The sequence below is a fragment of the Geotrypetes seraphini genome, chromosome 3 (assembly GCF_902459505.1).
Source record: "Geotrypetes seraphini chromosome 3, aGeoSer1.1, whole genome shotgun sequence".
Lineage (NCBI taxonomy): Eukaryota > Metazoa > Chordata > Amphibia > Gymnophiona > Dermophiidae > Geotrypetes > Geotrypetes seraphini.
The window spans coordinates 367,539,448-368,627,370 of NC_047086.1; the positions used below are offsets into that span (position 1 = coordinate 367,539,448).

Sequence of the window (1,087,923 nt, forward strand, 5' to 3'; positions counted from 1 at the left end):
AAATACTTAAGAGTACCCGATTACTATTCAATGTATTGTAAACCTCCTTGGGTGAATCCCTTCATGAAAAGGTGGTTAATAAAATCTAAATAAATAAAATAATAAATAGCTGCACATACCTACAAAATAATTTTTGCAGTTCAGTGCTTCAGATGTAATGACTGTGTCCATTTTAAAGCTGATAAAGATAAAGATAGTCCCATGTATGTAAATATCAATTCACGGATGACTTATGTGGCCGGCATCTGTGTCACAGTTTCTTGGCAAATTATTAGCAGGATGATTTGCTATTGCCTTTCCCCTGAAATGCGGCTAAAATAACCCTGTGCTGTTCTAATATAGATGAAAATCATTGACATAAGATAAGAAATCATTAACAAAAAATTCAGGAGGAATCTTATAAACATTAAAGTGATTATTATAGAATCACATTTTTGGGTTATAGATGTGCATAAAAACTGGCATTTAGAAACTGATTTTAGAAAGCTGGGATGTACACATTTAAAACTGAAAATGTGCATCTGGCAAGAGGATGTGGTTTTGGCATGTTTTGAGCATGCCTAAAAAATAAATGTGTATTCCTCATTTCATAAGAGGAATATACAAATGCTGTAGGTCTACAAAGACTGCCCATTATATGGAGGAGTGGCCTAGTGGCCAGAGGTGCTGCCTCAGCACCCTAAGGTTGTGGGTATGATCCCAGCACCGCTTCTTGTGACCCTGGACAAATCACTTAGGCCCAAATTCTGTAACCGGCGCCTAATGTTAGGCACCTATTTCGGAGGCGCCCATCTAGATAGGCGCCTATCTAAATCAACTAACAAGCTCAATTAAGCTTTTTAATCAGCAATAATTGAAACGTAGGCGCCTAGCAAGAAAGAGTGATTGTGCAACAATGCGCCTCTAAAAATTTAGGCGGCCTTCAAAAAAATTGGCGCTATGCACGTTAGGCATGGGCGTGGCTACATTTTAGGCGCCTTGTTGCAGAATCACTGCTCTTAAGCGTGCTTAAGCGCTCAACTAGGCGCCTAACTGTACTGCGTCCAGCCCTGGTCACCGTACATGAAGAAGGACACGGTACTACTCGAAAGGGTCCAGAGAAGAGCGACTAAGATGGTTAAGGGGCTGGAGGAGCTGCCGTACAGCGAAAGATTAGAGAAACTGGGCCTCTTCTCCCTCAAATAGAGGAGATTGAGAGGGGACATGATCGAAACATTCAAGGTACTGAAGGGGATAGACTTAGTAGATAAGGACAGGTTGTTCACCCTCTCCAAGGTAGGGAGAACAAGAGGGCACTCTCTAAAGTTGAAAGGGGATAGATTCCGTACAAACGTAAGGAAGTTCTTCTTCACCCAGAGAGTAGTAGAAAGCTGGAACGCTCTTCCAGAGGCTGTTATAGGGGAAAACACCCTCCAAGGATTCAAGTTTCAAGTTTATTATTTTTCTTGATTGATCGTTTAATCAAATTCTAAGCGATGAACATATTAAAATATAGTCAAATAGAGACAATACAATACAAACTTTAAATAATAATATTGGGTGGAAAACTAATACATAATACATTATACTCATTACATAGGGTAAGATGAGGGTTTGAAATACAATTAATAAAGAAAAGCAAAACAAAGGAAAAATACATAAGGGAAATCAATAAACATATAGCATAACACAGTAAAATAAAATCACTAATTTAAGAACTATTTAATTAAATATTAAAAGCATCTTTAAAAAGAAATGTTTTTAGATTACTCTTAAATTTTCCTAGATCCTGCTCATTCCGTAGATAAATGGGGAGATCGTTCCAAGTTTGAGGAGCAGTTACAGAAAAAATAAACTGACGTCTAGTATTAATAATCTTAAGTGATGGAATGGTTAATAAGTTTTGCTCATTAGACCTCAGGGTTCTGCTTGAATGATAAGGTATTAAATGTTTAAATATGAATGCAGGGGTCTTATAGAGAAGAGACTTAAAGACAAGCAAACTGAGTTTGTATGTTATCCGATGATTAACTGGGAGCCAATGTGCATCTATCAAGAGGGGTGTAACATGGTCATATTTTCTAGACTTGGTGATGAGTTTAATGGATACATTCTGAATAATTTGAAGTCGTTTAATTTCGTGTAGTGACAAAGTTAGACAAGTTTCTGCCGAACAAGAACGTGCGCTGGTAGGGCTAGTCTCAGTTAGGGTGCTGGTCTTAGACCAGAGGGCTGCCGCGTGAGCGGATTGCTGGGCACGATGGACCACTGGTCTGACTCAGCAGTGCCAATTCTTATGTTGTGCCTAGAACTGGTCTATGTATTGGGCGCCTCCAAAATAGGTGCCGCTCAGCGTGATTCATTACACAGCACCCAATTTTACGTGAATCGCGTTGACCAGTGCCTAATTTGGCACCTAACATTTGGGCGCTTCTTATAGAATTTGCCCTTTAACCCTCCATTATTATTTTTTAACTGCAACCTGGAGTTTTTTGTTTTTTTTTAAACAACTATTTTTACCCCCCTTTTATGTTTTTTCTTCTCTTCTATCAAAAATTGTAACTATTCCCCCTCTTAACCACACATGTCTTGTAAGTCTTACCCACAAAATTATTTTAAAGTTATGTCTACACTCAGTTTGTTAAGTTTGTTAAATTTTAACTAACAACAAATTTGTTTTTATGTCAACATTAACATTTTATTTGTTTAATTTATTAATATATGTTATTATTTTTGTACATCGCCTAGTAATTTAAATAGGCGATTCATCAAGAATAAATAAACTTGAAACTTGAAACTTAAGTACGATGGTTAGATTGTGAGCCCGACAACAAAAAAGGAGTCCAACAGAGTCTGTAAAACAACAAGCAACGAGCAAAAAGCAAACTGCAGACTAATATGTACAAGATGCAGGCAGTGTTTATTATACCAAATATTTAATGCAGTTATTGATACCAGCTTATTACAAACCAAGTGACCCGACACGGTCCGTGTTTCGGAAAACACGGCTTCTTCAGGGGGGTCCATGGTTGATAAGGTTTGAAATAAACCCAATCCTGTCTGGATTGGGTTCTCGAGCCAGCAGTGCGATGTGAAAAAAGGCATAACAAAATAGAGATTGTGAGCCCACCCGGACAGATGGGGAAAATACTCAAAGTACCTGATTACTCTTCAATATCAACTGCTTAGGATATAAGTGGTATATAAATAATGTCCAGATTTCAGAAAAGTACACATACTGAGCATCACTCAGTTTGGCTCAATCATTAGGCAAGACGAGGTGGTTACCGAGGACAACAGCCACACCAACTCCAAGAACCATCAGCACATGCTTTAACCTGCATTTATATTGGATATTTGTGTGATGATCCTGATTTCTGAGTTCAATTAGGTAAGGAGGGGACAAATTTTTCCCCATCCATGCAGGAACTCAATTTCCCTGTCCCGTCCCTGCGAGTTTTGTCACTGTCCTTGTCCCTGCCCCATTCCTGTAAGCTCTGCCTTAACTGCACAAGCCTCGAACACTTATGATTTTAAATTGTTTGAGGCTTGTGCAGATGAGGACGGCGCTTGTAGGAATGGGGCAGGGACAGGAAAAGAACTTGCCGGGATGGGACAGGAAAATGAGTTTCCGCGGGAACAGGGAAAAATTGGTTCCCGTTTCATTCTCTAATTTTACGAAGGCATTTCCTGCTCCCACAGGATGGGACGGCCATTTCTTTTGTCTTTGGCTGCCAATCAGCTATGACAGGGTGCAGCAAAGGGTGGGAAGGGTGTAGCAATAGGCAGAGTGGGGTGGGCTGGGAACAAGCCCTAGATTTCCCACTGATTGGGCCAGTCCCCAATTGTAGCCTCTTCACCCACCCCACCCCCTTTGCCCTCTCCTACCCATGCTGGTTAACAAACAAAAAAGACTTTTCCCTTCTTTGTTAGGTCCTAGCTCCAGTTTACTGTCTTACACCAGCTCTGGCAGGATACACATTTCAAATCTGACATATTGTAATCACAAGACAGAAAATAAAATTATTTTTTCTACCTTTTGTTGTCTTGTCATTATTCAAATCATGTTGGCTCCAGGATCTGGTTTCTGCTTGTCTTGTGATAACTCTCTTGCCAGGGTCTCCTGCCCATTTGACATTTTCTTCTTTCTCGATGCTCACCATCCATCTTTAGTCTCTGTCCTTCCTCTGTCCTCTCCTTCCCTGCAGGTCTGGCATCTTTCCTTTTTTTTCATCTCCATCCCCACAGTCCAGCATTTCTATAATGACCATTCCCCCCTGATCTTCCAGCGACCCCCCCTCCCCCACATTCCTCTCTTCAAGCTGTAATTAGTTTTAAGGTGAGACCGGGAGGCCAGGGGGTAGCTGGACAATGGTGGAGAGAAGGGGAAAACATGCTGGCATTTGGGGAGCCCCCTAAAGCCGTGGAGCCAAGGGTACCCACAGCGCTGGTGCCTACGTAGCACTTCCAACTGACACCCCACCCCACACCTTCCACTGTGAGCTCTGACATCAGGCCTCCTAAAGCAGGAGCGGCAGCAGCAGTGGATGGCCAGCAAGAGGCAGCGCTTAGGACAGGCTTTTCGCTGCCAGAGCACTGCCACCCCTGCTTTAGGAGAGCCCAAAGTTATGCGGGGAGGAGGGTTGGTCACTGAATTGGCGAGCCTGATTTTTTAAGAAAATGAATTGATTCGAATCGAGTCACCAAAGTGAATCGATTTGAATCGGTGAATTGGGCAGCACTAGCCCCCAAAGTAGCTCTAAAGTTAATTGAGGATGATGTAAATTTGAAGGTTCAGTCAGGGTGCCCATCACCCTTGCACCAGCTCTGAGAATGGGCGAGGTCGACTCTGTAATCTTCCAGCGGTTTGTGTCCCCTTTGAAAGAAAAAAATGGCAAGTGATACCAAGCTGCATGACAGCTTTGGAAAAACATAAATACTTATATTGCTTAAATAACTCACATAAATGTTTATGTTCTGGCACTTAAACATTTACAGTATATTTCTATTTCATATTATGTACCTGTTTTGACTTGATATTTAGACATTTGTCTTTCTAAAGTGAAAGTTCCTGCCTCACTTAACTGACATTTCACTGTGTATTTAGAACAAGTTCTAAAATACTAGTTGAACTTTCAGATGCCCTGCTGTGGACGTCTCAATTCCAAGTTGTATGTTTTTCCCTAAAATGCCACTCTATATCAAAAATCACCACTTGCAAGTAGGATCTCAATGTACATCTCGATTAGAGCTCAGTGGGAACCGAAAAACGTTAATCAACATTGCAGCCAACTAAATAGTGCTTTTCCTGCTGTTAGACAGGGAAATTGACAGTTACTATGGCAACTTCCGAAAACATCTGAAATGCTTCTAAAATAACCTTGCACTACTATATATGAAAATCACTGATACAAGATGTAGGAAAACCTAGAGCGCAACTAATTTGCAGCACTTGTCTGAAAAGGTCATTGAGGGCTCCTTTTACAAAGCCGCGCTAGGGCCTTTGCACGCGCTAGATTGCCGCACACTCCAGCTGCTGCCGCCTCCTTTTGAGCAGGCGGTAGATTTCCGGATAGCGCGCACTATAGCGCATGCTAATCCGGTGCCTGCAATAAAACCCCTAGTGCGGCTTTGTAAAAGGCTTTGTATTTATGCCAAGGAAACCCTGGCATAAATAGAATGCACATACCGGTGTCTAACTTAAGACTGACATGCCCTAAATGCTGTGTTCTAGAGAATGACACGGTGACAAAATTCATCACCATTCCCATCCCCGCGGATAACCGCAGGAAACCATCTTCATGTCACTCTTTAAGGAGAGAGGGAAGAATCAGAGTATGAATGGCCACAACCACTGACCCGCAAGCTTTGCTGTGAAGAATGCTGGTGTAGAAGGACTGAGGTTGAAACGGACACTACAGAATGACAGTCTCTGGTATCCAGAACAGATATTGTGATGTCATAATGCCTCATTCCACCAGTGCCTAAGAGCCAATCACATCAGTGATGTCATAATGGCTTCATTATCCTTGGTTCACATAAGAATCAGAATGGCCACAACCACTGACCCACAAGCTTTGCTTTGAAGAATGCTGGTGTAGAAGGACCGAGGTTGAAATGGACACTAGAAAATGACATGGGATTATTTCCCGCAGTTATCCGTGGGGACGGGAACGGTGATGAATTTTGTCACCGTGTCATTCTCTACTGTGTTCCTAGGTGTCTATGGTTTAGGTGCAGTTTATAGAACCAGACCCTGAGTGGCTACATGCTTAGGGTTACCAGATTTTCCCGCCCAGCTCCACCCTGCTCTGTCTATGTCACGCCCCATTCCAGCCCTGCCCCCAGACGGCATCTGTGCATGTGCGGAGGCAACACAATGATGTCACGCGCATGTGTGCATGATGTCATCCGCATGGGCGGATGCCCCTTCCCGACGCGATTTTGACGGGAAGCTTTTCAAAACCCGGACAAAGTGGCAGGTTTCGAAAAGCCATCTGGACCCCCGGACATGTCCTCGAAAAGGAGGGCATGTCCAGGGAAATCCGGACATTTGGGAACCCTATACATGCTGCTACCGAATGGTTTACATCAGGGGTGTCCAACCTGCGGCCCCGTGAAGTATTTTGTGTGGCCCCGGTCGAAGGCAATGCAGTGTTTTCCTCTGCTGCCCCCTGGTGTTTACCGCCTTGCCGGCTCCCTCCTCTGTCTTGCTGCAGCGTTTGCGCGGCCCCAGAAACATTTTTTTCAGCCAATGCGGCGCAGGGGAGCCGAAAGTTTGGACACCCCTGGTTTACATTTTAAGGCCACCCTTAGCCCCGCCTCCTACCACATCCCCTTTACAACATATAACGTTAGCTGTTCAGTGATTTAAATGGCCAAAATCCAGTCATCGCGGATTTTAAAATAAAGCACTGATGCCGACGGCAAAGCTTCTTTTAAACATTGATCCAAAGGAGTTTATTCAAAAGGGAATTAAGAGTGGAGCTTTCACATTTAAGCAACAGTTACCATGGTAATCTATTTTGTTTTCAGTTTATTAGCAGAAGTGCACTTGATTAGCTCCTCAAAATGAAATGAATCTTGTAAAGCACAATGGATGGGTTATACAGAAAGCACCCAGATAAGCCATCTATGCGAACAGCTGCTGGTTGCCAGGGATATAACGTATTGTTACGCTTCTGGAATAATAATAAACCAGATAGAACTCAGCATCTTTTATGACCTGTGCAGTCAATTTAATTTTTAAATGATTCTCCAATATATTTTTTTTTCAGTACTTTTGACAGAGTTGTACATTTAATTTGATTACAGTCTCTAATCAGATGAATTACTCACGTGTTCCCAGGCTGTATCTCAGCAGTAAAAGAGAGACAGTTCTGGTTCAGGCTTATGTTTATGTTTATTAAAATGCGTATATATTGCCTTTCGCCAAACCATCAAAGTGGCTTATAAAATATAGAGCAGAAAAGAACTACATTAAAAACAGGGCAGAAAGAGAGAGAAGATAAAAAATGTATTTTTACAGCATCAGTTTTGGTAGGCAGCGACCAATGAAAATGAACAACAATAAAAACGAAAGTATGTTGAAACTCAACAGCAAAAGAGAAAATCTCACACCCCCGGGGTACATTACAGCTCCTGAGAGCATATTTACAAAAGGGTGGTAAGTTTATGTGGTTATCACACCTTATGTGACCTTCATGAGAAAATATGAATTGTCATACTGGGACAGACCGAAGGTCCATCAAGCCCAGCATCCTGTTTCCAACAGTGGCCAACCCAGGTCCCAAGTACCTGTCAGAAACCCAGAGTAGCAACATTCCAGAGCTGATATTGTGATGTCATAAAGCCTCATTCCACCAATGCCTAAGAGCCAGCCTCATCAGTGATGTCACAATGCCTTGATTATGCTGTACTTGACTCACATAAAAACATAAGAATTGTCATACTGGGACAGACCGAAGGTCCATCAAGCCCAGCATCCTGTTTCCAACAGTGGCCAACCCAGGTCCCAAGTACCTGTCAGAAACCCAGAGTAGCAACATTCAAGAGCTGAGATTGTGATGTCATAAAGCCTCATTCCACCAATGCCTAAGAGCCAGCCTCATCAGTGATGTCACAATGCCTTGATTATGCTGTACTTGATTCACAGAAAACATAAGAATTGTCATACTGGGACAGACCGAAGGTCCATCAAGCCCAGCATCCTGTTTCCAACAGTGGCCAACCCAGGTCCCAAGTACCTGTCAGAAACCCAAAGAGTAGCAACATTCCAGAGCTGAGATTGTGATGTCATAAAGCCTCATTCCACCAATGCCTAAGAGCCAGCCTCATCAGTGATGTCACAATGCCTTGATTATGCTGTACTTGGCTTATATAGGAATATAAGAGTTGCTATACTGGGACAGACCTAAGGTCCATCAAGCCCAGTATCCTGTTTCCAACAGTGGCCAACCTAGGTCCATGTACCTAGCTAGATCCCAAGTAAAATCTGTAGAAGCTGTGCTATTGGCAGTTGTGCCTACAGTACCAGCATATGCCACTGAACCTGTGCATTAGCCAACACTATCCTGTTGCTGTCTTTTTTATGCCTAAGCAGCTAGCACTGGATTTATTCCTTGCTGTTGGTTTTAATGCATAGCAACCATGATCATGGGCCCACGCAACTGCCAACTGCACGGAAAAGCCTGTGTTAGCCACTTAATGCAGTTAATTAATTATCCCCTTAGGCTTACTAGCTGACATCAGAATTTCTTGATGTTAGAGCAACCCCATGCCACAGCTCCCCCTCGCCATCAACAAATACAAAAATTAGCTACTCCTAGGGCTCCTTTTACTAAGGTGCACTAGCGTTTTTAGCGCGCGCGCAAACCACGCATTAAATGAAAAATACTAACGCAAGCTCTATGGAGGCGTTAGTGTTTAGCCCACGCATCACTGTAGCGCGTGCTAAGTGCACGCTAAAACCGTTAGTGTACCATAGTAAAAGGAGCCCCTCGTGTGGGTAAGGTTTTTCTGTTTTTTAAGTGCTATTACACACTGGAGTGAGTAAGGGAGTGGGCATCCCTTCTGCCTTTTTGGGGGGTGGGTGGGGCAGGATTAATTCGTCTAAGGCCCCTAGGCACCCAAGTACACTGGGCCCCCCCTGCCCCACCCCACCCCTCCATACGCCCAGGCGGAAACAGGAAGCTGCGTCAGAGGGAAGCTTTGGGAAAGCAGCACCGCTTGCACAATTACAGTTCCCGTTGCCTTTCTTACCCGCGTTGCTTGCTTGTCTTACTTTCCGTTGATGGGGGGGGCTGCGTTGCCGATCGGAGGGGGGCACACATTGCCGATCAGGGGGGGCCCGCGTTGCCGATCGATGCTGGAGAGGCTCATCGCCGTTTGGAAAAAACAATGTTGATGCTCTCCTTCATCAGGCCCCCCTGACCATTTCGGGCCCTAGGCATGTGCCTACTTGGCCTTTTGGTTAATCCTGCCCTGGGTGGGGGAGGCAAGGGGGAGGGTAAAGGATGTTTGGGGGTACTTTCATTCTAAGGTTACTAACAATAGGTCTGCAGAAGAATTTAAAATAATTGTCCAGTTGTATTGATTTATTATAATTGCAGAAACATGACAATATGTTATATCTTTGGCAATCAGTAGAGATGGAATATCTGGATACTTTCTCTATAATTCATCTTTTGGCCTTTACGAGATACATTTCATTTTGAAGATCTAATCAAGCATACCATTGTTAATATACTAAAGCAAAATAGATTGCTATAATATGTATTTAATTAATTTATGACTTACACAGCTGCCAGGGGTTCAAGGCGAGTTGCAAAGTCAAGACAGAGATAAGAAACATTTGAAGCGTGCTTTACATCCCATCTTAGCCATTACACGGGTAATTCTCTAACTGTGTGCCAGTATTTATGCATCTAGAGGGTACCTCTGTGGCACCTATTCTTTAAAAGGAAGTAGGTGCCTACTTTACTGTTTAAAATACTAGCATAACAGGTGAAATATGCTTTTACAGCTTTAATGCTCTATGGAGTTTTCACTGCTCAAGTATCCCCTGAAGAAGGCGTCCCCTATACGCCGAAACTGGGATCTTTGTTGGGACTTATTGTTTTCTAATAAAGACTTGCTTTGGTTGTAAAAGACATCCTCCGAAGATAATAGAATTTCAGCACCAAAGAAGTAAGAGGGGGGAGAGCCACCAGATTCCTTGAAAGTCGGCCCTGCCAAATCAGCTTCTGGGGGTCTGGGCCCTGGGTAGGGCAAGGGCGGAGACAGGATGGCGTAGGATCGTGTGCCGAGGAGGAGAGCCACCGGATTCCTTGTAAAGCTGGCCCTGACAAATCCGGACAAACTCCACAATTTAAAAAACCCCGTCCGGGCTTCCAGACAGTCCTCTAAAAAGAGGAAATGTCCAGGTTTTCCCAGATGTATGGTAACCCTGAGTTAAGGACTGAATATTGGCACTATTCAAGCTACAAGTTAACCGGGTTTTTAGTGGCATTATTCAGTTCAAATGCCTGATTATCCCCAGATAAACAATTTACATGATCAGGAGTCATTTCTGGCTCTTTAAATCTCTTTGAATATTGACTTCTATATTTTTATTATTACCTTAACAGTAGTATCTTAATATTGTTTACACCTTTCTTCAAATGAATTAAAAACACACAAAAAAGGAATGCAGTTAAGCACATAAGCAATGCCTCCACTGGGTCAGACCTGAGGTCCATCGTGCCCAGCAGTCCGCTCACGCGGCGGCCCAACAGGTCCAGGACCTGTGCAGTAATCCTCTATCTATACCCCTCTATCCCTTTTTCCAGCAGGAAATTGTCCAATCCTTTCTTGAACCCCAGTACCGTACTCTGCCCTATTACGCCCTCTGGAAGCGCATTCCAGGTGTCCACCACACGTTGGGTAAAGAAGAACTTCCTAGCATTCGTTTTGAATCTGTCCCCTTTCAACTTTTCCAAATGCCCTCTTGTTCTTTTATGTTTTGAAAGTTTGAAGAATCTGTCCCTCTCTACTCTCTCTATGCCCTTCATCATCTTGTAAGTCTCTATCATGTCTCCTCTGAGTCTCCGCTTTTCTAGGGAGAAGGGCCCCTGTTTCTCCAACCTTTCAGTGTATGAAAGGTTTTCCATGCCTTTAATCATTCGTGTCGCTCTCCTCTGGACTCTCTCAAATATTGCCATATCCTTCTTAAGGTACGGTGACCAATACTGGACACAGTACTCTTGTTGTAATACCCTTCTTGATAGTACCCAACATTCTGTTTGCTTTTTTTGAGGCTGCCGCGCATTGCGCCGTTGGTTTCATTGTTGTATCCACCAACACTCCCAAGTCCTTTTCGAGGTTACTTTCCCCCAGAGCCAACCCCCCCCCCCATTTTGTAGCTGAACATCGGGTTCTTTTTCCCTATATGCATGACCTTGCATTTCTCTATATTGAAGTTCATCTGCCTCTTATTCGCCCACTCCTCCAATGTTGTCAGGTCTCTTTGCAGTTCTTCACATTCCCCTATAGTTTTAACCCTGCTACAGAGTTTAGTGTCATCTCCAAACTTTATAACCTCGCACTTGGTCCCCTCTTCCAGGTCATTTATAAACACATTGAACAGCAGCGGCCCGAGCACAGACCCCTGCGGGACACCGCTCATTACCTTTCTCCAGCCCGAGTAGTGGCCCTTCATCGCAACCCTCTGCTTTCTGCTTGCCAACCAGTGTTTAACCCATCTATGTACGTCCCCTCCCACCTCATGGTTCCACAGTTTCTTAATTAGCCGCTCATGAGGTACCTTGTCAAAGGCTTTTTGGAAGTCGAGATATATGATGTCAATGGGGTCCCCTTTGTTCATCTGGCTGTTTATCCCTTCAAAGAAGTAAAGTAAGTTCGTTCAGTCATGATAAAATGCTAATTTAAAACTGTATATAGTAGAAACACCATTCTCTCCCTTCCACTTCATATCACTTCACTGATTTTTAAAACAAAATCATACAGTTTACAGGGAATATTATTAACATTTAATAATGCAGAGTGAAAATACTGATTAGATACCACCACTGGAACGACTGAAAAAAGTGGGGCAGTTGAATTTCAGATTTATTAAAATCATAGCAGGTTAATAAATCTGGAATTCAACTGTTTGGCTTTCTTCTGGCCTCTGTTGCAAGGCCATCATCCTGCCCCACTTTTTTCAGTTGTTTAACATTTCATATTGACAGTGCCACCAGCAAACCAAAGGAAGAGGTAAAAGCAATCCCTGTTTGCAAGCTACCACTTGTGTGACAGTTTCTTGGCAGACTGTTAATGGAATGGTTTGGCATTGCCTTCCCCTATCATCTTTACACCCCACACCCTTCCCTGGCTAAGGCTGAGTAATTCATTTACCAGCAATCTAAGATTAATATTATTGCACCATCCTGTGGATGGGACTGGAACTGCCAACTTAAAAAATTGCCAATTTACAATAAGTAATCACGCTCAGCTGCTAAAATGAGGCAGGTGTGAATTCATTTGCTCATCAGAATTGTTCAGTGACTCTGTGTCGCTTCAATATTATATTTTCTTGTGTGCACTATGTTTTTCTGTGTGTGCAGAGTTCACTTACTCATCTTTAGAGGAAACACCGAGCAGGGGATGGAAAGGGACACCAGCTTATTTTATTTTTGTAAGATGAATAGTCTGTAACCTGCTACTGATCTTGTGTGCTGAAGGTGATATAATGAATGGACCTGGGTGCACATTTACCCATCGGTGATAATTAAAGCTACCATTTTGGTGATTTTTACTCATGGAATTACCTTTTTTCTCTCAAGCACCTATTGAACACAGACTAGAGGCTGACGTACTTTTAAACTGCTACGGCTAATGTCTTCTTGACTGAGCCCGACAGCTGGAAACCTTAAAACCATGGAGGGGCATAATCAAAAGATACGTCTAAGCCCGTTTTGGGCCTAAGTCGCTAGTCTCCCAAAGTTGGCAGTGTCTAAAGTCCATTCTCGAAAAATACATCCAAAATATTTTTTTCCCCAAAATCATCTAATTATATGTCCAGCTGTTTGATCGGCCAGACTGCTAAGTCATCTATCTTTATACCCCATTCTCGTCCAAAAAATTTGTCCAAGTCAAAAATGCCTAGAACAAGACTTTTTGGATGTGGGAGGGGCCAGCAAAGTGATGGACTGGACACCCAGACACAGGGTAGGATTAATTTGTCGAGGGCCCCTAGGCACACAAGTACACTGGGTCCCCTGCCCCGCCCCACCCCACCGTGCGCCCAGGCGGAAACAGGAAGCTGCGTCAGAGGGAAGCTTTGGGCAAGCAGCACCGCTTGCACAATTACAGTTCCAGTTGCCTTTCTTACCCGTGTTTCTTGCTTGTCTTACTTTCCGTCGATGGGGGAGAGGGCAGCATTGCCGATAGGGGTGGGGCCCACATTGCCAATCGGGGGGGGGGGGGGCACGTTTCCGATCGATGCTGGAGGGACCTATTGCCATTTGGAAAAAACAATGTTGATGCCTTCCTTCATCGGGCACCCCTGACCATTTCGGGCCCTAGGCACGTGCCTTCTTAGCCTATTGGTTAATCCTGCCCTGCCCAGACATGGCAACAAAATAGGGGGTACCTTACAGGGCACTGCTGCGAATTTCACAAAAAGGGTACCATATAAACATCTCACCACAGCTCCCTTACAGGTCATGGTGAGCCCCCACAAAATACCCCCAAAACCTACTAGATCCACCTATCTACAACCCCAGTAGCCCTTATGACTGCAGGTGGCATCTATATGGCAGTACAGCAGGGTTGGGGGGTATACATGTTTCACCATGAATGCAGTGATTAGAGTAGCTTATGGGCCTGGTTCCTCCTCTCTATGGATCACTAGCCCCCCTCCCCCTCGACTATTTAAGCCACCTCTGTGCTTCTCTATTAGGCTTTTCTATGCCAGCTGCTGATATTCTGGAGGTAGATATGTAAATTTTTTATTCTGTTTTTTATGGAGGGGGGTCAGTGATCACTGGGGGAGTGTGTGTGGGTCTGTACTTTGTGTCTACAGTGGTTATCTGATCACTTTGGAGACCTTCTGTGCACTTAGACCTGGTTTTACATGGTCTAAGTCACAATGTACAGTTCCGTCTAGGCAGTCTTGTTACACTTTTGGTTATACTTGCAGTATGTCTAAGTCTAGGCCGGCCCATGTTCCACCCAGATCCCGTTCTCACCACTCCTCCTAAAACACCCCTTTTAGTTCTGGCTGTAGAGCAGCACTGAAAGGGCCCAAGTCGTTTTGAGATACGTCTAAAACCCAGTTTGATTATCAGCACTTAGACGACTTGTCTTACAGATCGTCCAAGTGCCGATATAGGCCGTTTTTTAGATGTATTTCCGTTTTGATTATGAGCCTCTTAAGTTGTAAATATAAACTTTGGGCCCGATATTCAGAAAATGCAGAGCTCCTAAATTTATGCTCCTAGGTTGATAGGTGCCATCAACTCATGTTCAGGTCCTAGTGACTTGATGAACATCAAGTTTTCGTGGCAGAATACAGAAGTAGATTCTGGGCCTTTCTTCTGCTTCCCAGTGCTAAAAACCTCTTGCGCGGTTTTGTAAAAGGGGGTGGGGGTATAAATGATGCCGAAAATGACAGATTAGCTGAGAAGCAAGTTAACTGATTGGCAGCTGTTCCTATCTGGTTAAAACTCATGCTGAATATCAGAGGATAGGAGCATAACTTCTTGACTGAAATTTAGGAGTTTAAAAATTGTATTCATAAATTTAGGCCTGCCATTTGTTTGCCTAGATTTATTGTCCTAATGTATGAGCCTAAAGCTGAAAAATCGGTGCTCAGCTCCTAACTTCTAAGACCTAAATCCAACACTGTGGTCACTTTTTTATCCTCCTAAATTTAATAGTTTAGTGACATTTTGAAAACATATTTATGCACTCCTTTGACTATTGGGCCCTTTGCTATTTTCAGTGGGTGTATAAAACTTTAAAATAGCTGTGATATGGTACTGGACGTGTGCAAATGAGCAAATTGGGTGAATCTCTTCATAAAAGCAATTAATAAATCACAATAAATAAATTAATAAATAATTTAATAACCACTTTAAATGCTTTATTCCATTTTATGCTTTCATTGGAAATACTTTCTGAATAGGAATCTTACTCTTGCATTATTGATGGCACATTCTGTAAATATTAATTAACTTGTACTTGATAAAACCAAACACAGAGTTTTAAATGACACTAACAAAGCACTGTAAGGCTTAATGATGGCTTGATGCATCTTAAATGTGGGTACCGCCGTACATAGGCCTTGTTTGATGTATGAGAAGTCATCTTAAATGTTGGTTGCAATAAAATTCCCAAAGTAGCTCATTAATGTGTAAGTTATTACCTATGCTTTAAAATTCTGTTGAGCGTGTCTTATGAAAACGTGCACCATTAACTTTTCACATGGAAAGACTGAGTTTATGAAAACTTTTTCATAAACTAGGAATCTACTCGTACACACACACACCACAACAAAAAAATCCCTACAATAATATATTCTAAAAATCTGCTATGATGAAGTAGCCATACTTCGATGCAGAGTAGGACAACAATTATAGTAACATAGTAAATGACGGCAGATAAAGACCCGAATGGTCCATCCAGTCTACCCCAAAATACATTCCCTATAAATTAATTATTTAGTTTAAATGGTCCTTTTTCTTAGATATTTCTGGGCCAGAAACCCAGAGCCTTGCCCGGTAGTGTGCTTAGTTCCATCTACTGGAGTCTCCATCAAAGCTCACTCCAGACCATCTTAACCATCCCAACCATCGAAGCCCTCCCCATCCCATCCTCAACTGAATGTCCATTTATGGGACATAGGCCGTGCAAGCCTGCCCAGTACTAGCCTTAGTCCCTTCAATCTATGCTCATTATTTTCTGATTAGAGATCCTCTATGTTCATCTCACGCTTGTTTTAACTTTGTCACTGTTTACTTCTCCACCACCTCCCTCGGGAGCGCATTCCACGCATCCACCACCCTCTCCGTAAATAATTTCCTAACATTACTCTTGAATCTACCACCCCTCAACCTCATATGTAACATGATGGCAGATAAAAGGCCCATCCGCAGCATCTACTATCTCCTTCTCTTCCTAATTGATCCCATGTGCCTGTCCCACGCTTTCTTGAATTCAGACAGTCTTTGTCTCTACCACCTCTACCAGAGATTATTCTATCCATTTACCACCCTTACATTACTCCCGAGTCTATCACCTTTTAACTTCATCCTATGCCCTCTCATTCTGGAGCTTCCTTTCAATTAAAAGAGACTTGCCTCATGCATATTTATGCCACATAGGTATATAAACATTTCTATCATATCTCCCCTCTCCTGCTTTTCCTCCAAAGTATACAGATCCTTAAGTCTGTCCCCCATACATCTGATGACGAAGACCATTGACCATTTTGGTGGTCTTCCTCTGGACTGACTCCATCCTTTTTTTTTAATATCTTTTTGAAGGTGTGGTCTCCTTGAATTGTACACAATATTCAAATGAGGTCTCACTAGAGTCTTAAACAGGGGCATCAATTCCTTATTTTTCTAATGGCCATACCTCTCCCTATGCACCCTAGCATCCATTATATATCTCAACTACGAGAAGAGCTTTATACTAACAGAAAGCATGCAGGCTCACATTCAGCGTGTTAAAGCTTATACCGTAATTGAATCCAATTTACTAATTAATTTGGTGCTTCCATTTGTCTTGTTGAAGGAGCTGTCTTTGAATATTTCTTTTAAAAAAAAAATAATTTTATTTCAAACTTTTGCCAATACAGCAAGGAAATGGAAATTTACAAACATAAAAAAGAAAGGTAATTAACCTTAATTACATTTCGGTTATAGTCTTTGAATATTTCTTAGAGCACAGTTAGAATGTTCATTATGAAATGGAAGATACGTGGCACCAGCAGGACCCTGGGTGATTGGCCAAGAGGGGAGGTGACTGGTCAAGAGGGGAAGTGACTGGTCAAGAGGGGAGAAAGAACAAAGAGGGAGAGAGGTGCTGAATTGGGGGAGGGGCAGGAAAAGAGACAGGAGAATGCCATCCAACGTTGCTTGTTGCTCGTGTAGATTAAGGGGGGTGGGGCTGGGAGCAGGACAGGGCATGGCTGACCAGAACGGGGCGGACCTGAGGGCAGGGCCATGGGTCCATATTTTCGGTTTGGAAAATCTGGTAACCCTAGTCTTGACAATTTCCCACAAGAGAAACACCACGAGTTGAAGGTTATGTCATAAAATCTTTAATAAAAATAGATATGAAAATTAAATATACAAGGGGCAAACAGTCGGTATAGATATTTAGGGTGGGTCAAAAGTATTTATTATTTCTTTTTGTAGTGGTGTCACAAATAGTCATGTGAAGTTTTTGTTTCAGTTACATCATTTTGCTTTTACTTGATTATTGTTTGGTAGTGTTTTGTACCTATTCAATATCTCCACAATAAAAAGCAATAGCATTGTAATACACAAAAAACGGGTTTTGCAATGTTATGGCTAGAGTGCATGTAAACAGGAGGGGAGGGGGGGGTTGCCTATGATAGAAGTGTGAAGGAGAGCCAGTTTGCACAGCTTTATCCCTCACAGCTACAGAAGTAACATTTTCTTTGTAGCTTCTGAGGATTTTTTCCTTTTGATAGTCACTCGTCGTTAGAGCCATCATTTTAGGGCTCCTTTTACGAAGCCGTGTTAGCAGTTTAACGCACGCTAAACCACCGGACGCGCTAGCCGCTACTGCCTCCTCTTGAGCAGGCGGTAGTTTTTCGGCTAGCGCGGGGGTAGCACGTGATTAAAAGTCACGCGCGCTAAAGCCGCTGATGCGGCTTCGTAAAAGGAGCCCTCAGTGTCATGTTTCTTAGCAACTTGCACTGGAGGTGTATTTATATAGTGATTTGTGGTTTATTACTCCAGTTCCTCATTTCTGTACGATTACATGTAAAATCCTGCTTTTTGACATTTAAAACGCGCAATACAAATCTCCCAGAATTTTTGAACAGATTATTGATTCCAAATGCCCCTGTTAGAGCCCTGAGATCTAATGCACCACATCTGCTTCTTGTTCCATCAGTTTGTCAGCTTAGCAGGACTCGATCAACAATCTTTTCAATTACAGCTCCTTTGTGGAACATAATGCCCACCGATTTACGTGAAGAAACATCTTTAGAACGCTGCTTCTGTGTTCGAGAAGCGATTGTTCTTTGTTTGTACGAAGTTCCGAGTTGGCATAAATGAAGTACAAAACAAACAAAAAAAAAAGAACGCTTTAAAACAAAATTTAAAACATTCTTATTCAAGGACGCTTTCGATATTTAATCGGCTTAGTAACGATTACTACTCTCACTTTTGCTTTGACTCTTTCAAAAAGAAGGGCCCCATTCAATTGTGCTACCTTTCCTGTCTCTCTATCCTATTTGACATGTAGTCCTCCCCCTCTTCCCTTACATACCAGTGTGTCAGTTTGTCGTAATGTCCGTGTCCCCTGATTTTACTTTTTAACATATTATAACACCTCCGTTAAAATTATTTATAAAGCCAAAAAATTCGATCACGTCTCTCCATTACTTAAAAAGGCACATTGGCTCCCAGTTGCACACCGTATCTTATTTAAAATATGTCTGCTTACTTTTAAATCATTATTATTTAAAACCCCTGCTTTTATTTTTAGAGTTTTAATTCCTCATCTTACTTCAAGACAGTTGAGATCACAAGATCAACATTTATTGGCCATTCCCTCGCTGAAAGTTATCAATACGAGGCGTCACACCATTTTCTCCATAACAGCTCCCCAATCTTGGAATGACCTGCCACTATTTATTAGAGAGGAAAAGCACTTAGATAAATTTAAGTCCAAACTTAAGAGTTTCCTTTTTATAGATGCTTTTAGTGAATAAATGTCAAAGATTTGGTCTTTTTCTTTACTTTCTATTTTATATATAACTAGCTGATGCCCCGGCGTTGCACGGGTATTTAATTATAGCAATAACACTGTAAATGGATTCAAATAGAGATACTTTATAGTGGTGAATGAAATTATTTTTTTACAGCTTTATAAAAAGTACAATATTCAAATTATAATGTGAAATATTTGACAAAATGAATACAATACAACTAACACAAAACTTGATTATAAACAACATTTTTAGTTTCACCTCCAGGAGCAAGAACATATAAATTCTTGGGTGAAGAGACCCCCAGAACATATCACCCCAGCTAGTGAGGGATCTGCATACCAAGTTTCGTTCAAATCGGTCAAGCCGTTTTAGATTTACTGTGAGAATGGCAGCTGTTTACATTTTTTCCATTGACATGAATGGGTGAAATCTGATGTTCTGTTTGTAGCTCCGCCCACGTGTGCAGGTGGGCCGCGAGACCCCCAGGACATATCACCCCAGGTAGTTGGAATTACTGTGAGAATGGCAGCTTTTTACATTTTTTCCATTGACATGAATGGGTGAAATCTGATTTTCTGTTTGTAGCTCCGCCCACATGTGCAGGTGGGCCGCGAGACCCCCAGAACATATCACCCCAGGTAGTGAGGGATCTGCATACCAAGTTTCGGTCAAATCGGTCAAGCCGTTTTTGAATTACTGTGAGAATGGCAGCTCTTTATATTTTTTCCATTGACATGAATGGGTGAAATATGATTTTCTGTTTGTAGCTCCGCCCACGTGTGCAGGTGGGCCGCGAGACCCCCAGAACATATCACCCCAGGTAGTGAGGGATCTGCATATCAAGTTTCGTTCAAATCGGTCCCATAGCTTTTTACATTTTTCCCATTGACTTGAATGGGTGAAATCAGATTTTCTGTTTGTAGCTCCGCCCATGTGTGCAGGTGGGCTGCAAGATCCCCAGAACATATCACCCCAGGTAGTGAGGGATCTGCATACCAAGTTTCGTTCAAATCGGTCCCACAGCTTTTTACATTTTTTCCATTGACTTGAATGGGTGAAATCTGATTTTCTGTTTGTAGCTCCGCCCACGTGTGCAGGTGGGCCGCGAGACCCCCAGAACATATCACCCCAGGTAGTGAGGGATCTGCATATCAAGTTTCGTTCAAATCGGTCCCATAGCTTTTTACATTTTTCCCATTGACTTGAATGGGTGAAATCAGATTTTCTGTTTGTAGCTCCGCCCATGCGTGCAGGTGGGCTGCAAGATCCCCAGAACATATCACCCCAGGTAGTGAGGGATCTGCATACCAAATTTCGTTCAAATCGGTCCCACAGCTTTTTACATTTTTTCCATTGACTTGAATGGGTGAAATCTGATTTTCTGTTTGTAGCTCCGCCCACGTGTGCAGGTGGGCCGCGAGACCCCCAGAACATATCACCCCAGGTAGTGAGGGATCTGCATACCAAGTTTCGTTCAAATCGGTCCCACAGCTTTTTACATTTTTTCCATTGACGTGAATGGGTGAAATCTGATTTTCTGTTTGTAGCTCCGCCCACGTGTGCAGGTGGTCCGCGAGACTCCCAGAACATATCACCCCAGGTAGTGAGGGATCTGCATACCAAGTTTCGTTCAAATCGGTCCCACAGCTTTTTACATTTTTTCCATTGACTTGAATGGGTGAAATCAGATTTTCTGTTTGTAGCTCCGCCCACATGTGCAGGTGGGCCGCGAGACCCACAGAACATATCACCCCAGGTAGTGAGGGATCAGCATAGCAAGTTTCGTTCAAATCGGGCAAGCCGTTTTTGCGTTGGCAGCTTTTTACATTTTTTCCATTGACATGAATGGGTGAAATCTGATTTTCTGTTTGTAGCTCCGCCCACGTGTGCAGGTGGGCCGCGAGACCCCCAGAACATATCACCCCAGGTAGTGAGGGATCTGCATACCAAGTTTCGTTCAAATCGGGCAAGCCGTTTTTGCGTTGGCAGCTTTTTACATTTTTTCCATTGACATGAATGGGTGAAATCTGATTTTCTGTTTGTAGCTCCGCCCACGTGTGCAGGTGGGCCGCGAGACCCCCAGAACATATCATCCCAGGTAGTGAGGGATCTGCATACCAAGTTTCGTTCAAATCAGTCAAGCCGTTTTTGCGTTGGCAGCTTTTTACATTTTTTCCATTGACATGAATGGGTGAAATCTGATTTTCTGTTTGTAGCTCCGCCCACGTGTGCAGGTGGGCCGCGAGACCCCCAGAACATATCACCCCAGGTAGTGAGGGATCTGCATACCAAGTTTCGTTCAAATCGGGCAAGCCGTTTTTGCGTTGGCAGCTTTTTACATTTTTTCCATTGACATGAATGGGTGAAATCTGATTTTCTGTTTGTAGCTCCGCCCACGTGTGCAGGTGGGCTGCGAGACCCCCAGAACATATCATCCCAGGTAGTGAGGGATCTGCATATCAAGTTTCGTTCAAATCGGTCAAGCCGTTTTTGCATGATCGCGGCACATACACACATACACACACACATACACACATACATACCTCCGATTTTATATATATATAGATTATAAATTTTATCTGTTGCCCTTCCTATTGTTTTTTCCTTAAACGTTATTAAATTAATATTGATTGTAACCCATTAATAACTTTCCCTCTGTTTTGAGTTTTTATGTATAAGTTAAACTATATATAGAAATGTTTGTATTTGTAATTTTTAATTTGATATGATTATTGTTTGTCTGATTTGTTCCCCATATTTGATTATTTATGAAATTGTACATCACCTAGAAATTGTGATAGGCGATTAATCAAATTATATAATAAACTTGGAAACTTGGATTATACCGCTTAGAAATTGGATAAGCGGAATATAAAATTTTAATAAAACTCGGAAGACTTGGATTGTGTGTCCTGACAGGTAAACATAGTGATTTACACCTATTTAATCCCAAGTACATGTTAAAGGGAAGATGTATTAAGGTGTAGTAAAAGGGTTCCATTTTGTAATTGTCCCTATGCCAGTGACATCAGCGCCCTTCGAAGGGCATGTCTTTTTGGACTCACATACATAAAGCATGTGCCTATTTGTGTGCACTTTATAAAATGCAAGTGCACATCTTTGAACGCATCCAGATGTTTAGGTACCATTTATATACCGTATATAATCAAATATAAACTGAGATTTTGGGGCCAAAAAATTGGCCCAAAATGGGGGTCCCGGTTTATATTCAGGCCAGCACCCACTCAATCCCCTCCAAGATTTATTACAAGCCTCCACCGGGCTGCCAGACTTTGTACCTTGTCCCCCCTCCCTGCCCTGTCCATCGTATTTCCTCTGCCGTTGAAATCCCTGGTGGTTCAGAGCTGTAGCGGGCAGGAACGAGCTTTCCGTACTTTTGCTCCGCTGCTAACTCGATCGGTCACTGCTGCAAGTTCCGGCTTCAGCTGCTGAACGGTACCGAGCAGCAGTGTGCTTTGCCGCTGCGGCTCGACGCTAACCAGCTTCCTGAATGGCTCCCACGAAATCTCGCGAGCCATTCAGGAAGCCGCTCAGCGCCGAGCAGCAGTGCCAAAGCACAATAGTTGAATAGAAACATAGAAACATAGAAGATGACGGTAGAAAAGGGCTACAGCCCATCAAGTCTGCCCACTCTGCTTACCCACCCCCTGTCTATGCCCTAATGACCCAATTTCCTTATCTTGACCCTCGTAGGGATCCCACATGGGTATCTCATTTATTCTTAAAGTCTGACACGCTGTCTGCCTCGATCACCTGCACTGGAAGCTTGTTCCAATGATCAACCACTCTCTCTGTGAAGAAATACTTTCTGGTGTCTGCAGCAGCCACTCTCTCCTCCTCTCCCTATTGGCTAAGGCTCTTAACATTTGCATCTCCTCTTCCTATAGGCTAAGGCTCTTTACACCTGCATTGTGATGTCATAGAACTTTCTGATTTAGAAACATAGAAACATGATGGCAGATAAAGGCCAAATGACCCATCATAGAAACATAGAAACATAGAAGATGACGGTAGAAAAGGGCTACAGCCCATCAAGTCTGCCCACTCTGCTTACCCACCCCCCCTGTCTATGCCCTAATGACCCAATTTCCTTATCTTGACCCTCGTAGGGATCCCACATGGGTATCCCATTTATTCTTAAAGTCTGGCACGCTGTCTGCCTCGATCACCTGCACTGGAAGCTTGTTCCAATGATCAACCACTCTCTCTGTGAAGAAATACTTTCTGGTGTCGCCATGAAATTTTCCGCCCCTGAGTTTGAGCGGGTGCCCTCTTGTGGCCGAGGGTCCCTTGAGAAAGAATAATGTACTAGTTGTAAGTCTACTTGTTTTGTCAGTTAAATACAAGTATTTTGGGCACTTCTCTTAGCACTGATTCAGACAATAAACTGCATGCTATTGTCTGGCTTTTTGGTATTCTTTGTATTTTGATATCAAGAAATCACTGTGCTAAAGTAGTCTTTATAAACCAAAAAAAGTCGATGAACAAGGATGACAGTCTCGTTTGATTGAAGGGAAAAGCATATGGTATGGGCATGAACACTGCAGATCACAGAAAACAACTTAATTCTACATTTTAAAATGTCAGCTACATTTTTCTGCTATCAAAATGCCTTCCTTACAATTTTGTGAGAACAATTTTGTGATGGGGTTTTGTTGACAAAAGTCACCTGTGCAAATTAGAATGACTTGGCTTCCCCTTTAGTTATCCCTAGACAGATTTTGAAATGACAGACGCCCATCTTCAAAGGTTCTACACAGCCGTTTCCTAAAGATGACAGCTTTAATTTAAAAGGTCATAGCAAAAATTGTGGTTTTTATTTTTAGTGCAATTTGGTTTTACATTTAAGATGTCATGGCAAACTTCCTTAGCCGGCATTTGAGATGATTGTAGCTATGCTGTAATTAAATAACTGATAACACGTGACAAATAATGTAACTTTAAGTGCAGCTAAATGAACCAGAAATCCATTAAAATATTATTGGAATTTCCATTCCTACACTCAGAGACTAATGTACTAAAGTGCAGTAAACCTGCCACAAGCAAAAAGTGCCACTCTGTGTACTACAGATGGAAGGTAATTACCTTATATACTCGCATATACGTCAATCCGAATATAAGTCGAGACCCCCATTCCCCCCAAAAGGAGGAAAATGGTTGACTCGAATATAAGTCGGGGTAATTCTACAACATAGGTGCTAACATTTATATACTGGTTATATAGGTAAACGTTTAGAATACTGCTATGTATGTATATATGTATGTTCATATATGTTAACCTGGTATTAGTGTTGAATAAGTAAGTTTGAATTAGTATATATTGATATCTGCAATGTTACATTATGATAAGCTGATAGAGTGCACTCAGAACTAGACAATGTATAGTAATAAATTATTGTAATTGTGTTTTAGTTGGGCTACACCTCCTGAGGAAGCACTAGTTGAAAGCCAGATCTGTGTAGAGGGGAGCCTGAATAGGAGCACGGTTCAATCGGTGTGGCACTTTTTTCATATAATCATTGCATTTATGAATGTTTATCATATTGTGTGAGAGGAGAAGGACCAAGTGACAAGAGCCAAGTTTGACCACCTGGATCAGGATAAAGATATCGTAAGATCATGGAACAATGATAGTGGTTCCTTGCGCTTTTATGCAAATGGATTATGGCTCTGAGCACTTCAATATTCTATATAAGTATATTTTATATATTTACTTTTTGAGAACAGTATATATATATATTTCTCCTGTGATTTGAAAATCATGTGTGTCAGCTGCCAGAATTCTGCCTAGGTGCCATTCTGGTAGTACCTACTTAACTTTCATGGTATGTACCTTCAAGGGGACATATACATGAGTGCGGTTTGGGCAAGACTCATACTTGTGCACATAACCTAAAGAGAAGTACAAGTTACACATATTATCTGTAGCATCTTGATACCCCTAGGTTTCTTTATGTTCATCTAAAGCAGGCCTGCACAACTCCAGTCCTCGAGGGCCGAATCCAGTTGGGTTTTTGGGATTTCCCCAGTGAATTTACATGAGATCTATTTGTCTGCACTGCTTCCATTGTATGCACATTGATCTCATGCATATTCATTTGGGAAATCCTGAAAACCTGGCCTGGTGAGGCCTGTGCAGGCCTGCTCTAAAGACTAGTTTCCTACCGCATCTTGCTAAAAGGAGCCCATAGAAACATGATGACAGATAAAGACCAAATGGCCCATCTAGTCTGCCCATCTGCAGTAACCGTTATCTCTGTCTTTCTCCGAGAGATCTCACATGCCTATCCTAGGCCCTTTTGAATTCAGACACAATCACTCTTCTTTGAACTTCTAGTTCCATTATATCTATTTTGAGATAAGGCTACCAGAATTGAACATAATACTCCAGGTGAGGTCGCACCATGGAGCGATACAGAGGCATTATAACATTCTTAGTCTTGTTAACCCTCCCTTTTTTAATAATTCCTAGCATCTTGTTTGCTTTTTTTGGCTACCGCCGTACATTGGGTAGAAGGTATCAGCATATTGTCTACAATGACATCCAGATCTTTTTCTTGGACACTTCCCCCCAAGATGGACCTTAGCATCTAGTAACCATGATTTGGGTTATTCTTCCCAATGTGCATCACTTTGCATTTGTCCACATTAAATTTTTTTTTTTTTTCATTATATTTTTATTTTCAAATTTTACAAAAAGTGTACATAATAATAAAATACAGTTGATAAATGCATGGTATCACTTTTATATCTAACACAATGTATGTCTGAATTTGATTTTCCCCTTCACCCTCCCCCCACCCTTTTATTGCTTTAATATAATATTTTTAATTTTCAAATTTTATAAAAGTATACAACATATTAGAATATAATTGATAATTATTCAATAACATATTTATATCTAATACAATATATTCTGGATAAATTTTGTTCATTTTCCCTCCCCTCACCCTTCTATTATTTTTTAATCATATGTTACATTTTGTATCATATATTATAATATATTATATATAAATTGTTTTCCTTACCCCCCCTATATGTGTGTCATAAAAAAAAAAAAAATCTCTAAAAGAAGAAAAGAAGAAAAAGTATTCTATTATTTAATCATTACAGTATTTTGTCAATGGCCCCCATATTTTTATAAATTTATTATATGTCCCCTTTTGTATTGCTATTGTTCTTTCCATTTTAAAAATATGGCATATTGTATTCCACCAAAATGTGTAATTTAGGTTGTTGTAATTTTTCCAATTGTTAGTTATATGTTGAATGGCAACCCCTGTCATAATTAATAAAAGCTTATTATTTTCTGGTGAAATTTGACTTTTTTTTCTCATCATTGTTCCAAATAAAATTGTATCATATGATATTGCAATATGATTTTCCATTAATTTATTAATTTGTGGCCAAATTGAATTCCAAAAAATTTTAATATAAGGACAATGATATAATAAATGATCTAATGTCCCTGGTTCTAGATTACAGTGCCAGCATCTATTAGACTTAGAACTGTCTAGTTTTTGTAAACGAGTAGGGGTCCAAAAAGCTCTATGTAATAAAAAGAACCATGTTTGTCTCATAGACGCTGACACTGTACATCCCATTCTCCAAGACCAAATTAGTGGCCATTGAGATGCATTAATTTGATGTCCAATCTCAATGCTCCAAATGTCTCTTAGACCATTTTTTGGTTTTTTATTCAAATATCCAGATATTAATTTATACCACAATGCGGCTTGATGTCCTAGGAAGTCTGCTTTAAAGCATAAGAACTTTAAACTATATTGATTGTTTAATGATTTCCATTCAGGGAACCCAACCTGAATGGCCTGCTTCAATTGCAACCATTTAAAACTTTGTGTTTTATTAAGACCAAATCTATGTTGCAATTGTGAAAAATCCAGCAGTTTACCTTCTGAAATAATATCATCTAGAGATCTAATTCCTGCAATAATCCAGTTCTTCCAAAGGATTTGAGCTCCGCCAATTTTGATCTTGGAGTTTATCCATATGGATTGATTAGTTGATTTATATATTGGGATGGGTGTTAATTTATCAATAAATCTCAATGTTTTCCAAGTATCCATTATTATTTTATTTTCTCTGTATCTTTTAGGTATATTAATACTTGGTAAATGAACTAAATTTAGGGGAAACATAAGGCGCCATTCCAAATATAACCAATCTGGTGCATTATCTATAAGTTCTGGGAGGATCCAATACATACCCTGACGTAGAATATAGGCTTGATGGTACCTATAGAAATTTGGAAAATTTATCCCTCCCTCCTTAATTGATTTTTGTAAGGTTACTAAAGCTATTCTAGGTGTTTTACCAAGCCAAAGAAATTTTGTTAAAATTCTATTAAGCTTCTTATAAAAGGACCCCTGAAAATAAATAGGTATCATACTCATTTGGTAGCAAACCACAGGCAACATCATCATTTTAATAGTTTGAACTCTGCCCCACCAAGATATATGTAATGGGTTCCATTGCTCACATAACTCCGTTACTTTTTTTAATACATATTTTTCATTTTCTTTTACAGTATCTTCAATTGTTTTTTTAACTTGAATGCCTAGATATTTAAATCCTTCTTCTTTCCATATGAATGGAAAAATATCAAATAATCCTTTTACACAGTAAACATTCAAGGGTATAATTTCAGATTTATTCCAATTAATTTTATAACCTGAAAATTTGCCAAACTTATCAATTAATTCCAATAAAGAAGATAAGGTAGACTCTGGATTTCTCAAATAAAGCAAAATATCATCAGCATAAGCCGAAATTTTATATTCCATATCTGAATATGGAATTCCTTGTATCTCCCTCGTTTGCTGTATTGCTAACAATAAGGGTTCTAATACAACATCAAATAACAAAGGAGATAAAGGACAACCTTGTCTAACTCCCCTCTGCAATTGAAAACCATCAGATATCTTATTATTAATATTTAATCTTGCAATCGGGAAGCTATACAATGTTTTTACCATTTGTATAAATCCAGAACCTATACCAAACCATTCTAAAGCCTGATACATAAAATTCCATTCTACCCTATCAAATGCTTTCTCAGCATCTAATGAAACTGTAAAAGCCGGTTCATCCATTTTTTTTGACAAGTTTAGCATGTGAAATAATAGTCTAGAGTTATTGGAGGAATGTCTTTTAGCAACGAAACCCGTTTGATGCATATCTATAATATGTGGGAGAGCTTTGGCTAATCTCAAAGCCAAAATTTTCGCCAAAAGTTTATTATCAACGTTTATCAAAGATATAGGCCTGTAGTTTGAAACCAAAGTAGGATCTTTATTTGGCCTAGGCAAAACAATTATTATTGATTCAGCCATAGTACCTTTTATATTACCTTTTATAAGTTGTGTCTGATATAATTTTAATAAATGTGGGGAGAGGATATTTTGAAATGTTTTATAAAATTCTACTGTGTAACCATCACCACCTGGAGCGGATCCAACTCTAAGAGATCTCAATGCTGTTTCTAATTCTTTTAATGATATAGGTTCTTCTAAACTTCGTTTTATATGATCAGGAATCTTAGGTCCATTTATTAAATCTAAAAATTTTTTTCCATCTTTTTGTTTCTCCAAATAAGGTTCGGAAGAATATAGATCTTTATAAAATTTTAAAAATTGTTTTAATATTATATTTGTTTGATTTGTTATTATACCATTATCATCTTTTATTCCATTAATATTAGTTCTCCTTTTTTTTGCCTTAAGATAATTTGCTAGTAATTTTCCTGCCTTATTAGAATTTCCATAATACACCGTTTGTTTGGAAAACAAATCTTTTCTTATCATTTTTGAAGTTAATTCATTATATTTACCTTTTACTTTCAAAAGAGCTTGCAAAACTTCATATTCCCATTTACTTATCAATTTAGCTTCTAATATTTTTATTTCTTTTTCTAATTCTATATATTGTTTTTTAATTTGTTTCCTAATAAAAGCTGAATATGATATGATATTACCCCTCATAGTTGCTTTAAATGCATCCCATACATTCTCTATAGATGTATCTTCCACTAAATTTATTTGAAAAAATTCATTAATTTGTGTTTTAAAATTTTCCAAAAATTTGTCATCCACAAGCAATGCATTATCAAATCTCCAAAGAGGTCTATTATTTTCTAATTGATCTAATTGTAATTCTATCCATATTCCCGCATGATCCGAAATGATAATAGGATCAATGGAGGCTTTAATCACTTGTTGCACTTTATTTGTTGAAACAAAAATATAATCTATTCTTGAAAATGATTTATGAACCTGTGAACAAAATGAATACTCCTGATCATTAAAATGAAGAATACGCCATATATCTTTCAAATCACATGATCGAACTAAATTATCTAGACCTAAAGATTTAATATTTTTACCTGGTTTTTTATCCAATAATGGATCCATTACAGCATTAAAATCTCCAGCCACCACTAAATTAGAGGCAGCCAGTGGTAATAACATATTTTGTAGTTTTTTGAAAAATTCTGATTGATTCGAATTAGGGGCATATATATTAAATAACGTCAGGGTATCATTTCCCATACCTATATCAATATGTATCCATCTTCCATGTGGATCTGAATTTTTTACCTTTATATTGGCCATACATTTTTTATTTATAAGGATTGCAACCCCTGCTTTTTTACCCACTGCTGGAGCAAAAAAACATTCTTTTATCCATCCATCTGATAATTTCTGTGATTCCTTCATATTAAGATGGGTCTCTTGCAGACAGTAAATATCTGCATTTTGTTTTTTTAAAAATGTTAATATTTTTTTCCTTTTAATTACGTGATTCAGGCCATTGACATTAATAGAATATATTTTAAAAGACATTATATATTTTAATACTTTTCATTATCTTATTCTTCCTCTCCTCTTTCATATTTAATATCCAAAAAATTTTCTTCATGACACACATATTTAACCCTAATGTATCTCCCTTAATTATTCTAATAAATATTCTCCTTATCCCTCCCTTTCCCACCCAATACATTGGCTGCTTAAGGATACACATTGGAACTGTAATCCTAACATTCTCCCCATTCCAGGCAATCAATATTCAATTGTTTAAACAAATTTCCCTTCTATCTATCTATATTGATCTTTTATATTTATTTAATCATTTTCCATAACATTTTATTAATGTATCATTATCCATTTAACAATATGTTAATTTGTATTTCCTTAATATTATGATTTCAACATATAATTATTTTAAGCATATATGCAGTGTATTATTTAATAATTTTCCTATATTCTGTTCTTTCTTTCATATAATTATTATTGTCTTTTCTTTGTATTGTATTTCCTCCATTTCTTCAAATATTTCGATATGTTATATTTTCTAATTTTTCATAGAGTCTTCAAAACCATCTTAATGTATTATGTTAATATATCATAGGTTCTGGTTTAGAGAGAAAATCTTTTAGTTTTTCAGGATCCTCAAAATATAAGGACTTGTCTCCAGATGACACTCTCATTTTCGCCGGGTAGTATAGACCATATTTAAATCCTTTTTCTTTTAGTAGAGGTCTCATGTCTAGTAGTCTTTTCCTTTTAGTTGCTGTGTTTTTGGCGAAGTCTGGTAAAAACCATAATCTTGATCCTTTATAATTTAGGTTTTTATCTTTTTTTGCTGCATTTAGTATCTCTAGTGCTTGTTGGTATCTCAGCATTTTGAAAATTATTGGTCTTGGTCTGTTTTTGTTTTCTAAATTTTTAATTGGGATTCTATGCGCCCTTTCAATTTCAATTGGTTGTTTCAAGTCTAACTGTAGTATTTTTGGAATTAAATTCTCAAGGAAAAGGATAGTATTTTTTCCCTCTAAATTTTCTTGTATTCCAAAAAGTTTGATGTTTTTCCTTCTTCCTCTATTCTCGTAGTCCTCCAGTTGATCTTTTAATTTATTTAATTCCAGGTTGTCGTTTTTACATCTTTTTGATTCACATTCTATAGTTTCCATTTTTGATTCTAGTTCAGTTGTTCTTTTGTTGTTAACTTCCATTTGTCTATGAATATTTAAAATTTCTTCTTTCATTTCTGACATATTAGTTATAGTTTCCTTGAGCATTTGTTTGATTTGTTTTAGTTCTTCCATAACTTCTGTTTTGCTTAATGTGTCTGATTCTTCGATAGGAAGTGGTATTTTGCTTGGTGTTATTTGGTCTTGTTTCTGTCTTTTTGCAGATGTACCAGCCTCATTTTTGTTTTGTCTGGTACTTGCCATGTTGTTGTTTTCTTTTTATTGGTTATTCTTCTTTCTTAAATTTAATCTCTTAGGTTTAGGTTGGGTGTTCTTAAGTTTTTAATTCTTTTTCTTCTAGGATTTGGTTCTATCTTTTGAAGTAGATTTTTTTTTTTTTTTTTTTTTTTTTTTTTTATATTTCTTCTCCCTTAAGCCCGTTCACTATCTCAATGAGATGGGAAACACTCAGTCTGATAATTTTTCCTTCTCTTAGATCTCTCTCAGACTAGTTAGGTCTTTCATAGATTTAATTCATTATATCCTGAAGTCACTCTCCCTTAATGACACTCCACTTCAGCGCTGATCAAATAAAATATTTTTGGTGGTCCTTTCTTCTAGCTCTCCTCTCACGAGCCCAATCGCAGCTCCGACTGAGGAAAGCAACACCTTTTCCAATTATTTTCTTATTTTGGCAATTTTGAAGCAACTGTAATCTATTTATTCACAGCGTCTTTCAATTGCCTCGATGTCTTGTTGCTTCAGTTTTAAAAAGTTCCGTTAATCCTTTCCTCTGTCTCTTCTCTCATAAGCCCAATCGCAGCTTTATCAGAGGAAAGCAACATTCAATTCAGTACTTCTTTATTATAGCAAGCTGATATTTATTTGTTTATTTATTTATTTGTTTACTGAGAGAAAGTGCCGATATTCTTCTTCCTCAGTTACTCAGTCTCCCTTCCATCAATGTCAAAGGAGGATAATTTTCAATTCTATATTTTCTTTTCTGCCTTCAGACTTTTACTTCTTTTTTTTTTTATATCACAAAAAGAAGCCAGTAATTAATCGATCTCCTTAACTCCAGGCTCCGACTCAGCTCCGGCTAGAGAAGGCTATAACAAACCGTCTCAGTTCCATAAATCAACTGTCAGCAGCCTTACTAACGAGATCAGTCTCTCTCTAATTTTTCCCTTCAATGTTAGTCAGTTTAAACATTCAGCACATAGAAATAACAACGCTCTTGATATTTCTAACTTTTCTTTTCCCAGTGCCTTACCTAGATCTGGCAAGGCAGGCTGGTGTAATTCACGCTGTGAGCTTTTTTTTAAAAATACCTCGTCGCTACAGCAACTGTCATCTGTCATTAAAAAATCGGCAAAAGAGAAACAGACCTTTTCTCTTAATTTTCTCACCCAGACTTCACCCAACTCTCAGCAGTACCTCTTTTTTCACTCTTTAATAACAGCGTTGTTATCCGTTTGTTTCTGTTTCTGTTTATAGATTTTCTTTTCTGTCAGTTATCTGCCGCGTCAAACCAGCGCTGAGAGAAAAACCGGCAATCTTTCTTTAAGTTTTCCTCTCTCAGTATCTATCTCGATTTTATCGGAGGAGCTCAATATTAGTTTGTAATAGTTTTAAGTTTAATTTAAACTTGTTTTTTCACCTCAAAATCAACAATAAGAGAATTATAATTTTAAAATTTTGCCCAGATATAGAGGAGCGTCTCGATCACACCTCCATCCTGTGTTCGCGTTAAGCCACGCCCCTGTCCACATTAAATTTAATCTGCCATTTAGATGCCCAGTGTTCCAATTTCCTAAGGTCTGCCTGCAATTTTTCACAATCTGCATGCATTTTAACATCTTTGAACAGTTTTGAATCTTCTGCTAATTATCACCTCACTTGTTGTTCCAAATTTCTGATCATTTATAAATAAGTTAAATAGCACTGATTCCAGTACAGATCCCTGTGACACTGTACCCTCCTCCTTTGAGAAAAATGGCCATTTAACCCTACCCTTTGTTTCTATCTGATAACCAATTCCTAATCCACAACTGAACATTGCTTCCTATCCCATGACTAATTTTCTCAGGAACCTCTCTTGAGGATCTTTGTCAAAAGCTTTCTGAAAATCTGCATCAACTGGCTCATCTTTATCCACATGTTTATTCACACCTTCAAAGATGTCATGCAAATTGGTGATACAAGACCTCCCTTGGCTAAACCCATAATGACTCTGTCCTATTAAATCATTTTTATCTATATGTTTTACAATTTTATTTTTTATAATTGTTTCCAATATTTTGCCCAGCACTGAAATCAAGCTTACTGGTCTGTAATTTCCTCGATCTCCCCTGGAACTCTTTTAAAAAATCGATACTGTATAACATTGTCCACCCGCCAATCTTCAGGTACTACAGCCAATTTTAGCGATAGGTTACAAATCACTAACAGCAAGTCAGCAATTTCATGTTTTGAGTTCTTTCAGTATTTTGGGATGTATATTATCTGGGCCAGGTCAGTTTGGCTTAGTACATCTTACAGATTCATTGAGATTTTTTTCAGTTCTCCGCATCATCATCCTTGAAAACCATTAATGGTTCAGGTTGATTGTGCATATCTTCTTCCATAAAGACTGAAGCAAAGAATTCATTCAGTCTCTCTGCTAAGGCCTTATCCTCCCTTTGTGCCCCTTTTGCTTCTTGATCATCTAATGGTCCCATGGATTCCCTCATAGGTTTTATGTTTCTGATGTACCTAAAATGTTACTATGAGTTTTTGCCTCTTTGGCTAGTTTTTCTTCATAATCTTTCTTAGCTTTCTTTATCATTGTTTTGCATCTAACTTGCCAGTGCTTGTGTCTCTTCTTATTTTCTTCATTCGGATCCTTTTTACATTCTTTAAAGGATGGATTTTTGTTTGTTTGTTTTTTTGGGGGGGAGCTCTAATAGCCTCTTTCATGTCACCTTTTAACCATGCCGGCTCTCATTTTCTCTTCATTTCTACCTTTGTTAATATGTGCAACACATCTGGCCTGGACTTCCACAATGGTATTTAAAAAAAACCATCCATACCTGGTTTACAGTCCTAACCTTTGCCACTGATCCTTTTAGCTTCTTTGTAACCATCTTCCTCATTTCATCATAGTTGCCCTTTTAGAAGTTAAATGCCGCTATAGTAGATTTCTTGAGTGATGCCACTCCAGATATCAGCTCAAATTTGATCACATTATGTCAGCTGTTTCCCAGTGGACCCAACACAGTTACCTTCTGTACTATGCCCTGCGTTCCTCTAAGGACCAAGACTAAAATAGCTCCCCTTCTTGTCGGTTGCTCCAAGAAGCAGTCATTTATGATGTCTAGGAATTTTACCTCCCTAGCACTCCCTAGTGTAACATTTATTCAGTTAATTTTGGGATAATTGAAATCACACAACTTATAAGTACATGCCCTATTGACTTCACTGTCAGTTTAATTTCCATCCTATAAATTCACATAGAATTTTTCTTTTTTCAACCATCTTTATTTTCTCTTCTTTATTAATTTCCAGGTACTTTAGTTAGATTGTGAGCCTTCGGGACAGTAAGGGAATTTTTTAAGTACCTTCTTACTTCTCATTTATAATCTTAATGTATATTTTCTTCAAACCGCTTAGAACCTAACGGATGTAGCGGTATATAAGAAATAAATTACATTACATTACATTACAATAAAGTGGAACAGCTCTCACTAGTTATATATCCCACAGCACAGAAAATAGCAAAGAAAAACAAGGTTGAAGTGGAGGAAAACCTCAGTTCATCTTCATAGGTTTAAAAAAAAAATCCTCTGCTTCAACAACAAAGTCCTGCAATCCAGCACTTCCATAAGATCAATAAGTTATTATAAAAAAATACATACTATCATAGAGAGCACTCTTTCCACTTGTAGCACTCCAAGTCCATATTCAAATTCTCAATACAGTGACAAAACACAAGTAGAACTACTTAGCTGTATCCCATATGCATCCATATATGCCTGTTGATCCAAACTTCAATACAATAACAGGAACACAGTGCTCTACTTCCACCCAATAGGGAGTCCTTGTTTCACCAAAAGCTGCATCAGGAGTTCACTTTCACTGCATTACTCCAAAGTCTACACATCAAAACGATGGCGCTGGCATCTACTGATGCTTCAAAACTCTCAATCCATAAAGAGGCTCAGCTCTGCCTTCTTCCATAGCAGACCAATCAGGACCCACCGATCTCATCTATTCAAAAGAGTGCCACCCACTCAATGCATGCATTCAGACCCTTAGGTTGCACAGTGTCCTGCCTATAGATCCATCGTTGTTCTTTCTGTCTTAGGAGTTGCTGCCAATCACCCCTTCTTACAGGTAATGGGCAACATTCTAAAACCACACACTTAAGTGTCATAAACTCATGATGAAAGTCCAAACAATGAGCCACTAGTGGTTCTTCTAATCTGTGTGTATTCAGAGAGGAGTGATGTTCTAACAATCGTGTTTTAAAGGCACACAATGTTTGCCCAACATAAAACAATGAATCACATAAATTACCCCTACCAATTGGCAGGTAGTGTGGCCTCTCAAAGAGATATCCTGATGTGAAATAGGGTGTATAAACTCTTGTGTCTCCATAACTATAATTTTCTGTACTGTGGGATATATAACTAATGAGAGCTGTTCCATTTTATTGTCAATAGGGCATGTACTTATAGTGTGTGTGATATATCATGCCCTGTCCGAATTGTTGGTAATTGGAAATCACCCATTATTATACAGTTGCCAAATTTGCCAGCTTTCCTTATCTCTGAAAACATTTCTTCATCTATCTACTCATTCTGTCCCGGGGAACAATAGTATAACCCTACCTGTATATTCTTCCATTTCACACATGGAATTTCTGTCCATATGGATTCCACACTGCTATACGTGTCATGTAGAATATTTTGTTTGATTCAATTCCCTTTTTAACATATAGCACAACCCCCCCCCCCCCACACACACACATACATATTTGATCTACTCCTTTTAGGAGACCTCCCTCCCCCAAGACTGTACAGGGGCTGCTAGAGTAGAGATTGGACTTCTCTGCATCAACCCTTTGGTCTCTTCTATGTATGTCTCTGTCTCCCTCAGCTCCTCCAAGACTGCTACTCTAACCTCGAGAACAGACTCGTTCTCTAAGAGCTAGAAGCTCTTTACAGCGAGCACATAACTTCTCACTAACTGAAATATAATCATACATGTGACACTCAGTTCAAAAAACTAGATAGCACTCCTCTTGCTGCTGGACTACTGTCTGCATCTTATTATTGAGCTGATTAATTAAATCCTATTAAGGTACTAGGAATATATTAGACTTGTATAGGGAGCCTTAGGATTATATTGTATGATTGATTCTTAACAGGTAATAAGATATAGTAAGAATATGTAATAAAGAGTCTCCTGTTGTTCTAATTAGAATAATTGACTATAAATTAAGACTATACGTAATGAAATGAGCTATGGGTGGGTGGGAATGAAGACTAAGCCAGACCTGCTCTGCCTGCCAGAGACCATCTCTAGCAGAAAGTTCAAGCTTAACAATTATAAAAGGCTTTTATTCTATGGATACTAGCTAAGTAAAGTTTGCTCTTTAAAGATCTAAACTGTTTATATAAATGAACCTACAATTTAGCTTTTATCCCCTAAATTATCAAAGATTAGAGCAAAATATGTCCTCTTCTCTCCTCTCAGAAAGATGTCTTCTTCCCTTTTTTCTCTTCTGTATTAAATCTTCTGTAAATATAACCTTCCCATGTTCCTTCACAGAGATATCATTTTAAATAGCACAATACAAGTATGTGTTAACAGATCTGAATGGTTTTTGTCATCTGCTTATTTAACCACCTCAGTTGTTCAATCTCCATATCATTAATAAATCTGTTAAATATCACTGGCCCAGTACAGATTCCTGTGGAACTCTACTATTCACCCTCCTTTATTGAGAAGAATGACCATTTAACCTAACCCTCTGTTTTCTATCCAATAACCAATTCCTAATCCACAACAGAACATTGCCTCCTATCCTATGACTCTCATTTTCTTAGGAGTCTCTCATTAGGAACTTTGCTAAAAGCTTTCCAGCTACACTATATTCTCACTTTTATTCATGTTTATTTACACCTTCAAAGAAATGAAGCAAATTGATGAGGCAAGGCTGAATCAGAACCCCTAGTAACACCATATGAGTAGTACCTTGAATAAAATGTCTATCGTTTTTGCTCTCATCTCTTATACAAGGGGGTGCTGAAAAGTTTGTAGCCCAACCAACCAACTTCCTAAATTTTGAGCATTATTTTGCTACTATAGCTGAAAAGAGGTGCGACCATACCATAGAGAGATATGGACTTTTGTTTTAGGAAATTATCCAGACCTTTTTTAAACCCTGCTAAGCTAACTGATTTATCACATTCTCCAACAACATTAAATGCCAATTTGCAGAAACTAAATTCTATGATTTGACATTGTTTCAGATCATTGATTGAACCATATCCACATCATTCTGTTCTTGGTTGGGCTAAGAACTTTTCAGCAGTCCCTCGTGTATTTAGGGTAGTCTAATGTACTTTAGTTATTATCAGTTCCTATATACACATTATTTGTAGACATTTTCTTTGCATTTATAGATATTTGCTAATAAAAATAAACCCCATGATTACAGCATATTTCTAGAACTATTTGAAAGACTTACTATAGAAAAGGACTTGGTTGAAGGATTAGATTTTATCTGGAAACAGAGTTGTGATTACATTTCTTGAAATCTGCCATCAAAACCTGAAGGAATATTATTAGAATCGTTAAAGTCTGCCCTTGTCAAATAAGCCACTGTATGAAACAAAATGAGTTTTGACATCTCACTTAGGTTTGGTGAAATATTGCAGGATAATCATAGCTGTTATATGTGTTGGTCAAAACGTTGTACTGTACGTCAGACATCATCCACTGATAATATAGATTTAATTTGTTTATTAGGATTCATTTACCACATTTTTGAAGGAATTTACTCAAGGTGGTATACAGCAAGAACAAGTCAAACATATGCAATAGACAATTACAGCAGTAAAAATTTCAAATTAAAATACAAAGTATGGCACAGTCTGCTACATTACAATGTCAACACAATATCTGATAAAACATTTTAATAGACAACATAGGATAAATGCAAAGATGGAGCATATAAACAAATAAGTAACAGGAGCACGAAAATAAAAGGTGAATTTAAAGAACATTGTACATGAGGTCAGAATGGTATTTGAAAAGCTAGGGTAAGAGTGGATAATCATGTGTGTGTGTGTCTCTGGTTGAAGAGCTATAAGCTTTCACCTGCTTTCTGAATTATGGAACGCTCTTCCTAGTAACATCAGACTTCTCTACAAATTTAAAAGAAAGATCTCAAAACTTTTCTATTTTACAATTCTTTTTTTATAAGCATCAACTTTTATAATCTGTAATATCAATCTCACCAGATGAAGCATATAGACCATCCCTATACCTCATTTGTTATCCTACCCCTATACTTTTCTATCATAAATTGTATTTCTTCCCTTAACTTTCTGTGTTACATATTGTTTTATAACTATTTTGTTGTTTTAATGTTTTATTTTCGATTTAATTATTTGTACTTATATTTTATTTAAGCTGTGTAGCTATTACACAATTTGCGGGATATCAAAAATGAATAAACTTGAAACTTGAACTTGAACTTGAAGTACAGTTAGTCTTGTGTTAAGCAAAGCCTTACAGGTAGTGCATTCCAGAAGGGGGTGGGGGCTACTTCAGGGAAGGCTTGCTGCCAGATATCAAATTGTGTGATATCATTCTGAGAGAATGTGGTTAGGGACACTTCTTGGGAGGACCTTAGTGACATTGGAAGTGTGTAGAGGGAGATCCTGTTCTTTAAGTACTCTGGGTCATTTCCTTTTATAACCTTAAAGATCAGGAATAGAATTTTAAATTTAGCTCAGTATTGTACTGGTAGCCAGTGAAGGTTTTGCAAAAATAGTGTGATGTGGTCATATCACTTACTACCTTCTATTAGCCTTGCTGCACCATTCTTAATCAATTTGAGCTGTTGAAGACCCATTGTAGGCAGATCAATATAGAGTGCATTGCAGTAATCCAGTCTTCTTGTTATCACAGCATGCACAACTGAGACAAGACTTGTTGATAGGAGACAGATTCAAAACAAATACTAGGAAGTTCTTTTTTACCCAACGTGTGGTGGACACCTGGAATACGCTTCCAGAGAACGTGATTGGGCAGAGTACGGTACTGGGGTTCAAGAAAGGATTAGACAAATTCCTATTGGAAAAGAGGATAGAGGGGTTTAGATAGAAGATTACTGCACAGGTCCTGGACCTGCTGGGCCACCGCGTGAGCGGACTGCTGGGCACGATGGACCTCGGGTCTGACCCAGCAGAGGCATTTCTTATGTTTCTTCTCAATGTAAGGAAAGATGCAGCATAGTTGTTGCAAATGATAGAAGCAGCTCTTGAAGGTTGCTTGGATTTGGGGAAATCAGAATAAGTGTTGAATCCAGCTGTGTTCCAAGGCTACTTGTGGTTTGAGGAGAAGTTTGTATTTCTCAAAATAGAATTTGATGTCAAGAATATGCCCAGTTGTGTTAGGGACCCATAGAAGCTCATTTTAGTTGGGTTCAAGCAAAGTTTGTTGGTTTTAGTCTATTCTTGAACTGATATTAGACCACAGCATGTTGTATCTCAGGAGATAAAGCAACACCTCAACTAGATCTTTCTTTAAATAATTGTGGTATAAAACTAGTAAATAGTTTCAGGTATTTGGGGATTATAATCGACTGTCATCTAAATTTTCAGGAGCAGGTTTCAACCGTGGTTGCTAAAGGTTTTGGGGCATTAAGACAGCTTAGAGCCATTCGAGATTTCTTGGATGAGAAATCACTGCACACATTAATTCATGCCTTCAAAGTTAGATTATGGTAATTTAGGGCTCCTTTTACTAAACCACGCTAGCAGTTTTAGCGCACACACCGGATTAGCGCGCACTAGCTGAAAATGTACCGCCTCCTCAAAAGGAGGTGGTAGCGGCTAGCACACATGGCAAATTAGCGTGCGCTATTCCGCGCGTGAAGGCCCTAGCGCGGCTTTGTAAAAGGAGCCCTTAGTACAGGGGTGTCCAATGTCGGTCCTCGAGGGCCGCAGTCCAGTCGGATTTTCAGGATTTCCCCAATGAATATACATGAGGTCTATTTGCATGCACTGCTTTCATTGTATGCTAATAGATCTCATGCATATTCATTGTGGAAATCCTGAAAACCCGACTGGATTGCGGCCCTCGAGGACTGACATTGGACACCCCTGCCTTAGTATATGCAGGCATTGGGTCAGGACAGTTGAAGCGCTTACAAACAGTGCAGAATACTGCAATTAGATTATTAGGCTGGGCATATATTCGTATTTCAAATTCCATTGGTTACCAATGGAATTTAGGATCAAATTTAAGATCCTAATATTGGCACACAGAGCAGTATTTCAGCTACAGCCCTCATATCTTTCTAACCTGGTGCTATTTTACGCCCCAAGGTGCCTATTATGATCCCTGAATGATAATAGGGTAGTCGTTTTCACATTTCGAAGGCATATCTTGCATCAGCTAGAGATCGTGCATTTTTTTATTTAGTTCCACGGTTATGGAATAACCTGCCCATAGACTTGAGAAAAGAAGAATCCTATATAAATTTTAAAAGACATTTAAAAGCACATTTTTTTCAATTGGCTTTCTCAACTTAGAATAGAGCTTGGGACTGTGATCTGTGTTTATGTAATGATTAATTTTGTAATGGAGAATTTTTAGCTGTATGTATAAATTATGGTTCATTGAGCTCTAAGTGTTTTATTGTTTTGCCATTAGAATTGAGATGTTGTCTGTTATAATATTTATGAAGAAAAAACCCCAAAACAATTTTTTAACATTTGTTCTTAATCTTTCCTTTTCTATTTTTAATGGAGTTCTTTTCTTGATGAATGCGAATTATACATTGTAAACCGCTTGGATCCTTTTAGGCCGTTATGCGGTATATAAAGTTTTTAATAAACATAAACAGGGAGTTTATTTATGACTGTGGGTAAATCAGGTTCAATGGGTATGAATAGCTGTACATCATCCTCGTAGATTTAGAATTCAGTGTCCATTGACCAAATCAGCTTTGCTAGTGGCTTGAAATAGATATTGAACAGAATAAGTGACAATATCGATCCTTGAGGTACTCCCCAGGTTAGTGCCAATGGTGGTGATGAGGTTTCGCTGAACAGTATGGTCTGTAGGATTTGAACCAAGCAAGTACTATTCAATGGATACCTGTTTTTGTCAGTCATGCTAGCATAATATCATGATCCACAGTGTCAAAAGCTGCTGCAAAATCTAGCAGTATTAATATCAAGGAAAATCTCATGTCTTGGTTTGTGTGAAGATTATGTTGTAGGGATAGAAGTACTATTTCTATTCCATTATCGTGTCTGAATCCAGATTGACATAGATCTAGCCAGTTTCTCTCTTCTAGCCAATCACCCCCCTGCCATTCCCAGCCTTGTGTAAGGCTTTAGACCTCTTCTGCCAACTCTGGCCTGTGTTTCAGCCCTCTTCTTTTTTCTCTTATCCCCAGCCCCATATCAGCATCAAGTCCCAGCATCTGTTTTAGGTTTGTGGACCCCTAGCATAGAGAGTAACAAGCTTGCAATTTCTTCTCCTTCACTCCATGATGAAGCATTTCTCTCTCTTACTTGCCCCTCCCCTAATGTCCAGCATCCCTCTCTCTTCCTTCCTGCCACCTGCCCTATGGTTCCAGCATTTCTCCCTTATTCTTCCTTCAAATTTTCCTTTCCTCCCTTCCAGTCTTGGATCCAACATCTCTTCTTCTCTCTCCCTTCCCCCTGCCCGCAACCTGGCATATCTTCTTCCCCTCCCCTGCCCATGAATGGCATTTCTCCCTTTCAACCCCCCCTCCACTTTACCCATCTACTTTCAAACTTATTTTTACTCCTAGATGTTGTTGACAGCCTTTTCTCTGATGCATCCTGCAACACACGGAATCATGAAGTTGTGTCGGCATGCATCAAAGGGTAGGCCAGTGATCTCTAGCAGTAAGGATAAGTTCAAAGGTAGGCAAAGGGGAGGGAGGGTTGAGAGACAGAGAAATTTGTTGGATCATGAGGGGTGGGGGGAGTAGAAGAGAGATGCCACATTGCAGGGGTGTGGATGGGGGTCATAACAATCACATTCCTGCCAAACGCATGTCAGCAAGGATCTAGCAGCAGCAAACCTACCATTTGGGTTTTTTTCTGGGCTCTCTCGGTGGTAGATATGCCCCTGGCTGGGACCTAAGGCAGAAATTAGGGAGGGGTCCCTCAAAGCCTATTAGCAGGTTGTGCCTTCTTCAGCAGGGCAAAGCAATTTACAAACTAATAAAAAAAATGAAAGAAAAGAGCTTTATTAAATAAAGACCCAGAAGAACCTGTGTGTCTGTATGAAATACCAGCACACAACTTGCAGAAATTATGGCTAAATAATTCCATATATATTTATTCCTTTTTATGATTAGGTCTAAATGCCATTAATCCTAATAAATAATAATAATAAAAATAATAATACTTTAAGGGGTTCTTTTACTAAGGCGTGCTAACCGATTTAGCACGTGATTAGCGCATGCTATATGCTAAGGTGCACATTATATTCTATGGACGCCTTAGCATTTAGCGTGCACTAAATCGGTTAGCGCGCCTTAGTAAAAGGACCCCTATGTATACATATATTTTATCAACAACATGTGTAATTTGTGATTCTGGACATACTCTCTCAAACTGTACCCCTCACAATAGCTAATATCTATCGTGCAACAGTATGAGCCATCTTGTTATTTCAAGTATTATTAAGTTGGGAGCAATTTTATAGAAGAATTGTGGTTAGGCGCCATTGACTCGTGTTCGAGTCCTAGCAACTTGATGAACATCATTAAGTTTTCAAGGCAGAATACGGAAGGAGATTGCCGGGCCTTTCTTCTGCACAGTATAAATTCGATGTTGTCACCGTTGTTGCATCAAATGTGATCCTCCGCCTCCAACACTGCCCATCTGCTGCTGCCCAGATGGGTCGTACATCGTTAGTCTGACATCTCCGCTAAAACCTCTCCGCCTCGGGAGGCCCTGCTGGTAGGGAAACTACCAACGGCATAGATGCGCACAAGCCCCAGTGGCATGACAAGCCATGCACCACGACTGAAGTATGCCATATGCATATACAGGAATATAAGATTCTTTGTTCTTTATTTTTTTCCATAAGAACATAAGGATAGCCTCACTGGGTCAGACCAACGGTCCTTCAAGCCCAGTAGCCTATTCTCACGGTGGCCAATTCAGGTCCCTAGTACCTGGCCAAAACCCAAAGAGTAGCAACATTCCATGCTACTGATCCAGGGCAAGCAGTGGCTTCCCCCATGTCTCTCAATAACAGACTATGAATTTTTCCTCCAGGAAATACAACAGGCTTTTGATGACTACTGAATATTAATTACTGCAGCATGAGGCAGATGATTGTGTATTATATCTTCTATGGATGATTGACTCTTTCCTATTTTATGGAATTTCTTGCCTTTATTTTAGTTTTGTTTACTTATATCAGCGGCTGTAATTTGCTATGCAACTTTGGCAGCATATCAAGTTTAATAAACAATAAATGATAAAAAGCTTTTATAAAATTACCTCCTTTATGTTTAAAGCATTCTTCTTGAGGTGCATTCAGTTCAGTGGTTTAAAAGCACCAGATTTTGCTGCATCTGCACTGTCTTTCCAAGGAGACCATGCCTTTCAAGAGAGCTTTGTTTCAACCTGTTCCACAATAACACGGGCAAATTTGTACTAGCACCAGGAATGACCAGCAGAGGGCAGAACTATGTGACATCATTCCACTTTTGAAACAGACATCACTCTTCTATGATTCCTCAAATGTACATAAAGGTTAGCCATAGATAGTATTTAAACAAAAGATAGCCCTTTCTAGGTGATTCTGACCAGCTCAGTGTTCCAGTTAAAGACAGCTAGTTATTCCTGCTTTTTCAAAGGTCAAAAGCTAAAGATGACTTGAAAGAGGAGGCATTCAAGTTGTGCTGCTCGAACGCCTTAGGAGCATTTGCTTAAGAGTATATTGAGAGACTGGAATCTCTTTCATAATGTTTTAGGAGTGAAGGAATCTGTTTAGCACTCAGTGTCCTCGTGCAAATTTACAGTGAACACTAGGCAAGAGCCTTCTAGTGGTCCCAGTACCTCAAGTTTTCTCATTACAAGCCTGAAGTACCTCCTAGTCTAGCCTCCAATGCATTCAAATCTCCCTCGTATATTCTTTATGGATGTCTTAAATACCAAACAGGCTAGGAGAGTACTTCAGTAATGCATAATCACACAGAAACTCACCAAATGAATGACAGGATTTAAAGGTATAGCAACCTTTTGCCTACAGGGTCCCTATTATAACAGGTGTGACTGGTCACATTGGTGTACTAAGGTTACATATCTGGCTCTTTATTATTGGATAATTTATTCATTTCTCTCTTTAGTGTTTTAACTCTCATTTCCAGCATTGTTTCTTTTATGCTCTTGTAGTTTTTTTTGACAACCCTTAAGTCCATTTCCTATTGGTACCATAAATATGTCCTTTGATCTTTTATATCAGTGGTTTATAGCAGAGGTCTGCACGGGAACGGGGATTGTGGGAATCCCGAGGGTCCCGTAGGAATCCCACCTAACCCACAATCCCATGGGGACCCCCTCTGGCCCAAGGGACTCCCATGGGACCCCCCTCTAGCCAACGGGGATGGAAGGCTTTGGAATAGAGAGTTGCGCGGGGACAGAAATCCCACCCGTTCCCACCCGTCCCCACCAAAGTCCCACCCATCGCCACCCATCCCCGTGAGGAATCCCACCCGTCCCCACCCGTCCCCGCGAGGAATCCCCTCCGTCCCCACCCATCCCCGTGAGGAATCCCCTCCATTCCCACCCGTCCCTATAAACTACAGAAATAGTTATTTCATTTAATTATGCTACTGAATTAAAGGCTCTGGTAGAAACCCATTTACAAATAAGCAAAAAGACTTTATTAATTTGGAAATATTAATTGGGAAGAATACATATTTTGTAAACAGGTTTCTACCAGAGCCTCTAATGTTTGTAAATTTTTATCAACACAACTAATATACTACTTTATCCTAAAGCAAAAAAAAAAAAAAAGAAATAGAATTTTTTTCCTACCTTTGTTGCCTGGTTTCTGCTTTCCTCATGTTCTCATTCATTTCCTTCCATCCACCATCTCTCTTCTCTCTGCGTCTTCCATTTGCTCTGTTACTGTGCCTCTCCCTTTCTCCCCCCTTCCAAATTGGTCTGGCACCCATCTTCTTCCCTCCGCTCCCCCCATAGTCTGGCATCTCTGTCTTCTTCCCTGCCAGCGTCTTCTCCCCACTCTCTCTTCCCCATTTCCTTTCAGCATCCTTCTCCCCCCCCATCTTCCCCATGTCCTGTCAGCGTCCTTCTCCCCCTCTGTCTTCCCCATGTGCTTTCAGTGTCCTTCTCCCCCTCTCTCTTCCCCATGTGCTTTCAGTGTCCTTCTCCCCCCTCTGTCTTCCCCATGTCCTTTCAGCGTCCGTCTCCCCCCCGTCTTCCCCATGTCCTTTCAGCGTCCTTCTCCCCCATCTTCCCCATGTCCTTTCAGCGTCCTTCTCCACCCCTTTGTCTTCCCCATGTGCTTTCAGTATCCTTCTCCCCCCTCTGTCTTCCCCATGTCCTTTCAGTGTCCTTCTCCCCCCGTCTTCCCCATGTCCTTTCAGCGTCCTTCTTCCCCTCCGTCTTCCCCATGTCCTTTCAGCGTCCTTCTCCACCCCTTTGTCTTCCCCATGTGCTTTCAGCGTCCTTCTCCCCCCTCTGTCTTCCCCATGTCCTTTCAGCGTCCTTATCCCCCCATCATCCCCATGTCCTTTCAGCGTCCTTCTCCCCCCATCTTCCCCATGTCCTTTCAGCGTCCTTCTCCACCCCTTTGTCTTCCCCAGTGCTTTCAGCGTCCTTCTCCCCACTCAGTTTTACCTTAAGCGTCTTTTCCTCTCCACTCCACCTTTCCTCCCTCCCTGCCCCTTACCTTTGTGGCGCTTCCCCGCCCAACTGACAACAGAACAGGCCCGGTCCGACAAACCTCCCTGCCCTGTAGCTGCGAATCTAAATTACTTTCTTACAGCAGCTGCCGTAAGAAAGTAATTTAGATTCGCGGCTACAGGTCAGGGAGATTTGTCGGACCGGGCCTGTTGTCAGTCGGTCGGGGGAAGCGTCACAAAGGTAAGGGGACCTGGCCGGCTATGCTGCACCCGGGGCAGACTGCCCCCCCCTTGGTATGCCACTTCCTTTTCCCTACCTGCCCTGCCGCAGCACACAGCCGACTGGAAGTCTTCCCGATGCCAGCGCTGACGTCGGAGAGAGGGAGGGCTTTGCTTAAGCCCTCCCTCCGACGTCAGCGCTGACATCGGGAAGACTTCCGTTCGGCTGTGTGCTGTGGCAGGGCAGGTAGGGAGAAGACAAGCCTTGCGGTTGAGTACATCCAGCCCCGCAGGATCCCCGTGACCCTATGGGGCGTCCCCACGGGATCCCCGCAACCCGAAGGGGGAACCCGCGGGATCCCCGTCGTCCCCGTTCCCGTGCAGCTCTCTACTTTGGAAGCAGGGTTCGTCCATATAATATAATGGACACATCAGCCTTAGTAAAAGAGGGGGTTTATAAGTTAATTACCTGAACAGAAAACAAAAAAAAGGGTTCCACCAAAGAGATTCCACAAGGAAAACAGCAGCGCAAACATAAAAGAAACTGTGGAATTGATGATCCTGTCAGAAGTAATTGCTGCTTTTTATGGGGACGGGCGGAGATGGAGGTAATTCCTTGTGGGGATGGGTGAGGACGGAGAGGATCCTGACAGGGATGGGTGGGGACGGAGAGGATCTTGGCGGGGACAGGTGGAGACGGAGAGGATCCTGGTGGGGATGGGTGGGATTTCTGTCCCCGTGCAACTCTCTAGTTCATAGTACAATCTTTCAGGCAACATCTAGCTATTGTGGTTTTCAGGATATCATGAGATTAATTTGCGTGCACTGCCTCCATTGTATGCCAAACTCATGTGTATTCATTGCAGATATCCCAAAAGGCCAACTAGCTGGGTATGTCTCTGGATCAGATGTAGTTTTAAAACCTATCTATTTATAAATAGACATGCAGAAATATGTCAGTGAACAAATTATTTCTTTCTTGAATTAAAACTAAACTACTATTCAACAGGCCTAAAATAAACAAACACCCTCAGGATTTTATATGGCACTCATAACTGGACGCTGATTTTTGAGCGCCAATTCTAGATATATGCCAAATTAAATTGGTTCATAGTCAAAAGCGCGCGCCGACAAAGGCGCGCCGAGACAACTGAGCGCAAGGCGGAGCCCACGCCAAAGAAAATCAGTGTTTTAAGGGGCTCCGACGGGGGGTGTTGGTGGGGAATCCCCCCACTTTACTGAATACAGATCACGCCGGCGTTGTGGGGGGTTTAGGGGGTTGTAACCCCCTCATTATACTGGAAACTTAACTTTTTCCGTTTTAAGAAAACTCATCAAAACACAAATGTTTGTTAATGCTTTCTTATAGGGTCTGATTTGTTCTGATTGAGGATTGACTTTGTAATGTAGGTTTTGATGATTTTCCCCTCTTTTGTATTGTTTTATTGTTCAACAATTTTTATTGATGACTTCACAAATGTACATGGAACAGAATATACAAAGAAGCCCTGGTCATCCGGTTTTATAGTACACCCCACATACAGGACAGGACTAATTCGTCGAGGGCCCCTAAGCACCCAAGTACACTGGGTCCCCTGCCCCGCCCCACCCCACCATGTGCCCAGGCGGAAACAGGAAGCTGCGTCAGAGGGAAGCTTTGGGCAAGCAGCACTGCTTCCAAAATTACAGTTCCCATTGCCTTTCTTACCCGCGTTGCTTGTTTGTCTTACTTTCCGTCGATTGGGAGGGGCCGCGTTGCCGAACGGGGGAGTTGCGTTGCCGATTGATGTTGGAGGGGCCCATCGCCGTTTGGAAAAAACAATGTTGATGCACTCCTTCATTGGGCCACCCTGACCATTTCGGGCCCTAGGCACGTGCCTACTTGGCCTATTGGTTAATCCTGCCCTGCCCACATAAACCCCAACCCCCCCCCACCAAACTGTGAACAGGTATGTTGATAACAGCATATAGAGACCTCAAAATACGGCATCAAATTATGAAAGCAGTGTATATAAGAACATCAACCATAGAAACCATCGAAGAACTATCAAAACAGTACATAATACAGAACCCGATCCAACCCAAATAAGGAGGTTTGCATCTCATACCAAACCCCCCAACTCAGTACTATCAAACAACAAAATTAACATCCCCTAGGTTCAGAACCCTCCCCTTCCCCCCCCCCCCCCCGAGCTGTGGGAATCATAGAAGAACCCATCCGCAATGACACACATAAGAGATAGAGTCTTTCACAGGTCCAGTGCATTCAAGACCAAGCTCCGAGTCCTATGAGGCAAGGATTGTATGTACGGCTCCCATGTCTGCATGAACAATTTTGGGGGGCAAGGAGCTGAGCAACCCTCCCGAGCCTCATATGTCAACAATAGATGAAATTGACTCCTCCAATGCCAGAAACCAGGCGGAGAATCTTTCAACAAGTACTGTAGAATACATTTATGTCCTACTATATAGGCCTTATGGAACAGTGAGCATCTCCCAACCCCATATACCCGACATCTTCCTGCCTGGCCATAGATAACCCCCCCGGGTGAGCTAACCTTTTGTATTGTTTTAAAGTATTATGTATGTAGATATAGTGTAAAATCGCCTAGGAATTTTAAAAATAAATAAACAAATTGTAGAATACTAGCACAGACCTGCACTGGTGCACCCGGTTGCCCCAGGTCAATGGCAGGCATAAGTGGGTACACCTAAATGTGCCACTGCATGTATGCATCTGATAATATATTATATAATAAGCTGGCATTGATGGTGGCTATGCCCATATTCTGTTCTCGTGTAGGTGTGTGCTAAATCATTTACTCACCTTCTTACAAAATAGTGCATTAGCGCCAATATAGGCTCCACCTTGTGCGTACTTGCTGCATGCCATTTTTAGAATTGTCTCCATAGCCTCTCTCTATAGATGCTGAATATTGCCGACCATATAGACAGTTAAACTTGATGAGGATGATAAGTGGTTATAACCAAAGACTCCTTGTACTGCTGAAGTATTTATTTATTTATTCAATTTTCTATACTGTTCTCCTAGGGGTGCTCAGAACAGTTTACATTAATTTATTCAGGTACTCAAGCATTTTTCCCGGTTCATAGACAATTGCGCGCAAGACAATTTCGCGCAAGACAATCGCGCACGGACAAAATCGCGCAGACAACCGAGCGTGAGACAACTGAGCGCAAGACAACTGAGCGTGAAGACAAGTGAGCGCAAGACAACTGAGCGCAAGACAATTGAGCGCAAGACAATTGAGCGCAAATAATTTTCACAAATGTGCACGAGCGAGACAACTGAGCGCAAGACAACTGAGCGCAAGACAACTGAGCGCGAGCAACTGAGCGCAAGACAACTGAGCGCAAATAATTTTCACAAATGTGCACGAGCAAGACAATTGAGCGCGAGCAACTGAGCGCAAGACAAATGAGCGCAAATAATTTTCACAAATGTGCACGAGCGTTTTTGACCTGTCACCATTTTTCCCTGTCTGTCCCGGTGGGCTCACAATCTATCTAATGTACCTGGGGCAATGGGGGGGGGATTAAGTGCATTGTCCAGGGTCACAAGGAGCAGCGTGGGTTTGAACCCACAACCTCAGGGCGCTGAGGCTGTAGCTTTAACCACTGCGCCACACACACGCCATAGTAACATAGTAAATGATGGCAAATAAAGACCTGAAAGGTCCATCCAGTCTACCCATTAGTTATTCTCATTAGAAATACATGATTAAATGAATTTGTCTCTTCTTTGATATTTCTGGGCCGTGGACTAAAGTCCACCCGATATTGTCCTAGGTTCCAACCGCTGAAGTTGCCGTCCAAGCTCACTCTAGCCTATTCAACCATCCCGTTGTTTGCAGGCTATCTATGTAAAGTCTGACTAGTAACGTCTTCATTTTCCAAGTTAGTGGAGTTCCCACCCCCCACCCCCTAAATTGCTCAGCACCCCCACAATAAAATGATCTAACACTAGAATTGTCCAAACTTCACAGACCGTAGAAGTCGGTCCGGCATTGGCTCAGCTTTCCCTTGCTGTATTTGGCTAATCTGGCATGTGTGCTACTGATTATCTGTACAGTGGTAATGAATATATATATATATTCAAATGCTGCTACCAGTGCTTTAAAAAAATACACTTACCACTCCTTTTGAAAATAGAATGTTGGTTATCAGTGAAAGACAGATTTGCACCTTGCTTAACACTGTCCATTTGAAGTGGTCAAGCCTTCATAAAAATATAAGGTCCATGAGTATGAACTCAGAGGCTTAAAATACAGCTGTAACTTAGGGGAAGATTTTTATCTGTGCTATTAGACTGCAAAAAAAAAAAAAAAAGAAACAGTAGTTTACTGTGAAAAGGTTTGATTTCTACACTCCATTGGCTTGGCTTAGTTTAGCTATGCTGTAATTTGGAAAAGTGTACCAGTTATAGCCAGTCAATGTAATTACAAATAAGAAAAAGCGCTTGATTGTTTTTCCATGCATGAAACATTAAGAAAATTAAAGCATTCCCCTCCCATCCAAGTACTGCCTGTAATTATAGATGGCGGGTGGTCTTAGCCACGATAAAATATTGAAAATTCTCTTTGTATTGCTACTGACTAGGTTTTTAAAGGCTGCAACTTAAGAGCAGTTTCACAGAACAATGGGAAGGAGTACATTACTTCTTGATTCTGCTGTTTCTTCCATCATAGAAACATAGAAATAGACGGCAGATAAGGGCCACGGCCCATCTAGTCTGCCCACTCTAATGACCCTCCCCTACCTTTACTCTGTGAATAGATCCCACATGTCGATCCCATTTGGCCTTAAAATCAGGCACACTGCTGGCCTCAATCACCTGAAGTGGAAGACTATTCCAGCAATCAACCACCCTTTCAGTGAAGAAGAATTTCCTGGTGTCACCATGCAGTTTCCCGCCCCTGATTTTCCACGGATGCCCTCTTGTTGCCGTGGGACCCTTGAAAAAGAAGATATCTTCTTCCGCCTCGATGCAGCCCGTGAGATACTTGAACGTCACGATCATGTCTCCCCTCTCTCTGCGTTCCTCGAGTGAGTATAGCTGTAATTTATCTAGCCGTTCCTCGTACGGGAGATCCTTGAGTCCCGAGACCATCCGGGTGGCCATTCTCTGGACCGACTCCAGTCTCAGCACATCCTTGCGATAATGCGGCCTCCAGAATTGCACACAGTATTCCAGGTGGGGCCTCACCATGGATCTATACAATGGCATAATGACTTCCGGCTTCCGGCTGACGAAACCCCTGCGTATGCATCCTATGATTTGTCTTGCCTTGGATGAAGCTTGCTCCACTTGATTGGCAGCCTTCATGTCCTCACTGACGATCACCCCTAAGTCTCGTTCTGCTACCGTTCTTGTTAGGATCTCGCCATTAAGGGTATAAGTCTTGCATGGATTTTGGCTGCCCAGGTGCATAACTTTGCATTTTTTTGGCATTGAAGCTGAGTTGCCAGGTCCTAGACCAGCGCTCCAGTAGGAGTAGGTCGTGCATCATGTCGTCGGGCATTGAATTTTTGTCCGTTGTGCTTTTGCCCATTATATCGGTAGCATATACACACACTGCTCAGACAGGAAAAGGTATGAGCTGCTGTTACTTTTTCTGTATTTCTTATTCCCCGTGAGATTATCCACCACGTTGTGATCTGTTTCAGGGAAAGACGAGGAGAGCTCCTAAAAAGAAGTGGGAGTGGGAGTGCGTGGCGCAGTGGTTAGAGCTGCAGCCCTCGGCACCCTGGGGTGGTGGGTTTAAATCCCGCGCTGCTCCTTGTGAGCGTGGGCACTTAGGCCCTCTTTTACTAAGGTGCGCTAACCGATCAGCGTGCGCTAAACGCTAACACATGCATGTTAATCTATGGACGCGTTAAGGTTTAGCATGCGCTAAATCGATTAGAGCACACTAATCGGTTAGTGCACCTTAGTAAAAGAAGGGGTTAATCCCCATTGCCCCGGGAACATTAGATAGAGTGGGAGCCCGACAGGACATTTAGGGAAAAATGCTTGAGTACCTGAATAATTTGTAATCCGCATAGAATTGTAGGATATGCAGAATATACATTATAAAAAATAAAGAAGTTTTTGCCGATTTTATGATTCTAATACACAATTCCAGTTTAAAGGCTTTCTCACAGTTGTCCACAGTGCAGTACATATGGTTGTAACAGTCATATTTTTTTTAACATAAGATCTTGTCAATCAGGGGTCACTTATAGAACTTTTTGATACACAGGTCTATAGACTGAACTCTAATTTTTAAGAAATAAATCCCTTCCTTTTACATATGAAGTGGCAAGTGAGTGAGTTCTAGGCACTACTTACAGAGTAGCTCCTGCCCCCAATATTGAGGGTTATTTAACTGGCTCCTGGCCAGTTAAATAACGTTTGGCCAGCTGACCACTAATATTCACCAGGAGACAGCCAGTTATCTCTGCTGAATGTTTGCAGTGAGCAGCTAGCCAGCTATGTTGCAAATATTCAAGCGCTGGCCAGCTAAGTTTAGTGGCCAAATTGAGTCATGTAAATAGCAAGCCTGTCTTTGGCTGCTAACCTGAATATTGACTTAACCAGTTAAGTTACTGCCGGCCAAACCCCCCCCCCCTCCCCCCAATGTCAGCTCTCAGGAATGGGCAGGCATTGAATATCCTGGCTCACCGCCGACTGCAGGACTTAGCCGAGCTACCTCCTGCAATCTGAATTTTGGCCTCCTGGTTTCTTATTAAAGTTGGTCAAGCAGGCTGTACCGGTGTTGAATGATGTTCGACATTTTGTCCTTCTCTGAATTGAGCTGAACCAGCTTACTTGTGACAAAATTGACGCTTAAATATACAAATCAGTGGAGTAGCTTGATATCAGAGTAGCTTAATATCAGAGCAGCTGGCTGAGAACCAGAGAAACCTGGATCAAATTGTTAGAACATAAGAATTGCTGCTGCTGGGTCAGACCAGTGGTCCATCATGCCCAGCAGTCCGCTCACGTGGCGGCCCTCTGGTCAAAGACCAGCACCCTAACTGAGACTAGCCCTACCTGCGTACATTCCGGTTCAGCAGGAACTTGTCTAACTTTGTCTTGAATCCCTATGATAAACTCCGGAAGAGTGTTCCAGTTTTCTACCACTCTCTGGGTGAAGAAGAACTTCCTTACGTTCGTATGGAATCTATCCCCTTTCAATTTTATAAAGTGCCTTCTCGTTCTCCCTACCTTGGAGAGGGTGAACAACCTGCCCTTATCAACTAAGTCTATTCCCTTTAGTACCTTGAATGTTTTGATCATGTCCCCTCTCAATCTCCTCTGTTCGAGGGAGAAGAGGCCCAGTTTCTCTAATCTCTTGCTGTACGGCAGCTCCTCCAACCCCTTAACCATCTTAGTCGCTCTTCTTTGGACCCTTTCGAATAGTACTGTGTCCTTCTTCATATACGGCGACCAGTGCTGGACGCAGTACTCCAGGAGAGGGTGCACCATGGCCCGGTACAGCGGCATGATAACCTTCTCCAATCTGTTCGTGATCCCTTCTTTATCATTCCTAGCATTCTGTTTGCCCTTTTTGCCGCCACCCTGCATTGCGTGGACGGCTTCATCGACTTGTCGATCAGAACTCCAAAGTCTCTTTCCTGGGAGGTCTCTCCTAGTAACGCCCCGGGCATCCTGTATTCGTGTATGAGATTTTTGTTACCGACATGCATCACTTTACACTTATCCACATTGAACCTCATCTGCCATATCGATGCCCATTCCTCGAGCCTGATTATGTCACATTGCAAATCTTTGCAATTCCCCTGCATCTTCACTACTCTGAATAACTTCATATCGTCCGCAAATTTAATCACCTCACTCGTCGTACTTATGTCCAGATCGTTTATAAAACTTTCCTCTTTAAAGATGCTTTCACTCTCTAGTATCAGCCTCCACTTTTTAACTTCCTGATTCATATATAGTTTTGAAATATCTAACACTTCCTCTGAAGTGATCCCCTCCTTTTGTTTTTACATCTCCCCATTTACCGTCCTTTTTTATTAATTTTACTTCGATGTATTTTAAACAACCTCTCCCTCCCCTACTATCCTTTCATCTCATGTATGTTAATTTAAATTTGTCCGGTATTTTTAACATTTGATAAACTACCATTTTTTTTATTTGCCTCTTTTAATTGTTTTTATAATTTTTTATAATGTACACTGTCTAGACATGTATTTTTTATAGACGGTATATCAAAAATAAAGAATCTTGAATCTTGAATCATGAGGCTCCTTGTGACCTGGGGCAAGTCACTTACACCCTAATTCTATATATGGTGCTCAAAATTGTGCGTGCAAATCTGGGTGCACACCCAAAATGAGAGTGCAATTTTATTGATAAACAAGCCAATTAGTTCCAATAATTGGGCGCTCAATAATCAATTCTTGTTAATTGGCATTAATTTACATTTATGAGTGCATCTTTAGGCACCAGGATCAGTGCCTAAATTTTACTTGTGGATCCAAAAAGTTGGCATGGTATGGGAGAGACATTAATTCACACATTAATTCATGCGTTTGTAATATCAAGGTTAGATTATTGTACCATATTTCCCAAATATAGGCTGCGGCCTATACATGGGTTTTACAAACCCATATATGGGGCACCGCCTAGTTATATGGGGTGGCCTATATAAAAAATTTTAATCATCCCCCCACCCCTGGTACCTTTTTCGGAGCACTCCTGGATGGCGGATGACGAATCTCCAGTGGTGCAGGGCAGCCGCAATCTCTTCGGCATCCAGCCTGCCCCTGCACTGCTTGCTGAGTGACTGATGTCCGTTCTCGCGAGTCCCGCGAGAACGGACGTCGGCCATTCAGCGAGCGGTGCAGGGGCAGGCTGCCTGCAGCTAGACTTCTATTCAAGGCTAAAGTATATGATCATATCACTCCTTTGCTGATAAGTTTACACTGGTTGCCTATACATTATAGATCTAAATTTAAAATTCTTTGACTTTTAAAGTTATACAATGTATAACTCCATCATACTTGGCTGCTGTAACCATTCCATATACCCCAACACGTATAGTACCTTATGGTCAGTTGACTCTCAGAGACTGGTAGAAACATAGAAACATGATGGCAGATAAAGGCCAAATGGCCCATCTAATCTGCCTATCTGCAGTAACCATTATCTCTTTCTCGCTCCGAGCAATCCCATGTGCCTATTCCAGGCCCTCTTGAATTCAGGCACCAAAAATAGCTCATTATGAATCAACTTGTAATTCTACTTTTTTCTTTTTATCTCCATCCTTATGGAATGACCTTCCACAAGTTATTCAGAATGAACTTTCATTTCCAAAATTTAAGTCTATGTTGAAAACTCATTTTGTTTTTAAATTTGGCATTTAATTTGATGTAATTTTTAAATTGTCAATGGACATTGTGATGGGGTCAAGCCCCGCCACGCACGCTCGGATCTAGTCACCCACAGAGTGCCAATGAGGTATGCATAATGTGAACATTTATTTTTTTCATCAAAACGGGACATCTTTTAATTTTCAGTCCCGCCCCCATCCCACCCTAGCCCCACCCCAATTTCATCGATTCATTTTTCATGTACACACAATATCTTATTAATTCATAATGGTAACCATAAGATTAAAAAAACCCACAAAGCACACTGTACGCAGAGGAAACGTTAATTATCATTTACGAGTTTCGGAGGTTTTTCAAAGATGTCAAGGCAGATTAATTTAAAATATGGAATGTCACCTCAGTAACTATAGAAAAATAGACAAATATAGTGCAAAACATAGACAGCAGATATACATTCTCAAAACTGACACATTTTGATCACTAAATTGAAAATAAAATCATTTTTCCTACCTTTGTTGTCTGGTGATTTAATTAGTTTCTGGTTGGACTTCCTTTTGACTGTGCATCCAACATTTTTTTCTTTCTGCCTCCTGCATGCTTCCTCTCCTCCTGACCTCATTCCCTTCCCCAACCAACATCTCTCTCTGTCCCTCCATGAGTTCAACTTTTCTTCCTCTCTCCTCCACCCCTATTGGCAACATGTCTTCCTCTCTCTTCCTCCTCTGTTATTTTGCATCTCTCTGTTCTTCCTCAGGGTCTCTCCCCCTCTGTCTCTTCTCTCTGCACCTCCCATAGTCCAGCATCTGCCTCCTGTCTTTCCCCTTTGGTCCAGGTCTCTCTCTCTCTTTCTTCTGCTTACAACCACCATCCCCCCACCGCCATGTCCAGCATTTGTTCTCCTTTCTTCCAGGTCTTTCTCTGCCTGTCTTTCTCGCCTTCCTTCCTCCCTCCCTGGTCCAGAATCTTTCCACCTCTCTGCAGTCTCTTTCTCTCTCTTCCCTCTATACACCCCGAAGTCCAACATCTGCCCCCTCTCTTCTGCCTCCCCTTTGTTTCAGGTTTCTCTATCACTCTCTTTGTCTTCCCCCTCCCCAGGTCTGGCATCTCTCTCTCCTTGGTTCAGGGTGTTTCCCCTCTCTACCTTGTCTTTTGGTTCAAGCCTGCTTTCCTGCCCCTCCTCATGGTCCTTTTCTGTCTCCTTGAACATGTAAGGGTTCTATCTAATTCTCCTTAAATAGTGCTGCATTTGTCTGTATTTTTCACAACATTAAAATATAGAAATCTTCATGCAAGGCAGATCATATATAAAAGGTAAGAATATTAAAAAAGAATATAGCAGAAGAAAAATTAAATCACCGCAGAGTACAACTGCATAAGGAGAACACATTTGGACCTGAATAAATCACCAGCAAACTAATCCTTAATCTTACAAGAGACTGGAGGAACAGCATCTATGACAGTAAAATATGTTGGATCCTGCCACCAGGCCAGAATTATAATCGAAACAGGAATAATAACTAATGTCAACAAAACCCGACACTGTCTATGTTATTGTTACTATTACTGTATTATGAATTATTTCTATCTGAACCACTAACTCCTTTATGCTCATATTCAGTGATTTCATTCATTTAAATTTCAACACCCAAATTACATGGATAACGTGTTGTTATTGGTAGTCTACTTTAAAACCTGGAAACAGCCGTTGATAAAAACAAAACAATAATGAAGTGATGATTTTATTTTATTGAACTTAATCCATAAAAGCAGCAACTTTGTCACTCTTTTAGTTGGTTGGCCCAAGTTATATTTAAAGCAACTTAACTTCATGCTCTACCTATAATAACCTACGCAAGGACCCCACTGTGCCTTTAACTCCACCTCCAAATCTATGCATACATTTCATGCATAGAATTTATTCATGGAGCCAGCGCGAATAAAATAAAAAAAGACGATTTATAAGATTGGCACTGATGGTGATCGCAGAACTCCCGGCACATTAACAGTGAGTGTTAATGTGCCGGGAGTTCTGCGATCACCATCAGTGCCAATCTTATAAATCGTCTTTTTTTATTTTATTCGCGCTGGCTCCATGAATAAATTCTATGCATGAAATGTATGCATAGATTTGGAGGTTTTAGTGGCAAACCACGGTACAGCCATACTTGTTCTCTACCCAAGCTGATGTAGCAAAGCTCACACTGAAAGGTCACTTGGACATACAAAGTGAGAGGCGTGAAGAAAGTACAAGAGGTTTATTACAGCATGCTGGACTCTAGTGCAGTTAATAGCCTGCCTACTAGAGTGTCAGAAACAGGAAATACACGGACTTTTATGCCTTTTTCACTAAGCATACGCAAACTAATATATGCAAAAACTACAATTTTCATTTGTTACTTCTATAACTTTTCTACAATTATTATTGGTCCTAAGCCAGCACTTATGATAGGTTCAGGGATACAACTTATAGTCCTATAGGAAACTAGCTCATTTCTCTGCTTATCTAAATCTTACAGGTCTAAATGTTACATGTACAGAAGGGCAGGGCACATCATGGCTCAAACTCTTATCTATTCAGATTACAATGTGGTAAGGCAGGGACATACATTTCAGGCAGATGAGGTCAATAGATTGTACACTGTTTTCAGCTATGTAGGCCAGAGCAATACGGGGGTGTGTGTGGGGGGGAATCCCCCACTTTACTTCATACTCTTCGCGCTGCTGTTGGGGGAGGGGTGTGAGGGGTGCAACCCCCCTCATTATAGAGAAAACTTAACTTTTTCCTAAAAAATCAGGAAAAAGTTGTTTACTCTATAATGGAGGGTTCCAACCCTCCAACCGCCCCCCAACAGCAGCGTGAAGAGTATGAAGTAAACTGGGGGGGGGGGGGTTCCCCACTCACACCCCGCGTCAGAGCTCTTTAAAAGTAACTTTTTAGGCGGCGCGCTGGGGTCTTGCGCCGATTTGTTTGCACTGCAATGTTGGCGCGCCAAAGTCACGCGCGCAAATGACTATGAACCAAATAAACAGTGTCTCAGGACAGGGACAAACTTTGGGCACTTGAAACAGCCTTGGTTTTAAACCTAGGCTCTCGTCCCCCACTGCACCAAAGCTCATTCACACACCTGTCCCCACACTCAGACAAATCTCCGTTTCAAATCCTTAACAGGATCCTTGAGTCACTTTTAAACAGGAATGTCTCTTATTTAGGTTTATTCACACATGCTTTCATCAAACATTCCTTCCTCTGATTCACGACTGTAATCCATGTCATGGTATAAAGCAGGGGTGCCCACACTTTTTTGACTTGCGAGCTACTTTTAAAATGACCAAGTCAAAATGATCTACCAACAATAAAATTTTAAAAAACACAAAGCACACTGAACATAAGAACATAAGAAGTTGCCCCCGCTGAGTCAGACCAGAGGTCCATCTTACTCAGCGGTCCGCTCCCGCGGCGGCCCATCAGGCCTAGTGCCTGAACAGTGGTCCCTGATTAATTTTGTAATTTACCTCTAATCCCATCCCTCTACTCTGCTGGATACCCCTACCCCAAAAAATAGCCCGCCCGGAACCCCCCAAACCCATCAAGACCCCCTACCTGGACTTCCCTCACCCTAAGTCCACCCAGAACCCCCCTACCTTATTGAGATGGCTGGCCAGAGGCATCTATCCTGCCTCCAGCCAGCTAGCCTGCCTTCACTAGAATGGCGGGCCTGCCCCTTCCCAGTGCATTGTGGGATGCACCGGGGAGGGGTCTAAAGCCCTGATTGGCACAGGTGCTTAAGGCCCCTCCCATAGGAGGGCCAACCAGAATCTTAGGCCTCTCTCACAGTGCATTCTGAGATGCACTGGGAGTGGCCTAAGATTCCAATTGGCCAGATCCCTTAGGCCACCCCCATGGGTAGGCATGAGACAAATAATTTACCATCAGTTAATGTGGTATGCTTGTTCATGATGGGTTTTATTTTATTTTATTTGTTGCATATTTATAATAATAATCACCTTTTGTAGATATTATTAAGATAATGCTAAGTTATTACAAATCTATTTCCTCATATACAGAACTCAGTAAAAGACCATCAATTAACTATCAAATATTTCTAATTGCTTCATAAATAACAATATAAATATACAAACTTGAGGATCATATGACTAGTTACCATGATTCCAGGGATCCATAGATATCAGTCTTAACCCCCCCCAATTAAAAATCAATTTAAAGATAAAATGCTAACAAATTAAAATACAAATGTCAGTTCAAATGCCTCTAGTAATGCTACATTAGAGTTCTAACTTTCTTGTGTTAAAGTTGGTATTTAAACATTTTCATGCAAAATTATGTATAAATTGTTTTTCCTTTCAGAGCACTGAATGCTAAGAAATAGAAATATTAAAATAAGGAGATAAAGAACTCAAGAGCGGAATGGCATAATCAAGTAGTTAGAACAGTAAGCTATAAGCTAGGCAAGTCACAATTCAAATTCTGCTTCTCCGACTGACACAGCTTGTGACTTTGATAAATTGCTTCACCCTCCATTGCCTGATATACAGCTTGAGTTGCAAGCTTCTGTGAGCAGAGAAATAACTGGTGAGCCTGATCATAACTCACCTTGAGCTTAGATTTGGAAAAGGCAAGCAATTACATTTAAAATCTACTTGTACTGCAAGATGGCATCAACCTGGTTTGTGTTGGCCATCTGGCATTATTGAAAAGATTTTTCTCTACTAACATTTCTATTACAGTTATTGAAAGGAAAGAGAAAAGTGATGGTTTACCCTCCACAGCTCTCAAATCCATCTCAGCCTTCTTTTTGACATTTCAGTTTTCTCTCTGTCTTCCAGTTCCATCCATTTGAGTTATTTTATGACTCAACACGCAAAACCATTTATTCTGTAGTCACACCCACATTATGAAATGCCCTCCCAATAACTCTAAGACAAGAGACTAATTCTAATCATTTCAAATCTAACCTTAAAACCTTTCTCTTTAAGAATGCATTTGAGATTTAGATAAAAGGGTTCATTTGAGTCTTTTCCTTTTCCATATCATTCTGTCCATTACCTCCTCATTTTATTTTAAGAATTGTAGGGGGTGCTGTTGAGCCCACTAAGATGGCTGCAAAATAGATTAGCTCCAGCAACCTTCTCCATTAATCCTTTCTTCCGAACTGAATATCATCTGGGAGTCAGCTTAAATTGATATAATCTACTTGCTTTAATGATGGCTTTGAACAAACTGGTAAAAGACACAAATCAGAACCTTAATCTCCATCCAAAACGACAAACAACAAATCTGAGGCTCAATCCATATCTGAAATCTTAGAGGAACTTAGAGCACTCAGAGACATTATGATGGAGATGAAAGATGATACGACTGAGATCAAAGAAGAACTAATGTTCTCAGAGATCCTACCAGTACTGAGGGCAGATGTGAAAAGGCAGGAGGTACTACAATCAATAAATGCGTGGATGAGAAGATGGTGCGAGGAAGAAGGATTCCACTTCGTGAGGAACTGGACGGCGTTTTGGGGCAAGAGCAAGCTCTACAGGAAAGATGGACTTCACCTGAGCGCAGCGGGAACTAAACTCCTAGCAAACAACGTCAAAAGAGGAATAGACCTGGCTTTAAACTAAGAAGAAGGGGAAAGCCGACAGTTGACCTAGGATCGACGATTCGGAAGACGGTATCCTGTGAAGATACTGAGGGGAAAAATGGCTGGAAAGAAACAATGGATAAATTGCAGGAGTCGACTAACCCAGAAGAGGTTACAATGTTTACAGCAAAAGAAAAGAAATTAAGGACCGAAGCATAGGGAAAGGAAAGGAGGACAACAAAATACCAAGATCTAAATTGCATATATGCTAATGCAAGGAGCCTAAGAAACAAAATGGGGGAACTAGAAGCCGTGGTCGATGCAGAAGACATCAACATCATTGGAATCTCTGAAACATGGTGGAATGAGGAAAGCAAATGGGATACAGCACTGCCTGGATACAAGCTCTATCGCCAGGACAGGTCAGGACAAAAAGGAGGTGGAATAGCCCTGTACATAAAGAAAGCATACATTCCACAAGAATGGACACAGCAGAGACGACCAACAAGCTGGAATCTCTATGGGTTAAAATACTGGGAAGGAAAGGGCCTGAAATAAAGATGGGCCTATATTATCGCCCACCCGGGCAAACCGGAGATATCGATGAGGAAATGGAAGCCGAGATGAAGCGAGAATGCAAAAGTGGCAACACGGTTATTATGGGAGACTTCAACTACCCCGGGATAGACTGGAGGCTTGGAAGCTCGAAATGCGCTAGGGAGACAAAATTCCTGGAAGCCACACAAGATTGCTTCATGGAGCAGCTTGTTAGAGAACTGACGAGAGGAAATGCCACTCTGGATCTAATCCTAAATGGGTTAAGAGGACCTGCAAAGGACGTTGAAGTAGTGGGGACGTTGGGAAACAGCGATCATAATATGATCAAGTTCAAGGTTGAGGTAGGAGTATCAAAAGGCAAGAGATCCATAGCGACAACCTTTAACTTCAAGAAAGGAAACTACGAAGCAATGAAGGAATTGGTAAGGAAGAAACTTAGGAACACTTCCAAAACATGGCTAACGGTAAATCATGCCTGGTCCTTCTTCAGGGACATGGTGAACGAGGTGCAAAATCTGTATATCCCCAGATTCAGGAAGGGGTGCAAAAAGAATCGAACAAAAGACCCGGCGTGGATAACCAAAATAGTGAATGAAGCGATAGGCAATAAGAAAAATTCATTCAAGAAATGGAAAAAGGACAAATCTGAGGGGAACTGGAAAGAGCACAAGAAGTATCAAAAAGAATGTCACCGTGAGGTTCGGAAAGCTAAAAGAGAGTATGAAGAAAGGCTAGCCAGGGAAGCAAGAAATTTCAAACCGTTCTTCAGATATGTTAAAGGGAAGCAGCCAGCTAGAGAGGAAGTGGGACCGCTAGACGATGGAGACAGGAAGGGAGTGGTGAAGGAGGAGAAGGTAGTGGCAGAAAGGCTTAACATGTTCTTCTCGTCTGTATTTACTAACGAAAACACGTCCAACTTGCCGGAACCTGAGCAATTCTTCAACGGAAGTCAAGCAGAAAAATTAACATTCATAGAAGTGAGCATTGAGGACGTTCGCAGGCAGATAGAAAAACTAAAAACTGACAAATCCCCGGGTCTAGATGGCATACATCCAAGGGTTCTGAAGGAATTAAAGGAGGAGATAGCGGAACTACTGCAACAAATTTGCAACTTATCCCTGAAAACAGGCGAGATCCCGGAGGATTGGAAGATAGCCAACGTTACGCCCATCTTTAAAAAGAGATCAAGAGGTGATCCGGGAAACTACAGGCCAGTGAGCCTGACTTCAGTTCCTGGGAAAATGGCAGAAGCACTGATAAAAGAAAGCATTGATCAACATTTTGAAAAACACGAACTTCTGATAGCCAGCCAGCATGGTTTCTGCAAGGGAAGATCGTGCCAAACAAACTTATTGCACTTCTTCGAAGGGATTAACAAACAGATGGACAAAGGAGACCCCATTGACATCATATATCTAGATTTCCAAAAAGCCTTTGATAAGGTGCCCCATGAACGTCTACTCCGGAAACCGAAGAACCATGGGGTGGAAGGAGATGTACATAGATGGATCAGAAACTGGTTGGAGGGTAGAAAACAAAGGGTAGGAGTGAAGGGCCACTACTCCGACTGGAGGAGGGTCACGAGTGGTGTCCCGCAGGGCTCGGTGCTCGGGCCGCTACTATTTAATATCTTCATAAATGATCTAGAAACAGGGACGAAGTGCGAGATAATAAAATTTGTGGATGACATTAAACTATTTAATGGAGCTCGGACTACAGAGGAATGCGAAGAATTGCAAAGGGACTTGAACAAACTAGAAGATTGGGCGACGAGATGGCAGATGAAGTTCAACGTTGAGAAATGTAAGGTAATACATGTGGGGAGCAGAAACTCGAGGTACAACTATACAATGGGAGGGATATTATTGAATAAGAGTACCCAGGAAAGGGACTTGGGGGTATTGGTGGATATGACAATGAAGCCGACGGCACAGTGTGCAGCGGCCGCTAAGAGAGCGAATAGAATGCTTGGTATAATCAAAAAGGGTATTACAGCCAGAACGAAAGAGGTTATCCTGCCGTTGTATCGGGCAATGGTGCGCCCGCATTTGGAGTACTACGTCCAATATTGGTCGCCGCACCTTAAGAAGGATATGGCGTTAGTCGAGAGGGTTCAGAGGAGAGCGACGCGTCTGATAAAGGGTATGGAAAACCTGTCATATGCTGAGAGATTGGAGAAGCTGGGTCTCTTTTCCCTGGAGAAGAGGAGACTTAGAGGGGATATGATAGAGACTTATAAGATCATGAAGGGCATAGAGAGAGTAGAGAGGGACAGATTCTTCAAACTTTCGAATAATAAAAGAACAAGAGGGCACTCGGAAAAGTTGATAGGAGACAGATTCAAAACAAATACTAGGAAGTTCTTTTTTACCCAACGTGTGGTGGACACCTGTAATGCGCTTCCAGAGGACGTGATTGGGCAGAGTACGGTACTGGGGTTCAAGAAAGGATTAGACAAATTCCTACTGGAAAAGAGGATAGAGGGGTATAGATAGAAGATTACTGCACAGGTCCTGGACCTGCTGGGCCACAGCGTGAGCGGACTGCTGGGCACGATGGACCTCGGGTCTGACCCAACAGAGGCATTTCTTATGTTCTTATTTCACCAAAGAATTTGTACAAGTTAAACTGAAAGTGGCCGATTTGGAAGTTAAAACTGACAAGATGGAGGAAAACATCAAGGCCCTTCAACGCCACGTGAAACATGCCCAAGGAATCTAAAAAGAGCTAGAGGAGGCCAGCAACAGATCCAGATGCAACAATATTTGATTGCTTGACATTCCTGAAGGCAGAGAGGGCAACAACATGATCAGCTTTTTGGAATCTTTCATTCCCACGCTGCTGCACTTACAATTCTCAAAGGAAAAGTTCTCAGCTCAGTCAAGATGAGAATGATGTGGACCCATGAAACTTACAAGTTATTCCACACTTTTCATGTCAATGAGGCAAATGCATCTAGTAAATGGGCACAGGTATAGGGAAACCAAACCATTGTGGCATTACCGATGAGGCTGGCTCTTAGGCATTGATGGAATAAGGCATTATGACATCACAATACAAGGGGCTGCTGAAATGTCCTCAGCCCAACCAAGAAGAAAGAAGAGAATAATGTGGAGCTATGAAACGTACAAGTTATTCCACAATTCTCAGCCCAACCAAGAAGAGAATGATGTGGAGCCATGAAACATACAAGTTATTCCACACTTTTCTTTGGCACTTTTCATTTCAGTGAGGCAAATGCATCTAGTAAATGGGCACAGGTATAGGGAAACCAAGCCACTGTGACATTACTGAAGAGGTTGGCTCTTAGGCATTGATGGAATAAGGCATTATGACATCACAATACAAGGGGCTGCTGAAAAGTCCTCAGCCCAAACAAGAAGAGAATGATGTGGAGCCATCAAACGTAGAAGTTATTCCACGCTTTTCTTGTGTACAAGTCAAAATTGTTACTAATTAACACCAATAATTAATTGTAATCCACAGTTACTGGTACTAATTCACTAGTTAGCCAATTTAGTTGCACGCACATTTCAGGATAGAGTGTAGTTTGAGTGTGGAAATTTGCGCGTCTATAGAATCTGGGGGAGTGTGCATATAGCTGCTGTTTTGCCCAAAAAGTTTATTAATAATAATAATAAAAAGAAACAATTGCATGAGGTGAACACCCTTAGTACTACTAGCAAGAGAAGACTGAGGCATGGCCAAAATGCACAGCTGGCTGTAAAGTATTGTGGATATCTGCCAAGTAGTTTGTGCTCAGAACAGCTTTTCAGTACAGCTGGCAATGTTGTTAGCTACATGATTGTGTCCCTATACTTGAAATATGAACAATCCTATAAAAGTAAATCTTCTCCTGTTTGATTACAAGATAGCTAAATAAAGATCATTAGTTGACCAGAAGGTTGGCTAATAGCTCCCAAGCGTGAATGCCTCTGTCTCATAGCATTTAATCACCCATTGGATGATTTTCATGCTCATTGGAGAAGACAACTCTTGCTAATTTCCTCTCCATTTTTTATCTTCATTACTCTTTCACTCTCGATGCCCTTTATTCCTGCATGGAATTTTGCAGTTTGATCTAAAACTGAACTTGATAATTGTTTTGCTTCTCTACTTTTGCAATAAAATAACAGCAATTACCTGCTAAGTATATCTATCTATCTATCTATCTATCTATCTATCTATCTACTTTATACACTTTATCAAACTGCTTGCTCCAAACAGTTTGCTAACTCCACATGTATAGACAAACTGCATCTATAAACGTATTAGACCAGAGGTTTAAGACTAAAGAATGACATGGAGATAAATTTTTTCCCATCCCCGCAGGAACTCATTTTCCTGTCCTATCCCAGCAAGTTCTTTTCCTGTTCCTGCCCAATTCCTGCAAGCTCCGTCCTCATCTGCACAAGCCTCAAACACTTTAGAATCATAAGTGTTTGAGGCTTCTGCAGTAAAGGCAGAGCTTACAGGAATGGGGCAGGGACAGCAATAAAACTCATGGGGACGGAACGGGGAACAATTTGTCCCCATGTCATTCTCTACTGAAGACATAAATAGCATCTTTTAAACCCCAGGTGTGTGTTTATGTTTATTAAAATTTCATATCCCATCAAAGCTTACAGCAATTCTCAGCGGCTAACAATTAAAATTAAATGCATGGAAAAGGAAAAGAAGTCCATAAAATACAGGAAAGACCTATTCAGTCACACAAAAAAGAAAGAAAGAAAGAAAAAAGGTGCCCATGAGCCTCTATTTAGACCAGGGGTGTCCAACCTGTGGCCCGAGGGCCGCAAGCGGCCCCGTGAAGTATTTTGTGCGGCCCCAGTCAAGGGCGATGCACTGTTTTCCTCTGCTGCCCCTGGGTGTTTACCGTCTTGCCGGCTCCCTCCTCTATCTTGCTGCAGCATTTGCACGTTTGTGCAGCCCCAGAAACATTTTTTTTTGGCCAATGTGGCCCAGGGAAGTCAAAAGGTTGGACACCCCTGATTTAGACCATCATTATATGAAGGAAATATCTTTTTAGAAGTGTGGAGGGGCATAATCGAAAGGGACGTCTAAGACCGTTTGCGTCCAAGTTGCAAGTCGTCCAAAGTAAAAAAAAACACCCTAGAACATATTTTCGAAAAATACATCCAAAATTTTTTTTGTTTCGAAAATCATCTAACTATACGTCCTGCCGATCTGATCGTCCAAGTCACTAAATCGTCCATCTTTATACCACATTTCCATCCAACTTTTCATCCGTCAAAAACGCCTAGAACAAGCCCTGTTGAACGTGGGAGGGGTCTGCAAAATGATGGACTGAACACCCAGACATGGCACCTAAATAGTGGGGCACCTTACAGGGCACTGCTGTGAACTTCACAAAAAGGGTGCCATGTCTTCTCCTCACTACAGCTCCCTTATAAGACATGGTGAACCCCCCCCCAAACCACCTCCAGAATCCCCTAGACCCACTTATCTACCACCCCAATAGCCCTCGTGGCTGCAGGAGCCACTTATATGCCAGTAAAAAAGGGTTTGGGGGAGTGCACATGTTTAAGTATCAATGCAGTGATTACAGGGGCTTATGGGCTTGAGTCCCTAACCCACCCTCAAGATGGCTTAAGCCGCCTCTGTGCTGGACGACTAGGTTTTCCTATGCCAGGCGGTCAGGTGATGATGGTCTAGAGGCTGAATTTTAAAGGTGTGATTAATATTTTTATGGGGGTGGGGGGGGGGGGTCGGTGATCACTGGGGTAGTGTGTGGGGGTCTGTGTTATGTGTTTTCAGTGCTTATCTGGTGAGTTTAGGTGGGTTTTTGTGACTTAGACCATGTTTTACATTGCTGTACGACTAAGTCTAAGTCGGCCCACGTCCCGCCCAACTCCCGCCCTTGACAATCCTCCCGAAACGCCCCGTTTAGCTTTGGTCATTCAGCGGCACTATGTAGGCCTAGGTCATTTAGAAATATGTCCAAAGCCCAGTTTTATTATCGGCACTTGAACGTATTTGGGAAATGTTCATCCAAGTGCCGACTTGGGCCGGTTTTTGGACGTTTTTCTCTTTCGATTATGAGCCCCATAATGTATATGGTCATTTTGAGGAATGTCAGAGCTGAAGACTAAATGAAAAAAGAATGTATTCAATTCAAGATGTACAGAATATAATTTGGAAGATTATTCCAAAGACAGAGAAGGTCATTTTCAAAGCACTTTGTATGTCTAAGTGCTTTAAAAAGGAGCCCCTAAGTGCTAAATCAAAAAAAGCGTTGCATCGAGTAAATTCCCAGTTTGTTTTATTAGCTGCCAGTAGTACTAATCTATTGTCTTGAAGAGATCTTAACACCCTTTCCTATGACCCTCACTGTTTGGTTAAAAAGTCACTACCAGGCACTGGTGTAGGGGAAAGACTGGATGCAGCCTTAGATCAGGATTCTTCCCTGGGGAGCTGCTTTATCTGTGGAGGTTAAAAGGATCAGACAGAGTCACTGAAGAAAGAATCATCACTTTAAACTGTGTTCTCAACCAAGACAAAAGTACTTAAAACAGTTTAAAAAACAACAAAAAAAAAAACCACCCATAATCTAATCCAGGTTTTGCAAGTTACCAAAAACAACAAATTTCAGTCCAAAATCCATCACAGTGAAACAAGTTGGAAAATCACATGGGAGATACTTGGTAAATTCCCCAAATCTTTCTAATCATGAGTGGAGAAGCCGGCAGCCAGTTCCTCTTGTAAGTCAGCCCTCCAGCTCCTTAAGAATTCATTACACAACACTTGGATCTGCCCCCTTTCTTTCACTTTAACTCTTGCAAAACTTGAGCAATCCCTTTATTTGTATTTTATTGGGATTTATTTCCCGCCTTTTTTGAAGGAATTCATTCAAGGTAGTGTACAGCAAGAATATGTCAAACATAAGAAACAGACAATTACAGCAGCAAAAATGTTCAAATTACAATCAAAGTATGACATAGGCCTAGATGCACAAAAGTCAGTTGGTATTGCCGAAACACTGCCCATGTTGAGTCTAGGTTCCAGTGCCTGTTTATTTTCACATATATGAAATAAAGTATTTTGTATTTTAACTCCTGGTTCCAAGGACTGGCTCCACTTGGTGTGTTTTGTGGACATTCCTGTTTCTTTTGTGGAAGCCTGGTGGCCTTTTGCTTCTGACTTTGGGATCGCTGTCTTCACAGTGCGTGCTTTCAGTGGCTTTGTGGTTTGTGCATATGGAGATCTGTCGATGACACCTGTGCGAATAAAGGTTCCAGCTTCTTTCTCTCCAAGATGATCCACATTGCTTCCTTCTTTCCTCAGTTGCCCTGAATTTCATCTGATTTCATGTTTTTCATATAGAGTGCTACTCTATCTTTTGACCACCTCTGTCCTTCCTAAAGAGATTACATATCCTGATATGCTTGCAACCCATGAAGGTGTCATTAAACCATGTTTTGTAATAGCAGCATCAGAGCTTGCAGGTGTGGTACTTTGTTGCTCAGATTGCGAGCATTCATGCTCATTGCTTTCAAGCTATATTTTATTGACCCTTTTATCTTTTTATTTTTTTTTTTGAAAATATGTTTATTAAAGGATCAATGCATACGAGAAAATACAAATTGTGACCATACAAGAAAGACATCATATACAACAATCAAGGGTGCAGGTAAAAAGAACAAACGTCGATACGTCCACAACATATCCTCCCCCATGCAGATCCAATTTTTTAAATGAAACCCCCCCCTCCAGCCCTCCAGCCCCTCCCCCCCACCCAAGAGCTGGAGAAAGTTATTGGATTATCTATAGACTGGTCTTATAGGACGTTGTTGTTGGGTGTCACAGGTCCCCTGGTTGACCCTTTTATCTTTACCTTTAGCTTTTTTTTTTTTTTTTTTGCCTATTTCCGCTTCCACAACTGCTGATAAATGACTTCCTGGCCAAAACACCGTGAGAACAGGCTACTGGACTTGATGAACCTTTGGTCTGACCCAGTAAGATTTCTGAATTCAAGAGGGCCTGGGATAGGCATGTGGGATCTCTCCGAGAGAGAAAGAGATAACGGTTATTGCAGTTGGGCAGACTAGATGGGCCATTTGGCCTTTATCTGCCATCATGTTTCTATGTGTCCTAAGATGATTTATTTCATTGTTTTTCCCCTGTTGTCCAACATGCTTTTGTGAAGGGTGACTTCTTGAGCTCACCTAGTTCTGTTTGTTACCCTCTATACTCTAGTTTGGAATATATTGACTGAATTTCTCACCAAGGATCCACTTTCCTAAGAGAGAGATATAGTAGGTCGCCATTACAGTTTAGTCTTTTGTTTCTCCATGTATTGCCCCAATTTCCTACATATCTAAAACTTTCTTGTTGATCCCAGGTGTTAAGACACCTATTGAAGTTTTCTATATTATGTAATCTTTCTACTCCCTTTCCATAGGCAGAAAGCACAGCAGAAAAAGCTAGACTTTAGCCCCTCCCTCAGTTTTTGAAAGGCTCTCTGTATTTCGAGTGTGCTCAGTGGCATAGTAAGGGGGGCAGTCCACTCCGGGCACCGTCTTGCTAAGGGTGTGGTACCCCCTTCTTCTCTCTGCCCCCCCTGCTCCTCTCTGTGCCGCACACGGTTACCTTTTACCTTCCCAGTACCTTCTTTATTTCCCCCAGCAAGAGGTTGTTGCCTGCATCAGCATCGGCGCTCTCTCTGATGTCACTTCCTGGACCCGCACCTAGGAAGTGATGTCAAAGGGTGAGCCGACACTGAAGTAGGCATGCTGCTCACGCCGGAGAAGTTAAAAAGGTATGGGGAAAGGGAAGCGGGTGCGTGCAGCAGGGGGTAGGGGAGGGGTGCTGCTCACCCTTACCACACCATTTAGTGTGCTATTATTGACCATATCATTCATCCCCAGATAGAAAAGTACATCAGTCTAAGAAACTTCTCTTTCTTCTATGGTCTTTATGTTGCTCATTTGATCTTTGGACTTGATAAATATGAGCATATTATTCCTCTTTATAAGAAGTTGCAATGGCTAACTGTCACTGATAGTGCTTAAATGTTTGTATCAACAATCTTGTCATTATTTGAAGGACTGTATTCATTGGTATGTTCCAAGGAGGTCTCCCCATTCTGAAACTACATCTCAGTTGGTGATTTTGATGATTCATACTCGTAGAAGGAGCTATTCAGTGGCAGGCCCTGTCGCCTGGAACATGTTATCGACAGGACTTCGATGCCAACCAAATTTGAGTCAGTTTAAACAGCTGTTGAAGTGACATTTGTTTATTCGAGACAGATAAAGCAAGGGACATTTGCTTTTTTTATTTTTATGGTTGTTTGTTTTGACATTATGCATGTACTTTGTGTATACAGGTTTGGCATAAGGTGGTCTATAACTTTTTAATAAATGAAATGAAATCATATTCAGCATTTGGTTTGTATTCCTGCTTGCAGAAGATCCTGGAAAGCATTTCACCTTGCTGGTACCAAAAGATTGTAATCCAAGGTTAATGCCTCTGATAACAGACCTACCTAGCAGCAAGATTTGACTGTTAGAGCAGTTTCATCTGCGATTTGAGGGTGCCTCTTGCATTGAGTTAGTCTCTAGTTCAACTACAGTTCTGATTTCCTGAGTATCATAATGCTCCATTGCTGCAAAAGAACTATGTATTGCCGACAGTTGGACAGGTGGGTATTTTATTGTCACAGATCATAATCTGCCTGAACCAACTGTAGTCCATGTGTTTTTGGATTGTGGAAATAAACTAGTTGGATGTCGTGTAGTCTAGTAGTGGCTTTAATCACAGCAGATAGTTGAGGACATATGGGGCAAACTCTGAGCTTCCACATGGTTTGCCGTAGGAAAAAGGCACCACATTTATTACACTGAATGAAAGTCATGTTGATTGGCAGAACTGTAGAACATCTGTGTTATGGCAATGAGAACAAATTAGGAAGAGTACTTAATTGGTATTCAATTTATTAGCGCACCTTGGTAAGAGGACCCCCCTTAAAGCTCAAGGATCTTCAGTTTAAGAGACAAGGGAATGCATAGGGGCAGAGAGCTTGAATAGTAAATAAGATTACTGACCTCTGTGGTGGACTGACGTCCAATAACTTCACCAGACCTGGACAGCTGATGACCCCAGTGAATTACAATAGGATAAGAAGATGGATCCATGAATGCAACATCAAAATCTAAAAGACAACTTTTGAAAACTTCAAAAATAAAGAAAAAATGGGGAATACAAATGGAGCAAAATACTCAGACATGCCATTGTCCAAGGACAAGTATCATCCAATGTAGGCACAAGATTTTTTACTGCCAAACTCTATCAACCATATACACATGCAGCAGCAAATATACCTAACAGTTATATTTCAAAAGAAATTTGTATAGCAGATTCATCAGAATTGCCACCAGCCAACCAATCACTATTTCAACGGTTGCACTGAAAACTGTTTCTCTGACATATGTATCATCCTCATCATCAAAGTTTGGACATTATAAACTAAGTCGGGTTGGTGCGCGACGAGAGTGAAGGGGGGACTATTCTTGAGAAAGCCGTGGGGCGAAACATGTTGAATGAGTCCCTTCCCGAAGCAGATTGAAAAGCTTCAAAACAATAAGAAAGAAATAACCTGATATTGAGAACGGCCATAAAACCAAGGACTCCTTTTACGAAGGTGCGCTAAGCATTTTAGCGCATGCACCGGATTAGCATGCGCTATAGCGCGCACTAGCTGAAAATCTACCACCTGCTCAAAAGGAGGCGGTAGCGGCTAGCTCGTGCGGCAATGTAGTGCGCGCTATTCCGCGCGTTAAGACCCTAACGCACTTTTGTAAAAGGAGCCCTAAGTTATTAAAAAAAATTATATTATATATAATTATATTATATTAATTATATATAATTATATAATATAATTAATATAATATATATTTTTTATAATTATATTATATATAATTTTTTTCATATAACACATTATGAGCACTAAGCACTTTTCAAATAATTAGAAAAAGCATCCTTTTTATTTATTTTCGAATTGTATTTAATCCATTTTTTTCTTTTTTTTTCCCCCCCCCTCTTTATCAGTGTTTTTACGTCATAATTGATTTTTAATGTCCTGTTTGTTGGAAATTTTTTATTTTTTCTATTTTTAATTTTGTAAATCGCATTGGATTTGGATACTGCGATTATATCAAATATTTTAAATAAACTTGAAACTTGATTTGATGATGCCACAAAACCAGTTTTCAGTGCAACCATTGAAATGGCGATTGGTTGGCTGGTGGCAATTCTGATGAATCTGCTATAAAAATTTATTTTGAAATATAACTGTTAGGTATATTTGCTGCTGCATGTGTATATGGTTGTCCAAGGACAGACACAGTGCCTCTGGGAATATGCCCCAAGTAGCTTGCCCAAGAAGTATGGCCTTCTCCATGGGTCACTCATTAAGTACAAAGGCCACCACCAAACGCACGTTCCAGGTCAGAAAGAGATGTCTTGGGTTATATGATTGCAGTGTTGGAGGCAGCACCAAGGAGACAGAGCAGAGATTGGGTCAGGCAGTGACATCTCAGGTCATGTGATTGCAGGATTGGGGGGCAACACCAGGGATGCAGAGATCTGTGAACAGAAAGAAACAATTTCAAATTCACAAATGCACAGGATAACACCAATTGATATCCTCAAAGGAAATCACATGATGTGGCCATGTGGCACCCCTCCCAGTGACTTTTCTCCGGAGTAGCCCCCATCCCTTAGTCTTCTTTCATGTTTGCATTATGTATCTTTTTTGTACGCTACCTTGGTTAAAGGCGGGTTATAAATTATAATGAAATGGAAATGATAAGAAGGTGAAAGCCTGTATCTTCTTCCAAAACTTTAATGGGTATATTTGGACTCCCTTTTATCAAGAACTGCGTTGGCTCCCAGTGGAGGCTCGCATAATTTTCAAACTTGGCTATATGTATTACAAAGTTGCCTAAGGTCAGGCTCCTTTGAACTTGGTGGTTTCATTTTCCATTGCCTACTATAAAAACATCAGAAGATCTCATGCCCTCTTTATATTTCCATCTGTTAAGGGCTGTTAAAGTAAAAAATTCCATGATCACACTCTTGCTTTTCAGGCAGCGTTCTATGAAAAGGATTTTCAACAACTTATATCTTCATCCCACTCTTATCCAGTGTTCCCTCTAAGCGGGCGGGTGTTGTGAGCAAACTTTTTTCACCGTGAGCCAAAAATATCGGGCGCCAGCAAGTTATGAGCCAACTCGCCCGATTCTCCTCTCGCCGCCCTGCCATCTGCCGTACGCCTCTTCCGATCGTGCGCTGTGACGAGAAACGTGTGCGCTGCGATGTAATATTTTGTGCGCCAGCGCACGCCAGCGCAGCTTAGCGGGAACACTGGTTCAAATGGTTTTATTTATTTCCCCAAATTTATTTTTGTTATACGCATTGAAAATATTTGATATTGCGTTTAAATCAAAATCTCAATAAACTTGAAACGAGTGCCCGTGAGATTGTGGGAGGGTTAAATACTCAAAACTTAGAAGTTTTTGCTACGCCAGCTTTCTGGTATCTTTACATACAGTGGCGTACCTAGCATATGTAACATCCGGGGCCCATCATTTTTTGGCACCCCCCCCCCCCATCTGTAAGAAAAACATGATTTTTAGTAACAAACCACACGTCACACATGAGTACCTAGGAAAAGGCAGCATCTTACATATTGCAGTGAGCAGTACATCAATACACCCATTGTAAAACTAAACAAGCCAGACCAGCACAGATCAATCCTACACCGTCAATCCTAACAGAAAACCATGTCTTTCGAACACACAGAACACAGAAAACACCTTCGCCTAGTAAGGAATATGTAATCACAAACTAACCCCTCCCTCTTTTACAAAACTGTAGTGTGGATTTTAGCTACGGAGGTAACAGCTCTGATGCTCATAAAATTCTGAGCATCAGAGCTGCTACCACCAAGGCTGGTGCTAAAAACGCTTCACAGTTTTGTAAAAGGGGGGATAAAATAAAAATACATAGACAAAGGTTAAATTGAACCAGCAAGAAGCTGGACTCTGCATACAATGCTTCACAGAAACAGTGACACATGTCTCCTAAAGCAATAAATAAATAGAAATTTTTTTCTACCTTTGTCTTCTGTGGTTTCTCCTTTCCTCATCTTCTTGTAACTCTCTTCCTTCCATTCACTGTCTGCCGTCTCTCTTCCCCTATATGGCATCTTCTCTCCTTCTATGCCCCTTCCAGAAACTGTATGCCTCCCCCTTCCATCTCTCCTTTCACCCCATTGGTCTGGCATCTCTCTCCTCGCCTTCCCTCTCCCACACCTCTCCTCATAGTCTGGTATCTCCCCTTCCCTGATTCTCTGGCATCTCTCTCCTTTCCTTTTCTTCCATCTTTCGTTCCCCCTCCATGCTCTCACATCTCCCCCTTCCTTTTCCCTTAGACTGGCATACCTTCCTCCTATGCTCCAAGCCCTGGCATCTCCTTTAATTCCCTCCCTCATCTTCCTTCTCCCTCCAGCTGGGTACCGCAACACTCTTCCCTGCAGCTCTGCACTTCCCCACAATTGCCATGCTTCGGTTCCTCTTCTTCCTTCCTTCCCCCCCCCCCCCCCCCGCGGGACCCTGCGGCACCATCAACTCTTACTCCCTCTAATGTCGGCCCTGCAGCTCCAGACTTCCTCGCACCTTCTCCCCTCCCCCTTTGGATCGCTATTATTTTAAATGTTATAGCCGCGGAGCTGTATCCATCAGTGGAGATGTCTAACCTCGGCCTGCCCCGGAACTCTTACTGCAGCAGCCGCCCGTCTAGGCAGGAACAGGAAGTCACTGTTGCAGTAAGAGTTCCGGGGCAGGCCGAGGTTAGACATCTCCACTGATGGATACAGCTCCGCGGCTATAACATTTAAAATAATAGCGATCCAAAGGGGGAGGGGAGAAGGTGCGAGGAAGTCTGGAGCTGCAGGGCCGACATTAGAGGGAGTAAGAGTTGATGGTGCCGCAGGGTCCCGCGGGGGGGGGGGGGAGGAAGGAAGGAAGAAGAGGAACCGAAGCATGGCAATTGTGGGGAAGTGCAATCCCCCCAATGCGTCCCCTTACCTTACCTCCCCTTACCTTTGCGACGCGTGTGTGCGCTGTGAAGAGAAACTTTGCGCTGCGATGTAATATTTTGTGCGCGCGCGCAGGCCAGCGCACCTTAGCGGGAACACTGCTCTTATCCACATTTTAGGAAACAATTTAAAACACTCCTTTTTTCTAGGTTTATCCCTTTTACAGGATGTTCTCCTAATTTGTATTTTCTTTCTTAATCTTTTGTAAACTGCATTGAACTTTACGGCTATGCGGTCTTGAAATCTGATGTTATGTTATAGTGACACTCATACAAGAACCCGTAATATCAAGATTACAACATCAGATATGGCCAATCTTCTCTCCAATACACACATATATGTAATCACAGCTCTTAACTTAATTAAATAATTATCGTGAAGTGTTCAGACCTTATACCCTTTGATTCAGTGTTATCACCGAACTTGGGTTAACACAGGGACCATCACTACCTTCACTTGTCCCTAGCCCAACCACTACATAAGAACAGTCCAGTCAATGATAAAAACTTATATCACTTATCTGAGTTTGTTGAGTTGGCTGAGTGGTTGAGAAGATTGAATTTCAGTAACCTCAGCGGTGTTAAAGTGCTGTACATAAATAAGTGAAAAACTACGTGCTAAAAATAACACATATAGTAATCTCTGGCCCCCTGACTCGAGTTTCGGCTCTTCATCAGGTGGGGACTTTATCTGAGTTTGTTGAGTTGGCTGAGTGGATGTGTGTATTGATGTTCATCACAGAATAATACAAGTTATCTCCCTATTAGTTTGCCATCTTCTCTCCAAACCACATCATGTAATCCTACACCTACGTGAACATGAACCAAGATATCTATGTCATGAAATATTGTGTGTTGGCTTGGCTGCATTCGTCAGGGCTCAAGGAGCATACCAGCTTTCGCTCCTTGGCATATCGTTCTTTATGAACTTCTAACATCAGATCCTATTGTCTGACTGGAATTTACTTTATTTCATTTATTTTATTTTTATTTATTGTTTTTCTCAGGTACTTTAGCTAGATTGTGAGCCTTCGGGACAGCTAGGGAAATCCAAAGTACCGTTTTTATTTATTTTATTTTAATGTATCTTTAATCTATCTTCATTGTAAACCGCTTTGAACCTCACGGTATAGCGGTATATAAGAAATCAAATCAAATCAAATCAAACCCTAATGAAATAATGTAAATCCTGGACACGGTCAGGCTCTTTTAAATTGTAAATCGTACTGAACTCTTTCTGGGGCATACTAGCCATCCATAAATACTGATACTCATATAACTATCTATTCACTCCTCATCTAGCTTACCACATTCCCTATATGAAACCAGTTTCATATACAGTGGTGCCTCGCATAACGAACGCCTCGCACAGCGAACGCTGCGCACAACGAACTTCATGTCTTGCTTCCTACAACGAACTTCGTTTCACACAACGAAGTCGCCCGAGCTGCATCCTTCCGCGCAGGCACCGCGCTTAACTGCCCTCTCTCCGCCTGGCTCCCTGTGCAGTGGCGGACCGTCGGCTCGCAGGGGCCCGCCGCCTACTGCTGATGCGTTGGGGGGGGCGGAGCTACTCTCGCCGCTTCCCCGATGCTAGAAAAAAAAAAAAAAAATGAACAGTTAAGTCCCAGTTTTTGCCGCTGAGACTCTGCCCTCTCTCACTGTAAAATTAGACTCTACTTAGTCTGTCTTTAAATTTAAAAAATGTGTGTTGTTTTAAAAAACAATTATGTTTTTAGATGTATCTAAATAAAAATAATAACAAAAAATTTATCTTTTTTTATGTCATCTTAGCATATTTTATGCTACAGAACGAATTATTTTTTTTAACATGTATTGTTATGGGAAAACGCGTTTCACATAACGAACTTTTCACATAACGAACTTTTCGCATAACGAACTTTTCACATAACGAACTTTTCGCATAACAAACTTGCTCCTGGAACCAATTAAGTTCGTTGTGTGAGGCACCACTGTACCCTACTTTATCTGTGCCTATAATTTACCTTCAGTCTAGTTACCCACTTATTTATCCCAATGGTTTTGTCTTTACCCATTCATTTATTTTTTCAGTTTTCTATGCCGTTCTCCCAAGGAAGCACAGAACAGTTCACATGAATTTATTCAGGTATTCAAGCATTTTCCCTGTCTGTCCTGGTGGGCTCACAATCTAATATTCCTGGGGGCAATGGGGGACCAAGTGACCTGCCCAGGGTCACAACAAGGAGCAGCGTGGGCACGAACCCACAACCCCAGGTGCTGAGGTTGATGGCAAAACATAGTTTAACAAAGCATTGTAACACAATACAGTAGAATCTCAGCTAACCTGCATTCAATTAACTGGCACTCTTACCCAACCAGCAAAAAAATTGCCGGCTCCCCCCCCCCCCCCCAAAAAAAAAAAAGGTTCTCGTGCTCCTCAGAGATCCTCCAAACAACCCCCTCCCTCCCTCTCTCCAGCCCCCGAATAAGCAAGTATCCACAAATCTCCCTTCCTCCAGCCTCAGAAGCAGCAGCAGCAGCCAATCCCATCAACCCCCCTCCCTCCCCCGGCCCCAAAGCAGCAGTGGCAGTTGATTCCCAACAATCCCCCCTCCCTCATCTTGTCTATGTCCCAACTACACTTATCCCCTCTTCTGCCTATTAAAATGTAACATTGTATAATGCTGACTTTCTATCATATTTAGGCTATATGAACATAAGAAATGGCTTCGCCGGATCAAACCCTAGGTCCATCCAGTCCGGCGACCCGCACTCGCGGAGGCCAAGCCAGGTATTCCCTGCTGAGAAACCTTGTTTACTCGTATCCCCCAATGTGATTTGCAAAAAGGTATGCATCCAACTTGTCCTTGAATCCCAGAATGTTGGTCTCCCTACACTGCCTATTATGGTATATGATTTGTATTCTTCTCACATTTATCATATCTCTTTTATATGAATGTTCTATGTTGTATCATCTTATTGTTATTACTAAGATACCAAGGTGTTTCTGTTGAGCTATACCTGTTGTATAGCACATTGAGTAAATCACTTCATAAAGATTTTATTTTTTATTTTTATTTTAAACACGTGTTTACATTCAGGTACTCAAGCATTTGAACCCACAACCTCAGGGTGCTGAGCCTGTAGCTCTAACCACTGCGCCACACACACTCCCCACAGTATCTGGCATGTCAAAGCAGCTCCTGATTGGTGCAGCCTGACTTTAGTACCAGGAAGAGGCGGTCGGAAAATATTGAGAATGATTTTCAGCTCCTGCTGGAGCCCCAGCTGCCCTCTCCTGTCTTCAATCAGCTCCTAAAACGCATTCGTGGTTTTTCAAAATTCACGGGGGTTCCTGATATGGAACCCCGTGAATTTCAGGGGAGTACCGTATATCTTTATTGGCTTCAGGGCAGTTACCACAGCAGCCTCCACTAAAAGGCTTCGTAAAAGAGGCCCTAAATACTCTACTGTGTGGCCTCACAATGGACATTTGATTACGAAGGGTCTACGGCGATACATATGATTGAATGTGTATGTACTGGTCCTGAGCTGCAATAGCTTTGTGCTACAGGAGGTCTCCTGACCTGTCCAACAAAAGTGTTATACTTATGATGTCCTCCTTTGATCACTATAGAAATTAAATATAATTTGATAGATAACAGAGTTCTCACTCATTGACCTATCCTTTTCCTTAGTGGTTGCTTAAGAAACATCCATCATAAGATGGGTGTACCTATGCAGAAAGAGAGAGAGATAAAGGGATTGAGAAGAGCCGAAATAGCTCATCAGCCTATCCTCTTTTTCAAGATTCATTGAAATTTATTTCTGGTCCTACAGTCTGGCACTGTCTGGTTTATCTACACATGACGAGCTCAGAGAGCTTTGGGGAAGTCGGCTTAATTTAGCAAGTTGTGTTTCACATAGGGCACAAAAACCCTGACCTACCTAAAAGGAAAATAGAGGTTATTAAGACTTATATACTCGATTCTAAGAAAATCAAACACAGGATATAAGAGGGAAAATGATACTTTTCATTAAAAGATAATATTTGTACTGCTAATACACAATAAAAGGGCATGAAGGTCATTGAAGCACAGCATGCACACTCAAATGGAAAATGTTGATTTCTTTGCTTTAAGAGCATAAGAACAGTCACATTGGGTCAGACCAGTGGTCCATCTAACCTAGTTTCCCGTTTCCACAGAGGCCAATCCAGGCAGAAACCCAAATAGTAGCAACATTCCACATTACTGATCCAGGGCAAGCAGTGGCTTTCCCATGTCCGTCTCAATAGATTATGGACTTTTCCTCCAGGAGTTTGTTCAAACCTTTATTAAGCCCATTTATGCTAACCGCTTTACCGCATCCTCTGGCAATGCGTTCCAGGGTTTAACTATTCTTTGAGTGAAAAAATTATTTTCTCCTATTGCTTTTAAAAGTATTTTCCTGTAACTTCATCAAGTGTCCCCTAGTCTTTGTAATTTTTGATGGTGTAAAATATCAATGCACTTGTACCCATTCTACCCAACTCAAGATTTTGTAGACTTCAATCATCTCTCTCTTTTCCAAGCTGAAGAGCCCCAACCTGTTTAGTCTTTCCTCATATGAGAGGAGTTCCATCCCCTTTGTCATCTTGGTCGCTCTTCTTTGAACCTTTTCTAATTCCGCTATATCTTTTTTTAAATCCTACTGAAATAATCTCTGATTTCACATTGCTTCTTTTGGCAAAATAATACCTGCTATTAGAACTGAAGCACTAACTTAGGGAGGGGGGGGGGCATTCTATAACCATTATTTCTCCTTTTCTGTAAGAGATCCCACACTCTTAGTTGCCCTTTTTTTTTTTTTTTTGATTGGCTGAAAACTGGCACAGTCAATTACCAAATCAATTAAGCCAATTAAAAAAATAAAGTTACATGTGGATGCCAAAGTTAGGTGTCACTAGGCATCCGTGATTAGAAAGATCTTTTATAGAATCTGGTCCCTTTTTGTCTCCACCACCTCCACTGTGAGGTCGTTCTAAGCATTCACACCACCTTTTCCTTGTAAAAGTGTTTTCTGAGGTTAGACTATACTGCCCTGAAAAAGCCAAAAGACAGTACCTACTGATAATGTAAATATGAGAAAAGTAAAAAATATTATTTCTTGGAATAAATCCCCATGATGTAATTTTTGACCAAAACCACTGTAATACTGTACTGTGTTTTGGCTTAACATATCTCCCATGTATGAAGAAATAATACATCCGAAATTCAAAGCTATTTAACCAGCCAGAAACAGCCACTGACTGGTGAAATGGCATTTTGGCAATTAACCACAAATATGCAGTGTGAGATAACTACCGTAGTTATCTCTGCTGAATAGTCATGGGCATTGCCAAAAGGTTAATCAGCTATATCAGTGTTTCTCAACTCAGTCCTGGAGTACCCCCTTGCCAGTGAGGTTTTCAGAATATCCACAATGAATATGCATGAAATAAATTTGCATATAACAGAGGCAATGTATGCAAATCAAGTTTATGCATATTCATTGCTAACCATGCTAACCTGACTGGCAAAGGGGTACTCCAGGACAATATTGAGAAACACTGAACTATATCGCCTAATAACCAGCAATTCAATGCCAACAGGCTAAGTTTAGTGGGCAAATCAGACACATAAATATGCCTGATATTAATGAATGACTGAAGGTTATTTTAATAGGAACAAAATGGTGCTTTTATCATTTCTTTTTCAGATTCTATTAGGGGCTCCTTTTACAAAGGCGCTTTAGCGGTTTAACGCAGATAATAGCGCGTGCTAAACCTCCGGCCGCGCTAACCGCTACCTGCCTCCTCTTGAGCAGGCGGTAGTTTTCTGGGTAGCACAGGGCTTAGTGCGTGATGAAAAGTCGTGCGCGCTAAAGCCTCTAACGCAGCTTCGTAAAAGGAGCCCTAGACATCCTCTTACACAACTCTTAACAGGCTTAAATGAAAGAGTGCCCTTTTGGTTCCCTAATGATTGATTACCTGTAAATCTTAGACCGAATAATTTTACTCAGAAGAACAATATCTATATTATAAATGTCTGAGCCTATTGAACTTCTGCTCTGAAATCCTAATGAAAATCCAATTTCTAGTTAAAGTGTTTAGTATGAAAACATCTAAACTCATGCACTATAAAATCTTTCTAATGTCCAAATAAAATAAAAAAAAGTGATAAAAAGGTGAAACAGTAGAGGGGCAGAGGGATACGAGCTTATGTCATGCAGGACAAAAATCACTAACCTAGAATTGAACTAATAATGAACAAAGCTTTCAGCTGCTTTTTTTTTTTTTTTTAAAGTTGTCAAGTTTAAAGAATATAGAATTTGATTTATAGTACTCTTTATCTTAAACTAAGAAATATGTGAGGTTCACCACCAGCTTGGATAGAGGTGGTTCTGTTTCTAATACATCAAAATACTAAAAACCTTGCTTTAAGGGTTAAAGAGAAGGAGAAACCACTCAGAATTCTTTTTTTTTTTTTTTTTAATATAAAGAGGAGGTTTCAGTGAATATGTGTACACCAGCACATTATGGAAAGACAAATGAGTCAATTAGCTCATTTTGTCAATACATTCACATCATGTAGCTCCTCAAGACTGTGAAAATGAATATAAGTGTTAAACAAAGTGGGTTCATCGCTCACTCAATAAACCTCAAAATGCAAATCCAAGATGTTGAATAAATCACTCAGTGAAATTGCATGCTATAATAATTTATGTCACCGCCCCAGCTTAGGCGGTCTCGAGGTCCTACTAGGGTATTGCTTCTCTTCAGCTTCCCTTTATCTCAAGGGGCAGGATCTCTCCGCCTCACAAGATAAGAGACTTTCAGGCGAGTGTTTCTCAAAATAAAACTATTTAATCTAGGCTCACAACATAGAACTCATGTCCATATTTCTCACAGAGGAGTGCTTCAGGTTTCAGGTTTATTTAAAATTTGACAAAATCACTTATAATTTTTCTAAGTGATGTACATGATAAAAACAGGGACATATGATTACACTTTAAGACATGGACAAGATCACACAAAGACTAGCCTGATACATAAATGGACAAGGTAGAACTACAATAATTAAAGAAAAGAAACAAATATGGGAAATACAAATAGGATGGCAAAGGAGATATTTGGTGCATCCTTTAAATTGAAAAGGTAAGAAAAAAATTCTGGTTCGTAGGAGATTGAAGAGCTGGGAGTACTGGTTTGATCTTCAAAGGTGTCCCTATACAAAAAGGACTTCAGGGAGCTCTTGAATCTCTCCAGAGTTGATTCTCCTCTAAGGAAAGAACACAAGGTGCTCTATAGCTTAGAACAGCACGGCAATTAGAGTCTTGGAGTTCATGAGTATAGCAACAGCACATCTACTAACTATTTATAATATTTTGCAAAATGAAATAAGAAATAATATTAAGCTAAATTATAATGGGTCACGCATTAGTATAAGGATCAATGAGGAGTGCTGCTACGCTGATCTATACTGCTCGGGTGGCGTTCTGGAGATCCTGTTCTAACATGACCGTTGAGTGTTATTATAGCACTGAGATTTGGAAGATTACTTTTAATGTTGGACGTGGCATTAGGTGCGATTCACGTCAAAGGTAGGTATCAGAAATGTAGGCCTACAATTCCAGCGACTACCTTTGCCGGAGGCACGATCCTCTAAATGGTGCCGTCACGTGATTTGACACTAACCCCCCTCTTCTACTAAACCGCACTAGCGGATTTAGTGCCAGGAGCCACACGGGCCATTCAGCGCGGCTCCCTGCGCTAAAACTGCTAGCGCAGTTTAGTAGAAAAGGGGATAAGTGGACAATGGCATTGGTTAGAGCAGGGGTCTGCAACCTTTAAGACATAAAGAGCCACTTGGACCCGTTTTCGAAAAGAAAAAAAAACTTGGAGCCGCAAAACCATTATAAAACAAATCTAACACTGCATATATTGTTTCTTATCTTAATGCTATATACAGGATCACTAAATTGAAAATAAAATCATTTTTCCTACCTTTGCTATTTGGTGATTTCATGAGTCTCTGGTTGCACTTTCTTCTTCTGACTGTGTATCCAATCTTTCTTCCTTTCTTTCAGCCTCCTGTATGTTTCCTCTCCTCCAGACCTCATTTTCTCCCCCAACTTTTTCTTTCTGTCTCCCTGTTCCCCCTTCTTTCTGTCTCCGTGCCGTCCCCCAAGCCACTTGGTTTGCTGCCACCGCAATCGGGGAACAGCCCCCAAGCCACCGCCGTCCCAAGCTTTCCCTGCAGAAGTGTTGCGCTGACCAGCATTCCGCTCCCTGACGTCAATTCTGATGTAGGAGAGGAAGTTCCGGGCCAACAAGGCATTTCTCCTCATTCCATCCAGCCTGAGCCCCATCTCTCCTTGATCCAGCATTTCCCTTCTGTGTCTGTCAGAATTACCATTCCACCTATTTTCCAGCATCCCCCTTCTTTGTGTCCATCTCACCTATATCCCTATCTCACCACTTTTTCAGAATCTTCATTTGTCTCTATCCTTGTCTTTACCCCATGTTCACCATTTGCCCTTTCAATGTCTTTATCTCCCCCCCACACACACACTTTTTCAGTATTACTTCTATGTCTCTATTTCTCCTCCTCTTCATGTCCCCTCTGTATCTCTATCCTTATTCAGTAGGTCCTGCTTACCCTTTCTCTTCTTTGTGTCACTATCTCCATTTTCAGCTTTCCCCCCTTTTCCATTGTTAATGCACCCTGTAGCCAGAATCTTTCCACCCTCCCTCCACTCCGGCCCAGCCCAGTATGAAAGATTTCCTTTTGTTTCCCTCCCCTCTCTCTTTCTCTCTCTCTTCTCCTCCCTCACCCACGAGTCCTGCATCTGGCCCTCTCCCTTCTACCTGCACCTGGCAACATCCCCCTGCTCCGCGGCTCTCTTCAGCAACTCGTCAGCAGCGGTGATCAAGACAAGCTGCCGACATCGAGGCCTTCCCTCTACGAGTCCCGCCTTTGTGGAAAAAGGAAGTTGAAACAAGCGGGACTCGCAGAGGGTAGGCCCCGACGTCAGAAGCTGCTGCTGAGTTGCCGAAGAGAGCCGCGGAGCAGGGGATGTGGCCGGAAGCAGGTAGAAGGGAGAGGGAGATAGGAAGGCTGTAGATCTCCGGAGCATGACACCGACCCCGGCCAGGATGATTTCTTTTTCAGGCACCTTATAAGTCCAGCGTCGCGGCGGGAAATAGCCATGCTGAGCAGTGAGCTCAGCACTACACAGATGAAAGCCTTGCTTGCTGATTGGTCCGGCGGCACGGCGGGGCGGGGCCGCCGGACCAATCAGCAAGCAAGGCTTTCATCTGTGTGTGCTGAGCTCACTGCTCAGCATGGCTATTTCCCGCCGCGACGCCGGACTTTTAAGCTGCATTCCTGCGTGACACACTACCGGAGCCGCAGCAGAGGTGGAAAAGAGCCGCATGCGGCTCTGGAGCCGCGGGTTGCCGACCCCCGGGTTAGAGAATCCAGGCCTCAGTGCAAAACTGAATAATTCTATGTTTTATTTTCCATTTATATCATTGATGCTTTTGACCCTGTAGTGAGGTTCACTGTTTATTACCGACACTGTTTACAGTTTACAGTTGTTAAAAGAAATTATAACAGACTTTTTATGTTTATTTTAGGGCTTTTGGCTGTAATCTGTATGTGTTGCTGTGCACATCAGTACCAGAAAAGCTTAGTGTAAGCAAGTGTTTTCTGGAGCCATCCTTCACATATACTAACTTGTCATCATTTATAAGTCATTCAATCTTCTAAACATAAATTATTTTTAAATTACTTTGTAAACAGATGTTCTCTGGGACTGCCTCTCTCATTATTCATGTGCATACTTTTTGAGATTGGGAAGAATAACCCGAATCACAGTTAATGGATGCTGGGGTCCACCTCGGGGGTTAGTGCCCAAGAAAAGGATCTGGGTGTCATTTAGACAATACGATGAAACCTTCTGTCCAATGTATGGCTGCGGCCAAAAAAGCAAACTGAATGCTAGAAATAATTTTAAAAGAGATGGTTAACAAGACTAAGAATGTTATAATGCCCGGTATCGCTCCTTGGTGCAACCTCATCTGAAGTATTGCGTTCAATTCTGGTCTCCTTATCTCAAGAAAGATTTAGCGGCACTAGAAAAGGTTCAAAGAAGATGGGGATGGAACTTCTCTCGTATGAGGAAAGACTAAAAAGGTTAGGGCTCCTCAGCTTGGAAAAGAGACGGCTGAGGGGAGATATGATTGAAGTCTACAAAATCCTGAATGGATCAATTTTTCACTCCGTTAAAAATTACAAAGATGACTGAACTTAAAAATTAAATTTACAAAGACTAGGGAACACTCGATGAAGTTATAGGGAAATACTTTTTAAAACCAATAGGAGGAAATCTTTTTTCATTTAGAGAATAGTTAAGCTCTGGAACGAGTTGCCAGAGGTTGTGGTAAAAGCGAATAGCATAGCTGGTTTTAAGAAAGGTTTTCCTGGAGGAAAAGTCCATAGTTGGTTTTTAAGAAAGTCAAGGGGGAAGCCACTGCCCTGGATCGGTAGCATGGAATATTGCTACTCCTTGGGTTTTGGCCAGGTACTAGTGACCTGGATTGGCCACCATGAGAACGGGCTAGTGGGCTTGATGGACCATTGGTCTGACCCAGTAAGGCTATTCTTATGTTCTTATGAGATTTAACCATTCTTTAGACCTCTATGTTTCTGTAAAAAAGCTTTTTTCATGTTGTGCAGTCATAGTCGCAAGGCCTTTTCCTCTATCGTATCATGTTTGGCAACAATAGAGCATATTCTGGAAAATCAAGAGCCATTCTACCGGTGCCTGGTGGTATGCTGCAGTGAAGTGCGGTGGAGGGCGCTCCCTACGGTCAGCTTGCCGGGAGGAGTAAGCTCAAAGACCACACTTCGAGAGAGAGGGCGGACCTGAAAGTTACCCAACAGGTGCTGCCGAGGAGGGAGCAGTTGTCCTGCATCGGAGTTAGCCTGCATGTCAGAAGGTCCCAATTGTGATCGGCAAGATCTGCGTGAGCAGCTATCATGTGAAGTCGGCTGCCTGAGCTATCTAGCCTTTGCCTACCTGCCATCGAGTTCAGAAGAGCACACTCGGCCTGCAGTAGCTACTACTGTGCTGAAGAATGCGTGGCCGAAGAAGGCGCTATAATTCATTCTTGGAGCCAGCCTGCCTGTTTAAGAAACCCTGTTGTGATCGGAGGGTCTATGTGGGGGTGTTCCTGATCCATCGTGCAGCCGTGTACCTGCCATTCCATTCCTGCAGGCCTACACTGGAGTCTTGTCCTTCCTGATCTTCCACATTAATTGGCTGGACTTTATTTTAATTCATTGGTTTTCACCTTAGTTGGGGTTTGTTTGTTTTTCTGTTAGGTTTCTATTTTCTTTCAATTTTATCTAATCTTCTGTATATTTTCTTACTTAATTTTTGTTATGTTTTTCTCCTTGCATTTTTAATATGTTAAGTAATGTTCATAGATGCTTTAGTTAGATTGTGAGCCTTAGGGACAGTTAGAGATATTAGCTAAGCACCTAATATTTGATGCATTATTATTTGTGAACCACTATGAACTTCGAAGAGGTATTGGCAGTATACAAATAAAAATTATATTGTATTATGACTATTCATACACACATTCACTTTTACAGGACCCCCAAGGAAAGAGTATTCCACCGAAATACGCACTGTGTCAGGTCTGCATTATATTGTGACTATGTTTCATTGTCTTATTGACTTTATGCATCGCTTGGGTAAATTGTCATATCTTCTGGACATATTTTATTATAATAAACAAATTTATACATCAAGAACATCGACTCCACAGAGCCATTTTGGATTGGTTGGTGCCATCGACTTGATGAACATCATCAAGTTTTCATGGCAGAATACGGAAGTAGATTGCTGGGCCTTTCTTCTGTGCAGTATAAATTTGATGCTGTCGCCGTTGTAGCATCAATCGCGATTATCTGCCTCCAACACGGCCCATCTGTTGCTGCCCAGATGGGTGGTGCATCGTTAGTCCTACATCTGCGCTGAAACCTGTCTGTCTTGGGAGTCCCTGCTGGTAGTGAAACTACCGACGGCATAGCTTTCATTACATGACATTAGTGACTTCTATTCCGCCTATACCTTGCAGTTCAAGGTGGATTACAAAAGAGCTGACTGGACATTTCCAATGAAGATACAATATATATACCGTATTTGCCGGCGTATAAGACGACTTTTCAGTACCTTAAAATCCTCCCCAAAGTCGGGGGTCGTCTTATACGCCGGGTACTGTTTACATGCCCTTACTTTACATGCCCTAACATCTCCTTCCTTACCTCCTTACGGTGCTTACGGTACTAGTAAACCTGCCGGGACATCAGCGGGGCCATGGCGGGACATCAGTGTGACAAGGGTGCCAGCTCCTTCATCCTGCGCAGCGGGAAGCAGCGGCGCTCTGGCCCCACCCCTTTTCTCTTGACTACGTCTCTCGCACATGCGGCCGTGTGTGGAGTCTAGCCCTTAAGGAAGTTGCGGGGGCGAACAGGAGGCTTTTGAAGGCTTTTAAAGGGAAACTGTCATGCCAGCAAACTTGCTAGGGACTTGCCCGGCACTTGCTCTCTCCCTCTATGTGTTATCTTCCTTCTATCATTGACAGTTTCAGTTTGGTTAACAGTTTAGAAAACAAATAGCATGGCAGCTCCCATGGGTTTATTGTTCTATTCAGCTTTAGTTAATTAATTAAAATTGTTGAAATAAATTCTGATGTTCTTTTAAGTTTTATTTGTTGTGCAGAAGGTGTGCGGAAGAAGGGGTAGTCTTATACGGCGAGTATATAACAAACTCTATATTTTAACTGTAAAAGTTGGGGGGTCGTCTTATACGCCCAGTCGTCTTATACGCCGGCAAATACGGTATATTTTTTTGGTTACAAATGAGGTGAGAAAGCTAGATAAATTCCGAAAGAACTTGAAATTGGATAGTAAGATGACTTTACATTTCTAGGTAATATAACAAATAGGTTACAGTTAGGTTACAAATAAGATTACATTACATTTCAGGGATCTGTATTCTTGGTTAGTGTTTTGAGGAGGAAGAGATTACCTAAGTGGAGGCTTTGGGAGGGGAATTTACCTGGGAGGAAGGGGAAGAGGGGGGGGGGGATTAAGATATCTGGATAAATTTTTTGAAAAGCAGGGTTTTGATTTCTTTTCAAAATGTTTTGAGGTCACCCGTTGCCGTCAGCAGGTTGGAGATGGCGTGGTTAAGTTTTGCTGCTTGCGTCGCAAGAAGGTTGCCAAAGATCTTCTTGCGCTGAGTGCCCTTGAGCGGAGGGAAGGCAAAAGGGGTCAGGGTTCTTCTTTGTCTTGTGGTGAGGATTTGATTTAAGCGGTTGTTTAGGTAGGAGAGGGGCGGCTCCTTTCAGCTTCTCAGATGCACGCAAGCCCCAGTGGCATGACAAGCCCATGTCACCGTTGTAGCATCAAAGTTTAAAACTCTTATAAGAAATTTTAAAATCTAGGAGCAATATATCCTCTTCTTAACCAGTCTCCTAAGATCTAAGTGCTAGCTTCAATGCACTATGGAAACCACAATCTATTCGCAGTTACATTGATAACAATGCTCTGTATTCTTTATAACATGCACTATTAGGCTCCCATATTGATTACAGTAATGCGGTTTTTGCAGATCTCCCCAAAACTGAATTAAAACGTCTTCAAAACCTTCCAAACATCAGAGCATGGCTATTTTGTTATGCTAAACAAAGAGATTAACAGGGTCCTTACTTAACAGACTCCGCTGGTTACCCCATGGAGCACAGAATACAATTTAAAATGCTTATCCTTACTCACAAGGCCCTTTAAACCAACACACCAGATTATCTTGCTAGGCTAACTTTACCTTATACCTCACCTAGGCTTCTCCGTTCTATAAATAGTCATCAGTTGATTCTTCCAAATCCATCTGATGCATACTATGAAACTACCAGGAACAGGGCATTCTATTTTTTGGTCCCATTTTTGCGGAATTGAAGGAGTCTGGGACTGGTTTACCTAAGTGTTGAACTAAGTTTTCTCCTTAATAAATTGCTGAATTATGTTTAGCTGCAGACCTAATTTATCTGATGTTCTAGCTTGGACATTCTAACTTCTTATGGCTATCTCAGCATAAACGACATGCAACAGAAAGACTGCAGGGCCTAGATAAGTGACTTGCTAGTGACCTGCTAGTGTGAGCTGAGGACCAATGATTGTTAAGAAAAGTAACACGTGAAAAGTTTTTTCTAGAATTCAGTTGTATAGCCAGAAGAATGTATAAATATCTCTGTAACGTCCTGTTTTCGGCACTTCTGATGCCAGCTTGGAGCTCGGGAGTCGCATACGTATGCTAATAAACTATCTGTGCCTTCTTCAAGTCTCTAGGTTTTTTGGCTGGCCAAAGTGACCTTTCAGAATAACCTTCCTCTTTCAATTGGATTGGAACAGTCCTTTAAACAGTCTAAAGTTAAGTTGAAAATCTACTTTTTTCTTATCCTAATAGCCGGAATATAAGACAGGCTGCCAGCTCTGGTATTGGTCGGCATGGAAACTGCAGTTCATGAAATATGAAATATTAATGTGAATAACTGCTTTACCTTCGCGTGGATGGAACTGTCCTATAATGTTAATGGTGTTCTTTCTTTCTTTCTTTTTATTATTATTATTGTAAATTGCCACAATTTGCTCTGTGAGGTAGGTGATTTTATCAAGTACAGATAAACCATAAACCAAAAATATATGTTTACTCCAGTTTTAACGTATGTTCAGTGCTAATATATCCACCAGTGCTTCGAGAATAGTCTAATTTTGACTACCTCTTAATCGCTCTCACGCATGTTGTTAATCATCTAGACCAGTGTTCTTCAACCTTTTTACACCTATGGACCGGCGGAAATAAAATAATTATTTCATGGACCGGCAAACTACTAAGACTGATAGTTTTAAAAAACCATCGCCGCCCCGTCCCTGCGAGCTCGGTTCCACAAACTATCTGATCCCATCTGCACAAGCCTCAAATAGTTATGATTTTATATTGAACATATTTTATTAAAGTATAAAAAGAAACAATATTCTATACAATTGTCATTTTATAAATACAAATAATGCAGGGCAAAGATCAACAAAACCCCTGTCTCCCCTCCCCTTCACATATATCCCCTCTACTATCAAGAAAACTGAATAAGCCAAATTATTACAGAATGCTTACACAAATATCATGCAACAGAATACCAGTCACACATGGCAGGAATGGTGTTAGGGGAGTGCCCCCTGGTCAGAGAGAGCCCTAAGCCAGCTGGAAGCTAAAGAAGCACTGCCTGGGCTTTGCACTCCCCAGTTATGTCTAACATCAGCTCTAGCAAGATATATATTTCAAATCTGATATATTCTAATCACAAGATAAAAATAAAATTATTTTTTTCTACCTTTTGTCATCTCTGGTTTCTCCTTTCATTGTCTTTTCACTCTCTTCCATCCAGTGTCTGCCCTCTGTCTCTTCAGTCCAGCATCTGCCCCTTCCATCCACTGTCTGTCTTTCCCTGCCATCTCTCCTCCTGCCATCTCCCTGCCATCTCTCTCCCCCCCCCCCCCACCAATTTGGTCTGGCATCCATCATCTTCCTTCTGTTCCCCTCATGGTCTGGCATCTCTCTCCTTCCCTTCCCCCTGTGGTTTTTAGCATCTCTCTCTTCTCATTTCCTCCACTCAGATCTGATATCGTTCTTTCCTCTCTCATCCCTTTCCTTTTCTTCTCTGGTCTTCCTTCTCTATTTTCTGCCTCCATCTAAATTAAATTCTTTCTTACTATTTAGTCCTGTTTCCCTCTTTTCACGGTGTCTACCCACAGCTTGTCACCCCTTTCCCTCACCCCTCCATTATCTTACTAACTCTATTTTCTTCCCCCTTTATTTATTTCCTCCTTCCATCCAGTATGTGTTCTTTCCCCACTTCCATTCAGCATCTACTCTCCCCTCTCAACTGACATCCATCTGCCTTCTGCTCTCTCTCCCTTCTTCTCACTTCCATCATCTGTCCCCTTCTCTCTTTCCTCTCCTCACTTCCATCATCTGCCCCCTTCTCTCCCCCCTCCCACTTCCATCATCTGCCACCCTACCCCTCACCTTTGCGGATCACTTTCTTTTCCCTGAGGGTGGCTCATGTCAGAGGGGAAGCTTTGGCCAAGCAGAACCGCTTGCAAGGAACAGTGGAACTTACTTGACGTCGATGCTGGGGCCTGTCGCTGTTTGAAGAAAAAAAAGTGGAAAAAAGGGACCTGCAGAAGTGAGAGGAAGGGAGACCTCCATGACAGCTGCTCTTTGCCCTCCTTCAGCAGCAGCTCTGTGTGCTTTTAACTTCGGCACAGAGCTGCCCCTTAGCAGTAGTTTAGCCGTGGTTTCATGAGGCAGCCTCGGGGCCTTTGGTAGGCCGGCCCACATTGCATCATCGAAGCAGGCCGGCCTAGAAAAGGCCCCGAGGCTGTCTCATGAAACTGCTGCTTAGGGGCGGCTCTGTGCCGAAGTTAAAAGCACACAGAGCTGCCGCTGCTGATCTGGAGGTGCAGAGACAAAGGCAGGAAGCATACGCAGCAGGAGTCCCGGCAAAGGCAGGAGTCCCAGCACAGCTACGGCAACAGGAAGTTGTAAGTCAGCTGACGCCGGCACCTTTCGTTGCAGCGGGGACCTGAATCCTTCACGGACCGGCAAGATTTTTTTGCGGATCGGCACTAGTCCGCGGACCGGTGGTTGAAGAACAGTGATCTAGAACATCAGAAATGCCACCAAGATACTCAAGTAAATTTCATAGTATCTGGCTTTATGCATTTGATTTCACCGGGTCTCGGTTCAATTTATCATGTTGTAAGTTGAATGTGATGAATATCTTTAAATTCAAATACTTAGTGAACATTTAATAAAAAATTTGTAATTAATACTTAGCTTGGGTGGTCAAATTCTAAGGGATAAATACGCCAATATGTTTCACCCTGGGGGGTTTCTTCAGGGCTACAATCCCTTGTGTGAAACTAGTCACCCGCAACATGACCACCAAATTCCTGTTACCAAGATTCAACTTACAACATGATAAATTGAATCGAGAGACCCGGTGAAGATCAAATGCATAAAGCCAGATACTATGAAATTTACTTGAGTATCTTGGTGGCATTTCTGAGGGTCTAGATGATTATCAGCATACGTGAGGGCGATTAAGAGGTAGTCAAAATTAGACTATTCTCGAAGCAATGGTGGATATATACTCTCTCACAAGCATCTTGAAACACTGATTATCAATGCTAATATATTGTCACTATTTAGCAAATAACCCTTAATTCTCATCTGAAAAGGCTGTACATTTAAGGCCTAGGTATGTATATTCCAGATAAAGGAAAAGATGGAAAAATTCTCAAAGGGCCTGATTCTAAGCGCAACTACATTGTAGGTGCTGCTCGATGCGGTTGTCAATCGCTAGACGTCCTTTATAGAATCCCACCTAGTGGCACTTAGGCATTCCTAAGCATTGCTGGGTATCCTAGAGCAGTATTTCTCAACTTCTTCAAGCCAAGTATCCCCTAAGTCTAACAAATATCAACTGAGAACTCCCGACTAGAGAATGACACGATGGCAGTTACCCGCGGCTAGAAACGGGTAGCCGAAATGGTGGGGGGAAAAAGTGTTCACTGTGGGTATGGGGACAAGGCCATCCACCTCCACGGGGACAAGGCCATCCTTCTGGTTGCGTCAGAGGATAAGCTTCCGCACACACGACTGCAGGCAGGCAGGCTTTGGTAAGTTTCTTTACTAAAGCGCTGTGAAGGTAAGGGGGAGGGCCACTGGAGGGAAGGGTGGATGCTGCGGGGACGAAGTGGTGAAGGGGACGGTGGGGATGGGGAGGTGAAGGGGATAGGAGGACGGGGCAGTGACGGGGACAGATTTTTTCCCCATGTCATTCTCTACTCCTGCCTACCCAAGCTCCACCCCAGACCAGCCCAAGCTCCACCCCACTACTAATTGTAATGCAATTTCATCCATTTATTTTTAATGTACACACAATTTACACAGCAGATATAAATTCTCAAAACTAACACATTTCAATCCCTAAATTGAAAATAAAGTCATTTTTCCTACCTGTGTTGTCTGGTGATTTTATTTTTCTAACTATCTTTTCTCAGTCTTTGGTTGCACAAGTGGCATAGTAAGGGTAGGAGGAGCCCAAGCAATGGAGCTCATTGAGCCTGAGAGATGAGCTAATGTGTATAGAGCTGCAGGGGCTGCTGGGAGCTGTCCACTCACCCTGAGTGGATTGTGATTCTGAAAAGAACAGCTCCCAACACAGAGAGCTCAGAAAGTGAGGAGCTTGGTGACACTAAGGAGGAGGAATGTTGGTCTCTGGTCTAACTCCTGGAAAGCCCTGGCTGATGGGAGGGGGGAAGGCTGGTGCAGCAGAGTAGACTCACCAGTCCTAACAGGGGGGGACTGGTACACAGTAGAAAGTCTGGTGGTGGGAGGGTCTGTAGGGATCTACAGTATATACTAGCAGAGAGAGATCTGGCCCTGTAATGAAGTCCAGTGATGAGAGGATCAGCAGGGACCTATACACCAGCAGGAAAAAGCTGAAGAGTAGCCAGAGGATCCAGTAGAGCCTGGAGGTGAGGAAGTGGCTCAGGCTTGACGACCATTGGTGGACTGGTGATGAAGAATCTAGGAAGGGGAGTCCTCAGGGTGTGAGTCTGTGATAAGATGGCTGAGGGGCTGGGAGAGCCTTCAATGCATGCATGCAGGAAAGATGACTGAGTAACAGAGCAACTGGGAGTCCTCAGGGCATGAGTCTATAATAAGACAGCTGAGGATATGGGAGTCCTCTGCACGTGCATGCAGGATAAGATGACCGAGTGACAAAAATGCTGAAAGAGTCCAAAGCTGGAGGCAACCTGGTAGACCCTGGGAGCATTGGCTAGAGTTCTGAGGAATGTCCGGTAGAAGAACCAGCTGGGACGGTGGCAACCAGCAGAGTGACTGGTAAATGGCACCGGAAGCTGCCAAAGACCTGGAGGGTCAATGCAGGGTTGGAGAAAGGACTCTTGAGAAGACCTGGAGAGATGGAGTCCAGGGAGGACTCGGAGAATGACCAGGAGGAGTTGGGAAGACTTGGTCAGGGTTTTAAGGAATTGTATGATATATGTATATAACCCTGTTGTGTGTGTTCTTGTTTTAGCAGAGACTTGGAGAACAGAGGTGCCTGGGTATACCGCTCAGCCCGGTCACATGATCACACTTCCCCATGTCCAGCAGTACCTCTCCTTCCTTCCCCTTCCCTTTCCCTCCTCCCCTATCCAGCAGCACCTATCCCTCTCCCTTCCTCATGTCCAGCAGTACCTCTTCTCCCATCCTTCTCCCTTCCCTGTGTCCAACAGTACCTTCCTCCCACTAGCTGCAGCTCACTGTGTGTTTTTAACTTCCCCACACAGCTGCCGCTAGTGTTAGTTTAGCCGTGATTCCATCAGGCAGCTCGGGGCCTTTGCTAGGCCGGCCCACCTCCGATGATGCAGCTTCCTCTGTTGTCAGAAGCTAGCTGGCCTGGCAAAGACCCCAAGGCTGCAGCTGTGTGAGGAAGTTAAAAGCACACAGTGAGCTGCTATTGCTAATCCGGAGGGGGGGGAGTAACAGCTAGGAGGAGAAGATGAGGAAGATGTAAGATATGTGAATGCGGGAGGATTAGGACCACCCACGTACCCCCTGACAATGGTATGTGTACCACTTGGGGTGCATGTACCATGTATTGAGATTAGAGAGTTGCGCGGGGACAGAAATCCCACCCATCCCTGCCCGTCCCTCCCCAAAACTGCTTTGTAACAAATACAGGAAAGCTTAAACAGAACTCTGGACTCTACTGGGCTAAAAACTGGCACAGTCAATTATCATGCCAATTAAAAAGAAACGCTGCATGTGGATTCCAAAATTAGGCATCGCTAGGCATCCTTGATGTAGGCATCCTATACAGAATCTGGTCCCAAATACTTTTTGCTTCTTCAAGTTTTTTTCCATGAAACTTCTGGATTGCTTGTACAATAATGGCTTTCACCCTTGTTCTAGTATGTCATGTATTCTTTTTATTCAGTAACTTAACTTCTTGTATATTATAACCTTTTCAAATGCTGCTTCTCTTCCTAACAAAATATCAGAACAGAACAATGCTGAGAATAAATGCCATCCCAAACATCCCTTTAGATATCACATATTGGGGTGTTTTTTTTTTTTCTACTTTACAGGCCAATATAATTCATCTATTCCTTCACAGAGTTCACATGACTTTTATGGATCTGTTTTCTGCTTAAAATTTAGTGTGCAAATGTTCTCCTAGAGATGGAGCTGTACACAAATCATTTGGCTTATGGCCTTCAAGCAGTATTTGGGTGAATCATTCTCTTTCATGCAGTCCTTGGGACTGCAGGCAATGACAGATTTAATGAAATGTAAGGGAACTACATAGTACTGTACTACCACCAATATTTAACTTATCTTTTATTCAGTTGTAGGATAAAATTAGAAAAATAGCTCTGGAAGGCAGATGCAATTTAGATTCAGATTTACGATAGTCTGGCAACAATATCTGGGGAGAAATTACAGGGGTCCATATTTAGCGGCTCTTACCTGGATAAGTGCCACGCACCAGGGCCAGATGTGTGGGATGGACTTTTCAAAACCCAGCATTTGTCCGGGTTTTGCAAAGCCCCAACGAGCTCTGGTCGCATCTGGAGTATGCGTAGATGATGTCATGCACATCCGCGCATGCTCCAAGCCCTCCAGACGCGGCTGGAGCTCGTCTGGCAGAAGAGAGGAGGCATTGTGGGGGAGGGGCTGGAAACAGAACTGGGTGGGGCTGGGGTAGAATGGGATGGGGCTGGAGGCGGAACGGAGCAGGGTCCTGTGTCTGGGGTTTCCTGGAGAAAAATATGGTAACCCCAGCCATGGATTTTCAGCAGCATTATCTGGATAATTCCATTGAATATTGCCACTATTCCCTAAGCTGAGCGGGAGTCATCCACCTACAGTCCTGCCAGTAGAGCGTGCTATTTCTCTATCACATTTTCAATAGTGAGGGCTAGGCAAGTTCTGCAGGACTCCAGGGAACCTGCCTGTCTAGTGATTGAAGCACCACCCTCTACTGGCAGCAGTGCAGTTGGATGCCACCTGCTCAACTTAGAGGGAACAGTGCACCCCAGTCTGCTAAATGGACAACTATCTGGTTAAAGTTTGAACAGCACAAAGGATAAATGCTGAAACTCACTTTACAGCCAGTGCCAGTCCAAGAATGAACATCTGAGCATTAAAAGGCTGCAGTATCTGGCATTTAAAATAACAGTGACTGTTAGGGGCATTGTGTCCGCACATGCGTGGATGCTGTCTGGGGAGAGGGGCTGGGGCGGAACAGGCCAGGAAAGAGGTGGAACTGGGCGGTCCTGAGGACATGGCCATGGGTTCAGAATTTCCCAAAGGAAAATCTGGTAACCCTAAGCACATCATTCCCATGTGCTAAAGCCAATTTTATTGCCAGGGTAAAATGGATGATTTTTTTCCTTTTTTTTTTAAATTAATGGCCATGCACTAATTTTACCATTAGTATGTGAACCCTCTACGTCAGTGGTCTCAAACTCAAACCCTTTGCAGGGCCACATTTTGGATTTGTAGGTACTTTGAGGGCCACAGAAAAAACTAGTTAATGTCTTATTAAAGAAATGACAATTTTGCATGAGGTAAAACTCTTTATAGTTTATAAATATTTTCTTTTGGCTAAGTTTTAATAATAATATTGTAATTTATAGCTAAAGAGCCATATGATCAAGAAATTTTTATTTTACTTTTGTGATTATGATAAACGTAACGAAGGCCTCAAAATAGTACCTGGCGGGCCGCATGTGGCCCCCGGGCCGCGTGTTTGAGACCACCGCTCTACGTGGTAAGGGCTCATATGCTAACCATACACTGTTTTGCCCCCCACCCCCCCATTTTACAAAACTGTAGTGCAATTTTTAGGGCTGGCCATGGCACTAACAGCTCTGACGTTCATAGGAATTCTGTGAGCATTGGTGCTGTTCCCGCCACAGCCGGCACTAAAAACTGTGCTACAGTTTTGTAAAAAAGGGGAGAGGTGAGGGGAGGTTGGTTAGTGCGTAGCAGTGTAGCTGCACGAATTGATTAGTGTAGTACATGCCCACTTTCCACCCTCAGACCCATCCCCTGTGCTATAAAAAATAAATGCAATTTTTCATTGTGTGGGTAGTGCTTGCACAAGCAAAAATTACCATAAGATGCCTGAGCATGCCCCGCACTAGCCCTTTTTTTTTTTTTTGCTGCGGTAAGCGTGTATTGATGCTTCCGCAGCTTAGTAAAATAACCCCTTAATGCTTTATCTAGGCCGGTTTCAAACGTTTGGGAAAGGAGTATTTTTTTTTTTTTTTAGAAAGATCATAATATTCTTCATTGATTCATAAAAAAACAAAACCTAGGACCAGATTCAACAGCATTTATCTGTATACAACATCTGCTATTTGGATAAACGTCCTATCCACCAATATCAGCACTCTCCAAATAGAGCCACTTGATATTTTTACAGACTGCCTTGGCACTCTCTGGGCTCTGGCTAGTCCTGGAGAGGAACGAGGGTGGAGTGTAGGTGTTCCGCCTAACTAAACAGATGGTGTTTTCTTAGGCTTCCACGGCTGGCCTCATGATTGCTGCAGTTGTCTGGGTCTTGCAGCATCTGGTCAGGTAGAATCGATGTTTCAGCCACCATGCTGTGGCTTTCTTCAGGATGTGCTGTGAGGCCTGCAGTTTCTCTTTCTATATAATGGTTCCTCAAACCCGATTGGCTGGGGCTTGAGATAATTGAGGCAGGAAAGTTCCCGCCAAAATTCAAATCCGTGACCAACGAACTTTCCTGTCTCAGTCCTGCTGAAATTCAGTGCTAACCAGTTAACTTTTTAGCAGGTAAAAATAGGATAGCTATTTATGCCGTCCTATTTGACCGCTAAACGTATCTGGTTAGGCACAGACTAGCGGTGCTTGACAGAACAAATCATGCAATATGGCCAGTTAGCAGCTAGCTGTTAATCGGGGATATTCAGCTGGAGATAACTGTTTATCTCGCACTGAATATGTATGGTTAAGTGCTAAAATGCTATTTATGAAGGAGTGCAGAAAGGTTCTCAGCCCAACCAACCAACTTCCTAAATTCTGAGCGTTATTTTGCCATTGTAGCTGAAAAGAGTGTTATCTTATTTCATTATGGCCCTCATTTACAAAGCAAAACTAGCGTGGGTTTTTTTTTCATAATTTTTATTCATTTGTACATCTTACAAGTGCATCAATAAATTGACAATTGAAATTAAGTACATCACTTGAATTTCTTTCATATTTAACAGTAATACATAAAATTTAACCCCCTTCCCTCCCACCCTTACCATAACATATGTAATATTTTTAAAAACATATACAATAAGTGAAATATAGAGTAAATTAATCATTTTATAATTTAGACATTACTTAAAATTCTCAAAAATTCATACTTATTAATACCCTTCCCTCGCACCCACCAAAACTTTTCCAACCATTTTCCAATCTTATTTACCTCCCATCCCTCCTCCCTCTCTCCCCCCCCGGATATGCATATTATCTTATGACAAACCATAACTATAGAGATTCTACAAAGGACGTCAATAGCCCCCAGATTAATTTAAAATTTTCATTATTCCCTTATATGGCAGCATTCATTTTCTCATATTTATATATTAGACATAAACTTGCCCACCAAAATGTAAAGTTGAGGCAATCCCAATTTTTCCAGTTTCGTGTAATCAGTTGTATAGCTGTACTTGTCATAATTAAAAAGAGATGTCTTTTATGTTTATCTAGGGGGAAAAATAGTACCGCAAATTATTATTTCATAAGTTAAAGGAATCTCAGAATTTAAAATATTAATTTTTCCCCAAATTGATTTCCAAAAAATCAGAATTCTAGGGCAGTAAAACAATAGATGGTCTAATGGTTCCTATGTCAAGGTGCCAGTGCCAGCATCTATTAGATCTAGAATTATCTAATTTATTCAACCTAACTGGGGTCTAGCCTTTGTAGCACCGGCGGCAGCGGTAAGAAGTCCGATGCTCATAGAGTTCTTACCGCCGTGGCTTTGTAAAGGAGCGGGTGTCAATTTGCAGAAACAAAATTCTAGGTTTTGATATTATTTTGATAATTGCTTGAACCATATCCACATCATTCTCTTCATGGTTGGGCTGAGAACTTTTCAGCACCCCCTCATAACTGGCCAGGAGCTGTTCCTGTCCAGTTAAAAAGCTTTAAATATTGGGCAGGTAATTGCCAATATAGAATTTGCACTTAGTACAGACACTTTAAACTAGGCTTACCTGATGTCCAGATTTCCCCAGCCATGTCCTCCAGCACTTTGTCCGGGTTTTGAAAAGCTTCTGGCAACGAGCAACTTCAGGATGACCAGAACGTTTGGAAAATCTGGTAACCCTATTTTAAACACTAAACTAAACTAAACCTTAAGTTTATATACCGCATCATCTCCACGGATGTTGAGGAGCTCGGCACGGTTTACAAGAACTTAAAATATAGGAAGAGAAGGAAAAAAAAAAGGTTTACATGAACTTATATATAGAAGAGAAGAGTAAGGGGGGGGGGGATAAAATTACATTTTAGTGAAAAGCCAGGTTTTCAGTTGCTTGCGGAATAATTGGAGGGAGCCCAGGTTCCGCAGCGGGGTAGTAAGGTCGTTCCAAAGACCTGTGATTCTGAAGAGAAGGGATTTTCCCAGTTTGCCTGCTTAGCGAACACCCAACTTTAGATGATCTTTTGCTGATGACACCAAACTCTGCAGCAGGGTTAGAAGCACGGAAGACTGTGAAGACCTGCAAAGGGACCTAACGAGACTGGAAGAATGGGCAAAAAAGTGGCAAATGAGTTTTAACGTAGAGAAATGCAAGGTCATGCATGTAGGGAAAAAGAACCCGATGTTCAGCTACAAAATGGGGGGATCAGTGCTAGGGGTGAGCAACCTTGAAAGAGACCTGGGGGTGATGGTGGTCTCAACATTGAAAACATCGGCACAGTGTGCGACAGCCTCAAAGAAAGCAAACAGAATGTTGGCTATCATTAAAAAGGGTATTACAACTAGGACGAAGGAAGTCATCATGCCGTTGTATCGTGCAATGGTGCGCCCACATCTGGAGTACTGTGTCCAGTACTGGTCGCCGCACCTCAAGAAGGACATGGAAGTACTTGAGGGGGTCCAGAGAAGAGCGACTAAACTGATAAAAGGTATGGAAAATTATTCATACGCTGACAGGTTGAAAATGCTGGGGTTATTCTCCCTGGAAAAGCGGAGACTTAGAGGAGACATGATAGAAACCTTCAAAATCCTAAAGGGCATAGAGAGGGTAGACAGGGATAGATTCTTCAGACTGTGGGGAACCACAAGTACTAGGGGTCACTCGAAGAAATTGAAAGGGGACAGGTTTAGAACAAATGCTAGGAAGTTCTTTTTTACCCAGAGGGTGGTGGACACATGGAACGCACTTCCGGAAGGTGTGATAGGCTAGAGCACACTACAGGGGTTCAAGGAAGGTTTGGATAGGTTCCTGGAGGATAAGGGGATTGAGGGGTACAGAGAGAACTAGAGGTAGGTTATAGAAGTGGTCAGAACCACTTCACAGGTCACAGACCTGATGGGCCGCCGCGGGAGCGGACCGCTGGGCGCGATGGATCTTTGGTCTGACCCAGTGGAGGCAACTTCTTATGTTCTTATGTTTTGAGAATTACTTTCATATGATTGAATTTGTGCTCTATCCCTATTATAACAGGGACGATTAACGATGTTTAGACGTGTCTATGTTATATGTGATAATCATGGGGAAACAAGATTTTTATGTATGCGATATGGAAACTGCACAGTTGTATGCGGTATATACATTTTTAAATAAATAAATAAATATAGTAAACACTATACTGTATAGACAAAAAAGATCTAGGGCTCCTTTTACTAAGGTGCGCTAGCGGTTTTAGCACAAGCTAACGCCTCCATAGAGCTTGCGTTAGTATTTTTCATTTAGCGCGTGGTTTGCGCGCGCTAAAAACGCTAGCGCACCTTACTAAAAGGAGCCCTAAGTTTTAAAGTATGAGAACTCTGTATTGATTTACATTTTTCAGTTCTGTGAAATTGTAGATTATTTTATTCATTTCATAAGACAGTTATGCTAAGAGCAGAAAGGCTTTGACAATTTTGGTAAGTCGGAGCACTGACTGGCAGCGATGCTATAACTTGGCACTTAAAACTGTCAGCACGCTGCAGCATCCCGTGAGTTGTCCCTGGCTGCCAGCAGCATGCTCCATGGATATCCGTGAAGCCTCAGGTGGTTGTAGAACTGTCAGGTTCAGATGTTTTATTTTCTAGTCTTAGAGATGACCCAGACCTAAAATCTTCTGAAAGAAAGGTAGGAAATTCATTCTAATGTGATTTCTCCAGCATGCTCCATGGATATCCGTGAAGCCTCAGGTGGTTGTAGAACTGTCAGGTTCAGATATTTTATTTTCTAGTCTTAGAGATGACCCAGACCTAAAATCTTCTGAAAGAAAGGTAGGAAATTCATTCTAATGTGATTTCTTCAGCATGCTCCATGGATATCAGTGAAGCCTCAGGTGGTTGTAGAACTGTCAGGTTCAGATATTTTATTTTCTAGTCTTAGAGATGACCCAGACCTAAAATCTTCTGAAAGAAAGGTAGGAAATTCATTCTAATGTGATTTCTCCAGATCTGACATTTATAAGCTAGAAGGTTAAATGTTGAACTATTAGCTCAAAGTTCATGGATCATCCTGAGAGGTCCATGAACAATGTTTCAACACTACATAATTTGGGCTGGCATCTCTTCTTTGTCATGCCCTTTTCAGGATTGCATTGTGAGATCATTGCAAAAAAAGAACTTTGAAGAGAAACTCATTAGTACGTTCACCTTTGTCAATGAACCTTACAGGAATCTTCTTTTTTTCTGCGTCAGCAGTGTAAGGGAATAGCATTCCAGACTCTGTAGAAAGAGAGAGAAATGAATTGTAAAGCAAAGAGAATTCATACATGCAGCAGTAAGACATTTCAAAATAAAGGTCCTCTTTACGGCGCTTTTATTGCCGGCCGTGGCGATATTAGCTCCAATACTCATAGAATTCCTATGAGCGTTGAAGCTTATACCACCATGGCCGGCACTATAAAAGCCTAATGTGGCTTTGTAAAATTGTGTGTGGGTGAGGGGGAGATTACATACGTTTTGGTAGTAGATATGGTGACAGGACAAAAGTGCTCTGGACAAACGTGCGCCGACAAATGGGACCAGACAATTGAGAACAAGACTTCAGCGCACCGCACTAAAACCTTATTTTAAAGGGGTACGACAGGGGGTGTGGGGGGAACCCCCCACTTTACTTAATACTGTTCACGCTGCCGTGTTGGGGGGGTGTAACCCCCAAAAACACTTTACCTCAGGACCAGGGTCAGTATAATCCAAACAATAACTCCAATCAAAACCCTATATAGAAAAAGATACACCCTCTGCAACACTAAAAGGCTTTGCTCACATACACTCATCAACCATACACCATACAAGGAGAAAGAAAAAGAAAAAGAAGTGGAGAAAAAGGCCTCAGTTCAGCTTCATTTGACCAAAAAAACTCCACTCCTTAGAAAACACCACTCCTGCATGAAAAACAAAAAATGTACAGAGAAAAATCAACTGTAATAGCCTGCAGAGCGATATCAAAACAGCACGCCAGGGCACTCACGCCCACAAATGGTGATATCAGTGGCTAAAGTGAAAACTATAGCAATACGGTCCAGTATATAGCATGAAAAAGCAAAAAAATTAGAGGAAAACCACTTAGCTACTACTGGCTGCTTCAATAAAGCCAGGCAGCCACTGCACCCAACGAGGAACCCTCCGTTTCGCATCGTGTCGCTACGTCAGGGGTGATGGTTCCACTGCTCACAATGCACATTTTCCAGACCCGCCATGCTTCTCAAGCTATCACCCCACCCCACCAGGCAATACTGACGGAAGGACATGCCACAGCATAGCGCTGAAAAAACTCATAAGCTTCGCCCCCTTCTGTAAATCCACCAATAGGAAATTCTCAAGAGCCAAAGAAGGCAGACCATTCAATCCGAGCATTTAATCCCTCGGGTTGAACCGATTGTAATGAATACATCCATCTTTGCTCCTTCTGTCAGAGAAGTCTTCTCCAGTCCCCACGTCGAATAGGGAAAGCAACATGCTCAATCACAATGCATCTCAATGTCCCAAAGTCATGATGAGCCTCCAAACAGTGTAATACCAGAGGTATTACCAGGTGTTCCAACACGATCTGTGTTCAATTAACCTCGTCTTAAACTGACGGTACGTATGTCCCACATAAATTTTTAAACAGGGGCACATAATAACATATATCACCCCCACAGTGGAACATGAAGTGGAACACCGTAGCTTGTATACATAACCGGTCTTGGGATGTATGAATAAGTTTCCAAGTTTCCAAGTTTATTAATATATTTGATAAATCGCTTATTAGAATTACTAAGCGGTGTACAAAGTCAAAATATAATCTATATACATAAAATCGGAGGTATGTATGTGTGTATGTGTGTGTGTATGTGTGTATGTGCCGCGATCACGCAAAAACGGCTTGACCGATTTGAATGAAACTTGGTATGCAGATCCCTCACTACCTGGGATGATATGTTCTGGGGGTCTCGCAGCCCACCTGCACACGTGGGCGGAGCTACAAACAGAAAATCAGATTTCACCCATTCATGTCAATGGAAAAAATGTAAAAAGCTGCCAACGCAAAAACGGCTTGCCCGATTTGAACGAAACTTGCTATGCTGATCCCTCACTACCTGGGGTGATATGTTCTGGGGGTCTCGCGGCCCACCTGCACACGTGGGCGGAGCTACAAACAGAAAATCAGATTTCACCCATTCACGTCAATGGAAAAAATGTAAAAAGCTGTGGGACCGATTTGAACGAAACTTGGTATGCAGATCCCTCACTACCTGGGGTGATATGTTCTGGGGGTCTCGCGGCCCACCTGCACACATGGGCGGAGCTACAAACAGAAAATCAGATTTCACCCATTCATGTCAATGGAAAAAATGTTAAAAGCTGCCTTTCTCACAGTAATTCAAAAACGGCTTGACCGATTTGAACGAAACTTGGTATGCAGATCCCTCACTACCTGGGGTGATATGTTCTGGGGGTATCGCGGCCCACCTGCACACGTGGGTGGAGCTACAAACAGAAAATCAGATTTCACCCATTCATGTCAATGGAAAAAATGTAAAAAGCTGCCATTCTCACTATAATTCAAAAACGGCTTGACCGATTTGAACGAAACTTGGTATGCAGATCCCTCACTACCTGGGGTGATATGTTCTGGGGGTCTCGCGGCCCACCTGCACACATGGGCGGAGCTACAAACAGAAAATCAGATTTCACCCATTCACGTCAATGGAAAAAATGTAAAAAGCTGTGGGACCGATTTGAACGAAACTTGGTATGCAGATCCCTCACTACCTGGGGTGATATGTTCTGGGGGTCTCGCGGCCCACCTGCACACGTGGGAAGGGTGGGTTCACCCAATAATGTATATGTTCTTGCTCCTGGAGGTGAAACTAAAAATGTTGTTTATAATCAAGTTTTGTGTTAGTTGTATTGTATTCATTTTGTCAAATATTTCACATTATAATTTGAATATTGTACTTTTTATAAAGCTGTAAAAAAATAATTTCATTCACCACTATAAAGTTTCTTTATTTGAATCCATTTACAGTGTTATTGCTATAATTAAATACCCGTGCAACGCCGGGGCATCAGCTAATATAGTAAAAAGAAACAAAGAATTTAACAATACATTTTCATATAAGACAAACATGAGTCGGGAGGGAAAGAGTAAAAGTTACAATTTTCAATTTATGGTAGAAAGTGGAAAAAACAAGAGGGTAGGGGGTAGTTAAACCACAGCATGATTTAAAATCTCACTGGAAATTAAATGTTAAAAGCATCTTTAAATAGGTAAGACTTTAAAAGTTTTTTTAAAATTATGACGTCTTTTTCGTTTCTAATATATTGCGGTAGGGCATTCCACCATTGTGGTCCCATCATGGAGAATATGTCAGATCTTCTTGTTCCAATAATTTTTAGAGAGGGGACTGTAAGGAGATTATGGCCAGTTGAACGGAGTGAGCGTTGAGTATTGTAAGGTATTAATAGTCTAGATATAAATTGAGGTTCGTTAAAGGCTAAAGTTTTAAAGATAAGCAGCATTACTTTGAAGGTGATTCTGTGACCAATTGGAAGCCAGTGGGCGTCTATTAACAATGGTGAAACATGATCGTATTTCCTAGCATTATATATTAATTTAATAGCAGTGTTTTGTATCAGCTGAAGTCGCCTTTTTTCTTTCTGTGTAATGTTAAGGAAAAGTGCGTTACAATAGTCGAGTCTTGCTAGGATTAAAGAATGAATTACGTAGTATCTTGATAGAGTTTGGAGTCAGAAATTTGGCGATTGACCGGATCAAACGTAGTTTAAAAAACAATTTTTGACAGTGAGCGAAATATGTTCGTGGTAAAGCAGTTTATTGTCAATTATTACACCAAGAATTTTAATAGAGGAAACTAGATTGAGTGGAGTATTGTTGAGAATGAATGAATTTATCAAGGTTATATCTTTTTTCCAGGTAAATAACATTGATTGAGTTTTATTTATATTAAGTGCCAATTTGTTTGTATTAAGCCAGTTTTGTATTATACATCCGACTCCATCATTAAAGGACACACAGAGCAATGGCCACAGCACCGATGGCCAGGTGCCGCCTCTGGATCCACATCAGGTAAGGTTGATCTCAAAACATTGGGACTTAAAAAATCACACAGGTTCCGATTCCGCCCATAGGAAAACAAAATCATCAGATGTTGTAAACTAGGATGTATCTGTAAAATGTTCAAATGCCAGCGGATCACCCTCTGCGAACATCTAGACATCTGGTTAAAGGTGGAAACAAATGGAACCATATCCTGTTTGATCATTGTGGTATTCAAGTAAAGCCTCCCTATGATTGATTATACAGGGGGAGAGAAGAGAAGTTTTTTTTTTTTTTTTTTTTAAGTTTATTAGGATTTTATATACCGCCTATCAAGGTTTTCTAAGCGGTTTTACAATCAGGTACTCAAGCATTTTCCCTATCTGTCCCGGCGGGCTCACAATCTCTCTAACGAACCTGGGGCTCTGGAGGATTAAGTGACTTGCCCAGGGTCACAAGGAGCAGCGTGGGGTTTGAACCCACAACCCCAGGGTGCTGAGGCTGTAGCTTCAACCACCGCGCCACACACTCCAAGAAGGCATGAAGGGGGCGCCGCCACTCTGGGTTCCTCCCACCCTCGCTATACCACTGTACACAATGGAGAGGAATAAAAGACTCAAGATTTCACCATAGTTGCGAGGATTTAATGTTCAAAAGACAAACCTTATCTTACAGTGATTTTTATAATCTGTAACTTCCGTATTCAAGGTTTGTGCAGGTAACAATGAAAAGAACTTGGACATTAGAAAGGAAGTACAACATATGTTTCTAAATAATAACTTTATTTTGCTTGGGATCTTTATTTGTACTATACAGCATTCACACTGACTATGGGCTCCTTTTACAAAGGTGCGCTAAGCGTTTTAGCGCATGCACCGGATTAGTGAGCGCTACCCGAAAATCTACTGCCTGCTCAAAAGGAGGCGGTAGCGGCTAGCACACGTGGCAATTTAGCGCCTTCATAAAAGGAGCCCTATATGTATCAAAAATATAATGCTGTAATACTTATTGTTTTTACTGTTTTTGAAAAAATATTTTTTCTTATGCTTTCTTAATACTATATATCCACAACCTTTGTTAAGTGAAAAACTTTTTAAGTATAAGATTGAAATAAGATAGTTTAAAGAAAGTATAAGGCAGTGAAAGTTCATTGCACTGTGCATTGTGATTTTGAACACAGTTCAACTTGTATGGAGTCTCCCTGATGATGTAATTCGAAACTCAGCTGGAGCTGGAGAACCAGAGAAATAAGAAAAAGAGAAATGAAATGACTAAAGCAGTGGTTCTTAACCTTGTTGGAGGTACTGAACCCCACCAGTTTCATATGCGTGTTCACCGAACCCTTCTTTATTCCCTTAGTTTTGCCGGAGCTAGACTAGAATTACTCAACTTGGCATTGCAAATCATGCAATTAGGACGCTGACTCCCATCACGTTCCGTTATACATGTGAATCCATATTGTACATATTCGTCCGACCACTTTCGTATTTTGCTCGACATAGTTAGTAAGGGATTAAAATATTAAGATAAGTATCACACGACGTACCATCACAACAGTTACAGTTCGACTCCTGTGCGCATTAAATCCCCTGCAGCACAGATAGGCCAAGCGATGTTGCATGATCACCTGCTGCCAATTATGGACAAGTGGGGCGTATCATCACGAATCATAAACGCTTCGGTCACGTTCAATCATCTATCAGTTAAATCACAAATTTTGATCAGGAATTGATTGATGTATATAAGGCGTTAGTTACAGATTGATAGATCAAGAAACCAAGTACACGATCAGTCTTGATTAAAATCACTGAATAACTGATAGATGATTGAACGTGACCGAAGCGCTATATGAGTCGGAGGTGTGTTTTGACCTCCGCCGAACCCGCGAGACTGACTCACCGAACCCCTGGGGTTCGGTCGAACCCAGGTTAAGAACCACTGGACTAAAGGTTTTAATATAATTTCCTGATATTGCATGAGCACTTTTGTATAAACAAAAAAACTGTGAACCACAGACCTTCATTGCAAATCATCACCGTGGAACATCTATGCTAAAGATAAGTAGCAATTTAAAGTTGATTGTTTTGTGAATTTGAGTAGATATACAGGTGGGGACATACATATGCAATGATGGTTCCCAGCAGTCACACACACAGTTACAGCGTTTTGCTAATGACCTGAGTGGAGGAGCACTGAACACATTGTAAAGAGTCTTTCACTTAACAAAGGTTGTGGATATAGGTGTTTCAAAACGAAACAATAAAAAACTATTGAACTCTAAGAAAGCAGAAGAAGAAATATTTTTAAAAACCAGTAAAAACAATAAGTATTACAGCATCACTTGGAGTACTGTGTTCAATTCTGGAGACCACACTACCGTAAAGACATGCTGAGGATCGAGTCAGTTCAGCGAATGGCCACCAGGATGGTCTCAGGGCTAAAGGATCTAACGTATGAAGAAAGACTAAAGAAGTTGCGACTGTACTCACTTGAGGAACGAAGAGAAAGGGGAGACATGATTGAAACGTTTAAGTACATCACGGGTCGCATTGAGTCGGAAGATGATATCTTCTGTCTTATGGGTCCCTCGACCACCAGAGGGCATCCGCTGAAGATCAGAGGAGGGAAGTTTCAAGGAGACTCCAGAAAGTACTTCTTCACCGAAAGAGTGGTGGATCAGTGGAACAAACTCCCACTGCAGGTTGTTGAAGCCAGCAGCGTGAAGGATTTTAAGAGTAAATGGGATGCTCAGTGGGATCTTTAAGGGAGTAAATTCGGGAGCGAATACTTTGGAATGGGCAGACTTGGTGGGCTATAGCCCTTTTCTGCCACTATGTTTCTATGTTTCATTATATTTTTGATACATCTAAATAATAACTGTCAATTACATTTGTTCAGTTACCATATCTTTTCTGAGTTTTATTTTTCAAAAGACGTGATCCTAGAAGTATACTATGTGCTGAGTATATTTCATGATATTAATATTTCAGACCCTTTTGGCTCACGTTTCAGAATGTTTTCAAATTAACTATCCAGTCGGCATTCAGCGGGAGACAGGCTTTTACTTGTTTCTTTAATACTAAAATCCAAGCTGACACCCCTAAGCATAGGCAATGGAACACAGTTTTGTTTGGGGGTGGGGCTAAAAGCTCCACCCTAGACCCCCACCCAAGACCCTGCCCCAGACCCCCAAGACCCACCCAAGACCCCCACCCCAGACCCTGCCCCAATTTCTTGTAATCATTCTTCATATACACCCACGATATAATCTTATTAACAGCTAGTCTTTAAGCCTGTTACATTAACAGGTGCTAGAATAGATGTGTGTGTCTGTCTTTCTCTCTCTCTCTCTCCTTGGCCGCTGTCCTTTTGTCTTTCTTTCTTTCTGTCTGTCTCTCTCTTTCCTCGGCTGTCCACCACCACCCCTTCCCTGCTCCCCCTGTCCAACAGTAGCCCTTCTCCTTTCATTTTACCTTTTACCCGGTTTTCGTGGTGGTCTGCAGTGGTTTCGCGGTCGCAGTGTCGTGGAAGAAAGGCAATGTTTAAACCACCGCAGGCTACTACTGATGGTGAAACTGCCGCACGCTCTACTGTGCATGCGAAACCGCCGAACGAAACAGTCGCACTCTCCTTCTTCTGCCTCTTTTATGCCCACGTGCCTCAAATCGAATTCGGCACGGGGGCACACATTACAGTGGCAGGGATCACGGCCTCCTAAGTCCACATGTGCGCTTAGGGTTTTATTATAGAGGACTAACTGATGCCCCAGAGTTGCACGGGTATTTAATTATAGCAATAACACTGTAAATGGATTCAAATAAAGATACTTTATAGTGGTGAATGAAATTATTTTTTTACAGCTTTATAAAAAGTACAATATTCAAATTATAATGTGAAATATTTGACAAAATGAATACAATACAACTAACACAAAACTTGATTATAAACAACATTTTTAGTTTCACCTCCAGGAGCAAGAACATATAAATTCTTGGGTGAAGAGACCCCCAGAACATATCACCCCAGTTAGTGAGGGATCTGCATACCAAGTTTCGTTCAAATCGGTCAAGCCGTTTTTGAATTACTGTGAGTATGGCAACTTTTTACATTTTTTCCATTGACATGAATGGGCGAAATCTGATGTTCTGTTTGTAGCTCCGCCCACGTGTGCAGGTGGGCCGCGAGACCCCCAGAACATATCACCCCAGGTAGTGAGGGATCTGCATACCAAGTTTCGTTCAAATCGGTCAAGCCGTTTTTGAATTACTGTGAGTATGGCAGCTTTTTACATTTTTTCCATTGACATGAATGGGTGAAATCTGATGTTCTGTTTGTAGCTCCGCCCATGTGTGCAGGTGGGCCGCGAGACCCCCAGAACATATCACCCCAGGTAGTGAGGGATCTGCATACCAAGTTTTGTTCAAATCGGTCAAGCCGTTTTTGAATTACTGTGAGTATGGCAGCTTTTTACATTTTTTCCATTGACATGAATGGGTGAAATCTGATGTTCTGTTTGTAGCTCCGCCCACGTGTGCAGGTGGGCCGAGAGACCCCCAGAACATATCACCCCAGGTAGTTGGAATTACTGTGAGAATGGCAGCTTTTTACATTGTTGCCATTGACATGAATGGGTGAAATCTGATTGTCTGTTTGTAGCTCTGCCCACGTGTGCAGTTGGGATGCGAGACCCCCAGAACATATCACCCCAGGTAGTGAGGGATCTGCATACAAAGTTTCGTTCAAATCGGGCAAGCCGTTTTTGCGTTGGCAGCTTTTTACAATTTTTCCATTGACATGAATGGGTGAAAACTGATTTTCTGTTTGTAGCTCCGCCCACGTGTGCAGGTGGGCTGCTAGACCCCCAGAACATATCACCCCAGGTAGTGAGGGATCAGCATACCAAGTTTTGTTCAAATCGGGCAAGCCGTTTTTGCGTTGGCAGCTTTTTACATTTTTTCCATTGACATGAATGGGTGAAATCTGATTTTATGTTTGTAGCTCCGCCCACGTGTGCAGGTGGGCCGCGAGACCCCCAGAACATATCATCCCAGGTAGTGAGGGATCTGCATACCAAGTTTCGTTCAAATCGGTCAAGCCGTTTTTGCGTGATCGCGGCACATACACACATACACACACACATACACACATACATACCTCCGATTTTATATATATAGATACATAATGGTGACCCCATAATTAAAAAGCGATTACAGTTGTCGAGTTACTCGCTGTTTTTATCCAGTTGTTATCCATTAGGTTTCCTTGCATTGATACATCACAGATTAGGATCCCTGAGGAAGGAGTGTTTATTCGAAACACAGACTGTGTCAGGTCCAACCTTATGTAATGTAATGTAATTTATTTCTTATATACCGCTACATCCGTTAGGTTCTTTTGGATACAAACTGTTTTATAATTTTATTTTTATGTTTATTCAGTAAAGACTTGGCATCCTGGACACCATCACTGCAGTTTTTTGTTTTTGGTCTTTGACCACATAATTAAACTACACAAAGCACACTGTCTGCAGAGAAAATTTTAATAAACTATCATTTATACTCTGCTTTTTTCAGAGAGGTCAAGGCAAATTAACAAATAGAAATAAAACAAAAGATGGAAAATAAGATAATTTAATTATATTTGGCTAATACATTTTTAATTAGCTTTCAAAGGCCAAAACCTCTTTCCTCAGGTCAGAACAGTTATTTTGGCATCTCTCTCCTCTCCCCAGGTCTTATATCTTTGTCTCCTTTCCTTCCATCTGTCCCACCCCACCCCACTTTCTGGCATCTCTGTTTCCTTCCCTTCTATCTATTCTCCCCCCCCCCCCCCATGCTCTGGCATATATCTCCTCTTCTCTGCATCCCTCCCCCATGGTCTTGACATCTCTCTGACTTCACCCTTCTTTTCCCTGCCACCACCCCATGGTCTGTTATCTCTGTCTCCTTCCCTTCCATCTCTCCCCCCTCCCCCTGTGATATGGAATCTCTCTCCTTTACTTCCTTTCCCTCCCTCACCCTCTGGTCTGACGTATCTCTCTCCCCTCTCCCTTCCTTTCCCTTTCTTTACCTGGACTTCCTTCTTCCTTTTTTTACTTCCTCCCTCCCAGTTTAGCTTTACCCCTCCCTCTCCACAATCACGTGTGACATTGCTCACCCAGTTCCTCTCTGGCACGGGTACCTCTCCTCTCTCTTCTCCTCCAGGGCAGGTTGTCAATCCCAATCTTCGAGTTGCCAGCATAGGTATTCTCACTGGATACTAAGCATTATCAGGAGTGGAGGAGGTGTACCTGAGGCCACATTCGGTTATACAAAATACATCATAAGAGCATACTGATAGGAGTGTTGAATACTCTGGAAGTTGGGTGATATATTTGAGATTACATGGAAATAGTGCACATTTTTCAAAATTAACATGTTGTTTGACTAATAGCATATCTTATTGCACAAACTTATCTTCATGATTGTCCTGAGGCCTGTAATTGTGCATTTGTAGCACACTAAAAATTTTGTTCCTCATAGATATTTTTTTTAAGCCTACCAGCTAGCTGAATCTGTAAAGCAAGATTCAAAATTGACATTGATTTACTGTGCTTCTATAAGCAATGGAATTTTACATTAACTCTTCTATAATATAAATGTGTTGAATTTCAAGCCACATCTCAGCGGTTTATTTATAACAAAAGTTGTAATTATGGTACAGGAGTTGCAAGTCATTATTGGAGTGGATTCAATTCAGTCTGCCATAATGAATAAAATACATAGTTATTTAGATAATACAGAGAACAATCCTTGGACACCCATTATTCATGGGTGCAGTTCTTTCACATGGTAATTGAAGTGCATGTCTCTTTACAGTTACTAAAAGTTTGATTTAGAAAAAAAACAAAGCTTGTTAAACCTTTTTATAATTTTGACTGCACAGGTTTTTCCTACTTCATATGCTTCTAGGTTTTTGAACTCTTTGGAGCAGCCACTGTAATTTTCAAGAACCCCACGTCATTTCCTGGAGAAATCAACAGAATCAATGCATGGCAACTCTGGGCTAACACCGGGAGGGATTCAGAGCAGGCACAAATGATGTGTCATACATACGCGCCTGCTCCAGGCCCTCCAGACGCAGCCAGAGCTCTTCGGGAAGAGAGGAGGCTTTGTGGGGGCTGGGGCAGAATGGGGGCGGGTCTTTTGGCAGAACTAGGCGTGGCTGGGGTGAAATGGGGGTGGGGCTAGAAGCAGAACAGAGTGGGGTGATGTGTCTAGGTAGGGTCTTCCGGACTAAAATATGGTAACTCTATCGATGGGGTAATTATTCAGGTGGTGGTAGTGAGGCTCTGATGTTCTACAGCGTACCATAGAAGTAAGACCAGTTGTAGCCAGTCTTATTTGCAAGTTAGCTCAGCCTCTGATGCACAAAAGGGTTCTTGCGATAGCAGTCACTGAGAATCCTATGTAGATGCATTACAAGGAGGGCATTAATATTAAAATGAGCACTCCTTGTAAGGCACAACAGGGAACACCCATCTTTTACCATGGAAAGCTTTCTGGCACATATGGACCTAAGGGCTGCCGCATGAGCGGACTGCTGGGCACGATGGACCATTGGTCTGACCCAGCAGCGGCAATTCTTATGTTCTTAGTAGTTTGTATAGGAGCTGTTTGTGTTTGTTTCATGTGCGACACACACACAAAAGCATAACAGCTGTATCCAAACTATAAAAAACTGCTGTATAAAAAAAAAGAAAAGACTTGTTTCCTGATCACAGCCCTGCCCTGCACTGGGCCTGCGCAAATGAGCTGTGTCTAACGCTCAGCTCTTGTGTGCAGGTACCAGGCACACTTCCTCCCCATTTCTCCGAGGTACTCAGCACAAGTAGCATGCATATAATTTGCATGCAATTTGTGCTGAGCTTAGCCCAGCAAATGAAAATAGTTCCCAACCTGCAGTTTTCCACCGGGTTGCCGGAGCTCTATGCATCCTGCCTAAGTGTTTTGCTGACCACTGCCAGCATTATTCCCAGATATTGGCTTCAGCATTAAATAGTTGGTTTATGCGGCACTGGCTAACATATAGCTGGTGAGGTCATTATTCAGAGCATAACCGACCACATAAAGATAGGCCAACACTTAAATAGCCAAGTACTGACTCCGCCCACAGAACACTCCCCAAATAGCTGGTTTTCATTTAGGGTCTAACTGCTCATTTCCAATGGTGATAATCAGTTAAATGCTGCTAAAATTAGCAACCTTGAGCAAGTGATTTAATTGGTCAGTGGCTGTTATGTCATTTTGAATATCAACCAGAATATAAACCTGTGAGCTCTGAACTGGTTTTCAGTTAGGGGAGCAATGGCATACCAACAGGGGGGCGGTCCGCCCCGGGTGCACGGCTTGGGGGGGTGTACAGCCGGCCAGGTCCAGGTCCTCCTGCTCTTCCTATCCCCTGGCCCGTGCCGCTGCAATCTTACTTCCCTATGCCAACAAGAAGTCTTTTCAACGTCAATTCTGACGTCGGAGAGGATGTTCCAGGCCAGCCAGGCAGTGATTGGCTGGCCCGGAATGTCCTCTCTGACGTCAGAATTGACGTCGGAAAGACTTCTTGTCGGCAGGGGGAGGTAAGATTGCGGGTGCGGACCGGGTGAAAAGAAGGGGAGAGGCGCTTTTTTTTTCTTTTTTCCGCGGCAGGGAGGGCAGGATGTAGGCAGGCAAGCTGGCTGGCTTTAGCGCAGCAGGGAGGGAGGGAGATAGGTAGGCAGACAGGCAGGCTGGCTTTAGGGGTGGACAAAATCTGGAAGGCAGTGGGGGGGACATAAGGAGGCACTGGGGACACTAAGGACACGGGAAGGAGGCACTGGGGGGCACCATGGACACGAGAAGGAGGCACTGGGGACATCATGGACACGGGAAGGAGGCACTGGGGGCACCAAGGACACAGGAAGGAGGCTCTGGAGGCACCATGAACACGGGAAGGAGGCACTGGGGGCACCATGGACATGGGAAGGAGGCACTGTGGACAACATGGACACAGGAAGGAAGCCCTGGGGGCACCAAGGACACAGGAAGGAGGCTCTGTGGGCACCATGGACACGGGAAAGAGGCACTGGGGGCACCATGGACACGGGAAGGAGGCACTGGGGGCACCAAGGACATGGGAAGGAGGCACTGGGGGCACCAAGGACATGGGAAGGAGTCACTGGGGGCACCAAGGACATGAGAAGGTGGCACTGGGGGCACTAAGGACACGGGAAGGAGGCACTGGGGGCACCATGGACACAGGAAGGAGGCAGTGGGAGCACCAAGGACACAGGAAGGAGGCTCTGGGGCACCATGGACATGGGAAGGAGTCACTGGGGGCACTAAGGACATGGGAAGGAAGGAGGGAGGGAATAGAAAGGGACAATTATTGGGCCTGAGTGCAGAAAGAAAGAAATGAAAGAAAAGATACACAGTCAATTAATAGATGTCCCCTTTTGATGAAAAAAATAAATGGTCACGTTACCTCTGACTTACTTTCTCTGCAGCAGAGTCGGCAGCCGCGCTGAGGTGCAGGAAGGTCCTGCGATGACTCGCCTTCTGGCTCTGCTCTTGAAGAAGTAAGTTACATCGGGGGGGGTGGACCCGGTAGATGCAGTCATTACGAGACTTTGCCACAACTCCCTGCATCTGCCGGAGCAGAGCCAGCAGACGAGTCATCGTGGGACCTTTCAGCATGCGGCTGCTGAGTCCACTCCAGAGCAAGTATGTCGGAGTGGGGTGGACTGGCATCCGGCAGCTACAGTCATCGTGGGACCTTGCTGCATGAAAGGAGAGAAAGGAGCAGGATTGATGGAATGGAAGAGTGGTAGAGGGAAAGAAAGGGGGCAGGGTGGTATGGAAGGGTAATGCTGATAGAATTGATGTACAGAGAAAGAGGAGATAGAATTGATGTACAGAGAAAGGGGAGAGACATAAGGGGGAAGGATATTGGAGAGAAAGAAAGGGGGTAGATGCTGATTGAAGAGGGGTGGATGGCAAGAGAAAGGGCAGACATTGGATGGTAGTGGGGAGCCTATGCTGGATGGAAGTGCAGATGGGAGAGATAAGGGAGCAAATGCAGGAAGGAAATGGGAGGAGAGAAAGAGGGGAGCAGACGCTGGATGGAAGTGGACAGAGAGAGGAGAAGGTACTAGATGGAAGGGTTGGAGAAAGAGGGTACATGATGGAAGGAGGGGATAAATAAAAGGAGGGCACATGATGGGGAGAAAAGGATTTAGTTAGGGAAACACTGGAGGGGTGAGGGAAAGAGGTGGCAAGCTTTAGGTAGACATTGATGAGAGGGTAGTAAGAATGTAATCTACACAGATGCAGAAAATAAATTGAAAAGGAAAATGAGGGAAAAAAGGGAAAGGGATTGCAGAGGAGAGGTGTGGGAGAGGGAAGGAGAGGAGAGAGATGCCAGACCAATCAATGGGGGGTGAAAGGAGAGATGGAAGGAGGAGGCATACAGTTTCTGGAAGGGGCATAGAAAGAGAGAAGATGTCATATAGGGGAAGAGAGATGGCAGACAGTGGATGGATGGAAGAGAATTACAAGAAGATGAGGAAAGCAGAAACCACAGAAGGCAAAGGTAGAAAAAAATTTTCTATTTATTTATTGCTTTAGGAGACATGTGTCACTGTTTTTGTGGTGCACTGTATGCAGAGTCCAGCTTGGGGGGGGGGGGTTGTCAAAAAATGATGGGCCCCGGGTGTCACATATGCTAGGTATGCCACTGTAGGGGAGAGTTGAAATGTTTTCCAAACTGGACTCTGGAGAAAACAGTTTACATATATTCTTCCAACTACAGCCAATAGCCAAAATGTTTTCATAGCTTTCTTCCTTTTTCATCTTATACTGGAACATTTCATCTCCACGCTCACCATGGGAGTGCACAGAAATGTACAATACCGCCCCTTTACTAAAGATATACTTAACTGTTCTTATGCTAATGGGGCTATGATCTTAAATTTATATTTCACATCTCTCTAGACTTTGTTTTATTTTCACTTGAAAAATATATTGAACTTACTGTTGTATAACAGGCAGAATTATTACAGAGCTATATCCTGTAGTTGAACAGAAAAGAAATTGTGTATTGATTTTTTAAAAAGTATTATTGTTGACTGAAATTTAAGAAACACTAAGATCATATTTTAGTTCTTGTTAGATATACCCATCATATTCAGTGGGTATTTTATCTCTGCTTTTTATTATCTAGTCAGCCTGTTATGCGGCCTGGGCAATGCCTATTCTTTAATAGTATCTTGGTGCCTACAGTCCCTTCTAGAATAATAGTGTAAACCCTTCACTGATGTTCTGAAACCTTCTATGCTTGTTGTTATGTTATTATTGTGTATGTTTTTTTTATGAGCTTCCGAGGATTACAGATCATGTAGACTGCAAATCTTTTGGGAAAAAAAAAGATACCATATATACTCGAATATAAACTGAGATTTTTGGCTCAGAAAAATAGCCCAAAATGGGGGTCTCGGTTTATATTCGAGCCACTGCCTGACCACTTGGTACAGCTGCCCTCCCCTCCGAGCCGCTATCCACAATTCATGCACTGTTCCCGGAGCCGCTATCCACATATATGCCCCCACCCCCTAGTCACTGATCGTCATATACCCATTGGTGCCACCGCTGCAGGTTTGCTGACCTCCATGCACCCTCCCCCCCAGCCGCTGACCTCCATACACTGGTAGATTGTGCTGCTGCCAATCCACTGTATGTTGAACCGGACGGGACCTTGAGCATCTGCACATGCTCAAGGCCTGCTGGCTCCTTCTTTCTCTGAGAATCTCAGAGGGGGTGGGAGCCAGCAGACCTTGAGCATGCGTAGATGCTCAAGGCTCCGCCCGGTTCAACATACAGTAGATCAGCCGCAGCAGAACCTACAGGTGTAAGGAGGTCAGTGGCTCTGGGGGGGTGCATGGAGGTCAGCAAATTTGCAGCGGCAGTAGCACCAATGGGTATTTGGAGGTCAGTGATTCAAGGAGTGGGGGCATGTGTTATGGACAGCAGCTTCGGTGTGTGTGTTGTGGATAGCAGCACCCTCCCATAGGCAAGATAGTGACCAGTGGCATCCTGGGGGGTTCACCTCGGTGTTCCGACAACCAGCACCGGCGTCAAGAACCTCTTCTGGGCAGCAGCAGCAGTGTTTCCAATTCACTGCTCTTGGTGTTGGGCCTTCCTCTGTGCCAGATCCTGCCTTTGTGGAAACAGGAAGTACATGGGACCCGGCAGAGAGGAAGGCCCGACAGCAAGAGCAGCAAATTGTGAAGGTTGCACTGCAGACTGGAGGGTGACAAAGAGAGAGAGGGGAGAGGGAGAGAAATGCTGCACCCAATTGGGGCGAGAGAGGTAGAGAAGGAGAAGGAAGACCAGGAAAGGGGGAGGAGACAAAAGAGAGATACCAGATCATGGGGAAATGAAGGAGATGCCAGGGCATGGGGGAGGAAAGAGATGCCAGGGCATGGTAGATGGAAGGGAAGGAGACAGAGATGCCAGACCTGGGAGAAAGAAGGGAGGGAGGGAAAGGAAAGAGAGGAAATACCAAAGCATGGAGGGAGAGATGGAAGGGAAGGAGAGGAGAGAGATGCCAGGGCTTTGGGGAGAGGGGAATGAAGGAGATGCCAGAGCATGAAGTGAGAGGGAGAGATGGACGGAGAAGAGAGGAGAGAGGAAGAGATGATGGTTACTGCGGATGGGCAGACTGGATGGGCCATTTGCCACCTCCTTTGAGGGTATTTATTTATTTTTATTTTTAGTATTTATATACCACTTATAACCTAAGTGGTGTGCATTCAGGTACTCAAGCATTTTCCCCTATCTCTCCTGGCAAGCTCACACTCTATCTAATGTATCTTGGGCAATGGGGGATTAAGTGACTTACCCAGGCCACAAAGAGCAGCTTGGGATAGCCCCTAATCTGTATGGAATAGCAAGCAGCAGTTTTAAGGTGAGAAACAGGACATGAGCTGTGATGATTAGATACTACAGGGAGGTTTGAGAGGCACAGGGAGTTCATCACTTGTGTAAGCAAAGGTGTGAGTGGGGGATAGTGCAGGGTTTTTACCGAGCAGCCAACTGTCAGTGATATGGTTGATCTCAAAGCAGTAAGTGCATTGTAGCATTAGATCCAGGGAAAGAATAGTTTTGTTGTTTTTTTTTTAAATTGCTTTAATACCTATGCTTTTGCATTACTGCATGCCTCATTTATACCTAATTAATATAGGTTATTAAAATGTAAATAAAATACCATGTTAAGATGGGTTTTATATATCAGCCCCTTAATCAATTTCCTGCTACCCCTATAATTACGTCGGGTCCCCTCCCATTGCAACTTCAGGAGAATGTTAAAGACTTGTCTCTTCTCCTTAGAATGACTGATCTCTATCTAATACACTCTGTAGAATCTCGCTGCTAAGTGTAATTGATCCCAGTCTTCTCCTTACAATTGACTGATCTCTAATATGCTCACCGGGACCTAATTGCTAACGTAATAACCGATCCCAATCTTATTGTACGCTGCAACGATTCCTTCCTGAAAACTGCGGGATATAAGAAACTATGGGTTCTTTTTTACAAAGGTGCGGTAGGGCCTTATCGCACGGGAATAACGCGTGCTAAATTGCCACGCGCGCTAGCCACTACCGCCTCCTTTTAAGCAGGCGGTAATTTTTCAGCTAGCACGTGCGATAGCGCGCGCTAATCTGGTGCGTGCGTTACAAACGCTAGCGCACCTTTGTAAAAGGAGCCTTATATGATACCGTGGGAGAAAATATACAGTATATTGTTGTATGTCTTTTTCTCCTGACTATCCTTTAAGTTATCAGCTCCTATCAGGTGATAACTGGCAGCTTCCCTTAGATGTTTTTGGGTAATACCCACAGTGCGCCTCGGTGCACATACCCTGTGGGATATCCCCGGGGGGGGAGACTCAATTTACTATGTGAAAAGGTTGTCCCCCCAAAACTGATTATTCACCATAAATAAATAAAAGATTACTTGAATTTTAAGCTGGTTTACTCAGCGCTTATGGTACTGTGTGTCAACTTGGAAATAGAGAATGACACAGGGACAAATATGGTCCCGTCCCCGCAGGAACTCAATTTCCCTGTCCTGTCCGTGTGAGTTTTGTCACTGTCCCTGTCCCATTCCTATAAGCTCTGCCATAACCGCACAAGCCTCGAACACTTATGATTTTAAAGTGTTTGAGGCTTGTGCAGATGAGGATGAAGATTGCAGGAATAGAGCGGGGACAGGAAAAGAACTCGCAGGGATGGGGAAAAATTTGTCCCCGTGTCATTCTCCACTTGGAAACTAGGAGCGGGTTTATTTCTTTGTCAGCTTCCCTTAGCTGACAGTTTGCAAAAAGTGCCCTATTAGTGCAAATAAAATCTTTATGTGCCCCTTCTGCCATCATCTAGGCAGCGTCTAGGCCAGTGGTTCCCAACCCTGTCCTGGAGGAACACCAGGCCAATCGGGTTTTCAGGCTAGCCCTAATGAATATGCATGAGAGAGATTTGCATATGATGGAAGTGATAGGCATGCAAATTTGCTTCATGCATATTCATTAGGGCTAGCCTGAAAACCCAATTGGCCTGGTGTTCCTCCAGGACAGGGTTGGGAACCACTGGTCTAGGCAACCACCTCGCACTCCATATAACAAGGAGGCTTACACAGAAATGGCTATTGTGCGTTTCTATTTGTTTTATGTACACTATAAAGTACATGAACATTCAGCTATGTCATGCTCAGTATCTGAAGATTGATTTTTTTAAGTGAGTAAACCTGCATGGATGAAGGAAATTGCAAAATGAAAAGAAAAATGATTTATCACAGAGCGAGTTAAGGATACAAGAAGACATCAAGGGGTCAAATGAAATTAAATCACAGAATGCAGTTTGTCTACGATACATCTATCTATACTAATAATGTTTCAACTTGCTTGGCACGACTATGCTTTTTAATGGCTCTTCTCGAGTTTAAATGCTATACATTTATCGTATTTATGCATTTATTGGGATTTATTAACCACCTTTATGAAGAGATTCACACAAGGCAGTGTACAGCCGATACAGCACGACATAAAACTTACCATTTTGTTAACATCACAGCAATAGTGAAACGATCAATCATAGCCATAAATACCATCAATGAGATAAACTTCCTAGAAATAGGATACACAGGAGACATAAGAAGCAGACTCCAATATGTATGCAAAGGATAATACCTAGTATAAATCTGAAATCTTAGCATGAATGATATTATTGGCAATTCAGATTGCTAGAAAGCACATCTAGGAAGATAGAAACATAATGGCAGATAAAGGCCAAATGGCCCATCCGCAGCATCCACTATCCCTATAGGCTAAGGCTCTTTACACCTGCATTGTGAGGTCACAGCACCTTATGATTATAGGCTAAGGCTGTTAACAGTTGAATTGTGAGGTCACAGAGCTTTATGGCTATAAAAACATAGACTTCATAAAAATAGGGAGATATCAAAATTAAATTCTGTGATGAAACTATCAAAAGTATTTCCAATCAATCACAGCTCTTATTGTAGCAAATTGCTTTACTTATATAATCCTATAACTTAATAATAAAGTGCTCAGACCATATAACCTTTAGTTTGGTGATAACACCTAACTGTGGTTATTATAGGGACCATCATTGCCTTTACTGTCCCTAACCCAACCCTTAGATAACTGGATGATGATAAAACCACTTATCTGAAATCTCTGACGAGTTGGGAGTTCAATAACCACAGCTGCAAAACGTGCCAGTGCTCAAAAGTGCTCAACAGTGCTATTGCTTAAACTTAAATCCCCATATTGACATCCATGGCCCCCTGACTCGATTTCGGCTCTTCATCAGGAGGGGTCACTGTTAAAATGAATTAAACATTTAAAATTTTAAAACCTATCATACCATCTCCTATTCTAACTTTATTTTCGTTATCACTCAAATTATTTATCTCTTTTCTAAATCTTTAACAATTTATTCATGACTACTAAAAAAGCTTAATCTAATCTAGGATTATATAAGTAAAGTAATTAGCTACAATAAGAGCTGTGATTGATTGGAAATACTCTTTATAGAAACATAGAAACATGATGGCAGCTAAAGGCCAAATGGCCCATCCAGTCTGCCAATCCACAGCATCCACCATCTCTTCCTCTTCCTATTAGCTAAGGCTCTTTACACCTGCATTATGAGGTCATAGAACCTTATGATTATAGGCTAAGGCTCTTAACACTTGAATTGTGAGGTCAAAGAGCTTTATGGCTATAGAAACATAGAAACATGATGGCAGATAAAGGCCAAATGGCTCATCCAGTCTACTCATCCGCAGTAACCATTATCTCTTCCTATCTCTAAAAGATCCCATGTGCCTATCCCACGCTCTCTTGAATTCAGACATAGTCTCTGTCTCCACCACTTCTTCTGAGAGACTGTTCAACATATCTGGGAGTTAGCAGGATGAGCTGCTGTTTCTAGCCTGTTATTGTCTGCCAAATCCATGAATAGCAGACTGGCACAAGGAGTTTTGCATTCAGAGATTGTATATGAAAGCAATGTTTCTGTTGCATAAGAGAAAAGGCCAGTGCTGCTCATCTATTGAACTGTAATGTCCTCACAAGGTTTCTAAGAAGAGTGCATGCTTCTATATATTCATTTAGAGAAAGGCAAAAGGAACCGACAGTTCAGGTAACACGCAGACTTTGGAAAAGAGTGAAGGAGAGAGAGACTACCAGGGAATTACACAAAAACAAATCAGGAGGCTTCAGATTATTCAAAACACTGCAGTAAAAATTATCTTTCATGCCAAAAAATTTGATCATGTCACCCCACTGCTGAAAAAGGCACACTGGCTACCCATCTCCCACTGAATAATGTCTAAAATATTTTTTTCTCACCAGTAAGGTATTATCTAACCATTCACCTGCTTTCATTGATAGACTCTTGGTTCCTTATGTTACTTTTAGACCAATTTAGTCGACCCAGCCATCCCTTCTTGCAATTCCCTCCATTCGGCAAACATTTTATGACACGACCTGGAAAGAGAAAAAGATAATGGTTACTGCGGATGGGCAGACTAGATGGGCCATTTGGACTTTATCTGCCATCATGTTTCTATGTTTCTAGTGGTAGCTCCAACATTGTGGAACGTGTTGCCACTCATGCTGAGGCAAGAATCTAATTCATCTAAATTCAGACCAATGCTTAAAACCTCTCTCTTTAAAGAGGGGTATGAGACCTAGACCGAGAGCGTGACATAAAATTCATAGCATGTCCTTTTTGATTTTTCCCTCCCCGCCACTTTTAAAAAATTTTTAAGCAATGTAATCCTACCCTTTTTCCCTTTTGTACACGGTATAGCTGTTTAAGTGATTTGTCTAACAGTGTATTCCTATATGTAAATACCCCCTATTTCATTGGTTTTTTTTTTTACCATTGTATGATGTATATCAAGCACTAATAAACTTGAAGCTATTTTTTAAATGATGCAAGGAACAGATCCAGACAAATATGTTTATCAGAAAATCCAAAATTTTCTACAATGTGTTTGTCTGGGCTTCCCCTCTTGCACTAATAATTTTGGATTTCACCTGCTTCAGTTTTCTGTTGTCTTTCTAACCTGTTTGGGGTTTTTATGGGCATTTCCTTTCTCTCTCTCTCTCTCTTTTTAAATAAAGCTGTCTATAAATTGGGGCAAAGTATTGTGATTGCAGTGTTAGTGAATTTGAATATATATATACCCTCTGAATTCAGCACTATTTAACAGGCCAGGATTGGCTCCTAGCATTTAGACCCTCTTTTACTAAACCACGGTAGAGGTTTCTACCGCGTCCTGGAGCGCTAGATGCTCTGATGCTTATAGGAATTCTATGAGTGTCAGGGTATTTAGTGCTCCGAGCTTAGAGTTACCAGAAGTCTGGGAAAACCCAGACATCTCCTCTTTTTAGAGAACTGTCAGGGCTCCTGGATTGACTTTTCAAAACCCAGCATTTGTCTGGGTTTTGGAAAGCCCTGATGAATTCCGGCTGCATCTAGAGGGCCTCTGAGCATGTGCAGATGATGTTACACCACATCTGAACATGCTCCAGGCCCTCCAGACAAGCTGGAGCTTGTCTGGAAGAAGAGAGGAGGCTTAGTGGGGGCGGGGTTTGAGACGGAACTGGGTGGGGCAGGAGTGGAACAGGGTGGGGCTGCAGGTGGGACAGGACGGGGTTATGTGTTCAGGATTTCCCGGAGAAAAATATGGTAACCCTATCTGAGCTGCGGTAGAAACCTCTACCGTGGCTTTGTAAAAGGGGAGGTTAGTTAGCTAACCACTAATATTCTGCTGAATATTTGTGGTTAGTGGCTAGCCACTAAGGGCTCCTTTTACAAAGGCGCGCTAGCGGGGTTAACGCCCGCGACTTTTCATTACACGCTAACCCCCGCGCTGGCCAAAAACTACCGCCTGCTCAAGAGGAGGCGGTAGCGGCTAGCACGCGCTATTACGCGAGTTAAACCGCTAGCGAGCCTTTGTAAAAGGAGCCCTAACTGTCTATGTTGCGTGACTTAAACTGGCTAGCTGCAAATATTCGGCACTGGCAGTCCTAGTTATGTCCGCTATTAACTTAACCGACCAACTCTGAATATTTGCTTAGCCAGTTAAGATACAGCTGGCCAAAAAAACGCCTTGGCTATTCAATGTCAGTCACCGGAAATGACCCGGCATTGAATATCCAGGTTCAGCACCAGGGGTGGGTGGACAGCACGCTGCCTGGCGCAGACTGATAATCATCCAGAGAAAGATTAATGAATAAAAACCAAAAATCAAAGAATAAAAAGTAATTATTGGACTAACAATACATTTGCATAGTGATTGTAAAAAGCTGGCATGGCATTGTCATGTATAAGTAGAAGTATAAACAATTTTAGGAAAGCCACTACTTATACAGTACATGTATGTCTGCAGTGTACACAGTTTCCAAAGGGGCATGTTTTGGGCTGATCTTTAAAGTAAGCACATACAGTATCTCCTATTTATAATTAAATGTATGTCCATTGTATAGGGGATGGGATTTGTATACTGATTTTTCTATGTGATTACACAATCAAAGCGGTTTCCATATTTTAGACATTGGGGCAACGAAGGGTTAAGTAACTTGCCCCGAGTCACAAGCAGCTGTGGTGGGAATTGAACTCAGAACCTCAGAGTGCTGAGGCAGCTGCTCTAACCACTACGCCACTCCTCCACTCCCGGGGTGCTTATTTTTGAAGAATATGGACGTCCCGAAATGCTGAAACATATTGCATGTCTATATGCTTGAAACATCCAAATTCCAATTTTGCAAATGCAGGATTTGGACCTTTGACACGGCTGTATATCTGTAGAACAACAGGGACATGTTGTGGGTATATTTTAGGCGGGACTAGTGGGGGGACCAAATCAGGATGTCTAACAGAAGATGCTGAAGGGGAAGAAACCTCCAGTTCAAAAATGAAGGATATCCTTATTCCAGGAATATCCAGGAAACAGAAATGTACTCTGACTGAGCAACTCTCTACTGGACAGCTGTCCCCTTCCCTCTCCCCTGAAAATGAAACTGAAAGGGATATCAGGCTACATGACCTAGGGCAGAGGTAGGCAATTCCAGTCCTCGAGAGCCGGAGCCAGGTCAGGTTTTCAGGATATCCACAATAAATATGCATGAGATAGATTTGCATCTCAAGGAGGCAGTGCATGCAAATCCATCTCATACATATTCATGGTAGAGATCCTGAAAACCTGACCTGATCTGGCTCATAAGTACCGGAATTGCCTACCTCTGACCTAGGGTTATCAAACACAGTGGCATAGTAAGGATGGGTGGTACGCCCTGGGCGCCATCTTCCTAAGGGCGTGGCATCCCTCCTCTTCTCCGCCCCCCCCCAACTCCTCTCCATGTGATGCTCATGCCCCTTGCCTTCCTCTGCACCTTTTTTACTTCCCTGTTGCAAGGTTGATACCTGCGTCGACATCAGCACTCTCTCTGACATCACTTCCGGGACCTGAGCCTAAGAAGTGACATCAAAGGCCGAGCTGATACCAACGTGGGCAGACTGCTCACACTGGAGAAGTTAAAAAGGGGAGGTGGGGGGAAGAGGGCGCCATTGATCATACATCCTCTTTTAAGAGAACATTTCCTCCTTTTTAAAAATGCTTCAGGTTTTTTAATCTTTAGGAAACTATCCTTTTTTTCTTTTATGGTCCTATATCAGGGATCTCAAAGTCCCTCCTTGAGGGCCGCAATCCAGTCGGGTTTTCAGGATTTCCCCAATGAATATGCATTGAAAGCAGTGCATGCACATAGATCTCATGCATATTCATTGGGGAAATCCTAAAAACCCGACTGAATTGCGGCCCTCAAGGAGGGACTTTGAGACCCCTGTCCTATATCCAACACTAGGGTTACCAGACAGTCGGGAAAACCCAGATATGTCCAGCAGTTTGTCCGGGTTTTGGAAGTCCAAGAGCTCGGGGCCACGTCTGGAGGCTTTCTGTGCACGCGTGGATGTCGGCGCAAGCATGCATGTGATGTTGTCGCGCCAACATCGGGGAAGGAGACAAGAGGTTGGGCTGGGGCAGAATGAGGAGGAGCTGAAGGCGGAACGATGAGAGGCTGGGGCGGAGCAGGACAGGGCATGTGTCCTCTGTTTTTAAAAGTGGAAATCTGGCAACCCTAACCAATACACCTACCTACATAATGGCAGAAACCATCTCTGACCTATTAGTCTGGCCCCATGGGGGTGCTGGAGAGAGAGAGAAAGGCATTGTTGATCTCCTCTGTTTTAGAGGTCTGCACGGGGATCGCGGGAATCCCGCAGGTCCCACGGGGGTCCTGCGGAAATCCCCCCCTAACCCACAGGACTCCCACGGGGACCTCCCTCTGGCCCATGGGACTCCAACGGGGATGGAAGGCTTTGGAAGCAGGGTTCATCCATATAATATAATGGACATGTCAGCCTTAGTAAAAGAGGGGGTTTATAAGTTAATTACCTGAACAGAAAACAAAAAAAGGATTCCACCAAAGAGATTCCACAAGGAAAACAGCAGCGCAAACACAAAAGAAACTGTGGAATTGATGATCCTGTCAGAAGTATGCTGCTTTTTATGGGGACGGGCGGGGATGGAGGTAATTCCTTGCAGGGATGGGTGGGGACGGAGAAGATCCTGGTGGGGACGGACGGGGATGGGTGGGATTTCTGTCCCCACGCAACTCTCTACTCTGTTTCCCTGCTGGTTGAATATGTCAAAGGAATTTTGTTGCCGCTCAACTTTAAGCATATGTCATGCACAGACTTTCACACTTATCTCAGAAGCCAGCCGAAGTTGTTGGATATTTGCTTTTCTGATTAGGCTTGGGCTCAGACTCAGTCAAACTTAAATCTGGAAGTTTTTGAGAAGCAGATTATAGTCCACTGCTGTACTGTAAGTCAGTCACTGTTTGATGTGTGTTCATGAACTAAAAGCCACAGACACGTCTATGATTAAATATTTCTTCAGCAAAGGTAGCAACCATTTGTATTTTTTGAGTCTGCATATATACCGCATTCAGGAAAAACCTGAAGACTCACCTCTCTGACCACTAACTGTTTCAGCTTCTGTATATCATCCCCCTCTTCCTAGGCCCTTCCCCTTGCTTCTACGAGCCCCCTTCCCTACTCCTTTTCCCTCTTCCTCTTTGATCTGTGGCCTTGAGCTGGTATAGGTTTGCGCAACTCACAAATGGAAGATTAGATTAGAATACCCAAAAGAATAACAAGCAGCTCTGAGGTGTAGCTTAGTGGTCAGTGCAGTAGACTGTGAACAAGGGGATCCGGGTCTAAACCCCATTCACTTTGTGCATTTGTGGTGGAAACTGTGAGTGCTCTAAATACAAAAAGCTTGCAGCATATAAACCTAATGTAATCTACTATTCTTACTCCTGGTGGTATTCTGCGCAACTGCACAATGCAGAATTTCACAGAATGCCCCAGGCACGCAGCATCACCTATGATCTGCACAGAACCGGCACTCCCTCTGTGTGGCCTGAAACATCAGCACTTCCCCTCTGAGAGACCTGAGAAATTGGTACCACCCTCTGTATGGCCCAAATTGCTGCTGGCACATCTTCAGGCAGCCTGTGCAGGCTCTGCAGGCTTCACTTGACTGCAGTCCCACCCTTGATGACGTCACTTCCTCTTTCTTCACAGGTGGGATCGCATTAGAGGGAAGCCTTCAGAGCTGGTGGCAGGTTGCCAGTAATTGGAATTGGTATCACTGAGGTACAATGGGGAGAGAATGAGAAGTGCTGGCTGGGGAGGATAGGGGAAAGTGAAATGCTCAGAAGGATAAGGTGAAGAGAAGGTAAGAGATGCTAGCTGTAGGGGGAACAGGGGTGATAGAGATGCTGGCTGGGGGAGGGATGGTGTGAGAGAGATACTGGCTGGGAGGGACAGGAGTGAGAGAGATGCTGGCTGGAGAGGGATAGGGGTGAGAGACATGCTGGTGGGGGGGACAGGGGTAAGAGACATGCTGACTGAGTGGGGGACTTGCACTGGAGTTTTGAACTGCAATTGTTGGAACCTATGGGACTGAATGCAGAACTTGATTGGATGGAAGCCTGTGTCAGCCTAGCTTTGCTAGCAATCAGCACTTTTGGTTGCTCTAACCAATGTCAGCAAAGGCCTATGGGAGATCATATCATTCATGTCTGACCTTAGGGAATGCCATTGCAGACAGCCTTAATTAAATCAATGCTTTAAAGGTAACAAACGAACTTGCAGCTAAGAGGCACGAATTGGTGTTAAGAAAATGTGTTAATGTCTGGTGTTTAAGATGGACAGCTTATGATGTACAATGGGTCCAGGTGCACAGATAACTAAGATTAATCAGAAACTATTGTCAGAGGCATACTGGAAAGTACATTTGACTCCAGTCTATTCTTCTCCAGTCTAGCACACCTCACTCACCTTCCTGGTCAGTGAAACTAACCATTGTTTCAGACAGTTTACAAAGGATGGGGATACTTAACTTCAATAGATTCTATTGAAGTTCAATAGATTCTATATTTAGAATACGATTCCAAGCTATAAAAGGCTCCTCTCTACATCGCCCCTTCTCTCTATATCGCCCCTTCTCTCTATGTCCGGAACTTGAAGCTTGGAACATCACCCCCCCCACCCCCCACCCCACCCCCTTTCTCTCTTCTCTCTCCTCACAGCACCAATTCTCTCTCATTCACAAGAGCACAGAGGCAGTCTCTGTAATTGTAAAACTTATTCCTTAATGGTAATGCTTAATTGTAATGCTTAATCTTTATGAACTTTGCTTTTTTATAATATTAAGCCTATTTCTATATTATATTCTTTATGCAATCACTTCTGGCTGTGCTTATTATTTGGTTCTACTTCCTGGTGAATCTTTTGTGAGGGTATTGAATCTGGGACCTGGCATTTGTAAGGACGCCTCACATAACCCCTCCAACCTTACATTTTTTTTTTTGGGGGGGGGTCTAACCTTACAGCCTGCACATACAAGTGTGTTTTAAGCACCTTTTTAAATGGCTGTAATAAGTAACAAAATCAGAGATGACTCGGTAGTGCAGTGTCTCTCAAACACACCCCGGCACACTAAAAGGCGCAAATGTTTTTTGCGGCACATTATAATTGAAATTATAAAATTGCAAAACCAACAAAAAATTAAATTTGAGAGTTATTAATTTAAAGTTCTTTAAGCTAAGTATTGTAACAAGAGTAAAACTAAAGCAGATAGAATAAAATTGCTAAAAAATGCAATGGATGTGCTTGTTTTTGAAAGCAAATTAACTCAAAACACGGCTCGATAGTCAACATACAAACAAGCATTTCATCATCCACCATCTGCAGTCGTTCTCTTTTTTTTAAATTTAATTTCTGTCAGAGCTGAAAATCCAAGTTCGCAAAGATAAGAAGATCCAAACGGAAACAAAGCCTTGATTGCTTTGTTGCTCAAGTTAGGACGACTACTGCATAAAAAAATAAAAATAAAATTACTTGCTGTTAGTTTTAAAGGACCAATCAAATTGAAGAATGATGCTTGTCTGGGCGATTGTATCATTACGCACCCAGACGCTCATAACATACCGGGTAGAACTTTGGATTCTTGCCCAGAAATAGCTATGAAGAAAAAATTAAAAAAATTAAAATTGAATCAGGTTGGGCAGACTGCTTGGACCATTCGGGTCTTTACCTGCCGTCATCTACCATGTTACTATGTAGCTTCTTGCATACGCAACATACATGTCATCTATTTTGTATACTTATGAAAAGGAATTTTTTTTTTTTAAAGTAACATTCCGGAATCTCCTGTGATACACCCAGAATCTCTTCGGGGAACACCACTGTGCCGTGGCACACAGTTTGAGAGACACTGCAGTAGTGCATTCCATAATCTCGGGCCAGCTACAGAAAAGGCACAAACTGCTGTTTGGGTCCATCAAAAAGCGACACCTAGTGGCACACCAAGTTATTGTGCCTTGTTTCTGTTAAAATGCATTTTCACACCGAAATCTGGCATGGAAGTAGCACCTAATGTTTGGCATCATATATAGAATTCCCCTGTAAGCGCTTAATGCTGCAGGAAGTAACTGATGTCTTCCAGGGATCGGAAGCATCAATTTTGGAAAGCTGCTTCCACATCTATGTAGGTGGAGGGATATCAACTGTACATTTGCTACCCTCATGGCTTTCTAAAATCACTCTTTATGTGGAGAGACTTATACGTGCAGTTCTGCAGTCATTTTACAAGAGGTTCAAAGTTTGGCAGAGCCTCTTGTAAAATCATACGGAAATTCTACCCGAAAGTATAACAGGAAGAAATAAGAAAATTCCAATAGAGAACTCAATGGACACTTCTTATTTTCAGATGAAAAATCTGTTTTCAAGTGAACAGGAAGAGAACTGCAGCTGTCATGGAACAGCTGAAAGAAAGAGACACAAGAGGACATGTTGGAAATAAGCAGCAAGAAAGGAGGTGAAATGTGTCCAGCTGCTTCGAGACCCAGGGAGATGAAGGATGGAAAGATTTGTCTCCTGGAAGCAAGCTGTCAGCATATATTGTACATTTAACTTTACAACAGGAGGAAGACTTGAGGAGATGTTGCTGTTCTCCTAGAATCTGGCGTACTGTATATAAAGAAAATGTTGCTTTCCTCCTCTTCAGAATAAATGGTGAATACCTGTTCTTCTTTCTGTCTGTTCAGTCACTGAAACATATTGCTGGATTTACTTGCCAGTCTCCCAAAAGGTTTCAGGTCGTTGCAGTATGAGAACTGTACTGTAAATGAAATGGAACATCCATCCTTTTAACTATTTGGATTCCTTTACCACATTTTTAAAGAAATTCATCCAAGGCAATGCATAGCAAGAACAATCTGATCATGGACAATAGACAATTTCAGGAAAAAAAACTATTAAAATAACAGATTTTTATTGCATAGTATGCTTAGAGCAGTGGTCTCAAACTCAAACCCTTTGCAGGGTCACATTTTGGATTTGTAGGTGCTTGGAGGGCCTCAGAAAAAAATAGTTAATGTCTTATTAAAGAGTTTGAGACCACTGAGTTAAGGGGAATGGTTAATCTGCTGGCTGGGTTGGAGGGCAAAGGGGAGAACAGGACAATCAAGCCATTGTGACATCACTGATGAGGTTGGCTCTTATTGGTGGAATGAGGCATTATGACATCACAATCTCAGCTCTGCTTCCCAAAAACAAACAGGATGTCATGGTTACAATTAAGCCAGTGGTCTCAAGCTCAAACCCTTTGCAGGGCCACATTTTGGATTTGTAGGTACTTGGAGGGCCTCAGAAAAAATAGTTAATGTCTTATTAAAGAAATAACAATTTTGTATGAGATAAAACTCTTTATAGTTTATAAATCTTTCCTTTTGGCTAAGTCTTAATAATAATATTGTCATTTATAGCTAAAGAGACATATGATCAAGAAACTGTTTTATTTTACTTTTGTGATTATGATAAACATACCGAGGGCCTCAAAATAGTACCTGGCGGGCCACTTGTGGCCCCCGGGCTGCGAGTTTGAGACCACTGGCTTAAGAGTTCCCAGATGTCCAGATTTTCCCGGACGTGTCCTCCTTTTTGAGGACATGTCTGGGGGTCTGGGCGGCTTTTCAAAACCCGGCACTTTGTCCAGGTTTTGAAAAGCTTCCTCGAAATTGCATCGGACAGGAGTGCATCCGCGCGTGCACGGATGCTACCCATTGATATCACGCGCATGTGCACATGTGCCTGACATCATCGTGGCGCATCCGTGCATGTGCAGATGCCCTCCTGCCCAACGAGAGCAGGCAGTCGGGGCGGAGCTAGGGCGTGGATGGGTGGAACTGGGTGGGCCCGGGGGCGAGTCCATATGCTACTTATGCCCACTGCCTGGCCACCGAGTAGGCCCACTCTTACTATTGGAAGTTAAGCAGGGTCAGGCCTGGCTAGTATGTTTATGTTCAAATGTATTTTATTGAGCACAACAAAACAGCAAACAGGAAATAAACCAAAGACAAGCAAGCTCATCATTTTAAATAACAGTACTAAACTCCACAGAATGCACCTCCCTAAATAACCCCCCCCCCCCTCCCAACACAACCCTACCTAAAATAAAGGAAATTACTACCCCTCCCCCCCCCAGGGTCCTCCTTCCAAGCAATACACATTCAGGAAATCAAACAGTGGTCAGGCATATCCAAGGGAACAAATGGAAACAAATGTAAAAATCAACAATTCAACAAGCGGCTGCGAGCCATCGGGGTCACAGTCGTCCAGAACGGCTCCCAGGTTCTCTGGAAAACACGGCCTGGAGGTCAATCACATCTCGTCGTTCCCACATCAAGAGGGAGATCATCCGGCATCTCCAAAGAAAGTAATCTGGAGCCGCAGCTTCAAGCCAGGTAAGTAAAATGCACTTCAGGGCCACTAGAACAGTCCATTTAAGAAAGGTGGTAGCTCCCCTCTAGTATGTTTATTTTTATTGGAAGTTTCTATACTGCTAATAATGACTGGGGAGTTAATTGAGAGCGGTTTGCATGAGCTTTAGTAAAGGTGTTATAATACATGAGTTAAATATATATATATCATCAACGCAAAAAAAATCCCCCACTAGTATTCAAACATGAAGCTCAACGGCTAAAATCCATGTCAACTGATTCAACTTCCAAAACTGGCTCTAAATTAGTTAGCGTTGGAGAGGTGTTTTATAATGAATATTACATTACAAACTGCTTGTGGGGTAAAAAAGCCTCAGAATGTGGAGCTATTATACCCAATTCGTGTCTTGTTTGTGAGTAACTCACTTGCTTCTGCTTACGTCATAGGCAAAAAAAAAAAACAACCCTTAGATTTATTTTATTCTTTTTCTTTGTTCTACGAGTATATGCCTTATTTTATATTCTATTTTTCTTTCTTATTCTCCTTAAAAAAACACTATTGTTTTATATATACTATCTTATTAACATTTACAGCAACAAAGTAGCAGCCAATTCTGGGTTTTGGCCAGGTACTTGTGACCTGGATTGGCCACTGTGAGAACAGGCTACTGGGCTTGATGAACCTTTGGTCTGACTTAGTAAGGCTATTCTTATGCTCTTATGTTAACCCTCCGCTCTTCTCCCTCCATTCTCCATCTCTGTGTGAACTCTTCCCCCCATGCAATCCGCTAAGAAGATCGACTGTCGGCTCCGGGCGGCTTTCCCGCAGAGGAGAGAATCCTGCATTCACCGTGGGCCTCATCTGGGGCAGCCTCCTTGGAGCGGCTGGGACACGGGCAGTGTGTCTGGGAGGGAATGCATGGATGGGAGAACATCGCAGAGGAGGAGACATAGGCATCCTGGGACTGTCTGCCAAGTCTCTTCCCTGAAGAAGCCCTTTCTGGAAACGTCAATTGCTACTCCTAAACTTACTTGCTCCACTTCATCACTGACGCTGAAACCGTGGATTGAAGACAAAGTTTTATTTTATTTTTCTTTCCAGCTTATGATTTATCTTTAATCTTATCTATTGTTTTGCCTTTTGTCTTTGTTTTGTTCTATTTCTATCATTTACATTTCTCCAGAATTCTACTGTTCAACGGCTCCCCCTTCTGCTTCTATTCCTTTCTCTCCTCTCTTCTACCTTCCAAAGTATTTAGATCAATGCTGTCTTGTTAAAATGTTTATTTTATTTTTATTTTTCCTCTAACTCTACTTTTCACTTCTCTATTACCCTCCAGGTACTTTAGTTAGATTGTGAGCCTTCGGGACAGTAAAGGAATTTTTCAAGTACCTTTCTTATTTCTAATCTTAATGTATATTTTCTGTAAACCGCTTAGAACCTAACGGATGTAGCGGTATATAAGAAATAAATTACATTACATTACATTTCTGTATATAATGCTATTATCGTTCCAGTCTTCTCTGCTCGCAACTTTGGAGTCATCTTCAACTCTGACCTCTCACTTTCTAAGCACATCCAACAGACAGCAAAATTTGCCCCTTCCTCTCTGGGCCCACTACTCAGCCCCTGGTCTACACTCTTATGACCTTATGACTGCAATTTACTTCATACAAGGATCCTGCTGAAGCGACTCTCCCCCTGCAATCTGTACCAAACTCTGCACAACTTAATTTTCTGCCAACCTCACTACACTCACCTTACCCCTCTCCTCAGATCACCTCACTGGCTCGCTATCCACCCCGGCATTCAGTTCAAACTCCTTTTACTATATGCTCAATAGATTTTCTATAGCATCGTATAAACATAGTAGAAGATCTCACGCCCTGTTTACTTTTCCATCCGTACAGGGTTGTAAAAGCAAGAAATTTCTTGATTATTCTTTAGCATTTCAAGCAGCATCCCACGATAAAGAATTTCGATCGTTACTGCTTACAACTTGTTCCTATAAACACTTTAGAACTCAGTTGAAAACCTATCTTTTTTCAAAACACTTGATCAAATAACTTTTCTTGTTCTTCATGATATTGCTTATAATCTTTTGTAAACCGCGTTGAACTTATGGTTACGCGGTTAAGAAGCACAATGTTATGTTATGTTCATGTCGCAGACCCTCAGTCTCTCTCCTCTCTTATCGCCCCTTATATTTCTCCCTGAGAACTCCGTTCCTCAGATCAGCTGCTCTTAGCTGTACCCTTCTCCTCCACTGCCAATTCCAGACTTTGTTTCTTTTATCTTGCTGCCCTGCATGCCTGGATTAAACTACCTGAGTTCGTCCATCATGCCCCTACCCTTGTTTAAAAGTAGAGTGAAAACCTACCTTTTTTATATAGCCTTCAATCCATAACCCTGCTCCCCACCACTCACTACCCTAGCCAGCGGATTAGCCACCCCCCCGTAACTGTATCCCTCCCCCTAACATCCTATTAGTCTGTTTTGTCTGTTTAGATTGTAAGCTCTTTAGAGCAGGGACTGCCTCCTTTGTGAGTCTGTACAGTGCTATGTATATCTGGTAGCGCTATAGAAATAATTAATAAAAGTAGTAGTACCAGTGCCTAATTTAAGGCACCATTTATAGAATATGGGCCTTGGTTTATAGTCCAGTGAACTAATCACTAGGCTGCTCTCTCTTAACCAGCATTTTGCCTGCTCTCCAGGAGCTCAAGTAAGTATCTAGCCAGACATCGGCAACTCCGGAACTCAAAAGCAGTGCCTGCAAATAGATCTCATGCATATTCATTGGGGAAATCCTGAAAACCCAATTGGATTCCGGCCCTCAAGGACCGGAGTTACCCATGTCTGATTCTAGTCTATAAGCCCTAAATCTCACTTCCTCACCTTCATCTCATTTCTTTTCATGCTTTTAATCTCTTTCTAGTGACCAGACGTAAATGCCAATCAAGTCCTTTTACTGTACTTTCGCTCTGCACTTAACCTCCTTTTTTCTTCTCTAACCCACTTAACACGGATCTAAATCCATCACTAGGTACTGGTATTTCATGATAACTGAGGATTAGTCAGAAATCACGATCCGGAACAGAACTCAGGGCCCCTGCATGGCAATGCCTAGCGTTACCACCGAGTCACCAAATATTCCACTATAATGTAAAAATGGATGAGAAAAACAAATTTTCCGCTCCATCAGCAGAGTCCCTGTAGTGAAGATCGTGAAGTCAGCCAGTTTATGAGAAAAGCAGCAAAGGAAAAATAGACAGGAGTTGCTAGTGGAAGTAAGTGTAAATGTTGACTAATCAGAAGCAAAACGTGAAGTTCAAATGTATGAAATCTTCTAGTTCAGTGCTCCAACATTTGGCCCTCTAACACTTTGGCTGAAATGTTCTTCCAATCCTGAAAATGCATTAATTTCAGTCTTGCCCGCTTAAGTGTGTTACTCAGGTGTCTCATTTATATAATTTTCTACTGTTAGCAACCAAAATAAAGTGAGTTTTTAAAATATATCCTTAGAGTGGGGATAGAACACTCTAAGTAAATATATAACTTAGGGCTCCTTTTACTAAGGTGAGCTAGCGTTTTTAGTGCGCGCTAAAGATTAGTGGAGAAGTTAAAGGCCACAGCGGAGGAAGATGGGGGGGGAGGGAGTTACTGGTGCCTGATGTGGTATTCAATTCTGATGAATCGGAGAAACTCAACAGATCTCTGTAACGCTGGACTGCATGGTACATATCCAGAGTGCTGATAGAATTGAAAAATTAACTTGCAGAGCTATTGCTAGTAATTTGTAATTTTTCTTTAAAATCCAGCATAGATAACATGTACGTTGCGTATGCAAGAGGCTGTCAATGTTGTGAGCGTCTGGGTGCGTAAGGATACAATCGCCCAGACAAGCATCATTTGATTGGTCCTTTAAAACTAACAGCAAGTAATTTTATTTTTATTTTTTTTATGCAGTAGTCGTCCTAACTTGAGCAACAAAGCAATCAAGGCTTTGTTTCCGTTTGGATCCCAGAACTTATTCATACCTCATAGGTCTGAGCAAAAAAGCTATACGTTTTTACTATAACCTTGAAACCCTTAAAACAGGGGTGTCCAATGTCGGTCCTCGAGGGCCGAAATCCAGTCGGGTTTTCAGGATTTCCCCAATGAATATGCATGAGATCTATTAGCATACAATGAAAGCAGTGCATGCAAATAAATCTCATGCATATTCATTGGGGAAATCCTGAAAACCCGACTGGATTGCGGCCCTCGAGGACCGACATTGGACACCCCTGCCTTAAAAGAACAGATGGCATGAATAGATAATGGAAGGCTGTTCCAGGTAGCTGGAGATAGAAAGTAGACTGCTCTGTGTCTTGTGCTTATCCAGTTTCAGAATTATTGTAGGTACAGGATATTTCTGATGTGTAAGAATGCAGTAGGTTTAGTTACCCAGCATTGCAATCTTTCACAATATCAGCAACAAGGATCACTTACGTATAGAACATCATTATAGATTGTTTGATTTCAAATGGATTTTCCAAAGAGCAAGTGGAAATTAGCTACAGTGGATGGCAATCATATTTTCCACTTTTGTGAGCATAGCTTTGACACCAGAAAGATCTATTGTACTGTGAAACTACACTTATGACCTTTTTGCAGTTAAGATTCCTAGTGCCCTGTATTTCAACTCTGACAAAGTTAAAGATGCCTTTACAGTGCAGCAGTGTTTCCAAAACCATCTTCTGGGGGCACACTTCACCAGTCACATTTTCAGGTCACTACAACGAATATGTATAAGGTATATTCATGTATACTGGATCACTGGCATGTTCAATTTTTTCTTATATAATCCTGAGAAATAGGGATAGGCATTCATATGCAACAGTTTGGGGGACGTGAAAAAAATATATTTAGCACAAGCCGTTCTGTAATTCTTTGTATTGTTCTCTTTCACTTAAATTGCATTGGAAATTGCAGTTTCTACAAAACAGAGCTGTACAGCTGATCTTTTCTCTAGGCAAATGTACTCCTCCCCCCATTACGAAGCTGTCTTGGAGTTTTTTTATCACCAGTTGCGGCGGTAAAAGTTCTGACGCTCATAGGAATTCTATGAGCGCTGGAGCTTTTACTGCCATGGCCAGCAATAAAAAATGATAAAGGGAGGGGGGAGGGAGGGGGGGGTTAGTTAGGCCTCTCCATTATTAAATAATTTTCATGGAGGCGGAGTTTGACAAGATGGCGGCTTGAACCGGCACGCCGACATCGTGGCAGACTTAGAGCAACATTTCTGCCTAGGAATGTTAAACAGAAAATCTAAGCGCCAGGGGTTACCGGGCGAGCGATTACCTACAGTCGGCCCGATGGACGAGTTCGTGCAGCAAGGCCAGGGGGCGCAGCAGTATCCGGAAGGAAATGCCTCGGCTGGAGGGGGAAGCGCTGGCTGATGTGCGTCTCTCTTCCTTTGAGGGTGTCAGCTTTTCTCCGGAGGAACAGAGTCCTCCGGTTCGTCCTGAAGCGGCGAAGGCTGAAGTTGGAGCAATGGGAGGGGAACAACCGATGCCGAGCTCTATCCAGGACGCCTTCTTGCTTGCCCGGCAGGGTGAAGTTCCTGGAGCCGTATGGAAGCAGGGAGAGTGCGCAGTTTCATCTAAGCAGCCGTGAGGCGAGGAGGATCAGATAAAAGTTGTTTCAGGACTATCTGCAGCAAACGCAAGTACTTTGGTTATATCAGGGGAAACCAGGACTGAGTTTTTGCCCTTACTTAAACCTAAAGTCTTCAATATGGAAAGGATTTGGGAGGCTATTTCTAATCTTCAGCTTTCTCTGGGGAACCAGATAGAGCAACTTTCTCAAAGTTGTACCGCGGTACTATCAGAAAATTTGGATTTGAAGAATAGAGTCTTGGTATTGGAAAATAAATCAAATGACTGTGACACCAGAATAAATCATTGGAAGTGCAAGCACTAACTTGGGTTAAAGATAGTGCAAGTTTACATTTCAAGCAAGAAATGGCGGAAAACTCCATTAGGAGAAGTAATTTGCGGATTATTAACTTCCCGAAATTATTTTCCATATCGGCAAATGATATGTTTAAGCGTTACTTAAGTGAAGTTTTGAAAGCACCTGATTCCTCATATCCACCTCTCTCCAAAATATATTACCTAGCGGTGAGACCTCGGTCTCAAAATCCTAATCAGCAGAATTTATCTGCAGATAGTCTGGATTTAACTAATTTCCTAGAGAGGTTGGAAACTGAGACTCAGGTACCAGCCGCATTATTAGTACAGTTCGCTATTGATTCAAATAGGGAATGGATGTTAAAAATGTTCTTCAAATATAAAGATGTTCCCTTTTTGTCTAATATTATAAGAATGTACCCAGATGTTTCACGTCCGACACAGAAGAGAAGGAAACAGTTTCTTATATTGAGACCTAAGGTGGTTCAATTGGGGGTGACCTTTGTCCTGAGGTACCCTTGTAAATGTGTAATGATTTACAAAGAGAACAGATATGTTTTTTATGAACTGCAGCAGTTATCTAAATTTATTGCTTCTTAAGACAATAAGTAATAATTAACTCTGATTCTCACTCCGTTTAGATAAGGGATTGTTTTATGGCAGTCGAGCCGCCTTTTGGTTTTCCTAGTTATATAATTTGTTAGTTAAATTTCAGCAATTTCAGCTCTGTCTCCAATTGATTGTGGACTAACTATATTGTGTATTAAAAAAAAAATTTTTTTTTCTGAATTATGTGGATTTAGTGATAATTTCTAATTTCATCACTTGCAAGCGCACATGCTCGGAAGCAATCTAGACACAGCCTGGACTCGGGGAAGGAGAAGAGATGAGGTTTTTGTGGAGACTGGGCTGGGGAGGGACAGGGCGGGGCCTCATGTCCTCTTTTTTTTCTTCAGCAAATCTGGTAACCCTATTAAAAGGCATCAAGTGTGTTTAAACAAGTTTACCTTTACTATCCTTTACCTTTCCATGGATGATTTTTTTCCTAAATCCCATGGCTGATGATATAAAAAGTTCTTTGTTGCTGTCAAAACAAAAGTATAATAAAAGCCCATCAGGATTTCTTTCTTTAGTGTTACAGAAAAATAACTTCTTTAAAGAAGCTTGCAGGTTGTCTGGGAGCGTTTGTAGAGTCACATACAAAGCACAGTGTTAGGTGGGAGAAAAATACTTACAATAATAATACACTTTTTATTTTTACAGTACTACTGGGAGTTGCTGTTCTGTAATTTGCTGACAACTATTCAGGAACAATTTGTCCCTGGCTAGAAGAGGTTACAATGTAAGTGGGTATCTAAGGCAAAGGGAGATAAAGTGACTTGTTCAAGCTCACAAACGGGTCAAAATGACAGAAACAGAACTTGAAACCTGTGATTGTCTGGCTAGCAGCCCATTATTCCAGCCACTAGGCCACTTCTCCTGTCTGATTTTTGTGCAAGTCTGACAGAATACACTGGAACCAAGAGGCAGGGTCTGGAACAGATTTGGTGGGCTGGGCAGTGGCACTGGGCTGAGGATTTTTTTCTCTCTCTCTTTTGGCTACAGCCTGGGCCACTTCCTGTCCAGCTCTGCTACTACCTGACCAGTTCTCTGTTCCAGTTGATTCTGTTAGGGAAACTAGTCTTCCTTCCCTCCACTTCTGGGGCTTATGCTTTCTGTGTTGCTGCTCTAAGAAGCCCTGTGGCTGCCTGGCCTACTGCGTAATAACCATTGAGTTCTGTTACACTCACATATGAAAATAGATAAAGAGAGAAACACCTTCCCCTTCTCTGAGCCTCTCTGCTTCTTGTTGGTGATATTGATATAGCCTGTCACTGGCTGCTTATCCTTTTCCAAGCCTTGCCATTGCCAAATCTGCTTTCTTGGTTCCAGCAGGTTCTGTTGAAATCATATTAAAAAAATAAAATAAATAAATAACTTAAAAAAGAGAGAAACCCCTCCTGCATACCCCACATCTCATTTTTGAAGACATGTCCGGGGGTCCGGACAGCTTTTCAAAACCCGGCAATTTGTCCGGGTTTTGAAAAACTTTCCTGGTAGCAGCGACATCGTGACGGTATCTGCGCATGCACAGATGCAACGCGGTGACATCACACGCATTCGTGCGACATCATCGCATCACACCAGCACAAGCGCAGATGCCCTCCTGACAAGCGACCAGGTTGAGGGGGAGGGGCTGGAGGCAGAACGGGGGCATGACTCGGATAGAATGGGGCATGACTCGGGCAGGTGGGGCCATGGGTCCGGATTTTCGTTCCAGAAAATCTGGTAACCCTATCATATGTAGTTTTCTGCCTAGCTGCTTTTAGGTTTTGCCACTGCCCAGTCTGCTCGCTTGGTTCAAGTTGGTTGGAAACCAAAAGAAGAAAACCTATTTGCGCAACCTATTTGTATCTCTGCTGCTGCCACATCCTAGCCAATCTGTTCTAGGCACTAGAGAATGACACAGGAACAAATTTGTCCTTGCCCCCACGGGCTCTATCTCCATTCCCGTCCTGCAAGTTCTGACACTATGCCTAGGGATACACTATGGCTCCAGAAAAGGGAGGAAGGACTGAGACATCCAGGTTTCACTTCCACTGCTTTCAATGGAAATAAAACCCAGATCTGTCCTCATTGCTTCCCATTGCTTTCAGAGGAAGTAAAACCCGGATGCCTAAATCCATTCTCCTTTTTCTGGAGCCAGATGGTACCCTACCTATGCCTGCCCTAATCCTGCAAGCTCTGTTCTCATCTACACAAGCCTCAAACACTATGATTTTAAAGCAGGGGTCTCAAAGTCTCTCCTTGAGGGCCGCAATCCAGTCAGGTTTTCAGGATTACCCCAATGAATATACATGAGATCTATTTGCATGCACTGCTTTCAATGCATATTCATTGGAGAAATCCTGAAAACCGGACTGGATTGCGGCCCTCAAGGAGGGACTTTGAGATCCCTGTTTTAAAGTGTTCAAGGCTTGTGCAGAATAGATGAGAACAGAGCTCTCAGGGATGGGATGGAAATGGAGATAGACCTCGCAGAGCTAGGGACAAATTTGTCCCCATGTCATTCTCTACTACACACTACTACTGGCAGGCTTGATGTTATAGTTTCAGCCTCCTAATCCTTTATATATTTCCTCTACTCACCATTACCATCTATACTCACTATCTGTCACTCACTTCCTTGACCTTTCCCACATGATTCCTCCATGCTCAGTTCCTCCCCTCTCCCCCCTTCACCACAGCATCTCTCTGTATCATTTCTCTCCCTCTCATGCCCCACCCTCCCTACCCTGTAGTCCAACATCTCTTCCTCTTTCTTCCCTCCCTCATTACCTGCATCTGTGACCCAACGTCCTCCCTGCTCCTGTGAGCTAACATCTCTTCCTCTCTCTTCCCTTCCTCCCTGCTCCTGTGATCTAATATCTCTTCATCTCTCTCCTTCATTGCCACATCCATCATTTCTCTCTTTCATCCCTGTGATTTGACATCTTTTTCTCCCTCCCCTCCATCCTTGAGTCCATCATTTCTCTCATTCTTCCCCCCCCCCCTTGCGGTCCAACATCCCTTCCTCCCGCTCCTCTACCCTCGGGTCTCTCATTTCTCTCTCTCTCTCATTCCTCCTCTGTTATTCAACATCTTTTCCTCCCTCCCTTTTGTCCTTGGGTCCATCTTTTCTATTTATTTCCTACCTCCTCTCTAATCCTTCTGAGTCCACCATTTTTCTCTCTTTCTAACCTTCCCTGGTCCATCATTTTTCTTTCTTCCCTCCTTCCCCTTCCCGCTTGGGTCCATCACTTCTCTCTTTATAAACTGCACTAGTCTTTAAGCCCGTTAGATTAACGGGTGCTAGAACATATGTGTGTGTGTCTGTCTTTTTTTCTCTCTCTCTCCTTAGCCGCTTTCTTTCTTTCTGCCTTTCTTTTTCCTTGGCTGTCCATCACCACCCCTTGCCTGCTCCCCCTGTCCATTTTCCCTTCCTTTTACCTCCACTGTGTCCACCACCACCCCTTCACTGCTCTCCTTATGCAGCAGCAGCCCTTCTCCCTTTGTTTTACCTCCCCCCTGTCCAGCAGCACCTCTTTCCTTCTCCCCCTGTCCAACATTAGTCCTCCGTTCTTTTTTCTTCACCTCCCCTGTCCATCAGCATCTCTTTCCTTCTCCCCCTGTCCAGCAGTAGGCATCCCTTCCTTTTTTATCCTCCCTCCTCCTTCTTATCCCTATGATACTCTTACCTTGCTCTGCCCCTGATCAGAGGTTCCCGACAGCTGCCCAGTTGCACCCATTGGAAAAGTTCCCACTGCCGCATCCCGCACCCCTCCTGACGCGGCTCCCGCTGTCCTTTCTGTCTGTCTCTGTCCCTGGCCCCCTTTGCCTGTCTGTCTTTCTGTGTATCTCCCTGACCCTGTGTCTTTCTTCTTTCCTTTCTGTCTCCCTTCCTCCCTCTGTCTGTCTGTCCAAAGCAGCATTCCATCCCCCTCCCCCCACACCAGTTCCCTGTGCACCTGCCCCTGTGTCTTTCTTATTTTCTTTGTGTTTCCCTTCCTCTCTCTGTCTGTCCAAAGCAGCATTCCATCCCCCTCCATTTCCCTCCCCCCACACCAGTTCCCTGTGCACCTGCCCCTGTGTCTTTCTTATTTTCTTTGTGTTTCCCTTCCTCTCTCTGTCTGTCCAAAGCAGCATTCCATCCCCCTCCCCCCACACCAGTTCCCTGAGCACCTGCCCCTGTGTATTTCTTATTTTCTTTGTGTTTCCCTTCCTCTCTCTGTCTGTCTGTCCGTCCAAAGCAGCATTCCCTTCCCCTCCATTTCCCTCCCCCCCCCCCCCCACCAGTTCCCTGTGCAGCAGCATTAGCGTTTCCTCTACCCGACCCTGTCCCTTCCCCTTCCCCTTCCCGCGGGCCGGACTACAAAGGTGGTGATTCCAGCAGCGCTTTTATCAGTCTCCACACGCTGCTTCGGGCCCTTCTGCCCTGATTTACTCTGGCACGTCCCTGATGACATCATCAGAGACGCGGCAGAGCAAATCAGGGCAGTAGAAGGGCCCGAAGCAGCGTGTGGAGACTGATGTACACGCTGCTTGAATCGCCATTCGGACCCGCGGGAAGAGAAGGGGGTGGGCGGCAAAGGAGAAACGGAGATCGGCGGCGGCGACAGGAGAAACGGAGAACGTCGTCTGGCTGCGGGTCCGGCTTGTGGAGGCGATCGGGTGGTGACGTATTCGCGCGCATGCGCACTCCTTCGGCCACAGACCTACACCGCACGGAACACGAAAATAGGACTGCGCATGCGCGAGTTAGCCTTTTATTATATAGGATTTCACACCTGAACCTAAATAAAAGTGAGCTTTTCTGGGTGCCTAACACAAGCAATCACATACCTGACATCAAAATCCCCTCTTAAATCACAGCTCAGGAACCTTGACTCAACACTTATGCTAGACAATTAGCTTCATGCAACCGTCACGAGCTGTTTTGTTCATCTGCAACAACTATTCTCTCTCTCCATACAGCAAATAGGTAAGTCTTGTCACAATCATTCACCCCATGATAACATCAAGGTTGGATTAGGCAATAGACTCTATACTGGTCTGAATGAAAAAGGTTTTTCACCAGCTCCGATTACTTCAGAATGCTGCAACACGACCGATAGAAGGTTGTGAGCGAAACCATCACATCATACATTTCTGAAAAAACTTCACTAGCTACCAGTACAATACAGGAATAAATTTAAGGGTCTGTGTCTAATCTTCAAGGTCCTTAAAGGTAATGGGCCAGAATCCTTGAAGAATGGGAACTTCCTCTACACACCTCCAAGGAAGCTGAGCCATCATTTAAAAGCAATGCAGATAAGATCAAGCAATATCTGCTTATTATATTTCTCCTTGGCTGTTAATACACAGGTGTAATTTCACTGCTACTACACTGATTTTTGAGAGTCAATATTTGATGTTTATCTGTTTGGCTATCTTTCTATTGTTCTTTGTACAGATTGCAGTGAATGACCCCTGACGCAGACAGATACGTCGAAACACGGACCGTGTCGGGTCCTTCAATAAATGGAAGTTTGACTGCTCAGAACTTGAAGGCTCCTTGTGCTTCTCGGTTGTTTGTACTTTGACTCCCTCTCTATTTCGACCAACATACAGCTTTAGCCATCATTTAAAAGCAATGCAGATAAGATCAAGCAATGTCTGCTTATTACATTTCTCCTTGGCTAACTTTCTCTGTTATCAGGCATACAAATAAATTACCCTTAAGTTTTCTATTTAAAAAAAACTGGTTTCAAGTGGTATTTTCCAGCATGTAGAAAGTATCTCTCATTTGTTCTCTGCCTCCTTCCTCCCATGCCAATGGAGGGAATGATTAAGTCAATAGATCACAGCAGAAGGCTCTCAAGCAGATTATTTCTTGCAGTAAAATTTTCTCTGAAAATAGAACTCTTTCCTTTCCCCAGGGATAAAACAACTGATTGCTTTTGTTATTGGAGAGCCGTACTCAAGAGTGAAAAAAAAATGGTTCCAGTAATTTATATAAATGATTGGCAAGAAAATCCAAAGGTGCTCCTACAATCACAGACCAGATTTATTTGATGTGAACTCCAAAAACATATTCCACAGTAAATGAAGTGCCAGTCAATATAAGCCATTACAATTCTCTGCAGTGGCATATTGGTCTTTTATTGGTTTGCAATGTGCAGGTTGCTTGCCATTATGTTTGTGTCAAAAGTATAGCACAAGTGGATCTGAGACCATCCACTCTGGAAACAAAAGCCCACCCACTAACAACAGCAGAGGTGTTGCTAGTCATGGGCATACAGGACTTGGGCCCTGAATTAGAGAATGACATAGGGATAAATTTTTCCCCCCCCATCCCTGCAGGAACTCATTTTCCTGTCCCATTCCCGCGAGTTCTTTACCTGTCCCTGCCCCATTCCTGCAAGCTCTATCCTCACCACAGGCCTCAAACACTTTAAAATCATAAGTGTTCGAGGCTTGTGCGGTTAAGGCAGAGCTTACAGGAATGGGAGAGTCGCAGGGACATATCTCGCGGAGACGGGGAAAAATTTGGTCCCGTGTCATTCTCTTGACCACTGCCTCAAGCTCTGAATCTACTGAATTGATCGGTGCTCTGAATACCAGAGAACAGCAGTGTTATAGCACCTTCCCTTCCAATAAGCATGAAGAGGATAGGGGGAAAGGGCATGAACAGAGGAAGAACACATTACATTAAGGATTTGATATACTGCCATTAGTTCGAGAGCAGCAGAGTGGTTTACAATTCAATTGACAATGAATGGATAAAAAATTAAAGGACAACTACTTTGCTCCCTAGAACAATCTCTCTTTCCCTTTCCTGTGGAAAACAGGTAGGGAGGAATCGGGCTAGAGCAGAGAAAGTTAAGGTTTCAAGTTTCAAGTTTATTAGTTGACTTGATTAACCGCTTAATCCAAGTTTCTAAGCGGTGTACACTTAAAATTTACATATATTAGGGAACCAAACAATACATACAATTAATAAATAAGATTAGTATATTAAAAATTAACATTACAAAAACAATAGGTAAGGAGGGATGAAATACAATTCATAAAGAAAAGTAGAAACATCAAGGGAAAATACAAAAGGGTAATAAGACATATGAGGAAAATAAAATAAGCCAGAGCAATAAGATAAAAGATTAATTTGCAAATGCATCTTTAAAAAGAAAAGTTTTTAACTCATTTTTAAATTTTGCAAACTCCTTCTCCTCCCGTAAAAACATAGGGAGGGCGTTCCAGGTCTGCGGTATACTGCAAGCCTCTTCCATCCCAAGCAGCTTGTACAGAACAAGAAGAGAGCAGATAAAATGGCCCAGAAAAAGCAGAGATGAGATATTCTACTAAATAATCCAGCTTTCTCCCCCCCCCCCCCCCTCTCCCCTCTCTTTTCCCCACCCCTGTTAGGCTCTCCCCACCTGAAACATAAACAGACAAGTATGACTTTTGTAGATTGCATTTTTCTAGCAAAAAAAGGTGCCAGTACTCAAATACCAGGCCATATATATATATGGAACCTTTGGGCACATCTAATTTCTCTAAATTTATAGGATCATTATTGATAGAAAAGAGAAAAGCGTCAAAAGTATATAAAGTAATAAGAGAATTTGAGGGTGAGAGGGAATTTTACTTTGATGATATCTGGTCGGAAGATTTGAATGTAAACCCTGGGGAAATAGATTGGAATACATTTTGGTCGTTTTCAGCAAGACCCACAATGTCGGCTTCTATATGTCAATCTACATATTTTATAATGCATAGAGCTTATTGGACCGCTACTAAAATTGCAAGGGTGTTGCATTCGCCTTCCGACTTATGCTGGTCTTGTCGCCAGCAGCCTGGGACCCTCTTGCATTTCCTATTTGCATGTCCTAACCTGCAAATCTATTGGTCAAACATTTGGTCCAGAATCCTTTCTATATTTCATATGAATAATAAGATACCTCTGTCTCATAAGTCCATTGTACTGCGCTCCTCAAATCCAGATGTCTCATTGCCTACATCAATAAAAAAAAATTTGATTTCATGATTACACTAGCTTTTCATCATATAGTATGTAACTGGAAGGATAACTCTAAGCTTAACTTTTGTAAATGGTGGAACCATCTCTGTGTATTAAGAAAGTATCCTCTATAATAAAACCCTAAGCGTGTATGCGCGCTTAGGGTTTTGTGATCCCTGCCACCGTGCTGTGTGCCTCCATGCCAAATTCGATTTGCAGTGCGTGGGGCGGCTTGCGGCACGTGGGGGCAGTTCACAACGGCTTGTGGCGCGTGGGGCAGCTCGTGATGGCTTGCGGTGTGTGGAGAGATTTGAGCGGCGGTGGCAGTTTGACTCATGCGCTGCCGCTGCCGGGACGCCTCTTCTCACTCCCGGACCAGCAAATGCAGCAACCTCGGGGCATTTGCTAGGCCGGCCCACTTCAATAATGTGAGGTGGGCCAGCCTAGCAAAAGCCCTGAGGCTACCCGGGCTAGCGGATGCTGGACAGGGGGAGCAGGGAAAGGAGAAGGGGTACTACTGGACAGGAGGATCAGGTAAGGGGTGCTGCTGGACAGGGAGGGAGGTAAAAGGAAGGGAGAAGGCCTACTATGGACAGGGGGAGCAGGGAAGAGGTGCTGCTGGACAGGGGGGAGGTAAAACGAAGGGAGAAGGGCTGCTGCTGGACAGGGGGAGCAGGCAAGGGGTGGTGGTGGACAGCCGAGGAAAGAGAGAGACAGAAAGAAAGACAGACAGCGGCCAAGGAGAGAGAGACAGAAAGAAAGAAAGACAGACAGACAGAAAGCAGCCAAGGAGAGAGAGAGAGAGAAAGAAAGAAAGACAGACACACACATCTATTCTAGCATCTGTTAATGTAACGGGCTTAAAGACTAGTGAAGAAATAATAGCATTCAAACATAATAATATAGCTAGCTTCAATAAGACTTGGGCTCCTTTAGATGGATTTTGTAAAAAATTGAGCACTAATCTTTCATGACTTCATTATACTGTATGGGAATTATGCAGCTTATTATGATGTATTATAGTACTATTGTTTATATGTATAATGTTGTTATTGCTAAAAAATGTAATAAAATGTTGGGGGGGGGGGGAAAAGGAATGGGGTAATCACTGAATGATTTTTCTCAAATGTCATTTCAATTTTCTTAGTCCAAGTTATCCAGAGGTGTAAATCCACTATGAATAGCTCCTGAACCTAAATCCTTTTTAGTTACTATCAAAGAGGCTGAGCCTCAGATCCCCGTGTGTTGTATGTGTTTTACAATCACGCTAGAAAGGGAATTAACCTCACTGGCTCATGCTCCCCTCCTGCCCTGTTGTTAATTAAAAACACTTATAATTCTTAAACTTATAGTTCTTAAAACAGGGACTTAACTTTTAGATCCTGGGCAGGGTTTGTTGAAAATAGGCAGTGAAAGTCGTTGTTACTCAATCTTTCCTGCTGTCTCTGCTTCACGAAGGGACTAGCAGAGACAGCAGGAAAGATTGAGTAACAACGACTTTCACTGCCTATTTTCAACAAACCCTGCCCAGGATCTAAAAGTTAAGTCCCTGTTTTAAGAACTATAAGTTTAAGAATTATAAGTGTTTTTAATTAACAACAGGGCAGGAGGGGAGCATGAGCCAGTGAGGTTAATTCCCTTTCTAGCGTGATTGTAAAACACATACAACACACGGGGATCTGAGGCTCAGCCTCTTTGATAGTAACTAAAAAGGATTTAGGTTCAGGAGCTATTCATAGTGGATTTACACCTCTGGATAACTTGGACTAAGAAAATTGAAATGACATTTGAGAAGGGTATTTTTTGGATTGCAAGTAACTTGGTTTGCAAGTGTTTTATTAAATTTATTAAATTTTAACTTTATATACAAGCAATATTTTGCAATACAAGTACTTACAGTATACACAGATCACAACTGAGCCGATGGTTCTTCTCTGATGCTGCGGGAGTGTAGTGACTGTTCTATACAAGTGAGGTCTTGCAATACAAGTATGTATAGCATTTTGTATTAAAGTTTTTGGGTTGTGGAACGAATCGTCTGAGTTTCCATTATTTCCTATGGGGAAATTCGCTTTGATATACAAGTGCTTTGGATTACAAGCATGCTTGGAACGAATTATGCTCACAAACCAAGGTTTTACTGTATGTTCTTTCTCATCCTGTATATAAGTACATAAGTACATAAGTACATAAGTAGTCGCCTCCGCCGGGGCAGACCAGAGGTCCATCCAGCCCAGCGGTCCGCTCACGCGGCGGCCCACCAGGCATATTGCCTGGTCAGCGGTCCCTGACTAATTTTATTGCCTTCCTCTACAGTTATCTCTAAACCTTCCACTGCTCTTATCTGTACCCCTCAATCCCTTTGTCTTCCAGGAACCTATCCAGGTCATCCTTGAAACCCTGTACTGTGCTATTTCTTATCACGGCCTCCGGAAGGGTGTTCCATGTGTCCACCACCCTCTGTGTGAAAAAGTACTTCCTTGCGTTTGTTTTAAACCTGTCCCCCTTCAATTTCATCGAGTGACCCCTTGTTCTTGTGGTTTCTTTCAAATTGAAAAATCTGTCTTTGTCAACCTTTTCGATGCCCCTCAGGATCTTGAAGGTCTCTATCATATCTCCTCTGAGTCTCCGCTTTTCCAGGGAGAACAGCCCCAGCTTCTTCAGTCTGTCAGTGTATGTAAGGTTTTCCATACCCTTAATCAGTTTAGTTGCTCTTCTCTGGACTCCCTCAAGCATTGCCATGTCCTTTTTGAGGTACGGTGACCAGTACTGTACACAGTATTCCAGATGCGGGCGCACCATAGCCCGGTACAGTGGCAGGATGACTTCCTTCGTTCTGGTCGAGATACCCTTCTTAATGATACCTAACATTTGGTTTGCTTTCCTCGAGGCTGTGGCGCATTGTGCCGACGCCTTCAATGTCGTGTCTACCATCACTCCCAAGTCTCTTTCCAGATTACTGACCCCTAGCATTGATCCCCCCATTTTGTAAGTGAACATCGGGTTCCTTCTCCCTATATGCATGACCTTGCATTTCCCTACATTGAAGCTCATTTGCCACTTTTTCGCCCATTCTTCCAATGTCGTAAGATCCCTTTGGAGATTCTCGCAGTCAACCGTGGTTTCAACCTTGCTGAATAGTTTGGTGTCATCTGCAAATTTGATGACCTCGCATTTTGTTCCCGCCTCCAGGTCGTCAATGAATATGTTAAACAGGAGCGGTCCCAGCACCGATCCTTGAGGAACCCCGCTCGTGACCCCTTGCCAGTCCGAGTAATGGCCCTTTACACCAACCCTCTGCTTCCTGTCTGCCAGCCAGTTTTTGATCCATCGGTGGACCTCCCCGTGCACCCCATGGTTCCATAGCTTCCTGAGCAACCGCTCATGTGGTACCTTATCGAAGGCTTTCTGGAAGTCTAGGTAAATTATGTCTATGGGTTCTCCTTTGTCCACCTGGTTGTTTACCCCCTCAAAGAAGTACAACAAGTTTGTGAGGCACGACCTACCCTTGCAGAACCCATGCTGGCTCGACCTTAGCTGTCCATTTTTTTCGATATGGTCACAGATGCTGTCCTTAATCAGTGCCTCCATCATCTTTCCCGGGACCGATGTGAGGCTTACCGGCCTATAGTTTCCCGGGTCGCCCCTCGAACCCTTCTTGAAGATGGGCGTGACATTAGCTATTTTCCAGTCCTCCGGGATCTCTCCAGTTTTTAGAGATAGGTTGCATATTTGCTGAAGTGCCTCTGCTATTTCATTCCTTAATTCCTTGAGCACCCTTGGGTGAATGCTATCCGGACCTGGCGACTTGTCGCTCTTTAGCTTGTCTATCTGCCTGAGGACATCCTCCTGGCTCACCTCTAATTTGACCAGCTTGTTATCTTGATCTCCATTTTCTATTTCTAATTTTGGTAATCACTGAATGACCCACCCACAGTAGCTAGGCCCCCTGCATGCAGCCTCAGAATCCATCAAAAGGCAGCACTGAGGCTAATATTCTATATAAGTCATCATAAGTTAGGTTTAACTTACACTGGGTTTTACTAAACCGCGGTAGAGGTTACTACCATGGGCCGGCAAGATAAATGCTCCGATGCTCATAGGAATTCTATTCTTTGACTCACGGTAGAAACCTCTACTGCAGTTTAGTAAAAGGAGTCCTTAATTGGAAAAAGCCATTTAAAAAGGTTTTAAACATCATTTAAAAAAACAAATGTAGGTGCCTAAATGCACCTAGAAAAATGTCATCTTCATCACATCTACGGAGGTGCCTTAGAATGACTAAGGTCGAAGTAGGTGTGGTTAACGGCAGAAACGATCTTAGGTGTTCTAAGGTATTGCCATAAATGTGATTCTCGTCAAAGGTGGGTGCTGAAAATGTAAGCCTTTAAAAACCCTGTTGCTTACTTGTGACAAAAAAACCATGATTCTGTAAACGGCACCGTTACGTGACTGAAATACGATCAGCCACCATTTTATAGGCGGCCGCCAATATCAGTGCCATTTACAGAATCTGAGCTCTTTTATTAATACTTGGAGACTAGGGGTCATTTTTATCAGGCAATGGAAAAGATGTTGCTACCCAGTATGCACTCAAAAAAAGCCCTATTTCTGGGAATGGGGACTTGTATACTGCCTTTTTGTGGCTTTTGGCATTTCAAAGCTGACATTAAAAGCAGGATTAAGTGACCTGTCCAGGGTCAGAATTGGAATTTGATCTCATAACCTCTATATCAGTGTCTCTCAAACTTTTTGAGCTTTGGCACACTAAAAGGAGCAAATGTTTTTCGCAACACATTATAACTGAAATTATAAAAAATAAAATAAATTTGAGAGTTATTTATTTAAAGTTCTGTAAGCTACGTATGGATAATTGTAACAATGGTGAAACTAAAGTAGATAGAATAGAATTGCTAACCAATGCAATGGATGTTCTTGTTTTTGAGTGCAAATTAAGTCAAAATGTGGCTCGATAGTTGACGAGCAGACAAGCATTTCATTATCTACCATCTGCAGTCATTCTCTTTTTAAAAAAAAATGTAATTTCTATTACAGCTGAAAATCCAAGTTCGCAAAGATAAGAAGATCCAAACGGTAACAAAGCCTTCATTGCTTTGTTGCTCAATAAAAATAAAACTAAAATTGCTGTTAGTTTTCAAAGACCAATCACGTCAAAGAATGATGTTTGTCTGGGCGGCTGTATCCTTACGCACACAGACACTCATAACTCTTGTGTACGCAACATACATGTTATCTATTCTAGCGTATACTTCTGAAGGAAATTTTTAAAAATAAAGTAAAATTCTGGAATATTTTGGGGCACACATAGAATTTCTTTGGGGCACGCTATAGTGCCATGGCACATAGTTTGAGAGACACTGATCTAGGTGCAGAAGCAACAGTGAGCCACACCTTCTCAAAAAAAAAAAAAAAAAAAAAGTAAGATACAATAGAGTCTTAAAACATGCTGCAGAAAAAGTCACTGGAGGGGGGATTCCCCTCATCATTTGCTCCATTTTAACACTAAGCCACACCAAGTGCAAGCCCTACACAGAGCTCAGTAATGGCCATCAATCCATATCTGTGATGTGTGGACTGAGTCACCAAGACCTGACAGAAAAATTATTGATTCTCTCTCTTGGTTCAGAATAATGTTTCTGATGTGACAGAAAATGCTGATGCTCTTTGCATGAAGACATGTAGAAAGGGGCTGAAAACAACACAGCAGCAAGGAATTCAGCTGAAGAGAGGGAGAGAAAGCCCAAGAGATTAACCTAGGTACAAAGAACTAAACTGGAGGGTGAAGGCCATGAACATAGTAGGGAACAAGCTGCCAGAGGGAGAAGAGACACAGATATAGTTCCAAAGGATAAAGTGGAAAGGAGAGCAAGAAAATGTGCAACATAAGGAAGGGCAGCAAGGAAAAGTCAGCACCTGGGTGTCTATTTTTCTTTATAGAATAGGCTTGGAATAGATATTTGCTTATCCTGGGCACCATAGAAAAATCTCAAATTTTGATTTTTTGGCTTCTTAATTGCAATGCAGATCTTCAGACAGCCACTCAATCTGAAGTAAAAAAAAATTAGTGAAAAGCAAGCTTAACAGAAGCTCCAAAAAAAAAAAAAAAAAAGAGAGAGAGAGAGAGAGAGAAACTGGCACAAGTCTCTGCAATACACCATGCTGCAGACTGTGCCAGCATATATCACAGGATCCCAGATACTCTAATGGGAAAGGCATTAAGCAAAGAGGCATCCTAATTTACTCATGCTTTTGCTTACCTGTAACAAGTGATTTCTCTAGTCAGCAAGACAAATCAGGCACACATGGGTGGTTAAGGAGAAGTGAAATGGAAGCTAAAGATGAGTGATTGATGGGAGTGGCTTTAGATATCTAGCCAATCGGAGTCTTTGGCAACTCCCAGTACATCCCAGGATGGACTGGAAAGGAGGCCTAAGACTCTGGTTGGCCCAAGTGCCTAAGACCCCTTCTCCTATGGGAGGGGCCTTAGGCATCTGAGCCACAGGGCCTTAAGCTTCTCCTCAATGCATCCCAGAATGCACTGGGAAGGGGAAGGCCCACCATTTTGCAGTGGTGGGCCTGCCGGCTAGAGGTTGTATGCCTCCCTCCAGCCTGACCTTCATTTTAAAAGTTACAGAGGGAGTGAGAGATGGTCTTCCAGTTAGGAGGATTGCTGGGTGGGGTCTCTAGGTGGGTGAAAGGGCCCTGGAAGGAGGGTAGAGTCACCGGGTGGCTGGGGGATGCTTGGGGGGGGGCTGATGCTTCAGGGGGGTGGTGACAGGAGGAATTAGGCAATCCTCCTACTGAGGGATGCTTTGGGGGGCGATGCTTCGGGGGGTTGGAAGGAGAAATTGAGCATTCCTCCAGCCAAGGGATGCTTCGAGGGAGGCAATGCTTTTGGAGAATTGGGCACTCCTCCTGCTTTGGAAAGCTCAGGGGGTTGGGTTGGGATTTTCCAGCAGGAGGGAGTGAGCATCCCTACTGCCAGCCAACTTGTTTGGGGGGGGGGGGGGTCCCTGCCACTGCAGCTCAGCTAATCATGGAAGGGAGAGTCTCTTGCTGCGATCAGCACAATGGCAACGCGATTCTCTAAATGATGTCTTTGACATGGATGCTGGTTAGAGAATCGGGATGGTTAGGTGGGTTAGTTCTGTATAGCTTGCCCAAGTGCGATTCTTAAAAGCCGCTTAGGCAGCTGCTGAGACAAGGCTTCCTATACAGAATCAGACCCTTTGTCTTTATAGATAGCGGGACCTCAAACCTGATTGGCTGGGACTTAAGGTGATTGAGGCAGGAAAGTCCATTGGTCATAAATTTGAATCTTGAAGATGCTGTCCCCATAAAACTGGGTTATATTTTCTGTTAAGCTTCCACGGCTTGCTCACAAGCAGTGCTATTCTCTTAACATAGGATTCAGGAATCTGTGGAACTGAGATCCTGCAGGAAATCAAAGTTTTTGTAAAAGGCGAAACTTGCTCATGACCAAACATTCAGTTATGATGTTTGGGTGTGAGCATATCTCACTGAGGTCTTTGGGTAATTTTGATTTATTAAGTGGTATGCTAAATTACCACAGTTTGTGCACACATTTTGGGCTGTTATTTGTGCTTTTCTTAATAGTATTTCAGCTCATTTCTAGTTTGTTTGTTTTTTTATGGTAAACAAAATCACCATTATTAAACTGTTGTCAAGTTTGCTATTTTCCCTTATTTTTATTAACATTATCATCATCTCTCTTGTCTTTCTTGCCTGGTGGATGGTAGTAGAGCTCTACTAGTATTCTCTTTCCTTTCACATGTGGAATTTCTGTCCATAAGGATTCCACCTTCCTTTCTGTTACCTGCTGAATTTTTATTTTGTTAGACTGAATTCCCTCTTTAATACATAGCACACCCCCTCCAATTTGATCCACCCTATCATGATTTGTCCCCGGGTAATACAGGGCTCCTTTTACGAAGGCGTGCTAGGGCCTTAATGCGCGGAATAGTGCGCGCGCTAGCCACTACCTCCACCTCATGAGCAGGCGGTAGTTTTTTGGCTAGCGTGCGCTATAGCGCACGCTAATCCGGTGTGTGCGCTAAAAACGCTAGCGCACCTTCGTAAAAGGAGCCCACAGTGTCACATTGGTTATCCTTCTTCCACCAGGTCTCTGAGATGTCTTTGATAATTTGGGGTTCGCAGACCATATTTAAGAAATTAGAAAAGAATTTTGGAAAAAAAAAAAATCAAGTTACAAAATTGCCCCATAAAACAGAAAAAAGTTACAAAATGAAAAATTCCATAAACACCATGGGAAACTAAAGTAAACAAAAATATGGTGGCTGTATACTTCTTTTTTTTAAGTTAAATAAATTTTATTATATAATACTTATAGATACAACCAAATCATAACAGATTTACATTATACATAGGAACCACCAATCGTCCTATACAATAACAGTTATATAATACATCAGAAAGAAAAGTATTAACACAATTTAAACAAAGCACAAATAAAGGTAGCTCACTAGCAACTACCAATAGATAATAACAATAATCAACATATAAATAACAGCATGGATGTGCATTAATAAAATTTCAACAAAATAAATCTGCTACGTCACCATATTTTATGAGAGGTTTCCATATCTTACGATATGTGTGCAAACTACCTCTTTTTTTCAGCAAAAGCCCTTTCGAATTTAGCTACGAGACATACAGAATTCCACCAAGTAATATACTCTATCCTCATAAAACCTTTCCAATGGCTAAGAATTGTTTTTATTGCTATATTTAGTAATATTTGCAATAATTTAGCCAGCTCATCTGTGATTGGGGCCTTTAGACCTATACTTCAATAGGAATTGTTGCGTTTCCAGGTTCCAATTTTCAAGAGTATCACAAATACATTATTTTATTTATGGCTGTAACAGATGGATATAGTTTGTTAAATAGATATATCTATGAGGGGCAGCTGAAAGGTTCTCAGCCCAAACAACCAAGTTGGGGTAGTCTCTATTGAGGGCTATGCACTAAGGCAGGGGTAGGGAACTCCGGTCCTCGAGAGCCGTATTCCAGTCGGGTTTTCAGGATTTCCCCAATGAATATGCATTGAAAGCAGTGCATGCAAATAGATCTCATGCATATTCATTGGGGAAACCTGACTGGAATACGGCTCTCGAGGACCGGAGTTCCCTACTCCTGCACTAAGGCCTCCTTTTATGAAACTGCGATACCAGTTTCTAGTGTGGGGAGCTGCGCTGAATGGCCAGCACTGCTCCCGATGCTCATTGAGTTCCTATGAGTGTCGGGAGCTGCACAGGCCATTCAGTGCGGCTCCTCGCGCTAGAAACTGCTATCGCAGTTTCAAAAAAGAGAGGGTTAGTCCAGTGATTTTCCACTTTTTTGTTCCATTTTTTCCAATAAGTAGAAAAAATCAGTGACCCCTCACATATAGCTCCCTCTTTTTCTCTTTATCAAACTTTATAAACAATAATGTGCTCACACCAAGGTACATAAGTAAAAAAAAAACAACAACAACAAAAAAAAATCAAAACTATATGACAATAAAACTGAAAAATAAACACCTTAAATAAAAAAATATGAGATGAGTATGCTGGAATAAAACAAACAAGCCTCAGTATTTCATATAAGTCATTGAAGAAACATTTAAAGTCCTGTACAAATAAATACATTTCACCAAGGTTTCAGAAGAGCAAAAAGTTATCTAGGATCTTCAGCTCTTAGTTTTACCAGCTTCTCTTAGGCACAGTAAGGTTGGCAAGAAGCCTCACATTCTCTTACACTAATAGGTTAAATAAAATATTTCTCCATATATCAGAATCAGAGGCTGCTGACAGATTTTTGGGAACATACAAATGATGCTTGTATCACCAGGTCCAAAGCACTGACATGATTTAACTTGATCAAAGATACTTTCTGAGTGAAAAAGGAACAAATTTATAAACATAATGGCACTCAGTGAAAGCCCATACGATAATGGAATGAGTAATAGAAAAGGGGGTTGTGTTCACAAGAGGAAATGGTCTCAGAGCTCCTGCACTTTCAATGAAACAACATTAAGGTAGCTATTGCAGGTTAGGTTGTCATTCATCGACCATAACCCTCTGTGCATGTATCTTTTTAAATCTTTTTAAATATCTTTTTTGTATATTCTTTCAATAAATACTCTTAGATAGTCTTAAGTGAATAAATAAATGAGCACCTATCTCCATACTCATTGATAAAGTGCAGAAGTGCAATGCAATGAAGCAATTCAAGCTAATTATACCCGACGGGTCCCATTTCGCTAATTTTGATAGCTTCCTTGGAGGTCCTTAATTCAAAACTGCGAAGATTTACAAAGGGACCTAAACAAACTAGGGGGGTGGGTGAAGAGATGGCAGATGAAGTTCAATGTGGAGAAATGCAAAGTCTTACACGTAGGAAGCAGAAACCCGAGGTACAGCTACACAGTGGGAGGGCTGTTATTGAGTGAGAGTTCCCAAGAAAGGGACTTGGGGGTAATAGTGGACATGACAATGAAGCCATCGGCACAATGCGCAGTGGCTGCTAAGAAAGCAAATAGAATGCTAGGAATAATCAAGAAGGATATTAAAAGCAGAATGAAAGAAGTTATCCTGCCGTTGTATCGGGCGATGGTGCACCTGCATCTGGAGTATTGCGTCCAATATTGGTCGCCGTACCTAAAGAAGGATATGGTGATACTCGAGAGGGTTCAGAAGAGATTGACGCGTTTGATAAAAGGTATGGAAAACCTTTCATACGCTGAAAGATTAGAGAGACTGGGGCTTTTTTCGCTGGAGAAGCGGAGACTTAGAGGGGGATATAACAGAGACTTATAAGATCACGAAGGGCATAGAGAAAGTGGAGAGGGACAGATTCTTCAAACTTTCAACAACTACAAGAACGAGAGGGCATTCCGAAAAATTAAAAGGAGACAGATTCAGTACCAATGCTAGGAAGTTCTTCTTCACCCAAAGGGTGGTGGACACCTGGAACGCGCTTCCAGAGGGAGTGATAGGACAGGGTACGGTATTGGAGTTTAAGAAGGGATTGGACAATTTTCTGCAGGAAAAGGGGTTAGAAGGGTACAGATAGAGGGCTAGTATACAGACCTAATGGGCCGCCGTGTGAGCGGACTGTATTAGATTCCAAGAAGGGATTGGACAATTTTCTGAAGGAAAAGGGAATAGAAGGGTATAGATAGAGGGCTAGGATACTGGTCCTAGATTTGATGGGCCGCCACGTGAGCGGACTGCTGGGCATGATGGACCTCAGGTCTGACCCAGCAGAGACACGGCTGATGTTCTTATAAATTTAGATGTAAACTGTTCACTAACTCAACTCTCAAATTTTAACTATACTCTAAAACAATATTGTACTTACTGCATCCAGCTCTAGCGGTGCTAACTTTCACAATGGCACCGGTGATTGCCGAACGACGAGCATCCACATTTAACAGATTGGTGAATGTGACATCATCGGCCATGTCTAATCGCCGAGGGCGAATATCAGAACACTTCACTACTGAAGTGCTACTTATACAATATTACTTAAAAGATGTTACTTAAAAGGTATTACTTGTGGGATACTCTACAACTAATTTGTCCAAATTCAAAAAAGTTAACGCATGTCCAAAAAATGATTTCCATCCTACATAGGAATTTAAACCATTAGGTTTCAATGTGTTTAATTTAAAAATCCAACGTGCCTCCCGTTGTAATAATTTTCTTTGACGATCACCTCCCCTGATGTTTCTTATTTCTTTGTCAACACACAAGCATCTAAGCTGACTGAACTCATGCTTCATTTCCTTACAATGATCTACTAAAGGAGCACTTATGATGTTACCCTTTAACCTTGATTTATGCTCATTCATCCTAATTCTAAATGGTCTGGTAGACTTCCCGACACAAACTTTCTTGCAAGGACACAAAATGTTGTAAATAATATAATCAGAATCGCACGTAAAAAAATGATTGATGGTGTACTTCCTATCATCAGATGGATTTTGAAATTCTTTTCCTTGGATTGCTAAAGCACATATACTACATTTGTCACACTAAAAAAACCCTGTGGCAAAAGTCCCTGATCGTTGGGAGTGCCATCTTTGATTACTGTTGGACTCAAAATGTCTTTTAAGTTTTTTTTCTCTTGTGAAAGCAATTCTAAGAAGCATATCTTCAAATACTGGATTGGTCTGAATGATCTAATTGTTCCTAACAATCCTAGCTGGCACATTCCCTTGTGAGGTGTATCTCATTGCAAAGGTAAGAACTGAATCTTCATTTTCTTTTTTCTTTTCTGTGGTGTCCAATAAGAGTTCTCTATTATAATATTTTGCGTGTTTAAAAGCACGATGTAACACCACTTCTGGATATCCTCTGAGTAGTCATTTCTGAGACAAAATTTTTGCTTGTAATTTGAATTTTTTCATTGTAGAACAATTTCTCCTCAGCCAGAGAAAATGTGAAAACGGATGACAGCTGTTATACTTCAAAAAGGTATTCCGATCCGTCACTTTTATAAATATGACAGTTTCAAAATTGTTCTTGAGTAATCAGCACATCCAAGAATGAAATAGTCTTATCAGAAAAATTAATTGTGAACTGAATTGAGTCATTACATGAATTTAGCCATTTAGAAAAAAGTAGCAATTCTTCTTTTGTGCCATGCCATAAAACAAATGTCGTCTATGAACCGAAACCATTTAAAAATCTTATTTTCAAAAGGAGAATGCTCCAACCACTCTTCTTCAAATCTAGCCATAAATAAATTGGCTACTGATGGTGTAAACGTGACACCCATGGCTACTCCAGTTTTTGTCTATAGAACATTCCATTATACATGAAGAAATTTTCAGTCATAGCAAGTCTTGCTAAAGATGACAAAAATCAGTGGGTATAGAATGAGGCCTGTCACGGGAGTCTAACACCTGTTTCACTACTGTTAATGCATCTTCTTGAGGGATAGATGTGTATAAGGACGTGACATCAAAAGTAGCCAACAGAAACGGAAATTCTTTTTCACAGATGTCAACCAATTTGTTAAGAAAATCTGTTGTATCACGAATGTATGATGAAATTTTAAACACCTCTGTTTTCAAAAACTGGTCAACAAAAATGGATAATGGCTCAAGTAACGATTCCCGTGAAGAGATGATCGGTCTTCCTGGTGGATTTCTCGCATTTTTGTGAATCTTAGGTAGAATATATAAAGCAGGAGTGGTAGGAGATTTTTTTTATTAAGAAACTGATGATCATGTTTTGTCAAAAATCCATCAGTTAGACCCTTATTGGTAAGTTTTAATATTGTCCTCGTAGGGACTAATTTATCATAGGTTTCTTGTTGATTAAGCTGCTGACAAATTTCTGCGTGGTACTGAATTTTGTTTAATACCACTATTGCTCCTCCTTTGTCTGCTTTTCTAATTACAATAGAACTGTCTTCTCTTAGAGCATCCAAAGAATTCCTTTGTTGAATTGTTAAATTGCCAAACATATTGTTTGTTGTAGTATTCCATTCTATCACGTCCTTAATCACACACTGCTTAAAGGCATTCACGATGGGATCCAATGGTATTGGAGGATACCAAGTAGACGTGGTTTAATGATAGTTCAATCAATAATATTTTCTTAATCAGCAAAAAATATTTTGAGCTGTAATTTCCTCACAAATCTTTCAAGATCAATGAAAAATTGAAAAATATTGAACCTGGTAGAAGGGACAAAAGATGATCTGTTTGCTAGAACTGAAATTTCATCTTCTGTTTATTGTCTATCAGATAGATTAATTACCACTAATTCTGAGTTTGTGATCTCGTGTGTGGTCTTGTTCGTTGAATGCCCCTTCTTCCTCTTGTTCTTCCCCTCCTTTGCTGCTGTCCTCCCCTTAAAAAAAAGTTGACTTGTACCGCTAGTTGTCGAACCAGAAGAGGAAGATATGTCAGAACTACTCTGATCAGTATTATCTGGAGCTTTACCACTGTCATTCTTATGCATTCATGGATAAACACGCTGATTGATATAATCCTATTCATCATGTTTAAATTTTCTCATCTTATTGCGTTTTAAATTTTTTCTGAACTTGTCCATGTTGTCTTTCACATTTTTCAATTTCAAATCAAAATCTACATCTCCTAAAGAAGTTTTCAAATGGTTGATTTCAATGTCCAATTTTGTTTTTTGATTATTAATTCGCTTCATACTGCGCTCAATAATTAAAAGCATCAGATCAAACGAACATTTGTTCAAAATACGATTCGAAATATCAATAAATTCTCCATCGTCCTTGAAAATTTGTGGTGCTGTAAGCATTCTTAACCCCCTCGGGATGCGTTCAAGTTTACATTATTCTATCAATATACCACTGTTGATTTCCATGCTTAAAGTACCACAAATTTTCAAGGATGATGGAGAATTCATTGATATTTGGAATTGTATTTTGAACAATAAAGCCTAAAAGCACATACATCTTACAATTACCCATGCACAATCATTTTATTCCACCCACCCCTTCCATTAAATAATCATCATAAATAATAAACATTTTATCCCACCCTCTCACCCTGGAAGTGCATAGAACTAACCAAATTAAAAACAAAAATCGACTATCTCGAAGTAATAAAAAAATGTCAACGGGCCCCAAATCAATTTAAATATATTACTATGCCCTAACAAATCCGCATGTATTTTCTCATTCCTATATGTGGAGCATAAATTTGCCCACCAAAAAGAAAAGTTAAGGTGATCATAATTTTTCCAATTATGTGTTATCATCTGCATAGCTGCCCCAGTCATAATTATGAAAAGACGACATTTATAACGATCTATAGGGGTTTAATATGTAGTAATGTACCACATATGACTATCTCACATGTTAATGGAAATGATGACTCAACTATTGCATTAATCTGTACCCGTATCGACTTCCAAAAACTGAGTATCAACGGACAATAGAACAGCAGATGATCCAGTGTCCCTATGTCTAGATGACAGTGCCAGCATCTATTTGACTTAAAACTCAAATTGTACACTCAGCACTTGTTGCTGTATCCCCCTTATCGTCGATCATGAGACAATGACAATACTCAGGTGTTCATCAACCAGTGTGGAATTTTATTCTGGCCGCAGCCATAACTGCACAATACAACAAAGCATGAACCACAATTAACTGTACATCAAAACTGAACATATGAACCATGACATACATCATGTGTAGTATACATCACGTATTAGTATTATGCAACATATAACCATCACATGATCCGGTGCACAGCATAGGCCTCTCCATTAACTCACATTGTGGGGTGCCGTACAAGCTTCCCCATTGCTCACTTGACCCAGCCCATTCAAGGATGGGTCCTTTCATCAGCAGTACTTTGCTGTGAAACCATGGCCTGGCCTCCCCGCCGTCCAAGCAAGGAGACGTGCTCCTTTCTTAACCATTGTGAAGGTGTCTCTATGACTCCTATGCTGTGCTTACCTGGCAACCTGTCTGCGACAGTAGTCGAGGGTGGGCGGAAGGGAAGTCGCGTCCGCCTCCTCAGCTTGCCGATTCGAAAAGGGGGCAACCTCCCTTCCGCCCCGGCTAAGCTCTCTCCACTTCCCTGCCCCTACTCTTCCCTGATTGGCCTTCTTCGTTGGCCCTCCCCTATCCCTATCTCGGCCCTCTCTGCTCTAGCCCTTCCTCTCGCCCCCCCCCCCCCCTCCTCGAGCAACGGCTTTGCCGATTTGGCCGTGCTCCTTCCTAACAGGATAGGAGCTTGTTCTATCTAGCTTTTGTAACTTAACAGGGGTCCAAAAAGATCCATGTAACAAGAAAGACCAGGTTTGCCTCATAGATGCTGACGCTGTACACTTCATCCTCCAAGTCCAAATTCATGGCCATCAAGACACAGAAATATACTGCTTTATCTCAATGCTCCAAATGTCTTTAAGACCAGACTTTGGTTTTTTATTTAAGAAATCAGATATTAATTTATACCACGTGGCAGCCTGATGCCCTAGAAAATCTGTTTGGAAGCAAAGGACCTGTAAGCTATAATGACTTTTTAAAGTCCACCTATCAGGGAACCCCTTCTGAATGGCTTACTTCAATTGCAACCATCTATAATTTTGAGATTTTGTAATACCAAATGTTTGTTGCAGTCATGAAAAAATCCAGCATTTTCCCATCTAATAAAACATCATCTAATGTACGTATATCTGCCTTCATCCATTCCTTCCAAAAGATTCCAGACTGTTCAATTTGAATCTTGGAGTTCAACCATAAGGACTGATAAGTGGATTTCTCTATTGGAATATCTGTTAAGTTATTAATAAATTTCAAAGTTTTCAAGGTGTCAAATAAAATACTATTGTCCTTAGCATATCTAGGTAATTTGATACTCAATACATGAAACAATCATAACGGGGACACAGTTTGCCATTCTAAATACAACCAATCTGGGAGATGTTCCTTGAGCTCCGGAAGGATCCAATACATATACCCTGACGTAGTATATAGGCTTGATGATACTTATAAAATTTTGGAAAATTTACCCCACCCTCCGCAATTTGTAAAGATACTAAAGCAATTCTCGCAGGTTTACCTGGCCAAATAAATTTAGTTCTTACTTTTGCAATGAGATACACCTCACAAGGGAATGTGCCAGCTAGGATTGTTAGGAACAATTGGAAGATCATTCAGACCAATCCAGTATTTGAAGATATGTTTCTTAGAATTGCTTTCACAAGAGAAAAAAAACTTAAAAGACATTTTGAGTTCAACAGTATCAAAGATGGCACTCCCAACGATCAGGGACTTTTGCCACAGGGTTTTTTTTCGGTGTGGCAAATGTAGTATATGTGCTTTAGCAATCCAAGGAAAAGAATTTCAAAATCCATCTGATGGTAGGAAGTACACCATCAATCATTTTTTAACGTGCGATTCTGATTATATTATTTACATCATTTTGTGTCCTTGCAAGAAAGTTTATGTCGGGAAGTCTATCTGACCATTTAGAATTAGGATGAGTGAGCATAAATCAAGTTTAAATCGTAACATCATAAGTGCTCCTTTAGTAGATCATTGTAAGGAAATGAAGCATGAGTTCAGTCAGTACCTCAGTTATGGAACGCCCTTCCAATTTATTTAAGGGAAGAGAAGAATCTTGAGAAATTCAAAAGTAACTTAAAAACATTTCTCTTTAAAGACGCTTTTGATAATTGACGAAACTTACTGCAGCTTAGAATATTTTATTGTACTATATTACATTGTTTTTTTGTTATTCATTTTGTATTTTTCCTTTTTTGTTCTACTTTCCTATAATGATTTGTATTTCATCTCCCTCCTTTCCTTGTGTTTTTAAGTTTGTAATCGTAATTTTTTTTTTTTTTTTTAGTATTGTAAGTTAATATGTATTGTTCTGTTTGTATTATTTCCCATAAATTGTAATTTTAATTTGTTCATCGCTTTGAAATACGATTAAGCGATTAATCAAAACAACTATTAAACTTGAAACTTGAAACTTGTGTGTTGACAAAGAAATAAGAAACATCAGGGGAGGTGATCATCAAAGAAAATTATTACAACGGGAGGCAGGTTGGATTTTTAAATTAAACACATTGAAACCTAATGGTTTAAATTCCTATGTAGGATGGAAATCATTTTTTTTGATATGCGTTAACTTTTTTGAATTTGGACAAATTAGTTGCAGAGTATCCCACAAGACATACCTTTTAAGTAACATCTTTTAAGTAATATTGTATAAGTAGCACTTCAGTAGTGAAGTGTTCTGATATTCGCCCTTGGTGATTAGACATGGCCGATGATGTCACATTCACCAATCTGTTAAATGCGCATGCTCACTGTTCGGCATTCACCGGCACCATTTTGAAAGTTAGCACTGCTAGAGCTGGATGCAGTAAGTACAACATTGTTTAAGAGTTTAGTTAAAATTTGAGAGTTGAGTTAGTAAACAGTGCTTATATCTCAATTTGTGAATTAATTTGTTGCAGTTTCGAATTAAGGACCTCCGAGGAAGCTATTAAAATTGGCGAAATGAGACCTGTCGGGTACAATTAGCTTGAATTGCTTCAATGCACTGCACTTCTGCACTTTATCAACGAGTATGGAGATAAGTGCTCATTTATTTATTCACTTAAGACTATTTATCTAAGAGTATTTATTGAAAGAATATACAAAAAAGATATTTAAAAGATTCAAGCACAGAGGGTTATGGTCGATGAATGACAACCTGACCTGCAATAGCTACCTCAATGTTGTTTCATTGAAAGCGCAGGAGCTCTGAGACCATTTCCTCTTGTGAACACAACGCTCTTCTTGTATAAAAATCTGTTTTGAACTGTGAATCTAGCACAAGAGGTATTACCATTTGTTTGCCAGTTGTGTTCTAATAGAAAAGGGAGCAGGTGAAATTCCGGTTGCAAAATTATTTTGTGAGCATTAGGAGAAAGACTTGTAGTGTTACAGGCAGCATATATTCCAGCGTGTATATCTACCATACTTCAGCGTGCAGTCAATCAACCTCTCGTAAATCATAATTTCTCTCTCACAAACACCCCATGTGTCAGTGACAGGCAGTCTACTGATAGCTGGCATCATGACCAAACAGAGAAATGTTCCCTCTGGCCTATCATATCAGCAGAATGTCACTGGCCTTTTTGTAATGAGTTTAACTCACAATGTAAGTTGAAGGTTACGAGAATCAGACAAAACTTCACGTACCAGGAGAAGGGACATAGGTTTTTGGTGATCCACTTGCTAAAGAATTATGGAAGAAAGGACTTAGTGAATCCTAGTTTAAATGTGTAGGATGACTTAATAACAGAACTGTCTAATGTGTGAATACAGTAAGCAAACACGGACTGCTTAATTGCAGACATTAATATTTCAATAAGTCACACAGATTAATGAGAAAGGAAAAATAATTAATGAAACGGCTTTGGAGTAATAAAGGGCTAGATTCAGTAAATGGTGCTCAAAATTCAACACTGAAAAAAATTGGCAGTAAGGGGGAAAGTTATCAAGCGGGGTTAGGGCTTAACATATCTTTAATTCAAAAGTCTATGGCAGGGATGAGCAACTCTGGTCCTTGAGGGCCGGAATCCAGTTGGGTTTTCAGGATTTCCCCAATGAATATGCATTGAAAGCAGTGCATGCAAATAGATCTCATGCATATTCATTAGGGAAATGCTGAAAACCCGACTAGATTCCAGCTCTCAAGGACCAGAGTTGTCCACTCCTGGTCTATGGGCTTCTAGGCCCGGATTCTGCAGCCGGTGCCATTGTCGGCAGCTGCCTTAAAAGCAGCCGCTGATCACGTATCAATCACGCAACGGCGCTGGGTACAGAATCACACCTCTGGCAAAGGTAGGCACCGGAAATGTAGGCCACGGTTTTCTAGGACTATGTTTCCAGTGTCTACCTTTGATGTGAATCGCACCTTCATAGGCCCCCTAATGCAAAAAACTGAAATGCCCTCGCGAATGGGGGGGGGGGGTGTTAACTTCCCATGCTTTAGAAGCTATCACATGGCTTTCCTGATGACACAGGGATCTCTTTGGCAGGATCCTAACCCTCTTTCTATCAATCCCAACTGGATACATCTTGAACACACCTTGACTGATCCACTTCTCCTTAAATATGCTCCTTGTGTGACCCTTCCAACATCTATTAAAGAAAATCCCATTCTAATCAGTACCTGGATGGCGATCTGCTACATTGACTCTATCTCTCCTCATAAATGGGCTAACTCCTCGGCAGCTCCCATCTGGAACAATCCGCATATCAAAATTAACAAGGAGGTGGTAGCATGGAAAAAATGGCAACAGGGAATATGATGTATTTATCATCTCCTCCTGAATGACCTGTGGCTCTCCTTCTCCGACCTTATGGCCAAATTCCGTATACCTCAATCACAATACTTTCTCTGGATTCAACTTCACCACTGTCTCAAATCTGCTTTTCCGTCCCCTTCCTCTCTTCGTGACCCTCCAGACATACCTAATTTGATTCTTTCCTATTCAGCCACGAAAGGACAGGCATCCAAATGGTATAAATACATTCAATCTCACACCAATACACCCCCTTTTGACACCATAGCTAAATGGGATTCATCACTACATACTTCATTTACCGAACAAATATGGCTACTTATGTGGCCCAAACTACTAAAATCACTTAGATCAGCCTCACATTTACAGACTGCCGTCTTCCTATATCACAGGGCTTTTTGGACCCAATCTAAATCGGCCAAACTTAACAGGGCTTATGATGGATGTTGTTGGACTTGTAAGTCTCCTGATGGCTCATTATTCCATATGCTTTATGCTTGTTCTCATGTATCCTCTTTCTGGTCGAATGTATGGTCTACAATTACATTTTTCATATTAATGATCCTTTCTCATTAGATTTACTGTTTACTGGTACCTTAACACTCACCTCCCCATTACCCATCCATCATGAACGCCTATTGATTCTACTCCTATTTACCACTCTTTCCACTATTCTTCAACACTGGAAGGATACTTCCAAACTTCACGTTAATCAATGGTGGAATTCAATTTGCCTACTTGTAAAATTTGAACGTATTTATGCTGAATGTCGCAATTCCCTGGCCTCCTATACAAAAACCTGGTCCCTACTACTCGATTATTGCAAGTCAGATCTTTGACATTCCCTTTATTATATTTTTCTGTTACACATCACCTATTTGGTGGTTACTTGCTGTATTACTGAGACTGTAAAATATATTGTTTCCCTTTACTGCTTTATATTGATAATCCTGGTACACATGTATAACAATTTGCATACTTCATATCCCATCTCTTTTCTTGTTCCTCACCTTTCTTTCTTTTCTTTTGCCTATGCATTTGCAAGATTGTTATTTCATTGTTGATGCACTTCACATATTGTTATTATGTGTTCCCCTTTAAGAACACCCATATTGTTGGAATTATATTCTATACTTTATAAAATCAATAAAACTCTTTGAACTAAAACTTCATTTCAACGATGTGTTCTGGTTTTTTTTTTTTTTTTTACTGAGCTTAGGTGACTACCAACGCCTAAAAAATCAGCACTGGTTAGAGAATCCAGGCCTTAGTGTTTAATGCACACTCATTGTCTTAATCCATTAAATCTGCTTGATAATAATAATAATTTTATTCTTATATACCGCCATACCAAAAAAGTTCTAGGCGGTTCACAACAAGGTGAGCTGAATTCCCTGCTTAAGTGTAATTCTATAGAAGGGCCCCGTATAGAATCATGTTATGATGATTAAAACAATTACCGATTCTCCTTTACAAGAGGTATCCAACAATTTAAACTCTCCCTTCCTTCTTAAAAAGGGATTAAAGGAGTCAAGATCTTAAGTCAATCTTTGGTCTTTAAACTCTCTCAACTCTAGAATGATCTTTCCTTTTAGGAGTTCCAGTTCATTTCAATTTTTCCATAAATCTTTAAAAACTACTCTATTTGCCAAACATTTTGAAAATTAATTCTTTTGAAATTTTGCTATTATTTTCTATTTATCATTTGTAAATCATTCCCTGTTTATTTAATTGCTGTAAACCGAGTCAAGTCTTCTCAGAATGATGACTCGATATACAAAGTTAAGCTTTAGTTCAGGTTTAGTTTACGTTAGACACCAGCAGACACGATCTAGGCCAGGGATCTCAAAGTCCCTCCTTGAGGGCCGCAATCCAGTCGGGTTTTCAGGTTTTCCCCAATGAATATGCATTGAAAGTAGTGCATGCACATAGATCTCATGCATAGTCGTTGGGGAAATCCTGAAAACCCGACTGGATTGCGGCCCTCAAGGAGGAACTTTGAGACCCCTGATCTAGGCACTTGCTGATGGCTAACTTTAGGCAGCCTTTGCAGAATGTACTTTAATCTGTGCCATTTTTACTCATCGACAAAAAAAGAAAACCTGATTCCACAGTGAATGGGAAGTCCAAAAACAAAAGAAACTGTGGAGAAGATGTTGTATATGCAGGTTTTTTAAAAATATTCAGTCAGTTTGAAAAATGCAGACGAAATCCACACATGCATAAGATGGAGAAGACCCAACATGGTCCTCGTTTCAATGAACACGCCTTCCTCAGGGGTCCTAAACTAAACTAAAACTTAACTCATCAACCAAAGGAAGCTCAACTCGGTTAACAGTAATTAGTAAAAAAGAATATTAAAAATAAAACAGCAGAGAATTACAAAGAATTAATTTTCAAAGTGTTCAGCAAATAAGAAAGTTTTTAAAGATTTGCGAAAGAATTGAAAAGAACTTGGGCTTCTCTAAGTTAAAGGGAATTCATTCCATAACTGAGAAAACTTGAAAGCCAAAGAATTACTAAAATTCTTAACTCCTTTAATCCCTTTTCTGGAAGGGAGGGAGAGTTTGAATTGTTGAATGCCTCTTGCATGGGAAAATCTGTAAATGTTCCATAGCAGAGGAACAAGAGGAATAAAAATACCATATAAAATTTTAAAAGTGATGCAAGCACATTTGAATTGAATCCTGAAATAAACCGGGAGTCAATGAAGGCTCAAAAGCAAAGGAGTCATATGGTCGAATTTGTTTTTTCCAAAGATCAACTTCGCCACGGTGTTCTGAATCAATTATAATCTTTGTAATGCCAGAATAAATAGTGTTACAATAATCTAACCGGGATAATATGATTGATTGAACCAGAACAGAAAAATGTCGTTGGTGGAAAAGAGATCAAACCTTCCTCAGCATTCGTAGACTGAAAAAGCATTTCTTTTTTTTTTTTTTTTTTTTTTAATTCTTTATTCATTTTCAAACTTACGATAAGTGTGACATATGTTCAAACAAATTAACAATAAATACATCACTTAATAATCATCATTGGTACAAAACATAAACTCTTATCACCCCCCCTTCCCACCCTTTCCTACCATATAATCAAATATCTTATAGAATATGTAATAATAAAATAACCCCCCCCCCCTCACTATTGAACTTGTCAATTTAAGGGAAACAATTTCACCTAAACAGTACAATATTATGTTAATGGCTCCCACACATCTTGAAATTTCCTGAAACATCCCCGCTGTATTGCAATAAATCTCTCCATTTTATAAACATGACATAAAGAATTCCACCAGAAATTATAATTTAATCTACTCCAATCTTTCCAATTATACGTAATTTGTTGAATGGCAACAGCAGTCATTATGAGTAATAATTTATTATTGTTTGTAGAAATCTGACTTTTTGCTCTCATTGCCATACCAAACAGCACAGTATCATATGATAATGCCACTGGGTTATCTAATAAACAATTAATTTGGTCCCAAATTGATTTCCAGAAATTCATAATAAATGGGCAATAGAATAATAAATGATCTAAAGTCCCTGCTTCTAGATGACAGTGCCAACATTTATTAGACATAAGAACATAAGAACATAAGAAATGCCTCTACTGGGTCAGACCTGAGGTCCATCGTGCCCAGCAGTTCGCTCACGCGGCGGCCCAACAGGTCCAGGACCTGTGCAGTAATCCTCTATCTATACCCCTCTATTCTCTTTTCCAGCAGAAAGTTGTCCACTTTCCTCTTGAACCCCAGTACCGTACTCTGCCCTATCACGCCCTCTGGAAGCGCATTCCAGGTGTCCACCACACGCTGGGTAAAGAAGAACTTCCTAGCATTCGTTCTGAATCTGTCCCCTTTCAACTTTTCTGAATGCCCTCTTGTTCTTTTATTTTTTGAAAGTGTGAAGAATCTGTCCCTCTCTACTCTCTCTAAGCCCTTCATGATCTTGTAAGTCTCTATCATATCCCCTCTAAGTCTTCTCTTCTCCAGGGAAAAAAGTCCCAGTTTTTCCAATCTCTCAGCGTATGAAAGGTTTTCCATCCCTTTTATCAGACGTGTCGCTCTCCTCTGAACCCTCTCGAGTATCGCCATATCCTTCTTAAGGTATGGCGACCAATATTGGACGCAGTACTCCAGATGCGGACGCACCATTGCTCGATACAATGGCAAGATAACTTCTTTCGTTCTGGTTGTAATACCCTTTTTGATGATGCCTAGCATTCTATTTGCCTTCTTAGCAGCCGCTGCGCACTGTGCCGACGGCTTCATTGTCAAGTCCACCATCACCCCCAGGTCCCTTTCTTGGGTACTCTCATTTAAAAACATCCCTCCCATCGTATAGTTGTACCTCGGGTTTCTGTTTCTCACATGTAATACTTTACATTTCTCAACATTGAACTTCATCTGCCATCTCGTTGCCCATTCCCCTAGTTTGTTCAAGTCCCTTTGCAGTTTTTCACAGTCTTCTTTAGTCCGAGCTCTACTAAATAGTTTAGTGTCATCTGCAAATTTTATTATCTCACACTTCGTCCCTGTTTCCAGATCATTTATGAATACATTAAATAGCAGCGGCCCTAGTACTGAGCCCTGCGGGACCCCACTCGTGACCTTCCTCCAGTCCGAGTAGTGGCCCTTCACTCCCACCCTCTGTCTCCTACCCGCCAACCAGCTTCTGATCCATCTATGTACATCTCCTTCCACCCCATGGTTCTTCAGTTTCCGGAGTAGGCGTTCATGGGGCACCTTGTCAAAGGCTTTTTGGAAATCAAGATATATGATGTCTATGGGGTCTCCATTGTCCATCCGTTTGTTAATTCCTTCGAAGAAGTGCAATAAGTTAGTTAGGCAAGATCTTCCCTTGCAGAAACCGTGTTGGCTGGTTATCAGAAGTTTGTTTCTTTCAAAATGTTCATCAATTTTTTCTTTTATCAGTGTTTCTGCCATTTTCCCCGGTACCGAGGTCAGACTCACCGGTCTGTAATTTCCTGGGTCACCTTTTGATCCCTTTTTAAAGATGGGCGTAACATTGGCTATCTTCCAGTCCTCCGGGATCACGCCTGTTTTCAGGGATAGATTGCAAATTTGCTGCAGTAGTTCCGCTATCTCCTCCTTTAATTCCTTCAGAACCCTTGGATGGATTCCGTCCGGACCCGGGGATTTGTCTGTTTTTAATTTATCTATCTGCCTGTGTACATCTTCAAGGCTCACTTCCATGGTTGTTAATTTTTCTGCCTGATTTCCATTGAAGAATTGTTCAGGTTCCGGAATGCTGGATGTGTCTTCGTTTGTAAATACAGATGAAAAGAACGCGTTAAGTCTTTCTGCCACTTCTTTCTCCTCCTTCACCACTCCCTTCTTGTCACCATCGTCCAGCGGTCCCACATCCTCCCTAGCCGGTTGCTTCCCTTTAACATATCTAAAGAACGGTTTGAAATTTTTTGCTTCCCTAGCTAGCCTCTCTTCATACTCTCTTTTGGCTTTTCGAACCACTCGGTGACATTCTTTTTGATACTTCCTGTTCTCTTTCCAGTTCCCCTCAGTTTTGTCCTTTTTCCATTTCCTGAATGAATTTTTCTTATTGCCTATCGCTTCCTTCACTGTTTTGGTTATCCACGCCGCGTCCTTTATTCGACTCTTTTTGCACCCCTTTCTGAATCTGGGGATATATAGATTTTGCGCCTCGCTCACCGTGTTCTTGAGAAAAGACCAGGCAAGTTCTACCTTTTGCTATTTTTTTGAAGTGTTCCTAAGTTTCTTCCTTACCATTTCCCTCATTGCTTCGTAGTTTCCTTTCCTGAAGTTTAAAGTTGTCGCTATGGTTCTCTTTCCTTTCGGTATTCCTACCTCAACCTTGAACTTGATCACATTATGATCGCTGTTTCCCAACGGTCCCACTACCTCTACTTCTTTAGCAGGTCCCCTTAACCCATTTAGGATTAGATCCAGAGTGGCATTTCCTCTCGTCGGTTCTCTGACAAGCTGCTCCATGAAACAATCTTGTATAACCTCTAAGAATTCTGTCTCCCTAGTGCAATTTGAGCTTCCAAGACTCCAGTCTATTCCGGGGTAGTTGAAGTCTCCCATAATAACCGCTTTACCGCTTTTGGATTCTCGCTTCATCTCGGCTTCCATTTCTTCATCAATATCTCCTGATTGCCCGGGCGGACGATAGTATAAGCCCATCTTTATTTCAGGCCCTTTCCTTCCAGGTATTTTAACCCATAGCGATTCTAGCTTGTTGGTCATTTCTGCTGTGTCCATTTTTGTCGATTGTATGCTTTCTTTTATGTAGAGGGCTATTCCACCTCCTTTTTGTCCTGACCTGTCCTGGCGATAGAGCTTGTACCCCGGCAGTGCTGTATCCCATTTGTTTTCTTCATTCCACCATGTTTCAGAGACTCCAATGATGTCTATGTCCTCTGCATTGGCCATGGCTTCTAATTCCCCCATTTTGTTTCTTAGGCTCCTTGCATTAGTATATATGCAATTTAGATCCTTGTATATCCTTGTCTTTATTTCCTTTCCCTGTGCTTCGATCTTTAGTTTCTTCTCTGTTGTTACAATCCTTATAACCTCCTCTTCTGGGTTTGTCAACTCCTGTGATTTGTCCATTGTTTCTTCCCAGCCTTTTTTCCCCTCGGTATCTTCACGGGATACCGTCTTCCGAATCATCGACGCTTGGTCGACTGTCGGCTTTCCCCTTCTTCTTAGTTTAAAGCCTGTTCTATTCCTCTCTTGACGTTTTTCGCTAGAAGTCTTGATCCCGCCGCGCTCAGATGTAGTCCATCTCTCCTGTAGAGCTTGCTCTTGCTCCAGAACGTTGTCCAGTTCCTCACGAAGTGGAATCCTTCTTCCTCACACCATTTCCTCATCCACGCATTTATTGATTGTAGTTCCTCCTGTCTTTTCACATCTGCCCTCGGTACCGGTAGGATCTCTGAGAACGCTATCTTCTGAGTCCTCATCTTCAGCTTCCTTCCCAGAATCTTGAACTGTTCTATCAGCGTGCTTCTCCTGTAGTCTTTCCTGCTGACATCGTTCGTCCCGATGTGGATCATTACTGTGGTCTCCTCCGTCTCCGCTCCTTCCAGGATCCTTCCAATTTTGTCCACGATGTCCTTGGTTCTTGCTCCTGGAAGGCAGGTCACCAGTCGATCCTCTCTCCCTCCTGCTATGTGGCTGTCCACATGTCTCAGGATCGAGTCTCCCACTAGGATCACTGACTTTCCCTTCTTTAGGTTTCTCTTCGGTCTCAAATCAATGTCTTCGGGGTGCTTCGCTGCTTCCTCACCTGGGCATCGACTAGCCCTGTTCTCCCTATCATGTGATGTTCCCCTGAAGGTGTCTTCTATGAGGTCATCTGCTTGTTCTACCTTCCATGATGGTGTTGGTGTAACTTCATCTGCATTCTGAAGTTCGTTTTCTTGCACCCGTCTCCTGTAGGCTTCCTCAATGAAGTCCTCGAGCTCCCTGACTTCTTCCTCGATGTGTCTCTCTCTCATAGAGCTATCCAATTTTTGTAACCGAACAGGGGTCCATAACGCTCTATGTAACAGAAAAAACCAAGTTTGTCTCAAAATTATTCAAACTTGTAAAATCACATTTGGGCTATCAGAAGTAGCAGGAGGACCTTGGAAAACTGAAAGATAGGGCATTCATACGGTAGATCAAATTTAATGTGGCTGAGTACAAAAGTAACCATGAAAAAATCCACATCTGAGGCTCCACAGCAGAAAAACAACAAACCAGAGGATCCCAGAAGAAACCATAAGAACATAAGAATACAAGAACATAAGACTTGCCATACTGGGACAGACCAAAAGTCCATCAAGCCCAGCACCCTGTTTCCAACAGTGGCCAACCCAGGTCTCAAGTACCTATCAGAAACCCAAAGAGTAGCTACATTCCAGAGCTGAGATTGTGATGTCATGAAGCCTCATTCCACCAATGCCTAAGAGCCAGCCTCATCAGTGATGTCACAATGCCTTGATTATGCTGTACTTGGCTTATATAGGAATATAAGAGTTGCTATACTGGGACAGACCTAAGGTCCATCAAGCCCAGCTCCCTGTTTCCAACAGTGGCCAACCCAGGTCTCAAGTACCTATCAGAAACCCAAAGAGTAGCTACATTCCAGAGCTGAGATTGTGATGTCATGAAGCCTCATTCCATCAATGCCTAAGAGCCAGCCTCATCAGTGATGTCACAATGGCTTCATTGTCCTAGACTTGGCTCACATAAAAACATAAGAATTGCCACATAGGGATAGACCGAAGGTCCAGCAAGCCCAGCATCCTGTTTCCAACAGTTGTCAATCGGGGTCCCAAGCACCTAGCTAGATCCCAAATAGCAAACCAGGGTGTTCCTAATCGAAAATCTAAAACAATTTTATTGATCTAATTCAGCTCATAACCCAACACTCCTATGCAAAGAACTATAGCTCAAAGTATATGTGGACTATTGATTCTGTTGTACCCCTGATGAAGATAATTGAAACAAGGACATGCTGGGTTATGTGTTGAATTAGATCAATAAAATTGTTTTGAACTTATGATTAGAGTTGACCTGGTTTCAAGTGCAAAACAATGCACATTGAGAAAAATAACCCCCATTATACCTACATGATGCATGGTTTCATATTAGGATTCACTTCCAGGAAAAAGATCTAGATGTCATTGCGGACAAAACATTGAAATCTTCTTTACCATTTGTTTAGGACACCCGTGACTCCTGGCTCTCTCTACCCTCACCCTGGATGCCATTTACACATGACAATGCCATCATTTTCACATGCAAATCATGAATTCTATGATGCATTTAGATTTTCTGAACGTGTTCGACAAAGTCCCTCAAGGCTTAGGAAATTAAGCGAGGAAATACTCTTCTATGGATTGCAAACTTGCTAAGAAGAAAAAAAAAAACCAGTGAGTAGGATTAATGATCAATTATTCATATGCAAAAGAGTCGGTAGTAGAGTGCCCCAGGGATCTGTACTGGTATCTGTGTTGTTCAATGTGTTCATAAATGAGCAGGAGATAGAAGTAATGAGAGAGGTGATCAGATTTGCTCTATGTTGGTTTATATTTTTTAAAAACCTAATAAACCTTAAAGTTAAAAAAAAAAAAAAAAAAAGACTTGCAGGTAACACAAAATTAAAATGGCAGAAGATTGTAAGCATTTTCAGAAGGGTCTTGTAAGACTAGAAGACTGGGAGTCTAAGGGCTCCTTTTACGAAGGTGTGCTAAGCGTTTTAGCGCACGCCCCAGATTAACACGCACTATAGCGTGCGCTAGCCAAAAATCTACCACCTGCTCAAAAGGAGACGGTAGCGGCTAGCGTGCGCTATTCTGTACGTTAAAGCCCTAGCGTGGCTTTGTAAAAGGAGCCCTAACTGACAGATGTATTTTTAATGTTTGTTTCTGTGATAGGAGTAATAACTAAAGAGAAGAATCTTGGAATCATTGTAGACCAGACATGGGCAACTCTGGTCCTCGAGGGCCGGAATCCAATCGGGTTTTCAGGATTGCCCCAATGACTATGTATTGAAAGCAGTGCATGCAAATAGATCTCATGCATACTCATTGGGGAAATCCTGAAAACCCGATTGGATTCAGGCCCTCGAGGACCGGAGTTGCCCATGTCTGTTGTAGCCAGTACTTTCACATTTTCAGCCCAGTGTATCAAAACTAAGAGAGGATTTTGAAATAGGGATGAACTAAAGAACTGATAATATTCTTCTTCTTCTTCTATATAGGTCCCTGGAAGATCCAGAGCTTGAGACTGTGTGCAGTTCTGGTCACCCACCTCATAAAGGATATGAAAGAACTAGAAGAAAAGCAAGAAAAATGAGAGCGGGCAGAACATCTTCCTCAAAAAGAAATGTTAGTCGAGGGAGAGGGTTCATCAGTTTGGAAAAAGAATGCCTGAGAAAGGGTATTATAGAAGTCTATAAAATCATGAATGGGATGAACAGTTAAAGCGTCACCCTTCAAGGGGTGGTAATGCGGCAAATGATCTCCTGGATTTCAAGAAGCAGACACGAGGTTGTTCCTGATTTTTGAAGTTGCCTATACAGAGCGGCCACGTTTTTCACTGCTCGATTGTGTGCTCTTAATTTATGTTACGTGCTTTGGGATGAACCTATAAGGGATTACGACCACCAATGCAGGTTTTGAGTGCCAAAACCAGGCCCTGTTTTCAGTCGTGCCTTTGTATGGTAGATCTTGAGAGCTCCTTATGGTGGTTATGTAATAAAATTGTGGATTGATTTCCCTCTGGGTGTTCTGAAAGGTCATTTGTCAAACCCTGCTTTTATTGACTGTTCCGTTTCCCATAGGGTTCATCTTTTTGTGTGTGTGTGTGTGTGTTCTCCTGTATGCATTCTTTCTAAAACAGGATTCTAAATCAATTTTGTGCACACTGAAATTTTTAAAGAACGTTAACATATGTGCGTCTCCATCCAGCACCTTGGAGCAGATATTAACAACATGCCATCATCTCATCATCCAGGTCAGTTCATTAGCAGAGGGAGACTGCTTGCCTTGGCACTGATGAACATGCTTTCCACTTTGGCCCCTTTCCTAGGTGCATATATTACATAGTATACATTCCAGAGCAGTGACAGTATGCTACCCTCCCCCCCTTAAATCTGCCCAATGCTTGTACTGCTAAATGTGCTGCTAAATATATGAGTGGACCCCAGATTCATATCTGGAGATCAAATCCTGTTTCAAATAGAGGGTGCACGAATTTGAAATAGCTTACCAGATGAGTCGAGTACAATAGCCTCAGTGCTCCAGTTCTGAAAGCATCTAAAAGCTTACGTCTTCTCTCAGGCTTTCTCGGGATAATAATATATGAGGGAGCTTCCAAAAGTTTTCACACTTTTATTTTTTTAAAACACTATATATTAAATATCTCAAACGCAAATTACACCACTACATGCAAGGGGAGCTGGCTTGCCTGGCTAGTCACATGACATTCAATGACACGCCCTCTTCCCACTTCTCCCGCCCCATTTCCCATGAAAATATGAAAGTGAGGAAACTTTTGGAAGAACCCTTGATGAAGATGCATTGTGATTAATGATGAATTTGTTTTAATTGTCTTTGTTTAATTATGAATGTGTAATTTTGCATACCATTACTTACAGTATTCCCATATATATGAAAAAGTGTATTCAACTTATTCATTCAAAATGTGTATAGGAAGAGGCCTCAGTACCGGAGCCCATGCACAGTCGTATTCACAGACTGAAATGTTCGGCGTGGTTGTGCTGCTCCTTAGCTCCAATCATTGGCCTTCTTCCTGATTTTATTCATATACTAGCTGATGCCCCGGCGTTGCACGGGTATTTAATTATAGCAAAAACACTGTAAATGGATTCAAATAAAGATACTTTATAGTGGTGAATGAAATTATTTTTTTACAGCTTAATAAAAAGTACAATATTCAAATAATAATGTGAAATATTTGACAAAATGAATACAATACAACTAACGCAAAACGTGATTATAAACAACAATTTTAGTTTCACCTCCTGGAGCAAGAATATATAAATTATTGGGTGAACCCAGCCTTGAGCAAGCAACATAGAGTTGTGGGCCGCGAGACCCCCAGAACATATCACCCCAGGTAGTGAGGGATCTGCATACCAAGTTTCGTTCAAATCGGTCAAGCCGTTTTTGAATTACTGTGAGAATGGCAGCTTTTTACATTTTTTCCATTGACATGAATGGGTGAAATCTGATTTTATGTTTGTAGCTCCGCCCACGTGTGCAGGTGGGCCGCGAGACCCCCAGAACATATCATCCCAGGTAGTGAGGGATCTGCATACCAAGTTTCGTTCAAATCTGTCAAGCCGTTTTTGAATTACTGTGAGAATGGCAGCTTTTTACATATTTTCCATTGACATGAATGGGTGAAATCTGATTTTCTGTTTGTAGCTCCGCCCACGTGTGCAGGTGGGCCGCGAGACCCCCAGAACATATCATCCCAGGTAGTGAGGGATCTGCATACCAAGTTTCGTTCAAATCCGTCAAGCCGTTTTTGCGTGATCGCGGCACATACACACATACATACATACATACATACCTCCGATTTTATATATATAGATTATAACAATATTTGGTGAATAATAAATATTCTAAAAGTTGATATTCTCATTTGTTAACTATTTACTGTGTTTTTTAAAATTATGTTCTGTTAATTCTTATTCAGTGCATCTACACTCTTTCACACGATTGAGACTGTGCTGACAAAAGTTTCTAACAAATCTGGTTTAGCTGTTGCTGAACAATTTAGTATTAAAAAATTACTTAGCTTAAACAGTGCTTGTGTATCAAGAAGATACCAATGTGGCCAGCGTTTCGTGGAACTCAATTCATGTCCACTGCTTCAGCGTCAATTTTTACACGTACCAAGCCACTGCAAAAAGAATGTAAAATTAATACAGGATAACCTTCTCAAAATCCCATGCTTTAACAGGCTCCTACTTACTTTCCTGTGACAAACTAACAGCAGTCTCCATAAAACAACAAAATGGCGACAGCCTCTATTTCAAAAGCTAGGCAACGTGATGACGTCAATCCTACTGTCAGATTTCATTGGAGCGTAACCAATCATCGTGTTACCAACTGAAGTATGTATTATGGAAAAACTGAAGTAGCAAATCAAAACAGTAACAATTAAAGCAGTAAAAATTAATAGAAATGTTGCCATTCCATCTGTTTGTTCAACCCATTAGGATATAGAGTATCCAAACGGCTAATCCAGCGTTGCTCATGGTAGGCTAAAGATCTACGAAATTCACCCCCTCTAATGTTTGGTTTAAGCACTTCTATGATAATGGCTCGTAGTGTCAAAAAGTCATGTTTTTTAGCTATGCAATGTCTAGCTAGTGGGGCACCCAGATTGTGATTCTTAATGCTGCTTTTATGTTCGGCAAGACGAACATTAAATCTGCGAGATGTTTGTCCTATGTAGATTAAGTTACAAGGACATTTCAAAGCATATATCACTCCTTGTGTTTTACAATTCGAAGTATGTTTTAAAATATATTCTTTTTTATCTTTTGGGTTCTGGAATATGTTGGTACATTCCATTATCACACACATTTGGCATTCCCCACATGTATCATGACCCAAATTTTTATCTATTTCCTTTTCCAAATTATTGGGAAGCAATGAGGGACATAATATTTCCTTTAGATTTCTAGTACGACGATAAGCAATCCTCAAAGAATAGTCTTTAAATGTTCCAGCTATTTTCAACATCTCCCAATGTTTCCTGAGCGATCGAGCAATTTGAAAACTATTCTTAGAATATGTCAACACACATGTCATATAACTCTCACTTGTTATAGAGTTCTTCTTATGTTTAGCTCTTAATAAAAGTTCACGGTGGTTATAATAAGCTCTTTTATACGCTCTAGTTATAACATTCAGAGACTGAGAAAAGGGTAGACTTTTTTTAAGAGAGCTGGGGTGTGCACTAGAGAAATGAAGAGTTGAGTTGCAATCTGTGGGCTTAGTGTATACCTTTGTGCGAAATTCACCATCTGCAATTTTAATATACACATCCAAAAATGATATTTCAATATCACTACAAACATGTGTGAATTTCACTTTTGGGTGACAAGTATTGATATAGTTCAGGAATGTATTTAATTCATCTGGACCCCCATTCCAGATCATGAAAATATCATCTATATATCGAATCCACAACTTCATTTTTTTATAGAAATGAGAAGAATATATCCATTTTTGTTCAAAAGTGTCCATAAATAGATTAGCTACCGATGGGGCCATAGTGATACCCATAGCTATACCCGAACTTTGTTGAAACAAGTGATCTTCAAACATAAAAAAACTATTTTGAAGAACCATCTTAGCTAATTGGTAAAGAAACTCAGTAGGGACTTTAGGGTTACTTCTCATATCTAGTGTGTTACCAATAATATCCAGCGCTTCCTCTTGGGGGATGATGGTATATAAGGAACAAACGTCAATAGTCACTAGAATAGAATGGTGGTCAGGTTTGATCTGGTTAATTTTTCTCAAGAATTCAGTTGTATCTTGGAAGCAACCACGCCAAACATTTCAGTCTGTGAATACGACTGTGCGTGGGCTCCGGTACTGAGGCCTCTTCCTATACACATTTTGAATGAATAAGTTGAATACACTTTTTCATATATATGGGAATACTGTGAGTAATATTATTTTGTTAAAATTTTTCCCATTAGGGGACTTCATTATAGTGTAGTAATTTTGCATACCACCAAGAAAAATCAGAGAGAATAGTTAAGAAATATTTTAAATCAATTTTAAAAAATGATTTATCCAAGAATGGGTTATGTTCTGTAGAGCCATCCTTAGGGCTCCTTTTACTAAGCCGCGGTAAGTACTAACTAGCTTGTGCTTACAACAGCTTAAACGGGCTTACCTCGTGATGCGCCAAGGTGTCCCATGCTAAGTTCCAAATACGCAAACTATACACTAAATAATTTTGTAGAATTGCTCTCAGAGGCAGTGGCGTAGTAAGGGTGAGTGGCGGCCGGGGCAGTGGTGCCCCTCCTCTGCCCTCTTCCCCACCCCTCTGCTGCACACACACATGCCCACTCCCTTTTCCCTGTACCTTTTTAACTTCTCTTGTGTGAGGAGGAGGGGACTGCGCCCTTAGGAAGACCGCCCCCCTGCACTGCCTTCACTATACCACTGCTCAGAGGGGGCATGTCTGGGGGGCGGAGAGTGGACGTGACAACAGCATCAGTTAGCATGAGATTAGTGCATGAGCCTTTATCATTTATAAAAGAGAAGCCAATAAGGGGCTGATTCTATAAAGCACATCTAAAATTAGGCTCCTCTTAGGTGCCTAACTTACCCCCCCCCCCCTTTTATAAAACTGCGTAAAAGGTTTTTAATGCTGGCCAGCACGCTGAATGCTCGCTGCTCCGATGGTTATAGAATTCCTATGAGCATCGGAACAGTGCAGAGCATTCAGTATGCCGGCTGGTGCTAAAAACCTCTTGCACAGTTTTGTAAAAGGGAGATTCGTTGGCAAAATGCCCTTAATAGGCTCAGTAATTGCTAAAAAAAAAAATATTTTAATTGGGCGATAGGCACCTATCGCATTGTGCAATTCTATGATGCATTTAGATTTTCTGAACGTGTTCGACAAAGTCCCTCAAGAGATACTGCTTAGGAAATTAAGCGAGGAAATACTCTTTTATGGATTGCAAACTGACTAAAAAGAAAAAAAAAAAAACGGAGTAGGATTAATGATCAATTATTCATATGCAAAAGAGTCGGTAGTAGAGTGCCCCAGGGATCTGTGTTGTTCAATGCGTTCATAAATGAGCAGGAGATAGAAGTAATGAGAGAGGTGATCAGATTTGCTCTATGTTGGTTTATATTTTTAAAAAACCCTAAGGGCAAATTCTACAAGAAGCGCCCAAAGGTTAGGCACCTAATTAGACACTGTTCAGCGCGATTCAAGTACAATTGGGTGCTGTGTAATGAATCGCGCTGAGCGGAACCTGTTTTGGAGGCGCCCAAGAAATAGGCCAGCTCTAGGCACAACTAAAAGTTAGGCGCTTAGCTGAGCGCTTAAGCACGCTTAAGAGCAGCCATTCTGCAACAAGGCGCCTAACATGTAGCCACGCCCACACCTAACATGCATAGCGCCTATTTTTTTTGAAGGCTGCCTAAATTTTTTAGAGGCGCCTTGTAAAAGAATCGGGCTTTCTTCATAGGCGCCTATGTTACAATTAGTGCTGATTGCAAAGCTTAATTGAGCTTATTCTTCTTTTTTTCTTTCTGTAGCTAGCTGGTGCGGGTGGTTGTAGGCACCGGGAGGCGAGCGGAGAGGAGAGAGGAGCAGCGTGGGCGAGGGCAGGCAGGTCGGAAGGCAGGCGGACAGCGTGGGGTAGCGGCGAGAGGAAGCTCCGCCCACCCCCCAGCGTCACAGCAGCGTCGGAAAGCCCAGACTCCCCCTTAAAAGGGAGGAAAAGGCTGAGCCTGGGAAGCTTAGTTTCTTCTTTTTTTCTTTCTGTAGCTAGCTGGTGCGGGTGGTTGTAGGCACCGGGAGGCGAGCGGAGAGGAGAGAGGAGCAGCGTGGGCGAGGGCAGGCAGGTCGGAAGGCAGGCGGACAGCGTGGGGTAGCGGCGAGAGGAAGCTCCGCCCACCCCCCAGCGTCACAGCAGCGTCGGAAAGCCCAGACTCCCCCTTAAAAGGGAGGAAAAGGCTGAGCCTGGGAAGCTTAGTTTCTTCTTTTTTTCTTTCTGTAGCTAGCTGGTGCGGGTGGTTGTAGGCACCGGGAGGCGAGCGGAGAGGAGAGAGGAGCAGCGTGGGCGAGGGCAGGCAGGTCGGAAGGCAGGCGGACAGCGTGGGGTAGCGGCGAGAGGAAGCTCCGCCCACCCCCCAGCGTCACAGCAGCGTCGGAAAGCCCAGACTCCCCCTTAAAAGGGAGGAAAAGGCTGAGCCTGGGAAGCTTAGTTTCTTCTTTTTTTCTTTCTGTAGCTAGCTGGTGCGGGTGGTTGTAGGCACCGGGAGGCGAGCGGAGAGGAGAGAGGAGCAGCGTGGGCGAGGGCAGGCAGGTCGGAAGGCAGGCGGACAGCGTGGGGTAGCGGCGAGAGGAAGCTCCGCCCACCCCCCAGCGTCACAGCAGCGTCGGAAAGCCCAGACTCCCCCTTAAAAGGGAGGAAAAGGCTGAGCCTGGGAAGCTTAGTTTCTTCTTTTTTTCTTTCTGTAGCTAGCTGGTGCGGGTGGTTGTAGGCACCGGGAGGCGAGCGGAGAGGAGAGAGGAGCAGCGTGGGCGAGGGCAGGCAGGTCGGAAGGCAGGCGGACAGCGTGGGGTAGCGGCGAGAGGAAGCTCCGCCCACCCCCCAGCGTCACAGCAGCGTCGGAAAGCCCAGACTCCCCCTTAAAAGGGAGGAAAAGGCTGAGCCTGGGAAGCTTAGTTTCTTCTTTTTTTCTTTCTGTAGCTAGCTGGTGCGGGTGGTTGTAGGCACCGGGAGGCGAGCGGAGAGGAGAGAGGAGCAGCGTGGGCGAGGGCAGGCAGGTCGGAAGGAAGGCGGACAGCGTGGGGTAGCGGCGAGAGAAAGCTCCGCCCACCCCCCAGCGTCACAGCAGCGTCGGAAAGCCCAGACTCCCCCTTAAAAGGGAGGAAAAGGCTGAGCCTGGGAAGCTTAGTTTCTTCTTTTTTTCTTTCTGTAGCTAGCTGGTGCAGGTGGTTGTAGGCACCGGGAGGCGAGCGGAGAGGAGAGAGGAGCAGCGTGGGCGAGGGCAGGCAGGTCGGAAGGCAGGCGGACAGCGTGGGGTAGCGGCGAGAGGAAGCTCCGCCCACCCCCCAGCGTCACAGCAGCGTCGGAAAGCCCAGACTCCCCCTTAAAAGGGAGGAAAAGGCTGAGCCTGGGAAGCTTAGTTTCTTCTTTTTTTCTTTCTGTAGCTAGCTGGTGCGGGTGGTTGTAGGCACCGGGAGGCGAGCGGAGAGGAGAGAGGAGCAGCGTGGGCGAGGGCAGGCAGGTCGGAAGGCAGGCGGACAGCGTGGGGTAGCGGCGAGAGGAAGCTCCGCCCACCCCCCAGCGTCACAGCAGCGTCGGAAAGCCCAGACTCCCCCTTAAAAGGGAGGAAAAGGCTGAGCCTGGGAAGCTTAGTTTCTTCTTTTTTTCTTTCTGTAGCTAGCTGGTGCGGGTGGTTGTAGGCACCGGGAGGCGAGCGGAGAGGAGAGAGGAGCAGCGTGGGCGAGGGCAGGCAGGTCGGAAGGCAGGCGGACAGCGTGGGGTAGCGGCGAGAGAAAGCTCCGCCCACCCCCCAGCGTCACAGCAGCGTCGGAAAGCCCAGACTCCCCCTTAAAAGGGAGGAAAAGGCTGAGCCTGGGAAGCTTAGTTTCTTCTTTTTTTCTTTCTGTAGCTAGCTGGTGCGGGTGGTTGTAGGCACCGGGAGGCGAGCGGAGAGGAGAGAGGAGCAGCGTGGGCGAGGGCAGGCAGGTCGGAAGGCAGGCGGACAGCGTGGGGTAGCGGCGAGAGGAAGCTCCGCCCACCCCCCAGCGTCACAGCAGCGTCGGAAAGCCCAGACTCCCCCTTAAAAGGGGGCGAGCCAACGGCGCGCGGCGAAGGCGAGCGGCAAAGGCGCTCGCCTTAGCGAGAGCGCCTTTGCGAAGGAGCCTTGCGAGGGAACCAGAAACGCCAAGTAATTCACTTTTCTCTTTTCTCGTTTCTCCTTTTCTATTTTCTCTCTCTTACCCACAGCAGGAGCACACCAGCACTTCACGAGAGCAATGGAGGACCCAGGAACCCAGAGGTACTTTCCAGTATACTGCACAGAGTGTAATATGTACGACTACCTCCCCTTGGGAAGGCGGGAGTACATATGCAGTCGGTGTCAGGAACTGGAAAGCCTGAGGATGGAGGTCGGCAGATTGAGGGTCAAGGTCCAGGAACTCGAGGGACTGGAGGGACTGAGCAACACAGAGGAGACGAACTGGTCAACCAAGGACACAGACGGAGCAGACCCCATGGTGGACCAGGTGAGGGACCTCGAGAGATTCATCGAGGAGGCCTATAGGAGGAAGGTGGAGGAACAGGACCATCAGCTGCACAGACATATGTTGGCAGACGAGACCCAGGATCCACAAGGCGACACCGGGGAAGGACCTAGCGGAGGAATCACCCCGAGGGAGAGACACCACATTACACTGAGGACACAGACCTGAGACAGAGGAGGTTGCTGAGGAAAGGGAAGTCTGCTATTGTGGTGGGAGACTCGATCTTGAGAGAGGTAGATAGTCACGTAGCTGGAGGAAGGGAGGACCGGCTGGTGACTTGTCTCCCAGGGGCCAAGACACGAGATGTCACTGATAGGATCGAGAGGATCCTGGACGGAGCAGAGACAGAGGAGACTGCGGTGATAATCCACATCGGAACGAATGATGTGAGCCGGAGGAACTTCAGCATGGCCACACTGACTGAGCAGTTCAGGGCCCTGGGACGAAAGCTGAAGCGGAGTACCCGGAGGATAGCATTCTCAGAGATCCTGCCTGTACCGAGAGCAGATGCAAAGAGGCAGGCAGACCTCCTAGCTGTGAATGCATGGTTGAGGAGATGGTGCCAGGAGGAGGGCTTCCACTTTGTAAGGAACTGGACGTCCTTCTGGGGAAAGAGCAAGCTCTACCAGCGAGACGGCCTGCACCTGAGCACAGCGGGAACTAGACTACTGGCAGCAAATGTGAGGAAGGAGATCGAGAGGGCTTTAAACTGAGGAGAGGGGGAAAGCCGACAGCTGATCTGATGTTGACGCTTCGGACAACAGTATCCAGAACAGATGCTGAACGGGCTGACTGCAAGGAGGAAGTAGAGAGACTGGTGAATCTTATGATCAGACAGCGAGGGAAACACCAGGTAAAGGGAGCTTGCTGGGAAGAGACTAAGGGGCATAGAGACACAGGGGGACTGGGTGGCACGAGGGCGAAAACTGAGGGCAATATAGGGGTGCCACAAGGCGAGGGGGATCAAACAGAGCCTCAAGGGATGATAGCCCAGGAGGAGACCAGTAGGGCTAGAAAACCCAGAGGAGAAGCTGGGGAGAGGGGTGGCGGAAATGTGGGGAAACCGAAAGCTGCGAGAGTAAAGGCTAAGGGCAAAGCAGAAGCACAGGGAACAGGAGAACTGCCCGAAATTCAAGGGGAGGCGGCCCAGGTAAATACGGAGGTGGAGCAAAAACGACAGGACCTGCGGTGCTTATATGCCAATGCAAGAAGCCTCATGGCCAAGATGGGTGAACTAGAGGTCGTAGCCAAGGGGGAGGACCTGGATATAATTGGAATTACAGAAACATGGTGGACAGAGGAGAATCAATGGGATGTGGCGCTGCCAGGGTACAAGCTCTACAGGAGGGACAGGACCCACAAGAAGGGGGGAGGCATAGCACTATATATAAAGGACTCTATCTACTCGGTCGGGATGGATATGGCAAAGAAGGCAGAGGGGCTGGAATCGCTATGGGTCAAATTGCCGGGAAACAAGGGTACAGGCATAAAACTGGGGCTGTACTATCGCCCACCTGGTACGCCGGAGGAAATCGGACACGACTTGGAAGCTGAACTGAGACAAGAATGCAGGACTGGAAGTGTAACAGTGATGGGGGACTTCAACTACCCGGGGATTGACTGGAGTACGGGTCACTCCAACTGCACTAAGGAAACAGGATTTGTAGAAGCTGTGAGGGACTGCTTCATGGAGCAACTAGTCAAGGAACCAACACGAGGGAGTGCTACTCTTGACCTCATCTTAAACGGATTAGGGGGGCCTGCAAGAGGGGTAGAAGTGGGAGGACCACTAGGCAACAGTGACCACAACGCGATCCGATTCACATTAGAAAGGGGGACACCCACAGTAAAGAGGACCGCAACAACTGCGCTCAACTTCAGGAAAGGGAACTATGTTGCTATGAGGGAAATGGTGGGGAGGAAGCTCAAAAACGTCCTTAAGATGGAGACTGTAGGAAGCGTCTGGACCCTATTCAGGGACACCCTGCAGGAAGCACAAAGAATGTACATCCCAAGTTTCAGGAAAGGCGGAAAGAACAAGCGGTCAAAGGACCCGGTTTGGATCTCAACAGAAGTAAAGAGGGCAATAAACGACAAGAAAGTGTCCTTCCGGAGATGGAAAAAGGACCCAACGGAGGAAAATCACCAGGCGCACAGGAAATGCCAAAAGGAATGCCACCGAGAGGTTAGAAAAGCAAAAGGGAAATATGAAGAGGGGCTGGCCAGGGAGGCGAAAAACTTCAAGGCATTCTTCAGTTACGTAAAGGGGAAGCGACCAGCGAGAGAGGAGGTGGGGCCGTTGGACGATGGGGATAGGAAGGGAGTGATCAAGGAGGATAAAGAGGTAGCTGAGAGGTTGAACACGTTCTTCTCGTCGGTTTTCACGAGAGAAGACACATCTAATATACCAGACTCAGAGGAGCTCATGAGTGGGGAACAGGCTGAAAAATTAGAACACATAGAGGTAAGTAAGGAGGATGTCCTCAAGCAGATAGACAGGTTAAAATGCGGCAAATCGCCGGGCCCGGACGGGATCCACCCAAGGGTTCTGAAAGAACTAAGACAAGAAATAGCGGGCACAATCCAGCATGTTTGCAACCTATCCTTGAAAACTGGAGAGGTACCAGAGGACTGGAAATTGGCGAATGTCACACCTATCTTCAAGAAGGGATCGAGGGGTGACCCCGGAAACTACAGGCCGGTGAGCCTGACTTCAATTATAGGGAAGATGGTGGAAGCTATGATCAAGGATGGTATTTGCGAGCATATCGAGAGATATGGCCTACTGAGAACAAGCCAGCATGGATTCTGTAAGGGAAGGTCATGCTTAACGAACCTTCTGCACTTCTTTGAGGGAATAAGCAGTCGGGTGGACAATGGGGAACCTATAGACATCATTTACCTTGATTTTCAAAAGGCTTTCGACAAGGTGCCACATGAAAGGCTGCTTAGGAAACTGTGGAACCACGGGGTGGGAGGGGATGTGCACAGATGGATCGAGCACTGGTTGTCGGGTAGACTGCAGAGGGTCGGAGTAAAGGGACAATACTCTGACTGGCGGGGAGTCACGAGCGGTGTGCCACAGGGATCGGTGCTGGGGCCGTTACTCTTCAACATATTTATCAATGACCTGGAAAAAGAGGCAAAGTGCGAGGTTATAAAATTTGCAGACGATACCAAACTGTGCGGCAGAGTTAGGTCTAGGGAGGAGTGTGAGGACCTGCAAAGGGACCTGGACAAGCTGGAAGACTGGGCAAACAAATGGCAAATGCGCTTTAACGTGGAAAAATGCAAGGTCATGCATATAGGTAAAAAGAACCCGCTGTTCAAATACAAATTGGGGGGGGCATTATTGGGAGACAGCAGTCTTGAGAGAGACTTGGGTGTGCTGGTAGATGCATCACTGAAGCCATCTGCACAGTGCGCAGCAGCCTCGAAAAAAGCCAACAGAATGCTGGGCATCATAAAGAGGGGCATAACAACCAGGACGCGGGAAGTCATCATGCCATTGTATAGAGCTATGGTGCGTCCACATCTGGAATACTGCGTTCAATATTGGTCGCCGTACCTCAAGAAGGACATGGCAGTGCTTGAGAGAGTCCAAAGGAGAGCAACGAAACTGGTAAGAGGGCTGGAACACTGCCCATATGCCGAGAGGTTGGATAGGCTGGGGCTCTTCTCTCTGGAAAAAAGGAGGCTCAGGGGAGATATGATAGAGACCTTCAAGATCATGAGGGGCATAGAGAGGGTGGATAGGGACAGATTCTTCAGGCTGAAGGGGTCAACAGGCATGAGGGGGCATTCGGAGAAACTGAAGGGAGATAGGTTCAGAACAAATGCAAGGAAGTTTTTCTTCACCCAAAGGGTCGTGGACACTTGGAATGCTCTACCGGAGGAAGTGATCAGGCAGAGTACGGTACAGGGATTCAAACAGGGATTGGACGGATTCCTGAGGGATAGGGGGATCGTGGGATACTGAGAGAGGTGCTGGGATGTAACACAGGTATAGAAAGCAAACCAAGTAATAAGTATAGAAATCCGACCAGGTCGTGCATGTGCAAGACCGGAGGGTTAGGACTTCGATGGGAAGATAAAACTCAATGGGAAACCAAGGTGGCAAGGGGGCCCCTTCTGGTGTCTCAGACAGGCCGTGACCTGTTCGGGCCGCCGCGGGAGCGGACTGCTGGGCAAGATGGACCTGAGGTCTGACCCAGCGGAGGCACTGCTTATGTTCTTATGTTCTTATGTTCTTATGTTCTTAATTTAGATAGGCGCCTTATCTAGTTGAGCGCCTCCGAAATAGGTGCCTAACTTTAGGCGCTGGTTACAGAATTTAGGCCCTAATGCCTATGTAGGTGTTTCTATGGGCAGAGCATGCTAAGCGCAATTTTTCAAAAACTAAGGCGCCTGGAATGTGGGCCTTTAAAGCCCTCGCCTACATTTCAAGTGCCTAAGTTTCTACATAGGCGCCACTAGCCGTGATTCTGGTAACGGCACCCAAGTGTGATCGGTATGTAGCCAGCACCATTTTTTTTAGGCGCTGGCTGATTTAGGTGCTATTTATAAAATCGGCCCCTAGGGGCTCACGTGCTAATTTTTGGTAATGGTCACATGCTAATGGCAACATTAACTCATGGTCATTAATTCCGAAAATGGAAAATCGACCATTTTCCCGCAGCCGTAAAAGTGGCCTTAGCGTGCAGGAAAGACTCACGTAAGGATGTGCTAAGGTCACTTTTTATCGCGGGTTGGTAAAAGGGCCCCTTAGTAAGTAAGATCAACAATATTTTATAGTGATATAATGCAAATATTGTCAACGTTACAGTATAGAGAAAGAATATTCCTGAGGACCATGTGAAAATATATACTCCAATATTTATTATTAATGAATTTCCACATTCACCGCACTTCAACTATTTGTATGAACTATTTTGTATAGCTATGAGCAAACATTCGATCTGCTTTAAAAAGAAGGATCAATTCTGCATAACTATACACTAATATAAGCTCAAATTTATCATGCCATTTTGTGTATATTTCTTTATTAAGGTTTTTGTGTTTTTTTTCTGCAGGCATTGAGAAAATAATATGTCATCAGAAAGTTCATTTGAAAAATGGAGTTGTGGCAGGCAAAAGAGATGCCAGGCAGTAGGATTTTTTTTCTTCTTTCTTTTATCATTCATGTGTTGGTTGAAGCTGAAAGCTGCCAGATAGCTTCTTTTCGACAGCTTGGAGTCACTCTTGGGAACAGATCCATGTATGGAAGCAAAAGCAGAAAAGCATAGATAAGCTGAGATCTAGCTATGCAAACCATGTTTAGAGACACTTAAAGAACAAGCATCCCAGGTCTTTTCTTCCTGGTAAATTTAGAGAAGCCATTGTTTGCAGTACTTTTTCATTTAGCCCGATACGGAGCCGCTGGGATTTCAACAGAGGTAAGAAAATACCAATTTAAAAACTTTCTTCCAAACACAAACATGGATGCTATGCTTCTGACTTGTAGAAAGATTAGCAGGAAGTGTCATAGCTTTAAAATATGTGTGTGGGGGGGGGGGGGGTTTGTTTGTTTTTTTTACTCTGCTTTTATTATTATTTGTAAATCGCATTGGAATATGATATTGCGATAAAATCAAATTTTAAAATAAACTTGAACTTGAAAAGCTGTCTGTCTGAGTATGAACCATATAGTTTTACTTAACAGAAAATGTCCACTAGGCAAAGCCAGGAAGACAGAGAAACTTCAGCTCCAAAGAAAAAGCATCTGAGCCAATATTCTGGACAATTAGAACAGCATCACCTGGCTGCATAAATGCACCGTCATGGATCTTGGGAATAACTAATATTCAATAGGGCCATTCCTAAATATGCTATTGTGTCCTTATACCACTTTCATTCACATTGGAGTAGTGTTTGTGTCTTGTTCAGCTCCCATTTCTTTAAATAATTGCACCTAGCAATATGAGCTGAACCTAGGAAAGGTCTTGCATCCTTGGCTGCTTACAACCATTTCTTCCTCTGACAAATTGTGGTTATGCCCTAGTGGTTTCACGTGCATCTTCAGTCCCCACACTTTGATTTCAAAAACTTAAAATGCAGAAAGAAGCAGGGTCTACTGAGCTATTGTTATCGGTTTTAAACAATTTTGAGTGCCAACATAAGGTTATAATTCCTAAAAAAAATTGTTGCTGTTTCTGGACATTTTTGTAATTTAAATTTGTATCCTGGGACCATCTGGCCAACAACACTAATATAAGTTACGTACTTTAAAGGGAAATTAATGTTATAGCTTCCGATAGCTTTGCATTAAATAGGTTTTACACTAGGCCTTCTATGGCAATTACATGGCTTTTATTCCTGTGTTGAAAGGGTTTTCTCTTGCAATGAGGTATATATTGCAAATTACAGTATATCTCATGCATTAAAATTCTTTAAAAATAAGTTAGGAGATATTACATGTATAATACAAAAAAGAGTAACAAGCATTAAATATAACACTGTTGAGAGACAGAACAGATGACTGCGAGACAGATTTATCTATATTTATATGTGATATATGAGGGGCTGCTGAAAAGTCCTCAGCCCAGCCAAGAGAATGATGTGGAGTCATGAAACTTACAAGTTATTCCACACTTTTCGGTAATGGAAATCTGTTCCTTGCCATTTTTTAATCATTTTAGCTTATTTTACATAATTCTAGACTTTTTATACTTTGTTCCCCTTTCTTTTGTCTTGATCCCTCTTCCCCTCTCTTTCTCTTTATACAAATTGTATTTCTGCCCTTCTCCATCTTGTATCGGTAAGTTTATGTTAGCCAGTGCGTTTGATTTTTTGTAGCATTGTTTGTAATTTGTTTTTAATGTACATTTTTATTATACTCTGCTTTTATATTATGTAATACCGCTTTGAATTTTTGATAAGGCGGTATATCATATTTTTAAATAAACCTGAAATCTGATATCATTGAAACACAAAGGGTTCCTTTTACAAAGGTGCGCTAGCATTTTTAGCGCATGCACCGGATTAGCGCATGCTATAGCACGCGCTACCCGAAAAACTACCGCCTGCTCAAGAGGAGGCAGTAGTGGCTAGCGTGCACGGCATTTTAGTGTGCATTATTCCGCGCATTAAGGCCCTAACGCATCTTCTTAAAAGGAGTCCAAAGTGTTAAGAAAAGTATAGACTAACTTGTAAGTTTCATGGCTCGTATCATTCTCTTCTTGGCTGGGCTGAGAACTTTTCAGCAGCCCCTTGTAAATATAATTGGATATATGCTATAATGTACATATCAAATGTAAATCTCATGAGCTGGCTTATTGTCTGATTTTTCATTAAATAGAAATATAATAGGCTACATATGATTAGTCCAGAATGTTTCAAGCATTTTATTGTGGATATATTGAAAATCTGAACAATCCATGAGAGCTTAAGTACTGGAAACAGTGTAGTAATAATAATAATAATAATTTTATTTTTCTATACTGCCAACACCCAAAAAGTTCTAGGCGGTTCACAGAATAAAAATGATACAGAAAAGCAGTACAATATTTCAATAGTGAAAAATACAATAAGAAACAATGACATAGTCATCAATCAAGTAACAAATTTTTTGAACAAATAGGTCTTAACCAATTTTCTAAAGGTGCAATAAGATGCAGATTGTTGAATCGGGTCATCTAACCATACTTGAACTTTACCTGCTTGATAAGCCAAAGATCGATCAAGATATTTTTTATAACGCCAATTTTGGGGATTAGGAAAAGTAAATAAACCAGTATGCCAAGTAGGCTTAGTTGAAAGGCGATATAGCGGAGCTAATCCAAATAACATCTTATAGCAAATACAAGTAAATTTGAAAAGTACTCTTGCTTCCATTGGCAACTAGTAGTAGTAAGGAGGCCAGGGGCGGACCGATCTGGGCACTGTCTTCACAGGGGACACTGTCACCTCTCCTCCTGTCTGCCCCCCTGCATACATCTTTAAATGTTTGCTGGCTTGAGCAGCATCTTCTACTTGCTGCTTACGCTGACATCAACTCCCTTACGATGTCACTTCCTGGTCATGGGACGAGGACATGATGTGAGAAGGAAGCCAACACTGGCTTGAGCAGTGTAAGGAAGATCTTGCTTGCACCGAACATTTCAAGAGGGGGCACTCAAGCAATGGGGAAGAGTTGGGGGGTGCCCAAGCAGCGGGGAAGAGTGGGGGGGGGCAGGAAAAAGTGGGGGAATGCACAGCACAGCGATGCCAGGTACCATCGCCCTGGGTACCAACTTCCCTTGCTACACCACTGGCTGGAAAGTCCTCTCCTAAAGTTTCCTTATGATGAGGGAGGCTCATTTGGCATCCTAGCTGAGTTCTGACTCCTGATGGGATGGAGGATTTTCAGTCAGGCCTCTACACATTGACAAACTCCTTTAAATTTTCCAATAAAAATCCTCCCATACAACATTAACTTTCCTGAAGAACTTCTCCAATAAGGATAATATGATATCTGAAACATTTCTTTGGTATGATATACAATACCCAGCGAAACATTCCATTGTCTAAATCTGTATTTTCCTTATTTATTTAAAACACTTCTAGTCCACTTATTACTAGATGAATTACAACAAAACAAACATAATATGAGGACAGAAAACACACCTCTGAAAGAATCTTAAATCAGCTTTTACTAAACCATGGTAGAGCTTATTACGGCGGGCCAGCATGGTAAATGCTCTGATGCTCATAGGCATTGAATGAGTGTTAGACCGTTTACTTTACTGGCCCACAGCAAAAGCTCTACTGCAGTTTAGTTAAAGGAGCCCTTAGTCCATAAATAATTTGAGACAAAAAAATCTTGAATAAGCAGAGGCGTCTTTAATTTCTTCTTAAACAAAGAAAGTGCTATAATATTTCTCAAATAATTGGGCAGCTGATTCCATAGCATCGGTCCTCTGAAAATACAGCATTGCTCATAATTACCTCTAATTACCTCATTCCGAGCACAAAGTTCGGGGAGGCTGATAAAACATGGACACATCAAAAATACTGGGGCAAACGACGACTTAAAAATCAAAATCAGCAACTTAAACTTAACATGATAATATTGGAGTATCATGCTCAAAGCAAATACGGTAGTTCCAGCTACCGTACGGGCAGCCGAATTTTGCACCAACTGTAAAGCGCTGAGGCAAGATTGCACAAGACATGCATATAGCGCATTACAATGACCCAAATGTGTCAACACAATACTCTCCACCACAACCTGGAAATGTAACACAGAAAGCATTCTCTGGGATTCTTGCCGATCCTCTTGTTTTGTTTTTTTAGCAGATGGTAGGATTGCAGTTGTGTAAAGGGGGGCCAGTGAGCAATTTGCTAGGGTCCTTCCCACCTCTCAAACTGACCACTGTAACGCCCTTTTATTTTGGATTACTAGCAGAGCGATTACATAAAATGGCAGTTGATTTAGAATTTGGCAGTAAAAGTGGTATTGTGGAGGCCATGTGGAGTGGGAGCTTTGTGTCTATTTCAGGTGCTATACTGGCTTCTACTGGCAGCAAGAGGAGCATGCAAAATATTAATTCTAATATTCCATGCATTAAAGAATGAGCAGGGTTAATTGGCTGTCACACACATCAAAAAGGAACTAGTGCTCATTACAGGAAGTGTTATTAATGATACCCGTGATAAAAATAATTCAGGGGTTATACATCAGCGAATGAGGTTTCTTGGTGGAATATCCAGTTGGGGACCATTTTTTTGGTCTATGGGAAAAAGCTCCCAACCTAGTTGTTTCCTACAACATAACTTTCATTGGCTGGGAAAGGAGGTCATCGTACCGCTTAAAAACTATTTGATGGTTTTGATTATTTCTACTGTATATTTGGATTTTGTTTAAGAGAGAAGAGATTCCATAGCAACACTCTGGGGCTCTTTAATTCTGGCTAAGCAAATCCCAGAAGTGAACGCATTCTGCGTGATAAGAAAACTTTGGTATCTCTATTTTTTTTCCCTTACGAGGTCCTGTATTGAGGAGACATCTGTTGAAGATAAGTTCTGCTTTCATTCTTTACTATACTTTGAGCCTGTTTACAAGAATATTTAAATGATTTGATATCCTGGAATTTTTTGATAATAGTAAAGAACCAAAGATGGTGGAGTTTTTTGTGGCCAGGGATGTATCTTCGTCTTCAAATTTATATTTGAAGTTGGAATGTCCAAAGGATTGGCGTTTTTCTCCACTGTCTTTGGATTCCACGGAATCCCTCTACAAGTATATTTTTTGAATGCTTTATTCTGCTTTTTTGATTTAGCCCTTGTACAAATACATCCAATGGAATGAATGAATTGAGTAAAGGTGGATTTTAGGTATAACTTGGGTAGAGTTGCAATTTCTACATATTCTTTATAAAATACACTTGTTTTTCTATACTGGTATATCACAAACTGTGTGCCGTGGCACACATTTTGGGTGTGCCACAAGAGGCATTTTGTGTAGGCGAGTCAGCTGGCGCTTCTCCTCCTCGAAGGCGCCTCTCCTGCTCTCCATACCTCCCCATGGGCATAGTCAATTTAAGGTTAACAAGCTCAGGGCCCCATAGGCATGTGATGTAATCACAATGACATCTGCGCATGTGCGGAGACCCTCCAGCCGTGGCCCCGAGTTTAGTGTGCCGCTGCTTGGAAAAGTTTGTGAGACACTGTTCTATACTGTGCATGTATAATTTTATATTGCCTCTATTATAGAATCCATTTCTGTAGCTTCCATGGGGAAATTTATAACAAGCACATAGGAACCTATGCATTTTTATAAAATAGTTCCCCAAAAAGGTTCCCACTTGCTCTCCTTACCTTGTTTTCCATGGCTATTGTAGGCCTTATCAATGCATTCAGTGTTAATTTGTTGTATGCTCTGTATCCCACATTAAGCCTCCCTGGACAGAAAGTTTATAATTCTGTTCAAGACAGTATTTGGTCTCTCACCAAAATACCTCTCCCCACATTTCAATATGTATTGCACCAACAAGAAATCCCGCAGAATCCAGTTGTTTACCTTCCCCTCCATAAAATCATGCCAGCTCAAAAGATTCATTGACAAAACCTTCGCCTTCCAGGCGGCCAAGCTGAACCCTTGGCTAGCCCAAATGATGCTAGAGGCCCCGACCTACCTAGACTTCAGAAAACTTCTCAAAACACACCTCTTCCGCGAACAAGACCATTAGTCCTTACTCCCCGCATACACTCCAACCCCCCCACCCCCACCTCCCTCTCCCCCCCCCTCTTCTGGTTTCCCACTCCCTCCATTTTATCTTCTAACCCAACTATGATAAACCTGTGCCTCCTTCCGCGCTACCTGCAATTCCGATAAAATTTTTGTAAATCCGGGTTCAGACCGGATCCTAATGTAACGAATGTAAACCGCCTAGAACTCTTTGGGTATGGCGGGATATAAGAACCTAATAATAATAATAATAATACATAACAAACTAATCACTTCTTTGCTGAAATGAATGGAAATATTAAAACTTATTAAAACAGTTTAAGGAAATTGAAAGTATCTTTGCTGTAGCTGTCCCCTCTGGACGTAGTAATCTGGTGAGCGGATATCTCTGTGCATCTCTTAGATTCATCCCTTCTTTGAGCTACACTAAGGGCTCCTTTTATCAAGCCGCGTCAAACCGCCGGCCGTGCTAGCCGCTAACGCCTGCCTTGAGCAGGAGGTAGTTTTTTGGCCAGCGCGGGGGTTAGCACGTGATTAAAAGTCACACGCGCTAACCCTGCTAGCGCAGCTTGATAAAAGGAGCCCTAAGCTACAACACCAGGCTCTCCCATAATAGTCTGAGAGGGAACAGGGAAAAGGGATTGGGACTTATATATGGCCTTTTTGTAGTTTTACAACCATGCTCAAAGCGGTTTACAAACAGGGACTTCAAGCATTTTCCCTATCTGTTCTGGTGGGCTCACAATCTATCTAATATACCTGGAACAGAGAAGGATTAATAATAATAATAAATTTATATACCGCAGGGCCGTAAAGTTGTATGCGGTTTACAAAAAATTAAAAAATTACAATTAAGAGAAGAAATTAGATAACCAAGGGCTAGATTCACTAAGGGCACAGATCGGATCCGATCCAATCCGTGTCCGGGGAGCTGATTCACGAATCGCCCTCATGCAAGAGATACTTAAAGAGCGACCTTTTTTTTTGTTTTGTTTTTACTCTCCATGCCCGGCATAGCACTACTTTTTTTTTTCTTTGCAAGTCCGTGGTTAAAACCACGGGCTTGCACTGCGGGGAAGGGCAGGAGAGATTCAGGGAGAGATTCGGAGCTTGCAGAGAAGCAGGAGATCGGGGCTTGCAGAGAAGCAGGATTGAGGCTGACAGAGAAGCAGGATCAGGGCAGAGAGCAGGGCAGCAGAAGGCAGGGCAGTCGGAAGGGACCTGAGCGACTGGTCCTCAGCAGTTTTGATCTGTCAGCCCAGTCGGTGTCCCTCTTTTTTTTTTTATTGAATCACTGCCTGTCTGCCTGCATTTGGAACAGAGGTTAATGAATCAGGTCAGAGGGAAATCGGGTCGCAAAGGGGTCATTAAGTGGTCGGAAGTTAATCGGTGGGCTTTGTGAATCTAGCCCTAAGTAATTAGAAATAATATTATAAAGATCTAGATCACTGTTCTTCAACCACCGGTCCGCGGACTGGTGCCGGTCCACAGAAAATTTCTGCCGGTCCGCACAGGGCCGACGAGATCAAGTCGGCAGTTAAATTTCCTGCCGACTGCGGTTCCTCCCGACTGCGGTTCCTGCTGACTGCTGTTCCTCCCAGCCTCAGGCGATCAAGACAGGCTGCCGACGTCGGGGCCTTCCCTCTGTGAGTCTCGCCTGTTAGGAAACAGGAAGTTGAAACAAAATAGGGGGGACTCAGAGAGTGAAGGTCCCGACATTGGCAGCCTGTTTTGATCGCCGCCCCTGCCGAGTTGTTGAAGAGCAGCTACAGGTGCAGGTGGAGGGAGATGGTCAGCGTGTGCAAGCAAGATCCTGGGGAGCCTTCACAGTGGCTGTCTCCCCTCCCACCAGCTCTCCTGCTTGCCAGGGCAGTGATTTACCGGCAACTTCCTGCAGGCAAGTACTGAGAGCTGCTGGAAGGGGAGGAAGCCACTGTAGGAGGCTGGGAAGCTGCTGGATAAAGGGAGAGCTGTTACTGGACTTGGAGGGAGTTAGAAGGAGAGATGCTGCTGTGAGGTGAGGAGGGAAAGGGATGGGAAGAGTGTTAATGTTGGATAGAGGGAGAAGGGAAGGGAGAAGAAGGAGAGATGCTGCTGGGAGGGGAGGAGAGGAAGGGATGGGAAGAGGGTTAATGTTGGATAGAGGGAGGAGGGAAGGGCGAAAGAAAAAAGGAAGGAGGGAATGGAGAAAGAAAAAAGGAAGGAAACAGCTGGCAGGGAGATTACAGGAGGGGAAGGGAGTCAGGGTGGAATGGAGAGATCAGATGAGGGAAAGGGGAGAGAGAGGAATGAGAAAGTAGAGAGACATTGATGCTGGAAAGGGGGTAAGCAGAGAAATGAGAGAGGGATAAAGATGCTAAATCTGGTGTAGGAGAGATAAAAATGAAGAAGGCAGTGAAGCTGGAATGAATGATGTAAAAAGGAGAGAGGAGGCACAGGCTGGATGGACAGGGGAGAGGGGCATAGAAAGAAGTCAGGTACATATGGAAGGGGGAGAGCGCAGATGCTGGATTGAAGAGACAGGGCAGACGCTGGAAGGAAAAGAGTGAAAAGAAGATGAAAGCAGAAACCAGAGACAACAAAAGGTAGAAAAAAATAATTTTATTTCTATTTTGTCATTAGAATATATCAGATTTGAAATATATATCCTGCTAGAGACATAACTGGGGACTGCAGTATTCTTTTAGCATGATATTTCTATGTAGCATTCAAGTTTCATGTTTAATAATGTTTTTGATTAATCGTTTAATCATATTTCAAAGCGATGAACATAGCAATAAAATTACAGTATTTAGGGAGTAATACAATACTTAACAAAAAATTAAGTCCAAAAAGGACTAACAAACTTAACAGACAAGCAAAAAGGGAAGAGGGGAATAAACAACAAAATATTTAAAAGAGCAGAACAGTCAAGGAAAAAACATAAGGTAGGAGATATAAATATTCCATAATCTTAAACAACAGAAAAAATAATAACTTGGCTTGTTCAGTTTTCTTGATAGTAGAGGGGATATATGTGAAGGGGAGGGGAGACAGGGGTTTTGTTGGTCCATGCTCTGTATATTTGTTTTTATAAAATCACAACTGTTCAGAATAATGTTTCTTTTTATACTTTAATAAAATACGTTCAATATAAAATCATAACTGTGGCTTGTGCAGATGGTATCAGATGGTTTGCAGGGACCGAGCTCGTGGAGATGGGGCGTAAACAGAGTTTTTTAATTTTAGTCCTAGTAGTTTGCCGGTCCACCAAATAATTTGTTTATTTCCACCGGTCCACGGGTGTAAAAAGGTTGAAAAACACTGATCTAGATGGTTCATTACAATATCCATGCCAGTTAGTTGCCTAAATGTTTCAAGAACAAATATGTCTTTAAATGTCTCCTAAATTCCACGTAGGAATCAGAAAGCATAATCAGATATTCCAGGTCCTTACCCCATAATGCTGCTTGATATGACAGAAGATATTGATGATGTTTTTTTTTTTTTTTTTTTAAATATGCAGCCTCTAACAGATGGAAAAACAAAATTCAAATGCCAATTTCTCCTGTGTTTATTGGTTGCAAAAGAGAAGAGCTCAATTATATATTAGGGAGATAGACCAAACAGAACCTTGAAGCAAAAGCAACCAAACTTGAACATCGCCCGCACCTCCATTGGCAACCAATTGCCCAAGGTCACACTGAACATCAAAAGAAATTAGCATAGACAAGCCAACTTAGAACCTTTTGGAAAACTCCATCTATTTTTATTTTATTTGATTTATTTGGGATTTATTAACCGCCTTTATGAAGAGATTCACTCTGTGCATGTTTTCCAATCCTTCTTCTACATATCCCCAGAAACACCTCCACCCCTAAATCTGGCCAAATACAGTTCTTCTTCTGAACTCTTGTCGTTTTGGGAATGTTGTGTTTGTTAACCCTTGATTCTAAGGTTTCTTTTTATATTTTTCTTGGTCCTCCCTCACACTCCCTTCCCCCCCCCCCAAATGCAGGGATTCAAGTTTCAATTTATTTCTGTCATATCATGAATCTTATAAAAATAAATCTAAGTGGACTGTTAGCCAGAATGAGTGAGTGCAACTTTCAAACGGCCAATTTACCCAAGTAAATATTGTTCAAATATTGGCCTCCTATTTAGGATAGGCTGTGAAACCTAAGTATTAATGGAGCAATTTTCAAACCTATGCAGCAGGTGGGAAATCTGTGAGACTGTTTAATGCAGACTTTGTACTAGTTCTCAAAAAAAAAAAAAAGAAAAAGATATGCATGCACTTACCCTTATAAAACTGCCAAGGAAAGAGCCCCCCGAAAGATTGATACTGCTGTTCTCTCTGAGTGGGAGTCCTCCAACTGCATTGCTGCCAGAAGGGGTGGTGTTTCAGTATTGCGTTTTCAGTGGCTGGAGTTCTGCAGAGCTTGTCTGTCCCTCCATACTGAAAATGTGATAGTGAAACAGCACCACCCACTGGCAGCTCAGCTTAGAGGAAACAGTGATTGATACCTGCTTATGGTATACCTTAGATACCTTTTCCAAGAAAAACAACCTACAGATTTTGATAATGTAGAGCTACACAATTGGGACCTGATTCTATAAAACCTGCCTAAAGTTAGTTGCCAATATCAACACAGATTCTAAACTTAAGTGCCCAATATAAACTCATGCTTAGCATTGCCTAAGCATCCTGAGGTGATGCTGAGCATCATAACATTTGGGCATCTCCAATTATGTTAGAAAAAATTCCACTATTACTTATTCAGAGAAGTGCACTCATTTTTTAACTTTTAATTTAAATTACAACGGGAAAAGGCCTCAGATATGGAGCCTACGCACAGTCATTGGCTGAATTGATCAAATTGATCGGCGTAGTTGTCACGCTCCTTGCTCCAGTCATCGGCCAGCAAAAACCCGTCTTTTTAACTTAATTTCAAAAAAGCTTAAATCTTATTTTTTCATAATAAATTATTAACTTAGTGTTCATTAAAACTTAGCTTATATTCTAAATCATTTTTATGGATTTTTTTCTTTTTTATAGATTTTCAAGCACAACTCTATATTCACTGAAAACAGTACTGTAATGGTAACTTAGCTTCACAGTGGTATGAATGCCTCCCACATATGTCAACGCGGCCAGCGTTTCACGAATCTGTCAAAAAATCGCTGTGTCAGGGCCGGATTCAGGGCATTCCAACAAATGTTTATTACACTTTGTTATTCCCATCAGCTATTTTCTGAATAAACAAGTAAATCTGAATGCCAATATTGGCGCCGATTAAGCCTTTTGCTCAAGATAGGCGCCAATCTCAACACCTAACTTTAGGCAGACTTTATAGAATCAGAGCTTTGTTCTTTCTCCTAACCTAACCCTGTCTCTGAGTCCTGCTGCTTCTTCATGGATAAATGTACATGCATTGTGGGTCTTCATGCTCATAATAAGGCGAGATAACAAATTTTTAATAAACTTGGAAACTTGGAAAGTGGGAGCAATTTTAAGACAGGCTAGAGTACTATTTAAATACGGATGCATTTTGTTTTAAAGTTTTATTTGGCTTAGCACCGGCTTACCTTGTTTCTCATTTTAGTTTTTTTATTTCTAAGAAAAATATTCGTAGATCTGGTTGGTTTTATTTTCCTTCAGCAAATGCATATTGTTACAAAAAAAATTTTCAATAGGACCTTAGCATGCCAAGCAGGATTAATGAATTCATGTTTGAATCTTCTTGTTTCTCCATTTCTTACTTACTATCAATTTCAAAAAAATCTTAAAACCCACTTATTTAAACAATATAACATACATTATTGATTTTTATATTATCATGTAGTAATAATATACTTTATGATCTTTTTATTTTAGTTTTTATTGCATTTTCCTTATTCATTACTTTTATTGCTTGTATTAGTTATTTAGAATTTTATTATGTATGATGTTATTATTAGTGTATGCTGAGTACCTATTGTGTAAACCGCTATGAACTGCTGGCTAGGCAGTATATAAAAATAAAATTATTATTATTATTATTGATCCAGAAATATTCCAGCCATTCACCCTGTTCAGAGTCCTTGACAATACCGTATCAAAATATTACAAAAAGGAATAAAAAAAAGAAGAGGAAGAGGAAGGAAAATGCATGGGCTAGAGAAGCCAGTATCAAACACAGTCCAATATATCTGTACCCTACAGTCAGATGCCATGCCAGTCTTAGTCCAGAATGAGAAGCAGAGAATTACAGTACTGAGCACTATTTGTTGCTTTTGTTTGCTGTTGAGGGTAGTAAACTAAACTAAACTAAACTAAACCTTGGGTTTGTATACCGCACCATCTCCATAGTTGTGGAGCTTGTAGTACTGCTACGATTGCATTAGAAAAGGAAACAGCAACAGTAACACTATAAGAAATGATGTAATTATACAGTATATGCAAATAAGTTTGTACATACTTGATTCCATGACTTTTAATTATTCTAAATTAATCCAATTAATTATTCCAATTAATTAATATAATTAATTATTCTAAATTAATCCACTGAGTGCAGGAACCAGACTGATGGAGGGAAACACAAAACCACTGAGATGTGCCATGTGATTGACAGTTCGACCAGGCATCCATCAATGGTTCCATGACTTGGAAGTGATTCAGAGGGGAGCCAGGTAGGGTGCGAGCAATAGGCAGAAGTTGCTCGCGCTAGCGAATATAATACAGAGGTACGGGGTGGGGAGAGGGATGTCACGAGCATGGCAGTGCACGGCAAAGAGGAGCCAGTGCCCCAACCGACTTGGTGCCTGGGGCGGTCTGCAGCCCCCCTTACTACACCATTGTACAGTGGGACGGTAGATCTGATGCAGGAAAGGGCTGCTTAGACATGGAAGGGACCAGGAACCCTGAGGAGAAAAGGGAGGTATAAGGGGATTTAAGAGGAAAACAGCAATGAGAGAAGGAGGGAAAGTGAGCTGAAGAGGAACGGGGACAGGATTATGCACTGATTAGAATGGAGGGGAGAGGAAGGAATACTGATAGAGAATAAGAAAAGGAGGGCATACTGAGGTAGGGAAGAGAGGCTTCTGATGGAGAAATGAGAGGAAAGAGGGTCCGGATGGGAAAGTGGGATGGTTGGAGGCAGGCTGATTGAAATGGAGGAGAAGGGAGCTCAAATGCATAAGGAAGGGGAGATAAAGTTCTTTGGATGGGGGGGGGGAAAGAAGAGTAAGAAAAGCCATCTAATATGTTAATGGGGAAAAGAGAGAAATACAGGAAAGTACCAGAAACAGAGCTGATACAGAAAGGGTCAGGTTCAGTAAATGGTGCTGAAAAGCAGGCACTGGGAAAAATCAGCACTCAGCTCTATTCTACAAAGGATGTTCTGGGTTGAGCATACTTTATAGCAGTGGTCTCAAACTTGCGGCCCGGGGGCCATATGCGGCCCGCCAGGTACTATTTTGAGGCCCTCGGTATGTTTATCATAATCACAAAAGTAAAATAAAACAGTTTCTTGATCATATGTCTCTTTAGCTATAAATGACAATAGTATTATTAAGACTTAGCCAAAAGGAAAGATTTATAAACTATAAAGAGTTTTACCTCATGCAAAATTGTTATTTCTTTAATAAGACATTAACTATTTTTTCTGCAGCCCTCCAAGTACCTATAAATCCAAAATGTGGCCCTGCAAAGGGTTTGAGTTTGAGACCACTGCTTTATAGCATAGCACCTAGTGGGGATTCCCAGAGCACTTACGCCAGTTGAAACCTGATGTAAATCCTGGCACGGAAGTTGGGTGCGGATCCCTAGAATTCTACAACACTGCATGCAACTTTTGAGAATCTCTCTGACCCGCCCATGCCGATTTCATGGTCATGCCTCCTTTTGGGTTACATGCTATGAGATTTGGGCACCTCTATAGAATAGTGTGCAGCCAGACAACCACTCATTGATATCAATGAACAATAATTTATTTTTAACATCCAATTATTGACGTTAATTGTCTGGTTAATCAATTAGAGTGTGTGTATCTCAGGATTACACTCAAATATGGGCACAGATCATAGGTAGCAAAATGCTGTTTTGTTTGCCGGGGGGAGGTGGGAGAGGGGGGACCTACGGACTCCATCCTAGGCCCCCAGAGGAGTCCTGTTGCACAACCTCTCACCAGCTCCCGATTTCCCCCACCCGCTCATCCTGGCACTGTACTTGTAAATCTTTGGGCTGAGGCCATGCACCATCAACGAACACGTCTGCTCCCAGAAGTCAAATGGGGCAGGCCTGCTCATTGATGCTGCACTACAGCTTCCTGAAGATTTAAAAGCACAGCGCCTGGGGAGGTGGGTGGAGGAGTAGAACCATAGCCAACCGGCGACCGCAAATCTTTAAGGAGAATATGGCCTCCCCTGTTCCGATGCACATGACGCAGATACTTTGTAGACTCTGGGGGAAAGTACATATTTATTTCTTGCTCCTACATAGGCAAAATTTTCACTCATTGAAACACAAAATTATTATATTCCTGTGCTGCTGAGAGAAAGAATTCCAATAACAGGAGATATAAAATTAAATAATGACTTCTCAGTTACTCCTTTGTTGCGGGAACTGCATTGGTTGCCTGTTAAAGCACGCATAACATTTAAGGTGCTGGTATTGATTTTTCAGGCCATTTATCAAAAGACTCCATGGCATTTGTCACAACGTCTGGCTTTATATCGGCCCTGCTGATCCTTGAGATTGGGAATGACAATACCCCTATCAGTTGATGGATTACAGCAAGTGAAATATGCAAGCACTAGGGCTACTGTTATCTCAGTTGCTGGAGTGCAATTATGGAATAATTTGCCTGGGCCATTAAGATTGGTTAATGATGTACAGCGATTTAAGATTTTCCTAGGATGGATAGGAAATAGAAAGGATAAATGCTGAATTAGAATAAGTACTTTGAGAAGAAAATTTTAATATGTATTATGTCATAGGAGAATATAAGAATAGCTTTACTGGGTCAAACCAATAGTCCGTCTAGCGCAGTATCCTGCTTTCATGGTGGCCAATGCAGGTTACAAGTATCTGACATAAAGCCACTTAGTAGCAATATACCATGCTACCAATCCAGAGCAAGCAGTGACTTCCCCCCATGTCTGTCTCAATAGCAGAGTATGAATGTTTCCTCCAGGAACTTGTCCAAACCTTTTTTAAAACCAGCTACGTTAACCACTCTTACCACATCTTCCGGCAACACGTTCCAGAGCTTAACTATTCTCCGAGTGAAAAAATATTTTCTTCTATTGAGTGTCCCCTGGTTTGTAATTTTTGAAGGAGTAACAAAATCAATCCACTTGTATCCGTTCTACTCCACTCAGGATTTTGTAGAGTTCAATCATATCTCTCTCAGCCATCTCTTTACCAAGCTGAAGAGCCCTAACCTCTTTAGTCTTTCCTCATACGAGAGGAATTCCATCCCCTTTATTATCTTGGTTGCTCTCTGAACCTTTTCTAGTTCTGCTATATCTTTTTTTAGATAAGGCAACCAGAATTGAATGCAATACTCAAGGTGAAGTCGCATCATGGAGCGATACAGAGGCATTATAACATTCTTAGTCTTGTTTACCATCCATTTTCGAATAATTCGTAGCATCTTGTTTGCTTTTTTGGCGACCTTACACATTGAGCAGAAGTTTTCGGCATATTGTCTATAATGGCATTCAAATCTTTTTCTTGGGTGCTGACCCCCAAGGAGAACCCTAGCATAGGCATCTGAACCGGGGGGGGGGGAGGGGGGCTATAGAAGCCATGGCCTCCTCAAAAACTGTCAGTAGTAACAGGGCCAAAGGGAATCCTTTGGGGGATAGAAACATCGACTGAGTCAGCGGCCTCAAGCAGCACTCTCATGGGAACAGCATCTTACTGCTGGCCAGCTTATCTTCTGGTTGGCTCTATCTGCCACATCCTTACCCCGATATCTACTCCTTCTCCCATGCGTCTATCTTGAATTTTTTTTAAAAGTTGCTGGACAGTGGAACTGATTCATAGCATTGCCCTGATGCCTGTCACTGCGTCTTCTCTCCACTGCACCCACCTTCCTTAACAATTTCCTGTTTCTGCTGGGGCGGGCAGCAGGGCAATCCTGTGAATCGGTTCCACTGCCTGGCAACTTTTACATGAAATTCAAGGTAGATGTGTGGGGGGAGGGGAAGGCAGAGAGAGCCAACCCGACAGCAAGATGCTGCTTTCACTGGCGTGCCACCTAGATATAAGGCCCCTCCTGAGATATTTCAGATTCAGGGGAGGGGTAGAAGTTAGAGATGGAGGGATATAGGTCTTAGGGGAGGGAGTGGGGGAAAGGAGAAATGTTGGATTCAAATGAGGGAAGGAGGGAGATATATTAGACTCAGGAATGGGGTAAGGGAAGGAAGGAGGAGGATGGAAAGATGTCAGATTTGTGAGGGACAGAGATGGACTTGGGGATGGCAGAGGGGAGAAGGAGGACAGTGAGAGATGGATTTGGAGGAGGATAGAGGAAGCAAGAGAGGGAGAGATGGACATGAGGGAAGGAAGAGGAGGGTCAGGGAGAGATGGTAGAAGGAGGTGAAAGGGAGAGAGGGATAGATGGCAGAAGGGGAAGGGAGAGATGGATGTGGAGGGGCAAAATGGGGAGAGGGAGAGATGGATTTGGTGGAGAGGGCAAAATGGGGACAGGGAAAGAGATTCAGAGGAGGTAGAAGAAGGGAAAGGGAGAATGATGATGAGTCAGGAAGAGAGAAGAGAGATGGATAGGGAAAGGTGGAGGTGATATGGACTCAGGGCCAGAAGGGGGGAGGGAGGAGAGATGTCAGACTTGAGGGAGTGGAAGGGCAGAAAGGAGAGATGTTAGACTTGGAGGGAGAGAGAGAGAGGAAGGAAATTAGTTACAAGGGAGGAGTAAGCGTCAAGGAGGGGAGATGCTAGAAATGGTGGATCAATGTGGGAGAGTTGGCAAGGAGATGAGTGAGCAGAACAATGAGTATACAGTATGAGGGGAGAAATGAGGTAATGGGAAGCCGATAAAAGGGAATAGGAGAATGAGAAATGTGAAAGCTTGGAGATGAGAGAAGGAGATAGAAAGTTGATTAGATTAAAAAAATTGAAAAGGAATAAAGCAATGTTCCCTCTAAGCTGCATAGCTGCACACCTTTTGGTAGCAGGCTGCACAACCAGTACATCAGGACCTCTGGCCATACTTTGCTGCTTCTGCCTGTGGCTTTGTGAAGAAAGAAATGCAGCTGGAAGAAAGGAGGAGGATGCCTACTTGAGCCAGCCAGAACACAGGTACACACCCTTGGGAGGGGGCATAAACTTGGGGCACAAAAGAGAGGGGTGCATTGAGACATGGAAGGAAGAAAGGAGGGGGCATGAACTTGGGACACAGAAGGGAGGAAGGGGATATAAAATGGGACATAGGATGGAAGGAGGGAGGGAAAGAGATGTTGAGCTGGGGGAGGGAATAGAAAGGGAGAATTGTTAACAATGAGTGTGAGTGAGAGGGAAAGAGATGCTATACATGGGGTAAGGAAGAAAGAGGAGAATTGTTGTGCATAGAAAGGGAGAGAATTGTTGGACATGGTGGTGGGAGAGGAGTGAGATAGAGAAAGATGAGAGGGGAAATGTTGGATTGGTGGTGGAAACAGAACAGTGGGACAGATGGAAAGGGATGTAAGAGGGAGGAATGTTGGACATGGTGGTGGAGGAAATGGAGGAAGAGATGTGGCATGGTGTTGAAGAGGGATGTGGCATGGTGAAGGAGAAATGGGCATGGGGCTGGTGGGCAGGGATAAAAAATACTGCACTCAGTCCAGGGGATAAGAGAGGAAGAAATATTGGATGTGGCAGTAGAGGGGGTGAAAGAGAGGCACCCTGGATCCCTCTCTGCCTCTCTCTTTCCCTACTCCCTTTGCAGCAAGGGAGGTAATGAGAGAAAGAGTGGAGAGTGAGAGAGAGGGATATGTTGTGCATGGGGATGGAGGAGAGAGGAAGAAATGCTATGTAGTGGGGGAGGGGAAAAGAATGTGCTTTGGTAGTTTAATTTTGTGGTTACAATTATGTGTTGTTAATAAGATTATATTGTGTGTATATGAAAAATGAATGGAAGAAATGGAATTTACAATTAGTACTATTATTATGGGGGTGGGGTCTGAGGCGGAGCTTGGGTGGGTCTGGGGTGGAACTTTCAGGCTCCACCCAAACAAAAAAGTATTCTGCTGCCTATGGACTCTGACATCCGATAACTATGATGTAGGTTATTCTTCCCAATGTGCATTACTTTGCATTTGTCCACACTGCTACTACTACTATTTATTATTTCTATAGTTCTACCAGACCCACGTAATGCTGTACATTAGAGAATGACACGGTGACAAAATTCATCACCGTTCCCGTCCCCGTGGATAACCGCGGGAAATAATCCCATGTCATTTTCTTGTATCTATTTCAACTTCAATCCTTCTACACCAGCATTCTTCAAAGCAAAGCTTGCGGGTCAGTGGTTATGGCCATACATACTCTGATTCTTCCCTCTCTCTTTAAAGAATGACATGAAGATGGTTTCCCGCGGTTATCCGCGGGGATGGGAACAGTGATGAATTTTGTCACCGTGTCATTCTCTACTGTACATTAAACATGCAAGAGGTGGCCCCTGCTTGAAAGAGTTTATACTGTAATTATGACAGACATACAGGACGAAAAGGGTTAATCAGTGCATGCTGATCATGTAGGGAAATACAAAGGGGTGGAGAGGGTAGGGGGATTACAGAGAGAATGCCAAACAAATATGGTGCTTCGAACGGCCAGTGTTTCTGTTTCCTAAGTCCTGCCTGCAATTTTTCAGTCTGCATGTGTTTCAACAACTTTGAACAGTTTAAGGCCATCAGCAAACTTAATCACCTCACTTGTTCCAGTTTCTAGATCATTTATAAATAAGATAAATAGCGCCAGTCCCAGTATGGATCCCTGTGGCACTCTACTGTTTACTCTCCTCTACTGAGAAAAATGACCATTTATCCCTACTCTCTGTTTTCTGTCCAATAACCAATTCCTAATCCACAACTGAACATTACCTCCTATCCCATGACTCTTTCATTTTTTCAGGAGCCTCTCATGAGGAACTTTGTCAAAAGCTTTCTGAAAATCTAGATATACTACATCAACAAAAATCCATGTAAGACTTACACTCTTAATGGTGAGATCCTAGAGAGAACTGTAGTGGAACGAGACTTAGGGGTAATCATCAGTGAGGACATGAAGACTGCAACTCAGGTGGAGAAAGCTTCATCTAAAGCCAGACAAATCATGGGTTGCATACGAAGGAGTTTCGTTAGCCGTAAGCCCGAAGTCATAATGCCATTATATAGGTCCATGGTGAGACCCCATCTGGAATACTGTGTACAATTCTGGAGACCACATTACCGCAAAGATGTGCTGAGACTTGAATCGGTCCAGCGAATGGCCACACGGATGGTCACGGGGCTCAGGGATCTCCCATATGAGGAACGGCTGAATAAATTGCAGCTCTACTCCCTAGAGGAACGCAGGGAGAGGGGGGACATGATCGAGACATTCAAGTACCTCACGCGCCGTATCGAGGTGGGGGAGGATATCTTCTTCTTCAAGGAACCCACGTCAACACGAGGGCATCCATGGAAAATCAGGGGAGGGACATTGCATGGCGACACCAGGAAATACTTCTTCACCGAGAGGGTGGTGGATCGATGGAATGGTCTTCCGATGCAGGTGATTGAGGCCAGCAGTGTGCCTGATTTTAAAGCTAAATGGGATCGAAAGGTGGGATCTCTTCGCAAAGGGAGGTAGGGGAGGGTCATTGGTGTGGGCAGACTTGATGGGCCTTGGCCCTTATCTGCCGTCACTTTCTATGTTTCTATGTTTCTAACCAGCTCACCTTGTAGCCACCACTAGAGCCTGGAAGCAGGCCTCAACAGTGCCCCTAGTGACCACAGCAAAAACAAACTGGGCGTGTGACTCAGAATGGCGTCAACCCTGCAGGTACTGCAATACAAAGACCAAGTTATCAAACTTCCAGAGATACCCGTTCTCAAAGTAAATTTAATGACAGAATATTCTCAAGCAAAAACAATATGGCCAAGCAAAACAAAAATGTAATTTCCAAAACAAAACTCCAGGGGTAAATCCTGCATGGAATTCAGGGTTTCTTCACACAGCAACTTTCACCTCAAACTGTATTTTATCACAATAGTTTCTTTCCTGCAAAGTTCTTTTTCCCCTAGCCTGCACACTGCAGGTCCCAGGAATATTCAGCTTCTTAGCTGTTGCAGTCCCAAATATTCATTCAGCTCAAACATGCAAGCCTCCAGCTAACAGCACTGCTGGGGCCAGGAGAAGTGCCTCAAGTTTGCATTTATTAAAGAAAAAAAACCCAAAAACAAACCAGCCTTCAAAATCCCTCCCAGATGATGGCAAATTTCTCCCACTAAAGGCACTCTTTGCTTCTTAAAAGCTTGGGCTGAGAAGAAAACAGCAATGTAAAGAAAAACACCCACATCTCTGGCATACCATGAAAGGCAAAAATAAAAATATCCTCAGCCAAAATAGGCAAAAGCAAAAACTCACAGTTCTTCAATCAAACACAGTTCTCCAGTCAGTCCTTGCAAATGGCAGCCAAACACACCTCCATCAGTTCAGGTGCTGCATACAGTTCTTCAGGAGCCAGCTCTCCCTGAAACTCCATCGGCTCTTCTTGATCTGGTGCTGTAATCTCTGGAGTGGACCCAGATTCCTCCACACCCAGGTCTAAGGCATTACCCTAGCTTGGGCCTGAAATGCTCTATTTGGGAAGAGACCCATGTCTTCCCTCTCACCTTCCCCAACTAGAGCAAACTACTAGCTTTTTCATAAGTTCATGTAATCCTTTTTCTTCTTCTCTACCCACTATTTTAAGTTCTTGTAAACCGTGTCGAGCTCCATTCTCATGGAGATGATGCGGTATATAAACTTAAGGTTTAGATTAGATTAGATTAGATGAGGGAAGCCACACCCTGCTCAAAGTGAGCCTGCTCTCACCTGGGCCCTCTTGGGCTCCCCCTAGTGGACACTAGATAAACAACAGGGACCACAACCTTTATCCACATGCTTATTCATATCTTTAAATAAGTCAAGCAAATTGATGAGGCAAGACCTCCCCTGGCTGAACCAATGTTTGTCTACATGTTCCAGAATTTTATTTTTTTATATATAATCATTGTGTTAAGAATAAAAGCACAAATTAAGAGATAAATTTATCAAATAATACAGTCTTAATTTCTTTTCTGAAAGCACCATAGGACAGCATGGCTCCGCTGATATAGTTACCTAACCAGGACTGTTGTTTGCTTGCTTGAAATGTAAGAATCCTGTCTAAATAAGACCTAAGTTTACAGCCTAAAATATTCGGGTATGCAAATAGGTTACAATTCCTGGTTATCCTCACGGAGTAATATAGCACAAAGTGAGATAGAAGGTAGGTAGGTGCCAATCCCCAAACTGACTTAAAACAGAGGCATGAAAATTTAAACATTACTCGTGCCTCCACTGGCAACTAGTGCAATGATCGGTAATAAGGACTGATATGATCGCTTTTCTTCAGTCCAAATAACAGGCGAACAGCCGTATTCTGCACTATTCTTCATTTTCTCACAACTTTCTTTGGTGCGCCCAAATAAACAATATTACAGTAGTCCAATATAGATAATACCAATGCCTGCACCAACAGTCTAAAGGATAAAAGGTCAAAAGAGCTTCCCCTCTTGTTGCTCCAAGAAGCAGTCATTTATGGCATCTAGGAATTTTACCTCCCTTGCACTCCCTGATGTAACATTTTCCCAGTCACCGTTGAAGTAATTGAAATCACCCATTATTATATGAAGGGGTGCTGAAAGGTTCTCAGCCTAACCAACCAACTTCCTAAATTCTGAGTGGTATCTTGCCACTGTAGCTGTAAGAAGTGTTATCTTATTTTGTATGGCCTCAAGAAATCAGACCATGTAAGCCCATATTACAAAGAACTACACTGGCTGCCTGTGGAAGCAAGGGTCATTTTTAAGTTTGCTTGCCTTTGCTTCAAAACCATGACAGGTTCATCCCCAACCTATCTGTCTCACCAATTCGAATTACCAGGCACAACTAATACACGCAGTACCTACTTGCTCGATTTCCATCCCTAAAGGGCTGCACCTACAAGAGATACTAAAACAGATGAAGGATGGGGGGAGGTTTCTGAATTTGATTAAATATTTAGTTCATTAAATAAGAATACTTATATGGTTTACTTGATGGCGTATAGGATGGGAGGGAAGGGATTAAATCTTTTATATTAATGTTAAATTGATAAGAAATTCAGGTGATGTATACAATTTCAATATGTCGATTATTTATACACTTGATGTAAGATGTAAAATGAATAAAGAATTTAAAAAAAAAAGAGATACCTCGATAGAACACTATCATTCCAAGCAGGCAAATGGAACAAATGTTTAACCAACTTCATCTCAAATGCACTTTCATACCAAACATTTAGGAAGTCAATAAAAACTTATCTCTTTGACAAATTTCTCTGACCCCACTTCAACCTGATGTACTTCCAAAACACTTCCAGATAAACCTGAATAAACTTAGCGTGCCAATGTAATTTCAAAAGTTCTCTGTAATGTCGCTGTCTGTATTCAGTCTCTTCCCTTGTAAACCGCTTAGAACTGTTGCGGTATAGCGGTATATAAAAATAGAGTTATTATTAAATGCCAATCTGCAGAAACAATATTCTATGTTTTGACATTGTTTTAGATCGATTGAACCATATCCACATCATTCTCTTCTTGGTTGGCCTGAGAACTTTTCAGCACCCCCCTTGTACTGATGTATAACCCTACCTGTAGATTCTTCCCTTCACACATGGAATTTCTATCCTTATGGATCCCACATCGTTATCTATGTCATGCAGAATATTTATTTTTACATTACATTACATTAGTGATTTTTATTCCGCCATTACCTCGCGGTTCAAGGCGGATTACATTCAAACTAAAAACAAGAATTACATTCAAAATTTGAAAGAATAGAATAAGCGATGATATAAAAATTTTAAGGTAATAAAAAAATAATTAAAAAAAAGTTGGGTAAAGAGTTACCAACTGGAAATAGAAGTCTTTAGGAGATAAGAATGGGGTGAATTATGTGGTTTTAGATAACATTAGGTAAATAGAAGAATATTAGAGAGTACTAAGGGTATAGAGAGTGTTGGATGTTGGGTTGGGATTAGTCGTGCTGGATATTTTGTTTGATTCAATTTCCTCTCCAAATAGCGCAACCCCTCTCCAATTTGATGCGAAAAAATTCTAAGTTCATAAAGATAAGAAGATCCAAAGAGTGACAAAGCCTTGATTGCTTTGTTGCTCAAGTTAGGATAACTACTGCATAAAAAATACAAATAAAATTTCCTTGCTGTTACTTTTCAATGATGTTTGTCTGGGCGGATGCTCATAACATTGACAGACTCTTGCATATGTGACAGAAATGACATCTATTCTAATGTATACTTATGAAGGGAGTTTCTAAAAATATAGTAACATTCTGCAATCAATCATGGCACACCCGGAATCTCTTCGGAGCACACCACAGTTTGAGAGACACTAGTCTATTGGATAAAAGCAAACCCAGTGCAGCCACATTTCAGTAGTTACCTGCATCAGAGATATAGTTTCTACAAATAAAATTGAGACAAAGATAATACTAATAATTTATTTTCTTATATACCGCCCAACCAGAAGTTCCGGGCGGTTCACAACAAGAGAACTGAGGCATATCAGTGAAGATGCAGGATACAGTAGAATTCAGTAGAATACAATGCTATACAATACAACATGATACAATGCGGAATGATACAAAGCAAAATCATCGCACAAATTGGCCAAACAGATAGGTTTTCAGTGATTTTCTAAACTCATAGTAAGATTGGGAGTGGGCAAATAGACAAATGAGACAAACTTAAAAGACAAATTTAAAAAAAACCCCACACAAAACAGCCACATACTGGTGAAAATTTATTGATAACATTGGAAAATAATGAATCAAATGTCACATTAATTGTATGCAGTATCAAACTAATCTGGTAATAAAAAAAAGTATTTGCCAAACATATGAGGGCTCGTTTATTAAAGGTTGGTGTTATGGTAATGAGAATTAGCATGTGTTGAGTAATGTGACCCATAGATATAATACAGGAAATACAGCAAGGAGCCCCCACTAACGACCATTAGCCCACACTAAGCTTTGATAAAAGGACCCCATAATATTGTAATTGAATGAACTATTCCAATTAATTAAAGCATACTGTACAGCATGTAGATTACCAAACATGACCCTTTTCACAAGAAATATTGGAATATTTCATATATATAAAAGATCTCTTAAATGAAGCTGCACTTAGGGCTCCTTTTACAAAGCCGCGTTAGCGGTTTTAGCGCATGCCCCAGATTAGCGCGTGCTAGCTGAAAATCTACCGCCTGCTCAAAAGGAGGCGGTAGCGCCTAGCGCGCGGGGCAATTTAGCGTGCGCTATTCCACGTGTTAAGGCCCTAGCGTGGCTTTGTAAAGGGAGCCCTTAATAGCAAATTGTTAATGAGTGTGACGAGAAATCAATGCTTACTATTTACGTCCCAGGAAATTATGCACTCAAAAAAATCCGATTTATGAACCGGAAAGCATTATACTGTATTTATGTAAAACTATTCAAAAGTAATTGCTACAATTTTTTTTCCAAAATCTATTAAGTCAAAAAATATTACAACGTTCCTAGAAATATATTCAGGTACTTTAACATTAACATTCTACATGAACAAAGAACACATCTGGGCCAAATGCCTCAAGATTCTTATGCCTGTTCATTTCTCACATGATGCACATAGTAACATAGTAAATGATGGCAGATAAAGAACTGAACATGTTAATATACACAAAGCTGCTATAGAAAGTCTATATGGAAGAGTACTTTAGAAGTTACTGCATCTCTTTGTGATCTTTGGCAAATCACTTAACATTCCTCTGCGCCAGGTACAAAATTCTAGACTGTAAGCCCACTAGGGACAGAGAAAGTACCCGCATAGAATATGTAAAACCACTTTGGTTGTACCTTGACTCCCCCTTTACTGTAAATGAATGTAGTTTATTTTTTATGTAAACTGTTTTGACCTGCTGGTTAGTAAAATCAGTATATCAAGTAAAAAATAAACATAAACAATAAACATGCTTCATCTTGAGTGACTATTTACTTATTTAAACTTATGGTTATGCGGTCTAGAAATTTGATGTTATGTTATGTCATAGCCCGCGTAAACTTAAGCGGGTTACAACAACAACAACAAAAAAACACATTTACAAAATTGTAACATAACAAAATAAAATCTAGACATAAGAAAATGTGAGAGGGAGGTTCTGGAAGCCAAATTTAGGCTCGTAGGTAGAAAGTTGAAATCCAGATCCTCCAAGGTAATATTTTCAGAAATGTTCTCTGTTCCAGGACCATGAGGCAGGTAGAGCTCTGAAATCTCAATGCATGGTTGAGATGATGATGCAGGGATGAGGGATTTAGATTTGTTAAGAACTAGGTAACCTTCTGGGAAAGGGGTAGCCTATTCCAAAAGGATGGACTCTACCTTACCAGGATAGAATTAGGCTGCTGACACTAACGTTTAAAAAGGTGATAGAGCAGCTTTTAAACTAAGATGGGGGGGGGATACTATTGAAAGAGGATATTTAGGGCATCCCAACAGAGAGGATTCAATAATGGTGAAAAAAGACGGAAGTATTTTGAGAGGAAGGAAGAGTAAAGGACTAAAATTATCCCTATCATATTCTCAGCAGCCTGTAGATACAAGAGAAAAACACAATTTGAAGTGTCTGTATACAAATACTAGAAGCCTAAAAAATAAAATAGGAGTGTTAGAGTATATAGCATTGAATGATGAGGTAGATATAATAGGCATCTCAGAGACCTGGTGGGAGGAAAACACTGTATTACCTGGGTACAAATTATATCGCAACTTTTAATAAACGAGCCCTCTTATGTTTGGCAAATACTTTTTTTTATTACAACGTTAGTTTGATACTGCATACAATTAATGTGACATTTGATTCAATATTTTCCAATGTTACCTATAATTTTTCACCAGTATGTGGCTGTTTTGTGTGGGGGTTTTTAAATTTGTCTTTTAAGTTTGTCTCATTTGTCTATTTGCCCACTCCCAATCTTACTATGAGTTTAGAAAATCACTGAAAACCTATCTGGCAAATTTGTGCGATGATTTTGCTTTGTATCATTCCGCATTGTATCATGTTGTATTGTATAGCATTGTATTCTACTGAATTCTACTGTATCCTGCATCTTCACTGATATGCCTCAGTTCTCTTGTTGTGAACCGCCCGGAACTTCTGGTTGGGCGGTATATAAGAAAATAAATTATTAGTATTATCTTTGTCTCAATTTTATTTGTAGAAACTATACCTCTGATGCAGGTAACTACTGAAATGTGGCTGCACTGGGTTTGCTTTTATCCAATAGACTAGTGTCTCTCAAACTGTGGTGTGCTCCGAAGAGATTCCGGGTGTGCCATGATTGATTGCAGAATGTTACTATATTTTTAGAAACTCCCTTCATAAGTATACATTAGAATAGATGTCATTTCTGTCACATATGCAAGAGTCTGTCAATGTTATGAGCATCCGCCCAGACAAACATCATTGAAAAGTAACAGCAAGTAAATTTTATTTGTATTTTTTATGCAGTAGTTATCCTAACTTGAGCAACAAAGCAATCAAGGCTTTGTCACTTTTTGGATCTTCTTATCTTTATGAACTTGGATTTTCCGCTCTTACAGAAATTAAATTTTAAAAAAAGAGAACTGCAGATGGTGGATGATGAAATACGTGTTTGCTTGTCGACTATTGAGCCGCGTTTTGAGTTAATTTGCACTCAAAAACAAGCACATCCATCGCATTCATTAGCAATTCTATTCTATCTACTTTAGTTTTCACCGTTGTTACAATTACCTATACATAGCTTAAAGAACTTTAAGGGCTTTTTTTTATCAAGCCTCGCTAGCGGTTTAACGCGCATAATAGCGTGAGTTAAACCACCGGCCTTGCTAGCCACTACCGCCTCCTCTTGAGCAGACAGTAGTTTTTAGGCCAGCGCAGGGATTAGCGCGTGATGAAAAGTCACACGTGTTAACCCCGCTAGCATGGCTTGATAAAAGGAGCCCTAAATAAATAAATCTCACATTTAATTTTTTGTTGGTTTTACAATTTTATAATTTCAGTTATAATGTGCTGTAAAAAATATTTGTTCCGTTTAGTGTGCCACAATAAACATTTGCTCTTAGTGTGCCAGAGCTACAAATGTTTGAGAGACACTGCAATAGACTTTGATTCACCATACAGGTGTTCTACCGTCATCATCCTTCTGTTAGCTACAATTGGAGACAGGATGCTGGGCCCCAATGAATATGCATTGAAAGTAGTGCATGCGCATAGACCTCATGCATTTTCAATGGGGAAATCCTGAAAACCCGACTGGATTGCGGCCCTCATGGAGGGACTTTGAGACCCCTGTGCTAAACTTACTTCTCGGCCCCTCCCACCCACCCCCTAAAAAACACAGCACAAAATTCTTCTTGTTCTTAGCTATAATTCCCAAATTCTGTGTATGGCGCTTTAAGTTGTAAATGCAAATCGGTGCACACAGCCAATTTACGCGCATAACTTAATTGTTTAACAAGACCAAGTGGTAATAATAATCATTGTCCATATCTGTCGTGCCTGGGTCAGTTACTCACAGTTGCTGAATAATTTTCCCTAAAGATTGTCCATTTGTGGTGTCATTTTATGCAATCTAATATATTTGTTTTTTTCAATTAGTTGTCTTTATCTTTTTTTCCTTCTTTGCTTTTCTCTAGAGGTCTTCTCTTTATTGGTCTCCACTTCCCTCTGGTTTCCTCCATAGCCCAGTTTACATATTCATTGAGTGTGACAATTTTTAAGCCTCGTCTGAGCATGCTCACAGTTTCATTCTTTCAGCTTTTGACTGATTTGGCAGTTCCAGTCGCTTGTTATTGTAGCAAGTTTTATTTTTTGTCAATTATCTGTGCTTCATCACAGTCATTGAGGATCACTGTTTTTTTTTGTCTAGTGACCAGTTTGTTTTTACAAGCCTGTGCTTTTGTCTTTCTTGTTTGTCTGTATGTCAGCACTTTGCATCTTAGTTGGTCACAGTTTTGTTTTATTTGAAATCACGTCACATTTCCCTTACTCATCTTTGCTGCCCCTCCCTCCCCCACCCTGGGCTTTCCTCTCTTACTTGTCACCAGATTGTGAGGTTTTCAGAGGTTTTTTGGCCTTGTGATTTCCTGGATGAGGCTGTTTAAGTTTAATGTCTTGCTGACGCTTTAAACTCTGGTTATTTTTCAAGACACTGTGCCTCGGCACCTGAGTTAATTTATGCTATGCTGTTCTGGGTCTGTAGATGCCTATGTATCCTGGTATATAGAGCACTTCTTTTAAGATCAGTATTTTTTTTGATACAGCCTCATTTTGGTGTTACTTATTTTTTGCTTTGCACTTTTGGGCTCTGACTTGGCACGTCAGGGAGTTGCTTCTTCTTTTTTTCATTCCTTTTCTTTTTTGTTTTAGCAAATGTTTCTACAAATACGAATTGAGGAATAGCTATCATTGGACAATTGATGTTCTTATTCTCAGCATATTTGCAGGTATCCTTGTTTAGCAATATACTCATTATTATTTTATAACTGTATAAGACCTTTAACTTGTGTGTATTTATGCTTTTTGCAAACTCAAGCAGAAAAAAAGGACCAGTGTTCCACACACGAAATCAAGGTGTGAAAAGCACAAGGAAGAACACAAGTCTCTAGTTGTCCAGGAAAACCAACTGATTCACATCGTCGTTCAAAGTCATTAAAAGGTCAAAATAAAAGCAACCTCAGGATATATTTAGGTACAGAATGTGTCACTGATGGTACGTGCTCACAAAGGTGAGGCTCGGACCCTACACGGTCCGTGTTTCCGCGTGTGATCAGCCTTCCTCAGGGGTCCTAGATGAAACTTGGAGATGAATAGCGTATGGGGCTGTCCTCCAAACGAAAGTGAAACCAAAAAGCTTTAGGCTTTTCGCATCATTTGTTTTTTGCGTGATATTCTAATATGTTTTTTATAGTGGGTATTTTATATTAATGTTTTGTTTTTATATGTGTAGGTATGAATAAATGCTTTTTATTTGATTTATTACAGACTCCTAAAGAAGGTACTGCCATAGTTCCGAAACGCCTGCAGCATTGACTCTTTGCTTATATTGTACTGAGTTCTTGTTTATAATAAAGAGCCAGGTTGGAAACATCTCACTCTTCCCAATTTTTTGTTCTCTGATTGATCCTGATGTGGGGACTTTGTGCCGCTTTTTGTGGTATCGCATTGCACAGCATGTCACAAGTAACAACCATGTATGTGAAGCCAAGAATGCCCATCACTTGGACCCATTCTTCACCAAATTGTACCTTGCAGTAGATTTGGCATACATAGGGATTTGGAATCCCTCAGGCGCCGCTATAGGCGGATGTGGCATGACAATCCAGCCCTCATCCGGCGTGTGAGACAGTGCCTCACAGCTCAGCATAAGTACCCCCACACAGTAACCCTAAAACCTCCCAGGTCATGCCCTAGATATGATGCACCTACCTCTTCTCTTTACCTGCTACCCTCAGGACCTCAACCAATGAGATGGCATGAGAAGGATCAGGGAGGGAGAAGGCATACATCCACCAGTACCCATAAGTTCCAAAGGATCCATTTTCCCACACAATCATATATTGTTCATTGTTGCAGCTGGGGAGAAAAGTAAACACAATCACCCAAACATCAGCAGTTGGTACTTAACCCGCCAAGCCTTACCACTGCAACACCTCTGCCCAAACCTCTATGCCACACAATCAGATAGAAGGGAAAGGGATGAAGGACAGTACAATGACAGTGGGCACTCGCTATATCAATGGCCCCTCAAAATGACAAACCTTCACATCCCCCAAATCACACTCATTGCATTCACCACAGTCAGCTCCACAGGTTGGGGTGCTGCCTTGCAAAATATGCCCTGAAAGCCAAAACCAGCAACCCAGTACATATTCATATCATAGGGCCTCACCTAAAACCACTCTCTCCCTCCCCCTATCCCATAGAACCCACCTATATCCATATGTGTTCCTTCCCCATGTACCCCCCAAAGATTCTTTCTCAGTAAGGGGCTACATTGGCAACCCAAACACCACTCAGCTGGCCAACAGTAAGCATGACTGGTACCCAAAGGTCACGTCCCCTACCCTCAAACCACAACCGTGCCCATCTTTGAGGGGGGCCTCCGTAGTAAGGGTAACACTCAGGCAATACCATAAGCTCCCCTGGTGGGTTTCAGACAGCATCGGGATATATACGATTCCCAACACGTCTGCTCCCACAGTCCTGTTCACACACAATAGCCCCATCCATGCATCGTCAGTGAATCACCCCACCCTCAGTCACATACTGCCAAGCCACCGGTCAGGATTCTATGCTATATCTTCTCATTGGTGCCACCCCTCAGACCTGACTCCCTGGTGCCAGGAAACCACCCCCCCCACAATACCTGTACAATCTCTGTCTCCTGACCCTTGTATGATGCGGTCACCTTAACTCTATGTCTTTACCGCACAGAGGCCAACATCAGCAGGCCGAGGTGGTCAAGGACCAGGAGGAGGAGATGGAGGTTGACTAGGGGGTCTGGTCATGCTAGGGCACAGAGGCACATGAGGATCCCTGAGTAGGATGCCAGAATTTCCAATTGGAAAATCTGGATCCCCTCTAGGCCCATCCCCCAGGCCCTCCCAGTTCTGCCCTTCCCCACCCTGCAATGCCCTAATCCCGTCCCCAGTCCCACCCTAGCCCCGCCCCTCGCTGCCTGCTCTTGTCGAGCAGGAAGGAAGTCTGTGAGTGCACGGACTTCCTCCCCACCTGACGCGATTTGAGGGTGCAGTGATTAGCGCTACAGCCTCAGCACCCTGTGGGTGCAAACCCCACGCTACTCCTTGTGACCCTGAGCAAGTCACTTAATCCTCCACTGCCCCAGGTGCATTAGATAGATTGTGAGCCCAGCAAAACAGATAGGGAAAATGCTTGAAGTAACTGTATGTAGACCGCTTTGAGTGTGGTTGTAAAACTACAAAAAGGTGGTATACAAGTCCCAACCCCTTTTCCCGATGTCATAATGCCTCATTCCACCAATAAAAGCCAACCTCATCAGTGATGTCACAATGGCTTCATTGTTCTATACTTAGCTCACTTCTGAGATTGTATTGGAAGAGAGGGTGGCCCAGTGGTTAGAGCTGCAGCCTCAGCCCCCTGAGGTTGTGAGTTCAAACCCTGTGACCCTGGGCAAGTCACTTAATCCTCCACTGCCCCAGGTACATTAGGTAGATTGTGTGCCCATCAGGACAGATAGGGACAAATGCTCGAAGTACCTGTATGTAAACCACTTTGAGTGTGGTTGTAAAACTACAAAAAGGTGGTATGCAAGTCCCAATCCCTTTCCCTTTCCCATTATATTGAAACGTTAATTACAAAGTGATGTTTAAAGTTACTGCAATTTGAAATGTGTTTTTTTTTTTAAACATGTGTGTCCCGATCCTGTGACTACGGTAGAGAGATATGGATTTTCTGGGTCTATGTTCTCCCGAAAGGAAGGGCACCCTCCCCTAAGCTATGAAACAGTGCTACATACATAGGGCTAGATTCACTAAAGATAGCGAATCAATCGTTGTAGGCCGGAGGTGCATGCAAACCCACCGACTCAGTCGCTCAGTGAGCGATTGCCACATGCGCATGCTCAGTGAGCACAGAGCCCTAATAGCAGTGACAGGAGAAACAGCCTCCTATCACTGCTGTCAGGGCTTCTGCTTTTTTTAAAAAAGAAAATGGAACAGATATTCTGCATGACTTAAACACACACCATCTGTCCCATTAAAAAAGCCCTCCCAGCACCCCCGAGCCACCGTCCCACCCAAACTCCAAAAAGATGGCATGAGGGAAGCCCACTCCCTCCTGCCTGGAAAGACCTCCCCCTCCCCTCCCCAAAGAAATAGGCAGGAGGGATGCTACTCCCTCCTGCCACCAAAAGACTCCCTCCCCCTCCAGGCCCCTGTGCCCTGTACCTTGAAGTTGGGAGCAGGAGGTACTGAAAATAACACCTACTCCTCCTCTCTTCACGACGACACTGGGCCTTAGGCCCCTCCCGAGGGCATCATGTGATGCATGCATGGGGAGGGGTCTAAGGCCCTGATTGACTCATATAATTTGGGCTCCTCCCATGGGAGGGGCCTGAGTTGTCTGAGCCAATGAGGGACTTCCTTAGGAAGAAGGAGAGGGGAGGTGGAGGTCTTTCCGGGCAGGAGGGAGTTAGCCTCCCTCCTGCCATTTTTTCAGGGGGGAGGGAGTAAACAGGCGCCTTCATTGCAGGAGTAAGTGAGCATCCCTCCTGCCTTTTTCTTTGGGGGAAGGTAAGGGGGAGGCCTTTCCTGGCAGGAGGGAGTGGGCATCCCTCCTACCATTTGTTTTAGGGTGGGTCATTGTGTTTGTTGGGGGGGAGGGTGTGTGATTGTCAGGGGTCATTGGGGGAGGGCCGTGGCAGCAGTGGGGGATTTTTTTCATTCTTTTTTATGGGGCAGATATTTTGCGTGTTTAATACATGCAAAATACCGACAGGTCTACAGCAATTGGGTTGTAGGATCAGTAAAACCCGATGCTAAATAGCCAAGCAATGGCTCGGCTATTTTGCATGGGGTTTTACTCATTTGCATGGCCGGATCGTAAAATGGGCGCTCGACGGGAAAAACACACGGTGGACCGTTTAGTGAATCGAGTCGGTTAGTAGCGATCATCGCTAAACCACGATCGCTGACTTTAGTGAATCTAGCCCATAGTACTGTAAGTTATCAGAAGGTCTGAAGTCTCCCAGAAACAATAAAGACCTGTACCTCATAGAATGAAATGTGATGAGGACCGAGTAATTAATGACACTTTGAGAAAATGCTTACTGAATAGTGTCAGGCTAAGAGAAATAAACTATTTAAGGTTCAGAAAGAAAATTCTTCTTGGAACGGATAATAATAATAACTTAATTTTTGTAGACCGCAATACCACAAGCAGTTCAGAGCGGTTTACAGAGGAAGAGACTGTACACAGACAGCGATGTTACAGAAAAAGACTTTCAGATTACATTAGCAAGCCAAGAATAGTCAGGTGTATCCGGAAGTATTTCAGAGATACAACAAGGCAGGAAAGGAGTCGGAGAAATTTGTCAAGGAGATTTCCTGAAGGTTTGGTAGGAGGGTGAATTTGAAATGAAGGTGGTTAGACATTTATTCCATTTGCCTGCTTGGAATGATAATGATCTATCAAGGAATCTCTTGTAGATAAGGTCCTTCAAGGATGGGAAGGCAAACTGGTAGGCACTACGTGTGCAAGTGGTGCCTGGAAATTCAAAATGGTGCGACGGGTAGACTGGGGATGAACCTGTTATGGTTTTGAAGCAGAGGCAGGCAAACTTGAAGATGACCCTTGCCTCCATCGGCAGCCAGTGTAGTTTTCTGTAATAAGGGCTTACATGATCCGACTTTTTGAGACCATAGATGAGACGGACGGCAGCATTCTGAATGGCTCTCAATCGTTTGATGGTTTTCTTAAAGGATCCCAAATATATAATATTGCAGTAATCTAAGATGCTTAAGATTAGAGATTGAACCAGCAGTCGAAAAGAGAGGAAGTCAAAATAGTGTTTGATGGTGCGAAGTTTCCAAAGGGCGCAAAAGCATTTTTTTAACCTGAGCATTAGTATGGTCTTCAAAAGTCAGGCATCCTTTTAAGCAGGGGGTACTTTTTTGGCGCCCCTTAGCAAAAGGAGCCCTTTATCAAAGAAATATACAAGTGTGTCTTCATTAGACCACAATATTAATAAATGGGGAGAATGGTCAAAGATAAAGGAGATCTAAGGCTTGTTGCTGTAGGGAGCAACAGTTTTAAGAAACTGCTGCAGACGTGAAAGCTTGGGGGGGGGGAGCAGGGCACTCATTTTTTCCACATGCATTTTTTTTTTTTTTTAAATGGCTGCTTGTGTTGAATGTACCAGCAGATACACGTGCCCCCCCCCCCCCCCCGCACGTCATTTTGATATTTTACAAATGTTTCCGCATTTGGCAAAACCTTTTGTAAAATACTGAGGGAATTAGGAATACTCAGATTTTGATATCTCAATTTCTGTCTCAACATTCTATGTTATAAAACAAACTAGTACAAGAATGCACATCCCTATTGTCTGGCCTCCAAATCAACTTCAGGTATGTTGCTACCCTTCCATATCAGACTCATGGTTTAGTTCAAGTAAGTCACTGCACAACTGCCTTCCACTCACATGGGGGAGGGGGGATGTCGATACCACAAAGCACTAGTGTAACTTCTACTTGGTTTTTACCATGGATTTTCCATACCCTTTTAAAGCTCCCTCTATTATCGCAAGTGTGAAATTTTTCCAACAACAGCAGAAGAATCAATTTATTTACATACAAGGAGTTAGGTTAATTGTCAGGTTGAAAGCTTCTGAAGGAATCAGCCAGTCAGTGGTTATATTTAATTGCTGCCTTATTCACATTCAGGCTGAACATAAAACAGAGCCTGGCTACAGCTCCTGCAGGCATAAATAGGTAACAGGGTTACAGACATTTAACAGTTGGGGAAAGGCTTAAAATCATTCCATTAATCTAGTCTAGGGTTCAGGCTGACTGTAGCTTTTCCTTTTGACAAAAGAAAGCAACTTTATACAAGATTCCAACACTGTTTTACACTGGCTACAGCCTAAGATTAACACATCAACATATCTTGGTATCAGAAGTCACAGGACTTCATGGGATCCATACAGCTCCAATCCATCTAAACCACAAGAACATTCTATTTGAGATCCTAAGCCATAGACAGTAGAACATTTTTTTGTTTCAGGGTGCCCAAAAGCTCCACCCTAAACCCTGGCCAAGCTCCGCCCCAGACCTCGCCCCCATAATAATAGTATTAATTGTAATTCAATTTCTTCCATTCATTCTTTATATAGGCACAATGTAATCTTATGAGCAATAAATAATGGTAATCACAAAATTAAACTACACAAAGTACACAATATGCACGGGAAATTTTAATTAGCTATCATTTATATTCTGTTTTTTTTCAGAGAGGTCAAGGCAGACCTTTAAAATATGCAATGTTACCTAAGTAACAATGTTACCTTACCAATCAGGAGCTGCTTTGACATGCAGCTGGTAAGGCCCGACTTTAGTGAAGGAAGAGGCGGTCGGAGCATACAGCAAGTGATTTCCTTCACTCGCCGGCGCTCCGGCTGCTCTCTCCTGCCTCTCCCGCTGCCCTCTCCAGTCTCCCCCCCACGAAAAATCGTATTTGCGGTTTTTCAAGATTCGCGGGGGTTCCTGGAAAGGAATCCCCGCGAATATTGGGGGAGTACTGTATAACAAGAAGCACCAAATTGCAGTAGTCTAAGCATAATACCACACTCTGCAAGACAGTCTTTAACATAGAGGCAGACAAATATGGGTGCAAACTGCTCAACCGATGCAATTTTAAAAATATCATTATCACTGCAGATACATGCTAAGAAAGATCCTTTCTATTGTCCATGCTTATCAAACTTTCCAAAGAAAGGTATTCTGTGCTCTTTTTGTAGTACAATCTCAGATGCAATTGCAGAAATATTTGTCTGTGCAAGGACCTCCTTGTGACAATAGGAACACATTAAATCATTTAATCTCATCTATGTCATTGTAGATTGCAGATAATTTGTAACATGACATAGTGCAGAAATGCATCTTTCTCTCTTAAAGCAGCTAATACAACATAAGAAAGCCGCTCCTTTCTCAGCCCTCAATGACTGCCGCTTTACTTAAGAACATAAGAATAGCCGTACTAGGTCAGACCAATGGTCCATCTAGCTCAGTAGCCCGTCCTCATGGTGGCCAATCCTGGTCACTAGTACCTGGCCAAAACCCAAAAAAGCCATGGAAGTCTTGTTTTGGACTCGTTCAATTTCATTTGCAGAGTGTGGGCCCAGGATTGGAGGTTCATTATACAGGAGCATATGTTCTTAGGGAGGTTGGTGAGGTTCGAATCGGTCTCGAGGAGGCCGAGGATGTCATCAGCATAAGTGTAAATTGTTTCAAGGGGGGATAGATGGAGGAGTCTTAGGGAGGACATATAGATGTTGAAAAGGATAGGAGATAGAGGAGAGCCTTGCAGGACTCCACAAATCGGTTTCCAGGGGGAGGATGAGGTGCCATTCATGTTGACAGTGTAAGAACGAGAACGTAGGAATTTTGAGAACCAGTCTAGGACTGTGGAGTTAATGCCTATCTCAGAGAGTTCGTAAACAAGAATATCATGATGGACAACGTCGAAAGCAGCGGAAAGGTCGAATTGTAGGAGGACGGCAAACTTATTTCGAGAGTGAAGTTGTTGAACCTTTGAGATCAAGGAGGCCAGTAGGGATTTGGTGCTGAAGTTGGGACGAAAGCCATATTGATAAGGTAGGAGAATAGAGAATGTCTCTAAGTATGATGAGAGTTGGGTAGATATGATGGACTCTAGCATCTTGGTAAGGAGAGGGATATTTGCTATTGGGCGATTGCTGGATGGTGTGGAAGGGTCAAGGTCAGATTTTTTCAGTAGTGGGGTCAAGGCAATATGACCCATTTCTGGAGAAAAAAAGGCCTGAATGTAGGGCGGAGTTTATGAGTTTGGTAATAGAAGAGATGGCCTGTGCGGGAATTTTCTCATATAGGTAGGAGGGGAATAGATCCAAGGAACAGTTACAAGATTTCAGTTTGAGGCAGAGTTTGAGGACCAGGGATTCGGATACGTACTCAAAGGTAGTCCAGGATCTGTCAGCTGGGATAGGGTTGGAGACCGTTAGGGTGGGATTGGAATCGGTGGGCACCAGGGAGTTGTAGGAGACTGTAGGTGGGAAGGAGCATCTCAAGGTAGAGACCTTATTGTTAAAGAATTTTGCCAGAACGTCGGCTGAGGGAGAGGAGGGGAGCAAGGTGTGGTCTCTTTTGGAGGTTAGGGAGCACCACATGTTGAATAGAGTACTACTCTGATTATTGGATCTGGAGATTTTGTCACCGTAAAAGTTCTTCCTTGCTTTTTTTAGTGCTGTATTGTACAACTTAATATTAACTCTCCAGGACTGTCTGTCTATAGGACATTTTGATTTTTTCCATATGCGCACTAGAGCTCGACATTTCTGTTTTAGTTCGCTGTGATATGGGAGGTACCAAGGAGCCTTGTGGGGGTAGGAGATGGATTTAGTGGAGAGAGGGGCGAGGGAGTGGTAGGTGGATTTGGAGAGAGCGACCCAGTTATGCCAGTTGGTTCCTGAATCTGCAGGCTTAGGAGCAGAGGAGAATAGGTTGAGAAATTTAGACCAGAACAGATCGCTCGTGATTTTTTTGCGGAAGGTAATGGAATTGGAAATGCAGGGTGGAGCCCCAAGATGCGACATGAAGATGGGGAGACAGAAAGCCCCTAAGAAGTGGTCGGACCAGGGGACATGTTCCCAGCGAGTGTCATCGCTGATGCCTTGTGAGCGGTAAGATCGAGGAAACTAATGAGGTCTAGTGTGTGCCCCTTTTCATGGGTTGGGGATGGTGCGGGGGGAAGCCAAGGGAGGTGAGGAAGCTATTAAATTCAGTCGTATCCTTGCTGGTGGTGTCGTCTAGGTGGAGATTGATGTCCCCAATAATCAGTAATCTTTGAAATTTGAGGAAGGCGTTTGTTATGGTCTCGAGGATGAGTTCGGAGGAATTGTTTCAAGGTGTAGGTGGGCGATATAGGAGCAGGATGCCCAGTGGGTGAGGGTGAAGTTCATCATTGACAGAGACTAGCATATATTCTAGTGAGGTGTGGCTACCCCTTTCAAGGAGCTGGACATCGAAGAAAGATTTGTAGAGAAATGCCAGGCCACCTCCTTTACGGTTAGTTCTGGGTGAGAAGAAGCCTTGGTAGCCCCCCCCCCAGGTTCTAACTAGTTTTACCTTTTATCTGGGCATTACTGTGACTCTGCACATAGTTCATGAGACCTGAGCAGTCCTCGGTGCAAGGCCAGTCATGAAACTTCTCCCCAAATTCTATAAAGTTGGGCAACCAACTTTACACTTAGTATGCAAAGTTGTGCATGCAATTTATAAACTAAGGTCAGTTGTGCACACAACTTAATTCAATGGTTGGCTGTTAACCAGAGTTAATGGCCAATATTGGCTCTACTTGGCCTTATTTGATACTAATCAGTAGTTATGCACTCAACGTCCCGTAGTCACTAGTCTATAAATTGCATGCTCAAATCCCAGTTAGGCGCACATGCTACAGAAAACTGCCGAACTGGCACACACCTAACTGCCTACAGTTGACCATGAGGACTAACACCAGACTTTGAACTGATGTAAGTGTTTGCACCCATGCTAGGATGTAGATGAGGGCTTAATGCTGTTATAGAATTCATGCTCAGCACACATCATCCCAGTGCCTAGTCTTCAGCACTATTTTCTGAATTTCCTCCTTTTTTTCCTTAACGGCTGTGATAAAATATGGGGCTGGAGACATCTCACTGCTGACTTTGTCTGCTGCTTCCCAATTCACAGGCAATAATCCAAAGGGTAGATTAGAAGGGGAGCCCCATGGGAACTGACTCACTGTTTTCTCTTTGGCCTCAGAGTCAAACACAACTGCCTTCTATTGATATACTGTAGTTGAGTGTGTATCGTAAACTGTGTGCTGTGGCACAGTAGTGTGCCGCGGTGAGATTCCGGGCGTGCCGCGAAAGGCACGTTGCGTAGGCGAGTTAGCCGGCAACAGCACCTATTCTCCTTGCCATCGCCTCTCTGCGCCTCCCCACCGGCTTAGTCATTTCAGGGTTAACAAGCCCAGGGCCCCATCTGGAAGGCCTCCATGCATGTGCGGACAATGAAGCGATGACATCGCATATGTGCATGACGTCATCGCGTCAATGTCTACGCATGTGCGGAGACCCTCCAGCTGAGGCCCCGAGTTTAGCGTGCCCTGACTTGGAAAAGTTTTCCAGACACTGCTATAGTTCAACAATGCAGACACCCAGAAATGTGCTATACCAGGTATATAACATAGTAACATAGTAGATGATGGCAGATAAGATCTGTATAGTCCATCTAGTCTGCACAACAAGATAAACTCATAAAGTATGATGTGATATTACATATTGTCACAGGCACAGGTTCTCCGGCAGAGTATCCAGCCTGCAGCAAAGTCCTTTTCAATAATTTTATTTCCCACAGGTCTTCACAACAAAAAGAAGCCTCTCTCTAGTTTCCAGTACAATAAACAACAAAAACACAACTGTATTCCCCCTCAGATGGTCAGTTCACCCTGCAGTACTTTGGTGCAGTTTTATCCTGAGGTCCTGAGCCCCCCCCCCTCCCTCCCCAGGAGAGGTTCACAAACTCTAACAAGCCCAAGTTTTCATCACCATTTGGCTCTTCCCCTTTCCTTCTCAAGTTCCTTGGCTTTCTCCTATTCAGCCCACCAAAACAAAGAGGAACAATTTGTGGTTCACTTCACTGGCAGCAAACCATCCTCAGACAAAATCAACATAACTCTGGTTCTGTCCAAACTTCTCCTATCAGGGTTTTGGGTTTTTTTGGGGGGCAGTTAGCATGCTTGCAATATTTGTAGCTTCCCCACTGGTCCACCCACGAACAACACTTAAAAGGAGTTCAAAACATGACCCCCCCCCCCAAACCCCCAAAACAATAGTAAGAAAGGTTCAACTGCTCAACTTCATGTCATCTTCACTTCTGGAATTACCAGCTTCCTCTGTATCACCAGGCTGGGTTTCTTCCAGGTCCATGCCCTCCTACAACTTCTCACTAAGAGTTTCTCTCTCCCAGTTCCATGGGTTCAACCTCTTCCACCCCAGTTAAGCCCACCCCTCTGTTTTCTCATTGGCCCACTATGACCTCACTCCCTGTTCCCTGGGCCAAATCTTCCTCTGAGTGACAGTTCTAGGCTACTTCCTTCCTAGGGCTGAAGGGAAATCTACTCGAGGCAACCAATGCAGTCTTTTCAATACTGAACTGATGTGCTCATTCCAGACTACTCCCATAATCATTCTTGCTGCTGCATTCTGAACGACCTGCAGCGCTTAGTACATGGAACTCCTCATTCTCGTATGAGGAAAGACTAAAATGGTTAGGGCTCTTCAGCTTGGAAGAGACGGCTGAGGGGAGATATGATTGAAGTCTACAAAAACCTGAGTGGAGTAGATCGGGTACAATTGGATTGATTTTTCACTCTGTCAAAAATTACAAAGACTAGGGGACACTCAAAGTTACTTTTAAAACCAATAGGAGGAAATATTTTTTCACTCAGAGAATAGTTAAGCTCTGGAATGTGTTGCCAGAATTTGTGGTAAGAGCGGATAGTATAGCTGGTTTTAAGAAAGTTTTAGACAATTTCCTGGAGGAAAAGTCCATAGTCTGTTATTAAGACTCTAGTCTTTAAGACACAAGCCTCTGCTGGATCGGTAGCATGGAATGTTGCTACACCTTGGGTTTTGTCCAGGTACTATTGACCTGGATTGGCCACCGTGAGAACAGGCTACTGGGCTTGATGGACCATTGGTCTGACCCAGTAAGGCTATTCTTATGTTCTTCACAGCTTTTGCCTTTCAGGATTTGCTGGTATCATAGCTGAATTCCTTCCGGAAGAAAACCAGGAGCTAGGAACATGGACTGAGCCCTCCAGAATTCATACACTGCCAAAACATGAAGCGCAGGGGTTCCAAGTAGGAGGGAGGGGGACACCGGATATCAGATGTGAAGGAGGCAGGAGAGGTATTAGGTGGAGAACGAATCCAAGAAGAAAAGCAGAGTGAGAATCCAAGAACAGGCTGAGGTCAAGGTAGGCAGCATATATTCCTTAGCAATAGACTAACCAAAATTAAAAACCAGGGATCAACAGAGAACAAGGAACTGAGAGGGTCCACAAGAGACCTATTTGAGGACAAAGAAGACTAGAAGTTCCAGTGTGTATTTATTCATTTTAAAAATTTATATACTGCACATTGACTATGCGACTTACAGATTACATACAAATCAACTTGAACTCCATAACTTTCAAGTTTACTAAAAAAATTTTTATACCGCTTAATCAAATTTCTAGGCGGTGTACAATAAAAAAATACCATAAAAACAAATTAAAGATTAGAGATACTAAACAATACCAGGGTATATTAGTAGAACACATGACGTGACATATAGACTTCAAACAAATGGGAAAAAGAGGGCTAGAATGACAATCTTTGGAGAAAAGAGCACAAAAAGGAAAAAAAACAGTAGATGAGGGTAAAAACTACAAAGCCTTGTTTTAGTCCTTAAAAGGACAGTTATTGTCCAAAAGCATCCTGGAACAAGAATGTTTTTTTTTAAACATGAATTTAAATTGATTTAATGCGGATTCGATGCGTACGTGACTGGGCAACGAATTCCAGGGAGAGGGTGAAGTGACAGCGAAATTATTAGATACCAACAGGATTAATAGTCAGATGCATTTTCAACCTGCTCTTGAAATTCATCCTCCCCACATTGTATCACAAAATTCCAGAAAAACAAGAACAAATAATAGCCCATCAAGTTTCAACAGGATTAAAACAGGTAGACATTAAGGGTCAGATGCATTTTCAACATATCATCCTCCCAGCACAGTATCTTAATAGTCCAGGAAAGCATTAACAAACGCAAAGAGGCATTAGCACAGGAAGGCATTAATAGATAGGTGCGTTTTCAACATTTTCTTGAAATGAATCCTCCCAGCACAAAGGGCTCCTTTTACAAAGCTGCGCTAGCAGTTTTAGCGCGTGCTAGCATTGAGCTGGCGTTAGTTCTAGCCGCGTAGTGTGGGTCTAGCGTGCGCTAAAATTCTTCATGCATAAAAACACTATCACAGCTTAGTAAAAGAGCCCAAAGTCGCAGAATACTAGGCAGTGCATTCCAGAGCTTAGTGCCTGCTACAGACATCATTGTTGCCCCGGTCTTAACATGAGAGATTGACATCTTACCCTCTAAACTCACCCCCTCTTCTACTAAGCTGCGCTAGTGGTTTTAGCGCCGGGAGCCACGCTGAATGACCCGCGCTGCTCCCGATGCTCATAAGAACTCTATGAGTGTTAGGAGCAGTGCGGGCCATTCAGCGCTGCTCCCCATGCTAAAACTGCTAGTGCGGTTTACTAGAAAAGGCCCCCAATTTCATACTATTTAATGATCTCAAACAATTTCTGGGTTGATATATATATATTTTTTTTTTTTTTTTTTTTTTTAAACCCTGTAATACCATTGGAGAAACATGATATGAAATCTGATGTTTGGCTGAGAGAATCTTAAAATGTACTCTTTGCTCCGTATCTATATAATAAAACCGTAGGCGGCGCATGCGCAGTCTTATCGGCGTGCTTCCGTGATCCGTATGTCCGTGGCCGCCAAGACTGCAGCATGCCCCGCTCTTTCTACGGCCCCACGCGGCACTTCACTGCATTTTCGCCAGAGCGGTTTGCCCAGATAGGGGAAGCTGAACAGCTCACTCCCGCCTCTGCTCGACTTCCTGTTCACAACCCCCCCCCCCCCCAAACAACCGCATAGGAAAAACTCACTCCCTGCTCTCCTGCCACGGCGGTTTCTCCACATAGGGAAAAACTCAATCAATGCTTCCTCTACTCGGCACGGCGCTTTACCCGGCAGACATTGAAGAAAAGGTTGCCTCCCCCTGCCGCTCTGAATACCTGGCCGCCTAACTTTAAAACCACGAGCTAAACAGGTATGTAGTTCTTCCTTTCACCTGAACAAAGCCCATGCAAGTTTGCAGATAAAACTCCCGTCGGGGTAATAGCATGCGCGTTCGGTTGTCAAAGCAATTTTCCGCATGCGCACGTTCGCATAACAACGAGTGTCCAGTGCCGGTTTAACCTACACAATTCACTCTTACTTTTTAGTACTTTCTCTGTGCAACTTTGAAGTTACTCTCTTCAACTTTCCTGATAAAGAAAAAAAAGGTAGGTGGGAGAAGCCCCATATTCTCACCAAAGCCCCCTGACTTCTCCACACATTACATTACCCTAACATCCCTCTGAGATCTCCACACACACACACATAAGGACAGGGGGTTAGAGAAATACATACAGCAGCCAAGAAGACAGACAGTCAGCAAAACAAAAAACAATCATACAGCGATCAAAATACACACAAACAAAGGATAAAGAGACAGAAAGCAAAAAAATATAAACATACAGCGACCAATGACACAGACCAAAATAAGAAACACACACAGACAGCGACCAAGCACATAGAAAGACAGACAGTTGGCAGTGAAAGACTGAAAAAAATTACAAAACATACAGTGCCCAAGGACAAATACAGGAACCCCCCCCCCCCCCCCACATACAGTGACCAAGGAGTTAGACTGTAAAAAAATATATATACAGACATACAGCAACCAAACACACAGACAGACAGCGAACAAGTACATACACAGGGAAAAAACTAAACAAACAGCAACCAAGTGAGATAGACAAGAAATATTGTTTATAAGGACATTTTATAGATATACACCATTTACAAAAAAAAAATTCTTACAATTCTCTTAATAATAACAATACCAATAAAACCCTTACATACACATGCACACTTTTAACATCCATTCCTGCACATGCACAATATACTATTACCACCAAAAATATAAACATCTAAGCACCAAACATTCCTTTACATTCTTTAATTTCTCAGGGTTTATTATGTTGCCTGGGAAGTATGTCTGTTATATTCAGTTGACTGAGTTTTTACATAGTTTAAACTTTGCTCTACATGTTTGTATGCATTGTTGCTTGGGGAGGGTAGAACATTTTAAAGCTATCATGCTAAGTTTTCTGCAAATTTTATACAATATTAAGATTCCACATCTATTCTAGCACCCGTTAATTTAACGGGCTTAAACACTAGTAGATATATATATATACTAGTCTTTAAGCCCGTTACATTAATGGGTGCTAGAATAGATGTGTCTGTCTGTCTGTGTTTCTTTCTCTCTTTCTCCTTGGCCGCTGTCTGTGTCCTTCTGTCTTCTCCCCCTCCCCCCCCCCGAGCAATGCTGTCTGCCCCCAGCACACACCTCCCCCCAAAGCAGCCCCCTTTCCCTCTCCCTAACTTTCTCTCCATGGCCCTCTTCTGTCTTTCCCCCCAGAGCAAAGCTGTTTGCCCCAAGCACACCCCTCCCCCCAAAGCAGCCCCCTTTCCCTCTCCCTGTCTCTTCATGGCCCCTTCTGTCTTCCCTCCAGAGCAAAGCTGTCTGTCCCCAGCACACCTCCCCCCCCCAAAGCAGCCCCCTTTCCCTCTCCCCCTGGCCCCCTGTATTGATCCCCTGCTTACCCTCCCTCCATCCCGGAGTCTTCTGGCCTGCTCCTCTTCAAAGCATCCTGCGATCGTGGTGGCCGGCTTTAGCGAACCTCGCAGGCCGCTCTCCAACTCGGAAGCACATTCCCTCTGACGCGATCCTGTGCGTCAGAGGGAACGGGCTACTGAGGTTGGAGAGTGGCCTGCGAGGTTCGCTAAAGCCGGCCACCATCACAGGCTGCTTTGAAGAGGAGGATCAGCAGCGGTGGCAGCGGTGAGCGAGGGCGGGAGGTGTGTTCCCTGTTGAGGACGCGGGCAGGGAGAGAGCTTGCCTGCACTTCCAAATGGTGAGTGAGGGCGGGAGGAGGGGAGTGGCCAGAATGTTTCCTGCCGCCGGGTCCTAAAATGGAATACGGCCACAGATCACACACCACAGCGGCAGGGAACACGAAACCCTAAGTGCGCATGCGCGCTTAGGGTTTTATTATATAGGATATATATATAGATAGATAGATATAGATAGATATATATAAAGAGTCGTGCAAAAGTTTTGCATCATCTCCAAATAATACATTGTTCCGTCTTTCTTGCTGGGTGACAGCAATATTTCTGATGCCTACTGCTACTGCTGCTGATGCCTACTGTTACATGTTCAGAATTTTATACTCTTATCACCCTGCACATTTTAAATTGATTTAGGACTTAAAATTTAATACTTGTAATGCATAAACTGCAGAATGTTGAAAATGTCGATATTTTGCGTCAAAACTAGATCGAAACAGTCCAATCAGATCACTCCGTTTTCAACCAATGGCGTTTGTTTTGAGGAACCAATCACAGCGCAGCATTCACACACATATATGGCAAAGCGGAAAAATGAGTTTTCATAACTGTCTACTACTCCAGTGAAAGCATAATCGCAACATGGGAAAAGTTAGAAATTTTTCAAAAGAACGTGTGACGGTGGTTGTACTTAATGAAGAAGGCTATTCAAGCCAGCAAATTGCAGTCAGGGTGAAGTGCAATCAAAGTACAGTCATACGCTTGCTCAGTAAGAAAAAAAGAAACAGGAAACGTGACTGACAGGGCTCAAAGTGGAAGATCACGCAAATCCACTGTGCGAGAGGACAGGGTTGTTCACCAGATCTCAGTGGTAGATCGCAAACTCACATCACCAGAATTGTCAGCCAAGTGGCAGGAAATGTGTTCAGTGAACATATCTGCCTCAACAGTATGTCAGCGGTGCCTGGAGTTTGGCCTACGTGGCTGTAGAGCAAGAAAGAAGCCGTTGGTACCGGCGATGCAAAGAAAGTGACAGGTTGAGTAGGCCAGAAAGTACAGCATGTGGACTACAGAGGTGTGGGAAAATGTTCTCTTCAGTGATGAGAATACTTTCTGTGTGTTAGGAGGCCAGTGCAACACGTTTGTAAGACGAATTAAGAATGAGGCTTTCAAACCACAGTGCCTGGACTTGACTATAAAGCATCCAACAAAAATCATGGTCTGGGGCTGTATGTCAGCCAATGGCATTGGACGCTTTCAGGTGATTGATGGCATGATGAACGGTGCCAAGTATCTCTCCACTTTGCAAAACATAATGGTTCTGTCTGCAAGGAGTCTCTTCCAGGATGACAATGCACTCTGTCATTGGGCAAAGATGGTGATAAAGTGGATGACATCGAGCCATATTCAGCAACTGGAATGGCCAGGGCAGTCACCAGATCTCAATCCAATTGAGAATTTGGGGAATAATCTGGCTGCCAAGGTATTCAGAAAACACCCAAAAACAAAGATCGAGTTGATTGAAGCACTGATTAATGCTTTGGCACCATGTTAAACAGACAGATGAACTTCGAAAATTGGTTCACTCTCCATGCCTCAATGCTGCACGTTTGTCATCAAGAACAAAGGCTGGCCCATACGTTATTAGAATAGCAGAAAACAACCAGCCCTTTTCAGGGCTACCTCCTCATGAAGGGGGTAACAGTTATTTATTTATTTATTAAAAAATTTATATACTGCATACAACTATGCGGTTTCCATACCACATACATAAAATCTTGCTTCCCTCCGATTATCACATATAACATAGACATGTCTAAACAACATCGTTAATCGTACCTGTTATAATAGGGATAGAGCACAAATTCAGTCAATTCAGAAATACAAACAAGTTTTAAATCATAGATTGATATCAGAAAAATTCTAAGAGGCGATTAACAACTGAAATATACCTTAGCATAAGAAGGCACTGGCAAAAACTTGAGTTTTCAGCATTTTCTTAAAATTCATCCTCCCCACACAAAACCGCAGGATCCCAGGCAAGGCATTCCATAGTTCTACGCCAGTCACAGATGTCATTGATGCTTCAATCCTAGCATAGTCGACATTCTACCCTCCAAACTTAATCTCATCCCATTTTACATCTCTAAGCTCTCTTCTCGGTTTATAGATCTCAAAGAATTCTCGTAAGAACTTTGGGGAAGCATGATATAATGTTCAATGTATAATCGCAACAATCTTAAACTGCACTCTTTGACCGTAGTTGTAGAAATTGTTTCCTAGTATCGGCAGTTCTTTTAGCGAAGTCAGGAACCAATAAAATTTTTGAGTCTTTACAGGTTAAGCTTTTATTTTGCTTTGCAAACTGTAAAATTTCTAATGTTTGCTGAAATTTCAGCGCACAGACTATTAAAGGTCTGGGGCCAGTAAAGCCGTTATTTCTCTTTACCGGAATTCTGTGTGCTCTTTTCACCTAAAAAAGGGTATTTTGAAGATCACGATACTAATTTAGGGATAAGATTTTCAATGAATGTCACCACGTTTTTCCCTTCTAAATTTTCTGGAAGTCCCAAAAGCCTTACATTCCTTCTACGTGCCCTGTTCTCCAGATTTTCCATTTGTGCAGATAAATCTTGTGTCAATTTATAAGCTTTCTGCGCATTCTGTGCAGCCGTTTCTGCCCTTTCCACACGTCCCTACAGCTTATCTAACCTGGCATTAGTTCCTTCAATTTTTCCCGATAAGTTTGACACTTCTTCCATTACTTTAGCTAACTTATCTGCATTGCTTTGTAATAGTTGCCGTATATATTTCAATTTCTCTCTTATATCCAATTTATCAGGAGAGTCGTTAGACAAAGGAATCCTTGCTTCATTTTGATTTTCCACCCGAAAATGCAGACTCAATGTTAAGTTGTTTAGATGTGTTTAGATGGGGTCCATTGACATCTTTTGTAGATTTAATATAATTATACATTTGTTGTTAGAAGAATTGCACATCCAGGAAGGGAGGGGGGGAGGGGGGGAGGAATATAAAGGTTATAATCAAATATTATTATGGATGGGGACAGGGTGGTTTATAAATTTTAATATGTCTAAATGGATAAATGTGTAATTTTATGTTTAAAATATGTAGTGAATTACGGAATTATGATAGATCTATAGATTCTTGAATGATAAAGAATAATTTGGGTGGGAGGGTTATTGGTCCGTAAGAATCTTTTAATATTTTAAGTGATGTCTATAGTGTAAATGTTTTATTTATTATTCTTCACTTATTGAAATTATTTTAAAATGAATAAAGATTATTAAACTGCACTCTTGGTTGCATAGGTAACCAGTGTAATTTCTTCAACACAGTTAAAATACAAATAAATTTAGGGCTCCTTTTATCAAGCCGCGCTAGCGGTTTAATGCATGTAATAGCGCGCGCTAAACCACCGGACGCGCTAGCCGCTACCACCTCCTCTTGAGCAGGCGGTAGTTTTTGGCCAGCGTGGGGGTTAACGTGTGATGAAAAGTCACGCGCGTTAACCCCGCTAGCGCGGCTTGATAAAAGGAGCCCTTAGTACATATTGAAATAGCTAATGTAATCCATTTACGAAATATCAACAGTTTTCAACATTCTGCAGTTTATGCGTTACAAGTCTTAAATCTGAAGTCCTACATCATTTAAAATGCGCAGGCTGATAGAGCGTAAAATTCTGAACACGTCAGTATATAATACGCAGCAGTAGGCATCAGAAATATTGCTGTGATCCAGCAAGAAAGACGATACAATTACTCGTGGGTGATGCAAAACGTTTGCACGGTTCTGTATATATATCTATATACATCATGCCTGTGTGTGAGTCTGTAGAAACCAATCAGTGGAAGTCTTCTACAAGGACCAATCAGCCCATGAAATCTAGGAACGAGCTGGCCAGTCTTCGACCTTTGAGCCTACATGTCAGGGGATAAGAATGTTCCAAGATTTTATCACGAATGTGTTTTGATTGAATAGTGAATCAATTGGACTCCTGAGGACGGTACCAATTACTAAAACATGGACCACGCTGAGGACTACACATTTGAGATTTGTTCTGTATTCACTACAATCAAGATTTATTTTTATAATAAAACCGTGACCATCCTAATACTATGATATTCAACCCACTTTGCTTTGATGCTGGAGTCTTCTTTCAAGAAGTACATTACTACGGATTGGCAGGGGTGTATATTTACATTGGTGTCAGGGTGTAAAAGAAGGAAGAGGTCATGGGAACATCAGTTTGTGGTGCTTAGTGTTAGTTGAGAAGAATAAGAGCTTGAATCAATGTGTTTGCTACTTGCAGGCGTTGAAAGTTATGTCTTATGAATTAGAGAAAGATGAGAGTTGTATGTCTTTCTGTTTTATCTTACTTTTATATCAGTTGTAACCTAATCCTTAGTTCGCATTTGTAGCAACTATGTTGTCTAAAATAGATGTTTTATGCTGTAAACCACCTGGATTTTTCTAGATATAGGCAGTATATCAAATGTAACTAGCTCATGAGTCATGACTCAGTGAACAAGGGATGCATCTAAAGTGTATTACTTCCTGAGCACAATTTCTTTGTTTGCACTACTTATTTTTATGACTTTGTGAAAACCTTAACTATCCGATAATCAGAGGGTTTTAATGCAGAATTATATTTAACTTTCCTGTTTTCAGGTCACAGATCATAAACTGGATTATTCTCACCTTTTATCTTGATTAGGATATAAAGCTTATCTTTCCCAAGAAACCTAACTTTCCTCTCCCCTGTAAAGTTTTTCACAAGGGCAGTCATCTACCGGGTTACAGTCTAACAGATTTTCCACAGTAATTATATCTTTCATTCTCCCATTCTTACATGCTAAAAGAACATAAGAATTGCTATACTGGGACAGACCGAAGATCCATCCAGCCCAGTATCCTGTTTCCAACAGTGGCCAACCCATGTCCCAGATACCTAGCGAGATCCCAAGGAATAAAACAAATTTTATGCTTTTTACCAGAAATAAGCAGTGGATTTCCCCCATCCATCTCAATAATGGCCTATAGACTTCTCTTTTAGGAAATTATCCAAACCTTTTTTAAAACCCGCTAAACTAACTGATTTCACCACATTGTCTGGCAATGAATTCCAGAGTTTAATTCTACATTGGGTGAAGAAATATTTTCTCTGGTTTGTTTTAAATCTACTACTTAGTAGCTTCATCGCATGTCCCCCTAGTCCTAGTATTTTTGGAAAGAGTGAATAAGCGATTCACATCTACCCTTTACACTCCACTCAGTATTTTATAGACCTCTATCATATCACCCCTTAACTGTCTCTTCTCCAAGCTGAAGAGCCCTAGCCGCTTTAGCCTTTCCTCATAGGGAAGTCGTCCTATCCCTTTTATCATTTTTGTCGCTCTTCTCTGTACCTTTTCTAATTCCGCTGTATCTTTTTTGAGATATGGTGACCAGAACTGCACACAATATTTGAGGGGCAGCTGTACCATAGAGAGATACATGGGCATTATAACATATATATATATATCCTTCAATTTTTGCTTTTATTTATATTTGCTGTTATTTAGCAGAAAACAGCCCATTGGTTCAACTATTATTCTGGGTTGTTGTTTTTTTTTTTAACAAAAGTGAAAATATCTAGACATATTTCACTTGGAAAGAATTCGGTCTAAAACCAGAAGAGAGCAAGCAACCTTTAAATTCAAGAAAGGAGACGCACATATAATGAGAAAGTTAGAAAGAAACTAGAAGGAACCAGGTTTAGCAATTTGTTTGTGGTATGAAGAGTCCCTCATACATCAAAAAAGAAAAAAAAGACAGAAAACTTACAAATCCTCGGGGACCCTTGCCCAAGGGAACAACTTACTATCTCAATTACCTGAGAATAGTCTGCTGGATTAGAGCTCACACTTAGAGACATAAGAACATAAGAATTGCCGCTGCTGGGTCAGACCAGTGGTCCATCGCGCCCAGCAGTCCACTCACGTGGTGCCCTAACCGAGACCGGCCCTACCTGCGTTCATTCCGGTTCAGCAGGAACTTGTCCAACCTTGTCTTGAAACCCCGGAGCGTGTTTTCCCTTATAACAGACTCTGGAAGAGCATTCCAGTTCTCCACCACACTCTGGGTGAAGAAGCGTTCGTACGGAATCTATCCCCTTTTAACTTCAGAGAGTGCCCTCTCATTCTCTCTACCTTGGAGAGGGTGAACAACCTGTCTTTATCTACTATGTCTGTTCCCTTCATTATCTTGAATGTTTCGATCATGTCTCCTCTCAGTCTCTTCTTTTCAAGGGAGAACAGGCCCAGCTTCCCTAATCTCTCACTGTACGGCAACTCCTCCAACCCCTTAACCATTTTAGTTGCTCTTTTCTAGACCCTTTCGAGTAGTAGCGTGTCCTTCTTTATGTACGGCAACCAGTGTTGGACGCAGTATTCCTGGTGAGGGCGTACCATTCCTGGTGAGGGCATGATAACCTTCTCCGATCTGTTCGTGATCCCCTTCTTAATCATTCCTAGCATTCTGTTCGCCCTTTTCGCTGCCGCCACACATTGCAGACAACTTCATTGATTTGTCGACCAGTACTCCCAGGTCTCTTTCCTGGGGGGTCTCTCCAAGTACCGCCCCGGACATCTTGTATTCGTGTATGGGATTTTTGATACCGATATGTATTACCTTACACTTATCCACGTTGAACCTAATTTGCCATGTCGCTGTCCATTTCTTGAGCATGGTTATGTCACGTTGCAGGTCTTCACAATCCCCCTGCGTCTTCACTACTCTGAATAACTTCGTATCGTCTGCAAATTTAATCACCTCACTCGTTGTACCCATTTCCAGATCGTTTATGAATATGTTGAAGAGCACGGGTCCAAGTACCGAGCCCTGCAGCACCCCACTGGTGACATTCTTCCAGTCCGAGTATTGTCCATTTACTCCACTCTATGTTTTCTATCCGCTAGCCAGTTTTTAATCCATGTGAGTATTTCACCCTCTATTCCATGGCTCTCAATTTTTCGAATAGTCATTCACCCTTGTCTAGTTGCCTGTTTATCCTCTCAAAGAAGTGCAGCAAGTTCGTCAAGCAAGATCGTCCTTTGCTGAAACTGTGCTGACTGGTCCTCATCACTCTGCTATGATTCTATGCTTGATTACACACTCAAAAATCGAGGACAGTGGTTTAAGAATCACCACACACAAAACTAACCCCCTGTTTTACTAAGGTGCACTAACCAATTAGCACGTGCTAATTGAATTAGCGCACGTTAAACGCTAATGCGTCCATAGACGCATTTAGCGCGTGCTAATCAGTTAGCCTACCTTAGTAAAACAGGGCCTAAATATCCAGTGTAGATAATCTATACTTAGACTATCAATTTAAATTTTAAAAACATTTATTTTTACCTATATTTTATATATGACTATTTAGTTGGAGATGGGGTATGAAAATGCCTCAGAATATAACAAGGAATTCTCATAGAGATGTTCCTGAACATGGGATTATAAAAAAGTAGAAGGTAGAAAAATAAGGTTTAGATTATAATCTCTATTTTTAAAGTCATCTTTTGCTGCTAAATTGTTGAATTTTGAGTCCAGTCTATATTTTAATAAAGTGAAAGATTAATATTGAACTGGGAAAATTAATTGGGAAAAAATAAAATTGAGTGAAGAGAAAATAGGAGATTTTGAGTAAAATAATAAAACTAGAGTGGGGAGATTTTTTTGAGCCAGTGACTGGATAATAAATAACCGGAGTGGTAATGGTTATTTATGTTCCGGAGCTTTTTCCTACTCTGTCTCCAACTAAATATGCATATATTAAAAATATAGATAAAAACAAATGTTTAAGATTTAAATTGATAAGAAGAGTCTTAAGTATAGACTATCTACAGTGGCTATATATGATTAGTCATTTAGGAACTCTTTCTATAAGGAAATGTCTATAATTAGACAGCAGGTATGTGCATAGATGCTGGTATTCTTGTTAATTCCCATAAAAACTTTTAAATTTGATGAAATAAAGAAATCACTAAAAACAAGATGGCCACCATAAAATCATAAATAAATCAGCATATAAGCTTGTTAAAAAAAAAAACTCAATACAGAATATACCAGCATGGAGGGTGTGATTTGTTCTTTCAAACCATATAAAACTTGACTATACTGAGAAATATGTAACATTGCCAAAGCAAAATGGAAGCCACCTCTTAAAAATGGCTGCCATTTTACATATTTTTCAGTTATGACTGCTATCTTGTTTTAGAGATTTTTTATTTCATCAAAATGTAAAAGAAATGAGATGTGAAGAAGGAAGTTGTGCACTTCACGTAGATATATGAGGTTTTCAACAACAAAACTCTAAAGTTTTCAGAAGCAATTCTTGTCATTTAAAACCACATGTGAACACAAACACGCATGAAGGACCATAAGCTGGCAACAAGCCATCCTGTAAGTATCCATATGTCATGTTTCTATGTTTCAATTGAAAAGGTGATGGCAAAAGCTAGAAGGGTGCTAGGGTGCATAGGAGCAGGTATGGCCAGTAGGAAAAAGAAGGTTTTGATGCCCCTGTATAAGACACTGCTGAGACCTCATTTAGAATATTACGTACAAGTCTGAAGACAGCACCTTCAAAAAGATATAAAAAGGATGGAGTCAGTCCAGAGGAAGGCTACTAAAATGGTATGTGGTCTTTGTCATAAGGTATATGGGGATAGGCTTAAAGATCTCAATATGTATACTTAGGAGGAAAGGCGGGAGTGGGGGATATGATAGAGACATTTAAATATCTACGTGGCATAAATGTGCATGAGTTGAATCTCTTTCATTTGAAAGGAAGCTCTGGAATGAGAGGGCATAGGATGAAGTTAAGACATGATAGGCTCAGGAGTAATCTAAGGAAATACATTTTTACAGAAAGGGTGGTAGATGAGTGGAACAGTCTCCCGGAGGAAGTAGTATAGACAGAGACTATGTCTGAATTCAAGAAGTTGTGGGTTAAGCATGTGGGATCTTTTAGAGAGAAGACGAGATAATGGTTACTGCGGATGGGCCATTGGCCTTTATCTGCCATCATATTTCTATGTTTCTAATAGTGTATACTTTGTGGGTGGGTGTTTACATGTGCAGCACATGGGCAGGGTACAGTTAAACACATATCTCCCAAATCTAGGCACAATCACATATGCACACTTATCCTACTATTCTATAATAGAAAAAGCACACCTCCTTTCCTTTATACTATAAGCTCCAATTAGGCACCCTGTAGTCACCTAAATGTATGTACCCATTTATAGAATTGTTATCTTATTGCAGTCTTCACAGCAATGTTGTAAAGCACTGAAGCGATATGGATCGCTCTGAAAAGAGAAGATGGAACTTCTATCTACGTGGGTGTAGTCTATAGACCTCCAACTCAGTCTCAACAAATTGATAAGGATCTGATTGTGGATATCCAAAAGTTTGGAAGGAAAGAGGACGTGCTGCTGTTGGGAGACTTCAACCTGCCAGATGCGGACTGGAATGTTCCGTCTGCAGAATCAGAAAGAAGTCGGGAGTTTGTGGATACCTTTCAAGAAGCTCTGCTCAGACAAATGGTGACGGAACCCAAGAGAGAAAAAACGATATTGGATCTGGCCCTCACAAATGGAGAGAGTATCTATAATGTTCGAATGGGTGCTCACCTGGGAAGAAGCGATCATCAAACAGTTTGGTTTGATATAATGGCTAAAGTGGAGAGCGGCCGCACGATACTTAAAGTCCTAGATTTCAAACGTACAGACTTTAATAAAATGGGAGAGTACCTGAAGAAAGAGCTGTTAGGATGGGAGGACATAAGAGAAGTGGAAAAACAGTGTCTAAGCTGAAAGGAATGTTAAAAATAGCTACGGACCTTTATGTGATGAAAATAAATAAAAACAAGAGAAAAAGGAAACCGATATGGTTCTCTAAACTAGTAGCGGAGAAAATAAAGGCAAAAGAGTTGGCGTTTGTGAAATATAAAAAAAACCAAGGAGTGCGGAAAGGACTACCAGGCGAAACTGAAAGAAGCCAAGAGAGAGATACGTCTGGCGAAAGCGCAGGCAAAAAAGCAAATGGCTAAAAATGTAAAAAAGGAAGACAAAAATGTTTTCAGATGCATTAGTGAAATGAGGAAGATGAAAAATGGAATTGCTAAACTAAAAGATGCTGGGGAGTGATGAGGAAAAAGCAAACGTGCTAAACAAATACTTCTGTTCTGTGTTCATGGAAGAGAATTCTGGAGGAGGACTGAGACTGTCTGGCAAAGTAACCGTGAGAAAATGGAGTAGATTCTGCGCTGTTCACGGAGGAAAGTGTTTATGAACAACTTGAAAAACTGAAGGTGGACAAAGCAATGGGACCGGATGGGATCCATCCCAGAATATTGAGGGAGCTCAGAGAGGTTCTGGGGGGTCCTATTAAAGACTTATTCAACAAATTTCTGGAGACGGGAGTGGTTCCTGGGGACTGGAGGAGAGCGGATGTGATCCCAATTCACAAAAGTGGTCACAGAGAAGAAGCGGGAAATTACAGACCAGTAAGCCTCACTTCGGTTGTTGGATAAATAATGGAAGTTTTGCTGAAAGAAAGGATAGTGAACTTCCTAGAATCTAATGGGTTACAGGATCCGAGGCAACATGGCTTTACAAAAGGTAAATCATGCCAAACGAACCTGATTGAATTTTTTGATTGGGTGACCAGAGAACTGGATCGAGGACATATGCTAGATGTAATTTACTTAGATTTCAGCAAAGCCTTTGATATGGTTCCTCATAGGAGGCTCTTGAGCAAACTTGAAGGGCTGAAGTTAGGACCCAAAGCGGTGAACTGGATTGGAAACTGGCTGTCAGACAGATGCCAGAGAGTGGTGGTTAATGGAAGTCGCTTGGAGGAAGGAAAAGTGAGTAGCGGAGTCCCTCAGGGTTCGGTGCTGGGGACGATCCTGTTTAATATGTTTGTGAGTGACATTGCTGAAGGGTTAGAAGGAAAAGTTTGCCTTTTTGCGGATGATACCAAGATTTGTAGCAGATTAGACACCAAAGAGGGAGTGGAAAATATGAAAAAGATCTGCAAAAATTAGAGGAGTGGTCTATTATCTGGCAACTAAAATTCAACGCAAAGAAATGCAGAGTAATGCATTTGGGGATTAATAATCGGAAGGAACCGTATATGATGGGAGGTGAGAGGCTAATATGCACGAACAGGGAGAGGGATCTTGTGGTGATAGTGTCTGAAGATCTAAAGGCGAAAAAACAGTGTGACAAGGCGGTGGCTGCTGCCGGAAGGATGCTGGGCTGTATAAAGAGAGGCATAGCCAGTAGAAGGAAGAAGGTGTTGATGCCCCTGTACAGGTCGTTGGTGAGGCCCCACTTGGAGTATTGTGTTCAGTTTTGAAGACTGTATCTGGTAAAGGACATAAGAACTCTTGAAGCGTTCCAGAGGAGAGACTGAAAGCCCTGCATATGTATACCCTAGAAGAAAGGAGGGACATGGGAGATATGATTCAGATGTTCAAATACTTGAACGGTATTAACGTGGAACAAAATCTTTTCCAGAGCAAGGAAAATGGTAAAAACCAAAGGACATTATTTGAGGTTCAGGGGTGGTAGATTCAAGAGCAATGTTAGGAAATTCTACTTTACGGAGAGGGTGGTGGATGCCTGGAATGTGCTCCCGAGAGAGGTGGTGGAGAGGAAAACAGTGAAGGAGTTCAAAGAAGCGTGGGATGAACACAGAGGATCTAGAATCATAAAATAATAGTAAATATCAAAGAACTAAGGGCAGTACTGGGGCAGACTTGCACGGTTTGTGTCTGTATATGGCCGTTTGGTTGAGGATGGGCTGGGGAAGGCTTCAATGGATGTGAGGGTGTGGATGGGCTGGAGTGAGCTTTGACGGAGACTTCAGCAGTTGGAGCCCAAGCACAGTACCGGCTAGAGCTTTGGATTCTTGCCCAGAAATAGCTAAGAAGAAAAAAAAAATTATTATTTTTTAAAATTTAAATTGAATCAGGTTGGGCAGACTGGATGGACCATTTGGGTCTTTATCTGCCGCCATCTACTATGTTACCTTTAGACCCAGTACTTAAACATAACAAAACATTGCCTGACATATGATATAACATAGCATAATCAATTATATCCATTGTCCCTGTGTACCCTTTACTGTGTCTGAATTCAAGAAAGTATGGGATAGACACACAGGATCTCTTAGAGAGAGGAATAGATAATGGTTACTACGGATGGGCAGACTGGATGGGCCATTTGGCCTTTATCTGCCGTCATGTTTCTATGCTATGAAACAAACAACCTCTTAGATAGCCTGAAAAATCTAAATGACAGAAAACATTTTTTATGCCTGCAAATCAATTGTACAAATGTTAATTCTTAGGTCTCTGCACACACAAATAATCTACACCCACAAAATATTTTTAGGTAGGTGCCAAAATAAAATGTACATATATTCACCAATAAATTTACATCCCTATCAATTTCGGTCCTGATGCTATAAACAGCGCCAAACTTCTAGGTACCGTTGAGCATAATTGTCAATTATCCGTTAGGTGTCGTTTCTAGAATCACACCTAGTGGTTTCTAAGCGGTCTTAGGTTCTGATAGGTATTGAAACCTTAGGCACACACATTTATGACAGGGCTTTCTTGGCCTAAATGAGTGCACCTAAGTTATGCACCTACCGGTGACTATGCCAAACCACGCCTAAAATCCTACTTTCTGGTAGGTACCTCAGGGCAGAGACCTACAACAAAGTTGCTCAAAACTCAGTGGTTAGGACCCTTTTTCGCATGGACAGGACTGAACGTGTAACAGAATATTGCGCGAGGCTATACTGGTTGAAGTTAGAAGACCGTATATACTTTAAACTGCTTGTGATGGTTTATTTGTGTACGCATGGTCTGACTCCTGCAAGATTTGTGGGTATTATTCAGGCTTATGTCCCACTATCCAAGTTACCTTCTGTCCATCACGGTGCCACCCGTAAGGAAATTGAGACTGAATACCTCACCTGTAAGCTATAGGCTACAGCAAAAAGATAGGACTGAGATTTATGCGGTCCTACTTTTGTGGGTAACCTGACTGGTTAGGTTCGGAATATTGGTACCTAATTGGTCAAGTGCTGCCTCCACCTTGGAACACACTCAAAATAGCCAGTTTTCAGTTCTGTGCTAACTGGTTGCTTTCATCAACATTAACTGGTTAAGTGCTGCTGAAAATTAGCAATTAGTCCTTTCTGTCTGGTTCAGTCATTTTGAATATCAACCCCGTAGGCCAGCGTTCTTCAATGCAAGGCCTGGGGGCCAATAGCGGCCCTTGGGGATCTCTGGTGTGGCCTTCATCATCACTCTGGCTTATTTCATGATACTCTTTGCCTCTTTAACCAAGTTCATGATGGAAAGGGGGAAGTGGATGTGAGGAAAAGCCACATGCTTGATGAACAAGGCATTTCTCAATAGGTGAAGAGAATGTGTTCAGAAATGCCCAGTGGTTTGAAGGTGAGCTGGATGTTATTGACACATGTCGGTCAGTCGTGTTGTGACCTTAGACAGGAAAATATTTGGTGGCTCTCGTTCTGTGTATTGGATCCAAAGTGGCCCTGACTTAAAAATTAATAAAGACCATTGCCTTAAGTTGTAAGCTCTTCGGGGAGAGACATATTGAGAGGAATTGTATAAAGGGGCACCTAGAAAGCACCTATTGGGAGCCTATTCTGTTACAGGATGTAGGTGCCTACTTTTCTTTATAGAATATACAGTATGAGGCTGATTATATACAAGGCGCCTAAATTGGCCAGCGACTAAAAAAAAGGCGCCGGCCACATGTCAATCGTGACTAACGACGCCTATGTATAAAACTTAGGTGCCTGAAATGTAGGCAAGGGTTTTAAAGGCCTACATTTCAGGTACCTAAGTTTTTGGAGAATCGCGCTTAGTGGCGCCTAACTCACACTCCACCAAGAGAAACACCTTCTTAGGCATTAGGCACCGCTATGCGCATTGTGATAGGTGCATATTTTTTTACAGAATCAGATAGGTGCCTATCGCCCAATTAAATTTTTTTTAAACCAATCATTGAAGCTGTTAAAGGTATTTTGCCAATTTAGTTAGGCCCATAGAGCTGCTGTAAGTGCTTCTGCCTAGACTGATGTTTTTAAAAGGCAAGTAAATCAATTGTAACTATGTGCACCGTTCGCACTCCACCCAGACCCCAGCCATGTATGTGCTGACCTTCAACCTATGTGCCATGGCATGTAGGCAGCAGTGTAGTTAAGGAAGGAGGCACCCGGTGTATAGGTGCCCAGCATCACCACCCTGTGTGCCTCTTCCCCAACACCCCTCTCCCCCATATTTCTTCTTCAATGTGTACCCCCCCAGCATACCTCTTTAAAATGATCTCTGGCAGCTAATAGCATCTCTAACCTGCTGCTTGCACGGGCCTCGGCTCTCCCTCTGACATCACTTCCTGGTCCTGCGACCAGGAAGTGATGTCAGGTAAGGGGTAAAGCCGGCTTGAGCAGCAAGTTAGAGGTGCTGTTTGCTGTCGGCGATCATTTGAAGAGGTAGATGGGTGGGCGGAGAGAAGAGGTGCTGTGCTTCTGCCAAGATGGTGCTCGGAGTGGTCCGCCCACCTTGCTATGCCACTGCATGTAGGTGCCACTTTACAGAATACTATGTAATTGAACATTGACATTTACATCTGTATGTGTACACATCAGCCCTGGATTAAGCATTCAACAAAATGAGCTTGTGCTTAGGGCACCACGGGAAGGGGTTTTAATGCAGAATTATGTTTAACTTTCCTGTTTTCAGGTCACAGATCATAAACTGAACTATTCTCACCTTTCATCTTGATTAGGATATAAAGCTTATCTTCCCCAACAAACCTAACTTTCCTCTCCCCTGTAAAAATTTTCACAAGGGCACAGTCATCTACCGGGTTACAGTCTAACAGAATTTCCACAGTAATTATATCTTTCATTCTCCCATTCTTATATGCTATAAGTACATAAGAATGGCCTTACTGGGACAGACCGAAGGTCCATCAAGCTCAGTATCCTGTTTCCAACAGTGGCCAACCCAGGCCCTAAGTACCTAGCTAGATCCCACGTAGTAAAACAGATTTTATGCTGCTTATCCTAGGAATATCTGAGCCATCTTCCTGTAATCCTTATGTATATAGAGAGGAAAACCTCTTTACAAGAAATAGGTCAAAGCGATACAATAGCGCTGGGTGTATCATCAGTATTATTCTCTTACTCTTTCTCAATCAAATTCAACATAAAGAGTACTTCATGGGAGTTCAGATTTCCACCCTTATCACACAGATGCAGGTGATAGAGTTCTTCATAATTCCCAGTACTTCATCCATTTTTTCTACTTTTCTACTTCTTCTTATATATTTTATTTTATTTTTTGTAGCTGTTTTATATTCATTATTTCATTGATAAATATATAAATAGTATAACTTAGCTTTTGTTAGAAGTTCATTCCCCTTCCCGACTCGTTTCGCCTAGCTTTTCCAAGGTCAGGGGAACTATAAAACAAAAAGCAAAAGATAAAAGTTAATATATTGACAACATAATCCCATTTTTACCATAATAGAATCAATCATTTACTTGTATTTTACCTGAACATTAAAGCTTAGCTTCTCCTGTTATAACCAACCGCCTGCGGTTCAAAAGATGGCCGCGGCGTTCTCAACCAGCACTAGAGTACACCCTCCCTATTGATGATGTCATGGCGTCACCGTGCTACCTAATAAACTAAAAGAACAAAAATACTAAGGAAGTCAAAGATCAAGCTAGCTATCAACTTGGGCCATCCAGTCCGAGGTTTCATTAAGACCAATCGGGGCCATAGTCTGGAGTTCAAACATCCATCTAAGTTCCCTAAGGTTCAACGTGCGCTTTATGTTACCTCCCTCCCACCCTATCTAAATGACATCTACAACCCTCCATTTTAGATCTGCTAACCTATGTCCGCATAATTTCCAGTAGTGAACCAATGGAGAGGCTTCGCTGTGAGTATTAACTCTGGACTTATGCTCAGTTAATCTTATTCTAATGATACGAGTTGTACGTCTGATGTATAGCTTAGGGCAGGGACATTGTATAAGGTAAATAACATGATAAGAATTACAATTAGTGGAATATCTAGCTTGATAAGCTTTACCCGTAATCGGATGGTTCCATATTCCATATGGTGATGGTTCATAACGCTTCTAATCTAACATCATCTAATCAATTCATATGTCCATTGATTAGATGATGTTAGATTAGAAGCGTTATGAACTGTCTACCATAGAGATAGAATTATTTTAATGAAATACAAGATAAAATAAAATAAATTAACTAAAGATACTAGCTAATGAATTAAGGGAAGGAGGTTTGATATAAATGATTATCTGAAATCCAACAGAATATGGACCTGGGATAACATACGTTATGGGAGGTCCTATGCACTGAAATCTGTTTATCATGTATGATATACCTTCCTCCTAGATTATTGAGGGGTTGGTGACTAATTAAAATGCTTGCTCAATTGACAAAAACTGTATGATGAATTTGTTTATTAAAGGTAAAATAAATGGTATAAAGTACATTTACGACTACCATAAATATATGAAAAAATAACTCAACAATTTCCTATAGCCTTATTTATCATAGTTATTTCAAAGTTTGGGTAGGGATTTTTTTAAAAGATCCGGTTTTTTGATTTTGGTCTTCGTCATAAGGCATATGGGGACAGACTTAAAGATCTCAATATCTGCATGTGTACACATCAGCCCTGGATTAACTATTCAGCAAAATGAGCATGTGCTTAGGGCACCACTACGGTTTGCTACAACCATTGTCCAACATGAATTTCCATGTTTTGCTAATCATTATACATACGTATATATGTTTTGTTTTGTACAATAATGATATTTCTTTTTATTATTATTTATTTATTGCAATTTCAAACAATATTCACAAGAGAACTCTTGTTAAGGTAACACAGAAGTAACATCAAATAAAGATATCAGATTTACCTAATCTGCATAAACAAGGTAATAAACCTATCTTCCTTAGACCACAAAAGTGGAAGTGGATCACAAAAGTGGAAGTGGATCACAAAAGTGGATCACAGTTGAGTGAAGAAAAACTCAGAATCAAGAACCCCTTTAATTTATATACTGTTCTATAGCTAAACTTGCCCAGTTACCAGCTTCTTCTTCAGGTGAAAAGAATACATATTTCACCCCTAAATACTTAACTATGCATTTATATAGGTAAGCCAATAGAAACTTCGCACCCAAAGCTAATGCTTCAGTTTTCATCACCAAAAACAATTTCCTCCGCTCCTATGTCTGTCTAGTGACATAAGGGAAAAGCCAAACTTTGCTTCGATGAAACAAAGTCTCAAAGTTACGGAAAAAATAATCTAAATATAGCATTAACCATGTTGTTCGAAAACAAAGGAAACTAGTAAAGTAGCTCTGTCTGAAACATCAGATGATAAAGTCTCAAGCAATTCAGTGACGTTCAATTGATCTCTTGAATCTAGTCCCAATTGACCAGTCTCCAAAGGTGCGCTTAATTTTTTCTTGGTAGGCAAATAAAATATCCGATTGACTGGTGGTATATTTTCAGGCAAAAATCTCAGTATCTCTACAAGGTATGTTTTCAACATTTCCAATGGTGTTAAATCTAGAGATTTTGGAAAATTTTAAAAATGAATATTTAGTCTACGATTATAATTTTCCTATTGTTCAACTTTTCTATTCAAGAGATTTTTCTCTTTAATTAGTTCAGTGGATACTGCTTGAAAACTTTCCACCTGTTCATTAACCTTTTTTAATTCTGTGGTAAATCCTTGTTTTTCCCAAACCTTTCACTGTACTCACAAGTGCTTCAACCTCCTGGGAAGATCTGTCAACTGACAAAGTCAGTTTCTCGAGAGCTTTCCAAATGCTCTTAAGTGTTATTACTGACGGTCTCACCAGCAGAGAGCTCTCCTTCTGGGTAACTCCCAAATCACACTGATCTTGTTGAACTCTCGCGTCTTCTGCCTCCTGCAACAGGGTCTCCCCGACTTGAATTATCTGCTGGGTGTCCCCGAACTGTTCCACGGGTAAAGCAGGGGGTTTTGGACGAACAGCCAGTGGAAGGGAGAGAGAAACCTCCAGATCCAGGTCCCCAGCAACTCCTTCTGCTGAGGATAAAGCAGATCGACCTCCCATGGAAAGAAGGGGACTCTCGGCTGTAGTAGCAAATTCATGAAATTGAACGTTGCATCGGATAGGACGTCTGAGTGGCAAGGGGAACAGTTTGGACACTTCCTTTCCGTTTTGAGTGTGACATTTCGACCTCAAAGTAAATCGGGGTTGAGCAATAAGAAACAAACTTAAATCTGTGCTGATATCAGTAGCCGTTAGCTGCCGCCATCTTGGATGTGCCCCCCAATAATGATAGTTTTCAGCACTTGAGTCTTAATGGGGGGGTTTCTATTTAAGCAATAGAAGGACCAAGGGGCACCATTGCAGTGCTTAGGGCATCAATTAGCCTTAATCAAGCCCTGCTACACATGCACTGGTACACATACAGATGTATATGCCAGTATTCTGATAATTCATCTGTGCTCTTGGGGCCAGTTTCTTTATATGGCACTTAAGCACACCTACATAGTAGATGCCACTCAACGCAGTTATAAATCAACCTCTAGGCGCCATTTATAGAATCCTGTCTAATGGTGCCTAGGCATGCCTAGGTGTTACTAGGCATCCTAGAGGCAGGTGCCAGTATATTAGGCCAGGTTTTACCAGGCCTAGCTCAGATGCCTAGCAACGCCTAAGTCAACCACGCCTATTATCCACCCCCTAACCACACCTACTTTTCAGTTAGGCATTGGAGGGCGCCTACACTTACAGTTTGGTGCCAAATTCTTAATTGGTTATTTTAAATTCGGGGGGGATTGTCTGAAAACTGGCACAGTCAATTACCACGCCGATTAAGCCAATTAATAAAAAGTTGAGCATGGATTCTGACACTAGGCATTCTCGATTAAGGTGCCTAGCCTAATGTAGGCATCCTATACAGAATCTGGGACTCGGTGCCTAAATGTTAGCACCTTCCTTATAGAATTACCCTTCCCCCATTGTACTTGAATACATATCACCATTGTAAAGTGCTGCGTATCCTGAGTCATGCTATCAAATAATAAGCATTGTCTTAGTATGTTAGTCTTTTGGCTGAAGGGAGAAGGCAAACTTTGTTTTCATTACCCTGACTAATTCATGTTAATGCATTCTCCATTAACTCTGAGAACTAAATTAGAATGATTTCATTAGTAGAAGATCAATCAGTCCTTGGAATATTAGGCTTACCTATTTATTTATTTATTTTTTTTAATCTTTATTCCTTTTTATTTCTTTCAACAAGTGTACAGTATTATTACAATTAATTTACATAACACACTTGGCATTCTTAAACAATATTATTATACATGTTTTTATTCCCCCCCCCCACCTCCCACCCTTTTCCATATCAATAAAATATTCCTTCCAAATTTATATATAATTATACATCCCTTTTTGATAATACAATTAATCTGACATGAAATCTGTCCCTCCCCCCATCCTTCTTCCTCAAACACTTTAAACATTTTATTATACCCAGTAATGCACAACAATAAATATCCCATCCTATTACATATATCTCCTTATTTTTCATAACAACATATTTCCAATATTTTTCCCTCCCTATCCCTCCCATCCCATCCCATTTCTATATATTATCCCCTAAGGAAAAAGAATAAACTTTACTCGTTATAATATTCAATTAATGGCCTCCACACCTCTTGAAATCTTTTAAAATACCCCCTCTGTATCGCAAGAAATATTTCCATCTTATACATATGACAAACTGAGTTCCACCAAAAATTACAATTCAATCTAGAACAGTCTTTCCAATTAGTTATTATCTGTTGAATTCCCACTCCCGTAAGAATCAACAATAATTTATTGTTTGCTGCAGATATTTGGCATTTGGCCCTCATACACATTCCAAAAATCACTGTGTCATAGGATAAATCCACATGACTCTCCATCAACATATTAACTTGATCCCATATTGATATCCAAAATGCCTGAATACATGGACAATAAAATAAAAGATGGTCTAGAGTTCCAACTTCAATTTTACAATGCCAGCATCTATTAGACTTAGAGCAATCTAATTTTTGTAATCTAGTAGGGGTCCAGAATGCTCTATGCAACAAAAAGAACCATGTTTGCCTAATAGATGCTGACATCGTACCTTTAATTCTCCAAGACCAAATACGTGGCCATTGAGATGCATTAATCTGATGCTCCAAATATCTCTTAATCCATTTTTAGGCTTCTTATTCAAATAATTAGATGCTCCAAATATCTCTTAATCCATTTTTAGGCTTCTTATTCAAATAATTAGATATAATTTTATACCACTTTGCGGCCTGGTGACCCAGAAAATCTGCCTGGAAACATAAGAATTCTAAGCTGTAATGATCATTTAAAGATTTCCATTCAGGGAACCCCACCTGAATAGCCTGCTTCAATTGCAACCACTTATAACTTTGTTTTTTATTCAGACCATATTTATGTTGCAATTGTGAAAATTCAAGCATCTTACCATTATCAATTACTTCCGTTAATGATCTTATACCTGCTTTAATCCAATCTTTCCAGACAATCTTAAACCCGCCTATTTGTATCTTGGAGTTTACCCAAATAGTCTGTTGTTTCGATTTTAAAATAGAATCAGTAGTTAATTTGTCTACAAACCTTAATGTTTTCCAAGTATCCATTAATACTCTATTGTCCTTACGTATTTTAGGCACTTTTATACCAAGCAAAAGATCAAGCCTAAGTGGAAAGATAAGTGATCTCTCCACCCTTAACCACTCTGGTAATTGTTCCAAAAGCTCTGGGAGGACCCAATACATACCTTGGCGCATGATATAGGCCTGATGATACCTATAAAAATTGGGAAAATTTACCCCACCCTCCTCAATTGGTCTTTGCAAAGACACTAAAGCCACTCTTGCAATTTTACCCAGCCAAATAAATTTAACCAGAATACTATTTAATTTTTTATAGAAAGACCCCTGAAAAAACACTGGTATCATTCCCAATTGATAGCAAACCACAGGCAAAATCATCATTTTAACAGTTTGTACTCTTCCCCACCAGGACAAATGTAAAGGATTCCATTGCTCACACAACTCTGTAACTTTTTGTAATAAAAATTTTTCATTTATTCTCATTGTCTCTTCAAGTGTTTTATTCAGCCAAATACCTAAGTACTTTATTCCATCCTATTTCCATATAAAAGGGAAAGAATCAAGTATACCTTTTGTACAATGCACATTTAAAGGTAAAATCTCTGATTTAGTCCAATTTATTTTGTATCCTGAGAATTTTCCAAATGTATCTATGACCTTCAGTAGACATGGGATTGTTGTTTCCGGATTCCTCAAATGAAGCAAGATGTCATCTGCATAAGCAGATACTTTATATTCCACTCCAGCACATGGAATACCCTGTATGTCCTTTGCCTGTCGAATAGCTAATAATAAGGGTTCAAGAACTATATCAAAGAGCAAAGGAGATAATGGACAACCTTGTCTAACTCCCCTCTGCAACTTAAAAGCATCCGAAAAATTATTATTTATATATAAGCGAGCAGTTGGGGAGCTGTACAATGCTTGTATCATTTGTATAAATCCGGATCCAATACCAAACCATTCCATAGCTTGATACATGAAACTCCATTCTACACGATCAAAAGCCTTCTCAGCATCTAGTGAAACCGAAAAAGCCGGATCATTAATTTGTTTTGTTAAATAATACATCTGAAATGCCAGTCTAGTATTATTAGAAGAGTGTCTTTGAGCAACAAATCCTTACCTATTTAAAATATGAAGGGGTCACTGAAAAGTTCTCAGCCCAACCAAGAAGAGAATGATGTGGAGCCATGAAACTTACAAGTTTCTTGAAACTTTTCATTTCAATGAGGCAAATGCATCTAGTAAATGGGCACAAGTATATGGAAACCATGCCATTGTGACATCACCGATGCGGTTGGCTCTTAGGCATTGGTGGAATGAGGCTTTATGACATCACAATACGAGGGGCCGCTGAAATGTCCTTAGCCCAAGCAAAAAGAGAATGATGTGGAGCCATGAAACTTAAAAGTTACTCCATACTTTTTGTTTCATTTCATATAATTGAAATGAAACGTGTCAAGAAAAGTGTGGAATAACTTGTAGGTTTCATAGCTCCACATCATTCTCTTCTTGGTTGGGCTGAGAACTTTTCAGCGGCCCCTTGTATTTGATGGGAACTCCCCCCAAAAAAACAACCAACCACTGTGAAAGCATTATTTAAAATACTTGTGTTTAGAATTTAGAATTTTAGTTTTGGCCATTGTACTGCTCTATAGCTTTTTTCCATTTCTGAATATGCCTTTTAGATTTTTTTGTAAAGGTTTTTGAAATGAGGTACTCTACCTTCTCAGTTAAAGCCAGGGAACAGTCATCAGTGAGAATGGCTCCATATTTTCAAAGAGCAGACAGTAGGTGCTTGATTCATTAAAACTTTTCTTTTATTCTTTGTGTATGGAAGAGAAAAAAGCATATTGAATCCCGCTCATAGACATAGAAGCATAGGTGAATTCTTTTATGTGCATTCATTTTGATGAGACTAACTAAGAATACAAAATGTCTTCCCCCTGCCCCCTCCTACTATGCACAGCCCCTCACTCTATAATAATGAGGCTTATTTATTTCATTGGAAAGTACTTAAGGTTGTAATAACTCCTTGAATATGGTTTCCATCTGAAACTATATATAGTACACAAAAGAAAACAACAGTAAATTGGTCTTCCCATCTTCCTCATCAACATTATGATTCAGATACAGAGAACTGAAGAGAATGCTTTTCTGAGAGGCAATTTAATTCTACAGATAATTCACACAGACACACATTGCTTTATAAGGGAATGGAGAAAGAAAGCAAAAAGCAGTGTTTACAATATTAGAAACCATAAGTGAACTAAACCTCAAGTTTACAGGTTCCACGGTTTTCTTCTTTAAGTCCTACAGATTAGTGATTTCAGTAGCATATGAAGAAAGAGAGTGAGGGAGAGGAATAAAGTAAAAAAAGAGATGACCATGAAAGATCAAACATGAAATAGAAAAACCCTAACTAAAGGTATTTTCCTTCAACAAGTAGAATGAGGACTTTCTTAGTGATCAGACTCCATGGGTGACCCTTGAGGCTAATTCCCTCCTACCCGCCCCAAGGTGGAGCTTTTTTGGCTCTTCACTCAACCAGGAACAAAGCATTGCTTTGGTAGGATTTTTCTGCTCTTTCTTTTTTCTTCCAGGTGCAAACAGTATGGCTAGGAAACATCGTGCCACCAAAGCTGCTGCTCAGGTTACAACTTCTGTCTCTGTGCAGACAGGAAATGTTACCCAAGCAGAGGGAATGGTTCCATATGCAAGTTGTCTTCAGCTTGAATCCCTCATGAAGGAAACAAAGGAACTGAGAGAGGAGGTGGCAAGACTGAGAAGCATCCGTGAGAATGAGAGGTACATCGATGAAATGGTTCATGAGGCATCAAAGACTTCCAGCAGTGGGGAAGAAGAGGCTGTGCTGAGGGAAGACAGCTGGACTTAGATTATGGAACCCTGCAAGATTGGTACTGTGACTCCACTTGCCCTTGAAGAACCGGTATGCTGCATATTGAATCATGCTCATAGACAGACATATTGAATCATGTCTATGAGCTAAACATTGTATTGAGTCTGGTTTGGAAATGGTGTCAAACCAGCTCTATCGCAAACATGAAGAAATCGAGGCCTTCATCAGTCTGGATGCCCAAAGTCGTCCGTGACATTCAGCAGTAGATTGCAATTAGCCCCTGAAAATCAACTCGAAGGTCCTCTCAGCAAATTGGTTTATCATCAACATGTCAGCGAGTGCTGAAATCTCTGAAAATCAAACCATACCGAATAACATGTGTGCAGGAACTGAAAGAGCCTGACAAAGCTAAAAGTGCCCAAAGGTGCATAGAGAGAAAACTGCTTGAGTACCTGAATAAATGCATGTAAACCGTTCTGAGCTCCCCTGGGAGAACGGTATAGAAAATTGAATAAATAAAAAAAATAAGATGTGAATGGGAAGCACTTTCACCATCTGTTGTAACTTGTGAGTAAGTGAATATAAACAATCCACTTGCTCGTTCATCTTGTCATACTATCGCTGAAGGCGGGCTACTTTTCTGTGGCCCACCCTATAAGAGGTCAGATTCTGCATATTCAGTGCTGCCCTTTGATGGATTTTGTGGCTGGTTGCAAGGGGCCTGGTGATCACCCCACTCATGAAGAATGGCCTGGTATTTGAGTACTGGCACCTTCTTTGCTAGGAAAAAAAATGCATAGATTAAGAATAACCTGCTTTTCTTGTTATGTAGTTTTTATGATATTTAAATTTATGTGTTACTGTGCATGGTTGTTTTTTTTTGTTTTTTCTCTCTTTTTCTGGCTTTCGCCAGAGCGGTTCTGTTTGGTGATTATTTGTTAATGTATGTTTTGTATTTTATTTGATTATGTATGTAACTTTGAAACCCGCTTAGCGTTATTGGATTTGCGAGATATAGATATTTTAAATAAATAAATTAAATAAAAAGTGAGTAAAGAGAGGGGGTACAAAGCTGAAGCTTTGTCTGGAAAGCCTGATACCTTTGAACTACCGAATCCCTTAAGAAGAAACTGCCAAGCTTCCCTCCCCATAACAAAACAGCTTTTTTGTTCTCAGCTTGCATCTTGCTTTAACAAATAGCACTGCAATTATAGAATATGTTTGTATATATACAGTAATTACACTGTAAAGCTAATAATTTGTCAATTTCACTTGTTAAAAAAAATAATCCCTGTTTGACAATAGCTCTTCTGCTAAGAACATCTATTTAGTATCTCAGTGTGCTTCTTACCAAACAAGCAATATTTAATACTCAGAACATTTTGCACACAAAAACATTTTTTATTTTATCCCTATGGTATTTTTTTTTTTTCTGAAAGCAATCCACATCCTTAAACTGTAAGGTAGGTGGAAAGAATAAACTAATGTATTTTTCAGGATGGCACAGCTAAAAGTGCAGTCTAGATTTTATAAGACATGAATAAAGGGATAGAGGGGTACAGATAAAACTTGAGGTAGGTTATAGAAGTGGTCAGAAACCACTTCACAGGTCGCAGACCTGATGGGCCGCCGCGGGAGCGGACCGCTGGGCGAGATGGACCTCGGTCTGACCCAGTGGAGGCAACTTCTTATGTTCTTATGTTCTTATGAAGCCCTTTGTAGTATAAGGGCACTGTGTGGGAAATGGGGTGCCCAGGTTGCAGGGTTCACATTTCCTTGGTATTTTCCAAAAGGCTGTGACAAGTGTGGAGCCTTTTGTAAAATACATATGGCATATGGATGTTGGCATAATACAATTGAATTTATTGACATACACAAAGAAAACCAAAAAAACTCTGTGGAGTGATGATGTTCCCAAATGGACTCTATTTGAAAGTGTCAAAGTTCCAAAGGTACACTGAAATCATCCACATAAAATAATTTCATCCACATAAAAATGAATCATCCACATAAAAGCCTTAAAGGACCTAGTCCGCTAGGGCTACAGGACCCAACACGGTCCGCGCCTCGACAAAAAGTCTTCCTCAGGGGTCCCTGGGGTCCTATAAAGGTGAATACGTGGGAAACAACTGTGTGGTGAGCCGGAAGTGAGACACTGCTTGCATTTGCAATAGAAAGGGGTCAATTCCTTTTGTTTTTTATTGGCATACACAACAGGAGCAGCAATTTTGCAAAACAAGAGAGCATCAACTGACCAGGCCCAACTCACAGCTCCAACTCCGGGAACAACTGACCAACCCCCTACGAAGAAGCGCAGAGTAATAGTTATTGGGGACTCCATGCTGAGGGGCACCGAGGGACCAGTTTGCAGACCGGATATGGATTCGAGGGAGGTCTGCTGTCTGCCTGGAGCCAGAGTACGGGACGTCACCACCTGTCTTGATAAACTACTCAAACCCCAGGACAACTTTCCCATGCTTCTCGTCCATGTGGGGACAAACGACACTGCAAGGAACACCCCGGAGAACATCACCAGAGACTTTAGAGCCCTGGTCAAGAGGCTGAAGCAGACCGGAGCGCAGGTGGTCTTCTCCTCTAACCTCCCAGTTAGAGGCAAGGGGAGAGACAGGGACGAGCGTATCCTGAGGACTAACGAGTGGCTACAGGGATGGTGCCAGGATATGAACTTCGGATTCCTGAACCATGGAGAGGCACTACAGGGACTTCAGGGACCAGACGGACTCCATCTGACCAGTAGAGGTAAGTATGTCTTCGGACACCGACTAGCCCGCCTGCTTCGCAGGGCTTTAAACTAGGTAAGTCGGGGGAGGGTACCCACTCACATACCAACGCAGTAAGGAACTATCCTGATGAGATGAGTCAAAGCTCTGAGGTAAGTACCCACACTGCAAACAGTTCTCTAGGGGTCACACCAACTCACGTAGAAAAAGAAAAAGTATCAAAGGGATTTAGCAAACATAAAGAGTGGAGGGCTATGTATGTTAATGCACACAGTTTAGGTAATAAACTTCTAGAATTAGAGACTGAAATAAGGAATGCTGACCTAGACGTGGCGGCGATATCCGAAACTTGGCTAACGGACTCTCATGGGTGGGATATAGCTATACCGGGTTACAACTTACTTCGTCGGGACAGAGAGGGCAAGTTAGGTAGGGGGGTAGCATTATATATTAAAGAGGACATCAAAACCACCAGGATTACAGATGTCAAATACACAGGGGAATCCCTCTGGGTAAACCTGGCAAGAGGCAGAGAAAAGTGCCTGTATCTTGGTGTGGTATACAGACCCCCTAGACAACTGGATGACAACTGTGCAATTCTGGAGGCCGCATTATCGCAAGGATGTGCTGAGATTGGAGTCGGTGCAAAGAATGGCCACCTGGATGGTCTCGGGACTCAAGGATCTACCATACGAAAAACGGCTTGACAAATTACAGCTATACTTGCTCGAGGAGCGCAGAGAGAGGGAGGACATGATCGAGATGTTCAAGTATCTTACGGGCCGCATCGAGGCGGAGGAAGATATCTTCTTTTTCAAGGGTCCCACGACAACAAGAGGGCATCCGTTGAAAATCAGGGGCGGGAAACTACGAGGTGACACCAGGAAATTCTTTTTCACTGAAAGAGTGGTTGATCGCTGGAATAGTCTTCCACTACAGGTGATTGAGGCCAGCAGCGTGCCTGATTTTAAGGCCAAATGGGATCGGCACATGGGATCTCTTCACAGGGCAAAGGTAGGGGAGGGACATTAAGGTGGGCAGACTAGATGGGCCGTGGGCCCTTATCTGCCGTCTATTTCTATGTTTCTATGTTTCTATGACATGGACACAGACCTAATTGAAGACATTGAGAATATCACTCTAAGGGGAGACACTGTACTACTCGGGGACTTCAATATGCCTGATACAGACTGGGGCACACTTTCAGCGACAACCAGCGCTAGTAGGAGATTATTAAACTCCATAAAGGGAGCCCGTCTCAAACAAATGGTGATGGAGCCCACTAGGGCCCAGGCGATCCTCGACCTGGTACTCACCAACGGGGAAAGCGTTTCAGAGGTAGGAGATACGCTAGCCTCCAGTGACCACAACATAATATGGTTCAACCTTAGGAAAGGCTTCCCTAGATCAAACACGAAAACAAAGGTACTCCATTTCCGCGGCACAGACTTCGCACGCATGGGAGATTTCGTACATCGGACGCTGCAGGACCAAGTGGAGACTGATAATGTAGAAGATAAGTGGTTAACACTGAAATCAACCATACATGAAGCAACTAGCCGCTTCATAAAATCAGTAAATAAACGACAAAGAAACAATAAACCCCAATGGTTCACCGCAGAGATCTCACACCTTGTTAAGGAGAAGAAAAAAGCATTTCTTTCCTACAAGAGTACGGAAACAAGAGAAGCCATCATGGAATATAGGACCAGATCTACAGCGGTCAAAACAGCAATTAGGGAGGCCAAACTTCGTGTGGAGGAAACTCTAGCAAAGAACATTAAGAAGGGGGACAAATCCTTCTTCAGGTATATTAGTGATAGGAAAAAGAACACAGACGGGATAGTACGCCTTATCAAACGGGATGGGAATTACGTGGAAGCAGATTCAGATAAAGCCGAACTACTGAACGAATACTTCTGCTCTGTCTTCACTTGCGAGGCACCAGGACACGGTCCTCAGTTAGAGGCTAAGTCAAATGCGAACGACCCGTTTCAGAATTTTGAGTTTACACCAGGTGAAGTTTACAGTGAACTGTCAAGACTAAAGGTAAATAAGGCCATGGGACCAGACAATCTGCACCCAAGAGTGCTCAAGGAGTTGTGCGATGTCCTGGCGATACCGCTAGCTGCACTCTTCAATCTCTCCCTAAGCACGGGGAGAGTACCCTTGGACTGGAAAACAGCCAACGTCATTCCTCTACACAAAAAGGGTTGCAGGGCAGAGGCTGCGAATTACAGGCCGGTGAGTCTCACATCAATGGTGTGTAAACTCATGGAAACTTTAATTAAACGCAAATTAGACACGATCCTGTCTGAGGGAAATCTACGGGATCCCAATCAACATGGATTCACCGGGGGTTGGTCCTGCCAATCTAATCTCATCAGCTTCTTTGACTGGGTGACAAGGAAGCTAGACTTGGTAGAGTCTATGGACATCGTGTACCTGGATTTCAGTAAAGCATTTGATAGCGTCCCACACCGCAGGCTGTTGAGCAAAATGAAATCGATGGGGTTAGGAGAAACACTAACTACTTGGGTCAATGATTGGCTAAGTGGAAGACTACAAAGGGTAATGGTAAACGGTACCCTCTCTAAAACATCGGAGGTGACCAGCGGAGTACCGCAGGGTTCAGTCCTGGGCCCACTCCTTTTCAACATATTCATAGGGGATCTGACTCAGGGGCTTCATGGTAAAATAACATTATTCGCCGACGACGCTAAACTATGCAATATAGTAAGGGAATGTACTTTACAGGATAGTATGGCACAGGACCTGCTTACATTGGAAAGATGGTCCTCGACCTGGCAGTTGGGCTTTAACGCTGGAAAATGTAAGGTTATGCACCTCGGTAGCGGTAATCCATGCAGAAATTACACCTTGAATGGAGAAACTTTAACTTGTACTTCGGCGGAACGAGACCTAGGAGTAATCATCAGTGCAGACATGAAAACTGCCAATCAAGTGGAGAAGGCTTCATCTAAAGCAAGGCAAATGATGGGATGTATCAGTAGAAGCTTTGTCAGCAGGAAGCCTGAAGTCATAATGCCATTGTACAGAACCATGGTGAGAACTCATCTGGAATACTGTGTACAATTCTGGAGGCCACATTACCGTAAAGATGTGCTTAGAATCGAATCGGTTCAACGGATGACCACCAGGAGGATCTCGGGGCTAAAGGGTCTCTCGTACGAGGAGAGACTAAACAAACTACAGCTCTACACTCTAGAAGAACGTAGGGAGAGAGGAGACATGATTGAGACATTTAAATACATCACGGGACGTATCGAGGTGGAAGATGATATCTTCTTTCTCAGGGGACCCTCTGCCACTAGAGGGCATGCGCTCAAACTCAGAGGCGGGAAATTTCATAGCGACATCAGGAAGTATTTCTTCACAGAAAGAGTGGTTGACCGTTGGAATGAGCTTCCAGCGCAGGTGATCGAGGCCAGCAGCGTGCTGGACTTTAAGAATAAATGGGATACCTATGTGGGATCCCTACGAGGGTCGAACTGGAATATCGGTCGCTAGGTATAGACTTAAGAGGATGGGTCAGTAGGGTGGGCAGACTTGATGGGCTATAGCCCTTTTCTGCCGTCATCTTCTATGTTTCTATGTTTCTATCACTTGGCAATTTTCACATATTTATTTATTTATTTGTTCATTTTTACAGCCCATCCTCCCCAGAAGCTCAGAACGGGTTACAATAAAATAAAAATAAAAATAAAAATTAGGTGCTTGGAAGTTCCCTAACTGTTCCGAAGGCTCACAATCTAGCAAAAGTACCTGAGAAAACAATTATTAAATAGTAAACATATAATAATTCAAATAATAAAAATACAATCCATTAAACATATTCATACATATATTTATTGAAAGCTTCTATACCGCTACTATTGACTGGGGAGTCGATTCAGAGCAGTTTACATGAGCTTCTGTAATGGTGTTACAATACAGATTTAGTGCTTTCTGAGATGGTTTTCAGTACAGATACATTTATACCATAGTCAATCATCCTACATATATACGCATATAATATTCATATATAGGTGTCGGCATTTATACATTTACCCCCCAAATTCCATAAATGGCACCTACAGTCGTGCACGTACATTGGGATGCATAGCCGATGTTGAATAGGCCTAATCAATGCCGATAATTGACAATTAACACTTCATAATTGACATTCATCAATAATCAGCATTCTTTTGGTACTATTTATTTATTTATATACTGCCTATCAATGGAGGTTGTTTAAGCGGTTTACATTCAGGTACCCAAGCATTTTTCCTTATCTGTCCCAGTGGGATCACAACCTACCTAACGTACTATTTGCAGAAGAATTAATGACATAAGATAAGATGATTTGTTTTGATGATTGTATACATACTATTTTATGTGATTGTGGATGTTTTTATTGTAAACCACCTAGGTGTTAGGCGGGTAATAAGTGCTTGAGAAATAAATAAACAAATGGACATTAATTGGAAGTTGCACGCGTCACTTGGGAGGCGCAATTCTATAAACGTTATGTGTCAGTTCGAGTGCACACTGTTTAAAAGAGGACATGGTTAGGGGCAGATCATGGGAGTGGTTTTAAGTTATATAGAATATGTGCCGTTGTACGTTCAACCTAGGCACACACATTTAGGCCTGGTTTTAGCTGGCCTAAATGGGTGCGCCTAAAGGTTATGACACATAAGCAGTGCTAAGTGGGATTCTACAAGTTGTGCATAGCTTTTATAGAATTGCACTTACCACTGCACTAGTTAGCACTGATTTTGTAGGCGTGATATATAGAATCAGTCATATAGGTTATAATTCTATAAAGAGCGTCCTTGTTGTAGATAGCAGGAAGGTACATTTTAGTCTTATATGCTTGTAAGTGGTCACTTAGACGTTTAAAGACCTCTTATAGAATTTCAACTAATGGAAAAGTCAGTGTTATGATTTGATGGTGCATAATTTGATGGGCACGCACATGGGCAGAGTTTAGGCAAAGAATAGGCAAGGTATAGGTTGTTGTTCTAGTTAGGTGCCATCGACTTATGTTCGAGTCCTAGTGACTTGATGAATTGCGGATCTAAAAAGAAATTGGTTTTGTGCTACCGTAGTCCAGAAAGGTCCTCCAGCGTCATCTCCATTGTTGTTTTCAACGTGTCCAGCCACTGATTGCAGGTCTCCCTCTTCGCCATGTTCCTTTGATCTCCCCATACATGATGTCCTTCTCCATTGATCTATCTCTTATAATGGTGTGACCAAAATAAGACAGTCGTAACTTCATCATTTGGACTTTGAGTGACACAGGTACCCACATAGAATAAAATTAGAGTATTTTATCATTTATGTGTGTACCTGTTATGTCTTAGCAGGGGCATTCACACTAGCTATTGGGCTTGTGTAACTGATCATGCCTTAATCTATGCCTGTTTTCAGCTATGTGTGCTATAAAACAAGAGTGGATGCTTACTTTTTTTTATAGACAAGGCTTAAAATGTGTGTCGTAACATTGGCACTCGTACACACACCCACATCTTTCAAGCTCATGCACACCCAATAAAATATCACAAACAAAGCCATTAAGTGGCAAAACTGGACACAGCTTTATTAATAAGTATAACAAGTCAACACATCCAATAGATCTATTCAAATCACTCTAACAATTGACTGAACAAAGCTCAAAGATCTCAACTTTGAGGTTAGAGGGTAACGCACTAACTGTAACAATGCAAAATAGTACATTTCAATTCCCTGATAGAGTCTGTGGTAATACCAGACCCTGCTCTTATCTTACCTCCCCCCACCACCACCACCACCAAAGCCCTTTGGAGCAGTGAGAGTTGGAGGAGTGGTCCCACTGGAGCACTGTGGGGTCGGACGGGAGGAGGGCTGTGGGAAGGGGAAGTGAGAGGGAAGGGGATTCTTTAGCGTGAATAGATAGGGGGTTGAGTGTTAGCAAGAAGGATGGCGGGGGAATGGAACTTAAGGTAATGTCCTATAAAGTTCGAGGCCTTAACTTACTACATAAGTGTCGAGCCCTATTTTGTGCAAGAAAAGAATCTTTTGAAAGTTTATGAAACATGTTAGAAACCCAAGATTTCCTGTGACTTATTGGGCCTCAATGGTGGGATCTGCCAAACAGAGAGGGGTATGGATCTTGTTTGCTAAAGGGGTAATAGTTGATATTAAAAGAGTGAAACGGGATGTGCAGGAGTGTTACCTACTGGTGATGGGCCCAATAGCGGGACATTTTTACACTTGGGTGAATCTGTATGTGCCTAATGAGAATCAGGACCTATTTCTGAAGGAATTCCTAAGAATTATTTTACAAATGAAAAAGGGGGATCTCAACCTGATGATGACTCCACACTTAGATAACACAGACAGGGGAGGGAGTCAAAGCTCTTTGGAGAGAAGGGCTTCACACTCTTTTTTAGAGACATTAAATATTGTGGACATATGAGGGTGGCTCCATCCACGGGGAGGGATTTCACCCACTTTTTGAGCATTCACAGTTCTTACTCATGTTTAGACTATTTGAGGATAGAGATTTATTGGACAGAGTGGAGGACTCTGCCATTGAACCAATTACATGGTCAGACCATATATCCCTGTGTAGATGAGGTTTAGAGACATGTGGGGAGATTTGTGGGTTCAGTATTGGAGATTGAATGATTAGCTTGTTAGAGGATCCTGATGTTCAGCAGTGCATAAGGGAAGTGATTGCAGATTTTATCTCTTTGAATGGTGGGGGAAAAGCCTCAATAGAGGCAGTTTGGGAGGGGTTGAAAGCCACAATCTGGGGAAGTTGATCTCCATTGCATCATATCACCAACAAAAGTGATGTGAAGAGTTAATGGAATTAGTGACTGAACTTAACCACCTGAAATCTGAACATAAGCGTAGACCGGACAGCAGAAGTTGTTGAGGCAGTTAGGGGAAGTGCATTGATGCTTACGGGAGCATAAGTTGGAAAAAATACAATATAACCTGAAGCTCTTGAAATAGAAATATTTTTAATTTAACAACAAAGTTAGCAGATTAATGGCACATAGATTAAAAGGTGCAGAGGACCTGGAATAATGTCCTGAGTATCTGAGCAGGATCAGGAGAACTGGTCATGCAGAAGGGGGATATTTTTGGAATATTACATAGCCCTATATACTCCAGAGGGTATGGTGGTGGAGGGAGAAATTTGATGCCTTATCTTAATATGGTCCAATTTGGATGAATGGCGGAGAGTGAGGTTGCTAGATTAGATAGGCCTGTTGCATTCATCGTGGTGCAACAGGCTTTACAGACCATGAAGCCAGGCAAGTCACCGGGATTAGGTAGCTTCACAGTTCAATTTTACAGATGTTTTCAAGATTTGCTTCTCCTGCCTTTAGTCCAACTTTTTGACTTTTTTGCAGAAGCTGATTCTATGCCTTACTTTATGAGGTTAGCGGATATTGCCATCCTCCTGAAGGAAGGCAAGGACCTTACTCATTGTGGGTCCTACAAGCTCATATCATTGTTGGGAGTGGATATGAAGCTCTTTACTCATATATTAGTGGATAGACTTATGCGTTGAATCCCCCAGTTGGTGCAGTTGGGGAAGTTTTTTATAAAATTTTTGTCAGATAGTGTCCCCTACTACCTTTGTTACTGTGGGTGTCAGATTTTAGTCTACTATGATCCCTGGTGTATTTGGTGTGCTCAAAGAGTGAGGTTTGAATAGACAAACAAGTGTAAGAAAATTCTATTAAGTGATGGTCCGATCAAGGAGGGAGATGGAATGTACCGTAAGTGCCCTGTGGTGGCTGAAAAATTAAAGAGCAGGAAAACTGTATCGAGTATGCCTTTGCCTGCTGTTTTGGTTGAGTTACTATTTAGATGAGGAGGAGATCCAGAGTAAAAGATTAATTTTCTAGTGATAGGTGCTACATGATCTCTTAAATGGATATTGAGATCACCAAGGATGTGTTGTGTCCAAAATATGTTGCAGGAAATCACAGGAGTCTGAGTGATGCTGAAAATGAAAACTGTCAACAGTGGGATGCAATGTAGGATCATAAGAATGAACAATCAAAAAGCCTGAGAATATCACTGCTTGTCCACCCCCCTCTCTTTCCATTTGGTCTATTAGCAAACACAATACAGTGTCTTATATCCTGCAGTTCTCTACAAGGAATCTATGTGGCTTACAGTAAGAATTAGATCAGGTTCTTGAAGTTATATTTTTTAGGTCAGATAGTGATTGTTATCCAACTGGCGTTGCTTCTATTAAATGTGAAAATTCTACATCATTGAGCCATGTTTCCACAAGACATAAGGTGCATAATTTATAAACTATAATCAAATTTCTGACAATGCCTCATTATGTACAAAGAGACCTTACTTTTAGTAAATCTTTCTTCAATTGGAGGTTCATGCTTACGAAACATCCATTAGATTACATAACTGATGCTGGAGCATAAGATGATTGTGTTCTGGTAGTAATACTTTTGCATTCAAGTGGTGGGGAATTACTTGGCAAAAAACAGACAACTTACTATAAGGAATCAAAACATAGTGACACAGTTTGAAGTTATTAGGTTGATGCTCTCAGTTCATGCATGAAGGAGCGCACAAAGGGCTCCTTGTGCCCACTCCATAGGTACATACCTGCAGTGACGCCACAAAGTTGTATTAAATTAAAGCAAAAGAGGCAATGATGTCACCTCTAGTAGGCTAGATGATGGGCTTGGCTTCCAGTAGTTGCTATCATGGTAGCTGCAGCAATTGGGAAGTTATTTGCCATAGGTACAAATTTAAGGCCTCATTTGCTAATGTGCATTAACGTGGTAATGTGTGTTAATGGGATTTAACACAAACTTCTTTCTTTTTAATGGGGCTCATTTACCAAGCACAAGACACACATTAATGTACATTGATGCTGTTAACACACTAATGCATGCTAGTAAATAAGACACTGAGACTGTAAGACGGAGCTAACTACCTACTATACCTCACTGTAACTTTTTCAGTTTGGATTTGGAAAGGTAGGCAATTAAATTGAAAGTCTAAATCCAAGCTTCCTCTGTACCTAAACAACTAGGCAAAGGAGCATGGACAACCAAAGCCTTAATGACTAAAATTTGTGGGTTGTGCATTAAATAAAGGAATGAATGAATGAATAAAAACAGCAGCATCTTCAGATCTCTGCAGCTAGGATAGCACAAAGGAATTGATCTGAAACATTTACTTGTCGACCGTTTTCCATGTCCCAGAAAAAAATGAAGTTGGTGTGGAAGATTCCAGATGCTTCAGTAGATTTTTTGAAGAGAAAAGAACGGAGTGATAACTGATGCACTCTGCTTGAAAGCAGTGAGGGATTTTGCTTATATATAGCTCTTTCTGTTTTTACTAATTAGTCATTAAGTATGCTTTGGGTGGAGTGGAGAGGCATGCTTGGGGTTTCTAACCTTGCACCAGTGAGTTGATAAGGTCACAGTTTATCTTTATTTCCACTTTAGCTTTAATGAGTGATAACTTTAACAAAAAAATCTATGAGGATCAATGGTGACTGTAGCCAATATAGGGTTATGCTACCCCAATGGCAATAATAATAATAATAATAGCAACAGTTTATATACCGCAATACCGTGAAGTTCTATGCAGTTTACAAAAGATTAGAGAAGGTACAGAATAATTGGACTTGAGAGCAGAAAGAGTGAGTGAGTAAGGGGGAGAGTAAGGGGGAGAACAGGTCAGTTGTCTAGGTATTTCAGGAACAGGTATGTTTTTAGACGTTTCCTAAATTCTTCTTAAGTAGTGGGCGAGAGCAATTGCTCTAGGTCTTTACCCCATAGGGCCGCCCGGTGTGAGAGAAGGTGTTCGTGGTGTTTTTTCGGTTTGCAACCTCTAACTGGAGGGGAAACGAAGTTTGAATGTGTGCTTCTCTTGCATTTGTTGGTAGAGAAGCAGAAAAGGTCCGATATGTATTTGGGGGCTAGTCCATATAATACTTTGAAACAGAGGCAGGTGAATTTAAACTTTACGCGTACTTCCATCGGCAGCCAGTGCAACTGCCGATAGTAGGGTGTTACATGATCGAATTTCTTTAGCCTGAAGATAAGTCTGACCGCTGCATTTTGCATTATTTGAAGACGTCGCATGTTCTTTTGGGAGATTGCTAAGTAGGCGATGTTGCAGTAGTCAAGCTGACTTAGTATGAGGGATTGCACTAGGATTCTGAATGCTGACGTATCGAAATATGATTTGACAATCTGAGGATCCTCTAAGAAAAGGATACGTGGTAAAAGGATTAAGTGCTACGCTACTTATATTATATATTCTACCACACCTTTGAAGGTTTTTAATGTTTGTTGACTGATTTTTTCAAATAGCTGTGATGTTATTGATGTAGGGTGACTTTCACAATTATAACAATGTGATTTACAATAAAACAATAGACAGAGGCCTTAAATGTCAGGAAACAAAATCAGTTACAGAAAAGAGGAAGAAGCAAGCTCAGCCAATGATAGGTAGTCTTCCCCCTCCTCACTCCTCCCAATCCTATAGGTCATCAGCGTAGCTACACCAGGCCAAATGCTACAGGAAAAAAAGGGCTTTGACACCATTCTTGGATCCCATGTGTGAATTTTCCAAATGAAGACATTGTGGAATAAAATTCCAAGGAAAAGAACAAGGATATAAAAAGCTGAATTACATGTGTAGTCAAGCTGTGCTCAAGAAACTGGAAGGACAACCAGTAATTTAACTGTCTGCAACTGTAATACCAGCATTGAGCTCTACAGAATGAGGACACTGCAAAGACAAATTACTTGACCAGAAGCTTGTACGGTAAAGATCACATTAATAATCATGAATTTTATTCCATAAATAATGGGTAGTCACTGGCTGTCTACAAACACAGGGGCGATTTGATCAAATTTATTAATGGAATAGATAAGCCTAAGAGCACTACTTGGAGTCTTTGAAGAGAGGATGTTGGTGGCCCATTATGTATTGGGTTACAATAATCTAAACCAGGGCTGCCCAAGTCCGGTCCTCGAGATCTACTGGCAGGCCAGGTTTTCAGGATATCCACAATGAACATGCATGAGAGAGATTTGCATACCAAGAAGGCATTGCAGGCAAATCTCTCTCATGCATATTCATTGTGGATATCCTGAAAACCTGGCCTGCCAGTAGATCTCGAGGACCGGACTTGGGCAGCCCTGAATTATTCTAAACTGTTTATGATCAGTATAAGAAGTGCTTGTTTGTCTAGGTAGGAAAGGATTGAATGAACGTGACTTAAATTTGACACCCCCCCCCCCCAGGATTTAATTAAGGAAGAAATCTGAACATCAAATTTAGTGTCAAGAATAAAACCTAGGAATCGATAAGGGTCCTTGATGGTCAACAACAAGAAAAGAAGCAGATATATGGGGACATGATCCTAAGATCCACATGGAAGAAATTTGAAAGGGTTAAGTGTCAGTAAATTGTTAATAAACCACTTCAAAGACAGCAGTCAAGCAGTGATTCAGTGGAGACAGGTCAGGCAGACAAGGCTAAGATAATGTACCAACTGTATTTCATCTGCAAACAAAAAGCCACTGGTGCTGCTGGATTGTATAAATTTCAAGGTGACCGAGGAAGAATTTGAAGAGTGCCAGAGAAAGACTAGAACACTGTGGAATGCTATATTTGATAGAAAAAAATGTGTAGAAATTGAAAATTGGATTGGAACTCCAAAATTCCAGATGAAAGAAAATAATGGAGGGCATTTATTTATCTTATTGGTATATGTAAATGAAGATAAAGTTAGTTATGGTCAACTAAGACCAATGCCAAAGAAAAAATGATGGCAACTTTTCTTGAGTCAAAAAATTTCTTAATTTCACAAAGCAATATAAGACATGTTTCAGTGCTATGATTTTTTCCCCCACAACTAAATTGGTATGGGTGAAGCACATTGATTTAATTTAAATACTGTAGTTGTGAAGTTGTATCAAGGTGGTCTTTTTGAGAATTTTAGAGAGAAAGAAAACATTTGATGTAGAACAATAATTTGCATGGATAATGGGTTCTCAAGATGATCTTTAAGGGTAGGATGAAAAATTGCTTCCTTTCAAACTGAAGGGACCTTGTCTGAGAACATACTCATGTAAACCATTGACAGAATAAATGGAAATAGTTCCATGACTTGATTTTGAATAAATGGAGAAGGAATTGGGTCAAGAGGAGATGTAGCTGCAAACATAGCACTCAAAATCAATATGAAAAGGGATATTTTTCTAAACGTGTTCCATAGACTACTGTGACGGAGGCATCGGGGTCAGGTTCTGGACCAGCCAGTAGGATGGTCATATTAGACAAAACCATTCCTGGAGAGTTAGGTTGAACCACAGACTTAGAAAGTTTGTCAAAATGATTAGATCACTATCCTCTCTCCTGGACAGTAATTCACTTACCCCCCTCTTCTATTAGGAACTCTATGACCGTCGGGAGCAGCATGGGCCATTCAGCGCGGCTCCCTGCACTACAAACTGCTAGTGCAGTTTAATAAAAGGATGCCTTAATATTCTTATCCATTCACTGGTAATCTTCAATATCGATTATTGCAATTCACTTTATCAAGCAATAACCCAAAAAGAGATCCGATGGATCCAAACTGTTCAAAATACAGCAGTGAAAATCACTTATAAAGCCAAAAAATTTGACCTTGTTTCACCTCTTTTAAAAGATGCCCACTGGCTGCCTGTAACACACAGAATTATATTTAAGATATTATTTTTTTGCCTTCAAGGTTCAAATGAACTACTCACCCGCATTTATCGACAGACTTTTAATGTCATATAGCACGGCCAGAACTCTTAGATCTACCCATCAAAATCTTCTTGTCGTTCCATCTATGCCACAAATAGTGTATGACACTACAAGGAAAACAATTTTTGCTGTTGTCGCACCAACAACTTGGAATGCCCTTCCCACCAACCTTAGGCATGAAAGCTGTTTCCAGATTTTAATTGGGTCTTAAAACCTTTCTTTTTAAAGATGCCTTTGGTACTCTGGATCTAATCCTAAATGGGTTAAGGGGACCTGCAAAGGAAGAAGAGGTAGTGGGACCGTTGCGAAACAGCAATCATAACATGATCAAGTTCAAGGTTGAGGTAGGAATACCGAAAGGAAAGAGAACCATAGCGACAACTTTCAACTTCAGGAAAGGAAACTACGAAGTAATGAGGGAAATGGTAAGAAAGAAACTTAGGAACACTTCTAAAAAATGGCAAATGGTAGAACATGCCTGGTCTTTTCTCAAGAACACGGTGAGGGAGGCGTAAAATCTGTATGTCCCCAGATTCAGAAAGGGGTGCAAAAAGAGTCGAACAAAAGACCTGGCGTGGATAACTAAAATAGTGAAGGAAGCGATAGGCATTAGGCAATAAGAAAAATTCATTCAGGAAATGGAAAAAGGACAAAACTGAAAGGAACTGGAAAGAGCACAGGAAGTATCAAAAAGAATGTCACCGAGTGGTTCGAAAAGCCAAAAGAGAGTATGAAGAGAGGCTAGCCAGGGAAGCACGAAATTTCAAACCGTTCTTTAGATATGTTAAACGGAAGCAACCGGCTAGGGAGGAGGTGGGACCGCTGGACGATGGAGACAGGAAGGGGGAGAAAGAAGGAGGAGGAGAAAGAAGTGGCAGAAAGACTTAACATATTCTTTTCGTCTGTATTTACAAACGAAGACACATCCAATATACTGGAACCTGAGCAATTCTTCAATGGAAATCAAGCAGAAAAATTAACATCCATGGAAGTGAGCCTTGAAGATGTATGCAGGCAGATAGAAAAACTAAAATCTGACAAATCTCCGGGTCCGGACGGAATTCATCCAAGGGTTCTGAAGGAATTAAAGGAGGAGGTAGCGGAACTACTGCAGCAAATTTGCAATCTATCCCTGAAAACAGGCATGATCCCGAAGGATTGGAAGATAGCCAACGTTACGCCCATCTTTAAAAAGGGATCAAGAGGTGACCTGGGAAACTAAAGACTGGTGAGTCTAACCTCGGTTCTGGGGAAAATGGCGGAAGCACTAATAAAAGAAACATCGATGAACATTTTGAAAGAAACGAACTTCAGATAACCAGCCAACATGGTTTTTGGAAGGGGGGATCGTGCCTAACGAACTTATTGCACTTCTTATAAGGAATTAACAAACGGATGGACAAAGGAGACCCCATAGACATCATATATCTAGATTTCCAAAAAGCCTTTGACAAGGTGCCCCATGAAAGCCTACTTCGGAAACTGAAGAACCATGGGGTGGAAGGAGACGTACATAGATGGATCAGAAACTGGTTGGCGGGTAGGAAACAGAGGGTAGGAGTGAAGGGCCACTACTTGGACTGGAGGAGGGTCACGAGTGGGGTCGCGCAGGGCTCGGTGCTCCGGCCGCTGCTATTTAATATATTCATAAATGATCTAGAATCAGGGATGAAGTGTGAGATAATAAAATTTGCGGACGACACCAAACTATTTAGTGGAGCTCAGACTAAAGAGGACTGCGAAGAATTGCAAAGGGACTTGAACAAACTAGGGGAATGGGCGACGAGATAGCAGATGAAGTTCAACGTTGAGAAATGTAAAGAATTACATGTGGGAAACAGAAACCCGAGGTACAACTATACGATGGGAGGGATGTTATTAAATGAGAGTACCTAAGAAAGGGACTTGGGGGTAATGGTGGACATGACAATGAAGCCGACGGCACAGTGCGCAGCAGCCGCTAAGAAGGCAAAAAGAATGCTAGGCATAATCAAGAAGGGTATTACAACCAGAATGAAAGAAGTTGTCCTGCCATTGTATCGGGCGATGGTGCATCTGCATCTGGAGTACTGCGTCCAATATTGGTCGTCGTACCTTAAGAAGGACATGGCGTTACTCGAGAGGGTTCAGAGGAGAGTGACGCGTCTGATAAAGGGGATGGAAAACCTTTCATACGCTGAGAGATTGGAGAAACTGGGTCTCTTTTCCCTGGAGAAGAGGAGACTTAGAGGGGATATGATAGAGACTTACAAGATCATGAAGGGCATAGAGAGAGTAGAGAGGGACAGATTCTTCAAACTTTCGAATAATAAAAGAAGAGGCCATTCGGAAAAGTTGAAAGGGGACAGATTCAAAACGAATGCTAGGAAGTTCTTCTATACCCAACATGTGATGGACACCTGGAATGCACTTCCAGAGGGCGTAATAGGGCAGAATACGGTACTGGGGTTCAAGAAAGGATTGGACAATTTCCTGCTGGAAAAGGGGATAGAGGGTTATAGATAGAGGATTACTGCACGGGTTCTGGACCTGTTGGGCCGCCGCATGAGCATCGTGCTGGGCACGATGGACCTCAGGTCTGACCCAGCAGAGGCATTGCTTATGTTTTTATGTTACTTAAATTAGACCAACCTCATTTGAATCTTTGCAACTAACAATTCTTCTCTTCATTGCTTGTCCGCTCTCCTGCTCTCTCTTTTCTCTTTCTATCCTTCCCGTTCTATTCCCTACCATACTCCATTTATGTTTGCTCCTTTTCCCTTCCCTTCCTTTTTATTTAAAAATGTATCCATACCTCTCCACTCCTACTGTATCATATGTCCTTCGCAGTTGTTTCAAAATACAAAGTATTTTTTCCCATATTAAGTTTTTATTGTACTTTTTTTTTTAATATGGAAACTACTTAGGCTTTATAAGCGGTATAGCAAATAAAATAAACTTGAAACTTGAAACCTTATCATGGAAGAACTCAGCCAATCATTGTCAGCATTGTTTAGTTTGTTTGGGGGGGGGGGGTTTAAGCTTGTTGTTTAAGCAGATGAAGGCCTGTGTGATACCAAAGACAGCTATGTTTAGCAGAGTAAAAAGATGTGCACTGGAGTCAGCTCATTGAAGGCTCACTGACAGGTAGTATTCTAAATGTTAGCTTGAACTTCAAAAGACTAAAGTCCATAGTCAGCTGTTGACAACAGATATGGGGGAAACCACTGCTTGCCCTGGATCGGTGGCATGGAATGCTGTTACTATTTGGGTTTTGCCAGGTTCTTGTGACTTACATTGGCCTTCATGAAGACAGAATACTGGGCTAGATGGACCATTAGTCTGACCCAGTAAGGCTATTTTTTATGTTCTTATGGGTCGCAACTAGTGGCACTTAGGGAAAAATTCTATACAAGGCATTTTAATTTAGGCACCTAGATAAATAGGCACCTACGGTTAGGTGCCTAACTTAATCAGGAAATTAGCTTCAATAATGAGCTTTAACAAGCTCATAACTGAAAAAAATACAATTTAATTGGGAGATAGGCGTCTATCTTCTTAGCTATGATTCTACAAAAGATAGGCACTTAGGGGGAAATTCTATAACCAGTGCCTAAATTTAGTCAGAAAAGGCAGGGTTGAAGCGCCTACTGAGGCCTAAATAAAAGGCAGCTGAAATGGCCGCTGAAATCGTGGCTAGAAAGCTGCTTTAGGCCGCGGAACACCAAATTGAGCGTGGCCAACCCCCGAAGTGGCGTTAGGCGATCTAAAATGGCTATCCAGCCGTGAATCACACCAAGATAGGCAGCTGAAATGTAGACCTGTGAAACCCTGGCCTACATTTCAGCCGCCTATCTTTGTCTAGACTGCAGCAGCCGATCGTGGTAGGGAAATTCCCCCCTCTCCCATCAGCTGAAAATCAGGGATTTCCCAAAGCCGTGATTCTGTAACTGGCACCCAAGTTCTGGGCGCCGCTTAGAAGATCATGGCTTTGGGAAGTCCCTGCCACTCAGCTGATGGGGAGGGGGAATTCCCTGCTGCGATCATCTGAGAGTGGCCACAACAGGGAACCCCCGAACCCCACCAAAAACCAGCCAGCAGGAGAAATTGCTACTCCCTCCTGTCAGGACCCCCCCACCCCCCGCTAACACCCCCGGCAGAAGGGATGCCCAATCCCTCCTGCCGGCACCTCCCCCGAACATCCCTGACAGGAGGGATGGCCAGTCCCTCCTGCCACCAACTCCTGCTATCAACCCTGGCAGGAGGGATGCCCAATCTCTCCTGCTGGCACCCCCAACACACCCACCCCCGAAACCCATCAGCACCCTCCCCCATACCTTTTTGTAGAAGGCCGGCTAGAGGGATGCCCACACCCTCTGGCAGGCAGACCCCTTCAGAATGGCAGGCCTCCCCCTTCCCGGTGCATCCTGGGATTGCACCGGGGAGGGACCTAACGCCTTGATTGGCCCAGGCGCCTAAGGCCCCTCCCATAGTAGTGGCTTTAGGCACCTGGGCTAACCGGAGTCTTAGGCCTCCTTCCTATTGTATTCTGGAATGCAATAGGAGTGGCCTAAAACTCTGATTGTCAAGAATCCTAAGGCCACTCCATACCACAACAGCTTGGTCTTGAATATTCATCAACATCGACTGCATTGTTTAATTCTTAGGCTGTTCCAATGTATTATGAAACTTCAGTCTTGGGCCCTCACTGTACAAATGAAGCTAATGAGTCAAATTTTAGACTTCAAGTTTATTAAGATTTTGATATACCGACCATCACAATCATCTGGTCGGTTTACAGTAATAAGAGATAAAAATTATAAAAAAGTTGTATATATATATATTTTTTTTTTAAACCCCAAACAACAAAACAAAACTACTCTGGCTCGGTAATGGAAAGGGCCTGTCAAAACTTAGCCAAGTCAAAATGACTATTTTAGCCCTGCCTTCAATATTCCAAACCTCTTCCATCCACCTGCAAACTTGTGTTATGTAATGTGGTGGCCATTTATGGGAAATCGCTGCACGTCTACTCATGTATTGTTTTAGTTTTCCATATTTCCTGCTTGGTTCTCTAACCCTTCTGGCTAGATGAGCATCCCATATTTAATCAAAACACGCATTTCTCCATGGCTTATATCTAAATGTTATAACAATAATATCTGAACACATAGATTGCAATTAATTCAAAATACTGCTGTGAAATTGATTTTGGGGAAACGTAAATTTGATCACGTGACACCGTTGCTTCAGAGTCTTCATTGGCTCCCGGTTTGTTTTAGAGTTCAATTTAAGTGTGCCTGTGTTGTTTTTACAATTTTACATGGTATTTTCACTCCTCTCCTTCCTCTATCCTGGAATGTTTATAGATTTTCTTTTGCAAGAGATGATCAACAATTCAAATCATCTCTTCCTTCCAAAAAAGGGATTAAGGGAGTTAAGTTTTTCAGTCACTCTTTGATTTTTAAGCTACCTCAACTGTGGAATGACCTTCCACTTCTTATAAGGAGTTCCGGGCTCACTTCAACCTTTTCGCAATTCCTTAAAAACTACTTTATTTGCTAAACATTTTACCAAACATAGTTTTATTCTTTTCTGGGTTTTTATTTGATAACTTAACTATTGTAAACTGAGTCGAGCTTTCCTTGAATGATGACTCAGTATATAAAGTCAAGCATTAGATTAGATTAGATTAGTGGATGGGCCAGGTACGTCTTTATGTGTCATCATTTACTATGTTACTGGTTTGTGCTGAATAATTAAGGCTCTCCAGCATCTTTGTTGCACTGGGATGACGGCACTTTTGGACTAGTTGAAGCTTCCTTGTCTTTGATCTGTATTGCGATTTCCTGTTGCTAGACTTGCTTCATCTATTCCTTGCACCTCATAATGTTGGTATCCACCAAAACTATTCACGTCTTATTTCTTGTAATGATCCAAGCATGTTAAGGTGTACTAGCTGTAGGTATTTGTAAAAGGATAGACTAATCCCTACAAGATCACTAATACCTGAACTGAAAAAAAAAAATCCTGAAAATAGTCCATATTTTAAAATAAATCAGCCTTTTTATTCAGCTTTCTTTGGTTTTGCAAATTTTGAGCTTACCAGAACGAAAAATGAAATATTACAATTATGTTGCTGTTGCAAATTATATAACAGAAAACCAGGTGGCCACATGGATTGTTTATCATTGCATGATATCCAGTGGTCTGTTCTGACATCACAGAACTACTGTTTCTGCGCTGACCAATTAAAAAGAAAGGAAAATAAAGGGGGAGCGTCCCTGGATTCCACTACAGTTGTTGCTCTGGTTAATGAATGGTATTGTGGAAGGCTTTAGGAACGGGGAGATAATCAGCAAGTTCCATGGTAACCGAAATACTAAATACTGTACACTGTGGAACTGAATGTTGAATCAGTTATTGCAGATGTTCCCCGAGTGAGAATGTAATTGATTACGTGAGCATTAATACTATATAAAACCAGTCAGTGCAATGTTCCAAAGCAAATTTCTAGGTAGCAGCAGCTGTTAATTTGGATGTTTGCTCTTTGCTTTTGGCAATACTATCCAAAGATACTCAGTGGCACTATATAGGTGGGGATAAATTCAAGAAAGAGCGTCAAAATTTAAGTGCTGGGAGGGTGCACCCTAAGCATGAATTCTATCATGGCAGCTCACTGCAGAGCTGCTGTTAAAGAATACTAGCCAAAGGTCACAAGGAGCACCAGTGGGATGTGAACGGGGATTCTGTGGTTCTTGACCTGCTCTGTTAAGCATTAAGTGCTCTTCCATAGATCCCATTTTATACAAAGGGATATATTTACTAATAAAAGTCCCATTTTACAAAGCTGCAGAAGCAATTCCTCCATGGCAAATGCACCAAAGCCTTTCAGTTCCTAAGGAGTTCTCTTGAGGCAAATGCACCATAGACCATTCAATTCCTAAGGAGTTCTCTCGAGGCAAATGCACCAAAACCCATTTGATTCCTTAGGAGTTCTCTCGAGGCATATGCACCAAGACCCATTCAATTCCTAAGTTCTCTTGAGGCAAATGCACCAAAGCCATTCAATTTAGGAGTTCTCTCGAGGCAAATGCACCAATGCCCATTTGATTCCTTAGGAGTTCTCTTGAGGCATATGCACCAAAACCCATTTGATTCCTAAGGAGTTCTCTCGAGGCATATGCACCAAAGCCCATTCGATTCCTAAGGAGTTCTCTCGAGGCAAATGCACCAAAGCCCGTTCGATTCCTAAGGAGTTCTCTCGAGGCAAATGCACCAAATCCCATTCGATTCCTAAGGAGTTCTCTCGAGGCAAATGCACCAAAGCCCGTTCGATTCCTAAGGAGTTCTCTCGAGGCAAATGCACCAAAACCCATTCGATTCTTAAGAAGTTCTCTTGAGGCAAATGCACCAAAACCCATTCAATTCCTAAAGGGTTCTCTCAAAGCAAATGCACTAAAACCCATTTGATTCCTTTGGGTTTCAGTGCATTTGCCACAGGAGAATCGCTACTATAGCTCTGTAAAGGGTCCAAAATGAATTAATGGCATTACACATGCTGATGGAGTAGCTCTTTTTAGTACATCTGTCTCCGATGATTTTGCCCAACCAGTTCCTGTTGCATCAGATGGAATTTAGTTTTGGATGCTAAAACTGTATTTTCACAACCTCTTTCCAGCAACACTATAATAAATGCATTCCAAATATTCATCGCTGCTTTTTGGACTGCAGGTGGTACTCAGTATCTGGACAGAGTGGTGAGCAGTCACACCATCTGAAGAGCAGCGATATTGAATTTATAAGACTCTGGTGAGACCTCATTTAGAATACTGTGTGCAATTCTGGAGACTGCACTTTCAAAAAGATATAAACAGGATGGAATCGGTCCAGAGGAAGGCAACTAAATTGGTTGATGGTCTGCGTCAGGGGTGTCAAACTCAATCACATAAGGGGCCAAAACCTAAAACACAGGCTAAGTCAAGGGCCAAATTTTCTATTAAGATACGTAGTCTTAGTAGAAGTATAGATTTTTCCTCGCCCTGAGACACCTGTGACGTGGTCTGGCACTTCTGTGAAGTGCCCTGCTCCAATCTAGCTTTTACACTGGGTCTGGGTCCTTCTGCCTGCAAATGGATACTGAGGCAGCATGGTGAGGAGCTTGGAGCATCACTGGGACCGGGACTGCACAGTCAGGCACTTAGATGCAACACAATCACCGAGGGCCACATAAAACGGCCAGGTGGGCCGGATTTGCCCCCGGGCCTTGTGTTTGACATGTGTGGTCTACGTCATAAGGCAGACTTAAAGATCTCAATTTGTAAATATTGGAGGAAAGATAGAGACATAATATTGGATATTGAATTTAAAAAAAGAGAAGTTGTGTAGAGGAGCATGAAGACCCAGTCTGATCAGTGGTCTATTCATGGTTGGGCCTGAGCTCAGGCCTACCCAGTGGCAGCACATCTATGAGGTAGCTGATGGGGATCCCTGAGCACCAGGAGCTAAAAGCGGTGGCAAGTCAAATTCGTGCATGAGAAATGCGCGTGGATAACTGAGCGAAGACAACTCAGCTCCCAAAACATCTTCTACCAGTATCTCTAAAGCAGAGGTTTCCAGCACGTAGTACGTGAGCCACTGGTAGGAGGTATGTGGCACCACACAGGTCATCCACCCTCCTTCCTCTTCAACTGCTAAACAATGGTAAATGATGAATGTTGGAAAAAAAATATGGTTAAAAGGCAATGGAATTACAGGGTGGGGGGAGAGAAAGGAGCAAAGAGGTATATGATGCCAGTAATTCCAGTCCAATCCATAAAGCTGAACTGCTTTGCACACAATATGGTTTATGGTTTGTTATTTATAGTCTGCCTTTAACAAGGCAAATTACAACTTTACCTACATAATAAAATTACAAAACAACATAAAACACAGCATCATATCAGCAACAATCTTCTTCCGCAATGAAACATCAATAATCACATTTCGTCTTGCAAAATAAATGACGCTTCAACATTTTGTTTTGAAATGGCACAAATCCTTCTGCTGCCTTGATATAAACTGGGAGTTTATTCCATTCAGTGGGACCTGCGCAGGAAAATATATTAACTCTCACAACTTCCACATGCAATTTCTTTCTCGTTGGAATAATCAGCTCTGAGTGCCCCTGAGAATGCAATGCATGGGAGAGTGCATAAGGTAAAACACAATCTTGCAAATATTTCAGTGCCAGCTGATTCGTACTCAAATAGACCAAGGGTGACAATTTATACTGCACTCTGTACTCCACCTTCAGCCAGTACAAAGTAACATAATATAAAGAAACATGATCTTGGCTTTTCATACCAAGCAGTACATGGATGGATAGTAAGGGGGAGGGGGGCCCGCCCTAGGCCCTATCTTGGTGGGGCACTTGCAACCTTCTTCCTTTCTGCCCCCCCACCTCCTTCCCGAACCCCCTTGCCACAGAAATGCGCCTGTTCCCTCGTACCTCTTTAATTTTCCCAGCGTAAGCAGCGTCATGAACTTATTGCCCATGTTGGTGTTGGCTTTCTCTGACATCACTTCCGGGTCCCGCACCTAGGAGGTGGCGTCAGAAGGAGAGCCGACATGGGCAGCAAGTTTGTGATGCTGCTCATGCCAGAAAAATTAAAGACGTACGAGGGAAGAGAAGGGGGCGCATGTGCGTGGCGGGGGGGGGGGTCAGGAAGGAGCCAAGGGGAGCAGAGAAGAGGACGGGGATGGCCGCCACTCACCCTCACTACGCCACTGGGTGAGCCAACCCAGAATGCAAAAGTAGAAGAGGCCCGGGCCAGTGAAAAAAAGGAGTATGTATTTCAAGTTTTTATTAAAATTTGATAATATCTAAGCGATTTACAGATAAAATAATCAGGAATATAAAATAAAATAAAAAACGCCAGCAACAATATTATTAAAAAAGATTAAGACATCTTATGTAAATGGCGTATCACAAATAGGACAAAATGGACAAAACTAACATGATACAGAAGGAAGATGGGGTAGAAATACAATTGATTATAGGATTGAAAACAATTACAGAATGACCAAAAGGAAGGGGGATACTGTGATCTGATTCTTTTAGAACAGGGGTAGGGCACTCCGGTCCACGAGAGCCATATTCCAGTCAGGTTTTCAGGATTTCCCCAATGAATCTGCATGAGATCTATTTGCATGCACTGATTTCAATGCATATTCATTGGGGAAATCCTGAAAACCCGACTGGAATACGGCTCTCGAGGACCAGAGTTCCCTACCCCTGTTTTAGAAGAAGAGCATAGTAACCTAGGGAAGATTTAAATATTAAAGGCATCTTTGAATAAATGGGTCTTACGAAGGCCTTTAAAATGGTCCAAGTTATTTTCTTCCTTTACTGGAGCTGGAAGAGTGTTCTAAAGCTGGGGCCACTACTGAAAAGATGTCTTGATGTTTGGTACCTATTATACGTAGAGATGGTTATAATTTGCAATCCGCAGATCTGAGGAGACGGGATGGCTTGTAAGGAATCAAATATTTAACAATAAATTGGAGAGATTTGGTTTGCAACATTTTAAAAGTTAATAATGAGATTTTATATGAAATCCTGTGTTTGATAGGTATGATAACCAATGAGCTTTACGTAATAGAGGGGTCACATGATTGAATTTCTTAGCTTTTGATATGAGTTTAATGGCGACATTTTGGATAATTTGAAGTCATCTCATTTCCTTCTGAGTGACTCCTGTAAGTAGACTATTACAATAATCTATTTTTGCAATTACAAGAAAATGAACCAGAATATTCAAATACTTGGTCTCTAAAAATTTAGAGATAGAATGGATCATCTTGAGTTTGAAGAAGCAAGATTTAACTACAGCACTAATATGTTCGGAAAAGTCAATTTTTTGTCGAATATGACCCCTAGGATTTTTATTGATGAAGCATTGTCTAGAGGTGAGTTCTCAAGTATGATTGAGGCATAGTGGGAGGCAGTAGCGCCCCTCTCCTGCATGTGCGCCCCCTTCCTTTCCCTTCACCCCATACCTTTTTATCTTCGGCGTGAGCAGCCACGAAGTAGCTTTGGCGCTCTCTGACTTCATTTCCTAGGTGCAGATCCTGGAACTGACAGAGAGTGCCGAAGCTGACGTGAGCTGCTTGCACCAAAGATTTAAAAAAGCATGGGGGGGGGAAGGGAAGGGGAACATGCGAACATGGCAGGGAGCAGAGAGCAGGAGGGGTGCGAGCACCCCGAGGAAGACCGCGCCTGGGGTGGACCGCCCCCCCTCCTTACTACGCCACTGAGTATGGAACAGTGGAGTGAGACAGACCAGGAAAAGTTTCTTTCAGAGAAAAGGGGTCATATGTAGAGGAATGATCAATAATATTCAGAGCTGGAACTATGGCTCACGTGTTGGAACTACAAATCCAACAATGCAATGTGCACAGATTGTGGAGGCAGGATACCTATTCTGTTTTCTATATTTTAACCAGTTCCCAATTCACAGTTCCCAGTACTTTGCTACAGAAAAACCACTCTTTATGCAGAGATTGCAATAGATGAATTGAGTCACTCGATCGTGACATTGCTCATAGTTTGTTCTATATGGAGCCCAGTTGCTCCTTATGTGTTTCCTATCCCTTCTCTTTTCTAGTCTCATCTTTGGCTTTGCATAACTGGCTTTGCTGTCACTTGACATTTTTTTCCCAGTCTTTTGTTTGCAATGCTTGTTCTCATGCTGCCATGTTCATTCCTTAAACCTTCTTTTTAAGTGCTCCAATTTTCAGTCATGGCCATGATCGCTTTTTGATATGTTTCCCCATCAATATCTTTTGTGTATTCGCCGCGCCGTGGCTTATCTTTCCAGCTGCTGAACCTGTATTCTGTTTCTTACGTCTTATATTCTACTTTCAGTTCTGATGTTCTAAGCAATTTTTCTTAGCAAACTTCAATGAACATGGACGCTTTGCTTTTCATAATATTGTCATTCAGACCGTGCCTTTCTTTTTCTACAGCTTGCTTCATTTGTAACAAGCCTCTGCTTCCTTTAGTCCTCAATATATGTAATCCATCAATGTCACTTGGTGGGTGTAGGGCCTGATTTATTGTCATCAATTTTCCTGGCTCTCCAATCAAGTTTAACTAAATCAGCATGCATCCAGTATACAATTTGGCAGTATATCTGAAGACGAATTGCCCAATGAAGTCGGTTTGAAATTTGCTGGCAGTCATATATATAATATATATATATATATATATATAAATAAAACAGGCGCAACACCCTAGAGCACAAGAAGAGGAACAAAGAGTACCAACAAGAGTAGGAAGACTACAAAAAGCCACCTTTAGAAGCGAAAGGCTGCATACAGAGTGGAATAACCCCCCAAGTTTCTTTTTTTTTTTTTTTTTTAAATCTTTATTAGTTTTCAATTATTAACAGTGCAATACAGTGAATTTAAACATAAACGAATCAAACAAAAGCACTTTAAATATACAAATATTTCATCAACAAACATTTTCACCCCCTCCTTCCCTTAACTAATGAAAATAAAATCACATGTATAATTTCAATAAAATAGATATAATGAATAATAATTATGTTTTCCCATCTCCCTCCCTCCCACCCTGAATGTGTAAGGAAGACAGATAAAAAGAAAAGGTATATGACAATTATTGTGACTCAATAAATGATGTCAATGGGCTCCACACCCTTTCAAATTTCAGCATTCATTCTTTCATCTTTGTAGCTAGAACATAGGTTTGCCCACCAGAAAGTATAATTAAATCTATCATAACTCTTCCAGTTGCGTGTTATCATCTTGATGGCTATTCCCGTCATTATTAAGAAAACCTCCCAAGTTTCAAGCTTATTCGTAATTTGATATACCGACCATCACAGGTATCTGGCCGGTTTACAGTATTAAAAATTTTAAATTTCTTAAAAATAAAAATAGGCCAGGTTGGACCAAGACAAGGACAAAATTTGAAAGGTGCAAAGGGGTTAGGGAAATTTTAATTACATTATGAAAATAAAAATAAATGGATGGGAAGAGGGGGAGGATAAAAAAAAAGAGGGAAAAACCGGGGGTCGCTTCTTAAAAGCGGTTCTCTATTTATTTGACAAAGCAGGGAAAGATACAACATAGGCCAAACTTGGCAGAACACCAAGGCACTTTGAGAGGAGTAAAACAGCAGTAATGATCTCAGGAAGAACCCCAGGGTACTTTGAGAGGCGTAAAACAACACTAATGTTCTCAGAAGACTCCTGTACATTGGCAGAGTGATAAAGCAGCAACGGTATTGTTTGGTTGCAGAAGACAGGCCACACGAGCCCAGGCAGCTGGAACGACGTGAAATCAGCTACAATGTGTGCCTATATGTTAGGGTCCTGGCACTAAGGAATTTTGTCCCAGCATAGGAATCTTCAGTACAGATGAAAATCTCCCTGGGCTGGCAGAAGAATTCAGACTGCTTGAAATGAAATGCTATGAGATATGTGGAAAAAACACCCCAAAACAGTGTGAGGGATTGAAGGCATGGCATGTTAACAGAGGAAGGCCAGTGCAGCAGCAGGAAGGTCCTAAAATGCCAAGAGAGTCAACATAGCGGCAAGAGTCGAGGATACAAGTCTGCAAGGCCTACCAAGACCACTAAGCAACCCTTAAACTCCCCCTCACTGCTGTCAGATACCTATACCCACTATAACCTCCCCAACCTTGAAATGTCTTGTCTAAATTAGATTGTAAGCTCTTCTGAGCAGGGACTGTCTACTGTATGTTAAAATGTACAGCGCTACATACGCCTTTCAGCGTTATAGAACTAATAAATAGTAGTAGCAGATTGTAATCCCGTCTGGGACAGACAGGGAATATCTACGCGCCATGGTATGGTTCAGCCAGTCTTCAATGCTAACAGTTTTCCTTAATTTATTTTTCTTGTTCACCGCCTTGAACCGAAAGGCGAAAGGTATACAAATAAAAACTTGTGTTGTGTTATGTAGTCAGGCATCACTGCTTCCTCCTGAGCCTCATTAACCAAGCTGGGGCTAGAGCTTTTATACATTCTGGACCATGCCCTCCTGGCTCCACCCCTCCTATGTCTCTTCCTCCTGGGGGGGGGGGAGGAATCTGTGAGTTTTAAGGAGGCTCTAACACTGTGGGGGAATGTCATTAAGGGGAAGCAGTAGCATCATATAGACTCTCTCACCCCCTCCCCTTGATTAGGAATTCTGTCAGTTGAAGACTCCAGATATTCATGGACATCTAGAGTTTCTACCTCCATTAGCATATCCTTACCACCTCCCATATCATGTATGGCAAAAACCTTAGGAACACATGGACTGATATTCAGCCAGCAGTGGGCAGCGCTTTGAATGCCTGCCGTCAGAATTAAACCTGAATATTTCATATCAAGCCGTTTCGGGCAACTGGAATTCAATAACCATGGTTTTGGGTTTGTTTTTTTTACTGCTAAACACTTAACTAGTTAAGCTGATATTCGGCAGCTAACTGGTTAAATTATATCGGTTATATATAGGACTGTTATTTAGGCAGTCTGATTTAACTGCTAATCTTATCCAATCTGGCGCTCAATATCCACGCCTAACTGGATAAGTTGCACAACATAACCAGTTTAGCAATAGGTGCTGTGAATATTCAGCAGGAGATAACTTGCTATTTAACCTGTCAGCAACCATTTCTAACCAGTTAAAGAGCGCTGACTACTGGGGGGGGGGGGGAGGGGGGCATGTAAATTCTAAACTAAAGTCAAATTCAGACATATTCAACATTTCAAGAACATATTTCTGAAGTAATTCTAAAGGTAACAGAGGCCTAGTTTTTAGAAAATTTAAGAACTTCTGGGTTTTTGATCTCATCAAATTCTCCAATAACTCTGATTGATGATTTAGAATCAGGCTGTCCTTAATAGTCATTGTTGCCAACTTTAATCCAGACTCACTTTAAAAAAGGAGACCTTAAACTTGGCCAGCCTGACTTGGGTTCCTTTAATTTATTTACAGTAGTTTTGGAAAATTGAGAAACAAAATTCATAACACCAAGCAAATAAGAGCCTGTAGGTGAGACCACTTTTCAAATATCTGCCAAAGTTATGCCTGATCTAATGGAAATGAACTTGAGGAAACATCAATTCCTATTGGAAGTGGGACCTTCATCTCCTGAGGTTCATCCTCCAAGGGGGAAGCCCTCTGAGAAGCAATAACCAAGGATCCGGGGAAGGACACAACACCTTGAGTCCCTTCAACAGAAGCTATGGTCCTTGAGGGACAGGGCGAGAGAGTCCTGATAGGAGAACTCGGTGAACCTCCTGATACATGAAAGGAGTCATTTGAAACTGTTGGGATATTAATAAAGAACATGCCTGTAGCGTGCTGAAGATATTTATCCACTGGTCATCATAGTCCCTTAGTTTTGATCTTCTTCTCCCGCATCATTCACAAATGCTCTTTCACCACCAAGTTGCATGAGGTGGCCATCTTGCAGTCACATGCTGCAGAAGCAGCAGTGTTAACATGGGTACCTAAAGCTGGAGGTGAGGTCAGTCTGCTCTATATTTAAGCATATCTAGGCTACTTTTGCCTTTTTTTGTAGCCTTAACCCTCCTATTTTGATAGAATGATTCAAAGATATATTATTATGAATTGTGTGCTCCTGTTTTAAAAGTTGCTTCATTCTACCAACTCATTTCATGGTTAAGGTGGAGCCCATCCTTTCTGAATAGGCTCCCCCTTCTCCAAAACGTTAGACTGTTCCTAACAAACCTAAAGGCTTCTTCACCGCACCATCATCTTATTCACATAGGTGATATATGAGGTCCTTCACCTTTACAATAAGCAGGCAAGTTACCAAACAGTCCCCATATCCACAAACCACCAAGATATCTACATTATTTTTCATTTATAAATTTTCAAAATAATACAACAAACAATCGCTGGCTTTTTACAAAATTGCGACAGAGGTTTTTACTGTGGGCCGGCGAGGTAAATGCTCTGACACTCGTAGGACATCTATGAGCGTAGGAGAATTTATCTCACCGGCCCTTGGTGGAAACCTCTACCACAGCTTTGTAAAAGGAGCCCAATGTGACAAAGGAAATAACAGAATAGGAAATACCACTCCTCCAAAACTTCAGTGTGGAGTAGAACAGGTACAAGTGGATTGATTTTTCACTTCGTCAAAAATTACAAAGACTAGGGGACACTCAATGAAACTGCAGGGAAATACTTTTAAAACCAATAGGGGGAAGTATTTTTTTCACTCAGAGAATAGTTAAGCTCTGGAACGCAATGCCAGAGGTTGTGGTAAGAGCAGATAGCACAGCTGGTTTTAAGAAAGGTTTGGACAAATTCCTGAAGGAAAAGTCCATAGTTTGTTATTAAGACATGGGGGAAGCCTCTGCTTGCCCTGGATCAGTAGCATGGAATGTTGCTTTGGATTTTGGCCAGGTACTAGTGACCTGGATTGGCCACCATGAGGGGCTACTGGGCTTGATGGACCATTGGTCTGACCCAGTAAGGCTATTCTTATGTTCAGCTCAAAATTCTCCAACCACAACATTAGACAATAGGGAAACTAATAGAAAAATGAGAGAAAGGAAAGGAAATATTCTCAACTGATTCTCCAAATATTCCACCTTTTGGTGAAGGAAGAATTTATGTTGTATTAACAACCCTTGCACTTCTTGAAGAGTAGATATTTTAATATCCGCATCAGCAAGTTTAGAAGTATGTTGTTCCACCAGTAGAGCCTGAACCCCAACTGGACTCCAAAATTACAGTACAATTACCCTGCAACCCAAACCAGAAATGCCACCTACACACCTTCCCCTCAACCTCTCCCCTGCCAGATAGACTGAAGTCTGCTGAACCTGATGGCATCACTCCAGCTTCTGCGGGTTAAATGAAGGGTGAGGAAGTCAAGGCGGACTGCTCATCCTGTGAAGCTCTCTGAGAAGCATTCCCAGCACCATCAGCAAACAGCTTCTGTTTGCTACCATGAGCACTTACAGGTTGGGGAAGAACTGCTCTCTCATCAGGGCTTAGGGACAACCTTTCAGTGCTTTGGTCCAAAGTCACCCCTCCAGTCCTGGCAGAAGTAGCAATTCTATCCAATCTGGGGTGAGCTCCGAAAGCTTCCAGCATTAGCTGCAGCAGCACAGTGGCCTGACCAGCCTCAGGAAGATAGGCTAGTCTTCATCTTCTTTGTCCCTCTGACAGATTACAGAGAGGCGCCAACACTGCGGTATAAACACCAGTAAATACAGAGCTACACTTCTCCCTCCGTATTCGTAGTTTCCGTATCTATAGATTTGATTATTCGCAGTTTTAAAACACAAAATGCTTTTTCATTTTTTGGGTTATTTTAAGCCCTGTAAGCCCCTCCTCCTTAAGCCTTATCTGGTGGTCTAGCGGGTTTTCGGGGCAGGAGAGATCTGCCCACGCTCCTGCCCCGTGCAGATTGCTCAGAGGAAATGGCTCGAGAAACTATGGGAGCTCAAGGCAGCCATTTCCTGTGAGCGATCTGCACGGGGCAGGAGCGTGGGAAGATCGCTCCTGCCTGAAAACCCGCTAGACCACCAGATAAGGCTTAAGAGGGGGGGGCTTTCAGGGCTTAAAATAGCCAGGGGAAGTGGTGGTTAGGGGCAGAACTGGCCCGAATATTATTTGCGGGTTTTAATATTTGTGGGCTGGCTCTGCCCCTAACCACCGCGAATACAAAGGGGGAAGTGTATTTACATTTGTAATTACTAAATCTCGCACTAAGGGCTCCTTTTAGCGCGCACTAGCCGCTACTGTCTCCTCTTGAGCAGGCAGTAGTTTTTCGGTGCATGCACTAAAAATGCTAGCACACCTTTGTAAAAGGAGCCCTAAATGGGAGTCTTAATCTTTCCCTCCTGGGTACACAGAGTTACAGCATCACATTGACAATAGATCCTTGTTCCAGGATTGCTTCCTGTCAAGTCAATATGATGATCAAGTTTCAAGTTTATTCAAATTGTGATATACTACTTATCTGATGTCTAAACAGTTTACAATAAAAGTACATATAAAAAAAAAGAAAAAAGTTAAATTACAAAATTCTGAAAAACACAAAAAGCAGTCAAGTAGATACAAAAGGACAGAAGGGGAGAAATACAATATTTTTGAAAAGGAAGGAAAAAAATAGAGAGCAAAAGAATATTAAGGTATAACATCAACCACCTCTTTTACTAAGGTGCATTAATCGATTTAGTGCATGCTAAATGCTAATGCGTCCATAGAATATAATGGACGCGTTAGCGTATAGCGCGTTTAGCATGTGCTAAATCTCTTAGCGTGTCTTTGTTAAAAGAGCCCCAAGGGAGGGGCTCAGGGGTTAAAGCTACAGCGGTTAAAGCGACAGCCTCAGTACCCTGAGGCTATGGGTTCAAATTCCTCACTGCTCCTTGTGATCCTGGGCAAGTCACTTTAGCCCCTCATCGCCCCAGGTACACTAGATAGAGTTTGAGCCCAGTGGGACAGATAGGGAAATATGATAAAGTACATGAACGTAAACCACTTAGGATATAAATAATAAAATAAATAAATAAAATGTCCTGAATTGTCTACCTTTAGATTAAAATAATCTCAATTCTGTTAGTAAATGATGGAGGAAGAAGTCTATTTTCGTCCTAAGTTATAAGCATCTTTAAATAGGAAAGTTTTGAGGTTTGATCTAAACCTGCCCATGGACGATTCTTGACGAATAGAGAGGCGTAGCATTCCATAGTGTAGGAGCAAATAGTAACGGGTTGTGTCGTAAACTATGTGACGTAATGAGGGAACAGTGAAAAGATTTTATTGACAAGAACACAATGTTCTTCTAGGAAGAAGAAATCTGTCATTAAAAGCTGGAGAATGATCTCCTTTTACACCTATGGACCGGCAGAAATATAAAAATTATTCTGTGGACCGGCAGTTGAAGAACACTGGGCTAAGTCATGGGCCAGACCCCGCCCATCTCTACCCAATGTCCACCCCAGATCCCGCCCCCATAATAGTACTAATTGCACTTTGCACGTCCCTTGCCTCATCTGGAAGCCTTCCCTCTGATGTTGCAACGTCAGAGAGAAGGCTTCCGGTTCAGGCGCAGGATCCCCATAGGAGCCACTGCCCGTGGCTTTGTGCACTGAATCAGTTAGGAAGAGGGAGCTGGCTCGAAGATAACGCCGCATCGATCGCACCGTGGACCGGCGCTTGTAGAACACTGTTTTGGGCCTGATGCACGTGCTGGCCCTGTGGACCGGCAGGAAATTTCTGTGGACCGGCATTGGTCCATGGACCGGTGGTTGAAGAACAGTGTTCTAGATGACCTTTTACTTCCAAGTAAGCCAGGGGCTGCGAGAGTGGACAAAGCACTTCTCTACTATGTCCTTGAAAGTCTTCTCTATATATGTCAGTTTCCCTAAGATTCTCCAGGCTTGTCACTTTAGCATCCAGCAAGCTGATGTGTTCTCCGAGAGCTAGGTACTATCCGCTCCGAGTTACATATGCACAAGCACACTTGCAACGTTATTGCGTCACATCCACGTATGCCCGTGATGTCATTGTGTCGCATCTGCCCATGCGTGGATGCCATCCCCATGCATGAACAGGTTAAGGGAGGTGGGGTTGGGGGCGGGGATGAGGGAGGGATGGGGCATAATGTGGTTGAAACAGGGTAGGCCTGGTCATGGGCCCGGATTTTCCTTCGGGAAAATCTGGCGACCCTAAGCGTGTATGGATATGTCATGATATCACACGCATGTGTGTGACATCATTGTACCACATCTGCGCACGCTCAGAGGCCCTCCAGATGCAGCTCCGAGCTTGAGAGAGGAGAAAAGGTTTGGAGGGTGGGGCTGGGGCAGAACAGGACGTTTCAGGGGTAGAACAGGGCAGTGCTATTGGGGGGGGGGGTACGGGGACACTGGTATCCCTATGTATGGGGGCATTATCACCTTTCTATGCAGCTAAGCATACTTCTGACCTCAGCTACCATCTTGACAAATTGTTTCCCCAACTTTAGATCCTCAGACGCTATCACTCTAACATTCCTTCCCCAATCCGTTCCCATCAGGCAGTCAGCTGCCAAAATACGTTGGACTTTCATTTCACTGGAACATCTATATGAAAGGACAAAACACGCCCTTTTTTAAGTTAACGGCCTCTGGTTTGTTTTCTTGGCTACTTCTTGACATATATTAGATAGAAACAAGCAAGCAAAATCTGAAATGAAGCTGCAGAAAGCCAGAATCTATGGGTGGTGATGCTTCAATACTGTGTTTTCAATCACTAGGAACAGGCAGAGGTTCCCTGGAGTCCCGCAGAGCTTGCCTGTCCCTAACTATTAGAAATGTGATAGTGAAACAGCACCCCCAATTGGCAGGGTTGTAGGTGGAGGTCTCCAGCTCAGCTTAGAGCGGTGGCCTCAAACTCAAACCCTTTGCAGGGCCACATTTTGGATTTGTAGGTACTTGGAGGGCCTCAGAAAAAAATAGTTAATGTCTTATTAAAGAAATGACAATTTTGCATGAGGTAAAACTTTTTATAGTTTATAAATCTTTCCTTTTGGCTAAGTCTTAATAATAATATTGTAATTTATAGCTAAAGAGTTGTAATTTATAGCTAAAGAGACATATGATCAAGAAACATTTTATTTTTGTGAATATGATAAACATACTGAGGGCCTCAAAATGGTACCTGGCGGGCCGCAAGTTTGAGACCACTGGCTTAGACGGAACAATGCTTAAGGGATTTGCTGCTGGAAATATTGTGAACTCTATGTAGTACTCCTTTTTTAATTTGCTCTTCCTGAACTGGCTCCAATTGTATTACAACTGCACCTCTCAACTGCTATGCTCTTCCTGTGCCGGGATACCAACATCCATGGTAAAATCTTTGGGGGTGGAAGGAATCCATTTGTAGGGTTACCATATGGCTCTAGAAAAAAGAGGATGGATAAGACATCCGGGTTTTACTTCCATGGAACGCAATGGAATCCGTCCTTTTTCTGGAGCCATACCCTTACCCTTTTTGCTCCAGCAGTATGAACTATTTTTCTTTCCTTGCTGCTATGATCTTTCTCTCACCGTCCAATGGCACCTTGGCAAAGAATAAATATAATGAGGTTAAACAGAAAAAGGACAGAGTCCAAAGATGAAGAATACTCTCTTTGATTTATTTTCCAGTCATATAAAAAGAACAATTCATACTTCTGTCAATATAGAGAAGGCAAAATGAAAATGACTTAATATCTAGATAAGAAATCTATTCTGAGTCATTCCATATTTTAAGGTTAAAGTTGCTATCCCATGTGTTTAGCCAAAGGTGAAATTCTTTGAACGCGAGTATGTTGTCTCTCCAAAGAAAAAAAAAATAAAAATAAAAAAATATATATATATATATATATATATCGCTCATCAATATATATATATTCTTTATAGAACCCGATTTCATCACTAAAATGATGGCCTTGTAAACAAGTCTTTTCAAAATGGGCAATATAGAGATTTGCTGTATTGGGTGCCTTAGAGGCATCCATGGCCGCTCCTTTTACCTGTTGAAAAAAGAACCTCTCCTGTAAACAGAGGTAGTTTTTTTTGTAACTGCAATAGTGGTCGAGGCTAAAATAAAATGATTAGCACTAGTAGGGGCATAATCAAAACTCTTGGATGTCCCAAAAATCATCATGTCAGCACTTGGACGTTTTGACCACCCAAGATGTCCAAACGCCGATTTTCAAAACTGACGTCTTGCAGGATTTCTAAGCCATCATATGTTTTGAGTTCCAGTGGGTGTGTTGGGAAATGTGCTTTAGGCAGGCTTTGGGTGGGTTTAGACTTGGACGTTTTGCAGCTATAATTGAACGTCTAGAACGTTTTGGGCTAGACCTATTTTAGACATATCTAAGTACTAAGAAAGTACCCAAACTGACCACATGACCACTGGAGGGAATAAGTAATAAGTCTCCCACACTCCTCCAGTGGTCACTGACTCCCTCCCACCCGTCCACAAAGATCTGATTGAAAGAGTACATACCTGTCTCTAGAACAACAGCATCTGCTGTGGGAAAGCATGGTAGAACTCCGTCTTAAGTAGCTAGGTGGGTGGGCTAGTGAAGCACAGAGAGGAGAAGCCAGGTCCATAAGCCATTCTAACCACAACAGTTATGGTAGAAAGTATGATCCCGCCCAAACCCTAGTCTACTTCCATATACGTGTCACCTGCAGTCATAAGGGCTATAGGGGTGGTAGACAGGAGGGTATAGTAGGTTTGGGGGGAGTTTGAGAGGGCTCAGCATAAATTATAAGGGGGTTCTGGTGAGATGTACATATGTGAAGTTCAAAGCAGTGCCCTCTAGGGTGCCTCACTGCTCTGTTGCTATGTCTTTGTGGACAGTCCATTAGAATGCTGGCCACTCCCATGTCCAAAAAGGTCTACATTTGGACATTTCTAAGTTGGACGTTTCTGTGGTTGAACATGGGGTATAAGGTTGGATGTTCTAGCAGCCTAGACAACACGGTGAAAATTTTCCAAGTAGACAATTAAAAAAAAAAAAAATTGGGGTATGTCTACTATTACTAACAGATGTATGCAGGAAGAAAACAGTCCCTACTTGAAAGAGCTTACAATCTAAACAGCCAAGACAGACAAACGGGATGTCATGGATACAGTTAAGGAAATGGCTGTTTTGGAATTAGGTGATTTTTTTTTTAATGACCCTTCATTTAAAATGAATTTTGTTCCTGGGCGGCAAGTATAATTTCCTAATTATTCATGCCTAAAAAGTACAGAGAATGTCTGTTATTTTCATAAAACTTTGCTTTTGTGACCAGGATAGTCAAATTTTGCAATTTACCTATTTAAAACATGAAAATACCAAATTTTCATCTTTTCATTCTTATAAAGTCATAAAAACCAACATATGAATCACAATTAACATGTATTTATACTGAAGTTATATAAAAATGACCAGAGAAGATTTAGAAGTAAGTAGTTTTCAAGATTTATGATTATATTGTGTCACTTTCACGAATCAGCCCCCGGATCTCATCATGTTCTCATTATATTGTCCTTGGTAGCAGCGTTTGAAGTCTAGTATATCCTGATGGAAGCACTCACCTTGCTCCTCTGAGTATGCTATGTTCTCTATGAATGTCCAAGATGAGCATCAAGGACATGGACTTTGAGAGGCATCCTACAGCCCATTTTACTGTAATTTTTCACCAGATTCTCAACCAATTCCACGTAGTTTTCGGCCTTGTGAGTGCCCAGGAAACCCTGAACCACTGCAACAAAGTTGTTCCAAGCCACTTTCTCCTTCCTGGTTAGCTTCTAGGGAAATTCCTTGCAGTCCAGGATCTTTTTTTATCTGTGGTCAGACAAAGACACCAGCTTTGAACTTTGCTTCAGATAGATTAGGGAAGATGATTTGAAGGTACTTCAAGGCTGCCGACTCCTTATCTAGAGTTCTGACAAAGAGGGCCTAGTTCCCTCAATTTGGGTTTGGGCCCCTAAAAATTGAGGCTTTGTCTGCTGCTTTGGCTGGCGGGGGTCCCCAAGCTTCACTACAGAAGCCCTCCTCTTTGTGAACTCTGGCAGTTGGCGGCTCTTTTCCTGGGCCACCCTGTGCCCCCCCATGCACATTCTTGTCTTTTGTGAAACTGAGCATGTACATGCTTGTTTTTTTACGCTCAGTTTCACAAAAAGCAAGTATGTGCGGGGGGAGGAGGGCGGCTGGTGTGGCAACGACCCAAATAAAACACTGCTTAGCGTGGAACAGGGCTTCCGCTGGAAGGGTTTGGGAACCCCCGCCAACTCAGGAATCTGGGGGAGGTGGAGAGAAGCAGGGGAGATGGAAAGCAGGGCAAAATTTTGTTCCCCCTCCCACAGTTTGGGCTCAGGCCCCCCCCCCCCGCCCCTTCTCCAAATTATGGGGTCTGGTTACAAGCTTGCTAGAGCAATGAAGGGTTAAGTGACTTGCCCAAGGTCACAGGGGCCGCAATAAGAATCGCACATGATTCTAGTCCACTGCACTAACCATTAGACTATTCCTCCACTCTGACCTGAAGGCCTGTGCACTAGTTTGCATATGTGCAATGGCTCGTGTATTTCCTGTACACTCTTTCCACAGGGAATGCTCTATTTCCAGCGTATACACTACTATTAGTTTTCATTTCAATTAGTAACGACATAGGATATAATCATTGTAAATGACAGTCTATTCCTAGCATCAATAGAGGAAGGTCCAGGGCCTTCTCAGCCTATGGAGCAAGCGAGGCACTGGCTCAGGGTGCGTGATAGAGGGTGCCAAAATCCCAGACTGGCATCCCTCCCTCTTTCTTCCCTCCCCATTGGGAGAGATGCCAGACTGATATTTGAGATTTTGGCATTATCAGTAGCAGCGGGGGTGAGGGAAGGAGGACTTGAGAGAGATGAGGAGTTACCAGAGTGTGGGTGGGGGGAGGCACCAAGTCAGAAGTTGGTTCAGGGTTAGAGAATGACACGGTGACAAAATTCATCGCTGTTCCCGTCTCCGTGTCATTCTTTAGTGTCTATCTCAAACTCAGTCCTGGAATACCCCCTTGTCAGTCAGGTTTTCAGGATATCCGCAATGAATATGCATGAAAGAAATTTGAATACATCATATGCACATTTATTGCGGATATCCTGAAAACCTGACTGGCAATGGGGTACTCCAGGACCGAGTTAAGAAACACAGTTCTAGACCAGAATTTTTTTAATGCAAGGGTCAGTGGTTGTGATTCTTCCCTCTCTCCTGGCTTAAAAAATGATACGGAGATGGTTTCTCGCAGTTATCTGCGGGGACAGGAACGGTGACAAATTTTGTCACCATGTCACAGCCCCATGATCCTTCCCTGGTTTGCCACAAGGATCTGAGAAAGTGAACCTTGGTCCTCGAAATTTCATCCTCAGTAAATTGATTATATAACAGGGGGTGGACCACCTCAGTCTTAGGGTCTCAATCCAGTCAGGTTTTCAGGATTTCCCCAATGAATATGCATGAGATCTATTTCCATACAATGGGTCTATAATGTGACGCTGTCAATAAAGAGATCGCACAAATTCAAAGGTGTGCCCAAACAAGGCTGAGAGGCACTCCGTGAGGGAAAGTGAAGTCTGAAAATATGAAAAGCTATTTAATATGTAATTTTTCTCTATAACTTGGAATTCATTCTGCATAATCACTTAGCACACCATCTGCCACTCTTTTCTGTCTTTACCACACAGACATATGGGCTACATTCGCCAATGCCCACTGCACGTTTGTGCAGTTACAGCGTTACAATATCAAGCCAGAGTGAAGGGGTTTTGCAGTACGTTCCCCAGATTTCAAGTTTTAACTCATGCAATCACGCTGCACTCAGACCTACAGGAAGCAGCTTTTTTTTTTGCTGTGCATCCAGTCTCTTAACAGCTGCCTCCTTACCAAAATTAGCTATTTAGTGGGGGAAAGCAAAACATGCTTACGTCAGTTGTGTGCATTACTCCACGTTTGGCTCGCTCGACTGTTCTCTTTAGCTGTCCTCGTATTCCGTAAGAAAATGGATAGCGATGCAGCTGAATGGGATATTTTCAATGGGATTCTGAGAAAAAAGAAAAGATGCAAATACATTATGACATCTATAAAAGTAAAAAAAAATAAAAACCTTGCTTAAAAGAAAAATCTATTAGGGGGGGGGGGGGAAGAAAAGTTAAAGCTGTGAGTGTCTGATCAATGAGGTGGGAGGATCTTAATGTTGATAAGAGGGTTGGCACTGAGCCATGATGCATTGCAAGGCAGAGCTCCCTCACTTCCAAAGCAGAGGAAATTGACAAATATTCAGAGCAGTGAGCTGGAGGGAGGGAGAGAGAGAGTGTGTGTGTGTGTGTGTACAACTCTTACTTCCACTCAAAGAAACTCACTGGAATTAACCATAAGGAGAGAGGAAAAAAAAAAAAAAGGAAACTCCTTCCCTCCCTTTCTTGCGCCAAGAACAGGATGAGAGAAAACTAAACTTCAAGGGCACTGAGGAGAAACTAATGATCCTGATCCTCGCTCTGCACTTTCTCTGATACCATCTCCGTCCTCATGCTGGTAGGGCTTTGTCGTGGATAGCTCGGCTTTTTTTTTTTTTCTCCGATATGGTCAAGGCGCCTTCTTCCTGATCAGGACCTATTTAAGGGCGAATGCTGAGAGGTCGCCCAGCAAAGCCAAGAAACGCACTCCGGCGAATAAACAAGGTACGAGGTCTTCCTTAAGAGCATGCCATGCCTACCTAGTCTCTCTCTTGTACAATAATATGGTTGCATTTTTTTTTTCAATTCCTTTTTTTCCACCGCAAGTAGATAAGGGGACATTTCTGGTGTGTGAGTGTGTGTGAGGGGGGGGGGGGGGGGCATGTTGCTCAACCGACGCAGGGATCCGACTTTTACATGCCGGAAACGCCGTGAATTACGATTATATTGCTTTAAGCTGCTTTCCATCCGCGGCGAACTAATAACACCGATGATGCCCGTTTCTGTACACGATTCCGAAAACGTGGATCCGAGCTGGGTTCTGGGGTTGCCTGCAATGCACGCACATGAGGAAATGGAAAAAGCGCCCCCCCCTCCCCGGGGGCGGCCGAGAACTTGACTGAGTAACTAGTGAAGGTTTTCTGAATATGCCTCTAGCGCTGCGGATCGGTCGCTTTCGCCCGTCGTTTTTGTTACGATCGCACCCTCCCGCTTCAGAAATCCTATGTGGAGAAAGAAGGGGGCTAGGGAAAAAAAAGAGAGGGGGGGGGGGGAAGCAGCTCTTCTCCTGTGCGCGTAGGTCTGCGCGGATGACAGCGCTGCGGTTGCTCTGATGAATAGCTTGGAATAGGAATTTGTATTTCCCTCTTCCTCAGGTGGGGTTTGGGGGGGGGGGCAGGGGGAGGAGAGATAGGGTGAACCCAGAGCAAGAGGGCAACTGGCGCTTAACGCGGGGTATCAGTATCAGTAGGTGAAAGCGATTTATCATCGTTATTTCGCGCTAGGCATAAGCTCTGCACAGGTCCCTTTGCTTGTTGACAAAAGAAGGCACCGGGCGAGCCCATATGGCGGGAGAGACACGGCCACAGGAAAGGGGATTTGGGGTGACAGATGGGTTCGATGTATAGTACCTCGGGGGCAAACGAACGACGTTGGAAACTTGATGATGAGGCAGCCGGGGGGGGGGGGGACACGACACGAAGGAAGGAGGGCGTGCGAGGGAGAACCGACGGCATGGCAGGTCAGGGAAGCACGCTTTCTCTTTCCCCCCTCCTCCCACATTGATTTTTGGGCTTCTCGGTGCGTCGCGCGGAGAATGACCTTGTCTCCTTCCTTCGCGGAGGTAGAAAATAAAGCGAAAGCGGCGCTGGGAAGACCGGCGGGAGTTCGCCCGTGCGGAAAATGCATGCCCTTCGGCCGGTGCCCCGTTTCCATCCCGCCGTTTAAGATGAGCGGTGTAAAATAAACGCCCGAACCAATCGCAGTGGCATGTTGGTCCGAAATGTGGGGACTTAAGGGGGGAGGGGTTAGACCGCAACAAATAAATGAAAGGAAAGCAATGAGGGGGGGGGGGGGCAATCTTTAACTTGGAAGTCCTTTTCAGAGCGCTTGTACTGGTCACGGCAAGGCATGGAGAAGGGGTAGAAATGATAGCCCTGTGCCATGGCGACCAGAGAGCTTCGTGAGCCCGAGAGCCACCTTGTTGCACACGGTTAAAGGTGAAGAACCCCTCCCCCAACACCCCCCCCCCCCCAGACTACTATAGATGAAAATTAGCTGCTAGGAAACAATTCCAAAGATGAATTCATGCACCCGTGAGGAAGAGGGAGCAATCGAGCTTCATTTGGCTGGCCGGAGTTCCCGGCACCCCGCATATGCCAGAAATTAATCCATTTAAGTGCTCTTTGAAAGGGGTGCCAGAGAAACTATTCGAGACCTAGAGATGAATTATGGTGTACCAAGGCAGTGTCTGGGGTCGCTGCAAATGTGCGGAAGTAGAAAAATCAGAATTAAGGTGTTTATTAAAAATGAATAGCTCAGCCGCCTCCTCAATAGATTTCCCATCAGTTATATCTTAGACTTGTTTTCGGCCACTTAGTGGTACTGTAGATATTTTTATTCCATAAACTCGATACACTGCCATTAGTCATAGTACAACAGAGTGGTGTAGAGTTGAAATCCTATCTGATGTGGTCTATTTAGAACAGGTAGTCACTGACAGAGCAAGTTTCCAACTGTCTGCTGTGTTTGCCTGCTCATTGCTCGGTGCTTTGTGTGCCATAGGGATTATTTGCAAATGCAGGCATTTCAAAATGAGATTGGGAAAGGGACAGATGAAATTTTATAACAGGTCACCTATAAAAAAAAAAAATTTCCAAATATGCACCTATTTTATAAAGATAATATAGATGCCTCAGTGCCTTTATAAATTAGGCACCCAGAACTAGCCACAGTAATGTGCAAATGCTCCTCTAGAAATATTCACCTGTTCTGAGGGGGAAGGGGTAAAACGCGGACCTCGCAAATCTAAAACCGCACGTCCTTAAAAATCTGAGGTCCGTGCCACTTGTAGTTTCTGGCTCTGACAGACCTCTATGACAATTTAGTGCTGACGGATCCGTCTCAGCATAGGGAGGGAAAAGTATTAGGATCTGTCAGCGCTAAAATGTCATAGAGGTCTGTCAGAGCCAGAGACTAGTGCTGGAGCAGCTCTAAAATGAATCCTCATATTGACAATATTTTTGTAATTTAATGAATTCAAGGTCTGCAAACCATCCGGAAGCGCTACTCATGGATCAGCATGGCAACACTCATGATACCCCTTTGAATACTTTCTGAGCAATACAGTAATTTTTGCTTAAGGGCTACTCCACTCAGTTTCCTTCGTTATTTGCAGGAGGGGAGGCTCTACTAAAACCATTCCCCTTAATGAACTTTTGCAGAAAATCTCTCCTGCAAAAGTGGCGGGGACCCAGCCCAACCGCCTGGGCTCTCTAAACATTCAATTATTGCCAGCAAAGTAACACGAAATTTGCATTCACAGATTAGCACGTATAAGATTTTCTGTGCTCTTTAAAGAGTATATACATTGTTTGTTTTCAGTAAATTTAAAAATCTGAGGTCCACGCCACTTTTAGTCCCTGGCTCTGACAGACCTCTATGATATTTTAGCGCTGATGGATCCTAATACTTTTCCCTCCCTATGCTGAGACGGATCCGTCAGAACTAAATTGTCATAGAGGTCTGTCAGAACCAGAAACTACAAGTGGCACAGACCTCAGATTTTTAAGGACGTGCGGTTTTAGATCCGCGAGGTCCGTCAGATCCATGAGTTCTGCGTTTTACCCCTTCTGGTTCTGAGGCAGCTGCAAATCAGGGATGATGCATTTATGGAGCAAGTGGCTTAGAACATTGTTCTTCAACCTTTTTACACCTATGGACCGGCAGAAATAATTATTTTGTGAACCGGCGATTGAAGAACACTGGGCTAAGTCAGGGGCCAGACCCCGCTCATCTCTACCCAATTTCCACCCCAGCTCCTGCCCCCATAATAGTACTAATTGTAACACTATTTTTTCCATTCATTTTTCACAGATACACAATATAATCTTATTAACAACACATAATGATTAACCACAAAATTAAACTACACAAAGCACACTGACAGCAGATGTAAATTCTCAAAATTGACATAATTCAATCACTAAATTCAAAAATAAAATCATACTTTTGTTGTCTCCCTCCCTCCATGCTATGCCTTACCTTCTGGCCTGCTTCCGCCTGGCCATTTTATGCCGCCCCCGGTGTTATCTTCAGGCCGGCTCCCTCTTCCTCACTGATGCAGTCCACAAAGCTGCGGGCAGAGGCTCCTTGCACATCCCGTGCCTCATCTGGAAGCCTTACCTCTGACGTTGCAGTGTCAGAGAGAAGGCTTCCGGTTCGCAGGACGCGCGTAGGAGCCACTGCCTGTGGCTTTGTGCACTAAATCAATGAGAAAGAGGGAGCTGGCTCAAAGATATTGCCGCATCAATCGCACCGTGGACCGGCGGTTGAAGAACACTGTTTTGGGCCTGATGCACGTGCTGACCCTGTGGACCGGCAGGAAATTTCTATAGACCATGGATCGGTGGTTGAAGAACAGTGGCTTAGAACATAAGAATAGCCTTACTGGGTCAGACCAATGGTCCGTAAAGCCCAGTAGCCCATTCTCATGGTGGCCAATCCAGGCTTTTTTTTTCTTAACCAAATCAAGATGATGCAAGGTTGTCCAAATTCCTCAAATGAGAATCAAGACAGAGATTTTCTTACTGTGGTGCAATTCATGAAACGTACAATCTGCCATGATCTTCAGCATTGAAATGCAGCGAGGGGTTGAAACCCCCAGTTGTCCCTTTCAGGCCAGGGGCTCACTCTTCTAGATCACAAATTGTGGTGAGTTCTGATGGACCCCTTCCACATTGTTGTGTCAGCTGGCCAATCAAAATAAGGAGGGGGGCTGTACCAGAGTACCACCTCATTTAGAATATTGTGTACATTTCTAGAGACCGCATCTTCAAAAAGATATAAAAAGGATGGAGTCGGTCTTCGTCATAAGGCCTATGGGGATGGACTTAAAGACCTGTGGGGGAAAGTGAATTATCATCATTATTTCATGTGTACTTTAGAGCAGTGGTCTCAAACTCGTGGCCTGGGGGCAGCATGCGGCCCACCAAGTACTATTTTGAGGCCCTCGGTATGTTACCATTGTTCTGGAACATTGCCCGTCTCACTGCTGTAACCTCACGCAAGCGCTTTCCTGCATCTGTACGCGATTGTCAGGTGGAGTGGAGAGGACTGTACACTGTGCCGATGGCTTCATTGTCTTGTCCACTATTACCCCCCAAGTCCTTTTCTAGGGTACTTTCACCCATTACCAGCCCTCCCATCGTATAACTATACTTTGGATTTCTGTTTCCTACATGCAAGACTTTACATTTCCCTACATTAAACTTCATCTGCCATCTCGTCGCTCACTCTTCTAGTTTGTCCAGGTCCCTTTGTAAACCCTCACAGTTCTCTTTAGTTCCAACTCCACTAAATAGTTTGGTGTCGTCTGCAAATTTTATTGCTTCACACTTCGTCCCTGTTTCTAGGTCATTTATAAATACATTGAACAGCAGCAGTCGAAGTACCGACCTCTGCGGAACACCACTCGTGACCCTCCTCCAGTCCGAGTAGTGGCCCTTCACTCCTACCCTTTGCTTCCAACCTACCAGCCAATTTTTGATCCATCTATGTACATCTCCTTCCACCCCATGGTTCTTCAGTTTCAGTAGTAGGTGTTCATGGGGTACCTTGTCAAAGGCTTTTTGGAAATCTAAGTATACGATGTCTATGGGGACCCCTTTGTCCATTTGTTTGTTAATTCCTTCGAAGAAGTGCAACAAGTTCGTTAGGCACGATCTTCCCTTGCAAAAGCCATGTTGGCTTGTTTTCATCAGTTTATTCCTTTCTAGATGCTCATCGATGCTGCCCTTTATCAGCGATTCCGCCATCTTCCCCGGAACAGAAGTCAGACTTACCGGTCTGTAGTTCCCTGGGCCACCTCTCGATCCCTTTTTGAAGATAGGTGTAACATTAGCTATCTTCCAATCCTCCAGGATCACGCCTGTTTTCAGGGATTGGTTACAAACCTGCTATAGTAGTTCTGCTATTTCCCCCTTTAGTTCTTTCAGTACCCTAGGGTGGATTCTGTCCGGGCCCGGAGATTTGTTAGTTTTTAGTCTATCTATCTGCTTATGTACATCTTTGAGGCTTACCTCCATGGATGTTAATTTTTCTGCTTGATCTCCTTTGAAGATTTTTTCAGGTTCCAGCACGTTGGATGTGTCCTCCTTTGTAAATACTGAGGAAAAGAACATGTTTAGTCTATCCGCCACTTCTTTTTCCTCCTTCACCACTCCTTTACTATCTCCGTCATCCAGCGGTCCCACCTCCTCCCTTGCTTCCCCTTAACATATCTGAAGAACGGTTTGAAATTTCGTGCTTCCCTGGCTATCTTCTCTTCATATTCTCTTTTTGCTCTTCTAACCACTTGGTGACATTCTTTTTGATGCTTCCTGTACTCTTTCCAGTTCTCCCCGGTTTTGTCCTTTTTCCATTTCTGGAATGAGTGATTCTTGTCTCCTATCGCTTTGTTCACTTCTTTAGTTATCCACTCCGGGTCTTTTGTTCGGTTCTTTTTGCATCCTTTTCTAAATCTAGGGATATACAGATTTTGCGCTTCGCTCACCGTGTTCATGAATAATGAGATGCTTGCTCTATAGTCTGCGATTTGTTTGAGCTGTTCCTAAGTTTCTTTCTTACCATTACTCTCATCGCTTTGTAATTTCCTTTCTTGAAGTTAAAAGTTGTCGCTGTGGTTCTTTTCCCCTTCGATATTCAACTTTGAACTTGATTACACTTCCCCCTCCCCATTCGCGGTTTCGGTAATCGCGATTTCACATATTCGCGATTTTTTTGGGGAGGGGAAAAAAAAGAAAAAACTCCCACAGTTTAGCCTTCCCCCTGGCGTCCTGGCCTTACCTGGTGGTCTAGCGGGCTTTCGGGGCAGGAGCGATCTTCCTACGCTCCTGCCCCGTGTAGATCGCCAAAGGGAAATGGCTGTGGGGAGTTCCCGTCGCAGTCTCGAGAGACTACGGGAACTCACGGCAGCCATTTCCTATTGGCGATCTGCATGGGGCAAGAGCGTAGGAAGATCGCTTCTGCCCCGAAAGCCCGCTAGACCACCAGGTAAGGCTGGGATGCCGGGGGGAAGGCAGGAGGGAGGCGGGGTGGGTCAGAGCCGGACCAGAAGATATTTGCGCTATTTCACAATTCGCGGTCCGGCTCTGCCCCTATCCCCCGCAAATCCGGAGGAAGAAGTGTATATTGTGATCGCTGTTTCCCAACAGTCCCACTATTTCCACTTCCTTTGCAGGAACTTGTCCAAACTTTTTTTTAAAACTAACTACATTAACTGTTCATACCACATCCTATGGCAATGCATTCCAGAGCTTAACCTGTTCTCTGAATGAAAAACTATTTCCTTCTATTGGTTTTAAAAGCTTTCCCCTGTAATGTCATTGAGTGTCCCCTAGTCTTTGTAATTCTTGATGGAGTAAAAAATCAATCCACTTGTTCCTGTTCTACCCCACTCAGGATTTTGTAGATTTCAGTCACATCTCCCCTCAGCCATCTCTTTTCTAAACTGAAGAGCCCTAACCTCTTTTGTCTTTCCTCATACGACAGGAGTTCCGTACCCTTTATCATCCTGGTGGCTCTTCTTTGAACCTTTTCTAATTCTGTTATATCTTTTTTTAAAATACAGTGACCAGAATTGAACACAAATGCAATACAGAGGCATTATAACATTCTTAGTTTTATTTACCATCCCTTTTCTAATAATTCTTAGCATCTTGTTTTCTTTTTTTTTTTTGCTGCACATTAGGCAGAAGGTTTCAGCGTATTGTCTATGATGATACCTACTGGTAAATCTTTTTCTTCGGCACTGTCCCCCAAACAGGGCAGGATTAACCAAAAAGCCAAGTAGGCAAGTGCCTAGGGCACAAAATGGTCAGGGGGGCCCGATGAAGGAGGGCATCAACATTGTTTTTTCCAAATGGCGATGGGCCCCTCCAGCATCAATTGTCAGCGCGGGCCCCCCTGTTCGGCAACGCGGGCCCTACCCAGATCGGCAATGCGGCCCCCCCATCGATGGAAAGTAAGACAACGCGGATAAGAAAGGCAACAGGAACTGTAATTGTGCAAGCGGTGCTGTATGCCCAAAGCTTCCCTCTGACGCAGCTTCCTGTTTCTGCCTGGGCGCATGGTGGCGTGGGGCGGGGCAGGGGGCCCAGTGTACTTGGGTGCCTAGGGGCCCTCGATGAATTAATCCTGCCCTGCCCCCAAGGCGTACCCTAGCATCTGATAACTATGATTTGGGTTATTCTTTCCATAGTGCATTACTTTGTATTGGTCCACATTAAATTTCAGCTTCCATTTGGACACCCAGTCTTCCAATTTCCTAAGGTCTGCCTGCAATTTTCCACAGTCTGCTTGCGTGTTAACAGCTTTGAACGGTTTAGTGTCATCTGCAAATTTAATCACTTTACTTGTCATTCCAATTTCCAGATCATTTATAAATAAGTTAAATAGCACCTGTCCCAGTATAGATCCCTGCAGAACTCCATTATCTTTACAAGTGGACTAACCTGGCTACCACAGCATTTCACTTGTATTCTAGAGAGACAAGGAGCCAACTGCTATCCTTTATACTAGAATATGCCTCAATCAGGTGCCTTTTGGGCACCTATATATAGATGCACGGTTATAAATTTACCCCTAAGATGCAGTGCTCTTAAGGAAGGAATTCATCAAAGGACCCTAATTGTGTTAGTGCGTGCTAGACATGCCCATAGGAATATAATCGGCGTCTTTAGCATTTAGCGCACACTAGTGCACTTAGGAAAGAATCCTATACGAGGCGCCTGACTTAATCAGTAAATTGGCTTCAATTATGAGCTTTAACAAGCTCATAATTTTTTTAAAAAATTCATTGGGTGATAGGTGTCTATCTTCTTAGGCATGATTCTACAAAAGATAGGTATCTAACTTCAAAGTAGGCATATTTAATGGTGGAGAAGGACCTAGGTACCGCTAGGCGCAATTTTCTAAAGGACTTAGGGCAGGATTCATTAAGCTCACCGATCGTGTCCCGGCCAGTTGGCGCCCCCCCCCCCCCAACCCGACTCACTAACCTTCTGCCCAATCCGATCCACACCCGATCTGATCCGCACATGCAAATGAGGGGAAATGGCATGCAAAGTAGGTGGGCAGCGATTCACTAAACAGAAGAAGGAACACCGATTGAGCTGGCCGGTCCAAAAAGAAGCGACAGCTGAGGACCAGCCGCTCACGTCCTTGCCGACTTGTCCTGCTCTCTGCCGCCCTGAAACGCCAGTATCAACATTTTAAACACATCTCCCTTGTGCAAAAAGCACGAGAAGGCAAGCGCTGCCGATTCTCCTGCTCTCTGCCGCCCTTCCCTGCAGTGCGAGCCCGTGGTTTTGACCCGCGGGTTAAAAGCGTACTCTGTTTTTGACTACAGTGTGTTCTGATCCATTAACCCCCCCCCCCCTTGTTTTGACTTCGCTTGTGTGGAGAGCAAGCGCATGCGCGGACCGCATCTACAGGCAAAGAAGATGATCTGCGCATGCGTCTGGATCGCTCTGCAGCGATCCATGGGGGTCGCTGTAGGGCGTGCGTCTGATCGCATTAATTTGCATGAGGACTTGTAGCGAATCGGTCGCCCGGGAAGACTCGGCCATGGATCGCCCACGGATCGGATCAGTGAGTTTAGTGAATCTAGGCCTTAGTTACCTATAGCGTAGACCTTTAAAACCCTGGCCTGCATTACAGGCGCCTAAGTTTTGTTAGGCGTGATTCTGGAATAAGTTCCTATGTGTGATTGACAAAATTATAGGCACCTATCTTTTTAGATGCTATTTACAGAATTTTGCCTTTAGTGCCCTTTGATGAATTCTCCCCTAAGTGCTAATTCTATAACCCCATCTGAATACCCAGATTCCGTTACAGAATATTAGCAGAAGTTGCCATTTATGTGCCAGCTCTCTGTATTCTCTCTCAGCGACTCTCAATCATTTCACATGTTCAGCTTGCTATTGTCGAATACAGTATATAAAATTATAATGCTCGTATTCAAAGACTGTTGTAAATTCTTTGGGCTCTGACGTGTTTCGTGGTTGCTGATTCTGAAGGCCCGTAATATGAACCAGTAAAATGTCTGCGATCTCCCGCGATCACTCGCACAGAGTTGATCCGCAGCACGTGGGCAAACCCGCGGAAAAAAGATAAACAAGAACTAGGAATTGAAAACAAATCACAAGCAGAATTAACTGAAATGAAACCATCTGTTCAGCTTCCAGAGAAGATCTACAAACAGGGATCTCAAAGTCCCTCCTTGAAGGCCGCAATCCAGTTGGATTTTCAGGATTTCCCCCGTGAAAATGCATTGAAAGCAGTGCATGCACATAGATCTCATGCATATTCATTGGGGAAATGCTAAAAACCCGACTGGATTGCGGCCCTCAAGGAGGGAATTTGAGATCCCTGATCTACAAAAAGGAAGATTAGCAGAGGTAAGAAACCTAATCTTTCATTGTTTGAAGATGGTGTGCTGGTGTATTGGGAGCCAATGGGCCTGGTTCAGTGCGGGGGAGATGTGGTCAAAAGGGCCAAGGTTCTATAGGTGGAAATAGTGGTGGCTGCATTCAGAATTTTATTGATGATGGTTTTCTATGTAAATTGTTATTATAATGGTTTTGTTTTCTGGTTGTTTGCTAATGTATTTGTGCGTGTATTGTAACCTGCATAGATTTTTCTAATATGTGGGATATAAATGTTTTAATTAAATAAAACTTTAAAAAAAAATCCATTTGACCATGTAAACTACTGTGAAGCCTTTTTTGGCCATTCAGTAGTATATCAAGTTTTAATAAAAATAAGATAAAAGATAAATATATTAGTACACCCCTTGTATTTACACACCTACCCCCTGATTTTATAATCTTGTGTGCACATTTATAAACGTGCATGCACAGGTTACAGAATAGTGGCAGTTACACATGCAACTTTAATTAAATGCTAATTGGCACTAACTACTAATAATCAGTTATAATTGGAGCTAATTGGTGATAATTGGCACTCATTTGAAGTTATGTGTATAACTGTGTTCATCCATAATTCTGAAACCTTAGAGTGTTAACGCAAAGAGGGAGTGGACATGGGAGGGGCGTGGACATGGGAGGGGCGTGTCAGGGGCATGTCCTGAACTTCCACACTAGGGTTCTAGAATACTGTCAGTTACACATGTAACTGACAGCAATTAGGTGCAAACATTTATACCAGCCTTTTGACTTGGTCTAAATCAGAAGCGCTCACCCTCGGCCCTCACTGAGTCAGGTTTTCAGGATTTCCCAAATAAATAAGCATGAGATCTACAGTATTTGCATACAAGCAGTGCATGCAAATAGATCTCATGAAAATTAATTGGGGAAATCCTGAAAACCCGATTGGATTACCGAAAAACATTGGGAATTATAAGTACAGAGAGCATGGTATTAGATTTGGATGAGGTCTCTATGGGGCTTTTAATTGGGGCATTTCTTTGGGGTGGTTTATGGGCAGGTATTTACTTATTTGAAATATGGCAATCCTTTCTTATGATTTGTTATTTTAATGTTGTAAATCACTGAAATTCACTGTAAAGTGACATAACGGTATTTTAAGTGAATAAACCTGTAAATCACAAGTGTAATTGTATTATAAAATCTACACTTACCACACATACTTTAGGTGTCTAACAATTCACCTAACTTTAGGTGAATTGTAAAGGATTATCCTTTAAATGTGTTGTACGCCTATCTTATAGAATGCCTCTAAGCATGTGGCTTGTACTTACACGTGGAACTGTAACAGTCACGTATTTTATAACAGTAGTGGGCAATCTGGGTCCTTGAGAGTTGCAACACAGACGAATTTTCAAGATTTACCGTATTTTCGCGGATATAACGCGCACCCGTGTAAAACGCGCACACGGGTATAGCGCGCAGAAACCACGATGATATGTACAAAAACTTTTGTATACCGCGCTCACGGGTATACCGCGCATGATGCCCGACGCTCCTTTCGCCCGCCCTGACTTTCCGTGCGCTGTCCCGACTCTCCGTTCACCCCCCCTGACTTCCGTGCACTGCCCTGACTTTCCGTGCGCTGTCCCGACTCTCCGTTCACCCCCCCTGACTTCCGTGCACTGCCCTGACTTTCCGTGCGCTGTCCCGACTCTCCGTTCACCCCCCCTGACTTTCCGTGCACTGTCCCCCCTTGAAGTCCTGTCCCCCCTTGAAGGTCTGTCCCCATCCTGAAAGCCTGATGCCCCCCCCCCCGACGTCCGATACACCCCCCCCCCCGGCAGGACCACTCGCACCCCCACCCCGAAGGACCGCCGACTCCCCAACAATATCGGGCCAGGAGGGAGCCCAAACCCTCCTGGCCACGGCGACCCCCTAACCCCACCCTGCACTACATTACGGGCAGGAGGGATCCCAGGCCCTCCTGCCCTCGACGCAAACCCCCTCCCCCCAACGACCGCCCCCCCCCAAGAACCTCCGCCCGTCCCCCAGCTGACCCGCGACCCCCCTGGCCGACCCCCACGACACCCCCACCCGCCTTCCCCGTACCTTTGTGTAGTTGGGCCAGAAGGGAGCCCAAACCCTCCTGGCCATGGTGACCCCCTAACCCCACCCCGCACTACATTACGGGCAGGAGGGATCCCAGGCCCTCCTGCCCTCGACGCAAACCCCCCTCCCCCCAAAGACCGCCCCCCCCAAGAACCTCCGACCGCCCCCCCAGCCGACCCGCGACCCCCACGACCCCCCCACCCCCCTTCCCCGTACCTTTGGTAGTTGGCCGGACAGACGGGAGCCAAACCCGCCTGTCCGGCAGGCAGCCAACGAAGGAATGAGGCCGGATTGGCCCATCCGTCCTAAAGCTCCGCCTACTGGTGGGGCCTAAGGCGCGTGGGCCAATCAGAATAGGCCCTGGAGCCTTAGGTCCCACCTGGGGGCGCGGCCTGAGGCACATGGTCGGGTTGGGCCCATGTGCCTCAGGCCGCGCCCCCAGGTGGGACCTAAGGCTCCAGGGCCTATTCTGATTGGCCCACGCGCCTTAGGCCCCACCAGTAGGCGGAGCTTTAGGACGGATGGGCCAATCCGGCCTCATTCCTTCGTTGGCTGCCTGCCGGACAGGCGGGTTTGGCTCCCGTCTGTCCGGCCAACTACCAAAGGTACGGGGAAGGGGGGTGGGGGGGTCATGGGGGTCGGCCAGGGGGGTCGCGGGTCGGCTGGGGGGGCGGTCGGAGGGTCTTGGGGGGGGCGGTCGTTGGGGGGGGAGGGGGGTTTGCGTCGAGGGCAGGAGGGCCTGGGATCCCTCCTGCCCGTAATGTAGTGCGGGGTGGGGTTAGGGGGTCGCTGTGGCCAGGAGGGTTTGGGCTCCCTTCTGGCCCGATATTGTCGGGAAGTCGGCGGTCCTTCGGGGTGGGGGTGCGAGTGGTCCTGCCGGGGGGGGGGATGTATCGGACGTCGGGGAGTCGGCCGGGCAAGAGGGCTTGGGCTCCCTCTTGCTCCGATCGTGGATGCGGGTGCGGGTGGGAGCGCGTGCGAGCGGTCGTTCGGGGTGGGGGTGCGAGCAGTCCTGCTGGGGGGGTGAATCGGGCGTCGGGCGGGGTGGGAACTATGTTTAAAAACTTTTGTATACCGCGCTCAGGCATATAACACGTGAGGGGTATGCGCGGTAGGTAAAAACGCGTATAACGCGCGCGTTATATCCGTGAAAATACGGTACACATGAATATGCATGAGATCTATTTTTATACCTCCACTGTATGAAAACATTTCATGCATATTCATTGGGAAATCCTAAAAACCTGACTGGATTGTGGCTGTGGTTATAGTTGTGGCTGGATAGAAGAGGGAAGAGACATGAGCAGATATTTTTTTTGGGGGGAGGGGGGAGATAGAAAGGAGGGAAATAATTGTGGAAGAGGAAAGAAAAGGGGAGATATAGGGGCAAAAACTGTATAGAAGGAGGAGAGAAAGAGGGCAGAGTAAGTGTAGGACAGAATAAGGAGAATAATTTATTTATTTATTCAATTTTCTATACTGTTCTCCCAGGGGAACTCAGAACGGTTTACATGCATTTATTCAGGTACTCAAGCAGTTTTCCCTCTCTGTCCCGGCGGCTCACAATCTATCTAACGTACCTGGGGCAATGGGCAAGTGACTTGCCCAGGGCCACAAAGAGCAGTGTGGGTTTGAACCCACAACCTCAGGGTGCTGAGGCTGTAGCTTTAACCACTGCGCCACACTCTCCCCTAAAAATAGCCAGTGCCAGAGTGAGGGAAAGAGATGGAAAGCTGCGGGTAGACCATAAAAAAGAGGGAACTTTAAGATTAAATAATAAGTATAAGTTAAATCTGGACATAGAGGTAGAAAAATAAATTGAATGCAGCAGAAAGGAAAAGGAGGAGAGAAAAATTCTGGCACGGGCTGTACTGCAGTTCCCGAGTTGAAGATGAGAAGGGAAGTGAAAAATTGCACAGACTAGGAGCTCAGCTGCCCCAGGGAATGGCAGGGAATCCTCACATGAGGTTTATTCTTTTCTAAACATGGCTCAGATGTTCTGCAGACACAGTCGAATGAGATCGGATTGTAGACGGCTGTCGGCAACAGGAGTTCCTCGCTCCCATCACTGCCCTGCAGTCTGACTCCGAAACCAGAAATTTAAGAGAACGTATATCCAGAAACATGCAAAAATGATTTAAATACCGTGCACACCAAACTGCTTAATGGTGCTGTGAAAGGAATACAATGCATTTTTAGCCTACTATCCAAAGGAAGGAGGCTGATGAGGGCTCCAAGAGTCCGTGTGTCTGTCTGCTCGCCCCCCCCCCCCGCCATCAATTTTCCATTTAGCTTCTCAGTACCAGATGGCCAGCGTTCAAAGGGACATGCATGCTTAGTGGATGCTGCCAAAAGTACAAGTCCCCTAATACTGGATTTGCAGTAGAAGTGTGCCATTAAATCTCCCTCGACGTGCCCCACCACTATCCAGTAGCTCCGGCTTGAAGTTAGGACGGAGCAAGAGCACTTTGCCTAATTATACAGATGGTGGCATTATTCAGCTGTTATCTGCCTAGATGAACGATTTAATTTAGGACAGCAAAAAAAGTCTGTTCGAAATCAGACTGCTTGGCTATAGGGATAGAGGCTGAATATTGGTCCTGTTCACAGAGTTGCCAGTGGTGTATATGTGCATTTAGCACTGTGCCAATAACATAACATAATTATTTATATACCGCGCATATGCCTTTCGGTTCAAGGCAGTGTACATAAGAATATAACAAGGAGAAATTATAAGAATGAAATTAGTTAAACCATGTGGTGGAACGGCACACAGAATCTCCCTATCTGTCCCAGTTAGGGATCAAAATCTGAGCTAAGGTACCTTGAAAGAAATGATGAGAACTATGTACAATATTTATTTGTTTAGATTTCTATCCTGTTCTCCTGGGAGCTCAGTTGACATTCACAATAAAGTTACAGGACAATAAAATTATAGGCATTCGAAGAGGAGACAGGTGAAAAGGCGTAGAGAGAGAAGGGTAGGGAGAGCAAGGGGAGCATGGGAAGGGAGGAGGAAAGAGGAAGGCAGAGGTAAAAGATTATATTATATTAAAATTGAATTAAAAGAAAAAGATGAAAAAGGAAAGAGAGCAGAAAAAAGAATCAGAATGTAGGAAAATTAAAAGAAATTTTTAAAAAAATGTGCACAGCAGTATGGAATATATGTATTTTTTAAATGCTGCGGTGGTTATTAAAAAAAAACAAAAAAAAAAAACTGTTGGTCACCTGGACTGAATAAGGTGCTGCAAATTTCAGAAGGGCAAAGAGAAATCAGGCATGGTTTTAAAAAAAAAATCTGGATCCATACATTCCATTAAGAAGCAAGTTTAATTGTCATCCCGTACACACTTTTTTTTGTTTTGTATCCATTTTAGATCTGATCCACACTTAATGAGTCGGTATTGAAAAGTTTTGTGTTTTTTTTAAAATAAATCTTTATTCATTTTTAAAAACTTTCAACAAGTGTAACATAAGGTACAATCATTTAATACTTTAACATCACTTAATATACCATCAAATTCTAACTCGCATCAAATATCCCCCTCCCTTATACCCAACATTAAAAAGTATTGATCCAGATAGCAGCACCTGCTGTCTGGATAAGTGCTGCTGAATGGGATATTCAGGGACACCATATAGATACATAGTAACATAGTAGATGACGGCAGATAAAGACCCGAATGGTCCATCCAGTCTTTCCAACCTGATTCAATTTAATTTTTTTTTTTTTTTTAAGTTTTTCTCATTAGCTATTTCTGGGCAAGAATCCAAAGCTTTACCCGGTACTGTGCTTGGGTTCCAACTGCCGAAATCTCTGTTAAGACTTACTCCAGCCCATACTCAGCAACAACTTGTGATAGCAGGAGGATATTAGCGTCCATGAAGGGAGTACAGCTCAAACAAATGGTGCTAGAGCCTACTAGGGCCCAGGCCATCCTGGACCTGGTACTTACGAACGGGGAAAGCGTCTCGGAGGTCTCGGTGGGAGAAACGCTAGCCACCAGTGACCATAACATGGTATGGTTTAACCTTAGGAAAGGCTTCCCTAGATCTCAAACAAGAACAAGGGTACTCAATTTCCGGGGCACTGACTTCGCACGCATGGGAGATTTCGTTCATCAGACACTACAGGTTCAAGAAGTAACTAATAATGTGGAAGCTATGTGGTCAACCTTGAAGTCGACCCTTCATGAGGCATCTATCCGCTACATTAAATCGGTAAATAAACAACAAAGAAACAAGAGACCCAAATGGTTCACTGATGAGGTCTCGAACCGCGTCAAGGAGAAGAAAAGAGCATTTCTCTTATACAAACGCACCAGGGAGAAGGAAGCAAACATTGAATACAAGACAAAGTCTGCAGCGGTCAAAACAGCAGTCAGGGAGGCCAAACTTCGAATGGAAGAAACTCTAGCGAAGAACATTAAGAAAGGGGACAAGTCCTTCTTCAGGTACATTAGTGACAGGAAGAAGAACACAAATGGGATAGTACGCCTTAGAACGACGGACGGGAATTATGTGGAAACAGATTCCGATAAAGCCAAACTGCTGAATGATTACTTCTGCTCGGTCTTTACCTGCGAGGCACCAGGGCACGGGCCAAGGCTGGAAATGAAGCAAAGCATGGAAGATCCATTTCAGAATTTTGAGTTCACACCTGCTGATGTCTACAGTGAACTGTCAAAACTTAAGGTGAACAAAGCCATGGGACCGGACAATTTGCACCCAAGAGTGCTCAGAGAGCTAAGCGATGTTTTGGCAAAACCGTTAGCAGTACTCTTCAATCTCTCCCTAAGTACGGGGAGAGTCCCCCTGGACTGGAAAACAGCCAACGTCATTCCTCTGCACAAAAAAGGTTGCAGAGCAGAGGCTGCAAATTACAGACCAGTAAGTCTCACATCAGTAGTATGTAAACTCATGGAAACTTTACTTAAAGGTAAACTAGACACGATTTTGGACGAGGGGAACCTAAGGGATCCCTGTCAACATGGATTCACTAGGGGTAGGTCATGCCAATCCAATCTAATCAGCTTCTTTGATTGGGTGACGGGAAAGTTAGACTCGGGAGAGTCTCTGGACATAGTGTACTTGGATTTCAGTAAAGCTTTTGACAGTGTCCCACACCGCAGACTATTGCACAAGATGAAGTCGATGGGGTTAGGTGAGAAACTAACTGCATGGGTCAACGATTGGCTGAGTGGAAGACTTCAGAGGGTGGTGGTCAACGGCACCCTCTCTGAGACATCGGAAGTGACTAGCGGAGTGCCGCAGGGCTCGGTCCTGGGACCATCCCTTTTCAACATATTCATAAGGGACTTGACCCAAGGGCTTCAGGGTAAAGTAACATTGTTCGCCGACGACGCCAAACTGTGTAATATAGTAAGTGAAAGCAATCTCAAGGATAATATGACGCAGGATTTGATCACGTTGGAAAACTGGTCCTCGACATGGCAGCTGGGCTTCAACGCTAAGAAATGTAAGGTCATGCATCTCGGCTGCGGAAATCCATGCAAAACTTACACCTTAAATGGGGAAACACTAGCTAGGACTTCAGAAGAACGGGACTTGGGAGTAATCGTCAGTGCTGATATGAAGGCTGCCAAACAGATGGAGCAGGCCTCATCCAAGGCAAGGCAGATGTTGGGATGTATCAATAGAGGCTTCATCAGCCGCAAACCTGAAGTCATAATGCCGCTTTACAGAGCCATGGTGAGACCTCACCTGGAATACTGTGTGCAATTTTGGAGACCACACTACCAAAAAGATGTGCTTCGAGCTGAATCTGTCCAGCGAATGGCCACTAGAATGGTCTCCGGACTCAAGAGTCTCACATACGAAGAAAGACTGGGCAAACTACAGCTATACACTCTTGAGGAGCGTAGAGAAAGGGGAGACATGATTGAGACATTTAAGTACATCACAGGTCGTGTCGAGGCGGAAAGCGATATATTCTTCCCCAGGGGACCCTCGGTCACACGGAGGGGGCACCCGCTCAAACTCAGAGGAGGGAAATTTAATGGTGACACCAGGAAGTATTTCTTCACAGAAAGGGTTGTAGATCACTGGAACAAACTTCCGGTGCAGGTGGTCAAGGCCACCAGCGTGCTAGACTTTAAGAATAAATGGGACATCCACGTGGGATCCCTATGGGGGTCGAGCTAAGGATCTGGGTCATTAGCACTCAGACTTGATGGGGTGGGTCAGAAGAGTGGGCAGACTTGATGGGCTGTAGCCCTTTTCTGCCGTCATCTTTCTATGTTTCTATGTTTCTATGTTTCTATCTACACCCTCCCAGCCATTGAAGCCCTCCCCTGCCCATCCTCCACCAAACGGCCATACACAGACACAGACCAATAACACCTGAAAACAACCTTACATACCACCCCTGCAGAAATTGGCACTTCTGTAACAGGATACTTAAAATAGGTGTAGAAAATGACACGGTAGGGGGGGATGCATCAGAACCTGGAAGAATTAGACACCCAAGATGAGTACACAACAGTTTTTTTGAATCGTTTAATACTTTTAAGTAGTTGGAATTTATAACCAGTATAAAGTGCAATGATTGAACTTAGAAGACACTTTCTTTTCGGGGGTTTCACCTCGTTGTGATCTTCTATTACCATCTGATTGGTTCTGAGCACTTATAACATCGTTAAGTTGTTCATATAAAAGTACAGAGTGGGTGTTTTGTATCATTCCACGTATCACTCAAGTGGTTATACACCAGGGCTGTCAAAGTCCCTCCTCGAGGGCCGCAATCCAGTCGGGTTTTCAGGATTTCCCCAATGACTATGCATGGGATCTGTTTGCCTGCACTGCTTTCATTGTATGCTAATAGATCTCATGCATATTCATTGGGTAAATTCTGAAAACCCGACTGGATTGCGGCCCTCGAGGAGGGACTTTGACACCCCTGTTATATACTATCCCATTTATGTGTTTGGGTATCCAGAAAAAGGACAGACTGAGACATCTGGGTTTTACTTCTGTTGAAAGCAATGGAAGTAAGGATGGCAGATTGAGACATCTCCGTATTATTTCCACTGAGAGCAATGAAAGTGATACCCGGATGTCTCAGTCCGTTCTCCTTTTTCTGGAGCCATATGGTAACCTTAGGAATATTGCACCGCATAAGTTATAGCCAGCAACATACAACCAAGGTATTCAGTACCTGAACATGGCCTGGCATTTAATATCCAGAAATACAGCCGGTAGCGGACATAAATGCTGAATACTGGCTGGTTAACATTTAGGCCTGCAATAGAGCTAATGTCCTCTCTACGCTGCACAGCCACGCACTTCTTTTCAGAACGTCACGCAATAGGTCTTAGCTGCTGTACACCAAGAGCAGCACTTCCCCACCTCCCTCCCTTTGCCACCCCGGATACCGCTACTACTTTTCCAAATGGGCGGCAGCGGCGGCAAAACAACCAGCTTCCCTCTCATGCAGGGCGGCACTCGTAGGGCTCCTTTTACTAAGGTGCGCTAGGGTTTTTAGCGCATGCTACGCGGCTAGAACTAACGCCAGCTCAATGCTGGCGTTAGCATCTAGTGTGCGTGGCAGTGCAGTGCATGCTATTCCGCGCGTTAATGCCCTAACGCAGCTTCGTAAAATGAGCCCAAAGTCTCTGCTCAGCTGCCGGCTCTGCCCTGGAACCAGAACAGGACGTTGAGAGCGTGTCCCTGTGCGAGAGTGAGGCAGGCTGTCTTGCTTCCACCACCACTGCTGTTGATCGGAAGAAGTGCATCAGCGACCGGGGTGGGGGAGTGGGAGGGAAGTTGGGAAGTTTTGCTCTTGATGTGTGGCAGCAGAGAAGAAGAGACAGGAGTGATGTGTGAGAAAAGGGGAGAGATGCTGGAAGGAAGATGCTGGATGAAAATGGAGAGAGTGGGGAGATACAAGGACATACTGTGGGAGAGACACTGTATGGAAGGGGGAGACACAAGGACATACTGATGTAAAAGAGGAGAGAAGGGTAGAAGGTGATGGAAGGGGTGAAGTGAATAGGGAGACGCTGGATCATGGAAAGGAGAGAAGTGCAGATGCTGTATAAAAGTGAAGGGGGAGACAGAGAGGTAGCTGACACTGGATGGAAGGGTAGAAAGAGGGAGCAGATTCTGTATAGAAGTGGGAAGACAGATTCTTGATAGAACAGGGGAGAGGAGGGGGAGAGAGGGGGATCTTGGGGAGTGGGGTACAGAGAGGAGGAAGATGATGGAACAGGGGAAGCAAAAGGGGAGATGATGGTTGGAAAGGTGAGGGGCAGGCACTATATGGAAGGGGGAGACAGAAAGACATGCTGATGGAAGAGAGGAGAGAAGAGTTGAAGCTGCCTATCTTGGAGCGATTCTGTAACTGGCACCCTGGATCGTTTGACAGGCAATCGGCAGCCGTTTTGGTGTTTTTTTAAAAAAATAATTCTTTATTCATTTTAATAACATACAAAGTGCATACAAAAATACAACAGTTGGCACCAAATAACAGCACTTACTAACAATAATAATATAACCATCTTTCCCCCCCCCCCCACCCATCCCTCCTTCCCACCCAATCTGGATGTGTATAAAACTCAATAAAATGGAAGGCTTGAACTATTAATTGGTGGATACAAAATTTGCTAAAGGGCCCAAATCTTATTAAAATTTTTATCATAACCCTTTATTTCTGAATTAATACGTTCATATTGATAACACAAGCATAGGGATTGCCACCAAAAGATGTGATTCAGTCTATCGCAATTCTTCCAGTTTTTTGTGATCATTTGTATAGCAATCCCAGTCATTATAAGAAGTAATTTATTCTCAGCTGCAGAAATTAGGGACTTGGGTTGCAGTACAGTTCCAAAGAAAACCACATCGTAAGACATGGACATGGAGGTACCCAATATCCTATTAATTGTAACCCAGATCGACTTCCAGAAGCCTAATATTAAGGGGCAGAAGTACAACATATGATCCAGCATCCCTATATCAAGATGACAATGCCAGCATCTTTTAGACTTTGAACTATCTAATTTTTGCAAATGAACAGGGGTCCAAAAAAATCCTACATAACAGAAAAAACCAGGTTTTTGTCAGATGCTGACGCCGTATATCTCATCCTCCAAGACCAAATCCGTGGCCATTGAGTAGCAGAAATCTTTTGCTTTACCTCAATGCTCCAAATATTCCTTAGGCTTGTTTTTGGTTTCTTATTCAAATATTCCGAAATTAATTTATACCACTATGTCCTTGCAAATCTATCTGGAAGCATAGGCCAGGCAAGCTATATTGATTTTTAAACTTTCGCCACTCAGGCAACCCCTTCTGAATGGCCTGCTTCAACTGCAACCACTTAAATGCTTCAGACTTTGTAATACCGAATATGTGTTGCAGTCGTGAAAAATCAAGCAGTTTCTCATGTGATAATACATCATCCAAAGTATGTATGCCTGCTTGCATCCAATGCTTCCAGAGGATCTTAAACTCACCAATTTTAATCTTGGGGTTCAACCATAAGGACTGACATGTGGATTGTTGCACTGGTACAGGTGTGAAATTGTTAATAAATTTTAAAGTTTTCCATCTATCAAGAAGAATATGATTATCCTTATAAATCCTTGGCAGTTTAATACTCAGTATGTAGCACAATCTTAAAGGAGACATAAGCTGCCATTCTAAGTAAAGCCAGTCCGGAAGATACTCCAAGACTTCAGGAAGGATCCAATACATACCCTGCCGCATTATGAAAGCTTGATGATATCTGTAAAAATTTGGAAAATTTACTCCACCCTCCGCAATTGGTTTTTGCAAAGATACTAAAGCAATTCTAGCATTTTTACCAAGCCAAATAAATTTAGTAAGAATACTATGTAGTTTTTTTAAAATAAAAGGACCCTTGAAAGTAAGTCGGCAACATACTCATTTGGTAGGCAAAATCATCATTTTAACAGTTTGAACTCCCCCACCAAGAATGATGTAATAGGTTCCAATGTTCACACATTTCTTTGACTTTCAGCAATAAAAAATTTTCATTTACTGTCGTGTCTTCCAATGTTCTCTGAATCATAATGCCCAGATATTATATACCCTCTTCCTTCCAAAGGAAAGGGAATGAATCAAATAATCCTTTTGCACAATGTACATTTAACGGAAGAACCTCTGATTTGCTCCAATTTATTTTATATCCAGAATATTTGACAAAACGATCTATCAAATCCAGTAAATGCGGGTTGGTAGATTCAGGATTCTTCAAATGAAGCAAGATATCATCTGCATAAGCAGATATCTTATATTCCCGACCTGCATAAGGAATCCCTTGTATCACCTTTGCCTGCTATATAGCCAACAACAAGGGTTCCAGAACAATATCAAAAAGCAAAGGAGACAAGGGACACCCCTGTTTAACTCCTCTCTGCAGACAGAAATGCTCTGAGAATTATCATTACTATATAATCTGGCAGAAGGGGAACTATACAAGGTTTGAATCAATTGAATAAACCCGGATCCTAAACCAAACCAATCCATTGCTTGATACATGAAAGTCCATTCCACACGGTCAAAGGCCTTCTCTGCATTCAAAGAAACAGAGAAGGCCGGATCGTCCATCCTTTTTTGTTAAATTTAGCATATGAAATGCCAATCTGGTATTATTTGAAGAATGTCTTTGAGCAACAAAACCTGTTTGGTGCATTCCGATCATATAAGGGAGAACCTTGGCTAATCTTAGAGCCAATAACTTAGCCAGGAGTTTTCCATCCACATTGATTAAAGAAATAGGCCTGTAGTTTGAAACCAACATGGGATCTTTATTTGGCTTTGGCAAAACAATGGTTAGCGATTCTGCCGTAGTACCTGAAATACAACCCTGAATCAGTTGTGATTGATATCAATTTAAAAGATGAGGCAATAATAAATTTTGAAAAGGTTTTAAAAACTCCACTGTGAATCCATCGCTACCCGGGGCGGATCCAACCCGGAGAGACTTCAATGCTACCTGGAGTTCTGCAGATGATATAGGCGCTTCAAGTTTTTCCTTTATATGCTCAGGAACCTTTGGCCCATTTATTGAATTAAAAAATTCCCTACCATCATGTTCTTTAGTTGAATAAAGCTCAGAAGAATATAAAGCTTTATAATATTCCAAAAATTGTTTTAAAACATTTCCAATATGGGTATGAATTTTGCCATTGCCCACTTTAATAGCCACAATCTTAACTTTTCTTTGCTTTGCTTTGAGATAATTAGCCAATAATCTTCCCGCTTTATTTGAGTTTCCATAATACAAAGCCTGTTGAGAAAACAAATCTTTCCTAGCCAATTGTGAGGAAATCTCATTATATTTATATTTAGCTTTCAAAAGGGCATTCAGGGTAACCTGATCCCATTTCAATGCCAGTTGTGACTCCAATATCATAACAATTTGCTCTAATTTAGAAAATTCCAATTTAAGTAATTTCCTAATACGAATATGAAATTATATGCCCTCTCATTGTAGCTTTGAAAGCATCCCAAATAATCTCCAAAGGAATTTCCTCTGAAGAATTGAAATGAAAATATTCATTCACTTTAACTTGAATTTCCTCAAGGAAGTTTGAGTCTGCAAGCAATGTATTATTGAATCTCCAAACAGGTCTATTAGTATCTTCCTCAGCAGTAAGGGAACTATAATAATTTTATAAAGATCTGGGGGCCATTGGAACGATATTGTAAGGAGTAAACATCATTTTCCTTGGATGAATATATGTACACATTGGGGGGTGGGAGGGAGATTTTCTGGAAATTTCACTAAATTATGTGTTTATATTATATTTATGACATAATTGATTATAATATTTGAAAGAAGGTGGGTGGGACGGGATATAATTTTTATGTTTGTAGAATTATATGAGAATTACAAGTGTTATTGTTGTTACTAATGATATATTCCTGTACGCTTGCTGTAAGTTTTCAAAATGAATAAAGAATATTAAAAAAAAAAAAGTATCTTCCTCAGCAAATCTAAATTCTATCCAAATGCCAGCATGATCTGATAAAAGAATTGGATCTATGCTAGCACTAGTGACCTGCGGGCTAGTCTCAGTTAAGGCGCTGGTCTTTGACCAGAGGGCCACCACGTGAGTGGACTGCTGGGCATGATGGACCAGTGGTCTGACCCAGCAGCGGCAATTCTAATGTTCTTATGTTATCTGAAACAAAAAAATAATCAGTCCTGGAGAACGATTTATGAACTTGGTAACAAAAAGAAAATTCACGAGCATTAAAATGAAAAATCCGCCATATATCTTTCAGTCCACATGAAGCACAGAGGTTATCTAGACCTAACGATTTTAATGATCTAGATTAGTGGTCTCAAACTCAAACCCTTTGCAGGGCCACGTTTTGGATTTGTAGGAATTTGGAGGTCCTCAGAAAAAAATAGTTAATGTCTTATTAAAGAAATAACAATTTTGCATGAGGTAAAAACTCTTTATAGTTTATAAATCTTTCCTTTTGGCTAAGTCTTAACAATAATATTGTAATTTATAGCTAAAGAGACATATGATGAAGAAACTGTTTTATTTTACTTTTGTGATTATGATAAAACATACCGAGGGCCTCAAAATAGTACCTGGCGGGCTGCATGTGGCCCCCGGGCCGTGAGTTTGTCCATTATAGGATCCATGACAGCATTGGCCGCCAATTACAGAATCTTGGCCTCAGTCCTAGTCAATTTTCAAAGAATCAAATTTAGGATCATGATTTTCAAAGTTAGGAGCATGCATCCTTTTGGATATCTGGATAGCAGCCTAAATATTACCACTTTCTGGATAATGACACTGAGGGCTCCTTTTACAAAGCCACGCTAGCGGTTTTAACGCACGCACCGGATTAGCGTGTGCTATAGTGTGTGCTAGCCGGAAATCTACCGCTTGCTCCAAAGGAGGCGGTAGCGGCTAGCGCATGTGGCAATTTAGTGCACGCTATTCCGCGCGTTAAGGCCCTAGCCCGGCTTTGTAAAAGGAGCCCTGAGTATCCAGATATTTTAGGACCATTGCAGCCAGCATTAAAAACAAAACAAAAAAATAAAACTGGCTGTAGCGGCTGAATGTTGACCTGCAAATTTTTATAATATGCAAGGTGATTGATGAGGATCATTCTATTCCATCCATTTATTGCATTCAGCCGGCATTATTACACAAAAGTTTGACATATGACATTTAAAACAAAATGCAAAATAATTCATCATCAAGGCCTCCCCACCTTCCATAATCTGTTCCCTACCCTTAACTCCTGGTCCTCTATCAAATTACTGTATCTCATTGGCTGCCAGCATTACCAATCTTCTATTAATCTCTGATTATAGACCTGAGAAGGAATGTACACCTGTACCCATCCTTGTAAAGGATATAGGGCTAAGCACCTTAAAAATTTTTTTTAAACCAATTAGCACAGGAATTCTAAACTGGCATCATTTAAGCAGGCTTTTTTTAAATTTTTTTCTTTTGGGGGGGGAGTATCACATATTCTAGAAATTCCGCACATACCAGGGTGCCACCTAATAACGTTTTGGTTTTCTGTCCAATCCAAATTAAAATTTTTGGACATGTCAGGGATTACATGAAGATGGTGACAGAGGTGTGTAGCTTTTTTGATTACACACATCTATGTACTTATGGCAATTGAGGTTTTTTCCCCTTTTTTTAGAACCGTGCCATATTTTAAAGATATTTCAGGGTGTCCACACAGAGTGAAGGAATTAGAAACAGGGGCCGGGCACCAGGAAGCCAGCTTTAAGGGGGAGGGGGATGCAGGGCAGGATTAACCAATAGGTCCAGTAGGCACATGCCTAGGGCCCAAAATGGTTAGAGGGGACCGATGAAGGAGGGCATCAACATTATTTTTTCCAAATGGCAATGGGCCCCTCCAGCATCGATCGGCAATGCGGGCTCCTCCCGATCGGCAATGTGCCCCCCCCTCCGATCAGCAACGCAGCTCCCTCCCCCATCAATGGAAAGTAAGACAAGCAAGCAACGCGGGTAAGAAAGGCAACGGGAACTGTAATTTTGCAAGCGGTGCTGCTTGCCTAAAGCTTCCCTCTGACGCAGCTTCCTCTTTCCGTCTGGGCACATGGTGGGGTGGGGCAGGGGACCCAGTGTACTTGTGTGCCTAGGGGCCCTCGACAAATTAATCCTGCCCTGGGGGGGGCATTATCAATATGAACTACTGGTAAGTCAAGTAATTTTACCACAAGTTGGGTTAAATGACATCTTAACATGCTAATTAAAATCAATTGCAAGTTGCATGTGTAAATTTAGGCGCAGGATCTGAACCTAAATTTTACACACGAGTCAAAAAAGGGTGCGCAGAAATGTACGGGTTATGGGTGGGTCATGGTCAGATTAGGGTGTAGTTACAGAACATGGGCATCCAGTGTCGTAGCAAGGGTGAGCGATGGTTCCCATCCCCCCGCCCTCTTCCCCGGGCCCTCCCCCCCTTCTCTGTATCTTTTTAACATCAGCACCAGCAGCCACCAATTTACTGCCCACATCGGGTTCGGCGCTCTCTCTGACATCACTTTCTATGTGCGGGTCCTGGAAATGTCGTCAGAGAGAGCGCCTAAGTCGATGCAGGCAGTAGGTTGGCGGCTGCAGTTACGGGGAAAGAAGGGGCACGTGCGCGGTAGAAAGGGGGGAGGGCAGAGAGGAAGATGGTGACTGGGGTGGACCGCCCCACCTTTGCCCCCCCTTACTACGCCACTGTAGGCATCTGCACCTAAATTTAGGTGCAGTCATTTGTATCCCGTTTTCCTTGGTGCAAATTGCTGCTGCTAAATTTTGTGGTTCCTGGGCGTAAGCGCTAATTACTGTATAAGTGTGTCTTATACAGTAATTGCTCTTATCGGTGCTGATTTTTTGAGCGCCGTGCTCTAACATACCAAGGTCTGAGTGGTGGGGGCAGTCCGCCCCAGGTGCAGGGAGTTGGGGGTGGGTGCTGAAGCAGTCATGGGGCTGTGGTCTGCAGGCATGTGGCTGTCAGCCTCCTGGTCTGGGGCAGGGGACTGGCAGAGCTGATGGCCATGTGCCTGCGGTCTGCGGCCCTGCGATCGCTCCACGTACCCTCCTGGTTCCTGAAGGAGGGGGGGGATTCAGTGCCTTGGGTAGCCAGGTACACTATGGACGCCATATATAGAATTTGGTGACGGGACCAAATCGCGCGAGACAACGGCGCGCCGACAACTGGTTGACGGCGCGCCGAAGAAAAGCACTATTTTAAAGGGCTCCGATGGGGTGTGTGGGGGGAACCCCCCCACTTTACTTAACAGACATTGCGCTGCCGTTGTGGGGGGTTTGGGGGGGTTGTAACCCCCCACATTATACTTAAAACTGAACTTTTTCCCTAAAAAAAACAGGCAAAAAGTTTGGTTTCAAGTATAATGAGGGGTGTTACAACTCCCCACAACGCCAGCGCGATGTCTGTTAAGTAAAATAGGGGGGTTCCCCACCAACACCCCCCGTCGGAACCCTTTAAAATAGTGCTTTTCTTCGGTGCGCCGTCAACCTTGCGCTCAGTTGTCTGCGCGCCGTTGTCTCGCGCGATTTTGTCTATGAACCATAGAATTTAGCTCTTAATGCGCAGTTAGCCTGCACCGACAGGCTGGCGCAAAAATAGTTAAAAGCATGTATGGCATATTTTCCTGTTAGCGTGTGCATTGCCATGCGTTGCAGATGCTTTAGAAATATTTTGGGGAGGGGGAGTTTCGTGGGCGTTCCTGCATTATCCGACACTACTGCATTATGATTATCATGCCCTAACAGGAGCATTTAGAGGCCATTTATTAAGCAGCATTCAAAAGCGGCCAGTGCTATCCCCAGCGCGGGGTTTCCGTGACACTAAGGCTGCTGACAAATGACCACTTTTCCTTTCACTGCAATAATGGGGCCTGGTGCTAATTTTCCCATTAGCATGTGGCCACTACCATGTGAGCACTTTACTGACACTCATTTTTGAAAGCTTTAAGGGCTCATGTGCTAATGCTGCACTAATCCGTTATCACGCGGCAATGGCCATGTGCTAACCAATTAGCATATTCACCCCCAATTTCCGCCCCAAACATGTCCCCAGTACTAAAAAATAAATGTTATTTTTTTAAGCATGTGGGTAACACCCACACTTGCGAAAACTACTGCAGGACGTCTTTTCACGCCCCAAGGTAGCGCATTTTAACCTGCAGTAAGCACGCATTAGCGCTTACCACAGCTTAGTAAAAGGGTGACAGAATTCAAAAAAGCCTGGGACGAACACAGAGGATCTCTAATTAGGAAATGAATGGTATAAAACAAGCTAAGGCCAGTACTGGGAATCCTGCACTGTCTGTGTCCAGGGCTTGATTATCCTATAGGCTAACTAGGTTTCAGCCTAGGACCTCAAGATCAAGAGGGGCCTACATTCAAATTATTAGCAAAATTAAAATTACACTATTCTAAAAACAGTGAACACTAAAACACTGAACCGAAAATAAGGAGAAATTCTATGCTTCGGGATCGGAACCGGCTCCGGCTGCAACGGGGCTTCTCCCTTTCTTTTTCTCGCCCTGAGAGGAGGATCGGGGAGGGAAAGACGTCAGTCCGGAAACAGCTGAGCTGAGCAAAGCCCAGCCCCGCGGGGAGAGAGGCAAAACATGGATCCGTCAGGACAGGGCGGCCCAGACTGACATCGGGGGTGGGGGGTTTCAGTGGAAGGGGGATGGAAGGCAGGCAGGCTGGCATCGGAGGGGGGTGGGGGGGTTCAATGGAAGGCAGGCAGGCAGGATGGCATCGGAGGGGGGTGGGGGAATTTAATGGAAGGCAAGCAGGCAGGATGGCATGGGGGGTGTTCAATGGAAGGGGGATGGGAGGCAGGCGAGCATCGGAGGGGGGGTGAGGTGAGGAAGGACGCATTGGGGGCACTATGGACATAGGAAGGGGCAATGTTGTGTATTATGTTTGATTAGTTATTGTTACAAGTACTATATATGGTGCTGAGAATAAATGTCCAAAAAAGTGTTCTCGACTTTTTTTTATTTATTATCCATGTCACATTTTTTATAAAGGTTAGTACCAATAACAATGTGTTTCATTTAACATATTGATATATATCAGAATAATGATGTATTTTATTATCTCTCATGTAATTTGCAAATTTAAAAATGGGAGGCGAAAGGGCCTCATAAGTGGAATAGCCTAGGGCCTCTTTTCATCTAAATCCGGCCCTGTCTGTGTCCCATATATGGTGATTTGGTTTAGGATGAGCTGGGGAGGGTTTTGGTAGGAGCTCCAGTGCCAGGCTGGTTAGAATAGGCTGGAGTGGGCTTCAATAGCAAATCCAGCAGTGGGAACCTAAAGGCAGTACCGGGCGGACTTCTATGGTCTATGGCCCAGAAATATGTTACTATGTATGGAGGCTTCACATGCTCCCATGTTACTTTTTGCCAGGTACGAAATGCTAGTGGAAATATTAGCACATGAGCTGCAAATGTTAAAAAAAAAAAGCCCTAAAAAGTGCCATGTTACACCTGGGCTTAGTGCATAGGAAAGTGTTTTAAAATGTGATATGCCCTGACTTTACTGCTTTTTATTAGAAAGGGTCTTTAAACCCTCAATTTCCTCCACTATGAAGCTTCATTGCAAACTCTCTGGGGACAGAGAAATAGGAACCTTGAAATGTAGGAGCCAGCTCTGTGGGTGCTTGAGCACCCCCCAATATTGAACAAACTCCCTCAATGGGTCCAAGAAGTAGCAATTGGTTTGGAGTTTATCACCTTGAACCATATTTCAAAAGTTGGCTCCTATGCCTTGAAATACCTTTGAAAAGATATGGGCTAAATTACTTTTCCCCAAAACAGAGTTGATATTCATACTTATATACATGTACACAATATTATGAGTCCTTTCCTGATTGTAAAAACATAATTTAGGAGGAAATATATTTTCACTGAGGGAATAGTTAAGCTCTGGAACGCATTGTCAGAGATTGGTAAGAGCAGATAGCGTAGCTGGTTTTAAGAAAGGTTTGTACAATTTCCTGGAGAAAAAGTCCATAGTCTGTTATTGAGAAAGACATGGAGGAAGCCACTGCTTGCCCTGGATCGGTAGCATGGAATGTTGTTACTCACTGGGGATTCTGTTTAGAATCTTGTTACTCTTCGGGGATTCTGCATGGAATGTTCCAGAGTCTTGATTACTCTTTGAGATTCTGGAATGTGCTACTCTTTGGGTTTTGACTAGGTACTGTACTAGTAACCTGGATTAGCCACCGTGAGAATGGGCTACTGGGCTTGATGGACCATTGGTCTGACCCAATAAGGCTATTCTTATGTTCTTAAAATGCTTCATCAAATTGCTTTTGTGTCTACCTTTCCTGCTTCATAATTTAGACTGTTTACATTATTATTATTATTTTTTTTAGATTTAGTGGACTAGCTCATTGTGAGAGGCCTGCAATGTACAAATCTTGCAATTAAATTGTGACAAGAGACAATCAAGTCCCTGGTGTCCATTTAAGTATTGATGTACTATAAACATTCATATGTATGCATGGAGACTTGGTTGTCTTTTGTAATCACATATGTTTGGCTGCTTTTTTTTATTCATCAATGAACGTGTTCTTGTGATTTTGAGTTATTATGTAACACATATGTAGTACCTTTCCTTAAATTTGTTTTATAAGTTAAAATGCATGTTTTAATTTGTATCTTGGGCACAGCTAATTCCAGTTTTCCCTAGATTGAAGATTTCCTTTTCTTGTCGCTTGTTTTACCTCTTCTTTCTGTGGTGGCCCACCAAACCGTTGTGTCATTTTAATTGTAAACATTCAAGAAATGTAGAGTTTGGATAATAATGATCTATGGACTAACACAATATATATATTTTTTCCCACTATTGTGTTTGCAGGTTGGAAGACATTTGGAAACTGGTCTGTCATTGCTACCATGGTGAGATCAGGGATTTCGTCTACCTTTCCCGCAGGTTTCCACCTGTTACCTCTTGCAGCTCTTTTCTTGGTATCCTGTGTGGGTCAAATACATGCAAGCACCAGCGAAGAAAGCCCTGGAAATGAGTCTGCTTCGTGTACTGGTACATATTATTGCAAAGAAGGCGTCATGTTGCCAATATGGGAACCACAAAATCCTTCATATGGTGATAAAATTGCAAGAGCTACTGTGTACTTTGTGGCCATGGTTTACATGTTCTTAGGGGTGTCTATTATAGCTGATCGTTTTATGTCATCTATCGAAGTCATCACTTCTCAAGAAAGGGAAATAACCATCAAGAAGCCCAATGGCGAGACAACCAAGACAACTGTGAGATTATGGAATGAGACTGTTTCCAACTTAACTCTGATGGCTTTGGGCTCTTCGGCCCCTGAGATTCTTCTGTCTGTTATTGAAGTATGTGGCCATGGTTTCCAAGCTGGAGACCTTGGCCCTAGCACTATTGTGGGAAGTGCGGCATTCAATATGTTCATTATCATAGCGATTTGTGTCCATGTGGTCCCTGATGGAGAAATAAGGAAGATCAAGCACTTGAGGGTATTCTTCGTCACAGCAGCATGGAGCATCTTTGCTTATACGTGGCTTTATATGATTTTATCCGTCATCTCCCCTGGTGTTGTGGAGGTCTGGGAAAGTTTGCTTACTTTTTTCTTTTTCCCTATTTGTGTGGTGTTTGCATGGGTGGCAGACAGAAGATTGCTGTTTTACAAATACGTCTACAAGAGGTATCGGGCTGGCAAACAAAGAGGAATGATCATAGAAACAGAAGGGGACAGACCTTCATCAAAAGCTGATATTGAAATGGATGGAAAGGTGGTCAACTCACACACTGAAAACTTCTTAGATGGTTCTCTAGTTCTGGAAATAGATGAGAAAGATCAGGATGACGAGGAAGCAAGGAGAGAAATGGCTAGAATCTTAAAAGAACTAAAACAGAAACATCCTGACAAGGAAATGGAGCAACTGATAGAGCTAGCCAATTATCAGGTATTGAGTCAACAACAAAAAAGTCGAGCATTTTATCGCATCCAAGCAACGCGGCTCATGACTGGCGCTGGAAACATTTTAAAGAGGCATGCAGCAGATCAGGCCAGGAAAGCTGTCAGCATGCATGAAGTGAATGCTGACGTGATTGACAATGAGCCAGTCAGCAAGATCTATTTTGAACAGAGTACATATCAGTGTCTTGAGAACTGTGGGACAGTGGCTCTGACTATTGTCCGCCGTGGTGGTGATTTGAGCAACACGGTGTGTGTTGACTTTAGAACAGAGGATGGCACAGCGAACGCAGGGTCTGATTATGAGTTCACTGAAGGAACTGTGGTCTTCAAGTCAGGAGAAACACAGAAAGAAATAAGGGTTGGCATCATTGATGACGACATTTTTGAAGAAGACGAGAACTTTCTGGTGCATTTAAGTAACATCAAAGTGAATTCTGAAGGATCTGAAGCCAACTCTGAGGCCAACCATGTGGCCCCAGTTGCTTATCTTGGTTCACCCTGTACGGCCACAGTGACCATCTTTGATGATGACCATGCAGGCATATTTACCTTCGAAGAGCCAGTGACTCATGTGAGCGAAAGCATTGGTACCATGGAAGTGAAAGTACTGAGAACATCTGGAGCGCGAGGAACTGTTATTGTACCCTACAAAACTATTGAAGGTACAGCCAGAGGTGGAGGAGAGGATTTTGAGGATACCTGTGGAGAGCTGGAGTTCCAGAATGATGAAATTGTGTAAGTACCTTTAGTAAAATGTGTTCTTGTATTTAAAAAAAAAAAAATCTCTCAGTAATTGTGACTGCTGTTGCTGTAAATGCCTTTTATTGTACCAGACATATTAAGCATTAAATGCATGTTTATATCCAGAAGAACCATTATTTCAGCTGTTCATTGCCACAGAAGGCATAGGAGTGTTGACTTATTACCTGTGTAAATAGGGATTAATTGTTTTATTTAACAAAATAATGCAATAATTTCCACCCATAAGAGCATTTCTTTACAAAGGCCTGCACTATTCTTTCATCATTATTATCTGCAATGGTTCACTGCTTAATTTATATTATGATCCATTAAAAAAAACATTAAAAAGAAATATTGGGACTTAGACATTCAGGAAATGATGGTTCTAATTATAATCCTACTAGATTACATTCTCTTGCTTTTCTGTTTTATAACAACCTCTTTAAATTCAGGTTGATGTTGTCATGAAAGTAGGTACAGAATAGAGAAAGACATGGGGACCAATTTTTCCCTGTCCCCAAGGGAACTCATTTTCTCCCGTCCCGGCAAGCTCTTTTCCTGTCCCAGTCCTATCCCTGCAAGCTCCATCCTCATCTTCACAGGCCTCAAACACGTTAAAATCATAAGTGTTCGAGGCTTGTGAGCAGGAATGGGGCAGGGGCAGGAACACTGACAGCGACAAAACTTATGGGGACGGGATGGGGGAAATTTTTCCCTGTGTCATTCTCTAGTGCAGAACCCTCTGGCCATTCCCAGAGCAACGACAATAGAACAGCTCTTTTGATTGCAGGGGCAAAAGTATACCTCTGCCACCCCCCAAAGTCCCAAGAATCTACTGCGAAGGCCTAGTGACCCACCCCATTTTGCTAGTTATGCCTGCAGAGTTTACTGCATCCTAGAGATCACCTATTGAGAATCTGATTTTGGTGGTTTTTTTTGCCATTTTCTATTTCCCAATATGCAGACATTTTTCTGGTTTTATGTTGCATGAGCAGTGTAATAATGTTTTAACACATATTCATTTATTCCTAAATTCTATATATGGGACCTAAACAAATCGGCGTTGATCAGAAGGGCGGTTAGTGATATTATATAAAAGGCTCCTGCTGTATATAGAATCATGTCTAGTGATTGTACGCCAGGAAAACCAGGCCTAAATACCTGTGCCTAAGTTGTGCACAGATCAGGCGTATTCTGTAACAGTGCACCTAACTTTTAGGAACGCCCACAATCCTATGCTCCTCCCCTGGCCATGCCGCCTTTTGACATTCGTGCACTAGAAGTGATGCACATACAAAACTGTGCACGTAACTTCTGATTAGCGCCAAATAGCATCAATTGGTAGGTATAAAACTGGCAATTGTTAGCACCGATTGGCTTGCTGAATAATTAAGTTACTCGTGCAAATCGTCTGTGCGCCCCAATTTGCGTGCACAACTTAGGACACCATATAGAGAATTTGGGCTTTAATGCGTATCATTTTATTAGTTAATGCAGAGTAAATTGATTTAGTGTGCACTAAGGGGCCCTTTTATAAAGCTGCACAGTGAGCATTACTTTAAGGCACGCTGAAGTGCCCCGTGTTAATTCTGCGATGCATGTGTGTTACCTATGTGCTAAAAAATAAGATTTATTTTTTTTTAGTGCTGGGGCTGGTCTGGGGGTGGAGAGTGGGTGTGTTCTGCACTAATCAGCGCTGGGAATTGCCATGCGTTAAGCAATTGTGACAGGTTTAGCACACGAGTCCCTACTGCTTACAAAAAGAGTGGCAGTAGGGGCCCCTGTGCTAATGGCCATGTACTAAGGGGAAAATCAGTAAAATTGGCCATTTCACCCCAGTGGTAAAAGGGGCTCTAAATGTTTTAAGGCAAGCAAATGAACCCAATGCACACTTGCACTGTATTTTATACTTTGAGAACAATGTACTAATTAAAATGAAAAAAATAAATAAATCACGAGGTGGCTTCATTTTTCTGCTCAAGCTATGTTAAATGGCTGAATAGACACTACATTGAATATATCAGTGCGATGTAATCAGTTGGACATGAATACTTAGGACTCCGTTCACTAAGCTGCGATAACGGTTTTAGCGCGCTAGACGCTAACGCCAGTAGTTCTAGCCGCGTAGCGCGGGTTTAGTGCGCGCTAAAATTCTACCCGCGCTAAAAAAACGCTATCGCCCCTTAGTAAAAGGAGCCCTTAATGCCCTTCCTATGATACAATTGTAGTGTGCAAATTAGAAACAAAAGTTAATGCCTTTTGTGTTATGAAACTCAAGATATTCAAGTTTTGTCATTAAAATAATGTCAGAGACCAGGTGTGATATTTAGGGATGTGCGTTCATTTGAAACAACATGGAAAACATAAATAACAATTTCCATACCATGTCATATCATTTCTAACCCGTTGTTAAATTTTAGAGGTGTTATTTTTTTCCCCTAGTGTTAATAGCTGTCAAGCATGAGCCAGCCTCAAGACAGTGCCCCTTGGGTTAGAGGGCACCTATTAACCAAGAGGAGCTATTCTGCTTCTGGAAGATAAGCTCTAGTTAGCCCGTTCCTAACTGTGTCTTACATTTCTGGTAATCTTAGTTACTGTTTCTTGATTAGTCCAGAGTGGATCAGCCCAGGGCAGGTTTGGGCATTTCTGCCTCTCATCAGTGCTTTCCCCATGCTGTTTTACAGTTGATTTCTTGTCTAGTTTTGCATTTGGTTCCTGTTTTGTTTTTTTAAAATCTTGCTTCCTGATGTATCAAGATTCCAGTTTCTTTGTTTTCAATAATCTGTGTTTGCATTTTTGTGCTGGATGCCCTTCTTGGGACAGTGACCTTAAGGTTGCCTTGAGTAATCCTAGATATCAACTTGTCTGCTATTTCAAGCCTTGGGTATCCCTGTTGAGTAGGACTCTGTGACAGACTCAGCCAAAGTCAAGGTACTGCCAGATTAAATCTGTCACCAAAATAAGAAAGCTGATAGAAAGACTCAGCTAAATTTTACTGCCCGCAGCAACTTAAGTAGAACTGCCAAGATACCCAGTTCCGAGAGGGAGACTTGCTTTTGGCAGTCCTGGTTTAAATCTTTTGTCCAAAAGAAGTGTGGGAATTGTAGTCCCTTATTCTTCCCATTAAAATCAGTGCTGCATATCTTACAATGTATCAGAATGAGGTTGAGAACTGGTCTACAGTCTCCTTCCTGGAACTGCTCTAGAGACTTCAAAGATTTTTCTTGTGCCGCATTTCTAGTACTTTACACTCTGGGGAAAATACTGTGGAAGGAACCTTCTGACTCATGCTCTAAAAAGTCGGGGAGGGTGGGGGGTTGGGGATTCTTTGCTGTGGGGTGGGGGTGCGGTGGGTCCGGGGAGGACATAAGAGTCCAGTCCTCCGCGGTTGTCTGATGAAAATGTATACCATGGTTGTTATTGCTGTTGTATTTACTATTGCTTAATAAAATAGATTTGAACATAAAAAGTCGGTGACGGGACTAAATTGCGCCGACAACTGAGCGCAAGGTTGACGGCGCGCCGAAGAAAAGCACTATTTTAAAGAGCTCCGACGGGGTGTGTGTGGGGGGGAACCCCCCACTTTACTTAACAGACATTGCGCTGGTGTTGTGGAGGGTTTGGGGGGTTGTAACCCCCTACATTATACTTAAAACTGAACTTTTTCCCTAAAAAAACAGGCAAAAAGTTCGGTTTCAAGTATAATAAGGGGGGTTACAACCCCCCAAACCCCCCACAACGCCAGCGCGATGTCTGTTAAGTAAAATAGGGGGGTTCCCCACCAACACCCCCGTCGGAACCCTTTAAAATAGTGCTTTTCTTTGGCGCGCCGTCAACCTTGCGCTCAGTTGTCTGCGCGCCGTTGTCTTGCGCGATTTTGTCTATGAACCAAAAAGTCTGATGGCACCCAAGAAATATTAGCAGAGCTGCCAATTTACTCAGTTTGGAGGGGGAAATGTTAGGCCAGTCCTAGCTTTTTGTGAAGTCTGTCAAGATACATTATGGAACTTGCAGTATGGATATCAGGGGGAAGAATCAAGGACTATAAATTAGAGAATGACACGGGGACAAATTTTTCCCCAGCCCTGCGGGAACTCATTTTCCCATCCCGTCCCGGAGAGTTCTTTTCCTGCCCCTGTCCCATTCCTGCAAGTTTTGTCCTCATCTGCACAACTCTCAAAAACTTGAAAATCATAAGTGTTCGAGGCTTGTGCGAGAAGGCAGAGCTTACAGGAATGGGACAGGAACTGCAACAAAACTCGTGGGGATGGGAAAATCTGCGGGGACGGGGAAAAATTTGTCCCCGTGTCATTCTCTACTATAAATCCCACTCTGCTTTGAGGTATAAGTTCAAGACCAGGATGGGCCAAAAAGTCTCCCCTCTTAGAACCGAATAACTCAGTAGCTCTGCATTAGAGAGTTTCTTCATGAAATGTTTCTGGTAGTCCCAAAGAAGTCCCCTACAGAAGATGCCCAGGTGGGCTTTATTTGTCTTCTCTTCAAAGGAAAAAAAATACTGGGTTTACTTCTCTCTTGGATGAGAACAGCCCTCTTCTGTGAAATCTGAAAGGTTTGTAGTAGAGAATGACATGGTGACAAAATTCATCACCATTCCCGTCCCCGCGGATAACCGTGGGAAATAATCCCATGTCATTTTCTAGTGTCTATTTCAACCTCGGTCCTTCTACACCAGCATTCTTCAAAGCAAAGCTTGTGGGTCAGTGGTTGTGGCCATTCATACTCTGATTCTTATGGGAGCCAAGGATAATGAAGCCATTGTGACATCACTGATGTGATTGGCTCTTAGGCACTGGTGGAATGAGGCATTATGACATCACAATATCTGCTCTAGATACCAGAGACTGTCATTCTGTAGTGTCTATCTCAACCTCAGTCCTTCTACACCAGCATTCTTCAAAGCAAAGCTTGTGGGTCAGTGGTTGTGGCCATTCATACTCTGATTCTTCCATCTCTCCTTAAAGAATGACATGAAGATGGTTTACCGCGGTTATCCGCGGGGACGGGGACGGTGATGAATTTTGTCACCGTGTCATTCTCTAGTTTGTAGTTTCCATGACCCTCAGATTTGGGATGCCCTCACCTGCTCTAAAGATTCCTAAGTCTGTGGCTTTAAGCCATGTTTCAAAGCATCCTGCTTTCAAGACTCCTATTGCAAGCCAGGTTATACCTATATTTAGTGTTTTCTGCTCCTATGATTCCAGCTTTTGACATTTCAATCCAGGTGCTAAAGCTCACACTGTACTTTTGCTTTAGTGCATTAGGACTGGAAGTAAAGAAGAATCTCCTGCCCTGACATTATACCACCAATGATTCCCATGGTAAATGCTGGAGGGAGGGAGGGAGGGAGGAAGGGAGGGGAATCAGCTACCTCTTCTGTGTTTGTGTATGTGTGTGTGTGTGGGGGGGGAGTAGTGGTACATTGCCCAATGGTGTTGCATGGGTAGATTGGAGGCAGTTGGGGTGGCTTAGGTGATGTTCTTATGGGGGTTCAGATTGCAATCAGGGACTTGGGGTGGTTTGCCATGACCATTTGTTGTTACACCTCTTAATTAACAAAGTTGTCCCAAAACAAATATTTATATAAACAAACCAAAATAAAATCTACACATATGAAACAAAATAATAATTGAAAAAAACCATTGAAATGATGCAGGAAACTAAACAAAGTGATTTTTTTTTTGCTTGCACAACTCTGATATTCTGTATCACAGTGATAACCTTATAAAACATTTGCATTCTTTGAAGGACAGGGCACTTAAGATATTTCTATAACGGTGCACCCACATTTACACCCCACTTGTGTGAAGAAATGAGAATTCTGTCACCTGTGTAGATGTACATTTACCCTTGAAAGAGACAACAGGGCACCCAACTGCTGTTCTATAATGATGCATGGAAGTGGCATTGTGCCAAAATGCAAGGAGCATATATATGGGTGGAGCATGGGAGGCACGTGAACATAAACAAAAGAGTTGCCATACTGGGGCAGAATGAAGGTCCACCAAGTCCAGTATCCTGTTTCCAGTAGTGGCCAATCAAGGTCCCAAGTACTTGGCACAAACCCAAATAGTAGCAACATTCCAGAGCTGAGATTATGATGTCATCAAGCCTCATTCCATCAATGCCTAAGAGCCAGACTCATCAGTGATGTCACAATGGCTTCATTGTTCTAGACATGGTTCACATAAGAACATAAGAGCTGCCATACTGAGACAGACTGAAGATCCATCAAGCCCAGTATCCTGTTTCCAAAACTGGCCAACCCAGCTAGATCCCAAGTAGTAAAGCATATTTTATGCTGCATAACCTAGGAATAAGCAGGGCTCCCGCTCATGTGCATAACTTGCAAAATTATGTACATTATGGGCTAGATTCTATAAACAGCGCCTAACTCAGTAGGTGCCTAGCGAAACAGCACCTACCATACGTCAAACAAAGGTAGGCGCTGTTTGTAGGATTGCAGCTAGTAGCACCTAAATCAACTTAGGTCCTGGTTGGCATCATAATCATAGGTGCTGGAATATTAAGCCAGGGGTTTCTTGGCCTAATATATCGCCTAAGTTAGATGCCTACTGGCGCCTAACACATTCAACGCCCAAACTCTACCCCTAACCTATCTACTTGGCATGTAGGTGCTTCAGTGTAGATGACTACTGCAAGATGGTGAGACGCCTATTGGCTAATTAATTTTTTAATTGCTTTTTAATTGTCTTTTAATGATGCTTTCAATTGACAACGCCAATTAAAAAATTTAAGTTAGGCGCCTAAATCGCCAGGCACCGCGAACTTAGGAGCCTAACTTCAGGGCCTATGTACCTCACCGCTGCATTTACATGACGGTAGTTAAGCCTAGTCTATGGCTGGTGTAACTGCAGACGTGGAAAAGGAAAAACGTGCTGATTCTGGATTATGCTAGTATTGTGGCCACCACTATAGCCCAGGGCAGGGCTCTGCAGTAATTTTGATGGCTACAACAAACTGTGCATTAGCGTGTGACCCGACATGGAGCCACCCTGCAGGACTGGACTTTTCAACCGAACTCACAATTAATTCAAACAAAAATAAAGCCTCAACCATAGGGTTGTTTAGAAAAATAGTTCTTTTTACTTGATTCATTAAGGCAGGTAAGTACTTCCTCCAACTTTGTAACATCAGTTAGGGCTTCTTATAGCATTAAAGAAAACAAAAACAAAACTGCCAAAAAGGGCAAGAAACTAAAGCAGTTCATAATAAAGTCCCAACTTTCTTCCCCTGCTTATCAGGTCCCAATGGCTCTGGGGATCCAGCTCTTTGTAGAGCCAGTACTGCCTGCTCCAAAACAGGTATTTTATTCCATCAAAATAAAGTTCAGCATTTAAGTTTCCTCACTTTCCAATCATTAAATGAAATAAAGGAAAGCCTCTGACAAACATATCTGTCTGCCAGGAATAGGAGAGTGAACCAGGTTTTGCTAACATAAAGGCCTTCAGATAGGCTTTCAAAAATTCCCTCCCAAAACCTCTCCCCACACACTCCTAGCTTCCTTCCAAAACAACATTCAAGAAAAAACAAGAACAGCACACAAACAGTTCCAAAAGAACCACACTCACTGTTTGTGGATTAAAGCCAAGTCCACCTGCATTGGTTCAAGATAATTGGAATCACAGTCAGCACAAGTCTCTTGGCAGTCCATAGGCTCTTCCTTTGGGAGTAATAAATTTTCTGCTTGCCCAGCCTCAGCCAGTTCCATCGGTATAGGGCTGTTACTCCTGTTTGCCCCAGGTGAAGCTTTAGGGAGACAAGACCTAAACTTCCTCCCTAACCGGCTTGCTGGTTTGAATGCCACTGCTGGCTTATCTACTCTAGGGGCGTGCCCTGTTCTGAGTGTGTCAGCAGAACTCCAGGGGCCTCTTGAGCTCCCCTGGTGTTGACTTGGACAAAACTCACTCCCTTCATCTTCAGATAAATCTGGCTCCTCCTGGTGGCCACTGGCATTATCCCCCACATTATCATCCTGGGAAATCCTAGCATTTTCCTTCCGGGATTTTACTTTTACTTTATTCCTAAGCTTAGCTGGGACCTTGGCAGGCCTTGTGTCTGCCTGGTCACAGTATTCTAGCATGGAGTGTGGGTGCCCAGATGTCATTATAGAATAGACTATCACAGTGGAGCATAGGGGTAGCCACTTTTAGAATTGCCTCCAGATGGACCAATGTACTAAACTGCAGTGTTCTCCCCAGGGCCTTTCAGCCGGGCGCTCCGCCCAGCTAATTTAGATGAGCGCCCGGCTGTAATCTCGATCGCAATCCTGCTGCTGCCTTCTGCTCAACATTTAAAAAAAACAACAAAAAAAAAAACCTTCTCACCGGCTTGGAGATTTACCAGGCTGACTCGGCACAGCCTGAATCACAGGAGCCTGACTTTTTTTTTTTTTAGTTTTTAACGCCAGCAAGCGACTTGAACCCATGCTCCGGGGCTCTAACATGTGCATGCCGCTTCTCTCCGAAACCGGAAGTCATGTCCTGAGGGAGGAAGAGAAGGGAAGTCGGCATGCACACGCCCCAGAGCATGGATTCGCTATAGGAGACAGGTCAGCTTACAACTTGCTCTTGCTTGCTTCGGGCTTTCTTCGCTGCCGGATCCTGCCTACTTTCTGTTTCCGAAAGTAGGCAGGACCCGGCAACGAGGAGGCCTGAAGCAAGCAAGAGCAGCGAGTTGTAAGCTTCCTTCCGTTGCTGACTTATGGAAGATAGGTCAGCGATGGAAGGAAGCTTACAACTTGCCTTAGTCCAGCCCTGCACAACATGCGGCCCAAAACGGATCTCACTGCCGATATGGCTCTCACTCCGCTCTCCTTTGAAGATCAGCTCAGGAGGCAAGATTTAGCCCGAGATCAAATGAATATTAAAGGGCATTTGAAGGCATCTGAGCAGATTGAGGAGAACATGTCCTGTTTTTCCATGCCTAAAAATACCATCTTGTCTAATGTAATCTCTGATCAGATCCTTAAGAGTGATGCAACTATGTATGCTGGACAGTCTCCTCCAGTAAACAGAGCTTTAAAGCCTGCAACCATACAGAACCAGATGGTCAAAGGGCTCCGAAGTGTAGTATTGCCAAGGGATCTGTCTCACAAGTTTCTGACGCTGGCAGATGTAAGCACAGCACAAGAAATAGAGACTTGTGGCATTCTGTGTAGAAAGCTGATGCATAATGAATTTACTATTACCCATGTAATAGTGCCAAAGCAATCTGCTGGACCAGACTACAGTACAGTGATATGGAGAATGTGGAAGAATTATTCAGTGTTCAAGATCAACATGATCTCCTCACAGAAGAAAGACGGAGAGAAAGAGAGAGGCCTAGACCAAAGGGGAAAGACATGAGGCAGATACTGGAGAGGGGGGAGAGAAGGGAAGGAGATAGAGATGTCAGACCATGGGGTGGAGTGGGAAGGAAGGAAGGAAAGGAGAAGAGAGAGATGCCAGAGCATAGGGGTGGAGACAAAAAATGGAGAGGTGTTGAAGCTGAAATAAATCATGTACAAAGGAGAGAAAGGGCACATGATATAGAGTTTATTGAAGGGACATAGAAAGAGGGAAGATACCATATGGAACAGAGAGAGGGCAGACACTGGATGGAAAAGGCAGAAAGGGTGAACAGTGGATGCAAGGGGCAGAGATAGGGTGGACAGTAGATGGAAGGGGTAGAGAGAGGGTAGAGGCTGGGTGGAAGGGGCAAAGAGAGAGGACAGATGTTGCATGGAAGGGAGCGAGGACAAATGCTGAATAGAAAGAAAAGAGTGAAGAGAAGATGACTAAAGCAGAAACGACAAAAGGTAGAAAAAAAAATATTTTTGTTGCTTTACGTAGAATCAAGTAGTATTGTAACTGTATTATTAAAATTTATCAATAGGAAATGAAAATAAGGCAGTTTTGGGAGGGAATAAACCCCTTTCCTCAGGTCAGGACAGGATACCATAACAGCTGTATACTGTACTGTCTTGAAGAAAGATTTGGCCTCTGAAAGTTAATTGAAAAATGGATTAGTCCAATAAAATGGTATTTTCATATTTCTCATTATTTTATTTCTATTTGTTAATTTGTAAAGTGGTGACTGTTATGTAGAAGTTTTTTTCAAATTTACATCTACTGTCTTTATATTTTGCACAGTATTAGGGGACATGTGTCACTGTTTCTGTGGTGTTGCATTGTATGCAGAGTCTGGTTTCTTGGTTCAGTTTAACTTTTGTCTACATATTTCTATTTTTAGTTTGTGACTATTCCATATTGGGCGAGGGTGTATCTGTGTTCTGTGTGTATGAAAAGGACATGGCTTTCTGTTAGCATCGACTACAGGATCAATTGACTGTGTAGGATCTGGTTTGTTTAGTTTTACAATGCGTGTGTTGGTGTTCTGGTGCTCACTGCAGTGTTTAAGATGCTGCCTTTTCCTAGATGCACCCTTATTGTGTGACTCATGGATTATTACTAAAAATATCTTTTTTTATATAGAGAAGGGGGTTGTTAAAAAAATGATTAGCACTGGCTGTCATATATACTAGGTACACCAGTGGATTTAATGACTCTATTCTAACTTATTGACGAAGGTGTTGTCCCCCCCAACACACAGACACACATTATAAAGAATTAAATTAAAGTTGTATTATCATCAAGTAGCTTTCAAATGACATTATAAGCAAATAAAAATAAAATATTTTTAATACATTGCTAATTATTACCTGCATCTTTACTTATACTGTTTTGCCCTAGCTCTTACTTTGCACTATAGCAAAATAAAAAAGAAGCAGATAAAGATCAATCACACAGGTGCCCTTCAAGGCTCAGTAACACCTCTCCATAAATTATGTGGAAGAGGTCTGGAAGTGGGGATAGCATCTATTTCATATCCTCAGTGAGACCTCAGGAAGGAACCTAGTGATCAAAACATTATTAGAGGTGTTGTACAGCCATTTCTTGTATGACTGGATGAGCTATATTTATCTTTTTTTTTAGTTGTTTAAATTCATGCAGAAATAAATGGTTAGATTGAACCTAATGACTTCATTAACACATTTCCCTTTTTTAAACCTCTATACTATTTGAAAGAGGGTGAATATCTAATTATTCACTTCTAGAATTGGATACTTCTTAAATTTAGTAAAAATATTCTGGCACAAGTGTCAAACCTTAAAAAAGGAAGTCATATCGAGCAGTGGAAAATAATAATAATTAACTAATAAAAATAGTATACATTTAATTTTCCCCACTACCAAATTTCCCCACCCTGCCCCACCCGGCTACTTTTTCATGCCACCCGGCTGGAAAAAATTTCTGTGGAGAACACTGAACTGTGTTAACACCATCAATTAAATGAGGGTCTTTATTCAAACACCAGGGTTGGTGTTTGTTTTAAGTTCTGGAGTATGGTTTAAATTGTCCAAATACGCTCAGCACCACTATCCATAGAATTGACAATGCTCAATATATATATATCTCCCTCCACTTCAAAATCATTGAGCTCTGGAGCAACCTTACCTCCCCTCTTCGGAACTTCAGCTCTCTCCAAGTTTTCCGCAAACATCTGAAAACTTGGCTTTTCTCAAAAAATGTAAGTCTCCCTCCAACATAGGAATCAAGGAAACTCATATCTTGGCATCCCAAGTCCTCTAAATTTTCTTCACACTTCTACCTCTAACCCTATGTTGTAGTTCCTTCCTATTTCTCCTACTGTAAACCGCGTCGAGCTCTACGAACGTGGAGCTGATGCGGTATACAAACCTAAGGATTAGATTAGATTAGATTAGATATATATATTCAGTGGTGAGTGGCATGGTCACTGGCATTATTTAGCCATTATCTCCCTGATTCTACTGTATATTTGGTGCTCAAATTTGTGCATGCAAATCTGGTTAAGCGCCCAATTTGCATATGAAACTTAATTGAGTAATGAGTCCAATTAATACCAATATTTGGGCGGTAACAACAGTTATTGGTGTTAATTGGCTAAAATTTGGATTTACATTGCCAAAGGTTGTGATAAGAGCGGATAGCGTAGCTGAATTTAAGAAAGGGTTGGACAATTTCCTGGAGGAAAAGTCCCTAGTTATTGAGAAAGACATGGGGGAAGCCACTGTTTACCCTGGATCGGTAGCATGGAATGTTGCTACTCCTTGGGATTCTAGACTCTTGTTACTCTCTAAGATTCTGGAATCTTGCTACTCTTTGAGATTCTGTATGGGATGTGGCTACTTTTTAGGTTTTGGCCAGGTACGAGTGAACTGGATTGGCCATTGTAAGGACGGGATACTGGGCTTGATGGACCATTGGTCTGACCCAGTAAGGCTTGTTCTTATGTTCTTATCTTGGTAAGACATTTTTATTCAAGGATGCCTATCCCTAAGCTTTCCAGCATATCTTCTTGGCTGGGTGGGCATGAGTCCTGAAGACATTTTGATTTTCTCTTTTTGTTTTACTTCCACTCCATCCTATATTACACTGTAGTTTTACCCCGCTCACCTCTATTATCATGTCCATGTATTCCACTCTTTATCCGATCTTTCCCCTACCTTATCATTAGGTTGTAAGCCGCCCAGACAGTTTGTCCATTGAGCGGAATAGAAAATCTTTTTTTTTTTTTTAAATCTTTATTAATTTTCCAAACTGAAGAAAAAGTGCATACAGATAAACATACAGATATAAACAATTAATAGCACTTATGATTGTATAAATATAAAAAACAAAATACCTTATACCCGCCCTCCTCCCTTCCCTCCCCCCCTATCTGGATGTGTGTGGAAGAATTAAAAAAAAAAATCCAAAAATTAAGGATTGTTCCAATTAACCAATCTACAATTTAATAAATGTTTCCAACGGACCCCAGACTTCTTTGAATTTTTTAAATTATTTCTCACTTGTTCCGCATACATTCTCTCATACCTATAATATAAGCATAACGTTTCCCACCAAAAGGACAGGTTTAACCTGTCATAATTTTTACATTGTTTATTGACTGTTCTGCATGACATTAAAATTTAAATGTTAACATGGAGCAAACACAGAATTACAGCTTTAATCAGATAGAAGACAGCTGTGTTAGTGCTCTCAGTCTAATTTTGCGAAATGAATTCCTCGATGAAGGTAATAGAAAAGAAAGCATCGGAAGCATTTTAGGGAAAGTCTTGAACTGGGCAAGGCAGAAACTTGCTGTGTTTTTAGAGTGGGAGGGGTTGTAATGAATAGTAAAGTGAGATGAGAAAGCAGTCATTATTATGTCACCGAAACTATTTGACACTCTACTATAGCAGTAACGTCACTCTCTATAAATGGCCTTTTCCGTAAAGCCTGGTGCTCGGCTTTAAGATACTTAGCTCAAATTGCTGGTAGACTTTTGCCCATCGTTTTCACATTTTCTAATAAATTTCACATTTCACCATTTATTTGATTTTTTAGCCTGTCCTCATAAAGGAGCTCAGAATGGGTTACAAATCAGGTACTCAAGCATTTTTCCTATTTGTCCCGGTAAGCTCACAGTCTATCTAATGTACCTGGGGCAGGGGACAATTAAATGACTTGCCCAGGTTTGAACCCATAACCTCAGGGTGTTGAGGCTGTAGCTCTAATCGCTATGCCAGAGACCAACTCCTAGTAGTAGTATCGCGGTGGTACTTTGAGACTACTGCTAGGGATCATTAGTGTCATTTTGACACCCAGAGCCCTTCGAGTTGACCAAGAATTATCTCTGGGTAAGTCCTAGGGGTTCTTGGAGGGGAAGGGGGGCTTTATGGCAGGGATGAGACTTCACTAAGAAGTTACATTCAGGGGGAGGAATTTGTGTGGGGGGGATTGGATTGGATGTTGAGGTCTTCTGGGGGGAATCTGATTGAGGAACATGGGTACTGTTGAGGAATATCTGATGGGGTGCAGGATAAGCAGAGTACACTGGGGTTGCATTATACCCTTAGGCAAATAGCACATAGTGGAGTTACACTGTCTACCCTGCCATGCAATGCGATGCCCATGTGAAAAGTGTCTGCTGTCCCTGCTAGATACAGGGCAGATGCTGGGCAGACCTCTTGCATTTACCATACCAGGCTTTAAACTTAACATACGTATGATAGAAGGAGGCACTTTAGTACAAGGGCCTCTTTATCTGCTAGCATCTAATATGTTTGTTAATATGTCAATAAATAACTTTTGACTTTATCTCAGTATTAATTTGCCATGTAATAGAAGGATACCATTCCAGTACCGTAAGCTATTGTACTGCCATTATTCCTTATTTATAAAGGTTTGTTTCTCAGGTGGGTAGATTTATTATTCTCTGATGATCGTGACAATGGGTGTGGCATGAAGTAATAGATATATATATTGAAAAATCTTGGACAAGCAAGTTTTGAAAACCTGTAATTTATCCTCTCCACCCTTTAGAGGAAAAAAAACCACCACCCACACAAATTGGAGTGTTAGCATGAGCAAAGAATAAACTTTGTTTGAGCCATATAGTGTGTTCACCCAGGGATAAATATTGTTCAAAACTGATGAAGAGTGTTAATCTGAAGAATATAGATTAAGCTAAATGTGACAGGATTCAATTCATTTGTAAAATCATTTACTACACAAATATACATCTAGATTCATATTAGCACTGATATTTCCATATGTACTGTATAGAACTGGTATGATAGTATAATTAAAGTGTTTTTTTCAAAAAATGGTGCATACTAGTGCTGCCCGATTCAGGGAAAAATTTTTCAGTTTGATTTGATTTGGTCCATTGTATTGATTTTTTTATTTGATTCATTTTTTCTACCTTATTGGGCATTTTTTTCAAATGTCCTGGCGGATTTATTTTATACTTAACCACAAACAATGGACTAGGTCCTCTTAAACGAATCAAAATAAATCAACCAACGAATAGAGGACAAGTAATAACAAGGGTTCTTGCTATTCTATACCGCTCTCAGAAACCTGTGATATTCAGGACACTTGAGTATCCAGACATAACTGGTACAGGTGCAAAGTATCTTTCATCGAGCCGGTATTTTCATGTGCAAAACTACAAATGTGCAAAAAGCTATAATAAAGTGCTACGTGAAATAAATACTATTAAAAAATTTTTGCACTTAGCTTTTATATGTACTTGATTTGTAGTGGATCATTGTAGTAAACAGAAATTGGCTAAACGCCCTACGGGACCCGTTTCGCCACAGTCAAGGGCTTCATCGGGGGTCTTGTATTTATGAACTACAATAAACAAAAACATAAAACAATCAGTATATCTATAATACACTCGTGCAAGAAAACTCTCTCTAAAATTGTCTATGAAGGAAGTACTCACTGTGCAACTTTGTTTGAGCTGACACGTAAAAAATGGCGCTGGCGATTTTTAAACGCCGCGCATGCGCTTTTTAAACCTTCTGCAAAGATGACGTATATGTTAACCTTGCGCATGTGTCAACAAAATATCATATACTCAAAGTCTATTTGTTGCGATTTTAACTATACTAACTAAAATGTTACCAACATACATGCATACCCCATACCATCAACAAATATTGATATAATTAAAAGAATGAACACCAGTCAATCTTTGAATTTAACCCTTTCGGTTTCAGAGTATCTAATCTAAAAATCCACCGGGATTCACGCTGGTGTAACCTTCGTTGCCTGTCCCCACCTCTCATAGTCTGTACCTCTCTATCAATTCCAAAACATTTCAAGTCTGCAAAAGCATGATTCATCTGAATGCAATGCCCCGCTAGAGGGGCACTACGTTTAAGGCATTTAATATTAGACTTATGTTCTCCTATTCTCGTCTTCAGGGATCTCGTGGACATACCCACGTATAGCTTGTTACATGGACACACGATCACATAGATAATGTGATCGGTAGAACATGTAAGAAAATGTTTAATTTGATATCTCCTTCCGTCAGCTGGATTAATAAATTCATTTTGAGAAATTGTGACATTGCAAATATTGCAATGTCCACATTTGTAGAAACCTACTACCGGCGCTGTAAAGGGCTTACTAATATCACATACGGTTGGAGCCAAAATGTCTTTTAAATTTTTATTTCTAGAAAAGGCTATTCTTAATTGCACATCTTCAAAGAGAGGATTTGTTTCCATGATTTTCCAGTTTTCTTTTAAAATTCGAGCTATTGAATTCCCATCTGTAGAATATCTAAGAGCACACGTCATGATTTTATCATCAGCCCCTGTATTTTTTTGTTTTTTTTGAAATAGCCATTCTTTGTGGTAATTTCTAGTTCTTTTTAAGGCTTTCTTTAACGTTGAATGAGGATAACCCCTATCTTGTAGTTTTACCATAAGCTCCTGAGATCTCGTTTTAAAAGTTTCTTTCAAGGAGCAATTTCTTTTTAATCTCAGAAATTGCGAAAACGGAAGATTGTTCTTTAAACTGATGGGATGGCAGCTCCGATAGTCCAAAAACGTATTTCTGTCCGTTGATTTTATAAAAATGTCAAACTCAAAATGATCTATTATTTGTGTAATGGACAGATCTAAAAAGTCAATATTAGTTTTGGACCAATTCATAGTGAAAATCAGGTTCTCATCGCGACTATTCAGCCACAATAAAAAATCTTGAAGATCCTTTTCACCTCCCTTCCATAAGACTAGAATGTCGTCGATATATCTATACCAACTATACAGCTCTTATCTATGTGATCGTGTGTCCATGTAACAAGCTATACGTGGGTATGTCCACGAGATCCCTGAAGACGAGAATAGGAGAACATAAGTCTAATATTAAATGCCTTAAACGTAGTGCCCCTCTAGCGGGGCATTGCATTCAGATGAATCATGCTTTTGCAGACTTGAAATGTTTTGGAATTGATAGAGAGGTACAGACTATGAGAGGTGGGGACAGGCAACGAAGGTTACACCAGCGTGAATCCCGGTGGATTTTTAGATTAGATACTCTGAAACCGAAAGGGTTAAATTCAAAGATTGACTGGTGTTCATTCTTTTAATTATATCAATATTTGTTGATGGTATGGGGTATGCATGTATGTTGGTAACATTTTAGTTAGTATAGTTAAAATCGCAACAAATAGACTTTGAGTATATGATATTTTGTTGACACATGCGCAAGGTTAACATATACGTCATCTTTGCAGAAGGTTTAAAAAGCGCATGCGCGGCGTTTAAAAATCGCCAGCGCCATTTTTTACGTGTCAGCTCAAACAAAGTTGCACAGTGAGTACTTCCTTCATAGACAATTTTAGAGAGAGTTTTCTTGCACGAGTGTATTATAGATATACTGATTGTTTTATGTTTTTGTTTATTGTAGTTCATAAATACAAGACCCCCGATGAAGCCCTTGACTGTGGCGAAACGGGTCCCGTAGGGCGTTTAGCCAATTTCTGTTTACTACAATGATCCACTACAAATCAAGTACATATAAAAGCTAAGTGCAAAAATTTTTTAATAGTATTTATTTCACGTAGCACTTTATTATAGCTTTTTGCACATTTGTAGTTTTGCACATGAAAATACCGGCTCGATGAAAGATACTTTGCACCTGTACCAGTTATGTCTGGATACTCAAGTGTCCTGAATATCACAGGTTTCTGAGAGCGGTATAGAATAGCAAGAACCCTTGTTATTACTTGTCCTCTATTCGTTGGTGGATTTATTTTATAGCCTTACCTTCCACCCCATCCCTCTTTGCCATCTCCAACCCCATGTCAGCGAAGTGGTGTAAACAAACAAAAATGACTTTTTCTCTTTCTGTTAGGCCCTAGCACACGCTTGCTGTCTAACACCAGATCTGGCAGGATACACATTTCAAATCTGACGTACTGTAATCACAAAATAGAAAGTAAAATTAATTTTTTCTACATTTTGTGGTCTGATCAAATCATATTGGTCTCAGGCTCTGGTTTCTGTTTATCTTCTGTTAACTCGCTCACCAAGGTCTCCTGCCCACGTGATGTTTTCTTCTTTCTCCATGCTCACCATCCATCTTTGTACCTTCCTTTCCACTGCCATATCCAATATTTCTGTTTCTTTCCCACTGTCTACCATCTCTTTCTCTCTTTTCTTACCTTGTGCTTTGGGTCAAACCTCTCTATTCCTCTCAATGCAATATCTCTCTCTTCCTCCCCTCCATTATCATGTGAAACATTTCTTTCTCTCCCCAAGCACCATCTCTTCTTGCCCTCCACCCTATGTCCAACATTTCTCCTTCTCACTTCTCCGTGTATGTCTCCCTCCCCTCCACCATATGCAGGATTTCTCCCTCACCCCTTTCTACCTGTTTGTTACATCTCACTTCCTCTTATCCAGCCCATATCCGACAAGTCTTCCGCTCTCTTTTCTCCCCCCATGTGCAACAGCTTTCCATTCCCTCCCTTCCACTATATGCAGGATTTCTCCCTTTCACCCTCTACCTCTTTGTTGCATCTCTCCCTTCCTCTCCTTTACCCCATGCCCAACAATTCTTCCTCTCTCCCCCCATGTGCAGAGTTGGCATTCAAGAATTAAAAAGATTGTGCAGCACTGCTTCTCCAAACCAGCTATCCCATCTGGAATCTAGCTCTCACATTATGAGTTGTAATGCGGCCATGGATGGTCAGCCTAACCTGAGCATAATGAAGGAAAAAGGGTAAACGGTCATGGATTTGATATACCACCTCTGTGTGGGTACAATCAGCCAGCCATGTAGAGATGCTATGTTTGGAGATGGGCATGCTTGCAGTCTAAGGTATTAAGTATTGCCTCACCAGGATGAGAGTGTGGCTAAGGAAAGAAGACAGAAAGAACAATGGACTGATGAAGGTAGAGTTCCAATACTACCTTAGGGAGGAATTTTGGATGGGTTTGAAGAACTACCCTGTCATGATAAAATCTGGCATTAGTTGGATCTGCCACATGAACTTGAATTTCACTTAATCACCTGGCAGAAGTGAGTGCAATGAGAAAAAATGACTTTCCATGTAAGAAATTAAAAAAAAAAAAAAAATCTTTATCAATTTTTCAAACTGAAGAAAAAGTACATACAGATAAACATACAGATATAAACAATTAATAGCACTTACAATTGCATAAATATAAAAACCAAAACACCTTACACCCTCCCCCCTCCTTACCCTCCCCTCCTTATGTGAAAAAAATCCAAAAATTAAGGATCGTTGCAATTAACCAATCTACAATGTAATAAATGTTTCCAACCGACCCCAGAATTCTTTGAAATTTTTATTACATTACATTACAGATTTCTATTCCGCCATTACCTTTCGGTTCAAAGCGGATTACAAAAAGAGTTATGGAAGAAGGGTTACAACGTTAGATCAGAGAAGGTTTCCAAGAGAGGGAAAAGTAGGATCTGGGGTTAGGGAGGGGATGGTAAGAGGGGGGTTAAGCTTTATCATGGTATTAAGCTTTATTAAGGGATTTCTTGAAGAGTATAGTTTTTATTTCCTTTCTGAACATCTTGTAGTCTGGGGTTGTTGTCAATAGGTTGGAGACTTGGTTGTCTATCTTCGCTGCCTGAGTGGCCAGTAGTCCGTTGTATATTTTTTTCCGTTTTACTTCTTTGATTTGTTTTATTTCTATTATTTCCCACTTGTTCCGCATACATTCTCTCATACCTATAATATAAGCACAATGTTTCCCAACAAAAGGAAAAGTTTAACCTGTCATAATTTTTCCAATTCCTGGTTATCATCTGCATAGCAACCCCTGTCATAATTAAAAGAAGTCTGCTTTTATGTTTGTCAACTGGATTCTTCGGTTTCAATAATGTTCCAAATAAAACCATCTCATATGTCAATGGCATAGGAACACCAAGTATCCTAATAATCTTTCCCCATATCGATTTCCAGAAATTGAGTATTAAGGGACAATAAAACAACAAATGATCCAGTATCCCTGCTTCAAGATGACAGTGTCAGTTTCTATTAGACTTTGAACTATCCAACTTTTGTAAACGAACAGAGTTCCAAAAAATTCTATATAACAGAAAAATCCAAGTTTGTCTCATAGATGCTGACGCTGTACATCTCATTCTCCAAGTCCAAATCCGTGGCCACTGAGTAGCAGAAATCTGCTGCTTTATCTCATTGCTCCAAATGTCTTTTAAACTTGTTTTAGGTTTCTTATTCAAATATTCAAATATTAATTTGTACCACTTGGCGTTTCTGATGCCCCTGCCAATCTGTCTGGAAACATAGGCCTGGCAAGATGCACTGATTTTTTAAATTTCGCCAATCAGGGAACCTTTTTTGAATGGCCTGTTTCAACTACAACTATTTAAATTCTTGAGACTTTGATATGCCAAATGATTGTTGCAATTGTAATAAATTAACCATTATCCCATTAGAAATTACATCTTCCAAAGTACGTATGCCTGCCTGCAGCCAATGTTTCCAGAGGATTTTAGACTCGCCAATTTGAATCTTGGAGTTCAACCATAGGGATTAATATGTGGATTGTTGTATTGGAGTAGGTGTTAAATTGTTAATGAATTTTAATGTGTTCCAGTTGGAAAAAAGAATACTATTGTCCTTGTATATTCTGGGCAGCTTGATACTCAAAATGTGGCTCAAACGTAATGGGGACATGAAGGCCCTGATTCTACATAGTGCGTCCCGATTTTAGGCAGCTGTAGGCGTCCTACAGCTGTCTAATCAGCCAATCGGGATGCACGTTTTTTAAAAAAAATGCTCCCCCGGCAGGCTTTCTATATTGAAGGCGAGGCCCGCAAGACACCTAAGCTCGCCTAAGGGCCTTAGGCGGGCCTTAGGCGAACCTAGGCGGCCCTACGCGTCTCCCTAGTAGAGAAAGAGACGCTTACAATGTAGGCCAACAAAATGCTGGTCTACATTGTAAGTAGACGCGGCCGCTCTAAGGCGCCTGGGCCAATCAGGCCTTAGACTTAGTGGGGATGGGCGGACCCGCTATGCCTAAGGCCTGATTGGTCCAGGCTTCTAGAGCCTGGGCCAATCAGGCCTTAGGCTTCGGAAGGATGGGCCGGGAAGGGGCGGGCCCGCCTCATTTCGACGAGACGGGCCTGCCGGCTGCACAGGCAAGTCCTGTCTGGCCAACAAGGAAAGGTTAGTTTGGTTGGGGGGAGGTTTGAGGGCTGTTAGCGCGGGGGGGGTTGCGGAGGGGGTGCGTCTTCCGGCAGGAGGGATTGGGCACCCTCCTGCCAGCAATCGGTAGTGTCGGGGGGGGCGGTCGGTAGTGTCGGGGGGGGGGCATCTTCTGGCAGGAGGGATTGGGCACCCTCCTGCCAGCGATCGGTAGTATTGGGGGGGGGGGGGGCGGTCGGTATACTTATAGCAGGAGGGATTGGGCACCCTAGGTTCGCCTAAGGCCCTCAGGCGAGCTTAGGTGTCTTGCGGGCCTCGCCTTCAATATAGAAAGCCTGCCTGGGGAGCATTTTTTTAAAAAAAACGTGCATCCCGATTGGCTGATTAGACAGCTGTAGGACGCCTACAGCTGCCTAAAATCGGGACGCACTATGTAGAATCAGGGCTGAAATGACTCTCTAAGATCAGCCAATTCGGAAGATTCTCCATGAGTTCAGGAAGGATCCAATACATACCCTGACGCAGAATGAAGGTTTGATGATACCTATAAAAATTTGGAAAATTAACCCCCCCCCCTGCAAATTGTGGTTTTGCAAAGATACTAAGGCTATTCTAGCAGTTTTACCCAACCAAATAAATTTTGTAAGAATCCCATTCAATTTCTTATAAAAGGAACTTTGAAAATAAATCGGTAACATACTCATTTGGTAACAAACCCACAGGCAAAATCATCATTTTGATGGTATGGACTCTCCCCCACCAAGAAAGATGTAGTGGGTTCCAATGCTCACACATTTCTTTGACTTTCAGCAATAAAGACTTTTCATTTACTGTCATTGTGTCTTCCAAAGTTCTTTGAATCATAATACCCAAATATTTTATTCCCTCATCCTTCCAAAGGAATGGGAATGGATCCTTTAAACCTTTTACGCAATGCACATTTAGTGGAAGAACCTCTGATTTGCTCCAATTTATTTTGTAACCAGAAAATTTGCCAAATCGATCAATCAATTCCAGTAAATGTGGGATGGTAGATTCAGGATTCTTCAAATGAACCAAAAATATCCTCTGCATAGGCCAAAATATTATAATCTCGACCTATTTATGGAATTCCTTGTATCTCCTTTGCTTGTTGAATGGCCAACAACAAGGGTTCTAAAACAATATCAAAAAGCAAAGGAGACAGGGGACACCCCCTGTCTAACTCCCATCTTCAGACAAAAAAGCTCTGAAAATGTATTATTATTATATAATCTGGCAGAAGAGGAACTATACAAAGTTTGAATCATTTGAATAAATCGGATCCCATTCCAAACCAATCCATTGCTTGATACATGAAAGTCCATTCTACATGATCAAAGGCCTTCTCTGCATCCAAAGAAACAGAGAAGGCCGGATCATCCATTGTTTTTGCTAAATTTAGCATATGAAATGCCAATCTGGTATTATTTGAAGAATGTCTTTGAGCAACGAAACCCGTCTGGTGTATACCAATCATATAAGGGAGAGCCTTGGCTAATCTTAAACCCAATAACTTAGCCAGAATTTTCCCATCCACATCAATTAAAGAAATAGGCCTGTAGTTTGAAACCAACATGGGATCTTGGTTTGGCTTTGGTAAAACCATGGTTAACCATTCCGCAATAGTACCTGATATACAACCCTTAGTCAGTTGTGATTGATATAAATTTAAAAGATGAGGTAATAGTAAATTTTGAAAAGGTTTGAAAAACTCAACTGTCAATCCATCACTTGCCGGGGTGGATCCAGCCCTGAGAGACTTCAATGCTGCTTGGAGTTCTGTAGATGATATATGCGCTTCAAGTTTTTCCTTTATATGCTCAGGAATTTTCGGCCCATTTATTGAATTTAAAAATTCTCTAGTCATGTTCTTTATCTGAATAAAGCTCAGAATAATATAAAGCCTTATAATAGTCCAAAAATTGTTTAAAACATCACCAATATGGGTATGAATGTTATCTTTTTAATCTTTAATGGCCACAATCTTTACTTTTCTTTTTTTTTTTTGCTTTAAGATAATTAGCCAATAATCTTCATGCTGAGAAAACAAATCTTTCATAACCAATTGTGAGGAAATCTCATTATGGGCTCCTTTTACAAAGGTGTGCTAGCTTTTTTAGCGCACACACCGGATTAGCGCGTGCTATCTGAAAAACTACCACCTGCTCAAGAGGAGGCGGTAGTGGCTAGCGCACCTGGCATTTTAGCGCATGCTAAGCGCGCGCTAAAACCGCTAGCGTGCCTTTGTAAAAGGAGCCCTATATTTGTATTTAGCTTTCAATAAGGCATTCAAAGTATCTTGTTCCCATTTCGAGGCCAAAATAGTTTGTTCCAAATTGGAAAATTCTAATTTTAGAAGTTTCCTAGTATGTACTGAATACGAAATTATTTGCCCTCTCATAGTAGCTTTGAAAGCATCCCAAATAATTTCCAGAGATTTTCTCTGAGGTGTTGAATTGAAAATATTCATTCATTTTTATTTGAATTTCCTCAAGAAAGTTTAAATCTGAAAGCATTGCATTATTAAACCTCTAATCAAGTGTATTAGAATCTTCTTCAGTAAACTGATAGTCTATCCAAATTCCAGCATGATCCGACAAAATGATTGTATCTATGCTAGCCTTTGTAACATTTTGAATTAAAAGATCCAAAACAAAAAAAAAAAATCAATTAGAAACATAGAAACATAGAAATTGACGGCAGAAAAGGGCCATAGCCCATCGAGTCTGCCCATACCAGTGACCCACTCCCTGATTCTTACTCTCCTAGAGATCCCACATGAATATCCCATTTCCTCTTGAAATCTAACACGCTGCTGGCCTCAATCACCCGCTGAGGCAGCTCGTTCCAATGATCGACCACCCTTTCGGTGAAGAAGTACTTCCTAGCATCACCCTGAAATTTCCCTCCCCTGATTTTCAGCGAGTGTCCTCTGGTTACCGAGGGCCCCGTAAGACTGAAGATATCATCTTTCACCACTATACGCCCAGTAATATACTTAAAGGTTTCAATCATGTCTCCTCTCTGTCTTCGCTCCTCCAATGAGTACATCCGCAGTTTTTTTAACCTTTCTTCATACGTGAGATCCCTGAGCCCCAAAACCATCCTGGTAGCCATTCGCTGAACCGACTCAATTCTCAACACATCTTTTCGGTAGTGTGGTCTCCAGAATTGAACACAATACTCGAGATGAGGTCTCACGATTTATGAACTTGGGAACAAAAGGAAAATTCCCTAGCATTAAAATGAAAAATCCGCCATAAATCCTTCAAACCACATGTACTGTATGTACCAAAGTTTTCAGACCTAATGATTTTATTTGTCTGCTTGGTTGTTTATCAATTATTGGATCCATGACAGCATTGAAATCTCTGGCTATAATTAAATTAGTTGTAGCCAGTGACAGAATAATTTGTTGGAGTGTTTTAAAGAAATCTGCCTGATTAGTATTCAGTTCATAAATATTAAAAAGCGTCAGAGTATCTTTTCCTGAACTCATATTAACATGGAGCCATCTACCCAATGGATCAACTCAAAAGTTATCGAAGTTAGCAGAGACAGTCTTGTTAATCAGGATTGCCACCCCTGCCTTTTTACCTACTGCTGGGGCAAAACCGCCCCCCCCCCCCCCCCCAATGTTTTACCCATCATCCCTCCAATTTAGCCGCCTGTACAGCAGATAGATGAGTTTCTTGAAAAAAATAAATATCTGCTTGCTGACTTTTCAAAAATTAAGAGCCTTTTTCCTTTTGATAGGGTGATTGAGTCCATTTACGTTTAATGAGTATAATTTTAAAGCCATTTCATTTTATATATAGGTACTATCAAATGAAAATATAGCTTCTTTTTTGTCGAAATTATAACTAATTTTCCCACACACATCCAGAATCCTAAGCTAAAAGCCTCCCCTCCCTCCCTTAACCCTTCCCATTAAGTATCTAAAAAACTTGGGTGCGCGCATACTGACTAGCAATTGCCACCCTCCCCAGGCACATCTTCCCAATAATTCATTCTCCCCATTTAATAAATAATACAATAAATTATGATTCTCAACTATATTAAATGACTATATTATTAAGCAAGAAATATTCAATATAATTCATTTAGCCCCTCTAGCAGTTTAAATTAATATAATTCCTTAAACAATACAGTATTTTGATATTTGAATAATATAACATTCAATGTACATTTTGTTTAAAATTATTCAACACCCCTAGATAATATGTATAAGTCTTACCAATCAATAAAGTAAAATTAAAACCTCTAATTTATCATAACCAAATTAAATAAACAAGTCAATTCATTCATAACAAATAAAATTCACCCACCCTTTCATAAATAATAGATTTCTGCCAGTAGTAATAGAATAAATAGTCAATAAAAACTTGAATTAGTAATACTAATCAATTAATTATTGTCTCAAATGTATTAAACATGTCAGAATCTCAAATATTCTATTACTGATATTATAATGATTTTAAAATTTGTGCTACTGTAAAAAAAATTCAATATAACATTCAATTAGTTATTCATTTAATACTATATTCAATCACAGAGTAACCAACCACCCTACCGTACCCATTCATTCTTTTACTTTTCATTCACAACTATTCTAAAAATAAAAACTCCCACCCCAAATAACTCAATTACCGTTTGCCAATTCAAGCATCTCACTACAACTACTATCTATCCATGCATCCTTCAGAAGTACAAGCCAAAGCATTATAAATGTATAGCCATTATCCCCCATGTACAGCCTACATACAGCCCAGGAGCTACCAGTATCAAATAAACACACCACAGACACCCCTGCCATCCACAACCAGGGAACTTCCAAACAGCACCTACCCCACATTCTGCAAACAACAAGCAAGTAAAGTCTCCCCAGACATCCCTGCTGGGAATACTCCAAAACAGAGCTGTTATCATGACATCAGAAGCCCCCTGCACATGAGCAATGCAAAGGAGCTGATATCATGCAAAAGGGAACAGGCATTCTCCAGTCTTTGCAGTGGAAATCTCTTGCCCATTTCTACCATGAGCCTCTCTTGACCAGTCTCAAATAGATGCTAATGGGACAAGTTTTCCCTGGGTTCAGCTCAAAAATCCAAACATGGTTTATTCCTGCCTGCCTCCAGCCAACGTGTTAATTCCCAGGAGGAAGAGGAACTCATTCAGAAAGAAACTTGTCCGATATATTCTCACCAGAGGCCACACATTCTGCTGATTAAAGCAGACAGCATCTTTGGGCTGGTTCAAGGCCATTAGAGTGTCCGAAGTTTTCTTAGCCGGTCCCAGGATCCTGTTGTGGCCTCCGGAAGTGTTTGGGACATTTTGGATCTACTTCCTACTGTGTCTTCATCATTAGTACTTTGCTTTTATAGGTAAATTTCATTTTCAAAATATTTTTGTATGGACCTTCAGGTAGCAATCAGGCAAACAGAGCCAGTTGCTTAAACTCTGCATCAGTCCAATCTTTATTCATAATTTGTTAAATCTGTGTATATCTTTTTCTTATTAATATAAAATGAAAGGAACCTCACTTAACTTATCTATATAATAAAACCGTAGGCGACGCATGCGCAGTCTTATCGGTGTGCTTCCGTGATCCGTATGTCCGTGGCCGCCAAGACTGCAGCATGCCCCGCGCTTACTACGGCCCCACGCGAAGCTGACAAATTCCAACTACCCCCTCCTCTCCCGCAACAAACGCTAACGCTCATGCTCTCCTGCAGGAAAAATAAAAACTCACTGCTTGCTCTCCTCGACACGGCACTTTACCCGGCAGACATTCAACAAAAAAGGTTGCCTACCCCTGCCGCTCTGGCAGCCTGCACGTCGCCGACTCCAACCCACCCCCTCCTCTCCCGCAACAACCACTACCGCTCATACTCTCCTGCAGGAAAAAAAAACTCACTGCTTGCTCACACATTCAAAACAAAATTGACTACGGCGCTGCAGAAGTCAGCTCTTTGCAACGGCCCCACACTCGCGGTCTCGCTGGGGTTTTTCGCGGTGGCGGCTCCTCTTGCGTCCGGCCCTGTGTACTTACTAGACTCCCCCCTTCCCGCAAAAAACGTTACCGCTCCTTTTCAAAGCGGCCTGCTGAGGTTCGCGGCCGGCTGTAACGAACCTCGCAGGCCGCTCTCCACATGGTAGCACGTTCCCTCTGACGTAATCGCGTCTGAGGGAACATGCTACCAAGTTGGAGAGCGGCCTGCGAGGTTCGTTACAGCCGGCCGCGAACCTCAGCAGGCCGCTTTGAACAGGAGGAACTGCCACCACCGGGATCGTGAGAAGAGCCGCCGAAAAAAAAACCTTCAGCCACAGCAGGCCAGCACGCTGGAAAGGAAGTGGGAGGGGCCGAACGGAGCAGGGCAGCTCACGGTAAGAGAAGGGAATGGGGTGTGGGGGAAAATGCTTCTTCTGCTTCAGCAGGGACCTGGAGGGGAAGGGAAATACCGCTGCTGCTTCTGCAAAGGAAAGTGGGGGAGGGGGGGGAAGAGAAGGGAATGGGGTGGTGGTGGGGGGAAATGCTGCTACTACTACACAGGGATTTGGAGGGGAAGGGAAATATCACTGCTGCTTCTGCAAAGGAAAGTGGGGGGGGGAGGGGAGAGACAGAAAAAAATACAGACAGACAAAGGAGGCTAGGGAAAAATTGCAGGAGGGAGAGAGACAGAAAGAAAGGAAGAAAGAGACAGGAGCAGGGAGAGAGACATAAATAAAGACAGACAGCCAGTCATATATTCTAGGACCCCGTTAATGTAACGGGCTTAAACACTAGTATTGAAATGATCCTGTACTCTCCTCTCCCAACATGCATGTTTCAGAATCAAACCTTTCTTCAGGGTCGAGGAATGCTATAAAACAAAGTTAGAGATCACTGAGCCTTATTTCCTTCAGGACCTTTACAACATATATAACAGAACTGCCTCAATTTACCTTATTTATAGACCAGAAAGAACAGAAAAGCTTACGGTAAGCGTTTCTGCTCTTTCTGATCTACAAATAAGGTAAATTGAGGCAGTTTCTGCTTTATACGTTGTTAGGTCCTGAAGGAAATAAGGCTCTGTGATCTCTAACTTTGTTTTATAGCATTCCTCAACCCTGAAGAAAGGTTTCATTCTGAAACATGCATGTTGGGAGAGGAGAGTACAGCATCATTTCACTATAAGTTAAGTGAGGTTCCTTTCATTTTATATTAATAAGAAAAGGAAAAAGATATACACAGATTTAACAAATTATGAATAAAGATTGGACTGATGCAGAGTTTAAGCAACTGGCTCTGTTTGCCTGATTGCTACCTGAAGGTCCATACAAAAATATTTTGAAAAAGAAATTTACCTGTAAAAGCAAAGTACTAATGATGAAGACACAGTAGGAAGTAGATGAGATACTGAACGGCTAGCCTTTGATTTGTTGGTGTAAAAATTCTAACAACTGTTATATGATTTAATTGATGGTACAGCAGTGACATCTTTTTTGGCATATAGTGGGACATTTTGGAACATTTGTGGTGTGCTGCATTGTTTAGTGATGTTATTCCATTAGCGTCACATAGTCGGGGGCATGTGCAGGGGGTATTTGCCGGTTTAGTCTTGTCGGTCCTCTATTTCTACTCACTTAAGTCTGTAGCATCAGGGTTGCCGCTGAAGAAAAGAAGAGGAGACCGGCCATGTGGGGAGAGGCTCCGGAGATCCTCCTTCAAAGATTCATATGCAGGTAAAGTGTGGGTCCTTCATCTCCATCGCGAGTTTGGCACGCAGGAGTCACTATCAGATCATCTTAACCACACTGTCAAGGCAGGCTCATGGGAATGACACGTGCTGACAGAAGTCATGCTCTTGCTGTGATCTAGTCCCTTTCCCTCTCTTCAACCTCGGTGTAGTGCCAGTACATTGCAACATCACTATGGCACACAAAGGGGCGGAACCTAACCGACTCGAGGCTTGGAAAGCACAACGACGCTCTGGCAACAAGAGAGCCGCAGCTGTAAAAGAAACCGTTCCTGTCTAGTCTGCAAGACGTCAGAGCATTCTAAACCGGTAATATGAATAACATTTTAAAAATTCAATCTTACTTCCATAACAGTTTCTTTATAGAATTCTTCTGTAACCATGGTAATCATCCATTTTCCAACCCCAAACATCTCCAATTAAAATAAGTAACAGCTGTTTTTCTTCACAAAATCAACCGTGTTGTAACAAAAAATGAAATGAAATTAAAAAAAAAAAAAAAAGATCCTTACAGTTTTCAAGTTAGAATGACAGAAGTTTATGACATCCCATCAGCAAATTGAGAAATATATTCTTGCAATTTCACAGGGCCTTCATAATGAATGGTCTTGTTAGTGTGTGTAATGCTCATTACCTCCAGGTATAGTAATTCGTATATTGCTCCCATTTGTCTTAGTTGTGGGCGAAGTTGCAAAAATTGCTTCCTTGTATTTTCAGCAGCCTTTGCAATGTCAGGGAAGAATAGAATACGTGCCTCGTCACATTTTAAATTCCTTTTCTCTTTGGCAGCCCTTAAAATTTCAAGTGCTTGTGAGAATCTTAGTACCTTAAAGATTATTGGCCTAGGTCCACTCTGACCATTAATTTACCCCGATGGTACTCTGTGTGCACTCTAAAATTCTAATGGCTGCTTGAAATTTAAAGAGATTATCTTAAATCTATAAATCTTCCTGGAATTTGATGGTATCTGCACCTTCTGCTCCCTCCGGAAGACCAATCAGGCTGACATTGTTCTTTTTGCCTCTGTTATTCATTTCTTTGAGGTCCTTAGTCAGTCGCATGATAATTTTGTGATCTTCCTGAGTTTGAATCAAGCTTCCTTCAGCTTCAGACATCCTGTGCTCCAAGCTTTCCAGACGAGCATTTGAGACCTGTACCTGCTTTGCCAAATTTGCCATTTCATCCTTAACCGTTGTAAGTGTAATTGAGTTATTTTGTAACTTGGTAGAGTTGTCCTGTAACATTTCTTTAATGCTTTTCATCTCCCCAATCAGCTGCTTTGGAAGTTCAGTGAAATCCTTCGGCAGAGGTACTTTAGATGGTGTTGGGGGATCAGGCTTTGACCTCTTAACTGAACCTGATGCTGCAAAAGCATTTTCCAAATGAGTTTGTCTTCCCGTAGCCATATTTAACAAATTCTGAGATTTTTGAGGAAGTAAACAGTGCTTAGTTGAGTTGAAGAGGCCTTTGAGGGGAGAGCTTGGCAGTTACATAGCCACTCACATCGCAGCCAAGTTCCGGAATTGGGATAGAAAAGCTTTAATAAACTTGAAACCTGAAGAGGCGCACGTAAATCTTTTCACGTGCAATTGAAGAGGAGGCTTGGCCATGGGAGAAGCCTCAGCGGGTCAGGGGTGTTCACTAAAGATGCACGCACTGTTATGGAATTTGGGGGTCTGTTTCTAATTTACATGCAAAGATTTACACTAGGTTCCTATTGTCGTAAATCCTAACGCCAAAAGTTGGGCATAGATCCCAGTGCTATATGCTGTTCTATAAATAGTGTGCCACTAGGTATTACTAAGAAAGAAATTAGGCATTTACAAATTGTCCAAAATACTGCCATAAAAATCATTTTCAACGCAAAAAAATTAAATCATGTCACACCTCTTCTGTATCAAACACATTGGCTTCCTATCAAACATTGTATCACTTACAAAATTATGCTATTGACTTTTAAAACTAAAATAGCTGGTCAGCCTGAATTTATTAATAAACTTTTGATTCCCCATTCCTCTCAGTGCACTTTTTGATTTTCCAATCAAAATCTGCTTTCAATCCCCTCATTAAGACATATTAATACCTTGAGAACCAATATATTTTACGTCACTGCCCCTTCTCTTTGGAACTCGGCCCTGAGTTATATAAGAGAGATTACATCATTAGATAACTTTAAATCCAGTCTAAAAACATTTCTTTTTAAAGACACTTTTGAAGCTTGATTGTCCTTATAAGGATGTCTTAAGTCAATGCTATTCCAGCCAATCTGGCCGATATCTGCGTTCCCAATTCCTTATGTTTTTTTCCTTTTTCGTTCTTTCCTATACAAATTTTGTAGTTCTTCCCTTTCCTTACGTACCAGTTTGTCAATGACTGTATCATAAGTCTTGTTCTTTCCCAAAATATGACAATTTTATGTATTATTTTAATAAACTTGAAACTTGAGTGCCTTTTATAGAACAGCATTCAGCACTCATTTTTCTGGTGCCTAAATGTGGGCTCTTCTGCCTTAGCTTTCTTCAGCAGCACATTATCTTTGTGCACTATACCGTATACAGATCAGGCATAATTGTTGCATTTATTTGATACCACCTTTTTATGGGACCCCTGAGGAAGACGGTGTTGATCGAAACACAGATCGTGTCAGGTCTCATATTGCTGTAAGTGGTTTATTTGTTCTTAATACATTTTGTCTGCAGTCCTTTTCTTTGTCCTTGGTTTATCGTTCTTCACTGCAGATCTGTGGGATCATCTTTTTTGTTTTTGGCCTAAATGTGGATATCATTTACCAATTATAGTCCAGACATGATCATCTCCGATCCTTGAGGACTGGAATCTAATCGGTTTTTCAGGATTCCCCCAATGAATATGCATTGAAAGCAGTGCATGCAAATAGATCTCATGCATATTCATTGAGGAAATCCTGAAAACCCGATTGGATTCCGGCCCTCGAGGACTGGAGTTACCCATGTCTATTCTAGTCCTATCTGGATTGCTATGCAGTTTGTCAGGACTGACATTTTGTAGTCCTAACTTTATTCACATAGCTATCCGGAAAGCATCTGAACATCACTGATTGTCCATAGAACTAAGTTCACTAGGTTCACTTCACTTCCTGTTCACTTGCTGGTCCCATGACCAGGAAGTGATGTCAGAAGGAAGGCTGAGGCAGGCGTGCTTACTGTCGCTGAAGATTTTGAAAAGCTGGGTGGGTGGAGAGGAGAAGAGGTGCTGCCACCCTCTACAAGATGGCGCCCGGTTTGATCCTCCCCCTCTGCCCCTCCCCCTCGCTACGTCACTGGTTAGCACGGATCATCTTGGTACCTAACTCTGAGTGCCATTTACTGAATCTGGCTCAACAGTCCTAAAATAGGTGACCACATGATTTCTCACCTAGGCAACATGTTGTGGAACTGCTCACAAGATGGCCATTCAGAGAACCTTGCCATATAAATAGAACTGTTGAATATACTGTATAGTACAGTCCTAAAATTACTTGACTAACCTACAGATTAATGTTAGGAATGCCATAGATGCTAGATATCTGGATGGTGGCTGAGTATTGCAGATATATAGTTAGACTTTGGTCTTGCCTCTTTTACAAAATGGATACATTTTGGATAGACAAGTCAATATATCCATTAGCCAGCACTGAATTTGAAATTAAGAGCACTTATACAGTGCACGTAAGGCACTGAGTGCTTTTGAATATTGATCTGATAATCAAAAGGTACGTGTCTGGAGGTTAAAAATAACAAGAATCATGACCATAATGGATTACATTAATTTTCCTGTGCTTGAGTTCACAAGCTTATCTTATCCCATCTGCAACAAACTTCCAAGAGAGTGGTCATGTGTATATTTTTTATGTTTGAATTATGGTACCAATTTGATTTGATAGGTGATATAATGTGGAGTTTTGGATGCATTCCACATTTTTCTCTCTTACAACAGACAAATATAGATTATTTTTATTTTATTTATTATGTATTTACATACTGCCTATCAAAGGTTATCTAAGCGGTTTATAATCAGGTACTCAAGCATTTTCTCTATCTCTCCTGGTAGGCTCACAATCTATCTAACATACCTGGGGCAATGGAGGATTGAGTTACATGCCCAGGGTCATAAGGAGCAGCGTGGGGTTTGAACTAGAGGTCTGCACGGGAATGGGGATCGCGGGGTTCCCCCCCTGGCTCACGGGACTCCCACGGGGACACCCCCTAGCCCACGGGACTCCCAAGGGGATGAAAACAGCCTACCTAAATTCTGGCGATGCAGGCATGCAGCTTACAAGTCCGGCGTCGCGGCGGGAAATAGCCATGCTGAGCAGTGAGCTCAGCACGTACACAGATGAAAGCCTTGCTTGCTGATTGGTCCGGCGGCACGGTGGGGCGGTGCCGCTGGACCAATCAGCAATCAAGGCTTTCATCTGTGTACATGCTGAGCTCACTGCTCAGCATGGCTATTTCCCGCCGTGACGCCGGACTTGTAAGCTGCACGCCTGAAAAAGAAATCATCCTGGCCGGGGTCGGTGTCATGCTCCGGAGCTTCTACTGCCTTCCTATCTCCCTCTCCCTTCTACCTGCTTCCGGCCACATCCCCTGCTCCGCGGCTCTTTTCGGCAACTCAGCAGCAGCGATCGACACAAGCTTCTGACGTCGGGGCCTACCCTCTGCGAGTCCCGCTTGTTTCAACTTCCTTTTTCCACAAAGGCGGGACTCGTAGAGGGAAGGCCTCGATGTCGGCAGCTTGTCTTGATCACCGCTGCTGACGAGTTGCTGAAGAGAGCCGCGGAGCAGGGGGGTGTTGCCAGGTGCAGGTAGAAGGGAGAGGGCCAGATGCAGGACTCGTGGGTGAGGGAGGAGAAGAGAGAGAGAAAGAGAGAGGGGAGGGAAACAAAAGGAAATATTTCATACTGGGCTGGGTCGGAGTGGAGGGAGGGTGGAAAGATTCTGGCTACAGGGTGCAGTAACAAAGGAAAAGGGGGGAAAGCTGAAAATGGAGATAGTGACACAAAGAAGAAAGAGTAAGCAGGACCTACTGAATAAGGATAGAGATACAGAGGGGACATGAAGAGGAGGTGAAATAGAGACATAGAAGTAATGCTGAAAAAGTGTGTGTGGGGGGAGATAAAGACATTGAAAGGGCAAATGGTGAACATGGGGTAAAGGCAAGGACAGAGACAAATGAAGATTCTGAAAAAGTGGTGAGATAGGGATATAGGTGAGACGGACACAAAGAAGGGTGATGCTAGAAAATAGGTGGAATGGTAATTCTGACAGACACAGAAGGGAAATGCTGGATCAAGGAGAGATGGGGCTCAGGCTGGATGGAATGAGGAGAAATGCCTTGTTGGCCCAGAACTTCCTCTCCTACGTCAGAATTGACGTCAGGGAGCGGAATGCTGGTCAGCGCGACGCTTCTGCAGGGAAAGCTTTGGATAGCGGTGGCTTGGGGGCTATTCCCCGATGGCGGTGGCAGCAAACCGAGTGGCTTGGGGGAGGGCACGGAGAAAGAAAGAAAGGGGGAAGACAGGGAGACAGAAAGAAGGAACAGGGAGACAGAAAGAAAAAGTTGGGGGAGAGAATGAGGTCTGGAGGAGAGGAAACATACAGGAGGCTGAAAGAAAGGAAGAAAGATTGGATGCACAGTCAGAAGAAGAAAGTGCAACCAGAGACTCATGAAATCACCAAACAGCAAAGGTAGGAAAAATGATTTTATTTTCAATTTAGTGATCAAAATGTGTCTGTTTTGAGAATTTATATCTGCTGTCTATATTTTGCACTATGGCTCCCTTTTACTAAACCGCAATATCATTTTTTAGCGCAGGGAGCCTATGAGCATTGAGAGCAGCGCGAGGCATTCAGAGTAACTCCCTGTGCTAAAACCTACTATTGTGGTTTAGTAAAAAGGGAGGGGGTGTATTTGTTTATTTTTGTATTTTGTTACCGAGGTGACATTGCATAGAGTCATCTGCCTTGGGAAATGTATATGGCAGATGTCTTTGTTTTGTGTTCAAAAGAAAAAGAAATGCATTTCTGGTTTTATTTCTACAGTGTTGAAGTACTTGTTGACCCTTGCTGTGACTGATGGGGATCCCCAAGCATCGCCAGCAGAGGACCTCCTCTAGAGATGGCCAGAACTCCCCTCCACCAAGCGCAGCAGTCGCTGGCAGCATCCATGAGCCACTGAGGTGCCAGCATCTGTAACTCAGGGACGCTACTGCTGCCTGCCAAGCTTGGCAAAAGGGACCCCCGGCCAACTGCAAAGGAAGTCCTCAGCTGACAGTTTGTGGGTTCTCATCAGCTGAGTATTTATATTTTATATTTACATTAGAGGTTCTGGTAGAAACCCATTTACAAAGTATGTATTCTTCCCAATTAATATTTCCAAATTAATAAAGTCTCTTTGCTTATTTGTAAATGGGTCTCTACCAGAGCCTTTAATTCAGTAGCATAATTAAATAAAATAACTATTTCTGAAGTTTATAGGGAAGGATGGTGACGGAGGGGATTCCTCGCGGGGACGGGTGGGGATGGAGGGGATTCCTCGCAGGGACGGGTGGAGACGGAGGGGATTCCTCGCGGGGACGGGTGGGGACAGAGGGATTCCTCACGGGGACGGGTGGGGACGGAGGGATTCCTCACGGGGACGGGTGGGATTTTGGCGGGGACGGGTGGGGACGGGTGGGATTTCTGTCCCTGCGCAACTCTCTAGTTTGAACCCACAACCTCAGGGTGCTGAGGCTGTAGCTTCTGCTGTATATTCTTGACATGTCTGATGAACTGCTAGTCAGTTTACTTCAGTTCGTTTATAGCTTTGTTGTGCTAAAAGTGTAGGTCTTAGTGACAAAGTGCGCAGTGACTCATATCCTTAAAGATGTACTACAGGAGAGTGCTGTTACTGAATTCAGGGTGGTACATCATTAGTCTAATATCTGCGCTGAAACCTGTCTCTTGGGAGGCCCTGCTGGTTGTGAAACTACCATCGGCATAGCTTTCAGCTTCTCAGATATGTGCAAGCCCCAGAGGCACGACAAGCTCATGTACCATGACTGGAGACAAAATAAGTTATCTGTATAAAATATGTGAACCACTTTGATTGTAACCACAGAAAGGTGGTATATCAAGTCCCATCCTCTTTCCTTTTCAACTACATTTTATGTAGCCCAATATAAGCGGTTATCTTATATGTTTATGGGCTGAATATCAGCACAAAGCCATATAAATACCAACTCTACCCTTGGAATACTCAGAAGTTAGACTTGTTTTGGATCAGGCACTAACCACGAATACTCAGTTTCACTAACCGGTTAAGTACCACTAAATATACTAGTCAACAAAAAAAGTTTTTCTTTGCTACTGAGAACTTAAGAAGTGTTCTTAGTTAATTTAATGACGCTGATTTCAGATCTGTAATTGAAATTCAGCTAGCACGTCAGGTTTCTGAGATACACGTTACACTTCTCCCTCTGTATCCGCGGTTTCCATATCTGCGGATTCGCTTATTCACGATTTCTTGGCTGCTGACTCCACCCTCTAATGTTCGTCACTGAATCCGGCGTTTCACATTGGAAATCACTGCTCCTGGTGGTTCCTGAAGGAGATTGCTGCTCCCGGCGTTGTACGGAGCAAATCGCAGGTCGGGTTATTCATGATTTATTATCTTTTTCAGGTCTATTTTACCGAAAAACCGCGAATAACATGCAGCTTTCCATCACCTTGATATCTTACATAAGAACATAAGAACATAAGCAGTGCCTCTGCCGGGTCAGACCAGAGGTCCATCCCGCCCAGCAGTCCGCCCCCGCGGCGGCCCAACAGGTCATGACCTGCCTTAATCACCAGAAGGGGCCCCCTTGCCCCCTAGGTTTCTCATCGAAGTCCTATCTTCCCATCAATGTCCTAACCCTCCGGCCTTGCACCTGCACGACCTGGTGAGCTGTCTATACTTATGCAACACCCCAGCACCTCCCTCAGTACCCCACGATCCCCTTTTCCCTCAGGAATCTGTCCAATCCCTGTTTGAATCCCTGTACTGTACTCTGCCGGATCACTTCCTCCGGGAGCGCATTCCATTTGTCCACGACCCTTTGGGTGAAGAAAAACTTCCTTGCATTTGATTTGAACCTATCTCCCTTCAGTTTCTCTGAGTGCCCCCTCGTACCTGTCGTCCCTTTTAGTCTGAAGAACCTGTCCCTGTCCACCCTCTCTATGCCCCTAAGTATTTTGAAGGCCTCTATCATATCCCCCCTGAGCCTCCTCTTTTCCAGAGAGAAGAGCCCCAGTTTATCCAGCCTCTCAGCATATGGGCAGTTTTCCAGTTCTCTTACCAGTTTCGTTGCCCTCCTTTGGACTCTCTCAAGAACTGCCATGTCCTTCTTGAGGTGCGGCGACCAATATTGAACGCAGTATTCCAGATGTGGGCGCACCATCGCTCGATACAGCGGCATGATGACTTCCCGCGTCCTGGTTGATATGCCCCTCTTGATAATGCCCAGCATCCTGTTGGCTTTCTTCGAGGCTGCTGCACACTGTGCGGATGGTTTCATGGATGGATCCACTAGCACACCCAAGTCTCTCTCAAGTCCGGTGTCTTCCAGCAATCTCCCCCCCATTTTATACTCGAACAACGGGTTCTTTTTCCCTATGTGCATGACCTTGCATTTATCTACGTTAAAGCGCATTTGCTATTTGTTTGCCCAGTCCTCCAGCTTATCGAGGTCCCTTTGCAGTTCCTCACACTCCTCCCTGGTCCTAACTCTGGCGCAGAGCTTGGTATCGTCTGCAAATTTTATAACCTCACACTTTGCCTCCGTTTCCAGATCATTGATAAATATGTTGAAGAGTAGCGGCCCCAGCACCGATCCCTGCGGCACACCGCTCGTGACTCCCCGCCAGTCAGAATATTGGCCCTTTACTCCGACCCTCTGTAGTCTACCTGACAGCCAGTGCTTGATCCATCTGTGTACATCCCCGCCCACCCCGTGGTTCCACAGCTTCCTAAACAGCCTTTCAGGTGGCACCTTGTCAAAGGCCTTTTGAAAATCGAGGTAAATGATGTCTATGGGTTCCCCTTTGTCCACCTGACTGCTTATTCCCTCAAAGAAGTACAGAAGGTTTGTCAGGCACGACCTTCCCTTACAGAATCCGTGCTGGCTTGTCCGCAGTAGGCCATTTTTCTCGATGTGCTCGCAAATGCTGTCCTTGATCATTGCTTCCACCATCTTCCCTATAACTGAAGTCAGGCTCACCGGCCTGTAGTTCCCGGGGTCACCTCTCGATCCCTTCTTAAAGATAGGTGTGACATTCGCCAGTTTCCAGTCCTCTGGTACCTCTCCAGTTTTCAAGGATAGGTTGCAAACATGCTGGATTGCGCCTGCTATTTCCTGACTTAGTTCCTTTAGAACCCTTGGGTGGATCCCGTCCGGTCCCGGTGATTTGCCGCTTTTCAGTCTGTCAATCTGCTTGAGGACATCCTCCCGACTTACCTCTATATGCCCCAATCTTTTGGCCTGCTCCCCACTCATGAGCTCCTCTGAGTCCGGTATATTGGACGTGTCCTCGCTCGTGAAGACCGACGAGAAGAACGTGTTCAACCTCTCAGCTACCTCTTTATTCTCCTTAATCACTCCCTTCCTATCCCCATCGTCCAATGGCCCCACCTCCTCTCTCACTGGTTGCTTCCCCTTTATGTAACTGAAGAATGCCTTGAAGTTTTTCGCCTCCCTGGCCAGCCCCTCCTCGTATTTCCCTTTTGCTTTTCTAATCTCTCGGTGGCATTCCTTTGGCATTTCCTGTGCTCCTGGTGATTTTCCTCCGTTGGATCCCTTTTCCATTTCCGGAAGGATACTTTCTTGTCACTGATTACCTTCTTTACTTCATGTGTCATCCAAACCGGGTCTTTTGACCGCTTGTTCTTGCGGCCTTTCCTGAAACTGGGGATGTACAGTTTTTGCGCTTCCTGCAGTGTGTCCCTGAGAAGGGTCCAGGCGCTCCCTACAGTCTCCATCCTAAAACCGTTCCTGAGCTTCCTCCCCACCATCTTGATGAAATCTTTCCCCATGCTCATCACTGGCTTCACTAAGATTGGGTGGGAAGAGGTCGATCATTAAGATCTTCTTGAGTTAGCAGGTGAGGTTGTTTTTCATCCACTTCAGGTTCATCCAACTCCTCCACAGCAGCAGAGGCACATTCTTCATCTGAACTTTCGGCACATTGTGCTGCAGATGTGGAAGGAGGAATTGGAACTGGATTCTCCGAGCCATGAGGAACAGGTTTAATTGTTGACGGGATCGGGATACACAATTTTTGATTTATTCCTCTTTGTGAATTCAGCAAATTGTGGCATGCAAAAATAACAGTCTGAGTGATGATTTGTTGGTTCACGCCACACTATGGGTACTGCGAAAGGCATCTTCTTCCATTTCCCATTCAGCCACTGTGTTAATCTGGAAAAGCAGACATCGCAGCACACATGAGGTGTCCACGCTTTATCTTGGTCACCAGCTTTACAGCCAAAATAATGCTTGTATGCACTTTGAAGTCTGCTGGACAGATTCTTTCGCTGATCTTGTGCAGCAAATTGTCCGCAGGAATAACAGAAATTATCAGGATGGTTAACACAACCTCGTCTGTTCATAATAATTATAATATCTTAGACAAAAACAAACAAAATATAAAAATTCACAGGTAGGAAAAGCAGCACAATTACTTTTTAGTATAAACTTTCAAATTACTGGTAAATGTGATTGATGAGCTGTCCTAAAATGCAATATTGTGTTACATTGCATGGTAGCGTTATGACGCTTCATGGTAGCGTTATGACGAAAAATTATATAAACACAAACTGACGCATAACTTAATAACAGGATGTGATAGATGAAAACTGTTTTCAGATTTAGAGTCAGCATGTGGCCCTTGGTAAGGTACAGGTGACAGAATGCCAATAGCAAAATGCTTGTTGACCAGTGATATTCACAGTTAGCCACGCACAAGCGATTTAAACAGTAGGATCCTATCCCAGCCATTTAAATTGCTTTGAATATTGGACAGAGTATGTTTAGGCCTGATTTTGGGTGGGTAGAATCACGGGTAGAGTCCCAATTTACATGCATTGTTTGCACAATGGATGCATATGTACGTACCAGATGTACGTTATAAAGGTGCATAGGCACCCATATGACTGTTACATAGGCAGTTTACAATATGCAATAAAGAAGCATTGCAAATTCATCCTTGTAAAGATTTACATCTCTTTGGACAAATAAAAATAGTCCTTTTCAGCACTCTGCCTTGTAAACTAGCTTATATAATGTTTACAGCACTAATATAACACCACACAGACATGCTGTCAGATTGTATCTTGAGTTATAAGCCTCGGAGCTAATTTATTACTATGAGTGTGACAATGCCATCAACAGAGCTTTTTGCATCTGAAATGAAAATTTAGTTCATAGAATTCTTAATGCATTCCAACGATATCTAGTTCTCATTCCAAAGCATATAAAAGCCTGACGCTTTCTGGGCATTCTATCTTACAGCGTTTCTGAATATCATTTCTCTAACATATGTCTTCTTACAACAGAATAGTAATGATAGATTTTGCTTTATAACTTTTCTTACATCGATATTTTTATAAACATATAGAATCTCAGTACCCAGAAACATAATTTGTTTCTATGTGAGCTTTCTTAAAATGGTTCTGCCCATTGTGTAATGAAAAGATATGGGGTTTTTTTGTGTAGTTAGGGGTTGACAAGAAGTGATATAATCTTAAAACCTCCTGTGGTGGCTTTATAGCAATTGTTAAAGTATATAGTCCTTATTTAATAAATATACAGTGGGACATGAGATAGTGGTTCAGAATTGAGTGCCTTCACATTGAAAATGCGTCTGAACACTCACAAAAAGGTACTACTTGTATATAAAAAATAATTCACTAAACCAATTTCTTCTCTGAATCATTTTGACAAAGGATTTAGACAGAAAAGCTTCAAGATCGGAGATTCAAAAATCACCCTGACAACCATTGTACGTAAGAAAAAAATGTCAGGAGGAAGCTGCCGAGAACCAGCAAGAGCCTCCGAGTATTTTCAGATCCTGAGAATTGTAAACAACACAGAACATTTGTGTTGCAACAGGTCTTTTGAAATAATGGTAGTTGGTGAGATGAATGGTCTCTGATAGTGATTCATAGCTCTAGCTATTCTGGATGGTCTCTTGGGGTTCTAGATTACACAGGTTAATCAGGTTGTAGACTATTAGGGGAATTCATCAAGATGTGCTGAAAGGTGGACTTTACTGCATCTTGACTTACCATGGGAGCCACCAATCTGCGTTATCCCAGAACCTGTGGCAAATGAACCTCGCAAGCAGTGTTATTTCATGGTCCAAAATGACTTATCTATTGCCCTTGTATAGAAACCTGACCCCTAGTGGTAGTACTGCAAAATTGCCCAAATTGTGCATGCAATTTAATTGCTTAATGAGCCAATTAGTACTGATACTTGGGTGCTAACAATACATTATTGGCAATGATTGGAATCTATGGGCATCTTTATATCGCTATTCTAACAGATGTATGTATACATTTTTCCACAAGGATCCTTAAAGGGGGTGTGGCCACAAGGGGCATAGCAGGTCAGAAGCACTTCTAGGATTCACATGCAGTGTTACAGAACTTGGGGGATCCATGCCTAATTTAAGCACGGAGATTTACATCAGGGTTCAGTTAGTATAAATCCTTGCACCCAAAATTGGGTGTGGTTCCCAGCACTACACGCTAGAGAATGACACGGGGACAAATTTGTTCCTGTCCCCACAGGATCTATCTCCATCCCTGTCCTGTCCCCACGAGTTCTGTTCCTATCAGTGTTGTAGGTAGAGAGGTTTGTGGCCGGGGTGGTGGTGCCTGCCCTCACTGCCCCCATACCCCTTACTGCTTGAGTGCATTCCCCTACCCCCCACCGTACCTCTTGAAATGTTCACCGTCATGAGCAACATCTTCCACCCACTGCTTGTGCAGGCCTTGGCTCCTTTCTGATGTCACATCCTGGTCCCAAGACCAGGAAGTGAGGTTAGAAGGGAGCCAAGGCCGGCGCAAGCTGCAGGTGGATGTGCTGCTTGTGCCAGCGAATATTTCAAGAGGTACGCAGGAGGGAGCAGAGAGAATGAGAGGCACCGGTGCCCCTGCAAAGATGGTGTCAGGGGTGGACCACACCTCCCACCCCACCCTTACTAGGCCACTGGCCTCTGTCCCTGCCCCATCCCTGGAAGCTCTGTCTGTATCTGCACAAGCCTTGAATACTTATTATTTTAAAGTGTTCAAGACTTGTGCAGATGAGGGCAGAGCTTGCAGGGATGGGACAGGAACAGAACTTGCAGGGATGGGGATAGATCCCATGGGGGCGGGGACAAATTTGTCCTCGTGTCATTCTCTACTAAGCGCTATTGATGAACGCCACACACTTGGAGAGCTATTTATAGAATAACTCTTAGGGCCCATATTTTTGTGCTCGCATTTGAGTGCTGTTTACAGAATTGATTTCTTTCTGTATGTAAAACATGTTTTACATATGGAAAATCCTTTAGAAAATTACTGCATAATTTTGCTACGTAGATATTTAAAGGAGCCATTACTTTTGGATAAAGTGGAGGAATTATTATTTCTGATTACCGTAGATATATTTTGTTGTCAAATCTCATTTGTATTCTTTATCTTTTGTGAATCGCATAGAATTTAGCGGTATTTGCGGTATAGAAGTGAGTTGTTATGTTATGTTATTGTTGAACTGATTTCCTCGAATCCTCTCAGGAGGATGTAGTAACTAGAGCAACCCTCTTGGTGACCTTTTCAACAGGTGAAGATAACCATTTAAAAAAAAAAAAAAAACTTCCGGAAGAAAGACAACCAGTTTTGTGGTCAGCCCATCCGGATATTTCCGGATGTGGCTAGAACCCACACAATTACGTTGGGAGGAAGTTCTGAAATTAAAAGATAGGGTGATATCTTTAGGAGGAGTTGCTTGTTTTTTTCCTTCAATTTCCTTTCAAATGTGTACACTTCTACCTCCCTATTCGCGGTTTCTACATTCGTGATTTTGATTATTCGTGGTTTTTGTTTTGATGGCTTTCCCCCGCCCCAGTTCCGCACCCACAGCAACGAACTTACTTTTCCCTGGCTTGGCTGTCGGACGGCACGCTGTTCCTCTTGCCTTGGGAAATCTCCAATTGCCTTTCATCCTTCCCTCTTCCTTCCTGTCACGGAGTTAGTCCCGGAGTGCTGACATCTTATTGGCTAGGGTGGCTGCCAATCGGTGTCATCACACCCCTTCTGGCCCTGGCTCTCCATCTCTGATTAGCTATGTCCAAAGAGCCCGCGTTGGCTCCCCCGACCTGCCGGCTCTCAGAGTGCAGTGTGTGCGCAGTGAGGCAGATTTCTCCTGGAACAGGGCTGAGACGCGCGCGACAAACAGCAAAGCTTCCTCCCTCCCCTCCCCCTGCCTCCCTTTCTCCCCTTCCACAGCACAAGGGGGAATTAGAAACAGTCCTTAGCTTTTTAAACAGCTGCTGGCAGGCACCGGGTCACTGAGGCGGGTGGCGAAGAGTGCAAAGCTGAACAGAGTCTAGGCAAGTACATAGAAATAGTTATTTGTGATTTCTCCGTATTCATAGGCTGGCTCTGCCCCTAACCCCCATGAATACGGAGGAAGAAGTGTAGTAACATTAGATTCTAATAGATTTATTTACTTTGATCCTTCTCAGCTTGAGAGATTGCTGATTGAAAAAGAAGTTTCTGTGGAGGGGTAGTTGGGAATGGGCACGGTTAAATATACAAAAGAGTTGAAGAATGTTGAGATGGGTCAGTGGCGAAGTAAGGGGGGGGCGCAAAGGGGGCAGTCTGCCCTGGGTACCATGTTGTTGAGGATGCCCGCACCCCTCCTTCTCTCTGCCCCCGCCTCTTCCCATTCCTCCCCTCCACGTGTCCCCCTTTCCCTTACCCGTACCTCTAGTGGAAGTTGTTGTTCGTGGCGGTCAACAACATGCTCTTTGCGAACCCGTTGGTTCTCCTGCTGACATCACATCCAAGTTCCGCGCATAGAAAGTGATGTCAGAGGGAGAGCCAACAGGGTCGCTTGGAGCACGTTGTTGACCGCCACGATCAACAACTACAATTAGAGGTACAGGGGAATGGAAGGGGGGCACACGCGGCAGGCGGGATCGAAGAAGGAACGGCGGGGAGGGGGCGTCATCACCCTTGGGTGCTTCTCACCCTCGCTATACCATTGGATTGGGTCTATTTTCCTTAAATCTGTATAAATGATTATTGAAGTTGTCTCCTCTCATTGATGTGGACTAAAGATTTCATTATTTTATTTTGTTTGAAATATGTAATGAGGACAATTATTAAATTAAAAAAAAAAAAGAAGACGAAAATGACTGCATAATCCTCCCCTTTTGCAAAAGTTGTGCTAGTGGCTGCCGCTGCGGTAACTGCTCCGAAGCCCTTAGAGATTTAAAGGACTTTGGGGCTTTTGCAGCGCGACTTTGTAAAAGAGAGGGAATGCCGCCATCTGCATCTCTGAGACTTTTTGCTTTGTTTTTAGAATGGCATTCCTATCCTTTTAATTACTCTTTTGTAAACCGGACGGGTGTTAAAGCAAAGTGCGGCCTATACTAATAATCATAAACATAATGTGTTCCGTGGCTGTTAGAGCATGCCACTGCCATTAACCTGCATTATTTGTCATTGGGTTCAATTCAGTGGCGCAATAAGGGTGAGCAGCACCCGGGGCGGTGGCACCCCTAACCACCCTCTTCCCCGCCCCCCTCCCGCCCCCCCCTCCTGCCACACACGCCCCCCCTCCCCTTTTCCAGTACCTTTTTAATTTCTCCAGCATGAGCACACCCAGGGCGGTGGAACCTCTACCCGTCCTGTTCCCTGCCCCCTTCCTTTTCCCCATACCTTTTTCATTTCTCCAGCGTGGGCAGCATGCCCATGTCAATGTTGGCTCATCCATTGATGTTACCTCCTAGGTGGGGGTCCTGGAAGTGACGTCAGAGAGAGCAACGATGCCAACATGGGCACAGCCTCACGCCGGGTGAATTAAATATAAGGTACGGTGGAAGGCAAGGGGCCCACGGCAAGGAGAGGAGTGGGGGGGCGGAGAGGAGGAGGGGAAGACGGTGCCTGGAGCGGACCGCCCCCTTACTTCGCCACTGGTTCCATTGTATAAAATGAGCAAATGCTGTCATTGTTCGTAACTACAGCCAATAACGTGAGCTGTCCATTGTGCTTTTTTTTTAGGGGCAGCATAACAGTAAATCCTTAGGCTGAGAAAGTGAATTCTTCCAACCTCAATAAGCGCTTGAAATAAATAGAAAAATCATTTGTATTCTGTAGTGGATGGCACAGAAGGTATTGATTCAAGTGACTGAAATGCACATATTTTTAATTAAGTGTTCGCTCATGGCACAGGTTTTATGACCTCGCTGGTCTGGCAAGAGCAATTTTCTCAAAAGGCACGAGAAACACATGTACAGGGTTCATTGTGTTGCAGTCCATCAACAGAAATGAAAACAACCTGATTCAAACGTTTCCATCCATTGGCCTGCATATCTTAAACCTTTAACTGCTGGTCTCTAGTGGTTGGTTAGGTGTCATCAACTCATGCTCGAGTCCTAGCGACTTGATGAGTTACAGATCTAAAAAAGGACCAGTTTTGTGCTGGTCCAGTAAGGTCCCCCAGCGTTGTAGGGGAAAACACCCTCCAGGGATTCAAGACAAAGTTAGACAAGTTCCTGCTGAACCAGAACGTACGCAGGTAGGGCTAGTCTCAGTTAGGGTGCTGGTCTTTGACCAAAGGCCGCCACGTGAGTGGACTGCTGGGCACGATGGACCACTGGTCTGACCCAACAGCGGTAAATCTTATGTTCTTATCCCCATGATTGTTTTCAACATGTCCAGCCATCTGATTGCAGGTTGCCCTCTTCGCCTGGTTCCTTTGATCTTCCCAAACATAATGTCCTTCTCCAATGATCTCTCTCGTCTGACGGTGTGACTAAAATAAGACAGTTGTAACTTCATCATTTGGGCTTTGAGTGACATAGCTGGTTTGATCTCTTCCAGAGTCGATTTGCTAGTTCTTCTGGTGGTCCCTAGTGGTTAGTCGGCACAACTGTAGGAGCCCTTTTACAAAGCCACAGTAAGCACTAATGCATGCTTACCGCAGCAAAAATGGCTTACTGCGCAGTGCACTGAGGTGTCCTGCGGTAATTTGTGGAAGCGAATGCACAATGAGTGCAAGTTTAGCGCATAAGTCCCTACCACCTTAGCATGTGGGAATGACATTCATCAGGGCATGCAAAGGCCACTTTATACTGCTGTTTGATAAAAGGGCCCCTTCTGCCACATAGGGATCACTGGTTTAATTCAGAACCACTTTAGCCATCCTAGATGGTATAGCGGTAGTACAATGATTTAAACCTCCTCACTACAGTACAGTGTTCTGGTCCTACAGCTGAGCTAGTGATGGCAGGACCAGGGCCGGATTAACGAATAGGCCTAAGAGGCACGTGCCTAGGGTCTGATATTGTGAGGGGAGCTCACTCACCGTCACCTTTCCAATTTTTTTTTTTTTTAATGACCATGACAGCAAGATTGGGCCCCCCTCCCTCCGATGACAACAAGATCGGGCCTCCTCTCCCCCTGATGACAGCAAGATCGGGCCCCCCTCCGATGACAGCAAGATCGGGACTCCCCTCTGATGACAACAAGATCGGGCCTCCCCACCCCCAATGACAGCAAGATCGCCCCCCCCCCCTGATTACAGCAAGATCGGGCCCCCCTCCCGATGACAGCAAGATAGGGTCCCCCCCTCGCAATGACAGCAAGATCGGGCCTCACCAAGCCATCGGACAGCAAGATCAACCCCAGCACCTGCAAGTGGTGCTCAGCCCAAAGTTCCCCTCTGACGCAGCTTCCTGTTTCCGCCTGGGCAGTTTGCGTCAGAGGGAAGCATTGGGCTGAGCATTTCTTGCAGGTACTGGGGCTGATCTTGCTACCCGCTAGCTTTACAAGCGTTCTTCGTCTATGAGATGGAAGCGGGAGCCTCTGCAGCAGGTGAGCGCCGTGGGAGGGGCGGCTCCAGGATGTGTGAAGAGGGAGTTCCGGGGTGTGTGTGTGTGTGTTTGCTGCAGGTGTTTGGCGCAATGGGGAAGAAGAAGCTGAAGAGGAGTGCGAACTGCAAGCACCCCGAGGAGCTGAGGGGGAGAAGTGGAGGAGCAGAGGTCGGAAGAAACAGGAGAAGGTGATGGTGGGGAGAGTTACAGGCCGCAAACCCTCCAAAGAATAATGAATAATGTAAGTGGTGACCCACACGAAGGTGAGGGGAAGTTGAGGGAGATGGGCCTGGGCTGGAGGCTCGGAGTGGGAGAGAGAGAAAGAAAGGGGCAGTTGGGCAGATGATGAAAGTGGGGAGAAGAGGGCAGACAGATGTCAGTTGAGAGGGGAGAGCAGATGATGAATGGAAGTGGAGAAAGAGAACACATACTGGATGGAAGAAGGGGAAAAAGAAAAAGGCATATACTAGATGGGGGAAAGAAGAGAGTTAGTAAGATAGTGGAGGGGTGAAGGAAAGGGGTGGCAATCTGTGGGTAGGCACAGTGAAAAGAGGGAAACTGAGGACTGAATAGTAAGAGAGAATTTAATTTAGACAGAAGAAGAAAATAGAGAAGAGAGAGATGCCAGAGCATGGGGGAAAGGGGGAAGGAGACAGAAATATCTGAGCTGAGTGGAGGAAATGAGAAGAGAGAGGGAAATGGAAGGAGACAGATGCCAGCCCTTGAGGGGAACAGAGGGAAGAAGATGGATGCCAGACCAAGGGGGCAGGGGGAGGGCAGGAGGAAAGATGGAAGGGGGTTGGCAGACAGTTTCTGGAAGGGGCAGACAGTGGATGGAAGGAAGAAAATGACAACATGAGGAAAGCAGAAACTGGGAGACAAAGTTTGTTAGGTCTCATCAACTCGTGCTCCATTATTAGATGAATATTGGAGAAGAGCAAAGAACGTCAAAACCCTCTATACCTTTGCTTCATCGACTACAGCAAAGCTATTGACTGTGTGGAGAACTCTAGTGCAAATGGGAATACCCAAATTCAGCTGATAGAGAGCCTATATGAAAATCAAGACGACAAAGGTAGAAAAAAAAATTCTAATTTTAAATTTTTCGTTATAGGATAAAGTAGTATTGTAGCTGTGTTAATAAATGTTTATAAATAGAAAATGGAAATATGTGATCATTTTATTGAACTAATTTTAATACATTTTTGACTAACTTTTAGAAGCCAAATTCTCCTTCCTCAGGTCAGGACAGAATACTGTAACAGCAGTATACTTTACTGACCTAAGGAAAGAGGGTTTGACCTCTGAAACCTAATTAAAAAAATGTATCAGTCCAATAAAATGATATCTTATTTTCCATTTTTTTTAAATTTGTTAATTTGTAAAGTGATTTGAATCTCCTTATTGTCTGCTGATCTTCTTTTGTTCCACGTTGGATTCTTTGGTGGACCGCTTGTTGTTTTGTTACAAATTAGCATACATGGAGTGGAACGTACCAGAGGAGTTACAGATTTGGTTGTTTATACATATGGGTTAAAGTTGGATGACGGAATGAGGCAGTTGAGACGAGTTATTAATATTGACTTATGTTTGGATAGTATTACTGCTTTATAGTGCATTTGAACACTTTTATATACGTATGGAAAGGGTTCAGAGTTAAAGTCCTGGGCAAGTAGATGGGAAGGGAAGGAAGGGGGGATTTGTTCAGAGATGTTTGGGGCTTGCATAGAACTAAAACTGTACACTGGCACTGGTATGGTAATCTTTCTTATTTGTTTTGAATTTTATAATAAAAGAAAAAAATAAATATGAGTGGAAATAAAGAAGTAAATAATAAAACAGGTAAATAAATGGGGGCGGGATATGGGAGGGGCACGGGTGTGGGGTGTGGGCGGGGCAGAGCTAGGGAGCCCAGTGTACTTGTGTGCCTAGAGGCCCTCGAAGAATTAATCCTGCCTTGGGCAGGACTGTACTAACATGAAATCGTACCCTAGTACGTACACCCCCGAGTCAAATAGAAGAGATAATGGACAGGAGAAATGCTGACACTCTCATCTCCCTGTATGAGTGTCCCAAACAGGGTCTTACTCTAGATATAGAGATAGATAGGTTATTTTTCAGTACTTATTCGCTGGTACTGAGTACTGCACAATTATATCATACTCCCCAAATGTTCATGAAAGCGCACAAGGTTCTGTTCTGGTCCTTTCCCCTCCCAGCAGCCTTAAATCAATGTGTGCAAGCTATGGAAAAAATGTCTTCAGCCAATCCTTGTGGATCTGCAGGAGAATCTGTGTCTCTTCTCCATCCAATCCCTGTAAATCCATGGGAGAACATCATGGATCTGACCTCCTCCATTAAAGAATGTGAAGGCGCAGGTTAACCCAGCCCCACTGTAAAACATAGGAAACATGTATGCCCATTCGTTTAATCATAAAGCTAAGGGGCTCATAATCAAAAAAATATAGATGTCCAAAAACCGTCTTAAGTCAGCACTTTGACATCCTAATTGCCAGGACATCGAGAGGGCACATTGGGAGGCGTATTACGGGCAGGTTTTGGGTGTGCTTAGACTTGGACATCCTGCACCTATAATCATTCTGGATGGAACTTAGACGTTCTGAGCTAGACCTGTTATCAAAGCACTTAAGTGCCAAAAAAAAGTACCCACACTGACCTGATGACCACTGGAGGGATTAAGTAATACCACTCAGTAAAACAGGGAAGATGATATGTGGGATTCCTTAGGAACAATCCTCAAATGTAAAATAAATCCCACTAAAGGGTATTCAAAAGAGATCGTGGAGAAAAATGGTCTCAGAAACCTACTTGGATAAGGATATTTCAATCCAAGGATATTTTAATCCAATACCAAGCCATTAAAGGTTTACGATTTCCATCACTGACCAAATTAGCTCCACCTCCTTATTTGTGTGAACCAATTTCTACTATATCATAAGTTAATTATTTTTTACAGTGAAACTCAAGATAAGTGATGTTTTGCTGTTTATCAAAAGAAAAAAGTAAAAACTAATTATCTTATGATACAGTAGAAATTGGTTCACACAAATAAGGAGGTGGAGGTAATTTGATCAGTAATGGGAAAGGTTAGTAAAGTATCACACAGGTGTCTTAAGTAGCCTGGTGGATGGGCTAATGAGCCATAGAGAGGAGGACCCAGACCCATAAGACCCTCTAATTAACTAGTATATTTATGGTGAAAACTGTGAGCCCACCAAAATCCTACTGTACTGCCATAAAGGTGCCACCTGCAGCCATAAGGGCTATTGGGGTGGTAGACGGGTGGGTATAGTAGGTTTGGGGGGAATTTTGGAGGACTCACCATAAATTATAAGGGGGCTTAGGTGATATGTACACATGACACCCTTTATGTGAAGTTCACAGCAGCGTCCTCTAAGGTGCCCCACTGCTCTATTGGCATGTCTATGCGGCCAGTCCATTACAAGGCCGGCCCCTCCCACATCCAAATGGTCTAGATATGGATGTTTTCAACTTGGATGTTTCAGTGGTCGAAATAAAGTTAGGTGTCCTGACGGCCAAGATGTCTAAGTGGCTGATTTTTGAAAAGTTTTGGGGGACATCTAGCAGTTTCGAAAATGGACGTTTCTCCACCTCTGAATTTGGACGTCTTGCGGGTATCATCCAGGTCAGACATAGACATCCTTTTCGAATATGTCCCTCTAAGTCAGGTTTGGGAATAAATCAGTGAGTGAGGCATCTGGCTGGTTTGCTGATCTGTACTTCAGCTCAGTATAGTTACAGTTAAATCATTTCTATTCTGCTATTGCCAACAAATAGTTCACAACAAAAGCCTGTAAATGACATAGCGATGTAAATAAGCTCTGAATTATGCAGAAATGTCAAGGCTGAACCTCCCAAAGACTGAGGTTGAAGGCTAAAGAATGAAATTTTTCAGGCATGTGTCTGGAATATACATTTTTTTATTTTTATTTTTTAATGAAGTGCTGTATTGCTCTGGTAGATGAAAGCAACAAGAAATTACTGTATATTGATCTTTTGCTAGTACCTTTGAAAAGATATAGTCAGAATGGAGTCAATGCGAAGATAATTTTCAAAGTTACCTGGATATATATTGCAGGCTGAAAACTGCCCTTTGTACGGTGTCTAAAAAGTAATCACATGAGTTTTACAATGTGTTCTTTGAGTTGTGGGGAATAGAATTTACCTACGAACATAAGCATTGTCATTATAGGATAGGCTGAAGGTCAGTCAAGTCCAGTATCCTGTTTCCAACAGAGGCCAATCCAGGGCATAAGTACCTGATAAGATTTTTTAATTCATTTGTTCCATTTTCTATGCTGTTCTCCCTGGGGAGCTCAGAATGGTTTACATGAATTTATTACAGTACTCCAGCTTTTTTCCCTGTCCTGGTGGGCTTACAATCTATCTAATATATGTGGGGTAATGGGGGGATTAGGTGACTTGTCCAGGGTCACAAGGAGCAGTGTGGGTTTGAACCCACAACCTCAGGGTGCTGAGGCTGTAGCTTTGACCACTGTGCTACACTCTCCCCCAAGAGTAAAACAGATTTTATGCTGCTTATCCTAGAAATAAGCAGTGGATTTTCTCAAGGCCATCTTAATAATGGCCTATGGACTTTTCGTTTAGGAAATTATCCAAACCTTTTTTAAACTCTGCTAAGTTAACTGCTTTTACTACATTCTCTGGCAACAAATTCCAGAGTTTAATTACACGTTGAATGAAGAAATATTTTCTCTGATTTGATACAGCGCCTTTCTGTGGTTACCACCAAAGTGGTTAGATACAGGTGCTTATTTTGTACTCGGGTCAATGGAGGGCTGAATGATTTGCCCAGAATCACAAGGCGCTGCATTGAGAATTGAGTACCCTGGTCCTCAGGCCACTGCACTAACCATTAAGCTGCTCCTTCACTCGGGGGGACGGGGGGGACAGGAGGAGGCCTGACACACATGGAGATTTGATTCTGAATCTCTGAATGTTCTTTGTTGCAGAAAAGCAGGCGCTAACTCTTCAGATCCTTTAATAGTTGTGGCCTTTGACAGCCATAATTTTCAAAGGGGAATTCTGTTTATATGATGGCTCCATCCTTACCAGAGGAAGACAAACACACAGATAGAAGGAAGGTGAGACCTACCCACATAGTCACAGGAGGAGACACGCATAGAGGGGAATAGACATACACAGAGATGGAGATAGGAATATGCAGAGCTATTAATATGCATTTGGGGAAGGAATCCCTTTCTGCGTTCTTCTCCTGCTCAACTCTCCTTCCCCCATTTCTGTGGTTTTGAAAAGAGCTTCAGTGTGCCTCAAGGCTGATTGGCTCACTCAGATCCTGCTTATTTTGGGGATTACTGAAGTCCATTCCTCATATGTTGTAGCTTAAAAATCCTGTTAAGTTGGTACCTGTAGCATTTACTAGACTTAAAAAGGCTTTCATTTAATTTGTTGGGTTTCTGTAACCTCTGTTTATTACTGGTGAGTTAACCCCTGTACTTAATGTAAGTTCATTTACAAAGGACTTCATGGGGTAAGTTTTTATAACTGCAGACTAAGAACATAAGAATTTCCGCTGCTCACGCAGCAGCCCTCTGGTCAAGACCAGCGCCCTAACAGAGAATAGCCCTACCTGTGTACATTCTGGTTCAGCAGGAACTTGTCTAACTTCATCTTGAATCCCTGGAGGGTGTTTTCCCCTATGACAGATTCCGGAAGAGCGTTCCAGTTTTCTACCACTCTCTGGGTGAAGAAGAACTTCTTACGTTCGTACGGAATCTATCCCCTTTTAACTTTAGAGAGTGCCCTCTCATTCTCCCTACCTTGGAGAGGGTGAACAACCTGTCCTTATCCACTAAGTCTATTCCCTTCAGTACCTGGAATGTTTCGATCATGTTCCCTCCCAATCTCCTCTGTTTGAGGCCCAGTTTTTCTAATCTTTCGCTGTAAGGCATCTCCTCCAGCCCCTTAACCATCTTAGTCGCTCTTCTCTGGGCCCTTTCGAGTAGTACCGTGTCCTTCTTCATGTACGGCGACCAGTGCTGGATGCAGTACTCCAGGTGAGGGCGCACCATGGCCCGGTACAGCGGCATGATAACCTTCTCCGATCTGTTCGTCATCCCCGTCTTTATCATTCCTAGCATTCTGTGATACCTAGATAATTCTTCCACTACAGCCTCAGGGTGAGTCATCTTCAGCTCACCGGAACTTTAATTACCTTTCAGTGGACCAAGACTACTAAGTAGAGCCATCATTTCCGTGACCCAGTGGCTTGCTTATCCCCCAGAACTAGGGTTACCATATGGCTCCAGAAAAAAAGAGGATGGAATGAGACATCTGGGTTTTACTCCCATTGAAAGCAATGGAAGTAAAACCTGGATGTCTCAATCTGTCCTCTTATTTCCTGGAGCCATATGGTAACCCTATCCAGAACACCCACTTCTGTTGCATCAGCCCAGGAGACCATCCACAGAACAATTACAAGAACCATTATATAAGTCAGGGATCTCCCACTCCCACTGTCTGCAGTGTAATTATAACACTCCTACTCCAAACATCTAACCCCTAATATTTAATGTTTGATCATTTTTTTTTCTATAATGCACCTCATAAAATGTTGAGTAGTGTACATTCATACATACCATAATTCAAATCTCACAAAATTCATTAACATACAAATGCACAAAATGCAAATAAAATACATCAGAATCAACAACTGAATCAGCTGACAGCTACTCATTAACACAGAAAGAGTGGGAGAGAGGATTTAGAAAGCTTGTGGGCCGGGCTGGCTCAAGGGTCTGTGGCACTCTGAGTCAACTTTTGCATTGGCAGTCCCCACCCACTGCGACCTGGTATCTTTCTCCTCCTCTCCCCTGCCCCGTGATCTGGTATCTCCCCCCTTTCTCTCAAGTCTCCCCCCCCCCCCTCCTGCTGGAACAGGTGAGGCACTGACTCAGGGCAGTAATGATAAAGGATGCCAAAATCCTAGCCTGGCATCTATCTTTCTAGAAGTTTGAAGGTGTACCCGACTGGGATTTTTGCACCCTTTATTACCTTCACCCTAGGCCAGGGTCTCATCTGGTCCATAGGTACAGCCGGCCCTGCTTATAAGAGAGTAGAAATCAAGAAGGTCAGAACTTTTCTCATCCAATCTTTTTATCTCCCATGGAGATAAGCTGATGCCTCGCCGTTCTGGCACCCCAGTGATGCCTAGTCACAGGCAGCTGTACATGTTTGAAACAGCAGTGCAGCACTTCAGATTACCAGTCTGACAGAAAACCCCTCCCATTCCCCCATTTCCCTCTGAAAGCCTCTCGTGGTGACAGGTCAGAGACCATGTTTCAAGTTAATTTCAGCAGCTTGGACTAGGTTTTGCAGTCTTTCTCTTTTTTGCCTGTGGATTTGGAAAACTGCAGAAAGGAAAAAAAAAAAAAAAAAAAATCCACAGACTGACCCCTCCTTTTTATTTCAGGCGCTTTGTCCAAACATAACGATGCCTGCAGTTTTGCACATCCATGCGTTGTCTAATCTCCACCCTAGCTTTGCCTTGGTAAATAGAAGGGAAATGTTCATCTTCCTTCACATTGGTTTGCCCACAGGAATAGCTTGGAAATTGCCCTCCCTGAGGGTAGATTTATCAGTTTGATTGACTTGCTCCGTTAGTCCATTTAGAGTCTCGTAGTCCGTGCTACCAGCATAGCTCCTTATTTTATTACTGCTATTTCAGGTCTAAGTTTATTTAAAGGACTCACTATAGTCATAAATTGATCTCAGCAGCAACGTCTAAGTACATGTCAGCATCATTGATTTATATGTTTGTATTAGTCACTCATTTCTGTGCACCTTTCATTTTAATGTTAAAAGAAATCTTTCCATACGCCCGGATTCTCTATAGGGCACCGATTGTGTGCCAATCACGTCACAGCACCATATAAAGAATTGCGCCTTCGTGAAAGATAGGTGCTAGAACGGTAGGCCAGGGTTTCCCCGGCCTACATTTCTGGGGCCTATCTTTGTCATGAATCACGCATATACAGGTGCTCTTGGCTGCCTAATGCCACTTACGTAATTATACCGTGACTACACAGTCAAAAGCAGCATCAATCAAATATATGTAAAGATCTAGGGATCTTCATACTGCCAATCCGGTAGCATAACTCAGACTAGCTGCAATCCTCATTAATCCCAATTGCTTGATCTCATAGTATTCTTATTTATTTAACTTTCTACTTTCTTATTAATACTTTTCTGTCAGCTTCTTATAAATTGGCAGTCTGAAGATCCCTGGATCTCTTCATATATTTGATTGATGCTGCTTTTGGCTGTGCTAGTCACGGTATCATTATATGAAGTGTGAATAGTCTTGACTTCTTGAATTGACTTCTGGAATTAGCCACATCCATAGTGGCATTAGGCAACCTAAAGTGCCTACGTAGGTGCAGTCCCAGCGCGTAGTATTTAGGCACTGGTAGGCGCTTTAATGTTGCAGGTTTTTTTACCATTTTAAACGGCGTTTGTTAATTAATTTAGGCACCGGTAAGGCGCCTACTGGTACCTGGGTTTAGGCGCTGTTTCTGGAATTTCCCTTCTGCACAGTTCTTCAAAGCACTGGCCGCCCAATATTCAATGCTATTTAATCCCAGGGAATTTCTTGAGATTGTCCCTGTTACCATGGTAACTGTGGTATTACCACGGAAGTGGCCACCATGTCATTCTTTACGGCTATGTACATATGCTGATGGCTCGGATCATCCAGACTCAAAGTTCTTCTACACCAGGGGTGTCAAAGTCCCTCCTCGAGGGCCGTAATCCAGTCGGGTTTTCAGGATTTCCCCAATGAATATGCATTGAAAGCAGTGCATGCACATAGATCTCATGCAGATTCATTGGGGAAATCCTGAAAACCCGACTGGATTCCGGCCCTCAAGGACCGACTTTGACACCTGTGTTCTACACAGTTCTTCAAAGCACTGTCCATCCAATATTCAATGCTATTTAATCCAAGGGGATTTCTTGAGATTGTCCCCGTTACCACGGTAACTGTGGTATTACCACAGAAGTGGTCCCTGTGTCATTAATTACGGCTATGTACATATTCTGATGACTCGGTACATCCAGACTCAAAGAGGTTGTGTCTTGGGCATGATTTGGGTAGATTACTAAATGAAAGGATTGATATTCAAAGCGATTTGACTGGTCAGAAACAGCTCCTGACTGGTTAACTCGCTTGTAGGGGGGTCTATCCGCTGATATTCAGTTGCATGTAAGCGCTACACACTGTAAAAAGTGTTTTTGGGTGGTCTAGGTGTGGAGTCAGCACTTATGCTGTTAAGTGCCGATAGTCAGCACTTCTCATATACACCTAAGTTAGACAACCATATTGGACATCATAAAACACAGTGATATCTTTATGTAGTGTGGTTTAGACAGTTAAGGGCTAAATATTGCACTTAAATGATAGCTAGCCACATAAATCTGGATATTCAGCGACAGTGCCAGACACGGCCCAGCATTGAATATCCAGAAATAATGCCAACAGCTGCTAAAAAAACAAACCAAAAATCCACTCACCGTTGCTGGGAATACATTCAGATTTTGAAAGAGTTTCCCTCTGGCTTTTAGACTTCTTTTGAGACTTGTAAAAGCTTCTGCAACCTGCACATTTTGGCCAGGGCTTGAAGGAGTGATTAAGAAGGTAACTGTAATTAGCCCCTGAGAAAACAAGATGGGGTGGGGGAAGGTAATACGCAGGAAGGTATGTTCAGATTGCTTCCCAGTGGTTGGATCAAAATAAAGAAAAGAAGAAGACAACAATAAAGTAAAACCCCAAAATTAGGGGGGGGGTACTCTGATTCCAACATGGAGGTAATGTTTATTATGCAGCCATTGAAAAAGAATCGACACAAAAATGCATTTCAGCGCAAAGCGCCTTCCTCAGAAGTCAAGAATCAATTTTGATGGAACTATTCATAAACGCAGTGGCGTAATAAGGGCAGGGTACACCTAGGGTAGTGGTGCCCCCCTCCACACTCTGCCATCCGCATCCCTGCTTCTTCCTGCCCCCCCCCACTCCACACTTGCGCTCTCCCTTCCCCCTGTACCTCTATATCTTTGCCAGTGTGAGTGGATTCAGCGGTGTACTCCTCACGCCAGCTTTGGATTACCCTCTGATGTCACTTCCTGGTCCCTTGATCCGGAAGTGATTCAGAGGGCAACCAGGCTGGTGTGAACAACAGGGAGGAGCAGTTGCTCGCGCTAGCGAAGATCTACAGAGGTACGGGATGGAGAGGGGGTATGGCATGAGCGTGGCGTGGTATGGCGGGGCAGGGCGGAGAGGTGCTGGCGCCCCCAGTGACATGGCGTTCTGCCCCCCTGCCCCCCTTACTACACCACTGCATAAACGTATACAAGAAAATGACAAGCACCACCCTCGATAACTTGAATAAGCAGTAGTAGAAATGGCAGAAACACCAGGAAACTTTTATGGCGTCCCTTAAATAGCGCTGGTGAGATTAAAGAAGCAGCAGCTCAAATTGTGAAAGACAATATGAAAGTCCGGGAGCCCTGAAGAAACGGCTGTGATCCATGAAACGTTGGCTATTTAAGGGACGCCATAAAAGCCTATAGCAATATGTAGCATTGCTGTTTAAATCTCAATTTCCTCTTAAGAACCTTAGTGGCAAAGAGTGATTCTAAACAGAAGTTTTTTGAGCCAATGATGTTGGTGGAGGTGGTTTGAGCTTTATGCTCTACCAGATAGACCAGAGGCTTTTTCTTCCGTTAGATTTAACCCATCAGCTATTGAAGTGGAGTTATATATTAGTTCATGTTATTTATTCCCACTTTCACCTTTTGGAGATTAATTAGAAACACCAGGAACACACTGCTTGTTACTCTTCTTCAGTTCGTCAAGTCTTTTTTAGTGGATATATATAATAAACATTACCCTTCTGCCCTGTATTCTTTATTTTTAAACATTTTTATTATTTTATGAAAATAGTAAATAAATTATTACAGAGAATACACTATTTCAAACAATAATATATAGAATCATAACTATACCTACCCCCTTCCATCAATTATTATTAATAATAATACTAAATATCTTTATTACTTTAATATGAAGATTTAATATCCATTTTTCCAGTACCTTTCCCTACCTTACCTTACAGATGTGTAATGAAAAAACTCAGAAGGTAATACATTATCTTTTAATGTGAAGCAGCAAATAAAGCCAATGGACTCCATATTTTGTTAAATAAAACCCCAAACCCCAAACATTCTGCGTTCACTCTCTCATATTTATATGTATTACATACATTTGTCCACCATAATTTATAATTTAATCTTTCATGGCTTTTCCAGTTCTAACTGTATTCTTAACTGTATGTATGATATCCTGTTTGTTTGTCTGTCTTGGCTGTGCAGATAGTAAGCTCTTTCAAGCAGGGACTGTTTTCTTCTTTGTGACTCTGTGCAGCGCTGCCTGTGTCTGGCAGCGCTATAGAAATAATTGGTAGTAGTGTTGGAATCAAAGTGGTTCCCCACCCTCCCAAAATTTTTTGGATCTTACTTTCTACAGGTTGGGCTACTTAGGTTTACCTGTCATTAACGTGGCACCCTGGATCCATGCACTAGCACTGAAGCCTTTAATGAGCGAGAGATTAGGTTCAGAGATATGACCATGAGAGAGCTTTCAAATGAGTGTGCTGTACTCCTAATGAGTAAGACTTCGCATCTCTGGATTTTATCCAGGCCCTCATGTGTTACCTCCAAATTGCAATTAGAATCTCTTGAGTGACTGCCAGGAAACATTTAATAATGCTGTGCAGTGTGAACCACTATATTTCAAATACTGAATTATTATTGAACGGAAGTCTAATTTATTTAAATTTTTTTTTTTTTGCATAAGAAAATAAGTAAACACCTCTTCTGAAAAGGATTGCGTAGTGTTTATAGTAGAGTTGCTACAGACTGGAAGACCACCTGGGATTTTTAAATTTCAGTGATTCTTTCCTGTTGACCATCTGCATCACTTGACGCTCAAGTGCCATAGTTATGCCAGCTGTAAATGGCTCCTTGTGATAACATTGTTCCTTCTCCCCTCTCCCTTTGCAGCTGTCAAAAACATCAGGCATGCAAAGCGGTAATCAAAAGTCCTGCCACCAGGGAAGGGAGAGAAGAAGAGGAGTGGAAAACATATGTTTTTGACATATTAAATATCACAGTAGGATCCCAGTTGAACAAAAATAATAACAAATTGGGATTTATACATAAAAGATATAAGTGACTTCAGATCCCACTAGGGACAGAAAAACCCTAACCCTAACCCTAACCTGTACACAGTATATGTAAACTGCTCCAATTGTGGAAAGGCAGTATACTCAATCCCATTACCTTTATTCTTACCCCTTTGATCAAAACTAGGTGGTATTGAAGGGAAAAGAAATGGACTTTTTTCATGCTTCTCAGTGAACACCTTTAGTTAAGAACAAAAGAATAGCCTTACTGGGTCAGACCAATGGTCCATCAAGCCCAGTAGCCCCTCATGGTGGCCAATCCAGGTCACTAGTACCTGGCCAAAACCCAAGGTGTAGCAATATTCCATGCTACTGATACAGGGCAAACAGTGGCTTCCCCCATTTTTTTCTCAATAACAGAATATGGACTTTTCCTCCAGGAACTTGTCCAAACCTTTCTTAAAACCAGCTACGCTATCCACTCTTACTACATCCTCTGGCAATGCGTTCCAGAGCTTAACGATTCTCTGAGTGAAATTTTTTTTCCTCAAATTGGTTTTGAAAGTATTTCCCTGTAACTTCATCGAGTGTCCCCTAGTCTTTGTAATTTTTGACGGAGTGAAAAATCGAGATGTTGCAGTAAAAATTGAGATGTTGTAGGAAATCTTAGCTATCTTACAATTTCAGTGATGCATTTAGGATTTCTGAGTAAACCCCCATTTTCCTGGTGTTTTTCAGTTTGCCTTTTCTTTCTTTCCAGAAGTTCTATGACGTTGCTGCCTACCTGCTCTGGTCTCTCGCCCCCTTCCGAATTCTACATATAGAGCTCAAAATTGAGCAAGCAAACTTGGGTACATCCCTAACTAGCGTGTGCCATTTAATTGAGTAATGGGCCAGTTAGGAAAAAGACTACAATTATTATCGAGGGACTGATATATTCAGTGGAATTTACCCAAGTAGGAAAGCCCCGTATCTGATATTCAGCAACACCGTCTGGTTAATATCTGTTCTGCTTACCACAGTACGATCCAGTTAGTGCTGTGAAGGTCCATAGATGAAACCGAAGATGCCCAGTTAGCAGTGATTCTCAGTCTAACAACTTGGTAAATTCCCAGTTAAACTTAGGTCACCAAAAGGCACTCTTAACTTTATCCAGGTTGTTATTTCAGTAACAGTTTGGATATTGCTGGTTCAGTACTCTCCCGATATTCGCGGGGGTTCCATTTCAGAAAAACCCGCGAATCTTGAAAAACTGCAACTATGTTTTTTTAGCGGAGGAGACAGGAGAGGGCAGCCGGAGAGGCAGGAGAGAGCAGCCAGAGCGCCGGCGAGTGCAAGAAATCACTCGCGGTATGCTCCGACCGCCTCTTCCCTGCACTAAAGTCGGGCCTCACCGATCAGGAGCTGTTTTGACACGCAGCTCCCGATTGGTGAGGCCCGACTTTAGCGCAGGAAGAGGCGGTCGGAGCATACCGCGAGCGATTTCCTTCACTCGCCGGCGCTCCGGCTGCCCTCGCCTGCCCGGTCATTCACGGTCGGAAAATACCGCGAATGACTGCGGCTGCGAATCGCTGACCGCGAATGACCGGGGGGAGCACTGTACTCAGATAACTTCTATGGCTGGTCAGGGCCTGGAGTGGCCCAGTGGTTAGAGCTGCTGCCTCGGCAGGTTGTGGGTTCAGTTCCAGCACTGCTCCTTGTGATGCTGGGCAATTCACCTATTTATTTAATTTTCTATACTGTTCTCCCAGGGGAGCTCAGAACAGCTTACATGAATTTATTTAGGTACTAGAGAATTTTTCCCCATCTGTCCTGGTTAGGGTTACCAGATTTTCCCGAAGGAAAATCCGGACCTATGGCCTGCCCAGTTCTGCCTGTCGCACCACCAGCCCTACCCCTCTTAACCTGTTCATGTGTCGGGACAGCATCCATGTGATGTCACCATGTTGCATCTGTGTGTTCGCGGATGCCATCCCAACGTCGGAAGCATTTCAAAACCTGGACAAAGTGACAGGTTTTGAAATGCCGTCCAGACCCCTGGACATGTCTTTATCAAAAATAAAAAATAAAAAAAAGATACCCCTCCTAATGTTTTTTCCCTTTATTGTCTCCCTCTTTTCAAAATTATTAATATTGTAACTTTATCCCTTCATTCCTCCACATCCAGTTTTGTCTGTTGGTCTAACCCCTTTTCTGAGTTGTTATTTTTTTTTTATTTATATGTTGTATGCATATCTTGTATTTTAATGTATGCATATTTTGGATTTTATTGTAATTCGCTTAGTAATTTATGTGTAAGCGATTCATCAAATTTCTAATAAACTGGTGGGCTCACAGTATGTCTAGTGTACCTGGGAAATGGGGGGATTGAGTGACTTGCCCAGGGTCACAAGGAGCAGCGAGGGTTTGAATCCACAACCTCAGGGTGTTGAGGCTGTGGCTTTAACCACTGCACCAAACTCTCCCTCTAAACTTCCATTGCCCCCAAGTGCCATAGTTATAGTACTGGGACACATAGAGAAAATACTTAAAAAAAAGTATATCACTCTGAACTTTTCTAAGATGGGGCATTATATCAAATACCAATAAACATAACATATTAAGAATCGGTTGCTAAACTAGGTCCAGCACTGAATATTGGAGTTATATTTAATGCCTTTAAAAATGCTGGCTGAATATGGGAGAGTCATAAACATGCTCAAAGCACTTGGATTGTAATCCAATAGAGGTACTCTTGAATTTAATGCATTCTTTCCTGACCTTCTCCCTTGTTCAAAGAAACTTAAAAGCACTAAGAGGCAGACTAGTGGTGTGAAGAAACACCAGCAGGGCCACCATGACCCCGAGGATAACTTGGATGAATACAAAGCATGCGGTTTTCAATTTGTTATACAGTATGTATGTTCCCTGTTAAAATGGAAATTTCATTCTCTAAGGAGATGAGGTTCTTTGCAGAACAAATATGAAGTGATGGATGCCAGGAAATAATTAAGGAGCCTCTTTTCTTACTCAGGTCCAGACGGTGTTGTGTGAAGTCTCATTAATGAATACAGGTAGGGTGCTAAACAAGTGTTCAGCTCCCGAATTATCCACTGAACTGAGGATCATAGGTAAGAAATATAGAAAGGGATCTCCCAATACTGTACTGCAGAAAAGAAATCAGGTTTATCTCTAAGAACATAAGAATTGCAATACTGGGACAGACCAATGGTCCATCAAGCCCGATATCCTGTTTCCAATGTGACCAACCCAAGTACCTGTCAGAAACCCAAAGAGTAGCAACATTCCAGAGCTGAGATTGTGATGTCATAAAGCCTCGTTCCACCAATGCCTAAGAGCCAGCCTCATCAATGATGTCACAATGGCTTGATTATCCTATACTTGGCTCACATAAAAACATAAGAATTGCTATACTGGGACAGACCGAAGGTCCATCAAGCCCAGTATCCTGTTTCCAACAGTGGCCAACCCAGGTCCCAAGTACCTGTCAGAAACCCAGAGTAGCAACATTCAAGAGCTGAGATTGTGATGTCATAAAGCCTCATTCCACCAATGCCTAAGAGCCAGCCTCATCAATGATGTCACAATGGCTTGATTATCCTATACTTGGCTCACATAAAAACATAAGAATTGCCATACTGGGACAGACCGAAGGTCCATCAAGCCCAGTATCCTATTTCCAACAGTGGCCAACCCAGGTTCTAAGTACCCAGCCAGATCCAAGTAATAGCATTTTGCAGCAGCAGAGGTTGAATACTTCAAGGTTGTCTATTGTTACAGCATCTTTCACCTCAATGGAGTAGATTAAAATCCATCTTAGACCAGTAAGGATGTAAAGGTGGTCTGTGACATGAGGTAATTGTCCCAGTCAGGTTCCAGTGGCCATAACAGAGAGCACACGCTCTGTGGCCCTGTCAAACACCTGTGTGTCTATAAACTCTGCTGTGTGCATTGATTTGTGAAAATGAAAGAGAACATTTTTTTTAGTGCTTGAAAGTTATTACTTTTTCTTGTTTTTACATGGGTTAAGTAAATTTGCAGCCCTGAGCTCCTAGAAGCATATCGGAAGCAAGGTTCAAGGTATTAAGCTTTCCCAGGAAAGCCGGTGTCCATTTTTCCAGCAGAGCTCAATAATGAAGAAATGAAAATCTCTACTGGATAATCTTGGATATTAGCAGCTTTAGCTTGTCAAGGTAGTTGGGTTTTAAATCTCAGCCTTCAGAAAGAATGGTCTTATAAGACGTTGCTGTTGGGTGTCACAAGTCCCCTGGTGGAAGCGAGTGTTGGCGAGCCTGGAAGGCGCTTTCTTTTAGTGGCCTTGGGAATCACAAAGAAACTAATTCTTCGCTACTGGATTGGCACCACGCGGCCCACGGTCCAACAGTGGCGGGCCAATATGTCTTTAATGGCTGGTTGGGAGTGACAGCATCGCCGGGGTGTTGCGAGCTGGAAATCTAGGACCTATTTGGATTATTGGAGTTCCTTTTAGTGCTGGTTAGAGATCATGGGTGCTGGGAGTGGGGGGGGGGGGGGTTGGAAGGGGTGGGTTCCACTTAAAATTGGATCTGCATGGGAGCTGATACGTTGTGGATTTGTCTATGTTTATTTCCTTTTTACCTGTACCTTTGACTTTTGTACATGATGTTTTTCTTGGATGGTTGCATTTTGTATTTTCTCGTATGCATTGATCCTTTAATAAACACATTTTCAAAAAAAAAGAAAGGTAACCCTAGTTTCTTATCCAGATAGACAAGGAAACATTAATCGTGGCTTCTCATGGAGTTCATATCGGCTAAGGATCAGTTAGACCACAGGTGTCAAAGTCGGTCCTCGAGGGCCAGAATCCAGTCGGGTTTTCAGGATTTCCCCAATGAATCTGCATGAGATCTATTTGCATGCACTGCTTTCAATGCATATTCATTGGGGAAATCCTGAAAACCCGACTGGATTCCGGCCCTCGAGGAGGGACTTTGACACCCCTGAGTTAGACCATTAGCAGCTAACTGCTGGACAGAGCGATTCTAATGGTCACTGTTGACCACCTAGCCACCACCGGATTTCCGCAAACAGTGGATGGTGGGGAATTCTGAATTCTCTGCAGATTTATCTGACCATGAACACATTGGACTTAGGGCTCCTTTTACTAAGCCGAGTTAGGGTTTTAACACACAGAACAGCCCGCGCTACATTGCCCCACGCGCTAGACCTTAACGCCAGCATTGAGCTGGCATTAGTTTTTCCGCGTAGCGTGCGGTAATTTCTTGCGTGCGCTAAAAACGCTAGCGCACCTTAGCAAAGATGCAGCGGTTAGACTACTTTGTGGACTGAAGACGTTTGATCACGTAACACCTTCCTGTCGACTTCTACACTGGCTGCCGATGGAGCCCCTAAATATATAACAGACCTTTTCTCTTTCACAACCAACAGACACAAGCGAAGCTCACACCTGAACTTTGTTTCTCCACCGGTTAGAGGTTGTAAATTTAAAAGTCATCACCAACATCTTTTCACACATCCAGCAGCACTATTGGGTAAAGACCTTGAACAATTGCTCGTTCCTACTACCTTTGGGGAATTCAGGAAACGCCTAAAAACACATCTGTTCCTGAAATACTTAGGAAACCAACCTATACAATCTTAGTCCTCAACAAACGATCTCTAGAACTACCAATCACTAAGTCTGTACTTTGTTTATTTCATTCAATCTGTAACATTTCTAATCATTGTAAACCGCATAGAACTTCACGGTCCTGTGGTATATAAATTGTTATTATTATTATTTAAAAAGATCCTGAAGGGTATAGAAAAAGTAGACAGGGACAGATTTTTCAGATTATGGGGAACCACAAGTACAAGGGGGCACTCGGAAAAATTAAAAGGAGACAGGTTTAAAACAAATGCCAGAAAGTTCTTTTTCACCCAGAGGGTGGTGGACACATGGAACGCGCTTCCGGAGGCTGTGATAGGCCGGAGCACGTTACAAGGCTTCAAAGAAGGTTTGGATAGGTTCCTAAAGGATAAAGGAATTGAGGGGTACAGATAAGAGTAGCGGTAGGTTATAGGGATAGTCTGGGACCATTGCTCAGGCAATGGGCCTGATGGGCCGCCGCGGGAGCAGACCGCTGGGCGAGATGGACCTCTGGTCTGCCTCAGCGGAGGCAACTTCTTCTTAGTCCTTAGCTTTCTGAGAAAAGCCAGTTTGATTCATCTCCACGGTTTTGCTATTTGATTATTGGTACATCTATAATAATAATAATACATTTTATTTATATCTCACAATACCTTACAATTCAGAGCAGTTTACATCAAGAAATGCTGCCAAACACAGCAAAGGTACATACATGAACACATGCCTGAAATACGTACATCACTAAAATAGTTTAAACAAATTTATCATATAAATAAGTTTTCAAAGATCTGGGATATAAAGTTTAAAAAAAATCAATGACAAGAACATAGTTAGCAATCTTACATCATGGCCTATTCTATAAAAGGCATGCCTTAATTTTATAGGACGCATCTCAAAGGGAGCGTAGCCAGTGGCACAATTAGGGGTTGAGGGAGGCCGCCCCAGGTACTGCATTCATGGGGGCGCTGGTACCTCTCCTCTTCCCTCTTCCCCTCCTCTTCTCCGCCCCCCCCCCCCACCTCTAGAAATGTTCACCAGCGCGACCAGCATCTTCCACCTGCTGCTCGTGCCAGCCTCTGCTCCCTTCTGACATCTCTTCCTGGTCGCAGGACCAGGACGTGACGTCAGGAGGGAGCCGAGGCCAGCGCATGCAACAGATGGAAGATAATGCTCGCACAAACGAACATTTCAAGAGTTACATGGGGGTGCTCAAGAGGCAGGGAAGAACGGGGGTACATGGCACAGCGATGTTGAGCGCCACTGCCCTGGGCACCAACCTCCCTAGGCATGGGCATGTCCATGGGAATGGCATGGGATGGTCAGGGTACTCCCAGAAATTAGGCGCAATAGTATAGAATAGGGTTATTTTTGCGTCTAACTGTCATTAGTTGTAAAGCAGCATTCACTGTGCCCAAAGTTAGCAGTGAAATCCACGCTAAGCTAGTATTTTGTAAAGATTGCTCTGCGCAGAGTGCCCTTTGCAGAATACTAGTTTAGTACAGATCTTCCCAGCATCTGACTTTGGGGACATTTATAGAATTCCCCTTAACACAGTGGTCTCAAACTCAAATCCTTTGCCGGGCCACATTGTGGATTTGTAGGTACTTGGAGGACCGCAGAAAAAAATAGGTGATGTCTTATTAAAGAAATGACAATTTTGCATGAGGTAAAATTATAAATAAACTATAAAGAGTTTTACCTCATGCAAAATTGTCATTTCTTTAATAAGACATCACCTATTTTTTTCTGCGGTCCTCCAAGTACTCTATTTTTTCTGCAGCCCTCACAGTTAGTTTTCTTTTCTCAGAACCGACACATTTCAATCACTATATTGAAAATAAAATCATTTTCCCTACCTTTGTTGTCTAGTGACTTTATTTTTCTGTACTTTTAACTATGTTCCATTAACTGTTTTTCTCTCTGTCTTCACTTTCTGCCTTGCATCCATCTTTGGCATTAATTTAACATTCAATTTTTCTGCTTTCTTCTCAAAATCTACATTTCCATGTCTTACCTTCCTTTCCTATCTCTCTCTCTCCTTCTCTCACTATTTCTATGGTCTGACATCTCTCTCCTTCCCTCCTTACTCCCAGTGTACCATTTCTCTATCTCTTCCTCCTTTCTGCCCCCTGAAGTCCATCCATCTCCCTTCCCTTCCTCCTTTCTGACCCCCCTCACAGTCCAACATTTCTCCCTCCTTTCCACCAGTCCAAAATTTTTTTCTCTCTTCCTCCTGCATGCTTCTCCTCCGGTCCTCTTTCCCTCAACCAAACAACAATCTCTCTCTCTCTCCCTCCACGAGTCCAACTTTTCACTCTCTGCCTTCCCCAGTGTAACATTTCTCCTTCCCTCCTTTCTATCCTCCCCATCCATCTTGCCCCCCTTCATGAGTCTAACACTTTCTGTCTCCTGCACGCTTTCTCTCTCTGTCCTTGCCTCTGCCCTCAGTAGCATCCCTCCTTCCCACCCCCAAACCAACATGCTCTCTCCCCATGCACCATCTCACCCTCACCTCCAGTGTAAAGCACCTTTCCTTTCCCTCCTTTTCTGCCAGGTCCAGCAGCACCTCTTCTCCCTTCCTTTTACCTCCCCCTTGTTCAGCAGAACCCCTTCTCCCTTCCCTGCTCCCGTTGTCCACCAGTACCCCTTCTCCCTTTGTCCAGCAATACCTGTATTTTGCAGCTGCGGTCTTGTATGTGATCTCGTACACTGGGCAGGAAGAGAGGCTCCGGCGTTGGCATCAGCTGACTTGCAATTTCCTGCAGCTGTCGCATATGCCTGGACTCCTGTCTTCGCATATTTGCTGGATACGCAAAGGCAGGAGTCCTGGCATATGCGATGGCAACAGGAAGTTATAAGTCAGATGACGCCGGAGCCTCTCTTCCTGCCCAGTGTACGAGATCGCACCAGCGTTAGCTGACTTGCAACTTCCTACTGCCATCTCATATGCCAGGACTCCTGCCTTCGCCTATCAGGCAGATATGTGAAGGCAGGAGTCCCAGCATAAGCGATGGCTGCAGAAAGTTGCAAGTCAGCAGACGCTGACACCTCTCTTCCTGCCCAGAGTGCGAGATTGGGTACAAGACTGCGGGCCGCAAAATAGCTCCCGGGGGGGCCCATATGCGCCTCATGGGCCACAAGTTTGAGACCGCTGCCCTAACAGCACATATAACAAAAAAAATCCAACTTATTTATGTATATACCACTTATATCCTAAGTGGTTTTACATTCAGGTACTTTATCATATTTCCCTATCTGTCCCAGTGGGCTCAAACTCTAGTGTACCTGGGGCAATGGGGGGGATTAAGTGACTTGCCTAGGGTCATAAGGAACAGCAAGGGACTTGAACCCACAACCCTAGAGTGCTGAGGCTGTAGCTCTAACCTCTGCGCCACACACTCCTAGAACTTAAGTTGTGAAATTGCAGAATGCTGCTCTACAACTCTGTTCTTCAACTGCTGGTCCGCAGAAAATTCCTGATGGACCGTGTAGGACTGGCGAGATCAACATCTCCAATTTCCTGCCAGTCCGCACAGGATTGGCAAGATTGACGAGCTGTAGTCCGCGCAGGGCCGGAGAGATTATGGGGAGCCTCCGACAGTGTGCTTTCTCCTCTCCCCGCGGCTCTCCTTACTTACCAGTGCAGCAATTCAGGAAGGCAGCCTTGGGGCTTTTGCTGAGTCGCGGCCGCCTCTGATGATGCAACTTCCGCTTTCCTCATAGGCGGTGCGACCCAACAAAGGATCCCTTCCTGAATCGCTGTGCTAGCAAGTAAGGAGAGTTGCTGGGAGGGGAGAAAGTCACTGTTAGAGGCTGGGAAGCTGCTGGGCATGGTAAAAAAAAAAAAAAAAAAAAGGGACAGCTGCTACTGGATCTGGAGAGGGATAAGGAGAGATGCTGCTGGGAGGGGAGGAGAGAAAGGAGTCTGGGAAGCTACTGGGCAAGAGAAAAAAGGGACAGCTGCTACTGGACCTGGGGAGAAGGAGAGATGCTGCTGAGAGGGTAGGAGGGAAAGGGAAGGGAAAAGAGTTACTGCTGAACAGGGGGGAGGAGGGATGGGAGAAGAAAAAAGGAAGGAAACAGCTGGCAGGGAGATTAGAGGAGGGGAAGGGGAGAGACAGGAATGAGATGGGAAGGGGGCCAGCAGAGAAATTGAGAGGGACAAAGATGCTAGATCTGGTGTAGGAGAGATAAAAATGAAGAGAGCAGTGAAGCTGGAATGAATCATGTAAAAAGGAGAGAGGGGCATAGAAAGAAGACAAATACCTTATGGAAGGGGGAGAGGTCAGACAGTAGATGGAAGGGGCAGATGCTGGATTGAAGAGACAGAGAGGGCAGATGCTGGAAGGAAGAGAGTAAAAAGAAGATGAAAGCAGAAACCAGAGACAACAAAAGGTAGAAACAAATAATTTTATTTCTATTTTGTGATTAGAATATATCAGATTTGAAATATATATCCTGCTAGAGCTGGTGTTAGACATAACTGGGGACTGCAAAGGGCTCTCTCTGACAGTTGCCCTAGTTGCACTCCCCTAACCCTATTCCTGCTATGTGTGACTGCGGTATTCTGTTAGTATGATATTTCTGTGTAGCATTCTGTAATAATTTGGCTTATTCAGTTTTCTTGATAGTAGAGGGGATATATGTGAAGGGGAGGGGAGACAGGGGTTTTGTTGATCCTTGCTCTGTATTATTTGTATTTATAAAATGATAATTGTACAGAATATTGTTTCTTTTTATACTTTAATAAAATTCATTCAGTATAAAATCATAACTGAGGCTTGTGCGGATGGGATCAGATGGTTTGCGAGGACCGAGCTCGCGGAGATGGGGCAGAAACAGGGTTTTTAAATTTCAGTCCTAGTAGTTTGCCGGTCCACAAAATATTTTCTTTTTCCCCGCCGGTCCATAGGTGTAAAAAGGTTGAAGAACACTGCTCTACAAGACCCATTTGAGTTTCGGCAGCAGCCACAATGAAGCTTCAGAACATCATCCCAATTCCTCCACAAACAAACCTTGACAGGCCTGCATCTTTTCTTTCTTTCTTTTCTTTTTTTTTTAAACTCAAATTGCTCCAGCCCCTTTATACAATATACACTATGAACTAGGCCTCATTGTACACACATTCTCACAGAAATTTATAACCACTCCATTGATGGTGTAAATTGGGGTTCATTTATAAAGATTTTACACTTCATAAAGCTAGTTGTATGACTAGAAAAGTCCTTTTCTAAAATTATACAGTTGCTTACATGCTTGTGTAACCCTGGTCTCACTCACACAGTCTCGGGGCACCAGCTTGATCTTCGGGTCAGGAACCCGTAATCAGAGCATGCAAAAAAAAAGTCTGAGTTTGAGCTGGGCATAGGCTGGGGCCAAATTTATTCTATTTCATTCTTATTTATATTCTGCACTATTCTCACAATAGATTCTAGATGGATAACAACAATTTAAAAAAAATATTGTGTCTATACAAAATTATTCATTTAACAATCATTAAAATAAAAAGGTTTTAACAATTTTCTAAAGATATAATAATAAGAAACTTTTCTTAGTGCAGTTTGAAGCTTTGTTCCTATAAACTCAATAGATTTGTTCATCAAAGATTTCAAACGACCATATGAACTTATAAAATAACAAAGCCTCAATAACTGTTTATACCGGAAGGTAGCTCTATTTATTGGGAAACCTCCTGGCCCCATTCCCTGCAACAATTTATATATAATTATATCCAATTTAAAATTTACTCTTATCAATCTTCAACCAATGTAATTGATTCAGAAGAGGTCGTATTTTTTTGCTCTAAAAATCAAACGCACAGCTGAATTTTGAAGCAATTGCTACCTATTTTTTAAATTCAGTGTAACACCACACTATAAAGAATTACAGTAATCCAACTGAGACAGTACAATAGCTCTTACCACTGTTGAAAACTCTCTAATGATAAAACAGAACGTATTGCCCATAACTGGTGCAAATGAAAAAAGACTCTTTACCAATCCATTTTATTTGATTCTCAGATGTCAAATCACAATCCAAAATAATTCCCAAAACCTAGATTTTTCTTCTATCATAAGAATTTCTCCAGTACTCAATACTATTTTCTGACCAATAAACCCACTTGGATTATCAAAACAAACTAATTTAGATTTTCTGTTTATTCAGCTGTAAGAAATTATTGGCTGCTCAATTACCCACTAATATAATTACCTTTTGAACAAATCTCAAAGCCTCCTCCATAGGGTTTACAGATGTCCAGATTTACCACCAGGGAAACAAGGTAGGCCTGGGGTCTTTCCTCTGGGTCCAGGAGGGGGTTGGTGGTGCCTGTTTGGGGAGGGAGGCTGAATGCTGCCTTTTCTTGTCAGGGAAGGAGGGTGCGCTGCTGGTATTATTTTTTTTAAACAATTATTAAAAACAAAAGAAAAAATATTAATATCCAATCATCAGGATTTTTGATTATCTGGACTACCCTCTGCCGAGAATAGTCCAGATAATCGGCGTTCCACAGCATTTTGTAGTTCTTGCCTTTTTACCTTAATTTCATGTATTTTAATTTGTTTTTTGCGCATTAATGTTTTTAGAGTGTAAGCCGCCCTGAAGGTATTTCTGAGGCATGGGATAATCAATTTTTAATAAACTTGAAACATATTGCATAAAAGCATGTATGCTTTTTGATGTACTTATTTTTTTATAGAACTCCATTAAAACTCTTTTCCACATGTGAAACAGGCTTTACTCATGGAAAAGCCACCCTCACACGGCCCTGAGTAATACTGCTATTTTTGAACATGTTGTTTTTCCTTGTAAATTGGCTGTTCCGAACATGTGGTGGAATGTCTTGTGTACTATAGTACATTTTAGTATGAAACGGTGGCAGCCAAGAAGTGTAAAGTTGTCATTCACGTTCTGAAAACTTGAAAATCTATTGAGCAGTCTGAAGGAAGGTAATGGATGTATTAAGGCTTTACATCATAAAAAGGGGGTAGGAGGGTGGGAATTTGGGTCTGCTTTATCTCGAACACTGAAAGAAACCTAAATGCAAAGCACTGTGAGTAAAATGGCCATTTGCACTATGTCCCATCACATACATGTTTTTCATTGCCATTTTATGTATTTTACAAAAGGTTCTACATTCAGGAGTCTTTTGTAAAATACAGTGCAAATTTTGAATGTCCTAACCTGGATGTTCCTTTACAGAGGTATATGGAAATAAGACCCCTAACTGTTGTACAGCGAGACTATTGGTCCCTAGTGCCTTTATGGAAGAAGAATCAGTGAGGGAGGAGCAACTGGGGATCATTCCTCTCCTCACCACAAGACACCTTGGATTTAGACTAATGTAGGCTTGGGAGGGTGGGACAGAGCCTGGGGGAGGGTTTACTGACTTGGGGTGACTTTGGTTGGGGAGGGGATGGTTGCAAGTGGAACTGGCCACTAGAGGAACCCTTTGGATTGAGGGGAGTTTGGTTGGGGTGGCACAAGGGAAGTCCTTGATTTTTTTGGAGGGTGGGGGGTGCCCAAGAGGTGCTTTCAGTCTGAGGGGCACTCTGGCCACTGCTACTAAAGGAGAATGTCAATCCCTTTAAGATAAGGTAGGAAGCATTGGGACGTGGCATGGCGGCCTCGTGATCCTGAGCAGTACACTTTTACCAGATATCCACCCCAAGTCAATAACCTCTCACCCCAGGCCCTGCCCTCTCCTCCAAATGGTGAGGACTGGAGTGATCCCCAGTTGCTCCTGCCCTCACTGAACCTTCTTCCTTAATGAGAGCATCCGGGACATGAAAAGGTAGACAGGGACAGATTCTTCACACTGTGGGGAACCACAAGTACAAGGGGGCACTCGGAGAAATTAAAAGGGGGCAGGTTTAGAACAAACGCTAGGAAGTTCTTTTTTACCCAGAGGGTGGTGGACACGTGGAACGCGCTTCCGGAGGCTGTGATAGGCCAGAGCACGTTACAGGGCTTCAAAGAAGGTTTGGATAGGTTCCTAGACGATAAGGGGATTGAGGGGTACAGATAGGAGCTGAGGTAGGTTATAGAAATAGTCAGGGGCCACTGCACAAGTGATAGGCTTGAAGGGCCGCCGCGGGAGCGGACCGGTGGGCAGGATGGACCTCTGGTCTGACCCGGCGGAGGCAAATTCTTATGTTCTTATGACTTGGTGGTGTGGTAAAATTGTATCGGATACAGTGCAGCTTGCAGCGTGCACACTGCAAACAGCAATGCAGTTTATAAATTGCATACTGTAGTAATGAGTTACATTGCATGCATTTGCCTCTCATTACTAAATAGCACAGGGTGACCTAATTACTGCTGTGTTAGGATACTGCAACCAGTGTTAGACCCCTTTGACACACGTTAAAGGTCAAACTACACCGATTATTGCCCATATGCAGTTTGTATCCATCCCCCATGGAAGTGTACAGTATGTTGCTGTGTTGCCTTTATTGATATTTTAGATACTACAGCTGCAAAATGGTTGCTCCCACCTGTAATGTGTATTCATGCATTCATTTTAGAAAATGCTCTACATCATTAACAACAATTTATTATTTCTATAGTGCTACCAGGCGCACGTAGAGCTGTACATTGTACATGCAAGAGATGGTCCTTGCTCAGAAGAGCTTACAATCTAATTATGACAGACACACAGAGGGGGCTGAAAGGTAATAGGGGACTATTAAGGGAATGACAGACAGATGTGTTGGTTGGGTCAGTGTTTAAACGCAGCTTCATTTAAGTGGGTTTTTAGTCTGGCTTTGAATACCGCCAGAGACGGAGCCTGACGTAGCGAGCCAGGCAGGTTGTTCCAGGCATGCGGCTCAGCAAGGTAGAAGGGACGGAGATGGGAGCTGGTGGTAGAGGAAAAGGATACAGAAAGGAGGGTCTTGTCTGATGAGTAGAGTTCCCGGAGGGGAGTAAAGGGAGTAACAAGAGAGGAGAGATACTGAGGAGCTGCAGAGCGAGTACCCTTGAACGTCAGTAAGAGGAATTTGAATCGTATGTGGAGACGGACTGGGAGCCAGTGAAGCAACCTGAGGGGAGGAGTAATGTGGATATAATGACCCTGGTGGAATTTGATCTCTACTACTACTATTAATTATTTCTATAGTGCTACCAGACGCACACAGCGCTGTACAGAGTCACAAAGAGTAAGAAAACTGTCCCTGCTCGAAAGAGCTTACAATCTAAATAGGCAAGACAGACAAACAAGATGTCATGGATACAGTTAAGGGGAACGGTTATCTGCTGGCTGAGTTGGAGGGCAGAGGGAAGAACAGGACAATCAAGCCATTGTGACATCATGGATGAGGTTGGCTCTTATTGGTGAACTGAGGCATTATGACATCACAATCTCAGCTCTGCCTCCCAAAGACAAACAGGATGTCATGGATACAGTTAAGGGGAACGGTTAATCAGCTGGTGGGTTGGAAGGCAGAGGAGTAAGGTTAAGGATTGAAAGCTATATCTCAGTTGGTGTCACTGCTTCTATAGTAGGAGCAATGACACAAACAGGGAGAGGAGAAGATTAGTGGTTAGAGCGCCAAGCTTGACAGCTTGGGGTGCCTGATTCAAATCCCCCTCAGAACTATGCAAAACATTTAGCAGTCAACGTTTTGTTTTCAGGATACTGGGCTAGTGACCCAGTATGGCTATTCGTATGTTCTTTTCCAAAATGCACTGGAATTGGACATGTCCCAACTTAGACGTCTCAATGCCAACTTCTACATTCTGTCTAAAACGAGAATCTTAATACCTTTCTTTAGGATTCTCTAGAACAGGGGTGTCCAACCTTTTGGCTTCCCTGGGCCGCATTGGCCGGATATAAATTTTCTGGGGCCGTGCAAACGCTGCAGCAAGACAGAGGAGGGAGCCGGCAAGACAGTAAACACCCGGGGGGCAGCAGAGGAAAACACTGCATTGCCCTCGACCAGGGCCATACAAAATACTTCACGGTGCTGCAGGTTGGACACCCCTGCTCTAGAACATTTTTCAAAACATTTCATTTCCTGAACTGAGAAAGTACATTGCCATAGTTTTACTGGGAGGTGAGAATATTGCTTTCATGTCTGAGTGAACTGCAGATGGGCATGGTAAAGAAATTATCCTTGAACAAGTGTAAGAGATCTATGTCGTATAGATTGGTAGAGAGTTTTATACGGTATCCTGTAGATGTTGATGCAAAGGCACGTAATGGACAGTAATTGACAATGACTTTTAAAATTGAAGGTCTCCAAAGAGAGCCAATAATTTTCAACTAAAAAACAGCAGTATCATTTTGTACTTTTTTTTATGAAACCATCCTAAAAATGTAATATAAAATTGGAATTGATTTATTGTGAAAGTTTGTCTGTTTTCAGTTTATTGCACTTCACTTTTTGTAAAGTAGTCTGAACATATTTCATCCCACAAATCTAAAGTTTCCCACAGAGCAAATGGAGGAATGGGAGAAGGGCATCAATTCTCAATATTTTTATAGATTTCACAGTGGTTCTCAAATCTATTTTAGGGAAGCAGCTATCCACAGTGACTCTTCATAGGATAGATCTAACGTAAGGACATAAGAATAGCCATACCTGGTCAGACCAATGGTCTGTGTAGTCCAGTATCCTGCTTCTAGCAGTAGCCAATTCAGGTTATAAATATCTAGCAGAAACCCAAATAGTTGCGATGTTTCATGCTACCAATCCTCCCTCTATGGATTGGTCGGATGTGTGCAATTCTTTTTTGTGTGTGTGTGTGAGCAATAAGTTCTAAAACCCAACAATTTTGCGGGGCTCGAGTCCGACTATGTTTCTAGGAGTGTTGATACAGCGGCCACGTGTCAGCGAGAATCAGGCGTGCGCATGGGTCTCCGGCGATGGCGGGAGAGCTGCAGCGTTCCGGTAGTTTGTTTCCAGCTGACTTTGGTCAGGGTATGCCGGGGCTTCTCTCCTTTCCGGTTCAGACAAGTTGTATGTGTTTCACCAGCTTTGGGACAAGCTTGAACAGCTTTATATGTCTATGTCTGTGTTCCTGCTGTACTCCCTTGAAGGAAGCTGCTTGTTTAATCAGACTCTGGGGTTAGTTCTCAAGGGGTTTACCAGAGAGACTCTGACCTGTGCTAGGTCACCCAGTCTCGGTTTGTCTCCAGACTGGGGCGACATACGGCAACTCACGGCACAGTGAGATCAGCAGTAAGATAGTGCCCTGTATTTCACACAGGTGTCTCATTGTCTCTCTTGGGGTCCCTGCAGATTGAGCCTTTGTCTATTGGTAACTGTCCTTATTTGGGCCTCTGTGCTGAGCTGCATGTGTCTAGTAGTGGCACAGGATATTTATGCCTAAAGGTAGTACAAGCAGTTTCCAAGTTCGGGCTGTCTCTATGGGCATAATGACACTGCGCATATTCCTGCGGCCAGGACTCTCTTTCTCTATTTCTGAGGGGGCCTGGACTTCAGATTTCCATGCTTATCACGCTGGTTTCTCCTGTCACCATTTTCTCATGGCACATGCTAGACGGGCCCCCCGACCAGACAGAAAGGGCTGTACAGCTCCTTTTAACCAGGAGCCAGTTATCTATTCTATCAAACCCACGGAGGATCACGCACTATGTGGCTGTTAGCCTTATCCCTGAAGCTCTCATTAACGATGTGAGCTTTGTCTGATACCTGTAAGGATTCTGTTGTTTTCCACCGGGCGGTAGATGCAGCATCTTGATTGAGTCTAGTACGTATTCACTTTAAAGGACATACGTATTTCGCTCATGTTGCATGGGGTTAGTACTGTTTTCATGGTTCCAGTATATTCCTCTTTACATTGTGAACCTTGTTTTTTCCTAGGAGAATCTTCTTGCAGATCCTACAGTCTCATTCTGCCATTCCCTGACCTTCTGCACTTCATTCTGAGGGGATCTTGACTTCTTCCAATGACTCTTCAGGCTTTCTCATGAGGGAGAAGACACTATAATGTCAGGTCAGAGGGCTGTGAAGATTTTTCAGGATGCTTGCATCTTTGCATTCTCCTCAGGTTTTCCAGTTCGTTCTTGGAGTCTCTATGTTTTGTGTTTCCCTTTTCAGTGTTACTGGTCCTCAGGACGGTTCTTGTAGTTCTTCGGGAACTAAGGGACGTTGTTCCACTTACTGCATGGTGCCCGAGACGGGGGCATTGGGCAGGCTGGATCCCATTCTGCTGAATTAGTTTCTCGGGGTTACACATTTCTGCAGACAACCTGGGAGTATATTTACATTTTCTCTATGGACTCCGAATCGGCACTTGGTTTGCCTGCCTCTCTTGGAGCGGCGCTTTCGGTTTTGGCACATGCCATTTCGCCTACCCAAGGCTTCACGAATGTTTTAGGTGATGTGGGTGGTGGTACCGTTTTGGCGCTACCAGGCGATTCATCTAATTTCTTCTTGACTGCCTGCTTGATTCGGACGACTTCCAGTTGGGCCATTTGACTGACACGAAAAGGGTGATATCTTTTCCTCAGTTCTTTACACGTGCATCTTTGAATTTGCACAGCACTCTTTTCTCCTGTACTGTTTATAGGTATATCGGGGTGATGTTTTTATTCATATAGGAGAGACATGTGTTTCTTTCCGGAGACTTGGGCGTGGGGTCTTGGTCTCAGATTGGTATTCTTCTTCGCTTACCATGACCAAGAGTATGGGATTCTGTACAGTTTCTGGGATCCATATTGCTGACTCCACTGGGGACTTCGGCTTGCTTTCCCCTTATTACGCTACAGCAGTCGCTTTTGTTCCGGTGGTTCCCGGTATCTCAGGGTACCAATTATTTGGTATGCTCCTCCTGCATCACTCTGTATGATTTGGTGGCTCAGCGCGATTTCTCTTTTCAAGGCATGCCTCGGTCTTTGCTGGACTATCTCATGACCACCGACCATCCCGGGCTGTCGGGTTGGGGGGCTCCATGGCTTCCATCCTCAGCTCCTGGAGTCTGGTCTTCAGAGGCGACTCAGTACTTGTTCATTCTTCTGCTCTTGAGCAGGGTCAGGCTACCTTTCTGGAGCTTCAGATCATTCTTCCGGATTGCCGCTGAGGGTCCTTTTGGTCAGTATTAGGATGGGGGTATTTCTCTACTGCTTGGGCAGTAAGTGTTGTACTCATTGGCAGGTGAAGTTGTTCTGCTTCAATGGGTGGACTCTCATCTTCGTCTTCTGTTGGCAGATCCTTTTATGGATCAGGATAAGAGTTTGGATAGACTTTCTCTCCGCGGAATCTGAGCATGGCCCATTTCTTGTATGTTACAGTGTACAGCGTTGTGTACGCTCTGGAAAGTGTGCATGTTAGTAATAGTGTAATCTTCTGCATCCTGGATATTGAGATTTGTGGCTCAAGCGTTCTAGCTCTTTTTATGGAAGTGAGATCTGCTTGACCTAGACCTCATGGCCTCGTCTCTCAATTCTAAGCTTCCTAGCTTCTTCGGCGGGCCCAGGGAGTGGGAGTTAGAGGGGGTAGCTGCATGGCTCCTTTCTCGCTTCTGCCTTCTCTTTTTCAGTGTTTTCCACTGGCTGATGATGGCTTGGATTTGCCACCTCGAGCTCGCTTTCCGGGCACAGTATTTGTAGAATCTCTGGATTGGCGGCGCCATCCTTACTTTGTGGATTTGATGAGTCTTTCGACAGCCGGACTAAGAAGTTTCCTGCTATCTCCGGCTTTGCTCGCCTAGGGTCCGTTCAACATGGATATTTGTACTACTTTAGTATTACGACCTAGTTTTTTGAAAAATCTTGGCTGACATGTAAGGATTATGCGAAGCAGGTTGTTTCTTCTCTTATCCAGGTGCTCCGGACGTCTTCTCCTGTGGCTTCTGCTTCCTTTTGGAGGTTTTTCCTTTCTTGGGTGCTTCTTAACGTTTGAACCACTCCAGAGTTCCTTTTTGGCACAGGTGTATTGCTGAGGGCTTAGCGTTCAATTCCCTTCAGCTTCTAGTGCCATTCTTAGCTTGTTACAAGGGCTAGGTATATTGCTCTTCGCTTTGTGGCATTGCCGGTCCCGTGGATACGCTCGGCTCCGGTCAATGCTCAGAACAGCCTGCGTCCTACGTGCTTCCAGAAAAGCTGGAAGTCCTGCTGGGCACACAATCCAATGAGGAAGCAAAAAGGATTCCAAACAGTCACTTTCAAAATAAAATAAAGTCCCACTTTATTGTGGCAATGCAGCTTGAACAAGGTTCAGTTCATTCTTTCCCAAAACATAAGAAAAATGGAACAAAAATCAAATCGAGTTGAAAAGCAAACAACCAACAACTCACACCTTCCTTGCAGGTGATACAGGTAAGTAGCAAGGTGTAGTCCCAATCGTTCTGCCTTTGGCAAACAGGCAGTAACAATTTATCACACTTCCTTTATAAATAAAGCCAGTGCTGTGCCCAAGCCTAGATTGAAGCCGGCTTGGCCCCAACCAACTTAACAGTAGTTGGTGGGGGAGGGGAGTAGCAGAATCCACTAACTTTACTCTGTAAGTAACAGAATGCCACAAATGGCCCCACAATCCCAACCTAGGATATTATGTGGATTCTTCCCCCAAACTACTTCCTCAGGCACACAATCAAAAATTGAAACTTTGCTGGCTTTCAAAACAAAAACATAAACTCAAACAGTCCAGCACACTGAAACCTAACAAAAAGGTTTTCACTTCCAGGCACTTAGTAAGGAGCTCAGCACTGCTCCCTTACTTCTTACAGGTGCACAGCATTCCCCAGCAAGAAGCCTAAACGATTGCTAGCATAAGCATACAAACAGAACACAACCATCAATTAAACTTAACTTTCCTCCATAGGGCAAGCTTCTGTAATGTTGGCAGTTTCAAGGCAGTCCATGAGCTCTGGTTCTGCTAGCTGGTTAGCTTCAGGGTCAGGGGCTGGATCCACCATCTCAATGTCCTGGCAAAGTTGAGGTTCAGGAGAGCTATCCTGCCAACCTCCTTCCTGGGCTGACCCAGGGCAGACTGACTGCTTCCTCCTCAGAGCAGCCTCTAGTGCATTGAGGCGACCACGCCCTGTTCTCTGAGGGGGAGGGACAGCCTGCAGCTTCTGCCTAGCTTTCCTAGGACTTCTAATTAGCTCCTGCAGCTGGGAGTTAGCTGAGAGAGTAGGAGGATTCAGTGGCTGTTCCAGGCTGTTACCCTCATAGTCCTCTTCTCCCCAGGAATCTGTAATCTGGGATTTAAAGGGGAATGCAAAGTTTTCCCTATTCCTGGACTCTAGCCTGTCACACTGATTAGCTCTTTTAATGGCTGGGCTAGGTTTAGCCAAAGCCTTACCTGGCACAAGCCGAGCTTTAGGGATAGGGTTGTGACAGCTTACTTTTCAGCTTCATGTAGTTCAGGTCCTAAACAGAGTGCGGTATATTCATGCGCCTCTTAGAAAGCCCGGTTTGGAGTACAATCTTCACGTACTTCTTCTCAGTATACCGAAGGCTTCATTTCATCCTTGTCTTTTGGGACTCTAAAGGGCTGTGCCGTTGAACATGGGGTTTCTTGTGGCCATGGCTTCAGCTCTGCAGTTTTCTATGTTGCAGGCCTTGTTCAACGGGGATTCCTATTTCTGATTTCCGAAATATGGGGTATCAGTTTGGATGGTACCATTAGTTCTTTCTAGGGGGGTGTCATCCTTTCTTTTATGTCATGCTCGCTTTTCCTTCCTTCTTCCTGGGAGGAGAAATTGGGAGCAGTGCTTTTATTCACTGCATTTTTTGATATGTACGTAGCGTTCTCTGTGAGCTCGGTTTCTAACGACTTTTAGTTGTTTATATCTCCTTTTTGCATTCTTCAAGGGACGCCTCAAATGTTTGGTGGCGTCCGAAGCCTCCATCGCTCAATGAGTCCAGGAGGACATTCTTTATGCTTGCTTGCTGGTAGGGAAGCGGTTGGCGAAAGAACTTCATGACCATTCCGCTGGAGCGATGGCTACTTCTTGGGCTCGGCCCAGAGGTTTTTTCCTTGGAGGAGATTTGTCTCGTGGCTAATTGGTCTTCCAAGCGTGCTTTCTCTCCCCATTTCTGCTTGGATGTGGGGGCGCATGCGGTAGGGGCGTTTTGTGCTTCGGTTGTTGCGGAGACGGCGTTTGCTTCCCACCCAGATTGAGGATTGCTTTGCTACATCCCATTGGTCTCTGGATTCATCTGCTGCTGTTGCTAGGGAAGGAAAAATTATGTTCTTACCTGTTAATTTTCTTTCCCTTAGACGCAGCAGATGAATCCAGAGCCCCACCCTTTCTGGATATTGTCTCTCGGTTTTTTCTTTTGCAACTTTCGCAGTTTGTTATTATAGCAGGTTGTTTTCTGTATTATTGCATTTTGAGATTTGTTATGGGAAAGAAGTTTTTTACATGTTATGCCTATTGCTGGTTACGTGTGCTTGGGCAAGGAGCTATACTGATGAGACAGGAGGAGTGCCAGCCAATAGGACCACCTGTTAATCAGTTTCTCTATCTCCGCCTGCTGGTAGATGTGAGCTATCCCATTGGTCTCTGGATTCATCTGCTGCGTCTAAGGGAAAGAAAATTAACAGGTAAGAACATAATTTTTCCTTCTACACCAACATTCTTCAATGCAAGCCTTGAGGGTCAGTGGTTGTGCCCATTCATACTCTGATTCTTATGTGAGCCAAGTATATGATAATGAACCCATAGTGACATCACTGATGAGGTTGGCTCTTAGGCATTGGTGGAATGAGGCATTATGACATCACAATATGTGCTCTGGATACCAGAGACTGTCATTCTTTAGTGTCTATCTCAACCTCAGTCCTTCTACACCAGCATTCTTCAGGGCAAGGCTTGAGGGTCAGTGGTGTGCCCATTCATACTCTGATCCTTTCCTCTCTCCTTAAAGAATGACATGGAGATGGTTTCCCATGGTTATCTGCAGGGATAGAGACGGTGATAAATTATGTTACCGTGTCATTCTCCAATTGCATTCACTATCTTTTGGTCAACAGAAGGATAATGTAGAGATAATCACTACAGTAAGGCTTTTCTAATACCAGTGATCAGAACAAGCAGCAGTCCCTAACATTTAGAGATCCTGTGGCCCAATGCCAGAGAAGAAGCAACTCAACAGTTTGTCTGGATAGAGAGGTGGAAGATATAGCTGGAAAGTTCCCTCAAGTGCACAATCATTATGAGTTAAGGTCAAGCAGGGAAAGTGATAGATTAGCTGATAACCTTCCCTTCACTTCCCTAGTCTGTGTGCCCCAGAGTTGCCGGAGAAATGCATAGCAACAGATCCTGCATATGGAGGAAGATGAAATGGGATTCCCGGAAGCAAATACTGAGAGCGATCTTTCTTGAGAATTTTTTTCTTTGAAATTAAGGAGGTCTATATGATAGACTTTGCAAAAGTGCATGTTGAAAGTTGTGGTGGGTAACCTCCTTACTTCAGGGGTGTCCAATGTCGGTCCTCGAGGACCGCAATCCAGTCGGGTTTTCAGGATTTCCCCAATGAATAGGCATGAGATCTATGTGCATGTACTGCTTTCAATGCATATTCATTGGGGAAATCCTGAAAACCCGACTGGATTGCGGCCCTCGAGGACCGACGTTGGACACCCCTGCGCTTACTTTGTATTAGCATTCAGTAAAGAGGAGAGAGAATGTACAAGGTTTAGAACAGTCTTAAACTGCAACTGGCCAGGAAGGGAGTGAGGTGAGGTCATGCTGCTGAGCTGTCTAAACACACATCTGTTAACTTTGCTTTCCTATTTGTGATGTGCCATTTTTCTCACTTTATGTTTTCTATTGCAAACCACTCAGAAAGTCTACTAATTGGACAATAAATCAAATGCTAATTAAACTTGAAATGATTTGGGTTGGATTGTTTGGGATTATTCATTGATCTATCTAATTATTTAGATTTAGCTCACACTTTTTCAATAATACTGTAGCTTAAGATAAGTTACAGTCAGGTACACAGGTAATTAGCAGACCTGGAACAGTCTAGGTCAAAAACTATGAACTTGAATCCCTGTTTGAGAGACTAAAGCACAGACTTAGTGGATAGATGTCTTGAGCGGCTGTGCTTTACTTCAGCCAAACCTCAGAGATGGATTTTTTTTCTTTTCTTGTGCCTGTTGAATCTGTTGCAGGACTGCAAGATACCTGTAACAGGAAGCATCATGGTTTAATTTCAGCTGAAAAGCATACCAACCTTACAGGAAAGAGTATTTTTTTTTTTCTTTTGAACTGCTGTGGGTTTTTTGGGTTTTTGTTTTTTTTCTGAAAGCATGAACTGTATTGGAGAACAATTTGGGTTAGAGTGGCAGTGTAGGAACTACCTAAGCTAGAAATCCACATCAGTGTTGTTTTTCTTGCCTTGCCTAAGGTAAGAATATAAGAATAGCCTTACTGAGTCAGACTAATGGTCAATATAGCCCAGTATCCTGTCTTCACAGATGCCAAGTCACAAGTACTTGGCAAAAACTCAAATAGTAGCAGCATTCCATGCCACTGATTCAGAGCAAGCAGTGACTTCTTCCATGTCTTTCTCATCAGCAGTTTATGGACTTTTCCTCCAGGAACTTGTCCAAACCCAGCTACATTAACCGCTCTTACCACATCCTCTGGCAATGCATTCCAGAACTTAAGTATTCTCTGAGTGAAAAAATATTTCCTCCTGTTGGTAGAGTAGAAGCCTGTAACTCTAGAACATTCTTTCTTTATGATCCCACCTTTAGGGGGCACTATCTAATACTGACAGCATGCATACAGCCAGGTAATATTCTAAGACTCATAGTCTTCAGTAATTTTTAAGCGAGAGCCATTTTGAGTCCAAAAGAGGTGAAGGAGAGCTGACAAATACGTTCCTACTTTGGGCCATGAAACCAATAATGCTTTTCGACATTCATTCCTACCAGAACACCTAGAACGAAAGAATTGCCATCTCCGGATCAGACCCTGGGTCCATCAAGTCTGATGATCCGCACACGCGGAGGCCCCACCAGGTGTACCCTTGCCTAGTTTTAGTCCCCATATCACCGTATGCTTCTCAAGGGAGATGTGCATCTAATTTACCCTTATCCGTATCACTCTATGCCACTCTTAAGGAGATGTGCATCTAGTTTACCCTTAAATCCTAGAACGGTCGATTCTGCAATTACTTCCTCTGGGAGAGCATTCCAGGTGTCCACCACTGGCTTTAATCACACATGCAGAACACAGATAAACCCAATGCAAATACAGAACCACAAACTAAAAGTCCTAATATACACAAATAAAACCCTATGATGCCAGACTCTGCATGCAATATAACAGAGAAATAGAAACAAATACATTTCTTCCTGAACAGTGCAAAATATAGACAGCAGATGTAAATTCTCAAAACTGACATATTTAAGTCACTAAATTGAAAATAAAATCATTTTCTTTGTTGTTCGGTGATTTTATTTTTCTAATTATCTTTTTCCGGTCTTTGGTCACTGGGCCTTCTTATCCATTTGTTATTTTTCTCTCCTTCACTTTCTGCCCTACATCTATCTTTGGCATTAACTTTTAATATTCAACATTCTTTAATTTTCCTGCTTCCTTCTCAGATCTATCTACTTTTCCATGTCTTCCCTTCCCATCTAACCACGAGCACCATCCCTTCCCTCTCTCTGCCCTTCCCATTCTCTCCATCCATGTGTACCATCTCCTCCCTCTTTCTTCTCCCCTATTCCCATCTTTTCTTGAACAGCATTTTTTCCATTTCTCTTCCTTTCCACAGCCCTCCATGTGCACCATCTTCTGTCTCTCTCTCTCCCCTTCCTCTCTGTCTCTTTTTAGCATCTCCTCCCTCTCTCTCCCCTTCTGGTGGTCTGACATCTTTCTCCTCTCTTTCCCACAGTCTGGTATCTCTCTCCCCTCCTTCCCTTCCCTCCTCCCTGTTCTTCTTTTCCCCCTCTCTCCTACCTTAGTCTGGAATCTCTCTCTCCTCCTTCCATTTCCTGGTCTGGCTTCTCTTTCTCCTTCCCTCCCCCCTCCTATGGTCTGGTATATCTCTCCTCTCCTTCTTTCTTTCCTTTCTCCCTACCTTAGTTTGGAATCTCTCTCTCTCCTCCTATCCTTGCCTGGTCTGGCATCTCCCTTTCCTTCTCTCCTCCTCCCCCCTCCAGTAATCCAACATTTCTCTTTCCCTTTATCCCTTCTTATGGCCTGGTATCTCTTCTCTCCTTCCCTTCCCTCCTCCTTATCCCTACCATGGTCTTTCATCTCTGTCCTCCCCTTCCCTTTTCCTTCCCTTCCCTCCCCTCCCCTTCACGGAGGTCTGGCATGTCTTTCTTTTTTTTTCCCTCCCCATCCCCATGGTCCAGCATTTCTTTAGTAACCACTTTACACCATGTCAAAAGCTGGTGTAAATACTTGGGCCTAAATGTTGTCAGTATTCTATAATTTTAATATATAAACACTGGGTATACCCCTAACCCGCCCATGCTCCTCCAATGTCCACACTACCCTGGCAGTTACTCTGTGGAGGATTTATACACTTACCCACAGATTCTATAAATGGCATGCTCACTGCATCCTATCCTGAGATGCGTATGCAACTAATATGGCTAAATAAGCCAAGTAGCAGTAATAATTGGAAGCTAATAATCAATTATTGGCATTACACTTCTCCCTCCGTATTCACGGTTTCAGCAATTGCAGTTTCGATTATTCGCAGTTTTTAGCTTGCTGGCTCCTCCCCACAAATTACATCAGCTTGCATAGAGAAATCGTTGACTCCAAGCGTTTACAGAGAAATTTGCTGATTCCCGGCACTTTCTTCACCGTGCTTTGCCTCTCCTTCAGGAACAGGCCAGGTCTCCCACTATGTTATTCGCAGTTTCACCATATTCACAATGGATTTTAATAGAAAACAGTGAATAACATATGAAAAAGTTATTTGCGTGTTTTTTTTTGTATTCGTGGGTCTGTTAATCCCCTATCACAGCGAATACGGAAGGAGAAGTGTAATTAGCAACAATTTGGATTAGCATGCACATTTTGCTAAGTTCTATAAAGACCCGAGGGCAAGTTTTGTAGCGCACTATTCAAAAGGAGGCATGTTCATGTGAGGAGCTTCGACGGGTTGGGGGTGTTCACTGAAGATAGAGGATATTTGTTTTTTTTGTATGTACGTGTGTATCTTCAAATAATGCCAATGGCAGCAATTAACTCATAGATAGCTGATGGCGGCTGGCAGTTAGGCCCTGATTCTATAAACTGCGCCTAGCAGCGCCTGAGGACTAAGCACCATTTGCCACGGTTGTCATTCAACTGCTAGGTGTCTTTTATAGAATCACGCCTAGTGGCGCCCAATTCAACTTAGGAGTCTGTAGGTGTCAATCTTAGACTTTGGCATATTAGGCCAGGGGTTTTCCTGGCCTCATTTACCGGCGTCTAAGACAGATGCCTACCGATACCTAAGTCATTCCACCCCATTCCCCACTCCTAACCATTCCCACTTTTCAGGTAGGCACCTTGATATAGCTGCAGCTAGGCGTATTGCCGTGTTCCATGAATCGTTCACACATTTTTGTTTACACTTGTCTTTTGATGGCATTTTCAATTACCATGCCAATTAAGCCAATTAAATAATTTTGAGTTCCACGCAGAATTCGGCTAGATGCTGCCGATCATGCCACCTAGTGGCACCATGTATAGAATCAGGACCTCAGTGCCCAATTTATCAATTAAATTCTACAGGTAACTCTGACACTAGTTTATAACTTGCATGAACACGTTTGCATGCCAAGTGCAAAAATGTGCATGTGAGGGCAAGTATGTATTTATAGGTGAAACAAAGTTTAATTTTTAAGACTGGCTTGTACAAAGCCGCGGTAGAGGTGTCTACCACGGGCCAGCGAGTTAAATGCTCCAACGCTCGTAGAATTCCTATGAGTGTCGGAGCATTTACCTCATCAGCCCACGGTAGAAACCTCTACCGTGGCTTTGTATAAGGAGCCCTAAATGTATGTCGTCTAGTATGGGATTTTATAGGATAGCTCTTGGAGGATATTGTCAGGATAATTTCATTTATTAAAATTTATGAACTGCTTTATTCCAAGGCAGGATACAAAAAGACATACAATAATCATCCAGCTAACAGATAATTTACAGTACAAATGCCAGACAGAATTATAGACGAGTCCAAGTCCCAGTAGGGGAGAGTGTGGCTCATTGGTTAAAGCTACAGCCTCGGCACCCTGGAGTTGTGGGTTCAAACCCACGCTGGGCAAGTCACTTAATCCCCCCCAACCCCCCATTGCCCCAGGTACATTAAATCAGGGGTCTCAAAGTCCCTCCTTGAGGGCTGGAATCCAGTCGGGTTTTCAGGATTTCCCCAATTAATATGCATGAGATCTATGTGCCTGCACTGCTTTCAATGCATATTCATTGTGGAAATCCTGAAAACCTGACTGGATTGTGGCCCTCAAGGAGGGACTTTGAGATCCCTGCATTAGATAGATTATGAGCCTTCCAGGACAGACAAGGGAAAATGCTTGAGTACCTGAATAAATTCATGTTCTGAGCTCTCCTGGGAGAACGGTCTAGAAAAGAAATAAATAGCTCAGTGGTTCCCAAACCTGTCCTGGGGGACCCCCCCAGCCAGTCAGGTTTTCAAGATATCCCTAATGAATATGCATGAGAGAGATTTGCATATCTGTCACTTCCATTATATGCAAATCTCTCTCATGCATATTCATTAGGGATATATTGAAAACCTGACTGACTGGGGGTCCCCCAGGACAGGTTTGGGAACCACTGAAATAGCTCATCAGTACCTATGTTGTGCAAGCAAATTCCTTTTCAACAAATGCTTCAATTGTACCAAATTCTTTTACCGGCTCAGTATCACTGATCACATTCCATACAATTGGAGCAGCCACTGATTAGCTGAGTTTAATTACAAAAATTGGAGTAGGTAGAGCTAGAGTTCTGAAAGTTAATAGGAGGGTGGGGTGCAAGATTGAAGGCTTGTACCCTCGCAGTGGCTGAATGGCTGATAGTCATTTGAAAAAAGCTAGAATTTGCTTATTTACTCTTTAATCACCAGTCCCATCAGGTCTTCACAGCAGAACACCAAGTCCTTTAATTCTACACAAATCAATCAAAAGAAAAAGATAGAAAGCAGAAAGTCCAATTAGAGCAGAACGTAACAGGAAGGTTTCTGCAGATTTAATACTGTCATTTGGCCAGATTTTCTCTGTCATCAAGACGTAGCACACCATCTGTTTCTTATCTTGAAATGTCGAGGATGGTTATAATTATACTAGGTTTTAAGATTCATATTTTAACACTATTGCTTTGTAAAGTTCACATATGTCCTCTATAAATACGATTCACTATTGTTTGTTGATACCATATCTTTCTGAGAATAGAGGAGCAAGTTAGGACTATAAAAAGGGACCATCCTGTCTTAGGCTCTAACCTACTGCCACTACTACTAATCATTTCTATACACAGAAGAGACAGGCCCTGCTCAAAAGAGCTTATAATCTAGTCAAGACAGACATACTGGACAAGAAGGTGCATCAATACACTGTGCTCAGCTGGGAGAAGCATATCCAGATGCATTATGATGTCATCAAGAATTCTGGGTAAGACCCAGATGCATTGTGATGTCACTGAGCATTCAAACAGCTTCTCCTAATACTACTACTAATCATTTCTATAGTGCAACTATAGTGCAACTAGACATACGCAGCGTTGTATATCAAAACACAGAAGAGACAGTCCCTGCTAAAAAGAGCTTACAGTCTATTGAAGACAGATAAACAGGACAAGAAGGTACTTCAATACGGTTCACAGACAATGGCGCGAAAGACAAAGGCGTGCGCCGACAAGTGAGCGCAAGACGGAGGCACGCGCCGAAGAAAATTACAGTTTTTAGGGGCTCCGATGGGGGGTTTTGTTGGGGAACCCCCCCCACTTTACTTAATAGACATCGCACCGGCGTTATGGGGGGTTGTAACCCTCTACATTTTACTGTAAACTTAACTTTTTCCCTAAAAAACGCGGCACAATGTCTATTAAATAAAGTAGGGTTCCCTCCCACGCCGCGCTCAATTGTCTGGCACGCCTTTGTCCCGGCGCGCTTTTGACCTGACACCCTTCAATACACTGTGCTCGGGTAGGGGTTTCACAAAGGGAGCAATAAGATTCCATGCGGAATTCCCAAAGACTAGCAAGATTCCATGTGGAATCCTCAAAGAGTACTACTAATTATTTCTATAGCGCCACTAGACATAGAAGAGACAGTCCCTGCTCAAAAGAGCTTACAATCTAGGACAGGACAAGAAGGTGCATCAAATCATTGTGCTCAGGTGGGGGAATTAGTGAAGGAATGATAAGACAGATATTTGTGCTCTGCTTTTCCTTCAGGTCTGCCATTGGAGGTTCTCGGCATTGATCCTGTGTTTTCATGACTTCTACTCCTGCATTCTTTTTTTATCCTTCGATTTTTAATTTATTTTTTTTTTTTGTGCTTATGACCGAAACCAACTACTTGTGTTTTCATCTCTACCACCTCCACCGGGAGGCTGTTTCATGCATCATCATCATTATTTATTTTCTAATATTATTCCTGAGCGTAACCCCTTGGTACTTCATATCATAACTACTTTCATACAATTAACTACTGTAGATATAATAATAATAATAACTTTATTTTTGCATACCGCAATACCTTACAGTTTAGAGCGGTTCACAACAAGAGAAGCTGTGAAATCACAGCGAAATGACATCAACGCATGTTCTGATAAATACACCATCGAGAAATATAATGAAACAAATTTCTCAAATAAGTAAGTTTTCACTGATCTTCTAAAGTTTTGATGTGAGAGAGAATTTAGAATCAAATTGCTTAGATTTTTATTCTGTCGAGGAATCTTTTATAAATGCAAGCTTTCACAGTTGGAAAGGAAAACAAAAGGATTCCACGTGATTTAGGAGATCGTTCAGAGCAAGGCCTGACAGTGTTTTATAACATAAACAAGAAAATCTGAAAACTATTCTAGCTTCCACTGGCAACCAATGCAATTTTTTTTTATAATAAGGTGTTTACATTTTCTGACTTTTTCAAAACAAAAATCAAATGTTTTGCCGTATTCTGAATAATACTCATTCTCTTAGTAATTTTCTTATAAGATCCCAAGTAAATGATATTGCAGTAGTCTAAAGCAGTGGTTCCCAACCCTGTCCTGGAGGACTACAAGTCAGGTTTTCAGGTCAGCCCTAATGAATATGCATGGAGCAGATTTGCATGCCTGTCTCCTCCATTATATGCAAATCTCTCATGCATATTCATTAGGGCTGTCCCAAAAACCCGACTGGCTGGTGGTCCTCCAGGTCAGGGTTGGGAACCACTTGTCTAAAGTGCTTTGGACCAAAGGCTGCACCAATAATGTCTGCGATTCATTTTGAGTGGGTTTAGAATTGGCGCTATGTGCATTTGGCAAAGATGCAAAACCAAGAGGGGTTTTGTCAGAAGCTGGAGGAGCCATCTCAAACAGCCTTTCAAAAGAACGAGAGCTGCAGAAGAAAACCAGAGACTACCACCTCATTCCTGTCATTTATATCCTGAAAACAGTAAAAGGCTTTGTCTAAATCCTTTGTCTATTGTTAGACAACTGTTTCTGCCTGTTCTCATTAAACTTACATGGCTTGTTACATAATTCATGATTTTAAGCCAGAGAACTCTCAAAGTCTAATTTTCTAAGCTAACCCACCTATATTGTACTGCACATGAACTTCAACTCAGTCTGCTTCTAGACGTGCGAATAGAAAGTTAACGTACATTATGGGCATTTCATCCCTTTTTCCAGTCTCTGCGGGGTAGGTTGACAATAGATTATAGTAAGAAACAAATCTCTTTGATTCTTGCATTAGCTGTGCTGATCAGAGAAGAGCAGGTAAGATCTTTGTATAGACTGTGTATGAAGATGCAGACAAAAAATATATGAAAAGTCCTGATTTCAAATTTGATTTTTTTTCTCATTCTTTTCCTATGTGAAAATCTTTTATTCATAATCAATGATTTACGTACTTTTTTTTTATTCCATTTGATATTCTGCTCTTCCCAGAAAGGCGCAATTAAAACCCCCTATTTGTGATAAAGTTGTGTTTGAATAGAAACATGACGGCAGATAGAGGCCAAATGGCCCATCTAGCTGCTTGCATTGCCAACACTTACTTTGGCTGTATGTGCAGTTAATAAGAGAAAATTGTGTGTTAATCCCATATACTTTTTACCCTTGATGCAGCCTGAGAGCGAAAGGTGGCCATATCAGGTTGTCATCAGTAAATTGATTGGATTTAAGTCTGTTGGTTTGCTTTTTGTTTTGTTTCATGTATAGAACAGAGTCAGTTACGCACCTAACTTACCCTCCCCTCCCCCCCTTTTTATTGAGCTGCACTAGAGGTTTTTAGTGTGGGCCAGCAAGGTAAGTGCTCTGACAAGGCATTTAACTGCGACCATAGCCGCCATGTTTGGCCGCCATTACCCTCACTGCCCCAAAACGGTCACACCTCCTTCAGCCAGATTTCATTTTTGAAGAGATGACGTCGTACCAGTTTTTCCAAATATCATCAAATTCCATTGTTGCCGTATATATTGCGGAAGCTTGTTCCATTCCTCAGGACTGACGCAGGAACATACTCACGCCCTTATCATTTTCAGTTTAATCTCCTTTATAGTTGGGACTGCTAAGTCCCAAAGTTCGGAAGAACTTAGGAAGCGCAGTATAATACGAAAGACAATCAGCTAGGTATTTGTGGTCTATTATTGGCACCTGCCATTAGGATGACTAGCAACGCCTAAGTCAAGTTAGGCGCCGGTAGGCATGAATCGGTAAATGGTGCCCAGTGGTTGATTGACCACTGCACCCAATGGTGCCTGGGAGTTAGGCACCATTTATACAATCAGGCCCTAATAGTTCACATGCTACCCATGCATGTAGCAAAGCAGCTGTGCTAATTAGTGCAGAACACACCTACTTTTGCCTCCAACCTGCCCCCCTCCCCAGTGCTAAAAAATAAAGATATTTATAGTGCATGGGAAGTGTGTGCACAAGCAAAAGTTACAGTGGGATGCCTGAGCACTTTGCATGCATAAGTGCTTTTTGCAGCTTAGTAAAAGGGCTCCTTATGTATACATTGTATAAAATATGCATGTAAATTACACCAGCTCGCAAACAGCTGGCAAAATGTACATGATTATTGCAGCGTTCATAGGGCTATTTTGTGGAAATGTGTTGGGTTTAAAAAATAGCCCAGAAATAAACCCTTACGTAGACCCCTGTTGTAAAATTAACTTCCAGAAATACATTTGTAAATTTAAAAATAAAAAACTTCTATAAAACATAAACATATAGGATAAATACTAGTATTTGCCCATGTGCTTTTTTTTTTTCTTTTTTTCATTTTATTAATCATCTCTTTTATATATATAAGTAGTATAATGGGTACACCTCATGTCAAACTGATTGACAGGTGAGATAAGATAAGGATCGACCAATCAGCGTTCACTTCCGGGTTAAGCCCCGCCCATTGTCCCGCCTTAGTCTCCGCCCATGGCCCCGCCCCCACCCATGGCCCCGCCCTAGTCTCCGCCCATGGCCCCGCCCCTCCCATAGGAATGAATGGTGGTAGCCCCGCCCATGGCCACACACCCCGCCCATGGCCCCACCCCACCCTTCACCTAAGCCCCGCCCCTCCCATAGGAATGAATGGTGGTAGCCCCGCCCATGGCCCCACCCCCCGCCCATGGCCCCACCCCTCAAGCCCCGCCCCTGTCCCCACCCCTCAAGCCACGCCCCCACCCATGACCCCGCCCCCTCAAGCCCCGCCCCCGGAAATGCACTTTTGATGACATCACCGGAAATGGGGCGTGTTTAACCCCGAAAATACGCTTTCTGATGACATCACCGGAAATGGGAGTGCCTGCCCCCTACCGGAAATGCGCTTTTCTGATGACATAGGCGGAAATTGGGTAAATGACGCGGCGGAAATGCGCTTTTCTGAACACGTAGGCGGAAGTAAGGTAAATGACGCGGCGGAAATGCGCTTTTCTGAACACGTAGGCGGAAGTAGGGAAACAGACTCGGTCAAAACACCCACCCAGAAAAGAAGCGTCTTTATTTTAACAGTTTTTAGTTAAAAGACAGGGTTTAAGAGCTCACAGATAGAGCAGAGCACAAAACAAAAGGCATTCACAAAATCTTTCCTGCTTTTTAAAACAGAGTAGGGGCAGAAACAAACGAGAAAAAAAAAAAAAAAAGTTGCATTTGCTTTTAACACCCTTTTCAGTAGGAATTCTGAGCTAATGGTTAATGGGTCAGCTCCCCTATTGTCATGGTAACAGCTGATAAGACCCTTGCAACACCCCTCCCCCTGATAAAACCAAGGGGAGAGATGCGGAAGTGTGTTTAAACATGTCTGAACTTGTCCCGGCCCCTACTGTTGTCTTAACAATCTGAAAAAAAAAAAACACAAGGCAAAAGTCTTTATTGAAGCAAATTTATTATGATCCACACGCGGCAGGAAGCTATGGAGGCATTAACCCTCTACTTCAAGCGGCTAAAAAGAGTGATATAACAGTTCGGAGAAAAGATGTGGTGGATTGGGTCACCGGTCAAAACGCATACAATTTACACAGACCGGCTAGAATCCATTTTAAAAGAAATAAAACAACAGACAGTGGCAAAGTGACTTAGTCAACATGTCAGCCTTTGCCCCCTTATAACAACGGTTACAAATACATCTTAACGGTAATAGATAACCTGTCAAAATATGCACGGGTCGTTTCTTTAAAAACAAAAACCGGTCGTGAAGTTACCGAAGCCTTTGAAACAATATTTAATTTAGGGCGTACATCTGAAAAACTTCAAACAGACAAGGGTAAAGAATTTTGTGACCCATAATGATGTTAAAGCAGCTGTAGTGGAAAGATTTAACAGGACTTTAAAATCCATAATACCTTTACTTACCAAGACGTCCTACAGGCTATGGTGTACATCCGTATGGGCACGCGTTTCCGGTTGCCGCGCGGCGGCACACGTACGGCACAAAGGAAACATAAGTTTAACCCCCACCCTGACAGGTAACACCCCCCGGAAATACGCTTTCTGGTGACATCACAGGAAAAGGGAGTGCCTGCCCCCGACAGGAAATGCGCTTTTCTGATGACATAGGCGGAAATTGGGTAAATGAAGCGACGGATATGCGCTTTTCTGAACACGTAGGCGGAAACAGACTTAGTCAAAACCCCCCCACCCGGAAATGAAGTGGGGTTTAAGAGCTCACAGATAGAGCAGAGCAGAAAACAAAAGGCATTCACAAAATATTTCCTGCTTTTTAAAACAGAGTAGGGGCAGAAACAAACGAGAAAAGTTGCATTAGCTTTTAACATCCTTTTCAGTAGGAATTCAATGTCTGTCACGAAGGCTCGTAGATTGAGTTACTTTCTTAAAGATCGTGATGTAGAAAAAGAGGGTTACCCAAAGACCGAAAAACTGTACGAATCAGACAAAGAAAATATGGATCCCTTTAACACGCAGGTAACTGAAAAAAGGCCTACCAAGAGGCCTCGTAACTTTCTTAAAGACTGTAATGCGGAGAAAGAGGGTTACTCACCGTCTGAAAAACCGATTGACTTGACGGCAGATACCGGGGAGCATACGCACGAATTAACAGATTCTGAAATACAAGAGTTTCCAGATGCTCAAAAGCTATATGATTCAGACATAGAAAATGAAGATGTAGGCTATGAACTACCAGAGGATAATGCTTCAGATATTGAATTTTATGAAGCCGCTGCTGAAGCCGAAGCAACAGACATGTTGGAAAAGCCAGGATCTTTCACGGTAAGAGAGAGAGAGAGAGACACACACGCACTTTTCATTACCAGTGGTCGTTGAAGGGGTTTATGAAGCTGTATGTGTTCATGTGTTTTAAAAAGGAAAATTTATTTCTGTATGTTTGTTTTTTTTTGTAGGGAAGTGGCGGATCTTCACGATCACAGAAACCTGTGGACAAGGTGTACAAGCCGATGATAAATCTATCATGTTTGTGTTTTTTCTGCTCGTTTCAAAGAGAACCGGCGGTGAATGTGCGTAAACCTGAAGATTCTTGTGATTATGGACTGTGGACAGGCATAGGCCTTTCCAAAACACCAACAGAACTTAAATCATTTATAAAGGTCGTTGTATACTGCGTTCTAAATAAATGTCTGCAAGGCGTGAAGGATGAAGATTGTGGAGCCTGCTTAATACGTACTGGGGGGCAAAAACACCACGATTGCTTGATATGGGGACATAAGGAAATACAGCAGAAACTCAAAAAAACTTGTGACATGCTATGCCTAGGACGTGTGGTAAATGTAGTCACATTTGTAGGCTATAAAATGAAAATATTGATGCTTTGTAATGAAAGCATTAATATAATCATTGATTTAATCAGAGATATTAAAACCTCTATAAATGGGCCACGGCTACTCAACAGAATGGTCAATGTCATGAGAGATGGTACATATGTAGAGATTGTAAATGATTTAATCCGTGACACCGATTATAAATCATTCTTCAAAAGAAATGCTTTTTAAAACATGTTTTGTTTTTTATTCTCGGGATCGTGGGAAATACAATGTGTAATGGTATGTTTGTTTGTATAAAAGTTTAAACATTTTATTTTAGTAAAATAAAGATTTTCTTAAAAAAATATAAAATGTGTGGTGTGTTTTAGAAATATATTATCAACCCAAACTAAAACAATAGAAGGTGTGACAGGTTATAAGGAACTAGGTTCTAGACACGTAGGGGTCATTTTGGTGTCTAAATTGACTAACCAAGACAAACAAGTTCTATCAGAGGTCTTAGACATACAATAAAGCCTTTGTGAACGGATAACCTCTATAGAGGGGATTGTAAGTGTATAAAATAAACTATGAGAAGACCAGCAAGCATTCTGGTTTTTGTGGGTGCTACGCCGGGCCCCCGGATACATCAACTGCTAACATGGTGTGTAGAAAAGGGGCTTTTATTTTTGGTTTTAGGGATATCGTTTTTTCTTTCTCTGAATCTATCATTGCATTTAAAAACAGGAACGGGGATCTGATGGTAGAAATAAACTATCTCTTACCAGAAAAAGACAACGGATATTAAACAGTAAGTGACAAAAGTATTATATGGCACATATGTTGGTTTTTAAAAACAGCATGTACAAAACATTCTTTTTTCGTTATGATTAGACCAAGAAACGGCTGGAGAGCCCACATCTTCTACATCGACATGTTCTAACCAACAACCGGCTCCTTACCGGAAGCCAAAAGATAAACGAAATAGTAGGTATCCTGGTTTTGTAAGGAGACTAGGGTTAAAAGAAAATGTCATTACTTTTATAATGGTTGATGGGGAAAAAGTATTAACGGTTATGCTATGTTATAAATTGTAGATCGGGAAAATGTTAGAAAGTCACAAACAGACACCGTGAAGCCGACAGAAAAAGTTTAACAGCACAGAAGCACAGCCGGACAGCACAGAAGAAGGAGAATGTTATGAAGTTGATAATTATTCTGATAGCAGCAAAAAGTGTCAGAGGATGGTTCAAATAAGGGTGCATTAGGTCCTTCTGAAGATTCAGAACCAATCAACTATGTCCAATTTGTGAAAAGATGGGATCGTAAACTGGACAAGTTTCATGGTGTGCTTTATTCAGAAGAATTTCGTTTCATTAATTTAGACAGGATAACATCATTAAGTGATGCTCAAAATGCTATACGCCAAGGCACCCAACATATCCTGGACGATGTTAACAGCAGAGTATCGCCCGGTGACTACGTACAAGTGCACCTACATTCGTCACTTTTTCACAACTCCTTGTTTTCTGGTAAATTAAATCCCGAATCGCTAGATGCTGATGATTTCTTAGACCAGGTTGCTAAAATCCTTCAAAGTCACAGAGAAACACAGGTCTGTGATTTATACCGTGTTGTTGTACTTGTAATAAGAAACAAGGGTGGTGGGGGGTCGTAGGGTGTTAAAATCTATACTGTTTAGCCAGATTTTGCAGAAAAAAGGATGTATTTAATAGATTTGAATAACACAGGTAATAACCTGTGTTTTGCCGGTAGCCTTACAACCCTTATATCCCCCCCCCCCCGTAAAACTCACAGATGCTGAACTGTTAATAGGTGCTGAAAAGCTACATAATGATTTGGGGTGGTCGGTACATAAAAAAGTCATGCTCGATGATGTAGCAACCATAGAACAACATTTAAAGATAAATATAAGAGTTGTGTTTTATACAAACTCTTGGTGTTGCTTTAAAACATCAGACCAGCCCATTTATCCAAAAAACGGTTTTCTTATCGCTACATGACGATCATTTCTACGGCATAACCGATGTCAAAAAATTCTATGGTGAGCGTAATTTCTGTACTTTTTGCCAGAAGCCCTATAGTCACGACCACTCCTGTACATTATGGTGCCGTCTTTGTTCGACACAGACATGTTTGAACAATGACGGTATACAGCAGAGGTGTCCTAACTGCAAGATGTGTTGTCGCTCTAAAGACTGTTTAGATAGACATACGCAGCTGGCGCAGAAAAAAGAAGTGGAGTGTTTATCTAAAACACTGTGTCTGAAATGTGAGTCCTATGTGAACGAAAAAACATAAATGTAAGGGTAGGATGTGTAAGCTATGCCGTGAACCCTTAAGCGGTGATGACATACACTTATGTTTTATGACACCCATCGATAAACTCAAAACATCTGAAAAGTATATTATTTACGATTGCGAGTGTATGCAGGAAACAGGCTGGCACATTCCTAATTACATATATGCCGAGGACTTGTACGATACAAGAAAATTTAAAGACTATACCTTCATAGCCCATAATGCCAAAGGCTATGACGGGTGTTTTGTTCTTAGCCAACTGTTAAAGGAAAAGATGGACACAGATCTGTTGGTTCAAGGTGGTAAGCTTTTACAAATCACAGTAAAACCTTTAACTATTATAGCTAAAGGTTTTACTGTGATTTGTAAAAGCTTACCACCTTGAACCAACAGATCTGTGTCCATCTTTTCCTTTAACAGTTGGCTAAGAACAAAACACCCGTCATAGCCTTTGGCATTATGGGCTATGAAGGTATAGTCTTTAAATTTTCTTGTATCGTACAAGTCCTCGGCATATATGTAATTAGGAATGTGCCAGCCTGTTTCCTGCATACACTCGCAATCGTAAATAATATACTTTTCAGATGTTTTGAGTTTATCGATGGGTGTCATAAAACATAAGTGTATGTCATCATCGCTTAAGGGTTCACGGCATAGCTTACACATCCTACCCTTACATTTATGTTTTTTCGTTCACATAGGACTCACATTTCAGACACAGTGTTTTAGATAAACACTCCACTTCTTTTTTCTGCGCCAGCTGCGTATGTCTATCTAAACAGTCTTTAGAGCGACAACACATCTTGCAGTTAGGACACCTCTGCTGTATACCGTCATTGTTCAAACATGTCTGTGTCGAACAAAGACGGCACCATAATGTACAGGAGTGGTCGTGACTATAGGGCTTCTGGCAAAAAGTACAGAAATTACGCTCACCATAGAATTTTTTGACATCGGTTATGCCGTAGAAATGATCGTCATGTAGCGATAAGAAAACCGTTTTTTGGATAAATGGGCTGGTCTGATGTTTTAAAGCAACACCAAGAGTTTGTATAAAACACAACTCTTATATTTATCTTTAAATGTTGTTCTATGGTTGCTACATCATCGAGCATGACTTTTTTATGTACCGACCACCCCAAATCATTATGTAGCTTTTCAGCACCTATTAACAGTTCAGCATCTGTGAGTTTTACGGGGGGGGGGATATAAGGGTTGTAAGGCTACCGGCAAAACACAGGTTATTACCTGTGTTATTCAAATCTATTAAATACATCCTTTTTTCTGCAAAATCTGGCTAAACAGTATAGATTTTAACACCCTACGACCCCCCACCACCCTTGTTTCTTATTACAAGTACAACAACACGGTATAAATCACAGACCTGTGTTTCTCTGTGACTTTGAAGGATTTTAGCAACCTGGTCTAAGAAATCATCAGCATCTAGCGATTCGGGATTTAATTTACCAGAAAACAAGGAGTTGTGAAAAAGTGACGAATGTAGGTGCACTTGTACGTAGTCACCGGGCGATACTCTGCTGTTAACATCGTCCAGGATATGTTGGGTGCCTTGGCGTATAGCATTTTGAGCATCACTTAATGATGTTATCCTGTCTAAATTAATGAAACGAAATTCTTCTGAATAAAGCACACCATGAAACTTGTCCAGTTTACGATCCCATCTTTTCACAAATTGGACATAGTTGATTGGTTCTGAATCTTCAGAAGGACCTAATGCACCCTTATTTGAACCATCCTCTGACACTTTTTGCTGCTATCAGAATAATTATCAACTTCATAACATTCTCCTTCTTCTGTGCTGTCCGGCTGTGCTTCTGTGCTGTTAAACTTTTTCTGTCGGCTTCACGGTGTCTGTTTGTGACTTTCTAACATTTTCCCGATCTACAATTTATAACATAGCATAACCGTTAATACTTTTTCCCCATCAACCATTATAAAAATAATGACATTTTCTTTTAACCCTAGTCTCCTTACAAAACCAGGATACCTACTATTTCGTTTATCTTTTGGCTTCCGGTAAGGAGCCGGTTGTTGGTTAGAACATGTCGATGTAGAAGATGTGGGCTCTCCAGCCGTTTCTTGGTCTAATCATAACGAAAAAAGAATGTTTTGTACATGCTGTTTTTAAAAACCAACATATGTGCCATATAATACTTTTGTCACTTACTGTTTAATATCCGTTGTCTTTTTCTGGTAAGAGATAGTTTATTTCTACCATCAGATCCCCGTTCCTGTTTTTAAATGCAATGATAGATTCAGAGAAAGAAAAAACGATATCCCTAAAACCAAAAATAAAAGCCCCTTTTCTACACACCATGTTAGCAGTTGATGTATCCGGGGGCCCGGCGTAGCACCCACAAAAACCAGAATGCTTGCTGGTCTTCTCATAGTTTATTTTATACACTTACAATCCCCTCTATAGAGGTTATCCGTTCACAAAGGCTTTATTGTATGTCTAAGACCTCTGATAGAACTTGTTTGTCTTGGTTAGTCAATTTAGACACCAAAATGACCCCTACGTGTCTAGAACCTAGTTCCTTATAACCTGTCACACCTTCTATTGTTTTAGTTTGGGTTGATAATACATTTCTAAAACACACCACACATTTTATATTTTTTTATTTTTTTAAGAAAATCTTTATTTTACAACAATAAAATGTTTAAACTTTTATACAAACAAACATACCATTACACATTGTATTTCCCACAATCCCGAGAATAAAAAACAAAACATGTTTTAAAAAGCATTTCTTTTGAAGAATGATTTATAATCGGTGTCACGGATTAAATCATTTACAATCTCTACATATGTACCATCTCTCATGACATTGACCATTCTGTTGAGTAGCCGTGGCCCATTTATAGAGGTTTTAATATCTCTGATTAAATCAATGATTATATTAATGCTTTCATTACAAAGCATCAATATTTTCATTTTATAGCCTACAAATGTGACTACATTTACCACACGTCCTAGGCATAGCATGTCACAAGTTTTTTTGAGTTTCTGCTGTATTTCCTTATGTCCCCATATCAAGCAATCGTGGTGTTTTTGCCCCCCAGTACGTATTAAGCAGGCTCCACAATCTTCATCCTTCACGCCTTGCAGACATTTATTTAGAACGCAGTATACAACGACCTTTATAAATGATTTAAGTTCTGTTGGTGTTTTGGAAAGGCCTATGCCTGTCCACAGTCCATAATCACAAGAATCTTCAGGTTTACGCACATTCACCGCCGGTTCTCTTTGAAACGAGCAGAAAAAACACAAACATGATAGATTTATCATCGGCTTGTACACCTTGTCCACAGGTTTCTGTGATTGTGAAGATCCGCCACTTCCCTACAAAAAAAAACAAACATACAGAAATAAATTTTCCTTTTTAAAACACATGAACACATACAGCTTCATAAACCCCTTCAACGACCACTGGTAATGAAAAGTGCGTGTGTGTCTCTCTCTCTCTCTCTTACCGTGAAAGATCCTGGCTTTTCCAACATGTCTGTTGCTTCGGCTTCAGCAGCGGCTTCATAAAATTCAATATCTGAAGCATTATCCTCTGGTAGTTCATAGCCTACATCTTCATTTTCTATGTCTGAATCATATAGCTTTTGAGCATCTGGAAACTCTTGTATTTCAGAATCTGTTAATTCGTGCGTATGCTCCCCGGTATCTGCCGTCAAGTCAATCGGTTTTTCAGACGGTGAGTAACCCTCTTTCTCCGCATTACAGTCTTTAAGAAAGTTACGAGGCCTCTTGGTAGGCCTTTTTTCAGTTACCTGCGTGTTAAAGGGATCCATATTTTCTTTGTCTGATTCGTACAGTTTTTCGGTCTTTGGGTAACCCTCTTTTTCTACATCACGATCTTTAAGAAAGTAACTCAATCTACGAGCCTTCGTGACAGACATTGAATTCCTACTGAAAAGGATGTTAAAAGCTAATGCAACTTTTCTCGTTTGTTTCTGCCCCTACTCTGTTTTAAAAAGCAGGAAATATTTTGTGAATGCCTTTTGTTTTCTGCTCTGCTCTATCTGTGAGCTCTTAAACCCCACTTCATTTCCGGGTGGGGGGGTTTTGACTAAGTCTGTTTCCGCCTACGTGTTCAGAAAAGCGCATATCCGTCGCTTCATTTACCCAATTTCCGCCTATGTCATCAGAAAAGCGCATTTCCTGTCGGGGGCAGGCACTCCCTTTTCCTGTGATGTCACCAGAAAGCGTATTTCCGGGGGGTGTTACCTGTCAGGGTGGGGGTTAAACTTATGTTTCCTTTGTGCCGTACGTGTGCCGCCGCGCGGCAACCGGAAACGCGTGCCCATACGGATGTACACCATAGCCTGTAGGACGTCTTGGTAAGTAAAGGTATTATGGATTTTAAAGTCCTGTTAAATCTTTCCACTACAGCTGCTTTAACATCATTATGGGTCACAAAATTCTTTACCCTTGTCTGTTTGAAGTTTTTCAGATGTACGCCCTAAATTAAATATTGTTTCAAAGGCTTCGGTAACTTCACGACCGGTTTTTGTTTTTAAAGAAACGACCCGTGCATATTTTGACAGGTTATCTATTACCGTTAAGATGTATTTGTAACCGTTGTTATAAGGGGGCAAAGGCTGACATGTTGACTAAGTCACTTTGCCACTGTCTGTTGTTTTATTTCTTTTAAAATGGATTCTAGCCGGTCTGTGTAAATTGTATGCGTTTTGACCGGTGACCCAATCCACCACATCTTTTCTCCGAACTGTTATATCACTCTTTTTAGCCGCTTGAAGTAGAGGGTTAATGCCTCCATAGCTTCCTGCCGCGTGTGGATCATAATAAATTTGCTTCAATAAAGACTTTTGCCTTGTGTTTTTTTTTTTTTCAGATTGTTAAGACAACAGTAGGGGCCGGGACAAGTTCAGACATGTTTAAACACACTTCCGCATCTCTCCCCTTGGTTTTATCAGGGGGAGGGGTGTTGCAAGGGTCTTATCAGCTGTTACCATGACAATAGGGGAGCTGACCCATTAACCATTAGCTCAGAATTCCTACTGAAAAGGGTGTTAAAAGCAAATGCAACTTTTTTTTTTTTTTTTCTCGTTTGTTTCTGCCCCTACTCTGTTTTAAAAAGCAGGAAAGATTTTGTGAATGCCTTTTGTTTTGTGCTCTGCTCTATCTGTGAGCTCTTAAACCCTGTCTTTTAACTAAAAACTGTTAAAATAAAGACGCTTCTTTTCTGGGTGGGTGTTTTGACCGAGTCTGTTTCCCTACTTCCGCCTACGTGTTCAGAAAAGCGCATTTCCGCCGCGTCATTTACCTTACTTCCGCCTACGTGTTCAGAAAAGCGCATTTCCGCCGCGTCATTTACCCAATTTCCGCCTATGTCATCAGAAAAGCGCATTTCCGGTAGGGGGCAGGCACTCCCATTTCCGGTGATGTCATCAGAAAGCGTATTTTCGGGGTTAAACACGCCCCATTTCCGGTGATGTCATCAAAAGTGCATTTCCGGGGGCGGGGCTTGAGGGGGCGGGGTCATGGGTGGGGGCGTGGCTTGAGGGGTGGGGACAGGGGCGGGGCGGGGCTTGAGGGGTGGGGCCATGGGCGGGGGGTGGGGCCATGGGCGGGGCTACCACCATTCATTCCTATGGGAGGGGCGGGGCTTAGGTGAAGGGTGGGGTGGGGCCATGGGCGGGGTGTGTGGCCATGGGCGGGGCTACCACCATTCATTCCTATGGGAGGGGCGGGGCCATGGGCGGAGACTAGGGCGGGGCCATGGGTGGGGGCGGGGCCATGGGCGGAGACTAAGGCGGGACAATGGGCGGGGCTTAACCCGGAAGTGAACGCTGATTGGTCGATCCTTATCTTATCTCACCTGTCAATCAGTTTGACATGAGGTGTACCCATTATACTACTTATATATATATATATATTTTTATTTTTTTTTCATTTTATTAATCATCTCTTTTATATATATATTGTAATATGTTTAGTATGATAAGGCTGTAATTTGTTATTTTTTTTATTATTTGGATGCTTTATTAAACTCTGAAAAGAACTGCAAGATATGCAGAATTTAAATTTTCAAAATAAATAAATAAAAAATAGCTGAGTAAATACTGATTTTACAGTGCCGTTACTTATAGATTTTGAAGGGGTTGTGTTCTGCGCATGGTTTGGGTGTCAAAGTCGGTCCTCGAGAGCCGCAATCCAGTCGGGTTTTCAGGATTTCCCCAATGAATATGCATGAGATCTATTTGCATGCACTGCTTTCATTGTATGCTAATAGATCTCATACATATTCATTGGGGAAATCCTGAAAACCCGACTGGATTGCGGCCCTCGAGGACCGACTTTGACACCTGTGGTTTAAGCAGTCCAAAAAATGTTTACATGTGTTACCCATTTTACAACGGATATGTATGTTTTAACATCTTCTAAGGCAAGTGCAAGTAGCATCTAACTGCCTATTTGAATCTGCGGTCTCAGCTAGTGACTGAAAGGATAATTGTACTTAATTCCCCTGTTTACTAAGCCACGGTAGAGGTTTCTACCGTGGCCTGGACGCTGCTCCGACACTCATAGAATTCCTAAAAGCATCAGAGCAGCGTCAGAATTTTTAACGCTCCTAAGTAAAAAGGGGACTTAGTCATGTCTACTATCACCTGAAAATTTTTAGATAAAAGGTCATTTCATCCCGTTCTGGACGTCTTTGTTCTTGTGCCCGCCCTTTGGAATTCTCTTCCCCAAGAACTGTGATTGGAAGTGCGTCTAGAACAGTTTGGGGATTTAAAACTCACTTTTTTCAGATTAGCCTTTTCCAACTGTCATATAATCAGAAGGAATGACATCATGAAGGTATTTTATTTTACTGACTGTGATCTATTAATGTTTTTGTTCTATGTACTGGGGTTTTTTTTATATTGAGTTTATTAATTTGAGGACATGTTATGCTGAGCCAATTCTGTAAACTACTTTGATTTGGAGCTTCCTAGAAGGGTGGTTATCAAAGACTGGAAATTAAATAGACTCCCCGTGAAACCCATCTGTACTTCCTACGTCTCCACATTTAGCAGAACCATTTCTAAATCATTAGAGAAATTTATGAATACCCTCACTGGACATCCCAATAATCTCAGTCCCAAATAAACAGGTGGCAATCCTTAGCATCAGGGAAATGTGCATTGTCTGGTTTTAAGAAAGGTTTGGACAATTTCCTGGAGGAAAAGTCCATAGTCTGTTATTGAGAAAGACATGGGGGAAGCCACTGCTTGCCCTGGATCGGTGGCATGGAATATTGCTACTCCTTGGGTTTTGGCCAGGTACTAGTGACCTGGATTGGGAATGGGCTACTGGGTTTGATGGACCATTGGTCTGATCCAGTAAGGCTATTCTTATGTTCTTATGATGGTTGCTCTTTAAGAAATACATTTTCACATCTAAGTTAACACATACCTTTTAGAACTCATCAATTAAACTCTTAAAACCTCTTTTAGATTTCATTAACGGTCAACAAATACTTAAAACAGCAGGTTAACATGCATTCATGGCCCTCTAAATTACAATAAATGTTTGAGATAAGCATAAATGAACCATTTGTGGATATTACTTTTACTGTGTGCCAAATAACTCTTGATTAAACCTTTTTTTTTTTTTTAGTAGCAATACCAAACTGGAGATTCCTGCTGCTAAGAAGCCAACCTTTACTGTAACTGGAAGATATGTATGTGCCCTGCACAATTCAGATGCCCCTTATGCATTTTAGTATGAGGTTCAGTGGAAAACGATGATTATTTTTTTGCTTTGGGGCGCAAGAAGGATCCGTTTCACAGAGGAGATGAGAAGGATTATTGCACTACTTAGAGCTGCTCAGATACATGAAGGCAGGGAGAACAAATAAACAGCAACGGCATCAGGTATTTAGATATTTTTAGAACTCATTATTGGTAGTTTTCCTCTCAGGGGAGTATTTTCCCTGGCATCAGTGGAAAACAAAATAAAGAGCAGGGCTTCTCATTCAGACAGGGATTCCGTCCTTAATTGTGTGGCAGTGATGTAAGGCACGAACCTGACCTGCAGTTCCAAGGTTTGGTAAAGAGGTGTAGAGTGTTATAAAAACTGTCAGATTATTTTGTACATCGTTACATTCCTAAGTGTTCTCATTAAGGGCCAGATTCTATAAGCAGCGTCTAAACTGGCAGGCGCCTTCAAAAAAGGTGCCGGCCACGTGCCAGTTATGCTTAGGTAACGTTTACAAAAGCGTGCCTTACAGTGCCTATCACAAAACTTAGTCGCTGGTAGTGTAGGCCTACATTGCTAGGATTACCAGACATCTGGATTTCCCCTCTTATAGAGGACACGTCTGGACATCCGGACGGCTTTTCAAAACCTGACACTTTGTCTGGGTTTTGAAAAGCCGGTGAAGTCGGGGCTGGAGTGCATAATGGGGCAGGCCTGAGGGCGTAATGGGGCGGGCCTGGGGGCGTAATGGGACGGGCCTGGGGGGGGCGTATCAGGGCTGGACCACGCCCCCCTCTTTTACCAGATGGAAAATCTGGTAACCCTATACATTGCAGGCACCACAGTTCTTTTCAGAATCGTGCTTAATGGAGCCTTTCTCTGTCTCCACCCTAAACACGACCATTTAGGCATTGGGTGGCACTAGGCACCATGCGATAGATGCCTACAATTAAAAGTTTGTTGTACACGCAATGTCAAATTTTAAACTAAACTAAACCTTAAGTTTATATACCGCATCATCTCCATAAAGATAGAGCTTGGCACGGTTTACAGGTAATTCAATAAATGAGGGAAGGACATAATAAATTGTTCACCCTCTCCAAGGTAGAGAGAACGCGAGGGCACTCTCTGAAGTTAAAAGGGGATAGATTCCGTATGAACGTAAGGAAGTTCTTCTTCACCCAGAGAGTGGTGGAGAACTGGGACGCTCTCCTGGAGTCTGTTATAAGGGAAAACATGCTCTAGGGATTCAAGACAAGGTTGAACAAGTTCCTGCTGAACCGGAACGAATGCAGGTAGGGCTGGTCTTGGTTAGGGCACAGGTCTTCGACCTGGGGGCCGCCACATGAGCGGACTGCTGGGTGCGATGGACCACTGGTCTGACCCAGCAGCGGCATTTCTTATGTTCTTATGTTAAATACTTCAGTGCGTATGACAATTTAAAAATAGGAGACAAAAATAAAACAATTTTATACAAATAAACATACAGTATATTTACCGATACAGAAGGAGAGGGGGATGAACTACAATCTTTAAAGAAAATAAAGAAACATTTAGGGAAAGAACATCTGGAGGGTAACAAAGAATAATCATGAAAGCATGGATAAGCCTAGATGAGAAGGTAAAGAAGATTTCGACCTATACATAAGGTCTGATTAAAATTAGGTATTAGAGCATAAGCATTAATGATAGACGAATTATCCTATGTCTCAAATGCGTCCTTATACAAGAAACATTTTAAAGAGCTTTTGAATTTTTCTAGTGAGAATTCATCATGTAAGTAAATTGGTAGGTTGTTCCGGAGTTGGGGTGCTATAACTGAAAAAAATAGTAGATCTCCTAGTACCTATTACTTTTAAGGAAGGGCTAGTCAGCAAATGCTGTTCTGTTGATCAAAGGGCTCCTTTTACAAAGGTGCGTTGGGGCCTTAGCGCGCGGAATAGCGCACGCTAAAATGCTGCGCACGCTAGCCGCTACCGCCTCCTTTTGAGCAGGCGGTAGTTTTTCGGCTAGCGCATGCTAACCTGGTGCATGCGCTAAAACACTAGCGCACCTTGGTAAAAGGAACCCTAAGAATCCTAAATGAAGAATATGGTATCAGAACACGATCCAGAAATATTGGTGCGTCAGTTTGTCGGATTTTGAAGGTTATCAGTGCGATTTTGTAAGTTATTCTATGCGCGATTGGTAACCAGTGTGCTTTTTGTAGAAGAGGTGTGACATGATCATATTTTTTTGAATTAGTAATAATTTTTATTGCTGTATTTTGTATAATTTGTAGTCTTCTTATTTCTTTCTGGATTATACCTTTTATAGAATTGGGTAGGTGCTTATCGACCAGGTAAAAATTTTTTTTCCAGTTATAAGCTTGTTAAAGCTTGTTTAGGTAATTAATTTGGGCTGATTTAGGAGCCCTTTATAGAATCTAGCCGTGAGGGCCTTATTTTCAAAAGAGTTTTGCATCAAATGGAGCAGATAAGGGAAACCATTTTGAAAACCAATCCAGGGAACTGGGTTAAGATAACCTTCATGAATATATTATTCAAATGGAAACAGAGATTATAAGAGCGGATAAGGACTGTGAAAAAGGTCCATCTGGTTTGCCCTGTGGACTTCCATGTATAATATCATGGTCCTTTGGCCTCCTATTTTCCTTCACTTCTTCACAAATGAAGATTGTCTTCACTGATCCCGTGATTTTCTGATTTCTGCTATAATTTTTATCATTACCACCACCATCACAGGGATACTGTTCTGTACATTATCACGCCTATGAATATTTCTTTTTTCTTCTTTCCAACCCAATGGGATTTGAAAAGAATTATACAAAGTTGGGTGAGAAATGTCTGTCTGGAAGCAAAATAAATCTCTGAAAATGGGATGAAATTTATGTGGTAGTAACTGGTAGAAAGATGGTTTCAAAGTAGGCCAAATTGTACTAGGGGTCCCAGAGAAATAGAATCTCCCAAAATGACTTAAAGCATCTCTAGGGGAGGAATTCCAGCTTCTCTAGCATATAAGAGGCCACTGAAAAGTTTTCAGTCCAACCAAGAAGAGAATGGTGTGGAGCCATGAAACTTACAAGTTATTCCACACTTTTCTTGACACTTTTTGTTTCAAGGACAATGTTTTAGTCACTACTTAATTAGAACGAGAGAGTGTTCATAGAACTACACCCTGAGGCAGCTGAGATACTTACACCAGCAATACGCTGGCCAACATCAGTGTTCCCAGACCCCTGAACTCAGATAAGTCATTTTGCCTGCTTTACCACAGATGCTTATTTTTGGCATAGTAGTTTTGGAATCTCTGCATTTCACAAAGCTTTCAAATCAGCTTTGACTAAGGAGGTTTTTTTTTTTTTTAATCATGCTGATGAGGTTCTTCTAACCCTGTCTATTAGTCACCACCTCATATTGAAAAGTGGTGCCAGGGTTCTGAGGTTTTTTCCTCCTTTTCTCTTTAAAACAGTAGTTTCTGGCCTGCTACAATGCTTTAGATTCTTTTCTACATGAGAATGAATTAGTCTGCAACAAACATACCTCGATCTATACTGCATGTGTTTGGTTTTTCTATATATGCACGTAGTTAATATTCTGCCTCAAAGAAGTGTTGGGTTGACAATTACTCTGTTTGGTTCTATGTTCTTGAATGGGCAAGTCTATAGAGGTGGAAATTCAGACATTCATAGGCTAGAGTGAATAAATGTCTTATATGAAAATGTGTTTAGCTGGGCATTGTGTTCTTGTTTTTCATACTGAGTCATCTGCATTTTAGGACATAAATAATGTTGTACTTGTATATGTCTTGAAGATCCAAGAGGGCCATTTATTACATTCACTTTTAAGGGCCTGATTTACTAAGCATTTTTCCCACAGACACAGAATGGGAATTAATTAAGCTTTTTAGAGAGGCATATAGAACATTACAAAAAAAAAAAATTTACCTACAATGACAGATTTGTATGTAACTCAGAACTAGTAGATTTTAAGATTCTTGCTGCTTACCTCTGCTCCCAGCTGATAAAAGGGCCAACTGTCCCCTACCAAGGTACAGCATGCACAACCACACACTGTTCTTAATGGCCATGCATCATTCCTATATCTGCTGCAGGAGAAGTGTAGGAATCGATGCCACTGGAAATACTTCTCAGTGAAATCAAATGAAGCCATAACCGCGAAGTACGAATCGTACTTAAGTCAGGTGTCTGTAACACGGGGACTGCTTGTATACCAAATTAGCTGACCTTTGGGATACAGTCCTGTTGTGAATGAACAGATATTCCTATCAGCTCCAAAATTCACATTTTCTCAAATCATAAATACTGCAGCTGCAACAGTTCTCCTATAGCTTGCCTTACTTCATACAATCTACTGCTTCTTCCTGTATCAATAATTTCAATTCCATTACTGTTTAGGATGGTGCTTTTGCGTAAGTGGTCTTGGCCAATCTATCCTTCTGAACTGTCAACCTTTGCATTTAACTGTGCGGACTGCTCCTACCGCAAAATCAGTCCCCCCTACTGATTCAGTTCCGCTTGTTGACAGAAAAACGAATGCTGCTTACCTGTAATGGGTGTTTTACACTGTTCTAAGAGTCGTCCCACTGTTTTGAACTTTGGAGCCAACTGAGTAGCTGAGGGGACTGCAGTACTTTGAAAAGAGTCATGTTTGAAACTGTAATGGGCGTATTTGTCCTCCCTGAAGTTGTCTGATTGTTTTGAACGTTGGAATCCACCAAGGAGCTGCACACTGAAAGAGCCACGTTTGCGGAACTTTACCCTAAAGTTCTGAACTCTAAGGCAGCAGTTCCATTCTGGTCACCATTGAATGATGTCACCCCACTTGATGCCTTATCAGTCCTTCTGCCTATGGAAAATACACCCATTAAAGGTAATCCGCACTGTTTTATTCACACATGTAAATCATCATACACATGTAGGAACAATTCTGGAAGAGGTGTTACTTATATGTGTATGTATGGTGCATGCACAGATTGAAGGGGTATGTTTTGGGCATAGTGTGGGGGGGACCTTAAAATTATATGTATGTCCTATTTTGCCTCAAAATATTTATCCTCTGGCACTTACACTTACCTTGAGGCACATATAACTGTCAGCTTTCTTGTTTGGACCTTGGGTTTGAAGGAGTGATTAAGAGGGGAACTGTTCTTACCTTTCTGGTATTCAAAATCACCTCAAACAGCTAAAATGAGTTTTGGATTTCAGCTTCTTAACCGGCTCCATTTGAGCATGTAGTTTTATAAAATACATTAGATACATGTGTACAGTGGCGTAGCAAGGATGAGAGGCGCCCGGGGCAGTGGTGCCCTTCTCTTGCCCTCTTCTCCATCTTCCCTCCACCTCCACATGCTCCATCCCCGCCCCAGCTGCCGCGCATGTGCTGGGGGGGGGGGGAAAGGGAGGCAGTCTGCCCTGGGCACCATATTGGTAAGGGGTTAGAAAAGCTTCCACCTCTGGACTGCGTCAGGAGGGCATCTGCACATGCGCGGATGCAACATGGTGGCATCTGCGATGCCCTCCCGATGTGGTCCCGAGGACGAAAACAGGTTGAGGGGGCAGGGCTGGGGCGGGGCTGAGGCAGAACAAGGTGGAACTTGGGCATAATGGGGCAGGGCTGGGTGGAGCTGGGCGGGCCTGGGGGCGGGGCTATGTGTCCGGATTATACGCCAGTAAAATCTGGTAACCCTAACCTATACAAAATTGGTTTTGAACCTTTTATTCAAAGGGCATTTCTGTTTGTGCTAAAGTATTTCTCCAACGTAGTGACAGCAAGGACCTGTGCATGTATCTTTACTGAGACTCAAGCAGGAGGTTAATAACTACCTCATTAAGTACATGGAAAAGAAAATTCTGTACTATGCATTCTGATGCAGGAAATGCTCCTTAATGGGTTCCTTTGTGCACTACCTTGGAGCGTGACATTTAGGACCAACTCTCTCCTCGCCGTTCAGTATTTTATACTTCTTTTTACTTTTCTTCAACTATTCTCTGCTCAATTTTCTCTACTTGATCTTGCTCATACTTCTATTAATTATCAACCATTACAAATAGGTACTTTCCCTGCATCTGCCAACAGTACCCTTATTAACATGGCTGACCTTGCTTCAAAGATCCGTGTGCTCTGGGGTAGACGCATTGCTACCAACAGTAAATCTGCCCAGTGTGCTCCGTCAACATCCAACCTAGTTTAGATAAAAACCTCAACCTTTCCTCAACCATCCAAATCAGTAACTTCAATTCCGGATTCATTAATTCAAGGTCTCTTAAAACCAAGTATCACCTATTAAATGATATAATCTCTCATAATAATCTCGACTTACTTTGCATTATGAAGACTAGGTTATCGGATGGCGATGAAGCCTATCTAAAATTTGCATGCCCGCCTGGCTTCTCTTATCATTTCTTACATCGGTCAGGGAGAAGAGGCGGTGGCGTAGCTATTGTTCACCACCAAGACTTAGTTTTCGACCTAGAATTTTCCTCTGCCACATTGAATTCATCCAATTCAAATTGAAAATGGATGTCACCTTTGACTGTCTACTACTTTATCTCTGACCCCCCATTACCCAGGATATGTGCTGTACTGTTCAATTCTTGATCTTTGACTTCTGTACCTCTACAGACAATCCCCTTATATTAGGTGACTTTAACTTACACTTTGAGGACATAAAATGCAATCTCACTCAAGAATTCTTGACTCTTTTTAAAGATCTCAATCTTTCGCCACTTATTTCTAACACAACCCACAGAGCAGGCCATACACTGGATATGATCTTAGTCCCATCATCTTTATACCTACAATTTTTATTGACAGGAATTCACCCTGTGCCTTGGTCAGATCATTCTCTAATTAGATTTTCTTACTCTTGGTCACCAAAAACCATTCAACAAGATTCAAAGTTAATTAGTTATCATGACTATTCCAATTTAGACCCCTCTTCTATCTCAGTATCTTTTAGCTTTAGTCTTGATCCCTCCCTAAAAACTAACATGGAAGAAATAATATCTGCTTGGAATACATCAATACTGAAACTATTAGACAAGCTTGCTACAATTCAGTTTCACCACATATCCCAACGGAGGCAAAACAATCCATGGTTTTCCTCAGAATTTAAATTAATCAAGAAACAACTTCATTCTTTGGAAAAGCGATGGAGATGTGACAAATCCTTAACTAATCTTAATCTTTATAAGGAACATGCAATTTTCTACAAAACAAAAATACTTCAGGCAAAATCCAATTATTACTCTAAAAAAAATATCTATGGCAAAAAACACAGCAACACTTTTCAAGATTGTTCATGCATTGACCTAAAAAAAAACATGATAAACCTGATGTCTCTCAACTGCTATCATATCAATCATTGGCAGATTATTTCTCAGGGAAAATTTCAAAGATTAGATCATCAGACCTCAGTTCACTCAAATATTGGCATTCCATCTTCCCAAAACTTCACATCATCCAACACACTGTGCTCGAAATGTTCTAAGTTCAGGATTCCCTCATTAATGGAGATACAACCAACCATTAATACTTTGAATATTAAAGGTTCATGTGCTGAAGTCATCCCCCCTCATATTCTGAAGCGCTACTTTCCAATATTCGACCCGCAAATACTCAATTTCATTCAAACTAGTCTCATTACTAGTACCATCCCTAAACAATGGAAAGAAGCAACTGTCTTTCCTACAATTAAAGCCAACAAGTCAGTGTAGCGGAGATTTCCAATTATCCCCCTATCTCTAATATCCCATTTTTGGCCAAACTTACAGAAAAGATTGTTTTCACCCAACTTTCTGACTTTATTGAACAAACAAACGTCCTTCATCCTAATCAGACAGGTTTCCGTAAACACCACTCAACAGAATTGTCCTTGACTGGGCTGACCACCAACATTACTTACCAACTGGATCATCATAAATCAGTTCTACTTATTTCATTGGATTTATCATCAGCCTTCGATACTATAGACCATCAATTGTTAATTCACGGGCTTCAGGATATAGGGATCACCGATCAAGTTTTAGACTGGTTTAAATCATATTTTAAAGATCGCTCCTCAAAAGTTCTGTTTAATGATACTTCTTTTAACACTTTCTCTAATGATTTCGGGATCCCTCAAGTTTCCATTCTTTCTCCTATGATGTTCAATATTTTCCTTGCACCACTTATCACATTAGGACAATCCATTGGGTTCTCAATTTTTGCTTACGCGGATGATATCCAACTTGCTCACCCTGTCAGTCTTAACGATTCTACCGATATCTTATCCATTAATCAGAAATTGGAACAAATCAGTAACTGGCTAAGCTCAAATATGCTTACTCTCAACATTAGTAAAACTAAAGTTATGATCTTTCCAGTTAAGGAAGGCCTTACTCTACCCTGCCCCATAATTCTAAAATCTGTTTCTATTCAAACAGTCACATCCATTAAGCTTCTTGGTGTTATCTTAGACGGAAAATTCACATTTCATGAACAAATAAGCTCAGTAGTTAGAAAATGTTTCTATCATCTCTGTATGATAAGATCCCTCGCCACATTATTAGATCAATCATCATTAAATATCCTCATTCATTCTTTAGTCATTTCATGTTTGGACTATAGGAATTCATTATACAAAGGAATCACAAAGAAAGAAATAAGACGTCTTCAAATTATCCAAAACACCGCTATAAAAATTATCTTAAAAGCACGTAAATATGATCGTCACACCCTTTCTGATCAAAGCTCACTGGCTTCCCATTGAGCACTGAATCACTTACTAAATAATGTTACTGACCTTTAAGACAAAAAGAACCAGCCAACCAGAATTCATCAATAGGCTATTAATTCCTCACACTACCCATCGTACTTTATGTTCCTCAAATCAAAACTTACTATCTCTTTACTAAGATACATTAACACCATGTGTACTAGCATTTTTTCAGTTACGGCCCCTACTATCTGGAATTCAGCACCAAATCACATAAGAGAAATTATATCCCTCGATAAATATAAAGGCCTTTCTTTTTAAAGATGCATATGATGTATGATAGTCCTTTTAAGGACGGTAATGGAAGTCCGTTCCCTGCCGTTAGACTCATTATTTTAGATTATTTGCCTGTGTTTCTCGTCCTCTTGTTTTTACCCTCTTCCCATCTTTTTTAGTATTGTACTTCTGCCCAGTTGCCTCTCGTGTCGGTATGTCATTGTTTGTCAGTGTGTCAGACTGTTAGTGTTATTGTATTGAAATTTGTTTTTAATGTATGTTTTTATAATTTCTTGTTTTTTTTATATATACTATGTAAAACCACATTGATATTTGATAAGGCGGTATATCAAATTTTATATAAACCTGAAACCTGAACTACTTGACAACTGACCAGAAATAACTTACCAATGCTTTTCCCAATTTGTAGTCATCTTGGGGCTGATATTCAGACCACGGGAGTTAGGCTGACTCCCACAGTCAGCAGCAAACCCAGAAGTTCAATGCTGGGCCGGATTCAGTGAGCAGCACTTAGAAACATAGAAACGTAGAAAGATGACGGCAGAAAAGGGCTATAGCCCATCAAGTCTGCCCACTCTACTGACCCACCCCAATAAGTCTGAATGCTAATGACCCAGTTCCTTAACTCGACTTCGTAGGGATCCCACGTAGATGTCCCATTTATTCTTGAAGTCAAGCACGCTGGTGGCCTCAACCCCCTTTACCGGAAGCTTGTTCCAGTGATCCACCACTCTTTCCGTGAAGAAATACTTCCTGGTGTCACTACTAAATTTCCCCCCTCTAAGTTTAAGCGGATGCCCTCTTGTGGCCGAGGGTCCTTTGAGAAAAAGAATGTCATCTTCCACCTCGACACGTCCTGTGATGTATTTAAATGTCTCAATCATGTCCCCCCTCTCCCTGCGTTCTTCTAGAGTATAGAGCTGCAATCTGCTCAGTCTCTCTTTGTACGAGAGACCCTTGAGCCCCGAGATCATCCTAGTGGCCATCCGCTGAACCGACTCGACTCTAAGCACGTCTTTACGGTAATGTGGCCTCCAGAATTGCACACAGTACTCCAGATGAGGTCTCACCATGGTCCTGTACAGTGGCATTATGACTTCTGGTTTCCGGCTGACGAAACTTCTATTGATACATCCCATCATTTGTCTTGCCTTGGAAGAGGCCTTTTCTACTTGTTTGGCAGCCTTCATGTCTGCACTGATGATTACTCCCAAATCTCGTTCTGCTGAGGTCTTAGCCAATGTTTCTCCATTTAAGGTGTAAGTTCTGCATGGATTTCCGTTACCGAGGTGCATGACCTTACATTTCTTAGCATTGAATCCCAGCTGCCATGTTGAGGACCAATTTTCCAACGCAAGAAGGTCCTGTGTCATATTATCCTGCAAACAGCCTTCACTTACTATGTTGCATAGTTTGGCGTCATCGGCGAATAATGTTACCTTACCCTGCAGCCCTCGTGTCAAGTCCCTTATGAATATGTTAAAAAGGAGTGGACCCAGGACTGAGCCCTGCGGCACTCCGCTGGTCACTTTCGATGTTTCAGAGAGGGTGCCGTTGATCACCACCCTCTGATGTCTATCACTAAGCCAATCATTGACCCATGCAGTTATTGTTTCGCCCAACCCCATTGATTTCATCTTGTTTAGAAGCCTGCGGTGTGGGACGCTGTCAAAAGCCTTGCTGAAATCCAAGTACACTATGTCCAGAGACTCTCCCGAGTCTAGCTTCCCTGTTACCCAATCAAAGAAGCTGATGAGATTGGATTGGCATGACCTACCCTCAGTGAATCCATGCTGATTAGGATCCCTTAGATTCCCTTCATCTAAGATCGTGTCTAATTTATGTTTAATTAGTGTTTCCATGATTTTACACACTATCGATGTGAGACTCACTGGTCTGTAGTTCGCAGCCTCTGCTCTGCAACCCTTTTTGTGCAGAGGAACGACGTTAGCTTTTTTCCAGTCCAGGGGGACTCTCCCCGTATTTAGGGAAAGATTGAAGAGCATGGCTAATGGTTCCGCCAGGACATTGCATAGCTCTCTGAGCACTCTCGGGTGCAATTCGTCTGGACCCATGGCTTTGCACACCTTGAGTTTTGACAGTTCGCTGTAGACGTCAGCTGATGTGAACTCAAAATTCTGAAATGGGTCTTCCGTGCTTGACATTGCTTCCAGATGAGGTCCGTGCCCTGGTGCCTCGTAGGTAAAGACGAGCAGAAGTATTCATTCATTAGTTTGGCTTTATCGGAATCAGTTTCCATGTAGTTCCCGTCCGGTGTTCTAAGGCGTACTATCCCATTTGTGTTTTTTTTCCTGTCACTAATATACCTGAAGAAGGATTTGTCCCCTTTCTTAATGTTCTTTGCTAGAGTTTCTTCCACTGCAAGTTTGGCCTCTCTGACTGCTGTTTTGACTGCTGCAGACCTAGTCCTGTATTCAATGTTAGCTTCTCCTTTCCCCGTACGTTTGTATGAAAGAAATACTCTTTTTTTTTCCTTGACGAGGTGCGAAACCTCATCAGTGAACCATTGGGGTTTTTTTTCCCTTTGTTGTTTATTTACCGATTTTATGTAACGGTTAGTTGCCTCGTGTAGGGTCAATTTTATGGTTGACCCCATTGCTTCCACATTATCAGTTGCTTCTTGATCCTGCAGCGTCTGATGGACGAAATCTCCCATGCGTGCGAAGTCAGTGCCCCGGAAATTGAGTACCCTCGTTTTTGTTTGTGATTTAGGGAAGCCTTTCCTAAGGTTGAACCATACCATGTTATGGTCACTTGTGGCTAGCGTTTCTCCCACCGAGACCTCCGAGACGCTCTCCCCGTTTGTGAGTACGAGGTCTAGGATGGCCTTGGCCCTAGTGGGCTCTAGTACCATTTGTTTGAGCCGTACTCCCTTCATGGCCGTTAATATCCTCCCGCTACCACAAGATGTCGCTGAGAGTGTGTTCCAGTCAACATCAGGCATGTTGAAGTCCCCTAGCAGAACAGCGTCCCCCCGTAGAGTGATATTCTCAATGTCTTCAATTAATTCTGTGTCCTTGTCCTCCGTTTGTCTTGGAGGTCTGTATACCACACCAAGGTACAGGCATTTTTCTCCGCCTCAAAGCTGAGCGGGAGTCATCCACCTACAGTCCTGCCAGTAGGGGAGACTATTTCACTATCACATTTTCAACAGTGAGGGTTAGGGAAGCTCTGCAGCACTCCAGGGAACCTGCCTGTCTAGTCATTGAAAACACAGTATTGAAGCACCGCCCCCTACTGGCAGCAGTGCAGTTGGAGGAGTCCTGCTCAGCTTAGAGGGAACAGTGGAACTGAGCAGCATTGAATTTCCAGTCTATTTTTAGCTGCGTTTAACATGACAGGTCAAGCCGATATTCATCAGCTGACCGGCTAAGTCATAGTGGGCAAAGATAGACCTGCTAATTAGGTGAGTCTGGCTACTAAACTTAGCTGGTCAGCCAGTGAATATTGTCACTAACTGGCTATGTTGCATAATATAGCTAGTGACCGGGCTAGCTACTGACTGTGAATATTCAGTGTCTATCTCCCAACGAATATTAGCACCATTTAGTTGGCCCAGGAGCCATTCATGGACAACTAGATAGAGCTAAATATCGGGCAGCTTGTCTCTTGTGAGATGCGTTTATGATACATCATCTACTTCCCAGTCAATGCTGGAAGCTATTACATTAAATTTCATGAACAATATAAGCCCTATAATCTCTTTCTCTTTCTGTCTCTCTCTGGACCTATCTCTGTTTCTGACTCTCTCCCCGCTCCCCCCCCCCTTCAAATCTGTGCAACATCCACCTGCAATTTAATAATGCGGCTGTTTTTGAAGAGCTGATGGGTAATGTTTAGCAAAGTTTATATCCCCGTCCATGCAATTAAATAATTTTCAGCAATTTAAGCTGACATTTTCCTTCATTCTCTGTTCAGGTTTAGAACTGTAATTCCTAAACCAAGTTCAGTGCTAAAAATCTGCATTTCTTATGACAACGGGAGAATCACCTTGGCAGTTTCAGTAGACTTGTCTTTGACCTAAGTTATAGTATTTTGTAAGTTAAGATCATAAATGTTAGACAATGCCCATGCTTTGCCCACTGTGAATGCCCCTTTGCATTTATATTGGGACTTGTATACCACCTTATTGTAGTTTTACAACCATACTCAAAGTGGTTTGAGTGGTTTTCATACAAGTACTTCAAGCATTTTCCCTATCTGTCCTGGTGGGCTCACAGTCTATCTAATGTATCTGGGGCAGTGGAGGAGTAAGTGACTTGCCCAGGGTCACAAGGAGCAGCATGGGATTTGAATCCACAACCTCAGGGTACTGAGACCATAGCTCTAACCACTATGCCACACTATCCTCCATATATACAAAGTCAGTTGTGTATGCACTGTAAATGATAGAATAACTGTTGCTAGAAAGATATGCTCAAAACATATGCATGAGATGTATTTCCATACAGCGGAGACAGTGTATGTAAATATATCTCATGCATATTCAGCATGGACATCTTTAAAACCTGACTGACTTGTGGCACTTGAAGTCTGAAGCTGACAACCCTTATTTATGTATATTTTCTAATAGTGGACCAAGCCAATATTTCTCCTAGGTCATACCAACTTGCAATTATACTTGTAAGCAATAACATCAGCATTTGCAAATTCTGGTTATGTTTAGGCTGTTATCTGCCGTTTTTAATGCATGTTTAGTAATAGAATCCATTTTTTTAAAAAAGATTTTTAGCTTGCCATATCCTTGAGGTAGTTTGTCTGGCTACTTTAATTAAATAATCATTTTACAGTATTTTTAGTTATTTGCCAGCTGCTCTGTGATATTACTTTTATACGTTTGCCAAAAGGTGCTTAAAAAGATACAAAAAAGAAGGCAAAAGATGTCAGTAAGGACTCTATGAGTGTGTCTATCAGCTAATCACTACTAACAGACCAAACCACACAAATACCAAATGTCAATTGAGGAGTAGGGACGCTCTCAGTGTGAGGTTATTAGCGACGGGAGAACAAACTCCAGCGCTTCCACTACAAAGACGGGGTTGAATCACCCCGCCTGCACACCATCATCGGGCGTCCCTAGTGTGCAAAATCAACTGTGCAGAATTAATAACAATATCAGCTTTATTAATGAAGGTACCGCTGTTATCAACATTTCTGGTTCTGATCTTTCTTTGGCACAAATTCAAGTATTAAATAAGGGTCTTACTTTTGTTCCCACCACTAATTTTGATTCATTCACTGCACATAGAGACATTGCTCGGTTTGTGAGGAATCTCCAAATAAAATTGTTTTTTTCGGATAAAATCAATACCACCGATGGTTCTCTGTTCCGCGCAAAGTCTCATTGGGTTCCACCAGGGAATATGGACCCCCATATCAGAGTGTTTAGGGATTTGATGTTCAGGGAGGTCAATCGTATGGCGGCTGGTGGAAACCCTCAGAGGTATACCAATTTAACCCGGGTTCAGTACCAGACACTTCAAGCACTGAGAACTGATCCTACCCTGGACATCAAACCCGCTGACAAGGGAGGGGCCATTGTTGTCCAATCTACTACTCAGTACCTAGCTCAAGTACAGGCCCATATTACCAACACGGCATGGTACAGAAGGCTTGAGTCTGACCCCTCCCTCGTCCTACAAGCTGATATTGCTAAGGTGGTCCAAACTGCTCTTGAAAAAAACATGATTACCAAAACTGAGGCGAAGTTTGAGAATTCGCCGGATTTGTTCTTCTCTGGCTGAATTCAAAATCCAGGCCAGAGATTTATCTCAACGTTTTTTGGAAAGAGGATACCCGGAGTGGACTATCAGACGGGCTTATTTACGTGCCCGGTATGCTAATCCTGAACTATTGCTTCATCATGTTCAGCGTTCTGATCCAGAAAGTCAAGTATGTGTGGTCACATATTCCCCTCGGGCTCAACAAATGGCTGCCCTCATCAGACAACATTGGCAGGTTTTGAGTTTCCACTCTATCTTTCAGGAACCCCCCCCTCATTGCATTCTCGCGCCCCAGGAATCTAAAAAATTTGTTGTCTACTCGTGTCACTAAGAGCAGTCCTGGCTCTCATCTACCTTGTGGGCGTTGTTCCATGTGTGCAAATACTATCACTGCGTCTTGTTGGCATGATCCTCATACCCACAGGGAATTTCAGTTAAGGAGTCACACCACTTGTGAATCACGGTGGGTTGTGTATGTCATCAATTGCCCCTGTGGGTTATCCTACGTAGGTCGCACATGCAGAATGATCAAAACCAGGTTGACGGAACACAAGAGTAGACTTCACCAGGCTTTCGAGTCGGCTCCTATGGTCTCCCATTGTTTACAATTGGGCCATGAGTTCCAACACTTAACATGGATGGTACTGGAACAGATTCCTGATACCTACAGAGGAGACAGAATGACACAACTTCAATTGAGAGAACAACATTGGATTTTTAAGCTTGGCACGGTCATTCCGGGGGGCCTCAATGAATGTGTGGAGTGGAATACTATTGTTTGATCTTTTGGTGACTCCTCCTTGTTTTTTCTTCTTTTTTGTTTCTGATTGGTTGAAAGTGTCTGATGTCATTTTGGATCTGCTTTTAAGCCCGGTCAGTTGCCTCTGCGGGCTCTCCTGCTTCCCTCCCAGCCGGTTCTGCTCCAGCCTTAAGATCCTGATGAAGGGTTTCACCCGAAACCGGTTGATCCAACGACTATTCTGGTCTCCTGCAATTCTCATTGACCTCATTTGGCTCGCTTTAAAAGCTAAGTTGGCTGTGGTTTCATTTTGTATCTTGGGGATTAGGCTGGGGAGGACTCTATGAGTGGGTTTTCAGTGTGATTCACTCTCTCACTAGTTCACTGTTTGTGACTTATTTATTGTTATTAATTCTGCACAGTTGATTTTGCACACTAGGGACGCCCGATGATGGTGTGCAGGCGGGGTGATTCACCCCCGTCTTTGTAGTGGAAGCGCTGGAGTTTGTTCTCCCGTCGCTAATAACCTCACACTGAGAGCGTCCCTACTCCTCAATTGACATTTGGTATTTGTGTGGTTTGGTCTGTTAGTAGTGATTAGCTGATAGACACACTCATAGAGTCCTTACTGACATCTTTTGCCTTCTTTTTTGTATCTGTGATATTACTTGGCATAAGTGAGGATTTTCATTTTTTTGCATGTACGTACTCGCTTCTGGTGCCCCGGCATCCCTGGGGCACCGCAACTGTCAGTCTGATGTCTCTTGCAAACAGTTTGTGTCTGCTAATTTACATTTTATGCCTACCCACGGAAGAAAAATCATACAGTTTAAGATTCCCTTCAGCATGAGTAGCTGTTAGTCACCACTTTAAGCCATTGCTTGGTTAATCCCAGAACATCCCCAAACACATTTGCAGTCTTGGCTGAAGATCCTTTTACACAGCCACTGGAGGAAGCAAAGAATAGCTGACATAAGTGCAATGCGGATCTCTGAAGCGTGCATGAAATATCACTGACTCGTTAGCACCTTACTCGTGCTTGGAGTATCAACAAAGGTGTGGACTTCTCTGCTTACTATGGTCATGGATTTTACTGTGAATGAAATATAGGCATGCTTTTCCAGCGCTTCCAGGATGGTTTTTCTCGTGGTTTTTCAGGAACAGGAAATTTTACTCATTCATAGTAGAGTAGCATAATAGTTGAAGTGCTAGTCTGATAACCAGGGAAGCCCAGTTCAAATAGGAATAAATTCTCAAAAGTTCACCAAAATTTAGACACCGCTAAAATCGTCTGTAGTGGTTGAAGATTGGAGGGTGGCCCATGTTATGCTGATTTTTAAAAAGGTTTCCAGGGGAGATCCAGGTGCTTACAGATCAGAAACAATTATAAAAAAAGAAAATTGTGGAACACGTAGACAAAATATTTCTTCACACAATGTGTAATTAAACTCTGGAATTTGTGGCCGGATAATGTGGTGAAATCAGTTAGCTTAGCGGAGTTTTAAAAAAGTTTGGACAATTTCCTAAAAGAGAATTCCATTGGCCATTATTGAGATGGCTTGGGAAAATTTACTGCTTATATATAGGATAAGCAGAATAAAATCTGATTTGCTACTTTGGATCTAGCTAGGTACTTAGGACTTGGGTTGGCCACTGTTGGAAACAGGATACTGGGCTTGATGGACCTTCGATCTGTCCCAGTATGACATTTCTTATGTTCTTATGTAACATGATTTAATGACACAGGGTGCCAGATGCAATAAAGTCAGCGATCGTCTAATGATCGTCACTAAACCAGTTTTGACTGGTTTAGGAACGATCGCATGTACCGACCTGAAGCAGAAACCGCCTCACCACCAGGTTTTCTGCATGATCACTCATTATCCGATCCGGCCATGCAAATAAGCTCATTAATATTGAAATGCCATGTAAACTAGCAGAGCGATTAATGCTCTAAAATGGCTTCCTAACGCACAAAAAAATGATCGCTTTTAGCGATCCAAAAAAAGTGACTGGTCAAGACCAGTCACTGACCTGTCTCACCGATACAAAAATATTTATAACATGCCAAATATTTTTTAATGTTTCTCAATAAGTACTGGATTTGCACAATGTCAATACATAGTTTTCAAAAAGACGCCTCAGCCCCACCTCTCCTCCACTGTAATAGTTTTATACTGTGGGAAGTTTACTGTGGCACTTCATCATTGGCTGTCTGTTTGATTTACTTTTATGTTCATTTAGCTTTTCATTTTATACTATAATTGCATATGTTATCTTCGTGAATAAATAATTTTATAATAAATAGTTTTTGAATGATTTTTCATTTTTTGTTATTATTAAATATATACGTCTGATAAGTATTGAACAGCTATTCAGACGTATATATTTAATAATAACAAAAAATGAAAAATCATTCAAAAACTATTTATTATAAAATTATTTATTCACGAAGATAACATATGCAATTATAGTATAAAATGAAAAGCTAAATGAACATAAAAGTAAATCAAACAGACAGCCAATGATGAAGTGCCACAGTAAACTTCCCACAGTATAAAACTATTACAGTGGAGGAGAGGTGGGGCTGAGGCGTCTTTTTGAAAACTATGTATTGACATTGTGCAAATCCAGTACTTATTGAGAAAGTTTATAGTAACATCTGGATTTGAAGACTAGTGCCATTTATATTGAGCTTTGAGTAAATATTTTTTAATGGGCACAGATGCTGTGTATGTTACATATGCACAATATCTGCTGCATTAAAAGAAAAGAAAAGGGCTCCCCCCCCCCGCCAATTGCAACCCTCAACGACAAACCAGCAGAGAAAACGGCAGGAGGGATGCCCACTCCTTCCTGCCATGCTAACACACACACACATACACGCAAGAAAAAAATTGGCAGGAAGGATGCCCATTCATTCTGGCCATGCCATCCCCCTCCCCCACACGAGAAAAAAAATCAGCTGGAAGTACATTTGAAAATACATGCATGAGTAGGAAAATTAAGCCTGAAAATTTGTGCATGGGTCTAAACATTTCCCTAGGAAATGGATGTACTAATTTTAAAAACAGAAGTGTGCATATTTCAGCTTGGAAAATTTGCCAGCAGCTGCAGAGGGAAAATTATAAGCATCACAATTATGCATACACGCCATTATAAAACTATCCGGTGGGAGCTAATTTTACAACATCACTTGTGATAAGTCCAAAAAGGGCCTAATATATGCCTGATTTTTTACTGGCAACATAGACACCTCTGTGCCTTTACAAAATAGACTCCTACAACTTTGCACAAATTGATGACAGTATAAATGTGTGGCTGTGCTTGATGCATGGAACTCTACCTTGTTTGCACAACCAACCCACGTAATGATACACATATACAGTATTTGGCCACACAGATATATAAAAACACTGTGTGTAAAACCTGCTTTACACAAGGAAGATACTTTACAATATAAAAATTCACCCATAGAGACCTGATAGGTTCTGCTCCCATCATTTTTCTCCCAGATAAATGTTTAGGTCTGTGTACATTTCTCTAGTAATAATCTGCGAAAGCGTTGGCACCTTCTTAAAATGAAAGGAGCTCTAGGAGCTTGTCCTCAGCTGAGTTAAAGCAGATGCTCTTATGTTTTACAGAGGTTAACGGATCTCTTTGCTTTAAGATACACAGACTGGAAGAAGCACAGCATCCTTTTCTTCAAGCAGTTATTTAACCATATATAGCCAAAGGATCAACTACGGTCCTGAGTTATACTTTTCTGTTTATACTTATAGATGAAAAGTTGTACTGGAAATCCATCATTATAAGTATTCACATACTATCTTGCTAGGAGGGCAATTTATTTTTGGCGAGAGGGAGAATTAGAAGGCCTAGAGCATGCGCAGATGCATGCTCAAGGCCCAGCAGAGGCAGGAAGTTCTTCAAGCGCACCGGCACGTCCTGTGGGCTGCGTGCCGGTGCCAGTTCGCATGGAAGGGGGGTGCCAGTTCGCACGGGGGGCCTTTGCGAGCGGGGGGAGCAATGCCGGTTCTCAGGGGAGGGTGCTCGCAAATCGAGTCAACACTGGGTTTGCGAGAATGTTTTGCTCGTCTTGCAAAACACTCGCAAACCGAGGTTTGACTGTATATGGTAATTCAGCATATAAAAAAAAAACAACTAATTTTTATTTGAGCAGTCACTAAGGGCTCCTTTTACTAAGCTGCGGTAGCGTTTTTAGCGCACGCAGAATATTAGCGCACGCTAACCCCGTGCTACTCGGCTAGATCTAATGCCAGCTCAATGGTGGCGTTAGCATCTAGCGCACGCTAAAACCACTAGCGCAGCTTAGTAAAAGGAGCCCTAAGGGGGAATCACCTAGTTTTAGGGGCTAAGAAGTGCCTAAATTCTGGTGTTAATCATTTGGGATTAGTTGGGGGCAATTCTATAAATTGGCAGCCATGATTTAGATGCTACAATGGAGTGTGTGTTGGGCCAGTTCTATCATGGCTTCTGGGCATACGCCATCAAAAGATGGAAAGATTGCCCCGACATAGTAACTTTACAAAACAAAATCTTACCAGATGTATCCCTGTATTGCTGCTCCACTCTACCAGGAAATCCCTTACGGACAAGAAGGGCTACTCCCGCCTTCTTATAAGGGGAAAAGGCATAGAATACCTGAGCCACCCAACTTTTCTGCAATTTAGCATGTTCCGCATTGGTCAATCTTGTTTCCTGCAAACAAGCTAAATCAGCCCTATGGTATTTAAGGCGCTGGAGAAGTTTAGTACGCTTCACAGGAGAGGAAATGCCGCACACATTTCAGGAAAGAATTCTAAATGTCCTCTCACTCAGGACCACACACACTCACCATATACACCAATACACTCTGGGAAATCCCCTGAGCGCCCAGCCCTCGCCCAAGGGAAATGGCGCAGAATCCTGCGCTCTGACCACCACCAAACAAAATGCTGACCACCCCTGACACACTGGAATATACAGAAATGCAACCCCACAAAACCCACCCCACTCCCATTCCCCCAAAACAGCCCTCCTGCCCCCAACAACCACCAATCCCTCCCCATCCCACCCAACCCTATCTTTTCCCCTCCACCAAGCATACAGCCAACCCAATGTAATACTGACAAAAGGGAAGGCAGATCACACTACTGATGCCTTCAGTGCCCTACCCCGGAAGAAAAGTGAGTACAGTCAGAAGATACTGGTGTAAAAAGTACATAAAGAACAAGTAAACAGTCCGGGTATCATCCCGTAAAATACTGAGAAAAATAAAAAGAAAAAATTAAGAAATGGTCAAGTAGGTAAAGAGGAGGAGGGTTCCAAGCGATAAATAAAATCTCCTGCAGTATCCACAGAATCAAATACATGCCACTTGCCGTCATGTTGAACTTTCAAAATGGCTGGGTATAGAAACATAAAGCGGCGTTTCTGCTCCACCAATTTAGAACAGAGAGGATGAAAAACCCTCCTTTTGTCCGTTAAGGCTGCAGAGTAATCTTGTCCAATCCTCACTGGGGTGGACTTGTAAACCAATGATTCCCGTTTCCCACGATAGGCCTGGAGTATTTCTACTTTGTGTCGGTAGTTGTGGACTTTACCGATCACCACCCGAGGTCTTTGATCCGCACTGGAATGGGGGCCCACACGATGGACCCGCTCAAAACAGGCCGGGCCCAATGATGAAGGCTTGGGTAACTCGCTGGCCAGCCAAAATTCCACCAAGGAGAGAAGAACAGAGTCAGCAATCGTTTCAGGTAAGCTGATAAATCTTAAGTTATCTCGACAGGATCTATTTTCTAGATCCTCTAGCTTATCATGGCATTGACGCAGCTGTATAGTCAAAGCTGCAACCTCCGTCGTCATCGCCGTTGCCCCATCTTTCACCGAGGAGACCCGGGCCTCTACTTCCGTAACCCTGGTGGTGTGGTCTTCCAAGAGCGATTCAAGCTTGGTAAGCTGAGAGGAAATTAGCTCCATTCGTGGGCCCAGTGCTTGAAGAACAGCTTGTTGCAGTTCTGCCATCATCTCAGCTGTAAAGATCGGGCTCGCTGCATGAGGCGGATCCGCCATTTTGTCCCCCCACGGCTTTACCTTAACTCGCTCTTTTCTAGTAGTTTTGGAAGACATTACAGGCAGAGATTTTGCCAAGTATTTGTCCATATAGTCACCAGCTTCAACTATATGAAATGCAGACAAAATCCGCTAATAAATCCCCGAAAGTAGACAAAGTAAGGAGTAGGGCACTGGAGCCAGCACTGAGAGCATCTCACCGGTTCACAGCATCACGTGATCCTACTATTACTACTTTTAAGCAGCAAGATCATCCTGGGAGACAGTTTCTGCTACTTAGGGGTAGTCCTTGACTCAGAATTATCATTTATTCCTGAGCTATCTGTACTAACCAAAGCAAGCTTTCTCAGCCTCTGTCAACTTTGCTGAATCCATTAGCTCTTTGACCATGACACCTTTCATTCCCTAATCCATTCTTTCTTTGTGTCCAGCTAGACTATATTTGATATATAGCACCTCAAGAAAAAAAAAATCATTAACTAGAATGGTGTTAGCGCAATTCTATAAAACTTATGCACATGTTACAGAAGTGTCTCTCAAACTGTGTGCCACGGCACAGTGGTGTACCCCAAAGAGATTCCAGGTGTGCCATGAGAGATTCCAGAATTTTACTTTATTTTTAAAAATTCCCTTCATAAGTATATACTAGAATAGATGACATGTACATTGTGATATGAATGTCAGTGTGTGTAAGGATACAACCGCCCAGACAAGCCCATTCTTTGACGTGATTGATCCTTGGGAACTAACAGAATGTAATTTTATTTTTTATGGAGTAGTTATCCTAACTTGAGCAACAAAGAAATCAAGACTTTATTACCATTTGGATCTTCTTATCTTTGCAAACTTGGATTTTCAGTTCTCTCAGAAATTAAATCGAAAAAGAGAACGATTGTAGATGGTTGTTTATGAAATGCATGTTTGCTTGTCAACTATCGAGCTGTGTTAATTTGCACTCAAAACCAAGCACATCCATTGCATTGATTAGCACTTAGGCCCTGATTCTGCAAAGTGCTCCCGATTATAGGCAGCTGTAGGCGTCCTACAGCTGTCTAATCAGCCAATCGGGAGGCATTTATTCTAAAAAAAAAAAAATGTTCCTCAGGCAGGCCACCTATATTGAAGGTGCCTCCAGGGAGCCTAGAGAGGCCCGCAAGCCCGCCTAAGCTCACCTAAGGCTAGGCGGTAGCCTTAAGCGAACCTAGGCGGCCCTACAAGTCTCCCTAGCAGAACTGGAGACGCTTACAATGTAGGCTAGCAAAATGCTGGCCTACATGGTAAGTAGACGCGGCCGCTGTACCTAATCCAGGCAAGGATCTCCCTGCTGTGATTAGTATAGTGGCCGCGGCTATGGCCGCAAGTCTCCCCTCCCTGCAGCGATCGCGGCAGGAGGGTGGCCAACCCCTCCTGCCCACAGAACCCGCCCCCATGACGATCGCCAGCAGGAAGGTGCTCAACCCTTCCTGCCGACAGAACCTGCCCCCCCCCCCGACGATCGTGGCAGGAGGGTACCCAATCCCTCCTACCACCCCCCATGGCCCTCCTGAAGATCATGGCAGGAGGGTACCCAATCCCTCCTGCCGACCCCTCCAACGGCCCTCCCGAAGATCGTGGCAGAAGGGTCCCCAACCCCTCCTGCTGGCCCCCCCAACGACCCCCCCCCCCTAAGATCGTTGGCAGGAAGTTGCCCAACCCCTCCTGCCAGATCCCCCAACGAACCCCCCCCACCCCGTAACCCCCCTTAGGCTTACCTGCAAGTTGGACCGGACGGCTCCTCGCACGTTCGGCCAGCAGGCCCGCCTCTGTCCAAATGAGGCGGGCCCACCCCTCCCCTGCCCAACCATTAAGCTGTGTGTGCTGATTTGTATACAGAACAGCTTTATACAGAATGTAGGGCTTAGCGTATAAACGCAAGGGGGCAAACATATGTGGTTGGACTATGGGTGGGGATCTAGGTGAGTTCCCACTTATGCAGGTGAGTTACAGAATACTGTAAGTTATGGGCTAAAGTGCACATTTATGACTGCTATTGACTTGGTTAGGTAGGCATGTGTCTAGAGCAGGGATCTCAAAGTCCCTCCTTGAGCGCCGCAATCCAGTTGGGTTTTCAGGATTTCCCCAATGAATATGCATTGAAAGCAGTGCATGCACATAGATCTCATGCATATTCATTGGGGAAATCCTGCAAACCCGACTGGATTGCGGCCCTTAAGGAGGGACTTTGAGACCCCTGGTCTAGAGGTAGACTTGAAGGTGCCAACTTACACTAATATTCTATAAAAGAATCTGGGTGCCCTTAGGCCATTATTTATTTAATTTATTTTAACAAAGAAACATGATGGCAGATAAAGACCAAATGGCCCCTCCAGTCTGCCAATCTGCAGCATCCACTATCTCCTCCTTTCCCTATAGGCTAAGGCTTTTTACACCTGCATTATGAGGTCATAGAACTTTATTGTTATAGAAACATAGAAATAAGATGGCAGTTAAAGGCCAAATAGCCTATCCAGTTTGCCCATCCACTATCTCCTCCTCTCCCTGAGAGATCCCACGTGCCTGTCCCACGCTTTCTTGAACTTGGACACAGTCTTTGTCTCCACCACCTCTACCGGGAAACTATTCCACGCAACTACCACCTAATAACTAGGTAGAGTACAACCAACAGAGATAACAAAACACAAAAATTAACTAACGTGGATGTCTGACCAAGTTTGTTAAGGGAGCTTATACCGATACAACCTCTGACACAAGCAATTAGCCAAAATACAGGCTGTGTTAGGTCCGTCAGTAACTGTTGCTTCCTCCGGTTTGAGGATCCACCTTTTGTTACTATCTGGGTCTACTTCACTGCATCTTGCCTGCTGCTTGGCTTGTGTTACTGATTCCCTCTTTGTTGCACAACAGGAAAATAAACTATTAAGTGCCTTGTTCCTTAATTTCATTCATACATTTTTTTACTGAATACAATATAATAAACTTGCTGTCCAAAATTAATAAATGCAGTCTATTTTTGAAGTTTATGTACAATCATTAAGCTGTTATAAATGGTATGTAAATTTACTTTCCCCACCCCCAGCCAGCCGTGTAATGAATTCAGAAGGCAATATTTCTAACTGTGAACTGAACCTTTAGACTTCTAAAAATGATACGTAACCTATTTTAGTATGATTCAATTAACTTAACTCATCTCAGGATGTTTCCCTTGTGTTCTTACAAGACTGGCTATGAAATTCTTTAAGTTACCTGTGCATAATGGTTATATTCTCAACTCAGCAAATTAGATTTCCATGGTTAACATAGTAACATAGTAGATGACGGCAGATAAAGACCCGAATGGTCCATCCAGTCTGCCCAACCTGATTCAATTTAAAATTTTGTTGTTTTTTTTTTCTTAGCTATTTCTGGGCAAGAATCCAAAGCTTTACCCGGTACTATGCTTGGGTTCCACCTGCCGAAATCTCTGTTAAGACTTACTCCAGCCCATCTACACCCTCCCAGCCATTGAAGCCCTCCCCTGCTCATCCTCTACCAAACGGCCATACATGAGTTGAAGATGTATTTCTATCTCTTCAGCAAACAAGAAATATTTTATTTCAGTGATCACTTTGGTAGGACTGAAAACAGTTGTTCAAGTAGTTTGAAATAGCTGGCTTCGGCTTCTTTACAAGTAAAGAACAGGCATTGATCAGTGCTGTTACTTGTGAAAACCTATAATTCTATAACTTGACGCTAACCTGTAAGCACCAAAGTAGGGCTCACTCCATAGGTGCCTAGAAAAGTATGTCAATCAAAGTTAGGCGCCATTTGTAGAATCACCTCTAGTGGTGCCTAAATCAACGTAGGTGCCGGTAGGGATGTGCAACTTAGGTGCCTAACTTATGCACAAGGGTATATATCAGGTTTCAGTTGGTGTAAATCCTTACATCCAAAATTTGGTGTGGAAATTTGTTCTAAGTGCTATTCTATAAATGGCGCATAGCTCACAGCGTCCTGTGAGGATTTTTTGACAATCAAATTTGGGCACCCTTTGCTGAATCTAATACCTATTTGGGCGCCAAACAAAAATCTGCACAGAGCGCTCTGAAATGCACACTATTTATAGAATAGTACTTAGAGCAAATTTTCATGTCAAATTTTGGCGTCCGAGGATTTACACCAACTGAAACCTGATATAGGGGGTCACGTGATGCAGCCTACCTGGTAGGACGCGTGCTGGCGGAGCTCCCTCAGATCCCCCGCTAAATCGGCGATTATATCATGCTTTCCTCCCCACCGAGCGGCTGCCCTGCCGAGTAAAAGTGAGTCTTGCGTTCCGCTGCAGCTGCGGTGTCTTAATCGGGTCCCACTGCTTGGAATGCCTGTGAAACAGGCTCGGGCAGCTAAAGAAAGGCCGGCTCTGACCCCGACCAAGATGGCGACGGAGACCGCCACTTTCACAGTCCCCGCAGGGGACTGGGTGCAGGAGATCACGCGGTCGGTGTCGGCTGCACTGGCAGACCGTCTTAATAAGCTACAATCGGGAATGGAGGAGATGGATGAAAAATTTGATTCTCATGCGCGCCGGATTGCCGACAAGAAGCAGCGGATTTCTGGGCAGGAAGATGTCTATAGTGGCCTGGATGCCAGAGTGATCACGCTGCAACAGGAAACAGAGGCCCTGAAAGCACAGCTGGACGAGCAGGAGAACAGGAGCCGTCGGAACAATCTTAGGCTGGTGGGGCTTCCAGAGGCGGTCGCGGATGCGGAGTTGTATCACATTTTCTCCAACTGGCTGCCAGAACAGCTGCAGCTGCAAGAGTCTGGTATGGCCTTCGCTTGTGAGCGTGCCCATCGGATTGGGTCCATGCAGCAAGCGGAGAACAGGAGACCACGCACCGCCATTGCCCGCTATGTCAACTGGCGTGAGAAGGAGTCCATTCTACGGGCATATCGCAGGGCAGGACCTCTGGAATACAAAGGAGTGAAGATTCTTCTCTTCAATGATTACTCTGTCAGAGTGGCGGCGCAGCGCAAGTTGATGTCACCTTTCTGCTCGGTGCTGCATTCCAAAGGCATCCAGTTCGCCCTCACTTTTCCTGCTAAGCTGCGAGTTTGGAGGGATGGCAAATCATTCACCTTGCAAGACGCAGATGAGGCCCGCCGCTTTGTGGACAAACTTTGAGGTTGCTGGTTTTCTCCAGGCATAAATGGTCACATGGACCGGGCTGACTATTGCAGGACCTGTGGCATTCCCTACTGACAAATCTTGCGCAGGGAAGACTCCAGAGTGTACTCCTGACAGGACACTAGGATTCCCGGACTGGAGTCTTTGTGCTCTCTTCCAGGGCCCAGTAAGGACCTTTCTGATTCTGCAGGACTCTTGTGGCTCTGTTTTGTCTTTCTATGTCCACCCGTTTGGTGAGGCACAGTGTTATCGTTGCTGAGTTCTTTTTTTCTCTTTTTGGATGTGGAGGGGAGATGGGGGGGGGCTCCCTGGCGAGCGGGGTGGGAGGTGTATCTTTGGGTGGTGCGGGGCTGGGGAAGGGAGCTACCGCTGAAGAAGGTCTTGGGTTGGGGGGGGGAGTGTGTGGGGGGCTTTTGGGGTTGTATGGTTGGGTGTGCATGGGTAGGGTGGTTGTTTGTATGGATGTGGATGTATGGTATGACTGGTCCTAGATGGGGGAATGGCACCTATCTTTTCTCTACCCAGGGACTTAGCTGGGAGGTCCCGCTGGGGTGGTTGATCTTCTATAATGGTCAATTCTCTGAGTGTTGGCCTTTTGACACTGGCTGATTTAAAGGTGGTTACTCTTAACGTTGCTGGCCTTCGGTCACCTATAAAGAGATCGAGAGTACTGGCCTCCTTACGAAAAATGAGTGCTGATGTAGCATATCTCCAGGAGACTCACATGTCACAATTGGAACATTCTAAATTACGTAGAAGCTGGGTGGGTGAGGTATACTCCTCCTCCTTTGGGGGTAGGCGGCGAGGGGTGGCGATCCTTCTCAGCAAACAGTTACCTTTTCAGTTTCACAAGCTGGTTCAAGACCGCGAGGGGAGATTTGTTATGGTATTGGGGGAGCTTTGGGGTAAGAAACTGATGCTCTGCAATATCTATGCTCCAAATGTATACACTCACAGCTTTTTCTCTCCTCTCCTCTCTAAACTGTCAGAATATACCGAATATCATCTTATCTTGGGCGGGAACTTTAATATCACTGCTGATCCGAGCTTCGACTGTAAGCCACCCCGAGTGTCGCCCCGTGATCATGCCGCAAGAGGGGTTAACTTCCTACTTAGCCACTTAGACATCGTGGATATATGGCGCACCTTACATCCTTCTGATAGGGACTTCACTTTCTTTTCGCACGCTCATACCACATACGCTCGCCTAGATTATCTTCTTCTAGATCGCCGGCTGTTTCCAGCGGCAATTCGAGCAGACATCTTGGAGAGCACCGTTTCTGATCACGCTCCAGTGGTGGTGACCCTCTCTTTTTCATCTGGGGTTCGGGGAAAGTCCTGGAAGCTGTCTCCTCAATTGTACACGGATAAGGCATTCCGGGAATATCTTAGAGCGCAGTGGGTGGATTGTCAACTGACTAATCAGAATGATGATGTGAGCCCCAGTACGTACTGGTATGCCTCTAAAGCGGTGATGAGAGGGCATGTTATAGCATACACGGCTCATAAGAGGAAAGAGCGGGATGGGAAGATATTGCAACTTACGAGTGACATGCGTATTCTCAGGCAGCGCCATATTCAGTCGATGTCTGACTCTGACAAACGAGAACTTCAGTCTCTGAAGGAACAGATAGAGGGGCTGCTTAACGATCGTATGCGGACTTCTTTGTACTCTCACAGATATCAACTGTATCGCTGGGGGAGCAAAGCGGGGAAACTTTTAGCTAATTTGGTGTGACCACCAAAAAAAAGGCAAGTTATTACATCCATTAAGGATGCCCGGGGTACTGAATACACTACAGCTCAGCAGATAGAAGAACAATTTGTCTCTTTCTACTCGAAGCTGTACGAAGCTCGTCCTTTGGACCGAGAGGCCTTGCTGTCCTTTTTCTCTGATCTTCAGATTCCGGGGCTTGAGGACTCGCAGTTCCAGGCCTTAAACGCTCCGCTTACAAGGGAGGAAATTTTGCGGGGTATCCGCTCCCTTACCTTGGCGAAGGCGCCGGGCCCTGATGGTTTAGGCCCGGAATATTATAGGATTCTTCAGGATTTGGTGGCTGAGCCTTTGTGCGCCCTGTATAATGGAGTGTCAGCGGGCGAGGCCGAGTTTCCCGATAACCTTGCCCATGTGGTTTTACTGCCGAAACCGGGCAAGGACCATGCATTGGTGAGTTCGTATCGGCCCATCTCTCTCTTAGACCAGGACATAAAGCTGTTGGCGGCTACCCTAGCGCGTAGGCTGAATTCTGTTTTACCAGACCTTATTCACCATGATCAGGTGGGTTTTGTTCCCGGCCGATATGCTTCCATGAATTTGATGAAAGTGCTGGGAGCCATTCGGATCCATGCGGGATGCGGGTGCCATTCAGCTATCGCGGGATTGGACATGGAAAAGACGTTTGACAGCATCTCCTGGGAATATCTTTTCTGGACTTTGGAGCGATACGGATTTCGAGGCTTCTTTCTGGCTTGGGTGAAGGCGTTGTATGTGGACCCGCAGGCACGCTTATTAATCAATGGCAGTTTGACGGCTGTTTTGGCCTTCAACGAGGCACTCGGCAGGGCTGCCCCCTGTCCCCTTTACTATTTTTGTTGGCCATGGAACCATTAGCCATCAAAATTAGAGGGTGTAATCATTTCCGGGGGGTGAGAGTAGGGGGCCACGAGTGCAAAATCAGCTTGTTTGCGGATGATATCCTTTTGTATTTAGATCAGGCTTCCATTCATTTAGATCCAGCTCTTGCGGTGGTGAGAGCCTTTGGGTTGCTTTCTGGCCTTCAGGTGAACTGCTCTAAGTCGGAACTTTTACTGCTGTCTGGGGGCCCGCCGGAGCCATGGCACGCGCTTTTGGCTATTCCGCCCACGATGGTGCCTATGAGGTATCTGGGCGTCTTCTTGAGCACACAGCCTTCCGTCCTCTATGCGGAAAATGTTCTGCGTCCGCTGGAGGAGATTAACAAGCTATGTCAGCGTTGGAAGGATTTGCCGTTGGGCCTGATGGGCCGGATAGCGCTAGTCAAAATGGTCATGCTTCCGAAACTGTTATACCCTTTACAGACCATCCCGATCTGGTTGCGTCGCAAGGAGGAACTTAAGTTCAAATCGATTATCTCTAAGTTTATCTGGCGCTCCAAGGCTCCGCGAATTAGTATGGCAAAATTGATGTTGGATAAGTCTGATGGTGGGCTGAATGTCCCTGACATTCGTCTCTACAATGTGGCTGCGCTTCTGCGCTGGATACATGAGGGATACTCGGGATGCGAACGATATTCTCTGCAGGGATGGGTGGAGGGTTGGACTCATCCTTTTCAATTCATGAACATGCTCCACTCCCAATCCGATCCCTCTCACCGGTACAGAGTTCAGATGCAATTCATGTGGCCTTTACGGCAGGCCTGGTGATGGTGGAGGCGCCGACAGGGGCTTAGCCCCGCGGTGTCTCCCTTTCTTCGTTTCTTGGGAAATTCCAACTTTCAACCGGGCTGGGGAAATTCTGCCTTTCGGGGTTGGGCGTCTCGGGGTTGTATGGTCATGGCGCAGCTGCTTGAGTTGGATTCCCGGACTTTTCCCTCTTTCTCCCAGGTTCAGCGAACATGGGACCTCCCCAATCACTTTCTGTTTTCCTACTTTCAGGTCCGCCATTATTGGGAGGCAGAAAGGAACCGATGTCCCGGAGCATGGTCGCTTGGGAGGCTAGACACTCAATTTCTCTCCACCCCGGCCTCTATGAATAAGCTTTCACATTGGTATAAAATATTGAAGATATCGAGTCCCACTGAAGCTATATCCAGAGTAAGAGAGGTTTGGCAGGGTGATCTGGGTGTATCTATTGAGGAGCATCAGTTTCAGGAGTGTTTTGCCACCCTTTTTGCATTCACTAAATCTGTCGAGTACCAGGACACTCAATTTAAGATCCTGCACCGATATTACTTAACTCGACAGCGGGGAGCCAGCTTGGGACTCTGGGAAGATGCCTCTTGTGTTAAATGCAAATGCCAGTCAGGTACATACCTCCACTCTTTTCTGGAATGCTCTAAACTTACCCTCTGGAGGGAGATGCTGGCTGTGTTGGAGGCTATCCTTCAACGGTCGGTGGAATGGGACTACGGGGTTTACTTCTAGGGTTGCCGGAGCCGCTTATTGAACAGGGTTTGTCTGTCCCCCAACGGCGCTTCCTTTATAATGTATTCCTAGTGATTAAGAAAGCAATTCTTTCTAGTTGTATTTCTGAGGCCCCCCCTCCCATTGCACTATGGCATGCCAAATTGCGGACATGGCCACTTTTGAACGCCAATGGTATGCGGGATCTTCCAACTGTGATAAAAGATATTATGTGGCATTGTGGGACAGCTTGTTGCACTCGATCTCTGCTCCGGAGCCAGTACCCGGTGACAACTAATTTTGAGCTTTTGGCCCCGAGGTGAAGACCCCCTTTTGGGGGTTCTCGGGAGTCCTCTGCTTACCTGGGTGACCTTTTCCCTATTTCTCCTTCTATTTTCCGTCTGTAGGCCTATTTCTTTTTCTATACTCACTGACAGCTCTTCTATCTAGGACTGGGGGGGAGGGGGCGGTTTGCTTGTTTGTGTGTGTGTGTGGGGGGGGGGTTAGTGAGAAAGGGAGATGTGCCTGTTGTTGTCATGTGTGTGCTTGGTGTGCATGGGCTTTGAGTCGGGCTTGAGGAATGTCTATTTGGATATTTTGGGGGGTAAGTAACAATAGGTGAAGTTGGCACTGCCTTATGGTGGGGAATTTCCTTGTATTTTTGTTCACGGATCCCTCTCGACACCCCGATGTCTCTGGTTTGGTTTGCTTTTACCAGCTGTTTTTATATCTCTTATGTTATTTGCATGCAGATTATGGTATTGTTGCCGCCTGAATGTATGTGCTGCTTCACTGCTAATAAACATATATTTAAAAAAAAAGAAACCTGGTATAAATCCTTGCACATAAGTTAGGCACAGATCCCCAAAATTCTGGAATACTGGACACATCTCTAGTGAATGCCCTGAACTGCCCATGCCCCTCCCATGTCCACGCCCCCTTTGAATTGCATTATAAAATTTGTGCTCAGATCTTTATAAAACAGCGCCTAACAAAATGTGTGCAAAATCCTTATTTGAGCCAATTAAGAACAATAATTGAGTGTCAGCAACCAATTATTGCTATTTAACAGCTCATTAATCAATTAAGTTGCATGCACAACTTGGGCGCACACCCAAATTTGGGCACCATGTATAGAATATAGGGGATAATGGGTTCATGCACAGAAAGCTTCCTTTAGCAGCTCAATTGGGACATACTGTATCCACAAAATCACAGTCTATGCCAGGGCTGCTCAAGTCCGGTCCTTGAGATCTACTGGCAGGCCATTTTTTCAGGATATCCACAATGAATATGCATGAGAGAGGAGATTTGCATACCAAGAAGGCAGTGCAGGCAAATCTCTCTCATGCATATTCATTGTGGATATCCTGAAAACATGGCCTGCCAGTAGATCTCGAGGACCGGACTTGGGCAGCCCTGGTCTATGCAGTAAAGGGTGTCAAGCAATCTGGCATGCATGCGACCACTGAGGTCTTTTCCTCTATAGATTTAGGGTTTTTTTTACTTACTAATTGTGGTCTAACTTAAGTGGTGTTTGCATTTGAGCCCATCCTTAGCTGACATAATTATATCCCTATTCTGCTTAGCGTTTCAGTCTCTATGTAGCTTGCTCGTAGGGTTCCTGCTAATAACTCACATGCCTGGCCACCATAATAGGCACAAATATATTTATTGTGACCACCTGTGGTGCAAGCGCATCTGTCCTATGTAGCTCATCAGAGCAGAGATTGGATGCTGACCATATTTGGATGAGTTTTGCAGCAGCTGGTATTATGCACTTTGTGCTAGACTTTTTGTGCAGAAGGTGAGGTGGAAACTTTTTTGCTGTTTGGATGTAAAGGACAGCAGCATGTTCTACAAATGAGTACCTGTCATCAGCAAAAAATGGCAAGTTACACAGAGACGTGAAAGGCAACTACTGCGTTTCCATTATCTTGAATTTTGTTGCTTGCTTTTTTCTCCCACAGCCACACACATGTCCTTGTTTTCTGGTTACTGAGTTAGCAGCCAGTCCTGGTTTCTAGATTTGGGATTGCATAGCATTTTCCTACATAGCAGAAAGCTTCCGTAAGGGGGATGTACTGACTTGAATTCAAGCAAAATAATTCCTCGCGGCAAGCTAGTAATCCAGCTCTAAAGGACACCATCTGTCTCTCTTCTGGAAGCCGGCAAAGCGTAACAAAATTGGTGCAGACATTACATTTAATTTTAGCTCAGTGGGGTTTTTATTCCCCTTACCTTGGGCCAGATTGCTATTATTGGACATTAAAGCCCTTCACTGAGCTACATAGCAGTGCAAGATGCTACTTTGCCATGCCAGAGAAATGTATTCTGTAGTGAATGTTCAACAGTTTTATATAGGTGGCATTTTGGCATTTTTCTTGTACGTTTTCTAGTATGTTCAATGTCAAGAATACCCTAATGCCCTTGAAAATGTTTGGCAATCTTTATTCATTAGAAATTCTCAAGGATATAAAAAATATTTTGCTCTGTTGGAAGGACTTATCTAAGGTGGAATTTATTGTATGGTGGAACAGTGGCCCTGATTCTCCAAAAGTGCGTCCCGATTTTAGGCAGCTGTAGACGTCCTACAGCTGTCTAATCAGCCAATCGGGATGCACGTTTTTTTTAAAAAAATGCTCCCCAGGCAGGCCACCCGGGAGAGGCGTCCTATACTAAACGCCGATTCTGTAACCGGCGTCTTTAGAGAATCGGGTTAAATTAGACGCGGCCGCTATACTTATGGCAGCAAGGGATCTCCCTGCTGCAATATGTATAGCGGCCGCGGTTGTTACGGCCGCCTGTCCCATCACCGACAGGAGAATGCCTAACTCCTCCTGTCGGAACCCCTCCCCCCCTCCCCCCCAAACTCGTAATCGCCGACAGGAGGATGCCCAACTCCTCCTGTTGGAACCCCGGAACCCCCTCCCCCCCCAAACTCGTAATCGCCGACAGGAGGATGCCCAACTCCTCCTGTCGGAACCCCGGAACCCCATCCCCCCCAAACTCGTAATCACCGACAGGAGGATGCCCAACTCCTCCTGTCAGAACCCCGGAACCCCCTCCCCCCCCAAACTCGTAATCGCCGACAGGAGGATGCCCAACTCCTCCTGTCGGCACCCCGGAACCCCCTCCCCCCCAAACTCGTAATCGCCGACAGGAGGATGCCCAACTCCTCCTGCCGGAAAGCCCAACGACCCCCCGCCCCCACTAATCTCCCTCCCCCAACTAACCTTTCAATGTTGGTCAGCTGGACGGGTCTTGCTGCCGTCCAGCCGACGGGTCTGCCTCGTGGAAATGAGACGGCACGCCCCTTCCCGGCCCATCCCCGCTAAATCTAAGGCCTGATTGGCCCAGGCTAGGCACCTTGGCCAATCAGGCCTTAGGATTAGTGGGGATGGGCGGACCCGCTATGCCTAAGGCCTGATTGGTCCAGGCTTCTACAGCCTGGGCCAATCAGGCCTTAGATTTAGCGGGGATGGGCCGGGAAGGGGCATGCCGTCTCATTTACACGAGGCAGACCCGTCGGCTGGACGGCAGCAAGACCCGTCCAGCTGACCAACATTGAAAGGTTAGTTGGGGGAGGGAGATTAGTTGGGGCGGGGGGTCGTTGGGCTTTCCGGCAGGAGGAGTTGGGCATCCTCCTGTCGGCGATTACGAGTTTGGGGGGGAGGGGGTTCCGGGGTTCCGACAGGAGGAGTTGGGCATCCTCCTGTCGGCGATTACGAGTTTGGGGGGGAGGGGGTTCCGGGGTTCCGACAGGAGGAGTTGGGCATCCTCCTGTCGGCGATTACAAGCTTGGGGGGGGAGGGGGTTCCGGGGTTCGGGGTTCCGACAGGAGGAGTTAGGCATCCTCCTGCCGGTGATGGGACAGGCGGCTGCGGCCGCTATACTTTATTGCAGCAGGGAGATCCCTTGCCGCGATCAGTATAGCGGCCGCGTCTACTTACAATGTAGACCAGCATTTTGCTGGCCTACATTTTAAGCATCTCTTCCTCTACTAGGGAGACGCCTAGGGCCGCCTAAGTTCACCTAAGGCCTGTAGGCGAGCTTAGGCATCTTGCGGGTCTCCCTAGGCTCCCGGAGGCGCCTTCAGGCCTGCCTGGGGAGCATTTTTTTTTTTAAAAACTTGCATCCCGATTGGCTGATTAGACAGCTGTAGGACGTCTACAGCTGCCTAAAATCGGGACGCACTTTTGGAGAATCAGGGCCTTGTATGCATAACTTCTAAATTTGAAAGTGTTATTGTTGAAAAACACCATTCTATTAGTTCATTCCATAGAGTATGGAGCCCTGTCCAATCCTATTGTGTTTTCGATCATTGACATTTGAGTACTTAAGAACAAAATTTCAAAGTTATATATTGTGTCACTTCTTTTCAATTTAATTTGTCATTTTGTGTTGCTCATTGGGAACTTTCTACTATGCTTCGCATGCATATTTTCAGCTGAAATTATATGTACTGGCCTCACCTTCTATGTTTGACATGAGATATTGGTCGTATTGTTTTAAGATTAATATTTTTCTATATATTAACTGTGATGCATACAGTTAGATGGTTTCATGTATTAGTTAATTACTGTATATTTGTATCTTTGACGGCATTAACAAATGCCTATCCCTGAAGTATTTCTGAATATTCCATTCAGAGGAGGTGCCCTTTGAACCCTCGGGTTAAGGAGAGTTTCATAAATTGTCTAGGCTTCCCATATATAGAGAAATTAATGGCAGAGATCTTAAAAAAGGAGACAACCAATGGTTACTGCGGATGGTCAGATTAGGTGGGCCATTTGGCCTTTCTTTATCTGCCATCATGTTTCTATGTTTCTAATACAGCATAAAAACTGCTGAAGGAATGCTGCCTGTGAGTGTTAAATGGATGAATTGAGCAGAAGTTTCACATCACATCTCTTCTAACTTTATTTCATTCTATTTATTAAATTTCTGACTCATTTGCTCAAAATCAAATGCTCCAAGAGAGGAATAGTATAAATTACGAGTAGTACCAATACACAATAATGCAATGCAATAATGCTATGATGAAATATGTTCATACATAAATTGAACACATTAAGAAAACAAATTTAATTAATTAACATAAATTAAAAATCATGTGATTAGTATAGTAACAGTTTAATGTGAAAGAAAAGATGAATGAGTACAATTATTACAAAAATAAATAATTCCTGTCAATCCTACAACATGTACTTGTAGACCAGGGGTAGGGAACTCCGGTCCTCGAGAGCGGTATTCCAGTCGGGTTTTCAGGATTTGCCCAATGAATATGCATGAGATCTATTTGCATGCACTGTTTTCAATGCATATTCATTGGGGAAATCATGAAAACCCAACTGGAATACCGCTCTCGAGGACCGGAGTCCCCTACCCCTGTTGTAGACTATAACTAAAAATAAAATAAATTGGAAAACCAGAAATTTACAGACTGTGTGGCCTTATTACTAGCCTGTGTTATGACAATATGAGGGGTCACTGAAAAGTTCTCATCCCAACCACTTTGGGGCAGTCTCCATCAAGGACTATACACTTAGTCCAGCGATTTTCCACTTTTTTCATTCCATATTTTTCCGACAGAATGAAAAAAGTGGAAAATCGCTGGACTAAGTGTATAGCCCTCGATAGGGACTGCCCCAACTTTGTTGGTTGGGCTGAGAACTTTTCAGTGGCCCCTCTTATTGTGATAATACAGGCTAGTAATAAGGCCACACAGTCTGTAAATTTCTGGTTTTCTAATTTATTTTATTTTATTTTTAGTTATAGTCTACAAGTACATTTGTTAAAAATGCAATTAATCAATGTTAAAACCTCATAATAGGTTGTTTTACTAAGGTGCGCTAGCCGTTTTAGCGTTCATAGACCTCCCCGTTCTCATTTGGGTCAGCCAACCCACTATATATAAAGACAAACTGCAGACCTCACAGCATACCCTGATGAAAGCCACAACATGATGGCTGAAATGTCGGTTCTACGGTCCCATAAGAACATAAAAATAGCCTTACTGGGTCAGACCAATGGTCCATCAAGCCCAGTAGCCCATTCTCACAGTGGCCAATCCAGGTCACTAGTACCTAGTCAAAACCCAAGGTATAGCAATTTTCCATGCTACCGATACCGGGCAAGCAGTGGCTTCCCCCTTGTCTTTCTCAATAACATGAATGAAGAAATTCATCCAAAGTGGTTTACAATACGAGTACAATGAATAGTAATTAGGTATTCTTAAGTATTTTCCCTGTCTGTCCTGGCAGGCTTACAATCTAATCCTCCTTATCACTAAGCCACGGTAAAGGTTTCTACCATGACCCGGCGCGCTAGATTCTCCGATGCTCTTATAATTCCTATGAGCGTTGCCACATTTAATGCCCCAGGCTACAGCAGAGATCTCTACCATGGCTAAGTAAAAGAGGGCCCAACTGTGGTACCCAGAGCCAGAGGAACCAACTTTTCAAAATTATTGGGGGTGCTAAACCCAATGGAAAATATCTCTCCCTGGACAAAATCAAGGAGTTTGTTCAATACTGAGATGGGGGTGGGGGGGGGGTGTTACTCAAGCACCCACAGAGCTGGGTGATTTGCCCAGGGTCATAGGGAGCAGGCTGGGATTGAACTCACAACATTAGGGTGCTGAGGCAGCAGCTCTAACCACTAGACCATGCCTTCCCTTTTATAAAGATGAGGGGGAGGGGCATTTTAGGTATGATGTCTAAATCCACCCAAATTCCACTGTACCTACATATAGGTGATATCTTTAGGCATAAGGGCTGTTGGGGTGGTACACAGTTGGGTCCAGTAGGTTTCATGAGGGTTTTGGAGGGTTCACCGTATACCATAAGGGGGTTATGGTAAGATCTGGGACCTTTTATGTGAAGTTCACTGCAGTGCCCCCTAAGGTGTCTCACTGCTCTGCTGGGATACCTGTATGGCAAGTCTATTAAAAATGCTGAAACCCCCCCCCCCCCTACATTCCAATGGCTTGTTCTGTGCATTTTTTTTTTTTTTTTATTTGGATGTGGGTTTATTTCAAAAATGGTTCAACATTTTCTCAGTAACTGCCCCATCATTATGGAATTCCATTCCAAATTTTCTGAAAGAGATCACATCTCAAGACACTTTTAAGTCTCAACTTAAATCTTTTTTGGTCAAAGAAGCATACGGACTATGATCGTCCTTATAAGGATGTTCCCCCCCTCTTGTTTTTCCCTTCCTTAGTTTCTTTAAGATTAATGTAACTTTATCCCTGCCTTCCCTATTTACTTACTCCATGAGTGATATATTCTATCAATTTGTGCTTATTTCCATGAATTATGTAAACATTTATGTCACTTTTTATGTTTTTATTTTAATTGTACACCGCCTTGACCTGTGCCTAGACATTTTGCAGTTTAGAAAATTGGTGTATTTGATAATAGATTTGTGTGTGTGTTCCACAAAATGTATATGGGGCTGAAGTGATATTCATCTACAGTAAAGCTTCCTTTACCTGTAGCTGTTTTTCTCTGTTTTGCTGCATTTCCTCTCTAGTAAAAGTTCCCGTTAAACCTTTTTCTACACGTCTTTGCAGATTCCATCAAGAGTATAGGGAATGAAATAGTACTGGGTATGAAAGAAGAGTAGGTGTGATTGTATTTGATGATTGTAACGTGGCCGAAAAGGTGATGGCCACAACCAGAAGGAAGCTTGGGAGCACAGGGAGAGAAGAGGAATAAGAGGGAAAATCATTGCCTACCATCTTGTTTCCACTTTGGAAGCCATTAGGGATATTCATTCATCAATGTGCATTTCTTAGTGTGCCTTAAAGACTTGTGTGCATGGAATCAACTCAATGCACAGCCACTAAGGATCAATGTGGTTTTTGGTTGTTTTATATATATCTCTATCTATCTTTATTGGTGCAACAAAAACATACATCTCCATAAGCAGGCAGTGAAATGTTTTGACATGCATTAAGCCTTTTTTTTAAAATTTAAACAAATGTAGGACACTGAAAAAATCTGAAAATCAGGAAACAAACCCAAATGAACCAGAAATGAGCCCTGTGCATATCCCTGGTGTCTGTGGGTGCCTGTTTTAGGTGCCAAGAAGTTGCCTCTTTGGAGCCTATTCTGTAAAGGAAAGTAGAATCCTATTTTGCTTTACAGAAGACCAGCATAGCAGATCATTTGCCTATATTTCAAGTGCGACCACTTATACCATCCATAGAGGTCTATCAGAAGATGCTAGGATAGGATTACAAGATGTCCAAGAAAACCCTGGCATGTCCTCTTTTTAGAGGATTGTCTGGGCGCCCGGATGGACTTTTCAAAATCCAGCAGTTGTCTGGGTTTAGGAAAGCTCTGGCCATGTGTGGAGGGCCTCCGAGCATGTGCGGATGACGTCACATGCGTTTGTCTATGCTCTGAGGCCTCTGGACATGGCCCGGAGGTCGAGAATAATGAGACGAGGCTTTTGGGGGTGGGGCTTGGGGCAGGGCTGAAGGCAGAATGGGGCGGGCCAAAGACAGGATGGAGCATGGCTGAGGGCGGAATGGGGCATGGCCAGGTGTCCAGGTTTTCGCTGAGAATTATATGATAACCCTATGCTGGGAGCACCCCTAAAGGTTTACCGTATATAGAGGTTTTGCAGATATCATGTATTAATTTTAGTAATTAAAGTAAGAGAATTGCAGAGCCTTAGCTGGACCCTTGGAACAACCTCTCAGTGGAGGTCATCGAGACAAGGACAGTATTTGAATTCAAGAAAGCATGTGGGATCTCTTAAGGGGAGGAAGAGATAGTAGATGATCTGAATGGCCATCATTTTCTGTTTTTATGTTAGTATATGTTTGTAAATATGGCCCCTAGTATGCAATATTAATGTTATTCAAGAAAGCAAAAGTAGTTGAGTAGATATACAACTGCTTCAATAGTCATATACTATAGATCAGCAAGTTCACTGGTTCAGATTCAACTATTTGGCTGACTCTGAAATTACTTGGCAATCTCCATCTAGCAGCTAGTGGGCAGGTCTTTGTCACTAAATCTGCTATCAAAATTGATACCTTCATTAGTACTTTCACTCAGTTTCGCATGGTAATAGAGGATCTCAACATATGGATGTTAGCAATTATGTTAAGAACAAAGTTAATGACTCAATGAATTTAAAAAAAAAAAACCAACAACACGGGACCTAGAATTTTAGCAGTTGCCCATCTTCCTGTCATTAGAAATGTTGAAAAGGCTCTGTTCCAGTATATAGGCAATTTTGTTTGGATCTCTAGAGCAGTAATCCTTTCCCTTCACAAAATGTCCTCCTATTTTACCTTTAATGGGGCAGGGGTGGGGTGGAATACATCCACCAGGAAACATAGGACAATATCTTCCATGGCAAATAAAGCATTAATGAGCTCTTTATTTTTTGTTTTGCTCTGCAGCTTGACAGAAATCAAGGATGGCTCAAGGTTATTGGATACCCTTTGTAAATCTTTTGCTGTTTGCCCTGCCCCTGGGGTGGCTCAAGGGCCTACCACCCCAGCCACCCATGCTCACATAGCTCAGCATCTCCCCTTACCCTCTCTACATCCCCCTTCAGGTTGCCAGTGTCTCATCTCCCCATTCCTACCCGATCAAACAACCAGTATCTTCCCTCATATCATTCATGCTTCCAGGCTATTGCCAATTTCCTAATACCTCATGGGTTGGCCCCAGAATTAAAGAAGACTGAGCACTGGCAAAACTACTACCATGTCCCATCCCTTTCTGACAATAAACCTGCCTCAGAGGGAAGAGAATAAGGCAGTGTTTGAATTCATATCTCTGCTTACAGGACCTGAGAAATGTCCATTGCTCTTTAAGCTGGGGACTAGCGAGGGAGGAGGTCGTGTCCTGTCAGCAGTAGCAGGCCTGGCAGAGGAAAGACTTTTGCAATGGGAAGGCTCTCATATGTTTTAGAGCAGGGGTAGGCAATTCCGGTCCTCGAGAGCCACAGGCAGGTCAGCTTTTCAGGATATCCACAATAAATACGCATGAGATAGATTTACGTCTCAAGGAGGCAGTGCATGCAAATCCATCTCATACGTATTCATTGTGCATATCCTGAAAATCTGACCTGCCTGTCGCCCCTCCAAAATTTGTCAGCTTAGGTGGACACCTAGTCCAGATAGTAGCAGGGCTTGCCCTGACAATAATAACAGGAGAATGAAGTGTTAGGTGACTTGCCCAGAGTCACAAGGGACTGCAGTGGGAATCAAGCTCAAACCATCAAGGTGTTGAGGCAGCTGCTGTAACCACTAGGCCACTTCTCCACTTTCCTACAATCTGACTAAAAACTTTCACTACAAAAGAAATATTTAGCTACAAGTTTTCTCATGACTCAGTTGCAAGCAAAAAATTGAAAGTATGAGAAGCAGAAGCAGCTTGTTTCATGTTTCTTTATCAGTCTTCATTACTTAAAGTCTTTAATATCAGAATAAAGTCCTAATTTACTCCTCTTTTACTCCATAGACACAGAATGGGGAAAGGACCTTAGTAAACTAGGCCATGCATGATTAGTTGTTCTATACTGTTGGATCCATATTCAACAAGAGTTAATGGTTTGCCAATAGCTGGTAAGTTTCAAGTTTTTTTTAAATTTGATATTCCACTTATTGAACTTCTAAGCGGTATACATTTCAAATCTAAAATCAGGAAAACATAAAATCAGACATACAGACGTACTGGCGCAAAAGGGGGAGGGGGAGAACTACATATCAAATAGGACAGAAAAACGTTGAAGGTTAGTGGGGCATTAAGTGGCCAAAAAAAGCACCGAAGAAGGCACAATTCACAGCATAGGTAGGCACCAGAAATGTAGGCCAGGAAAACCCTGGCCTACATTTTGGCACCTACCTTAGCCGGAGGCGTGATTCTGTACCCAACACCATTATGTGATTGACTTGCGATTGGTGGCCTCTTTTAAGGTGTACGTTGATAATGGCACCAGTTATAGAATCTGGGCATATGTGCCTAGCTGATCTACACCCACTGTTCCCTAGTCTAAGCTAAGGGAGAGTCCTCTAACTCCATTGCTGCTAGTGGGGGCTGATGCTTCAATAATGTGTTTTCAATTCCCAAGGACAGGTAGGTTCCTTGAAGTGCTGCAGAGGTTGCCTGTCACTTAGAATTGAAAATGTGATGGTGAAACAGCACCACCCATTGGTGGGACTGTATGTGGAGGACTCCCATTCAGCTTAGAGGGAACAGTGTACTACACCCCTGTTCTATAAACAGCACTAATTTCTATAGCATGCGTTTCCTAAGGGGGTGTTGCCAGAGGGGGAGCATGGGTAGATCAGAGTGTACCTAGCATTTAGGCACAGTTTTATAAGACAAACAAAGATTGATTAGAGTTGGATGGCGGCGGCATTTGACAGACCCCTGAAGAAACAATTGTGAAACATGTTGGGTCTTACCGCCAGTCTACCGTGAGAACTGATAGTTCGCCATTACTAAGATAAGTAAATTGAAGCATAAGAATTGGAGGAATGATATAAAATTTAAATTAAATAGACCGGTGAGGAGTGCATCTCCCTGTGATTACACTTCGGTGGGACGGAGGAGTGGTGGTTCTGAGGTCTATTAAATAGACTAGAAAATTATTGAAAACATTTATTAAGGTGACATAAGACGTTTACTGAGCACCTTAGAAACCATTTATTTACATATTGAGAATAGATAGGTGAAGGCATTTACACCAGCCTTGAAATGCTTGTGCCTAAAATTAGGCCTAAGAATACAGACTAACGTTCTATAATATTCTAATAACATTCTGCTACTATTCTATAATAGCAGATAGCAAGATCAGTTAGCAAAGCTGGGTTTAAAAAGGTTTGGACAAGTACCAGGAGGAAACGTTCATAAGCCATTATTAACCAGGTAGACATGGAATCTGGCTACTCTTTGGGTTGTCAAGTTCTTGTGATCTATAATGGTGACTGTGAGAAACAAGATAATGGGTTTGATAGGCCTTTCAGCTGAATCTGTATGTCAGAAATTATTTAGAAGTTTATAAGGAGCTTGCAGAAGTAAACAAAGTCATGGGAAGAAATGAGAGATATCCCAAGAAACTAAGACATCCATTTTACTATGCTGTGGCAAAAATAGGCTTTAGCGTACCCTTCTTATACGTGTCTTTCCCGCTCACTACTTTGAGTACATTTTTATTGTAGCAGGAAAAACCACGATTTTCTAATTTTTTTTTCTGTTAATGGTCATGCGCTAATGTTGCCATTAGCATGTGGCCATTTTTTAAAAATTACTGTGGGAGCACTTATCAGCATCTCGCATCTTGTTAATGTGCAGTAATGTAAATGGGTTAGCACAAGAACATCCAGTCTCCACCCCTGACACATTCCATAAAAAAATGATTTAGCACCCAGCACGCACATTGAAAAATGACTGTGTAATGCTGTAGTGTATCCTGCAGGAGTCCATTTTTTTTGTCACGTGTTGGCATCTAATGCAGTAAAAGGGTTCCTAAACGATCTCGGAGCATAGATCTGTGAAGATGGGAGCGGTTCCTAAGGACTGGAAAAGAGTGACTGCGATCCCTCTTCACAAGAGGATATTGGAAACCGCAGACCAGAAAACCTTATATCGGTGATGAAAAAATTAATGGCGATTCTGCCTACTGAAACTATAGTGAACTATCTCCAATATAGTTAGTTGCAAGCTCCAAGATAGCATGGTTTTACCAGAAGAAAATCAAGTCAACTGATTTTTTTATTATTATTATTCTTTATATTTATTGAAATTTTTACATAATTCACAAGAATATTCCTCTTGTACAAGTAAAACAGAAAATTAAACAAATTAAACAAACTCGCAATTACTGCTCCTAGGAAAATAATCGATCTTTCTTAGACCACTAACTCAAAGGGAGGAGAGAAGTTGAATAAATTGAAGAGATATAAAACATAGGAAAATAACAATAATTGAAAGGCTTAACAGCTATTTAACCCCCTCTTTTCTTCCTGCTTTTAAACATTCCCAGTAGCCAAACCTTTAATCAAATCTAAAAAAAGCACGTAACTGGTCTGGTGTATAGTATACATATTTAACACCTTGATATTTAATCAAACATTTACATGGATATGCTAATAAGAATGTCGCTCCAAGGGTTAAAGTCTCTACTCTCATAGCTAGGAATAATTTTCTTCGCTCCTGCGTTGTTCTCGTGACGTCGGGAAACATCCATACTTTCTTTCCTAGAAACACTAATTGAGGATTTTGGAAATACAGTCGCATGATTGCATTCATATCTTGTTCGAAGCCAAAAGATATAAACAGTGCGGCCCTCTCTGTGGATTCGGAAACAAGTCAACTGATTTTTTGATTTTTTTTTTTTTTCAATTGTAGAGAATTTGAGAGCATATGTTGGGTATTGTTTACTTGGCTTTAAGCACAGCCTGTTCTATACTGGTGAAACATGAATAAATTGAGCAGCCTAGAAACTGGTTGACAGACAGACGAAAGGCACTAGTGGCAAATGGAATTCACTTAGAGGAGACAAAGGTGAGTAGTAGTGTCTATCAGGGATTAGGTCCCAGGGGAAGATTCTGTTAAATATCTTCTAGCAATAATGTAGAGAATTAGGAGGAAATGTCTCTGTTTTTGTCACAAAGGTCTTGTGAGAGTAGACTCTGCTGAAAGAGAGCACAACATAAGAGGTGATAAAATTAAAATTAAAGGACTACTCAAATAAGTGGCAGTTAAACTTTGGTTTAAAAACTGTACACTGTGAAATATTTAGGGTGGAGAAGTTCAAAGGAGTTATGCAGAGGAGGGGGCAGCAGGACAGGATGATTTCGTCTGATTTCAAGGTAGAAAAACAGCTTGGAAGGCATTGCTTAATTCAGAGGGATGCTAGGCCGCATAGACAGAGGCACAATCAGTAGAAAATGGAGGTGATAAAGCTGTAGAGGTAGCAAGTGAGCTCTCACTTAATGGAGACAGTCTAGAGCAGTGGTCTCAAACTCGTGGCCCGGGGGCCATACGCGGCCCGCCAGGTACTATTTTGAGGCCCTCGGAATGTTTATCATAATCACAAAAGTAAAATAAAACAGTTTCTTGAACATATGTTTCTTTAGCTATAAATTACAATATTATTATTAAGACTTAGCCAAAAGGAAAGATTTATAAATTATAAAGAGTTTTACCTCTTGCAAAATTGTCATTTCTTTAATAAGACATTAACTATTTTTTCTGAGGCCCTCGAAGTATCTACAAATCCAAAATGCGGCCCTGCAAAGGGTTTGAGTTTGAGACCACTGGTCTAGAGCAGTGATTCTCAACTAGGGTTACCAGATGTCACCCTCGCTATGCCACTGCTTCCTTTGTATTTATTGACCAACACTGAACTTACGTTCCTTGAACAGTAATGCCGTGATGGTCCCATCTGTTCATGTAATTCTCTGCGAGGATTATAGGTAATCTATATTCTACGTGCGTGGACCATAGTTATGGAACCAATTACCTGAGCAACTGCGAGGGCTTGGTGATGTTGAAAACATTTTTGTTTAGGGAGATATAGCAATGCTGATTCACTAGATGATTTTTAAAGTGTTTTGAGGTTGATTAAGTAATTGCTGTTTTAATGTATCTGTTTGCTATAAATTATGTATGTTTGTTGGCATCTGCCTGGAAATGTTGATAGAGCGGAATTGAAAATTATTAAATAAATAAATAATGATACGGAGAAGCAGTGGCATAGCGAGGTAGGCAGTTCCCAAAGTGGTAGCGCCCTCCCCCCACACTTCCTCACACTCCCACCCCTTCCCTTCCTTGTTCCATAAGAACATAAAAACATAAGAAGAGCCTTACTGGGTCAGACCAATGGTCCATCAAGCCCAGTAGCCCGTTCTCATGGTGGCCCAAACCCAAGGAGTAGCAACATTCCATGCTACCGATCCAGGGCAAGCAGTAGGTTCCCCCATGTCTGAATAACAGACTATGGACTTTTCCTCCAGGAATTTGTCCAAAGCCTTTCTTAAAACCAGCTGCGCTATCCGCTCTTATCACATCATTTGGCAACGCATTCCAGAGCTTAACTATTCTTTGAGTGAAAAATAATTTCCTCCTATTGGTTTTAAAAGTATTTCCCTGTAACTTCATCTAGTGTCCCCCTAGTCTTTGTAATTTTTGAAGGAGTGAAAAATCAATCCACCTGTACCCATTCTACTCCACTCAGGATGTTGTAGACTTCAATCATATCTCCCCTCAGCCTTCTCTTTTCCAAGCTGAAGAGCCCTAACCTTTTTAATCTTTCCTCATACAAGAGGAGTTCCATCTCCTTTATCATCTTGGTCCCCTTCCCATCCCTCTGTACCTCTTTAACTCTTCGCCAGCACAAGCAGCAATTCCAGCCTGCTTCCCATATTGACCTCGGCTCTCCCTCTGATATCACTTCCTGATCCCATATTTTAGACAGGCACTTATTTTGTACCTGGGGCAATAAAGTGTTAAGTGACTTGCCCAGAGTGAGAAGAAGCTGCAGTGAGAAGGGAATCCAACTTACAACCTCAGGGCTGAGGCAGCTGCTCTAACCACTAGGCCACTCCTTCACTCCCACCAAGGGAAGGCCAAACTCTATGATCATGCTACTCCATTATTAATACGTCTGCATTAGCTACCTGTCCAGTTTAGATTTCAATTTAAAATCCTTTGTCTAACATTTAAGGCACTTCATTTTTCTCAACCTGCTTATTTACCGTATACTCCCTCTCGTCTATTGCTGTCACTTGACTCCAACAGAGTTGTTCTCTTGTCTCCAAAATTTGCTCAATATGAATCTACAAGAACCTCAGCATATTTTTTTTTTATTTCTTAGCTTCTTTGGAATAATCTCCCATCTTTTTTTTTTTTTTTTAAATCAATATCTTTATTAACAATTGCAATGGAACAAACTATTAAAGTTTAAATCTCTGTTTAAAAAGCATATTTTTTTAGGGAAGCTTTTAATTATTTCTTTGGGGGTCGACTGAGTAGAATTATAGGTACATATACAGCTATTTTTATATAAGGTAGTTTATATTCTATTTTAGTTTTTATTGTATGATGGTTTATCTGATTGATTGTATTGATTTTCTTTTAATTTTTGACATTCCTTTGCAATTTTATATTGTACGCCACTATGACCTGTTGCACTAGCGCAATGTCTCGCAAACTTTACGAGCCGTGGCACACTAAACTGGCAGCCGTGGCTCAAGGGCACCTGGAAGTACGAAGACATCGCCATGATGATGTCACATGCATGCGTGACATAATCACTCCGATGTCACAAGGAGGTCGTCTAGAGGGGGGGGGGGGTTTGAAAAAGAAGAGGCACAGAGAGGAGGAGGAACGCTGGCAGTGGCTGAGAGATGCAAGAGGCACGTCTTGTGGGAAGTCAGCTGGCGCTGGTGCCTCTCCTCCTCTCCGACATCTCGCGGCACACCTATGAGTGTCAGAGCTTTCACTGCCGTGACCTGCGATAAAAAAGCCTAATGCAGCTTCATAAAAAAAAGGGGAAGGGGGGGATAATGTGTTCTTTGGTATAGAATTGCCTAATAATTCTAAAGAGGTTATTTTAGAAGCCTTTAAGCATGTAGATTGACTACACATATAAATAGCAATGCCAGAAAGTACTAATTACACCTGGAAATCAATACCGTGCAGAAATTTCAAGGGATATGTTAAGGGCATGGTTAGGGTGTGCATGGGAAAAACAAAATTCTATACATATGTTCCTCGTTTTACAGAGGGAATACAAGGTTATGAGGGAAAATGCTCTGTCAGGTTTTACATCAGCTGAAAGGCATGCAGAGGCTTTTTGGGATTTTTTTTTTTTTTTTTTTAAATGCTTGCTTTGGCAAGGGCTTCATATGAAAGAGTAAGGAAGCAATTCTTCATCCCTTGTTGTTTATTTCCATCTCTAAAATGAAGAAAAATAAAAATCATTTAGCTTGGGGCTGCGTCTGGAGGGCGTCTACTCATGTGACACGATGACATCACACACATGCGTGTAATGTCATTGCATTGCATCTGCGCATGCGCAGAGATGTCCTCCAGACTCGGACGAGGTTTGTGTGGGGCCGTGGTTGGGGGGGGGGGGGGCTCAGAACTGGGTGGGGCTGTGGATGGAACAGGGCGGGGCCACACGTCCTCCTTTTTTTTAAGGAAATATCTGATAACCCTACCTATGCCTAACAGTTTTTGAATATTATATCTGAATATTATACGCACCTGAATATTATACGTACGTAAGCCACCTCGGTTGTGCCAGAAATGTGGCATAGCAAATGCATTACTCTTATAAACGTTTAGCTGCAGAATGCCTCTTTCTCTCCCTCTTTAACACCGGTAACCTTCGGCCAGAGAATGCAATGCCTGGCAAAAAGTTGATGCTGGGGAAAAGTTATTTTTAAAAGCTAGGTAGGTAGCTATCATCAAAGTCTATTCAACATTAATTATGCAGTGTTGACTTATGTTATAATCCTACAAGACTTTCTGAATCCTACTAGAGTACGTCCCACAGATCAGAGCTGCTTAGGAATAGAATGGAATGGAAATTGCCTTTATCAGTTTCTGTTCCTTTATCTGCTATAATTATCAGTCTTGGCTGTGCCATGAATCTTTTCCATATGTTGGTACGGTATATAGACATACTACTACTCTTAATTATTTCTATAGCGCTGCCAGACACACGCAGCGCTGCACAGAGTCCCAAAGAATAAGAAAACAGTCCCTGCTCGAAAAATGCTTAAGAATATTATTGAAATGTTTACTGAACATTCTGGATGGCTAGAAAAATTCATAGCCAGCATTGTAGGACAAGATGACAGGCCTGAAGCTGGTTTTTGTTATCATGTTCTCTAGGCCTAGTGCCTACGGGTCATGACTGCTCTAAGAATGTACAGAACGAGACGACTGTAAGGAAAATTCCCATTGCACTTGGCAAACAATCAGCAAGGATTCCTTTGACATGAAGTGCTGCAATACAAGAATTTGCCAGCCTCTTGAGAATGAATCATCGGGTGATTTGAATGACTTTTCATCCTTTAGAGGACTGACCAACAGGCTCCTTACTCTTTGTTTAAACCTTTTGCAAATATAGAGGACCTTTTTATGAAGTTACATTAAGCAGCTAACATGAGTTTTACCAGACAATAGATCTTAGTACTGGCTTCTGCTAATGACCACAGTGCATTAAAACTAGCTAGTACAGTAAAATAACCCGTCCCATCTGCTTAATTAAAGTAGGGGCAGTTTGTGGGCATGGCCGCTCAGAGTGGAGGAGTGGCTGGCTGTGACAGCTAACATTATAACTGACAGCAGATAAAGACCTGAATGGTCCATCCAGTCTGCCCAGTAGTCACATGCATTATATACTCAGGGATAAATAGTCTTTTTTCTTTAATATTTCTGGGTCATAGACCTTAGAAGTCCGCCCAGTACAATGTTTGGGTTCCCATTAACATACAGAACAGTAATACACGCTGGCTGTCACAGCTGTCAACAGTGTGGCTGTATTGGACGACACTGAGGTGGCATTAATTGCAGCTGAACTACCAGCAATTCCAGAACATGGCCATTATATTGAGAGGTGCCCAGGTAGATCACACCCCCCACACCCATCATCTCCCTCAGGTCTTATCCTCATCCATGAAGTCACAACCCCCCCAAGTCACAAGCACCCACATTTCCTCCCAGCTGATTTGCCCCCAAGTCATGGCCCTCTGATATCTCATTCCTCCAGCCAGATCAGTCAAATTATAAAACCCCACCCCTGATCATATATGCTCCCCCACCAGAGCCCCACCCTCTCCTCACACCCCCCCAACTTACTCAGAATCTATTTGGAGGTTTCCCAATAATTCAGTGACTCAGTGCAATAATGGTCCTCCTGTGCAACCATCCTGGGATTGTGATGGGTTCAAACTGATGCCAGTGACCCCTAGTGGTAGTCTCATGTTACTATCACTGAAATCATTCTTTATACGTTTAAATACAGAAGGTGTGCCCAGCATCTTCCCTTCCTTATCTGCATAGTATCATGGTACATGTGGTGGCAGATAGCATTGGAGTATCCACACTATCTGCCTCAAAATATAATGCAGCGCTGGCTTAATCAAATTAAATAAAGAAATCCTGCTTAAATGATAAGGGTAATGGGGATTTGATATCCTGCCTTTCTGTGGTACAACAAAAGTGCTTTATATTTATCATATGCAGGTATTTTCTCTGACCCTAGTGGGCTTACAATCTTACATTTTTGTCCCTGGGGCAAAGGAGGGTTAAGTGACTTGCCCAGAGTCACAAGGAGCTGCAGTAGAAACTGAACCCAGTTTCCCTGGTTCTCAACACATTGTGCTAACCATTAGACTACTGTTGGCAAGGATGAATCCTAGAGGATCTCTAATCAGAAAATGAAGGTTATAATTGGAAAAACCAAAGCCGGCACTGGGCAGATTTGAATGGTTTGTGTTCTGTATAAGGTTATTTGGCTTAGGATGGGCTGGGGAGAGCTTTGATGGGAACTCCATTAATTTGGGATGGTCTAGATAGGCTGGAGTAAGCTTTGATGGCAACTCCAGAAGTTGGAACCTAAGCACATTACTGGGCAGACATCTACGGCCTATAATTTGGGATGGTCTAGATAGGCTGGAGTGAACTTCGACAGCAACTCCAGTACTTGGAACCTAAACACATTAGTGAGCAGACGTCTACAGTCTATAACCCAGAAATATCAATGGACAAAGACAATTGAACTTAATCATGGATTTGTAATACTTGTACCTATTGGGCAGACTGGATGGACCATTCAGGTCTTTATCTGCTGTCATTTATTATGTTACTATGTTAGTACCAGAACTACCAGTATGGGCCATTGGTGCCATTTTGAAACTGTCGTAGTCCTGGGGTGTCAGCAGAGAAGGGCCACTCCTGCCCTGGTTCCCTAGATCACCAGAGAAACCACCAGATAGGTCCCAGGGGGGGGTCTGGTGGGAAGGTAAGGCTCTGTGGTAGGGCAGGGCTTATGCTCAGGGGAAGGGATTTCTGGGGGACATGGGACTGGAAGAGCTAACCGAGAATTGTGACTGGGGGGGGATCAGAAGGGGGGTTTGTGATCTGAGGGCAATGTCAGAAGAGTTTTAACTTGGGAAGGGGGGATTGGATAGGAGGGATTATGGCCTGGGGTAATTGGACCAGGGTGAAGTAAAGGTGAGGATGGAGGGTGCACCATCCTGACAGCACTTTATTTATTTAATTATTATTGGACCAACAACATGTTAGATCCTTTGGCAGACTTCATGGATACGAATGCCACCACATGTAATGTGGAGCCTATGCAATGTCTGCCCTGTGTGATGAATGTAGGGCAGATGTTAGGCACATCTGCATTTACTATACAGACATTGCAGTATGCTAGTTTTTGTACCTAACATACATTAAGTGGTAAACGTGGTACAATTTAGCAAAAGGGCCCCATAGTATGTGGAGTTGATGTGGGACAACAAATATGTTTAATGGTTTCACACTATTTGGCTTGAGTAATGGAAAAACTTAAGAGGACCAAAATGGACTTTATTTTTGTTGCATAAAAGCAGAAAAATAACAAGTAGGTTGAGGTTTCAAAGTTAAACAGATTTCATTAAGGAATAGATTTGGTTACAAGGTCTGGGAAATCGTTCTAGTAGGTAAACTCCTGTTAGTCAAAACTGAATTTCCTTTATTTTCCAGTGAAATGTAATAAAGGAACCAATAAATTTGCTGTTCAGACAAGTCTACTTCTTATGAGCCTTGAATCATGCAGATGGAACTAGCAGAGGATGTGTGTTTAACACACAAATTACCTGATGATATTATGCTAGCAAATCCCCAAAGTAGGGATTTGCAAGTAAAATTTAAAATACCCCCCCCACCAAAAATCTCTTTATATTTTCCCTTCGTTTTTGTTATTCCATTTCAATTTATACTAGCATATATTGTTAAGCCTCATTTTACATAAAACATCTAGGTCACAAAAGGGATGTCCATGGTGGGACATAAAAAATTTTATCGGTATTTTACAAAAGACTCACTAAGAGGGGAATTCATCAAAAAGTGCTAAGCATGTTAGCATATGCTAACCGCTAAAGATGCCCATTATATTCCTATGAGCATCTTTAACAGCATGCTCTAATGCGCTTAGCACCCTTTGAAACATTCTCCCCCAAATGCAGTACCGTTTGTAAAATATGAATATGTAGGGTTGTGAAAGAGAACATGTGTTTTTGCCAGCACAGATTCTAATAATGGTGCTATAATTTAAGCGGTGTTAGGTGCCCTAACACCACGATTCTGCAAGTGGCGCTGTTGCGTGATTGACATGCAAACCACACTGTGTTTGGAGACACCACCCAATAAAGGTGTCGTTTGCAGAATGCAGCCCAACGTGCCATAAATGATTGCTTCATAGAGCAGTCAATCTAGGAACTGACTAGAGGGGAAACTACTACAGATCTGGTGATGCAGGGCGTAATAGTGGTGGGACCCCATGACCCCATGACCATAGTGCAATTAATTTTATCATCACTGGAAGGAAGGCATAAAATGAAACCAGTTATGAACCAGTTAAGGGTAACTCTTAAAAAAATTAGAAAAATAGTAATAGGAATGGCTGCCAGGATCAAAGGCTTGTATGAAGCATGGACATTATTTAAAAAGGCCATTTTGGAAGCCCAGATAAAAATATTTCATGCATTATAAATGGTTGAAGGAAGGCCAAACTAGGGTCAGCATGGTGTTTAATGGTGAGGTTATAGAGGCAATGAAAACCAAAAGGGTATTTTTCCAAAAATAAAAAAAATAGACCCTAATGAATAAGCCCTGGCAAGCTAAATGTAATAAGAATGGGCCATAAGATAGTTTAAAAAGAAACTTGCTCTAGTTGCTTGAACTGATGATAAAACAAATTTTCAAATTCATGCAGAGCAAAAAGCCTACAAGCAGTGGGCGTATCGAGGGAAGGAGGCACCCGGATGGTGGTACCCAGCATTGCCGCACCGTGCACTCCTCTGAACTCTTCCCTGCTGCAGCCGCTCCTCCCCTGCATTCCTTCTCCACCATGCACCCCCAGCATACCTCTTCAAATGATTGCTGGCAGCATGCAGCATCTCTAAATTGCTGCTCACACCAGCCTCAGCTCTCCCTCTGAAGATATGTTAATAGTTACTGTTTAATGCATTGTAGGATTATTATTTATATGTGTAAATTACTAGAATACTAACCAAATACTTGCCAAATACCTTTAGACTAGAAAATGACACGGGGACAAATTTTTCTCCATCCCCATGGGAACTCATTTTCACGTCCCATCCCGGCGAGTTATTTTCCTGTCCCTGCCCCATTCCTGCAAGCTCTGTCCTCATCTGCACAAGCCTCAAACACTTTAAAATCATAAGTAGCAACATTCTAGAGCTGAGATTGTGATGTCATAATGCCTCATTCCACCAATGCCTAAGCTCCGTCCTCATCAGCACAAGCCTCAAACACTAAGGGTTCGAGGTTTGTGCGGTTAAGGCAGAGCTTACAGGAATGGGGCAGGGCTAGGGACAGCGATAAAACTCTTGGGGACGGGATGGGGAGATTGAGTTCCTGCGGGGATGGAGAAATATTTGTCCCCATGTCATTCTCTATTTTAGACAACTCCTATCAACTTGTGCTTGAGTCCTAGTGACTTGATGAACATCATTGTTTTTGTCGGGATTTTCTTCTGTGCATTATACATTCACATCAAACGCTATCCTCCACCTCCAACACTGCCCATTTGCCGCTGCCCAGACTAGGGACAGGAAAATACTTGTACTTACTATTGTACTTGAACGTAACTCACCTTGAGCTATAACTGAAAAATGTATGCAGTGGGGGTGGCCCGCCTCAGGTGCCTTCTTGCTGGGGACGCCAGCACCCGTCCTCCTCTCTGCCCCTGCTCCTTCCTGACCCCCCTCCCCTGCCATGAACGTGCACCCCTTCCCTCGTACCTCTTTAATTTTTCAGGCACGAGCAGTATCATGAACTTACTGCCCGCGTTGGTGTCGGCTCTCTCTGATGTCACTTCCGGGTCCCACGCTTAGGCAGTGACATCAGAGGGAGAGCGGACACGACGCGGGCAGCAAGTTCGTGATGCTGCTGGGAAAATTTAAGAGGCATGGGGGAAGGGGGTGCATACATTGCATGGTGCGAGAAGGAGCGTGGGGCGGCAGAGAAGTGGGCGGGGGAGGGGCACTATCGTCTCAGGGGCCACTTACCCTCGCTATGCCACTGAATGTATGAGCCAAATCTAAAATCAATACCCTTATGCTAAGCAGAATACTGAAGGAGAAAGAACCATATTTTCCTCCGTTGCTCTTCATTTGTTCAGATGGTGCCGAAGCACCCATCAGGGAACATCCCCAGTCCTAAAATATTCTGATACATGCCCTACAGAGAGGGCAATTGGGCATGAGCAAGGAATGGAGCCTGCACACACAAAATTCATAGTGCGTGTAGAAATGCCTCTAATTCATGCCAGATTTGGCTGCTCCTATAGCTTCTAAAATAGAAGAGAATTTTTGAAAAAAGAAAATCATTAATCTATCAAGAAATAAAGGTTACCAAAAGAAAAAATAAAAGCCTAATCCATACTAGTCTATCAAGTTGATTGAGACAGCACAGCTAAAGCAGTGGCCTTTATTCATGTACTTACAATCCTGTGTGTAGTTCATATCATTGAATACTGCAAGGCATTATGGCTCAGATTCTCTAACCTGCGCCATTGTTGGTGACCTCCTTAAAAGCAGCTGTAGATCGCATGTCAGTCATGCGACAAATCTTTTTGTGAGGCAAGTAAGTAAAAGTAAGAGGAAAAGAGGTAAAGAATAAGAGGTGAGCTTTCATAAACTACAAAAGATCGCAGAAAGAGGAAGACAGGCAAAAATATCTGGAAAAGTTAAGAGAGGCTGGTTATGTAGTCAGGAAAGCAAAGATGCAAATGGAAGAAAAAAATAGCTGACATGGACAAGGCCGAAGCAGCCTGTTTAGAGTGCTGCCGGCCCAACTCTGATATGGAGGGAGGTACCAGTATATAGGGCTCACTCGCGGTCAGCGGTTCGGATGAGAGGGAAGGATGGCTGTGTGGCGGCGGCGTTCTGATGCACAAGGAATGGGAGGGAGGGAAGGATAGAAGTTGGGCAAGGGTTCTGCTGCACAGGGAGATGCATTTAGCGCTCTGGGCCGCTGTAGAAACCTCTACCGTGGCTTTGTAAAAGGGGGGGGAGGGGAGTTAGATTCCTTTTTTTCCCTAGCACTGTGTATTTCAATACATACTCATATAATAATAATAATAATCTTTATTCTTGTATATCGCCCATCCATGAGTTCCAAGTGGTTCACAATGAAGAAGGACTGTGAAACATACATGTAAACAGGGTTATAGAAATAATCATGTTACAAACTTATCAAACAAATGAGTTTTCAACAACTTTCTGAAGGCATAATATGATTTTAGAATCAGAGTACTTAACCAGGAATTCATTTTTCTAACTGGAAAGCAAAAGTCATCTAAAAATCTCTTGTAACGACAAGCTTTTACAGATGGATACATGAACAGTCATTTTGAGTATTTTGATTTGACTTATACGACTTAAATTGGGAGGATAGGTATCCTGGAGCCAGACCAAAAAGAGCTTTAAAGCAGATACAGCCAAATTTGAACTAAATTCTTGCTTCAAATGGCAACCAGTGGAGTCGCTGATAAAAAGGACTCGCATGGTCGCATTTCTTTAACCCAAAGATCAAGTGCACTGCCATATTTTGTATTACTCAAATACGGTTTAAGAGTTTTCTTTTAAGATGCCAAGTAAATGATGTTGCAGTAGTCAAGCTGTGCATGGTTACACTGTGTTGCATGTATCGAGAGAACTAATAATGCATTTTAAAATGTTGTTTAATTTATCTGCAGTTTTGGGTAGGTGTTTCAACAAAACCTTTTCAAAATGTATGTTTGTTGGCAAGGAAATCTAACCATAGGCAAATGTCGAAAGCATCATTATAAAGAAAAGAGGCGTAAACATCCTGTTATCGCAACCGAATAGTGCCATAAATCCTAAATCCATTTCAGCCTGTCTAAACAGATGACAAACCCATTGAACATGCAGGCCGCAATGACAATAAAACAGAGATTATTTGTCTTGTGTCACTAAACAGTATTTGCACTTGCATTGTTTGCACGAGAAAAGGAAAGGAACGCCCGGTCCCAAACCCCAGAAATTAAAAGAAATGAAGAAATAATCTTTACATTTTTCTGTTCTCCCCCCCCTCCAAATCGCCCAGTGTAAAGAAGTGTTAACAAAACCATTGGAAATATGATAGCTAAAATGAGAATCGCTTTGCATATTTTTAGGCTTTCTATCTTGGGAAATGAGAGCTGGAGAGTCCCAGTCTTTTGCAACTCCTGATATTGTACAGAAAGAAAAAAATTCAGGTGAAGGAAAAAAAAGAAAAGGTTAGCTTAAAAAAACAAAAAAAAAAAGTGCAAAAAACCCCAAGTAAATGTATTAGAAATCCTGTCTTGGAAAAAGGTTCATACATCTTGTGCTTTTGGTTTTTAGCTATGTCGCATTTATTTCTGGCAACCATTTATGCTCATTGCTTGGAAGTAATGTGGACCAACGGTTAGTATAGTGAACAGAGCTCCTGGGGAATTGGGTTCAAGTGAATTCCCACTGCAGCTCTTTGCGACCCTAGGCAAGTTACTCAGGGGTCCTTTTATTAAGGTGCGCCCACTTCTGGAGTACTGTGTCCAATACTGGTCACCGTACCTTAAGAAGGATATGGCGATACTCGAGAGGGTCCAGAGAAGAGCGACAAGGATGATAAAGGGCATGGAAAACCTTTCATATGCTGAAAGATTGGAGAAGCTGGGGCTCTTTACCCTGGAAAAGTGGAGACTTAGAGGGGACATGATAGAGACTTATAAAATCATGAAAGGCATAGAGAAGGTGGAGAAGGACAGATTCTTCAGACTAACCAGGCCAACAAAAACAAGAGAGCATTCAGAAAAATTGAAAGGAGACAGATTCAAAATGAATGCTAGGAAGTTCTTCTTCACTCAGAGGGTGGTGGACACCTTGAATGCGCTCCCAGAGGAGGTGATAGGGCAGAGTACAATATTGGGCTTCAAAAAGGGATTGGATGACTTCTGAAAGGAGAAGGGGATTGAAGGGTACAGATAGAGGGTAACTATACAGGTACTAAATGAATAGGGAATAAGCAATTTAGGTAAAGGACCTCTTACAGGTCACGGACCTAGGGGGCCGCCGCTGGAGCAGACTGCTGGGCACAATGGACCCCTGGTCTGACCCGGCAGAGGCAATGCTTATGTTCTTATATAACCCTGTAATCCTATGGCACTGTCTTGAATATATACTTGCAAGTCCCTTCCAACATAAACTCAAACACTATTATAGGACTTGTGCATATCACCACTCTCCTTTATCATTCAAAGGTCGCCTCAGCCCCACCACTCCACCGCTATGTTAATTCTCATTAGCGGGAAGAATTATGTGGCACTTCATCATTGGCTGTACCTTTAAAAATTTTTTTTTCCTTTAGTATTATGCTTTTATATCTTTGTGTTTCACTTAATAATAATAATAAATAAAAGATATAAAAGCATAATACTAATAATAATAATAATAATAATAAATAAAGTTGTTTAAACAAGTTGTTTAAACAACTTTATTTATTATTATTATTAAGTGAAACACAAAGATATAAAAGCATAATACTAATAATAATAATAAATAAAAGATATAAAAGCATAATACTACTACTAATAATAATAAATAAAGTTGTTTAAACAACTTTATTTATTATTATTATTAAGTGAAACACAAAGATATAAAAGCATAATACTACTACTAATAATAATAAATAAAGTTGTTTAAACAACTTTATTTATTATTATTATTAAGTGAAACACAAAGATATAAAAGCATAATACTAATAATAATAATAATAAATAAAAGATATAAAAGCATAATACTACTACTAATAATAATAAATAAAGTTGTTTAAACAAGTTGTTTAAACAACTTTATTTATTATTATTAGTAGTAGTATTATGCTTTTATATCTTTTATTTATTATTATTATTATTAGTATTATGCTTTTATATCTTTGTGTTTCACTTAATAATAATAATAAATAAAGTTGTTTAAACAAGTTGTTTAAACAACTTTATTTATTATTATTAGTAGTAGTATTATGCTTTTATATCTTTTATTTATTATTATTATTATTAGTATTATGCTTTTATATCTTTGTGTTTCACTTAATAATAATAATAAATAAAGTTGTTTAAACAACTTGTTTAAACAACTTTATTTATTATTATTAGTAGTAGTATTATGCTTTTATATCTTTTATTTATTATTATTATTATTAGTATTATGCTTTTATATCTTTGTGTTTCACTTAATAATAATAATAAATAAAGTTGTTTAAACAAGTTGTTTAAACAACTTTATTTATTATTATTATTAAGTGAAACACAAAGATATAAAAGCATAATACTAAAGGAAAAATTTTTTTTTAAAGGTACAGCCAATGATGAAGTGCCACATAATTCTTCCCGCTAATGAGAATTAACATAGCGGTGGAGTGGTGGGGCTGAGGCGACCTTTGAATGATAAAGGGGAGTGGTGATATGCACAAGTCCTATAATAGTGTTTGAGTTTATGTTCTTATATAAGGCATCCATTATATCCTATGGGCATCTTAGCATTTAGTGTGCGCTAAATTGGTTAGTGCACCTTAATAAGGGTCCTTATACTATTACTGCTATTAATTATTTCTATAGCGCTACCAGATGCACGCAGCACTGTACAGAGTCACAAAGAGTAAGAAGACAGTCCCTGCTCGAAAGAGCTTACAATCTAAAAAGGCAAGACAGACAAACAAGATGTCATGGATACAGTTAAGGGGAACGGTTAATCAGCTGGCTGGGTTGGAGGGCAGAGGCGGCACAGGACAATCAAGCCATTGTGACATCACTGGTGAGATTGGCTCTTATTGGTGGAAGAGTCATTATGACATCAGAAGTTCAGCTTTGCTTCCCAAAGACAAACAGGATGTCATGGATACAGTTAAGGGGAATGGTTAATCAGCTGGCTGGGTTGGAGGGCAGAGGAGTAGGGTTAAGGATTGAAAGCTATATCAAAAGGTGGGTTTTTAGTCTGCTTTTAAACAAGGGAAGGGGCTTGACGGACAACCTCAGGTAATTTATTCCAGGCGTAGGGGGCAGCTAGATGACAGGAATGAAGTCTAGAATTGGCAGTGGAGGGGAAGGGTAACATTAAGAGCGGCTTATCTGAGGAACGGAGTTCTCTGGGAGGTGTATAAGGAGAGAGAAGAGAGGAGAGATATTGGGGGGCAGCAGAATGAACACACTTGTAGGTCAGCAATAGGAGCTTGAACTGTATGTGAAGGCAGATAGGAAACTAGTGAAGTGATTTAAGGAGAGGGGTGATATGAATGTAGCGAGGTTGGTAGAAGATGAGTCGTGCAGCAGTTTTTTGCACACATTGTAAGTGAACAATATAAAGTTAAGCCTGCTATTTCTGCATTCATGCTTGAATACAGAAATGTTACGAAGTTACTTATAAATTCTAGCCCTGCTGTGGACTGCCCCAATCCTGCCCCAAATTATATGACAAAAATTTAGGCAATAATTTGTCTACTAGCATATTTAAATAAAACCATAGGTTTGTGGCTGTTTTTCCATTTTTAAACAGTCTTTTATTTACATCTTTTTACAGTGATATGGGCATTTTGAATGCTCGTTTCCCCTCCCCCCCCCCCACTAAGACTAGCTTCTTCTGGATAGAGGATGAGTCCATAACTTCCTGAAAACCCCCCGTAACCAGGGCAGGATTAACCAATAGGCCAAGTAGGCACGTGCCTAGGGCCCGAAATGGTCAGGGGGGCCCGATGAAGGAGGGCATCAACATTGTTTTTTTCTAAACAGGCGATGGGCCCCTTCAGCATCGATCGGCTATGCGGGCCCCCCCCCCCCGATCAGCAACGCGGGCCCCGCCCCAATCGGCAATGCATTTTCCCCCCATCGACGGAAAGTAAGCAACGCGGGTAAGAAAGGCAACGGGAACTGTAATTGTGCAAGCGGTGCTGCTTGCCCAAATCTTCCCTCTGACGCAGCTTCCTGTTTCTGCCTGGGCGCATGGCGGGGTGGGGCGGGTCAGGGCAGGGGGCCCAGTGTGCTTGTGCGCCTAGGGGCCCTCGAAGAATTAATCCTGCCCTGCCCGTAACAGGCTAGGTCAGCAGCTTAAATAGCTGGACCTGTAAGACCGCCTACATTCCGTTACAGATCTGGGAAGACAGTTATCCCATAATACCCGTGCATCTCCAGAGATTTATTGGGTTATTATGTTGCCATGCAATTTTGAGGAAATCACACTACAGCGAAGTTGAACTACTGTACATAGTTGCATTTACATATTTAATAGCCAGCAATCAGATCATTTCAAACCACAGTCCTATTCTTGCAAAGCGGCTTGTATCTGCTGGTGGGTTAATAGTTGCAAGCCACTTTGGGCTCCTTTTACTAAGGTGCGTAAGGACTTTAACGCGTGGAATAGCGCGCCCTACATAGCCCCGCGCGCTAGACCTTAACGCCAGCATTGAGCTGGCGTTAGTTCTAGAAGCGTAGCACGCGGTAATTTCCTGCGTGCGCTAAAAACGCTAGCGCACCTTAGTAAAAGCAGCCCTTTATTTGGTAGCCTCGTGTAATTGCTTTGAAATAAGTCTAACAATGTTGTCTAAATTTTGTGCTGTGTTTGAGTGATATCTGTTTAGATTTCAGATAGATTAGTAGAGTATTATTCCGTCCTTTCTTCCAAAGCCAGTTTTCCCAAGTCGTCACTTTTTCAGAAGAGTTACTCCTCCAATAACTTTTTCTTCTTTGCGTTGGTGCAGAACTTTTTTGGGAAGAGAATGTTAGTCATTTGTTTGGGTTTACTTCAAGATAAAAGCTGTCTAGTGCACGGGTCCTTTATACCAGAAGCGTGCCGGCACATAAATCAGTGTTGAGAAGTTGCAACACATTACTGATGTGCCTGGAAGACACAAAGGAGAGCTTTCCACATTCTTGACTGTTGATTAAGTATGAGGACGGCTTTGTTGATTGGATAAAGCAGGACAAATACCGCATTCCTCGGGGCACTAAAAACGAGATAGAGATTTGTATTGATGTATAGAATACAGCACCTCAAGCTTATTGAATAATATCTTTCCCTATCTTCCATAACTGCTGTCAGAAATAAGACTTTCTATAAGGGCCTGGAAAAGTGACTTTGCGGTACAGAAAGGTTCCGCTCTTCAAGAACAGAGAGCAGAGTTCATCAGTCATAATAAAGACAAATTTTGTAACTGGGCATATGATTTAATAATATACTCAGGGCTCCTTTTACTAAGGTGCGCTAGCGTTTTTAGCATGCGCTGCTTTGCCGCGCGCGCAAACCCCGTGCTACGCGCCAAGAACTAACGCCAGCTCAACGCTGGCATTAGTGTCTAACACGCGTGGCAATGCAGTGCACGCTAAAACCGCTAGCCCTCAGTTTTTCCTGTGCCATATACAGAATATATATATATATTTATTTTTATTTATTTTTATTTTTTAAAGAGAAGTACGCATGTGCTTCTGTTTAGAAAGTTACCCCAAGGGATCATTCATTCACATTCATATCTGCTCGTTCCCATGCTCGCCATTTCTGGATTACTTCACATTTATACAAAGTTAAAGGGCTTTGGGGCTGTTGCCGTGCGGCTTTGTAAAAGAGGCCGTAAGTTGACGGAATAGCTTAATTGATGTAGGCAATGGAAATTGTCTCCCAATCATTAAGGAAATTTACCCCCTCTTTTACAAAGGCACGTTAGACGTCTTAGCGCGCGCTAAACACTAACACATCCATAGACTAAGGCCAGCCTTTTTTCTTCGGCCCCAGCACTGTTGCCTGCTGGCCGCCGGAGCCCTCGTCTGTCTCCAAGGGGAGAGGAGCGTGGGAGCACTGCTCAGCCCCCCTCCCGAACCTGCAAGGGATCGCCGACCTTAAAACAGGTCGCACCGACGGCATGCCGCCGTCCGGCGTGCCGACGAAGGCACACGACTAAGGCGCGTGTGCCTTAGCACGCACCTTTGCGAAGTGCCTGGGCGAACAGACCTCCAACAGATCGGACATCTGCACTACAGACCCCGTCCCCAGAACTCCAACCTGGTTCTAGGAAAGAATAACCTCCCGTCTTCACTGAGCGAGAGACAGTGACCAACCCTGGTCCCAAGTGCGCGCCTCTGTGAAGCGACGGTGAAGAGACTGTGAAGGGTCTGCAGAGAGGTCCTCCTACCAAATTGGAAGGTCCTCACAGACAGAACCTCTAGACGATAAGTAAACTCCTTTTGTCAGTTCTGTTTGTCTCTTCTATTTTACCTCCAGCCATCAATCCTCCCTCGGCTGGCCTGCTCTCCAGTCATCCCAATCCCTCCTTTGGCTGGACTGTGTTTTCTCCTCCCAATCACAACCTCAGCCTTTTTACCCCATTCTCCCCACAGATAGATCTGTATCATGGCCTGCCCCATCTGCTTACCACTTTTTCTACTCTACCTGATCTGGTTCAGAATTTGCCTAATCAACTCACTTACCCCAACCCCTATCCCTGTCCTTAACCCCTCATTCCGTCCGGTAAAATCTAAAACCCCCACTATCTCTCATCGCGCATTATACGACTACTCTGAAGCAGGCCCCTTCCCAATACCAATTCTGCCACCACTACGCAGACCGTCCAAACCACACATAAAAAAACAACGATCACTAAAAAAACTAACTTACTCCCACATTTGTCCAATCGATCCGACCAACTACCAAAACCTACATGGCTCCTACTTAAATATAAGATCCATGAGGAACAAGTCCATACTAATTAAGGACTGGCTGAAAGAAACCAACCCTGACTTCGCCCTATTTACAGAAACATGGCTATTATCCGACAACGATATTATTATCCAAGACTGCCTTCCCCCAGGCTTCAAAATTTTATCGCTAGCTAGGACCTGGGGTAGGGGGGGAGGCCTAACCATAATTTTTAAAGACAACCTACACTGCTCTATTCTAAACTCAAAATCCACTCCCAACCTCGAAATTCTTTCAGTCTCACTATCATCCAAATCCCTAACGGCTGCATTAACAACAACTCTGTTTTATGTTCCACCAAAAAAATGGAACCTTGCCAAGGATGACTTCTTCAAATTCTTACTAACTAACTCTCTATCTAGCCCTTACAACCTACTATGTGGAGATATTAATATCCACCTTGAAAAAATAGACCAACCTGAAACCACAGAACTCTGGTCACTCATCTCTTCACTAGGGTACCTCAAACCCCCCCCCCCCCCCCCCCCCAGTTAAAACCCTTCAAAAAGGCCATCAGTTAGATCTTGTTTCTTTCTCCTCTCGAGAGCTACCTAACCCCCAAATAATCTGGAAACAAGAACACTGGACCGACTCACTGGATCACAGCCTCTGCAATTTTTAACTTGATTGCCAACTAAAAACTACGAGTCCAACAAATTATATCCCAAACACAAGAAATAAAATATTCCATACCAGCAGAGGTAAGATAAATCCTGTAGAATTCTGGTCTCACTATGAGATCATATCAGAACAAAACAAACAAACCGATCAATTCATGAACTCCCGGATTACTGATAGCACCAATATCCTAAATAAAATGGCCCCCATCAAAACCCGCAGAAAGAGAGTTAAAAACCTAGAGGGCTGGTTTGACACAGCTAATGCTAAAGAGAGACCTAAGAAAATCGGAAAGACTTTGGCTAAAATCAGGAACGCAAGAGCACAGAACCGCCTGGAGATTAAAAGTAAAAACCTACAAAAATCGAACCAAAGAAAAACGCAAAAACTTCTATGCCCTCAAAATTGGCGACATCTCAACCAACAGCAACAAGCTTTTTAAGCTGGTAAATGATCTATACAATATAGAAACATTTATCAACACACCCGAAGAGCCCACTCTAACAGCAAACAGCTTGGCGGATTTCTTCACCTCCAAAATACAAAAACTAAGATCCTCTCTTACCGACCCAACCAAGCCCCACTGGTGTTACCCTATTCTACTAGACTCAGGCGATTCCAGAGCTGACCTGTTCTGGAACACATTCTCACCCATAGACTGGCAAACTTTTAATAAACACTACAATAAGTATGCCTACTCCTACTGCAGACTGGACACCTGTCCCCCTAATGTCATGAAATCGGCCCCAGTCAATTTTAAGGCCAAAATGCTGACTTGGATCAACTCTCTACTATCCTCGGGGAAGTTCCCAGTAGAACAAGGGCACATTATGATTACACCAATTAAGAAAAATACTAAAGAGCCTTCTTACATGGCTTCCAACTTTAGATCTATCGCCAATATCCCCCTGGTTACCAAAATAGCAGAAGGGATAGTAAACACCGAACTCACCACATACTTAGAAAAACACAATATGTTCTCAATTGGTTCCATGGATTCCTGACAACAAGAACCTACAAGATGTTCAAGGACGATACTACCTCCTACAGCTGGGACAACCCTTGTGGAGTCCCACAAGGCTCCCCCCTGTCCCCCACCCTATTTAACATCTACCTTGTCTCCCTAGGAAATCTCCTACAAAGCTTAAAGCTCAAATTTTTCATCTACGCTGACGACATCACAATAATCATTCCGCTCTCTTACTTTACCTCAGAGTTTCTAAACTCGCTATCCTTCACCCTAAATCAGATCGAACTTTGGATGTCAGCATTTAGACTAAAGCTAAACCCAGAAAAAACTAAACTCTTCTTAGTATCCCCAAACGACAAAATTAAGGAAACTACGATACACATCAATGGACTTGACTACTGTATTGAGCAATCATTAAAAATACTAGGAGTCACTTTAGACAAGCATCTCACTCTGGAGAAACACACTGACCTAGTGTTTAAGAAAAGCATCTCGGTGCTCTGGAAACTCCGCACCATTAAAAAATACTTTGATGACACCTCCTTTCGTCTGCTGGTCCAATCTTCCATTCTTAGTGTCCTAGACTACTATAACATCATTTATCTAGGCGCCTTCAAGAAAATCACCAGGAAGCTGAGACTGGTCCAAAATACCTCCATCCGCCTTATCTTTGGCCTGAAAAAATGGGAACACACATCCCCTTTCTACAACAAGTTGCGCTGGCTGCCATTCGAATCCAGAGTTCTATTTAAGTTTTCTTGCATCTGCTACAAAACCGTATCTGGTATGTCACCAGCCTATCTTTACCCCCACTTCAACCTGAACTATAATAAGAAGAGCTCCCGCAGATCAACTTTGTTCGCTTTTCCCTCACTGAAATCGTGTCATCTTAAAAGATTCCTCGAACGAACCTTCTCTTTTCAAGCGGCCAAACTAAATTCATGGCTTGCCCAAATCATACTTGACTGCTCTTCATACCCCCCCTTCAGAAAAAAGCTCAAAACTCTACTTTTTAACGGACCAAATCCCTAACGCTCCCCTCTTCCGCCATAACGTTTCCCCTTCTCCACCTTAGAAAACAGATTAAAACCCTTCTTTGCAACAGACCTATCCCTTAACACCCCCCTTCCCCCCATCTCACCCCCCCTCTCCTCTTCCTTACTTTTCCGCCTGCCCCCCTTCTAAGTTTGTTGCTCCCCCCCCTTTTCCAGCTAATATGCTTTGTTCCCCCCCTCTCTTAAACTTAATTGTATCCTACTACAGCACACTCTGTAGGTACCCCGTATTTGGCCCTTCCCTCACCTAAATTGTTAATGTAAACGAGTTTGACCCTACGATTGCTTTGTTATGTTCTTCTTTTTTCTAATCGCACTATATGTAATTCATCTATCTGTTGTGAACCGCCTTGAACTCCCTGGGTATGGCGGTATACAAAATAAAATATTATTATTATTATTATAATGGGCATGTTAGCATTTAGTGCATGCGTAGATTTAGCGCGCGCTATAGCGCATAAAGCACCTTAATAAAACTAGCCGTAAATCCAACAACTAAGAAGGAGCTATTGTAAAATATTAAAATCAATAGATTCAATTGAATCCAATCTATAGATCTATTTTTCCGTAAGATGTAGCAATCTCTTCTCATGATCACCTTCCCTATTATCTCTTGAAATCCAATCTAAAACGAAATGTAAATCCTTGCTGATATTCCAAGCGGTGGGACCATAATGAAGCCTCTATTTTTTTTTCCCATTTATAGCAAGATCGATATTCTTTTATTCTCAGTCTGAATTGTCTGCCCAATATATAATGTATTACAAGGACACTGAATGATATACACAACATACTCGTTTAGAAGCACATGTGTTGACATGATTTAAATAACATGCTCTTCTGTCAGTCGGATTAGAAACTTGTTTAATCTGGGGAGTAATCTGACAGGCCATACAGTCATCGCATTTGAAATGCCTCTGGAGTTTTATACCATCTGTTTCATGCACAGATTCATATAAAAGAAGAAACCACTAGTCCCCTTGATTTGGTATGTCCCACATGGCTGTCATTATCTGGTTTAAACATCTCGTCAATATAAGGGAGAGAAAGGGCGGGACCGCCGGAAGAGGAAGCAGCGCAGACGCAGGGCTCAGAGAAGGGGCGGGACCGCCGGAAGAGGAAGCAGCGCAGACGCAGGGCTCAGAGAAGGGGCGGGACCGCCGGCAGAGGAAGCAGCAGGACAACGGTAGGCAGCTTCTCCATGATGGGGGGGGGAGGCTGTGGGGGTGCGAGCGGTCCTTTGGGGTGTGGGTGCGGGTGTGAGTGTGAGCGGTCCTTCGGGGTGGGGGTGCGAGCGGTCCTGCGGGGTGAATCGGACGTTGGGTGGGGGGGGACTATGTAAAAAAAAATTTGTACAACGCGCTCACGAATATAACGCACATGGTTATACTCAGTTTGTAAAATCGTGTATAACGCGCGCGTTATATGCGTGAAAATACGGTACCTCGGAATCCGAATGCCCCAGAACTCGAACAACTTGGAATCCAAACTAATTTTTAGAGCAAATTTTGCCCCGGAATCCGAACGCTGCTTTGGAATCCAAACGTATGCCCCGGACAATGAGGAAAAAAAAGACTGGAAAATTTAACGTGCCTAGCACCCCTCTTCGCAGGCATTCGGGGACCGGTCCCGTTCCCTCCCCTGTGATCCCTGCCATCTCTTCCGCCCTCCCCAGCCCGGCGTTATCTCCCCCCGCGATACGGTACCACTCACTCAAACTCCTTCTTCCGTCCTACTTTCATGCTCTTGTCTGAAGTCACCGACGCCCTGCTCCCTTTGACACGACTTCTTTCTCAGCTGCGTTCACTTCTGCTGGAAACAGGAAATGTGTCAGGTGCGTGCATACGCAGGAGGAGGTGAGTTGTGGGGACGGCCACTAGAAAGGGAAGAAGTTGCGTCAGGTGCGATAATACACAGGAGGAGGCGAGTTTTTGAGTGAAAGATGCTGGATGGTGGCTGGAGCTTTGGACTCATTTGTTATCAAGGTTCACTTTACCTTTCTTTTGGTACTGTATTTGAGAGGGTTCTGAATTACAAAAGAATCCAGTGTATTTGGTGTTAAAATTATTTGAAAATCTGAGTTTGTGGGACCAAGGAACGGATTAATCCCGTTTCTTTTATTTTCAATGGGAAAAATTGTCTTGGAATTTGAACGTTTTGGAACTCGAATGGGGTTCTTGAATGGATTAAGTTCGGATTCCAAAGTATCACTGTATTATGTATTTATTTTCAAATTAATATTCTGCTCCATCTAAAATTCTGGATGAGTTACACACACAAAAAAACCCCATAGTAATTACACAAGACAGGAACAAAAGATAATTTTAAAAAAGCAGTCAAATAACCAAATTATCTTGCTTATACCCTAGGGGGCTCATTTTCGAAAGAGAAAACCATCCAGATGGATGTTTTTCTCATCAAACTGTCCAAATCACTATTTTCCGTGGAAAATCAGAGGCGGGAACTACGAGGTGACACCAGGAAATTCTTTTTCACTGAAAGGGTGGTTGATCGCTGGAATAATCTTCCACTGCAGGTGATTGAGGCCAGCAGCGTGCCTGATTTTAAGGCCAAATGGGATCGACACGTGGGCTCTATTCACTAGGCAAAGGTAGGGGAGGGTCATTAGGGTGGGCAGACTAGATGGACCGTGGCCCTTATCTGCCGTCTATTTCTATGTTTCTATGTTTATTTTCCAGGCGGATTTCTATGCAGTTCATCTAAATCTCAAGGGGGCAGGTTAGAGGTGTGTTTTGGGCAGGACCAGGGCAGGTTTATGACTTAGGTTATAAAGCTAAGTAATACTCTAAAGATATTAAAATACTGGTATATACAATTAGAAATAACTTAAATGACATAATGATTTGCACAAAAAGCTACATGCATTTGCACTTTAAAGACTTTAAAGATTAACAAAGTATTGAAAGTTGAAGTTAAGAAAAGAAATAGAGCCAGTGAGGAACGGACACATCAAGTTTAGGGGCTGTGAGCCTGGAGTGGTGTTCTGAGGCTCTATATAAAAAAGTTCAGTTCATAGACAAGTCGGCGAAAGACAAAGGCGCGCGCCGACAACTGAGCGCAAGACGGAGGCGCACGCCGAAGAAAATTACAGTTTTTAGGGGCTCCGACGGGGGTTTCTGTTGGGGAGCCCCCCCCCAGTTTACTTAATAGAGATTGTGCCGGCGTTGTGGGGGGTTTTGGGGGGTTGTAACCCTCCACATTTTACTGTAAACTTAACTTTTTCCCTAAAAACAGGGAAAAAGTGAAGTTTTCAGTAAAATGCGGGGGGTTACAAACCCCCAAACCCCCCACAACGCCGGCGCAATCTCACACCCCCCCCTCCCGGTCGGAGCCGTAAAAACAGTAATTTTGTGCGGCGCGCACCTCCACACTGCGCTCAATTGTCTGCGCGCGCCTTTGTCCCGGCGCGCTTTTGACCTGACACCAAAAGTTCATTGCTTGAAAATTAAGTATATACTAAGGGTGATATACTGATTGAGGGAATTACTGGAATTTTTCAAGCTCTAAAAGTCTATGTGTATTGAGATCCATAGTTAGATGTTTTTCTGCCATAAATCAATCATTTTAAGAAAACGTCCAGGGCACAGTTTGGACCTTTAGGGCTAGATCTGTTTAAAAAAAACAAATAAGTGCCAAAAGAGTGCTCTAACTTACCAAATGACCACAGGAGGGATGGAAGCATGACCCTCCTCCACACTCCCCCCCAGGGGCCACCGACCCCCCCTCCCACTCTCCAAGGATGTGAATGAAACAGTACATAGCTGCCTATATGAGAGCTGCAGATGTTATGGCCAGTTCTACGAGAGCAGCAAGCAGATCTCTGGAGTAGCCTGACGGGCAGTGCAGAGAACTACAGAGAAGGGAACCCAGGCCCATATCCCACTCTTAACTACTACCACCCAAAACCAACTGTACCATCATATAGGTGTCATCTGCAGGCATAAGGGCCTAGTGTGGTGGGGTACACATGGGTCCTGTAGGTTTTGGAGGGCTTGCCACATACCACGGGTGATTTGTGGTCTGAGAAAGTTCGACCGTATAACTCCGTGGTTGAAAAAACTTCATTGGCTGCCTGTACGATCACGTATTGTTTTTAAGGCAATAGTGTTGGTGTTCAAGGCCATTCACCAAGGGATCCCATGTTATTTGTCACAGGCTATGGCACTTTATAGGCCACTCAGAGCATTGCAATCTGAGGGGGAAGTACGATTGTCGCTGACAGGTTTCTCAGCCGCGCACTATGAAAGTACTAGGTCCTCCGCGATCTCTTTCATAGGAGTAACACTGTGGAATAGGTGGACTGGACCACTAAGAGCTTTTGCAGATTTTCAGAAGTTTAAGAAACTTCTGAAAACTACATTATTTGCAAAAACATTTCAATAAATGTTGGGGTATTTTTTTTTTTTCCTGGATTATGAATGTTTCTGTATTGATTCGCTGTCGAATGATGTAAAATATGGCCGATATGAAGGACCTGTTGTTATTTTTGTATAATATGTGCTCTCTGTTTCTTATTTTACATTATTGTTTTTTGTAAAACCGCCTAGTTATAGGCGGTTAAGAAATCTTTTAAATAAATGTGTACCTAGGAACTTTGATGTGAAGTTCACTGCAGTGCCCCACTGCTCTGTTGGGATGTTTGTGTGGCCAATCTACTAAGAATCCTGGCTCCAGAATTACAGAATGACAAAAGGGAAAAACAAGGCTCTGCGCCAATTTGCTCATACCAGAAAGAATGGGAAAGAGAAAGAAGCAGGAACAATAAGTGGAGTGCCCTTCCACCTTTTGTATTCTGACCGGTTGTGACCCTTTTCACTTTCAATAAACATATACATATATATATTAAAAAAAGAATCCGGGCTCCAAGACATCCCAATGGCTTGTGTGTGTGTGTGTGTGGGTGGGTGGTTTTCTTTCTTTTTTTTTTAAGTGTTACAAAAAAGGTCTAGAAAATGGCAATTTTTGAAACAAAAAAAGTAGACGTTTTTCTGGTGTGAGAATCACTTTTGTTTGCCACCCGATGTTTGGTCATTTTCAGCAATATGTCCTAAATCGAACTTAGACGTCATATCAAAAATGCCCTTCTAAACTACTAATTGGAACCAAAGTGCAACATGTATGCGCCGACTTATATGCTAGTTACATGGCAGGAGTGATGGTGTTTTATTCCATAATGGAATTTGGGTGCCCAGAAACCATTACAGAATTCACCCTCAGCGTCCTGCATTGTGCTACTCAAATCTGGGCAACCTTTATAGAACTGACCCCATAAAAGATGTATGTTTATAACTTTAGATAGCTATATCCCATGTTATTTTATAAAAGGTAATGTTTATATATTGGAAATATATCCATAGAGTGGGGTTTTTCTGTGGATAGTGAGGCCTGGCCTCCCTGCTGCCCTGTTTCATCCACTGCTGGTTCTTCAGGTAGCAAAACCTAGGTTTCCTGCTAACCCACTGCTTCCTCTGTCACTAGTCTGCCATTTCTTCAAATACAGTGTTCCCCCCCCACAAATTCGCAGTTCACGAATCGTGGACTCGCTCATTCTTGGTTTGCTCTGACCGCCTCTTCCTGTAGTAAGGTCAGGCTACACCAATCAGGAACTGCGTGTCAAAGCAGCTCCTGATTGGTGTAGCCCGACTTTACTACAGGAAGAGGCGGTCGGAGCAGACCGCAAGGGATTTTCGTCACCTGCCGGCACTCCAGCTGCCCTCTTCTGCCTCTCCAGCTGCCCTCTCTTGCGTCCCCTGCCTTTTGACAGGTGAAAAACCGCATTTGCAGTTTTTTGAAATTCGCAGGGGTTCCTGGAAAGGAACCCCCACGAATTTCGAGGGAGTACTGTAATAGGGTTAGCCTTCTTTCATCTCTGCAGCTCCTACCCTCCTCATTTGCCTTTTTATTTTTTAGAAAGTCAGAAGAAATAAGACGAAGAATATTATAATGCCTCTATCGCTCCATGGTGTGACATCACCATGAGTATTACATGCAGTTTTGGTCGCTGTATCTCAAAAAAGATATAGAATAATTAGAAAATGTTCAAAGAAGGCCGGCCAAAATGATAAAGGGGATGGAACTAAACAGCTGATGGGGGTATGATAGAAGTCTATAAAATCCTCAATGGTTTAGAATAGGTAACAGTGAATCGATTTTTCACTCTTTGAAAAAGTATAAAGATTAGGGGGACACTCAATGAATAGGAGGAAATATTTTTCACTCAACGAATAGTTCAGCTCTGAAATTCATCGCCAGAGGATGTGGTTACAGTGGTTAGTGTGTCTGGGTTTAAAAAGGTTGAGACAAGTTCCTGGGGAAAAAAAGTCCATAGTCTGCTATTGAGACAGACATAGGGGGATTCTACCAATTCTTGAAGTGAACTCAAGACAGATCAACCACAATACAAAATTTTTTTCAGTGGTGAGAAATATACTATTTAATGGGGTGTCAGAAAGACCTTTTGAAGTGAAACATAGGGGAAGCCACTGGGATCGGTAGCATGGAATGTTGCTACTATTTGGGTTTCTGCCACTGTTGGAAATGGGATACTGGGCTAGATGGACTGCTACTCTGATCCATTATGGCTATTTATATGTTCTCTATCCATTCAACCGTGTACATAGATAGCCAGATAGAGATGGATACATCCTCATCAACAGACTCTCTCAAGTTTTACAAAATGTGCTTACCAACTTTGCTACACAATTTACCTGTCAACTGCTCCAGGAAATGACAGCATAGATGTGAAAAAAAAATGTCTATACGAGCAGTAAAAAGAGAGAACCAGAATTGTATCCCAGCACATAGGAGACACAGCTCTATTTGCATGTAGTAAACCCTGAAGTCTCCGAGGACTGCAGTATGCTTCCACATTTTTTTGCTATGGCTCAGCTAGACACTTTGGGTCATTAACTACACAGGCAAAATAAGACTGTAGTCATGAGGCATATGTTTCAGTTGGCAAGGTAGATTAAATAAAGAGTGATTTATAAAGCTCTTGCTACCTAATAAAATTGTATGAAGATTACCTAAATAACGAATAAAAAGCAACTTCTAGAAATAAGAAAAAAAATAGTAGCACATCACTTGGCTGCCCTGGGTAAGGCTGCTATTGCTCTCAGAAGCTAAGCAGGGTCATATCTGGCTAGTACTTGAATGGAGGACTGCGGGGAATACCAGATGCTCTAGGCTGCTTGGCCCTATGTTGGACAGCGGTAACATAGTGGAGCTACGGGTGAAGGCAATAGCAAACCGCTCTGCCTTGAAACATCATATTTAGGATTTCTCACTGTGAGTGCAGCCCTGGGTCAGTGCTGGGTCAGTGGTCAACTTGAAGGCATACACAGCAGGCTACGCTGTGCTGTGAAAAGTCACTGTGATACCGGAGAGAAAATTTAGCAATGCCTAAATCCCCTGTCAAAGAGTGAAAAGCAAAATAATCTTTTAAATTTCTGTATGGGAAGGGGGGGGGAGGAGTAATTCTGGAAAAGCTGCCAAAATTTAGGTCCAAGGATGCTGCATGCTAAATACAAATTCTACATCAGCAATTACACGTTATAATTGCCATTATGGAATATTAGCATAAGTGGTTATATGGTTATATATTGTTTATTGTCAATTCAGAGCGGTTTACATTGGCTTCTATTACAGTGTTACGATACAAGACCTTCAGTAATGGTATTACTATACTGAGGTACATTTTATGAGCTTCAGTACTGGTGTTACAATACATGAGTAGATGATGTTACCATACATGAGATTCAGTTATGGTGTTTCTATAAATGAGTTATAATATATGAGATTCTATAATGATGTGACAATATATGAGCTTTCGTAATGATGTAGGAACTAGAAGACACGACATGTTCTCAGTTATGGCCCCACATTCATGGAATCTTTTACCACAATACGTTAGAGAACTAAAAGATCTAACACTGTTTAAAAAAACGTTAAAAACCTTTCTTTTTAAAGATGCGTATGGATCTTAGGACACTAAAAAATCGATTATTTTTTAACTGCAACCTGGAGTTTTTTTTTTGTTTTTTTTTTTTTAATTGTTTTTTTTTTTAAACAGCTATTATTACCCCTCTTCTTGTTCTTCCCTTTTATGTTTTTTCTTCTCTTCTATCAAAAATTGTAACTATTCCCCCTCTTAACCACACATGTCTTGTGAGTCTTACCCACAAAATTATTTTAAAGTTATGTCTACACTCAGTTTGTTAAGTTTGTTAAATTTTAACTAACAACAAATTTGTTTTTATGTCAACATTAACATTTTATTTGTTTAATTTATTAATTTATGTTATTATTATTGTACATCGCCTAGTAATTTAAATAGGCGATTCATCAAGAATAAATAAACTTGAAACTTGAAACTTGATGTTACAATACCTGAGCTACGGTTTAAAAGCTTTTACAATGGTGTTATGATACACGAGCTTGTACAGTGTTTACACCTTATATTTATGTGTGTATTTACCTTATATCTACATTTATCTACATATTTGCATATTACATGCATACTTTGCATTTGTGAATTTTCCTGTTTTCATCCTGTCGTGTTCCAAGTGGGGATTGGCCATTATTCCTCCTCGTTGCTACTCCCCCCTGAGTATTTATTTGTTAAAGTGGTCTATGAAAAGGATGGTCTTTATTCCTTTCTTGAACTTTCTGGTATTCTTTTCTAGTTTTAATTCCTTCAGAAAGAAGTTCCACCACATGGGAGCCATCACTCAGAATATTTTTGTCCTGATGCTTTTGTATTTGATGTCTCTAAAAACTGTGCTATGGTTTTGTAAAAGGTGTGTATGCAAGATATAAACATTTTTAAATAAATGAAATCTTCAGAAGCTGGTGTGCTAGCAAAATGGCTTTTGCTAAGGAGTTTCTTGTATGAAACTCACTTCACAATCGATTGCTGCCTGCACTAAAATAACGTTTTGAATATCATCCGCTTTATAGGCTCCTTTATCAAAGCTGCGCTAGCGGTTTTTATGCACGCTACAATGCCCCGCTAACGCCTCCATTGAGCTGATGTTAGTTTTTCCGCGTAGCGCGGGGCTTAGTGTGCGCTAATCAGCGCGCGCTAAAAACACTAGCTCACCTTAGTAAAAGGAGCCCTATATTTCTGTCTGACACACAACCGTTCAAGTGTAAAACCTCTTTGCTTTCAGCCCTTCTTCATAGTAAATTTATTTCAGTGTGAAGTGGAACTTTCTAAAAGTTCAAATAAGTGATGAGTTCTTAGATGAGGTAAAACAGCTCTGTATGTATTGACACCTAATTATTACTGCTTATTATTTTTAAATTCTTTTGACAATTCTCTCTAGCTTTATTTAGATCTCTATTGGCTCAAGTGTATATTCGAACATTTCTCTGCACTGCACTGTAGATGAAAGATTAGCTATAGATGTATTAAGATGATAAAGGCTGTCTGAAATCTGGGGCTCTGCCATATATGGACCTTTAGATATTCAAAGCAATTAAACAGCCAGGAGAGGCTCATGGACACTTAAATCTCTTGTGCAGGGATATTTAAGGATTCTTATTGGCACTTTATCTGATGCTAAATATTCTTTCTAACCAACTATGCCGAAACCATCTAGTTTGTGGGTGGCCTGGGAGCAAAGTTAAGGCAGAACACAAACTTAGCCACTTAGCAACAATTTTCAGTCCATTAACCAGTTAAGTAACCATATAAAGTAGGATAGTGGTTTAACTGGATACCAATCTGAATATCACAGTTTGGCAGTCATACCTGGACACTCAATGCTGGGATTCGTAAATGCTCCAGCACTGAATGTCTGTGGTTAGTTCAGCCCACAGCTGGAAGCAGCTTACCAGCTGTTTATCACCACGGGCTGAATATAAACTCCTGAGTGATCAGTATTGTAATATTGTCACTGATTATAGACCCAAAACATCATAGAAACACCCTTAATCACACCCACTGTAATGACATATTCAAGATGGTGGCCTCCATGGGTGTCCACATAGGCATTTAGCCATTTGTGTCTGCCATACTGATGACATCATAGGTAGACATCATCAATGTGACAGGAAGTATATCATAAGAACATACCCACCTCCTGTGAGGACCTGGTAGGGAGCACGCTCAGTAGGACAGGAAGTACATTACATTAAAGAAAAAATGGCTGCATATAAGTAGGAACTGAGCAGGGAGTATGCACATTGAAAAAAAAAAAAAAAGCTGCTCAAGGTTTGTTTTTTCTAGTAGAGCCTGAGCAAAGTATGAAACTTGTTTACAGATCATATTTCCATATTTGACTCAGAGTCTTTTTAGTTAGCAGCAAACAGACATGCCACAGGCTCTGTCTGCAGGCATAGACAGCAAAAGCCTGAGAAAAAATCCTTAGCATTCCAGCTTAGCAGAGAGATACTGAATTGCAGTCTCCCTCCTCCTCCTTCCACAGAATCTATTCAGTGGACATTCAAGAAAAAAGTATAGTTTTAACAGAACCCTTTCTCTGAGTCTTTTCAAACATTCTTATCCTCTGTTTCACCATTCAAAACATTTTACCAGGAACTGCAATCAAAAATGGGTACCCCCAAAAAAATCTGTGCTATGCACTATTTTGTAAGGATATGTGTCAATTCCCACACCTAACTTTGAATGCCAGACTTACACTTGATGAAATCTGACATAAACCCTGACACCCAAATTAGGCTTGCTTAACCCAGTGTTCTATAGCTACACACATAACTTTTCAGATTGCCCCTGACATGCCTGTGTCCCTCCCATGGCCATATCCCCTTTTTGGAATACACACTATAGAATTTAGGTGCCCTGTCTTATAGAATTATAATAATAACAACTTTATTCTTTTATACTGCCATAACCAAGAGTGCTAGGCGGTTTACACTAAAAAAAAGAGCTGGACAATCAGCGAAATACGATAATACAATAAAAATACAAGTATATTATAAGATACAATTTCAGTATAGAACTCTCATTAAGTAATAAACTTATCAAACAGAGTGGTCTTAATTAATTTCCGAAAAGAGCAATAAGATAACATAGCTTGTTGAATACATTTACCTAGCCCAGGGGTAGGCAATTCCGGTCCTCGAGAGCCGGAGCCAGGTCAGGTTTTCAGGATATCCACAATAAATATGCATGAGATCGATTTGCATGCAAATCCTTCTCATACATAGTCATTGTGGATATCCTGAAAACCTGACCTGGCTCCAGCTCTCACTTATCCTCTATAATAAAACCCTAAGCGTGCATGCGCACTTAGGACAGCGTGTTCCCTGACAGTGTGATGTGTCCCTCCGTGCCAAATTCCATTTTCAAACACGGAGGCAGGGAACACGTCGACGACTCCCCCCTCCCGCCCTCACTCACCCAGACAACAAACCACTGCCGCCGCAGCTATTCCTCTTCAAAGCAGCCTGCTGAGGATCGCGGCCGGCTGTAGCGAACCTCGCAGGCCGCTCTCCAAGGTTCGCTACAGCTGGCCGCGATCCTCAGCAGGCTGCTTTGAAGAGGAGCAGCAGCGGCGGTTTGTGCCGGTGGGCCAGAAGAGGGAGCAATACAGGCAGGCAGGGGGCCAGGATGAGAGGGAAAGGGGGCTGCTTTGGGGGGAGGGGTGTGCTAGGGGGCAGACAGCAATCATGCTTTGCTCTGGGAAAGGAAAAGAAGACAGACAGACAGCGTCCAAGGAGAGAGAGAGAAAGAGACAAATAAAAAAAGACAGACAGTGGCCAAGGAGAGAGAGAGAGAGAAAGAAAGAAAGACAGACACACACATCTATTCTAGCACCTGTTAATGTAACGGGCTTAAAGACTAGTTAGAAAATAAGTGTCCACAGATGTGAAAGGGAAAGATGCAGACAGAAACTGAACAGGAAATCCTGAGAAGTCAGATTCTGGAGAAACGGAAGCAGAAATGCATTTCCTGTTACACTGTCCAAAGTCTGAAACTTGTTTAGAGTTCACATGTCCACCTTTCATTCTTTAATAAAGCTCAGATAAAGGATGCCAGGCTATACTGGCAGCATAGTGAGTTACAGTGAGCACTGATGTCCTCATTCATACTTTTTTCACTGTCTTCCATGGATTAGATGGCACCTTCTCCTTAGTACAACAGATTTTTCTTCTGATATATCATTCACCATAATGACATAACATTGGTCTTTTGTAATGTTGTCCCACATGAGTGGGTATTGTATTTCCACCAAACTCACGTCCCATGGGCCTTCTAGATCAAAATCTGGCTAACTGTGCTGTAAAATTAGAGCTGGTGATTTCCAAAAACATCTCCTTGGAGATGTTGCAAGGTACTGTGATATAAAACGATTCCTCTTTAATTTTCTGTTTTATTTTGCATAGCCTTAAATATCTTGTAGCTCAGAGGCCACCCTCTCCCCATCACTAAATATCTTTTGTTCTGCCACTTCCTTCTAAATTTTTTTTTCTATATGGTGGTGTACTCCAGTGGTCTCCTACGTTCAGCCCTAGGGCCGTATTTGACCCCCGAAGTCCTCCTTTACGGCCTTCATACAGTTGACTGAAATGCTCTTTAAATGTGTTAATTTCCATATTGCCCATGTGATATAGTAACTGCAAACAATCTCTTTTAAGTGTATTACTAAGATGTCTCATTTATGGAATTTACTACTGTTGAAATCCAAAATAAATATATCCTTGAAGGGTTATAGAATCAATATTACGATCAATTTTTAATGTTTAATACCCAGGCTGGACAAGCAGGTTAAGGCGGTTGTATGTATAAGCTTGAAATATTTTTGGTGACCCTCGGAGCTTCCTTGTATTCACACTGCGGCCCTTTACATGAAAAAGAATGGAGGCCCCTGGGATATTCTATTCAGATCAGATGTGATTTTTAATAGTTCTTCAGAGTAAAATAAACCTTCCACAGCATCTCCTTCTTAATCCCATACATTGTTTATCATTTTCTGTCCCTTCTTTAATACATTTGTTATTACGGATATCTCATTGATCCATTTCTGTTCATACATGGGACCTGGACTGGCCACTGTTGGAAACATGATACACTCCTCCCTCTGTATTCACGGTGGTTAGGGGCAGAGCCCACCCACAAATATGGAAAAATCGCGAACAACTTTTCTAAGTACTTGCCTAGACTCAGAACTCAGTTATGTCCTCTCACATAAGAACATAAGAGATGCCGCTGCTGGGTCAGACCAGTGGTCCATCACGCCCAGCAGTCCGCTCACGCGGCGGCCCTTTTGGTCAAAGACCAGTTCCCTAGCTGAGACTAGACTTACCAGCGTACGTCCTTGTTCAGTAGGAACTTGTCTAACTCTGTCTTGAATCCCTGGAGGGTGTTTTCCCCTATGATAGCCTCCGGGAGAGCGTTCCAGTCTTCCACCGTTCTCTGGGTGAAGAAGAACTTCCTTGCGTTTGTACGGAATCTATCCCCTTTCAACTTTTCTGGAATGCGGCAGCCAGTGAAGGGGCGCACTGTTTGCAAACAAGGCGGAGTGCCTGGGGTGTATGGCAAGCCTGTGCACCCGATGCACATGCCCGAGCCCAAATCACGGGTTGCGGAAGGCTCCTGACCGGTCTATGCACGGCAAGGACGATCCCCCCACACGGCACTGACAAGCAGCTCTCCCGCTCTGATGAATCTCAAGGCCGCCTCAGGTGCTCTGCTCCTCCCTGTCTTGCCCGTTTTCATCTCTGATCCCCAGATGTGTGTACGCTCCACACTTTCCCACTCTCAGATCGCAACCCGGGTGACTGTTTTTTTGCTTTTTTTATCTGCACGCTGAAGGATGATGTCATTTAGGGGAGGAGCCAGCAAGCCAAAAAACTGTGAATATTCTAACCGCGAACACTGAGGGTTCCTTTTACTAAGCCGTGTTAGGGCTATAACGCACGGAAGAGCGCGTGCTAAATTGCCACGCGCACTAGACCTTAACGCCAGCATTGAGCTGGCGTTAGTTCTAGCCACGTAGCGTGGGTTTAGCGTGCGCTAAAATGCTACGTGCGCTAAAAATGCTAACGCAGCTTAGTAAAAGGAGCCCTGAAACCACGAATACGGAGGGAGAAGTGTACTGGGCTTGATTGTCTAATGATCACCTTTTTCAAAAAGTTTCTCAGCCTGTCCTAATTTGATCCCTTCTACATGGATTATTCTCAGGATCTATAGAGAGTTTGGCGGAGTCACATTGATCACTCTGCCTCTGTGATTATTGCTGCACATGAAGGCAAATCTAGACAGTGAAACTTATTGCAAGGTGTGAAATACCTCCACATTTTAGATTTTAAGGTCCAGTTAAACCTCTCTAACTGGATTGCTTTTGTATCAGTGTATGTCAGGGGTGTCAAAGTCCCTCCTCGAGGGCCGCAATTCAGCCCAGTTTTCAGGATTTCCCTAATGAATATGCATGAGATCTGTTTGCATGCACCGCTTTCATTGTATGCTAATAGATCTCATGCATATTCATTGTAGAAATCCTGAAAACCCAACTGGATTGCGGCCCTCGAGGAGGGACTTTGATACACCTGCTCTGTGTCATGAAATGACCGATCCCTCTGCTTTTCAATAACGTCTATAAATGAATATTTAAAAACTCTTGATTCTTGTCCATCTGCATCTTTCTAAGGAATACAGCCTAGCCTAAATATGTTTTTTTCCAAAGACATTAACCATTTCACAACCAGTTTTTGTTTTTAGACTCATGGTCCATGCATATGTTGAGAAAGGATCAATAATTCTTTGTTTACATTTACATCCATCATTATAACCAGATCCACCGATCCAGCTTGCCTTTGCACATCCATATCTGAGACTATCAATTTGTTTTCTCTTCAGGTTATCATTTATCATTTCTAGAGCTGCTAAAAAGGAGACTCCTATCCCCTAAACTCCCTATCAATTCTGAATCAAATAAAATTCTGCTTAAGCTGTTTCACTTTTACAGCCATTGGCTCTTTATGATGCAAAAGCTCAGGGATCATATATATTTTTAGTATTTAAATACCACTTATAGCCTAAGTGGTTTACATTCAGGTACTCAAGCATTCTTCCCTATCTGTCCCGGTGGGCTCACACTCTGTCTAATGTGTCTGGGACAATCGGGAATTAAGTGACTTACCCAGGGTCACAAGGAGCAGCATGGGATTTGAACCCATAACCTCAGGGTGTTGAGGCTGTAGCTCTAACCACTGGGTCAACAGTCAAATGATTGAACTAGCCAGAATTGATTCCTGACTGATTAAATCAGTGTTCTTCAACCGCCGATCCGCAGAACAGGGCCGGTCCGCAAAAAAATCTTGCTGGTCCGTGAAGGATTCGGGTCCCCGCCGCAACAAACGTCAGCTGGCATGCAACTTCCTGTTGCCCTCGCTATGCCGGGACTCCTGCCTTCCACCACCGGGACTTAGTCTTAGTAGTTTGCCGGTCCACTAAATAATTATTTTATTTCCGCCGGTCCATAGTTGTAAAAAGGTTGAAGAACACTGGATTAAATCATTTATGCAGGGCTGTCCATCAGTGGCATTTGACTGATTAGTGCTGCTGCAATATCACCACAGGCCACTAAACTCAAAGCTGGCTATTTTGTAGGCAGTTCATGACAGAGGAGTAGGCATTTTGGATAGGCCCAAATTTAAGTTGGATTTAGTGACATGGTAAGGGGGGATGGGGGGAACCGCCCCGGGTGCCGTTTTGGTTAGGGTGCTGGCACCTCCCCCTCTCCACACCCCCTGGTCCTTTCCTGCTACGCACCTTGCCTTCTCCACCCTGTGCCACTAACTATTCGCTGGCACGAGCAGTAGCTCCATCCTGCTGATTGCGACAGCCTTGGCTCTCCCTTTGAAGTCACTTCTTGGTCATGGGACCAGGAAGTGACATCAGAGGGAGAGCCGAGGCTAGGGTGAGTAGCAGATTGAAGATGCTTGCGCCAATGAAGTTATAGAGGTATGGAAGGGGAAGGGGAATGGGTGCGCACATGACTGGGGGTACTGAAAGAGCAGGGAGTGCCTCCACCCCGGGCTAGGGTTACCAGATGCCCGGATTTCCCCCGACATGTCCTCTTTTTGAGTATCTGTCCATCTCTTTCTAAGGCTTCCTCCTGGGTGTACCTTGGTGATGCTGCCAGTGGCAATTTCTACAGGCTGTTTCTGCAGGTTTCCGTCTACTGTATCCCCTCCTTTGAAGAAACAGGAAGTGACATCATTGAGGGCAGAAAAACAGTAGAGAGAAGCCTGCAGAGAGAGCACAGGTTGCCCAAAGATGTCATCAGCAGCAATTCCTATGTGATAGTCCAGGGCTGGGGTTTCAGAAACAGATGGAAAGATTCTGGGTTGCAGATGGAGAAGAGGAAGAGAGGGGAGTGAGGTACCACCACTGAGATGTTTTGGGGCCTCATGGGCCACTAGACCCGGTGGGCTTGAGGCACAAAATGGGTGAATCTGGACCTATCCATGGCTATGCCACAGGTCCATGGGTAGAGTCGGCACTCATGCAGTTAAGTGCCAGTCCACCTCCCCTCCCTCCCTCCCCATCCTCTCCCCTCTTGTCTCTCTTTAAAGTCGCCTTGAGCCTGTATAGGTATGAGTGCAAATAGAAGATTAGATTAGATATTCAGCATTTAACTGCCTAGGTTAATTGGAAAAATTGGAATGCATAAAAAGTCAGTCCTATCTTTATGGAGTGTCACTAATGCAGTTAAGTGCTGAATACCGCATTTAAGTGCATTACCAGTTACAGTTGGCTGCATAAACCCGTCTATTTAATGCCAGTGCCCAGACATGGTCTGGCTTTGAATATCTATTTGGGAATAGCAGCAGCTAAGAATGGTCTCCACTGCTGACTGAATATTGAGCTCCCTGAGGAGCTAACAGAGCAGAGTGCAGTCGCGCTTAAAAGCTCCGCCCTCCTCCCAGCCGGCTCAAACTTGTGTCATCGCCATCTTTTGCCTACGGGTTCCTGATGAAGGGATACTAAGCTCCCGAAACCGGGCTTGGTTGAACCTGGCATTGGGGTATTGGATCACCACGGCCCCTGTGTTCTCATAGCAAGACTCATGAAGACTTTTTGAAGATAAGTCGGCTGTATTTAATTTTCTGGGGAGTTGGCTGGGGGGGGGGGGGTTCTCAGAGTGATCTCTATGATTGATTTACACCTGTGTGTTATTAGTTATTTCACTATGGTTTATCACATATTTTGATTTAAGCACACGTGAGGTACCCGATGATGGTGTGCAGGCGGGGGTATGTTTGCCTTTGCCTTCGCTGACCCTCCACACTGAGGTTACCCACATCATTAATATTTAATATATGCATTGTTCACTTTGTTTTTGCACCTGTGTACTCTACGTGCAATTATCACTCTCAGAACCCATAGTCTTGGTTTGCCTGGTAGTCGTGTCTTTCAAAGTATCTGTGGCAGTTTTTCTTTGGAGTTGTGTAGTGTCTAGACCAGGGGTAGGCAATTCCGGTCCTCGAGAGCCGGAGCCAGGTCAGGTTTTCAGGATATCCACAATGAATATGTATGAGATGGATTTGCATGCACTGCCTCCTTGAGATGCAAATCTGTCTCATGCATATTTATTGTGAATATCCTGAAAACCTGACCTGGCTCCGGCTCTCGAGGACCGGAATTGCCTACCCCCGTCCTAGACAATACAGACAGTACTCACATTTCTGTGGTGCATGTATGCTGTGGCTTAGCGAGGGTGAGAGGTGCCTGGGGCGGTGGCACCCCTCCCCCACCTTCATGCCCGTCCCCCCGCTCCCCCATGCACGCCTCCTTCCCTACCCCATACCTCCAGTTGTTCACCGCCGTAACAGCGACAGCTTGCTCCTTGCCCATTGGCTCTTGGTCCGACGTCACTTCCTTTGCGCAGCACCTGGAAGTGATGTCAGCGGGAGAGCCGGTGCAGTCACGAGGAGCATGTTGAAGTTGTTGTTCGCGGCAGTGAACAACTAGAGGTATGTGGAAGAGGCGGAGGGGGGGGCGGAGAGGAGGAGGGGTGCCGGCACCCCCAATGTACTGTCCCTCCGCCCCCCCACCCCTTACTATGCCACTGCATGCATGTGTAAATGCTTTTTCAAGTTCATCATTTTTAGAAACAGAGCGTATTAATTCATCTACAACAGGGGTGTCAAAGTCCCTCCTCGAGGGCCGCAACCCAGTTGGGTTTTAAGGATTTACCCAATAAATATGCATGAGATCTATTTGCATGCACTGCTTTCATTGTTTGCTAATAGATCTCATGCATATTAATTGGGGAAATCCTGAAAACCCGACTGGATTGCGGCCCTCGAGGAGGGACTTTGACACCCCTGATCTACAATGATCATTTTACTTTGAGTGGAAACGGGCAGTCATCATTAAAAGTGTCTGGTAAGGAATCCCTAAAAGGGCATGTTTGCTAAGTTGCATTAATCAGCTAGTATGGATTTTACCGCACGTTGGAGGATAATGTGGATGCACACTGACAGCTAATGTGTGTTAAGCAGCCATGGTGGTAAAAAAAACTGCACTAGCTATTTAATGTGAACAGGGGTGGAGTAGAGGGGTGACAACCAGCTAGGGTTGGACTTTCCGAAACCCGCCGTTTGTCCGGGTTTTGGAAAGCCCCGCCGCATCTGGAGGGCCTCTGAGCACGCATGGATGACATCACACGCATCTTGCCTCAAGACGAGGCTGTGTGAGGGCAGGGCTGGGGGCAGAATGAAGCAGGGCCACGCGTCTGGGATTTTTTAGCTTCAGATATGGCAACCCCACAACTAGCATACAGGTCAGTACTGCACACTAGCTGTCATGACTACTGATAGGGTGGCTTCATCCTAGGCCCTGGATCTATATATAAAAAAAAAAGCCTAACTCTACTGACCAAGGGCTGACCACATAAATAAGACTGCATAAAAGTCAGTTATATCTTTATGCCAGGGGTGTCCAATGTCGGTCCTCGAGGGCCGCAATCCAGTCGGGTTTTCAGGATTTCCCCAATGAATATGCATGAGATCTATTAGCATACAATGAAAGCAGTGCATGCAAATAGACCTCATATATATTCATTGGGGAAATCCTGAAAATCTGACTGGACTGCGGCCCTCGAGAACCGACATTGGACACCCCTGCTTTATGCGATAACTCATAGCCAGTTAAGTACTGAATATCACCCAAGCAGCGGTAGAGCTTTTTACCATGGGCTGGTGAGCAATATGCTCCGACACAAAAACGCTTGAAGTACCTGTATGTAAACCACTTTGAGTGTGGCGGTAAAACTAAAAAAAGGGTATACGCTGTCTCTCATAGGAATTGAATGAGTGCCGGAGCATTTACTTCACTGTAAAATGCTCTAGCGCTGCTTGATAAAAGGAGCCCTTAATCAGCTATGCGTTAGCCTGCTCTGCAAACTTGGAAATTCAGTGCCTGTTCCCGTCATGGCCCAGCACTGGATTTCTAAAGCTTAGCATCGGCAACGGTCAACAAAATACTGGTCGCTGCCGGCCGAATATCGACCCCTCCATTAATACATGGAATACAGGTTCATTTCTTAACCCTACATCTAAAAGAGAACACCAGAAAAACCCCTTAGGCTAAAAAAAAAAAGGGAGAGAAAAGAAAAGTAATTTTCTCTTGAAAGCTAACATTTGTTTTAGTTTTATTCCAATGTATCTTTCTTGAAATCCCAAACCAATACCTCCCCAAATCCCCCTGTGTGACATTCATAGCAGTATGTTGTAAAACTAATTTCTCCAGATGTTAGGGTTCATAGATATTAGGGTTCATAGAAATATATCACTTCCTTTGATATATCACTAAACTCAAAGGAATCTCAAATAATTAAAAAAAAAAGAATCCCCCCACGGAAATAACCAAAGTCTTTAAAGCCAAAAAGTGTTTTAGTCATCTGAGTTGACTTAGCCACATCTGGAAAAACTTGAACTGTGTGCTCCTTAAAAAGCATTACTTTATTTCATTTTTATTTTTTTTTAAATAAAGTTTTTAACACAGACAACATATAATTTTCTTTAAGGAAAGTAACAAATAGAGTTGATCAGGTAGCAGTAACATCAAGGGAATCTTCCAGAAAGTCATTTAAATCAGCACTGGCAGAAGGATCTAAGATGTCAAATTCCTCCTCTTGCTTATTTTCTTCGACCTTTCTTGAAGAAACATAAAAACATTTAACTAGTCCCATCTCGCCACTACTAGATAAACAAAATATTTCTTAGAAGTGCTTCTTAAGAGTATTTTAGAAGACAAAAAATGTGCAATTTGAAAATTGAGGAAACAACTGTTCCTCATTCTTGTCAAATTCTCTAAAGGTTCAATTTTACAATGCAGGCTAAAAGAATCTTTTATAGCAGACACGGAGATGGGAAAAACTTGCACAAATATTTTATGTTTGGTGTTTAATTAAACTTGCTGCCTTATCTGAAGATCAAGTCAAGGCGGTGTTCAACACAATAAAAATATAAATTACAAGGGGCCGCCAAAAAGTTCTCAGTCCAACCAATAAAGTTGGGGCAGTCTCCATTGAGGGCTACACACATAGTCCAGTGATTTTTCCACTTTTTTCGTTCCATCGGAAAAATATGGAGGGCCACCAAAAGATTTCAGGCTTACACATACTACTAATTTTGTAAACCACCTTGACCTGCTTGTTAAGACTGGGTATTAACAGTGGAGTAGTAAGGGGGGCAGACTGCCCTGGGCGCCATCTTCGTGGGTGTTCCAGCATTGGTGTCTTTCCTCCTCTCTGCACCCCCCCCCCCCTCCATGTACCTCTTTAAATGTTTGCTGGTGCGAGCATCATCTTCCACTTGCTGCTTACACCAGCCTCGGCTCCATTCTGAAGTCACTACCTGGTTGGCTCCCTTATGAAGTCACTTCCTGGTCACAAGACCAGGACATGATGCCAGATGGAAGTCAAGGCCAGTGTGAGCAGCAAATAGAAGATGCTGCTTGCGTCAGCAAAATTTCAAGAGGTACGCAGGAGACAGGGGGGTGCTCAAGTGGCGGGGAAGAGTGGGGGGGGCATATGGCACAGTGCTGCAGGGCACCACCGCCCAGGGTGCCAGCCTCCCTCACTACGCCACTGGGTATTAAAATTAGAAATACATATTGATTCTACAACACTTCTAGGATATATTTTAAAAACTCACTTTATTATGGGTTACCAACAGTAGCAAATTCCTGAGTTAACACATGTAAGAGATTGTTTGCAGTTGTTATATCAAGTGGGCAAGATTGAAATTAATGCATTTACAGGATTTGAAGAGCATTCCAGCCAACGGTTTGAAGGCCGTAATGGAGGACTTCGGAGTCTGTGCTCTGGAGACCATTGCTAAATACTCAAATATAGTCACAGCCAGGGCCGGATTTTCCTATAGGCTAACTAGGCTTCAGCCTAGGGCCTCAAGATCCGTGTCACATTTTTTATAAAGGTTAGTACCAATAACAACATGTTTCATTTAACATATTGATATATCTCACAGTAATGATGTATTTTATTATCTCTCATGTAATTTACAAACTTAAAAATGGGAGGTGAAAGGGCCTCATAAGTGAAATAGCCTAGGGCCTCTTTTCATCTAAATTCGGCCCTGGTCGCAGCTTTATTGAAATGCCCTCCACGTGTGGGAAGCTCCATACCTTAAAACCGAGACTAAAAATGTCATGCTTTTGAAAACAAATTCTAGTTTCTTAGTAACCAAAAAAAAAAAAAGGTATTTTTAGCTGTTGCAATAGTCCTGAATTCACAAGAGATATCTGTGATGAATTTGTATTTCTAACCATGGCAGACCTTATCTAAATCTGTGTGCTTATGCCCACCCTATCACACACAGACACAAACATATGTATCTAGGTATATGCCGTCCCAGGCACACCAATTTGACAGTTAGGGATTGATTTGTATTCCTGAGAGAGAAATGCAAGCTTCAGGTTCAGGACGAAATGAAAGCAATCACAAGTCACCGAGCTGCTGGTGGCAGTTATATTTTTTGCTGTACCGATCCCATATTTCATTTTCTTCGCTTCGCAGGCGCTGTGTATGTCCAAATGCCCACTTCCTCATCCAATTATTCTTTCAGCTCACATTCTGTGATAAAACGCTGTGTCATATTGGCTTCCTCCTGGCTGCTGAAATAAAGCAAAGAAGCAAACTCGGGTGAAGTAGAGGGTTGGAGCAAAGGAGATAAAAGGAAGAGAAACCAGATTGAACTTCCTCATCATTTTTGTTCAGATAATGCAAGGTTAGCTCTTGAAATTTACTGGCAAAACAGATTTTGCTGGGTATTATCTCGGATTTTGGGCCTTTTCTACTAAACTGCGCTAGCGGTTTTAGCACTGGTAGCCACGCTGAATGACCCGTGCCGCTCTCGACGCTCATAAGAACTCTACGTGCGATTGTCCTCTTCACTTCACCTCACAATTGCATCCAAGATTCAGGAAAGCACTTGCGTGAGGTTACGGCAGTGAGGCGGGCAACGTTCCAGAACGTAAGGTAACCATTGGAGGCAGTGCAGCTTCTGCGTGTGTCCAGTGCTGGAGGAGGTGAGAGCTGAAGGCAGTTACGGACGTGACCACCGGACACTTAAGGCACAAGTTTTCCATAAAGAATCATTCTTTATAATACCGAGGGCCTCATAATAGTTGGTCCAAAATCTTGTCTCTTGCAGTTGATACTTTGATAGTTTTTCCACTTTCTGCATGTTGCACTGCTTTCAGCTGTGAATAGCTGAAATTATCAGAAGCAATTAAGGAAAGATTTCAGATAATCCACATTTTGGATTTGTAGGTACTTACCTCATGCAAAGTTGTCATTTCTTTAATAAGACATTAACTATTTTTTCTGCGGCCCTCCAAGTACCTTCAAATCCAAAATGTGGCCCTGCAAAGTCATTCTATCATCTATTTCACAAAGGGTTTGAGTTTGAGACTGCTGGTTTAAGGCCTCTGACTCGTGCCTACGAGAAGCGCCTAGGCATCAATATATCCCAAATATCGAACAGCCACAAATTATAATCCTTCTCAGATAATCCTTCTCACTTTTGCTTTCGCACCCGTACTGTGAAGGAGCTCACTCAGCTCGCTCAGTTGTTCTACACAGTGTTGTTTCCAGTTGTTATCTGTAAGATTCCCCAGTATATGACACACTTTTTTTGGACCCCTGAGGAAGGAGTGTTTCTTCGAAACACGGACCATGTTGGGTCCGAGTTCTCCAACCTTTTTGGATACAAACTGTTTCACGTACATTTTAATGTTTGTTTATTAAAGTCTTGGCGTCTTGTACACCATTCCTGCAGTTTTCTCCTTTGTTCCTTCTCAGATAATCAGTCATGAAAATCTGCTCCAGAAAATCCTCCAGCCTAATGGAATGCCTGAATAAAAAGATTGTTTTTAATAATGCTTTAAAAGATTTCAAATTTTTTCATAGTCTTGAAGAGTCAGATAAGGCATTCCATAGCTGTGGATCGGCCACTGATAATCGCTGTTGCCCACGTTTTCTTATAACATATCTGCTCTACATTCTCAAGGGATAGTCTCATTGCTGGTTGCGATCGCAAAAATCGAGATAGTAAATATTTCTTCAAAACCTGTGGCAGATACCAAGGTACCTCCCCATTTATTACTTGATGTATAATTATCAAAATGTTATATTTTATTCGAAATGCAACTGCCAAAGTATAAAAATAACATATTTCCTCTACTAGGAATTGCTTCCCTGTTATTTTGACAGAAATGGTGATAGATGCATGGAACAGTCTCCTGGAAGAGGTAGTGGAGACAGAGACTTTGTCTGAATTCAAGAGAACGTGGGATAGGCACATGGGCTGTCTTAGAGAGAGGAAGAGATAATGGTTACTGCGGATGAGCAGACTGGATGGGCCATTTGGCCTTTATCTGCCATCATGTTTCCATGTTTCTATATACAACACTATGCAAGGGAATTCAAATTATCAAAGGTGATGTCTTATATCAACACTAACATTGGTCACCTTGTAGTTCCAAACACATTAACTTAAATTAATAAACTGCTGCAGTCAGCTGGAGGACCTAGTGAACACTCAGACCCACAACTTTATCCCAGTGAAATCACGGGGTAGCTGTGTAGAGAGACCATCATAGTGGTTCACAGTCTCACCCACCTTAACAACAAAACTTATGCTGCATCACTGTAAACACAAGAACAAAACAAGGAATGACTTATCTTGCAATGGTAGGTAATGATCAATACAGCTACTCCAGGCACCATCTTAATTACTTCAACTGCATACATGCAATTCTCCGGCCCCCCCAACCTAGGTTTCACCAAATGGCTTCTTTGGATTACACACCAGCAGGCCACTCCCACACATCTGACATCATACAAGAAGTAACGTCTTGTATGATGTCAGATGTGTGGGAGTATTTGAAGAGGCGTGGCCTGCTGGTGTGTAATCCAACGCCAGCAGCGTTTCTGTTAGCAGCATGGAGTTCCCCTACCGGTAAGCCAGAGGCAGAGTGCAATGTATTTTGTGATTTGAGGAGTGTTTGAGAAGTTTTGTGTGTGTGCTGGAGCACTTGGAGTTAATCAGAGTTACTTTTTTGCTTAGTGTACCCCTCCTGAAGAAGCCATTTGGTGAAACCTAGGTTGGGGGGCCGGAGAATTGCATGTATGCAGTTGAAGTAATTAAGATGGTGCCTGGAGTAGCTGTATTGATCATTACCCACCATTGCAAGATAAGTCATTCCTTGTTTTGTTCTTGTGTTTACAGTGATGCAGCATAAGTTTTGTTGTTAAGGTGGGTGAGATTGTGAACCACTATGATGGTCTCTCTACACAGCTACCCCGTGATTTCACTGGGATAAAGTTGTGGGTCTGAGTGTTCACTAGGTGCTCCAGCTGACTGCAGCAGTTTATTAATTTAAGTTAATGTGTTTGGAACTACAAGGTGACCAATGTCAGTGTCCATGTTTCTATAGCCATAAAGCTCTGTGACCTCACAATATAAGTGTTAAGAGCCTTAGTCTATAATTATAAGGCTCTATGACCTCACAATGCAGGTGTAAAGGGTTCAAGAAACAAGTCACCTTTGGTGTAGGAAACTTATGCATGCGGACCCCCATTATATATAGAATTTAGAGTTCAAAATTGAGATGTCAAGTTGGGATGTGCTCATTTCTGGTGGCATTTTGGTATGAATCAGGCCCCAGGGATAAGAAATTAGTAGATGTTACATGTATGCAACATTTAAAGTAGCAAACGTTTGTTAAGATACTCAGAAGAATCATGGTCTACCAGTGGTCTATCTGGCTTGGCAGCCACCCAGTGTAGAGCACCCTCTCCTCTGACCAGAGCATCCTCTTCCTTCTGGCACTGGGGAGAGGGGGTGCATAGAGTGGAGGCATGGCCATCGGCTCTCCTGACCCTTGCTCCAGAACAGGAAATTGATGTTAGAGGGGGCGGGGGCAGCAGAACCGATGTCATGCTTATGTGGATTGTAGCCCCACGACTGCTCCCCCCCCCTCATACACATACATTCTGTCTGTGCCTGGAACCTTCATAGGCTAGAATGGTCCACTGGTAGTTCTTTACCTAGCTTGCCCTTTACATCTATAATTTGGACACACAAAAAAAATGTGAAACCAACTCTAGTGTTTTAATTTGCTGAAATTTGCAGGATACACAAGTAACACATTGAAAAGCTGCTCAAACCATCAGCCAGAAGTGATTAAGGCTGCTTTTTTTCCTTCCAGGAGAGATTGTATTTGGAGGGTAATAGAAGCAGGTGCTGGGTTTTGAGATGAGAATATTTCCTATGAAATGTCAGGTGACAAAAAGTAATGTACAGTGCAGTGGAGATGTATCTGACGCAGGAGTTCAGCCTCTACAGGAAAACGCCAAGCAGAAGGGCAGGAACGACTTTCTCAGACAAGACCCCTGAGGCTGAAAGTCTGTTCTTTCTAACCTCTTCCCTCGTCTGCTTCTGGAGGTCTTCCATCTATTTCTGTGCCTGTGGATTTCAGATCTCACAGGGATAAGTACTTCTAAAATCAAACTCCTAACACAGATATTAGATGATGGCAGAAATAGACCGATTGTCCATCAAGTCTGCCCAATTCTTAAAGATATATATCATTTGCTCGCCATTCAAGCTTGACCGTTTCTAGGATGTAGCTCCTTATCCAAGCCAATTTATTTTTGCTTCAGTACTATAAATTAATACAGAAGCGTAAACAGAATAGAAACAAATCAGCTGTGCCAGTGAGTTCTCTACAAACTCAGAACACCACAGTTTGCATACTTTAAAACTCTTCTAGGAGCGTTCAGTTACTAGCCATCTAAATGAGAATGGACACACAATGTTATTTCGCTGGTATTGTACTCCGGCTAGACTTCGGGCTTGGTGTCATTTGGGTGAGGGGGAATGTTGGTGTGATTGTGGTGGCCAGGGAGACATGTATCATATATGGTGGACTTGCCCTAAATTAGGGTCCTATTGGCATTCTGTTTTTGTTTTGGCCAGTCAGATCACAGGGGTTCAGTATCCGGAATGTGCTAAATATTGCCTATTAAATTTGCGTCCTAAGGGGATTAGATTTCGAGTGCATAAATTGGCTGCTTTTGTTTTTGTGGCAGCTCGTTTGGTTCTTGCCCGGAACATTCCTTCTATGGGGGCTATATGTTGCAAATTGGACTCCATATTTTTGATGACTAAATTGACTGCGATGAAATCGAACTGTCTGGCCTCCTTTACTAAGATCTGAGATCCCTATATTGCTTGGAAAGAACCTCGCCCATAGTTTGCCGTTTGTGGTTTTGTTTTTTGTTTTTTTAATTTACCGCGTTTTATGTGATTTGTTTTAGGGAATGCATATTTGGGGTGGGAGGATGGGGGTGGGTTTTGTATTGCAATTGTTCTGTTTATGGTAACGGTTTTGTTTGGAGATATTCTGCTGTCTCTTTTGATTATGTGGAATTGTTGTTTGACTTGTTTACTGTTTGTGAAAACTTCTAATAATATATATATATATATATATATATTTTTTTTTAACTCTTTTAGGAGCAAATTCATATAATTGCTACTGAGATCTGCAAAGTACAGAAATGAATATGTACACATGCCAAAACTCATGTTTACACAATAGAATTGAAATATATTACAAACTCATTTTTAAAATGCCTATTAAAAGAGTTCTGTATTAATGATATCTTGCTACCCATAAGTATCTGAATTATTTCTTTACTGTGTCTGAATTCTTTTTTTGTTGTATTATGGGACATTCATATAAATCAAACCATATTATCTGCTTTAAAAAGCCTGAATGCAATTTAACTGCTGAATATTTGTGTCCTTATTCACCAGTTATAGAAGTCTTAGGTCAAGCAGCATATTGATTATAATACAATAATACACGGTTGAGTCACATTATTATGACCACCTGCTAATTATCCAGAATAACCACCTCTGGCAGCATTGACAGCAGCCAGTCACTGCGGGAGTGACTCAATAAGATGCTGACTGGTTGCTAGAGGTATCTGGAGCCATGCAGACTGCAGTGGATCTGATGGGTAGTGGATCCAGTCATCAAACATGTCAATCGAGGTGGTTCCAAATGTGCTCGATTGGGTTAAGGTCTGGGGAATTCAGAGAAGAGAGCTGCATGGGAATGGGGATGATGGGAATCCTGCAGAACCCACGGGGTTCCCCCTGGGGTCATGGGGATCCCGTGGAGACACCCCCTAGGGTTGTGGGGATCCCATGGGGACTCCCTCAGGGTCACAGGGTTGGAAGCACCTCGAGGGGCTCGAATACCTTAGTGTGCTTCCTTTACCTGTCCTCCATCTGTACTCGCCCCTCCACAAAGCAGCGCACAGCGCTCCCAGCATGCCACCTGTAGCCGACCTGGAAGCCTCCCTCCGATGTCAGAGGAAAGGCTTTGGGTCAGTCACGCGCAGCATGCAAGGCCTGTGGCCCTGCAAAGAAGTGCGGCTGGAAGGCAGGAAGGAGGCGGCTGACCTGGATGGCTCCGGTACAGTCTTGCGGGAGAGGGGCACCGAAGTAGTTGAGCCACAGAAAGGAGGGAGGGAGCGCGTGCTGGACCAAGGAAGGGAGAATGAGGGGGCATGAATTTGGGATAAAGGAGGGAACACATTGGGACACAGAAGGAAGAAGTGGGCATGAACTTTGGACAGAGAAGGGAGAAAGGAAGGGGGCATGAACTTAGGACACAGGATGGAGGGAGTGAAAGAGATGCTGAGGTGGGGGAGGGAATAGAAAGGAAAAATTGTTGAGCATGAGTGTGTGAATGAGAGGGAAAGAGAAATGTGCATACGGGGAATGGAACAAGGGGGAGAATTTTGAGGCATACGGAGGGAGAGGAGTGACGTACAAATGCATGGGGAGGAGAAATGCTATGGTGGTGGAGAGAGAACAGTGGGACAAATTGAAAGGGATGCAAGAGGGAGGAATGTTGGACATAGCGGTGGAAGAAATGGAGGGAGAAATGTGACATGGTGCTGGAAAGGGGTGATAGAAAGAGAAATGTTGGGCATGGGGCTGGTGGGCAGGAACAGAAGATGCTGCACATGGTCCGGGGGATGAGAGAGGGAAAAATGTTGGATGTGGCAGTAGAGGGGATCGGAGAGATGCACCCTGGAGCCCTCTTTCCCAGTTCCCTTTGCAGCAAGGGAAAGAATGAGAGAGAGATGTTGGACAGTGAGAAAGGAAGATGTTGCAAATAGGAAGAAATGCTGTGCAGGAGTGGGTAGAGGGAAAAAGAAGGAGATTGATCCTGGACAGAAAGGAGGAAGGATGCTGTACAATGGGAAGAAGGTAAGAGAGAGGGAGAAATGCTGGACCATGATAGGAGGAACCAATGGACAGCAACAGAAGAATTTGCAGAAGACCGGAAAGCGGAAAAAAGAGAAACTGGGACCAACTTGATGGAAAAATTAAATCTCCAAACAACAAAGGTAAAAATGAATTTATTGACTGAAATATGTTAGCTTTGGGAAATGTATATAGCAGATGTCTTTGTATTGTTTTCAGAAGAAAAGGAAATGCATTTCTGGTTTTATTTCTCCAGTGCTGAAGTTCTTGCTGACCCTTGCTGTGGCTGGTGGGGATCCTCAAGCACCGCCAGCTGAGGACCTCCTCCAAAGATGGCCAGAACTTCCCTCCACCTTCAGAGGAAGTTCTCAGCTGACATAGCTTGGGGGTCCTCATCAGCTGGAGTATTTATATTTTATATTTAAATTAGAGGCTCTGGCAGACCCAATTAATATTTCCAAATTAATAAGTGTCTTTGCGGGTTTCTACCAGACCCTTTAATTCAGTATCATAATTAAATGAAATAACTACTTCTGAAGTTTATAGGGATGGGCGGGGATGGATTAAATTACTGGCGGGGATGGATTTGATTCCAACAGAGACGGGAAGAGACGGGGATGGGTTTGATTCCAGTGGCCAGGGAAGTAGCTGGAAGTCTTGGCTATGCTCTGCGAACCACTCACGAACAATTCTGTGGTATGACGTTGCATTCTCCCATTGAAAGATCCCACTGGCCATAGGGAAGACCGTCAACATGTACAGGTGCATTTGATCTCCCTATTTGCATTTCTCCCTCCCTATTTGCGGGGGTTAGGGGATTAACATGACCGCAAATACTGGAAAACCGTGAATAACTTTTTCATATGTTATTCACAGTTTTCTTTTAAAAACCCTCCCGCATTTGGTGAAACCGCGAATAACAATCTCGCGTTTCAATAGCTCAACCTTATTCTAACCTTACTTCATCCCCGCTCCTCCTCTGACGCAACCACTTTCCCTGTGCTACCTCCTGCCTCCCCTCTTGACTCAACTTCCTGTTTCTGGCGGGGCGGGACGTGACGGAGGGAAAGCTCCAGGGCCGCCACAGGCAATCCCATGTAAACTACCGCTGCTGCCAGCAAGCTCAGAGACAAGTTTGAAGGTAGAACCAGTAGGGGTTAGAGAATGAGCAAGAGATGCCAGACCTTGGTCACAGTAGGAGCGTGGAAGGAAAGATACCGGACCGTGGATGGGGGGGGGGAGGGAGGAGGCATGCTGATTGGGGAGAATGCAAATGCGTGTGACTTGATCTCTTTTGACTGATTCTTGAAAAGAGGCTGATAATCTGTGATTTTCTCTGTGCACTCTGCCAGTCGGTGCTTGGAAAAACGCAGCAAAATTTTTCTCTGCAACTATGGATGACCTAATTCGGGTAGGAGGAGTCAAAAGTCAAAAAAACACGAATAATTGAAACCGTGATTGGGGAAACCGCGAATACGGAGGGAGAAGTGTACTCATATCAGTTGAAAGTGCTTTCCAAAGGTATCAAGGAAACCAGACCATACCAAGAAAACACTCCCCAGACCATAACATTGCAGCCACCAGCTTGTGTACGTCCAACAATGGTTGCTGGGTATTTATTCTCAGCAGTTTCATGCCTGACATGCCAACGTCTATCCATTTGATGGAGCTCAAAACATAACTCATCGGAGAAGGCAATCCTCTGCCAGTTGGTGCAAGTCCAATGTCAGTACTCCTGTGCAAATTGCAGCCATTTTTTTTGCGACGAACCCTCGTGAGCATGGGTGCAGTCACCAGCTGACTGCTCTGGAGCCCCATCCACAACAGGGTTTGCCCCACAGTCATTTTGGACATACAACTGGAAGCCCCCTGGTTTGTTTGGACAGTGAGTTGTTCCACGGTAGCGTGCCAATTGGCCGCACCAACCTGTGCAGCTGATGTACACCTCTCCCATCGATGGCTTGTGCTGCCCTACTGTTATCATGATGAGACCTTAAAAAGGTTCCATTCGTCCACTCACGGTACACTTTAACCATAGCAGCCTGTGAACAGTTCGCAAACTACTGTTTCTGAAATGCTGCCGCCCTTGGCCCGATAGCCAGTGATTATGCCTTGTGTGATAAATCGCGCTTTCTCCCCCCCCATGACAGCCATGGTTGCTATATTGGCAACTTGCTGACATCCCTCCTTATATACTCACAAAGTCTGCGTGCAACATGTGCATTCGTTCATTGGCTGTGCATCCCTGATGGCAGAGGTAGGTGGTGGTCATAATAATGTGACTCGACCCTGTAGATTTCTCATAAGTAAATCTTTAAGGACCCCTAGTAAAGTATTCTTATTGGCAGAAGATTATTGAAAAAAAATATTGCTCTTGTAAAGAACACATGAGCCTTTTGATGACTTTTTATTAATTAAAAATCTTATGAAGCAAAATTCCTTCGAGATACTGTCGGTTAACTATGCTGGTATTGACAAGTCACAGAAATCTCACAGTTTTTTTACCATAGTTTGCTCCATTATAAATTTGTATTTATTAAATGGCTCTACAGCATTGTGTTGAAAAGGAAGCGTCAAAGAGACATCTGCATGGATAAATAATGCATGCATAGGCAAGCTGCAACTTTTATATTCAAAGACATGCATGGCGACTCTTGTTCTGTGTCATCCTTTTGTTAGATTGATTAGGAGCATATACAGAGTCTACAGAATAGGCTGCTTAATGGGCTCAGTGTAGTTCTGTTCTAGAGTCACGACCTCACCCCTTCTGACATGCATACATGCTGATTGGTAGAATTCTAAATATCTAGTTAAATATAGATGGCTTAGAGAGCTGCATTGAAAAGCTTTCATCTTTCCCAGCTGTACTGGTTGTACAAAGAAAACAAAGTGTAAGGACAGTATCAAATATTAGAATCATTGTACTTCGCAAAAGTAGAGCAGTCCTAGGACCAGGTGCTTATAAGCTTTGAGAAGCACATGCAGAGCTCTGCAGTTTCGGGCATTCATTGCAAATCACCCTGATATCACATCCCACACCAATTTTGGCTAGGTAAATACATTGGTGAAGCTATGTTGTCTTATGGTGCATTTTGTAAAGAAATTAAGTCAGCGCTGTTTGACAAATTTATTTCTTAAATGTGGGTACTATTGTTAGCAAAACTCTACTTTGAGTATATCTAAGTACCTGTTGTATTTTTAACTATTTGTATTTTGCTGATTGTCCAGCCTTCTTCTGTGTAAACCGCCTAGCAATCATTTGGTTATGGCGGTATAGAAGAATAAAGTTATGCTATGTTATATTACCTTATGGGGCTGATATTCAGTGGCCCTTGTCTAAGTGGCCCTTACCTGGTAAGTGCTGCTCACCTGAGCCAGTTACTATTTTCAAAGACATTATCAGGATAATGCTGTGCAAAATTATCACTGACCGCCTTAGCACCATCCAGATAGTGCTGGGCCAATCTAAAGCAGAGCAAGGAGTCACCCAGTTAGTGGCAAAAGGCTGCCCTAACTTTATCTGGATAGACAATACATAGAATACATAGAATACATAGAGTATGATGGCAGAAAAGGGCCGACAGCCCAACAAGTCTGCCCACTCAAAGAACCCTCCCCTAAACATTTCCCTGGAGTGAACCCACATGTTTATCCCATCGTCTCTTGAAGTGGTATCATTCTGAATATTGTCAGTATGTAGATAAGTGCTTTTGGCTGCTATATACCCAGATATTCAGCGCTACTATCTACGTGCAGCCAGCCCTGAATATCTGGGCAAATAGAATTTGTAGTGGTGCATATTTGGAAGGTTGACCCCTAGTGGAAGTAGAGTGCTAGAGTCATGGGTGCCATTTTTGTTCCTAGAACCAGTGGGGGTGAGAGCAGAGGAGACTGCTTCTGAATCCTATTCCTAGACCACAAAGATTATCTCTGGTGGGGGGAGCTGGGGTGGTTGGGGGAATCCAGGACTGCTCCCGGGGTAGGGGGCAGGGAAAGGGATCAAGGCAGATGGGAAGGGCTTGGTATGGCAGACCAAGTCAAGAGACAATCAGGGTGATCTGTGCTAGAGGCAATCAGCTCTTGGGGGGCGTTTTAATATATGGTGATTTGATGTGGGCGTGTCCTGATTGGGGGGGTGAAGAACTGATACAGAGTAAGGGAATCTAATGCTGGGAGGAGAATCTAATCGGGGGTGGGAATCTGATGGGGAGATGGTTAAACAGCTCTGTCATCACAAGAGATAAAAGTGTAGGTTCCTCCTTTCCCCCCCCCTCCTTTTACTAAGTAATCTGCCAGACGGATATGATGTCATCTATAGCGCTTTTAAGGAAACGGAACACGCTTATTCACCCAGTGCAGTTGGAAGCTGTTTGACCTTTTCTCCTAACGCAGCACTTGCAAAACAGCTTTTTGGCCAAAGTTTCTTGTTGAGAATTGAGATAAGAAGAGATTTTTTTGATTTGAAGAACTACCCGCTTGGATTATAATCATCATTTGATATATATTGAAGATATTGGAGTGTCACGAGGAGACAGCACAATTGTGCTAAGTGGCAATTTGAATAACTTCTCTTCTATATTTGTGAGGTCTTCATTTTTTCAATATTTGGGTTCAGTGAACTGTATGACATTGGGATAACATGCGGTTTTTGACCAAAGAAGTTTTTTCTTCTAAATAGGAGTTGTTTTCTTCCCTGGTTTGTTTCCACAGTAGGGCTAGTGAAAATAATGATGACTTATTAAGAGGGACTTTTTGTTTCACTGCTGGAGTCAGTTTCCTGTGGATTTGAGGCCCATTTCTTTAAAATTTATTATTTTCTCCATACAACCACTGTTCACAAATTGGACACCAATTTCAGTTTAGATGTACGATCGATACAAAACAGGAATGATATGATCATACTTACTGTTTCCAGTTACCAATCTAGTCATGGTGTTTTGCACTAATTGCAATCTTTGTAAGCTAGTTTTATAAAAAGAATTACAGTAATTCAACCTGCTGGTAACCAAAGCATGCACTACATTTAGTAAATTACATTCAGTCAATGCACATTTTGATTGACATATCATCCAAAGATGAAAATGAAAAAAACATGATTTTTCAACATGTTTCCAATCTGTAAATTAAATTTCACTGCACTATGACACTGAAAGCCCAAAATTACTATATCATTCAGTAATGGAAGTGGTTTATCAAAAACCTCAAGTGCTACACATACTACAAATTGTTTACGAGATATCCACAAGGAAGATTTATCCACGTTTAAATCAAACCATGCTTACATATCCAGTCTGTCAGAATTAAAAGTTTACTGTTAAATTTGGAGATGACACCGTGGCTAGATTGACAACTGGAAACAGGAAATGTGATCATATCATACCTTTTTGTATCAATTACATCGGCTTCCAATGGCTGGTCCTCTGGATTGTTGTTTTTTATTAAAAAAATGACAAACTGGATATTATCTGCAAAAAAAAAAATATATATATATATATATATATGAAAAATCAGTTTCTTAACTGTCCAGTAATTCTGCTAGTGAGACTAATTACAAGTTGAAGAAGGGAGGTGAAAGGAGCCATCCTTGAGGCATCCCTCTCTCCAACTTTCTTTCTGAAAAATAGGAAACTAAACCTTAAGTTTATATACCGCATCATCTCCACGGATGTGGAGCTCGGCACGGTTTATAAGAACTTAAAATATAGGAAAAGAAGTTAAAAAAAGGTTTACATGAACTTATATATGAAAAGGATTCAGGTCCCAATTCCTGCCCCATACTTTCTCTGTCTCTGTCATATGTAAGTCAGGTACCTGGGGACACATCTTAAAGACCAGAAATCGTCTTCCAAATATGTCCGTCTTTTATTATGAGTTTCACATATTTATACGAATCAGGTTTGCCAGCATGTGTCAGCATGTGACGTAAATACAAACCATATATGGAAGGTCACATGAAACTTTAAACACATCAGCATTTTTCCTAGCTAGAGATTGAAGTCCACAGAGGGTCAGAAAAAGCCTTAACCAGCAGAGCTTCTTAACTAAATCTGTCTGTAAATACGGCTTAACAAAACAATTGAATTCACTTCACATTATCTCTGTTTAAACATTACCTGTCCTTGTACCATCTTCAAAGAAGGGAAAGATAAACAGGGCCTACCTTTGCATCTTTAAACAACATATGCCTAAGGACACTTACTAAAGTTCTGATACGTGTCCGTTCAATTCCCCTCTTACATCATGTAAATGACGTCACAAATACACAGCATGAGCTGGAAGAGAGTGATACTCTAGATATGTCTCTCAAGGAGGGGTTTTTTAGGAGCTGTAATACGAATAACACAGTACATGAGCAGTCAAGACAAGAGTGCAAATAATAAGAGATTATGCATTCAACTAAAATGCTGATCCCAAGAATTAGATAAATCAGAGTTACATTTGGACTCAGCAAAGAGGTCTGCTAATTTCTGAATGTCCATAGTAGGACCTATATTGTCAGAAAGAAAAGTACAACAGCATAAAATACTGAGGAGAATTTAACAGAATTCTCAGCTAGAATCATATCTAGGGCCATATGATTTTGAGAACCATCTGAGAAGTGGAGCCTAATTGATCAGTAATACCTTGCAAGGCGTCCCTAGAATAGTTCACAAAGCGTTGCTGATTATAATAATTTTAACTAATCCGATCAACATTCTTATTAATAGTAATAAAGGGAATAAGGAACTCAAACCCAGCCTTAACCTGAGCTCGGGCCTTAAATTCATCTGGGACCCCTCTTGGGACCCCTATAGCATCTATGTATACATGTGATCAGATTTATATCAAGACAAATAAAAGGAAAAACCATGTGAATAGGAAGGATGCCTTTCAGAAAGAATATGCAGAAGCATAGTAACCTTAACTAAAGTGCACTGGCCTATCCACTGGCTGGGTAGCTTAACAGGGAGCCAAAAGTCTCCATAAAGCCAGTAAATATCAAATCTGATGTAGCAACAATGGGGCACACCTATGAGCCAAAACAGAACAATAACCTGGGGGTAAATTACCTAAAAAACTACTCTGTGTAGATTAGAAACATGACATGTGTAATTGCCCTTATAGATGGTAACGGCAATATCAAGCTTTTGCTGTCCTGGCAACAAAGGGTATTTAGAACACTGCAGTGCACAAAGGGGATAAGTAAAATTAGAGGAGATATTGGTAAATAACCCAAAAAGGCATGGTTGGATACCAGGAGGGAGGTCCAGAGGTTCGGTTCCTAGATGGGGTCTAGCTTGAGCACATATGTAACAATTACTCTTATTATGTTGATCAGCAGTGAATTTCATCCATTCTAACCAAAGGTTACGTTCTGAAAACCCTACCTCAACAGCCACAATATCTTCAAAAGTGGGATTGGCAATAGCCATCATGTCAGTAAGTTTATTGAATGTAGGGGCCAGTGGGTTAGTATTTTTTGGGGCCCCCACAAAATGGCGGGAGAGGATGAGTGGAGGTAGATAGATCCCATAAGAAAACTGATGGGTCGGATAGCTAGACCCACCCTTAAACCACATGTCCATAATGTACATACCTTCATCAGTAGGTCTAGGGTTGTCAATAGTAAGAGAAAGCTTAATAATTTGTGCAGGAACACTTTTCCTATAACAGTGTCCAACCTTATGAAGGGTCATACAAGTAAGCAGTGATTTACCATTTTGGTCCACTGTTTTTCAGGGTATTTTCTAGTTTATAAGCCCAGTCAGTATTAATATTCCACCCTACCACTCCCCAGAATGCACACTTATCCCCCCAACGTAAGTCAGTAACATATATATATATGTCCTTAGTTTTAGGAATCTCTGAGGACCAATGGCACAGCCTTGGGATATCAATTGATGAACAGTCCACAATGTCACAATACTCAAAGGAGAAGGTGGCAACTTGCACACTGCTGGAAGTATACCAAAGGGTAGCATACTATCGGTCTTTTCTGGATTCCAATTGAAGGACAGCCTTTGCGAGGGAGTAGTCCAGCTTGACGTCGTGTTCGCAAAGAGGTGTCGGGGGTGCTGTTTACAGTAGGAGTGTCATTTACAGATGGGTATGGGCAGAAAGTGTCGTGGACCCAGAACACATCATCCCTGTAGACCCAGTTAGAAATGATCCATACAGGGAGAAAAACTAGCAGCAGCGGTGCCAGTAAGAGAATGATAAAGTTGGTAGAATGCTGCAATGAAATCATTATGTTGTTCCACTGGAGGAGGTGAAATCTGCGCAGGGAAGACTTGCTTCTGGGGTTTTAGGTTAACCCTCTTCAAGCGACTTGCGTGGATCCAAACAGGAAACTCCTCAGTGAGTGCAGCGGGCCTGGGCACAGCGATCACAGTAGTGGGAAGGCCAAAGGGGAAATCCGTCTGCTTCCGATCCTTGGAAAGCTGCTGGACAATCACCAGGCTGGAAAAAATGGGTAGGAATCTGTGGAGAGAAAAGGATAAGTGCAAGACACGTTTCTTTGAACAAGCCCTAATATTTCAATTAGCTATTCCTCCTGTATCAAGGGAAAATCTACCCATGGGGCGGGGAAAGGTCATCCCGTGAGAATCTCAAAGGGAGAGCAGCCAGATGTCTGTACATACAGAAAGAGATACTTGAAAAGAGATGCTTGAAAAGCATTCCAAATATCATTCAGCAGCTGTACTCCAATGTGATCCAAATAAGAGATAGAAAACAAGAGAAACCATGTTGCCTGTACTGAATGTGGCAACATGTAACAATACCAATTCATGTACTTGACATAGCTATGGCAAAAGAGAGACAATACTCAGCCACCCAAGGTTCTTAATTGAACAATCCAAAAGGATATGTTTTTATCGTGCTGCATATAACTATTATGCACTTCAGAGAGACCATACTGATGTACTGAATGTATTCAGAAATGTATATTGAATGGATCATATGTAGGGAACACCACGAAATAAATGCTGTATAAAATAAAGCTTTTTCTTATAACCCCTAACTAAACTATATTCAGAATATAAAAGCTATAAGTAAAAGAACATTGCGCAGTTAGGCTAGTAAGAAGTGGAAAAAGAGCTCTAGAAATGGCCAATATTATGTATCCTGGGGTACCCACTAAACTAAAACAAGTAGACATGACACAGACAAAACATAAAGTTTTTAAGCGTGGAGCTATTACTCCATCTGTCAAGTGTGCAGGGCTGAATTTAACTCTGCAAATAAACACATTGATATAAAAAAACCAAAACAACAAATAATGTATATCATAACCATCTCATATTTGGAAAAAGGCATAAAGCTAATGTCTCTTTGGAGCGTCTCTATCTCTGCAGTGATAAAGAGGACCCGTGGAAAACATTAGAAATATCTGTGCCAAAACGGATCTGGGATGGCTATGTATAAATCCGGAAAAACCATTTTAAATTAGCAACATCCTAATTTCAGCTAAAACAATAGAAAGGAATTGTATTTTCCAATTTATTTTCAATTCACAACCGTGCCAGCTGTAATTATTGAGCTATATATATCTGTATCAAGGAGCAAAAGGTCAAGAATGAAAATATCACTAGCAAGAAGTTATACCATGATATTGGGCAATGAATAAGGGAGAGCTAACAGCTGGTATCCAGGGTTTCCCCTCTTTGCACCAAAGTCCGTCCAAAAGGGCGGCTTTGGGCACCTGCCAAACGCCAGGCATCAAATTCAGAGGAAGCTGTGAAAAAAGAGAGGAAGAGAATCCTGTTCACCCATGAGACCCAAAAGCCCATTTAAAAGAAGAGCTTGAACATCGTGAAGAGTGTGAAGGGTAATGAGGTGACCTAGGGTCAGAGAAGTAACCATCTCTACCACCATAGCACAAGCAGCCAGGGCTTTCTTGAACAGGAGTGACTATAAAAAAAAGGCAACAGAGCGTAACTTACCGCCATGTTCTCCCTTCATGGTGTTACAATAGTCCCAAACAAAGAGATAAAACATGTGGGCATAAGCAGGAAAACCCAAACTTGAGCTAGAAACCAAAGCACATCTTAAATGTCCAACATTTCATAAGTCCATCTGATAAGAGCAGTCATTTCAGAAACCAGGGTCTGTCTCAAAATCTGGTCATAGAAGGAACAAGCAGAGATCCATTGGCGGCAGTGACCAATCATAGCAAGAAAAGTAAACATGTCTTTCTTGGTAGCTGGGCGGGGCAGACCCAGAACAGCAGCAATGCAGAAAGTGCAGATTTTCCTCTGACCATGAGACAGAACAAAACCCAGGTATTTCACTTCAGACGTACACCAGTGCAGTTTATTTCGTGACACCTTGTGACCACACACAGACAACCATTATAAAAGATGCAAACTATCAATCGGACAGGTCTCCTGAATTATGGAACACAAAAAGTTGTACAAAATAAGAATAGGACCATGAGGGGCAGTGCATGACTTGTAGAATAGCCCGAAGGACATTCCACACTAGGTATACTGTTGCTTAAAGGTGAAAGCAGCCTCACCAAAGGGACTAAAAATAAAACATTCTTTAGGAAAATGACAGAAAAAAATCATTGGCTGCCGATGGAATGGTGGAAGAAACATAAGTGCAATGAGAATTACCAAAACACTAACAGCCCTAAATCTAGGACGAAACAGGGAATGCCATCAGCTTTGACAACAAGAGCGATGGGCGTATTATAAGAAGAGATGGTGGTTTTGATAATGCCGGAGAAAAGTCAAGAGACAAACAGTGGAATCTCACCTTACTGCTTGATAAAACCAAGAATGAGTAACTTCAAAGAAGCACTATAGGGGGTCAGTGGAAGCCCAAACAGAGAAGTCTGGGGGAAGGGACAAAAACATTCATGCACAGACCCTGATAATGAAAGCAAAGAACAGATTAGCTTTGCTCTGCACAAGAAAGAAAACCTCTAAAACGGAATTTTTTAAACGCACAAAATTAGTCAGGATCAAAAGGAAGACAAGAAATAGTGCTTGTGTACAAACTACAAGGGAAAGATCTTAGACTGATTCAACCAGCGCTTTCAATTCATTCCACATAACAGCATGTCCTACCTCAGTATTAAAGATTGGTGACACAGAAAGATGGGAGCTGAAGGAAAAATGTCATACATACACACAGCCGTACAAGTCTCATTTGTCTAGGAGTAAGTGCCTTTATGACTCATTACAAAAGCAATATAACAATGCAAAAATATTCGCTTATCTTACCTTATAAGCGAAGTACAGTAATAAGAGACAATAAAATCTTATACTCTATAAAAGTTTTAACCTTACAAATGACAGAGTGGGCAGGGGGGTTCTATAAATAATTTCATTCTTTCCGAAAGAATGGCAGCTGCTTATATATTCATGAGGGGCGCTTACCGAAAGTACCCCGAGATTTTTCCCAAAAAAACTCCATAATAGAACCCAAAGCTTGAACTTAAAATAAAGGGTGGGTACAGGTCACCACTACCCAGTGAGTATTAAAGAACAGAAAAAATTCAGAAATACTCACAAAATACCGGTGATATCATCTGCCCATCCCGGACAAGCCCCCAACTGAAAAGGATTCAGGTCCCAATTCCTGCCCCATACTTTCTCTGTCTCTGTCATATGTAAGTCAGGTACCTGGGGACACATCTTAAAGACCAGAAATCGTCTTCCAAATATGTCCGTCTTTTATTATGAGTTTCACATATTTATACGAATCAGGTTTGCCAGCATGTGTCAGCATGTGACGTAAATACAAACCATATATGGAAGGTCACATGAAACTTTAAACACATCAGCATTTTTCCTAGCTAGAGATTGAAGTCCACAGAGGGTCAGAAAAAGCCTTAACCAGCAGAGCTTCTTAACTAAATCTGTCTGTAAATACGGCTTAACAAAACAATTGAATTCACTTCACATTATCTCTGTTTAAACATTACCTGTCCTTGTACCATCTTCAAAGAAGGGAAAGATAAACAGGGCCTACCTTTGCATCTTTAAACAACATATGCCTAAGGACACTTACTAAAGTTCTGATACGTGTCCGTTCAATATATAGAAGAGAAAAGTAAGGGGGGATAGAATTACATTTTAGTGAAAAGCCAGGTTTTCAGTTGCTTGCGGAATAATTGGAGGGAGCCCAGGTTCCGCAGCGGGGTAGTAAGGTCGTTCCAAAGACCTGTGATTCTGAAGAGAAGGGATTTTCCCAGTTTGCCTGCATAGCGAATACCGTGTAGAGAAGGGAAGGATAGTTTAGACCTTTGGGCGGATCTGGTAGAGTCAGGACTCGAGGAGTTATAAGATAGTGGGATTAAGGGAGGAAGGATGCCGTGAATGATCTTAAAAGCCAGGCAGGAACATTTGAAATGGATTCTGGAAATTACTGGGAGCCAGTGAAGTTTGGCTAGGAGTGGGGAGACATGGTCAGACTTGCGTTTTGCAAAGATCAACTTGGCTGCAGTATTCTGGATTAGCTGGAGTCTTTGAAGACTTTTTTTGATAGGCATAAGTAGATGGCATTGCAGTAGTCTAGTTTGGAAAGGATGATGGATTGGAACAGGACGGCAAAATGTTGTTGGCGAAAATAGGATCTTACTTTCCTCAGCATGTGGAGGCTGAAAAAGCATGATTTAGCCAAGGAGTTGAGATGGTCATTGAGAGACAGAGAAGAATCGATAATGATGCCAAGGACCTTGCTTGAGAACTCAAGCTGCAGTGCAGCGCCTGAGGATAGTGCAAAGAGGATGGGCAGGTGTTCTAATTTTGGGCCGAGCCAGAGTAATTTTGTTTTTGATTCATTCAATTTCATCTGTACTGAGAAGGACCAGAAATGGAGTCTCATTATGCAAACCATTTCAGTACCAGAGATTCTATTTCAGTACTTTCCAAGTGTTTCCTCAGCCCTAGTTGGGATATTGGGTCAAGGGCAGAAGTAGGGTCTAGCTGCTTTTACTGTATAAGAAAGACAGAAGGAAACCCAAAAGAAAGTCAACATGATTCAAAGGTGAATTGTAAAAGGCTTAGTAAAAAGAACATCTTTCAAAAAAAAGGAAAATGGATCTAAATGAAGAGGAAATCAAAAGCACTGGCAAGTTAGATATATCGTACGAGGGGGTGGTAAAATGTTCTCAGCCCAACCAGTTTTGAACGTTATTTTGTCACCATAGCTGAAAAGAGTGTTATCTTATTTCATTATGTGCCAATTTGCAGAAACTAAATTCTATGTTTTGACATTGTTTCAGACCATTAATTGAGCCATATCCCCATCATTCTCTTCTTGGCTGGGCTGAGAACTTTTCAAAATCCCCTGATATTGATATGGAGGACAGAAAGAGAATTTGAAAAGAAGATTGTCTTAGAAGCAAGAACTCATATTAAATCTTTCTCAGCCTATGAGGGAATCAATTGGAATGTTCGTTGATCAAGAGATAAAAGGACACACTCTGGGAGCACAAAGCCATTGCCAAGAGACTAAGGGCTCCTTTTATCAAGCCGCGCTAGCGGGGTTAGCGCGTCGGACATTTCATCATGCGCTAACCCCCGTGGCCGGCTAAAAAACTAACGCCTGCTTAATGCAGGCATTAGCGGCTAGCGCAGAAGGCAGTTTAACGCGCGATATTACGCACGTTAAACCCCCTACCGCAGCTTGATAAAAGGACCCCTAAGGTCCTGATTCTATAGAGCAGTGTTTCCCAACCCTGTCCTGGAGGACCACCAGGCCAAACGGGTTTTCAGGCTAGCCCTAATGAATATGCATAGAGCAGATTTGCATGCCTCTCACTTCCATTTTATGCAAATCTCTCTCATGCATATTCATTAGGGCTAGCCTAAAAACCCGATTGGCCTGGTGGTCCTCCAGGACAGGGTTGGGAACCACTGCCCTAGAGTGTGCCTAGCCAATCTAGGGGCTAGATTCACTATGCAAACCGATCGTGTACAGATCGGTTTGCGAGCCCTTTACGACCAGATTTCCCTCCGACCCGATTCACTAATGCCTGTAGCGATCCGATCCCGATTGTCCCATGCAAATTAGTAAAACCCCATGCAAAATAGCCAAGTGATTGATTCATTAACAATTGCATGGCTGTTTTGAGTCGGGCTTTACTATTGCCAAACCCGACTGCTGCAGACCTGTCGGTAACTGAGTTACCGTCAGGTCTACAGGCTTTTTGACAGGCCTGCCTGTCTTTTTTTATTCATTTTTTTCCATGGCACGCAAAATATCTGCCCCATAAAAAAAAAAAAAAAAAGAATAAAAAAGATAGGCAGGCCTGTCAAAAAAACTACCCCTCACTAAAATGTGCCCCCCCACCCCTGACCCCCCCCCCTCCACCCCTGAATGGAGAAAAAAAGCAGGAGGGATGCCAATTCCCTCCTGCCATCAATGTTTAAAAAAAAAATCACGAGGAGCAGAGTGAGATTTGAACTGAGCTTCCCTGATTGTCAGCCCAGGCTCTTGCAAACTTTACCAAGCCACGGCACACTAAACGTGGTGGCCACGGCTCGAGGAATCTGGAAGTGCGTGAACGTCGACACAATGACATCACGTCCACATCCACACATGCGTGAAGGCCCTCAGATGTGGCTCTGAGCTGCCAGTGGGGGGGGGATGTTGGAAGGAAAGACGCGTGGAAAAAAGGAGAGGCACGTCCTGTAGGCAGTCAGCGGTGCCGGCACCTCTCTTCCTCCCCGGCATTTTGCGGCACACCTGGAATCTTGGGCGGCACACTAGTATGCCTGGGTATACAGTTTGCGATACACTGCTCTAGCCACTAGGCTTCTCCACAATTAATGGGTACGTTTTCAATTTCAGTCCCAAGTGTAACAAATAACATTACATGAGATGGCCTACTACAGTGTTTGCCTTTATCATTTCATTTTGCAAGTCACTGTGTTTTGCCATATATTACGCTAGACGATTTACTGTGCCATAAAGTCATCACATCAAAAGCTAAAGAAAATAAACCAGTCTCCAAGGGAGCGGGTCTTTCATTTCAGCAAGAAAGAGGTGATGTTACTTTTCATCTACCATGCATATAAATTGTATTTTGAGAGCCTCCAGCTAATTGCTCGCTGTCAAAGAAAATCCTACATCTTGATCCCCTGGCGTGAGCATGCTGGTGGTCTATATAAATTTATCTTGGCAGTGGTCAGCCTTCTACCATTTTCCGTCCACTTTTAATGCACTTGCTATAGCGAAAGAAAGGGGACTTGAGGATGGGAATTTCCTTGTTCTCTCTCTTTTTGTAAACAGCATTATCAGAAACCAACTCTAGAATATGGTGCAGGACGGGTAGATCACTTTTCAGCAGCTCCTATTTATTGAGAAAAATAAATAGAATCAAAATGTACACTTGGGATAGACTTTGATCCGATGTGCTGACATGCTGAGAACGTTTTATCTTCTGTGTAGTCTTTCTGGTTTCACCGCTTTCCGTGCTGGAAGGCTGCTGGCTTTGAGGCAGGGAGCAGCGAACAGCAGGAGATGTATTGTAAGCCTGGTACTTAACATAATTCAGACCTATACCACTGAAAACAATATTGCAAAGCAATTCTGGTAAGATTTGGCTCATTTTTATATAGGAAACTGCTCTTTTCCCCTCTGCAAATTCATTTTTTTTTGTATAAAAGGCATAGTACTTTACTTGGTACTTCCGGTATCTTATTGTAAACATCCTGTAACGGTTCTCTTGTTAATATCTTGCACCTTATTGTAAACACCCCAGTACCCTGTACCTCATTGTAAACATACTGTAACTGTTTTTTTCATGTTAATATCTCGTACCTTACTGTAATCACCCAGTACCTGCTCACTTTGTATCACCCTGTATCCTACTGTTAACACTGCACTCTCTCTAGACACGACTCCACTGTAAACCGCTTCGAACTTAGGGTATAGCGGTATATAAGAAATAAAATTATTATTATTATTAGTTATTCTTTTGTTTGGTAGCTGAATTTTTTTCAGTTGCACAGATGATAGCAAGAGCTACTGATTAGAGAATGATGCGGGGACTCATTTTCCCTTCCCGTCCCTGCGAGTTCTTTTCCTGTCCCTGCCCCATTCCTGTAAGCTCCGCCCTCACCTGCACAAGCCTCAAACACTTTAAAATCATAAGTAGCAACATTCTAGAGCTCAGACTGTGATGTCATAATGCCTCATTCCACCAATTCCTAAGCTCCGCCCTCATCTGCACAAGCCTTTAAAATCATAAGTGTTCAAGGCTTATGCGGTTAAGGCAGAAGTTGCAGGAATGGAGCAGGGACAGGGGCAAAACTCATGGGGACAGTGAAATTGAGTTCCTGCGGGGACAGAGCCAAATTTGTCCCCGTGTCATTCTCTACTACTGATTTATAAAAGGCTCTGTGTACTAAGCTGATGTGTGCCTACCACAGCTTAAAAGGGTTTACCACGAGAGGGTCTGAGGTGACCTGCAGTGAAAGCCCAATGTGTACACGCAAAGCACACGCTAAGAAATTTTGCTTTATTTTTCTCAGAGGTGCATGTCTGGGGGCAAAGAGTGGGTGTGAAGGCGGGAATCAGCGCAGCCACATTACCGTGCACTAACTGATTAGCATGGGATTAGCGCATGAGCCCTTGCTGCCTGCAAAACAGGTGTCAGTAAGGGCTTGCGCACTGATTTTTGTTAATGGCAGTGCGCTCGTGGCAACATTAGCGTATGTTAGAAAAAAATTCCACTATTACTTATTCAGAGAAGTGCACTCATTTTTTAACTTTTAATTTAAATTACAACAGGAAAAGGCCTCAGATATGGAGCCTACGCACAGTCATTGGCTGAATTGATCAAATTGATCAGCGTAGTTGTCACGCTCATTGCTCCAGTCATCAGCCAGCAAAAACCCGTCTTTTTAACTTAACTTCAAAAAAGCTTAAATTTTATTTTTTCATAATAAATTATTAACTTAGTGTTCATTAAAACTTAGCTTATATTCTAAATCATTTTTATGGATTTTTTCTTTTTTATAGATTTTCATGCACAACTCTAGATTTTCATGCACTAACCACCTAAACACCTTATCTTGCCTATTATGTCATCTCTATTTAACATAACCACTTGCATAAATTTCTATTCTATACTAAACTCCAGTTGATGATTACACCTGTATGAAAGTCTGATAAGTTGATACTTATGAATTTATATGTAAATCTTTTCATTAAAAGTATAAAAAGGGACAATATTCAAGTTTCAAGTTTATTCAATCTTTTGATGGATCGCCTATAACAGTTTCTAAGCGATGTACATAATATAATACAAAGAAATAAGAAACTTAACAAAATAGCTATATTAACATAACATAAAAACATTTAAAACTTACTTGAGGGGAAAGGGAAAAAATAAAAGTTACAATTTCGGGTTTCGTAAGATTAAGGGGAAAGAACATGAGGTAGGGTAAAAGAGGTAGTACAAGGTGGCTCAAGCACACTTCATAAGCAATAAAACCAAAACATAAGAAATTTAAAAGAACTGTTAAAAATCAAAGGCATCTTTAAATAAATATGTTTTTAAAAGTTTTTTAAATGTTGTAATATTTTTTTCTATTCTAATAAATTGAGGGAGTTTATTCCACCTTTGTGGACCAGCGACAGTAAATATATCTGCTCTTCTAGTGCCTATGATTTTTAGAGATGGAACAGCTAATAAGCATTGATCAGTAGAGCGAAGAGATCGATGAGGTTTATATGGGATTAGAGATTTGGAGATGAATTGCGGTTCATTGGATGTTAGAGTTTTGAAAATTAGGAGCATTAGTTTAAAAAAGATCCTATGATTTATTGGTAACCAGTGTGCATCTATCAGTAGTGGAGACACATGGTCAAATTTTTTAGAATTATAAATTAATTTTATTGCTGTATTTTGAATTATTTGTATTCTTATTTCTTTTTGTGTGATGTTTAAGAATAGGGCATTACAGTAATCAATTTTCGCTATTATAAATGAATGGATTAGTATGTTTAGAGAAGAAGGACTGAGAAATTTGGCAATAGATCTTATCTGCCGTAATTTAAAAAAACAATTTTTAACCATATAAGATATATGTTCATGGTAGGATAGTTTGTCATCTATGTAAACACCAAGAATTTTTGTTGAAGATACCATGTTAATGGGGATGTTATTGAGAAAAAAAGGTTTAGAAAGAAATATATCTTTTTTCCAATTGAATAGGATGGATTGAGTCTTATTAATATTTAATGCCAATTTATTTGTGTTTAACCAATTTTGCACGTGCTCTAGCTTTTGATTTATTGAGGAGATATCTGTAGTGTTTTCTGGGTCTAAAGGGTGTATGAGTTGGATGTCATCTGCGTATGAATAGGGAATGAAGCCTATGGCCTGACAAAGTTCTAATAGAGGTGCAAGGAAGATATTAAATAATAGAGGAGACAAAATTGAACCTTGTGGAATTCCAAAGGTTGAAGTGTATGGGGCGGATTCCTCATTATTAAATCTAACGATAGAAGTTCGGTTGGTGAGGTAAGATTTAAACCAGTCTAAAACTTTCTCGTTAATTCCTTTTTCTTCAAGTCTTTTTAAGAGTAAGTCATGATCAATGGTGTCAAAAGCGGCGGAAATGTCTAAGGAAAAGAGTATTACTGATTTGTGTTGATCGAGATAGTAATGGATGTTAGAGGTAAGACCTATTAAGGAGTACTCGGTATTATGGAATTTTCTGAATCCTGTTTGGTTCGGGTGTAATGCATTTGTTTTTTCAATGAAATCAGAAAGTTGGTTGAATATCAATTTTTCTGTTAATTTTGCGAGAAATGGAATGTTGGCTATCGGACGATAGTTAGTTAAATCGTTGATACTGGATTTGTAATTTTTCACAATAGGAATAATGTAGGCAGATTTCCATTGTGGTGGTACTATAGAGGTAGTTAAGCTACATTGAATAAGAGACAATATGAAAGGGCCAAAATGAGAAAGATGTTTTTTTAAATAGAAGGGAGGAATTATATTCTATACAACTGTTTATAAATCACAAATAGAGCCTTCCATTTCTATCTGGTTTTGGTACAACCTTTCCAAAGATTCATTTGCCTATATTTTTACATCATCTGGGAAGGTAATTGAATTGTCTTTCAGTCATGGGTGTACAAGAAAACCTAAATGGTGTAGTGGATGAACAGGTAAATAAGTGTCTATTAAATGCTAGAAATGTTCCTTGATGCCAGCAATGATGAATGAACCTGTTGCAGTAACAGTAAGATGCTCGAGCAGCTGGGCACATGATGGAAGGACATTGTAGATGGCACACAAGACACAAATGATGTCATTTTACAGTAGTTAATGGAAATCCAAAACCAGCTTCTGCAGTTAGTTTTTTTTTAATCACTGAATTCAGTTGCCAATTGTCTAAGATGTGTTAAGTTTTTACATATTGATACTAGTCTTAAGTTTTTGGAGAATGACACAGGGAAAAAGTTTGTCCCTGTGGGCTCTGTCCCTGTCTCCTTCCTCTTCCCCGCACCTTCCCTACTCTTCGAGCTCTGTCCCCATCCCCGTACCACAGGTACCCGTCCCCATGTCATTCTCTAACACCGATAAACTATTATTGCTTTTAAATTAGGACCCTGTGAGGAAGAACCTTTCACCTGGCTAGACACCTGATATGCCTTTAAAAAAATATTTATGTACGAGTTTATTTTGTAATATTTAATATACTGCCCTTCAAACAAAAGTACTTTGGGATCAAAGAAACAAATAAAAGACAAGAACCAAACAAGGGTATGAGGTTAGCATAACAATTGAGTAAGACAAGGCTACGAAATTCCAGTCCTTGAGGTCGACAGGCAGGCCAGGTTTTCAGAATATACATACTGGTAATAAATATGCATGAGAGAGTTTTTGCAAACCAATCAGACGTGGCATACAAATCTCTCCCGTTGTGTGTATTCTGAAAATATGGCCTGCCTGTGGACCTCAAGAACCGAATTTGAATAGTCGTGCATTAAGACTATGGCCTCCCCTTTTATCAAGTCCGTGTTAGGTTTTTTTAAATCACCGGCCGCTGGGGGTAAAAGCTCCAAAGCTCATAGGAATTCTATGAGCATTGGAGCTTTTGCCGCAATGGCCAGTGATAAAAAAAAAAACCCAAAAACCCTAACGCATCTTGATGAAAGGGGCCTATGATAGTTAACAAAAACCTCGGAGGCATAATCGGAGGGGGAAACCAACAACTGACACATGCATCATCCTGGAGTGCTAACACCAAAACAGCCAAGCAAATACTACTCAAAGGATTGCCTATGGGGGTCAGTATTCAATGGGAGTGAGTCCCACTTGAATAATTCCTATTCAATGAGTCATACCTGGATTTTGAGCAGCGCTTACCCAGATATTGGCCCTGAGAATCAAGACAAACTCACTCGGCACTTTCCATTTATTTATTTATTCATTCAATTTTCTATATTGTTCTCCCAGGGGAGTTCAGAACGGTTTACACAGATTTATTCAGGTACTCAAGCATTTTCCCTGTCTGTCCCGGCAGGCTCACAATCTGTTTAATGTATCTGGGGCAATGGGGGGGATTAAGTGACTTGCCCAGGGTCATGGAGAGCAGTGTGGGTTTAAGCCCCACAACCTCAGTGTGCTGAGGCTATAGCTTTAACCACTGTGCTAGGAAAATGGTAAAACTAGAGGACGTAATTTGAGGTTGAGGGGTGGTAGATTCAAGAGCAATGTTAGGAAATTCTACTTTACGGAGAGGATGGTGGATGCCTGGAATGCGCTCCTGAGAGAGGTAGTGGACCGAGAGAGGTGGTGGAGAGGAAAACGGTGACTGAGTTCAAAGAAGTGTGGGATAAACACAGAGGATCTAGAATCAGAAAATAATATTAAATATTAAACTAAGGCCAGAACAGGGCAGAGTTGCACAGTCTGCGTCTGTATATGGCCATTTGGTGGAGGATGTAATGGGGAGGGCTTCAATGGCTGGGAGGGTGTAGATGGGCTGGAGTAGGTTTTGATGGAGATTTCGGCAGTTGGAACCCAAGCACAGTACCGGGTAGAGCTTTGGATTCTTGCCCAGAAATAGTTAAGAAGAAAAAATTTAAATTGAACCAGGTTGGGCATACTGGATGGACCATTTGGGTCTTTATCTGCCGTCATCTACTATGTTACTATGTAATCAAGCCATTGTGACATCACCGATGAGGTTGGCTCTTAGGCACTGGTGGAATGAGGCATTAAGATGTCACAACATTAGCTTTGGTATCAGAGGCTGAAACTTTTCACACTATTCAATTTTCTATACCCTTCTCCCAAGGAAGCTCAGTTTGGTTTACTTGAATTTATTCAGCTATTCAAGCATTTTTCTCTGTCTCAGTGGGCTCGCAGTCTATCTGATGTACATGGGGCAATGTGGGGATTACGTGACTTGTCCATTGTCACAAGGAGCAGTGTGGGTTTGAACCCACAATCTCAGGGTGCTGAGACTGTAGCTTTTAACCATTGTGCCCCACTCTCCCCAGAGAGGTTCAGGGGCAAAGTCTGCATGGAGCCAGGAGCTACCTGGTCAGCAGCGCTCTTCAATCACCAAGTAAGTATCCAGATAAAGTTAGAACAACAGAAAGTTTGTCCTAACTTTAAGTGAACAGTTATCTGGGTTCCAGTCTGAATACTGCCACTACTTGTACTCGTATAAGTGCTGGTCTCCACATTATAGCAAATGATTCATTGCAGGTATCGGGGGAACAGCCTGGTGCTCAGTATCTGAGTGACCGCTGCAAACTCGATATCAATCCAAACATTTTTCCTTTACCTATCTTGAGTCTGTATGTTCGTTTTCAGTTTCTAGTAATTGTGGGAGATTGGTGCTGAAAGTAAGAATTTGTAGAGTCCAGCATCCCACTGTAACATCAGCCAGTCTGGGTCATTAGAACTTAACCAGTAAGGAACTGTCCAGTTTGGCTCTGGGTATAAAAATGGCAGCACTGGCATCTAGCAGTACTACTAAGAGCTCCTTTTACTAAGCCGCGTTAGGGCTTTAACGCGCGGAATAGCGTGCGCCACATTGTCGCACGCGCTAGACCTTAACGCCAGCATTGAGCTGGCGTTAGTTGTAAAAGCGTAGCACGCGGTAATTTCCTATGAGCGCTAAAAACGCTAGAGCACCTTAGTAAAAGGAGCCCTAAGTGACCAGGTGGACCCCAAAGAGTAGACTTGTTTCTTGTTCACTTCCAGGAATAATTGGTAGTTTTCTCCAAGTCTACTTGGTTAAGCATTCTTTTTTTTGGACTTTTCTTCCAGCAACTTGTTCAAACCTACTTTAATAATAATAATAATTTTATTCTTATATACCGCCAAAGCCATATAAGTTTGAGGCGGTTTACAGCAAGAGGCGCTGGACAATCAGCGAAGAGGTTACAATCAAAGTCAGCAATACAATCTTACATAATAAAGACTATAGGGTTACAGCAAGGATTGAATAAGCAGTGCTGAGTAGATTCTTAGTGAACAAATCGATTAAACAGACTTGTTTTTAATAGTTTTCTAAAACTGAAGTAGGATGGAGAGCGCGCGAAAATGTTACTAAGCCATTCGTTCCATTTGCCTGCCTGGAAGGCAAGAGTTCTGTTCAAGAATCTTTTGTAGTGGCAGGCTTTTATTGTCGGATAGGTGAACAGATGAATTCTTCGTGTGGGCCTAAGATAACTAGCCAGATTGAAGTGGGAAACCAGGTAAGTGGGGACCAGACCAAATATTGATTTATAACTTTAAAACACAGCTATGCTAAATTTCTTAACCACAACCTCTAGCAACAGATTTCACATTTTAAATTTTTTGCCAAGTGATACTTTCTCCAATTTGTTTTTAAAAAAAATCTATTCCCTGTAATTAACCATTCCCTGATTATTTTATACATTTATCATATACCATTTCACTTGTCTCTTAGCCAAGCTGGAGTGCTAAACTGTTTAGCCTTTCTTCATAAGGGAACTTTGAGCAATGTGAGTAATGTAATGTAATGTAATGTAATTTATTTCTTATATACCGCTACATCCGTTAGGTTCTAAGCGGTTTACAGAAAATATACATTAAGATTAGAAATAAGAAAGGTACTTGAAAAATTCCCTTACTGTCCCGAAGGCTCACAATCTAACTAAAGTACCTGGAGGGTAATAGAGAATAAAAAGTCCGAGAGCCTGTCTCGACGGACGGCTCTAACGCGGAGCTGGGAGGCCTGCGGGGCCGTCCGTCGGGTAAGCTTTAGAAAAAGGGGGGGGGGGGGCTAGGTAAGGAAGAAGGGCATGGGTAGAGGCTGTCCCGACGAGGGAAAAATGTGATTGGTTGGTGTCGCGGCCGTCGGTGGGGGCGGGGGGTGGAGGGTTGTTTAAGGAGGGTCTCGGAGGACCTTAACGGTTTCCGGTCCTCCGAGACAACTTTTACAAGGTCGGTGAATCGTGGCTTCTCGGGCTGCCACGTGGCTGCGGTTCGTGTCGGTCCCTCGGGGTACGCGGTTGTGGTATCGGATCGGCGGCGCGTGGCGGGGGTGTCTACACCTATAATAAAAAAAAAAAAAAAAAAAAAAAAAAATGAAACAAACTTCCGATGGCGCGTGTGCCCACCTCAGTTGCTGCGGATCCGGCTGAGTTGTCCCTGGTCGCCGGCGACTCGTTTGATGAGGACGAGCGGGACCCGGTGAGTGCCTCTGCAGGGGAGTGTCGATCCTTGCCTCCCAGACGCTCGCGTTCGGCTGCCCGAACTGCGATAGCGCTGGAGGTCGGAGGAGAGACATCGATTAGGCGAGGTGGCGCGGGGTCGGCCCGCAGGGGCCGTGGGAGGCTGCAGGGAGGAAGGGGGAGGAGCTGCAGTGTTCTACAGGCTGCTGATGGGCTGTCTGGGCTCTTCTCTGTTGCTGCTGCTGGGACAGTGAGGGAGTCGGCGGCGGGGGGCCCTTTAGTTGGTATGCCCCAGGCGGGGGTGGCGAATGTGGGTGAAGGGTCGGGGTGTGGTAGCCGGGACAGTGTGGCTCCTGCCTTGGAAGGGGGTGGAGTCCTAGAGGGCGGTCCGTCGGGGGCCTATGTCTTGCCCCCTACGTCGGGATTGGGTCACGGGATGCCGGGAAGCACGGCGAGCTGGTGGTCGTCGTGGCCACCTGGTCCTTGGGGGTCTCCCTGGGGTCCTAATCCCTGGGCCATGGTTCCTCCTCCTTACCACGGGGTTGTCCCGCCTCCTCCTTGGAGCCTGGGCTTTCCCGCTGGGAGTACCCCTCCTGGGGGTGACGGGTTGAGGGATCAGCGGGTGGGGGTCTGGCCCTCTGGGCTAACTTCTTCTTCTGCTGTGCAGGTTGCTGGCCCCTGTCTTGATTTTTTCCCCCAGGCTTCTGCTGCTGATCGGGAGTGTGTCGCTGGGACTTCTGCGTCAGGAGTGCCTGCCGAAGAATCGGATGCTGCACGACGACCTGGTATCGTGGAGCCAGATCGGGCGACACGTCGGAGTCCTGCTATGGTGGTAGCTGCGGAGGGCGCCACTCCTGGAGCGGCAGGTGGTGAAGGAAGACCGGCTGGAGAACAGAACACGGGTAACATGGCCTTAGCGGCTGGGGTTCTTGGTAAGGGTAGGCGAAAGAAGGGTAAGAGCAAGGGTAGGAAAGGTCGTAAGGGTAAGGATTCTTCTTCTTCATCTTCGTCTACTTTATCATCCTCTTCTTCTTCGACGTCCTCTTCCTCGTCTGATTCACCTCGGAGGGGGACGGGGGCGAGCTCAGTACGGGAGGGTGCTGATCGGGGGGCCCCGGCCCTTGTGGCGTTGTCGGAGCTGTGGGAGAAGGTTCCGCGGTCTCTTCGCCGCAAGATTAAGAAGCGTTCGTGTGTGGACGTTTTCCGGCTTTTGGAAGGCCGGGTACGAGGTCGGAAGAAGAAGAGTAAGAAGGAGGGGGGGAAGCCTAAAGGGAGTGTTGTGTCCCGTAATATTGTGAATTGGTCGCGCGCGTTTCTTCGGTTAGCCAGCGTTTGGGGCCGCGAGCGTCCTCAGGACTACGGCCTGTTGTTAGCTTACGCGGATTCCATTCTTGATGGTTATCAGAGGTTCGGGGGTTGGGCCTGGCTAAATTATGATGAAGCATTCCGCGACAAGATGGAAGAAAACAAACACATGTCCTGGGGTACTCAGGACATTAATCTTTGGCTCACCCATATGGCTAAACCTGGTGGGTCTGGCTTGAGTGCCGCGGGCAAGGCGGGGTTTCCGGTAGCTGGGGGTGGTCGTTCCTTTCGTCCCACGGGAGGCCCGGGGGCCGGGGGGGGTCCGGGTCTCTGCTGGCAGTTCAACAAATCCTCCTGTTCCTTTACAGACTGTCGCTTCCGGCATGCCTGCTCCGTATGTGGCCAGGGACACTCGGCTCTTAAGTGCCCCAAAAAAGGAGCTGGGCCCCCCCTTGCTCCACCCAAGTGAGGTCAGGGTGCAGGGGCTGCCCACTCCGGTCCGGGTGGGAGCCATGAGACCTTGGTTGGACCTTTACGGGGATAAACAGGCGGCTGTGTTGTTGGCGGGGGGATTTAGCGACGGTTTCGTTATTCCCTGTTCTCTTCCCTTGTCTAACGTGCAGGCTTCCAATGCTTCGTCGGTTTATATGTTGCGGGGGAAGGTTCAGCGTAAGTTGTGTGAGGAACTTGCTCTTGCGCGGGTTGCGGGTCCCTTTCAGGTCCGTCCATTCCCGGTGATGGTGTTGTCCCCTTTGGCAATTATTCCTAAGAAGGAACCTGGGAAATTTCGCCTGATACACAACTTGTCCAGGCCCGTCGGCCGTTCGGTGAATGACGGTATTCCTCGTGATCTCTGTTCGGTTCGCTACGCATCCTTCGACTGTGCTTTGCGTTTGGTGAGTATCGCGGGCTGCGGCGCTTTGCTGGCGAAGGTGGACATTGAGTCGGCCTTTCGGTTATTGCCGGTTCATCCATCCTCCTATCCGTTGCTGGGCTTTAGGTTTGAGGGTGCCTTTTATTTTGACCGCTGCCTGCCGATGGGTTGTTCCATCTCCTGCGCGTTTTTTGAGTTGTTCAGCTCCTTTCTACACTGGGTTACTGTTCGACGCGCGGGGAGAGACTCGGTGGTTCATTATCTAGATGATTTTCTGTTCGTAGGGGAAGCGAGCTCAGGTGATTGCGGTCTCTTGAAATTAACCTTCGAGTCGATGGCCGCCGAATTCGGAGTGCCGTTGTCTGCCGAAAAGTCGGAAGGGCCCACTACTTGCCTCACCTTCTTGGGGATCGAGATTGATACGGTTGCAATGGTGACTAGGCTGCCCCACGGTAAGGTGCAACAGTTGTTAACCTTGATTTCTTTGGTGCGGGGTACCCAGAAATCTACTCTGCGAGTCGTGCAGTCTTTGTTGGGGTCCCTTAACTTTGCCTGTCGGGTACTGCCTATGGGTAGGGCTTTTTCCCGTCGTTTAGCGGCGGCGACGTCAGGTGTTCGGGATCGTAGACACTTTGTTAGGATTTCAGCGGGGATTCGGGCGGATCTGCATATGTGGTCTCTCTTCTTGGCTCGTTTTAATGGATCGCTTCCTATTCAGTTCCCGGATATCTCCAGCGTGGATCTGGAGCTGCAGTCGGATGCGGCGGGGGGTGTAGGCTTCGGACTCTACTGTCAGGGGGACTGGTGCGCTGCTGCTTGGCCTGATAGTTGGCGGACGGCTGGTTTAACTTGTAACGTGACCCTGTTAGAGCTGTTCCCCTTGTTAGTCGCCTGTGAGTTGTGGCCGGAGAAGTTGCGGAATCGGAGAGTGGTTTTCTGGTGTGACAACATGGGGGTAGTCGAAGTAGTGAATAGGCAGGCTGCCAAATGCTTACAGGTGAATAGAGTAATGCGGGAGCTGGTCTTGCGTTGTTTGCGCCTTAATCTATTTGTCCGGGCTCGCCATGTGCCCGGGGTTCAGAACAGACTTGCTGATACGCTTTCTCGCTTTCAATTTTTGCAGTTTCGCCAGTTGGCGCCTTCAGCGAAGGAGGAGGGGTCGCCGATGCCGGAGCATTTATGGGGCTTGTTGGTGAACGGATCTGGAGCTTGTTGCAGCGATCGGTAGCGCCAGCCACTTGGATTCGATACAATCGGGGTTTTGTGACTGTTTGTCGATTTCTACATACGCGGGGTTGGGTCCCCGGTCCTGTTTCTGAGGTCCTGCTAGCGGACTTCTTAGCGGGATCACAACGGGAAGGTTGCTCCCGGAGTGCGGCAGCGGGTCACCTGGCGGGCTTTGCATACTTTTGCAGGGCCTTTGGGTGGTCCTGCCCATCTGCCGGGTTTTTGCCCCGTAGGATGTTGGCGGCCTGGGATCGCGTGGCTCCGCGGATGCCGGATACCCGGCTACCCATCACACACGCCTTGTTGTCCCGTATCATAGCAGTATTGCCGGTGGTAGCAAGTTCTAGTTTTGAGGCTTGTCTGTTTCGGGTGGCCTTCTCCTTGGCTTTCTTTGGGGCGCTGCGGGTGGGCGAGTTGCTGGTACACCCGGCGGACGTCCTTGGATTGCGAGGTCTCTTGTTTAGTCAGGTTCGCTTGTCTGGAGATACAGTGAGTTTGTTTATTGCCCGGTCTAAGTCGGATCAGCTGGGCAGGGGGCGCACTCTGGTCCTGCGCCGAGTGGTGGGCTGTGCTTCATGCCCGGTCCAGTCGCTAGAAGCCTACATGGCGATTCGACCTAGCTCCAACTTGGCTTTGTTACTGCACGCGGACGGTGCCCGTCTCACTCGATACCAGTTTCTGACGGTCTTGCGTCGGGTACTGGGACGGTGTGGTGTCGAACCGGCGCGCTTCGGCACCCACTCTTTTCGAATCGGAGCTGCCACTAGTGCTTTTGAGGCAGGTGTTCCCGATGGGGCCATTCAACGATTGGGCAGATGGGCTTCAGGGGCTTATCGTGGATACATCCGCCCGATTGCTGCCCCGCAAGTGAATGTGCAGTTCGGTAGTTCAGGTTAACGGGGTCTCCTGGGCTTGGTTGGTTGGCAGGGGGTTGAGTTCTTGGGCAGGGGGTAGAGTTCTAGGTATAGATGTTTGCTTCGTGAGGTGTGGGCGGGTGCTCTGCATGACTCCTTGTTACTGACCTTTTGAGTCTTAGGACGTGGACTTGACTGTTGAGTTTTGCTTTTCAGGTGCGGCGCGACGTGTCCTATCGGTGTGGATCGTTGGGCACTCCTTTGTCCATTGGGCCGGGGAGCGCGCCGTGATTCGACCCGGCGGGCAGCACCTGGGTCTCCATCATCGTGGAGTCTACGTCTCCTGGTGGGGTCAGCGCGGGATGCGTTGGCACCAGCTGCTCCCCCTACTGGAGGATCTGCGGCATCGTGCTCGGTGTCCCGATCTGTTGCTTTTCCATCTCGGAGGCAACGATGTGGACGCGCTTAGTGGGAAGCATTTGATAGATATGGTAATAGGTGATCTGGGGGTGGTTCAGGGTTGGTTCCCGAGTGCACGGCTTGTCTGGTCAGACATTATTCCGCGGCCGAAGCGGTTGGTGTCTAGACGGTGGACTCGGGGACTTACTAAAGTGAACAGGCAAATTGGTCGTTGGGTGGAAGCTCGGGGCGGGGTTCAGATTAGACACTCCTGGGTGGATGTTAGTTGTTCAGGTTTGTTCTTCCGGGATCAGGTACATCTTTCGGATATTGGGTGGGACCTCTTACTCGATGACTTTGCTACCTGCTGTGAGCGTGTGTTGGACTCTTGATTGCAGCTCTGTTTATTGGGGGAGCCTGTAACGGGTTACAGGCTTGTGGCGGTATCCCGAGCTACTGGCGGCTGGTCTCATCATGGAGATGAGCGGTGGGCCGGTTGGGAGCCGTGCCTGGTTGGTCTGATGATCTTGGACAATGGGGCATGTGGGGACATGCCACCCCTCGGACCCTTGCTTAGATGGCAGGGTCGGGGGCCATTTACATCTGTGCAGTAGCTCGGGATCTGGGTCGCAATGGTGATACCATTGTGAAGGTTAATAGAAAATGGTTATTTAAAGTTGTTTTGTAATGTTATTTATATTTAAATGTTATTTAAATATGTTAATTTACAATAAACAGGGCTGCGGCCAGGTTTTCTCCACGCAAGTTTACGTGTCTTCTTTGGGGATGTGTTTAAGGGTTTGATGGGTAGAATGATGTTAACAAGAAAGCGGGCCTTTCCAGCTTCCGCTGTTATAAAAAGTCCGAGAGCCTGTCTCGACGGACAGCTCTAACGCGGAGCTGGGAGGCCTGCGGGGCCGTCCGTCGGGTAAGCTTTAGAAAAAGGGGGGGGGGGCTAGGTAAGGAAGAAGGGCATGGGTAGAGGCTGTCCCGACGAGGGAAAAATGTGATTGGTTGGTGTCGCGGCCGTCGGTGGGGGCGGGGGGTGGAGGGTTGTTTAAGGAGGGTCTCGGAGGACCTTAACGGTTTCCGGTCCTCCGAGACAACTTTCCCGCCCTCCCGCCCGTTAGTTTCTGGGGTGGGAGTTTACTTTGGTTGGCGGTATCCCGAGCTACTGGCGGCTGGTCTCATCATGGAGATGAGCGGTGGGCCGGTTGGGAGCCGTGCCTGGTTGGTCTGATGATCTTGGACAATGGGGCATGTGGGGACATGCCACCCCTCGGACCCTTGCTTAGATGGCAGGGTCGGGGGCCATTTACATCTGTGCAGTAGCTCGGGATCTGGGTCGCAATGGTGATACCATTGTGAAGGTTAATAGAAAATGGTTATTTAAAGTTGTTTTGTAATGTTATTTATATTTAAATGTTATTTAAATATGTTAATTTACAATAAACAGGGCTGCGGCCAGGTTTTCTCCACGCAAGTTTACGTGTCTTCTTTGGGGATGTGTTTAAGGGTTTGATGGGTAGAATGATGTTAACAAGAAAGCGGGCCTTTCCAGCTTCCGCTGTTAGTGAAAAGTAGAGTTAGAGGAAAAATAGAAATAATATAAACATTTTAACAAGACAGCATTGATCTAAATACTTTGGAAGGTAGAAGAGAGGAGAGAAAGGAATAGAAGCAGAAGGGGGTACAGTTTAAGATTGTAGTGATGATACTTCGGACATTATATCATGCTTCTCCAAAGTTCTTACGAGAATTCTTTGAGATCTATAAACCGAGAAGAGAGCTTAGAGATGTAAATGGGATGAGATTAAGTTTGGAGGGTAGAATGTCGACTATGCTAGGATTGAAGCATCAATGACATCTGTGGCTGGCGTAGAACTATGGAATGCCTTGCCTGGGATCCTGCGGTTTTGTGTGGGGAGGATGAATTTTAAGAAAAATGCTGAAAACTCAGTTATTTGCCAGTGCCTTCTTATGCTAAGGTATATTTCAGTTAACTGCCTTTTAGAACTCTTTTGACAGCAATGTATGATTTAAAGTTTCATTGTATTTCTGAATTGATTGAATTTGTGCTCTATTCCTGTTCATAACAGGTACGATTAATAATGTCGTTTAGACATGTCTCTGTTATATGTGATATGGAAACCGCATAGTTATATGCGGTATATACATTTTTAAATAAATAAATAAAACTGCACACTGCTCAAGATGTAGTCACACTATAAATCAGCTTATTCCTCATTTTTTCCAAACAATTCTCAGTGTTGTGTTGTTGTTTTTTTATTTATTATGATCCCACCTTTATTAAAGAATGCGCATTGGCTCCCTACCAATCATAGAATAACTTATAAACAGGCTCCTATTACATTTAAAGTCCTATAATCCAAAGCTCCGTTATTTCTACACCGAGTTATCATCCCATATAATCCTTATGATCTGAGGCCAAAAACCTACTTACTATTCCATCCTTATGATTTCTAAATACTAGGCGTAATACACTTTTTTCTGTCACTGCTCCCCAAACATGGAACCTACTGTCAGCCCCAGTAAGAGAAGAAAGAACCCTCGAAAAGTTTAAATCAAAATTAAAAAGTTACCTATACTGTATAGGGACGCCTTCAATTAATTTGCATTCGAAGTTCAGTTAACATATCCACTTAAATCAGGCAAGCACCAATCTATTAAATCTCCTATTATTTTATCCCTATTTTTTGGTTCTCTTTCCTATATCAAATTGTAGTTCTTCCCTCTTGTCGAATGTACGTCTGTGATTCCCAAAAACTGTTTGTCTCCCCTATTTTTATTTTTATTGTTTGTCGCTTTGCAATCTTTGAAAAAAGCAATTTTATCAAATACGAATTAAACTTGATAAACATGCCTATCCTTTGCAATACTAGATAAAGATCAATAAATTTAAAAACATTCAAATTACATAAAGAATCTAAAACTTCATCAACCCAAGAAAAAACAAAACAAAACAGACTTGATGCCTGAGAACCTTATGGAAACGAGAGAGTCAATTATGCACCAAATGAACCAAGGATGGCGAGGCGTCACACGCTGTTGGTGTTGTCACAGAAAAAAAAATGAAACTGTGCAGAAGCCACACATATAGATTTCATAGTGGAATATTCCAGCAGCTCCTGCTGATTAGAATGCAAACAAACTCAAAGGCCGATGAGGCATAGCAAAGAACAAAGTGTATGGATTAATTCTTCTAAGCACCTTAAACTCTATTGAAAAGAGCTTAAACTGTGGAAAATAAGCTATCAGCGACCAATGAGAAGCTAAGGGAGTCAACCTGATCAGCTGATAATTAAGAAAGCAGCAGTATTTTGATCCAGCCCAAATGCTCTTATAGTGACAGCAGGTGACAAAATTTTAACTTTAATACAAGACAATTACTAAAAACGAAAAAAAATAAAAATAGAATGCATAGAATATATACATAAAACAAATAAGAAACATAAGAACATAAGAATTTGCCTCCGCTGGGTCAGACCAGAGGTCCATCCCGCCCAGCGGTCCACTCCCGCGGCGACCCTCCAGGCCCATCACCTCTGCAAAGGGCCCTGACTATTCCTATAACCTACCTCAACTCCTGTCTGTACCCCTCAATCCCCTTATCCTCTAGGAACCTATCCAAACCCTCTTTGAAGCCCTGTAACGTGCTCTGGCCTATCACAGCCTCCGGAAGCGCATTCCATGTGTCCTGCTTATATCTGAATATGTGCTGACTAAAATGTAGTGCAACTGAAACACTTATATTTTGTGTTTCAAATTATATTATGGCTGTCCTGCTGAATATTGACCATATTATGCATACACACACTTAGAACAGAAAAATAAGAGGAAAATTGCAAAATTCTGTTTTCCTATAGGAATGAAAATCCGGACCCATGGCCCTGCCCCCAGGCCCGTCTCACTCCACCCAGTCACGCCCCATTCTGTTCCCAGCCCCGCCTCCTTGACCTGTTTGCTCATTGGGACGGCATCTGCACATGCGCTGGTGTGATGTGATGATGTCATGTTCGTGACATTACTGCACTGCACCTGCATACGCAGATGCCAACCTGACGTCGCTTGTTGCTAGAAGCTTTTCAAAACCCGGACAAAGTGCCGGGTTTTGAAAAGCCGTCCACACGCCAGGGCACGTCCTCGAAAAGGAGGACATGACGGGGGGAAATCTGGACGTCTATTAACCCTACCTATACCCCCCCCTTTTTACAAAACCGCGATAGCAGTTTTTAGCGCAGACCGGCGCGCTGAATGCTCTGTGCTGCTCCCGAAGCTCATAGGAACTCTATGAGTGTCAGGAGCAGCGCAGAGTATTCAGCGCACTGGTCTGCGCTAAAAACCACTATCGTGGTTTTGTAAAAGTTATTAGACAGTTAACTAAGAAAAGATTAACTCCTAGTTTAAAGTCTGGATAGTTAAAATGTTTTAATTGAAGTATTTATAATTAGCTTTGCTGAGAAGTAAGAGAGTGATCATGCTGACTCTGCAGTTTGCAACTGAACAGGTCTTAAATCACGTTCCACATTCTTTAGAAATCTAGCAAATTGCCTAGACAGAAATCAGGCTTTTTCGTGTCTAATGACTTTGGGCATCATACGCAAGGATCCTGATAGCAGTGAATGTAGTGGCAAATTGCTTGTGACAAAGACTTACAGAAACATTATCCTAATTAACACAGGTAAACTGCTTCCAGGGCCAATTGAGTAGGATTGCCAGATTTTACTATAATAAAATACGGACCCCTAGACCTGCCCCCAGGCCTACCCAGTTTCACCCATCTCCACCCTGTTATGACCCAGTCCCGCCCCCAATCCCACCCTAACTCCCCCAGGCCCCCCCTGTTGCCTATTCTTGGAGGAAATCCGTGCATGAGTGGATTTCTTCCTGCCCGACGCGATTTAAAGGTGTCTTTTCAAAATTTTCTCTTGTATTTCACTCAGAAACACTTGATAAGCGACCAAATCAAATTTTAATAAAACTTGAAACTTAATACATATGCTTTGCCTGGCCTCATTACAGCTCACTCCTTTCCCCCTTGCTTTGTCACCAGATGGTATACACCTCCTTTCTGCTCTGACTTGGTATGGTCCTCAACACAGGAGCATACTGAACTAGTAAGAGTCCTGCAAGGATCCTTATATAGAGGAAAATATTTTTGCATTTTAAAGCATCAAGGATTCTTGTAACTTTTTTGTTTGTTTTTGTTCTTTAAACATGGTCAAACCCTAAGAAAATCTGCAGTATAAGGAGCACTTTTCTGGTGGTTTTATTTGAAAACTTTTTTGCAAGTGGGTTTGTGTAACAATTGAACAAATCTGGAAAGTTCTTGAAAGCTTGTCAAGCAAATGTTAGTGAAGAAAATGTGAATTGTAGGCAGCATCTGTGATGGACGTCCAGTGCACATCCAGAGAAAATCTGCGGTGGGCTTGCAAATTGATGAGCTGTGTCAAGTTTTCCTTCGATTTGTACTAAAAAAAAAAAAATCTGACAGGTCACCTTAGCAGATCTCCTGAAAATCTACATTTTTCTGTTTTACTCCAGTGAGGTTGAAAATTGCCTGATATGACCTTCACTGCCAAATAGTCAGCTGAGGATGAGATTACAGCATAGAACTGCAGCTTGATTCCCACTGCCTATATGCAGAAGAACAGATAATTAAAGATGGCTGCGCTGAAAACAGACCGTGGAATAAAATTAATTATTATGCATTTGGAAATTATTTTATAATTAGCTGCAGCTTGTATTTGGTAAACATGTCATTGCTACTGCTTTATTATCATTTTATAGGACGGGTGACAGCAAGTCCATTATGTATGCACCCTGGCTTAGGTTTGATGCCAGTATTTCCTGACTCAGCAGATGGATGCCGAATATCTTTTCATGATATTGGATATTATTTAACAGGGTTTACCGCCTTGCACCAAGTATAATTTAGAAAAACAGGAATATACTCTGTTTCCCTGAAAATAAGACCTATCCCGAAAATAAGCCTTAGCATGATTTTTAAAGATGCTCCTAATATAAGCCCTACCCCAAAAATAAGCCCTAGTTAAGATCAACCCCCCTGCAGCCCCTCTCCCCCCCCCCCCCCCGAATGTACCCGACACTCCCTGACTCCATCCCTGACACTAGTGCTGTCTGATTTGCTGAAAAAAATTGGACTTGTCGATTCAGCAACCCTCACCCCTGCTACTTTAGGAGGCCTCGGAGCAGAGGTATGTCAGTCTCACGGTGGGAGTGTCGGTGGGGTTCTGCTGCACAGGGGGCTGGGAAGGAGGGATAGAAAGATGCTGCAAAGGGGATGGGTGAGAGAGGAGGAAAAATGCTGCACATGATGGGAGGGAGAAAGGAAAGAGGAAGAATTGGGGCAGGGGAGAGGAAGGGAGAGAGAATTCTTGTACATGAAAAAAATAAGACATCAGTGAAAGTAAGCCCTAGTGCATTTTTTGGACCCAAAATTAATATGACACTGTCTTATTTTCAGGGAAACACGGTATTTGCCTGCATATCAAGGGAGTAGTTAGATTGTAATCCATCCAGGGACAGGGAAAGATATGCTTTACCTAAATATAACATATCTCGAGCTACTACTGAAAAAACCGTGAGCTAACTCCTTTTATGAAGCCGCATTAGTGTTTTTTATTGCCAGCTACGGCAGTAAAAGCTCCAATGCTCATAGAATTCCTATGAGCGTCAGAATTTTTATCACAACAGCCGGTGATAAAACACACTATTGCAGCTTCCTATAAGGAGGAAAATTATTATTAATAATAATGATAGGGCAAATAGCTAAACATGCGTATCCACAATGAGGGTGATTTTAGTCATTTGCATTTTGATTTGGCTTTTACTCACCTTTTTCAGTAGTAATGCAAGATAAGTTACTAGGAGGTCCTTATTACTAAGGTGAACTAACAACCTCTTCCCCCCAACCCTTTTACAAAGCTACGGTAGAGGCTTCTACCGTGGCCCAGAGTACTAAATGCTCCAACTGTGCTCTGACGCTCATAGAATTCCTATGAGCGCATACAGGCTAGGCACCTGGGCCAATCAGGCCTTAGGATTAGTGGGGATGGGCGGACCCGCTATGCCTAAGGCCTGATTGGTCCAGGCTTCTAGATCCTGGGCCAATCAGGCCTTAGATTTAGCGGGGATGGGCCGGGAAGGGGCGGGCCCGTCTCATTTCCACGAGGCGGGCCCGTCAGCTGGACGGCAGCAAGACCCGTCCAGCCGACCAACATGTAAAGGTTAGTTGGGGGAGGGAGGTTAGTTTGGGGGGGGGTCGTCGGGCTTTCCGGCAGGAGGATTGGGCATCCTCCTGCCCGCGATTACCAGTTTGGGGGGAGGGGGGTTCCGGCAGGAGGACTGGGCATCCTCCTGCCCGCGATTACCAGTTTGGGGGGGAGGGGGTTTCCAGGGGGGTTCCGGCAGGAGGATTGGGCATCCTCCTGTTGGCGATGGGACAGGCGGAGATACCTTGCTGCCATAAGTATAGCGGCCGCGTCTAAGTTAACCCGATTCTCTAACCGGCGTCTGTACCGTGGACGCCGGTTACAGAATCGGGGTTTAGTGTAGGACCGATTCTGTATAGGACACCTCTCCTGGGCGTCCTATACAGAATCAGGGCCTAGGTGCCTTTAAGCACCCTGCGATTGGCACCTATCTTTTTTAGAATCGGACAGGCACCTATCGCCCAATTAAATTTTTTTAACCAATTATTGAAGCTGTTCAGGGTATTTTGCCAAATAAGTTAGGTGCCTAAGAGAAGCCTAACTTTTGGCTCCCTTTATAGAATCAGCCACTCTGTGCATACTATGATTCTTCTGTGGTCTGGTAGCGTCCAGACACTTTTAGTTTTGTTTGCTAGTGAACCACTATGTATATATGCAAATGAGAGAGACAGGTTTCTGTACGTTTTTCTTCAAGAGTACAAAAGGAAGTGGGAACGGACAATGAGCACTCCACTGAAGATCGCTGATTTAAAACCAACTTGTTTATTTCATAAAAGGACACAAGCAGAAGCTGTGGATCCGACACAGCACTGTGTTTCGGCGTCTGAGCAACGCCTGCATCAGGGGTCACTCGGTCAAACTAACATGCCAGAGTAACCAAAATCACTGAAAAGCTATGGAAGTGTCTTCAAGAACCATGCAAAGAGTTTTATTCAAGTTTATTTAAAAATTTGATTTGATCACAATATCATATTCTAATGCGATTTACAAATAATAATAGAAACAGGGTAAAAAAAACCACACATATTCTACAGGACACAAGAGGAAGACAGGTTTAACTCCAATTCATAAAAAAATAAAAGGAACATAGAGGTTAAGACAGTAGTATGGGAATTGTTAACCACTTAATTTTTTATTTAGAGGATTTTACTCCACTATAGAATGTCTGAGTTGAAAGCGTCCCTAAAGAGCCAGCTTTTTAAGAGACCTTTGAACTTACTAAGGTGCGCTAGCGTTTTTAGCGCACCCACAAAATTACCACACGCTAAACTGCGCAGTACGCTTCTAGAATAACGCCAGCTCAATGCTGGCGTTCAGGTCTCGTGCACGCGGCAATTTAGCGCGCGTTATTCCGCGCGGTTAAGGCCCTAACCCACCTTAGTAAAAGTAGCCCTAAGTGATTTTTCTTCCCTAATATAAATTGGAAGCGAGTTCCAAGTTTGAGGCACCGTAACAGAGAAGATCGTGTCCCTCCGCGTGTAGATGAATCTTATTCACTTTTAAACCATGGTCTGGCTATTTTACGAAGGCTCCTTACCCTGTGCCCACTCATGTTATTAGAAAAGGTAAAACTTTCATCACTTTTTCTGGATGTGTTGGGGTGAATTATACGGTTATTAGCAGTATCACTGCGGCCGGCGCTATGGTTTTGTAAAAGGGGAGGATAGTTTTGTTTGCCATGCCTAGCCGCTGCATTGGAGGGGAGTTTACTACGATAGCCACGGTCACAGCCTGTCCAGTACATAGACTGCAGAGTTGAGCTTCCCCATTTTGGGGGAGCATTGTTTGGGGTGTGCTGCTTTTACAGAGATTACTTCACGCTGAAAAATCCAGGTTTGATCATGAAAGGGCTTTTTTTTCTGTATAATTTATTTATTTATTTATTTATAAGTGTTTATATCACCTTTATGTCTACAAACTGAGTCAGATAACTCATATGAAGTCAGGTGCGAGTGAATAAGTGTAAGTGCATTTGTGTCAGGATTAAGCTTTTGTCTTTACTTTTTCGCGAATGCTCCTTTAGTTACAAATTGACGATTCTCACAGGATGTCATTTGCAAAGGAACAGATATATTTGCAATTTATGAATAAGTCATATAAACTATTTTCTACAGGGGAGGCATAGATTCATGTCTCCTTAAGGACAAAAAGACTATGATGAGGAGCAAATTAGTTCCAGCGAAGATTAAACAGCACTATAAAAAATTTTTATTTTAAAGGCTTAATTTCAGATGCATTAATATTTCATTCAAATACAAATGTATTGGTCGAATTAATATTAGACAAACGGCAATCAAAGATGATTGAACTGATACAAGAGTTGCCTAATGAACATAAAAACATTTCTTCTGTATATACGAGGGGCTGCTGAAAAGTTCTCAGCCGAACCAGCAAAATTGGGGCAGTGTCCATCAAGGGCTATACACTTAGGGCTCCTTTTACGAAGCCGCGTTAGCGGCTTTATCGCACAAACATTTTTAGCGTGCGCTAACCCCCACGCTAGCCAAAAAACTACCGCCTGCTCAAGAGGAGGCAGTTGCGGTTAGCGCGGCTGGCAAATTAGCGCGTGCTATTATGCGCGTTACACCGCTAACGTGGCTTCGTAAAAGGAGCCCTTAGTCCAGCGATTTTCCACTCTTTTCGTTCCATATTTTTCCAATGGAATGAAAAAAGTGGAACATCACTGGACGAACCCCCTCTTCTATGAAACTGCACTAGCGGTTTTTAGGTGCAGAGAGCCGTGCTGAATGGTCTGCGCTGCTCCCGACGCTCATAGGGACTCTATGAGCGTCAGGAGCAGTGCGGGCCATTAAGCGTGGCTCCCTGTGCTAGAAATAGCGCAGTTTCGTAGAGGGTGGGGGGGGGGGAGGTGGAAAGTGTATAGCCCTCAATGGAGACTGCCCCAACTTTGTTGGTTGGGCTGAGAACTTTTCAGCGGTCCCTTACCGGAGCAAATTCTATTTGTCACTAACAGTTAGATGCCAAAGAACTGGGTACTAAGGACCTGATTCTATAAACAGTTTCTAGGATAGTCACTGCTAGATGCCCTAATTGGGGACACCTAGTGATGCCTAACTGAAATCCATGGACAACCTAAATTGGCTTAATTGGTGTGATAATTGACTACACCATTGATGTTCATTTTTTAAAAAATGGGAAAAAAAAACAACCCCCAAATCCTCAATCAATTAAGAATTCCCTGTGAAGCTCGGAGTGGTGCCTAACAACACCTACCTGAAAAGTAGGCGTGGCTAGTGGCAGAGAATAGGCGTGGTTGACTTAGGTAATGCTAGGTGTCTGTGTTAGGCGCCAGTAAGTTAGGCCAAGAATACCCTGGCCTAATATACCGGCACCTATCACAAGGCCGTCGGAGTTCTTATCGCCGCAGCTGGCGCTAAAAACACTAGTGCGCATTTTAACAAAATTTTTAATAGTTGATCCCCCTTATAGTAGAACATTGTCTACGAATATACTGTATCTTCAGTTATTAGGATTCTAGGTGCCTATATACTGTAGACAGGAACTTATCTTTGCAGCCTTATATTAATTTAGGCCCACTTTTATCAAACAGCAGTAGAGCTTTTTACTGCGGGTAGGCAAGGTACGTGCTCTGATGCTCATAGGAATTGAATGAGCATCGGAGTGTTTATCTCGCCATCCCGTGGTAAAAAGCTGCACCACAGTTTGACAAAAGGGGGCCTTAAGTGATAAATAACTTCTTTTTTCTATTTTAATTAAGGAGAATTAGAAAGATTTTTGGAGAACACCATTTTTTATTGTTAGTACAATCTTTATTTTTGTCATTGATAGACTACTGTAACATCGTCTATCTGAATTGTTCAAAATCATTGTTACATAGACTGAAAACATTACAAAATACAGCAATCCGTCTGAATTTTGGTCTAAGAAAAGGAGATAGAATTTCACCACTCGTACTTGAAGAAGTTGCATTGGCTCCCAGATGAAGCTGAGATAGGGTTTAAGTATTTTTGTTTGTTGTTTAAAATCTATTATGGAAATGCACCACTTTATATGACCTTTCTACCATGTTTTTTGGTGGTTGGGATGTATCATTTAAGAACAAAATCCCCATTTCGTTTCCAGATGTGAGAGGAAAGAAATATGCCAGATTGTTTACTGCAACTTTTGCCTTCAAGCTGCAAAATCTTACCTGTCTATGTTACCTCTCTGACTAATTATAAAAGCTTCAGAAGGGCTTTGAAGACATATCTTTTAGTAAATATGTGTTAAAAGTTAATTAAATTGAGATTAGGTATCTTATTGCAGTTTTTTAATTTGTTATTCTGGATAATTGTCTCCATTCTTACTATTTGTAAACCACAATGAGCTTAACATAGAAACATAGATAAAGGCCAAATGGCCCAGCCAGTCTGCCCATCCAGTCAGTGTAAGGAAAATGGAACTTGCAGACAGCTGTGCAGTTAATTAAAAATACCCATAGCACAATGTATGAGAATTTAAAAAAAAAAAATCAAACTTTTTTTTAAAGATTGTACTGTACTATTGGAGAATCTGTTGGCTAATACATTTTTCATAGCCTTAACCTTCAGAAAAGAGCAGAAACGTTGGTTCATAGACAACCCCGCTAAAGACAAAGGCGCGCGCCGACAACTGAGCTCAAGACGGAGGCGCGCGCCGAAGAAAATTACAGTTTTTAGGGGCTCTGACGGGGGTTTTTGTTGGGGAACCCCCCCACTTTACTTAATAGACATCGCGCCGGCGTTATGGGGGGGCGTGGGGGGTTGTAACCCTCCACATTTTACTGTAAACTTAACTTTTTCCCTAAAAACAGGGAAAAAGTGAAGTTTTCAGTAAAATGTGGGGGGTTACAACCCCCCACACCCCCCACAATGCGGCGCGATCTCTATTAAGTAAAGTGGGGGGTTTCCCCCCACGCCCCCCCCCCCGTCAGAGCCGTAAAAACTGTAAGTTTCTGCGGTGCGTGCCTCCACACTGCGCTAAATTGTCTGCGCGCGCCTTTGTCCCGGCGTGCTTTTGACCTGACACCGAAACGTTAGGCAGCAGGGTTTTTTTTTCTGCCGCTGGTAATAAAACCAGAAATTCAGTGCCGGTCCTTGTGCAGGCTTTGGCATTGAATTTCCATTGCTTTTAAAGCTGTCTAGCGCATGTCCGGTTAAGTAAATATTCAAACTTAACTGGCCATGGACTAGCACATAAAGAGAGCACAGCTATTTATGCACCAAACATGGCCGGCTAGCTCTGAATATTGGGAGCTTACTGGATCCTGCCCCTGAACGCCCCCCCCCCCCCCCCGAATACCCCAGTGTAGCCAGTTTACACTAGCGCTAACTGGTCATTTTTCAGCATCACTGACTGGTTAAATGCCTTTGAAAATGACCGGTCAGCAGCCATTCCTGGCTGGTTAACTTGTTTTGAATATTGGCCAGTGTGTCAGGACCTCTTTCTAACAAGGTAAACCACTGAGGACCATTGTTAGAACGAGTCATTTTATTGTTTTTTTTGTTTTTTTTTTATGTTCAAATGATTTTTATTATTTCTACCAGAACATACAAATAGAAGTTGCATACATATCCAAAGAATAACAGTGCAAGCTCACCCCCTTCCCTCCCATCCCTCCCCACCCCGAAAGTCCAATGCCACTACCAAGACTGAGAGTGTGAGATACTCCTAACGATTCAAGAGTCTACTGCGAGCATACGGTGTGAGGTCCTTCCAGAAGCATTCCCAGGTCTGACAGAATTTGCGGCCCGGTCCACGATCTAAATCTCCCACTAGTCTCGGCTCCAGCGTCGCATGAACAATCATCAACGCTCTCCATTGAGCGTAGGAAGGTGGATCTCGGGACAGCCAGTTAGTAAGAATTGCTTTCTTCCCCATCAAAAGCACTCTAGTGACAAAAGCTGACATTCCTTTGAGTTTGGGCGCGGCTATATTATAATGTCCAAATCAAGCTCTCGGTTGTGGGAGCCAACGCCTCCGCCAAAGCTGCGTAACATAGTGCCCTAAATGTCGCCAGAACTGTTTAATTTTGGGGCAATTCCAAAGCATAATCCCCAATGACGCTTGAGCTTGAGCACATTTTGGGCAAGAGTGAGTTGTAGTGATCCCCATCCGGGCTGCCCGTTCCGGCTGGATATAAAGTGAGTCTTTTTATTGTTAATTCATGTTATTTTAGCACAGGCCTCATTTTGGGCTCCTTTTTACGAAGGCGCGTTAGCGATTTAACGCGCACTAAACTGCCAGCCGCGCTAGCCACTACCGCCTCCTCTTGAGCGGGCGATAGTTTTCTGGCTAGCGCGGGGGGTTAGCGCGTGATTAAAAGTCGCACTCGTTAAACCTGCTAATGCGGCTTTGTAAAAGGAGCCCTTTATGCAATGAGATCAAGGGCTAGATTCACTAACCTGCCTGATCATGGCCGATCCATGGCCGATCCATGGCAGGCTGACTGATCCACAATGGGTCAGGATGCAAATGGGGACGATCGGAGGAACGCTCCCCCCCCCCCCACCAGCCACATGGATCGCTAGTGAGTGATCCTGAAGCATGCGCAGACCATCTTCTTTGCCTGTAGATGGTCTGCACATGCTCACCGCAAAGGACGAGCTGCAATTTTTACTTTACTTTTTTTTACTTTACTTTGCGAGCCCGTGGTTTTAACCTGCGGGTTAAAACCACGGGCTCGCAATGCTTGGGGGAAGGGCAGGAGAGTCAGGGCATCTTGTCATTCACCAGGCGCACAGGGAGACGTGGAAGTACAGAGATGGGGGAGAAGGAAAAGAAACTGCACGGGGAGGCAGAGAGAGAGAGAGAGTCGGGGATGCAGAAAGCAGGTCGTGGCAGAGAGCAGGTTCGGGGTGGCAGAGAGTCGGGGAACCAGAGAGCACCAGAGGTTTGGGGTGGCACAGAGAGAGAGAGAGAGAGTCGGGGAGGTAGAGAGCACCAGAGGTTTGGGGCAGCAGAGAGAGAGAGTCAGGGAGGCAGAGAGCACCAGAGGTTCGGGGTAGCAGATAGAGAGAGTTGGGGAGGCATATTCATTGGAGAAATCCTGAAAACCCAACTGGATTGCGGCCCTCGAGGAGGGACTTTGACACCCCTGGTCTGGGTGAAAGATTTGAATACCGATCCTGCACTCTTCTGTGTTTAGAGGAATCATAGATGTGTGCCAATTGATAGCTGTTTCGTCTCTTCTCAGGTGTTCTTTTCTGGGCTCTTCTGTTTTGTTTATGCCCCTTAGAAGAAGCTGGCTAATAATATAAAAGGATTCATATTAAACATAAGAACATAAGAAGCGCCATCTCCGGATCAGACCTTCGGTCCATCAAGTCCGGCGATCCGCACACGCGGAGGCCCTGCTAGGTATTCACCTGGCTTATTTTATAGCCAACCATATCTTTATATGCCTCTCTCAAGGAGATATGCATCTAGTTTGCTTTTGAAGCCTAGGACTGTCGATTCCGCAATAATCTCCCCTGGGAGAGTATTCCAGATGTCAACCACTCTCTGTGTGAAGCAGAACTTCCTGACATTAGTCCTGAACTTGCCCCCCCTTAGCTTCATTTCATGTCCTCTTGTCCGTGTCAAATTGGACAATGTAAATAATCTTCTCTGCTCTATTTTGTCAATTCCTTTCAGTATTTTGAAGGTCTCGATCATATCCCCACGCAGTCTCCTTTTCTCAAGGGAGAACAATCCCAGTGTTTTAAGTCGATCCTCATATTCCAGTTTCTCCATACCCTTCACTAGTTTAGTTGCTCGTCTCTGCACCCTCTCCAGCAGTTTTATATCCTTCTTTAGGTAGGGAGACCAATGTTGGACGCAGTATTCCAAGTGGGGTCTGACCATTGCCCTATAAAGCGGCATTATAACTTTCTCCGATCTACTCGAGATTCCTTTCTTTATCATGCCCAACATTCTATTTGCCTTATTTGCCGCTGCCGCGCATTGTGCCGACGGCTTCAGGGTCCTATCTATTGTGTACTGTAATTGGGGTTTCAGTTCTTAGGTTTTTATAAAATGAAAGAAGTTGTGAAAAGTATATACTGTAACTATTGCACCAAGACCTATTTCACAGAAGAAATGCATGGCTGGGGGTGGGGTGGATTGTATGATTATAATTGAATGAGTGAGCAAGTAAGTAAAGGAGGGGGGGTGATGAGTGAGTGGAAGGGGGCTATGACTGGGGAGGGGGGAAATGAATACATGAGTTGATGGTGGTGCTGAATGAGTGGATATATGAGTGATACGGTATTTCATAAAGGGGCTCAGAAAGGCTTAGCATATGGCTCCAGAAAAAGGAGGACGGATTGAGACATCCGGGTTTTACTTCCATTGCTTTCAATGAAAGTAAAACCCAGATGTCTCAATCCGTCCTCCTTTTTCTGGAGCCATAAGCTAACCCTAGGCTCAGAAAATGAGTGGGTGAAGGAGCGATGAATGCAGAGGCCTGAGCGAGTGAGTAGAAGGGGGTTATAAATAGCAGTTGCTAAGCAAATGGATTGTGGAGACTGTGTGGTTGTGAGTACAGGATATGGCCGGAGAAAGGAACACGGGGTAGCTAGTGTGACTCAGCTTCTCCCTTCCCCTTTTCTTTACCTTCATCACTCTTCCCTCTCTCATCCAAGCAAGGCCTGTATTTTCCTTATTTTTCTCTCTCTCATACTCCCATCTGCCACTCAAAGGCTGCAGGCCTGTCCACACTTTCAAGCATGGACGGACTGAGTATCTTTAGCTCAGTGGTCTCAAACTCTTTGCAGGGCCACATTTTGGATTTGCAGGTACTTGGATGGCCTTAGAAAAAAAATAGTTAATGTCTTATTAAAGAAATGACAATTTTACATGAGGTAAAACTCTTTATAGTTTATAGATCTTTTCTTTTGGCTAAGTCTTAATAATAATATTGTAATTTATAGCTAAAGAGACATGTGATCAAGAAACGGTTTTATTTTACTTTTGTGATTATGATAAACATACCGAGGGCCTCAAAATAGTACCTGGCGGGCCGTGAGTTTGAGACCTGTGCAATGTGGTAATCTTTGCTGGCTCTTTAATTTGGGCTGCAACTTTTTCAGCCTATGGAAGGTTGGAGCCTCTGCTCGGACCACCATAGCTCCCAATACATCTTGAGCCGGGGTGTGGAGGGATAATGAGAATCTCCTGCAGCTCTCTTTACCTTCAGCGCCAGCTCCTGCTTTACATCTGTGTACACATAGCTTTGTTTGTGCATGCACATGGCAAAGAACCCTCGGTGTATAAACAGGCAGACTGACCAAGCATTGATAATAAGTGACATTACCTACTGCAAATCTGAAAAATACACAGAAGCACAAAAAGGCTGCAGCAGAAGCCCAAATGTCAGTACAAAAAGCAAGCAGAAGTGGCAAGCAAACAGGGAACATTTATGACAAGAAGCAGTCTTTAGTGTCGAGGTGGCCTACCCACACCAATGTTTTGGTCATTGCCCAGATTTATATATTATTATGATATTTCTTAAAATCATTCTTATTACAACATTTATTATTTCCCCGATTTATATATTTATATTCTCTTGACTGTTCCTGGCTTTATGTTTATCATGTCCATTGAGTTTCCATGCTTCGATGATATGTTTCAAGTTTATTAGGATTTTTATATACCGCCTATCAAGGTTATCTAAGCGGTTTTTTACAATCAGGTACTCAAGCATTTTCCCTATCTGTCCCGGTGGGCTCACAATCTATCTAACGTACCTGGGGATATGGAGGATTAAGTGACTTGCCCAGGGTCACAAGGAGCAGCACGGGGTTTGAACCCACAACCCCAGGGTGCTGAGGCTATAGATCCAGCCACTGCGCCACACACTCCTCATTTATCTATTGATGTTTTTATTTTTCATGCCATTTGATATAATTCATACACTTTTAATGCTTTTTGTTTTATTTATGCAGTCTTTACTTTAATTCACGTAGAGCACGGGTGTCAAAGTTTCTCCTCGAGGGCCACAATCCAGTCACGTTTTCAGGATTTCCCCAATGAATATGCATGAGATCTATTTGCATGCACTTTCATTGTGTGCTAATAGATCTCATGCATATACATTGGGGAAATCATGAAAACCCAACTGGATTGCGGCCCTCAAGGAGGTACTTTGACACCCTAGATCAGGGGTCTCAAAGTCCCTCCTTAAGGGCCGCAATCCAGTCGGGTTTTCAGGATTTCCCCAATGAATATACATGAGATCTATGTGCATGCACTGCTTTCAATGCATATTCATTGGGGAAATCCTGAAAACCCAACTGGATTGCGGCCCTCGAGGAGGTACTTTAAGATCCCTGCCCTAGATGTAGAGTGTATTCTTTTCAGACCAATAGACACACCCCTGAGACAGGCCTCCACCTGGGGGCCGAAACACAGACCGTGTAGGGTCATCAACTGGATCCTTTCAATATAAGGACATCACGTTTATAGGACTTTTTTTTAATACATGTGTTTTTATTCATGTGTTTCTGTATTTATTTTGAATGTATAGAAATAAAAGATTGTTTGTCTCAATGTTGATGTGTTCTATTCCACTCTCCCCTTGTTCTCTCTTTGTTAGTCATTGCCCAATGAAACATCTTCATTTCTGCTTTGGTTATCAGATGGGATCTCCCTTCCTTTTGCATTTCCCCTCTATGGCTCTCTTTCCTATTTTATAATGTAATTCATTACCTTAATCCTTTTGTTCCAGTAGTTCCTGTACGTTTTAATGTATGTTACCCTATTTTATTATGTATAAACCACTTAGAAGACTGATAGGCAGTATACAAATTTTTATTAAACTTGAAACTTGAAGTGTTTTTACTCCGGTTTTTAAGCAGTTCACACTTACCTCTAGGAGACCAGTGTCGGCAATCTTCATGCATTGAATACCCTGTTTTAAGGGGTGTTACTAGTTCCTATTATAAGAATCGAGGGTTAGAGTCTGTATTTGGGGGCTGATAAATCAGCACCAATAAAATTTTGGGTTCCTAGACAAAATCGCGCAAGACAACTGAGCGCAGACAACTGAGCGCAAGGTTGACGGCACGCCGAAGAAAAGCATTATTTTAAAGGGTTCCGACGGGGGGTGTTGGTGGGGAACCCCCCTATTTTACTTAACAGACATCGTGCTGGCGTTGTGGGGGGTTTGGGGGGTTGTAACCCCCCTCATTATACTTGAAACCAAACTTTTTGCCTGTTTTTTAGGGAAAAAGTTCAGTTTTAAGTATAATGTGGGGGGTTACAACCCCCCAAACCCCCCCCAACGCCAGCGCAATGTCTATTAAGTAAAGCCCACACACCCCCATCGGAGCCCTTTAAAATAGTGCTTTTCTTCGGTGCGCCATCAACCTTGCGCTCAGTTGTCTGCGCTCAGTTGTCGGCACGCCGTTGTCTCGCACGATTTAGTCCCGTCACCAAAATTTTGCGCTGTGCTATTATATAAGTTTCGTCAGGATCTGCGCCCAGTTTTAGGCTCAAAAGATTTACACCAAGTAGAACCTGATGCAAATTTGTGTGTTAAAACTATGTTCAGATCTTCCTTATTCTACAAAACTGCCCGTAAATTCCAGGAACATTCTTGATCTCTGTGTGTTCCTCCCATGGCTGCAACCCCTTTTTAGATCCATGCGTAAAATTTATGTGCAGATCCCGGTGCCTAAAAATATGACTCCAATTAGCACTGATAACTGATTATTAGCTCCCAATTATCAGCATGCACCCAAATTTCCACATACATGCTGAGTTTTACTAAACCGTGGAAGAGGCATAGTAAGAGGGGTAGGGGGGCGGTCCACCCCGGACGTGATCTTTCTAAGCTCTCAGCACCCCTCCTCCTCTCCTCGCCTTGCGCCCACGTCCCTTGCATTCCCCTGCACCTTTTTTACTTCCATGGTGCATGGTTGCTGCCCACGTCAGCATCGGCACTGTCTGTGATGTCACTTCCAGGACCTGCTCCTAGGAAGTGACGTCAAAGGGTAAGTCGACACTGACATGCGCATGCTACTCACGCCGGAGAAGTTAAAACGGTACGGGAAAAGGGAAGGGGGCATGTACGCAGAAGGGATGTAGGGAAGAGGGCTATGGAGGAGCACCGCTCATCCTTGCTATACCACTGCACGGGCCGGCGAGGTAAATGCTCCGACACTCATAGGAATAGAATGAGTGTTAGAGCATTTACCTTGCTGGCCCGCAGTAAGAAGCTCTTCCACGGTTTAGTAAAAGGAGCCCACAGTTTTTAATGCCATATATAGAATTAGGGTGTGAATGTGCCCCTGATGCAGGCAGTCCAGTTGTCGAAACCTGTTAAGTGATGAGTGAATGTCTATGTGATAAAACCTTATATAATACAACACATCACTAAAGATTGCTTCATGAAATAAATTTTCCTTGTTTGTTTGCCACAGGTTGGTTCTTCTGGCTTTTCCACTGACATCATCTACTGCAAAACATTCTAAAGTAGACATTACTTTTTCAGCAAATAGTGGTTTTGAGAGTGCAAAAAAAAAAAAAAAGTGTTTTTATAGTCCAGGTACTACTGCTGGGTATATTTTCCAGTTTAATCAAATGCATTCATGCAACTAAGGATCTGACCACATAAAAAGGGTAAACCCCCCCCCCCCCAGAGAAAATGTCCAGTTAGCCCCAGACAGCTAATTTAAATGGCCAAGAACTTTTCCTGTTTCAAAGGTTTTGAATTTTGGGCTTCTATAAAATGTTATTTTTATCAATTTAACAATACACTTCAAGGGAAATACACTTGATAGGGAAAAGCACAATTAGTAAAGCGAATGTCGAAAAATCGCGAATACGGTTTTTAGGCAGGGGCAACTGGAGAGGCAGGAGAGGGCAGCCAGAGCGCTGGCGAGTGAAGGAAATCACTCGCTGTGTGCTCCGACCGCCTCTTCCTGTACTAAAGTCGGGCCTCACCAATCAGGAGCTGAGTTCTTATCATGATATATAAGTAGGATCAGTAGTAAGAATATCTATTTTTTTGCTGCATAATGCAAGGCTGATTAGGAAGGGGCCGTTGAACTAAACCAGGTTTTGGAGCAAAATATAGAAGAATGTAATCTCAATTAAGACTGTTTCCTAAAGTACTGTACAATGCAGTCTTCATCCAGCTTCATCTCAAAAGAGTGTATATTTTGCTCTCACTGTGCTGAAATGAGCTGGAAAATTCTTATCAGGAGTGCATCAAGGCCCTGCTGGTGGGAATCATTGCAATTTCACTCTGCCTTTGAGAAAAGAAAAATAAGACAGTCCACATTTACTTTTGTGGCTCCCAAGATGTTACTTTACTTCCAGAATTAAAACATTGTTCCTTTAGAAATGCCAATCAAAAGAAATAAGCTGGAAATTCTCAACATATATCACTTTGCACAGATGGTTAAGAGTGATCACTGCTAATATCCTTGAAGAGCTATATAGACTCAAGATATAACACAGAGGTCTCTTAGTTTCACTACGCAGTTTTTAACTCTTTGTAAACCAAGATACCCCTTCAATAAGAGGGTTAACTGGATAGCCATATGATGCTCATGTCTCAGAGCATGGATCCCAGATGAGCACAACTACAAGACTATTAGGATATTAAGATTCTTTCAGGCTTTTATAGATTTGTGTGCTTGGGAAGGCATGGGGTTGGCACCTCTGTTTTATATAATTACAACATTGGTGTGATATTTTATGAAGGTTGATTGATCTTGAGTGGTTGTATGTAGGACTTTCATATTTTATATTGACGTTAATGTATCTTTTAATATGCTGTGTAACCCTGTCTCCACCCGCTCTCGGCTAGCGTGCTCTGGCCAGCTCCTCTGGATGGGGTGCTACGCAACCAGGGCTCACAAAAAGATGAAAACAGGTCACAATCTTACAGTCTCGAGCTTGGGCGTAAGCTGGGGCTGGATAAATCCAGTAGGCCGGAGGATTTGCAATTGCAGGGTCTCAGTTGAAGCACTCAGCCTCTTCCACCATTGATTTTAAAGAAGCAAATATAGGCCAGTGTATAACTGAAACTGGTACTCTTTATTTAACTTGATTTTAGATGTCAAACTCAACTATTTACAATTTCCTTCAGCATTGGTAGTACATAGTAACATACTTAGTAGATGACGGCAGATAAAGACCCGAATGGTCCATCCAGTCTGCCCAACCTGATTCAATTGAAATTTTTTAAATTTTTTTCTTCTTGGCTATTTCTGAGCAAGGATCCAAAGCTCTACTCGGTACTCTGCTTAGGTTCCAACTGCCGAAATCTCCGTTAAAACCTACTCCAGCCCATCTACACCCTCCCAGCCATTGAAGCTCTTTCCAGCCCATCCTCCCCCAAACGGCCATATACAGACACATACCGTGCAAGTCTGCCCAGTACTGGCCTTAGTTCAATATTTAATATTATTTTCTGATTCTAGATCCTCTGTGTTTATCCCACCCTTCTTTGAACTCAGTCACCGTTTTCTTCTCCACCACCTCTCTAGGGAGCGCATTCCAAGCATTCACCACCCTCTCCGTAAAGTAGAATTTCCTAACATTGCTCTTGAATCTACCACCCCTCAACCTCAAATTATGTCCTTTGGTTTTACCATTTTCCTTTCTCTGGAAAAGATTTTATTCTACGTTAATACCCTTCAAGTATTTGAACGTCTGAATCATATCTCCCCGTCCCTCCTTTCCTCTAGGGTATACATATTCAGGGCTTCCAGTCTCTCCTCATATGTCTTCTGGCGCAAGCCTCCTATCATTTTCGTTGCCCTCTTCTGGACCGCTTCAAGTCTTCTTACGTCCTTCGCCAGATACGGTCTCCAAAACTGAACACAATACTACAAGTGGGGCCTTACCAATGACCTGTACAGGGGCATCAACACCTTCTACTGGCTACGCCTCTCTTTATGCAGCCCAGCATCCTTCTGGCAGCAGCAACCGTCTTGTCACAATGTTTTTTCGCCTTTAGATCTTCGGACACTATCACCCCAAGGTCCCTCTCCCTGTCCGTGCATATCAGCTTCTCACCTCCCAGCATATACGGTTCCTTCCGATTATTAATCCCCAAATGCATTACTCTACATTTTTTTGCATTGAATTTTAGTTACCAGGCATTAGACCATTCCTCTAACTTTTGCAGATCCTTTTTTATATTTTCCACTCCCTCTTCGGTGTCTACTCTGTTACAAATCTTGGTATCATCTGCAAAAAGGCACACTTTTCCTTCTAACCCTTCAGCAATGTCACTCACAAACATATTGAACAGAATCAGCCCCAGCACCGAATCCTAGAGACTCCACTACTCACCTTTCCTTCCTCTGAGCGATTTCCATTAACCACCACCCTCTGGAGTCTGTCCGATAGCCAGTTTCTAACCCAGTTCACCACTTTGGGTCCTAACTTCAGCCCTTTAAGTTTGTTCAACAGCCTCCTATGATGAACCGTATCAAAGGCTTTGCTGAAATCTAAGTAAATTACATCTAACATATGTCCTCGATCCAGCTCTCTGGTCACCCAATCAAAAAATTCAATCAGGTTCATTTGGCACGATTTACCTTTTGTAAAGCCATGTTGCCTCAGATTCTGTAACCCATTAGATTCAAGGAAGTACACTATCCTTTCTTTCAGCAACACTTCCATTATTTTTCCAACAACTGAAGTGAGGCTCACCGGCCTGTAGTTTCCTGCTTCATCCCTGTGACCACTTTTGTGAATAGGGACCGCATCCACTCTCCTCCAATCCCCAGGAACCACTCCCATCTCCAGAGATTTGTTGAACAAGTCTTTAATAGGACTCGCCAGAACCTCTCTGAGCTCCTTTAGTATCCTGGGATAGATCCCGTCTGGTCCCATCGCTTTGTCCACCTTCAGTTTTTCAAGTTGCTCATACACACTCTCCTCTGTGAACGGCGCAGACTCTACTCCATTTTCTCATGTAACTTTGCCAGACAATCTTGGTCCTTCTCCAGGATTTTCTTCTGTTAACACAGAACAGAAGTATTTGTTTAGCACATTTGCTTTGTCCTCATCACTCTCCACATATCGGTTCCCAGCATTTTTTAGTTTAGCAATTCCATTTTTCATCTTCTTCCTTTCACTAATATATCTAAAAAAAATTTTGTCTCCCTTTTTTACATTTTTACCCATTTGTTCTTCCGCCTGTGCTTTCGCCGATGAATTACATTATTCGTCGATGATGCCAAACTATGCAACATAGTAGGCAAAAACACAGTGCCCGACAGTATGACGCAGGACCTACTCTTACTGGAACATTGGTCCATGACTTGGCAACTAAGTTTCAATACCAAAAAGTGTAAGGTCATGAACCTTGGCAGCAGAAATCCATGCAGAACTTACACCCTAAATGGTGAGACCTTAGCAAGGATTGCAGCAGAATAAGATTTGGGAGTGATCATTAGTGAAGACATGAAGACTGCCAATCAAGTGGAGAAAGCTTCATCCAAGGCTAGCCAAATGATGGGTTGTATCCAAAGAAGTTTCGTCAGCCGAAAGCCCGAAGTTATAATGCCGTTGTACAGATCCATGGTGAGATCTCATCTGAAATATTGTGTACAATTCTGGAGGCTACATTATCAAAAAGATGTGCTGAGAGTTGAGTTGGTTCAGCGAATGGCCACCAGGATGGTCTCAGGACTCAAGGATCTCCCATATGAGGAACGGCTGGGTAAGTTGCAGCTATACTCACTCGAGGAACGGGGAGAGAGGGGAGACATGATTGAGATGTTCAAATATGTCACGGGCCATATCAAAGTAGAAGAAGATATCTTTTTTCTTAAAGGACCCACGGCAACAAGAGGGCATCCGTTGAAAATCAGGGGTGGGAAAATTCATAGCGACACCAGTATTTCATCACCGAAAGGGTGGTTGATCATTGGAATGATCTTCCACTGCAGGTAATTGAGGCCAGCAGCGTGCCAGATTTTAAAAAAATGGGATCAGCATGTGGGATCGCTTCATGGAAGAAATTAGGGGGGGTGGGAAATTAGAGTCGGCAGACTTGATGGGCCGTGGCCCTTTTCTGCCGTCATTTTCTATATTCTATATTTCTATGTTTCTATCTCTCTCTTGGCTTCTTTCAGTTTCACCCAGTAGTCCTTTCTGCACTCCTCTTCTTGGATATTTTAAAATATTTCACGAACGCCAACTCTTTCGCCTTTATTTTCTCCACCACTAGTTTGGAGAAACATATCGGCTTCCTTTTTCTCTTGTTTTTATTTATTTTCTTCACATAACGGTCCGTAGCCATTTTTACCGCTCCTTTCAGCTTAGACCACTGTCTTTTCACTTGTCTTATGTCCTCCCATCCTAACAGCTCTTTCTTCAGGTACTCTCCCATTGCATTAAAGTCCGTATGTTTGAAATCTAGGACTTTAAGTATCGTGTGGCTGCTCTCCACTTTAGCCGTTATATCAAACCAAACCGTTTGATGATCGCTACTTCCCAGGTGAGCACCCACTCGAACATTTGTGAGGACCAGATCCAATATCGCTTTTTCCCTCGTGGATTCTGTCACCATTTGTCTGAGCAGAGTCTCTTGAAAGGCATCCACAATCTCCCTACTTCTTTCCGATTCCGCAGACGGAACATTCCTGTCCGCATCCGGCAGGTTGAAATCTCCCAACAGCAGCACCTCCTCTTTCCTTCCAAACTTTTGGATATCCACAATCAGATCCTTATCAATATGCTGCGATTGAGTCGGAGGTCTGTAGACTACACCCACGTAGATAGAAGTTCCATCTTCTCTTTTCAGAGCGATCCATATCGCTTCTTCCTCTCCCCAGGACCCTTGTATTTCGGTCGCTTGGATATTGATCTTTACATAGAGGGCTACTCCTCCACCTTTTTGACCATCTCTGTCCTTCCTAAAAAGATTATATCCCGGTATGTTTGCATCCCATCCATGTGATTCACTGAACCATGTCTCTGTGATAGCGACAATATCTAGATCTGCCTCTAACATCAGGGCTTGCAGATCATGAACTTTGCTGCTTAGATTGCGAGCATTTGTGGTCATCGCTTTCCAGCTATTTTTCAGCAGTAATCTCCTTTTTCGTATAGATTTTTGTTCCGTGGTAGTTGTCAGGTGTAAAGGTTCTTTTGTTTTCTATAATTTATTATTTTAAACATTTATATACTGCCTATAAACAACATGGGTTCCATAAAATAAACATACATAATTATGAACACAAAACAAAAATTTACAATTCCATTCATTCCTGTCTAAAATAACAAAATACTACTCCCTCCCAGCAAACAATCAATACCCAGCCTAGAAATCCTCCAAATAAATTGGTTATTCCAGAGGAATTGGTTATTCCAGAGGAATTGGTTATCAGGTAGAAAACATAGGGTAGGGTTAAATGGTCAATTTTCTCAATGGAGGAGAGTGAACATTGGAATGCCGCAGGAGTCTGTACTGGGACCGGTGCTATTTAACTTATTTATAAATGATCTGGAAATTAGAACAACGAGTGAGGTGATTAAATTTGCAGTTGACACTTCCAGTGCAGGTGATCGAGGCAGACAGCGTGCCAGACTTTAAGAATAAATGGGATACCCATGTGGGATCCCTACGAGGGCAAGATAAGGAAATTGGGTCATTAGGGCATAGACAGGGGGGTGGATAAGCAGAGTGGGCAGACTTGATGGGTTGTAGCCCTTTTCTGCCGTCATCTTCTATGTTTCTATCTAAACTGTTCAAAGTTGTTAAAACGCATGCGGATTGTGAAAGCTTACAGGCAGACCTTAGGAAATTGGAAGGCTGGGCGTCCAAATGGCAGATGAAATTTAATGTGGACAAATGAAAAGGGATTCACATTGGTAAGAATAACCCGAATCACAGTTACCGGATGCTAGGGTCCACCTTGGGGGGTTAGCGCCCAAGAAAAGGATCTGGGTGTCATTGTAGACAATACGATGAAACCTTCCGCCCAATGTGCAGTGGTGGTCAAAAAAGCAAATAAGATGCTAGGAATTATTTAAAAAGGGATGGTTAACAAGACTAAGAATGTTATAATGCCCTTGTATCGCTCCATGGTGAGACCTCAGCTAGAGTACTGCGTTCAGTTCTGGTCATCTTATCTCAAGAAAGCTATAGCGGCATTAGAAAAGGTTCAAAGAAGAGCAAACAAGGTGATAAAGGGGATGGAACTCCTCTTGTATGAGAAAAGGCTAAAAAGCATAGGGCTTTTCAGCTTGGAAAGGAGATGTCTGAGGGGAGATATGATTGAAGTCTACAAAATCCTGAGTGGAGTAGAACGGGTACAAGTGGATCGATTTTTCCCTCCTTCAAAAATTACAAAGACTAGAGGACACTTGATGAAGTTATAGGGAAATACTTTTAAAACCAATAGGAGGAAATTTTTTTTTCACTCAGAGAATAGTTAAGCTCTGGAATACATTGCCAGAGGTTGTGGTAAGAACGGATAGTGTAGCTGGTTTTAAGAAAGGTTTGGACAATTTCCTAAAAGAGAAGTCTTAGGCCATTATTGAGATGGCTTAGGGAAATCTACTTCTTATTCCTAGGATAAGCAACATGAAATTTGTTTTTCTCCTTGGAATCTTGCCAGGTACTTGTGACCTAGATTGGCCACTGTTGGAAACAATATTCTGGGCTTGATAGACCTTTGGTCTGTCCCAATATGGCAACCCATTTTCTTATGTTGTTATATACAGGTCAACCTTAATATCGCTAGGAAATGCGTTTGTTGATACCATCTCTTATTTAGAATACCAATGTAATTACAATTCAAGGAGGACTAAAGGCAACCTACACGCATTCCATTTGAGTTTCAACACATTTACTAAAATGTGTCTGAAACAGAAATGAAAAGCATTTCAAAATCATTAGAGAAAATGTTAAGTGTATTCTTTAATGTATAATTAGCCAAATTCTATTAATGTGCAACCATTAACTGTAAAGACCTCAAACATTACTTTCAACATGCATCAGAGAGAAAAAAAATCACAAACCAGAAATATTACATTAAGTTAGTCCAATAAAAAGGTACCATAGATAACTGGGTTGTTAACACTTTTTTTGCTCAAAGCTGAAACAGTTATGAAGGTACTATTCACTACATTGCACTAGCTGTTTCAATAGGAATTCGTGTGTGCTGCAAAAACAGGCTCCACAGGATACAACAAGCACACAAACACAGCGATGACCACAGGATATGGAACAGTTCTTTTGCTACGACTACTAATTATTTCCATAGCACTACGAGACACATGCAGCACTGTACAGTCACGAAGAAGACGGTCTCTGCCATGATGAAGACGGTCCCTACTCGAAAGAGTTTACAATCTAAACTGACAAGGCAAACAAACAGGATGCCATGCCATTTACAGTGTTATTGCTATAATTAAATACCCGTGCTACGCCGGGCCATCAGCTAGTTGAATATAATATGTACAATTCAAATATTGTAAGAATGCAAAAATTCATAAATAAAAAAAAAAAAAAAAAAAGAAGTTTGTTGGATATGCATAGAAAATGAGAGGTTGAAATCAAAGATGACTCCAAGGTTGCAAGCAGAGGAGACTGGAACAATGCCAGTATTATTTACCGAGATAGAGAAAGGAGGAGGAGCAGCTCAATTTTGGACATGTTTAGTTTCAGATGACGGCAGGACATCCAAGCAGCAATGTCAATCAGACAGGCAGAGACTTTTTCTTGGACTTTAGGTGAAATTTTGGGTGTAGAAAGGTAGATCTGGGAGTCATCAGCATATAGGTATAGCTGATGGCCCAGCGTTGCACGGGTATTTAATTATAGCAATAACACTGTAAATGGATTCAAATAAAGATACTTTATAGTGGTGAATGAAATTATTTTTTTACAGCTTTATAAAAAGTACAATATTCAAATTATAATGTGAAATATTTGACAAAATGAATACAATACAACTAACACAAAACTTGATTATAAACAACATTTTTAGTTTCACCTCCAGGAGCAAGAACATATAAATTCTTGGGTGAACCCACCCTTGAGCAAGCAACATAGAGTTGTCCATGGGAAAAACAGGGGGATCTTATATCCACTCCACAGTATGTAATAGTCTGTCCCTGTGATTTGTTGATTGTGATAGAGAATGCAAGTCTCACTGGAATTTGCAATCTCTTAAACTGAAAAGGAAGATGTGTTGGAATAAGTGGTATCCGCGGGATAAATACGGTTTCACCTTGTCCCTGTCCCGAACAAAAGTTTCAGTATTGATTTAAACAACTAAATATGTGGAAACTCAGGTTGAAAAGAAACTCCATGCAGGTTTTTCCCGGTTCAGAATGGAACCTGTGTTCCTACTTCAGCATATGTGATTACTCATGTAATGTAATGCAAAAAACCAAATCCAAGGAGGAAAACAAGGTTCAACTGTCTGCAGTTAAAAACAATCATGTAATGTAATAACATTATGAACTGGGGTGCATGAAGGAAACAGTTACAAACACAGTTAGAACATACAAACTCTATATGTATGGTGTCCGTGGTAGAATAGTAACGATGTCTCTAGTGGTTATAGTGTCATAAAAAGTGTGTTATAGTTGGAATTACTGTGAGAATGGCAGCTTTTTACATTTTTTCCATTGACATGAATGGGTGAAATCTGATGTTCTGTTTGTAGCTCCGCCCACGTGTGCAGGTGGGCCGTGAGACCCCCAGAACATATCACCCCAGGTAGTGAGGGATCGGCATACCAAGTTTCGTTCAAATCGGGCAAGCCGTTTTTGCGTTGGCAGCTCTTTACATTTTTTCCATTGACATGAATGGGTGAAATCTGATGTTCTGTTTGTAGCTCCGCCCACGTGTGCAGGTGGGCCGCAAGACCCCCAGAACATATCACCCCAGGTAGTTGGAATTACTGTGAGAATGGCATTTTTTTACATTTTTTCCATTGACATGAATGGGTGAAATCTGATTTTCTGTTTGTAGCTCCGCCCAGGTGTGCAGGTTGGCCGTGAGACCCCCAGAACATATCACCCCAGGTAGTGAGGGATCCGCATACCAAGTTTCGTTCAAATCGGGCAAGCCGTTTTTGCGTGATCGCAGCACATACATACATACATCCGATTTTATATATATAGATATTGGAAGCCATGGAAGATCAGTGCACCAAGGGAAGAGGTGTAGAGAGAGAAAAGAAGAGGTCCTAAGACAGAAGTATGCTAACCGTTAGCGGGATAGCATCAGAAGCGGACCGACCGACACATAGACATATACTTTCAATAGGACTCAACATGGCTGTGTTTCGGCCTCTCGGTCTGCATCAGAAGTCTCAGATGTATGGATCTTCATAGTCTTCCTGAAAATCATCAAATTTTTTGCCTGGTAAAGATCTGCCAATCCACCATGTAAAAAAATCCAGATCTTGCTGGCACTGTGATGTGATGTCAAGTAATCGCATCAAAACGGAGATAAAATGCATGTAACACAATATCAAGTTGGAGTGAAAGAACTGCCCTTGGTGTAGCCAGCTCTGGAAACCTGGAAAATTAACATGGTCCGACATTAAATTTTCGGGCATAACATTGGCGGCAGTCAGCAAAACACTGAGTGCTGTCAGCTGAATATTGATTCCTATGTCTTTATCTTTAATCAAAGATGCTTGTACTTTAAGAAGCTCAGCAGTCTGACTTTCCAAAGTGTCTAACCTTTGCTGAGATTCTTTAGAATACTTTAACTACCCATTCCAAAGAGGAACACTGAGTAGTCATGCTTTAGTCAAGAGGGTGTGGTCCATTGGTTAAATCTACAGCCTCAGCATCTTGTGACCTTGGGCAAGTCACTTAATCCCACCATTGCCCCAGGTACATTAGATAGATTGTGAGCCCACTGGGACAGACAGGAAAAAATGCTCGAGTACCTGAATAAATTCACGTAAACCATTCTGAGCTCCCTTGGGAGAACGGTATACAAAATTGAATATATATATATAATGCGTTATACACTCCAGACAAAAAAATATCCCATAGTGAGGATATGGTGACAGTTTCGGACCTTAATGGTAGAGGATTAGCCAAATTAGACTCTCAAAACAGACCAGTGTTGACAGTAGGAACATCAATCTTCCCTCCCCTTTCTTCAGATGACCCGGAGCAACTCAATCATTCCTATCGGTCTATATTACCGTAAGGATGTGCTCAGAGTTGAATCGGTTCAGCGGATGGCCACCAGGATGGTCTCGGGGCTAAAGGGTCTCCCGTACGAAGAAAGACTGAGCAAATTGCAGCTCTACACTCTCGAGGAGCGTAGGGAGAGGGGAGACATGATTGAGACATTCAAGTACATCACGGGACGGGTCGAGGTGGAAGATGATATCTTTCTTCTCAGGGGACCCTCGACCACAAGAGGACACCCGCTCAAGCTCAGGGGAGGGAAGTTCCGTGGAGACACCAGGAAATACTTCTTCACGGAGAGAGTGATTGAGCATTGGAACGAGCTTCCAGTGCAGGGGGTCGAGGCGCGCAGCATCTCAGACTTCAAGAACAAATGGGATACCTATGTGGGATCCCTACGAGGGTCATGCCAAGGGATAGGGTCACTAGGACTGAATGAGCGGGTCAGTAGAGTGACAGTATAATTACAATTATTCTTTAGGGGGTCAGTAGACTTAAGAGGGTGGGTAAATAGTGTGGGCAGACTTGATGGGCTATGGCCCTTATCTGCCATCATCTTTCTATGTTTCTATGTTTCTATATTTGACTGTGAGTCAAACCCATCTCAGTTCTTACTATAGGTGATCCACACAAACACAAATCTTCTCCATTGCAGAGAGCACTATTCGCTGCATTGCATCAAGACATTTCTGGTTCCGGGAACGCTGACCGCAAGGGTCAGGGCTGAGAGCAGTAGCTGCTTCTGAAGGAGTCGCTGCTTCTTTTGGATCCAAAGCCAGACTTCTCTGCAGTACCGAGCAATTGCAGGAGTTTCACTTGCCAGTAAGAAGAAATAATCTGGGACTCGGGAGAAAAGTCCCCGGTCTTCCCCCTTACGCTTCCCAATACACAGCACTGGCATGGAGTTTCACTTGACCATACCTTCCTTTAGACAGCCATCTTGGCTTTCCTAGAAATTGGGTTATATAGCAGAATGATGTTTTTCTTAATTACTGAATGAATTGTTGCTGCTATCTGCTTTATGCCTGAATGCCAAGACATGTCTAAGCATCAGCATTAGATATCTGGGTGCATGTGAACGGCCAATATTTATTTATTGATTCATTCAGATTTTCTATACCATTCTCCCAGGGGAGCTCAGAACCGTTTTACATGAATTTATTCAGGTACTCAAGTATTTTTCCCCATCAGTCCCAGCAAGCTCACAATCTACTGTGTCTAATATACCTGGGACAATGGGGAGATTAAGTGATTTCCCAGGGTCATGAGGAGCAGTGTAGGTTTGAACCCACAGCCTCGAACCCACAGCCTCAGGTTGCTGAGGCTGTAACTTTAATCACTACACCACATTCTCTCCCAATTTAGATGAGTTCAACTGGACAATGAAAGGACTGTATTTTATGCTGTCTGATTTGTCTGGTTAACTTGTCTGGTTCAATGCTGAATACTCAGCCCTGACTGTACTCCCAGACCACCCACAAGGTAGTTTGAGCTTAAATGATTAGAGGGGGTATTTAGTGGTACTATCCAGTTAAGTGCCTCTGAATATCCCTGGATAGCCCTTCATGGGCAATTTAACTGCCAGTAGCCTTCCCTGCCTAAAAGAAAAATAAGACATTTTGGGGAGAAGTTATCAACCTGACTTAAGATTACCCTGACTTAAGTTATCAACCTGACCATTAAGATATGTTCATTACATCGAGTGGGACCTGTGCACAAGTTAATGCTAAATAAAATTCCTTAACAGTAACCCATATTGATAGCTACTCCCTTTTATATAATTAATTACAGTAGGACATGATGTACAGTGATCTCTCAACAGTTGTGCTATGGTTAAAGGAACTGAGGCCTATCAGTTATCCAGCTACAGAATCATGCTGTATTACTTCATTAATGCCTGGTAATCTCTGGGATTTGATGTCCCTGCCCACCCCCTAAAAAAACAAGACTGCCAATGATACTGAACTCCGTGATAACTTCAGGATAAATAGACATATATGAAGGTAGATATTTAGCTGGCAGCAGTGAGCATTTTGTTTGCCACTGGTGACATTATTTTGGGCACCAGCATTCAATATCCAGGTCTATGTGGCTGGCTATCTCTTTTATGGCCGAACGTGATATTCAGCACATATGACATCACATAAAGTTAGGACTATCTTTTAGGCGATCCAATATGGGCACATAACTGTTATAAGAATCGACTCTGCCCCCCCCCCTCCCGGACTGCCCACAAAAAAGCCAGCCTACAGTTTAATGATCTGTGGTGAAATTCAGTGATATTAAGAACATATGAACTGCTATACTGGGACAGACCGAAAGTCCATCAAGCCCAGTATCCTGTTTCCAACAGTGGCCAACCCAGGTCCCAAGTACCTAGCCAGAGCCCAAGTAGTAAAACAGATTTTATATTGCTTATCCTAGGAATAAGCAGTGGATTTCCCCAAGCCATCTCAATAATGGCCTATGGACTTCTCTTTTAGCAAATTATCCACTAACTGATTCCACCACATTCTCTGGCAATGAATTCCAGAGTTTAATTACATTATGTATGAAGAAGTATTTTCTACGGTTTGTTTTAAATCTATTACTTAGTAGTTTCATCACATGTCCCCTAGTCCTAGTATTTCTGGGTAAACAAGTGATTCACATCTACCCTTTTCATTCCACTCAATATTTTATAGACCTCTATCATGTCACCCCTGAACCGTCTCTTCTGAAGCTGAAGACCAGTAAACTGCCACTGAATATCAGAGGATAGACTTACACAAGCGATTTACCTGGTCAGGAGCCATTTTTGGTCGGTTAAACACTTTGAATATCAACTCCTGTGTTTCTAAAATGGCCGCCATGACCATTTATACGTATTCTAGCACATAAACATCTAACTTGCCATTTCATAACATACAGTAGACATACATATGCTGCTGTAATGATATTTGTATTCCTATGTTGATCTAGCGGATCTTCAGACATTCCAACCTGAATCGTTAAATTCTGTTTTGAATATCCTTTTTAAAATGCTGCATTTTATATCCTGGTAATTAGAAGTAAACGGAGAAGAATATATTCTAAATAAAAGCAGTGTCTGTCTTTAGGTTGCTGTTTCTTTATACTTTATTTCATTTTAACAGTGTCTATGAGGGCACAAATTTTCTACAGGTCAACAACTCCGTCACCCACCCACCCACCCCACCACTCTGGTATTACTGAAATGCCTATAGATCTAAGTGTTTTTGCACATGAGATAATGGAAACATTTATAGAGCGCCTGGGCATGCCAATGATAGGCAAAAGAAAATTGACAAATCTTTCAAGCATACATTAGTCATCCACTAGGCTGCACTTTGGGTATAATACATTTTGCTTTCAGAAACCCCATGATATGTAAAGTGCCAAAGTCTTTTTTCCCCTTTTGTAGTAAGTTTGTAGTGTGGCCATTAGATGACAAAGGGCTGCTTGCAGAGAGAGCAGATTGTATATAACATACCAATTTTTTCAATTTTAAATTGAACATTGAGTGATTTTAAATGTCAACCTTTTGTTCTGCTGTTAGCTAAGGGAACAAAATATTTTACAGTGTGAACCGCCTAGAAGTCTCACGACTATGGCGGTATAGAAGAATAAAGTTATTATTATTATTATTTAGATTGTAAAATTTTGCCTGACAGTTCTGGCTGAGGTGCCTATGTAAAAACGTAGGCACCTGAAATGTAGGCGAGGGTTTTGAAGGCCTACATTTCAGGCGCCTAAGCTTTTGGAGAATCATGCTTAGCGACGTCTAACCCATGCATTAGGTGCTGCTAAGCACATTTCGATAGGCACCTGTCTTTTATAGAATCAGATAGGTGCCTATTGTCCAATTACATTTTTTAAAACTAATTATTGAGGCTATTAAGGGTATTTTGCCAATTACCCCCTCCCCATTTTTTCACAACTGCGGAAGCAGTTTTTAGTTCAGGCCAGCACTGCTCCCAATGCTCATAGGAACTCTATGAGTGTCAGGAGCAGCGCAGAGTATTCAGCGCGCTGGCCTGTGCTAAAAACTGCTTCTGCGGTTTTGTAAAGGGAGGGGGATAAGTTAGGAGCCTATGAGGAGCCTAACTTTAGGAGCCCATTATAGAATCAGCCCCTTAATCCTCCACTGCCCCAGGTGCATTAGATAGATTGTGAGCCCACCAGAACAGATAGGGAAAATGCTTGAAGTAACTGTATGTAGACCGCTTTGAGTATGGTTGTAAAACTACAAAAAGGTGGTATACAAGTCCCAATCGCTTTCCCTGATGTCATAATGCCTCGTTCCACCAATAAAAGCCAACCTCATCAGTGATGTCACAATGGCTTCATTGTTCTATACTTAGCTCACTTCTGAGATTGTATTGGAAGAGAGGGTGGCCCAGTGGTTAGAGCTGCAGCCTCAGCCCCCTGAGGTTGTGAGTTCAAACCCTGTGACCCTGGGCAAGTCACTTAATCCTCCACTGCCCCAGGTACATTAGGTAGATTGTGAGCCCATCAGGACAAATAGGGACAAATGCTCGAAGTACCTGTATGTAAACCACTTTGAGTGTGGTTGAAAAACTACAAAAAGGAGATATGCAAGTGCCAATCCCTTTCCCTTTTCCCTTAGCCAGTTTAATGAATATCTGCACTTAACTAGCTAAAAGCTGACTCTACCCCCAGAACACCCACAAAGAAGATGGTTTTGGCTTAAGAGCTAACTGGGTATTTTTAGCAGCACTGTCCAATTAACTGTCATTGAATATATTTGGCTAGCCCTGGACAAGTGAGTTAAACAGCCAGGATCCATTTCTGGCCATTTAAATTGCTTTAAATATCAAGCCCCAAAGGGGTAGAGTTTTCAAATTCAGCTATCTTGGTTAATTAAGCACTTAACTATCTACATAAAAAAGCTTTGAAAATGTATTCAAAGAGCATGAACCATTTAGAAGGAAAGAAATTTTAGTGGTTAGCATAACAGGCTGCGTGCCAGGAAAGTCAGAGTTCAAGTCCTGCTAATAATGCTCCTTGTGGTGATCACGTCGGCTACTTTCAGTAAAACATGTTTATCATGAAATTTAAAAAAAGCTTGACTTTTGCAGATAGCTTGGACTCTGCTCTATGAATAATTATAAATGAGAACAGAGTCGGTTTAGCAACAGCGGCACCCATAAAAAGGTAGCTTCTGCTGATTGAAATCTGCAGTGGCTGAACTTTACTCCTCCGTATCTTACCAGTGATTGTGCGTCTATGAATGATGACACAAAATCTGGGTAGAAAAGGTCCCAACCATCTACAATTCTTTCAGGCTAACAGAGTGAAATCCAATCTCGGCACCGAGTGAGAATTCTTTCTTAGACTGGCAAGACCGTTGAGTCATTTGTTAGAAAAGGACAAACTCCCGTTTCTTTATTTGCTGATTCTAAGAGATGCTGACTGTCTTGAAATACAGGGCTATAATTGAATTCACTCTGAAGAGCTGGATGTCTCTGCCATTGTTATTGGTGCAAGTAGAGGTCTGCTGTAGTGAAAGGAAATGTGTGGCCTATCAAGCAATATTTATTGCTATCTAAGCTTCTTGTAGGACCTAATAGGCACTGTAAAACAAATTCTTATAAAGGGAAAGGAAAAGAGAGAGTGAAAATAATTGGAGTTTCCTGATTTGCTTTATGAACAGATGATAATTGAGCAACACTATACTCTAGATTCTGTATAGGTCACTCAAGTGCGGGCGTAGATTGCAGATATATGCGTAAATTAATAAGTCACTTATGGCTAACAATCAATTATTGGACTAATTGGCAATAATTAGGAGTTATCAAGTTTCAAGTGTATTAAAATTTTGATAAAACGCTACCGTAATCATGAATTCTATGGGGCTCATAATCGAGAGAGAAAAACGTCCAAAAACCAGCCTAAGTCGGCACTTGGACGATCATAGACGAAAGACGTCCAAGTGCCGATAATAAAACTGGGTTTTAGACGTATTTCTAAACAACCTAGGCCTTCATAGTGCCTCTGAATGACCAAAGCTAAACGGGGCGTTTCAGGAGGAGTGTCGAGGGCGGGATTTGGGTGGGACGTGGGCAGGCTTAGACTTAGTCGTACAGCATGTATAACCGAAAGTTATACAGGCCAGGATCGATGGAACTTGGACGTTGTGACTTAGACCATCTAAAACATGGTCTAAGTCACAAAAACCCACCTAAAGTCACCAGAAAAGCACTGCAAACACATAATAAAGACCTCACACACCACCCCAGTGATCACCGACCCCCCCCCCCCCTCCCCACCAATCCCATAAAATTGTAATCACACCTGTAAAATTCAGCCTCCAGAACATCATCACCTGGCAGCCTGGTATAGGAAAGCCTAGTCGTCCTGCACAGAGGCAGCTTAAGTCATCTTGGGGGTGGGTTAGGGACCCATGGAGAGGAGGCCCCATGCCCATAAGCCCCTGTAATCACTGCATTGTTACTGAAACATGTGCACTCCCCTAAACATCCCCAAAACCCTTTTGTACTGGCATATAAGTGGCTCATGCAGCCATAAGGGCTATTAGGGTGGTGGATAAGTGGGTCTAGGGGATTCTGGAGGTGGTTTGGGGGGCTCACCGTGACCTATATGGGAGCTGTAGTGAGATGATGACATGGCACCCTTTTTGTGAAGTTCACAGAAGTGCCCTATAAGGTACCCCAGCCAGCACCCCTCCTCTTCTCTGCCCCGCCTCTTCTCACTCCTTCCCTCGCCACACACGCTCCCCTCTTCCCTGGTACCTCTAGTTGTTTTCATATATCCCGCTGACGTCACGTCTGGATGCCATGCTTAGAAAGTGTCACCAGCGGGAGAGACGACGGGGTCGGGAGGATTGCATTGATGCTCTTGTTGCTCACAGCGGTGAACGACTGGTGGTACGGGGGGAGGGAAGGGGTATGTGCGTGTGGCAGGGGGGATCAGGGAAGGAGTGGGGGAGGGGCACCACCACCCCGGGCACCTCTCACCCTCGCAATGCCCACTGTCCAGAGGTACTTGCTTTGTACCTGAGGCAATAGAGGGTTAAGTGATTTGCCCAGAGTCACAAGGAGCTGCAGTGGGAATTGAACCAAGTTTATTTATAATTTGATTGATAGATCGGCCATCAACAAATATCTGGTAGGTTTAGAAAGCTAAAATTTCCAATTTAAAAAAAAAAAAAAAGGAAAAAAAAAAAGATAGATAAAAAAAGGGGGGAGTTACAAAGATGGTTGGGATGGGAGGGGTTGTTACATGAGGTAATAAGGGAGGGAAGATATTATAAATACATCTAAGTGTGTGGCATAGTGGTTAAAGCTACAGCCTCAGCACCCTGTGGTTGTGGGTTCAAACCCATGCTACTCCTTGTGACCCTGGGCAAGTCGCTTAATCCCCCCGTTGCCCCAGGTACATTAGGTAGATTGTGAGCCCGTCGGGACAGACAGGGAAAAATGCTGGATAAACTCATGTAAACTGTTCTGAGCTGTTCTGAGAGAACGATATAGAAAACTGAATACCTTAAATAAATACTGTGAAAATTTTTAGCCTCTGATAACCAGAGCTGGTATTGTGACGTCATAATGCCTCATTCCACCAATGCCTAAGAGCCAACCTCATCAGTGATGTCACAATGGCTTCACTGTCCTATACTTGGCTCCTTTCTACTCAATTGGATTTCTAGAATGGCACATTGGTTAAAGCTACAGCCTCAGCATCCTGAGATTGTGGGTTCAAACCCACGCTGGTCCTTGTGACCCTGGGCAAGTCACTTAATCTCCCCATTGCCCCAGGTACATTAAATAGATTGTGAGCCCACCAGGACAGACAGGGAAAATGCTTGAGTACCTGAATGTAATGTAAACCGTTATGAGCTCCCTTGGGAGAGCAGTATAGAAAACTGAATGAATAAATAAAATTAAAATGAAGGAAGGAAGGAGGGGGAGGGGAAAAAACAAATAGGGAGAGGAGGTCGCTTCTTAAAAGTGGTTCATCGTGAATGCTGCTGGAAATCTAAGGAGAAGTCTAGCTTGTATTTTGGAAGGCATCTTGAAATAGAAAAGTCTTGAGTCTAGACTTGAAGTTGTTAAGGAGATTTTCGAGAAGGAGGTGTGATGGCATGGTGTTCCAAAGGGTTGGTGCAACAGCGGAGAAATTAATATTACGAGTGTGGAAAAGTTCTTTGATTAATGGGACGGTTAAAAGGTTCTGGTCGGCGGATCTCAATGCGCGAGGAGAGGAACAGGGAATGAGTAGTTTGTCTCTGGTCGCTGCACTAACCATTAGGAAGGGAAACATAGAAATTTGAAAGGAAGCTTTCCATAGAGACATAAGAACATAAGCAATGCCTCTGCTGGGTCAGACCTGAGGTCCATCATGCCCAGCAGTCCGCTCACGCAGCGGCCCAACAGGTCCAGGACCTGTGCAGTAATCCTCTATTTATACCCCTCTATCCCCTTTTCCAGCAGGAAATTGTCCAATCCTTTCTTAAACCCCTGTACTGTACTCTGCCCTATTACGCCCTCTGGAAGCGCATTCCAGGTGTCCACCACTCGTTGGGTAAAGAAGAACTTCCTAGCATTCGTTTTAAATCTGTCCCCTTTCAACTTTTCCAAGTGTCCTCTTGTTCTTTTATTTTTCGAAAGTTTGAAGAATCTGTCCTTCTCTACTCTCTCTATGCCCTTCATGATCTTATAAGTCTCTATCATATCCCCTCTAAGTCTCCTCTTCTCCAGGGAAAAGAGACCCAGTTTCTCCAATCTCTCAGCGTATGAGAGGTTTTCCATCCCTTTTATCAAGCGTGTCGCTCTCCTCTGAGGCAAAGACTCAACATGACAGATATTTTCAGGTACTCTTACGGCCTCTTTTTACAAAGCCGCGCGGCACCAATCCTGAAGCCCTTTAAATCTCTATGGGCTTCGGGGCCATTAGCACAGCGCAGCCGCTAACGCGGCTTTGTAAAAGAGACCTTTAAAGTAAGAAGGTTCTGAGGGAGTCGGCCCAATAATTAAGGGCTCCTTTTACTAAGCTGCACTAGCGGTTTTAGCACGCGCTACATTGCAGCACGCGCTACACGCTAACGCCTCCATAGAGCTGGCGTTAGTATTTTTTTGTGTAGTGCAGGGTTAGCGCGCGCTAAAAACGCTTGCGCAGCTTAGTAAAAGGAGCCCTAAATGATCAAGAGAAAAAGGTTTACTCATCAAGAAAAAGACCACGATGGAGAGATTAAAATATTTCTGTGCTTCAGTCCTTGTTGAGGTAGATGTTACAGAGGTGGTATAAGTAATCAATATAGCGCAATATGTTATACTCCACTCAATCGGAGAAGTGCATCTAGCGTTCATCCACCCTTCTACAATCTCTTTATTATTCAGGAAAAAGGCCTCGGAATTGGAGCCTACGCACAGTCATGTCATAGACTGAGGTGATCAGCATAGTTTTTTTTTTGCTCTGTGCTCCAGTTATTGGCCAAAAAACCTGATAACTTTACTACTTTTTTATTGGTTTTTTTTCTTGTTTGGAATTTAGTTTAATTTTTATATTTTTCTTCTATTTTACTGCTAAATCCCTATTACAAGTTATCTTCAACAACATTCACCATTATACTGAAAAAGATTGACATCTAAATTACTTATCTTAAGCAATGCTTGTTCTTAAAAAAAATGCCGACGCGGCCAGCGTTTCGCGGAGTTTATTCTTATCCGCTGCTTCAGGGCCAGTGTTAAGGCATCAAAATATATTTCTGTCACATTCTGTCAAGGATGTTCAGACAACGCCAAGATGGCGACAGCGTCTCTCTTTTATAATCTTTCATTAGCGTGCCGACAGTTTTTCGGCCAATGACTGGAGCACGGAGCAAAAAAAACTACGCCGATCACCTCAGTCTATGACACGACTGTGCGTAGGCTCCAATTCTGAGGCCTTTTTCCTGAATACTAAAGAGATTGTGGAAGGGTGGATGAACGCTAGATGCACTTCTCCGATTGAGTGGAGTATACTATATTGCGCTATAGAGATATCTAAGCCAGAAATGGTATTTAATGGTGATGATTCAGAGAAACAAACAAATCTCAGTAAACCTGGAAGATGTAATAGGTCCAATTGGCAACCTAACAGTAACAATCATCTGGACCAGATGGTTTACACCCCAGAGTACTGAAAGAAATCAAAACTGAAATGCAGTATTAGTATTTTGTAACCTAATATTAAGGATTGGACTGTTGCCAATGTAATGCTAATTTTTATAAAGGTTCCAGAGGTGATCCTGGAAACTACAGACTGGTGTGCTTGACACTACTGCCAGGCAGAATGATAGAAATTATTGAAAAGAACAAAATTATTGAGCACATAAGAACCTAAGAATTGCCATACTGGGACAGGCCGAAGGTCCATTGAGTCCAGCATCCTGGTTCCATCAATGGCCAACCCAGGTCCCAAGTACCTAGCTAGATCCCATTTAGTAAAACAGATTTTATGTTGCTTATCCTAGGAATAAGCAGTGGATTTCTCTAAGCCATCTTAATAATGGCCTATGGACTTCTCTTTTAGGGAATTATGCAAACCTTTTTTAAACCCTACTAAGTTAACTGATTTCACCACATTCTCCAGCAACAAATTCCAGAATTTAATTATACGTTGAGTGAAGAAATATTTTCTCCTCTCTGTTTTAAATCTACTACTTAGTAGCTCCCTCGCATACCCCCTAGTCCTAGTATTTTTGGAAAGAATAAACAAGCGATTCTCATCTACCCTTTCCACTCCACTCAGTATTTTATAGACCTCTATCATATCACCCCTGATCTGTCTCTTCTCCAAGTTGAAAAGCCCTAGCCACTTTAGCCTTTCCTCAAAGAGAAGTTGTCACATCCCTTTTATCATTTTTGTCACTCTTCTCTGTACCTTTTCTAATTCCACTACAGTACTCCCCCGATATTCGCGGGGGTTCCGTTCCAGGAATCCCCGTGAATCTTGTAAAAACTGCGAATATGGTTTTTCATGGAGAAGACTGGAGAGGGCAGCGGGAGAGGCAGGAGAGAGCAGCCAGAGTGCCGGCGAGTGAAGGAAATCACTCGCTGTATGCTCCGACTGCCTCTTCCTGCACAAAAGTAGGGCCTTACCAAATCGGGAGCTGTGTGTCAAAGCAGCTCCTGGAGGTAAAGTCCATAAACCATTAAGGAAGACTTGAGGAAATGCACAGCTTGTTAGAATCTGTCTACCTTTTTGGGATCCTGCTAGGGGCTTGTAACCTGGATCTTGATGGATCTTTGGTCTAACCCTGTTTGGCAGTTCGTAAGTTCTTATATTAAGGTGGGAACTCTTGGGGGAGGGGGCAAGAAAGTAATGTGGGTGGAGCTTTTGTGGGAGAGGAGGAGGAGGAAGCTGGGGATGGGAACAGGATGTGGGGAAGCCTTCTTGAAATGGTGCAATAGTGTTCCACAATAGAGGTTCAAATTAGAAAAAAAAATAACCTCAGTGGCTCAAATCTATTGGCAAAAATCCAGCCTATCTAATTGCACATTGTAAAATACCCAGGTGATGTGGAAATAAACCAACAGCTAATCAAATTTAGCCTGTTTCAAAATGGTTAGCAGCGCCTCTTGTCAACATAGCAACAATGTTAGCTAATACTCTCATATGATAAGATGCACCTCCTACAACAATATTACCTTATCTAAAATGCTCACGTATATAGGCAATATAATTTATTGGATGGATATCAATAGATGTATTATCACACCTTGTTATAAATGTATCTTTAACTGGCATGGTAGATACATAATGGTCCTGAAACTTGAAATATTAACAAAACCAGCAGGTGTCCGTCAACCAGTAAGCTCAAGTTAAACATTTACTTTCGTTGGGTGCTAATGACTCTTTTATCTGTTTCTTCATAGTAACTAATGTATCTCCAGCTCTTCTGTGTTCAGTGCCTGGAGAATGGAGTCCATAGGGTAAACAGTACAAGACTTAAATCTATAAAAGCAATGTAATCATAGTTATTTTGTGGCAAAAAAAAAAAAGAGAAAATGTTTGTACTCTTTTTAGAGAAAGCACGGCATGGTTTGCAGTGACTTGCTTCAGTTGAAAATTAATTTGCTGAGGTCCTTCAAGATAAGCTGACGTAGAAACACATAAATGTTTTTGTTCTGATATTATTTTGTAGCCTGGGCAAAACGAACTCCATCACCGTTTTGCTTTGCAGAGATTTCAGCCTTCATCAAGCTGCAGGAAACACCAGCTCAATGATAGCAGAAATACTCTCATATATTTATATAGATTTCAGATTTACTGTTCATTGGAGTTTTGTTCTCTCACATGTACCTGGTGTACAACCAAGGTGCAAGATAAAAGCCTGTATGTCATGTCTTTGGGAATGTTTTTTTTTGCAAAAAGAGCCTCGGGGTGATGAAACCATGAAAAACATGGAGTTTGTGGTCTTCACATCAAGCTGATGCTGGTAGCATGGGAGCAAAAGCATAACAAATGAAACAAAATGAAATACATTCCATTACAATCAAAATGATGGAGTATCATTAATACCTGGATGGTATTATTCTGGAGAAATCATAGGGGATAGAACATGGGTAGCCACAAGTGCCATTGTAACCCCAAAATGTGATCTGGCATTGCCTACTGCCTGCTTTCTTCCAGATTCAGCACTTCCCTCCCACTCTCCCCATCACTGCTCCTCTTGCTCTTTACGGACATCTCACTCCATGGTACGCCCTCACCTGGAGTACTGCATCCAGCACTGGTCACCGTACATGAAGAAGGACACAGTACTACTCGAAAGGGTCCAAAGAAGAGCAACTAAGATGGTTAAGGGGCTGGAGGAGCTGCCGTACAGCGAAAGATTAGAGAAACTGGGCCTCTTCTCCCTCGAACAGAGGAGATTGAGAGGGGACATGATCAAAACATTCAAGGTACTGAAGGGGATAGACTTAGTAAATAAGGACAGGTTGTTCACCCTCTCCAAGGTAGGGAGAACAAGAGGGCACTCTCTAAAATTGAAAGGGGATAGATTCCGTACAAACGTAAGGAAGTTCTTCTTCACCCAGAGAGTAGTAGAAAGCTGGAACGCTCTTCCAGAGGCTGTTATATGGGAAAACACCCTCCAAGGATTCAAGACAAAGTTAGACAAGTTTCTGCTGAGCAAGAACGTGCACTGGTAGGGCTAGTCTCAGTTAGGGTGCTGGTCTTAGACCATAGGATCGCCGCATGAGCGGACTGCTGGGCATGATGGACAACGGGTCTGACTCAGCAGTGGCAATTCTTATGTTCTTATGTTCCCCTCTCCCATCTTTATGAGCCATCAGACATGCTATTGTGGGTGGCCGCACTAAAACACTTTGCCTTCAGCTGGCACATGGCCTTCCCTCTGCTGCATCCCATCTGCTGGAAACTGAACGTTGCATCAGAGAAGGCGGGACGTAGCAAGGGAAGAAGCAAAACAGCAAGCTGCACCAATAAATCTGAAATCCTACATGGTGTAAATGCGCATAAGTCGAGTCTCTTTCAATTGAAAGGAAGCTCTGAAATGAGAAGGGCATAGGATGAAGTTAAGAGGTGATAGGCTCAGGTGTAATCTAAGGAAATACTTTTTTACAGAAAGGGCGGTAGATGCGTGGAACAGTCTCCCGGAAGAGGTGGTGGAGAAAGAACACAAACGGGATAGTACGCCTTAGAACGCCAGAAGGGAACTACGTGGAAACAGATTCCGACAAGGCCAAGCTGCTGAATGATTACTTCTGTTCAGTCTTCACCTGCAAGGCACCAGGGCACGGGCCACGGCTGGAAGCAAAGCAAAGCATAGAAGACCCATTCCAGAATTTTGAGTTCACACCAGCTGATGTTTACAGAGAACTGTCGAGACTCAAGGTGAACAAAGCCATGGGACCGGACAATTTGCATTCAAGAGTGCTCAGAGAGCTATGCGATGTTCTGGCGAAACCGTTAGCCATGCTCTTCAATCTCTCCCTAAGTATGGGGAGAGTCCCCCTGGACTGGAAAACAGCCAACGTTGTTCCTCTGCACAAAAAAGGTTGCAGAGCAGAGGCTGCGAATTACAGGCCAGTGAGTCTCACATCAATAGTGTGTAAACTCATGGAAACTCTACTTAAAGGCAAATTAGACATGATATTGGATGAGGGAAATCTGAGGGATCCCTGTCAACATGGATTCACTAGGGGCAGGTCATGCCAATCCAATCTCATCAGCTTCTTTGACTGGGTGACAGGAAAACTAGACTCGGGAGAGTCTCTGGACATAGTGTACTTGGATTTCAGTAAAGCTTTCGACAGTGTCCCGCACCGTAGACTATTAAACAAGATGAAATCGATGGGGCTGGGTGAGAAACTAACTGCATGGGTCAATGATTGGCTGAGCGGAAGACTACAGAGGGTGGTGGTCAACGGCACGCTCTCTGAGACATCGGAGGTGATTAGCGGAGTGCCGCAGGGATCGGTCCTGGGACCATCCCTTTTCAACATATTCGTGGGGGACTTGACCCGGGGGCTTCGGGGTAGAGTAGCACTGTTCGCCGACGACACCAAGCTGTGTAACATAGTAAGTGAAAGTAATCTCAAGGATAGTATGACGCAGGATCTGATCACTTTGGAAAACTGGTCCTCGACATGGCAGCTGGGCTTCAATGCTAAGAAGTGTAAGGTCATGCATCTCGGCAGCAGAAATCCATGCAGAACATACACCTTGAATGGAGAAGCACTAGCTAGGACTTCAGAAGAACGGGACTTGAGAGTAATCATCAGTGCAGACATGAAGGCTGCCAAACAAGTAGAGAAGGCCTCATCCAAGGCAAAGCAAATGATGGGATGTATCAAGAGAAGCTTCGTCAGCCGCAAACCTGAAGTCATAATGCCACTTTACAGAGCCATGGTGAGACCTCATCTGGAATACTGTGTGCAATTCTGGAGGCCACATTACCGTAAAGATGTACTTCGAGCTGAGTCGGTCCAGCGGATGGCCACTAGAATGGTCTCCGGACTCAAGGGTCTCTCATACGAAGAAAGACTGGGCAAATTGCAGCTCTATACTCTAGAGGAACGCAGGGAAAGGGGTGATATGATTGAGACATTTAAATACGTCACAGGTCGTGTAGAGCTGGAAGACAACATATTCGTTTCCAAGGGACCCTCGGTCACAAGAGGGCACCAGCTTAAACTTAGAGGAGGGAAATTTAGCAGTGACACCAGGAAGTACTTCTTCACAGAAAGGGTGGTGGATCATTGGAACAAACTTCCGGTGCAGGTGATCAAGGCCACCAGCGTGCTCGACTTTAAGAATAAATGGGACATCCACGTGGGATCCCTACGAAGGTCGAGCTAAGGAACTAAGTCATATGCAGTCAGACTTAATGGGGTGGGTCAGTAGAGTGGGCAGACTTGATGGGCTGTGGCCCTTTTCTGCCGTCATCTTTCTATGTTTCTATGTTTCTATGAGACAGAGACTGTGTCTGATTTTAAGAAAGCCTGGTATTGTCACATGGGATCTCTTAGAGAGAGGAGGAGATAATAGTTACTGCAAATGGGCAGACTAGATGGGCCATTTGGCCTTATTTGCCATCATGTTTCTATGTTTCTATCAAAAATCACTCGACATGGTGCCATGTTTTACACTGCAGCTTCATCAGGGGTACAGATTTGAAAAAAGGTATACATGTTCTCAGGCTTCACCTAATAATGTCAGTATCCTCACACTGTTCCTTCTGAAAAATAATCACACAATTAGAATATCCATATCAGGTAATTTTGGTTGTTCACAATATAAGGATGCTAGATTTATTCTGTAGCTTCCTATTTTGTTTCTTGGATGTTTTGTTTTGTGAGCTAACTATACTGCTGTTTTTGTCTATATGGCAGGGGAAAGGACATGCGCTGGTAAGCAGTAGCGTGTTCCAGTCCTACTGCCCATAATAGAAAGGTTGGCAGGCTGCAAAGAATGGGGAGGGGGGAGAGAGATGCCTGTTCGCAAGAGGGGAAAGGGAGGGAGAGATGCAAATAAAGAACATATGATTTGACATGTCTATAGAGGGAGACAGAGAGGGGATATAACTGGATGAGGAGGAGTGAAAGGAAAGGGATGCTGGACCTGGGGAGGAAGAGAGAGGAGAGATACTGTACAATGGGAAGAAGGGGGAGGAAGCTAGTGGGGGAAAATGAAATCAATTGCAAATGGGAGTGTGGCATGTGGGAGGAAGACCTTTATTTTTTATTTGATGAGGGTCTCTCTGTGGTCACTGTTTGTTATTAAAATCAGTGGTATTTTCTTGGGTTTGGGTGTGGAGATCCCCCTCCCCCAATTCATGTAAACTGTTCTGAGCTCTCCTGGGAGAACGGTATGCAAAATTGAATAAATAAATAATGTACAGATACGAAAGAATTAATGCGGAATGTAGGGGATTTAGTAATACATGTATATTTAATAAAGTGTGAAGCCCATTGACTAGATTTGTGAATTTATGATATTGTTTCTCTTATCTTTTGATTTTATTCTTTTACACATCCTAGGGGGGAGGGGGTGAATGGGTGGGAAATAAATATTGAAGGTTACACTTGGGTAACTTAATTTTTCAATAAATATTATCTCCTATGGTATGTTTTATTATTAATTATAATAGAAAAAATGGAAAATTCAGAAAGATATATTTGTTACCTGTACAGTTAATAGTGCATTGTGTGTAATAATTATTGGCCTTTTATTTGTATTGCACTGTTTTAGCTTGAAAATCAATAAAGAAAAAAAATAATAATAAATAAATAAAGTACCTACTCGTACAAGTTTCTACTCATGGAAAATGTTGCTCTATAGTAGGTCTACATCACATATAAAATTATCCCCCAAATTAATTTAACAATCCGAAATAAGCATATTGGTAACGACTAGGGAGTAAGGAGATTCTTGTACGACTATTTATCTTGGGTCTATAACTACGACGGGAGCTCACGGCAGCCATTTCCTATTGACGATCTATATGGGGCAGGAGCATAGGAAGATCACACCTGGCCCGAAAGCCCACTAGACCACCAGGTAAGGCTGGGATGCTGGGAGGAAGGCTGGAGAGAGGCAGAAACGTGCTAAACTATGGGGGTGGGGATCCCCCTCCCCTCAAAAATCACAAATATGTGAAATCGCAAGTGTCGAAACCGCGAATGGGAAGGGGGAAGTGTACTATCAAAGAGTCTGAGCTAAATCTAAATCCTCACATCTTCCTTTTTCTCACCAAGGCCTGATATATAAAACCTTTTCCCAAGACAGAGCTTCAGTAACATGGATCCCTGCTTTCATTGACTTTTTAATACTCATATACTGTTAATGTACAATTGCATTCTTATGTGGTGCTGAAAATGAGGTTTTCGCAGACAGCAATACTATAAGCTTCGGGCACAGTTCCAAAAAGCGATACATAGATGGCGTGCTTTAATATTTGATAAGCAACTCTGTATGGTTGTGTTCAATAGTATGCATAAGGCAACTCCTACACTAAACCAGGAAGACCCTTTTTGACCTTGACTATTATACTTAGCTAAAAGAATCCCAAGCTTGTATTACTTGGATCATTTTGTCTGATGTCTTTAGCATCATCAGCGTTTACAGCATTACCACCCTGACAGCAGGCTTTCAAAACAGTCTGAGAAAAATGTAGGCGTCGTATGTGTGTAGACAGACTGTGCAGAAATCAGCTCTATCACATCTTGCCTCTAATCTGCACATGCAGGCCTCCATCTACCTCCTTAAATCTTCATAGGCTGTGAAAAGCTTCTTTCAAAGTGCAATAATATTAAATCACCAGTCCCAGTTGGGGAATAAATGAACTCGGCCTGGTTATATCAACCTTTCCAATAATGACTTTGAGGCTGCCCTGGTGCTTTGCATCAATCAGTATTTCCTTGTTGCAGGAGTGTGGTCTTGAAAATTTTTCACAGTAACGAAGCATTACATGAACAAATCACTCCATGTGTCCTAGGGAATTTCTTTGGGTTTTTTCCTACTGAATGAATTTCTGATGTCTCACCAGAAGCCACACTTGGTTTGGTCCTAGCCTAAGGCTAGGTGGTATGATATCTACAGAAAGGAAATTAATTATTTGCCAAAGATATTTTTAGCAGGGCATATGTAAAGGATTTTTCACATATAAACTTTGTTTTAAGTAAAAGACCTTTTGTAAAATTACCTCACGGGTTATATACAGTGACAAGAATGCTCAAATTTTGATGCTGTACACCACTTTGGGTAAATCTCTTCATAGAGACGTTAGTACAGTAAATCCCAATAAATAAATAAATGTGACATGGTTGTAGGGCAGGGGTCTCAAAGTCCCTCCTTGAGGGCCGCAATCCAGTCGGGTTTTCAGGATTTCCCCAATGAATATTCATGAGATCTATGTGCATGCACTGCTTTCAATGCATATTCATTGGGGAAATCCTGAAAACCCGACTGGATTGCGGCCCTCAAGGAGGGACTTTGAGATTCCTGTTGTAGGGTGTGTTCAGGGGAGGAGGCTGGTTGGACTGGGTGGAAATTTGACATCTACATCAAAGGCAATTCTATAAGCTGTCACTTACCCCCCTATTCTACAAAACCGCGGTAACGGCACCGAAGCCCATTGAGATTTAAAGGGCTTCGGGGCTGTTGCCGCGCAGCTTTGTAGAAGGGGGGGTTAGTGTGTCAAGTTTATGAAATAGTAGCGCTTACATGAATGATTAGCACCAATAATTAGCAGTTATGCATAAGAACATAAGAATTGCCATACTGGTGTTATTCTATAAACAGTGCAATGAATACAATTTACTGATCCATGTTAGTCGCATATTGTTGCATAGTACACTTAGGCATGCCCACTTCAACCATTAAGCTGTCATACATAGGCATGACTTTGATGCTCCAGCTTAGTGAAGGGGGCCCTATGGGATTTCTTCTTCTATTTCACCTTAAATTCAGAGGGTTCAGATTCCTGCCGTATTTCCCCAAAAATAAGACAGTGTCTTATATTAATTTGGGGTCCAAAAAATGCACTAGGGCTTATTATCGGGGATGCCTTATTTTTTTCATGTACAACGATCATCTTTCCCTTCTCCTCTACCCCAATTCTTCCTCTTTCCTTTCTTCCCTCCCCCCCTTGTGCAGCATTTTTCTATCCCTCCCTCCCATCTCCCCTCCCATCCCCCCATGGGATAGAAAGATGCTGCACAAGAGGATAGGTGAGAGAGGAGGAAAAATGATGCACATGGGGGGAGGAAAGAAAGGAAAGAGAATGAATTGGGGTGGAGGAGAGGAAGGGAGAGATGATCATTGTACATGAAAAAAATAAGGCATCCCCCTCCCATTCCCCACTCATCTCCAAGTGCAGCAGAACCCTACCGACCCTCTCACCCAACCCTTGCGCAGCATCTTTCCGCTCATAACTCCCTCCCATCCCCCCGTGCAGCAGAACCCTGCTGACCCTCCCACCGTGAGACCAACATACCTCCACTCTAAACAGCTGCGTCAGCAGTCCTCTGAACAGGGTGTTTTGTGGCCTTCCCTACTGATGACATCAACAGTGATGCGGCAGAGGGAAGGCTGTGAAGCAGCCTGTTCTCAGAGTGCTGCCGCCACTGCTGTTTAGAGCGGAGGTATGTCAATCTCAGTGGGAGGGTCGGAAGGGTTCTGCTGCACGGGGGGGATGGGAGGAAGGGATGGACAGAGGAAAGATACTGCACAGGGTGGTGGGGGGAGAGAAAGCGCTGCCGCCGCGAATCGGGCAGCACTGTTGTCAGGGATGTAGTTGAGGAGTGTCAGGGACATTCGGGAGGGGCTTCGGGGATCAATTTAACTAGGGCTTATTTTTGGTGTAGGGCTTATATTAGGAGCACCTTTAAAAAATCATGCTAGGGCTTATTTTTGGGGAAACACGGTATTATAACCACAGTTCTGTTATTGGTGTGCAACCGGATTGTGGCCTTTCTTTTATTTATTTATTTTTTAAATGTATTACTCGCTATATGTCCCACAGTTCTATGCGGGTTACAAAGCACATTCCCAATTAAATACATAAAACCAAAAACAAAGACAATAAAATAACATGCTAAAAACTAATACAGAATCATAATCGTTTTGATCATACCTCATATTTCTTCTCTGATAAGAAAATCCTTTTTATGCAGTAAGAATAATTCAGTCCCTTCGTTTATCACCTGAATCCAGAACTGTAATTTATACATTGGTTATTAATAAAATAGGTTATTGCAATTTCTTATTAACTGGAGTTCCGCATAATCGTTTGAAAATAATTCAGCTGTAAAATTACTGTACAGTGCTAAGCGTTCAAATCACATTACTCCTCTTTTGATGGAGCAGGCGGCTCATCGTGAACAGAATTCAATTTAAAATATTGATGTTGACACATTGTGTTATTTTTTTTTTTTTGTCAGGGATCTCAGTTTACCTCCACTCACTATTTGTCCCATACTGAATTCTATATATGGTGCTGAAAACAATTCTCAGGCAGATGAGGTTTAACATGGATAAGTATAGGGTGATGCATGTCAGTAACAAAAATCTTATAAAGAATACAGGATGTTCGGGGCGGACCCCCCCCCCCCAGTAAAAAGAGACTTGGGAGTACTGGTCGACAAGTCAATGAATCCGTCCGTGGAATGCGCGGCGGCAGCGAAAAGAGTGAACAGAATGCTAGGAATGATTAAGAAGGGGATCACGAACAGATCAGAGAAGGTTATCATGTCACTATACCAGGAATACTGTGTCCAGCACTGGTTGACGTACATGAAGAAGGACACGGTACTACTTGAAAGGGTCCAGAGAAGAGCAACTAAAATGGTTAAGGGGCTGGAGGAGTTGCCGTACAGCGAGAGATTAGAGAAACTGGGCCTCTTCTCCCTTGAAAAGAGGAGACTGAGAGGGGACATGATTGAAACCTTCAAGATAATGAAGGGAATAGACTTAGTAGATAAAGACAGATTGTTCACTCTCTCCAAGGTAGAGAGAACGAGAGGGCACTCTCCAAAATTAAAAGGGGATCGATTCCGTACAAACGTAAGGAAGTCCTTCTTCACCCAGAGAGTGGTGGAAAACTGGAATGCTCTTCCGGAGGCTGTTATAGGGGAAAACACCCTTCAGGGATTTAAGATAAAGTTAGACAAGTTCCTGTTGAACCAGAGCGTATACAGGTAGGGCTGGTCTCAGGGCACTGGTCTTTGACCTGGGGGGCCAATGCGAGAGCGGACTGCTGGGCACGATGGACCACTGGTCTGACCCAACAGCGGCAAATTCTTATGTTCTCAGCACTATTCTATAAATGGAGCTTAAAGTTAGGCACAGTTTATAGACTAGTGCTTACACCCAAGATCTGTGATTAACTTTAGGTGAAGTCTTTTGAACCAGCTAAAACATGGTGCAAATCCTCGTGCCTTAATTAGGCATAGAGCCTCTTTATTCTATAATTACCTGCGTGAATCCACCCATTTCCATGCCCCCTTTTTTGACTCGCACATAAAATGTTAATTAAAACTAATTAGCTCCAATAATTGTTGATTAAGATCCCAATTATTGGCACCAATTGGCTTGTTATTCAAATAAATTGCATGCGCAAATTAGGCATATACCAAAATTTGCATGCACAGTTTTTACCACTTTATATAGAATTCGGAGGATGGCTCTTAGCTCATCCCATCCAAATCTTGTTTATTGTATATTGAAAGCTTCTATACATAGCAACATAGTAAATGACAGCAGATAAAGACCTGAATGGTCCACCCAGTGTGCCTATAAGTGATACTCATTTAAAAAATACATGATACCCCTGCTCTGCCATTTGGGGACCTTCTTCTTCCCCTTTCCCCTAACAGCCCCGACCAAGCCGACAACTTCCAGCGTGATCTGGACTGCCACGGTGGCAGCAATTGCACCCCTGATGGCCCCGCACTCTCCGGCAGCTCCTCCTCATCAAAGGAGTCTCCAGTGAGGAGGGAAACCTCTGCCACCTCACGATCCGCCATGGCCAGACATAGAGGAACACCCAATGAACCGCCACAGAGAAAGCCACCTCCGAGGTCGTGGCTTAAAATCCCACCCTCCGAACTACCCCCGCAGCTGCAGCCTGCCAATCTCTCCCCAACCCTTCAACGGGAAAGCTCCGCCAGCCAATCCCCTGCCACTTCCCACCTGCCTCAGGATGACAGACGTGCGTGCTCGTCCTCCTGGCCCCGCGTTAGTCTCGTCCCACGAGACGGGCTCTCGGACTCCCAATTAGATTGCATTGCCAGCACATATTTTGAGCTGAAGTTCTAATCCCAATAAATAAAAATAAATAAATAAATGCAATTTGAAATTTAAATCAGTTATTAAGGGCTCCGTTTACAAAGGCGTGCTAGGGCCTTAACGCGCGGAATAGCGTGTGCTAAAATGCCACGCGCGCTAGCCGCTACTGCCTCCTTTTCAGCAGGCGGTAGATTTTTGGCTAGTGCGCGCTAATCCGGTGCGTGCAGTAAAATCCGTAGTGCATCTTTGTAAAAGGAGCCCTAAAACTTGGCTATTTCAACATTCATTTTTGATTATCTGAATATGTAATCTGTTTTCCATCCTTTTGTGTCATGGCATGGTTGTGTCTTGCAAAGTAATTCAATATTCTTCCACTCATTCTCTCCTGCTTCCTGATGTGTGATTATTATTATTACTGAGTTTTATTTAATTGGGCTTAATGCTATGCTTTGTTAATGCTATGGCCATGTATTGTAAACTGTCATGGTGTTATTTTTAATTTGAACGATGGCCTATTGAATAACTAACTGCACGCTCAAAGGCCCTTCAAACTTTCCCTGTGCCGGCAGTGGTTGGGTGCCTGCAAGGAAAAGGGCCGGAGAGAAGGAGAGGCGCTGGCACTGGCTGATTGACTACACGAGAGGCCCATCCTGCAGGCGGGCAGCCGGCACCTCTCCTCCTCCCCAGTGTGCCGCGGCACACCTGAAATCTCAGGAGGCACACTGAGGCGGTCCAGAGGAGGGCGACGAAAATGATAGGAGGCTTGCGCCAGAAGACGTATGAGGAGAGACTGGAAGCCCTGAATATGTATACCCTAGAGGAAAGGAGAGACAGGGGAGATATGATTCAGACGTTCAAATACTTGAAGGGTATTAACGTAGAACAAAATCTTTTCCAGAGAAAGGAAAATGGTAAAACCAGAGGACATAATTTGAGGTTGAGGGGTGGTAGATTCAAAGGCAATGTTAGGAAATTCTACTTTACGGAGAGGGTGGTGGATGCCTGGAATGCGCTTCCGAGAAAGGTGGTGGAGAGGAAAACGGTGACTGAGTTCAAAGAAGCGTGGGATGAACATAGAGGATTTAGAATCAGAAAATAATATTGAATATTGAACTAAGGCCAGTACTGGGCAGACTTGCACGGTCTGTGTCTGTATAAGGCCGTTTGGTGGAGGATGGGCTGGGGAGGGCTTCAGTGGCTGGGAGGGTGTAGATGGGCTGGAGTAAGTCTTAACAGAGATTTCGGCAGTTGGAACCCAAGCACAGTACAGGGTAAAGCTTTGGATTCTTGCCCAGAAATAGCTAAGAAGAAAAAAATTAAATTGAATCAGGTTGGGCAGACTGGATGGATCATTTGGGTCTTTATCTGCCGTCATCTACTATGTTACTATGGTGTACCACGGCACACTTTGCGTCACACTGATCCATTCTTTCAAAACATGTACAAATTCATTATTAGCAATTAAATTACAATATGGGTGCAGAAAGTTAAATTACATTCATTATGTAATATATCCTAAATACATTTATGTTAAGATATTAGAGAAGCAACCATGTTCTAATTGGACACAGGTACATGTATGATAGTAGCAAACCCTAATTTTGTTTGATTTCTTGAATTGTTTGAACTAGGGGGTGTGGGGGGGGCGGCAGGGGATATTCCTCAGGCATAGATTCTTCCCACCCAATATTCAGAATGTGATTTGTAGTCCCTAATCAGTGTAGCAGGTCCCATAATACATGGACATGAGATTGTCAGAAATCTAGGACTCAGTTAGAGACTCCTTTCCAGAACTGTTCTAGAGACTTACTTCAATGACTTTTCTTGTACATGTTCCTACCATGTTTCCCCAAAAATCAGACAGTGTCGTATATTAATTTTGGGCCCAAAAAAACACACTAGGTCTTATTTTCGGGTATATACAGTACATGATCATCTCTCCCTTTCTCTCCTTCACCCCAATTCTTCCTCTTTCCTTTCTCTCCAACACATGTGCAGCATCTTTCCTTCCCTCCCTCCTATCCCCAGCTTCTATCCTTTCCTCCCTCCCTCCCATCCCTCGAGCAGCAGAACCCTTGCCCAGCTTCTATCCTTTCCTCCCTCCCATCCCTTGTGCAGCAGAACCCTTGAGCACCCCTCCCCGTCTACCCCGCTGTGCAACCAAACCCCCGCTGACCCTCCATCCTTCCCTCCATCCCATCCAAACCCCGCCGACCGCGAGCGAGCCCTACATACTGGTACTTCCCTCCAAATCAGCGTTGGGCCGGCAGCACTCTAAACAGGCTGCTTCGGCCTTGTCCGCCAGTAAATTCCCTCTGCCACGTCACTGATGACTGATGGTAAATAAAACTAGGAATATTACAATGCCTCTGTATCGCTTCACAATGCAATCTCACCTTAAGTATTGCATTCAATTCTGGTTGCCCTATCTCAAAAGTAGTATAGCAGAATTAGAAAAAGTTCAAAGAAGAATAACCAGGATGATAAAGAGGAAAGAATGAGGAAAGACTAAAAAGGTTAAGGCTCTTCAGTTTGGAAAAGAGACGGCTGAGGGGGAGATATGATTGAAGTCTACAAAATCCCGAATGGTGTAGAATGGGTACAAGTGAATCGATTTTTTACTCCATCAAAAATTACAGAGACTAGGGGACACTCAGTGAAGTTACAGGGAAATACTCTTAAAACCAATAGGAGGAAATTTTTTTTTACTGAGAGAATAGTTAAACCCTGGAACGCATTGCCAGAGGATGTGGTAACAGTGGTTAACGTAGCTGGGTTTAAAAAAAGTTTGGACAAGTTCCTGGAGGAAAAGTTAATAGTCTGCTATTAACAGACATGGGGGAAGCCAATGCTTAAAAATTTATATGTAGGATGCAGAGAGAGCAATCTGAATATCATAAACAATACCTCTCTGTACTCTCTTTTAATATTTTACAATAGAGACCTGTGATAAGTGTTCTTTCATCTAACTTATCTCCAACAATCTTAAATATTAAACCTTCAAAAAAATACTTTTTAAGGGGAGGGGCCTCAGATCCCCAGTATGTTTTTTGAAGGTTTAAGATTGTTGGAGATAAGTTAGATGAAAGAACATTTATCACTGGTCTCTATTGTAAAGTATTAAAAGAGAGTACAGAGAGGTATTGTTTAGGATGGAAGCCAATGCTTACCCTGGGGTTGGGTAGCACGGAATGTTGCTACTATGTTTTTTTTTTTGCCAGATACTTGTGACCTGGATTGGTCACTGTAGAAACAGGATACTGGGCTAGATGAGCCATTGGTCTGACCCAGTATTGCCATTCTTATGTTCAGAAATTCTGTGAAAAAAAAAAATATCTAAGAAAGTTAAGGCTGCGGCCTTTTTGACTGGAAACCTCTAATAACCTTTCAGGAACCTATGATCCTTTTCCGTACAAGTCAAAATATCTCCTTCCTGGAGCTGGAAAACCTGGAAGATCTATAGAAGGATCAGAGGGATTTGGGAGTGGCTCTGGTGACGTTCTTAAGGCATGGGGATAGTTATTTGAGGTTTGAGTTGTGATCAGTGGGATTGGGGTGATTTGCCAACTTTTTTTTTTTAAGGGGGGAGGAGTTTTCTTGGGACAGGAGCTGCAGCCACCTCAATTTTTAAAAATTACCCAGGAAGAAAAATTTATAAAAAGAAAACAAAATGAAAATTTATAAAAAGAAAAAAAAAACCCTGCAAATTATACAGCAAACCAAACCAAACAAATCTTTTTTGTTTGAAATTCTCTAGTTTGCTGTCCTAACATAAACCATTTTACCATGCGAATAGCAGTGCTAAATATACATTGTTTATTTCATTATCGTAATTGAGGTATTAAACACTGAGCGCCATGTTTACATTTTTTTTATATGGCTCTCCTATATATAATTACTGCCTTTTATATGTGGATGTACACTTTTCCCTCCATATCCGTGGTTTCCGTATCTGCGGATTTGCTTATTCGCAATTTTTTGGCAGCTGACTCCGCCCCTAATTTTCATCACTGAACCCAGCATTTCACCTTGGAAGTCGCTGCTCCTGGTGGTCGGGCTATTCATGGTTTATTATTTTTTTCAGGTCTATTTTACTGAAAAACCACGAATAACATGCAAAAAATTATTTGTGGTTTTTCGATATTCACGGCTATGTTCTGCCTGCATCCCCCACGAATACGGAGGTAGAAGTATAGTTAAATCGGTACATTTAGGTATAATTACAAGCAGTTGTATGTGGAAAATGCACATAATGGCCACTCTTTTTCTGTATGTGTAGCTCCCAAAATATATACTTATGATTTGCTGGTTCCACGTTCAGCAGAACCTTTTATAAAACAAAGGGAAGTTGCCAACATCCTACCCTGGATGTTCCAGTTTCTACCTCAGTATGCAACATGGACCTTCACATTCTTTGTAACAGTTATGATGTGGCTTTCTAATGAATCCATTAATAAATTTTGCAAGTCCAGGCCCCCTTTATCAGCAATTGAGGTTTATAAAGCTGAAGTAGTCTAAATAAGTCTGCTTTCAAAAAGAAGGCAAATGTTAGTCCAATTTGTATTGACTTAACACTAATTATCTGAAAAGGTGGGTTAAATATTTTATAATTATATATACTATTATCCTTAATTTTGTCTCATTAAATTTTATATGATTGCTTCCATAACATCTGAGCTGCCAGTGGCGTTCTGCTTTTTTTTATAATTGTTGCCAGGTAACAAGCTTTGAGTGGGGTCTATGGCTTTACAAAGACAGTATAGAAAACAGAGCTTCACTGAAATCTGTGTATAACAAAAGGTATGAAGGTATTTCTTAGGCCCACACATACCCCGATGCCTAAAACTGAACAGCAATTGGACCAAAGTCCCAAATATCTCATAACCATGGCTCTGTGAAAATATACTAAAATGTTTCTTAGAACCGAGTCACATAGTTGGTGAGAAAATATGGTTCAGCAGGTTCTTCTTTTCTGTGCCAAAAGCAGAGGTGCCCTCTAGCCCAGTGGTCTCAAACTCGCAGCCCGGGGATCACAATCAACCCGCCAGGTACTATTTTGAGGCCCTCGGTATGTTTATCATAATCACAAAAGTAAAATAAAAGTTTCTTGATCATATGTCTCTTTAGCTATAAATGACAATATTATTATTAAGACTTAGCCAAAAAGAAAGATTTATAAACTATAAAGAGTTTTACCTCATGCAAAATTGTCATTTCTTTAATAAGACATTAACTCTTTTTTTTTTGAGGCCCTCCAAGTACAAATCCAAAATGTGGCCCTGCAAAGGGTTTGAGTTTGAGACCACTGCTCTAGCCCAAGGAGCAATGCTTTAAATCTCCTGCCTGATAACTGTTAACAGCACTCCAAAGAACCTTTTTTTTAAACAATGGGCTCCTTTTACTAAACAGCGCAAGAGGTTTTTTAGCGCGGGACAGTGAGGTAAATGCTCAGACGCTCATAGAACTCCTATGAGCGTCGCAGCATGTGCCTCACCGGCCCGCTCTAAAAACCTCTAGCGCCATTTGGTAAATCCCAGTAAATATGAATGTCATTTACATTTTTCATATTATTTCAGAAAGGAAAGGGGATGGGACTTGATATACCACCTTTCTCTGGTTTGCAATCAAAGTGATTTACATAGTATATGGAGATATAAGGGGTAGTGGAGGGTTGAGTCACTTGCCCAGAGTCACAAAGAACTGCGGTGGGAATCAAACCCAGCGCACATGCTCATCCCTGATTTCTTAGCAGGGCCTGAGGTTAAAAGCTGGGAAGGCACTGGGCAGTACAGATATTAATAACACCTGGAGTTGCCCTTCATTGACCTGCACTGGTGCCACTGAATAGGTGGGTATGATAGCACGAGAGAGTCGAGGACAAGAAGTCTTCACAAACACAGCCAGACAATGGTTTAAAAGGGAACAAAAATTTTGTAATTGTGCAGTTTAAATGGAAAAAATATACAGAAGCATGTTCCTCTCACAAGCTATTAGCTCAAGAGTACACATAAAATAGAGGTTCTGCGATCCAGCTGGGTGCTTGGGACCTGGCTTGGCCACTGTTGGAAACAGAATCCTGGGCTTGACGGACCTTCAGACTGTCCCAGTATGGCAATTTTTATGTTCATATGGTTTCTACCAGACCACAGAAGGCTCACAGTGTGCACAGTTTGCAAAATAAAAGTATTTTGTTTTTTGTTTTTTTTTAAATCTCATGGCTACCCCCTAGTCCATGGGTGTCAAAGTCCCTCCTTGAGGGCCGCAACCCAGTCAGGTTTTCAGGATTTCCCCAATGAATATGCATGAGATCTATATGCATGCACTGCTTTCATTGTATGCTAATAGGTCTCATGCATATTCATTGGGGGAAATCCTGAAACCCCGAATGGATTGCGGCCCTCCAAGAGGGACTTTGACACCCCTGCCCTAGTCCAAGGGTCCTCAAATGCAGTCCTCAAGTTCCACAATCCAGCCTGGTTTTCAGGATTTCTATACAATGAATAGGGTTACCGTTTTTTCAGACCACAAAAATCCGGATACATGGCCCTGCCCTGTTCCATCTCCGCCCCATTCTGCCACGGCTCCACCTAGTTCTGCCTCCAGCCCCACCTGCACAAACCTCCCCTCTTCTTCCCCGACAAGCTCTGGCTCTGGAGCAGGGGTCTCAAAGTCCCTCCTTGAGGGCCACAATCCAGTCAGGTTTTTAGGATTTCCGCAATGAATATGCATGAGATCTATGTGCATGCACTGCTTTCAATGCATATTCATTGGGGAAATCCTGAAAACTTGACTGGATTGCGGCCCTCAAGGAGGGACTTTGAGATCCCTGCTCTGGAGGGACTGGAGCATGTGTGGATGTGTGTGACGTCATGTGCGGCGGCAGCAAAAAGGGCAAACAGAATGCTAGGAATGATAAAGAAGGGGATCATGAACAGATCAGAGAAGGTTATCATGCCGCTGTACCGGGCCATGGTACGCCCTCACCTGGAGTACTGCATCCAGCACTGGTCACTGTACATGAAGAAGGACACAGTACTATCGAAAGGGTCCAGAGAAGAGTGACTAAGATGGTTAAGGGGCTGGAGGAGCTGCCGTACAGCGAAAGATTAGAGAAACTGGGCCTCTTCTCCCTCGAACAGAGGAGATTGAGAGGGGACATGATCGAAACATTCAAGGTATTGAAGGGGATAGACTTAGTAGATAAGGACAGGTTGTTCACCCTCTCCAAGGTAGGGAGAACAAGACGGCACTCTCTAAAGTTGAAAGGGGATAGATTCCGTACAAACGTAAGGAAGTTCTTCTTCACCCAGAGAGTAGTAGAAAGCTGGAACGCTCTTCCAGAGGCTGTTATAGGGGAAAACACCCTCCAAGGATTCAAGACAAAGTTAGACAAGTTTCTGCTGAACAAGAACGTGCGCTGGTAGGGCTAGTGTCAGTTAGGGCAGTGATTCCCAACCCTGTCCTGGAAGAACACCAGGCCAATCGGGTTTTCAGGCTAGCCCTAATGAATATGCATGAGAGAGATTTGCATATGATAGAAGTGATAGGCATGCAAATTTGCTTCGTGCATATTCATTAGGGCTAGCCTGAAAACCCAATTGGCCTGGTGTTCCTCCAGGACAGGGTTGGGAACCACTGAGTTAGGGTATTGGTCTTAGACCAGAGGGCCGCCGCGTGAGCGGACTGCTGGGCATGATGGACCACTGGTCTGACTCAGCAGTGGCAATTCTTATGTTCTTATGTCATCCGCACATGCTCAGATGTCTTCCAGATGCAGCCGGAGCTCAGGTTTTGGAAAAGTCCTTTTGGGACCCCGGACAGTTCTCTAAAAAGAGGACATGTCCGGGTTTTCCTGGACTTCTGGTAACCCTAACAATGAATATGTAAGACAGGGGTGTCCAATGTCGGTCCTCGAGGGCCGCAATCCAGTCGGGTTTTCAGGATGTCCCCAATGAATATGCATTGAAAGCAGTGCATGCACATAGATCTCATGCATATTCATTGGGGAAATCCTGAAAACCCGACTGGATTGCGGCCCTTGAGGACCGACATTGGACACCCCTGATGTAAGAGATCTGTTTGCAAGCAAACCAGGCTGTGTTGTGCACCTCAAGGACTGGATTTGAAGAACTCCCAGCTCTAGTCCTTCAGACATACTGTATGTTTTGTAGGAATACCAGGGACATCAGCTTTGTACTGCTCTGGATCTCTCTGTCTTTCCCCAACCCTGGACTTTTATTTTCCCTGGCTAAACCACACCCTCCTGCTAAGCTTAGACCTAGGCCTCTTAGAGTGGCCATGTGAGAGGGTGGACTATCTTCCTCTAGTGGACACACAGTGGGTCTGATTCCAAAGTGGGTGAAAGTGGGCTATGACTCCACCTAGTCCAGGGGTCTCAAAGTCCCTCCTTGAGGGCCGCAATCCAGTCGGGTTTTCAGGATTTCCCCCATGAATATGCATGAGATGTATGTGCATGCACTGCTTTCAATGCATACTCATGGGGGAAATCCTGAAAACATGACTGTATACCGGCCCTCAAGGAGGGACTTTGAGATCCCTGACCTAGTCAAACCCATGGCTATGCCTCTGGATTAAACTAAACTAAGCCTTAAGTTTATATACCGCATCATCTCCACGGAAGTGGAGCTCGGCACGGTTTACAAAGCTTAAAAATATAAGAAGAAAGATGGGAAAGATTTACATGAGCATATATATAGAGAGGGAAGAGAAAAGGGGGGGAAATGGTATTATATGTTAGAGAAAAGCCAGGTTTTCAGTTGTTTGCGGAATAATTGGAGGGAGCCCAGGTTCCTCCTCTCTCTCTTTCTACCTCCAAAGCAAAAAAACACCCCTCCCCCCCCCCCCCCCCAGTTACAGTATAGGCTTTGGAGCTCAAATCACATCAGAGGGTCTTACAATTTAATCCATATCTGCTTACCTAAATATGTTAACTAAACTTTAACATGATATACTCAGTCATGCTTGAATGTAAATGGGATGAAAGCAGCTAGAAACTAGGTGCTCAGATTTTTTTTTAAACAAAACAAGCATACAGCAGAGGGCCAGGAAAGAGGATATCATTTCAAATTTTCCCTCTTTCTGAATTCAGTTTCCTGCACCGCTGCAGAATTCTGGCTGTGATGGAAGAATAGCAGAACCGTCCAAAAGATGCTGTCACTTTAAAATTGAGTTAGGATAAAAGATTAAATTTCATCTCCATTACATTAGGACAGACATGCTTAATTAATTTGGCCCCTGCTCCTGTTTCGTCTCACCAGCCTCTCAAGCTTGTTAGCAGTGTCCAAGCAAAAATGAAAATTCTGTCAACTGATTATTGCCAGGTCTATGAAGTGCATTCTCATTACTTTAAAAGGTGGCAGGTGCTTCTCAAAGGCATCAAACACATATTTCCTTCTTGACACATGCATAGTAGAATACAAAATGAAATTCACTGTATAAAAATATGAGCAACCGTGACCCAGGGCTAAGTTTTATTTTTAAAGCTGTTTTCATCAAGGCTTTTGTAAAATAAGGCAACTCTTTAGAAACATAGTATGGCAGAAAATCCTGTATATTCAGACACACTCCTTTCAGTGTATTCGAAGTGGAAGCAATTCATAGGATGCTGTTTCATTCAGCAGCCAGGCCTTGCATTTCTTTTTTGTACCAGTTGCATTTCGAATATATATCTGCTCGCCTTACTCACACGTGCAATGGAAAAAATGTAAAAAGCTGCCATTCTCACAGTAATTCAAAAACGGCTTGACCGATTTGAACGAAACTTGGTATGCAGATCCCTCACTACCTGGGGTGATATGTTCTGGGGGTCTCGCGGCCCACCTGCACACGTGTGCGGAGCTACAAACAGAAAATCAGATTTCATCCATTCATGTCAATGGAAAAAATGTAAAAAGCTGCCATTCTCACAGTTATTCAAAAACGGCTTGACCGATTTGAACGAAACTTGGTATGCAGATCCCTCACTACCTGGGGTGATATGTTCTGGGGGTCTCGCGGCCCACCTGCACACGTGGGCGGAGCTACAAACAGAAATTCAGATTTCACCCATTCATGTCAATGGAAAAAATGTAAAAAGCTGCCATTCTCACTGTAATTCAAAAACGGCTTGACCGATTTGAACGATTTCACCCATTCATGTCAATGGAAAAAATGTAAAAAGCTGCCATTCTCACTGTAATTCAAAAACAGCTTGACCGATTTGAACGAAACTTGGTATGCAGATCCCTCACTACCTGGGGTAATATGTTCTGGGGGTCTCGCGGCCCACCTGCACACGTGGGCGGAGCTACAAACAGAAAATCAGATTTCACCCATTCATGTCAATGGAAAAAATGTAAAAAGCTGCCATTCTCACTGTAATTCAAAAACGGCTTGACCGATTTGAACGAAACTTGGTATGCAGATCCCTCACTACCTGGGGTGATATGTTCTGTTGGTCTCCCGGCCCACCTGCACACGTGGGCGGAGCTACAAACAGAAAATCAGATTTCACCCATTCATGTCAATGGAAAATATGTAAAAAGCTGCCATTCTCACAGTAATTCAAAAACGGCTTGACCGATTTGAACGAAACTTGGTATGCAGATCCCTCACTACCTGGGGTGATATGTTCTGGGGGTCTCGCAGCCCACAACTCTATGTTGCTTGCTCAAGGGTGGGTTCACCCAAGAATTTATATGTTCTTGCTCCAGGAGGTGAAACTAAAATTGTTGTTTATAATCACGTTTTGTGTAAGTTGTATTGTATTCATTTTGTCAAATATTTCACATTATAATTTTAATATTGTACTTTTTATTAAGCTGTAAAAAAATAATTTCATTCACCACTATAAAGTATCTTTATTTGAATCCATTTACAGTGTTATTGCTATAATTAAATACCCGTGCAACGCCGGGGCATCAGCTAGTACTTAATATTATTGATATCAATATCAATTTGATAAATGGATTTTTATTATTTTTAAGGAATAAGGTTTACAGAAGCTTATCTATTTTAGTATAAATAATCTGTATTGTGCATACCTTGTTTGAATAAGTTAGGGTTGTACTTTGTCAGTTAGTATCTTTTATTTAATTGTGTTATTTCCTTTTATAAGACACTGTTATCTGGCTCTGTATCTTAAATACTTTGTAATTTACTGTGTAAACCACCAAGAACTGATGGTGTGGCGGTATACAAAAATAAACTATTATTATTATTATTAACTAACCAAAACCTGAAAATCAGAGGAAGATTCCAGGAATGACCAGGGGAGATACGACACATTTAAATACCTACATGAAAAGAAGCTCCAGAATGAGAAGGCATAGGATGAAGTTAAAAGGTGATGAGCTCAGGAGTAATCTAAGGAAACACTTTTTACAGAAAAGGGTAATAGATGCGTGGAGTAGGCTCCTGGTAGAGGTGGTGGAGACAAAGACTGTGGTTGAATTCATGAAAGCTTGGGGCAGGCAAGTGGGATCTCTTAGGGAGAGGAGGAGATAGTTGATGCTGCAGATGGGCAGACCGGATGGGGCCTTTATCTGCCGTCATATTTCTATGTTTCTACCAATTCCTCCACTATTGATAGGACCGCACTAACAGAAATGGAGAAACTGATACGCATGCTCTAGTCACGGCTATGATCGACAGCTAAACCAGGAGAGAGCTTTGCTCTCATTGCTCAAGTTGTTATTTGCCAGGACTAACTTATAAAGGGCTGTCAGACACCTTTGAGATGCTTAGACGTCATCTTTTCATTCATTGGCAGCTTCAGGTAGGCCACTAGGGCCAGAGACCAACCAATATTCTGCCAAAAGCTTGCAGGCAGGGCCAAAGATTGATTTGTTTGGTCCTTTGCTGCTCTTGTTTAAATTTTATAAAATGAAAATCTTAGGTGTATATTTTATGTCGTCTTTGGTTTTGTTTTGGGGTACCCTTCCTTGTATTAAAAAGAAGCATGCATCTTGTTTCTTCTGTTGGAGTTTATGGTAAGTATAAGAGGTCTGCATTTTGGATCTGTGGGACTAACAGCAAGACGTTATCTAATTGGATTTGCGGCATAGTTGGAGAATAGAAGGCGCAAGTTGGGGAGGCTTTTTTTTTTTCCTTCTTTATATTCTGGGAAAGTTGCCAGCTAATAATTACAATTCTTGCTGCTCACTCCAGCAATCAATGGTAGCTGACTGACTTTGGAAGCAAATGACATGCAGTCATTTCATGCCGGGGTTCTGCATACTTAGTAGAAAACCATTTGTGCAAAAGCAATGCCTGGGAGTCGCTGTTCGAGCTTCAGGTTCATTTCTTTTTATTTCACACCATGAAAGCTCCAAATTAGAAAAAGAGCGAATGTGACAAGCATCCTCGCGGCTCACTCGCATTTTTCCATAAATGGGTATGAATAAAGTCACTTTTTGTGTACGTAAAAAAGAAATATTCTGTCCTTTCTTTTTTTTTTTTTTTTTAAATTTCCTGCCGTGCCGCTAAGAAAGCAAAGTGACCGGATAAGTTCTCATTTGATTTGACTGCGACGGGAGCCGTTTTACTGAAGTGTGGGAAAGTTTGGTACTTGCGCATATTAGATGTAAAAATGAATTAGAGTTGTGTAAGTTAACTGCTGGGCTGTTCTCAGCATGGTTCTATATAGCTTCCGCACAGAAATTCTTTATGGCATAGTAAGTGTATTCACAGTTAGGGTGGATTTACTTAGCATCTCCTATTTTGAAGGTAGCAAATGCATCCACGCTAACTGCAACAGTCACAGTGCATGGCGGAATACTGAGCACCAGCTGCAGTGGGCTATCAATGCCACATCTCATTAAATTTTCGGATCTTTTCCAGATAAGCCCCGCCACTAATGGAAAAAGTGGACGCCCCCCCATCGGAGCACCCAAAAAAGATTATAAAAAAGAGGATATGAAACTTAACATTATCAAAAAATAGGATAAACTGTCGACCATTTTTTTAAGGGCTTCGACGGGGGGGGCGTGGGGGGGGGGAAACCCCCCCACTTTACTTTCTACAGATTGCGCCTCTTTTTTATAATTTTTTTTGGGTGGCGGGGGTTAACTTTTTGGCGGGGCTTATCTGGAAAAGATCCAAATTTTCTAATAATCCATCTTTGAACCTAAGAAACAATGATACTTTTCGGTATCCAGTTATTAGGAACATTAGATATAATAGAACTTTTAACTCCGCATGGGCATATCAAGCAGCAAAACTGTGGAAAGTATTACCAACTAATATTAAATTTAAATGTTTCAAAAAAAGACCTATTTCATTAATTTTTTGCTAATAATTCCTAAATATTGTAACACTAGATTTTAATGTGTTATCTATATTATATTATATTACATTGTCTATATTAGATTACATTACATGTCTTCTATCCCGCCAGTACCTTTCTGTTCTAGGCGGTTTACAGCAAGAGTTGGCCTGGGCATTTCCAGGGAGAATGCATCGTTAATAGATGTTGTATGCGTCGGGATCTGTGGAGGGTCGATCAAGTTTAGTTAGATCATTTGACAAATTTCTTGAATAGAAAAAGTTTTAAGTTCTTTCCTGAACGTTTTGTAGTTGGGCGTCATAGTCAGCAGATTGGAGAGGTGGCGGTCGAGTTTCGCTGCTCCGGTGGCTAATAGTCCGTCGTATATTATTTTGCTTTCTATGCCTTTGATTGGGGGGTGGGTAAAGTGTGCATGAGTTCTCCTTGGTCTGGATGTGTTTTTCCTGGTTGCTTAGATAGCTTGGTCCCTTTCCATTTAGGGCTTTGAATAGGGCGCAGTAGAATTTGTATTGTATGTATGCCGATGACCTGTCCTATAAAAGGCTCTGGAGTCAGTGCATGAATTAGCTGGTGCTGACATGTCAGTGCAAGAACAGTTACCGTGCTTGTGTGGTAACAGCATGTGCTAAGTCACGCACATGAGAATAATTCGACAAACAAGTGACTAACAAGTATGTGCCAAATGTGCATATTAGAATTCTAATATGAACCAGAGAACAAATTCATATCAAGTTATATTGAATTACCAGACCTCAAATACCCAAGGACATATTATATGCTGAGCGGGTACAGGTTTTTGCAGCTCCATTGAAATTTTCCAAACAAGTTTGGTGCATGGTTATAAGGAGACGTAGCCCCTGATGAAACCGAGTGTGAAACGGTTGGGCAGCCGTCGGGCACAAAAGACAAGGGCCTTCCTTTCTCTAGCACCTTATGCACCCAATGCACTTTATATTTATTGAAACTGATCGAAAAATTATATTTATAAAAATTTGGCACAGCGCATGTCACTTTACCAAGACCAATGATGAATTTACCACCCCAGTAAGGGCAGGAAAAATTATTTAAGTGGTGCCTTGGGTATTTGAGGTCTGGTAATTCAATATAACTTGATAAGAATTTGTTCTCTGGTTCATATTAGTTTTTGGTTTGAAGAAATTTTTATTTTTCTTCAATTCAAGTTGTCTCATATTAGAATTCTGACATAAACACACACTTTGGGCACAGCCCAAATGTGGCAAATGCAAAAAAAAATGAGCTATGAGGTTTCTTTAAAATGTTTCTTTTCTGATGGCATCAAGTTAGTAGGACGCTGGGGAAAATGTATCACAAAACAGGGTGGAAAAGTGATGGAATTTGCTTTTGAGGTATTTAATAAGGGGCTCCTTTTACTAAGGTGCGCTAGCGTTTTTAGCGCGCACGGCATTGCCCCGCGCGCTAACACCCACGCTGAGCGCCAAGAACTAACAACAGCTCAATGCTGGCGTTAGCGTCTAGCGTGCGCAGCAACGTAGCGCGTGCCGAGCATGCGCTAAAACCGCTAGCGCGGCTCAGTAAAAGGAGCCCTAAATAGTTTTTAAAAAGATAAAAGCGCAGAAACTTTTTGAAGATTCCTCTTATTTCTGTAAATACAGGCCTGTGGAATGTGACTTGGGACTCATTTTCAAAACAGACAAACGCCCCCAAAATGGTTAAATTGACAAAAACATTTGAATTGCCGTTTTTGAAACTTATTTTCTAGATGGGTTTCTATGATGGTCATCTATTGTTCACCTAAACTCCAAGGGGACGTGTTAGAGGCATGGCCTGGGCAGGACTAGAAGGCACTTGGGATCAATTTGGGAAAAGGGAATGGTAAATATATTCACAATGGTATGATATATAGACCTCATTCACAGATGGAAGAAGAGGACAGAGATTTAATAGTAGACATTCAGAATATATCTAAAAAAAGGGGAAGTTTTACTAATAGGTGATTTTAACATGCTGGATGTTGATTGGAGTATTCCTATTGCGGGTTCCAGCAGTAGGTAAAGAAACCCACGTGGGATGGGATCATACTTTGCTAATAGTTAAACATGTACACTTTGGTGTAGTCATCTCCCAATGGCGTTCCAAACACTCAAGCGTTCAATGTCTTCTTGGGACAGTCAGGATTAAAGCCTGTTTAATTCCTTGCAACAAGGCCTTGCACTGCACTGGGTCTGCGGTGATGCCAGTAGCAGTCAGTTATCAGTTTCACACCTCGCTCGGCTGTGTCGTTAATCACCTTCACTGTGACAACACCGACTTTGCCATTGGCGTCACCGCAGACCCAGTGCAGCATGAGGTCTTCTTCTTAGCGTGTTGGGAAAAGAGTGTGCTGTGCCCTCTTTACACATACCCCCAGTTCTATAAAGGTTGCCCAAAATTGGGTGCAGACTACAGATCGGTACCCAAAATAATTAGTTAATGGGATCCAATGATTTAGGGCTAGATTCACTAACCTGCCCAATCGTGACCGATCCGTGTCCGATCCGGGTAGGTCCGATGGATTCAGAAACCAATACTATTCTAATGGGGGGCGATCGGAGGAACGCCCCCATCCGCTGACACGGATCGCTAGTGTGCGATCCCGACACATGCGCAGACCATCTGTAGATGGTCTGCGAATGCGTCTAAGACCCATCTGAGCCGGGACCTTTTTTTAACCTTTCTTTACTTTTTGTAGCCCAGCGAGCCCGTGGTTTTAACCCGCTTTAAACCCGCGGGTTAAAACCATGGGCTCGCAGTTCGGGGAAGAGCAGGAGAGATTCGGGGCAGAGAGATGATTTTTATCATGGGGAACTAAACAGACTATCGTGCTTTGCCCTGACTGCTCCTAAATATTGTCGGGGCAGCGGAGAGCAGGGCAGAGAACAGGGCGGCAATGGAGCTGGAGAGCGGGAAAGAATGTTTGCTGGTCCCCAGCAGTCGCTTCTTGGGTTGATCAGCCAGCCCGGTTGGTTCGCAAAATTTGTTTTGTGAATCGCGCCCCTGCTTACTTTGCATACCGTTCCCCTCCTTTGCATGCGCGGCTCGGAATCGGAGCAGCAGAGAGGGAAGTGAATCGGACCGAAGTACAATCGGGTCGCAAAGGGGGTCGCAAATGTATCGATACACGATCGGTGTGCGTAGTGAATCTAGCCCCTTAGTTATTGCAATTAACAATAACTTAATTGGCATTAATTATGATGTGGGCACTGATATGGCTATGTATTATTCTGTAACAATGGGGGCCTATATTCGATGGCACGCAACTAAAACCAGGGCGGGGCAGTGGGAGGGGCATGGGCAGGTGCATTTTCATAAGGTGTGTGCAGTGTTACAGAATAGAGGGGACCCTCGCCCGATTTGCACCATAAGTTCCCGTGCCCAGAGCTGAGCGCCAATTTCGATGCTCATCCCAGAGCACCCTTTAATAAAATAGCACTGAGGGCTCCTTTTGCAAAGGCACGGTAGGGCCTTACCGCGTGGAATCGCGTGCGCTAGCCACTACCGCCTCCTTTTGAGCAGGTGGTAGATTTTCGGCTAGCGCGCATCGATCCGGTGCCATGCGTTAAAAACGCCAGCGCACCTTTGTTAAAGGAGCCCTGAGTATCAGATTTTATCTCTGGCAGGTGCTAAACTTTGGAATGCCCTGCCCGGCAATTCTGCAATTTTGTGCCGGGAGGATTCACGCCAAGAAAATGTTAAAAATGGCAACTATCTGTGAACGCCTTCCTGTGCTAATGCCTTTCTCCCTCCCTGTGGTTGTTACTGCTTTTCTGGCATTTTATGAGACAGTTCTCGAGAACGATCTGAAAACGAACTTGTCTAGTAATGCCTGCCTGCTTTAATAGTGTTGAAATTTGATCTGCTAACGTCTGTTCAATGCTTTCCTGGAATTTTGTGATACCCTGCGGGGAGGATGAAGTTTAAGAATATGTTAGAAATGTGTCTGACTATTTTGCCTTCCTGTGTTAACACTCGTCGTGGTTTTTATGGATCGCAGGGAGCTCAAGATAACGTTGTATGTAATTGTAAACCGCACAGCGAATATGCGGTGTGTACATTTTTTAATAAATAAATTGAATAAATAAATAAATGAATTTTGAATATTGAATCTGGCCTGTACTGCACATGGTGTCAGGTCAAAAGCGCGCCGCGACAAAGGCGCGCCCAGACAATTGAGCGCAGCGCGGAGGCGCGCGCCGCTCTAAATTACTGTTTTTAGGGCTCCGACGGGGGGGGCGTGCCGCGTTGTGGGGGCGTTGTGGGGGGGGGTGTGGGGTTGTAACCCCCCACATTTTACTGAAAACTTAACTTTTTCCCTGTTTTTAGGGAAAAAGTTCAGTTTACAGTAAAATGTGGGGGGTTACAACCCCCCAAGCCCCCCATAACGCCGGTGCGATGTCTATTAAGTAAACTGGGGGGGTTCCCCAACAAAACCCCCGTCGGAGCCCCTAAAAACTGTAATTTTGTGCGGCGCGCGCCTCCGCGCTGCGCTCAATTGTCGGCGCGCGCTTTTGTCTTTAGCGCGCTTGAGACGCTCATTTCAGGAAAAAAAAACAACCATGAAAATTTTTGGCCTGTCCATCCCTACTTACAACTGCTCTTTACCCCTCTTTTACTAAGGTGCACTAAACGCTAACACGTCCATAGACTAACATGCATGCATTAGTGTTTAGCGTGCACTAATCGGTTAGCGCACCTTAGTAAAAGAGGGCCTTTATCTGGCAAAAGTGCGTGTACCTAAATTATATGCAAGTGTCTCATTTTTTTACACTAGTATTCTGTAGAGAGAAGTAGACTGCTACTTTGCTCTATAGTAGGTTTACCAGATTTTGTCCTCAAAGAAAGAGGATGCGTGCCTAGAGGTCTGCACAGGAACAGGGATCGCGGGAATCCCGCGAGTCCCACGGGGGTCCCGCGGGAATCCCCCCATAACCCACGGGACTCCCACGAGGACCCCCCTTTGGCCCACGGGACTCCCATGGGGACCCCCCTCTAGCCAACGGGACTCCCACGGGGATGGAAGGCTTTGGAAGCAGGGTTCGTCCATATAATATAATGGACACGTCAGCCTTAGTAAAAGATGGGGTTTATAAGTTAATTACTTGAACAGAAAACAAAAAAAGGGTTCCACCAAAGAGATTCCACAAGGAAAACAGCAAAAGAAACTGTGGAATTGATGATCCTGTCAGAAGTAATTGCTGCTTTTTATGGGGACGGGCGAGGATGGAGGTAATTCCTTGCGGGGATGGGTGGGAACGGAGAGGATCCTGGCGGGGACGGGTGGGGACGTAGAGGATCCTGGTGGGGACGGGCAGGGATGGAGGTAATTCCTTGTGGGGATGGGTGGGGACGGAGAGGATCCTGGCGGGGACGGGTGGGGACGTAGAGGATCCTGGTGGGGACGGGTGGGGACGTAGAGGATCCTGATGGAGGTAATTCCTTGCGGGGATGGGTGGGGACGGAGAGGATCCTGGCGGGGACGGGTGGGGACGGAGAGGATCCTGGCGGGGACGGGTGGGGACGTAGAGGATCCTGGTGGGGACAGGCAGGGATGGAGGTAATTCCTTGTGGGGATGGGTGGGGACGGAGAGGATCCTGGCGGGGACGAGTGGGGACGTAGAGGATCCTGGTGGGGACGGGCGGGGATGGAGGTAATTCCTTGCGGGGATGGGTGGGGACGGAGAGGATCCTGGTGGGGACGGGTGGGGACAGAGAGGATCCTGGTGGGGACGGGTGGGGACGGAGAGGATCCTGATGGGGACGGGCGGGGATGGGTGGGATTTCTGTCCCCGCGCAACTCTCTAGAGTGGCCCTGCCCCATTCCACCCCTGGCCCTGCCCCCAGAGCCCTGCCCCCTTCTGCCCACCACAACTCCGGTCCCACACAAGCGCTGTCTCTTCGGGGCCGTGTCTGAAGGGCACCTGCGCATGCGCAGCCGTGACACGATGGTGTCACGCGCACGTGCGCTCGATGTCGGCACGTCCCATCCGCGCATGGGCAGATGCCCTCCGGACGTGGCAACGAGCTCAGTGGTTTTCAAAACCCGGACAAAACGCTGAGCTTTGAAGGCCCGGCCAGTCGCCACGGCCCCAGGCGCCTCTCACCCTCGTTATGCCGGTGGATGTAGGCTATAACGGTATGCCTAACGTTTAGGAGCGCTCACAACCTGCCCATGCTTCTCCCCCCGGCCATGCCCCCTTTTTGAGATTCGTGCACAAGAACTGATGGGCATCAGCTTATAGATTGTGCTTATAAAGTTGTGCGCATAACCTCTAATTAGTACCAACTAGCATCAATTTCTAAAATGTTAATTACCAATCATTGGCGCTGATTGGTTTGGTAAATAATTAAGCTGTGAGCGCAAATCGGCTATGCTTAAAGTGCTATATACAGAATTTGGTGGTAACTGCTTAGCATATATTTTCCGATCCAAAATATTAGATTCCTGTCTAATTATAATATGCATGTTGGTCTGTGCCTGAACATTTTAATTATATGAGAAGTTTTAAGCTCTGTTGTACTGTTTGTGCTGTTATACACTCCTCCCTCCATATTAGTGGTTTAGGCACTCACGACTTCAATTGTTCGTGGGTTTTAGCCCCTTATCGTACCTCACTTACAGTTTACTTTTTAAAGCATAAGAACATAAGAGTTGGCGCTGCTGGGTCAAACCAGTGGTCCATCGTGCTCAGCAGTCCGCACACGCGGCGGCCCTCTGGTCAAAGACCAGCGCCCTAACTGAGACTAGCCCTACCTGCGTACGTTCCGGTTCAGCAGGAACTTGTTTAACTTTGTCTTGAATCCCTAGAGGGTGTTCTCCCCTACGAGAGACAGAGCGTTCCAGTTTTCTACCACTCAGTGGGTGAAGAACTTCCTTATGTTCGTACAGAATCTATCCCCTTTCAATTTTAGAGAGTGCCCTCTCGTTCTTCCTACCTTGGTCTAGTGGTGAAGTGGGCCATGAGTGATCTTCCTACGCTCCTGTCTTGTCTTGTGCAAAGCCACGAACATAAATGGCTGCCACGAGTTCCCGCGAGGCGATTATGAACTCATGGCAGCCATTTATGCGTGCGGCTCTGCACGGGGCAGAAGCGTAGGAAGATTGCTCCCGCCCAGCTTCACCGCTAGACCCCCCCCAAGGCTTTAAAAAGTAAGTTTGCGAAGGGGTCCAGGAGGCACGAGGGAGGTGGGGCTGGGTCAGAGGCAGCCCTAAAGTTAGTCATGAATTTTCCCGATTCGCAGTCCGACTTTGCCACTAACCCTTGCGAATATGGAGGGATCAGTGTAGTATTAAATTGTTTATGTGATACTTTCAGAAGGGATTGCCTAAAGAACAGAGTTGCCAGCTGTCCCTCTGTATGAAAGATTTCCTCCCAAAGTCATTCACATTTTTCCATTGTTTTCATTCTAAACGTTTCCTCCACTCTCCTCTTCCAAATCCCCTGGTCTCCTAAGCGTAAGTGCCAAATAGTTACAGAACAATGAAAAAAAAAACAAAACTATTATTACAGAATTATACAACTTTTTCTGTTAGCAGTTAAGCCTGCTTTGTGTATATTTTACAGCAATGCTTGGTTTGTATCAGTTTGTCTCTTAGCAAACATTTAGAAATGTACGTTTCACTGTCCAAATAAGTGTATTAATATTTGCAGATACATGGGTACAGAATGGCACAAAGACAACAAAATGGTGTTCAGTGATAATCACACAGACTGTATAAATAGTTTAACTACCTTAGACCCCCCCTCAGGCCACCATCATTATTAAGATGTGACCTGGTACAGAGGCTCTTTTTGGGAGTACTACCCTGTTTCCCTGAAAATAAGACCTATCCCAAAAATAAACACTAGCATGATTTTTTAAAGATGCTCCTAATATAAGCCCTACCCCAAAAATAAGCCCTCCCTGACTCCATCCCTGACTCTAGTGCTGTCTGATTTGCTGAAATAAATTGGATTCATCGATTCAGCAACCCCCACCCCTGCTACTTTAGGAGGCCTCGGACCAGAGGTATATCAGTCTTGCGGTGGGAGGGTCGGTGGGGTTCTGCTGCACAGGGGGATGAGAAGGAGGGATAGAAAGATGCTGCACATGGGGGGGGGGGAAGAAAGGAAAGAGGAAGAATTGGTGTTGAGGAGAGGAAGGGAGAGAGAATTCTTGTACATGAAAAAAATAAGACATCCCCGAAAGTAAGCCCTAGGGAATTTTTGGACCCCAAATTAATATAAGACACTGACTTATTTTCGGGGAAATATGGTAGGTAAGTAACAGTGAAAGCAAAAGGTCAGATGAGCATGTGGCTATTAGCAAGTTCAGGGATTCATGTAGCAACATCAGGAACAGTATGACAGTGAGAGAGTCTTTATACCACCTCCACGATTAGCTAAGCAAGGTTTTAAAGAAAGGTTTGAATAATCTAATCTAATCTATTTGTGCGTCGCTCATACCTATACAAGCTCAAGGCGACTTTAAAGAGAGGCAAGAGGGGAGAGGATGAGAAGGGAGGGAGAGAGGGGAGGTGGATTGGTAGGAGAGAGAGGAAGGGGAGGGGAGAGAAAAGAGGGGGGGAGTGGAGGTGGGAGGGAAGGGGAAAGGGGAGGAAAAGAGGAGAGGGTAAAGGAGATTAAGTGTCGAACAGATGGGTTTTCAGTTTTCTTCGCAAGATAATTGCCTAACATTAAAGTCCATAAACCATTATTAGGAAAATCTGTTTTACTTTTTGGGATCTTGCCAGGAATTTGTGACCTGGGTTGGCCACTGTTGGAAACAGGATACTGGGCTTGCTGGACCTTTGGTCTGTCCCAGCACGGCAGCTCTAATGTTCTTATGGTGCTGCTACAACCAGATAGCATTATGCTATACTATTAATTAATTTCCAAGAAGTGGCGCGGTGGTTAAGAAAGGATGCCTTTTTTTAATCATTTGATTTTTCTTCTTTATCTGTTTAATTTACTGACTTTCTGCTTTCAGATAGGGTATAAACTACTGTTCACACCCAGTGGTATATTCCAGGTTTCAAATTATTGTTATCTGTGAGTTTACGTTAGTGTTTTGGTCCAAATTGCTGCACATTGCTTTAGAAGGGATACATGTGCTGAATGAGGGCAAATGTCTTTTTTCTGAGCCAGGCCAGGGAGACCAGCCTTGACATTGGGATTAACATTTGTAGTTAGAGACATAAAATAATTTGGTTATGATGTTAGTCCAGTTGAATGTGGAGAGCTAAAGGTTATCTACTGTCATTTCCTCTGTTTCTATTTAATTTTTTGTTTTTAAAGATGCATTTTTTATTGGAATATGGCAATACATTTCTTCATTAGCTTTCTCTGTCCTCAGAGTCGTTTTATTAAGGCGGTCTAACCTATTTAGTACACACTAAAGAATAGCGCACGCTAAATGCTAAGGCACCCATAGAATATAATGGATGCCATAGCATTGACTGCACGCTAATCTTTAGCGCGTGCTAAATCGGTTAGACCGCCTTAATAAAAGGACTTCATAATGTTTATGTTTATGTTGGTATTTGCTCTGCTGTCCTTTCTGAACCAGACAGGTCAGAGCGGTGTACATATCAAACTAGACAACTGAAAGCTCAGAAAGTGAACTCCATTTAAAATAGGAAAGATACAGCCCGGATGGGGATTACTGCGTCGCATTCTTGCCCGAAATGTAATCAGGCTCACGCATCTTTGAGTCGCATGTTTTGGGCCTGCTCCGCAATCCAACAGTTTTGGAGACATCTTGGCCTATATACCACATCGCTTTGGGGAAGGCGATGGCTTCCCCAACCGAGGGCGTTATTTGGATTTTATAATATAGCCTCGCCCAAACCCAGGGGAATGTCAGCATTTATCTCCAGAGCCCTTTTGATGGGAAAAAAAGCCATCCTCACCAACTGGCTCTCCTGTGATCCCCCGTCATATGCACAATGGAGATCCCTAATGATAGTGCACGCAACACTGGAGAGACGTATGATGGGAGACTTGACTCTTGGCCCGGGTTGCAAATTTTGTCAGGTGTGGGAGCACTTCTGGCAGGACCTCACACCGCGTGCTCGCAGTAGACTTTCGAATCTTTAAGATTTTATTCCCACTCTCAGCTGTTGGACTGGCCATGGATTCTTGGGGAGGGGAGGGGATGGGAGGGGAACTGATTATATTGTTGAAAATGTTATTTCCTGAATGGTACTACTGTTTGTATTTGTTTCTTACTGCTGGAATAATAAAAATCATTTAAACATAAAATAGGAAAGATAACAATCAAAAGAAACACACCTTCTACATAAAAACTATAAATCTATAAACCTGCATTCAAGGCTTCATAGCCCCAGCGAGATCAAGCGCCCAGGGTCATAATTACTAAATGCTAATGAAAACAAAGATGTCTTCCATTGAGCTTTGAACTTCTTTAAAGACACTTTCCTTGTGGAGCGTTATAGGTAACGCATTCCAGAGTTGAGGGAAATGTAAGACAGTGCCGAGTTGCGCGTGGATTCCAGGTGCGGAATTGACAAATGCTGTTCGTATGTTGATTTTATTGGGGTATGCTGAGGTTACTGAGGAAATTAGATTGACAAGGTATGTGGGAAGTCTTTGAGAAAGAGCACGATGTATCAGTGTCAACATTTTATGCTGATAACGATATTGAGCCAGCGACCGATGAAGTTTTATCAAAAGGGGAGAAACATGGTTGAATCTTTTAGCATTAAAAAGAAATCTTGTTGCCGTATTTTGAAGGGGCTGAAGTCGTTTGATCTGGTATTAAGGTAGCCCCGTGAAAACAACTATACAGTAGTCCGATCTGGAAAAAAGTAATGTGACAATGTTTGGAAATCAAAAAGGTAGCACATGGAGCAAAGGTATCTAAGAACCTGGAAACCCTTTTGAACCACAGAAGCGTACAGGGACAGACAAAGATCTCAATTTGTATACTTTACAGGAAAGGGGAGATATGATAGAAATGTTTAAATACCTATGCGGCATACATACAATACATGTGAGGCAAATCTGCTACTACTACTATTTATCACTTATATAGCGCTCTTCCGGAATCTGTCATGGGGAAAACACCCTCCAGGGATTCAAGACAAAGTTAGACAAGTTCCTGCTGAACAAGAACGTGTGCAGTTAGGGCTGGTTTCAGTTAGGGCACTGGTCTTTGACCTAAGGGCCCCGTGTAAGCGGACTGCTGGGCATGATGGACCACTGGTCTGACCCAACAGCAGCAATTCTTATGTTCTTATGTTCTTAACTGGGACAGACAGACAGACATGACATATAGGGTTGGGGGATGTAGAGCCCAAGGTGAGAGGAGTTAGGAGTCAAAAGCACTCTCAAAGAGGTGGGCTTTTAACTGGGCCTGAAACGCTGCCAGAAACAGAGCCCGCCATAGAGATCCGGGCAGCTTTGTTCCAAGCATACGGTGCAGCAAGGCAGAAGGGACAGAGTCTGGAGTTGGCAGTTGAAAAGAAGGGCACAAAAAGGAAGCTCCAGAATGAGATGGTATAGGTTGAAGTTAAGAGGTAATAGACTCAAGAGTAATCTAAGGAAATACTTTTTTGCAGAAAGGTGGTAGATGTGTGGAAAAGTCTCCCGGAAGAGGTGGTGGAGACAGAGACTGTGTCTGAATTCAAGAAAGACTGGGAAAGACATGGGATCTCTTAGGGAGAGGAGGAGATAGTGGATGCTGCAAATGGGCAGACTGGCTGGGCCATTTGGCCTTTATCTGCCTTCACGTTTCTGTGTTTCTACACAGCTGTTTTCAACGTGTTGAGAGCAAGTTTACGAGTTTCTAACCAGCAAGATATTAGTTTTAAGCAATCCTGGAGAGGTTGTAAATTAATTGAGTTTGGAGATGTGGGAGAAATAAGCAAAATGTCATCTGCATAGAAATAGCAGCTAATTCCATTCTGCTGAATCAAAAGAGCTAATGAACTTACAAAGACATAAAAAAAAAGAAATAGAGACAGAATTGATCCCTGGGGAGCTCCACAATCCTGTTGGTAAAGAAAGGAGAGTTCACCCAGCCGATCAGCCCTGAAAGCTCCAACAGAAATGATTTGAATCCATCCAAAACCTGACCAGAGACACCAATGTCGTTGAATTAGGATGAAATGACCTACCAGATCAAAGGCGACTGTCATTCTTGTCCCGATAATGGCAAAGTTCAGTCTTTTTCCTGTCCTCAGTTATTCAGATCCTAGTGTGGCATATCACCCATCTCTAGATACATCCCGTCTCTGCCTGGCGTCCACGCTGGACCACACAGGCGCTATTTATATAACACTGTGGTGTTCTGTAGTGATTTTCAGTGACATTATATAGGTAATGCTGAAAATCCATTTAGAACCCATCGACGGGGCTCGGCTGGGTAGCTAGAGAGATGTCTAATATTCTTCTCCCTTGTCAATCTGGTTTTAGGCAGGGATTCAGCCCTGAGACAATTACAACATTATTGTGTGGTGCAGTGGTTAGAGCTACAGCCTTAGTACCCTGAGATTGTAGGTTCAAATCCCTCACTGCTCCTTGTGACCCTGGGCAAGTCACTTCATCCCCAATGCCCCAGCTACCTTAGATAGAGTGGGAGCTCACCGGGACAGTTAGGGAAAATGCTTAAGTACCTGAATAATTTGTAATCCGCATAGAATTGTAGGATATGCACAGGGCAGGATTAATTCATCGATGGCCCCTAGGCACACAAGTACACTGGGCCCCCCTGCCCCGCCCCACCCCACCATGCGCCCAGGCGGAAACAGGAAGCTGCGTCAGAGGGAAGCTTTGGGCAAGCAGCACCGCTTGCACAGTTGCAGTTCCCATTGCCTTTCTTACCCGCCTTGCTTGCTTGTCTTACTTTCCATCGAAGGGGGGGGGACGCGTTGCTGATCGGGGTGGGGGTCCGCATTGCCGATCGATGCTGGAGGAGCCCATCGCTGTTTGGAAAAAAACAATGTTGATGCCTTCCTTCATTGGGCCCCCCTGACCATTCCGGGCCCTTGGCCTATTGGTTAATCCTGCCCTGGATATGCAGAATCTAAATGATAAAAAATTAAAAAAAATTCAAACACACATAGATGCAGGCAGTATTACTTTAGTTGTTTCACTAGATCTCATTCAAAACCTCACTCCAGAGGGGTTTCATGGGTATCGTTTATTAAATCTGATATATTACCTTCGTTGCAATGCAATTCAAGACAGTTTACAATTAAAAAAAATTTTTTTAAACAAAAACAAGAATAGAACGCCACTAGTAACATAGGACAGTAACACACAATCATATCAGAAGCATAAACATTCATATACTGATGATACAAGGCTGTGCTTTCCAAAACTTCTGCTTTAAAAGCTAATAATATGAAAATACTGGTTTGAAAAGGTGGGTTTTTAAAGCCATGTGGAACTTAGGGATCCTTTTACTAAGGTGCGCTAGGGCTTTAACACACAGAATAGCACGCGCTACATTGCCGCGCGTGCTAGACCTTAATGCCAGCATTGAGCTGGCATTAGTTCTAGAAGCGTAGCGTGCGGTGTAGTGCGCGGTAATTTCCCGCGTGCACTAAAAAAGCTAGCGCACCTTAGTAAAAGGAGCCCTTAGTGAAGGATGGTTTTAAATGCAGATATGTAGCCAGATTATTGTCATTATGCACATACTTATTCATATATGTGCATAAATGAGATTTATGTACATAATTAGGATTGAATTCCATATATTACCCCTAAAAAATTAGCGCTGAAAAAAATCTGTGTAAACGCTACTCTGTAAACGGCAAGTAAAGCTAGATGTGGTTTATAGATTAGTGCTTATACCCAAGAGCCACACCTAGCTTTAAGCACGGTCATTTGCCCCAATGGAAACATAGTAAAAATCCTTGTGTGTTTTTCATCCCCTAAACCGGGGGTAGGGAACTCTGGTCCGCGAGAGCCGTATTCCAGTTGGGTTTTCAGGATTTCCCCAATGAATATGCATGAGATCTGCTTTCATTGCACAATAAATATATATGAGATAGATTTGTATCACAAGGAGGCAGTGCATGCAAATCCATCTCATATATATTCATTCTGGATATCCTGAAAACCTGACCTGGCTCCGGCTCTTGAGGACCGGAATTACCTACTCCTGCGCTAAACCATCTCTCTCCCCTTCAATCGGCTCAGAACTCTGCTGCACACCTCATATTGCCTACCCCTGGTTTAGCTGAAAGCCAGTGAAAAGCAGGTTGCAGTAGTCTAGGAGAGAGGTGATGAGGGTCTCGGCAGTGCACTCAGAAAGGAAGGGTCTGATTTTAGTGATATTGTAGAGAAAGAAATGATATTGTTTTCCTTTTGTATCCATATAGTCTCCCTCATTGTTTATATCATTTTTAACCTCCCTGTTTTAAATTGCTTTTAGCTTTGCATTATGTAAACCGCTTAGGATGTTTTAAGTGGTATATCAAGCCTAAATAAATTTGAAACAATGAAAAATGCAGTGAATGGAATGGGGAACCAAACAAAATGCACATCCCTTGTACACTTAATTCAGGTATATAATGCTCATTAATGTAAACAATATAGGTGGTTTGTCTTTGAAAAATGTCCTAATGTACATGGATTCAAAGCACTTGCAGAGTTCGCAAATATAGAGGCTACTGCATTTGTTTACAATGGTCATACAGAGTGTCTTCTCCATATTGCCGCTACTGACTTCCATTGGCAGCCAGTTATTATTTTCAAACTATTGTTTTAGGTTTTCCTAAAGGTAACAATCATTACACTGGATACTTGGAAGCTTTTAATCTACCTAATAGAAGACTGTCTCAAGGGGCTTCTTTATTTAATTAGCACTGGAACGGGGCACCTCTAGTTGACACTTTAATCAAGAAAATGGCCAAGCAGATATTTTTCAGTGTACAAGAACTACAAAAGTGGACTACAGACACCATCCCATGATTAAAGCAACAAAGAGTTGTTGTGGCAATTTGTTCGTGTTTATCGAACTCTGGGTTATGACTACGAGGAAAGTTCTCAGCCCAACCAAGAAGAGAATGATGTGGAGCCATGAAACTTGCAAGTTATTCCACACTTTTCTTGACATTTTTCATTTCAGTGAGGCAAATACATCTTGCAAATGGGCACATGTACAGGGAAACCAAGCCATTGTGACATCACCGATGAGGTTGGCTCTTAGGCATTGGTGGAATGAGGCGTTATGACATCACAATACGAGGGTCTGCTGAAAAGTTCTCAGCCCAACCAAGAAGAGAACGATGTGGAGCCTTGAAACTTACAAGTTATTCCACACTTTTCTTGACACTTTTCGTTTCATTTCATATCATTCGAACAAAGTTAATTAAGAACATAAGAGTTGCCATGCTGCAACAAACCCCCTTGCTGTTTTCCTGGAGGTGAGAAGCAAGATATTATGGCTGCCAAGCTCCTCTTTTTGTTTCTTCTAGGGTGTTATATGTTTCATGGATGTTTCAGGCCGCTGTACCATTAATTTGGCTCATAGTGACAATGGCTTTGCGTTTTTCTGCTGTCAGTCCTATTTGAGTATGACTAGAAAAAGGAATGGGTGACAAGGCAAAGCTTATTGTAATTTGTTGTGGGTACACAATAACATAAGATAAGAATTGCCATACTGGGACAGTCTGAAGGTCCATACTGTTTCCAACAGTGGCCAACCCAGGTTCCTGGTGCTGAGGTCAAGACCCTCTGAACATGGACCCCCTCCCTCTCCCGCTGGCCTCTCCTTCTTCTGCTTTCCAGGGATTGTGGTCACGCTGACCTGCTGTAGTTGTTTATTTTTGTGACCAGTGGTTCATCTTGGAATTTTCCACAGCAGCTGTCTGCATGCTGTTCATAGCTCATGTAGTTTTGTGTGTCAGAGATTAAGTCTTTAGAATCCATTTTGTACTTTGGCCTGTTTTTCCAGCTAGGCCTAGTTTCTTAGTCCTGTGCCTCAGGGGTCCTCTCTCACTAGATCCCAAGTAGCAAAACAGATTCTATGTTGCTTATCCTAGGAATAAGCAGTGAATTTTTCCCAAGCCATCTCAATAATGGCCTATGGACTTCTCTGTTAGGAAATTATCCAAACCTTTTTTTAAACCCCAAGCTAACTGATTTCACCACATTCTCCGGCAACGAATTCCAGAGTTTAATTACACGTTGTATGAAGAAATATTTTCTCCAGTTTCTTTTAAATCTACTACTTAGTAACTTCATCGCATGTCCTCTAGTCCTAGTATTTTTAAAAAGAGTGAACAAGTGATTCACATCTACCCTTTCAATTCCACTCATTATTTTATAGACCTCTATCATATCCCCCCTGAGCTGTCTCTTCTCCAAGCTGAAGAGCCCTCGTCACTTTAGCCTTTCCTCATAGGGGAGTCATCCCATCCCTTTTACCATTTGTGTTGCCCTTCTCTGTACCTTTTCTAATTCTGCTATATCTTTTTTGAGATACGGTGACCAGAACGGCACACAAATATTTTTGAGGTGCGGCCGTACCAGAGAGCGATACAAGGGCATTATAACATTTTCATCTTTGTTTTCCATTCCTTTCTTGATAATTCTTAACATAATAATAATAATAACTTTATTTTCTATACTGCAATACCACAAGCAGTTCAGAGCGGTTTACAGAGAAAGAGACTGTATACAGACAGTGATGTTACAGAAAAGACTTTCAAGTTAACATTAGCAAGCCGAGAGCAGCCAGGTATATCCGGAAGTATTTCAGAGATACAAGGCTGAGATTCTTTATTGCTTAAAGCAGTGGTTCTTAACCTTGTTGGAGGTATTGAACCCCACCAGTTTCATATGCGTGTTCACTGAACCCTTCTTTATTGGAAAAATGAAATATGATTTTTACAAATTCAAAACATAGGTATACAGTGAGGGAAAAAATAATATCAATTTTGAAAACAAAAAAGTTCTCCTATATTTCAAATAATAATGCAATTAGGACGCTGACTCCCATCACGTTCCGACCACTTTCGTATTTTGCTCGACATAGTTAGTAAGGGATTAAAATATTAAGATAGGTATCGCACGACGTACCATCACAACAGTTACAGTTCGACTACTGTGCGCATCAAATCCCCTGCAGCACAGATAGGTCAAGCGATGTTGCGTGATCACCTGCAGCCAATTATGGACAAGTGGGGCGTATCATCACGAATCATAAGCGCTTCGGTCACGTTCAATCATCTATCAGTTAAATCACAAATTTTGATCAGGAATTGATTGATGTATATAAGGCGTTAGTTACCGATTGATAGATCAAGAAACCGAGTACACGATCAGTCTTGATCAAAATCACTGAATAACTGATAGATGATTGAACGTGACCGAAGCGCTATATGAGTCGGAGGTGTGTTTTGACCTCCGCCGAACCCGCGAGACTGACTCACCCAACCCCTTGGGGTTCGGTCGAACCCAGGTTAAGAACCACTGGCTTAAAGTATTTTTTGATGGAATCTGCTGCTCTATGCCACATAGGCCCAAATTCTGTAACCAGCACCCAATGTTAGGCACCTATTTTGGAGGTGCGCATCTAAATAGGTGCCCATCTAAATTGAACAACCAACCCAATTAAGCTTTTTAATCAGCAATAATTGAAACTTAGACACCTATCAAGAAAGAGTGATTCTGTAACAAGGCGCCTCTAAAAATTTAGGCGGCCTTCAAAAAAAATAGGCGCTAAGCATGTTAGGCATGGGCGTGGCTACGTGTAAGGTACTTCGTTACAGAATCGCTGCTCATAAGCGTGCTTAAGCGCTATATAGGCGCCTAACTTTCAGTAGTGCCTAGAGCTGGCCTATTTAACGGGCGCCTCCAAAATAGGTGCCGCTCAGCGCGATTCACTAAAACAGTAGCCAACTATGCTTGAATCGCGCTGAACGGTGCCTATATGGGCGCCTAACTTTTGGGCGCTTCTTATAGAATTTGTCCCTCAATGTCATATGAACATAAGCCTTATCATACCAGGACAGACCGAAGGTCCATCAAGCCCAGTATCACGTTTCAATCCAGGTCACATGCACCTGGCAAGAACCCAAAGAGCAAAACAGATTTTAGGCTACCCACATAGGTACTATAATTCAGTGGGCACTCAAGGGCAAATTCTATAAGAAGCGCCCAAAATTTAGGCGCCTAATTAGGCACTGTTCAGCGCGATTCAAGTACAATTGGGTGCTCTTTAATGAATCACGCTGAGTGGAACCTATTTTGGAGACGCCCAAGAAATAGGCCAGCTCTAGGCACAACTAAAAGTTAGGCGCCTAGCTGAGCGCTTAAGTACGCTTAAGAGCAGCGATTCTGCAACAAGGCGCCTAACACGTAGCCACGCCCACGCCTAATATGCATAGCGCCTATTATTTTGAAGGCCGCCTAAATTTTTAGAGATGCCTTGTAACAGAATCGCGCTTTCTTGATGGGCGCCTATGTTTCAATCAGTGCTGATTAAAAAGCTTAATTGAGCTTGTTATTCAATTTAGATAGGCGCCTTATCTAGTTGAGCGCCTCCGAAAGAGGTGCCTAACTTTAGGCGCTGGTTACAGAATTTGGGCCTCAATTTTTCAGCATTCCTCTACTGAGTAAATAGCAATATATTTATATATACATTTACAGTATATCTCTAAAGTTGAAAGGGGATAGATTCCGTACAAACGTAAGGAAGTTCTTCTTCACCCAAAGAGTGGTAGAAAACTGGAACACTCTTCCTGAGTCTGTTATAGGGGAAAACACCCTCCAGGGATTCAAGACAAAGTTAGACAAGTTCCTGCTAACCTGGAACGTATGCAGGTGAGGCTGGACTCATTTAGAGCACTGGTCTTTGACCTGGGGGCCACCACGTGAGCAGACTGCTGGGCACGATGGACCACTGGTCTGATCCAGCAGCGTCAATTCTTATGTTCATATGAAATCAGCAAAAGGAAAACTTCTCATCAAGTAGTTATATTTTTTAGAAGGCATAAACAAACATGCCTATAAAGGGAAGCCAGTTGATGTAGTGTACAATAAAATCCCTCATGAAACTCCTAAGAAAATTAACAAGCCATAGGATAAGAAGCAACATTCTGTCATAGATTGGGAATTGGTTAAAAGATAGCTAACAGAGCAGGTTAAATTGCCAATTCCCTCAAAGGAAGGAGATGGATAGTGAAGTACCACTATATTCTAGTGTACACTTACTTGAGAAATGAGATAACAACGTCAGCTAGGCTCTATTTATAACTAAAAATTTTTTTAGCCTAACAGATACAACAATTTGTATAGTGTATATTCATGCTGTTTATTTTGGCTCACTTACTTAATAACCCCAATTATTTTGATATAATACGGCCTGTGAAAAGGTACCAAGTCTTTGTTTCTTCACCCAGTTTCATATAGCAAGTTACGAACTACTTTCTCTAACACAGCAAGATCCATCTCAAGCCCCATTTGCAATCCACTTCACCCTTTAGCACCCATGAAAATGTCCAGACACTCCTAATGTACTTCTAAATGTTCTGACAACTCATATGTAATCCGCCTTGATCCGCAAGGTAATGGCGGAATAGAAATCACTAATGTAATGTAATACATAATACATACATGTCTGGCTGTGCACCCCCCCCCTAAGCCTGCACCCAGGGCGGACCGCCCCCCCCCTTGGTACGCCACTGGTTCAGGGTCACAAGGAGCAGTATGGGATATCACTGGGAATCCATAGGGGAATCCTTGGGAAAGTCACAGGGAAATCCTCTTTGAGCCCAGCATAAACCCAGAAGTGTTAAATGCTGACACTGGCCAGGAAAGAAGCAGGACTCTGCTAATACCTATTTATCTTTTTCTAGGAAGGCATCTAGTAAGATAAATACAATGCGGCAAGAATTAGTCATGACTAAGAAATCTAAGTGGGGAGTTCTTTATTTAAAGCTAACCTATTCCCGAGTCAGAAAGCAGGTTTAGTAGTCCCCAGAAGTCTACACCAATCATAGTGAAGCTCTCCCCTGAAGCTAGTCTTAATTACCCCAGTAGAGTAAGTCAGAGAGAGACAGTGCAGAGCAGGAAGTGGAAGGAATAGTACCCATAAGCTAAACCTCACTGGACTGATATACCAGAGGAAGACAAACAATTCAGGTACCCTGAACCAGAGTACCAGAATGACCACATGTCTGTTTCCTCAGTGATTGAAGATGAGGTTGAGCCAATGGAATGTAATGGAAGTTACTCTGAATGTGTTCCTATGGAAAGCTAATTCAATTAGGAAAGACTAAAGTATTAAAATGAAAAAGTGTTCTGCCAGAAGAAATGTTTAAAGGACATTAAAAAAAAAAAAAAAACCCTTCTGGGAGAAAAATTATGAACTGTTTGTGAAGATACAGCCTGTGTGGTAGAGAGCAGCAGCTAAGGTTGCAACTATGTTTTGCCAGCTCCAGGTTTAACGGAGCTCCCAAAGAGAAAGCCTAGAAATATGACTGACTTTTTCATGGAGGGAAAAGACTTATTCCCATAATAGCAGCAAATTAGGATTTTGCAGGTGGACAGCTGTGGTGTGAAGTTAAAAGAAGAGGATATGTTTCTGTGAACAAAAACTGCATAATAGCCTGAAGGGGGTTGGTTTGGATGGGTTCACTACATCAAATCTTTTTGGGTGGAAGAACCCCACACCCTTGGGCTTACTTGCAAAAGGCTCAGAGAGGAGGGAGGGGAGGGTCAGGTTGCTTAGTAAAGCAGTGGAGAAGAGAGTTAGTGGCAGATGACTTGTGACGGATTTGCTGGACATTCCTTGAAAGAGTATACTGGCCTGGCTGATAGGCTGAAGCCAGTGCCAAAGCCTGTCTGAAGGGTTGGGGAAAAGGAACGTCGTGAACTTTTAAAAGGGGAAGGGCAGAAGTATAAATGAGCATATGACCTGAACTGATTTGAGGCAGAGGCACAGGCTCCCAAAGCCTAACTGAACTGAAAATGTGTCAGTAAAACAGAAAGCATTTGACTAATGACAAGAATGCAGGAAGAGCATAAAAGTTGAAGCTAAGAGCTTTGGGGTACATATATTTTGTTTTGTCTTTAATAAAACTTTGGATGCAGAAGAAGCATTATTACTATTGGCCTTTCTGTCTGTGCTTTATTCTCCTCTCTACCTAGCTCTTATCCGCTCGATCTAGTACAGGGATCTCAAAGTCCCTCCTCGAGGGCCGCAATCCAGTCGGGTTTTCAGGATTTCCCCAATGAATATGCATTGAAAGCAGTGCGTGCACATAGCTCTCATGCATATTCATTGGGGAAATCCTGAAAACCCGAGTGGATTGCGGCCCTCAAGGAGAGACTTTGAGACCCCTGATCTAGTACATGACCTGGATTAACCCTAGGCTGGGCAGTGCCCAGTCACAACACACATGCACGCACACACATAATTGAAGTGGTGCACAGTATTTTTTTGGCATGCTACATAAAAATATTCAAGTTGGATGAAGGCATATTTAGCTCTGTGCTGTATAGTTTTAGTATATACATGGCTTCTTTGTCCCCTCATCTCTTAATGTCGTAGGATAAAGACCAAGATGTGGGTAAATACGCGGTATGATTTGGTCCTGAGATTTTTCTAGCAATAGCTGCTAATGGCTCGTACTTTTGTTCGATCATAAGAGGGTCGCTCCAAGTCCCAAAGAAGCATCAGCCCATAATTACTGTGTTAATAAGAAAGAACTTTAATTTTCCAAGTTATGGATTTCTTGCTATTACCCAGTCACAGATAACCAGAATTATCATTTTCTCGTCAGGATAATTAGACAGAAAGACTAATCAGCCTCTTTTGTTCAAAATTAAGAGCTGAAAGACCTCGTTGCACCATGCTCATTCATAATGGAGAATGAATAAAAATCAATATGGTTTAAGCATTAGAACAAGTTAATCTACTGTCCCCCATTTCTATTAAAATATTAAAATGAAGATGGGTGAGTTTTGCACATCTTAAAATTAAAAAAAGAAAATTCTTGCCTGCAGAAAGTAGTTTTGCCGTTTACACGAGTTGTGCTTCTTTTGCCCTCCAGGGTTGCTGGAAGATAGCTATAAATACTTGTATTATAAAAATCTTCATGCTTGAGGTAGAATACTTTTACAAAATACAGTCAAACCTTGGAAAGCGAGTAACGTGGTTTACGAGTGTTTTGCAAGACGAGCAAAACATTTTCTCAAATTGTAACTCGATAAACGAGCGTTGTCTTGCAGTACGCGCGCACGTACGTGTGTCACGTCAAATACGCACAATACATGCGCATCGCATCACTGATAGCGTCAGAATGTAATACATGCACCCGCAGTTCAAGTGCGCACAACGTACACACATCTCATGCTGAGCGCGGCTGAACGTAATAAAAGCATCACGCCCAATTCACCCGCAGTGGTAGTGACTGTTCAAAACGAGTGAGATCTTGCAGTGCAAGTACGTACAGTAATGTAGTTTATATTAAAGTTTGGGGCTGTGGAACAAATCGTCCAAGTTACCAATATTTCCTGTTGAGAAATTTGCTTTGATATCCGAGCGCTTTGGATTTACGAGCATGCTTCTGGAACGAATTATGCCCACAAACCAAGGAACCACTGTACTATTAATAAAAGATAATAATGTGATACGTGCGCTCAGAAAATCCCAAAGTGCTCAGTGTTATAGCAACGGGTGAGCCACTCATTTTCAAACATTGCACACTATAAATTAGTCTTAAGTACAAGTTCAATTTAGCAGGGCAAAACTTAGGGCTCCTTTTATCAAGCCGCGCTAGTGGGGTTAATGCGCGCGACGTTTCATCACGCGTTAACCCCCGCGCTGGCCAAAAAATTACCGCCTGCTCAAGGGAGGCGTTAATGGCTAGCGCGGCTGGAGGTTTAACGCGCGTTAAACCGCTAGCGTGGCTTGATAAAAGGAGCCCTTAGTACTTAAATTTGTGATGGCAAAATCTCTGTGGAAGATGATACGGATCAGTGAGGTAGAATCACACACGTTGCTTGTGTTGTCTTTTTGTGAATTATAAGAATGTCCTGGCTGAATTTCAAAATGATTTAATCAGGTGGGAGCCCCTCCTGCTTGCTTAAACCATTTAAACTCCACCTAAGTGGGGATATTCAGTGGCACTTAATCAAACAGTGCCGCTGACTATCCGCACAGACCGCCCAACAAAAAAGTGGGCTTGGCAGGAGCAATATTAGGGAAGAGCCAGGGGCTATGTGGGTGTTGGCAGTATTCAGTTTTAGGTGCTATTTGGAGGCAAAGCAGTGGATAATGGGGATCTGTTTCCCTCTGATTCCCTCCCCCAGCTGCTAGAATGCTGATTCCCTCCCAGTCTGCTGACTCCCTCCCTCCAGAATGTTATCTTCAACCCTGCTGTGGTCCAGGTGGGACCCTTCTAGGCCTACCATTGCTCCTGGTTAGGGCCCATGGCCCTGCCCCCAGGATTGCCCCATTCCATCCAAGTCACGCCCTGCCCACCTTGTGCTCGGAGCAGCGTCAGGAGAGCATCTTCACAATCGCAGGTGTGATGTGATGTCACATGCATGTGCACGTGACGCCACTGCCTTGCATCTGCTCATGCTCAGAGACCCTCTCGACGCGGTCCTGAGCTGGAAGCTTTGCAAAACCCAGACAAAGTGTCGGGTTTTGAAAAGCCATCCAGATGTCCGGACATGTCCTCTAAAAAGAAGACATGTTCAGGTAAATCCGGACGTCTGGTAACCCTACCCTGCCCCCAATACCCTAGTGGGGTATTGGGGGCAGGAACAAAGCCTTATCACTCCTGCCTCTTGTGGCTGAGCTCTTAAAATAGCTGCCTCGACCTCTTGGTACTAAGATGTTCAGCAAAACATTATTTAGTTTTTCTTTGCATTTGGTTAATGTAGTATCATTCATAGGGACACAGGGAGGAGGTGGGTGTGGGAGTAGAGCCATAACCGACCAGTGACCGCCAATTTTTGGGGAGGCTATGGCCTCCTTCCATTTTTGTGTTCACTGTTAACTCTAACTAGATCGGCGGACGTCATAATGTCGCTTTACAGAGCAATAGTTAGACCACACTTGGAGTACTGTATCCAACACTGGTCTCCCTACCTAAAGAAGGATATAACCCTGTTGGAGAGGGTGCAGAGGCGAGCCACGAAGCTAGTAAAGGGTATGGAGGATTTGAGCTATAAAAAACGCCTCGAAAAACTGGGCTTGTTCTCCCTGGGGAAGAGAAGACTGCGAGGGGATATGATAGAGACTTTTAAAATAATAAAAGGATTCTACAAAATAGAGCAAAACACACCGTTATTCACGTTGTCAAAAGTGACTCGGACAAGAGGTCATGGACTGAAATTGAGGGGCAACAGGTCCAGGACGAACGTCAGGAAGTTCTGTTTCACACAACGAGTGGTGGACGCTTGGAATGCTCTCCCGGAGGAGGTTGTGACGGAGACCACCATTCTGGGATTCAAGGGCAAGTTGGATGCACACCTTCTTGCAAATCACATTGAGAGATACGGGAAAACAGGGTCTTCATCAGGGAACACTTAGCTTAGCCTCCGCGTGTGCGGGTCGCTGGACTAGATGGACCTAAGGTCTGATTCGGTGAAGGCACTTCTTATGTTCATATGTTCTTATATGTAAAAAGGGCAATTCTTTAACCAAGTGTGTGCAGTTATGTGCATCATTGACCTGATTCTCTAAAGAGTGCCAATCATGTGCCAATCATAAACCAGTGTCCTATAGAGAATCACATCTACGTTTACTAACCGATGCCTTAAATGTAGGCCATCATTTTACAATCCTACATTTAAGGCATCTGTCTCGCGCCTATGGAACCATGTAGGGACACTTACGGATGCCCAAGGCCACTTCCGTTGAAGACCACACCCATACCACACCTTGGACTTCCATAAGCGTTTCTATACATCTTCGTAGGCACGTGACATATGCCTATAATGTAGGTGTCCTTTCCCGCCTGCATTTTTTAAAAATGGTGCGTTCCAATTGGCTGTGAGATGGTGGTAGGATGCCAATGCCCATTTGGAGAATCAGCCTCCTTGGGCGCATCAGCGGGGCCTTAATTAGCATTTACATATGAATTATTGCATCAATTAAAGGCATTTAAACCAATTAAGTTAGGCAGTGGTAGGGCGGCTACTGCTGCCTAACATTCGGCGGCTGTTGTAGATTCCGACCCAAAATGGGTTCAACAACCGATACGTAATATTTTCAAATGCATTACATCGTCAACACTCAAGACCTAAACAGTAACTACAACTTCTGTTCTGCCTTATAAAAATGCCTGTGAAAACAGATATATCTCTAAAGAGTTTCTGAATGTACTCAGAGACTCAGCCCTTCTCAGTTCCTTCAAAAAAGAATTCCATAAGTGAGGTTCCACAACCATAAATATTCAGTCTCTGTACATCATTACATTACATTAGTGACTTCTATTCCGCCTGTACCTTGCAGTTCTAGGCGGATTACAAAAGAGCTAACTGGACATTTCCAGGATAGGTACAGTTTTTTGTTACAAGTGAGATAAGAAAGCTGGATATTTCCAGGAGAAATTGCGAATTCGATAACAAATAAGATAGGTGAACATTTCTAGACAATATTACAAATAGGATAACAATTGGGGAAAGCTGGACATTTCCAGGAGCTTTACATTTTAGGGGTCTGTAATCTTGGTTGATATTTTGAAGAGGAGAATATTACCAGAGAAGTGGAGGCTTTGAGAGGGGATTTTACCAGGGAGGAGAGGAATGAGGGCGAGAGTTAAGGTGTCTGGACAAATTTCTTGAATAGCAGGGTTTTGATCTCTCAGTAGCCTAATTTGCTTAAAATCTGGGATGTCAAGTAATGCCTGATTGCTTGAGCATAAAAGGTATCCAGGCATATGAACTTTTAAGGTTGCCGCCAAGCAAAGCAGTTTTAAAACATCAGTGTTAGAATCTTGAATTGAATACTCCAATGAGTAGGTAGCCAATGTAACTGTTTAAAAATCGGTGTAATGTAGCTTGGTATAGGGTTACCACATCTGAAGCAAAAAAAAATCCCGAAGGCATGGCCCTGCCCCATTCCACCCCAACCCTGCCCTGATCCCATCCCGGTACACCCCCATGCAACCTCGTCTCTTTCCCGCTGAATCTGGAGGACCTCTAAGCATACGATGATGCTTGGATGTGATGTCATCCGTGCATGCTCGGAGACCCTCCAGACGCAGCGGGGCTTTCCAAAACCCGGAGATTCACGAAGCACCACGATTTATCCATTAGACGTCATAATGCATAAATTACAAACAATACAGTAATAGGTAATTCAACACCTTCTGACCAAGCCCAGTTATCAAGGTGTGTACAATATACCGATGTATAATACGCACCCAGAGCTTGACATTTCTTTGGATGGAAAAAGTGCGCATTATACATGAGATAATACTGTATTCTCTTCTTTAAACATTTATTAAGTAGCTTCCACACAATTAAAGTAGGCCTCAAGGCTTTCAGTAATCTTTGATCTGGGTAATGTTGCCTGGTGAGCCTGGGAAAAGCGTGTCCCGGTCAGATCTTCATCCCTAACACATCATTTCCCTCCCCCCCCCCCCCCCCCAATTCTATCATATTTATCTGGATATTTTTCTTTTCCCCTTTTTACTTTGTAAACTGCTTTATTTTGTCATAAGAGGCAGTATTGCAAATAATAAATGTAAATATGAGTTAATTGGATCTCATGTGGTCATTTATGATAACAGTTTCAGACTGACCGTTCCCAGGAATGCAGAGAAACTGTATAGGGAACTGTATATAAATAACTTGGAGACCTTATAGTGAAATATGCCACTGTCAGTTTGTAATGCATTCTCTTCAAATACTGCACAGTATGCAAAGGGTACACCTTCCATCTAAGAAAAAACTCAACTGGAAAAGCATCTGAAAAGAATGTCACCTTTCATTCCCCTGAAAATAAAAAAAATGATACTTTATCTTTTCCACCTGTGGCTATGTTGAATAATTACAGCTGTCACAGGGAAAGAAGAAAGAGAATCCTCAGTGAATAGCTGTCATATTCAGGTCATTTAAGGGCAGGGAACTGTAGTACACGTCCCTAATGACCCGACCAGTCTACTGACATGCATTTATAACCAGAGCAAGGCCCCCAAATGGAATATATTCCTATGTATTTGCAAGGGAAAAACTTTCTCAGAAATCTTTCTTCCTCCTCTATTGAAACAGATGTTCTGCGAGTTGGTTATCTAAACAGCAGGATCTTAAATGATTTCTTTTCCTTAAAAGATTCTATGATGATTAACAGAGTATGGGGATAGTATATTCTTTTCATGTGGCTTTCTGATCCTTGAACAGTATTACATGTATTTCCACAGTTCTAAAATATAGCTGCAAACTTTTAAAGCATTGAATCCAATAATAGCAGAAAGCTAGACAAGTATGTCCAAACAAAGAACCATTCATCAGCCGTGATCAAGTAATAAAGGGATTTTTTATTTGGGGGGGGTGTTTTTCAGACACTGCAATGATATACAGTAGACTAAATGACAGCTGAGTAAAGTCCTTCCATCATGGATTGCAGGGCTAGGGGGATTATGGGAAGTTTGGGAGAGTCACGCTAGTTGAATATTTTTTTTCCATGAAGAAGTAATGTGTAATACTTCTATTTTCACTTTGCAGAGCATCCTCTTGCTTTCCCTAAATCAACGTAAACAGGTCTCCATCCCTACTCTCTGTCAAGCTGTGGTGCTGTCAATAGATGTTAGCGATATCAGTAGACAAGTTGAGATACAACCTTATAGAACTGAGACCTGCCATTGTCATCTTCAAGAAATTCTTAAAACATGGAGTTGCTTTAGCTGCAACTCCAAATCACTTGGTCCCTCAATTTACTACTGATGAATCTAAAGGGAGGAATAAACATCTTTCACTGTGCATCATATACGTTCATTCTGTCCTCTGCTCTCGCCACCTCTCTTGCGTACCCTTCTCCTTGCTCTGGTGATCTTGCATCTGGATTACTGCAATTCTCCCTAAGGTGGCCTTCCGTTGTCATCTCTCAAATGCTTACAACTTGTCCAATCTACCGCTGTTAAGCTCCTAAATCGTGCACACCGCTTCTATCACATAGCTCCCCTTCTTCGTGCTGAGCACCGGCTTCCCATTTCAGCTCACATTCAGGTTAAGATCCTTCTGTTTGCCTTTAAAGGGTGCTCGTTCTGCCCCAGCATACTTAAACAATCTTCTGATTCCCTACCTACACGCTTCTCTTTTTTCCTTTCTATCTTAATATGACGTTGTAAACCGCATAGCAGAATGGCCAGCAGAAAAATGTCATCTTCAAAAGATATCAACAGGATGGAGTGGATCTAGAGGGCATCTACTAAATGAACACTGTCTTCATCATAAAGGGGGAATTCTATAATGGGATTACTACAAATATGGCACCCAGAGGGAGAGCCCACGCAGGCACGACAACAGGTTGGAGGGTTGCTGCTCATGCCAGAGATGTTACGGAGGTACGGGGGAATGGAAGTGGTGCGCAGCAGTGGGAGGGCAGGGAAGGAGCATGTGGAGTGAGGGAGGGACATCACCGCACTGTGTGCCTCTCATCCTCACTACACCACTGGATACTGAATATCTGACTGCAGTGCTACCCTTTTGGAGTGGGGGATTCTGACTCAGAGGCATTCAATCATAATCCTACAGATGGTAGCTTTGCCCCATTGTCTCCCTTAGCCAAGTACATACACCCAGGGCCGGATTCTGTATAGGACGCCCAGTCTCGGAAGCCGACAGGCGTCCTATATAAAATCGGGCCTAAAATAAACCTGATTCTGTAACTGACATCCATGTTACAGAAGCTGGTTAGAGAATCAGGTTATTATAGACACAGCCGCTAAGCTTATCATGGCAAGGGATTGGGCACCCTCCCGCCGGTGATCTTCAGGGGCGTGGGGGGTGTTTCGGGCAGGAGGGATTGGGCATCGCTCCTGCCGCATTCGTTCGGGGGGGGGACTGACAGCTGCAGCTGCGGCTGCTAAACTTATCGTGGCAGGGAGATCCCTTGCCATGATAAGCTTAGCGGCTGTGTCTACTTACAATGTACATTGTACGTGTCTCCCGCTGGACTAGGGAGACGCATATGGCCGCCTAGGTTCGCCTAGGGTGACTTTCGGGGCAAACCACGCCCATGGCTAGCTTTAGGCGAGCATACGGGCCTCTCTAGGCTCCCGGAGGCGCCTCCAATGTAGGCGGCCTGCCTCGGGAGCTTTTTTTCTAAAAACGTGCGTCCCGATTGGCTGGTTAGACAGCAGTAGGACGCCTACCACTGCCTACAATCAGGATGCCGTTTATAGAATCTGCCCCCAAATGTCTGAACCTGCAGGTCCTCTCATACTGAGCGGGATTACCATCACAACAACACATCATCAGTAGGGTAAAACTAACCTCTCGCTTGAAGTGCTATCCAAAAAATGGCAATATTCAGCCTGTTATCTGATTAAGTCAAGCAAGCCTAACGCTATCTGGATAGTTATCCTTTAGCTCACTGGACAACTGTAAACTCCGCCCCAGCTGTGCCCACAGACCGCCCTGGCATTATCCAGATAGTGCTGAGTTGGTTCATATCCTCCGTAGCACTGCTGAGTATCCCTTTCTAAGGGAAATATCCTAATAACAGTCATGGCTATTTGGATATTTCCCTTTGAATATTGATCTGTTCATTTACTGGGTAATCAAAACTGAATATAATTTCATCTGTTAAATTTTGCAGACATGAGAGAAACAATATAAAACAATAACTTCTGCACTCAGACTTGATAGATCAGATCACTGCGAGAGGAAAAATAGGGCCTAGTAAATGCTATGAATACAAATTTTAATTTGAATGATATTGAGCTTATTATATCCCCTGTATAATAATAGTCTCTGAGTCCTGACTGTTGTCTGAGTTAATAGGAAATTTTTCTAACCATTAATTTGATCTATCTTGACTGTTAGGATTACAGTATTTTTTATTTTTTTTTAATTCATTTATTCGGGAGGATGAAATAGTTTGCAATAGTTTTAGTTTCTGGCAATAGCATGGTTTTTCTGTTGCTTACATAGGCCCGATGTCACATTGTCTTTCTGTACCTCGCCCCCCCCCCCCCCCCCCCCCTTGCTGTTTAGTGACTGGACAATTTCAGTCAATAAAACTGAGTGCTGATGTTAATCTTTCTTCCCATCACAATTTTAATTTTTCATACGAATGCCAACTCCCATATGCACATCTGAAAATGCTTCACCGTAACTTCGGGAATACATTTATTAAAGTTGTGGTAAAAGTTGAACTTTTACTGCACCTTAATTTTCCATGAGAGCAAAAAATCGTGCAGTACTGAGATACTGCAGTTTAATTATCCCTCAAGTATATGAATTGCGCTGCTTGCAATTACCTTCTCAAGCAGTGTAATTTGCACTGTGCAGGAGCATTGGGCCACTTTGTTTATGTATTTTGCTTAGAATAACAGTGGACACCAGTAATTTCTAGTATATTCTACAAAATTTTTGTCATGTACAATTTTATCCTATTTGCAATTTTTTTTTTTAATGTGCTATGCTCTGTATTGTTTGAGCAATATTGTGTGTTATGTGGGGTTTTTTTTGGTTTTTTTTTATAAACATGCCTTTTGGAAGTCGTTTTATGGCTGAAGAAGTTCTAAAAGATCAAAAAAAGAAACGTACTGTATGTTAATTTAACAGAAGAACCTCATTCACACCCAGTCAAAAATCCACAGACAAAAAAGTTCAAATCATAATAGTGAATATGAAAAACGGGCCTCATCCACGATTGGCCGGGACTACACAGTACCCTAAGCCTCTCGTTTCAAGTTCAAGTTCAATTTTATTTGATGAATCGCCTATAACAATTTCTAAGCGATGTACAATTTAAAACATCATATGAGATAACAGACTCTATTAAAAACAAAATTTTTAACAAATTAAAAAAAAAACCAATAATTTATAACATACAATGTTAGAACTTAAGGGGTAACATGACTAACTAGATACAGTAGGAAAGAGGGGCACAGTTACAATATTCTCAGTCTAAGATAGAAGAAACATAAAGGGAAAAAACACATAGGAGGGGGCAAGGGATATATTTAGAAGATTAAAAGTTTTGAACATGAAAAATTTTAAATAAAGTGTTAAATCATTAAGTAGTAAAAGCATCTTTAAATAAAAAGGATTTTAAAACTTTTTTAAAAGAGCTGAGGTCTTTTTCTTTTCTTATATAAAGGGGCATCACTGGTCTGAAAAAAAACTCCGTACATAAATATATTTTCTTATCAGTCTTTCATTGACTTGAGGAGAGGAATGGGGAGAACTAGATCTTATGTGTAAATGATTTTTATTATTCCAGCAGTAAGAAGCAAATACAAACAGTAGTACCATTCAGGAAATAACATTTTCAACAATAAAATCAGTTCCCCTCCCCTCCCCAAGAATCCATGGCCAGTCCAACAGCTGAGAGTGGGAATAAAATCTTAAAGATTCAAAAGTCTACTGCGAGCACGCGGTGTGAGGTCCTGCCAGATGTGCTCCCACACCTGACAAAATTTGCGACCCGGGCCAAGAGTCAAGTCTCCCACCAAGCGTCTCTCCAGTGTTGCGTGCACTATCATTAGGGATCTCCATTGTGCACATGACGGGGGATCACGGGAGAGCCAGTTGGTGAGGATGGCTTTTTTTCCCATCAAAAGGGCTCTGGAGATAAATGCTGACATTCCCCTGGGTTTGGGCGAGGCTATATTATAAAATCCAAATAACGCCCTCAGTTGCGGAAGCCATCGCCGTCCCCAAAGCGATGTGGTATATAGGCCAAGATGTCTCCAAAACTGCTAGATCTTAAAACAGTTGCCATTCATATACAGCAGGGGTAGGGAACTCCGGCCCTCGAGAGCCGTATTCCACTTGGGTTTGCAGGATTTCCCCAATGAATATGCATTGAAAGCAGTGCATGCAAATAGATCTCATGCATATTCATTGGGGAAATCCTGAAAAACCCGACTGGAATGCGGCTCTCGAGGACCGGAGTTCCCTACCCCTGATATACAGTGTTGAGACCCAACGGGTCTAAAGTTTGCAGGCGATTAATCCACTGTCAATCTTCCAATGTCGTTTATGCGATTCAATGCCCCTGTGACCTTTTATATATAGGTCAAACTTCACGGGCTTTAATAGTTAGACTTACCGAACATAAAAGTTGCATAAATACCCGCAAAACATCGGCCCCGATGATAGCTCATTGTGTAGAACAGGGCTGCCCAAGTCCGGTCCTCGAGATCTACTGGCAGGCCAGGTTTTCAGGATATCCGCAATGACTATGCATGAGAGAGATTTTTCTGCACTGCCTTCTTGGTATGCAAATCTCTCTCTCATGCATATTCATTGTAGATATCCTGAAAACCTGGCCTGCCAATAGATCTTGAGGACCGGACTTGGGCAGCCCTGGTGTAGAACATCAGCATATTTTTTTCCAATTTAAGTTGTTGGGTGATTGAAAAGTTAACACCGTCATTAAGAAGAGGTGATATTAGGAAAATGCTATGGCGAAAAGAACAAAAGTGGATTAATCGCCTGCAAACTTTAGACCCGTTGGGTCTCAACACTGTTTATGAATGGCGACCGTTTTATTAAGTTTTAAGATCTAGTTCTCCCCATTCTTCCCCTCTTGATAATGGATATTTGTAAGTACAGATTTTCTAGGACAGTGTTCTTCAACCACCGGTCCATGGACCAGTGCCGGTCCACAGAAATTTCCTGCCGGTCCACAGGGCCAGCACGTGCATAGGCCCAAAACAGTGTTCTTCAACCGACGGTCCACGGTGTGATCGATGTGGCGTTATCTTCGAGCCAGCTCCCTCTTCCTAACTGATTCAGCGCACAAAGCCACGGGCAGTGGCTCCTACGGGCATCCTGCTCCTGAACCGGAAGCCTTCTCTCTGACGTTGCAACGTCAGAGGGAAGGCTTCCAGATGAGGTACGGGACGTGCAAGGTGCAATTAGTACTATTATGGGGGCGGGGTCTGGGGTGGAGATTGGGTAGAGATGGGTGGGGTCTGGCCCTCGACTTAGCCCCGTGTTCTTCAACCGCCGGTCCACGGACCGATGCCGGTCCACAGAATAATTTTTTTATTTCTGCCGGTCCATAGGTGTAAAAAGGTTGAAAAAACACTGTTTTAGGATACTTTTTTTTGCGTGGAAATCTGTTTCATCCTTTAAGGAAGCTGTCTTGTTTGTTTGACAGCTTGTGTCTAGCATATCACGCATCACGTTATGTGATGACGTTATGACGCCCAGCTCCTTCCCTTTTTAGAACAAGCTGGGCCCGTCTCTCAGTCTCGCGGCCATTTTACAGAAGGCCATTACTGCTGGAGGAGATTTTTGAGCGTTTTGGGGAAAGCAATGCTGGACTAATTATAGTGATATTTCTTCCCCCGATGTAGCCCTGCTTGGGGCGAAACAGAAGTACTTTCTGTCGGGATCATTAGGGAACGCATCCTTTTGCTTTAAGGCATCAGATGAGAAGCTTACCTGAATGAAGAGAAACGTTCCTAGAGATAAAGTTTTGTTATATCCCACACAGGTTTCACATGCTTTGAATTTGAACTAATAATCAGTTCATAGTAACACAAAACATGTAGTTTCTTCTTACAGTTGCTGAAAAACCACAGTCAAAACATCAGTAATATGCAATCTTCTCCTGCTTGTTTTTCCCCACAAGGCAGGTATTTGCCAATTAGGCTCATTAACTTGAGTCCTGCAGGATAGTCCCACTTTATTATGATTTTTTATATCAACAGTGCTTCCAAGATTTCAACTTTTATCTTTTAAACTTCAGGCAGGGTTCTGTCCTGCCCTGAGTCTTTTCTGTGGCTTTACCGCTTCTCCTTAGAAATATCTTGCTACTACTGAGGAACATGAGACATTTCCAATGCCTTGCTTATTCAATCCTTATCTCATGTGTGCACTGAACTTAATCATTACAAACGCCACTGTATTAACTCTGCACTAAGCCATAAATGCTTCACAGGCTTAGTGGGGAAGAGCAAACCATTCCCTGAATGTTGTTTGTCTCTCCCAAGTGTAGAAACCCCCCCTCAAATGAGCAGTAAGTCAAAATGTGGGTTTTAAAGCTCTTAACCCTAATTTCTGGCCGAGGAGGTTAGCAGTTCTCTTCCTCCTCTCAGTAAACTTCAGTTGTTGGTTCCCCCAAACATGTCATCATTCATCTTGTAAGCTCTCAGAGACTCCTTCATCCACACTCATAATGCTAGCTAATTCTGCTTCAGCTAAACTTCCATCAGAAACAGATCTCGTATCATATTCTGAACTATCAAATATTGAGTTTAAGCTTTGATGACACTGCCTGTTGTAGTAGATAGAAACTTTCAGTCAGCTTCTTGGGCTCAGTTTTTCTCCCTGCAGTGGCTGTAGTATCCAAAGGCTTGGAACATGTGCCCCGCTGTTCCTGAAGTTGGCTCTGGAGGAAATTCTGCTTGGCAAGTGAGCTGTTCCTCCCTATGCTGTGCTTTCTTGTCTGTTTAACTGCAGCCTTATCAGGAGCTGCAGCCCTGATTGGCTGACCCTGTAATGGCTTAATTGCACTCAGTGAAACCTGTCCTGCTGTGTTTGCATGTGCTGTTTCTTTCACCCCCACCCCCTCACTGCCTCCTGGTAGGGACGGTGAGTATAAAACCTGTCTCTGACTTCTGCTTGGCAAAATGCCTACAAGGCTTGAGCTCAGGAATGTTTTTACTTCCTGCAGCCTTCTGCGTTGCTTTAAAGCAGTGGTCTCAAACTCAAACCCTTTGCAGGGCCACATTTTGGATCTGTAGGTACTTGGAGGGCCTCAGAAAATAATAGTTAATGTCTTATTAAAGAAATGACAATTTTGTATGAGGTAAAACTCTTTATAGTTTATAAATCTTTCCTTTTGGCTAAGTCTTTTTTTTTTTTTTGTAACTCTTTATTTAAACACTGCGAGACAAGTACAACATGTACCATGTTGGCAAAACCACACACTCAGAAATACAGTGTATACATTAATATACCCCCCTCCCCCCCACACAACACTTCCCCTTCCCATCCCACCCCTCCCCTCCCCCCCCCCACCCCCCCCCCCTACGCCCCTCTGAATTGCTCATCCCCCGGTATCCTCTATACCCCCCCCACACATGAAATAACAGAAAAGAAGAAGTAACAGGACATAGTCCTAAGATTAAAACGAGGCAATGAATGTCCCACTTCGGAAAAGCACCGTCTAAGACTGCAATACAAGTTACTCAGATTTTCCCTCTATCTCTATGAACCTCCCCCATAGGTCCTCAAATTGTTGCCTTTGGCGTGTAAGTAGAGCAGAAAGCCTAAATTTCTCACACACCCATCCCAATTTCACTCGCATCAACGCCACCGTAGGAATCGTGGGGCTCTTCCAAAGAGATGCCAGTACAAGTCTAGCAGCTGTAAAAGCCAGTCTAGCCAACCTGTCCTGCGTGGCCTCCACTGTCCCAGGGAGTACCCCCAGCAAAGCCGCCCCCGCTCCAAACGGTACTTGACATTGCAAGAGGCACCCCACATATCGGAACACCTGAGTCCAATAGTCCACAAGACGAGGACACTCCCACCACATATGAAAGAATGTACCCCTCAGACCACACCCTCTCCAACATTCCCCTGTACATGAGGCATTCATCTTTGCAAGCACCACAGGAGTAACATACCATCTCACAAGGAGCTTAAGAGCATTTTCAACCAGTTGTGGAGCCACCGCCACATGATGTATGCGCAATGCTATTTGTTCCCATTCCTCAGTCGTATAGATAATCCCCAAATCTACCTCCCAAGCCCGCATATATGAAGTCTTCCGATCCGGGTCAGCCAGCAGTAAGCGATATAATTGAGAAATGCAGCCCCTACGCACTGGATCCCCCAACATCAACTCAAACCTCGAGCGCTTATATGCGGTAGGGTCCCCCTCTTTAAACCGCATAACATAATCCTTCACCTGTAAATAGGGGAATATATCACGCTGCTCCAAATGGAAAGAGGCCTGGACCTCAGGAAACCCACGAATATGCTCCCCCTCCAACAGCTGGCCAAACCATCTCAGCCCCCCTCGCTCCCATCTACAAAAGACTCCACCCTCCCTACCCGGAGCGAAATCCTCCGCATACCGAATAGGCAAAAAATGGAGTCCCCGCATCTTACCCACCAGTTTTCTACATGCCCCCTTCCAGATCCGAAGCGTCCATCGTATAAAAGGATTAGAGATAGAAGCAATATCCATCTCCCGCAAGCCCACCCACGGTAGGTAAGACATAGCCGGTATGCCCCTAGGGTCCCCCAATAGGCCCAATTCCACCTGAACCCACAATTTAGCTGGGTTCGCATGCCGGTCCACAACCGCCCTAAGCTGCGCCGCCCTATAGTAAAATTCCAAATTGGGTAATCCCAATCCCCCCTCCTCCTTAAATTTGAACATGGCATATCTCGCCACCCGAGGACGCTTGCCCCTCCATATAAAATGCAAAAGCATCCTATGCCAGCGAATAAAATAGGCTCTAGGGACTTCAACCGGAAGCACTTGAAAGAGGTAAAGAAATCTGGGCAGGACCATCATACGTACCACCTCCATTCTGCCCATCCAGGACAGGTACAGAGGGTCCCATCTATCTAGATCCCGTCGCAATATCTCTCCCAAAGGGAGATAATTAAGGCGGAACAGGGTATCCCACTCCACCCCTAGCCATATCCCCAGGTATTTAATAGGGCCCGTCACCCACCGGAAGGGTACCCCCTTTTGCAGCTCCAGGGCCTCCGCCACTGGTACCGAAATATTCAAGATCTCCGTCTTAGACAGATTAGCTTTAAAGCCTGAAATCCGCCCATAATCTCTCATCAAATCCCGCAAAGCCAGAAGCGACCTCTCCGACCCCTCCACTATGGCCAAAATATCATCCGCGAAAAGGGACAGTTTATGTTCCTCCCCCTGCACCCGCACCCCCTTCACAAGCCTAGACAGACGAATACTTTGCGCCAAAGGCTCGATCACCAAAGCAAACAACAGAGGAGAAAGCGGGCACCCCTGCCTCGTCCCTCGATGCAATTCAAAGGGCTTGGAATAGACCCCATTAACTTTGACACAAGCCATCGGGTTGTGGTATAGCGTAAGAATCCAAGAAATAAACCACGCCCCGAATCCCATCTGGCGTAGAACCGCCTCCATAAACGTCCAATCCACCCTGTCGAACGCCTTTTCGGCATCCACCGCCACCCACGGAGATCCTGATCTACGAGCCGCCCACACCAAGTTCAACACCCGCCTAATACCATCAGCCGCCTGACGCCCCCCAATGAACCCCACCTGATCCGGGTGGATCAGGTCCGGCATATGAGTCGCCATCCTATCTGCCAGAATACGGGCCAGGATTTTGGTATCTATCCCTAATAGAGAGATAGGTCTATAGCTGCCACACAAGGACATATCTTTCCCTGGCTTAGGAAGTATCGTAATCCCTGCCAAGCGCATATAGAAAGGCAAACGCTCTCCCTCTTTCAGAGAATTAAATAATCTAGTTAGCAAGGGTGCAACCAATGGAGAAAGTTTCTTATAGAACAGCCCCGTAAACCCGTCTAGTCCGGGGGACTTTCCCGGCTTCAAGTGTCTAATAACATGTAACACCTCCTCCACCGTGATATCCCCCTCCAGCCCCAGTGCATCCGAGCTAGATAGGGTAGGCAGCCCCAAATCCCTCAAATATGCTTGGCTCTCCACCTCCGAGCCCTTAAGCTCTGGGGTATAAAGCTCCTGGTAAAACTCCCGAAACCGCCGCTGGATGCCTACCTCATCAGTAATTACCGTGCCATCGCGCTCCTTAATAGCCAAAATATTACTCCTCGACTGCTTCAATTTGACCCTTTGAGCCAAAAGTTTGCTAGCTCGATTTCCTGATTCAAAATATTTAAGCTTCAACTTCTCAAGATTAAACTTAATCACCTCATCTTCCAACTTCCCAAGGGCCATTCGGGTTTCCTGAAGCCGAAGCCTCAGCTGTGGGTCCCCCTGTCCCCTCTTATGTTGATCCACCAAGGTGCGGAGCGTCTCCCGGAGCTGCAATTCCTCCTGCTGCCGGGACTTTTTCTTATAGGCAGCTATAGAAATCAATTCCCCCCTTAACACCCCTTTTAGACTTTCCCAGATCGTCATAGGGGAGAACTGGTCCACATTATTAAACTCTAAGAAATCATTAATCCCCGTTTCCAACTTTTGCACTATTGTCGGATCTCCCAGCAGGGCATCGTTCAATCTCCAATACATATCTCCCCCCCGAGGTCCTCCCCATTTCAGATCCACCCAGAGCGGGGCATGGTCTGACCATCCAATGGTATCAATCTTAGTATCTATCACTCTACCCCCCCACCCTTTATCCACACATACCAGATCAATGCGAGTGTATACCTCATGCACAGGGGAGTAGAACGTGTAGTCCCGACCCATCCAATGTTGAACCCGCCACCCATCCTCCACATTAAGGACTTCCAGAAATCTCTCCAGACATTTTCTATCCTTCTTAAGTCTATCACCCCCCTTGCCCGTGGAATCCCACTCTGGATTAAGAACCAAATTAAAGTCCCCCCCCACCACCACATGCCCCACCTTAACCGACAGAATTTTAGACAGGAGGAGGTCAAAAAAGTGACCCTGTTGAGAGTTAGGTGCATATAAATTAACCAATGTTACCCGAGTTCCATCAACAGTACCAGTCCAGATAAGCCACCTCCCACCTTCATCCCTCCATTCCCTGTCTGGGACCACCCGCAACTTATGGGAGAACAAAATCCCCACCCCCGCCTTTTTCCGCTCCACCCTATTGGAGGCCCAAACCCTCACGGGATATTCCCGAAACTGTACCAGCTTTTCCCCAGCTTTTACAAAATGAGTTTCTTGAACAAAACATATATCAAAACGTAGGCGCTTAACTTCTTTCAACAACAATTGCCGTTTACGTGGCATGTTAAGCCCCTTAACATTCAAACTGCCCAATCTAAGCATATTATCCCCCCCCATCCCCCACTAAAGACAGCACACCCATCACCCCAGCATCTCCCCCCCTTCTCTCCTCGTAACCCAGTCCCCCCCCTCCCAGTCCTACCCTCCCTCCCCCCTCCCCCCTCCTCCCCAACTCTCCCCTCCCCCCTCCCCACCAAACCCACACTCCCATGCTCCCCACTCCCTCCAAGACTTCAAGTGACTTCACCCCCCCCCCATGTCACCTTTGTGATACCTCCCGTCCCCACATCCACCCTCATACTCACCATGTCCCCCCCCCAAGCACTCCCCAGACCATCACCCATACACGCCCATTCACACTCCCAAAGTCACCACTAGATCAGCATCAAAGTCCAGGACCCATTAACAGTTAAGCGCAACCGCCCTCAGCCATCCGCTCAGGTGACCGGGGCCGCAGCTGCCCTCTGCTCGTCTGCTCCTCCCTCCTGTCGAACGCTCTGCCGTCCTCTCCGTCTCTGGGGCACCGCTTTCCACTGATACCGCTCCAACTTCTGCGCCGCCACTTTGCTCAAAACAGAATCTCCCATTTTCACCAGGCCCTCCTTCAGAAGCAACGCCTGCAGCTCCGCCACGGCCGTCACCCGCTTATGCACTCCATTGAAAGTAACCAGTAGACCAAACGGGAACAGCCATCTATATCTCAAGTTATTCTGCTTCAATACGTCCAGCAACGGGCGAAACTCCCTCCTCTTCTGCAAAGTGATACTCGAGAGATCCTGAAATATCTCCACTTTCAAATTCTTCCAGGAGATAACACCCAAGTCTCTAGCTTTTTTCACCAGACGATCCTTATCGGGGAAGTGGTGGATACAAGCAATAATATCTCTCGGGTAATCCCCATTCTTCGGACCCAGGGTTCGGTGCGCCCTATCCACTCTCAGGCCCCCAGTAGAGTTGTCAGGGGCCCCACCATCCGCCAGCAGGAACCGGCTGAGCTCCTGCACCACCGCCGCAGCGTCCCCATACTCAGCTGTTTCTGGTACTCCCCGGATCCGGACATTATTCCTTCGGGACCTGTTTTCCAGGTCTTCCACTTGGGCACAGCAGTCTAGAAGATCTTTTTGTACTGCCTTCACCTGAGTTGTGAGTCCCTGAACCGTCTCTTCTTGTTCCCCCAAGCGTTTTTCAGTGTCCTCCACTCTGCCCAGCAAGTCTGCAAAGTCCTGCCTTATCTCCTTTACGGCCTCTTTAATTTTACCTTTTACAGCCGCCACCTCCTCTTTAATTTCAGTGGCCCACAGTTTCAGGTCGGCTTTTGTAACAGCCGCCGCCGCCCCTGCTCGCCGTAGCCTCGGGGAAGCACCACGCTCTGACTCCTCTTCCGACGCGCTGTCTCCCGACTCGCGCGCGGACATGCCCGAGGTCCCGCGCACGTGGCGGAGGCCTCCCTGCTCACCGCCGCGCTCCGTCGATCTGCCGGGCTCCACTCGTTTTTTTGTCGGCATCCCGCAAGAGCCCCGGGCTTCCCCCACACTCGTCCTGCCTCGGGCGCTCCGAATTTCACGTCCCGCAACGGGAAGGTTTTGCTCTGTAGAGGGGAGAGTCAGAGCAAAGTCCCTAACCCTCCATCTTGGATCGTGACGTCACCGGAAGTCTTGGCTAAGTCTTAATAATAATATTATAATTTCTCGCTAAAGAGACATATGAGCAAGAAACTGTTTTATTTTACTTTTGTGATTATGATAAACATACCAAGGGCCTCAAAATAGTACCTGGCGGGCCGCATGTGGCCCCCGGGCCGCGAGTTTGAGACCACTGCTTTAAAGGCACTGCTACTGTGTTTCTTCTCAGTGGCAGGGTTTAAAACTGCTGAGACCCTTGATGGTATAGGGACTTCTGCCTTCTCCCTGTCACACTTTCTTATCCAACCTACTTGAACATGCTGTTCACCATCATTGTCTTGACTTTCTTTCATCTCAAACTATTCTCGATCCCTTTAAATCGGGCTTTCATCTCTCCATTCTGTGGAAATTGCCCTTGCTAGAATCTCCAATAACCTGCTCCTGGCCAAATCCAAAGGCCAGTACTCCATCCTCATCCTCCTTGATCTATTTGTGGCCTACTCATTAATACACCGCCTACTGTCCTCGCTTGGATTTCAGGACTTTGTTATCTTATGGTTTTCTCCCTACCTTTCTTCCTACTTTTCCCATTGCACTTTTAGCATATGCTGTGGAGGATCCTCCAATGCCATTCTGCTATTGGTCAACATACCTCAGGGCTTTGTCCTGGCCCCTCTTCTTTTCTCCATCTACACTTCTTCCTTGGTGCTCTAATCTCCTCCCACAGCTTCCAGTACCATCTCTATGCTGATGACTCAAATCTACCTCTTTAGGCCTAAAACTTCTACGGCAATCTAGGCCCAAGTCTCGGTCTGCCTGTCTGACATTGCTACATGGATTTCTCAGCTCCATCTAAAGTTAATCATGACCAAGACTGAACTCCTTATCTTTCCTCCTAAACCTGCCGCTCCTCTTCTTACGTTCTCTATTTCGGTGAATAATGCTCTCATCCTCCCTTTCTCATTGACTCGCCACCTTGGGTTTGTCTTTAACTCATCTCTGTCCTTCTCTTCGCATATCCAACAAACCACCAAAACGTGTCATTTCTTTCTGTACAACATTGCTAAAATCTGGAATTCCTTACTGAGCATGCTGCCAAGACCATAAACCATGCCATCGTCACCTCTCACCAGGTTTACTGCAATGTGCTTCTCGTGGGTCTCCCACTAACCAATCTCTCCCCCCTTCAATCTGTTCAGAATTCTGTTGCGCATCTCGTGTTCCACCAGTGTCGTTATGCTCATGTTACCCTCTCCTCAAATCGCTTCATTGGCACCCTGTCTACTTCCACACACTGTTCAAACTCATCTTACTAACCTACTAGTGTACTCACTCTGAGGGTCCTCAATATCTCTCCTCTCTTACCTCTCCCTACACCCCTCCCCGGGAACTCCATTCTTTTGGTAAGTCTCTCTTGTCTGTGCCCTTCTTCTCTACTGCCAAATCCCGACTCCACCCCTTCTGACTTGCTGCGCCGTATGCCTGGAACAACATGCTTGAATCAGTACACCAGGCTCCATCTCTGGTGGTATTCAAATCTCACTTTTTTGAAGCTGCATTTAGGTCTTAACCCAACTTGTACTACACATGCCCTCTGTAGCCCCTACCCGCTCTACTTCTTCATCCCATTATATTTCCTTTCATGATCAGCATATACTGATTCACTCTTTGTCTGTCAGAATTAGATTGTAAGCTCTTTTGAGCAGAGACCATCTCTTGCATGTTTAATATACAGTGCTGCATGCATTTCGTTGTGCTATAGCAGTGTCACTCAAACTGTGTGCCACGGCACACTAGTGTGTCCCGGAGAAATTCCAGGTGTGGCACGAGAGATTCCAGAATTTTACTTTATTTATTTCCTTCATAAGTATACGCTAGAATAGATGACATGTATGTCACGAATACAAGAATCTGTGTGCATAAGGATGCAACCGCCCAGACAAGCATCATTCTGTGACATGATTGGTCCTTGAAAACTGACAGCAAGTCATTTTATTTTTTTCAATGCAGTAGTTATCCTAACTTGAACAACAAAGCAATCAAGGCTTTGTTACCATTTGGATCTTCTTATCTTTGCGAACTTGGATTTTCAACTCTGACAGAAATTAATTTGAAAAAAAAAAAAAAGAGAATGACTGATTTCAGATGGTGGATAATGAAATGTGTGTTTGCTTGTCGACTATCAAGATGCATTTTGAGTTAATTTGCACTCAAAAACAAGCACATCCATCGCATCGATTAGCAATTCTATTCCATCTACTTTAGTTTCACCATTGTTAAAATTACCCATACATAGCTTTAAAGAACTTAAACGCTCAAATTTTACTTTTTTGTTGGTTCTGCAATTTTATAATTTCATTTATAATGTACCGCGAAAAACATTTGCTCCGTAATGTGCCAGAGTTTGAAAGACACCGTACTATAGAAATAATAATAATAAGTAGTAGTAGAAAGTTATTGGCACTTCTGCCCTGGAAATATGAGCCGGACAAAATGTACTTTGAGAAACTTGTCAAATGTGAAATAAAAAAAGGCAGAATGGAACGTGCATGGTGGTTGCATATTGATGAAACTATCCTCCAGCTTATAAAAAAAAAGTGTATTGAAAACCGAGGCATAGAGACGGCTTCTTGGATAATTTATTTGAAGAAACTCATTGTCTTCATTGTGACTTGGGGACCAAGATATTTTTGCTGACACTGTGCTACAAAATAAGAACATAAAAGTTGCCATATTGGGACAGACTGAAGGTTTATCAAGCCCAGTATCCTGTTTCTAAGTACCTGGCAAGATCCCAAAGAGTAAAACAGATTTAATGTTGCTTATTCTAGGACATTGGTTCTTAACCTGGGTTCGATCGAACCCCAGGGGTTCGGTGAGTCAGTCTCGCGGGTTCGGCGGAGGTCAAAACACACCTCCGACTCATATAGCACTTCGGTCACATTCAATCATCTATCAGTTATTCAGTGATTTTGATCAAGACTGATCGTGTACTCGGTTTCTTGATCTATCAATCTGTAACTAACGCCTTATATACATCAATCAATTCCTGATCAAAATTTGTGATTTAACTGATAGATGATTGAACGTGACCGAAGCGCTTATGATTCGTGATGATACGCCCCGCCTGTCCATAATTGGCTGCAGGTGATCACGCAACATCGCTTGGCCTATCTGTGCTGCAGGGGATTTGATGCGCACAGTAGTCGAATTGTAACTGTTGTGATGGTACGTCGTGTGATACCTATCTTAATATTTTAATCCCTCTGAGAGGCAACAGCAGAAGTCACACTGATTTGCAGTAAATTTCATTATTATGTTGTTATTATTATTCGAAATATAGGAGAACTTTTTTGTTTTCAAAATTGATATTATTTTTTCCCTCATTGTATACCTATGTTTTGAATTTGTAAAAATCATATTTTATTTTTCCAATAAAGAAGGGTTCGGTGAACACACAAATGAAACTGGTGGGGTTCAGTACCTCCAACAAGGTTAAGAACCACTGTTCTAGGAGTAAGCAGTGGATTTCCACAAGTCCATCTTAATAATGGCTTATGGACTTTTAGGAAATTATCCAAACCCTTTTTTTAAACCCTGCTAAACGAACTGTTTTCACCACATGCTCCAGCAACTAATTCCAGAGTTTAATTATATGTTGAGTTGCGTGAAGAAACATTTTCTCTGGTTTGTTTTAAAATCCATGAAATGTTATGATACGTGCAGTTTGACATAAAGTTGACGAGATTGATCGAAGACTGATAAATTTGCATTTGTTTCAGAAGGGTGGAATTGATTCATTTAGAATTTCATTGCTTGCTACAAACCAGAAGAAAATAAGATCAAGGGCCTTTTTTAAAAAGCCGCGCAGCAACAGTCCCAAAGCCCTTTAAATCTCTATGGGCTTTGGGGCCGTTATCGCAGCAGCTTACGCTAAATGGCTTTGTAAAAGAGGCCCCAAGTTTCTTGATATACCGTCTATCAAATACTGTATATCTAAACAGTTCACAACAAAATGCCTTATTTAAATAAAAACAGTATTAAAAGAAAAAATTAAAGATTTTCATAAACAGTACTTAAATATCTAACATGAAACCAAGAGGATAATGGGGACGGGAATATATCGTAACATCAAGATTAAAAATTTGGACAGGGGAAACCCAATAGGTTAGGAGGAAAAAAATGAATCCTCAAATGGGAAGACTGGCAGCTTTTTCCTACTAAAGCAAGGTGTCTATTTATTCAGTGCAAACCTGATAAATTTGGGGTCAAATTTTGACTTTCAGCAGACACTGAAACCAAGAACCTTGTGAAGAGCTTCCCATAATTAGGTAAAGATGATAACAGATTTACTGATAAGTCTCCTTCAGAATATATCATCCTCAGGCTGCTAGATCCTTTCATGAACAAGGGAAGAAATGTTTCTACTGGCAATTTTTTTTGTACTTCTCTGAAACTAGCCGAGAAGTGAAAGACCAAGAGTACACGATTCATGGGAAAGAGAATCAATCATAGCCCATCACTGATGAAAAATTCCCCAAGAGAATCTCTACAACACCATAGTGATGGAGATTGCATTCATACTGTTTGCCAAGGAAAGGTATAAAAAAAAAACGTTCTGCTCCATCAAGATGTCCACATTTGAACTGACAGAAAGAAGATACCTGAGACAATAGCCTTTTACAACCAGACAAAATCAGCAACTGACATGTGAATCAAATGGCTCAAAACATTCCAAGAACTAGGAAGTCATAGATGACCCCTCTGAGATTTACGCAATCTCTTTAATATGGCTGCAATCAATGCAACAGTGTTGTATAATTCTATTAGTGGCATGAAGACAAGTCAACATGAGTTTATCTTTCAGCATTTCCAAGAGGCGCCTGGGGGGATCTGCAAATGATGCAATGTTGAATTGTGATGTGCAAAAGAAATAAAACCGAGGAAGTTTGTGGAGTCTGCCAGAAGCCCATGTGTGGGGAAAGTGAACCAGAAAAGTTGAGAAATGCTGTGTTTGTGTGGCATGCATTATTGAATGACTCATTTTAGAAACACCTTTGATTTTTACTTCCATTTGTTCAATTATTCATATTTTAATTTCTTCAGTTTTCATAATTGTTTGAAAAATGAATTATCAATACGTTAAAATACTATTGGGATCATTTTCAATAAAGATGTCCAAAAGATGGCATAAACCGTCACTTGGACGTCCTAATTGCCAGGACATCCAAGTGCTGGTTTTTAAAATCATCTTTCTAGATGTCTTCCTAGGTTTGTCTGCTGTGCATTCAAAATTCAAGGGGGCATGTTGGAGGTGTGTTATGGGTGGGCTTAACACATGGACGTCTTGCAATGATAATTGAACATTTCCCAAGATGTCCAGGATGGAATGTAGACATCTGGAGCTAGATCTGTTTTAAAAGTGTCTAGTGCCAAGAAGGAGTCCAAACTAACCAGATGACCTTTGGATGCATGAAGCTACAACTCCCCCACCACACTCCTCCAGTGGTCACTGACCCCCTCCTACCCCAAAGATCTGAATAGAACAGTACATACCTGTTTCTTGAATAGCAGCATCTGGTATTGGGAAGTAAGCAGCAAGCAGGTGTGTGGAGTTATCTAGTGGGTGGACCTATGGAGAGGGGGACCCAGGCCCATATCCCACCCTACCTACTACATTTATGGTGGAAAGTATGAGACCACCAAATCAAACTATGCTACCATATCAGTGCCACCTGCAACCATAAGGGCTATTGGGGTGGGAGACAGGTGGGTTTGGGGGAGGTTTTGGAGGGTTCACCATACATTATAAGCGGGTTATAGTGAAATGTGTACCTGACACCCTTTATGTGAGGTTCACAGCAGTGCCATCTAAGGTGCCCCACTGTTCTGTTGGCATGTCTGTGTGGCCAGTCCATTATAATGCTGGCCCCTCCCATGTCCAAATGGCTTGGGTTTGGACATTTTTAACTTGGATATTTTTGTAGTCAAAAATGGCCATAAAAGTTAAACGTTCTAAGGTTTAACATTCTGACGGCCAAGTAGACACACAAAAAAAAAATTGGATGTCTAATGGTTTCACTGGTTTCAAAAATACCTGTTTTCCTGCCCCCGACTTTGGACATCTCGCGGGAGACATCCAAAGTCGAACTTAGATGTCCTGTCAAAAATACCCCTCCTTATCTATTTGTAATTCTGTTCAATAGTTGTGAATTATATTTCCTAGTTTTACTTAAGAAACAATTTTAAATTAGGGTCTAAATGATCCAGTTGGTCATTCTAGGTAGAGAAATTATTGGTAATTCTATAATTAAAGGGGCTACCTAAACTGAAAATAAGCTTCCTCCACCCTTAAATCAATATCTCCCCTCCCATATGTATCCTTTTCTCTGGGCAATATCCCCCTCTCCAGAAGACGCATTCTGTCAATTTCCCCTCTACCCCTTATATGGAGGCCTGATCCCCTAGCCGTAATAGCATGAGACTTTCATTTGGAGTCACTGTTGGATTTTGAAGCCAGTGCTACTGGGGATCACTCATTTTCCAACCCCACTAGACCCCCAAGAATTTTAAAAGTTAGATCTAGAGGGCTTACAAGACAATAGGGGAGGCTTTTTAGTTGGAGAGACCTTCCAAAGGAGGAATATTGATTGAAGAGGTCTTTGGAAGAGGATATTGATTGAGGCAGAGGGTACATTAGCAAGAAGGGGCAGCTTCTTTACAGTTGGGCTGGCCCCTTTCAACAAGTGGCTGGAAACATCGGGTCATCGTTGTGCAGCCCATGATTCCAGCCAGGAGAAATAATGCCAACTTTTTGCAGGCACAGTTTTTGTGGGAATAACGCAAGCTTCCTTATTCAACTTACATGGTAATGAGATATTTTGTATGCATTTGCATGCTTTTGGATTTCATTATTTGTGTCCCACGGTACCCTAAATTAACAGGTGTCACTGTAATATAATGCAAAGGGGCAAGAAACGTATTTTATGGCTGTAAACGCACCTTATGAACAATCCTCCTAAATGAGCATTTCAACCTTACCTTCGTAAAAGCACTCCAAAGGGAAGAAAAAAGTTAATTTAGATAAACACATATGGATTTGCATCTGCCAAGCAGTCTTCGTTCTCTGTACTCCGTCTTTGGCACATTTTGAAAAATAACACAAGTTTTTATAGCTTCCTACCAAACAGAGTGTGGCGCAGTGGTTAAAGCTACAGCCTCAGCACCCTGAGGTTGTGGGTTCAAACCCATGCTTCTCCTTGTGACCCTGGGCATGTCACTTAATCCTCCCCATTACCCCAGGTGCATTAGATAGATTGTGAGCCCGCCGGGACAGACAGGGGAAAATGCTTGAGTACCTGAATAAATTCATGTAAACCATTCTGAGCTCCCCTGGGAGAACGGTATAGAAAATTGAATAAATTAATAAATAAAGAGCTGATATGCAATATTCATATGTATGCTTTCTGTTGTGATATGATGCATTGTATCAATTAAATTTAAAAAATATGAAACATAATTGGACACCCCGCAATCATCACCACATTGGTGCTGTACGTGTTCAACCCCGACTAAAATAAAATGTGCCTGGAGGCATCTGTTTTCTAGAACTGTATAGCTGTATAAAATATTTAAAAGATCATTACAGCGTGGCTGTGAAGAGAAAATTACCATGCCGTTGAATGGCAAGCATAAGACTTGGTCCTGTTGTTTACTTTGACACAAGGTCTCAGCGGCGAATAGTGACAAGAATATATAGAAATATATTCATTCTGATGAGTCATATAAGTATAAAACCTTTTTACAGATCATATGTGTCAAGCAGGATAAATAGTTGGACTTACATATGACCCATATTTTTGTTTGCTTTTATTTCCCGATTGCTGTGTTCCTGTTAGATGGTGTGCTATCCAAAAGGATTACAGAAAAGGAGTGGGGAAGGGACACGGTAGACCAGCTGTGAGAACAGCTTTATTGAAAGTACAGCACATATGGTATATACAAAAAATTATACTATATATATATATATATATATATATATATAGCAAGAACTAGCAAAAATCCTTAAATCCTTTATATCCTGGACCCCAACATGGTCCATGTTTCGTCTGAGACAGCCTTCCTCAGAGGTATATTACTGAAGACCAGTAGATGGCGCCAAAGTAAAATTGAAACAGAAAACGAACGGAGAATCACTGCAAAAACTACTTGTGTTAGTTGCGTGGCGCTGGATATACGGATAAGATCTGAAAGTCAGCCTACAGTGTGAGTGTATGCTTAGATCCACATTTGTTATGCCAATATTTGTGTAACCTGTGTGGAGTGGCTCTGGCCATCTTATTGGACAGACTAAATAGATCATAAGGGTCTTTATCTGCCATCATATGCCACATTTCTATTTTACTCTGACTGATCCCTACTACAAACACAGTGTCATCGTGCACTCCTATTTAGAGCTATAGGGAAAGGGAAAAAGATTGGGACGCGTATATAGGGTTACCAGATGTCCAGGAAAACCCAGCCATGTCCTCTTTTAAAAGGACTGTCTGGGCTCCCAGATGGCTTTCCAAAACCCGTTATTTGTCCAGGTTTTAGAAAGCCCCGACGAGCTCCGGCCGCATCTGGAGGGCCTCTGAGCATGCGCGGATGAGGTCGCACACATCTGTGCATGCTCCGGGCCTTCCAGACGTGGCTGGAGCTCATCCGGAATAAGGGAGAAGGCTTTGTGGGGGCGGAGCTTGGGGTGTAACAGGGAGGGGATAGAGGCAGATTGGGGCAGGGTCATGTGTCCTGGGTTTCCAGGAGAAAAATATGGTAACCCTACTTATATACCGCCTTTATGTAGTTTTACAACTGCATTCAAAGCGGTTTATATACAGGTGCTTCAAGCATTTTCACTATCTGTCCTGGTGGGCTCACAGTCTATCTAATGTACCTGGGGCAGTGGAGGATTAAGTGACTTACCCAGGGTCACAAGGAGCATCGTGGGGTTTGAACCCGCAAAGGAAAGTTCACTTAACCTCTCTTTTATGAAGTTGTGCTGGTGAGCAGCCTGAGCTAAATGTTGAGCCGTCCATTCTGTTCCCATGGGCAACTCTGCATTTAGCATACACTGCTCTTTGGCGCAGCTTGATGATTGGGGGGGGAGGGGTTAGTAAAGAAATCTGAACTGGAACAGTGGCTGGGTTCATAGGGAGAAAATGGGAGGAAATTTGTAACCTGCTTATTATTATCTGATCCCCACTTGTAACTGCCAACTAGAGAGCTGCATGGGAACGGGGACGACAGGAATCCCGCGGGACCCGCGGGGATCCCACGGGTTTCCCCTTCGGGCCATGGGGATCCCGTGGGGACGCCCCCTAGGGTCGCGGGGATCCCGTGGGGACGCCCATCAGGGTCTCGGGGATCTCGCGGGATTCAATACAAGTCGTCTGATTTTCCTACCTTCCCTGCCGCGAGGCTCGTCTTCCATTTCCTGCCTGCCCTGCCACAGCACACATAGCCAATCGGAAGTCTTCCCCGATGTCAGCGCTGACGTCGGAGGGAGGGCTTATTGAAGACTACCGGTCGGCTATGTGTGCTGCGGCAGGGCAGGCAGGAAATGGAAGACGAGCCTCGCGGCAGGGCAGGTAGGAAAATCAGATGAGCAGTGTTCTCCCTAGCACCCGGTTGTCCCCCCGCCAGCTCAGCCGGTACAGAGCCCTCCTCTCAAGCACAGGCTCTGCACTTTCACCCTCTTCCCGGCGCCTTGGAGCCTGCATTTATCACGTCCCTCTCTCCTCTCACTTTTCCTCACTTTTTCTCACTTCTCTCTCTCCTCTCACTTTTCCGGCCCTCTCTTTCTCCTCTCACCTCCCCTGCAGTGCTCCAAACTTGCTGTGGGTCGCTGGCAACAATTGTAAACAATCCAATGTCCCTAAATGGCTCTGGGTCACTGAAAACCAGGTATGTTGGGGACATTCTGTGGCTGGAGTGAGCATTGGCTAGTAAAGGACTGATATTCAAGACTTAACTTGCCAAAGTCAATGGCACTGTGCTTAAAACTCAATCCTTCCTTTATGCCATTCACCATAGGCTGTTAAATACTGAATATCCCACTTAATCTAGAGTTTAGCTGACTGTAAACCCATAGAGACACTGGATCTGGACAGGTGGGGGGAAGAGAGGAGAGAGAGACAGAAAAGGACCTTGAAGAGGACAGAAAAGGACCTTGGAATGCAGACTTGAACCAAAAGGGAGGGGGAAGACGGAGCAGATGCTGGACTAGAGGGGGTAGAGAGGGGGAAACACACTGAACTGAGGAGAGAGAGATGCCAGGCTCTGGGGACAGGGAGGTCAAAGAGAGTGAGACATACAGAAAGACCTGGAACAAAGGTGGAAGGACTCAATATGTTTGCTTTGGGAAATGTATATAGCAGATGTCTTTGCATTGTGTTCAAAAAAAAAGGAAATGCATTTCTGGTTTTATTTCTACAATGTTGACGTACTTGCTGACCCTTGCTGTGACTGGTGGAGATCCCCAAGTACCGCCTCTAGAGATGGCTAGAACTCCCCTCCACCAAGTACAGCAGTCACTGGTAACATCCATGAGCCACTGAGGTGCCAGCATCTGTGACTCAGGGCCGCTACTGCTGCCTACCAAGCTTGGCAAAAGGGTCCCCCGGCCAACTGCAAAGGAAGTCCTCAGCTGGCAGTTGGGGGTTCTCATCAGCTGAGTATTTATTTATATTGTATATTTACATTAGAGGTCCTGGTAGAAACCCGTTTACAAAGTATGTATTCTTCCCAATTAATATTTTCAAATTAATAAATTTTCTTTGCTTATTTGTAAATGGGTCTCTACCAGAGCCTTTAATTCAATAGCATAATTAAATGAAATAACTATTTCTGAAGTTTATAGGGACGGGCGGGGACAGGTGGGGACGTAGGGGATTCCTCGCGGGGACAGGTGGGGACGGAGGGGATTCCTCGCGGGGACGGGTGGGGACGGAGGGGATTCCTCGCGGGGACGGGTGGGGACGTAGGGGATTCCTCGCGGGGATGGGTGGGGACGGAGGGGATTCCTCGCGGGGACGGGTGGGATTTCTGTCCCTGCGCAACTCTCTACTGCCAAAGAATAAGAAGACAGTCCCTGCTCGAAAGAACTTACATTCTAAATAGGCAAGACAGACAAACAGAATGTCATGGATACAGTTAAGGGGAACGGTTAATCAGCTGGCTGGGTTGGAGGGCAGAGGAATAGGGTTAAGGATTGAAAGTTATATCAAAAAGGTGGGTTCCCTTTAATCTCTGTTTCCTTTAAGCTGAGCGGGAGTCCTCCAAATGCATTGCTGTCAGTGGGGGTGGTGCTTCAATATTATGTTTTCAGTCGTAGGGGGAGGCAGGGTCCCTAGAGTCCTGCAGAGCTTGCCTGTCCTTCCCTATTGACAATGTGATGGTGAAACAGCACCACCCACTGGCAGGACTTTAGGTGGATGACTCCCGCTTAGCTCAGGGGGAACAGTGTGACCTCCGTCCTCCGTCGTCCAGAAATACTCAATAAGGGGAAGGATTTGGATCAGGTAGTTATTGTCTGTTCCATCGCCATGTTAAAGTCATGATTTTTCAAATTTATTAAAAGCTCTTGCAACAAAGCTTGGTTCAAGGGGCCGGCACTCGTGAAATTAAAGCACATAAATTTTGGAATGGCAGCTAGTTAGAAAGTGAAAAAACAAATAAGAGGTTGATTGTGAGAAAAGCAAGTTCTTTTGCTCCGCTGTCAAGTTTAGGGAGAGGCTTAGTGCAACTGTAAAATTCAATTGTGAGAAGCAGCCTTTGGCAGGGCCTCCCCAGTTAAGAAGTTGTGCTTCCATATGTAAATCTCTGAATCTTAGCCAAACAGTAGGCAAAACTCTCTCATGGGGAGAGAGAGTGTTTTCATAAACATTTTTCCATTATAGTCCCTGCTGACAAAAATATATCAGTTTTCTTGGCTATACTAGAATCCCACGAGTCAGTGTATATGAAAAAAGCCCACCATAAAGTCCTTAACCCTTAGAGTAGAAGGGTTATATGAGGATCTGTAGGCATCCACCGATAGCATCCCTATATCACCCAACTCATCTATGCTGAATTTCCAGCAAATATTAGCACATTATTTCCATGAAACATTATATCCCCCCCCCAAAATGCCCTCCCTTTTACAAAACCACGCCAGTGGCTGCCACTGTGGTAACTACCCCCTTTTGCTGTGCGGCTTTGTAAAAAGGGGGGTATATCTGGGAAAGCTACCAATAGTGATCAAAATATGAGGACACCATTCCCCGAAATACTGCCTAGTACAGTGTCTCGCAAGCTTTGCGAAGCTGCGGCACACTAAACATGGTGGCCGCGGCTTGAGGCATCTGGAAGTGCATGGATGTCGACATGATGCTGGCACGTGCATGCGTGACATCTTCACGTCGATGTTCACGCCTAGGCGAAGGCCCTCCAGATGGGGCCTTGAGCCGCCAGTGGGGGGTGCTGGAAGGGAAGAGGCGCGGAGAGGACAGGAGCTGCCATTGACTGACTACTTACAGGATGGGCCTCTCGTTGCGAGAGGCACGTTCTATAGGCAGTCAGCCGGCGCCTCTCCTCCTCCCCGGCATCTCGCGGCACACCAGGAATCTCGGGTGGCACAGTTTGCGATACACTGGTCTATCATTTAGTGTGCTGAAAATTCCAAGCCATTTTCTTTCTGTCTGACCCAGGGAAGCTCCAGATTGGATGATTTGTACCTGTGGAATTGTAGGTTTAGGATCGGATTTAATTTTTCTACCAGAGTTCATGGGCTCAGGAGATGGTTTTCATTTTCTACATCTTCAGGAAAAGAAGAAAAATCTATGGGGGGAAAAAAATTGTAAACAAAGGGAATGGTTTTCAAAGAGATTTTTATTTCTATTGGAAACTGTCCCTCCCCTTGGGCCCTCTATGCAAGGAAAAAGGGCAGTATTGGAGGTGGGCTTTGAGTGAGTAGGTCCTGGTGTGCACAGGGTTTCCAGCATCCGACAGCCTATGTTTAACATTAAACACGTCTTCCTTCCTCTCCCGCATATATCACGTTTGGCTTCCCACCCCAGGATAATCAATCTCAGCTGACAGCAATATTGCACTGAATCTCTACGTTCCCTCTAAGCAGAGTGTTTGAGCAATCGCTCATGCATTTTACAGGGCCTTTAATGATCGCTCACAAAACTACTAACCCGACTAGGGTTACCATATTTTTGATAGGAAAAAAGAGGACAAGTGCCCGCCACGTTCCCCCCCCCCCCCCAGCCCTGCCCTGTTCCGTCCCCACACAAACCTCATTCCCACTTCTTCCCAGAGCTCAGGACCACGTCTGGAAGGTCTCCGAGCATGCACGGATGTGGCATGATGACATCACATGCCTGAATGTGTGTGACATCATCACATCACATCCACACATGCACGGAAGCCCTCCAGACGTGGCCCCGAGCTCTGGTAGAGCCGAGACCGTGTAAAACTCGGGACAAAGTGCTCGGTTTGGAAAATCCATCTGGACACCCAGACAGTCCTCTAAAAAGAGGACATGTTCGGGTAAATCCAGACATCTGATAACCCTAGACTCGACCATATACTACTTCGTATCATTTCTATAGTGCTGCCAGATGTATGCAGTGCTGTACGTTAAAACATGTAATGTTTGACCTGATTTTTAAACAAATTTAAACTATAAAAAATTAATGAAACTAAACTAATCCCCTCTTTTATGAAGCTGCATTAGGCCACAGAGGTATTAGCTCAGACGCTCATAGAAATCCTATGAGTGTCGGAGCTAATACCACCGCAGCTGGCGATTTTGAAAAAAAAAAAAAAAAAAGCCTAATGTGGCTTCTTAAAAGGTGGGGGGGGGGGGGGGTTAAATCAATTACCATATGTGTGACTGGTGGTGTCAGGTCAAAAGCACGCCGGGACAAAGGCGCGAGCAGACAACTGAGTGCAGTGCGGAGGCGCGCACCAAAGAAAAAGACTGTTTTTAGGGGCTACGACTGGGGGTGTGGGGGGGGAACCCCCCCCACTTTACTTAATACAGATCGTGCCGCGTTGTGGGGGGTTTGGGAGGTTGTAACCCCCCACATTTTACTGAAAACTTAACTTTTTCCCTGTTTTTAGGGAAAAAGTTACGTTTTCACTAAAATGTGGGGGGTTACAACCCCCCAAACCCCCCATAATGCCGCCACGATATGTATTAAGTAAAGTGGGGGGGCTCCCCAACAAAAACCCCCGTCGCAGCCCCTAAAAACAGTCTTTTTCTTCGGCGCGCGCCTCCATCTTGCGCTCAGTTGTCGGCGCGCGCCTTTGTCTTCCGCGTTACTGTCTATGAACTGTGACTGGTTGTTGTGCTATGTATAGAAACGCATTGGTAACATTGTGATCAAAAATTGTTGGGTTTTTAGAACTTGTCGCTTACACACAAAAACTTTTGCACACACCCAGCCTCGTCTTAGATGGAGCTTTGCTCCTGACCCCCACTTAAAAATTGCAGAAGTAATGCTGAAAGGGTGGTTTACCTAATTGCTAGGTCACTCATTGTTAAGATAAGTTCAATTCAGCTTTCTTCTATAAAAAAACCAAAACTTAATAAATTAATTTTTTTTAAAATGTGCACTTTAAAATGTTGGATTTATGAATAAAAGCACCAAAAACACAACAAAGAGGCAAGAGAGATTGTATGGGTTGTTTCCAATGAAATTTTGTTTTGTTTTTTTATTGGTTTTTTTAAACTGGGTAATTTGGTTCTATGGCTATACAGCATTTTATATGTCAGTGCGATGGTGGCAGGGTCATCCTTGTTTTTAATGTCATTTTGTTCCATGATTTTACCTTTATTCTTTTCTTTTTCTTCAATATACTTTGTATCTGCCCAATAAATTATGTTATGTTTTTATGCTTTTTATGCAGTGTTTTTAAATATATTATATATATATATATATATATATATATATATATATATATATATATATCTTATACATGTATTTTAAGTATCTTATATGTGTTTATTTCATGATCATTTATGTCCACATTTTAGTTGTCCCCTGAGGAAGGCAAGTTTGTTTGCCAAAACCCAGATTCTGGTTGGGACTTTCCTAGGATTCCATTCATCTGGAACTTCAAAAGGTCTCTTTAAAGACCTTAGACTTTGAGTCCTCTTATATGTTGTTGTGAATAAAAGTGTGTTTTTGGTGCTTTTATCGAGGCCAGCTCCCCTTCTTTTTTTCTGTTCTATCGGATTTATGAATAAGCCTATGGCGATGGCTATCTAACAAACTTCAGTTCAGCTTTCACATAGGGAGTGTGGTTGTTTCATAGTGAAAATGCACTCAGAGCCTTGTCATTTTCCTCTGGCAGGGTCTTAAGTGAGTGAATGGCTCAAAGGCCCTGTGCTTACTTTTATTTTCAGTGCTACCAGTTGCTCCTCCGATTGCCCGCTCATTCCTTCCCCACCCTCAAACCCCTATATAAGGCTGCCAACTGGATGCAGAGTCACAGGACAAGGTTGATCCAGTCCTGGGTTTACCACAGTGCATGCTGGGGCTTGTAGTTTTGCTCTTCATAGGGCATGCAACGGGGATATCAGATTTACAAGTCCCTGCATGCAATGGGGGTAAACCCAGGACTGAATCGACCATGTTCTGTGAATCTGAAATCCAGTTGGCAGCCCTACCCCCAATATGTCACTTGGTAGATCTAGCAGACATAGGCTTGGGCATGTTTAACTTCGTGAATTTTGCAAGCACAAAGTACATGCAGTAACGAATTCCTGTGGTCCTGTCTCACTGTGAGATTTTCAGTGGGAAGCTGCAGCTTGCTAGCACCACAGGGAGTATGAAAGTTCCCTTCAAAAATTCTGCATAATGCTCTTTAATACTTTGCCTCAAAATGTAAAACTGAATTCCTGGGTTAAAGTTTCACAGTGCTTTTTGTGCAAGTATTCTGGGCCATAATTTTTTTTTGTCAGATTTTCCTCTTTGTAGAAGTTGCAAATAACGGAATGTTTGAGTAACGTATCAAAACTGGAACAAGAAAATTGTCTGTTTAGGCTTTTTTTTCTTTTTATTCCTCACATTTCAATCTGGCTCCTAATGGTCAACCATTTCTGAATTCCACTGACACCTTTCTTGTCTGTTCCTTCTGAGGTTTATATTTCAGTCTGAAGTATCTAATCCCGGAGCAACTGGAAGCCTTAGGTGAGATCATTCTGTTGCTGCCTTATTGCTCAGGCAACGGGATTCCCTGTGCAGCTCAGCATGGCTCCCTGGGTATGGCAAAGATGCCTGCATTTCAGCCAAACACATAGTCATGTTGCATAGAAACAGCAGAAACAAATTGAGATGTGTTAGATGACTGGAGGGATATTTAACTTATGATTTTTTCCTCTATTCTTTAAAGAATTTGCAATTTGTTGCTCTCTGTCAAGACATGACATATATATTATGTACAGTAGACTCTCTGTTAACAAGAACTCAGTTAACCAGAACTCTCAAGCAACCAGAAAAAAAAATCTAAGAAATACTGTAATGTAATATTTTTAAATAAAAATGAAAATAAAATCAATTTCTGACAGAAATTTAAGGGTAAACTCGGCACGCCACACCTGAGTACGCCCACACTTGGCCTACCACATGTCCGATAGTTTGTCTGGAACTGTTTATGGTATGGCATAGTATGGGTATAGGATTAGTTAGGCCTAGTTTTGGTAGTAACTCTCAAGCAACCAGAAACTACATTTATCCAGCGTCTATCAATCCCCATGGGTGGTGGTTAACTGAGAGTCTACTGTACTCGTATATAAGTTACATGCGCATTCAAAAACTACCTCTGGATGCCTGGATGCACGCTGTGGCATGGGCATCAGAATGAGAGAGGCCACAGGGGCCGTGGCCTCCCCAAAGATAGATTATGAGCCCACCAGGTCAGACAGAGAAAAATGCTTGAGTACCTGAATAAATGATTGCAAACCGTTCTGAGCTCCCCTGGAAGAACGGTATAGAAAATAAAATATAAATAAGTAGGGCACCATTTATAGAATTCCCCAGTTAGTGCTTAACTGAAAATTGGCTATATGGAGGGCATTCCAGGAGTAGAATCAGCACTTAGCCAGTTAAGTGCCAATATTGAGCAAAATGACTGCATAAATAGACCCTGTAAAAGTCAGTCCTGTTTTTTTGCAGTGCCCCGTAGATACTTAAGTGCTGTATATCACTCTTCACTTGTTATACTTTAGGCAGCCCCACCCAGACCAATGGGTCAGTCCAATGGTCCATCTAGCTTAGTAGCCCATCCTCACGGTGGCCAATCCAGGTCACTAGTACCTGGCAAAAAACCCAAATAGTAGCAACATTCCATGCTACCGATCCAGGGCAAGCGGCAGCTTCCCCTATGTCTGACTCAATAACAGGCTATGGACTTTTGCTGCAGGAAAATGTCCAAACCTTTCTTAAAACCAGCCACACGTGACCCAGCATTGAATTTCTGAGCATAATGTTGGCAGCAGTCATCGAAATGCTGAGCACCACATTTCGGGCCCACAGATTTTTAACCCTGATCTAAATTTCGAATGAGAAAGTTCCAAAGACATATAGAAGGACATAGTGTTCCATTGGACTGGGTCAATGCAAAAGAATGCTGACCGCCTTGGAGATTTGAAGCAGTGAAGGCTTTGTGTTGGAGTATAAGGCATGATGAGAGAAGACTAATAATAATAATAACTTTATTCTTCTATACCGCCACAATCTGACGACTTCTCGGCGGTTTACAACGAAGAGAGCTGGACAATCAGTGAAGTACAAAATACAAATAGCAAAAGTACAATATATTTCTTAAGGATAATCAGAGTAGACTTATTGCAATTATTAAAGAGTTATTGCAAGTAATGTAATTTCTATTTAGGAAATGAATCTATTGAATAGTACAGTTATAATTTCTTTCCGAAAAGCGCCATAGGTCAACCTGGCTCCACTAATGTAATTACCAAACCAGGACTGCTGTTTACTTGCTTGAAACATAAAAGTCCTATCCAAAAATGACCTATATCTACAACCAGTAATCTTTGGATAGGCAAATAAATTACAATTTCTGGTTCTCCTCGTGGGGTTGTATAGCACAAATGAGACAAAAGATAGGTAGGGGCCAATCCCCAAATCAGCTTAAAACAGCAATCTATAGTAGGGGCTAACATGATCTCTTTTCTTCAGTCCGAATATTAGACGGATAGCCATGTTCTGTACTATTCTCAGTTTTCTCATTGTTTTTTTTAGGTATACCCAAATAAACGATATTGCAATAATCCAATATAGATAGAACCAATGCCTGTGCCAATAGTCTAAAGCAGGGGTGCCCAATAGGTCGATCACAATCGACTGGTAGATCGCCAAGGTAAAGTGAGTCGATCGCGGAGTCCATCCCAGGCTCCGTGATAGACTCGTGTTGCCTTCACAATGTACCTAGCCGATCAGCCTTCCTCTCCCCGACGTCAATTCTGCCGTCGGAGAGGAAGTTCCGGGCCAGCCAATCGCTGCCTGGCTGGCCCGGAACTTCCTCTCCAACGGCAGAATTGGCATCGGGGAGAGGAATGCTGGTCGGCCCAATGCAGGGAAGCAGGGAGAGCTTGGGGCGGCGGTGGCTTGGGGGCCTGTTCCCTGATGGCGGCGATGGCTTGGGGGCCTGTTCCCCAATGGCGGAGGCAGTGGCTTGGGGGAGGGCAGGGAGAAAGAAAGAAAGGAGGCAGGCAGGGAGACAGAACGAAAGAAGGGAAATAGAAAGAAAGAAAGGGGGCATGAAGAGAGAAAAAAAGAAAGGGAGGCAGGGAGAAAGAAATGGCAGGGAGAGAGGAAGAAAAAGTTGGTGGAGGGAATGAGGTCTGGAGGAGAGGAAGCATACAGGCTGAAAGAAGGGAAGAAAGATTGGATGCACAGTCAGAAGAAGAAAGTGCAACCAGAGACTCATGAAATCACCAGACAACAAAGGTAGGAAAAATGATTTTATTTTCAATTTAGTGATCAAAATGTGTCCGTTTTGAGAATTTATATCTGCTGTCTATATTTTGCACTATGGCCCCCTTTTACTAAACTGCAATAGCGGTTTTTAGCGCAGGGAGCCTATGAGCATCGAGAGCAGAGCTGGGCATTCAGCGCAGCTCCCTGCACTAAAAACTGCTATCGTGATTTAGTAAAAAGGGAGGGGGTATATTTGTCTATTTTTGAATGGTTGTTACTGAGGTGACAGTGCATGGAGTCATCTGCCTTGACCTCTTTGAAAAAACCCCGGAATATAAATGATAATTAACATTTTCTGTGCGTACAGTGTGCTTTGTGTTTTTTTAAAATTTTATTGTTGGTAGATCATTTTGACTTGGTCATTTTAAAAGTAGCTCGCAAGCCCAAAAAGTGTGGGCACCCCTGGTCTAAAGGATAGAGGATCAAAATATTTTTTGATAGTTTTTAGTTTCCATAGTGCAAAAAAGCACTTCTTCACCACTAAATTTGTATGTTCAAACATAGATAGATGTGTGTCTAATGTAACTCCTAATATTTTTTTAGATTTAGAAATCGGGTAATCATGACCATTTAAGTGAAGTGATGTTCTAATTATTTTGGGCTTGCTAAGAAAACCTTTGTCTTTTCTGTATTTAATTTCAATTTAAAATAGGACAGTATATTGGACAAGAGAGTCTAGTAGGCCAGTGCAAGCATCATAAAGATGATACTAGAAAGGACAGGAACGCAATCGTGGGATAATGTGATCATATTTCTTTGCATATTTCTGAAGCGGGAACAGAAGACTCTCTACGTATACTTAGAGAAATTCTACTCTTTTGTTTAGTTTTGGTTTTTCTATAAAGACAAGTCTTCCCTCTTTGGTTATTTTGATCTCTGCATTTTTATAGTTTAGAAAACCTTTTCTTGCATACAATTTTGCTTTCCTGGCTGGGGGGGGTGACTGTTTTTGATAAACTACTTAAAATAGTGCTGCCAGTTTGGCTTTTTTTTAAAAAAAATTTTTAGTACTCCATTTTTTTCCTACAAGAAAGTGAGTTTTTAGTTGAGCTCTTTTTTTCCTGGCAACACCAGCCAATGAGAGTTTTCCGTGCTCCAGGAAGGTATAGCTCATTTGGGAAGTTTTTCTTCTCTATGCTTTGTTGAATCTTTTGAGGCTGTTTTCCTATAGTGTTATAAATATGTGTCACAACCTCAGCAGGAAAAGAATAGACGACACATTAGTTGCTTTGAATAACAAGTGGACTGCCATGTCCTCCTGCACTGTCTGAAGCCTTTTAATCAGATGATCAGGAAGACCTGGATAGGCAACTTTGAAATCAAATTTGGACATAATTAATATGCGATCCAGGATCAAGCAGGCAGGGTAATTTAGGAATGTGTGCAAAATGTGGAGACAGCGGACAGACGTACGAGGGGCTGCTGAAAAGTTCTCAGCCCAACCAACAAAGTAGGGGCAGTCTCCATCAAGGGCTATACACTTAGCCCCTCTTCTACAAAGCCGCGCGGTAACGGCCCCGAAGCCCATAGAGATTTAAAGGGCTTCGGGGCTGTTGCTGCGCGGCAGCCGCTAGCACGGCTTTGTAGAAGAGGGGGTTAGTCCAGCGATTTTCCCCACTTTTTTTGCTCTATATTTTTCTTTATAAAGATGCCGTCAATAATTAAAACCTTCATTCAACGATAATATTACCATTGGAATACATTTTCATTATTTTATTTTTAAAACGATCTACTCTTTTTTTTTTTTTTTCTTCCCCGACCTATCATGTTACCCTTTAATGTCGCCTTTCTCTAAAATATTGTCGTTCTACCCCTTCTCATCCTGTTTCTGTATGTCTGTCTTCAGAATGTGTCCTTGTACGTATAATTATGAGTTTCTGTTACCCCTGATTTTAATATATGTAATTCGCTTTGAAATAATATTATAAGCGTTTGCATCAAATTTTAATAAACTTGAAACTTAGGGCTCCTTTTACTAGGCCGCGTTTAAATTTCCCCAGAATTCTATTGCTTCAATGGTTCTCCGTCTGCATCTATTCTTATCTCCCCTCTTTTTAACCTTTCAAATTCCTTTAGATCATTGTAATCTTATTAGTATGTTTATTTTCTTATTTTTCTCCTCTATCTCTATTTTCTTTCTTTATTACTCTTCTAATTGTCATTTTTCCTGGTACTTTAGTTAGATTGTGAGCCTTCGGGACAGTAAGGAAATTTCTAAGTACCTATCTTACTTATAATTTTAATGCACCAATATATTAATTGTAACCCGTTCTGGGCTCTTTTGGGAGGACGGGCTAAAAAATTGAATAAATAAATAAATAAATTGAGCTAGCGTTATTCTAGAAGCGTAGCGTGCGGTAATTTTGTGCGTGCGCTAAAAACGCTAGCGCACCTTAGTAAAAGGAGCCCTTAAAATACTTAAACACTTGATTATAAATGCTTGGTTGATTATCATTATTTGTATATAAATTGTATTGCACTTTTTGTTGGCATTAAAAACTAAATAAAGTTTTTTAAAAAAACTAAAACCTTAAACAATTTGACCAATGTTAGTCCCAGAGAAGGAAGGCAACATAGAAGGGAAAGAGGATTAGCCAGTAATCCAAATAGTGCACAACCTTATCCTTAACACTATGAGCCAATTAGTGATGGAGTTCAGATACTTTAGAATGGAGGGAACGGTCAAGATTCCATGGATCGTAGCGAGACAGCAAGAGTGTTTCATTGGCATAGTAATATGCTGATATGGCCAAGGTCTTGGATCGGAGTTGATAGGGAGCCTAGGAAGGTACTGCATAGAAGTGGGGTCAGGATAGAACCCTGAGGACCCTCAGCTCATATCGTGGGGCAAGGAGAGAGGTGATAAGCGTATAATAAAGGACTGTAAGGAAAGAGGCAAAAAGAATTGGAGTACAGTATCAGTTAATCCTATATGAGAGAGTCTTTCCAAGAGAATGGTGGGTTTGATGAGGTCAAAATGCAGATGTAAATCTAGGGAAATGGCCAAGATTGCAGTGCTATAATGCTCTCAAATACGGTATAGACTTTATTAAGACCAGCTGTGAGAATGAGCTCTGTATTGAATCTGGAACGGAACCTGGAATGCCTGTGGTGGAGCATTTTGGAGCCCTCTGTGTATTGTAGTTATTATGTTACTTAATACGTCTTAATTTAGTCCTGATTTATTTATGTTACGGCTGTGTTATCATTGTGATTTTGTGAGTTTTTAATGTATTTTTTACTATTTGGAATGTTTACTGTGAACCATTTAGGACTTATAGCAATAGGTGGTCTATAAATGCTTCAAAATAAAAATAAATAAGGCCTGTCCAGCAGGCTCAGCTAACCAGCTGGGTTTCAGAATGGATGAGCAGAGATAAATTGAAGAAATCAATAAAATTGGGATATCTGTTAAATTAATAATAAATTTTAATGTCTTCCAAGTGTCCATTAAAAGTCTATTGTTCTTATACAACCTAGTCATCAAAACGTGACACAATCTCAATGGAGACAGGAGTTGCCATTCCAACCTTTTTAAAAATTTGGAAAATTTACCCCACCCTCCACAATTGGCTTTTGTAAGGATACTAAAGCAATTCTTGCTGTTTTCCCCAGCCAAATAAATTTTGTAAGAATACTATTTAATTTTTTGTAAAAAGACCCCTGAAACAACACTGGTAACATACCCATTTGGTAACAAACCACAGGCAAAATCATCATTTTCACCGTCTGAACTCTCCCCCACCAACAAAGATGTAATGGGTTCCATTGCTCACACATTTCTGTAACCTTTAGCAATAAGGTTTTTTCATTTATTCAAATATTTCCGGATGTGACAAGGGAATCTCAGAAACGAAGGAAGGAATTTTTGCTTCTTAAGTCTGGGGTCGCTGCAATGGGGGCATCATTTCTTTTACGATATCCTTGCAAATGTATTGTAAAATATAAATCTTGCAATTATATTTTCTTTGAACCCTCTCAGCTGACAGGATTTCTCTCCAGGAGGGGCCTTGAAGGGGATAAAGAAAATCTCAATGTATAAACTTACTCTTGGTCCATTCTCATCTGACCGCCTAATTTATAATTTGAATTTTTTCTTTTTCTTTTAAATAGTTTCTCACTCAGGAACATCTTAGATCTCAAATTTTGGGACTTTAATTTTGATTGAGTAAATAGTAATTTTGTCATATAAATGTTACTTCATTTGTTTTATATTATGTTGACTTAATCATATTCTGTACAAGAAGTTTATTCTTGATAATATGTTCAAAATATAAATAAAGAATTAAAATAAAAATAAAAAAGGGATGGTTAACAAGACTAAGGATGTTATAATGCTTCTGTATCGCTCCATGGTGTGACTTCACCTAGAGTATTGCGTTCAGTTCTGGTCACCTTATCTCAAGAAAGATATAGCGGCACTAGAAAAGGTTCAATGAAAAGCGACCATGATGATAAAGGTCATGGAACTCCTCTCGTATGAGGTCAGGGCTCTTCAGCTTGAAAAAGAGATGGCGGAGGGGAGATATGATTGAAGTCTACAAAATCCTGAGTGGTGTAGAATGGGTTCAAGCGGGTCAATTTTTTTACTCCGTCATAAATTACAAAGATTAGCAAAATTTAAAGAAGTTACAGGGAAATACTTTTATTTATTTATTTTATAAATTTCTATACTGTTTAAAACTAAACGGTTTACATAATTTTTTAAAGACATAATAAAACAGACACACCAACACTCATCAGAAATCATATCTACAAACTAATACCATAGCACATATAATGAAAATTATTGGCTAAAAGAAGGCATCTACAAATAATTGCGTCTTGAGTATTTTTCTAAACATGCCCTTTTCACTACAGTTTTGTATTTGGCCTACAAGGGAGTTCCATATCTTAACTCCTGCACAGCATAAAACTAATAGGAGGAAATATTTTTTCACTCAGAGAGCGGTTGGGCTCTGGAACGCATTGTCAGGTTTTGGTGAGAGCGGTTGACAAAGCTGGTTTTGGGAAGGGTTTGGGGATTTCCTGGAGGAGGGGTCCATGGTCTGTTGTTGGGACGGACTTGGGGGAGGCCGCGCTTGTCCTGGATCGGTGGCGTGGAGTGTTGCTGCTTTTTGGTTTTTTGCCGGGTGCTGGTGTCCTGGGTTGGCCGCCATGGGAGCGGGCTGCTGGGCTGGATGGACCATTGGTCTGACCCAGTAAGGCTATGTTATTTACTTTCATCGTTTCTTCCAGCGTTTTGTAAATCCAAATTCCTAAATATTTTATACCCTCTTTCTTCCAAATGCATTTGTAGACAACACTGAGAAGGTTGTTTAGAAAGGGTTGTTCCACGTGTAAAGCCTGTTTAACACACAGGAAAGGGTTTTCTAGAGCGCTGTGGCTGCGTGTGTGCACCGCTAATGACATGTGTTGTTCTTCTTGGTTGTTACCCAGTGATGTCCAGTTGTCATTTTTCAGAAGAGTAGTGACAAGAGTTGTAATGTATGTGCATATTCTCTCAAATATGTATGTACACAAAGTATGCACACATTCCGTGTGTGAATTTGAATGCTATTTGGACTACACTCCTCCCTTCTTATTCACAGTTTTTGGTACCCGCGGTTTCGACTATTCGCGGTTTTTAGCTTGCTGGCTCCTCCCTCCAAATTTCATCATCCATGCCACCAACACCTATTCCAAATCAAGTAAAGGGGTGCATACCTGCCATTGCAAAGGGGTGGGCTAAAGCCTCATTTCCACCTGGCCAAGTGCAACCAGGGCTCATCTCTGCCGGGACCCTCACACGTCAGGCGGTGGCTGCCGCCACCCCCCTCAAGCTCCTGTTGCTATGGCCCGGACTTGAGTGCCACCCAGCCATTGGATGAGACAGTCACGTGAGCGCCGCTGGAATTTGGGTCCGCAGCTCTGAGGAGAGGAGATGGGCTGGGTGCAAGGGGAACCTGGAGGTATGAGCGTTGGCTTGGTGGGGTGGGAGGGATTGGAGCGACGGGAGTTGGCGGTGGGCTTCTCTCTCTCCCTTCCTCAGTAGATGGGGCCAGGGTTAAGGAGAGACCCAGGCAGGCTGGGGGGGGAGGAGGCGAATAACTTTCTCATATGTTATTCGCGGTTTTATCATATTCTTGACGGTTTTTAACAGAAAACCACGAATAACATATGAGAAAGTTATTTGCGGTTTTTCCATATTCCCGGCTATGTTCCGCCCATAACCACCGCGAATACGGAGGGAGGAGTGTACACTTCTATTTATTTATGCTTAAATACTTTTTATTGCATTACATTAAATCCAGGAAATTATTATATTCAAGTACAAGGAACAGGAATGAATCATATAATAATGATCAACATATTGGACTGGATTGGATTTATTACATCTGATATATCCAGTGGCATAGTGAGGCGCCTGGGGCAGTAGCACTCCTCCCCCACCCTCTTCTCTGCCCCCCTCCTCTCCTTCCCCGCCCCCTCCTGCCGCATGTGCGCTGCTTCCCTTCCCTCGTACCTCCATAACATTCCTGGTGTGAGCAGCACCCCCTAAGCTGCTGCCGCGCCAGCGTCAGCTCTTCCTGTGACCTCACTTCCTAGGCGCGGGTCCAGGAAGTGATGTCAGAGGAAGAGCCGATACTGGCGCAACAGTAGCTTGAGGGTTGCTGCTCGCACCAGGAATGTTATAGAGGCACAAGCGGTGTTTTCATGCAACAGGAGGGGGGGAGAGGACGGGTGTCTGTGCTCTCACAAAAACAGTGCCTGGGGCGAACTCCCCCCCCCTCATTTTACTACACCACTGGATATAATGATAGTACATGAGTATTAAGCAGTTTACAATACTACTACAATAAAAATGAAGGTTTCTTGGGGGGTATAATTAAGGGGCCCGTTTATTAAATCTCTTTTTTTTTAATATAAATCTTTATTCATTTTTAAAACTCATAATAAGTGTAACATAAAATACAATCATTTTATACTTTAGCATCACTTAATATATAATCAAATTCTAACTCATCAAATATCCCCCTCCCTTATATTCAACAATTATTCTTAAGCCAAAAAAAAATCATAAAATATTGCCCCTACCCCCACTCCCGGACGTGTATGAACAAAAGGGAGAAACTAAATATTTATTCTATGCAGTAATTTCAATCTTTGCAGTATCTTGTTACTGGCTCCTAAATAACCTGAAATTTCCTAAAATTTTCCTACTGCATGGCAATTATCCTTTCCATTTTAAATATGTGACACAGAGAGTTCCACCAAAAGCTATAATTCAGCCTGTCCAATTTTTCCAATTATTCATAATCTATTGTATGGCAACCCCTGTCATAATGAGTAGAAGCTTATTATTATTAGAGGATATTTGGCTTTTAGCTCTCTTTGACATGCCAAACAATACAGTGTCATAGGATAATGCCACCGGATTATTTAATAAACTATTTATTTGACCCCATATTGATTTCCAAAAAGCAAGTATTAGTGGACAATAGAATAACAAATGATCTAATGTCCCAGCTTCAAGATGACAGTGCCAGCATCTATTAGACTTAGAGCTATCTAACTTCTGTAAACGAACCGAGGTCCAAAATGCTCTATGTAACAGAAAAAACCAAGTTTGTCTCATAGATCAGACACTGTACATCTCATCCTCCAAGCCCAAATACGTGGCCATTGAGATGCAGTAATTTGATGCTTGGTCTCAATGCTCCAAATGTCCCAAAGACCAGTTTTTGGTTTCTTTATTTAAAAATCCAGATGTTAATTTGTCCCAGGAAGTCCACCTGAAAGCATAAGAGCGGCAAACTATACTGATTACTAAGAATTTTCCATTCAGGGAACCCAACCTGGATGGCCTGCTTCAACTGCAACCATCTATAATTTTGTGATTTATTAAGACCAAATTTGTGTTGCAATTGTGAAAAATCAAGCAGCTTGCCATCTGAAATAACATCATCCAAAGTACGTATACCCGCCTTCATCCAATACTTCCAGATGACCTTAAATCCGCCAATTTGAATCTTGGAGTTCAGCCATAGGGTCTGATGAGTTGATTTATGAACCGAAATAGGTGTTAAATTATTCACACATTTTAAGGTTTTCCATGTATCTACTAGGATTCTATTATCCTTATATAATCTAGGCATCTTAATACTTAATATATGACTCAATTTCAATGGTGACATGAGTTGCCATTCCAACCTTAACCAGTCTGGGAGATTTTCCATGAGCTCAGGGAGGATCCAGTACATACCCTGACGCATAATATAGGCTTGATGGTACCTATAAAAGTTGGGAAAATTTACCCCCCCCTCCACAATTGGCTTTTGTAAAGATACTAAAGGCAATTCTTGCTGCTTTCCCCAGCCAAATAAATTTTGTCAGAATACTATTTAATTTCTTGTAAAAAGACCCCTGAAAAAACACTGCAACATGCCCATTTGGTAACAGACTACAGGCAGAATCTTACTGTTTGGACTCTCCCCCACCAAGACAGATGTAATGGGTTCCAATGCTCACACATTTCTGTGACCTTCATCAATAAAGATTTTTCATTTACTTTCATAGTTTCTTCAAATACCTAAATATTTTAAGCCCTCTTCCTTCCATTTAGTGGAAGAACCTCTGATTTGCTCCAGTTTATTTTGTAACCAGAGAATTTTCCATATCTATCAATCAGATCTAGTAAATGCGGAATGGTGGTTTCAGGATTCCTCAAATGAAGCAATATGTCATCTGCATAAGCAGAGACCTTTGTATTCCCGACCTGCATAAGGAATACCCTGTATCTCCTCTGCCTGCTGAATAGCCAATAACAAGGGTTCCAATACAATGTCAAAAAGCAAAGGAGATAACGGACACCCTTGTCTAACTCCCTTTTTAAGACAAAAATGTTCAGAAAAATTATTATTAATGTATAATCTTGCATAAGGGGAACAATACAAGGTTTGAATCATTTGTATAAATCCAGAACCAATACCAAACCAATCCATTGCCTGATACATGAAGGTCCATTCAACACGATCAAAGGCCTTCTCTGCATCTAATGAAGGTTATTTTTAAGAAAACCTAAAATACATTACAGATAGGAGTTACATGTTTACAAACTATTAAAGGGTAGAAGAAAGGCGAAAGGGTCAATATAGTGTATGAAAGCACAGGAGATGAGAAAGAGGGCGGGGTAATGAAGATATAAGAATCGGAGACACAAATATTGGTAAGAATTAGTCATTGTTGTAAATGCTAAACGCTCATACGCAGATTATGGCGAGTAATTGCATAGGGTTCCATAGTGTTGGTGAAACAGAGTTGATTTCAACTGTTTCTGGAAGGAAAGGTAGGGGGATTTCTTCAATTAATTCTTAAAGTGCGGAGCTAATAGATTAAGACCCACATGTAAAAAGGCTCTCTTGATAGTTGGCTGTAGTTTTATCTCAGGCCTGAGATTTCAAATCGGTCATGTTGAGATGATCTTAGAGTTAGGTTGATATTTGGCCAGTTTCTTGTACAGATATTCGGGAAAATGAAGATGCCAGGCTTTGAAGACTAGACAAAGCAGTTTAAATTCAATTCGTTTAGTTAAAGGCAGCCAGTGTAATTCAAATTGTACTGGCGTAATGTGGTCAGCACTGCGCATACCTGTTAGAAGGGTCCATAGACAAAAGCGCGCGACGACAAAGGCGCGACGACAACCCAGCACAGACAACTGAGCGCAAAGCATAAGCGCACCGAAGAAAAACAGTATTTTAAGGGCTCCGATGGGGGGTGTTGGTGGGGAACCCCCCCCCACTTTACTTAACAGAGATCGCGCCGGTGTTGTGGGGGTTGTAACCCCCCTCATTTATTGGAAACTTAACTTTTTCCCTCTTTTTTAGGGAAAAAGTGGTTTTCAGTAAATGAGGGGGTTACAACCCCCCAAACCCCCCCCCCAACGCCGGCACGATCTCTGTTAAGTAAAGTGGGGGGGGTTCCCCACCAACACCCCCCGTCGGAGGCCTTTAAAATACTGTTTTTCTTCGGCGCGCTTCCGCCTTGCGCTCAGTTGTCTGCGCTGGGTTGTCGACGCGGCTTTGTCATCGCGCGCTTTTGACCTGTCACCATTAGAAGCCTGGCCACAGTATTTTGGATTAGCTCTAGGCGGGAGAGGTTGGCTATGCTTGACCCTAAAAATAATGTGTTACAGTAATCTAGCCAACAAGTAATAAAAGCATGAATTAGTTTTGCTAGATTATCTGAAGTCAGCACAGGTTTTAATTGCCACAGTAGTTTTAGGTGGTAGAAGCACATTTTTACTACGTGGCTTATTTGAGGTCTGAAGTAGAGAATGACACGGTGACAAAATTCATCACCGTTCCCGTCCCCGCGGATAACCGCGGGAAACCATCTTCATGTCATTCTTTAAGGAGAGAGGGAAGAATCAGAGTATGAATGGCCACAACCACTGACCCACAAGCTTTGCTTTGAAGAATGCTGGTGTAGAAGGACTGAGGTTGAAATAGACACTACAGAATGACAGTCTCTGGTATTCAGAACAGATATTGTGATGTCATAATGCCTCATTCCACCAGTGCCTAAGAGCCAATCACATCAGTGATGTCACAATGGCTTCATTATCCTTGGCTCACATAAGAATCAGAGTATGAATGGCCACAACCACTGATCCACAAGCTTTGCTTGAAGAATGCTGGTGTAGAAGGACCGAGGTTGAAATAGACACTAGAAAATGACATGGGATTATTTCCCGCTGTTATCCGCGGGGACAGGAACGGTGATGAATTTTGTCACCGTGTCATTCTCTAGTCTGAAGCTTAGCTCAGAGTTGCAGCATACTCCCAGTGTCAGGATTTTGGACTTAAGTTGGATGGGTTTGCCAGCAAGCTCTGGAAGTATGCATAGAGCGGATTGGTTGCGTGATAGCCACATAGCTGTGGATTTGTCTGCGTTAACAATTAGATTGTTGTCTGCTAGCCAGATGTTAAGATCCTTCAACTTTCTATTGAGGTCAGAAATTACTTCTTCTTGGTTGTTACCCACAAATATTAACAGTTGTATATCATCTGCAAAAATGTAGAATTTGATATTCCAGGACTCAAATAACTTTGCAAGTCCAAAAGCTATTGAAGTGGTGTACATTCAGGGCCTGATTCTATAAACAGCACTTAAATTGCCCAGCACCTAAATAAATGGCGCCGGCCGCATGCCAATCACACTTAGGCTCTGTTTACAGAATTGCGGCTTGCAGCGCCTATGTAAAAACGTAGGCACCTCAAATGTAGACAGATGTTAGATCAGTCTTCTTCTGTGGATAGTCTTGGACATAGTTCAAGGTTATATGTGGGACAGACTAGGATAGAATATAATACATTCACCTGCTCTTCTCAATCATATCTTTTCCAGACACTCTAGAATTTAGAGATTTTTGCCTTGGGCACAAAAAGGGAGGCCATTTTTTTTTTTTCTGCCTAGTACTAACCGCCTCCTCACAAGGGGTCTGAAGCACTTTGGGACACCCTAATTCATCTTTAATGAGATATATCCATTCTTAGAAGTACTCTCTCTGTTGTCAGTCAGCCGTGATTCTTTTCTAATCTTGGCAGGAAGCCAGTAATAAAAACAGAAGGCTTTCCATGACAATGCACTTTCTATGCCCTTAGTGATTCATCAAATGTGTGATGGATTGTGAAGTTCTCTGGCGCTAACATGCCTACTGATCGTGTTTTTACTCTTAAGTAAAAATAAATAAATAAAAAGAACAGGGCAACTAATGTTTGCACTTTTTCTTCTTTTCAGTAGCTTAGCTGGAGAATTTTTGGATTTTTAGTCAAGGGGAAAGTGTAAGCAGTTGATGGATTGTCAGATTTTCATATACCCATCCAGAAGCTTGAGAAATTGTGCCACGTAAAAAGAATTGCTAGGGCCTAATTGTCTTAGTAGTGACCTACCTCGTAGCTTTTGTTTTGTCTCTGAGGAAAAAACTGTTGATCTCACACTGTGCTCACAGTGGTACCTGGAACATGTCTCAAAAGTGCTATATGGCTTCAGACCACACACAGCCTTAAAATATGACTGTACTTTCTTTCGAGCAGGGACTGTTTTCTTACTCTTTGTGACTCTGTACAGTGCTGCATGCATCTGGTAGCGTTATAGAAATAATTAATAGTAGTAGTAGTACTTTGGGGGGAGTTCTTATCTTTCTCAAGAAGAGTTTCAGATCTGATTGAGTAAAGCTTTCAGCTTCGAAGTCTGTTCTGCATCTTCTTTACCAAATTCAGTAGCTGGTGCCCCCTGCTGGCAAATTGCAGTGGTATCCTCTGAAAAGTATTCTCTATTGGCTCACAACGAATCAGTCCAGAACAGAATACAGAAACTGAACCGAAGGGATTTTCTTAAAATATAGTATTTAAGCAATAGGACAAAAATCTCAACAATACCAGTAATATAGGCAGATATAGAAAACCAAAATAGCATCAAACAATTGCAGTCACATTTATTCTTTAAGGATTCTCCACTCGAGAGACCCCTCTTTGCTTCTTTTGTTCCAGTATTCTTTCATATGCTGGTTTACCCCAAATGGGAAGACCACTCTCTTTTCTCTGTCCCCTCTTGCTTCTCAGGATCAGGATCTCCTGTTGTTTTCTCCTGTTTTGGAAACACAAGCAAAAAATTCACCAAAAGGGTTCCACACACACAAAAAAACGGGAAGGTAATCACAAGAAGAACAACTGTGGAACTGATGATCTTGATAAAGTCTTTTATTCAAATCTTATATTCAACCAATCTTAGTATACATGGTGCAGTCCAGAAAAACCAAACTGAGAATACACAGTAAATGGAGAGTGGTATAGACCCGACATGCAGGGCCGGATTAAAGGGTAGGCCCAGGAGGCACATGCCTAGGGCCCAAAATTGTTAAGGGGTCCCAGGGCCGGTGTGAGGGGGATGGACCGGCAGATAGTCATTGTGGGACCTTGCACCAATTGCCGGTCCACTCCCTCCGACGTCACTTACTTCCTCCGGAGGCAGAGCTGGCAGTTGCAATCATCATGGGACCTTGCATAGCATTTGTTTGGAAGGAGAGAGAAAGGAGCATGGAAGGGTGGTGGAGGGAGAGAAAGGGGGCAGATTCTGATGGAATTGGTGTGCAGGGAAAGAGGAGAGAGACATAAAGGGGAAAGATACTGGATGGAATTGGGTTGGAGGGAAAGAAAGGGGGCAGATGCTGATGGAATTGGTGTGCAGAAAAAGGGAGAGAGACATAAAGGGGAAAGATACTGAATGGAATTCAGTTGGAGGGAAAGAAAGTGGGCAGATGCTGATGGAAGTGGGGGGAAGGGAGGAGGAGGAGAGAGTGAAATGGGGGTGGGGGTGGGAGAGGAAAATGGAAGGGGTTAGTTTGTGATTAGATATTCCATACTAGGCGAAGGTGTTTTGTGTGTTCGAAAGACATGGTTTTCTGTTAGGATTGACTGTGCAGGATTGATCTGTACTAGTTTGGCTTGTTTAGTTTTACAATGGATGTATTGATGTTGTACTGCTCACTGCAGTATGTAAGATGCTGACTTTTCCTAGGTACATGTGTGAGATGTGGATTGCTACTAAAAATCATGTTTTTCATACAGATTGGGGGGGTGTCAAAAAATGATGGGCCCCAGGTGTCACATTTGCTAGGTATGCCACTGTGCTGGGGTTTTGCTTTTTCCCTTGAAAAAAAAAAATGACACACTTGTGAAGTCGGCGTCTCCCCTTTCTCACTCTGTGCTACTAATTAAAAATAATAAATAATAATACCATCAAGCGGCCGCAGTGAGAAGGGTAGCAGTGGCTGCCGTGCAGGGCAGGAGAAGGAGGAGGCGGCGGTGGCCAGAAGTGGCACGGGGGAGGACTAGATTATAAAGTGAATCCCGCGGTGGTGCCTTTGGCTGGTTAAAACCCGGAGATCGAGGCGAGCTATAGGTAAGCGAGGCTGTGCCCGAGGATTGTGTCACAGGATCCGGGGAGGGCGGGAGCTACAGGCAGGTAGATGTTCCTCCTATCTGGAGAATGCTGGCTACAGACGGGATGATAGACGGGGACGTTGTGTTTAACATAGTAAATGATGGCAGATAAAGACCTGAACGGTCCATCCAGTCTGCCCATAAGTTATACCCATTAAAAAATACATGATTAGATTAACTTGTCTCTTCTTTGATATTTCTGGGCTTTAGACTGTAAAGTCTGGTATTGTCCTAGGTTCCAATTGCTGAAGTTGCCGTCCAAGCTCATTCCAGCCTATCCAACCATCCCGTTGTTTGTAGGACATCTACCATAAAGTCTGGCCAGTAACTTCGCAAATTTTGTGGCTCAGCTCTCCCTCGATGGGCTAGAAGTTTTGCAATCCACATCAAAGGTGTGTATTGCTTGGATCGGTGCAAAGTTTTCATCCTTTTCTTTTTCCTGTTTCTACCTCATGTTGGCTCTAGTACACCTCCCTTCCCTGTGGTAAAGCAGCTCAAGATCTCACGGGGTTTTAACAGCTTGTCTTGTTGTTTTGTTGCAAATTAACATACATGGAGTGGAACCAACTAGAGGAGTTACAGATTTGATTCTTTATACATACATATGGGTTATAGTTGGACAACATAGAGTGAGGCAGTTGAGAGGAGTTGCAAACTTGTATATTAATGTAGACTTATTTTTCGGATAGTATTACTGCTTTACAATGCATTTGAACACTTTTATATACGTATGGAAAGGATTCAGAGTTAAAAGTCCTGGGTAATAGGTGGGAAGGGAAGGGAAGGAAGAGAGGATTTGTTCAGAGATGTTTGGGGCTTGTATAGAACTAAAACTACACTGGCACTGGTATGGTAATCTTTGTTGTTAGTTTTGAATTTTATAATAAAAGAAAAAAAAAGAAATACAGGTGGAAATCAAGAAGTAAATAAGAAAACAGGTAAATGAATAGGGCGGGACAGGGCCAGGGGGCCCAGTGTACTTGTGTACTTAGGGGGCCCTCGAAGAATTAATCCTGCCCTGCTGACACGGGCCCGTGTTTCAGTCACAAAAGACCTTCTTCCAGGGTCCGGAAGAAGGTCTTTTGTGACCAAAACATGGTCCATGTCGGGTCTATGTATTTTTAGTGTGGTTTTTCTGGACTGCACCATGCACACTAAGATTAGTTGAATATATGACTTGAATAAAAGACTTTATCGAGATCATCAGTTGTTCTTCTTGTGATTGTTTTCAACTGTTTCTCCTACTGCTCTTTCCTTTCTCATTCTCCTTAGAAGTTGTGGTGGGCTGGTTCCCCATTCCAGGATACACCTCCAAACAAGTTCTGAAGCATCAGCAACCCTGTCACTACTCGCCATTCCTCTACTCCTCTTGGCACTATTGCTGAGCTAGCCAAAGTCAAGGGCATAGTGCATAAATACAAAGAGTATAGAATGACACGGGGACAGATTTTTCCCCGTCCCTGCAGGAACTCAATTTCCTAGTCCCGTCCCTGTGAGTTTTTTCGTGGTCCATGACCCTGCTCCATTCCTATAAGCTCTGTCTTAACCGCACAAGACTCGAACACTTATGATTTTAAAATGTTTGAGGCTTGTGCAGATGAGGGCAGAGCTTGCAGGAATGAGGCAAGGACGGGAAAAGAACTCACGGGGATGGGACGGGAAAATGGGTTCCCACAGGGACAGGGAAAAATTTGTCCCCTTGTCATTCTCTAGCAAGAAGACATAGAAATGGGTGGAGTATGGCTAAACAATGGGTGGGGCCTCTGCTTACATATGTATCTTATAGAAAACTGTAAGTTACATGTGATCTGCCACAATTTTATGACTGCAGCTGGTTAACTCTAGGTGCATAAATTTAAGGCACACTGATACCTGGTTATTATTCTATGACTGAGTCTGGGAGCTGAGATACAAATAGGGTCTCATCCTACATCCTCAGGGTGTACAGTATAGGTAGAGTACCCACTTACAAAAGTGTTCCTTTAGAGCCAGGGCTGGCTCAAAGGGTAGTGGCACCCTTAGACAACTTGCTTTGGTGGTGCTCCCTCCCTTCCCAAATCACATCACTTCCAGTGCCCCCTCCCTCTTGGTCATCTGTCTTTCTCTCTCCTCTCTCCCCTTCCCTGTAGGTACGGCACTAATCCTTCACCTCTCTCCCCCCCCCCAGGGTCCTGTAAAGTTTATTTTGGCCTCTGGTTGTAGCAGTAGCATGACAGTCTGCCTTGGACAAACTCTGGGTCTTCCCTCTGTTATGTCCCAACCACAGGAAATTACATCAGAGGAGGCAAGATGCAGTATAGGGAAGACCCAGGGGCTGGCTAAGGCAGTCTGTCATGCTGCTGATGCCTCTGTTACCAGCAACTGACATAAACCTTATAGAGCCACAGGAAAGTGAGAGAGATCAGTGCAAGACCCATGGGAAGGGAGGAGAAAGAGGGGAGAGACTAGACTGCGGGGGGGGGGGGGGGGGGGGGGGGCAGGCAGAAGAAAGGCTTAACATGTAAACCAGATGAGGTAAGAGGCTGGGTATTTTGGCACCCTTAATCATAGTAACATAGTATATGACGCCAGATAAAGACCCGAATGGTCCATCCAGTCTGGCCAACCTGATTCAATTTAAATTTTTTATTCTTAGCTATTTCTGGGCAAGAATCCAAAGCTCTACCCGGTACTGTGCTTGGGTTCCAACTGCCAAAATCTCTGTTTTAAACCTACTCCATCCTATCTAAACCCTCCCAGCCATTGAAGCCCTCTCCAGCCCATCCTCCCCCAAACAGCCACATACAGACACAGACCGTGCAAGTCTGCCCAGTACTGGCCTTAGTTCAATATTTAATATTATTTTCTGATTCTAGATCCTCTGTGTTCATCCCACGCTTCTTTGAACTCAGTCACCGTTTTCCTCTCCACCACTTCTCTCGGGAGTGAATTCCAGGCATCCACCACCCTCTCCGTAAAGTAGAATTTCCTAACATTGCTCTTGAATCTACCACCCCTCAACCTCAAATTATGTCCTCTGGTTTTACCATTTTCCTTTCTCTGGAAAACATTTTGTTCTACGTTAATACCCTTCAAGTATTTGAACGTCTGAATGTCCCTGGCATCTTGGGCCAGAGCCTCACCTGGTCTAATGGTTAAGCCGGCCCTGTTTACACCTGAACTTCAGGGGTCTCTACAACTGCTTGTTAAATAATTGTACTTGATTAGAATTAATCTATGTATCTGTCACCAATTCACATATCATTCTCTGGTCCGTGACTGCATTACAGTAGTGTGAAGTTAGATATCTAAAGTCAGATGCCTTCCTTAGGAGGAAACATGCAGAATGTTGTGGCAGATTAAACTTGCTTTGAGGAATTTGTTGAACTTATTAGTACTTTTTAAATTTATGGCAGGCATCAAGATTTCACGTGGTTGTTTATATTTCTTATAAGAAAAGGGCTTAGAGATCAGGATTTACTATGCAAGTTTGACAAGACATTTCACACAGATTAAATAAGTAGTGATTGGGGTTTTTTTTGCAAATTGAATGGAAAGACACACAAATTCTATCACTTTGACTTGCAGCTAAAAAGTCACATCGTGTTGGTTTGTGTTCCTTTATGAGTTGAAGGAGACATAAATCTATAACCCATCCTTCTGTATTAATGCTGACAAGTGTATGGATCAGAACACGTTCTCAGTCTATAAATAAGAAATAGAATAAGACTCCTGTACAACACTGTGCCTTCGACTCTCCATACATTGTCCAGTTTTGGATCTATCAAGAAAAAGCTCGACTATGCTTTTCTTTCATGCCTATGGGGTCTCCATGAGTTTACCCACTGTCTAACCATCTTGGTTGAATGTTTCTGTTAATTATCACTGTTAATTATAATTGTCTGTTGTTGAAACAATAGCAACATGGATGAAAGACCACAAGCTAAAATTAAATCCGGACAAAACAAACTTCATCCTACTCGAAAATAACAAAATCCCAACTGTAACAAACCTTGTCATAAACTCTACAACATACTACATCCAACCCACTTTAAAACTCCTGGGAGTGCTAATAGATAGAGGCTATACAATGCAGCCACAATTTAAAAAAATCATTCGCAGTCATGAGAAACCTGAGGCAAGTCAGAAAATTCTTCGACAGAAAACAATTCCAACTCTTGGTACAATCCCTAATCCTAGGTCTAATAGACTACTGCAACATACTATATCTCCCATGCACAGCAACCATGATAAAACAATTACAAACAATACAAAACACAGCCCTAAGATTGATCTACTCACTGAAGAAATTCGACCACATCACAGAGGCATACCACGACTCACATTGGCTCCCAATACAAGCGAGAATACAATTCAAATTTTACTGCCTACTATTTAAAGCAATAACAGAGACAGCCCAGCCTATTGGAACAATCGACTAGTTCAATCCACCTCAACCAGACATAGGAGAACCCACGCACCATTCACACACCCTCCAACCAAACACGTCAAAAGAAAAAAACTGTATGACAACCTCCTAGCCACTCGAGCTGCAACACTTTACCCACAACTCTTCAACCTATTGACCATGATCACAGACTACAAAACCTTCAAGAAAGAAATAAAACCCTTCTATTCAAAAAACACATAAAACCGAACTAACACAATCAGGAATGTCCCAAGCATCACCTGCAACTACTACATATGTACCTCCAATATCATGACAACTCAGATGTAATCCTTAGCAACTCAAAGAAATGTATAAACTACTCCCTAAATACTTTTAATCTCCAGACTATCCATTTGTAATCTGCCTTGAACCGCAAGGTAATGGCGGAATAGAAATCCGTAATGTAATGTAATTAGAACCCATTGCTGGCATTTAATTGGCTCATTAGGCAATTTAGTTGGACACATATCTTGGATTGGCACCCAATTTTAGCACCATATATAGAAGCTGAGGATTGGTGTCTACTTAGCTGCTTTTTATGACGATAAATAGGCATCTGTGTTTCTACAAAATATTAGCATAAGCAGCAGAAACTGTGCCTACCTTTCAATGCAATGCAACAAATATGATGAATCTGAAAAAAAAAACAGGAAACCAAAAGATCTGAATATCCGTGAACAAATGTAAGTCCTATCTATAGTTATTTAGCAATCAGCTCGATTATTAATGTGGCTGAATGTGTAATACACATTGCCGTCGCTCAATTTATAAGAATGTAACCTAGTAACATTGTAGATGAGGGCTAGATAAAGGCCTGCAGTCCATCCAGTCTGTTTAACAAGATAAACTCATAGCATATGGCAATGTCTCGCAAACGTTTCCAAGCCATGGCACACTAAACTCAGGGCCACAGCTGGAGGGTCTCCGCACATGTGCGGACGTGGACGCGATGTCATGCGCATCTGTGACATCATCACGTTGACGTCTGGATGGGGACCTGAGCTTGTTAACCCTGAAATTACTTTGCTGGTGGGGCGGTGCAGAGAACAGGAGAGGCACCGATAAGGAAGAGAGGTGCCGGCTGACTCGCCTAGATGATGTGCCTCTCGCAGCACGCCCGGAATCTCGCTGTGGCACACAGTTTATGATACACTGGCATTTTCTAGAACCACCCTTTTCACGGCATTTTCGTATTTGGCCCACAAAGGAGTTCCGTATTTTAACACCTGCACAACAGAAGGTCATTTTACTAGTCTCCTCATGCTTCGGGTTAGCATTTGTTTTCAGTAGAGCTGAATTCTCAAAACGTAATGATCGATTTGGTAAATAATTAGACATGTTGTTCTTGAACAATTTGGGTATGGTTTCATACAAAAACTGATGGCAAATCATTACATTACATTACAGATTTCTATTCCGCCATTACCTTTCGGTTCAAAGCGGATTACAAAAAGAGTTATGGAAGAAGGGTTACAACGTTAGATCAGAGGTTTCCAAGAGAGGGAAAAGTAGGATCTGGGGTTAGGGAGGGGATGGTAAGAGGGGGGTTAAGCTTTATCATGGTATTAAGCTTTATTAAGGGATTTCTTGAAGAGTATAGTTTTTATTTCCTTTCTGAACATCTTGTAGTCTGGGGTTGTTACTGCTTTATATTGTATTCTGAAAACTACTGGTAGCCCTCCATACGCGCTCCTGAGCTCAATGGTTTTCAAAACACAGACAAACTGTCAGGTTATGAAAACCCGTCTGGACAGTCCTCTAAAAAGAGGACATGTCCGGGTCAAATGAAGAAAATATAAATAATAATAATAATAACAGTTTATATACCGCAATACCGTTAAGTTCTATGCGGTTTACAGAAGATTAGTGGGGTACAAGTTGAGTTGACGTACAAGTTGAGTTAACTTAAGGGATGTGGGAACAATGGGGAGAAAAGGCAAGAGAGGGGAAGGAGGGAAGTGGGTCGGCTGTCTAGGTCAGGGGTGCCCAAAACGTCGATCGCGATCTACCGGTCGATCGCAAAGGCAACGCCGGTAGCTCACAGAGCCAATGTTCTCCCTAGCATTCCCCCGGTCACTGTCTCACCTTTAAACTAGTGGAATTATGGCAGCCTGCAGAGCGAACATAGCAGATTTCCGTCAGCCTCTGTAGCACGTTCCCTCTGCCGATGTCCCGCCCCCAACGTCAGAGGAGGTGCGGGACCACGGCAGAGGGTACGTGCTACAGAAGCTGATGGCAGCATGCTACGTTCGCTCTGCAGGCTGCCGTAATGAACTTTCAACTGTGATAGGCCAGAGGGAAGAACGGAGGTGAGGGATCCAGTCTAAGGGAAGCAGCTCGATGATCCAGTCTGATGGAAGCAGCGGAGATAAGGTCCCACATGTCGGGGTAAAATTGGGCCCATTGCGAGGGAGGAGGGAGATTGCCTTAGAGACGCTGGATCGGGGAGGGGGGGGAGAGAGAAGAGACAAAAGGACCTTGAGGAGGGGCAGGAAAGCAGCCTTGAACAAATAGGGAGTGGGAAGATAAGGCAGATCCTGGACTACTAGAGGGCTTAGAGAGGTTGAAACACTCTGAACCGAGGAGAGAGAGATGCCAGGCCCTGGGGAGGGGGAAGACAAAGAGAGTGAGAGACACAAAGACCTGGACCAATGATGGGAGGACTCAAAATGTTAGCAGAAGGAAGATAGAGAGGGAGAAACCTGAAACAAAGGGAAGGCAGAAGAGAGGGGACAGATATTGGGCTATGGGACAGAAGAGACAGAAGGGGAGAGACCCTGAGGAAGAACAAAGAGTTGCAATATCAGAACAGAGGAGGGAGACATGTTGCCAATAGGGGTGGAGGAGAGAGAAAGAAAAGCTGGAAGGACAGAGAGATGTTGGTTGGGGAATGGAGCGAGGTCTGGAGGACAGAAGAGGTGCACTCGATATATATATAAATAAATATGGGGGTCTTTTACTAAGGCGCGCTAGCTGATTTAGCGTGCACTAAATGCTAACGCGTCCATAGAATACAATGGGCGCACGCTAAATCGGCTAGCGCACCACAGTACAAGAGGGGGTATATGTTTACTATTTTTATTGTTGGTAGATCATTTTGACTTGGTCGTTTTGAAAGTAGCTCGCAAGCCAAAAAAGTGTGGGCACCCCTGGTCTAGGTATTTCAGGAATAGGTGAGTTTTGAGGCGTTTCCTGAATACCTCATAAGTGGTGGGCAATAGGAGTTGTTCTAGGTCTTTACCCCATATTCCATAAATGATAAGAATTATTGAAATCCCATAGTCTATTATTGAGAAAGACATGGGGGAAGCCACTGCTTTCCCTGGATCGGTAGCATGGAATATTGCTACTCTTTGGGTTTTGGCCAGGTACTAGTGACCTGGATTGGCCTCCATGAGAACAGGCTACTGGGCTTGATGGACCATTGGTCTGACCCAATAAAGTTAGTCTTATGTTCTTATATATTGAAACTTGGCTTTGGATGACTTTCTACTGTGTTTACCACAATCTCTCCTATATGCAGTAACGCAGGGTAAATGTCAATCTTTGTGACCTGCTTCCTCATTTCACTGGCTGGACCTTGAACAAAGTTTACTGAGTTCATGTATCTGCTACTTGCTTACAAATTACATTAACAAACGTGGATCGGTTGCTGCCTAACAGTTTGTACATTTGAGTTCACAAAATGCTCACATTTGAAACCGTATCTTAACAGTACATAAATATTTATGCTAGTTCTAGGGATGTTTCTGTTGGAGGGGGCGGGGGGGGGCAGGGAATGGATGGGGCCATTTGAGGAAAACCAGAATTATTATGTATTGCAGAACTTTCCCTAAGGGGTGATCCTGAGTACGTTAAATTAAACACTTTGATGGTATCAATACTTCAGTGAAATTACCATACCATAAAAGGTAAAAAGGAAATTGGCTTGCAATGTCAGCCTGCATGGGTTACACGGAGCCAAAACTTGATTTAATTTTTTTTTTCCTGACATTCAAATGAAGGACAAAAAATAAATAAACATCTGGCAGTCCGTGTACGCTTCCTATGGTGAGGGCTTGCGGCAGCCCTACAGAGAAGAGTAGGTTTTGGCCTTTGATTAAGGAGACTCAAGGCCAAATTCAAGGATCAGAACAAGCAAACAAAAGCACAAACACTCTGTGAATCAATTTGATTCTAGAACTTTTAAATTACATGTCTGCAACAACGGGCTTAGCTAGCCATCTGTGTTTTGATGCCCCCCTCCTTTTCCCTTCCATTAAGGAGAATAAATCTTGCAATGACTCAAGTTGCCACATTTTCTTCTGTGTTGAGGGCACTCGCATAGCCATGAGGGGCCTTAGGGGACCAGGACCCCCTTCCCATTTTGGGCTCTGGCCCTCTCCAAAATTCCAGCACCCATTCAAGGGCTGGCAGGGATGCCGAAGGCCCAATAGCCAAAGAGATTCACTATCAGAGTCATCCTACTCCTCCTCGTGTTGCCACAGGAAAGAGGAAATTGGCCATAGGCCTCCCGTCACCGATGTCAGGACTCCTTGCGCGTGCTCAGTTCATGCAAAAAAGTGAAAGTGCTCTGAGAGTGCCATCATCAGCAGCTGGAGGAGGCACGCTGCCGATTTCCTCTTTCCTATAGCAACAGGAGGACGAGCGGGATGGCTCAGGCAGTGAATCTCTTTAGCTGGTGGGACTTCAACATCCCTACCAGCCATTGAACGGGTGCTGAAGTTTTGGAGGGAGTCAGAGCCCAAAGTGTGTGTGTGTGTTTGGGGGGGGGGTATGCCACTCCTGCAAATCCAATCCAGTCCATGTAAAAATATGCCCTTTCTTTTGTCCCGATGCAGGCCAGCGTTTCGCAGTGTATGCTGCATAAGGGAAACTACATGCATTTATTTTCTGGACTGTAGATTAGAATTATCAAAAGTGCATTGGATTGTGGATTACGTCCAAGTCACTTAATGATGTCAGCCGTACATGTTTTTCTGCCCAGACAGGTGCACAGCACTAGCTGCCCTTGGACCAGAGCCACTGTTCCCTCTAAGCCAGTGGTCTCAAACTCGCGGCCCGGGGTCCAACATGCGGCCCGCCAGTTACTATTTTGCAGCCCTCGGTATGTTTATCATAATCACAAAAGTAAAATAAAAGTTCCTTGATCCTATGTCTCTTTAGCTATAAATTGCAGTATTATTATTATGACTTAGCCAAAAGGAAAGATTTATAAACCATAAAGAATTTTAACTCATGCAAAATTGTCATTTCTTTAATAAGGCATTAACTATTTTTTTCCGAGGCCCTCCAAGCACCTACAAATCCAAAACGTGGCTCTGCAAAGGTTTAGACTGCAGGGGTGTCCAACCTGCGGCCCGAGGGCCACATGCGGCCCAGTGAAGTATTTTGTGCGGCTCCAGTCGAGGGCGATGCAGTGTTTTCCTCTGCTGCCCCCGAGTGTTTACCATCTTGCCGGCTTCCTTCTCTCTCTTGCTGCAGCGTTTGCGCATTTGTGCGGCCCCAGAAACATTTTTTTTCGGCCAGTGCGGCCCAGGGAAGCCAAAAGGTTGGACACCCCTGGTTTAGAGTTTGAGACCACTGCTCTAAGCTGATTTTATGTTTTTTTATCACTTCCACCCCTTTTTACAAAACTACAGTAACATTTTTAGAATTCCTATGAGCATCGGAGCTGTTACCGCCGCAGCTGTCACTATAAAACCACGCTACGGTTTTGTATAAGGGTGCGGGGGGGGGGGGTAAATTTTCAGTGCAACAAACCAAAATCTTGGAGAATAGAGCATGTAAACTTCCATGGTAAAAGGTCAACAGTTTTGAACTTAACACTCTCAACAACCGAGCAGATGAACGAGGTCTTTTTTTTTTCCCAAGGAAAGCTAAATCAGTTTGTCTTGTTGATGTGACCCATAAGGATTCACCTTTGTGACAGTAATCACAGTTTCCATGACTTTAAATACCTCTATAAAAAGGCCATTAAATATGTCTTTATGGACAACATAAAAATCATGTGTGGGAGAGGAACAAGCAGTTTGTGTTCGTTCTTTTTATTAAAAAAAGTGGCATATTTCACAACTAAATGACCTACGACCTCTTTCTAAATTCTGTAGTAGCTGTTACCTGCCTGCAATTTTACTATAGATTTTAGTTGCAAATTCTTTTCTTTAGATAGTTGGTGATTGTCGATGTTTCACATGTACTTTATCTTGTGTCAAACATATAATTTACTGTACTTTATATCATGAGATGTTAGACACATGGTCATTGCTCTCTCTAACTAGAACTCTGATACAGTGGACTGTTGAACTTTAGAGCTGGATGTTATATTTGCTGGATTGTAGAATAGTATTATAAAATGTGGATTGGATTGTGGATTATACCCCCTAGCCCCTAGTCCTTACCCCCATCCCCCATCATAAGAACATAAGACTAGCCTTACTGGGTCAGACCAATGGTCCATCAAGCTCGTTCTCACGGTGGCCAATCCAGGTCACTAGTACCTGGCCAAAACCAAAGGAGTAGCAACATTCTAGCATCTCAAAGAATAGCAAGATTCCAGAACCCCAATCAGAGCCACATTCTAGAGCTGAGATTGTGATGTCATAATGCCTCATTCCACAGTGCCTTAGAGCCAACCTTATCAGTGGTGTTACAATGGCTTAATTGTCCTATACCTGGCACAATAAGAACAGCCATACTGGGTCAGACCAATTTTCCATCAAGCCCAGTAGCCCGTTCTCACGATGGCCAATCCAGGCTAGTACCTGGCCAAAACCCAAGGTGTAGCAACATTCCAGAGCTGAGATTGTGATGTCATAAAGCCTCATTCCACAGTGCCTCAGAGCCAACCTCATCAGTGATGTTACAATGGCTTAATTCTCCTATACTTGGCTCACGTAAAAACATAAGAATAGCCTTACTGGGTCAGACTACAGGTCCATCAAGCTCAGTAGCCCATTCTCAGGGTGGCCAATCCAGACCACTAGTACCTGGCCAAAACCCAAAGAGTAGCAGCATTTCATGCTACCAATCCAGAGCAAGCAGTGGCTTCCCCCATGCCTTTCTCAATAACAGACTATGGACTTTTCCTCCAGGAACTTGTCCAAACCTTTCTTAAAACCAGCTGCGCTATCCGCTCTTACCACATCCTCTGGCAATGCGCTTTCCAGAGCTTAACTATTCTCTGAGTGAAAAAAAATTCCTCCTATTGGTTTTAAAAGTATTTCCCTCTAACTTCATCGAGTGTCCCCTGTGTTTCAGTTGCTTTGATACTGGTTTTTGCATAGAGAGCTGCTACTCTACCTTTCTGACCATCTCTGTCCTTCCTAAAAAGATTAAGGCCCAGTATGTTGTTTGCATCCCATGATTGCTACAATATCCAAGCCTCTAACATCAGGGCTTGCAGATCTTGATTTGTATTGCTTAGACTGCGCTTCTTTGTGCTCATTGCCTTCCAGCTACTTTTCAGTGGGATTTACATTTTGACTAGTTATTTGTTTAATCTCACTTCCTGTTGCCTTGCTAAGAAGCGTATTGCTAATTCTGTTATTTGTATTGCTATCATTACTACCGTCACGTCTTGTCTTTTGCTGAGGGTGGCCGCTGTAAGTGTCCTGCATACATACGCCACCACCAGCTTCTAATTTAAACACCTGGAAATATATTGCCTGAATTTCTCAGCAAGGATTCTTTTACCTGCCACAGTAAGATGTAGCCCATCATTACAATATAGTCTCTTGTTTTTCCATGTATTTCCCCATCCTCCTATACATAGTAACATAGTAGATGATGGCAGATAAAGACCCGAATGGTCCATCCAGTCTGCCCAACCTGATTCAATTTAAATTTTTTAATTTTTTCTTCTTAGCTATTTCTGGGCAAGAATCCAAAGCTCTACCCGGTACTGTGCTTGGGTTCCAACAGCCGAAATCTCTGTTAAGACTTACTCCAGCCCATCTACACCCTCCCAGCCATTGAAGCCCTCCCCAGCCCATCCTCCACCAAACGGCCATATACAGACACAGACCGTGCAAGTCTGCCCAGTACTGGCCTTAGTTCAATATTTAATATTATTTTCTAATTCTAAATCCTCTGTGTTCATCCCACACTTCTTTGAACTCAGTCACAGTTTTACTCTCCACCACCTCTCTCGGGAGCGCATTCCAGGCATCCACTACCCTCTCCGTAAAGTAGAATTTCCTAACATTGCCCCTGAATCTACCACCCCTCAACCTCAAATTATGTCCTCTGGTTTTACCATTTTCCTTTCTCTGGAAAAGATTTTGTTCCACGTTAATACCTTTCAAGTATTTGAACGTCTGAATCATATCTCCCCTGTCCCTCCTTTCCTCTAGAGTATACATATTCAGGGCTTCCAGTCTCTCCTCATACGTCTTCTGGCTGAAACCTTCTATCATTTTCGTCGCCCTCCTCTGCATCGCTTCAAGTCTTCTTACGTCCTTCGCCAGATACGCTCTCCAAAACTGAACACAATACTCCCAAGTGGGGCCTCACCAACGACCTGTACAGGGGCATTAACACCTTCTTCCTTCTACTGGCTACGCCTCTCTTTATACAGCCTTGCATCCTTCTGGCAGCAGCCACTGCCTTGTACCTAAAGTCTTCTTGATTACAGCAAGCTCTGAGCCACCTAATAATGTTCTCATAATTTAGCACTCTTTCTTCTCCTTTTCCATATGTAGGCAGCACTTATGAAAAAGCTACAGTCTTTAGAAAAGGTTTTGACCCCTCCACCAGCTCCCAGAAAACTTTCCGTGCTACAAGTGGAGTATTGTTGGCTAGGACATTTGTTCCCAAGTGATCCGGGGGAGACACTTCACTATTTTAGACTCCCTGAATTGTGTTCCAAGGTTAATGCCTCTGATGATAGAATCCCCTAACAGCAATAATTTTCTGGTTTGAGCTTTCTTATTTTTCCTTTGGGGGTGCTTTTCTTCTTGAGTTACCTTCACTGGCTCTAGTTCCATCTCAATTCTTTTTTTCTTGAGCACTGCAATGCTCTAATGGAGCAAAACAATTCTGTAGATGCAGCAATTGTGAAGGTGGATGTTTCTGTGTCACACGTTGCAATCTACCTGATCCTCATGTGACCCATTTATTCCTGGATTATTTTATTCTTTGAGGCAGTGGTGGTAAATTGGTATGATTCTGTGGAGTGATAAAAGATGCTTTAGTTGTGTCCAAGTCCTGCTTAAGTTTAGAGAGCTCCTCCTGATGTCCGATGAATAAAAGTCATCCTGATTGGTTGGTATGTGAATTGACTGAGAAGTATTATTGATTATTGGATTGTCTATATATCAGTAGCAAACCAAGGGATGAGTGGGGTGTGGGGAGGGTGGGTGGGTGGGATTATAAGTCCTTAATTCATCAAGGAAGCAAGCAGATGAGAACCAAACATCCCAACATGTAAAGGAAATATAGGTTTTAAAAATATATATATTTGACTAGCTGAAAGTAGAGTAGAAGATTGAAGGGAAATGGAAAGTATTATATCCTATACTTAAAGCAAAATCTGGGCTATACAGTTCAGGATTACTTAGCTCTTTGAGAGTTGATGTGCTATAAGCATTTGTGTTCCCACCAAGGCTTTGTTCCAGGAAATTAAATTACCCCAGGAAATGGCCCTTTCTAGCTAGACACTGGTTCAACGTAACTATTCAAATGGTCCAATGGCAAGCCAAACCCTCAAATTCACATGGGCCCGATTTAGGTGAATAGCAGATGAACGGCATAGAAAACTGTCTAGAAAAAAGGTTTCAAAAATGACAATTTAAACGTTTTGGTGATTTAACCGTCCAAGTGGACGTTTGTTTTGAAAATGAGCCCCATAGACAACTTATGGGTTGGTTGGTTGCTTTTTTAAATCAAGCCTGTGGCACCCGAAGTGATGGGAAATATTTCTGTATCTTTCTGCCACATTTTCTTGATCTCAGACTGCATTCCTTGGTGCTTGAGGATCTTCTCTCTCTCCTCATGATTCACCGAGTAATTGCTTGGGACTAACACCGCAATGATCAATGCTGTGCTAGTGGTTTCCCTCTTTTACCACTATATCTGCTCAGTGTGAACCCATTGTCGCATCGGACAATCAGAAAGGAAGGTGGAGTCTTTTATTTCTACAGAAAAAGGAACAAAAAAAAAAAAAGGAAGAATGAGCAATATAGTTAAAGAAAACACACGTGATACTTGCACAAGCTGAAGTTTATTTTCTTATATGGTTTGCAAGATTAGGATCATAAGCAGGGAAAGTAAAGCTCTGGTATTAATTACTTTAATTATCTTCACAGAAGCAATGGTTACCGCTGGGGAGAAGGAGTTAAGAAATGCTGAGGTTTAAGTGATCCGATACTTGCAGTAGGATTTGGAGGGCAATCTTCCCCTTCCCTACTGGGATGTTGATGATTTGTGCAGGGGAAACGGTCTGTTTGGAAAGAGTAGGTAAAAATAAGCTCTGTGGCAGAAGCAGTCTATGGAATTAAGAAAGCGTGGCACTCATTTAAAAAATTAGCATTTTAATTTTTATTGGAACTGTCTTCTGGTGCTTGACGCATTATGATGCAAACGAACACTAGTTAGGTAGCGTATAATATTGTGGAGAAGGTGCTGTGAGAAGAACAGATTGAAAGTAAAGGGAATGGGACTGGATATGCTGTGTGGTTACAATCAAAGTGGCTTACGTGTTTTTAGAGAGATACTTATTTTGTACCTGGGGCGATGAGGTGTTAAGTGGCTTGCCCAGAGTCCCAAGGAGTTGCAGTGGGAATCAAAACTCATAACCTCAGGGTGCTGAGGGCAAGCTGCTCTAACCACCGGGCCGCTCCTCCAGTCCAGCTGCAAAACTGCCCAAAACAATTCTTTTCTGGGTGGCAATTTTATAGCTGTCTGCCTTGGTGGAAAATATGTGTGTGTACATTTTACTGTGCAGAGACTGGTATGCCAGGCAAAACCGTGCACGTGCTCAGAAAATTACCGCAGGAGAAATGCATAAACATTTAGATCTGCTGGTTGGGATGCAAAAGGTTTTCTAGGTTAAAATACATTTTCAGGTTTGAATGTTCCAAACTAAGGGGAGTAGATATTCCGCCAGTGAGTGCTTTTTCTGCCGGCGGTGGCGTTATTCCTAGATATTCAAGGCCAGGACTATGTCTGGGCACTGGTGTTGAATATCTGAGTTTATGCAGCAGGCTATGTCGTATCTGGTTATCTGCAATGTTCAGCATCTAAGCAACACAGCATCTAAGCGAGGTACGGGTACGTGGGCCGCCTGTTGGGGGTACACAACCTGGCCGCAGCCAGGGATACCTCCTGGTCTCCCACCGGGGATCCCTGTCTGCCCCCCCCAGCTGAAGCCACCATCGACGAGAATCCCTCCCTGCCTCCATCTGCCCGCACGCTGCACCCCCTCGAAGCCGACCCTGCCACCCCGCTGGAGCTGACATGCTCCTTCCCCCCCCCCCCCCAGCAGCAACTCTACACAGGGACAGGCCACAGCGCGTGCAGCGACTCACACACTGCATGTGGCTGGCCCAAAAGCCTACCCCCCCTCCCCCCTCCCCCCTCTCCCGATGTCAATTCTGATGTCTTAGAGAAGGTTCCGGGCCAGCAAATCACAATTTACGAGTACTACTTAACTCTGGACTAATGCTCACAAACCATATATCGCAGGTTTATGTTTATTAAAAATTGATATACTGCCAAATCTTTAACATAGGTCTCAGCGGTTTACAAAAAATATGGACCTATTTCTCAGAAGCCAACTTTGTCCAATTGCTCTATGGTTACAACACTAGCAGATTCTAGGTGTGCCGCGAGACACTGGCAAGGAGAGGCATTGGCCCCAACTCACTGCTTACAGGATGTGCCTCTCATGGCAAGAAGCATGTCCTGTAGGCTGCCAGCTCTCTTCCTCACCGGCATCTCTCCTCTCCCCTCACCTCTCCTCCGTCAGTAACCCCTACCGGCATAGAAATAGGCTCAGGGCTGCAGCCGGAGGGCCTCCACACATACGCAGATGTCAACACGATGATGTCACGCATACAAAGTTGTGCATGAAAGAGGGGCACCAGGGAGGGAGGGTTCTTAAGTGGGCAGACTTGTTGGGCCGCCGGCCCTCTTCTGCCGTCATACTCTATGTTTCTATGATGTCATCGTGTCAACGTCCGCTTACTTCCAGATGCCCTCCAGCCACAGCACTGAGTTTAATGTGCTGCGGCGTCAAAAGGTTTGCTGGACACTGGGTTGGAATATGTCCAGAATTCTGCAGTCTGCCTGTTAAAATTTTTGAACATGTGTGACCTTGACTCATCTGCATTAGCCTCTGTCCATTGGCTACTCTATCAGAAGCGGATATCAGCTAGGCATTGCCAATGTAGTCACCCAGCGGAGCCTAACCTAGCCACCATTTATAGAATTCTCCCATCACTGGCTAATATTCAGCACTATTTAACTGGCCAGAAATGACGGTGACCTGTTAAATAGCGCTTAACTGGTTAAATGCAAATATTCAGCAACAGATAACTGGTTATCTCTTGCTGAATATTCATGGTTAGTGGCTAAATATTAAATGGCTGTAATGCATGGTATCTGGCAATTTTCAGAGCTAAGTGGCTCGGTTTAATGGCCAAATGAGTCTGCATAAATAGCAGTTCCCTTTTTGGGCGCCATTAACTTCCTGGTCAGCACTGAATATTGACTTAACCGGTTAACGTTAACCTTTTAGCAGCCAACCATCCTCCCCCACCTGATATTCAATGCTGGTCACCAGAAATGGCCTAGCATTTCATACTTGCAGTGAGCGCCAACTGCGGGAGTTATCTAGGCTACCTCCCGGCAGCTGAATGTCCATGATCTCAATTTGCAGAATAGGGGCAGAAGTCAGTCCTGCATTCAACCGCTAATCTCCAGTCAAATGCTAATTTAGCACCAATTAGCTAATTATGTTGCATGTGTAACAGACCCTATTCTATCACTAACCTAACTTTTGGTGCCATGTGTAGAATTTGGGGGTAATTGGATCCTAAGACGAGGAATGAGATGAGGATTTAAGTTAGCCGATGGCTGCTTACTTGCCTAGCTGCCAAATCAGGGACCCAATCAAAGACAAAATAATAATAATTACTTTATTCTTCTATACCGCCATAATCGTGTGACTTCTAGGCGGTTCACACCAAAGAGAGCTGGACAGTCAGCAAATTACAATATGCATATTCTTAAAATACAGCAAATTACAATGTACAGTTTATTAAAAATAGAACATTATACGCAAGAGTGGACATATGAGAAGTAATAGAATTGGTTTTAGTGTTTAGTGTAGTTACTGTTTAGGTGATAAATCTATCAAATAAGGCAATTTTTATGTCTTTCCTAAAAGCGTCGGTCAGTCTTGCTCCATTAATGTAGTTGTCTAGCCAAGCTTGCTGTTTGCTTGCTTGGTACATAAAAGTCCTATCCAGAAAGGTTTTGTATTTACAGCCTGTAATGCTTGGGTATGCAAATAGATTGCAGTTTCTGGTTAGTCTTATAGGGCTATATAGTACGAAGTGAGGTATCAGGTAGGTAGAAGCTAGTCCCCAAACCAGCTTGAAATATACGCAAGAGAACTTGAATATTATTTGTGTCTCCACTGGCAGCCAGTAGGGGCTAACATGGTCGCTTTTTTTCCAATCCAAATATCAAGCGGCTTCCAGGAACATTTAAATTTGAGAACAATCCATGTAAACAGAGGATGTCTAGTGACTCTAATATAGAGTACAGTTTTCTGTTAAATTGTATAAGGAGATATCAAGTCGAGACTCCAATAATTTGCCTAAGAAAAGAAGTTTTTCGTAAAGCAAACGGATGAAAATCCTTTGGCTGGGAGGAACTTCTGATGTACAAAACTTTCGTGGGTGGTGTACTAAAACCCTATACCATCGTGGGAATCCTGCAATGTTTTAGAGGCTTCTAAATCATAATTATGGGTCTCTTTTTCTTGCATTGAGAACAGCTGAAATTTCAGAAGGAACAAGCTGTGAGTATATTACCTGTTGCAGTTGCCTCTAAGGGAGGTAAAAGTCTGAAGGACTCTATTTTTTTTTCCACCTTTCTCTATTTCTTCTCCACCTACTGCTGTTGATCTGCTGAAGAGAAACATGCCACAAAGCACTCGAGTGGTTTTCCACATTAGCACAGTTGCCAGCCGGCCTGTTTCTCTTTGTTTAGAGCTGTTTAGATTGTCTCCCTGGAAACGGAGTACCCATGAAAGGAAGAAGTTGACATTTTTATATACGACCATATTCAGTTTTCCGTAAAGGCCAGGGTTCTAAGCTTCTCCCTCACTTCACTTGACGAACAATCATTTCTGTAAAATTAGCTATTAAGATGTGAGGTGGCTGCCCTTTCCCCATTCATGTTTATCTAAAAGTGAGCTGTACCTTGACATACTGTAGCAGGGGAGTATTTCATGGTTGTAAATTGAAAGGATGATGGAATTTTTAATAGGAACATACTGTAGGATAATAATCTTTATTTGGACTGTTGGGGAGCTGCTATAAATCATACTATACCCACATTTCTATGCCGACAGAGAAATAAACAGCCACTGTCAAAATAACTGGGGAAAAAAACTACATAACCAGGGCATAAACAGTTTCAAATGTGTATCTCCCACACACGTTATGTCTGCTTGAAATAAGACAAACAGGTAGTTAGCTACAGTGACTGGAGCAAGTAGTCATGCTAAATTTATTCATGCAATAGCTTCGGCTGTTGTGGACAACACAACCTAGACCAGAGTTTCTCATACACGCTGTACATGTACTCCAGGGGGTATGCGGCGCCGGATCTATATGTCTCCCAACTTCCTTCTGCTGTCGCGTATCTCCCACCTTCCTCATCTTCTTTTCCCATCCTCCCTCTCCCTCACCCCCCCTCCCCCGGACCAGCAGAGGCAGCTCACTGTGTGCTTTTAACTTCCCCACAGAGCTGCCGCTAGTGTTAGTTTAGCCGATGATTCCATCAGGCAGCCTTGGGCCTTTGCTAGGCTGGCCCGCCTCCGACCATAGAGGAAGTTGCATCATCGGAGGTGGGCTGGCCTAGCAAAGACCCCCAGGCTGCCTGATGGAATTGCCGGCTCAGCAGTACCTCTCTTCTCCCTAGCAGCAGCTTACTTCGTGCTTTTAACTTCCCCACACAGTTGCCGCTAGTGTTAGTGTAGCTGCGGTTCCATCAGGCAGCCTTGGGGCCTTTGCGAGGCTGGACTGCCTCCGACGAAAGAGGAAGTTGCAACATTGGAGGTGGGCCAGCCTAGCAAAGGTCCCAAGGCTGCCTGATGGAACTGTGGTTAAACTAATGCTAGCAGCAGCTGTGTGGGGAAGTTAAAAGCATGCAATGAGCTGCTGCTGAGAGGTGAGGTCCTAAGGGGAGGGTAAGTGAAGGGACAAGAGGTGCTGCTGGATCTGGCAGAAGGGGAGGGGAAGGGAAAGGTGCTGTTGGACTTGAAGGAGATGGGGAGGGAAAGGAAAGGTGCTACATGCTGGAGGGAAGGGTGAGATGGTGCATTGGAAGAGAGCCTGTTAGTTGTGAGTGAGGTTACAGGGGGGGAAGGAAGGAAGGAAAATTGTTGCAGGATGTGAGAGTGATGAGAGTGAGAGAAATGGACATGATGATGAAGAGAGGGAGAAATGGGGCATGCAGAGAGAACATGTGAATGGGGTTTGGGGAGAGATGGACTGGAGGGTGGGAAGGAAGGATGTCGCACTTGAGGGAAATGCAAGAAGAAAGAGAGAAAGCGTGCAGAAGGCAGAAAATGTTGGACTCGGGGAGAGAGAGATGGATGGGGAGAATAGAAAGGAGGGAAGGTGAAATGTCACACTCAGGGAAAGGGGGCAAGGGCAGAGAGTAAAAAGACTCATGGAGGGAGAGAGAGAGAGATGTTGCTTGGGGAGGGAATGAGGACTGGAAGAGAGGAAGCGTGCGGGAGACAGAGAGAAAGAAATGTTGGACTGGTGGAAAGAAGGGAGAAATGTTGGTTGTGGCAGTAGAGGAAGTGGGAAAGATGCACCCTGGATCTCTCTCTCTCTCTTTCCCCACTCCCTTTGCAGAAGGGGAGGGAATGAGAGAGAGAGGGAGACATGTTACCAATGGGGGCAGAGGAGTGAGAAAGAAAAGTTTGACTCATGGAGGGACAGAAAGAAATGCTGGTTGGGTGAAGGGAGGTCCAAAGGTAAGGAAGTGTGCAGGAGGCAGAAAGAAAGAAATATTGGATGCACAGTCAGAAGGAAATGCAACCAGAGACTCATGAAATCACCAAACAAAGGTAGGAAAAATGATTTTATTTTCAATTTAGTGATCAAAATGTGTCAGTTTGAGAATTTATTTCTGCTGTCTATATTATGCACTTTATTTGTCTATTTTTCTATAGTTGTTACTGAGGTGACACTGCATATTTTAAAGTCATCTGCCTTGACCTCTTAAAAACAAACAAATACAAATGATAATTAACATTTTCTCTGCGTACAGTGTGATTTGTGGGGGGTTTTTTATTTTGTGATTACCATTATGTATGAATAAGATTATACTGTGTGTATATGAAACATGGATGGAAGAAATTGCATTACAATTAGTACTATTATTATGGGGATGGGGTCTGGGGTGGAGCTTGGGTGGGGGTACTCGGTTGATATTTGTTAGACTTAGGGGGGTACTTGGCTTAAAGAAGTTGAGAACTGACCTAGACTATTCAGTGACCTGTACCAGGGTGTTTGCATGTTCAAGCAGGATTCAAAATGGGTCTCTCAGCTATAAGAATTCTGAATCACAAATGACAATTCACCTACTATAACAGCCTAAAGATTATATGGCAGCTGTCAAAAAGCATATGAGAGAGAGAACATAAGAATAGCCTGTCTATGTAGCCCAGTAGCCTGTCTTATGGTGGCAAATCCAGGTCACTAGTATTTGGCAAAAACCCAAATAGTAGCTACCGATCCAGGACAAACAGTGGCTTCCCCCATGTCTGTCTCAATAAAGGACTATGGGCTTTTCCTCCAGGAAATTGTCCAAACCTTTATTAAAACCAGTGATGTTAACCACTCTTACCACAAACAATCTCTGGCAACATGTTCCAGAGCTTAACGATTTTCTGAGTGAAAAAATATTTCCTCCTATTGATTTTAAAATTATTTCCCTGTAACTTCATCAAGTGTCCCCTAGTCTTTATAATTTTTGACAGAGTAAAAAATCGATCCACTTATACTCATTCTACTCCACTCAGGATTTTTGTAGACTTCAATCATATCTCCCCTCAGTCGTCTCTTTTCCAAGCTGAAGAGCCCTAACCTCTTTAGTCTTTCCTCATACCAGAGGAGTTCCATCCGCTTTATCTTCTTGGTTGTTCTTCTTTGAACCTTTTCATTGAGAAAAATGGCCATTTAGTCCTACCTTCTGTTTTCTATCTGATAACCAATTCCTAATCCACAACTGAACATTTGCAATCCTTTTCAGGTAAAGTATGCTCAAGGTTGCATAGTTAGTGGCAAAGTCCCTACTAAGTCACAGACAACAATTTCTACATTTTTTGCACTAATGGTCACACCAAACGAATCCCTTTGGAAGGGGTGGGGAGTTGTCTACATTAATAGGTGTCAACGTTAATGCCCACATGAAAGCAGATGTTCACTAACACTTTTATGCCACATTAACATGATATTTGCATGCATGTTAGCATTACTACCAGATTCCCAGACAATAATGATAATGAGCATGCAAATGTAAATAACAGCCCCCCCCCCCCTTATATTCAAAACTATTTAATTGACCAGAAACAGCTCCTGGCCAGTTACATAGCACATCAACACCTAAACATGGATATTCAGTGGTAGAGAGGAATAAATTCTATTGAGACAACCCCTCCCAACCCCAACCCATCCCCAGTCATAATAGGCTCTCCTGGGCCTACCTAAGATCCTTGGTGGTCCAGCAGGAGCAAACCCCATTCATTCCTGTCGCTAGCAGCTGCCTCAACTTAAGATCCTAAGAACATTAAGAAAAGCCTTACTGGGTCGATATTCTTTGAAAGATCATTAACACATGGGTCAGCTTAAGTGCATACATGACTAGAATCCTACCATTAAGCAAAAAGAGGGAAACTGCAGCAATAATGTACAAGATGCCAAATTGTAACGCACAGGAGTTCACCCTTCGTGTATTCCAGTCCACCAGGCCGTTTTTTTCTCCAGTTGTAATCCTTATGGTTCTCTTGCAAGTTGGTTGAATACCTTTTAGGACCCCCGAGGAAGGAGTGTGTTTTCGAAACACGGACCGTGTCGGGTCCCGGTTCTCTACACCAGTGTTTTTCAACCGCTGTTCCGCGGCACACTAGTGTGCCGCGAGATGTTGCCTGGTGTGCCGTACGGTCAGGGCCGCCATCAGGGCAGTACCACCAGTCTAGGGAGAGGGGCGGTCCGCCCCACGTGGACAGGAGAGAGCTGGACGGGGGACCCGCGGAGTTCAACACATCTCGAGCCGCGAGGCTCGTCTTCTGTTCCTGCCTGCCCTGCAGCTAACATATAGCCGATCGCAAGCGTTCCCCGATGTCAGCGCTGACGTCGGAGGGAGGGCTTAAGCAAAGCCTGCCCTCCGACGTCAGCGCTGACGTCGGAGAATACTTCCGTTCGGCTATTTGTGTGCGGCAGGGCAGACAGGAAGCAGAAGACAAGCCTCGCGGCTTGAGCTTCGTTTTGCTGAGAAAGTTGCAAAGATGGGCTGGTAGGCAAACACGGAACACAAAAGGGGGGAGGGAGTGCGTTTTGGACACAAGGCATGAACTTGGGAGAGAGGAAGGGAGGGAAAGAGATGCTGAGGTGGGGGAGGGAATGGGTTTTTGGACACAGAAGGCATGAACTTGGGAGAGAGGAAGGGAGGGAAAGAGATGCTGAGGTGGGGGAGGGAATGGGTTTTTGGACACAGAAGGCATGGACTTGGGAGAGAGGAAGGGAGGGAAAGAGATGCTGAGGTGGGGGAGGGAATGCGTTTTTGGACACAGAAGAAATGGACTTGGGAGAGAGGAAGGGAGGGAAAGAGATGCTGAGGTGGGGGAGGGAATGCGTTTTTGGACACAGAAGAAATGGACTTGGGAGAGAGGAAGGGAGGGAAAGAGATGCTGAGGTGGGCGAGGGAATGAATGTTTGGACACAGAAGGCATGGACTTTGGAGAGAGGAAGGGAGGGAAAGAGATGGTTGTGTACACGGGGAATAGAAGAAAGGAGAATTTTTGGTCATAGGGAGGGAGTGAGGTACAGATAGTGGCATACCAGGGTGGGGGGGGGGGCGGTCTGCCCCACCCCAGGTTTACGTCCCAAGGGGGTGCACAGCTGGCCACCCTCCAGTGTTGTCCCTAGGCCGGCAAACTGCGGCTCTTTAGCCACTTGAGTGCCACCGCCACCAACGGTGTTGGTGGCGGTGGCAGCATTATAAAATACTTTCTTTGTGTTTATTTGATTCCTATTCAAGAGAATTACTTTATATATAGTCAATATAGGCACAGAGTTAAATTTTTTAACATTTTCTAATGGTGGTGTGCCTCGTGATTTTTTTCATGAAACAAGTGTGCCTTTGCCCAAAAAAGGTTGAAAAACACTGCTCTACACAACTGAACCATATTTTGTATACAAACCGTTCAGTGTTTTAAGGATTGCCAATAAAGTCTTGTTTTTCAATCAGGAACTTGGCATCTTGTACATTCTTTCTGCAATGTCCCTCTTTTCGCTTAATTGACATTTCTTTGCAGTCCTGTTGGATTTTTTTTGCTTGTGTTTGCCTTCTAGAAAGCTATCATTTATATGCCTTCTGTCCACATACAAACCATATGGCCAGTATGTGTAGTAGGGGGTGAGCAGTGCCCGGGTCGATGGCGCCCCTCCCTGCCGCGTGCGCTCCCTTCCCTTTTCCCGTATCTTTTTAATTCCTCCGGCCTGAGCAGCATGCCCATGTTGGTATCGGCCTGCCCTTTGACGTCACTTCCTAGGGGCGGGACTCGGAAGTGACGTCAGAGAGAGGGCAGATGCTGACAGGGGCAGCAGTCTCGCTCCGGGAAAGTAAAAAAGATACGGGGGAAGGCAAGGAAAGGGGAGGAGAGGAGGAGGGTGATGTGCCCTTAGGAAGACTGTGTCCGGGGTGGACCACCCCCTGTCCCCTCCTTACTACGCCTCTGTATGTGGTTCATTATAGAAGCATTCTCTGCATGCCTGCATTTGAGAGCTATTTGAAGGCCATAAAAGAGGTTGTAGCAAATAGCTCATTATTCTAAAGGCTATTTTGAGATCAAAGTCTGCACTGGGAAGCCACAGAGAAGTGAGTACTCTTAATGAGTGAATAATTAGGCCTTTGATGCTAACCTAAGCCACAGAATGCCTTATCAGCTTCATTAAACGATGCGTGGGCCCTCATTAGCCCTTTTTTGATAGGTAAAGTTGCAGTTTTGATGTGAGGTCCCTATAGAAAAGAGTAGAGGAAAGGCAGTGAGCAGGTTTCTTGAGTAATGTTACTGCGCCCTTATCAAAGTGTATTTTGTGGGGCCAAAAGTTGATGTTCAGGGAACATTTTTTTAATCCTTAATCACAATTGATCTAAAATATTCTACACGTGCCTACTCTACTGCGTTTCTAACAGATTTAACTATTTCACCCATTGTTCGTTAATCCACTGTTCTTCAACCACCGGTCCATGGACCAGTGCCGGTCCACAGAAATTTCCTGCCGGTCCACAGGGTCAGCACGTGCATCAGGCCCAACACAGTGTTCTTCAACCGCCGGTCCACGGTGCGATCGATGCGGCGTTATCTTCGAGCCAGTTCCCTCTTCCTAACTGATTCAGTGCACAAAGCCACGGGCAGTGGCTCCTACTGGCATCCTGCGCCTGAACCGGAAGCCTTCTCTCTGACATTGCAACGTCAGAGGGAAGGCTTGCAGATGAGGCACGAGACGTGCAAGGTGCAATTAGTACTATTATGGGGGCGGGGTCTGGGGTGGAGATTGGGTAGAGATGGGCGGGGTCTGGCCCACGACTTAGCTCCATGTTCTTCAACCGCCAGTCCACAGAATAATTCTTTTTTTCTGCCATAGGTGTAAAAAGGTCCATAGGTGTAAAAAGGTTGGAAAAAAACTGCGTTAATCTACTACTAGTACTACTTATCATTTCTATTGCGCTGCCAGACATGCGCAGCACTAGAGACAATCCCTGCTCCATTGAGCTTAGGTGGATATATTAAAATAGACTTATATTCATCCCATTGTATTATTCTTAGACTCCACCCATCCCTCACTCTCAAAATCCATCTGTGTGGCACAGCACCGTGTTTTGAAATGTAATTCTGCTCAAGGATCTTTCGATTTCAGCTTCTAGTCCCTCTCTTCATTCTTCGGCTTCTGTCTATAAAAGCAAACAGTGGATAATTTGGCCCTAATATTAAGAAAATGTAGAGATCCTAATTTCATGGTCTTAAGAGACAACCTCCTAAATTGGTGTCCTATTTTTTAAAATCATATGATAAACCCCTTCTCACAAAAACTGTAATAACTCTTGCAGCAATGATGATAACAATTATTAAAAAATCATAGAGATCTGATATATGCTCAGAGACCTGGAGACTGTGAGATATGCATCTCAACTGAAGTTTCATTGGCCAATCATTGCATATAATCTGTAGACATAAAGATTCAATAACTTGTGCTGTAATGTAGGGACTCCTCAAAATGGCCAGGCACTGCTGAACTCACTGAGGCCTAGATTCTTATGTTCTTATATGTTCTTCACTCAGACACGAAGGAGTGGATAAGTCCAAAAAAGACTGGTGAACTCTAAGAATTCCACGAAATCCTTTATTCCTTCAATACAACATATATTGACTCGACATGCCTGCCTTATATGTTCTTAGCAAGGTCTCCGAAGTATGCATTGGCCTAAAGCCGTGCTGAGATGAAGGCAGATATGTAGAAGAGAAAAGATATTCTGAAAATTATATGTTAATAATACGAGTAAACTTCATTAATTTTTCAATCCATGAAATAGTTGCCACTGGTCTATAATTCTCCAGAAAAGTAAGATCTGATCCCATATTATTTGGGATAGGAGTTAGTACAATATTAGCAATATTTTTCAGGATAATAGCCTTCTGACAACCACTGTAGGGATTAAATAATCACACACACACACCACACACACACTGGTCACTGACCCCCTTCCACTTCCCCCCCCCCCCCCCCCACACACACACACACACAAATCTGAAGAATACATACCTATCTCTAGAACACCAGCACTTTATATGGGATATCCTAGTAGAGCATCACACAGGTATCTTATAGCCTGGTGAGTGGGCAACTGAGCCCTAGAGAGGAGGACCCAGGTCCATAAGCCATTCTAACCACTACATTTATGGTAGAAAGTGTGAGCTCACCAAAATCCTAATATGCTGCCATATAGGTGCCACCTGCAGACATTAGGGCTATTGGGATGTTAGGCAGGTGGGTATAGTAGGTTTTAGAGGGCTCATCTTACATTAGAAGGGGGTTATGGTGAGATGTACTACTGGTACTCTTTATATGAAGTTCATAGCAGTACCTCTATGGTGCCCCACTGCTCTATTCGTATGTTTATATGGGAAGTCCATTACAACACTGGCAGATCCTCCCATATTCAAATCGTCTGGATTTGGACATTTTGAACTTGGAAGTTTTGAGGTCAAAAATAGTGAACAAAGTTAGACGTCCTAAAACTGCACATCCTGGCTGTTAAGACATCTAGGTAGGTAATTTAAAAAAAAATAATAATTGGTGTCTTCCCCTTCCCAGTGCATTCTGGGATGCACTGGGGATGAGCCTAAGGTTCCAATTGACCTTAGGCATCTGAGCCAATAGGAGAGGCCTAAGGCACCTGGGCCAACTGGAGTCTTAGGCCTCCTTCCCAGAGCACTCTGGGATGCACTAGGAAAGTGAAGGCCTGTCATTTTGGAGTGGTGGCCTGCTGGCTGAAGGATGTGAGCATCCCTCTGGCCAGAGTTTCTTCATACAGGTATGGGGAGGGGGAGGTTGTCAGGGTAGACTTAGGTATGTCAAGGGGATCAGCTTTAGGGGGGTATCAGTGGTTCCAGGATGGAGAGGGCATCCCTCCTGCCGAGGGACCTCTCAGGGGATGGGGGGGGCAGGAGGGAGTGGTCATCCCTTCTGCATGGCATACTTCGGGAGGGGTTTGGGGATTCAGAGGCAGGAGGGAGTGGGTATCCCTCCTGCCCGGCATACTTTGAGGGGGTTTTCCCTATTGCAGCCACTCGGCTGATCACAGCAGGGGGATTTCCTTACCGCGATCAACTGATACAATGCGATTCTCAGCAGCTGCTTAGGTGGCTACTGAGTCTGGTGTCCTATACAGAATCTGCCCCTGAGTGTCCCCAGCTGGAGCCAGGCTTGGATTTTTGTGTGAGTACCTTGAACAGTGTTGAAGAAGCTTGACAAGATAGAACTGTTAAGGGATGAGGAAATAATTGTCCATGAGGTTGTTGCTCATGTTTGAGCTTGAGTCTGTGATAGGAACAGTATTATTTTGATTGCTGGTTCCACAATAAAGCTTGTCTTTTTGACTGCCTTTGACTATACATTGTGTCTGGGTCTGTGAGGGCTCAGGCCTGTCTGGCAGCCTCGCTGCCATTGAGATGAAAACATTTCAGTGGAAGATCGATCAAGGAGTTACTGTAGTCCAGATGACTTAAGACTAACACATGTGGCCAGAATTTTTACGGAACGTCAGCATTGTAAACACTTATATGTATAACACAAGCTTAAATATGAGAGTCTAAGTTATAGAATTTCTCTTTTTATGTATGTAGTGTATATGTGGATTCTGTATCTGTGAAAACAAGCACTAGCAAAACCCCCCCCCAAAACTTCACACCTATATGCAAGCTCAGTATAGTTTCTTCAGTCTTTACTCAGCAGTGGAAATCTCTTATTTCAAATAGATTTTTCAAAGACATGGTTATGCCGCTTGAGGTTTGCAGTTCAGCGGTTTTATGTCAGACCCATTCTGAGCTGCTGAGCAAATATTTTGCAGTCTTCCTGGCATCTTACAGGATCATTAGAGCTCACCCTTCTGTTTCTTGATGTTGCAAGTTGATTTCCTGCATGGTTGTGACTGCGTGCTGCCAGCAGGCGTATGATTTGGAACAGTGCATCTGCTCTGAATCTCTCAGTGTCAGATCGCAACATGCTGCGTTTTGCACAACAGGATAATTCAACATGGCAGCATTTGCTATTTATGAACAGTAAAAAAAAAAAAAAAACCCCAAATCAAATTCAGGTTGATTCTCTTTTCTTTGTACATCATTGGCAGACCAGGTGTCTAATAAGAGCTCTTTATTCTGCTGTGCCTATTAGGAGTTGCTTTAAATAACTGCTCTTTTTTCCCTGAATATATAAAATCTAACTTATAAGTAGAGATCAATAAGAGCATAAGAACACGAGCTGCCATAATGGGACACAGCAAAGGTCCATCTAGCATAGTACCTTGTGTCCAATAGTGGCCAACCCAGGTTACAAGTACCTGGCAAGATCCCAAGAGTAAAACATGTTTTATGCTGCTTATCCTAGGAATCAGCAGTGGATTTCCCCACATCCATCTTAACAATGGCTTATGAACTTTTCTTTTAGGAAGTTATCCAGTCCTTTTTTTTTTTTTTTTTTTTTTTTTTTTTTTTTTTAAACCCTGCTAAGCTAACTGCTTTCACTACATTCTTTGGCAACAAATTTCAGAGTTTAATTACACGTTGAGTGAGGAAATATTTTTCTCCTGTTTTTTTGTAAATCGACTACTTAGTAGCTTCATTACATGTCCCCTAGTCTTGGTATTTTTGAAGAGTAAATAAGCGACTCACACCTACTCACTCCACTCCACTCAGTATTTTATAGACCATTATCCTATCACTCCTAGAGCCATCTCTTCTCCAGGCTAAAGAGCCCTAGCTGCTTTAGCCTTTCCTCATAGGGAAGTCATCCCATCCTTTTGATCATTTTCATCACCCTTCTCTGTATCTTTTCTAATTCCGCCATATCCTTTTTGAGATGTGGCGATCATAATTGTACACAGTATACAAGGTGCAGCTGTGCCATAGAGTGATACAAGGGCATTATAACATTTTCATCTTTGTTTTCCATTCCTGATAATTCCTATTTGCTTTCTTAGCTGCTGCAGCATACTGATCTGAGGGTTTCAACATATCAACAATGACACCTAGATCCTTTCCCTGGGCAGTGACTCCTAACGTGGAACCCTGCATCACATAGCTATAGTTTGGGTTCCACTTTCCCACATGCATCACTTTGCACTTGCTCACATTAAATGTTATCTGCCATTTTAACGCCCAGTCTTCCAGTCTCACATGGTCCTCTTGCAATTTTTAATAATCTTCATGCGATTTAACTGTGTCACAGCAAATTTAATTATCTCACTAGTTATTCCCATTTCTAGATCATTGATAAATATGTTAAAAAGCAGCGGTCCCAGCACAGACCCCTGGGGAACCCCACTATTTACCCTTTTCCATTGAGAATATTGACCATTTAAGCCTATTCTCTGGGTAGTGTTAAGAGAAGGAGAAGGTAAACATCAGTTGTGGGGACCGTTGGTAGTGTGAACAGATATTGACTGGTAATTTGTGGGAAGATTTTCAGACTAAATGTGTGGTTAGAGCAAAAAAAGATAACTAACTGCAAAAGTGTTAACATAGTCCTCTGTCCCTGTAATCTGGTATATGTAGGGCGGAGTAGTCGCTCTATAAAGTTGAGATTGACAGAGCATAAATCTTGGATCACTACAGAAAATTTGCAGGCACCTTTGGCTTTACACTGGAAAGAAAAATGCCATCAGATAATGGATATTAAATGAAGAATAACGGATATTGATATTGTAGAATTTGGAGGGGGGGATCTGGAAAATCTTTTAAATTATAAAGAACAATATTGGATCTATACTTTACATATGGTAGCCCCTTTCGATTTCAATGCAGAGATTGAGTGGACGTCCCTGTTCTAGTTTTGGTGGGTTGCAATTAGTGGTTTATGTCAGCTGATTGGGAGGAGAGTTTCAAAAATGTTAGTGTGGACGTCAGTGTCATCTTGGTCCTGGAAAGCTGGGGTAGATGGTGTATTTGGCAGAAAAAGGGGGATGGGGTGAGTAAATGGAAGATCAAAATGTGATACAGAATATGTTAAGATTTTACCACTATAGTATGGTTATGTTGCGGGGATGGTCCTTGAAAAAGCCTTTGGTGGCGAAACATGTGGCATGTTGGAAGCATGTTTGGACTATTAGGAAGATAAGTACACTTTTATTGAAATTATAATGTTTATATGGAATAATTAAAGTTAAAGAGGGAAAAGGTTTTGTAATGAATGGGCTATGAAAAGTAATTGAGCCCGGAGTAATGCCACTGAAGTCCTATGAAAGGGATTTAAGATTAACGATAGTTATCCTGCAGAAAAGTGGAAAATGTGTTAAATGTGAACTGTGGGGTATTATTTAACTGCCATTTTTGAAGTGATACATTTAAGCACTACATATCATACATAGAGCACATTTAGCAGAGTCTGGGAAAAGCATGGGCAGACTCACACTACATTCATAATTTGCATGGTATTATAAGTTATGCACATTAAAGAATGACATGGGGACAAATTTTTCCCCATTCCCGCAGAAACTCATTTTCCCGTCCCATCCTGGCAAGTTCTTTTCCTCTCCCTGCCCCATTCCTGCAAGCTCTGTTCTCATCTGCACAAGCCTTGGGATGCATTGGGAGGGGCTTAAGGCTTAAATTGCTGCTGCACTTCCAGAAAGTTGGTTTTGATTGTCGGCACTTGGATGTCCCTGCCAACTTAGGCTGGTTTTTGGACGTTTCAAAACTTTTGATTAGCCCCCTAGTGTTCTACGAAGGAAAGAAAGGCTCCTAATTTCCTTTAGAGAACAGATGCCAGATAGATGCCCTCTAGGTGTCTTAAATATAGACACACAGTTACAGAATTGCCCTTGGGGGCAATTTCTCCAAATGGGTCATTTTTTTGTGCATACCATGACAGTAGCAAACCTCACTCCTAAGCCAGACTATGTAAAAATCCCTCAAATTTCCTATCAGCATTTGCCATAGTACTTGCATTGTGCCAAAGAGAACTTCTTTCTGAAAGACATAAAACAGTGGTTCTTAACCTGGGTTCGACCGAACCCCAGGGGTTCGGTGAGTCAGTCTCGCGGGTTCGGCGGAGGTCAAAACACACCTCCGACTCATATAGCGCTTCGGTCACGTTCAATCATCTATCAGTTATTCAGTGATTTTGATCAAGACTGATCGTGTACTCGGTTTCTTGATCTATCAATCTGTAACTAACGCCTTATATACATCCATCAATTCCTGATCAAAATTTGTGATTTAACTGATAGATGATTGAACGTGACCGAAGCGCTTATGATTCGTGATGATACGCCCCGCCTGTCCATAATTGGCTGCAGGTGATCACGCAACATCGCTTGGCCTATCTGTGCTGCATGGGATTTGATGCGCACAGTAGTCGAATTGTAACTGTTGTGATGGTACGTCGTGTGATACCTATCTTAATATTTTAATCCCTTACTAACTATGTCGAGCAAAATACGAAAGTGGTCGGACGAATATGTACAATATGGATTCACATGTATAACGGAACGTGATGGGACAACAGATGTCAATGATGAATACCTCGATGAAATCATTGAAATTCAGCAGAGCCAGGTTCAACAGCAACTCTTCAGAACAACAACGCTCTCAACGTTTTGGTGTCAACAATTGGTAACGTACCCTGTTATTGCTAAGAAAGCTCTGGAAATTTTCATACCGTTTGTTACAACATATCTTTGCGAGCAATCCTTTTCGAGGATGCTGGACATAAAAACGAAGAAAAGGAACAGACTTTGTTGCGAAAATGACATGAGAGTGGCACTTGCCAAGGTAAAGCCGCGCATTTCTGAACTGGTCTCTGAGAGGCAACAGCAGAAGTCCCACTGATTTGCAGTAAATTTCATTATTATGTTATTATTATTCGAAATATAGGAGAACTTTTTGGTTTTCAAAATTGATATTATTTTTTCCCTCACTGTATACCTATGTTTTGAATTTGTAAAAATCATATTTTATTTTTCCAATAAAGAAGGGTTCGGTGAACACGCATATGAAACTGGTGGGGTTCAGTACCTCCAACAAGGTTAAGAACCACTGACATAAAATGTAATGGGTATAGGCAACTTATCTGAGTGCGCTTGGAAGTTCCTTTTAATTAAGCCTGTGGTATCCAAAATCATGGAAAATAAACTGCTCTTTTTGGGAATAGTTCTGTAACCTAGGTGCTTGTAAATGTTTAGAATGCTAACATTTGATCACATTCAACCACATCTACACAATGAACCAATCGTCAATCAGGAAGCAAATCTAACATAAGATATACAACAATGATGCTATCACCTTAGAAGATCTCTCCACAGGCTTTTCTAACCTAGTGGGAACATTAAAAACCCAATTCCTAATCTTTTGAAGAGGCTGCCGTGGACTGGCACACTGAGGTAAAAACCCTTTACAAAGGACTAACCCCTTTCAAAGAGATCAAATACTATCCCCTCAAATATTCCTCCCCCTGGTATACCGATGATTTAAGAACTAAAAAAAAACAAAAAACCTAAGAAAATGGTACAAATCCAGGCTTAAAAGGAAATGGTACAAATCCAGGCTTAACAGGTCCAAATGGAAGGAACTGCATGCAGAATATAAAAGAGCCACCTTGGAGGCTAACAACTATTAAAGACCCCCAATAGATTAAGAAACCTTTTTAAAATAACAAAAAAGATACAACTTTGGAAGGAAATGACCGATGCCTTAACACTGAACTTGGCAGTTGAAATGCTCTCAGACAACTTCGCTGACAAAGTAGAGAAAATAGAAACATGACGGCAGATAAAGGCCAAATGGCCCATCTAGTCTGCCCATCCGCAGTATCATCTCTTTCTCTCCCCAAGAGATTCCACGTGCCTATCCCAGGCCCTCTTGAATTCAGACACAGTCTGTTTCCACCACCTCTTCTGGGAGACTATTCCATGCATCTACCACCTTTTCCATAAAAAAGTATTTCCATAGATTACTCCGGAGCCTATCACCTCTTAACTTCATCCTATGCCCTCTCATTGCAGAGTTTCCTTTCAAATGAAAGAGACTCAACTCATGCGCATTTATATCACGTAGGTATTTAAACGTCTCTATCATATCTCCCCTCTCCCGCCTTTCCTCCAAAGTATACAGATTGAGATCTTTAAGTCTGTCCCCATACGTATTATGACGAAGACCACAGACCATTTTAGTAGCCTTCCTCTGGACTGACTCCATCCTTTTTATATATTTTTGAAGGTGCGGCCTCCACAATTGTACACAATATTCTAAATGAGGTCTCACCAGAGTCTTATACAGAGGCATCAATACCTCCTTTATCCTACTGGCCATACCTCTCCCTATGCACCCTTGCATCCTTCTAGCTTTCGCCGTTACCTTTTCAACCTGTTTGGCCACCTTAAGATCATCACCTACAATCACACCCAATTAGATCCCAATTAGATCCATCAGTTTACACCGACTGCGCTCTCCACCTGGAAAATGGGGAGGTGATCCCTGGTCCTGTGCTCGCTCTTCTCCTTTCTCAGGGCTTGCCAGGAGCTGGGAATTCCCAGCCATGTGCCACTAAATGTCTCTTTCTGCGGTCAGGGCCAATGAAAGGGATCCCTTAGCTCTGTCCTGTTCTTGTTTTGTTTTATTGCTTTACTAGAAAAAAAAAATACAAATAAAATCTCTACAAAACTGTAAGAATGGACATGATCCAATTGAAGTACATTTGAATGATAAAACCATGCTGTAAACTGTATTTCTACAAATCAGTCCCAATAGCATTTGTGAAACATTCTCAGAGCGAGATTATGTTAAGCAAGAGAACTGTTACAAAGTGAAAAAAGGCCAGAGGTCAACTTGAGAGGAAAAGGAAAATTCTGACCCCCCCCCCCTCCCCAAATCTACCTTATACAGCACTCTCAAGAAGACAGCAGGAAAAAAAAAATAACAGCTTTCTGCTTACAGTACTTGGATGCCTGATCTGAATATTTCTTGCACGGCATCCCCAAGGTGCCCTTTTGTGGTAAATATACTTTATTTCCATGAGAAATGTCACCGCTCTCTGTGGGAGCCATAAATGACAGCCATGGAAGCTAGAGACTAAAGAACAGTGGTGGGACCCAGTCACAGAGAGACTGTGACAGTGGAGAAAAAAGAAAAAGAGAGAGTTATGGGAACTGGAGGAAGAGAAGGGGCTGGGATGACAGCTATCCTTTTCATAATGTTCATGTATGTGTGTAGACAGATATTGATCTGTCTAGTTGTAGATAGATGTGTGTGAGAGAGAGGTAGACGGGATGGGATTTGATATACATTACTCCCCCAAAATTTGCGGGGGTTCGCGAATACGGTTTTTAGGCAGGGGAGGCAGGAGAGGGCAGCCGGAGCGCCGGCCAGTGAAGGAAATCACTCACTGTATGCTCCGACCGCCTCTTCCTGTACTAAATAAAGTTGGGCCTCCTGATTGGTAAGGCCCAACTTTAATACAGGAAGAGGCGGTCGGAGCATACAGCGAGTGATTTCCTTCACTGGCCGGTGCTCCGGATGCCCTCTCCTGCCTCCCCTACCCGGTCATTCGCAGTCGGAAAATACCGCGAATGACCGGGGCCGCTGATCACGAATTTGCGGGGAGCACTGTACTGATTTTTCTGTGTGGTTTACATATTTTAGACAGGTATTTATTTTGTACCTGGGGCAATGAAATGTTACATGCTTGCCCAAAGTCACAAGGAGCTGCGATGGGAATCGAACTCGGAACCTCAGGGTGCCAAGGCAGCGGCTCTAACCACTGCTTTAACCCCTAGGCCACTCTGGTAATATCCATACCTTCTCTTGCCATTTGTCACACAAACACCCAAAGAAGTTGTCCAATTATACAATAAGGAAAATTAGCAGGACATTGGCTGCAGCTTTATTATTAACACACTGTAACATCAACTTTCCCACCATACAACTAGTTGCTGACGAACTAGCTGCTCCTAATGCCCACAGCTTATTAACCTCCCATTACAACAGTGCCACAGGGTTATGCCCCTTTTTGTTGGGGTGAATCACACGAGACACCAAATTAATGGCCTCCCCTGTGTCCTCATCACCAAATGATCCATAAACATGCCCATTCTTACAATCCTTCCCCAGCAGGCTGAGATTGGCCCCCTCACCAAATGGTTCCCCATGACCTCCTACCTGTATCACAAACAAGCCCAGCTATGGGAGGGACATTTGGGACGAAATTACCCACCAGCAACCTCTGCCACCCTCCCCCTCCCCCTCCCACAATAACCTGCCTTCCTGCCAAATTAATCCTCAGTATTCAGCTCCTTAGCAATTATCAGCCTACCTCTTAAACCACTCCACTAATCCCCCCATCTCATCCTCCTTCATCTCTTTTCGAAACCACCCTGACTTCCTTTCACCTTTTCCCTGTCTCAAAAAGTTAATCCTTCAACTCCATCTGCCTATCCTTTTTCCTCCCCCCTAAAACAAGCCCTTGATAACATTGGCGGAGTCCTGCAATGATTATCTGCCCTCAGTATTAAACCAAGAGCCTCCATATATTTATAAATGGGGGGGGGGGGGGTAGATATTCAGCTGGCAACAGTGAGCATTTTTATAGCTACCACCATCATTATCCCTGAATATTCAATGCTAGGCCAAGTCCAGGCACTTGCATTGAAATCTGAGTATATGCAACCAGCTGTTTCTTATATGTTTAAGTGCAGTATTTAGTACTTAACCGTCTAAGCAACACCACATAAAGCAGGGCTGGGTCAAAAGGTTATGGCACCCTGAGACAGAGTCAGCATGGGTTCAGCCGAGGGAGGTCTTGCCTCACCGATTTGCTTGACTTCTTTGAAGGTGGGAATAAACATGTGGATAAAAGCGAACCGGTCGATATAGTGTATTTAGATTTCCTGAAGGCTTTTGGCAAAGTTCCTCATGAGAGGCTCCTGAGAAAATTAAAGAGTCATGGGATAGGAGGCAATGTTCAATTGTGGATTAAGAACTGGTTATCGGACAGAAAGAGAGGGTAGGGTTGAACGGCCATTTTTCTCAGTGGAGGAAGTAAATAGGGATCTGTGCTAGGATAGGTGCTATTTATAAATGATCTTGCAATTGGAACTATGAACAAGGTGATTAAATTTGCAGATGACATTAAACTGTTCAGAGTTTTTAAAATGCATGTGGAATATCACCTTGCGGGGGGACACAGTATTGGTAGGTGACTTCAACATGCCCGATGTGGATTGGGTCACGCTTTCCTCTGCTTCCGGCAGCAGCAGGAAGCTATTAAACTCTTTGCATGGAGCAGGACTCAGGCAACTGGTATTTGAGCCAACAAGGGATCAGGCAATATTGGACCTGGTACTTACCAATGGAGAAAGTATCACAGAGGTCTCGGTGGGTGAAACTTTGGCCTCCAGTGACCACAATATGATATGGTTCAATCTCAGGAAAGGTTTCACGAAATCTACCACACTGACCAAGGTTCTCAAGTTCAAGGACACAAACTTCCAAGACATGGGAGACTTCGTTCACCAGGCGCTACAAATCCAAGAAGACACCAACAGCGTGGAGGAAATGTGGTCAACTTTGAAAACCACCATACAGGAAGCAACCAACCGCTATGTTAAATCAGTAAGCAAACGAAGTAGGAACAACAAGCCACAGTGGTTCTCTACGGAGATCTCAGACCTCATCAAAGAGAAGAAAAAAGCATTCATCTCTTACAAACAATCAGGGACACAGGACTCCAGAGAAGATTATCTGACCAAGTCAAGAGCCGTCAAAGCAGCAGTTAGGGAGGCCAAATTCCGCATGGAGGAGTCTCTAGCAAAGAACATCCAGAAGGGAGATAAATCCTTCTTCAGGTATATCAGTGACAGAAAAAAGAACTCGGGCGGGATAATACGACTCAGAAAACCAGACGGAGACTATGTAGAAACGGACTCGGAAAAAGCCCAACTGTTAAATGAATACTTCTGTTCAGTCTTCACCCGCGAGGTGCCGGGAATCGGCCCTCAACCACAGACAAGGATTAAATCAGTAGACCCGTTTAGTAATTTCAAATTTACACCCAGCAGGTCAACAAGGCAATGGGGCCTGACAACCTACACCCTAGGGTACTCAGGGAGTTGGGTGATGTTTTGGCGGAACCGCTATCCGCGCTCTTCAATCTCTCCCTTAGTACAGGTAACGTCCCGACGGACTGGAAGATGACTAACGTCATTCCACTACACAAGAAAGGCTCCAGGATAGAGATGGCAAACTACAGACCAGTGAGTCTCACTTCAATAGTGAGCAAACTTATGGAAACCCTAATCAAACGCCAATTGGATAGGATCATGGACAAGGAGAATCTACAGGATCCCCGCCAACATGGATTCACTAAGGGGAGATCCTGCCAATCCAATCTGATCAGCTTCTTTGACTGGGTGACGAGGAAGCTGGATGTTGGTGAGTCCCTGGACATCGTCTACCTGGATTTCAGCAAAGCATTTGATAGCGTGCCACACCGCAGGTTGCTGAGCAAGATGAGTTCTTTAGGTTTGGGCGACACATTAACCAAATGGGTTGGGAACTGGCTTGGGGGTAGGCTTCAGAGGGTGGTGGTGAATGGCACCCCCTCCAAAATGTCAGAGGTGATAAGTGGAGTGCCGCAAGGCTCCGTCCTGGGCCCAATCTTGTTCAACATCTATATAAGAGACTTGACAGAAGGGCTCCGAGATAGAATAACATTATTCGCCGATGATGCCAAACTGAGCAATGTAGTGAGCAAAAGCACAACAGACAAAAAAGCAATGGCAGACGATATGGTGCATGACTTACTTCTGCTGGAGCACTGGTCTAGGTCCTGGCAACTCAGCTTCAATGCCAAAAAATGCAAAGTCATGCACCTGGGAAGCCAAAATCCATGCAAGATTTACACCCTAAATGGCGAGATTCTGACAAGAACTGAAGCAGAAAGAGACTTAGGGGTGATTGTCAGGGATGATATGAAGTCTGCAAACCAAGTGGAGCAAGCTTCATCCAAAGCAAGGCAAATCATAGGTTGCATACGCAGGAGTTTCGTCAGCCGTAAACCTGAAGTCATTATGCCACTGTATAGATCCATGGTGAGACCGCACCTGGAGTACTGTGTGCAATTCTGGAGGCCGCATTACCGTAAGGATGTGCTGAGACTGGAATCGGTCCAGAGAATGGCCACCAGGATGGTCTCGGGACTCAAGGAGCTCCCGTACGAGGAGCGGTTAGGGAAATTGCAGCTCTACTCACTCGAGGAACGTCGAGAGAGGGGAGATATGATCGAGACATTCAAGTATCTCACGGGCCGCATCGAGGTGGAAGAAGACATCTTCTTCTTCAAGGGTCCCACGGCAACAAGGGGGCATTCGTGGAAAATCAGGGGCGGGAAACTGCACAGTGACACTAGGAAGTTCTTCTTCACTGAAAGGGTGGTTGATCGCTGGAATAGTCTTCCACTTCAGGTTATTGAGGCCAGCAGTGTGCCAGATTTTAAGGCCAGATGGGATAGACATGTGGGATCTATCCGCAAAGATAGATAGGGAGGGTCACTGGAGTGGGCAGACTTGATGGGCCGTGGCCCTTATCTGCCATCTATTTCTATGTTTCTATGACTGTGAAAAACTGCAGGAAGACCTTAGGAAATTGGAAGACTGAGCGTCCAAATGGCAGATGAAATTTAATGTGGACAAGTGCAAAGTGATGCATATTGGGAACAATAACCTGAATCACAGTTACCGGATGCTAGGGACCACTTTGGGGGGGTCAGCGCTCAAGAAAAGGATCTGGGTGTCGTATAGACAATACGCCGAACCTTTATGCCAATGTGCGGCGACGGCCAAGAAGGCAAACAGGATGCTAAGAATTATTAGAAAAGGGATGGTTAACAAGACTAAGAATGTTATAATGCCTCTGTATCGCTCCATGGTGCGACTTCACCCTGAGTATTGCATTCAGTTCTGGTCTCATCTCAAAAAGGATACAGCGGCACTAGAAAAAGTTCAAAGACGAGCGACCAAGATGATAAAGGGGATGGAACTCCTCTCGTATGAGGAAAGACTAGAAAGGTTAGGGCTCTTCAGTTTGGAAAAGAGACGGCTGAGGGGAGGCCTTCCCGAGAGCACATCTTAATGTTTATTACTTATCTGCAGTGGTTGCATTCAGTGAGAAAAGTGTCTAAAATGACACTTAAGATCATCAGTTTCCACATTTTCCATAAGTACATGAAGGCAAAGGAAAGTAACTTTTAAAAATAGTATTTTTTCCTTTTATAGAATATGCCATTGAGTTAAATCATGCTCTATTTTAGCATGAGAATAGTTCTGGATACCGTAGCCAAGTGTGAACCTAACTAAATAAAGTACCATCTAATGCCAAGAGCCAAAATAAGCTTAGCTGAATCTGTTATTAACTTTCCTCATGATTAGAACCCCCTTAGGACTTGTCAGCTTAATAAAAACCATAACATTATTGTTTGTTCAATATTTGTTTTTTTAACAGAGCTGGTAGAGAACCTTCACTGTTAGTTCTTTTACCTTGTGCCTTCATAAAAGACACAAGGGAAACATCTTTTTAAATAAAAATCCCGTATGGAGCCTGGGAACACTTAAAGGTCAAGAGTCACAGCTACAGATGGAGAACAAAGTGCTCGACATCTCAGAGCGTTTAGCCTGGTCTTTGCCTGAGTACATAGAGTGAGTGAGAGAGCTTCAGGGGGTCACTAACTGTTTAGCCTTATCTAAATGAATTCGAAACAAAATCAGAACTATCATTTTGCTATGGTTTCCTAGTAGGTCTTTCTCTTTATTTTGTTTAATTAAGTCATGCACCCTGGGACCCAGTATAAATCATACCTTTACTATATAAAGATTCTGGCTGGCCTCTTGAGCTAAGAGAAGGAAGCCTGTGCTGGGAACCTTTACTGGAAGAATAATAAATTAAGAATGCAATTAACTGTGACGCAGTTCATGCTGGAAAGGGCTTTTCCTGTCAGCAAAGACTAATGCGGCTTCAATGTCCTTCACTAGTGCACTACTTCTGACTTGCCTTCTTATTGCGCTGTGGTCAAGAACGCTATAGATTTCATAGGCTCTGTTTTCACTAGTTTAGAGGAGGCAGGGTTAGGATATAATACGTATCGCTCCATGATGCAGCCACATTTTGAATGCTGTGTGCAGTTCTGGATGCCGCATCGCAAAACAGATATAGCAGAATTAGAAAAGATACAGAGAAGGGCGACGAAAATGGTAAAGAGGATGGGACAACTTCCCTACAAGAAAAGGCTATAGCTTCTAGGGCTCTTCAGCCTGGAGAATAGACAGCTCCCAGGGCAGATTTGATAGAAATCTATAAAATACTGAATGGAGCGGAATGGGTAAGATGTGAATCACTTGTTTACTTTTTGCAAAAACACTAGGACTAGGGGGCATGCAATGATGCTACTAAGTAGTAGATTTAACACAAACTCAACATATAATTAAGCTCTAGAATTCAATGCCAGAGAATGTGGTGAAAGCAGTTAGCTTAGCAGGGTTTAAAAAAAAAAAAGTATGGCTAATTTCCTAAAAGAAAAGTCCATAAACCATTATTAAGATAGACTTGGGAACATCTACCACTTATTCCTAGGATAAACAGCATAAAAATCTGTTTTACTCTTTAGGATCTTGTCAAGTGCTTGTGACCTGGGTTGGCCGCTGTTGGAAACAGGATACTGGGTTTGGTAGATTTTTGGTCTGATCGGTCTGACCCAGTAGGGCAACTCTTATGTTGTTATGTTCTAGGGTTGCATTTAATGTGCATAGTTTGACTTTATCACTCAGTGATTGTGGTATGAACTGGGGAATCATTACATCTGGAAATAAATATGTGGTTTCCACTTGTAAACCATGCAAAGGATGGATGGCTATTTTATGTAGCTATTTCTTTCTATTCCTCCTAATATCTAGGTGGATCACAATAAAAACATGTATAATCTCCATATCAGAATTTCTTCTCTACCAAAGCTCCTTTTGTTTATCTCGAGGCACTTATCAACAGTCACAAACCATATGCAGTAAAACCTTGATTTACGAGCATAATTCATTCCAAAAACATGCTCGTAATCCAAAACACTCACATATCAAAGTGAATTTCCCCATACGAAATAATGGAAACTCAGACGATTCACTCCGCAATCCAAAAACTTTAATCCAAAATACTATACGTACTTGTATTGCAAGACCTCGCTCAGTTAGAACTGTCGCTACACTCCCGCAGCATCAGAGAGAAGAACCATCGGCCAAAGAATGACACGGTGACAAAATTCATCACCGTTCCCGTCCCTGCGGATAACCACGGGAAACCATCTTCATGTCATTCTTTAAGAAGAGAAAGAAGAATCAGAGTATAATTGGACACAACCACTGACCCGCAAGCTTTGCTTTGAAGAATGCTGGTGTAGAAGGACTGAGGTTGAGACAGACACTACAGAATGACAATCTCTGGTATCCAGAGCAGATATTGTGATGTCATAATGCCTCATTCCACCAATGCCTAAGAGTCAACCTCATCAGTGATGTCACAATGGGTTCATTATCATATACTTGGCTCACATAAGAATCAGAGTATGAATGGCCACAACCACTGACTCACAAGCTTTGCTTTGAAGAATGCTGGAATAGAAGGACTGAGGTTGAGATAGACACTACAGAATGACAGTCTCTGGTATCTAGAGCAGATATTGTGATGTCATAATGCCTCATTCCACCAGTGCCTAAGAGCCAATCACATCAGTGATGTCACAATGGCTTCATTATCCTTGGCTCACATAAGAATCAGAGTATGAATGGCCACAACCACAGACCCGCAAGCTTTGCTTTGAAGAATGCTGGTGTAGAAGGACCGAGGTTGAAATAGACACTAGAAAATGACATGGGATTATTTCCCGCGGTTATCCGTGGGGACGGGAACGGTGATGAATTTTGTCACCGTGTCATTCTCTACCATCAGCTCAGTTGTGATGATGTGACGTGTGCAAGTCTTTACTAGAGAGCTGCACGGGAACGGGGATGACGGGAATCCCGCGGGACCCGCGGGGATCCCGCGGGTTCCCCCTTTGGGTCACGGGGATCCCGTGGGGACGCCCCCTAGGGTCGCGGGGATCCCGTGGGGACGCCTCCGAGGGTCGCGTGGTTCCTGCGGGGTTGGATCGCAGCGGGGTTGGTCGAGCCGCGAGGGTAGTCTCCTTCTCCTTACCTGCCCTGTCGCAGCACACATCCGAACGGAAATCTTCCCGATGTCAGCGCTGACGTCGGAGGGAGGGCTTAAGCAAAGCCCTCCCTTCCTCCGACGTCAGCGCTGACATCAGGAAGACTTCCGGTCGGCTGTGTGCGGCAGGGCAGGTAGGAAGAAGGCAATGGCGTACGAAAGAGGGGGGAGGGGGCGGTCCGCCCCGGAGAATGTGCACAGCCGGTCAGGTCCCCCGATCGACCGACAACAGGCCCGGCCGACAAATCTCCCTGCCCTGTAGCCGCGAATTTAAATTACCTCTTACAGCAGCTTCACTACTTCAGCTGCTGTAAGAAGGTAATTTAGATTCGCGGCTACAGGACAGGGAGATTTGTCCGACCGGGCCTGTTCTGTTGTCGGTCGGGTGCAAAAGCGCCACAAAGGTGGAGGCAGGGAGGGAGGAAAGGTGGAGTGGAGAAGAAAAGACGCTTAAGGGGGGAGAAGGCCGCTGAAAGTACTGGGGAAGACAAAGGGGTGGAAAAGAACGCTGAAAGGACATGGGGTAAACGGGAGGAAGGGGGGGGAAGGACCCTGAAAGCACTGGGGAAGACAAAGGGGTGGAGAATGCCACTGAAAGGACATGGGGAAGACAGAGGGGGGAGAAGGCCGCTGAAAGGACATGGGGAAGAGGGAATGGGAAGAAGACGCTGGCAGGGAAGAAGACAGAGGTGCCAGACTATGGGGGGAGCGGAGGGAAAAAGATGGGTGCCAGACCAATTTGGGAGGGGGAGAAAGGGAGAGGCACAGTAACAGAGCAAATGGAAGACACAGAGAGAAGAGAGGCAGTGGATGGAAGGAATTGAATGAGAACATGAAGAAAGCAGAAACCAGGCAATAAAGGTAGGAAAAAAATTATTATTATTTTTTTTTTTTTTGCTTAAGGATAAAGTAGTATATTAGTTGTGTTGATAAAAATTTATAAACATTAGAGGCTCTGGTAGAAACCCGTTTACAAAGTATGTATTCTTCCCAATTAATATTTCCAAATTAATAAAGTCTTTTTGCTTATTTTTAAATGGGTTTCTACCAGAGCCTTTAATTCAGTAGCATAATTAAATGAAATAACTATTTCTGTAGTTTATAGGGACAGGCGGGGACGTAGGGGATTCCTCACGGGGACGGGTGGGGACGGAGGGGATTCCTCGCGGGGACGGGTGGGGACGGAGGGATTCCTCGCGGGGACGGGTGGGGACGGGTGGGAGTCCTCACGGGGACGGGTGGGGACGGGTGGGACTTTGGCGGGGACGGGTGGGGACGGGTGGGATTTCTGTCCCCGCGCAACTCTCTAGTCTTTACTTGTATATCATGGTCAAATTAAATCAAATGTTGTGCTTGTCTTGCAAAACACTTGTATACCAAGTTACTTGCGATCCAAGGTTTTACAGTATCGCCAGCGCTATAATATTAACCATAAAGACTTTCAGGAGAAACTGTAGAACCTCAGAGACACAACTCCAGGCTCATTTAACTCAATAGGGGGGTCTTTTACTAAGGTGCACTAGCCAATGTAGTGCACGCTAAATGTTAATGCCCCCATTATATTCTATGGACGTGTTAATATGTAGCGTACGCTCATTTTTAGCACGCGCTAAATCGGCTAGCGCACCTTAGTAAAAGACCCCCTATGTGTCATCTCCTCATCAGTTCTGTGATTCTTTTACAAAATACTTTAAATTCTTATTAATGAATAAATAACTCTTAGCTTTGTGGTCTTGCAAGCCGGGGTTAAAGCTTTCAGGACCACAAAGCTAAGTGTCATCTCGTCGCAGAACCGAAGAGATGACAGCACACAATGCTTAGGCCAATGAGTTCAATGAGGCCAGAGTTGTGTCTCTGAGGTTCTAGAGTTTACGCTGGAGGTCTATGGTTTGTGACTCTAATCGTCATATCAGAACAAGAACAAACTTAATCCAGGTGTTATGATGATTCATGGTAAATCCCAGTCTTGGCCCCAACTGAGCTGGAAAACCACAAAGGAGAGTACTAGGTGTCCCCCCCCCCCCCCCCCCAAAATGAGAATTCCCTAACAGAAAGAAGATGTTTAACTGGACTGATTAGCGTCTGTGTTTAAATTCGAGCTGAAAGGTTGCTGCTTTGGAAACGACATAGGTACAAGCAACCATTGACCCAGCATCAGACATTTTGAACAAGTTTCTCAATCGCCATCTGGGCTGGCAAGAAGTGGAGGTCAGAGGGATGTACCCTCACATTTCTTCTTGATCCACATCGATAAACTAACTCCAACCAGCAATTCTAAATATAACTACTGTACCCACAAATACAGGGAGCTTTCTGAAACCTCCCTAGCTCCCCAAGGCTATCTGAATAAACAAAACAATCTAGCCTATAAAATCATGTAATTGCTTAGAAGTAGATTGTGATATAAAAAAGAATAGAACACTTGGGGATCATTTAAATATAGAAAAGAATGGATAGGCATCTGTAAGAAAACATTGACTTAAGAATAGTTCTAAATGCCTGACATTCTCCCTTCCCCCCCCCCCCCCCCAATTTATCTAAGACTTGAAAAGTCATCTGAGAAATTTAAATCCCAAATAAATGCCTTGTACCTTTCCCATGCCTTTCCTGATTCTAATTCCCTTTGGTGACCCTTCTTGCTTAATTCTTGTCAATTGACACCATAAGGCAAAACTATTGCCTTAGCCTGTTGTCTCATTCTCCCAAACCTTTTGTTTTTCTCTTCCTTGTTTACCTCTGGAAATTATATTTTTTCCAAATTTTTCTCCCTTTCATTCCTGTCCAGTCATATTTAATTGTATGCTGTTTAATGTTTTATTATTGTTAATTATAACCACTTTTATCTTATTGCTTTATTTTATTTATCCCTCCCCTCCTATTAATGTAAACCACTTAGGGCTAGATTCACTAAGCTTTGCGAGCCTTCTCCGATGACCCGATTCACTAACCTCTTGGTCGATCCAATCTGTCCATGAGGGGAAATGGCATGCAAAGTGTTTTTCTTGATGCAAAGTAGGAAGGCAGCGATTCACATTTGGCCGATCCAAAAAGAAGCAACTGCTGAGGAGAATCGCTGCCGACCCTCCTGCTCTCTGCCGCCCTGACCCTGCCGACTCTCCTCTCTGCTGCGCCAACTCTCCTGCTCTCTGCCCCCCTGTCCCTGCTGTCTCTCCTGCTCTCTGCCCCCCTGTCCCTGCTGTCTCTCCTGCTCTCTGCCACCCTGTCCCTGCTGTCTCTCCTGCTCTCTGCCGCCCTGTCCCTGCAGTGTTCTGTTCCATCTGCAGCGTATTCTGTCCTGACTAAAGTGTGTTCTGGCTAAAGCGTGTTTTGTCCACTCAAAACTGCAGCCACCCATCCCCCTTTGTTTTGACCTCGCTTGTGCGGTCGGCGCATGCGTCTGGATCGCTCTGCAGCGATCCATGGGGTCACTGCGGGGCGTGCCTCCGATCAAATTAATTTGCATGAGGACGCGTAGTGAATCGGTTGCCCGGCAAGGCTCGGCCACGGATCGCCCAACAAGGTGAGCTTTAGTGAATCTAGTCCTTAGATTTTCACTGTTATAAAGGAATATAGCCTTGAGGCAACTTGCAGTGATCAGACTTAAAAGACAAAAAGCAGGCGGGCACATTTGTTTACTGTTGGCACTGAGTGCATGTTTTCCTGTTTTGCTTTGTTTCCTATTTGTTTGCTTAATGTAAGTATTGCTTTTGTCAAATGAAAGTGAAAGGGCTCCAAGATTAAACCAATCTTTCACACAGCTGTTCAGCCTGTTATTAAGAGACTAGTAAAAAGCAATCAAGTCATTTTCCAAAGTCGTAGTTAAAGTTTTTGCATTTGTTGGCTCTGTTTAAATGTAGTTTGGGGGATGTCCGGTGTGGTACTCGGAGAGACTCCCCCAGGAAAGAGACTTGGGAGTACTGGTCGACAAGTCGATGAAGCTGTCCGCCAAGTGCACGGCGGCGGCAAAAAGGGCAAACAGAATGCTAGGAATGATTAAGAAGGGGATCACGAACAGATCGGAGAAGGTTATCATGCCGTTGTACCGGGCCATGGTGTGCCCTCACCTGGAGTACTGCATCCAGCACTGGTTGTCGTACATGAAGAAGGACACGGTACTACTCGAAAGGGTCCAGAGAAGAGCGAATAAGATGGTTAAGGGATTGGAGGAGCTGCCGTACAGCGAAAGATTAGAGAAACTGGGCCTCTTCTCCCTCGAACAGAGGAGATTGAGAAGGGACATGATCGAAACATTCAAGATACTGAAGGGGATAGACTTAGTAGATAAGGACAGGTTGTTTACCCTCTCCAAGGTAGGGAGAACGAGAGGGCACTCTCTAAAATTGAAAGGGGATAGATTCCATACAAATGTAAGTGGTAGAAAACTGGAACGCTCTTCCGGAGTCTGTCGTAGGGGAAAACACCCTCCAGGGATTCAAGACAAAGTTGGACACGTTCATGCTCAACTGGAAAGTACGCAGGTGAGGCTGGGCTCATTTAGAGCACTGGTCTTTGACCTGGGGTCCTCCGCGGGAGCAGAGTGCTGGGCACGATGGACCAGTGGTCTGACCCAGCAGAGGCAATTCTTATGTTCTTAACCTTCTGGGAAGAATCCATGATTTCTTAGAAAGTAGGGCAAACGCTCCACACCCTTTACCACAGGGGTTAGATTGGGCAGGAGGAGAGAAAAAAAAACTCTATGGAAACTTTGTCTCCCTCGTGTCCCAAGTCACTTTCAGTTCAGACATTCTCGAGAAAAGCTACTGTCCAGTCTGAATGGATGTTCGGATAAAAAGGGGCTTTACTGATTAAGGCTCCCTTTTACTAAGCTGCGGTAGAGGTTTCTACCACGGCCCGAGGCACTAAATGCTCTGACGCTATGAGCATTGGAGCAGCGTTGGAGCATTTAGGCCCAAATTCTGTAACCAGCGCCAAAAGGTAGGCACCTGTTTCGGAGGCGCTCAACTAGATAAGGCGCCTATCTAAATCGAAGAGCAAGCTCCATTAAGCTTTTTAATCAGCATCGATTGAAACCTAGGCGCCTATCAAGAAAGCGCGATTCTGTAACAAGGCGCCTCTAAAAATGTAGGCGGCCTTCAAAAAAATAGGCGCTATGCATGTTAGGCGTGGGCGCGGCTACGTGTTGGACGCCTTGTTGCTCAAGCGCTCAGCTAGGCACCTAACTTTTAGGGCTCCTTTTACAAAGGTGCGCCAGTGTTTTTAGCGCACGCTAGCCGAGAAACTACCGCCCGCTCAAGAGGAGGCGGTAGCGGCTAGCGCGCGCTATTCCGCGCGTTAAGGCCCTAACGCGCCTTTGTAAAAGGAGCCCTTAGTTGGGCCTGGAGCTGGCCCATTTCGTGGGCGCCTCCAAAATAGGTTCCGCTCAGCGCTATTCATTCAACAGCACCCAAGTTTACTTGAATCACGCTGAACCGTGCCTAATTAGACGCCTAACTTTTGGGCGCTTCTTATAGAATTTGCCCTTTAAAGCTCCGGGTTACAGTAGACACCTCTACCGTGGCTTAGTGAAAAGGGGTGGGGGGAGGGGTTAAATTCTTTCGGGCCGTACACAAGACAGTTTCACAACTGTGCAATCGAGACACAACACTACACGATCACTCCGCTCAACCTCTTATAATCTTCTTTCCGTTCCCTCATTGAAAGTTATAGGAATCAGACGACACGACATGTTTTCAATTATGGCCCCTCAGTCATGGAATCTCTTACCTCAGTATATTAGAGAAGTAAAAGATCTAGCCTTATTTAAAAAAACACTAAAAACATTTTTTTTTTAAAGATGCTTATGATTCATAGTATTTTAATCATCGTTTTTTAACTGAGAAATCTAAAATTCCCTCCTATTTGTTCTCTCCTTATATGTTTCTCTCTCTTTCCTATCTAAACATTGTAACTTCTCCCCTACTTGTCCTCACGACTCTTGTATGTTTTCACCCATAACTAATATTTTTTTTTTATATGTATGTATTTTTGTATGATAAGTTTTATCGCATAACACAAGTTAATTTATATGTTAACACCAGTGTTTTATTTGGATATTTTATGGTATTGTACATCGCCTAGTAATTTAAAATAGGCGATTCATCAAGAACAAATAAACTTGAAACTTGATAAGCAGGGAACAATATAGTTCTGATCTCTACAGATTCCAATTTTCTTACTGTGAATTCAAAATGTCTTTTTCAAAGGTAGACGATTCAATGGATCCGATATTCAGCCGCTGGGAAGCAGCTCGGATAACTCGTTTCCGACTATCCAGGGGTGTTTTTGGGCTGCTAAAAAGTTAACCAGTTAAGTCAATATTCGGTGCTGAGCGGTTAAGCTTATAGCAGCCAAAGATAGGACTGTTATTTACTTGGTCCAGTTTGGCCATTAAATTTAGCTGCTCAGTCGTGAAATTTGCCAGGGTATTCAGGGCAGGATTAACCGTTAGGCCAAATAGGCACATGCCTAGGACCCGAAATGGTCAGGGGGGCCCGATGAAGGAGGGCATCAACATTGTTTTTTCCAAACAGTGATGGGCCCCTCCAGCATGGATCGGCAGCGCGGGTCCCCCCCCCCCCCCAATCAGCAACGCAGGCCCCACCCCTATTGGCAATGCAGCCCCCCCCCCCCCCCCCATCGACGGAAAGTAAGACAAGCAAGCAACGCGGGTAAGAAATGCAACGGGAACTGTAATTGTGCAAGCGGTGCTGCTTGCCCAAAGCTTCCCTCTGACGCAGCTTCCTGTTTCCGCCTAGGCGCATGGTGGGGTTGGGCGGGACAGGTGGCCCAGTGTACTTGTGTGCCTAGGGACCCTCGACGAATTAATCCTGCCCTGAGGGTATTGCACTGAATATTTGCACTTAACTGGTAAAACTCTAGTTAACCAGTCAGTGCCATTTCTGGCCAGTTAAATAGCACTGAATATCAGCTTAATTAAAACATAGTCAAAGATATTCGCTCCCTACTGACTGTCCCTCTGACGTCGTTTCATAGGAGCGGGGCTCGGAATGATGTCAGAGAGAGGCGACACCGACACGGGCAGCAAGCTCATAATGTTGCTCCTGCAGGGAAAATTAAAGAGGTACGAGGGAAGGGAGGGGGCACATGTGTGCGCGGGATGGGGGGAAGGAGCAGGAGGCGTAGAGGAGGTTGGGTTCCTGTGCCCCTTACAAAGACCATGCCCGGGATTGACCACCCCCGCCCCCTTACTTCCCCACTGGCTCAGGTGTGCTGAGGTAGTTCAGGATTGGCATGCATTTCCCATACACTTAGGGCTCTAGCGGGGTTAACGCGCGCGACTTTTAATCATGCGTTAACCCTCGCGCTGGCCTAAAAACTACCGCCCGCTCAAGAGGAGGCAGTAGCGGCTAGCGCGACCGGCGGTTTAGTGCGCGGTATTACGCGCGTTAAACCGCCAACGCGCCTTTGTAAAAGATAAATTTAAAGATACATTTGATGAGTCTTTTCCACTTGTAAAATGCGCTTTACGTGCATAAAATGCTTTATAAATTAACTCCATAATACAATGTTGCAAATGCAACTTTTATGGTATATGACCATACTTTTTACCCTATTTATATTTTGATATCTCAGTTACATCTAAGTTGTTTCACCGATACCCAGATCTCAGTGGGGATTTAATATTTCGCTTATGTATAGTTTTTTCCCAATCAAAGAAGTAAAACGGAAAAAACTATACAACGGACTACTGGCCACTCAGGCAGCGAAGATAGACAACCAAGTCTCCAACCTATTGACAACAACCCCAGACTACAAGATGTTCAGAAAGGAAATAAAAACTATACTCTTCAAGAAATCCCTTAATAAAGCTTAATACCATGATAAAGCTTAACCCCCCTCTTACCATCCCCTCCTTAACCCCAGATCCTACTTTTCCCTCTCTTGGAAACCTTCTCTGATCTAACGTTGTAACCCTTCTTCCATAACTCTTTTTGTAATCCGCTTTGAACCGAAAGGTAATGGCGGAATAGAAATCTGTAATGTAATGTAATGTATATAGAGGTTGACTGTATACTAGAGAATGACACGGTGACAAAATTCATCACCGTTCCCGTCCCCGCGGATAACCGCGGGAAACCATCTTCATGTCATTCTTTAAGGAGAGAGGGAAGAATCAGAGTATGAATGGCCACAACTACTGACCCGCAAGCTTTGCTTTGAAGAATGCTGGTGTACAAGGACCGAGGTTGAAACAGACACTACAGAATGGCAGTCTCTGGTATCCAGAGCAGATATTGTGATGTCATAATGCCTCATTCCACCAGTGCCTAAGAGCCAATCACATCAGTGATGTCACAATGGCTTCATTATCCTTGGCTCACATAAGAATCAGAGTATGAATGGCCTCAACCACTGACCCACAAGCTTTGCTTTGAAGAATGCTGGTGCAGATGGACTGAGGTTGAAATAGACACTAGAAAATGACAAGGGATTATTTCCCGCGGTTATCCGCGGGGACGGGAACGGTGATGAATTTTGTCACCGTGTCATTCTCTACTGTATACGAAGGCGTTCTGCACTAGTCAGATCTCTCAAGAGTCTAACGTGCCCCGAAAATTACACTTCTCTCATAAAATAGTTTTGTTGCAAAGTGCTCCCTTTTTGATTCCCCTCCCCCTCCCTCCCTCAATTTTATGAAGTGAATGCTCACCAAAAGCAGCACAAAGGACTTATGAACTGTAATAATGATTTCTGCTCTGCAACAGCTTGTTCTGGTGCCAATCAATACTTTTGATTAAACCGTAGTCCTTCACCACATGCCCAGTTCTCTTTACATGAAGTATTAAAGACACGAGTCAGAAAAGGCATTTAAACCTGTACTGTACTAACACTGTTCCTTAGACCGAAGGCTTGAATAGCTCTGATTAACTATGAATTTGACAACGATAAGAATTCCAGAGACTTCCATGGAATCAGCCAACCAGGCCATTAGTTAATTGACTCCAACTGCACTCTGTAATTTGATTTAATTTAGTAATATTTCCTGGAATCCAACTACCCTTGGAAGTGATTGATTCTCTCTCCTCAAAATGTGGACTTTAGTCATAGTCACTAGTGTGGAATTATTTTATAATTTGTATTATTTGTTTCCTGCTTTTGGATTGTTATATTTCCTTTCAAGTACTGATTATTCAACTTGTAAAAGCATAAAGAAATAAAGAAAAAAATACCCCAAAAAACGATGAATTTGCCAGTAAAGGAAGATAGCTGGAGAAGGAAACTATCCTTCTTTAGGGAATATAAAGCAAACAATTAGTAGCAAAAACATGCCCTTAAGCATTGAGTAGATATCATTGACCTCCCGTTGCAAGAAATTAGAATTCCATCTCTATGATTATACACCTACGGGCTGTTAAGACCTCAGCGTCCCAGGCTATGGGCTATTCTGCACTGATTAAATAGTGAGAGAGACTAAAAGCTGGAAGAATATACCAATTTACTGGATTGCCTCAGGATCTGGCCATCCATTTGTGCATAATGCTCCAATGGCAAGAACGCTCTTTTTACAACAGCAAATTTTCAGGTCAAAACCTCTTATGTAGGATTTCCAAAATAACGAATAAACAAATAAACCCTGCATCCACCAATTGCTCTGATTTTTCTTTTCCTGTTCAGAAGTGGCCGTTGCTGACAAAACATTTACTGCCAGCAACTAATGGCCAACTGTCACCTCTTCATACGTCCAAAAGGCAATTTTATAACTTCTTAACATTCTTCGCACAATTGTCAATTGATTTCTCATCAAAAACTTCAAAACGGGTAGCGCGCCTTAGTAAAAAGACCCCTTAGTTTGTAAACTGTACAGCAGGGGTGTCAAAGTCCCTTCCCGAGGGCCGCAATCCAGTCGGGTTTTCAGGATTTCCCCAACGAGTATGCATGAGATCTATTTGCATGCACTGCTTTCATTGTATGCTAATAGATCTCATGCATAGTCATTGGGGGAAATCGTGAAAGTCCGACTGGATTGCGGCCCTCGAGGAGGGACTTTGGCACCCCCTGCTGTAGAGGCAAGTCATTAGCTGGCATAGCTATGTTTCGATTTCTGCGTCAGGGCAAAGAGACTGCATTAGCACACATTTCTCAGCACTGGCAAGAATAGTATTGTCAGACATCAGAAGTCATTCCCTATTGTTATGCTTCATTGAAGCTACATCAAAATAAAATGATGAGCCAAGAAAGAAACAAAACAAAAGCAAGACTCCGAAACCACAAAAAAAAAAAAGACAAGATTTTGGATGCCAAACACCAAATTTAGAAAGCAAAGAAATTGGATAAGCATACGATACATCTAACTTGAGTGAAATAGAAAATAGTTTTAGTCCCAAGGACGTTTATCCTAAACCTCTTATGACTTGAAATGACAAGATGAAAAACAGACATGCTTAACCCTTTCAGGACCATAAGGATCGTAGGCCAATTTTTGTGGTTTTGATGACATTTTTATGGTAAAAAGGGCTTGCAGATGCCAAAAAATTGATTTTTTTTGTGAAATATCATTATTTTTATTTTAAAAAATCACACTTCTGGCTTATGGACAGTGTGGCAAGTGAATCTTCTCGTCAATCTGGCAACGACGCTAATGAATGAATGTCGGAACCAGTTTGTTTACATAAAGGCAGTATCCTATGGAATCCGTACATATCAAATTTAGAACTGTAGACTATCCCAATCAAAATTTATAGGATTTTAAAGTTATGGGACAAATATGTCCCTTGGTCCTGAAAGGGTTAACTGACGGGTTTCCATCAGAAATTAAATCTGCCACAAGAGAATGTTAATGAACTCGCATACATCAACAAATTCATCATTACATCGATTTTACAATCTCTCTGTTATCATTAATTCATTTTCCAAAGATCTTTCGGCCAGGAATGCCAGCTGAGAGCTGTTTCTTAAAACACTTTTAGGAGAATTTGTATAACATTTGAATTCAGCGCAGACATTGAATAATGTGATAGAAATAAAAAAACAAGAAAAAACTGCAGACAACATGTACAAAATACAGGCTGTGTTCATTATATCAAATATTATAAACCAAGGGACCCGACACGGTCCGTGTATCGGTAAACACGACTTCCTCAGGGGTCCATGTTTGATAAGGTTTTAAGTCAAACTGCAATTTTTAAATTGATAATGAACAAAAAGCCTGTACAATCAATGAACGTGAGCCGACCGTTAAATAATACATCGAATTACTACTCGAGCATAACAGAAGTTGCTGTTGCAGCTCTGGTGAAATTCTTGTGCCATTTGGTAAAAAAAAAACTTCGATGGCAGAAGCATTTACCGTATTTTCACGCATATAATGCGCATACGTGTATAACACGCATACGCATATAGCGCACGGGAACAACGCATTTATGTAAAAAAAATTCTATATAGCACGCCCACGCGTATACCGCGCATGCTGCTAAAACCTCCTCAAGCCACCCCCGCTTACTCCCTCTTCTGGCCCTGCGAACCGGCATCCTTCCCCCCTCCCCCCGCTCGCGTCACCCCCTCCCCCCCCACGATCCTATATCCCCCTCAGCACCGCAAAGACATCGTTTACCCCGATTGGTCACCGGCACCAGCACCAATGCACAGGAAGTGCCAGTGCCCGAAGATCCTCCCTCGCCTGGGCTGGGCGGTGCGAGGGAGATCCTCCCTCTTCCCTGGGCTGGGCTGGACTGGGCTTTGAGCATTTGTGCATGCTCAAAGCCTTCTGGTCTCGGAGCCAAGACCAGAAGGCTTTGAGCATGCGCAAATGCTCAAAGCCCAGTCCAGCCCAGCACAGGGAAGAGGGAGGATCTCCCTCGCACCGCCCAGCCCAGCCCAGCCCAGGCGAGGGAGGATCTTCGGGCACTGGCACGTCCTGTGCATTGGTGCTGGTGCCGGTGCCCAATCGGGGTAAGCGATGTCTTTGCGGTGCTGGGGGTGATGTAGGATCGCGGGGGAGGGGGGGTGACGCGAGCGGGGGGGAGGATGCCGGTTCGGAGGGGGGATGCCGGATCGCAATGAAAAAAAAAAATTGTATAACGCGCTCACACATATAACACGCATGGTTATGCTCGGTTTGTAAAATCGTGTATAACGCACGCGTTATATGCGTGAAAATACGGTAATCATTTTTTTTCTTTAAGACCAGTTTTTTATGACTATGACAATGAAACAAATGCTGATTGCAGAACTTTGAAGCCACCTGTTATTCTTCTGGGTAATGGTCCTTTCAGCAATTCTTTTAACTGTAAGACAAAACAATGAATTAGTGAAACAAGAGACTGCAAATAATATATATTCTGTTTTGGACTGCAAAAACCCAAAGGAACGGTACAGTTTAGGGGGTGAAGAACTTAAGTGCACGACAGAAGGGCGGGGCTTGGGTGTGATTGTATGTGATGATCTTAAGGTGGCCAAACAGGTTGACAATGAAAGCTATAAGGATTCTAGGGTACATAGGGAGAGGTATGGCCAGTAGGAAAAAGGAGGTATTGATGCCTCTATAGAAGACTGGTGAGACCTCATTTAGAATATTGTGTACAATTCTGGAGACCGCATCTTCTTTTTTTTAATTCTTTATTGATTTTCTAAACTTCAAAAGTGCAATACACAAATATATACATATTTATTTAATTTTCTATACTATTCTCCCAAGGGAGCTCAGAACGGTTTACATTAATTTATTCAGGTACTCAAGCATTTTTCCCTATCTGTCCCGGCAGGCTCACAATCTATCTAATGTACCTGGGGCAATGGGGGGGGGATTAAGTGACTTGCCCAGGGTCACAAGGAGCAGCTTGGGTTTGAACCCACAACCTGTAGCTTTAACCACTGCGCCACACACTCCCACACACATTCAAATTACAAATACGCTTAATACCATTTTCTCCCCCCCCCCACCCACCCAATGATTATTCAATAAAACACAGAAACATAGACTATCCCAATAACCTTACCCTATTCAGATTAAAAATATCCTCCCACCCCAGGTGGACATACTTAAAAGTCAAATTAGGACAGAAATAGCCCCCACCCCCACCCCCACACACCCTTTCCTGACTCATAATCAAAGACCTACTATAGTGAGATAATATATGATGTCAACGGTCCCCAAACCAGCTTAAATAGATTACTGTGCCCTAAACTATCGGCATTCATTTTTTCATATCTATAGCTGGAGCACAAATTTGCCCACCAGAAAGGAAAATTTAGGCGGTTATAATTCTTCCAATTTCAGGTTACCATCTGCATCTTCAAAAAGATATAAACAGGATGGAGTCAGTCCAGAAGCAGGCTACTTAAATGGTACGTGGTCTTCGTCATAGGGACAGACTTAAAGATCTCAATATATATACTTAAGTTTGAACGTAAGTTGGAAGAGGGGAGATATGATAGAAACATTTAAATACCTATGTGTCGTAAATGCGCATGAGTCGAGTTTCTTTTGAGAAAAGCAGCTCTAGAATGAGAGGGCATAAGTGAAGTTGAGAGGTGATAGTCTCAGGAGTAATCTAAGGAAATGCTTTTTTGCAGAAAGGGTGGTAGATGCATGGAACAGTCTCCCGAAGAGTTGGTGGAGGTTGAGACTGTGTCTGAATTCAAGAAAGCATAGGATAGGCACATGGGATCTCTTAGAGAGAAGAAGAGATAATGGTTACTGCGGATGGGCAGACTGGATGGGCCATTTGGCCTTTACCTGCCATCATGTTTCTATGTTTCTATATAAGTTGCTTAAGTTTGGTCAAACCTAATTTACATATCTTAGTGGCAGTACCTGCTTCTGGCCTTTTCATGCAATCTGTGTTCACTTCAGGATTAAGTGCCACCCATTTAAGGCATTTCAACCAATCATCTTTTCATTTCAGTGTTGAGCCCTACCTCAGCCATGCCCCTTTAATGACATATCCAATAACCAATTTCTAATCCACAACAGAACATTGCCTCCTAGCCCATGACTCTTTAATTTTCTCAGGAGTCTCTCATGATGAACTTAGCGATTCCTTCTGACTGTGCATCCTTTCTTTCTTTCTGCACTCAGGCCCAACAATTGTCCCTTTCTATTCCCTCCCTCCCTCCTTCCTATGTCCTTAGTTTCCCCAGTGCCTCCTTCCTATGTCCTTAGTGCCCTCAGTGCCTCCTTCATATGTCCTTAGTGCCCCTCCCTTGCCAAAGCCAGCCTGTCTGCCTGCCTCCCCCTCACTGCCTTCCAGCCCTTGTCCCACTTCCTCCCCCAAAGCCAGCCAGCCTCCCTCCCTCCCTGCCGCGCCGAATATTAGAAAGCTGAACTGCAGGACTCATGCCTGTCTGCCTCCCTCTCTCCGAAGCCTACCCGATTCTTCTGCTCCCCTCCCCCCCATATGTTGACACCGCCCGCTGCTACTTCGTGCCCTTGCCGCAGCCGCAGGAAAGGCAAGTCCAGGCGCCGGCCCAGAAGCCTTCTCCCCGACGTCGATTCTGATGTCAGAGAGAAAGTTCCAGGCCAGCCAGGCAGTGATTGGCTGGCCCGAAACTTCCTCTCCGACGTCAGAATTGACGTCGGGGAGAAGGCTTCTGGGTCGGCGCCTGAACTTGCCTTTCCAGCTCTTGTTGCGGCGGCAGGCAGGTAAGCAGGGAGATTACCATTCTCCCACGATCGCCTGTCCCGTTGTCCTGCGATCGCCTGTCCCCGTTGTCCCGGAAGCTGTGTGTGGGTGCAACGGGACAGGGAATCAGAAAAAGGGACGGTCCTGTTGTCCTGTTCAAAATGGGACGTATGGTCACCTTATGTATGGCAGCCCTTATGTTCTTATGACCGAAGCAAAGAGTTCATTCTGTCTCTCCATTATGGCCTTGCACTCCCTCAGTGCCCCTTTTGCTCCTTGGTGATCTAGTTGTCCCACTGATTCCCTCACAGGCTTTCTGCTTCTGATGTATCTGAAAAAAAGTTGTTCATGTGAGTTTTTGCCTCTGTGGCAAGTTTCTCTTCATATTCTTATCTAGCCTTTCTTTTTCAATGCTTTGCATCTAACTTGCCATTCGGATCCTATTTCCATTCATAGAAGGATGTTTTTTTGTCTCTAATAGCCTCTTTCACTTCACATGCTGGCTGACGTTTGCTTTTCTTTCCACCTTTGTTAATACGTTGAATATAACTGGTCCAAGATGGAATTTTTAAACGTCAATGCCTTATTCAAAGTCCTAACCTTTTTAGCTGATCCTTTTTAGTTTTTTTCATTGAAGTCACCCTTTTGAAAATTAAGTGCCACTACAGTAGATTTCCTTTGTGGCTTCACTATAAATATTAGGTTAAAGCTGATCCTGTTACGATTACTATTTCCCAATTACTATTTGTCACTGCATGTTACACAGTTTTGCCCAATGAAAAATAAATCAATAATGAAAAATATAAATAACTGCCACAGTGGAACTTCCCCCTGACATTTCACCCCATCCAATCCCATCCTTAAGATATCAGATCTCCCATTCAACTGACACCCCCAAACTGATTTCCCCCCCTCAAAGTCAGAATCCATAACCCTAATAATACAATCCTTCCCAAATTTAGAATGCCCTGACGCGATGATGTCACACGCATGCGGGATGTCTGTGCATGCGCGAAGGTCCTCCAGATGGGCCCTGAGCCGTCGGTGGGGGGTGCCGGAAGGGAAGACGCATGGAGAGAAGGAGAGACACTGGCTCTCGAGAGGCACATCCTGTAGGCAGTCAGCTGGTGCCGGCGCCTCTCCTCCTCCCCTGCGTCTCACGGCACACCTGAAATCTCAGAAGGCACACTAGTGTTCCGGGGCACTCAGCTTGCAATACACTTCTGTAGACGTTAGTGTGGATACATGCTAACGCCTACCATGAGTTACAACCAGCCAGAGTGGTAAAAATCTTGTGCTTGCTGCTTAACATGGGTAGGGACAGTGAGTGAGCATGACAGGAGCGGAGCAGAGAAGTGACCTTCAGTGACAGCTAGCTCACAGAGTAGTATCATGTGCTATCATGACCGTCGATAGCAAAGCTACACTTAAAGCTACTAGTGTTAGGGACAGCTGCACTATTAGGACCCCTAAACCCGCCCCCAGGCCTGCTCAGTTCCACCTATTCCCGCCCTGTCACGCCCCAGTCCCACCCAGCCGCAACCCCCCCCCCCCCCACCTCCCCTCTGCTGCCTGTTCTCGGGCAGGAGGGCGCGGACGCCCTCCTGCCGGACGCAATGTGGAGGAAAGCTTTTCAAAACCCGGACAAAATGGCAGGTTTTGAAAAGCCATCCGGACCCTAGAACATGTCCGGAGAAATCCGGATGTCTGGTAACCCTATGCATAGCTGCTCTCAATGGAAGTGCTGAGGTGGCACACCCCTCTGATATCTCTCGTTATATGGAAAGATTCTTAGTACCAGGAGCATGTAATTACCGATAGACATCATTGGCACTATTTATGGATCTAGGCTCACATGGGAACAAAGGAGAACCAACTGTACCTGGGCCTACTGGAACCACCAATGAGAGCCCCTGGGTAGGTTCCTGCGAAGGTCAGAGGATGGGGGGGGGGAGGTGAAGGCTCGATCAGATCAGGTAGGTTGTGGGTTCTTTCTATAGGGGAATCAGTCTCAAACTTTGTGCCATGACACAGTGGTGTACCTCAATGAGATTCTGGGTGTGCCATGAGAGATTCCAGAATTTTACTTTATTTTTTTTAAAAAATTCCCTTCATATGTGTACACTAGATTAGATACACGGAAAACAGTGGGACAGGACAATAAGCTACCAGAACCAGCGGGATTAAAAACAATGATGTTTATTTCAGTCCCAGGGGTCTTCATCACTGTATATCCTGGATTGAAATAAGCATCATTGTTTTTAATCCCGCTTGCTCTGTTGGAGAGCTTATTGTCCTGTCCCACTCTTTTCCGTGTTTGCATTGCTTTTGTGGGTCTGCGCTCTGTTGGATTTTTTTTGTGGCTTTTACACTAGAATAGATAACATCTACGTCGCGTATGCAAGAGTCTTTCAATGTTATGAGCATCTGCATGCATAAGGATACAATAGCAAGTAATTTTTTTTTTATTTTTTTTTTTAAGCAGTAGTTTTCCTAACTTGAGCAACAAAGCAATCATGGTTTTGTTAACCTTTGGATCTTCTTATTTTTGCGAACTTGGATTTTCTGCTCTGACAGAAATTTAAATTGAAAAAAAGAGAACAAATGCAGATGGTGGATGATGAAATGTGTATTTGTTTGTCAACTATCGAGCTGCATTTTGAGTTAATTTGCAGTCAAAAACAAGCTCATCCATCACATTGATTAGCAATTCTATTCCATTTATCTTAGTCTCACCATTGTTACAATTACCCATACATAGTTTAAAGAATGGTAAATAGATAACTCTCAAATTTAATTTTTGTTGGTTTTGCAATTTTATAATTTCATGTATAATGTGCTGCGGAAAACATTTGCTTCGTTTAGTATGCCGGAGCTTAAAATGTTTGAGAGATACTGCTATAATGGATCAAGCATCAAAAGACGGATTATGGACAGATTGGGAGGGATATTTTTTCCATCAACAGCCTAGCCCTTTAAAAGATAGCAGATCAAACTGGGGCCCACTATATTTGCATTTGTATGGCTAGGAATATGCAATATTCCAGGTCACAGTAGCGAAAAATAAAATTTACACCAAGATTTACCAACCCGCAGGAGCAATGTTTGGAAATTCTTTTTTCACGGAGAGGGTGGTAGATGCCTGGAATGCCCTCCCGAGGGAAGTGGTGGAAAGGAAAACGGTGATGGAATTCAAAATAAGCGTGGGATAAACATAGAGGATCTCCAATTAGAAAACAAAGGATAAATTAAAGGATGTAAATTAAGGAACTAGGGCCGGTGCTGGACAGACTTGCGTGGTCTGTGTCCCGTGTGTGGTGATTTGGTGTGGGATAGGCTGGGGAGGGCATCAACGGGAACTCCACTAACTTGAAATATGGGGATGTTATTGGCCAGTCTTGTGGAAGATTGAGGGGTACAGATAGAAGCAGAGGTAGGATATAAAAATGGTCAAATCACTTCACAGGTCAAAGGACCTGGTGGGCCACCGCGGGAGCGAACCACTGGGCGGGATGGACCTCTGGTCTGACCCAGTGGAGGCAACTTCTTATGTTCTTAAGATATCCTGAGGGCGGGATGGTTAGATAGGCTGGAGAGAGCTTGGACGGCAACTTCAGCATTTGGAGCCTAGGACAATGCCAGGTGGACTTTGCAGTCGGTTTTCCAGGCGTATCAAAGAAGAGACAAGTTAATTTAATCATGAATTTTTGATGGGTATGACTGGTGGGCAGACTGGATGGACTGTTCGGGTCTTTACGTGCCGTCATTTACTATGTTACTATGTAATATTAAAGTACCATGGGTTAGTGAATCCAGCGATGCATTTTCCTGAAGAAAAAGAACATCTAAACATGCCGTTTTACCCGGCATGTTTACATGCTCTTTTAGTAAATATGGGTCTTAAACCCCCAAACTGTCTGACGCACAGGTTGGAAAAAGAGAGAAACTGGATCTGTCCGGGGCTTCCACATAGACATCTCTTGTGCAAAAACAAAAGTTCCAGTCAATGGGAATTGGCAAAACCATATTTGGGCAGCCCTGCCAGGCTATACTGATTTTAAATTCTGGACCGCTGTTTAAGTAAGTGATGTCAGGCAGCATTACTAAATGAAGACATGACTGAACAGCCTGTCTGCTACTGGCTGCTGTCTCTGTTTAATCATGTAAATATGTCATCGCATAATTCCAACAGGTCATTGTGTAAAATAAAACAAAAATAACCAGCAGAGAAAGGCCTTGCCAGAAGAGGCTAAGCCAGCTCGGGCAGAAAATGAAAAATAAACAGCATACTTTTGGGATAATGAAAGCAATGCAGGCTCTTAATGAGTCATTACAGCTGAACAAATCATGCAAATGCAATTTCTTATAAATAGATAACCCTGCGTTGTCACGGTTCATGGTCTGTAATGAATCAATATTTCCAAATCCTTCCCGTGCTCAAGTAATTCTGTTTCTTTGAGATGTTCATGTTTGTCCAATTGACGGTCTGACTTTCTAAAAGCTAAAGATGATTAAGTAGCAGGTAGCTCTTGTTGCCATGTGACGCGTTTATCCAATTTCCGGAGAATCTTAGTTACGAGTGTTCTAGTGCTCTGTTTACAATTTTATCACCGTGAATATGTACTTTCAAATGGGCCGATTTTCAGTAAACAAGCTTACATATATCTAAGTGATCAGCTGAAAGCCCAAAGTCATTAAAAAATCCTGGCCCCAGACCCCCCTCCCCCACCTCCAAGCTCCATCTCAACACCTCTGCCCCATCTCTCTGTGCTGTATTCAGTATAAGTGTCCATCTGCTACTGTCTGTATTTGCCGGTGTCTGTTGAATTCTTTTTAGGGTCTTTTGGTTAAGCTGTGGAAAGCGATAGCATGCACTTACTGAAACTTAAAAGGGCTCACCGTAGGACATGTTCGCATGCCCTGCAGTAAGCTCCTAATCAGCCACGCTAAGCGCGCACTACAAAATTAAAAAAAAATTTTTTTGCACACAGAGGGTATGCCAAGGAGCGGAGAATAGGTATTCCTGCACAAATTAGCACATCCATATTACCACACATTAACCCCCTTTTACAAAACCAATGGTGGTTTTTAGTGCAGGTCGGTGCGCTAAATGCTCTGCGCTGCTCCTGACGCTCATAGGAACTCTATGAGTGTCAGGAGCAGCGCAGAGCATTCAGCACGCCGGCCTGTGCTAAAAAAAATTATATCGCAGTTTTATAAAAGGGGTGGGTAAATGATTAGCACAGGAGCCCATACAACCTACAAAATATATGTTAAGTGCTCCTATGGTAAATTTTTTAAATGATACACAATCTTGAAATATTCTTCAAATAGGAAAATTTCAATATATAATACACAGTCCCTATTATGCCAGAGAATAAAACTCCAGTCTTCAAGGATCTTCAGACCACCACCGAGTATCTTAACTTCAAGTAGCTTAAATCCTCATCCAGCCACTTGAAGTTAAGATACTCGGTGGTGGTCTGAAGATCCTTGAAGACTGGAGTTTTATACTCTGGCATAATAGGTACTGTGTATTATATATTTAAATTTTTTTAATGGCCATGCACTAATGGCAACATTAGCACATGGTATTATCAAAAAGATAATAAGGACTTTTTCACTATATTACTGCATCCTTAAAAGTTTTAAGCACATCACTGTTTGGTGGTTTAAAACATGGTGGTTTAAAACACTTGGCCATTAATGGAAAAAATAGAAAAATCAGCCATTTTCCTGCTGCAGTAAATAACAGCCTTAGCAAAGGGAAAACCCCACGTAAGGGCGAGCTAAGGTCAACTTTTACTGCAGCTTAGTAAAAGGAACCCTTTCTACCCAATATTTAGCCAGCAATAAATAAAACTTCCACCTTTGGAATGGCATAAATATCAACAATATATCCCGTGTTATTGCATGTCGTTAAACAAAAGCAAGCAGAAAAAAAAAACTATTTTCTGCCCAATATTCAAAGTGATTTAAGCGGACAGGAGAGGCCCCTGCCTGGTTAAATCACTTGTGGCCAGCTGTCCACCAATATTCAGTGGCACTTAACCAGACAGTGCTGCTGAATATCAGCCCTGGCCGGCTATGGCAAGTTGGCAGGAGTGGGCATTATTGGGGGTGAAATCGGGGAACAGCAGGCGTTATGCAGGTGTCAGCAATATTCAATGCCAGTGCCCAGATAGATAACCAGGGATGTAGGACCCCATAAATAGTAGTCCTAACTTTGCCCGGTTAACTATGCAGTTGTCGGTACTGAATATTGGCCAGCATCAGCATAGCCTCTGAGTACAGGCCTGTTGCAGTCCAATTTCTCTCTTCTGGCTGGCCCCCCCTATTACCACAACAATAGAATCCCCCCCAAATACCAAGCCCCCACCCAGGCTCTACCCCTGACACACCAATAAAAGCCCACACACTGATCACCTGCCCAGTCCCCCTCCTCCCACTGTACCAATAGAGGTCCACCCCACCCCCAATCCCCTGTGCAGGCCTTCCCTCCTCACCACAACAATTGAAGATCAGCCCATCCCCTGTTTACTACACACCATGACTGCTCCTCCTGATTTAGGTCTGTCTGAAAAGATCTCTCAACCTAATGCCCAAACTCTTGCTGACCACTTCTTCATTAAGATAAAGACCGTACAACAAGAAGTTGAGATCGCTTCCATCTCAACTGCCCCAGTTCACTCACCACCACAGAAGACTTCTGAACCCTATGCTACAGACCAAATCTGGAGCACATTTCTACCACTAGAACATTCCGACAGACAAACTCTTGAAGAAACGCTCCTCCCGTAGCAGCATCCTTGATAAATGCCCTGGCTAGTTATTAGCAAATACCCCGAATCACATCATTGCCTGGTTCACTCGCTTTCTGAAAATTTACTATGCCAAGGCCAACTCCCACCCCAAACGGGCCAGATTGCTCTCACCCCTATACCCAAGGCCATAAACGCCGACCTAACAAATCCTACAAATTACAGGCCTATAGCTGGCATCCCTATACTCGCCAAACTTTTAGAAACACATGTAAGTAAACAGCTCTCAACCTATATTGAAAACCACTCTTTCCTCCAACATACTCAGTTCGGATTTTGCCCACAACACAGCACAGAACTGCTTTTACTAACCTTAACTACCAAAGTCAAGGAAACGCTAAGCAAAGGACATCAAGCCATCCTTCTTCAATTTGACATTTCCATAGCATTTGACTCAGTCAACCAGTAACTACTCCCAAACATACTCAATGAAATAGGCATAGTTGGTACAGTATACAATTGGTTCAAGGACTTCCTATAGAATAGAAACTACCTTGTTTGGAAAGATGAAGAATTCTCACAAATCTGGCAGGCATTCTATGGTATTCCCCAAGGATCCCCCTTCTCCGCCTACAACCTATTCATGAGCTCCCAAGGCAATATTACTTTCCAAAACAATGAGAGCCTACGTAGACGACATTCTCCTCCTCATCCTAATAGAATGCGACTCCAATGAGATTCCCCAGAGAACTACCAACAGCATAGACAAGACACAAACAAAGCTCAAACTGAACACAGAAAAAAACCAAAAGCACTGTGGTTTCACAGCTCCCCACACACAGTCCCCACAGCTGTCATCCTGCCCGCAGGAATCAAACTAGAAATCAAGAAAACCTCCAAAATGCTCAAGGTCATATTGGATTTAACCTCTCCTATGTACCCCAGATCTCCAATATATGAAGAAAAACCTTCTGCAACATGAGACTACTCTGACTGATCAGACCTTTCTTCCACAGTCATCACTTTGCAATACTGACACAAATGTTAGTACTGTCTCAACTGGACTATTGTAACTCCCTTTATGCAGGTATAAACACCGCCCTCATCCACACACTACAATTGATTCAAAACACGGCAATACACCTAATCTTCAGTCTGAAAAAATTTGACTCCATATCGCCCTATTTCAACAGACTTCATTGGCTGCCAATCACTGCACACATTAAATTCAAACTATCATGCATAATGTATCACATCCTATATGCAAGCTCAGCTGAACCTCTTGACCAGTTCTTTGACCAATTCAGCCAGAAACATCCAAAAACTTCTGATCCTCCCATCTCCTAAAGGAATAAAATGCAAGCGCACCTCAAGGACATTATTGTAGAACAATTCTGAATCCTGGTTCTGCCTTCTATGAACTGGTCACTTCTTCAAAATCTCTGGCAAAATCCATCTACGGTGGAGAAGAAACACCCAGCACAAACCCATTATTTGAATGTTTTATAAATCTCTCCCAAGACATAGTAACATAATAGATAACGGCAGATAAAGGCCCAAATTATCCATCCAGTCTGCCTAACCTGATTTAAAAATTTTTCTTCTTTGCTATTTCTGGGTTCCAACTGCTGAAATCTCTGTCAAAACCTACTCCAGCTCATCTACACCCTCCCAGCCATTGAAGCCCTCTCCAGCCCATCCTCCCCCAAACGGCCATATACAGACACAGACCATGCAAGTCTGCCCAGTACTGGCCTTAGTTCTTCAATATTTACTATTATTTTCTGATTCTAGATCCTCTGTGTTCATCCCAAGCTTCTTTGAACTCCGTCACCATTTTCCTCTCTACCACCTCTCTTGGGAGCACATTCCAGGCATCCACCACCCTCTCCGTAAAGTAGAATTTCCTAACATTGCTCTTGAATAACCCCTCAATCTCAAATTATGTCCTCTGGTTTTACCATTTTCCTTTCTCTGGAAAAGATTTTGTTCTACGTTAATACCCTTCAAGTATTTGAACACCTGACACCTCCCTTTAAAGGAGAAGACCAGACACTCCTCTCCCCCCCCTCCCTTCCCCCCCCACACACATACACAAACCCATGCAATGAAGAATCAGGGAAGAAAATTGGAGTGAGCTTAGCTAAAATTTAGCTCAGTACAAGAAGACTCTTTGCAGTCATATAATATTGCAATTGATGATTTTTTTTTCTGATAGATCAATCAAGACATTCAATGAGGACAGGGAGCTTTCCTGTCTTCTAAAGGGTTTCTTGAATCAGTCTCCTTATTAGATATCGATTCTGAACAATGACTCAACAGATTACAAGGGCTTTGCAAAGTATTGTAATGAAAAAGTTGTGTTTGGAAAAAGATTTGGAGAGTACCTTGCGGTGGAGAAATGTCACAGCTTAATAGAAACTTGTTCTGTGGAAATTATGGGACAAGATCATATTGGGAATGTAGAGGTGTTTCATAAATAGTGTGACCATATGGCTCCAGAAAAAAGGGGACGGATTGAGACATCCAGATTTTACTTCCATTGAAAGCAATGGAAGTAAGGAGAACAGATTGAGATATCTTGGTTGCTTTCAATGGAAGTAAAACCCGGATGTCTCAATCCATCCCCTTTTTTCTGGAGCCATATGGTCACACTAGTCATAAAGTATCTTCCCTGCAGATGAATAAAATCATGAAGGATTCTAAACCCAAACGTTGGGGATGGATATTCAAAGGGACTTCTCCATTTAGTAGCAACCACTAAAAGTGCATTTCCCTCTAAGACAGTGGTCTCAAACTCGTGGCCCATCAGGTACTATTTTGAGGCCCTCTGTATATTTGTTATAATCACAAAAGTAAAATAAAACAGTTTCTTGATCATATGTCTCTTTAGCTATATTATTATTATGACTTAGCCAAAAGGAAAGATTTATAAACTATAGTTTTACCTCATGCAACATTGTCATTTCTCTTTTTTTTTTTTTTTTTTTTTGAGGCCCTCCAAGTACCTACAAATCCAAAATGTGGCCCTGCTCTAAGATGAGTGGGAGTCCTCCACCTACAGTCCTGCCAGTGGGTGGTGCTGTTTCACTATCATATTTTCAATAGTTAACTCTGAAGGACTCCAGGGAGCCTGCCTGTCCCTAGCAATTGAAAGCACACAATATTGAAACACCACCACCTATTGGTAGCAATGCAATTGGAGGACTCCTGCTCAGCTTAGAGGGAAAAGTGCCTCTTAAGGAGGAAATTCTAGAAGTGGGAATCTCCTTTTTGGAGCCCCGATGCCATATGGAGAGAGCTTGTTCTATAATGGCATCTGGGCACCCAGATTTGGTTATAACTAGCTCAGCTTGGTAGCATTGCTTTGTTGCCACTTAGGTGCAAAACAGTAAATTCTGACAACCGGGCAAACGGAAAGGAAATACTTTTACCAGCAGAAAGATCGGGGGTCTTAAAACATCTGTTACTGAATTGACTTACCTTGTTTTTCCATTGTTCATCCAGCCCCACTGATAACAAATGAGGGAGCACTGCCATCTGCAGAACTGTATATTTGCAACCTTTCAGCATATTCAGGCAGATAATAGTTTTTGGAAATGGCCATCAGTGTTATGTAAATGCAGATTTTAAAAGTTTAATATTTAAAAGTGTGATGTCACTCTGGGAGGAGTGGTGTTGGGTTAATAATGACTGTTGCATTTAATTATCAAAATCATGGAGAAATGGGGTAGGGTTACCGTATGGCTCCAGAAAAAGGAGGACACATTGAGACATCCAGGTTTTATTTCAATTAAAAGCAATGGAAGTAAAACCTGGATGTCTTAATCTGTTCTCCTTTTTCTGGAGCCACTTGGTAACCCTAGGGTGAAGGAAGCTGAAGGTTCATCTAGGCTACCTAGTACCCCTGTACCCAGTGGCATAGTAAGGAGGGAGGGCAGACCGCCCTGGGTGCCATTTTGGGGGGGGGGGGGAACAGCACCTCTCCGCCCTCACACACCATGCTCACACCCTCCCGTCCCCACCCTTGAACCTCTTTAAATCTTCACCAGCGCAAGCAACTGCTCTGGCCTGCGGCTCACGCCATCCTGGCTCCCTCTGAAATTACTTCCGGGTCACGGGGCCAGGAAGTCACATCAGAGGGAAAGCCAATGCCGGCGCAAGCAGCAGGCTGGAGAAGCTGCTCACTCTGGCGAACATTTAAAGAGGTACAGGGTGGGAAGGGAGGGTGTGAGTGTGGCGTGTGGGGTACGGAAGGAGCAAGGGGGGAGCAGAAAAGAGGGCACGGGGGGTGCCTTCTACCCTCGCTACACTACTGTCTGCGTCATCTCCATAAGTACTGGAAGCATGAAGACCAGTAGAGTTCAGTAGCATGTGCCATTGTAAACCTGAGGATAACATTTAAAGCCGCCTGGCTGAGACTGTGATTTTTATAGATGAAGAGAGGAATTGTAAAGTCATAGTTTCCTGGCACACTTTAGAAGAGCAATGTTAATGTTAGTTCAGGAGGGCTTTTTAACTCGGTCCGTGGGTTTCATTTTTTAGATTTCTAGTCCTCCTTCCTGCAGAGCCCTCAAGAATGGACTACAAAAGCTTGCACCTGGAACTTTGTATACATTTTTTGTGGGGAGGTTAACAACTTCTGGGCAACAGGCAAGGCCTGTGTCAAGAACATGAATATGGGATTAGCAGTTGGATTTTAAATGCCTGCTGTCAACCAGCTGCAATTTGGATTTTCTGCTCTATAGTTTAATTCCACATGTCTTAATTGCATCTGGACCAGGCCTGATGAAATATGCATTCCTCAGTACTCATGCTGCTTGCGCAGCACATTTAAAAGCTGTAATGGAAACAGAGGCTGACTACAATCAGATTAAATTGACTCTAGACTCTACTGCTGGCGTTACAGGAGAAATAATTTCAAACTGCTTTCTCCATTTTTTTTTTTTTTTTAATCAATGCATTCTCTTGACTTACCTTGTTTTTCCATTGTTCATCCAGCTCCACTGATAACAAACGAGAGAGCATTACAATCTGCAGAACTGTGTATTTTGCAACCTTTCAGCATATTCAGGCAGATAATCCAGAATGAGTAATGCTGGGAGCATTCTACTCATATACCGTACTCCTCTCAGTAAATGTACGAAGGGTTATGATGATTACTTTTCACCCTGTAAAAAGAATACTGTGCAATAATCTGTACCTTGAATTCTTGACTGAATCGCCACCACCTCTCCCTCCTCCTATCTGCCCTGCCGACCCCTGCCACCTTTTCCTCCTTCTCAGAAATCAAAGAGGAGGAATCGGCACATCTTCTCTCCTCCTCAAAACACACTTCCTGTTCCTCTGATCCCATCCCCACCATCTTTCCTACTGTCATCCCTGCTATCTGCTATATTCTCAACCTATCGCTCTCTTCTGCAACTGTACCTGATGCCTTCAAATATGCTGTAGTTACATCATTCCTTAAAAAAAAAAATCACTGGATCCTATTTGCCCCTCCAGCTATCGCCAGAATGTGGTAAGAGTGGTTAATGTAGTTGGCTTTAAAAAAAGGTTTGCAGAAGTTCCTGGAGGAAAAGTCCATAAACTGCTGTAGAGTCAGACATGGGAGAAGCCACTGCTTGCCCTGGATTGATGGCATGGAATGCTGTGACTATTTGGGTTTTTGCCAAGTCCTTGTGACTTGGATTGGCCTCCGTGAAGATGGGATACTGGGCTAGATGGACCATTTGTCTGATCCCGTAAGGTTATTCTTATGTTCTTTTATGGATGTCCATTTCTCTTGTATTTTATAACGGCCTTTAGATCAGCAGATCCTGTTCTAAAATATTGGCACCATCAGCAGTGCAACAACCAAAACATCCTTGTTAGGCTGATGTCTTGTGAAGTGATTATCGTCAATGAATTATCGATGAAGTTATGGGAAAATATTTTTAAAACCAATAGGAGGAAAAAAAATTTTTTCACTCAGAGAATAGTTAAGCTGGTTGTGGTAAGAGCGGACAGCATCGCTGGTTTTAAGAAAAGTTTGGACAATTTCCTGGAGGAAAAGTCCTTATTCTGTTATTGAGAAAGACATGGGGGAAGTCACTGCTTGCCCTGGATCGGTAGTATGAAATGTTGCTACTCCTTTGGTTTTTGCAGGGAACTAGTGACCTGGATTGGCCACCGTGGGAACGGGCTACTGAGCTTCATGGACAATTGGTCTGACCCAGTAAGGCTATTCTTATGTTTTTACGGGAGCCAAGTATAGGACAATTAAGCCATTGTAACATCACTGATGAGGTTGGCTCTGAGGCACTGTGGAATGAGGCATTATGACATCACAATCTCAGCTCTGGAATGTTGCTACACCTTGGGTTTTGGCCAGGTACTAGCCTGGATTGGCCATCGTGAGAACGGGCTACTGGGCTTGATGGAAAATTGATCTGACCCAGTATGGCTGTTCTTATTGTGCCAGGTATAGGACAATTAAGCCATTGTAACACCACTGATAAGGTTGGCTCTAAGGCACTGTGCAATGAGGCATTATGACATCACAATCTCAGCTATGGAATGTTGCTACTCCTTTGGTTTTGGCCAGGATTGACCACCATGAGAACGGGCTACTGGGCTTAATGGACCATTGGTCTGACCCAGTAAGGCTTATTCTTATGTTCTTATTTGCGACCCAGAGCTCCAAAACAAGGAACTGAGTAGCTCAATTCATAGATGAATTCATAACCCAAACTACAGCATAAAGGCTTGTGTTACCACTGAAAGATCAGTGCTTTGCTCCCCAGCTACTGTTGTAACAATGCCTCAGCTTTGCAGGTCCTAAGATGCAGTGTCCTTTAATATATCATGTCAGGTAAACACTCAAGAAACGTTCTATGCAGCCTACTGGTTTTAAGTGGAGTACATACATATATTTATTTTTTTTGTGATTTATTAACTGCCTTTTGTGAAGAGATTCACCCAAGGCAGTGTACAGCAAGTACAGTTCAACATAAAACCTGCAATTTTGTTAACAGCACAATAGTAAAATGGCCAAATACGAGAACATAAATACAATAAATGAGGTAAACTTGAAAACAGCAAATTGAAACTTAATAAAGGGGCTCCCATGAAACAGTATCAAAAATGTACATATTTAATGGCGTGGAAGAGAAGGCTAAAACTCTAACCCCCTCTTCTATTAAGCTGCGCTAGCTGAATGGCCCGTGCTGCTCCCGACGCTCATAGGAACTCTATGAGTGTGTCAGGAGCAGCGCAGCTCCCCGCGCTAGAAACGGCTAATGCAGTTTAATAGAACATAAGAACTGCCGCTGCTGGGTCAGACCAGTGGTCCATTGTGCCCAGCAGACCGCTCACGCGGCAGCCCTTAGGTCAAAGACCAGTGCCCTGAGTCTAGCCTTACCTGCATATGTTCTGGTTCAGCAGGAACTTGTCTAACTTTGTCTTGAATCCCTGAAGGGTGTTTTCCCCTATAATAGCCTCCGGAAGAGCGTTCCAGTTGTCTACCACTCTCTAGGTCAGGGGTAGGGAACTCCGGTCCTTGAGAGCCTTATTCCAGTCGGGTTTTCAGGATTTCCCCAACGAATATGCATTGAAAGCAGTGCATGCAAATAGATCTCATGCATATTTGTTGGGGAAATCCTGAAAACCTGACTGGAATATGGCTCTCGAGGACCGGAGTTCCCTACCCCTGCTCTAGGTGAAGAAGAACTTCCTTACGTTTGTACGGAATCTATCCCCTTTTAACTTTAGAGCAGGGGTCTCAAAGTCCTTCCTTGAGGGCCACAATTCAGTCAGGTTTTCAGGATTTCCCCAATGAATATGCATGAGATCTACGTGCATGCACTGCTTTCAATGCATATTCATTGGGGAAATCCTGAAAACCCAACTGGATTGCGGCCCTCAAGGAGGGACTTTGAGATCCCTGCTTTAGAGAGTGCCCTCTCATTCTCTCCACCTTGGAGAGGGTGAACAACCTGTCTTTATCTACTAAGTCTATTCCCTTCAGTATCTTGAATGTTTCGATCCTGAGGCCCTAAGCAGTAATCCAAAATTGCAGATTATTGATTGATTGATTTATTTTAAACATTTCTATTCCGTTTAAAACCTAAACGGTTCACATAGTGTTACATGCATAAATTTATGAAGCAAATAAAAACAGGCAAGCATAAACAAAGAATCTTCAGAAAATCAACAGTAAGAAGATAAAAGCCAAAAGTGGCTTATTCAAACAATCGTGAAAAAATTTTCAAAAGTCAGGAGTCAAAAGAGGAATCAATATCTAGAAAAAGGCATTTACAAACAATTGCGTTTTAAGTAATTTCCGGAATTTGTCTTTTTCACCACATTTCCGTAATTGACTCACAAGTGAGTTCCACAATTTAACCCCTACACAACAGAAAGTCATTGCGCTGGTCTCAACATATTTTGGATTAACATTTGCCTTTAATAGGGCTGAATTTTCAGAACACAGAGATCTATTCGATAGATAGTCTTAAATAATTCAGGTATAATGCCATACAGGAATTGATGACAAATCATCACTGCTTTATACTGAATTCTGAAAATAACTGGCAGCCAATGTAATGGTTGAAGATGGAGTGAAATATTTTGATGTTCCCGTTATCAATCTGGCTGCTGCGTTTTGTGCGTTTTGCGAAATAAACACATCCACCCCTTTAAACACCGCAGCACAGTTTTTAGCGTCGGACATAGCGGTAACAGCTCTGATGCTCATAGAATTCCTATAAAGGCTGTCGGAGCTGTTACCGCCATGGCCGGCGCTTAAAAAACGCACTACGGTTTTTTGAAAGAGGGGGAGGGGAATGTTTTGAAAAACCAATGAAACCAAAAGTATAAAAATGACTTTTTATCTGTAGGGGAAAGTTGTTCCATAATTTAATTGCTTGGAATGGGAAAGAAGAGAGAAAGATTCGTTTTGATTGAACACCTTTTATTGGAGGTAAATTAAAATGATTATGGCTTGATTCAAAAGCTAATAAAATGGTAGGACAATAGTCTGGCACAGTGCCTTGTAAAGCTTCTAGCACTATCTGCCTGTTTATGCATTTTGGACCTGATTCTCTTAGAGACGCCAAAAGTGGTAGGCATCCTACTGCCGCCTAACTTAATTGGTTTAATTGGCAATAAACGATGTGGTAATTGACTACGTCATATGAAACCAATTAAAAACTCATTTTTAAAAAACGTAGGCGCCTGCAGGCATCTACAGGATAGGCTGCTGAAGTTCCGTCCACAGAGGTGTCTACCAGCGCCTATGGTCAAGGTGGGCGTGGCTTGTGCCGGTCGTGACCGTAGGTACCGGAAAGAGCCTCTATGAATGTGATTCTCATGTAAAGTAGGCGCCGGAAATGTCGGCCAGAAAAACCCTGGCCTACATTTCCGCCATCTTCTTTACACGCGGCCACGATTCTGCAACCGGTTTATGATTGATACGTGACAAGCGCTGGTTTTGGAAGTGCCGTCCAATACCGGCGCCAGCCACTGAATCCGGCCTCGCTGTTTGGTCACTTTTTAACACAAGGTCTTTGACTTATACCTAGAGTTTATAACCTGACAAATACATGGATCTGGACATTTCAGAGCAGACTGGATGGACTATACTGTCTTGCCATCATTTTCTCGGTTTCTTTCAAGTTGTTATAGTTATAGGTATTTTTAAATGACCATCTGGTCCTGGGATCCCAGAGCGAAGCGAGTCGGTCTTGAGCCTTCAGTTCCTGTTCCAAAATATTTCATACTGTGATAACTTTCAGGAAGTTTATAAATAAGAATTGAAAAAATAGGAATGACATGGTTTCTTCCAAACCCCAAATGAGGTAAAGTAACTGATATAACCCTAAAATACTCTATCTGTGCATCAGTTATAAGACCATTATTGAGAGGATATGGATCTTCCTCTTTGCTGGCAAATCCTGTATGCATGCATGCATTTTTAATATATTTTAATTATTACTAAATGTTGCTAGACAACCTTTCAAAGAAAAAAACAATCAAGGCAGTTTGCAGATACAAAAATAGAAAGGAATACAAATGAAGTCATAACAAGGGGATTATATAAAAGGAATGAAACCAATAGGGAAAAAAAAAAGCATAGAAAGTTAATGGATAAGAAGTGGAGAATCCCAACTGCATCTGCAGGAGAAAACCTCTGACCATTTTGTGCCTCATGGAAAATCCAGAAAGGTCTGTTCAAACACCACAACTTAATTTAAAGTTGGGCAAAAAGGATTGTTGTGGAAGATTAAGGGCTCCTTTTATCAAGCTGCGCTAGCGGGGTTAACGCGTGCGACTTTTCATCACGCATTAACCCCCGCGCTGGCTCAAGAGGCTGGCAGTTTAGCCTGCGCTATTATACGCGTTAAACCGCTAGCGCGGGTTGATAAAAGGAGCCCTAAAAGGGCCTAGAATTCCTTAAGGTGTGAGCTAGAAAAGTTAAAAGACCGTGTAAAAAAAAAAAAAAAAAGTTAAAAACCCTGGGTTGTGGGTTCAAACCCCGTGCTGCTCCCTGTGACCCTGGCATATATAGGAATATATTTCAGAAACATGTCATCGTTTGCTCATTTCTGATCTGAAGGTATTGCCTTTGTAAGCTACTCAGTTATGCATTTGGGGCTCCTTTTACGAAGGTGCGTTAGCAGTTTAACACGTGTAATAGTGCACGCTAAACTGCCGGCCGCGCTAGCCATTACCGCCTCCTCTTGAGCAGGCGGTAGTTTTCCGGCTAGTGTGGGGGGTTAGCGCGTGATTAATAGTCGCGCACGATAAAGCCGCTAACGCGGCTTCGTAAAAGGAGCCCTTAGTCAAATAAATAAGTGCCATCTCATTTTCTCTTCTTTGTTTTCTTTGTACAGTGGTGCCTCGCATAACGAACGCCTCGCACAGCGAACGCTGCACACAACGAACTTCATGTCTTGATTCATACAACGAACTTCGTTTCACACAACGAAGTCGCCCGAGCTGCGTTACTCACTGCGCTTAACTGCCCTCTCTCACAGCCCTTCGCCTGGCTCCCTGTGCAGTGGCGGACCGTCGGCTCGCCTCCTTTTATGGAGGGGCCCGGCGCCTACTGCTGATGCGTTGGGGGGGGGCGGAGCTACTCTCGCCGCTTCCCCGATGCTAGAAAAAAAAAAAGAAAAGTTAAGTCCCAGTTTTTGCCGCTGAGACTCTGCCCTCTCTCACTGTATACAGTCGTCCTTTTAAGATAAACTCAATATTTTTTATATATCATGGCTTCTAAAAAAAGCAGGAAGGTGATTTCTGTTGAAATGAAACGGGAAATAATTAGAAGGAGTGAATGTGGGGTAAATTTATCTTTTTTTATGTCATCTTAGCATATTTTATGCTACAGAACGAATTATTTTTTTTAACATGTATTGTTATGGGAAAACGCGTTTCACATAACGAACTTTTCGCATAACAAACTTGCTCCTGGAACGAATTAAGTTCGTTGTGTGAGGCACCACTGTATTTATTACGTTTGAAAGTGGACTAACACAGCTACCTCACCGCTTCCTCGGAGGTGTGAAGTGATTTAGATAAGTAACTGAGGAAACTCGTGTACATCGACCAGGAAAAGAATTTGTAAACGTATGATAGGTAACCCGGAGCCAGCCTTCTGCATTTTTTTCTTTGCGTAAACCTGTTTGTAGGTAAAAATTAACATCTAGCCCAGCTATTTCCAGCTATGCTGTGAGAGTCCTGTTTTCAGATGCCATCGATCATTGTGCAGGCAGCTTATTCTGTGATATCAATCACTTCTCACTGACCAGCCCTTGCTCTGTTGCACCACTGCATTTCTATTTCAGAGTAACATTCCAAAGCGATTCCTGGAAATGTATTTAATGTTTTAGCTGCTAGAAGTTTACATTTATCTTTACCTTTCAGCTGTTCATATATAAAAAAAAACCTAAGGGGTCCTTTTACTAAGGCGCGCTAACCGATTTAGCGCATGATAACTGATTTAGTATGCGCTAATCGATTTAGCACACGCTAAAGATTAGCGCACGTTAAATGCTAAGGCACTCATGGAATATAATGGGCGCCTTGGCATTTAGCACGCGCTAAAACGGTTAGAAACCTTAGTGAAAGGACCCCTAAGTGGAGTATGTTGAGGATAACTAATCAGTTAAAGCAAATAACTGACCTGATAAGCCTTTGGTAAGGCCCTTACTTTAAAAACCTTATTTGTGTTTTACATCTATTTAGAACAGTGGTCTCAAACTCGTAGCCCAGGGGCCACATGCAGCCCGCCAGGTACTATTTTGAGGCCCTCAGTATGTTTATCATATCTTACATTTAGGAAATTACTGAAAACTTACCTATTTGATAAACAAGAATGTTGATTCTTTATTGCATATTTACGATGGTTTTATTAGGATATGTTTTTTAATTGTACCTTTTAACTGATGTATTTACAGTAGCAGTGTGTTTTTGAAATTGTATTTTTACTGAAATGTTTCAGTTCCTTTGTTGTGAACCGCCTAGAACTGTTGGTGGGACGGTATATAAGAAAATAAATTATTATTATTATTAATAAAATAAAACAGTTTCTTGATCATATGTCTCTTTAGCTATAAATTACAATATTATTATTAAGACTTGGCCAAAAGGAAAAATTTATAAACTATAAAGAGTTTTACCTCATGCAAAATTGTCATTTCTTTAATAAGACATTAACTATTTTTTCTGAGGCCCTCCAAGTACCTACAAATCTAAAATGTGGCCCTACAGAGGGTTTGAGTTTGAGACCACTGATTTAGAAGCTCTATTTGCGTTTTACAAAACCAGCATTTAGACATTCATATTGCATTGACATCCAAATCCCAACTTTATACAGCCAGAATAAGTAGGATTACCAGATTTTTGTCCGGAGAAGCCCAAATATATGGCCCTGCCCCGTTCAGCCTCCAGCCCTGCCCCCAAAGCCCTCACCATGCTTGAAGAATCACAGGGCAATGATAAAGAATCTCCCAGAATGCTCCTTTGAATACTAACTGGCCCGTTGTACTACATTTGCACAGCCGAATCGGAGACTGATAGACAGCTCGGAAAAGACCGCAGTGAGCAACTAAAAAACAGGCACACTAAACCAGCTGGAACAGGTTTAGCGACCATCGTTAAGGGCACAGTAAGTTTTGAGAATCTTCTCAGTGTTGTTAGACAGGGCTGCTGTATCTTGAAGACTGCCTCTCTGGTCAACGGGTCCTTGAAGGTGGTGATTATTTCAGGTGAGGACTTTCTCCTCACTATTGAATGCCTTGGTTTTTTGGGGGAGGGTTTTAGTATGGGGCCCGTTGACATCTTATGTTACCTCATTATAATAGGTTTTTGATTATGAGTCAATTTTGGTTCATTTTGGTACACATCCAGGGAAGGGTAGGAAGGGGGGTTTATTTATGTCATATTTGGATTTTTAAATATTTACACTTGGGATGGGTGGGAGGATGGAAGGATATGGCTAAAAGGTAAGGTTAATGGAGAAATCTATGTTTCTGTGTTTTATTAAATTATCATTAGGTGGGTAGGTGGGAGGGTGAAAATGATTGGTTATGTGTATTTGAAAGTTAAATGTGCTTATATTGATTTATTATATATGATATATTTATGTATTGCACTATTGCAGATTTGAAAATCAATAAAGATTTATTAAAAAAAAAAGAATGGTTTTTGCCCTGTTCATAATTTAGACATTTCACTTTCTGGTTGCCACTAGCACAGTGATGCTTATTTCTCATGGATTTTAGAACAGGCTTCATGTCAGCAGATCCGGTTCTATAATACTAGCATCACCAGCACCATATGTCCTTTTAAAAATGCCATTCTGTATTTTTGTGACAGAAATGTAAGCTCAAAACTGATTTGCTCTGTTTCTCCTTTTATCTTTTTTTAACACTACCAGTCTCTTTATGTATTTAATTGCTTTTTTTTTTTTTTGAGGTATATCAAGGGTTTGTAGCCACTGGATAAAGAGGAAGTGGTGGTGCAGGTCTCACGTTTCAATATTAGATTACACTGTCAAGGCTAGCTAGATATACTACTTTAGTTGTTTTCTTATTTCCCTGACTTTTTTTTTTTTTTTTTTTCTGAATCAGACCCTGTTTTTCTATAGTATTGTGGGCGAATTTATACTGACTCATTTTTCTTTGTATTTTTCTTGACGTATTTTTTTTTTATCAGAACTAAAGTATGTGCTCAAAATGTTTGAAATGTGAAAAATAAGTTTGTAGCCACAGATATACCCCTTTCCCATGACACGCTCTGACACAGCCCCCCCTCGACATATTCACTTTCACACTAACACTGATACATAATCTACACACACACAAAGATCCATATCCCCAGTGGTGCAGTGAAGATAGGAGACGCTGGGGGCGGTGGTGCCCCTACCCTCTTCTCCACTCCATTTCTTCCCTCATCCAGGAAGTGACATCAGAGGAAGAGCCAAGGCTGGTGTGAGCTGCTAGTTGGAGATGCTGCTTGCGCCTGCGAAGAGCTAGAGGTACCGGGGGGGGGGAAGGAATGCAGGCTCATGCATGTGGAGGAGGAGGGGTGGGAAGGGGGAGGAGAGGAGGAGAGGTGCCAGCAGCCTTCACTACCCTTTACTACACCATTGCTTATTCCCTATCCTCTTGACCATCTAATATAATAAAACCCTAAGTGCGCATGCGCACTGTTACCTGCGTGTTCTGTTTTCCATGAGCTGTAGGTCTCCGGCAGGTAGGAGTGCGCATGCGTGCTTAGGGTTCTGTTTTCCGTGCTGTTGTTCAATTTGGCCTGTTCCCTGCTCACCTTGCCTTACTGTATTTTTAAGTTGAAAGACGCGGCGGTGGTTTTTCCGTGCTGTTGCTCAGTCTGGCCTGCTCCCTGCGTGCCTTGCAGTAGTGTATTTTTAAGTTGAAAGACACGGCGGTGGCTCCTCTCACGAGCCACACCTGCGTCAGAGAAGACTTCCGATGCAGGCGGGGATCGTTAGAGGAGCCGCTGCAGCATCTTTAAACTTAAAAATAACTCTGGCAAGGGAGCCGACCAGACCGCGCGAAGAGTAGGGGGATGGAGAAATCCTGCTGCTGCACAGGGAAATGGAGGGGGAGGGAATGCTGAGGCTGCTGCACAGGGAAGTGGGGGGGGAGGAAAAAAATGCTGCTGAACAGGGAAATGGAGGGAGAGGGAATGCTGCGGCTGCTGCACAGGGAAGTGGGGGGAGGGGATGCTGCTTCGGCTTTTGCACAGGGAAGTGGGGGGAGAGAAAAAATTCTGCTGCACAAGGAAATAGAGGGGGAGGGAATGCTGCTTCGGCTTCTGCACAGGGAAGTGGGAGGGAGGGAAAAAATGCTGCTACACAGGGAAATGGAGGGGGAGGGAATGCTGCGGCTGCTGCACAGGGAAGGGGGGGAGGGAAAAATTGCTGCTGCACAGGGAAGTAGGGAGGGAGACAGAAAGAAAGGAAGAAAGATACAGGGGCAGGGAGAGAGATAGAAAGGCAGGCAGACAGACAAAGGGGGCCAGGGAGTGAGACAGACAGAAAGAAAGACAGCAGGGGAGAGAGACAGAAAGAAAAAGACAGGGGTAGGGAGAGAGACAGAAAGAAAAACAGACCTATATTCTAGCACCCATTAATGTAACGGGCTTAAAGACTAGTCCATAGATAAACAGTTAAATTCTCCTAACAGAAAGAAATATACACACCTTACTTACACCACCAGTGACTACACACCTGATGCTCTCCCCAACATCTCATCACACAGTCCCTGCTACTTTACTGAAACACACTTTATTATGGCTAAACTAAACTAACTAAACTAAACCTTACCCCCTCTTTTACTAAGGTGCGCTTGCTAATCGATTTAGCATGCACTACACACTAATGCGTGCATGTTAGTCTATGGATGCATTAGCATTTAGCACGCGCCAATCGATTAGCGCACCTTAGTAAAAGAAGGGGTTAGTTTTATAAACCGGGTCATCAGCCAATTTGGAGCTTGACTCGGTTAACATTAAGAAAAGGAAAAATACAAAAGAACTAGACGAGAAAAGAGCTAAAACGGGAAAGGTAGAAGTAGTTAATTTCCACGAATTAGCACTTGGAGGTTGAGATGTACAGCGTCTGCATCTATTAGACAAACATGGTTTTTCTTGTTACATAGAGCTTTTTGGGCCCCTGTTCGATTACAGAAATTAGATAGTTCCAAGTTTAACAAATGCTGGCACTGTCATCTCGATGTAGGGACATTGGATCATCTACTGTTCTATTGTTCATTGATACTTAAATTTTGGAGATCCATTTGGGATCAAGTGAATAAAATATTGGAAAATCCAGTGGCATTGACGTACGATACTGTGCTATTTGGCACGTTAATGAGGGCTAAAAGACCAATATCTTCCCATAATAATAAACTTCTCTTTATTATGATAGGAGTTGCCATACAACTTAGCTTGAAGAACTGGAAAAACTGGGACCGGTTAAATTATAATTTCTGGTGGGAGTCTTTATGCCACATTTTTAAAATGGAACGTACGATTGCTATACAGCAGGGACATTATAGGAAATTTAAGGAGGTTTGGGAGCCATTTCCAAGATTCTGTAAGGAGTGATTGTTGATTTTGCCCTTTTAACATACACATCCAGGGTGGGGAAATACTTTTAATTTGAGTGCAATTGTTGGATATGTAGAAAGGGGGGAATGATATATGTATTTGTCATGAAATATAATTTGATAGAATTTAAGTGCTCTTAAAGTGTAAAATGTCTGTATAATATGTTGCACTTAATTTTGGTTTTAAAATGAATAAAGATATTTAAAGTAAAAAAAAAAGTAGTTAATTTCCAAAGTGCTTGACGAACAGAACTGCCTTCAAAGCCTTCCTGAATGATAAGGGGCCTAAGCCTCTTTAACGAGAGCGGCAAGTTATTCCAGAGCTCTGTCAATTTGAAGGAGAAAGGATAACTAAATTGCTTAATAGATTTATTTTTACCCCTGCAGAGTGGTGTAGTAAGGGGGGGAGGCGGGTGCTGTATTGGTGGGGGCGCCGGCACCTCTCCGCCCTCCATGCCATGCTCACGCCCTTTCTTCCCCACCCCCTGTACCTATTTAAAATCTTTGCCAGTGCGAGCAACTATCTTTGACTGCTGCTCGCACTGGTCTGACTCCCTCTGAAATCACTTCCGGGTTGCGGGACCAGGAAGTGACATCGGAGGGAAAGCCAGTGCGAGCAGCAGGCTGGAGAAGCTGCTTGTGTTCACAATGGCAAAAATTTTAAGAGGTACAGGGTGGGAAGGGAGGGCACTAGTGTGGTGCGGAAGGATCAAGGAGAGGAGGGCACAGGGGGGTTGGCATGCAAGATGGGGGGGCAGAGAGGAGGGCATGTAGGGATGCCACCACCCCAGACGCTTCCTACCCTCACTACACCACTGCCTCTGCATGCTTGGCTGACCCGGACCTTCTCTCTGACCTCAGAATTGTGGGCCGGCAGCATGCAATCGCTGCATGCACCTGGCCCTTCCCTTCCTGGAGTTGCGGCAGCAGTGAGGGGGGTAATTAAATGGGGCGGGCAAGCAGTGGTAGCGGTGGCGGACAGGGGTTAGTAAAGAAGCAGTTCTCAAAATAAAGTTCTGTAGTTTAAATAGAAAGAAAAGATAGGAGGTTTACACTTACTTTTGTTCTTCATCCATTCCACTGTTCCCTCTCCACCACCACATCCAACATTTCTTCCTCTCATCTCTCTCTTCCCTATGCATCTGTACCTCAGGCCTCTCCCACCATCGTGTCCAATATTTCTCTCTCCCTCCCTATGCCCAACAATTCACTTTTCTTCATTTCCCAATCCCTCCATTCTTCCATCCTATGTCCCAAGTTCATGCTCCCTCCCTCCCTCCTTTCTTCCATCTTTTGTCTGAAGTTTATGCTCCCTCCCTTCCTTCTGTGTCCTAATTCGACCCTGCTTCTCCCTTCTTGTGCCAACGTGCCCCCTCTTCCTCCTTTCATGTCCCGTGACCCTCCTCCTCTTCCATGTCCCGATGCACCCCTTGTTCTTTCTTCCCTCCCTCCCATGGGAGTTTACCTCCACTGTCCAGCTGCCTCCTTCCAGCCTCATTTCTCTTCGAAAAGCCATGCTTCCTACAAGTGGCCCGTGTCTGAACCGGAAGCCTTCCCTCTGATGCCATTTCTTCAGTCATCTTTTCCCAGATGGATGCCCTGAGGACTCTTCCGATTCCTCAGCCACTCTCCTTGTGGACTCACCCAGTCACTCACTCTCCTGGTCACTCATACATTTTCCACCAGGCCCTCTGCCAGTCATCAAAGGAGATGGTTTGGATAGGCTGGAGTGAGCTTCAACGGCAACATCAGTAGTTGGAACCTAAGGACTTCTAAGATCTATGCCCAGAAATAACAAAGAAAAAAGACACTTTAATTTAATCATGAAACTGTAATGCATGTGATTAAAAGGCAGATTGGATGGCCTGTTCAGCTCTTTATCTGATGTTATTTAATATGTTACATCTGTCTGTCATCATTTTCAAAAATATGGTCCCACAGATGTCACTGTGGAAAAGAGGAGTTGCCCCTCACACAAGGCAAGGCTTTTATTTGGCCATGACCACAGAAAACAGTGCTGGTTTGATAAATACAGTAAGAAATAATACTCATTAAGAAGAGAGAGGAAGGTAGGATCTAAATTTAAAGCTGCCCTAGGGTTCTATAGAAAGTGGAAAAGAGGCTTACAAAAGGCATTATGCATTTTGGTGACATAAAATGAACTTGCATGCCTAGAAGCCTCAGCTCAGCATATAAATCATCATTTGCTGTTCTTTCTCTTTCATTTTTTAAAATATCATGCTGCTTCTGACATTTACGTAGTTTGCAAAGAAAACGAACTACTTGGTATTTGGTCAAGGGATTGTTTGTCATCGTGGTTGAGTGGCTTTGAGGAAATGTTTTTGCTTATTGCACTGAAATTTAATATCTATAGGTTATTTCAATAGATGTAGCTTATGTTGAGTACTCTAGGCTAGGGGGTAGTTCTATAAAGTGGGTGCTACAATTTATGCAAAAATTATATGTATTAATGTTTAGAATATTGGCATATGCACATGTATGTGTACAGATAAACATGTAAAAGGTTCAAAGAAGAGCAACCAAGATGATAAAGGGGATGGAACTCCTCTCATATGAGGAAATACTAGAAACGGGGCTCTTCAGCTTGCAAAAAGCTGAGTGGAGATATGATTGAAGTCTACAAAATCCTGAGTGGTGTAGAATGGGTACAAGTGAATCAATTTTTTACTCCATCAAAAATTACAAAAACGAGGGGACACTCAATGAAGTTACAGGGAAATACTCTTAAAACCAATAGGAGGAAATATTTTTTTTACTGCAGGATTAGTTAAGCTCTGGAATGTGTTGCCAGAGGATGTGGTAACAGCAGTCAACATAGCTGGTTTTAAAATGATTCGGACAAGTTTCTGGAGAAAAAGTTCATAGTCTGCTATTGAGATAGATATGGAGAAAGCCACTGCTTCCCCTGGATCAGTGGCATAGAATGTTCCTACTATTTGTTTTTTTGCCAGATACTTGTGACCTGGATTGGCCACCATGAAGTCAGTATACTGGGCTACAAGTTAAGTGCAGATTCAAGGCAGAGTTGGGGCATGGAATGACTTGGGCACTAGTAGGCACCTATATAAAAACAAAAAAGGCAATGAGGATAAGATTGGGGAAATTGAACAGGAAACTGACACTGAAGATGAATCAGATATTTTAAAAGAAGTAATCATAGCAGCAATTAAAGCTTTAAAAGAAAACAAGTCACCTGGTATCGATGGTATTCCAACTGAATTAATCAAAGGCTCATAAGGTGCTATCATGGCCCTCACTCAACTGTGCCAACAGATTTGGAAGGAAAAACATGGTCAACTGATTGGAGAAGATCATTGTTCAAAACTATACTGAAGAAAGGTGATGCCAAGGACTGTAGCAACTACAGAACTATTGCATTAAATCCACATGCCAGCAAAATATTGCTGCAAATAATACGACAAAGGATTCAATCATATGTTGAGCAAGAACTACCCAAAGTTCTCACTGGTTTCAGAAAAGGTTGAGGGATGTTAGATGGATATTGGAGAAGAGCAAAAAATACAAAAAAACCCCTATATTTTTGCTTCATTGACTACAGCAAAGCTTTTGACTGTGTAGATCACAATAAACTATGGAAAACTCTAGCACAAATGGGAATACTCAAACGCATAACTCAGCTGATAAAGAGCCTCTATGAAAATTAAGAAGCTGCAGTGAGAACAGAATATGACAACAATGATTGGTTCTAATAAAATGTGGCATCTGGCAAAGGTGGATCTTGTCACCTTACCTGTTCAACCTTTATGGCGAAGCCATCTTCAGAAAAGCAAATTTGGAAGAAGAGAGCATTGGTTTCATAGTTGTAGGCGAAATATAAACAACCTGCATTATGCAGATGATACAATGCTCATCACCAGCAGCAAAGAAGACATGGTGTATCTACTGAGAAATGTCAAAGCCGAAAGTCACAACATGGGATTAGGACTGAACATAAACAGGACAAAGATCATGAACACAGAAAATAAATATTTTGAGCTTGAAGTTATGAAGGTTTTCAATCTCCTGGGCTCTTTCATAAGCAAAGAAGCAATTAACAGAGAAAAAAATACTCTGCAGAATAGCACTGGGTCGTTCTTCAATGAAGGCTCTTGACAAAGTATTCAAAGGCAAGGAAATAACACTCCTAACGAAGCTCAGACTTGTCCACGCACTCATTTTCTCAGTTGTCAATTATGGAGACGAAAGCTGGACACTACGGAATCAAGACCGAAAGAAGATTAAGTCATTTGAGCTTTGGTGCTGGAGAAGAATTTTATGTGTGCTGTGGACCACCAGAAGAACTAACAAATCGATTCTGCAAGAGATCAAACCGGCTATGTCGCTGGAAGCCCAAATGATGAAGTTATGACTGTCGTATTTTGGTCACACTGTCCGAAAGAAAAATCTTTGGAGGACATTATGTTTGGGAAGATCGGAGGAGCCAGGCGAAGAGGGCGACCTGCAATCAGATGGCTGAACAAGTTGAAAACAACCATGGAGATGACGTTGGAGGACCTTACTGGACTAACACAAAATTGATCTCTTCATCAAGGTGCTAGGATTTGAGCACAAGTCGATGGCACCTAACTAACTAGGCACCTACTTAGGTGCATTCATTTAGATTAAGAAAACCCTGGCCTAACTTGCAGTGCATCTAAGGATTTAATATCTACCAATGCCTAGCAATTGATTGAAAACTGTGCTATGAGTCAGCCGCCATTTATAGAATTAGGGCAATAATGTGTACTCTTTAAGAAGAGTATCTCCTTTCTGGATATACTGTACTCATTCTAGAAGAAAAAATCAGAAAAAAAGAAGTGACAGAAATTTTGGGGGTGCTTAACAATTAAAAATGCCCACTGAGAAGATCCAATAGTTCAAAGCCTTTGCATATTTGGGCCATAATCTAGTTCTGTGATTTAAGAACTTCCATCTTTATTCCGATCAGATTAGAAGCTCTATCAAGCAGGGATTGTCTCTTCCATGTTTGCTGTACGTCTGGCAGCACTATGGAAATGATAAGCTGTTGTAGTAGTAGTAGAGGTAATGCTCCAAATGAAGATCGGGCTTGTCCACGCACTCATTTACTCAGTGGTCAGTTACGGATGCAAAAGCTGGACACTACAAAAACAAGACAGAAAGAAGATTGACTCCTTTGTGCTTTGGTGCTGGAGAAGGATTTTAGGCGTGCCGTGGACTGCCAGAAGATCTAACAAATCGATTCTGGCTATGTCACTCGAAGCCCAGTTATGACTGTCTTATTTTGGTCACATTTTCAGAAAAGAAAGATCATTGAAGGACATCATGTTTGGGAAGATCTAAGGAACCAGGCGAAGAGGGCTGGACACGTTGAAAACCAACATGGGATGACGCTGGAGGACCTTTTTGAACTAGCACAAAACTGATTTCTTTTTAGATCCACAATTCATCAAGTCCCTAGGACTCGAGTACGAGTCGATGACACCTAACAACATATATAGAATCAGGCCCTATGTAGTTACAGAACAGAGTTTAGGTGAACTTTTAGCATGGACACACATTGGCCCATATTCTATAAACAGCAACTTAACTCAGACGTCAGTAGGCGTCCTATTGGCACCTAAGTGCAAAACACTGTGTAAAAAAGCTTTTAAAACAAATTTCAAGGCTCAGAATCGTGCCTTTGGAAGTGCTTTACAATGCCTAATGCCACTGAGGGTACGGCTAATGTTGGAAGTGGCGTTAGGCACCATAAAGCGCCTTTCTGGACTAGCACAAAACCGATTTTGGGGTTTTTTTTTTAGATCTGCAATTCATCAAGTCGCTAGGACTTGAACATGAGTCGATGGCACCTTACAACAACAGTAGTAGTATTGGACTGCTGGCCTGCATTGCACAACTCTTGGCTGTTAAAAAAAAAGAAGGGGGGGGGGAGAAAGTATTATATTTACAGCATTTGGCATAAATGTAACTTTTATTATGTCATATGCACTATTATAGGTAGTCTATATCTGTTGAGGAAATGTACGGGGGCCACTAAAGTATATCAAAGGCTTTTATTTCACTCCAACACCGCAGGTACTTCCTCCAGCCGCCTCTGATCTTACTTTAGGCAGAGAAGGTAGACATGAAGCAGCCGAATGTAGTAGCTTTCAGTTAAACGTTCTTTGATCAATCTCAGCAAGATATACAGTACTAGCAAAAGCTGTCAGCCTTCACTAGAGTGCAGTTAGCTAGTATGTTCTTATTCCTTTCGTTTTATTTGTTATAATATTGCAAGAGAATCTCTGGAAGCAGCTGACAAGGTCTATTATGCAGAGTGGAAGTATTTTATATTGTGATGCAGAGAGGAATGGGGTTGCAGCCTCTAAGCTTTAGGCGTCTCATCCAGCTTAATGTTTCATTAGAATTACAATTAACCATTTGGAACAGAGGAAGATGTTGTCAGTGTAAAAGTTTCATAATCTACATGAAGTGACTAGCCATAAGCCTGCGGTTTCATATAGGTCACATCTGGGATTGTGTCCAAAATTGGATATCCAAATTTTGGAGAACACAGACTAACTACCGTATTTTCACCCATATACCGCGCACCCGTGTAAAACGCGCACACGATCCTACCAGAAGGCTTTGAGCATGCGCAAATGCTCAAAGCCTAGTCCAGCCCGGCGCAGGAAGAAGGAGGATCTCTCTCGCACCGCACCACCCAGCCCAGCCCAACCCAACGAGGGAGGATCTTTGGGCACTGGCACTGGCACATCCTGTGCATTGGTGCTGGTGCCGGTGCCCAATCGGGTAAGAGATGTTTTGCGGTGCTGGGGGGGGATGTAGGATCGCGGGGGAGGGGGGCGTGACGCGAGCGGAGGGGAGGATGCCGGTTCGCAGGGGGGATGCCGGATCGGATTGAAAAAAAAAAAGTTGTAAAACGCGCTCGCACATATAACGTGCACGGTTATGCACGGTTTGTAAAAATCGTGTATAACGCACGCGTTATATGCGTGAAAATACGGTAGTCAATTGGGGGTTAATTCTGTAAACGGCATCTGCTGCAGCTGGCACCTACAAAACAGGTGTGTGCCAATCACCGACAGGCGCCGCTTCCAGAATTGCAGCTTGGCAGGATCCTAGGCGCCAGAAAGGTGGGCCAGGGTTTCACAGGCCTACATTTCCAACACCTAGGGTCCCGTCAGAATTGCGGCCAGCAGCGCATAGTGACACCAAAGTCTGACACCGTCCCTAACCACGCCCAGGATTCAGCATCACTATGTGCCACTAGCCACTAGGGATCTAGGCACCGGTCCCAGAGGCCTTTTTTTTTGTAATTACTTTTTAATTCGTTTTAAACAATGTGGTCAATTATCATGTCATTAAACAACAATTAAAACAAGCTAGGCTACAATAGGATGACTACCACTGCCTAACTTTTGGTGTCCTGATGAGAATCCGGGCCTTGGGTGCTAACAGTTATGTGAGTTAATTGGGACTTATATGCATATCTGCCCTACACCCTATTGTATAACAATCATTTCCAAATTTCATAACACGCAACTCAAAAGGGGATGTGGCCATAGGAGAGGCATGAGTGGGTCAGGGGTGTTCCCAGAATGGGCGCCAGAATTTGCACCAGCTTTTGGCAGGCATAACACCTTGGGCTTTTTTTTACTAAGGTGCGCTAGCGTTTTTAGCGCACTAACCCCACGCTACACACAAAGAACTAACGTCAGCTCAATGCTGGCGTCTAGTGCGCATTAAAACCACTAGCACCGCATAGTAAATGGAGCCCCTTATGTCCAAAGCTGGGCACAGGAAACTCGCCACGTTAATATTCTTTAGTACAGGGCGCTCTGCGCGGATCACCCTTTAGTGAATACTAGCTTAGTGCAGATCTCAACAGCGCCTAACTTTGGGCATCATTCACGGAATCCAACCATCGCAATACCCTCCTTAAAGATCATTGGCATCAGACGTAATGAGATCTTTTCAATCACCGCACCCCCAGATATGGAACTCCCTCCCTGCTCACCTTAGAGATGAACTATTATTAGATAGATTCAAGAGCTTGAAAACCCTTTTTGTATAGGGATGCTTTCAAAATCTAAATTTTTGAGGCTCGGCATAGCCGACCCGTAGAATGGCCACTGATTGAGTCTCATTCCTATTCACCCAAAACTTGCGGCACCTGCTCTTACCCCAGCCCAATGGTTTTATCCCTCATTGTTTTCTTTTCTTTTTTTTTTTTTCTTTTTTTCTTTATGCATTTTAAAACAAAAACACAAGAATCCTCTTGTTACAGAAATTCAGAGAAGTATAAAGTGAAAATAAGAATTATTACATATTTATGCTGGAAAAGAAATTAAAAGGAAATAGGGTGCAAGTACACCCCAACTTAATTAGAAAATATTTTCCAATATGTAATAAATAAATTTTAAGAATATTCATTAAACTCTTCCTTAGACCACTATTGATTACTCATAAGAAACAAGAAAATTAAAGAGATAAGGAGATCTCAAACAGTATTTATGTTTTCTTTTCTTTAAACATTGCAGTTCTGCCGCCTCTCCCCTTCTCTCAGGTTTGTCCATTGTCCAAGTTTGTCCACGTTTTTATTTTAAACATTCTTCTGCCTCCCTGCTTTAATGATGTACACCGCTTAGAAGTTTTATAAGCGTTTGTATAACATTTTATATAATACTTGAAACGTAGGGCTCCTTTTACTAAGCTGCGCTAGCGGTTTTAGCTTGCGCTGCATTGCCACGCACACTGAGTTGGCGTTAGTTCTTGGTGCGTAGCGCAGCTTAGTAAAAGAGGGGGTTAGTTCAGTTTAGTCCACATTTGCTGTTATTCATGAGATAAATGACTTAATAAACATCCGTGTATTCTATGGAGAATGCATGCCAAAGATACACTGGCAATGTTAATCACTTGCAGTAATGAACAAAGAAAACTTTGAAATATCACAGATGCAAATAATCTCCTTCACAGTCCTTAGTACATGCAGATTGTAAAGAACAAACATGAACGGGATAATTCTATAACAGGGAATTCATGCAAAGCCTATTCTATAGAGGAAAGTAGGTGCCTACTTTTCTTTATAGAATTCTAACATAGGTAAAATGCACACCTATAATTTAGTGTAAGTGCTCATGCCTATATGCTACTACTATGATAGTGCTGAAAAGCGTACGCAGCGCTGTACTTTTGAACATACAATAGACAGTCCCTGCTCAGAAGAGCTTACAATCTAATTTAGACATTGCATTTCAGGGTTGGGGAGGTTAGAGTGGGTCTAGGTATCTGACAGCAGTGAGGGGGAGTTAAGAGTTGAAAGCAGTTCCAAAAAAAAGTGGGCCTTTAGCTTGGATTTGATGCTGGAAATAATTCATAGCTTAATGGTATAGCCTTACTGGGTCAGACCAAAGGTCCATCAAGCCCAGTAGCCTGTTCTCACGGTGGCCAATCCAGGTCACTAGTACCTGACCAAAAACCCATAAATAGCAACATTCCGTGATACCGATCCAGGGCTAGCAGTGGCTTGCTCCATGTCTAGTGACTTGTCTGGGGGGGGAGGGGGGACACTTTTACTAAGCTACGGTAAAAAGTGGACTTAGCATGGCCTTACACGAGTTTTACCCATGTGCTTAGGCCATTTATACAGTTACAGTATAGTTATTTTATTTAATATACTGCAATTATTAACAACAAAAAAAAAGTTAAACCAAAGCGGTTTACAATAATATAACCAAGGGTAAAAGTTAAAAAAATCAATAAAGACAGAAGGGTAAATAGATCATGACAGGGAAACTAACTGGACAAGAACAGGCTGACAGTGGGAGGAAAGGCTGGCCACCGCTGTAAGAATGGCATTTTTGTATTTTTATTTTTATTTTAATCAATGGCCATGCATTGCCATTAAAAATATTTACTGCATTGGCACTTAAGCCCATAATTTATAAACGGTGCCTTAACCTAGGCACCCTACCAGCACCTAAGTTAAGAGGGAAACGCTGTTTAAGAGTTATTTTAAAGGACTCTATCTGGAGGGTCTCCACACATGTGTGGATGTTGACTTGATGACATCATACATGCTCGTGACATCATTGCGTCAACATCTGCGTAAGCGCAGAGACCCTCCAGCTGCAGCCCCGTGTTTAATGTGCCGCGGCTTGGAAAAGTTTGCAAGGCACGGCTATAAACCGTATCTAAATTTAAGGGTGGCTTGTAGTGCTTTTTTCCACACCAATTTTTTTGGGGGGCGCCATAGATAGAATTTAGCCCAAAATAAACGTTTGCAGCTTAAAACATAAGACCATAAAATAGGACCCCCAAAGAGCTGTGCATGTAGAAGAGTGTATTAAAAATGCTCTGTGACTGTTTTCATAAATGAAAAAAACGACTCCACTTGAATAGCTGCTCTGGCACAGCACAAAATCAATCTTTAATGGAAGACAAAGCCTCAGACGTGAAGAAAGCAATCACAATAGCTCAACTTCTTAGACATCTCTCTGCCTCAAAAAAACCTCCAGAACGTTGTGGAAAATAATCGAGGGTGATATGACCGCACTGGCGCTTAGAGTGAACGTGGAAGCTACGGGAGGGACGAACAGAAGCAACTGTAAGTTCTAAAACTTACCCCCTCTTTTACAAAGGTGCGCTAAGCTTTTTAGCGCATTCTAAACACGCCGCTAAATGCTAACGCGTGCATGTTATCCTATGGACGCGTTAGCGGTTAGCGCATGTGTTGATTTAGCGCGCGCTAAAAAGCTTAGCGCGTCTTTGTAAAAGAGGGCCTTACTTTTTTGACTCGTGCTGGTTTTACAAGAGCTTGAGCCTTAGGTTTTGCCTATTTATTGCAGCACCTATGCCCCATTGGCCTGAAGAAGCGGCAGGCAGCCGTGAAACACGGATTTTGTTAGTCATATCACCCTCGATTATTTTCCACAACGTCCTGGAGGTTTTTTTGAGCCAGTGATGTCTAAGGAGTAGAGCTGTTGTGATTGCTCTCGTCACGTCGGAGGCCGTATCCTCCATTAAAGATGGATTTTGTGCTGTGCCAGAGCGGCCATTCAAGTGGAGTCGTTTTATTCATAGAAGTTGAGTTTTTTCTTCCTCCATTCCTTTTGTTGAAAGTTGTTTTCATAAATGTACACAGATGAATTCTCTAGCCCAGTGTCTCACAAACTTTATCGAGCTGGGCACACTAATTTGCAAAGTGAAAGAAGAAGAAAAGAAGGGCAGAAAGAAAGGATGAGAGGAGAGAAAGCTAAAGAAAAGTGGAGTAGAATCGCCGTGTTTTCAGCAAGAGCTTAAATTTCTGATAGAATGGTTCTGGGCAGTGTCTCTCAAACTTTTTAGCTCTGGCACATTAAACAGAGCAAATGTTTTGCATGGCACACTAACTGGAGCAAATGTTTTTCGAGGCACATTATAATTGAAATTATAAAATTGCAAAACCAACAAAAAATTAATTTTGAGAGTTATTTATTTAAAGTTCTTTAACCCTTTCAGGACCAAGGGACATATTTGTCCCATAACTTTAAAATCCTATAAATTTTGATTGGGATAGTCTACAGTTCTAAATTTGATATGTACGGATTCCATATGATACTGCCTTTATGTAAACAAACTGGTTCCGACATTCATTCATTAGCGTCGTTGCTAGATTGACGAGAAGATTCACTTGCCACACTGTCCATAAGCCAGAAGTGTGATTTTTTTAAATAAAAATAATGATATTTCACAAAAAAAATCAATTTTTTGGCATCTGCAAGCCCTTTTTACCATAAAAATGTCGTCAAAACCACAAAAATTGGCCTACGATCCTTATGGTCCTGAAAGGGTTAAGCTATGTATGGGTAATCGTAACAACTGTGAAACTAAGGCCCTGTTTAACTAAGGTTCGCTAACCGATTAGCGCGTGCGCTAATCAATTTAGCACGTGCAAAACGCTAACGCGTGCATGTTAGTCTATGGACACGTTAGTGTTTAGCGCACGCTAATTCGATTAGCCTGCGCTAATTGGTTAGCGCACCTTAATAAAACAAGGTTAAGGGGTCCTTTTACTAAGGCACACTAGTGCTCTTAGTATGCGCTAAATGCTAACGCGTGGCAACGCGTCCATAGGCTATAATGGATGTGTTAGCATTTAGGACACGCTAATTTTTAGCGTGCGCTAAGACGCACTAGCGCGCCTTAGTAAAAGGACCCCTAAAGTCTATTAGATTACTGCAACATCCTCTACCTCCCCTGCCCTGCTACAATGACTAAACAACTACAAACAATCCAAAATACAGCTCTGAGACTCATCTACTCATTGAGAAAACACGACCATATTACAGAAGCACACATCAACTCACATTGGCTACCAAGCCAAGAAAGAATACTATTTAAATTCTACTGTATGTTATTTAAAACCTTAAATGGAGACAGCCCAACCTACCTGAACAACCGCCTCATCCAATCCACCTGAATCAGACATAGAAAAACACAAACCCCATTCACATACCCCACAATCAAAAAAGTAAAACGGAAAAAACTATACGATGGCCTCCTGGCCACTCAAGCAGCTAAACTAGATAACCAAATCTCCAATCTACTGATAATGACACCAGACTACAAGACGTTCAGAAAAAAAATAAAAACTACACTCTTTAAGAAATTCCTGAAACAGCCCTAACTTCAAACTTACCGAACTTCCTCCCCCCCCCCTCTTCCTGCCACACAGAAACTATATAACCTACTCTTTACCTCCCTAGAAAGGCCAAATGTTCTTCCATTGTAACCCAACGTTTTTCATCTGTTTTGTAATCCGCCTTGAACCGCAAGGTAATGGCAGAAAAGAAATCTCTAATGTAATGTAAAGTAGATAGAATTGCTAATCACTCCGATGGATGAGCTTGTTTGACTGCAAATTAACTCAAAATGGGGCTCAATAGTTGACAAGCAAATACATCTTTCATCATCCACCCTCTGCTGTCATTCTCTTTTTTTATTTAATTTCTGTCAGAGCTGAAAAATCAAAGTTTACAATGATAAGAACATCCAAACGGTAACGAAGCCTTGATTGCTTTGTTGCTCAGGTTAGGATAACTACTGCATATAAAATAAAACTATAATTACTTGCCATTAGTTTTCAAGGACCAATCACGTCAAAGAGTGATGCACGCCTGGGCAGTTGTATCCTTACGCACACAGACGCTCATAACATTGACAGATTTTTTTGTACACAACGTACACGTCATCTATTCTAGTGTTTACATATTAAGGGAATTTGTAAAAATAAAGTAAAATTCTGAAGTCTCTTGTGGCACACCCAGAATCTCTGGGACACACCACTGTGCCGTGGCACACAGTTTGAAAGACACTGCTCTAAGGGGAGAGCATTCCAGAAACAGGGTGCTAAGTAATAAAAGGCAAATTCAAGGGTTGTGTCTAGCAATATCTTTAATGGCGATGGGAAGGCTAGCAAGGACACCTGGGAGGATCAGAGCATGTGTAGTGGTATAAGAATTAAGACATGCAGCCAAGTAATCTGATGCAGCTGGCAGACATCGTTAAAAGACAAGGCATAAAACCTTGAAATAGGTCCTTGAGGAGAAAGGTAGCCGGCGTTCTGCTTTAAGTAATGGAGTTACGTGGTCTGATTGATGGACATTGATGGATTAGTTTGATTGTGGTTGATTGGATCAGCTGATCATTGCAGATCTTATGATTTAAGCAAGACATCTCATGGAAGCAACCATTAAAGATGTAGTATTGTTGGGCAAATACTGCCCTAACCTCCTGCACTATGACGTTTGTCAAGCTAAGAAGAAGAAATGAGATTGTTTTCATAAAGTTTTGTTATAGCCGTCTTCTTTTACTCTGTCCTTTATAATTACATGATGATAGACCGTCTACTCGTGCCTTGAATTGCCTGAAATGGCTTTTTTATTTTATTTTTTTTTTAATTATCTTTATTAGCCAGTATTAAAAAAGCGTAGAAAAATACAATAGCCAGAGAAAACAAGTGAAAACCAGAACAGCATGTGAATCATAGTACAGAAACGCTTTTTTTATTTTAATTAAGGTTCTTTTGAATCGATTTTGTTTCACCAACAAAGAGAAATCGATACACCTTTAATGGGTATTGCCAAACATATTATTGTACTGCCATCTAATGATCTGGAAATGATGTGCTGCTATTGTGAATTGGATCAGTGTGTGGAGACTTTGCCAAAATACTGCTCCTGTCCTCTTTTCCTATCAGCACTTTATTCCTCTCGTTCTATAACCTTAGCATCTAAATGGAAGTGCCATTTGCAGTCTAAAATTTGAGAATTCTAGCACGTGCCCATGCGAATGGTCCATGATGAAAATTCCAGTTGGGCACTAAACATTTTTCTAGCACTGTGTATCGCAAACTGTGTGCCACGGCACACTAGTGTGAGGTCCGAGATTCTAAGTGTGCCACTAGACGCTGGGGAGGAGAAAAGGCGCCGACTCACTAGCTACAGGGCCAGCATGTGAATGGCACTAGTATGTCGCCTGAGATTCCAGGTGTACCACTAGACGCTAGGGAAGAGAAAAGGCGCCGACTGACTACCTACAATCGCCAGCTGACTACCTACAGGGCATGCCTCTCGCCGTGAACAATAATCTTCTCCAGTCAGTTGGCCATGTTTTTCCTTCCAAATTTGTTGGCACAGTTGAGTGAGGGTCATGATAGCACCTTCTGAGCCTTTGATTAATTCACTTGGAATACCATCGACACCAGGTGACTTATAGGCAGTCATCCAGTGCCGGCGCCTCTTCCCTTCCAGCTCTGGAGGGCCTTCATGCATGCACGAATGGCAATGTGGTGACATCACACATGCACACGATGTCATCGCGTTGACATCTTCGCACTCCTGGACGCCTTCGAGCCGCAGCCACCACGTTTAGTGTGCCGCGGCCTCGCAAAGTTTGCAAGACACTGTTCTAGCATGTGAATGCAAGGAGGTGTACTGGTGGGTGAAGCGTGGTTGGGGTATAGGCATGCAGAAGTTATGTGCTAAAGTGTTGCATTCAGGCAATTGCATTTATGCCTGGTATTGACATGGCGTGCTCTAAGTGGATATGCTTAAACATAAGTGTGAAGGTATTGACTTACACTCGAATTCTTTAAGAATCTGAACGCCCAGAGGCTTTTATAAAATTGGCACTTATGTTCTTCTACCATTCACTGCAGAAATGTCAATACCCATTCGTGACTCTGATTTATTTTCTTAGATTCTGCAAAGCATGTGTTCTTAGTCACATTTTCTATAAGTTGTAAGTTATTGATTCTATAGCTTTGAGTTTTGGTCCTGTAGCGTGTTATCGACTCAGTCTGTAGCGTACGTATCTCTGTTCCTGAAAACTTTGTGCATGTATCCTTGTAACCCGTTTTGGGCTCCTGGAGAGGAGGGGCTATAAAAATGAATGAATAAATAAATAGAATTTCCCCTAAGAGACAGACCCAAAGTTAGACGCTGTCATGATCGGCGCTAAGATAGTATTCTGTAACGAGTGCTCTGCACATAGGCCCACATTTCATAAATGAAGCCTAAATTTAGGGTCCCTACTTTTTAGAGTATGTGTGGATTTTTGCCACGGTATGCGATTATACATCATTTTATTGACTGGATAAACGCCTGCATCACGTACATCTTTTCTGCAGTTTCCTCTTTGGCCCTAAAGTTAGGCACCCATTTAAAAAGCTTAATTGGCGCCAATAATTTTCAATTAACAACTCGTAATTGACGTTAATTGTATTTAGTTGGATGGTAGGTGCCTAGCCTACCAGAAAGTAGGAATGGTTAGAGGGCAGATTGTGGGCATGTTTTACATACAAACATCTGTTTTAGATTTAGCCACCTAACTTAAATGCCTAAAGGCCAATAAAAACCCTGGCCATAAATATGGTACACCTAAGGTTAGGATATCTGTTGACACCTAAGACCACTTAGGCGTTGCTAGGCACAGTTCTAGAAAGTGTGCCTAAGTTTGATAGAATTGCGCTTAAGTGCCACACTTCTCGGTGCCTACATTTATAGAATCAGGCCAGAAGTGCCCTTTACTGAATACTAGCTTGGTGCGCTTATCACGCCTAGATTATACTTGCCAAAAGCTGGTGTAAATGTTTTATGCCCAACTGACGGAGTTTAACGCACAAATGCAAGCATTCTATATCATCGCGTCTAATTTCTGGGAACTTCCATGCCCCTTCTAAGTCAACGCCCCTTTTGAATTGCACACTATGATATTTAGACACCTGTTGTAGAATACTGCCAATTAAGTGCCTGCTACCTCCAGCAATTGATGGTTAGCACTTAGTTGACTAATTATTTATATGCAGATCTGGGATCCCTGCCCAAGTTCGGATGACCTTTATTAAGGAGTATAGGGGAAATGTCTGTCTTGCATTCTGTTTGAAGGTTTTTCATGTTGATGGTGACCTATGAGAACATTTACGTGGAAAGCAATTTACCCATAATACTATGTTGAAGAAATAAGCCTGCAATATGTGATTATCCCAGATAATTCTTGAGAGCTGTCAACAGGTCAGGTTTGGGAGAAAAAAGGTACCGGTACTCATACAGAACAACCTTAGGGGCAGGGTCACTTACCTAATGGCTCTGCCCCTATAGTGACCATTCCCCTTAGTAGCTAAACACCTTTTACTAGTCATTGTCCAGCATGTCTCTCTCCCTCCCTTCTGTACCCAGTTCAGGTATCTCCCTCCTTTTTTCTCTTCTGTCTCTTAACCCCTACCCCCCCCCCCTCCCACTCAGTGCATAGGTCTCCCCCCTATTCTCTTTTCTATCTTTTACCCCATTCCCCCATCTCAATTTCTCTCAAACCTCCCCCCCAAATGATCTGGCAGCTCCCCCTCCCCTCATTTACTTTTCAACTTGGTTTTTGAGGGTTTTTTGCACAGTAGCAGCAGTGTTTCAGAGAATGTGCTGGCCCCAAAGTCTATTTCTTGCCGTACCCCTGTAGAAACAGTTAAGTTACATCACAGGAGTGGTTTGTGGCAGAGAGGAGACTCCGGGGCTGGCACAGGCAACTTTCTCTGAAATGCTGCTGCTGTGCATAAGAAACAAGTTGAAAGGTAAATCAGGGGGCGCTGCCATGACATCTGTGGTTCCTCCTGTACCGATGCCTACGGATGGGGAGAAGGTTAAAAAAGTGTCGCTTTAGCATATTGGCATATAAAAAGCCCTGAATATACAGAGATAGATTTACATGCCTGTGATCTCTCCGCTATGCAAATCTCTCTCAGTATATGCAGTAAGAATAGCTTGAAAACTTGACATGTTGGGGTTTCTTGAGGACTGGGAGTGATGACTAAAGGTTTAGGAGGATTTTATGAACAAAAGCAGGCACATATTTGTCTTTCCTTCAAGTCTTCATTTCATTTCTGATAAATAAGAATGAATAAATTTAGCTCAATGACTCAGTTTGGCTTCTGGAACTAGATTTAGCCAAGAAAAAGCTTACTAGTTGTCTCTTCAGAAACGTGAAATAGTTTGAAGCAAGAAAAGGAAAACAGCGTAAGATATAAGACCAAAACAAGGGCGAAACAACAGCACGAAACAAAATGAAAGTGGTGTATGTTTAGTAGCGCTATAGAAATTAGAGAGTGACACAGTAATCGTTACTGTGGTAATTCTGTGGTTACCGTGAGAAATACCACGGTAACGGAAAGACCTTGGTAGCAGTTGATCATTCCATAGTAGTGCTGCAGGAAAGGGAACTGTTGCCGTAGTAATGGGGACGCCAGATGGCTCTCACCACACCCTACCTTTAGACCTGGTGGTTTAGTGATGCTGTTGTAGCCACTGCTGGTCCAAAAGATTTTCAAGATGGCTGCTGGGAGCTTCATGCAGTAGCCTCGTGAGACTTTGAAGTCTCGGCAGCCATCTTGAAAATTTTTTTGGAGCAGTGGCGTAACTATAGCAGCTTTAGGGGCAGGAAAGAGTTGGGTTCTTTCCTGCTCCCAAAGAAGCCATTAGACCACAAGGTCTATTAAGGGGAAGGGTCATGGCATGGGGGGTGAGGGAGGAAGGGATTGTGGTGCATGGGGAGGGAGAGAGAGAGATATGGCAGATCATGGAGGGAGGGATAGAGGAATCCCAGATAGCCAAAAGATAGAGGGAGGGAGGGATGCCAGCCTTCCAGCCAGCCAGAAGACAGAGGGAAGAATGCCAGACAGCCTGGCTACCTTCCAGCTTGCCAGCCAACTTTCCAGTCAGCCAATGGAGGAAGAGTTGCCAAAGCATGGAGGGAGGAAGGCCAGCCAGCCAGGGGATAGAGAGAGGGATGCCAGCCAACCAGAGCATGGAAGGGGCAGAGGTGTCAGATCATGGATGGGGAGAGGAGAGAGATGCCAGGGAGATGGAAGGGAAGAGGCAGAGATACCAAGGGGATGAAAGGGAAGGAAAGGAAACAGAGATGCCAGGGAGGAGAAAAAGAAGAACAAGATAGATGCCAGAGCATGGGGGAATGGGTGAAAATAAAGAGGGGGTGAAGCTGGAATGAGAGAGAAGGGGCATAGGCTGGATGGAAGGGGGAGAGGGTAGATGCCATATGGAAGGGAGAGAGAGGGTGGACAGTGGACGGAAGGGGCAGAGAAAGAGGGCAGACAGTGGATGGAAGGGAGAAAGAGGGCAGATGCTGGATGGAAACAAGAGAGTAAAGTGAAGAAGAGGAAAGCGGAAACCAGAGATAACAAAAGGTAGAAAAAATATTTTTTTGTTGTTGCTGTAGAATAAAATAGTATTGTAGCTGTATTGATATTTGTTTATAAATAGAAAATGGAACTAAGGTAATCTTTTTATTGGACTAATGTTAATACATATTTTTTTCTCACTTTCAGAGACCACAGTATCCTTCCTCAGGTCAGGCAGGATATGGTAACAGCAGTATACTGTACTGACCTGAGAAAAGAGGTTTTGACCTCTTAGAGCTTATTGAAAAATGTATTTAATACAGTAAATGGTATTATCTTATTTTCCATTTTTTGTTTTATTTCTATTTGTTAATTTGTAAAGTGGTGATTGTTATTTGTCAGTTTTTTCAAATGTATATCTGCTATCTTTATATTTTGCACAGTATTAAGGGACATTTGACACTGTTTCTGTTTTTGTGGTGTTGCATTGTATGCAAAGACTGGCTTCTTGCGGTTCACCTCCCACCCCTGTGCCTCTGTAATAGAAAGTCCGGCCGTAGGGATGCTCCCTTTCCCGGTGCATTCTGACTCCAATCGGAGTCAGGCCTCTCCCAGTTCATCCCAGGATGCACTGGGAAGGAGACCTAAGACTCCAATTGGCCCATGTGCCTAAAGCCCTTCCTATGGGAGGGGCCTTAGGCATCTGAGGCAATCAAGATCTTAGGTGCATCCCAGAATTCACTGGGAAGGGGAAGGCCCACCATTTGGGAATGTTGAGACTGCTGGCCATGCTCACAATAAAATAAAATTCACTTCTTGCTTTATTTGTTGTGATTATGTGAACAGAATAAGAACTAAAGTTTATGGGAGAGCTAAAATTATTTGTCATGAGTTTGTGAACTGAATAAGAACTTTGGGGACAGGACTGAATAAAACCTAAAATTTTCATCACTGACAGAACTAGAATAAAAAAAGAATTAAATCCCATGTTTTGCGCATGAGTAATTAGAACTAAAATTATTGTTTGAACTAAAATATCATAGTATTGAGCTGATTGGTATTCTGTGCACAATGCAGAACCCACAAATTGTATTTTTAATTTATGTTCTTTCAGTCAAAATAAAAGCTAGAAACCCCATCTATAGGTTTAAAATGTTTATTTGCAATGCCTTGGGCCCATAAAATTTCATAAAATCATCTTTCTGCTTTGAGCAGGGAGCTGTGGGGAAGAAAATTGGCTGTGGGGTTGGGGAGGGAACAGAGATGAAAAACATGCTTCACTGTGGGGACGGTGATGAAAATGCAGGGACAGCGAGGAAAAGGGATGAATCTTTGTCCCAGTGTCACCCTCTAATAGAAATAACTACTACTAGTAGAATCTATTTTTTAACACACAGATGGTCATCTGTATTTTGGGATTTCCTCTGTGAAATTGTGATTTAGAAAGTCTTCCCACACCAAATGGAAGTATTAAGCTGCTGTGGTCATAAATATTGTATAAATGCAAGCCACAGCAGTTAAAAAAAAATCTGGATATTCAGTGCCCATAAACAGATGGTGAGCTGTGCTGAATATTCAAACAAAGTGGTGATATCAGTCTATCTAGCTGGATAACTTGGGGAAGCCTTTTTACTACGTTAAGTTTTCTGAATAAGTTATCCAGATAGTGAACAGAATGTCACCAGTATCCAGATAATTTCTGAGACCACCACTATAGTTAGTGGGACCACGATGGTTAGTAATGATTTTCAGTGGCACTATTTCAATAAAGCCACTGAAATTTGCTGGATAGACCCAACTAGTGGCACTGATTTGGACAGCAGATGCATCTGTCCAGATGGATGGTCATGCCACCAAGTCAGCCACTGACTCATGGCAACATGCACAGTGAGGAATCTACCCTGTAATGTTTCATGGCAGAGTAAAGAAATGGTTTGTCATGGCCTTCCCACTATCTCACTGCTGTCCAACTTAGGGGCCCTCAGCCTACAGCACCTGTGGGAACACTCAGGGTGGCCAGGCCATAGGCGTCTGCCCAGATAAGTACTTTAAAAATATCAGGCCACTATTGGAAAAGGAAGAAAATTGACATATTGTGGATGTCAGTGGCACCCTTGAATTTAAGTGGCAGAAGAAATGAGGCAGATTTTCAAGTCACAAATCCCATTTTGCATAGACATCCAAGAAGGAACTGGGATATTCACAGGTCCCCCAGTCAATGGCATAGTAAGGGGGTTGGGTGGGGGGAGGGCAGAGCACCCCAGGTGCCAGCATCTCTACCCCCCCAGGATCTCTTAAATACAGTCTCTCCCCTCCTCCCTCCACCTCTTCTAGTTGTCGCCAGCAGTGAGCAGGCCCTTCTCACGCTGCTCCTTTACAAGACCAAAAAGTAGGGTTACCAGATTTTCCTGGACAAATCCTTTTGAGGACATGTCCATGGGTCCAGAAGGCTTTTCTAAACCTGGAACTTTGTCAGGGTTTTGAAAAGCTTCCGACGTCAGGATGGCATCCATGAATGCGTGGATGCAATGCGATGACATCATGTGCACATGCGTGACATCATCATATGCGTGCGACATCATCACATTGTTTCCACATATGCGCGCATGAACAGGTTAAGGGGGGTGGAGCTGGGGGCATGGCTGGGGGGGTGGGTGGGTCTGGGAGCATGGCCACGGGTCTGGATTTTCCTTCGCGAAAATCGGGTAACCCTACTGAGAATGATGTCCAAGGTTAGGCTCAACCGGCGCAAGCAGAGGGTAGGAGACCCTGCTCACTGCCGATGGCAACTAGAAGAGGTATTGAGGGAAAGAATGCATTTAGGATAACTCCCCTACTCCATGTTGGGCGCCTCTGCCCCAGGCACAATTACCCTTAGTATTTTACAAAAGGCTGTGCTGGATATGGAGACATTTGTTTGATATATGCGTAGATATAGATATAAGGATGCTAGGAAATACTCATATATTTGGCAGTACATCTGGCATTGTCAGCCAGTACTAATGCTAAGGATTAGGTCACCAAATAAGGGACTGTACCATCAGGGCAGGAACAAGTAGGGATTGCTGGTGCTGGCATTGTACTTAAACCAGCGGCAATGCTGTCTTACAGTTAACCATATAAAGTTACCAGGTTAATTTTTAACCTGACGACCTGCTTTTCTGGTTACCTTTAACTGAATATGCCATTGTCTGAATACTGATCACGCTTGTATCTATGTAATGGTTGTGCTCATCATTTCAACACATCGATTGTGGTGGAGTGTCTTTGTAGAAGGAATTTGCAAAAACTTTAACTACTCTTATTGTCTCTGGAATGAGAGAAAAATCAATGTGGAAGAGAGCAAAATAGAGGTTTTCTTTCTGTCCTCGGACAACTGGATTATTGTTTCCCTAATATCACTAGATATTTCCTTAGAAATTTCAAATTTAGAAATAACATGTTTGTGCCAGATGTTCAGTGAAATCTAAGGTGGGGAAAAAAGGAAAAAATCTCAGCGGAAGAAATTTGTTTCAAAGGACCCTATGCTATAAATCTTAAAAAGCACAAACTTGCAAAACCCTACAGAATTGCTGCGTCATTGCCCTGACACAAATTCCTTACACTACTTTCTTTTTGTTTTAATGACATGGTAGGCTTTTGCATACAGATTACTCATAGAAACATGATGGCAGATAAAGGCCAAATGGCCCGTCCAGTCTGCCCATCCTCAGTAACCATTATCTCTTTCTCTCTCCGAGAGATCCCACGTGCCTATCCCAGGCTTTCTTGAATTCAGACACAGTCCCTCTACCGGGAGACTGTTCCACATATCAACCACCTTTTCTGTAAAAAAGTATTTCCTTAGATTACTCCTAAGCCTACCATCTCTTAACTTCATCCTATGCCCTCTCATTCCAGAGCTTCCTTTCAAATGAAAGAGACTCGACTCATGCGCATTTACATTACATAGGTGTTTAAATGTTTCTATCATATCTCCCCTCTCACTTTCCTCCAAAGTATACGGATTGAGATCTTTAATTCTGTCCACACACCATTTTAGTAGCCTTCCTCTGGGCCGACTCCATCCTTCTTATATCTTTTTGAAGGAGCGGCCTCCAGAATTGTACACAATATTCTAAATGAGGTCTCACCAAAGTCTTATACAGGGGCATCAATACCTCCTTTTTCCTACTGGCCATACCATACTCACCATATAAAGGCTTTTCCCAACCATTCCTAACACAGTCCTCAGGGCACGCCTAGTCCCATGGGGCTTTCAGGATATCCACAATGAATATTCATGAGTTAGGTTTGCATGCCCTATCTCAATTGCAAGCAAATCTATCTCATGCATAGTCATTGTGGATATCCTGAACACCAAAAAGGACTAGGCGTGCCCCGAGGACTGGGTTGGGAATGGCTGCTTTAAACCTGTCCCACAATCTCGAGTGTTTTGTTCCATGTCAGCGTCACTGTACATTTTTGCAATTAATATTAATTCAAAAGAAGGTTGCAAGGATTCAGCTGTCAAGAAGGGTCTACAAGGTTTCTTTTTCGAGTTTCAAAGTGAGGCCACAGCTTCTGTTGTTACTAAGCTAGTCCATGACTGGCTTCAGCTATTTCAGTGGCACATTAGTTGAAGCTAAACAGACCAAGAACAATGAAAATGACAGAAATACACTGAGATACCAAGTCTTCATAGCAAAAGACCCAACTAATAAATGGACATGGAGGAGTGGCCTAGTGGTTAAAATTGTTCAATCCCAGCTCCCCTCCTTGCAAATCACCCAACCTAGGGTTATCCTATTAAAAAAATAAAACCCTGGGCACATAACCCTGCCCTGTTCCACCTCCAGTCCCAGCCAGTTCTGCATCTAGCCACGCCCCATTTCACCCTCCAGCTCCACCCCCAGAAAGACCCCCCTCTCTTTGCGATGAGCTCCAGCCGCATCTGGAGGGCCTGGAGCATACACGGATGCTTGTGACATCATGCGCGCATGCTCAGAGGCCCTCCAGATGCAAACGGAGCTTGTAGGGGCTTTCTAAAACCCGGACAAAGACCGGGTTTTTAATGTCCATCTGGGAGCCCAGACAGGCCTCTAAAAAGTTAGTTTAGTTTATTTGATTTGTGATGTGAAAGGTGATATATCAAATTCAGAGTGGTTCACAACTAGAAAATCATGGAAAAGAACTACAAAGCCTCACAGGAAGAAAGGAGATAGTGTGTTTTTCTAAAACTGCCACTAAGTTTGCACATATTATACTGATCTTGAAATAACTGCATTGCTTGCCAGTGGAAAGCAGAATTCAGTTTAAGGTTTTGAAGCGTATACATCAGACAATATACTTGACTGCTTCTTGGTGTTTGTCCCACGTGTTAACAGGTATATCAGCCAGCATGTTCCCTGAGATTGCAAGTGTTTGTCAGTCTCGATATTGGGTAATGTGCATTATACAGACACAAAGACAGCTGCCTTTTCAGCGGCACGTCCACTGATGTGGAATCAATTGCCTGGGTATCTGCGTGTATGTGTGAATTTATCACAGTTTAAGAAATATGTGAAAACACACTTATTTCTCTATGACTTTTCTAATGTTTGAGTAATTTGGACATAAGTATATACAGGGGCAGTGCAGTGTGCTTAGTTCAGCAGAGGGGTGTGTTGGGTGTGTGTCTATGGTATGTGATGACTTTTATTGTAATCCATTTAGGTATAGAGGGGGAGAGTGTGGCGCAGTGGTTAACACTAAAGCCTCAGCACCCTGAGGTTGTGGGTTCAAACCCACACTGCTCCTTGTGACCCTGAGAAAGTCACCCCATTGCCCCAGGTACATTAGATAGATTGTGAGCCCACTGGGACAGACAAGTATAAATGCTTGAGTACCTGAACAAATTTATGTAAACTGTTCTAAGCTCCCTTAGGAGAACAGTATAGAAAATTGAATAAATAAATATGATGTGAAACCATGAAACTTACAAGTTGTTTCACACTTTTCTTGACATTTTTCATTTCGATGAGGCAAATGCATCTTGTAAATGGCCACAAGTATAGAGAAACCAAGCCATTGTGACATCACCGATGAGGGTGGCTCTTAGGCATTGGTGGAATGAGGCATTATGACATCACAATACAAGGGGCTGCTGAAAGGTTCTCAGCCCAACCAAGAAGAGAATGGGACGAGTGTGGCACAGTGGTTAAAGCTACAGCCTCAGCACCTTGAGGGTGTGGGTTCAAACCCACATTGATCCTTGCAACCCTGGGCAAGTCACTCAATCCCCCCATTGTCCCAGGTACATTAGAGCAGTGATTCCCAACCCTGTCCTGGAGGAACACCAGGCCAATCGGGTTTTCAGGCTAGCCCTAATGAATATGCATGAGAGAGATTTGCATATGATGAAAGTGATAGGCATGCAAATTTGCTTCATGCATATTCATTAGGGCTAGCCTGAAAACCCAATTGGCCTGGTGTTCCTCCAGGACAGGGTTGGGAACCACTGCATTAGATAGATTGTGAGCCCACTGGGACAGACAGGGAAAAATGCTTGCATACCTGAATAAATTCATGTAAACCATTCTGAGTTCCCTTGGGAGAACAGTATAGAAAACTGAATAAATAAATAGACTATAAATGTGAAAAATAAATAAAAGATATAGATCAGGGGTTTTCAATCCAGTCCTCAGGGCACACCTGGTCAGTGAGATTTTCAAGTAACCCACAATGAATATGCATACAGCGGAGGTAGCTCATGCAAATTTATCTCATGTATATTCATTGTGGGTATCTGGAAAATCTGATTGGCTAGGTGTGTTCTCAGGACTGGGTTGAGAACTCCTGATAGAGATACCAAGCTGAAGTAGCGATTCTCACGTGGCAAATGAGACATGACCTGTTCAATTCCGGTGGACTGTGTCACATTTGCCGCACAGGGACTCACTACCGCGGCTTTGTGAAAGGGTCCCTTTCTTTTACTTTTGTGCATTTTCAGGCATACACTAGGATACCATCAGTATTTGTAACATGCATGTATTAACATTTAAACTATATAGGCCTCGATTTATTGTATGTCTACGGGAAAGCTGCCTAATTATAAAATCTCTGGTTTATTTCTTTGCAAGCTAAAGTTTTTGCAGGTTTTGATAGTTTTTATTGGACTAGCTTAGAAATGTTCTTGCCCATGAACATTTGAGACTGTACAGGAGTCCCTAATTTCTGCAGCTGAGAATAAATTACTTCTTGTAATGACTGGGATTGCTATACAAATGATCACAAAAAAACTGGAAGAATTGCGATAGATTGAATCACACCTTTTGGTGGGAATCCCTGTGCTTGTGTTAGCGATACGAACGTATGAATTTAGAAATAAAGGGTTATGGTAAAAATTTTAATAAGACTTGGGTCCCTTTAGCAGATTTTGTATTCACCAATCAATAGTCCAAGCCTTCCATTTTATTGAGTTTTACACACATCTGGATTGGGAGGGAAGGATGGGGGGGGGGAGAAAAGATGTTTATATTATTAATTTTAGTAATAAGTGCAATCCAGCTTTCTACCTTGGGTTGCATACTTGAGATTCATATTTTCCTTATATCTATTTCTTATATTCCTCACTTTTTGCATTCTGTAATTCGCTGATTGTCCAGCCCTCTTCGATGCGAACCGCCTAGAAGTCATCTGACTATGGCGGTATAGAATAAAGTTATTATTATATTATTATTATTTGGTGCCAATTGTTGTATTCTTGTATGTTATTAAAATGAATAAAAAATTTATTTTTTTTAAAAAAGAGACTGTACAGGAGGCTATTAAAAGAGATTAAAACCTGCAAATAGAGGTGTTTTTCTGCAAGACTAATACAGCTACCATAACTCTGCACTAAGAGCTCCTTTTACAAAGGTGCGCTAGCGTTTTTAGCGCGCGCTGCCCGAAAAACTACCGCCTGCTCAAGAGGAGGAGGTAGCAGCTAGCGCGCGTGGCAATTTAGCGCGTACTGTTCCACGCGTTAAGGCCCTAACGCATCTTTGTAAAAGGAGCCCTAAGGCTTGGGCAATGAAATGAATGGGCTTTCCGAGGGTATTTTCTGCTCTGCGGTGCTGCTTTTTTTTTTCTATCTATTTCTATTCTGTGTGTAACAGTGCCAAACCCTGTTCTTTCTTATCTTCTGATCAGGACAAACTCACACGACTTAATGAAATCAAGGAGAAGCCTCAATCTGTTTGGTGGCCATCTTTCTTATTTTATTTCTTCATGTCACTAACCGGTTCAGAGCTTTATCACTCAGCTGCCTTCATGCTTACCTAATATTCTTTTTTTGACAGGAAGCATGCGGTGCTGTCTGCTCTCTTCTGTCCTCTTTGGTCGCTTTTATCCCTCTATCTCTATTCTTCTCTATTTCAGCAAAACGATATCAGTGAAAGTAATTGATGATGAGGAGTATGAGAAAAACAAGACCTTCTTCATTGAGATTGGGGAACCCCGCCTGGTGGAGATGAGTGAGAAGAAAGGTGGGGGAACGGCTCTCAGGCTGAGCCCTAACTGCCTGTGCCTAAACCTTGTCACCCATGGATGCCTGGCAATGTCCATCCCATAATCTCCAATGCACACATTCATCTAGCTGTGTATTAGGGCAAGATCTTCAATTGGGCAGTTAGACAAAGGGCCGCAGCCTCTCCTGTTAGGCGTGGACCTTCCTCACTTTTATTTTGTTAGCTTCAGTTAGCTTGTAGCAGGATGTGATCAATCTATCTATTGAAAAAGTGAACCAGCTCCCAAGCAGCTGGCAAACTATGTTCCTGTTAGATTTTCTCCCTTCTAGTGGGAATTAAATGTGCTGTTTTGTGTAACTGTATTTGATACCACTACAATATTTTCAGAAATTGCAGTGCTATAAGCCAGTATTGAATCTGCCAAATGGTTATTTTGCAGAAGAAAGGGTTCAGCTTACGGTTACAGATTTTGCCCTGATACATATTGAGTGATGTCAATGTGTTGCAGTCTCCTCCTTCCATAACATCTGTGACCATCAAGCTTGGTTGTGACTTAAAAAAGCATGAGTGTGTCTCCAACCATTTGTTTGCCTTTGTCTTGTGTCCCCACAGGAAGTTCATTACCCTTAGAATACTTGACCGTGAGGAGTATGAAAAACAGTCCAGTTTCTTCCTTGTGCTTGGGGAACCAATCTGGATTCGAAGAGGAATGAAAGGTGTGAGAGTATAACAAGACAAACTAGCGAGAAATTATACTATTCTCTGTGTCTCTCTACTCTCACACTTGCTCTCTCCTCTCGCTTGGCTTTAGGGTGCTTTCCAATGCCTCCTATAACTCTTGGCCACTTTTTTGTTCCCCACTCTGCTAGTATTTCTTTTATTTATTTCACTGGTCAGCATCTACTTACAGCACATACAAAATTAGTGTTAAATTTACATTTTCCTTATTCTTACCCAGTGTCATCCCCTGATGTCATGAATAGAGTACTCAGTCTTTTATGAGCCATATATTTGAACTCAGACCAACACAAATTGCTTTTGAGAAAATGGTCTTAAAAATCTCAGAAACGTTTAATTGACAAAAAAAAGTCTGAGTGAGTTTCTCCTAGTGTTCATCATTTCCTTTAGTTATTAGCCAATTGATTCACATGTCTGGCTATGTTTTCCTTTAAAATGCTACTTACGTAGGGGCCCTTCTATTAAACTGCAGTAATAATTGCACCTGCTGCATGTTTACCACCTGATAGGTAAATGCAGGGGACATACAATGCATCTGCCCTGCATTTAATACACAGGGTAGACAATTAGTGCAGGAATACCATGTTACATGGCAGGGCTGATAGCATGGACCTTCCTTCCATGCTTTGAACCCAGGCATGTAGCGAAGCCCCAGCACTAAACTGTGAAGCTGACAGCTGAATGGGGCTCTGCAACTGGTTCACAGTTCACCTCCTCCCCGCACAAACCCCACTCCGTCCCATACAATTCTCAGACTCTGATCCCCCCCCTGTACAAACCCTATACTCTCTGACACAACCCCCAGCCTCCAATCCCCCCTGGAGAACAACTGGACATTTGTATGTTGTCAGTTGAACCCATATTCTTAGAAATCCACTTGCACCATTCTGAGATACTATCAGCATATTTTTGAATGATTCCTAATTCTAAATATCCCCCAGCATGCAAACCTTAAATACTAATATGCTAAAAACTGACGATGCATGTTTATGCCTCAGACCAAAATGAAACCTGCCCTTGTAACTCAAAGCACACTTTCTGGAACCGCTTGTTTTAATACACTTTCAAGAGCCTCTACATTAGAGCTAAATTTTAAAGAACAGATTGCGAGTCAAATGGGTGGGATCTCAAAGTCCCTCTTTGAGGGCCGCAATCCAGTCGGGTTTTCAGGATTTCCCCAATGAATATGCGTTGAAAGCAGTGCATGCACATAGATCTCATGCATATTCATTGGGGAATTCCTGAAAACCCAACTGGATTCCGGCCCTCAAGGAGGGACTTTGAGACCCCTGCATGATGTCAGCGAAGCATAGCCCAACCTAATAAGACACAGCACATTGCATGCAAAAGGGAAAACAACTTAAAGAGTTTACTCTGGCTCAAACCTGGTTTTATCTTTATCTTCGGTTAAATTTCCAGAAGCACTAGTTTCTCTAGAACATTGGTGTTATTTGTTTTGACGTTGGGGTCTTTTACTAAAGTGCATTAAGCTGTGCATATGAGAATTAGGGCAAGTTAACCACTACCAAAAGACGTGCACCAACAACTACTTCAGTAGCCTGCGCTAACTTGTGTGCTACGGCCACAGTTGCACACACAAATCTGTGCCCAATGCCAATTTGCGCATGCAACTTAATTGTTTAACAAGCTAATCAGTGCTGATAATTGGTACTAATTAGAATTTGCACAACTAAGTGTATTCCATAAAGTGGTGCGCAAATCTCCAAAGGGAGCATGATCAGGGGAAGAGCAATGGCGCGTCGTGGGTGTTCCTAAAAATTAGGCGCACTGTTATAGAATGCGTCTGATCCATGCATAACTTAGGCCCAGGTATTTAGGCCTAGCTTTCATTGACCTAAATGTTAGTCACAGGCACTAAGCGTGATTCTCTAAGCTGCACATAACTTCAGAGGCGTTTTATAGAATCTCGCTAAGTGCCATCCTTTTCGGTACCGATTTTTTTTAGGCAGCATATGTAGAATATGGCCCTCGATGCATATTCTGCTGGGGGCAAGAACTCGATAGGGTCATGGGTGAAGAATGGACTACATAATGTAGTGAATGGACAGTAATTAATGTGCACTAACTTCCAATAGGAGGTGCTATATGCAGTTGTGCTAATTGCAAGCTGCTGTACATGTATTAATGCACATTGCACGCCCCCTACAGTTTGCACACAGCCTTTGCACCTAACATGAGCTGATTTTTGCTGATAGGGCATGTTAAGTGCAAAAATAATGCACTTTAGTAAAAGCCCCCATAATCAATTTATAAATAAATAACTGAAAAATAATAAGTTATGCCAACTGCACCATTCAACCTATAAGACAAAAAGAGAAATGGTTCAGCTAGATATCAAAAGAGAAATATTCTTGGGAAAATGGTGCTGCTTAGACAATTGCTTATCCAATGCGTACAATATATTGATTGAAAGAAAAAACCCAAACTCCCCTTGACCAAAAGAAATAAGAGTGCTCAATTCCATATATATTAATGGTCAGTCCCAACTTCAGATGGACATCAGGGCGATGTCACAAGGCCAGAGTTCTAACTCCTTCCTAAAACAAGTTATTTCTGGAGGCCAGCAAAACATTATAGTGTTTGAGTGCATAAGGGAATCCTTAACAGCATGGTTCAGAGGAACATTTGTCATATACGAATGACAATACTTGCAATATTCCTTCAGGCAGGTCTTTCTAACTGCTGAATAATCTTTACGTATTCTCATTTATAAAATTAATTTTGGAAGCTGGTAGGCAGTAGCCCGGTAGCTCGGAGATGTTTTCAAGCTATCACAAGTGAATATGCATGAAATATATTTTCATAGAATAATGACAAAAGCATGCAAATCTCTTTCATGTATACTTGCTCTGACTATCCAGAAAACTGGTTTGGCTAGGGATGTCCCTAAAACAGGGCCAAGAACTCCGCACAGTATTAACGGAGGGCATACCAGGACTTTCAACATCCGAACATGGCTCCTCTTCAGTCACAGACTCACTCACAGGAATTTTGTCTGACCTGAAAACCGCTCTCTTTTTATTAAGCCACTCTGGACGGTGCAAATTAGCATGGAGCAAAATTTTGTATACGTTTTCTTCCCTGCTACAGCCACATTGTCGCTGAGCAAGGAGGTCATTAGGGATAATGGCAAAATTATATTTACAGCACAAGTAATCCGTTTATACTAATTTGGCATTAATTTTTAGCTCTAATGATAAGCACCCCATTGTGCTAAAATCATCTTCCCAGCTACAGTTAAATATTAATAAGAGTAGCACTGCAACAGCATTAAGCAATGATAAATTAGATCATCTAGAGTTTCTCGACGCATTAAAATTTCCACTGAAAACACCTCAGGCATTAATGTATGGAGGATGTACAATTATATTAGCAGCAGAAAGCCACTTTAACCCTTTCATTGGCAGATGGTGAAACGGCTGCTTTAAGTAACTTGATGTTGCACGAGAGCAACAGTGAAAAGTAACAGGCATTTGGAGACACAGATCTCCCATAAGAGCCATAGAAAGCACATGTTGCTTCAAAGCAACAATGCCAAATAAAGGGTTAAAATGTCTTCCACTTTCCAAAATGATATTCACACTCGAGCACTATAATTTACCAGCAGAATGTTATTCAAATGCCAAGATCATGTGTAGTTTGTAGTCTTTAACTTGCATTTGCAAGTGTGAATAGATTTTGGCATTAAAATATAGATTATCTCTTTTATTACATGGGTTAATTCAGATTATACTTAAAGTTGTGTGCTGCCTAAAATAACCATGAAAGCGTAGCTATCAGATCAAAAGTAAATATTGTGTTGTGAAAGATTTTAGACAAAACGATAAAACCAGTTACTTGTATCAATTTTCTATACTTTTTGTTTTTAATAAGGGCTTCTGCCATCGTTTGCTAAAGGCAAGACAACCCCCCCCCCTTTTTTTTTTTTAAATGGAGCTGTGTTAGGGTTTTTTATCACATACTGCAGCGGCAAAAGTTCCAACGCTCATAGAATTCCTATGAACTTTGGAGCTTTTACCATCACAGCCAGTGATTTAAAAATCCCTAACGCTGCTTCATAAAAGAAAAGTTAGGTGATTTCCATGCTAAGCCACTTGAATTGCAATAAAATACAATTCAACAAATAAAAATAATACATAGCATAAGATGATACCTTTAATGAATTAATAATCGACTGGCCCAACCAAGAAGAGAATGATGTGGAGCCATGAAACTTACAAGTTATTCCACACTTTTCGTTTCAATTACATATGTCCAGAAAAGTGTGAAATAACTTGTAAGTTTCATGGCTCCACACCATTCTTTTCTTCTTTGTGCTGAGAACCTTTCAGCGGCCCCTCGTATTTTAAACTTGTATTTAACTGGTCTAAAACGACTCCTGGCCGGATAAATAGCGTTTTAGTGCCCAACCGTGGATATTCAATGGGAGATAACTAGTAATCTCCCTCTGAATATCTCAGTGGCTAGCCGCTTACTGGCTATATCGTGTGATTTATCTGGTTAGGCACCGATATTCAGCACCTAACTGGATAAGTCAATTAAAACCGCATAAATAGCTGCCCTACCTGTAACCACTAAAAAGTTAATTGCTTAGGCCCAGATTCTCTAAATGACATTGTGTCAATCATATAAAAAATAGCAAGTGGAACATAATAAATCACCACAAAAAGTATTCCAAAAAAATACCCACTACTTCAGAGGAGTGAAACAAAAGGCTAATATGTTCTTATAAATGGTCTTTTAAGAACATAAGAACATTTATAAGAACATATTAGCCTTTTGTTTCACTCCTCTGAAGTAGTGGGTATTTTTTTGGAATACTTTTTGTGGTGATTTATTGTGTCAATCATGCCATGGTGCCGTTGAGAGACTCACACCTCTGGCAAAGATAGGCACCAGAAATGTAGGCCAAGGTTCTGAAGGCCTACATTTCCGGTGCCTATTTTTGATGTGAATCACACATATATAGGCGCTTTATGGCGCCTAATGCCACTTCTAGTGTTTACCACACCTACAGTGGCATTAGGCACCATCAAGCGTCTCTGAAGGCGCAATTCCGGTGCTGGATTTTTCAGGAGCTGGTAGGCACCTTGAGTTTTCTTTTAAGTCCACTTATAAACGGCATTTTGGACTTAACTTAGGCGCGGGTAGGGCGCCTACCAGCTTCTAAGCTAAGGCGCCATTTATAGAATATGGGCCTTACTGCTGAATAACACCAAACCACTATGGACACAGGCGTACTAATTCTACTATATCCAAAACAAAAAGTCGTCCTGTGTTTAGTATTGATGGAACCACCCATCACACAAACATGACTGAAAACAAAGAGTAAATAATAAAACAAAGTGGAGAAAAACAGGCCTCAATATTATGGCTCCATTTCAGTCCTCTGAAGCAACCCGCAATACTCTGTAACACCTCTGGACATGTCCAGAAATCCTCTTCTGTAATCCACCTTGAACCGCAAGGTAATGGCGGAATAAAAATCACTAATGTAATGTAATTATTGTTATGTGGAGGGTTTTTTTTTTTAACAGACCTATGATGACACTGGTTCCAAAGGGTGTTTGGCGTATCCTGAAGCCATAATATTGAGGTCTGTTTTTCTCCACTTTTTTTTATTATTTTCTCTTTGTTTTCAGTCATGTTTGTGTGATTGGTGGTCCCGTCAATACTGAACACAGATCGATTTTTTGTTTTTCATATAGTAGCCGTAGTGCTGAATATCAGCATAACCGGGTAACTTTTTAACAGTTAAACAGAAACCCAAATAAACATGTATTCAATAGCCGTCACCAGAAATGACCTGGCATTGAATATCAAGGTTTAATGTGGCCGACGGTCAGCTGAATATTGGGCCCGTAGTTCTTGGCTAGCATTCCCTTCCTCGGGTTAAGAATGAATGAGAAAACATTGACTGTAGCATCAACTACATGGCAAAAACTAAAGGAAGGCCTGAGATTTTAAACTTACCCAGCATATTTCACGCAATACCATTGGACATCAGAGATCACAGAACCATACCATAGAGCAGGGGTCTCAAAGTCCCTCCTTGAGGGCCGGAATCCAGTCGGGTTTTCAGGAATTCCCCCATGAATATGCATGAGATCTATGTGCATGCACTGCTTTCAATGCATATTCATTGTGGAAATCCTGAAAACCCGACTGGATTGTGACCCTCGAGGAGGGACTTTGAGATCCCTGCCATAGAGCAACCCCCATGGAATTCTTATGCCTTCTTCCAAGAAATGGCCTCAGACATTGTGCTCTTGTCACTCAGTTCCATTAAGGAGCATCAGTAAAGACCTTGGCACAAAAACTAAGGTCTTTATGGCTGGGTGCTTTTCATGCATAATGCAGAAATATTCATTCTGAATCCTACATCTGTTACAGCCCCAAACTTGCAGGCACTTGCAGCCATGGCTTTCTAAAAGTGATATCTATTGCTCACAGCTTGATTAATGCCCACTCAGGTATGAACAAATGAGAATTTTTACTTTTATTTGCTATACTGTAAATCCAGAAGCTCAATGCAGTTTACAATCTAAAATAACAAGAATCAGAAAGGAACTCTATCATAAGCACACACACCCCTCTTGAAGTTGCACACTTTGGAATTTGAGCACCCCTGACACGCCCGTGACATGCCCCTCCCAGGTCCACACCCTTCTTGAAGTTACACACTTTGGAATTTGAGCATGCAACTTATAGAATGGCGACTAAGGGCAGTTATAGGTGTAACTGCTAATTAGTTCCCACCAAAGTCTGTCCTGCTTATACTGTGAATGTATTCTTGAGACCCGTTCTGGGCTCCTTTGGGAGGACGGGCTAAATAAATGAATAAAATAAGAATAATTAATTAAGGCTGATTATAGCCTATTATTGATTGTTAACACTAATTATCAGTTCATTACTAAATTAAATTTTTTATACCTTTATTTTTATTGATTTCATATTACATCAAATAAACATTCGAATAGCAACGGGATTATATTCAGGAAAAATCCAATTGGAAAAAAAAAATTTTGCAACCCAAGTAAGGGAAACAAATCCAAATCATTATCAATATAATGCTAATAGAACTAAACAGAGAATGGATCCAAGAGGAGAAAAAAGGAAAAAACTACGGTATATAGAAAATTATACCTGAATTTTCCCTTTCTTAAATAAAACACTTTCCATTATAACTGTCATAACTTCAAATTCTATTAAACATTTTCATTTGGTTCAACTGGATTCAAAGATAAGTCCTGAGATTCTCCAGCAGAGCCCCCTTAAATTTAAAGAAAGTAAGGATATTTTTGATAGATGGTGGGAGATTATTCCATAATCTTGGGGTAGCAAAAAGGAAAGCAGCATGGCGTGTGGCTTCATAACATGCCTTTGAAGGTCGGGGGAGAACCAGCCGATTAGCATCTAGAGATCGAAGTTCTCTAGCTGGGAGTATAAGGGAGATTCAAATTAGCAAGCCATGAGGGGGGATCCTTGATGAAGAGCCTTGTGGGCCAGACACAAAATTTTAAAATGAGAGTGGAAGGTAACCGGGAGCCAGTGTAAAGATTTCAAAAGGGGAGAACAATGGTCACGCTAGAAAAAAAAAAAAAAAAAAGACTCAGCTGAGCTCTCTGCACAAAAAAACACTAATAATACGGAGGTTCTCAAACCATACCATGGAACCAGTAGCATAGTAAGGGGAGCGGGGGATGAGAACTGCCATCTTTATGGGGGTGCCAGCGCAGCGCCTATCCTTCTTTCCATTCCCCCATTTACCTCATTAAGGGGTCCTTTTACTAAGGCGCGATAGCCGTTTTAGCACGCACTAAACGCTAACGCGTGCGAACACTTCCATTATATCCTATGGACACGTTGACGTGCATTAGTATTTGGCGCACGCTAAAATGCCTACCGCACGTTAGTAAAAGGACTACTAAATGTTCGCAGGCACAAGCAGTATCTTCCACCCACTACTCGTGCCAGTGTCGGCACCCTTCTGACATCATGTCCTGGTTGCGGGATCAGGACATGATGTCAGAAGAGAGCAAGCAGCGGGTGGAAGATGCTGCTTGTGCCGGCAAACATTTGAAAGGTACGTGGGGATGGGGGTTGCCCAAGTGGCGGGGGGGACTCAAGTGGCAGGGAAGAGTTGGGGGTACTCAAGCAACAATACAGGGTGCCACCACCCTCCCCTGCTACGCCACTGCTCAGGACACACTTAGCCGGGGGGGGGAGGGGCTCAAGTGACAGGGAAGAGTTGGGGGATGCTCAAGTGACAATACAGGGCGCCACCACCCTCTCTTGCTAGCAGCATTTTCCACCCACTACTCGTGCCAGTGTCGGCACCCTTCTGACATCATGTTCTGGTTGCGGGATCAGGACATGATGTCAGAAGAGAACGAGCAACGGGTGGAAGATGCTGCTTGTGCCGGCAAACATTTCCAAGGTACGTGGGGATGGGGGTTGCCCGGGGGGCGGGGGGGACTCAAGTGGCAGGGAAGAGTTGGGGGTACTCAAGCAACAATACAGGGCGCCACCACCCTCCCTTGCTACGCCACTGCTCAGGACACACTTAGCCGGGGGGGGGCTCAAGTGGCAGGGAAGAGTTGGGGGATGCTCAAGTGACAATATAGGGCGCCACCACCCTCTCTTGCTACACCACTGCTCAGGACACACTTAGCCAATCAGGTTTTTAGGATATCCACAATGAGTATGTATGAGATCAATTTACATGCGCTACCTCCGTTGTATATTCATTGTGAGTATCCTGAAAACCTGACTGGCTGAGTGTGTCCCAAGGACTGGGTTGAGAACCCCTGTCATAATACCAACCAAGGACATCTTATGAACCATTTATTGTGGCTCAGATGTACTAGAAATTTCTTTTCTCAGGAGACAATGGGAGAAATAATTAAAAAAATAATCTCGTCCTAAGAGGCAGATGTCTCAAGATTTTGCTCTTATGCTAAAATGGGTCCAGGCTGTTGAATTCTGAAGTTTGGGGGGAGGTCCCCACTATCCAAAATATTTGGCTCCAAGTGTGTCCCTTGACTTCTCTTTTATGGCTAGCGGCCATCTCCAGCTTGTGTCGTATGTATGCATTTGGTTTCACTAAACAGAAGCTTGGCCGGTGAAGTCTTAGATGCTTTCTGTAATAATTCATAAAACACAGGCAGAGAGGGAGGACAATCATTTTAAACTACCTCTTCCTCAGATATCTAAATCATTAAAATACCACACCCACTCACAAAAGAATGTTCTAGCACTAATTTGTTTTTCTTTCTGGCATGATGGGTTTTCTGTGTTGGGGCTCCCAGCTGGAACTTCATTCTGTGCTCACTCTTTTCAGTTTCATTTCTCCCTCTTATTCTGTGTCTATCTGTTTCTTTGCAGCCCTATTGTTGAATGAGCTTGGTAAGCCGTGCATTTCTTGTATTTCTTTTGCATTTTCTAAATTTCTCAGTTTCTAAAAAAAAAAAAGTACATTGTTTGTATGTATGCATTCTTCATTTTTTGTTGGGGGAGGGGGGAAGATTACTGTTCAATGGAGGGGAGTTGTCATTGTTGATGCCATTTTTCTGACTCTTGGCAAAATGCAGTAAATCTTGTTTTAGAAATGTATTCCGAACTGAAATCCATTATTATTTCTTCTAATAGCTCCCAGAAGAATTAGTTCATTTCTGAAGTTTTTACATTAAGAGCAAAGTCATGGAGTAGAACCTCCCAAATGCATCTCAGAGTTGTTAATTTAATTCTCTGACATGGCACCTGGAAAAAAAACTGTGATTACAGAGCAGATGACAACAAATTTGAGGCCTTCTTCAACTGAGGGTTTTCTACAGATTTGTGCCTACCATATGTGGAAAATTCTTAGCGAAGAGGGCTTTTATGCTGTACAGATCAATAATAATCTCTGTCTTTTTTTCTCTCTCTCTTTGCAAACTCTGTAGGTGACTTCACAATAACAGGTATGTCTTTTCTTTAAACTCTGCGTTGCTCATTTATCAGCATTGCATTTTGATGTTATGTACTAATTCGATCTTGTTTGCTTTTTCTTGACAAAGGAAAAGTTTTGAATGGTAAGAAGCTACCAGTTGTCTATCCTGTTTCCACGTTAACGTTCACTTTACAAGCACAAACTACATTATGTGTGTTAACACTAGAATGCGCTATTTAAAAGTTTGAGTTCACGTGTGGCGTGGCTATTGTATAATTAATCGTAAATATAGACTGTCCAGTTTTTCCAGCGATCCTAGCACTGTCCCAGGCAGATTCTAAATAGGTCGCCCAAAGTTGAGATCTCGGATGTGCATGCAAACTAATAGTCTATTTGGCGCTAACAACAATTATTGACGTTAATTGGAGTTGACTGGCACTTAATTGTCACTAGTTTGCATAACGTTGGGCACCCAAAGTGTCTCAAGTGCAATCCAGAAGGGGGCATGGGAGGGGCATGGACAGGACATGGGTGGGTCAGGGAGTGCCAAATATTTAAGCACAGTGTTTGTAGAATACCAGGGTGATACGCCCAATTTGTCCACCGGAATTTACACCAGGTTTCACCCGGCATAAGTTCTAGTGCCCACAGTTTTGGTGTGGGAATCCGGGCGAAGTGCTATTCTATAAAAGGCACTCATCCCAGAGCACCCCCTATAGAATAACACTTAGGACTCAATCCTATAAATGGTGCCGACAAAAAAAACCCACGCTAAGTACTATTCTATAAATGGTGTTCAAAGTTAGCCACTGTTTATAGAATCGCACTTAGCACTGGAATCCGTGCCTAAATTTAGGCACGAGGATTTACAGAAACATTAAAATGCTAGAAAGAATATCATTTATTGGATTGGTGTAGCCGTCTAAAGGGCCCTTTTACAAAACAGTGGTAAAATTTGTTTAATAATAAAAATTTTATTTCTTGTATACCGCTATACCGTGAGGTTCAAAGCGGTTTACAGTAGATACAGAAGAGATACAATTAAGTAAGATTAATTATAATGAAGAAAAGTACTTAGAGTTCCCTGACTGTCCCAAAGGCTCACAATCTTGCTAAAGTACTTGAGAAAAATAAATTAATTAGGCTATAAACATAGAATAGAAGGCAGAAAAACAGTACATAGGAAAATTAATTTAGAATACATTATACAGGAGTTTTTTTTTTCAGACATGATTTTTGGGAAGGATTTAACATAATAGATTATGTATCATTAAAAAATTAGTAGCATTACAAAGATTCTAAAAGATGGCCAAAAGATCACTATAAAGTAAAAAAGAGGGTAAATAGTACAAACAGAAATTCCCCCTTTACCATATATATTCAGAGTTCAGGGATACTGATCCCCAGAACTATATGGATTGAGATAGCCAGCTAATTAGAGAAATTCTCTGCCAGCTCCGACAAAACTATTCACCAGAGAGAGACAAACTATTTCTCCCTCCTCCCAACTGCTCCCTTCCCCTTCTCACTCCAACTGCTTTCTTTCTTTTCTCTACACTGTTTCTCAGGCTGAAAAAAACCCCTCTGAATCTTCAAAAGAGCCAATAGTAGCTCCCAGCTCTTGGCAGCGGGAGGAGTCTATATCATGTACAGACAGTTTCCCTGGTTGCTTTGACATCACAGGCCTGTTTGCTGAATTTCTGCACTTTGAAAGATTCTGTGAACACAGAAATCCTCTAAATCCCATGGCTTTCAGTATCAGCTCTATGCTGACGACTCGCAGATAACTCTCTCTCTCTCTCTCTCTACACCTGAAATCTTGACAGACATTGAGTCCCGGGTTTCAACCTGCTTGTCTGGCATCGCAACCTGGATGTACAATGCAATACAACTCCTGCAAATATCAACATGGAATCATTGCGGCTTACAGCAAGTTGAGTTACATTTGGGATACAGCGTTATTGATAGGCAAGTTCAATATTGCCATGTCATTTTAAGGATGGCAGTCTGTGGGTAGAAGAATGGCTGGGAAGAGTTGAGTCTCACTGCCATCTAAAATTAAACATAGCCAAGACTGAGCTCCTTTTCTTTCCACCTCAACCTGTCTCTCCTCTTCCTCTGTTCTCTATTTCTGTGAACAACACCCTCATCCTCCCTGTCTTGTTGGCTCATAATCTTGGGGTAATCTTTGACTCATCTCTCTCCTTCTCTTTACATATCCAACAGACTGTCAAGACCTGTTTCTTTTCTACAATATCACTCAAATCAGACCCTTTAACTTTGGAAGCTGTGTTATTTGTGGGAAAAACAGTCATATTTTATTCTATAACATTTATAAACCTGCTCTAATCTCCAACTAGATTCTAGATGGATAACAAAATTTAAAGCATTACATCCAAATTTTCATCAGTTCTTACGTTAAGGTCCCCTTTTATCAAGCCACATTAGGGTTTTTTTAAATCACCAGCCGCTGCGGTTAAAGCTCAGATGCTCATAGAATTCTTATTTTTTTAGCCATTGAAAACACTTGGCTAATAATTGGCACTTCTGAAGCCCTTAGAAAATATAGTGAATAAGATACAAAAGAAAATGAATGTATAGGATACTGTTTTTTAGTAGTAAATGAATTAATATCAGTATCTCACTATTGACTACAAGATATACCATAAAATTCTTATGAGCATCAGAGCTTTTACTGCAGCGGACGGTGATAAATAACAACGCAGCTTGATAAAAGGGGACCTATAATAATTTTTAAAATATGTTTTTAAAATTTTTCAAAAAATATACAAAGAAATTTTCCAGAATTCTATTGGTAGATCCTTTCAAAGCATAGTATATGATGGCAAATAAAGACCTGACTTCTCGTGATTTCACAAAAATGGATGATGCTTCCATTTCTGCAATCTTTGAATCCAAATTAGCAGAATTTTCAGAATCATCTATTGAGAAGAAAGTTGCCTCATGGAAGGCTTCGATTACTAAACTTTTAGATAGCTTAGCGCCCTCTGTTACCTATACCATTTCTCCACGTAAGCAAAAGAACCCTTGGTATAGTTCTAATCTTATCCTTATTAAAAAAACAATTGAGATCCCTCAAGAGAAAATGGTGTAAAAACAAAACCCTACACAACCTAAATAAATTCAAGGAACAAGCTATAAATACCTTAGGATCAGCCGCTCAGGCGAAATTAGGTGGAAGGGAAAACTTCTTGTTAGCTTTGGAAGACGTCAGGAATCCTGTTGTTAAAGGTACACGTGTTGACAATCCTTGATGAGGCTATAAATCATCCGCAAACAAGTCCCGTTCCGTGCTGAGTTCAGAGCCGTTTTAAAAGTCTGAATTTCTCTCTCTTAGGCAGAGAGTCACACGAGGTAACTTACAGGTCTAATTATTAAAAGAAAAAAATTTACATATAGAACATCTGTGAGAAGATCTGAGCTTCCCCGCACCTTATCACAGACTAACTAATTAATTAATTAGCCGTCTTTCTTGTATCTCATCAGATGACCTCCTCGGACCAATCCAGAAACCGAACTTGGATGAATAGCCTTTCTGTGTAAAGTATCATATAGGCTGGTCCTGAGATCAACAGATCAAAAAAAGAATACTATTCCAAACAAATCAAAAAAGCTAAAAACACTTCTGCATTATTTTCTATTATTAAATCATTAACCACTCAGAGGACATCATCCAAATTGACAGCTTCACCTCCTTCAGCTCAAGCAATCGCTTCTTATCTTATTAAGAAAGTCCAAAGAATCAGAGACTCCATTTCTCAGCCAAGTACCGCCAGTTTAAAACCTACTTTCCCTTTTACAATAGACCGTTAAAAAATCTGAAACTATGACTCTTCCCCTTTCTAAATGTGCAAAATTTACCCTGTCCACTCTTCAAGAACTAAAGAGAACCTTAATACTTTAAACTTAAAGGGTTCCAATTCAGAGATTATTCCACCAATTTTTCTAAAATGTTTCTTTTCATCCTTTGGACCTGATATTTTAAATCTGATCTGTACTAGTTTAAATACAGGCACTCTTCCAAAAGTATGGAAAGAAGCAGTTATCCATCCTATTATCAAAGACTATACAATCAGTTCTCAAGAGGTCTCAGACTATCGACCTATTTCAAATATCCCATTCCTGGCAAAGCTTACAGAAAAAATAGTTTTCCGCCAAATCTCAGATTTTGTAAAACAAACAAAAGTGCTCCATCCAAACCAAACCGGATTCCGTCAACATCATTCCACAGAACTTTCACTTATTGGGTTGACCACTAAAATTTTCTATCACCTCGACCATCACCAATCTGTTTTACTTATTTCTTTAGATCTATCATCGGCATTTGACACGATAGATCATAAGCTCCTTCTGTCTCGTTTGAGTGAAATTGGCATTAAAGACCAGGTCTTGGACTGTTTTTTTAATCTTTTTTTACAGATCGTTCTTCCAAGGTAGTGTTTAATTCTACATCGTCTGACTCATTTACAACTGATTATGGGATTCCTCAGGGTTCTATTTTATCTCCCTTACTTTCCAATATTTTTTTGACCCTCCTTTTAACAATCTATCGGGTTTACAATGTTTGCAGATGATGTCTAACTAATACACCCGATAGATCTAAATAATCCTTTAGAAATAAAGTTTATAAACCAAAAATTGAAAAAGATTAGCTCCTGGTTGGACGTACAAAATCTTTTCCAGAGAAAGGAAAATGGTAAAACCAGAGGACATAATTTGAGGTTGAGGGGTGGTAGATTCAGGGGCAATGTTAGGAAATTCTACTATACGGAGAGGGTAATGGATGCCTGGAATGTGCTCCCGAGAGAGGTGGTGGAGAGTAAAACTGTGACTGAGTTCAAAGAAGCGTGGGATGAACACAGAGGATTTAGAATCAGAAAATAAAATTAAATATTGAACTAAGGCCAGTACTGGGCAGACTTGCACGGTCTGTGTCTGTATATGGACGTTTGGTGGAGGATGGGCTGGGGAGGGCTTCAATGGCTGGTAGGGTGTAGATGGGATGGAGTAAGTCTTAACAGAGATTTCGGCAGTTGGAACCCAAGCACAGTACCGGGTAAAGCTTTGGATTCTTGCCCAGAAATAGCTAAGAAGAAAAAATTAAAAAATTTAAATTGAATCAGGTTGGGCAGACTGGATGGACCATTCGGGTCTTTATCTGCCGTCATCTACTATGTTACTATGTATATGCTTTCATTGAATATTGAAAAATCAAAAGTAATGATTTTTCCCAACAAGGAAGGACTTTCTTTGCAATCTCCTCTTACTTTCAAATCTCAACCTATTAAAACCGTATCTTCACTTAAATTACTTGGAGTAACTTTTGATCACAAATTTAATTATCACCTTCATATCAGTACATTGGTCCAACGTTGCTTTTATAGGCTACGTATGATCAGATCACTATCGAAACTATTAGATGCCGCAGCTTTGAATATCTTGATTCACTCTCTTGTGATTTTGTACATCGACTATTGTAATGCCCTTTATAAGGGTATAACTAAAAAAGAAATACGAAGACTTCAGATAATACAAAATACCGCTGTAAAAATCATATTCAATGCAAAGAAATCTGACCATGTCACTCCCTTGTTGCAAGAAGTCCATTGGTTGCCAGTGGAACACAGAATCACTTACAAAATTCTTCTGTTAATATTTAAGACTAGACAAAACAATCAGCCGGAATTTATAAATAATCTTCTTACCCCTTATATTCCTTCTAAGATCAACAGCTAATAACCTCTTCTCTATACCGTCACTGAAGTTTATATACATAATGAGATCTACCATCTTCTCTGTCACTGCCCCCTCTCTTTGGAATAGTATTCCAAATTATTTACGCAAAGAATCAAATCTTAATAAATTTAAGACGAAGCTAAAAAAATTTCTCTTTGAGGCCTAAATGTCCTTTTAAGGGCAATTGAGTGAAAATACTACTGTGCTTACAGCAGCCCTCTTGTTTTTTCCTTAATTGTTCTCTCTTCTTTGCCTTATGTAGTTCTTGCCTTTTACCTTATGTTCTTGTTTATCTATGTTTTTAATAGTTTTTAAAAGTTTTTATAGTTAGAGTTTGGTGACGTAGTGTCACTTCAAACTTTTATTTTATTTAAAGTTTGTCCTTTGTTTTTACAGATTTGTAAACCGCCTAGAATACTGATTGGGCGGTACAAGAAATTTTAAATAAACTTGAAACTATAGTCCATCCAGTCTGTCCAAAAAGATAAATTCATAGCATAAGGTATGATGCGATACTACATCTGCATACTTGACCTTGATTTGGCCTTGTCATTTTTAGGGCACAGACCATAGAATCTGCCCAGCAAAGGCCTTGTTCTCCAACTACTGGAGTTGTCATTGAAGCCCCACTTCAGTCCATCCAGATATGGTAGAAGTCTGTCCAGCACTGGCTTTATTTTCTCAATTACTAAATCAAGTTTCTTTGGTTAAGTTTGTATGGTTCCACATGGCTTGTTACTCTCAGAGCTCATCTTAAATTGGCCAGTGGTATCCTAATTCCTATGTTTATTCCCTAATACTGTCTCCAGCCTAGACCTCACCTATCAGAGCCTCCGCCTCCCACTCCCCCCCAAAAAAAAAAAGAACCACCTCCCTTCACAATAGATCTCCAATCTCCCCTGAACTGTCCCCCCTCCTCTCAGGAGCAGACACCTAATACCCAAAAGAGATCCCCCCTCCCCATTGCTCTCATGATTCTGCTCCCTAGATCTATTTCGAGGATGGAGTAGCTACTCCAAAACTCTATCTTTCTCTTTTTCTCACACACACTCACACTCATTGACTCACACTCACCCTCTCTCTCTCTCCCCCCCCTCTCTGCTTTGGTTTAGACCTTGGTCAAAATCCACTTTTTACTGATACTGGAGCTCAGTCTTTCAGATATCAGCTTGACAGAAAGACATAGAAAAAATATTTTTTAATCTCCAAAACACTTAAACCTACATACAGTAGGTCCTCTCTGAGTTTCTCGTTACAACAAACCCAGCTAGAAAATTCGTAGGCATGTATTAATCTACAGTATACTGAACCAGTGCCTTTGGTACCCCTGCAAAACCTGGCATTTAGTGACACCTAGGTTGCCCCTTGTCTAGTGACACAAAATGAAAATAAAAGCTCCAGTTTCCATTGAAATCCTATTTGCTGTTAATGGATACTGAAGGGAAAAAAAAACCCTACAGTCTGTACTTGATCCTCTACAATGTGTGGACTCTAAATGGAACTCACCTAAGATACTATTGAAAAAATAGGAATGTCCACACATACATTCAACTTTTAACCACTCACTGCATAATTTTATTAATATTCATATCAGATAAATGAGGTATTCAGTAACATTATACAGCAAAAACAATTATGCTATCAGAACTGCACAATACTGACATCCAGTGGACAATGCTGTAATTTAACAGCCACTGTGCAGTATAGATAGTATTACAGCAAAATGTTCAATCACATTATCACACAACGTTGGAATGCTTCAGCAATATATATGCAAACACTTCCTGTGATTCAATTTTACAAAATATTCTTCACGAATGCTGTTAAGATTGCAGAAGATCCATAAACATTTTAAGTTAAGAAAGTCAGTCATAAGCTTGCATGCTATATGCTACATATGAGTCCTTTTCCTTTCTGTGGGTGCTATGAACTGAAACAACACTGCCCGACAAATGCGCACAGGACAGTCGCACCTCATCAATCGCATCCCATCAAATGCGCGCACCGACAAGTGCATGCAGGAAAATGGTGCCCCATCAATTGCGCTCCATACAGCGGATGCTATTTTGTCTTTTTGAGGGTTGCAAAGTAACCCTCTTTTATGAGGGGGGATCATCCCCACACACACACACTTAAAATATTCACTTGGGGCTCCTTTTACAAAGTGCGCTAGCAGTTTAACGCGTGTAATAGCACGCGCTAAACTACCGGGCGTGCTAGCCGCTACCGCCTCCTCTTGAGCAGGTGGTAGTTTTTGGCCCGCGCAGGGGTTAGCGCGTGATGAAAAGTCACGCACGTTAACCCCGCTAGCGCGCCTTCGTAAAAGGAGCCCTTGGTATCTAGTGTTAGGGCAAGATTTAGATGAGGATTTAATCCTCATCTAAACCTTACCCTAACACTAGCGCAATTGACGGGGCGCAATTGTCCTGCACTCATTTGTCAATGTACCAAAGATATAATAAATACTCAGCAGTCTAGTACAGTGGCTTTCAAAACTTTTTAGCTCCAGCACACTAAATAAACGGAGCAAATGTTTTTCACAGCACATTATAATTTAAATTATGCAGTCGGAAAACCAACAAAAAATTAAATTTGAGAGTCATTTATTTAAAGTTCTTTAAGCTATGTATGGGTAATTTTAACAACAGTGAAACTAAAGTAGATAGAATAGAATTGCTAATCAATGCGATGGATGTGCTTGTTTTTGAGTGCAAATTAACTCAAAACACGGTTCGATAGTTGACAAGCAAATGCATTTCATCATCCACCATCAGCAGTTGCTCACTTTTTTCAATTTAATTTCTGTCATTTCTTGAAAATTCAAGTTTGCAAAGATAAGAAGATTCAAATGTTAACAAAGCCTTGATTGCTTTGTTGCTCAAGTTAGGATAACCACTGCATTAAAACTAAAATTACTTGCTGTTACTTTTCAAGGACCAAACAATGTATTACAAAGGACTTTACATGCCTGCCACGTTTTGCTTTATTCATGTGTATACTTGTGAAAATTTTAATTGAAATTAGGGCTCCTTTTGTGAAGGTGCGCTAGGGTTTTAACGCGCAGAATAGCGCGTGCTAAATTGCCATGCGTGCTAGCCACTACCGCCTCCTCTTGAGCACACAGTGGTTTGACCAGTGTCCCTTCCCCACTCCCTTCTCTGTTCTCATAGTTTTCAAGGACCAATCACGTCAAAGAATGGTGCTTGTCTGGGCGGTTGTATCCTTACGCACACAGACACTCATGTCATCTGTTCTAGTGTATACTTATGAAGGGAATTTTTAAAAATAAAGTAAAATTCTGGAATCTCTTGTGGCACATCTGGAATCTCTTCGGGACACACCACTGTGTTGTGGCACACAGTTTGAGAGATACTAGTCTAGTACCTGGAAAAATCATTTTGTTTTCACGTCTGACATCTTTCACATTCTGATAACTTTTTTTCATTATAGAAGCTGAATAGCATTGCATTTGCAGTCGGTATGGTCTGAAATTTGGGTTAGTAGAAAAAGAAAAGATATTAGAGCAGAATGTGTCATGGCAAAAAAAATTATATTTAAATACAGCGCACGCAAACCACCTTTAACTTCAAAGGGAAAAGGTTTGACCTGAAAATTATGGTAAAAAAATTTACCCCATACAACATAAAATGCTATGAACTTTCTTTATGACTTTTAGCCCAACTTGAGCAATAGGGACAAAACCTAAACAGAGCTAAACGTAGATTGACCCGATTGAAAAGTAGTAATCAAAATGTAACAATCTTTTACGGTACCAAAAAGACACAGCCAAAATTGATGGCTCTACTTCGTCTCCTGGTAAACAATTGTAATATGTTGGCACTGAAACCCATCAAAAATATAACAGTGTGCACAGTACATGCATGACTTTCTGTGTGTGTGCATGTGTGACTTGGGATTGCAGTTGTACACTTAACTGTAGACCACTAACAGCACAGAAAGATTTAGCACCTGAGCAAGACAGTTTCGTTCTATTGATTTTCTGATGGTCATTTTGTTAGGCAAGGCCATCTTCCGGAAGGTTCATTCTAGAGAACATCCAATTCCTTCTACTGTTATCAACATTGCAGGTACTCATTTTGTCATGGCTGTACTCAACAATGCATTTTCATTCAAGCAGAACTAATGTTCTTTTTTTGTGCGTGTGTTTTATGCTATAATTATATCTTACAATCATATTCCTTTCTAGTATACTTGAATGAGGAAACACAAGTAATTACTGTAAGGATATGGGGCTTTTTCAGACTTTAAAAAATGGAGTTTTAGCTTTATGGCTCAGGTTTCAATAATCTCTTGTGTGGTGGGAGAACCTGGGTTCAAATGCTTAATTAGACAACTCAGAAAATGAGTTAAATCGGAAATGAACCTCTTTCAAGTGTCACCCACCCAAATCAGTATAGGAATTATCTGGAAATTGTTCCTTTGTTGGCATTATTAGAAACCATGTTTCTGTTTTTACATCACCAGCCATAGAAATTATTTGGATATAAACAACAAGTTATAGTAAAATAATGAAAGAAGGCTGGACAGACATTGCTGCAGCTGACAAAATAACATTGGTAAATTATCTGATAGCCTCGCTCTTTAGCCAACTGGATATCATGTTTGTGGTCAGACTCATTAGACAGAGGAGCAACTGGCATCCTTACAGAGCCCTCATAGAACTGCTTCTCAGATACGGCAGAAGACCCCTCAAAACACAGTTTACAAGTAACCAGTTTAGTGAATACATCACGGGGAGCCACAAGGTGACAAATCCAGCAGCTCTCAATGTCACTTTAAACAAAAGGGCTTACTATATACACTTGAATATAAACTGAGATTTGGGGGCCAAAAGAAGTGGCCCAAAAATTGGGTCTCGGTTTATATTTGGGTCCACCATGAATCCTGGTGGTCCACTGGTGTGAGCCAAGCTGGGATGAGTGTGATCCTTCCCTTTCCCAAGGTGAGGTGTCGGATCTTGTCCCGGCTGTCATTCGGCTATAGAATCACCTCCCTACTGTAGAATCAATTTGCACTCCCTCCTTCCCTCCCTGCTGTAGAATCAACATGCGCCTCCTCCCTCTCTCCCTGCTGTAGAATCACCACGGATCCCCTCCCTCACTCAGAGAAGCAGAGTAGACTCCCCCAGGCCTACATTAATTACTGGTGGTCTAGCAAGGTAAGTCCAGGGCAGGAGCGATCCTCTTACACTCCTACCCATGCTGTCTCACTGAAAGAATGGCTGCCGTGGGTTCCTGCAGCAATTTGCAAGACTGCTTCATAGAAAATGAGAGGTCGGAGTCAAAGATAGGATTACCAAACATCTGGAAAAACTAAATATGTCCTCTTATTAGAGGACTGTCCGGGCTCCCAGACAGACTTTCCAAAACCCAGCATTTGTCCAGGTTTTGGAAAACCCTGACGAGCTCTGGACGCATCCGGAGGGCCTCTGAGCATGCGCTGATGACATCACACACATTCGCACATGCTCCAGGCCCTCAAGACGTGGCCGGAGCTTGTTCAGAAGAAGAGACAAGGCTTTAGGGGGCGGGGCTAAAGGCAAAATGGGGTGGGGCTGAAGGTGGAATGGAGTGGGGCTGGAGGCAGAACAGGACAAGGTCATGTTTTAAGGTTTCCCAGAGAAAAATATGGTAACCCTAGTCAAAGATGACTCCAAGATTGTAAGCAGAGGAGACAGGAATGATAACAGTATTATTTACAGCTAGAGAATGGAGGGAGAGGAGAAGAGGGTTTAGGAGGAAAGAGAAGCTCAGTCTTGGACATGTTTAGTTTCAGGTGGTGGCTTGACATCTAGGCAGCAATGTCAGACAAACAGGCGGAGACTTTTTCTTTGATTTTTTTGCAAAATCTCAGGTATGGAGAGGTAGATCTGGGAATCATCAGCATATAGGTGATACTGGAAGCCATGGGAGGAAATCAGAGCACTAAGGGAAGAGGTGTAGAAGGAGAAGAGAAGTCCTAAGACAGAACCCTGGGGTACACCAACTGCTAGTGGATAGCAACCGATGAAGATCCACATACTAAAGATGTGATGGGAGAGGTAGAAGGCAAACCAGGAAAGGACAGATTTGTGGAATCCAAGCAAAGACAATGTATCAAGGAGTAGGCAGTAATTAACAGTATGAAAAGCGGCAGACAGATCAGGAAGGACGAGGATTGCTAGGAGCAGGTCACTGCAGACTTTGGTAAGAGCAGTCTCAGTGAAGTGTAGGGGGAGAAAGTCAGATTGAAGAGGATCAAGAATTGGTTGAGATGAAAGGAAGTCAAGGCAGCAATGGAGGACAGCTTAATAGCTTGGATAAGAACAGAAGATGGGACACGGGGTGATAGTTGGAAGGGCAGGTGGGGTCCAGCGAGGGTTTTTTGAGAAGCGGCTTAATGCCCTCATGTTTGAAGGCCTCGGAAACAGTTGCAGTGGAAATGGATAGGTTGAGGATATGACAGATAGCAAAGATAACAGTATGTGAGATGGAGTCAAATAGAGGGGTGAGAATGGGGTCAGAAGGGCATGTAGTGGACTTGGCTGAGGACAGAAGTTGTGTGTTTTTTTTCCTCCGTGATTTTACAGAAGGAAGAAAGTCAGCAGGAGATGAAGGGGGGTCAAGAGGGTGGGACCGAGTGAGGTGAAGTGGGTTCAGAAAAGGAGGATGTGTGGGTTCTTCCTGGGTTGTTTGGGTGAAGGAGGAAGTGATAGTGAGTGCTGAAAGGTCATTTGAATGGATGGGAGAGAGGGGAGAAGGATGTAATGTTGCAACAAATTCAAGGCTGATTATTGTGAACCTTGTCATGGAATTATTCAGAGAGGGAAGAAGGGATTGGAGGAGGGGGAGCTTTGAGGAGGGAGTTTAATTGGGTAATGGGACAGCGGGGTTGGAAGAAAGATTTAACTGGGTGTCGTAATCTTGCTTAGCCAGTGTAAAAGCAGAATTGAAGTATGTCAGCATAAATTTAAAGTGTGCGAGATTTAAGACAAAGGATTTGGTGGAGCAGGTACAGGAACATAAGTAGCGGATACTGAGAGTGAGCCGAGGCTGAGGTTTGGTGCACATGACAGGTGGGACCAAGGATTTCCAGAGCAGAGAATATATTGCATGATGAGACAGTCTCGTCGACAGACTTGTATAACATAGTGGATGCGAGGAGAGATAAAACAGAGGAGAGCATGGAAGGATCAAAGGCTTGAAGATTTCGAAACCTATTGGTGATGACTGGGAATGACTGAGTGGGAGGGGGAGTAAGTGTGAAGGTTATCAGGTGATGGTCAGAGATGGGAGCAGTGAAGTGAAGAAGTTAGAGATGGAGCAGGTAGAGAAGAAGACAAGATCGAGGCAGTGGCCATGCTGTGAGTAGGGGTGGTAGAGCATAACTGGAGGTCAAATGAAGAGGTTAAAGTAATAAACTTAGAGGAATAAGTAACAGAGGGATCATCAACATGAATATTAAAATCCCCAAGAAGGAGAGAGGAAAAAGTTGAATCAAGGAAGATTGAAAGCCAGGAATCAAACTCGGTGAGAAAGGAGGAAGGAGACTTGTTGGGGGGATGATAAATGACCACTATCCAGAGAAGTAGAGAATAGGCAGACGAAGTGGACATCATATGAAGAAAAGTGGTGTGATTGGGGTGGGAGAAGAGGTTGAAATCTGCAAGAAGGTGAGAGAAGAAGCCCAATACCACCCCCTCGACCAGTAGTGCATGGTATATGGGAGAACTGGTAGCCTCCGTGCGAATCCACATTTCAGAACAAGTAGGTGGAGGGACTGGGAGATAAAGAGGTCATGAAAATAGGGCATTTTGTTGGAGGCAGAGTGAACATTCCACAGGGCACATGAGAAAGTGAGAGAAGATGACAGAAGGAGAGGAATAGGAATAAGGATGGGGCAGTTACACATGTAGGGAAGCAGATGCTGTGGAGGGTCATGGTTGGGATTGATATCCCCTGGGTGTAGGAGAAGGAGTAGGAGAGTGCTTTGAAGTGACAGCAATGATGAAAGTGCTCACAGAGAAAAGAGATGGATGAAAGGAAGGGAGAAGATGTTTGAGCTTGAGACTTCCATTCAGCATCTGTCCCTTCTCTCTCTTCTCCCCACTACCATCCAGCATCTGCCCCTCTCTCCTCCCCACTTCCACCAGTGTCTTCTCTTCTCTCTCTCCCCCACCCAACATCTTCCAGTGTCTGCCCCCTATTACTACTGCTGCTTTCCTGAAGCAGCAACAAACTGAAATAGATCAGTCACGGGATCTTCCCATACATACATGTGGATGCTGGCTCTGCCCCGGAAGAAGAATTGACATCTGAGGGGGTGGGCTGGCAGTCATGAGTATGTACAGTTTAGTCCTTAACTACTCTATTTCAGATTGCTTAGGGTTATTAGATGTTCAGATTTACCCAGACATGTCCTCTTTTTAAAGGAAATGTCCGGTTGTCTGGACAGCTTTTCAAAACCCAGCATTTTGTCCAGGTTTTGAAAAGCTTTCAACTCGGGACTGCATCAGGGGGGCATCTGTGCATGCACGAATGCAACGTGGTGACATCACACCTGTCCATGTGAAGATGACCTCCTGACGCGGCTCCTAGCACGAGAACAGGTTGAGGGGTGGGCCTGGGGCAGGGCCATGGATCCAGATTTTTGGGAAAGCATCAGTGGTGGGAGAGTTGTGCAAGAGGGAGAAGGTGATGGTCCCAACCCCACTGACTGCATGGTGCAGCTCAATGGCTGCACGATCTTCTGCTAAAAGCTAAATGGTGATATTAAGCGGCACTTAATTGGACAGTGCCAGTGAATATTACCACAGACTGCCCTTGCACTCTCTGGTTAGTGCCGGAGTGGTCAGTGAGTGGCGCTTGGATGCTAGGACCTAACCAATTAGCAGCCATATTCTGCCTGCTAACCAGTTAGGTAAGAAACTAAACGTAGGACAGTATAAAGGCTGTCCTAACTTTAGCTGCAAAGCTAACCCAGCACTGGTCTGAATATTGACTAGTACCCAGTTAGCTTCCAGGTTATGGCACTAGTTTTCTTGCGGCCCTCTCTTTTGCACATGACCAAACCCCCCTCCCATCCTGCATATAGGTAAGGGCCGAGGCCTACCCCTACCTAGGGTTACCAGATTTTATTATTGTAAAATCCGTACCCATGGCCCTGCCCCCAGGCCCTCCCTGTTCAGCCGAAGTCACGCCCCGTTCTGTCCCAGCCCCGCCCTCCAACTTCTTCTCGTGCTCGGATCCACATTGGGAGGTCCTCTGCACATGTGCAGATGTTACAATGATGTCTCACACATTGCAACCACGCTTGCGCAGATGCCCTCCCAATGTGGTCCCAAGCTGGAAGCTTTCCAAAACCCAGACAAAATGCTGGGTTTTGAAAAGCCGTCCGGATGCCCAGACTGTCCTCTAAAAAGAGGACATGTCCGGGTAAATCCGGATGTCTCCTACCCCAACCCCAGGGCTATTTTTAAATACTGGTGGTCCAGTGGGGTTGTATAGGCAGGATCGATGCCCACTCACTCCTGCCAGTCATGGCAGCTAGTGTAAATATCCATCATGACCTCTAGTGGAAGCTATTTTACATTAGCTGCCATGTCCAGCAGGAGTGAGTGGATATCACTCCTGACCATACAACCCCACTGATATTAAAAGTAGGTCTAGGGGCCTACAGGAGTGGGGGTAGATAGGAAGGCTCTGTCAGGCCTTACCTATGTGCGGGGTGGGAAAGAAAGGCGATGAGTATTGCAGGGAAGAAAGGGGGCATTCAGAGGAGCAGAAGGCAACTTATATAGGTCTCAGACAATATTCAGCCAGAGCCTGCATAAGTGTCTTATGGGTGTCCCAGTTGTCACACCCACGCTCTCTGCGAACACCCTGAGCCGTCGGGTAGTGACATGAAGCTTGTTACTGGCGTGGTCCCTTTAGAATTAGGGTCACCTTTCAAGTTGGTAGTCGCTGGCAAATGCCCAAATAAGCTTATTCTCCAAGGGTTTTGAAAAAAATCACACTTTGTCAGAATGGCCTTGGTGAAAACATAAGCTTTTATTCGGCCACCGGCCGTGGAATTACTGTGCCACTCCAGGTTTTCCTGGTAGCATGAATCATCACACAAAAACAACCGAAAAAGTTCATTTCATTCCTGGTCACCAAGCAAGCAGCTCTGGACTTGATTGGTAAAACACATACAGTCCTTAATATGCCATGAGGCTAGGCACTGAAACAGTTAACACAAATAACTTTCTCCTGTAGCTTTGACAGAAGAGGCATTCCTGTTTGTGACTGAGGAATATGTTGTGCTGTCCTGCAGTGCATTCACTCTCTCTAGCTGGGTTGGACTTTCTCCCTAGTCCCGAGCAGGCTTTTCCCTGAGAGGGTTAATTTCCTTCTCCCTACGAGGCAGGCAGACTAATTGAATTAGTTAGTTGCTATGGCAATATCTTTACAGCTGGGCACTTTCACGGAGTGTGGAAGTCAGGAAATTCTGGGCTTTAAAACTAGCCAGCATTACAGCCTGGCGTTTGGTTCAGCTGTGCACATAACCTGCAGAGGAGATTACTGTATTCTTTCCAAACTCCAGCAAAACAGCATGTGAAATTGCAGTACAGGATTATTTCCCTAGTAACTCCCACAGTCATTAGCGCAAAGAGCAAACAGCAAAAATACAGCCTAAACAAGACCTCTGTTCACAGACCTTTTCAGGATATTCAGCTCTCCATCTCCTCTGGCCAGCTTTCCTGTATAGCCCCACTTTCCTCCAACACCATGGGTTCTGGGGGAAGGAATTCAGTGGCCAAATTACCAGCCTGTTCCTCAGTCATTTCCCAGTCAGTGCTGAGGAACTGCTCAGCCCCGTCCTGCCTCTGCTCTACTGCCAAGCCTCGTTCTGCTCCTCCTCCTTCCTCCCTCCGCTCTCTAACGAGCCTGGCTTTAAGCTGAGGGAAAGAACCACTCCCCCTTGGATGGGGGAAGGGAATTCCTTCCTCAGCCCATGCCGTTTCTCTGAGGGAAAACTGCTTGGGAGCTTTCTGCCTTACAGGCAATGAGCCATAGCAAGGCAGCTTCTTCCTGCCTGGCTTTGGGACTGCTTCAGGTAAGTCTAAGCCTTCCTGCTCTATTTCCATTTCATTGTCACTCACCAGGTAGTCAGCTAATTTATTGTCCTGGGTCCTGACCTGGTCAGCCCTTCTGCACTGGGGTTTATATACTTTCCTTAATTTCCCAGTGGCAAACCTTGGGAAAGACATCCGTTTGTCACACAGTTGAATATCAGCCAGGATCCGAATAAGGTGGCTTCCTTATCTTTACTTAGCCTTGGAAATTCAATGCTAGTTCCCAAACATGGCCCACACTGAATATCTGAGACTAAATCTACTCACAGGGAGGGTCAGTTTTTAAAAAAATGCTGACTACCATGGGCTAAATATTGGACAAGATGTGCAGTGGTGTAGTGAGGATAGGAGGCCCCCTGGGCAAGTGCACCCCCTACCGCCACCCTCTTCTCTGCCCTCCCGCTCCTTCCTCGCCACCAGGAAGGTCCCTTAATGGCTGCATTTAAGTTTACAGCCACTGCTGCTGGTTTGAGAAGGAAACAACAGTGGTGGGGAGGTGAGAGGGCAGGACACTGGATGGCATTGGGGTGGAGGGAGAGAGCAGGAAGAAGGATTCTGGTATGGAAGAGTGGTGGAGGGAGAGAGAAGTGGGGTGGAGGGAGAGCAAAGGGACAGATGCTGATGGACTTTGGGGTACAGGGAGAGAGAGAGAGAGAGAGAGAGAGAAACAGAAGGGGGAAGGATACTGAATGGAACTGGGTTGGAGGGAAAGAGAGGGGGCAGATGATGATGGAAGTAGGGTGGATGGAGAGAGAAAAGGGGACAGATATTGCATGTTAGTGGGGAGGGGAGATGGGGAGCAGGTGCAGGTTTGAAGTGGGGATGGGAGAAAGGAGAGCAGACACTGGATGGAAGTGGGGAGGACAGAAATAAGGGAGCAGTCACTGAATGGAAGTGGAGAGGGGGGCAGATTCTGGATGGAAGTGGACAGAACAGAGAGAGGAGAAGATGCTGGAGAGAAGGGGTAGAGAAAGAGGGCAAATGCTGGATGGGAGGAAGAGGACAGAGTTAGTAAAATACTGGAGGTAGACAGTGAAAAGAAGGAAATTGAGGACTGGATAGTAAGAAAGAATTTAATCTAGACAGATACAGAAAATAAATTGAGAAGGAAGATGAGGGAAGAAAAAGGAAGGGAGAGGAAAGTGACTAGACCATGGGGGAGGAGAGAGAAGGGAAGGAGAGGAGAGGTGCCAGAACATGGGGGGAGGGAATGGAAGAAGATACATGCCAGACCAAAGGGGGTGGAGGGAGAGATGGAAAGGGGAGGCAGATAGTTCCTGGAAAGGGCATAGAAGAAGAAAAGATGCCATATGGAAGGGGCAGAGAGGGCAGATAGTAGATGGAAGGAAAAGAGTGACAAGAAGATGAGGAAAGCAGAAACCAGAGATGACAAAAATAAAAAAAATTATATTTCTTTAATTTTTTATTTTTTTTTGCTTTAGACTAAAGTAGTATTTTAGCTGTGTTGATGAATAGAAAATGGAAATAAAGTGATCCTTTTATTGGACTAATTTTAATACATTTTTGTCTAATTCAGAGACCAAAACCCCCTTTCTCAGGTCAGGATAGAATACCATAACAGCAGTATACTTTACTGACCTGAGGAAAGAGGTTTTCACAGTAAAAGCTTCAACGCTCTTAGGTATTCTATGAGCTTTGGAGTATTTACCACAGCGGCATGTGATTAAAAAAAACCCTAATGCAGCTTGTACTAAGCTAAATGCTTTCAAGATAATGTACTGACACTGAAGAGTTATTATAATCCTCTAGAATGATGGAGTAAGCAGTTGGTCATTTTCAAATAAGTGAATTTTCCCTGAAGAAGAGCCTAGTTGAAAACATTTTATTATGATGAATATATTTGAAAAAAGTTGTTATACCCATCAGACTTAAAATTTGAAATGCCAGTACAAATTGAGGCTTAGCACGGATTTTGAATGAGAATGTTTTTAATTTCAGTGAGGCTAATTTTGTAAGGGGACATGTATTTTAAGTGACAAAATACACACCACTTTAAGGTATTTTAGTTATTTAAGTGCAGATGTGGTTACATATATGCATAAATATCTTCTAATTAAATATCAACTGGGGCAAAATTTCAGGCTGAGGTTGCTTTCTGATATTCAAAAATTTAAGAAACTATTGAAAACAACTTTGTTTATGGAGGCGTTCTCTTGATTGACTTAGGATCTTGAATGAAGATGTTTTAGATATGTTTGTTTACTTTTTTGTACATAATCTAATGATTATGTTTGTAGCTTTGTAAGCTGCTTAGGTCTAAGCAGGTTAGAAATTTTTTAAATAAATAAATGCACAGGGCTGAGGTTTTGGCAGAATGTGGGCAGAGAGAGAGAGCAGAACACACAGGTACACATAGGGCCAGATTCTGTAAATCAGGGCTGCCCAAGTCCGGTCCTCGAGATCTACTGGCAGGCCAGGTTTTCAGGATATCCACAATGAATATGCATGAGAGAGATTTGCCTGCACTGCCTTCTTGGTATGCAAAACTCTCTCATATGCATATTCATTGTGAATATACTGAAAACCTGGCCTGCCAGTAGATCTCGAGGTCCGGACTTGGGCAACCCTGCTGTAAATGGTGCCCTAGTTAGCCACCACTAGGTTCCCTAATTGAGACCGCTTAGCGCCGCCTAACTAAAATCCGTGCCTAACTTAAATTACTTCAATTATCTTAAATGGCATGGTAATTGAATGCATCATTAAAATTAATTGCATAATTAATTTTAAAAAAAATTAAAAGGTGTGGAATTCTGCATGGTGCCTACTGACACCCAAGTCAAGTCGCCTTCTGGCGCTTGACACCTACCTGAAAAGTAGGCGTGGTTAGGAGTAGAGAATAGGCAAGGTTGACTTAGGCATCACTAGGTATCCGAGTTAGACGCTGGTAAATTAGGCCTAGTAAAACCTGGCCTAATATGCCGGCACCTATCCTCCAAGACACTTAACAATGCCTAAGCGCACCTAGGCACCGCTAGGCAGAATTCTATAAGCGCCGCTAGGCACTGCTTATAAAATCTGGCCTATATTGTAAGCAGACATCATATATTTTGTTTGAGCTGATTGATAATTCTGAGCGGGAAGTTGATTTCCAAAAGTGTCAGGACTCATTTGCTTCCCTTTTACAGGAAGCTCATTGGCTTCCAATAGAACATAGGATCACTTACAAAATCCTTTTACTTACTTTTAAAACCAGAGCAAATAATCAACCTGAATTTATTAACAACCTACTTATTCCATATAATCAATCTAGGGCTTTAAGATCCACAGCTCACAGACTTTTAACTATTCCCTCGTTGAAGTATATCAGTACAATGAGGGCTACAATTTTTACCGTTAGTGCCCCCTTGCTTTGGAATATTATTCCAAATCACTTACGTGAAATAACAAGTCTTGCCATTTTTAAGGCGAAGTTAAAGACATTTTTATTCCTTGATGTCTTTGTTACTTAAACTGCCCTTTTAAGGACAAATCAGACTGGAAAGGTTTTTAACTCCAGTCTCCCTTCCTTTTGTTCTTTTCCTTAAGTCCTGGCTTGGTAATTTCATCAATGGAGCCAGGCTGACCTACGGTGCCTTTCGGAGAGAAATTAAAACTGTACTGTTTGACAGATGCAGACCGGTTTCAAGAGAACACTCCTCAGCATTACAACGTCTTCAATACACCCAGCCCGATAGTGACCCTGTTTCGCAGAAGCTATTTCAAGGGCAAGGCGTCTTCATGTAGCCGGTCAGACATGGAAAACCACTCAAACCGAGCCAAAAATCCCAGAAAAAATGACTCACCATCTGAGGTCTCTTTTTTTTTTCTCCTCATTTTTCTGGACATCTTTTGGTGTTTGCTGTGGTGGCTGCCCTTTCTTTACAGCTATGTGATATGGAACCATTCATACCTTATCACTGGGGGTGAACTTCCTGCTCTTCCTCCTGGACTTTCCTCTCCTCTTCCTCTTCAGTCCTGGGTCATTCCTTCTCGCCCCTCGTCAGCATTGCTTGCCTAGGATTTAGTGTAAATAAAACGACACACAAGCTCCCGTGAATGGCGTAAAGAGTGTAATGTTCAAGTTCAAAAAAACCATTATGCATAGCTCAGCTTGTCCTGTTCCTTTTCTTGACTGGCAGTTATTTGTGCTCTTTTGCTTATCTGCCCGGTGCCATTTCCTCAAATTTTATTCTACTTCCAGCTCCGCTGCCGTTTTACCACACAGTAATGTTATCACACAGAGATGAAATCAAAAGGAAGCACTGGGGCGCAACAATGCAGTCAGTAGCAGCCTATAATTCATTCCTCACCAAGAAACAAGCTTTTAGCTAACGGGGCACAAAGAGGGGCATTCTATAAAAGGCGCCTAAAGATAGGTGCCAAATAGGTACCTAACGTAATTAGTATATTGGCTTCAATCAATAGTGTAGTAGGAGTGAACGGCGCCCCTCCACGCCCCCCCCCCCCCGCCACACACGCTCCCCCTTCCCTTTCCCCGTACCTTTTAAACTTCTCCAGTGTGAGCATCATACTGTTCACGTGGGCATCAGCGCCCTTTGACGTCAGAGAGAGCACCAAAAGGTACGGAAGAAGGCAAGGGGTGTGGCAAGGAGAGGAGTGGGGGAGCGAGCAGGCGAATGAGCGCGGGGGAGCAGAGAAGAGGAGGGGTGCCGCTGTGCCCTTGGGAAGACCGCACCTGGGGCGGACCACACCCCACTTACTATGCCACTTTCTTCAATTATAAGCTTTAATAAGCTCATAATTTAAAATAATGAATTGGGTGATAGATGCTTATCTTCTTAGGTGCAATTCTACATAATATAGGCACCTATCTTATGATGCCTAATGGCGCCTAAGTCCAAAGTAGGCATGTTTAGTGGCAGAGAAGGACTTAGGTGCTGTTAGGTGTGATTCTCTAAAGTACTTAGACTATAATGTAGACTTTTAAAACCCTGGTCTACGCTGTAGGTGCCTAGGTTCTACGTAGACACAATTCTATAATTGACATGAAATAGATGTCTAACTTTAGGCGCCTATCTTTTGAGGCACCCAATTACAGAATCTGTCCCAAAGTAAATGCCCCTCATCCAGGGCCAAGGCTGCACTACCATAACATAACATAAAATCAACTTATAGACCACATAACCGTGAGGATCTACGCGGTTTACAAAAAATTAGTCTAAGTCACAAATGAAAATGTGAAGAAATTAATTACCCCCAAAACTAGAAAACAAATAAGTCTTCAAATGCCTTCTAAAGTCCAAATATGACATGGATAAAAAAAATAATTGTTTAAAGTCTTTATCCCAGAGGGCGGCCTGGTAAGACAATGTACGTTCATGATATATTTTAAACTTACATCCCTTCACAGAAGGGTAAACGAAAACAGCACGCGGAAGGCGGGAGTTTTGGGGGTTAGAGAATGAGGTAGGAAGGTGCTTGGCCGGTTACGACTCTAATAAATGCAACCAAATTTTAAAATGATATTGGCCTCCACAGGTAGCTAATGTAATTTGCGATAAAAAGGGGATACATGATCATATTTTTTCAGAACAAAAATTAGTCTCACCTCTGTATTCTTTATGAGTCGTAATCTGGAAATATTCTTTTTTACCCCTGCAAGATAAACTATATTACAGTAATCTAGGTGTCCCAATACCAATGATTGGACCAGCAGCTTAAATGCAGTGATATCAAAGTAAGCTCTAACTGTCCGAAATTTCCATAAAGTGTGGAAAGCCTTGTGGATTACCGTATCAACTTGTTTCTGCATAGTTAATTTCTGATCCAATGTGACTCCCAATATTTTAATCAAATAACAAATTGGATATTGCACAGTCTTAATTGTAATAGTGTCCTCATAAGAATTTTGACGGAGCGAAGCAAAAAAGAAATTTGTTTTTCCTGAATTCAGTTTTAATTTGAATTCTAACATCCAACCTTCAATTAATTCAATCACTTCAGTAATTGTATGAGTAATGTTGGAAAGTAAGGAAGGGCATGGAATTATAACTGTAATGTCATCAGCATAACTAAAAAGTTTCACTCCCAATTTTTTTAATCTATCTCCTAATGAGGAGAGATAAAAGTGGGGAGAGTGGAGAACCCTGAGGAACACCACAAGGATTTTTCCAGTTAGAAGAACAGGTGCTATCTATATGAACACAATAAGAACGGGAAGTCAGGAATAGAGAGTTGCACGGGGACAGAAATCCCGCCCATCCCCACCCGTCCCCGCCAGGATCCTCTCCATCCCCACCCGTCCCTGCCAGGATCCTCTCTGTCCCCACCCATCCCCGCAAGGAATTACCTCCATCCCCGCCCATCTTCATATAAAGCAGCAATTACTACTGACAGGATCATCAATTCCACAGTTTCTTTTGTGTTTGCGCTGCTGTTTTCCTTGTGGAATCTCTTTGGTGGAACACTTTTTTTGTTTTCTGTTCAGGTAATTAACTTATAAATCCCCTCTTTTACTAAGGCTGACGTGTCCATTATATTATATGGACGAACCCTGCTTCCAAAGCCTTCCATCCCTGTGGGAGTCCCGTTGGCTAGAGGGGGGTTCCCGTGGGAGTCCCGTGTGCCAGAGGGGGATCCCCGTAGGAGTCCTGTGGGTTAGGGGGGATTCCCACAATCCCCGTTCCCGTGCAGACCTCTAGTCAGGAACCCTTGGAACCAGGCATACACTTTATCTTGAATCCCAAATGCATCTAAGCATTCCCACAATTTGCAATGATCCACCAAGTCGAAGGCACAACTCAAATCAAATTGCTGCCTTTACTAAATAAATGATGCAAAAAAAATTCAAGACTGCCGCAAGTACTGTTTCAGTGCTATACTGAGAACAAAAGCCTGATTGAGAGTCATGTAACAGAGAGTTATTATCCAAGAAATTTGATAACTGTAATTGAACTAGACCTTCCAAGATTTTTGTGAAAATGGTATTGATACTAACGGTTTGTAGTTAGAGACCAAAGTCAGAGATTCTTCAGAATTCTTAATAATTGGAGTAATGAGAATAGAACTTCCATTTAGTGGAAATTGTCCAGAATCCAGAAGATACCACTCTTAATGATGATTTTTATAGGAGCCGAGACATCATATCAGATTGCATTGCTGTTTTATTAGATTCATCAATCCTAGAACTGACCCAGTAAGTCGTGATTGACTTGCCTCTTTTATAAAAGCAGTTTATACTGTGTACAGTGAGGAAAAGTGTCCCACATATCGGTGAATTAACATCAGGGATCAGTCTTGTCTCTGGTTCCTTTTAATGTATATGTTCAATCTCTCACTCAGAATTTTGCATCAGCTCAAACAAATGATGCCTGCAGATGACATCTAAGAACATAAGAGAACATAAGAATAGCCTTACTGGGTCAGACCAATGGTCCATCAAGCCCAGTAGCCCGTTCTCACGGTGGCCAATCCAGGTCACTAGTACCTGGCCAAAACCCAACGTGTAACAATATTCCATGCTACCAATACAGGGCACAACTCAAAAGAAATTTTCTTCAGGGTTGAGGGGAACAATTGTGGGAGCATTCATTTAGACTCCGGATGAATGCTACCAATACAGGGCAAGCAGTGGCTTCCCCCATATCTTTCTCAATAACAGACTATGCACTTTTCCTCCAGGAACTTGTCCAAACCTTTCTTAAAACCAGTTAAGCTATCTGCTCTTACCACATCCTGGTGAGAATCGATGAGCAACTGTCTGTGAACATAAATCGATGCTTAACTGAGATTTGATGTTAGCTAACGCAAAATAAGCTTACCTTGAATCAGCCTAAAACTGAGATATTGCGGACTAAGAAGCCTCAAATATATCTTTACTGTCCTGTGATTCATTTTGGTGATTCCATTTTAGCTCCTAGCAAGAAGGTCAAGAAGTTAGGAATTTGGGCAGATTCATTTTTAACTATATTTCTTCCACCTATGGAACACTGGGAGTCTATGTCCTCACTTAATGGAAAGAGAACTATTTACTTTATAATCCATGTACTAATTATAATCATGCTTAGATTATTCTAATTTGCTCTATGTTGGTTTACCTAAAACTCAATTACAGAACCTTCAACGTGCAGAAAGCAAGTGTAATCTCAAGAAACTTCAATCAGCTTTCAGGTGTTACACCTTTGTGGAAACCAAAGCAGCCATAAATGGAGCAGTGAAGACTAGTCTAGGGTATTCCAAGAGGATGTCGTCCAGCCACTTGGTGGGAGGGACCACAAGGAAAGCTTTTAAGTGCTCCATATCCAAGTCAAGGAATGGATTAGGAAATCCAATCTTAGTCTAGCACTGGGCAAGTTTGCTGCCATGATGACAAAGAGCACCTGATCTTTTAGGCATCCCCTCAACTGACCCGATCATAGCTTGCCACGAAATCTGTATTAACTCTCGGCTGATTGCAGCCTTGCTAAAGAGCATCTCTAATTGAGAAACATGGTGGAGGGTGTTTGTTTCTTGGCAACTCGATGAGATCGCCCTTAATTGCAAAGCAAATCAGAGGAAGCACCCTTTAGCCAAGGATACCAACAAAGCAGATTGGGAAGTCCTATGTAGCGAGGCTATGACAGGTTCAGCTGAAGTCTGCCCTTATGGACCTCCAAGAGCTTTCAAGAAGTACTTGGCTTGGATCTACATTGCTGCATGTGTTATTTCAATAAATGTTATGGACTTTTATAGCCAGCAAAAAATAGTGTGTGAGCTTTTATGGTTTGCAATATTAGGGTGGGGAGGGGTCAAGTCGTGCCTGCCTACACTATTGATTTTGCTTCTCTGTAAAGCTATTTTACCTTTCCTCATCCAGCATTTGTAGAACTTACAACACCCCATGCAAACAGTTCACATATTATGCTCCACATCCATCAATAAGAGGAATTAACTGAATAAATATTATCGGCACGTGATTGTCCCATGACCCTTGGTTTTTCGATATTTTACAATCGTGGCGATCTATAACAGACGTAAGATGATTAAACCTGACTAAAGCAAAGAATCCGAAAAACAGTAAATCCAGCCATGCAGAAAATAATCAATCACATCCATATCCTTACTGCAACTGCAATATCCAATCTATTATTTTTACAACATATTTTAGTGCAGACAGTGAGCACCTGAAAACGTCAAGTAATTCCATCCATTGTTTCTATGGGGCAACTTGTACATTTCCATAGAAACCTGCAGTAGTTTAGCAGCCTGAGCTATAATCCTATCTGCTTCTCCGTTCTGAGGTTCGATATTCACATGGTGAAGCAACAACTACCCTGTTTCCCCGATGGTAAGACACTGTCTTATTTTTTTGGGAAGGCCAAAATATGCTCTAGGGCTTATTTTCGGGGGGATGCCTTATTTACATTTTTTTCTAAAAAGGGGGGGCTGTCTTATTTGACGGCTGAAGAATCGGTCGGCCGAAAAATCGTACCGTGTATGGCCAGCTTTATCCATCCTACCATATATTGTACCATTTAATGTCCCCAATGTTCTCCATCAGGGAAACACAGTAAAGAGATTATTCTGTAGTGCAGCATCAGAGGGGACTTGACAATGTGAAACCATTGTTTATATACCGTATGCATTTTAAACAGGCTTTATATACAGTAAGTGGTATTGCTCACAGCAAAAGAAACCTGTCTGCGTGTCTCACTTTTGGATGTTCTGGCCGTGAACAAACTCCTGCAGTCTCCGTTAGGGAGGGATGAGGGAAGCTGCCTGTGTTTCCTTGCGCGGAGTCACGTGCGCGTGCTGCAGTCCTGTCACTTCCTCCTCTTCACTTCATGACGAGGCGCGGCACGCAGCCATGGAGGCAAATACGGTAGACGGAGGGACCACACGGAGTCACCCACCGTACCACCCGATTCAGGTAAGCGCAGGTATCGGTGGGTGGCTTATTTGCGGGGGGGTGCCTTATTTTACATTTTTTTCTAAAAAGGGGGGGCTGTCTTATTTGATGGCCCTGCCTTATCATCGGGGAAACGGTATAAGATGCATTTGGACTTTTACTTATCGACATGAGTTACCGTTAAGACGTGTTAGTCTACTAGCTCATGCTATTTTGGCACAGGTCCCATTTTATATATCGAGACCTAAGGCTTCTTTTTTACAAAGCCACGCTAAGGGCCTTAACGCGCAGAATAGCACTCGCTAGCCGCTAGCCTTTTGAGCAGGCGGTAGATTTTCGGCATTTTTGGCACTTAGGGGAAAGCAACCTTGTCACTAACGTGGGATAATGGTCACTACCACAAGTTTATGATATGACTGCTAATGTGGAATGCAGTAAACCATGGCTGCCCAAGTCCGGTCCTCGAGATCGACTGGCAGGCCAGGTTTTCAGGATATCCACAATGAATACGCATGAGAGAGATTTGCCTGCACTTCCTTCTTGGTATGCAAATCTCTCTCATATATGTTCATTGTGGATATCCTGAAAACCTGGTCTGCTAGTAGATCTCGAGGACCGGACTTGGGCAGCCCTGCAGTAAACTATATTTCTAGAGGTGTAGTTAACTGTTCCATGTTATTAACCATATCAGCAGAGAGAGAGTTAAACTGCTAATATGTGTTAACTGCAAGGTGCATGCCTCTTTCCCCTCCCCAGTAAATCTGAGCTAACTGTTAAATGTCAGGCCTTCGGCTTTTATAAAGGTCACCCCGATCTGCACATGAATTAGTTAATGAACCATTAACAATCATTAGTTGATATTAATTAGCATTAATTAGAACAGTGGATCTGCCTATGTGCTATTCTATAATACTGCACACCTAAATTATCTCACATGAATTGATTGATTGATTTAGTTTAAAAATTTATCAACTGCCTATATCTAGGCAGCATTACAATAATAACATGCACAGAATATGACAAACCGGACTTTTACAAACCTGTTGGGTTACAGGTAAATAATTGCATTTTAATTATCTCAAAAGGGGCAAGACCAGGGTAGGGACATATGTAAGGGATGGATATGTAAGACATCATCTCAGTAATAGTAGTTGATGATTGCAATGAAGTGTTTAGATCGGATACACTTACAAGTTTTAATGGGTCCTTATATGCTGCGAGGTCTATTCTTTCCACAGGCTGTATTCCTTCCTTCTCAAACAATGCAGAGTGGGTAAATAATGTTGCCTTTGGTGACAATTTTCATACTGAGCAGCAGCATGTCAGGGACAAGAGGTGAATAAATAAAGTTTTTATATTTTGAAAAAAAGAGTTAAAATGTTCAACGTAAGGTTGCCTTAAGTAATAAAGAATACAATGGTGTTGAGTTATGCAATATATTTTTAAATATTGAATAGAAATATTTAAGTTACATAACATGTGTGTGCAGTGGCATAGCAAGGGTGAGAAGGGCCCGGGGTGGTGGCACTGCACCCCCACCCTCATCCACTCTTTCCCTACCCACTCCTGTCGCACACCCCTTCCCTTTCCCGTACCTCTGTAACGTTCCTGGCGCGAGCTGCAACCCCAACCTGCTGCTCACACCAGCGTCTGCTCTTCCTCTGATGTCACTTCCTATGCGCGGGTCCAGGAAGTGATGTCGGAGAAAGAGCCGACGTTGCAGCTCACACCGGGAATATTAAAGAGGTACGGAGAAGGGAAGGGGCATGCGCAAGGTAGTGGGAGGATTGAGAGGAGGATGGGTGCCAGTGCCCCCATCAAAACGATGCATGGGGCCGACCGCCCCTCCCCCTTATTAGGCCACTGTGTGTGTATAAGAACATAAGAATAGCCTCACTGGGTCAGACCAATGGTCCAAGCCCAGTAGCCCGTTCCCACGGTGACCAATCCAGTATCTCGAAAACTTCGGGAAGCCACGGCACATTAAACCTATGCACGAAGGCTCTCCAGATGGGGCCTTGGGCCACCAGTGGGGAATGCTGCAAGAAGAGAGGCACTGGCGCCAGCTGACTGCCTGCAGAACGAGCCTCTGGCCGTGAGAGGCACGTCCTGTAGGCACAGCCGGCGCTAGCGCCTCTCCTCTTCACCGGCATCTCACAGCACACCAGGGATTTCACTGCGGCACACAGTTTGTGATACACTGCCATATACAATAAATCAAATAGGCTATGTCAGAGAAATCAGTAAATTAAGTCACTGTGGTACGAGCCAAGTATGTTTCCAGAGAGGACCAAAAAAAAGCCACCATAATCTGCACGTGCATTGGGACTCACATCAGAAACGGTGACACTGGAAAAGCGTGCAAGCAAAACACACAAAGCCATGAGACAAACCAGAATGCAAACACCTGCATGTATACAAAAAGCATGATATGCTCACGAGAGTTCATGCAATTTTCACGCAATTTTATGGAGTTCATTTTAGAAGCAGCAGGCAGCATTTACATGATTAGAAAACTATTCTGTGCCTGCAAATGTGCATACACACATAAGGATGATCTTAGACCAGCTGCTGTTGTCACATCTGTATATTCAAAGTACATACCGATTTCAAGGGACAAGTTTGGAACAAGGTGTGAACAAACTTTTACCCCCCACACCATTACCACCAACATTTTACAAGAGGAGTACTTGTATATTAAAAAAAAAACAAAAAAAGAAAAACAAGCACTTTCTGTTGATAAGTTCTGCAACTGTTCAATAAAATTGTTCCAGAATTTTCTTTCCAGGATCCAACACCATCTGGAAATTATGCCAAGTAACCCATTGTTTGTGAATTCTCGAAAACACACACGTCCCTCTTTCAAATGTGCAGGATGAAAGCATTTGGTCTTGAAAGCTCTCACATAATATCATTCCATAATTTAAATTTTGCCCCAAGGGCTGCAAAGAATCCATTTCTCTTCAGGACCAAACACAGCTATTTGAAGTTGGCCTCATGAGCTGAGCTCCACTGGTTCAGCCTTACCTAACAGACAGTGAAAGATGCAGAGTATGTTGCTGGCTCTCTTATGCGGCTCTTGCCATTTTGTTTATCACTGCTTGGCAGGTGCAGAATGTTCCAGCTCCCATTTTGAATTCCTGCTCCTTATCATTTTGCCTCAGCCATCTACTCACGTGGGGAGAGCAGTTCAGCTGCTTACCATACACAGGGTAGAAATGAAGCTGTTTATTTTGAAAAAGCTTTGGGATTTCTTCAACGAGATTTGTTTTTTTTTTGTACCTCATCCTAAATACTTATCTCCACATTCAGCACTGAGTATGTCCAGCAATGATATACAACTGTTATGTAATTAAAAATGGTCAGTATCCTATCAGAGAACAGCAACACGGTACTGAATATTTGGATATTTTTTGACTGCCGCAACTGACTTTTACAAAATGTAAAAAATAAACTGCCAGCTGTGGTGGTGGCAGAATATTGATCTGTGAGTTTTCACATATCTGTTGCTGAAAACCTGTATATTTCTTTCACAGAAGAGAATGAAGAGAAGCAGCCCCTCACAAGCAAAGAAGAAGAAGAACGTCGCATAGCAGAAATGGGGCGGCCTGTGCTCGGAGAGCATGTAAAACTAGAAGTTATTATTGAAGAATCTTATGAGTTCAAGGTATATATATCTATCTGTCCCGATCCTCACTTCTTAATGGGAAATTCTGGTGCACCTACGTAATGTAAATGTGCATGAGTTGAGTCTCTTTCATTTGAAAGGAAACTCTGCAATGAGAGGGCATAGGTTGAAGTTAAGAGGTGATAGGCTCCGGAGTGATCTAAGGAAATACTTTTTTACGGAAAGGGTGGTAGATGCGTGGAATAGTCTCCCAGACTGTGTCTGAATTCAAGAGGGCCTGGGATAGGCACGTGGGATCTCTTGGAGAGAGAAAGAGATAATGGTTACTGCGGATGGGCAGACTGGATGGGCCATTTGACCTTTATCTGCCGTCATGTTTCTATGACTGGACGGGCCATTTGACCTTTATCTGCCGTCATGTTTCTATGACTGGACGGGCCATTTGACCTTTATCTGCCATGATGTTTCTATGACTGGATGGGCCATTTGGCTTTTATCTGCCGTCATGTTTCTATAGTAAATAGGACAGACGTGAGTCAATATGGAGTGTGATGGTTTTCTAAATTCCTAAACATATTGATAACGTGCTAATCAGCTTATTAATGAGGGTCATTTTCATATTGTTTGTGAAGCTACAAAGTCCATGTGTACTTTTTCTCCATGGACTTTGCACAAATTTTCATAAAGAAAGTATGCATAGGTTCGATTCAGATTTTGCCAAACAAAAAAGGGACAAGAGACCTGCATACTGCCTTTTTGTAGTTTTACAATCAGGCTCAAAGTGATTTACATACAGGTACTCAAGTATTTTCTCTCTCTTTCCTGCTGTGCTCATAATCTATCTAATGTGCCTGGGACAGTAGAGGATTAAGTGACTTGCCCAGGGTCACAAGGAGCAGCACGGGGTTTGAACCCAGAGCCTCAGAGTGCTGAGGCTGTAGCTTTAATCTCTGCACCACACTGTCCTCCCGCAAGAGGGTTTTTGTTTGTTTAAGTGCTGAGTATGCTTAAAGGGGGTGACTACAGTATCTCTGAGGAAGGTCCCTCGGCCCATTAGTTATTCTCATTAAAAATACATGATTAAATTAACTTGTCTCTTCTTTGATATTTCTGGGCCATAGACTAAAGTCCACCTGGTATAGTCCTAGGTTACAACTGCTGAAGTTGCCATCTAAGCTGACTCCAGCCTATCCAACCATCCCATTGTTTGCAGGATATCTACTGTAAAGTCTGGCCAGTAACATCCTCATGATCCAAGTTAGTGGCGTTCCCATTGATGCCCTCCCCAGCCCCCTACACTGAATCATCATATATGGGAACCATCCCTTACCCTCCCCCTTCCCCCCCAAAAAAAAATAGGCAGGAGGGATGCCCCCCCGCCACCTGACAACCCCCCCCCCCACACACACACACACACAAACTAGCAGATAAATACTAAAATAACATGCATTAACAAAGACAATAATTATTCTGCATAATCCAAGAAGTAATGGATTATGCAGATCCCAACCCTCTAAACCCTTTTCCCCTCTGTTTGCTAATAATGTAAATCAAAATACTCTCTTTTTGAAGATTACATTACCCACCCCTTAACCAGCACTTCTGTTCCCGACCCCGCCTGACCGGCACTGCAGTGCTAGCAACTCCCTACCCAATGACTGGCACATCTATTCCCCCCCCCCTCGGCCGACCAGCACTATTCTTACCAGCACAGTTCTTTTCCTGTCTGAAGCTGCTCAAGGCCTCCGCTGGCTCATTTCCTTTCTGAGATTCTCGGAGAGGGCGGGAAACGGCAGGCCTTGATCATGCGCAAGGCCCCACTCTGACTCTACACCACTACCTGAACTTACCAGGTAAATATATATATGCACTAAATCCAAAAACTTTAAATAAATTCAGGAAGTCATGTTAGAGGTGTGGTCCACGCAAACTACTTCATTTACAATGGTCCTACAGATATCAATAACTACACAGAAGGTGCCGAGGGGGGGTGTGGGGTGGAGAGGAGGTCGCAAGGGGGGGAGGGCCACCACCACCCTGGCACCTCCTACCCTCGCTACACCACTGGGTGGAAGGGTTCATGCGCTAATCCCGCACTAATCGGTTAGCATGCAGGAATATGGCCTGCACTGCTGCACTGAACCCAGAAAATGGTGCAAAGAAAGGCGGTGGATGTTGGTGGGGAGGGAGTAGAAGAGCAGACTTGAAACATTTCTAGGTGGGGCTTGTGGCAGTAATGAGCATTGTTGGTAATGGGACCAGTTATGTGGATTTCAAATACCTGATTCCTTGCTCTGCTCTCCCCAGCCCACAGGCACACATGACTGTTAAGGAAAGCATGGGCTTACTTTCTGTCATATTTTTGGTGAAACACCTCTTAGCTCTTGCTGACACTCAAGTGTGTTCCAGTATACTGGTCAAGAGCTATTCTCTTTAGAGTGGCGTAGCAAGGGTGGGAGGCGCCTAGGGTGGTAGTGTACCCTGCGCCCTCCTCTTCGGCCCCCACTCCTTCTGCCACCCCCTCCGCGCCTACCTCTCCATCCCACTGCTCCTTACATGCCCCCACGCCACACTCATGCCGTCCCTTCCCACCCCCATACCTCTAAATCTTCTCCAGCTCAAGCAGCTTTTCCACCTGCTGCTTACGATGGCTTTCCCTCCGATGTCACTTCCTGGCCCCGCAACCCGGAAGTCATTTCAAAGAGAGCTAGACACATACACACACCCTCGATGCATATACATTTTTGAAAATGCTAAGAAGCCTCATATTAAAAATAATGGAAGTTGTCCTGCTGTGGAAGCATGCTAGCTTCCACTGATAACAGGCTCAAACAAGAGTAAATATATTCAGGTTCAAGGGTTGTGGGTGGAAAACAAAAGGCGAGTATACATTCAGATGAGTAGATGTTTGTAGGTATATCTGGGGGCAGAAAGAAGGGCATTAGTAGAATGACTATGGGGCCCTTTTGCTCAAACCACATTGAGACTTTTCTCTATATCTGTATTTTTAAACTGAAACCCAAATATCTACATTTGTAACATTTACTTTTAATGTTTTTCTATCTACCCTCCAGAGGCCAAAAGGAGGAAATCAAGGCCATACTGATTTATGTGGTTTATTGCATCTCTGCTATTTATTTTGCCCGTTTGGTGTTGCTGGGTCCCTTTCAAATTAATTAGCATAGAAACTACTGAATGTTATTTGTACAGAGTCAAGTGCTTGACAAGGGCCTCAAAAGTTAAAGAGCACAAAACTCATTAACATTGAAACAGATGGAAATACTGAGTAAGAAAGGCTGCAAAAAGAACTTATTAAAATCGATTTTTAAATAAAAAATGATGACTTGAAAGCAGCAGCATTAATGTTAAGCGTGAACAATTATGAGAGTCACAAGCGTGGAGAAATCAATTAGCTACTGATGGCACGGTAACCTTGATGACAGAGAAAAAAAAAAGGAAAACGACTCAGTCCTGTAATTTTCTACCGGACGGTTCTAGTTTTATTGCAAAGCAAAACAACATGACAGTATTCCATATTAATCTTACCATCTTTTAACTCGGAGAGAGAGGCAAAAGGCAGGAAAAATAGGACAGAAACCAAGAGAAGAATAATAATAATAAAGTTAGCATGTTTAGGAATGCTGAGGTCCAGGTTCTATAAATGGCGCCTAACCGCCTACATTATAGACGCCACTCAGCACGGATGTCAATCAATTGCTAGGTGTCATTTATAAAATCCCACCTAGCAGTGCCAAGTTGCTCTTAGGCATTGCTAGGCATCCTAGAGGTAAGCACCAGTATATTAGGCCAGATTTTAATTGGCCTAATTTACTGGCGCCTAACTCAGATGCCTGTCAACCACACCTTCTTTAGGCATCAGAAGGAGCCTCCACTTAGGCGTTACTAGGCATCCTAAGAGTTCAACACCGAAATTGGCAGTCCTGAGTTACAGACACCTGACTTAAGTATGACTCATACTTAAGAACATGGTTGCGGCTTCATTTGATTTTACTGAGCAGTATTTCCAGTGGCATAGACTCCTACACTTCTCCTGTAGCAGATTGAGGAATGATGCATGGCTGCCTTAAGAACAGTGTGTGGTTGTGCATACTGTACCTTAGAGGGAACACTATGGACAGTTGGCCCTTTTGTCATCTGGGAGCAGAGGTAAGCAGCAAGAATCTGAAAATCTACACCAGGGGTGTCCAATACGTCGATCGCGATCGACCAGTAGATCACAAAGGCAAAGTGAGTCGATCGCGGAGCCCATCCCGGGCTCCGAGATAGACTCCCGTTACCTTCACAATCTACCGGGCTGATCAGCCTTCCTCTCCCCGACGTCAATTCTGCCGTCGGAGAGGAAGTTCTGGGCCAGCCAATTGCTTGGGGCGGCAGTGGCTTGGGGGCCTGTTCCCCGATGCCTGCGGCAGTGGCTTGAACATAAGAACATAAGAATTGCCGCTGCTGGGTCAAACCAATGGTCCATCCTGCCCAGCAGTCTGCTCACGCGGCGGCCCCAAGGGCAAGACCAGTGCTCCAAATGAGTCCAGTCTCACCAGTTTAGCATGAACTTGTCCAACTTTGTTTTGAAACCCTGGAGGATGTTTTCCCCTATAACAAACTCCGGAAGAGCGTTCCAGTTTTCTACCACTCTCTGAGTGAAGAAGAATTTCCTTACGTTTGTACGGAATCTATCCCCTTTCAACTTTAGAGAGTTTCCTCTCGTTCTCCCTACCTTGGAGAGGGTGAACAGTCTGTCTTTCTCTACTAAGTCTATTCCCTTCAGTATTTTGAATGTTTTGATCATGTCCCCTCAGTGTCTTCTCTTTTCAAGGGAGAAGAGGCCCAGTTACTCTAATCTCTTGCTGTACGGCAACTCCTCCAGCCCCTTACCCATTTTAGTCGCCCTTCTCGGGACCCTTTCGAGTAGTACCGTATCCTTCTTCAAGTACGGCGACCAGTGCTGGACACAGTACTGCAGGTGAGGGCGCACCATGGCCCGGTACAGCGGCATAATAACCTTCTCGGATCTGTTCGTGATCCCCTTCTTGATTATTCCTAGCATTCTGTTCGCCCTTTTTGCCACCATAGCACATTGTGCAGATGGCTTCATGGACTTGTCGATCAGAACTCCCAAGTCCCTTTCCTGGGAGGTCTCGTGCATGAGACTTTTGTTCACGACATGCATCACTTTGCACTTATCCACATTGAACCTCATTTGCCATGTCAATGCCCATTTCTCGAACTTGATTATGTCACATTGCAGATCTTCGCAATCCCCCGTGTCTTCACTACTCTGTATAACTTTGTATCGCTTGGGGGAGGGCAGGGAGAAAGAAAGAAAAGGGGCAGGCAGGGAGACAGAGAAACCGAAAGAAAGAAAGAAAGGGGGCATGAAGAGAGAAAAAAAGAAAGGGAGGCAGGGAGAAAGAAAGGGCAGGGAGAGGGGAAGAAAAAGTTGGGGGAGGGAATGAGGTCTGGAGGAGAGGAAGCATACAGGAGGCTGAAAGAAGGGAAGAAATATTGGATGCACAGTCAGAAGAAGAAAATGCAACCAGAGACTCATGAAATCACCAGACAGCAAAGGTAAGAAAAATGATTTTATTTTCAATTTAGTGATCAAAATGTGTCCGTTTTGAGAATTTATATCTGCTGTCTATATTTTGCACTATGGCCCCCTTTTACTAAACCGCAATAGCGTTTTTTAGCACAGGGAGCCTATGAACGTCGAGAGCAGCACGGGGTATTCAGCACAGCTTCCTGCGTTAAAAACTGTTATCGCGGTTTAGTAAAAAGGTAGGGGGGTATATTTGTCTATTTTTGTATGGTTGTTACTGAGGTGACAGTGCATAGAGTCATCTACCTTGACCTCTTTGAAAAAAAACTGGAATATAAATGATAATTAACATTTTCTTTTTAAATTTTATTGTTGGTAGATCATCTTTACTTGGTCATTTTAAAAGTAGCTCGCAAGCCCAAAAAGTGTGGGCACCCCTGATCTACACGTTCTCAGTTACATACAAATCTGACTTAAGAACAGTTTTTAAAAACATAACTCATTCTTAACCCAGGGACTACCTGTATTTTAATTTTTTTTTTCATTGGCTGAAAACTGGTATGGTCAATTACCACACCAATTAAGCTAATTTTTAAAAAAATTGAGGGTGGATTCCGAAGTTAGGTGTCGTGAAGCGTCTTCATTTAGGGCACCTAGCGACACTTAATGTATATGCCCTATACAGAATCTGGCCCTGCGTTATTTCATTTTGCCTATAAAATACCTGTGATGCACTATTTCTGTGTCTACTCTGTTTGGGAATTCCATATCTTTACAATGTACTTGGGTTTGAAAATGTCAACTAAAAACCGAGGTCTGCACATTTTTGATAAACATTTGTTTTTGGTTTTTTTGATGCTGTACGGTCTTAGATTTAATCTCATGTTCCAGAATTCTTAACCACCCACACTAACTTTGTTTCTACACCTACAGAGTACTGTAGACAAGCTTATTAAGAAGACAAATCTTGCCCTTGTGGTTGGCACAAATAGCTGGCGAGAGCAGTTTATTGAAGCTATCACTGTCAGTGCTGGTAAGTTCTTTTTTAAATTTTATTTATGCATATTTAATCCATTCATCATTACATAAATGAGTAACCTCTCCCCCACCCCCTTTTAAACGCCGCATTAACTGCCCTGAAGTCTGTAGGGATTTAAAGGACTTTGAGTATTTTGCTGCATGGTAGCCACTAGTATGGCTTTGTAAAAGGGGGTGGGGGTGGGGGTAAGGTAATTAGTGCTGGAGCCAGAATTATGGAATCTGGTCACTATAACGAGTTGGGCCTAGGCACAGGAGTGCCGCTGATGTCAATGGAAAGGGTGCAACCGCTGGCACTATTTAAACTTACTTAGATGAAGAACACTCCAATATCTAGTATAATCAAATATAAGAATTTATCTCACATTCATGCCGTACTTCATTCATCCAGAATTACAACTTGTCTTACTGGTCCTCAGTGGACCACCAGGCACTCAAACTTCTTTCATACTGCTGGACTTTACGCTCCCACTCGTAATCGGATCCGGCTTTATAAATACTTTAAATAATTTCAATGGTTATAATTTAATTTACTTTAATGTTTATCTTGAATAAATATGTACTAAAAGTACTTAGCTGTGCAAAAGACGCTTTTCAACGGGGGTAGAATCACCAACATGTTTCGCCCGTGCAATTCAAAGGGTTTTCTCAAGGCTATCATTCTCTAAAAAGATAAAAAGAGAACTAAATCTCCATAACCTATCGCTAAATTTTAGTGCATATTTTGTAATTGCAAACATTCAATAATCCTTATGAAGTTTAAAAACCTCTTCATTCACCCCTACTTACCTACCTACTTACACCATTCGAACCGACCATTGCGTCTAAGAAGAAATGGCGGCCCTGTTCTTAATCAACAAATTTAAACGCCCAACATCCCCAACGTCAACATCCCATACGTATTCCAGACGTCAACGTCTGACGTCAGAACGTACATCACTTGGCAATAATATTCTTCATTATTTAGTAGGAAACACCCCCCCCCCAAAACAAACCTCCTATAGCAGGGACGCCCATTCAAGTTCATTATTTAACCCATTAGGGATAACAATGTTCAAACGGTAAATCCACCGTTGCTCCAACAAATTTGAACTTTTAGGGAGTGGTAGCCTTGAGAAAGCCCTTTGAATTGCACGGGCGAAGCATGTTGGTGATTCTACCCCCGTTGAAAAGCGTCTTTTGCACAGCTAAGTACTTTTAGTACATATTTATTCAAGATAAACATTAAAGTAAATTAAATTATAACCATTGAAATTTTTTAAAGTATTTATAAAGCCGGATCCGATGACGAGTGGGAGCTTAAAGCCCAGCAGTATGAAAGAAGTTTGAGTGCCTGGTGGCCCACTGAGGACCAGTAAGACAAGTTGTAATTCTGGATGAATGAAGTACGGCATGAATGTGAGATAAATTCTTATATTTGATTAATGGAGAGGGTGCATCACGTGGTCATCGTACAGATTTCGAATTATGCTGATAAACACAAGCTTATGAATCTCTATAAAAGCAAGAGAGATTTTTTGCACAAGGGGAACAAAGTGCTGATATTCCAAGACTACTCTGTTAAAGTATCTGACCAGCACAGAGTTCTCACGCCATACTGCATGCAGGGCAGGATTAATGCTTAGGCAAACTAGGCATGTGCCTAGGGCTCAAATGTTTAGGAGGGGCCCTCTCAATTTCTGCCAAGTTCCTGGTAAGAAAGTTGCAGAAAGAATGGTTGGCTGGGGAGATCAGAGCAGTGTGTACTCTTCCCATCTTCTGATGTCATTCTCCAGGCAGCAGGGAAATCAGCAAGCAGCAGTTCTTCTGTGCCTTCCTTTGTTGGTTTTCCTCTGCAGTGAGGACCAAGGGGATCTGCATTCTGAAACTTTTGAAATGCATTTAGATTATGATCAGGGGCCCAATGGGCTTGTTTGCCTAGGACCTGCTAAAGAATTAATCCTGCCCTGACTGCATGTAACTCTATCAAAAGAATATCCAAGTTTATCTTGCAATTTCCTGCCGGGGTACAGATTTCCTGCCCTCATACAACACCAAAAAAGATCAAAAACTTCCTTGCTCAGTTGCAGTGAGTCATTGGGAGATAGGTGCCTATCTTCTTAGGCGCCATCAGAAAAGTAGGAACATTTAGAGGTGGAGAAAGATGTAGGCGCCCCTAAGTGCAATTCTCTAAAGGACTTAGGAGCCTATAATGTAGGCCATTAAAACCCTGGTCTATATTACAGGTGCCTAAGTATGATTCTGTAATGGGCGCCTAAGTGTGATTGACCTTTTTTTTTTAGGCATCCATTATAGAATCTGGCCCTATATGTATGTATACCTCCATGCAATACTATCAATAAACAAATACAAAAAAAAATCAAACCAACAACAACAACTTGGAAAATAGATAAATGCAGATTTTATAAGAAACTGGAAATAGGTACTCATCTTGTTGCTGGATGTGATATATTGATCAAACTTCTTAATTACAGGGATTTCAAACACTAACCTGTGCACTTTGATAATGACACTCTTCCTGGATCACTATCCATCAAAATTTATATACAGTATATATTTTTTAACTATTTTAATATAAGTGAAGTGCTCAGCCCACCACCTAAAGTGCTTCATTAATAGAGTTTATTCTCTTTATGTTTTACGTTTCTCAATTCTGGTGGATTCAGGAACCATGAGGTGCAATGATGGTTCCTGTTGAAGCCTGTGCTGTTTATTAATGAAGCACTTTAGGTGGTGGGCTGAGCACTTCACTTATATTAAAATATTTCAAATATATACAGTACTCCCCCGATATTCGCAGGGGTTCTGTTCCAGGAACCCCCGCGAATCTTGAAAATCGCGAATATGGTTTTTCGTGGGGAAGATGGAGAGGGCAGTGGGAGAGGCAGGAGAGAGCAGCCGGAGCGCCAGCGAGTGAAAGAAATCACTCGCTGTATGCTCTGACCACCTCTTCTTGCACTAAAGTCGGGCCTTACCAATCAGGAGCTGCGTGTCAAAGCAGCTCCTGATTGGTAAGGCCTGACTTTAGTGCAGGAAAAGGCGGTCGGAGCATACAGTGAGTGATTTCCTTCACTCGCCGGCGCTCCGGCTGCTCTCTCCTGCCTCTCCAACTGTTCTCTCCTGGTCAGCGGTTCGCGGTCAGAAAATACCACGAATGACCGGGACCGTGAACCACCGACTGCGAATGACCGGGGGAACACTGTATATATATGTATATATATAAATTTTGATGGATAGTCTCCATTGAAGTGATATATGCTTAAGTATAGTAGTGTCATAACCTGTGATCCAGGAAGAGTGATATATTGATGTCAGAAAAGGTACATACAAAAAGGCAGAATAAGATGGAAATTTAGCCACAGAATAGCATTGCTGTAATAGACAAGCACTGGGAGGATAGGCCTGGGAGAACTCTAGAGAAGGGAGAGGTTATGACCACCTGGGATATTCTCATTCCAGCTGATAAAAAGCTTGGTGCAAGAACACTTGACACAGTAATAAAAGAAAAAGGAAATGAAAACGGTATTGATTAGTGTCACTGCTAAGTGATTATTATGTGCATCATGTGGAAAGAGAGATCTTCAAGTATCGAGGAATGCAGTAGGAGACCAAGAAAATGTGGCAGAAAGATACAGAAATATTTCGTGCTGTACCGGGAGCTGCAGGTGTAATTTAAAAGCAATTTCCAAGCACACAATGATAGGTTGGCTATACATATTACATCCTATGAATTCCAGAAGGTAGCTCTCTTTTGGCACAATGCAAGTATTAAGGTGAGCACTGGCAGTCAATTTGAGAGATTGGAATCATACCAGGCTTAGGAGTGAGGTTCATTACTGTCATGGTTCATTAACTCATTTTGGACACATTGTCCACCCCCCCTCCTCCCCTGTCAGAGAAGTTCCTAAATAAAACGTGGAGCAAACTATAAATTATAGTTTATCTGAGATCATGGAGGCACTTTTCAAATGGAATTTTCATGGGGGGAAAAAAGGATTTATTTGTGAAAACTCCCTGTGAACACTCTCTTCAGCAAAAAAGCAATGGGAGCATGACTGGGACCAGCTCTGCCAAGCACTGAAGTGTAGTTTAATTTTAACTCCTCTTGCATATTTTTTGACAGGTAATTTGCAGCTATGAATGCCACTTCTACATATGTTACCTACAGCCCTGCCAAGCCATCGATATTCTGAGGGAAATTCCACAGGAAGTTTCCCTAATGATAATTGGCTTCCAGGGAGGCTGAAAATTTGCTTTTATATTTCTAAAAGTCAATGTGACGTCTGGTGGCTAGATTCTAGGTTCTGAAATGAGTAATGGTACACAAGAACATTTTCTGTTCTGGGTCAATCAGAGTCCAATGATCCCAGTATTCTGTCTCCGAGAGTGGCCATTCTGGATTACTATGAAGTAGGCTGACAAAACCATTCTTTGTTGCTCACGCCGGGGGATAACCATTGCTTTCCTCAAGTCTATCTTTCTAATAGTATTTTCAGTTCAATAGGTGAGACATTCTAGACAGATGGGTTATTTCCCAATAGCCACATACTGCTACAGAAGGAATCCACTCCAGATTTTTCACTCTGCCTCTGTTGTACTTCACTGGGCGCTCTAGGTCCTTCTGCACGCTTGCTTGTAGGAGTATTTGTTCTGCTCTTCCCATTTTATTGTTTTTTTATTCGATGTAATTTCATCCCTTTCAGGTAATTTGGTGCTTGGAGCTATTTTGAAGCTTGCCTGCTTGAAAATTCACAGACTTCGGTCTGTAGTTGACAGGCCGATCCCACTGGGTACCTCTTAGCCAGCCTGCATAGTTTTCTCTGGAGTTCAAGGCCGTCCCTGATGTGGTCTCACCTATTGTTAAGCAGGGGTCAAGCGTGGGCTATTAGGCACTTAGGAGGCTCAGCAGTGTCTCACAGGGTGCTGGCTGCATTTTCACTCCTCCGCCCATCCTGGTGCGCTTCCGTTGGTCCGCAGGGGTGGAGGTGTATCCTTAGAGAGACAAACATTACTCAATAATCCTTCTGCAATATTGTTCATAAAAATGTCAAAAAGAAGGACCGATATCTCTATGTCAAACCACTAGTAACACCCATATATTCAGAGTGAACCCTATTTGTCACTGTCCTTTGTTATCTCACTCTCAACCAGTTTCTAACCCAGTCAGTCACGTTAGAGCCCATATCAAGAGTGCTCAGTTTATTTATAAGTTGCTTATGTGGAACTATTTCAAAGACTTTGTTGAAATCTGAGTACAACATATACAGTGCTCTCCCATGTTCCAACTCTCTGGTTACAGAGTCAAAGAAATCAGATTCAAGACCTGGATGTAGCCTATAAAGACCCAACACCTTGTCTAATTTTGGTTTAGTACAGCTTTCAAAAAATTATTCAAGGTCTCTCTTATCTCCATTCCTATATCTGTTTGTTTTCTATAGTCCTGTCTCCCATAAGAACATAAGAATTGCCATACTGGGACAGACCAAAGGTCCATCAAATACCAAAGTATCCATCAAGCCCAGTGGCCAATCCAGGTCCCAAGTACCTAGATAGATCCTAAGTAGTAAAACAGATTTTATGCTGCTTATCCTAGGAATAAGCAATGGATTTCCCCAAGCCATCTCAATAATGGCCTATAGACTTCTTTTTCAGGAAATTATCCAAACACCATTTTTAAACCCTGCTAAGCTAACTGATTTCCACCACATTCTCTGGCAACAAATTCCAAAGTTTAATTACACATTGTGTGAAGAAATATTTTCTCCAGTTTGTTTTAAATCTACTACTTAGTAGCTTCATCACATGTCCCCTAGTCCTAGCATTTTTGGAAAGAGTGAACAAGCGATTCACATCTACCCTTTCCACTCTACTCATTATTTTATAGACCTCTACCACATCACCTCTGAGCTATCTCTTCTCTAACCTGAAGAGCCCTAGCTGCTTTAGCCTTTCCTCATAGGGAAGTTGTCCCATCCCTTTTATCATTTTTGTCACCCTTCTCTGTACCTTTTAAAATTCCGCTATATGTTTTTTGAGATATGGTGACACCAGGAAGTACTTCTTCACCGAACGGGTGATTGGTCGATGGAATAAACTTCCACGCCATGTGGTCGAGGCTAGTAGCGTGCTCGACTTCAAAAGTCGATGGGACAAACAGGTGGGGGTGGTACAGAGTTATGCATAAAGGATAGGTACACCAGAGAGGGAGGGTTCTCGAGTGGGCAGACTTGTTGGGCCGATGGCCCTCTTCTGCCGTCTTATTCTATGTTTCTATGGCAACCAGAACTGCACATAGTATTCGAGGTGCAGCTGTACAATAGAATGATACTAGAGCATTATATCATTTTCATCTTTGTTTTCCTTTCCTTTCCTGATAATTCCTAACATTTTATTTGCTTTGTTAGCAGCCACCGCACATTGAGCTGAGGGTTTTAATGTATCCTCAACAATGACACCTAGATCCTTTTTCTGGGCAGTGACTCCTAACACAGAAACCAGCATCACATAGCTTTAGTTTGGGTTCCTCTTTTCTACATGCATCACTTTGCACGTGCTCACATTAAAAGTCATCTGCCATTTTGACACCCGGTCTTCCAGTCTCACATGGTCTTCTTGCAATTTTTCACAATCTTCTTGCGATTTAACAACTTTGAACAACTTTGTGTCATCAGCAAATGTAATTATCTCACTAGTTATTCCCATGTCTAGATCATTGATAAATATGTTAAAAAGCAGCGGTCCCAGCACAGACCCCTGAGGAATCCCACTATTTGCCCTTCTCCATTGAGAATATTCACCATTTAAACCCAATCTCTTGTTTTCTATCTTTCAACCAGTTCTCAGTTCATTAAAGGACATTACCTCCTATCCCATAACTTTTGAATTTCCTCAGAAGTCTTTCATGAGGTACTTTGTCCAATGCCATTTGAAAATCCAAACACACATTATCAACCGGTTCACCATTATCCACATGTTCATTTTCCCCTTCAAAGAAATGCAGTAGATTGACGAGGCAAGATTTCCCTTGACTAAATCCATGTTGGCTTTCTCTCATTAATCCATGCTTATGTATATGTTCTGCCATTTTGTTCTTTATAACAGTGTTTCTCAACTCGGCCCTGGAGTACCCCCTTGCCAGTCAGGTTTTCAGGATATTCACATTGAATTTGCATAAATGTGATTTGCATGCACTGCCTCCATTATATGCAAATTTCTTTCATGCATATTCATTTTGGATATCTTGAAAACCTGACTGGCAAGGGGGTACTCCAGGACCGAGTTGAGAAACACTGGTTTATAATAGTCTCTACCATTTTGCTTGGCACCGACGTCACTCACACCCAGGTCTTCATCTGCAAACACAGAACAGATATTTGTAAAGCAATTCTGCCTTATCCTCATCAGTTTTTACATATCTCCCCCCCCCCCCCTTCACCTTTGAGTCTAGATAGGCCTGCTATTTATGCGGCCCAATTTGCCCACTAAACTTGACTGGTCAACACTTAATATTGGTGGTTTCACATTATATAGCCAGCTAAATTATAACCTCTAATCGTGAATTTTCAACTAGGATAGCCGGCTATCTTTCACTAAATATTGGCAGTTAGCCAGCTAAGCACTATTTAACTGGTCAGGAGCCATTCCTAATCAGTTAAATAGTGCTGAATATCCCCATTGTTAAGCATCAGGTCCATTATGGCCCCTTCCTGCCTGCATTCCATTACCAGTTTCCAGAACAATTCTCTGAAAGAGAATACAAAACTTCCTTGCTTCTACATGATACTGTAGCAGGGATCTCCCAATCAACATCTGGCATATTGAGGATCCACCCTTGGTTAGAAACAAGTACATCTATTTTAGATAAAATTGCCCCTAAACGAAAAAGTAAACGTTGTTCAAATAAACATAATAAATGGTTTGATAATGAAAACAATTTTTACGACGATTGGAAAGGATCTGGCAAAAAACTGGAAAATTATTAGATCGGAATAATTGGAGATCCAACATAAAAATGTACAAACAATTGATAAAAGAAAAACGTAAAGCATTCTATTCATCTAAAATTGATCCATCTAATATGGGTTCAATGGGTATCAATACAAAAGAACTGTTCAATCTGGCTACAAATTTATTCGATACCACACGCCACACTCAAGCTATACATAATATTATGTTACCTTTAGCAAATGATTTAGCTCAGTATTTTGATTTAAAAATTAAACATCTAAGAAATAATTGCTCGATAAATGATACTCATGAATATCAAATGCCTAATATGCAAGGAAATGTAATACAAGCGGATATGATTTGGAGCTCCTTTCAGGATTTAGAATGGAATAATTATATTAAATTATATGACAAATATGCTAAATCATATTGTGTTTTTGACTCTTGTCCACCGGAAATTGTGAAATCAGCTCCATTAGATTTTAAACTGAATTTGTTGAATTATCTGACTGATCATTTAAAGAATGGAAAATTCCTCACTAATCCTATATAATAAAAGGCTAACTCGCGCATGCGCAGTCCTATTTTCGTGTTCCGTGCGCTGTAGGTCTGTGGCCGAAGGAGTGCGCATGCGCGCGAATACGTCACAACCAGATCGCCTCCACAAGCCGGACCGCAGCCAGACGACGTTCTCCGTTTCTCCTGTCGCCGCCGCCGATCTCCGTTTCTCCTTTGCCGCCCACCCCCTTCTCTTCCCGTGGGTCCGAATGGCGATTCAAGCAGCGCTTTTATCAGTCTCCACACGCTGCTTCGGGCCCTTCTACTGCCCTGATTTGCTCTGCCGCGTCTCTGATGATGTCATCAGGGACGTGCCAGAGTAAATCAGGGCAGAAGGGCCCGAAGCAGCGTGTGGAGACTGATAAAAGCGCTGCTGGAATCACCACCTTTGTAGTCCGGCCCGCGGGAAGGGGAAGGGGAAGGGACAGGGGCGGGTAGAGGAAACGCTAATGCTGCTGCACAGGGAACTGGTGGGGGGGGAGGGAAATGGAGGGGAAGGGAATGCTGCTTTGGACGGACAGACAGACAGAGAGAGGAAGGGAAACACAAAGAAAATAAGAAATACACAGGGGCAGGTGCTCAGCGTTTCCCCCCCAGTGAGAGGTTGCAAACTGAAAAAACACCATGAATTCCTTCTCTCACACCAAGCAGCATCATGGGGTAAAGACCTAGAACAATTACTTTCGCCCTCTACTTATGAGGAATTTAGGAAACGTCTAAACACACCTGTTCCTAAAACATCTTGACAACTGATCCACTTATCTCTTTCCTCTCAATAGCGACCTACTGTCCTTTTGATCACTTTTCTCCTCAACAATGAATTTCCTGTCTAATTACTTCTCTTTCTTCTTCCCCTCTTGAAGTCAGTCAATTTGTACCTTTGCTTAATCTTTTGTAAACCGCATAGAACTTCACGGTATTGCGGTATATAAGCTGTTATTATTATTATTATTAAGATATGAGAAAGCCCCCAAACCATTCTAATACCTCTCCTCTAATACCAATAGCATCCAAACATTGCAGCAATTTCCCATGGTCCACTAAATCAAATGCAGAACTCATATCAAATTGCATGATCAAGGCATTAAGACCTTTACTAAAGAAAGAACGTAAATTATCCAAAATAGTCGCAATTACTGTCTCGGTACTAAATAAAGGTCTAAAACCAGATTGAGATACATGCAAGAAAGCAATTAGTTGAAAATGGACCAATCCTTCCATAATTTTTTTTAAAAAATGGGATGGATGCTACTGGTCTATAATTAGTGATTAATGCTAATGATTCTTTGGGGGTTTTGGGGATTGGAGTTATTATATTATAATATTACCATTACTAGTCTTTAAGCCCGTTAGATTAACGGGTGCTAGAACATATGTGTGTGTGTCTGTCTTTTTTTCTCTCTCTCTCCTTAGCCGCTTTCTTTCTTTTTCCTTGGCTGTCCATCACCACCCCTTGCCTGCTCCCCCTGTCCATTTTCCCTTCCTTTTACCTCCACTGTGTCCACCACCACCCCTTCACTGCTCTCCTTATGCAGCAGCAGCCCTTCTCCCTTTGTTTTACCTCCCCCCTGTCCAGCAGCACCTCTTTCCTTCTCCCCCTGTCCAACATTAGTCCTCCGTTCTTTTTTCTTCACCTCCCCTGTCCATCAGCATCTCTTTCCTTCTCCCCCTGTCCAGCAGTAGGCATCCCTTCCTTTTTTATCCTCCCTCCTCCTTCTTATCCCTATGATACTCTTACCTTGCTCTGCCCCTGATCAGAGGTTCCCGACAGCTGCCCAGTTGCACCCATTGGAAAAGTTCCCACTGCCGCATCCCGCACCCCTCCTGACGCGGCTCCCACTGTCCTTTCTGTCTGTCTCTGTCCCTGGCCCCCTTTGCCTGTCTGTCTTTCTGTGTATCTCCCTGACCCTGTGTCTTTCTTCTTTCCTTTCTGTCTCCCTTCCTCCCTCTGTCTGTCTGTCCAAAGCAGCATTCCATCCCCCTCCCCCCACACCAGTTCCCTGTGCACCTGCCCCTGTGTCTTTCTTATTTTCTTTGTGTTTCCCTTCCTCTCTCTGTCTGTCCAAAGCAGCATTCCATCCCCCTCCATTTCCCTCCCCCCACACCAGTTCCCTGAGCACCTGCCCCTGTGTATTTCTTATTTTCTTTGTGTTTCCCTTCCTCTCTCTGTCTGTCTGTCCGTCCAAAGCAGCATTCCCTTCCCCTCCATTTCCCTCCCCCCCCCCCACCAGTTCCCTGTGCAGCAGCATTAGCGTTTGCTCTACCCGCCCCTGTCCCTTCCCCTTCCCCTTCCCGCGGGCCGGACTACAAAGGTGGTGATTCCAGCAGCGCTTTTATCAGTCTCCACACGCTGCTTCGGGCCCTTCTGCCCTGATTTACTCTGGCACGTCCCTGATGACATCATCAGAGACGCGGCAGAGCAAATCAGGGCAGTAGAAGGGCCCGAAGCAGCGTGTGGAGACTGATAAAAGCGCTGCTTGAATCGCCATTCGGACCCGCGGGAAGAGAAGGGGGTGGGCGGCAAAGGAGAAACGGAGATCGGCGGCGGCGACAGGAGAAACGGAGAACGTCGTCTGGCTGCGGTCCGGCTTGTGGAGGCGATCTGGTTGTGACGTATTCGCGCGCATGCGCACTCCTTCGGCCACAGACCTACAGCGCACGGAACACGAAAATAGGACTGCGCATGCGCGAGTTAGCCTTTTATTATATAGGATGTTATCACCTGGCCACCTGGCATAGGAAAGCCTAGTCGTCCAGCCCAGAGGCAGCTTAAGTCATCTTGGGGTGGGTTAGGGACCCATAGAGAGGAGGACACATGCCTATAAGCCCCTGTAATCACTGCATTGATACTTAAACATGTGCACTCCCCTATACACCCCCAAAACCCTTTTTTACTGCCATATAAGTGGCTCCTGCAGCCATAAGGGCTATTGGGGTGGTAGATAAGTGGGTCTAGGGGATTCTGGAGGTGGTTTGGGAGGCTCACCGTCACCTATAAGGGAGCTGTAGTGAGGAGAAGCCATGGCACCCTTTTTGTGAAGTTCACAGCAGTGCCCTGTAAGGTACTCCACTATTTAGATGGCATGTCTAGGTGTGCAGTCCATCACTTTGCAGACCCCTCCCACGTCCAACAGGGCTTGTTCTAGGCATTTTGGACTTGGACAGAAAGTTGGATGGAAATGTGGTATAAAGATGGACGATTTAGCGGCTTGGACGATCAGATCGGCAGGATGTATAATTAGACGATTTTCAAAAGTAAAAAAAAGTTGGACGTATCTTTCGAAAATGTGTCTTAGGCTCTTTTTAACTTTGGACGACTTGCGAGATGGACGTAAACGGACTTAGACGTCCCTTTCGATTATGCCCCTCCACGTTTTTTGTAGCTTCACCATGCCCATTTGAGACTAAAACATCATTGCGTGTAAATAAATTCAGCTATTCTATTCAATCTACTATTAAGGTTTTGGGAATAATACTGGACCAGGGCTTGACTATGAAGAACCAGATGGACTCTTTGGTCAGAAAGGGTTTCTTTATTCTTTGGAAGCTTCAGTCCGTTAGGGCGTATTTTGATGTTTCATCATTTAAGTTTTGGAACAGTCTCTTATACTAAGCCAGCTTGATTACTGCAATATTGCCTATTTGGCAATTTCCCAGAAGAATATGTAACGATTGTGAATAGTGCAAAATGCAGCAGTCAGGCTGATTTTTAGGTTGAAGAAATTAGAGCACGTAACACTCTTCTATCGAGTACTGCATTGGCTGTCAATGGAGGTGCGGGTGAAGTTTAAGTTTGGTTGCTTCTGTTTTAAGGCTTTGTTTGGTTTAGCTCCCAAATATATTATTGAGCTTTTCTCTTTTGCAACCAACAGTCATAAGAGAAACTCGCATCTGAATTTTGTTTTTCCGCCTGTTAGAGGATGTAAACTTTAAAAACATCATCAAAATCTTTTTTCATATCAAGCAGCGTTATGGGGTAAAGATTTAGAACAATTGCTTTTGCTTACTGACATGAGGGAGAACGAGAGGGCACTCTCTAAAGTTAACAGAGGATAGATTCCGTGCAAACGTAAAGAAGTTCTTCTTTACCCAGAGAGTGGTAAAGAACTGGAACACTCTTCTGGAGTCTGTTATAGGGGAGAACACTCTCCAGGGATTCAAGACAAAGTTGGACAAGTTCCTGCTGAACTGGAAAATACACAGATAGGACTGGTCTCAGTTGGAGCGCTGGTCTTTGACCTAAAGGCCACTGCATGAGCGGACTGCTGGCCACGATGGACCACTGGTCTGACCCAGCAGCGGCAATTCTTATGTTCTTATCTAAAAACATATCTGTTTTCAAAGTATTTAGGCAGCTAATTCGTAAAAATTTTATTATGCACTATTTTGATCGTTTTAGTATTGCTAATTATTGGCTTTTAACTTTTTTAGTTCTATTCAACTTCTTTGATTGTTTTTTTTTAACTATTGTAAACCGCATAGAACTTTACGGCCTTGCGGTATATAAACTGATTATTATTATTATTATTAGAATAAGAGTGCTGGTCTATGACCAGAGGGCCGCCGCGTGAGCTGACTGCCGGGCATGACGGACCACTGGTCTGACCCAGCAACGGCAATTCTTATGTTCTTATGTAAGAGAACCATCCTTACCTGAATACTCGCCTAACTCGAAACAGCTCTTCCAGACCAAGAAGAACTCAGACCCCCTTCACCCACCCTCCAATCAAAGGCATTCAGCATAAATAAAATACATGACGGATTACTCGCCACGCAAGCAGCGAAATTATACAGCCACATCTCCAATTTGGTGCTTTCAGCACCAAACTACAGAACCTTTAGGAGGGAAACAAAAACCAGGCTGTTCAAGAAATACGTCAAGACAAACTCCTGATACAACCAATATCCTCACCCCATCACCAGGCTCCAAGGGCTCCTTTTACTAAACTAAACTAAACTAAACCTTAGGTTTGTATACCGCACCATCTCTGCATGCGCAGAGCTCGGTACGGTTTACAGAGGTTAAGAGGAAAGGAATTACAAGGAAGGGATATAGGAGAGGGACTGAGAAGATAGAGAGGGGCAGGGTACTAGAGAACGGGAGGAGATTAGATTTTTGAGAAGAGCCAACTAAGGTGCGCTAGCAGTTTAAGTGTGCACGCTAAATGCTAACGCCTCCATAGAGCTTACGTTAGTATTTTTCATTTAGCGTGTGGTTTTACGCACGCTAATCTTGAGTTTGCGCTAAAAAAACACTAGCGCACCTTAGTAAAAGGAGCCCTAAATGTTACAACCAAGAGCTTCCCTGTAATCTTCTGGATACGACCAGATTCTCTTCCTTTTGTAATCCGCCTAGAACCGCAAGGTATTGGCGGAATAAAAGAAACTAATGTAAGTTTTCAGAAACAAAAGGAAAAACCCTGCCTGCTAAAAGACATTTCTTTATGAAGTCACAGTCTGAACGAGTGATTTATTGTTTTATAGGGCTTTGTGTCTGTGATTAACTTAATTGTGACCTCTAATGCATTATAGCTAGCTGCCTTCTAAGCCTGATTATAGTAGCTTATCCTTTGTGCCTCTAAGGTATCCATAGTTAAAACCAGCAACTATCAAATGAATCATTCTCCTGAGGACTGATTTTTGGAAAAGCGTGTTATTTTGTTTTATATTTTTTTAACCTCTTAACCAGAGGAGCGAGTCCAGTTTAAACTCATCCTTTCAGTTAAGCAGCCAGTTTCTGTACAATAGATAATGAATGGAAGGGAATAAAATGTTGCTGTTTCTATATCCAGCAGATAAGTCTAGCGTGATGAAATAAATGAGAAATCTCGTGGTTTCAGAATCTTCTTGCCAAGATCGAATAAAAGAGTAATCAGGGAAGGAGAAGGACTTTCAAGCTGTTCCCAAGAGGGAAGGGCTTCCAAGTGAAGCACGTAATTTAGAATGAACTGGGGAGTGATAACATCTGTCAGTTTTGCTGTTTAATTATTTTGAGTGATTCCTGTAAATTAGATTTTTCTATGACTGTGGCTACAGTAGGTTCTCTTGTCTTACTGCACAGATGCCAAGGGTGGACCATTCTAAAGAGTGAGATTTAGTACCCCAGAGAGTGCGAGTGAAAACTAAGGACTGAGATATTTCAGACTCTGCCCAGGATATAAATCTAGAATGGTTTAAGTGTTGTATTGTTTTGCAAATGGAAGAAGCAGCACAAAATGATATGTAACTATCTCTGTAGCTATGAAAAGATAAAGACGGAGTGGAGGCAACATGAGGACAATTTTTAAAGAAATTTAAGAACATAAGAGCTGCCATACTGGGACAGACCACAGGTGCATCAAGCCCAATTTACAATGGCCAGCCCAGGTCACAAGTACCTGGCAAGATCCCAAAAGAGTAAAGTATATTTGATGCTGCTTATCCTAGAAATATGCAATGGATTTCCCCAAATTTATATTAATAATGGCTTATGGACATCCCTTTTACCCCAGCTCAATGGTGGCGTTAGCGTCTAGCGCAGCTTAGTAAAAGCAACCCTAAGTCTGAGTTTGGAAGGTTTTGGAAAGACGTCCAGAAATCCAGTAGAAGAAATGTGCATTTTCAAAACCGCAAGACATCTATCTTTTTTTCTTTCAAAAATGACCTATCTAGACATTTTGGCCCTTAGTGTGTCTATCGTTTTTGGCCATTCTCGAATACGAAAACATCCAAATGAGAAATGCAGCAAAGCAAGCCATTGGGGCGTCCAAGCAGCCTGCATTCTTAGCAAACTGGCCACACACATTAAGGCCCTAGCGCACCTTCGTAAAAGGAGCCCTAGTGTATACTTAATAAGGGAATTTTAAAAAATAAAGTAAAATTCTGGAATCTCTTGTGGCACGCCCAGAATCAGTTTGGGACACACCACTGTGCTGTGTCACACAGTTTGAGAGGCACTGCTATAGCTAGATGCTCACAATTTATCAATATCATTTTTCAGAATGTCGTGCTTTATTGCTGCATGGAATGAAACCTACAAGACCAATGCTTTAAATGTACAACTCCAAAAATTACTGAAGAACCAGGAATAGAAACATTTCCATCAGAGTTCCCAGCAAGTTCTTATTTACATATCATATGAGCTAATGGAAAATTACAAATAGAAGGACAGAAATGGTGTGTTGATAGGATCTAATTTATACCCTACAGAATACATTCAAAATTCAAATTAGAAATGTTCACATTGAAGCAATCCGAATTTTCTCATCATAGTTATAGCAAGAATCTGACCCAAAGCCCTTTCTGGGCATAGTACGGTCATTTCTCTGCTCAAGGTCAGTGTTCCTTGGGAGTTAGCCAGATATATATTCACATTAGTGTGCCTATCCTCTACCCCTCCCCCATGATTAACTAAATTTAGTGTGAACAGAAAACCAAAAGAAGTGGGATAAGTAAAACTCTGTATCCAGATAACTTTTATTGTCAAAAAGCTTGATTGCAGCTATCAGTAAATGCACAAGGTCAAGAAAAATAATAGTTGATACGAAAAGGACCCATCAAGGTCCTTGTTTCGGCATAGAGTTTATGTTTATTAAAAGTTTTAACTGCACTTCAGTTTATCAACAGCACGGTGTACAAAATATATAAAACAAGAAAAGAAAGGAATGCCATGTAAAATAGGAAAGCAAAAGAGACAATAAAAAAGCCCAAAAATGTAATTCAAAAAATTAATTAATTCTAAATAATCTAAAAACCTAAAAAGGCAAATAATTTTGTTTGAATCTTGTTTAAAATAGTTGTCAAAAAATACAGGATCCCAATACACCAATCTTCTCATAAGAATGCTAAACCAAAAAGATGCGTCTTAACCATTGATCTGAATGCCTTCTTCAAGAGTCCTCTTGGGTTTATTCATTACTCACTTCTAATGCTGTCCGATTTGCCGATTTGAATCGATTCACCATTCACTTCGGTGAATCGATTCATTGTCTGAAAAAAAATCAGACTCACCATTTCAGTGACCAACACCCCCTGAGTTTTGTTCAGAACAGGGAGCGCAGGCCTGTGAGGTCTGATTATTGTGGGGCTTGAACCATGAAAGGCTCAGGCTATATATATGAGAAGATCAAAGATCCCAGGGGATGGTGGTGGCAGCAGTCCTTTGCATAAGAGGGTTTTGTGTGTTTCCCTACCTAAATGACTGGTTGATCAAAGCTTCACCGTTGCAAACAGCTTTTCATGCCATCAACTGAACAGTTTGTTTTCTGCAGCTTCTTGGGTTTGCCATCAACTACCAAAAGTCACAACTGCACCCTTCTCAAGGTGCTTGAGTTCATAGGAGTTCTCCTGGATACTACACAGGGTTGAGCTTTTCTACCAAAACAGAGTAGACAATCTCATTCACCTGTGCCAAATAGTCTCCACCCTTCAATGCACTTCTGCTCAACTGTTATGTCTTCTCGGTCATGTGGCATTAACTGTACATGTCATTCCATTTGCATGTGTTCACCTCAGAGTCCCACAATAGACCCTATTGACCCAATGGTCTCAAACCACAGGATATCTATCTGCTCCAATCCAAGTCAGCTCAGATTTCTTTCACTCTTTCCAATAGTGGATGGTTCTTCACAATCCCATTCAAGGTCTTCCCCTCCAGCCTCCCTCACCATCAAAAGCCTCTAATCACAGATGCTTCAGTGTTCATATGGGATGCTCATCTAGATGGCCTACACACTCAAGGAATATGGTGTTACCATGAACATACCCTCCAAATCAATTTTCTCAAACTATGAGCAATAGGCAATGCTGTCAAAATGATCTTTCAGGATAAGAAATTTGACCATGTAAGCCCTCTGCTAAAAAAGGCCATCTCTCATAGAATTACATACAAATTTTTTTTCTTTTGCTTTCAGTGTTCAGGTCAATCACTCACCCATGTGTATTGACAAACTTTAGATTCCATACAAAACTTCACACTCGCTTAGATCATCTCAGCACCTTCATGTAGTTCCATCCGTTCGTCAATTATTTTACGGCTCAACACGTAAAACTATTTATTCTGTAGTTGCACCTTCATTATGGAACTCTAAGACAAGAGACTAATTCTAATCATTTCAAATCTAACCTTAAAACCTTTCTCTGTAAGGATGCATTTGAGATTTAGAAAAAAGGGTTCATTTATGTCTTTTTCTTTACCATATTGTTCTGTCCATTACCTCCTTATTTTATTTTGAGAATTGTAACCCCTCCCATTTCCCTTTTCTGCATGTCTTGTCAATTGAATTATTGTATCTATACGTCCTTTCCCCTGTTTTTAATAATTTCTTTTTTGGTTTTTTAAAATTTTGTACTATGTTTGTACTATATTTAAAGCGGTATATCAAGCTATAATAAACGTGAAACTAAAAACATTCCAGAATTGTCTCCTTCATCAAATAGTTCTTGTCTGAACAGGAGACACAGGTTCTCACTCCCTTTGCATGAAAGTGATCCAGATTTGGAATTGAGAAATTGCTCGCAGCTTACTTCTCAAAGTGGTTTACTTAACAGGGAAGGAAAATATCTTGGGGGACAAATTGAGCAGACATCTGCCACACAAATTGTCTCTCAGCATAACCATTTTATGTCAAGGTTTCTCCACATGAGGGACACCTGATATAGATCTCTTCGCTTCGCCACCATAGCAACAAACTTCCTCATTTCTGCTCTAGATTCTATACCCCAATTACATTGCATAGGATGCCTTTTTTATTCATTGGAAGGGACAAATTCCACTATGCATTTCCTCCAATACCTCTCATCAGAAAAACTCTACTCAACTACCTAGAATGCACTAAATTTCATAGAAGATCCTTTCAGCTCTTTGTGCCTTTTGATCCTAACTGACTTTGAGCTCCTGTTTCCAAGAGAGCTATCTCCACTTGTCTGGCGGGCTGTATCTCCTTCGCATATACTCAAGCTGGGCTGATGCTGCAAGGCCCACAATGTCTGAGCTATGGCTGCTTCAGTAGCTCATATCCACTCTGCAAAGCAGCTACTTGGCCTCAGTCCATACCTTTACTTCTCACTACTGTTTAGAACAAAACTCCAGAAGAATCAGTCAATTTGGACAAGCAGTTTTGCAGAATCTTTTCACTTCTTGAGCACTAACATTCCCTCCAATCCACTTGGGTTCTGACAGGCTTATATTTATATATCCATTATGCTTGCTTGTCCTCAGAAAAAGCAAAGATACTTACCTCCGAGGACAACAGGGTTTTATTCTCACAACCTGCCCACAACCCCTATCTGGCTTTTTAGCTTTGATACTGAACTGATGGTCTTGCAAGCCAACATTGGGTGGGAAGGCACTGGCACGTGCACGATATGGGCACTACCAAAAACTTTAAAGTGACAATGCATTTGGTAGTATTCAAACTGGGTTCTGTGGATGACGTCACTCACATGTGAGAATATATGCCTGCTGTCCTCAGAGAAATAAAAAGAATAGTGAAGGCGACCTCTGGGTTCTACAGTGTTTTATTCATTCCCATCAGGACTTGACACGTGTGTGTTTCGGCCTAAACAGCCTGCATCAGGAGTCTTAACATAAGTTTAGACCTTATTAAGCAACCCTCTATTGTCTTGAAGTCCAGACATGAGTACCTAAAATACGCGTAGTTGCCGTCTCAACTTTGTCTGAATAGTTTTGTTGGGAAGACAACCATGCGTGTTTTAGGAACTCATTAGTGCAACATTATATTGAGTGTATCCAGACTTCAAGATGATAGAGGGCTGCTTAATAAGGTCTACTCTAGACTTTTGTTAAGACTCCTGATGCAGGCCGTGTAGGCTGAAACACGTACGTGTCAAGTTATTATGGGAATGAATAAAACACTGTAGAACCCAGAGTTGCATTCGCTGTTCTTTTTATTTCTCCGGTGTGAGAAGGTATTTTCTCCTGTGTTTGTCACTGCTGTCCTCGGAGAACCACTGCTACAAGTAAGTATCTTTGCTATACGTGCCATCTAGTATAGAAATAAAATCACAGATCTCCTTCTAGACATAGTAAAATGCAGGGACTGAAATGTGTTTTCAAAATAAAATGAAAAATGCAGTAGGGTCAATATAAGTTGTCCTTTCCTGTTTATTAATGTTTCAGCCCTTGATCTGATAATTTTCTTAGTAACATAGTTAATGATAGCAGATAAAGACCTGAATGGTCCATCTAGTGACGGCACCGATGGAGCCCCGGTACGGACAATTTTAGAGTGATTGCACTCTAAGAACTTAGAAAGTTCTAGCTAGGCCGCACCGCGCGTGCGCGAGTGCCTTCCTGCCCGACGAAGGCGCGCTGTCCCCAGTTAAGATAAGCCAGCTAAGAAGCCAACCCGGGGAGGTGGGAGGGACGCAAGAATATCTGCCTGCTGTCCCTGGATAACACCTGTTACGGTAAGTAACTGTGCTTTATCCCAGGACAAGCAGGCAGCATATTCTTGACTGATGGGTGACCTCCAAGCTAACAAAAAGAGGGATGGAGGGAAGGTTGGCCATTAGGAAAACAAATTTTGCAAAACAGATTGGCCGAAGTGTCCATCCCGTCTGGAGAATGTATCCAGACAATAATGAGATGTAAAAGTATGAACTGAGAACCAAGTAGCAGCCTTGCAGATTTCCTCAATAGGAGTGGACCGGAGGAAAGCTACAGACGCTGCCATAGCTCTAACCTTGTGGCCTGTGACAGAACCTTCCAGTGTCAGGCCCGACTGAGCATAACAGAAAGAAACGCAAGCAGCAAGCCAATTGGATAAAGTGAGTTTAGATACAGGATGACCCAGCTTGTTAGGATCAAATGATAAAAAAAGTTGAGGAGATGATTGGTGAGGTTTAGTGCGCTCGAGATAGTAAGCCAGAGCACGTTTACAGTCCAAGGTATGTAAAGCCACAATAGTCACACTCATTTTAAAGTATATTGATGGTTAAATTGTCTTTTCTTTAATATTTCTGGGCAATAGACCATAGAAGTCCACCCGGTACTATCTTTAGGCTCCCACTGCTGGAGTTGCCATTGAAGCCCACTCCAACTTATCCTAACCATCCTGTCACTGGAGCTTCTATCAAAGCCCTCCCCAACTCATCCTAAACCAAATCAACACATATGGGACACAGACCATGCAGTACTGGCCTTAGTTTATTTTATACCGTTCATTTTCTAATTAGAGATCCCTTGCGTTCATTCCATCACCATTTTCATCTCCACCACCTATCTCAGGAGGGCATTCCAGGCATCTACCACCCTCTCCGTGAAAAAGAATTTCCTAACATTACACTTAAGTCTGCCACCCCACCAAGCCCTCTAGTTTTATCATTTTCCTTTCTCTAGAAGATTTGTTTCTAAATTAATACTTTTCAAGTATTTAAACATCTGTATCATATATTCCCTCCTCTCCTCTTCTCTAGAGTACACATATTCAGGTCTTCCGATCTCTTATTGTGTGTCTTTTGGCGCAAGCCCCATACCATTTTCGTTGCTTTTCTCTGGACTGCTTCAAGTCTTTATACATCCTGTGTTCAGTTCTAGAGGCCTTATCTAGCATAAGGCCTCTAGAACTGAACACAATATTCCAGGTGGGACCTCACCAACGACTTGTACAGGAGCATCAACACCTCCTTTCTTCTGCTGGTTATGCCTCTTTCTACACAGCAAAGAATCTTTTTGGCTACAACCATTGCCTTGTCACACTGTTTCGTTGCCTTCAGATCCTCAGATACTATTACCACAAGGTCTCTCTCCCTATCCATGCATATCAGCCTCTCAGCACATACGGTTCCCTCGGATTTCTACTTCCCAAGTACATCACTCTGCACTTCTTCCCAATGAATTTTAGGAGCCAAACATATTCTTCTAACTTTTGCAGATCTTTTTTCATGTTTTCTACTTTTTCCAGGATGTCCACTCTGTTACAAATCTTGGTATCATCCACAAAAAGGCAAACCTTACCTTTTAACCCTTTAGCAATATTGTTTGCAAATATATTGAGCAGAATCCTCCCAACACCGATCCTTGTGGCACTCTACTATTCACCCTTCCTTCCACTGAGCAAATTCCATTAACCACCACCCTCTGGCATCTGTTCATCAACCAGTTTCTAATCCAGTTCACCAATTTGAGTCATAACTTCAGCTGGTAGAGTTTGTTCAAGAGCCTCCTATGAGGAAAAGTGTTAAAGGCTTTGCTGAAATCTACGTAAATCTAGCGCACTTCCTCAATCTGATTTTCAGGTTACCAGTCAAAGAATTAAATCAGATTTATTTGGCACGATTTACCTTTAGTAAAGCCATGTTGTTTCAGATCTTATAACCCATTAGGTTCTAGGTATTTCACTATCCGCTCCTTCAGCAATGCTTCCATTATTTTTCCAATAACCAAAGTGAGGCTTACAGGCCTATAGTTTCCCGCTTCATCTCTGCGACTACTTTAGTGAAGAGAAACCACGTCTGCTCTTCTCCAATCCCATGGAACCACTCCCATCTCCAGGGATTTATTGAACAAATCTTTAAGTGGAGCCACCAGAACCCCTCTGAGCTCCCTCAATATCTTTGGATGGATGCCATCCAGTCACATGGCTTTATCCACTTTCAATTTTTCATAAACACTTTCTTCCATGAACAGCGGGGTATCCGTGCTATTATCATGTGCAACTTTGCCAGCCAACCATGGTCTTCTCCAGGATTTTCTTCTGTGAACACAAAACAGAAGTATTTGTTTAGCACATTTGCTTTTTCCTCATCACTCTCCGCATAACATTTCATAGCCTCTTTCAATCTCGCAATTCCATTTTTTGTCTTCCTTCTTTCACTAATATACCTGAAAAAAATTTTATTTCCCTTTTTTATATTTCTAAGCCATTTGCTCTTCCGCTTGTGCTTTCAACAGACATATCTCTCTTGGCTGCTTTCATTTTCATCCATTATTCCTTTTTGTGCTCTTCTTGAGTATTTTTATATTTCACGAATGCCAACAGTTTTGCCTTTATTTTCTCCGCCACTAGTTTGGAGAACCATATCAGTTTCCGTTTTGGTTTTTTTTTTCCTCATTAAAGGTCTGTAGCCATTTTTATTGCAAAACAACAAAATCCAAATAACACCAAAAAGTTACACAAAGGAAATGAATCAGCAAAACAACAAAATTATTGTGAACAGATTAGATGTTACCAGTTTGTAGTTTAATAAGTCTCCAAATAACTTAAAAACAATAATCTTAAAAACAATCCACAAAGGGTGCATACAGTCATAAGTGACCCACAGGATAGAAATCAAATAATGTATAAAATAAAAATGATTCAACATGGGCTGTGTTTTTGGCAAAATAAAAATGCCTTCCTCAGGGGTCTTATAGGGTCTTTGGCTGTCTTAAATATAAAAACATAAAAGTCACAAAAAATCCAAGTAGTTAAGAGGCTACAAACAAGCAGCACAGCTCACAAGACTCCAACGTAGGCTACCACCACCTACAATCGGGATGATGTTTGTAGAATCAACCCCTTAGTGTTGTTCTATAACAGGGCTGCCCAAGTCCGGTCCTCGAGATCTACTGGCAGGCCAGGTTTTTAGGATATCCACAATGAATATGCATGCCCAGCATCCTGTTGGCTTTCTTCGAGGCTGCTGCACACTGTGCGGATGGTTTCATGGATGGATCCACTAGCACACCCAAGTCTCTCTCAAGTCCGGTGTCTTCCAGCAATCTCCCCCCCATTTTATATTCGAACAAAGGGAAAAAGAACCCGTTGTTCGAGTATAAAATGGGGGGGAGATTGCTGGAAGACACCGGACTTGAGAGAGACTTGGGTGTGCTAGTGGATCCATCCATGAAACCATCCGCACAGTGTGCAGCAGCCTCGAAGAAAGCCAACAGGATGCTGGGCATCATCAAGAGGGGCATATCAACCAGGACGCGGGAAGTCATCATGCTGCTGTATCGAGCGATGGTGCGCCCACATCTGGAATACTGCGTTCAATATTGGTCGCCGCACCTCAAGAAGGACATGGCAGTTCTTGAGAGAGTCCAAAGGAGGGCAACGAAACTGGTAAGAGGGCTGGAAAACTTCCCATATGCTGAGAGGCTGGATAAACTGGGGCTCTTCTCTCTGGAAAAAAGGAGGCTCAGGGGGGATATGATAGAGACCTTCAAAATACTTAGGGGCATAGAGAGGGTGGACAGGGACAGGTTCTTCAGACTAAAAGGGACGACAGGTACAAGGGGGCACTCAGAGAAACTGAAGGGAGATAGGTTCAAATCAAATGCAAGGAAGTTTTTCTTCACCCAAAGGGTCGTGGACAAATGGAATGCGCTCCCGGAGGAAGTGATCCGGCAGAGTACAGTACAGGGATTCAAACAGGGATTGGACAGATTCCTGAGGGAAAAGGGGATCGTGGGGTACTGAGGGAGGTGCTGGGGTGTTGCATAAGTATAGACAGCTCACCAGGTCGTGCAGGTGCAAGGCCGGAGGGTTAGGACATTGATGGGAAGATAGGACTTCGATGAGAAACCTAGGGGGCAAGGGGGCCCCTTCTGGTGATTAAGGCAGGTCATGACCTGTTGGGCCGCCGCGGGGGCGGACTGCTGGGCGGGATGGACCTCTGGTCTGACCCGGCAGAGGCACTACTTATGTTCTTATATGTTCTTATGAGAGAGATTTGCCTGTACTGCCTTCTTGGTATGCAAATCTCTCTCATGCATGTTCATTGTGGATATCCTGAAAACCTGGCCTGCCAGTAGACCTTGAGGACCGGACTTGGGCAGCCCTATTCTATAAACTGAAGCTAGGCATGGTTTTATAACTACTCAATTCTGATCCTCAAGGTCCACAGGCAGGCTAGGGTTTCAGAATATCCACAATGAATATGCATGAGGGAGATTTGCATGCATTGCCTCTTTGGTATGCAAATCTCTCTCATGCATATTCATTGTGGAGATCCTGAAAACCTGGCCTGCCTGTGGACCTCGAGGACCAGAATTCAGTGGCCCTGCTTTATTGAATACGCATAGTGGCTGGCCCCCTGACTAAAATTTAGGCATGACCGTCTTACGCCAACTAAAACCTGATATAAATGCTCACACCTAAATTCTGTGTGGATTGGCCAAGTCCCCTTTTGAGATCTGCACATTAGAATTTACGTGCTCTACTTTATAGAATACGTTTAGAATGTCGTGCATGTAAATTCTAATTAGTGTCAATAAATGTTGTTAGTGGCCAATTACAAATTGATGCTGATTGGCTTGTTAAACAATTAGTTATAGGTGCAATGTGTGGACTCACAGCTAAATTTGCACTTGCAACTTTAGTCACTATACAGTATATATAATCTGGGGATTAATGCATGCATGCGTGGCAGTTACTGTAACATGTCTTGTGGTATGTCATTTTAAGCTACATTAGGTACATGTTAGTGTCTTATGCAGCTTAGTATAAGGAACTCATAGACTGAAAGTTGCATGCAAAATTGTTCTTCCACCACCCTAAACACACCTCCAGGGGGGCCTGCGTTATACGTCTACATGTCATTTTATTCATGCTAAGAGTGGCCGATTTACAGAAAGCCCTGCCTCTCACAAGTGCTGAAGTAGCCTGTAGGCTAAAGCAGAAGACTGAAAATGGGGAAAGACAAAATTTAAATCTTGCTTCTCCCATTGACACTCCTTGTGACCTTGGCTAAGTCATTATCTATTGCCATGAATGGGTAAGAAATAACCTGAAACAAAAGAGAACTGCAGACCAATGTACAAAGATGCAGGCTAAATTTATTTAAACCAAGATCATGAATGCGGTTAATGTTACCACCTTGTACCATACCAAGGGACCCGACATGGTCCGTGTTTCGGTAAAAACGCCTTCATCAGGGGTCCCAGGTGGATAAGGTTTCAAATAAAACCGCAAAACAAACACTTAGCCTGATAGGATCGCAGCAGTGAACGGTGAGAGAAATCTCTTGAAACTCAGCCTTGGTCTGCAGTTCTCTTTTGTTTTTGGATTGCTCTCTTCACTGCAGATTTTGTTGGATTTCTTTCCTTTGTTGTTTGCTAGGAAATAACCTGATTATCTGATTATAACTTGCTCGAAGTTAGAAAAGGCAGGTATTCAAAATCAAGGTTGGAATATACCCAGGAAAATTGCTTTGGGAAATTGCCTTCGTACTGTGTGTTTCTTGACCTAGCAATATCCTCCTGCTGCTTGGGGTTTGTAGTTCATTCATACCAAGCCTCTACTGGACTATGGCAATACACTTGCCCCTCCATATTCGCAATTATTTGAGGTTTCAGTTATTTGCGGTTTTTAGATTGAAGGCCCTGCCCCCAAATTTACGTCACAGGAAATCGCCGCTCCCGGCGTTGCACAGAGAAATTCGTTGCTCCCAGCTGCACTTTCTTCACTGGAATAGGTCAGGTTATTCTTGGTTTTGTGTCTTTTTGGGGTTTTGTTTTTTTTTACAGAAAAAACGCAAATAACATATGAAAAGTTATTCGCTGCCTTGCCGTTCCCCTATCACTACAAATGTGGAGGGGAAAGTGTATAAGTCATTTTTTCAGAACTACTGTACCTGCTGGCTTTATTGTTGCAGTGCTTCCAGCTCATACAAAACGAGGTTATGAAAACTGATTGTAGGAGCAGGCAAATTTGACCCCCATTTCCCTCTGTTGAGGGAATTTCACAGGCTTCTCATTACCCTATTGCATTAAATTTAAAGTCCTTAACTTTAGCCAATGGTGCTGTTTATTCTGACGTTCTGCAATGTCTTTTCAACCTTTTGATAACCTTACCAACATGCTCGGTTTCTCAGATCCCAAATTCAGACACATTTCTCGCCAGACACGAAATTGATTCATCAATCCACTTTTTTGGCTTCCTTGTTCCAGTCTTATAGAATTCTTTTGTCATTCCATTTGAGAACTGAAACTAACATTGGGAAGTTTAAGGGAGAATTAAAAGCCTATGGGGCTCATAATAAAAAAAAAAAAAAAGTCTAAAAAGTGACCTAAATGGGTACTTGGACGATCAAAAAGCCTGATCGTCCAAGTACCCATAATCAAAGCTGGTTTTAGACGTATCTAAAACCAGCTTAGGCCTTTCCCCTGCCTCTAAACACATAGAGCGAAAAGAGGCGTTTAGAGGAGGGGAAAGGACAGGTGGTGGGTGAGAGGTGGGCTGATCTAGACCAGTGATTCCCAACCCTGTACTGGAGGAACACCAGGCCAATCGGGTTTTCAGGCTAGCCCTAATGAATATGCATGAGAGAGATTTGCATATGATGGAAGTGATAGGCATGCAAATTTGCTTCATGCATATTCATTAGGGCTAGCCTGAAAACCCAATTGGCCTGGTGTTCCTCCAGGACAGGGTTGGGAACCACTGATCTAGACCTAGGCGTACAGCAGGTATAACCAAAACTTTAGGCAGGTTGACTAGTCGGCACTTATACGTTTTGACTTAGACCAAGTCAAAACAGGTATAAGTGCTGAAAAAGGGGCCGCTGAGCTGATCGCTGCAGCTCAGCAGCCCCAGCAACCTGCCTATCGCTGCAGGAGAGATGGCTCATCTCTCCTGCTGCGATGGTGATCGCCATCCCCCTCCGAACTGCAGCACTTTGGAGTGAGCATCGCAGCAGGGCATCTTCCCTGCCGGCGATCCTAATCCCGAAGTGCCGTGGTTCGGAGGGGGGTGGGCGATCACCATCGCGGCAGGAGAGATGAGCCATCTTTCCTGCAGCGATCAGCCCTCTCCCCCTGCAACGATCGGGCAGGAGGGAGCCCAAGCCCTCCTGCACCGTGGTACCCCCGAACCCCACCCCCCCCCCGACACTATCGGGGCAGGAGGGAACCCAAGCCTTAGGGCCTGATTGGCCCAGGTGGCTCAAATCCCGCCCACAGGTGGGGCTAGGAACACTGTCTTCATATATCCTGAGCTGATTTAGGGAATGGAAATCGTGATTCAGTCATTGAGCTCAGGTCCTCTGCATTGGAGGTGCATGATATTGCTACTGAGTCACAGCCCTAGGGAAAAATTGTATGACGTTAGCATTAGCTGTTAACACAAAAAAAACTTCCTCTCTAGCATATCTGAATAGGTATTTTCAAAGAATGCATTATAGAAGCAACTCCCGCAGGCAAATTTCAATATGTTCTTTGCTCTTTTTCCAAGAATCTCAAGTTAATCCAGCAAGAAAATGTTGACTGAAAGACTGCGGAAATCATTTCTCCGGTGGTGAATTTGCTGTGGGTGGCAACAGCTCAAACAACTGTATAGAAGGCATGATAAATAAGGTTCTACTTGCTTTCATGTACTTCTGACGCTGCTTGACATCTAGATTTAGAGAAACGTGTTCGAATCAGCAGACAGCAAGTGGTCTTTGTTCCCTTCGCCATGGGTACTTGAGTTTACTTTCAGCAGCTAAATGCATCAGCATTGTAGGAACAGGCCGAACAAAGAAGGGGAAAATGCCCACACGAACAGGCACGCAGCAGAGCATAAGAAAATTACATATGATTATAATGCTGTTCACAGAACTTATAACAATTCAGACCACCTTCTCAACCCTTAAGACAAAAGTTTCCATTTAAAAATACCCCCCCCCCCCAAAAAAAAAAAAAAGTGTACATTTTTATGAGACTAAAGTTGCTCCTAGCTCATAACCTTTCACTTTCCTATCCTTTTTTGGTCTTTCTTAAAGCAGTAATTGATGTGGTTGTTTATCTTGTTAGTTTTTTTTCTTTTGCATAATAATCGGTTCTTGATTTTTGCTTTGACTATTGGTATAGCTAGATCTAATCGTAAAGAATCAGGGACCAAGTATGTTGAGTGATGTTACATGTGTTGCAGTGCACGTTGGCAATTTTGTTTTGTTTGTTCCTTATGTTCCATCGACTCGTTCGCGAGATCCCAGCGACTTAATGAATTGCGGATCTAAAAAGAAATTGGTTTTGTGCTAGTCCAGAAATATCCTCCAGCATCATCCCCATGGTTGTTTTCAACGTGTCCGGCTATCTGATGCAGGTCGCCCTCTTTATACCTAGTTCCCTCGATCTTCCCAAACATCATATCCTTCTCCAGTGATCTCTCTCTTCTGATGGTGTGACCAAAACAAGACAGTCAAACTTCATCATTTGGGCTTCGAGTGGCAAAGTCGGTTTGATCTCTTCCAGAATTGATTTATTAGTTCTTCTGGCAGTCTATGGCATGCCTAAAATCCTTCTCCAGCACCAAAGCACAAATGAGTCGATCTTCTTTCTGTTAGGTTTCCGTAGTGTCCAGCTTTCGCATCTGTAACTGACCACTGAGAAAATAAGTGTGTGGACAAGTCTGATCTTTATTTTGGCAATATATATTGGAAATAGCTGGCATGGTCAGTCAGATTAACCGATTCACTTATTGCTGTTATAAATGGGTGAATCTCTTCATAAAGGCAGTTAATAAATCCCAGTACATAAAAGTGAATGTTATCAAGCTGAGCCAATGATCAGCAGCTATTTAAATTGTACAGTTCAACCTTATAAGGGATAATCCATCGATATAAAGGCTAGAAATGTGGCCTTGATAAATAACTGTTTCAAAGAGTTGGCCAAGTATATTTAATGTTATACTGAGACTAGAATGAGATTTCACATGAACCTGAAGAGTAGTAAATGGTTCTATGATGAAAATACTGGGCTAAAACTGTGACAGAGTAATGAGTATATTACCCTAAACACTGTATTTCTTTAGGCAGTGGCAATATCTCTGCCTATATCTTATTAAAATGAGGGCAATGCTGGAAGGCTGGCATCTGCACCAGAGATAGAAACATAGAAACATGATGGCAGATAAGGCCAAATGGCCCATCCAGTCTGCCCATCTGCAGCATCCACTATCTCCTCCTCAAAATAGGCTAAGGCTCTTTACACCTGCATTGTGAGGTCATAGAACCTTATGATTATAGGCTAAGGCTCTTAACACTTGTATTGTGAGGTCACAGAGCTTTACGGCTATAGAAACATGATGGCAGATAAGGCCAAATGGCCCATCCAGTCTGCCCATCTGCAGCATCCACTATCTCCTCCTCACTATAGGCTAAGGCTCTTTACACCTGCATTGTGAGGTCATAGAACCTTATGATTATAGGCTAAGGCTCTTAACACTTGTATTGTGAGGTCACAGAGCTTTACGGCTATAGAAACATGATGGCAGATAAGGCCAAATGGCCCATCCAGTCTGCCCATCTGCAGCATCCACTATCTCCTCCTCACTATAGGCTAAGGCTCTTTACACCTGCATTGTGAGGTCATAGAACCTTATGATTATAGGCTAAGGCTCTTAACACTTGTATTGTGAGGTCACAGAGCTTTACGGCTATAGAAACATGATGGCAGATAAGGCCAAATGGCCCATCCAGTCTGCCCATCTGCAGCATCCACTATCTCCTCCTCACTATAGGCTAAGGCTCTTTAGACCTCCATTGTGAGGTCATAGAACCTTATGATTATAGGCTAAGGTTCTTAACACTTGTATTGTGAGGTCACAGAGCTTTACGTCTATAGAAACATGATGGCAGATAAGGCCAAATGGCCCATCCAGTCTGCCCATCTGCAGCATCCTCCTCAATATGGCAGATATGACCCATCCAATCTGCCCATTCGCATTAACCATTATCTCTTCCTCTCTCTAAGAATTCCCACGTGCCTATCCCAAGCTCTCTTGAATTCAGACACAGATAATAATGTTTCCTGGGAAGGACTTGGTAAAAGAAGTGAAACTGGAAATATTTTATAGTTTCAGATGCTGTGCACACTTTCTACAAGTACGTACATCTGTTCTGCAGTTTTCTTCTTTGGTTTCTGAAGGAACAAAGTGGAGCAAAACAATGTGCAGGTAAAGTCCAGCTATGACTCTTCATCTCGGCAGCTCTTATTACGAAGCATTGCAGTAGCTATACCCTAGACACCGCTCAATTCACTAGCTCCTGCACTGGTTCGAAATAAAAGTAGCCGAGACGAAGAGTCATAGCTGAACTTTTCCTGCACGTTGTTTTGCTCCACTTCGTTCTCTCTGAAGCAAAACCTTGCACCCCTGAGGAAGATGTTTTAATCGAAACACGGACCGTGTTGGGTCCCGGTATCTTTAAAATAAAAGGTTGATCATTTTCATAACAATAAAGTGCCTGCATCAAGTACATTTGTTCTGTAGTTTACTTCTTTGGTTTCTGTTTGTTCGACATTCACCTCAGACCTGTTGGATTTCTCTTTCCTTACTGAGAATTTCACATTCTACAGACTATTAGTTCTATATAGAGAAGTCAGATTATCTGTAGGGAAGTATTTTGGAGAAGAAATAAAGAGGGAGTCATCAAAATTACTGCTCTGCTTGAGGAGACAGCTATAGCAATTAGATGAAACGAAATAGAAATAGCACCTGAGAGGAAAACCATGGAAGAAATCTCAAACATTAAGGCCTAGGCTCAAAAGTCTGAATTAAGATATTCATTAGTAAGAACAAACCTGTTTCTTGTTACTTACTATGATCCCTGTGGAGATGCAGTAAAATCGTAATTAAAAGATCAACTCATTTTAAATAGACTTGATTTTAACAATGAGGGAAACTTTTCATTCCTTGTGGAATGATAACTTTTTGTCAGATTCATATATCATTTCTACAGCACAGCCATTTTTTCAGGAAATTTATTATAGGAATCATTTTTTTTTGCTGTGTATTAGACACCTTAATGAATCCCATAATGGTCTCCATTTTCAGACATTTGTTCTTTGTGTTAAACGTATCAGGCATCAGTTTACTCATTTAGATAATAACATTGAATGCCTGTGTCTTCGTTAGTGGAGATAGGGATGTATCAGGTTCCTGAATATCTTTCATTTAATTGAATTCAAAAGCATTTATACACCACCCTTTCACAATCCTAAGTGGTTAATAATGAGGATATTCATAAATCACCCATATAACAAAAATGACTAACATTCGACAATTGACAGAATCATTTTTAGCTTGTTGCTGGGGTTTCTTTACCAGTTATACTGTAACTTGCGCACACAAGATATAGAAAAAGGGCAGTTGGACGTTGGGTTGCAGGACGTCCGGATTTCCCTTCACATGTCTGGGGATACAGACGGCTTTCAAAACCCCCTTCCCTTTTTACAAAACTGTAGCGCGGTATTCAGCACCAGTCGCCGCGGTAACAGCTCCAACACTCATAGAATTCTATGAGCATCGGAACTGTTACTGCCGCAGCCAGTGCTAAAAACCGTGCCATGGTTTTATAAAAGAGGGGTAACTATGAAAACAGGTAAATAAAAGGGGGTGGGGTGGGGCCAGGAGGCCCAGTGTACTTGTGCGCCTAGCTGCCCTCAAAGAATTAATCCTGCCCTGTCCCTAATAATAATAGCTTTATTTATGTCCCGTCATACCTTTCAGTTCGAGACGGTGTATAATAAGGGTTCATAGACAACACCGCGAAAGACAAAGGCGCGCGCCGACAACTGAGCGCAAGACGGAGGCGCGCGCCAAAGAAAATTAACAGTTTTTAGGGGCTCCGACGGGGGTTTTTGTTGGGGAGCCCCCCCCAGTTTACTTAATAGAGATCGCGCCGCGTTTTGGGGGGTTGTAACCCCCCACATTTTACTGTAAACTTAACTTTTTCCCTAAAAACAGGGAAAAAGTTAAGTTTTCAGTAAAATCAGATCAAGGATCAGAAAACCAACCAAGGCAGTAATTTAATACTAATTTTTAAAGGGTGCAATTATAAGGCACTCCTACCTAGTCAGCAATTTATATGAATGTATAATAGAAATAATGCAAAATTTTCTCAACAAGTGAGGAGCTTGACAAATCTGTGCACTGAACCCTTTCCCTCATTCGGCTGTTATTTCAGACCTTATATCTTTTAAAATGTTGCCAAATTCTCTTTTCAGTTGATAATGAACTATATACCATCACTGAGACGTTTAGATGTGTACATGTACAGTGGGAGAGGGCGATCAAACTTCATTTTTGAGAGATCTCTATGCTTTCTGGTGTCAGACTAATAGACATCATTTTTCTCACAGAGAAAAAATAATTTGCTATTCTAGGAAACTGAAGCATGTTTTGCTGGATGCGTCAGTTAAAAAGGGACGAGAGGGAAAGAAAGGGAAGGGGACTTGTTTGTTGCCTTTCTATGGTTACACATTCAAAATGGTTTCTATATACAGTGTTCCCCCACGAATTCGCGGTTTGCAAATCGCGGACTCGCTCATTCGTGGTCTACCCCAACTGCCTCTTCCTGTAGTAAAGTCGGGCTACACCAATCAGGAGCTGCGTGTCAACGCAGCTCCTGATTGGTGTAGCCCGACTTTACTACAGGAAGAGGCAGTCGGAGCAGACCGCGAGTGATTTTCTTCCAGCTGCCCTCTCTTGCCTCCCCGAACCCCCGTGAATTTCTGGGGAGTACTGTATACAAGCAGTGGTGTAGTAAGGGTGGGGTGGTCCGCCCTGGGCGCCATCTCGCTAAGGATGCAGCACCTCTCCTCCTCTCTGCCCTCCCCCCGCTCCTCTTCTTGCCTCTCATACCTTTTTTTACTTTCCTGGTGCAACGTTGCTGCCACGTTGACATCGGCACTTTTTCTGACATCACTTCCAGGACCCACGCCTTGGAAGTGATGTCAGAGGGCGAGCTGTCACCGACATGGGCATGCTTCTCACCCCGGAGAAGTTAAAAGGGAAGGGGAAAGGGAAGGGGGCACGCCCACGGCAGGGGAGGGGTGCCACCACCCCAAGTGCCACTGTATAGAAGTACTTATTTTGTACCTGGAGCAATGGAGGACTAGGTGACTTGCCCAGTTGCATGCTTCAAGCATCAATAAAAGTCTTTATACTCTAGCTTTTACAATGTTCTTTCATAGTATGCTAACCTCCTATTTATAGCTGGAATAAAAGTATAACCAAACTTTTAAGAAAAATACTTGAACCAAGTGTGTATCTTCTAAAAAAAAAAAAAATAAAAATAGACCAGGAAGTTCAAGATATATGGGTCCCCTACCCAAGACAACATTTCTTAATAACAGAATTCAAGCACAATCCCCTCTCCCTTTACAAAACCATAGAGCAGTTTTTAGCACCAGCCACGGCAGTAACAGCTCGGATGCTCATAGTGAGTGTCGCAGCTGTTACCGCCATAGCCGGCGCTAAAAACTGCGCTTCGGTTTTGTAAAAGGGCGGGTGTATACACTAACCCCCACTCTTTTACAAAGGTGCACTATGCTTTTTTAGCGCGCGATAAATATTGACGTGCGCTAATCATACGCTAACGCATGCGTGTTATCCTGTGAATGTGTTAGCGGTTAGTGCACGGGTTGATTTAGCATGCGCTAAACATGCGTTAACGCTTAGCGCATCTTTGTAAAAGAGAGCCAAAGCTACTACTACTACTACTACCTATCTTTTCTATAATGCTGCTAAATGTACACAGCGCTGTACATTAAAACAATCGAGAGACAGTCCTCGCTCAATAGAGCTTACAATCTAATCAAACAGACAACAGAAGAAGTAGGGGATAATGGAGTTTCTCTGGCATAGGTGCTTTACAAGCAAGTGGGGCTCTTACTAACGCCGAAGTGTTGTTTTCCAGGAGAAGACGATGATGACGACGAATGTGGAGAAGAGAAGCTGCCATCTTGCTTTGATTACGTGATGCACTTTCTGACTGTGTTCTGGAAAGTTCTATTTGCCTTCGTCCCGCCAACAGAGTACTGGAATGGATGGGCCTGCTTCATTGTGTCCATTACAATGATTGGTCTCCTGACAGGATTAATAGGAGACTTGGCTTCCCATTTTGGCTGTACTATTGGCCTGAAGGATTCTGTGACTGCAGTGGTATTTGTTGCTCTGGGAACTTCAGTGCCAGGTAAAGAGTATTTCTTGCTATTGACAACACAGAACATTATCATGGGATGTATATTTTTTGTGGGAAAGAGAAATGTGTGAAAAAGATAGTAGGCCAGATTTGTTCATTTGGGAAAAACAAATAAGGGGGGTCAATATTGAGCCGGCGGTGTTTAGCATTATTTTGGCTACCCCAGATTTTCAATGTCAGGCCATGTCCAAGTATTAGCATTGAATATCTGGTTATACATATTCAGCACTTAACTAGATAAGTTAAACCAGACAAAGATAGGACTGTGTTTTATATGGTCATATTTCTCCAGTTAACTTATCTAGTTAAGTGTTGAGTATTGCACTTACCAAAGAAATGAGATGGATTGGGGAGTCAAATTAATAGTCCAAGCTCAAACAGAACTGTGACTTCCAATAAAAAATAAAAGGTGTTTAATCATATATGAGAGGAAAAAGGATCTCAGAAACTGATGGAATATTGAAAGATTCAAGTCTGAGACTTCTCAGTTCCAGATTTCAATCACTGATCCTATAAAAAAAAAAAAAAACCTTTCATATTTTCAAACACCCTATTTTGTGAAAATATTTAATTTTTAATAAATTTAAATATTTTGGGATAATTTTTCAGTAAATCCTTATGTATGTAGAGGGGCATGATCGAAAGGGACATCTAAGTCCGTTTTCGTCTAAGTCGCAAGTCGTCCAAAGTAAAAAACAGCCTAGGACACATTTTCGAAAAATACATCCAAAAATTTTTGTTCCGAAAATTGTCTAACTATAAGTCTTGCTGATCTGATCATCCAAGTCGCTAAATCGTTCAACTTTATACCACATTTTCGTCCAACTTTTCGTCCAAGTCAAAAATGCCTAGAACAAGCCCTGTTGGACGTGGGAGGGGTCTGCAAAGTGATGGACTTAACACCCAGACATGGCACCTAAATAGTGGGGTACTTTACAGGGCACTGCTGTGAACTTCACAAAAAGGGTTCCATGTCTTCTCCTCACTACAGCTCCCTTATAAGTCATGATGAGCCCCCCAAACCACCTCCAGAATCCCCTAGACCCACTTATCTACCACCCCAATAGCCCTTATGGCTGCAGGAGCTACTTATATGCCAGTAAAAAAGGGTTTTGGGGATGTATACGGATGTGCACATGTTTCATTATCAATGCAGTGATTACAGGGGCTTATGGGCATGGGTCCTCCTCTCCATGGGTCCCTAACCCACTCCCAAGATGGCTTAAGCTGCCTCTGTGCTAGACGACTAGGCTTTCCTATGCCAGGCTGCCAGGTGATGAGGGTCTGGAGGCTGAATTTTAAAGGTGTGATTACGATTTTTATGGGGTTGGTGGGGGGTTCGGTGAGCACTGGAGTAGTGTGGGGGGGTCTGTATTATGTGTTTGCAGTGCTTATCTGGTGACTTTAGGTGGGTTTTTGTGACTTAGACCATGTTTTAAATGGTCTAAGTCACAACGTCCAAGTTTCGTCTATGCTGGCCTGTATAACTTTCGGTTATACATGCTGTACGACTAAGTCTAAGCCGGCCCACATCCCGCCCAACTCCCACCCTCGACACTCCTCCTGAAATGCCCTGTTTAGCTTTGGTTGTTCAGCGGCACTATGAAGGCCTAGGTCGTTTAGAAATACATCCAAAACCCGTTTTCATTATCGGCACTTGGACATATTTTGACAATGTTCATCCAAGTGCCGACTTAGGCCGATTTTTGGACGTTTTTCTCTTTCGATTATGAGCCCCATAGTGAATGAAGTTTTTAAAAAAATTGTGAATAAATTTTTCATTATGAATAAATTTTTCTGGAATATAATCAAACTAGTCTTATAGCCCGTTACATTAACGGGTGCTAAAATATGTGTGTGTATCTGTCTTTATTTTTTTTTTCTCTCTCCTTAGCCGCTTTCTGTATTTCTGTCTGTCTTTTTTTTTTTTTTCCTTGGCTGTCCACCACCACCCCTTGCCTGCTCCCCCTGTCCATTCTGCCTTCCTTTTACCTCCCCTGTGTCCTCCACCACCCCACCACTGTTCACCTTATCCAGCAGAAGCCCTTCTCCCTTTGTTTTACCTCCCCCTGTGCATCATCTGTCCAGCAGTAGGCCTGTCTTCATTTTTCTGCCCCCCCCCCTGTTCATCAGCACCTCTTCCCCTATCCATCAACCACTTTTCTGCCCCTCCATTTCCGTGTGTTGCAGCATTTCCCTCCCACCCCACTTCCCTGTGCAGTATTTTCCTCCCCCCCATACCTTCCTCATACCTTCCTTCCTACTTATGTTAAAATGCTTAGCGGGTATGGCTGCCGTGGCCAGCAGCCGCCACAGCCGACATCCAACTCGGGCCGCCGCGGCCGACATCCGACTCGGGCCGCCGCGGTCAACATCCGCCTCGGGGGGAGGGGGGGAGGAAGAGAGAGAGAGAGCGGAGAGAGTACTGTAGGGGCATGCGCAGTCCTACCTGCGGGTCCCTACATCGCGGCGACGTCAAGAGCAATAAACGCAGGTGGGGATCGTGAGAGTAGCCACCGCTCACCGCTCCAGACTGTAAGCCGCGCATGCGCACTTCCCATGTGTCGCTACAGCTCACGGAAAACCGGCGCACACATAGGAAGTGCGCATGCGCGGCCTAGCATTTTATTATATTAGATGCACATTGAGTAATTTTTTTTTTCTAATTAAATCTTTATTGATTTTCAATTTAAAATTCAAACGTAATACTTGTACAGAAAGCAATAATAGTAACATATAGTTAATTATACATCCAATAAAGAAAACATTGATTAACTATTTATTCTCAAGTCCTCTCTCTAGATCAAAGTATTAGAAACAGTGAAAAAAATTATAACAAAAACAGGGAAAAAAACAATATATTATAGCAAGATGCTAGAAGCTATAGCACTGAAAAAATCAAATTATAGGGATTATAGGGATCAAGATTATAGGGATCAAGATATTCCTCCATCCAGACGAGACATTGCCACAAAAGTTGTCAATTGAGATGGTTCAAGGAACACATACTTAACAGAGCGGTAACACACAATACATTTACATGGATGTCTCAAATAAAAGGTAGTTCCCAAAGATGTAACCCCAGGTTTCAAAAAAAGGAATTCACGGCAGCGCTTCTGCGTCTCCCGTGTAAGATCAGGGAACATCTGTATTTTACAACCAAGAAAAATTTTTTGTCTATTTTTAAAGAAGGAATCTAAGATTACTTCAGCAGGTTTAATCAAAGAAATTGAAGCTTGTAATATAGTAGAGGGCTCACTATTCTGTGGATGTTCTTCAGGGCATGCCTCCTGGTCATCGCCCCCTTGTAAAGTTGAATTATCCCCAGTTATGTCCATTAGGGCTCTTTGACTATGATCCCCAACCTCCAGACCTTCTCCAGGATCCAAACTTGCCTCTGAGGAGGAGAATACCACGGGCTCCGGGGTTTTCACACCCCTGGGAGAGCTGGTGACCTGAGATTAGGGGGGCGCTGCCCTTACATCGGGGCTCAGCATAACATCATGCCCAGGAGGAACAGCTATGGGTTCGCCTCCCTGTGTCCTCAGCAGGCCGCTGTCCGATGTCCGCGAGACCTTTTGCATTCCCCTCAGGAGTTCCTCTATGTTACCAAGAGGGGGAACTTCGGAATTCTATGAGTGTTGGAGCGTTGTACCTCGTCAGCCCAACTAAAAACCTCTAGCTTTAGTATAAGGAACCCTAAATTTTTAAGCTCTGTTACAGTTTTCGAATATGGGGTGACATGATTTGAGTCAGGTTGCATGATTTTACATCAGGGTATGTATTGGATCCTTCCTGAACTTATGGAGAATCTACCAGATTGGCTGATAGTAGAGAGTCATCTTATGGCCCCATTACGTTCTTCATCATATTTTGAGTATCAAGCTTCCTAGAATATATAAGGACAATAGTATTCTTCTTTACACATGGAATACATTAAAATGTATTAATAATTTAACTTCTACTCCAATATAACTATCCACGTGTCAAACTCCAAGATTCAAATAGGCGAGTCTAAAATCTTTTGGAAACATTGGTTGTAGGCAGGCATATAAACTCTAGATGATATAATTCAGAATGGGAAAATGGTAAATTTATTACAATTGCAACAATCTTTCAGCATATCAAAATCTCAAAGTTATGAATGGTTGCAGTTGAAACAGGCCATTCAGAAAGGGTTCCATGATTGGCGTAGCTTAGAAAATCAATATAGCTTGCCCAGCTATATTGATTTTTTTTAGCAACTGGAGTGAGCCTTCTACAATGACTCTAGGTTCTTTTTCTTAGATAGCGACCCTTAACGTAGTGATCCAGCATTGTGTGCCTGTAGTTGGGATAATTTGTGCATATCAAGTTTCATGTTTTTATTAAAATTTGATTACATCACTTAGCTTGTTTTACTAAGCAAAATAGAATTTATTTTAAAAAGCATAAAAAGACATACAATCACAATTTAAGAACTGAACATAAAATAAGGTAAAACTAAAGAGACAAACAAATTAGTATAAAAGGGTAGAGAGGGTAAAACTACAATCTGGTTTTTAAAGGCCAAAGAAGAAACATGTATGGAAAGCACGATAAAGTAGGGGTGGGAAAGAGGAAGAAAGAGAGAAAAAAAGAAACATATAAAGAAAAGAAAAAATAACCAAAAGAGGATGAAGAGAAATCAAAGACTGAAAGCACCTTCATTTATTTATTTTTATATTTTTATTGAAAGTGAAAAAAGGTCACAACCAGGCAGGATACAAACTCAACAGCAGAACTAAGAAACTTTTCAGGTAATTTTTGAAACGTGTCAGATTGGGCTCCTTTTACGAAGGTAGCGTTAAGCGTTTTAGCGCACGCACCGGATTATCGCGCGCTAGCCGAAAATCTACCCCCTGCTCAAAAGGAGGCGGTAGCGGCTAGCGCGTGTGGCAATTTAGTGCGTGCTATTCCACGCGTTAAGGCCCTACCGCGCCTTCGTAAAAGGAGCCCATTATCTTCTTCTCTTAAACGTTTTGGCATCACTTTGAATTTATTTACATTAAGGGGCCCTTTCTTACTAAGCTCTGTCAGGCAACTATTGTAGTGTGGGTTCTATCGCGATCCCTGAACGCTCTCCTAGTTATTTGGCCTCTCCGATTACTTTATATGTTCGGACAGGTGCACTGTGTTCCCTTGAACATTATTTAGTCCTCCCTTCTTCTTCATTGGAGTGGCTTGAATGGACATGAAAAGATATCTTCTATTCTTGGCACCTTAATAATGGAACGGTCTTTCTGAAGGGAGGAGGGATCTTTGGTCCAATTTAAATCTCTTTTAAAAATTATTATTTTTTTTTTTTTTTTTGCTCACCTATCAGGTCTAGGAGCTGAAATTCTGCTGGTGTTTAGGAGTGCTTATATAGGAACAGGAAATATGACCGTGTCTCCCCTCTTCTGAAGGCACTTCACCGGCTCCCAGTTTATTTTAGAATTCAATTTAAATGTGCAAGCATAATATTCAAAATCTTACATGGAGCTTTTTTTTTCTTCCTTTTATTGTTAAGTTGGTTGGGGCCAAGCCGGCTTCAATCTAGGCTTGGGCACAGCACTGGCTTTATTTATAAAGGAAGTGTGATAGTTGGTTGCTGCCTATTTTGCCAAAGGCAGAACGATTGGGACTACACCTTGCTACTTACCTGTATCACCTGCAAGGAAGGTGTGAGTTGTTGGTGGTTTGCTTTTCAACTCGATTTGATTTTTGTTCCATTTTTCTTATGTTTTGGGAAGGAATGAACTGAACCTTGTTCAAGCTGCATTGCCACAATAAAGTGGGACTTTATTTTATTTTGAAAGTGACTGTTTGGAATCCTTTTTGCTTCCTCATTGGATTGTGTGCCCAGCAGGATTTCCAGCTTTTCTGGAAGCACGTAGGACGCAGGCTGTTCTGAGCGTTGACCGGAGCCGAGCGTACCCACGGGCTCGGCAGCGCCACATTCTCCTTTAATTCTCGACGAACTACAAAACCAAGAATTTCTCAACTGTATAAACTCTCTTTTCCTTCACTTAAAGGAATGAAGGTTTTAGGTTATGTTTCCCGTTCTTTTACTTCAATTCGGAATGAACTTCCTGTTGAGATTAGAACTACTTTCTCTCTATATACTTTCAGAAAGTCTTTAAAAACATTATTTTTTTCATGAGGAACCTTACTGAGGATTTAAGAATGTACTTTTGTTATATCGATTCATCGATCTCTTATATTAGCTTCGGTTTCCATTTCCTCATTTCTTTATGTTAACTGAATCGAGCCCCTAGTTCAGGAGATGACCCAGTATATAAACCTAAGGATTGGATTGGATATGCTTTATATGTTTTTATTTTGGTTTTATCTTTAGTTCTTTGTTTGTGGATGCTTGAGCTTTTTCCTATTGAATATTGTGGATCTTTTCTTGTTTTAATATTTGCTTTGTGTTGCAATAATGTGGTTCATCAAGAATAAATAACCTAACCCAAACCATCCATACATGAATTTATATGTGCTTGCTTTATAGATTTTACCAAGCCCTTCTGTAACAATGCTGCATCTGAATGCACCAAATAGCCTTTTTTTTTTTTCTTTTCAGATTCATAAAGCCTATGCTGTACAGCTATTTCAAAGGCAGCAAAGCATGAAGGATCAATTAAAAAAAACTAAATACCAAACAGAGGGACTTATATTACCATACTTGATGCTCTGTCAGCATAAAAAGATGCCTCTCACGGCAATTAATCATTTTGATAATCAACTGGAATTCATTTTGTTACTTCCGAGTGCTGTCGAAATAGGAATTTTTATTTTTTTTTTTGTCGTAGCAGCTTTTTAGCTTTTTGGTGGATATGTGTGCCTCTTTACAAACTTACGGAACCAGGTTCTGGGAAGCCAAGTGAGATCTGTAGGCCTAGAATTTCTGATGAGCCTGATATTATGGCCTCTGTAAGAACATAAGAAGTTGCCTCCGCTGAGGCAGACCAGAGGTCCATCTCGCCCAGCGGTCCGCTCCCGCGGCGGCCCATCAGGCCTATTGCCTGAGCAGAGGTCCCTGACTATTTCTATAACTACCTCTTGCTCCTATCCCTATAACCTACCTCTACTATCCGTACCCCTCAATCCCTTTGTCCTTTAGGAACTTATCCAAACCTTCTTTGAAGCCCTGTAACGTGCTCCTGCCTATCCCAGCATCCGGAAGTGTGTTCCATGTATCCACCACCTTCTGGGTAAAAAAGAACTCTTTAGAAGTATTTCATTTAACACAACTTCTTGAAGCATCTCGGGATAATTTCTCAGAGCAAGCCACCGTCTTGATATATTCTTTTTATCTGTAAAAGATAAAAGTAATAGTGTTGAGGTCTTATTTTAGAAAGAAGGATTATCTTTTTAGTGGTAGAAAGTTACAAATGTTTCCTGATGTGGCTCGCACCACACAGTGAGATGGCAAGCAATGTCTTCAATTGAAATCTTGAGGAGAGGGACCACTGCCACCACAGCTGACTTAGAAAACACAGTAAATGCCGTAAATGACAGCAGAAAAAGACCCTTACAGCACATCCAGTCTGCCCAACAAGGTGACCAGAGCCTCATCCACCACTCTATGTAGGCCCAGGTCACCCATGTTTAAATGCTGATTGTGAAGTCACCATCATGCTAACCATGATGGGGATGATACTGTATGTGGTGTATTGCTGACAGTATTCAACTTATCAGTCAAGATGCCTTCCCCTCCCTTCAAAGCTGTACAGTTCCTCTGCACTGGGGTTGTTGAACCTTCACCTGTCTCTCACCACGTGAGAGACACAGACCGTACAAGTCTGTCCTGCTCCTCTTGGTCTCTCGCCATGTACGGGACACATTGGACTCCTTGCCCCCATACTGGATTTGGCCTCTCTCCTTGGTCTCTTCAAGCTTCAAGTTTATTATTTATTTGATATACCGCCTATCATTACATCTAAGCGGTTTACAATAAATTTAATAAAGCATATATATTAAAACAGGAAATTGAAATAAGATTTTTTTTAAAGCATCATTACAGAGATGCACAAACAAGATGAAACAAAGACCGGAGACAAAAAGTGAGGGGAGAGGGGAAAATACAAAATTTTCAAAAAGAAAAAAAGGCTACACCAACATGCGGGACACAGACCATACAAGTCTGTCCAGCACCAGAGTTCAAAGGGGATGGGGCCTTGTAGGAAAGGGAGGGCCTGGTATCGGTTGAGGGGGGGGGCAGGTTCCTTTGAAAGGGATGTGGGTTTTCTGGAGAAATACAGGGTTGGCCTGGAGGGGGCCAGGGGATTTGTTCTGGATTTTGTAAGGGTGGTCAGGGTATAACTTGAGGGAGCAGTTGTGGAGCATCTTTGAAATATTAGGCCTTATTTCATGGTCGGAGTGTGATAGTGAAATTGTATGTTCTGGTAGACACTGTTAAATGCTTAGTATGGATAATGAATGACTTCTATACAGCCTCATCTAACTAACATGACAGTTTTTTGGCGAGCAATGCAGTTTGCACTCCCAGACACAATCATTGTTCTTTGTTAAATGAAACATTTCACATTTTACATTTCCCGCTTCACTGGGTAGAGTACCATTAGAATGCAAAACAAAATAGGATCTTAACAAGACTTCTCAAGACATTGTCTTTCACTGACACTTTAGGCCACGCTATGGAAAGGATCCCTGGTCCACATCTTGCTTCATACCGTACTTAAAAGCATATCTATGGCCATGTGTAAGTGAGCTCCTCAAAAGGATGCATGTCCTAATTTGCTCCTTTCTTCAAGGCTCATGTGAACTGTCCAAGAAGAAAGACTATAGAATCTAGGCCATGATTTTCTTTACTTAAAACAGTGGTTGTACATTACATTTAGCCCAATATTCAAAGAATTTGTGCTCCTCCTGACTTTGAGAATTAGGCACCTGAAATGGCCTCTGAAAATTTCCTATTTTATTTAGATTTATTAACTGCCTTTTATGAAGAGATTCACCCAAGGCACTTTACATTGAATAGTAGTCAGGTATTCTAAGCATTTTCCCTATCTGCCCCAGTGGGCTTACAATCTAACTATGGTACCTGGGTCAATGGAGGTTTAAGTGACTTCCCTGGGGTCACAAGGAGTGGCACTGGCATCAGCTCTAACCACTAGGCCACAACTCCAACTCCATCCTAGGGCTGAGTGCCTTACTTTATACTCAAAATTTCACATTTAGGAACATAAAAATGAGTGGTAAAAGGGGCAGATTTAGAACAGAGAAAAATATTAGGAGCTTAGCACTGATTTTCAGTACTAGGGCCATAAATCTATGCAAATGAATAACAGGCCTATATTTACAAGCATAACTTTAAGCTCCACCTAAGTGGCTCAGTGTGGACTAGAGAATGACACAGGGACAAAGTTTTTCCCCATCCCCACAAGCTTTGTCCCTGTCTCCGCCCCGACTCTATTGGCACTGTCCCTGTCCCTGCAGGCTCCACATCCGGCTCCGCCCGATCCCTGCAAGCTCTGTCCTGGTCCCCGCGGACCCTGTCCTCATTTGCACAAGCCTCGAACATATGATTTTATATTTAATTTTTTTTATTAAAGTATAAAAAGTGTGTGGCTGCGGGAATCGTGGAGGGATGCTGTGATGCTCAAAGGAATTCTATGAGTGTTGGAGCGTTGTACCTCGTCAGCCCATACTAAAAACCTCTAGCTTTAGTATAAGGAACCCTAAATTTTTAAGCTCTGTTACAGTTTTCGAATATGGGGTGACATGATTTGATTCAGGTTGCATGATTTTATATCAGGGTATGTATTGGATCCTTCTTGAACTTATGGAGAATCTACCAGATTGGCTGATAGTAGAGAGTCATCTTATGGCCCCATTACGTTCTTCATCATATTTTGAGTATCAAGCTTCCTAGAATATATAAGGACAATAATATTCTTCTTTACACATGGAATACATTAAAATGTATTAATAATTTAACTTCTACTCCAATATAACTATCCACGTGTCAAACTCCAAGATTCAAATAGGCGAGTCTAAAATCTTTTGGAAACATTGGTTGTAGGCAGGCATACAAACTCTAGATGATATCATTCAGAATGGGAAAATGGTAAATTTATTACAATTGCAACAATCTTTCAGCATATCAAAATCTCAAAGTTATGAATGGTTGCAGTTGAAACAGGCCATTCAGAAAGGGTTCCATGATTGGCGTAGCTTAGAAAATCAATATAGCTTGCCCAGCCTATGTTTCCAAATAGATTTGCAAGGGCATCAGGCAGCCAAGTGGTACAAATTACTATCTGAATATTTGAATAAAAAACCAAAAACAAGCCTAAAAGACATTTGGAGCATTGAAACAAAGCAGCATATTTCTGCTACTCAATGGCCACGGATTTAGACTTGGAGAATGAGATGTACAGCGTCAGCATCTATGAGACAAACTTGTTTTTTTCTGTAATATAGAATCTTTTGGGCCCCGGTTTGTTTACAAAAGTTGGATAGTTCAAAGTCTAATAGATGCTGGCATTGTCATCTTGAAGTAGGGACACTGGATCACTTGTTGTTTTATTGTCCCTTGATACTCAACTTTTGGAAGTCTATTTGGGGTAAAAATTAATAGGATATTGGAGGCTTCTATTCCATTGTCGTATGACATTGTTTTATTTGGGACTTTATTTCAACCTAAGAGTCCAGTTAATGCAAGCAAGAACAGACTTCTTATTATTATGAAAGGGGTAGTTATGCAGTTAGTAATGAAAAATTGGAAAAACTGGGACAGACTGAACTTCAACTTTTGGTGGGAAACTCTGTGTCAATTTTATAGATATGTCAGAATGAATTCTGAACAAATTTAAAGAAACTTGGGGTCCATTAGCGGAATTTGTAAAAACTGATTGATCAAGTAAGCCTTTGATTCCTAATTGATCTTCACGCACATCCAGGGAGGGGGGAAATGTACTTTATATCATTATTTGTTTGGATGTAAGTGCTGATTATTGTATTAATTGATTATATATTCTTTGCACTTTTGTATTTGATTTTGAAAATTAATAAATTTCCAAAAAAAAAAAGGAAAACAAAGGCCTGACACATTGGGAATGGGCACTACTCACCGGAGGGAATTTCTTAAGAGGTAAAGGCATCCTTAAACAGACAAGTCTTTAGATTTGTTTTATATATTGATATGGATGTTTCATTCCTGATATGACATGGAAGCGCGTTCCATAGTGTTGCTGAATTGGGACATAAAACAACCGTTTTAGAGCTGGGATGCCCAGAGATGTTAAAGGGACAGAGTCAGTTAAGAGCTGGGGGTTATGCAGGTGCCGACAATATTCAGTGCTGGCATTCACATAGCTAACCACGTATGTAGGATCCCTCAAAAAGGAAGTCCTAAATTCACCTGGTTAGCTATGTGAGTGTCAGCACTGAATATCAGACAGCACCTGCACAACTTCCAGTACCAGCTGGCACCTTTCCAGCGTCTTCCCCTCCTTCCCACCCCAAGTAAGGCCCAGACCACTATTCCCTCTAAGCTGAGCAGGATCCTTCATCTACAGTCCTGCCAGTGGGGCATGCTTCACTATCACATTTTCAGTAATGAGGGACAGTCAAGCTCTTCAGAATTCCCAGGAACCTGCCTGTCCCTAGTGAATGAAAGCACAATATTGAAGCACTACCTCCCACTGGCAACAATGTAGTTGCAGGACTCCTGCTGAGCTCAAAGGGAACAGTGGCCCAGACTCCCTCCCACCCCACTCATCTGGTGAGGTCCAGACCCTCCTCATACTTCCCTTGCAAGACCTTCTCCTAGCTGCAGCCTCCCTCCCAGCCAGGAGAGGTTTTCCTAACCTACTTAAACTTCCTGATTCAGAGAGGTGGTAGGGGCAGGAGTGAACCTAACTGACTCCTGCCTATAGTGGTTAATTCAACAAAATGGCTTCTATGACCTCTCATGGCAGCCTCATACTACTACCAAATAAGCACAAAGCTGCTGTTAGAGGTCACAGCAGCCATGTTGTAGGGGTAGGAGAAAAATAAGATTCATTCCTATCCCCATCCCCCTACTGAACCACCAGGAGGTTTAAGTAGGCCCAAAAGGACCTGTTCTGACTGGAAGAGGGGGGCTGGACCCAGAGGGGGATTTTGTCAGGGTGAATAGGAGGTGGTCTGGACCTTGTCAGGGGTGGGTGTGGGAGTGGGAGGGAGATTGGGACCAAAGTGGTGGAAAGGGAGATTAGAGGAGCTGAGACATTGTTGTTATATTTTTCAAGTCCTGAGGCCTGTATAAATGTTTTATGTGGACCATGGCTGAATATTGGCTGGGTCCCACCTAAAAGTCCAGCTGGCACTGCATATTCAGAGCTCGTAGTCAGGCATGGCACTAAATATCCGGATCTAATTTTCCCTCAGTTACCAGTATTTTTAAAAATGCTGACTACCATGGTCTGAATATCTACCTGAGAGATGTTGCAATCTGTTTCCTGCTGAATTTTTATTGTTTGACTCAATGCCTTCTTGAATATATAGCACTACCATCCCTCCAGTCTGATTCACCCTGCCATTGCAATATAATTTGTATCTTGGTATTGGTTACCTTCCTTCCACCAGTTCTCTCAGATTCCTATTAAATCTACATCTTTATTTAGTTCTATGTACTTAACTCTTTTTAGGTTTCTAGCATTTTTTGTTTATAGCTACAAGTTTCTTAGCAGTTGACAGAGGTAATTTGCAATCTTTACTCCCTCTATGCTCTTCCCTTAAAGGCATCAGACCTACTTTGCCTTTGTTGTAGCCTTTTTATTAGGTTGCCCTAATTTCTTTGTTCTGGTGATTAACTTCAACAATATCTGACTCTAACATATGCACAGATGAGCGACACTCAGTTTTCCTTCAGGATCTATGTTTCTTTTAAAACTTGAGACCTGTAGGAAAGCCTCAGTGATTGGGTTGCAAAACCAAAGATAACGTGGTTAAGCTTAAGAGCCCCTACAATACTTTATAAAATATGAGGATCATACTGAAATTAACGAGAAACAAGTTTTTTTTTTACAAATCAGAATTTATTAATCTAGGAAAAACAAGTACATCATCTTAATGTACAGACTTTACACTTCGCGTTGAGGTAGCGTGAAATCATTAGCTTCTAGCACGTGACCACAAGCAGTAGATACAAAATGGCCAACACTTATGTTTTGTTTCGTCAATGTACTGTCATTGAATGCCTTGTTAAGGAGGAAATCCCCACTGCAGAAATTCTCCAAAGACTTAAGCGTGCATATGGAGATGTGTGCATGGGCACTAGCAGTGTTAGGAAATGGGTGAAACATTTCAAAGATGGAAAAATGAGCATCAGCCTCACTGCGGTTGCCCTCACATTGCCTGCACTGAACACAACAAAAGGTTGATGGCATCATTAAAGAAGACAGACGTGTCACTCTGAATGAGATTTCAGCAAAACTTAGAATAGGGCAGAGTGCAGTGCAGGAAATAATTGAAAGCTTAGGCTAGCAAAAAGTTTGTGCCCGCTGGGTCCCAAGTTTGTTGACCGAAAACCACAAAGTTCACAGAAAAACCATCACTGAAGGCTTTCTTCAGAGATATCGAAATTAAGGAGATGATTTTTTGATTCGTTTGTGACAGGCGATGAAAGCTGGTTTCATCAATATGAACCTGAAACAAAACGACAAAGTGTGGAACGGCACCACTTGAATTCTCCAACCAATAGTGCATCCAAGTTCCAAGTTTCCAAGTTTATTAAATAATTTGATTAATCGCCTACTCTACATTCAAGGCGATGTACAAGATAATCCTAAAAATTATAAACATAGGTAAAATATATAAATAGACAATATTACAAAAAACAAACACAATTTAAAATAAAAAATTAAGTTGTTACTTATTATATCGAAACAATAGGAAAATTCATTAATGGTTACATTTTATATTAAATTCAAAATACAAAGGTAAAAACATAGGGGGGGAAAAAGACAATAAAAAAGATAGATAAAAATAATAAAAGATCATTATTCACTAAAAGCATCGTTAAAAAGGAAACTTTTGAGCTTAATCTTAAATTTTTCGAGGTTCTTTTCTTCTCTTATATATATTGGGAGATCATTCCAGGACTGAGGGGCTGTCACCGAAAAAATAGTGAGACGTCTTGTATTAATGAATACATCTGTGTCTTCCGGCAGCTCGAACGCAGTTCTACCGCAAGGGAATATTCAAGCTTGCAGAACGATGGGGAAAATGTGTGCAGAGAAATGGAGACTATGTTGAAAAGTGAAGAAAAGTCTGTACATTAAGATGGTGTACTTGCTTTTCCACATAAATAAAATAATAAGATTCCAGTTTAAATATGCACTGGTGGCACTTGCTCGATGCCTTAACCCCTGGTGAGCACTTAACTTCAAACAATTATAGCTGAATAGGGGAAAACGCCTCAGATGCTGCAAAGCAAACGTTGCTTTGAAGCTATGAAAGGGAGCTTAAATTGTTCTTTTAACTCCCTTTCAGCTTTCTATCACTGGCAAAACAACCCCTGTGTTATGCTTAAAAGAATAATACAAAAAAATAAGCAGCACTTATCTTTGCATTAACGTGATTACTACTTTCTCTTTGAGTCAATAAAAGCCGATGGTGGCCTTCATTTCATGATCTGCTGATCATTTCTTCAGGGCTCTATAGAGAAAAGCACAAAAACTTACAAAACGTAAATCTTAACTTGTTGGTTATCATATATTAAAATTCATGAACTTGCCTGAAGTGTTATCAACACGTAGAGTCTGCAGGGTAAGGTAAAAAATGGCGCCCAAGAGTTCTTTAAAATAGTGTAATGAGAGCCGGCCACGTCATTGCTAATTCGTGACCAGCTCACTCAGATCAAATTTCATTAAAGGGACAGCAGTGGAAAACTGGAACTGTTGTACTTAAAGCAATACTAATAACCTGGAAAAACAGCTTTCACAGTACATGCAAATAGATGTATTCAAAAAAAATTTTCAATGAATTTCAAAAAAACCAAATGAATTATTTAATTAATAAAAGTAGACCCGATTGATAGGTGCATTTAGTCCATAAGGTTGTACTGAGTTAAGATTGAAAATCCAACGTTGTTCCCGCCGCAGAAGCCTCAGCTTTCTTATTAGAACCTAAGCGAACCATGGGGGTGACACAGTCAGTTTCTAGGATTCTAAGAAAATACTGGCACATGATCACTCTAATTCCAGCATTTCAAAATAAATGATTACACGTAGCGTATAAACGAAATCAAAATCTGAAAGAAAAGTTATGCCCTGCTTTACTTGATCATACTACAAAAAATATAGAGATTGGAGAACATTTTGCTTGTGGCAGATGTAAAACATGCCACGACACTTTATCCATTAAGGAATTTGTGAATCCTGTGGATGAGATAAAATATACACTGAAACACAAAACCACCTGTGACACAGGTTTTGTAATTTATTGTTTTGTTTGTCCCTGTAAGAAATTCTACATAGGACAAACATCTAGACAATTTCGTTTAATAGTGAATGAACATCAAAGTGCCATCATTAGAGGTCTAACAAATGCCCCTATGGTGTCACACTGTGTCCAGCACAATCTTGCATTTGATGACTTAAGATGCTTTGTCATAGATCACATTCATGTAAAGCTGAGGCTTCTACGGCGGGAACAACGTTGGATTTTCAATCTTAACTCAGTACAACCTTATGGACTAAATGCACCTATCGATTGGGTCTACTTTTATTAATTAATTAATTAATTCATGCATTTATCAGTTTTTTTGAAATTCATTTAAAAATTTTTTTGAATACATCTATTTGCATGTACTGTGAAAGCTGTATTTCAGGTTATTAGTATTGCTTTAAGTACAATGATTCCAGTTTTCCACTGCATATTTAAACAGGAATCTTATTATTTTATTTGATTTATGTGGATATTTTTTCCAATTCCTCCATTTTTTATTCTACTTGTTTTTCCTACATTAATAAATTCTGATTTGTAAAAATTGTTGCTCATTAATTTCATTACGACCCTTATATATGTGTATATAGAAACATAGAAACATGATGGTAGATAAAGGCCAAATTCTGGCTGCTGAACTAGAGAAAGAGATGTTCAGCTGGCAGAGCTTTGTTTATAAATTTTTATCAATACAACTAATATACTACTTTATCCTAAAGAAAAAGAAAATAAATATAATTTTTTTTTCTACCTTTGTTGTCTGGTTTCTGCTTTCCTCATCTTCTCATTCAATTCCTTCCATCCACTGTGTGTCTTCTCTCTGCGTCTTCCATTTGCTCTGTTACTGTGCCTCTCCCTTCACCCCCCCCCAATTGGTCTGGCACCCATCTTCTTCCCTCCACTCCCCCATAGTCTGGCATCTGTCTTCTTCCCTTCCAGCGTCTTCTCCCCACTCTGTCTTCCACATTTCCCTCAGGTTCTGTTCCTCTCCACCCTCCTTCAATGTCTTCTATTCCTTTCCACCACCACCCTTCCCTCCCTCCTTCACCATCTGTTCCTTTCTACCACCCTTCAGCTCCTCTCGCGCAGCCTATCTACCTCCCTCCCTCTTACTTTCGTGGCACATTACAATGTAATTTGTGCCGCTGGAGCCTGCAAGCTCGGTCCCCAAGCAATCTCACTTCTGTGTTCCTATTTTCCCCATTTCTAATATCTCCCCTATGTATCTGGCATTGCCGCCCCCCCCCCCCACCCTGTGTCTATATACTATCCCCATGGCATGTATGTCTCCTTTATGTCTCTGTCTCTATGCCCCCATGCACATAATTTCCCCTCTGTTTCTGTTACCTTCCTGTGTCCAGATTTCCCCTCTCTTCCTCTTCCACACTAATGTATCTCTTCTCTTCAACCCCATCTAGCTTCTTTCCCTATTTCCCCTCCCCACTTGCTTCCAGCATCTGGCTCACCTGCCTGTCCTCCCCTTTCTTTCCTGCTGTGGGTTTCTTTCTCTCCCTCTTCATCCCCTTGGCCCAGAATCTCTTTCCCTTTCACTCCCTCCTTCCTAGTGTGAGCCAGGAACACGCGCAGTCCAGCAGCCTCCTCCTGCCCGATTGCAGCGTTCTGTCATCTCCCTCCACCTCACCTTAGATGCTGAGTTTGCCGGATTTCTTTTTCGCCCAGCTGCACGCGTTCAAAAAGCCGCGCACACGTGGCTGTTCAGTTGTTCAATCTTCTCCTCTGACTCAACCAGAAACAGGAAGTTGCAGCAGAGGAGAAGATTGAACAACTCGAGAGCATGCGGCTGGGCAAAAAAGAAAGCCGGCAAACTAAGGTGAGGTGGAGGGAGGGAGATGGTGGAACGCTGCAATCGGACGGGTAGGGGTTGCTGGACCGCGCAATCCTTGATTGCCTCACTGCAGAGACAAGTCCATTCACCGCGCCATGGAGCAGTGAATAGCCTTGTCCCTGCAGCGACCACTATTTTTTTTCTTTCCCCATTTTGGCAGGTTACCTGCGGCGCGGGTAATAACCACCATGTCATTCTCTATCCACCACCTCTTCCGGGAGACTGTTCCATGCATATACCACCCTTTCTGTAAAAAAAAGTATTTCATTAGATTACTCCGGAGTCTATCACCTCTTAACTTCATCCTATGGCCTCTCATTGCAGTCTCCTTTCAAATGAAAGAGAATCAACTCATTTATATTACGTAGGTATTTAAATGACTCTATCATATCTCCCCTCTCCCGCCTTTCTTTCAAAGTAGACACATATATTTGCATTCTTTTATGTGCATATATTGGGGAAGGGTATCATTTTATAAAAACAGTACTATAAAATATATTCCCTGTTTCCCTTCCGTTTTTTCTATTTCTCTTTCTTTTTATTTTAATGCAATGTATCCCACCCATTTCCCTTTTGTACCATGTCTCGTCTGTAATGACCATATATTTTGCCTTTTTTTTCTGGTTTTTAACCATTTTTTATTATTTTAAATTATTTTAAAATTCTGTAAACTCCTTTGGTAATAAAAGCGGTATATCAAGACTAAATAAACTTGAAGCTTATTAAATAAACAGCTGTAACAAACAGCTCCTTCTAATGCTGTTTGCAATAGAGGCTAGAAAGAATTCCAACTTGAAGCTTTAAGCACTTTCTATACAGCACTGCGAGTGGGATAATCCTCTCCCCACAAATAGGTACAATATGCCACCGTGTGCCTTTGCATAATGTCCCTAATTTTCTTCTCAACACTGATTCCCCATTGAGGCATTTCTGTAGTTTTCTTAATCTGTATTATTGTGCTTCTTTGTTCCCTTCACCATCTTCTTTTTCCTAGTCTTAATGCTTACAGACACAGCAGGGTAGAATTTTTGAGTATACCTTTCGAAGCTTTTACAGGAAAAGCATAAGGAGTGTCAGAATATATGTTCTCCTTGCCTCACCGGGTCAAGTTAAATTAGGCTTCTGAAGTTCAGTAACAGGAGAAAGAAGCCCGTTGTTTGACTTCAAGTGCTTCGCCAAATATTTGGGCTGGTCACTACAGTTTTTTATGTGAGCTAACAGGTCCTGTTCCAAACAGTATTTGTATTCCCTTGTTCACTTTCATAATGCTACAAATGTTTGTGTGACTCGGCTCTGTGGCTCAGATTCTGTAACCAGCGCCATTGGCGGTGGCCACTTGATCACACGTCATTCACGCGACAAGTACAGAATTGTGCCTCTGGCAAAGGTAGGTGCCAGAAATGTAGGCGCTTTAGGATGCCAAATGCCACTTTTGGCATTAGCCACGCCCAAGTGGCATTAGGTATGCCTACTGAGGCATGAGCCTGGAGCTTTGAAACTCAGTTAGAAATGTCACATCAACTGCATTTTTGAAAAACTGGTGTCATTTAGAGAATCCGGGCCTATGTGGCTAATTTTATAACTGGTCACCTAGGGAGAAGTCCAAAAAGGTACCCATATGAAGCTTATTTAATAAGACAATATAGGCATCTTTGGGGACCTTTTAATAATGGGCATTAACCCCCTGATTCTATAAAATGGTAGTGATTGGCACATGTGTAGAATACACCTACAAATTAAAAAAAATTGAAGACCGACAGGAGGGATGCCAGTGATTCCCACCCCTCCTGACAACCATCCCAGCAGGAGGGATGACCACTCTTTCCTGCCACTGGTAAGGTCCACCCCCCAGATACCTGCCCCAGAAGATTCTTCTGCTGTTGGCCTGACCCCGGAAGCTGTCTTTCTGTAGGTCCCGCCTATGTGGGAACAGGAAGTTGCTGCAGAGAGGCAGCTTCTGGGGCAGGCCAACAGCAGCAGGCTCTTCTCATTGCTGCTGCCAGCTGCCCAAAGATCAATTACAGTGGCTGGGCCTAGGGAGGAGGAGTCAGGAGCTAGAGAGGTCGTGAGAAACAGCTTCGGCAGAGGGAGGAGAGGGGGCTGGATAAAAAACATGGAGGGAGGCTGGAGAAATAGCATGAAGGAAGGATGGGAGGGCTGGAGAAACAGCATGAAGGGAGGGAGGAGTAGGGAGAAATGGGAGGGAGGGGGCTGGAGAAACAGCATGGAGGGAGGGCTGGAGAAACCGCATGGAGGGAGGGAGGACTGGAGAAGAATTATAAAAAGGAGAGCATGCTGAAGAAAAGATCATGGAGTAAGGTAGTGCTGGATGGGAGGGGAGAGACAGAAACAGCAGGAGAGAAGACTGGAAGGACATCCGCAGGGGGAGTGTTTGGAAGAAGAGAGAAAGAAAAGAAAGAAAGAAACACCCACTGGAGAGGGGGTTGGAAGGAGAGAGAGAGAGAGAAGCACCTGTGGCGGAGGAGGGTTGGAAGAAGGAAGAGAGTGAGAGAAACACATAAAGGGTACAGAGGATGGGAAGGGGGACCAAGGAAATGGGTGGAGTGTGGGCAGAGTGGGGGGGTCAAGTATTCTCTTTTTTGTCTTCACAAATATGGTAACCCTAGCCTACCTACATCACCACTTCACAGAATCAAGTGCTTCACAATATTTCTACCTGCCCCTTCCCCCACTCTCCTAAATCCCAACATTCTGCACAAATGATCCAGGCAAAATAAGGGACAACTTAGCCAATTAAATCCTTAAGGGCTGAGGGCCTTGCTTCATAGTCATTGCAATACAAAAGCAGCATGCTGTACAGACACTGAAGTATCAGTCTAACATTAATTGGGCTGGTATGTGCCTTTTGAGCAAAAGCTCCTTCACCCATTCCTAATATGAGGCTTTATTTCATAGACTACTCTCTTCTTAATGAAGTACATATAGCAAGCAACAACATAGGATCTGATTTACTATGCTTTTTCCCATAATAAGAAAAAAAATTATCTGTATATCAGGCCATTAGGATGCTATGTTTGGGAATCTTACAAAAAATAAACAAATTACAAGGAAACCAGGCATACTAATGATAGGTTCAAAATGAATAATACATATTTAATTAAAAAGCTAATTTGATGTATTGAGCTCATCACAAGACCCTCATTATCCTGATGGAAGTTTTGTGATAAGACCAACGTATCAGATTTTTAATTAAATATGCATTCTTCATTTTGAACCCATTATTGATATGCCTGGTCTATTTTCCATTCAAACTGCGGTTATATTTTTGGTAAGATTATAGAGCTCAAAAGATTTCTGTCTGCACTACATTCTCTCATATATTCTTCAGTGAATTTATGCAAAACCAGTGGAGCCAAGGCAGATTGCCTTTCTTCAAGCTACATCTTTCACTTTTTATGCCAGTTAATGGAGGTGCAGACGCCTCTTTTCTGTATCTTCATATTATATTGTATATGTAATTTGTTGGTATCTGATCAATTTAATTGACATTGCCTTCTTCGATCCATACAGTACATCCCGGTTTTCCACAGATTTCCTGAATTAATAATCATAGTTGGGCATTTTCCATCCAGAAGCCCATCTTTTCGTCTGCTGCGGTCTCACATTTTGTTATCACGCAGACAGAATGGCACCAGAAGTCAACATTGAACAAAATACATCACAGGTCTTGGCGAGGTGGAAAACGACATATTCTTTCCCAAGGGACCCTCGATCACAAGGGGGCACCTGCTCAAACTCAGAGGAGGGAAATTTAATGGTGACACCAGAAAGGGTGGTAGATCACTGGAACAAACTTCCGGTGCAGGTGGTCAAGGCCACCAGCGTTCTCGACTTTAAGAATAAATGGGACATCCATGTGGGGTCCCTACGAGGGTTGAGTTAAGGTACTAGGTCATTAGCACTCAGACCTAATGGGGTGGGTCAGTAGAGTGGGCAGACTTGATGGGCTGTGGCCCTTTTCTGCCATCATCTTTCTATGTTTCTAAAATACAGTTTTTCCAGTCGGACAGAACTTTTTAGCAATAGACAGCAATATTTTTAACGATCTCTGTTTAAACCTTATTTAATGTGCTGATATTCAGGCTGCCTCATGTCACGGTATTCTCAAGTCGGCTCGGCATTCAGCATATCAGCACCATCAGGCTCATAATCAGAAAATATAGACGTCCAAAAAGCATTCTGAATCGGCACTTGGACATCCTGATCACCAGGATAATTGAAACTGTCTTTCTATATGTCTACTGAGATGTCCCAGCCTCTGTGCATCCAGAACACGAGATGGGTGTGGTGGCTATGGGCAGGCTTTGGGTGTTCCTGGGTGTTCCCAAGGGCGGATTAGACATGGACGTCTTGCAGCGATAATAATCAAACATTTTGCAAGACTTCCTAGATGGAACTTAGATGTTTGGAACTAGGCCTATTTTAGGAGCATCTAAGTGCCACAAAGGTGCCCAAAGTGACAGAAGACCACTGTATGCATCAAGGTAAGACACCATACAAAAATGAGAACAAAAAGGTATCTAAATAAGTAGTATCTGGTATGGAGAAACTTAGTGGAGGTGTACACAGGTGTCTTAAGTAGCCTGGTGGGTGGGCTAGTAAGAGCACAAAACAGGGGAAAACAAAACCACAAGTAAAATACCAGAAACGAAGAATGGAATTGTCCAAAACAGAATGATGTGCACTAAAAAAGTGTCCACAAACTCATCTAAAGGTGTAGAGATCTTTATTCTTCCAATATCATCAAGGTACAATCATTGATTGTACCATGATGATATTGGAAGAATAAAGATCTCTACACCTATAGATGAGTTTGTGGACACTTTTTTAGTGCACATCATTCTGTTTTGGACAATTCCATTCTTCGTTTCGGGTGGGCTAGTAAACCAGAGAGAGGAGGACCTAGGCCCATAAGCCACTCTAACCACTACATTTATGGTAGAACATGTGAGCTCACCCAAACTATACTGTACTGCCATTTAGGTGCCACTTGAAGCCAAGTACTATTGGGGTGGTACACAGGAAGGTATAGTGGGTTTTAGGGGACTCACCCTAAATTATAAGGGAGTTATGGTGAGATACACAACTGGCACCCTTTATATGAAGTTCACAGTGGTGCCCTGTAAGGTATCCCATTGCTCTGTTGGGGTGTCTGTGTGGCCAGTGTGTTACCATGCTGGCCCCACCCACGTCCAAATGGTCAGGATTAGGACACTGTCAACATGAATGTTTTTCTGATCATAAATAAGGTATAAAGTGGCCAAGACGTCTAAGTAGACGATTTTCAAATAAAAAAATTATATTTGGACATCCAGCAGTTTACCATTCGAAAATGGCTATTTTTGTTCCTCCAACTTTGGCCATTCAGCTGGCCATGTCCAAGTTGGACTTAGACTTTTTTTTTTTTTAATGTCCCTCAACGTGTTCAGTATTCCACCAATGATGGCCCTTGCTCACCCTCTCCCCATAACCAATCATAATCAGAGCCTAGCTGTGTGTGTATCTCACTTTTCTCTTTGTCACTTCTCTCTCTGTCTCATGTTCTCCTCTACCTGAAGTTTGTTGTCCAGTAGTACTTTGGCATAAGGAGAAACATTTTCCAGCTGAACCCTCCCCCCCCCTCACCACCCACAAGATGGCTAGATTTAAGAATTGAGGGAAAAGAGACATTCCAGGGCTCAGGAAGAGGAGAGGGAGCATATGTTGGATTTGATTTGCAAATAAATACAGCCTTTACACTAGTTAAGGCAAGACCTAGACTTAGTCATCCTGCAGGGATAATCTAATGTTTTACTAGACATCCTGGACAAAACTTATACCTGTTTTTACATTGTCTAACTCACAGTGTTTAAGTGCCAAAAAGGTATTCAAAGTGACCAGATAACCACTGCAGAAACAAAGTAAAGACCCACACACACTCACCCAGTGTCCACTGATCCTCTCAGCCCCCCCCCCCCCACCCCACATACACACAAAGATCAGAATTAAAAAGTATATACCTGTCTCCAGAAAATCAGCACCTGGTATAGGAAAACCTAGTAGAGCTGCACACAGGTGTCTTAAATAGCCTGGTGGATAGGCTAGTGAACCATAGAGAGGAGGACCCAAGCCCATAAGCCACTCTAATCACTACATTTATGGTGGAACATGTGTGCCCACCAAAAAAAAACCAAAACCCTACTCTACTATCATATAGGTGCCACCTGCAGCCATAAGGGCTATTGGGGTTGTAGATAGATTGGTATAGTGAGTTTTGGAGGGCTTACCATAACCTATAAGGGAGTTCTGGTGAGGTGTTTTTTGTTGGGCTTGTTTAATTTTGGGGAGGTTTTCTGCTTTTATTTTTATGATTTTTCTTTGGGGTTCTTTGATAGTGAAGTTTTCCCTTCAGTTGTGTCTTTTCCGCACCTATAGTATTGAATTTATTATATTATCTTCTCCTTCTTCCTTCTCTTTATGTAGGTAAATGTAAATAATTATTTCTTTCATAGGTAATATAGTTAGATTTTGATCCCGTTGGGACAGAGAAGGAAATTCAAGCTACCTGATTAGCCCCCTCCTTTACAAAGCTAGTGTTTTTAGCGCCAGCCGCCGTGTTAACAGCGTCCGAACTGTTGCCTCCACAACCGGTGCTAAAAACGCTAGTGCGGCTTTGTAAAGGAGGAGGGGTAGATTTTTGGCTATTACTTATGTCAATTTAATTGGTTTTTAAACTGCTTCAAACGCTTTAGGAGATTTAGCGGTATATAAGACACCACATTAAATTAATTAGCATACACTGAAATGGTACCATATTTTAATAACTCTAGCTGTAATTGGGTGAAACGTTAAAACATGGTGCTATTACTTACCGCAATGTGATCTAAGTGTTTCCTAAGCCGGTCCTGGAGTACCCCCTTGTCAGTCAGGTTTTCAGGATATTCGCAATGAATATGCTGGAAAGAAATTTGCATACAATGGAAGTAGTGTATGTAAATCAAATGCCTGCATATTCGTTGCAGATACAATGATCTATCTATTCAAGGGCTCTGAAAGTTCACATTAATAATGTGGATTCCAAAATATCACAGATATGGTTCTTTTAACAAAAAGTATTGAGAGGAATTACTAAGAAGAACTTTGGAGAGGGCAAATCAAAAGCAACATTTATATAGAACGACCATCTTTCCTAAAACTAAGACATAGTTTAAGATAGAAGCTCTGGGGATTGCAGATATCCTCTTCCTCAGGCAAGGCGATGAAAACTTAAGGTTACAACTTCAGTGAAACAGTGTTATGGGACATTAAGCTTAATGAGACTCAACCCTACAGAATGAGTCTATATACTGGGTAAAAGGTTTACAATTAGAAATGCATTAAGAAACAATATATTTGAAACAAACTAACCAAAAAAACCCCTAACTAATGAGAATTGGAAATAATGAAAGTAACCAATTCAAATATGAGAGTCGTGAGGAAAAGATGTTGATCGCTCAGCAAAGGACTATCCGGCTTACGTTTTATTTGGTAACAGCACAATGTGAACTTGTAGACTCGACACTGACAGTGTTTCGGCAGTTATGCCTCTATCAAGAGTCTAATAAATCATAAAAATATAAAATCATACAAATGCACATAATAAAATAAGTACTGCACTTTAAAAATGCATTGAAATAAATATAACGAAGCATATAAATACAGAGAAGCAAAAGCTACAACCATATACAGTGGGTCTAATGAAATAGTGATGGGTAAAGAAAGATATATTTAAGAGCCCGTGAATGCCAGATGCAGGTTTTTGAGCAGTAGATCACTGAGGTAAATGATTGAAAGGGACAAGCCTACTTCCCATTTAAGATCTATTTCATGAAGTGCTGTAGCTTGAACTGCAATTGTAAACCGAGAGAAAATTCTTGGTTGAAATTCTTTATTAAGGTACTTAAATTCAAAGTAGAGTAAAAACGTTTGGGATTAAAGCCGAAGCCGAACTCAAAGGAAATGAAGGGCTCCTTTTACAAAGGTGCACTAGCATTTTTAGCGCACGCAATGGATTAGCGTGTGCTAGAGCGGGAAGGGGTAAAACGCGGACCTGACGGACCTCGAGGATCTAAACTCGCACGTCCTTAAAAATCTGAGGTCCGTGCCGCCTGTAATTAGTTTATGGCTCTGACAGACCTCAGTGGCAATTTAGCGCTGACGGATCCGTCTCAGCATAGGGAGGGGAAAGTATTAGGATCTGTCAGCGCTAAAATGTCACCGAGGTCTGTCAGAGCCAGAGACTAGTGCTAGTGCTGGAGCGGCTCCAAAACGAATCCTTTAAACTGGTTTCCTGCAGCCCCAGTAAATTGGCTCTGACAGACCTCGGTGACATTGTAGCGCTGACGGATCCTAATACTTTCCCCTCCCTATGCTGAGACGGATCCGTCAGCGCTAAATTGTCACCGAGGTCTGTCAGAGCCAGAAACTAACTACAGGCGGCATGGACCTCAGATTTTTAAGGATGTGCGGGTTTAGATCCGCCAGGTCCGTGAGGTCCGCCTTTTACCCCTTCCCTGCTATAGCGCGCGCTACCTGAAAAACTACCGCCTGCTCAAAAGGAGGCGTGGCGGCTAGCACGTGCGGCATTTTAGCACACGTTAAGGCCCTAATGCACCTTTGTAAAAGGAGCCCTAAGTCATCTCTTTCTCCGCCATATTTTTTTTCAGGGTTCTTTTCCTTCATTAGTCGATGAAATTGGCTGATTCAATCACAGATGGCGTCTCAGAACATACTCGGGTCAATATATAGCATCTTTTATTTTATTTTTTAATCTTTATTGATTTTCAAACTTCGATACTGCAATACAAATGATAAATCAGAAAAACTGCACAAAACACACTAGTCACTATACAATTATTACATTAAACAATCATTTTCTCCCATGCTCATCTTCATTCTTAATATAATAATACCTATGATGTGATAATAAATAATTTAACTATTCAAAATACATTTTGTTAAAAGTTTTGGGTTTTTTAAATATATTTTAATAAGTTTCAAAATACTTAACAGTGCAAAGCATAATTTATAAACAGACAATAAAGCATGAAAAAAGCACATATAATTTACAAGTAATTAAACAAAATCTTTTATCCCTCCCCCTTCCAGTAATAATCAACATTAATAACAAACATTCTACCCACCCTCCCGCCCACCCTGAATGTGCATAGAATTACCAAATGCAATATTCAAATATATCTAACCTGATGTAATATATGATATCAACGGGCCCCCATATCAATTTAAATTTACTACTATACCCTAACAATTCCACATTTATTTTCTCATTCCTATACGTGGAGCATAAGTTTGCCCACCAAAAAGAGAAGTTAAGATGATCAGTTCTGCGTGATTATATCCCTGCAGAATATCCAAGTCCTAAGCCCACCTAAAACATGATTCTAACACACCCCCTTATGATTTAGATACAGTAGAGACAAACAACCAGAAAAACATTTAGAAAGTCAGTTTTGAAAATGGCCACTTCAAAGTTGTGACTAGTAAGACGTCCAAGTGCCAGTTTATGCCGTCTTTTGAATGTCTATCTTTTTCTTAAAATGAGCCCCTTAGCATGCAGGGAAAAAAAATGTGTTAAAAGCACCCTAGGTAAAAAGACCCCTTGGAGAATACTGTAAGTCATGCTGATCCCTGCCACATTTAAACACACGTGCTTATGCCAGTTGTACGACTAGTGTAACTGCAGGCGTGTGAATGTTTGGGGTGCCCATAGCAGGTTATACTAGCACTAGTCTTTAAGCCCGTTACATTAACAGGGGCTAGAATAAATCTGTCTGTCTTTCTTTCTGTCTGTCTCTCTCCCTGGCCCCCTGCCTGCCTATCTCTCTCTGTTGCACCATGCCTGCCTGTCTCTCCGTGGCCCCCTTCTGTCTCCCTCCCCCCCCCCCCGAGCAAACCAAGATTGCTGCCTGCCCCCAAAGCAGCCCCCTTTCCCTCTCCCCCTTCACTTCCCTGTGCAGCAGTAGCAGCCGAACACCTCGCAGCACCCGCACCCTGTCTGCACATGCCGCAAGCCGACGCACATCACACGCCGCACACCCGGCAAATCGAGCACGGCCACGGAGTCACAAATCACGGCGGCAGGGATCACGGAATCATAAGTGCGCATGCGCGGGTAAGGGTTTTATTCTAGAGGATTCTATAACGGAACTTGAGCGCTCAGTCGCAATTATACAATAGGCTGCTTGTGCACATCCTTGGGACACCAAAATGTGCAATTGCCCCCAGAGAATGCATCTTTGGAGGACTTGTAAATCTGTGTTAGCACATCTGTGACCACAAACAAGAGAAAAATCCAACAGGAACTATAGCAAAACCAAGCGAAAAGCAAAAACCAAAAACAACTGCAGACTGTACAAGATGCAGGCACTGTTTGTTTCAAACTCTAATGGTATATACAACCTTATTACCAACCGAGGGGCCCGACATGGTCCGTGTTTCGGACAACAAACCTTCCTCAGGGGTCCGTGGTAGATAAGGTTTTGCAACAAACAGCATTAAAGGAAAAAACAAGTGCCCGAACGAGTGTAGTACTGGATTGTAAAAAGCATTGCAATCTCAATGGAAAAAAACAATGCTTTTTACAATCCAGCACTACACTCGTTCGGGCACTTGTTTTTTCCTTTAATGCTGTTTGTTGCAAAACCTTATCTACCAGGGACCCCTGAGGAAGGTTTGTTGTCCGAAACACGGACCATGTCGGGCCCCTCGGTTGGTAATAAGGTTGTATATAGCATTAGAGTTTGAAACAAACAGTGCCTGCATCTTGTACGTAGTCTGCAGTTGTTTTTAGCACATCTGTGCACTGCTGGGGGCCATTTTTAAGGATATGAATTCACTTGAAATGACGCGGGAAATGTGTCAAAATCGTAACCTGCATTCGTGGTTTTTCGAAATTCGCGGGTGTTCCTGTAAATACATAAATAAAATATGAGCCTCACTGAACCTTTGGTAAATCATGACAATAAACATAATTTATCATAGGTTCAGTTATGCCGCTATTCAGATTTATATTTATTCACAAGAGATGTTTTTTAAGGCTACCATCTCTACTTGTTTGTGTTTCATTTTTATTCATGTTCTTTTGTGTTCTGACACTTATTCGCAGTGTAGTTCTCTTACTAAGGTGTGGTAGCCGATTTAGCACACGCTAACGCGTGCATAAGCTATAATGGACGCGTTGACACGCGTTAGCATTTAGCGCGTGCCATAGCAGCTAGCGCGCCTCAGTAAAAGGACGCCATCATTTATCAACGATGATCATTATTATTTACGAAAGGTTTCATTCTTACGTGTGATATTTACATTGTAATTTTGTCTTTATTTTAGCATCTTTACTCCTGATGCAGCCTATGGGCAAAATACAGCCATGTCGGGTTTATCATCTGCTTTTCCAAGTTTATGCAAAAATTTGATAAAATCGCTTTTTGCAGAATCTCAAAGCGATGTACAATAAAATAGGGGAGACGAACAATTTATTAGGGAAACACTGACTGACTTCAGACGAGAGGAAAGTAATGGGAGGAACTACAGTCAATATAGGAATAAAACACAGGGGAATTACATTGACAGGGCCTTGCCTGTGTTGAGTGTCGATGTCAAGCAAAACCTGGGAGGGTAATTATTCAAAGGCGTCCCTGAATAGGTGACTTTATAAGTTCCCTTTGAACTTATCAAGGGTTTTTTCCTCCCTTACCTGGGCCGGTAATAAATTCCAAATCTGAGGGGCTGTGACTGAGAAAAGAGTTTTACGCCTGGGGTGTTAATTGTTCTCAAGGATGGTATTGTGAGAAGGTTTTTTTTTACTCTCCGATCTTGAACCCTTTCACACACTAATGCTGTTTTTGTCTTGTTGTCTCCTGTTTGGAGTATCTTGTCTCTGTTTTTGTTTCTGGTTATTATGACATTACTTGGAACTGAGCGACTGTCTCATTTCTTAGGTTGACCGATGACCTGTTGCCTACTTACCTTCTTAACGATTATTTTTCCTGCTTTGCTTTTTACGTTGCAGATACCTTTGCGAGCAAAGTGGCTGCCACTCAGGATCAATACGCAGACGCCTCGATAGGGAACGTCACTGGCAGCAATGCTGTGAACGTTTTCCTGGGGATTGGCGTGGCCTGGTCCATCGCTGCCATCTACCACGCGGCTCACGGAGAGGACTTCAGAGTTCAGCCCGGCACTCTAGCTTTCTCCGTCACTCTCTTCACCATTTTTGCTTTCATAAGTGTGGGAGTGCTGCTCTACCGGCGGAGACCAGAAATTGGTGGTGAGTTGGGCGGGCCACGGACTGCCAAGCATCTAACGACGGCCCTCTTTACACTCCTTTGGCTTCTGTACATTTTGTTCTCATCTCTGGAAGCCTATTGCCACATAAAGGGCTTCTAAAGAATGGTCAGATTATGGTAAATGTGCGTGTGTGTATTTTATATGTAATGCACACATATAAATATATATAAATAAATATATGTATAAGGAAGAAAGGAGAAAGACATTTTCTGTTTTCACTTCCCTGCTGATGGAATGCAGCATCAGGAGCATTTCTGTCCCTCAGTAGGAGTAAGAATGCCTGAGGTTATTATCCACTGAACATCATGTCGAACAAGGCATGGATGCAGGGCCACGTTTGCAAACATACCTACAAAGTGTGCTGCAATTGACTACTTTTATTTTTGAAATGACTAATCTGAATGTTACTTAGGCGTCTTTGCTAAAATGTGAAGAACCCAGATTAATGTGGAGGTTCTTTTTTTTTTTTTTTTTAGTTATTATTTTAATTGGGATAGAGAGGGGCAAATTCACAAAGTTCAACATCTGGTTGCAAGAATAAGTAAATATTGCCAGAATTTTTAACGATGCAACCCTTCACCACACACCATTCTGTTGACAGAATAGGAGAGAGGGGAAAAGGCAGGTAGTGGAAGAGGAAGCTGAGTTATGCATGGGTCTGATTCATTCCCAACGGGATGGAGCAACACGCCATCGGCTGGTGATGCTGTCACACATCTTTCTTTAGTGCTTGTTGAAAACCGGAACGACAAATCCCATGCCCTTTCCTAGCTTGCTACAGCCATCGTGTCATTTGCTGCTCCATCATTGCCCAGATTTCACAAAAGTGGTCTGTGGCCCACCCTGTGTCCATTGCAGTATTTTCTGCTGGTGCTCTGTCAATAACCTTCGAAGCCTTTGCGCTGGGTACCCGAACATTGGCATCTTTGGAATGTTGTCATGATACCTGCGGCACTATGCATGAGTGAATGAAAAAGAGACCTACCTGTAAATGCTGTAGGGCAGACCTCATTTAGACTGTGCTGAGAAGCTGTAAGTGGCATCAGGATAAGTGTGGGTGTTAGAATCAAGGCCTGTTGAAGTCTGATTGTAAGAGCAGCTGGGTGTGAATGCAAAGGTACGGTTTGTTCCTAAAATCAAATATACGAGTTAATTTGATCATAGCGGTGTGCTGAGGCTTTTAATGCTTCATGTATTTTTCCAAATATTTATTTTTTTAATTATATCCATTTACAACAGATAGCAGCTACTGCTTATATATATATATATATATATATATATATATTTATATATATAAGGCTGCTGTGGAATCATTCAGCTGTCATACATGGGGCTCCTTTTACAAAGCTGCGCTGGCGGTCTTAGCGTGCGCTAAATTGCTGCATGCACTAGACACTAACGCCAGCATTGAGCTGGCGTTAGTTCTAGCCGAGTAGCGCGGGTTTAGGCACGCTAAAATTCCGCGTGCGCTAAAAACGCTATCGCAGCTTAGTAAAAGGAGCCCATAGTTTGATCTTGAAACTGAAGTGTCTCCGTTCACAAATGTGTCCCTGGATCGCTCTTAGCAAACCATCTGGTTTTCATTATGTAGTAGCTGCTCTGGAGCTTCCAGCTCGTAGGTGAGCATTTTGGTGCTTTAGGGGGCCTATCGGTTTGACGTTTAATGCAGATTCGCATGTGGAAGGCAATTCTGTAAAAGGGGGAGACGGTCTACATTTAAGTGCCAGAGGGCTCTTATTTGAAGCCTATTCTTTAAAGAAAGGTAGGCACCTATTTATTTTTTCAATACTGTTTTCCCAGAGGAGCTCAGAATGGTTTACATGAATTTATTCAGGTATTGAAGCATTTTTCCTTGTCTGTCCTGGCAGGCTCACTATCTAATGTGCCTGGAGCAATGGGAAGATTAAGTGACTTGACCAGGCAGTGGAGTAGCAAGGGTAAGTGGGGCCCGGAACAGTAGCACACCTCTCCCCACTCCTTTCCAACTTCCCTGCCACATGCGCCACCCCCCCCCTTACCTTCCCTCGTACCTTTTTAATTTTCCAGGCAAAAGCAACAGCATGAACTTGCTGCCCACATTATGGTGGCTATCCCTCTGACATGACTTCCTAGGCGCAGGGCCCGGAAGTGACCTCAGAGAGAGGCGACACTGATGCGAACAGCAAGTTTGTAATGCTGCTCACGCAGGAAAAATGAAAGAGGTACGAGGGAAGGGGCGGGGCTGGGGAATCAGGAAGGAGGGGGAAAGAGAGGAGGATGGGTGCCTGTATCCTTTACAAAGACCACCCCCCCCCCCCCCAAAAGGAGGATATTTCCAGGGGAATCCGGACAGCTGGTAACCCTATGTAGGCACATAGGCCCGGATTCTATAAATGACGCAGTGATCGGCAGCTGCCCAAAAAAGGAGCACCAGTTGTGTGTCAATCATGCCACAGTCCCGTTTATACAATCACGGCTGTGTCACAGGTAGGTGTCAGAAATGCAGGCCGGGTTTTTCAAGGCCTACATTTCCAGAGCCCATCTGTGATGAGATTCACAACTATGGAAGTTCCCACAGACACTTAAGGCTACTTCCGCATTAATCGTGCCTAACCAATTATAAACGGCGCCATTAGAGCGCCTAATGGTGCCTAATTAGCAGCACTGTTTATTGAATTTGGACCATAAGTAATAGTATAGGACAAATTATTGCCAATTATTTGTTAACTCCAATAACTGCTGTTTTGGGTGACCTATACAGCAGAATCTGGGGGGGTCCTGTATTTGTTTTTAGGCAGAAGAACTTATGCCAGCCATAGAGCTGGTGCACGTGCTCATACCTAGATTTGAGGGATACACATAAAACTTGCAATATTCTCTATGTTACGAGCATAAATGTGGATCCTGCCCACCCAGAGTCCACCCAGGAAAAGGCGGTCGGAGCATATCTCGAGTGATTTCCTGCACTCGCGGCGCTCCGGCTGCTCTCCTGCTGCCCTTTCCCGCTGCCCTCTTCAGTCTCCCCCATGAAAAACCGTATTCACGGTTTTTCAAGATTCGCGGGGGTTCCATTCCAGAATATCGGGGGAGTACTGTACATCCCCTGTTCGGGGAGGGGGGGGGGGCTTCCAAAACCCTGGACAAACGGCTGGGTTTTGAAAATCCGTCCGTGTTTTCCCAGACATCTGGTAATCCTACCCCCCCCCCCCCCCTTTCCAAATTTCCAGATTTTATTCCATGTCAGAAATTGTGCCCATACTTTTGAAAGGGTACATATAGGGGCAAATTCTATATATGGGCCTAAAAATGAACACTTGAGACACCCATATCTGTTTGTAAACTAGCTTCTCCTAGATGTATGTATCCTGCGGCCTTAGGGGTATTTTTACAGATGGTTCCGCGTTCTGTGAGCCTTTTGTAAAACACCATGCCAGTGGTGACAGTCCCGAGTTCATCATTCCCTTTTGCTCGGTGTGAAATCAAGTGATACCATGAACACACTTCATCTGACACCATTTGCTGCCTGATCTTTTCAAACCTGCAGCGTGATTCTGCGATGTCGGCTCTTATTTGATGCACATGGATGAGAACAGGCATGTGGGCCTGAAGTGTACCCGGAGCCGTCCCCGGGCTTGGCGTCCCAGCAAATTCGGGGTTCCAAGGCCTCCCTAGCCTTTTCTGACCATTCAAGTTTTATCCTGTCCCCAGGGGGCTTGTAATCTAAATTTGCCCCCGAGATGATGGAAAATTTTTAGTGATTTGCCCGACATCGCAGTGAGTGGGATTTGAACTGCTGGAGTCAGCTGCTCTAACCATTAAGTTATTCCTAGGGTTACAAGACGTCCGGATTCACTCAGATATGTCCAGGCGTCGGGACAGCTTTTCAAAGCCTGGCACTCTGGTCTAGGTTTGGAAAAGCTTCCGTCTCGGGACTGCGCTAGGAGGGCCTATGCGCGGAGGCAATGTGGTGACATCACATGTATGCTTGTGACATCATCACACCTGCGCAGATGTGCTCTGAGCATGAGAACAGATTGAGAGGCTGGGGCGGAATGGTGCGTGTCTTGGGTGGGCTGGGTAGAACGGGGCGGGGCCATGCTATTCCTCCACCCTGCAGTTGCTCTGTAAAACTGTGTGCCTCTACTTAGACACCCCAAGGCCGCACGGTAACAGCCCCTTCTCTGATAGCATCTGGGTTCCCAGGATTCATTTTTCTATAGTTAGATTGTGAGCCTTCGGGACAGTAAGGGAATTTTTCAAGTACCTTTCTTATTTCTAATCTTAATGTATATTTTCTGTAAACCGCTTAGAACCTAACGGATGTAGCGGTATATAAGAAATAAATTACATTACATTACATACAGTATACACACGTTACATCATCACAATTGAGCCAATGGTTCTTCTCTCTCTGATGCTGCAGGAGTGTAGTGACTGTTCTAAACGAGCAAAGTCTTGCAGACTGATCTATTCACTAAGCAAATATGACCACATCACCACCGCATACCTAGACTCACACTGGCTACCTATACAAGCATGAATACTATTCAAACTCTACTGTCTATTATTCCAAGTAATGAATGGCACTGCCCCCACGTATCTAATCAATCGCCTAAACTGAATTTTGTATTAGATCCTCATGGAGATTGGGTTTTCTGGCTACTCTTTTTGTTTTATTCCTTAATTTGAAAACAAGGTGGGGGGAGGGGCTTCTGACGTGACCTAATCCATACAAAAGAATAGAAACAAGCTTTGTTAATGCAATCTATGATACAACTATGGGCTTTATTTGGTTAAAAATTTTCTCCACAAATGTGTAATTAAATGTCAAGCATGAAAGATATTTTCTATAAGCCTTCTCATTTAATTGATTTTTTGAGTAATAAACCAACTCAATAGGCCCCTTTCGCTTCCTCTCCTGTAACAGTTTTGATAATTACTTGATTTAAGGTGAGTGATGTTATTGCATCAGTACAGAGATCATTTAGAAGTATCTACGCATAGAATTAGTAGTATTTGCACTTGTAGATAGTATGTCAGAAAGCCTCCATTTACATGTATAGATGCTATCATACATGTGCATTGCATGGCACGCTTAGGCACGCCATTTAATGCCGGCAGTTGGGTGCCTCTTTTGGTCTGCCAGTGCAGCTTTGTACCAGTATTCTTTATCGTCCTTAAGCCATTATTGGCACAGAACGCCACCTCTAGTGGCAGCTACATCTGTGGCACCAATTTATTGAATTGTACCTTAAACATTTCCCCACTGGATTTTGCACTTTGGACTGAGGCACACTCAGAGTCTAGCTATCTGCTCGTATGGACCTGGGGCCTCCACCAGGGTCTTAGGGGGGTGCATATAACCAACTCAAAATTTAATTAAAAAAAAAAAAGAAGGGGATTTTTTCACATGGCGCCTTCATTGGCTCCTCTTGTACATGTAGCTTTGTAAAATCTGGCACATAAACGCAGTGGCGTAGTAAGGGCGAGCAGTGCCCGGGGCGGTGGCTCCCATCCCCCACCCTTTCCCCGCCAACCTTCCCTTTCCCCGTACCATTTTAACTTCTCTGGCGAGAGCAGCACGCTGCCCACGTCGATGTCGGCTCACCCTTTGACGTCATTTCCTAGGCCCAGGTCTCGGAAGTCACGTCAGAGAGAGCGCCGATGCCAACGCGGGCAGCAACCTCACGCTGGAAAAGTAAAAGAGGTACAGGGAAGGCAAGGGGCGCAAGGAGAGGAGCGGGCGGGTGGGTGGAGAGGAGGGGGTGCTGCTGTGCCCTTAGGAAGATGGCGTCTGGGGCGGACTGCTCCCCCTCCATGCCCCCCCCTTACTGCACCACTGAATAAATGTGAGGTCACTGGCAACCATGCGTGTATGTTGTGAGATTGTCACCTACATGTGTAAAGTCCCACGTGATGCCCCTCTTTTTCTTCTTGTGTAGGGGGACACTCAATGAATTTACAGGGAAATACTTTTAAAACCAATAGCAGGAAATATTTTTTCACTCAGAGAATAGTTAAGCTCTGGAACCCGTTGCCAGAGGTTGTGGTAAGAGCGGATAGCGTAGCTGGTTTTAAGAAGGGTTTGGACAAGTTCCTGGAGGAAAAGTCCATAGTCTGTTATTGAGAAAAACATGGGGGAAGCCACTGCTTGCCCTGGATCGGTAGCATGGAATGTTGCTACTCTTTGGGGTTCCAGAGTCTTCCTTACTCTTTGAGATTCTGGAATGTTGCTACTCTTTCGGGTTCCAGAGTCTTCCTTACTCTTTGAGATTCTGGAATGTTGCTACTCTTTGGGGTCAATACTACTTCAAGAGACCTTTAAACCTTAAGTGGTGCTCAGATTCCAAGATGGAAAGCAAGAAACCTCAATGTGGGGACTTAACCCCTATAGAGACTCTTTGGTATCTATCATTGCACCGTGTGAAGGCTTGTATGAAGTACTTGTTGGTAGTAGACTCGATAACTGTTTAGTCTCAGTCTTTAAACACTTCCACTGGCAGACAGTGACTCCCCTAGGTCTAAACAAGGAAGTAGAGTGGTGGGCGTTCCTCCATTAAGTGATTGACAGCTCTTCCAGTGTTTAAATACCGGGCGCTCAGCTGAGCGTCCACGTCACAGGAAACAGAAAATTTATGTAAATCAGGTACCCTCCCGTCAGCGTCAAGAGTCGGTAAAGTTGAAGTGTTTAAAGACTGAGACTAAACAGTTATCGAGTCTACTACCAACAAGTACTTCATACAAGCCTTCACACGGTGCAATGATAGATACCAAAGAGTCTCTATAGGGGTTAAGTCCCCACATTGAGGTTTCTTGCTTTCCATCTTGGAATCTGAGCACCACTTAAGGTTTAAAGGTCTCTTGAAGTAGTATTGTTCCTTTTTCAGTATGTATTTTGTCAAGGACATTTAGGATCAATTTTGTTTTTTGAATTTACCCAGTTGTTTATATTGCTACTCTTTGGGGTTCCAGAATCTTCCTTACTCTTTGAGATTCTGGAATGTTGCTACTCTTTGGGGTTCCAGAGTTTTCCTTACTCTTTGAGATTCTGGAATGTTGCTACTCTTTGGGGTTCCAGAGTTTTCCTTATTCTTTGAGATTCTGGAATGTTGCTACTATTTAGGTTTTGGCCAGGTATTAGTGACCTGGATTGGCCACCGTTTGAACAGTCTAGTGGGCTTGATGGACCATTGGTCTGACCAAGTAAGGCTATTCCTCTGTTCTTATGTTTTTCAAGAGGTTATATTGGATGGTGAATGCACCTTCACTTCTAAACATCCTTATACAAATTGTTCAAAACATTTTGCATTCATCAGAGTCTTTTCTAAACTACTTAGGAAAATGTGAATGTGCTGACTTTGATGTCCCATTTCCCAATACTTTTTATTTATTTAAAAATTTTAGTACTCGCTATATCCCAAAATTCTGTGCGAGTTACAAAGCACATTCACAATTCACAATACAACCCCTATACAAACTGGGGCTTGTATTTATTGATTGATTTATTGATTTATTTAATTCGTTTTATATCCCATCCTCCCCAACGAGCTCAGAAGGGGTAAAAAGTTAACATACATAATATCATGTTTCCCCCCAAAATAAACCCTAGCATGATTTTAAAAGATGCTCTTAATATAAGCCCTACCCCAAAAATAAGCCCTAGTTAAGATCAACCCCCGAAGCTACCCCAATACTCCCCAACTCCAACTCTGACACTAGTGCTGACTAAATCTGCAGCAGTGCTATGAAAAGGCTGCTTTGCAGACTTCCCTGCTGGGGACAAGCCTTCTTTCTGCAGCATCTTTTTATCCCTCTCTCCCATCCCTCTGTGCAGTGGAACCCCACTGACCCTTCCACTGTGAGCCTGACAAACCTCCACTCCGAAGCCTACAAAACAGCGGCGGCAGTACTCTGAATGGGCTGCTTCGTGGCCTTCCCTGCTGGGGCCTTTCCTCTGCCGCATCCCTGACATCATCATCGCTGGTAAGAGGCTTAAATTTGTACATGTGCCAGGAAAAGCAATGCTGTCACCATCATCTTTGGGTCTCATTGCATATATTCTCATCAGGACAACATTGTGAGGTTAAGAACCACCATCCATAATGCTATCCGCTATTGCAGCACAAAACACGCACGGCTCACAAATGCCTATAATTCACGGGCTTTTGAAATTTGTCATTTTTTTATGTCAAATTTTATCATCAGCCACAGCCAGAAACACATGAGACACACCTATAATACAGGATAGAGAATGACACGGTGACAAAATTTGTCACCGTTCCCGTCCCCGCGGATAAACGCGGGAAACCATCTTCATGTCACTCTTTAAGGAGAGAGGGAAGAATCAGAGTATGAATGGCTACAACCACTGACCCGCAAGCTTTGCTTTGAAGAATGCTGGTGTAGAAGGACTGAGGTTGAGATAGACACTACAGAATGACAGTCTCTGGTATCCAGAGCAGATATTGTGATGTCATAATGCCTCATTCCACCAGTGCTTAAGAGCCAATCACATCAGTGATGTCACAATGGCTTCATTATCCTTGGCTCACATAAGAATCAGAGTATGAATGGCCACAACCACTGACCCGCAAGCTTTGCTTTGAAGAATGCTGGTGTAGAAGGACCGAGGTTGAAATAGACACTAGAAAATGACAAGGGATTATTTCCTGCGGTTATCCGCGGGGACGGGAACGGTGATGAATTTTGTCACCGTGTCATTCTCTAATACAGGACTCGAGAAGCATGCTTTGTTCCCTCCCCCCAAATAAAAAAATAAACCTACTATAATTCATGTGAATCTTGTTATGTTTTTGTTTTAATGTCAAATTTTATCTTAAACCCATAGAGTGTACACCAGAAAAATCAATAATAGATTCTTAAAGGGTGGGTGAGTGTGGGTACACACCTGCAACGCTCTGAGGCTTTTTCTTTCACTGGATACATTTTTTTTGCTTTGACGCACTAACATTACCATGGAGTGTATTTGGTTTTTGTTTTGAATCATTTTCCCTCCATTCCCCACTCTTTTTTGATTATTTGTATTCCACAAGAAAAAATGAATAGCCATACTGAGTCAGACCAGTGGTCCACTTAGCCCTGTATCCTGTTTCCACAGTGGCCAATACAGGGCTCAAGTATCTGGCATAAAGCTTAATAGGAGCAACACTCCGTGCTGATGATTCCAGGGCAAGCAGTGGCTTCCCCCATGTCTTTCTCAATAGCAGACTTGACCTCCAGGAACTTGTCTAAACCTTTTTAAACCCATCTATATTAACCCCTGATACCACATCCTCTGGCAACAAGTTCCTGAACTTAACCATTCATTGAGTTTAAATTTATCATCATGCAGTGGCTTCTCTCGTGATTAATTGCCTGCCTTGGGACTGGCTTGAATTGTTTGAGAGATTCCGGTGATATCTACCTCCTTTATGAATATTAAAGGTTTCTCATTTTCCCAAACCACCTATAATTCATCATCTTGTTGACTGTTCTGCTCGTTCTCAGCCTATAGAAGTTCTAGACATTGGATTGCAAAGAATGAACCTGGTTTCTTTTTTATTACTCGTAGTTCTAATGCCATTATGATCTGGTTCTTCTTGAACTCTGCCCACCAGGATATAAAATTACGCATTAACCTAATTTAGGTCATCACGGAGGAGGAGTTGCAATAATTTCATTACATTACATTAGGATTTAAGGATCGCTAATATGTCCCAGGAGGAGTTCAATGCGACTTACAATTCCATGTCCGAGATTTACATTTATTTCATCAGGGTTCATGACATAGATATCTTGGTTTGTGTTTGTGTAGTCATAAGATTGGCCATATCTGGCAGTGTAAGCTTGACACTGCAGGTTCTGGTATGAGTGTCACGTTCCTGGTTTGTGGGGTGAGGGGTATGTAGAGTTTACAAGGAATGTTTTAAAATAACTTGCAACCTAGCCCGTGTCCTTCTTTTCCTCTCTGTCCTTTTGTTCCGCTATTGATTTTATTGATGTTATAATTGTGAACCGCTTAGCTATTATGATACGCGGTATATTAAATAAAAGAGAATTGTGAATTGTAAGGCAGACGTAAGTGCTCACACCCAGTCGTAGAACTGCATTTTTTTCGGTAAGTTCTGAAAATATACTAGTGCAACACTGACCGCTGGTGAGCGTATATCTTCTCTTTGAATATCTGACTCTTTGAGTACTAGAAAATGATCCATGCCTAGCAAAGTAAATATCACTTGTCACAGTCGTCAGCCTCTTGCTGACTGCCAAAAAAAATTCAACTGAAATTGCTTTTATCTGTTGTTTATCAAAACTGAGAACATTCTGTATCTCTGCTTGCAAAAAATACAGATGTTCAGGGTAATGAAGGACTTAATCAAGCAAAAGAGCATTTTAAGAACAAATCTATAACCCGGGTGTGCACATTATGTGTGTGTTATGCGTGTGAGTGTTTAGAATACTACCATTTGCATATGCGTGGGCGCACTTACATGCATATATGCTAGCGTGGTGCCTGAGCATATTATGCAAACACCCACTTAACTTACAGGCAGGGCAGTGCTGGAAAGGGGTATGCACAGTTATTCGCATTTTGCACATGTAAATTGTACCTTAATTGGCACTTACGTGTACAAGTCCACGGCACGCTAATCTAGCATACAACTGCAAGGGGACATAGTGCTTAGTGAGGGTAGGAGGTGCTTGGGACAGTGCTTGACCCCCCCCCCCCCCGCACCCTTCTGTCTATCCCCCAGCTCCTTCCACACCACCCTCATGGCTCCTTCTGCACCCGAATAGTGGAGACTGCCTGCAAACGGGTCTTCCTGTTGGCATTTTTTTTTTACCCAGCATTTGTTTTCAGCAAAGTGTCCCCTGAAGAAGTCGTCTTCTAAACGCCAAAACTGGGATCCTTGTTGGGACATGATGTCCTTCTCCAGTGATCTCTCTTCTCATGATGTGACCAAAATAAGACAGTCGCAACTTCATCATTTGATCTCTTCCTGAATCAATTTGTTCTTCTGGTGGTCCACGACACGCCTAAAATCCTTCTCCAGCACCAAAGCTCAAACGAGTCAATCTTCTTTCTGTCTTGTTCCCATAATGTCCAGCTTTCACATCCATAACTGACCACTGAGAAAATAAGTGCATGGACAAGTATGATCTTCGTTCAGAGTGTTACCTCTTTGCCTTTGAATAAGTACCTGCATATATAATACTAGTTTTTTAGCCCGTTACATTAACAGGTGCTAGAATAGATGTGTAGACTTAGGCATTTCTTTCTTTCTGTATGTCTGTCTTTCTTTCTCTCTCCCTGCCCCCTTTCTTTCTGTCTGTCTTTCTTTCTGTCTCTCTCCCTGGCCCCCTGTCTGTCTGTCTTTCTTTCTTTCTGTCTCTCTCCCTGCCCCCTGTCTGTCTGTCTTTCTTTCTGCCTCTCCCCCCTGTCCAGCAGCACCCCTTCCCTGTTCCCGCTGTCCAGCAGTAGCCCTTTTCCCTTACTTTTACCTCCCCCCTGTCCAATAGCACCCCTTCCCTGCTCTTATCTGATAAGTCTCCCATGTTTTCTGAAGCAGCTCTGCCAGGACCCGCCACAGGCTCCTTATTCAGCGATAGGGAAACTGCCACACGCAAACCGCCACAGGCTCCTTATTCAGCTGGCTCTTTTTTCAGCTGGGGAAACCGCCACATGTGTTGTAAACCGCCACCGCCGCTGGGGAAACTGCCGCACATGTCGCAAATTGCCATAGGCTCCTTCTACTGCGCATGCGGCAGCACGGCACCATGGATCACGGCGCACGGAGACTGAAGTGCGCATGTGCGCTAAGAATTTTATTATAGTGGATGTAAACCACACAAATAAGCAGTATATCAAGTCCCATCCCCTTTTATAGTATGCTATATCAATACTGATTTTTTTATTTCTATTTTTGTTGACTGAATTGTTGCTCTCCTTTGAGCATATTTTGTGGAATAGTAGTTTTAGAAATCCAAATAAATCCCCACAGGCCTGCAATCACCTTCAATGTTGCAACATATCTCTCTATATGATAGTAAATTAGTAATTCATTTAAGATGTGCCCTTGAATTGGTATTTTTGGTATTGGATCTTTAGAAATAAGAGGTTCCGGGGCATCGATTCCTTGGTCATTTAAAATAGCTTGTATCAAGTATTACTGTGTGCCAAAACCTCTCTACTAGATAGAAAAGCAAAACAAGCAAACAGAAACCACAGCAATTGTAATACAAATCCAGTTCAACATCCTCATAAACGGGAAATAAGATGGGGTGATTCTCCATGATTAAATTTGGTCTTTAATTTGAAGTAGTAAAAGAAATTAGCAGCAAACCAGGAAACTTGTAATTAAGTTCAGTCTTCTAGAGTCTCTTTTTGACAAAAAAAAATACAACTTTAATTCTATAGAAGATTTTAATAGTCTCTCCAAAGTTTAACTTCTGTATTTTTTTAATGTGCTGTTCTTGGAGTATCTCATTTTTAGGTCCCTTTTGAAGGCTTATGCCATATTTCAGTCATATTTTATAAAAATATTTGCTAAATTAATTTATGCCTGCCTGTATCTGGCAGGTGCTCTATTAAAAAACAACAACTCAGAATTATGTGATTTGACAGAAGGTTCCTCTTCTGATACTATTTTTGGAATAAGCAGGATTGTATGTCAGCAAAATTTTTTCTTTTTATTTCTATTGTTAGTAATTTTTTTTTCGTTTACCAATTTAACATGTCGTTTTTACATACTTTGCCATTAGCATGTGTTATTAGTAACTAGGCCTCCATAGCATCCTGAACAGGAATCATGCCCTGCACAGCCTGACCCTAACACCTCTGCCCTACCATTGCACCACAGCCATTGGATAAAAGACAGTGGACATGGAGCAATTCCCCCCCTCCCCCTTCCCGGTCTCCCTTTTGCCCTGTGTGACCGCATCACTTTCCACAGCCCTTGGGATGGCCCAGCTAGGCCTCATTGCATAAAATGGGATCTGTAGTAGCTATTTGTTCATTAATGTGCAGTAACATGGTATGCAATTACAGTCACTGCATCTCAAAAAAGATACAGCGAAATTAGAAAAGGTACAGAGAAGGGCGATGAAGACGATAAAAGGGATGGGATGACTTCTCTATGAGGAAAGGCTAAAGTGGATAGGGCTCTTCAGCCTGGAGAAGAGACAGCTCAGGAGAGATATGATAGAGGTCTATAAAATACTGAGTGGAGTGGAACAGGTAGATGTGAGTCGCTTGTTTACTTTTTCCAAAAATACTAGGAATAGGGGGCATGCAGTGAAGCTACTAAGTAGTAGATTTGAAACAAAACCAGAGAAAGTGTTTCTTCACTCACTCTGTAATTAAACTCTGCAGTTTGTTGCCGGAGAATGTGGTGAAAACTGTTAGCTTAGCGGGGGTTTTTAAAAAATTTGGATAACTTCCTAAAAGACAAGTCCATAAGCCATTATTAAGATGGATGTGGGAAAATCTACTGCTTGGTCCTAAGATATGCAATATAAAATATTCTTTACTCTTTGGGACCTTGCCAGGTACTTGTGACCTGGGTTGGCCACGGTTGGAAAAACAGGATACTGGGCTTGATGGACATGGGGCCTGTCCCAGTATGGAAACTCTAATGTTCTTATGTTAGTACCTTATAGAAATGTAACAGTTAGATTCTAATCCCCCTGCGGCAGTAAACTGCCTTTTGTACCTAAATTGTAAGTCACTTTGAATATAATTTTGGAAAGGTGAATATCTGCAAGAAATCCAATCACCACTATGCGTTGTTTCCCTATACTTCCATATTTTTAGCATGTCCATTTATTAAGGTATTGAATAATAATTATTTCAGAAATACAAATTCTTTTTTTTTTTTCTTTCTTTCTTTTTTGGTTTATACTTGTTGCATTAGGTCATAGTCCAGAGCAAAGTTTGTTTTGAGAGGTTATGGAAGGACCATAAATACCTGGAACTCTCATACAGTTTTGGCAGGTTAACCTTTCAGCCAAAAGATCATTATCATGAGAATTATTCTTGTAATATTTCAACCTTTATAAAAGGAGACCTTTGAAAAGTAGACCATTCAATTTATGGTACAATTCAGATGCTCTATAAATGAAATTAAAAGCCCTAGGCTTACCATTTTTTTTTCACTCCTTTGGCTGTTCCTTTGTAGATACCCAGTTGCTATGGTAACAATCATGGCGTATAAAGATGCATTAGCATTTGTGATCACTGTGAAGATTTAATGTGTCTATTTCAAAAGGCCTTGAGAGGTTCAATTTCTAGGTCCAGCTTCTATTTCCTAGGTCAGTGGAATCTAGGAATACTATGGGGAAGGAAGTCACCTATAGCCCTTATTTAGGATGCATGCATACTGGGTTCTGAAAAGACCCTGAAACCTGTGGCTCCTAGTCAGGCCCTGACATTGCATGGCTGAATTAGAATCCAGGTAGTTGACCTCTTAGCTCAAAACAGGTTAGTTCCAGTTGACCTAGGTCTGAGAAAGAAAGCTTAGCAAAGAAGATCAGGAAAGCACATAGAACTGAGTCATTTATGCTTATCCTTGTCTTCGGAAAAGTGATAAAAAAAAACATTCTCCATTATTTACTGCAAAATATTAAATCTATAGCATCCTTTAAACATTACATCCCTTTAGCCTATGCCAATTATGTGATAGTTATCCTCAAATAAAGATGAGTAGCAAAATTTTATGACTTTACAACACCATTCATTACACACTGAGATATCAAAATAGTAGCAAGAATGAATGAATGGAAAGAATGAAATGCAATAATGTCATTAATCTCAGATGTAACATGGTAGATGACTGCAGCTAAAGACCCGAATGGTCCATCCAATCTGCCCAACCTGATTCAATTTACATTTTTTTCTTCTTAGCTATTTCTAGGCAAGAATCCAAAGCTCTACCCTGTTTAATTGCTGTGTACGTCTAGTATGTTTATGTTTATTAAAACTCTTAGGGCCTCTTCTATTAAACTGCGCTAGCAGTTTCTAGCGCAGGGAGCCACGCTGAATGGCCCGCGCTGCTCCCAAAGCTCATGGAGTTCCTACGCTGTCTCACCATAACATGTTTTGTCATATTATGTTTTTGTTAGCTATGTTTTGCCGTACAGTATTTGTCAATGTTTGCCATGCTATCTTTTGCCCTTCTATGTTTGAATGTGGCGCAGTGGTTAGAGCTGGAACCTCAGCACCCTGAGGTTGTGGGTTCAAACCCACGCTGCTCCTTGTGACCCTGGGCAAGTCATCTAATTTTTCCCCCCATCCCCCCTCTCCCCCCCCCAGTTGCCACAGGTAGATTGATTGTGAGCCTGCTGAATTAATTCATGTAAACCTAAGCTCCCCTGGGAGAATGGTATAGAAAAATAAATAAGTGCTTGCACCTACATTTTGGCACATGCATGCTTATTACACCCTATTCTATAAAAGCAATTTCATGCATAATAGCTGTTATAGAATTTAAATTTAGCATCCATATTTTTGGCGCCCTTTGCAGAATCTAACCCTTAATGTATGACAAGCTTTAGATCCTGATTTATGTCCTACCCATTATACGAGTATTTATATGCATGTAAGGCTTAAGAATCACTTTGCAAAGAGCTAATTCTAACTGGTTATCTGCAGATCTGTTCAGAGCAGTTGGTGTTTGAGCATTGCCAGGAGTGTGGGATTACCAGATTTTCTGTTTAGAAAATCCGGACCCTTTAGACCCGCCCCTAGGCCCGCCTAGTTCCACCCATCCTTGCTCCATCATGCCCCAGTTCCGCCCCCCAATCCTGCCTTAGCCCTGCCCCAGCCACGCCCCCTATTGCCTTCTCTGGTCAGGCAGGAGGCCATGCGCACATGCGCGTGATGCCATCGCATTGCCCTGCCACCCGACGGCGATTTTGAGGGAGGCTTTTCAAAACCCGGATAATGTACAAGGTTTTGAAAAGCCGTCCAGATCTCCAGACATGTCCTCAAAAGGAGGTCATGTCTGCAGAAATCTGGACATCTGGTAACCCTACAGGAGTATAATCTTGCTGCATTTTGGGAATACAGGTTTCTTCTGACATGTACAGTTGCTATATCTCAAAACCTTTGTGAAGCAACCGAACATTTGTGTAGAATATTGACATTAAAACTTGAAAAGCTATACGCTAACTTGCTAGACCGTTGTGTGTCTGAATACTGATTTGATTGGCCTATTCAGTTTTCTGTAGAACACACACTCCCCACTACACAGACAATGCTATGTCAGCTTCTGTAGCATGCTAGTAATTTGCAGTTGTACAGATATGAAGGAGATTGTCATGGCAACTGAAAACTGAGGCATTAAATTATATGGTTTCACTGCACATCAAAATCATGTTATATTGAACTGCTCTGTGCCAGTATAATAGTTTGAATTTAATCACAAATTTTATTTGAATTGTTATATTGGATAGGCTAAATATACAAAGCACATTTACAGTGGACACAGAGAAAAATGAAGGCAGGTAAAAAGACCCTATGACCTATCCAGCCTGCCCATCCATGCCATCTACTGAACCTTTCATTCCCTCAGAGCAGTGTTTCTCAATTCAGTCCTGAAGTGCCCCTTTGCCAGTCAGGTTTTCAGGATATCCTCATTGAATATGCAGAAACTTGATTTGCATACACTGCCTCCATTATATGCAAATTTCTTTCATGCATTTTCATTGTGGATGGCCTGAAAACCTGACTGGCAAAGGGGTACTCCAGGACCGAGTTGAAAAACACTGCCTTAGAGCGCCTAGGTACTTGCCCCAAGCTTTCTTGAATTCAGATGCAAGCACAACATAGGATCAATCTTTTAGTGCAGGGGTCTCAAAGTCCCTCCTTGAGGGCCGCAATCCAGTCGGGTTTTCAGGATTTCCCCAATGAATATGCATGAGATCTATGTGCATGCACTGCTTTCAATGCATATTCATTGGGGAAATCCTGAAAACCCGACTGGATTGCGGCCCTCAAGGAGGGACTTTGAGATCCCTGTTTTAGTGCATTTAGCTTAATGTGTTTGATTTCAGTCATTACTAAGTGAGTGCTTTAGCATTGTGAATTAAGTTCTCTCCCATTCCTGTCTGCACTGTACCAATGTCCTTACACTTTCACCCATAACACGCTTGCTGCTTTCCAAAGTATTGTCGCATTTGTGTCCAGAAACAGCAGGCAGGGTTATTTCTCTCTGATAATTGTTGGCCTTCTGTTTCTAGACATTTTGGGTTGGTAGCTCATTCTATCTTGCCCATCTGTTAGTTTTCCTATTTCATTGTTCATTCAGTCACCCTCGCTCAGTGTGATTTTGTTTTTCTTATAAAAATATCAGTCTTCATTTCCAGTAATAAAAGTGACAGCATTGCTATCTCCAGCTTTAGTTCAATTGGTTCCTATAGCATGGGCACACACACATTATCATCTAAAAAGATCCATGGTTTGTTAAATACTGAATGCTGACGATGGTAGGATTTAAAGAGGGAAGGGAAATTACCTTCTTATAAAGATCCAAAGGATACATATAATTTTTTTTTTAAGAATTTGATTTTGCCTTGTATAATAGTGTAACTTTGACAAATTACAAAAAGTATAGGTCCTGCCTCTTTCCTGAATGTAAAAAAAAACATTATCGTCTCCTAGTGTTCAGGGATGATTTTTTTCTCTCTCAATGTTTTCACCTCTCTAATGTATTTCATGTCGATTGTATAATTTTGGTAACACCATAGAACTACGATATACAGTATGAAAAGCCATAATGATAATTAATCTGTTACAGGAGTTTCCCTGTATTTGTATAAATGTGTGTTGGTTATGGAGACATCAGTTCACAATGTATAGGTTTCAGACTGCACCTTATGTGTTATGTAAAATAACTGCCCTGAATTACTGTCAGTGGTGTGTGCAGAGGGAGTGCCTGCCACATGGCAAAGATACGTGGGTTACCTCTATCATACTTAATTCAGACTCTACTAATAACTGCAGAAGCAGGAGGACTAGACTATTGTTAGAGCAGAGGGCTGAGAAGCAAGGGAGCCTGGATCAAATCCCACCGCAGCTCCTTGGGATTTGGGGCATATTTAAACCGCTGTTGCCTCAGGTACAAACTTAGACTGTAAGTCCTTCAAGGACAGGAAAATACATACAGTAACCGGAATGCAATTCAGTTTGAGCTCCTTCTGAAAGGGCATGAGCGTACTCGACTTGTACACTCGAAGTCCAGTGTGACATCACAAGAGTGCTCTCATCATTAAACTAGCCAGTGCACATATTCAGAATAGGACTTTGTCAGAAGTGCGTAGATGGCTGAACATTTTCATACGCAGCCACAGTACTGGACGTGCAACCTTAAAACTGAAAAGAATTCCTGAAAAAGCTGTGTGCTCAATAAATCAATTGAAGCCTTGTGCCAGAGAGAGATGGGCAAACAGTCTTAGGGGCCCTCTTACTAAAGTGTGCAGTGAGTGTGAAACCTCTGCGTAGACCAGGGGCGTCAAAGTCCCTCCTCGAGGGCTGCAATCCAGCTGGGCTTTCAGGATTTCCCCAATGAATATGCATGAGACCTATTAGCATACAATGAAAGCAGTGCATGCAAATAGATCTCATGCATATTCATTGGGGAAATCCTGAAAACCCGACAGGATTGCGGCCCTCGAGGAGGGACTTTGACACCCCTGGCGTAGACTGTTGGGGGGGGGTCCCCCAACATGAGCCCATTCAGAAAAACCCTTTGCGCATGGTACGTGTACTGGATCTGACAGTACAAATGCACTAAATAGGAGGAAAGGGCTTCGATGTTATTTACACCAGTGACTGCAAACATCAAGTGAGCGTGGGCAGCTACAATGCCCCATCCGTGCCCATTCCTCACCAACAACCTTCCCATATCCATTCCTGTAACCGTGACGGGAGGGGGCGGACCGTCCCGGGCACTATTGGCGGGGGCGCCGGCACTTCTCTAAACCCCCACGCCATGCTTGCACCCTCCCATCACCAGTGTGAGCGACTGCTCTGGCTTGTTGCTCACACAGGCCTGGCTCCCTATGAAATTACTTCCAGGTGGCGGGGCCAGAAGGTGAGGGCAGAGGGAAAGCCAACGCCGGCACGAGCAACAGGTCAGAGAAGCTGCTCGCGCTGATGAAGATTTGAAAGTGGTACGGGGTGGAAAGGGAGGGCGAGAGTGTGGCGTGGGGGCAGAGCGGAGGACACAGAAGGAACAGGGGGCTAGAGAGGAGGGTGTGGGGGGCCTGTAATGTACTGTTTTGGAAGTCATTCCTGGAGTATCCCCTTGCCGGTCAGGCTTTCAGGATATCCATTATGAATATGCTTGAAAGAGATTTGCATACAATGGAGGCGGTGCATGTAAATTAATGGTTCATCACATGTTTTGCTCTCTTCCAATTGTAGTTTTCCACGTTGCTTTCTCTCTCCCGCGGCGTTATTCTCCGACACTCAGTTTGACTCTGCAGAGCTCAGGATTTGTGCCTCACCGATGGGTTTCAGTTTGGTTTGTCAAGACATTTATGTTATCCCACATTTGTAAAGGTTGTGTATTCAGTCTCTGAGGAAGGCGTGTTTTGCCGAAACACAGCCCATGTTGGGTCCTCCATGACAAATGTGGACATTGCATTTTAAAAGGATTAACAATATAAGAAGCGTCAAGAACATTGGATGTCCACAGTTTCGTTTGTTCGGGCATATAAATTAATCTCGTGCATATTTATTGTAGGTATCCTGAAAACCTAACTGGCTAGGAGGAAGTCCAGAACCGACTTGGGAAACATTGCGGTAATAGGTTATGCAATTAGCATGTGAATTAGTATGTTAACTGTCACGCCAGCATGGTAAAGGTTACCATGGCCACATGATAAGTTTGCTCATACATTAACTGCATGGTACACTTTAGTAAAAGGGTCTCTTAGATCAGTGTTTCTCAACCCAGCCAGTCAGGTTTTCAGGATTCCTCAATGAATATGCATGGATAGATTTACATGTACTGCCTCCTATGTATGCAAATGCATATTCATTTTGGATAGCTTGAAACCCTGACCGTCTGGATGTGCCATGAGGATGGGGTTGAGAAATACTGCCTTAGATTCTGATTTATCCCCATTATCTAAGTGTTTATCTGAAAGTAAGGCTTTAGGGATCAATTTGAGCTGTGATATAGGTTTCTACCACAGTCCGGAAAGGTAACTGCTCCGATGCCCCTAGGAATTCTATGAGCATTGGAGCACTTAACTTGCCGGGCTGTGGTAGAAACCTCTACCGCAGCTTAGTAAAACCCAGTGTAAGTTATAAGCACGCCCCAGGGTTCCCCTTTTTTTTTCGGTGGCCCACATCTGCCTACTTTGAAAATTTATACCACGCAGTAGTAAAGAGCGGCCTTAGCGTGCCTTATGTGGGTCATTCTCGCACACTAAGGCCATTTTTACCACTGGAGTAAAATGGCTAAAATTTCTATTCTTGGTGTTAATGGTCATGCGCTAATTTTGCCATTAGCATGAGGTCATGAAGACAGATTAGCATATGAGCTCTTATCGCCACCCATTGTGCAGGCGATAAGGGCTTACGTACCAAGCACATGCTAATCAGCATGCAGCAATAGTGCTGCACTAACCCATTAGTATAGAACACACTCATTCTCTAGCCCTAGACCAGGGGTGTCAAAGTCCCTCCTCGGGTTTTCAGGATTTCCTCAATGAATATGCATGAGATCTATTTGCATGCACTGCTTTCATTGTATGCTAATAGATCTCGTGCATATTCATTGAGGAAATCCTGAAAACCCGACTGGACTGCAGCCCTCGAGGAGGGACTTTGACACCCCTGCCCTAGACACACCCCCTGCACCAAAAAATACATTTTATTTTTTTTAGCACTTGGGTCGCACGTGCACATGGCAAAATTACTGCGAGATGCCTCAGTGCACTATTATTTTTGCTTTGGAAAAGAGCCGCTTAGGTAGTCAAATTTGGCCAGTAAGTGTGAGGAAGTCTGAAAAGCAAAGATTTAGCTAGCTAACGCTCTTAGAAGATCATGCACTAAAGTTTGCTGTTTTGCAAATACCAGTTGAGAACTGGCCGTGGAAAAGAAACCGGGTGGAAAGAAATGTTTTGCAAAGCAAATTGTGTGCAAATTGTGTGCTCGTGAGCTGTGCTGCATGACTTTGCTTTGCGGCAGCTCGTTAACAGCTGATTAAAATAAAATTTGCACATGTACCAACCAAACACAAAATGTTACTGTTTCTGATGGAGAACCGTTTCCCAATGTTGGCTTTGCACGATAAAACGGTTCCTAGTGTGCACTCTCTCAAAGAATGTGCACTAATTCTGCTTTTAGTTCTGCAAGGCCATTGTTGTAAAATTTCCCTCCTTTTAGTACATCATGTCATCCTGAAAGATGTCTAGTTAAACCTTTGCTTTATGGAAAAATAGCTACTGTAATAAATTAAAACATCCTTGATTAGTTAAGGGTTGGTTTTTTTGAGGGGGTGCCCAACAGTAGTGAATTCTAGATTGCAATTCATTATACTCTATGATAAATACCCAAACAGTAGGCAGGGTATTAGACTGTGATCCAAGACTGGAATATTGTTTTCCATCTTGAGTATAGGATTTAAAATGTGCTTCTATGAGGGGCCGCTGAAAAGTTCTCAGCCCAGCCAAGAAGAGAATGATGTGGAGCCATGAAACTTACAAGTTATTCCACACTTTTTCTTATACCTTTCGTTTCATATTATTGTAATGAAAAGTGTGGAATAACTTGTAAGTTTCGTGGCTCCACATCATTCTCTTCTTGGCTGGGCTGAGAACTTTTCAGCGGCCCCTCATATTACTAGTCACACTGAACCAAAGCTTTTGAGGAAATTAAGAGGCCTGTTTGTACCTATCTTATGTATGAAGGTGTTATTTAAATTACTGTACCTTGTGTAAAGTTAATGCATTTCTTGTGGCCCTATCAACCGAGGCCAAAATATCTGGCCACCACTGACTGTAATTTGTAAATTTTGCAATTATAAAGAGGCCAGTTGTTTGGAAACATTAATCAGAGAAATATTTTGCTAATAAACATCTTGCATAGCTTACACTATTTTGCACTATTTTTTTTTGTGAGCTAAAGCCACAATGCAGTGTTTTCACGCTGAAAACCATTGATGTGACATCTACTGTTGAAATCTCTAATAAATCTTCTATGGCATTACTTTAATCTGTAAGAAAAAAAAACCAGTTGTATAATCCAGAAAAAAATGTGCTGATCTCATATATTTTTATATTGTGTTGATTCCAAACAACATAATTTAGCGAACTGACCATATATGTGAAATAAAAATAAAATGTTCAAAATAAAATATCATTAAAGGAAATGTAGAAATTATTTGTCATAATAATTTATTGTCAATCTTCTGCCAAAGATGATTCTTTTAAGATCTTTAAAGCATAGTGTATTGCTTTTGCTGTGAATGTTATTGTGTGGTACCTCTTGCTCAATACCTTTTGCTCAATACCTTTTGAAGATCGATATTTTTTGTATATTTAAGGACGACAAAAGTTAGTCTCTTGGTTTTTTTTTTTACATGTATAATGAATAGAACTGTTGGAAATCCGAGGGCTCCTTTTTTCATAGGTGCGCTAGCGTTTTTAACGCACGCACTGGATTAGCGCATGCTATAGCGCGCGCTAGCCGAAAATCTACCGCCTGCTCAAAAGGAGGCGGTAGCGGCTAGCGCACACGGCAATTTAGCACGCGCTATTCTGCGCGTTAAGGCCCTAGCATGCCTTTGTAAAAGGAGCCCTGAATCTTTCATGTTATAAGAGGTGGGGTATTCATGCCATATTAAACGCTTACAAACTCTCAGAATACCAGCACACTATACTTAAGAGCTACAAAGCACTACAGCAGAGATAAAGGCACCAACCATTGTGAGAATCTTAAGGAGGAAACAAGGATTGGTAATGATGACATTTGTCATGTAGTAGCTACTGTTTTAAAGAGCTCTTGGGAAAACCAGTAGGGAGGTGGAACCCCACCCCATGTACATTGTCACAAGGTACTGTCCAATTTTATGTAAATATACCAAGTAGAAGCTTGTACACTTAATGCTTCAGTTGCCAAAATGTACCGAAACTTTGCTGTGTGTGGCCTGTTAAAACTGGCCTATATTTTTAACTGATTTTAACGTGCAAAGGGGCTTTCTGTTACGCCCAATCATGAGGTCTCTAAAAAATGCTATGTGTATATCCCACTCGCTTTTCTCAATACTTCACTTGAATTGTTCTTTGAGTCACTTGTAGTCAATGAATTACCTAGAATAGTTCATATCGATTATATCAGCTCAGGAAGCTTTTGCTTTATGGAGCAATTTTTTAAAAAAAATATGTTGATGAAAGGAGATAGTTACTGTACAAACCATTTTTTTTTTTTTTTTTTACATAAGGCAAACATAATTGAACTTTTTTGTTGAGCTAGTCAATCCAAAAGTTATCAGACTGTATTTGTAGATTCTGAGACATCCAATGTATGTGATGTAGAACTGTTATGCTCTAGAATTTAAAATGGCAACTTTTTGTAACCATGGGAACTATGGGAACTAATATTTTTAGTAATATGTATAATTAATGTGTTATATATGGATAATACAACTGCCATACAGAGGAAAGAAAACCTTTAAAAGAACACTGCCATTTCATAATGAGTGGGAGACATGCTCTACATATCCTGGCTTAGGAGAAGGATTCGTTATTGTCATACCGAGTGCAAATTTCACTCTTTTGGAGACTTTGCCCTGAGAGACATACCCTGTTATAGACATAAGCATCATTTATCTAACGATATGCTCAAACTTAACTCATGAGAGAATTAGAGTGGCATAAGAAGTAGTAATGTAGTGACAGTTTCCAAATTTTGTATTTTGTGCTATTTTCCAAACCGAGGTCCCCTTTCAAAAAGCTGCGGTAGTGACACTTCCACGGTAAATGCACCAAGTCCATTCAATTCCCTGTGCATCTACCGTGACAGCACCACGACTGCGGCTTTGCAAAAGGAGCCCTGAGGGTGGAGGTTTGTACTTTTGATTTTTTTTTTTAAATCCTTTTTACTACTATTATTTTTTTTTTAAGTCATTTTAATATTTGAAGAGGCTAAAATGTAAACGTTTAACTAGCCTTCATTGGTTATGAGACATGATTTCCTGGTCAAAAAGATAAGATTTTTTTTTTTAAATCTCTGTAATCCTAACAACAGAGATTGGAAAAATATATATAACCACTAAATCATAATCTATCATATATACATACATATATATATATATATATAGGTGACGTGGAGGGGCATAATCGAAAGGTACGTCTAAGTCCGTTTACGTCCATCTCGCAAGTCGTCCAAAGTTAAAAAGAGCCTAAGACACATTTTCGAAGGATACGTCCAACTTTTTCTTATTTTCGAAAATCGTCTAATTTTACGTCCTGCCGATCTGATCGTCCAAGCCACTAAATCATCCATCTTTATACCACATTTTCGGCCAACTTTCCGTCCAAGTCCAAAACGCCTAGAACAAGCCCCGTTGGACGTGGGAGGGGTCTGCAAAGTGATGGACTGCACACCCAGACATGCCACCTAAATAGTGGGGTACCTTACAGGGCACTGCTGTGAACTTCAAAAAAAGGGTGCCATGGCTTCTCCTCACTACAGCTCCCTTATAGGTGATGGTGAGCCCCCCAAACCACCTCCAGGATCCCCTAGACCCACTTATCTACCACCCCAATAGTCCTAATGGCTGCAAGAGCCACTTATATGCCAGTAAAAATGGGTTTTGGGGGTATATAGGGCAGTGCACATGTTTAAGTATCAATGCAGTGATTACAGGAGCTTATGGGCATGGGTCCTCCTCTCTATGGGTCCCTAACCCACCCCCAAGACGACTTAAGCTGCCTCTGGGCTGGACGACTAGGCTTTCCTATGCCCGGCTGCCAGGTGATGATGGTCTGGAGGCTGAAATTGAAAGTTGTGAATAAAATTTTTATGGGGGGGTGTTCACTGGGGTAGTGTGTGGGGGTCTGTGTTACGTGTTTGCAGTGCTTATCTGGTGAGTTTAGGTGGGTTTTTGTGACTATGTCACAACGTCCAAGTTCCGTCGATCGTGGGCTGTATAACTTTCGGTACGACTAAGTCTAAGCCGGCCCACGTCCCACCCAACTCCCGCCCTTGACATGCCTCCCGAAACACCCCATTTAGCTTTGGACGTTGAGCGGCACTATGAAGGCCTAGGTGGTTTAGAAATACATCCAAAACCCATTTTTATTTTCGGGGCTTGGACGTTTTTGAGAAATGTTCATCCAAGTGCCGACTTAGGCCGGTTTTTGGACATTTTTCTCTTTCGATTATGAGCCCCAAACAGTATATACATGACATACCTTCTCATTTTAATCATGAATCCATCATTTTAAAAAGACAGAGGCCCAAATTCTGTAAATGTCATCTTAAGTTGCGCATACAAATCGGTGCACATAGCTGATTTGCGCGTGAAACTTAATTATTTTTGCCAAACCAATCTGCGCTAACAATTGGTAATTAACGCCTAATAATTAATGCTAATTGGTACTAATTAACAGTTACGCACACAACTTTCTAAGCACATTCTATAAAGTGATGTATGTCACTTGTATTGTGTGAATCTCAAAAGGGGCATGGGTAGATCAAAGGTGTTCCTAACAGGCACACCGCGATAGAATATGCCTGACCTGCGCACAAAATAGGTGCACGTATTTAGGTCTGATTTTCTTTGGCCTGAATAGGTATGCCTAAATGTTAGTGACGCAGATGGCCTCTAGCTGCGAGTGCCTTCTATATATGGCTAAGAGCCGTTCTGGTCAGCACCATTTTTTTAGGTACCATATATAGAATTTGAAGGTAAGAGGATTCCTTTTTATAGGATTTTTTGTGTGTAAACCCTGTTTATATGTAAGAAGGTCTTTTATATAATTACATGTATAATGTACAGTGACAAGACAACATGACCCATGAGTAAGCAGGTTCAGGGGTGTGGTGTGGGAGGAGTCATAAAGTAAGCACATGCGACCTGATATTTCTGAGCTGGAGGGTCTTCTGCCTGGTTAAATCACACGGAGTGGCCTGTCAATATTCAGAAACAAGAGAAAAGGTCGACCCAGTTACTCCACAGTAAAAAAAAAAAAAAAAGTCCAGAGAATGAAAACGAAAAGAAACTGTGGAGGATGATGTTCATGATACTTATTGATGTATTACACAGAAAATCAAAGTCATAATCTACATAGGCTCCGGTGAGGCAGGACCCGGATTGGTCTCGTAGTAGAGGTACACAATGTGGATATATAGCGGAGTGTATCTCATGACTAACCAAATCAACAATGTAGTTTACGGATGTTAAGGAGAGTTCGTCGTTTTTTTCATCAGCATCACTTTACCGTATTGGTCCAGGCTATTATATTAGCTCATTTGGACTATGCAAATTCTCTTTACATCAGTTTAAGTAAGTGTAACTTAAAGAGATTACAGCTTATCTAGAACACAGCTGCCAAATTGATGTTCGCTAAGAGTAGATACGATCATGTTACTCCATTACTGAGGGCATTGCATTGGCTCCCGGTATATTGGAGGGTTCAGTTCAAGTGTGCTGCTGTTGTGTTTAGAAGTTTATATGGGATTTTTTCCCCATTACTTACCCTTTCTTTCAATTCTCAACAACCTCTTTCTACTAGAGGTCTACATAAATTTAAATTAGTATTCCCTCCTATTAGAGGTATTCAAACTTTAGGTAGGCTTTCACACTCTATGGCATTTGCCTTTGTAAAAATCTGGAATGACCTCCCTACAGAAATTAGACTCCTTCCCTCTTTGACATGTTTTATAAAAACTTTGAAAACGTATCTGTTTAAGAAATTTTTAGCTGACAAATAAGGGATTGTAATAGATAAACTTTCTCCCTCCTCCCCCTTCTCCTTCCTCGCCCCCCCCCCCCCTCTATAAGTCGCCTTGAGCCTACCTAGGTATGAGCGACACGGAAATAGAAGATTAGATTAGATTATTATTTTCCTGTGTTCTTTTGAGCTAACTTGAGTTAACCAGTTCGAGTCCCTTTTGGGAATGACCCAGTATGTAAGACTAAGGATTGGATTGGATTGTTCTCTGGGAGAGCAGTATTATACCTTCTATTGTATCCACACTTGTGTACCTCTACAAGACCAATCTGGACCCCTGAGGAAAGCGAGTTTGCCGAAACACGGACCGTGTTGGGTCCTGCCTCACCGGAGCATATGTAGACTTTGATTTTCTGTGTAATACATCAATAAGTAAGTATCAAGAACATCATCCTCCACAGGGTCAATATTCAGCAACACCTCTCTGGGCCGGACCACTGAATATGAGCTCTAACCACCCAGATAGAACCTGGATAGTGAAGGGTGGTTCAGAGGCACATCAAAGAGGAGCAGGGAGTTATGTAGGCACAAGTGCCTGTGCCTCCATTGCTAAGACATCACTTAGCTATGAAGTTGCCAGCACTTAATATTAACCAGCACCCATATAACTTACAGGTTGCTGGCTGATGCTCTAATCCCCCACTCTCTGAATCTAATCCCTCCCTCCCCCTAATCCACTTTTAGATCCTCCCATAGCCCACTGATTTTCTGATCCCCCTCCCATACCCCTCATGGTTCTGATCCCTTGTTCGTATCTCTCTCTCCAGTGCTTCTGATCTTCTCCCTGCAGCCCACTGGTATTCTGATCCTCTCTGTTGTATAGACCAAAAAGGCTAAATCCTACACAAATGGTGTATAACAGAACAGACTATCTAAAATGAAAAGACAATTTTAAATGAAAACATGACCATGTTTTACCCACATTAGGGGCAAAACTCAATGATACATTAAAATCAAAACATATAAAAATTAGTTTGACAAACATAATAAATGATAAACAAAATAATATATTTAACATAAAAAAGATTCCTCAGGTATGTCTCTCTTGTCTTGATTAATAGCGCTGTTTTAAGGTATGGAAGCCTGAGAACTAGCCAGAAGTAAGTCCATCAGAAAGAAGCCATGTTTCCATCATACAATTTCTAAGTACACCAGTACAGCAACCGTGTGCTGAGTAGCAGACATTTTCCTGAAGTACAGTAATTGTTTTTGCTCCCCGTTGATATCCAAGCTGAATTTCAAACTGAGTTTACATTGAAGTCAGAATTCTGTTATAATTAATCAACCAAATGTCTCCTTCATGACATAACATAATAGCAGATTTCTAGACCGCATAGCCACGAGTTCAATGCGGTTAACAAAAGATTATTGGCTCCTTTTACAAAGCCGCGCTAGGGCCTTAACGCGTGGAATAGCGCACGCTAAATTGCGTGCGCTAGCCGCTACCGCCCCCTTTTGAGCAGGTGGTAGATTTCCAGCTAGCATGCGCTATAGCACTAATCCGGTGCGGGCAATAAAACCGCTAGCACGGCTTTGTAAAAGGAGCCCTATGCTATGAGAAAGTACAGGAATGATGTAATATACAGAAAGTCGATGGTCAAAAATTTAGAGAAAAGAAAGATTTTCAACCGTTTTCTGAAATGTTCATAAGACTTGGATCTAATTAATAATAAACAAAAATCTTTGTCATAGTAAGCTGCTTGGTAGGAAGGACAACGCCCATGATGTTTCTTATTTTTACAGCCCTTGGCTGACGGGAATGTAAATAGGGCATGAGATTTAGTTAAATTTGAAAGTCAAATGTTGATACTAATATTAAAGATAGAAATCTATATTTGTTCAGGTTCAGGACTAATGTCAGGAAGTTCTGCTTCACTCAGAGAGTGGTTGACGCCTGGAATGCCCTCCCAGAGGAGATTATGGCGGAATCGACCGTCCTAGGCTTCAAGAGCAAACTAGATGCATATCTCCTTAAGAGAGGCATATAAAGATATGGTGGACTATAAATTACGCCAGGTGTACACCTGGCAGGGCCTCCGCGTGTGCGGATCGCTGGACTTGATGGACCGAAGGTCTGATCCGGAGATGGCAGTTCTTATGTTCTTATGTTTTGGAGTACAAATCATTTTACTCTATAATATTATCTCGTATTATACACACAATTAAACCTGAGAGAATGGCAGTTGTCTTTTAAAGCCTCTATATCTTTCTTGGGGGGGAAAAGACTTGGGTTCATGATCACTGTGCATTTTGTTTAAAGATTGAATTTAAATAGTTTTATTTTTTACCAAAATCGAAATGCTTTTTATTGGGATGAATTCCAACTGCTGATTAAAAACAAAACCATCTCTTCACGACCTCATTATTGACAATGAAATGTTGTTGCAGACTGTGTGTAATACACTTGTACAAAAAAATAAATTACTTTTTTTCCCCTGCATGTTGCCTGAGGTATGTTGTGATTTAACAACTAAGATGTACAGCTGACATAGCCTTATGCAAAAAAAAAAAAAAAAAGTTGTATCTGACAAATTTCATCGCAGTATTCATGTACTTCATGTTGTGTTATGTCATTGAGACAAGTTGTTGGTCATATACTGTATGTATCACATGGGTAACCTTTTATCCTGTTAAACTGTAACATGTAAATCTTTCATTGCCTGCAATGGTCAGCTTTGTATAAATCAGGGTCTTGGACTGTTCTCCTAAATTTGCCATATTTCCTAAAATATAGATGTTTGTAAATTCTTCATTTATTTTGTCTCCTTTTATGTATCTCCAAAGAGGCCTTTAACGTCTAATAATGCAAAAAACTAAATTGGAGCCTCTAATAAATTTTTTCAGCTCAATCCACAACACATGTTTCTGGCAAGGACAACAGGTGTGAGATTTTTTAGCAGCATGTATATCAAGGTACTGAAGGGAATAGACTTAGTAGATAAGGACAGGTTGTTCACCCTCTCCAAGGTAGGGAGAACGAGAGGTCACTCTCTAAAATTGAAAGGGGATAGATTCCGTACGAACGTAAGGAAGTTCTTCTTCATCCAGAGAGTGGTAGAAAACTGGAACGCTCTTCCGGAGTCTGTTATAGGGGGAAACACCCTCCAGGGATTCAAGACAAAGTTGTACAAGTTCCTGCTGAACTGGAACATACGCAGGTAGTGCTAGTCTCACTTAGGGCGCTGGTCTTTGACCAGAGGGCCGCCGCATGAGCGGACTGCTGGGCACAATGGACCACTGGTCTGACCCAGCAGCGGCAATTTTTATTATCTTATGCTTCTGAAAGCACTTGCGTTAGAATGGTATTTTTACTGCTTCGCATATTTGTCCATGCGCCAGTTAATAACATGCAAATCATAGGCAGCGGAATGCTTCTTGTTTGAGGGAGGCCCAAAAGCTCTGCCCTGGACTTCTCTCTCTGGCTCCTGCCTCCTCCCCAGCCGCTCTCATTTTAAATCTATGGGCAGCAGCAATGAGTGAACCTGCTGCCTTCAGCCTGCCCCAGAAGTCTTTATTCTGCAGCAATTGGACACTGCAGAATGAAGGCTTGAAGACTTCCAGGGCATGCCGATGGCAGCAGGCCCACTCGTTGCTGCTGCCCAAATATTTGAGAGCGGCCTAGGAGGAGGTGGGTGGGGGAGGCAGGAGAGCCATCTCTTCTGACCGACCGCCAATTTGGGGGGAAGCCATGGCCCCGTTCCTACACCAATGGTGCAAAACATGAGATAATTTTAGCAACTTAAATGTTAATTTGGCACCAGAACACAGTATCTTTACAGAACAAAGTACAATTATTAAAGTTTAGGAGGCAATAGTGCTCTACAGTACAAGGCCTGGAGCCAACAGCAAGCTCTGGAGACCAGTAGGGTAACCCCATTGTCATTCTGGTTTGGGGGATTTCTGTTACTCTTTGCCTCTCTACCCATAATGGTGGCAGAAAGGGGAATGTGGATGAGTAGAAGAACCAGAGGCTTAAAGGACAAGGCTTTTCAGTAATTCCATGTCAACTGGTCCAATCTGAAGGCGAGTTCACATTTGACATCTTCCACAGATATAAAAAAAGGGGCCCATATAAAGGAGCCCCTAACTCTGGACCTGGTTGAGATCATGCCCCAAAATTTTGAATAGCTTCACTAGAGGTCCCAATATATTCCCTGAAAAAATTTCAGCAATTTCTGAGATGGTTGAGTGAGGAGTTCTGGACCACTTGACATAGAATGAATGAGCCTTTTGGAAATGGCCCACCTCCTTGAGGATATCCTGATAGAAAAGTTTGAAGGTAGGCTGGTGAGGAGTAATGTTATGGACACATGCTGATCTGCACTATCGTGGCCCCACAAAGGAAGAAATTTGGATCCAAAATGGCCCTAAGACCATTGATCTCTAAAGTGTCTGCCATTTTAATAACTGATATCGTCCACAATACCACAAAAAATTCTAAGAAAATTCACTTCCTTGGTGATTTCTGTTATCACTACTTTATATGTAATATAATATATCTAAATGGGTTTTCTCCCTTTCTTGTCAGAACCAAAGTCTGGTTTATACAAGAACTGGAAGCCACACGTCTCAAGGAAAGATTGGAGTAGACGTACCAGTATCTTTAAAATGTGCAATAAAACATTTCCTGATCTGTCCCTTGATGAAATTAAACAATGCATAGTTTCATGTGGTCATTACATGATTTTCTGATGCTGCTTTCAAATACGTTTTCCTTTCTGTTATAGACTTTAACAGAGGTTCTGACAAATTTTCAACAGATTTCCTGAAGACCGTTTTCTGTTTCTCAGGTCAATATCCAATAAATTATTTGTTGTCTTTATTCTGCAACAAGTATTCTGTATATTTGTGTATATTTTCTCCCTCATACACACAAATCCCCCTTTTTACAAAACTGCGATAGCGGTTTTTAGCACAGGCTGGTACGTTGAGTGCTCTGTGCTGCTCCCGACAATCAGAGTTCCTATGAGTGTCGGGAGCAGCGCAGAGCATTCAACGCACTGGCCTGCGCTAAAAACAGCTATCGCAGTTTTGTAAAATGGAGGGGAGGAAATGATTTTGGTCTCGGTCAATGTCTATTATTTTCCACACATTTCAAGCTAAATTTTCACTCGTTAATATTTCCCCTCTGATTCTATTTTATTTTTCCAGCCAATGTGTTCCTGGATTAGAGAAATTAAAAATAATTCTCTTTATGAAAAGCTAGTTGAAAATGAAAAGAAAAAAGGCTTTTGCCATACATACAAAACCTCAGCCAAAACTGCCTAGCTGACATACTTTCCAGAGAAGACCTAACAGGTCGATGGTATTCAGTGGAGTAGCGAGGGTAGGTGGTGCCCCCCCTCCACACACACGCACCCTCCTCTCCCCTCCCCCCCCCCCATTTACCTCTGTAAATCTTTGCCAGCGTGAGTGACTTCTCCAACATGCTGCTCACTCCAGTGTTGGGTTTCCCTCTGATGTTACTTCCTGGCCACGTGACCTGGAAGTGATTCAGAGGGGAACGAGGCAGGAGAAGTTTCTCACACTGACGAAGTCCTACATAGGTACAAGGTGGGGGGAGGAGGGTTGGTGCATGTGTGGCGGGGCAGAGAGGTGCTGGCGCCCAGAGTGGACCGCAACCCCCTCCCCCTTACTACACCAGTGTACAAATATCTCTAGCATCCAGTGCTGGATTAACATATATTGGGCCCTAGGCACACATATATTTGGGGACCTCTCCTACCAGGGGCCCCCTCCCCCACCATATTTCACCTCTCCAGAAGTAGCAGGGAAAAGTACAGAGATAGCTATGGTATGATAGGAGTAATAATTTGTAAGTGAACATGGGGACTAAGCAAGCACATGCTTTGAATGGAGAGGTTTAATGGGTTGAGCTGGAGAGCAACCAAGTTACCCAGTTCAAAAGGAAAACTCAGTCCTGGATTTCTGCAAACCTATCCTGGTGCATTTTGGGACCTGAAGTGCTGATTTCAGTTCATGGTATCGGGAACTACAAATAGAACACTGAATTGGGAAATAAGTTAAAAAAATGAGACTAACCAAAAAGTCTCTCTCCTAGAGCTGGCTAACGTGGCAGCTCTGCAGCAGTGAGAATCAGGGAAGCTGGGCGAATCTCTTTCACTTTCCATTGCCTCTGTTACAAACCAAAGATTCCAATAGTGAACTGCTCAAATGAGTTTAATTTATTTACCACTTATAGTCTATGTAGTTTACATTCAGATACTCAAGCATTTTTCCCTATGTGTCCTGGTAGGCTCACAATCTATCTAATGTACCTAGGGCAATGGGGAGATTAAGTGACTTGACCAAGCTCATAAGGAGCAGCGTGGGTTTGAATCCACAATTTCAAGGTGCTGAGGCTGTGACTCTAACCACTGCACCACACACTCCCCACAAAGATATAAATTTACAAAGTTTTACAAGTGAAAAAAGATTCACAAATGGAAAAGCAAAATAAAATATTTAGGGTTGTGTTTTGGGTTTTTTTTTTTAACGCTTTTGAAAGGATATAGGCAGACAGTATTAGGACAGTGTTCAAGGAATTAGCCCAAGTATTTAGGGCTCTGCAGTCATTGCTCCGACACCCAATGGGTGTTGGAACATTTGCCACACGTCAGCTGCTACAGCAACTTTGTAAAAAGGGGGGTTAATAATTAACAGGGTAAATTCCTTGGGCTGAAAACTTCATTTCCGTTGTTGTGTGCACAGGTCTCAAAGAATCTCTCCGTTCCAACTCAGATTTTCAAAGGAAAGCTTTATTTATATGACACTGTCCTCTTCAGAGACACAGACACATAAACAAGTGCATGCTTTCTCAAGCTCTCTTTTCTAGTGCTCTCCTGTTGCTCATATGCTCCAGGCACCACCCCACCAGACCTGCCCACAATCATATAAATTCTGGCATTTGCTGCCAGTTCTTTTCCTCAGCTGAAAGCAAAACCTTCACATTTCCCCCCCATTTTCTCAGTCCTAGGGCTAGATGCGCTAAAGAGGATCGGTAAGACCGTGTGGGTCTGTTCCAATCCGATTTTTGGCCGATTCAAAAAGAGCTATTGATGCACTAAAAAGTTTGCTTGCAAATGATTCACGCGGAGGTTTGTCTTAATCCACGACTCTGCCGCCGATTGATCACTGTGAGAGCAACTCTCACACTTGCACAGAGCTGGCAAGGGAAGACCAAACAGCTGAGAGGCAGCGGAAGCTCTGAAAGAAACCTCCCCTGGCACTCAGCTGTTCAGGGCAGGAAATCTTTTTTTTTAATGGGCACAGATGGTGTCAGGTCAAAAGCGCGCGCGCCGTTGTCTATGAACCCAGCTGGTGTCAGGTCAAAAGCGCGTCGGGACAAAAGCGCGCCCAGACAATTGAGCGCAGCGCGGAGGCGCGCACCGCTCTAAATTACTGTTTTTAGGGCTCTGACGAGGGGGCGTGGGGGGGAACCCCCCCACTTTACTTAATAGACATCGCGCCGCGTTGTGGGGGGTGTGGGGGTTGTAACCCCCCACATTTTACTGAAAACTTAACTTTTTCCCTGTTTTTAGGGAAAAAGTTCAGTTTACAGTAAAATGTGGAGGGTTACAACCCCCCAAACCCCCCATAACGCCGGTGCAATGTCTATTAAGTAAACTGGGGGGGTTCCCCAACAAAAAACCCCGTCGGAGCCCCTAAAAACTGTAATTTTGTGCGGCGCGCACCTCCGCACTGCGCTCAATTGTCGGCCCGCGCTTTTGTCTTTCGCGCCGTTGTCTATGAACCAGCACAGATGCTATACATGTTACACACGCACAATATCTGCCCCATTGGGAAAAAAAAAGCCCCCCCCCGCACTAGCAAAAATCAGCAGAAGGAATGCCCATTCTCTCCTGCCACCCCTTCCTACCACCGAAGGTTCACCCCCGCGCCAGGCACCTCCCCATACAGCTAAAGCCTTGCTTTTTTTTGTGCATAGCCAAGCGATGTTAGTGCATCAATCGCTTGGCTAGTTTTCATGAGGTTTTAGCTAATTTGCATGGCTAGATCGGAAAATGGGCAATTGAGGTGAAAAACACGCAGTGAGCCATTTGTGCATCGGGTCGGCAAATGAAATCATCGCTAAAGCTGTCAAAACAATTGCTGGCTTTAGTACATCTGGGCCCTAGTCCTTTAAAAAAAAAAAAAAAATCTCCACCACCTACACCACTCACTAGTTCCACTGATTCTCTCCAAAGACCCTGTGCAAAGATCTGCTTCCTCCACAGCCCTTGCAGCTCAGTCCCCTCCTTCCTGTGACTAGAGCAGCCTTCCCATTGGTTGGAACCTACCACAGCTTCTGTAGGGGAAGGAGCAGAGAGCATGGAGAGCTGTAATTGGCTAAACTCTGAACACTATCCACACACGTAGCCATCTTTCTGGCTTTGAGACAGAAAATTTACAACTTTTTAGAATCCTGACAAAATCCTAGCCTCCTGAATCCTGAGCACATCTGATATGAGACTAATGAGAACCCCCTCTCCTATCCTTAGACAGAAACATAACCCCTAGCAGTAGTAGCACAATTCTACTACTAGGGACACCAGGGCAGGAGTAACTGGGATTAAGTGACGTGTGCTGTCATTTATAGCAGGGGATTCAGAAGATGCGCTAAGCCAGGGTGGGTCTGACCTTGGCCTTCGCTAGGTCGGGTTTTCAGGATTTCTACGATGAATATGCATGAGATCTATATGCATACAATTAAGGCAGTGCATGCAAATAGACCTAATGCATATTCATTAGGGGAATCCTGAAAACCCAACAGGATTGTGGCCCTTGAGGATGAAGGTTGGATACCCCTGTGCTAAACATTAGTGCCGTCGAGTCCGCACCACAACTCTTTGCTGTGTGTCACATGTTTTGACCTGAATTTGACTGCATCGCTTTTAATTTGTGAAGAATTACTGCAATTAAAACCTTTATATCAAGGAAATCATCTCCACAGTTCCATTTTTGTTTTCCCCTTCGTGTTCTGTGGAATGAGTTGGTACTTCTGTTGTTCTAAACGCCAGTGCAACACGTGCCCTTAACCAAGGTTAATATACTCACTGTGCTCATCGCTATCACATCTTGGTCTCTTTGCCACGTCTCATTTTGACTTCTGTGTTGATAAGAAGAAAGACCTGTATTATCACCACTTTTACAAAAGTGTATCCTTCAGAGTTATGGCATTATGTGGTGTAGAACTTCAGATTCCATTTAAAAAAAAAACAGAGCAATCCAGACTGTGATATTTGGAATCTGAAGCAGCAAGTTATTGTGGACCCACAAACAAGCGGCAAAAGCAGAGGGCAGTAGACACAGGGTGCAAGCAACCAAATAAAATAAGCTTTCCTTTGTCATCCAGCCCTTCTTCAGGTCGTACTTACAAAAGGAGTGACAGTTGACAAAGTAAAGTCATTGTCACTTTGGTCCAAGGCAATAGCACAGCTGCCTGAAACGTCCACAGAAGCGTCCTTAATACTGGAAACGGAACCAATTAACCAGACTGCAAGCATTGTGGCTTTGGGCCACCAACGAGATGCAAAAGAGTGGCACTGCAGTCGGTGGTCTGCCAAATCAGTGGCCCTGTTGTGTGGAAGAAGGCATGGCTAGTGGCATGGAAAGGGTGAGCGGTGCCCCTCCCCCACCCTCTTCCCAGCCTCCCTGCCACGCACGCACATGTGCCACCCCTTACCTCTTAAAACTTCACCAGCATGAGCAGCGTGCCCACGTTGTCGTCAGCTCGCCCTTTGACGTCACAGAGAGCGCTGACTCAGGCAGCAACCTCACGCCAGGGAAGTAAAAACAGGTATGGGAGAAGGCAAGGGGCACACATGGCAAGAAGAGGAGCGTGGAGTGCTGCTCTCTTAGCAAGATGGCACCCAGGGTGGACCACCACCACCCCACCCACCCCCTTACTAAGCCACTGGGCATGGCTTTTTGTGACATAAGGTTGCCATGCATGAGGGATGGCACAACTGCTATTAGATTCAGCAATACTTCTGGATGAATGCACATGCGGTAACCACACCCACAGCAGATCAGCATCAGGAGCTAAGGAGGTGGGACTACCTGGCACAGATTAACACTATATGGGGCCTTAGGAAAACATATATTTGAGGGCCATTGCCTCCCCCACTATTATTTCACCTCTCCAGGAGTAGCAGGGAAAAGTGCAAAGCCTAGCTGTGGCTATAGCAGCAATAGTTTATGAATGAGCATGGAGACTATGTAAGCACATGCTTTGAATGGAGAAGCTTGAACTACCCTGTTCAAGAGGGGAGCTCAGTGCTGGATATCTGCAACCCCATCCTGATACATTACATAGGGTTACCAGACATTTTGGAAATCTGGAGATGTCCTCTTTTTAGAGGATTGTCTGTTTGCCTGGATGGACTTTCCAAAACCTGGCAGTTTCCGGAGGGCCTCTGAGCATGCATAGACGATGTCACACGCATCCACGCATGCTCGGAGACCCTCCAGACGCAGCCCAGAGGTCGGAAAGCAAAGACGAAGCTTTGCAGGGGGCAGGGCTAGAGGCAAATTGGGGTGTGGCTAGAGGTGGAATGGGACTTGGCCAGGGGCTGAACAGGGCAAGGCCATGTGTCCGGATTTCGACTGACAAAAATTTGGTAACCCTAACATTATGGGACTTGAAGCACCGATTTCAATTGGTGGTATCAGAGACTACATACTTAACTGGGATGTAAGTTCAAATACAGGACCGGTCAAAAAAAATCTCCCTCCTGGATCTACATAAATTGGCAGCTCTGCAGACTGGGCTGAGAATCAGGGAAGCTGGGCAAGTCTTTTTCACTCTTTATTGCCTCTGGTACAAACCAGAGATTCCAAGTAGAGAATGGCACGGTGACTGTTAGCTGTGGGTAACTCGCCAAAACAGGGAGAAAAAAAAATTGGTCGCTGCAGGTACGGGGACAAGGCCATTCACCACCCCGTAGAGCGGTGAATGGCCTTGTCCCCACACTAAAGTATCTGCCGCGTTGCTTCCCTTCCCAGCCCTCCTTCCAATCATGTAATCACTCCCTCCCGTTGGCAGGGAAAAAAACCCAACATAAACCCCCATTGTGCATCTCTTCCCCTTCCCTTCGTCTAGCCACCTCCCTCCCTTCACCTCACCTTCGCGGGTGCTCTTCAGACTTTTTTCTTTCTGGGTTTCCGGACGCGGCAATGTTCTCACAAGTCCCGCGTTGCTGCCCCACAGCTTCTCCTCTGACGTACAGTTTTCCTTGTAGAGAATCCAAAGCCTCCCTACTTCTAGGAGATCCCACAACAGGGATTTCCCAATCAACATCTGGCATATTAAAATCACCTATTTGTAGTATTTCACCTTTTACAGCTATATTTTGAATGTCTTCTATTAAATCTCTGTCCACTTGTTCCGTCTGTGAAGGAGGCCTATATATCACACTAATGTAAATACATTTTCCATTCCCTCTTTCCAATTTGACCCACAATGCTTCTTCCTTATCCTGTAGATCCTCCAATTGTGTACCTTTAATATGATCTTTAACACCACTCCCCCACCTCCCTTCTTTTCTGCTTAAGGGAATGGGACTTGATAGAAATTTCTCCCTCCGTATTCACGGTTTCAGCAATCGTGGTTTTGATTATTTGCGGTTTTTAGCTTGCTGGCTCCTCCCCCCTAAATTACATAATCTTGCATAGAGAAATCGCCGATTCCAAGCATTCACAGAGAAAATCGCCAATTCCCCGCACTTTCTTCACCACGTTTTGCCTCTCCTTCAGAAACAGGCCAGGTCTCCCACCGTGTTATTTGCGGTTTCACCATATTCATGATGGTTTTTAATAGAAAACAGCGAATAACATGTGAAAAAGTTATACTAAACTAAACTAAACCTTAGGTTTGTATGCCGCACCATCTCCGCATGCGCAGAGCTCGGCACGGTTTACAGAGGTTGAGAGGAAAGGAACTACAAAGAAAGGGTATAGGAGAGGGACTGAGAAGATAGAGAGGGGTAGGGTACTAGAGAACGGGAGGTGATTAGATTTTTGAGAAGAGCCAAGTTTTCAAGCGTTTACAGAAGGATTGGAAGGAGCTAGAATTTCTGAGCGGGGATGAGAGGTTGTTCCAGAGTTCCGTGGTTCTAAAGGGGAGGGATGTTCCGAGTTTTCCTGCACGGGATATACCTTTTATAGATGGGAAAGATAGTTTCAGTTTTTGGGAGGGTCTAGAAGAGAGCGGGTTTGAGGAATTCCAGAAGAGTGGGATAACGGGAGGAAGGACGCCATGTAGAATCTTGAAGGTTTTTCTGTATTTGCGGGTCTGTTAATCCCCTATCACAGTGAATACGAAGAGAGAAGTGTAGTGCTTTTTCTGTGTGGTATACACTATCAAGGAACTTTACATATATTATTTTGTACCTGGGACAATGAAGTGTTAAGTGACTTGCCCAGACTTACAAAGAGCTGCAGTGGGAATCGAACTCACAACCTCAGGTTGCTGAACAGATTATCATAGGCCAGTATAACTATACCCTACTGATGTACTACATTAACTAATGATGGAGGTGGGATTTTTTTCATCTTCAAGAAGGAATTTTCTAAACCATTTGCTAATGTGGTATTCAAATTAGCATCATAATAGTGTAACAGGTGTTGTGAGTGATGTCTCATGGTATAAAGACTCATTTAGAACTTTCTGAGACTACCGAAGAAATTGAAATGCTCAGCATCTCTGTGCTGTCGCCCAGGTAGGCTGAAAGAATACCACTTAAAACAAGTCTCTTTTTCTTCGGAGCGCATGTGTTTGTTGCGCTTTGGCTATACTGTTTGCTCCAATAAAGATATTATTTTTAAAAAACCCAAAACCCAAGTCTCGTGATTTGAAAGCTAGATGGAATGGGATGCGTAAATATGGTAAATAAGGAAACTTCAGGGACATCATGGGCTCTTACCATTTATTGCAGACTAGACCTTAGGGAATTTTAACTCGACTCAAATGGAAAGAAAGGCCAGTAGCTTTAACCGCCAGACCATCTGGTTATATAAACAAAGAGAGGTTTGCAGATGACAAGGTGACCCTACCCCTGAGGCACAAGGATTTGCAGGGCAAGATTAAAAAGCACTGATAGGAAGCAGGAACTAAGGGCTAGATTCATTAACAATAGCGACTCAATTGCTGTTGGCTGATTCTCTGGCCGATTTTCCAACAGCGATTCACTATTAAGTTTGCATGCAAATGATTTGCACAGAGGTGCAAATCATTTGCATGCAAATTCACCGACTCAAACGCTCAGTGAGCAATTGAGACATGCGCAGAGCCCTGACAGTAGTGACAGGAGAAGCAGCCTCCTGTCACTACTGTCAGGACTTCTGCCGGGGGGGGTTTTTTTCAAGACACATAAATTTTGTGTGTATTACACACGCAAAATATCTGCCCAATGAAAAAAAAAAGCCTTCTGACAGCACCCCCTCCCTCCTCAAACCCCAAAAAATGGCCGGAGGGATACCCATTCCCTCCTGCCACCAGACGCTCCCCCCAATGACCCCCTCCCTGCGCTGAAGAACCTAAGGGCCAGATTCACTAAGCTGCCCGATCCAACGAATTCACAAAAGACAAATATACAGATGGTGGCAATCGGAGGAACGCCTCCATCTGCCTGCCCAGATCGCTGGTGCGTGATCCCCGCGCATGCACAGACCATCTGCTTTCCCTGCAGATGGTCTGCTCATGCGTTTTGTGTCTTTTGCCTCTTCCCAGCAGCGGCAGCCTCTTCCCTCCTTCCCTGCAGTGCGAGCCCGCGGGTTTAAAGCAGGGCTGCACTGCGGCATACAGCCCCGCTTTAAAACCGCGGGCTCGCACTGCAGGGAAAGCTGCTAATACTGATTTCTGCTAGATGCAGCGTAATTGGAAGTCAGGGAGCCAACAGGCACTGCTCTCCCTACTGCGCCAGGACTTCTGCAGCCCCTGGAACAGGCAGCGAGATCGGGCAGCAGAGAGCAGGGTAGAGTGCAGGGCGGCAATGGAGCAGGAGAGTCGGTAGAGAGGTGTGCGACTGGTCCCCAGCAGTCGCTTTAGGAGTTGATCGGCCAGCCCAGTTGGATCAAGAATTTTGGTTTGTGAATCGCTGCCTTCCCTACTTTTGAATGTCCCTCCCCTCATTTGCATGCGCGGATCAGAGGATGGTCGGCAGAGAGGTAAGTGAATCAGGCTAGAGGGGAATTGGGTCACTAAGGGGTCGCAATTTGCTTTATGAATGTATGGCAGGAGGAATGCCCACTCCCTCCTGCCATCAGCTCCCCCCCATCAGCCCCCGTACCTTTAAGTCAGGAGCAGGAGGGGTGCTCAGTCCCTCCTGCTCCTCTGCCAGCTGCCGCCTCGGGCTCTCCCCTAGCAGACGAAAGGAAAGTAGAAATAAGAAACTGGAGCCAACATGGTGGAAAAATAAAACAGAACTGCCAGAGAAATTACTACAAAGTAAAAATTCAATAATGGCAACTCTTACACCCTGTATTACTAAGGTGCGTTATGCGTTTTAGCGCACGTTAAATATATGAGCGCGTTAACCATTAACGCATCCATAGACTAACATGCACGCGTGTAGCGCATGGTTAGCACACGCTAATATTTAGCACGCACTAAAACACTTAGCACACCTTTGTAAAAGGAGCCTTTAATTTTACTGTGTTGAAGTAGAGAATAAACAGAATACACCATTAAATAAATGACCCTCAGCCAACAAGAAAAGACACACGTCCTTACTGTGTTTCAGCAGCTATAATAGTTAATTTAATCCCCAATCATAGGCTCGTTTTACAATCTTGGAAAGCGCGGTAAAAAAAGACTCAGCGGCTCAAACCACATGAGAAAAACCTGCGCTAACATACAAGATTGCAGAACAAAAAAATGTTCAAAAATTGTAGCTAAATCGGAGAAATGTTTTTGATGAGGTGTGCTGCAGAGTTTCCGCGTTTGTTTCAAAAACAACCCTTGTCTCCTAAAGCAGTGGACCTACTGCGAAACAAGGCTCTTGTTGAGAAAGGGTGGATTGCGGTCACTCTTCTGAGTGTGCTTCTAGTGGACATTTTTCTGCAGGGAAGTGGAGCCCCTTCAGCATGTGAAGTCGTCAAGACGGAAGCTTTTGGAGCTAAGTACAAAGAAGAGTGGACTGTTACTGACTTTTTGCTTTTTTTCCTTCTACTACGTCCATGTTTTGTTGTGTTGGACTAGAGATTTTTGAACATTTTCTTTGCTCTGTAATCTTGTATGTTAGTGCAGGTTTTTCTCATGTGGTTTAAGCCACTGAGCTTTTTTTACTGCTCTTTCCAAGATTGTAAGATGAGTATATGATTGGGAATTTAATTAGCCGTGTAATAGCTATTGAAACACAGAAAGGACGTGTGTCCTTTCTTGTTGGCTAAGGCTCATTTATTTAACACGGAAAAATAAAACATCCAGACAACAAAGGCAGAAGAAAAACATTTTATTTTAAATGTTTTAAACAAAATATAGGTAATAATGAGCAAAAATATTGTTTACATTTTGACAAATAAAGCTGTGGAATGTGCTAATTTTGTGCGCAGAATCTTGAAATTTTTTGCTGAGAATTTAAAATTTTTTTGCACAGAATTCCACCAAAAGCATTTCCATTAATTTACTTATCACAGAAGTCAAACTTACTAGTCTGTAGTTCCCTACTTCTTCCTGACTTCTACTTTTGTGGAGAGGGACCACATCCACCCTTCTCCAAACCTCTGGTACCACTCCTGAGTCTAGAGAAGCATTGAAAAGGTCAGCCAGCGGAGCAGTCAGAACTTCCCTAAATTTTCTCAGTACCCTTGGAAGTACACCATCCGTCCCCATTGTTTTGTCCACCTTTAGTTTAGCAAGCTCCTCACAAACACAATCCTCTGAAAATCGATCAAGGTCTACCACACCTCCAGCCCCATTTGTTTTTGTTTTCTGTGGTCCCACTCCTGGCGCTTCAGCTATGAACATAAAACAGAAATATTTGTTAAGCAATTCAGCTGAAAAGCAATTTGTACATGCCAGTATTTACCTACTAGAATCTTAAAAAGCTGGGAAAACAGAAGATTCTGGCTTAAACCGGTAAATTATCTAGTTAATTAAATTTAGCTAAATCATAGTCTACATACAGACTTTCTGTTTGATTATTATATTACATTAGTGATTTCTATTCTGCGGTTCAAGGCGGATTACAAAAGGAGTTATCTGGCCATTTCCAGAGGAATTGAAGAGTAGAGCGAGTTGCTTCAGAGAATTGGGATGAGTTTTGCAGTGTTAGCTTGTCTTCAAGGATTTCTTGAATAGCATGGTTTTTATTTCTTTTCTGAATGATTTGTAGTCTGGGGTCGTTATCAGTAAATTGGAGAGTTGGTAGTTTAGTTTTGCTGCTTGTGTGGCTAGAAGGCCATGTACAGTTTTTTTCATTTGACGTCTCTGATTGGGGGATGCGTGAACAGTTTGTGGGTTCTCCTATGTCTGGTTAAGGTAGTTTGGATTAGGCGGTTGTTTAGGTAGGCTGGGCTGTCTCCGTTTATGGTTTTAAATAGTACGTAGTAGAATTTGAATTGTACTCTTGCTTGTATTGAGAGCCAGTGTGAGTCGAGGTATACCGCCGTGATGTGGTCATGTTTCCTCAGTGAATAGATAAGTCTTAGCGCTGTGTTTTGAACTGTTTGCAGTTGTTTTATCATGGTTGCAGGGCAGGGGAGATGGAGTATGTTGCGGTAGTCTAGAAGGCTAAGTAAATGCTTTCTGTTTGTCTACTAAAAAAAGAAAGTTCAGCAATGATTTATATATAAGCAAACTGTATTTTATTTCCTCCCTCTTCCCTAGACTCAGTCTTAAATTTTAGGCATTAGAGTCAATTAAAAATTTCACCACAGGGATTGGGGATTCTCATCAATACATGATTAACCTTAGCAATAGATTTAGTTTAAGTATTTTGCAGTTCAAAAATGTACAGGATAAGGAAAAAAAAAAAAAAAAAAAAGTATCTCCCTAGAGCTTTTTGCTAGTTTCTCAGCAACCACTTGGAATTTCAATGAGAATTTTTACAGTCTTATATGTTTATATGCTAAGTGGAATTAGATTATCTTTAAATATAGTGGTTATAGTCTTTTTAGCATGACTGCTAAATTCTTGAGGTAAGTGCCGGAATATTAGGCCAGGTTTTACCTGCGTAATTTACCGACACCTAATTTGGACACCTAGCGATGCCTAAGTCTACCATGGCTATTCTCCACCCCTAGCCATGCCTACTTTTCAGATAGGCATCATTAAGAGTCATAGGGTGCCTGGACTTCTGCTTGGCTAGGCGCTATTCTAAGTTCCATGTGGAAGTCTTTAAATTATTTTTTTCCCAGTTAACTTCAATGGCGTGGTCAGTTATCATGCCATTTAACTAATTAACACAATTTGAGTTGCCTGCAGATTTTTGTTAGGCATTGCTAGGTGTCTTCAATGTAGGCACCTTGTATAGAATCTGGCCCTTAGGCTAGGTTCTATAAATGGTGCTTAACTCGGTAGGCGCCAAGCAAAGTGTCACCTATTGCATGTCAATCAAAGTTAGGCACCATTTATAGAATTGACTTAGGCACCAGTAGGCATCATAATATTAGATGCCGGTATATTAAAGCCAGGATTTTCTTGGCCTAATATTCCAGCATCTAAGATAAATGCCTACTGGTGCTTAAGCCAATCCATATCCAAACTCTACCCCTAACCATGCCTACCTTCCATGTAGGTGCCTTGGTGTAGACGCCTACCATAAGGTGGTAGGTGCCTACTGAGTTAGGTACCTACAAGCTAATTCTTTTTTTAATTATTGCTTAATTGACATTCCCAGCCAGCTAAATAGTACTGAATATCAGCTTCATTCATACTCCATCAGTAAAGGAGTGCCAACTAGTGCTGCCTGATTCATGATTCAAATCAGTTCACCGATTCACTTTGGGTGAATCAATTCGAATCGATTTAAAAAAAAAAAAAATTGGCTTCCCGATTTGGCTGACCCTCCCCCCTCGCCTCCTAAAGCAGGAGCAGCAATGCTGCTCTTGATGGCTAGCCGCTGCCGCACCTGCTTTAGAGGGTGAGGGGGGAGGGTCAGTCATGAAGTGCTGCTGTCCGGTTCCCTCCCCCCGGCATCTGGTTCCCCCCCCTGGTGTCCGGTTCCCCCCCTTGGCGTCTGGGTTCCCCGCACCTGTTTACCTTTGAAGAGCAGCCTGCACAGAAGATCGCGGTGTTAGCGATGTTTGCAAACAGCTTCGGAGCTGTTTCCTCTGCCACGATCCTGCTTCTGACATCAGAGGAGGGGTGGGACTGCGGCAGAGGAAATAGCTCCGAAGCTGTTTGCAAACACCGCGATCTTCTGTGCAGGCTGCTCTTCAAAAGTAAACGGTGCGGGAAGGCCAGGGGGGAAGCCGGACACCAGTGGGAGGCCAGGGGGAATTCGCAGGCCTTCTAGGGGGGGTGTGAGCAGTCTTTCGGTGTGGGACAGGCCTTCAGGGGGGACAGGCAGGCAGGCCTTCAGGGGGGTGGGACAGGCCTTTAGAGGGAACAGGCAGGCAGGCATTCAAGGGGGGAGACAGGCAGGCCTTCAGGGGTGGGATGCAGGCCTTTAAGGGGGGGGACAAGCCTTCAAGGGAGGGACAAGCCTTCAAGGGGGGAGACAGGCCTTCAAGGGGGAGGGAGACAGGCCTTCAAGGGGGGGGGACAGGCCTTTAAGGGGGGGATAAGCCTTCAAGGGGGGGAGACAGGCCTTCAAGGGGAGACAAGCCTTCAAGGGGGTGACAAGCCTTCAAGGGGGGGGGGACAAGCCTTCAAGGGGGGGAGACAGGCCTTCAAGGGGGAAACAGACCTTCAGGGGGGACAGGCAGGCCTTCAGGGGTGGGGTGCAGGCCTTCAGGGGGGGAGACAGGCAGGCCTTTAGGGGTGGAATGCATGCCTTTAAGGGGGGGACAAGCCTTTAAGGGGGAGACAAGCCTTCAAGGGGGAGACAGGCCTTCAAGGGGGGGGAGACAGGCGTTCAAGAGGGGGGCAGGCCTTCAAGGGGGGGGACAAGCCTTCAAGGGGGGAGAAAGGCCTTCAGGGGGGGGACAAGCCTTCAAGGAGGGAGACAAGCCTTCAAGGGGGGGACAAGTCTTCAAGGGAGGGGACAGGCCTTCAAGGGGGGACAAGCCTTCAAGGGGGGGACAAGCCTTCAAGGGGGAAACAGGCCCTCAGGGGGGGACAGGCAGGCTTTCAGGGGTGGGGTGCAGGCCTTCAGGGGTGGGGTGCAGGCCTTCAGTGGGGGACAGACCTTCAAGGGAGGGGGCCCTGGTGTAGAAGTACACAGAGGAAGGGAAGGGGGTTCAAAGAGACGTGCATATGTTGGACTTTGGGAGGGAAGAAATAATGGGTTTAAAAATAGAGAAGAAGAAAAGAGATGATGGACGATGGGATTTAGGGAGGGAAGGAACAGAAAGGGAGAGAAGTTGGACACAAGGGATGGTGTGGAGGGGGGATAGAGATACTGGATAGGAGGGTAGTTGAGAAAAGAAAGGGAGGGATGGGGGACCCTTAGGTGGTGGGGAAGGAGGGAGAGGTGCTGGATGAAAAGGTAGTTAAGAAAAGGTGGATCTGTGGAGGGAGATGAAAAAAAGGAAAGATGCCAGAGGACAGAGATTGCAGGTGGATGGTTAGCACGGAGAAAGAAGAAAGAAGGAGACCCTGGCAAGCAAGTTATCTGAAGACAACCAGAGCCTGGGACCAACAAGATTTGAATAATGACCAGACAACAAAAGGTAGGAAAAATAATTTTATTTTCTGTTTTGTGATTACAATTTGTCAGATTTGAAATGTGTATCCTGCCAGAGCTGGTGTTAGACCGCAAACGTGAGCTAGGATTTAACAGAGAGAGGAAAAGCCTTTTTTGTTTGTTGATTTTGTTTACACCACAGCGCCAGTGTGGTTAGGAGAAAGCAAAGGGGGTGAAGAGACTATAAAATAAACCCACCAGGATGTTTGAAAAAAACACCCAATTGGGAAGGAAAATCGAATCGAAAAACCAATTCAATCGAATCAAATCAAATTTTTTTTTCCTGAATCGGGCAGCACTAGTACCAACCCTCAAACAAACTCATACTGCTAATTAGAAGATAGAGAGTGCAGTGGGTATGGGCCCAACCTTACCAAGATAACCTGACTGATGCCAGGTGTTCAGTTTGGAGCAGGAGGATGTTTGCCACACTTTCTATAGCATTCCTGGGATATCTATTGAAGAGCCTAATTATTTTGTCCTAATAAGTTTATCCCAAAGACTCCCATATCCGTATAAGGGAGCAGGTCACAGGCAATGGGCGATGGCTGCCTCTAAGCTATATGTCTGGGTTTGTCTGGGTTTTGGAAGTCCCCGACCTCAGGACCATCTCTGGAGGGCATTTGCGTATGCACAGATGTTGACATGATGATGTCATATGCATGCTCATGACATCATAACATCACGACCCCGCATGTGCCAACCAAACATGACCCTGAGGTCAGGGTGTTTGTGAGGGGGGTGTGGGGGTAGAAGGGAATCTGGCAATCATACCCCTGTCTAATCTCCAACCTGGTCACAACGTACCTGCAGTCTAGTTCTTACCTTGTTTCTTACACCACTAGCCACTTTCAAAAATAACAGGCCTAATTTTAGGCCCATTATCATTACACTGCTGTGGACAATCTTCAGTTGTGTACCTCTCTCCACCAAGGAGCTCAAGGCCTCCTCCCAAAGAGGCAGCTGTAGGCCCTCCCACCCATGTTCAGCATCTCCATTTTCCTTTTTGATTCCTCCATACTCCAGCATCTCTTCTTCCATACCCCCCTCAGGGTTCCAGCATCTCCATTTCCTAACAGAGGAGACCAGTTTCAGGACAGTAGCACAATCTGTTCTAATACCTCACCTGGACTACTGCAACTCACTATACGGTAGTATTACAGAAAAAGAACGCAAGAGACTTCAACTACTACAGAACTTGAGAATGTGCAGAGATGCTCATGCCCCCACACCTGCCTTGCTGAGACTTCTACAGGCCTGTTGTATCAATGTCACCCCCCCCCCACTCAATTGTTCCAGTCTACTCACATATGTCTAGTGGTCAAGGCTTTTCTGTGTGATGTTTCCAGCTCAGCAACACAACATTTAATTTACCTGGTGAGTCACTAACCTGAGGTACACAAGTTAGTGACATGCAATAAATCTGACTGCAAGAAAATTCTGAATTTTACCACAGCTTAGTGCCAACTCCTCTTAGCAACCATTGCTTCGATATAATAAGAAAAAAAAAATATTCCAAAAGGTAGCACTGAAATGGGTACAAGAGGAAAAAGACAAGTTCATGATATTGCAAAATAGAACATTCAAGACCATTGCTGTGATTGAATGACCTCTACTGGACAACATGCAGTATTACATACACTCAGCATAATAAACAAAACTAACAAGTACATGTATTTGCTTTACATCTATGGAAAAAAAGGTTTGAAGATCAGGCTTTGAGGCTAGGTGTTGTCAGCTGATGGTTAATCACCTGTGGGGTAGTGGTACCATTTTTAAATGCTGCTTCAGAAATAGAACAAGAGACCCAGAGAGAAGAGAGCTAAAGGGAGCTGAGGTGTGACTTGCAGGGAAGAAAGATTTGCCTACAGAAAGTATGCCTTGAAGCACGAAATGGATCTGCTATGGGTTTTATGCGTCAGCATCTATGAGACAAACTTATTTGGTTGGGTTTTTTTTTGTTACATAGAAGTTTTTGGACCCCTGTTAGATTACAAAAAGTAGATAGTTCTAGGTCAAATAGATGCTGGCACTGTCATCTCGATATAGGGACAATGGATCATCTGCTCTTTTTTTGTCCCTTGATACTTAACTTTTGGCGATCCATTTGGAGTCAAGTCAGTAGAATACTGGAAAATCCAGTGGCACTGACATATGATACAGTGCTATTTGGCACGTTAATGAGGGCTAAAAGCCCAATAACTTCCCATAACAACAAACTTTTCTTTATCATGACAGGAGCTGCCGTACAATTTATTTTGAAGAACTGGAAAAACTGGGACTGATTCAATTATAATTTCTGGTGGGAATCTTTATGCCACACTTTTAAACTGGAACACATGATTGCCATACAACTGGGACATGATAGGAAATTTAAGGGAATTTGGGAAAAGTTGACAAAATTCTGTAAGGAGTGATTATTGATTTTGCCCTTTGATTATACAGTACTCCGCTGATATTCGCAGGGGTTCCATTCCAGGAACCCCCACGAATCTCGAAAAACCACGAATACGGTTTTTCATGGGGGAGCCTGAAGAGGGCAGGGGGAGAGGGCAGCAGTAGAGCAGCCGGAGCGCCGCGAGTGCAGGAAATCATTGACGGTATGCTCCAACCGCCTCTTCCTGCACTAAGTCGGGCCTTATCCAATCAGGAGCTGCGTGTCAAAGCAGCTCCTGATTGGATAAGGCTCAACTTAGTGCAGGAAGAGGCGGACGGAGCGTACCATGAGTGATTTCCTGCACTCGTGGTGCACCGGCTGCTCTCTCCTGCCTCTCCCACTGCCCTCTCCTTGTCGGCGGTTCGCGGTCGGAAAATACCGTGAATGACCGGGACCACGAACCGCCGACTGCGAACAACTGGAGGAACACTGTACATGTCCAGGGTGGGGAAATACCTTTAATTTATTGTTGATTGCAATTTTTGTGTGTATAAAAGGGGGTGGGAAGACACATGTATTTGTTATGAAATATAATTTGATAGAATTTAGGTGCTCCTTTTACTAAGCTGCGCTAGCGGTTTTAGCGCGCTAAGACGCTAATGCCTCCATAGAGCTGGCGTTAGTTTATCCATGTAGCATGGGGTTTAGCGTGCACTAATCTTCAGCATGCGCTAAAAACGCAGGAAGCGCCTCAAAACTCACCTGTTCTTGAAATATCTAAACAGTTGACCCGCTCCTCTCTTTCCCCTCTTCAACGGTTCTCTTGTCCCATCCCCCTCTTATTGACCAATCCCCTAACTTCTCTCAACTTATACTTCATTAATCTTTTGTAAACCGCATAGAACTTAACGGTACTGCGGTATATAAACTGTTATTATTATTATTATTACCGCAGCTTAGTAAAAGGAGCCCTAAGTGCTGTTTAAAGTGTAAAATGTTTTTATATGTTGCACTTATTGTTAGCTTTAAAATGAATAACGATATTAAAAAAATAATAATTTTGAGACGTGACTGACAGACCTGACACAAGTCAGAGATGCCCAGAGCAACCCTCCACCATATGCTTTTACAACCTATACGTAAAGTATCAGAAGACTTGCTAAGGTAGAAAAAGATTTTTCCTTAGAACATTGGAGTCCTGACCCTTTTTGGCCAGGCTGGAGCCAGTTTTGCAATAGTGTAGACACGCCAGATGGTGTGAATAACACGAAGACAGACCTGGCGAAGCTTGAAGAATGGTCTGAAATTTGGCAACTAAAATTTAATGCTAAGAAATGCAAGGTCATGCATTTGGGCTGCAAAAACCCAAGGGAATGGTACAGTTTAGGGGGTGAAGAATTTATGTGCATGACAGAAGAACGGGACTTGGGTGTGATTCTATGTGATGATCTTAAGATGGCCAAACAGGTTGAAAAGGTGACGGTAAAAGCTAGAAGGATGCTAGATTGCATAGGGAGAGGTATGGCCAGTAGGGAAAAGGAGGTATTGATGCCTCTGTATAAGACTCTGGTGAAACTTCATTTAGAATATTGTGTACAATTCTGGAGGCCACACCTTCAAAAAGATATAAAAAGGATGGAGCCGGTCCAGAGGAAGGCTACTAAAATGGTGTGTGGTCTTCATCATAAGGCGTATGGGGACAGACTTAAAGATCTCAATCTTTATACTTTGGAGGAAAGGAGGGAGAGGAGAGATATGATAGAGATGTTTAAATACCTACGTGATATAAATGTGCATGATTCGAATCTCTTTCATTTTGAAAGGAAGTTCTGGAATGAGAGGACAGAGGATGAAGTTAAGAGGTGATAGGCTCTTGTGTAATCTAAGGAAATACTTTTTTACAGAAAGGGTGGTAGATGCGTGGAACAGTCTCCCGGAAGAGGTGGTGGAGACAGAGTCTGTGTTTGAATTCAAAAGGACCTGGGATAGGCACATGTGATCTTTCGGAGAGAGAAAGAAATGATGGTTACTGCAGAAGGGCAGATTAGATGGGCTATTTGGCCTTTATCTGCCATCATGCCCTAATGGCCCGCTCCATTCCACTACCTATGGAATAGTTCAGTTCTAAAGAACAAAAGGAACATTTTGCTAAAGTGTGCTGCTAAACAGTGTGGATTTTAGCACGCACAGATTGTTAGTCCACAGTCACACTAATGGCTACTCATACTAATAATAGTGTGTGTGGTAAAAAAAAAAGTCTCACGCTAATTGCTTTGCATGAGATGTGATAGTGGGAGGGCATGGAGGAGACTGGGCACTGCACATTGCAGTTCGTCATGATAATTGTCTTGTGCTGAAAAATGTGCAGTTAACATGGGTGTTCTTACTACCACCTCAAGAGGTAACATTACATGTATCTGTGCTAATAGCACTTGATGCACGGTAGGGGAACTTGTCTGTGCTGTCACTGCAGGGGGAATGCAGTGACTACACAGGCTTTGCAATTACTGTGTGCTAGTTTTTTTCACCTACGAGGGGGCCACCGAAAAGTTCTCAGCCCAGCCAACAAAGTCGGGGCAGTGTCCATCGAGGGCTATTCACTTAGGGTTCCTTTTACAAAGCCGCCCTTGCGGGTTTAACGCGTGTGACTTTTCATTACATGCTAACCCCCGCGCTGGCCCAAAAACTACCGCCTGCTCAAGAGGAGGTGGTAGCGGTTAGCGTGTCCAGAAGTTTAATGCATGCTATTACGCGCGTTAAACCGCTAATGCACCTTCGGAAAAGGAGCAATTCTTAGTCCAAGTGATTTTCCACTTTTTTTTTTCTGTCAGAAAAATATGGAATGAAAAAAGTGTAAAATTGCAGGACTAAGGGCTCTTTTTACTAAGTTGTGCTAGCTTTTTTAGCACGCGCTAAAGATTAGCGCGTGCTAACCATGTGCTACACAAAAAATACTAATGCCAGCTCTATGGAGGCATTAGCGTGTAGTGCACGTTTGCTACGACCGCTAGCGCAGTTTAGTAAAAGGAGCCCTCGATGGAGACTGTCCCAACTTTGTTGATTGAGCTGAGAATTTTCCAGCGCCCCCATCGTAATACACAGTAACCCTCAAATTCCGTATATGGCTCCTAAAGTTGTATGTACGCATTGGCATGTGTAGCTGATGTGCACGCACAACTTAATTGATTAATTGAATTAATCGGTACTCAGAATTGTCCAAGTAACACCTGTTAATTGACATTAATTGGCCTCAATTAAGAGTTATGCGCACAACTTGGTAGGCACATTGCAAAACTGTTATGCGTCATGTCCAGTGCGTGAATCTGAAAGAAAGCATGGCCAGGGACTGATTGTGGGCATTCCAAAAAGTTATACGCCTTCAGCGCATAGCTTAGGCGTTGGTCTAAATGCCTACGCCTAACAGTTATGGCATGAACTGGTGCTAAGCACGATTCCAATAGGAATGCCTAACTTTTTTTTTTTTTAAATAAATCTTTATTGATTTTTAAACTTTGACAATGCAATACAATTATCTGAACATACATATTTCATAAAACGCATTATTAAACATACAATTTATACTTAGAACAATCATTTTCTCCCCCCTCTTATCAAATTACTACAATAAGACAAATTATGTAATTATAATATTATAATTAAGTATTTTAATAAACAAAATATCTTTCCCTCCCCTGAATGTGTAAGGAATTCTACCAACACCTCATAAAAAAATAAATAAATAAATACATTACAATTCTTATGATGTTACAAATATAGTCAATGGACTCCACACTCTATTAAATGTACTGCTAAACCCCAAACCCTCTGCATTCATTTTTGGAAGGCCTAACTTTTACAGAATCATGCTTAGTGCCTTAGTAGTCAGGCGTTATATATAGAATCAGGCCTTAAGCACAAAAACATCCTGCATTGTAGTAACAAAGCCCCAAAGTTTCAAAAAAAGTTGATTAGACCTCCTAATAAAATGAACAGCTATTTTTGTAGATGATTCAGCAAATGTAAGCAGCTCCACATCAATGAGTCATTTAAGATTCAGATTTCTAGCCCAGCTGTTGTATTTATTGCATGAGTAAGCCAGAAAAGACACAATTTCTGCTAACAGACACCTAATTTTCTGTTTTCCTGGTGTACGATTCAGTCCAGAAAGATGCAGCACAAAAGAACTCATGATTGCCACAAACACTTCAGGTCTAAACCTGATTCTGTAAAATGAAATATTCTCCTTCCCAAAAAATGCGGTACATTAATTTCCTTATCATTCCATGCCCCATCATAAAACCTTTTATATATTGTGCCCAGTGTATTTGTCTTACTTTCTATTTTGAAACCATACATTTCCATTTTAAAGTATGAATGAACAATAAATGAAGTATGACTGAAATTAAATGATTACTATCATTATTTACAGGTCTGGTTTCAATCAGTACAACTTGTTTGCCCGTTCTCCACATTAGAGAAGTGCCACTTCATGAGATCACTCTACAGGAAATAGGATGTTGATTAATTATAATTACCACATTCTAATTCTTTATGGACTATTTGAGGTTCAATTACATTCAGTGCTTAGAGCTTGAATGCAAGCCCGTTTTTAAGTCTGTCTGATTTGTTAAAAATTCAGACGCGCCACTCCATTGCGTGTGCCACAAAGAATCTCTTCTGTTGTTTTCCCCTGCAGATGTTCCATTTTGGCAAGACAAAAAGAACCAACTAAAACTGCAGAACAAATGCAAAGCAAAAAAACAAAACCAAACTGCAGTGGAATGTACAAGGTGCAGGAATTTATTCAATAAAAATCATAAAAACATACAACTACAACATACATCATACAACATACAACATACATCATAAAATACATAAAACTAATGTAATAAATATATCCCAAAACTGGTTCTAGTATTTGTGTGGATCGGACCCGACACTGTCCGTGTTTCGAAAAACACTTCTTCCTCAGGGGTCCCAGATGTTGGTACGTAGAATATCGAAAAACCAGATTGGAAAAACCAAACAAGGTTGAACGGAACAGGCGTAAAATTCTCCTGTTTAGGCGCTGCACTGCACTTTCCCCCTCTTTTACAAAGGCGCGCTATGCGTTTTAGCATGGATTTAGCGTGTGCTGAATCAACACGTGCGCTAACTGCTAACGCATCCATAGATTAGCATGCACGCGTTAGCGTTTAGCACGTGTTTAGTGTGCGATAATATTTACCATGCGCTAAAAAGCATAGCGCACCTTTGTAAAAGAGGGGGAAAGTGCAGTGCAGCGCCTAAACAGGAGAATTTTTTGCCTATTCCGTTCGACTTTGTTTGGTTTTTTCCAATCTGGTTTTTTGATATTCTACGTACCAACATCTGGGACCCCTGAGGAAGAAGTGTTTTTCGAAACACGGACAGTGTCGGGTCCGATCCACACAAATACTAGAACCAGTTTTGGGATATATTTATTACATTTGTTTTATGTATGCTTTACATGTTTTTATGATTTGTACTGAATAAATTCCTGCACCTTGTACATTCCACTGCAGTTTGGTTTTGGGTTTTTGAGGTTCATTTTGGCCCCGTTGTCAAAAAATCATTGTGTAGTGAATTATCTCAAAAGAGGTTCATAGACAACCCCGCGAAAGACAAAGGCACGCGCCGACAACTGAGCGCAAGATGGAGGCATGCGCCGAAGAAAATTACAGTTTTTAGGGGATCCGACGGGGGGTTTTGTTGGGGAGCCCCCCCAGTTTACTTAATAGAGATCGTGCCGGCGTTATGGGGGGTTTGGGGGGTTGTAACCATCCACATTTTACTGTAAACTTAACTTTTTCCCTAAAAACAGGGAAAAAGTGAAGTTTTCAGTAAAATGTGGGGGTTACAACCCCCCAAACCCCCCACAACGCCCCCACAACGCGGTGCGATCTCTATTAAGTAAAGTGGGGGAGTTTCCCCCACGCCCCCCCCCCCGTCGGAGCCCTAAAAACAGTAATTTTGTGCGGCGCGCACCCCCACGCTGCGCTCAATTGTCTGGGCGCACCTTTGTCCCGGCGTGCTTTTGACCTGATACCCTCAAAAGATCTTTAGGCACACCCTGTCCAATAAAGCCAACAATAAACACCCAAATGTTTTCTCTTCTAGACTTTTTAATAGCGTTGGGCTTAGATTGTTGAAATATAATTAATTCCCTTAGAGCAGTGTTTCTCAACTCGGGTCCTGGAGTACCCCCTTGCCAGTCAGGTTTCCAGGATATCTACAATGAATATGCATCAACTTGACTTCCATACACTGCCTCCGTTATATGCCAATCTCTTTCATGCACATTCTTTCTGGATATCCTGAAAATTTGACTAGCAAGGGGGTACTCCAGGACCAAGTTGAGAAATACTGACCTACAGTATTTATGTATTTATTTGGTTTTGAATCCCGTCCTCGCAGAAGAGCTCAGAACAGGTTACAAATTTACATACATAATAAAGCATATTTATACAAAGCGATAGCAAACATACCCCCTCTTTTACTAAGATGTGCCACACAATTTACATTACATTACCGTATTTTCACGCATATAACGCACGCGTTATACACAATTTTACAAACCGTGCATAACCGTGTGCGTTATACGTGTGAGCGCGTTGTACAAATTTTTTTTTTCATTCCGATCCGGCATCCCCCCTGCGAACCGGCATCCTCCCCCCTGCTCGCGTCACTCCCCCTCCCCCGCGATCCTACATACCCCCAGCACCACAAAACATCTCTTACCCGATTGGGCACCGGCACCAGCACCAATGCACAGGACGTGCCAGTGCCAGTGCCCGAAGATCCTCCCTCGTTGGGCTGGGCTGGGCTGGGCGGTGCGAGGGAGATCCTCCCTCGCACCGCTCAGCCCAGCCCAGCCCAGCCCAAGAGGAAGGATCTTCGGGCACTGGCACTGGCACGTCCTGTGCATTGGTGCTGGTGCCGGTGCCCAATCGGGTAAGAGATGTTTTGCGGTGCTGGGGGGGATGTAGGATTGCGGGGGAGGGGGGTGACGCGAGCGGGGGGGAGGATGCCGGTTCGCAGGCCAGAAGAGTAAGCAGGAGTGGGAGGAGGTTATAGCAGCATGCGCAGTATACGTGTGTGCGTGCTATATAAAAATTTTTTTACAGACATGCTTTGGACCCGCGCACTATATGCGTATGCGTGTTATACACGTATGCGCGTTATATGCGTGAAAATACGGTACATTAGGGACTTCTATTCCGCCTATACCTTGCAGTTCAAGGCGGATTACAAAAGAGCTAACTGGACATTTCCAGTGAAGTTACAACAGTTTTGGGGTTTGTTTGTTTTTTTGGTTACAAGGGAGGAGAGGTACCTGGATTAATTCCGGAAGAACTTGCAAATTGGATTAGCATGCGCTAATCGATTTAGGGCTCCTTTTACTAAGGGGTCCTTTTACAGAGGCGCGGTAGCGGTTTAACGCACGGAATACCGCGCGTTAAGCCGCCTGCCACGCTAGTACCTAACGCCTCCATTGAAGAGGCGTTAGGATTTTAGGCTGCCGTGGGGGTTAGCGCGTGATGAAATGTCCGACGCACTAACCCCCGTAGCATGCCTTGAAAAAACGAGCCCTAAGATGTGCTAGCGTTTTTAGCGCACACTAAAGATAAGCGTGCACTAACCACGCGCTAAACAAAAAATACTAACGGAAGCTCTATGGAGGCATTAGCGTTTAGCGCATGCGGTATTGTAGCACGCGCTAAAACCGCTAACGCACCTTAGTAAAAGGAGCCCTTAGTGCGCGCTAACGATTAGCGTGCACTAAATGCTAACGCACCCATTTTATTCTATGGACGCGTTAGAATTTGGCATATGCTAATCTCAAATAAGTTTGCCATATTGCTTTTTGGGGGATATCCTTTTTCTAAAAAATGATATAGAATTGCAGGTTGAATTTTAAAGTCTTCCATGTGAGGAACATATCCATCATATTCTCAGATATTGACTAATTGGAAGATTAAATTTTAAATTGTACGGATGGAAACTAGAGAAATGAAGCAGTTTTGATCCAGATTTCAACACCAAATTATCCAAAAATTCAATTTTCTGCCAACTATATTTTTATAGTGAATTGAAAATGTGAATCAAGGGAATTCAACCGTAAGGCAAATTATTCCTCTTCAGTGTCTAACCTTAGGAAAAAAATGTTATCCAAAGATCTTTTCCATAAAGGAATATTTTAGAATAAAAAATAGATGTAAAAATATTTTGAAGGGGTTAATATTTCCTCCATTGCTACTCCCTGAATTTGTAAATAAAAATCATCTTTGTACATAAAATAATTGTCTTGAATTGCCCACTTTACTAGCTTCATCAAAAATTCTGTAGGGCAAACAGAATGCTAGGAATGATAAAGAAGGGGATCGCAAACAGATCAGAGAAGATTATCATGCTGCTGTACCGGACCATGGTGCACCCCCACCTGGAATACTGCGTCGAACACTGCTCGCCGTACATGAAAAAGGACATAGTACTACTCGAAAGGGTCCAGAGAAGAGCGACAAAAATGGTTAAGGGGCTGGAGGAGTTACCGTACAACGAGAAGCTAGAGAAACTGGGCCTCTTCTCCCTTGAAAAGAGGAGACTGAAAGGGGACATGATCGAAACATTCAAGATAATGAAGGGGATAGACTTAGTAGATAAGGACAGGTTGTTCACCCTCTCGAAGGTAGGGAGAACGAGAGGGCACTCTCTAAAGTTAAAATGGGATAGGTTCCATACAAATGTAAGGAAGTTCTTCTTCACCCAGAGAGTTGTAGAAATCTGGAATGCTCTTCCAGAGGCTGTTATAGGGGAACGCACTCTCCAGGGATTCAAGAAAAGATTAGCTAACTTCCTGCTGGACCAGAATGTACACAGGTAAGGCTAGACTTAAATAGGTCTTTGACCTAAGGGCTGCCGCGTGAGCGGACTGCTGGGAACGATGGACCACTGGTCTGACCCAGCAGCGGCAATTCTTATCATTGATCGAGAACCTCTGATATAATTTGCAAAGCACCTTCTTGAGGATCTGTGTATATAAAGAGGTTATATCTAGTGCCACTAACCATGCATTCTGTGTGAGTTCCTTATATTAATCCAGTATATGCAAAAATTGCATTGAGTCCTTTAAATAAGATTGCACCTTAACAGCTTCTTTTCTAAGGAAGGCATCCAAAAATGTTAATAATGGTTCTAAAACCAAATCTCGTGTGTCTACTATTGGGTGGCCCGGGGGATTCATAAAAAACTCTGTGGAGTGACAATGTTCCTAAATGGACTTTATTTGAAAGTGTCAAAGTTCCAAAGGCACACTGAAATCATCCACATAAAAATAAATCATCCACATAAGAGCCTTAAAGGACCTAGTCCACTAGGGATACAGGACCCAACACGGTCCGTGTTTCGACAAAAAGTCTTCTTCAGGGGTCCCTGGGGATCCTATAAAGGTGAGTACGTGGGAAACAATTGTGTGGTGAACCGGAAGTGAGACACTGCTTGCATTTGCAATGTCAAACGCGGACCGTGTTGGGTCCTGTATCCCTAGCGGACTAGGTCCTTTAAGGCTCTTATGTGGATGATTTACTTTTATGTGGATGGAATTATTTTATGTGGATGATTTTAGTGTACCTTTGGAACTTTGATACTTTCAAATAAAGTCCATTTAGGAACATCGTGACTCCACAGAGTTTTTTTGGTTTTCTCTGGATTTTCTTCTTTGTGGATATTTTGGGGGTCAATTCCTTTTATTTGCCAGGGGATTCATAAGACATTTATGTATTTTATGGAGTAAATAGATTTGAGGTTTCTTCGGATATCTATCAATTAGAAATTGGTGTTCCTTCAAAGTTAACATATGATATAGGCCCTCTTTTCCTAAGGTGCGCTAACCGATTAGCGCACGCTCAACGCTAACGCATGCATGTTAGTCTATGGACACGTTAGCGTTGAGCGCCCGCTAATCGGCTAGCGCACCTTTCTAAAAGAGGGGGATATTGTTTATAAAATTGATTCCCCCATTCTGATGTCTGGCACATTAGATTCAAAGTAGGATTTTCCTGTACTTTTTGGTAGGATCCAAGAGTTGGTATTGGGCCTCATTGTGATATTTTATCTTATCTTGTATTATTATAGCTCCACCTTTTTCAGCCCAAGTTATTACTATATCGTCATTATGAATCAATTGATTTAATGCGTCATTCATTCCCCAGTGAAATTCTTTCAACCTTTTTTCTGGATTAGAGGTCGGCAACTCCAATTTGGCGCGCTGAGCGTTTTAGCGCGGGTTTAGCACAGGCTAAATCAACGCGTGCGCTAACCACTAACACGTCCATAGGATAACATGCGCGCGTTAGTGTTTAGCACGTGTTTGGCGTGCCCTAATATGTAGTTCAATCAGTTAGTACCAGATTTCAAGACGTTTGGATAATTGGATCCATTGGTCCTGGTGGAATCCAATCTGATTTATTTTTACAAATAGATAAATCTGCAGTAATCTGAAAATCACAGAACCAAAGTGGAATTGGCCCAATCAGAATGGTGCGCACCAAACAAAAGTGTCCTTCAACTCATCTGATAGATCCAAATGCCTTTATTCATCCGAAGCCTCATAAATTCATCCAATGGCTCAATGACCCGACATGCACAAGTTCCCGGCCTAACCGGCCTGCCTCAGGAGTCTTGCGAGTCTTCGATGGGTGTGTTGAAAAAAACATATAGAATATATAGATGCACGCACCCTCTAAATGCAGCTGCTAAAGTTAAAGTCAGAAAGCAGCGAATGTCACTGCGACCGTGCTGTAACAAAACAAAACAAAAAAAAAGAAGTAATTTTCAATTGAAAGAAATCAGATTTAGGGCTCCTTTTACTAGATGTGCTAGCGTTTTTAGCGCACGCACGAGATTAGCCAAAAAATTACCACCTGCTTAAAGGAGGTGGTAGCGGCTAGCGCACGTGGCATTTTAACACGCTATTCCGCGCGTTAAGGCCCTAACGCACCTTTGTAAAAGGAGCCCTTAGTTTCAGGAACAAAGCCCAGACCAAATTGTAGTATCTTATGTTGCCATATTGTCAATTTTAGTGGAGATAAATTTATTACTGTCAAGGCTGCATTGTTTGTGTTCTTACCCCACCACCATATGGGGGAGGGGGGTTCTCCTCTCCCTCATTGGGGTGGTCGTGCCCTATTCCAGAAAAAAACTGAAAACCTCACTCTTCGACAACTAATTCTTCTAAGATCTCTAGGTTCTTCATTTCCTGTACCCCTTCCTCTCCATCCTCCCTCTTTACCCTTTCTTCCCTTCCTTCCTCAAGTCACCTAGAGTCTGTTTAGGTGTGCGCAACACACAAATGTTAGATTAGATTAGATCTTCCCCTCTACTCTATATAGTTAGTTTCTCCAACCATTTTCTCAGAAGAGGAATCACTGGATAACTCACTCATCTCGTCCGAATCAGCTGATGATTCTTCAAGTGCCACTTTTTTCCCACGCAATGGTATATCCTTCTTATTCCAAGTATGGACTATCATTTTGTTAATCCATCTCATCTCGTTACCATTTCTTAATTTTAACTTGCTCAATCGATTCTTTAATTGATCCTTTGCAGGCTTTCAAGTTATCAAATTCATCTTGTTTATTCTTAATTTTCAAACCACTCTCTATTTCACTAATTTTATTCCATAGTTCTGCCTCTACATCCATGGTCGTTTCAACCAGTAACCATCAAATCTCGAGAACAACGGTTTAATATTGCTATCCATTTTTCCATAAATAATCTATCTGAAGAGAAAATTTTAGGCTGTTTAATAATGTGTAAGCCTCTAGGGATCATTGCTTTTTTTAAGATATTGAATTACATCTATTTTTTCTAGCAAAATTAGCAGAGAAACTTATATAACATGATCAAGGGCTTTTTTTTTGGGGGGGGGGGTAAAAAACTGTTTCTTTATCCTTCGCAAAACCAGGGATTGTCAAGAGTTCTTTATTAACAAACCCAACATGGATTATGTTCAAGAGGCAGGCCTGAGCAAACCAGCCCACCCAGCAGTGGAATACTTTGACTTTACAGGTCATCGGCAGCAGTTCCTACATTTTAACGGGGCTGACCCAGAAGCCTTCCCTCTGATGCATTTGCACTTTGTGTCAGAGGGAAGGCTTCTAAGTCAGTCCCGGCAGCGTGTAGGAACTGCTGCCAGTGACATGAAGAAAAATGCTGTAAGAAACAATGCTGCATAGGTTGGGGGGGGGGACGGGAGGGAAAGAGAGAGGTGGGGGTGGGGTAGGGCAGAGAAAAGTTTGTGCCCGCCCACTTTGGGCTCAGCCCTGCCCAATATTGGTTGTCTGGCTATGCCACTGCAGTGTTCCGGCCAAAGTGTTTGCTTCAGGGGTCTGTGCAGGGAAAAGCTGTGGGGTCACACTAGCACGATGTATGAATTGCTGCTGCCGGCGGTGAACTCCAAAGGCAAGTTTGAAAGTTAGCTTCCATTTTGGTCACACACAACACAGGAAGCTGTAATCAGTTATGCCTGCTGGACTTCTACGTTTGTTTTGGTGACACTACACGAGGTCGAACTAATTTCCATTGGCCCCTGACATATGCGCTTTGCACCGAAACAAGGTCTGTGCCAGGTTTGTTCAGACTTTTGATAATCCCTGGCTTGATGGCCCTGGCTGTTTTTCTTTGCTCATTTGTGTTGTGAACTTGGATCCTCTCCACTGCTGTGGCCGTCAAGCCTAGGCAGCCCCATAGTTCACATTTAGGGGGTGTTATTATTAAGCTGCAATAAGCATTAACGTATGCTTACCGCAGGAAATAAACGGCTTACTGCGAGGCACGTTGGATGTGTGAGCGCTGGGGATGGCTCTGGGATGGAGAGTGGACGTGTTCTGTGCTAATTGGTTAGCCCAGCTACATTGCCGCATGTGTTACTGATTAGCGCATGGTTAGCGCATGAGCCCTTAATCCCTACGTTATAGATAGCGGTACGGGATCATGTGCTAATGGCCACAAGCCAATGGGAAAATTAGTGCATTAACATTATTAAGAAAAATTGAAAAATGAGTCATTTTACTCCAGTGGTAAAATTGACCTTAACACAAGGGAATAACCCACGAATGGTTACTGTGGACGTGCAGACTAGATAGGCCATTTGGCCTTTATATGCCATCATGTTTCTATGTTTCATCTTTTTTTTTTTTACGCAGCTTGGTAAAAGGGCTCCTTATTTTTGTAAAAGCTTTTTCATGTTAAAAATGCGTTCCCCTGGGGCCTTGTTTGACAAAAAGACATTTCAAATCTTGATTCATGTCACTGTTCTCAGCAATCTAGACTACTGTAATACCCTGTCTCAACGAATTCGGACCAAAATTATTAAATTTCAAAACGCCACAGATAAATTATTCTCTGGAACATTCTGAAAATCAGTCCCAACATTCTCAGCTCTGGACTCTGCTGTTTCTTTATCATCTCCTGATTCCCTATACTACCACTAGGCCACTAAGGTCCACTCAACAAAATTTACTAATAGTCACCTCTTCTATAATCTACATGGCACTTAAAGTACCATTAGCATAGTTTAGTAAAAGAAACATAGAAACACGATGGCAGATAAAGGTCAAATGGTCCATCCTGTCTGCCCATCCTCAGCATCCACTATCTCCTCTCCTTAAGAGATCCCACGTGCCTGTCCCACGCTTTCTTGAATTCAGACACAGTCTTTGTTTCCACTGCCTCTACCTGGAGACTATTCCAAGCATCTACCATCCTTTCTGTAAAAAAAAAAAAAAAAAAAAAAGTATTTCCTTATATTACTTCATCCTATGCTCTCTCATTCCGGAGCTTCCTATCAAAGTACCCTTTTGTTTTCAAGCAGGTTCTAACATAGTTCAAGGCCTTTATTTTCACAAAAACAAAAAAAGAGGAAAAGCAAAGATAAACAGAAGCAAAGCAGTACATTTTTCAGGACATCATTTAGGGTGTATAACTGATAAAATCCTAGGATGGAATAATAGTGATAAAAGAAACTTCCAGTGCATATCGTCACATACGTACATTGAACATTCAAGGACACGGTTCTCTGTCTTTGCTCTCCTCCGCTGATGTGTTTGTGGATTGGTTTTGTATCATAATTACAGTCCCAGTTGAATGTACTGAAGCTTCTGACATGTAGTAAATCACGCTGACAATGGTGACAAACTAGAAAGCAGTAGATACTGCTTTGAAAAATGATCACGCTTGGATCAAACATTAGACTGTTTGTCTTTTCTTTCCCACAGCCTTGCTGTGCTAGGGCATTTTGCATATCCATATGATTAAATGGTAATTGGAGCTGCAGTCTCAAGTATTCGTGTTTAGGGATTCGGAGATACTCATTTATAAACTGTCAGACCCAAGGGATTTGTAAAGTGCTTTGGGCTAGATTCATTTTGACAGTGCAGGCCAAGGGGCAGGACTAATATTATGGCTGGTGTGTTTTCCAGTTTGCGATGTGTCTCTGAACGGATGCATCACTCTTTTACCATTCCAATATACATAAACTCTGTCACTGAATCGGAAGCCAAGGACAGGCCTCAACGACGGGAGGAAAACACACGACGGTGGAGTTGCGAGGAAAAGATGTCAAGTGATCAGCCAGGGGTGTATGGTTCAAAAAGTCTCTTTATTGATAGATATGCCACAAGGGCTCAAAGACTCGACACTGGCGCCTGTGCCTTTATCAAGAGTCTGTCTTGAAGGTTTGGCACAATGCGCACGGAAACTCTGGGTAAAACATTTTACCAGTGTTTTACCCGGAGTGTCCATGCGCATTGTGCCAAACATTCAAAACAGACTCTTGATAAAGGCATATTCATTGGAGAAATCCTTAAAACCCAACTAGATGGAGGCTCTCGAGGACTGAGGTTGGATGTTCCTGTGCTAAATATTACCGCAATACATACCTTTAACCAAGGTCAAATGTGCTCATGTGCAGTAAACAATGTCACATCTTGCTCTCTTTCTGAGAATCACCTATAACATTTGCTACTTCTCCTTTTGACTTCTGCATTGGTGTGAAGAAACTTAAGTTCTGTTATCACTACCACCTTTCTGAAATCTGTCCTTCAGAATTATACACAGACTGACATTGTGTGGTTAAGAACTGCAGATTCCATCCAAAAATACTTTGAGCAACACAGACTGCAATATTTTGAGGCTGAAGTAGCTGTTTCCCAATGATGATCCCCCCCCCCCCCCCCCCATACACACATCTACTGAATTCTCAGTACTGCTCTAATGTAGTTCCTATTTGAGATTCTGCCAGGTATGTGTGACCTGGATTGGCCACGGTTGGAAACAAGATACTGGACTAAATGGCCCATGAGTCTGGCTCAGCAGATAGCATTTTCCTCAACATGAGAAAAACTACCACATGATGCCTGAGCACACTTCGCAGTAGTGGATTTTAACTTGTGGTAAGTCCACTGTAGTGCATACCGCAGCTTAGTAAAAGGGCTCCATAGCCTGCAAAATTCTCAGCGAGTAACAGTGCGTACATAAACATAAAAACAAGACAAAACAAAACTCATTGTAGATTATGAATATTGAATGTTATGCACTGGAGGTACGGAGTAGGGCATGCATTCTCCATGACTGCAAGTAAATGAGGTAGAAGTCTGGAAGTTTTGAGTTTATATTTTAAAATGATCAGAGCTGTGTTTTACTGTTGTGCTCTGCAGTTGGAGTGTGTGAACTTCTGACCTGTGTGGGTATGTGTTAAGCTGGTCATTAAAAACAATGCCAGCCACAAGTGGAATCAATGTACTGGTGACAACCAGGTTTATTGAGGAGCTAAAAAATGAAAAGCAATAACAGTCACTGGTAAAAATATAAATATTGACAGTCTCATGCGCTGACCCATTTTCAGTTCTTTCTTTAAAGCCACAATATTATGGATCATTTTTTTTTCTGTTTCGATTGTAAATTATTCTAAAAAATAAAATAAAATAACTATACATATATACTTTACAGTTATAAAAAAAAAGAGTCCACTTTGCCATAAAACCCAAAAGCCACATATATTGAACAGCTTTTCCCATTAAAGACAAAAAATGCTGGTTGCATCATCCATATGGAACATCCCCATTATAGCAGATCCAAGGAGATCCATCCTTTCTATTTATTTATTTGGTTTTATATCTCATCCTTCTACTACTACTAATCATTTCTATAGTGCTACTAAATGTACACAGCGCTGAACATAAGAACTGCCGCTGCTGAGTCAGACCAATGGTCCATCGTGCCCAGCAGTCCGCTCATGCCCTATTTGAGTCTAGCCTTACTTGTATATGTTCTGTTCCAGTAGGAACTTATCCAACCTTGTCTTGAATCCCTGAAGGGTGCTTTCTAGTGCTGCCCGATTCACGATTCAAATCGATTCACCGATTCACTTCAATTTAAAACAAAAAAAAATATTGGTCTCCCGATTCAGTGACTGACCCTCCCCACTCGCCCCCTAAAGCAGGAGCGGCAGCGCTGTCTCTTGCTGGCCAGTCGGGAAGTGCTGGCGTCCGGCTTCCCCCCTAGCCTCCCGCGCATCCAGGGGCAGATTAAAGGGTAGGCCCAAGGAGTTAACATCACATCGTGCTCGGGTTAGGAGGCTGCAGGCGGCAGTGGTGGTTCTGTGTACATCGTCCCTGCTTCGTCAGACAATGTACCTGTTGGTGCTTGCCTGCGCCATGGCCCATCTGGTTGCGGTCCGCCCACCAACTCCATTTAATTCTGCTCGCTGCAGCTGCTCCAAAGAGCCAGGCGCATGCAGCGATTGAACGCCGCCGGCCCATAAGCCTTCTCTCTGTCAGAATTGACGTTGGGGGAAAGCTTATGGACTGGCGGGTGCAATCACTGCACGCACCTGGCCCTTTTGGAGTTGCGGCAGCGGGGGAGGGTATTAAATGTAGTCAGCGAGTGGCAGCGAACAGTGGCAGTGGGCACGGAGTGAGTGGCGGAAGGCGGAATTGGTGGCAGGTCGGCTTGGGGGAAGGCAGGCAGGCTTCAGGAGGAGGAAGGGAGGATTCTGTGTGGATCCGGCAGCTCTTGCCATGAGACTGGACTCACAGCTGCACAACATTTATTCTTTTGCCATCAGACTGCTGCACGATTATAAAAAAATAAAAAAAAAAGAGATCAAGTGTAGGCAGACATCCTCAATCAGTCTGAGGGGAGAACTGAGGGGGAAGAGGCAAGGAGTGAAGAGCCAATAGGAATAGGCTATGAAGGAGTGAAAAAGTACTGAACGAAGGATGGGAATGAGAAAGGAGACAGGAAGAGAAATATAGGGTTGGAAAGATGATAAAGAGTATTTGGCGAGAGTGATGGAGTAAATAGAGAAAAATGTCTGGTGAGAGAAAGGGAAAGAAAGAGAACAGTGAAGAGGAGAAGCAGAGAAGAAAGAATAGGACAAGAAGTAAATAAGAAAATGGGTACATGCGGGCGGGGCAGGGCATGGTGGGGTAGCCTGGGCAGGGGGTGCAGGCCTTCAAGATGGGGACAAGCCTTCAGGGATGGTGGCACAGGCCTTCAGGGGTGGGGGGCAGGCCTTTGGGGGGATACAGGCCTTCAGGGGGGGCCCTGGTGTAGAAGTACACGGAGGGAGGGAAGGGGGGGTTCAAAGAGACATGCATATGCCGGACTTTGGGGGGAATAAATAATGGATCTAAAAACAGAGGAGAGGGAGAGAGATGGTGGACAATGGGATTTAGGGAGGGAAGGAACATAAAGGGAGAGAAGTTGGACACAAGGAATGGTGTGGAGGGAGGGGGATAGAGATACTGGATAGGAGAGTATTTGGGAAAAGAAAGGGAGAGATGGTGGACCCTGGGGTGGTGGGGAAGGAGGGAGAGATGTTAGATGAAAGGGTAGTTGAGAAAAGGTGGACCTGTGGATGGAAACAAAAAAAAGGAAAGATGCCAGACCTCTGGGGGAGGGAAGGGAAATGGAAGGGGAGGACAGAGATGGAAGATGGATGGTTAGCACAGAGAAAGAAGAAAGAAGGAGACCCTGGCAAGCAAGTTATCAGAAGACAAGAGCCTTAGAAACATAGAAACATAGAAATTGACAGCAGAAAAGGGCCACAGTCCATCGAGTCTGCCCATACCAATGACCCACTCCCTGACTTTTACTCCCCTATAGATCCCACGTGAATATCCCATTTTCTCTTAAAATCTGACACGCTGTTGGCCTTGGACCAACAAGATTTAAATAATGACCAGACAACAAAAAGTAGAAAAAATAATTTTATTTTCTGTTTTGTGATTACAATATGTCAGATTTGAGAGGAACGAGGCAGGGTTGCCCATTGTACCCCTTCTTTTTCTGCTTTACTTAGAGCCTTTTCTAAGAACTGTAGTGCAGGATCCTGTTATGACAGGGATGACATTTGCAGACCATACAATAAAGGTCTTAGCTTTTGCTGATGACTTAATATTTACGTTGACCCAGCCTCTGTCTTCCTTACCTCACCTTTTGCAATCTCTGGAAGAGTTTTGGTTTTATTTGGGGTTTACGTTGAATTATCTTAAATCTAAGGCCCTAGCTATTCCTGTTGATCTCCAGCATACCTGGGGAGGGGAGTTTCCCTCTTCTTGGGCTTCCACAGCATTGAAATATTTAGGGGTTTGGCTGCCTCGTGATTTGTCTACCCTATATACATGCAATGTGTCTCCGTTATTGGAGGAAACGAGGTGCCAGTTTACACTTTGGAAAACTTTTCCCTTATCGGTAGCAGGACGAGTGACCTTGTATAATATGGTACTATTCCCGAAATGGCTATACCGTTTTCAAGTTTTACCATTGTTGGTAACTCATGCCCATCATGTTCAACTTACTAGAGCTTTACAATATTATCTTGGGGGGGGGGCAAAAGGTAGCGTATGACCTTTACGCGCATGTGTTTGCCCAGGGAACGTGGGGGTTATGGTCTGTTGAACATTCGCTGGTACGCCTTGGCTTGCCAGATGAGACACATTAATGATTGGTTTCGAGGTACAGCTTATTTCTCTGTTACACAGGTAGAGTTGTCGTTGTTACATCCTTATCATATTAGTTACTTGTTACATGTTTCAGCTCCAGCTCTCCGCACCGTGGTGGCAAATTATCCCCTATTTGCTCCTGCGAAGCGGATATGGTGATGGGTTTGTGGTTGCTTAAAACTGTCTTCAGTGATTTCTCCTTACCTTCCAATACAGGGTAATTGTGATTTTATTCCAGGATTGCAGAACCCCCCTTTTCGGAGGTGGGCATCTCGAGGATTACAGTATATCTTCCAATTGCACACGGAGGATGGGAATCTTGCCTCCTTTCGTTCCTTGCAACAAACCTTTGGACTTCTGGAGATGAATTTGTTATAATGGCAATTGTATATAATGGCAACTCCGCCATTATATACAATCCTTGCCAGTGTGCTACTTAACAAAGGCCTGTCAGGAAGCACTTTCTGAGACGTTCAGTTTCTCTGCTCAGCAACAGATTCCCTTATGTTTTCATCATACGGGAATCCTAGAGTTTTAAAGTTATTGTATTTTTTCATTGTAGAATTTTGACCCCTGAAGAAGCCATACGCGGTGAAACGGGTCCCCGTAGGGTTTATTTTATCACTACAGTGAATTCATTATCAATATTTGAAAACAAAGATAAGTGTGTTGTTTGAGTTCTATACACTATTTATTGAATAGTTATTTAAAGTATATTTTTGAAGCACTTTATAATTTCCTACTGTTCTCAATGATTGATACCTTCTCCTGCTATTTTGGTTTTAGAAATCTTTGATGATTCACCAAAGCAGGTATCTGAGAGTTCAGTATGGATACATCTTCTTGATTTATACAAGTCTTTGATATAGTTGATCTTTGGATTTAATAGACTTGTTCCATTGTTACCGATTTAGTATTTTTACTAATATCATAATGGCATCAGAAGGATGGAAATCTGTGTTTAGTTTTTCATCTGACAGAGCAGGAAAACTTATTGATGTTCCTACTCAATTTGACTTACCATACCTAAGTCTACAGACACTCAATCTCCAGCTTGGTTTGAGGTTAATAAACTATTCAAATCTATGATTAGCATGAAAGTAAATAGTGACATGCTAATCGAGTACTGCAAAAAGGAGAGAATCCCTAGGGGATTACGAATTTTAAAAGCCCTACAAATTTTCAAAAATGATGTGTCCTTTTTAGACACATGGAATAAGATCCTAAATAAGTGTGCTCTTGACCTGATGCTCCTTATTATTGAAAATAGTCTGAAGGAGATTAATACATATAAAATCGAATTAGACAAAAACATCAGTCTACTTAAAACAGCTAATACAGATCAAGATTTTTCCTTTAATTTCAAGAAATTGAATGAGGAAATGGACACCTTTAGAGAAAATTTGAAAAAAGGAAAACTTCAAAAATTCAAACGGGATGAAAATGATTATGTAAATCAAAGAGTATACCCATGGATGAATATCATGAACAATAGTGAAGCAGTACAACAAGGAGCAACTGGTTCAGACATTTAGTCTTTTTCTTCATCCTCTAGTGGGAATAACGGTACACGTTTTTTACACAGAAGCCAAGGACTGAAACGAGGATAAACAAGAGGAAGAGGTGTACAACGCCAGAGACCCAACACTCGGTCACAAGCCAGGAGGAACCAGTGGTAGTGAACATCTCTAAACGGGTGCTTACCCCCATGGAGGTAAAGATTCTCTCTTATGGCTTGTCTTTTGTGCCTTCTACTTCATTTAGTCAGGTACAATTTCATATAGATCTGGAAAAATTAATCAGAAAACTACAACTTAGAGTTTTTTTCAATGATCTTCCGACCACTTATGATCGCACCATTATATCGCCTAAGAGCACGTGGTATCCCCCTATCCCTTTAAATCCTATCGTACATACTTTTAAACAATGCGTTCTAAAAGTTGTTGAAGTATGGAAAGAAAAAAATAATAACAAGCATATGTATACTTATAATAATTTGGACAGAGCTGAAAGACAAGCTTTGAAAATGCTTTCTGAAGATAGATCTATTACTATTACTAAAGCGGATAAAGGGGGTGCCGTAGTAATACAGGATGCAGACAAATATCACAAGGAAATTATGAGACAATTAGGGGAAGAGAATGTATATGACCCATTACTTTTTAATCCAACGAGAAGATTACAGAGATCCATCTAACAATTGACAAATTGGGGTCTCCTCAAAGGATTTCTCACCCACAAGGATTATAGATTTTTGAATCCAATGAATCCAATTACTCCATTTTTTTATGTTTTACCAAAAATTCACAAGAATTTGTTTGACCCTCCAGGTCATCCAATAATGTCTTCCAAAGGATCTTTATTAGAACCTTTGTCCAGTTTTGTAGATGAATTCTTGAAACATGATGTGATGAAAACACCTTCTTATATCAAAGATACGAGAGACATTATGAGGAAACTTGACATTATTTCTGAAGATTTTTTTCCATTTATCTTGGTTATCTTAGATGTCATTTCGCTATATACCTCTATCCCTCAAAATGAAGCTCTGAATACCATCAAAACGATTTTGGAGAAAGGGGATAGACCTCATTTTATACCTACTGATTTCATACTAAGTCTTGCGCGAATAGCAATGAGAGAAAACTTCTTTCTTTATGATCAAAAATTTTATAAACAAAAGTCAGGAGTTGCAATGGGTGCTGTATTCGCTCCGTCTGTTGCTAATTTGTACATAGCGGAATTTGAAAACATCTGGATAAAAAATTTTCCTTTTGATATTTACATGAGCAAGTGGTACAGATATATAGATGATGTTTTAATGTTGTGGTAGGGTTCGGAAAAAGATTTAAAAATCTTCCTACAGTGGCTTAACAATTGTGACGATAATATTAAATTTACTATGCAGTATTCCTCTAGCCAAATAGAGTATTTAGATCTTAAAATAACACATACAGAGAACAGTTTTAAGTTTAATGTGTATTTTAAACCCACTGACAAGAACACCTTTCTTGACTATCACAGTTGTCATCCCATAAGTTTGAAGAAGAATTTACCTTTTTCGCAACTTCTACGTCTAAAAAGGAATTGTACCAACAATAAGGATTATGTCAAGCACTCTAAACAATTTTTGCGGAAATTAGAGGATAGAGGCTATCCTAAAGCAATTCTAAAACAATCACAGAAAAGAGCTAAACACTACCATAGGGAATGGCTCATGCAAGATAACATTGAGCCAAAAGGAAAGGATCATGATTTAACTGAGCAAATAATGACCTGCGTTTTGAAATATTCTAGCCAAGGGAGTGACATTGCTAACATTTTTAAGAATAATTGGAAGATAATTAAAACCAACAAGATTTTTGAAAATACAGATTTAAGAATTGGGTTCTCTAGAGCAGTGTTCTTCAACCTTTTTATACCCGTGGACCGGCAGAAATAAAAGAATTATTTTGTGGACTGGCAAACTACTAGGGCTAAAATTTAAAAACCCCGTTTACGCCCCATCTCCGCGAGCTCAGTCCCCGCAAACCATCTGATCCCATCTGTACAAGCCACAATTATGATTTTATATTGAACGTATTTTATTAAAGTATAAAAAGAAACAATATTCTGAACAATTGTGATTTTATAAATACAAATATACAGAGCACGGACCAACAAAACCCCTGTCTCCCCTCCCCTTCACAAATATCCCCTCTACTATCAAGAAAACTGAACAAGCCAAGTTATTATAGAATGCTACATAGAAATATCATGCTAATAGAATACTGCAGTCCCTAGTTATGTCTCTAGCAGGATATATATTTCAAATCTGATATATTCTTTTTTTTTTAATTGAAAAGCTTTTATTGAAAAACACTCCAAACAGTACATAACAATTGCACATGAAATGCAAGAACAAAAATACATGGAGCTGAGTACCACACTCTAAAATAGCACACATAATTAAAATCAACAACATAGACATGTGCAAGTCCTACAAACTAATAAGAACAATCTAGAATGCCCACCAAAACACAGCCAATACCCCCCCTCCCACCCCCCAGGGACAAAACACAATACCTACAGCTCTCAATATGGTTGAGAGATAGTCAATTCCAAACAGATACCAAAAATTGGAAAGGAATATGGTTATGGGATCCCCCCAAGCATCGCCCATCCATTCCAACTCCAAGGCCAACTCAAAGCCCCTGACCACCCCTACCACAAACCCCCACAGAAGCCCGAAAATTGCGCCACACATGAGCATAGCCATGTAGTTTACCATGCCGCAAGGCCGTTAAGTGATAAAGGTTCTGCCAATTAAGCAAACGTTGCTCCACCAGGGCCCACGTGGGAGGGAGCGCCTGATTCCACAAAGAGGCAATGGCCAATCGAGCAGCAGTGAATGCCAACTTACAAAACAAAGAGTCACCCCCAGCCAGATCCAATTGATGTCAAAACAACAAGGCGTGTCGCCAATCGGCCGGTATCTGGACATCTAGGATCCGGGACACCCGAACAAAGACCTCAGTCCAGAATCCACACACCTGCCCACACTGCCACCACATATGAAAGTAGGTACCCACTTCCCCACAGCCCCTCCAACATAGAACACTCGCACCTCCCCGCCAACGAGCCACAACCTGAGGGGTATAGTACCACCGAAAGAGGACCTTGTAACCATTCTCGATCAGCAAAGCAGCAATACCCGCCGAGGAGATCTCCGACCATATGTCACTTCAAGTGTCCCAGGAAATAGCCGAACCACAATCATCTTCCCAGGCCCTCATGTAGGGAAGGGGAGCCCCCCGACAATTAAGGCACCTATATACCGCAGAGAGAGCTCCCTTCCAAAGCACTGGACCCAATAGCAGCTCAAAGGGCATCTTACCACCCCTCAAGTCTCCCAGAAGACCCGAGGTCCTAATATAATGGAAAACCTGTAGGTAGGGGAACAAATCCCTTATCCCAAACCCAAACTTACCCCTGAGTTCTGTAAAGGGTCTAACACCGCCCTGGACCGGGTCCCACAACTGTCCCACACAAACTAAACCCCGTGACTCCCAGTCTACAAACACTCAAATCTGATATATTCTAATGACAAAATAGAAATAAAATTATTTTTTTCTACCTTTTGTTGTCTCTGGTTTCTGCTTTCATCTTCTTTTCACTCTTTTCCTTCCAGCATCTGCCCATTCCATCCAATGTCTGCCCTCTCCCCCTTCCATATGTATCTGACTTCTTTCTATGCCCCTCTTCCCTGTCCATCCAGCCTGTTTCTCCTCTCTCCTTTTTACATCATTCATTCCAGCTTCACTGCCTTCTTCATTTTTATCTCTCCTACACCAGATCTAGCATCTTTATCCCTCTCTTATTTCTCTGCCGACCCCCTTTCCAGCATCAATCTCTCTACTTTCTCATTCCTCTCTCTCCCCTTTCCCTCATCTGATCTCTCCATTCCACCCTGACCCCTTCCCCTCCTGTAATCTCCCTGCCAGCTGTTTCCTTCCTTTTTTCTTTCTCCCTTCCCTCCTTCCTTTTTTTCCCTTCTCCCTTCCCTCCTCCCTCTATCCAACATTAACTCTCTTCCCATCCCTTTCCCTCCTCCCCTCCCAGCAGCATCTCTCCTTCTTCTCCCTTCCCTCCTCTCTCTATCCAACATTAACTCTCTTCCCATCCCTTTCCCTCCTCCCCTTCCAGCAGCATCTCTCCTTCTCCCTTCCCTCCTCCCTCTATCCAACATTAACTCTCTTCCCATCCCTTTCCCTCCTCCCCTCCCAGCAGCATCTCTCCTTCTAACTCTCTCCAAGTCCAGTAACAGCTCTCCCTTTATCCAGCAGCTTCCCTGCCTCCTACAGTGGCTTCCTCCCCTTCCAGCAGCTCTCAGTACTTTCCTGCAGGAAGTTGCCGGTAAATCACTGCCCTGGCAAGTAGGAGAGCTGGTGGGAGGGGAGACAGCCACAGTGAAGGCTCCCCAGGATCTTGCTCGCACACGCTGACATCTCCCTCCACCTGCACCTGTATCTGCAGCTCTCTCCATTCTACTCGCGACTTCCCCGCGGCCCTATTCAGCAACTCGGCAGGGGCGGCGATCAAGACAGGCTGCCGACATCGGGACCTTCACTCTCTGAGTCCCGCCTATTTTGTTTCAACTTCCTGTTTCCTAACAGGCGAGACTCAGAGAGGAAAAGCCCCGATGTTGGCAGCCTGTCTTGATCGCCTGAGGCTGGGAGGAACATTAGTCGGGAGGAACCGCAGTCGGCAGGAAATTTAACTGCCGACTAGATCTTGCCGGCCCTGTGCGGACCGGCAGAAATTTTCTGCGGATCGGCGGTTGAAGAACTGTGCTCTAGAGAATGAAATTTAAAATAATTATTGTCCTCTGCAAGAAACATAAATGAAGGAACGAAGAATGATAGATTGTTACCTACAGGATTCCATAAGTGTGGAAAATGTAGTATATGTGCAGTGACCATATCACAAAAACAGTTTATCAATCCCCAAGATGGCAAGATTTATCATATAGGACAGTTTTTAACGTGTTCATCAGACCATGTCATTTACATTGTCATTTGCCCTTGCAAAAAACTGTATGTGGGTATGACCACTAGAACCTTCAAAACGCGAATGACTGAACATAAATCCAATCTTAAAAACAATAGAATTAATGCACCTCTGGTAGAACATTGTATCCATTTACATCATAAATTTGAAGATTTAAGATGTCTCTGTATTGACAGAGAGAAATCTAACATCCAAGGGGGTGACAGAAAAAGACGTCTACTGCAGAGAGAGATACGTTGGATTTATAAACTTCATACCTTGAAACCCAATGGATTGAATAATGCTGTAGACTGGACTGCTTTTTTCTAAATCTTTTTTCTTTGTAATATCGTTACTTTAACTATATTATTTTGACTTAATGGTGGTGCATGCGCTCAAATTATGTCATCAGCTTGAGGATTACTCTTTAAAAGCGCATGCGTAGGCGTTCGCCGGGTACTAGCGCCATTTTGTCTCGTTAACCGAGCTAAACCACAGGGTAAGTAACATGCACCATGGTTTTTTAGTAATTTGCACAGCGAGTCCTTCATTTTAAGTTTTATGAAGATGTTTTTAGTATTTTCTAGAGTTTTAAAGTTTATTGTGTTCTTTATTGTATTTTTTCATTGTAGAATTTTGACCCCTGAAGAAGCCATACTTGGTGAAACGGGTCCCCGTAGGATTTATTTTATCACTACAGTGAATTCATTATCAACATTTGAAAACAAAGATAAGTGTGTTGTTTGAGTTCTATACACTATTTATTGAATAGTTATTTAAAGTTTATTTGGAGCACTTTATAATTTCCTACTATTCTCAATGATTGATACCTTCTCCTGCTATTTTGGTTTTATAAATCTTTGATGATTCACCAAAGCAGGTATCTGAGAGTTCAGTATGGATACATCTTCTTGAGTTATACAAGTCTTTGATATAGTTGATCTTTGGATTTAATAGACTTGTTCCATTGTTACCGATTGAGTATTAAATAAACCCACCAGGATGTTTGAAAAAAACACCCATTTGAGCAGGAAAATCGAATCGAATCAAAAAATCAATTCAATGGGCTGAATCGAATCGAAATTTTTTTTCCTGAATTAGGCAGCACTAGTGCTTTCCCCTATAACAGCCTCCGGAAGAGCATTCCAGATTTCTACCACTCTCTGGGTGAAGAAGAACTTCCTTATGTTTGTACGGAATCGATCCCCTTTTAACTTTAGAGAGTGCCCTCTCGTTCTCTTCACCTTGGAGAGAGTGAACAATGTCTCTTTCTCTACTAAGTCAATTCTCCCAGAAGAGCTCAGAACGGGTTACAAGTTTACATACACAATAAAGCATATTTATACAAAGTGATGGCAAACAAACCACCACCATCACCACCCGCCCCTTTTTACAAAATTGTAGTACAGTTTTTAGCGCCGGTTGTGGTGGTAATAGCTCTGACGCTGATAGGAATTCTATAAGCATTGGAGCTGTTACCGCCACGGCCGGCACTAAAAACCACACTACGGATTTGTAAAGGGGGGGGAGTGATAGTATCGTAAAATATAGCATGGCAGAACATTGTCTGACAAAGATGGCAAAACATAGTTAACAAAGCATGGTAGAACATAATATGACAAAACATGGTATGGTAAGACAGAGCATGGTGAACATAAGAACATAAGAAGTTGCCTCCGCTGAGGCAGACCATAGGTCCATCCTGCTCAGCGGTCCGCTCCCGCGGCGGCCCATCAGGCCGCTCGTGACCCCTTTCCAGTCTGAGTAGTGGCCCTTTACGCCAACCCTCTGCTTCCTGTTTGCCAGTCAGTTTTTGATCCATCGGTGGACCTCCCCTTGTACCCCGTGGTTCCATATCTTTTTAAGCAGTCTCTCGTGTGGCACCTTGTTGAAGGCTTTTTGGAAGTCAAGGTAAATGATGTCTATAGATTCCCCTTTATCCACCTGGCTGTTCACTCCCTCAAAGAAGTACAATAAGTTTGTGAGGCATGACCTACCCTTACAGAAGCCATGTTGACTCGGTTTTAGCTGCCCATTTTTTTCGATGTGCTCACAGATGCTGTCTTTAATCAGTGCCTCCATCATCTTTCCCGGGACTGAGGTCAGGCTCACCGGCCTGTAGTTTCCCGGGTCCCCCCTTGCGCCCTTCTTGAAGATGGGCGTGACATTTGCTATTTTCCAATCCTCCGGGAACTCTCCGGTTTTTAAGGATAGGTTGCAAGGATAGGTTGCATATCTGTCGAAGTGGCTCCGCTATTACGTCTTTTAGTTCCTTGAGTACCACATATTGTGACAAAACTTTCAAAATACTGAAGGGAATAGACTTAGTAGATAAAGACAGACTGTTCACCCTTTCCAAGGTAGCGAGAATGAGAGGGCACTCTCTAAAGTTGAAAGGGGATAGATTCCGTACAAACATAAGGAAATTCTTCTTCACCCAGAGAGTGGTGGAAAACTGGAACACTCCTCCGGAATCTGTTATAGGGGAAAACACACTTCAGGGTTTCAAAACAAAGTTGGACAAGTTCTTGCACAACTGGAATATACGCAGGTGAAGCTGGACTCATTTAGAGTGCTGGTCTTTGACCTGAGGGCCACTGCGTGAGCGGACTACTGGGCAGGATGGACCACTGGTCTGACCCAGCAGTGGCAATTTTTATGTTCTTATGTTCAGTGCAAACCTAGTAATGACACAACATGGCAAGAATAGTAAGTCAAGCGTAGCATGATAAAATCTAGCATGGTAGAAGTTGAAATATGATAGCAGATAAAAGCCAAATGACCCATCCAGTCTGCCCATCCTCAGTAACCATTATCTCTTCCTCTCTCTAAGAGTTCTCATGTACCTATTCCAGGCTTTCTTGAAATCACAGTCTCTGTCTCCACCAGCTCTTCCAGGAGACTGTTCCATGCATCTATCACCCTTTCTGTAAAAAAGTATTTCCTTAGATTACTCCGGAGCCTATCACCTCTTAACTTCATCCTATGGCCTCTCATTCTAGAACTTCCTTTCAAAAGAAAAAGACTCGACTCATGCATATTTATATAGGTATTTAAACACCTCTACCGCCTTTCCTCCAAAGTATACAGATTGAGATCTTTAAGTCTGTCCCCATATGCCTTATGACGAAGACCATGCACCATTTTAGTAGCCTTCCTCTGGACTGACTCCATCCTTTTTATATATTTTTGAAGGTGTGGCCTCCAGAATTGTACACAATTTTCTAAATGAGGTCTCACCAGTCTTTTACAGGGGCATCAATATCTCCTTTTTCCTACTGCCCATACCTCTCCCTATGCACCCTAGCATCCTTCTAGTTTTCGCCGTCACCTTTTCAACCTGTTTGGTCACCTTAAAATCATCACATACAATCACACCCAAGTACTGCTCTTCCGTCATGCACTTAAGTTCTTCACCCCCTAAACTGTACCATTCTATCAGATTTTTGCAGCCCAAATGCCTGACCTTGCATTTCTTGACATTAAATTTTAGCTGCCAAATTTCAGACCATTCTTCAAGCTTTGCCAGGTCTTTCTTCATGAAATGGCAAACATTGTGTGGCAGACATGGCATGAAAAATCGTAGCATGGTAGACATAGTATGGCAAATATGCCAGGTTCTACAACACAATCATTTTGTCAATGGAAGTGAAAGGACATCGTGAACATCATGTTCTGGAGGACAATGGTACATTGAAACTACTGCAGGTTTTGAGCACAGAGTATGGATTAACACCAAAAGATATGTTCACCTATTGGCAGCTAAAACATTATGTACGCTCCTTACTATCAACTGTGTTGACATCAGAAACGCTGGAAACTTTGACCACTGCTTTTAGGGTTCCTTTCACTAAACCGCGGAAGAGCTTCTTACCGCAGGCCAGTGAGGTAAAGAGCTTTCTATATTTTTCTGTCTTCACCTATATAAACAAAAAATTTCTGAATCCAACAAAATATAACACAGAAAAATACTCCAGCCCAGGTAAACAAATCTGTGATGCCATAGTTTGGCTTAATAAAATCATTCAGAGTTTTTAATGAGCCTATCATTGGGATAGCAAGAAAAAACCCCAAAACCTCTTGTCATGTATTGGGATTTTGCTCCTAAGCCTATGACAATATTAAAGGGTCTTGGAGCTCCATCTAATGGTAATAATGGGTACAAAGTTGCAAACCAGGATTTCTGGAACTGGCAATATTAACTCATAGGCCCTGATTCCATAAAGGCCACCTAACTTAACTGATTGATAGGCTTAATCGGTGCTGATATTGGCATTCGACACCTCACAATCAGCTTTAATTGAAAGTTAGGCACCTAGATCGAAAACTTAATTCTTTTAAAAGCAGGCACCTATTAAATTGTAAAGTATGAAAACATGTTATTGAGATATATGCCATAACCACTTAACTTAGGTGCAGAAAGAAAATCACTCTTAATAGTATTTATAATGTACTGTATCAACGATACGTGAACTGTTGGTAAATTTTATGCTCAGAATCATGGAGGCAATAACTGAGGAGAACCCTGTCACTACTGCCTCACCGCTCACTTGGGCTAAACTTGTTTATTTGTGTACGCCTATAATTTAAATATGAACAGCAAACTTATCTTATAGCTTGCAGGTACTGATGTGCCACGTTTCATTCCTGCTTCAGGGAACCAACGATGATTTACAAAAGATTTCTAATGACGGGCGTGATTGACTAAAAAGATACAATATGTCTCACATATTTAGCGAAAAACAATTCGCAAAGCTTCCTCCTGATGCTTTGCGAATTGTTTTTCACTAAATATGTGAGACATACAACGGGAGCGCCAACAGTTCTAAGTAAAGTGGGGAGGATCCCCCACGCCCCCCTCAGAGCGTTTTAAAATTCTGTTTAAATCCAGTGCACAGACATCCTGTGCGATTGTCGGCACTCCATTGTCCACGCAGCTTTGTCTCACACGGTTTCGTCTATGTACCATTTTCAGAAGATTCCACTCAGTACTGATGAAAGTGCCTAGAGCCACGAAAATTACCCCAAGCAGACTCCTTAGCTGCCTTTGGTCTGCTGTCTGGTATAGACTTGGGCTTGTGATTCTGTACATTAGCCATTAAATTGTCCAGTCTTTTACCAAAGAGTAATTGACTTGTGAAAAGCAATTTGCTCAGATTTGCTTTAGAGGCAGAATCTCCTGCCCACTGTCTAATCCACAGCATTCTACGAGCGGAAATAGTGTATGCAGAAACCTTGCCTAGTACTCTGAACAGATCATACAGTACGTCTGCCACATAATCCGCTCCCTCCAACAGGAATTGAGTGTTGGCATCATTCTCCCCTGCTGGGGTCTACCGTAACTTCAAGTGGCATGCCCTTGCAGTGAAGGATGCCGCTGCCTTTATCCCAGCACTGTAGCTTCAAATTGTTTCCTAAGGATAAATTCCAGCCTGCGATCCTGTGTGTCCTTTAACATGACTTCCCCTTCACTGGGGAAGGAGGCATGTTTGGTAACTTGCACCACCAGGGAATCCACCTTAGGTGAAAGAAACGCTGTTGGAATTTGGAGTCCACGGGATACAGCTTTGGCATGAGAGCTATACTGGGGTGAAAACCCAGTGATTTTAGGATTTTAGGGGTGGTGGACCCTGGCTCTTACCCCAGAACCACCCAAAAAAACACTTTTGGAGACATACTCCCACCCCCAATTTTCATTTATGGGCTGTCAGCCCTATGCTTACTGTGCCATGCTTTGTGCTGGGAGCTGCATAGGCTGACACTGCAGCAAGCTGAAGGGGAGAACCTCTGCCTTAGGCAAGCCTGGAAACCAGATTGCTTGCTTCTTCCAACTACTTTTCAGTCCCTCCAGCAGGATTAAGACCTCAACCCCTCATTGAACTCACGCATGTGCCGGGGGAGGAAATGCAGTCAGCCCTGATCCTGGAGAACCGTCACGGAACTGTTCAGCCTGCACTTAAGCCCACTGCAGACAGAACCTGGAGTGAATCATGTTTCCAAGGGACCGGTCTCCAAGTTCCTGAACTATAAGTGCAGGCTGGCCAAGTGGGTGCACTGCCAAACAGTCTGCCCCTTGACAACAGACTTCTGACCTAAAAGTCTATCTGTGCCGCAGCCTGAAATGTCCTGAGACCAGGAGCCCCTGCAGCACCAAAAAAGCCTCTCGACCTGAAAAATAAAGAAACTGAGGAGTACAGGACAGCCCAGGGTAGGCGGAATGGAAAAATGCAAGAGGCTCTCTACACACACCCTGTGGTTCAAGACTGATGTTCCTATTGAACTAGAATGATCAGTTAATACTGAAGTGGAAGCTGGCAACACTTATTTCAGGGGTGGAGTCCAACAAGTTCCCACTATTCAGAGCTAATCAGCCATGTTTAGTGCATACCTAGGACTGCATAAATAGTTATACTATCTTTATGCACTAGCTTATGGCTGGTTAAGTCGTATTGACATAGTGAATACTGCAAAGGGTCCAGCACTGAATTTCTGGTTTTAGGGCCAGTATTGGACAAAAACAGTGTCTGCTGAATATCTGCCAGAATGTGGTTTAGACTTTTGCTACAGGTATTAAAATGCATCCAAATGTTAAAATGGCTTTCACATTAAGAAATACAGCACACAAATAACTAAAGGACATCTGGCAAGAGCTTCATTTTAACAAAATTCTGAGTTACTGTGTTCTGGATTTTCAACATAGTATGGTATTTTGAGAGGCTTTTTTTTAGGGGGGGGGTGCGGGTGATTTTTGTTAGTGACTGAAATTCTTAAGAAAAGGTAGAAGAAAAAAAGGCAGGAAGAATGGATATAGGGGAAGGGGACAAGAGAACAGATACTAGACGTACAAGGTTCAGACAAAACAGCTAGCAACAACAACAACAAAAAAAAGTCATCCTGTTATGAAGAGCCAGTTCATGAAAAAAGTGTTTTAAAATCCCGCTGCAGAATAAAGTGAATGACAACGCCACGGTGAGGATTGAATGAATTCTACTTAAGAGAAACTATTGGAGTACAAGAATGAGGCTTGGAACACAAAATAGACTACAGTATTTGATCACCAGAATGAGGCTTGAAATATACTTTGCAATAAACTATTGCAGCACTAGAATGAGGCGTGAAATATACTTAGGAGAAACTATTGGAGCACCAGAAGGAGGCATGAAATATACTTAGGAGAAACTATTGGAACACCAGAATGAGGCTTGAAATATACTTAGAGAGAAATTATTGGAGCACCAGAATGAGGTTTGGGTTTCACAAAGAGCTGAAAACAGACTGAAGTTTGAAACTCAGAAGGCAAGGTAAATGAGTTAATTCAGATTTAAAATGTTGGTGCACATAAACATTTTAATCACAGTATTGTCGTGTTAAATCTGAACCCTTAATAATCACTGCAAATAAAAATGATGGAAACAAACTGCTAGAGTATTTATTCTGATAATTTTTCTGAAATGCAATATTTAAAATTTCCCAAACTCTGGTTAATGGCATTTTCTATGTATACTTCTCATGGTCTTGTGGGCAGCAGGTAGCTCCCTACTTTCCACAGTTCTCTCTCTGCACATGTTGGTATTCATGGCTCTTCCCCCCCTCCCTACCTAACCCCCAGTGATAGCTCAGTTTTATGTGTCTTAAATGTCTCCTCCCACAGACACACATTCCCATAACATCTTTTTTTCATCCCCTTCCGTCCCTCCCATGGTACACACCACATCTGCCTTTGTCCAGCAATCTTTTGATAGTGCGGCAAGAGGAAATGGTGCAGAGCTGAATATCAAGCTGCATCTTCCTAGGTCTAACTGTTCTTCAAATTGTGTAGGCCCCTATATGGTCATGCAGGTCAAAGAAATAGGACCAAAGGTGCCAGAGGAGAGGAAATTGTGTTGCTGTGTTTCTCCTCCTTTTGATTGCTGCAGGGAAGAAAGCCAAGCTAATAGAGCTGCTGCTGGTACAAAATTATGTGCAGCTGGGTATTTCTGCACAAATTCTTCAGTATGTAAACAGGTCACAAAAATTCAAAACTGCTGACTATAAACTAAAATGCAATGTCTATCAACCAGTTATATCAGATTACCACATTTCTCACCAGCAAAACAAATTTCTTTCTTTCTAGAGCTATCAGAAGCGGCACAAATACTGTCTGGTAATAATGATTTTTTTTAACCTTTTTAGAAAATTGTGCCATGACACAGACTTTTGTGAAACATTCATGTCGGCAATTGAATAGCGGACAGCTTTTTGAGATAAGTGAGCAATGCAATTTAATTTATTTCAACGTTATAAGAGATTCTTTGCAGTATGAAAATAGTTTGGAGCCGATGAGGAAGCTGGTAGCAGAAATAGAGGCTCGGTGAAAAATATTTTGATTCACTTGAGTGCCGCTTCTGATAGCTCTAGAAAAAAAGAAAGTCAGAAATGTGGGAATCTGATATAGCTGGTCAGAAATGTGGGAATCTGATATAGCTGGTTGACGGACATTGCAGATTGTACAGAATTCCAACAAAAGTATTATAGCCTCATGTAATTATATTTCATCCATGGTTGTCTGTGTACCATATCTCTGTGATTACCATTAAATCCAATTTAACTTCATTTATTACTACTTCTGCATCTGAGTTTTCTATTTCCCATACTATGGACATTATTATATGTAGGTTTCTAGGTGTCCGTTTCTGTAGAACTGTTTTAATATTTTACTCCCCTGAGGGTTTTGTGTACCTTTTGACTGTTTTGTTCTAATATCTGTTGTTTTTGCAAGATTTTTAATTTTACACAGTACTTTGCAAATTTGGGATGAAATCTAATTGAGAGAATTTTTTTTTTTTTAGATATAATTTTCTGGCACTCCTAAAGCTAACATTTCTGGAGGTAAGGATGGTTCCAGCTGCCCCTACTCGCTATTTTTGCACTGCTGGCAAAGGCATGGAGCATTTTGTTGCTCAGGAAGTAAAAAACAAACTTTCTGCAAAGGAGGTGAGGATCTTTTTAGAAATCTGAGAAAGTCTATTAGCTACCTTTTGATTCTTTAAGTCGGGACCTTTGCTGTTCTGTCACTTGAATAGCTGCCTATGTTATTGGTTCCAAGTGATATCTGTCAGCTGTCTATTCAGCTGTGAAACTATCTAGTTTTACTTGAGCCAACCAGCACAAGAACTTAAGCATTGCCATACTGGGACAGACCAAAGATACATCAAGCCCAGTATCCTGTTTCCAACTGTAACCTATCTAGGTCACAGTACCTGACAAGATCCCAAAAGAGTTTAACAGATTTTATGCTGCTTATCCTAGAAATAAGCAGTGGATTTTCCCAAATCCATCTTCATAATGGTTTATGGACTTTTCTTTTAGGAAATTATCCAAACCTTTTTAAACCCTGCTAAGCTAACTGTGTTTTTTGGTTGGTTTTTTTTTACCATATTCTCTGGCAACGAATACCAGAGTTTAATTACATGTTGAATGAAGAAATATTTTCTCCTTTTTGTTGTACTAGTAGCATTTTTGCATGCCCCTATATCCTAGTAGTTTTGGAAATGGTAAACAAGTGATTCACATCTATCAGGCCTTCTTTAACAAAGGCGCACTAAGCGTTTTATCACGGATTTAGCGCTCGCTAACCGCTAATGCGTCCATAAGATAACATGCACACATTAGTGTATTGCTTGTGTTTAGCATACACTAAAAAGCTTAGTGCACCTTTGTAAAAGAGGGGGTCAGTATTTTAAAGACCTCTGTCATATCTCCCCTGAGCTTTCTCTTTTCCAAACTGAATGGCACTAGCTGCTTTAGCCTTTCCTCAAAGGGAAGTCATCCCATCTCCTTTATCATTTTTGTTACCCTTCTCTTAATTCTATTATATCTTTTTTGAAATGAGGTGACCAGAATTGCACACAGTATTTGAGGTTCAGCCACACCATAGAGCGATACAAAGGCATTATAATATTTTCATCTTTGTTTTCCATTCTTTTCCGGATAATTCCTAACATTCTGTTTGCTTTCTTAGCTGCCACACACTGAGCTGACACCTAGATCCTTTTTTTCTGGGCAATGACTCCTAATGTGGAACCCTGCATCAATATAGCGATAGCTTGGGTTGCTCTTTCTCCCAAGCCTCACTTTGCACTTGCTCACATTAAACAGTATCTGCCATTGATGTCTCACAAGGTCCTCTTGCAATGTTTTACAATCCTTTTGCGACTGAACAATTTTGTGTCATCAGTAAATGTAATTATCTCACTGGTTATTCCCATCTCTAGATCATTGATAAATATGTTAAAAAGCAGCAGTTCCAGCACAGACCCCTTGGGAACCCTATTTACTTTTTTTCCATTGAAAATATTGACCATTTAACTCTACTCTGTTTTTTGTCTTTCAACCATTTCTTAATCCATGACTTTCTAATTTCCTCAGAATTTTTTCATGAGATATTTTGTCAAATGCTTTTAAAATTCATATACACAATTTTGACTGACTCACCTTTGTCCATATATTTATTCATCCCTTCAAAGAAATGTAATATTTCTCTCAAGTGACTAAATCCATGTCGGCACAGGTTAAGTGGTTTACCTATGTAAAGGTTTTCACAGCGATTGCCCTCTATGTGAAGTGTGCCTTACTTTTGTTATGCTAGAAGCATGCACTTCTCCAGCTTACTGATTTTATATTCTGCAAATGTGTTCGGTTATAGGAGTCTGCAGATGGTTGACATTCCTCAAAATTATTCCCAAAATAACTTAGGTTTCAGAATTTCCAGTGAAACTAGATGGGAAGTGCTTGCATGTGTACACCTCAGGATGATCTGCCATTAATAGTGTTTTTTCCTCCTTTTGTCAGGTGGAGCATTCCTCTGGAAAAGTTTTCTTTACAACTGATTCAGATTTACACAAACTGCAGTCTCTGAAGTCTGCGGAACGATTATTTTTACTGCTGAAAAAACTGCCTCCACTTTCTCTTCCAAGGAATAAAGGTACTGATATTGATAAAGTATTGACATTTGTCTTTTGCATTTCACCAACATGACTACAGCAGGAATGGCCTAACTCATGATGGGATCATTTTTTCCATGGCAAAAGCAAAGGATATATGAGTATTTATGCTAATTTTGTTAAAACTTTACAGTCCTGCTGCCCAATGGTAACATGTCTGCTAGCAGAAGTATAATGTAACAAGCAGGTCTTGTCAAAATATATTTTGTAAAAATTATCCTCTTCTAAAGCAGTATAAAGCTTTATTTATGCAATTTCAATAATAAGCCAAGTATAAAACATCTTTGTTAAGAATTTTTTCTTTTACAATATTAGAATTCAGTATAAGAAGCTATAATGTTAATTCAGCCAAATTCAAAAGTTTATGGCTTGCCCGATATGTTTGATCATTGGTTATTAAAATGTATAATGTTGGGACATGGGATGAACCTGAACTGCTGCTATTATGTCGCAAGTTTGCTTATCACAAGAAAGAGGCTTCCAACTGGTATAAAACAATGCAACTACTTAGAACGCATGGCATGATGCCATAGCAATGGTTTTGGATAATGATTCCGGCGAAATAGCTGGTCTCTGCCATATAAAAGCACATGTTCTGCAGCCTTATACCAATCCTCCTATTTCCTACTGCACTGAGCTTGTTGGACACCTCTTAAAATGTCAAAAATTCATTAAAAAAAACAATTAAAGTTGTCAATAGGAACATTAAAACATAAGATCTTTGAGTGCCCTTTCTTGAAAGATTACTGGTATCAGATATGGAACCACATACTCTCTATAGTTGGCATCTCAACTCCACTGTCTTATTCATGTCTCATCACGAGCATTAATGCATCTTATTTGTTCTTGTCTTTGGAGATGTCTCAGCTAGTGCAGTTACTCATATTAATTCTTATAATCTTTGCAAATTGGAAAGATTTTTCCAATGTTTCTTACCATGAATGGTGGAACACTGTTTTTCTGTATGCCCGCTATAGAAACATGATGGCAGATAAAGGCCAAATGGCTCATCTAGTCTGCCCATCCGCAGTAACCATTATCTATTTCTCTCTCTGAGAGATCCCACATGCCTATCTCAGGCCCTTTTGAATTCAGGCACAGTCTCTGTTTCCACCACCTCTTCTGGGAGATTGTTCCACACATCTGCCACCCTTTCTGTAAAAAAGTATTTCCTTAAATTACTCTGGAGCCTATCACCTCTTAACTTCAACCTATGCCCTCTCATTCCAGAGCTTCCTTTCAAATGAAAGAAACTCGACTCATGTGCATTTACATTACGTAAGTATTTAAACGTCTCTATCATATCTCCCCTCTCCCGCCTTTCCTCCAAAGTATACAGATTGAGATCTTTAAGTCTGTCCAATATGCCTTATGACGAAGACCACATGAAAGAGTTGCAGTTGAACATAAAAACTCAACCAAACGGTTTGAAAAAAATGTGGGCCCCGTTGATCACCAACCTAGAATCCTCTCGCCTATTTGCAGTTTCCAGTGAGCTAGATCATCATATTACACCACATCACACAAAGTATAAATAATTATTACACAGTCTTGAACTATGTCACAGATGTATTATATGTATTGACAATCCACAAATGAGGCTTAAGACACGATGACACTTGTGCTATTTTTTTCTTATCTTGCACACGTCTCACCTGTTTGTTTGTTTGTTTATAAGATTCTTTTTTAATTTTGTTATTATTACTTTGTTATTCATTGACTGCAACTACTTTATGCTGTACATTTGTACCTGTAATTGGCCAATGACTATTTGTAAGTTTAAAACTTTAATAAAGAACATTGAACTAAAAAAAAAAAAAAGTATAACAATAGGTTTTATTTCATTTTACTTTATTTCTGTGAAATAAATGAAGCTCCAATGCAGTCACGTTTAGAGCGCTGGCTCTGCTTCAGGGTGCATTTTTCTTTGCCATTCCTGACACAGGGCTAGATTCATTAAGCAAACCGATTGTGTACCGATCGGTTTGCGACCCATTTGTTCCCCACTAACTTTCCTCCCGATCCGATCAGCACTCGATATGATCCGCAAATGCAAATGAGGGAAATGGCATGCAAATTTTGGAAGGCAGCAATTCACTAAACAATTTCTCCAACACCGATTGGGCTTGCCAATCTGAAAAGAAGCGAAAGCTGAAGATCAGTCGCTTCTATCCTTGCCGACTCTCCTGCCCTTTAAAACCACGGGCTTTTTTATATATTCTGCAAAACACATTGCGAGCCCATAGTTTAACCCGACAGTGCCCCCCTCCCCGAACCCAAAAAACTGCCCCCCCCCTGCACTGAAGTGACCTCCCCACCACTGCCCGCTGCCACCGATGCCCACCCACCCCCTTCCCGCACGCAAATGAATATGGCAGGATGGGTGCCAACTTCCTCCTGCCATCACAAACCTGGCCGGGCCCGGCCCACCTCCCTCCCCGTACCTTTAGTTAGACCAGCCGGGCCCACCCCCTCCCCATACCTTTAAAAACATTGGGAGCAGGAGGGGTGCTCAGTCCCTCCTGCTCCAGGCCTCCGACGAGGACGAACTGCGGCCTTAGGCCCCTCCCTGTGCATCACATGATTCACCTGATTGGCTTAGGTGCCTCGGGCTCCTCCCTTGGAAGGGGCCTGGGGTGCCTCAGCCATTTAGGGACTTCCTTAAGGAGGAGTCTAAGGAAGTCTCTGGCCAAAAACAATGGCCAATCAGGGACTTCCTTAGACTCCTCCCTAAGGAAGTCCCTTATTGGCTGAGGTGCCCTAGGCCCCTCCCCATGCATCACATTATGCACCGGTGCGTGGCCTTAGGCCACAGTTCATCAGAGGAGGAAGAGGCCTGGAGCAGGAAGGACTAAGCCCCCTCCTGCTCCTAACTTTTTTAAAGGTACAGGGAGGGAGGTGGGCTGTGCCCGGCCACGCCAGATTTGCGATGGCAGGAAGGAGTTGGCATCCCTCCTGCCTTTTTGTCTTCGGCGGGGCTATTTTTTGGGGGGGGGGGGTTCGCGAGGAAGGAAGCACTATGTCGGGGGGACTTTTTTTTTTTAATCGAGCAGTTATTTTGCATGTGTAATACACACAAAATATCTGCCTGATTAAAAAAAAAAAATTTAAAGAAGCCCTGACAGCAGTGACAGGAGGCTGCTTCTCCTGTCACTACTGTCAGGGTCTGCCCCGACTCAATCGCTTTTGAGTCAGAGTTTGCATGCAAACTTGATAGTGAATCAACCGCTGTTTTAAAATAGGCCAGGAATCGGCCAACAGCGATTGACTCACTGTCCTTTAGTGAATCTAGCCCACAGTCACTACTTTCAAAGTAGTGATTGTGTTGGTGATGTTGAAAGAACGAACACCCTGAAGCTGTGCCAGGACTCGAAATGTGATCAGGATGCTGCTTCCTTTGTTTCATTAAGAGAGGTTTTATTTCACTTTATTGTTATATACTTGAATGGCAAATAATGAAACATATACTGGACAAGCCATAAGCTTTTGTATGTAGCTGAATTAGCATTATAGCCCTGATGGTCAATTTCTTTTTTCTGGACAGATGTATTGTATTGACTACTGGGAAGGTGCTGTTGTGAATTGTTTACATTTCATACACCTAGTTTGGATGTTGGTGTATTGGTTTCCTTTTGTACTGAACACAATACATAGACATCTGCAATGCACATATCCCAAAGCTAACGTATTCCTTATAATAAATTCAAAATAAAACACTTTTTTTCCCCTATTTTTGTTGTCTGGACTCTTCCTTCACTCCCCTCTACCCTCTCTCTGCCTTCCCTATCTCCTGTTATTCAGTATTGTCCCCTCCATCTCCAGGGCCAGCTTTCCCTCTGTGGCATCTCTCCCTCCTCTTATGCAGCTTCCTGTTGCCACCTCAGCAGAACACACAGAGGGAAAGCGCTGAGGCAGGCAGTAGGCAGCATATTGAAGTTACATGGAAATACGTACTTTTAAAACAAATAGGAGGAAGTAATTTTTCACTCAATGAATAGTTAAACTCTGGAATTTGTTGCCAGAGGATGTGGTAACAGTGGTTAGCATATCTGGGTTTAAAAAAGGTTTGGACAAGTTCCTGGAGGCAAAGGCCATTATCTACTCCTGAGATAGACATGGGGAAGCCTTTGCTTGCCCTGGGATCGGTAGCATGGAATGTTGCTACTATTTGGGTTTCTGTCAGGAACTTGTGACCAATGCTCCCTCTGAGGATTGGCTGGGTGCGTGCAAATTTTATCTCATGTGAGCAGCAAATTCTAAAATAATTTTTTTTCGTGTGAGCAACAAGTTTTAAAAACCAATAATTTTCCAGATTAGAAGTATTTTTGTGAGCAACACTGCTAGAATTTATGAGCAATTTCTCATGTGCTCAGCTTACAGGGAGCATAGCTTGTGACCTGAACCGGCCACTAGAAGAAACAGGTTACTGGGCTAGATGAACCATTGGTCTGACCCAGTATGGTTATTCTTATGTCCTTAAAATCGCTGCTGCTGTCGGAGATCCCTGTAAAGAAAAATATGTTTTGGGGTTTTTTTAATCAAATTTTCCAACTACAATTGTGCATACAAATAATTCATGTACATATAATATTACAAGAAAAGCACAATAAACTTACATATAGTAACAAACAATCATTTTCCCCCATCCTCCCACCTATTAATCAAGAAAATAAATACCCAGAAGAAACTATCTAAAAATTCCCCCTAAACAATTCAAGTACAAACCCCTCCCCCCTCCCTCCCACCCTGGATGCTGGGACTATGGATCATTTATTATACTATTGTCCCTTGATACTTAAATTTTGGAGATCTATCTGGGATCAAGTGAACATTGGAAAATCCAGTGGCATTGACGTATGATACCATCCTATTTTGTACGTTAATGAGAGTTAAAAGTCATAGATCTGCTAGGAATAACAAACTTCTCTTTGTAATGACAGGGGTTGCCATACAACTTATTTTGAAGAATTGGAAGAACTGGGATAGGTTAAATTACACTTTCTGATGGGAATCCCTTTGTTATACTTAAAAAAAAAAAAAAAATCTTTATTCGTTTTCATATCTTACAACAAGTGTATATAAAGATCCAAGATGGCGTCTGGCTGACGTGCTGAGATGCCGCTCTGAGGATTTTTCTTAAAACAATTTTCAAATAACTCGCAAGTGGTTCTTTTACTTACCCGATGCCTAAACGGAGGGGCCGTAGCACCGCTGGTGCCTCGCGGCCCACGGCCACCCCCGCGGCTGGAGACATCGGGGAACTCATCAGGCGGATGCAGGGTATTTTTTCGGCGTCGGAGGGAGGCCCGCAGAGGAGTAGCGGCGTCAGTGAGGCCGTGGAGATTCCTCTGGGATTGGAGACATCGTTGAGCCCCGACGTTAGGGCGCCGCCCCCGCAACCTCAGCTAAGCAGCTCTCCAAGGGGTAAGGTAACCCCGGAGGTCGGGGTCTTGTCTTCCCCTGAGGCAAGTAGTCCATCACAGAGCCTGCTGACAGGAGCTCCTATGGATATGAGCTCCTTTGAAGAAGCTGAGGGGGAATCATCTGAGAGGCGAGTTAACCTTCAGGGACAGCGTAAAGTTATTCAACTGGACGGTGAGCACTATGACATTTCTTTACCTGTATTTTCTTTGGAAAAACCCTCAGAAGTAACTCTGGACTCACTATGGGATCTTATGGCCGGACTAGTGAAGACCATAAGTCCCAAACTTCAGTTAATTGAGGGGAAATTATCTCAACATTCTACTGAACTTAAAGAGTTGAAAAAGGATATGACTGCCTCTAATTTCTTGGTTCAAAAGCTTGAACAGGACATTAAATCATCCAAACAACTACAGGAATCTTTAATGAAAGACAATATCAATCTTAGAAGAAAAATGGAGAACTTAGAAAATAACTCTAGATACAATAACTTAAGAATCATTAATTTTCCTAAGCTTCCACTGACACCTCCTAGAGAAATGTTTAAAAGATATTTTCTTGAAGTTTTGGGGGCCTCAGAAGATTCATTACCTCCTTTATCACGAGTCTATTATTTACCTAATAAGATTAAATTACCAAAAAAGCCGTCGGATCAAGGACTATTGGATGTATCAGAGTTATTGGAAAAATCAGATAAAGAGGTTGTAGAACCGAGCACTTTGATTATAACAGTAGCTCTCTCTATTGATAAAGTATGGTTGTTAAAACTGTTCTTTAAAAATAGACAGAAAGAATTTATGGGTTGTAAAGTGCAGGTATTTCCTGATTTATCACGAGAGACGCAAAGGCGTCGTCGTGAATTTCTTTTGTTGAAGCCAGGTGTTATATCTTTGGGTGCTACTTTTTATTTGCGACACCCTTGTAAATGTATAGTCCATCACCGATCAGTTAAATATGTTTTCTTTGAGCCTAATTAGTTGACTTCTTTTTTAGCGCTCTCCCGATTGGAGGTAGAAAAATCATGAGCTCTATGACTATAGGATAATCCCAGCAATCAGCCTTCCAGCTAACTTTATGAAAGAGTGTACATTAAGTTCAATTCTTTAATTTTGGCTTTATTGTATAAGAAATCTTGGATCCAATTTAGAGGACTTGAGCATTTTAGTTAATATATGATTTAATGTTATTGGAATGTTTCTTGCTTTATTTAGAATTGCTAATTTGCTTTCTGTACAAGGTATTCTTGATTATATGATTTGAAAATCAATAAATATATTTAAACACAACAAGTGTATAATATTCAATCAAAAAATTTTTTTTACAAATCACTTGACATTCTTACTTATAATCATCAAATCATAAAAAGAATCCCTCCCCACCCATCCCATCCATTATTAATAAACCAATTAAAATAAATATCATATATCCCAATCCCACCCTACTTAAATCATTATTGTTATACTTTTAAAATGGAGCATCTGATGGCTATACAGCAGGGAAGGTACAGGAAATTTAAGAGTGTTTGGGAGCCGTTGACTAAATTTTGTAAGGAATGATAACTGACTTTATTTTACTGAAAAATATGTTTTAAGGGAAGGAGAGAGAGGGACTTGGACAAGGGGAAGGAGGAGAGATGCTGGATCATGGGGATTAGGACAGCTGCCCTATCCCCCAAGCCTGCCCTGTGTATAGAGTCAGATTTTGTGGAGCAGTGAAGTTCAGAACTACTGTAACGATCCTTTCCCATGAACAGTCTGAAGTTTTCCTGTACCTAAAAATAAAATGCAAAAAAAAATTAAAAAATATCCTCCCAATTTGGTTTGTTTCTTAGGATCTGGCCAGGATGACGGTAGCTAGGCTACTACTCGTAGGCAACATCTACACGAGAGCATTCTGTTTTCCTTCCTCCTTCCAGAATGCCTGGGAAGAGAAGAATCTGTTGCCCTGCAGATAAATCTTTTCAGTTCATGAGAGGAATGTTCTGTCTAGTCTAGCCTGAATGCAGACAAACATGTGGAGAGGCATTTTCAACAGAACGTCTATGTCTGAGTTTGGATGTTTTGGAATAGACGTCCAGAAATCCAGTAGAGAAACTGTTCATTTGCAAAACTGCAAGATGTCTATCTTTTATTGTTTCAAAATAAATTATCTAGACATTTGGGCCCTTAGTATGTCTATCTTTTTTGGCCATTCTTGAATATAAAGACATCCACATGAAAAACACACAAAAGCAAGTTTTCTGACGTCCAAGCAGCCAGCATTCTTAGCAAACTGTCACTGACTGCTGAGCACAGCAGAGGGGCACTCTAAGATGTACTGGACTGAATGTCATATTAAAAGTCCCAGGTAACTTGCTTATATTATATGGTGAGTCTCCGAAAACCCACCTGTACACCACAACAATAGCCGTTATACCTGCTGTCATCTTTATGTAGGTACAGTAGGTTTTGGAGAGCTCACCAAAACCTACTGTACCTGCATGGGGGTTCATGCCTTAATCCTTCCTGGTCAGTTTGGGCACCTTTTTAGCATTTAGACACTTTTAAAACAGATCTAGCTCCAATCGTCTTAAAAAAGCCCTGGATGTTTTTTTAAAGGTTTGATTATTCCTGTAGAGCATCCAAAACCTACCCAAAACATACCTCTAACACCCCCTTAAAATTTAGATACACTGGAGACAAAACAACCAGAAAGACATCTAGAAAGTCTGTATTGAGAATACTCACTTGGACATTTTGACTAGTAAGTTGTCCAAATGCCAGTTTATGCTTTCTTTTGGATGTGTTTCTTTTTTGAAAATGAGCCCCATTGACTCTAACTACAGACTGTAGTCTTGGTTTTGTTGCATCCTCCATTTTGGGTGATCGAGACTAATTCTAGGCATTGCCACAGGATTGTGGTCATATTTCTCTGCAACTCTAGTTAGTGGCAAACATAGCTATCTTGTATAGAGTGCTTATTTTTCATCCTTTGCAACAAGTTAATTGTCTTTCTAATGTGAAATAGAGAATGACACGAAAACGGTGATACTGAAACGGTGACAAAAAAAAAGGTCACCACAAGTACGGGGACAAGACCATTCACCATCCCATGGAGTGGTGAATGGTCTTGTCCCAGCAGACAAGCATGTGGTCCAGGAACCCCCTCTATCACGCCAGCTATCTGTCCGGCCATGCATCTCCCTTCCCCTTACCTTCTCTTTGTGATAATTTCGCGTTGTATTGCAGCCGGAGCCTTGAAGTCGCGTTGCATGTGGCTGCTGGAAAAGTCTCCTCTGATGTAACTTCCTGTTTCTGGTTGCATCGGAGGAGACTTTTCCAGCAGCCAACACGACACAACCTCAAGGCTCCGGCTGCAATACAACGCAAAATCGCCACAAAAAGAAGGTAAGGGAGATGCATGGCTGGCCGGCGGGAGGGAGCTGCAGGACCACGCGAAGGGTGCTGGGGGTGGGGGGATGGACCGGAGAAGACGCTGAAGCAGCCTGAAGGGAACTGGGGAATAAAGAGAAGGGAGAAGACGCTGGGAAATGGGGAAGAGACAGTGGAGAGAAGATGCTGGGAAATGGGGAGGAGAGAGTAGGGTGAAGACGCTGGGAAATGGGGAAGAGAGAGTGGGGAGAAGACGCTGAGAAATGGGGAAAAGAGAGTGGGGAGAAGACACTGCGAAATGGGGAAGAGAGAGTGGGGAGAAGACGCTGGGAAATGGGGAAGAGAGTGTTAGAGGAGAAGCTTCCACACACACACAAACACGTGACTACACGAACATTCCGGCAGCTTTCAACAAGCTACTCAAACCTTAAAACGCACCGTGAAGGTAAGTGGGAGGGAGATGCACGGACCGCACGAGTGGTGCCAAAGGCAGTGAGGTGGCGAGAGGGAAGGGTGGATGCTGTGAAGACGGGGCGGTGAAGGGGATGGTGGGGACGGGGCGGTGAAGGGGATGGCGGGGACAGGGTGATGAAGGGGACGGCGGAGACTGGGCGGTGAAGGGACGGTGGTCCATTGACAGGGCAGTGATGGGGACAAATTTTTTCCCCGGGTCATTCTCTAATGTGAAATTCAAAGTAACTGTTTCAGATACTAGGATGTACTAATTTGATATTATTTTTCCAGGAAGGGGACTGTACAAAATTAAACAGTATGTTATCGGAGACCCCTGCTGTTGGCTGGACGCTCTTTATGTTTGGCAGAATCTTCAGGGGAAAGGATTTAAAGAAGAAAATCCACATTTCTTAAAGAGAAACACAGAGCATGCTCAGACAAGTCTTGCTTATAAAAAAAGGAAGGAAGATAAAACAGATTTAGAAGCTGAAGATTACCATCTTGACAATCAGATTGTAAGCCCTCTGACATGTGAAGATGATGGAAATAGGTCAGAAAAGACCTTTCCAGGAATGCCAACTCGGAACCCAAAAGAGATGCCAGTGGCAGACATGAAACAGCACTGCATCAGTTTCAGAGTCTCTTGCCGATGCAGCGGGACCATTGCAAAACATTTCACTGCGCAGGTAGCTAGTTCTAAAAAGAAAAATGGTTTCAATATCCAGAATTGCTTTATTTTGTGTGTCTTGTTTACTGCCAATAACTCACCGGTACAGGAAGCGCAGTCTTATTCTAGTAGTTTGAAGATGTATCTTGTGAATCGTAGTGTAAGAATCCAAAATATTCACTTTATTCCTAAAACATCATGAAAATTTTGCATCACAGATAATTTCATTGAAGTTTATCATTTTTTAGAGCAAAGAAATCGGCTTCCAATGTATTCAGTTTTTTAAAAAAATATTCTTTATTCATTTTTAAAACTTACAATAAGTGAAATAGCATATAGTATCAATTTGTACATAAGTACATAACTTAATATCTTATTAAAATCTAATTCATATCACATATCCCTCCCTCCCCATAATCAATAACCTTCTTCAATATAAGAACAAATAAAATACCCCCTCCCCTCATTATTTGCATTAATAAAAGAACCAAAATACCCACCCTCCTCCCCCCACTTTGGATGCACATATTCAAGGGGAAAAATGATATTCAATCTTTACAGTATTTTGTTAATGGCTCCCAAATATCCTAAAAATTTCCTAAAATTCTCCTGCTGCATAGCAATTATTCTTTCCACTTTAAATATATTACATAGGGATTTCCACCAAAAGCTATAATTCAATTGATCCCAATTTTTCATGATCTGTTCTATGGCAACCCCTGTCATAATGAGTAATAGCTTATTATTCTTGGAATATAAATTGGCTCTTGGCCCTCATTGATGTGCCAAATAACACAGTATCATGTTAATGCCACCAGATTATCTAACAATTTATTTATTTGTCCCCATATTGATTTCCAGAAAGCAAGTATTTTATGTATACTGGAATTGTGAAACTATAAAAATAGAGATTATAAAAATTCAGGCCTAACCAGTTTTGAGACTGATGTCAAATGCACTAAACTTTCCTGCAAAGAGATTTCATAGAGACAAATTGAATAATGAGACAACTATCACTTAGGGTCTTCAGTAATTGCTCTCTCCAGATGACACTCCTCTGTCCCTGAGATAATACTTTCCTTCTTCCTTGTCATACTATTTAATGAAGATGTTGTTTCTCTGCTTCATGGCCCCTGACAGAAACACTCTTTCCCTGAGGGGGACATTAAATCTCAGCCTCACCAAATGATGATGCTTTTACATACTAACATAAAAGTTGTCATACTGGGACAGACCGAAGGTCCATTAAGCCTAGTATTCTGTTTTTAAAAGTGGCCAGTCCTGGCCACGAGTACTTGGGAAGTTCACAAAAGAGTAAAACAGATTTTATGCTGCTTATCCTAGGAAAAACAGCATATGGACTTTTCTTTTAGGAAATTATCCTTCTTCTAACTGAAAACTCCTGAGCAGTTGTCAATACTTTTTCTTTCTTTTGAACCTGTCCTTTTATCTTGTATTCTGCCTTTTCTCTCTCCCTCAAACACTCTTCCTTATTTCCATAGCATTTTTCTCATACACTTTACAGGCGTCTCCGGTGCCAGCAGTGATTCAATTTGCTACTGGCTCTGGCCTCCCAGACTTCCCTCTGCTGCATACTGCCCTGATATCACTGTCTGCCTCCTGTCCAGTGGGACGTGGCAAAGAGAGGCCTGGAGGACTGGCGCTGGCAGCAAAAATGAATCGCTGCTGGCACCAGGAACACCTGTAAGGTACTCTAGGGAGGGACAGGGTTCAGAGATCAGAGGGCAGATGCTGGGAGGCTTACCCAGGCCCAACTGTAGCTACAAACAAAACGAACTGCAGATGTGTACAAGATGCAGGCGAAATTTATTGTGACAAATATGAATATATATATAAAAACCTTTTTACCAACTGTAGCTACATCACTGCCTAGAGTTTAGATTACTGTATATACTCAAATATAAACCCATCGAAATATAAACCAAGATACCATTTTTGCCCCCATTTTTAGAGGAAAAATGATAACTCAGCTTAGGGTTTATTTTCTGTCATTTCTCCCCTGTGATGCTCGCCCTCCCCCCCCTCCTAGTAGTCCCGGTAGCCATTTGTACTGTGGAGGAAGAATAGGCAGGAGAGAGTGGGAATCGCTCCTGCACCAACGCACCAGGAAATCATGGTAGGCCTGGGGAGGGTGTTACTCTCACTTGGGAGGAAGGGAAGAGGCACTAGCTGATGTTCTGGTAGGGTTTGTGGAACAGGCATTACTCTTGGGAGGATTAGCTGACTTTCCAGTGGGGGTTGGAGTGTGGGTGGGGGTGCGGGCGTTACTCTTGCTTGGGAGGGCGCACTAGCTGATGTTCTGGTGGGAGTTGGGGCATGGGCGGGGGGTGTGGGCTTTAGCTGATCGTGGCAGCAAAGGTCTGCCGATTCAAGGGGGTCTTGCAGCAATGGTGAAGGGGGAAGACTCAAACATAAACCGAGACCCCCATTTATGGGCCATATTTAGCCCAAAAATCTCAGTTTATATTCGAGTATATACAGTATTTGCTCTCAGTTTTAATCAAATTGTGGAATAGACAAATAAATGACCAAACATTCAAACTTAGTGCTCGCTTGCATCTGAAGAGCTTATTTAAATTAAATAGTTCTTACGTGAGGCACTTCAAACTATAATATGATTGGTCTTAATATTCAAATTGTTATAGAATATGGGGGATTTACAGTGTTCACTCTTTTTCCAGGAGGTAGGAAGAATCATTGGAATTGCTTTTATAAAGCAGTTTGGTTGGAAGGCAGATTTAAGGAATCCTTATCTGGAGGTAAGAAAATAACATTTATTTATTTATTTTAAAAATTTCTATACCATCTATAGCCTAAACGGTTTACAAAATCTTACATACATGGAGGGGCATAATAATTAAAAAAAAAGTCTAAGTCCCCTTTTGGCCTAAGACCCTAAACGTTGAAAGTAGAAGGGAAAATGTCCATTATCAAAAAAAACATTCAAAAGGAGGTCTCTAGGTTCAGCTGTTTAAACGCCCAGACCACCACTACGTCTACACTTACCACATATAATGAACCCAAAAAAAAGCCTAAGTCCCAAACGCCGAAAGTGAGGCCTTTTAGGCGAAGGAGGAGCCAGTCCTTCGCCTAAAAGCTGGATTCTGTAACCAGTGTCTGTCAAAAACAACATCGCTTACAGAATCCACCCCCACCCCAGCAACTATTGCGGCAGGAGGGATGGCTCATCTCTCCTGCCGCAATAACGATACCACCAAGTGCTGGCAAACACGGCACTTGGGATCGCTATCGCGGCAGAAGAGATGAGCAATCTCTCCTGCAGTGATCCACCCCTCCCCCCCCCCCGATCTGATCGGGCAGGAGGGAGCCCAAGCCCTCCTGCCCTAGCAACTCACCCCTCCCCTTTCCCCCCCCAGACAACGATCCAGGAAGGAGGGAGCCCAAGCAAGCAGGAGTAGTTACATAATAAATGACAGCAGATAAAGACCTGAACGGTCCATCCAGTCTGCCCATTGGTTATTTTCGTTAAAAATACATGATTCAATTGACTTGTCTCTTCTTTGATATTTCTGGGTGATAGACTAAAGTTCCAACCGCTGAAGTTGCCATCTGAGCTCACTCCAGCCTATCTAACCAGGCTGGAGTTTGAGAGACACTGGCTTAGATTAAAAGGGCAGAAACGTGCCAGTTTTTTCTTGAGAGCAGATGTAAATGCTAACACATATTTTACGTAAACAGTATTCCCCCGTGAATTTGCGGTTCACGATTTGCAGACTCACTCATTCACGGTCTGCTCCGACCGCCTCTTCCTGTAGTAAAGTCAGGCTACACCAATCAGGAGCTGCATGTGAAATCAGCTCCTGATTGGTGTAGCCTGACTTTACTCAGGAAGAGGCGGTCGGAGCAGACCTCGAGTGATTTTCTTCACCCGCCGGCGCTCCAGCTGCCCCCTCCCGCCTCCCCTGCCGTTTGACAGACGAAAAACCGCATTCACAGTTTTTTTTTAAAAATTTGCGGGGGTTCCTGGAACAGAACCCCCGTGAATTTCGGGGGAGTACTGTATGTGTATACGTGCATGCTTTGTAAAATACATATGTAAATTGTAATTCCACTCACTCTGCATAAACTCTACCCCTGAGCCAGTGGCGTAGTAATTTGCGGGGTTATGGGGGCAGTCCACCCCCAGGTGTGGTCTTCCTAAGGGTGCAGCACCCTTCCTCCACTCCCCCCACGCTCTGCTCCTTGCTGCGTGTGCGCACTCCTTGCCTTCCCCCAAACCTTGTTTTACTTCCCCAGCGTGAGGATGCTGTCCGCATCAGCATCGGCGCTCTCTCTGACTTCACTTCTGGGACCCGTGCCTAGGAAGTGATATCAGAGGGTGAGCTGACACTGACGGCATGCTGGAGAAGTTAAAAAGGTACGGAGAAAGGAAAGGGAACATGTGCGCAGCAGAGGGCATGGCAGAACCGCCCCGGGCGCCGCTCACCCTGACTACGCCACTGCCCTGAGCATACCTACTGTAAAGAACATGTTGGCTTGCGCCATGAGAACTTTTAGGTGTGACCTAATTTTATGAGAACGTATTTATGCGCAAAGATAATTTATAAAAGTGCCCTCCACATGCCAGAGTTTTTAATGTAGTTCAATAATCCAACTCTTATGATATCTTATTTAAAGTCTTTGTACCTCCTACATTTATGTTTAATTTTGTAATTTCAGATCTTTATACATCTGAATGATATTTACTCTGTGGTCGGGTTTCCTGTTCTGAGGTAAAAAGTTTATTTGTTTGAATAGATTACCAGAGATAAACACATTTCCTAAAAATACACCAGTGATTTTCCATGAACAAGCAAGAGTGGGTCAGGCAAACAAGTTGGTGAGATCACCTGACAGTGCTAACATGGACCAATTCTCCTAAAGAACAGAATTAGTGTAATGTTGTGAGCATACAAAGGCCTTCGGTGAATAGGAGTCTTCTCGGCCCCTTGGTTTGGTTTTTTTCCACTCTGCCGAATGGATTGTCTTTTTAATTACTTAAATAAATAGTAATAAAAATAAAAACCCTTCCCACCATCTTCTCCTACTTAACCAAAGAGGTCGGGCTGTTTTTGCTGGATCTTAAGGACACATATTTCACTTCATTCTAAATGCAAATAGTATCTGCAGGATATCCATTATGAGTATAGTCATAGTAACATAGTAAATGATGGCAGATAAAGATGTCCATCCAGTCTGCCCAACAGTTACGCTCATTATAAATTCATGCTTCAATTGAATCATCTTTTTCTTTTATATTACTGGGTGCTGGAACGTAGAAATCTGCCCGGAACTACTGAAGTTACTGTCAAATCTCGACACCTTGGGTTCCAACTACAGGAGTTGCCGTCAAAGCTCATTTCAGCCTATCCAAACCATGACTAAACTAAACTAAAGCTTAGGCTTATGTACCAATGACATCATTTGCAGAATACAGACTGTAAAAGTCCGCCCAGCACCTTCCTCATGTTCTAAATTACTAAAGTTCCTATTGAAGCCTTCCCTAGCCCATCCTAAACCAAATTTCGATATACAGGGCACAGACTGTGCGAGTCCGCCTAGTACCAGCCCTTGTTCTTCAATTAATGCCATTCATTTTCTAATTAGAGATCCATTGTGTTCATCCCATGCTTTTTTGAATTCCGTCACCGATTTCTTTTCCACCACCTCTGTCAGGAGGACTTTTCAAGCATCAACCTCCCTCTCTGTGGAAAAGAATTTTCTAACATTACTCCTAAGCCTATCACCCTGCAACCTCAATTTATGCCCTCTAGTTTTACCATTTTCCCTTTTCTGGAAAAAATTTGGTTCTATATTAATACCTTTCAAGTGTTTAAATGTCTGTATCATATCACCCCTATCCTTCCTCTTGTACGTCTTTTGGCTCAAAACCCCTACCATTTTTATTGCCTTTCTCTAGACCGCTTCAAGTCTTCTTATATACTTAGCCAGATACGGCCTCCAAAACTGTTAATTAGTGGTTAGGTATTGTTTATTTTTCAATTATTTGAACATCCAGCAGTTTATTAGGCAATATGCTGACTTAGTACTTTAATGTTTTGCAGACATCCATTGGCAAGCAGAGAATATATTCAGTGCACAGGACTACGGTCTACGGTAGCTTGGGCCATGGCATCACTTGCTGAAATTAATGTGAGTACATGCAAAAAAAAACCTTATCCATAGTACCTGGAAGACACTGAGGCCCTGATTCTGCAAAGTGCGTCCCGATTGTAGGCAGCTGTATGCGTCCTACAGCTGTCTAATCAGCCAATCGGGAGGCACATTTTCTAAAAAAAATGCTCCCCAGGTAGGCCGCCTATACTGAAGGAGCCTCCGGGAGCCTAGGGAGGCCCGCAAGCCAACCTAAGCTTGCCTAAGGCTAGGCGGTAGCCTTAGGTGAACCTAGGCGGCCCTACGCGTCTCCCTAGCAGAGCGGGAGACGCTTACAATGTAGGCTAGCAAAATGCTGGCCTACATGGTAAGTAGACGCAGCCACTATACTTAATTGCGTCAAGGGATCTCCCTGCCATGATTAGTATAGCGGCCGCGGCTACGGCCGCCAGTCTCCCCTCCCAAACCCCCCGACGATCGCGGCAGGAGTGTGCCCAACCCATCCTGCTGACAAAACACGCGATCACGGCTGGAAGGTGCTCAACCTTTCCTGCCAGTAGGCCCCACCCCCACCCCACCCCTGATGATCATGGCAGGAGGGTGCCTAACCCCTCCTGCTGACAGAACCTGCCCCCCCCCCGAACATCGCCGGCAGGAGGGTGCCCAACCCCTCCTGCTGGACCCCCCCAACATAACCCCCCAACCCAGAACCCCCTTCGGGCTTACCTGCAAGTTGGCTGGACGGGTCCTCGCACCGTCCGGCCAGCAGGCCAGCCTCCGTCCAAATGAGGTGGGCCTGCCCCTCCCCTGCCCAACTTACAGGATCCTAGGGCCTGATTGGCCCAAGCGCCCAAGGCCCCTCTCAAGGGGGATTCCAGGTGGGGGTTTCAATTGGGGGACCAGGAGGAAGGGTTGGGCACCCTCCTGTCGCAATCGTCGGGGGGGGGGGGGGTTGGGGAGGGGAGACTGCCGTGGCCGCTACACTAATCATGGCAGGGAGATTCCTTGTCACAATTAAGTATAGTGGCCGCGTCTAAACAAACCCGATTCTGTAACCGGCGTCTGCAACATGGACGTCGGTTACAGGATCGTGTTTACTTTGGGCGTGTTTAGGCCCGATTCTGTATAGGACACCTCTAACTCTACTTTTCACTTCACTATTACCCTCCAGGTACTTTAGTTAGATTGTGAGCCTTCGGGACAGTAAGGGAATTTTCCAAGTACCTTTCTTATTTCTAATCTTAATGTATATTTTCTGTAAACCGCTTAGAACCTAACGGATGTAGCGGTATATAAGAAATAAATTACATTACATTACAAATTACATTACATTACAATCCGGGCCTGAGAGCTAGATCTACTAAAGAATGATCTGTTTCTAATGCCATTAAGGCACATTTTTAGTCAGTAGGTCTCAGCAAGTAAAATGGAACCTGCAGTAAATAATGCACTTTAGTATGCAGTGACATGATATTGCTGTTTGGTAAATCTAGCCCTGAGTGGAATAAAAAAAAAAAAAATTAAAATCTCATGGACTACCAAAGTTTGTGCGATCGGGGGGGGGGGGAGGTATTTTTTACACCACATCTGCATTGCATTTTCAAAAATGCCCCTTCTGTTCTACCCTTCTTCAAACACCCACTCAAAGAACAGACACAAGGCAGCATTAGAGCCTTAATTTGCGTTATTTGGGCCTTAAAGTGACTTAAACAGCCCTAATGCTGCTTGACCAAAAACACCGCTATTTAAGTTGTTGCGGGTTAGGTAGTAAGGAGATGCAAAGTGGCTTGTAAGCAGCATTGTTCTGTTCCTCCGGGCTTCAGCAACCTGTGGTATAGGGATGTGGCAAAAGGTGAAATTTAGTACACTTTGATGAATTCCCCCCAAAGTCTTATGAGTGTTTTTTAATGCACATACTCCATCCTATATACCATATATACTTGGCTATCATCTGAGATAAGTTCCCTCCCCCACTAAAAAAGAGGGAAAACTGTTAACTCGAATATACACTGGGGGGTTATATTCAAGGGTTTCTTTACTTCCCCAATCCTCTGTGGTGTCCCACAATTCCCTTCCCCCACCCCTAGTGGTATCCAGCATTTTTCCCCTAACCTTCCTCCCGTGGCTGACGCTATGGGAAGGCAGCATCCCTCACTCAATTATGTCCCTGGATTACGGAGTCCAGGGTGGTAACTCACCCAAGAGATAATGACAGCATTGCTGACAGCTTGTGTGGAGGCCTTGAGTATCTACTTATGCTCAAAGCCTGCTGGCTCCTTCCCCTTAACTTACTGTTTTGGAGGGGACAAGAGCTGGCACCAACTGACTGTGATGCTGTCGATGTCAGCTAGGAAAGTTACCATCCCAGACTCAGTGATCCAGGAAGGTAATAGGAGTGCAATTGGAAGGTAAGGAGGGGGGAGAATGCTAGGATACAACAGGGATTCGAACATAAACCAAGAGGCAATTTTTAATTTTTTTTTGAGAGGGCAAAAATTTCTAAATTTATATTCAAGAATATAAAGTAATTTTCAGAGAGAAACTATATAGATCCCTACATACTTGCACCTCAGAATTGCTCCCTTTATTATCCAATGGCAGATGCCAGAAGCAAAGGAACATAAATAAGATAGATGCACCAGCAGAATCGCAAGTTCAGCCTCATATGGATCACAAAAAACTACTTAAAAATGAGAAAATATCAAAAGATAAGAAGATAAATGAACTGGCTGATCACATGCAATTATGAATTATGGCTTATCCACTGACCATTATCCATTTTCTAGGTTTACATTATTCTACAAGAAATTGGTTTTATTTATTTCTTATATATGCATATATATAGGCTGTACATCATAGCTTCACTGAACTACAGTCATACCTAAATAAAAGCCACACACATTTAGAAACAGATTTTTATCTACCCTAGAATTAAAAAAAAATAGAGTTCAGATAATTATACACAACTAAAACCAAAGTTCTATACTTCCACACACCCCAACAGAAGGCACCAATAAGCATTACTCTTCGATCGGGCAAAACCCTCCCTGTAGAAAAATCCTCCAAAATCCTAGGTTGCATCCTGGACTCCACACTTACCATGGAACCACAAATCTCCAGTCTCCGAAAGAAATCTCTCTATGCCTTGAGACAACTAAGACTAATCAGACCATACTTTCACCAACACCACTTTGCCTTAGTTGTACAGCTGATGATACTTCCAACTTGACTACTGCAACTCCATCTACATGGGAATCAACACCACTCTGATTCACAAAATGCAACTCATCCAAAACACTGCTGTCAGACTAATCTTCGACCTGAGAAAATATGATTCGATTACAGCCTTCATCAGGCAATTGCACTGGCTATCCCCCCCGTCACGAATAACCTTCAAAATTCCATGCATCATTCACCGTATACTTTATGGAAACTCCGCGGCTCCTCTCATCCAGCTGGCAGCTCCTCTCATCTAGCTGTTCTCCAAGGCATAGTCTACTTCCTGCAGAACCCTCAATAGAATACTTCTAAATCTCCCTTCCACAAAAAATCTACAATACAAGGGTGTTTTCTACTCCATGTTCACCTTTCTAGGCGTAAAAACTTGGAATGACCTTACTGAAATTACCGGGACGGAACCTAACCACATCAAATTCCGGAAGAAACTGAAAACTCATCTATTTGACACCTAATCACTTGTATCTTCTTCTCCTCCTGTATCTTCCTGCCCTCCATTGTCCTCCCTACTCTCTTCTAACCCCTTCCTCTGTAATGTCGCCAAGAGCTTGTATAGGTATGTGCGACGCACAAATGGAAGAAATAAATAAAAATAATTTGAATACTGAAAAATGAAGCCTTTGTGGTTAAGTGAGCATTGCTTTACAGGGAAATTTGGTAACTTGGAATAGAAGTGAAATTAAGGGGTCCTTTTATCAAGCCGTGCTAGCGGGGTTAGCACGTCGGACATTTCATCGGGCGCTAACCCCCACGGCCGGCTAAAAAACTAATGCTTGCTCAATGCAGGCGTTAGCGGCTAGCGCGGCAGGCAGTTTAATGCACGGTATTACGCGCGTTAAACCCCAACCGCAGCTTGATAAAAGGACCCCTAAGGGTCTAAAATCCTGTTTCTAAAAGGACCCCTAAGTAGCTAAAATCCTGTTTCTCCGAGGTTTATTTAGTACTTTTGCCCACCCAGGCACATCTCTTCAGTTATAATCAATAACAACTGTTTGAGTACGTGGCCAGTTTGTGGCATTTTAACGGCCTTAAACCTTATTTCTCTATTTTTTCTCCCTTTCATTTCTGGTACATTAATTGTTAGTTGGTAGTTAACGTTTGTGCTATTATTCGATTAGTGGTCCTTTGTCAATGTCATTTACATTTTATTATATTGAGCTTGTTTGTCTTTTTGTTTCACTGTGTGCTTGTTTTCAATCATCAATAAAAATGTTTTGAATTAAAAATTTATAGTCTGTTAAGAGGACCAGAGGAAAATTTGTCACCACAGGGTATTTCATCAGTAATAATTAACCATTATCAACAGATTATTTTGCAGTTCATTTAGAAGCAAATGCAAAATAATATATCAAAAAATTTTATGGGTGTTATTAGTTTAGGTATTCCTACTCTCCAAGCAATTTCAAATGAATAAAGAACTCAGCAGTCGAGGACTATTCAGTTTATTGTACTGAGTGTCTTATGTAGGATTATCTCCCAGTGGTGAGAGATTATACTCTATGTGTGGATTCGGAGCAAAGAGCTTCTGACTTTCAAGCAAAAGTCTGATCTCTGGATGCTAGAGTGTTAGAGAAGCTGAATCAGACAGAGATATAAAGAAGAACTTTTTAGAGACATAGTAGAAAATTCCCTTTTCCAATGTGGCAGCTTCTGTGCTGCCTTGGGGAAGGAAAGTTACCTGGAAGAGAACATCACAGTGGTTTGGGGGAAAAAATGATCCTGTAGTCAGGAATTGCCCTCCACACTGAGAGAACGGTTAGGACTGCCATTTTAGGTGGTGATTCAGTCATTAGGCTGAGGGATGAGTCATGAGGATGAGAATCTCTTGGTTACTTGCCTGACTGGTGTGAAAGTGGGAGACCTCATGTGTCACCTAAAAAGTGGTCCATTGTGCCCAGCAGTTCGCTCACACGGCGGCCCCTAGGTCAAAGACCGGTGCCCTAACTGAGACTAGCTTTACCTGCGTACGTTCTAGTTCAGCAGGAACTTATCTAACTTTGTCTTGAATCCCTGGAGGGTGTTTTCCCCTATAACAGCCTCCGGAAAAGCATTCCAGTTTTCTACCACTCTCTGGGTGAAAAAGAACTTCCTTACGTTTGTATGGAATATATCCTATTTTAACTTTAGAGAGTGCCTTCTCGTTCTCTCTACCTTGGAGAGGGTGAACAACCTGTCTTTATCTACTAAGTCTATTCCCTTCATTATCTTGAATGTTTTCATCATGTCCCCTCTCAATTTCCTCTGTTCAAGGGAGAAGAGGCCCAGTTTCTCTAATCTTTTGCTGTACAGCAACTCCTTCAGCCCCTTAACCATCTTAGTCGCTCTTCTCTGGACCGTTTCGAGTAGTACCGTGTCCTTCTTCATGTACGACGACCAGTGCTGGATGTAGTATTCTAGGTGAAGGCGTACCATGGCCCAGTACAGCGGCATGATAACCTTCTCCGATCTGTTCATGATCCCCTTCTTAATCATTCCTAGCATTCTGTTCACCCTTTTCACTGCAGCTGCACATTGCACGGACGGCTTCATCGACTTGTCGATCAGTACTCCCAAGTCTCTTTCCTGGGGGAGGGGGGGTCTCTCCAAGTACTGCACCGGATATCCTGTATTTGTGTATAAGATTTTTGTTACCAACATGCATTACCTTACACTTATCCACGTTAAACCTCATTTGCCATGTTGCGGCCCATTTCACGAGCGTGTTTATGTCACGTTGCAGGTCTTCGCAATCCTCCTGCTTCTTTACTACTCTGAATAACTTTATATTGTTTGCAAATTTAATCACCTCACTTGTGGTACCAATTTCCAGTACGAATAAATATGTTGAAGAGCACGGGTCCAAGCACTGAACCCTGCGGCACTCCACTCGTGACGCTTTTCCAGTCCGAGTATTGTCCATTTACCCCCCCTCACTCTCTGTTTCCCACTTGCCAGCCAGGTTTTAATCCACCTGAGTATTTCACCCTTGATTTCCATGGTTCGCAATTTTTCGAAGTAGTCGTTCATGCGGAACCTTGTTGAACGCCTTCTGAAAATCCAGATATACAATGTCAACCAGGTCACCCTTGTCTATCTGCCTGTTTACTCCCTCGAAGAAGTGCAGCCTCGAGGAAAGCAAACCAAATGTTAGGTATCATTAAGAAGGGTATCTCGACCAGAACGAAGGAAGTCATCCTGCCACTGTACCGGGCTATGGTGCGCCCGCATCTGGAATACTGTGTACAGTACTGGTCACCGTACCTCAAAAAGGACATGGCAATGCTTGAGGGAGTCCAGAGAAGAGCAACTAAACTGATTAAGGGTATGGAAAACCTTACATACACTGACAGACTGAAGAAGCTGGGGCTGTTCTCCCTGGAAAAGCGGAGACTCAGAGGAGATATGATAGAGACCTTCAAGATCCTGAGGGGCATCGAAAAGGTTGACAAAGACAGATTTTTCAATTTGAAAGAAACCACAAGAACAAGGGGTCACTCGATGAAATTGAAGGGGGACAGGTTTAAAACAAACGCAAGGAGGTACTTTTTCACACAGAGGGTGGTGGACACATGGAACACCCTTCCGGAGGCCGTGATAAGAAATAGCACAGTACAGGGTTTCAAGGATGACCTGGATAGGTTCCTGGAAGACAAAGGGATTGAGGGGTACAGATAAGAGCAGTGGAAGGTTTAGAGATAACTGTAGAGGTAGGCAATAAAATTAGTCAGGGACCGCTGACCAGGCAATATGCCTGATGGGCCGCCGCGTGAGCGGACCGCTGGGCTGGATGGACCTCTGGTCTGCCCCGGCGGAGGCGACTACTTATGTACTTATGTACTTATAAGTTTGTCAAGCAAGATCTTCCTTTGCTGAAGCCGTGCTGGCTGGTCCTCATCAGATCGTGTCCTTCAAGGTGATCAATGATGCGGTCCTTTATCAGCGCCTCTACCATCTTTCCCGGTACCAAGGTCAGACTCACCGGTCTGTAGTTTCCTAGATCTCCCCTCGAACCTTTCTTGAAGATTGGCGTAACATTCGCCACCTTCCATCTTCCGGAATCCTTCCCAATTTGATCGATAGATTGGCTATTAGTTGAAGCAGTTCAGCTATAGCCTTTTCAGTTCTTTGATTACCCTCGGATGGATGCCATCCGGTCCCGGGGATTTATCATTTTTAAGCCTATCAATCTGCCTGCATACGTGTTCTAAACTGACCGTCAACCCTGTCAGTTTCCCGTCTTCGTTTCCTGCGTATAGTCTGTCAGCTTCCAGTATGGTGTGTATATCCGCTTCGGTAAATATAGACGGAAAAAATGTATTCAGTTTGTCGGCAATGGCTTTGTCCTCCTTTAGCACTCCCTTTATTCCATAGTCATCCAGTGGCCCCATTGCTTCCTTCACGGGTCATTTCCCCTTAATATATCAAAAAAATGGCTTGAAGTTTTTTGCCTCCATGGCTATTTTTTCTTCGTAGTCTCTTTTGGCCCCTCTTACCGCCTTATGGCACCTGTTTTGATGTTGTTTGTGCTTTTTCCAGTTTTTGTCCGTTTTTGACCTTTTCCATTCCTTAAACGAAGTCTTCTTGTCTCTGATCGGTTCCTTCACCGCTACAGTGAGCCACCCCAGGTTCCTTGTTCTTTTTCTTCTTGGATCCCTTGTTGATTTGCAGGATCGCAGAGTGGATGTAGTCCTGAAAAGGCAGTTCAAAGCTTTGGCCTTAGGGATCAAAGCAGCTGCAGCAGCTTCTATATGCACACAGTGGCAAATATAGACAGCAGAAGTAAATTCTCAGAACCGAAATGTTTTAATTACTAAAATGAAAATAAATTATTTTCCTTACCTTTGTTGCTTGGTGATTTTATTTTTCTAATCATTTTGTTCCATCTTTACTATCACCAAGCAACAAAAGTAAAAAGAAAAAAAGATTTATTTTCATTTTAATAATTAAAACATGTCAGTTCTGAAAATTTACTTCTGCTGTCTATATTTGCCACAGTACGAATATAGAAGGAAATGTGAGGTGGGGAGATACTTTATGCAATTAAAAATTTTAATCGTGATTAATCGATGTACAGCCCTAATTTAAATATCTCTATCAAATTTCTCATGTCTTTTCTTCCTGAATATATTGAGATCTTTAAGTTTGCCCCATATGCTTTATGACAAGACCATTTTAGTAACCATTCTCTAGACCATCTCCATCCTATTTATATCTTTTTGAAAGTGTGGTTTCCAGAATTGTATACAGTACTCTAAATGGGGTCTCACCAGAGGCTTATACAAAGGCATTATCACTTCCTTTTACCTCTCCCTATGTACCCAAGCATCCTTCGGAATTTTGCCATCACCTTTTCTACCCATATGGTTACCTTAGGATAATAATATGATCACCTCCAAGTCCCATTCTTCTGTCAGGCACAGAACTTCTTCCCCTATATTGTACCACACCTTCGTGTTTTGCAGCCCAAATGCACAACCCTGAATATTTTAGTAGGTGAAAACGAGTCCATGTGTAAATGCCTTTTGGAAACTAATTTGGCCCCAAATTAATAAATTATTAGAAAACCATGTCGGACTCTCTTATGATACTATATTATTTGGTACAGCAATGAGAGTTCAGAGCCCGATTTCTGCTAATAATAACAAGCTTTTATTAATATTGACAGGGGTCGCCATGCAACAAATTACTCAAAATTGGAAAGATTATACTAAGTTAAATTATACATTTTGGTGGAATTCAGTTTGCCACATATACAAGATGGAAAAGATGATAGCGTTACAACAAGGAAAATTTAATTTAAAAAAAAAAATATGGGGACCATTGATTACTTACTCTAATGATCAGATGTCTTAAGCACATGGTTAGTTTATATTTGGGTTAGGGTGGGAAACATATATTATATGGTCATGGGAATATTGATAATAGGGGGGTATCTATTTTTAGTTTATAAGAATATATGATTGTATTTACAAGTAATTTCTGAAAATTGTTGTATTATTTATAATTCACTTGCTGTAAGATTTAAAAATGAATAAAGATTTATTTTAAAAAAAAAGTAGGTGAAAACGAGGATGCAGGGAAAAAATCTAGCTTTAGGTTGATGCAAAGTCAGATAAGAGAAGTGGAGAAAAGCAGATGAAATGAATGGTTTCTTTGAGATAAATATAAGGGAGGAAGGATAGAAGGCAAGGACAATGAAGAAGCAGAATGGATACTGGAAAAGGCTTTAAGAGAAAATACACTTCTCCCTCTGTGTCCAAGGGGGTTAGGGGCAGAGCCGGCCTGTGAATATTAAAAAAAACGTGAATAATATTCTGGCCGGTTCTGCCCCTAACCCCTGCTTCCCCCTGGCTATTTTAAGCCCTGTAAGACACCCCCTTAAGCCTTATCTGGTGGTCTAGTGGGTTTTCGGGGCAGGAAAAATCTTCCCACCCTCCTGCCCCGTGCAGATCGCTCACAGGAAATGGCTGCTTTGAGCTCCCGTAGTCTCTCGAGCCATTTCCTGTGAGCGATCTGCACGGGGCAGGGTGTGGGAAGATTGCTCCTGCCCCGAAAACCCGCTAAACCACCAGGTAAGGCTTAAGGGAGGGGGGCTTACAGGGCTTAAAATAGCCTGAAAAATTAAAATGGGCTTTTGGTTTTAAAACCGCGAATAACCGAATCCGCGGATGCTGAAACTATAGATTCGGAGGGGGAAGTGTAAGAATAACTATACTGACCAAAGGTCCATCTAGCCCAGTATCCTGTTTCTGCAGTGGCCAATCCAGGTCACAAGTACCTGGCAAAACCCCAAATAGTAGCAAGATTCTATGCTACCGATCCCAGGGCAAGCAATGGCTTCTCCCACATCTGTCTCAATAGCAGAGTATGGACATTTCCTCCAGGAACTTGACCAAACCTTTTTTAAAACCAGCTATATTAACCGCTCTTACCACATACTCTGGCAATGAGTTCCAGAGCTTAACTATTCTCTGAGTGAAAAAATATTTCCTCCTATTGTTTTTAAAAGTATTTCCCTATAATTTTGAGCGTCCCCCTAGAGTTCCCTACCCCTGCTATAGAGAGTGATTTTCCACCTGCTACTATCAATATGGGGGCTGAAAATCTACAGATAGCATCATTATATGTATTTGATTTGCATTTTTAAAAGTACATGAGAATAACATTTGGCAAAGTTGGTGGAGCTTGGACTCTTTGACCAAAAAAGCATTCTGCTGCCCTTAGTCAAAACTAGTCATCAGTATGGACCATACTTTTGGTAGAACAGTTCTGAACAATCTGTTCATATGATGAACCATTCAACTCTTACATTAAATTTTTTTTTTTTTTTTTATTCTTTATTCATTTTTAAAACTTCAATTGTGCACAAGAGATGATGCATTTACATATAATATTAACATTATAGCACAATAAACTTAATATAATAAAGCCAAGACTTATTTTCCCCCACCCATTTCCCATTAACCAACATCTCATCAAAATACCTATAAACAACTTATCTATATCTCTTAACCAGTGCCAAAAACATACCCCCCCTCCCCCCTCCATGGATGTGTATGTATTCCTGCTGGGGAGAGTGTGGCACAGTGGTTAAAGCTACAGCCTCAGCACCCTGGGGTTGTGGGTCCAAACCCATGCTGCTCCTTGTGACCCTGGGCAAGTCGCTTAATCCCCCCATTGCCCCAGGTACATTAGATAGATTGTGAGCCTGCCAGGACAGATAGGGAAAAATACTTGAGTACCTGTAAACCGTTCTGAGCTCTCCTGGGAGAACGGTATAGAAAAGTGAATAAATAAATAAAAATAAAATAAATAAATCCTTACAATATTTAGTTAATGGTTCCCCAACTTCCATAATTTTTTTATAATACCCCTTCTGAATGGCCATAAACTTTTCCATTTTGAAGACATAACATAGGGATTCCCACCAGAATGACCAATTCTTTAAAATAAGCTGCATGGCAACCCCCATCATTATAAACAAAAGTTTGTTATTTTTGGCCGAAATTTGACTTTTTGCCCTCATAGATGTTCCGAATAAAATGGTATCATATGATAGTGCCACTGGATTCTCTAATAAATTATTAACTTGATCTCAAATAGATCTCCAAAATTTTAGTATCAAGGGTCAGTAGTATAGTAAATGATCTAACGTCCCAACTTCCAGATGACAGTGCCATCATTTATTAGACTTAGAACTATCTACTCTATGTAAATGAACTGGGGTCCAAAATGCTCTATGTAATAAGAAAAACCATGTTTGTCTCATAGATGCAGACATTGTACATCTCATCCTCCAAGACCAAATTCGTGGCCATTGAGACGCAGTAATTTGATGCTCCAAATGTCACGCAGACCAGTTTTTGGTTTCTTATTCAAAAATCCAGGTATTAATATGTACCACTGAGTGGCCTGGTGACCCAGGAAGTCCACCTGAAAACATAAGACCGGCAAGCTGTTTTGAACCTTCGAATTTTTCCATTCAGGGAACCCTTCCTGAATGGCCAGTCTCAACTGCAACCATCTATACTTTTGTGTTTTATTAAAGCCAAATTTGTGTTGCAATTGAAAAAAGTCAAGCAACTTACCATCTAATATGACATCATCCAAAGTACGGATAGTGGGTTGCACTTCAGGAGTGGGAGAATTATCTCAAGAACTGGAACAATTCTTAGCTTGGGAGGTCACTCATTTTTGTGGCTGATTCAATCCTGCTTGTCTGTAACAGATGTTCTTCTTTGACAGTAGGATTAATTGAACACACAAAATCCACCCAAGAGACGATTATAAGTTTTAAATTATTTAGAAGGGGGGGGACTACAGCACTTTGGAAGAGCGCCATGTACTCAGAATTTTGGCTTCGTTTTGAACTCTGAGTGAGCTCTTCTGTCCTGGTGCCATCAGATTATGTCACGCATCTATTTCTCTGATTGATCTTGCTGTTTATGGAGAATACTTAGTAAAGGCAAGAAGCTTTTGCATTTTTTCATACAAAATTCTCATTTGCTTTTATTTCCTAGAGTGGGGCGTTTGTTTTAGATCCTATGTGTGGATTTGGCACAATACTTGTGGAAGCTGCCAAAGAATGGCCTGTAAGTAATACAGTTTTTATTCACATTTTTGTAGAGAATTATACATATACAGACAAACCTCGGTTTGCGAGTAACGTGGTTTGCGAGTATTTTGCAAGACGAGCAAAACACTCCAGCAAATTGTAACTCGCAAAATGAGCGTTGTCTTGCAGTATTAGTACATAAATTTGATCCTAACCTTAATTGGTAATGTGGGTTTCTTACCTGCTGAGTCCCTTCAGATTTTCCCTCATTGGCAGCTGTGGGGCTCTGAGATCAGTGTGGCATCTCTTCTTATTGGTGGGGCTCTGCTTATTGGTTCGGTGCGACATCTCTGTGTATTGGTGGGGCTGTGGTACGTCTTAGGAACAGTGGCATACCAAGGGGGGGGCAGGGGGGCGGTCCGCCCCAGGTGCAAGGCCCGAGGGGGTGTACAGCTGGCCACTTACCGGGGAATAGGCTGCCGCCGGGGAAAGGCTGCCATTGCCATCATCAGAAAGAAGCCGGCGCCGAATTCTTCCTCCCTGCTTCTCTTCCCCGAGCCGAGCAACTCTAGCCGTCCGACGTCAATTCTGACGTCAGAGAGGACGTTCTGGGCCAGACAATCGCTGCCTGGCTGGCCCGGAACATCCTCTCCGACGTTAGAATTGACGTCGGGCAACCAGAGTTGGTCGGCCGGTGGGAAAAGAAGGAGGGCGAATTCGGCGCTGGCCTGTTTCCGATGGCCAGTGACAGCCTTTCCCTGGCGGTGGTGGCAGCATGGTGGTGGTAGCGGCGGTTGCATGGGGGAGGGAAGGGAGAAAGAAAGAAAGGGGGGGAGCCAGAAAGAAAGAAAGGGGGGGACAGGGATCCAGAAAGAAAGAAAGGGGGACATGGAGAGAGAATGAAAGAAGGGCAGGGTGAAAGAAAGAAATGGGGCATGGAGAGAGAGAGAGAAAGACAGACATACAGAAAGAAAGGGGGCATGAAGAGAGAAAGAAAGAAGGGGACAGGATGAAACAAAGAAAAAGTTGGGGGAGGGAATGAGGTCTGGAGGAGAAGAAGCATACAGGAGGCTGAAAGAAGGGAAGAAATATTGGATGCACAGTCAGAAGAATAAAGTGCAACCAGAAACTGATGAAATTACCAAACAAAGGTAGGAAAAATGATTTTATTTTCAATTTAGTGATCAAAATGTGTCCGTTTTGAGAATTTATATTTGCTGTCTATATTTTGCACTATGGGCCCCTTTCACTAAACTGCAATAGCAGTTTTTAGCGCAGGGAGCGTTGAGAGCAGCGTGGGGCATTCAGCGCAGCTCCCTGCGCTAAAAAACGCTATCGCGGTTTAATAAAAAGAAAGGGGGTATATTTGTCTATTTTTGTATAGTTGTTACTGAAGTGACATTGCATAAAGTCATCTGCCTTGACCTCTTTGAAAACCCGCTGAATATAAATGATAATTAACATTTTCTCTGCGTACAATGTGCTTTGTGTTTTTAAAATTTTATTGTTGGTAGATCATTTTGACTTGGCCACGAAGGTAACGGGAAGGGAGGGAGGGGAGCTGCTGAAAGACATCTAGTAATCCTTGCAGGCTTGACTGCAGGGAAATAGGTTTTGTAAAATCATGTTTTGTTATGTGACTGGCATTATTTTGACTTTAATTTCTATGAATGAATAGAATGAAAATGATATAAAATAACTTGCTTGTTTTTATGTGCATGCGCTGAAGGAAAGTGGAGAGAGAGTGGGCTGAGGATGCTGAAGGGAAATGGGGAAGAGAGAGTAGGGAGAAGACGCTGATTTATAAATTGACAATTGTACAGAATATTGTTTCATTTTATACTTTAATATAAACAATTCAAGGCTTGTGTGGATGGAATCAGGTGGTTTGCGGGGATGGGGACCGAGCTTACGGGGATTAGTCCAATAAAATGGTATTTTTTTATTTCTCATTATTTGTTTTATTTTTATTTGTTAATTTGTAAAGTGGTGATTGTTATGTATCAGTTTTTTTCAAATTTACATCTACTGTCTTTATATTTTGCACTGTATTAGAGGACATGTGTTACTGTTTTTGTGGTGTTGCATTGTATCCAGGGTCTGGTTTCTTGGCGGTTCAGTTTAACTTTTGTCTACATATTTCTATTTTTAGTTTGTGATTATTCCATATTGGGCGAGGGTGTATCTCTGTTCTGTGTGTATGAAAAGAACATAGTTTTTAGTTGGCATTGACTACAGCAGTGGTTCCCAACCCTGTCCTGGAGGAACACCAGGCCAATTGGGTTTTCAGGCTAGCCCTAATGAATATGCATGAAGCAAATTTGCATGCCTATCACTTCCATCATATGCAAATCTCTCTCATGCATATTCATTAGGGCTAGCCTGAAAACCCGATTGGCCTGGTGTTCCTCCAGGACAGGGTTGGGAATCACTGGACTACAGGATCAATTGACTGTGCGGGATCTGGCTTGTTTAGTTTTACAATGTATGTGTTGGTGTTCTAGTGCTCACTGCAGTGTTTAAGATGCTGCCTTTTCCTAGGTACACTCTTGTTGTGCGATATGTGGATTGTTACTAAAAATCATATTTTTCATATAGATGGGGGGGTGTCAAAAAATGATGGGCCCCGGGTGCCACATACCCTAGGTACGCCACTGCTTAGGAGGAGTCTGATTGTGCTTCAGGGACCTGGGGCAGATGCCAGAGCTGTGATCGCCAGTGGTGGGTTCGCATTGATTGATCTTCTCTGGCCCACCTTCTCTCCTCGGCCTGCTGCCTTCAGTCGGTCCGCCCCTCCTGCCTTCTGTCTCGCCGGTGGTGGGCTCACCTTGATTGATCTGTGGCCCGCCTTCTCTCCTCGGCCTGCTGCCTTCGGTCGGTCTGCCCCTCCTGCCTTCTGTCTCGCCAGTGGTGGGCTCGTTTTGATTGATCTTCTGTGGCCTGCCTTCGGTTGTTCTGCCCCTCCTTGCTTCTGTCTTGGACCGCTTCCTTCAGCTGCTTTGGGACTTAACCTTCAATGAACCGACGGCCAGCCTTCTTCCTTCTGCCCCTGCTGTTTTCGGTTGCTCCTGGAGCTGGGCAATGGCGCCTTTCCCTGATTGCAAAGGTAATGTCCTGTTGTGGTGGCCGAGCTATTTAATGAATGATTCTTTTTGTCTTTTTATTTATTTTTGTTCTTATTTGATATTTCATATCTACAGTTGTATTAAAGGCCTGCACTAAAATGTAATTAATTTGACCAGTTAATGAGAAGATTTTACACGAATTGTCCAAGTTTCCATTATTTCCTATGGGGAAATGTGCTTTGATATACGAGTGCTTTGGATTACAAGCATGCTTCTGGAACAAATTATGCTCGTAAACCAAGGTACCACTGTATAGACATGTCAACAGAGATACTGATAGCTGCTAGCCACCAGTCAAAGTTCTTTGGTATTTCTCAAGATATGTGCAAATGACCTATTCTTACACTCAGAAAAATCAGATAGAATACTTAGCTCTATTGGATATAGATAAGGCACAGACTCGGCTTGCTCTAATCCCAGTCTGCACATTATCAGATGCTGTTCAGAGCAGGGAGAAGACACTTTTACTAAGGTCATGAATCTTCTTTCCGTGTCAGTAGGTGTCTTTCCAAACAGCAAAACAGGTTGAAAAGACGATGGCTAGGGAAAGGTATGGCCAGTAGGAGAAAGGAGGTATTGATGTCCCTGTATAAGATTCTGGTGAGACCTTATTTAGACTATTGTATATAATTCTGGAGACCACACCTTCAAAAAGATATAAACAAGATGAAGTTGGTCCAGAAGAGAGCTACTATAATCGGTGGTCTTCATCATAAGATCTCAATATGTATACTTTGGAGGAAAGACGGGAGGGAGGATATGATAGAAACGTTTAAATACCTTTGTGGCATAAATACACATGAGGTGAGTCTCTTTTAATGTGAAAGGAAGCTCCAGAATGAGACAGTATAGGATGATGTTAAGAGGTGATAGCCTCAGGAGTAATCTACGGAAATACTTTTTTACAGAAAGGGTGGTAGATGCATGGAATAGTCTCGGTAAAGGTGATGGAGACAAAGACTGTGTCTGAATTCAAGAAAGTGTGGGACAGGTGTGTGGGATCTCTTAGGGAGCGGAAGAAATAGTGGATGCTGTGGATAGGCAGACTGGATGGGCCATTTGGCCTTTTCCTGCCATCATGTTTCTTCGAGGAGGTACTGAAAAGTTCTCAGCCACTTCTTAAATTCTTCCTAAACCAACTTCCTAAATTCTGAGCATTATTTTGCCATTGTAGCTGAAGAGAGTGTTATTTTAATTTGCAAAGTGCCAATTTGCAGAATCATAATGCTATATTTTGACATTGTTTCAGATCATTGATTGAACCATGTCAATGAAAAATGTGGAATTTTCAAGTGTAGAACTCTGAGCCCTCATGAAGTTCCTAACCAAAAGAAGGAAATATTTTTCACTCAGAAAATACTTAAGCTCTGGAACGTATTGCCAGTTTCTGGTAAGAGCAGTTAATGTAGCTGATTTTAAGAAAGGTTTGGACGATTTCCTGGAGGAGAAGTCCATGGTCTGTTATTGAGATGGACATAGGGAAGTCACAGCTTGCCCTGGATCAGTGGCAGGGAATGTTGCTGCTAATTAGGTTTTTGCCATGTTCTGGTCAGAGAATTACACGAGGACAAAGTTTTCCTCATCCCCGCAAGTTCTTTTCCTGTCCCTGCCCCATTCCTGCAAGCTCCGTCCTAATCTGCACAAGCCTCAAACACTTTAAAATCATAAGTGTTTGAGGCTTGTGCAGTTAAGGCAGAGCTTACAGGAATGGGACAGGGACAGTGACAAAACTCACGGGAACGGGACGGGGAAGTTGAGTTCCTGCAGGGACGGGGGGAAATTTGTCCCCGTGTCATTCTCTAGTACTGGTGACCATGCAGACAGATTACTGGGCTAGATGAACCATTGGTCCGACCCAGTAAGGCTACTCTTATGTTCTTATACTCTCAAGATGCTTTTCTTTGTTTTGACATGAATATTGCGTAGCATGGTATAAGATGTCCTAATTTATAATAGCCTTGGAGATTGTCTTCACAGCTAACACTGTCCACAGATCTCCTGTTTAGGTCCTTCCATCCTGCCCTCATCCCAGCCATCCCTAGGCTTGCATTAGCTATATGCTGTACCAAATTTTTTACCACTCTTTTTCAATGATTTCTAACAAGAGAAAATCATTACTGATTGAGGTTACTAGGTTCAGACCTTTTTAATCAGGTAAAAAAAAGCAATGACCTAAGCCAGGAAGATGCTTGGGTGCATAAGGAGAGGAATGGCCAGTAGGAAAAGGGAGGTGATAATGGCATTGTATAGATCTCTGGTAAGGCCTCATTTGGAATACTGTGCACCATTTTGGAGACCACACCTTCAAAAGATATAAATAGGATGGAGTCAGTCTAAAGGGTTGCTACAAAATTGGTTCGTAGTCTTTGTCATAAATTATATGGGTGACAGACTTAGAGACCTTAATATGTATACTCTGGAAGAAAGACGGGAGAGAGGGGATATGATAGAGACATTTAAATAGCTGTGGCATTAATGTACAGGAGGCAAGTCTTTTTCAAAGGAAGGAAAGCTCCAGAAGGAGGAGACAGAGGATGAAGTTAAGAGGTGATAGGCTCAGGAATAATCTAAGGAAATACTTCTTTACAGAAAGGATGGTAGATGCGTGGAATAGTCTCCCGGTAGAGATGAAGACTATATCTAGCATGTGGGATTTCTTTGAGAGAGGAGGAGATGGTGAATGCTGTGGATGGGCCATTTCTATGTGTAATTCCCAGTTTTAGAAAGTCAGATATTTACAGGTGTATAAAAATTGAGATTTATGCCTACTTTTGTTCATATGTTGTGACAAGTTGCTACCTTTGAACAGGAGGTAAACTACACTTACCTTCTGTGCAAACAAACACTGAACAAATTTCCCTCCCTAATGAAAAGCATCCTTCTATCAGATGTGAACCCTCCTACCACCCTCTTCCTTCTTGGGCAGCCCTGGACCCCCATCTTGCTCCCAACCTTCTATATAAGGTCTTCTATGTTTGTTGTAAATCCATATGTAGATTAGCAAAATTGTCTGCCATGTACATAGTAACATAGTGCATGACAGCAGATAAAGACCCATACAGTCCATCTAGTCTGCCCAATAAGATAAACTCATAGCATGCATGTGCAGGTTGCTATTTTGCAACCTACGTGTGTAAGTGACAACACACACATGTAAAGCCCGTTTTCCCCTATGTATTTTTAAAACATTTATCTTTGTAAAATAGCCCTCCCCCCATACACATGTATTCCCAGGGACGGAGATATGTCTGCTTTAGAATAGACCACCAAGGGCAGACCTGCTCTTCTAAAATGATGGCTAGAATCTACATGTGGTCACTCTCAAGTGTATTTTTCAGGATAGATGAACTGCCTAAAATGTGCTGTTTGTTGTTATCTTTCGATAGGATGTTAATTATTTGGGTGTCGATGTAAACGATTCTCAGCTCCGAGGTGCATATGAGAATGTGAAGACTGCTGGACTCCAGGATAAAATTAATTTGCTTAAAGCATCTGCATTAGGTAAGGTGTGCAAGCTACAAAATAAAACGCATATAGTTTTACAATTATGTGTTTTCTAGCAGTATTTAAAATTTACAGTAAGTTTGGTGAAGCCAAAGAGCTATAGAAGTAGTTTACCAATGCCTTGTACATACTTTCACACCCTTGTAAATTGTTTTACATTCTTCTATTTAAGAGATTGAAATTATGCTCCATATGCCCTGGTTTAAGAGTGAGGTTCACCGCTGTCATGGTATGCATAAAACTAACTCAGCTGGAGACACAGCCCTTGGAAAAAACCTGGTTCGATTTTTCGCACTTCTGTACATTTTTCACATTTTGCTGACTGAAAAAAATACAATTTGTATGCATTAAACGAGGAGTTTGTGTCGCTGCCCTACACAGATTCACTTTCAATGTGAAAAGTTTTAAATATATATTTCTGCAGTTCTTTCTTGCTGTTGTTTAACTCAGCAAAATAAGCTCCAACTTTAATAATCCTCATTTAATTTTATAGTGCTACTGGGCCTATTCAGTCCTGTGCAATGGTGATTTAAGTACAATATGTCCCTGTCCAAAAGAGCTTACAATCCAAGTGGGCACCTGAGGCAATATAAGCTAAAGTGACCTACCCAAGGTCACAAAGTATGTCAGTGACATAAATGGAAACTTAGCCCTTACTTCCCATTGCTCTAACCACTGCTTCCTCTCCCCTAATGCGCTACAAAATGCGGAGGAATGATTCCGGTGCCAATTTTTTAGGCACCTTGAAACTCAGGGCTCCTTTTAAGAAGCCACATTAGCGGCTTTATCGCACGCACATTTTTAGCGCGTGCTGACCCCCGTGCTAGCCAAAAAACTACCGCCTGCTCAAGAGGAGGTGGTAGCAGCCAGCGCGGCCGGCAAATTAGTGCACGCTATTACGCGCATTAAACCGCTAACATAGCTTCGTAAAAGGAGCCCTCAGTTAAACACATCATTTCAACAGCGTTTTTTAGTGAGGAGAGGCATCCACCGGCACCATTCAGAAAATCCGGGCCAAAATGCCTAGTAGTTGTAGAGATAACCTGCAAATGCATGGACACCTGATTTTTCCTTACTTTGATGACTAGCTTCTGATGGCTTCCTCAAGAGATTTTGCTGTTTGCTTCAGAAACCAAACACTGTGCCACCTGCAGAGTTTTGGCTTTCTCATCAACTTTACAAAGTCGACCCTTCAATCGATAACCAAAATTTGAAGTTATGCAGTTTGACCAGAACCTGCTTGCAAGATGTTCATCCATATGGCTACTGCAATCCATGTCCAAGTTTCAAGTAAGACTGCTAATCAAAACACACTCCCCATGCTATGTACAATAAATAAAAATAAAATAGATACACAGAATAAATTATACATAAAAGTTACCATATACATAATCAAAAGTAAATCAAAATGAATAAGACATAGCAAAGGATATAGATATATATACTCGGAGATATACAGTATATATACATACATACATACACACACTTAAAAAATATTTGTCAGGCCTTTGCACCATAGTATTTTTCTCTTTGCCCACCCCAATAAGAAGGCCACAATGCAACCTCAATTCCAATGAAATCATTGGGCCCAATTTTTTTTAGCCACAATTTGTCACCTTTTCTTCAGCCATCATTACAGGTAATGGGTGTCGGAACAATCTGAACAAAAGATGTCTTGTTAGAACCACTGGAACATTATTATGTCCTTAAAACAGATGCTTCCAACATCAGTCAGGGAAGCACACCTTGGCTCTCATCTCACCCAGGGAGTCTAGTCACAAGCTAAATAAATGTCCTACATCAATCATGTGGAGCGCTGAAAAATATTTTACTCTCTCTGAGCATTTCCCCGTCTTGTTCAGAATCAATCAGTGTTAGTACAGATGGACAATCAAGCTGCTGGGTTCTGTGTCAATAAAACAGAGGGGAGCTGTGTTCCCTTTAACCGCAGGGAAGCAGCACACATGTGGACTTTGTGATTTCTCATTGCATGTAAATTCCCAGGCTGTTCCAAATCAGATTGCAGACAAGCCCAGACGAGTTCTACAGCCTCACAAGTGGTCGTTAATCCATCAGACCATGCAAGATGTTTTTCTAGCCTGGGGGACTTCAAAAATAAACCTGTTTGCCATCAGTGAAAATTTAACTGTTGCTTCTGTCATTCAGTGCACCCCTCTCCAAATTGACCAGCAAAGAATCTGTTTGCCATTATTTGGGCTTGACCAGTCTACTAATTTTTTTTTCTTTTTTTACTTATCCCTCTAATAGTGATGACCCAGCACGTCACAACAAATGCCTGGCCCAGTGATCTTCCTTGGAATTAGTTCTCAAAAGATTTCTTTTGTTCTCCCACTGTATGGGCTTCAAACATTTTCCTGCTTTGATAATTCAGAACAGTGACTCCCTTCTACATTTTTCTATTTTATTAGTTATATATATATATACCACCTATCAAGGTTATCTAAGCAGTTTACAATCAGTTAGTCAAGCATTTTCCCTATCTGTCATGGCAGGCTCACAATCAATCTAACGTACCTGGGGCAATGGAGGCTTGAGTGACCTGTCCAGGGTCACAAGGAGCAGTGTGGGTTTTGAACCCACAACCTCAGGGTGCTTAGGCTATAACTCTTAACCACTAGGCCACTCCTTCCTCCCACTCTAAAGTCACTGCCCTAACAGCATAGAAATTGAATAGCATGTAGTCATCATCCTGGGCTGCCAATGCCTATTCAAGACCCCCTAGTGCAGGGGTGTCCAATGTCGGTCCTCGAGGGCCGCTATCAAGTCGGGTTTTCAGGATTTCCCCAATGAATATGCATTGAAAGCAGTGCATGCAAATAGATCTCATGCATATTCATTGGGGAAATCCTGAAAACCCGACTGGATGGTGGCCCTCGAGGACCGACATTGGACACCCCTGCCCTAGTGGCAGCAAGAAAGTCTAGCAACAGATGTACATATACAGCATGTACAAATGGAAAAGAGTTTCCATCTGGTGCATCATTGATACTCAAGACCCTGTTCACTATCCTCCATATTGTCATATCTTTATCATCTCTATTGCTGGGGCTACCAGAGTACCTCGTACATCTTAGTGCACTCAGCTTGTCCTGTTCTTATAGACAAGCGTCTGAGGGGCTGATATATCAGACTGTGGGAGTTTGCCAGGCTGACTCCCACTGTCAGCAGTGAACCCAGAAATTAAATTATGGGCCATATCCGGCAACCGGCATTGAATTTTTGGTCTATTTTCAGCCACTTTTCACATAGCCAGTTAAGCTGATATTCATTGGCTGGCCAGCTAAGTTATGGCAGCCAAAGACAGACCTGCTATTTATGTGGGTCTAGCTAGCCCCTCAACTTAGCTGGTCAGACATTGAATATTGCTGCTAACTGGCTATTGTCATGCAATATAGCCAGTGTCCAGGCTAACCAATGACCATGAATATTTGGTGGCTATCTCCCGCTGAATAGTAATGATTAGCTGACTGAGTGCTTGCCGGTTAAATAGCATTGCATATTGGACGCTGAGTGTCACGGTGTCCAGTCATTTCCATATTTATGAAGAGTCTTCTTCATGTCAAGCCACCAATACAGAAGTCTCCTTGCATCTCTCATGAAACTATTATTTAATCTCATGGAATCCTATCTCAGTCATCTCACCTGAAAGGTATTCTTTGTAGTAGAAATGAGCTTCCAGTCTTTTTCATTACTGAGTGTAGGAAGCTGATAACTCCTCCCTGACAACTGAGTTTTCTCGCCCCCTCCTTCTCCTCCCTCTCAATTAAGGCCCTCCTTTTAAGTTCCCCTCTGACCCCCCCTTCTAACCCCACTCTGTAAGTCACCTAGAGCCTGACTAGGTATGAGCGACCCACAAATGGAAGATTAGATTAGATAATAATGTAAATTCCTGCCAAAGGTGATTACATCCTTCTAGAATCAATGAAGAAGCAGTACTGTCTATGTTTTATCTTAATTCCTTGTGAGAAATCCCTGCCTCTCCCTTGCTATTTTCAAAGAGCAGTATTTATCAGAAAGATCAGTTGTTCATCTTCTTCATCTTAAACTGTTTTGACATTCAAGTAGTTTCGTGGACCCTGAGGGCCAGATTTTATAAGAGGCATTTAAAGTTAGGCGCTTACCTTAATTACCCAGACCACCTTAATAGATTGAGTTATGAGCTTTAGCAACCTCATAATTGAAAAAAATAAAATTGAATTGGCAGATAGGCACCTTGCGACACCTAACACCTAAATGGGCGTGTTTGGGGGTGGAGACTGGTAGGCGTGATTCTCTAAAGAACGTAGGCAATGTAGGCCAGTAAAGCTATGACCATTATCGGCGACTAAGGGCTAGATACACTAACCTGACTCTCAAGTTTCTTTATTTTTGATATACCATCTATCAAAACAAATGTCTAGACCAGGGCTGCCCAAGTCCAGTCCTCGAGATCTACTGGCAGGCCAAGTTTTCTGGATATCCGCAATGAATATGCATGAGAGAGATTTGCCTGCACTGCCTTCTTGGTATGCAAATCTCTCTCATGCATGTTCATTGTGGATATCCAGAAAACCTGGCCTGCCAGTAGATCTCGAGGACCGGACTTGGGCAGCCCTGGTCTAGACGGTGTACAATATAAAAAGATTATAAGGAACAATTAAAATAGGTAAATAAAAACAATATTTTATCAAATATTAAAAATACTAGACAAATTCGGATTAACGTACATAAGACGGAAGGAAACTAGGGGAGGGAAAGGTTGTTTAAAATACATCGAAGTAAAATTAATTAAAAAAGAGGGTAAATGGGGAGTGGCAAAAATATTAGGAGGGGAATCATTTCAAAAGAAGCATTAGATGTTTCAAAGCTTCACATGAATCAAGGAATTAAGAGGCTGAAGCTAATACTAAAGAATAAAGGCATCTTTAAAGAGGAAAGTTTTAAGTTTGGCTTTAAATTTTTCAAGCGAGTTCGCTAATCGAACGTCTAAGGGGAGGGCATTCCACAGAGAGGGGGCGGTAACTGAAAAGATGGATTTGCGAGTAGTATTGTAAAATAGTTCCCGTATTGATGGTATGGAGAGTAAATTTTGATTATTTGATCGGAGGGTCCTAGATGATAAATAAGGGATCAAAAGTTTATCTATAAACGCCGGTTGGTTAGAATTTTTTGTTTTAAAAATGAGGAGGAATATTTTATAGTAGAAACGATGAGTAATAGGTAGCCAATGTGCTTTACAGAGGACAGGTGTGACATGGTCGAATTTTTTTTGCATGATAGATTAATTTAACAGCAGTGTTTTGCAATAGTTGTAGACGACGGATGTCTTTCTGGGTTATACCTTGATAAAGGGCATTACACTAATCTATAGTTGAAATTACTAGGGAGTGAATCAGGATATTAATTGAGGAGGGATCAAGAAAAGAAGAAATAGAACGGATGAGCATAAGCTTATGTAAACATTTCTGCATAACTGCACTAACTTGTTGATGAAAGGTGAGGTCCTCGTCTAGAATGACTCCGAGAAGTTTAACTTTACTATCCGTTTGAATTGGAGAGGAGTTGATACAGATGGGTAGACATAAATGTTCATCTGAAGAGGGCGAGAAAAGGACACTAGTAGTTTTAAGAATGTTCAGTGAAAGTTTATTATGCCGAAGCCAGAGGGCGATCGGAGGAATGCCCCCTTCCGACCGCATGGATCGCTAGTGTATGATCCTCACACATGCGCAGACCATCTGCTTTCCCTGTAGATGGTCTGCGCATACGTTTGGTGTCCGTTTTTGCTGGGTTGTTGGTTTTTTTTACTGGCCCCAACTCTCCTGCTCTCCCAGGGAAGGGCGATCCCCGGCAGCATCTTACATTATAGCAGGGGACATTTAAAAGCAGGCAATTATTGACTCTCCTGCTCTCTGCTGCCCTTCTCCGCATTGCAGCCCCGCTTTAAAACCATGGGCTCGCACTGCGGGGAAGGGCGGCAGAGAGCAGGAGAGTCGGGGCGGCAAAAGCAGGGCTCGGCTGGAAGGGGCAGAAAGCAGAGCGGCAGAGATGGGCTGCAGGGCTGGGATTTCAAGCCGAGGACAGTCGGAAAGGACGTTTGAGACTGGTCCCCAGCAGTCGCTTCTTGTGTTGATCGGCCAGCCCAGTCGGTTTCCAAGATTTCTTTAGTGAATCGCGGCCCTGCCTACTTTGCATGCCGTTCCCCTCATTTGCATGCACAGATTGGAATCGGATCGGCACAGAGGTAAGTGAATCAGGCCGGAATAAAATCGGGTCGCAAAGGGGTCGCAAACCGATCGATACACGATCGGTTTGCTTAGTGAATCTAGCCCTAAGTCTTTTGATAGGCACGATTCTATAAACGATGCCTAAGAATGATTGACATGTAGCTGGTACCTTTTTTCTAGGCGCCTGCTGATTTATGCGCTGTTTACAGACTCCGGCCCTGACTCTTTGTATCCAATTTCATCACAAAGAACTATAATCACTCTAACCAGTAAAATTAAACCTCAGCCGGATAAGAATTAGAAGACCATTTTCCTGACGCAGATAAGTAAAACATGGGTTCATGTCAGATGACTTGCTATGCAGTATTTGTACAACACTGCCAGGTAAGTATTTGCTCTGTGTTAGCATGTCTCTCAACATTTTAGGGCCTAATGCAAGATCAGATGTCCAGCAACTCAAAATTCCTTGGGCATACACTCTCAGAATTTGCTGCTGTCATTAACCAAGTTGTGGTTTCCGTTCATTATTAACCACCTGGGTAGATTCTTATGTGTGATAGAAATATGTTAGCTAGGTCAATGTAATTTTGGTTCTTTGAGTTCTTTGGTATCTTTAAATAAATTGAGAATGCAATTTCTCTTTTGTAGAACTACCATTGCGGTCAGGAAGTATAGATGTTGTTATTTCTGACATACCCTTTGGCAAAAAATTCAAAGCAGCAAAAAATACTAAACTGCTGTTACCAGATATCCTTCAGGAAATGGAAAGGTAAGGGAATGTTTCTAGAAATGGTATGGATTTGTGTCATCTCACAAATAAGATCAGATTTTTAGCGTGAATCCTATAAATGTGGAAAGCTGCATGTTACCAAGTTTATTGGCTACCTCAGATGCAGAGCTCTGTAGATTGCAGCTTCCAGTCCAGCTCAGACTGGTACTAACAGAAAATCACTAGTTCTGTATAAGATTAAGTAATGGTAGGGTTTTGGCCAGGTACTAGTGACCTGGATGGGCCACCGTAAGGATAGGCTACTGGGCTGGATGGACCAATGGTCTGATCCAGTAAGGCTATGATTCCAATCCATGTTGTTAAGATAGCCCTCATGAACTGGCATCCTTACTGGCATTCTCTGCAGGGGCCAAGGGTAGAATAAATATGGAAACTAAATATTAATAATAATAACAACAGTTTATATATCGCAGGACCATGAAGTTCTATGCGGTTTACAACGATTAAAAATGCTACAAATTGAGTAGAACTAACGAAGTTAAAAACTAGTGACTAACAGCTCTAAGGATCAGTTATTGTGGGAAAGATTGTACAAATCAGCTACCTAAGTACTTCAGGAACAGATGTTTTTAGGTGTCTCCTAAATTCCCCATAAGTATTAGTAAGCATAAGTAATTGTTACCCCGTAATGCTGCCTGAAATGAGAAAAGATGTTGATGATGTCTTTTAGATTTACAACCTCTAAACGGTGGAGAAACAAAATTCAAGTGTGAGCTTGTGCAATGACCTTGGCGCAGGGATATTTCTTCAGCAATAAAAGCTAAGGTTGCTTTGCATATCAGTGGAGGAGAGCTTCCACATCTCTATAACATCATAAAAAAGCATCTTTCACTTATTAACTATTGATTTATAGTATATATATCCTATATAATAAAACGCTAGCCGCGCATGCGCACTCCTATCTGTGTGTTCCGTATGTCTGTGGCCGCAGGAGTGCTTAACACCCCCACGCTCGCGGCAACAGAAAACACTCCTTTGCCAGCTCCCCACTCGGTAAGGTTTTTTCGCCGGTCTGACCCTCCCATCCCTTCCCGATGTCTGATGGCTCACTTAGTCCTTTGCCGCCCCCACCCCCCTTCCCTTCTCACAGTCCCGACTATGAACCTGGCGATTCCAGCAGCGTGTGCAGCAGTCTTCACACGCTGCTTTGGGCCCTTCTACTGCCCTGATTTGCTCTGCCGCATCTCTGATGATGTCATCAGGGACATGCCAGAGTAAATCAGGGCAGTAGAAGGACCCGAAGCAGCGTGTGAAGACTGCTGCACACGCTGCTGAAATTGCTAGGTTCGTAGTTGGGACCGCGGGAAGGGAAGGGAAGTGGGGGTGGTAAGGGACTAAGGGAGCCGGACATACCGCGGGAAGGGAAAGGGGGATAGAGGAAACGCTACTGCTGCTGCACAAGGAAGTGGTGTAGGGGGAGGGAAATGGAGGGGGAGTGAATGCTGCTTTGGCTGCTGCACAGGGAAGTGGTGGGAGAGAAATGCTGCTGCATAGGAGGCAGGGAGAGAGACAGATAGATAGAAAGACAGACAGACAGCGGGAGGAAGGGAGACAGAAAGAAAAGAAGAAAGACACAGGGGCAGGGAGATACACAGAAACACAGACAGACACAGGGGGCCAGGGGCAGAGACAGAAAGAAAGACAGCGGGAGGGAGAGAGAGACAGAAATAAAGACAGACAGACAGACATATATTCTAGCACCCGTTAATGTAATGGGCTAAAATACTAGTAGTAGAATAATGCTATTACTCATATGGTTAAAGCGACAGAGTGAATTCCCGTTACAGGCTTTATTTCACAAGGACCTTTTACCATACTGTGTCTAAGGAAATATCTTTTTCAAATAAGACCTTAAAGGCCTGATATTCCAATCTGTTCCTATAGAAAATGCATTTGGTACCTGAGGCCTTAAATGGTTTGATCAACAGGAATTATCATTAGGGTCCAATGATTTGTTGTTTTTAAGAGACGTTATGGTGTTGTCAAAGGATTACTTGGCCGTAGAAAAAATGAAGATTTCGTCTGCGAAGGAGAGCCATGATCCTGGGTTGAGGGTACATCATTTCCCAAAGTTCTCAAATATTTATTTTAAAAGTTTCTATGCTGTCTAATTCCTAGGCGGCTTACAAAATATCAACATATATACATGGAGGGGCATAATCAAAAGAATGTCTAAGTCCGATTTCATCTAAGTCACAAGTCGTCCAAAGAAAAAAACCAGCCTAGGACACATTTTCGAAAAATACATCCAAATTATTTTTCGTTTCAAATATCGTCTTAAGTATACGTCCTGCTGATCTGATGGACCAAGTCGCTAAATCGTCCATCTTTATACCACATTTTTGTCCAACTTTTCGTCCAAGTCAAAAATGCCTAGAACAAGCCCTGTTGGATGTGGGAGGGGTCTGCAAAGTGATGGACTGAACACCCAGACATGGCACCTAAATAGTGGGGTACCTTACAGGGCACTGCTGTGAACTTCACAAAAAGGGTGCCAGGTCTTCATCTCACTACAGCCCGCCCAAACCACTTCCAGAATCCCCTAGACCCACTTATCTACCACCCCAATAGTCCTTATGGCTGTAGGAGTCACTTATATGCTATTAAAAAAGGTTTTTGGGGTTGTATAGGGGAGTGCACATGTTTCACTATCAATTCAGTGATTACAGGGGCTTATGGGCATGGTTCCACCTCTCTATGGGTCCCTAACCCACCCCAAGACGGTTTAAAACTCCTCTGCAGCACGACTAGGCTTTCCTATGCCAGGTGATGATGTTCTGGAGGCACAATTTTCAAGTTGCGATTAATATTTTTATGGGGGTGGGGGGGTCGGTGATCACTGGGGTGGTGTGTAGGGGTCTGTATTATGTGTTTGCAGTGCTTATTTGGTCACTTTATGTGGGTTTTTGTGACGTAGACTATGTTTTAAATGGTCTAATTCACAAAATCCAAGTTCCGTCGATCTTGTGCTGTATAACTTTCGGTTATACATGCGGTACGACTAAGTCTAAGCCTGCCCACGTCCCGCCCAAATCCTGCCTTCGACACTCCTCCTGACACGCCCCGTTTAGTTATGGTCGTTCAGCGGCACTATGAAGGCCTAGGTCGTTTATAAATACGGTCCAAAACCTGGTTTGATTATCGGCACTTGGACGTTTTTGACTGATGATCGTTCAAGTGCCGACTTAGGCCGGTTTTTGGACGTTTTTCTCTTTCGATTATGAGCCACATAATAGCTAAAACAGCACAAGAATGGAACAAATCATCTAAAATTTAGATGCACAGTAATTCCTCAAACAAGACAAATCAGACCTTATAAAAAAAAGCATTGACAAGCAATTACGTTTTGAGGAGCTTCCTAAAAGTCCCTGTATCATCACATTTTCTCAACTGCCCTACCGGTGAGTTCCATAATGTCACCCTCGCACAACAGAAGGTCATTGCACAAGTTTCGACATATTTTGGATTAACTTTGGCCTTTTCAAAGCAGAATTTTCAGAACACAACAATCTTTTAGGCTGATAAGTAATTATCTTGCTCTTAAAATACTCTGGGATTGTACCATACCAAAATTGATGTCAAATAGATGTTATATAGTGCAGGTGATTTTATGAAACACCATTGCTGGGATTTCTTGTCATTTTTTCCAAACTTCTTATGTTCTATTTTTTAAGAATCGTGAGAACCGTTGTAGTACCACTCCTAATACTCCAAGTTCATTTAACTTGAGAAGTAGGAGCGAGTGCAGTAAATTCCAGTTGGATTGGTTTGTGGCTATAAAATACAGTATTCTTTAAAATGAAGTGCATAGTGCATTTCCTATTTTCAGTTCATTTTCTGAAGCACCTCAGTCTCGATAACCCATCATACTATTCCCTATGATAAGTTGTGTATTTGGATTCTAGGTTAATATTAACGTACATTATGAGTGAAGCTGCTCGTATGCTTGGCTTGATATACACTTCTCCCTCTGTATTTGTGATTTCTGCACTCGCAATTTCAATTATTCACGGTTTTTAGCTTGCTGGCTCCTCCATGAGTGCAGATAAAAATTTTGGCGCGTTTTTCCAAGCACTGATTCCCAGCGTGCACGGAGAAAATCGGTGATGCCCAGCACTTTCTTCACCATGTTTTGCCTCTCCTTCAGGACCAGACCAGGTCTCCCATCATGTTATTCGCAGTTTCACCATATTCACGATGGTTTTTAATAGAAAACCGCAAATAACATATGAAAAAATTATTCACGGTTTTTCTGTATTTGCAGGTCTGTTAATCCCCTATCACCACGAATACGGAGGGAGAAGTGTAGTTGTTTTCAGCAAAAATGTGTGTGGAAGATTCTAGCATGCTTTGTTTTGAATACCACCAAGAGAATAAAATGTAGCTGTAGATTAGTGTATTGCAAACTGTGTGCCGCCAGATGCCAGGGAGGAGGAGAGGTGCTAGCTCTGGCTGACTGCAGCAAGAGGCAAGAGGCATATCCTGTAGGTGCCTGTAGGCAGTCGGTCGTCACTGGCACCTCTCCTCTTCTCTGGCATCTCTCCTCCTCTCCGCGCCTTTTCTTTTTCAGCACCCCCGCACTCCCACTTGCGTCTCAGGGCCCCTTCTGGAGGGCCTCCGCACATGCGCGAATCTCGACGTGATGATGTCACATATGTGCGTGATGTCATCGCATCTGTGCACTTCCGGATGCCCCTGAGCCGCTGCCTCCCCCAATTTAGTGTGCCACCAACTTGCAGAGTTTTGCGCGACACCGCTGTAGATCACCAAGAAACTATCTCTGAAATTAATTTGTTTCTGCAATTCACAGAGTGCTTAATGTTGGAGGAACTCTAGTTTTGCTGCTCAGCCGAGATCTCTACAACCACATTAACCGACATGGCATTCGTATTCCTAGAAGGAACGAGAATTTGAGTGGTGGCAATGAAATAGGCAGACCTGAAATGAAGTCGGAATTATATCAAGAGAAAGTCAACCGAAGTCCAGCAACAGTGTTATCTATAAGGGAAGACATGACACAGGAAACGCTTGCCTGTAAAATGACTCACTCTGGATCTTTGATGCCGGTTGAATTCCATGGAGTTAGTTTGGGAGTAACTGATGCATTTATATACAAATGTAAAAAGATATCTTCTGCCGAACTTTAATAGTGTGAAAAATTTACATGTTATAGTGACTTTTACAGGACCTTGTTTACATTCACTTTTGAAGACATGAAATATAGAGGTGATTTTTATCTTCATCTTGGAGGCACTTTTCAAACCATATGCACTGGGCCAAAATTCACAGGTATTCTACCCATGGAGAAGATATGAATGTAGTTTTCCCTTTAAACTTGTATATACTTTATGTGTGGGTACTCTTTACATAGATTTGAAAATGCAACGTCATATTTTAATTTTCCACCCTTGACTTAAATGAACTTCTGGGAATGCTGCTTCTAAGTTTGGCTAAATAGATGTGCATCGTGAAGGGCAGTTTTCAAACGGCTAGTGTATGTATATACATTGCTTTCATAATTGTCTTCTGCAGTGGAGACAGAGTGACTGCATGGAGAAAACCTCCAGGATTGGCAATAGTAAAGTACACTTCTCCCTCAGTATTCACGGGAGTTAGGGGCAAAGCCAGCCCGCGAACGTTGAAAATTTGCGATAACTTTTTGACCGGCTCTGACCTACCCCTGCCTCCCTCCCGCCTTCCCCCCCGGCATCCCAGACCTTACCTGGTGGTCTAGCGGGCTTTCGGGACAGGATCAATCTTCCTACGCTCCTGCCCCGTGCAGATCACTCATAGGAAATGGCTGCCGTGAGTTCCCGTAGTCTCTCGAGACTACGACGGAATCTCACGGCAGCTATTTCCTATGAGTGATATGCACAGGGCAGGAGCGATCTTCCTATGCCTGGTAAGGTCCGGGATGATGGGGGGGGGAAGGCGGGAGGGAGGCAGGGAAGGTCCAGAATTCAGCTTTATTAAAAAAAAAAAAAAAATTGCGAATAACTGAATCCGCGGATACTGAAACCGTGGATTCGGAGGGAGAAATGTATAAAGATTTTAAAGCATTTCTCCTACCTTTCTTTGGACCATATTTTTAAAGAACAGCAAAAAAGGAACTAAAGTACATTTTACTTGGCAAAGAAAACACTTTTTTTTGTAATTTGGTTTTATTTGCTTTTTATAATTGGTATAGGTTATTGGCAAGCAGCTTATTTTGGTGCTATTTTATAAAGGCACAAAGGAGATTGTGGGGCTCATTTTCTTGGCTCTGTAAGGATGTCCATGCTTCTATTTTTTTGTTTTAACGCCAGAGAGGTGTCCTTCTCCCTGTTTTTTTGGCATTCATAATTTTGACATTTAAGCTTGTGAAATGGCTGTTCATTTTGGACATATCCCATTTCTTTTTAAAATCGAGCACGCTACTGGCGTTCCATTGCAGGTGATTAACGTCAGCAGCGTGCTCAATTTTAAAAAGAAATGGGATATGTATGTGGGATCTCTAGCCGGGTGAAGTCTGGGGGTGGGTCATTAGCGTGGGCAGACTTGATGGGCTACAGCCCTTTTCTGCCATCATATTCTATGTTTCTATGTTTTCATGTACTTTCGACAGGAAACCCCTATGTATTTCCTGTTCAAAAATGGCTGTGAGATGGACGGAGATTTTTTTTTTTTGTCGTTATGAGCAGAATGTCCCAATTCTGATTTGGATATCCTTTCGAAAATGCCCCTCCACGTGACTTTATAAAATACTAGTGCAAATCCAGCAGCCGTAGTGCCTAGACTGAAGGCGCCGACATTATGTCTGCTCAAGCGCAGGTATAAATGTTAGGGCATACCTTATGAAATACACGTGTAAGTCATGACTCTGCCCATTCTCCACCCTAACCCCTGCCCTATGCACACCTACTATAACAGAACAGTACAGGCCAGCTCGCATCGTGCTCACTTTTAGGTATGACTGAATTTTATGAGTAAAATTGCACTGAATAATAAATAACGAGCTTGCTAATGATGAATTGCCGAAAGGGGTGATCCGGGAAAATAATACTTAACAAATAGCAAGCCTCAAGACCAAGAAACGGGCTTCAAAATAAACCATTGTTCAAATCAGAAGCCCAACTCATATCACTGGCTTGCTTTTAACAACTGGGAAAAACAGAACAGTAAAAAAAACTCCACACCATTGTAGGAGAAAAAGACTGTTCTACACAAACCCAAATCGGAACCCCCTATACAAAACACCAGCAGTTCAACAAAATGCTATTATTTTCCCAGATTACCCCTTTCGGCAATTCATCATTAGCAAATTTGTTATTATTTAGTGCAATTTTGCTGTAAGTATTAAGTTTGCTCCCTTATATATTATTACGTAAATATGTGCCTAAAACAGCATTTTAGGAACTAAAATGGTTTATAAAATAACCCTATCAGTGTTTAAAGTGAAAAAAAAACCACTTTGGGCTGGATTCTGCAAACGGTATCGGCTGATGCCTCCAAAATCAGCACCAGTCACATATCAATCACGCACCGGCGCCAGTTGCAGAATCGCAGCTACGTGAAACAAAGGCACTGGAATGTAGGCCAGTGTTTCATGTGAATCGCAGCTATGGAGGAAATAAGGATGCTTAAGGTCATTTCCAGCATTAGCCACACTTTCTTTGACCTTAGGTGCCTCTGTAGCCGCGATTACTGCGCCGGTTCAGGAGGCGCCAGCAGGCGGCTGAATTTTTTTTCTTAATGGTGGCTTAATTACTTTCTAACGATGCGGTCAATTAAGTTATGCAGCGGTATAGTGCCTACCACCACCTAACTTCAGCCACCGTTTTTAGAATCCATAGGATAATTATTGAGATGGCTTGGGGAAATCCACTGCTTATTCCTAGGATAAGCAGCATAAAATCTGTATTGGTACTTGGGAATTAGGTTGGCCACTGTTGGAAACAGGATGCTGGGCTTGATGGACCTTCAGTCTGTCTCCGTATGGCAGCTCTTAAGTTCTTATGTGAAGCCATTATGACATCACTGATGAGGAAAAAGGGATTGAGGGGTATAGATAGGAGTAGAGGTAGGTAATAGGGATTGGATTAGAGGATTAGAGGCAGTTACAAATTAGTCAGGGACACTGTTCAGGCAATTAGACCTGATGGGCCGCCGCGAGAGCGGACCGCTGGGCAGGATGCACCTCTGGTCTGACTCAGCGGAGGCAACTTCTTATGTTCTTATGTTCTTAGACATTGGTGGAATGAGGCATTATGTCATTAAATATGGGACAGCAAGTTTTGAATATGGTTCAAAAGGGTAACGCTCATCTTCATCTACTATATGGATTGAAACCTCTCCTTACAACTTATGATTTCAGAACAGTAGTACAATCGCTGTTCTTGAGCAGATTAGACTATTGTAATTTGCTGCTTTGGGGATTAGCAAAGTAAAGCTGAGAGCTCTACAGGTTATGATAATATTAATAATAATAATAAACTTTATTCTTATATACCGCCCTACCATAAAGTTCTAGGCGGTTCACATCAAAGAAGAACTGTACAAATCAGTGAACATACAACAAAATTAATGTTACAAATTTGTCAAACAAGTAGGTCTTCAGAAGCTTCCTAAAGACAAAATATATTTGTGCCTGAGGAATCAAAACACTTAACCAAGAATTCATTTTTCCTAACTCTGTAGTCCGATTGATTAGTGGGGTAGCGAGAACATCTTATATTACCCCTGTATTAAAAAGGCTACACTGGTTACCGATCGAACAGAGGATTCATTTTAAAGTATTATCGCTGGTGCATCAAACTCTGCATCGAACGGTACCATATTGGTTCCAATGCCTTTGGGAGATGTATAGACCTGGTAAAGCCCTGCGAATTGTTGGTAGTATGAAACTAGTATGTCAATCATCTAAGAACATAAAATATGTGTCTACAGAAATGAAAATGTTTACGATTGCTGGGATGTCTTTATGGAATAATTTATCTGGTCAAATAAGATTATGTGTGGAACATTCCATTTTGTAAAAACTGCTTAAGACTAATCCCCTCTTCTACGAAACCGCGCTAGAAGTTTCTAGCACGGAGAGCCGCGCTGCTCCCGACGCTCATAGGAACTCAATGAGTGTCTGGAACAGCGCGGGCCATTCAGTGCAGCTCTCTGCTCTAAAAACCGCTAGTGCGGTTTCCTGCAGAAGAGGAGGAAAACTATTTGTTGATACTTATTTCTAAATACGGCTTGATAATTATTCCTGGGAAACTTTTGTTTTTCTTCAACTACAGCTGATGAGTATTTGATGACAGTATTGCTACAGGTATTTTCTTGTGTCGATAGCTATATGTGTGATGCTTTTGGATTGTTATGTTTTAGTGAATGTGTTTTTTATGCTTTTATGAATGTGAATTTGTAAACCGCTGAGATTTTTGGCGGTATAAAAAATGTTTAAATAAATGACATCACAATTTCAGCTCTGGAATGTTGATATTATTTGGGTTTCTGCCTGGTACTTGGGACATGGGTTGGCCACTGTTGGAAACTGGATATTGGATAGACAATGGCACAGGGATAAATTTTTCCCCGTCCCCGTAGGAACTCAATTTCGCCATCCCGTCCCCACGAGTTTTGTCACTGTCCCATTCCAGTAAGCTCAACCTTAATCACACAAGCCTGGAACACTTATGATTTTTAAGTGTTTGAGGCTTGTGCAGATGAGGATGGAGCTTGCAGGAATGGGGCGGGCACAGGAAAAGAACTCGTGGGGACGGGATGGGAAAACTAGTTCCTGCGGGGATGGGAAAATTGCTCCCCGTGTCATTCTCTAATACTGGGCTTGATGGACCTTCGGTCTGTCTCAATATGGCAATTCTTATGTTCTTATGTAGAATCAGCCCCTTTAAAGATATCATGTGTTGTAGTAATGAACAGGCTCTGTACCTGAAATAAAGGAGAAACCATTTTTCTATGTGTTTTGGAATTTGTCAAAACAACTTTTACAATAATGTACAGATCTTTCTGTGGTACCAGAAAGCAATTCTCAACCAAAGGTGGCAGTGGACTCTTCCCTTTCAAGACTACTTTTCTAGCCAAACTAAGGACACTGTTGACATCAAATTATATCCTTTCAGAATAGTATTCTCATATCATTCTCTTTTTTAATTGTATTTGTATTACGTGAGTTAGATTAAAATGAACAAACAATTGCTATCCACTTTGGGGTTTGTCAAGGGAGGTCAGTTTCATACAGTCATGCAAAATGAAGTCTGATACTCCCCAGTAGTGATCTTGAATCCCATCAGTTTCCAAATTTGCTTCTTTGAGGTCAAGTTTTGAACCAGATAATATCCTATCCTAGTTCCCACTCATACGCTGTCCTTGAAGATTAATTTCTCAGGACTCTTGAGAACCTTCAATTTCAGTAATAAGGTAGACGGGAGAGAAAATTCAATGAGACCAATAAAAGAATGAAGTGGAGTAGATATATTTTTTAATGCAGCTATGAAAGAAGATTCAGGTTAATTGCATATTTCCAAGTAGATATCCTTCAGAAGAGCATTAGTCTGCTGATGAGGTTTTAAAATTTTAGAATCTACTGTAGGAAATGAAATTTTTGTTGCAGCAGAGAAAGAATAAGAGAGACATCAGTTGTTAAAAGTTGCTAAGGGCACTTTGGGGCCCTTTTGCTAAAGTTTTGTAGGTTTTGCAATGACCTTGTTTGATGTAAAAATGAATGTGCAGTAACTGCAAAATCTCTGCTGTAAATGCAGGAATTATATTCACCTTCAGACCTACGTTTACTGCACAAAGTGGATGAATAGCGCTGCTTTACATTTTAAGCAGATAATATGGGAGCAATCACACTACCTGCCCCTATATGTAATGTGGGCCATCTGTAAATAAATATTGTAAATGCAGCCTCATATAAGAACATAAGAAGGATATATATATATATATATATATATATATATATATATATATATATATATATATATATTCTAATGTGGATAGTGTGACAGGAGTTCTTTCAGGAGTTCCTGATTGAAAGTTTTAGAGCAATTCTGCTACTTTCTGAAATTATTATGTCAAGCTGAGCTGGAAAATTTAATCTAAACTCTGCTTGACTGTTTTTGCAAAACAATTCACTTTATTAGTGTGTGTATGAAATAAGGTACCATCAAGATGAAGTGGCTTAAATACTTTTTGTAACCTTGAAGGTTCTTTGGAGAGAACTTCAGTCTAATTTGTGGCTTATAGTGACAGAGAACCTGACTAAAGTTTGTTGGGCTGATATTTATTTGGTATAAAGATGAGATGCTGAGAGGTTTTATTTATGTGATTTGCCTGAACTTTGTTGGATTGTTTGGTTTAGGGCTCTCTAAATTATCTGTTCTTTTTGGGTAGTTAACTAAATATAATAATCAAATATAAACTTGTTAGGGAATAAAGTTTTGCCTTATTGAGTTTATTTTAGTTAGGTTAGTAGGTTGCCTTCGTACTCTATTGAAGTGGATTTTATTATAAATGGTGTTAATTTCCTGGTAACTGTTTAGAACTGTTGGGAAACAACATTAATTAACTGGTTATAACATGTGTTTATTAAATACTGAGTATAGTAAACTTTAATTGGTTTTAAACAATTATAGTGCCATAAAATCTTTGCACTTTTAGACCCTGTCTGATTATTAAAATTAAAGCTTTTTCTGTTACATCCCTTCCAGATTCCATACGCTAGGTGTTCAATCCCAACCCACAGTCCTGGGTGTTGCAGAAATCCTCATATTTTCTGCAACACATGCTCCACCCTTTAGCCTGAGAATTAGTAAACAATCCTAGTTTCAATTTCTGCAAGCAGTCTGTGCAGAAGTTTTTTTGCAGTTGCTCTGCTTCTGTTTCTTATTTTTTTTTGCTTAAAGTTCATTTTGGTGGCTTCAGTGCCTTGAGACCCCTCCCCGGTGGTCCCCTGTCAGAGAAAAGGATGCAGTCCTGTGGTGCCGGACTACATCTTTACAAACTCTGGTGGATCTGTGGAGCCAGCCTGCTGTGTGCCACCTTCTTCAAGTACCCAGGGTCACTTCCCATGGGAGTCTGCTGGCTGGTGACTTTGACCCAGGTTTCTAGCACAGGCTCCGTGCGTCTATACAGAAACCCACCTGGGTTTCAAGGCGCTGGCTGCCTTTCCCGCCCCCGACCGTGTGGCACAGGATCCATGGGGGCGGAGGTTGTAGTTGGTCTCCAGCCGGCTGGAAGTCCGAAGATCTTCAATTCTGTGCATTTGGAGCTGTTTCTGAGGCAGAAAGTCCTTTTTTCTCCACTCAGCTGCTTTAAAAATGCTGACAGGCAAAGGCACTACAGAGACTGTGAGTACCTCCATTATTTCCTATGGAAACTTTGGGGGTGGCTTCTGGATCAATTTAAACTTCATTTTTTGCAGTTTCTATGGATAGGGTTCTGGTCCCCCCCCCCCCCTCCCCAGACCCCAAATTGCTATTTTTTATTTTTTGTTTATTTATGCTGTTTTGGGCATGAAATCATGACGGCAGCCATCTTGGATTTTAAAATTGATCTTTTTTTTCTAACTTCTATTTCTGCCTCAAAAACCCTTCAATTTGGACTCCCTAGCCCCTAATCTATTGGATGTGGACATCGATGGTGCCAGATCAGCGATTTTGTACTGGGAGCTGACCTGGGTCCATGCCTTCAGAAGAAAATCTCGCCCAGGGGTCGTTCTGGAGTATGGAACAGTACGCCTGTGTTCTGAGTCTGGGGACTCTTTTGACGAGACACATGTACCTCAACAGAGCCCTGCCCTGGTTTTGGAGTGGGCCTTTTCACTGGATTTTAGTTGGCTCCTCTGAACGGCATATCCTCAGACTCCACTCGTTTGATGCAGCTGACGGATGCATTGGGGCCTTTTTGATCTATGACATCTGTGGAGAAGCTTCCTGTTCGGCAGCTCTGATGTCTGGCCATGCCAGACCTCAATTGCAGTAGTTGCCATGCAGATTTTATGATTCTTCTGTCTCCTACCACTGTATTTAATTTGGGAAAAAAAGTTTGGAATTGAAACTCTGCTCTGGGATTAGAGGCTATGCCAGACTCCTCAGAGGTTGGACAATTCCTGCCTACCAGACTTCAATCCTTTTCTTTTTTTAAATAATTTATATTCCGCATATACTACAATTCTATGCAGATTACAAATTATTGAGGTACTCAAGCATTATTCCCTAACTGTCCTGGTGGGCTCCCACTCTATCTAATGTATCCGGGGCAATGGGGATTGTGACTTGCCCAGGGTCACAAGGAGCAGTGCAGGATTCGAACCCACAACCTCAGGGTGCTGAGGCTGTAGCTCTAACCACCATACCACACACTCCCACAAATTCCACAGAATCCATAAAAAATAAAAGTTCACCATGCTTTCTCTCTCTTGGGGATCGTCGTGGGACATGCACCACATCTTGCAGCAACATCTCTTCTACAGGCCATGGGCCCCCAGCTAATACCACATGTTCCTGAAAAACGCTCAGCTCTACCAGATATCCTTGAATGACAGTTCTTCCAGCAAAGGCCAGCATCATGGTGATTAATCTTTAGACCCAGCTTAAAATTAATCATTCTGCCTCTCTAGCAATATTTGTCTTGTGACACATTTTCTTTTGTTCAAAGACCCCTGAATTTGTAACTACCCCTTCTGCCTGAATTTATAAATAAATCTCTGTCAAAAATAAATTTCCAGTTTGTCGCCACATGCTCTAAGGCCCTCTTCTATCAAACTGTGATAGCAGTTTTTAGTGCGGGGAGCCTCGCTAAATGGCCCGCACTGCTCCAGACAGCACCCTCTTACTAGATGGATGTTGGTGGCTTCTTAGATAAGTCCTTGCAGATGGCAGTTTAAATTTATTGGACAAATGTGATTTCTTGCTTTCTCAAGGCTCATCAATTAGTGATTTTGCACTTAGTGTGCTTTTTGAAATTCAGGAACAATGTGATTTTGCACCTGACACTTTGGGCACTTTATTGTTATTATCTTCAACCTTTGCACATTTGAATTTACATTTATTTGAATTTTTAACACATTAATTGGTTTTTTAAGCTAGTGGATGGCTTTAACTGATATTTATGGGTAACCTTCCATGCACTCTTGGGTGCTTTATGCCTGATATGCCCTGGTGAACTTTTGACTTTCTGCCAACAAGTTCCCATGAACTGATAGCCATCCCTAGCTTTTTATTAAATCTCTAGAGATTCCTGGTGTATCTAACCAATATTAATCAAGAAGTGCAAACTTTGAAAGCCCGCAGGTTTAGGATAGTTCCCAGAATTGAGAGCAGGTCTTTTCCTTCCAGTTTACATGTTGTGACCCCTCTCATGTAGAGTAGGCTTTTTCTTATTTTGGGAATGGTTGCATACCTCATTAAAATCACATAATAACCTCATAAACAAATTGAGAACTCTCTTCGTAACATAACATAAAAATTTCTTAATTGCTTCTACCAACAGTGTTTCTTACGATGCAAGCCCCTTACAAGCAGGTTAGTTTTCTTTGTAGAAATACTATGGAGCTCTAGCTCATCACATCATCTTGGAGTAGAATACACTACCTTCCTTTTGACACATGAAGTAGGCAAGAACTAACATGACATAATTATACTTCAGATTTCTCAGTTGCTTTTCGGCTTCAAACTTTTGCCATTTTCAGGACCTCAGCAGAACTGCTTTAGCTGAGACGTAGAATAATTAACCTTGCTTTCCTGCCAGAGTAAGTCATTTTACCTTATCTCTGACATAATAGATTCTTGCAATTATCTGTCTTGGGAGAGCACTAAGTGGATGCAGTTTAAGGTAGACTTTTGTGTTCTTTCAATCATAAACAGCTAGAATTTCTTGATCAGCAAAATGTTATCAATGTCTTTGCCCTCAGCCTTCAAGCATTCCAAGAATTCTGATGGTGTTTCTTCTTGCTATTTTTCCAGATCATCTCTTCTAGAAATTTGTCTCCACTTTATTAACATTTGATTGCTTTGCACTTGGTTTTAACCTTACCTTCTAGCATGCTGTTTAATCATTTCAGCTTCATCCATCCTTCTCTTCCTTTTTAATGTAAATGTCAACAAAAAATATCCATCAAATTTGCCATCAAATTTTTTTGTCACACATCTTTATTGCTTGTGCAAAGTAGAAAAAATTTAGAAAGTAGAAAAAAGTTAGAAAAAATACTGTTAAAATAGAAACAAAATGAAATGTTGTAAAATGATAAAATACAAACAAATCAGACATTAAATACAAATAAAAAACTAAACAGGCCTAAGAGGAATGGGAAAGAAAAATTATAAAAAGGAAAAGGAAAATTCTAAGAAAGGACTGTCATGGTGGCCACTGTTTCTGAAGCAACAAAACAGAAAACAAGACCTTGCCTTGGAATGTATTACAGGAAGAGAAAAGGCAAGTAAAATGTATTGAGTCATATCCTCTTGGTGGGCATTGAGAGCTCTTTAAATTGGTTATTCAATAACACTGGTGTTTGAACTTTTACTGACCTACTTTTTGAAAGACCATTTATCTAGCTCTACTCCTTTGGACAAATTTCTATGACATAAGGGGAATTTAAATCTGGAATCCAAGCTTCAACCAATAAAACTAAGCCTACTTGAGTCAACTATTAAATCCCTAATAATAAAGGGCTTATTACACACACATCTTATATTAACATATAAACATTCAATCGCAGTATAGTCAACATCATCCAGAGACTGCTGATTTAATGCCAAATGTTTCAGGCATCTTGAAGTTCTCTGGCTATCATCGACCCAACTCTGATTACTCACCCAAATCAACCAGTGGAAATTTTATTGAATATATAAAGTCACTATAAGGTTGTTTGTTTCATCAGTTAGAGTACACAAACTAAGGTCCCAACTAGGATCCCAGTTTCGGCAATGTAAACCAACATTCTCAGAAGACTTACAAACAACTAAAAATAAAGAATAGATGTTGATAAGAAAAACATATAAACAATGAATGCATTAAAATAAGTGATTATGCTATATAAAATATAAAACAACATATATTAAAACCATTTGTACAAATAAAACTCAAAACACATACAATAAAGCCATCTATGCACAGTACAATGTAGAAAATATAAAGGTATATAAACCAGCATAATAGAAAAAAGGCCAATAGAGGAAACAAACCAATATGAACAAGGGTGCAACAGCACAAAACGGATAACTGGCTGTATTATTAGAGCTTTATCACATAGGTGAGTGATTTGTAAGAGGAGGAGATAATTCACCAACATTGAAAGAGTAACATGTTTTAGACTAATGCCATTGGGTTAAACTGATTATGTGAGATGAAAAATGAAACCAGAAATGGTGAATTCTAAATGCATGGGCTAACAGAAAATTACATGCCTATTAGCCCAAAATTCATAAGTGTCTTGAAGACCCTCCAGGATAGCCCATTATGTCATCTAGAGGTTCTCTTTTAGAACCATTGTCCTTTTTTTTTAGACCTTTTTTAAAGAAAGGAAGTCGTAAAAGCACGCTCTTATATTAGAGATTCTATAGATTAAAATACTATCTGTACAAAGACGCATTTGAGTCATAGATAGGATATTTTATCTAATATTAATCCCAGGCTCAAATACCTAATTTTAACCAGACCTTATTTATAGGTCACAACCTCTCCTATCCTCTTTATAGGCTTAGCCATATTTTCAACAAAAAAAAATTCTTCATTACCCCCCTGATGTTGTTTTTCCCTTAAATGTATTTTTACTTTCCTTAAAGATTGTAGTTCATCCCTCTTCCCTTTTGTATCGCTAATTACTTATGTACATACATTGTATGCTTAATTGTACAAATTGTTTTATTTTGTCTCCCAATTTTAAATTGTAATACACATAGAAATATTTGATATTGCGTGTACAACAAACTTCTAAAAAACTTGGAACTTGACGATATTCTAACAATTGATTTTCCATTCATTTTAGTAGTCACTTTTGATGTCAGTTCATTGTACACATCTATCCCTCAAGATGATTCTCTATCTATTATTGAAGCTCAAGCAAAGATCTCATGACATACCAATGGAATTTTTGATGTTTTTAGCCCACCTAGCAATGAAAGAGAATTTTATCATGTATAATAGAGTATTGTACAATCAAAAATCGGGAGTAACAATGGGAGCTACTTTAGCTCCCTCAGTGGCCAATCTCTATATGGCATCTTTTGAGGAGATTTGGATTTATCATTCTCCCTTTGTGAATTGTATTTTCAGATGGTTTTGTTTCATTGATAACGTTTTGATTTTGTGGAAAGGAGAGGAGGAAGATCTGATAAAAAATGTATTTGGTTAAATTCTTGTGATGATTCTATTAAGTTTACCATGAATCATTCGAAGGAAACAATCAATTTTTGGATTTGAATGTTATTCAAAAAGAAGTATAATATAAGAGAATTGGCTAGCTCACCTGATCCTTGGGGAGAAAGGGTCTAAAGAGATGGGGTAAATCTGCAAGTTGCTAAATCAATAATGGACTTCAATATGAACATCAGTATGAGCCCTTCGTGCACAAACGAACAATGGACCTGTGGCTCGGGCTATATCTCAAAGGTGACCAGCACCAGACCTTTAGCCTAATTGAGAATTGCCTCACACATCATGTAGTCCATAGATGTCTGAAAATATAAACTATAATGTACAATCTCCCAAAACTGAATAGACCCTTTCTCACCAAGGAAAAGGGGAGTAATTTTAGGGCAACACATACAATTAGCCCTGAATGCACACCTTGTGAAAGAAACAACCATAAATATAATAAATACAATAAATATAATAAACACTATAGATATAAATGTAAAAATATAGTACCCAAAATCAGTGTGTGGAATGCAAATAATTAATACATACAAATAAATACTCATACAAAATGCTTCATAAAATGCGAAATGTGTGACCAAAGTGTAACCTAAAGTGCAAATGCAGCCTAAAGCACCATAATGAAAAATATCTAATCCCTTATCACAAAAATATAAATAAAAGTATATAAATAGAATACAAAACACATATCAAAATACATGTTAAAAAGAATAGAGTGCAAATGCCTATAGTACCATGATGAAAAAAAAAAAATATATATATATATAAATATGTATAGTCAGTGAATATCACAAGTATAAGTGAGAAGAATACACAATTAGAATAAAGTGCAAATGCAGTCTGTAACACTAAGAAAACCCTTAGTGCATATGAAAAAACCATATAAATATAAAGTGCCTATGCAAATGCTACCACATATAATATAAAAGCAGTTTATCACTGACTGTGGATAATGAACACCATGCACACACACTCGCCTGCGTAGAACAGGGAATAATGAATAATAAATGCTAAACTAGCTGCTGCTAGACATTCCCCGTTTATAATATGAAAACAGGTTATAACTAACTGTGAGTTGTAAACGCAGTAAACACCCACTCACTCACACTAAACCAATGATAACAAAGAGTAAATGCTTAACTAACTAATACTGGACATTCACCCCTATGCCACACTAATACACAGATACACTCACTCATACACCGGCTTAAATATAAAACCCCAACCAGACAATAATAACTCTGTTTAAGAAATCTCTCATAAATATCACCACTCAATATCACCACTCATCACCAGTGGTGATATTTATGAGAGATTTCTTAAACAGAGTTATTATTGTCTGGTTGGGGTTTTATATTTAAGCCGGTGTATGAGTGAGTGTATCTGTGTATTAGTGTGGCATAGGGGTGAATGTCCAGTATTAGTTAGTTAAGCATTTACTCTTTGTTATCATTGGTTTAGTGTGAGTGAGTGGGTGTTTACTGCGTTTACAACTCACAGTTAGTTATAACCTGTTTTCATATTATAAACGGGGAATGTCTAGCAGCAGCTAGTTTAGCATTTATTATTCATTATTCCCTGTTCTACGCAGGCGAGTGTGTGTGCATGGTGTTCATTATCCACAGTCAGTGATAAACTGCTTTTATATTATATGTGGTAGCATTTGCATAGGCACTTTATATTTATATGGTTTTTTCATATGCACTAAGGGTTTTCTTAGTGTTACAGACTGCATTTGCACTTTATTCTAATTGTGTATTCTTCTCACTTATACTTGTGATATTCACTGACTATACATATTTATATATATATATATTTTTTTTTTTTCATCATGGTACTATAGGCATTTGCACTCTATTCTTTTTAACATGTATTTTGATATGTGTTTTGTATTCTATTTATATACTTTTATTTATATTTTTGTGATAAGGGATTAGATATTTTTCATTATGGTGCTTTAGGCTGCATTTGCACTTTAGGTTACACTTTGGTCACACATTTCGCATTTTATGAAGCATTTTGTATGAGTATTTATTTGTATGTATTAATTATTTGCATTCCACACACTGATTTTGGGTACTATATTTTTACATTTATATCTATAGTGTTTATTATATTTATTGTATTTATTATATTTATGGTTGTTTCTTTCACAAGGTGTGCATTCAGGGCTAATTGTATGTGTTGCCCTAAAATTACTCCCCTTTTCCTTGGTGAGAAAGGGTCTATTCAGTTTTGGGAGATTGTACATTATAGTTTATATTTTCAGACATCTATGGACTACATGATGTGTGAGGCAATTCTCAATTAGGCTAAAGGTCTGGTGCTGGTCACCTTTGAGATATAGCCCGAGCCACAGGTCCATTGTTCGTTTGTGCACGAAGGGCTCATACTGATGTTCATATTGATGTCCATTATTGATTTAGCAACTTGCAGATTTACCCCATCTCTTTAGACCCTTTCTCCCCAAGGATCAGGTGAGCTAGCCAATTCTCTTATATTATATTTCATTAAGCCTTTGGATTCTATTGGCTACGATCCAATCTGGGTTTTTACTAGTGCTGTTTATTCAAAAAGAAGAACATTTTGAAACCAATGTTTTTATCACACCCACTAAAAGAAACACCTTTTTAAATTACCGAAGTTGTCATCCAGTAAACCTTCAAAATAATCTATCATTCTCTCAGTTCTTAAGACTGAGAAGGAATTGTTCAACTTTTAAGTAAATTTAAATCGTAAGACAAATAATTGTCAAGAAAATTAGAACCCTGTGATTATCCTGAATCAGTGACTAGGCGGACATTCAAACATGTGAATATTCGAATAGGGAATTGCTGTTAAATGTCAAATCTCAAAGGCAACAAATGGACACAGGTTTACAAACGTGTGTCCTGAGATATTCAGCTCATGGCAATGCAGTGGCAAAATTTTTAAGAAAAGAAGTGGACTATAGTGCAAGTCAATCCAGTTTTCAATGACTCCTCTTTACATATTGCCTTTTCAAGAGAAAGAAATGTAAAACATATCTTGAGTCCAGCAATGATTAGTGCAAAATCTAAGAAAAGTGTGAACATTTTACCCTTAGATCATTATAAATGTAAATCGTGTAGTATTTGCAATATCACCTTAGAGATAAAAGATTTTACCAATCCGGTAGACGGTAATACATCTGAGATCAAACATTTTTTGTATTGCAAATCAGATCACATTGTGTATGTCAATGCTTGTACCTGTCAAAAATGGTACAGGGGAATGTCCACCAGACCATTTAAAATTAGAATACTAGAGCACAAATCTAACCTGAAGAAGAAAAAGTTGAATGCACCACCAATGGAACATTGCACAGAATTCAGTCATTCATTTGAAGAACTTATATGTTTTGTATTGATAAGGAGATACAACAAAGCACACTGGATTTTCAAATTAAATACTGTAAAACCCATAGGCTTAAATAGTTCCATTGAGTTGATTGCTTTTCTTTAAATACATTTTCCAATAAATCTGAGTGTCAAATTGCTAAGATGCATCAGCGCTTTAATTTCAAAATGTCATTAGTAGTGATGTCATTTGAGGATAGCGTTAAAAGGTACGCTCGAAGTCTGTCTTGATTCAGCACCATCTTTGAATTCAACTGACATAGCAGAAAAGCTGCTCTCAGTAAATACATCTTGGCTAAATATTTCGAACAACTTTCAGTTTGTTATAAGCATGTTTTAAGGTGTAGATTTTTAATCATGCTTTTTTTTATTTGTTTGTAGCATTCAAAGACCCCTGAAGAAGCTGAAACATTTTGGCAAAACGGGCCCCATCGGGCTGATTAAGATAAGTGCGGGTGTCAAAATTCACTCTTAAGTTATGAAAAATATTATCTTAAAATCACCTTAAGTTTAATGTTTGCACATAATCACAAAACATTATTCATAGCAGAGATTTTTTTTGATCTATGAAAGAGAGCTTGACCTGCTGATAGGCTAATCGTCGATGATACTAATCAGTGCAGGTATTTGAGACCTTTTTCCTCTCAGTATTGAAATAGCAATGAATGTTGTGGTTTGAAACCTATTTGTTGTTTTTATTGTAGAATTATTGAGGTTTCTGCCCATTATTGATTATTTAGTACTACAGTTGTTCTCATGGCCAGCTTCGAAAGGAAATACACACAGATTTTCCCTTTGAAATGTGTATAACATGCCTATAGATTTTACACCTAGGTGGCTGTTTTGAAAAGCATCCTAGAGTATAGAAAACCACTTTATCATATCCATACATATATTCATATCCAAATGGAGGATTTCTTCAAAATGGATGGCTCCTCTTTACAGCAACATGATAAGAAACTCTGTGTGTACTTTCTCATACAAGAAGCATGCAACGTGAAGGTTAAAAACCTGGTAAATAAAATTAGATAGCGCCTAATTACAAGAGCAAGTTCTTGTACAGTTTAATGATTGTACTCAATCTGTAAGATTGATGTTTTGACTAATTTACATTTAGACAGGAAGATGCAATTATGTTATGAGAGATAATGTTTTGCAATGCTGATGAGTTGAAAGATTATTCGATAAAGGAGTTTGGTTGCCAGGCTAGTCCACTTCAAAAGTAATAAATGGAAATAAAGCATAGGAAAAGAAGGTGAAATCTTGTCTTGCCCCCAAAATTTTTTACTTTATCAAATATACCATAGACCAGGGGTGTCCAACCTTTTGGCTTCACTGGGCCGCATTGGCCGAAAAAAAAGTTTCTGGGGCCGCACAAACTTTCAAACGCTGCAGCAAGACACAGGAGGGAGCCGGCAAGATGGTAAACACCTGGGGGCAGCAGAGGAAAACACTGCATCGCCCTCGACCGGGGCCACACAAAATACTTCACGGGGCCACATGTGGCCCTCAGGGAACAGGTTGGACACCCCTGCCCTAGACCAAACGCTAAATAAGGGAAAAGGCCTCAGAAACAGCGGAGTGTACACACAACACACCAGGACTGTGAGTGAGAGCTAGAACTGAATCTTGGCTCCCCCCACGCTTTGCTCATCAGCCAGTAAAACCCTTGTACTATGTGTAAATTCACCTAGACCAGGGGTAGGCAATTCTGGTCCTCGAGAGACAGAGCCAGGTCAGGTTTTCAGGATATCCACAATGATGGATTTGCATGTATTAGTTTATTAGGATTAAGTTTCAAGTTTATTAGGATTTTATATACCGCCTATCAAGGTTATCTAAGCGGTTTTACAATCAGGTACTCAAGCATTTTCCCTCTCTGTCCCGGTGGGCTCACAATCTAGCTAATGTACCTGGGGCTGACTCCTTGAGATGCAAATCTATCTCATGCATATTTATTGTGGATATCCTGAAAACCTGACCTGGCTCTGGCTCTTGAGGACCGGAATTGCCTACCCCTGACCTAGACCAGTGATCTCAAACTCGCAGCCCACCAGGTACTATTTTGAGGTCCTTGGTATGTTTATCATAATCACAAAAGTAAAATAAAACAGTTTCTTGATCCTATGTCTCTTAGCTATAAATTACAATATTATTATTAAGAGTTAGCCAAAAGGAAAGATTTATAAACTATAAAGAGTTTTACCTCATGTAAAATTGTCATTTCTATAATAAGACGTTAACTATTTTTTTCTGAGGCCCTCCAAGTACCTACAAATGTAAAATGTGGCCCTGCAAAGGGTTTGAGTTTGAGACCACTGAGCTAGACTGATACAAGGCAAAAGGATGAACTTATCTTTGTATTCTTGTATTGCTATTCTCAGTGCAGTCCGTTGGTGCTTCAGTCACAGAGCGAGAGCAGAACGCTAAAACTAAATCTGAATGTTCGAGTGTTTCCACTGTAATGAAAAAGCCGACGACGGCCAACGTTTCACGATAAGATTATTATTTCTTCAGCGCTCTGAATGGATAGGAAAGTAACTTGTCCTGCATTCAGTTCCATAAATTCGTGAATGACTAAGAGAAACTCTCGGCCGCCATCCCAGAGGTGACTATGGCAACAGCCTGCTCCAGTCTCTTACTAGTCTGTGTAGCAGAAGTGGGTCGGCTAAGACACAATCCTCCCACCTGCACACAGTAACGCTGTTGTCCATCTTGGTTCCTTTTTTGGAACATGCGCTCCCCCCCCCCCTTTCCCCGTGAGGAAAAACTTCACTAGCTCGCAATACCTTAGAGGGAACACTGGTAGGGACAGTTGGCCCTTTTGTCAGCTGGGAGCAGAGGTAAGTAGCAAGAATCTGAAAATCTACACGTTCTCAGTTACATTACAAATCCGACTTAAGAACAGCTTGAAAAATGTAACTCGTTCTTAACCCGGGGACTGCCTGTATAGGAATAATCAAGCCATTGTGACATCACTGAAGAAGTTGGCTCTTAGGCATTAGTGGAATGAGGCCTTATGACATCACAATATGAGCTCTGGAATGTTGCTACTTAAGAACACGGTTGCAGCTTTATTTGACTTCACTAAGCAGTATTTCCAGCGGATAAGAATCCTACATGTGGTTGTGCATGCTGTACCTTAGAGGGAACACTGGTAGGGACAGTTGTTCCCTTCTGTCAGCTGGGAGCAGAGGTAAGCAGCAAGAATCTGAAAATCTACAAGTTCTGAGTTACGTACAAATCCAACTTAAGAACAGCTTTAAAAACATAACTCATTCTTAACCCGGGGACTGCCTGCACTGCGTAGTGCCCAAAAAATCAGTACCAAAACCCCCTTCCTTTTAACTGCTATTCCATGAATGGTGCCTAAAATTAGGCGGAGTATATAGAATAGTGCTTGTGCCCAGGAGCTGCACCTAAGTTTAGGCTTGCTGGAAGCATGCTGCACATTCTTGGCCTACACTTATTCTATAATTATGTGCATATATGTGAGGAACAACCTGATCCACTCCTCATCCTTCCATTTCTGTGCCTCACATAAAATTTGAGTGCAAATCCTGCACCAAATTTATGTACATAAATTGAAATGAAATCCAATTAACGCTAATAATTGATTGATAAGACAATTATCGGTGCTAACTGGCTTATTATTCAATTGAGCACAAATTGGGCATGCACCATTTAAAGCACCATATATAGAATTGGGGGGATAATGTATAGTATGCCATAAGTAATGCACTTACCTGGGAGTCTCGCCGATGCTTTGGCCAGACTCAGCCTAGGTGTGTGCCCACCTATAAAGTATGCGCAATGTAATTTACATGTGTATTTGTAGGAGAGGGCTGAAGTTGAATTTTGGCATATGCACATAGGCCCAATTTCTGTAAATGGTGCCTGAAGTTAAGGCACCTAGATCTAGGCCAGGGATCTCAAAGTCCCTCCTTGAGGGCCGCAATCCAGTCGGGTTTTCAGGATTTCCCCAATGAATATGCATTGAAAGCAGTGCATGCACAGAGATCTCATGCATATTCATTGGGGAAATCCAGAACACCCGACTGGATTGAGGCCCTCAAGGAGGGACTTTGAGACCCCTGATCTAGGCGTCTAACTTAATTTTCTTAATTAGCTTAAGCAGTGCCATTAAAACAATAAAAAACGAATTAGCTGATAGGCGCCCCCACCCAGCAGGTGCCTACCACTTTGAGGCAGGCATTTACTCCGAGGCACCTACCAGAAAGTGGTTGTGGTTAGGGGCAGATGCTGACCAGATTCTGGGCAGATTTGAGTCATGATTTGACTTAGTCGCACTTCCATTTAGGCCAAGAAAACCCTGGCCTAAATGGAAGTGTGCCTAAGGTTTCAACACCTACCAACACCTAAGACTGCTTAGGCACCACTCTATAATCAGCGCCCAGCAGATGATAGACAATTGTGCCATCAGTGCCTAGATGTTAGACGCCATTTATAAAATAGAAACATGATGGCAGATAAAGGCCAAACGGCCCATCCGCAGCAACCACTATCTCTTCCTCTCCCAATAGGCCAAGCTCTTAACCCTTGTATTGTGAGGTCACAGAGCTTTATGGAAGGGCATGAGCAGGATTCCCTTATTTATTGACTTGAACTTATTTACTGCCTTTTTCAAGGAATTCACTCAATTGCTGAATGCTTTTCCCATGTGAGTAACTGTGGGGTCCTGTGATATGTGCTGGCACAGTTTGCAGCTTGGTACATTGCAGGGACTTAAGAACATAAGAACTGCCGCTGCTGGGTCAGACCAGTGGTCCATCGTGCCCAGCAGTCCGCTCACACGGCGGCCCTTTGGTCAAAGACCAGTGCCCTAACTGAGACTACTACTAGCCTTACCTGCGTACGTTCTGGTTCAGCAGGAACTTGTCTAACTTTGTCTTGAATCCCTGGAGGATGTTTTCCCTTATAACAGCCTCCGGAAGAGCATTCCAGTTTTCTACCACTCTCTGCATACCTCTTCTAGATTAACCATCAACCCTGTCAGTTTGCCATCTTTGTTTCCTGCGTGCAGCCTGTTGGCTTCCGGTATGTTCTGTATATCCTCTTCAGTAAATACAGACGCAAAAAATGTGTTCAGTTTGTCGGCAATGGCTTTGTCCTCCTTTAGCACTCCCTTTATTCCATGGTCATCCAACGGCCCTACCTCTTCCTTCACAGGTCATTTCCCCTTAATATATTGAAAGAACGGCTTAAAGTTTTTTGCCCGAGTCTAGCCTTACCTGCGTACGTTCTGGTTCAGCAGGAACTTGTCTAACTTTGTCTTGAATCCCTGGAGGGTGTTTTCCCCTATGACAGACTCCGGAAAAGCGTTCCAGTTTTCTACCACTCTCTGGGTGAAGAAGAACTTCCTTACGTTTGTACGGAATCTATCCTCTTTTAACTTTAGAGAGTGCCCTCTCGTTCTCCCTACCTTGGAGAGGGTGAACAACCTGTCTTTATCTACTAAGTCTATTCCCTTCATTATCTTGAATGTCCCCTCTCAGTCGTCCTCTTCTTGTCAGGAGCTTACTTTTCACTCATTTATGCTTCAGATAAGTTAATTGGCAGGAGGCCAGCATTGACGGAGCTGAGAATATCTCCTTTAGCAATTCATCCTTTTAGAGCAGGGGGTGCAGGTCTTTTATCATTTTTTTTTTTTCTGGTTTTCTGTCTCTGGATATTATGTCGCCACCAGAGGGACTCTCTCTGTGGTTTTCCTTTCTTTCTACTGTAGTAGATTTCTCTAGGTGTTTTAAATGAAGAGGCAATCTTCCAAGAATTCGAGGCTTGGCTGCAGATAATAGAGTTTTGTATGTGATGGGTGAAAACTGGAACTGTGAAGGTCGCTGCCTTTGTTAGACGAATTGTTTTAGATCTGAATAATTCTGTATTAAGGAAATTTATGTGTATGGGGGGGTGAGATTGACTTATTTGTTTACTGCATTTTATAATGTGTATGCTTGAAATTGTGGACATAAATGATTTTGAACATCACTTAGATGTAAGCGATTCATACATTTTTAAAAATAAATAAATAAATTGTTAGAAACTGTGGGATCTAGAAAGTTCCAATCAAGTACGAAATTCCATGGCAGCTGGTATTTTACATAAGAATAGGGCATTCTGGGTCAGACCAATTGTCCATCTAGCCTAGTATGCTGTTTCCACAGTGGTCAATCCAGGTCACAAGTGCCCAACAGAAACCCAAATAGTAGCAACATACCAGTGCAAGCAGTGGCTTCCCCTTTGTCTGTCTCAATAACAGACTATAGACTTTTTTTCCAGGAACTTGTCCAAACCTTTTTTTTTTTTCCTTAAACTAGCTACATTAATCACTGTTACCACATCCTCTGGCCAACTATTCTCTTAGGGAAAAAATATTTCCTCCCGTTGATTTTAAAAGTATTTCCCTGTCACTTCATCAAATGTCCCCTAGTATCTAATTTCTGATGGAGTAAACAAGAAAAGAAAAGAAAAGATAAGATTCATTTGTGCCCATTCTACACCACTCAGGATTTTGTCTCTTTTTCAAGCTGAAGAGCCCTAACCTCTTTAGTCTTTCCTCATGCGAGAGGAGTTCCATCCCCTTTATCATCTTGGTCACTCTTCTTTGGACCTTTTCTAATTCCACTATATCATTTTTGAGATACGACAACCAGAACTGAATGCAATCCTCAAAGTGAGGTTGCACCATGGAGTGATACAGAGGCATTATAACAATCTTACCCCCTCTTCTACGAAACTGCGATAGCAGTTTTTAGCGCGGTGAGCCGCACTGAATGGCCTGCGCTGCTCCCGATGCTACAAACCTCTAGCGCGGTTTAGTAAAAGGGGGCCTTAGTCTTATTTTAAAATCCTATTGACCACTGAATAGTGGGGGCATATTTTTTTTTTATTTCATCATAAACAATAGGGGATAATCCTAAAACAGTGCGCCGATAGAAGCTTATTCTATAATGGAAGTTAGTTGTCTAGGACGGTAACCCGGTTTCAACACGCCTAACCTGCACTTCTATCTGACGTATAGTTGGCATAAATGCAAGCACCAAAAAGTGTCAGGTACCCATGTAACTTACATTCCAGCGGAGCATGTGGTGCAGTAGTTAGAGCTACAGTCTCAGCACCCTGAGGCTGTGGGTTCAAATCCCATGCTGTTCCTTGTGACGACTACTACTACAATTTGTCATTTCTATAGCGCTGAAAAGCGTACCCTGGCCAAGTGACTTAATCCCCTATTGCTACAAGTATATTAGATAGAGCATGTGTCCCCCAGGACAGATAGGGAAAGATGCTTGAGTACCTAAATGTAAACTGCTTACACTATAAGTGGTATATAAATAAATTCTGTAAGTTATGCCTGTACATAGGAGCCCCTCTTATGCCCTGTCAATGCTCTGCCCACATTTATGCACCCTCTGGAAGTGGAATAGTGTCACATACAAGCATATGTAACATAGTAGATGAAGGCAGATAGACCTGAACAGCCCATCCGGTCTATTCATTATCTATTCATGATTAAACCAACAATGAATGCAGTTTAAAATACTTGATCCTGGTCTTTGCCATTTCTGGGGCACTGACAGTAGAAGTCTGCCCGGCACGCTCCTCAGCTTCCAACTGCTGAAGTTGCCATCAAAGCCCTCTCCAGCCCATCTTAACCCCCAAATGCACTAAAGTCGCTAAACCCGTTTTCACAGCTGTAGCGATGATTGCGGTTACCGACCCGATGCACAAAACAGCCCACCGTATGTTTTCCCCCCCTCGATTACCCATTTTCTGACCCGGACATGAAAATTAGCTAAAACCCCATGCAAAATAGCCATACAATTGTTGCACTAACATTGCTTGGCTATTCCTCTCCCCAGCAAAAAATAGGGTTTTAGCAATCGTAAAAACTGACTAGTTGGTAACTATGTTACCGACAGGTCTGACTGGGGGGATTTCCCTTTATTTTTCAATGGCACAGATATTTTGCTTGTGGGGGACTATTTTTCTTTTTTTTTATGGGACAGATATTTTGCGTGTGTAACACACACAAAATATCTGTGCCATTGAAAAAAAACAACAACCAGGCTGACCTGTCAGTAACACAGTTACCAACAGGTCTAGACAAGTCGGTTTTTACAGTCGCTAAAACCCCATTATTTGGGAATAGCCAAGTGATATTAGTGCATCAATCACTTAGCTAGTATGCACAGGGTTTTAGCTAATTTGCATGGCTGGATTGGAAAATGGGCGATCGAGGGGGAAAAACATGCGGTGGGCTGTTTTGTGCATTGGGTTGGTAACAGCGATTGTCGCTAAAGCTGTGAAAACAGGGAGAGCAACGACTGCTGGCTTTAGTGCATTTGGGGGTAGATTGGGTGCCAAAAAATGCATGCCAAGCGTTAGTCTATAAATGGCACTCCAAATTGGGTACTGTTTATAGAGTAACGTGTAGAGCTACCATGGATCAATGTTTGGGGCAGATGCTAGAACTGGGGCAGGAAGATATGGGCTCAGAGTTACTGGGGATGAGGTAACAGAAGGGGCAAGGGTAGGGAAAAGGGAAAGTAGATGAATTCTGGAGAAGAAAGTAGATGTAAAGATGCTGGAGCAAGGAATAAGAAAGCAGACAGGGACAAAGGATGATGGGAAAAAGAGAAGGAGGGCTATGTAGAGGAGTGAAGGGCAAAGGAAGGGGACAGATCTTTGAAGGAAATGAGAGAGGGTGAAAATAAGGAAGGGAAATGGGGGGCAATACATAAAAGGGCTGGAGAGGGGATGAGTGACAGGGAAGTAACTGGGGTTGACAAGGGGATGAGGGGCAGAAACAGATAAGATGGGGAGGCCAATGAATTCAAAGGGTAGAAATGGGTGCAATTCAGAATTAAGGAGACTGGAGGAACAATAAGACAGATAGGAATAGAACTAGAGAGGTAAAAATAAACAACTGGTAAGTAGGTGAAGGAGGGAGACTGAGGATTGTGGAGGAGAGGGAGGAATGAAATCTACCTATAGGTAAATAAAAGCGCAGAGATGCCAAGTAACCCAGGTCCAGGCTGCAGAGTTTGGGCAGTACTGGATTTCTGACTACCCCATCCTGGTGCATTATGGGATTTCCATGGGCAGGCTCAGGCACTGCAAATCTCACAATGCTTTGGGATGTTAAGTTCCAAACCAGGACTGGTCACAAATCTCCAGCCTGGAACTGGGTAATTTGGTATCTCTGAAAGCAGATGAGGGAAATGGGGGGGGGGGGGGGACAGAAGGATCAGAGTCAGAATCAGCGAGGAAAAGAAGATGGATGGCAAGAAAGCAGAAAATAAGAAATTAGATCCTGGAAAAGGACTTTGGGAAAAAAAACACAGAAGGGACCTTGGTTGGCCATTTTTGGAAGCAGGATATTAGGCTTGATGGACCTTTGATCATTCCCAGTATGGCAATTCTTATATTCTGATGACATAGTAAAGAGAGACCAAGACCAACCCAAATGAGAAAACAAAATGGTCAGATCACAACAGTACATAAAAATTGATTTTTAATATTTAGAGAATAAGATGTGAGCTTTGAAAATGTGGATGTCTTGTATTTTGTTTGTACAAGAAGAAAAATCTGTTTGTTTTTTTCCAGTGTTAAGCTGTTCACAGTCTTTTTGTTTGGGGGGGGGAGTTCAATTTCACTTTTTATATAGGTATTACATTAGTGTCTTTTATTCCGCCAATACCTTGCGGCTCTAGGTGGATTACAAAAGAGGTGATCTGGACATACCCAGTAAAATTACAAGATAGATTATTAGATGAGGCGTTAGGATCCGGGGATAGATTGAAAAGGTCAGTTGGATCATTTGCTAGATTTGACGAATTTCCTGAATAACATGATTTTCAATTCTTCCCTGAAGGTTCTGTAGTCGGTGTTGTGATCAGCAGGTTGGAGAGTTGGTGGTTTAGTTTTGTTGTTTGGGTGCCAAGTAGGCCGTCGTAGGTATCTGTTTCTAATCTGTAGTCTTATAATTTTTAACTAAGGGCTCCTTTTACTAATCTAATCTGGCGTTTTTAACACGCGCTACATTGCTGCGCGGGTTAACCCAAAAACTAACGCCAGCTAAAACTGTTAGCACAGCTTAGTAAAAGGAACCCTTAGTGATGGTCTGTGTTTTCCTTTTTATAACCACAGAGGGGTTTTTTGATATGTAGATCCAGCATAGGCTTGTTCTCTTTTTCCTATCACAGATATACTAGAGTTCTAGAATATTTGCACTGCTGACTAGAGAATGACACGAGGAAAAAAAATCTGTTTCCGTCACTGCCCCGTCACCAGACCACCTTCCCATTCACTGCCCCGTCCCCACCATCCCTTTCACCACCCCGTCCCCGCAGCATCCACCCTTCCCTCTCGCCACCTCACCGCCCTTCAGCGGCCCGAGAATCTCCCTCCCTCCCCCTTACCTTCGCGGCGTAAAGAAACTTAAGGGAGGGAAGGCGCGCGGTCACCGATCAAATGCACGGCCCCTTCCCTCCCTACCTCCAGCCAAATCTATCTCCCTCCCTCACTCCCCCTTCTCCCTCTTACCTTCGCAGCGCTTTAGAAAAGAAACTGATGCTGGCGAAGTCTGCCTGTGCCGCCCTTCAGTCGCGTGTGTGTGGGCAGAAGCTTCTCCTCTGACAATTGTCATTTTATAAACACAAATAAAACATAGTAAGGTTCAACAAAACCCATCTCCCCTCCCTTTCACAAATATCCCCTTCACTATTGTGAAAACGGAACAAACCAAATTACTACAGAATGCTACATAGAAAAATCAAGCTAACAGAATACTTTAGTCACACATGGCAAGAATAATGTTAGGGGAGTGCAACTGCCCCCTGGTCAGAGAGAGAGCCCTAAGCCAGCTGGAAGCTAAAGAAGCACAGCCTGGACTTTGCGGTCCCCAGTTATGTCTAATACAGTGGTCTCAAACTCAAACCCTTTGTGGGGCCACATTTTGGATTTGTAGGTACTTGGAGGGCCGCAGAAAAAATAGTTAATGTCTTATTAAAGAAATGACAATTTTGCATGAGGTAAAAAACTCTTTATAGTTTTCCTTTAACAGTTAAAAGGAAAGATATATAAACTATAAAGAGTTTTACCTTATGCAAAATTGTCATTTCTTTAATAAGATATTAACTATTTTTTCTGTGGCCCTCCAAGTACTCTATTTTTTCTGCCGCCCTCACATTTAAAGTTTAATATCTTTCTTTCTCAAAACTGACACATTTCAATCACTATATTGAAAATAAAATCATTTTCCATACCTTTGTTGGCTGGTGACTTTATTTTTCTGTGCTTTTAACTATGTTTCCAGGGCCTTCTTGTCCTTTGACTGTTTTTCTCTCTGTCTTCACTTTCTGCTTTGCATCCATCTTTAAATTACTGAATTACGTTCAGGGATATTATTTGACAAACACTAGGTCAGAAAGAGTCAAAATCCAAAAGACATATAACTGACCATGTAAATAAGACAAGCCTTTGAAGGGTGATCAAGAAATATTGTATAAAATTACTCAGAGATGTGAAACTCTGAAAGGAAGGCTACAAAGCCTCCCTTGGGTAAAGAGTTTACCTTCCAGTCATTGTTATTCTATAAAAATATTTTTTGATCACGACCTGGAAAGGCTAAAAAGTTCAAACTGTTTCAAAAGTTCAAAATAACTGGTTTGTTCTTGTTGTTAATATCATGCAAACGTCACTGCATACTTGATGAAAAAAATCCACTTAGCTGTTAAACAGGAGTGAGGGGGTCCCAACGTGGCCCCATTTCGTTCCCTGCTTCAGGGGACCCTATGTAAGCTGGTTCAGATTAAATCCTAGTCGATACTAGTGCTGGAATGGCATAACTGCTTGACTTGCAAACAAACGCATCATAGCTGGAGAGTCAAAAAGATAATTTCTTGCGATTCAGACCACCATGATATTAACAACAAGAACAAACCAGTTATTTTGAACTTTTGAAACAGTTTGAACTTTTTAGCCTTTCCAGGTCATGATCAAAAAAGATTTTTATAGAATAACAATGACTGGAAGGTAAACTCTTTACCCAAGGGAGGTTTTGTAGCCTTCCTTTCAGAGTTCCACATCTCTGAGTAATTTTATACAATATTTCTTGATCACCCTTCAAAGGCTTGTCTTATTTATATGGTCAATTATATGTCTTTTGGATTTTGCATCCATCTTTGGCATTAATTTAATATTCAATTTTTCTGCTTTCTTTTCAAAATCTACGTTTCCATGTCTTACCTTCCCTTCCTATCTCTCTCTTCTTCCGTCCTATTTCCATGGTCTGACATTTCTTTCCTTCCTTTCTCTCGCTCCCTCCTTCCTTCCTTTCCCCTGGTCTGGCATCTGTCTCCTTCCCTCCCCCCATGCCCTGGCATCTCTCCCTCCCCCTCCATGGTCTGGTATCTCCTTTCCTTCCCTCCTTCCCATGAACTTGGCATCTCTTGTTCCTCTCCTCTCCTTTGTCTTCCTTCCCTCTCTTTCTCCAATTGGGTGCAGCAGCAACAGAAGCAGCATTTCCCTTCCCCCTTTCCTGTGCAGCAGAATCATTTCTCTTCCCCTTTCCCTTCCTCTCCCTTTCCCTGTGCAGCAGCAGCATTTCCCTTCCCCCTTTCCTGTGCAGCAGAAACATTTCTCTTCCCCTTTCCCTCTTTTTCCCTGTGCAGCAGCAGCAGTAGCAGTAGCAGCAGCATTTCCCTTCCCCCTTTCCTGTGCAGCAGAGGCATTTATCTTCCCCCTTCCCTCCCTCTCCCTTTCACTGTGCAGCAGCATTTCCCTAGGGTCCCCCTTTCCTATGCAGCAGAAGCATTTCTCTTTCCCCTCCCCTTCCATTCCCTTCCTTGTGGAGCAGCAGCATGTCTGGCCGGCTCCCTTGCTCAATAGATCATTCCGTTCAAAGCCGTGAGTGGTGGCTCCTCGCGAGATCCGCACCTGCATCAGAAGCCTCTCTGATGTTGTGAGTTTGAGACTGCTGGTCTAATACCAGCTCTAGCAGGATACATATTTCAAATCTGAAATATTCTAATCACAAAATATAAAATAAATTTATTTTTTTTCATTTTGTTGTCTGGTAATTTTATTCTTCAAATCACATTGGTCTCAGGCTTTGGTTTTAGGTTCCTTCTGTCTTCATCGTGGCATGGCTGTCTCCTGAAGGTAAAATAGGCACCAGAGGAGCTGGGAGAAGATGGCGAGTCTGACACGGGCGCAATTTTTTTTACCACAGGAGTAAGACTTTTCAACATTCCCGCGGGGCGGTAAAAGGTCTTGTCCCCATTCCCAAGGTAAGCCAGTTGCAAATGTCTCCATTCCTGCGGATTTACTGCAGTGACCCGCGGTTTACCGCGGTAAATGGTCCCCGTGTCATTCTCTACTGCTGACTTTTCATAGGTAGGGTTAGTTTTATTTATTTTATTTTTTTTAAGTATCTATATACTGCCTAGCAAAGTTATCTAAGCAGTTTACAATCAGATACTCAAGCATTTTCTCTATTTGTCCTGGTGGGCTCACAAGCTTTCTAACGCAGTTTGTGGAAAGTTTTCAATTACTTCGAGTTTGAATCGAATGTTGTTCTACACTTCTGTTTTGTACCTGTTGCTGGGACTTTTATTGGTGGATTTAGGAATGTCTCATGTGAATTAGTAATTTGAGGGGTATTTTTATAACCAGACCCTACAATTTTGGTGCTCCAATGACATGCGCTGATCACCTGTGCAGTACGAGTATCTGTAGACCAAGGAACTGTTACAGCAGCGGTTCTCAATCTGTGGGTCATGACCCCTTTGGGGGTTGAATGACTCTTTCACAGGGGTCACCTAAGACCATCGGAAAACACATATTTCCGATGGTCTTAGGCAGTGTTCTTCAACCGCCAGTCCACGGTGCGATCAACGCAGCATCTTCAGGCCGTCTTCCTGAGTGTTGCAGTGCACAAAGCCATGGGAAAAGGCTCCTACGTGCGGCCTGTGTCTAAACCGGAAGCCTTCTCTCTGACATTGCAATGTCAGAGAGAAGGCTTCCAGATGAGGCACAGGCCGCACACGAGGAGCCGCTGCCCACAGCTTTGTGCAATGCAGTACTCAGGGAGCCAGCCCGAAGATAGAAACATAGAAACATGACGGCAGAAAAGGGCTATAGCCCATCAAGTCTGCCCACTCTACTGACCCACCCCATCAAGTCTGAGTACTAATGACCTAGTTCCTCAACTCGACCCTCGTAAGGATCCTACTAGGGCATCCCATTTATTCTTAAAGTCAATAACGCTGGTGGCCTTGATCACCTGCTCTGGAAGCTTGTTCCAGTGATCTACAACCCTTTCTGTGAAGAAATACTTCCTTATGTCACTATCGAATTTCCCTCCTCTGAGTTTGAACGGATGCCCCCTTGTGACCGAGGGTCCCATGAGAAAGAAGATGTCTTCTTCCACCTCGACATGTCCCTTGATGTATTTAAATGTCTCAATCATGTCCCCCCTCTCCCTGCGCTCCTCTAGAGTGTAGAGCTGCAATTTGTTTAGTCTTTCTTCGTACGAGAGACCCTTGAGCCCCGAGATCATCCTAGTGGCCGTCCGCTGAACCGACTCAACTCTAAGCACGTCTTTACGGTAATGTGGCCTCCAGAATTGTACACAGTACTCCAGATGAGGTCTCACCATGGTTCTGTACAGTGGCATTATGACTTCAGATTTGCGGCTAACGAAGCTTCTGTTGATACATCCCATAAGTTGCCTTGCTTTGGATGAGGCCTTCTCTACTTGTTTGGCGGCCTTCATGTCTGCACTGATGATTACTCCCAAGTCTCTTTCTTCTGAAGTCCTGGCTAGTGTTTCTCCATTTAAGGTGTAAGATTTGCATGGATTTCTGCTACCGAGATGCATTACCTTACATTTCTTAGCGTTGAAGCCCAGCTGCCATGTCGAGGACCAGTTTTCCAACGTAAGCAGATCCTGCATCATACTATCCTGCAGATTGCTTTCACTTACTATATTACATAGTTTGGCGTCATCAGCGAATAGAGTTACTTTACCCTGAAGCCCTTGGGTCAAGTCCCTTATGAATATGTTAAAAAGGAGTGGACCCAGGACCGAGCCCTGTGGCACTCCGCTGGTCACCTCCGATGTCTCAGAGAGGGTGCCGTTGACCACCACCCTCTGACGTCTTCCACTCAGCCAATCATTGACCCATGCACTTAGTGTCTCACCTAACCCCATCGTTTTCATCTTGTTTAATAGTCTTCGGTGTGGGACGCTGTCGAAAGCCTTACTGAAATCCAAGTACACTATGTCTAGAGACTCTCCCGAGTCTAGCTTTCCTGTTACCCAATCAAAGAAGCTGATAAGATTGGATTGGCATGACCTACCTTTAGTGAATCCATGTTGACTAGGATCCCTTAGATTCCCCTCATCCAAAATCGTATCTAATTTGCATTTAAGTAATGTCTCCATGTGTTTACACACTATTGATGCTGCGTTGATCGCACAGTGGACCGGCCCAAAGATAACACCGGGGGGCAGGCCAGAAGGCAAGGCACATGAAGGGAGAGAGACAACGGTAGGGGAAATGCTTTTATTTTTTTATTTAGTGATTGATTTATCTGTTCAGGAAGAAATGCATTTGTTTCTTTTCCTCTGGGGTTGTACTGCTTGCAGAGTCTTGCTTCTTAGGGGTTTTTTTGTAAATATTAGTACTTTTAGTTTTAGGTCCTGCATTTGCATGGGGTTATCTGTTTTCTGGTAAGAATGAATGTTGAAAAGCATACAGTGTGCTTTGTGCATTTTAATTTTGTGGTTAACATTATGCATTGTTAATACAATTATATTGTGTGTATATATGAAAAACGAATGGAAAAAATGGTGTTACAATTAGTACTGTTAAGGGGGCGGGGTCTGGGGTGGAGATTGAATGGAGATGGGCATGACTTAGTCCAGTGTTCTTCAACTGCTGGTCCGTGGTCCGGTGCCGGTCCACAAAATAATTATTTTATTTCTGCTGGTCCATGGGTGTCAAAAAGTTGAAGAACACTGGTCTTAGGAACCGAGACACCGCTCCTCTATCCATCTCCAGGCAGGTACGCCCACATACATTTATTTGTAATTAGAAAGAAATATTTCGCAATATATAATTACATATTGGTTTTGTGATTAATCACTATGCTTTAATTATATTCAATTTGTAACAATGAAAATACATCCTGCATATCAAATATTTACATCACGATTCATAACAGTAGCAAAATTACAGTTATGAAGTAGCAACGAAAATAATTTTATGGTTGGGGGTCACCACAACATGAGGAACTGTATTAAAGGGTCGCGGCGTTAGGAAGGTTGAGAACCACTGTGTTACGGTATATTAAATTGACATTAGTGTGCCTAAAAGCGTGAAATAGTTATGCCAGGTCTGCTGCAGGCGTAACCGTTTGTGCGTAAATGTGGCGCTTTAGCGCATAGTAGAGGAAAGTTAGGTTGTGAGCCCGTTGGGACAGCGAGTGAAATCCAAAGTACGCGATTAGATTTTGGGCCATTACTTAAGTCAATCGAATTGTTTTGTAAACCGCTTCAAATCTTTTGGGAGATTTAACGGTATACAAGACACCACGTTAAATTAAATTATAGAACAGAGCTGTGGCAATCAATGGTGCCCAAACTTTTACACTGAAATAAACTGAGGGCCACATTTAAAACATTTTCTGGAAGTTAGAATTGTTCCGATCCAGATGGCCATTTCTTCTTCATTAAGAACATAAGAACATAAGCGTTGCCTCTGCCGGGTCAGACCAGGGGTCCATCGTGCCCGGCAGTCCGCTCCCGCCGCGGCCCCCCAGGTCCATGACCTGAAAGTGTTCCCTACCTAACCTAAAATATCCATACCCTATTCGCTCAATGTCCTGTAAGGTAAACCTCTATCTGTACCCTGTTATCCCCTTCGCTTCCAGGAAGTCATCCAGTCCCTTTTTGAACCCCAGAATTGTACTCTGTCTTATCACCTCTCCGGGAAGTGCGTTCCAGGTGTCCACCACCCTCTGAGTGAAGAAGAACCTCCTTGCATTCGTTATGAATCTGTCTCCTCTCAGTTTTTCTGAATGACCTCTTGTTTTAGTTGCCCCTGCTAGTCTAAAGAATCTGTCCCTCTCCACCTTCTCTATGCCTTTCATGATTTTATAAGTTTCTATCATGTCCCCTCTCAGTCTCCGCTTCTCCAGGGTAAAGAGCCCCAGCCTGTCCAACCGTTAGGCTTAATTCCTGTTATCTTCT

At 42.6% G+C, this 1,087,923-nt stretch overlaps 2 protein-coding genes and 3 long non-coding RNA genes across 11 annotated transcripts; 3 read left to right on the forward strand and 2 right to left on the reverse strand.

Annotated features, from left to right (window-relative positions):
• Positions 1 to 102,220: 102,220 nt before the first annotated feature.
• LOC117356317 lies at positions 102,221 to 141,894 on the reverse strand. Its single transcript, XR_004538615.1, has 7 exons — positions 141,616 to 141,894; positions 132,170 to 132,267; positions 123,880 to 123,991; positions 122,030 to 122,101; positions 113,069 to 113,201; positions 103,018 to 103,089; positions 102,221 to 102,774 (listed from the first exon to the last, which is right to left on the reverse strand). It is a non-coding gene; the product is annotated as an uncharacterized LOC117356317 (long non-coding RNA).
• A 3,309-nt stretch (positions 141,895 to 145,203) lies between these two features.
• On the forward strand, positions 145,204 to 145,892 carry LOC117356695. Its single transcript, XR_004538696.1, has 2 exons — positions 145,204 to 145,385; positions 145,857 to 145,892. It is a non-coding gene; the product is annotated as an uncharacterized LOC117356695 (long non-coding RNA).
• A 46,252-nt stretch (positions 145,893 to 192,144) lies between these two features.
• SLC8A1 (solute carrier family 8 member A1) lies at positions 192,145 to 922,699 on the forward strand. 5 transcript variants are annotated; one of them, XM_033939136.1, is made up of 11 exons: positions 192,145 to 192,247; positions 333,310 to 335,146; positions 810,511 to 810,617; positions 820,746 to 820,766; positions 821,303 to 821,320; positions 821,417 to 821,431; positions 831,066 to 831,134; positions 851,546 to 851,676; positions 858,128 to 858,227; positions 892,343 to 892,618; positions 922,003 to 922,695. In XM_033939136.1, the coding sequence occupies exons 2-11, from the start codon at positions 333,348 to 333,350 to the stop codon at positions 922,377 to 922,379; spliced, it is 2,913 nt and encodes a 970-aa protein (XP_033795027.1). In that variant the 5' UTR covers positions 192,145 to 192,247; positions 333,310 to 333,347; the 3' UTR covers positions 922,380 to 922,695. The 5 variants fall into 5 exon arrangements, with proteins under 5 accessions (XP_033795027.1, XP_033795029.1, XP_033795030.1 ...); XM_033939137.1 differs by lacking the exon at positions 192,145 to 192,247 and adding an exon at positions 301,929 to 302,360; XM_033939138.1 differs by lacking the exons at positions 810,511 to 810,617; positions 820,746 to 820,766 and adding an exon at positions 811,212 to 811,315 and having other exon boundaries at positions 922,003 to 922,699.
• On the reverse strand, positions 895,381 to 904,141 carry LOC117357897. Its single transcript, XR_004538893.1, has 3 exons — positions 903,730 to 904,141; positions 899,768 to 902,524; positions 895,381 to 896,516 (listed from the first exon to the last, which is right to left on the reverse strand). It is a non-coding gene; the product is annotated as an uncharacterized LOC117357897 (long non-coding RNA).
• An 81,437-nt stretch (positions 922,700 to 1,004,136) lies between the features above and the next one.
• THUMPD2 (THUMP domain containing 2) lies at positions 1,004,137 to 1,071,528 on the forward strand. Of its 3 annotated transcripts, XM_033939653.1 has the most exons (11): positions 1,004,137 to 1,004,253; positions 1,005,781 to 1,005,925; positions 1,007,783 to 1,007,915; positions 1,017,471 to 1,017,865; positions 1,020,549 to 1,020,626; positions 1,022,548 to 1,022,600; positions 1,023,933 to 1,024,020; positions 1,036,218 to 1,036,289; positions 1,042,764 to 1,042,878; positions 1,049,757 to 1,049,877; positions 1,054,709 to 1,055,647. In XM_033939653.1, exons 2-11 carry the CDS (start codon positions 1,005,827 to 1,005,829, stop codon positions 1,055,043 to 1,055,045), a joined length of 1,491 nt encoding a protein of 496 aa, XP_033795544.1. In that variant the 5' UTR covers positions 1,004,137 to 1,004,253; positions 1,005,781 to 1,005,826; the 3' UTR covers positions 1,055,046 to 1,055,647. The 3 variants fall into 3 exon arrangements, with proteins under 3 accessions (XP_033795544.1, XP_033795546.1, XP_033795545.1); XM_033939655.1 differs by lacking the exons at positions 1,049,757 to 1,049,877; positions 1,054,709 to 1,055,647 and adding an exon at positions 1,071,027 to 1,071,528; XM_033939654.1 differs by lacking the exon at positions 1,036,218 to 1,036,289.
• Positions 1,071,529 to 1,087,923: the final 16,395 nt, after the last annotated feature.

Bases quoted from the DNA above. Each gene is read 5' to 3' on its own strand.
- SLC8A1 (XM_033939136.1), top strand. From the start codon at position 333,348: ATGGTGAGATCAGGGATTTCGTCTACCTTTCCCGCAGGTTTCCACCTG. The intron at 335,147-810,510 runs GTAAGTACCTTT...TCTCTATTTCAG, and splicing joins TTCCAGAATGATGAAATTGT to CAAAACGATATCAGTGAAAG. The intron at 892,619-922,002 runs GTAAAGAGTATT...TTTACGTTGCAG, and splicing joins TCTGGGAACTTCAGTGCCAG to ATACCTTTGCGAGCAAAGTG.
- THUMPD2 (XM_033939653.1), top strand. From the start codon at position 1,005,827: ATGGTTCCAGCTGCCCCTACTCGCTATTTTTGCACTGCTGGCAAAGGC. The intron at 1,022,601-1,023,932 runs GTAAAAAGTTTA...AATGTTTTGCAG, and splicing joins GTCGGGTTTCCTGTTCTGAG to ACATCCATTGGCAAGCAGAG. The intron at 1,036,290-1,042,763 runs GTAAGTAATACA...ATCTTTCGATAG, and splicing joins AAGCTGCCAAAGAATGGCCT to GATGTTAATTATTTGGGTGT.